This window comes from Nomascus leucogenys, chromosome 3, assembly GCF_006542625.1.
Source record: "Nomascus leucogenys isolate Asia chromosome 3, Asia_NLE_v1, whole genome shotgun sequence".
Taxonomy (NCBI): Eukaryota; Metazoa; Chordata; class Mammalia; order Primates; family Hylobatidae; genus Nomascus; species Nomascus leucogenys.
Window position 1 is genome coordinate 29,540,634 of NC_044383.1, and position 1,153,433 is coordinate 30,694,066.

General features: G+C 45.9%; 16 protein-coding genes, 4 long non-coding RNA genes, 1 other non-coding gene and 2 pseudogenes across 56 annotated transcripts in view; 12 read left to right on the forward strand and 11 right to left on the reverse strand.

Moving 5' to 3' along the window:
* Positions 1–2,028: 2,028 nt before the first annotated feature.
* COL17A1 (collagen type XVII alpha 1 chain) lies at positions 2,029–57,379 on the forward strand. The gene is made up of 56 exons (XM_003255434.3): positions 2,029–2,182; positions 7,387–7,449; positions 9,446–9,490; positions 10,495–10,599; positions 11,593–11,721; positions 13,797–13,844; positions 14,783–14,818; positions 15,951–15,998; positions 17,470–17,613; positions 24,061–24,219; positions 24,839–24,910; positions 26,321–26,392; positions 27,176–27,244; positions 28,363–28,524; positions 28,919–28,999; positions 30,435–30,479; positions 31,448–31,645; positions 32,621–32,842; positions 33,231–33,260; positions 33,627–33,653; positions 34,516–34,542; positions 34,652–34,714; positions 35,496–35,600; positions 36,409–36,471; positions 37,111–37,146; positions 37,727–37,780; positions 37,972–38,007; positions 38,502–38,537; positions 39,156–39,218; positions 40,514–40,549; positions 40,807–40,878; positions 41,848–41,874; positions 42,820–42,855; positions 44,752–44,787; positions 45,031–45,111; positions 46,157–46,192; positions 47,073–47,126; positions 47,266–47,307; positions 47,492–47,545; positions 48,180–48,239; positions 48,590–48,616; positions 48,930–48,962; positions 49,051–49,125; positions 49,449–49,499; positions 50,043–50,165; positions 50,757–50,894; positions 51,417–51,485; positions 51,897–52,037; positions 53,110–53,199; positions 53,300–53,410; positions 53,905–54,051; positions 54,340–54,729; positions 55,298–55,435; positions 55,705–55,767; positions 55,917–55,997; positions 56,381–57,379. Exons 2-56 carry the CDS (start codon positions 7,398–7,400, stop codon positions 56,434–56,436), a joined length of 4,494 nt encoding a protein of 1,497 aa, XP_003255482.2. The 5' UTR covers positions 2,029–2,182; positions 7,387–7,397; the 3' UTR covers positions 56,437–57,379.
* A 5,175-nt stretch (positions 57,380–62,554) lies between these two features.
* On the reverse strand, positions 62,555–127,881 carry SLK (STE20 like kinase). 2 transcript variants are annotated; one of them, XM_012505754.2, is made up of 19 exons: positions 127,132–127,881; positions 98,396–98,560; positions 96,583–96,631; positions 96,095–96,244; positions 90,227–90,299; positions 89,886–90,080; positions 88,946–89,027; positions 87,327–87,455; positions 85,365–86,723; positions 83,195–83,325; positions 82,851–82,974; positions 80,572–80,751; positions 78,035–78,127; positions 70,635–70,764; positions 70,019–70,143; positions 69,002–69,190; positions 68,324–68,449; positions 67,201–67,314; positions 62,555–63,238 (listed from the first exon to the last, which is right to left on the reverse strand). In XM_012505754.2, the coding sequence occupies exons 1-19, from the start codon at positions 127,279–127,281 to the stop codon at positions 63,092–63,094; spliced, it is 3,711 nt and encodes a 1,236-aa protein (XP_012361208.2). In that variant the 5' UTR covers positions 127,282–127,881; the 3' UTR covers positions 62,555–63,091. The 2 variants fall into 2 exon arrangements, with proteins under 2 accessions (XP_012361208.2, XP_030663269.1); XM_030807409.1 differs by lacking the exon at positions 78,035–78,127.
* Positions 127,882–128,018: 137 nt separating this feature from the next.
* LOC115832314 lies at positions 128,019–136,852 on the forward strand. The gene is made up of 3 exons (XR_004027722.1): positions 128,019–128,301; positions 135,203–135,280; positions 136,791–136,852. It is a non-coding gene; the product is annotated as an uncharacterized LOC115832314 (long non-coding RNA).
* A 40,050-nt stretch (positions 136,853–176,902) lies between these two features.
* On the forward strand, positions 176,903–244,660 carry STN1 (STN1 subunit of CST complex). 4 transcript variants are annotated; one of them, XR_004028772.1, is made up of 13 exons: positions 176,903–177,090; positions 177,534–177,728; positions 184,870–184,965; positions 190,211–190,276; positions 195,142–195,303; positions 196,361–196,484; positions 197,651–197,822; positions 203,127–203,249; positions 206,228–206,300; positions 212,777–212,973; positions 239,770–239,828; positions 241,082–241,235; positions 244,121–244,660. XR_004028772.1 is itself a non-coding variant. In XM_030807419.1 (11 exons), the coding sequence occupies exons 2-10, from the start codon at positions 177,596–177,598 to the stop codon at positions 212,932–212,934; spliced, it is 1,107 nt and encodes a 368-aa protein (XP_030663279.1). In that variant the 5' UTR covers positions 176,903–177,090; positions 177,534–177,595; the 3' UTR covers positions 212,935–212,973; positions 224,778–225,371. The 4 variants fall into 4 exon arrangements, 3 of the variants coding, with proteins under 3 accessions (XP_030663279.1, XP_030663282.1, XP_012361075.1); XM_030807419.1 differs by lacking the exons at positions 239,770–239,828; positions 241,082–241,235; positions 244,121–244,660 and adding an exon at positions 224,778–225,371; XM_030807422.1 differs by lacking the exons at positions 239,770–239,828; positions 241,082–241,235; positions 244,121–244,660 and adding an exon at positions 216,687–218,273.
* Positions 244,661–245,770: 1,110 nt separating this feature from the next.
* On the forward strand, positions 245,771–503,007 carry SH3PXD2A (SH3 and PX domains 2A). 5 transcript variants are annotated; one of them, XM_030807429.1, is made up of 15 exons: positions 245,771–246,264; positions 300,165–300,245; positions 333,845–333,920; positions 365,094–365,170; positions 376,501–376,592; positions 406,484–406,512; positions 430,957–431,001; positions 438,173–438,304; positions 472,128–472,241; positions 476,764–476,847; positions 482,016–482,133; positions 486,088–486,425; positions 487,650–487,699; positions 491,154–491,273; positions 493,286–503,002. In XM_030807429.1, the coding sequence occupies exons 1-15, from the start codon at positions 246,193–246,195 to the stop codon at positions 495,257–495,259; spliced, it is 3,402 nt and encodes a 1,133-aa protein (XP_030663289.1). In that variant the 5' UTR covers positions 245,771–246,192; the 3' UTR covers positions 495,260–503,002. The 5 variants fall into 5 exon arrangements, with proteins under 5 accessions (XP_030663289.1, XP_030663295.1, XP_030663293.1 ...); XM_030807435.1 differs by lacking the exon at positions 476,764–476,847 and having other exon boundaries at positions 493,286–503,007; XM_030807433.1 differs by lacking the exon at positions 430,957–431,001.
* On the reverse strand, positions 345,581–354,124 carry LOC105739525. Its single transcript, XR_001115458.2, has 3 exons — positions 353,814–354,124; positions 350,996–351,134; positions 345,581–347,126 (listed from the first exon to the last, which is right to left on the reverse strand). It is a non-coding gene; the product is annotated as an uncharacterized LOC105739525 (long non-coding RNA).
* Positions 444,678–453,619, reverse strand: LOC115833331. Its single transcript, XR_004028780.1, has 3 exons — positions 449,536–453,619; positions 448,302–448,407; positions 444,678–447,930 (listed from the first exon to the last, which is right to left on the reverse strand). It is a non-coding gene; the product is annotated as an uncharacterized LOC115833331 (long non-coding RNA).
* Positions 503,008–504,485: 1,478 nt separating the features above from the next.
* On the reverse strand, positions 504,486–601,245 carry NEURL1 (neuralized E3 ubiquitin protein ligase 1). 2 transcript variants are annotated; one of them, XM_003255427.3, is made up of 6 exons: positions 600,476–601,245; positions 525,699–525,940; positions 524,990–525,311; positions 511,804–512,493; positions 507,353–507,499; positions 504,486–506,880 (listed from the first exon to the last, which is right to left on the reverse strand). In XM_003255427.3, the coding sequence occupies exons 1-6, from the start codon at positions 600,558–600,560 to the stop codon at positions 506,642–506,644; spliced, it is 1,725 nt and encodes a 574-aa protein (XP_003255475.1). In that variant the 5' UTR covers positions 600,561–601,245; the 3' UTR covers positions 504,486–506,641. The 2 variants fall into 2 exon arrangements, with proteins under 2 accessions (XP_003255475.1, XP_030663318.1); XM_030807458.1 differs by lacking the exon at positions 600,476–601,245 and adding an exon at positions 541,446–541,693.
* LOC105739526 lies at positions 577,706–615,348 on the forward strand. The gene is made up of 4 exons (XR_001115460.2): positions 577,706–577,762; positions 579,907–579,972; positions 600,212–600,386; positions 614,841–615,348. It is a non-coding gene; the product is annotated as an uncharacterized LOC105739526 (long non-coding RNA).
* Positions 615,349–615,927: 579 nt separating this feature from the next.
* CALHM3 (calcium homeostasis modulator 3) lies at positions 615,928–622,337 on the forward strand. The gene is made up of 3 exons (XM_030802354.1): positions 615,928–616,416; positions 618,625–618,880; positions 621,455–622,337. Exons 1-3 carry the CDS (start codon positions 616,130–616,132, stop codon positions 621,944–621,946), a joined length of 1,035 nt encoding a protein of 344 aa, XP_030658214.1. The 5' UTR covers positions 615,928–616,129; the 3' UTR covers positions 621,947–622,337.
* Positions 622,338–636,691: 14,354 nt separating this feature from the next.
* On the forward strand, positions 636,692–642,215 carry CALHM1 (calcium homeostasis modulator 1). Its single transcript, XM_003255426.2, has 2 exons — positions 636,692–637,386; positions 639,840–642,215. Exons 1-2 carry the CDS (start codon positions 636,835–636,837, stop codon positions 640,323–640,325), a joined length of 1,038 nt encoding a protein of 345 aa, XP_003255474.1. The 5' UTR covers positions 636,692–636,834; the 3' UTR covers positions 640,326–642,215.
* Positions 642,216–643,189: 974 nt separating this feature from the next.
* On the forward strand, positions 643,190–648,941 carry CALHM2 (calcium homeostasis modulator family member 2). 4 transcript variants are annotated; one of them, XM_030807482.1, is made up of 4 exons: positions 643,389–643,493; positions 644,581–644,699; positions 645,651–646,363; positions 648,160–648,941. In XM_030807482.1, exons 3-4 carry the CDS (start codon positions 645,809–645,811, stop codon positions 648,574–648,576), a joined length of 972 nt encoding a protein of 323 aa, XP_030663342.1. In that variant the 5' UTR covers positions 643,389–643,493; positions 644,581–644,699; positions 645,651–645,808; the 3' UTR covers positions 648,577–648,941. The 4 variants fall into 4 exon arrangements, with proteins under 4 accessions (XP_030663344.1, XP_030663342.1, XP_012361256.1 ...); XM_030807484.1 differs by lacking the exon at positions 644,581–644,699 and having other exon boundaries at positions 643,190–643,493; XM_012505802.2 differs by lacking the exon at positions 643,389–643,493 and having other exon boundaries at positions 644,472–644,699.
* Positions 648,942–649,433: 492 nt separating this feature from the next.
* Positions 649,434–701,278, reverse strand: PDCD11 (programmed cell death 11). The gene is given in 37 exon segments (XM_030807475.1): positions 649,434–650,358; positions 651,079–651,244; positions 651,697–651,850; positions 652,434–652,516; positions 652,519–652,601; positions 653,297–653,544; positions 653,782–653,931; positions 654,905–655,021; positions 655,171–655,462; positions 655,885–656,007; positions 656,945–657,067; positions 657,681–657,737; positions 661,404–661,581; positions 662,010–662,112; positions 662,323–662,412; positions 664,118–664,223; positions 668,918–668,980; positions 671,003–671,544; positions 672,880–672,995; positions 673,401–673,550; positions 674,630–674,849; positions 676,483–676,653; positions 677,554–677,748; positions 678,256–678,396; positions 679,457–679,708; positions 681,055–681,201; positions 681,876–681,936; positions 682,116–682,240; positions 682,884–683,090; positions 686,381–686,488; positions 689,391–689,572; positions 690,073–690,196; positions 692,733–692,894; positions 694,636–694,803; positions 697,410–697,541; positions 699,400–699,512; positions 701,191–701,278. Coding segments are annotated over 36 exon segments (5,613 nt in total). The 5' UTR covers positions 699,502–699,512; positions 701,191–701,278; the 3' UTR covers positions 649,434–650,186.
* A 118-nt stretch (positions 701,279–701,396) lies between these two features.
* On the forward strand, positions 701,397–708,904 carry ATP5MD (ATP synthase membrane subunit DAPIT). The gene is made up of 4 exons (XM_003255423.4): positions 701,397–701,512; positions 705,455–705,550; positions 705,638–705,730; positions 708,788–708,904. The coding sequence occupies exons 2-3, from the start codon at positions 705,464–705,466 to the stop codon at positions 705,725–705,727; spliced, it is 177 nt and encodes a 58-aa protein (XP_003255471.1). The 5' UTR covers positions 701,397–701,512; positions 705,455–705,463; the 3' UTR covers positions 705,728–705,730; positions 708,788–708,904.
* TAF5 (TATA-box binding protein associated factor 5) lies at positions 708,894–729,469 on the reverse strand. Its single transcript, XM_003255421.3, has 11 exons — positions 728,880–729,469; positions 723,863–724,100; positions 718,879–719,194; positions 717,660–717,823; positions 717,414–717,549; positions 715,596–715,716; positions 714,091–714,220; positions 711,966–712,130; positions 710,604–710,781; positions 710,254–710,431; positions 708,894–709,945 (listed from the first exon to the last, which is right to left on the reverse strand). The coding sequence occupies exons 1-11, from the start codon at positions 729,436–729,438 to the stop codon at positions 709,728–709,730; spliced, it is 2,403 nt and encodes an 800-aa protein (XP_003255469.1). The 5' UTR covers positions 729,439–729,469; the 3' UTR covers positions 708,894–709,727.
* Positions 729,470–746,628: 17,159 nt separating this feature from the next.
* Positions 746,629–790,983, forward strand: PCGF6 (polycomb group ring finger 6). Of its 2 annotated transcripts, none has more exons than XM_030807495.1 (10): positions 746,629–747,071; positions 748,945–749,044; positions 749,134–749,230; positions 750,500–750,555; positions 750,653–750,712; positions 752,800–752,908; positions 763,880–763,907; positions 771,277–771,375; positions 779,474–779,560; positions 789,816–790,983. In XM_030807495.1, exons 1-10 carry the CDS (start codon positions 746,712–746,714, stop codon positions 789,870–789,872), a joined length of 1,053 nt encoding a protein of 350 aa, XP_030663355.1. In that variant the 5' UTR covers positions 746,629–746,711; the 3' UTR covers positions 789,873–790,983. The 2 variants fall into 2 exon arrangements, with proteins under 2 accessions (XP_030663355.1, XP_030663358.1); XM_030807498.1 differs by having other exon boundaries at positions 789,864–790,983.
* Positions 781,185–781,317, forward strand: LOC115834569. The gene has a single exon (XR_004029509.1). It is a non-coding gene; the product is annotated as a U11 spliceosomal RNA (small nuclear RNA).
* Positions 790,984–805,881: 14,898 nt separating the features above from the next.
* INA (internexin neuronal intermediate filament protein alpha) lies at positions 805,882–819,414 on the reverse strand. Its single transcript, XM_003255420.3, has 3 exons — positions 818,227–819,414; positions 809,415–809,539; positions 805,882–807,873 (listed from the first exon to the last, which is right to left on the reverse strand). Exons 1-3 carry the CDS (start codon positions 819,289–819,291, stop codon positions 807,564–807,566), a joined length of 1,500 nt encoding a protein of 499 aa, XP_003255468.1. The 5' UTR covers positions 819,292–819,414; the 3' UTR covers positions 805,882–807,563.
* A 30,825-nt stretch (positions 819,415–850,239) lies between these two features.
* Positions 850,240–852,063, reverse strand: RPEL1 (ribulose-5-phosphate-3-epimerase like 1). The gene has a single exon (XM_003255419.3). The coding sequence runs from the start codon at positions 851,954–851,956 to the stop codon at positions 851,270–851,272; it is 687 nt and encodes a 228-aa protein (XP_003255467.2). The 5' UTR covers positions 851,957–852,063; the 3' UTR covers positions 850,240–851,269.
* A 27,213-nt stretch (positions 852,064–879,276) lies between these two features.
* LOC100600314 lies at positions 879,277–898,939 on the reverse strand (annotated as a pseudogene).
* A 3,473-nt stretch (positions 898,940–902,412) lies between these two features.
* NT5C2 (5'-nucleotidase, cytosolic II) lies at positions 902,413–1,003,070 on the forward strand. Of its 19 annotated transcripts, XM_030807610.1 has the most exons (22): positions 902,418–902,483; positions 912,884–912,981; positions 919,279–919,398; positions 956,953–957,026; positions 979,382–979,442; positions 984,457–984,574; positions 985,367–985,462; positions 985,783–985,806; positions 989,815–989,906; positions 990,039–990,096; positions 990,177–990,389; positions 991,122–991,215; positions 992,146–992,199; positions 993,714–993,797; positions 995,077–995,118; positions 996,611–996,718; positions 997,005–997,071; positions 997,737–997,907; positions 999,438–999,489; positions 1,000,086–1,000,146; positions 1,000,293–1,000,469; positions 1,001,175–1,003,070. In XM_030807610.1, the coding sequence occupies exons 12-22, from the start codon at positions 991,156–991,158 to the stop codon at positions 1,001,409–1,001,411; spliced, it is 1,113 nt and encodes a 370-aa protein (XP_030663470.1). In that variant the 5' UTR covers positions 902,418–902,483; positions 912,884–912,981; positions 919,279–919,398; positions 956,953–957,026; positions 979,382–979,442; positions 984,457–984,574; positions 985,367–985,462; positions 985,783–985,806; positions 989,815–989,906; positions 990,039–990,096; positions 990,177–990,389; positions 991,122–991,155; the 3' UTR covers positions 1,001,412–1,003,070. The 19 variants fall into 19 exon arrangements, with proteins under 19 accessions (XP_030663459.1, XP_030663487.1, XP_030663390.1 ...); XM_030807599.1 differs by lacking the exon at positions 912,884–912,981 and having other exon boundaries at positions 902,413–902,483; positions 990,198–990,389; XM_030807627.1 differs by lacking the exons at positions 912,884–912,981; positions 990,177–990,389 and adding an exon at positions 993,000–993,040 and having other exon boundaries at positions 902,413–902,483.
* On the reverse strand, positions 917,637–918,795 carry LOC105739519 (annotated as a pseudogene).
* Positions 1,003,071–1,012,414: 9,344 nt separating the features above from the next.
* CNNM2 (cyclin and CBS domain divalent metal cation transport mediator 2) overlaps positions 1,012,415–1,153,433 on the reverse strand; it is a 168,861-nt gene continuing 27,842 nt past the window's right edge. Inside the window, exons 2-9 of one of the 5 annotated variants that reach the window (XM_030807512.1) lie at positions 1,040,750–1,040,893; positions 1,036,132–1,036,269; positions 1,033,636–1,033,805; positions 1,024,506–1,024,679; positions 1,021,855–1,021,948; positions 1,018,750–1,018,815; positions 1,014,732–1,014,916; positions 1,012,415–1,014,032 (exon numbers count right to left, since the gene is read on the reverse strand). In XM_030807512.1, coding sequence (XP_030663372.1) covers positions 1,013,823–1,014,032; positions 1,014,732–1,014,916; positions 1,018,750–1,018,815; positions 1,021,855–1,021,948; positions 1,024,506–1,024,679; positions 1,033,636–1,033,805; positions 1,036,132–1,036,269; positions 1,040,750–1,040,893 — 1,181 coding nt within the window. In that variant the 3' untranslated portion in view covers positions 1,012,415–1,013,822. Of the gene's footprint in view, positions 1,014,033–1,014,731; positions 1,014,917–1,018,749; positions 1,018,816–1,021,854; positions 1,021,949–1,024,505; positions 1,024,680–1,033,635; positions 1,033,806–1,036,131; positions 1,036,270–1,040,749; positions 1,040,894–1,063,348; positions 1,063,444–1,153,433 lie in introns of those variants that run through there. The other 4 variants (XM_030807515.1, XM_003255415.3, XM_012505726.2 and 1 more) reach the window with 4 other exon arrangements.

Below are 1,153,433 nucleotides of genomic sequence, written 5' to 3' on the forward strand. Positions count from 1 at the left end.
ATTGTACACAACTGTTATAGGCTGAATTGTGTCTTTCCAAAATTCATATGTGAAGCCCTAACCACTAGTATCTCAGTGAATTTATTTGAAGATAGGGTCTTTAAAAAAGTAGTCAAATTTAAGTAAAAAAGGAGCCCATTGGGGTGTTCTCTAATTCAATCTGACTGTGTCTTTATAAGAAGAGGAGATTAGGATACACAGAGAGAGACACCAGGGATGTGCATGCACAGAGAAAGGCCATGTGAGGACACTGCAAGAAGGCGGCCATCTGCAAGCCAAGGAGAGGGGGTCTCAGGAGAAATCAAACCTCCTGACACATTGATCTTGAACTTCTGGCCCACAGAACTGTGAAAAAATAAATTTGTGTTGTTTAAGCCACCCGGTCCGTGGCATTTTGTTATGGGAACTCTCACCAACTAATACATTATGTAAGGCCTATCTTCCTCCATTAGACTGTGAACTCCATAAGCAGAGGGAATATGTCCATATTTCACCACCAAACTCTTAGCACATAGTTTAATGTCTGGCTCCAAGCAGGAGCCAATATATTTTCGTATAATTCTTGAATTCATGAATAAAGGAATAAATGATGCAGGCGCAGGTCTATTTTATGCTGAAAGCTCTGTGTGTTCTGGGGTCTTCGATGTTCTTCTCCTATGAGACTGATGGAAGACATGTTGAGTATTTATTTGGGGAAGGCAAGAACATCCTAGAAAGCAAGTGTCAAATTCTGCATAATTGAAAGGGTTCTGAAATGCACGACTCCAGTGTGGAATATGGGCAGCTTAGGAGCAAGAGCCCCACAGGTGTTGTCGTGGTCTGCTACCCTTCCACGGGATGCAGTGCCCACAATAGCAAGGTGCAGTCGCATGTCGGTGCTCTGCTGTAGGGGCCCCACGGCTCCCCTCCAGTATCTTAGGATAATGCCTCAGAACTGGGAATCCCAGTGTGATGCTGGGTCCCAGGAATGTGCTATGGCCTCAAAGGACTGCCTGAGTGAGTTCCAGGTTCAGACTTCCCATTTTACCAACACCAAGGGCCTCAAGCTAGTCTTTGGGCCCCCTGGAAAGCCAGATGCTATCCAGGTATTCATAAGAATTATCCTGATTGATGCAAGTTGACCCTCTAGGGAAATCTAAAGGGCCTCAGGATGTACTTGGAGTTGCAGGACATCTGGGAGCCCACACATGTCTTTAGGTGTATGGAGACTATGTGGTCACCTGATTTGAAGGACAAGAAGGTCCTTATCCCTCCCCAACAGCACCTCTCTCCATTATTAGGTGGCTGAGTGCCTAAAATCCATCACTAACATGTCACTCTTTCAGGTCAGTATCACTACATCTGGTTGCCTCTTTTGTAAAATGAACCCCTACCCCACCAATTGCCCAGTACGTTCAGTCATTAGCATATTATGAATTAGTTCACCACCTATTTTCTCCAGATGGGCTTCACCTGGCTTGAGTCACAAGAGGGGAAAGAGGACAAAGACTTCTATAGGGAAAACAGGACAAAGGACACAGGACACAGGAACAGAGGACAAAGACATCTATAGCGGAAACAGATCTTGAATATAAATCCTGCCAACTTCAGTTTCTCTAGGGCTCAGGCACTATGACCACAGGCCATCCACGTGCCTAGACCGTGCCCATCCATGTGCCCAACCACGTGCCTAGACTCATGAATCATGCAGTGGGATTCCAGTACCCATGGCACTGAGGAAGGGTACTGCCACAAAGTTGTGGCAGTGCTCCAGCTGTAGAAGGTAGGCAATAAAAAAGCGTTTCCTTTATGCTGGTCCTTTGTTTCCTTTTCCCCATAGGCCTGTAAATAGTTAATCTACCTAAGCTGGAAGGAGAAGCTTTCTGCCTCCAGTAAAGTTTGATTCCTGGAGGCAGATTTTTTTTTTAAATCCAGCAAGTGTCAGATAATTGGAAGGGTGGAGTAACGCTGTAAACCATGACACACCTTTGTCAGGACTTGTTTGGAAGCAAAGAGTTGAAAGAAACAAGGTGGAGAGAAAGAGAAGTGAACATTTTTGAAAGATCACTCAGCTTTAACACACCTTGGCTGGGTCTGGATAAAAAAAAAGTGAGCACTGCAAATTTCTAGAAAACATCAGGGGAAGAAGAGAGAGGGAGATTTATTCAAAGTTGTGTCGAATTCCTTCAAAACCTCAAACCAGGTAAGTAAACAGAACGACTGACCTTTCTCCTTTTCTCTGAGACTTTGATTTAAGGTTTGCCATTTAGAAATTAAATGTTTATTGGAGAAAAGAAGATGAAGTTCTGTAGTTTCTAGCATTCTGGTTAAGGTGATTAATTGGTTATAAAAGATGACTTTGGTGTATGCATTCTGCTTAGGGTAGGTCTTTCAAAGGAAATAAGTGGGGAAAAGGAGAAGGCTGGTTAAAATATACCTGGCTTTAGAGGCAAGATCTTTCTGTATTGTTTTCAGCATTGTAAAATGACTTGTGTTGTTTTATTTGGAATATGATACAGGCTTATAATTCCTTCTCTCCCAATCGCAGTTTCCTCTCTCGCTATCTTGCTCTCCTCTTCCCTCTGTCTCTCTCTCTCCACTGGATGAAGAGAACAACTCAGAGGTGAAGTTAAAGTATAGGTAAGGGGGCCTTCTAGAAACAGCCCCTGTGCTGACTGGGCCTCTCTGACTAAGCCATACGTGGTAAACATTGCGTTTACCATGCTGTAAAATTACCTTCAAGCTAAAGAAAAGTATGATCTTTGAAATGATCTAATTAATTCAGGAATTTTCGAGGATCAAACTTAGAGGAAGAAAAGAAAGGAAGAAAATTGTTTCCCATATATACACTCTTACGAGTCAACTTGGGTTTCCCCCTGCCAAAAAAACTCACTTTGAGATGAGAATTACCAGTTTAGATACCTAAGTGGATGACGTTAACTGGTAACTGACAAATTATCACTTTACTTTTTTAAGTGGAGGCAAAACCTCTGGCACATTCCTTCTTTTGAGAAGTAGTTAATCAGTAGTCTAATAGTGGACTTGTAAAACGTAGCAAGATTTTTAAAAGGTATTTATTTGAAAAGCAGAATAGTTTCTTCTTACCTCCATATGTTCTCTCTTAGAGCTAAGGCACAGATCTGTCAGAACTAACCTAAGACAGATGTCTATTCCCACACAGACTCACTCCAGAGAATCAGAGGTGTCCTGCTTTACTCTTAGGCCCTGCAAAACACCCGCATGAGTCTGATCAGAGTTTACACAGGAACAATTAAAGTGAACAGCTCTGCTTCAAGCTTGCATAGAAACTTACCAGCCTGGGTAACATGGCAAAACCCTGACTCTACAAAAAATACAAAATTAGCCAAGCATAGTGGTACACACTCGTAGTCCCAGCTACCCAGGAGGCTGAGGCGGGAGGATCACCTAAGCCCAAGAGGTTGAGGCTGCAGTGAGCTGTGATGGCACCACTACACTCCAGCCTGGGCAACAGAGCCAGATTCTGTCTTAAAAAAGAATAGGAACTTTGGGGAGGCCAAGGTGGGTGGATCACCTGAGGTCAGGAGTTCGAGACCAGCCTGGCCAACATGGTGAAACCCCATCTCTACTAAAAATACAAAAATTAGCTTGGTATGGCGGTGCATGCCTGTAACCCCAGCTACTTGTGAGGCTGAGGCAGGAGAATTGCTTGAACCCAGGAGGCGGAGGTTGCAGTGGGCCAAGCTTGCGCCACTGCACTCCCGCCTGGGCGACAGAGAAAGACTCCGTCTCAAAAAAAAAAAAAAAAAAAAAGGAAAAAAGCTCCTTAGATTGGTGAAACTGACCAGATCTAAGAACTAACCACCTTCTCAGATTATGAAAAACAAAAAGAAGTCTGTGTTTACATTGTTTGTTTCATTTGCCATTATTAATAGTGGCAGGACACAACTATAAACAAACCAGCATAATCACAAAGCTGGTGCCCTATTCCACCTGCCCCCAGTCATGAGAATCCAGGATGCCAAATGCAACAAGCGGCAAACCCATCTCTGGGGTGTTATAGAGACAAAGCCTCCAAGATAGTCAACTCCAGGGCATTGGCTTTCCTGGCATCACACTGCTGGGCCCTTCTGTGTTATCAGGTCAATAGCCGGTGGACAGTTTTCTAATACTTTGGCAATTTTGTTGCTGGTTTGTTTTAAAATTTAAAGTGTATAGAGATTGCAGTAATAGAAGCTATAAAAATACTTGCAATTCATTAGCAGAGCATAGGAACATTTGTTCCTAAAACAAAAAATAGAGAGAAAAATACTTAGCTTCTTCATTCTCTTTGTTGTATCAAGAACAAAGTGTTTCATGTGTCATTAGAATAAGATAATGTGATGGTTTAAACCCAAATGTGATGGTAAACAGTTAACGTGATGGTTCACTGTCACTAACGGTGGTTTGTCCTTGTGTGTGTGTGTATGTTAGCATCGTCTGAATAGTTTTAGGTAGATGTGACATCATTTAAATAAAGGGGAAAGGAAAAAACTCATAAAAGTAGAAAAATGATTTAAAATTGTGTCTTCTTGCCTAGAAAAGTGACATGGGATCATTTTTACACCTTCACAAAAACATTAGCTATAAAATAACCACAAAGCAACCCTTTAGAACTATGGATGGAAATTAGTATAATTTTGGAATTGAGAGCTTGAATGATCTGCTCATCCTTAGTTCTAGTGAAGTGGCCCAAATATCTGAGAAGTTAAAAATTATGTTATTTGACAGTGCTTCCATTAAGTAGGACTTTTGGAAGATGAACACATTGGTGAATCCTGCTAGGATAGGCAGGCTCAGGCACATACCTGGGCAGGAAACGTTCCTTTTCCTAATGTTACTCTTTTAAAAACTATCAGCACTTAAAATGTGTAAAAAAGAAGTCCTGGGAATATACTGTAGGTCCTATCGGAAGATCCTAGTCCAGGCTTGTGCCCCACGCCATCATTCTCCATTTAATATAACTCACTTATAGAAAGTTTCCTCTTATATTTGGTTTAAAGGAATCAGTCTCCCAACACCTACCTGACACCTCAGATTGGCTGTGGGACACACAGACATTGGGGTGGCTTCATATTGAGAGAGAGGCATCTACCTGTACCTGCCTAGAGCAGGTTATATCCACAAAGTACCTTCCAATGAGGAGCTCCCAGGCCCTGAAGGAGGGCATCTGATTTCTAAGTAGATCATCACTTCGTGCCCTCTGGAAGTTGGGGAACCCTTAGCTTTTTGCTGCAGAAATCAAGGCTTTGTCATTGGGATTCAGGGAAAAGATGGAGGGCCTAGAAATGCCTGCTATGTTTTGGATAAAGAAAGAATAAGCAAAACTTTCCAGGTTTGCTGCCTGGAGACTGTACTCCTAGCAAACAAAGTCATGATCCATCTGCCTAAATGGCTGCAAGTGGAACTCATCCTGCCAATCCCAAATGTATAGCTGTCAGCAGCAACTTTCACTGAAAGATCAAAATAAGCAATAACTTGTAGGAGGTAAAAGTTTCCATGGATTGTTATAAACAGTTCATTTCAGGATAATATTTCATATCAGTTCAGGTACCATCCTAGAAAGCTAGTCACCTCCCCACTGACTGCCAGGTGCATTTAAAGGTTTAATCTCCCCAAATGCCTCCTGATCCACAGCTTATTATCTATGTTTTTAAAAGAAAGTCAGAGAAGGGTTTCAGAGGTATCAAATTAATGCTTAAACAAAGGATTGCAAAGAAGGTGTCCAGTTGCACGTAGGTTTGCATGACATAAGTCATATAGGTTATAGCTGGAATGCAGACAGGTTCACTGGTCAGGTTTATCCTTGTAATGAGGCTAGACTGCTTTGTTAAACTGTGTATGGAGCCCCTCCTCTGGGCTCCAGGAAACATACCTATAAAGACATTCTGTGGCTTCTCAGATCCAGCTAGGATTTTTTCCATGATGCCTCATTCCTTGCCTCGAGCTGTGTTTGAGAAACACCAGTGAGCAAGAAGTTGGCACATTTACCAGGGCCTGAAGCTAAGTGTACAAATCTTGGTTATTCCACAAGATCGTTGTGGTCTCATTTGCTCTTGGTTTTCATCAGGGAAGTCACCCAGAGCCACAGTATGACTTTCATGGTCCCTAGACACTTTTGCCTTTGTAGGCCCCTTCCTCCATCAAAAAACTTTTTAAAATTCTATTTTACAACTGCATTGGTATAAAGAAGGACATAATCCATATTAGATTCTGATCATTTTTCCTTCTGATGTTAAAAGTAAACATTTTGTGAGCCCCAAAATGTGCTGTGGGCCTAGGCACTGTGCCCACTTTGCCTACTGGGTAAGCCGAACCTGAAGGCACTAGGCAGAGACTGGAAGGAGAGCTCTTCAAGCAAGGGGCACCTGGCAGAAGCAGTGTGCCTCAGCATTCTAGAACCCAGTTCCAGCTACAATGAAAAAATAAATTAGGAGGAAGAGAAAGTTAGAGGAAGGGAGAGAACCACAGGGCAACTCAGATTTCAGGTCCTTTCAGAACCTGGGGCCAGGCAGCACAGCAAGAAGAGAAAAGCCCAGTTGGGATGGGACACTTGCTGTGCATTCCTGTGTGTTTAAGACTTGAGCCTTCATCCCCACCACCCTTTGGCAACAGCCCTGCCTCATACCATCCATGCTGAGGGACAGAGTGGACAAGATTGCACTGGTTTTCTTTTTCAGAAGCAGAGTAAGAATGAAGGGAGAATATAAAAAAATACAAATATGTATTTTCCTACATGCTTCTGTAGATTTTACAGGCTTTGTTCAACTGTTTTTCATACTTGTGTCTGCAGATAAGCATGTGAGAGCCGATCATAGTGAATGTTTCATACTTTGAGAAGAGTAAAGTTCCATACAAGTACGACAAATTTAATTATTTTTATCCTGATTTAAATCCATCAAGTGCCATTCTTACCTCCAGACTCTTAAATAATGAAGGGTGAATGTCTCATATGCATAGAGTTCCATACAGAACATTGAACATTATGGGAGACATTAAAATGAATTAGTTGATAGCACTAAGTGCCTTACAGATCCCCTTCAGCTATTTATTACCATGGAAAAGAATGGAGGTTTCATAGTCAAAGGTCAGGACACCTAATCTGCTATGTAAGCCTCTTGATGCTCAGCAGGGGGCAGGCTGATCAACTAGACACTGAAAAACAAGATCCCAGCACAAAGAAATAGAATCCAAAGTGGAACAACTAAATTAATCTCTATTATACCTGTTACAAGAAATGGGAATGACCCATAAAAAATATTCACATGAAAGAATTATGCTTTAAATTCTTGAAATCATGTTTTTGGTTATCAGCTTCAACAGCGGGGACCTATAATTACTAAAAACAATGATAAGTGTGACTATCATGGTTTCTGATTTTTCCTGCAGGTGGCTATGGTATGGATGTAACCAAGAAAAACAAACGAGATGGTACTGAAGTCACTGAAAGAAGTAAGAGCATCAGAATTTTTTATGTGTTTTATTATAAAAGTAATAAAAATTTGGAAACAGAATAAGTAATTCATTAATAATTCTACCACAACCACTGTATCATGTTTAAATGTGTTCCTAAATGGATTTAATCCTTCTCATAAGACAGCTGTTGTTGATTTTTATGTCAAAAGATGTCCTGCTTTTTCTTGAATGATGAAGGTTGTCATTTCCATGTATAGTTTTTATAACCCTCATTTTTAATGATGGGATAGCATTCTGCTAAATGAATTCACCATAATTTATTTTATCATTTCCAAGTTTAGGGGTACAGGACAACAGAAACCTAAACGAATAACATCCTAGTTATTGTATCATAGTTGACCTCTACACTGAAAATTGAAAACAAATAAATTTATTTTGTGGAACTGCCCAAATAATAAATTCAGAGACATTTAAACTCTCCTCCTACCAACTCTAAGTCAGGAAACTCTTTCACTTATTCTGTGACTTTCATATATCTCCAATAAAAAAAAAAATTCTGGCTCCATAGACTTGAAACTTTTAGTTAGGAAATAATTCGTTTTTATGTGTCAAAGAATCCCAAAGGTCTATACAATGAGAGGCTTAGTGAAAACTGAAGGACCATTATTCAAATCAAGCTGCCACTGTCCTTTTTTTTGAGACGGAGTCTTGCTCTGTTGCCCAGGCTGGAGTGCAGTGGCATAATCTTGGCTCACTGCAACCTCCACCTCCCGGGTTCAAGCCATTCTCCTGCCTCAGCCTCCCGAGCAGCTGGGATTACAGGTGCCCACCACCACACTCAGCTAATTTTTTGTGTTTTTAGTAGAGATGGGGTTTCACTATGTTGGCCAGGCTGGTCTCAAACTCCTGACCTCGTAATCTGCCTGCCTCGGCCTCCCAAAGTTTTGGGATTACAGGCATGAGCCACTGCACCCGGCCAACATTTCCTTTTATGCATTAAGTACTGTTTCTGGCATGTCCATAACTGCATCTTCTTGCTAGAAAAACCAAACTAATTAGCAAAATGCAGTATGAAGAAGGACAGTGTGAATGAGAGTCGTGTGGGATGGAGCAGGTGTCAGCGGCACAGCTGAAAGTAGCACAAAATGATCCTGGACCATCATCCTTACTGTTTTCTCCTTTCACCACCTTCCCCACATGTATGTGCCCATGCATGCCACACACACACACACATACACACATACACACATGCATGCATGCATACAAGCACGCTGGAAACCTGCTTTTAAAGAACAAAAACCCCAGAGAGGTAGGGGCTTCTGTATACCCACCAGAGACGGAGGCAGTGGTGAGGGCCACAGTCAGAGCGTGAGTGATGGATTCACCATCTCTCAGACCTACAGGAACTAAATTTCAGAGGCCAAGGGACTGGTTCTTCAAGTCTGTCTGTGATGTGCCTGGATCACTGATTTTGCCAAACCCCAAATGTGACTTAACCAGGAGCACCCTTCCTTCCCACAACTCCCTACATTCAGGGGTTGCCCTGAAGACATTAGAACGAAACATAATGTTCTTGAACACCTCCAAATTCTTGAAGAAGTACACAGTGAAGTCAGCCAGGGTGTTGGTCTCAGCTGGACTGAGAGACCATAGGGAAGGAGAAATGCAGAGAAACAGAGTGACTTGAGACAAGAGGGCCTGGTCCTCCTTCAACCTCACACCAGGGCTGGACTGGATCTAATTGTCCAAGGAGAGATATCAACACCAAAACAACTCATGTTTCAAACCAGTGGGTAACTTCTTTTGGCTCCAAAGAGATATAAACTTCTTTTCCAAGCATATTAAACCCATTGTTGTTGCTCATATCTTTTTGCGCAGTGGGTCAGATCACACACCTTAAAGCACAAGGATAGAAAAATCAATGTCGAACCTAATTTAATATGCTTAGCCTGTGACAGAGCTTAGACCTTGCCAAGATGCTGAGGTGTCAGTGCATTACATGAGAACTCATCTTTTCTTTGTCTTTTTCTAGTTGTCACTGAAACAGTAACCACAAGACTTACATCCTTACCACCAAGTAAGTAGCTACCTCAATAGCTTTCTTTTCAGTAGGTCACATTTGAAGGGCCCCACACCTGTAACCTTTTCCATGGGAGCTCCAAAATTTTTGAAATCTTTTTTGACAGCTTTATTGACATTAATTTCTATACAACAAAACTCACCAGTTTGAAGTGTATAATTCAGTGATTGCTAGTATATTTACCAAGTTATGCAGCCATGGTTACAGTCCAATTTTAGAAGATATCCATGGCTCTGCAAAAAGAAGTGACCATTAGCAGAAGTGACCATTCCTCATTCTCCCTCCTCTCTCCTCAGCCCCTGGAAACCACAAATCTACTGTCTCTGTAGATTTGCCTATTCCAGATGCTAAAATATTGGATACCTGATCTAACCTGAGCAGGGACTGGGGGCTACCAGTCAAGCTTCTTGTTGAGGCTTCTTTTTTTTCCAGGAGCTCCTATCACTCCTGTAATATTGATCTGAGCCCAAAAGCTACCTCCTGCCCCCGCCTCCAGGGAGCCTAGTTCCCTGGGGATGGGGAGAGCCCACCCACCAGCAGGTGAAGTCGGAGCAGTGATGGGCTGCCAGGTGGAACACCAACAACACAGAGCTGCCACACGCCCCTCCAGCACTTCTAGTGGCTGCCATGTCTGGGCACTGACCAGGCACTCAGAAAAAGCAAGCCCAACCAGGTCCTGGACTCAAGGAGCTTTCATCGCTCAGCCTTTTCTAATATTTAAAATTTCCTAATACGCAACTTGCTATATTCCACCCAGGAGACTTTTCTTTTAAATCAGGTGGAATACTCATTCTAGATATTTGGATAAAACAAAACAAAACAAAAAAACAACAACGAAACTGGAGCATGGCAGCTTGCATCTTATAATGTAGGTGGGAAAGGGATCCCAAACTAAGAAGGTCCTGGTGAAAAACCAGGGAAGGCTTCCACAGGGTGGGAGACCAGGGGATCCTCTGGCCTGACTCCACCCTGAAATTATCACCTGCTTTTGTTCCTGGCAGAAGGTGGGACCAGCAATGGCTATGCTAAAACAGGCTCTCTTGGTGGAGGGAGCCGGCTGGAGAAACAAAGCCTGATTCATGGCAGCAGCGGCTACATAAACTCAAGTGAGTGCCCACTGGTGCAAGGGGTCAGAGAAGAATGGTTGACAGAGAGACATCAAGAAAGTCCTACACAGGACATAGGGCAGACACGATTTTGAATCAGTGCACAAGAGGGACAATCACAATCACCTGTCATCCATTCCAAATGCCCCCAAGAGTTATCTAAATAACACACAGCCACTGGGCAGCAGGGTTGGAGACCGGGAGTGCAAATTATAAATCATCAGCATTTGAAGCCTACTTAAAATCAGATCCATTTTCATTAAGTCCACAATATAAATAACTATCATTAATTAAGAAGATTTCATGGGTAGGTAGCTATTGCCTCACGAAATCACTCTCTTTAAGCCATCTCTTTAGAGAACAATGAGCACGCCTGAGGGTTTACAATTTGAATTAACAACAACAAAAGAAACTTAACGATTGGGTTACTGTGCTAAGGGAAGCTGGTGACATGTGATCCCATGCTGTGCAAGATTCCACTGGGCAAGCATCCAACACAGGCCCATTGTTCCCAGTGAAGCACTCTTTCAAACTAAAACAAAACAAAGCAACCAAGGCAAAACAAAAACAAAAACAAGAAGCACCCAGATAGCTCCTGAAGCCATTTAAAATACTTGGAAGTAAAACTAAAAAGGAAGCCCCAAGACATTAGAACAGCCAGGTTGACCAAAAGAAACACCTGTCCTTACCTGTTGAGGCACACTTCCACGCTGGATTATATTCTAGTCCATCCAAGCAGTGTCTACAAGAAAAATCATGCCAAATCCTTTCCATTTCCATGCATGGTAACTACGCACAGGAAGGACGTTCCCGGGCAATAATTCCACCTTTCCATTTCTGAACAGCTGGGGGAATGCTGAGGTGGCCCCTTTCAGCTGTGCCCTCCCGAAGACCCTCCCTGAGTGTACTTGGTTAATATAGCTGGGTCACAGTAGCCATTTGGTTCACCTCTCTGCTGAAGCACTGAGAACTTATGCTTTTCCCCTCTTGCAGCTGGAAGCACACGAGGCCATGCCTCCACCTCTAGTTACAGGAGGGCTCACTCACCTGCCTCCACTCTGCCCAACTCCCCAGGCTCAACCTTTGAAAGGAAAACTCACGTTACCCACCACGCCTATGAAGGTATCAGTCTCACTAACCATACAAGAGAACCATTCTCTTCCCCAAGCAACTTCACTCATTCTTTGAAGATTTACATCCTGGCCACCTGTGTCTGCCCCTCACCTTTCTCCCCACTCCTCCTTCATTTCTTTTATGGACTCGCGTTACTTGAAGACTTCATTCATTCATTCACTACCTCATTTATTCATTCATTGACCCATTTAGTATTATTATATTATACCAACTAGTATTTTATCCAGTACCTGCTATGCATTTAACACTGTGTAGAATGCCTTGACGAATGCTTAAATGAATCGGACATGGATCTTGTCTTCAGGGCCTATGGTCTAATAGACAAGTTAAGATGACAGATAAAATACAATTGTGTAAAGTAGATGGAGATTATCATTTTAAGCTGAGGAAATCAGGGAAAATTCTATGGAGGAGGTGACATCTGAGCGGGGTCCTTATGATGAGTAAGAGTTTGATACCCAAAGATGGAGAGATGGGGCTGTCCAAGCTGTGGGAGCAGCAGCATAAGCAAAGACAGCCAGGAGAGCCCGGGGCTTAAGTCGGAAATTCAGCGGTACTTATATGCAAAAGGTTTGAGGGACTCAGATTCAGTGCTAGGATAAGATGTTTAGACTTTATTCCATATGCAATGGGAAGCCACAGAGAGTTTTTAGCAAAACAATCATATTTGAGGTCCAGGACTGGAACTCTGGAAGCCATGTGTTGGAAAAATTGGTGAGAAAGAGACTAAACACAGTGACAAGTTAAAAAGAAATCCTCAGTCATCCAGAGAAGGGACATTTTGGCTGGGACCAGGTTGGTAATGATGGAGGTCAGGAGCTAGAGGTGAAAGGTATCACTGAGGTGGAATTGACAGGTTTGGCAATTGATTAAATGTAAGGAGAAGGCTTCACACACAGGTTGGGTTCTTGGTGGTGCCAACAACTGAAACAGGGAACTAGATGGATGACTCCACTTGATGAATCCAGCTAATTCATCCTGAAGTACAGCCACTTGCCCAGCTCTCTGGCGAAGGTAGCAAGCAGGCAGTGGGTGATGCAGGATTTGAATTCAGGGAAGAAGTCAGGGCCCAGATACCCAGGTGGAAGCCATTCGCAAAGAGGTGTTAGAGGAAGTCAGGAGACTAAAGGAGTTTGCCAAGAAAGAGAGTATAAAAGTTGAAGGAAGCAAAGAAAGATAAAGTGGAGGGAATAAGGAGAAAGAAGAGCCAGAGAACAGAGAGAGGATGAAGAGTCTTTTAGGGACATAGGGAGACCAGGAACATGCAGCAATGCTGAGATCAACACAAGAGAGTGCTCAGGGTCAAGAAAGAGTGGTAGAAGAAGACACCTGAGTTCCATTACTAAGGTTCCTGGAGTTCCTAGTGATCTGCAGGAGCAGTTTTACGTGGGAAACTGACCAGCCAGGTGGCCAAGGACTTTAACAGTGAGAAGAGATGGGTGCTGTTGTTGGAGAAGCAGGAGTAAGGCCCAGACACTCTAGTGAATGATTACAGCGGGCTGGCATCCCATGCACACAGCAGACTTCCTCCTGCCGCTGCAGGACAAGAGCTGCCGGGCCGTTGGGAAGCCCCAAATCCAGGTGAGGTGGATTGCATCATCACAGTGCTTTCTGAGGTCGGGCCTGACCAGGGGTTTGTACCTTCATTTTAACTGGGTCCACGTTTGGGACAAGCCTCACAAGGTCAGAGAGGTTCCAAGTTCTGAGGGCAGGTTACTTGATCAGGGCAGGTCACTTGCTCTAGGACAGACACAGGGCAAGCTGGTGGAGGACATGAACAAAAAAGGAAGAACCCAAAACCTCCTGCTCTCCTTGGTTCATCCCTGCCTCATCTAAGTAAGTCCTTGACCAGAGCAAAGTGCTGTGACCAGGGCCATGATGGGTCGTGTTTTACATCACGAGCCTGGCTCCTTTGACATGCATGCTGAAGAGCATACCTCATTCCCCCCTGAAACACTGAGGGCTGTGGAGGTCCAGAAAGAAGTAACAGGCACTACCTCCCCTTTTGGAAGCTTTATGGGCCTAAGAGGCCATTTGTTCTAAGTGTTTCATCCCCTCTCCAGGGAGCTCCAGTGGCAACTCTTCTCCGGAATACCCTCGGAAGGAATTTGGTATGTCCTCTCTTTATTTTCTAAAGAAATGGTCAAACGAGGCACTAGGAAAATCCCCGGGGGAGATGAAGTGGTGGGAGTAGGGGACCTCATGAGTTAAATGGATTCTTCTAAAGGAGTTTGACCCCTGCTGACCTATTTTTCCCTTGCTCTTTATCCTGAAGCATATTAAGGGGACTATCAGCCACATTAACTTGCTGTCATAAGCCTTTGCTCGTGGCACTATAGAAATGGTAAGCTATACATAAGGCTCAGGCTTGGATGGATAAGCCCCTAAGGCCAAGCAATAATTGTAGGGATTCTTCTTTCCATGAGATGCACAGAGGCCTCCCAACGAGGCAGAGCAGTGAGTAGAACACAAAAATGCCAGGCATCCCGGCACCTCCACTATTGTTTGCTTTCAAGGGAACTGTGTGTGCTTCATGAACCCCCAGGCTGTGTCTTCACTTGGCCTTAAGTTTTTGTTCCATGTTGTTGTAATCTCACTGTGCATATGAACTGATGCCAGGATCATCGATTATACAGTGATTATAATTTTCTGTATTTGCTTACAGTGGGGAAACCATGGCAGTCTTGAATAAAAAATCAAAGGGAAGACTTGGGAGCTTTTTGATACATTTGATCAGTATAGTCAGCCAGTCCAAATGGATCATGCTCCCCAACAGATTACCTTAGCTAACTTAACATTCAAAATGTTAGCTAACTTAACATTCATTTAGCTAATTTAGCATCATAAATGTACTAGGGTATTGCAAAACATTCTCTGCTGTTGCTAAGTGATCATCATTTATTAAGCAACTGCTATACAGAAAAGCCCCTATCTGGATTTAGACACACTATGAAAGTAACCCCTCCCCAAATATATCTGCCTCCATGTCAAAAGTATTTAGCATGCCACCTCTTATATATGCCTCAAATTGCATTTCTTTGTTTCTCAGCATCTTCTTCAACCAGAGGACGGAGTCAAACACGAGGTGAGTGCTGTCACTGGGTTCAGTCCAATTCATTCAACAAGTATTTTCTGAGCAGCTAATGTGTGTCCAGCCTTGAGCCAGGGAGTGTAAGGGGTACAGAAGAATAAATAAGGCATGCTTTCTACTTTCAAGGAGCTTAGAATATCCTGGGAATCTTCCACCGGCTCTATCGGGAGAGGAAGGGTAGCTTTTGACAGTAATCTAACAAGCACATAGAGGCAGGAAGCAAAACACATGATAACAATGTGGGGCATCATTTGTCTTGCTGTGGATCATCTGAAGATACCACACCTGCTTTCACTTCTGGTCTCCTGGCTGACTTTAACAAGATATGATCTAATTGCCTTTACACATCAAAAGATGAGCAAAATCTCCCCAACATTTTTTTCAAAATTCATCCAGGAGATAAACAGCTCCATGACAGTTTTGTAATCTAGTCATCTAGACAATGATATAGGAGAGAAATGTGGTCCTGGGAGAAGCAGCTCTTGCTAAGCTTTGGGCAGGATGGGGGGCAGCACGTTAGGGCTGAGCTGAAGGCAGAATTCTTCACAATGACCCACCTAGACTTCCTATGGGCCTTATTATCATCAATAACTTGGAAGTTAGCAGTACGCCAACCGCCAACCACCCACAACTTTAGGCTGATAGTTGAAAGATGCCAATTATCCACCTGAAGCTAACTAATAATGTTAACTACCAGCTTCCTGCCCCTCCCATCTCTGAAGAGGCCAAAATGGCAAGTAAACACTCTGGCTTTTAGAATCTTTTGCCAATGCCTGAGACCATAGAGGCAGGAGAGAACCTTGGTTCTGGCAGCCATGAGGTGGATGATGGGGAAAGGGTTGACCATTGCTGATTGTACTGGAACCTCCTTGCTCAGCCTGGAATTTTATTAGAACATATCCAGCTGCCTGGGAGGTGTGCAGTTGGCAGGATGGGGAATTGCTGAAGGTAGGGAGGTCTCCCTTTTTTAAGCAGCATTCTTCTTGGGCACACCTAGATTTCCTGTTTCCAGAACTCAGAAATGTCAGAGCAGCCTAAAGGGTCATCTGCTGCTAGGAGTTCAGTGTCAGGGATTGTGATCTAAGCTCCTTCATTCACACGCTTCTCTATCTCTTCCCTTGTACAGAGAGCGAAATTCGAGTTCGACTGCAGAGTGCATCCCCATCCACCCGATGTAAGTGGTCATGATCTTGCTGAAAAGAAAGGGTCCAGAAATCCAGGGCTAGTGCTGTGTGTGTGTATGTGTGTGTGCATGCATGTGTGTGTGTGTGTGTGTGTGCATGCATGTGTGTATGGGCATGCATGCAATCATAAAACATCTTTAAGGGCCTTCTGTGAATTGGACCCTGGGCTAGGTGGCTGGGGTTAAGCTGCTGAGTAAACCGTGGTTCCTGCTGTGTAGTAGTTCATAGACTAATAGGGAGACAGTAAGTCAACCAACCATCACAACTCAGTGTGGTGAGGGAACAGGGAGGAGCAGCTCCACAGCAGCCCATGGAGATCAGGCCAGAGAAGCCTTCCCCAGGTAGGTGTTACCTGAAAGGAAACTGAAGAGTGGATCAGTTTGGCTCAAAGGGATGAGCCTGCATGAGACATCGAAGGAACAGTTCAAAGCAAGGACATAATGGGATAGTTTAAGATTAGAGAAGGGTTAGTAGTAGAGTGTAAGAATTTGAACTTTATTTCAAATGTCAGAGACCCCCCAGTCTCTGTTGATGGAATATGTTAGATACCTGTTGTTCTTGCTAGAGGTATTTGACAACGTTTTGAAATGAGCTCAACTTTAGGACAGCAGTCATGTTCAAGGAGTAGGAGAAGAAAGACCAGGGTCAGTGGCTCAGGACAGAGATGGGTGCTTGTCCAGAGAACTCAGTACCTAGGGTTGTGGAATCTGACTCCAGGCCTGACACCTTCTCACCTGAGTCCTTCCAGGCTTAGGGGTGGTGAGGCGAATGGGGTTGGGGCTGAGAGTTCCTTCAGCATACAGTGTCTGCAAACCTGTGTCTCCTCTCATGCACTCCCCATGCATCCCCTCATGCACTCCCCATGCACGGTGCCTCCCACCTCTCCTGCTTCCCTGCTTCCTGTGTGGGAGGCACCGGGAGCTTGCTCCACTTTTCACCTTGCTACAAATTAAATCAGCCAGACAGACTTGAAATTAAATCACATGTGAACACAGCATAATGTTTAGGAGTTATGGCCCACAAATTCCTTTTGACAGCCCCAGGCATACAAGGTCAAAGACCCAACATCAGATGCATCCTGCGCAGGGGATAAGACTGCTGTTGAATCATCTGTTTCAAGGGACCTGGTTCTCTAACTGCCTGATCCTAGATGATAGTGTCTTCCAGCCACAGAATCATTCCTGTGATGTTTGATGAGGTCTAATTAGGAAATATCTCCCAAGCACCTTGACCTCCTTGTGAGATGCAGAAGATTTATGAGGCTAATATGACAAAGTACCAAGTTGATAAGTGCTATTCATTAGCAAAATGTGAATATTATAAAGCCGAGAAAAAGTCCCAATGTGTGAGACAGATGCCATTCTCCCTAGTAGTCAGAATGCCACAAATGTTCCCCCAGTTGCACAGGGACTCAGGAAAGAACCCTGGACTTAACAGAAACATCTGTGGATTCTTTTACAGGGACAGAATTGGATGATGTTAAGCGTTTGCTCAAGGGGAGTCGATCGGCAAGTGTGAGCCCCACCCGGAATTCCTCCAACACACTCCCCATCCCCAAGAAAGGCACTGTGGAGACCAAAATTGTGACAGCGAGCTCCCAGTCAGGTAAGTCTGACAGCCCAGGCTGCTGAGGAGTGTTAGAAACAAACTTAGCCATCCAAACCCAAAGAATGGACTCAGAGACTCAGAGAACAATGAACGTGAGACTTGAAATTGGGGCCCACCAAACCTCATTCCAGCTAGCACAGGGCTTTCCCCAATAGCAACCTGTTTTAGGGCACAGATATTTGTTTGCTTGTGACAGCTGCCTTTGGTTTCCTAAGTTCCCATAATGTAAGACATGGCAGGCACTGAATTTTATGGTTTAGGGTGTAGAGGTTTTAGTTATGTTGATTATTAGATAGATTAGATATTCCCTACTTTCCACCCCTAATACTGGGCCCTATCCAATACTCAGGTCTTCTTTTACCCCTTGTGTTAGGATTAATCCTAAACATATCCACTCCTAGTGAAGGAGTTTGCTTATAGTTCTCTTCTAGGTTTTCCTTAGAGTTAGCGTTAAGTGTTCCTTGGGTGATTTATACACTTCCCATTTGCCCTTTTCCCTTCCTTCTGGGGTTTCTTTTACCAGTCTCTTGAATGTAATGAGTTCACCCTCGTTTAGCTGTTCGTGCTGACATTTCAGTGGTTAGGACCACTTGATAGGGACCTTCCCAGCTTGGGTGGGGCTTATCTTCTTTTTAAGTCTTAATTAGCACCGAGGTGCCAGGCTGGAAGTGGTGAACTGTGAACTCAAGAGGTGGGGTTTGAGTTCGAAGTCCCTTTAACCCAAAGGATGACAGGGTGGAGGATATGGCCAGTATATGATTTCTTAAAAATTGGTTTTCAGTTTCCATAGTAGGAAGATCAGTAGTCCTATCTCAATATGGGAGTCCATATAATAAATTGTAAGGGGACAGTCCCAAGTCTTTGCTTGGGGCTGTTCTAATCCTAAGGAGTGCTATTGGGAGATACTCGAGGCATTTTAGTTGTAAAGATTAGTTTAGTAATATGCTTTTTGAGAGTTTGATTTATTCTTTCTACTTTTCCAGAGGAAGGGGGATGCCAAGGGGTGTGGTAATCCTATTTAATGTGTAAACTTTCCATAATTCCCCTTAGCACCCTTGAGGTAAAGTGGTTCCCATTGTCTGAATTAATACTTTTTACCAAGACAAATCTAGGTATAATTTGTTTTAAGATTATTTTTACCACATTCCCGGTGGTGGCAGTTGGGAGGGGGAATTCCTCCACCTAGACGGAGAGGTGGTTTACCATTTCCAGCAGATACTTTAGTCTCCCTGTTTTGGGCATTTCTGTAAAATCTACTTGAATGCTTTGAAATGGCCTTAACCCAGGAGGTCTTCCTCCGGTAGTCTGTTTTCTAACTACTTTTTTGTTTATTCTCTGGCAGGTTACACAACACCCACACACTTGTTTAGCAAGGGTATAAATCCCTATACACCCATGATTTTTTAGTATTGCATCACACATGGCCTGGGGACCCCAGTGACTTCCTTTATGCAGTGTGGACATCAGTTTTCTCATTATGGGTTTGCTTATCATTTTTCTACCATCAGGGAGCACCCACCTCCCATCCTCAGTTTGAGTGGCCCCTATCTTGCCCAGCTCTTCCTCTTCCTCTTTAGAAAATTTGGGTTTTAATATCACCTTAGGGATATTTGGGATTAGGCTAAACAATCTAACTTCTTCCTCCAGGGAAGCTTGCTTAGCAGCTTTATCTGCAAGCCTGTTCCCCACAGCTTCTATAGTGTTTCCTATGGCTATCTCTGCTGGAAGCAAGAGGCTTTTTATTTTTATTTTTATTTTTATTTTTTGAGAGGGAGTTTCACTCTTGTTGCCCAGGGCGGAGTGCAATGGCGCGATCTCGGCTCACCACAACCTCTGCCTCCTGGGCTCAAGTGATTCTTCTGTCTCAGCTTCCCGAGTAGCTGGGATTACAGGCCTGCACCACCCCACCCAGCCAATTTTGTATTTTTAGTAGAGACGGGGTTTCTCCATGTTGGTCAGGCTGGTCTCGAACTCCCGACCTCAGGTGATCCGCCCACCTCAGCCTCCCAAAGTGCTGGGATCACAGGCGTGAGCCACTGCGCCCGGCGCAAGAGGCTTTTTAAAACTTGTTTGATCAGTTCCCTATATACGAATTCTTTCCCCCTGCTATTTATTAGGCCCCACTCTATCCAGATCTTTTTAAAGGTGTGTACTATTCCATAGGCATATTTGGAATTAGTATATACGGTGCCTTTTTGGCCTTCTAGAAGCTTTAGGGCCTGGTTAAGAGCATGTAATTTACAGGTTTGGGCTGACCAATTATTGGGTAATCTACCTTTTTCACATAAGGATTATTTGTTTCCATTAACAACAGCATAGCCATTGTGTTTTTTACCATTTATTACTTGGGATGACCCATTTACAGTCTCATCCTATCATGTAATGGGGTGGTTTAACTTTAGTTTGATATTAAAGTCTGGTTTAACTTTCGTTTGACATTCTATGATATCCAAACAGTTATGATTTGACACCTCTTTATTCTCCTCTCCTTTTCATAAGAAGCTGGCTGGATTCAAGCAAATACATATTGTCAAGACTAAATTATCTTTTTCTAATAATATGGCTTCATATTTTAAAATTTGGGAATTAGTTTACCATCTCCCAACTCTTGGATTTAATATATTCCTGACCTGATATGGAGTGCTCACTACCAGGGCCCTGCCAAAGATCAACTTCCGACTCCCCTCCACCAGCAGGGCCATGGCAGCCACTGCCGGCCTGCACCTTTGTCTCCCCATCTCTCGTCTTCCATGGCCTCTCTCTCTTTCTCTGTCTCTCTCTCTTCCTCTTGTACTCTTTTTTCCTTTTACACTATCTCCCTCCCCGGTTTCACCTTGTGTGTTTTTGATCTGTGTCTTTTCCAGTCTCTTTCTCACTTCTTTTCTTTTTTTTTTTTTTTATCTCTCTGTCTCTGTCATCCCTGTTTCCTCTTTCCCTCACACTCAGTTTCTTCCTCTTGCTCTGGGCGCCAGTGCACTCGCCATGTCAACAGCTTACTTACATTAGCTCTCTCACACTGTCTACCTTTATCTCGGCTGTTTGCTTGGGGTCTGCGGCTCCTGCCGCCCCCACACCTGCAGCTGCACAGCCGGCTCCCCCTTGCCTTCAGGGTCAGCAGCTTAACTCTTTCTCTCTCTGGGCACCAGCATGAGCCGTGCCGTGGCTCCCCTCTGTCTGTCTGCAAGATGGACAGCTTTGGCTTTCTCTCTTTCTCTTTTTCCAATTTCGTTTCTTACTTTTTACAAAAACCTTCTAATTCCTTAATTGGCTTTTTATTCTATCCATCAATTTTTTTGCAACTTCTTAGTAATATCAGGCCAGCTTTTAGTCATAAAATTAACCTTTAAAAGGCCCTGCCCTACTAGGTCCTCTGGATCTAATCCTGATTTTTTTTTTTTTATTTGATCCCTGAGCCTCTGCAGAAATGCAGAGGGAGTCTCCTCTTTTACTTGTTGAAGCTCGAATGCTTTTGAGACATTCTGTGTCCTTGAAGTGGACTCTTTAATCCCTTTAATTATTCATTCCCTTAGGTCCTACATTTGGGCCCGATCTTTGGGGTTATTGTTATTCCATCTGGGATTTGCATTTAGGAATTTCTGCTCAGCTGGTGGGACTCCTTGCCTGAGAGGATGCTGTCTCTCCCAAACGGTCATGGCTGCCCTTTTAATTATTCCCCTCTCCTTCCCAATAAACAGAATAGTCATGATTGACATCATCTTAGCCCAAGTACAAAAACTGGGTCCTAAAAATTGATCTAGCTGCTTTGCTAAACCGAGGAGATTTTCCAAGAGCGGTCTTATTTCCTATTTAAAATTCCTAACCTTAGTACTTATTAGAGGCACACTTACATGTCCAACTTCTCCCTGTCCCATAGGGACTTCTCTAAGAGGGTACATATTAGACATCTGCTGTTTAGAAGGAATAGGGAAATTCTCAATGTCCTTCTTACATTGTTCTAATCCTTTCCTCAAGTTTGGATAAGGATTTACGGGAACATTGGATTTAGCTTCTTTTTTTTTTTGAGACGGAGTCTCGCTGTCGCCCAGGCTGGAGTGCAATGTCGCGATCTCGGCTCACTGCAGGCTCCGCCCCCCGGGGTTCACGACATTCTCCTGCCTCAGCCTCCCGAGTAGCTGGGACTACAGGCGCTCGCCACCTCGCCCGGCTAATTTTTTGTATTTTTAGTAGAGACGGGGTTTCACTGTGTTAGCCAGGATGGTCTTGATCTCCTGACCTCGTGATCCGCCCGCCTCGGCCTCCCAAAGTGCTGGGATTACAGGCGTGAGCCACCGCGCCTGGCCAGGTTTAGCTTCTTTATGATCCCCAGATTACTCTTCCTCCAGCCTTACTGTTACCCCCTGATCTCCCTGTCTTCTACTTTGTGAGATATAAAGTGGAGGCAAGCATGTTATGGGATCCCAGAGCTTTTTATTGGGCGAAGGCTTTTTACTATGCTCTTTTTTTTCCTCTTGAAGGGGGAGTATGAGGGTTAATTCACTAATTTAACAAAGAGCATAACCCATCTCCTCTTGTGAGGATGGGGTTTTATTATTCACATAGAGAATTAAAGCTTGGCACACCCAATCCTCATCTGAGCCAAACTTAGGCCAAAAGACTGAAGGCTGACAAATGGGCTCTTTGGCCCAGATAAAACAGTAATACTTTATCATTTTTTGCTTTTCCTTGTCCATGGTTCGAAGGTTAGCCCTTAAGAACCTGAGGCATTTTCCCTAATGGACTATTTGGGAGAATGTTAGAGGGTGTCTTTTTAGTTCCCTCTTTTGTTGGGCAGGGGCTTTAGGTGTTTGTTTAGGGTTGTCTTGCTGCATTTTGTTGCAGCCCACAATGCATTGCAATCCTAGTTAGCTTAGGGGCTCTTCAAGTATTTGACTTATGACCTAAGTAGCTGGGCAAGCTGATAAGAACAGACAAAACGAGCTATTTTGCAGTCTAGTAAACTTTTACCTTAAACTAAACTTCTTTGGTCTGAGTGAGGGAAACTAAGTGCAGGGCACTGGTGGGGAAGGGGAGACCAATAAGCAGGCATTAGCTATCCAAGCAGGGGCCTAGCATATCCTGTTTCTTCTGTAGTTTGCTGACCTAAACCGATTTAAGGTACTTTGTCTTGGAAATGGACCACTGTATACATTATTTCCTTCAGGAGGGAAGGCAACAAGGTGGCAGATCTATCCTGGCCTGGGGATTCAACCACGCCTTGGCAGGCCTTTCAGGCTTTGCCAGAGACCTTGAAAAGCACTGAGCATCTGCTCTTCAAGCAGTGAAAAATGTGGGCTGTACCTATCCTACCCCTGGCTGGTCACCCATTCCATATGCATGGCCCAGCCCTAAATCCTAGAGATTCTCTCCCAGGACAGTATGTTGGCCAGATCCCCCAAATGAAGAATATTGGGGAAATTTGTAGACTTTTCATGTATTAATTCAGTGACTATTTGTTAAATGTCTCCTCTATGCCAAGCACCAGGCATTGAGGAAAAGCAATGGACGAGAGAGACACAGTCACTGCCCTTGTGGACAGTGGGTCTCTGGAGGAAGTCAGAAAACCAACATGTCCCAGTCAAGTAGGATGAGCATTGTTCAGCAGTTCCGTATTACATGTCCTCCAAGTGCAAGGTAGGTTCTGTGGAAGGCCGAAATATAAATTAGCAGAGCCGTGGAGGAAGGTGAGGGAAAAAGCCAGATCTACTATGATAGGAAACTTCCCTCCCATTCACTACTGGAGAAAAGCCTAGAGATTGTGATCTTTCTTGTTTTTCACCCTAAAACCAAAACATCAGGGCACTTTCTGACCTGCATGGCTGGCTCCCTCTCATAGACAAATAAGCAGAACTGGCCCCAAATATGAAGAAGCAGGAAAATCCCCTCTTGGGGGCACAGTGTCTGGCTGGTACATAGGAATGTTTAAGGAGGGTGGAACCAGAGAAGGCTGCCATGCATGCAGTGTGGCCCCAGACCAAGGGCTCCCCTGCCCAGGCATGCACCCTGCAATGACCATGGTGCCTGGAATTCTACTGAAAGAGGTTCGTTTTCGGGTCTCATTTGTTGCTCCTGAAAGAACTCTTCCCTCAGTGTCTTTGAAGATGGAGGAGTCGGCAACAGGTGGAGAGGAATGCCATTGGTGGGACAGCCCACCAGGAGATGGGGAGCCAGATTTAGAAGGAGAAATGGGTGGACCCCAAGGCAAAATTTGGCTACCTCAAATTTTACCAGGAGCCAGCAAAAATTTCTAATCCAAGAGATAATGATTTCACCAGCTCTGAGATTTCAGATGGAAACTACCTTAGGTTCCTGGACTGAGAAATTTCCTGAAATGTGGGGCTTTCAATGCCCAAACCAGGAAGTCACAGCAAAATGAAGTGACTAGATTCCCCAGCAGGGAGTGTTGACTTGTCTCTCACTGGGGTGTGTACATGTGTCTGTTTCCAGTGTCAGGCACCTATGATGCAACTATCCTGGATGCCAACATTCCCTCCCATGTGTGGTCCTCCACCCTGCCCGCGGGGTCTTCCATGGGGACCTATCACAACAACATGACAACCCAGAGCTCATCCCTCCTCAACACCAATGCCTACTCTGCGGGATCAGGTACCTGGCGGGCAGCCCACACCCTCTCTCACCCCTGAACTCAGCTTGCCTCTATCCTGGAGCTGGATGACCCTCAGAATGTTTGCCACCCTCAGGGCCTCCTGGAGAGGCTTTCTGTGGCCAAACATCCCAGCAGATTCCCCCTGGAATTTCAGTTCAATTCAATCTAGAAGGTATTTCTTCTGGTTCGTCCCCTTTAGACTATATAGCACAGTGTATCAGGAAAACCAGAAAGGGCACTGAAAGTGGATGTAGGAGATCTAGTTTCATTTCATATGAATTGACGGTGGGGCCTTGAATAAGTCATTTGACTTCTCTGAGCTTCAGGGACCATCTCTGTAAAGTGGGGTCACTCACAAGAGAGCCTTTGGCTGGACCTACTGTCCACTCCAGGTCTGACAGACCTGAGATCACCTGTTGGCTGTGACCCAAGGTGCAGTGCAGGCTAGTGTTTCATTCTCTGCTGTAAGGCAAGAGCCTGTTTTTCCTAGAAACAAAAATTTACCAAAATATAAAAACCCAATTCTGGCATTTCTTCTGGTGCTTCTGTGGTATCCGAATCTCTATCCCTGGCTGGGCCAGATGTCCCTCTCACCAGCCTTCCTCCTTGCCCCTGCAGTCTTCGGAGTTCCAAATAACATGGCATCCTGCTCACCCACTTTGCACCCTGGACTCAGCACATCCTCCTCAGGTCAGTGTGAAAAGATGACTTTTCCAGGCTATTTGCATAGAAGTGTTAGGATGCTTCACCCAAGAGCGTGAAGGACTTTATTCCATGCATACTGCAGCCCGGAAGCAGAGGCACAGGGTTGCACAGAGCCTGCCCTCAACCACAGGGAGAACTCAGACCCCAAGGGAAAAGTCTCAGGCGAGGGGACGTGAGCCCACATTGATGTGCGTATTCTAAGGTGGTGCCTTTATTTTCTGGAAGAGTTGGAGGATTGGAAATGAAGGGTCTAACGGAATCATAGTGTAGGACATTTTCAGGGTAAAGGCATTGTTAATTTAGAAGGATTTTATTTCAGATCTTTTAAAGAAAAATAGAATTCGTTGAGTAACTATTTTCAGATCTTTCTATAAATATAACACATAGTTTGTTGGAATAACTGCATTGGGGTAAATAATGTTACTGCTTAGCTTCCAATGCAAACATACAACAATTTTAAAGAAATATTTATTTGCTATGTTTCCACATACATGTTAATAGCCTATATGTAAATATTACCAGCCTACATCTTTTCTTTTGAAAGGAGTCTGCCTTCTCCCTGTGATAACGTGACTAATAAATATAATGATGTGGGCCTTGTTTATTTACTTCACTGATATAGAGGCAAGTACAAGTTTTGCATTCAGATTTTCAGCACCTTCCTCCGGTTGACTAGAGGCCCACCAAATCCAGAAGACATTGGCTACATGTTTTATTTCTTCTGCCTTTGCTATTTTGCTTTGCAAAGTCCTGATAAAAACCAGGTCCCAAGGGAAGGTGGGCTGATATCAGATCCTTGATACTGTGCCCCAAATAACAAAGCTGCTGGCTAGGAGGAATAAGCTTCTGCACATGGTTGAAAACAAACAAACAAGCAATCAAATAAACAAGGAGGCTTCGAAATCATAGTGGAGGTGGGGGAGTTTTATGTGTTTGTGTCAGGAGAAGGAAGGGCTAACGGGAATACTAGGAGTTTGCCAAGTTAGTGCCTCTCAGCACCCTAGGTGTCTGTGTCCATATCCTAAGCTTACAGTTCCCACACTGTGCACCAAGGCACCCCAGGGTGTCACAGGAAACAGGGAACCCCTACGATATTTTTAAATTTTGAGAGATCTGTCAGCAACATCTGTCAGACCCTTTGCAAGCTACTTCTTTTAACTTGGATGGACCTAACTACATGGTAAGTAGAACTGTTAGTAATTTTTGGCCTGGGGTAGGTAGGTGGGGGTATTAACAAATTTACTACGTTACAAAGAGTGTGGAAACCGAGGAAGTTTGGGAATCTGCCGGCAAAAGCATTGATCATGAAAGTGGTTTGGGACTCTGGGGGCCATCCTAAGCCAGGGGGCATCCCCTGTGCTCCCTGTACTCACCTGACCTCGGTTGCTTTCACAGTATTTGGCATGCAGAACAATCTGGCCCCCAGCTCGACTACCCTGTCCCATGGCACCACCACTACTTCCACAGGTCAGTAGGCTAGGGTTGGAGCTTAGGCGCTGGGAAGTGACACCTCTTTGCAGCTACAACTCACTGAATTAGGAGACCCAAAATGTCCCTGAAAATCAGTCGACCTTTCCCACCAAAGACACAACACTCAGGATATCAATCTTGATCATTAACTGGCTCAGACATGAGTCAAGCACACAGGGAAGGCTGTCCTGTCAACAGCATCACCTTGTAAGGCATCACTTGTATGTTCCTGTGTCTCTCACAGCCAAACTGGTTAGGTTGGTGGTCTCGCCAGCTCACTGCTATCCTTGACAGCCCACTGTCACTGCAAATCAATCATCTGGTTGATTTTATGGTGCACCCCCTACAGGTTGCCACCGCTGTGCAAACCTAGGGGTGGCTGGGGACATGAAACCTAGGTCAGCCTTTGCCTCCAACTTGTCTGCTACTTAATTGGAGGAGAAAGTCTAACACACGTGAGACAATGAGAGGCTCTATAAGACAGTGGGAATAAGTGATAGGCTGTGCAGAGCAGGTGTTAAGGGCTGTAGGAGTTAGGAGAGAAGGAGATGCATGAGGGTCTAGGAGGACTTCCTGGAAGTAGCTAGAAGGATGAGGAGGATTATACCTAAGAACGTTCCATCTAAACCCTCATTACTGTCCCCATGGCTGGAGAGAGTTGATTCATCATCTGCTTCTCACTGGAGAGGGTCGGGGGTACCTCTCTGCCAGGGCTGACCAGGCTTCTCCTGAGTCACCTGGAACCACCGTCCCATGCTGACCCAGCTTCCTTTCTTGCAGCATATGGGGTGAAGAAAAACATGCCCCAGAGCCCTGCGACTGTGAACACTGGTGTTTCCACCTCTGCCGGTGAGTGCTGCTCCCAGCTGCCAGGGGTCAGGCTGGTGCACAGGCAGGATTACTCTGCAGTAATCCTGCCTGTGTATCCTTCCAATACACATGGTAGACTGGAAGAGGAAATAGGACCCATGAGTGGTCTTAGGTCTGCAAATGCAACTTGCCCCAAAGGCCTCTTGGATGTTTCCATGAGTGAATAAAGGTGAACATTCCCATGAATGTTCCTATCAGAAGGGGGCAGGAAGCTCCACCCTCCATACCTGCCTAGGGCCAGGCACTTGCACATTAGGCCCTTTACTGGAAGCCTTTGGCCTTCACCTGTTACATGCAGCTCATGGAGCCCTCAGAAACTGCTGGCACCCTCCCTACTTTCTACAGAATCTATATCAACTTCGTCCACATATTTCAACATCATACAGTGAGCTATTTCCTCCATGTTCTAATCCTAGTGTGTTGTCTTCCATTCAACAATTCATTTATTGGAAAGCCTTTACTGAGTACCTTCTTTGTGTCAGATGGACAGTGTTCTAAGTGCTGACAGTACAGCAGTGAACACGACAGGATAGATTCCTGCCTTCACTAAGCTGATGTCAGTGGTGGAGGCAGACGACAAACACACAAAGTATGCAAGATAATTACAGAAAAGGATACAGATTATAAGGACAGCAATAAGTAATGTGGTAGAGACGGTAGTGTGTGTATGAGGGTGAAGTGCTTTAGATGGGGTAGTCAGCTAAAGCCTCCCTAAGAAGGCAGCTCTTAAGACCTGGAGGATAAAAATGAACCCAGGTTAGTTAAGGAAGGACTTGCCTGACTGCGGGACTTTTACCCATTCAATAAAGATCCTATAATTTCCAGGAGGGGAGGCAGCCCCCATAAACCAGCCATCCAGAGCTTCTGACATTGACCCAAACTCTCGGTGGCCAGGCCCAGCCAGGCATAGAGGGTGTCCTTGGTCCCCAAGATGCTTCATAGTAACACTGTCAGCAAGAACAGGAGACTCTCACACACACCTGCTAATTTACCTCCCCTCCCCCTTCTCTTTCTTCTCCTTCCTCTTCTTGTCTTTTCTCCCCTCTCCCTTCTCCTAGCACATGTCCTTCCTTCTTACCCATTTTCTTCCTCCCCAGCCTGCACCACAAGTGCGCAGAGTGATGACCTTTTGCACAAGGACTGCAAGTTCCTGATCCTAGAGAAAGACAACACACCTGCCAAAAAGGAGATGGAGCTGCTGATCATGACCAAGGACAGCGGGAAGGTCTTTACGGCCTCCCCCGCCAGCATCGCTGCAAGTGCGTCAGATCCCGTGTGGCTTGGGTTTCAGAAGAAAGGCAAATAGTGTAGAAGACCAAATGTCTTAGCAAGGTGGTTTGGGACCCTATGAGTCATGAAACCACAGCCATCCCATTCTAATGAAAAGCACCTGTCTGAATAGTATGTTCCAGGGTCTGCCTTGAATGCAGATGAGCTGAGAAAATTCAGGCAAAGGGCTCTCAGAGATGCATTTGGGTGACAGCAAGTCTAACCGCAAACACAGATTGGGGAGATGAACCCCAGGAAAGAGGGGCTCTTCTTACCAGTCTAACCTAGACCTTCCCAAGCAGGGTAGTGGGCAAGGGTGGGGGGAACATAGGGCAGAGTTGAGAGGTTGAGAATATGCCAGGTTATAATGGGTTCTGTGCATAGCTTCTTTTTCAGAAGACACCCTAAAAAAAGAAAAGCAAGCTGCCTACAATGCTGACTCAGGCCTAAAAGCCGAAGCTAATGGTAAGAACAAATATGATTGTTGTCCACCTTGACTTCAGCCAGGCCACATTTCATTTCATTGTCTTCGGAGACCTTGCTACTCAAAGTGTGGTCCACGGGCCAGCAGCATCGGCCACACCTGCGAGTGTGTTAGAAAAGCAGGGTCCCAGCCCTAGCTCAGATCTACTGAGTCAGAAGCTGCGTTTCAACAAGCTTCCCAGGTGATTCGCATGTGCATTATTGAAGCAAAAGCCTGCCTCTGCCATGTCTACGATGGCGTTTGTTTTCTCATCTTACTTGTTCTCCATAATCTTCAGAACTAATAGAAAAATGCTTTGCAAAGCACTTGTTAGCTTTATTTTTTTTCTTCCCAAATATCTGCGTTCTTTGTCCCATAACCACGTTTCTTCACAATGCCCTATAGGACTCTCTCCAAATCACTGACTTCAGGGAGGTCAGTAAAGGAAGGAAAATGTTTAATCACAGAACATTTTTAAATAAATGCCAATCAAATCAGTTACCACTTTAACAAGGTGAGAGATTGGAACCTGACTGTAAGTTTTTAAAGTTAGCATTTCCTGACATTTTAGGGGTAGGTCTAGGGCTGTGGAGTCAAAAGATCCTTTTCAGAATCTGATGAAAGGTATGAACAAATTGCCCAGTAAATTCTACACATGCCCACAAACACTCAACTTTCTTTTTGTTTTTGAGACGAGTCTCGCTCTTTTGCCCAGGCTGGAGTGCAATGGCATGGTCTCAGCTCACTGCAACTTCTGCCTCCCAGGGTTCAAACGATTCTCCTGCCTCAGCCTCCCAAGTAGCTGGGACTACAGGCATGGGCCACCATACCCAGCTAATTTTTTTGTATTTTTAGTAGAGATGGGGTTTCACTATGTTGGCCAGGCTGGTCTGAACTCCTGACCTCGTGATCTGCCTGCCTCGGCCTCCCAAAGTCCTGGGATTACAGGCGTGAACCACCGCGCCCGGCCTAAACACACACTCCACTTTCAAATAGCATCACGGACTCAGGAACAATCCTCCTCCAAGCTCATCCTTCTCATTCCCAATACCTTCCACCCCAGGTCAGGAACTTGTGTTCAGAGTCCCTTAACCAAGAAATCAGAGTCATTTCTCACAGCCACACTTACTGTTTGAATGCAAGCGGCACCCGTAACTTGGTGTTCCAAAAATGTTTTGAGGTGTAAAGGTTTAAGGTCATAAGAGAATTAAAACATAGTGCTTTCTTCCACCATTAATTGTTTGCCAAGCCATGTCTTCATGGATGTAATTATCACAATTATCAGATTAGTGAGGACTGAGCTGCTGGATGTTCCTGCACGTCGTTGAAAGCAAGTTTATTAAGAAAGTAAAGGAATAAAAAAATGGCTCCTCCATAGGCAGAGCAGCTAGCTCCTCCAGTTTAAAAGCTCAGGTCAACCTGTGTTTGTCCTTTCAGGAGACCTGACGACTGTGTCCACAAAGGGCAAGACCACCACTGCAGGTGGGTGAGAACCGCGAACCCTGTAGTGACAGGATCCAGTGGGGCTGCTTATGGCTAATGGACCAGATGACGGTCCCTTGCCTGGAAGCAGTGCACAGAAGCCACCAGACTCTAAAGAGTTTCCCTAAAGGCTCAGAGGGGAGCAGGGTGGGGGTCAGGGGAGTGGCAGGCTGTGGGTCAGAGGTGGCTGCAGAAGAAGTTTAGCTCAGGGGATGAAGCTAACAGGCCCCCCGACCCCAGCTGCCCCTAATTAACACTTGTTAATTAGGTTGTCTCCTAACACAACAAGGTGACTGTGTCTTCACACAGCAGCTCAAGAAGAGACTAAGCCATGCACACCTCCAGCCCCTTAGCCTTTCCTCATTTCCTTCCACCGCCTTGTGATAGAAGCAGGTCAAGTCTTACCACCCCATTTTAGGAAACTAAAAACACTTTTCATTACAAAGAACATTGTTTTAATTCACTAGGCACCCCTGAAGAGCCGAGTATAATTCTAGGTGCTGTGAGGATTAAAGAAAGCACTGTGTGAACTGAGGCATGGAGATGGGAATGCTTTCGGTTTGGGCCCAGTCAGATGCAGATCAATGCTATATTCAAAATAAAGATGTTTAAGCCTCGTGCTGTGCTGCTAACTCCTCTACTATTTTACATGCCTTGTCCCATTTCATTCAACAACCTTCCCAGGAAGTAGGCAATCTTTTAACCCCATGTTATAAAAACGGAAACAAAGGTGAAGTGACCTTCTCAGGGTCACACAGCTGGAGCCAGGATTGCCAGACTTCTGGTCAGCACCAGCCAGGCCCTGTGCTCAGTCCAGGAGCCAGCCCTGTCCCACGTGGAGCAGCACGGGAACTTGAAAGCCCCCAATCACAGTCACTCAGGCCAGAAAGTCACCAAAAGTCAGAGAATCTGGAGGGAAAAGGCAGGAGCCGCCTGCATTTGCTTCATTTTCCCTGTCTCTTTCACAGATATCCACAGTTACGGCAGCGGTGGTGGTGGTGGCAGTGGAGGAGGTGGCGGTGTTGGTGGCGCTGGCGGCGGCCCTTGGGGAGCAGCGCCAGCCTGGTGCCCCTGCGGCTCCTGCTGCAGCTGGTGGAAGTGGCTGCTGGGCCTGCTGCTCACCTGGCTGCTACTTCTGGGGCTGCTTTTCGGCCTCATTGCTCTGGGTATGTGGCAAAGGCAGCAGGGCAGCCTGTGTGGTAGGAGGAAGGCTGGCCCCACTGCCTGTCAGAAGGGCAGAAATCTGTGAGTGGGCCCACGTGTTAGGGGGCGAGGGGACCGGAATGCATTGGTGCAGACCCTTGTTACCGCAGATGAGGAAACTGAGGCCCCAGGAGGTACCTGGCCAAGGACATGCTGCCACTTAGTGGAGCTGAATTTGGATGCAGCACCTGATGCCGAGCCCCACCCTTGCTGCACTGTAGCAGCACTCTAAGCACCTGGCTGCCCTTAGTAACAAGGTCAAGACTTCCTTAGCCTTTTTGACTTTTGCTGTTTCCAAGCAGCCATATCTATTTCTTTTCTTTTTTTTCTTTTTCTTTCTTTCTTTTTTTTTTTTTTTTTGAGACGGAGTCTCGCTGTGTTGCCCAGGCTGGAGTGCAGTGGTGCAGTCTCAGCTCACTGCAACCTCCGCCTCCTGAGTTCAAGCGATTCTCCTGCCTCAGCCTCCTGAGTACCTGGGACTACAGGAGCATGTCACCATGCCTGGCTAATTTTTTGTATTTTTAGTAGAGATGGGGTTTCACCGTGTTAGCCAGGATGGTCTCGATTTCCTGACCTCGTGATCTGTCCCCCTTGGCCTCCCAAAGTGCTGGGATTACAGGTGTGAGCCACTGCGCCCGGCCAGCCATATCTATTTCTATCAGCTCTCACACCACCTCACAGGGAGGGTGAGGACAAGCTTTGTCACCCAGCTCAGATGAGAAGACTGACTCCCAGGCCAGGTTTCTTTAAGGCTCTGCTGTGATGCTGAGCAGGTAATGCTGCTGGTGGCCACGGCAGATTATCTCTGCATGAGTATTCCAGCATGAAGAAGCCACCACAGGCCCCAGTCCCTTGTGTCAGGCTCCCCATGAGGAGCGAGTGTATGGAAGGCAAAGGACCGGGCCCTCAGTGACACAGTGTGTGTCTGTTTGTTGCAGCGGAGGAGGTGAGGAAGCTGAAGGCTCGTGTGGATGAGCTGGAGAGGATCAGGAGGAGCATGCTGCCCTATGGGGACAGCATGGATAGAATCCAAAAGGACCGCCTCCAGGGCATGCCACCTGTGGCGGGAGCAGACCTGGACAAAACTGGGCTGCACAGCGACAGCCAGGAGGAGCTATGGATGTTCGTGAGGAAGAAGCTAATGATGGAACAGGAAAATGGTGAGAGCATCGCCAGGCACAGGGCCAGCTCCCCTGAGTCCCTTTCTTCTTTGCATCTATGTGGTACTGTGTGCGTGTGCTGTGGGCACCATCATCCAGCCCACTCTCAGCCTCTCTCCTCCTCTGATCCTCTCAATAACCCTGAGAGGTAGGTGGGACCAAGACTGTGGTCCCACTTTACTCCTGGGAAAACTGAGTTCTGGCAAGAAGTATTGCCCAAGATCACTGGACTAGTCAAATTTAGAATCTGATCTCTAGGCTTTGCCTCAGTTTCTTCTTCCCATACCATGATCCCCTTATTGTGTTTGTGTGTATGTGTGTGTGTGGGGGGGGGGGGCGGGGGGGACAGGAGATATGAAGCTGACTCAGGGTTTGCTTTTTCTTGCAGGAAATCTCCGAGGAAGCCCTGGCCCTAAAGGTATTGCCATGGATTGAATCTTGTCTCTGATTCATTTCCTGCAGTTGGAAGCGAGTTTTCTGGGTGGATTAGAAAACTTTTTCTTTGTTCTAAATGGAAGGATGAAGAGCTGAATGATCTTGTGGTACCTGTTGGGAGGGTTGAGATTTGGTTTTAGAGTCAGAATATCTTAGATAAGGCAGCATCTAAGAGAAGCCCAGCAATGAGCCCAAATGACATAGACTCTGGGACTGGGAAGGACTCGCCGCATGTCGCCTCACCTTGAAATACGGGTTACGTCTTGTCAAATGGTTTTAAAATACAAGGCAGAGTATGGCCTTTGGGTTCTTGCCCCATCTCACCGTTTTCATATCTTTCTGGTTTCAGGTGACATGGGAAGTCCAGGCCCTAAAGGTAATTATAACATGGGCATTTTTACCTTAAAATGTTAGCGAGTGTTAATTGTTTCAAACAATCAGCAAGTGTCAGAAAACCCACCTTGCACTCCAAGAAGTAATTTGACAACAGATGGGACAGGTGTGTGAGGAGGAGAGGTTTCCAATCCCAGGGACCTTTGGCTGGACACAGAGCAGTTCTCCTTGGTCCAGCTGACCGGGGTTGGTGAGCTTCCACGTGCACAGGAATCTCCAAAAGAGTTTGGGCCGCATTTCCTGAGCCTCTGACTCAGGGGGTACGGATGTGGGCAGGAGTCTTTATCTTAGTCATCCTCAGTGATTCTGCAGCCAGAAGAATACTGAGCACCATGTTCAAGATGACAGGATCCCACCTCTCTCCAGCTCCCCCCTCACTTCCTAGGCAACCCCAGGGCAGGAAGTCAGCTCCTCCACTTTGGGGCCCTCGAGTCTCTTCTTTCCCTTCAGATCCTTGCCACCCACACCCTCGCATATACCTGGGTCATTGTCCCAGCCCTCCTTCCCCAAGGCTCCAGCCTGCACACCCCTCCTGACCGTGTTAGGGGTGGGGACTGATACTGCCAGAGTACCTGAACCTGCAGCTGTCAGATAAAATACAGGACTCCCAGTTAACTGCAGATAAACGACAAATAATTTTTCACTATAACTTGTCGCAAATATTTCACGGGACATACTTATAACTAAAACTATGTGTTGTTTATCTGCAATTCAAATGTAACTGGACATGTGCATTTTTATTTGCTAAGTTTGGCAACCCTGCCCGAATCCCACTAGTGACTTCTTTGGGGAATTGGGCACAGTCCTCTGGCTGACCACTCTCTCTTTTGCCTTCGTTCCTGCAGGAGATCGAGGGTTCCCTGGGACTCCAGGTATGTACTCTCTGATGACCTCCAGGCCTGCTGGTGTTGCAGCTGCTCAATCCTAGCTGATGGCTCCTGGGAGGAAAACAGGGGCTGAGATATCCTTGTGTGTCCACAGGTATCCCTGGGCCCTTGGGCCACCCAGGTCCAGAAGGACCGAAGGGTCAAAAAGGCAGCATGGGTAAGAAACACGTTTTTCTTTATTTATTTATTCCTCATTCTTTCATTCATTTAATAAACATTCATTAAGTGCCTGCTGTATGTGAGGCCTTGTTTTAGGCTCTGGAGAGACATCAGTGAACCAAACAGAGAAACCCTGCTGTTGTGGAGCTGAGATTTGGGTTGGGGAGAAAGACAGTAACTGTGAGAAATAGTGAAGTGTATAGCAGGTTACAGGTGATGCATGACATGGGAAAGAAGAGCCTGGAGGGATTTTGGGAATGAGAGCTGGGGAGAGTAATTTTACACAGGGAAGCCAGGGAAGGCCTCCCTGAGAGGCCGCCATCTGAGCAAAGATTTGAAGGGCAAGAAGGAGCCAAGCAGGAGAGATCTAAGGAAAACATTCCAGGCAGAGGGAGCAGCCAAGGCCAAGGCCCAGGCCCCAGGGCAATTTTTAAGGAGCATCAGGGAGGAGAAGACCTCTGAGCTGGAAAGTCCAAAGGGATGGCCCGAGAGGAGGCAGGCTGTGTGGGGCCTCAGAGGCCAGTGTAAGGACTTCGGCTTTGACTCTGGGTGAGTTGAGGAGCCATGTGCAGGTTTCGGGCAGAGGTAGAACCTGATCTACTCAACATTTTCAAAGGGTCACTCTGGCTTCCAGGTTGAGCCAAGGCTATGGGGTCCAGGAGAGAAGCAGGGAGGCCAGGGAAGGGCTCCAGGCAAGCGTCTTCCGTGAGAGGCTGCCTGTAGAGCCCTTAGCTGGGGCACGGGATCCTAACTTGGAGGCTGGCCATCCCTATCTTTAGGAGATCCTGGCATGGAAGGCCCCATGGGCCAGAGAGGGCGAGAAGGCCCCATGGGACCTCGTGGTGAGCCAGGGCCTCCTGGATCTGGAGAGAAAGGGGAAAGAGGTAAGAGGAAATTCCTTCACTGGCAGAGTTAGCTATGCCTGTGCTTCCTTCTCTCTGTCAACACCTGTCCCTCCTTCACTCTGTCTCTCTCTCTCCTTCCTTCCTTCATTTACTGAGCGCCCACCCTGAGTCAGGGTCTGTGCTAGGCCCTGCAGAGACGCTGGGCATAGGCTGGGCTGCAGGGCCAGGCCTAGGGCTGAGAACCCATCTGACATCCCTGGAATCCACGGGGAAAGTGGTCACAGGAGCAGTGGCCTTCCCGGAGTTGGGTGGTAAGGAGAGTGAGGAGTCAGGCCGAGGTGGGGCTCAGGGGGCAGGGCAGGGCAGAGTCCATTGTAAGGTGGAGTGGGACACAGACCTTTGAGCCTTTCCTGGCTGGAAGGAGGCCAAGAGGGAGGTGGGGAAGGCCCCAGACGTAGGTTCAGTGCTGGAGAGGCTGGGGAAGGTATTGCAATTCCATCCTTAACTATGAGACTGCTTTTGTCAGGGGAAACTAAGACAGATACCAGAAACGCTAACAGACTGTGAGCAGGAAGCTTTATTTTCAGTTTTACTTTCTCTTTAAAATATTGCTCAACCAGACAATAAAATTTATTGAGTGCCTACTAGGTGCCAAACTCCATAGACTATAAAGTCTCTGGGGGTAGAAACTAAAGGAGTTTTGCTGATAAGTGGCCTCACTGGGGCACCAAATGGATCCAAGACCACTAGCAGGGTGGGAAGCATCCCCTCCAAATGACAGTGCCAGGATAGGGGGCAGCCACACTGGGGCCTCTCCCAAAGTGCTCATCCCTCCATTTCTCCTCAGGGGCTGCTGGTGAACCAGGTCCTCATGGCCCACCTGGTGTCCCAGGTTCTGTGGGTCCCAAAGGTAAGTCCAGTGTGCAGGAAGGAATCAAAGTTTTCCAGAGGAGAAGCCACATTCAGGATAGATTATAGAGAAGAGGCCCTGGGACCCCAGACAGCCCTAACCCCCTGCCCCAGGCCTGTGCAGGGGTGGTGGGTGGGTCCAAAGAGCATCCCCCAGAAAAGCAGTCCCTGGCGAGTCAAGACTAGGGCTGTAAGTTTAGCCCCATAATGGGCTTGGGGCCATGTTTCCATCTCTCTTCAATGGCCCCGCTATGTGATCCCTAAGTGGGTGGATGGATCATTCAGGAAATCAGAAGTTAGACCATTTCCTTGACTGACTGCGGCCGAGATGCACACACCAAAAGTAACATGCCTAGGCAACCCAGGGAGAATGGGTCCCTTCTCAAAACCCAAATGTTCTACTGCCCCAGCCCAAATGTTCTACTCTGACCAGGAAAGAGCAAAGGGTAGTTTGATCCCACCCAGCTGCAGCCCGCTCCCTAAGGAGGACGTGCACTGGAGTCACTTCTGGCCTGCAATACACTCACACAGCCCTCACCTGGAAGACAGCGTCCCCAACCCCCACCTGCCCTGCACCGGGGCCAGATGTCCCCACCTGTACCTACTCCTCTGCTGATTGCTGTCTCATCCTCCTTCTCAGGTTCTAGTGGCTCTGCTGGCCCACAGGGCCCTCCAGGTCAGTGTGCTGCTTCTTGTAAACAGGTTCTGTTTCTGGGGCAAAGGTGGCAATGTTAAAAGGAAAACCAAATATTTTTAAAGCCAAAGAAGCAATTACAAAGAAAGCCTCCTAGAGATATAGAATTCAAGTCTGCATGTGTGTCCCCTGTGGCAGAGGTTGGGCTCCCTCATGTGTCCTGTCCATATCCCTTCTGACCTGGCTTAAGGCTTGAGACCCTCCAGCAGCTTCAGCAATGGAAGTCCCCATCCTGCCTCCATCTGAGCAAGCATCTGCTTCTATCTTGTCCCCTATGGCCACAGAGCTTGTCCTGCTGTCTTGAGAATCTTGAGCTGTGGCCAGTGTCTCTGCCAAGGCTCTACAATATGTTCTAATGCCTGTTCATCAGCAGGGGCAAGGAACCTAGACCAAAATGACTTAAAAAGGACTTGGGAAGGAGTCCATGGAAAGCATCCTTTGACTTTTACTATAGGGTGTGTGCATATGTGTGCCTGTAATGTGTGCATGTGTGTGCATACATGTCTCATCATTCCAAAGCTGGGGATACTCATCTGTGTGCATGGTTTCTTCTGCTGGGCAGGTCCTGTAGGTCTCCAAGGGCTCCGAGGTGAAGTGGGACTTCCTGGTGTCAAAGGTAAGCTGGAGGGAGGCCTGGGGGGACAGTGAGGGTCTGATGGACACAACCCACAGCCTATGCAGGCTGACAAGTGCAAGAGGGGAAGGAGAAGTCAGGATTGGGGGAGCCTGTCTTCAGAGACAGACATTGCCCTTTCCTGGTTGTCCCCTGTAGGGCATTTTACACCAAGGTGTCCATTTCCTTTTTAGGTGACAAAGGACCGATGGGACCACCAGGACCCAAAGGTATGCCACTCACTGCTGCTTGGTCACTACCAGGGCCTGCCTCACTCCTGGGAGCCCAGATGGGACCCTCACTGCAGGGTCTGAAGGTGCACAGGACCTGGACCAAGATCTCATTCTAATCCAACCTCTCAGATAGGGAAACTGAGGCACAAAGAAGGGAAACAAAGCACTAACGTCACATTGAATTCTGGGGTGGTGAGTGGTTCTCAGGGTGGTGAAGACACAGCATTCCAAGGCATCTGACCTCTTGTGTCCATGGCACCAATTTGTGCAATAGCAGGGGCTAGGGGGTCAGTTTGTAGCGGGGGAACTGACTGCCAAAGATCAGATGTGCTCCTTTGGCTGCATTAATGCTGTGTCCTCACCAACATCTGCTGACAGGAGTTCACAGATACAGTGGGAACTATCCTGCAGCCAGGGACCCTGTTACTGGGTGAGAGTGTTTTCCCTGCTCACAACTGCAGCTTTTTCTGCCTCCCCCTTGTTTGTTTTAGGTGACCAGGGTGAGAAAGGACCTCGAGGCCTCACAGGTCAGTCTGTCATGGGAATCTACTTTAATCTATCCATGACTTTTGTAAATCAATCAGTTACTAGGTTGGAAAAAATCCAGAAGTAAGAGACAGAATCTGTTTAAAACCCTTCAGGGAACTTGTGATCTAGAAAAAACACAAGACGAGAAAATAAAGCCTGGAGTGGAGGATAAGGAGGTATCCAGATGTATAGTCCAAACAGTAAATGTTTGGAGCAAAAAAGAAAGTGTAGGGTTGTCTCTGATTCTTTTGGGGAATACATTTGAGAAAATTAAGCTCTTCCCGAAGCAGCAGAAAGTTTGCACCACTGGTATCCTCTCAACAACTGACCTCCTGCCAACTGGCATGATTATAAAGGAAATTGATAGTAATAAAGCTGTGACTCAAGGGGTGGTTTTCAGTTTTCAAGGAAATAAGACTCATGCACATGCCCATGGTTCTGATTAGGTGTGGTTTCTAGGTGAGCCCATGCCACTGCCCAGGGGAGCCAAGTGGCCCTGACCTTGGAATCAAAGCAGAAGCTGCTTCCTTGACCTCTTGGAGGAGGGAGCAGACTACCATTGTTGAAGCATACACAGCTTGCAAGTGTCCAACCAGCTAGTTCTTTGTCCTTTGCAGGCGAGCCTGGCATGAGAGGTTTGCCTGGTGCTGTTGGTGAGCCCGGGGCTAAAGGAGCAATGGGTAAGTGTTCCAAAGGAATGGATTCAGTGAGTTCCCCATTTGAGGGGTCACCATGACCCTGGAGAGATCCGTCTTCTAGAGCTGCCTCTCCTGCTCTCTAATCTGCCCACCCCTGGTAGAGTCTCCCTTGATCAGTCATTTTTGTGTCTGGGCATCCTTTCTGGGGATCAGAGAGCTGCAGGTACCTCTGTGGGTTTCTTTCCACTTTGGGAGAGGCCTTGCAGGGCATGGTTCATTCACCTAAGAGCTGCCCATGAGCTCTCCACTCCCCTGGGGAAGACAGTGTTGAAGTCCTTAGGAACCTCAAGTGTTCCAGGAATCCCAGGGCTAGTCTCATGGCCAAATCCAGGTTTTTACCCTTTTGTTCACCTGAGGTGCCTGTCAGCCTGGCTGCAGAAACTGACCAAGAATCTCAGAGGTAGCCGGGTGCAGTGATTCACGCTTGTAATCCCAGGGACTCAGGATGATCGTTTGAACTCAGGAGTTGGAGGCTGCAGTGAGCTATGATTACACCACTGCACTACAGTCTGGGTGACAGAGCAAGAATCCATCTCTCAAAAAAAAAAAAAAAAAAAAAGCCCATGTTGAGGATCAAACCCAAGAAGGGTTTAAGCCTTACCTGTGGAGATGCAGCATCTGCACTCTCATTCGTTTCCCCAGCTGTGAGTGCTGACACTGTGCCAGGCAAGTGAGATGCTTTACCTCCTTCAAGGGGAGATAAGATTTGCATGAGGTGACAAATGTCATGCAAGGTACAGAGTGCTGTGAGGATACAGTCAAAGGGGAGATTTCTTCCAATAGGAAGGATGGAGGAGGGGGCATTTCAAGTGGTCCCAAAAAGTTAGAAAGATTTTAATCACGACCAGTTTGGAAAATTCCATGCAGGGATGACGGCATAAGCGGGGAAAGACAAAGAAATGGGAAAGAGCAAGATATGGTCCCAGAAGGCCACCGTTTTGGAGAGAGGTTACAATAATGCCTAGAGCAGAGGAGACAAGAACATGGAGGACCTTGACTTCTAGGCCCTCAAGTAAATGCGACAAGCATCGAGGCTCTTGAGATGCAATGGGAAGGCATTGAACAATTCTCAACAGGAAAAGAGACAATTGCTGGTTTAGGAGAAGGGGCAGTGGGAGTACCGTATCCAGACAGTGTGACAGACAGGGCTGTCCCATGGCTGATGGCTGCGTGGGCTCCTGGGAGACAATGTGCTTCAAGGCCACTGGGACAGTAGAGGGAGGAATCGCAGAAATCACTCCAGGAGCAACTGAGAGACCTTGCTTCTACTTTACCAGGTCCTGCTGGCCCAGACGGACACCAAGGCCCAAGAGGTTTGTCACTGATCTACTGCCCCCAGCCTCACTCCCATCACAGCCCATGTTCCAGCATGCAGCCCTCAGTCCCCTTAACCATAGTGCAGAGGAGCGTACGGCATGTGGAAGTGTGCAGTGTCCAGTTCTGTTCCCCTTCTCCTTTCCACCTGCCAGCAAGTCAATTAGGAAAACCCTCAGAAACTATCAGCTCAGATGTGATGACCAGTTTAGCTTTCCTAAATGTAAACACTTCCACGTTGGCCATTCTCTTCTAGGTGAACAAGGTCTTACAGGGATGCCTGGAATCCGTGGCCCACCAGGACCTTCTGGAGACCCAGGAAAGCCAGGTAACAGAGCAGGAAGAGGGAGCCATGGCCCTGCTTAGTGTGTGTGTGCTTTATGTGTGCAGATGTAGGCATGTGTGTGTGTGTGCATGTGCAGGCGTGTAGGTTGGGGAAGGGGTTTATATGTGCATGGTTGTGTGTGTGTGCATGCAGGTGTGCACAAATGCACCCATGTGTGCCTTATCCCGTTTTCCTCCAGCAGCTCAGCAGGGAACTGCCATAGTGTTGGGTTGTTTTGTGTGCAGTGGCTGTAGGCCCTGGCACCTCTGGGTAACTAAGTCTGGCAATTCAGAAGAGTGGGATTAACAGCTGAATACAAGGATTTCTAGAAAGGGGCAAGGACACTCTTAAAACTGCAGACTTGAAGGTCACCTCACTATCTTGCTCCTCTGAGCCCTTCCCCTCTTGTCCTCCTCTCCTGGGACTGTACTGGGCCCTCACCAACACCCACCAGGCCGAGGAGGAAGCCATTGTTACAGTCTCCACCCAGAGCAAAGAGCAAACTTCTCAGGGCTGCAGGAAGAACAAATGAAAACCAGCCAAGAAAGCTGTGTAGTTAAGGCGGGTGGGCATTCATTGGGGGCCTCTGAGAGTAGGGGCCTCCTCAGCCTCCTTTGGCGGGTGCCCAGACAGGAGCCATAGAGGGGGAACCTGGGGCAGCATTGGGATCCGTGAGTGTTGAGCATTCTGGGTTTGTGGCTCTCCTCAGATTCCAAAAGGGTCTGTGAACCCAAATAGGCTCAGCATCATTGCCTGAGAAAGTGGTGGGTCGCTTCACTGCAAAGCCCACAGAACTGCTCTCCATCCAGAGCTGAGAGGTCCATGGATGCTGGCTGCCCCGGCATGAGACGTGTCCTTCTGTACCCACTGACCCCTCCACCACAATGTCTACCGGTTTCTGCAGGTGTGGGTGTGGCTACCAGGGATGGCCTCAACCCTTCAACTGTTCCCTCTTGTGCTGATTTTCTGTAGGTCTCACAGGACCCCAGGGACCTCAGGGTGAGTCGCTGGATCACTCCCACCTGCTGTTTCCCACCTCCTCCTGGGGTAACTGCTTGGGCCAGGGCTTTTCCTGCAGTCACCAGAGTTTCCTCTCCTCTGCCAACTCCCTGGCACACACTCCCTTTCACTATGAGTCTTGAGAAGCACCTTAGGAAGGAAAAATAGGCACAGAACAATCTAGAATACCATTCTAGTAGAAATGAGATTAGATTGTGTGCCAATTCTGTCTGCCTGTGCCCTGTTCCCCTCGGGTGCAGGAATCTGAGAGGAACCCCAAGCCCATGGCAGAGCTCCTGCTAGCCAGGAGAGCTGTTAGTCCAGCGGCCCAAGTTCCCCCACTGGCAGGGCAGGGCGTGGGCACTCACCCTTGTTCAGGAAAGCCCAGTTTCTCTGGGACAGCCTCAGTGTTAAAGCCTGTCCTGTAGTTGGACCATTGTGCCCCCATATCACTACACTCATCCCCTAATTTCCTGAAAGAAATTAGGCAAAGATTGAAAATGAAATCAGGCAGCAGCCACCCAGCAGTTGAATGCATAGGGACATGCTTCCGATGCTCTCACAGAGGAGTTCGGTAGTTAAAGGCAAGAGGGTGATGCTGCATTGGACACAGGAAGTCCAGCCCCTCCCCTGCAGGGGAGAGGGGAGACAGGCTGCTCTGCAGGTGGCTCATAACCCCATGGGATGGAACTTTCCAAAGCTGAGCCCATGGGCCTCTGCCTGCTCCAAGCCAAGCTGTTGCCCCATTTCCTGAAGAGGGACAAGGGCCCAGAGCAAGAGGCTCCCCAGGGTTGTCTAGACTAAGGCAGAAGGCAAAGCTGGTGCGTCCCAGGGTTTTAATCAGCAGTGTGGCTGTGCTGAGTGACAGAGCACTAGTTACTACCTGAGGGCGTCTGCAATTGCTGGGCCTTCATCATCCTGACTTACTTGTTCTAATCACATCAGGACTTCCCGGTACCCCTGGCCGACCAGGAATAAAAGGTAAGTGAATTTCCAAATGAGATTTCTTTCTTTTCACTGGCCATTTTTGTGGAAGGAAGGGATGGACAGGAGGAGGCCTTTCTCTGGCCAGAGCCTGGATCAACAGTGGCATCTAGTGGTTCCAGCAGAGGGCTATGAGGCTGGGAGCCCAGGGATTTGTGAACCAAGCCGAGTCCTCAAGCCCCACCTCTCCCCAAACACCTCCCGACCCCACAAACCTGAACCTTGCTTTCATAGTTGGATGTCTCCAGGCCATTGTTGCAGGAGGTTCTAGAAGGGCACTGCCCTCCCCAAAGCCTTTCCGTGCCCTGTTTTGCCTCTAAATGCCCCCATTAGTGCTTCATCCCCCTGGTATGTAGGCTTGGTCCCCTCCTAACAAGTCTGTTCCCCTGAGGCAGGAGCTAACTTTGCCCTTATCATTCATATCAGCCTTGGTGTGAATGGCTACATCAGACCCTTCCTGAGAGGAGGCTTTAGTACAGGCAGAGAGGAGTGTTAAGATGCTACTGAGAGGGCAAGTCGTGTGCTCAGAGGGGAGCTCATCCTCAGGGGTCTGACTGGGGCAATGTGGTGACGCCCATGCACACAGTTACCCTCTTGTCCAGTTCTGCCTATCAGACCTCAACCCCAAGCAAGTTCAGGGACCCACAGTGCTCAGGGATGGTCTTTCTCCTTCTGTTCCTTTGACCCCAACACGCTCCTGAACTTTGACATTCTATGGAGCTGTGCTCTGTCATGAGCAGTCACTGTCACTCTTGGTGGGACCCTAAAATAACCACTTTCCAGAAATCATTTCCAGTGACTGATTGGGCCAACGAGTTCTTTAGGGCTAACTAAATGTAATTCCAAAATAATGATAACTGAGTTTATAGGTCCCAGGCAGACCACACTAGGTCCGTGGATCTGTTCACAAATGCATGGTACCTTTTGTAAGAGTCTCATAGGTTTTGGAATTCCCAAGAATAACAGAAACCCTCCTTTTTTGAGGGCCCGTGACTTCCTGTCCAAGGGGGAGTTCAGACCCTGCCTGGACAACATGCACAAGAGGGGCCATTTTACCTAACGTTGGATTGCATCCCAACAAAACAAACTGAAGTGCTTCTCCTGTCTTGTTCATGAGCCCTGGCTGAAGGATGGTGAGCAGAGACCATCCCTCTGCCTTCCTTTAGGGAGAGAGCAATAGTCTCCTTTCATTGTATGAATGACTGAATTGCTCACAGAACTTGAGAAATGAAAAAAGGGGCCCCTAAAGAATGGTTTCCCCAAGTGAGTCTGTGGATCGTCAGTTCTCAGCACTGCATCCAGTTGATACGTTTGGGAATGTCCTCTTCTCAAAAGTCCTCCACGGCACACTTGTATTTTCAATGGTCTGAGACACAAAGCAGAAAAGAGATCCTGTTAACTTTTATATAACTCAGGCCTTCTCAGACTTACCCACTGCAGAGCCCCCCTTTAATCCTGCACAGCCCCTACAACTGTCCCGCAGAGCACTCTGGGAATCCCGCTCTACCTGGAGGGCTCATCGCTCTGTCCTTTGACCTTTGAGTAATTTTCCCACCTAAGGCGATTCCCAGGTAGAGGTGGTGGAATGTGGGAGCGTGAACGACTCTCCAGCCAGCCTCATTCTGAGCTCGCTGAAAGGCAAGCTTTCCACATCCTCAAGTGAAGCCACTTCTCTGAATGAAGATGGATGCTCTGGCCTCCAGGGGCTCTGGCTGAAAGATTGGGGCTTAATGCATCCTGCTTGCCTTCCTTCAGTTCATTAAAATGCCTTTAGCCTGATGGTGAGAGGCCCAGAAGTGGGTCCCAAATGCAATCAGGAGCCTTGAAAATGGCTTATTGAGCCACTAATTGATCCTCAGAACAACCACTCTCAGCCTTTTCCTCTCTTCCTAGGTGAACCAGGAGCTCCAGGCAAGATCGTGACTTCAGGTAGGCAGGTCCTAGAGGGACCCTCCTTTCTGTGTCTTTCTTATGCTGGGCACCTACCTTGGCTCTGCAGTGTTCTGGGCAGGATGTGGCAGGGAGCTTTTTGGATCAGTAGTGGGGGAGGAGGAAAATTTGGCAGTGATGAGAGGAAGAAATGCCAGGCTGCCCACCACAGCCTGGCTCGGGTCCCAGCGCCTCTGAGTGAGAAGAGTAGGGCTCAGTGTTCCATGTGCCTTCTGTTTCCAGAGGGGTCGTCGATGCTCACTGTCCCAGGCCCCCCAGGACCTCCTGGAGCCATGGGACCCCCAGGACCTCCAGGTGCCCCAGGTCAGTCTGTTTTCTTGCTTTGCCCCAAATCAGCAGTAGGTCTTGGTGGTAGTGACTCTAGCCATATTTGTTCAGATCCCGAAACCCAGGGCAGGAACTGAACCTGGTAAAGAGAATAAGGAGTCTGGCCTGAGAAAAGCAAACTCCTGCATTCTCAGACAATGAGGTAGATCAGTTATCCTACTTCACAGCATAGGAGGTGAATGTGCTCTCAGCATTTACCGAAGGGGAAGCTGAGGCCTGGAGCAGGTAAATGACTTGCCCAAGGTCCCATGGCCAATAAGCAGCAGGACAAAGGATTTGGCCCAGATCAGTCTACCTCCAGAGCCTGTGGCCAGTCAGAAGACTCAGTCCTTGAGCCCTTTGTTTCCTCCTGGAAAACAATTTGATATTCTGCATCCAGGACAACAAAAATGCTAGGTATCTATTTGAAGAAAATATCTCCACATGGGATGGTGACAAAAATATGAAAACTTCCGAACAAAGTTGTTAGGAGATAAAACGTTTATTGAAAGAGCAGGACACTCAATAATGCCTGCTCTGTGGTTTCAACTGTATTAATACAAGATGCAAAAAAGAAAAAATGCTGGAAGAAAATAAAATGCCCACAAATTGAAGAGTTATGGACAATTTGTTTCCTACCTTTTCAAAGTGCCTGTTATTTTGTTATATGTATTTTTAATTATTTTAAATTTTTATGTACAAATGAAGTACACAACTTATCACAACCAAGGCCAGAATGTACCATCCTTCCCTCCTGACAAGCTCCAGTGAGAAGGAGTACATAGAGGCATACAGAAGTCCCTAACCATTACAGGACAGCAGCAGAGGGGGCAGTCCCGCCTGCCCCGGGGTCCCGGTACCTGTCAGAGATGTTCTCATGCAACTGGACCGCAGGGCTGGTCTCGAATTGCTTATTGCTCTCAAATAAGCAAGGTGGCCTCTTTGGGTCTCTGTTCCATGCCTTGGGAGGAATTATGCCTTTAGTTCTTCCTATGACCCTACACGCATGATTTAGCCTTTTCTTCCTCAACCCCGTTTCCAGGCCCTGCCGGCCCGGCTGGTCTCCCAGGACAGCAAGGTATGTCACACCCTGCAAGAACGCAAGGTGATGGGCCCAGTCGGGAGGACTTTCCTCTCTGGGTGGACGCGGGCCCCTCTGTTCTAGATGACGTGAAAGGTGTGTTTTGGAAAAGGAGGAGAGGGCCAGGGCTCTTCACTGGGGTCTTGCAAGGTGATTCCCTGGAGCTTGGAGCAGCTGTCAGAGAAGTTCTGGGATTACAAGAAGACCAGGGGCAGACTTGGCCTTGAAGATGAGTATCTGGCAGGAGTGCACCGCTGACCCAGAGAGCAATGACAAGTGTCTGTGGGTTCTTGGCTGCAGGCCCAGGCTGAGAGGACTGACTCCCGGGTCCTTTAAGGAGCCCAGGTGGAGACTGCTGGGCCTCCCACCTGGATATCTGGAGTGCAGAGCAGCAAAGGCTTCAGCCCACCCGGTCCAGCGCTCACTCTGAGCTATCACTGTGTTAGGAGCTTGGTCTTCGTTGTTTCTCAGTCTTCTCAGCACCCCTGTGATGTAGGTCTTTTTGACCTTGGTTTACAGAGGAGGAAACTCTGGCTGAAAGAGGTTGAGAACTTGCCCAAAGTCACCAGCCAGACATGTGGGAGCAGGGGTTTGAACTCAGACTTTCAGACACCAAAATCCAATGTATCCCCGTCATTCCACATGCTCTTATCAACTGTCAGGGAGCTTGACTATGGTCCTGCCCTGCCTCTGAATGAGGGGGCACCCTTGGCAGATGAGGTGCTGCAGGCTCCTGTGCCGTGACACAGGGCCTGGTGTCTGGGGTGTGAGGGTAGCCTGGGGTGCCTGGGACTGCAGATCCAGTGAGAGGTGAGAAGTGTGGCAGAGAGCAGCCTCGTGACAGCTTTTGCTCATTTCTGTTTTCTTCTCTCTATAGAGGTTCTTAATTTACAAGGTCCCCCAGGCCCACCCGGCCCACGCGGGCCACCAGGTGAGTATCTTGGGGACCTTTAGAAGGTGGGTAGTTTGGGAGACAGGAGATTCAAGGCACTTAGTGAGGAAGCCAAGATCCTCGGGGTGGCCTCAGCTCCCTGAGCTCAGCATGGCCTCTTCTTTGCTCTCTTCTGCAGGGCCTTCCATTCCAGGCCCACCAGGACCCCGAGGCCCACCAGGTGAGAGCTGAGCTTACCATTGGGAGGTGGGAAGGGGAGGTGAGAGGTGGGTAACAATGGGACCCTGAGCCCGGGGCCCTCTGGGCTGGCTTATAGGAAAGAGCTTCCCTGCCGCCGCCTCCTGAGCAGAGGGTTCCTGGCTCCCCTCTTGGCACTAATAAGTCTTGGGGGTTCTCTTTCCTAGGGGAGGGTTTGCCAGGCCCACCAGGCCCACCAGGATCGTTCCCGCCCAACTCAGGTAATGTCAGGGAGTCAAGTCGCACCTGTTCTCCACCTCAGCCCTTGTCCTGCCACGAATTGTGGCCATAGCCTTGTGGTCACAACCTACTCACCAGGCTTCCTGCTCCTGACTTCCATGGGGATGTGTTTATATAATTTTCCTGCTTGCTGCACATGGAGGGAATAACCATGTCAACCCAACCACCCTGGTAGTCTGGCCTGAGGGAGGGAGCCAGCTCTGCCCTTGGGGAGCTTCTGGCCTAACCGAGGAGACCTGGTTCCTATCCTTGGGGAGCCCAGATCTGATAAAGTAGGCAGGATACATGCACATGAAGTAAGTGCTGATAGTGCAACATAGAAACTTATGGAAATAACTTCAAAGCAAACATTAGGCCAGAACCTGTTCCTAGTGGAAAATCCATCCACCCATCCATTTATCCATCCATCTTCCCATCCACCTACCCATCCATCCATCCATCCATCCATCCACCCACCCACCCACCCATTCATCCACCCACCCATTCATCCATCCATCCACCCATCCATCCATCTGACAAGTATTGATTGAGCATCTATGTTGTCAGGTGCTTTGCTAAGTGCTGCTTCCTCACAAATATCAGTGTCCATACTCAAACTATTTCTTTCCTCTGCAGAAGCCTTCCTCTCTGGCCCCCCAGGCCCACCTGGCCCCCCAGGTCCCAAGGGAGACCAAGGTGAGAACAGTGTATCAGGGAACCCAGAAGCCAGTATGTGTCCTCTGTTTACCTGCTGGTTGCCAGGAGGGTTTGGATGAAGCTGAATGAGCTGGGGCATTTTTGCGTCCTTCTGCCTTATCCCATTAGGAGCTCAGCAGCCTGGAGCGAAGGTAGGGGGGAGGCACAATAGTCAGAAACTCTACAAAGGATAGCCACCCAACATTGGCCTAGTGAGAGGAGAGGCACAAGGAACCCCAAGTTCTATATCCGCTCTAGCATTGGAGCCCCTATCCCCTCCTCCATGGGCGCATTGAAACCACAACACCTGGTTGGTACCTGTCTCATAGCTCTCTGCCTTTTTCCCTCAGGTCCCCCAGGCCCCAGAGGACACCAAGGTACAGTAGAGCTGGCATCAAACAAAACCTGGGGTAGAGGTGGGGGTGGCAAAAGCTCACCTCCCAAGAGCTTTGAGCTTGATAGAAAGGCACTTGGTGCAAATAAGCAAGAGTAGAGCAGCGTGTCTCTAGGAATGGTTGGGTGTGTGCGTGGGTGTAGTGCAAGTGTGCGTGCGTGTGTGTGTGGCATCTCTAGGTACTGCCCAAAGGGCAACGCAGCCCCAGCAATCATGGATCTAACCCCCAGCTCTACGGGGCTGTTAGTGGGTAAGAAAAGTGAGACTGACTGTCCCTCTCTTGGTGTGTTCCTCAGGCGAGCAAGGCCTTCCAGGTTTCTCAACCTCAGGTAAGGGCTGAGCCCCGCCCCATTCTGGCTCTGGCCAGAGCCTCTCCAAACCCTGGCTGACTGCACTGTGTGTGTTGTTGGCTTCCAGGGTCCAGTTCTTTCGGACTCAACCTTCAGGGACCACCAGGCCCACCTGGCCCCCAGGGACCCAAAGGTGACAAAGGTCAGTGAGGGAGCAGCAAGAAGGTGGTGAGGAGTAGGGGTGAGCCTGGTACCCAGAGCCCAGAGCCTGAAGAGATGGCAGCAAGTACTTATCAGTGTAAAGTCTTGGGAGAGAGAAGAGGCTGGAGGAAGGAAAGGCCAGAGGGAGGAAGGGACAAGGACATGGAGATACAGCCTCTGTACAAGGGAGCTGTGGTATTATTACAAAAATGAGGCCAAGAGACATGGGACGATTGTTGAGACACACACTAGTAAGTGTGGTTTGGCTTAACCAAGGAAGGCTTCCTGGAGGAGGTGAGCCAAACTTCTCATTTTGGATTCCAGGTGATCCAGGTGTTCCAGGGGCTCTTGGCATTCCTAGCGGTCCTTCTGAAGGTAAGAACTGAAAGTGACCAAAGTTCCTCTCCGCTTCTTCTGGTGAAGGCTGATCATTCCAATGAGGATGTTGCTCTATTCGTCCATTCATTTCTCCATGATTCCTTGTTGATTGGCTGTCTTCTCCATGTGCTAGGACCTATGAGCTGCCTTTAAGGAGGTTACGAGTTATTGGGTTGAGGGGGAGGACCCAGGCACATATAATGATACCTAACAATGCAGACACCGCATGATGGAGAACAGACAGACCCAGGGGTGCTGGGGAGTTGAGAGAAGGGGGATGCGATGTTGGGGGTCCTTCAGCAGGTTGCAGAAGGAAAGGGCGGTTTGGCCTGGGGCAGTTTCCTAGCTCTGTGACACTTTCAGACAGCGGCTGCTACAGGCTGTCCTTTCTTCTCTTCTCGGGGACCCTTCTCCTTGCCACTATCCTATTTCTCCCCCTGAGATGACCCTCCCTCCTAAGACCATGGAAGCTATTCCTGGGCCCGTTTGTCTGACCCTAGGGTGGAGAAACCGACACAGGACACTTTCTCTTTGCTGCAGGGGGATCATCAAGTACTATGTACGTGTCAGGCCCACCAGGGCCCCCTGGGCCCCCTGGGCCTCCGGGCTCTATCAGCAGCTCTGGCCAGGAGATTCAGCAGTACATCTCTGAGTACATGCAGAGTGAGTAGCCGGCCGCCGCAAGCCGTGGGGACAAGAATGTGGAGATACAGTCTCTTTGCAAGGGAGCTGTGGTACATCACAGAAATGAGGCTAAGAGACATGGGACGATGTAGGGCAGTGGGATTGTGTGTGTGTGTGTGTGTGGTGTGTGTGTGTGTGTGTGTGTGTGTCCAGGCCCAGGTCTTCCCCCTGCAGAGCCAGGCCTACAGGCCTGTGAGCTCCCCAACACCAGCCTTCTCATAGCTGCCCCCGACACAACCTCACCTCGCCCACACACCCTGGGGAGGAGGCTGGCGCACATGCTTTCACACCACACCTTGCATGTGCTCATTTGTCAAATGGGTGGCTGGCTGGAGTCTTGCTGGTCCACAGCCCTCATGGGCCACTTGACCCAGCTCAGGCCTCTGCCTCAGTTTCTCCATCTGTAGTTAGGGGAAGGACAGTGAGGGGAAGTCTAGGCTCCCTCCTGGCCCAGCCTTGGGCCCATGTGTGGGGCGGGGCAGGCATGTTATCATGTGCTTCGGGTCACCTCCATGGGGAGAACATGTCCTCTTGGGACAGGCTTGACTTGCTTTGTTCCTTGGTCGGCAGGTGACAGTATTAGATCTTACCTATCCGGAGTTCAGGGTCCCCCAGGCCCACCTGGTCCCCCAGGACCTGTCACCACCATCACAGGCGAGGCTTTCGACTACTCAGAGCTGGCAAGCCACGTTGTGAGCTACTTACGGAGTAAGCCCTTCCCCACGCCCTGCACCTGGCACCTTCCTCCTGTGGGTCTACTTTTGCTCCCAGAGCCTCATCTCCTCATTTGCTGTTTGCTTTGCCCTTCTCTGGAATATGAGTTTTAATTCTGAGTTCATCATAATCGGGCCACTGGGATACAGTGTCAACAAGGGTCTGTCCAGATTCAGGGCGGCCACAAGGGAGAGACACTGAGTGAGACTTCCTGCAATCGACTAATGTGTTCCTAATTATAGGTTCTTCCCACCTGTGCATGAAGGTTGGCAGCATCTGGCAGGCATTAGGCTAAAGCATGTTCTTGAAAGTAAACTTCCTTTCTTACAAAAAAAAAAAAAATCCCGACAACAGTAATTGACTTTGTTATGCTTTCAAAATAGCCTCATAATACTCCATTCATCCATTTCCCCCAAAGACAAACAGCTCAGTGACCGGGCCTTTCAGATTCTGGAATAATGAGGGTGTTGCTTCAGTACCTGCTAAGCAGGTAACCTGAGGTTTTCTTCCCGACAGCTTCGGGGTACGGCGTCAGCTTGTTCTCGTCCTCCATCTCTTCTGAAGACATCCTGGCTGTGCTGCAGCGTGAGTCACCTGTGGGGGGATCGCGGGTGGGACTATCTTTGCTTTTTCCTGGCCTCACTCGTCAGGCAAACCTTGTCCTCGTCTGAGCCTTAGAAGGGCTGCAAGAGGGAGGCAGAGTCCTTCGGACAAAGAGCCACTTATTGCTCTGATCTGCTTGCTGAGTCAGCAAACCGGCTGGAAAGGGGGCAGGAAATGTCCTCCCAAGCCCCAATGCCAGGCAAACTGGCAGGTGTCCCTTCAGGAACCTGGCAGCTTGCTGGTGTCCCCCCTGAACACTGTGGGCCTGCGGACCCAGAACTCACAAATGTCGCGCAGGAGCCAGCTTGTGCAGGGAGCCCAGGCTGCAGCTGGACCACGTCTGGGACCCCCATGGCCTGGGTGGGTCCTGCTACTGCATCCTCTCCTCTCCAGGGGATGACGTGCGTCAGTACCTACGTCAGTACCTGAAGGGCCCTCGGGGTCCGCCAGGGCCACCAGGAGCCAGTGGAGATGGGTCCCTCCTGTCTTTGGACTATGCAGAGCTGAGTAGTCGCATTCTCAGCTACATGTCAAGTAAGTGTCTGCAGGAGGGGTGGTTGGGAAGGGCCTGGGATGACTGGGATGAGGACTCGCAGCATAAACTTCCCTGTGATTGCGCCACTGACCCCCACCTATCAGATTGCACCAACCCCAGCAATGAGCAGTGCTCAGAGCCGTTCAAACCTGTGAGCCTGGAGGAGGTCAAGAAGCATGGCAAGAAAAGCCAAAATGGGGATCTCAGGCACTGTCTCGTGTGCAGTCTACAAACAACTCTCTCTCTCACACACACACACACTCACTCCCATACACACACACTCACACACACACACTCCCATACACACACACTCCCACTCTCACACACACACTCCCATACACACACACACTCCCACTCTCACACACACACTCCCATATACACACACACACACTCTCCCATACTCACACCACACACACATACACACACTCACTCCCATACACACACATACACACTCCCATACACACACACACTCCCACACACACACTCCCATACTCACACCACACACACATACACACTCCCATACACACACACTCCCATACACACTCCCATACACACACTCCCATACACACACACTCCCATACACACATACACACTCCCATCTCACACACACACTCCCATGCACACTCCCATACACACTCCCACACACTCCCATACACACTCCCGTACTCAACACTCCCATACCCTCCCATACACACTCTCATATGCACACACTCCCATACACACACTCATACACACATTCCCATACACACGCTCCCATACACACACACTCCCGTACTCATGCACACTCCCATACACTCCCATACACACACACTCCCATACACACACACTCATACACACACACACACACACACACACACACACACACACACAGAATGAAGTACAGAGGCACCTGGACCTGCTTCTCCGGCCGCGTAGGCCCCTCCGCTCCTCCTCTCTGCCTCTCTTCCTGCCACCGTCTCTTCTCTTTCTTGGACCCCACTTCTGTCCAAACCTCTTCTGTGTCCGACCTCCTGTCTGACAGGTGTTTCCATCTGCCTCCCCCTGCCTGATCTGAATCCGTCACATCCCTAGGTTCTGGGATCAGCATTGGGCTTCCTGGTCCCCCGGGGCCCCCTGGCTTGCCAGGAACCTCCTATGAGGAGCTCCTCTCCTTGCTGCGAGGTAAGGCCCAGCAGGGAACATCTGTCCAAGTGGTTGGGGAGGAAGCAGAGTCCCTTGGCCCAGGCCAGGACTGACTCCGTGCCCTCCCTTTGTGTCTCAGGGTCTGAATTCAGAGGCATCGTTGGACCCCCAGGTCCCCCGGGTCCACCAGGGATCCCAGGCAATGTGTGGTCCAGCATCAGCGTGGAGGACCTCTCGTCTTACTTACATAGTAGGGCACTGTGGAGTGGGATGGGGAGGGCAGGGGATGCAGCTGGGCCTTGGGGGCTCCCATGGGCTTTAGCAAGGGCAGTCCAAGTGCTCCTGGAGCCTGTACAGGGCTGGGTGCAGGGCCCTGGAGAGCGCCACATGTGCTGGCAACGGGCCTTCAGCCGTGGCAGGGACGGAGATGGGGAGCGATGGCTTTCCCAGGTGCAGCCCAGTGTGTGATTAGGGCCGACCTGGGGCTCCACCTCTCAGTGACTGGAGGGCTGAGTTGAATGAGGCTCAGAATTGGGAGTGGGAGAGCCTGACGGGAACAGCCATTCCTGGATGATGTCAGGAAACAGCAGGCTCTGGCCTCCTGCTTTTCTCTCCTCCCATCAGCTGGGAGGCCCAGCCTCATCCCCTCCTTTCAGGTGGGACCCACAGCGCCCCGAGCACAGGCTGGGAATTCAGCTAACTCCGCAGCCTACCCCGACCTTTCTTTCTCTTCCTTGTGCCCAGCTGCCGGCTTGTCATCCATCCCAGGCCCTCCAGGACCTCCTGGTCCTCCAGGGCCTCGAGGACCCCCGGGCGTCTCAGGAGCCCTGGCAACCTATGCAGCTGAAAACAGCGACAGCTTCCGGAGCGAGTTGATCAGCTACCTCACAAGTAGGTGCCCCGACGGTGATGCCCCACCAGGCACCCCACAGGCCTTGCTTTTCCCTGTAAGTGGGGCAGGGAGGCACTTAAAGGGACAGGAAGGCCACACACGAGAGCCACTGGTGGGGTAAGCCCGGTTTCCTTCCACACCAAAATTCTCCCACTCGGGTACAAGAATCCTGAAGTTCACTTCTGGTTTCTCAGGGGCATTGACACCCTGGGAGAGACTCCCTAACTCCCAAGTCTTTCTCTCCACCGAGATCTGAGCTCCCACTCATGCAGCTTCTCACCCTGCAGGTCCTGATGTGCGCAGCTTCATTGTTGGCCCCCCAGGCCCTCCTGGGCCGCAGGGACCCCCTGGGGACAGCCGCCTCCTGTCCACGGATGCCTCCCACAGTCGGGGTAGCAGCTCCTCCTCACACAGCTCATCCGTCAGGCGGGGCAGCTCCTACAGCTCTTCCATGAGCACAGGAGGAGGTGGTGCAGGCTCCCTGGGGGCAGGTGGTGCCTTTGGTGCAGCTGCAGGAGACGGGGGCCCCTATGGCACTGACATCAGCCCAGGCGGAGGCTATGGGGCAGCAGCAGAAGGCGGCATGTATGGTGGCAACGGCGGTCTATTCAGGGCTGACTTTGCTGGAGGTCTGGATTACAACGAGCTGGCTGTGAGGGTGTCAGAGAGCATGCAGCGTAAGTGGGGACATTTAGGCCTTGGTGCTGGGGGGAAGGAGTGTGGGAGCATCTCCAGACTGGCTTTCTTGTTTGTGGAACCCCAGGCTGTGAAGACAGAATCAGACAGGCAGGGGCTGGAGGGGACAGGCAGCCCCAGCCTAGCTCTCAGCCCACTCAGCTCAAGGAGCCCCAGCCCTGGGACCTGAGCTGTGGGGAACAGAGCACGCTGGGGGCTTTGTACTTTGCTTTCCCAACACCTAACTCGTTCTGGGTCCCAGATGAGTCATATGACCATGCTGGTTTTTCTGCTGGGGCCAAGAGAAAGATGTTGGCTAAGAGTCCTTTCCCTGTGCAGCTTAACAGCACAGTTACGCAGTCAACAAGCTTTTGATGCCGGCCCGCAGCAGGAAGAGACCCGTGCCAGTCACACAGTGGAATACAAAGGAAGTTGGAGGGCTTCACCCTTGCTGCGGCTTGATCTAGTTCAACTGCTTTGGGAGTTTGACACTTGGAGGGCACTGTGCTCCTGCTGAAGAGGGTACTGGGCGATCCCTGCTTCCTGTGCCCAAGCTCTGGTGTTTTACAGGTCAGGGCCTACTGCAAGGGATGGCCTACACTGTCCAGGGCCCACCAGGCCGGCCTGGGCCGCAGGGGCCACCCGGCATCAGCAAGGTCTTCTCTGCCTACAGCAACGTGACTGCAGACCTCATGGACTTCTTCCGAAGTAAGGGCATCCAACTGCTTTCCCAGCACCTGCTTCACTGCATAGGTTCCCACGAGTCTGCTCCAGAGACACCAGTCTCATGAGAAACCTCCAGTTATTAACATTTGAGATGCTCAAAATTAGACAACTTCTATAAATTCTGAACTTTGTTTCCTCTTACATGTCCAAACTCCATCACTATCTCTCTGTGTTACTCTGCACAAATGACTTGATGTCTCAAGCTTCCAGGTGATCAAGACTCTAAGGCCAGTGTTTCCTTGCTTTTGCAGCTTATGGAGCCATTCAAGGACCCCCTGGGCAAAAAGGAGAGATGGGCACTCCAGGACCCAAAGGTAAGTGGTGGCAGAGTCAGTCCCTGGATCCTGTGTTAACACCCACCTCGTACTGAAAAGCAGCTCCTGTGCTGGTGCCACACCGGCTATCTGTGCCCTCAGTCCCCAGACTCATGTATTACTTAGTTATGTCCCATTTATCCTTCCAGGTGACAGGGGCCCTGCTGGGCCACCAGGTCATCCTGGGCCACCTGGCCCTCGAGGGCACAAGGGGGAAAAAGGAGACAAAGGTAAGTGTTGACTGCTCCATGTTTTGCATGTTCTGGAGAGCTGCAAGGCTGACACTCAGTAGAGAAGCAGGTGATTTGTTCCAGAGCAAGCCTGAGAAATTCAGGCAAATGCCAATTACTCCAGGCAGACACTGCCAAAAGCAGAATTTGCATAACAATCCCATTCACAGTGAGGAAGAAAAGGAGAGTGTCAAAGCAGGGAGGAAAAGGAGAACCAACCTGGTGTTGAAATGGGGCAAACAAGTTAAATAAATGTAGTCTTACAAAAGATTTCACCTTTGAAGCCATCTTTGCAGTAGTCACGGTTGCCATAATTGCCCAAGCCAAGATCCCCACAGGCCACAAGACATGTTTTAACTTCCTACTGATCTTCTAACTTTCAGGTGACCAAGGCTATGCTGGGCGGAGAAGGAGAAGAAGTATTGCTGTCAAGCCATAAGCTAGCCATGGCAGGACAGCTCCTGGACCAGGTCTCATAATGCATGTGGCACTTAGGTCCAAGCTCTCCAGAGGGTGAATGCTGGAGTCTGTCAATGTCCTACTGAGACAGCATAGCCAACCTAGCTAGCAACATTTGTTTTAGTCTGAACAACACATACTTATAGAATTCAGTCAAAGATACACAATCTGAAACAGCTTCATGGGGTGGACTCTAAGAGTAGTTGCAATGTTTTAGAATGAGACTTACTTCTCTGCTATCTAGATCTGAACTCCTTGGCTTCTTTACTTAGTTCAAGCCCCAGCCTAGGAAAGCCAGTTACATAAAAGTTGGCTCTGAAGTCTTAGAGCTTTGCCTAAATATGAGCCCAGAAAAGGGAGGATGGGGGTGGGGTGCCTTCCTGGAGGTGACACTTGATGGGGGTGTGTTCTGGTTACTGCTCTAAGGCTGTGCCATCAGCTCCTTCCTCCCCTGTTCATTCTGCATTCTCTAGTCAGTTGGCTAAGAAGTGACTCTTGCAACTAAAAAAATTAAGAAATTCACTTCCCCTCCAGGAGGTGATAGGGTTTCTAATGGTTATATGTATATCACATTCCCATTTGCTTAGAAAGTCTGATTGCAGCTATGATTGTCCACAGGCCCATGCTAGAGTTCATGGATATGTTATACTGAACCAGGCCAGAGCAAACAGAAAAAGAAGGGTGAAGGGCAGTGGACAAGGAAGGAATAAAGGGAGAAGGGGGAAAACAGAAAACCTGATGCTGGGGACACAGCATCAGCTCAAGACGTCACCCTCCATTCTGCACTCAGAAAATGGCACTTGGGGGACTGGGCGCAGTTGGTCTTTAACCACTTTTCAATGTCTAAAAACATCTGTTTGTGGTGTATAAGATGAAACATCATTTCAATTGTAAAATTTCCCATTAAAGTTTTTTTTTCTTTTTTAATATCATGTTTAATGTGATTCATCTGACCAAAGAAAGATTAAAAAATAGTCTGGGTTAACTGGGTCTGACTCTAACACTGTTTATTACAAACACAAGAAAACAAAAGTGGTTGTATTTTGGGGCACAGCTTCTGGTATTTCATTCAATCCCTGAGGTCTTTAAAGGCAAATCTTTAGATACCTGCAACTAGGAACTCAATCTGGGGATTTTACAAAGCATATGAAAGTTTTCCCTAAGCACAAGTTATTTGAAATAAACATGCAACAAATGAGCAAGAAAATTCCTTGCAATTAGGTAGTGCTTTATCCTGGGGCAATGGAATTATGATTGTAGGGCAAGTAATATGTGGAATATAGAAACTTCTATTAAAGAAAAATGTACAAATCTCAAATGCCCCAAAGAAATGCACAGTAAAATCAGACACTCCAATTCAGAAGAGACTATACTTAGCCACTGTGAATTTGTTACAAGTTGTGACTCTCAAACTGCTGGATAATTAAAAATGGGATTAAATTACATCTACTTCTACACCACTACTCTTCTAAAAAGACTATTTATTTTCCATAAGGTCTCTGCTGAGTATCTCATATTATCCCAGAAAACACACTCCACTTGTTTCCTCTATATCAAACAACCACTAACGGCAACAACCAGTCAAGCACTACAAACTCTACGTGGTCTTTTAGCCTCTTTTATTATATCCTGATAATTGCCTGCTATGAATTAACGAGAATTTTTTTTAAATGAGGCTGGGCGCGGTGGCTCATGCCTGTAATCCCAGAATTTCGGGAGGCCAAGGTGGGCAGATTGCTTAAGCCCAGGAGTTCGAGACCAGCCTGAGCAACATGGCAAAACCCCATCTCTACTAAAAATACAAAAAAACTAGCCGACATGGTTGGCGAGCACCTGTGATCCCAGCTACTTGGGAGGCTGAGGCTGAAGAATCACTTGAACCCAGGAGGTGAAGGTTGCAGTGAGCCGAGAATGCACCACTGCCCTCCAGCCGGCGAGACTCCATCTCAAATAATAAAATAAAACAAAAATAAAATAAAAATTAGTTCGTACAGCCTCCAGATTTCAAACAACTTGAGTTTTACTGTCTAATGAAAACTATTGTGTATAATAAAGGAATTGTGCCTTTTAAATAATTTTTTTCAAAAGAATTCATTAGTTTTACCCAAAGGCTGAATTTTTTACTTTTTAATTGTAGCTTTTACACTTATTAAAAGTAACTTCCAAAAAAAGGGGGGAAAAGATGTTTTGACCCTTTTAAAAAAAGTAGCTTTAGGGGTTCAAGTATTATATCCCCTTTAATAGTGATCCTTATCTTGATTAATCAAGACATAGGAGTTTTTCCCTTGTTACTAGATTTACCTAAGATACCCAAAGTCTCATCGAGTTTTATGCTCAAGTAAAATAGGGTACACGTCCAAACTTACTACCTTCTCTGGACAAAACTCAGAAAGAGGATGGGCAGATATGAGGTTATGTCCTCAGCTGGATGGCAATGGATGTGAGCCTCTTTTGTTTCATTTTTTTTTTTTTAAGTCAAGAATGAGCTCAATAGTGCACAACGCTCCCAGATTAGAAAATGACGCTCCATGCCTCCCTCCAGCTGGACACGTGCCGGTGATGCTGCCTAGCATCTACTGAATCTTGCATGAACATTATCAATGACGAAGGGACTATTTTTGCAGAAGTGAGGTCATATGATTTGTGAAAGGCTTGGTGAGAAAAATCATCCATCCCAAGGGGGAAAGAAATTAAAAACATACACATATACACATAGGGTGATAGAAATATTTTAAGCACCTCCCAAAGGAGGGGTGTGCATGCTGAAAGACAACCCCCAGCAAGTTACCACTAAAAACTACATTTGAGTGTGTGTGTGTGTTTGCGTGTGTGCTGTGGACTACAGACAGCTAGGAATACTAACTCTGGAAGGGTCAGAAGACCTGGGGGGACTGAAAGTTTTACAATGTAACTAGGACCAACAACTGCAAAGTGTTCTCAGGCAGGACACTCCAGTTTCAAAGATTCTCAATAAAAGACTGCTTCCCAAAATTGATTAAGAAATAACTTTATTTTTCATGTGTCAATCCCATGATTGAAAAGACATGTTGCTCCCAAGTAGATAAGAGGCATAATCTGAAACAAAATTCTTTCTGAAAATTTAGCTTATCAACTCATTACACTGCAAACCAGAGAAGGAGCACAAAAAGCTGCAGCCCACATTGAAACCTGGCAAACACTCTCCGCCAAAATTAGTAGCAGGAATGTTAAAGCTTTATCAAAAACATGTCAGCAACGGAATAGCAACAATACAGCCATTAACTGTTGTGCCTTCAACTTAAGAAAAGCATTTAAAGCATCACCCCATTTCTTATAAAAATCATTTCTCAGAAAAGAATTGTTAATCAAAAGACTATTAGAACTGGAACTCTCTTCTTTCACTTCAGTTCTAGATTTTCTTTAATCAACAATATCTCTAGTTAATACTTGGACAGAATTTGGCTTCTCAGAAGCGTCTTTGTCATTTAAGCAGTGTGGAATGGGAAAAAGTGTGTAGTTACAAGGAAACTAGAAGAGTACAAAAAAATAGTCACTTCTGAAACTCACTGATGCTCAAGAAATCAGAGACCCTTCATTAAGGTGGGTCTCATATGCCTGAGAGCTTTGTGCTTGAGGAAGTATGACTTAGAGGTAGCTCTGGTTCTGGTAATTTATATTTAATTATAATTTGCTGTATCCTGTCACAAGAGAGTTCTAATATTTTCAGCAAAGTAAAAGCATTCAACATTTTTTCCTTACCACCCTATAGCTTCCCCATAGAAAAAGATAAGAAAAAGCTTAATGTGACTCCACATAGAAGAGCAGCTAATTCAGCAATTCACACTGTATGGTTGTTAACAGGACTAGGAAAGGCAGCCTGGTGCCCCAAGCTGTAGGAGCTGGATCTGCAGAAGTATGCAGGTCTGCTGTGTTCACAGCACTCAGGGAAAGAGGGGAGGAGGTGGCTGATGACAGTGCACATTCGGAGAAGTTTTTATGTGTTTCATGGCATATTCTGCCATAGCAACAGAACAACCAAATCAGGAGTAGATTTGACTGTACTCTTCGATTTCAAAGAAGTCTGCGCCCCTTGCCCACTCGCCACCTACACTTCATGCAGGAAAGATAGATCACTATCATCTATTTGAATACAGGGCCTCAGAAGAGGTGGGCTGGTATGGGTACAAATAGCATATTTTATAACAAAACACTTTTTGAAAAGATTTATATAACTTTAAGTATTAAAATGAATGCTTTACCTCTACATACGTATCACTGTACAGTCTTGCACCCACACGATTATGGTCATATTTGAAAGCGAACTCAAGCACAAACACTGAATCCAAAAGGCAGTTTTAAGGGAGATCCAACCTTACCCACAGCGTCAGCCATTCCACTCTGAGCCTCTCTCCTTGAGTCAATACTCTGAATGTCAAGTTGAAAGGAACAGAAAGAATCAAATATTCAGACCAAATTAATCAGGCACCACACACTGTTTAGCACACAGGGTATCAATTAAATGATACTAGGAAAAAAAAATGTCTACTGCCTGAGGTATTCATTTTTTAAAAGTCAATAAACTGAAAATTTCAAAGGAGAAAGTGGTATGAAAACGTTCCTTCCCAATCCCTCTTCAAATAAATCATTAAATACACTGGGCAACATTATACTGTCATTTTTATCATAACAATATAAACAATTTTTATCATCCTGAATATTACTTTATAAAGATATATATTTTAAAAGGCTTTCAAAACATTTTTCAACCCAGCATTTGAGAATAAAGCATTAAGAGTTTTGTATACAGTAACACATTCATGTGATAAGTGTATGAATTTACAACTATACATAATATGTATATATATGTATATATATTTATATAAAAAACAAACTTGGCCAGAAGTTAAGGCTACCTACAAAGTTGTCCAAGTAAATTATGCTTGTCAAAACAATTATAAAATTAAAATCACACATGCATTTTTAAATCATCTAAATCACTGACAAACAAGGTTCAGCATCCAAAGTTTTCAAATTAACTGCAAGAAAGTGCTACAGACATTTACATTTTCTAAATATGAATCAGTGTTCCCACAAAGTTACACTTAAATTTTTCACCAGCCTCAAAAGTAATATAACTGAAAACAAACTTTCACAATTTGGTACCTAGCACTCTTAAGAGAGAATAGGTTGAAAATGGCAGGCAGCAAGCATCATTCACAAATGTGCTGTCTCACACAGCAAAGTACAGTTTATAATACTGTCTGACCTGACACGTGGTTGAAATTCTAAGCCTCATAAGGGACTAGGAGTGAACATTTCATTAATAATTACACACATCAGCAACCACATAATAAAGGCTTCAGGCTTTTCCCACTCAAATCAAAGTGAATGATTTAAACATGGAACAAAATAAAACCAAGACATAAGTAGCCTCATTTCAAAATAAGGAAAAGTAATTTCTGACATGTGCCTAAATATTTAATTTAAACTTTTAAAAAAGTATTCTGAACAAATGCCTCTTTTAAGATTAATTTCCGAAGATATATTTATAAATATAACTCACAGCCTGCAGGCCTCTGACAGAGTTTTAAACAGAATTAGCTAAGATGGAGAGAAATCATTTAACCAGCTCAGGTATTATTTTAGAAAATAAACACAGATAGCTAAACCTACATTGCTTAAATTTCATGAGTTTTATACTTCCAATTTGCAATCTAAAAGCTACCTCTTTTTTTCATCTTTCCAAACTTTGTACATGTATTTTAGGATGAAAATTTCTATCAAATGGTAAGAGAAGCAAAAATTCCAAAACAACCATGTTTAATTCTAAGGATGTTTTTGTCCCTGTTGATCAAAAAGAAAATCCTACTTACGACTTGACTGAAATTTAGTGTTTTAGGCACTATCTTAAGAAAATTAGCACCCTCAATTATTAGCTCATGCCTAAAGAGGTAATTTGTTTTGACGAATCACTGAAATAATTTTTCTTTTTTAAAAGAGGTTGAGGCTGAGGCCGGAGAATGGCGTGAACCCGGGTGGCAGAGCTTGCAGTGAGCCAAGATAGCGCCACTGCAGTCCGGCCTGGGCGAAAGAGTGAGACTCCGTCTCAAAAAAAAAAAAAAAAGAGGTTGTTCCTATTTAAAGAAAAAAATATATTCATTTACTGAGTCAATAGCATATTTGAGCAAATCATAGCTTTTTTATGAGAGCTGATCCACCAAAAGAAAATAATCCCAACTCTCTACAGCAGAGCTTCAACTACAGAATTTAGGCATCATTGAGAAGTTACGTCAGGTAAGAAGAATTTATTAATACTTAGTGATGTAACAGTTTTTCTTAAATAACTTTAAACATTATTTCTCCAACAGTTTTCAGGTAGCAGTGTCTATAAGAACATAATTTTTAAGATGCATATACACAGTCACCTTAGTCACCAAGATGCTACTTTGCCAACACGGCCTAGCATCTGTCTTAGTTCGTTTTCCCTTCATCTTTGCTTAAAAACAAAACAAAACAAAACAAAAACAAAAAAAGAAAACACCTAGAAGGTGAGGCAGGTGATTGTCTTCGTGAGCTATCTGACAGACTGTGGCAGAAGATGAGAACAGAATGACATACTGAAAGAGCCAAACCCACGCACAGAATGCTTCCCAGTGTTATGATCCGGTGGAATGCAAGCTGGGAATAGGATAAAATTTGGAAATCCGGCTCTGTGTTGATGGGTTAAGGCATTCAGACTCCCCAGTCATTTTAAAGAATACTTCCTGTTCCTGTAGTTTCCTGGCAAACTCTTCTTCCAGTGTCTTAAAAAGAAAGGGAAAAAGAAATTGTTGTGTGCTGGTATTATATATAGAATTTATGCTGACAGCCAAGATAAAACTACTTGTCCAAAACACTTTCTTTGTATATAATCCTCAAGAAGACACGCCTGCTCAATTTTTTAAGATCATAAGCTTTGCACAGCCCTATGTGCAAGTCCAGCTCAGCCACATACGTGGACAATTTGGGTCCATTACTTACCTTCCCTATATTAGAGAACCATTTAATTCCTCAATTCCTCTGCTGTAAAAATAGGGATAATTTGCTATGTGAAGTCTAAATGTGATAATGATGTACTCACACATACTATGCACCCCTAATATATGGTACCTATTATTAACTATTATCTGTTTCTCCCACATGGCACTTACCCCTGCCTACTTGTTATTTTAGTTACGATGTGCCTGTCTTTTCTTTCACACTAGACTATAATATAAACTGTTTAAAAGTACAACCTAAACCAGAATCATTTTTACCCCCATAATACAGAGCAAAAATAAGTGCTTGAGAAATGTAAGAGGCACCGTTGTGATGTGAATGTCTGTGCCCCCCAAATCCATATAAAACCTAATTCCTAATGTGCGGGTACTATGCATAGAAGGTGGGACCTCTGAGAAGGGATGAGATCATGAGCTGGAGCCCTCCAAATGGGATGAATGCCTTCATGAGGGGCTAAAGAGAGTTGTTATTCCGCCATGTGAGGACACAGTGAGAAGTCGGCAGTCTGTAACCCAAATGAGGACCCTCACCAAAGCGTGACCGTGTTGGCACCCTGGTCTCAGACTCCCCAGCCTCCAGTTTATGGCATCTTGTTACAGGTATCAATGACTTTGTGGAGAAGTGATTCAGGGATAAGTGGTACTGTAGAGGTACAAAGCATAGGAAAAGAAGGAAGGATATAGGAGGGGTTCTCAAAAGAGGTGAAACATGAGCTTAGTGCTGAAGGAAAGATAAGAATTTGATAGGCAGTATGGGGAAGGCATGCCAGAAACAGAGCCGAAACACAGCACAAAGGCAGGAAGCTGAGGAGCTGGTATGAGGAGTGGCCACTATACCCAAGGCTGGAACATGAACTAGGAACAAAGTGGCTAGTGGGAGAGGAAGCTAGAAAGGGTGACTGTGACTCAGGTGTGGCACTATGAAGGCTTCGCAGTCAAACTGAGGCATTAATTTACATTTTACTCTGATGGAACTGAAGATTTCTCAACATCACTATGACAGTGTCAAGAGATGTTCTTGAGGATAAATCCTCCAGTGATGGCAGGCGAGTGGGAAGAAAGGAAATGGAACTAGAAACTAGAAGGCCCATTAGGACATTCCTGAACAATTTAAACAAGCACCAGGTTAGCAGTGAGAAAGAAAGGAGACACGTTATGAAAAAGAGTCCAAATTAATTGGCATCTGATTGAATGTAGGGTGTGACAGAAATGAAAAATAATTCTGGTTTCTAGCGTAGATGTCAGTTAAGAGAACAGGAATGCAGAAAAGAACATCTGATGGTGAGTGGGCTGCAGTGAGCGGGGAAAGGTGAGATGGAGATGAAGGAACATCTGGTGGTGAGTGGGCTGCAGTGAGTGGGGAAAGGTGAGATGGAGATAAAGGAACATCTGGCAGTGAGTGGGCTGCAGTGAGTGGGGAAAGGTGAGATGGAGATGAAGGAACATCTGGCGGTGAGTGGGCTGCAGTGAGTGGGGAAAGGTGAGATGGAGATGAAGGAAAAGGATGCTGAGTTTGGTTTTCTCTCTAATGAGTTTATACTCTTTAGTCAGCACTGAACAGGTATGTAGTCATCTGTACAATGTGCCAGGAACTGTTCTAGAAACTGGGTACATATCAATAAATGAAGCGATCATGGCACGCTTTTAAGGAGTTTATATTCTCACTCACCAGAAGCTACAATAAACAAATGTGTCTGGTGGAGATGAATTGTTACAAAGAAAAACAAAGAAAGGAGAGCAGATACAGAACGTTTGGGGTTCAGTATAGGTGCTACTGAGATACAGTGACCAAAAAAAGGAACCACAAGGCCTAGGTGAAATGAGGAGGAGCAGAACACTCAGATGGAAAATGGGCACTTAGTGCTCAAACTGATAATAAAAACAAGAAACAATAATAGCAATAGCAACCATTCACTGAACCATTACTATAGCTCAGGTACTAGATAACTGCTATATAAACAACACCAAATAGATAGGTAGTATCACTCTCATTTTACAAATTAGGAAAACTAGGCCTAGAAATGGTAAGTGAGAAAATTAATCAGTAAGTGTCAGTACTGAGATCTGAACCCACATCTGTATGACTTTACAATTCGTGCTCTATACAATCGCTACCATTTAAGTTTTGGAGTTGTCTATATGCAACAGTTGAAGCCATCACTAGCGATAAAATCATCAAGGTAAAGACTGTTCTTTACTAAAGGGGCAAAACTGAGAAATGCCTACATTTCAGGAGACAAAAGGGGATAAAGAACACAGAGAATGAGCAGGGCTGTGTCACAAAAGCCAGGTGAGAGGAGAATTTTAAGAAACAAGACTTTTAAGGAGAACAGTTAGATAAGGCCATAGGATTTGTTTATTAGCAACTCACTTGTGACCACTGTCAACAAGTTCAACTAGGGTGTTTGAAGCAGATGCTAGGCTGCAAGTAGGTAAAGGAGATTTTTCACCATTTACAATTCTGTACCTTTTGAATTCTATACTACGTGAATACATTACCTATTCAAAAAATTTAACAATAAATAAAATTTAAATTAAAAAACCACATTATGGGCCGGGCATGGTGGCTCACGCCTGTAATCCCAGCACTTCGAGAGGCCCAAGCAGGTGAATCACCTAAGGTTAGGAGTTCGAGACCAGCCTGACCAACATGGCGAAGCCCCATCTCTACTGAAAATACAAAAATTAGCCAGGTGTGGTGGCGGATGCCTGTAATCCCAGCTACCTGGGGGACTGAGACAGAGGAATTGCTTGAACCCAGGAGGCGGAGGTTGCAGTGAGCCGAGATCACGCCACTGCACTCCAGCCTGGGAGACAGAGTGAGACTCCATCTAAACAAACAAACAAAAAGCCACACTATGAACTCACTTAGTCATTTCACTTCCTTTGGCACATAGCTAAATATATATTTCCTTGATTGACTGATTGGATGGATGGAAGAAAGGAATGGTAGAAATGTATAGTAGGCAGGAAGCCCCCGCAAAACAAAGGTTTAAGTTTGAGTAGCCAAGGGTCAGAGGTCATATAGTGATAGCAAAAACTCTAGGTGAGATGGTTAGCCAGTAAGACCAGGTGAATAGGGTGTCAAGTACAAACAAGGGAAAGGGGTGAGACAGGGAAGACACCATCCCTATTTTACCAGATTTCAAGTTTATATAGAATACCAGGGCCTTTTAATATGGCTCCAGTTGAGCTGTTCAGACTCAGCTGTCATCGCTTCCTTCCTTCCTTTTCTTCCTCCCTAGTGACTATACACTGGCACACACCCCCTCTTATACTCCAATGTCAGAGAACGATCTACAATTCTCTGTACACTTCCTTTTCACTCATTCTCTTCTCTCTACTCAGATCATCCCATTCCACTCCAATCAGCCCATCCGCTTAGCAAGTTCTTACTCATCTTTCAAGACTCACTTGGCTTGCAAGGCATCTCCTCTTGAAGACCTTCCCTGACTTACCCAGGCAGATTAAAGCTCTCCTCCTCCTCTGCTTACAAAATCTGTTCCTTTCTCTTGTATCCTGTACTCACCTCCTTCAGAGCAATGACCCTACCAATTCATAACTGCTTGTCACTAGATTCCACACCTTCTGGGGACAGAAATTTTGTCTTTTCATCTCTATGTTTCCTGCCCCTGACACTGTACCTGACACACAGTAGGTAAAGAGCCAATAGCTGGGTAGACGGACAAGTATACACATATCATTTTAATTAAAGCTTTTAAAATTACCTTTTTCCTAGGTCTCAATTTCTCTCTCCACTCCTTTAATTCTTGGCTATGTTCCTCATCTAACTCCTTCAGTTTCTGAGTCTCATGCTCAACCAACAAGTGGCATTTTTCATTCTGAAAATAAAGTTGGGATTTAAAAAAATTTCAGATCAACTAAGCAATTTTTCACAAATACAATTATCTTCCATAATAATAAATTACTCATCAAATATCATGCCATTACTGAGATTCAAGTTTTCCTCTATAAAAACCAAGGGCCATGAATTAGGAAATGAATCATAGCTTCATTTTTACAAGTTTAGAAGCTAGAACTATTACATACAATATAAAAAGAACTTAAAAAGAACTAGCTTGAGCTTTTGTTTTTCCTTTCTAAGAAGATTTGCTCATAAAACTGACACTTCAGAAGGCAGCTTGCATACATTTTACCTGTGAGTACAGAATGTAGGATCTGGTACTAAAGGGTTGGCCTAATAGATCTATTCCTGTAATAGATCTATTGGCCCATTAGGCCAATCTATTAGGATCTGTTCTACTATAGTAAATTAAGCAAATATATAAATACCCACATTTATACACTACTCTGAAATCTTAAACATTTTAGATGGGCTGTACACTCTATGTAAGGTCCTAAATCAGCCCTCTCTCAAGTAACCTTTAAATTTCTTAGGAGAAAAATTCCCATGTATTTAACTTATCACTTATTTCAAAAACCTAGAAGAAAATAAACTATTTCCCTCTAAATGGAAAAGAAATGTTAAATTTAGAATCTGACAAAAAAATTCAGAATATGACAACAAAACTGTCTACATCATTTTGAAACTCTCCACATCTTCTTGCAAAATATACTAAAAACCATACTCAATACCGCTTTTGAAAGACTCAATTTCGTAGGTTACAATTTAGCTTCATGTTTACATTAATCATGGTTATATATAATCTACACAAGTGCCTTTGATACTAAACTGATCTTCATTTGGATCTGTACAAAAAACAGAACCTCTCAAACCCAGCATGTTCGTAAGTATGATGCAGTTGACTTTGGCTAGCTAGTGTTCTCTCAAAAGCAGCCACTTGTGCTGCCGCATCCTATGGGCTTTGCTGTCAGGCTTCCGTATCTGACCTGCAGCTGATGCAGTTCGCGGACATTGGCTTCACACTGCAACTGAAGATCCCGCATTTGATTCTCATGTTTCTGATGCTGAGCCATTCTCTCATTTTTCTGCCTCTTTTCTTCTTGTGCAGCAAACTATAAATAAGAAAAAAAGATAAATTATAGTTCAGAAGCATGTGATTTCTATATATTCTGAAGATATAAAGGAATTTAACAAAACAAGGCACAATATACTGAAGCTACAAGTAATAATATGCTGAGACTCAAACCTGGAGTCCACATCACAGCTTCAGGGGGAGCAGGAACTTCTGATTAAAACCTTGATCCTCCTATCTGCTTAGTGATCTGAGTTAATTTGTGTGTGTGACCGTGACTACAGAAGTATCACAGTGAGGCCATATATCTTGACTTGAAAAGTTGTCCAAGTCATCTCATTCCCAGGGCTGGTCTTAGGACCAGTCTAGCTCAGGAGCTGGTATGGGGTATAGGAGGAAGGGCTTTACTCTCTGTGGGGAAGACTAATTGGTATATGCCATATATCTATAGCCCCAGCCCACAGAGTTAAAGTGAACATCAACAAGCCTAAGGTGGCTCTAACTGTTTAGAAAGAAAGGAATTTTGTAGAACTTCTAATGGTCATTCAAAACTTTAAAACCTAAAAGAGGAGAGACTAATTTGCATATTTACCTGTTTAATTTTATCACGGTCCTGATCTGGTGTGGCTGTTGAGTTAATTCTCAGACTTTTCTTAAACATAGCCATTCGAGTCTTGGCTACGCTGCGCTGAATCTTGGGCAGTCTTGCCCTTTCTTGAGTCTGTCTGTTTTTCAATTCCTCAATAAGTCTTTGATTGTAACGCTGCATTTGCTCTGTTTCCTATGAAAGTTTTAAATAGAATCCAGTGACACAGAAACAATAGTCAGTACCCACATGCATATTCAAATATGCCATTTTGTTGTTGTTGTTTCCTATAATTACCCTCTCCCTTGTTGCAGTGACCAGCAAAATACTAGGCACAAAATAACTCGTAAGAAGTTAGGCTAGGTCTGGTGGCTGACACTTGTAATCCCAGCACTTTGGGAGGCTGACACAGGAGGATCACTTGAGCCTAGGAGTTTGAGACCAGCCTGTGAAACATAGTGAGACCCTGTCTCCACACACAAAATTTTTTTTTTTTAATTAGCAGGGTGTGGTGGTACATGAATATACTTGGCAGGCTGAGGTAGGAGGATCCCTTGAACCCAGGAGTTCGAGGTTAAGTGAGCTATGATTGAGTGCCACTGCACTCCAGCCCAGGTGACAGAGCAAGACTCTGTCTCAAAAGAATAAAAAGAAAAGAAAGTTATTAGTGATGAGAGTTTTATATTGCAACTCTTTTAATAAGTACAAGGAGTCCATACTTTAAGATACTTGAACCACAAATAGAGCCAAAATAGCTACCTTTGACAGTCAAGATGAAGATTACAAGGTGTAAAACGTCTTTAAGCATTGTAATTAGTTACTTTCCTCATAATTTGTAGAAAAGAAGTTTGCAATCATGATCAAAATACAATTAATTACTCCAAACTTCATCCAAGAAATTGTAGGATAAAAGACAGAAAGGAAATCTAAAATTGATTATCTAAGAAACTTAAGTTTCAAAACTAAATAGCTTTGCAAACTTTAAAACGAACAAAAAAATGAAAAAATTTTCCTTTCATTAACCTTCTCGTGGCGCTTAAGTAGCTGATGTCTTTGCATGAAATACTGATCTTTAAGCTGCTGTTTGAGCAGCTGGTGTTTTTCTTGTAAGTGTCGTTCTTCGAGCTCCCAAATTGCAGCTTCTCGAGCTAGAAGACAGCAGTTTTCAAAATGTCACTTTGCTCTTTTTTTACTAATGTACTTTGCTCTTCATTTTAATATTTACATAGAAGTATTCTAAATACACTAACTTGCACACACATATTGACATTCTGAGCTGTAAGTGCAATTGTAACCAATGTAAGGCAATATCTATTACCTCTTTCCAGTCTGTTCTAATGTCGTATAAACAGAGAATGTCCTACCCCGAACACCAAAATCCTATTTAATCTTAATATGAAAGAAAAAAAAAAATCTAAGCTAATTTGTTAGGGAAGATAAGTACTTTAAATTCCATTCTAACACACGACCATTAGGTATACTAACAACTATAAGGCATAATGAGTATACAAAATTATTCAGATATATTTCCAGCATCATCAGGGCAAGAAGAAATTTTAAGGGTTATATGTTTACGTTCACTTCTACTGTCATAAGGAATTCTACATTTTGCAGTATTTCTTAATTTTAAAAAAATTACCTCTCATGAGCTGTTGCTTGTTATTCAGGCACTCTCTCTCAATATTAGCTAACTCTGCCTTCTGCTGCTGGATGATCTTTTTCAGAGAGCCATCTAATTCTTGCTGTTGTTTCTGAACAAACTCTTGCTCCTATTAAAAACAGTTAATTGTCAGTTAATAAGTATCTAATGAACTAAACATCCATTTATCTATATGGCTGTATATATTAGTGGTTAACAAGATTTCCAAACCAAGTTTGCAAAGTTAGCTGGATTTTAAAATCACCAAAATTATATAGTACAAATGTATTTAGTCACCCAATTCAGTCTAAGAAAAAAGCATTAGAATACATAATATTCTAAACTCACTAAGAAGGATACATACAGAATAAACATATAGCCCAGTCATAATTAAAGTGCCCTATTACACTAGCATCTTTGAGAGAACAGTAAATTTGCAGCTTCTAAAACTGATTACTCATTCCACTATGGTGTGACTAAAACAAGGATAAATAAGAAATGCCCTTTAAGTGTCAGGTGTGGTGGCTCATGCCTGTAATCCCAGCACTCTGGAAGGCCAACACGGGTGGTTCTCTTGAGGTCAGGAGTTCGAGACCAGCCTGGCCAACATGGTGAAACCCCATCTCTATTAAATATACAACAATTAGCCAAGTGTGGTAGCGGGTGCCTGTAATCCCAGCTACTAGGGAGGCTGAGGCAGGAGAATTGCTTGAATCTAGAGGGTGGAGGTGGCAGTGAGCTGAGATCATGCCACGGCATTGCAACCTGGGTGACAGAGTGAGACTCGATCTCAAAAAAAAAAAAAAAAAAAAAAAAAAAAGAAAGGCCCTCTAGGAAGAAAGGCAATTAAGAGCTAACAGGTAAAACAGATACCAGAATTTGGGGAACTAAAGAGGAAGAATTTTAGGAGATAAATTTTAGGAAGAAATACCATGGCTACCTCAAAAGAAGAAGATAGTTTCTGTATCTACAGCATGTGCCTAAAAAGAACAATAGTAGAGAAATTAATGAGAAGTCATGCATTGCTAGAGAAATGCAAACTGGGGATAGGAAAGTGAGTTACATACTATAAATCTATCAAGAAAATTTGTATAATCACAGAATTCTATAAACATGTTTGGGATTCACTAATTCATTCAACAAATATTTATTGAGTACATACTCTCTACCCGAATGCCAAATTTCTGCTTTAGAAAAACACCCTTCAATTATCGTGCAAAAAAAGGAAATATTAAAGTGACTTATGGTCTTTCTGCTAGAATCATACATTTACAGAAGAAAAGGAGTAACATCCAAATTGAAGAAATGTAAATTTGGATCTGTCCATCCCTCTCTTGGCAGTTACAGCAGGTGGTGATTGGCTCAAGGACTATTCAATCAATTTTTGTGTGGATTCAGAATTTGGAATTGAAGCAGAATTTCACTTGTAATCCCCCCTCTTGCACGTCCTCGAGAAGATCAAAACCCAAGATGCATTTTGGAACTATTCTTGAGGCCTTAGAGTCTGACAAGGTCTGGATCACTGCCAGGCAGCTCCTCAAATGCACAGAAAGTCTCACTCCACTCCCCAGGATGGTTGCCTTGCTACCATCCTGAATCTCTGGAGGTGACAAAGTTCATGTCAGAGAGTGAACTAGTTTGGTGTTGTAAATGCTGCTGTTTCATCTGCATCATCATTTGCATTTTAGCATAAATACATATATAGTATTTCGAATGCCTCTATAAAATGCAATTACCAACTTGGCTATAGTCACCTGTAAAACTTTATCATTAAGGCAATTATCATTGAAGAAATTTTCAATGAATATTTAAATTCAACTATCTAGAATAAGGGCTTCTGAGTTTTATTTAAAGAGATGCAAAATCTCCAAGCCTATCTTTTAAGTAGTTATAACAAAGTTGTTCAAGCTTTTCTTTTTCCTACTATTTGTAACAAAATTAAACTGTTTCTGTAATTTCAATTGTAAAATTTCTTTTTCTTTTTTTTTTTTTTTGAAACGAAGTCTTGCTCTGTCGCCCAGGCTGGAATGCAGTGGCGTGGTCTCGGCTCACTGCAAGCTCTGCCTCCCGGGTTCATGCCATTCTCCTGCCTCAGCCTCCTGAGTAGCCGGGACTACAGGCGCCCACCACCACGCCCGGCTAATTTTTTGTATTTTTTAGTAGAAACAGGGTTTCACCGTGCTAGCCAGGATGGTCTTGATCTCCTGACCTTGTGATCCACCCACCTCGGCCTCCCAAAGTGTTGGGCATTACAGGCGTGAGCCACCGCGCCTGGCCTCAATTGTAAAATTTCTATATACAAACTTGTTCAATAAACAACGTAACCTGCAAAAATATCAAAGAGTTTTCTTTTGTTCAACATTTTTATCATTGGTTTGCATACAGGATTAAAAAAAAAATCTGTGTAGACAGAAACAGTGAGTCTAAATTAACTAGCATAAATATAAATCTTACATTTAGGCACAAAAAAATCAAACACAAAAGTAAAGGATGGGGTGAATAAATACTTATGGGAAAATAAAAAAGGTAAATATAAGCCAGCACTAAAACAGTAAATGTAATTTCTCATCTATGCAATTTTTGTTCATATTACTGTATTTACGTCTAAATTAAACATGGTAAGAGTTCAATTCAAAGAAAACCTCTATTAAGCACTTAGTAAATGGTGGGCACTATACTACTTAGAAGGTTACTAAAATTAATAAAAGAGAGTTCTGCCTTGAAGGAGCTTCTACTCAATTGGTCCCAAGTATCAACAGTCTTGGTCTCAGTCCACATAAAGAGTAGTGGGTCCCTTCCCTTAGTATCACATTTTTAAAAGTTCAAAAGTAAACCAGAGAAAACTCAAAGCTGGGAATAAAGGATTCAGAAACCACGCTTCACAATGACTGCCTGAAAGAACTAGAGAAGTGTTCCTTAAAGCAGCTAACTCATAAAGGGTAAAGAAGAGCTATGACTGTTTATATACTGAAGCAGGCAGAACTAGCACTGTGTGGCTCCAGAAGTAAGACAGGGATCAACAGGTAAAAGTGAAGATAGGCAGAATAAGTCCAATGTATACAAGTCCTAACAATTAGAGTGAGCAAAGAACCCAGCTGCCTTACAGAGCTATAGACTTGAAAAATTAAAGCAGAATCTGGATGACTATGTAGTCAGACAGTGTATAAAGGATTTTTTATATTAAAGCTAAAAATTATCTGAAAAGGTCCCTTACACACTAATCAATATATTACCTCAAAACAAACAAAATGTTAATGTTATTACACATTCACTAAATTCCCTAACTTCAAAAGCCAAATACAGTAACATTCACAATGGAATTTATAATTAGAAATTACTTTCAGGTACGAAAAGAGCACTCACATTTCAAAAAGATTACACAAACACACCTTAAAAAAAAAAACAGATGAACTTAATCACTTGGATTAACAAATAAAAGACAACAACAAAAGAACCCAAACTATTAAGGCCAAAAATCATTTTTTAAAGTAAACACACAAATTGTAAAATGAGTGCCCTTTAAAAGTACAAGTTTAAATTCGGATAAACAGTTTTATCATATTAATCAGATAACTATAAACATTAAAAATACAACTTTGGGGTCTAGAAAACTGTAAGAAGGGGTTATGACATATTGGGCTATTTGTATAGAATTTGATCATTTTAAATGAAAAGAAAGGCTAAAAATGGTAATGATCAGAAAAGTGATCGTAATTCATAATTTCTCCCTCTCCTTTTAAAAATCAATGTTTTACTTACTCTCTTAGAAAACTGTAAAAAGTCAAACAGCTGCCAATAATAAAAAACAAGTCTAATTTCAGGAGAGGAAAAAGGAGGGGTTGAAATCAAGCTGTATTCTATCTGCTCCTGTTGTATATATCAAACTTCACAAACAAAAATTACAGTGTTAAATGAGCTAGTTATTTCCCTACAGAAACTGCAAGAAAGAATACAGCTTGGAATTTCCGACTTAACTTAAAACTACAATAAGGAGAATAGCAACTCACTATTCATTATTGACTACTTGAATAAATGGAAAATAGAGCTAAATGGAATGAAAATCACTACTTTTAACATGGCTTTTCTGACCATATCCATAAGTAAAACATCTACATAAACATATATGCAATCAAAATGTCACTTCACACGAAAATAAAAATCTAATCACAGCATTCAATTTCTCACATGTGCAAAGCTTATACTATTCAGAGGATATTTTATTTTCTTGAAAAATATGAAAATCCCAAATTAGAATTTGTGGCGGGGTAGACAGAACACTGTGTTAAAAGTGCTCTAGTTCCAGCTCTACCGTTAATCTCTTATGTGACTTGAGGCAGATCACAGTCTTCTGTGCCTCAATTTCTTCATCTGTAAAATGGTTATATGACTCCATCCCTGTATTAGGGTGGTGGCAATGAGAATCAAATGTGAAAACTCTGAAGAATACTGTACTCTAAAGTCAGGTTATTACTATTATTGTCATTACAAACATTATCATGTATCAATCATCTAGATTTTGGCAAATGAAGCCAACAATGAAAAGGCACATGTGAAAAGGCAGGTAAAACAGGAGAAGCCATCCTCCCACAGGCACGTGGGACTTACGTCCTGCATTTGGGCGTTGAAGACTGCACAAGATGACAACTGAAAAGACTGAATCATGATCTGAGCAACACCCTGTGGATCAGAATAGAATGCACCTCCCAGGTGAGAATATATCTGAATGACTTTTTGTAAATGAAAAGAATAATTATACAAATGTTGAGTTTCTTGAGGCCTGGAACAAGTTACTTAACAGAGGGACCTCTTTCTCATCTGTAAAATGAAGGATTTGAACTAGATCAGTGGTTTCCAAACTCCAGTGTGTTGCTGTTGTTTTTTAAGCTAGTAGAACCCCCTTTTTTAAAACTCACCCCCAAAAATCCCAGTTTACAAAACACAGCAAAAGTGGTGCTGCTTGAGTTGAAGCAGAAGCAGGGGCTCACAGCCCAGAGTCCTTGCCTTCTTAGGGACTCCCAGAGTTGCTTCTTCCAAAGTCAAAAGTTCCTGTTGTATAGTTTGAAAACCACTGGACTTAAATGATCAAATATGTTCTAGCTCCATGACTGTATGACCATTACTTATCAATTCTCAAAAAAAGTTTGAAACAGACTGTAAAGTTATAAAGCTTTTGTACCTTCGCTTAAAGCAGTAGATAGAAATACTTTTAATATTTGTTAGATTACTAAATTCCTCATTAGATTTACTGAAGGAATTTATGATTACTTTCAGCTCTACTCTCAAAATACTGGCCTGTTCCCAAAATTATATGAAAAATCACCAAGAAAGTCTTATTAAAACATAGTATTATCTAATTCATTCAACATTAATTCTCAGTTTTGACTTTAGAATTTGATACATGGCCTTTTTGGAATTAATAAAAGCCTATATTCCTTTATAAGGCAAAAACCATATTATTCTAATCTGGTTTGAAATCCAAATTATCCAAAAGTACATGTGTGGCCAGCAAGGACTTCCTCTTCACTTGGTAACAAGACATGGCCAAGAACCAGAGTCAAGCTGACTAGAGTTTAAGTTGCAGCACGAGTAGGTAGCTTAAATATGAGAGGCAGCATGGTGCAGCGAATCAGTGTGTGAAACATGTACCCAAACTTATCTGGGTGAGAATCCTGGCTCTACCACTACCCAGGTGTGTGATCTTGGGAGGGTCACTCAGCCTTCCTGTGCTTGAGTTCCCTCAACTGTAAACTGGGGGTAATAAGACTACCTCAAGGATAATTAACTCAGATTAAATAAGTTCATACACATAAAGCATTTAGAACAATGCCTGACATATAGTAAATGCTGCGTTTGCTATTAACCACCTTAAACTAAGAATACCCACACCAGGCCGAGACAAAATGTTTCAATGGCTCATGGCAAGAAAAAAACAAAAGCAAACAAAATTTATTCAGACAAGTTAGTTTTATTTAATTTTTAAATTCTAAGATTCTATTTTCCTTATTTTTCATGGTGTTAAAAATATTCTCTCCTTTGAAATTGGTGACAAGTAAATGGCAGTTTTAAAATATCTTTACTTAGCAAAATTAAAAAAAAATTTTTTTTAATGGTAGCCCATGTCATGGTCCCCAGTGGTTTTTATTGTTTCTATGTTTCTTTTTATAGGTCTATAAAATCCACAAGTCTGGGAACCACTTGTTAAATCACATAAAACGACATTAAAAAGAAAATTCAAAGGAACAATTAATACACGATACACATCTCTTCTTTTCACTGACTTATGTAATGGGAAAATTGAGCTTATTTATCCTTGCCTCCAGGCTTAGTATAAATTTAATCAGAAGATTCATCTTCCTTCATATGAAAGACTTTGTCATGTGAGATAATTCTAGAAAATTCTGTTAAAAATACTAATTTATCTCATTTTGAAAAGAATTCACCAAGCCAGTGGTGGTGGCTCACGCCTGTAATCCCAGCACTTTGGGAGGCTGAGGCGGGCAGATCACGAGGTCAAGAGATCAAGACCATCCTGACCAACTGGTGAAACCCCGTCTCTACTAAAAATACAAAATATTAGCTTGGCGTGGTGGCGCATGCCTGTAGTCCCAGCTACTCAGGAGGCTGAGGCAGGAGAATTGCTTGAACCCGGGAGGCGGAGGTTGCAGTGAGCCGAGATCACACCACTGCACTCCAGCCTGGAGACAGAGCAAGACTCCGATTCACAAAAAAAAAAAAAAAAAAAAAAAAAAAGAATTCACCCATCTTATGACAAGGCTTAACTTTATCATAACCTGGATCGGGTTGCTTTAAACTCTATATAGGTAAAAATAGTCTGTTTAACTGCTGGATTGTGAACCAAAAAGAAAAACAAGGTACTTAATGTTTAAAATCCAGTCTTAAAGTTGCTTATGTTGTCAAGCTTAAAAGTAATACATGTTTGAACTACCATTTAAAGTTACCATTTGCTATATTTCTTCTAACTGAACTTTATAGAAATAATAGCGTTTTAATGGGCATACTCTTTGTAAGCACAAAGCTTATATACCATCCTCTATTTTTATGTCCTAAAAGTTTTCTATCGAACATTGGCATTACTACTTAAAACTATAAGCTCCCATCAAGATTAAAATCAGGTAACAGTGGATTATACATTCATATACTTGTTTATTTCATCTGGAGTCAACTTTCCAAACATTCCACTTAATTTCATATTAGCAACTTAAATGTCACCATTAGTATGAATTTAGTATTAAATAAAGAAGATTCCAGGAGTTTTTGAATGGGGAGAAGTCAACATCACATAATAATAACACTTAAAATTTACCCTTTCAACCATGGTTTATCAAGCTGTGAGAAAATGGTGCTTTCTGGTTTTAGTAGCATTAAGCTGCTGCTGTTACCTGAGCATGCTGGCTTTGTGCAAGCTCCTCTTTCCTGCGTTTCATGAGCTCTTTTCTCAGCTCTTTGGGTGCTTTCTCCACTTCATTTATAACCTACAGTGTATAAGCATGCAGGAGGTGGGGAAATAATACTTTCTCCACAGCAAGCATTTATGAGAGCAGGTAAGCCACAAATCAAATATTAAAGTTGTTAAAAAGTTCCTTTCAACATGCATTAGCATAGGTGTTAGTCTGGTGAAAAAGAATGAAAGAATAGAACATGCATAATCTCAGTGCAGAAAGGGACATTATACCACACAAAGGTTAATTAGTTGCTAAATAACCCTATGTATCCTTCTCTTTCTTAAAGGTCCAAAGACAACCAGCGAAGAATTACTTGCAGCACTGATGCTGAACTAAAGGTGATAAACTCAACTGACCTTGTTGAAAGATCATAAAATTATAAATGTATCTGTTGACATAGTTGGAAATATTGAACATAAGGAAAGCTAACGCCATTTATAAAAGTGCAAAATTTCATAATTGGCTTGATCATACTAAAGAAATAATGCTAAATAAAACCTACTTAATGAGGCCAAAAACAAAAAAGGAAAGCAAGTCTTAGAATACACAAAGGAGAAATACATGGATACTAAGTTTTTTCATAAATAACACCATTTTATACATGGTGTGGTAAAAATGAATGTATCTGATGATCTTGAATAGGATTAGAATAATATTCCCCTTTGCTGACAAGTTAAGCCAAGCCTGTCAACTTAAAAATTGGTAATATAAGCACTCTTAAAAATAAGTTTAGTAAGCTATGATTTATTATAGCAGATAAAATATAGAATGCAGTACATTTTAGAGCTCCTTCTTTTAATCATTTCAAAATACTAGAAGTATATTCAATCTAACAATAGATCTGTAATCCAACTATGAAAAACAATCATGTGTTTACAAGTAGAAGCACCAAAAGAAACCAGATTCCAAATCACCACATGCTATTGATGGTCCGTGAAAGAGACTGATTTTGATTTAACATCGTGTATTTAAAATTTCCCATCAGTAATCCCTCATGAAACCAAATCACCATTAAAAGGAAGAGACTCCCCAAATGCAAGAAATTTAGCAATAAGGAAAAAAAAAATGTAATTATTTAAAATATGCGTATCATATCTCAAACATGTTCAGTGGCTGAAACTCTCCTACCTCCAAACAACAACAACAACTGAGACTTTTATATTTAGGATTAAACCACGTATTTATCTGTACAATTTTTAAAATTTAACTGATATAAAGAATATCTCAAAAACTACTTGTGAGAAACTTAACATGTAGCCCCAGTAATGTCATACCTCACAGTATATACAGCAATTCTACATAAAACATAAGAAACAGTAATAAAATAGTGATTTTTAGAAATGGAAGCCACATCAAATAAAATTACATACCATTTCATTCATCTTTATCTAAAGAAATCATAAAATCACTGTATTTATTAATGTTTGACTCTATCCTTTTTAAAGCAAATCCTTAAGATTCAGCAATATGACATTCAATTTTCTTCTCAATTTAAAAGTTAAGGTCAATGAATCTGGGTATTTGAGATGTGTAACAAAAGTGAAAATGCATTTATTAGTTTGGCTGAGGTTTCTGTTTGTTCCAACCCTAATAAAATTGATCATAATCATTGTCTCTGGTGTCTTTTATATCATGAAAAGGCAAATCGTCTTCCTATACTGAAAATGTTAATAAATTATCTCTGAAAATTACCTAGATGTAAAGCTCTTTTAGTTTTAATTTGAGACAAAAAAAGATGCTAATATAATATGTAAATCTTCCTTCTGAAGCAATGACAAGCTTTTATACTGCAAACAGATTCTATAACAATATGAAACAGTTTCAGGAAACAATGAAAAAACTCATTCTAATCAAATGACTTTACAGATATGTTCCACTTCTAGTTCTTCAAAGTACCTCACAATTTGATGAGTTATAGATAGCATGTCAAATTTCAGGTTATTCAGCTTTTGTTTGGCACAATATCCATGAAAGGCAATAAAGCTAATCAACAAACAAAATCGTTAAAAGTGTGAATTAAAGATGACAAATAACTTATAAATAATAAAATGAATCACTGCTGCCCCTGGCAAACACAACATAGTAAGTTTTCTAAAAAATACTTTTATATAAGGACTTAAATGTGTTGCATTAAGGACAATGGTAGACCGGAAGATGGATTAAACTCAATTTGAAGACTTGATTCAAGGTTTAGCTGGATATTTAGGGGTAGTCTGTGAACAGGTCATTAAAACCTCTCTTGAGGTGAACTTAAACAGGTCACTAAAACCTCTCTTACTCCAGTTTTCTTGGCAGTAAAATGGGAATAATGATTGGCCTTATTACAACTCTATATGACTGTTGAGAAGACCGAATGAAAGAATGAATGAGTGCTATTTAACTCTCAAGTATTATTAGTATTCCTAATTCCTTAGATAGTCTTAAAACAATTAAAAAAAAAACTTTAGTAATTAAAAACAGTAGTTTACACTTACCTCCTTCTTTCGGTTCTTCAGCATATTCTGAAATTTGGACAACTCTTTCTCTTGTTCTCCTTTAATGCGTTTGGCTTCATCTCGCAAGCGATTTGTGTGCTCTTGTTCCAGGCGTTCGATAGTCTGTTTCTGCTGTTTTTCTAGATTCTCAATTTCCTGGTCATACTGTCGCTTTTTACTCTGTAAAACAATATAGCTCAAGATGATAATGTTTCCATCACCCATATTAACGCCTTATAGTAAAGATGTTTCCTAAGAGTACATAACCAGTATTTAAATTTAGTAATGTGCTATAACCTTCACAACACTGAAAAAGTCAAATGCACTAAAAATATGTCACGAAAATTCTCAAAAAAATGAGTTCATTTTTTCCTAACATGGAAATTTTTTTTCTATTTTATTTATTTATTAGAGATAGGGTCTCACTCTGTCACCCAGGCTGGAGTGCAGTGGCGCAATCTCTGCTCACTACAACCTCCGCCTCCCAGATTCAAATGAATTCTCATGCCTCAGCCTCCTAAGTAGCTGGAATTACAGGCCTGTGACATCCTGCCTAGCTAATCGTTCTGTATTTTTAGTAGAGACGGGGTTTTACCATGCTTGCCAGGCTGGTCTTGAACTCCTGGCCTCAAGTGATCTGCCCACCTCGGCCTCCCAAAGTGCTGGGATTACAGGCATAAGGCACTGTGCCCGACCCAAAATTTGTTTTCTATTATACTGGTAGAATGTTCAAAGTTTTTAGATTAGCCAGAAGAATAGCTAATTGTTGTGAAGTAGTAAGGCAAATTAGAAAAATTTCAATATTTATCCAATAAAATTTTTGATAAATCAAAGAGCTTATTTGAAGTCTACTTTAATAAAATATTAATAGCACCATTATTTAATAATAAGATTGTCATTTTCAGATTTACTCTTCCACATTAAGATTCTTTTTTTTTTTTTTTTGAGACGGAGTCTCACTCTGTCACCCAGGCTGGAGTGCAGTGGCGCAATCTTGGCTCACTGCAAGCTCCGCCTCCCAGGTTCACGCCATTCTCCTGCCTCAGCCTCTCTGAGTAGCTGGGACTACAGGTGCCCGCCACCACGCCCAGCTAATTTTTTGTATTTTTAGTAGAGACGGGGTTTCACTGTGGTCTCGATCTCCTGACCTCGTGATCCGCCTGCCTCGGCCTCCGAAAGTGCTGGGATTACAAGCGTGAGATACCACGCCCAGCCAAGATTCTTAAAATAAACATCTTATTCTATTGGAACAGATCTTTTGGAATTATAAATCTACTCTTGCAACAAGACTCCTGTTTATATAACACACAGTAACACTGTTTATGAATACAGGTATAGTTACTTATTTGTAATGGATGTTTTCTTTTTAAAAAAATTGAAAAGTAAAACCTTTTAGAAAGTGTGGGGGAGAGAAATACAGATTTTATAAGGTTTTGGAAAACAGTATAAGTACTATAAAAATACTCAATGAGAACAAAAGTTCACTATTTTCTTACGAAATCTCAGTTATGATCCAACTCATGTAATCAACAATCCACAGTTCACACAAAACAATCTTTATCAATTAAAATTACAAGTCAACACAAGGACTATATTCAAAACATGAGTACTATAACATTTCAAATGATACTTTTTTTAACCTACATTAAGGCAGATAGTCAACATAAATTACAAAAATTTTATATTACATTACTAATTCCTTTTCCAACTTTGGACACAAGGCAAAAACAGAAGGACTCAGTGACAGCTACCCAGGACTAGTCAGCACTATTTCCTCTAGCAGCAGGAAATAGAGATGTGGAGTCTTAACTGTAGAAGCCAGAGAATAAAGCACATTTTTTAAAAGCCCCTGAGGAGTCCTACTGCTCGGCTAGGTTTGAAGGCAGTTGCTCTAAACTGGCTTAAAATCTTGGATTCCAAATCTGAAAGATGGAATTAGAGCACTGAAAAATTATCCAGCAATAGGCAAATCTAGGAACTTTACTGGCTTCATGATTTTAAGTTTTCATGAGAGAAAAATAAAACAACCCATCACACCATAAACTGGGATAGAAACACAGACTGGGATAGAAAATCCTTTCAAGAAAAAAGAATAAATCAATAAAAGGCATCCAGCACCAAAAGGATAAAAATGCCAGAAATAAATCCCAAAGCTAGAGAAATCTGGCAATCAGAGAACAAGTTCTATAACCTGGTTTTTTTTGTCTGTTTGTTTTTAATGCACTAAATGTCATTATTAACACAAAATGATATAAAATGGTGTAACAATCAGACTTTACCATCATTTCCTGCTCAAAGCGCCGGAAAATTTGTTCTCGTTGTTGCTGTAGTTTGCTATTGAGCTGTTGTTGGGCTCTTTGCTCTTCTTTCTGAAGAAATCTTAATTCCCGAAGTTCCTGACGTCTGATAAAAGTTAATGGTAATGACAGAGAAAACAGCAAAAATTACACTTCTGAAATACGTTTTTTTTTTAAGTTTTAAAAATTTTCTTTCAAGTGGAACGGTAGTAAAAGAATAAAAAAAAATTAGCCAATAATTTACCCTTGTTTCTCTATTCTTCTGACTTTTCAGAGACTGAAAAGAAGTCACAAACCAGTTTTAATTACGTTGTTTCTCTACTCACCTAAGAAACCTCAATTCTTCAGTTTTGGAATCACTATCTGTAACTATCTTTGATGTTGTTACACTCACTTCTACACCATCAACAATAAATTTGCGTGTTTTCTTCAATGTTTTCTTTTGTCTTCTTGTTTCCTGAGTGAGATTTTATTTTAGTTAGACTTTGTACAGGGAATACTGGAGGTAGAAAACATTTTCTCCTTCTTTTAAAATTTCTTACTTTTTTAAAACAAAACAACTGAACAGGCATGCAGACTACACATAGAAAGTATTAATAAAGCAATAGACTCATTTGTGGAACCAGTTATAACACCTTAAACGTCATCTGACTTACACGTCTTTACAGATGAAATCAAATTTTTTCAAAGTATGCATTTTGATCATGTTCATGTATAGCTTTTATGACACATTATAATTAGGCATAAGTGATAAGAGCTAATCAGTAGAACTTCTACATGTTATCCTTTTTTTTCATCTTTTCACTTTGTAGTTTCTCAGATACCTCTGCTGAGAGGTATCTGACAGGTATCTGTCCTTTCACTGACAAAACAATTAAAAATGAATTTGTGGGGCCCATCTCTTAAAAAAATCTAAATTGACAGGTCTAAGGGTAGCTGGAAATCGATTTTTTTTGAAAAAGCTCTCAAGGAATTTTTAAACGCTGCCAGCACTGGGAATCAAAATCTAGTTATCAGTAACAATAATATCAACAGCCCCTCCTCCTTCCATCTCAGGGCCAAAGATATACGTATGATTTTAGGGTTACTAGAAAGACAGTGCCTCTACTGCATCCCAAAAGTACCAGATTTGGCTGCTAGCTATGGCCTAAAATTCTTTATCAAGACTAAACTCTTCATTCCTCAACTGGTATCCAAAAACATTTAAATGCAAACAGAAATAACAGATGTATAAGACTCCTACAAATACATTTTGGTAAACAAATTAAGTGTTCAGGGCAGATACTTACTGGGTGTTGATATAGAAGAAAGGGTTAGAAGGCAGAGGGAGCAAAAATGGAATGTGAAAATGCTAAATTCAAAATGCATCCGAATTTTAAATAGTTTCTCTTTGGCACCTTCCAATCACCTTTCTGCATCCTCTCCTCTTACTGTTCTCTTCTCCAAGGTTCCAGGATCCTCATGCTCTTCTTCCAGAGTCCAGGACTACGGTACCCTACCCAGCATTCCTCTAAAATCTAAAGTTGGCACACTCCAAAAAATACACCTATCTACACCTTAACCTCCAAACTTCACATTTCTTTAGCTGCTACTAAAAGTTCAGTAATTAATATCTCCTTCATTCTTATACAAGTTATTTGCATTTTTAAAAGAGGCTATTAAGTCAGTGAATGAATTTCAGAGTGGTAGTTATTTTAGTCAGTGAAAGAAAGTAAACTGAAAAAAGAAGAAAATCCTAGGAATACATGTTAACAATTTGGGGCAGATAGGCAGACTAATCACTCATGCCCTAGAGATCCATCTACGTCAGTTTTCCTAGGTTGTTCCTGTTTTTCTGTCTTCTCTCCTGCTACTATCAACCCAGAGGGTCTAGGAAGTGTTTTCCAAGGGGCAGCCCATGGATCACCTGCATCAGAACTCTGTGGGCTCTTTTTTTACAAATACTGATTCTTGGGACCCACTCCAGACTTCCACATAGCCGCTAGTAACTCCTAAGCACACTAAAATTTGAGAATTACACTCAAAGCTCCAAGTGTTCTGGGCTTTAGTGTTTGTTCTGTTTTCCCCACAGTGGTTCTCATGGCAGTAGCAATGTCTGTGACTGTATGGGACAATGTTAAATCAAGGATTGTTTACACCCTAAATGTGCTTAAAAGAGATCATTCTTTCAGGTTCTAATTCTCTTATATATTGTTGATTCTTGCTAATGTTGCATCTAGATATGTCCAATAAAGGAACCTAATCACACCAAGCAACCATATTACACTGTTTATCTGCATCAGGTCTGCAAAAATAGGTAGATCCTACCACAAAATTTAAAGATTACATCCACAATCTCCTTAGTTCTTTTTAATTGCTTTCATAGGCTGTAAGAATTTATGTGGTTAATACTACATTGATTTAATGCTGTTTTATCTTCAAGACATCAATTTCACATAAACTCTGAAATGAGAAAATGACAAAGGAAATCCCAAACAATGACTCATGTACACTTACTTGTAAAGATATCGATCCACTGTCTTTAGTTTTACTTAGAAAGCTAGAGATGGATAAATTCAAGTCAATACTGCTAGTATCAGCAGTGGAACCAGTGCCTGAATCATTATCATTTTCCTTTGGATTCTCAGATTCTGGTGGCAGAATAGTTTCAGTTTTTGATAAAGAACCTATTTCTTCTTTATTTTCTCCACTGTCAGAGTTGATATTAATACTGGGTATTAGAACAGGCTGAGGTTCAGTGGGCTGTGAAACTGCATTAACTTGAGGCTCTTTTTTAATCGACACCGGAATTTCTTTTTTCTCTTTATCTGTCTGAGCAGTGACTTTAGAAGCATCCTGAACTTCACTTCCTAAAGCCTTTTGGTCAGTATCAGCCACCACACTTCTGACCTCCATTTCTTCAGTGCTACTTGACTCAGTGATTTCTTCAACTTCAGTTGTTCCTGGTTCCTCATTGATATCCATTATGTTCTCTGAACTGTTTATTACTTGTTCCTTATTTTTACCTTCTTCTATTTCACTCATTTCAACTATTTCTTTAATAGGAACTTCCTTAGTACCACCAGCCTCAGGACCCACCATGGGCTTATTAATTAATTTCTGGCCTACTTCAACCACTTCTTTCCCATCATTACTCTGCGTATCCTCAGCACTGTCTTCATCCGCTTTCTGAGCCACATCTGCTGCCTTGTATGTTCCTATCACATCACTTGTATTGCTGATCGCATCTTTTTGAGTTTTGTCGTCTTCCCCCAATTTCTCTTGGGTGTCTTCCTTTCTAAGCCCAACTTCATTATCAACTGCCTGAATATTTGCCTCTTTTTCTCCAGTCTCTTGAGAAACTAAATCTACTGTTTGCAAAATAGTATCTTTAATTTCTTCAGATTTTATAAGCTTATTTTCAAACATCTGTTGCTTTTCCTGATCCTTTTCTTCCTCAGATTTTAGATTATGTTCAATATTTGTTTCTAAGGTTATCATTATATTATTCTCTTTTCCTTCACTGACTGAATTAATGTCCACAGTTTCTTGGTCTTCTGTGTCAGGCAGATTTTCAAGCTTGGGCCTCTTCTCCTCTCTCTCATTCTCCTTGATTACTGCTGTTCTGTCATGGAGTTCAGTCACTGCTTCTAACTGAGCATCGGTAATATGTTCATTAATATCCTCCACAGCCTTTTCAGGTTCATCAGTGGTGGGCTTTTCATTAAGAATTTTGCTGTTGAGTTTATCTTCAGAGTTACTACGTTCTGTTTTTTCTGAGACAGATTCCAAAATACAAGCATTTTGTGAAAGTTTATCTTCTTCAGAGCTGGCGATACTAAGGTCAGAAGATGCACGCTTACTTGCAGGTATTGGCTAAAAAAGATTTAATATATTTTTAGTGTTAAAACATGACCTTAAGAGTAACCAAAACAATGTTTACAGACATACAGTGATTTCAGATCTTTATTCAGTAAATGTTGCTGAATTTAAAGAATTAACAATTCTTCTCATAAGAAATATAACAAAAATGGGCCGGGTGCAGTGGCGCACACCTGTAATCCCAGCACCTTGGGAGACTGAGGAGGGCAGATCACTTGAGGTCAGGAGTTCGAGACTAGCCTGGCCAACATGATGAAACCCCATCTCTACTAAAAATATAAAAATTAGTTGGGCGTGGTGGTGCACACCTGTAGTCCCAGCTACTCGGGAGGCTGAGGCACAAGAATCACTTGAAACTGGGAGGAGGTTGCAGTGACCACTGCACTCCAACCTGGGCAACAGAGTGAGACTCCATCTCAAAAAAAAAAAGGAAATGCAACAAAAATGTGCAGCAAGGAGCAATCTTGCCACTAATCTTCAGGTCTAAATTTAAAGGTTTTGCATTGCCACCCATCAATCCTTAGATATAGGTACAACTACACCTCAAAACCCACCTCAAAAAATTCACTAAATGAAATTTCTTTCCTAAATACTGACCAGAGAATTTTCTGTTTCCTCCTCTTCATCTTCCTCTTTGCCATCTTCAACTTCTTCTGTTACTTCAGCCTTTGCCTCTGCAATCAATTCTCGGATGGGTTTGTTGGAATCAATAGTAACAAAGGGATGCTGTTGATCATTAAAAAGAACATACTCAACAACTGGAATACTACTAAACTAAGTTTCAAACACACACAACACACATTCTTATGTGGTAAAAATATGAACATGTGGGCAGGAAAATGACAGACAACTTCAGATAATGCTACATCTGAGAAAGAAAGAGGGGAGGGGGCTTGAGCAAAAGCAGGGACTGCCACAACTGGATCTGTACATTTTTAAGAATCTGAAGCAAATTTGTCAAAAATGCAAATTTGTCAAAAATCTGGGTAGTAGGTACATGTACTTTCTGTATGTTTGAAAATTTTGTAATAAAAAATTTTAATTGAAATTTAAAGCAAGCGTCAGGTCACTACATTATTACTTTTTTTTTTTTTTTGAGATGGAATCTCACTCTATCACTCAGGCTAGAGTGCAGTGGCACGATTTCGGCTCACTGCAATCTCCATCTCCCAGGTTCAAGTGATTCTCCTGCCTCAGCCTCCCAAGTAGCTAAGATTACAGGCATGTGCCACCATGCCCGGCTGATTTTTTGTATTTTTAGTAGAGACAGGGTTTCACTATATTGGCCAGGCTCGTCTGGAACTCCTGACCTCAGATGATCCACCCGCCTCAGCCTCCCAAAGTGCTGGGATTACAGGCATGAGCCACTACACCTGGCCTCATTATTACTTCTTAAAAAGTAACCATCTCTATAAACCCTATCAAAGCCTCAAAATTATAAAAAGCTTTAGAATTCTGTTAGAAGTATCTACAAACACCTGTATTTTTGACATGGTTCTAAAATTCTTGAGAATAAGAAGCCATTTTATTCATCTTTGTATACTCAACATTTAACACTGTCTGTCACAGACTAAGGGCTTCAAGTGTGGGGGTAACAAAATAATAATGGAAAGTGTGTTCCAGGGCTATACTTGCTGCACACAACAAAGCAATTTTTTCCTGCTTTATTCCCCCAGATAAATAGGTCAACCTAAAACACTATGATGGAGTTACATAATAACTCAACCTAACAGTAATTGCCTCAAGATTTGTCATTTTATTTGCCCACCTATAAAATTGACGATTTTTTATTTAATATATTACAAGTAGTCCTTCTATAAAGCAAAATTAAATTTACCCGATCACTGACAACATTTTTTTTTAAGTCAACAATATTTACTATTTACCCTCACTGTAAGACATTTTTTAATTAATTAGTTCACGGCCCCTGTCCCCAAGGAGCTTGCTTTCTAGTAATTGGAGAGACATAATGGAAATAACTACCAAAATGAAAAGAACATAATTAAAATGAATCAAAAAAGCACAGGAGGAATAACGTTTAAGCTAAATGCCTGATGGTAACAGCAACATTTATTTTGTAAAGCAAATGTTAACTACTGCCATTTTGACTCTCCACAAGAAAACTTAAGTGGAAAGAAAGCACACTGAATATGAAATTATATTCTTAGAGAGATGTTAAAGTAATTATATTATTTGCTGTTGTCATACTCTCTTACCTGCAGTAGCTGAGATGTAGTCCACCTGGCATCCACATTCTTTTCTAAGCATTTCTTTAGAAAGTCCTTAAAATTTGAAGACCTTTAAAATAAATTTTAACAATAACATTCTATTTTACTTTCTTGTTAATCAAATCAAACAAAACTCTTTGATAAGTTATGCTTAAGTTTCATTATGTATGTAATCGTATTAACTCAACACTTAAAAAACTAGTTAATGAGACTATTAAGATTTTATAAAACTTATTCATCTATAAATACATGTTAGACATATATGTAAGTAGGTACATAATCACTGAGACACAGCCATATACTCACAAGTATGCCAAAAAGCACAAAATTTCTTTTTTTTTTTTTTTTTTTTTTTTGAGACGGAGTCTCGCTCTGTCGCCCAGGCTGGAGTGCAGTGGCGCAATCTCGGCTCACTGCAAGCTCTGCCTCCCGGGTTCACGCCATTCTCCTGCTTCAGCCTCTCTGAGTAGCTGGGACTACAGGCGCCTGCCACCACGCCCGGCTAATTTTTTGTATTTTTAGTAGAGACGAGGTTTCACCGTGGTCTCGATCTCCTGACCTCGTGATCCGCCCGCCTCAGCCTCCCAAAGTGCTGGGATTACAAGCATGAGCCACCGCACCCGGCCAAAATTTCTAATAAATTTCACAAATATAGATCAATCTATATGCCTCACTTCCTCATAGTACAGAAAATACCTTTCTCATGCAAAACTCAAATCATTCATATTTTCGGATATACGGGAAAAGTGAGCTCAAAGAGTTTTAATGGTCCTTAAGAGAAATATACTAAAAATCACTTTTCTAATTCATATAGTCTTCGAACCACGTACCCAATTTTAAATACTCTTGGAAAACTGAGAATATAACATCAAGTTTTGCTTCCTAATATCATTTGTTTCTTATTAAGCTTTTTTAAGAATATTTTTACCATCTTGATGGCTGTGCTAATGTAGGTGGCTCAGATTTTGCTATTTTTAGCAGCACTCGCATTGGATTTAATTCATGATGAGGTGGTTCTATCTCAGCCATTTCTATTAAAGTGATACCCAGGGACCAAACATCAGCTTTGTAGTCATAAGGTCTGTCCTTAGATGTTTCACACATGACTACTTCAGGAGCCATCCTATGAAGACAGATAATTAAAAGTTAACATATTTAAGAACAGTGATTGCAAACCACATGGTATAATCAATTATGTGGACAAAATTCGTGAGTAATTATAACTGCTGACATGACTAATACTATAAATTCATAAAACTGAATACATACCAATATGGTGTACCAATAAAGGAATCTCTTCTTTGAATTGTCCTCGTATTTTTAGCTGATACTCCAAAATCCGCTTGAAATAATCACACAAAAGCATTAATGAGAACTTTTAAGCATTGTTCATTGTATTCAATGGGGAGAAAAAGCATTTTAAGTCTTTAATAAGGCTAATCTTATTATAAAAAGTAAGTTGAACAGAAAGAAAAAGATGTCTCTCCCATCTTAATCTTGACCATCTCTTTCTACCATCTCCCAAAAAAACCTGCTAAAGATTCCATTATCAATACGTTTAATACCATCATATCTTCAGATGACAAATCCTTCAAAATTGAAAATAAAAAATGGTAACTCTAAAAGCAGACCAGTCTATCCACTTCAAAACAAATGCCAACTAGTGCTATGTGGCACATTTAAATTAAGAGTCATTAACATTTTTTCTATAGTGTGAAAAACAGAAATTATACTAAAGCAACCTTTATGACAGTGTATGTCTTGCTAAATTCCTCATAAAATTATATTGCCAAGAAAAAATTGGGAACCTTATGTTTTCTGATTTAAATTATACAGAACAGTAACATTATAGCTTTTTCAGTTGTTAATCCCACCTTTTCAGCTTGGAGTTCAGACAACATTAATAGCAACATAAAATTGCTATTGCTGCATAATTTACCTCATGCTATAAATGCACAAATTTTTAAGTTTCACATTTGACGCGACAATTCTCAAAGTTGAATAAGTACCAAAAATTCAGTATTTGATGCGCATGCCTAGCACAAGAGTATACACTCAGTAAATGGCAGCTACTATTAGCCATATTCACAATTCTAACCTTTGTTGTTTTTGTTGTAGAACTCTTAAAGGTCATGCAATTCTGCCTGAATTACTTTTATCTATTATATAGTTCTTGGGGATAAGATTATTCTATATATCTGTGTTGCAGAAATGGAAGGTTCTCTGGAAGTATTTGTAAATTAATAAAACAGAAATTACAAATATTTTAATTGTCAACTAACTAAATATTATTTTAGAATTCCTAAACCTTCAGTATATTTATTTTTAAGGTACACATTATTTTACACAAGTATGTCCCTATATTCAAATAAAATTTCAATATATTTACAAAAGAATATGCCCCCAAAATTGATCAAAACTATAACATCCTATTTCAAAATAAGCTAGGACACTTAAAAATGATGAAAAACATAAAAGAGCCATGTAAGTCAGAATTAGAAAAATTCTGAAAGGCGACAGAACTCCAGAAAAAATTTAAAATAAAAAAAATCACTTTAGAAACAAAGGCTAAACTAGGGAAAGCAAGAGCAAATAATACAACAAATTCATACCCATTACCACTTCACACCCAGTAGGATGGGTGTAGCATAGAAAAAAAAAGTGTTGACAAGCATGTGGAGAAACTGGAAGCCTTGTGCATTTCCGTTAGAAATGTAAAATGGTGCAGCTGCTATGGAGAACAGCATGGTGGTCCCTCAGAAAAATTAAACATAGAATTACCATATGATTCAGCAATTCCACTTCTGGGTGCATACTCAAAAGAATTAAAAGCAGGGAGTAGGACAGACATATGTACACCAACATTCATAGCAGTATTATTCACAATAGCCAAAAAGTGAAAGCAACCCAAGTGCCCACTGATGGATGAATGGATAAACAAAATGTGTTATATACATACAATGGCATATTATTCAATCTTAAAAGGGGAAGACATTGTGAAATATGCTACAACATGGATGAACCTTGAGAACGTTATGGTAAGTAAAATACGCCAGTCACAAAAGGACAAATGTTGTATGACTCCACATACATACATACCTAGAGTGGTCAAAATCATAGAAACTGAAAGCAGAATGGTGGTTGCCAGAAGCTGGGAGGAGTGGAAAATGGGGACTAAGTGTTTAATGGGTATGGACTTTAACTGCTGCAAGATGAAAAGAGATACGTATGGAGACAAGTGATGGTAATGGTTGTATAATGGGAATGTACTTAATACCACAGAAATGTATACTTAAAAATGATCAAAAAGGTAAATTTCATGTTGTATATATTTTCCTACAAAAAAAAAGAAAGAAAGCTAAAAAAGGACTGGAGAAAAAGTTACAAACATGGACAACAGGCAAAGACCCAACAAATACTAAAAGTCTCTAAAGAAGCAAGTCAATGCAAGGGAACGAACAAATGCTGAGATCTATAACTCCAGAAAACTTCCCTGTCGGGGGCGGGGAAGAAGGCACTTGAATATTGTAAGAGCATAATATTTATTAGAAGGCCGGGCACGGTGGCTCACGCCTGTAATCCCAGCACTTTGGGAGGCCGAGGCAGGTGGATCACGAGGTCAGGAGATCAAGACCATCTTGGCTAACATGGTGAAGCCCTGTCTCTACTAAAAATACAAAAAATTAGCCGGGTGTGGTGGCGGGTGCCTGTAGTCCCAGCTACTCAGGAGGCTGAGGCAGGAGAATGGTGTGAACCTGGGAGGCGGAGCTTGCAGTGAGCCGAGATAGCGCCACTGCAGTCCGGCCTGGGCGAAAGAGCAAGACTCCCCGTCTCAAAAAAAAAAAAAAAAAAGAAAGAAAAAAATATTTATTAGAAAAGACTGGTCAAACTACTGGTCTTAAAAAAAAAAAAAAACTTTCAGCATCTAAGCAAAAAGAGCACATGACTTACAATGGAGAAGAAATTCAGATTATCAGACTTTTCAACAGCAACACTTCATGACTGAAGAAAACAGAGTAACATATTTCAGATGCTGAAGGAAAGAAATGTGTGCCAAGGATTTGTTATCCAGCAAAACTAACCTTCAAGTATAAGGGTACAACTGTTATCACTATGTAAGAATTCAGAGAGCCCTTTCAGAGGAATCTACCAAAAGCTGAGCTTCAGATAACCAACATGACCAAAGACACATCAACATAAGGAGTGGTGGGGAGCATTAAATATAGAAATGAGGGTTAAAATGAATTACGAGGTATCCTAAACCTATCAATGTCCTTGAGAACCAGAACTCTCCATATAGAAGAAAGGAGATGCACATGTATTACAGAGGTTAGATTTTAAAAACCTTTATTCTGAATTTGAATAGGAAATACATATGATCTCATGAGGGGTCTAGCTCTGTCCTTTGAAAAGTCCTAGAACAATGGCCAATATAGAAAACTGTAAGCATCTCTTACACCAGATTGTGGTCTTGAAATACTATATCCTACTAAAAGAAACCAGGGCAAAAAAAAAAAAAAAAAAAAAAAAAAGAAACCAGGGCTTCTTGAAGAAACGGCTAATTACACTGGGTGCAGTGGCTCACACCTGTAATTCCAGCACTTTGGGAGGCTGAGGTGGGTAGATCACTTCAGGCCAGGAGCTCCAGACCAGCCTGGTCAACATGGTGAAATCCCATCTCTACTAAAAAACAAAAATTAGCTGGGCACGGTGGTACATGCCTGTAATCCTAGCTACTCAGAAGGCTGAGGCACGAGAATCCCTTGAACTCAGGAGGTGGGGGTTGCAGTGAGCTGAGATCAGCCACTGCACTCCAACCTGGGCAACAGAGGAAGACTTTGTCTCAAAAAAAAAAAAAAAAAAAAAGAAAGAAAAAAAAGAAATGGTTAATTACAGGTCTGACACAGGAAATACACAGATGAGCCTGAAACATCTCAGAACTGTCAAGTAAGCTATCAAAAATTACTAGTCCTGTCAAGAAGACTAACAAGCGGATACGAAGACCCCATCGACTAAAGATGGAACAACATGAGCTTCAATAAGAATAAAAACTGCAACGGATTTGTAACCAACCAAATAAAATTAAATGCATGAACTAACAATATTTTTTAAAACACTGGTCATCAATTGAGGATAAGAGACAGCCAAGTCATTATCTTCATTACTAATTTTATAATGAATGAAAATAATGAAATAATTGGTGTTTATATCAAAATCATTATCAAAAATAATGAAAACAAAATAATGGAATCCGTTTTGCAACCCCAAAAGACAGATGTGTAGGCATTAAGCCTCAATAGCTGCAACATCAAAAAAGGGCACAAAGCAGACACGGTGTGCCTCCCAATGAAAGAATGCAAAACCACCTGTCAGTCTTGCCAAAGGATCAGGCTGGAGACTGATCAAGCCTTTGGATTCATCTGCCAAACTGAAGGAAATACAAAGAGGAACTTCAATCATCAGGAGTATGCAACAGCAAAATGCAGTTTGAGGGAAACACAACAGGCCAAACAGCCTAGGTTCCATGGATCAGTGTTTCATTACTAGCCCCTCTAAGGAGTCATTTTAAACATTTTTTTCACGTCATCCCTCCTCCCATAAAATTTTAATGCCACAGGTAAAGTGTTATATCTCTTCATGTACTGGGGCCTTTGGAAGGTCACAAACCATTGTAATGCATAAGGTTTTTTTGGCTCTAAAGAACTAATTTTTGCCCCATGTGTACGATACTGCCCTCATCCCCCCATTATACATGCCATAATATAAAGAAAAGAAAGGAATGGGGGAAGGCCTATAAGTTAAGAGACTTTAAAAACCCAAGTTTTATATGGGCAAGTTTAAACCCTAACATCTAGAGATGAATATTGGGTGACTAAGCCATAAAGAAACACAAGGAAGGAAATAGTATAAAAGTCAGGACAAAATGTGGAGAAGGGCAGTGGCTGAGATGGGCATATGGAAGAGCTTCTGGGGTGCCTGCCAAAGTTCTACTTTTTGATCTAGGTAGTGATTACAAAGCTATGTCTACAAAGTACTAAAGTTAAGCTACACAATTTCTGGTGTGGTTTTCTATATCTCTATTTATTTCACAATCAAAAGGTTAAAGTTCACTTTGGGAGGCCCAAGGCAGGAGAATCACTTGCACCCAGGAATTCAAGACCAGTCTGGTCAACAGAGCAAGACCTAATCTCTACAAAAAATTTTTAAAAATTAGGCAGGCGTGGTGGTGCATGCCTGCACTTCCAGCTACTAGGGAGGATAAGGTGGAAGGATCCCTGGAACCCAGGGGTTCAAGGCTGCAGTAAACTATGATCACATCACTGAACTCCAGCCTAAGCAACAGGGCAAGACTCCATTAAAAAAAAAAATTAAAAAGAATAAAATTTAGTACACCATCTGTTTAAATGTCTTGACAAAGTAAAGTGAAATGACTATAGTCACTGGTATCAACTTGACTTCTGAATATATTTTGTCCTTTGAATAGCCTTCCAAAATATACAAATTTGGACTTCATCTCTAGACTTTTTAAATAATTCCTATCTTGGGTAAAGAGCGCTATAACTTCCATAAAACCTACATCTAATTCTTATGAAGGTAACATTTCTTCCCTCAGTATAAAGAGTAAAATGAAAAATTCTAGTCCTTATGTTTAGGTATTCTCTTCAGAACTAAGATTACTTTGTTAGTTTAGTCAATGTACCACATCAATAAAATAGAAAATAAAACTAAACATAGGGGAAAAACTCACTAGACATGAGCTTTGGAAATAAAGAAAAAACTGAGTTAGCAGTTTTACATACTACATTAAATTCTAAACATAAAACATTTACAAGTATTAAGTCTACATACAAAAATTTAAGGGTACAAACTTGAAACTGGTCTTAAAAAGCTTGCCTTTTTGGAAATAAAAATTCATTCTTTCTTATCTTCTTTTTAAAGCATTTAATTAGGTGCTGACATTTAGGAATTATAGAAAAATGAGTATTTATCCAAAAAACTGTTTTTTAAAAACTAGCATGGAGTTAGTTCTCCATGTTTCACATATTTAAGTAGTAATAAAACCAAATTAAGTCACATACATAAAGATGGAAATTTTAGAGTAAAAATTCTAATGTTTTATTTAAGTGAATAACTTACCCAATTTGATATCTCCATCTAAGGTAAAGAGAATGTTGCCAGCCTTTAGATCTCTGTGGATGATCTTATTATCATGTAAGTAGTTCAATGCATCTAAAGTCTGCTTGCAAACTACTTGTATTTGGGACTCAGTTAATGGTCTCTCAAGTTCTACAAGGAGAAAGTAAAAAAAAAAATCTGCTTTTTATACAGTGAAAACATATTAGCAGGCTATATACCTTTCTGTATATATCATCACTGTCAAAGATCATATGCAGTGAATTTATTTTAAAAGAACTGTATCTACAAAGATCACTTTCTTGACATACTCAACATTTCATTTTAGAATTTTACTGTAATTATCCAAGAATATAAAAACATAATTGAGTTGATTTAACTTATTGAACTTCACTCAATACTTATATATTTGAATATATTTATATATGTTTGAAATTCTTTCATCTTATCAAGTATAATTTAAGATATGAACATAAAGAAAAGGTATTTACCAAGCATCACAGCATCTACTGCTCCACCTGCACAAAATTCAATGAGGATCTGCATGCAAAAAAAAAAACAAAAGCGTGTGTCTAAAACTACACTGAGTTTTTTTGAGTTTCAGTATTTTTTCTTCAGCTTAGCAAAAAAGATAAAGAAATAGCTATCAAATAATCTGGTTATGGAAACAATATACTAAATGAAGATTTTGTCAAAAGAGTTACAAATCTCAAACAATACACATTTGATAAAGCCCACTGTGAAAGCATGGGCATTTTTGTTAATTGCCATGTTTAGTGTCCCTGCTTCTCTAAAACTACCAGGTACAGAACTTTTTCATTCGGTATTGTACTGCACAGCTATTTGGTCACCAGTGAAAGATTTTATTACTTATATTTTTAAGGCAACTTGTGCTTTAAGTGAACAAGTATACATTTGTTTTTTTAAACTGTATTAAATAGGAATAAATCCTGAAAATATTTATACAGAGACTTCTTTTAGAAAAAGAAAGAAAAAAAAAACAGAAGAAATACACACAAAAGCTACAGATCCTAGCTCAATTATTACCTGCTGATAGGTGCTTATCTTGACTTCCCTGGTAAGACATAACACCATATACCTTTCCTTCTTAACCCTTACCACAGTTGTAATTTTATATTTATTGTGATTATTTGATTAACTAACATTTATGTCTCCCACTAAACTTCCCCTCACAGTTATCTAAATTTTAATTGTGCAATAGTCCCAAGTAAAGGTCTTATCTGTTTATTAACTAGTCCAGGGGTTCATTTGCATTATAATCTTTGGAAACATTCTGCCACAGCCCTGAACAATAATTTCAGAAAACACCACATTAATAATAACTATAATTTTAAAAAATAACATATTTTTAACTAATTAGGTAGCTTCCTGCCTTTTTTCCCTCAGCATAATGCTTTATTTTTTTTTTACAGGTGCTTGCCAATTAGAAATTGTTTTCAAATTCATTACATTATTCAGAAAATAATTTGGGAGGTAGATCATTACTCATCCTGCAGATGAGTAAACAGACTCGTAAAAGTTAACTGACTTATCCAAGTTCCGTAAGTGGCAGCACTAGGATAAAAAAATATAGACCTTTAGGCATCCAGTCAGGTATTCCTTATACTACTTACTCTTCTCTCTCGTAAAACTTTGCTTCTTCCTTCAGGAAGAAAGACTGAAGCTGCATTTTAAAAAGTCCTCTTGATTAAACTAATGTTGGTACAGAACAAGTGATTGACAGATTATTATAATGAATATGAAAGTTTTATTTCTATATCTACTTGTACCTTAATATTTTCTGAAAATGAATAAAATTTATACATACAGCTTTAGCCATCACATCATGCACTAAAGTTGAACCTGATAATATGATAAATATTTAACATTTCTAGTATTTTCCAGTTTATTACAAGATGTACAAAAAGTTTAGGATAAAAAATTATAAACAATTTCTAAGAGAAACTTTAAAAATTTTTAAATGATTAAATTTAAATTATAAACAAGGACATCTAATTTCATACTTTAGGAAATTTATTATTCTTAACCAAATTTTTCCACCTGGATCCAATGTCAAACAATCATGATGAAACTGTACAATCTGAAACATAAATCTGAACATCTGTTGAAGCTGAGAATAACTTTGTTATTACTCTCTTAATAGCAGATCAACTCTCATTCAAGTGACACAAGTAACTAAATAGAAGAGGTAAGACATAAAATAGGTTTTAACAATTCATAAACATCTCTTTAGGGCAATTAACTCATTTTGGCTACTCCTTTAGATCAACAGAAAATACTTACCCAAAGATTGTTCTCATAATAGAAGGCATCTAGAAGCTTGACTATATTTGGGTGATCACAAGATGCTAATATATCAATCTCTACCATGTAATCTTCAAGTTCTTCTTCAGATTTAGTGTCAATCACTTTTGCAGCAGCTAAAACACTGGTCTCTTTATTCTGGGCCTGAAAATGAAAGTATCAGAAGTGTCACATTTCAAATGTACCATTTTCTAATTTTTTATTATTTTAATAGATTTTAAGTTTTAATTCATATTTAATTCATATTTATGTTTAGGCTGTCTTTTAAAAATAGTGTGTCAAGAGAATGAGAAGACAAGTCACAGACTGAGAAAATATATGCAAGACACATATTTGATAAAGGGAAGTTTTAGGTTCGCAGCAAAATTGCATGGAAAGTACAGAAAGTTCCCTCGTGCTCCATGCATAACCACCCCTCCCATCAACACTGCACACCAGAGTGATACATCTGTTACTATGATGAACCTACATTAACACATCATTATCATCCCAAGTCCAAAGTTCACATTAGTTTGCTCTTGCATCTATGGGTTTCAACAAATGTATAATGACATGTAGCCATCGTTATAATATCACACTGCCCTAAAAATCCTCCGTGCTCTGCCTCCTCATCCCCTCCTTCCTCCAACCCCTGATCTTCTTACTGCATCCATAGTTTTGCTTTTGCTTTTCTGGAATGTCATATACTTGGAATCAGAGTGTGTATAGACCTTTCTGATCAGCTTCTTTCACTTAGTAATATGTATTTACAGTTCCTTAATGTTTTCATGGCTTAATAACTCATTTCTTTTTAGGACTGAATAATATTCTATTGTCTGAATATACCAGTTTATCCATTTACTTACTTAAGGACATGTTGGTTGTTTCCAAGTTTTGGCAATTATGAATAAAGTTTCTATAAACATGTATGTGCAGGTTTCTGTGTAGACATGTTTTTCAACTCATTTGGGTAATAAACAAGGAGTACAACTGCTGGATCATATGGTAAGAGTATGTTTAGTTTTTTAAGAAACTGCCAAACTGTTGGCCAGGTGCGGTGGCTCACGCCTGTAATCCCAGCACTTTGGGAGGCTGAGGCGGGCGGATCATGAGGTCAGGAGATCGAGACCATCCTGACTAACATGGTGAAACCCTGTCTCTACTAAAAATACAAAAAATCAGCCAGGCGTGGTGGCAGGCACCTGTAGTCCCAGCTACTCAGGAGGCTGAGGCAGGAGAATGGCGTGAACCCGGGAGGCGGAGCTTGCAGTGAGCCGAGACTGCGCCACTGCACTCCAGTCTGGGCGACAGAGCGAGACTCCATCTCAAAAAAAAAAGAAACTGCCAAATTGTCTTCCAAAATGGCTGAAAGAGTCTGCATACTCACCAGCAATGAATGAGTTCCTGTTGCTCCACATCCTCACCAGCATTTGGGGTTGCCAGCAAGCATGGGTTTCACCAGTCTAACAGCTACATAGTAGTACTCGTATCTTTTCAATTTACAATTCCCTGATGACATATGATGTTAAGCATCTTTTCATATACTTATTTGTCAAATCTTTGGTGAGATGTCTGTTCAAATCTTTTGCCCATTTTTTAACTAGGCTGTTCATTTTCTAATTGTTAAGTTTTAAGAGTTCTTTGCATATTCTGGATAACTTTCCTTTATCAAGTATGTGTCTTGCAAATATTTTCTCAGTCTGTGGCTTGTCTTCTCATTCTCTTGACACACTATTTTTAAAAGACAGCCTAAACATAAATATGAATTAATACATGCTATGGCTATGCACAGGGGACAGCATTTCAAATCACAGCCTCTGGTGGGTCAGACTGCTAGGATTAAAATTCTGGTTTTGCCACTTATTAGCTGTGTTGCTTGGGGCAATTTACAAAATCTCTCTTTTAGTTTCCTCATCAGTAAAAATTACCTACACCTCACAAGTTCGTGAGAAGATAACATATATCTGCCAAGGAAAAAAAAAGCACATATAAACATTTAATATACTATCTGGCATATATAGAAGTATTCAAAAATATTAGCTGTAATTACTATTACTACTTAATCTTCACAACAGCCCCATGATATATTATTATCTCTACTTTAAAGGTGATATAAATGAGCTTTGAGGGGTTAAAAGGCTTCCCCAGGTCATATAGCTAGTAAGAAGCAGAAACAGAATTTAAATCCAGGTCTGTTTCCAAAGCCCTTTCTGCTGGAGGTTGAAACCCATTTATGCTGGAGGTTGCAAATTTTTTTGTGTGAAATTAACCCATTTATGCTAGAGGTTGCAAATTTTTTTGTGAAAAATCAGACCTTGGCAATTACCTTGGGCAGTAGGATATAAATAACTCCCACAAGCTCAGCGTTCCAATAATGGAACACTAGGCATAATCATTACCCATGAAGGGTGGCAGAATACACCACTTCAAACATGCTACTCTGACATAAGGATCACTTTGAGTGAAAGGCACTTGAAAAATAGCAGATGCAAGAAGGGCATTCTAATTTTCCATCTTTTCTTCCTGAAACTAGGAGATAAAATGTTCCTGTAACAGACGTCTTCTCTATCCCAGGAGAAAAGAAACATTCTTTGATAGGGAGTCATAGTCAAGAGAACTGTGTACAAACAGACCTTGTTAAATTAAACATCTTCCTTTAGCCTCCCCATATAACATCTACTTTTCCACAATCGCCTCTCTTCTTTCAACCTAACACAAAAGCATGTAGGTTTTGCCATTTCTCTATGACTTCATTTTCTTTTGAGGGCTCCCATGTCACATAAAACTTATATTAAATGTCTATGCTTTTCTCCTCTACTCTATCTTGTGTCAATTTAATTCTCGGGCCCAGCAGGGGCGCTAAGAGGGTGGAGGCAAAGTTTTGCCTCCTCTATACCCTTTCCAGTCTCCCCATATTTCTATCATTTGGTCATTTTTCCTTGTTCTTAGTACTTTAACTTTCTCGTTTTCTTTCTTTGGTTAACTTCTCACCATCACTTATTATAAATAAAAGGTTTCCAAATATGTAGTAGATACTAGGATCAGTTTTTAACGTTAGGAATCAGATCTTAAAATGCTAACTAGGGGGGGGTGGAGCCAAGATGGCCGAATAGGAACAGCTCCGGTCTCCAGCTCCCAGCCCCAGCGACACAGAAGACGGGTGATTTCTGCATTTCTGCTTGAGGTACTGGTTTCATCTCACTAGGGAGTGCCTAACAGTGGGTGCAGGACAGTCGGTGAAGCGCACTGTGCGCGAGCCGAAGCAGGGCGAGGCATTGACTCACTCGGGAAGCGCAAGGGGTCAGGGAGTTCCCCTTCCTAGTCAAAGAAAGGGGAAGCAGACGGCACCTGGAATATCGGGTCAGTCCCACCCTAACTGCGCTTTTCCAACGGGCCTGGAAAACGGCACACTAGGAGATTGTGTCCCGCACCTGGCTCGGAGGGTCCTATGCCCACGGAGTCTCGCTAATTGCTAGCACAGCAGTCTGAGATCAAGCTGCGAGGCGGCAGCGAGGCTGGGGGAGGGGCGCCCGCCATTGCCCAGGCTTGCTTAGGTAAACAAAGCAGCCAGGAAGCTCGAACTGGGTGGAGCCCACCACAGCTCAAGGAGGCCTGCCTGCCTCTGTAGGCTCCACCTCTGGGGGCAGGGCACAGACAAACAAAAACTCTGCAAGAACTTCCACAGACTTAAATGTCCCTGTCTGACTGACAGCTTTGAAGAGAGTAGTGGTTCTCCCAGCACGCAGCTGGAGATCTGAGAACGGTCAGACTGCCTCCTAAAGTGGGTCCCTCACCCCTGAGCAGCCTAACTGGGAGGCACCCCCCCAGTAGGGACAGACTGACACCTCATTCAACCTGGTACTTCTCTGAGACAAAACTTTCAGAGGAACTATCAGACAGCTGAATTTGTGGTCTCACGAAAATCCGCTGTTCTGCAGCCACCGCTGCTGACACCCAGCCAAACAGGGTCTGGAGTGCACCTCTAGTAAACTCCAACAGACCTGCAGCTGAGGGTCCTGTCTGGTAGAAGGAAAACTAACAAACAGAAAGGACATCCACACCAAAAACCCATCTGTACATCACCATCATCAAAGACAAAAAGTAGATAAAACCACAAAGATGGGGAAAAAACAGACCAAAAAAACTGGAAACTCTAAAAAACAGAGCACCTCTCCTCCTCCAAAGGAACGCAGTTCCTCACCAGCAACGGAACAAAGCTGGATGGAGGATGACTTTGATGAGTTGAGAGAAGAAGGCTTCAGACGATCAAACTACTCTGAGCTACGAGAGGAAATTCAAACAACAGCAAAGAAGTTAAAAACTTTGAAAAAAAATTAGAAGAATGGATAACTAGAATAACCAATGGAGAGAAGGGCTTCAAGGAGCCGATGGAGCTGAAAGCCAAGTTTCGAAACTACGCGAAGATTGCAGAAGCCTCAGTAGCAGATGTGATCAACTGGAAGAAAGGGTATCGCTGATGGAAGATGAAATGAATGAAATGAAGAGAGAAGGGAAGTTTAGAGAAAAAAGGATAAAAAGAAATGAACAAAGCCTCCAAGAAATTTGGGACTATGTGAAAAGACCAAACCTACGTCTGATTGGTGTACCTGAAAATGATGGGGAGAATGGAACCAAGTTGGAAAACACTCTGCAAGATATTATCCAGGAGAACTTCCCCAATCTAGCAAGGCAGGCCGGCATTCAGATTCAGGAAATACAGAGAACACCACAAAGATACTCCTCGAGAAGGGCAACTCCAAGACACATTATTGTCAGATTCACCAAAGTTGAAATGAAAGAAAAAATGTTAAGGGCAGCCAGAGAGAAAGGTCGGGTTACCCACAAAGGGAAGCCCATCAGACTAACAGCTGATCTCTCAGCAGAAACTCTACAAGCCAGAAGAGAGTGGGGGCCGATATTCAACATTCTTAAAGAAAAGAATTTTCAACCCAGAATCTCCTATCCCGCCAAACTAAGCTTCATAAGTGAAGGAGAAATAAAACACTTTACAGACAAGCAAACGCTGAGTGATTTTGTCACCACCAGGCCTGCCCTAAAAGAGCTCCTGAAGGAAGCACTAAACATGGAAAGGAACAACCGGTACCAGCCACTGCAAAAACATGCCAAATTGTAAAGACCATCGAGACTAGGAAGAAACTATAGCAACTAACGAGCAAAATAACCAACTAACATCATAATGACAGGATCAGATTCACACATAACAATATTAACGTTAAATGTAAATGGGCTAAATGCTCCAATCAAAAGACACAGACTGGCAAACTGGATAAGGAGTCAGGACCCATCAGTGTGCTGTATTCAGGAAACCCATCTCACATGCAGAGACACACATAGACTCAAAATAAAGGGATGGAGGAAGATCTATCAAGCAACTGGAAAACAAAAAAAGGCAGGGGTTGCAATCCTAGTCTCTGATAAAATAGACTTTAAACCAACAAAGATCAAAAGAGACAAAGAAGGCCATTACATAATGGTAAAGGGATCAATTCATCAAGAAGAGCTAACTATCCTAAATATATATGCACCCAACACAGGAGCACCCAGATTCATAAAGCAAGTCCTGAGTGACCTACTAAGGGACTTAAACTCCCACACAATAATAATGGGAGATTTTAACACCCCACTGTCAGCATTAGACAGATCAACGAGACAGAAAGTTAACAAGGATATCCAGGAATTGAACTCAGCTCTACATAAAGTGGACCTAATAGACATCTACAGAACTCTCCACCCCAAGTCAACAGAATATACATTTTTTTCAGCACCACACCACACCTATTCCAAAATTGACCACATAGTTGGAAGTAAAGCTCTCCTCAGCAAATGTAAAAGAACAGAAATTATAACAAACTGTCTCTCAGACCACAGTGCAATCAAACTAGAACTCAGGATTAAGAAACTCACTCAAAACCGCTCTACTACATGGAAACTGAACAACCTGCTCCTGAATGACTATTGGGTACATAATGAAATGAAGGCAGAAATAAAGATGTTCTTTGAAACCAACGAGAACAAAGACACAACATACCAGAATCTCTGGGACACATTCAAAGCAGTGTGTAGAGGGAAATTTATAGCACTAAATGCCCACAAGAGAAAGCAGGAAAGATCCAAAATTGACTCCCTAACATCACAATTAAAAGAACTAGAAAAGCAAGAGCAAACACATTCAAAAGCTAGCAGAAGGCTAGAAATAACTAAAATCAGAGCAGAACTGAAGGAAATAGAGACACAAAAAACCCTTCAAAAAATTAATGAATCCAGGAGCTGGTTTTTTGAAAAGATCAACAAAATTGATGGACCGCTAGCAAGACTAATAAAGAAGAAAAGAGAGAAGAATCAAATAGATGCAATAAAAAACGAAAAAGGGGATATCACCACCGATCCCACAGAAATACAATCTACCATCAGAGAATACTACAAACAACTCTATGCAAATAAACTAGAAAATCTAGAAGAAATGGATAAATTCCTCGACAAATACACCCTCCCAAGACTAAACCAGGAAGAAGTTGAATCTCTGAATAGACCAATAACAGGTTCTGAAATTGTGGCAATAATCAATAGCTTACCAACCAAAAAGAGTCCAGGACCTGATGGATTCACAGCCGAATTCTACCAGAGGTACAAGGAGGAACTGGTACCATTCCTTCTGAAACTATTCCAATCGATAGAAAAAGAGGGAATCCTCCCTAACACATTTTATGAAGCCAGCATCATCCTGATACCAAAACCTGGCAGAGACATAACCAAAAAAGAGAATTTCAGACATTGATGCAAAAATCCTCAATAAAATACTGGCAAACCGAATCCAGCAGCACATCAAAAAGCTTATCCACCATGATCAAGTGGGCTTCATCCCTGGGATGCAAGGCTGGTTCAACATACGCAAATCAATAAATGTAATCCAACATATAAACAGAACCAAAGACAAAAACCACATGATTATCTCAATAGATGCAGAAAAGGCCTTTGACAAAATTCAACAACCCTTCATGCTAAAAACTCTCAATAAATTAGGTATTGATGGGACGTATCTCAAAATAATAAGAGCTATCTACGACAAACCCACAGCCAATATCATACTGAATGGGCAAAAACTGGAAGCATTCCCTCTGAAAACTGGCACAAGACAGGGATGCCCTCTCTCACCGCTCCTGTTCAACATAGTGCTGGAAGTTCTGGCCAGAGCAATCAGGCAGGAGAAGGAAATAAAAGGTATTCAATTAGGAAAAGAGGAAGTCAAATTGTCCCTGTTTGCAGATGACATGATTGTATATCTAGAAAACCCCATTGTCTCAGCCCAAAATCTCCTTAAGCTGATTAGCAACTTCAGCGAAGTCTCAGGATACAAAATTAATGTACAAAAATCACAAGCATTCTTGTACACCAATAACAGACAAACAGAGAGCCAAATCATGAGTGAACTCCCATTCACAATTGCTTCAAAGAGAATAAAATACCTAGGAATCCAACTTACAAGGGATGTGAAGGACCTCTTCAAGGAGAACTACAAACCACTGCTCAATGAAATAAAAGAGGATACAAACAAATGGAAGAACATTCCATGCTCATGGGTTGGAAGAATCAATATCGTGAAAATGGCCATACTGCCCAAAGTAATTTATAGATTCAATGCCATCCCCATCAAGCTACCAATGACTTTCTTCACAGAATTGGAAAAAACTACTTTAAAGTTCATATGGAACCAAAAAAGAGCCCGCATCGCCAAGTCAATCCTAAGCCAAAAGAAAAAGCTGGAGGCATCACGCTACCTGACTTTAAACTATACTACAAGGCTACAGTAACCAAAACAGCATGGTACTGGTACCACAACAGAGACATAGATCAATGGAACAGAACAGAGCCCTCAGAAATGATGCCGCATAGCTACAACTATCTGATCTTTGACAAACCTGACAAAAACAAGAAATGGGGAAAGGATTCCCTATTTAATAAATGGTGCTGGGAAAACTGGCTAGCCATATGTAGAAAGCTGCAACTGGATCCCTTCCTTACACCTTATACAAAAATTAATTCAAGATGGATTAAAGACTTATATGTTAGACCTAAAACCATTAAAATCCTACAAGAAAACCTAGGCAATACCATTCAGGACATAGGCGTGGGCAAGGACTTCATGTCTAAAACACCAAAAGCAATGGCAACAAAAGCCAAAATCGACAAATGGGATCTCATTAAACTAAAGAGCTTCTGCACAGCAAAAGAAACTATCATCAGAATGAACAGGCAACCTACAGAATGGGAGAAAATTTTTGCAACCTACTCATCTGACAAAGGGCTAATATCCAGAATCTATAATGAACTCAAACAAATTTACAAGAAAAAAACAAACAACCCCATCAAAAAGTGGGCAGAGGACATGAACAGACACTTCTCAAAAGAAGACATTTATGCAGCCAGAAAACACATGAAGAAATGCTCATCATCACTGGCCATCAGAGAAATGCAAATCAAAACCACAGTGAGATACCATCTCACACCAGTTAGAATGGCCATCATTAAAAAATCAGGAAACAACAGGTGCTGGAGAGGATGTGGAGAAATAGGAACACTTTTACACTGTTGGTGGGACTGTAAACTAGTTCAACCATTGTGGAAGTCAGTGTGGCGATTCCTCAGGGATCTCGAACTAGAAATACCATTTGACCCAGCCATCCCATTACTGGGTATATACCCAAAGGACTATAAATCATGCTGCTATAAAGACACATGCACACGTATGTTTATTGCGGCACTATTCACAATAGCAAAGAGTTGGAACCAACCCAAATGTCCAACAACGATAGACTGGATTAAGAAAATGTGGCACATATACACCATGGAATACTATGCAGCCATAAAAAATGATGAGTTCGTGTCCTTTGTAGGGACATGGATGAAACTGGAAAACATCATTCTCAGTAAACTATCGCAAGGACAAAAAACCAAACACCGCATGTTCTCACTCATAGGAGGGAATTGAACAATGAGAACTCATGGACACAGGAAGGGGAACATCACACTCCGGGGACTGTTGTGGGGTGGGGGGAGGGGGGAGGGACAGCATTAGGAGATACACCTAATGCTAAATGACGAGTTAATGGGTGCAGGAAATCAACATGGCACATGGATACATATGTAACAAACCTGCACATTGTGCACATGTACCCTAAAACCCTAAAGTATAATAAAAAAAAAAAAAAAAAGAAAAAAAAAATGCTAACTAGGTTGTTTTTATAAGACATTTCAATATGATATATGTTAACATCACTTCAGCAAAACTGCACTTATTACATTAAAAACAGATACTAAATTTTTTAAAGTTAATAAATGTTTCAATAAATAAATGTCTAAATCTCACTTTTAAGAATTTATCAGAAGGAGATAATTTCATAAAATAAAACTCATACATATACAAAAATACTCATCAAAGCACCATTTGCAATAGCGAAAAAGTCAATCAGCCTAAATGTCCATTAACAGGAACCTGGTTAAATCATGCAGTACAGTTCTACAATGAAAAATTACGCAGCCACTAAAATTAATTGACTGATGTCCTGGAGATTTTAAAGATGTATCTTTTATACTTGTGAATGGGCTGGCATGAAGGAAGAAAAATAACTCACACTAGATAACCTCTAAAATTCCTCACGGTAACAAATTCTATCATATATTGATTATACCAACAATGACATCATTTGGTTTAATATAAATAATAAAAGTTACATTAAAAGAATAGTGCCTCAAATTATTGCTTGAAAATAACATGATTACTCATCAGGATCTAGTTCTAAAAAACTCTAAAAAAACAAAACTGAAATAAATATTTACAAGTGTGTGACACTATTCTCTACACTAATATAACTGGGACATAAAGTATTTTAAAAAAGAGCTTATCTACCTAATATCTAAAGGCATAAAAACTCTTCACATATGCCAGGCGTGGTGGCTCATGCCTGTAATCCCAGCACTTTGGGAGGCCAAGGCGGGCGGATCACAAGGTCAGGAGTTCAAGACCAGCCTGGCCAACATGGTGAAACCCCGTTCCTACTAAAAATACAAAATTAACCAGCCATGGTGGTGGATGCCTGTAATCCCAACTACTCAGGAGGCTGAGGCAGGAGAATTGTTTGAACCCGGGGACAGAGGCTGCAGTGAGCCAAGATCGTGTCATTGCACTCCAGCCTGGGCAACAGACCAAGACTCTGTCTCAGGGGGAAAAAAAAAAAACTCTTCACATAAAGCCTTAATGAAATAACTAAACTCGGGGTCCCCAACCCCGGGGCCACAAACCAGTACCAGTCCATGGCCTGTTAGGAACCAGGCCGCATAGCAGGAGATGAGCAGCAGGCAAGTAAGCAAAGCTTCATCTGTATTCACAGCCACTCCCCATTGCTCACAATACCACCTGAGCTGTCTCCTGTCAGATTAGCAGCAGCAACAGCTTCTCAGAGGAGCATGAACTCTTATTGTGAACTGTGAACCCTATTGTGAACTGCGTATGCGAGGGATCTAGGTTGTGCGCTCCTTATGAGAATCTAACGCCTGATGATCTGTCACTGTCTCCCATCACCCCAAGATGGGAACATTTAGTTGCAGCAAAACAAGCTCAGAGCTCCCACTAATTCTATATTATGGTGAGTTGTATAATTATTTCATTATATATTACAATGTAATAATAATAGAAACAAAGTGTACAATAAACGTAACACACTTGAATCATCCCCAAAACATCCCCGCATCCGGTCTGTGGAAAAGTTGTCTTCCATGAAACCAGTCCCTGGTGCCAAAGAGGATGGGCATCACTGAACTAAACAAATGTTAAAAACAAGAATGGAATAACAAATCCCAATCTTAATTTAAAAATATAACTTCCGTTGATAAAAAGATTTCAAATATCAGTCATGATCACCTAAAATCACTGTTTTTATCGTCATGAATCATCAATAGAGCTTGGCCACATTACATAAACAAATGAGGGATACTGGGAAACATAAGTTGTCTGAATGTTCCATACTGGTTTCATATTCTAAAAAAATTACACCCTCATATTACTTTTGTTTGAACAGAAGGTATTCCCTGGGTGGTGAGTACAGGAATAATTTTTAAATCTTCATTTATTTTCTTTCTATATTTTTACATTTTCTAACATTATATAGTATTTCATAGTGAAGAATATATTTTAATACAATTTTTAGCTGAAAACTGAAAGACCAGCACAGAAAACAGAGATGATTTCAGTCCCACAGAGGTGTTAGTCAATCAAAGGCAAAAAAACAGACAAACAAAAAATACATAAGATAAATACGAAAGGAATCTAAAAAAAAAAAAGGAATAAAAAGAAAAAATAATCACTGGGATTGATTCAATCTGGATGATTTCATCCCAAGGCTGAGGTATTCTTCCCCCACCAAAAGAAGAAGAGCCTAATTGTCCAGTGTGTAAGAACATTTAACCATAAAATGTAAAAACTAAACAACTCAACTTGTTCATGAACAACTCAAAATGTTCATGAACATCCACTACAAGGCACTGGTCCAAGCTGAGGAAAACACAAAGACAAACAACACCCCAGTGAAATGTGCTCTAGAAAAGAAACGCAATACAGCCATCCCCTCTATCCCCAGGAATACATCCCAAGACCCCCACTGGATGTCAGGAACCTTGGATAGTACTAAACCCTATGTATACTATGTTTTTTCCTTGCATACATACCTATGACAAAGTTTAATTTATAAATTAGGCACAGTAAGAGATTAACAATAACTAATAATAAAATAGAACAACTGTAACAATATACTATCATAAAAATTATGTGAATGTGGTCTCTCAATACATCTTACTGTACTGTACTCACCTATTTTCAGACTGCAGGTAAATAAAACCGTGGAAAGTGAAACCTTGGATAAGGGGAAACTACTGCATAAAAATCTATTAAAAATCTTGGTCAAATCTTGACCAAAAGAGTTGATCTGCTGAAATCCATTCATTCTTCCAACAAATACTTACTGAGTGCCTTCTATATGTTAGGTTACTGTTCTAGATGCTGACAATGTACAAATATTCAAAATCTCTCTGTGCTGGGGTACTTACAATTTTGGGGAGTGGACAGCCAACAAATAAATCAGTATATTAGCAATTAGTACTGTGGGAAAAAGTAAACTAATATGAAAGATGAGGAGGCTGGGCGGGGTGGCTCATGCCTGGAATCCCAGCACTTTGGAAGGATGAGGTGGGCAGATCACTTGGGCGCAAGAGTTTGAGACCAGCATGGACAAATGGCAAAATAATGTCTCTACCAAAAAATACAAAAATTAGCAGGGTGTGGTGGTGCACGCCTGTAATCCCAGCTACTCAGGAGGCTCAGGCACAAGAATCACTTGAACCCAGGAGGGAGAGGTTGCAGTGAGCCAAGATTGCACCATTGCGCTCCAGCATGGTTGACAGACTGAGACTCCGTCTCAAAAAAAATAAAATAAAATAAGATGAGGAAATGGGGTATGGGGGCACACAGGCCAGAGTTTACAACTTAAATATGGTAGTTAAGTTAGGTCTAACTGAGGTGGTATTTGAGCATATTAATATCAATAAAATTCAATGATTATTTTAATGTTTTTACCTACATAAATTGGAAATATTAGTATTTTGCAAAGAAATCAGTAAGAAAAATCTCAAATTATTTCAAGTATGTTATTCCATATAGTAATATCCATTGTGCTATTAGAAGAGGCACTGTTCTCTGCACTTTCCATTTAGTAACTTATTTAATCCTTGTATCAGTTGGGGTCCAGATAGGAGGAAAATCACATTGATTATTTTAACAGAGAAAATTTAATAAAAGCAATGACTAACTCTGTTGCTAACTGAAAAAATAATACAAAGGATCAGGGAGGTAACAACTACAGGCAAAAGCTACCACCCCTAGGACTATGGGAACAAAGGGAAAAGACTGGAATTATTAAAATTCAGAAGCTTGGAGGAAGGGTTCCACAGAGCTGAAACTCAGACGGACCTCTGAGGAGACAGTGCTGCTCAGCTGGTGCTGTTGTCTCTGAAGAGGGGTCCTGTGAGACTGGGACCCGAACTTTTGAGGAACAGGGTAGCAGCCAATTGGTGCTGGTGTTATGAAGGGTTATGATGAGGTTAGTTCTGCGAGTGTTGGAAAAACGACAAACTGTATTGAACAGCTGCTACAGAAAGAAACTGCTGATGCTGGAGCAAAAAAAAAACTTCTGCAAGGGTGATGGTCAAAGTAACAAGAAAGCAGACAGGAAGTTCACAGGAAACAAGACAAAGGTATAAGTCATTTCTTCCTCCTTCTCCTTGCAGCCTCCCTCTAATGCCCTATACTTTTGAAACACAAATGAGCTGCTAGCAAGGCAGAAATGTGATCTGCAGTCTTTGAACCAGCATCACAAAGCAAAGTATAGAAGGGCGTATTTGGAACTGAGATTAAGAACTGGCATAATCCTTCAAAACCTATGAGCAACACAGATGGGAGAGCTAAGGTACAGAGTAGAGTAAACGTTTGGGTAATAAATATCCAAAGTTCCAAAAAGCTATTAAGTGAAGAGAGGGGAAACCGCACTGAAGGAAGCATATACTTTTAGACTGTTGATACTGTTATCTGTTTTAAATTACATACAAATTATGGTGATCTTTTCAGTCCTACTAAGATTTTGGTAGGAACAAGTATCAACATTAAAAAAGAATAAAATTACTCATCATCATTTAGCAAACACACAGTTAATTCTCATTATTTGTGGTAGTTATGTTTTATAAAATTGCTGCAAGCACTGAATTAGTGACTACTGAAACATTGTTCATAGGGAAAACCATGCACATACACACCCCCCCTCACACAGATTATTATATTCTTAAATCCTGAAAACAATTCATCCAGGGAGATTCTCCTTTCTTTATTTTACAAAAGAGAAATGAGGTGTATAAGTGTTAAGTGACTTGCGGAAGGCCATCCCAAAAACAGATGTCAGACTTGGGATTCAAGCCCTGTCCAACTGGCCCCACAGCCAGACCTTCTTGCGCTTCACTACACCGCCCTCTGCTGTCTCCGTCCTCTGGTCATCTCTTCATGAGAGCTGAAATCAAGGCAGTGTCACCTTGTTCAAGTTCAGCTGGGAATGTGCTTGTCAGAGGAGTCAAATTTTTTTGCAGCTTTGAGCATACACGCAAATAACCAAGTAAGTGCAGCAAGTATAGATTTTAGGACTACAAGTAAACTTTAACAAGTAGGCAAATTCACAAACACAAAATCTGCAAATAATGAGGATCAACTGTACATACTCTTTCCGTAATTTCTGTAAAATATTACAGAAATTCAAAGGATTATGTCATTTCCTGAATTCTGCAAAAGAGAAAGAAATATACTTTATATTCTCCTTATATTTTCTTCACATTCCCAAACTCTATTTTATTTATATTGTTCTGGTTATGTATTCAAAATTTAGTCACTGGTCAGTCAAAATGTATCAACAAAATGGTGTCAGTAATAAGTTAAATTTGGCTAAGTGTGCAGTTTCCAAAATGTTTTACCAATTCTCCGATCACACAGTTTTCCTGCTTATTTCAAGGACTTACTGACTCTGAGCAGCATGAATATGCAGAAACAAACACAACTGTGTAATAAAAAAGCTGAGGAAATGTGCATAGATTGCATAGTTGGGAAAGATGAAAAACAGAATACAAAAAGACAATTTCAAAAATATATTTTAAAATAAGACAAAAAATGTACCATGTCTGGAAATTAATTCAAGAAAAATAAAGACTTAAATAGTAAGGAAAACAATCCCATTTACAATAGCATCAAAGAGAATAAAACACTTGGGAATTAACTTAACCAAGGAGGTGAAAGACTTGTACAATGAAAACTAAAAAATCAATGCTGAAAGAAATTAAAGACATAAATAAAAACACATCCCATGTTCATATATTGGAGGCTTAATATTATTAAAATGTCAGTACTACCCAAAGCAATCTACAGATTCAGTGCAATCCCTATCAAAATCTCAATGACATTTTTTGCAGTAACAGAAAACCCTATCCTAAAATTCACATGGAATCTCAATGGACCCTGAATAGCCAAAATAATCTTGAAAAAGAACAAAGCTTGAAGACTCACACTTCCTGATTTCAAACTTGCTACGAAGCTACAGTAAACAAAACAGTGCAGTCCTGAAATACAAACCAATGGAATAGAGACCAGAAAAAAAAAACTGGCATATATATGGTCTAATGATTTTTGGCAAGGGTTCCAAGACCAGTCAATGAGAAAAGGGCAGTCTTTTCAAAAAAATGGTACTGGGAAATCTGAATATCCACATGTGAAACAGTGAACTTGGACCCTTACCTAACACCATAAACAAAAATTAACTCAAAATGGACCAACGAAAAACCTAAATGTAAGACCTAAAACTATAAAACTCTCAGAAGACAGCATGAGGCAAAAGCTTTATGATACTGGATTTGACAATGAATTCTGAGATATGACACCAAAGCACAGGCAACAAAAGAAAACATAGAACTGGACTTGATGAAAATTGTAAAATGTTATACATTTTAAAAGACAATATTAGAGTAAAATGGCAACCTATAGAGTGACAGAAAATATTTACAAATCATGTATCTGGTGAGGATTAATATCTAGAATATACAGAGAACTCCTAAAACTCAACAACAACAACAACAACAACAACAACAACAAAAAACCACAACTAGCCCAATTCAAAAATGGGCAAAGGAGCTGAACAGGTATTTCTCCAAGGAAGATATACAAATGGCCAATAAGCACATGAAAAGATGCTCAACGTCACTAATATTAGAGAAATGTAAGTCAAAACTATAGAAAGTACCACTTTACACCCACTAGGATGACTATTATTTTAAAAAAGAATGAAAAGAACAAGTATAGGCAAAGATGTGGAGAAATCAGAACTCTTGTTTTGTGCACAAATCGATGGAAATGTAAAATTGGTACAGCTACAGAAAACAATATGGCAGTTCCCCCCAAAAAATTAAAAATAGATTCCTACAAGATCCAGGAATTCCACTCCTGGGTATATACCCTAAAAAACTGAAAGCAGGGTCTCAAAGAGATACTTGTACACCCATGTTCATAGCTAAATACACAACAGCTAAAACATGGAAGCAATCCAAGTGACATCAATAGAGTGGATAAGCAAAATGTGTATATACATACCATAAATATTATTCAGCCTTAAAAAGGAAGGAAATTTTAACATATGCTGTGACATGGATGAACCTTAAGGTTCATTATGCTAAATGAACTAAGTCATAAAATGGTAAATACTGTATGATTCCATTTAATGAGGTACTTAGAGTAGTCAAAATCATAGTATCAAAAAGTAGAACAGTTGCCTAGGGCTGGAGGAAGGAAGAAATAAGAAGCTAGTGTTTAACAGGGTAGAGTTTCATTTTAAAAGATGGTAAGAGGCATGAGAATGGACAGTGGTGATGGTTGCACATTACGAATGCATTTAATACCACTGAACTAGACATTTAAAAATCATGAAGATGGTGAATCTTCATAGGATATAAAAAATAGTCAAGACAGTAAATTTTATGTGTATTTTACAATTAAAAAATTGAAAAATAAATGTGCACAAATTTTGTAATTTCAAAATAGCATTAATAAATAATCATTTGTTTTGCTCTAACAATTCTCCTAAAAATTTAACCTAAAAGAATGTCATGGAAATATACTATGTGCATATAGACATCCATTATATGATGGAAGCATTGCAAAGCAGTAAGAAAATGACAGTCTTTAAAGTACATGGTGCTGGGACAACTGGGTATCTACAAAGAAAAAATAAAATTCAGCCCTTACCTCACTCTGTAAGCAAAAATCAACACCAGTTTAATTACAGACCTAATGTAGAAGGCAATACCATAAAACTTTACAAAGATAACACAGCGGGATATCTTCACCATCTTGGGTAGGGAAGAATTTCTTAAGACAAAAACATTAGCCATGTAGGGAAAAGTTAATAAATTGGACTATATTAAAACTTAAAATGTCTACGCAAAAAAGAAAATCCTAAAGAGAGTGAAAAGATAAACCACAAAGCAGAAGAAAATATGTACATTATATATAACTGACAAAGGATAAGTATCCAAAATATATAATGACCCCCATAAATCATTAAGAAAAAGAAAGAGAGCCCAAAAGACTAACAATCACTTTAGAGAACAAGAAATCCAAATGGCCAATAAACATATGAAAACGAGCTCAACGTCATTAGTAATCAGGGACGATATTACTTCACATTCATCAGGGCACAGACAAAAAAATGGGGGCCAGAAGAAAGATTCTATCAAGGTTAATTTAAAGATCCAAAATCAGATATGGTATGCTAGTTTCTTGGCCATTCTTTATAAAACTTTGGCAGGATACTCTGAAATAAATTATATAATATTACTTTATCTTTAAATGTTAATAAGCCATAACACAGACCTTTAAAATTTTAAAGAGACTTTATAAAGCTCATGCCATACAACATACCAACTGGAAATAAAACATGCTTTACAAGCAAAAATAAAATATCTTGGCTGGATACAGTGGCTCACGCCTATAATCCCAGCACTTTGGGAGGCCAAGGTGGGTGGATAGCTTAAGCCCAGGAGTTGGGGACCAGCCTGGCCAACAAGGCGAAACCCCATCTCTACTAAAAAATACAAAAATTAGCCGGGTGTGGTGGCAGGCGCCTGTAATCCCAGCTACTCCAGAGGCTGAGGCATGAGAATCACTTGAACCTGGGAAGCAGAGGTTGCAGTGAGCCAAGATCGCGGCACTGCATTCCTGCCTGGGCAACAGAGTGAGACCCTGTCTCCAAAAAAATTAAAATTAAAATTAAAAAATAAAGTATCTTGACTTCCAGTACATTTCTTCAAAACTGAGATGCTAAAATGACAACATACAAAGAGAAATGAAATTTATTAACGTTGCTCACACCTTCCAAGAAAAGAGGAAGGGATGGAAGGAGGGATGATTCAAATACCTTCCCTTTCTAAAGAAAGCACTCAAATTAACTAATATTTCAGCATTAATTTATAGGAAGAAGTGTGAGCTGATAAGCTGGTAAACTAGAAAAGTTGATCATCTTATAAATTAAAAGAACAATAAAATATTGTTTTTATACTCCATATGTACATTCAGTAGTTATATCCTTACAGATAAAAAACAGGTTAGTAAGAAACACAGGGATATAAAATAAATGCCCTGGTCTTGACATTTTTCTTCCCATTATCTTGAGATGAGATTATCACTTAAAAACTACTTCTGAAAATGATTCCTCTTTAAGAAAAAAATATATATATTCACTGAATCGATTAGTTCTTTTCGTTAAAATTTTTTCTGAAATTTCAAAACCATCTCAGTTCTCATTTTGGTACATAAAAGTGACAGATTTTTATAATAAAAAGGCAACATTTCATACAGTAACAGCAATAGCATCTTATATTCAAGCAGAAGTATACCTTGACATAGAGACACTACTGTGGCAAAATAAGAATTAACTGCTTCTGTTACAGAGTTGTGTTAAAGATCTGTGTGAATTTAAATACAGATTTACAAATAAGAAACATGGGAATAAAGTAATATGCCACTTTATCTAGAAGTCTATGTCAGCACATAAACAATAACTTTCTGGTTGAAAACAGAAAACTAAGAAGGAAAGTTTAAAACTTTAAAATTGTGCCAGAAAATATACTATAAAATAATTCACTAAATTACTAACATTTCCAATGTCAAGTTATTTAAAATTGTTCAGGAAGGATTAATCAACATAATTAGACAAGTGAAAAAAACAAAGGTACAAGTAAGAGAAAATCCTTAAGAAAAGAAAATGAAAAAGAGAAACAGATAATGAATGGATAAATGGATGAATGGATGGATAGACGTGTGTAATAAAGTCAGCATAGCAAAATATGAACAGCTGTAGAATCTAGGTAGTTGATACGTGTATGTTCTCTATACAACTTTTTTTACATATCAACATTTTTATAGGATTGAAAAACTTCAATGTTGAGGGGAAAATAATAAGAGCACTCAATAAGGTTAAGATATTATAGAATAGTAATTAATAGCTTTCTTATATCCAAACAATAATTGCAAAACATAATGGAAGAACTATCCCATTCAAAATAGTAGCTGAAAAGATAAAATATCAAGGCAAAAATTTAACAACGAAATGCAGAACTTATATGAAAAAATATTAAAATTTTAAGAGATAATAGTTGTTTGCTGTTTTTGTTTGAGACGAGGTCTTGCTCTGTCACCAAGGCTGGAGTGCAGTGGCACAATCACAGCTCACTGCAGCCTCCACCAAGTTCAAGGGATCCTCCCACTTCAGCCTCCCCAGCAGCTGTGACCACAGGCGAGTGCCATCATGCCCAGCTAACCTTTTTTACTACTTTCCATAGACATGGGGTCTCGCTATGTTGCCCAGGCTGTTCTTGAATTCCTGGGCTCAAGCAATCCTCCTGCCTCAAACTGGGATTATAGGCATGAGTCACTGCACCTGGCCAGATAACAGTTTTTACTGAGGTCTTGGGGCAAGCAAAATAGAGTTTGTTCATTCTGTTTATTTTCAACCTTTGTTTTCTAATAAATTTATTTTCTAATTTTAAAATACCTCCATGGATCAGGAAAAAGAATTAAATAAATGAAAAGCAATCTACATTGTGGAAAAAGGACCTCATATCCTACAAATCATTAAGGAAAAAATAAATAACCAAAAATTTTAATAGACAAATGAATAACACAGATGAATCCTGAAAAATTACACTCAACCAGTGGTGCTGATTTTGCCATCCAGGAGACATTTGGCAATGTCTGGAAGTATTTTAGGTTGTCACAAAGGGGTAGGGTCAGGGATGCATCCTACAGTGCATAGGACAGCCCTCCACAAAAAAGAATTATCCTGTCCAAAACGGCTGTAGTGCCAACACTGAGAAACCCTGTGCTAAGTGCAAAAAGCCATACATATTAAGAATACATATTGTATGTTTCCATTTACTAAAAAATTCTAGAAAAGGCAAAATTACAGAGCCATTCCGAAAGCAAGTGAGGGCTATCTTGAGCTTGGTGTGGGAATAGAGACTGACTGCAAAATAGGCACATGAGAACTTTCTGGGGGTGACAGAAAGGTTCCAAAGCTGGATTGTAGTAATGGTTGCAAAACTATACAGATTTACTAAAACTCACAAAATTATATGGGTGAATTTTGTGGTATATAAATTATACCTCAAAATAGAGCTTTTTTTTTTTATTTGGGCAAATAACCAGGAATTCCACCAAAAAAAGATACCCAAATATTGAATAAGCACATAAAAAGGCAATCAACTTCATTAGTCATCAGGAAAATGTAAATAAAACCACTTACACTCAACAGAATGGCTAACAAAAAACATTAAAGATAGTATTAATAACAATACCAAGTGTAAGTGAAGACACAGAGCAACTGGGAAAACTCCCATACCCTACTAATGGGAGTGTAAATTGGTACAGCCGTTTTGGAAGATATGTATAACCTATGACCTAGAAAATTCCTTCCCAGTATATATCCAACAGAAATAATGGCACATGTGCACCAAAATGCACAAGAATATTCATGAATCGTACTTTTTGTTTAATTAAAAAAATTTAAGGCTGGACATGGTGGCTCACACCTGTAATCTTAGCAGTTTGGGAGGCCGAGGTGGGCAGATCACTTGAGCCTAAGAATTTGAGACCAGCCTGGGCAACATGGCAAAATCCCGTCTCTACAAAAAGTACAAAAATTAGCTGGGCATGGTAGCGGGTGCCTACAGTCCCAGCTACTTGGGAGGCTGGGGTGGGAAGATCACCTGAGCCGGGGGAGTTGATCACGCCACTGCACTCCAGCCTGGATGACAGAGGTGAGACTCTGTCTCAAGAAAAAATAATAACAATAAAACAAATAAAGATGGGTCTCCCTATGTTGCCCAGGCTGGTCTTGAACTCCTGGGCTCAACTGACCCTCCCACCTTGGCATTCCAAAGTGCTGGGATTACAGGCGTGAGCCCCTGCACTGGGCCATGAATCATATTTTTAATATACAAAAAGTGAAAACAATCCAAATACTACAGAATGGATAAACTATAATATTTCATAAAATACCATAAAGCAAAGAAAAAGATCAAATTACTACTACATGCAACGACATGGATGAAACTCACTCATATGTTTGGCAAAAGAAGCCCAACACAAAGGAATATATTAAATGATTACAGGATTAAAAGAATCAGGTAAATGATTATATTTATATGAAGCCCAAAAACATACCAATAAGATTGCAGTAGTCTGAGTAAGAGATGACAGCAGCTTTGACTAGTGAAATGACAGTGAAGAAAGAAAGAAGTATTTTTGAGAAATATTTAGTAGGTAGAATTAACAGGCCTTGGTGTTTAATTAGGTTTGGTGGGGAAGGCAGCAACAGGTGTTAAAAATGACCTCTAGGTCTCTGGCCTATGCAACTGGTAGACGGAAGCGGTAATTACTAAGTGGGAATACAGAAGGAGCAAATTTGTGGCTGATATCATGAGCTGAATTAGTTCATGTTTTGGACTTGCAGTTTAAGGTATCTGTGAGACATCCAAGCAGAAATCTCTAATAGACGGTTGGATGTGTGGATCTGGAGTTCAAAAGGGAGGTCTTAGGGTAGAGATAGAAATTGCATTTAGATGGTAATTGAAGCCATGGGAGAAGACTGGTTCTCTTAAGAAAAGGAGAAGACGGCCTATATCCAAGCCCTGTGGAATTCCTACACCTTAAAGTCAGAAAGAGGAACAGCCAGCAAAGGAGTGTGATGAATAGACACAGAGGTGGAAGGAAAATCAAGAGTCTGGTGACTTAAAAGCCAAAAGATGGGCCGGGCGCAGTGGCTCACGCCTGTAATCCCGGCACTTTGGGAGGCCGAGGCGGGTGGATCACGAGGTCAAGATATCAAGACCACCCTGGCCAACATGGTGAAACCCAGTCTCTACTAAAAAGAAAAAAAAAAATACAAAAAATTAGCCAGGCGTGGTAGCGGGCACCTGTAGTCTCATCTACTCGGGAGGCTGAAGCAGGAGAATGGCGTGAACCTGGGAGGCAGAGCTTACAGTGAGCCGAGATTGCGCCACTCTACTCCAGCCTGGGCGACAGAGCAAGACTCCATCTCAAAAAAAAAAAAAAAAAAAAAAAAAAAAAGCCAAAAGATGAACTTTTTAAAGGAAAGAATGGCCAAGTATCTCAAATGGTAATGATAGGTCAAGTAAGATGGTAAGTGTCCCCTGAACTTAGGGACATGAAGAATCTTAAGACCATGACAAGAGTCATTATTGGGGGAAGTGGTGGGTGGAGGCTGTCAAATAAATAATATAAGAAAATGTCACAGAACTGAAGGACATGAGCCTTTGGATTGAAAGGACTAACCAAGAGCCCAGCAAAACCAAAGAAGAAGAAAAGACCTATATCAAAGTACATCACCACGAACAGAGGATAAAAGAAAAATCCTAAAGGCTATTAAGAGAAAAAGATGGAAAAGGATCCAGGAAGCCAAATGGCATCAGACACTCAACAGCAACTCTTGAAGCCAAAAGATAATGAATGGAAGAAAGTCTTCAAAACTAACAAATTCTAAATCTTAAAAATTCTTTAAAAACTTACTTTTGAACTAGAATTATATATATTAAGTTGTGACCTTATAATAAAGACATATTTAGACAGGCAAGTTATTAAAAAATATGTTTTCCATGGATCCTCTCAGAAGGCCACTAAAGGTTGTACACAACAAAAACAAGGAGGAAATTCTAACAGGAAAAACAAAGTATTTAAAACATCCTCGAAGTAGTTTGTGTTCCCAAGACTTCTAGGGAAAAAAACTGTAACTCATTATCAAGATAGTAAAAAAGACCTAAACAGAGATAAAACATGCACAGGTGGGAAAACTCAATATCAAAGAGAGGTTAATTTTTCCAAAACTGATTTATAAATTCAACGAAATCTCTCCAAAAAAACACAGATTTTTTGTGGCACTCAACCAGGCTAACTCGAAAATGTACATAGAAGCCCTAAGGGCCAAGAATACTACTAAACTATGTTGAAGAAGCAGTGGAAATTTATTTTAATGCTTTCCTAATTAAGACAGTGGGATACTGGTATAGGAACAAATAGATCAATGAAGAGAACAGAGAATGCAGAAACAGACACATGCTACGTAACAGGGCACTGCAGAGCAGTGGGGAAATATTTTTCTTCCCAGCAAATAGTTCTGAGACAATTGTGTATCCATATGGGGAAAAAAATGAAACTGGACCCCTACCTCATACCGTTTACAAAAATCTATTCTAGGTAGATTGTAGATCTAATTGTTGAAGAAAAGCAAAATCATAAAGCTTTTAGAAGATAATATAGAAGATTATCTTCATGATCACGTTAGGAAAAAATGTCTTAAACATAACACAAAAAGCATCAACTGTAAAGGAAAAAACTGACAAATTGGACCATGTTAAAGAATTCATAAAAAGACACTACAGTGAGAATGAAAAGATAGGTCTCAGAATGAGAATATATTTGCAATAACTATCACCAGCAAATGGTTAAAATTCAGAACACATATATTGTACACACACACACACACAATCAACATATAAACAAAAACACTTCAATAGAAAAATGAATAAGAGACCTGAACACAAAAGAAGAAATTCAAATTACCAAAAACATATTAAAAGAATTACATTTAGTAATCTGTGAAAGGTGAATTAAATGCACAATGAGAAATGTAACACATTATCAGGCTGTGAAAACTTTAAAATTCTGACAATACTAAATGTTAGCAAAGATGCAGGGCAAGGAAATTATTATTATTATTTTTATTTTTATTTTATTTTATGTTTTTTTTTGAGACGGAGTCTTGCTCTTTTGCCCAGGCTGGAGTGCAGTGATGTTATCTCGGCTCACTGCAAGCTCCTCCTCCCGGGTTCACACCATTCTCCTGCCTCAGCCTCCCGAGTAGCTGGGACTACAGGCGCCCGCCACCACGCCCGGCTAATTTTTTGTATTTTTAGTAGAGACGGGGTTTCACCGTGTTAGCCAGGATGGTCTCGATCTCCTGATCTTGTGATCCGCCCGCCTCGGCCTCTCAAAGTGCTGGGAATACAGGCATGAGCCACCGCGCCTGGCAGGGCAAGGAAATTCTTAAACTGCTGGTGGGAATGTAAACTCGTATAATTAGTTTGGCATCATCTGGTAAAATTAAAGATACACTACCCTATAACCTAGCAATTCCATTCCTGGATTAACTCTTAGTGAAACTCATGCATATGTGCAACTACCATTTTGTGTAAGAGCCAAAAACTGGAAGCAACCAATATATCCATTAACAGTACAATAGTAAATAACTGGTGATATCATCATATAATAGAATACAATGCTACAACGAAAAAGAACTACAGCTCCATGTGATAAAGATGAACCTCACAAACATAATACTGACTTTGAAAGAGGCAAGACACAAAAGAATATGCTCAATATGACTCCATTCATATAAAGTTCAAGTGCATACAAAACTAAATTTATAACATTTACGGATATAATCCTAGATAGTAAATGATTAAGAAAAGCAAATAAATGAATAACTTAAAGATAGGATAGTGGTTTCCTTTAGGGAGAGAGAAGGTACTAGATACAGAAAGGAGGCAAGAGGGATTCTCGGATGTTGGCAGAATTCCTTGACACTGACGGTTGTTAATAATAATTCACTTTATTATCTGCTAAATGTATACATTTCCGTACTTTTTAATACAAAGATTATATATTTTACTATTTTTTAAAAGGCACACAGCCATCAGTTGTCATATAAAAATTACTTTCATCCAGCACACAGCCAAGAGTTTAGTTTCAACTGGTTTAATAGATAAAATAGCTTTCTAGAAATGCAATCCCATTCATAATCTTATGTCATTCTTTTTTTCTGTTAAAAACAAGAGAAATCCAGCCGGCGGAGGGGAGAGGGGCAGTGGCTCACGCCTGTAATCCCAACACTTTGGGAGGCCAAGGCAGGTGGATCACCTGAGGTCAGGAAAGACCACCCTGGCAAGCATGGTGAAACCCCATCTCTACTAAAAATACAAAAAATTAGCCGGGCACGGTGGTGCGCGCCTGTAGTCCCAACTACTCCGGAGGCTGAGGCAGGAGAATTGCTTGAATCTGGGAGGCAGAGGTTGCAGCGAGCCGAGATTGCGACACGGCACTGCAGCCTGGGCGACAGAGAGGGACTCCATCTCAAAAACAAAAACAAAAACAAAACAACAACAACAAAAAAAGAGAAATCCAAAGATAAAATATTGTGAAGGATATTACATATCTTCATTTATATATCAAATAATACTATTTTTAAAAGAGAAAATAAATTTAAAGTAGTGAAGCTTTTTCAAGCAAGGAAGTAACTGTTAAATGTGTACAGTGCTGGACTGAGTGGAAGGAATACAACAAGTATACGATGGAAGAATGAAACTAAATACACAACATGATTACCTATAGGTTACACATCCCAAATCTGAAAATCTAATCTGAAATGCTCCAAAATCTGAAACTTTCTGAGTGCTAACATGACATGATGTTCAAAGGAAATGCTCACTAGAGCACTTTCAATTTCGGCTGTTCAATAACTAAGTATAATGCAAATATTCCAAAATCCAAAAAATTCCAAAATCCGAAACACTTCTGGTCCCAAGCATTTGGGAAATGGGATACTCAACCTCATCTGTATTTACAATATAATCTTTGTAACAGTTACTAATTTCTGTAAGCAAATGATAGTTAGAATCAAGTTTATAAACAGTTTTCTACTACATACTACTATGTACAATGTTAAGGTTCCATAGCTTTTTCCCCCAAATATAAGGAAGTTTATAAATCCTCAATTTCTACGGAATCTTGAAAAACAAAAACTTTTAGAAAAAAGAGGCCATAAGAAGTCAGATAAGTTTTAATTTCAAATTTTTTTAAAAAAACCCATACCCTATTCCTTAGAAGCAGAGAGTAGTGAAATGAAAAAAGAAAAAATAGTGCCAGCCCATGCTCTTCAAATATCATACTAAAATACAGTCATCAAGATCACAGAAATTCTCGACACAATTTTATAGTGCTCAAATAACTACATGAAATAAGATTCCTGTTTTTCAGAAATTTTTCAATTAATGTCTCAGTATAGGAAGATTGATCACATTTTGCAGAAAGTGTCATGAAAGAATAACACAGGGCTTTAGTATCTCCACACAGTCTGCCCATGCCATCAGAAACCAACAAAATGGTTTATTATCTTCTTGGCTCCTTTTCCTATCTCATCCCATATTTTCCATCTATGAGTTCTAAATGTATTAACGGTAATTTCTACCATTTACTGAGCTCTTTCCATGTGCCTTATATTTATTATCTTCTTCAATCCTCACACTGAGGATGTCTTATGGATGAGCAAAGTTAGGCATAGGACAAATAAGAAACTTGCTCAAGGTCATATGCTGCTATTGAGTGAGAGAGCTAAGTTATATTCCAACTCCAGAGCCAGTGCTCTTACTACTAAGCTGTTTATATTCGATAAAACATATTTACACCATGAAAACTGCCCATAATCACCTACCACCTTCTAACTACAAGATTCTAGGTGCCTTGAGGATTTATTTTTGCCTTTCCAGGCTAATTACATACTCACAAAACTTTAATGGGTGAAAGAATCTAAACTCCTAAGAAAGTTAATATTATGGCTAAGAAAACGGAGGTCCAGAGAAGTTAAGTGTTTTGTCCAGGATTACAACGCTGGTTTGTGACAGCGTTGTCACAAACACAACTCTTGATTCCCAGGAGTGATCTTCCCACTACACTGAAGCCTTGCATCTTATGTAGCTCTTGCTGAAGCCCATACTCTACCCTCCACACAAATAACAAAGCTTATTTTGCCAACTTCCACAGCATATGATAGCTTCCACGACAGCATTCATATGTAGGTAAAACACATTCTTTCATTTCAACAAATAAACAGACACATCACTGTATGCTAAGGCAGTGAATGAACCCAAATATGTATCATAATTTTGGCCCTTAATTTTATTATAGAAACATAAACATATTAACTGTAATAAGTGACAAGTGCTATAAAAGCCATGTGAACAACGTGTTCTGAAAGCACACAGAGAGGAGTAGATATTTTAGCCTGGATAAAGAATGAGGACTGGGGTTTTGACAAGATGCATTTGAGGCAGGGCAAAGGCAGAAGTGTAATGGTACTTAGAAAGTAGTACGCAGCCGGGGACGGTGGCTCACGCCTGTAATCCTAGCACTTTGGGAGGCCGAGGCGGGAGGATGACCTGAGGTCGGGAGTTCAAGACCAGCCTGACCAACATGGAGAAACCCTGTCTCTACTAAAAATACAAAATTAGCCGGGCATGGTGGCGTATGTCTGTAAACCCAGCTACTCGGGAGGCTGAGGCAGGAGAATCGCTTGAACCCGGGACGGGGAGACTGCAGTGAGCCGAGATCGCGCTATTGCACTCCAGCCTGGGCAAAAAGGGCAAAACTCCGTCTCAAAAAAAAAAAAAGTAGTAGGCAAAATGCTCTCATTTCTACCAGTGACTGTTAAAATAAAAAACAATACTAAATATGGACTCAGAAGACCTGAGTTCAAGTCTAGGCTGAGACTCACGTGACTGTGAACAATTTCAATATCTTTATCTGTGAAATGTGGACACTAATACTGACCTGCCTACCTCACAAGATTTTTGTGGGGTCCAAACTATTTGAAAGTACTTAAAAACTTCAAAGTCCTGTATAAACGTAAGTTATTTTCTTACGTTTTCTAAGCAACCCTGTGGGTCCTTCCCCTAAACGCTGTCTCATAAAAAATTCGCCCTACAGGATGAAAATACTCCAATGACATCATTCATATGCTCCTTAGGAGATAGTAAATAGTTAACATTAATGCCTTCAGGTTGAAACGCCAAGCCTCTTTCTATTGAAATAAATACATGCGTGTGTGTTTTTAATTTCTTAAGCGCTGATACTTGTAGTCAATGCTTACCATAAATATATTTAAAACTAGTACCACATGAAGGTCTTCTTTTGGAAATTTTGTCAGAAATTCCATTCCATTTTATAGTATGCTGTCAAGCAACCAACTCAAGAAGAGACTGCAAGTAGCAATCACTTTGATCCCAACTAGTTCTGTATTAGCTGTAGATACAACCAAATATATACCCTGGACCCTAAAAAGGGAACTGTTGGAGTACAAGCATGCATGCGAATGCAGTCAGTAGACAAATCCACTGCAAAGTGCAATGAGTTTCTCATTCTAAAATACTTGAAGGGCACAACCAGACCCCTCCTATAAATTAAAGAACACTCTCATTTCCTTTGAAGTTTGAAAGAGTAGACTTTATAACCCTGTCTCCCTTTCCAATCGCTCTTTAAACTCCATCCAGGCCCCATTTTGTTCCACTGTAAACCCGACTTCTTAGCTACTCCTTGGACGATCAGCCAAGTTGCATCGAACCGTAACAGTCAAAAGAAGGAGCAAGAGACAGGAAAGGGACGAGGGGAGCAGAAGTCCTCCCGCCACTCCAGGCCAGTGGCTGTTTCATCTTCGCAGTACAACTTCCCGTTTTCCCCCTCTTACCTTGTACACTTTCCCAAAGGCTCCGTCGCCCAGTTCTCCTATAATCTCCCAAAAGTCTTCGGGGTTCAGGTCCCTCTTCACGTGTTCGTACTGCTTCTTCTTCTTCTCGCTCCCCAACTTGAAGATCTTACGGAAATTGAAGAAGGACATTTTTCCTCCCAACACAGAGTTCCTTGCACTTAAGGACTAAAAACAATAAAAGGCAAAGTTTCTCTTCCCTGCTCTCCCGCGCGAGCCCGGCTGGCGGCGGCGGGCGCGGCGTCCCTCGGCCCCCGCAGCTCCGGCCCGGCGGTCCCGGGAGAAGGCGGGGCGGCGACCCGGGCTCCGGCCCGCGGTGGGGGTGCTGCGCGAGCGGCCCCTTTGCCAAGCCCGGCCCGCGAGCCGCGCGGTGGGCGCCTCGCCTCCGGCCCACCCTCCGGGAGCGGCACCTGCCCGCAAGCTCGCTCCCACCCGGCCTGGTCCGACAGGTCCGAGCGGTCAGGACGCCCGCGGCGGCGGCTTAGGCCCGTGTCACGGCGAGTCTCCAGGGGCGGCGGCCACTCCGGGAGAGAGAAGCGGCCGGCGGCCTCGGAGGCGGGCAGTCGAGAAGCCGAGCCCTCCCGCCTCAGGCCGCGAGCTTAGGGTCTCCTCCGCCGCCGTCCGCTCCCGCGGCGCAAGGCCCGCGCGTCCCCTCGGGTCTGGGGCGCCGCCGCCGCCTCCGCCGCCTGGCTCCCTCCCCAGCCCACACACCCTCGGCCTGGAGCGCGCGCCGACGCCGACTCCGTAGCGCGCCCGCGCGCTTTCCCGGCTGCGCGCCCGCCCGGTCACGCGCCCTGCTCACCGCGCGCTCGCGTGGGGGCGTCCCCTCTGGCCCCGCGCACGCGCGCTGCGTCCCGCAGACTGGCTGCCCCCGAGGGTTCGCGTGAGCGGAGCACGGGGCTCGGGGTGCGGGGGGCTGGTGTAATGGACGCATTTGTTCTTTGGTCCCTGACGATTGTTTCTCATTTGCCCTCCAAGCCCCAAATCCTGTCAGTCCACGGCCTTGGTGGAGCGGCCCCGTGGGACGACCCTGTTGATTGTGCTAGCGGATGTTGCCTCCATTCTGGATCTGGGAAAAACTGTGGAGTGAAAGCCGGACCTGTTAGGGTTGGGACCTGAAAGCGGACTTTTTCGCTCTCAGACGGGCGCCAGGTACAATGAGAGGGGAGTTTGTGTGGTGGTTGTGAGCTTGAACTTTGGAGAGAGAGATCTGTGACCTTGGGCAGGTAACCTCTCCGAGCCTCAGTTTCCTCGCTATAAAATGAAGATCCTAATAGTCCCTACCAGAAGGTTGTGAATGAGGCAATAGATGGAAGCCCTTTGCCCGGCCCCTGCACCCGCAAACGCTCAATCTTAGTTCTTACTCTTGTGTTTTAAGTGTGCAGGCAAGATAGACATAGATACATAAAAATTGTTTAAGACCACTTCTCTTTTTTTTCTTTCTTTTTTTTTTTTTTTTTTTTCTGAGACGGAGTCTCGATCTGTCGCCCAGGCTGGAGTGCAGTGGCGCGAACTCGGCTCACTGCAAGCTGCGCCTTCCGGCTTCACTCCATTCTCCTGCCTCAGCCTCCCGAGTAGCTGGGACCACAGGCGCCCGTCACCACGCCCCGCTAATTTTTTTGTATTTTTAGTAGAGACGGGGTTTCACCGTGTTAGCCAGGATGGTCTCGATCTCCTGACCTCGTGATCCGCCCGCCTCGGCCTCCCAAAGTACTGGGATTTCAGGCGTGAGCCACCGCGCCGGGCCCCCACTTCTCAACTGATGACTGCGACACTCCCTTGAGGGTAAAACTAACTTTTGGCCACCTCCACAACTGTAAACCTGGTGTCACTCTTGGTGACTCCACTTCAACTAAGGTCCCCACTTCCTGATCTGCCTCCAGCCCCCTTGGGCAGCACTCCCTGGTGGGGCGGTGTGGGCGTTGGCTGGAATCCGTCAGGTGGTGACCTACCTTCCCCTCCTCCACCAGACGGGAGCTCTTTCAGGCCAGTGGTTTGTTGTTCATCATGATATCCAAGTACCCGGCAACATTCCTGGCATATAATATGAAGGCAGATCTGGTGAATGAATGAATGAATGGCGGTATCTGGAGCAGAGACAATGTATATATATATATATATAGCTATTTATATAATATCCACCCCCCCAGTCATTTTGCCCTCCAGCCCCAAAATGGCATAGCAAACCCCCTCTTCCAGTAAGACGCTTAAGATGATTCAATTCCTTGAGATCCTCCTATTTTTTAAAGTGTTATTGCAATATATTGATATACAATAAACTGTACATATTTAAAGTGTGCATTTGGTTTTTTTGCTAGTACTTGTTTGCTTTTTATTTTTTAATTATACTTTAAGTTCTGGGATACACGTGCAGAATGTGCAGGTTTGTTACATAGGTATACACGCACCATGGTGGTTTGCTGCAAGTGTGCACTTTTATATGTTTTGACAAATGTATAGACCTGTGAAAACGATACTATAATTATTTTTAATTATTATCATTTATGGAGAAAATGAAGTGCTTAAAAAATAAAATTAAAAGTACTATAATTCTGCTATCCAGACACAAACATTGATAAGAACTTATATTTCAAAACAGGATTTTTTTGGCTGTGCATTAACTTTTTTCAACATGGTTGAGTTTGTACTACATAAAAAGGTTTGCATCCTGCACTTCGCATATTTGAATACAATTAATAATTGTTCTCTTCCATTATGAGATATTTAGATTATAATTTCTCTGTTTTTAATAAAATATGGATAAATATCTTTGTACACAAATCTTTTTCCACATATTTGATTATTTCCTTAGGATAAATTGCCAGAAGTAGATTTTGGTCAATGGGTATATGTCTGTTTCCTTATTTTGTTCTTTTCAAAATAGAAAAGACTTTACTATTTTGTCAATTAAAAGATAGTATATTCTTGGCTGGGTGGGGTCGCTAACACCTATAATCCCAGGCTGAGGTGGGAGGATTGCTTGAGCCCAGGAGTTAGAGACCAGACTGGGCAACATGGTGAGATCACATCTCTACCAAAAATTAAAAACAGAATAATTAGCTGGGCATGGTGGCACTTACCTGTGGTCTCAGCTACTGGGGAGGCTGAGGCAGGAGGATCACTTGGGCCCAAGAGGATGAGGCTGCAGTGAGCCATGTTTGTGCCACTGCACCCCAGCCTGGGCAACAGAGCGAGAACTTGTCTCAAAGAAAAAATAAAAATAAAAGATAGTATATTTTTGTTGTAAATAATTCAAATAATACAGAAATTATAAACTAGGAAGCTGTTTATAATTCTGTCCTCCTTCCTTCCCCCCGCTCATAGTTACCCTCGACCTAACCACTGTTAAAAGTTAAGCCTGTGATGATGGATATGTTTATGTAATAGACAATGGTGATATACAGTTATCACCCAACTCATCTAGTTATATACATTAAGTATGAACAGCTTATTGTATGTCAATCATAATTCAATAATTGGTTTTTAAAAAGTCACTAGCAAAGCAAGGATAAAGTTCTGGCACCATTAAGAAATAGAAATAGGCTGGGCACGGGGCTCACACCTGTAATCCCAGCAATTTGAGAGGCTGAGGTGAGTGGATCACCTGAGGTCAGGAGTTTGAGATGAGCATGGCCAACATGGCAAAACCCCGCCTCTAACAAAAATACAAAAATTAGCCAGATGTGGTGTCATGCGTCTGTAATCCCAGCTACTCGGGAGGCTGAGGCAGAAGAATCGCTTGAACCTGGGAGGCAGAGGTTGCAGTGACCTGAGATCGTGCCACTGCACTTCACCTGGGCGACAGAGCTAGACCCTGTCTCAAAAAAAAAAAAAAAAAAGAAAAATAGAAATATTATCATAAATTTTTTCATATATTATGAAAAAAAGAAATGGAAATGAGCCTCTTGTAAAAGCTTTTCCTTTTAATAACATAATACACATGGCCAAATAAAAAAAGTTAAGCCTATGAGCATGAGAGAATTTTGGGGGGCAATAAAAAAGGATTTTATAAGTAGATTATGGTGATGATTGTACACTTAGAATGGGTGAATTATATGCTTTGTAGATTATACCTCAATAAAGCTACTTTGAAAAAGTTAGGCATATATATTTTTCTGTGTGTGTGTATGTGTATGTGTGTGTATATATATATGTATATATGTATATATATACATATATATATATATATTTTGAGATGAAGTTTCCGTCTGTCGCCCAGGCTGGAGTGCAGTGGTGCGATCTCGGCTCACTGCAACTTCCACCACCTGGGTTCAAGCAATTCTCCTGCCTCAGCCTCTTCAGTAGCTGGGATCACAGGCGCACACCACCAAGCCCGGCTAATTTTTTGTATTTTTAGTAGAGACAGGGTTTTGCCATGTTGGCCAGACTGGTCCTAAACTCCTGACCTCAAGTATTCTGCCCGCCTCGGCCTCCCAAAGTGCTGGGATTACAGGTGTTAGCCACCGCACCTGGCCGCACATATATTTTTTAAAATATAAAACCGGCATCATCCAATACAGATCGTTGACGTCTTTCCAAGCCACCCCAAATAGATCTGTCTAATCCTTTTTTAATAGCTGCACAGAGTTCTAGTGTCTAACTATACCATAATTTATTTAAGCATTTCTGTATTGACAGGCATGACAGGCATCTAGGTAGTTTCCAATTTTTTTGTCATCGTAAACAATTCCACAGTGAGAGTGCATATACAAGCATCTTTGTGTATTTGTCTGATTATATTCCCTTAAGACACAATTCAAGAAGTGGAATTGATGAGTCAGAGACCATATTAAATATTTTTTTGCTCTGTATTGTCTAACTGGCCTCTAAAAAGATTGGTGGCCAAACATGGTGGTTCATGTCTCTAATCTCAGCACTTTCGGAGACTGAGCCAACGGGTTTGCTTGAGCCCAGGAGTTCCAGACCAGCCTGGGCAATATAGTGAGACCCTCATTTCTACAAAAAATAAAAAAAGTAGCCAAGCATGGTGGCGCATACCTGTAGTCCCAGCTACATGAGAGACTGAGACAGGAGGGAGGATCACTTGAGCCCAGGAGGTCAAGGCTGCAGTGAGACACGATCGTGCCACTGCACACGAGCCTGGGTGACAGAACAAGGCCCTGTCTCAAAAAGAAAAAAAGAAAAAGAAAAAGGTTGACATATGAGAGTGTCAAATTTCACCACACCCTCAATAGCAACAAGGTATTATCCATCTTTTTTTTTTTTTTTTTTTTTTGAGGCAGAGTCTCGCTCTGTCACCCAGGCTGGAGTGCAGTGGCTTGATCTCGGCTCACTGCAACCTCCACCTCCTGGATTCAAGCGATTCTCCTGCCTCAGCCTCCCAAGCAGCTGGGATTACAGGCGCCTGCCACCACACCTGGCTAATTTTTTGTATTTTCAGTAGAGACAGGGTTTCAGTATGTTGGCAAGGCTGGTCTCAAACTCCTGACCTCAAGTGATCTGCCCACCTCGGCCTCCCAAAGAGCTGGGATTATAGGCGTAAGCCACTGCACCTGGCCTACTCATTCTTTACCAAGCTAATAGCCCCAACATAACTTATCTTAATTTAGAATTATCTGATTATTAATGATGTAATACTTTTCCATTTGTATATTGGCCACTTTTATTTCTTATTTTATGAATTGCCTCATCATATCAACGAATAATATCAAATAATGTTTGTCAGTATTCTATAAATGACATGAGCAAGTCTAACATACTTTGATGAAATGATCACAGAGTTAATAATAGCTTATATATTTTCACCATGAAGTTACAGCCACAGAAATTACTTAGTAACACTGGGTGTGATGTCATTTAGTCAGATCAGATTTTCCCAGTGAAGGCCATGACATGTAGATGTTTGTGTTATTTATAAATGATAATTTGGCTTTCCTGAATTTTTAGAACTTTAAAAGTAAAGATGAAACAGTGATCATGTATTCATTTAAAAAAAAATTTGGATTATACTTTGGTATGCAAATAAATTCATTTAATACATAATTTTTGGCTCTACTCACCTTAAAAATAGTTTAATACGTTCTCACTAAGCAGCTTGGTGAGAGGAATACTATCTTCACAATTTACCTGGTAAATAATCTTCTCTGGTAATAATAAGGATATCATTACAAACTGGAAATTTAGGCTGGGCATGGTGGCTCATACCTGTAATCCCAGCACTTTGGGTGGCCTAGACAGGAGGATCGTTTGAGGCCAGGAGTTTAAGACCAGCCTGGGCAATATGGCAAGACTTCGTCTCTACAAAAATAAAATTAGCTGGGTGTGATGTTATGCACCAGCTACTCGGGAGCCTGAGGCCAGAAGTTTGAGGCTGCAGCGGGCTATGATAGCACCACTGCACTCCAGCTTGGACAACACAGAGACCCTATCTCTAAATAAATAAATAAATAAATAAATAAATGGAAATTTAGTACATTGTGCTTAGTGGTTTACATGCATCATCTCATTTAAACCTCATGGCAACCCTATGAAGTAGGTACTATGATAATCCCTATGTAAAAGAGAAGAAACTGAGGCAGTGAGTTATGTAACTTGGTTACGGCCTCACGGATAGTAATGGCAGATTTGCACTTGAATCCAGATCTCAGAAAACCTAACTCTCCAGTATTTGACAACTACACTAAGACGATCTCCTTAGCCTCCTTGAGCTTTTGCCATAGTCGTCTCACAGGATCGTTGCCACTGCTATGTCTTTCTCCCTCCTCTAAATTGAAAACATTCTACTCACTGTCTCCACTTTGTCAGCTCAGCTCCCAAGTATGTATGCATGCATGTGAGTGTGTACATGTGGATATATATGTATATATGTGTTCATATGTTATACATATGTGTGTACATGTGTGAGTGTATAGTACTGAGGGTGTATGCATGTGTGAGCATGCATGTACATATTGTGTATACGTGTATATGTGTATGAATATATGTGTGTATGGGTATGTGTGAATGTGTTTGTATGTGAGCGTGTATATATCTGCATATGTATGGGAGGCTGTGTATGTTTCTTCTTCTAGACGGAAAGCATTTTGAGGGCAGGGACTGCCATGCTCAACCTTGTACCTCCTACATTTAGCCCAGTGTCTTCCTATTCCATACATTGTTGTTGAATGAATAAATGAAAATGATAAAACTTTACACCTAGTGAAAGAAATTACATGTCAATTCCTTTCCCCTTCAGACAATAAATTTACTAGTTATTTCTTTAAATGCTATTGTGTAGATTAGATGGAAGTAGCAAATTCCTTTGATGTACAAGTATTCTGTGACATAAATACAGTTTTCTATCCTTGTGGAGTTATATTTTTAGAAAGGAATTTTTTAGATATTTTAAGAAGGTAACTAACCTGTGATTATGACAATTATTCTCCTGAAATAGAATTGTGTGTCATTCAGAAAATTCCAAATCAGGTTTTGGATCTCTCTTTTTCCTATTTTGAAAACAAGAAAAAGTAAACAAGTTACCTGATTTAAGCTTTTTTTTATTTCATAAAAGGAATCTAAAAATATCCTCCCTTCTAATTCGTTTCTCTTTCTGCGTCATACAGAACTGTTACACACACACACTCCCACCTTCTCCTCATCCCTAGTAACTTCTGCTAAAATGAATCATAAGCATTCGGCAGTGCGATGAGAAGGCTTAATGCATCCAAATCTTGGGAAATTAGAAAATAAAAACTAGATAGACATCCTTCTTTTACAAGTGGTACTCCAATTCCAGTTTAAAAATCTAGACTCCATAACATCTTTTGAACTTTAAGTATTTGAATGGTCAATATTAAATATGTTTCATTCAGACACTGACTAAATGGGAGTAACCCAACCACAGCATCATCTGGCAACCAACACTTTGGGCTTGATAAAAGCCTCTGTGCTACTCCATTGCCCCCTACGTTTATGTATTACATTTGTTCTTTGTTTCATGAGACGTATTTTGGATATGATCATTTTGATCATTAGCTCCAAATTATTTGTCCTCTTGTTAACCCTGTGACATTGGGCAAGTCACTAACTTCTCTGCACTGTGTGTCTTACACAGGAATTTCATGTTTAACAGATGTGTCTTCAAGGAGATGAAACAATTCAGAATGGCCCAGACAACGGGGTAATTCCTAAGGTAAGTTTCTATAAATGTGTAGTAGTTTGCTTCATCAAAATGACCATGTGATCTCTAAGAACCTTTGCAGTTGTAAAATTCGATTTTTATTGTGCCCCTAATTTTAGTGGCATTATATGGTGATTGTGTTCATTTTTCTGACATAATGGTGACTGAAGAGTAAATAAGTGCAGTTAGGAATTTCAAAAAGAAAGACATACAGTATCCATCAAAATTCATGGAGAACACTATTTCCACTGAACACTGTTCTTGGGGTAAGCCTTAAGAAATTTACCTGGTGAGATAGGAAATGCCTGCCACAGGCAGTGGGGGAGAGAGTGGAGATTTTTTTCACAGTAATATCAGAGGCTATTTTGCAAAAGAAATTTTCAGTTTCCCCTGTAAAGAAATAACTACTCAAGTCCCTACTACTGTCTTATACATTTCCTCCTTTCCCCGTCTAATCTTTCAGGACCTAGTACCTCTCCCAGGTTTTTAATGAAAACTTTTGGTTACTATGCATTCCTTTTTCACAAAGCTGTCATGACCATTACAAACCACAATTTGAGGCTTATTACATTATTAACACTGTCATGAGACACTGTCTATTTGTCTGGTAAATCCTAATCTTTTCTATTTCCATGACTCATATTTCATGTTGCTACAGGAGGAAATTAACCAATATACATTCCTGTTAGAGGCAAATATATTCTTGTATTTTATATCAATGTTGTCATAAAATGATAATTTCTAACAAAAATGAACTAAATGATTTGCGATTGAGGGTTTGGTAGAATAAAAAAAGTATATATTTTAGAGTTGACTATTTAAATAACTATTTAGAATTGGTATCTTTCATTCTTTCATTTGTTCAACAGATAGTCGTCAGTTTTCTCCTATGTGTCAGGCAGTATTCTAGGGACTGAGGAATCAGTCAAAATCAAAACAAACAAAAAAATCTCTTGGAACTTATATCTAAATGACTAAGTGGGATTTAGACAAATAGATATTATTTTCTAATCCAGTGATATTTGGCAATTTCTGGAAACATTTTTGTTTGTCACAACTAGGGGAGGGGATGCTGCTGGTATCTGGTGGGTAGAGATGAGGGATGCTGCTTAACATTCTGCAATGTGCAAGACAGCACAAAGAATTATCCAACTGAGGTTGTGCTAATCTTTAGTATTAGAGGTCAAGATATTCGTTACCTAGGAGGGGGTGGTGCCTGGAGGAAGACATAGGGGGAGGTCTTCTGGATACTGAGTGCATGGGTGAGTTTATTATGTCAAAAGCTTCTGCACTTGTGTTCTGTGCATTTTCCTGTGCGTATGATTTTAACATACAACCCCTACATTCTGTGAAACTCCTCCCACTAAGAGTTAGGGATCAATGTCCCTTCCTCTTGCATCTTGGATCTGTGGCTGCTTAACCAATATAATACAACAGAAGTAAAATTGTGCCAGTTTCCAGACCCAGGCGTTAAAACATTGGCTGTTTCAACTTTCCCATCACTTGCGACACTAACTCTTAGAACCCACCACCGTGCCCTGAGGAAGCCCAAACAACCCATGGAGACATCCGCATGGAGAGACCTGTGCCCTCTGTCCTGGCTGAACTCCCAGCTGACAGTCAATGTCAACTTGCCAGCCATATGAGTGAACCATACTGAAGTTCATCACGCATCCCTGAGTAAAGCTACTTGAGCTGACACCATGTGGAGAAGAAACAAGCATTCCTACTGAGCCCTGCCCAAATTGCCGATTCATGAACTAAAAAAAAAGTCTGCTGTTCATTTAAGCCACTAAATTTTAGGAATGTTTAGTAAGCAGCAATCTATAACTAGAACAATGCTCAATAAATGAAAATTTTACTTTAAGAAGGCGTACTATAGCCACATAACTTTGGGAAACTCTCTTGGTTAAAGTTTTAAAAGTTTCCCTTACTGCAGAGCTTTTAATGGGCTAATGCGTTTCATGTTCCCGCACAAGAGTATCCAGTGTTTCTCAAACATTTTTAACCACAGAATCTGTATTGTAAAGTGCCATCTTGGGAGATTTGGGTTCAACGGCCGGACTTTAAGAAAACCAAATGAACTTTTCAGTAATTCAATAATTGAAATTCTAATTCTTAAAATTGCAAAGAGTTTACATTAGGAGTTTTAATTTGAAAAGTCATATGTTATACAGTTAATTCTGGTAATAAAGTAAAATACCCTAAATTTGCCTCAAGATTTTTTTAAACTATTTGCAAACCTTTGATGACAATTAAAAAACTTAGATGACCCTTCTGTATTTATTCCAAAGTCCCTGAGGTCATAATCAATGGTTACATAAGTTTTTTAAAAAAACCTAAATTCTGTTTTTCCTTGGAAAGTAATAGTAGCAATGTATATGCTGATTTAGACGTTGAATGCTTTCCACATTTCCTTAAATTATTTCTTGATCTTACACAACATACTTCTAATATACCGATACAAAGTTGTGTGTTTATTTGTCCAGACCTTAAAAACAATATTGGACTTAAGTGAATAAATTAAGAAGATATATCCTGTTTCATGTCTGGTGGAAGCCAAGTTTATTCCTTTTTGCTATCATTCAAAATCAAAATCAAATGGAGGTTTTTTCTTTTTTTCTCTTTTTTTTATTTATTTTTTATTTTTTTGAGATGGAGTCTTGCTCTGTCGCCCAGGCTGTAGTGCAGTGGCGTGATCTTGGCTCACTGCAACCTCCACCCACTGGGTTGAAGCAATTCCAAATGGAGGTTTTTCTTTAGTTTTCCTACCAAAGGCCAATTCTCAGTCTCTGCAACACACATTCATCTCCACCATATCTCAGCTCAAACCTATCCTTTCAGCAGGAGGGAACTTTGGAATAGAAATACAGAGACAAAGCATAGCTTCATGAGGGCTAAGATGCTGACGGTTTCCCAGCTGCCTCTTGTCATTGTTCTTTAGTCTTTCAGTTACTCCAACAAAATGTGACCCCTGGAGATAGAGTTCTCCATTTCATCTTCTGTATTCCACTCTTATCTTGCATCAACAGTGCCTTGATTTCTATCCTGTGATGCCACCACCAAGTCTTATCCACTCTGATCTCTACCTGATTGCTGGAAAAGTTATTTTCTGTTGAAACCTCTGGGTTTAAACTGTGCTGACTCTCATCACCTCACTCTCAAATCAACTGAGTTAGGAATTCTGGTTTCTAGATTTCTCTTTGGCTTATGGAAAGACCACTTGTTTGGCTTTTGTGCAACCACATAAACACACATAGCCAAGGGGATAAGGGAAGACCGAAATCTAGCCCGCACTTCATTAACCAGGGTGAGTGCCGGTGAATCTGTGTTGGCCCACAGGAACACTATTTTCTAGTTTTACAAAGGTGACTTATAAAGTAGTCTAGTCCTGGCCTGTGACATAGACCTCAGCATAGCCATTTGAACATCCAAGATCGGCCAGGCACAGTGGCTCATACCTGTAATCCCAGCACTTTGGGAGGCTGAGGCGGGCAGATCCCCTGAAGTCAGGAGTTTGAGACCGGTCTGGCCAACATGGTGAAACCCCATCTCTACTAAAAATACAAAAATTAGCCAGGTGTGGTGGTGGGTGCCTGTAATCCCAGCTGCTTGGGAGGCTGAGGCAGGAGAATCTCTTGAACCTGGGAAGCGGAGCTTGCAGTGAGCCGAGATCGCTCCACTGCACTCCAGCCTGGGAGACAGAGCAAGACTTCATCTCAAAAAAAAAAAAATCCAAGATCTTATCTGTTGCCTTAGGCTCTTCTCTGTCCTGTTCCATGGTATTTCAGATGTTCCCTTTAAATATGAGTAGTTTGACTGAGTGATCTTTTTTTTTTAAGATGGAGTTTTGCTTTTTTTTTTTTTTTGAGCCAGAGTCTCGCTCTGTCTCCCAGGCTGGAGTGCAGTGGAGCAATCTCAGCTCACTGCAAGCTCCGCCTCCCAGGTTCACCCCATTCTCTGCCTCAGCCTCCCGAGTAGCTGGGATTACAGGTATGCGTAACCACGCCCGGCTAATTTTGTATTTTTAGTAGAGACGAGGTTTCTCCATGTTGGTCAGGCTGGTCTTGAACTCCCGATCTCAGGTGATCTGCCCGCCTTGGCATCCCAAAGTGCTGGGATTACAGGTGTGAGCCACTGTACCTGGTCGATTGAGTGACTTTTAAAGATCCCTCTCTACCCTCAAGTTCCGTGATTTTATATGCCGTTCTTCTTATCCCCCCTCTTCTTATAGATGTGGTGCCCTATCCCTCCACTTGAGAGGATGTCATCCACCCACCTGCTGCATCAGAAGTTTCCATTCTTCCTCACCCATCTGAACATTATCACCTTTTACAACAGCCTCAGTCAGAGATGCCCAAACATCAAATTAAATTTTAAAGGTAAACCTTATCGACATAGGTTATAACTTTTAAAATAGTGGAAGTCTGTGATCACTTTTAAATGAAGTTTTTTCTAAAGAAAGCCTAAAATAATACTAACATGCTATATGTATATCTCACTCATATATAATCTTTTCATTGAATTTTTAATGAAAACAAAGTCGGTGAATGACAGTCATTGTTGAACATATCTGTAATCTCTTGTTAAGATGATATAAAATGATATTATGAGTTTGAGGGAGGAGGATACCATTTATTGTAAGAATGAATAACACAAAAGGCACAAACTATAAAAGAAAGAAATTAATGAATTGGAATTAATCAAAATTAAAAACTTTTCCTCTTTAAAAGTTCTATGAGCAAAGGTACAACTTTATGCAGCCCCCACATATTTTGGCCTCCCTCCATTCTGAGACAGTTCTAGTCTATTGCTTCTTAAGAGGAAATACAGACCTTGATTTCAAAAATACATTTTAATAATAGTTTATAATCAACTAATTTTTGTAACCAATTATTGTAACCAGATATTTTACTGGGAGAAATAAAAGGAGATCCAAATAAACGGAAAGGTATACCATCTTCATGGATTAGAAGACTTAATATTGTTAAGATGTTCATTCTCCCCTAACTGATGTCTAAATTCAATGCATTCACAATCAAAATCCCTTCAGGGTTTTGTCTGAAAATGACAAGCTAATGCTAAATATGAAAAGCAAACAATCTACCATATAACAAAAGAGAGAAAAAGAGAACAAAGATACAGGATTTACACTACAATGTTTCAAGAGTTATCATAAGCTATAGTAATCAGGAGAGGTTCTGGTCTAAAGATGGGCAAAAATGAAAGATAATAGAGAACCCAGCATTAGACGTACATACATATATATACACACATACATGTATATGTATACATACACATCTGTATATGTACACACGCACACATATAGTCAATTGATTCTTGGCAAAGGTGCCAAGACAATTCAATGAGGAAAGGATAATATCTTCAACAAATAATGCTGAAACAATCAGCCACATGAAAAAATAAAAAGTAACCTCAACCCCCACATTGTACCATATACCACAAGTAACTCTAAATGGAATATAGAGCTAAATGTAAGAGCTACAATTAAAAATTATAAAATTATAAAACATCTTTTAAAAATCTTAGTGATCTTGGCTTTGGAAAAGATTTCTTAAATATGACACAAGAAGCATAAACTATAAGAGAAAGAAATTAATGAATTGGATTTAATCAAAATTTAAAACTTTTTCTCTTTAAAAAATGCTACTAAGAAAGGCAAGCCACAAACTCAGGGAAAATATTTCCAAAACATATACCCAACAAATAACTTGACTCTTAACTCAAAGAAGACTTATAGAGCAGTGGGCTTAACCTCATTTGCAAAGGGTCGAGAGAGGCAAGAAATCTGTGGTCAAATAGTATGGCAACACTGGGACCAGATCTAGAAATAGAACTCAGGTGTCCTAACTGCCTGGGGTGTTTTTTCCAAGACAACTAACCCAATTTAAAAATTGTCAAGATATTTAAACACACATTTCAACAACAAAAAAGATATACGGAGGGCATACAAGCATATGAAAATATGTTCAACATCATTAATCATAAGGGAAATGTAAATTAAAACCACGATGAGATACCAGTCCCCATCCACCAGAATGGCCAAAATTAAAAAGCCTCTCCCCATCAGGTGTTGGCAAGGATGCTGAGCAACTGGAAAAACTCATATATTGCTGGTGGGAATGTAAAATGTGCAACTAATTTGAAAATCATTTTGATGGTTTCTCAAACTGTCAAACATATATTTACCATATGATCCAGCCATTTCACTCCTAAGTATTTACAGAAAAGAAGGTATATGTCCAAATACTTGCCCATGCATGTTTATAGCAGCTTTGTGTATAATAGCCCAAGTTGGAAACAACTCAAATATCTATCAACAGGTGTATAGATAAACAAATTGCAGCATATCCATACAAGGGTATACTACTTAGCAATAAGAAGGAATGAGCCATAGATATACCGAACAATGTGGATGAATCTCAAAATAATCATGCTGAGTTAAAGAAGTCAGGCCCCCCCCAAAAAAGAGTACATTCCATTTATATTGTAAACGGAAACAAATGAAAACAAAACTACAGTGACAGAAAGCAGATCAATAGTTGCCCATAGACAGAGGAGGGAGGAGAGATTACAAGTGAATATATATGTCAAAACTTTATTATAAAGCTGAATTATAACTTTATAATTGTGAATTATAAATTTGTATGTTCCTGTATAATCTCTCCCTCCTCTCTCCTCCATCTTTAGGCAACTATTGATCTGCCTTCTGTCACTATAGTTTTGTTTGACTATAATCAATTTTGTGACCTTATATCTTATTCAAAGGCAAATTCATAGGTTTACCTTAATGATATTAATAAACCCAAATTTACGTTACTGTTCTGCAGTTAACATAGCTTTACACTCAAAGACCCCAAGCAAAATGTTAAGAAATCACCTTTCATTGGTCACATTGTTGATTACAATTTCATTTTCACAGGAAAGAAAAATGGTAGCATGTAGGGATGATGTGAATGGACTTTGGCACCCCCATCATTACCATTGACAAAGACCTCTTTCATTCTTTGACATGGACAAGTATTAATATTATAGACGTAGTTTTTCTCAACGTTATGTAAAGTGATATGTAAACACAGCTTAGAGGTAAGCCTGCCAGTTCCGAACGATTAGTTTAGACCCCCCTAAGCCTCTTCCATGTACGATTTTGAGCAAGCACTAGGGGAGGCCTTTCCCTTTCTGTGATTCTTTCCATAATAGGGAGCCACTGCGGTAGTTTTTATACCTGATCAGCACCGATAATCATACTGAGATTTGTAGAGCATCTTGCTTATAATTGATATTTACTAACTTTCACAAAATGTAGGCTTCTGTTGGAACCCTGAAAGTCCTTTCCTCTCACTGAATCTTTCTGCCTCACTCAGGAGACCATCCTAATTCTATTCTACAGCTTTGCCTTTCAAATGTTTGCTGGTTCACATAACAGCAAGGATTAGGGAATTATTAAGGGATAAAGACTGCTTTGAAGCCAAATATTACTGCCATCCCACACCAGAACCAATCCTGCTAAACCAACAAACTCAGAAGCACTTGTTCCCTTCCGGAGAGCTTTCCTTTGTCCTCCCCTCAAACCATATGATTTAGTTTCCCAAGGGATCTTATGTTCCATTATGGTTTGATAGTATCCAGATTCTCCAGATAAGCTTATTTACAATGTGTTATACGCCTATAAACCAGGCCAACTGAGTTGTTTTCAAATTATTCACTCCTTCTTAGAGCGGGCAAAACAGACTAGTTCAAGTATTTGATATAAAAGCATTGTAAGGTGATGTGCTTCTTCAGCTTCAATAAAACATCATTTTATTAAGGAACAAGGGTTTCTGTGTAGTCAAAGTGTTACTTATTCATGGGCTACACAGAAGGAAAAATTCAGTATCCCCTTAATTCCCAAGACCATGTAGCAAATTAACCAGCAGATTTAAACCCCCTTTATTAGAGTTTTCAATAATGAGTGGAGGCACCATCTTAAAAAAGAAAAAGAACAATGATGTTTCTGATATGGAAGACGTTTCATCTTTTTACAGTTTGCTGAGCATTGGGGGTAGGAATTCAAAGAGACCAGCAATCAAATGATATGTCAATATTTTATTATGGGAAGCCAGAGCCAAGGAGAAAGGGCCAAAATCCAGTGCCGTTCTCAGCTGCAGCAGCTGCCTTGGAAAGGTCTAAGTGGAGTTTTGACAAATTTAAATTGTCATTGGACCTGTGGAAAACAATTTTGCTACAGAAGTGGTGCTACAGTGTGCCCCCTTCAGGACTCTTCAGAACTGTCCCAACTGAGGCCCTCCTCTCCCTAGGCCACATCCTTTTCCTGAGATAGCCCTCGTCCACTGACAGCTTGATGGCAGGGTCTGTCAAGGTCTAGCCCCCCTGTCTCAACTCAGGACGACCCTGAAGGGCTGTTCCAGTTTCAGATATCTCAGTGGGGTTAACTGAGGCCTTCACTGAGACTGTTTCATAATCCAACTTCTTCCTGCCCAATCCTGCTTCCTTCCCCTCCCTTCCCCTCCATAGGTATTAAATCCACGGGTATTTGCATTTCAGCACACTCTTGTCTCACACCTGTTTTCCCCCAAAACCAATTAATTTGTTCTCATCTTATTCTTAAAAAATAGTTGAACAAATAAGATATAAAGTTAAAGATTAGGATCCCAAGGCTGGCCATGGTGGCTCACACCCTTAATCCCAGCACTTTGGGAGGCCAAGGTGGGCAGATCACCTGAGGTCAGGAGTTTGAGACCAGCCTGGCTAGTATGGCAAAACCCTGTCTATACTAAAAATACAAAAATTAGCCAGGCATGGTGGTGCACACCTGTAGTTCCAGCTACTTGGGAGGCTGAGGCAGGAGAATCGCTTGAACCCAGGAGGTGGAGGTTTCGGTGAGCCAAGATTACACCACTGCATTCCAGCCTGGGTGACAAGAGTGAGACTCTATCTCAAAAAAAAAAAAAAAAAAAGTTTAAGATCCTCTACCTCTATTCCCTAGTACCATGTCCTGGAAGGAATCACTGTTAACTATTGTTTGTATATCCTTCCAGAAAATAAATCTACAACCATATACACACATTTATGTCACTTTTCTGCAGAAGTAAGAGTATCACATGTAAACTGCTCTACAACTTGATTGATTTCATTTAACATATTCTGTATGTCTTTTCATACCAGTGCATACACATACTTTCATAGTAGTTTCATATTATTCCACTACATAGATGTACCATAAAATTTGTAACCAGACTTTCCTACACGAATATGTGCGTAGTGTTTGGTTTTTCACTTTTACAAATAAGATTACAAGGAACGTCCTCAAATATCCTCTTTGCCCTTTTGTATAGTATATCTATAGGATAAATTCATAGACGTAGAATTCCTGATCAAATGTTGTGAGAACTTAAACTCTTTTTTAATTGTCAAATTGCTTTCCAAAAAAGCAGCACCAATTTAAATTCCAAAAATTTCCATAGTCAATGCAAGAGAATGCCCCCTTCCTTGCACCCTCACTAGATGTGGACATAACAAAAATTTTAAACCTTTGTCCATAATAAGAGGTGAAAATATTATATATGGGGTGCTCATACAGTTTGGATATTTGTCCCTCCAAATTGCGTGTGAAATCTGATCACCAATGTTGGAGTTGTTCGGGTCATGCGGGTGGATCCTCATGATTGGCCTCATGGTAATGAGTGAGTTCCCATTCTTAGCTCCCAAAAGAACTGCTTGTTGAGATGAGCCTGGCACCTCCTCCTCTCTCTCTTGCTTCTGCTCTCTTGCAATGTGACCCCTGCACACACCAGCTCCCTTTCCCCTGCCCCTTCCACTATGAGTGGAAGAAGCCTGAGGTACTCATTAGAAGCAGATGCTGGCACCGTGTTTCTTGTACAGCCTGCAGAACCATAAGCCAAATAAATCTCTTTTCTTTTTAAATTACCCAGCTTCAGGTATTCTTTTATAGCAACATAACCTGACTAAGACACGTGCCTTTGCGTTAATATTTTTCAAATCCCCTTTGGGCAAACAAATTTAAAAATCTCCCTCCTCTCTTTGCTCCCTATAACCTCCTAGGCAGACTGAGACCATGACAGAACATGGAGTCTGCCATTCAGAACTCCATTTCCAGTCCACTTGCCCTTTGGCCAGCCACCTTACACAGTGCTCAGACTGAACAACTACACATGACGGCACTGGAGCTTCACTGTTTTGAATGATATGTCTTTAATTACGGGTAAGTCCGAACATCCTTTAGTATTTTTTATTGGCCATTTGTGTTTTGTTTTGTTTTTTCTTTATGGAGAGCTATTCTGAGTAGCTCAAAATCCATATTTTCATGACCTGTACACTATCCCAATAGAATGAGTGAATGGTAAATGAAAATATTTCGTACTTTATTTACTATGTTGAAACAAGTTAAATTTAGTGATTTTAGGCCACTAGTTCATCAGCCTCAACTAAAATTGCATATCCAAATGTATAACGTAATTCCTATAGAGCTGTCCTCTTTTGATGGTAATAAAGATAATGGTAATGATAATAGATACCATTAATCAAGCATCTAATATATGGTAAGCAGATTAGGAGGCAGGAGAGCTTAGAAGCCTCATATCCTCACCAGCTGTGCCTAACATACAGCACAGGCTCTGCAGTCTGATCAATTCTATTCTGATCCTTGCTCTACAAACCGTGTAGCTTGGAGAATTTACTTAGCCTCTCTGAAACTTAGCTTCTTCATCTCTAAAGTGGGAATGTTATTATCATCATTATTTTTATTATTATTAATACATTCCTAATGGGGTTATGGTAAAAATTAAATAGTATGTCACTTAACATGGTACCTGCTACCTAGTAAGTGCTCAACAATTGTGAGTTATGTTGACAGGGCATCTTATGTACATTATGGAACTCTCCTGATTTAAACAAACTTCAGCAATTCTCTGTTGCCAGCACAATACGATTATGCTTGACACTGTGTTCCTTTGAACTATAGGGATACCTTAGGGATTGCCGCAGGGAAAAGCACTGAGAGAGAGGTAAGGCCAGTAAGCCTTCCAGGCCCCTCCTCTTCAATCCGAACAGATCCGCTTGTCTCTGTCTTTTATGCTGCAGTTCCAAATAACAATATTATTTGCCATTTAAAAAGTTTCCACTTTTTTTTTTTTAAGTAGAAGTTTCTCTGAACTGCAGGAGAGAAATCCTGGTTTTCAAAGCCTTCCACAATTTGGCCTTAACCTACTTTTCCAGGCCTGTCTTCCTTGGTATTCAACCGTGAACTTACCATCCCATTCTCTGCAATGGCTTATTTGCTGCCTGCACAATAGATTACTTATTCCTTAAAGGTGGGCGCTGGGTCATTTATATTTCAGCATTTTCAGAGACTAGCAGAGTTTCTGACACCTACTAGGCATTCAGTAAATATTTGCTGAAGCAATAAATGAGTCAGTAAATGAACCCTCCAGTTAAATTTGTCTCCTAGATACCTCTTTCAAATGTGTCTTGTGTCTTTTTCCTGCCCTTTGCTCATGAAGATTCCCTTGTCTGCATGGCCTCTCCCCATCTCACCTCCACCAAATTCTTAATTCAGTCTATAAGACTAAAATCAAATTGTGTAGTTGCTATAACATCAACTCTGGTCATCTTGGTTGGAAGGCTTCTCTTCCTCCCCGAAACTCATATGGTTTATGAGTTGCCTGTACATTCACCTAGTGCTTTAGCATGGATTACTTTCTATTGACATTATATGCATGTCGTATCTTCCTGTTGTAGAAAGCAGTGACCATGTCTTAAAGTCTTTTTATGCTTCATTGCTTAGCCTAGTCTCATACATAATATGTGCTCAATATACATCTGAAAAATGGATCAACAAATAAATGAATGTTTGGTTCCTTGATATCCCAGCCAGGGTAGCCCCAGAAAATGAAGGTTATACAATAGGAAAGTGAGAGTGAGACATTGTTTCTCAAAAATTTTAAACACTGGACTCCTTTTTGTTTGTTTGTTTTTTCCTTTTAAACAGAGTCTTGCTCTGTCGCTGTTGCCCAGGCTGGAGTGCAGTGGAGCGATCTCGGCTCACTGCAACCTCCGCCTCCCGGGTTCAAGTGATTCTCCTGCCTCAGCCTCCCAAGTAGCTGAGATTACAGATGTCCACCACCATGCTCAGCTAATGGGCTCCTTGATATGAGGACACTTGCCCCTGGAGTAGTTGGTTAGAGGACCCTCAATTCCATACTTACCAGCCATGTAGATTTACAATAGTGCACATTTAAGTTCAGGTCACAAAGGAAAAGTAAAAGGAAGCATTTTTTTACTCTCTACAAATTGCACAATAAATTAATGTCTTTGGAGAGAAATCCCTTCTTTCTTCAGCCCCTTTGAAGTAGACACTGTTTGGGTAGCACGGACATCTATGAAGAGCAGTGTTTTAGATATCTGCTGTTGCATAACAAGCCACCCCAAAACGTGGTCATTTAAAATATCAATGTTATATTGTGTCTCACACTCCTGGGCTCCTCTTTTTCAGTCTCACCTGGGGTCACTTACACAGCTCTGGTCATCAACCTCCTGCCTAGAGCTGGAGGGTCCAAAATGGTCTCAGTTACAGGTCTGGCTGTTGATGCTTGCTGTTTGTTGCGGCCCATCAGCAATCCTTCCTATAAACTAAACAAGGCTTCTCACAGCAGAGAAAGTCTCAGGATTTCAAGATGGTGAAGGTGGAAACTGCCAGACCTCTTAAAAACCAGGTTCTGGAATTCACACAGCATCATTTTTGTCAGACATTTCTTCATTAGACAAAGCAAGTCACAAAGCAAGCCCAGATTCAAAGGTGGAAAATTAGACTCCATTTATTGATGGGAAGAGCAGCAAAGCCACATAGCAAAAGGATATGAACTAGAAAAGTGGGATTCACCGGGGGCCTTTCTAATGATCTGTCACAGGAAACTCTACAGATGTCATTAACACTGCTCATCCCATTTCTACCCCTCATCATTCAGCGAGTGAGAACCACCTGAGTACTTTTGGTCAAAGGAGGCTAACTTCTGAATTTTCTTATTAAAAAAAAGTAATATTGACTCATGAGAGAAATTTTAGAAATACTGTCAAAGCAAAGGAAAGAAAATAGCACCCACCTGCAATTCCACAACCCCAAAATAACCATTTTTAGGATTTAGGTATATATCCATCTAGCCTTTGTTCTAAAATATTGGTAATAAAATATAGACTATATATTATTATATACCTTCCAGGCACTATACTGTGTACTTCGCATGGATTATCTCATTTAATATCGTGACTCTATGAGATAGATATGATTACCTTCTTTACGGGAGAGGAAATTGAGGCTTAGAGACCTCAGCTAACTTAATATTTTATATATAATGCCATATAAGTTATGCATATATCTTATACATCTATCTTATATATCTCATACTGTTTTGTAAACTCCATTTTTCTTATAGCATTATATCATGTACATTTCATTACTTAATAGCTTTTGAACAGGCTGAATCAAAATTGAAAAGCAACAATGACTTCGCAGTATTTGGATTTCTGGTTCCTGGCCATGTTTGCTTCTTGAGCCTGTCAGGTGTTTGCAGATTAGAACAAAATCATGATGTGTGCCCTTCACTGAAAAGTACTAGCTTTGAAATTTTAATCTTTTATAAGAGTCTCAAGGCTTGATCTTGGCAAAGTTGGTTGTTGGAGAATATAGCATCTGAGTTGTTTTAAAATTAAGACACATTTCCTAAAAGCCCAGCAATGCGGGTGCCGCGCTGGAGCTCATCCACCTCCCAGGAGCCGGAGGGGGCAATGACAGTATCAAGAGCCACAGGGACACCCATAATCTTTTCAGACATTAGATATTTGTGTTTTTATATGAGATATTACTTACTGAAACAATCAGCCAGCTCTCAATAAATGAACAAGTCCTTCCAGTGACATGGGCCTTGCATTTATATCTTTTTTTTTTTTTTTTGAGACGGAGTCTCGCTCTGTCACCCAGGCTGGAGTGCAGTGGCGCGATCTCGGCTCACTGCAAGCTCCGCCTCCCGGGTTCACGCCATTCTCCTGCCTCAGCCTCTCCGAGTAGCTGGGACTACAGGCGCCCGCCACCACGCCCGGCTAATTTTTTGTATTTTTAGTAGAGACGGGGTTTCACTGTGGTCTCGATCTCCTGACCTCGTGATCCGCCCGCCTCAGCCTCCCAAAGTGCTGGGATTACAAGCGTGAGCCACCGCGCCCGGCCGCATTTATATCTTTAATCTCTAAATTTTGTATATTCTAGGGCAAAAATTGACAGGGGTTTTTGGTATGTGGGAAAGAAGGTAGAAATGCTTGGGAAGACAAATTCAGTTATGTCCCTTTTTTACAGGAAATCATAAATTAATAACCTGAAAAGATGTGAAAATAGCAAATAGGCTGTGAGAAGCAACATAAATTTACAACATAAAATGCCGTGCTTTACAATTACTCTGTAAATTTAGTGCCTGTTTGTTCTTGTTTATAAGGGGATGACATGATTCACCTCTACTTCTAGCTGTCAGAAATAGAAGACTCAGCAAGGTTTGTGGAAAAATTTTTAGAAATAAAGACCTTTAATCCACTTATTAAAATGATGCTCACAGTTCTCATTTCCAGCCTGCAATATAATAACAAAGATAAACATAGGAACAAAGCACTTTACTAATAAGGAGGGAATATTTTCATAGGCCTGATGTTGCCTTTTTACTTAACAGATATCATTGTGTTTTCAATTTATGGAGAAATACACAAGAAGAATAACCCAATTAAACAGACTGAGCTTTCCTAAATGCTGGTGATTATGTAGCCCTCCTGTGGATGTTTACTTTTGGGAATGAGAAACCCTTGATTCCTAAATTTCTCTTTCATAACAGTACCATATGCCCAATTGAGTAGAGATTAAATGTTACTGGCTTGGTACCAAACCAGTAGTAAACTGGCAAATAAGTAAATAAGTTTCTTTTCATATTCCAATTATAATAGATTGGAAATAGCTGCCTAGAACACTAAGTTGAAATGGATTCTGAGGTTGACAGTCCGAGCTCAGAAGAAGAGTTCTGAGATAATTCAGTGATTTTTTACCACTAGCAGGCAATGCAGGGAATACCAGCATGAATATCTCAGTGTTGCCATCCCTGTTAAGATGTAAGGAAATAATACTTTGCATGAAACATCTGTTTAATATTAATACTGCTTTCCACAATTATCCAACACATATTTATTGAGCACCAATTAGGTTCCAGAAAATGTTTTAGGTACCGGGACACAAAAGTGAACAAACAATATAGACACACTAACTGACATTTGAATATAGTACTTCACTATTTCCAGTGATCTTTCCTGTATGATACCTTATTTAATTCTCACAATAGACTGGAAAAATAAATAAAATAGGTAGCGATATCTACATATTACAGGTAAAGAGACTGAGGCATAAAAAATTTGAATGTATTTCCTTAGCTTAAGTATACCCATAGAGCAAACAAAATACCTAATGGTGAAACTGTAAGAACATTTTTATTAAAATAAGAATAAGATTCAATAAGATTCACCACTTTTATTCAATACTGTATAAGAGGAACATAAGAACTGAAAATGTATTACCTAATTTACTCTTATTAAAAAATATACATTGTGGACAAATTCCAAGGACTCTATTTACAGAATTAATATGAGGGCACAAGATTTCTGGATACAAAATCAGTGTATGAGAATCAACAGCATTTCTATGCATCATTAGTATTAACTAAAAAATGTAATAGTAAAAAAAAAAATTATTCTCAACCACAGTAACAACAGGATGCAAATACAATTTCAACCAAAATCCCAACTTAGTTATTTGTAGAATTTGACAAGCTCATCCTAAAGTTCATATTGAAATACTTAGGGTCAACAAAAGATAAGACAATAATGAAGATCAAAATGGAGGGATACTTACACTCCACATATCAAAACTTATTATAAAATTATAGCAATTAAGACAACATGGCCTTGGCCCAGGGAGAGATGAATAAACCAGTCAAACAGGTTAAAGAGACTATAAACAGACCTGTGCATCAATGGAAACTTGATATATGGCAAAGTTGTATTGTCATCAATGGAAATGATGAACTAGTCAATAAATGGCCTTGAGAAATTGGCTATTTTATGGAAAAAAATATGTTCGTACATTACACCACACACACATACACACACACACACACACACAAACTATTACTGTACAGGTAGATTAAAGACTTACAAATGAAAATCAAGTCTTTAAAACTTTCAAATTCACATCACTGTAGAAGGAAAAAATTTTTTCAAACGGGAGTACAGAAAAATATATTTACAACTTTGGGATAGGAAAAAATTCTGACACAAAGCATAAGAAGACTGGTAAATTTAAATTTCTATACAACAAAGATACTTTAAACAAAGTAAAAAGATAAGCTGCACACTTGGAGAAAGTATTTGCAATGAATGCAACTGATACGAGATTGGTTTCCAAAATATATAAAATCATCCCACAGAACACTAGAATAATGAACTCCTCCATCCACCATGGGCAAAGGATACAAACAGGCACTCACAGAAAAACCCAAATGACAAGCATTTGGAAAGGTGTTCAGCATCATTCAGGATCAGCAAAACACAAATTAAAACAATGATTTCACATCATCAAACCGTCAGAAAAGTTTTTAAAGCTGGGAAAACTCAGCATTGATAAAGACGTAGCGCAAAGGCGATTCTCATACACTGATCCATACGGATATTCAGGGGTATAGACTGATGGAGGCTCCAGGGTCTTCTGATAACACTATTTTCAAACGTGGTTTCCAGGATCACTGCAGCAGGGAAAGAGAACAGAGAACTCAGTCATTCTTCTATGCTTACCCCGGAAGTAACACATAGCACATCTGCTTACAGTCCATTGGCAGAACTAGTCTCATGATACCCATCTGGCTGCAGAGGAGGATGAGAAATGCAATCTTTTTGTGTGCCCGGAAAGAGAAAAATGAAACAAGATTTGATGAACACATGGCATTCTCTCAGCCATATTTGACAAAATAATATAAAGCTAGGTAGCAGATAAATGTTAATTTTACCGTTCTTTATATTTGTGTATATATTTAAATACTTCATAATTTTTCAAAAAGGGGGAAAATAAAGAGAGATTAAATTATCTGTTCTGGTTTACAGATCTAATAAGTGGTGGATTGAATATAACTGTCTCTATATAAACTCTCTTCCTTCAAAAGTCAAATCCACATACCGTATTCAGATTGTTCATTCAAGAAATATTTATTGACTGGGCACGGTGGCTCATGCCTGTAGTGCTAGTACTTTGGGAGACTGAGGCGGGCAGATCACCTGAGGTCAGGAGTTTCAGACTAGCCTGGCCAACATGGTGAAATCCCGTCTCTACTAAAAACACAAAAATTAGCTGGGCATGATGGCAGGTGCCTGTAATCCCAGCTACTTGGGAGGCTGAGGCAGGAGAGTCGCTTGAACCTAGGAGGCAGAAGTTCCGGTGAGCCGAGATTGCGCCACTGCACTCTAGCCTGGGCAACAAGAGCAAAATTCCGTCTCAAAACAACAAAAAAGATTTGGGGAGAGCGATGGAGGAGTTTACATGGCAATGCAAATGACTTCAAATGCATAGGCCTGCTGGCTACAAGGCCGCAAGTGACGGGGCTGCTCTCACTACATCCTGGACCGGCTTCAAAGCCTGGATCAATGCTGGACATCTTCCCAGTTACCGGCAAAAGGCTGAAGCAGTATTTCTGAGTGTGGAAGATGCTGCCTCCAAAATCAGGAAGCAAAGGTTGAAGTGAGCCAAGATCACACCACTGCACTCCAGCCTGGGCTACAGAGTGAGACTCCCTCTCACGAAACCCCAAAAAAACCAGAAATATTTATTGAGCTCCTATTATATTCCTGCCCTTGAGCCTTAAGGAGTGTACAGTGCAATGGTCAAAGAGAGACACATAAATTATTACAATACAATGGGACATGAAGCAAATTATATACAAAGTGCTCCTGACCATTATAACCTGGTAACACAGTCACTGGAGACTTACTCATGATGGTCCTGACTCCCTGAGAGTTTTAAAATGTACATTAGCAATGCATGAGATCAATGTCATCTTCAATTATGAGAGCTGAACTTTTGTGGAGTGATTTTAGAAAATGCCTGAAACAAAACCTTGTCATAAACTCCGCCTGATTCATACTCAGCCTGTACAGACTTGCTCGGGAGATGCTGCCAGAACAATACAGTCTTCTTAGACTTCATGTCTTCAGATAAGAAGTTCTTTGCTCATCTACCCCAAAGCAGAATTGAGAGAACCAAGTTCCCAAGGGAAAGGAGATTTGCTCAGCTTGCTAGTACTAAAGTCTTGTGCCACACTGGTGAAATGCCTAAGCTGACAGTTCTCAATGTGTGACAAATCTGTGGAGGTCAGAGATGAAAAGACTTAGCATATTTTCTAGGCTCTTCTATGACCACAATTTGCCTCTGATAGTTTATCTCCTGATAGTCTCCTCAATGTGATTTTTAAAAATTTCCATTACACATACAGCTCTGTTTCTCCAGGGAGTTCCATAGTCTAGTTTATTCATTCATTCAACACAAATGTTTGAGTTGGAAATATAGTAACTAGCAAAACAGACACAGTCTCTGACCTCATGGAGTTTATATTCTAGCTGAGGAATAGACATTAATTAAATAGGTATGACATTAAACTTCTTGTATGTGGATAAGAGTTACGAAGAAAAATAAAATAAAAGATGTTGTGAAAGAGAATAAAGGCTACTAGGAATTCTAATTTAGAATGGAAGGGTTAGGGAATGCAAAGCTAGGCTGGTGGTGGCTTGGCCTAGGGAACTGGTAGAGGAAAGTCTAGATCTTTGTGATATTTTTTGGTGGCTACATAGATAGGATTTGATGGTTCATACATAGGTAGATGGAAGGAGACAGACTACCTGGGGTGACTCCTAGGCCTGAATCCATAATATAAATATTTCCCTTACCTTGTTAGAATTTTTTCTCTTATCTGTTTAAAAAAACATATCGGCCAGGGACAGTAGCTCATGCCTGTAATCCCAGCACTTTGGGAGCCCGAGGCGGGCAGATCACCTGAGGTCGGGAGTTCAAGACCAGCCTGACCTGACCAACATAGAGAAACCCAGTCTCTACTAAAAATACAAAATTAGCCTGGTGTGGGGTTGTGCAACTGTAATCCCAGCTACTCGGGAGGCTGAGGCAGGAGAATCACTTGAACCCAGGAGGCAGAGGTTGCGGTGAGCCAAGATCGTGCCATTGCACTCCAGCCTGGGCAACAAGCAAAACTTCGTCTCAAAAAAAAAAAAAAACCATATTTATCTGTATGTTGCATTCCTTGCACACATGTTTGATCCTTGAGCATAGATATTTCCGTACCTGACCAAAGGATCATTGGGATATTGACCACCTTTCACCTTGCTGTATTCAATGCTTAGTCCTTTTGTCCTGTAGGCAGGATGTTGCTAAATCCAGATATATGGGGCTCTCATCCCTCTCCTACTCTCTGCAGTTAGTCTATACTCTCAAAGAGTAATTTAAAATTTAAATTTCATTTATTTACATTGCAGTCACATGTACATTAACATGGTGCACACAAGGATGTATACACAAAAGGGTATACAATGAAAAGTAGACCTCCTTCAACCCCAGGTTGTCTACCTGCTCTGGCAAAGTCAAGCACCATTATACATTTCTTAACTGTTCCCCAAAAGATCATTTTTGCATATGCAAATGAATATTTTGTAAACAAATGGAAGTATACTATACACACGTTCAACACCTTGAAATCTTCACTTAATGTGTCTGGAAGATCTTTTCATGTCATCTTTTTATGATGGTATACAATTTAATTAATTAATTATTTTTATTTTTATTTTTGAAATGGAGTCTCTTGTTGCCCAGGCTGGAGTGCAATGTCACGATCTTGGCTCACTGCAACCTCCACCTCCTGGGTTCAAGCGATTCTCCCACCTCAGCCCCCGAGTAGCTGGGATTACAGGTGCCCACCACCACGCCTGGCTAATTTTTGTATTTTTTTAGTAGAAATGGGGTTTCACCATGTTTGCCAGGCTGGCCTTGAACTCCTGACCTCAGGTGATCTGCCTGCCTCGGCCTCCCAAAGTGCTGAGATTACAGGCGTGAGCCACTGTGCCTGGCCACAATTTAATTTAACTAATTTTATTTGTTTATTCTGCCCTTTATTAATGAACATTTTCATTGTTTCTAACCATAGGCCCTTACAAACAATGCTGCAGTAAATAATCTTTTACATACCTCATTTCACAAATATGAAAACACCTCTATAGAAAAAATTCCTATATACAGAATGTGGAAGCTAAGGGATGTGCATTTGTAATTTTGATAGCTATTGCCATAATTTTAAAGTATATTCCAATTTACACTTCCACTTGCAAATGTGTTAGAGTTCCAGCTTTCCCACCTCCTCACTCACACATTATGTCTTCAAACTCTTTGATCTTTGCCAATCTGAGAAGTGCAAATATTATTGCACAATTCTGATCTGCATTTATCTCACAGTGAGATTGAACATCTTTTCCTTTGTAGCAGCACTAAGATTATACCTCTTCTGGAAACTTTGCACATCTGCTATCTTATGTGAAAGAAGCTTTTCAAAGTGAAAATTAATAAAAAAGTGTTCTTGATCAACTATGAGTAAATACAGATTATCAAATCTGGTTGATAATGTACTGTCTTTTGAATATGAAGAAACAAAGATCAATTTTGATGAAGTCATTACCTAATTTGCAAAAGTTAAGTCATAAAACATTACTATTTATCACTGAGATAGAACTAACATTGGCATATTTTCCCTTTTTCAAAAGGAACAAGCTATTCATTCATACAGCATGGACAAATATTAAATGCATGTTGCTGAGTGAAAGAAGCCAGAATGATAAGGCTACATCCTGGAAAAATTTATATGCCGGAAAAGGCAAAACTTATAGAGACAGAAACAAATCAGCCAATCATTGCTAAGGTTTGGGAGAGAAGAATGTTGACTATGTGAAGAACAAGGGATCTTGGGGGGCATCTATTCCATATGCTACTGTAGGGGTGGATGCATGATACTATCATTTGTGGAAAACCATTGAACTTTACAAAACTAACAGTGAATCTTAATGTCTGCAAAATTTTACAAAATCAACCAGGAGGTTGGGGGATCCCAGGATGAAATACAGGCAATGACAAAAGAGCCTAACTATATTGCACATTTATAACATAACCGCACTGAAGAGGACTGTTATTCTATAACTGTGGAAATAATGGAAACTGGAAAACTGAAGACAAAAGGAACTGTACTTAGCACTATACTCTAGTGGGTAAAGGCGTTTCTCAAGGGGTACCAGTTAACAATTCTGAGACTGCTGTACACGTATTCAGGGACTGAACAAATAAGTAAATGGCTGGTACATGCTCACTGTCAGGGAGGTAGGCTGCAGATAAACAAGAGGAAGAGGCTCTAATGTCATGTGTGGTTGTGGATTAGAACCAGAAACATAAATATGAACTCATGTTTAGATTAATATAGATATTAATGGATAGATATAGAAATAATGATGAATATGGGTATATATACAGGTTAGTATACAGTCATATATTTCTTATCCCTATCCACTGAGATGGCCTAGAAACAGCAATACTCCTGTAGCAACACACACATCTTGTGCCCATATCTTGATTTCTTTTGCCATTTCCTAACAAAAGGAGCCAGGACTTCTTGGAGAAATGGCTGGTTCTAAGACTGGGTCAGAGGGTATACCAGATGACGCTGGCACATCTTCTACTGCTAGAAAGTAAGGAAATGCTCAAAAAATAAAACCATGGAGATATTTCAAAGGAACACAGAAGCCAAGTGGAACAGCTTCCAGTGGCCAAAGCTAGAAAAATTGGGGCAAAAAAAAAAAAATATTAGGTTATAATCCAAAATATAAAATAAATAATCACCAGCCCATACTAATATGCATAAATTATTGAATAAATAAGTAAATGGGTGAAAAGAGACAACTCTCTCCCATACAAAAGAAACCCAAATAATTTATGTAGATGATCGCCCTGCAATGAGGCAGAGGGTAACTCCCTACCCCGTGTTAAGTGTGGACGGCACTTAGTGACTTGTTTCTGAACAGCGCAATAAAGAAAGGAGGGGAGAAGCAACTTGGCAATGAAGAAACCTGACAAACACCATCTTCTCCAGGCAGCCAAGGTTAACACCATCAGTGATAAGTTACGTTGATAGCCTGTATTTTTGATATGATGTGTTGAGAATGTACTTAGTTTCTATGGTCTTCTTCCCAAACACCTAACACCAGGCTCACCAGGAGAAAATGAATCCAAATTAAGGGACATTCTACAAAATACCTGACCAACACTCCCTCCTAAAAACTGTCAAGGTCATCAAGGAAAGTCTAGGAAGAAGGAAAGTCTGAGAAGTTGTCTCAGACCAGAGGAGCCTTAAGAAGCCATGACAGGTCGGGTGCAGTGGCTCACGCCTGTAATCCCAGCACTTTGGGAGGTCGAGGTGGGCAGATCATGAGGTCAGGAGATTGAGACCATCCTGGCTAACATGGTTAAACCCCATCTCTACTAAAAATACAAAAAAAATTAGCCACACGTGGTGGCGGGCACCTATAATCCCACCTACTCAGGAGGCTGAGGCAGGAGAATCGCTTGAACCTGGGAGGCGGAGGCTGCAGCGAGCCAAGATCGCACCACTGCACTCCAGCCTGGGCAGCAGAGCTAGACTCCATCTTAAAAAAAAAAAGAAGCCATGACAACTAAATGGACTGTGATATTCTGAACGGGATACTGGAACAGAAAAAGGATATTAATAAATCTGATCAAAGCAGAGAGCTCAATTAATAAAAATGTGTCGCTATTGTTTCCTCATTTGTTGTTAACAAATGGTGCCATACTAATGTAAGATGTTACTAATAGGGGAAACTGGATGCAGGATGTGTGGCAACTCTGTACTATCTTTGCAACTTTTCTGTAAAGCCAACACTATTTTTATTTATTTATTTTTGAGACAGGGTCTCCATCTGCCTCCCAGGCTGGAGTACAGTGGTGCCATCACAGCTCACTGCATCCACGACCTGCTGGGCTCAATAGATCTTCCAGCCTCAGCCTACTGAGTAGCTGGGACTACAGAAGTGCATCACCATGCCCAGCTAATTTTTGTATTTTTGGTAGAGATGGAGTTTCGCCATGTTGCCCAGGCTGGTCTCGAACTCCTGGGCTCAAACAATGTACCCACCTCGGCCTCCCAAAGTGCTAGAATTACTAAGACTATTGTAAAGTAAAAAGTTTAAAACTTAAAAAATAAGACTGGTAGATGGATAGAGGGATGGATAGATAGCTGCATGATAAAGCTGTGTGATAAAATATAAGAAAATATTATTGATAAGATCTAGGTGCTGGGCATACAAGTGTTTGCTGTAAAATTTCTCTGACTTTACTGTATGTTTGAAAATATGCACAATAAAATGTTGGCAAAAAGAATATTAATATAATTCAGAGTTATTAATGTTGCTCATGTTTTTCCTTTTGCACTGTCATCTTTCTTTTTTCCTTATTTATTTATGGGCATGATTATATATACAAAGCTTAAAAAAAAAATTTCCTGTTGCATTTCATTTCTGACCATTACTACCATTCATTTTTTCATGATTATTACTGAAAATTATTTTGTCATGTGAAAGATTGTTTTAAAATTATACCCTCTGGGTATCAAATCATTAGATATGCCACTGCCAAGTATAACCGAGTGTGTACTACCAAGGGGATCCCCCAGCCAGCTCCTGTCCTGGGGAGAGGCTGTGTAGGCAGCATTCACTGGGCTGTCTGTAGGGTGCTGAGAGCCCAAAGGGCAGCAGCTGCAGTGGCGGCGTGAGGGCTGGCAGCCTCAACAGTGGCCCCACTGCCCTTGTGGTGGTGAGGAGCATGCTGTCAGCTTTAGCCCAGACATCTGCAGGAGACACTGGGCACTTTTGGCCCAGCCATTGGCAGCCTCAACAGCAGACAGATTCCCAGGGAGCTGGAGCAGAGCAGGAGGAGGACCAGGGTGATGCCACCTGGTATCTGGGGAAAAAGCCAAACAAACAGGATTGTACGTATGTATGATGTATGTATGTATATATGTATGTATGTATGTATGTATTTTAGAGCCAGGGTCTCACTCTGTTGCCCAGGCTGGAGTGCAGTGATGTGATCATAGCTCCCTGTAACCTCAAACTCCTGGGCTCAAGGGATCCACTCACCTTGGCCTCCTGAAGCGCTGGGATTAGAGGCGTGAGCCACTGCACCTGGCCTTGTTGCCTTTTATAACTCATTTTTCTCATTGTGGATTTGACTTGTATTTCTCTAATGATCAGTAATGTTGAGCTTTTTTTCATATGCTTGTTGGCTGCATGTATATCTTCTTTTAAAAAGTGTCTGTTCATGTACCTGCCCACTCTTTAATGGGGTTCTTTGTTTTACTCTTATGAATTTGTTTAAGTTTATAGATGCTGGATATTGACTTTTGTCAGATGTGTAGTTTGCAAAAATTTTCTTCCATTCTGTAGGTTATCTGTTTACTCTGACGATTGTTTCTTTTGCTGTACAGAAGCTCTTTAGTTTAATTAGATCCCACTTGTCGATTTTTGCTTTTGTTGTCATTGCTTTTGGCACCTTCATCATAAAACCCTTGCCCGTTCCTATGTCCAAAATGGTTTTGCCTGGGTTGTTTTCCAGGGCTTTTATACCTTTGGGTTTCACAGTTAAGTCTTTAATCCATCTTGATTTAATTCACACCAGTCAGAATGGGTACTGTTAAAAAGTCAAAAAATAACAGATGCTGGTGAGGTTGCGAGGAAAAAGAAACGCTTATACATTGTTGGTGGAGGTGTAAATTATTAGGCAAAAACCACAATTACTTTTTGCACCAACCTAATAGTTCAACATTGTGCAAAGCGATTTCTCAGAGACCTAAAAACGAAACTACTCTTCAATTCAGCAATCCCATTACTGGGTATATCCCCAAAAGAATATAAATCATTCTCTCATAAAGACACATGCATGCATATGTTTGTTGCAGCACTATTCACAATAGCAAAGACATGGAATCAACCTAAATGCCCATTAATGATAGACTGGATAAAGAAAATGTGGTACCTATACACCATGGAATATTATGCAGCTATAAAAAAGAACGAGATCGTGTCCTTTGCAGGAACATGCATGGAGCTGGAGGCCATTATCCTTAGCAAAATAATGCAGGAACAGAAAACCAAATACCACATATGCTGATTTATAAGTGGGAGCTAAATTATGAGAACACACGGACACAAAGAGGGGAACAACACACACTGGGGTCTACCGAAGGGTGGAGGGTGGGAAGAGGGAGAGGATCAGGAAAAATAACTAATGGGTACTAAGCTTAATACCCGGCTAATGAAATTATCTGTACAACAAACCCCCATGACACAAGTTTACCTGTATATCAAACCTGCACATGTACCCCTGAACTTAAAATCGAAGTCTAAAAAAAAAATAAAATAAAATTTTAAGCGATTCAAAAATCTGTAGAAAAAAACTCATTTTTCTCAATTTTTAACAACTCCTCCCCACCTTCTTAATCTGTATGGTGATGACTTAGATGCGTAACCCAGTTTTCAGCTGGAGCCTCCCTGCACATTCCATCCTTGCTTGAGTTTCTCTGGTTTTCTGAAAATTTCCAGAGGTACTTAAGTTATCCATGGTCTTGGAGTTTACACGTCCATATTAGTCTCTGTTTTACAGCACATGAATCTGGATGCGAAACTCCACTGCCTCTCACACCCACCCTTGATGGGAGGTACCTCTTCACTAAAGATTTTGGGAGTGGGAGGCCGAGGCGGGAGGATGGCCTGAGATCTGGAGTTCAGGACCAGCCTGAGTAGAGAAACCCTTGTCTCTACTAAAAATACAAAATCAGCCGGGCGTGGTGGCGCATGCCTATAATCCCAGCTACTCGAGAGGCTGAGGCAGGAGAATCGCTTGAACCTAGGAGGCAGAGGTTCCGGTGAGCCGAGATTGCGCCACTGCACTCTAGCCTGGGCAACAAGAGCAAAATTCCATCTCAAAACAACAATGAAAAAGATTTGGGGAGAGCGATGGAGGAGTTTACATGGCAATGCAAATGACTTCAAATGCATAGGCCTGCTGGCTACAAGGCTGCAAGTGACAGGGCTGCTCTCACTACATCCTGGACCGGCTTCAAAGCCTGGATCAATGCTGGACGTCTTCCCAGTTACCAGCAAAAGGGCTGAAGCAGTATTTCTGAGTGTGGAAGATGCTGCCTCCAGAACCCTACCAGGCATTGCGCTTCCTTTTCAGTAGTGGAGGCAAGAAATGCAGACATTTGTCCTTTACTTTGAAGGGGATATCCCAGCGTAACCCAGGCTCTGTACTGATGTGGCACTGTGTGGCCTAAACATTTCACTGACGCGGCAGAGCCCCAGCCTCTGAAGCACAACTGTCTTATCAAGGCCTCCAATGTACTTGCCCTTCTTGCTCACCCAGTATGATTAACATGGTATCATCGATATAGTAGATCAATTTGATGTGATGTTCTCTCTAACTTCCAAGAGGTATTCTAGCAGTGCAACAGCTAGTGTTTCCTGGGTCCTTGCTGAGGTGAACTCCTACATCATGGGAAAGTGCTCTCTTATCAATGAATTCTTCTTTATCCAACTGTATGCTCTACCTCACTCGATTATGCATACTCGGGATTGTTAAAAGAAAAACTTTAGACAAATTAAATTTAACAGAGTTTAATTGAGCAAAGAATGATTTGCAAATCAGACAGCCACTTCTCCCCAACCCCGTCTCCCTCCCCTCCCAACCAGAGAGGATTTATGGACAGAAAAAGGAAAGTGATGTTCAGAAAATGGAAATGAGGTACAGAAACAGATGGATTGGTTACAGCTCAGTGTTTGCCTTATTTGAATACTGTTCGAACAGTTGGCTGCCTGTGAGTGGTGGAAGTGTGGTTTCTGTGATTGGCTGGGACTCGGCTACTTGTTACAAGAGTAGGTTGCAGTCTGTTTACACATCCAGTTAGGTTACAGTTAATTCACTATGTACAGAAAAACCTTTAGGCTGAACTTAAAATATGAGAAGAGGCAGCTTTAGGCTAAACTGAATTTAACAGGATCCCTATGTACTCTTCCAGCTTCTGACAACGTGTTGTCCAGGTCCTGCAGCTCCTTTGAGGAATGGTCTCTTTTCTCCCTGAGCAGGCTCCTCAATTATGTTGTAACCTCACCCTCATTACTGGTTTGGTGGCAGGATGAAGGGAGACGTTGAGATTCTGTGGGGAAAGAAGCTGTTTTCTTGCAAGGCAAAAATCTCTGTATTGACTTCAAAAGTAGGGAGTGTTAACCTTTAACCAACCAGGAGAATGGGCCCCTTCTGCAGGCGCAGAGAATTCAGAGGAAATCTGGGAAGTCAAAATTTACAAGGACACTTGCCCATATGTCCTCACCCCAAATCTCAGGATCTCACTCCCTCCCAACTAGGATTGTGACTTTGACATAGACAGCTCACTAACATTGAGAATTCTGCCTTCACTGGAGCTCTGCGACTTTTGTTTTGTTGGTTGGTTGGTTTTGTTTTTGAGACAGGGTCTCACTCTGTCACCCAGGCTGGAGTGAAGTGGCACGATCACGGATCATTGCAGCCTCAGCCTCCTGAGGCCCAAGCAATCCTCCCACCCCACCCTTCCAAGCAGCTGGGACTACAGTCACGCACAATCATGCCCAGCTAATTTTTGTGTTTTTTATAGAGAGAGGGTTTTGCCACGTTGCCCAGGCTGTTCTGGAATTCCTGAGCTCAAGCAATACTCCCTCCTCCGTCTCCCAAAGTGCTAGGATTACAGGCATAAGCCCCAGCGCCCAGCTGTGGCTTTCTAATTTAAGTTCTGGGTCTCATCTTCAGGAGGTCCAAACTCTGACTGCAGGAGATGAGAGTCTCTTGTGCTGTCAAGAGATCTTCTGGTTTTTACATTCAGCCTGAAATTGGTGGTTAATCACCCGCAACCTTTCATCGTCTCTCTCCAATGCATTGAGAGTGGCCAGTAACAACCATGCCATTTTATTGTCCTTTAATTACTACTTTCCCCAAACCTCTGGATGGGCCTACAACCCATTCCAGTTTACCACTGGTGAAAGTTTTGCCCCACCAGGAACTCCATCTACCACTAGGGAAGGGTTCTCATCACCAGCCAGTCAGCAGCGACCCAGCTTCAAAATCCTACATTAGGCACTGCTTCCTAGGACCACTTTACCCTTGTGCCTGCTGTTGTAGGTCAGGTTCCTCTGGACTGTCAGACTCTGAGATTTGCCTGATAGGGAATATTAGAAAATGCTTTCAGGAGCTGAGCCCTGAGGGCATGAGGAAAGCAGGATTGCACAGAAGGACAAGTTGAATTGAAGGGCAGTTACAATAGAGGCCTCAGCTGATCCCACAGAAAGTTCTAGAGCTGGGATAGTTAATCAGAAATGTCATGCACTAAGGTCTGGGGATGTGTCAACTGGTTACTGTCCCTGAGGGCAGGGCATAATTTTGGATGAGTTCACCCTATCTTGAAAGCAGCTAGTAAAAGCCCCTTTTCCCTCTACTCAATCCTGCTTCTTTCACCCAGTCAGGGCTCAGCTCCTGAAAGCGTTCGCTAGTATTCCCCTATAGGGGATCCTCAGAGTCTGAGAGTGGGGAACCTGACCTACAGGTAGGATGACCAGGAGCAACCAGGACTGAGGAACAGCCTAGGGCATGAGAACATCAGCGCTAAAACTGAACAGTCCCAAGCACCCAAGAATGTTTGGTCACTCTATAGCATCTGTCCATAAGCCCTGGCCTTAAAATACACTACAGGGAGCTGTGATTCTGTCAATTATAATTTATCAATAACAATGAATATATGTGGCTGGGTATGATGGCTCATGACTGTAATCGTAACACTTTGGGAGGCCAAGGCGGGAGGATCACTTGAGGCCAGGACTTAAAGACAAGCCTGAGCAACATAGTGAGACTTCATCCCTAAAAAAAATTGAAAAATTAGCTGGGCATAGTGGCACACACCTGTACTCCCATCTGCTGGGCAGACTGAGGTGGGAGGATCTCTTGAGCCTAGCCAGTCAGGGGTATAGTGAGCTATGATCGCACCACTGCACTCCAGCCTGGGTGATAGAGTAAGACCCTGTCTCTTAAAAAACAAAACAACAACAACAAAATGAATATATATGAATAGAATATACATCAGTAGTTAAGATGCTGGGCCACTGGATGCATTCTAAGGAGTAGCTCAACTAAAAAATGCTGCTAGAAGATTTGTGACTATGTGACTATATTTGATTTGTAATATTTAGCTAGTCATTGAGTAGGAATATTAACATCTCTTAGGTCCCGTCCCTGACATAAAAATGGAGTAGAAGTTGCTGAAACAAGGCCAAGGAAACAAGTTGCAAGGAAATAAAAGATCACATCAGAAAAACTAGAAACATCAAAAGCATCAGGTTGGCTAGCAACAGCATCAGAACCACCTGGGGCTTTTACTGCAAATGCAGAGTCTCACCAGCAGAAATAACCCAATTTGGTGGCTCCAGAATCAGGACAGGAGGCCACTGGAGGCTTCCTTTTTAACAGGTTCCATAGAAGATACTAATGCAAGTGACACCAGATCTCACTCTAAGAGGCACTGCAGTGTTTCTACCATCTACTTTCTTTTAGCCCATTGATTAATCACCAATTATGTTCTTAAGTTTTAGCAAGTTAGGTTGCCAGATAAAATACAGAACACCTAGTTAAATTCGCATTTCAGATGAACAACAAATAGCTTTTTAGTATGTCTCATGGAACCATAAAATATTAATAATATAAAAACATACTATAATAGTAATGTAATGTTAGATATGAATAATACTGTTATAAATTAAATGATAACATCAAATAGACATAAATAAGTAATTATAATAAAATATAATAGAAGTGTTTAGTAAGAAGAAACTATTCATTGTTTACCTGAAATTCAAATGCAGCTGAACATCCTGCATTTTGATTGGCTAAATCTGCCAGCCCTGCTATCAAGGGAATTTTCAAACACACACAAAAGTAGAAAGAAAGTAGAATAGACCCACGTGTAACCATCTCTCTGCTTGAATAATTATCAAAATTTTACTCCAGTTTTTTTTTTAATTGAACTTTTATGCTTATCCCCCATGCTGTGGAGAACATAGAAAAAAGTGATGTTCTTAAGTAGCTTATCCTTAAGTTGGAGAACATGGTACACATTCCTGAAATAACTGTTGAAGAAATAGGTGCTAAAGTGTGTAATGCTCCCTTCCACAGTAGTTTGGGGAAGGGAGCATCAGCCAGTGTTGCCTGGGGCGGTCTTGGCTGAGGGGAGGTGGGAGTGGAGATTATGTTAGGCCTGATAAAGTCTGTGTAGATAAAGAGATGATTAAACAGGCTTTCCAGGTGGTAGGTGAGGTAACCAGCATAACCAGGCTGTATTCACTCTGGCTCTATAAAAAAATCTCTCTCTCCATTTGAAAGCACTCACCACACCCTGACGACCCTCCACCCCACCCTCGTGCTTCACACTTTAATCATCTGGGCCCAGAGCAGCTGTCACCCATCAGGCTAATATACATCAAGCACTACTGCAAATTACATCATCAGAACCGATTAGCCCTTGGACATGTCAGCATAATAGCCCTTCGATCTCCGGGTGACTCGTTAATTAATCTCTGGAATATGCTGTCTTTGACATCATTGGGGAGTTAAATTTTTCCTAGATTGAAAGTAGCCCTGGGGAAAATTATAAATTGATAAGAGAAACAAAATTCTATTCAGTCGCCCAGCTTTATGCTAATGCTCATGAAACGTCATGGCTACTTGAACCTATAGGCATGTGAAAGGAAAATAAATCTCAGGACCCCCAAATCACTAAACCAAAGGGAAAAGTCAAGCTGGGAACTGCATAGGGCAAACCTGCCTCCCATTCTACTCCTCAATAAGATAGCTACAAAGATAAAAAAGCTATATACCTCCCTTACAATTTGCCCACAAGAAAATTCCCTGTGGACAAAGGACAGACAGAACTCAAAGTCATTCCTCTGTTCACATAAGACAAATGCATATCTGATTGCTGCCTTCGGCCTATTGTTTCACTAAGCCAGACTAAGGCCTAAGTGACTATTCCTGTAAATTGCTGTATTCAATGAAGGCTCATCAGAAACTCAAAAGAATGCAACCATTTGTCCTTTATCTACCTGTGACCTGGAAGCCCCCACCACACTTCAAGTTGTCTTGCCTTTCTGGACCAAACCAATGTACGTCTTATGTATATTGATTGTGTCTTCCTAAAATGTAAAATACCAAGCTGTGCCCCAATCACCCTGGGCACATGTCTTCAGGACTCCTGGGGCCATGTCACGAGTGCATCCTTAACCTTGGCAGAATAAACTTCCTAAATTGATGGAGTCTTGTCTCAGATACTCTTTGGTTTACAGGCACATGTTGAAAAATAAAGCAAAGTACAAAATAATGCTCTGTGTCTTCTCTGGAATCACATTAACATTTAAAATGATCAGTTTTGTTTGTTTTTTTTTTTGAGACGGAGTCTCACTATGTTGCCATGCTGGAGTGCAGTGGTGCGATCTCGGCTCACTGCAACCTCAGCCTCCTGGGTTCAAGGGATTCTCCTGCCTCAGCCTCCCAAGTAGCTGGGATTACAGGCACGCACCACCACTCCCAGCTAATTTTTGTACTTCTAGTAGAGACGGGGTTTCACCACGTTGGCCAGGATGGTCTCAATCTCCTGACCTCGTGAAAAATGATCAGTTTTTCTATACAAGTGACGAAGGCAAAATGTGGGGTCTTACACATTCACACACTCACTTTTTAATTCCTCTCAACTTTAAATGTAACTGTAAATATTAAGAAGAATGCAAACTTGAAAAAAATACTTTATTGAAATATAGCTACAGATCAAGAAACACAAAATAACCAGTAGCCCCACAAGCCCTGTTCATGCTCCTTTGAAGTCAACACCTTTCATCAAAGGGTAATTGATTTCTTTACCTCTAATAACATAGAACAGCTTTGACTGGTTTTGTACTTTATATAAATAGAATCATATGATATGTACTGTCTTCTGTGTTTGCCTTCTTTCATTCCACATCATATTTGAGAGATTCAAGAGAAATAGCTTTTGTAATTAATATATACTCAACATTTTAAAAATTGGAGGTGGGTATGGTGTTTCAGGCCTGTAATCCCAACATTTGGAGAGGCCGAGATGGGAGGATCACTTGCACCTAGGAGTTCAAGACCAGCCAGAGCAATATAGTGAGATCCCTATCTCTACCAAAAAAAAAAAAAAATTGGAAAACATCACTTCAAATTACTTTTAAAATTGTATGTATGGGCTAGGCGTGGTGGCTCACACCTGTAATCCCAACACTTTGGGAGGCAGAAGTGGGCAGATCGTGAAGTCAAGAGATCAAGACCATCCTGGCCAACACAGTGAAACCCCGTCTCTACTAAAAATACAAAAATTAGCTGGGCATGGTGGCGGGTGCCTGTAATCCCAGCTACTCGGGAGGCTGAGGCAGGAGAATCGCTTGAACCCAGGAGGCAGAGGTTGCAGTGAGTCGAGATCGTGCCACTGCACTCCAGCCTGGCGACAGAGCAAGACTCCATCTCAAAAAAAAAAAAATTGTATGTATGTCTGTACACAATTTATTTGACCAAGACTATAAACTTTTATATGTCCTGCCTAAAAAGAAAAGTTATTTTTTCTTTTTGACATGATTATTAATTCTTTTATCCTGGCCTATTATAATGAATATTAATCCAATTTCACCAAAACTTAATCCTTACCCAGTTCCAAATGCCTTACAATCTTTGTAGCATTTTTATGAGAAGAGAAATATAAGAATAACACAAATGTGTTTTCCAGCTGGTGGATTCACTAGCAGCTGGTGGCCACTAGGGAGGTCGATGTGTTGCCAGCTCTGTCCCTGTAAGGACATCTGTCATCTGTCACAGCAATACTCTGGGACTTTCTCAGAAGAGTGCATGTGCATCAAGACTTGGTTGATTGTTTCCATTCACTTAATTATGAGCCTGAGTCCAGTTAAAAAAAAAAAAAGAAGGGAGTTCACCCATCACATAAACTAAAAATCAAAGAATTTTTTAGAAATTTTTAGAAATTTTTTAGAAAGCCTATATCACAGGGCAACAAACTCTTTGATTTTCTTTATGACAGTTGCCTGTGTTCTACATTTTGCCTGGTCATTTAAGTCATAAATCCACAATGTCTTGCCAACTTTGGAAGTTCCCATGGTTACTGGTAGTTTATGTGACTTTATTAAAGCCATTCTCTGCTCTCCAGAATGAACCCTAGCCCATTACCTCCTGCCCTCTTCATCTTTGCAAGGGTCATGATCCTTTGGTCAAGTTCCTGCCATTTGGACAGGAAGGAGGAGCTATTTGACTTACCTGTAAGGACCCAAGTAGCCCTCTTGGTTCAGTAGGCAGCACTGTCAGTCTCATAAGTGTAAGGACCTAGAGGGTATTTCACCCTCAGCGATCTCTCCCTTTCATGTCTGCTTCTGCTCATTCCAAGAATGAGAAGAAGCAGAAACGCGAATTGCACCCTGGTTCACCTGGGGCCTTCTGCTGACACAGGAATCTCCTTCAAAGTCCATGAGGCGGGATGGGCTGTGAGTAACTGTTATCTACAACTAGGCAATTTCTGACTTTGTTCTACAATTCAGTCCTTCACTCCTTAAATTCTTGAGCCACCTTATTCCCCCTGACCAAATGGACTTGCTGTTAACTAAAAGCTATATCATTAATAACTTCTGGTTATGGGTGATTGACAAGATCAGCAAATCATCTTGCCAAAATGCAAACATAAAACTGGACAAAACTGACCAAAACAACAATTTCAGCACTCTGAGATCAAAGACACACAACAGTCTGAAAGCAGTTATGCTTGAAAATGACTGAACTCCAGGTAAGAACAGTGAGCATCTAATGCATTTGGCCTGGGGCCTCTCTCATTCCCCTTGCTGACCCCAGCTTGGTTAATGTAGATGTTCTGTTTGGGAAGGGCAAGCTGTCAGCGCAAGCAGCACCTCTACCACAGTCAAAGCGGCTCATTCAATTTGGAGTACCCATTCCTAAAGGGAAAAATGAAGAGCACAGAAGTAATAGTTAATACAGGTTATTACAAAATCATCTATAGTAATTTTTCTTCTCATTTCTTTTTTTTTTTTTTTTTTTTTTTGAGACGGAGTTTCACTCTTGTTGCCCAGGCTGGAGTGCAATGGCATGATCTCGGCTCACCGCAACCTCTACCTCCCAGGTTCAAGCGATTCTCCTGCCTCAGGCTCCCTAGTAGCTGAGATTACAGGCATGTGCCACCATGCCCGGCTAATTTTGTATTTTTAGTAAAGGCGGGGTTTCTCCATGTTGGTCAGGCTGGTCTCGAATTCCTGACCTCAGGTGATCTGCCCGCCTCAGCCTCCCAAAGTGCTGGGATTACAGGCATGAGCCACCACACCTGGCCTCTCATTTCTTATCTAACTTTTTTCAAAGTCATGAGATTGTATAAAGCAATAATTACAACATTGTATTGCTGTGTTTATAACATATAGATGTAATATATATGAAAATAATAGCACAAAGAAGGTGGGAGGGATAGAAGAATACTGAAGCAAAATTTTTATGTTTTTCAGGAATTTAGTATTAATCTGAAGTACATTATGATAAATGAAGATAGATATTGTAATTCTTAGACTACAATCTCTGAGAAATAGCTAAAACTTTTTTCAAAATGCGGAGTAATTCAGACGTTACCCTAAAAATATTTAACACAAAAAGAAAAAAGGAAAGCAATCAAGGATTAACCGATTAATAAAAAAGAAAGTTGACATATAGAAAACAAACAGAAAAATAGCAAATATAAATCTAACCATATCAACAATTACATTAAATGTGAATGGTCTACATACCCCAATCAAAATGCAGAGATTATTAGACCGAATAAAAAGACAAGAGCCAACTATATGATATCTATAAGAGGCTTAGATTCCAAGACACAAATAGACTGAAAGTAAGAGGACGGAAAAAGATATACCATTCAAAGAGTAACTATTAGAGGACTGAAATGGTTATATTAATAACAGACAAAACAGACTTTAAAACTAGAAATATTACTAGAGACAAAGAGGAACATTTCGTAACAATAAGAGTCAATACATCAGAAAGACATAACAATTAGAAATATATGTGCCTTTAACAACTAAGCTCAAAATACATAAAGCAAACCTGACACCTTTCTCAGAGATAATTCACATGAAGGAGAGGGAAAAGTTACTGTCCTCTGATTACTCCAACTCAGGGCCCCCACTTTATGCTGCTAAGTTATACAGCATTTATCATGACATATTGTAATTGTCTGTTTACTTGTTTGGCTCAACTGGAGCCTTTTTTCCTTTCGTATGCCCAGGATACAGCACTTTTTTCAGTCTGCTCAGCAGATATAGAACAGTTGACTTTTGTAATTAATTAATTAATTAATTAATAAGTGAATGGTATCCTAGGCAGAGGGGGAGAAGCAAAAAAGCGTGGCATATTGTAGGAACTGTAAGTTGCTCCAAATAGCTTCAGTTGTGTATTCCAATGTGAACTACTGTATTTAAACTATTCATTGGATTTAAGTCCAAACTTATTTGGCCAAACTTTCTTCAATATTTTGAGGATGTATTCTTCAGGACAGCATTGGAGAGATGATGGCCTGAAGTGTAGGATGGCTATGAGGGGCTGATGGGAGATGAGCCTGGAGAGGCCAGGCCGGGAGGAACTTGGTAGGAAACGCTAAGAGATTTGAACTTTATTCTGCAAATCACATAAAGCCACTGAAATATTTAGGACAAGGGAGTAACATAGTTTAATTTGCATTTTACAAGGCTCACCTTGGCAGTAGCAAAGATGATGAATTGGAAGAAAGCCAGGCTAAAGGCAAAGAAACTAGTTGGAAGGTAGTGTCAGTAACCCAGGCAATAAATGATAAAAGCCTGGGCTCAGGGTATGGCAATGGGAACAGGGAAGAGAGGCTAAGTTAAGAAAACACATTTAGAAAACAGAACTGACAGGTCTTCATGACTAATTACATTGCAGGGCGAAAGAGAGGGAGGTGTCCTTGAAACATTCCAGGTTTCTGACTTAGACAATCGGCAGGTGGTGGTGACATTCATCCTGACTTAGAAGGGAGAAATGGGGAAGAGGTTTACTTTGAGGTACCCAGGAGAGTCTGGTTGGAAATTCACATGGCAGATTCAGGAGAGTGTTCTGGGCTAGATGTGAAGAGTTGAGAGTCACTAGAAGATTGTTTCCACTGAAGTCATAGATTTGGATAAGGCCACTCAGAGAAAGAACATAGGGTAAGAAGAGAAATAACCAGGAGCTTGAACCTTGGGGAACATCAACATGTGAAAGAGATAACAGGAGAGGACACTGAGAAGGAAGAAACAGAGGTAGCAGGAGGAAAACCTAAAAGGTGAGAAAACCCATCAGGAAGCCAAGGTGGGACAGAGAGAAAATATGATCAAATCAACATCAAATACTAGTACATCAGGAAAAAAAAGATGCAGAATGATAAGGAAAGAAAAGTATTCATTGAATTTGAATCTGCTAAGGTTATTGTGAATCTTAGGAGAGCAATGTCAGTCGAGTGGTGGGCTGTGGTGGGATGGGTTGAAGACCAAGACAAGCCAAATGATGGTGGGTTGAATTAGAGACCTACCACAGAGGAGTATGGATAGGAAGCATTTAGGACTCTTCCAAGGAGCTTTGCTTTGAAAGGAGATGAGAGTGAGCTGGAGGGCAGTAGTTAAAGTGGAGAAGGGGGTCTTCAGAGATGCTGTTTTTGGAAAGTTTGGATGATGTTAAAGACAGCAGGAGAGTGTGCTTATGGGCCAAGGGGAAGCCAGAGAGAGAGGGAGGATGACATCATAGGGGATTGAGCAAGGTTGCTAAGGAGGCAGGAGGACAAGTGATACAGATGAGGCCCACTGCATTAGGCCCAGAAATGTTTTCTTATTCTAGTTTCTTCACCATCAATTGATGAATATCCGTAAGACACAATTTTTAGGATAGATTTAGTAAATTGGATTGAGAACACTTCTTATACCCCCCACCGTAGTATGTTAGATGTGGCAGATATACGACAATTCTTTTTTTTTTTTTTTTTTTTGAGAGAGAGTCTTGCTCTGTTGTCCAGGCTAGGGTGCAGTGGCATAACTACAGCTCACTGCAAGTTCGGATTCCTGGGCTCAAGCGACCCTCCCACCTCAGCCTCCTGAGTAGCTGGTACTACAGGTGTACACCACCATGCCCTGCTGATGCTTTTCTTTTTTGTGGAGATGGGGTTTCACTATGCTGCCCAGGCTGGTCTTGAACTCTTGGGCTCAAGCAATCCTCCCTCCTTGGCCTCTCAAAATATTGAGGTTATAGGGGTAAGCCACCGCACCCAGCCTGACTACAATTTTTAAATTCATTAAATCATTCCTCTGATGAATAATTAACAACTCCCGTTGTTTACAGGAATGAAGGTAGAAGCTAGCTCAAGTCCTTCAGAATCTAACTAAAATCTTGGTCTCCAGCTGGCTTCCACTGCAGCCTCCCTCTCCAGCCAGGCTGCTGTGTTGGCTTACCCAGGAACATGACTCGCCCATCCTGCTGCCTATGCCTTGCTCCCACTCCATTACAGCATCACAGTACCCTTTTCACATAGAGTGAGATTAAGACTAAAATCCAAACCAACCATGGCCTACAAGGTCCCTCGGATCTGCCTCCTGCCTATCTCTCCATTGCTCTCCCCACTCTCTCTTCTGTTCCTTGAACAGGGAAGTATTTTGCTGCCTCCACACAGTGGCCCTTGCTTTGACTGCTGCCTGAAATGCTCTTTGCTTAGCTCTGTGTGGCTGGCTTTTTTACCCTTCAGGTCTCAACTTGACATCACTTCATCTAAGCACTGAGAACAATTTGTTTATTGTCCCTCCACTTTCCCCCTACAGAATGGAAGCTCCATAAGGGCTGGAACCCCACTATCTTGTCTCTTTCTTACCCTCAATGTCTATTACAGTGCTTGACAAATGCCTTTAAAATATGCTTCATGAATGAAGCATGAATGAATGAACAGCTCCTCCATAATCTCAACACCCAGCTTAAATCCCACCTCCAAAGTAAATATGAATAATAGCTGACATTTATTTAGTGCTTACCTTGTTCCAGTGGTTACATACATTATCTCACTTAATAAGGTCCCTCCATTTACCTCCTGTAACTCATACAGTAATTATCCATGCTACTCCTTTCATCACAATTTAGCCTCTTACTTTGTTATTTAATATATTACATGCATCACCCTTTTTGCTCCAGTGGCATAATTACTGCTCCTCCACAGCCCAGTGCCAAAGCACACAGAGAAAGCTCAAGGTACGCTGAATGACTGAAGATGTCCCCGCCCCCCACCTGCCATCCCTGGGGTTATAACAGTAGCATAAGAAAAATGTTGAGAGGTTGTCTTTATTATGTCAAAGATAAGCACAGTCAGACTTTAGTTAAAGCAGTGAAAACACTTTACTGAATAACTATTGACAGTAGGGGAAAGAGCTGAGTTCCCTTCAGATGCATAGAGAGGTCACCGGGCTTTTTAAAGAGAAAATGAATTGGGGGGCAGTGGGGCAGGGAAGAATTGCAGGTGCTTGAGAATAGTCTGCGAAGTGAAAAAATTACAAAAAATGAGAAGGGAGGGGACCAGTCCATGTGAGACCCATCTAGGCTTGCTAACTGATGCTTATTGGAGTTAGGCTCCTACCCTCCAACAAAGGCTAGGAGACAAGGCCTTGCCTTCAGGTATTGGCTGGAACAAACAGTAAATTCTTCTTTTTTTTTTTTTAATTATACTTTAAGTTCTAGGGTGCATGTGCACAACGTGCAGGTTTGTTACTTTTGGCAGCCTTGAGTTTTCTCAGACAGGCACTTTAAAGGGATCTAGGGTCATTCTAGGAATGTAGCCTTGAGCTGTTTGAAACTATGTAGCGTTTGTTCATGTCTTTATAGGCCAAGGTTGAGGACAAATTGGGAAGAGGACTCAAGGAGCCCGATTAGAGTTTGGTCAAAGACAGAATCTTCTGTCAATTGTAAACTTCAAACAGAAAATCTAACCCACTTTGCAAGTGGACAAAAAATTCCACCTGTAAAGATGTAAAACATGTTTAAAACATGATAGTTTGAGCTCTGAGTTATGAGATATCCAGTTCAATCCCCTCATTTTCCAGAAGAACTTGTTGAAACCTTAACTTTCTAGAAAGAATTGTCTATTCTGTCACAAATGCTTCAAAACCAAGTTCACAAGTTTCACATTGAGAAGCTATAAGAATGGGTTCCTAGCATTACGTCTTAACTGCTGGGTTTTGAAATATCTGCTTTGCAGTGTTGCAGAATTCCAATCGGAGAAGCCCTGCAGTGTTGAGGATTTTAGGGGTCCCTTCATACACGTCCTGGCGGTGGCTTGGGGAACCTGAAATCTGTGTTGATGGAGACTAAAGGGAAGAGGATCCTCCCAAATTCCTCTAAATGCTTCTGCAGTCTGGAAATTCTTTTCTACATTTCACCTTAGGTTTCAGTTACAACCTACTCCTTCAGGTTTGGGGCTCAGATCAAAAGGAACACCCTCAAACTCCAAGGAGTCCTCCCTTCATTGTAAAAGATGACGTTGGGACATTCTGCTCTGCTTATACCACCTGGGTGTGGTCCTTCCCAAGGCTGGCAGTAAGCGTGGAGTCCGGAAGGGCTCTTACGTCCAACACTCTACCCTTGAGAGCCATGAGCATTATTCCTGAAACCATCTCAGGCTCTGACACCTAGTAGTGATTTCCTCCTTTGGGTTTCACCCTGGAGCAGATGTGTACAGTCAGGAAAATGTCACCCAACCTGTCTCTCCCCATCTGACAGGTCAGGAGGAAGTACCTGTCCTACTGGGTATGTTTTCTTTGCAAGGGCCTTCCTCCTATAAGAGAAGGTATCTTCTCTCTCTCTCTTTTTTTTTTTTTGAGATGGAGTCTCACACTGTCGTCCAGGCTGGAGTGCAATGGCCTGATCTCGGCTCACTGCAACCGCTGTCTCCCAGGTTCATGCGATTCTCCTGCCTCAGCCTCCCGAGTAGCTGGGATTACAGGCGCATGCCACCACATTCGGCTAATTTTTGTTATTTTTAGTAGAGACGGGGTTGGTTTCCGTATATTGGCCTGCCTGGTCTTGAACTCCTGACCTCGTGATCTGCCCGCCTTGGCCTCACAAAGTGTTGGGATTACAGGTGTGAGCCTCCGTGCCCAGCCGGTGTCTTCTCTTAATTAAATCTTAAACTCTACGTTTCCTAGTGTTCGTTGCAGTAGAATCTGGGCAATGTATTTTACCAAGGACTCTTGTTTTTGAGCTTCTTAAATGGCCGGGGAGGTAATTAAATGCCATGGGTCTAATGACACACACATTTTCCATTCCAGCGGCTCCAAGTTCCTTCTCTGATAAATAGTTTAGCAATTATCTCTTTGGCCACCACCTGCCTCCCCCGGGAATGGTCTGCCAGGGTGATCTGTACTCCCCTGCCATTTTCCAGAGTCTCTGTAAATTAGGAAGAATTCCTGACGTCTCGGGTAACTTAGCTCTTTATGTGAGTGGAATGTGGCTATCTTTCCTCACTTTAAAATAGAAATTCTGGAGACTAAGCACCATCAAGGTGGCCATGATTTACCAAAATGCCAGCTTTTCAAAGTTCTTAAGTGCACAACCTTCCAGACTGTAGACGGAACAAGGGTAAAGGAGACAAAATGTATTGTCATGATTTTGCACGGCTAGTCTCTGGCAGAGTCAAGACCTCACATTCACTCGAGGGCTCAAATTTAGATATTGACATCTCCAAGTGAAACTAGAGTCCTAAGTGTGTGTGTCAGGTCACTTACCAAATGTAAATGAACATTTAAAATATACCACAATGCACTCGTGGCACTGCTTACTTTTTGTCTGTTTTACATATCAGGAATCAAAAAGAAAAATAGTCTGATCCTAACCCAACCTCTAGGAGGCCCAGGTTCAGGGTCCCGCCACCAGCAGGAGGAGGGGTGAAAGGTGACTAGAAGAGCGGCGTTAGACCTGCAGGAATTTCAAGGTCGGCTCCTAGGCCTCAGCGGTGGAGGCTAGCACGAAGGCGGGGCTGCAGCGCTGCCTGAACCAAAAGTACGCTGCGCTGCGGCGGGTCAAGGAACGGGCGGGGCTTCGGCTGGATGGGGCCGAGCGGAGGGTTTGGCCGCGGCGGGATGGGGCGTGGCTTCTGATGGGATGGGGCGTGGCCGCGGCGGGATGGGTGGGGCCTGGGTGGGATGAGGCGGGACTTCGGAAGAGATGGGGCGGAGCGGTGGCGAGGCGCCGCAGCAGAAAGGAAATACGCTGGCGTGGAGACCGGGGTTGGTCCCCGGCGGGGCAGGGGGCGGGCTCAGGCCGGAACTCCAGAGGCGACCTCAGCCAACTGCTCCTGCGCCGGGCGGGGCGGTCGCCGCCAGCGGCTCAGAGCGCCGGAAGGGCCGGGTCTCAGGACTCCTGGAGCTGCAGGCGGCGGGAGGGGCTACAAGTGGGTCCGTTTCTTGGTATCGTTTTTCCTCTTTTTCTTGGCTCATCCCCAAAAGCGGAAAGTTTAGGGCAGAGCGACAGTCAGACCCATCCACTATGCCCCAACACGTGCAGGGCTGCGAGGGCGCCCGTTCCTCCAGGGACCCCAAGCGGTTTCTGGTACTCCTGTATGGACGTATCTTCCCAGAGTGAAAGTTGATGTTTAGCCGTTCCGAAGTTGGTGCTTTGTGGGAAGGAGAACAGCGGGAGAGCCGTAAGGAACGCAGGCGTCCTGACGTGAGGAACGCCTCTTAACACGCCCCGTGGCATGGAGTTTGACAGGGCCCTGGATCCCTGCATTCACCCCTCCTGGAGTCCCGGACGCCCACCTGGGAGCAGCGTCAGGGCCGTGCCACTTTGACCTACGTTAAACGCATTGCATCCTCATTTCTGTGTCCCATCTAGATACTTGACTCAGTGATGCAGAACCTTTCAGAGTTAGCTGGAAGCCACAGCCCTGCCTCTTGATGCAGCCTGGATCCAGCCGGTGTGAAGAGGAGACCCCTTCCCTCTTGTGGGGTTTGGATCCTGTGTTTCTAGCCTTTGCAAAACTCTACATCAGGGATATCCTGGACATGAAGGAGTCCCGCCAGGTGCCAGGTATGTGGCTAGCCACCCTGGGATGCCCTGGGCTGCATCTGCCACCCTTTGCCAAAGTCTCAGAAAGCTGGGATTAGAGGCTTTTAGGAGAGCCTTCCCTGCTGCAGGCTTTGAAAGGGACCTAGCCTGGACCTTCGCATGAGTTCATTTATCTGCAAGGTAAAAAAACAGTCTAAATCTTTTTTTTTTTTTTTTTTAGTAGGTGTTTGGAGGAGTATCCTTTATAGTGAGGTTTTTACCTCCATTCAGAGTCTTTCATACTTGAAAATGCTCATTTGTTTTTCTTTGGCCCTGATTCTGTTGGAGAGATCGCTGGGCCAGGTATTCCTAGGCCTGGCTCCTTTCCTAAATGTGCCACTTACCTGGTCTGGGCATGTGACTCACCTTCTGCAAAGTTTGGGTTTCTTTGTAAACATGGAGCTTAACCCTGTGTAGTGGAATCTTTTGATTCCTGATATGTAATGGGGGTTTGTTTTCTTTTGAATTAAGCAGAATCAAAATATTATAAACTCCCTGAGAGGAAGGACATCATCTGTCTTGTTCACCTGTGTAATCCCAGGGCTTAGAACAGTGCCTGGCATATAGTGGGCCCTCAAATAGAAACAGCAGTTGAAGCAACAAGGCATTATACATGTAAAGTTTAAATTTTCTTTTTTTTTTTTTTTGTATTAGAATAGTGGCTACTAGAGATAGGCTTATCTTACCTAAAAATATAACAAGTATAGTTTGGGGTGGATTTAAATAATTCACGTAGCTGTGTAATAATTCACAAATAGCCACGTGTTTACTGTGCTATTTGAGAAGTTTGGTTAAACTTCCTTTGCTATTTTGAGTGAAGCTTTCCAGTCAAGGTCCTTCTGAATAACAAACTATGAGTTAGAAGTAGTCAAGAATCTTAAGCATCCACAGTTTTAATGAGATAAGGTTTTGTTTGTTTCCAGTTAAATGTACAAATATATTTGGATGACCTTATGCTAATGCCTTTTGTACAGATTTTTCGCCACACCTTTATTTCCTAATTATTGTTGGAAATGGTCTGTTTTTTCCCTTGGGAGCCAGCCAACCTCCTCCACAGTTTTCCATTTTCCAGTCTGGTTTTCTTCATAGCTCATCTCTTCAGGAAGAAATTAATTCACACCAAATTCTAGCCTTGCTTAATGATCTTCTGCAGGTGAGAAAACAGGTACCAAGGACATGACAGGGGCTTAACTCTACCTGTAGGCAAAAGACTTTATGATGTATTAAAAACAAACCAACAGGCCGGGCGCGGTGGCTCACGCCTGTAATCCCAGCACTTTGGGAGGCCGAGGCGGGTAGATCACGAGGTCAGGAAATCGAGACCACGGTGAAACCCCGTCTCTACTAAAAATACAAAAAAAAAATTAGCCGGGCGCGGTGGCGGGCGCCTGTAGTCCCAGCTACTCAGAGAGGCTGAGGCAGGAGAATGGCGTGAACCTGGGAGGCAGAGCTTGCAGTGAGCCGAGATCGCGCCACTGCATTCCAGCCTGGGAGACAGAGCGAGACTCCGTCTCAAAAAAATAAATGAAAAAATAAATAAATAAATAAATAAATAAATAAATAATAAAAACAAACCAACAAAAACAGGATCAGTGATCTTTGATTTATCACTGGTGAGAATGTTTCCAAGGTGTTTTAAAAATGATACCTTATGGTTAAAGCAGACATCAGCTGACAGATTGGATACATTTAGACCTGGGGCCCCCAACCCCTGGGACCACAGACCACTACTGGTACATGGCCAGTTAGGAACTGGGCCACACAGCAGGAAGTGAGTGGTTGGCCAGTGAGCATTACTGCCTGAGCCCCACATCCTGTCACATCATCAGCAGCATTACATTCCTTTTAGGAGCGCAAACTGCACGTGTGAGGGATATAGTTGCACGCTCCTTAGGATAATCTAATGCCTCATGATCTGAGATGGAACAGTTTCATCCCCAAACTACTGCCCCAACCCCCATCCCCAGAAAAATTGTCTTCTACAAAACCGGTGTCAAAAAGGTTGGGGACCACTGCTTTAGACTATACCGTAGTGTTCTGAGGGGTGGGGAATTCCACTCCTAGGTTTTTGTTTTGTTGTTGTGTTTTGTTTCATTTACTATAAAGACAAAACTTTTGACTACGTAAAATTTAGGATTGTTTAAACAGCAAAGAATATCTTAAACAAAATAACAAAGACAAACCCCAAAAATGATAAAATATGGAATGTGTTGTGTGATAAAGAATTTCGCTGATCTTTGCCCTTGGTTCCTGCAGGGTAACATCTAAAGTATTATAGTTTCCTGAGTGATAGGAGCATCATCATTATTCATGGTGCCCTCTGGAACCACACTTGAATTTATGTGAATCAGGTGGTTCATGCTGGATCCCTAGATAGTTTGGAGTGGGGCTGTCTATGCCTAAAAGACCAACTGATTAGAGAGTTGGGGGTTTTGAGCCAGATCATATCAGTCTGACCCTTTGGGAAGGGAGTGGGACTAGAAATTGAGTTCAGTTATGTGGCCAATAATTCAGTTAATTGTGCCTACCTTATGAGACCTCAGTAAAAACTGTGGACACTGAGGGTCAGATGAGCTTCCCTAGTTGATAATCTTGTGTTGGTGTGTCAGGGGGCGATGTGTCAAGGACACAGAAGCTTTGTGTTTGTGCCCTCCCAGACCCTGCCCTAGCATCTCTTCATTTGGCTGGACCTGATTTGGATCCTTCATGGATAAAACTATAATCATAAGTATAACACCTTCTTGAGTCCTGTGAGTCATTCTAGCAAATTATCAAACCTGAGGGAGTGTTGGGGACCCCCAAATTTATAACCAGTTGGTCAGAAGTGCAGATGGCGTGAGGACTGTCGCAAAACTTGGGACTCATGACCTAAATGAGGGCAGTATTGTGGGGGACTGTGCCCTTCACCTGTGAAATTTAACCTAATTGAGTAGTTAGCATCAGAATTGCATTGCAAAATGATTGCAAAATGTCAGCTCCTCAAAATTTGAATTTAGAGTTGAACTAAGAAAAATACTGTGAAATTTGATTGTGGTGGTATTTAGATTTGTGTGGGTTCTTTTTGTTTTGTTTTTGTTTTTGTTTTTTTGCATTAAAAAAAAAGTATCCCAGGTACAGTGGCTCATGCCTGTAATCCCAGTACTTTGGGAGGCCAAGGCGGGAGGATCACTTGAGCCCGAAGTTCAAGACCAGCCTAGGCAACAAAGTGAGACCCCGTGTCTGAGTTTTAAAAAGCAGTACCTATGGTCCCAGTTAGTCAGGAGGCTGAGGTGGGAGAATCACTTTAGCCTGTAAGGTCAAGGCTGCAGTAAGCTGTGATTGTACCACTGCCTTCCAGTCTGGGCAATAGAGCAAGACCCTGCCTCAAAAAAAAAAAAAAAATATATATATATATATGTGTATTTTTAATAATAGCGCATAACATACAGAAGTCGTATTTATTGTTTTAAATATCTCTATCCATGTCAAACTTTAATGATGGGTTAAATAATAGTGACTCTTTTATTTAAATCAGCATATAATACTTATCCTATTATTCTAGTGGGTACAATGAAGTGGAAATAATATATTCATAAGAATTATATTAAATCTGGTTGAAAAAGATTATCTTAGGTGTTTTAATGCTGTCAAACGTAAATAACATAGCATCGATTAAATAACAGCAGTTAAACTAAAAAGAGAGCAATCAAAAGTACTTTTAAAAAGAGAAAACAGTCAAATGTCTTGCTGTGGTTGTGGATGTTCAGGGTCGGCTGCTTGAAATCCAAGTCAACCTGCCTGTGACCCTAGATCCCTGAACCCTTATAGCTTGACTGTCCTCCTTCTTGGGGGCCTGATGATCCAGGGGGTCCTCTGATGCTTTTAGGCCTCTGTGGGCTACATGTGGAACAGCAGGAACACAAGGGCCTTGGGAAAGGCTGGAACATGAGCTCTGTTATCTAGTATTTGTTACCATTTTCTTTTCTTAGTTCATTAAGCTTTCTCTCAGTTGACAGAGCAGCCATCCAACTTTCTTGAGCTCTCTTCTTATAGAAGATCGCTTTGATAGAAGAAAATGGCTCTCTAATTCTTTTTTCCATGTCTTCAGCCATCTTCTTGTAGATGCTGTGCATCTGATACGTGTAGTTCACGTTTCTATATACTTGGAGATGTTTCTTCTTTCTAAGCAGTGTATTTCCTCCTCAGTTGCTTTTCTCTGAGTTTTAAAATTCAAACTATCTGTTATATTCTTCTGATCTCTTTCTCCATTGTTCTGTGATGCTTTTAAGATTTTTTTTTTTCATCAGCCACTTGGAACTGGAAGGATTTTGTTGCATCTTCATCTTGAGTGACCATGTCTGTCCTTAAAGGCAAGTCATTGTTGTCAATCCGTGAGATGAAAATTCACAGGGCTCACTTTTCTGTCCTTTTTCAAGAAAGTCTACTGTGTCCACAAGTGAAGACCTGTTCAGATTTTTATTAAGTGTTGCCACATACAAAGTTGGTACCATTGGATGACTGGCCTCCATCACAGGTGACTTGAGGACTTCATTGGCTTGTGCCATTAGCCCGGTCTTCTCAATGCCTTTCCCCCAGACTTCAACCCAGGAAGAATACCTTTTGTTCCACTCTTTTCCCCATCTGAAAGTGTTTTTGCTCTTTATTAAAACCATGACAGTGGTATATGCTAGGATCTCCCTGGAGACCCAAAGAATCCTGGGACGTTCAGACATCACCAGCAGAGCATCCTGCTGCTTCTCAACAGCTAGAAAGACATTTCAGTGGCGGACAGCCGGCCCTCTGTGGGTCCAAACAGCTCTGCTTTCTGCCTCTGATTGCCTATGTGCTGTGGGCCACAACAGACCCTGTGGAGTGTCTGTCTCTAATACAAACAAGTACCTGGCAGCCAGGATAGACCATCACGTAGGCTGGGGGAGGGGGAGGCCAGCCCTGTTCTATAAAACAGTTCTCTCTAACTTTATTCTGCTCAGTGTACAAATAGTGATATAGAGCATTTGGGGAGGCAGAAAGAGCTGAGTGCAGCCAGAGATCAGCCTGGAGCTCAGGCCACCTGGCCCTGCAGCAAACCTAGACCACCAAAGCAGCACCATGCCTCAGCCTTGCTCTGCACACAGGCACTCGAAGGCTGAGTGGTGGGGTGTACGGCAGTAGAGGGCATCCCTGGGTGAGGCTCATTTTCCTGGTTTAAAGTTTGCTTCTGCCGTAAGGAAGCCTGCCCTTGACTACACAGGACACAGGGATCTCCCTTCTCTGCAGGCTCCCTGTCCTTTTGCATTTGGTCAGTGCAGGCAGGCAGGGGCAGGGGACTGAAGATCTCATCAATGGTCTTATGGAAAAGACTAGGTTTCAATTGTGAGAACTTGGGAGAAGCCAGTTGGAACTGGCTACATCTTAAAATTTTATGGCCTGGGTGCAGTGGCTCACACCTATAATTCTAGTGCTTTGGGAGGCCGAGAGTTTGAGGCCAGCATGGGCGACAGAGAGAGACCCCATCTCTATAAAAAATTTTAAAAATTAGTTGGGCTCCTGCTTGAGACCAGGAGTTGAGACTGGAAACACTTTGTCCCATTCAATCCAAGTTTTCCTGGATGGAGGTGACTCTTTCGGGGGTGACACAGTGACCCAGGCTCCTTCCCTCCTTGTTCCTGCCATCTTCAGCTCATGCCTGCAAGGTTGTCCTGAGGACAGTCTCCAACCACCAGGTTATCTTTAGAAGCGTACCTCTGTGGAGGGAGAGGGTCTTGCTTTTGGCTAAATTTGCCACCTCTTATTTCTTAAAACCACATCTCACTCCCCTGGTGTCTCTCTGTAACTGAGGCTTAGAAGCTCCTTGTTCATTCTTTGGACTCTTCCTCAGTCCCTTTGTCTACAAGGGAAACAGAACCATCAGCAGAGGCCAGTCTGGGGGTTCTATGGGGCATTGGGATTCAGGCCACAGGTCCCCCCATGAATGGAGAGAATAGAGGCTGTGACTACGCTTGATGTGAGGGGAAGAATGGCCAAATGCCTGAGGTGATCATTGTTTCTTAATTTAGAATTCGTGTATTTATTTTAAAAAGGACTTGACTGGGTGTGGTGGCTCCCAGCACTTTGAGACACCAAGGCGGGAGGATCGCTGGAGGCCGGGAGTTCAAGACCAGCCTGGGCAACAAAGTGAGATGCCCATGTCTAATTTAAAAAAAAAAGAAAAAGGAAATCACCATATAAAAGTTTATAACCTGTTTCTGAAAGTAAAGAATTTAGCCATCATGGGGGCGGGGGGAAGAGGCTGGAAAAGAGATTGGACAGAACTCTTAAGTTGCAGATGACAGGAACACAGTGCGTGTAGCTTAAGGTGAAGTGGGGAGCTCGGGTTAGGTTATTGGGGGACAGGCAGAAGGGAAGCCTTGCAGGAGCCAGGACAGCCCTGGGACCATCAGGGACTCCCTGCTCTGAGCAGTCCCTCTGTGTCCTGGCCCCAAGTCAGAAAAAAGCCTCTGGGTATCAGTAGTTAGGTTCCCCCTCTCAGCTTTCTCCTCTGGCAGGAAGTTGCCTGCCTCCATCTGTAGCCTAGGTTTTGAAAACAGAGTTTTAAAAAGAGAAGTTTTGGGGTTGTAACCTGGCCCCAAAGGGCAACGTTTTGTAACCTACTTACTGTCTTTTTTAAAAAAATACTATTGCCAGTTCAAAGAAATCATGACTGGTTTCTCAGAAAAGCACTTGTTTGAAAAAAAAAAAAAAAAAAGCCAAAGAAGACTTTCTCATGGTTTCCTCTCTCTTTCCTTCTACTTGCTTCAAATATAGTCCTGTGTTTGGTCCCCCAGTATAATAACTGTTTTCAGGCCCCTTGTGAGCATTCTGCACGGAGTTGCATTAACCAAATCTAGTTGGACAGCGTTGGTTTTCTCCCGTCTGCACTAGCACAAGCTTTAATGCCAAGCTTTCTACTTAGGACCTGTGAGGAAAAGACATTGGAATTTCTTGGGGCATTGTCATTTGTCAAGGACTGATTCTTAAGTCTAGAATTTCAGCAAACAGCATGGCATTGATTTTTTTACACTCCCTTCCCCCCTACAAGTTAACATTTAATGAAGCAGAAAATGTAATCATACATTATGTCAACTTTGCTTTTTTTAAATTTTAGGTGTATTTTTGTACAATGGACATCCAATAAAACAGGTAGATGTCTTGGGAACTGTCATTGGAGTGAGAGAAAGAGATGCTTTCTACAGTTATGGAGGTAAGAACAATTGTGTCTGAAATGAAGTTGATGTAGAAGGCTGACGCTTCTGGGCTGAAAGTTGGATTTCAGCAGCCCCAGCCGTTTAGAGTAGCTGGGGACCCTCACTAAGGGCATGTACTTTCTCTATGGGGTGCCCCTTATAGCCCCAGACACAGGCTAAGAATAAAATGAGGCAATGGGTAGGAATGATACTGATGAATTCAGTGAAGTGACAGCTGCTGAGGTGCTAAGAAGTGGAAGAATTAAAATACAGCCCCCTAAGAGCATTGATGGACAGGGCAGGAGGGCACCTGATGCCAAAGGGTATATCTGTAAATAGCAAAGGATAACATATGGTTATGTGGATGACTTTAAAAAGCAAAGACCAGATTAATGTTAAAATAGATTCTTTAACAACACAGGAAGGTGTGAAAAATAATTTTAAAATCTCTATGTCTAGAACAGTTAACAAAAAGCCTTTTGGTACTCAAAGGGGTAAATACCCATTATCAGAAAGTTTATTTTCCCTCATGTTGGAAGCTTAATAAAGGGTTTCTATATTTTGGACACCAGAGAATTGCTCGAATGTTATTTTAGTGTAATAGGTCTTTCTTTTTTCATTGGGTTGATTTTTAAGCGTTTAATACATTGCCTTGTACAACTCCAAGCTTCTCTATAGTCAAGAGCCCAAGCTAGATATTTTGTGGGAAACTTAACTTTAAATTCCAAACCTTTGCTGAAATTGACATTGTCACTTTTTGTGCTATGCCTTGGATTTGTATTCTTACTCTTCTTGAGGAAAAATAGAAGGCAATTGAACTTTGTGACCAAGAGCATTTCATTGGCAGTCCCTGCATGATTGATAATTTGTAGATACAATATTATTGCATTTCTTTACATGTATTCATTTTCCTGAAGAGTATTATCTTGTACTTTTAATAAAATAACATGTGAAAAATAAAAACTCTTATTTTTTCTGCTTTTTCTCAGCATATATATATACATATATATATATATATATTTTTTTTTTTTTTAAATTCTGAAAAGGATCATCCTGTCAGACATTCCCATACTGAATCTCTTCTCTGCTTTATTTTACCAAAGATATTGGTCCTGTTTTTCTCCAGACAACTCAACAAATATTTACTAAGTTCCTACAGTGTATCCAGCTATGGGCAGTACACTGTGGTATAGTAGAGTGCTTCCTCTCCAAGTGCCAACAACGAATAATAGCGTCTTTCAGTTTACAAAGCACTTTTATATGCATAATTTCACATTATTCTCCCCCTAGTCTTTTGAAATAGAAAGTACAGGTACTATTTCCATTTTGTAGATGAGAAAACTGAGGCTTAGTAACTTGCTCAAGATTCCACTGATGGAGATTTGTGGGTCCATTCTGTTTACTGACTCCAGTGTGTTCTGTGGTCTCCATATAACTCAGTTTGATTTTTCTCTCCTCCTCCTTTCTTCCATCCCCTACCCACCAAAAAAAAAAAAAAAAAAAAAATTAACTGCATTTGATTTTTAGTTTTCTGTTTTTTAGATCAAATAAATGAGGCTGTTTGAGGACTTTAAAATCCTGGCCCTAGAACCAGGCTAGGTATTAAGCCTGTGTGTAAAGGAGCTTCACTTAACCTCTTTTCCCATTATAAAAAGATTAAGGCACTATGATTGCCTCTTCTCCAGTAAGCATTTCCCTCTGAGTGAGTGTCTGAGGAGCATGACACATCTGTGGGCTTTGGGAAAATAAAAAGCATCTGACTGCTGAAATTATTGAGAGTAGAGAGGCTTTTGCAACTTTAATTCTTGTGGAGAGCTGCCCCTCTCCTGGCTGTCCTCAGGCACAACATGGCTTTTGGGCCACCTGCCAGGTGGCCGCTCCCTGCTCTTCTGGGTTCTGCTTCCCCTGACTCACCGCAGGCCTGTGCTGGGGGTGCTTCCTGCTCACACTGACTCATCCCGCAGCTGAAACAAAAGGCCAGCGGCCCAGGCGGTGCTGCGTAGCTGTGGAGGACATTGTGCAGCACTGCAAGGGTGCCTCCATTCAGGGGCATTCCAGCAGCCAGACCTCTGGGCACCAAGGCACAGGGTCTGCTGGGAGAGGTCACAAACCTGGGAAGTCCGGGGGTTGGTTATAGTGCCCAGAGTGCACAGAACACTTGGTAGCAACTCGAGCTTAGAGCTAGAATATTGGAAGGCTACAGTCAAGACCAGAATGACCTTGCATTCTCTAGGACAAATGTTCATGTGCTAATTTTTTTTTTTTTTTTTTTTTTTTTTTTTTTTTTTTTGAGATGGAGTCTCGCTCTGTGGCCCACACTGGAGTGCAGTGGTGTGATCTTGGCTCACTGCAACCCCCGCCTCCCGGGTTCAACTGATCCTCCTGCCTCAGCCTTCCGAGTAGCTGGGACTACAGGTGCTTACCACCACACCCAGCTAATTTTTGTGTTTTTAGTAGAGACGTGGTTTCACCATGTTGGCCAGGCTGGTCTCGAACTCCTGGCCTCAAGTGATCTGCCCACCTCGGCCTCCCAAAGTGCTGGGATTACAGGCATGAGCCACTGCTCCTGGCCTGCTAATTTTTTTTTTAACTTTCTATTATACTATAAATCAAGCTTTTCAACTGCAGAGAAGTGGTGTGCCTGGAAGTGTCATGCATTTTTTTTAACGCAAAATGTCCTTATTCATTTTTTGGATTCTTAAAATGGTACTTACTCATTAGAAAATAAAATTTCAAACTAGAGATAATTGTAATGAAGTATATAAAAATCATATGAAACACTATAAATTAGGCAAAACAATGTCAGTGTTTGGGTGAACATCCTTCCTCATTCTAAACATGTTCCCAGTATCAAAGAAATATAGAAATGCCTATTTCCTTAGTACTATTATGCATATTTCTTTCTCAGTGTTTCTGAAATTAGGCTTACAGTCAACGTATACATTGAATGTGGGGTTCCTTCCCCACACTCCAAGAGAAACTACTGTTAGTATTTAATGTCTTAAAATCATTTCTGTCAAAATACAGTTTAATGTTGCACATAAATTGGATTATATATTTCTGTTTTACAATGAGCCATGTATATCTTTTTATTCCCATATACTACGTCATTGTAATTTTTTTAACCAATTCCCTATTTATAAACATTTAGGTATTCCCAAGTGTCAGTATTACAAAGAATACTACAGTGAACAGCCTTACATAAGATGTATATATCTGTGTACTTGTTTTTGTTTTATCTGGAAGTAATTGTTAAGTCAAAGGGTATATACATTTAAAAACAACTTTTTTTAAGAGGCAGGGTCTCATTGTGTGGCCCAGGCTGGAGTGCAGTGGCTATCACAGGCACAATCATAGCACACTGTAGCCCCAAACTCTTGGACTCAAGCAATCCTGCCTCAGCCCCCCAAGTAGCAGGCATGTGCCACCACACCTGGCTTACATTTCACAATCCGATGCATGCTTCTGAACTTGCTCATTAAGATTTAAATTTTATAAATGTGTTACTAATTTATACTCCCACTATCAACATATGAGGGTATCAGTATTTTTAATATTTGTCAGTTTCATTGTTGATAAATTATGTATACTTGCTTTTCTTAATGGTAACTAGTGAACTTAGCATACTGATGTATTTTTATTGGCCATTTTTAGATCTTCCATGAATCACATATTCTTTTCTTTGCCACTTTTTCTCTTGTGATGTTGATCTTTTTCTTATTAATTTATATGAGCTCTTTATTTATTTTTTATTTTTTGAAACAGGATTTCATTCTGTTGCCCAGGCTGGAGTGCAGTGGCATGATCATGGCTCACTGCAGCCTTGAACTCCTGGGCTCAATCAATTCTCCCACCTCAGCCTCCCAAGTAGCTGGGACTACAGGCACATATCACCAAGCCTGGCTAATTTAAAATTTTTTTTTTGGTAGAGACGGGGTCTCCCTGTGTTCCCCAGGCTGGTCTCAAACTCCTAGGCTCAAGTGATCCTCCTGCCTTGGCTTCCCAAAGTGCTGGGATTATAGGCATGAGCCACCATGTCCAGCCTATGAGCTCTTTATATATTAAATCATTAACCCTATCATTTGGAATATTGCTATCCAGTATTAGTTTTTAGGTGGTTAGACTTATCAGACTTTCTTTAATGAGTTCTGATTTTAAGATTCTGCTTAAAGAAGTCTCACCCCACCCACTATAAGCCCAGGGTTAAAGGTATTCACCCATATCTTCTTCTCATCTTAAGTTTACCTCTTTTATATTTAATAAAATGAAACCCATCTAGGATTTATTTTAGTATAGGAAGTACTCTTTTTGGCTTTTTCTTCAGCATAGATTTAGGCCAGCAGTAAAAAATTTTGCCTTAGATTTCTTCAGGATTGTGTGTGCTTTTACAACAGTCTAGTTGATGATTTTTTTTTTAATTATGAGACCCACTGACCCCATGCTTGGCAACCTCTGTTCTGAGTTTGTCAGAAATTAGGCAAAGAGAAAATGCCTGTTATTCCCTAGCAAACATCTCCAAATTCCTCTATAGTTGTAAATATAACTGCAATGGGAATTGTTTGATTTTTTGCAAAAATGAGATAAGCCAGGAATAACATAAGCCAGACTAGTACTGTTTTTGTGGCCAGGATATAATTATTTTCTATAATGAAAATAAAACGGTGCCCTTCTGTGATGTGCTTGGCTTTTCTTGTAGCCCCTGCAGTGGTGAGGACTGGGCAAAAGATCTTTCACAAAGAGAAACCCAGGCCAAATGACTTGGAACGCTTTGTCTTGGGAAGTCAGCACGCTAGCAAAGAGACTGTGACAGAAGGCTGCGCCCTAAGTGCCTGTGCCTCTAACCACAGACCACACGATGCTCTCTTGTTTCAGGGTGGGAGAGAAAGGCTGATTTTGTATGTGAGCAGTCATTCAGTTTTTGCACTTAACTTCCCAAGGCCACCATTTTTAGTAGAGAGGTGTAGACAAGCATCATGAGGGTACCCTTGAGGGTACTAATCATTAGTACCTTGAAGCAGGATAAGTGAAATGCTGACCATATCCCATTGGGCTTGTGTATTACATTGACCTGTGCAGACAAGCAGTTTATACTCGTATACAGTGAGAGGTTGTTTCAAAGGTGGAAGGAGAGTTTGATAAGGGATTTGCTTCTCCAGGCTATTGAAAGAGGTCATCTTTCAGTATGGCTGAATGCAATGACAGCGTGCTAATTCACCAGCCTTGCCCAAATCTCTCTTCTACCCTTTTACTTTTCTCTTGCAGTGGATGACAGCACTGGAGTTATAAACTGCATCTGCTGGAAAAAGTTGAACACTGAGTCTGTATCAGGTAATTTTATTTGCCATATTCCTGTACTTTTCACCTAACTAATGGATTTTACTCAATGAAGTTCATCAAAACAGCTACAGGGCTAAATTTTCACATTTATCTGCTGGTGAGTTACATTGATCTACCTGAAGCACTATACCCAGAGCTTTTGTTGCTCTGAAAACTGATGCCATAGGAGAGCCAGTTGCTTTTCTTTCTCCCATCTCTTTGGTGCTCACTGCTTCCTAAGCCTACAGGAATGTGAATAGGTTACAGGGAGTTTCAGCAGTTCATTTTTACCATGCCCATTATTACACAAGTCAAGGTGTCTTAGCCTAATTGCTAGTCAGGTCTGAATCCCCTCGTCCCAGCCATATCACTTGACCAAAGAACATTTTGAAGACTGTTTCTCTCACATGGTTGCCACTAACTTCTGTGCTGCCATGGTCCAGATTTTCTAAAGTCTCTGTGTTCAAACAAATAATACCAGGAATTCTAAGATTGAGAAGGTAAGATAGGATTCCTTTGGAAATTATCCATTAAGTAATATAAATTAAAAGAACTTTAAAATTGTATAGTGAACACATTGACTGTAACTGAAACAACATTTGGAGTTGCTTGAATATATTTTAATAACTTTTAGATACTTTTTTTTTTTTTTAAGACAGGTTCTCACTGTGTTTCCAGGGCTGGTCTCAAACTCCTGGACACAAGTGATCCTCCTGCCTCAGCCTCCCAAAGTGTTAGGATTACAGGCTTAAGCCACCACACCCGGCCCAATTTTTAGATACTTTTTAAAGTTAAGTTCATAATATGAAAGAATATCTTGCAATATTGGTGATGGTTTTTGGTTCTAGAGAAGCTATGAAAACTGGAACCTTGTTTTTCCTGTGTTTTACAACATATACAGTATAGTGCCATACACAGTGGGGTTATTCAGTAAATACTGCCTGCTCTAATATCTAACATCTAGTATCTACCTACTTACATTATGTATGGTAAGAATATCTAATGCTTAGTCATTTCTTCTTTTTTGCCATTACATGTCAGAATCTCAACTTTGTGCTTCGACTATACCGATCAATGGAATGCTCATTTGCTTAATTTTCTGATGTATTTACATTTAGAATTTGGCCATCAGTTTCATGTAACTTTGGAATTCTAATTCCTAATTTGGGAACATCTAAATAAATGGCATTGCTTTGGTGAGGAAGGTTTGTAGATAGATTTAAGGGAGACAACATGTTTTTAGGCAGATACCTCATAGGCAAGAAATAAACCTATGAGACAATCAGGTATCTGGATTTTTATGTATGTCTGAGGTGTTTTTCTTAATCTGTTTTGTGCTGCTGTTACAGAATACCTGAGACTGGGTAATTTTATAAAGAAAGAAATTTATTTCTCATAGTTCTGGAGGCCAGAAATTCCAAGATCAAAGTTTTGGTGTCTGGTAAGGTCCAGGTCCCCCCTCCAAGATGGCACCTTGAATGCTTCATCCTCCAGAGGGGAGGAGAACTGTCCCTCACATGGCAGAAGAGCGCGAGAATGAGAACCACTTCTGCAAACCCATTTTGTAGTGGCCTTCATTCATTCATGCGAGTGGAGCTCTCATAACCTAAACACCTCCCATTAGACCCCATCTTCCAACACTGTTGCATTGGGGGTTACATTTCTAACACATGAGATTTTGAGGGGACAAAAACATTCAAACTTATTTTTATCAAACTGTAGCAGTATTAAAATCATTTGCAGATTTTTGGTTGTTGTCACAATCTTCAGTCAGAAGGTGTAGTTTGAATATGCGTACTTGTTCTAGATGGAGAGTCAGCAAAGTTTTTCTGTAAAGGGCCATATTTTCTGCTTTGTGCACCCTATGGTCTGTGTGTCTCAACTATTTGATGCTGCCATTATAACAGAAAGTAACCATAGCTAGTACATAAGCAAATGGGCATGGCTGTGTTCCATTAAAACTTTATTTTAAAAAACAAGCTATGGATGGATTTGGTCCATGGGCTATGGTTTGCAGACCCCTGTTTTAGTCATTGTTTCGGTTTTCAAAATTAACTCTTTTTAAAGAAATAGCATCATCAGGAATATATAATTCTTATACTTTGTAATTTTTTAGATCAACAAAATGGCTATTAATACTGAGAGGCAGATTTTTAAAATATCAATAAGTAGATAAATGAACAATCACAGTAGGTAGCCTTAAGATTGCTTTGCAAATATAATGAGAAGGTAAGAGTAGAAGGAGAAAACCTAAAAATCATTCTCATCGTCTTTAAATTGTTCCCAACTAGCCCATTCTCTCCTTTTAATTTAATTGCCCTTAGTTTAAAAGCTTTCCATTGGAAGTTGGCCAGCAAAGACTAATTTTTTAAACAAAATTTAGTCTGAGTCAAAATCATGTTCCAGTCAGTTCAAGTAGAAGAATATAATATTAGCTCCCATAAATGTCACATTGAATGTACCATTTGGACTTAGCTTATGAACAAAATTAAGATTTCCTGGCCCTGAGTATTAGAATGTTAAAGGGGATTTATCTTTCATGATGGAATAGACACTGAAAGTGAAGTTCTGTCAGGCTCCAGTCTTCTCATTATATTCATTTAATTACACAGCTTGAGCCTCCTTTCGGCAGTTTGGCTCACCCTGTAAGTGAAAGGTGGGCCTCTTTTTCTCAGACCAACCATCAGTCTGATCATTTCAGTGGTGCTATGTGAAGCATTTATTATGACCCTATAATGTCTGCATAATGACAATGAGATTTATAAATACCTTTAAAATTCAGCTTAAGTAGAAGAGGACCTGGGGATAGGAACGCAGATGGGACAGCCTTTTGAAAAAGTAGCAGTTGGGGATTTTTTGAAGAAACCCAGTAAGCTCTGAGCAGCGGTAATGCTGATTGCGTCCAGGTTCCTACCTGGACTCACTGAATGCACAGAGTTCTCTGTGCTCCCTACATTGCTGTTTCCCTGGGTATAGTAGGTGTGTTCAAGGAAAATTAACGCCTCTGTACATTACAGAGCCACAGTTGTCAAAATTGTATTAGGTTGATTTTGATGAAGGGCTTCTCTATAAAGAAATACAGAGAGTAGATCATCTTGTGTAAAAACACAGCCTCTCCTGCAATTTAAAAGCAAAATAAGATGTACGGAATAATTATGTGTTTGTTAAGGTATTAAAAATCCAAATGACTGAAGCTGGTGTAGGAGTTGTGAGCCTTCATGCATTGCTGACAACGTTGTCTAAAAACAGAGAGGTTTGATCATTTTTTTATGGCAAGCATTCTGACAATATGTAATGAACTGTAAACCAGTTTGTAATTTTTTATCCAGTAATAATCTCCAAAGAAAGACCCCCAAAAAACAAGATACTTTTTCTAGAAAGTTTAATTATTCATTATCACAAATAGCTTACATGTATTAAGTATTTCCTATAAATATGGAATTGTGCTAAGTGCAGAATGTAAGTGTTCAATTAGATCATGCACAACAACTGTATGTATGAGGTAGATGCTACTGTTATCTCCATTTCATAATTGAGGAAACTGAAGTGTAAGAATAGAAAGGAAACAGGCACAGTGAGGTTAAGCAGGTTAAGCAGCCTGCCCAAGGTTACACAGCTAGTAGGAGGTAAACTGAGATTCACGTCAGGTCTTTCTGATTCCAGCAGCCAAAATGCCGATGGCTAAGCTGTACTGCCCCCATACACTGCTGGTGAAAAAAACTAAAGTAAAAAATTATAAAACTGTACCTATAATCCCAGCTACTCAAGAGACTGAGGTGGGAGGATTGCTTGAGGCCAGGAGTTCAATTCCAGCCTGGGCAACATAGCGAGACCCTGTCTCTAATAAATATAAAATGCTTGGCTGTGTAGCTTCTTTGGATACATATGTGTATTTGAAATTATGCTAGACAGGAAAACAGAACACACAGTCTTTTACACCCACCAGCCATAACTGGGAAATGTGAGTATATTCCTGGGGCAGGCAGCAGAGAGTAAAGGATAAGTGGGATGGCTCTGGAGCTAGAGACTGCCTGGGTTCAAACTCCAGCCTTGTCTCTAACTAGCTGTTTTACTTTGGGCAAGTTGCTTGACCTCTCTGTGACTCAGTTTCCTCTCTAAAATGGGGCCAATAATGAGTAGGAGGGGTTGTGAGGACTAAATGTGCTAATACATTGTAAACTCCTTAGATAGCATCTATAGTACCCAGACATTCGTGATGATTCTTCTTACTTAACTAATACAATTTGGAAGTAAAATAGTGATAGAAGTTATTTAGAATTGAGTGTACATTGGGTTTTTTTCATCATGAAGTTGCTCGAGTTTATAGTTTTAAGTGGTATGAGAGAGAGAAAGTGGAGAAAGTGTGAGAGGGTGTGTGTGTGTGTGTGTGTGTTTGAGAGAGAGACAGAGAGATTAGCCTAGTTTCCCAATAGAGATGAGAGGTGAGAAATTGGGATGTTGAGCACTCAGGTGGGACAAGTCTCCTCGCAAGGACATTTGAAAGGTTGTTTAAAGCTATTGCTACCACGCCCAGCTGAACTCATTGTACAGAATTTGTCTCAAGGCCATGCAGAGCCCTTTGACTGCACTGGCGATGCAGGGCAGGAAAGAAGTCCCTGGAGCCTGTCGGAACTTGCCCGCTGGACCTCAGTCTAGACTTTGTTCCCTTCACCCCGCTCTTGAATAATTACAGTTTATACCTTGTTCTCAGTGGAGGACTCCAAAAGGTTATGTGGATTTCCAACAGTAGAACAATTACTCAGAAGTAGAATGAATAAGCATATTGTGTTGGTCTTACCCTAAAACTGTCTCACAGATGTGGTAGAGTGATTGTGTTACAACTTTTTCTTTTTCCCTCTGGCTCTAAACAACTACAGCTGCTCCAAGTGCAGCAAGAGAGCTCAGCTTAACCTCACAACTTAAGAAGCTGCAAGAGACCATTGAGCAGAGAACAAAGATAGAGATTGGGGACACGATCCGAGTCAGAGGCAGTATCCGCACATACAGAGAAGAGCGAGAGATTCATGCCACCGCTTACTGTAAGCACAAGATATTTCTACCAAATTGGTGGTTTTTCTGGATGTGCGTCCAGTAAACCTCTTGTTAAGCTGGAAGTCAAACTTTCAAAAAGTTCAGTTAAGATATAACTCTATTTAATGAGTGAATTACATTGTTTAACATGCTTTCTTTAGAAAATCAGCATTTCTTAATTTTATTTTGAAGAGAGCTAATTATAAGTTGGGAGAGAAAATGAATTATTTATATATGGTTGGCAAGTTTATTTGGATGACATAGTAGAGTTTCCAAAGCACTTTCAAGTTCAGAGTGTCAATCCATTAGGGCAAAATATGAATATTCTTCAAAATAATGGAAATTTCTTTATTTTTTCTTTATTTTTTTTCTTGTTTTGAGACAGGGTCTCACACTGTTGCCCAGGCTGGAATGCAGTGGCACAGTCACAGCTCACTGCAGCCTCAAATTCCTGGGCTCAGGAGATTCTCCCACCTCAGCCTTCTGAGTAGCTGGAACTACAGGCACGCGCCACCACACCCAGCTAATTTTTTGTAGAGATGGGGTTTCGCCATGTTGTCCAGGCTGGTCTCAAATTTCTGAGCTCAAGAGATCCGCCCACCTCAGCCTCCCAGAGTGCTGGGATTACAGCCGTGCGCCACTGTGCCTGGCCAGAAATTTCTTGAACACCATTAAGTCCATTAACTTTAAATGAAAACAGCTAATCAGAAATATGACAGTTCCCCATCATCTTCCCTTTGCACTGTGCTGGCTGGTTTTCAGTTGGAAATCTCAAGGACAGCCCCTGCTGTCCACCAGAGGAGCAGACGAATCAATACATTGATGTGCTTTCCTGGTTCCTTGGCCCTGGCCAAGCCCATGACACTTAGGACATCTCATTCCCTCATGCAGGATGACTGGGAGCCATTTAGTGCATCTAGACTGTGATCCCTGGGCACTCACAAGGAAGGAGGCCCACCCAGCACCTCATTTACTGTTGTCCTAGCAGCAGTTTGGGCCTGGGAAAGAACTGATCTCAATGTAATTTGCAATTTCTGTGGCATCTTTTTTCCGGTCACTTGTTAGATAAAGTGGACGACCCAGTGTGGAACATTCAAATTGCAAGGATGCTTGAGCTGCCCACTATCTACAGGAAAGTTTATGACCAGCCTTTTCGCAGCTCAGCCCTAGAGAAAGAAGAGGCACTAAGGTAAGTGGTGCCTTATCACTGCTGAGCAGTGCCGTGACCACGGCAGAAAAGCGAAGCAGCTGAGCCCAGATGCTGGGGTCCAGCCTAGGTTCAAATCCCGAATCATCCACCTATGCACTGTGGGGCTCTGGGCAAGCCCTCTAACCCTCTCTATGCTTCAATTTCCTCAACTGTAACGTGAAGAGAATAATAGCACAGATGTCCTAGGGTTGTCATGAGGAAATTATGTGTGTCATTGGAGTCACTGAAGGAGGAGCAGAGGCAGGAGCAGAGAAAAACACTTTGAAAAAATAATAATGCCTGACATTTTTCCAAGTTTGATAAAAACTTTAAACTCACAGATCCAGGAAGCTCAATGAACCCCAAGGCAAGAAACCTGAAGAAAAATGTACCAAGTCACCTCATAATCAAAATACGATACCATAGCACATCATAATCAAAAACCTGTTTTAAAAAAACCTACACCGGTCATTCTCAACCAGGGATGATTTTACTTTTTTATAGGGGAGAAAAACAACCCAGGAGGAATGAGAATGTGTGCATATTTGCTAATATATGCATAAAAGAACTCTGAGAGGAGACACAGAGAACCAGTAACAGCAGCTCCCTGGGGGGTGGGGACCAGAGGATAGGACAGGAAGGGGATAGAAAGGAGACTTCACTGCGTATCCTTTAATGTTTTTTAACATGAATATATTATATATTCAAAAAAGTATATTAAAAGCACAGCTATAGACTCATATAAAAAGTGAAAATTCTCCATTTTCCTGTCTCCTGCTTCAGCACCATTCCCCAGAGATTACCAATGTTCATAAGCCAATGTGTGTCTTTTTAAATTAGTTTCTTCTGTGCTTACACAAGCATGAATATTCACCCATAGATTTTGTGGGGTTTCCTTTTTTTTTATATAAAAATAGGACCATACCTTACATGCTGTTCTGCAGTTTGACTTTTTTCTCCTAATCTGTTATGAATATCTTAGTTCCTGTAGTTCTGCCTCATCATTTTAAACAACCACATGATGTTCACTGTATGAATTACTCTTTATATGAAAAACAAACCCCAATATAGTGTTGCATTTTCTAGCTAATTTCTGGTTTTTAGGCACCAAAAAGGAACAAAGGTGATGGTTTTCTGCAGAGCTCTTTAAAACTTTCCCTCCGCAGCAATCCAGGCGCCCTGGATCTCCCCACTCTCACGAGTTTGCTGAGTGAAAAAGCCAAAGAATTCCTCATGGAAAACAGAGTGCAGAGCTTTTACCAGCAGGAGCTGGAAATGGTGGAGTCTTTGCTGTCCCTTGCCAATCAGCCTGTGATTCACAGTGCCTGCTCCGACCAAGTGAGTGCAGCATGCCCATGTGAAAATTCTGGTTCCCTGCCCCAGATCTGCAACTGCAAGTGTGGGTGAAAGTGACTGTGGCATGAAGATTCACAGAGTTGACCCAGGGAACAGAGGGAATGGTTCTGTCACACATTATTTCTATTTTGGAAAGGTCATTGACCACTAAGAACTTGAAATGAGGCATAAGGCTGGGCCTGCCCCTTCCCCCTCCTTATTTTATTTTATTTTTTTTTTTGGAGACAGAGTCTCGCTCTGTCGCCCAGGCTGGTAATTCTCCTGCCTTGGCCTCGCGAGTAGCTGGGACCACAGGCATGTGCTATCATGCCTGGCTAACCAAGATAACTTTCTAAGAGGAATAAAAAATTAAAGAATAAAAAATTACTTAAGTGTTCCTTGAAATTTTACTTACAAACAAGACTGAATACAACTCGGTCTTTATTTAAACTCCTAAAACACAATGGGTTAATCTTATTCTGAAAAAGACAGAGCAAGTCATTAAAAACCATGGTTCAAGTTCACAAATCATTTTGCTGATGAATAAATCATCTTGGATGGATAATTACCTCCTCTCATCTACTTCCCTGTCACTTGGCTTCTGCTGAGATTAAACATCCATCTCAATGAATAACAACCTACTACTATGGACCTTAGACTATTATTATCTTTTTCTACTCAAATATTAAGCATAATAAGATTAAGTAAGGAGGGGCCAGGCGCAATGGCTCATGCCTGTAATCCCAGCATTTTGGGAGGTCAAGGTGGGCAGATCACTTGAGGCCAGGAGTTCAAGACCAGCCTAGCCAAAATGGCAAAATCTTGTCTCTACTAAAAATACAAAAATTAGACAGGGTCTCACTCTGGGTGACCCTGACCCCTGACTCTCACCCAGAGTGAGACCTTGTCCCAACAACAAAAAAAGAAAAAGTTATCTCCATGTTTTTACCCCTAGTGTTACTTGGGTAACTTGTTTTGTTGCTTGGTGTTGACGTGTTGCTTGCAATTAAGAATTATTTGAGACATCGGTTTTAGGCTTTCCCTTTCATTACAGTTCTTAGGTTTGTTGTTGTTGTAACGTGGCTCATTTATTTATTTTCTTTATCCCACCGGGGAATGATCTCAGCTTAAATGTCCCTCCTTGCCCTCCCTGGCCGTCTAGGTGCTCTGATTGCCACGTGGCCCCTCACCCTTACACCCTGTTTTTGTATCTGACTTCACTGGTCTTTATTTGTTTGCCTGCCTGTTCCTCCATCAGAATTTAAGTTCTGTGAGAGCAGAGGCCTTGTCTGTCTTATTCTTTGCTCTCTACCCAGGGCCTAGAACAGGGCTGGCATAAAGCAGCTTCTCACTAATTATTTGCTGATTGAAGGAATGAATGATTTTTAAAAATTCAAATTGTCCCACAAAGTGTAAAGGTAAAGGTCAGTTTCTTTCCCATCCTCCCTCTCACTCCCTTTGCCCTGAGACAAGCACCAGTACTAGTCTCTGGAATATCCTTCTGGAGATAGTCTGTGCTTATGTGTACTCTAAGTCACTGTAGCCCCTTCTGTTTTACACAGATGGTAGCATGGCGTAGTATACTATGAGAGACCACACTTTTCATTGATGTATGTCTTACAGATTCTTTCCTAGCCATACATATAGGTTGGCCCCTACAGTCTTTTGTCACATGTACCATCATGTATGTGACCAGTCTCTCCGTTCCTGGACTGTTTAGATGTTTTCTGATCTCTTGCCATTACCAACAAGGCTGCTGTGAACACCCTTGCTAGGTAACATAAGTTGTTCTTGATTTTGGTGGAATAGATACTGAGTCACATCCTGAACTCCTGGGCATAACTACTGCTTCTCAGTTTTGTTTATGCTCCTAATTATCTCTTCTGGGCAACAGCCTGATGTGCCTAGTGACCCATGGTTTCATACGAGGAGATGAGGGATATCGTTTCAGAAAACACCAAGGTGGAAAGGGTCATGACTGGCTGCTTTGTTCTTTACCAAGGTTGCTTCTAAACAGTTGCGGCGCTCCAGCTGTCGGCTGACAGCAAGATTGACCTTCTTCCCACTTAATCATTTAGAGGCGGCTCCAAGCCAAATTGACCTCCTAGGACTTCTGATGATTCTATCAGCATGTTTGGAAAGAAACTTTAAAGCTTAGCGAAGACCATATTTTTCACATGAAGCCAGCTCTTCTGTGATAGCTATAATTAAGTAAAGAGAGAGACTTAAGGACTCTTTGAGGACTAAAAGACTCCTCCATTCAAAATGATCTGTGGGGAACCTTTGGCATATCTTTTTGAAAATGCTTACAGCAGAAACTTGTGTCTGCCTAGTGCTATATGTTTAAAAAGAATCGAATATGGCACTATATTTGTTTTGTCTTTGGAAACTCTTTTTTCTATCAATTATGAATTAGTCCCTCACATTGCTCTGGTTGGGGAGGTCAGTGTGATTAAATTGAGTTCTGTTTAATAGATTCCTGGGAGACTAAAGGTGCTTTACAATGAGACTGAAACCCTAGATCCTTTGGCACTTTCTGTTGTCATGCAGATGAAAGCTTAACAGAAAAAAATCATTGTGATGGTGTTATAGTTTAGAGGCAGAGAGAGAGCAGGCTTGAATGTTTCCTCCTTTTTTTCATAGTAGTCCTTCTTAGCAAATCCAGAAACATGATAAGCAAGGCCTGTAAAACCATTGTTTCTTTGACAGCTGGATGAATGTTGAGTTTGTTTGGGAATGAAGACTATATATATTTCAGGGATCCACCCAGTTCCTGACCTGAGATGAGGCGAGGCTTGGTAAGGCTCAGCACGTTTAGCTAGTCACTGTTTTTTTTTTGTTTGTTTGGTTTTTTTTTTTTGTCTGTGAGCAATTTCGGTTTCCTAAATCTGATGAGTCTGTCATTGCTCTTGAAAAAGACAAGACACAGATCCCAGTCCAGGAAAAGCTGCTGGCTGGAAGAGGCGATTAGTGGCTTTACCCTTGAGACTATGGCCTTTATAACTAGGCCAGGGAAATACGTCCCAGGGTCAGCTGAGGCAAATGTTTTTGGAAAGGAAGCTTCAAGTATTGTTTAAATTTACAGAGAGCCGTTTCTGGTGAGTCCTTGCTCACAGCTGAAACTGTGTTTTTAATCTCCCAGGCCTAGCATTGTCTCTTCCTGCTGCTTGATCTGACTGAAATCTGGGAGGGGGAACTAGGCTTTTTATATGGTTTGGGGATAACCAAGAGTCATTTTCAAAGACAGGAATAATCATGTAACAATTATCTCTAGTTAGTTTCCAATTTATTTCTATCTTGCTAAGAGATGGTAATAAACCTAACCTCTAGGATCCTTATGTTAAATTGACTAAAGAAGATAGATCTCCTTAGAATTATAAAGATTAAGTAGTTATGAAGGTTTGCAAAGGAGTCTATATTGCGCTGATGGTGCATCCCCTAAGAGCACTCGTGTATGAAATTAAAAACAGTTTTGCCCTAACCTCGTGAATAAAAAGATGTGTGGCTGAGGATTGCTAGGTGTGGTGTTTATTCTAAACACACCCAGAGAGCTTTTCTGCCTGTGGGAGTTGTCAAATATTTCTCAGCCTTATTCTCTCTTCCGAATGGAAGCTGTCATAACCTGGAATGTTTGTCAGTTTTGGGGACCTAATGACGAGGTTCTCCAGCTTGTTCTTTTAAGGAAAAACTTAGACTGTTAATTCAATTAGAGTGTTAGGCTGTTATCGTTAGCCCAGGAGAACACATTTGTGAAACACCACCAGGATCTATTAGAGTAACAAAAAGCCTGTTTGGGAGGCCTCTTCTAGAAAGAGAAGGTTACCTTGGGATGGACTTGTGAACACTTGAGACCCTGTGGAGGCTCTTTCCCCTCCCCTTGAGGAAATGTCATTAGCAAATCTCAGCCACTCTTTTTCCGCACCTCTGGGTGCTGCCCCACATAGCCTTTGTAAGTACCTTTCAATAGAGGTAGGATTTGGCCTTCAAATGCTTTTCTGGAAGCTTTGCCACATTGTTTGGAACTCTGATCTTTTCAATATCTTGACAAATTTCTGTCACATTGAAAATGGATCTGTAGGCCAGGCGCGGTGGCTCACACCTGTAATCCCAGCACTTTGGGAGGCCGAGGCGGGTGGATCACGAGGTCAGGAGATCGAGACCATCCTGGCTAACATGGTGAAACCCTGTCTCTACTAAAAATACAAAAAATTAGCTGGGCATGGTGGCGGGCGCCTGTAGTCCCAGCTGCTCGGGAGGCTAAGGCAGGAGAATGGCGTGAATCCAGGAGGCGGAGCTTGCAGTGAGCTGAGATCACGCCACTGCACTCCAGCCTGGGCGACAGAGTGAGACTCTGTCTCAAAAAAAAAAAAAAAAAGGATGTGTACTTTGAAGAGCAATTGTTGTTCGCCATTTTCTTTGTTTTAGGAAGGAATGGAAAATCCCCAATGGAATAAGAAGAAGAATACACACTCTCTAATGTGTATTTGTTTCCATTCGTCTCACAGATACTTTATCAGTCACCTAACATGTGCTAGGGAGGAGGTGGCCAAGATGAAACAAAGTCCCTAACTCAAGAAGCATCCCATCTGGTCAGGCATGGGGGGACATAGCTGATAGCCTAGCTTCCTCGGGGATAAGAAGCGGGATGACCTGGATGACCCTCCCCAGGCAAACCTGTCTCCAGAGAAGGGAAGAAACACTGAAAGTGAGGGGGAGAGCTGACAGCAGCAGAGGTCCCTTCTAGGTGGGAACTGTGCTTCACCAGGACTGCTGTCTACCTTCAGCCTTGTGGACTCCCCTTGGTGGATCTCTGCACAGCCTCTGTTGTCCTCCATTTAAAATAATGAGGCTATTTAATACTTCATGCTGGAATCTCCAAATTATTCCAACATACATAAAATTCTTTGAAGTCCCTAGGAAGAGGTTGTATACAGCCTCAATTTTAATGTAAAAGGGGGCTAATATATATATACAGTGTTTTGGTTTTGTATAAAAAATAAGTCAGAGATTGTCCAACAGTGAGGGTAGCTTTTTTTATTCTGCACTATAGAGTGTTGAGTTCATTAAAAAAAAAAAAAAAATCACAACTAAGGTATGGAACAGTTATGAAAGGTGACCTGCCAGGGCACACTTCTCAGTCCTCCTTAAATACCATCCTGCTGGGCCAGTACATACCAGGATCTTTTTGACTCAGCAGTTAAAAGGCCTGTTGGACAAATTCATGAACCAGTTGGTCTAGGAGTTGTTCTCAGGTGCCATAAGGTGAGACTTATTTCTTTTCTTTTTTTCTTTTTCCTCTCTACACAGGTGAATTTTAAGAAGGACACCACTTCCAAGGCAATTCATAGTATATTTAAGAATGCTATACAACTGCTGCAGGAAAAAGGACTTGTTTTCCAGAAAGATGATGGTTTCGATAACCTATACTATGTAAGACACTTGCAACTTAACTTTTTTCCTTCGTAGCTTCAATTACAAATGTATTTATTACTTACGAATAACCACTTGATTATTCTTAAAAATCATTAAGGAGGTACATAAAATCAGAAGTGAAAGTTGGCCCTTATCCTTCCCCAAGGTATCTCTTTTAATAATACAGTTGACCCATGAACCACACAAGTTTGAACTGCCTGGGTCTACTTATATGCAGACTTTTTCAACCAAACGCAGTTGGAAAGTACAGTATTTGCAGATGTGAAACCCACGTATAAGGAGGGCTAACTTTTTGTACATAAAGGTTTCACAGAGCCAACTTCAGGACTTGAGTGTGTGTGGATTTTGGTATACCTGAGGGTCCTGGAACTGATCCACTGAGTATACCGAGAGACAACTGTGTATCCTTCTAGACATTTATCTGTACATTTACAAATGCATACATATACAAATGTGCTCCTATGGCTTTTTAATTGTTTCAAATCCCTGACTTATGCAAGAGCCTTTTTGCTTTATGAAAAATGTGATCATCTTCTAAATCAACATTTCTCAATCTGAACACTATTTGGGCTAGGTGATTGATTGTCATGGGAGCTATCCTGTGCTTTGCAGGATATTTAGCAGCATCCCTGACCTTCACCTACTAGAGACCAGGAGCAACACCCCAATTGTGACAACCAAAAATGTCCCTGGACATTGCCAGATGTCTCCTGGGACCACTGAGACTTGCTACTCTAAATAATGCTCTGTACCTTTTTTGGTACCAAGATAACACATCACAGGCACCTTTCCACATTAGTAGTTATAAATCTACCTCGTTCTTTTTAACATCCTCAGGGTATTCCATACTATGGGTACCTGTCGTGTATTTTTTAGCCATTCCTTTTTGATGGATACTTAGGGTATTTCTAACCTTTGCTGTCACAAATAGTGTTGCTGTGGCTATTTTTGCACAGCTATGTTTGTGAACTCATGTCAGTATTTCTGTAAGATTGACTCTTAAAAGAAGAGCTGCTGGAGCAGAGTGCATAGCCATTTAAGCTTTTGGCTGACACAGTGTGATGGGCCTGCCTGAAGGCTGTACCAGTTGACTGCCAGCAGAAGTATGGGTGCTTGTCTGCCTCACTCTTTCAAGTTAAAAGTTCACCTTTTGCTGCATACCTTTAATATTGGAGGAGCTAAGCTGGAAATGGGCCTTCTCAGGACCACTGACATCAGTGGGTGTGGACTCCGTTATGTGCAGCTCTCCCAGAGACTGATCAAATTCTGTGGTATTCCAGAAGTCTCACTATTTACAGGCAAGATTCCTGATGGGGAGCTTTTCTTAATATGACATTTTCTGATATTGATTTACCCTAGTGACTCCCCACTTTAGAGAGATTTTAGAAATTACAATACCATTTAAATAACTTTTGAAACAGGTATCCCGGTCTACATAAGGGCGAGTGCCTCCCACACCATCCCAGGTTGGGAGTCCTGGCATGGGAAGGCTGGGTGGGAGTTGGTTGCTTCCTGGAAGTTGGAGATGCTCATGGGGGCAGCTCACCTTGAGCCCCGCTCTGGGACACACATTTCCTCCCAGGCCTTTAGAGAGCAGCCCTTCCTGAGGAGCAACAGTCCAGGGCAAGGCGTGGTGGGGCTGGGCACTTCCTCCTGTGAATCATTGTGATCAAGCACAAATAGATCTCTTGTCGCCATCTCTGACTTCACCCCTCCACTGCTTTGTAGTCACCTTTCTCCTGAAGCCCTACCTCAGGGAAATGGTTAAAATAAGTCAACACTTCTGTTTGCCTAGTGCTTTCCTAGGTTCAGCAGCTCTCACACATGACCTTGTTTAATCTTTGTCATAACCTTATAAGCTGAGAGAAGGCAGGTGTTCTCAGGATGCCCCCTCCAGTGAGGCAGGTCAGACAGGCATTCTTGGGCTATCTTTAAGGAAGAAGCTTACAGCTATTTGTTTGCATGCCTATTTTCTTTCTTCCTTTCTTCCTCTCTCTTTTTCTCTTTCTTTTTTTTTCTTTCTCTCTTTTTTTGTTAGTAGATTCACTGTGGAACATGAAGGTGAAACCGGTTGTGTGCTGCTTCCCTCTTATCTGAGCTGGTTGAAAAATACTAAGTTGGCCAGGCGCGGTGGCTCACGCCTGTAATCCCAGCACTTTGGGAGGCCGAGTCGGGTGGATCACTTGAGGTCAGGCATTCGAGACCAGCCTGGTCAACATGGTGAAACCCTCATCTCTACTAAAAATACAAAAATTAGCTGGACGTGGTGGTACACGCTTGTAATCCCAGCTACTTGGGAGGCTGAGGCAGGAGAATAACTTGAACCTGGGAGGCGGAGGTTGCAGTGAGCTAAGATCGTGCCACTGCACTCCAGCCTGGGCGATAAGAGTGCTATTCCATCTCAAAAAAAAAAAAAAAAAAATGGAAAAAGAAAAAGACTAAGTTATGTCTGCCTTTGAGAGCAGAATGTGTTTCAGTGGGTAGGCTAGCTTTACTCTCATGCTAGCCTGTCCTTGCAGGGTTGTTTTTTTTTTCTCCTTTTATTTTTCCTTGTGGTTGGGAGAAGCAAGAAAACTGATGCAACACAAGACAGGTGTCAGGGCCCAGAAGGAGTCATGGGGTGGAGATCAGAGGCCTTGATCACTGGGCCTTGCTCAAAACTATAATAACAAATAAGAGAAATGTACTATGAGTGTTGAAGAAGAAAGTTAGTTGCTCCTTAAAAGTATGCAATTCCAGCTTTTTTTTTTTTGTTTTAACCTCATTGCCCCAGTGAACCAACTCCCAAGGACGTGTCCTCTGGGCAGAACTGGTTTGACACTAGGCCAAGTATCAAACATCACATTAATGGTGTAGGGAAGATGATTATTATGTAATCTTTAGAAACTATCCTGAATACTAATTTGGAAGTCTGGATGACACAACTGCTGTGTTACCTAAGAACACTCTCTCTCTCAACTATTTTTCCTATTTAGGTAACCAGAGAAGACAAAGACCTGCACAGAAAGATCCACCGGATCATTCAGCAGGACTGCCAGAAACCAAATCGTAAGTGGTATAATGTACAAGTGACTCCCTGGTGCCCTGGAAGGGGATACTGTCTCCTGGGGAGCACTGGATGGAGAATCAGGAGACCCGGGACTTTTCCCAGTAGTGACTTGGAAAGGTGATAGTCAAAGTACCTGCCCTCCCTGAGCCTCCATCTCCTCTCTAAAGGAGTGTTAGGCTAGCACAGTTATTGTGACCTTGGCTGTACATAAGATTCAACCTTGGAGCTCTCTAAACATTCAGAGCCCAGATTCTACCCTGGGGATTTTGTTTCCGTAGAGGATGAGGTGGGGGCTAGACAGGGAATTCTGATACAGTGAGGTCACCACACTAGGACGTTTTGATGTCATTCTGCTTCTCATGTTCTGATTTGCATTATTTCCTATTTCATGCTTGCCCCTTTCCTTTGAACACAAACCTGACATTTCCCTCTATTCTAACATCACAGCCTTTCAGTGTTGGAAGGGATGGTTCTAGACATGACAGTTTATGAACGGTGTAATTTGGTCATCTTGGAAACTGTTAATTTGCAAAAGACATGGTTTAGAAAATAGTTCTGGTAGAGTTAGTTCAGCCCCTAGTGGTTAGACACTGAAACTGTAGCTACTCTGACAAGGAACAATACTATTTCCACACTAGTTAGAAAGAGAAGGAAGCATTAGTCTATCTTTAAATCCTATGTAAACTGACCGGTTTTAAAGGTGACTTTTCAAAGTCTAGCTTTTGCAAACACATTCTATAATAAGAAGTGTCGGAAAGGTTTGTTAATGACCCCAGGTCCCTGATCTGCCAGTGAACTCCACCTCCAGTCCTTCGGCCCATACATCCCTGGGGCCTGGACCTGCGCCAGGTTGAGTCAGTGGGTGAAGCTGGGCCAGGTTTCCAGCGCCGGTGTTTATGGTGGTAGATAGCCCTAGTTAGCCTTTAAGAAACCATGAGGTCGGATCCCAGAGTGGTGTGACAGCAGCTCTTAAAATAAACTCAAAGCAATATATTATTTCAGTGCAAGTGAATGGACTTCGTTCACTTCATTCAGAACAATAAAAGCAAATATCCTTTAGTTGAGGGAAAAGCCCATCTGTCCACAATTGAAGGAACTTTTGAGAGCAGTGCAATGTGGGATTCCTCAGCCAAGAAGGGATGAGAAGATGCTCCCAAGATAACATCGCTGCAGTCACCATATTCTCAGGCCTCCTGGCCAGGTTCTTATTTTCATCTGCATTAGGAATAGAATGGATTGAACCCTAGGGCTAGTAAAGCACGTGAAAAGAATTCACATTTCATTTGGACTTGGCTCTCTGAAGTGTCCTGAAAGTGGCAGGTTTAACATCTACATCTACCCACAGCTCATCAAATGGACAGGCCCTGCCACTCAGTCTGTGAATGGGAGCCTCTAAAAGCCACTAGCCAATCACCTGGCACTACTACACTCCCAGGAGCTGAATTCTGAAGCCTGAGTTACTGAGAATGCTGATAAAAGATGTTATAAGGACTGTTTTGGAACCTGCTGTGACCACCCCGCTTCATAATGTCATAACATAGCAATTCAGAATAGTAGTGTACGCCCCTCATGAAAAGCCAAGCAGTGCAAAAATCCAGACCAAAAAGCCAGACTCCCTCCCAGCACTGAGCCCCAGCTTCTGTGTTCCCCTCTCCAAAGGCAGTGGTTGTTATTAGTTACTTGCATATCCTGTTGGATATGTGTTTTCTATCAAGGATAAACTATACAGATATGCACTTACAAACATGTTGTATTATTTATCCTTGATAGAAAACACAAGTGAAGTTTAGCCGACGATATACATTGTTCTACACCTTGTATTTTAGATCTAACATTGCCTTCTAGAGGTCAACAGTACACGTGAAAGTGCCTACGTCTTTTCATTAGCTGGACAGCATGCTGTTATATGTATAGGTAAATATCCGACTCTCAATCTAACCATTCCTACTGGGCCTTTAGTTCCTTTCTAGCCTTTCATACAGAATATAGCCTGGAGTTTTTCCTTGTCAGGATGATTGGTAGAAGGACTTGAAGTCATTTCTGAGTGTCTCACAAAGGCTAACACTTCAATAATGAAAGGACTGTGAACATCAAGCCTGTCTTAGCTCCCTGAAGTATTGATTTGTTTTCTGAAGACGGGCAATGTGGTGGCATTGTGAGGAGCTGTGCTCTGGAGCCACCTTGCCTAGGTTTGAATCCTGGCTCTGCCACTTGCTAGCTGTGTAACGTTGGGCAAGTGCCTTGGGTTCTTTAAATGCAAAGTGGGGATAATAATAGTACCTACACGATGGGTTTTTATAAGAAGTAAATGAATTGGCATTTAGAAAGTTAGAAGAGTACTCAGTGCTTAATTATGATCTGAAAAGTGTTAAATAAAAATGAAGTTCTCTCTCCTAATGGCACAAGTGGTAGCCCCTAATTCTGTAGCCTGGAGGCCTGAAGGCTCACCCTCTACTTGGTTTAATATTGATCTGGAAGGAAGCAGTTTCAGATAGAATCTGTATGTGGATTATTGCTGTATTATTGTTGGAATAAAGTTGACAAAATCTGGATTTTGGCTTTCAGTATGGGTACAACAATGGCAAATTATCCAAAAGAGCTCTATGTTGAACACGTGTTTTTATCTCTTTTTATTCTGAAAATATTCCAATTTATCAAAAAAAAATTAAAAGACTGGTACAATAAACACCGATATACCCTTCACCTAGACTGACTAAAAACGTCAGTTTGTATTTGCTAAGCATGGGGACATTCTCCTATTTTCTCACCAAATCATTTTGCACCTAAGAAAATTAACATTTGATGAGTTCCAAAATGGCAGCCTTTCACTAAATGTTACTTTATACCGTTAGCTTTTCAAAAATCTCCCATGTATTTAGCTCAGGTTCATTTTTTACTATCCCAGAGCTGGAGAGAACTGCTGCTTTTGGTGGAAACTGAGTACCATATAACACTACTCATACTGGAGGATTTTTTTTAACTTACGACAAACTTTTTAAAAAGACTTCAAGAAGTTTAACTTTTTGTAGTTATAGTAGTAGGTTATATCTGAAATGTATCTTTATGTCATTTGGGTCTCTAGAACATCAGCCTTTGTGGTTTCTGGTAGAGGTATGATGGGGTATAGTATGAATCAGGCTACATGTGAAAGTTCTTGGGAAAATATAAGGCACGGTTATCACCACTCATAGCGATCCGTCATAAGATAACTATGTCTGCCAGGCAAACACATTTCAGAAAAGTCTGCTTCGGCTTGTGGGTTTGTTCCAGAAGAGTCGAATTATGTAATTGTACTAACCACTGGGGAGCTCCTTGCTGGCCTTTCCTACTTTTACTGTTTTCTAATAATTTCTCACTTAGAGAAGAATCTAAGGCCAGGCACAGTGGCTCACTGCCATAATCCCAATGCTTGGGAGGACTGCTTAGCCCAGGAGTTCGAGACCAGCCTAGGCAACATAGCAAGACCCTGTCTCTACAAAAAATAAAAATTAAAAATAGAGAGGAGTCTAAGTTCACGTTACCCATGTGACTGGAGATCACTTTTGAACAGCCTCACCAGATAACCCTCAGCAGAACAGCCTTTCTGACTAAATAGTTGAAGGCCTCTGAGACAGTCAGCATCACTGCTTCGGGCCCCACGGATGCCTGTAAGTCATCTTGAGCCCTGGGTCCAAGCATCCAGGCCTTGCAGAAACTAAAAGCTGAGCAGCACTAAATTCCTTGTGCTCCTCCCTACCGTGTGCAGGTCTGTGTGGTTGGAGCCCCTCACCCTCCATCATCAAACCTATCCTCGCTTGCTGGTCAGCTCTTCCTCCTTGAGAGGCTTTTCTTCTTGGGAAGGGATGAAGCTTCTATAGAGCAGGAACTAGGTTACATTCATCTTCTTGGATTATGGATATGATGGACCAAATCATAGTAGTTCCCCCCGGTCTCTCATCCACACAGCCACCCTGAGAAGGAGGTGGTTTTGTTCCCCGGAGTGACTTTGTCCCAGTTGTAGAGCCAGGGCTTGAATTCTGGTGTGGTGGACTCCAGTGGCAGCTCTCAGTCTTCCAAACTCTACTTGCTCCTCCTTGCTCAGCACTGCACACATAGTAGGTGTTAAAGAAGTCTGTGGAGTGAATGTTGAAGAAACAGCCTGGAAGTATAGACGCCAGCAATCCCAGTCGGGAGGAGTAATGAGTGGACACAGCCACTAGAGGTCAGAATTTAGCAAATCTTTCTTAGCCCCAGGCGCAGTCTCTGAGCCTTAGGGTTGGAAAGGGCCTTGGAAGTGGTTTTTACCACAGCTGAGAGCACTCAGGCCTAGGGATGACTTGTCCAAAGCTACAGAAGTGCACCAAACCTTGAACCATGCTTTGCCTTACACCGCAATACCTCTTCGAGCACCTTCCTGAAGCCTAAAGCATTTTTCATCTGAAAACAACTTTCAGTAACTGTGTGGAGCACCTTTTGTGTGCCAGATACTGGGTATACGGCAGAGAGAGACCATGCCTGGCCCTGCCATGGAGTTTTAAACTGTGACAACTGGAGAGGGTTTGCTTTTGGTAAAGAAGTTTGACTTTGACTCAAAGTTAGAAATACATTTTACATCATGAACCAATAAATTATATAATTCTAATGCATAAGATATATATGAAATAAAGTTTCATGAATTAATATGTATCCAAATTACAATGCAAGATATTCTGTAATGTTCTATTTCTGCTCTCTTTTAGTTTGGTAAGAAAAAGAATGCTGGCCGGGCGCGGTGGCTCACGCTTGTAATCCCAGCACTTTGGGAGGCCGAGGCGGGCGGATCACGAGGTCAGGAGATCGAGACCATGGTGAAACCCCGTCTCTACTAAAAATACAAAAAAAAAATTAGCCGGGCGTGGTGGTGGGCGCCTGTAGTCCCAGCTACTCGGAGAGGCTGAGGCAGGAGAATGGCGTGAACCCGGGAGGCGGAGCTTGCAGTGAGCCGAGATTGCGCCACTGCACTCCAGCCTGGGCGACAGAGCGAGACTCCGTCTCGGAAAAAAAGAAAAAGAATGCTGATCGCAACCTATAAAAATTGGTTTCATGATCCCCTAATAGGCACAACCCCCAGTTTGACTACTGCCAACCTAAAAGGAAGGAGCTGAGGCAAAATTAATACAAGTAGAGAGTTGATTTTGGCCAAGTTTCAGGATTGCAGCTGGGGAGCATAGATTCAGGTTTCACTGAATATACACTCTGATTAGCAGCAGTGACAGGTGGATTTTTTTTTTTTTTTTTTTTTTGAGATGGAGTCTCACTCTGTCACCCAGGTTGGAGTACAATCTCGGCTCACTGCAACCTCTGCTTCCTGGGTTCAAGTGATTCTCCTGCCTCAGCTTCCCGAGTAGCTAGGATTACAGGTGCATGCCACCACACCTGGCTAATTTTTGTATTTTTAGTAGTGACGAGGTTTCACCATGTTGGCCAGGCTGGTCTCGAACTCCCAACCTCAGGTGATCCGCCCACCTCGGCCTCCCAAAGTTCTGGGATTATAGGCGTGAGCCACTGCGCCTGGCCCATAAGTGGATTTTTAAAAGCCAAAAAGGAGGACAGGGAGTGGGCTGATACAAAGTTGTTTGTCAGGAATTCTCATTGGTTTATAGATAACATTGATTGGTGACTGGCTATACATTGTTAAGCCATAGGGTGTGGATTATAGTGTTCAATCTGGCATTATTAGGCTAATTTATAACTACTTGTGCCAATAGCAAGCAGTTTCTGAGGTGAATATGTAGGAGTAGGGCGTGATTGCCGTTTCATCGTCGTGTCTCTCTGGGCCTGATAATTAAAAGGACTTGCATTCTTCAGATAAAAGTTATTTTATTTTCTCATTACCAATGTTTAAGTCATTGATTTCAACTAGGAAAGAGGTTACTAACTCTGAATTTGTATTGTTGTCTACTAGATGGTCTTAGTTTGGGGCAGAGTGTAAGAGGTTACTAGGAATACAGCCATCACAGATAAGACTTTTGGAAGCCAGGAAGAGAGGAATGAGAGCAGGCCGAAGGTAGGAATCCCTTCTCACCAGGCAGCCGCATCAAATTAGGACTTAGGGGGAAGCACACGGTGGCTGCAGCAAACCAGCTCTGCCGTGAGTCTCTCTCGAGAGGGCTCCCCTCTGAGAAGCTAGAGGTTTGGCACTGAATAGGTTACACTTATACATGTAATTACCCCAGAGAAAAAAGTTTATCAAGCACTAAAAATCCAGTAGGTTATGGATAAAAAAATCTTTGATTGGGAATCCTTGAAGGTTGAAGTTCAGAGTCCCTGAGCAGTGGCTCCATGTCACCGTGGTGACATCAGGGGCCTGAGAACAGGTGTTTCTGTTTTGTTTTTGTGATCATGTGGATCATGCATTTCTGACTTTAATGTGCATAAAGATCATCTGGGGATCTGGTCAGAATGCAGGTGGCCCGACAGTTGTGTCCACACTCAGCCACCTGCCTTTTTCCTGCAGACATGGAGAAGGGCTGTCACTTCCTGCACATCTTGGCCTGCGCTCGCCTGAGCATCCGCCCGGGCCTGAGTGAGGCTGTGCTGCAGCAAGTTCTGGAGCTCCTGGAGGACCAGAGTGACATTGTCAGCACAATGGAGCACTACTACACAGCGTTCTGAGCAGAGACACGCAGACCAGCTGAGGAGGACAAAGATAAGGTGGCGTTCACCCCCAGGCTCTGACTTTCAGCATCATGCAGGGGCTTATCTGTCTGGAGGCAGTTACCTCATAATAAACTATAAAATATGGTCATCTTGGGAATGGGATTTGGCATAAATGTTGTTGGCTCCCTTCTGTCCACTGTGTCCTTGGAGTACAATGATTTTGATCTCAGCCATGACACAACAAGAAAACCCTCCCTGTTGACCTCCTGGCTGGACTGCGCATTGTTCGCAGAGCAGAATGGGGAGGAAACAGTGTTGGCAGCTTAACTGGCGTTTGTGGTTGGAGTCTCTACCATGGCAAAGGGACACCATAGGGTAGTGAACGTTCAGGAACTGAGGAGCATATGGCCTGATCACACAGTTCTAAGCTTTTCAAAACTTCAGGTTATCAGAGACCTTCCTGTGGGCCTCCCTTGCTGGCTAAGAACTGGTTTAGGGGAGTAGTTCTCCCTGGATGAGTGTCACTTGCTTACAGTTTCTGTGGCTCAGTTACCAGCAGTGGGGTTGAGACCTGGGTCGATGCTCTTTACAGGCCTGCCCGGAGATAGGAATAAACAGGGATCCACAGCATGACTATGTGTTTGTCATTTTCCTTTTATTTCCTTGGGAATCAAAAGATGTCCCAGTACATTTCCCTGCACTTACAGAGGTGCATGACTAAATACATTGTCCCTCGATGCCCCTGAAGATCACGGAGGCAGTCAGCCAATTGCCTGGCAGGCGATAGATGTTATTTTCAGGGTTGCCGCTGAGTGTGCAGGATGTGCTGACACCATCCAGACAAAGTCTCAGTATGTGCCCAGACAGGTGATGGAGTCATGCTTTTGCTCAGAATGACAAGGTAAAGGAAAAACATCTGAGCTATGTTGTAGGCCTGTTCTGACAGCAAAATGACAAATCTAGCCAGCAAAAATAAAGTGTGGAGAAAGATTTGGAGTTAATTACAGTCATTTCACAGAAGGCACTGTCTTCGTCTGCCGCATTTGCTCTTGATGTAATAAGCTCTTCGTGGCTCAGCCGGAGATCCTTTAGGCCTGGAGAGTTGCTCCTCTCTCCGCGGAAACAGGACAGTCTTTATATGCAGGAGTCTACTGCAGCTTGATACGTCAGGCTGAGAGCTAGGACCAGTAGATGGCCTCCTGTCATAGACTTGTGTGATGATGCAAACCTTTGCTGATTTCTAACAGTGATTATGTAGCGGCTGCCCTGCGTCTTCTCTGTGTACAGAAGGGTCCCTAGAATAGAGTCTGCCTGGAATGATGTCCTGGGCAGTTCTTCCTTGAGGTCAGCAGCTGTTCCACGTTGAATGTGTCTGATTAGTGGGGCTGCCCAGGAAGGAGTCCAGAATCAGAAGGTAAAAGGGGCATACCCTTGCCTGTAGCAACTCTGCTCTTAGGGGTTTATCTCAAGGAGATGGCCACACAAGTGTGAAAGGATGATTGCACAAGGTGTTCATTGCTGTATAATCTAGAATTCTATATTGGGGAAAATTTCTATAGGGAAAAAGTTAATTACGGTTCCTGGGCACAATGAAATACTATGCAGCCACGAAAAAAAATGATGAAAGCAGACAGACAGTGTTGCCATGGCACACTGTCCCCAGTAGATTTAGTGGGAAGTAGATAAGAGTTATAGATCTGTTTCTGTAGTATAACACCATTATCTACAGCTCCCTGTGTGTATGTATATATCTGTAGAGAGAGTGTATATTTCTACATGGAGGTCTTTATAAATGTAGCACGTGTGTGTGTGTATATATATATATATATATATATATATATATATATACACAGTCGACCACTGCCTTCTCCTGGAAGTACTTTCACATTTGGCTTTCAGGACACCGAGCTCTCTGGTTGCTCCTTCTCAGGTTCCTTTGTTCAGTGCTCTGCCTCCCTGAGAGCTCAGTCCCAGACCTCTTTTCTATCTGGCTTGCTCCCTGGTGTGTCTCCAGCAGCCACATGGATTATACCATCTATATGCTGTCTAACTCCTCAATTTAAACCCAGAATGGGCCTCTTCCCTGAACTGCAGACCCCTATATTCAGTTTGCTACTGACATCTCCACTTAGGTCTCTAATGGACATCTCAAACTTCTTAGGCCCAAAGCCAGCCTCCCAGTTACTCCTGACCCCAGGCTTGCTCCTGATAGTGACATGAGGCAGCCAAATGCCTAGGCAGAGAGGGGTGGGTCCCAAATGACACCCCACATTCATGCGAAGAACAGCCTGAAGGCTAAAAGACCAGACTACTGGTCCTGGATGAAACCCACCACCCAGAGTGGGAACTTCTGTTCCTGTTTGCCCACCCTTTCCCAATTGATTCTTTCTGAATAACGCCTTAACCAATCGAATGTTGCCTTTTCCAATAATACCTACAGCCTGCCCTTCCCCCATTCTGAGCCCATAAAAAGACCCGGACTCAGCCATATTAGGGGGACTTTCCCGCCTTTGGGTGGTGGGACCACCCCCACGTCCCCTCTCTGTTGAAAACTGTTTCATCACTCAATAAACTCCCAGCTTTGCTCACTCTTCCACTGTCAGCACATTCTCATTCTTCTTGGTTGCTGGGCAAGAACTCAACCAGTGTAGAAGCCATACTTGGCCCAGGCGGGTGAAGTGGGCGGGCCGTCTCTCGCAGCAGGTAGCATGGTCAAGCGAGGCCCAGGCGGGGCGTCACCAGCCAGAGGTCCCTGGCTTGCAAAGTGACCGAGAAAAAAATCCTGTGCCACTCCATTGGAAAAATGTCCCTGAATCAGGAAGAGGCAGCTCCATCCAGTTGCTCAAACCAAATCCATTGGCTTCTTTCTTTCTATCATACCTCACATCCAATCTGTCTGCAAGTCTTTTGGCTCTATCTTCAAAATATCTCCAGAATCCAACTGCTTCACCCTCCTTCCCGGCCTCCTCAGTCCTCCTTGCTTCCGCCCTGGCCCCTCTTGGACTGTTCACAGCACAGCAGCTGTTGCCACCCTGTTAACACTCCCACTCTCCTACAGCCTTTGGTCTTGCCCCAGGTAGGAGCCTGAGGCTGCACAGAGGTCAGCACGGCCCGGCTTGCCCTGCCCTCCCAGCCCAGCCGCATGGGCCTTGCTGCACACATGCCTCGGCATATTCCTGCCTTAGGGCCGGTGCTCCTGCTATTTCCTCTTCCCAGGTAACCATGTGAAGTGCCTCCCTCTGCCCTCTTTCCAGCCTTTACTTGAGTGTCACCTTCTCAGCGAGGCCTGCCCTCATTCGTCTTTCACTGTTTGTAACCCACCTCCCGTCCCTCTTCCCAGAACTCCCTTTCCTACTTCATTTTTCTTCACAGTACTTGATACTGCCTAACACACTCCATGGTTTCTTACTTGCCCTGTTTATTATTTTTCCCCAATAGACAGAATGTTCCATGATGGCAGAATTCTCTGTTTTTCTTTCCTTCCATGTCCCCAGCACCTAGAACAGTGCCTGACACATCTCCTAAGCAATATGACCAATAAGTATGTGTCTGGCTGCCTTCCGGCTGCCAGTGTCTGCCTCTTTCCTAGGGGGAGTGGTTGCGGGGGTGCTTTCTCACATGTCTTAGTAGGCTGTGCAGGCTGGAAGTGCTCAGAAGTCACACCCCCAGGGAGCAGCCTCAGCCAACAGCACCTTGGGTATAAATGCCCCAGCTCCCTCGCCCTCAGGTAAGCATTGCTGAGGCACACGTTCCATACTCTTTTCCAGAGTTCCTCCATGGGACTGAGCACCATCCATCCACCCACAGGAGCAGCTAACCTGATAACCACCAGCCTCACCCTCCCTGCCTTACTTCCCTGCTCCCCTTTACCACATGCTGACCTCCCAAATGCATTTCTTGCTTTCCAGTCTCTGTCTCAGGATTGGCTCCTGGATGAACACAAACTAACACTATGTTCACAAATATATTTGGGAAATGCTGGATGAATAATTATACACATCAGACAGATTACTAGAAATGCTCACCAAAGGGATGCACATGTTACCTCTGCATGGTGAGATCTCAGGTACTTTTTACCCAACATGGCTATCCTTTGGCATTTTTATAATTAGCAAGTGCTCACTCTTCCACTGTCAGTACATTCTCATTCTTCTTGGGCGCTGGACAAGAATTCAACCGGTGTGTTGGTGGTTTGAGGCCGGCCTGGGTGGTCTCAAACTCCTGACTCCTTATATAATTTCTACAAAAATTATAAAGCTGTTTCCCACTCCCTACCCCACACTCATGTAACCTGAAGCATGAGTAAACCAAGAATGAGGTAGGCCTCTGTCTTCTACAGCAACATCAGAACTCTAAGAACATGAGGGACTCTTAGAAAACTCTCTGGAGCTAACCACAGTTGGGTCACTGCTCATGTACTGAAGACCAGCCAGAGGGTTCCCCTGAAAAGGAGGGAAACTGAGCAAACATTCTCCAGTTCTCTTAGTGTGCACGTGTTTCAGGAGGTGTGAACCCCACATGTAGCTTGTGTAGGCAAGAAGACAAATAGTGCTACTGTCTGGTCAAGGATTTGTTTGAAGAGCCATGATTATGCCCATATGGTAAGCTACCAGTGCTCCCCATCCCTGTAAGACACTTCTTTCTCATTATTTCCTCCTCTGATGGTGTGCCAGGATGCTGGCCGAGAGAAGCCAAGTGGAAAGAAGGCTGTTCAGTGACAAGGAACCTAAGACTTAGTGCCAAGGACTGAAACCAAGTAAACTTGTAATTTTCCGTGATGGAAACATCTACACTTTCTCATTAGTGGCTTCTACAGCAGTTGCCCCAAAGAAGCGTCTCATTGTTTTCTTACTACATTTATGTGAAGCATACAGGCAAACTCAGAAAGACTGTGATAAGGCTCGCCAGAGATGCTGCACAGGTGCTGGGGGAAAAGCAGGACCATCCTGAAGGGAGATGGTGTCTGTGGACAAAGAACTCTGCAGTGGTTCTTATTTGCATGATTTCTGCTGGTGTAAATGTGAGCTCAAGCTCCCACATAAGTGAGTTTTCATTGTAATCCAGAATTTTTTTAAATCACCCCACTTCTATTGAACTTGCACTATCGTCTGTTCACCTCTACTGTATTTATTAAATAAATCTAAATAGGTAAATCACAGTACAGCAAAAGGTTCTGTGTTCCCCAGAATTCTAATCAAACTCCAAATTCCTGAAAAGGCTCTAGTCCTTTTCTGTATGTCAAATTTAAATGATAAGTTTTCATTTTGTAACATAAAGAGGGATTTTGAAGACCACAGCACAGCCCTGGGGTTTTTGCATAGAGATAATAAACAGATGATCAGTTTTCAGACTGATTTGAGAAAATGTCAGTGTGAATTGGTGAAAAATCTGGGTTGGAAATAGTGCTGTTTTATTACTTCAGGTCTACCCAGTGGTCTTCATTAAACCTGAAATACCACGAAGGAACAGGTTTCTGCTCTTAGGAAATTTGCTTTAATAAGAATTAATTGTGTATCAGTTATTAGTATCATTTGATTATTATGTATTTATCATTTAATATTTAGGTGATGTAAAAGTACTTCAACGCAAGAGAATTGAAAACATGGCCACACAAACGCTTGTAAGCAAATGTTCACAGCAGCATTATTCCTAACAACCAAAAAGTAGAAACAACCCAAATGTCCATCAGCCAATGAATGGATAAACAAAAGGTGGGCTATCCATACAATGCAGTATTACTCAATGAAGTACTGATATATGCTAAAGCATGGTGAACCTTGAAGAAATTAAGTGCAAGAAGCTAGACACAAAAGGCCACATATTGTATGATTCCATTTAAATGAAATGTCCAGAAAATAGGCACATACACAGAGAAGAAATAGATGAGGCTGGGTGCAGTGGCTCACACCTGTAATCCCACCACTTTCAGAGGCCGAGGTGGGCAGATCACCTGAAGTCAGGAGTTCAAGACCAACCTGGCCATGGCTAAACCCTGTATCAACTAAAAAGTACCAAAGTTAGCCAGGCGTGCTGGTGGGCACCTGTAATTCCAGCTACTCGGGAGGCTGAGGCAGGGAGAATTGCTTGAACCCAGGAGGCAGAGGTTGCAGTGAGCCAAGATCATGCCACTGCACTCCAGCCTGGGTGACAAAGCGAGACTCTGTCTGTAAAAAAAAAAAAAAAAAAGTAGATGGTGTGGCCAGGCATGGGAAGGGTGGGGATTGGGTGGTACAGGGCTCCTTTTGGGGTTAATGGACATGTTCTGGAATTAGATAGTGGTGATGTGTGCACAACGCTGTGAACAGACTCAGAACTATGGGCTAGGTTGGGATTCCTCACATCATGGTGTCTGGGTTTCCAGGGTAGGCATTCCAAGAGATAGCAAGAGCCACATGGAAGCCACATGGCCCTTTTTCTGTGGCCCCAGAAGCCACAGCCTCACTTCCATGGCCTTCTAATTGTTGAGGCTATCACAGTCCCATGCAGATTCGAGAGGAGAGGAATAAACTCCACCTCTTGATGGGGAGTAACGAGGTTCTAGAAGGGCACATAGGTCCGGGAATATTACCCTGGTCATGTTGGAAAATACAGTCTCTCACAGATATCTTTCAGCTTTTATATAAATACAGCATCATTCTTTAAAGAGCTAGGCTTAAAAATACCAAAAAAATACAAAGAAGGGGAAAGAATGGTCTACCACTTCCCAAATACTGTGTGTATGTATGTGTGTATATATATATATGTATATACATATATATCTCTATATATATGTGTGTATATATATATGTGTGTGTGTGTGTGTGGGTGTGTATATATATATTTAGGTGATGTATGTATACATACATATATATATATATAGAGAGAGAGAGAGAGACGGAGTTTTACTCTTGTTGCCCAGGCTGGAGTACAGTGGTGTGATCTTGCCTCACCGCAACCTCCACCTCCCAGCTTCAAGCAATTCTCCTGCCTCAGCCTCCCGAGTAGCTGGGATTTCAGGCATGTGCCACCATGCCTGGCTAACTTTGTATTTTCAGTAGAGATGGGGTTTCTCTATGTTGGTCAGGCTGGTCTCGAACTCGCGACTTCAGGTGATGGGCCCGCCTCAGCCTCCCAAAGTGCTGGGATTACAGGTGTGAGCCACTGCACCCGGCTTACTGTGTATATTTTTAAGATTGTATGTATATTGTTAGGAAAATAACCATGTTAACAATATTTTTGTGTATCCTTCCAAAAAAAAGGTCAGCATTTTATATGCACTTCACATTTTTATTAATACTATATTTTGGAAGTCTTTTTTTCTTTTTCACTTTAGCATGCAAAATCAGCATCTTTTAAAATGGTGACATAATTCCATCGTATTGCTGTTCCATAATGCACTTAGCCAAGGCCCTATGGAAAAACATTTAATTGGTTTCCGATTTGTTGCTATTGCAACCAATTCTGCAGGAAACATTTTTCTTTTCTTGGTATGTGTTTAAAGTATGTTTGTATGGTAAATTTCTAGCAATAGAACTGCCAGGAAAAGGGGCATGGGCATTTTAAAATTTGCATAGGCACTAACAAATTACCCAGTAAAAAGACTGATCCATCGTACACTCCTATCAATGATTTATGCGTCTACTGTTTGCCCATGAGCTCACCCACACTTTGTATTATCAGTATTTTTAGTCCATGTCCATCTGATAGGTGAAAATGATTTCTGGTTTCTGTTTGCATTTATGTTTTTTTAGTATGAGTAGTATTGAGCATCTGTTCATCATGGGAGCCTTTAGATAAAGTTTTACCCTGGACAGTAGCCATTGCTTCCAGCAAGGGCTACAGACGGCCAGGCACGTGTTCTAGCAGTGGTATCTACTGCGGAACCAGCCCAGAGCGCAGCTGCCAAGGTGCCAGTTAATACACAGCTGGAATAAACATCCGGAAGAACTCAAAATTCAAAATTCCAAACCTGCCACTCCAAGTGCTTGGTCACATGCCCACCCAAATATTAAAAATAATAATGTATTACAACACCGATGGTTTTATTTATTTTTCTTTTTTCTATATCACAAGTCATCAAGCAAAGAAAGGACAGCAATCTTTTTAAAACCAGCCGCCATACTATTGACTCAGACCTCTCATAGACTAGATGCCATTTAGCTCTGGTTCAGTGACACTGTCCCCAGTCAGATTAATGTGAAAAACTAAGGATGTTTTTAAGGAAGTGCTAATTAAGTGGAGAAGGTAGTTTTAGTAATAGAAGTGGTCTTAACAGCAGCTGCCATTGACTCAACATAGCTTAATTATCATCATAAGCTGAGGCTTCACTTCCATCATTTACTGGGTTTGGTACAGTTAATTGGGGCATTGGGCAACACCATTTTTGATCATCTTCTTGGCTAGAAATTGCTCCCTCGGGGAGGAGGGCATTGATTTTTTATTCTGAGGACAATCTGTGATTGGAGGAAATAAAGCAGGGTGAGGACAGAATATCCTTCAGTTCTTCAGCTCTGCTTTAGAGCAAAGCAGCAGCGGGGTGCCTGAGCTCTGATATGGGGCACAGGCATTTGTGACAAGGGCTGAATGTTACACTGTACTGAAATTGTGAATGATTATTCTAATATAAGTTAGGTGGCGGGATAATATATTGAGCTATTGGTGTGGGTTTTGTTTTTCCTGTATCTTATTTCTTCTTTCCAAGCTGGAAGCTAGCCTTGCCTCAGGGAGGTTTGGCTTGGGGGCTGAATTCAGAAGTTGTTTGCACAGACTCTCTGTTTGTTTTTTTTTTTTTTTTGAGACAAGAGTCTCGCTCTGTCACCCAGGCTGAAGTGCAATGGCGCAATCTCGGCTCAGTGCAACCCCCTCCTCCTGGGTTAAAGCGATTTTCCTGCCTCAGCCTCTGAAGCAGCTGGGATTACAGGCGTGTGCCACCACGCTCGGCTAATTTTTGTATTTTTAGTAGAGATGGGGTTTCGCCATGTTGGCCAGGCTGGTCTTGAACTCCTGACCTCAGGTGATCCGCCCACCTCAGCCTCCCAAAGTGCTGGGATTATAGGCCTGAGCCACTGCGCCTGGCCTGACAATCTGTTTTATGTTTTCTGGAAGCCTGAAGCCTGGGGAAGGATTGATTGGTGGCCCCCAGGCATCGCGGATGGGAATGTGCTCCCTGTGACAGTCCCGTGGCAGTTGCCAGTGTGGCAGGACTTCTGTGGAGCGGTTTTGTGGTGTCTCTCAGAAGGTCAGAGCCTTGGCCTAGGCTTCTCAGCTTCAGCAAGATTCCTGTGTGTCAGCTTGGAAAGGAAGCGGCCACAAGCCCTTCCCTGGAGGTGCATGCAGGCTGGAGCCCCGGGGATTTCCACAGCGGTCTTGGTCTCAGGAGAAGAGTGGGCCTGTCCCTGTTTTCCAGGTACCCTGTAACCTCCTGGATTTTCACATATTTCCAGGGAAGGGGAGCCTGCTCCATCCTGTTACTACAAATCTAATTTTCATGCCAGGCTCGAGGGTGAGGGCATCAAGGCTGAGGTAACTTGAAATAAAGAAAAAAAGGGGCCAGGCGTGGTGGCTCATGCCTGTAATCCCAGCACTTTGGAAGGCCAAGGTGGGCGGATCATGAGGTCAAGAGATCAAGTCCATCCTGGCCAACGTGGTGAAACACCATCTCTACTAAAAACACAAAAATTAGCTGGGCGTGGTGGCACCCGCCTGTAGTCCCAGCTACTCGGGAGGCTGAGGCAGGAGAATCGCTTGAACCCAAGGAGGCAGAGGTTGCAGTGAGCCGCGATTGCGCTGCTGCACTCCAGCCTGGTGACAGAGCAATACTCTGTCTCAAAAAAATAAAAAAAGAAAAAGAAAAAAAGGACTATGACAAGTCTCGCCCACCTGCGTTTCGGTAGTAAGATTCATACTGCACCACAATTAGAATAACATTCAAGGTGAACCTTAAGGTCGTGCTCCCCGTGGCCTTCCCTGCCAGAATGCTCTCGAGTGAGAGAGAAGGGGAGGATGTCACCGTACAGTTCCAGGGACATTGCCTATGGCGTTCCCTCGGGAGTGTGCTGCGACAGGAACCACCTGTCCTGAATCACTGCTGACACAGGATTGGACATCGCTGCCTCGAAGGATGGGGGAGAGATATGTAAGATCTTGCTGCGATTCCTCAGTGGGGTCCACCTCATCATGAATGACAATGCCACCTTGTCCCACAACCATGACACCTGTTGCCAGAGGGGAAGAGCGACCTGTGAACACAGGCCCTGTTCCTGCCAGGCTGTGTGGGAGCAAGCAGGGGACTCAGGAGAGTGAGCAAACAGAATCTATTCTAGGAGATTCCAAAACCACCTGAGCAATGAGTCTTCTCCCAACATGAAGAAGCTTGAACGCCTTACTCATCACAGCAGCTGGCCCAGCCCTGCCCTGCCCTGCCCAGCCCAGTGCCTCGGGAAGAATCAGCAAGCTCTGCCTGCGCCTGTGGTTTTGGTCCTGTCCCGCCTTGACTTGTCCTGGTGGAGGGCGAGACCTAGAAGCTCCACTCCTGGGAATGACAGCTGGCGTGGAGGTACTAGTTTCAGCACTCTGCCATGGCTTAGGCCGTCAGCACGAGCAGATGCCCCATTAGGGTGGGCCTGAGAACTGAGAACGGGGACTGTAATCTGCTATTTCTGTCCATTTGTTGTTGACCCAGGTAACCAGGAAATATGGGAAGCAGGCAGATTCTGGTTGTTTCCACAGGACTTGAGACTTAACCAGACAACTAACTCTCCTGAGTGTTCCCTCTTGGGTGGCCACGCCACAGTTCACCCCGTAGTCTGTGGTAGACTCAGCATTAGACACAGTGCTGGTGCTTAAGAAAAGTTTCCATGGACAGGCAGTGTGCTTACTGAGTGCCAACTGTGTGCAAGGCATCATCCCAGGTACTGAAGAGGATACCAGGACAAAGTGTCCTGTCTTCAGGGAGCTGTCAGTCAAGTGGATCAAAAGACACATGCCTCTGTGATCTATAACCCAGTGGATCATAAGGCACATGCCTGTGTTTTGTTTGACCCTCAGGGGAACAAAAGTGTTTTTTGTTTGACCCTCAGGGTTTTGAAGCTTTATTCCAACATTTAAAAATTGGCTACCATCTATATGGAAAAAAAGGCAGTGTGTGCTTGTTTATGTGTATGTTTGTAGGGTGTGTGTGTGTGTAAGGCAGCGCTGCAGAAGAACCCGGCCACAGTGATGGCCTCTTCAAATAGGGAATCGGGGAGCAGGAATGGGTGAGAGACTTGTTGCAATGTTTTATAATTTTTTTAAATGTAAAATGTAATAACTTTACAAATAAAAAAGGATTGGGGAATTCACATAAAAATCCAGGTATTTGGCTATTCTTGACAATGCAGAAGCTCTAGCAGGACTGGGAACATTTCGTCTGGAAATGGGTTGGGGGAGGTCAGCATTAAAGGATTTTCAGCTGAGAGGGGGCATCAGGTTTGTATTTTAGAAAGTATTTTAGCAGCAGAGTGGAGGAGCACTGCTTGAGGGCGAAGTCAGGGGCGGGTAGACCAGAGAGACGCATCTGCTGCTGTCATCCAGGGAGGGGTGGGGAGGGCCTGAACCGGACAGTGGCAGGGGACATTAGTGTAAGAGAACCAACAGGTAGGTAACCAATTTGGGGGAGAGTGGAAAAGGTCAAGTGAACTGCCAGGTTCTGCAAGGCAGACCACAGTAAGGGCTACAGGATTTTTAAATTAATGGGAGGGGAAAAGGGGGCTCAGGAGATTTCTGGGGGTCTGAACCGGTGACAGCAGAAATGCTAAAGGAATACATCTCCTGAAATGTAAGGGAAAACCCACAGAGAAAATGGGCTTTCATGAGTAATTGGCTCCTCTACCCCTTTCCAGGCTCCGAGAGTGTTTCACCCGTTTACCAGAGAAAATGGCCTCCGGAGACTGCAACGTGAGAGAACTGGAATTTCAGACAGACATTGAATGCATGTGGCTTAAAAGACAAAGAAGCACCAAGTGAAAAGTAGTCGAAATCATATTCCTTCAGGGAATGAATTTTCTTGGATCTGTGTTCATCCTTTATGGCTTTATTAGTCATTGCAAAAGCCCTTTTGGGGTTGCAAAGCTGCCAGCAGGGTGCTGTTCCTGGAGGATTACCTTGAGCAACAAGCCCCCAAAAGCAGCCCAGGTGAGCATGTCAGCAGGGAGGCTGTCCTGGCAACACTGCTGTCCAAGGGGAGAGGCCAACGCCCTACCCCTGAGGTTTGAGGCCAGAGGAAAAGAACCAACCTGGAGATTCTGCAATTCTATTTTCTCTTAAGGTTGCTTTGGCTGTTTAGGGTTTTTCATGAAGGACAGAAACAGGTCCATTCATTGAAGGCAGAAAGAAGTTTTTACTGCCCCTGCACTTGACAATATTTAATTACATTTGCCACTTGAATCAGAGTTGAAAATATCTTCCTTTTTTTCTGTTTGAGAGTCTTGCTGTGCATCCCCCAGGCTGGCTGGAGTGCAGTGGCATGATCTCGGCTCACTGCAACCTCCGCCTCCTGGCTCCTGGGTTCAAGCTATTCTCCTGCCTCACCCTCCTGAGTAGCTAGGACTACAGGAGCACACCACCATGTCCAGCTAGTTTTTGTAGAAATGGGGTTTCATCATGTTGGCCAGGCTGGTCTCAAACTACTGACCTCAAGTGATCTGCCCACCTCAGCCTCCCAAAGTGCTGGGATTATAGGCATGAGCCACCACACCCAGCTGAAAATATCTTCCCTTTGAGACTTGGTGGCCAGCTGTTGATTTCATACTGGCGTGGCCTCAGACAATCTATGATGTAAGAAAGATAGTTAAAGTAAAATCAACCCAGTATTAATTACTTAATAATAACTAATGAACAGTTATGCACCAATAACTCAGCAAATTTAAATCTACACATAAGCCAAACTGAGTAGATACTATCGTCATTCCCAATTTACAGGTGAAGAAATAGAAGCTGAGAAACTAACTTTCCCAGGGGCATATATTTAGTAAACTGGAAAACCCAGGCTTCTACCCGGTGAGTTCAACCACTAGGCTTTAATTGCATTCAGGATCAGAGAAGTCTGTTCTCTGGTAGCTTTAAACTATGAACCCAATACAAAGTGTCTTCAAATTGGGTTGATATATAAATGTTATTTTTGCCACAGTTGAGGCTGCACCGAGGACACACTTCTGGTGATGAATGGCATATGAGGGCGCTGGGCTGAGTGGGTGGGGTGACATCACATCACACCCATGACAAAGAGGGAGCAGGTATTTACTGAAGATGCGGGAGCCCTGGGTCAGGGCAGTAAGCATTCCCACATAAACAACTGTGCAGTCCCACAGGGAGACCAAGAGAATGATGCAGTAGCCTCTGAGGAGTTTTATTTGGTTCATACAGTGTGGGTCTTCCCAGGCTTTATTTTTTTAATATTAAAAAATAGTTGATTTTAATTAAGAAATATTTCAAATACACAGAAAATAATAAAGCAGATACCTAGTATCACTGAGATGAAACAGCTGTTAGTATTTTCCCCTGGCTGGGCGAGGTGGCTCACACCTGTAATCCCAGCGCTTTGGGAGGCCAAAGCAGGAGGATTGCTGGAGCCCAGGAGTTCGAGACCAGCATGGGCAACATAGTGATAACTCATCTTTACTAAAAATTTAAAAAAATAGCCAGGCGTGGTGGCATGGTCCTGTAGTCCCAGCTACTTGGGAGGCTGAGGTGGGAGGATCACTTGAGCCTGGGAGGTCAAGGCTGTAGTGAGCTATAACTGTGCCACTGCACTCCAGCCTGTGCAACAGAGCAAGACCCTGTCTCAAAAAAAAGAAAGAAAGAAAGAAAGAAAGAAAGAAAGAAAGAAATCCCCCTATATGCTTCAGCCCTCTATCTCTTTGAAGAAACATGTTAGAAATACACATAAGGCCAACCCTGTTCCTTACCTGTCTCTGCCCCCAGAGGTAATAACTATCATGTATATCATTCCCATGCAGTTTTTTTTCTTTTTTATTGTGGCATAACTTACCAGTGGTAAGTTGTACAAATTTTAATGATACAGTTTGATGAATTTTTGCTTATGCTATACCTGGATGACGAATTTTTATATGTGTATACACCTAAAACAAAGTAGAGGTCAAGATATTGAACATATCCAGCACCACCTCAGAGAGCTCCTTTGCTTCACATTATTTCAAAAATAAGCAGATGGAGGTGCCAACATTTGAAAGTTTTAAAATCTAGAGATTTAGTGTAAAAATTCAAATTTCTGGCTTCAAGTGAAGTTTTGGAAAATATGACCACATTAAGCTCACATTCTAGCACGGGGACAGAGTGGCAACTGCCCACTGTAGACACAGCATGAGTGCCCCAATTTGCCTATTATGCTGGCCACACCCTGTGGGTATATCCAGCCCGTTGCATTCACTTACAGAACCTGAAAGGTGCCACTCTATTTGTAAAATTTCAAAAGTGCCACAAATAGAAATGTAGAGAACAATTACCTTAGCTATCTTTAGGAAGGCAGAGTTTGAGAAAAAGTGTCCTCCTCCCCACCTGCTAATGACTTAGGAAGCTGCTGACAATGTCATAAAATAAAAAGGAATCAGATTCTCTAGGTCCATGCTACTCAAAGTGTGGTCCTCGAATCAGCAGCATCAGCAGCATCCAGGAGCTTGTTAGAAATGCAGAAAGCTCAGTGCCTTCCCACACACATGTATGAGTTTGCTAGGGCTGCCGTAACTAAGTATCACACACTGGGTGGCTTACACAACAGAAAGGTATTTTCTCACAGTTCTGGAGGCCAGAAGTCCAAGATCAAGGTGTCAGCAGGGTTTGTTTCTTCTGAGGCCTCTCTCCTGGGCTTGTAGATGGCTACCTTCTCCCTATGTCTTCACATGGTCTTCCCTCTGTATCTGTCCTCATCTCCTCTTTTTTTGTTTTTTGAGATGGAGTCTCGCTGTTGTCACTCAGGCTGAAGTGCAGTGGCGTGATCTCAGCTCACTGCAACCTCTGCCTCCCGGGTTCAAACGATTCTCCTGCCTCAGCCTCCTGAGTAGCTGGGATTACAGGCGCCCGCCACCACACCCGGCTAATTTTTGTACTTTTAGTAGAGATGGGGTTTCGTCATGTTGGCCAGGCTGGTCTTGAACTCCTGACCTCAGGTGATCCACCCACCTCGGCCTCCCAAAGTGCTGGGATTACAGCCGTGAGCCACCACGCCCAGCCTCATCTCCTATTCTTATAAGCACACCAGTCCTATTGGATTAGGACCCACTCTTATGACCTCATTTAACCTTAATTACCTCTTTAAGGATCCTGTCTCCAAATACAGTCACATTATGAGGTGGGGGATTATGATTTCAACATATGAATTTTGAGGGGTATGACCAGGCACGGTGGCTCATGTCTGAAATCCCAGCACTTTGGGAGGCCAAGGCGGGCAGATCGCTTGAGCTCAGGAGGTCAAGACCAGCCTGGGCAACATGGCAAAACCCCATCTTTACAAAAATACAAAAAATTAACTGGGCATGGTGGCGTGCATCTATGGTCCCAGCTACTCAGGAGGCTGAGGTGGCAGAATTGCTTGAGCCCAGGAGGTGGAGGTTGCAGTGAGCCGAGATCCTGCCACTGCACTCCAGCCTGGGTAACAGAGCCAGATCCTGTCTCAAAAAGAAAAAAAAAAGAAAGAAAAATGAGGGGTAAACACAGTTTGGCCCATGACACCTACTAAATCAGGATTTATATTTTAACAAGACCCCCAAGGGACTTGTGTGCACATTAAAGTTGGAGAAGGGCCAGGCACTGTGCCTTATGCCTGGAATCTCAGTACTTTGGGAGGCCAAGACAGAAGGATCGCTTGATCCCAGAAGTTCAAGACCAGCCTGGGCAACATAGTGAGACCCCATTTCTGAAAGAAAAAATAAAATTAGCTATGTGTAGTCGTGCATGCCTGTGGTCCCAGCTACTCAGGAGACTGAGGCAGGATAATCACTTGAGCCCAGGAAGCCGAGGCTACAGCGCATCGAGATCGTACCACGGCACTCCAGCCTAGGTGAAAGAGGAAGACCCTGTCTCAAAAAACAAACAAAAAGTTGGAGAAGCTTGGTCCAGGTCTGCTTCCTGGTGACTAAAACACTAGTGGGTCCGACTAGGAATGGGGAGGAGAGAAAGGAGAGGCTGCAATGATTTATTTAGATGAAGTTTCTCTCCAATCCATAGGTCTGAGAGGGTGGAAATACTGGGAAACTTGAGGCCAATTTCCTCCTGAGTGGGAGTCCCTGCTTCTCGTTGCGGAGCAGGGACCCTCTGCACTTTGGGGCATGTGAGCAGGTTAACAGGTACAGATTGATGAACCAAGTGGATATGAATCAGCCCATAGGAGCTAAGAGGAGCCTCCTTCTGAAAATAGGTTGGAATGCTGGAAATGTGGCAGCTTTTAGCAAAAAGCTCATTTTTACCTAATCACCATCTGTAGATTTCCTCTTTTAAGGTGCAAAGCAAGTCTCTTGGATTTCCTGGAATGGGGATCAGGAAGATACTACCCTGCATTCCTCTTCACTCTTCACAAGCCCATTTTCCACCTCTGTCATAGGCCTGATGCTATGGCAACAGTTGCCATAGAGATACTCCTATGCCTGGTTGATGCTAATCCATACCCATAATGGTCAATCATATGGTTTAAACTAGAGATTTTCAAGCCGTGTCTCATAAAACTGTAAGGTGCTTCCAGGGTTTCACAAACATTTTATTCAAATAGCAATTAAATATATGTGTCTTGATGTGTTGCCCAGGCTGGAATGCAGTGGCTATTCACAAGCACTAACATAGCACACTATAGCCTTGTACTCTGGGGCTCAAGCAATCCTCCTACCCCAACCTCCCAAGTAGCCAGGGACTACAGGTGTGTGCCACCATGCCCAGTACAACTAAAAACATTTTAAATTTATTTTTAAATGACAAAGAATGTAAACAACATCAAACCATATTTAATATAGTATTTGAACTAAAATGTGAATACCCAAATTTTGGTCTAACAGGGTAGAGTGATTTGTAGAAGGCTAACCCCTCCTACAGATCATAATTACAAACTCTGGACAAGGTGAAAATAAAAACCTGTTTGATGCCACTGGACAACGACCAGACTAAAGGAAGGGGACTTGTTCCTTGAAAGAAGGAAGACACTCTGGGTGAGATCTACACTTGTATGACTTTCCCCTAAGGGCAGCCATTCTTGAACTTTAGTGTTTATTAGAATCCAAGAGGAAGATAACAGAATCCTGTCTCTACAACATATCGTTTACAATGTTCACTATATAAAAATTATTAGATAGGTGAAGAAAGAAATGTGACCCATAATCAAGAGACATACTAGTCAATAGAAGCAGACTCACAGACAACTCAGATGTCAGAACTGGCAGAGAAGGGCTTTAAAATACCTTTGATAAATGTGTTAAAGAGTCTTTGGAAAAGATACATATACTGGGTAAAGAGATGGGAAATTTAGAAGAGATCAGGAAACTGTAAAAAAGAACTATATGGAAATCCTAGAACTGAAAAACATACTATCTGAAAAGTGAATCTCCTGCTTCACATCCTCACTGCCATTCCAACCTTCTGCCCTGGAGTTAAACATCTATAGTAGTCTTTGGTTATAAATGATAAAGATCTTACTCTAGCTTATGCCAAGGTGGTAAGGTATAGGAGAGAATACCTAATGAAACCGTGGGGAGGGACAGAGTGGCACTGGTTTAGGGTCAGTTGGCCCTAGGAATCCAAATGCTGGGAAGATGCTCTTGTTTCTCTCTTCCTGCCTCTGAGATTTGGCTGTATCCTCTCTCACTGTGAACATTATCCTCTGTGTGGTCAGAGAGATGGCTGGGGTCACCTCTGGGCTCATAGCTTCACAGCTCTGAGAGTAAAGAGGTTCTCTTCCCACAGCACCAGTTAGAAAAGTCCCAAGGAGGGTGTCTGTTATATTCTCTCTATGGACCAATCACAATTGCCAGGGGTGGGAGTATTATTACTATTATTATTGTTATTTGAGGCAGGGTCTCACTCTGTCACCCAGGCTGGAGTGCGGTGGCATGATCTTGGCTCACAGCAATGTCCACCTCCTGGGCTCAAGTGATCCTCCCACCTCAGTCTCCCGAGTAGCTGGGACCACAGGCGCACACCACTGTGCCTGGATAATTTTTGTATTTTGTGTGTGTGTGTGTGGAGACAGGGTTTCAACGTGTTGCCCAGGCTGGTCTGGAACTCTTGGGCTCAAGCAATTCACCTGCCTCGGCCTCCCAAAATGAGCCACTGTGTCTGGACTGAAGTGGGGGTATTATTAATGGCTTGGATCAAATGCCCAACCCCAACCAATCACTATGGTCAGGGAGACAGTTCCTATTTGGTAGGGGGACAATTCTTCAAAAGGAGAGAGTAGCCTATACGTGGTAAATGGGAGAACTACAGCCAAACGTGTGCCTGCTGCTCCATTAGCAGTAAGTGGGAATCCTTCCACGTTATTTGTGTATGTATTAAATAGTGTCTACCTGTGGGGTCCCATCAAAGCAATCCCATGTCAATGATTTGGTTGCAAGTAATTTTGTGGGGCCATGATGTAAAGAAGCATGGTGAGGGATAGAGAAGTGAGACAGGAAAGGGGAGATCCAGTGAAGGTTAGCACTTTAGGCAACCGGGGCTCAATCCCATGGTGACCCTTTGAGAGATGGTAGAGAAGAAACCTCAGAATTGTCCTGCCAAAGGACAAAGAAGTTGGGAAATGTATGCACCAACTCATCCCTCACGGTTGTGGGTTGCTCCTGAGACACAGCTTCCTGAACATACTTCTACAGCCAGAGAAAACCATGACGGGGACACAGGTTCCTGAGGGCAGAGCCCCCACTGGGTAAGGAAACTCTTCTGAAGCCACAGTTCTCTGGGATGGGCTGAGGGGGGATGGGCAGGACACCGCCTAATACATGTCCATAAATCTCTTTACACAAACGGGATTGTGTTACATATTATTAGGTAAAAATCAGTTTTTCAAAACTAAACATGCTTGTTTAAACATGCTATGTGTAAAACTCAAACAAGGCCAGGCATGATGGCTCACGCCTGTAATCCCAGCACTTTGGGAGGCCAAGGTGGGTAGATCACTTGAACCCAAGGGTTCTAGACTAGTCTGAGCAACATGGCGAGACTCCGTTCCTACAAAAAATTTAAAAATTAGCCAGGCATTGTGGCACAAGCCTGTGGTCCCAGCTACTTGGGAGGCTGAGGCGGGAGGATGACCTGAGCTCAAGGAGGTCAACGCTGCAGTGAGGTGTGATTGTACCACTGCACTCCAGCCTGGATTGCAGAGCAAAGCCCTGTCTCAGAAACAAACAAACAAACAAGCAAACACCCTCAAACAACATTACCCACATCCAAAAGTGTTTTAATGCCAGATGGGAACACATGGGTGACAGTAGGACTAATGCACTCATCACAGTTCAACAGTCCTGCAAGAACTAGTCTGCTTGTTACACTTCTCACTGGGGCACTATCTTACTACAGTAATTCCTCACTTAACATCATCAACAGATTCTTAGAAACTGCTACTTCAAGCAGAAGAACAAATAACAAAACCAATTTAACCATAAGCTAATTGATACAAACAGGAGTTAAGTTCCTATGGCAGAGGCCAGGTGCAGTGGCTCATGCCTGTAATCCCAGCATTTTGAGAGGCCGAGGTGGGCGGATTACATGAGGCCAGGAGTTCGAGACCAGCCTGGCCAACATGGTGAAACCACATTTCCACCAAAAAATACAAAAATTAGCCAGGCATGGTGGTGCACACCTGTAATCCCAGCTACTTGAGAGGCTGAGGAACGAGAATCACTTGAACCCAGGAGGCAGAAGTTGCAGTGAGCCGAGATTGTGCCACTGCACTCCAGCCTGGGTGACAGAGTGAGAACCTGTCTCAAAACAAAAAAAAAAAAAAAGAAAAAGAAAAGAAAAGAAAGTTCCTATGGCATATTTCAGATCACAAAAATATCAGCAAGCTTCCAAATGAAGACCAAAACACTTCTAATATTAAACATTGAAATAAATGTGAGCTTTATTTTAAGAAAGATTCATAAAAACAAGTAAGATCATTATTTACTCGAGTTTTCCAGTTCAGGGTCAAGGGTGGCCGGAGCCTGTCTGGGCAGCTCAAGGCACCAAACAAGAATCAGCCCTGGACAGGATGCCATCTCACAGCAGGGCGTACTCTCATACCTACACTCACTCAGACCGCGGCCATGACACACCAAGTCACCTCGCAGGCACATCTGTAAGATGTGAGAGGAAACGGGAGGACCTGGAGAAAACCACACAGATACGGGGAAAGATGCACACTCCACGGACAGTGGCCCTGGCCTGGAATTGATTCATTTCTTCATCAACGTTGTAACCAAATGACATTGAACGAAATGATGTTTTTTAAGGTCCTGCTGTATAGCCATTAGATATGAGTGTCTGAGTAGTTAATGTATATTAATGTAATATTGTCTTCAAGTGGCCTTAAACAATTACCCTGAAAACTAAAGATGGCTTTCTCTGGGTGAGAAATTGGACATTTAAGAAGAAAATGTAATGATGGGTATGATGAGTTTGATCAAGAACAAAATAGCAAATATCTCTACCTCGGGCCAGCTCTTCAAAATATCAGTCTCAGTGACAATAGCTTATGAAGCAATGTTCCAGAAATGCTCGTGCAAAGCCACTCAAAGAGAAGAGAATGATGATATTGAATTGTTCCACCTTTTTTTTTCTTATTGCCTGGCCTCTGTGAACCTCTGTGTAAGTCACTTTTCATGGCAATAAAAATTACTCAAGTCCTCAATGTTTTGTGTAGTAAAATATGCAAATTAGTTTTATACACGCTGCCAAGTTGCAGTGCCATTTTAGACTAAACACAATGGAGCATCGAAACAAGGCTTTCTGTTTCTATCCATGGAAAATGAACAGCTTAATATTTTTAAAAATATATATGTAAAGAAGCCTGGGATGAAAATGCACTTAGAGTGCTGTGCAAAAATAACACATTGCACATGAAGGAGAAGAAAATACTACTAAGAAAAACCTTAGGAAACCTCAAACTATTATTGTTATTATTATATATATAATTTTTTTTATAGACAGGGTCTTGCTGTGTCACCCAGCCTGGAGTACATGGCACAATCATAGCTCACTGCAGCCTGGAACTCCTGGGCTCAAGTGATCCTCCTGCTTCAGCCTCCCGAGCAGCTAGGACCACAGGTGTGCACCACCATGCCCAGCCAATTTTTCTATTTTTTGTAGCGGTGAGGTCTCTCTGTGTTCCATAGGCTTGAAGCTATTATTAAGAGGACTCAATAGTCTCAGGGCAATAAGAACATTGAATGAGCATGCTGTTGTGAAAGAGCAACAAGAACCACTGCCTGATCATTCAGCCCAGAGAAGAATACGCAAATGCACAAATCTCACTGGAAATGCAAGCTCCCCGAGAGTGGGGTTCTGGTCTACCATATTCACAGACTAGGCATTTAATAGTTGTTGAGTGAATGAACGATTCCAACTTGATGATTGAAGATTCATGTTCAATCTTTACAATTCAGAAAAAGCAGAGAACAACTAGTACTTATTTTCGTAAAGAATAATAATAATAATGGCTAACATCTACTGAGGATTCCTCATGTGCCTACACTGTGTTGACCATTTGGCATGATTACCTCATGTTCACCTGGCAGTCAGCCCATAAGGGAAGTTTTATTATCTTCATTTTATAGACAAGAGACTGAAGTTTAGAAAGTTTAAACAACTTGCCAAGATAGCAGGAATTCAAACCCAGACAGTCTGAAGCCAGAGCCCACACGTTTCCCCACTCTACTCTCCTGCCACTATGCATTCACAAAAGCTATTAAGAAGAAGATGTTTTTTACCACACCCTGAAATGTTGGCAAAAATGTAGTGGTGATGTTCAAATGGTGAGAAAAGAAGGAGGGAAGAAAGTAAGGGAGTAGTGACTTCTCTTTAGTTGTGCCTGTGCCAAGCAGGGTTAAAGCACATTGTATAATACACACATTAAGCATTAGCCATTGTGAAAGAAGATTACATTTTAAAATGCATTGGATATGGCATTTCAATGATGCTGAGGTGCAGTCTTCACACTGCAGACCCTTCAGGTGTTTTAGGGTTATTGTAATATTAATAATATGGGCAGCGAGATCCACAATTAACTTTACTTTTCAGGCCAAACCAACATGCTGGTATGGCCATTTCAAATGAGGAAAGAAATTACTATAAGAAATTATTCACTATCTGGTTTAAAAAATACCCTTTTATTAGCTAAGTTTTTCTACTATTTAAATGAGTTAAATTTAAATTGAATGCTTCAGCTGATAGTTTTACAAACCGAAGCCAGCCAAAGTTGCAGTATTGAAATTTTATTGTATTAACAACTTAAGTTAAAATGTTGGTGACAAAATCAAAGCTAAGTCTGGACTCCGTATTATTTTTATTTTCTTTTTAATTTTCTTCTGCAGATGTTGACTTCTTTTTTTTGGAGACAGGGTCTTGCTGCGTCACCCAGGCTCGATTGCAGTGGGACCATCACGACTCACTGCACCCCCACCTCCCGGACTCAAGGGATCCTCCCAGCTCAGCCTCCCTAGTAGCTGGGACTACAGGCATGCACCACCACGCCTGGCTAATTTTTGTATTTTTTGTAAAGACGGGACTTCACCATGTTGCCTAGGGTGGTCTTGAACTCCTGGACTCAAGCAATCCACCCACCTTGGCCTCCCAAAGTGCTGAGGTTACAGGCGTGAGCCACTGCGACCGACTGGATTCCATATTAAAAAGTAATAATTCTGATTTGAAATTTTGCAAGCTATCTGACACATTATAACTCTAAGATACCCAATTTTTAAAATGGCATAATTGGATGTCTCATAAGGCAACAAAGTATATCTGAAAGGTATTTTTTCCCTAAACAATGAAGGTAAAAACTAGCAGAGGGAATCCTTCATTGACTCCCTTGAAATGGAATCAATGTGAGAATGTGAGCAGTTGTTAGACATTATTACTAATAAAACTCTGAAAGAGAAAATTTTTATTACTATTTTTTCAAGCTTCTGTATAAGTTCAATGTCGAGTGTCAGAAGACTGCAAAGCAAGTTGCTTAAAGATTCTTGCTATTTGCAAGGACTTTTGTGGGAGTCCACTTCCTTGATGCTGTGAACCTAAAATAGAATATGGAAATTAACTGCTGACACTAACATAAAACTGACATCCATAACCACCCACTTCGGATTTCTACACTTACAAAATTGTTCCCACCAATTGATTTTATATTTTTATTAATAATAAATTATTTTAAAATTATGAATATTTCAAACACTTCGTAGTACAGATAGCAATACAAAAAATAAGTTCTCACCACCCAGTTTTAACAATTTTAAATAATGCTAATATTTAACAGTAAATATTAACGTTTTACCAAATTCAATTCCTTTTTTAAAAGGACATATAATACTATAATTACAGAATTCTCCGGTTGTCCCCTCTGACCAGGGGAAAGCACTACCTTAAAGTTGGTGTTTGTCCTTCATGTCCATTTTATTTTATTTATTTCTTTTTTGGAGACGGAGTCTCACTCTGTAGCCACGGTGGAGGGCAGTGTCGTGATCTCAGCTCACTGCAACCTCCGCCTCCCAGGTTCAAGCAATTCTCCTGCCTCAGACTCCCAAGTAGCTGGGATTACAGGCACACACCACCACGCCCAGCTAATTTTTGTATTTTTAGTAGAGACGGAGTTTCACCATGTTGGCCAGGATGGTCTCGAACTCCTGACCTCATGATCCACCTGCCTCGGCCTCCCAAAGTGCTAGGATTACAGGCATGAGCCACCGTGCCTGGCCAATTTTATTTCATTTTTTGAAACAGGATCTCACTATATTGGCCAGGCTGGTCTCGAATTCCAGAACTCAAGCAATCCTGAGTAGCTGGAATTACAGGTGCTCACTGCCATGCCAGCTTTTCCTGTTCATCTTAATACTTTTACCACAGATGTATGTATCTCTAAAATATTTATATTATGTATAGTATTGTTCTTTATGTTTAACATTTACATAAACGGTATACTGTCCATATCTTTCTGCAGCTTGCATTGTTTTTACTCACCAGAATCTAAGAGGTTTATCCTTGCTGATTTGTTTAGTTTTACTTCATTCATTCTTTTCTTTTTTATTGAGGTATCACATCCATACATTGAATACACAACTCCAGTGCCCAGCTCAAAACCTCCACCCAGATCAAGGTGGAGACCGTTTCCAGCACCGTAGTCTCTGTGCCCCTCCTAGCTCATACCTCTCAGAGGCAACCACTGTCCTGACCTCTAGCACCATCAATTAATTTTGTCTGTCTTGAACTTTATATAGGTGGAATCACATAGTACGTACCCTTTGAGTGTGTCTTTTATTTTTGGTACAATATTGTGTCTGTGAGCTTCATCCAGTGTGTTGCATGAAGCAGTAGTTTTGTCTTTGTCATGGGTATATAGTGTTCTGTTGTGTGAATATAACATTTGTGATATTGTGAAGTATATTTGGCCTTAGTCCTCTGTTCTTGACATAAAACTCCTAAAATATTTGGTATCTTCAAAGTGATGTGTCCTTTTGTAGGCAAATGAGTTGACTGGTGGCCAGTAACTCTGGGTAGCTTCAGGATAGGGGCTGGTCACTGGCAAGACCAAGGCAGGATTAGAGGGTTGGGACTTTCAGCCCACCCTTAACATCCAACAAGAGGAGAGGGGCAGCATGCTCATCCTCCATGCTGCTGGTCAGTGTCTACTGGGAGTCTTTCCTGCCCTCGGCCTAGGATGGGGCCTCTGCTCTGTGTTCCTGAGGCTCCCTGTATTTCTTCTGGAGCACTACTCATCAGAACTGGACAAAGCTAGGTCAGTTCCCTGCGGTATCAATCCACAAGGCCTGCAAAAACACCACTGTGTTAAATAAACTGGAAGTATGATAGCAGGTGGCTTGAGTTCCACACATGTACCTCTGTCTCTGTAATTGGTGAAATAATACATTGGTGCTGCAGAAATTTGAGAGGAGATCAGGAGACACTCTCTTCTCCTTACAGAATCTAGAAGTAATTAATTGGCACATTTTTTTCTTTTTCTTTTCTTTTTTTTTTTTTTGAGATGGAGTTTCTCTCTGTCACCCACACTAGAGTGAAGTGGTACGATCTTGGCTCACTGCAACCTCCGCCTCCCGGGTTCAAGCAATTCTCCTTCCACAGCCTCCCAGGTGGCTGGGATTACAGGCACCCACCACCATGCCCAGCTAGTTTTTGTATTTTTAGTAGAGACGGGGTTTCACCATGTTGGCCAGGCTAGTCTCGAACTCGTGAGCTCAAGTGATCTGCCCGACTCAGCCTCCTAAAGGGCTGGGATTACAGACATGAGCCACCGCAGCCGGCTTATTGGTGCTTTTTATACAGCAATGAGCAAAAGATTCAGAACTCTAAGAGTCAGATTTCATTTGAAAGGTTTTTCAATAATTATCTTTATGTCCTATTTCAGTCATTCATTCATTTAACAAACATTGAGTGAAAACTGGCTATGTGTCCGACATTGTTCTCAGCACTTGGGGGTGTGCCAGATGAGCAAACCAGGCCAACATCTCTGTACTTACAGAGTTTGCATTCTTAAGTTTTAGTAAAATCATTAATTAATAATCAGACATTGTCTACATGGTTTCTTGGCTCTCCATCGACAAGATTTTTCTATTTCGATTCTAAACTTCTGAGCAGTGGCCACCCCTCATGAGTTACGCAAGATAGACAAATGGCCAAGAGTCTTGGCCCAAAAGACAGGGATTTTTCCAAGGGTCTCCTGGCACAAAACAGTAAACAACACTCTTAAGTGGAAATATAAAATCTTTCCTCACAAACACCTCTCATCTCCAGGGAGTTTCCTTTTTTAAATTTATTTTAATTTTGAGAGATGAGATCTCTCTGTGTTGCCCAGGCTAGAGTGCAGTGGCTATTCACAGGCGCGATGATAGCACACTACAGCTTCAACCTCTTGGGCTCAAGCAATCCTCGTGCCTCAGCCTTTGGAGTGGCTGGGAGTCCAAGTGTGTGTGACTATGCCCTGCTCCAGGGAGTATTCTTGGAGTGTGCATGTGCAGGATGCTTTGTACTTGTAGACTGACCTGGACCATCAGCTCTGACCCCTGCCCCAAATAGCCCTTTAAATCAGCAGCAATCACCTCAGCTGCAAGGCCAATGTGCAAAAATGCATGGGCTAGTGCTGCTTACTTGGAAGGAATGATTCATTTTAAGTAAGTTCAAACCTGTTAATATGCCTCCCAAGAAGTTAACTGTTCAGAAAACTGATTCCTCTCCCCTGCAAAAAATACAAATAAAAAATAAAAAGCAATAACTCCAAAAATGCAGGAAACATCTCACCTCCATGAAAGTAAAAACAAACAAACAAAAACCCTTAAGATATCTTTTAAAAGACTTTGAAGCTGTATTCATGTAAGTTGCATCTATCTATGGTAAGCAAGTGAGTAACATTATCCAGGTGTGAAAAACCATGAAGTAAAAAACGATTCAGAAAACATTGTTTTCAGTCCGTGTAATAAATGCCTTATTTTACATTGAAATTTAAGGAGAAACTCATTCTTAGATGCTAACCACACCCACCCACCCCATCCTAAGTCTTTGCATCCCCCAAAACTATAGCTCCTCCAGATAATCTCTCCTCCATGATTCCAACTCTCCTTGGACTGGTCAGCCTGGGGGATGGTAATGACTCACCAATACTGCTAATGTTTGCGTCATTGTCCCTTATTTATTCCCTTCCAGGCTCATCACTCTTGTCTTTGATATAGGAACCCTGTCTGATGAAGCATCATTTCAGAATTGTAAGTCAACTTACAAGTGTGCTATTATTCACATCTGAGCACAAATTTAGGACTACTATTATTTCTTGAGTACACAGGTATTTACAAAGATCACTATTGTATAAGAACTGGTCTTGACATGAATTGGTAGCAATACATAATCCACTTTAGACTATCCAATAAAACTGTTTTAGCTTTCAAAAACAAATAAATAAATGTCTTACTTTAAGTGTACAGGAAGAGGCACACACTTAATAGAACACTTATTTCTCCCAGGCTTCATTAAATTAATGCTGAATAAATATTTAAAGAATAGTAACTTGAAGGGGCCCCAATGTGGCCCTCATTCTTAGAATTGATTCCCTAAACAAATATGTTGCTTTATGATCAAATTCACAGAACTCCAGCCCATGGTAATTGACTGGACAGGGTGGATGCATGACCCAAGCTGGGCCAATCAGATTCTTTTTCCCCAGCAAACTGGGGGAACTGGACTCCAGAGGCAGCCAGTGAGTCTTTAGGCGTGTCTGGAATTGAGAGACTTGCAGACACTTATGTGTTGTGGGGGGCTCCTGCTACATGAGTGAAGAAACGGGGAAAAGTCTGCAGTCAAACAAGTAAATCAGGCACACAGTGCTAAGCAGAGATAAGAGATGAAGAAAATTATTATTGCTCATGTTCTTGAAGATTTGATACTTCCTGGTTCTACTACTTCAAGAAGCCAGGATGTGTGTGGATTCCATGAGACACTACTATATATTGGAAATAAGCCCCCTCCCCCTTTCCAAGCTAACTTAGCTCAATTTTTAGTATTTGTAAACCAACAAGTCTTAACTAAGACATACACTGTTCATATGTTAGGAGGTAACATCATAGCAATCTGCCTAGGGCAATACCTTGTTGATGACCATCCAAATCCCAGCCAGATTCACCCATGTAGGCAAAACCCAGCCTGCTAAGGCTTTCTGTCTCTCACCCATTGGGTAAGAAAAGAACCAACTAGGGGGCTATCTTCTGCTTTAGATAGGGCAGGGCTTGAGCTGAAGCTGGACTTGAGAGTCTTGAATCTTTCACCTGAAAGACACGTGTGGATTCAAACAGGACAAAGAACAGTAATTTCTATGCCATTTCTGAATAGAGAACTGAAAAAAAAAAGAGGATAAAACCAAAACCAGACTCATATTTTTGGTTATTTGTGGCTTCAGGCTATTTTTAAAGAAACTGCCTTTGAATTCCCCATGGTATTTTTCTTTTCTGTTCTTTTTGTCTTCCAGAGGCCAACTCAGGTTTTGCTGGATTCTGGAAAATCCAGGGGATTTTGAAAAAGAAAATCTGTGGTGGTTTGTCACTAAAACAGAACTATAAAGGCTGATCTTTTATACCCAGATGATGCTGGCAACCCCCTCCCAGCCAGGAATACACGTCAAGGTATGTTCAATTGTTGAGATAGACTGTATGAAACCATCCACACTCATTCCTGAAGGTCTTAAAACACAATGCACTAGTTTGGGGGCCAGATGTCTGGTCAGGGTTAGGGATGCAGCCTGGAGTTATGGAATAATACTGTTTTCCTCTGTGAATCTAATTATGTCCTTGGCCTCTTTGGCTGTGCAAGTTCCCAGATTTCCCTCTGGTATTCCAGGGGCATGGCCACTTGCTAAGGCTGGAATTTCAAGTGGTTCTATCAAAACCTTCTGCTGCACACGGACCCTCACCAGAATCCAGGCTAAGACAGGAGAGTGAGACTCTCAAGGGACCATGTAAAGAAGCATGTTGAGATTTCGCTGATGAACTTACCGTGCCGGGTGTCAGACAGAGGCGGCTTCCACCATCTGGTGGTTTGGCAACAGGAGGGGCCTGTTAGTATGGCTAAAATTTGTGAACAGTGGGGCTGGGTGGTGGGGCAGTTCTGGGGCCACATCCTGGTCCTGTTCCCCAGCAAGGAGAGGAGAAGCCTGACAAGCAATTTACTTCGCTGCGCAGTTGGCCTTGCTGTCTGCTCCACATTCAGGCGGGACCATCCTCAAGACACTCCCCAAACATAAGTCAATAAATATATCAGGGCTGATTTGAGAGAGAAAGGGAGTGAGGGAGAAGAAAAAGGAGGAGGAGGATGAGAAGAAGCAGAGAGAGAAGCATGAGTGCTGGACTGCTTACAGTCTGTAGAATGGCAGGTTATTCGTCCCAGGCCCTCCTGCCTGTCCCTGTGGCAGGAGGTAAAAGTGCTAAAACCACTTTGGCCAGAAGAGGGCCCCAAATTTCACTCAATTTTACACAACTCTGGGGGAGACTCTGGCTAGACCTCAGTTTATTATCCACCATTGTACAGCATGGAAAGGGCCAGAAAGAGCACCAGAGACCCAGACGTGGGAAAGAACTTCAGAGTCACAGGCTGGTTTGTGGTTAAGCCAGGACCAGAACCCAGGTTGGATAATTCCTGCTCTGAGACTCTATCCTCCAATTCTTTTTAGGCATCACTTAGCCCCAGCAGTATCTACAAATATTTGCTGAGATCCCAGTAATTTAAAAAGACAACCATTTACTGAGGGCCTGGCATGTATAAAGCTCTGCACTGGGTGGACAGGTGTGGGTGGCAGGTGGCAGGTGGCAGAGGTGCTGGATGATGGGGGTGGGGAGGGAAAGGGTAGTGTCCAAGTCTAAGTGCATGGTCCTCAAGGCCTTCAAAGGCTTCTTACTGGTTTAGAAGGCACAACCTAAAGCATAGGAAAGTTAAATAACAATAGAAGATATAAATAAGGTTCAATATAGTGAGGGCTGAGCTGTCGTAGGGTGATGTATGACTAGTAAACAAATGTATGATTAGCGATTGTCATTCAATTTCTGAAGAGGAAGAGAAGGTTCTCCTGTGCTTTCATATAGCATGCTGTGGTTTCCAGTACTTTCCTGCATGTTGTCTTCTTTGGGGTGGTCACAAAGACCCTACACGGGAGAGGAGGTAGGGCGGGTTCTGCTTTAGGGGAGCTGATGGAATTCGCACGCACACAGAGGATCATGGAGACACACACGGCCTCTATCTAGAGGAGTGTACAGTCCTCTTTATTGAGAAGTCCAGGCATCACGAGTTCGTATGCTTGTGTGAATGGAGAACTGGAACCAGGGACTCCAGGGTTTGAGTGAATGCAACATTCTAGACCTGCAGGTGTGCTAAGTGTGCTCTTTAAACAAGCTCTTCTTGCCCTAGTATAGGCACATAAACGTGGAGGGGAAAGACAGCTGTTTTGGGACTAACTGGCTATGTGGCATCAAGCAACTTGCTTAGTTTTTCTTGGCCTTGGTTTGCTCCTCTGTAAAATAAGAGAAATAAATAACCTCTCTTGTCCCGTCTAGCTGGAAAGTTCTTTGATTCTAAGCATTCTACAATTACCTGTTTTGGAAAATCAGATTTTCAGGTATCAGTTTGCATCTTTATGTTGGCTTCTCTTTCCCTTACTTATCCTAAACTTAAAAAAAAAATTTTGCAATTATATTTTTCCATTTTTAACTCACACAATGTCCTTGGGTTGGAGTCATCTCCAGTTCATGGGTGGAGGTGGCAAAATTGGGGTTTCTCTAATCCTTTCTAGCACTAGCTCTTTGAGTGGATGTTTTCAACACAGGCCATCCTATATACCTACTGTGTGCCACGCATAGTTGGGGTATTTAATGAATGATCTGCACAGTCCCTGTTTCCAAGGAAACTTCCCCCAGTCTCTGTCATTTTTGGGGGATTGCCAGGCACATGTGAGGCATTCAATAAATGTGTATTGAACAGAAAGGAATTCCCAAGGAACTGTGGGAAATAAATCTGCATGAGGTTGAAATGTATCCAGAGAAGAGATAGCCTGCACCATTTCATACTTAAATCCCCTTGGACATACGGCCCCAGTACAGAAAAGACATTTTTCTCCCACAGGTAGAAATAACTTCTGCCCAGATCTTGGCACCATGGGGTTGAGTGGGGAGCACTCAGTTGCTCCCTCCAATAAAGATAATTATGGAGCAAAGGGGGAAGTTGGGAGTATGCTCAAGTCAGGCTTAAAGGCCTGAATTTATAAAATGTTAAGTTTCAGGGAGTTTCTTAGGCAGGAGAAAGGCTACCACCTTATAGGCCACTAGGAAGTGGGGAAGAAGTGGGGAAGAACTGGGCCCTCTCGCCTACAAATTTATTGTGCTTGGTGTGTTCATTGTGGATCTGGGTCCGAAAGAAGGGTAATAAGGAAACCACTAGTGCTGTTTTAGGTGAGCTGACTGCTTTGATTCACAAGGGGACCCAAGTCAAACTAAACCCCTTCCTCTTCTTCCCCCCACGACAGCTAAACACCAGCTCCCCTCACTGGTGGCTTCTCAGGCTTTATTAGCCCTTCAAGAAGACTTTGCCATCCACAGAAGATGAGTTATCCGAGAGCCATGATGAATCTCTTCCTCACAAACTCACAGGCTGTCTTGATCCATCATCAGAGAGGACCTGGAGCTGGCCAGCACCCTCCCACGTTCGGGAGCTCAATGTGGAGGGCCCGTTCCAGGTCTACCTCTCATCCTTTCAGGGAATAATCCTTGCTCATGGAGGTAGTGCCCTGTCCTCCCATTTTCCCATAAACTGAGCAACATTACCAGGTGCATCTTCCCCCAGGACTCCTGCTCCAACATTCACAAAGGTTTTCTGTCATCTTCTCTGACCAAGAAGCTCTGGCCTGGTGCCAAGAGCTCTCACAGTCTGAGCCCCCTAGGCCCATCAATCTTTTTTTCTTTGCCCTGTGCCATCGTTTGGTATCCTGGTGCCCTTCCCCAGGAAGGTTGGAGGAAGAGTGGGTTACTCTGTACGGAGCAAATATGTGAATAAATAAAGCCTTAGATCTGTGCCTGGGTTCTGACAGTCTACAGAACGCACAGAAGAAAGTATTAATGCAATTAGGTCATAAAATTATTTGTCCTCATTTCAGATGTTTCACATTGGTCCACAGTCACAAAGCTTGATTGTGATTGTGAAACAACTGGAGTAGTTGTGAAAACACTACCCTTTAAATGTTTGAAAGCAGAATGGGAAAAAAATGTTGAACTAGAAGTGGGGAAGCTACAATGAATTAAGTAGTAACTGTGCTCCAAGTCCAGGGACCATGGACAAGTGGCTTGGAAAGTGGGTTTTCCAGACTAGAGGGAGGGGTGAGAATACCAGAGCCTGGGGCTCATGGTGAGCTGGCCTCCAACCGGGTGGGTTTTCCCACCATTGTATGCTCCTTTCCCTGTCGCCAGCCTGGGGAGGGTGCCCAGGGGAGCCCTGGGCTTAAGGCAGTGATGTTATGCAGAGTCTGTAACTTTGTCATTGGTAAATGATGGCACAGGGTAGTTACACAAGCCCAGATCGATGGACGACTCAGGCAACGAATCGATCACATTTCCGGGGAGAATTCACCCTTTATGACCTGCAGAGGGTCAGGTGGTTCGTCCAAAGAGGCTCTAGCTTGAAGGATTTAAAGCTGGCTTTTCCCCCATTCCCATCTCCTCCTCGGGGGCCTGGGCAGTAACAGCCGGGTAATAAACTACTTCTCATTAAGGAGATCTGGGGGTGGAAGTGGTAGGGGGACATAAAAGTGGGGACAAAAAGGCACAAATCCGCTCCGAGGTGGAAAGCCAGGATGGGGTCGCGCTGGGCTCGCTTTCCCCGCTCCCTCTCCCCCCGAAGCCACCCTGAGTTTTTGTGCCCGGCGAACCAGCCCGGTGCCGCGCCAGGCCGCTGGCTGCGCGCTGGGCTCGGGTGGGGGCTCGTCGGCCCGCCCCTGCCACTGGGGCCGGGCTGCAGCCCCCTCCCCGTCGCCCCGAGCCCCTCCCCCGGCCCGGAGCCCCTCCCCGCGCGCTTCCCCTCGCTCCCCTCCCTCCCTTCCCTTCCCTGCCTGCCAGGCCCTGCCTCCGCCTCCTGCGCCCACAGCCTCCGCCAGCGCCGATCCCCCTGGAGCCCAAGCCGGAGAGCGGCGAAAGGGAGCCGCCGGCCCCTCCCCAGGACGCTGACAGCAGGCTCCGGGGCCCCCGCCCCGTCCCCTCGCCGGCGGGACACACCCCCGCCCCTCCTCTGCTCCGCCAGTTCCCGCCGGACCCACCGGGCGGCTGAGAGAACGAGCGGGCGAGCGCAGCGCGGCGGCCGCGCGGGAGTGAAGGGGCGCGCGGCAGGCCGGCGGGGAGCCCCCCGGGGCGCACGGACCCCGCGCTCCCTCCAGGACCCTCCCCCGTCCCTGGGCCCGGACCTGTGGGCGCCGGGAGTCCGGGCAGCGTTCGGCGCGCCGGGCCGGGGTGGCGGGCGGCCCCGGGACCCGGGCAGCTGGAGAAGGAGCCGGAGCCCGGCCGGGATGAGAAGGTGACGCCGCAGGGGGCGCCACTCGCTTTGTGGGGGAAGATGCTCGCCTACTGCGTGCAGGATGCCACCGTGGTGGACGTGGAGAAGCGGAGGAACCCCTCCAAGCACTACGTGAGTACAGCCCCCGCCGACCCTGCGGGGTTGGCCCGAGGTCCCAGGAGGGCCCCGGATGGCCCCTCGCCCCTCCCAGCTGTGAGGTCCCGAAGCTAAGCGCTCACTGGGCAGCCAGCAGCGGTGGAGTTTCTTCGCAGGGCTGTGATCTCCAGGGAAGCCTCTTCTGTCCCTCCTTCCCCCTCCCCAGTTTCTTTTTTTGGCATTGGAATTGGCAAGTGGCTGCCCTTGTCTGTTACAACGGTGAAGTCATCTGTCCGCCTTTGATGGATGGCGGGGGGAGCTTTCGTCAACCCCTAGCAGAGCAGCCCCGTCGGGAAAGCGCATCTCGTCGGCCCTCCCCAGGGGCCCTGGGCGCTCACGCTCACACAGCCCGAGATGCTTTCAGAGCTCGCCCTGGGGAGGGAAGCCTCGCGCCCTGCCTCCCACGCCAGCTCTGTCTCTGCCTTCCTAGGCCTGGGGCTGGGGGCAGAAGGAAGCCGCCGCCCCCTTGCCCAACCTCCACCCTCCGCGCTGAGCTTTGATTTCCCTCTTAAAGCCATTGTGTCCGTCGGTGTGAGGAGAATTGTGGCTTTTCCTTTTATCCCTCCTCTGGACGTGACCCTTAACCGGGTTCATTTCCTCTTAAGTGATGCTCCATCTCCAGACACGAGGAGGCGAATGTTTGCTGCGGTCTCCGAGGAACCGCCCCTCCCCCTTCCTCCCCCAAACTTTAATGAGACGGGGTTAAGGTTGACTGCGCCAGCTCCGGAGCCTATGTGACAGTTCCCCTTTCATCTCAGCCGGTCCTGTCTTCCCATCCCTCATACCTTAGGAAGTAAACACGGTGTCCTTGACCCCTCTGAGCGTCTGTGCTCCTGTACTTGAGATAGAAGAGACCCAAGCACAGAGGACTGCATGTTATTTGCAAATTGTGTATTTAGAGGAGCAGTTCCAGCGCTCAAAGCATTAATCTTAACAGTTAAAACAGACGCTGGTTGCTGCCCTGGATTGCACATTGATCTCTGAAGTGCCTTTTCTTCCACTGTTGCAAAGGGACTGGGGTTTGTGGCAATGTCAGCCTCGGGCTACTCTTTTTGCCTTTGTCACCAGTGTAGCTCTGAGCTTTGAGTTTCTTTACAGCTGAGCAAATGCGGCTGGGCTCATATGGGGAGGAGGTAAATGTGGAGGCAGGTTCCTGACTAGGCAGGGAGGTGGGTGCCTGTCGGGTCCAGTCCCCGACACCCTTAGAGAGTTGTTTTGTGTCATCTGGTCCAGCAAGCATCTTCTAATGCTGTTACAAGAAAGCTCTTTTTGGAGGGCTTGGGTCACCAAGTGGTCAACCTGCTCTGCTGTGGACAGATGTCCCTTTGTATATCCCAGGGTTTATTTTTCTCAAATGTTGCAGGCTAAGTTTTAAGTGTTCTCATTTGTAGTCCTCGGTTGAGCTTGGCACTGCATTCAACAGATGGCACTCTCTGCTCTGAGACCCTTTCCAACTCTGGATTTTAAATGAAACATCACATTTCAGCTCCCACCGATGGTGCCCAAGTTTGCAGATGCAGGACACACTGGTAACAAACTAGAACCGGGGCCCACTGCAGACAGGATTGAAAGGCAAGATTGTGTGCTGGGGCTCTGAAGTTAAACGGTCTTGCTCAAAGCCTGGCACGCAGCCACTAACTAGCTGTGCCACCTTGGCAAGTTATTTAAACCTCCCCCAGCCTCAGTTTACTCAATTTCAAGTAAGGATAATAATAGTATGTACTTGTCGGGAGAATTAAATGAGATCATCTATGTAAAGCACTTAGCCCAGTTCCTGGCACGCAGTAAGCTCTTATTAAATGGTAGCTTATTATTGGTGAGATTCTGACTAAGAAAGTATTTTTGAAAAGCAGCTATTAATGGTCTGGCAAAAAGGAAGAAAGATTTTGGGTTTTAAGATTGATAATAACTTGTTCTATGTGGAAAACACAAAAGAAGTCCTGTCCAGTTCCCTTGAAATGATCATTTCCTTCCTTTTTACAGGCAAAGTGTTTCCCGGGACATCTCCGCTTCCCGAGTAAGAATCGATGACATTATATTTGGGGCAGGGAGTGATGTCTCTGAACAGATGGGGCCATACAGAGTTCTGAACTAGGGTTCTGGAAAACACTGAGAGGAGAAAGTGTTATATGGTGTGGAATTGTGGAACAGGCAGAGACCCGAAGACTCATCTGGCTCAACTCCTTCATTTTACAGATGAGGAAATGGAGAGCCAGATTGGGTAAAGTAACTTGCAAAACAGCTACTCACAGCACCTCGGTCTAACTGGCCTTTTGCCCGCCATGTGGGTTTTTTTCATTGCATGTACCCTAAGTCTGGTTGGGTTTGGCTAAGAGGACAAATGACTGGTGGTCAAAAAGTTTCTACCCATTTGGGGCATTGTATATATATTAATACGTAACATAAGCATATCCAATAATAGAAAGGGGGAAATAAAGTAATAGAAAGGGCCTGGTGGCACAGACAGGGGCAGGAGGAGTGGGTTGGGGGAGGCTGCAGCCTCTTCCTCTCCTGGCCCTTGCACGGTGGATACCTCACACCAGAAGCTCAAGTGTTGTGGGTAAGGCCCTCTGGTGTGGTCAGCTGGCAGGACATGCTGCACCCATCGCCTATGTTCTGGAAACCCTCTACGCTGGAGGAGCAAGCCTCCTTCCAGCCTCTCCTCTGCTGTTGGTGAATTCCGAGTCTGTGGTTTGGTAAATTGCAGAGCAGAGAGGTTTTACGGGATGTGCGTGTTAGCCAGAGCTAGCCGATGAGAGGCCTGGGGCCCACGCAGGAGGAGCTCTGCTGGCTCCAGAGTGCTGGGAACACACTGCAAAGGTTCTCTCAGGACATTCTGCAAAGAGTTTGCTCATCCACATGGGGAGGGGGAGCTGCCTGAACACGAAGGGTCCTGTGCTTTCGGTCCATTCATGAAGGCACGCAAGTAGCTTCCATCATGTGGATGGCACTCAGCCCTGGCTTCCTTCCTCTCTGCCAGGCCCCTGCTTGGGGTGGGGTTGAGAAGGGCAGGCAGCTGCTACTAAGGTCAGGCTCCCTGGCATGAAGCTAGGCTCCTTTCCTGGCTTTCTGAGCTGTGCCTGGGGAGACCCTAGGTAAACTGGCTTTGGCATCTGACTGCTTGTCTTGAAAATGGTCCTGATGATGCTGGATGCAGAATGCAGATTCCTTCATTTGAAAGTTTTTCAGTAAAGATTTGAATTCAGGTCCACCAGATTCTTTGTGCTCACAGGCAGGTATAGGTATATATCAATTCATATGGTGGTGGAGAAAAGCTCGTTTATCTAAAACAAAGAAGAAATTATATCTATTTGGATTTGGGAGGTATTGTACTTTTACAGTTGTTTTATTTCCTGATTGTTTATTTCAGGCAAATACCAATCATGAATGTCCTGATCCTCTGCAGGACTCTTTAGGGAATGCAAATAATAGCCAGTTTAGCAGTTACCATCGATGGTGAAACATACTTAACACTCGTGTTTTCGTGTGATTCCTGCAGGTCATTGAATGTACCCTAATGTGGGGTAGGTTTTTGGATTCTGTTTTACAGATGAATTAACTGCAACTTGGAGCAATTCACCAACTTGCTTAGGGTCTCGCAGCTAGCACAGGGCAGATCTGGGGCAATGCAGGTCAGGTTAGCCCCAAAGGAGGATGTGGATATAAGGTGAGGCCCTTCTCTTCAATTAGAATCCGGGCAGGAACGCCAGGCTCAGCCCTGTTCCATGGTGACAGAGCAGTGCAGGGTTGTCTTTAGGACTGCCTCACTGTGGAGACATCTAACATGTGCCCTGCAGGTGAGTTCGTGGTGGGCAACGCAGGTGGGTCACTGTGAGGCAGAAGGAGTAGAGCAACTTCAGGCTGGTATCTGGTCCCCAGTAATGCTTAGGGTAATAAATTGAGGGGTGACCCTGTGGAAATAATACATTCTTCCTCTGTTTAGATCATCCCAGATTTTATTCTTAGTCCTGGGAGCTACATGCTTAGGAATTGGCCCCAAACGCATTCATTTCTCTGCCCTTCTTCTTCTTCTTCTTTTTTTTTTTTCTCAGCCCTTAGATTGTGACTCCAGCCCCACAGGAATGAGAATGTGCAGCCACAGCCTGCAAGGGTCTTTTTCAGGGCCAGTTCCATTATGGAATGAGTATGGTGTTGGGCAGATCAGGCTTGAATCCTACCTGTGGCACTTCCTAGCTGCGCAACCTTGGGCTGTGACTCCGAGCCTCAGTTTCCTCACCTATAACTTCACAGGGCTTTTGGGAAGTTGGCCTGAGATAATTTGGGGTAAAGTGTCTACCCAGTGCCTGACCCCACCATGGGCATGCACTATATACTAGTTGCCATCTGCTGTTCCTGATCACCAAGGCACTGCAGGTGATTTAGGACCCAATCGGTGAATCTGAGAGAAAAGGAAAGACTGAGGCAAGAAGGATGGCCCAGCTTTTCACAGCCTGATGGGGAAGTGGGTTACACGCCCCATGGGAAGCACCCAGCCTCCAAGAGGAACAGATAAACACAGAGCAGCTGTTCAGACCTGGAGGGGTTCCTGGAGCTGAGCCTTGGGATCTGGTGGTGGCTTTCTGGTAAGCTGGGAAGAAACAGAGGTTAGGAGAGAAGGAAAGAGGTTGCTCTGGGTAAGGGCAAGGTCAAATAGGATCCTAGCCCCAAGGTCAGCACCACACATGGGTTAGCACTCTTGCCTGCTCTCTCTGTCCCTCTGTCTCTCTTACACATGCACAAACATGGGAACGGTTTCTTCTCTAGGGAGGGAAGTGATCGAGGGGTGATTCACGGGTCTGACAAGGCTCCCTGCTCATGGAACAACCAACCACATCCTTCAAGGCCGTTGGAACAGGGAGCACAGCCAGCCATTTATCACAACCCTGTGTCGAGCTGAGTGAGGGCTTTTTGGGGGCAAACCAGGGTAGAAATTACCATGTGTGGTGGCAGGCAGAGGGGAAGGGAAGAGAAGGGAAAAATAAACCTATTTGATGTCAGAGGAGACCGATTCCAGCCCAGAAATACAAGCCCCAGCTGCTGCATTTTCCAAAGAGATATTCCGGGGCCAGCATGAGTTAACTGACCGTGGAGGCTATGAATTAGGGAAGTGTCGTTAGGACTTCTGACTTTGGGTTTGCACAGCAGTTCCCTGTAAATTGCCTTCTAATTGCCTTAGCCTGAGTCACTGACCAGACTATTTCTTGGCCAGAAAAAGTCTAACGGGCAACTGTGTTCTCTTTTACCTCTTAATTAAACAAAATGAAACAAATAATAGAGTTATACACATGGTAGTCCCACTTACTCCTCTCGAGTTCTGAGAATCCAGGAAAGGGATAGTGGATTAGGATAGGGACCCAGGGGACAGGAAGGACAAGGGGTGTGTGTGGGAAATGAGGTGGAGATTCTGGCTTTGGAAATAGGTTCTGAGTGAGGGCCAGAGGTGTTCTCTGCCATGACAATTGCCAAAAATAATGGAAGCGCCCAATAGAGTGATCAGCGCTTCCAGAGGCGGATTCCCAGAGCAGTGTGCTACTTCCTGCCTGGCCTGGGCTTCTGCTGCCTGTAGTGCAGCCAGTCACAGACAGGCAGGTGAATGGAAGGTCAGGAGCCTAGCTGTGAAGGGGATGGGGGTCACAGGAGGATCCCTCTTGTGCCTCTGGGTAACCCCCAGGCAAGTCACCACATCAGCCACAGAGACTGAGCCCTTGCTGTGTGCATGGTGCTGGTCAGAGTCCAGCAAGGCTGTCAAGACCCCGTAAGAAGAGGGAGAACTAACATACAAGTACCTACTATGTGCCAGGCAATGCAGAAGATGCCTTTAGAGGTGATTTTACTTGAACCTCATAACAACCCCATGTGGTTAGGTAGGTGTTTTTATCCCCATTTTATAGATGGGGAAATTGAAGCTTGGAGGGTTCGTGTCATTCTACTCAGAGTAATTCTGTGGCAGGGCTGGGATTCTCACCCTGGTCTCTGACACCCACATCTATGAGCGCCACTTCTTTCCCATCAGAGCTGGCTTGGTGAGAGAGAAAATAACCAGCGAGTCCAGGCAGCACTACCTGGGGATAAGGGGTGCACGTGGCTGAGCACTGGGATATCCTGGCCCCACCACTCACTGCCGTGGGATACAGTGCAAGTTACTTATGTCTCTGAGCCTCAGTTTCCTCATCAGTAAAAAAAAAAAAGAATATATGGGGAAAGTTGGACCTAGCTTTTAGGGTTATGATGACGATGAAATGAGTTTGTAATTGTAAAGAGCTTAGACCAGTACCTGGCGCCTTATGGAGCTCAGCATAAGTATTTGCTATCACAGTCACTAAGTCCTGAAGCTGTTCAGAGGAGGGAGAGCAATCTGTGAACTGGAGTTTCCAGGGAAGACCGACTGGAGAAGGCAGCTTCATGATGGACCTTGAGGTGTAATTAGGATTTGGCTGGGAAAGAGTAGGATTTAGATAGGAAAACTGGGGAAGGACCTTCCAAGAAAGGGAAAAGCAAAGGTGCTGGAGGTGGAACGTGCAAGGAAAAGCTGGGCAAAGCCAAGGGTGGATGAGGGAGAGAAGGATGACAGGAAAGCTCAGGGCCAGCTCTGAGAGCCTCCGATGGCTGCAGAGGGAATTCAGTTTATTTTGTAGACGCCTTGGAACCTTCCTTTTCTCCCAAGGGCGTGGCAGGGAGAGGGAGCTAAATAGTCACTTTGAGGTCCTCCTGGTGGGCTCCAGGGCTGTTTTTGCAACGGTGCCTGGAACAGAGCTAGGTAAGGACTGGAACCTTTTTCTAGCTCTACCTGGGGGACTCTTTAGTTGGCCAGCTGGGTCCCACCCCTCCTGTTTACAGCTCTCACTCCTAGGGGTCTGGCTTCCCCATAAAAAGTTGACTGCACCTGGGCTCTTGGAGAGGAAGGGTTGAGGAGGAGGAGGAGGAGAAGAGGGAGCAGCAGGAAGTGAGGTGTCAGCTGCTTTGGGTCTTAACTAGCATAGGGCCCTGTATGGGAGGGCCTGATGCAGCAGTGTTTCAGGTGGAGTAATTTCCATCCATACTCCCCCAGTGGCAAGAGCGAGAATGCGCCTATCCTCATAGGGTCTGGGGGCCAATACCTCACAGTCTGAGGGGAGCCCAGCATGTCTGTGTCTTCTGAACCATCCACACTAATGTTGCCTTCTACTTCAGGATCTCTCTGAACTTGTTTTATTTTTATTTTATTTTATTTTATTGTTTTATTTTTTTGAGACAGGGTCTCGCTCTGTCACCCAGGCTGGAGTGCAGTGGTGCGAACTTGGTTCACTGCAACCTCCGCCTCCCAGGTTCAAGCGATTCTCGTGCCTCAGCCTCCCAAGTAGCTGGGATTACAGACATGCACCACCACTCCCAGCTAATTTTTGTATTCTTAGTAGAGATGGGGTTTTGCCATGTTGGCCAGGCTGGTCTCGAACTCCTGACCTCAGGTGATCCACCCGCCTCAGCCTCCCAAAGTGCTGGGATTACAGGTGTGAGCCACTGCGCCTGGCCTGAACTTGTTTTAGTTTTAAATGCAGTGCTTCAGCTGGGCATGGTGGCTCATGCCTGTAATCCCAGTGCTTCAAAAGGCCAAAGCAGGGAGGATCACTTGAGGCCAGGGGCTCAGACCAGCCTGGACAATGTAGCAAGACCCCATCTCTACAAAAAAAATTTAAAATAAGGCAAAATAATCCAGGTGTGGAGGCACGTGCCTGTAGTTCCAGTTACTCAGCAGGCTGAGATGGGAGGATGGCTGGAGCCCAGGAGGTTGAGTCTGCAGTGAACTGTGATCACACCGCTGCACTCCAGCCTGGGTGACAGAGTGAGACCCTGTCTCAAAAAAAAAAAAATTCTAAAAAGCTAGGCATGGTGATGAACACCTGTAGTCCTAGCTACCTGGGAGGCTGAAGTGGGAAGATCACTTGAGCCCAGGTGTTGGAGGCTGCAGTGAGCTATGATTATGCCACTGCATTCCAACCTCGGTGACAGCAAGACCCTGTCTCTAAAAACAAATAAATAAATGCAATGCTTCAAACTACTTCTTCATTTATTTGACCTCTGCTACACTCCCAGATAGTCTCGTAAACCTTATTCTTAGGGAAAATTTAATAATAAAAATAACAGCTGACCTTTCTAAATGTTTTCTATGCGCTAAGCGTTTCATATGGATGTTCTCAGAACAGCCCCACGCAGCATGTAGCTGCCGCCAGCATCCATACCATACAGGTGAGAGCACAAAGTCTTGGAGAGCTCAAATGAATTGCCAGATGCCACGCAGGATGAGCTGCATGTGGAGAGGCCTGCGCTGACCCAGGTCTGCTGGCTCCAAAGCCTGCCCTGTCCCCACAGAGACTGCTTAATGACACATTGCACACCCAGGATGCCTGGCCTCCACGGTTCCACCTTAGGCCTAGTTGGTTGGCTCCTCAAGCCGTGAGATCTTCCACATGTCACCTCCCCCTTCTAGAACTACATTCGCCCATCTAGAAAATGGGGCAACTGCTTCTTTTCAGGCTTGCCTTGCAGAGGGGAGGGCGGGTATAAAAGCTGCTTTGGAAAGCACTGAACCCAGAGATGACAGCTGTGTGAGGGGGTCCCTTGATCCCCCAGTCTGGGTTCTTAATTATCTAGGGCAGGGATGCTATACAAAACGAGTTGTTCCTGACCCCAGGGAATTTTTAAACAAGGTTCACCTGCCCAGCCACCTCTCCTGCGAAGCCTCATAGACAGAGTTGACTCAGGAGTACTTAGGCTCTTAGTGAAGATCTCTTCTAGAAAACGGCCTCTGGTTTTCCTTCTTTCCAAACCAATCTTTTTTTGTGAACAGGAAAAGACGGAGTTATTCCCAGTCCCATCTCTCCCTGCTGTTACCTGAGCGGAGGAAGTGATATGTAAGTGGCTGAGTTAGCAAAGGGGAAACAGCTGTGGTTTCTGCCCCTCCACTGGGCTGCTTTCTCTGTCCCTGTGCTGTCATTTCCCTTTGGCTGGCGAGGAAACCACCCTCCTCAAGCCTGGGCGGAGGCCCATGGCTGGGTCGGGGTAGACTCTGTGTGTGTGTGTCAATGCAGCATAAATTGTGCAGTGGGATGTGTGGGACCATTTAGCCTGTTTCTGGGATCCCTGGAGCATGAACTTCCTGTCGGAAACTGATTACTCTTATCAGATCTGACCACAACTTCAGGGAGTCAGGAGCGGAAGTAATGCCCCATGTTGAGAATGAACTTGCAGGGCGTACCAGGGGGGGTAGGGATTGATGGAGTGTGGGCTGGTTTGCACTTTTGCCCATCACTGTGTGGTCCCTGATGGAGAACCCACGTTGTTTTCCTTTTTTGAGGAGTACTCTCACTAAAGGAGACCTTGGCCCGTATTGTATCACCATCATCATAGAGCTGTTACAGGAAAGGGGTCCCAATCCAGACCCCCAGAGAGGGTTCTTGGATCTCCAGCAAGAAAGAATTCAGGGCGAGTCCATAGAGTAAAGTGAAGGCAAGTTTATTAAGAAAGTAAAGGAATAAAAGAATGGCTGCTCCATAGACAGAGCTGCCCCGAGGGCCACTGGTTGCCCATTTTTATGGTTATTTCCTGATGATATGCTAAACCAGGGGTGGATTATTCATGCTTCCCCTTGTGAGACCATATAGGGTAACTTCCTGACATTGCCATGGCATTTGTAAACTGTCATGGTGCTGGTGGGAGTATAGTAGTCAGGATGACCAGAGGTCACTCTCATTGCCATCTTGGTTTTGGTGGGTTTTAGCCATCTTCTTTACTGCATGCTGTTTTCCCTTTTTTTCTTTTCTTTTTTTTTGAGATGAAGTCTCGCTCTGTCGTCCAGGCTGGAGTGCAGTGGCGCAGTCTTGGCCCACTGCAACGGTCCACCTCCTGGGTTCAAGTGATTCTCGTGCCTCAGCTTCCCGAGTAGCTGGTATTACAGGTGCACACCGCCATGCCCAGCTAACTTTTTGTATTTTGATTTGGTGGAGACGGGGTTTCACCATGTTGGCCAGGCTGATCTCGAACTCCTGACCTCAGGTGATCTGCCCGGCTCAGCCTCCCAAAGTTCTGCAATTACAGGTGTGAGCCACCGCACCCAGCCTACTGCATACTATTTTATCAGCAAGGTCTTTAGGACCTGTATCTTCTGCTGACATCCTATCTCATTCTGTGACTTAGAATGGCTAAACATCTGGGAATGCAGCCCAGTAGGTTTCAGCCTTGTTTTACCCAGCTCCTATTCAAGATGGAGTTGCTCTGATTCACATGTCTCTGACACAGCTACCACATCTTGAATTCCCATTTTGTGCCAGGCATTGCCTGGCCTTTGATTTATAACCTCTGGCCCCAGTGTGGCCATGAAGGTATGCATTTTTAACCCCATTTGACTCATATGGAACCTGAGGTTTGGAGAGTGCAGTTAGCAGTGTTAAGAAAGCACAAACCAAGGCAGATGTGACCTCCCTCCCCTTCCCCAGCCTGCACCTGGTTTTACACCGTCACTGTGTCTTACACACTTGGTCCCTTTTCAGGGCATCCAGGGCTACAGGGGCTTCTGTGAGAAGGTGCCCCTCGTGGGGAACTTGCCCTGGTTGCTTTTGCCCATCTAAGTGTTCAGAGCGTATAGGGATTGTCCCTGTCCTTTGAAGTGGCTGCTTTGTAAACTCTTTCATAGTAGGCCCAATTCTGACCCAGCGTTATCCCGTTTCCTGATGGCCCAGACCCAAAAGGCTATTTTAAGGGACTTGCCTGTGTGGGAGAATTTCTCTGTGTAACAACAGAGGAGGAGGCCTGGCCGGCCTGGCATGGGGCTGGCAGTGGAGCTCCGAGAGGGTGAAACTCTGTCCTGAATTCTGCCTCCTGGGCTGGAACAGATTAGTTGAGCCCTCAGCACAGTGCCTGGCACCCAGAAGGGATAGAATCACTTCTTGATGAGTGTGAGATTCCCAGAGGTGGCAGTCCAGGGATTTCTGCTGGTCACAGCCCCAGTGGGCTGGCAAACTGATGCTTCTCTTGCAGAGTTAAGGTCTGTAATAGAACAATGTCTGCACTTTGGTCTCAAGCTGGGATTAATTACTGACTTTAGTCATCACTCATTGGCAACTTGAAGCAAGCAGCCTCATGTTTTTTGTTATTTCTGAACGTGGCAGCTCCTAGGCAGGGGAAGTGGGGATGTCAGGTTAGAGAATGTATGGGTGGAGTCCATTTTAGATGCAGGCACTTGTCTCATTTAATCCCCACAGCAAACCCTGGTCATCATCTGTGTTTTATAGGGGAGGAAACTGAGGCTCAGGGAGGTGCAGCGTCTTGCCCCATCACTGGCAGCAATGGAGGGAGCCAGGGTTGCATCCCAGATCTCTTCAGGAACAGAGACTGTAGCTACAGACGGCTTTGCCCAACAGCTTCCCTAGGGGATGGGGAGTTAGGGAGCTCGTCAGATAGGTCCTGGATAAAACTCCAAGGGGCTGAATTAAACCCCAGGTCACCTGCCCATGTGACCCTCCCTCTAAGCCCCTCCCTGAAAACATGATGTGTTTGGAGCGGACGTTAGGATATGATAACAAGCTCGCTATAGGAACAGATCTGTGCCAAGGTCTGGCCTCTATTTGCAGGTTCCAATTTGTATTCCCCTTGAACTCTTGCCCAGGGCCACTTTTGAAGGCCTGGCCCTTCAGAGGTTTCAGCTGCCAGAGTCTCCACGTCCTCCTCTTGGGGATGGTGGATAGCATGGCATTGTGGTAGCGAGCATGGAGGAGTTTAAGTTCCTGGTATTTTCAGCCCCATGCTTGCTTAGGCAAAACCAGGCTCCGGAAACCAGAGTAAGCACTAAGAGAGGGACTTGGGTGCCAGCAGTTGGAAGTTGAGGGCAAGAGGATAGGGGCAGAGCATTGGCAGCTGCTGTCATGGGCTCTGGCTCTGAAGCTGGCTATGAATCACAGCCCTGCCACTCATTAGCTTGTTTCACTTGGCCAAGTTTCTTCACCTCCGTGGGCCTCAGTTTCCTAAGTAAAATGGGTATAATAATACTACTACCTAGCCCATATGGTTGTTACTCATATGATAACTGTTCCATAAACGGCACTATTGCTATCAGCAGCATTCTCATCCTTCTTGATTTTGCTCAGTTTCTGCCATCTCCTGGAAGCTTCCCTGACCTCTCATCTTAAAATGACATTTCCAGTCTATGAATTTTTATAATGTTAACTGTTTTACCTCTCATTTAACACTTACCAAGAATGACCTTGGATTGTTCAGCCTTTGGCAAGCTGATACTTACTCATATTCATTCATTCATTGTTTCATTCAGTCAATATTTGAATGTTTACTATGTGTCAAGCACTGGGAACACAGCAGGGCAGATAAAAATCCCTGCCCATTTAGAGCTTACATTCTGGTGTGGGAAAGGAAACAATAAACAAACAAACGACACCCTGTCATTTGCAGCAACATGGATGGAACTGGAGGTCATTATGTTAAGTGAAATAAGCCAGGTACAGAAAGACGAATATTGCTGTCCTCACCCATAGGTGAGAGCTAAAAAGAGTAGATCTCACAGAGGCAGTGAAGAGTAGAATGGCAGCTACCAGAGGCCAGGTGGGAGGGATAAAGAGAGATTGATTCATGAATACAAAAATACAGTTGGGTAGAAATAATACATTTTAGTATTTCATAGTACAGTAAGGAAACTGTAGTTAACAATAATTTATTGCATATTTCACAATAACTAGAAGAATTGGAATGTTCCCAGTACAAATAAAAGATAAGTATTTGAGGTGGTGGATATCCCCATGACCCTGATTTGATTATTACACATTGTATATAGGTATAAATTATCACACGTACCCCCAAAATATGTATAACTATTACATATCATTTAAAAATAAGAATACAATAAAATAAACAAAATAGGTCAAATACATAGTGTGTGAGATGGGGGATGAATGGCATAGGGAAAACTAAAGCCAGGTGAGGGAGACAGGCATGTTGGTGATGGTGGGAGTTGCTGTGCTATTTTTTTTTTTTTTTTTTTTGAGACGGAGTCTCGCTCTGTCACCCAGGCTGGAGTGCAGTGGTGCGATCTTGGCTCACTGCAAGCTCTGCCTCCCAGGTTCACGCCATTCTCCTGCCTCAGCCTCCCGAGTAGCTGGGACTACAGGCGCCTGCCACCACGCCCAGCTAATTTTTTTGTATTTTTAGTAGAGACGGGATTTCACCATGTTGGCCAGGATGGTCTCGAACTCCTGACCTTGTGATACACCCGCCTCAGCCTCCCAAAGTGCTGGGATTACAGGCGTGAGCCACCGCACCCGGCCTTGCTGTGCTATTTTATAGAGGGTGGCCAAGGACAGCCCCACTGTAGAGGTGGCTTTTGAGTAAGACTTGAGGGAGGTGAGGAAGTGAGCCCTGTGGCTATCTGGGGGAAAGTGGTTGAGGGAGAGGGAACAACATGTGCCAAGGCCCCGAGGTGGCTGGTATGGCCTGAGTGGAGTGAGAGAGGGGAGAACAGCAGGTCATGGGGTCAGATAGGGAAAAGGGTCACGTGGAGCCTTGTATCCCTCCCCACCCCGCACAGCATGCTCTGCTCAGCAGTGAGGCCTCATGATGACCTACTGGAGGCTGAAACTGGCCAAAACACTGCCAGAGAGGTGGCTTCAAGGACTGCTTGGGGTTTGACCCTGACCCCCTAAAAGACACCTCCTGGGGAAACACAGTCTCCATCAGCAGTGTCATGGGTAGGAACTCCAGGGCCCCAAAGGCAGGGTACACACCAGGAAGCTTCACTGGTTGAACGTTAGTTTTGTGCCTACTGTGTGCAAGGTGCTGTGTTGAAAGCAGTGCTCCAGCTGGGAGCCAGGAGGCGGGTAGGGGGGTGAATTCCTGCAAAAGCAGCGACCACCACATCCTTTCATCTTTAATGCCCCCTCCTCATGCTAGCAGAGGGTCTGGATCATGGTGTGTCCTGGATCAGTGTGATAAATCCCTGGATAAAGGCTTCATTCTACTAAATAAAGCCCCTTCCCCCCCGACCTCACACTCCTATTTTTACCGAAGCTTCTAACTTACAGTTGCTGAAGTTGGTTGTTAGAAACTGGAAACACACGTTTCTATCAGTATTATATCGGAAATGGTGTTAAGATTCTCAAGTCAGCCCACCGCAACTTTTCTCATCCTCAGAGTAGAGTTGTATTCCTGACAACCAGGTATCTCTAGTTCACCTGCAGCATAGGCTAACCTGGGAGCCTAAACGCTGTGTGTAACATCCAGGGAAACTGTCTTCCATTGTTCACAGTGAGAAGGAAACCCTAAGGCTACATAACAATAACAACCATAACAACAGCAGCATGAATGAAGTGCCCGCCACTAAGCATATCACTCATTTAATCCTTGCAACAGACTATGAGAAAAGCACTATTACAGTCCTGCCTTTACTCGGAGAGAACAGAGGCAGAGAGAGATGCATGAGATGCATTTACCAATGGTCACAAGCTAGGAAGGGGCAGAGAGGGGTTCAGAGCCAGGCAGTGGGACTCCAGAGTCTTTCGCGAAACGAAACCTCTTGCTTCCTGGCCTTCCGGGAATCCCACCAGCCAGCCTTGCTGCAGCCCAGGGTGGCTGTCTGTAGACCTTACGTTCAGGACACTTGTCATTAGGTGTTAACAAGTGTCAGGGTGAGGGAACAAAAGCCACGGGTGGCCCGTATGAGCAGTTTCTCTTTCTTCTCCCAGACAGGAAAAGCCATTTGTTTCTGGAAGCTGACACTGCAGGGGGTGGGCTTGGTGTATGTGGCCGCCCTCCTGGGCCATTTACAAGTGCAGCACATGGGGCTGGGGAGGGGCTGGGCGGGGGTGGTGATGTGTTTATTGGTGGAAGCTAGATTAGGGTGTCTGGCAAGATGTTTTTGACACCTAGACCATTCCACTCAGTGAAACCCAACAGGTGGCCAGGCTGTTGCTTTAGCTGGAAGCGGGGCAACCTCCCCACCCTGCCCTGTTCAGTTTATTGTTGGAATGAGATGGGTCCTAACCAGTCCTTCCTCTCTTCCTTGGCCCCAAAATAAACAGCAGCTGTTGTTGGCGCCATCATTTCTGCCTCTGCCAGTCTGTCAGCAGCGCCGGGCTCTTGCCTGGCCTTGCCCTTTTTGATTTGATGGCACTGGGCATTGGGAGCCCGTTAGCTTTGCCCTACGGAGCCTGCCCTGCTGACCAGCTGGTGTGCCCTAACATGCCCTCTCCCAGGCCTGGTGGCTGCCCACTGGCACTGTCCCCTCCGGCCCTGTAGTGAGGCATGTGTGCATGGCGGTTGCAAACCGGACTCCAGAATCTGACATCCATTTGCCCCCTGGTTCTGCTGCTTAGTTGGTGACTTTGGGGAGGTTGTTTAATGCTGAGCCTCAATTTCCTTCTCTGTCAGGGCAGCTATTAGTATCTGTATCACAGGATGTTGTGAAGATTATGTCGAGGCAGCCAGTGGGAGGCCAACTGCCTGATGGTAATCCCAGCCTTGCCACTCGGGGGCTGTGGGGCCTTGGGGGTGGGGCTGTGTGGCTTTGGGGGAGGGGCTATGTGGCCTTGGGGGAGGGGCTGCAGCTCTTTGCACCTCGGTTTTCTCATCTGTAAAACGTTGATAATAAAAACATCTCTCAGGCTGGTGATGAGGATGGCATGGGTTAATTAACGTAAAACAGAAAACACTCAAAACACTGCCAGGCACAGAGCAAGAGCTCAGTGACTGGAATAGCATATGCTCTCCGTCAGAGAAGGCGGAGCATCCCCCGAAAGAATCCTTCGCATGTGCATGTCCAGAGCTGACACAATTGCTGTTCTCCTGACCTGACTTTTGGATCTTGTACTACTGAGCTAATTTGCTTGGCCTCGTGTCGAACCTGTGATTAGAACTTCCACTTCAGGGTGTAGGGGTGGTGGTGGAGCTGGTGATGAAGGAGGCTGGAGGCATGAAAAAAGAGAGTTGGGATTTCTATTCTACTTGCTAGTGGTTCTGCTGATGTAATGTAAGAAATGGAAAGAAGATTATGTCCACAGCCAAGGGCCGCCTTCAGAGCTGCTGAGCAGATCCCACACGGGGCTGACCATTTATCTGTGCTGATGTGCATGCCCCAAGACATTCTTCTAGATCTGTATGTATGTTGATGTTCTGGACACCCTCCCTGTGGGCTGGCAGCTGGGGCCAGCTCATTTTGGCCTCTCCCTGGCTCTGTAATCTGGGAAACTCTTGCTGTCTTTGGCTTTTCCTTGCTTTTTCTCTCCATTTTGGAAAGATAATACTGGGAACCCCCATTATAACATCCAAATGGAAAAATCTTTATTCTCAAAAAGAAAAAAAAGTCATTGGCCCTGACTGTGTTGGGCCACAGTGCCAGGTGCCGCCGTGGGCACACCGATGCCTGGTAAAGATCCCCCACTTAGGACTGAGCTGTTACATGGTCTCCCCAGGAGCCTGGTCCTGTAGGAGAGGTGGCCACCTGTGCTGTTTTGCCTCCCTGGCCTTTGTCAGTCCTTGTCCAAGGAGAGAGGGCAATGGTAGCTCCATTCCCAACATTTGGGGTGCTGCCTTCTGACACATAAGTGAAGAGAATGGTCTGAACCTTAGAGAGGAAAGCAGCAAAGTAGTTCAGAGTGGGGGTTCTGAAACCAGACTGCCTGAGTTCAAATTTCAGCTATGCCATTTATTGCTGTGTGGCCTTGGGCGAGTCACTTACCCCCTCAGTGCTTGGATTTCCTCTTCCATTAATATGAGGATAATAGTACCTTCCCCATAGGGTCATTAGGAGGATTAAATGCCGATGATGGCAAAAGCCCTGCTAAGGTGCCTGGTGCAGAGTTAGTGCTCCATGTTCCTGCCGTGATTTGCACCCACACCGCAGGTGAGTCTGCTTCCTATCAGCCCAGAGCCCCTGGGGCCTGACAGGTATATATTTAGAGCCCTTGAGAGGGCCACATGGTGTTTGTGACAGAGGTGTCTTGGATGGAGCCTGTGGCATGTTCTAGAGGGAGGGCGAGTATAAAGATTCAGGCCAGCAGGGGATTTCCTAGCTGAGTGTCTGTGAGGAGTCCTTCACCCTGGGGGCTCAGTTTCCGCAGCTAACCATGCCCATGCCTCCCTTGTTGGTTGCCTGTGGAATCAGAGACACCATGAAGCATCCGGTAGTCACTCTGCTTCACGGTGGCCGTTCAAACAGTTGTGAGGCTTGGCGAGGGCCTCGAGAGGCGGCTCAGTGGGCTCTGGCCTTTCCCACTCTTTCCTGCACTCTCCTCTTGAGAGCAGCCCCGAGTTGTGCAGGGCTGTGGGTGCGGCGGGTGACGGTGTCTTCTGCAGGTACTGTCTGTGTCCTAGTTTGCAGAGCTCCTCACATCCACACCTTCTCTGAGGGGTGCTGCTGGGAAGTGCTACAGTTCTCCTGCCTATTTCACAGACAAGGAAAAGCTCAGAGAGGGTCCATGACTCCTGGAAGTATGGTGGGCACTGTTGATGCCTGCCCCATGTCCCCTGGGCTCACCTGAGTTCACCTGCAGTGCCCCAGCTGTGGCATCTAGCACACTGACAGCTCCCCACCTCACCTGTCTGTGTGAGCGCTCCCTCCTGGGCCATGGCCCCAGGGAAGCTTGCTCTGCCCAAGTGGGTGCACCTGAGAAAGACTGGGGGAAGGTAGGGGGCCAATTGTCATCCCTGGAACCCACCCTCAAGTGGTGGGGAATAGGAGTTATCAGCCTGGATCCAAGGCCTTGTCTTAGGGTCGGCTTCAGGAAGAACCCAACTAGGATAGCAAACTTCTCCTGCTAGCAAGTGGTGGAGCTAGGACTGAAAACCTCTGTCTGGGACTCCCAGGTCCCCACACCATGCTGCCTGTCTGGAGGTTTATGGGTTTCTCGTTATAGAGGAGTCAGACAAGAAACTTGTTTGATGAGGCCTTCTTGCTAATAAGAGGGCAATTTCCTGAGTAGGTAAAAGAATAGAGGGCTGAAGAATACTTGATAAGTACAACAGCTTCTAGGGGCCCACCAGGGAGGGGCTCAGTCAGTGCAAACATGATGGGCGGGCCTTGGAAACAAGGGAACCCGGCCTTATGTAGACTTGGCTCAGGAAACAAACGAGAGACTTAGGGATAATAGAAATCTAATATCTTCATCCATCACTCGTCAGGCTGGGAGAAGCAGCATCAGTAAGTGTCTAAGGAAACCAAGAGGGGCTGCCGGCTCCTGTGCCCAGGTGCAAGGTGACATATATGAGCAAGACACTCTGCTTGTTTGTAGTAAAATTCCCTCTGTAAAATCGGGCTAGTTGCCAGAGCATTGGACATTATGAACATGAAAGCTTCTTGTGACGGTGTTTCAAATTGTGGAGACACTAGTGTGTTTTTAGATATGGTGAGAATATCTTTAAGAAAACAAAGGGAGAGAAGAAGGGGTGTGTGTGTGTGTGTGTGTGTACATGTCTGTGAGTGCAGAGTGTGTGTGCACTCGTGTGTTGGGGAATGTTGCATGTGTATGGACATGTCTGTGTGGGGGTTTGAGTGTGGACTGTGTGTATTGGGGGATGTGTTATGTGTGTATGGATGTGTCTGTGAGTTTGAAGGTGGACTGTGTGTATTGGGGGATGTGTTATGTGTGTATGGATGTGTCTGTGTGTGAGTTTGAGTGTGGAATGTGTGTTGGGGATGTACTGTGTGTGTATGGACATGTCTGTGTGTAGCTGTGAGTGCAGTGTGTGTGTGCATGTGTGTGCTGCAGGATGTGTGTGTGTGTAATAAAAGCTGTTGGCATATTCCTGGGGCAATCTTTTATCCTTGAGAGCTCCCTATGATCAGGCTAGGGGGTCCAAGAATACTTAGATTTTAGTATAAAAGGGTCTCATAGATCTTTGCATATACTTACAATAACCACCTTTGATCTTTTCCTCCAGTGCCTCTTTGGTGCCAGGCAGGTGCCCATAGACCTCATTTCATGCTCTCAAAAGAGACTGTATTTCTCCCCTTTATAGATAAGGGGCCTGAGAATCAGAAAGGCTGAGTCACTCACTCAAGGTAACACAAATAGGAAGACGCGGTACTGGGATTTGACCAACCTTTAGTCCATCTTTTACTGGTTCCTCGTCCAGTGAAGGGGAAGCTTGGTGAGATTTGGCCAAGCCTTTGCCCATGCTGAAAGGGGCCTCCCTCTCCACTTGGGGCACTTGCTCTAGAAATGTGATTTCTGGCTTCAGTGAAGGCCAAGGAGGAAGCGTAGGGAGCAGAAGGCTCTGAGGCCCGGCTGCATGGACTATAGAGTGGTGCAGGTGTGCTGTGAGGACCTGCTTCAGGGAAAAGTTGTTGTGACCCAGAGGAGGGTAGAGCTGCAAGGGAGACTGTGGAAAATCAGGGAAGACTTGGTGAGGGGTGTGGGGGGCGGCCAAAAGACCAGGATGTCCTTGAGTTCACCCCACTGGGCCTCCAGGAGAAGAGACTGTAGAAAATTCTAGCTGGGTAAAAAACTTTATGTCTAGTTTTCATACCCTGTGAGCATCCTGTCAACCTTTTGTTGCGTGGTCTGATTTCTCCACTGTGCGGAGGTTCCATATCCAGGTGTGTGAGGATAGGGCAATGCAGATCCATCAGTTGTCTGCTAAGCGATTTCACTTCGAATAAGGGAATGGCAGAGAAACAGACCTTCCCAGTCTGGATTCCTGGAAGAGATTGCGGGTGGACATTTCGTCATTGTGAGTTCTTGGCAGACAGAGGCAATGGGGCCACCCGAGTTGCCTGGCCGCTCCCACCCCTGCGAGCTCACGTCAGAGCAGTGGGAAATCCCACGGAAGCTGCAATCCCAGATGCAACTCTGCATGGGGCATTTGGGATTTACTCCCAGCCTGGGCCTTTCATACCCTTTGGTTTCCAGAGCTGCTGGGAGAGGGCTTCCTGGTACCTAGCCAGCTTGTGACTCCAAACAACTGCTTGAAAGCAGACAGCTTCTGCCAGTGTCCCCAAGAACCTTAAAGGGCCACCTCTGCCCCACCTGTGTGCTCCAACATCAGCCAAGGTGAACTCTGGGAGGCAGGCGGACTCACTCAAGGCAGCCTGAGCAGCACAAATGTTGAAAAATTATCCTGCAATAAATTCCGAGGCCCACAACTATTAAGATAAGTGTTAACCTAATACAGCATTAACTTGCATGTTGGTTCAGCTGTCTACTGACTTAGATTAGGATGTAGCGGCCCACATAGTGGTTACAGGCCGCAGGGCTGCTGGAGAGAGTTGGAGTTCTCCACCGACCATGTGACTTTGGGCAAATTACTTAATCTGCCTGGGCCTCAGTTTCTTCATCTTTAAAATGAGGATGATAAAGTAGCACCAACTCCTAGAGTTGGTGGCTGGCATAAAAGCAATGTTAATGGTAAAAATACCAGAGACAGCAGGTGCTTGGCATCCCCACTGTGCTCCCTGAGTGGTGGCCCATGCCGAAGCAGTTGGCTCCCTCCCTTTTTGGAACAGCTTTATTGAGATATAATTCCCATACCATAGGACCAATTCACTTAAAGAGTACGATTCCAGAGTTCTTAGTATATTCAGAGTTGCACAGCCACCACAGTCAATTTCAGAACATTTTCATGTCCCCCAAAGAAACCCTGTACCCTTTAGCCATCACCTGTGACCACCACCCTAGGCAGCTATGAACCTGCTTTCTGTCTCTGTGGACTGGCCTGTTCTGGACATTTCATATAATGGAGTCATACACTACCTGGTCTCCTGTGACTGGCTTCTTTCACGAGCATAACGTTTTCATCTACCATCAGCCCCTTCATTGGCTTGTAGGGTGAGCTGGATTCCTTCCATGTGGTGGTCGAGGGGTCCTGGACACAGCCACTCCCCCTGACCCTTGCAGGGCTGGCCTCTGCTCCTGAGTTCAGGTTCCATGAAAGCATTTCCTCTTGCCACCTTGCAGAGTGTGTGGATTTTCTCCCCTGCCCCAGCACCTTAAAGCTGGCCAGAGCTGGGTCTTTCAGGAAGTGTTGAACTCTCCTGCAGTTTATTCCCATTGCTTCCTCCGGCCTGGTTAGAGACTTGGGGGAGGGGTGGAAACTGGGCAGAGCCTTTACTGATCCGTCCCCCAGGGACTCTCTTTCCGGGAGGGGGAGGGGAGAGAGAGACAAAAAAGCATCTTTATTTGTTTTTAATGTTGACTAACTCCCCAGCCCCCTTACCAAGTTCTGGTGAAAGTTGCTGGGTTCCTGGTCACACTGTCTTCCCTCAAAACACAGGGTCATAGGACTTCTCTCTTGGGGGCAGCTAATAGGGAAGTGGCCAAGTGTTCCACACACAAGAGTCAGGCTGCATTCGCTTTTCCTCTAGCAAAGCAGATCCAGTGCAAAACCAGTGAATCGTTAGGAGGCGTTCAGTTGCAAGTAACAAAATCCCAGCTGAAACAATCGCAAGCCATGTGGAAATTTATCATCTCACTTGCAAGGCAGATCAGGTAGATAGTAAGGAATTATAATTTTTTTAAAAAGATTCCTCTATTAATGAACATTTAGACTGTCTCTAACTTTTTTCGCCACTTCAAACAATGCTGCTCTGAGCATCCATATATAAATATAAATATATAGATATAAATATATATATGTCTTTGGGAATTTGAGCTACTATTTTTGTAGGATAAATTATTGAAGTGACATTAATAAATACGACAGGTTAGGATTTATGTCAGATAGGTCAGTTCACATTTAATCCATTGTCCTATACCACCTGTATCTAAATCCACCAAATGAGAAGTGATGTTTCCAGTGAAGACCATTGTGGACCCCTCAGACCTATGGAATCACTTCATGGACGTTGTATTATTTTGCATTTTTTCCCATTTATGGCCGGGCAGCAGGCTAAAATAATGCTTAGATGGAAAAGATGTAACATAAAGGGCTTCCTGGTTAACCACCAGATATTTAGAATATTCTATACCCTTGAGTGCCATAGTTAACAATTTTATTCAAGAGACTTTGTGATTCTGTGTTAGAAAGTACAGGATGAAAAGCCTAATGATGCTAAGTGTTGGTGAGAATATGGGGAAGTAGGAACACTTATGTACTGCTGGTAGAAGTTTAAGTGGTTTAACCACTTTGGAAAACAATGTGGCAATATCTAGTAATTTGAAGGTGTGTTTATCATGTGACCTGGTGGTTCTACTTCTATTTTTTTCTTTTTATTATACTTTAAGTTCTAGGGTACATGTGCACAACGTGCAGGTTTGTTACATATGTATACATGTGCCATGTTGGTGTGCTGCACCCATTAACTCGTCATTTACATTAGGTATATCTACTAATGCTATCCCTTCCCCACCCCCCGCCCCAGTGTGTGTATGATGTTCCCCTTCCTGTGTCCAAGTGTTCTCATTGTTCAGTTCCCACCTATGAGTGAGAAGATGCGGTGTTTGGTTTTTTGTTCTTGCGATAGTTTGCTGAGAATGATGGTTTCCAGCTTCATCTATGTCCCTACAAAGGACATGAACTCATCCTTTTTTATGGCTGCATAGTATCCCATGGTGTATATGTGCCACATTTTCTTAATCCAGTCTATCATTAATGGACATTTGGGTTGGTTCCAAGTCTTTGCTATTGTGAATAGTGTGTAGTATTTTAGATATTATTTAGAGAGTAGATAGAAATTTATTATTTCCTCCAGATCAGCTGGTTGAACCTTGTTTTCTTTTCTTTTTTGTTTTTTCTTTTTAGGTTCTACTTCTAAGTGTATACCTTAGATTCTAGGGTATAGAGAATATCTCCCAAGTGCACATGAGAAGTCATGTGCAATGATTTTTATTGCTATGTATTTGTAAGACAGACAAATTGGTTTATCAGTCAGAATGAGATAGGTTATGTTACAGGAACAAACAGCCCCCAAATTCTATTTCTTGCTCTTACTCCCTGTCCATTGGAATCATTAGGGGCTGCTGCTCATTGTAGGCACTTGGAGACTGAGACTTGCAAAGGCCTAGAGTGCTTCCATGGTCCCTGGGGCATGGGGAGAGAGTGTAGCAGTGTCTGGCAGTGGCAATTAAATGCTTCTGTCCATGAAATACAATTCTGCCATAAAAATGGAATGAAGTGCTGATTCATCCTGCAACCTGGATGAACTTTGAAAACATTATGCTAAGTGAAAGAAGTCAGACACAAAAAGCCATGGGTTGTATGATTATATTCATATGAAATGCCCAGAACAGGTAAATTCATGGAAACAGAAAGTTGGTTAGTTGCTTCCGGGAGCTGGAAGTATTGAGGAATGGAGAATAACTACTAACTGCCATGAGATTTCTTTTTGGGGTGTTGAAAATGTTCTGGAATTAGATAGTGGTGATGTATTAGTTGCATAATTCTGTGAATATACTAGAAAACACTGAATTGCACACTTTAATTAGTTAATTAATTAAATTTATTTTTGTAGAGACTGAGTCTCATGATGTTGCCCAGGCTGGTCTTGAATTCCTGGGCTCAAGCAATCCTCCCACACTGGCCTTCCAAAATGCTGGGATTATTGAGCCACCCTGCCCAGCCAAATTGTACACTTTAAAATGGTGACCTTAATAGTATATGAGTTATGCCTCAATTTTTAAAAAATGCTTCTGTCCAAAAGTAACACATTCCATTGGCCAAAGAGGTCACCTGGCCACGCATACCTTCAGGTAGTTGAGGAAGCACAATTCTACCATGTGCCTGGGAAGGAAAAGAATTGGCATATTCGGTGAACAGCCCTAATGGCTACCACTTGGAACAGTACAAATGCCAATGGATGGATAAATAAGGTATGGGATATTCACTGATGGAATTCTGTACAGTTAATGTGAATAAGATCTATAAGTGTCAACATGAAAAGATCTCCAAAACAATATTGAATGAAAAGCAAGAAGTAGAATATTATCTCTGATACCATTTATGTAAATATTATTTATGGAAATATCGATCAATTTATGTAAATTAAAAGTTATTCGCAAAACAATAGTGTGTAATATATGGTTACATATGTTTGTAGTAAAAGCATGCAAACACAGATTGGAAGGATGCTTCGCACCTGTCTTGTATTATGTCTGTTCCCACCTAAAAATGTAGATCATGTGTTGGTTCTTCTGACCAACTGGTGAAATTCATCCTATTTTTCAATTTATTGCATATTTTCACCATTGCAAACCCTCATCCTGACTTATTTTTATTTTTTCTTTTAGCCCTAATCCTCACTCCTATCTTTTTCCTCTTAGCCATCCTCTCTAGTTTGTTTAACCGAAGCCTGTGTGTCCTCAGAAAATAGGTTGTGTGCTGTTGGTGTGTGTGGTTGGTAATCTATATACATGGTGTTATGCTATTGGTTTTGTTTGGTAATCTCCCTTTTTACTCAATACTATATTTATAAGATCCATTTAAGTGGTTATATGCCTCTACTTTATTGCTTCTGACTGCTGCATGGTATTCCATACTCATGTCCACCACATTTACTCATTCTCCCTCTTGATGGACGCTAAGTTGCCTCCAACACCCTCTACTGCAAACATTGCAGCAGCAGACATCCTGATATATTGCAGCCCTTAAAACCTCCACAAAGGTTTCTCCAGGAGTGGGATTGCTACTGAAAAGCAGTATGACAGTATTTACTGAAATGCAGTCTGTGTGCATGAGGGTTCCCAGCTCTCCTACATCCTCATCAACACTTGGTAATACCCGGAAGAACTTCCAGGCTGTTGGCACTTCTCCCTAAGGACCGATTCAGCCTACATTGGAAGACATAGTGAATTTTAATCTCTTCCTATCATTTCTTCCTGGCCTGTCTCCCTTGTCTGGAATGAAAGTTCTTTTTATAATTTCCTACCCAGTTCTCACTGATAGGACCAGAAACCCGAAACCTTCCTCCATTATCTTAAGAACTCAGCCAGCTTTTCAAAACTAAGCCTCCTTTGTTTTTTGACTTAATCCGAAATAAACCTCTCATATCTTGTTTCCCCCTCTTTGCTCAGGGCCTGGAAGCCTCACTGGCCATTCTTGTGGATTGCTCCAGGAATGACCCCTGAGAGGTATTGCTTCACCTGAGTCTACCTGGGGTGGGGACGGAGCTGCAGACCTTCCCTGGATGTCACCCAATCACAGAAGCCAGTTTTGGGATTTAGCTCTGTTTAAATTGGGACCTGTAGCTTTGCTTGCAAATGGAAGTAATTGGTCTTATTTGCTGGGGATAATTATAGGAAAAAGAATCCTACCTAATGCGACCGACTTTTGGCCCGAGCCATTCAATGGATAATTAATCCTAACTGCTGTATGATGTCGTGTATTGCTGGAGTGGACCATTACTGAAGTCTTACCTTTTTTGTCCTTGCTTTTACCTTGCCTTGTTCCAGCAAGGCTTAAGCATAGCTTTAGGTCCTGTGTTATGCGCATGTTTTGTGATTGTCTGATTTCTTTGATTACATCATAAACTCTGTACAGGCGGCATCACGGTCTTTCTGCTCTTTCTCCCGGGGCCTGTCTCCCTCTGTCCTTCCATTGCCTTGCTTCACGGAGCTTTGCACTTAGCAGGTGCTCAGTAAATACTTGCTGGGTGGTTGACACAGGATTACATGTTAATCCATCATCTTCAAAGGCTAGAACCAGACCTATTTAAAAAAACAAACAAAATCCTTCCTTTTAAAAGTGGCATTACCTTCCTACCCTCACAAATGTTCATTTTAGTCTCCTTTATTGCTTTCTGGGGTAGGGGGTCTTAAGGGAGTAACTCAGAGAGCCTCTTTAACTTAAAAGAGGCATAATAAATTACAGTCTTTAAGAGAAGATCGGATGCCTGCATGCCTCCCAGAAGTGGGTTAGGAGCACAGAATTCTAGATGGCTCCTTTGTTTGCACCCCACCCTGTCTGCAGGGCTGGCCTCCCACAGCAGTGTGTGGTATCCTACAGATCACTATTAAATAAACAGTCCCTTGAAATCACAACATTAAAAAGTGCTGTCTATGTATTGTACCAGGAGAGCCAAATATTATGGAAAAGGCCAAATATTTCCACTGTGTTAAGAAAATAAGAACCCAGCAGCATGGAACTTCCCACTCAGTAGGCAAAAGATGTGGTGGAGACTTCAAAAGGGTGGAAGAACCATCAAGACAGCTTGAGCTGCAACGGGTGACTGCCCCATTAAAAAAAGCAAGTGTGTGTGTATTCCAGATGCAGCTGCAGAAATCGCAACACCACCTTTCAACTGGGAAATAAATGAATGCACCAATGTATGTATCATGGCTCACCCCAGCAATCATCCAACTGTGACTTGGGCTGGGGGTGAGGTTAGGAGGAGAGAGGACGAAGTACAGAACACAAACATTCTTTGTTCTCCAAAGACCCAAAAGGCAGATTCACAGGAAGAGATTCCTCATCCTGGTCTGAAATGAAGATAGACACTTGGCCATAGGGCTGATGGCTCTAGCAGAGGCCCTGCCCTTGGGGTCTAGGCAGCATCTCAGCCAGGAGGGCTCTCTGACTCTGGAAGTGGAATATCAAGTGATAAGAAGTTTGGCTTCTTCCACCCTCTTTCCACCACCAGGTAGAGCTTGTGGAGCCTGAAAAGTCTATAGGGCCAGGCAGCCTGACTCTCATGGAAAGAGACCCAGGAGTCAACTTGTTTTAATTAAAAAGTTAGGTTGGGTTATCTCAGGGCCACCCCCAGGGAGGGTGATGCTTCCAAGCTGACCAAATTCTGAGCTGCTGAGCTGCCCACTTTAATGAGCTTGGGGAAGCTCATTTGAGGAGTGGTGGTAAAATCGCTCACTGGACTTGCAACATGAGAATGTTGTTCATGAATCATCAGGAAGAACTCCCAGGTGTGGAGAATGGACTCTTGTTCCTTCAGCTGATTTGGGACCTGGCACTCATACTCACTTACTAGCTTTCTCTCCCTAGCATAAGCATTCGCTTCCTGCCTAGAGTCTGGCTACCTACCCATCATCTCCATTACCCAAAATGCAACAACAGAGAACTGTAGCATCTTATTACATAGACTTTTCTCTCTCCCAAAAGATGTGCCGGTTCCCCTGCCTGCCATGCCAGGCCCTGCAGGGATGATGATCATGGTCTCCAGCATTTACTGAGCTGTAATTCTGCACAGGGAACCAGGCCAGGCTCTGTGCACCTTCCTAGAACCTCACAGTGGTCCTCTGAGGGGCACAACTGTTCTCATCCACTCTTGTCATCCCCGTTTTACAGCTGAGGAACCAGTGGCTGTGGCAGGTGTTGGGACGTCTGCCCATGGTCATGTAGACTGTGTGGCAGAGCTGGAATTCAAATCTAGGCCCCGTGACTTCAGTACTGTTCTATCTGAGGACTGTGCAGAGATGGCATAGCCCCACCTTCAAAAGCTCATAGTCTAGTTGTAGAGAGCAGAGCTCCTTGCATGGACAAATAATCCACCAGGCCCAGCAGAACTGGGTACCACAAACCGCATGGGATGTCTAGGAAGGGGCTGGAAGGAACTCATGGTGCACTGAGCATGTGGTGTGCCAGGCGGTGTGCTATGTACCTATGCGTAAGTGACCTCTTTAATTCTCAAAGCACTCCTGTGAGGTTCACTTTACAAATACAGGACCGAGGCTCAGAGAGTCATGTAGCTTGCCCAACACCACACAGCTCATAGGTGGTAGAGCTGGGCCTGAACCCACATGTCTTTCTAACTCCAAACCACATTCTCTTTGCCTGATACCATGATAGACACTCCACTTCAGTAGCGTTACCAGGGAGTGAAGGCCTTGAAGGAAGGGTGAGAGATGAGAAGGGAAAAAGGAGGGAGTGGGCATTCCAGGCTGAGGGAAAGGAAGAGGAGCGGGCCTGAGGAGCAGCAGGAATTCCATCAGCCCCACCCACAAGTGGCCCAGTTTTATCACCATCCCAAATACATCGCCTTGGTGTACATGAACTTGCTGAGGGCCTAGTTTCCATGGCTCCGAAGAGGTGACATCTCCCTCCCACTCCTCATCCACCCTGAGCTCCCTGGCTAATTTATTCAGTGTGGTCGTCTGCAAATGGATGTGGACCTGTCAGGATGACAGATTCGCCTCGGGACATCCTCCTGTGGAAGGAACTGGGTTCATCCCTTGATCACTTCCATGCCCTGTGCGTCTCCCTACCTCTTGCTCATTCTACAAATTACCCCTCCATTAGCCCCGAAGCCCTCTCCAGGCAGGGGTTCCTAATCCTAATGGTGACCATGCTACCCCTTGCCAACCTTATGAAAAGCACGGCCATGTCCGTTATCTCATCTGATCTTTTGCTCTTCCAATCAGCACTTATTAAGTGCCTACTGTGTGCCACACACCATATCAGGTGCTGAAGATTCATGGGTGAACCAAAACAATTTCATGACTGGAGAGGAGGGAGGTTACAAAGTAGCTGGGACGACTGATATTAACCAGAGTTACGAAGTGCCCGGCTCTAAAGTGTGCTCCGGGACCTGAAAGGAATTACACTCACTAGGGGGAAAATTCTAGCATTGAGAGCCAGTTCCATCAGAATCCTAGGATCCTCTGTCTCCTAGGGTCTGCATGTTTCCCAGTAAATCTTAAGCTGTTTGATCACCTGCAGGAGCTGGGGAGTCTGCTGGAGGCCTGGGATGGTGTTCTGGGCTCAGTCTGGAGAGAATATGTAAACAGGTGCAGCCTCCTTAAGGAAACCTGAGAGGCAGCACCACATAGTGGAAAGAACAGTTTTGGAGTCCAACAGACCTGGACATGCATCTGGGTTTATATCTGTGTGACCTTAGGCAAGTCACCGAACCTCTCTGAGCCCAAGTATACTCACTTGGAGAATAGGGATGATGACAGCATGGATGTGCCTGAAATGCCCAGGCAGGAGCCCAGCACATGGTGACCTGAGCAAACATGGGCATCTTTATTAGCTAGAGGTCATGAAACTCTGGATATGCAAAGCAGGCCAATTTGCGATTTGTTTAATTTACACGATTTCTCATTTTATGAAAAACCTTGCTGACAATACTTTCATATTGGGAGCTCCTCTTATGGTTTGAAAAATAAAATAATTGGCCAGGCACGGTGGCTCACGCCTGTAATCCCAGCACTTTGGGAGGCCGAGGTGGGCTGATCACGAGGTCGGGAGATCGAGACCATCCTGGCTAACATGGCGAAACCCCGTCTCTACTAAAAATACAAAAAATTAGCCGGGCGTGGTGGTGGGAGCCTGTAGTCCCAGCTACTCAGGAGGCTGAGGCAGGAGAATGGCGAGAACCCGGGAGGTGGAGCTTGCAGTGAGCCGAGATCGCGCCACTGCACCCCAGCCTGGGCGACAGAGCGAGACTCCGTCTCAAAAAAAAAAAATTTGTTATGGATGCTGTGTTTTACCCAGGAGCACCCTGTTCTTAGCTTCATACAGAACTAAGCCAAGTGTGTCAGTGCTGTCCGGAAGGAGAGTCTCTAGGGGCGTGCCACAGGACTCTATCCTCTGTCTCTGACCTGGAATGTTGGTCAGTGACTTGGATGATATTTTGATGGCATCCTGTTCACATTTACAGGTGACCAGGGAGGAAGGAAAGAGAGTGCTTAGAACTGAACAGGTGTAAATGTAATGAGTTTTGAATGAACAATTAAAAGAGGAAATTAAGAAAACAATTCCATTTTTATTAGCATCAAAAAGAATAAAACACCCACCTCTTGCAAAATTGAAACTCTGTATCAATTAAATAATAACTCCCGTTTCCCTCCTCCCTGCAACGCCTATTAACAGCCATTATACCTTGAGTAAATTCTCAACAAATGATACTGTCCTAGAAAAAAAAAATGTAATGGGCCCTGATGAAATCAGCAGCCCAAGTGCAGGCAGCAGGAGGTTTGGTTTTCATGGAAGCAGGTGTGTGAGGTGTCAGGGCTGGGGTTGTTTGGGAGCCAGCAGAAGCCAGCAGTATAAATGCCTCTCCAAATCCTGGGGATGCATTCACAGAATTCACATTTCTTGGAATGCATTTGCAGAAGTTTAGCATTTAGAAAGTTTAGAGAGAGGCTGGGCACAATGGCTCAGCACTTTGGGAGGCCTAAGCCGGTGGATTACTTGAGCCCAGGAGTTCAAGACCAGCCAGGATAACTTGGCGAAACCCTATCTCTACAAAAATACAAAAATTAGCCAAGCTTGGTGGTGCACTTCTGTAACTCCAGCTACTCAGGGGGCTGAGGCACGAGAATTGCTTGAATCCGGGAGATGGAGGTTGCAGTGAGCAGAAATCGTGCCACTGCACTCCAGCCAGGGTGATGGAGTGAGACTGTATCTCAAAAAATAGAGAGACGGCATGGCAAGATTTGCTTCCATTCTGCCCTCTCTGCCTGTCTACACCTGGTCTACACAAGTGAAGGTTGGATTCAGCTCCTGGTGTACATTTTATGAGAGCAGGGTAGGAGGGCAGCCTGGATGGTGGAGACACAGGACTGGTCACCAGAAGTCACAGGCAGTAGGGCCGGTTATCCTCAAGCCGAGGAGATGCCGGGAGAGGGGCTATGTGAAATGTCCTCTTTCAGGAGAGGATTTTGATACGTTCTCTGTGGCCCCAGAGGCAGAACTAGTTGGTATGGGCGGGCATTAGCAAGAAGTAGATTCAGATCAGGATAAGGAAAATGTTCTCAGAGGCTCGGTGGACGCTGCGTGGCTTCCGCTCCGGGTTGACCCGGCCTCTGTGCTGGAAGCTGGACTTGCTTGGGCAAGGGCTGAGTTCGGGACTGCTTCAGCATTCCTCCAAATAAACCTCCCCTGGCCACAGAAAAGCCCAGAGAACAGAGAATATTAGAAGCTAAGGGAGAGCCTGCAGTCATTTCCCAACTCTGCCCTTCCTCCTGCCTTCCCATTTTAAAGACAAGGAAATCAAAGCTCCAAGCCACGGAAAGAACCAAACTCCTTGCCTGCCCACTCTCCCCTTGGGGCAGCCTGAAGGTTTCTGTAGAGGGAGGGTGCTCAGTCTGAGCCAGTCAGTGGATGAGGGGTTTCCCAGGGGAGTGCCAGGTCAGGCACATTCCTCAGAGCTTCAAAATAGCCCCACAAGCCAATACACTTCCTCCCAGGGGTCGGGGAGTGGCCGTCAGCTGGCAAGGGACAACATGAGGGACACATCCCAGGGGACACTCTCGAGTGGGGCATTAGGGTGTGGGTGCTGACATGTCTCTTTTCATTGCTCTGCAGGAGTGAGTGCGACCTTGACACGCTGACTGGCCTGGCATGGCTGTCCCAGCTGAAGCCTGTCCCCTGCCTGCTGCCCTTCTTTCCCTCATCTCAGCCATGTCTGCAGGCACCTCCCTGCCTCCCACTCCCCAGGCTCACCAAGCTCCCTCAGCTTTCCAAAGTCTGTGAGTTGTAGTGTGAGGCCATGCCATGAGGCAGGGACAAAACACAGGGTTTGGAATCAGTCCCACTGGGATTGGAATCCAAGCTCTACTGTTAATACATCCCAGCTGTGTGACCTTGGGCAAGTCACTGATCCTTTCGGACCCTCAGCATCTTCTTCTGTTAGATGGGCTTGTACCCATCCCGAGGATTTGTATATGGGTTACATGGGCTTAATGATGTATGGCTGCCTCCAGTGCAGAGCCTAGCACATGGAACTTGCTAGGGTGGCCTCCCTCTGTGCCTTGGTTGCCATGAAATGGTGGCGCCCTGTGATGAGCCAGCCAGAATGATGCTCCCAACCCTGTAAGGGCAGTGGTTAAAGCCAGTCTCAATCAAGGTGGGGGTTAAGGGTCGACTCTGGCCTGAATCAGGAATGCCACCTTCTTACACAAAGCCAGCATTGCCTTCAAGATGGCTTATGCAAAAGAGATGGATTTTTCTGCACACTGCACACTGCTTTTCTCATGGCATCCCTGTCAGCAAACCTAGGCTACCTAGATTTTGAGATAGTTGCAAAGTATTTATTCTGAGGATTCCCAGGACAACTTGATGGATCCTGCCAAAAACATCTTTGAACATATGACTTGACACACTTTTGTGAATTTATTCCCCAAGGTAAATTCCTAGCATGGGAATTGGTGGGTCAAACAGTTTGCATTTTCATTTTGATATATGTTGGCAAATGGCCCTCCTGAAAGAATTCAGCTCCCTCCCACGAAGTCTGAGACTTATCTATTTCCTCATAACTTCAGCACTGATCTGACCAAACCTGATTGTTTCTGCCAGCCAGATAGAAAAGAAATAACATCTTGTCGTTCTGATTTGGCTTTTTTCAGTTACACATGAGATGATGGAGTGTCTTTGCATGTATGGGTTAGCCATGTGTATTTCTTCTTTGGTAAATGCTTATTTATATTCTTGGTCTATTTAAAATTTTTCTTTTGGGTGGTTCAGCTCATTACTTTGGGTTTAGAGGATTGTTCCCTGGAGAGAGGGGATATTCTGTAAGGAGGCTTGGTGGTGGTATTCAGATCAGTTTCCTTTGAGGCTGTGAGTTAGTTAGAAGTAAGCTTCTTCACCCTCCCTGGGAAGAGGCTGCCCTGAGCTTGCTCCAGGCTTCCTGGGGTCCTCGTTAACAGGCATGAAAGTGCTGCTCCCCCCGACCACGCCCTCATGGCTGAGCAGTGCATCAGGGCAGAGCTTGTGTGAGGCTGAACAAGGAGTTTGGTGTTAGATTTAGGGAATGGGGGGCCATGGCAGGATGCCAAGGAAAAACCTGTGTATGTGTGCAGCTGTGTGAGAGCTCCAGAATTTCTGCGGGCGACTTGGACGGCTAGGGGTTACATCTGCATAGGAAGCACCCTGTCTTTGCTTAGAGTGTGTATTCCAAATAACAAAAAATAGCAAGTTTAATAAAGTTGCTTTTGTGCACAGTATGTATAACATCCAGAAAAAGTCAGTGGCCTATTACTCAAGAGAAATAATTACACAAATAAGTCAAATGAGAAGGATGAAATAAGGCCAGGCGCAGTGGCTCATGCCTGTAATCTCGGCACTTTGGGAGGCCGAGGCAGGCAGATCACCTAAGATCAGGAGTTTGAGACCTGATGAAACCCTGTCTTTACCAAAAATACAAAAATTAGCTGGGGATGGTGGTGCATGCCTGTAATCCCAGCTACTCGGGAGGCTGAGGCTGGAGAATCACTTGAACTCAGGAGGCAAAGGTTGCAGTGAGCCGAGATTGTGCCACTGCACTCCAGCCTGGGTGACAGAGCAAGACTTTGTCTCAAAAAAAAAAAAAAAAAGAAGGATGAAATAAAGAATAAAATATAACAACAGGGCTAGGTGAAGTGGCTTATGCCTGTAGTCCTAGCTCTTTGGGAGGCCGAGGCAGGAGGATCACTTGACTCCAGGAATTTGAGACCAGCCTGGGCAACATGACGAAACCCCATCTCTACAAAAAATACAAAAAATTAACCAGCATGGTGATGCGCCCCTGTAGTCCCAGCTACTGGTGGTGGGGGGCAAGGGAGCTGAGGCAGGAGGATGGCTTGAGCCCGGGAGGTCGAGACTGCAGTGAGTGGAGATCATGCCATTGCACTCCAGCCTAGGTGACAGAGCAAGACCCTGTCTCAAATAATAATAATAAGAACAACAGATCTCCCACTTGTGTATGGAGCTGGCTGATGGAGATTGCAAAGGTGGGGATTAAGCCTCCCTTGGCACTGCCACTGGTGTTAGAATTCCCAGGAAATCTAGGAAATAAAAAGAATGAATGCCAGGTGTGGTGGCTCACGCCTGTAATCCATGCACTTTGGAAGGCTGAGGCAGTCGGATCACTTGAGGTCTGGAGTTCGAGACCAGCCTGGCCAACATGGTGAAACCCTGTCTCTACTAAAAATACGAAAATTAGCTGGGTGTGTAAAATTAGCTACTCGGGAGGCTGAGGCAGGAGAATCGCTTGAACCCAGGAGGTGGAGGTTGCAGTAAGCCGAGACCACCTGCACTCCAGCCTGGGTGACAGAGCAGAGCAAGACTGTCTCAAAAAAAAAAAAAAAAAAAAGAATGAACTACCATACATTAAGTGTTTTCTGTGGGCCAGGCACGTGCTAACTGCTTTGGATGCATTATCCCATTTAATCCTCACTCAAACCATCAGAGGCATACCCTCTTATTACCCTCATTGTCTAGGCGAGGAAATGCAGGGTCAGAGAAATTAGCTGATTTGTCCAAGATCTTATACCAGTTAAGAGGCAAAGCTAGGATTTAATCCCTGAATTAGTTTAGGTTGTACACATTGGGCTTTCCTGTGTTTCTCCCCGTCCCTGACCCCTTGGTTAAAGCTGGGGGAGATGCCACTTAGAGGGTAGAAGACAAGGGAAGTTCTGGCCATGTGCCCCAGCCACCAGCCACCCTCTGGAGCCCAGCTGGCATCTCAGAAGACGTGGCTGGGAGGGGCGCCCAACCCCCCGCCGCCCCTTATCTGGGGGCTTTGGTGTGCAGCCTGGGAGGGCTGGAATCTGTAGCTCACGCCTTTCCCTGCATGGGCCTGGTTGTGAGCAAGGGTGTGGGGAGGGGACAGGCTCACTGGGGGTGGGATCTGGCCAAGCGAAACAGGCTGAGGTCAGAGGGAGGGGGCCGCCCTCCCCAGGGAATGCTTGGATGACGTGACTTTGAGGGGGCACTGGGGGAGGAGGGCTGGCTGTGTATTTCTCCTCTCACCTCAACCTCAGCCTGATGAGGAACCGGGGAATTGGGGCGGGAAGCCCGACCAGATGCAGCCCCTGGCAGGCTGCCCTGGCCGCTGTGCAGGACTCTTCTCCAGCCAGCTTGGCAGGTCCCTTCTTCCCCTCCCGAGGGAACCTGGGAGCAGATGATGTCCTGGAGTTGGCTGTGGCAGAGAGGAGGGTCCCCTCTGGCCACACGGAAGGAAGGGGCAGGGAGAAGCAGGTTGGGGGCTCAAAAGAATCCCCTTCCCTCATTCCAGTTGCTCCACATTTTGAGCCAAGTTTGGGAGCAGGAGGGGAGATTTAAAAAGTTTGCTCTCAGATCCGGTGCCTGGGAGCGAATTGAGCGTAAAACAAAGTCATTGACTTCTGCCACTTAGTTTCTCTCATTTTTCAAGTCGCTAACGCTCCCTGCATTGAAGGCCTCAGGGTCTTAGTCACTCTGAAGTGTCCAAAAGTGAGCAGGTGGAGCACCTTGTGCCCCTCCAGGAACTAGGGTCTCCCTGGGGAGCCCACTCCCAGTCTATTCCAGTCACTCCATTGCATCCTGACTGTAGACCATCTGGGGGCCAAGAGCCTTTGGGGTGGGATTGCTTAATCTCCAAACAGCCCCTCCTGGGCTCCCATCTCCCCCTCCTCCTCTAGGGACCCCAAGCATTTCACTGCCCACACTCTCTCTCATTGCCAAGCCTGCTTCATCGTCCTGCCTGCCCCCTGCTCTGGGGCCCTTTGGCTCCTTCTGGGCTCCCTCATCCTCATCTATTCCTCCTTCAGCCCTTAGTTCTCCCCGACGCCTGTTCTCGCCTCTCTCTCCAATCCCAAACTATGCCAAGTTTTCCACCGGAGAAACACTTTAGCTGGCTTTGACCTTGTGCTTCTTCGCCCCCTTGCCCTCCTCCCTCCTCTGCCCCCATCATTCCCTCAAGCCTCAGAGCTGGGACTCAGTTTACCTCCTGCCTCTCACTGCCTTGGGCTCCAGGCTCCGGCCCCCCCCAGCTGGCCCTGGCTCTCCCAGCGAACTCAGGCTGTGTCCTGCCCCTTCCCCTAGCCCTCAGCCTTTGCCTATGCTGCTTCTTTTGCTTGGGTACCCTTCCACCACCACAACCCTCACCTCTTCACCCAGCCTGCCTTCCTTATCTGTCACTCTGGCATCACCTCTGCTGGGAAGCCTTCCAGCGTGGTGCCTCTCCTGGGGTTCCCTGGGAACATGCACAGCTCTTGACCTAGCCTTACAGCACATTGTCCCTTAGTACTGCTCTTTCTCACCACACCAGAGCTCCCCGGGCCTGGAGCTGTATTTTATTTGACTTTGTGTGGCCAGCGTCTAGCACACAGCCCAGCACAGAGTAAGCGCCCAGTCCTTCTTGACTGGACTGGACTGAATTTTATCAGACAAGTAACATGGCTTTACTGAGGATCTACCAAGTCATTAGACATTGTAGAGAAAACAAAGGAAGCCCGGATCAAATATTTGCTTTCAAGGACTTTGTAATCCAGTTGAGAATGATTCTGAGAATGGTCCCGGTCAGGCATGAAATTGGCCATCTGAGTCTCCAGTACTGCAGTGGGCACTATGGTTTCAGGTGCCTTGTAAAGGTTTCAGAGAAGGGGAGAACTGTGGGTAGAGGGGGACCCGGTGAGGTCTGGAGAAGGGGTGGAGGGTGGGTGAGATCACATGGAAGAAGGCTGGGCCAAACCCACAGTCAGGACTGGGAACTGGGGGAGAAATGTTTCCAGAGAAGGTGAGCTGATTTCACCTAGTCGTAGGATCTTCTAGTGTCAGAACAGGGTTAGTGGATTTTAAGTGCAGTTTCTCTATCCTGGAGGCCAAACAGGAGCTGATGGCGTTCCCAGTTTTGCCGCATGATTGGGAAATTTTTACTGCACGTCAGGGTCTACCGGGGCCAGTGATCTCTCCAGGCAAAGAGAGCAGGATATTTTAGGAATCAGTTCTTTCCAATTCTCATTGTTAGAGAGCCAGTTTCTTTCTTGCTGAGCCTGGGGAACCAGGTGTGTTCTCTTAAAGTCAGGCTTTCTCCTTAACCAGCCAGGCACAGCTGCTGCTGTGTGCCAGAGTTGGTGATGGACAATGTGATCTCTGCAGAGATGACTGCAGAGGTCCAGCATGCATTTCCCCAAGATTAATGGACATAGCATGATGTCTACCCACACAAGCATGCTGTGCACCAGAGGAGGGGGCAGAGGGAGCACCAGGGCTGAGGCAGCCCAGGGAGGTTTCTAGGAGGTGGTGGGTCGTGACTGGCTCTTGCAGGAATTAGACAGGCTGAGAAGATGGATAAATAGAGTTCTTTCTGACAAGAACCCCTTAATCAAGAGGTACATTTTCTCCCTTCTAATTTTTTAAACAATAGCTTTGATGAAATAGAATTCATATCATACAATGCAACCATTTGAAGTGTACAATTAAATGGTTTTTAGTTCATTCGCAGATAGTGCAACTCTCAACCACTGTCATTTTTGAACATCTTCATCATCCCAGAAAAAGGCCCCATTAGCAGTCTCCTTATCCCTGACAGCCACCCACCCATCCCCCAGCTCTCAGCAACCACAAATCTACTTTCTCCCTATATATGTTTGCCTTTGCTGGACATTTCATATAAATGGAATCATATAATGTGTGGTTGCTTGTGTCTGGCTTCTTTCACTCAGCATAATGTTTTCAAGATTCATCCATATTGTAGCATGTATCAGAACTTCATTCTTTTTTATAACTGAATAATATTCCATAACACAGGAACAGAAAACCAAATACCACGTGTTCTCACTTGTAAGTGGAAGCTAAATGATAACAACTTATGAACACAGGTAGGGTATGGTGGCTCACGCCTGTAATCCCAGCACTTTGGGAGGCCAAAGCAGGCAGATTACATGAGGCCAGGAGTTCAAGACCAGCCTGGCTAACATGGCAAAACCATGTCTCTACTAAAAATACAAAAATTAGCCGGGTGTGGTGGTGCACATCTGTTATCCCAGCTACTTGGGAGGCTGAGGCAGGAGAATTGCTTGAACCTGGGAGGCAGAGGTTGCAGTGAGCCAAGATGGTGCCACTGCACTCCAGCCTGGGTGACAGAGCACAAGAACTTCTGAACACAAAGATGGAAACAACAGACACTGGGGCCTACTTGAGGGTGGAGGGTGGAGGAAGGAGAGGAGCAGAAAAGACAACTATCGGGTACTGGGCTTTATACCTGGGTGATGAAATAATCTGTACGACAAACCCCCACGACATAAGTTTACCTGTATAACAAACCTTCACATGTACCCCTGAACCTAAAATAAAAGTTAAAAAAAAAGAAGAATAGGCCGGGCATGGTGGCTCACGCCTGTAATCCCAACACTTTGGGAGGTGGTCAGATTGCCTGAGGTCAAGAGTTCAAGATCAGTCTGGCCAACAAGGTGAAACCCCGTCTCTACTAAAAATCCAAAAAAAAAAAAAAAAAAAAATTAGCCGGGTATGTTGGCGCACACCTGTAATCGCAGCTAGTCAGGAGGCTGAGGCAGAGGAATTGCTTGAACCAGGTGGAGGTTGCAGTGATGGCGCCACTGTACTCCAGCCTGGGCGACAGAGCAAGACTCTATCTCAAAAAAAAGAATAATATTCTATTGTATAGATAAGTCACATTTTATTTGTCCATTCCTCATGTAGTGGACAGTTGGGTTATTTTCATGTTTCATGTTAGTTATTACATAACATTACATAATGTATATGATATTTTATAATATAATGCTACTATGAACGTTTGCATACAAGTTTTTATGTGGATGTAAGTTTTCATTTCTCTTGGGTAGATGCCTCAGAATAGAATTGCTGAGTCATCCGGTGACGCTATGTTTAACCATCTGAGGAGCTGATAGACTGTTTTCCAAGGTGGCTGCACTATTGTACATTCCTACCCTCGGTGTACGCAGGTGTGAATTTCTCTACATCCTCACCATCACTTATTATCTGCGAGTTTGATTGTAGCCATCCTAGTGCATGTGAAATGATATTTCACTGTGGTTTGGTTTACATTTCCCTAATTGCTAATGACTTTGAGCATCTTTTCATGTGCTTATTGGCCATTTGTACCTCCTCTTTGGAGAAAAATCTATTCAGATCCTTTGCCCATTTTAAAATTGGATTACATATTTTTATTATTGAGTTGTAAGAGTTCTTTTTTAATTAAAGTTGCATGTATTTCAAGTCTACGACATGATGTTTTAATATACAATACATAATGAAATGATGACTACAGTCAAGCAAATGACCACATCCATCACCTTACATAGTTCTTTATTTTGTGTGTGTGTTGTGAGAGCACTAAAATCTACTCTCTTGGCATACCTTTTGTATGCAATACGGTATTAATGATGGTAGTCCTCAGGCTGTACCTTAGATGTCCAGACATATTCACTCCACATACCGCAAATTTGTATCCTTTGAGCAACATCTGCTATTTTCCCTGCCTCCTCACCCCTGTCACCACCCTTCTCTTCTCTGCTTCTATATATTTGGCTCTAGAACCCATATATGAGAGCATACAGTATTTTTCTTTTTCTTTTTCTTTTTTTTTTTGAGATGGAGTCTTGCTCTGTTGCCCAGGCTGGAGTGCAGTGGCACAATATCAGCTCACTGCAACCTCCTTCTCCCGGGTTCAAGCAATTCTCCTGCCTCAGCCTCCTGAGTAGCTGGGATTACAGGCGTGTGCCACCACAGCCAGCTACTTTTTGTATTTTTAATAGAGACGGGGTTTCACCGTGTTGGTCAGGCTGGTCTCGAACTCCTGACTCCATGATCCGCCCGCCTCGGCCTCCCCAAGTGCTGGGATTAGAGGCATGAGCCACCGCAGTATTTTTCTTTCTGTATCTGGCTTAGTTCACTTAGCATAATGTCCTCCAGGTTCATTCATGTTCTCAAACGGCAGGATATCTTTTGTTAAGGTTGAATAATATTCCACTGTGTGTGTTTGTGTGTGTGTGTGTGTGTGTGTATGTATAATGTATACACTATATATGTATAATATATACACTATATATTATATATAGTGTATACACTATATATTATACGTATATATATACTATATATGTATAATATACACACTATATATATTATACCTATAATATACACTGTATATTATACACACGTAAAATATACACTGTATATTATACACACGTATAATATACACACTATGTATATTATACGTAAAATATACACACTATATATATTATATGTATTATATATACACTATATATAATACGTATAATATATACACTATATATATTATGCACATATATATACCACAATTTCTAAGAGTTCTTTGTATATTCCAGATATAAGTTCTTTGTCTAGAATATTTGCAAATGACTTGAAAATATTTTCCCCCATTCTGGGGATTGTCCTTTTACTTTCTTGCTGATGTCTTTTGAAACACAAAAGTTTTTTATTTTGATGAAGTCCAGTTTGTTTATTTGTCTTTGAGCTGTGGTTTTGGTGTCATGTCTTAGAAACCCTTGACTAATTCAAGGTCATGAAGATTTCTGCTATGTTTTCTTCTAAGACTTTAATAGTTTTATCTCTCACATTTAGGTTTCTCATCTATTTCGAGTTAATTTTTGTGTATGATCTGAAGTCCTTCTCATTTTGTACTGAGTCAAACTGAAGAGCCCCCCCACCTCCCCAGCTGGCCCGCCGCACTTTGCCTTCTGCATTTGGGTCTCAGCTTAAACATCCTCACTCCAGGGAGGCCTCCCCTGACCATCAGTCTAAAGCAGCTGCCTCCCTGCAGTTTCGGTCACTGCACCCCATTTTATTGGGGCCATCAGAAATGATCTTACGTGTTGTCTGTTGCCTCCTGTATAAGCTCCATGCCAACAGACCCCGTCTAGCTCACTGCCTTCATTTCTAGCACCTAGCGCAGTGCCTGACACTTAGCCAGTGCTCAGACTATTATTTGTTGAGAGCAGAAAGCTTCTTTTGGTTAAACGAGCTGTATTCCCAGCAGGTTTTGCTTAAGACTTTGTAAGTGTCTCTGGCCTCATGGAGTTGGAGGGCTGAGTGGGAGGGGATCTACCAGCATCACAGTCACAGGTGGTCACTCGTCCCTTGCCCCAGCCATCCCATTACTTCACAAGACAGCCCCTTCCATCCCTGGACAACTCTGATGATTAGAAAATTCTTCCTGATGTTGGGCAGAGACCTGCTTCTCCATCACTGGCACTCGTTATTCACTGCCTTCCTTTAGGGACAACTGGAGTTGAACTTCACATTTTGATAGTCCTTTAAATATTTGAAACCAGCTATCGTATGTCTCTTAAATACCTCCTCTGGACTGAGTGCCTCTAGTTCTCTCAGCTGTTCCTTCTGGAGCCAAGAAGGGCTGGACTCTGACCCCTTAGTCGCTGATGAAGGCCCCCAGACATGGGGTGGGCACAGGCTGCCAAAGAAAGCCCCAGCACAGCCACAGCTCAGAACGAAGGAACCCGAGTCTCCTTGTTTGCTTTCCCCACTTTGAGCTGATGAATTCCAAAACTGGAAGCAGAACTTTGAGAAAAAGCACCCAGTACAAACTCCCTAACTAGATATCTTAAAGGCAGAGCTGACTTTTAGTAGTACAAATTACTCTGTAATATTGCTTTCTATTAAAAGGGTGTTTTTTGTTGTTGTTGTTGTTGTTGTTTTTTTTTTTTTTAGCTAGTCCAGTGGTCTTTTTGATGTTGGTTCAGGTTGCTGGAACAACCTGTGGACCCACCTGGGGAGCTCTTAAAACTATCGGTGCCTACCCCACCTTCCAAGATTCTGATTTAAATCCTGTAGTGTTTTTAAAGCACCCCAGGTGATTGTAATGTAGAGCCAGGGTTGTAGACCTTGGCTTCAAGAGCTCAGCATTGAACCTGAAATTCCCTACAGCCCCCCAAGAATGAGCAAATGCTGGACGTCAGCACAACATCCAGGAGCTGGCATGAGCCAGAGGACTGGCTAAGAGAACTCAGTTATTTTCTAAGATGGAAATTATGAAAGCTATAGGTGTTCAAAAGAAATGAAATAATATAGAAACTTTGGCCAGGCATGGTGGCCCACACCTGTAATCCCAGTACTTTGGGAGGCTGAGGCAGGAGGATTGCTTGAGGCCCAGAGTTTGAGACCAGCCTGGGCAACATAGCAAGACCCCATCTCTACAAAAGAATTAAAAAATTATCCAAGCATGGTGGCACATGCCGCTAGTCCCAGCTACTGGGGAGGCTGAGGCAGGAGGACTTCTTGAGCCCAGGAGGTCAGGGCTGGCATTGAGCTATGATTGTGCCACTGCACTCCAGCCTGGGCAACAGAGCGAGACCCTGTCTCTAAAAAGAAAAAGAAAAAGAAAAAAAGAAATCTATAAAGTAGAAAGCAAAACTGTTCCCATTTCTCCTCTCTCTCATTCCGTGCAAATAACCATGATTATCAGTTTGTTGTATTTTTTTCTTTTTAATGTGCATAGACACACACATATACAAACTTCCCCCCATACAATCCATCCCCCAGATAGATTTAATCATATGGTATACATAGCATTGTAATCTTTTTTTTCTTTTCTCAATGTATGATAAACCTTTTCCCATAATGATATAGAAAAGTCCACCTTATCTTTAGTAGGTATATGAACCATAATTTATTTGACCTTTTTTATCGATAGACATTCAATATTCCTTATCTTTATATACATACACACACACATATATACACACACATACATGCATACACACAATTGTGTGGATAAATTCTTAGCGGTCAAATTGCTGAGTCAAAGGGAATGCAAGTTTGGCGACAGAAATTGCCAAAACGTTTTCCAAAGAGATTGTTCTCGTCTCTCTCAAGCAATGAAATTTCTAATGACAGCTGTTTGCCTTGCGTCAAAAGTTGAGCTTTGCTGAGCACAGCAGAGAGGAAGGTGTGAGTGTGTCAGATGGTGGAGAGGAAGCCCAGGGGTCATTTCCCCTGCAGGCTGTGTGTGGAGGCGGCTGCTGGCCTCTGACTGCTGTGTTTCCCAGGAAAAGGAAACCAAGCTGTGTGTGTTAACCTTTGCCATTCTCTCCAGGGTGTGACGATGGAGTGGGGCACATTTTCAGGATGTGTGGGTCGGGGTCAGTAGGCCTGGGTCAGTCATTGATTTGGGAGTGTGTGGAATGAGAATCCCCTTTTCTGACCCTTTCCTAGACCCACTGGGTTGTTTCCAAGCCCCTTGGAAGCCCAGGAGTGTAATTTTTTTGATGGCTCAGGAGAGGACATATTTGTTTAATTTCTAGGACTCTGGCTCCTGAATGTCCGGGAGCATTGAGCTTTTCCCCCTGATTTCTGTTGCAAGGTGAGCCTTATCACCTCAGCCTGGGCACACCGTCGCCCTCTCTGGGCTCCTGGGCGTTACCCAAGATGTCCATTGCCCACTGCTGGGCCTCTCCATTGGAGTGCCTGCTGGCTCGAGGTGATCAGACTTGTTTGCTCTGCCAAGCTGGCTTGGGACCAGAGGGTGGTTGCAGGATTGGAAGGAGGAAGGTACAAAGGTCCAAGCGCATGCTCTCAAGTACTCTGGAGAACGTCCCAGTGGGGACATGTCCAGAACTCTGTGATTGCAAAGTGGGCTCCTTTCCAGGCCCAGCACTTATGGGTGCCCCAGAATCTTCTAGGGGAAGACACTAAAATTCATCGAGTGCAAAAGACTGTGCTAGGCACTTTGCAGGGGAAGGGAAGTCACATTTATTGAGCACCTACAGTGTCCAAGGCACTGTGGTTGTTCTTGTGTTCTCATTAATCTTCACTGTGAGGCAGGTATTCTTAACACTATTTTATGTGTTTATTTTATGGGGTATGGAGGCTCAGAGAGAATCATAACTTTTCATGAAATTGATCTAATTGATTTTCAACTATGCAAAATAGAGTGCTGGTCCCCGCAAGGATCCCTAGCCACCTGCCTCATGGGCGGCCTCAGTATTGACAGATAGATCATTGTCTCTGTCACCAATTGACAGAGCTAATTGAGCCACCAAGGCAAATCTTGTGGCAGGGACTCTGTCTTGCTCCAGGCAGTCTGCTGTCGTTATTAAAGAGGACAAAGAGTTGAGGATATAGAGTGAATGGCTGCATTTGAATCTGAGCTTCATTACTTGCTACAAATATGATGAGTTGGGGTAGACCAGTTACCTCTCTGGGCCTTAGTCTCTTCACTTACGAACTGGAGACGATAACAACATTTTTCTCATAGGACTATTGTAAAGAGTAAGTGAGATAATTCGAACAAAGTGCTTAGCAATGCCTGGAACATCGTCAGTACTCAATACATTGGCATGGCCATTAGTGTTTCTGTTACTCTTGATCGATCAATCCCATTGTGCGTGTAAGAAGGTTTGGCAGAGCTGACTCTTTGGGCTGTTTTTCTTCTCGTTCTGGGGGCTGTAAAGACAGAGCTGTGACTGCCTAACTTTTGAAAGGTCCGTGTAGGATTGTGAATCCTGGGAGTTCCTAGTTTATACACTCATTTCCCCTCCAGGAAACATGAAGAAAAGAAAAAGCGTCCAGCCCCAGAGGGGCCAGCCACAGCACGTTCATCCTTTCAGCGGACGCTCCTGGGGACCGTCATTGTTTTCCCAGCCCTGGGCAGCAGAGCTATTTTTTACTCCTCTGCTCTCCCAGGCTGGCCTTGGTATTAGTAGTGGTTCCACCACTGCCGTGTTTGTGTGTGTGCCTGTGTCCGTGTGTGTGTCTCCCTGTGTGTGTCTGTGTCCCTGTGTGTGTGTCTGTGTGTGTGTGTTGTGTGTGTTGTGTGTATGTCCGTGTCCCTGTGCCCTACTCTCTGCTCCCCTCCTATTTCTAGTCACAGCGTCATGATCCAAGCCTCACAGCAAATGGGAAGAAATCAGTTCACTTCCTGAGTGTCTAAATAGTCCACGTTCATTGGGCCACTTTGCACATTGCCAGGCCCTGTGCTGAGTGCCCCATGTGTATCACCACATTTAACGGGACGCTCCTATCAGAAATCACACTTCACAGCAAAGGAAACCCTCACTCAGAGGGTCTAAGACACTTGCCTAAGCCCACAGAGCAGGGACATGTATGGATTGAAATTCAAATCCATCAAGTGGATAGATTTGAATTTCAAGTCATCTTCCTCCTGTGTGAAGCCAAGACAGCCTCTGGTCCCTTCTGAGGCTCACTTCTTGGCACGCCATTACCCATCTTGCACTGTCCCTCCATGATTTGTCAGTGTGAGTCCCGCTGCCCCTGCTGGGGCGTAAGGGCCTGGAGGTTGGATGCTTTGCCTCATCTTCTCTTTAGCTTGTCTCTAAACCAGGCGCGAGGTCAGCACTCACTGGGTATTTGTTGGTTGCTTTGTTCTTTCACTGATGAAGGGAACAGTAAGTGAGCATCTCTTAGGTGTCAAGTGTGGTGCTGGGCACTAGCATGACATGATCCACCTTCAGGAGGCTTCCATTCTAACAAGGAGACACAGGGTCAGCTCCCTGAATCCTCACAAGAGCCTCCAAAAGGTAACTACTGTGATCTTCATTCTGCAGGGTAATAAACAGAGGCTCCAGCAGCAGGGAGGCTTCCTCCAGACCCTCTCACCTACTCATTACCCTCCCATTTAAATAAATAGTGGGGCCGGATGGGGTGGCTCATGCCTGTAATCCCAGCACTTTGGGAGGCTGAGGCGGGTGGATCACCTGAGATCAGGAGTTCCAGACCAGCCCGGCCAACATGGTAAAATCCGTCTCTACTAAAATACTAAAAAAAAAAAAAAAAAAAGCCTGATGTGGTGACACACGCCTGTAATCCCAGCTACTCGGGAGGCTGAGGCTGGAGAATCACTTGAACCTGGGAGGTGGAGGTTGCAGTGAGCTGAGATGGCGCCACTGCACTCCAGCCTGGATGACACAGCAAGACTCTCTCTCAAATGAAGGAAGGAAGGAAGGGAGGGGAGGGGAGGGAGGGAGGGAGGGAGGGAGGGAGGGAGAGAGGGAGGGAGGAAAGGAGACCCATGATTCCTGCAAACAAAGGCAGGCACTGGGTGTGATGGGTACCTGCTGCACACTCTCGAAGGATGCTCCCTACTGCAGAGGTATTTGCCATTGTCCCCTCCTCTGAGTCTCTTTTAAAAACCCTTTTCCCCAGAGAAGGTCCGTCTGGCCCAGGTCTGCAGTGGAAGCATCTGTGTTTTGGAGGCGACTGGTGGATGTGTGGTTCTGGGAGGAACCTTCTCCTAGCACATTATACCCCCTCCAACTCCCAGAGCCCTTCTGGGGTTCACTTCTGCTGCATTTACTATGACTGCTTCTGAATACAAAGTCCTGTTGTCAGATGGTCTCAGGACTAGAAAAGTCCTGCTGCCTGGTCATTAGCCCTATAGTCAACCTGTGAGTACATATTACCATGGAGGTCACCCTCCACCACATCCAGGCTTCTAAGTGGTGGTTGTTCCCCAAATCTGCAGCATCACCTCTCTCCCCACCCTGAGAATGAACACCCACTCTAGAGGAGGGGTTGGAATTTTAATAGGGCCCTACCCTGAGGGTCCTCATCATTCTCAGGCTGAGCTCAGAAACCTTAGCCAAGTGGCCACAGGCTGTTGAACTTGATTTTGCTGGCAGGGTTTTGGGTTGGCAAAGATGTGTTTGTATTCTGCTCCTAGGCCACCAGAGATTTGCTTCTGGGAATGGGGACAGTCTCCAAGTGTTGCTACTAGCCACCTCTTTGGCATTTCAGAGCCAGTGAATTCGATTGGCATTAAATCAGCCAGTCATTATCTCAGTGTGTCCAGCAGACTGGCAGAGCCTCGGGGGAGAAGAGGAAGATAGTTTGTGCGGATAGGGAGACTTGGGAGGAAGATAGACTCACCCATGTTAAATAGAGACCAACACAGCCTGTGTCAAGCTGGGTGTTCTGAGCCAACAATTAGCAAATCAAGGCAGATATAATAATTGACTAATCGTGGAAAGCATATTATGAGCGCCACAAGGGATGGTCACAGACTCGCTAGGCTAGTGGGGACCCAGATCAGATGTCGGAACTCTGGGGAGATTTTTATCTGGGTGCAGCCATGTCAAGAGGGGTCTTTAGGCTGGGCACGGTGGCTCACACCTGTAATGCCAGCACTTTGGGAGGCTGAGGTGGGTGGATCACTTGAGGCCAGGAGTTACAAACCAGCCTGCCAACATGGTGAAACCCTGTCTCTAGTAAAAATACAAAAATTAGCCAGGTGTGATGGCGGGCACCTGCAATCCCAGCTACTTGGGAGGCTGAAGCAGGAGAATCGCTTGAACCCAGGAGGCGGAGGTTGCAGTGAGCTGAGATCACGCCGTTGCACTCCACCCTGGGTAACAGAGCCAGACCCTGTCTCAAAAAAAAAAAGAAATAAAAAGAGGGATCTTTAACACCAGGGCCTTTACTGCTTCCCGGTGGTATGCAGTGGGCCACAGCAGGTAGGAGATGGGGCACTGGGCTGGCGTTTGGTGTAGGCACTCTCATGGGGAGCCGCAGCCCTGGAGTCCTCTGCTCTGCTGGGCGGTCTGCATCTAGGGGACCAGCCTGGACTAATTTGGAGTATATGTGCCTTCTTCTTACCAACCCCCCTTGATAGAACCTTGTACATGGGGCACTTTGAACAGAAGGTTAGAGCCTATTAGTACCTTAGACGGGCTGGCAGCATCTTCCTGGGTAAGAGCCTGACAATGATGAACTCCACTAGGAAGCCAGAGCAGTGATCGTGTCCCCACACGTGAACTCCCTCTTTCTGGCTGCTTGATCGTGTTCATTTTGATTTCTGGGACCATATGCTTTAGCAGTCAGTCCCAAATGTTAGCTATCCCTGCATCCCCAGACTCTGAATATTTGGGTAAGTTAAAGAGCTAGGGCTCCTGAAGAGATCGGATGACCTCAAGGACCCTAGAGAGCGTTGACAGCCCACCCAGGGGAACAAGGCGCTTGTACATTAGAATAAGGCACGCTTTTCTCGGCGTGGCTGCAGTCCTGAGCCAGGGTGCACAGTTTGGGGTGTGAAGTATAGGTTAGATTTCACACCTACTTGTCCACTTGACCAGGCAACCACTGGGTGGTGAACAACTTGCCCAACCATATACAATGGCCCTAGTGCAGCCAGCTGATCCCAGCCCCATGGTCATGTGAGCAGGTAAAGGAAGATTGCCTTTGAGTTTCTGTTTGGCCTGGGGCCTGGGGCCTGGGGCCAGGGGCAGCTGGTAGGAGTCCAGGGAAAGTAAGGCCTTCCTCAGTAAATGGGACCACAGTACCATGGAGATATGCAATTTCCTCCATAGCTCCTAACTCCTTGCCTCTCATTGTACATTTTGTAGCCAAGGGGGCAACAGGTACCTACCAGCACTTTCTAATTAAACACAAGGCGGGTCCTAGGCCTTCTAGGAATGGTTGGGCTGTACATTTGCAGTTGCTAATTGGTCCCAGACCAGATCAAATCATGGACATCCCTCCACAGAAACGGGCTAGGCTTCATTCTCAGTGCTCTGGAGCTGGGCTGTAAGTCTGGTTTGCATCAAGGCCATTTTCTTGTTGAAAGGAGCAAGGCTAATAGAGGACAGAAGCACCCACTGGGAAGGCGATTTTGGAAGCCTCAGACATTGGTGGGCCTTGTGAGCTGAGCAGACAGAAGGCAGCCCAAGATGACCTCCGGATGGGTGGGACTGGTTGGGCCAGAGCATTGCGCTGGGTGTGTAGCGAGAGTTCCCACGCGGTGTCTGTGGTGATGATTCCACTCCTCCATCAAGGGTGAGCATGGTGGGAGGGCCTGAGCCCCTGGGTCCCCTCAGTCTGGGCTGACCCAGGGGAAGCTGGAAGCAGTTGCTAGCCTCTAGCGAGCCTTCATAGACGCCTACCATCTGCCTGAAATGTCTGGAGACAGGGGAAATAGAATCCATGGGTTTTTAAAATCCAGAAGGAAGAGAAACTCCACCCGTGAAACATAACCCCAAGTAAAGCGTTTGGAAGCGGGATGTTTAATTGCCAAACTTTTCTTGAGACCCAGCTGCCGGGTAATGTTATCTTGACTGCTCCTGAGGCCAGAGGAGAGTCTATCTGGGCCCCCAATGCAGGCTTGTAAACAGAGTTGGCTTTCTTGGATGACCTCTGCCCTGTCCCCCTTCCCTGTCACCTGTTCTTTCTCTGCGGTTTCTCTCTGAAGTTTCTGAAGTTTCCAGTGCTGGCAAGGCCAGCTCAGGGAGACTTAAGAAGCTCTGGTGTTGAGGTAGGGAGCTAGGCATGGGCTGGGGTGGAATTTTGTGTGTCCATAACCTGTCTGGAGTGATAATCTAGAATGTCCAAGGTTTGGAAGAAAGCAGACGAGAGAGAGGGGTCTGGAGATTGTCCTCGTATCTCTGGGCTTATCTCCAGGGAGGTCTCTTGCTATTTCCTCAACCCAAGATTTAGACTCTGTCCAGGGCGGTAGGCTGAGGGGCCTCTGGCAAATCCCCGAAGTTTGGGAGAACCTGCGAATGGGGCTCGCTTCCCCATCCCTCACACTGAGACACATTCATGGCTGCTCAGGGCATAGAAAGTGGGGTGCAAGATGTTAACAGGAACAATCCTTTGCCAAACAAGGAAAGAACTGCTTTTTGGGGGGAAGCGTGGCTGTATCCTAGCCAGGTGGCTGTGGCCGACAAGGGCCACAAAGACAGCTCTCTGTCAGCTCTTCCCTCCGGCTGGCTCTCCAGCGGGGTGTTTCTTTAGTATGGTTTTAGGCCAAGGGTTGAACAGAGATGACTTCGTGTGAATTTTCAACTTTTATTTTTAAAATAGAGACAGAGCCTCACTATGTTGTCCAGGCCAGTCTCAAATTCCTGGGCTCCAGCGATCCTCCTGCCTTGGCTTCCCAAAGTGCTGGGATTACAGGCATGAGCCACTGCGCCCTGCCCTTTTATTTTTAAAATAGAGACAGAGCCTCACTATGTTGTGCAGACCAGTCTCAAACTCCCAGGCTCAAGTGGTCCTCCTGCCTTGGCCTCCCAAAGTGCTGGGATTACAGGCATGAGCCACCATGCCCTGCCAGTTTTCAACATTTCTGAAGAGTAGAGGGCAAAGAACTTTTCCGAGGGGGGATGCTCTGGTCACGTGCAGAGTAGTGCTAGGCTAGGCTGGGAAGTGGGACATCTGGGTTCCTGTCCCAGCTATGCCACCAATGGATGTGAGCACACTCCGGTGATAACCATGTTTGCATCAGTACTGGCAGCCCTGACGGTGTGTCCTTTGTATAGAGAAGGAGTCTGAAGGCCTGAGCGGCTGGGCTGGGGTCTTGCAGCCAATAAGGAGGGTGCTGCACCCACATGTGGCTGACTCCAGAGTCTGCTGCTTCCTACCTGGCCATGCCCCTTCCTTGGCAAATCACCACCCTGGCCCCTGGGTTTCTCCTCTGCTAAAGGAGAGGCCTCCCTGGATCCTCCCAGCTGCCAGGGGCTGTGAGCCTGTGATTGATTCTCTCTGGGAGGTGAAGGGAAGCCTAATTGCTAGTGGGATGGAGGATGTGTGTTAAGCCTCAGTTAAGCCCTTCCCCTGGGCTCCGCTTGGTTGGTTCTGGAGAAAGGCCGATGTCTAATGTCCTGCAGGCGAGTGCAGCCGTCTCTCCAGGGGCGGATTGGCCACTTGGGCCTCCTCACATTTAGCTCCTGGGGTGGAGGTCAGAGAGACAGCACCTGGTGCGGGCTCAGCCTCTGCTCCTGCCCCAGGACCTGTGGGAAGCAGAGATGCAGGTGGGAGGGGAGATGGAGCTAGGAGTCAGCAGGGGGACCCAGGTAGGTTATAACCCCCAGGAAAATCCCACAGCATTGAGTTTGAGGGGGTCCTCAGCGTCAGTCAGTTTTGTAGCATTCCTAACTATTTGCTTCTGTCTGGGCCCCCAGTTCTGTGTCTTCTTGGTCTCGGGCTCTCGGAGTCGCCTTTGTTCCTGGATATTCCTCTAGGTGCACTCCCTCAGCAAGCACACCGCAGGCTTCTCAGACCACCCACACCTTTATTTAAAAAGATGGTGTCAACCGGCCACATGCGGTGGCTCATGCCTATAATCCCAGCACTTTGGGAGGCCGAGGCAGGCAGATCACGAGGTCAGAAGATCGAGACCATCCTGGCTAACACGGTGAAACCCTGTCCCTACTAAAAAATACAAAAAATTAGCCAGGCGTGGTGGCGGGCACCTGTAGTCCCAGCTGCTTGGGAGGCTGAGGCAGGACAATGGCGTGAACCCGGGAGGCAGAGGTCGCAATGAGCCGAGATCACGCCACTGCACTCCAGCCTGGTCGACAGAGACGGACTCCGTCTCAAAAAAAAAAAAAAAAAAAGATGATGTCAACCAAAAATAAAATTTGAAGGCCCCCAGCAACCATCTGAATACACTCCCTCCTCAGCCCGGGCACCCTAATATTGAACCTGAAAGACTGGTTCAGGCCATGACAGGAAGTGGGGATCAGCCATGATTCATTATACTCCCGCAGCATCAATATCAGTGCAGACCTAAGATCTGATAAGAAACATTTACAATCTGTTCTCTCTGAAGCCTGATGCCTGGAGGCTTCATTTGCATGATAAAACCTTGATCTCCACAAACCCTTACTTAATCCAGACACTCCTTTCCAATGGTAGGAACTCTTTCAACCAATTGCCAATCAGAGTGTGTTTAAATCCACCTATGACCTGGAAGCCCCTCGTCCCCTGCTTAGAGTTGTCTCACCATTCCAGATGGAACCAATGTAAATCTTATGTGTATTGATTGATGTATTTCCCTAAAATGTATAACACAAGCTGTACCCCATCCACCTTGGGCACATGTCATCAGGACCTCCTGAAGCTGTATCGCAGGTGTGTCCTTTACCTTGGCAAAACACACTTTCTGAACTGATTGAGACTTGTTTCAGATACTTTTTGGTTGACAGTGTCATTCAGTCCTGATCAAAGTAGTTCAATTTAGATAAATTTACACACAGGGAGATAGTCCAGTTCAGTTAAGAGCATAGGTATTAGAACTCAGCTAGACCTGGGTTCAAATCTTTTGCTCTGTAATTTATTAGCTGTATAACTTCAGGTAAGTTACTTAGCTTCCCTGAGCCTCACCTTCTTCTTGTACAATATGGGAATAACAGTGGTAGCTACCTCATTGGGCTGAAGACTAAATGAGCTAATGCATGCATATACATGCTTTATGCTATACTGGTAACTAGTTACGTTTAGTTGCTTAAACATTAGGTAACATTAAGTTATCAAAATGGTTTTACAATGTATCATGTGATACCTATTTACATATGATGTAAAGCAAAGCATACCCCCATTTATTATAATAATAGCCAATAGTCTATTTTGAGCTGATGAAGATAGGGGTGGCCTTTTACCTTATGTTCTGTATCAGGGTCACATGTCATAAATGCCCCATCTCTGGGTGGCAGCACTCAGGCCTGTTTGCTTTGGCTTTATGGCCCTCTCCTTGGTCGCGTTTCAGAAAAAACTCGCCACGGCATGAGGCTGCCTCTGTGTCATAGAGATAGGAAGGGAGAAGAGACTGGATTCAGCTCATTTTCTTGTGTATTACCTGAGCAGCCAAGCACAAAGCCTCACCACGCCTGCGGCAAACCCTGTTCCAGGCACCTGGGAGGTGGGCCAGTCTGATGGCAAAGTGTCTAAATGCCACTTCTCTTTGCTAACGTTCCTCCTTCTCATCATGGCCCAGGTGCCTGACCTCACTGGCTATTTTGTTCTTACTGGTAGAATCCCCCCAGCCCCAACCCCACAGACCTACAGGACACAGTGACTGTAGGTCAGAGACCCCAGAATCTGAATTTTTATGAAGCCCTCCCCTGGCCCCAGGTGATCCTAAAGGGCGCCCTGGCCTGGGAACCACCACTGAGGACCTACAGCCATTGCCTCTCTCCTGAGGAAGGAAGGGAGGCAGAGGTCTCACCTGTGTCTTGTCAGTGTCCTCCCTTAACTGTCCTTCTGGAGACACCCCTGCAGGTGTCCCTCCCAGGGAGAAGTTCAACAGAATAGCCCTGAGGCTGTGGGAGGGCACCCATTCCTCTAACTCAGGCCTCTCCCAGGAGAGACAGAAATAGTGGGAAGAGCAGGCCAGATTGTGTGTACCGGGGGCTTTCTCTCCTTCTCCAAGGATTCCTAAGTCAGTTCAGCCTTCCAGAGTGGCATGAGCTCTTGCAGAGCCTGATGGAGACTTGGGAACCGGGGTGACAGCCTGGCCCTGAGATGCCTTCATTGTGAGGCTCCCAAAGAGAAAAGTTTTCCAGTCTCCCATGTGCTAACGCCTCTTCTTCAAATCCGTTTCTCATCCAGAAGACCAGTGTGTTTGTTCAACATAGCAAAGTGTTTTCTGAGCACCTGCTCTGTGCCAGGCACTGAGCAAAGACAGGGATGCTGAGATGAATCACACATCTCTGAGCACTTCTGGTCCCCTGAAAGGCATTTCAGAGTGAGTTCTAAGGATCCACTGTAGCAAAATAAGCTGGGGTTTGTTAAAAGTGTAAACATCCGAGCCCTCAAAACCCAGGTCTGCAGAATTTCAGAGAGCGGGGTCCACCTGCAATTTTGGAAGGCCTCTTGTAGAGTCTCATTCACTCTAAAGTTTGTGAACCAGTGGAAATTAGCTATCTAAAAAGGCCAGGCATGGTGGCTCATGCCTGTAATCCCAGCACTTTGGAAGGCCAAGGCAGGTAGATCATCTGAGGTCAGGAGTTCGAGACCAGTCTGGCCAACATGGCAAAACCCCGTCTCTACTAAAAATACAAAAATTAGCCAGGCATGGTGGCAGGCGCCTGTAATCCCAGCTACTCGGGAGGCTGAGTCAGGAGAATTGCTTGAACCAGGGAGGTGGAGGTTGCGGTGAACCGAGATCACGCCACTACACTCTAGCCTGGGCGACAGAATGAGACTCTGTCTCAAAAACAAACAAACAAAAATGTAATAACCTCAATTTTATGTTTATTGTATGAAATATATACAAATAAAAGGAAGGAAATTAAAACCACTCATTCCGATCCTACTTTCCTAAGATAATCATTGTTGGCATTTGATGAAATATCCCTCTAGGGGTGTGTGTGTGTGTGTGTGTGTGTGTGTGCATTTAGACATATATTGTAGCATCTATATGGTAACTGATACTGTGCTAGCCCCTAGGGACAGATGAGATAAGAAAAAGAGTGGTCCTGCCATATGGAACACCTGCAGTCATGTTACATGATGCCTGGCACAGACAGCTTGAAATCCAGCCTTGCTCACCTGCTCTTACCTTTTTCCCACAGGTATACATAATCAATGTGACCTGGTCTGACTCCACCTCCCAGACCATCTACCGGAGGTACAGCAAGTTCTTTGACCTGCAGGTGAGTTGGTCAGAGCTCGGACAGTGGCCCGAGTTTCTCTGGTGGGCTGGCCTCTCTCATACCCTCGCTTATCCAGGGAGCCCCCAACAGAGCTGTCAGGGTCAGAGTCCAGGTGGGAGCAGAGGGACAGAGGAGGGAAGCTCGAAGGTGGAGCTGGGCTCATCTCAATCTTGCATACTGCAGGCAGACACTCGGGGCTTTGTTGGCCTTCTCCGATGGTCTTAACAGTCATGCTCTGTCACCCTCCCTTGCCTGCAGGGTAGGAAACTGTGGTGGAGAGGTGGGAGGATGGCGGGAGGTGCTGTGTGCCTGAACAGACGTGTGTCTATAAACATCCAGGGTGAGACAGAAGCCACCACATCATTGCAGGCAAAGAAAGCAAACACACAGGGAAGACTGAAACAGAAAATAAGCAATTTTTTCAACTACAGGCACAAACTAGGCATACATACCACAGTGTCTGTCTAACCGAATGAGGCACTTGCCACCCAGTTTGTACGTGTACGTGGTAGGTGTGTGTCTCTAAGACACAAAGGCATGTTCACAAGGGAATGGTAGTATGGGTCCCACAGCTACCCCTGCAGACACCCCCTTGGTGCCAGCTAAGTTAGGCCTCTTTGGGTTGCAAGTGATTGTTTTACACTTGCACTGGCTTAGACACAAAGGAGACGTGATTGGAACGAGGGACCAGGGAAGCCTGTGCAACCGACCACATGGTGAGAAGGGCAGTGAGGCAGAGGCTTCAGGAATGCCTGAAACCAGTATCTGCTCTCCCTCTGTCTTGTCTCTGCTTCCCTCTGGCACTGCCCTCAGCCTCTGTTACCTCACACCCTGAGGAATATGGCTGTCAGCAGCTCTAGAATTTTATATCTTTTGGCTCCCAACAGAGGGGAGATTGACTGTTTCCCAGTTCCAAGTTGAAAAATCCCAGGGACGATTTTGACTGGTCTGGCTTGGGTCAGGTGCCCTCTCTGGACCAATCAGTATGACTGGGAGTTGAGGGTCTTTTAGCACGGACATGGCCACTAGGGAGCCCACCTCTGTGGATCACAGGCAAGTACTGGAGAAGGGAGAATCAGTGTGAGTTGAGCAGCAGCCCTTTCAGGTAGAGCCAAGATGTTCTAGATTCCTCTCGGGGCTGTGAGCCTGGTTTAGGCCAATAAGAATGCAAAGAGACACCCACTTCTACCCTCACAGCCAGGGTCCACTCCTTTCTTGGCAGGCCTTTGGTTGTCAGTCATCTTGGAGAGGTCATCTTGGGTGCCATGTGCTTGCCCCCAATACCTGATTCTATCTCATTGTCCTCATTGCCCTACCTATGAGACAAGCCAAGGGTGAGCTAGCTTCCTGTATTACAAATCCTCTCTTAATCCAACAATGTGGGATTGAATATCCCATTGAATATGGGATTGAAAGCCACTCCTTACTCTCCAGCCTTCTTCCTCTTCCCTCCTCTATTCATGTCCAGTCTCCTTAATTCCGGTGTAATCTGGTGGGGTTTGCTGATACCCCATCAATGGGTGCAGTGTGCTGGACAGGAAGTGATAACTCAGCTGGGGAGAGGGAACCCTGAAAGGACTCATTGATGAGCTGGAGGGGCCTGAAAGCCAGTGGAAACTTCCAAATCAGACTTTTCTTCCCCCTCTTCCCTTATGGTCCCCCACCCCCCCTGCATTGCAGAATCTCAGGAGAAAGGAATGCTGCTCCCCCCCCACCACCTCCCTTGCCTGGAGGGCTCATTCCCTGTGTGTGGAAAGGGGACACGCAAGCAGGGAGCAGCTAGTGCAGTGTGCTGGCCCTAGCTTGGCAATGGCCATGAGCTTGGCCAGGCTTGGCCATGTGGGTCATTGCTGACCTGTAGACGCAGTTTGGGAAGGGGTTGGAATTGTTCTTTGGAAATTAACTTATGAGCCAAGCATAGCATCTTTACGAACCCATTTTACCTGCCATGGTGAGTTTTAGCGGCGTTCATTTTGAAAAGCAACTCCGGACAGGCTTCTTCACTTCTCTAGGCTTGCTTTCCTCATCTGTAGTGTGAAGGTTCGAATTGCCTGCCCGGTAGGGTTGTTAGGAGGAACGAATGAGTGAATCCACGTTTCTCCCAACACTTAGTTCCCTAGTGAGTTGCCTGGTGTTGCCAGGTTGCAGGGATGTTGGGCTGCATGGCTGGGGGGCATCTAGTGGCTGGAGACCCACTCACTGATGTTGCTCTGTGGCTTCCCTCACTTGGCATCACTCTGTGGTGAGCTCCCTGTGCCCAGTCCCTGCCGGCATATTCAGAGCCAGGTAGGCCTCAGGCTCCTCTCTGAAGCTGTCCTGGGGGGCAGGGTGGGAGCCCGTTGGGAGCTGGGGTGTGGCCCAGGGGCAGCTCTCGGAAATGTTTTGCTCTTTTCCTTTTTGGCTGACCCTGAGAATCCCAGGCTCACCAGGCCCGCCTCCAGGGAGCTGCTCCCGGGGTTTCACCAACTCATGGTTCTAAGCCTCCTGGGGGCCATAGACCCCTCTGTGAATCTGATGGAAGCCCTCTCCCCAGGAAAAGAGTGGATACATACAATTTTACTTACAGTGGCAAGTGTTCACAGACCCCCTGTGGACCCCCAGTGAAGAACTAGCCAGGTGTGATGGTGTGCCTGTAGTTCCAGCTATTCAGGAAGCTGACGTGGGATGATCACTTGAGCCTGGCAGGTCGTGGCTGCAGTGAGCTATGATTGCACCACTGCACTCCAGCCTGGGTGACAGAGTGAGACCCTGTCTCAAAAAAAAAAAGGAACTGCTGAGCTAAACCAGTTTAGGTCATGAATCATACATTCACACCCGATACTACTTGGGCAGCATTTGGGGGTCTATTCGGATAACAACAGGAGGCCTGGACACCCCTTTGATAGACTCCTGGTTCCCCCCTGTACAAGTTGGTTCCCTGCACCCCGGTGTGGGTCTCCCCATACGTCCCCTCCCTTATGTCTCCCTCTTCAGATGTTTTCCTTTGTTCCCGAAGGCCAGGCACCCACGAGGCGGCCTTAGGTTCCCACCTCTGTCGCACAGCCCGGGAACCACGTGCAAAGCGATCCCAAGTGGTCCCTGACCCTCTCTGATCGTGAGTTGAGGGCCGTGGGGTATGTGCAGATCCAGTTTCATTCGAAACAGCACATGGACCCTCTGTTTCTCCCTCTGAGGGCACACAGAGAGATGGACACTTGCACCCTGCCCTTCACACTCTGCAGCCATGAGGCCAGGAAGCACTTGAAGGGTGCTCTGTCATCTGAACAGAAACCCCACACTCTTCGGTTTTTCCATTTCTCTCCACAGCAGCTTCCACGTCAGCACAGCCCTTCCCCACCCCCTCACCCCCACACTCCCCAACTTCTCCCAAATTCTAAGATCTGAAGCAGAGCGTTTGTCTGGTTATTATCTTCAAAACTCCTGCCTGGACCTAACTGCCCTGCATGTGAAGCTCTCAGTAGATCCTTGGAAATGAACAGTCTCAGGCACACACCAGCCCTGAGAACAGCAAGCGGGAGGAAGCCAAGAGCCTGAGGCTTGTCCTTGGAGAAGGTTCATTGTCCCTTTGGGGTGACTCATGGCATTAAGGACAGGGTACTTAGAATTCTGGTGGTGCATTGAGGAGCTGTTCACAGGGAATGGGGAAAGTCAGAGGGTTGGGAGAGACGGCGAGAACCCCCGCCCCGATCACCTAGTAACTGCTCATTCCACGCTTTTTGAAGCCTTAGGACTGTGCAGAGCAGAGCCATTTATCTCAGCGTCCCCTTCCCATCCCACCACCCACCTTCTTCACTCACAGCTTACCTGCTACCTGTGAGGCCCTGGATTAGGGTTGCCAGATAAATATGAGATGCCAGATTAAATTTACATTTCAGATAAACAGCAAATGGTTTTTTAAGAATAAGTGTGGGCACTGGGTGTGGTGGCTCATGCCTATAATCCCAGCACTTTGAGAGGCCAAGGTGGGAGAATTGCTTGAGTTCAGTAGTTCAAGACCAGCCTGGGCAATGTGGCAAGATCCCGTCTCTACAAAAAATAAAAAAAATTAGCCGAGTGTGGTGGCATGCGCCTGTAGTTCCAGCTACTCAGGAGGCTGAGCTGGGATAATTGCTTGAGGCCAGGGAGATCCAGGCTTCAGTGAGCTGTGATTGCCTCACTGCACTGCAGCCCGGGCAACCAGAGTAAGACCCTACCTCGAAAAAAAAAAAGATGTTCCAAACATTGCATGGCATATACTTACACTAAAAAAAGTTATTTGTTGTTTATCTGAAATTCAAATTTAATTGTGCATCCTGTATTTTCACTTGTTAAATCTGGGAGCCCCAGCCTGGCTGAGTGTGAGAGGAAAGGGTGGAAGTAGAAAGATGGTAGTCCAGGCTGGCTCCAGGTAAGAGTGGATGGGCCTGTGCTAAGGCCCCCCAGGCAGCAGCTTTTGTACAGAGCAGAAGTGGCGCAGGCTGAGGAACACACTTTTGAGAAGGACAAGGTCTCTTCCTGCCAGGAATCTACATCTCGTGGGGAAGGCAAACTTGGAAACAGTTAAGTCCACTGTAGATGAAATAAATACTAGATTGAGGTACAAGCAACATGCTATGAGATGAAGAGGAAGGAAGCAGCATTCTTGGGAGAGGGAACAAAGAAGATATCCATATGGTCTCTCTCTCTCTTTTTTTTTTTTTACATTTATTTATTTAGTTTTTAGAGACAGGGTCTCGCTGTGTCACCCAGGCTGGAGTGCAGTGATGTGATCATGGCTCACTGAAGCCTCGACCTCCCAGGTTCAAGAGATTTTCCAGCCTGACCCTTCCAAGTAGCTGGGATCACAGATGCATGCCACCATGACTAGCTAATTTTTTTTTTATTTTTTGTAGAGACAGGGTCCCACTATGTTGCTCAGGCTGGTCTCAAACTCCTGGGCTCAAGTGATCCTCCCGCCTCAGTCTTCCAAAGTATTGGGATTACAGGCATGAGCCACCACACCCAGCCCCCATATGGTCTTAATTAGTGACAGCGGCCTAGGGTGACATAGCCAAACACCTACACTCTAGTTTGGGGGTATTTGGTTGTTTTTTGAGAATCCTTATCAGGATAAAGTATGTCTCTAATTTCCTTCTTTCCTTCCTTCCTTCCTTCCTTCCTTCCTTCCTCCCTCCCTCCCTCCCTCCCTCCCTTCCTTCCTTCCTTCCTTCCTTCTATCCTCCCTCTCTCCCTTTATCCCTCCCTTCCTTCTTTCCTTCCTCCCATCCTTCCAATATTAAGTGTCTGCCTTGTACATCCAGGCGGTATGCCAGCTCTGGGACACATTGATGATCCAAAGCAGATCTGGTTTCTGCCTTTATGGGTCTCACAGCTTAGTGAGGGAAGACAGATTTTAGTTAAAAAACAAAAACAAACAATATTGTTTTACACCATTCCAGATGTAACAAAGGAAGGTGCCATAGACATCTTATAGGGAAACCTTATACTCTGGGATCAGGGCAGGCTTCCTGAAGAAGTAAGTTTTATCTGACACATCAGTGAGTTATTTTATCTTATTTTACTTTTGAGATGAGAGACTCTTTTGTGTTTCTAATGAAAGCCAAAGACTCTCTCCCCAGACAAGTGCATGAATGTGCATCTATAATTCTAATAACCTTTTTGGTTATTCATACCCCACCTGAAATCCATCCATGAGCATCAGGATAATGCCCTCTGCTCTTCCCCAGACCTTCTTCTCTCCCCATATCTCCTGCCATGAGCCTTCAGACCCAGGCTCACACACAGGGGCTGCCCACTCAGAACTCCCAGGTACGGAGGCTTTAAAGCTGTACTGTCCAATGCGGTGGCCACTAGCCACCTGTGGCTATTTAAAGTTAATTAAAAATTTTTGAAATTAAATTTTAAAAATTAAACAAAATAAAAGTAAATGTTTAGTTCCTTGGTTGCACTTGCTAGATCACAAGTACTCAGTGGCGGCCGTGGCTAGTGGTTGTGTATTGGGCAGATATAGAACATTTCTATTATCACAGAAAATTCTATTAGACTGGTAGTTTAGACAACTTTGAACACACAACAGACTTGAGCTGGCTTTCTGGCCACCCTACAGTGATCTGTCACCTCCCAGCCCCTTCCCGGGTTGCCCCCTGAAGTCTTCTAGGGCCCTGGCAAGAAGAGGGAGATTATTCTCCTGCATAGTTTGCCCATCCTTAGAGCATTTCAGCTCAGCAGCTATTCCAAACAGTTCTTCTGGAAACCAGGTCAGTTTCCCAAGAGGGCTTCTAAGAGCCTTTCAGATGTCAAATTAAGAACAGGGAAGAGGTGAAGCTCTTAGCCTCCAAGTGGAAATTGGTTTCTTCTAAAAATAACTCACCACTCAGCCCTATCTGACCAGGAAAAGGACCTGTCCCAGGGGAAGCTGACCAGGACAGGGCCTAATGTCGAGGCCCATTTGGTGATTAAGGGCCTGGGTTGCTTGGAGGTGCAGTTGAGGTGGGAGGAGGGGTGGCAGATGCCCTTTTCAGTTGCTTTCTCACCGGTGGCTGGACCACGTTTCCAGCCTTTGTCTGTTTCCTTGCACAGCTCCTTCCTGGTCCCACTGAGGAGGGGCCGGAAGGCTCTCTGAAGCCCTGGCTCCATGGACGACTGTTTCACAACCTGACCTACAAGGCACTGGGCTACAGTAATTGCTCTGCAAACACCGACTCCACTGTGCTGCTGGTGCTTTAGTCTGAACTCTGGCCAGCGAGTGCACAGGGTCAATATTTGATCAGAGCTGGGAGAGGCCCTTTATTTTCCCCCGCACCACTTGGAAGATAGAGTTAAGAGGGTTGTTCAGGTTTGCTCATTGGCACTGAAGGACTTAACCTATTTTGACAAGCTTTTCTCTCTCTTCCTTATTCATCTCTCCAGACTCTCCACCCATGCACCCCACCCCAGGGTCACATTCACTTTCCAGATCTCCAACAGCCCACCTCATGATGGGTGAAAAAATTATAATTCCTGAATCACTCATAACCAGCCTTGGAATGAATGTGTATGTGCGTGTGGATGTGTACTGATGTCACTTATGGAGCTTTATGGGATTATTGCATTTTCAGAGTTAGAGGAGTTCTTATTCCGAGTGCCTCACTTTGCAGGTAACAAACTGTGTTAATTTTTCTATTCATTAAATTTATATAAGCTTTCATTTGGTTTAATATCCAGAGCAGGCCTCAGCTGAGATCAACCTGGGGTGATCCCAGTGTGTGCCAAGAACCAACCTGAAAGCAGAAAAGAGGAGGAAATGTCTCTTCCGCAGGCACTCTGCCTTTTAATCATTGAGGGAATTTGTTTGAGATCACTGACCCTAGACTACAGCGTTGGGGCCACAGCCTGGGGAGGTAACCTGCTAAGTTCTAAGAATGATCTTGTACCAAGGATTGCAGAGAGCTCCAGCACATCTGGTGTGGCAGTGCCAGCTTCAGAATGTGCTGAGCATGGGTCATTGTGAATCCTCACATGCCCTAGACAGAGGAGAACATCAGCCTTGACTGAGGTCATTCACTGGTCCCAGGCAGGCACAGACAGCCTCATGTTGTTTGCAATGGCAAAAATGGGAAACAGCCTAAAAGACCATCCATACAGAGTCGCTAAGTCAACTGTGGTATTCTCACAGCACTTAGTACAACAGTCAAAGCAAATGAGACTGATCCATGGGTGGATCTCCAAGAAACATTCTGAACAAGCAATGCAAGTTTCAAAACAGTATTTATAGTATGATAATAATTATATTAAAAAAACTCCAACAACAAGGTATATATTTTGCAGGCACACATCCAGCATATGAATGTAAATGTTTTTTAATCTAGAAGGCTGTACTCCAGATTGGTATCCGAGTCATCTCTAGATGGGGGTTAGGGATATCAGTGGGAGGAAGGACTTGATAAAGTGGGAACCTTATCTTAATGTTTTACGCTTTTAGAAAAGGAGAATGCATTCATATATTATTTGCAACATTAATATTGAATAGTTAAAAGAGACACCTATGGGGGGAGCTAGGGTTGGTGGGAAGTCAAAAATAAAATATGTCTTTCCTGATCATTATGGTATAATGGGACAGAAAGCACAGGTGAAAAAAGTAAACATAAGAACATGTCTAACAAGGAAAACATGAAACTCATTATAAAAATCACATTACCTCATATTTCCTGGACCATCATTCTAGATCATTCCTGTGGAATGTAAACTGGTTAGATCCCATTACCACCAACCCCAGGGACCTGTCCAAATTATCTTGTCCAACTGGAATCTTGTATTCAGATATTACTCAAAATCTGCGAACTACATATTGAGGCAGGAAGCACTTGGGCGGGGGTTCTTGTGTCATGACGAAACTGTACTCAGAGTTGTGTGTTGCTGGGGCACAGTGGCTAAGGGCATGCACTCCGGGGCCAGGGCGCTTGGGTTTCAAGAGCAGCCCCAGCACTTACTGTCTAAGCTTTGATGAGTGATTTAACCTCTCTGTGCTTGATTTCTCATCTGTATAATGGGTGTATAGTAATAACTGCCTCACTGGGTAACAGGAAAAATGAAATGAAACCGTTCATATAAAGAAAGCCCTTAATATAGGCCTGGCACAGAGACTCTAGACAGGGAAGCTGAAATGTCACCAATTAGGCCCTCAGAAGCTTAAAACTCCAAAAAGCCAGAGAGCCCCACTCCATCTAGAGACAGAAGTTTCTTCCTGCGCCCCGTTAATATAGGCATCACTTTCACCAAATAGCTCGGTCTGCCTCCAGGGGAGAGAGGCAGAAGGCAGTGTTAAAGGTTTTCTAGATAAATGCTTTTCACCTCCAAAGTTTAACTACAAACCTATTTCCCTTCCAACAATGCTGTTAGGAAAACATTGTTTTTTAAAAAGTAATTATTAGTTGACAGCTTTTCCTTGCTCCTGGAAAGAGGCATCTTTGATTCCTGAAGGAACACAGAAGGGTTCCAGGGGAGCCTTGTGGGGCTTCCATCGGCTCTTGGGGATTCCCTGGCTGGCTGCGCTCCACCTGGGAGCTGGCTGGGCTCCAGCGCCCCTTTCAACTTGTGCCTGTGGCCTGAGTATGAACTCCAGCTTCCTCCTGCCTCTCCTGAGTTCCCCTTTGGCAGATCCTGTTGGCAGGTGAGGGGGTTGTGGAATATTGGGAGAGGAAGACCAGGGTGAACTGGCACCTCTGGGCAGGCTCAGGATGGGAAAGCCAGTTACCACTGAGTTTGAATCCTGGGGTTACCTGCGGTCTGGCTGGAGGGTGTTGGGAAAAGTTTTGGTTGATCTTTTTTCCCCTTTAAGCAGATGGAGTTTGCAACTTCTCGTGCAGTTTCCCAACCTTGTGGGTTTAGGAAGACCCTTGTGCTTGTGGGGGCCTCTCAGGTCCAGAGCAACTCCGGACCTGGTTCCAAACAGATGGAGAGAGGTACGGAAGGAAGGTGGTGGCAGCGGGGATACAGCATCTGGGAGAGGTCTCTGCATATCTGTGCATAAAGGGAGATAAGACCCAGAGAGCTGAGCTCAGGCCCTGAGAACCACCGCCTCGGGGCCTGCCCTCAGGAGAACTTTCCACCCAGCCAGAGCCTGTGGACATCAAGAGAGCTGGGGAACTTGTGTGACACTGAAGCTGCTGGGAGTTGTCAGATATGCACCGTGCTGTAGGTGTGCGTGGGAAATCACACCTTTCCTATACAGATGAGGACTCGCTCTGTGAGCCTCATTTTGGATGGTTGTGTGCATTTGATCCAGGCCCAGGGTATTCACAGTGTTCACAGGGTGTTCGGCCAAATCCTGTTCCTAATGGACTCAAGGCCCTGTCAGATCAGACCCTCATTTGTGCAGTGGAAAATCAAAAGCCATCTCTGCCCTTTGCTGCACCCCCAGCCTCTCCATGGGGTCAATGTGGGATTTTCATACAGTGGGGGAAGCTCTTTTGTAAACTGGGGAAAATTGTAAGAAGCTGGAATGTCCTCTGGGTGTCAATCCTTGGCACTGTTCATTGGCTCTAAACTTCTGGGTGACGTCTTGTGAGTGTGAGTGCTAGGAGCCTTGGGGGCATCACTGCTCCCCCAATGACTGTCCAGCAGGGCTGAGAATGTCCCTTTCAGGGAGAGAAATCAGCTGTGTGCAAATAGCACAATATGGGAAGTACATGTTTGTCAACTGATGTTAACTATGTCCGCTGGGAAATCAGCGGTGGAATTATAAGTTTTCCAACCAGGAAGCCCTTAGAGATATCTAGCAGGATGACAAGTATCTGGCACTTATGTTGCCATCTCCCACTCATGCCTACAGCAGACATCACTAATTGATCATGGCATTCTCCTGTCCTGTACCCATGGCAGACATTGTTAATTGATTACGAGCCCAGACATGGTCTCAGAGTCTTTCTAAAAAACAAAACCAAGTATCTTTAGGAAGTCACTACCTATCAGTTGGCAATGGCACCTTGAGATGAAACTAAATGGTTGCCCTCTGATCTTGCCCATTTCCCTTATTTGACAGACAAGGAAATGAGGTCCCAAGCAGGGAGTGATTTGTCCAAGATCACAGCAAGTGACAGTAGGACTAGAACTCCAGTACTCTCGCTTCTAGCTCACTCCAGTCTGGGTTCTTAGCCTTCCGCTCAGAAGTCCTCTTTCTGGCCCGTAATCCCAGCACTTTGGGAGGCCGAGGCGGGCGGATCACGAGGTCGGGAGATTGAGCCCATCCTGGCTAACACATGAAACCCCGTCTCTACTAAAAATACAAAAAAAATTAGCCAGGGGTTATGGCGGGCGCCTGTAGTCCCAGCTACTCGGGAGGCTGAGGCAGGAGAATGGCGTGAACCCAGGAGGCGGAGGTTGCAGTGAGCTGAGATCGCGCCACTGCACTCCAGCCTGGGCGACAGAGCGAGACTCCATCTCTAAAAAAAAAAAAAAAAAAAGTCCTCTTTCTGTTTTTGGCTGATGAGGGCAGGAAGCTTCTGTTGCCTCACTGAGAGTGCCTGGAGGGAGTGGTGGGGAACCATTCACTCTAGAGAGAAGCTGCCTTTGCAGAGAGCTGAAGACTTCTCTCTAGATCCCAGAAAGGTCGCTGGTGGCTCCCTCCCAGGCTCAGCTGCTTCCTGGAGCTCAGCCCACATCTCCTGCCCACCGTCACCTGCCTCTCTCATTGTTGAATAATAAACCCCAGCTTTGCCGGGGCAGTGTCAGAGTCGGCTCACACCACCTGCATGACTGCTCAGAGCTGCACGCTTTGTTTTCCTGGTGTACAGTGTCATGTCAGGGTGTGTTTGGGTGTCACATCAGGGAGGCGTTGGAATGCAGTTGCTGCCTCTGCCACCTCCTTCCTCCTCTGCTCCTAGGCCCAAAGGTCCAACTTAGAAAATTCAGCTCTGCCCCTACTGGGCCCTCATCTTACCCCTCTTTGGATAACCAACAGGAAAGTTGTCTGGAAAGTGTGTTGGGTGACAGTGCCCCCCCCCCCCCGCAAACTGGAGAATAAAGGGAAGGAGGATCTTTGGTGGTGGCCAGGTGAGTGTTGTGTGTGCGTGTGCGTGTACGTATACACACCCTGTGAAGCTTCAGGTGTGACCAGGTCACTCTCTTCCTGCTGGAGGGAATTTCAAGTGCCTCCTGACACCTCTAGAGGAGCACTAGCTACGTGCCTGACTCCACGCATGGTGCTGGGGACCCTAAGGGGAAAATCCAGAGTCATCCTGGGTGAAAGAGCCCTCAGCTGGCAGAGCATGAGGGTAGAATGCACAGAACGGGTGTTGCCACGCTAAGTGGGCAGCCCGGGATGTAGACTTAGACTACCTGCATCTTGCCTGCATGCTGTGGGCATTCCCTTCAGCTTGTGGGGGCAGCTTCGATCTGGGGCCTGAAGGTCTTGACATCCTGGTCCTCCCACCCCCCCATCCTCCCCCACTGACGATGGCAGCAGCTGGTTTTGTTTTTGACTCTTTTGGAATGAGGCATGTGGGGAGTCTGGTAAGCTATGGGAGCCTGAGTTGTGGGCTTTTCTGAGGGAAGATATTTGTCCCTCTGGGAGGCAATCTGCCACCAGCGTGATGACCGGGAGATGTGAGCTGCATTGATTCCCTCATCGGCAGCCCCCGCCCCAGGCTGGACCTCAGCTTCCTGATGATTTTAGGGGCTGCCATCTCTGTGTCTCAGGGACACTAGTTTATTTTATTTTATTTTTTGAGACAGAGTCTTGCGCTGACACCCAGGCTGGAGTGCAGTGGTATGATCTCAGCTCACTGCAAGCTCCGCCTCCCGGGTTCAAGCGATTCTCCTGCCTCAGCCTCCCGAGTAGCTGGGGTTACAGGCACCTGCCACTATGCCCAGCTAATTTTTGTATTTTTAGTAGAGACGGGGTTTCTCCATGTTGGCCAGGCTGTTCTCGAGCTCCTGACCTCAGGTGATCTGCCTGCCTCAGCCTCCCAAAGTGCTGGGATTACAGGCGTGAGCCACCACACCCGGCCTCAGGGACACTAGTTTAGATTGGAACATTGTGGGAGTAGTTGGGATATTGGAGCTTTTTCCTTTATACCCTCAATTTAGCTGAAGCCAAGGAAAAAGATTTTAGATCTCCCAGAGACCTCCACAGATGGATGACATCAGGCTCTCCAAAGGACTTGTGGGAGTCCTGGTGCCAAATTCCCAACTTTCCAAGTAGGGCAGCATCCCCCAGAGATGGAAGGTTCAGGCTGTGTTATCAGCCAGACTTATTTGGGTTTTCACCTTGGCCTGCCCCTTTACCAGCTGTGTGAACCTGAGTTATCCTCCAGGAGTCCCCACCTTCCCATCTGCAAAATGGCTGTACTCGCAGAGCCTGTCCCATAGAGCTGTTGTGGGATGTGAAGATGAGCCTCAGGAAAGCCTTGCCATCATGCCTGGAGCAGCTATGAAGCATTATTATTATGAGATTGTTGGGGCTGCCTCTGGCACCCCTGGAGAGGGGAAGGGGTTCCGATCCTCCCTGTGAACACAATGCAGGCCCAGCCTGGATTAGGGGAACATTTTTCCTAGCCACAGAAGGGTCTTGGGTACCTCCAAGCGGCAGTAAATCAATGCTTTGGGGCTGGCGAGGAGACAGACCCCAAAGCCACCAGGGTTTGTCTCTATCTGCTAATTATGGAGCCTTGATCTGGTGCTCCGTAAACGAAGTGGCCAGTTCATCCATCCTGGCAGTCTTGTGCTCAGTGCTGGCTGGGGGGCTCTGGAAGAGCCCAGGAATGTGGTCCATTTAGATATACCTTGTTCAAAAAGCTTTCTTTGTTTGTTTTTTGCCAAACAGGAAGCATGAGGCTGGTGTTTGGGCTGGAGCTGAGATGCTGGCAGAGGGTCTTTGGGTGGGTGACAAGCTGGCCATTCTTCCTGCTGAGACAGTCCCGGCTGCACTTCCCGAGGGCAGCCCTGGTGGAGGCCAGCCTGCCTTGCTCCCTAGGGAGACAGGCTCGGGTTTTTTTTCTGGGTTTCCCAGGGCTTCACTGCTCATCTTGGAACCTTTGAGGAGGAATCCCCAGTGGGAGGAGGGTGGAGGGAAACCCCTCTGTGTGTGCCTGCCCCCACTCTATCCAGCAGTGCAACAGGGTGGGGACCAAGACAGAAGAGACTGGGCCAGGCAGTCTGGCAAAGTGCCAATGTTTTAAGAAAATTGTGTAGGAGGACTCCAAAGTGGGAGATTCTATCCATTGCTTTATATATATATTTGGTGCATATTGAGAAAAGTCTGCTGCTGCCTGAGTCTGGCAGTTGGGACAGTTTGGAATACCTGGGTTTCTTGGCTGTGTAGTCAAGAACCAGGGTGCGGGCTGGAGCCATGGGCCTGTGCCCTGGATGGGTGACAGAATCACCTGTGATCTGGGTTCACCTGCGAGCCAGGTTAAAAATGTATCCAGATTCCTGTTCCCCAGCAGCATCCTGAATCTGACTGTCTAGGGCTGGGTCCCTGTGTCTGGAGTTCAGACAGGCTTGATAAGTGAATCGGATGCAAAGCGGGACAGAACTGTGGAGTGTTGGGATAAGGAGACCCTAGGGCCAGAGGAGCTTCCTGTCACAGCTGCTGGTGATGCATGCAGGTGACCTCAGTCCCAGCGGCCAAGGGCTTCTCTCACCTCTGCACTTTCTCCTCAGCTCAGGAAGGGCAAGAAGGAAGGAAAGAACCTAGGAACAAACTTGACTTGCTCCTCTTGAGGCAGGGGAGGTTGGAGAGCAGTGGTGGCCCCTCAGGCTGGGGGGACTCTCTGTAGGAACCAGTGCTTTGTGTCAGGCCCTGTCCCACGTCCTTTCTATGATCACCCCTGAACTACTTACAGCCCACCCTGGGATGTAGGCACCACCACTCTCCCCCACTTTTAAAAATTTATTTTTATTTTCTATTTATTTTTTTAAGAGGTCTCACTCTATCACAAGGCTGGAGTGCAGTGGTACAATCATAGCTCATTGCAGCCTCACTCCTGAGTAGCTGGGAGTACAAGTGTGCACCACCATGCTGGACTAATTTTTTAATTTTTTGTAGAGATGGGGTGTCTCGCTATGTTGCCTGGACAGGTCTCAAACTCTTGGCCTTAAGTGATCTTCCTCCATTAGCCTCCTTAGTAGCTGGGATTAAAGGTGCAAGCCACCACCCCCCAACATTCCCCCTTTTTTTAAAAAAAGAGATGAGGGTACCCAGGTCACATAGGATGTCAAGGTCTCACCACAGGTAGGTGGAGGAGCCAGGATTCAGACTGGGCAGTCTGGTGCTGGAATCCATGCGCTAAGCTGTTCCTCTCTGCTGCCACTTTGATGTGCTGCAGAGCCAGCCTGGGAGGCCCTACACCTCGAGGAGGAGAGGAGTCCTTTCCCTTCCTTGCCAAGAAGGCTTCAGCTGTAGAGCAGAAGGGGCAGATGGGGGCTGGGCATAGAGAGAAATGGTCAGTTTCTGTATGTTCATTTCCTTTCTCTGCTCAGGAGTCTTGGATTCTCCCTGTGGTGTTCTCTCTCTGTCTCTCTTTCCTCATTTTCTCTATTTCTCTCTCTGTGTCTGTCTGAGGTCTCTGAGCCCATCTCTGGCTGTGGCTCTGTTTGTTCCTGTGACCTTTCCCTGAGCCTCCGTCTACGGTCTTATGTCAGCCTCCCCGGAGGCTTTTTCTCTCGCCCTGATTCTGTCTTTGCCAGTCTCGTCTGCATGTCTCATCCCAGGATGCGGCCGCATCCCAGGCAGGAGTCTGGGAGAAGGACAGGTGGAAGCCTGCTCTGGTCTGCATGGGAGTCTCCAGCTGGGACTAGTGAAGGCAGAAGCCCTTGCAGGGGAGGAAAGCTGCTTCCCCTCCTCAGGAGACTGTGGGGAAGTGGAGGCAGCTTTCCCGAGAGTGGCTCACGTATATGCACGCCTTTTGGAATCAGGTGGCAGTCTTGGCACCTGATGGGGAGGCTGTCCTGCCTCCTGTGGGCAGCTGTGATGGCCAGCCAATGCTCTGTCCTCCTCCAAGAAGAGCGGTGACTGCCTCCTCCCTTCCCTGGGCCATGCTGTGCCAGGGGGCCCTATGAGTACAAGGGGCTGGCAGTGGCCTCAGCCCTCACTCAGGCTACCCCCGGAGAGTGGGGTTCAGAGTCCCTGTGGGTGGGGTTAGGGGCACGGAGGGCAGGAGTCTTGGGCCAGCTCTTCCCCTTATCTGACTGGACGGAGGGTCCCCTGGGTCTCATCCGTCTGTTCCATTGCCTAATCCCTGCCCACCCCCGTGCTAGCTCTTCCTCTAAGGCCACACCTGTCCCATTGCTGTTCCTGCTAGAAATAGCTGAGCAGTGGGCAGGTGCCCAGGAAAGGGAGTGGCTCTTGTAGGGACAGGCTGGCCCCCAAGCTGTCAGCGATCCAGGTCAGGTAGGTGTCAGGAACAGGCTTGGGGCAGGGCTTTGCTCGCCCTTGAATATCTTCTATCAGTGAACAGCCGTTTTCTCTGGTCCAAGCCTTTGCCGTCAACTGGAAGGAAGGGTTGGGGGTGAGCACCTGATCACATTTGTTGAGCACCTGCTAAGGGCAAGTGTTGGTGTTCAGAGTGGGGCTGAGGGGCTGGAGACAGATGCAACCCGAGTTGACCTGCAGACTGGTTACCCATCTAAACAGACACGCCTAGTAGGCTGCCGCTCCCAGGTGTCTCTGTGTGTAAGCCACACGTGTGCCTCCACCTCAGTGTGTTCCAAACCCAGCTGCCATCTGGACCCCTCCCCACATCTTCCCCACTCCCTTCTTCTCCTTTTCCCCCTTCTCCCCTTCCTTCCTCATTCTTACTTCTCCTCCTCCTCCCCCACCTCCTCCCCTTTCTTTTCTTCTTCTTCCTCCTCCACCCCAGCAGACCCATCCTCCTACCTCCTCACTGCACCCCCTGAGTTTTTACTGGGACTGCCCTGCCCTCCAGCCAGCTGCTGCCAGTGCTTCTCTGTGCTGCAGCTTCTCTTCAGTGTTTATTTGTAATTATGAATGTTTTCAATCCTATAGAAAATAATATCACAGGCATGAGAGGACCTACTGCCCAGATTTAACACCTGTGAATATTTTGCCACATTTGTTTCAGATATGTCTTTTTTAAATAAATAAAATGGTGCAGATAGAAGAGGTGTCTCGTCAATGCTACATTCCCTTCCTCCTGCCTTGGGTCTGCGTGTAGGAGTGGAACTGGAGGTGGAGAAGGGCTGGGGTTCAGGTAGGCTGGGAAGGCGCTCCAGGCATGGGCATCCACGTGGGCAACGTGTGGGACAGGACCGCCTTGGGCATGCACAGAGGCTAGGGCAACCCCTGCTTCTGTGACCTCTTGGGGTCTGGAGTCCAGGAAGGGCGGGACCTGGAAAAGGGCAGGCCTGCACACAGGTGTCCCAGCAACCCCTGAGCAGCCAGCACCTTCTGTCCCTGCACTTCCTCCTCCTCCTGCACCTCATTCCAGGTGGGCAGCTCCCCCTGTTTGGAAGGAGCCCATCACCTGGGTCAGCAGCTGGGCTGCCACCTGGAGAAGTAGCCTGCAGCTGGGCACCAGGGTGGGCTTGGAAGACAGCAAGCTTTGCGGGGGTACTTTTCCTGTTGCATTTCCCAGGTCCCTGGCAGGAGGCAGTTTTTCCCCCAAGGAGAGCCTCATTAGAAGGGCTGGCAGCAGAGCCTGGGAAGCACAGGCTGCCCCAGGCGGCTCGCCTCACTGCGGGGGCTGCTTTACAAGGCTTCCCTGGCAACACTGCCCGAGGTTTATTTTTAGCTCTAGGGATTCCTCTCTTTTTCCATCTGGGCTCCACCTTGTTCTCCCCTTTTCCCACTGTGAAGGAACAATGGAAAGTCCTTGGCTTAAGGAGATTCCCAAAAGAAGTTACAGGAGACGTCTATGGGCAAAATAAATGCCTGACCTCAGTGACCAGGGAGGAAGCCATCCAAGCAGCAGATGCCAGCTTTGACACCTTCAGACCTGTACGGGGCACACCTGTGCCTGGGTCAGCTGCTATGTGCATCTAAGATGCCAAAAGGGATTCGAACCCAGTCGGGACCACCCCATACCTGGCCAGTCATGTCCCATATCCAGCCCAACAGCAAGTCAGCTCGTCCTCAGCTCATCTTCTCAGACTTCCCTCCAGAGACAGCCTGGATCTGCCCTCTCCCTCTGCATCGACTCTGCCCCCACCCTGGTCCAGCCCCGCACCGACCTGTCACCTGGGCAACTGAGACAGCCTCCTCAGGGGTCTCCACATTCTCACTGTCACCTCCTCTATAATCTAGTCTTCCCATGAATCAGAGCCCTCCTAAAACATAAACCCTATCCTAGCAGACCATGGCCTTGAACCTTTCTGAAGACTCCCTTTCTTTTTGGAATGAACTCCAAACTCCTGCCTGCCCCCAGGCCCTGGGTGATGGCCCTGCCTGCCCTTCCAGACCTGCCTCTGTCACCTTCCTGTCGCTTATTCTCAGCACCCCACCTCGCTCGCTTCACCTGCTTCTTGGGCACCAAGCGCAGTGATGCCAACAGGCCTTTGTCCTTGCTGTTCCCTCTGTGTGCAGTCCTTTCCCTCAGGTCCCCAAGGAGCTGACTTCTGGGCACTCAGCCTCAGCCCACATGGCACCTCTCACAGAATCAGAGAGCCCCCCCAGCCATGCATTCATGTACTCTTGGTCACTTTGTCACATTCTACTGTCTTCAAAACACTTATTGCAACCTATTATTATCCTTTTTTTTTTTTTGGAGAGATGGAGTCTCCCGGTGTTGCCCAGGTGTTGCCCAGGCTGAACTCCTGGGCTCAGGCCATCCTTCCACCTCAGCCTCCTAAAAGCTGGGATTACAGGGATGAGCCACCACGCCCAGCCCATTGTCTTCTTAACTATTGTTTACTATGTCATTCCTCACCTCCCTCCCCTTCTCCCCAGAATGTGAGCTTTCAGAGAGCAGGATCTTTCCTGCTCCACAGCTTCTGTTTTCCCAATGCCTAGAACAGTACCTGCCATATAGTGTGTGCTTGGGAAATCACTGTTGAATGAATAAATGAATGCATAGTGAGCTGCCGCTGGGTATGAAGGAATGGGAGAGAGAGGCCTGCTGTCCTCCTCCTCCGCTTTAAAGGCAAGTTTTATTTAGCTCCCATTCCTCCTCTTGTGTGCCCATCTTTGCCTATGGGCTAGATTTACTATTGGGATCCACTTGTTAAGGATTAGATGAAATCTTTATGGCAGAGAACAATGAGGGCTTCTCAAATTTTCATGTGCACATGAACTACTTAGCAATCTCGCTAAGAGATTCCGATTCAGCAGGTCCACCTGGGGTTTGAGACTTCGCTTTTCCATCAAGCTCTGAGATGATGTCAGTGCCACAGTCTGCCTTGAGTAGCACCGGCGTGGAACATTCGGAGGGTATGTTTGAAGTCCCTCTTCTCCATTCCTCTCTTCTTCCTCTTTCAGTCCCAGCGGGATCTTTCCCTTGTTAGGTCATAGCCCTTCGTGACCAGGTGGGGATCTGATCTGGTGAACTTGGGCTTTGTGAGGAGTCCTATTGCAGCCCTTCCCAGAGGCTGCCCAGGAATGGCGTGGGCTGCCTCGGAGAGGCAGTGGGTTCCCCTCATTGGTTCCTCTGAGCTTGAGGGTCATGTGTCGGGCGTGCTGATGCCCCTGTGGCAAGGAGGAGGCCCCTCCCTGCAATTCAGCTTTGTGTCTCTGTGTGCTTTCTACAAGCTTTGAAACCAGGATCTTGAGGTGTGGCTCATTCACCTAGAGTGACTTTCAGAGGCCATCTGGCAAGTCCTCCACCCTTCTCAGTCCTTCCGGGGGAAAGCATGGCATTCTAACCACTGTGCATGTGGGTTTGATAGGTAGGGCTGTGGGAAAGGAGTGATGGTTTAGCTCCAGCAATAGTTGAGTCATGTAGGGAATGTAATGCCTGACTTGATTGATCTAAGGATAGAACTGCAAGAGGAATCTACATTTTCTATTGCCTTCCCTCTTTTAGTTTGTTTCAATAGACCTTGATTGAGCTCCTCTGTATGAGTCAGGGCAGGCTAACTGCTGTATAACAAACTCAGTGGCTCAACATAATAAAGATTTATTTTCTGCACAGGTCCCAGACCAAAACAAGTCACTAGAGGGCTCCGCTCCAGGCAGTCATCAGGAACTCAGTCTCCCCCAGCTGGTGACCCCATCCTGCATGGAGTTTTACATCTAGCCAGCAGGCAAAGGAAGACAGAATATGAAGGATTGCAGGGAGATTCTGTGGGTTATGCCAAAGGGAGGGGTACATAACCCTGCTCAGGTGCCACTGGTCAGGATTTAGTTCCATGATTGTACCTCCCAGCAAGGGAGGCTGGGAAATGTATTCTAGTCATAGGTCCAGGTATGTGTTGGATACCATGATGGACAGTGAGAATATCAAGGCACAGACATGACTTTCAAGAAGCTCACAGGCATTTGGAAGGGAACAGTTTCATAAGCAAATCATTAAATCCAGTATGGTAAGCATAGTTCTAGAAGTGTGACCGATCTGCAGGAGTGATGGGGAGGAGGGAGCTGTGGAACAGCAGGTTACACCTGCGGAGACCTCAGGCAGGCCAGGCAGTGTGCCGGGATGGACAAGCAAGGGTGGCAGGGTGTGTGACTAGAGAGGTCAGTTGAGCAGAGGTCATGAATAGGCTCGTGTCCCACAGGCAGCAGAGAGCCAACAAAGGGTGTGAAGCCGGAGATGAAATCTGCAGATTGGGGAGCAAGTTGCAGCAATGTTAGAGACTGGTTCAAACTTAGCACTCTCCTTGCCTGGACCTTCAAAGAGGTTTCACATGTATCTCGGTCTCTCGTGCCAGGAAGTTTCTAACAGAGGAGGAAGGGGTGGCAGTGGGGAGGTGACTCTCCAAGTCACCTGGTGCAGGCAGTGCTTCTGGCCGGAGTTTGTTGGGCCTGCCTGACCATTGAGGGTTCCACTCAGGAGCACAGGGCCTGGATGGTGGCTTCCAGTGTCTTCAAGGATGCTTTCATTGCCCTCTCCTGAGTTCTAGGATGGCCCAGCCACTGTTACTTCCTGGGAAGGCCAAAGAGGCTGGTGCTGGTTCACAGCCCCAGGGCTCCATATTAACCAGGCAAGGCTGCAGGGAGGAGCTGAATTCTGCCCGCTTGACCCCAGCCTTCTGCAGTAGCCTACTCTTTTGCTTTTCCTTTTGACAAACTTTGGAGGAAGAAGGTTCTGAGACCTATGGGCACCTTGACCCATTTAGAATAGAGAAAAAAATGGGGAATGGAGATGCTTGGGGAAGGGAAGGAGGAAGGCAAGGATGTTAGACTGTCATTTAGAAGTGTTCCACTTGGCTTCCCTTTCCAGGAAGCCCATCAGGGTTGCACACTGGGGGCCCGCTGGAATCTCCTTGCCTTAAGCAGCAGCCTGGGCCCAGGCCCGCTGAGGGTCTGTTTTGGCTTCGTCTTTGCCAAAAAGTGCTCTCTTTGTCCCAGACTTCAGTCTGAATTTGCTCCCGTAGTGGCCAGGGCACTTGGGGTACCACAGTTCTAGGCCATTTGGAGGATGAGAATAATCAAGAACAACTGGGGCTAGGGGTGTGGTTCAGCCGGGAAAAGGTTAAAGCCGGTTGCCTTCCTTCCCCTTCCCCCTTCTTCAGGGCCTCCTCCTATTTTGGATAGTCCTTGGAGTTTGTGTGAGAGAGAAAAGTGTCAGGCAGCTTTGGGGAGAATTTCAAAAACCTGTGAGTGGTCTCTGGCAAGGCTAGGGGATGGCTAGAGACCCCCAGGAGGAAACAGAGTGACCACAGCCAGGAATCTGCCAGAAAACACCTCAAATCTGGGCAGACTTCCTTCTCTGCGGAGTGTCACCACCGGCGCCCTGGGCTGGTGCCAGGATTCCTCTGGCTGGCTGTCCCACACACAGATGTTTCTTTCACCACTCTCCATCCTCTGTACTGGCCAGATGTGTCTTCCTAGAATTCCACTTTCACAGTGCTCCTCCTCTGCTCAGCAGCCTCAGGGGCTCCCTATTGCCTGGAGGAGGAAGTCGGAATTCTTCCCCTATTTCAGATGACCCCTGCAGCCCTGCCCCTCACACTGCCCCATGTATACCCTCCCTGCTCCAGCACCGGGCTCCCCCAGCCCCCACACTTCCTAGGGACGAAAGGGAGGGAAGTTCACAAGCAGCCGGGGCTGGCACACTGGGGTATCAGGAGGATGCTAGGGTGTAGCTCCCATCCATAGTAAGAAGCCAGCCCCGCACGGTGCCTCATGCCAGGCGGGTGGATCGCTTGAGGTCAGGATTTCGAGACCAGCCTGGCCAACATGACAAAACCCCATCTCTACTAAAATACCAAAATTAGCTGGGTGTGGTGGCAGGTGCCTGTAATCCCAGCTACTCGGGAGGCTGAGGCAGGAGAATCGCTTGAACCCAGGAGGCGGAGATTGCAGTGAGCCGGGATCGTGTCACTACACTCCAGCCTGGGCGACAGAGCAAGACTCCATCTCAAAAACAAAAACATAAACATAGTAAGAAGCCATGCCTCAGGTTCTGTGACTCCTGGGGAGACTCTATTCCTTCTGCCAGGAGCCAGGCTCAGAGCTGGCCACATGCAGAATCTCTGATCTGACTCCTTTTGTCACTAGCTCCCCAGGTGCTCTGCTGCCCTGGCCTCATGCTCTTCCCTCTTGGCCAAGGGAAGCCGAAGTCACCTGAGCGATCTGTGTTGGGACAAAGCTCAACAGCCTTAGGATGAGAAAAGGTGTGAAATTATAGGTGAAAAACCCAAAAGGCCTTACAGCTGTTGGCAGTTAGGGTTAGATGGGCTTGGCAGACAGCCTTGAGCAGCTCCCTGAAAGCAGAAAGGGCTGGAGGAGGGCATCAGAGATCAGGAAAACACCACTGGAGTCTCTTTACCTTAAAACTGGTGACCCCATTCATCTAGCACTCACGGTAAGGCAAGCACACCTGCTCACCTGTATTCTCATTTCATCCGCACAGTGCCATGGGGTGCTGTTTCTACACCCACTTTACAGATGAGAAAATGGGGTCACAAAGAGATTAAGTGACTTGGCCAAGGTCATGTAGCTAGGAAAGAATAAGCTGGAGTTCTGACTTCAGCCCTCAAGCACTCCACGACTGACTAGAACACTAATAATGGTAAAACAATGCCAAGAGAGGTGCCTCCTTCTGGGGTTTCCTCTGTGCCTGACCTGTGTTAAAGCGCTCTACCTATTCATTTCCCACCCCCCGCCTTTTTGGTTTTTTTGGAGACAGAGTCTCACTCTATCGCCCAGGCTGGAGTGCAGCGGCACGATCTCGGCTCACTGCAAACTCCGCCTCCCGGGTTTATGCCATTCTCCTGCCTCAGCCTCCCGAGTAGCTGGGACTACAGGCATCCGCCACCACGCCCAGCTAATTTTTTATTTTTTATTTTTAGTAGAGATGGTGTTTCACCGTGCTGGCCAGGATGGTCTCTATCTCCTGACCTCGTGATCCTCCCACCACGGCTTCCCAAAGTGCTGGGATTACAGGCGTGAGCCACTGTGCCCGGCCCATTTTCCCTTTTTAACCTCAGCCACCATGGAGGGGAAAAACAGGCATGGCCCCATTTTACAGATGAGTAGACTGAGGCTCAGAGAAGTTAAGTGGGAATAGTGACTCCTGGCATTTGGCAGCACTTGCTTGCATCTTCTCCTTGGATCCTCACAACACGTGTGGAGACAGGCAGGTCCAGCATTTCACAGATGAGGCTGTGGTTACCCGGAGAGGCCAAGCCATTTGCCCCGGTTGCCCAGCAACTTCTTGCAGGCTAGAACTGGAATCTTCCTCTGTTGACTCCAACCTAGTACTCTTTCTCTCCTGCACAAAGGCCATGGGTCAGCAGGTGGGGGTCTGTGGAATGAGCCCACTGGGGTAGGTTTGGGGACGGGCATCGGTACTTGGGCACCTTTTGGGCATCAGAGAGAGGCTTTCTGTGGCTTGAGGATTTCCCCTGGGATTGCATCCTCCAGCACATCTTTGCTTAATTCACCCTGTGTACATCTCACTGCAGGTGTCAGGCTATCCGCCCAGGCCCAGCATGTTAAATGTCACGTCCTGGCCAGCCCCCACACACGGAATGAGCTGCTGCGAAAGCCAGAGGCCTCCTCCCCAACCCTGGCCCACGCACGCCAGCTGGGCAGCTCCCCTGGGGCCTCTAGATGCCCAGAGCCAAGCTGGCCCAGGCCGACACCTCCCAGACCCATCCACCCCTCTCAGTCTCCCCGCCGCCTCCCTGACCTCAGGGTTGTAGTTTCCTAAGCACTTTCCCTGGCATGAGGGACGCCGCCTGGCGTCATAACAACAGTAATGGTGACAGGGGTGATGAGAATAGCTGGTGTGTATGGAGCACCTACTCAGTGCCATGCTCCGTGCCAAGCACTTTACCTACATTATCTCATTTAATCCTCTCACCCACCCGACCAGTCAGGTTCTGTCCCTGTTCCCATTTCACAGATGAGGAAACTGATTTGAATGCAGAGCTGCCTAGCTATGCATGATTTATTTTTCTTCACATTTTCTAAAATGTTGTGCAAGCACCACTGTGATTTAGGAAGAGACTCTTCATAGTATATGGACAGATATTTATCTTTCAGTGGTTATGTTTTGTTTTAACGTGTTAATGACATGGGTTGAAGTTTTTATGTGTTCCTCCCAAAATTCATATATTGAAGTCCTAGCCTCTGGTACCTCAGAATGTGACCTTATTTGGGGACAGGGTCATCAAGATGTAATTAGTTGAGATCATCTGGGAGTAGGGTGGCTCCTAATCTAACATGACTGGTGTCCCTGTTAAAGGGGGAAATTTAGACACACACACACACAGGGAGACATCATGTGGAGATGAAGGCAGAGATCAAGGTGCTCCTTTTTGCAAACCAAGGAAGACCATAGATGACTTACATCCCTGAAGCTAAGGGACAGGCATGGGACAGACCCTCTCTCACAGCCCTGAGAGGGAACCAACCTGCCCATACCTTGATATTGGACTTCTAGCCTCCAGGACTGTGAGACAATCAAACTCTGTTAAGACACCTAGTTTGTGGTACTTTGTTACAGTGGCCCTAGCAAACTAAATACAGTTAGAATACACACACACACACACACACAGACACACACACATGCATGCACACAATACACTTTTTTTTTTTTTGAGACAGTGTCTAGCTCTGTCACCCAGGCTGGAGTGCAGTGGCATGATCATGGCTCACTGCAGCGTCAACCTCCTGGGCTCAATTAATCCTCCGTCCCCAGTGTCCCAAGTAGCTGAGACCACAGGTGCACACCACCACACCCAGCTAATTTTTAAATCTATATATTTTGTAGAGGTGGAGTCTCACCATGTTGCCCAGGCTGGTCTAAAACTCCTGGGCTTAAGCAATCCTCCTGCCTTGGCCTCCCAGAGTGCTGGAATTACAGGCATGAGCCACGGTGTCCGGCTATACACTTATGATTTGAAGACAGAGAAAGGGGCCATGAGCCAGATAATATAGGCGGCCTCTTGAAGCTAAAAAAGGCAAGGAAACAGATGCTCCCCTAGAGCCCAGGGATGGAAATGGCTCTGCTTTCCCCAACCCAGATGCTGTAGACAGCAGCTTAGTGAGTGTGTGTTATTATCGAGCGGGCATCTGAGACCTCCCACCTGCCAGTCCCCATCCCAGAGACTCCAGCCACATACAGTGCCGTCCTTGAGCCGGGTTCTGAAAATGACTTCTCCATCTCGTCACACTGCTGGTGATGCTTTAGGGCACCCTAATTCCCCCTGAGAGTGGCACATCAGGCATCTGCCCTCATCCAGCCCTGGTGCCAGCTGTGTGGTCATCCTCAAGTCGCTGGAATAAATGATCAGGGGCCTCCACCCCAGATCCCAGCACTTTCTCTGACACACGGCAGCATTTCATGGAATCCATGAGCAAGGCAAATCACTCCCATCCCACTGCTTCCTGTAGCAATCCTGACAGGCCCACTGCCGACCCTAAGTCCCTGCCATTCCTCCCCCTGGAAGGCCTTCCTCCCATTTCCCAGCTCTCTATTCAAGGCCTGGCTCTGATGTCTCTTCTGAGACATCCTTTTGCTCACTCCAGCCACACTGATCTTGTCCTTTCCTAAACTCCCATCGCCTGGCTTTTCCTACCACTCAGCAGGTTGACACCCACTTAATGCTGCTAGGTAAGTCCCTTATACCCATGTGGGTGTCCTAGCTCCCACTCAGATCACAGACCATGACTGGCGCTCCTGAAACCTGCTGATATGGTAAAGGCCTGGTTGGGAAGGGACTTGAAGTAGTGAAGGCTTGCCTGTTTTCCAGAAAATGGTCAAAGAAGACTTCTTTGACTTGTTAAGGAACTTTAGAACCTGGAGTGGGCTCCCTGTCAAAGTTGGGGTGTGTTCTGGCACTGTGCTTCCTCAGCGTGGCATGAGCCATGTCTCAGCTAAAAGCATCCCAACTCTTTGCCAGGGTGGACAGGTCCTCTCTGCCTCCTCTCTCTCTCTTCCTGGCTGTTCCTTCAGGCCTATCTGGGGGGCCACTAGTATGGAAATGGCAGAAGAGTCACTTGAATATAGATCATTAGAAATTATCCAATCTGCATAACACTCCAGGCGTCCAGCTGGGACACCGGAAGGGCTGCACTTTAGCAGCAAGGACCTAAGTAAGACCCTAAAGTAAGGCCTACTGTAAACTCACCCTAATGATACCCAAGAATAAGTCCTAACAGTATCCACAGAGGAGACAGAATTTGAAGGTTGAGTCACATCAAGTTAGAGGTACCTGGAAAATACCTAGGACTTTCCATAGATCCCCCTAAGAAAGCATAAAACTCTGCCTACATAAGTTTAAGGTGATTAACCATTACTTGAATTGGTTACTAGAACAAAAATCAACACTTTTCAGAGAAAAATAACAGAATCCAGAGTCTCTACAGCATATTAGCCACAATGGCAAGTATAAAATGAGACATTACTAAGCGGTCAAAGAAATAAGAAAATATGACCCATAGGTGTAAAAAAGTACTAGAAACTAACACAGAGATGGCCCAGATGTTGAAAGACTTCCAAACAGTTAACTAAAGGAAAATATGGATTTAATGAGTAAGCAGATAGTAGAGAAATGGAAACTATAAAAAATAGAGTCAAATAGAAATTTTGAAACTTAAAAGGGCCATAATTGAAATGAAAATTTCACTGGATGAGCTTACCAGTAGTATGGAAATGGCAGAAGGATCACTTAACTTGAATATAGATAATTAGAAATGATCCAATCCGCATAACAGAGAAAAAAGAATGAAGAAACACACGCAGAGTCCCAGAAACATGTAGTATAATATGCAGTCTTCAGACTTACATGTAACAATAGTCCTAGAAACAGAAGAAAATTATAATGGAGTAGAAACAAAACTTTTTTTTAAATGGCCACAAATTTTCTAAATATTGTGAAAATTATCAACTTACAGATTCAAGAAGCCCTGTGAACTCCCAAAGAGAATAAATATAAAGAAAATGGCTAGGCATGATGGTTCATGCCTGTAATCCCAGCACTTTGAGAGGCCAGGACAGGAGGACCACTTGAGGCCAGGAGTTCAAGATCAGCCAGGGCAACATAGTGACACTCTGTCTCTGCAAGAAAAAAAGACAGTTAGCTGGGTGGTGCACACCTGTAATCCCAGCTACTCGGGAGGCTGAAGTGAGAGGATCACTTGAGCCCAGAAAGTCAAGGCTGCAGTGAGCTGGGATTGTGCCACTGCACTTCAGCCTAGGAAACAAAAGCTTGACTCTGTCTCAAAGAAAGAAAAGAAGGCTGGGCACAGTAGCTCACACCTGTAATCTGAGGCAGGCAGATCACTTGAGCTCAGGAATTCGAGACCAGCCTCACCAACATGGTGAAACCCCGTTTCTACTAAAAATACAAAATATTAGCCGGGCATGGTGGCACAAGCCTGTAATCCCAGCTACTCAAGAGGCTGAGGCAGGAGAATCTCTTGAACCCGGGAGGAGGGGGTTGCAGTGAGCCGAGATTGCAGCACTGCACTGCAGCGTGGGCAACAGAGCGAGACTCTGTCTCAAAAAAAAAAATAAATAAAAGAAAGAAAAGAGAAGAAAAACCACTTAGCGTTATTGTCCCTCTCTTTTTCTGTGATGCTCCCTGATGTGTCCCCTGCATGTAACACAGTGACTGGTTAGTCCTCAGCTAAGTAGAATGAACAAATGAATTCTGAGGTTTCCCGCAATCTTGCATAGTCCCCACAGAGACTTGGTGGCCTTGTCTCTTTTTTTCTCTTTTTTTTTTTTGAGACAGAGTTTCACTCTTGTTGCACAGACTGGAGTGCAATGGTGAGATCTCAGCACACTGCAACCTCCGCCTGCCGGTTGCAAGCGATTCTCCTGCCTCAGCCTCCCGAGTAGCTGGGATTATAGGCACCCGCCACCACGCCCAGCTAATTTTTGTATTTTCAGTAGAGATAGGGTTTCACCATGTGGTCAGGCTGGTCTCGAACCCCTGATCTCAGGTGATTCGCCCGCCTCGGCCTTCCAAAGTGCCGGGATTACAGGCCTGAGCCACCGCACCTGGCCGTCCTTGTCTCTTTTTAAGGGGAATTTCTGGGTCAGGAAAGCCAACAGCTTTTTGTAGTAATGCACCCTTTTTTCTTGAGCTAGATAGAAAGGGCACAAGGATGAAGGTTTGAGGATTGGGGCCCGAAAGTTTGAGTCGCTGTGAGCTCCACCCTCTGGGAGGGGCGAGGAGCCGGCCTCTTTGGTTACAGACGTGCCCCAGGTGGGCTCGCCCGTCCTCCCCTCTCCCCTGCGTGGATTGCTGCGGAGCCCTGCTCTGGGAGAGCCGCCGAATCAGCTTTCTCTGGCTGGAGCCAGCGCGTGGAGCCCAGCTGTCCCCTATCTCTCACACGATCCACCCTTTAGATAAACAGCCTGGCCTCCTCCACACACTGCGAGGTTCTGATGTGGTTGCGAGGGGCTCCATTAGCCAAATGCCTCTCACTCCAGCCAGGACCCTGGCGATGGGCCCTGCTTTTCCTCCAGCCAGGACCCTGGCGATGGGCCCTGCTTTTCCTCTAGCCTGAGTCAGGCCCGTGCTGGAGTGACAGGAGAATCCACTTCCTGCCTGCAAAGGTGGCCCCGCAGAACTCTCTGCTGGGCGGGGCCTTCCTGCTTCACCGCCCCCGCGCCCAGGCTTCTTCCTCCCAGAGGGCGGGGCAGCAGGTTCAGGAGACAGTCCCGCTCAGCCCCGATTGCTTTATCCATGGAAACTAGCCCTGCAAATTGGGTACTGACCAGGTTACAGAGCCCGCTTTGCAGCCTGCCTGGCCCTCTAGGAGGGGTGACATTTGAACTGTCTCTCACCGCCCGCCGCTCTGACTTATTGAGGGCCAAGATGCTGAACTGTGCAGCTTTGCCAGCTACAAGCGCCACACAGAATGAACTCTTACTTGGTTTGCTCTGGAGTCTGAGCTCAGAGATTTGCTTTCGTTGCAAGTTGACCTGTGGGCAGAAAAGGTGTCCCTGGCAGTGGTTAGCTGTGCTTCCGTTTTCCGTGGCCAGTGGTCCATGGGGGTGGGGGATGACTGACGGGGAGAGCAGCTCCGGGGCTCTGCTGGCTTATCCTGGTGGTGGGATTAGGTGACAGGTGTGGTTGGGCTCAGCACCTGAGGTCCTGCCCAGACCTGCTGAATCAGAACTTCCCAAGAGCTGCAGAAACATGTTGAAGGTTGTGAAGCCTGGCTCCTTGATGTGAAGGTTGCAGGGTGTGTGTGTGTGTGTGTGTGTGTGTGTGTGTGTGTGTGTGTGTGTGTGTGTGTTTTGATGGAGTCTCGCTCTGTCGCCCAGGCTGGAGTGCAGTTGGCACGATCTTGGCTCACAGCAGCCTCTGCCTCCCAGGTTCAAGCGATTCTTCTGCCTCAGCTGGGACTACAGATGTACACCACCATGCCCACCTAATTTTTGTACTTTTTTTAAGTAGAGATGGGATTTCGCAGGCTGGTCTGTGAACTCCTAGCCTCAAGCAATCTTCCTGCCTTGTCCTCCCAAAGTGCTGGGATTACAGGCGTGAGCTACTGCGCCTGGCCATAAGGCTACAGTTTAACTTATTTCTAGCACCTAAGGCAGAGCCTGACATGGAGAAGGCATACAGTAACTGTTCTTGGGGGAAAGGAATGAATGCATGAGTCCTGCCTGCCCCTGCCCGCTACCCACAGCACCACATTCCCTCTGCACTGTGAGAATCTCAGACTCTTAGGTCTGAAAGAGATGGAGGCGTCGGAGAACATATGCATGTCAGAGCTGGGGAAAAAATGTCAAGTTTTTGTAGCCTAACTCCCTCAAGCCCCAGAGAGACATAGCACCTTGCGTGAGGTCCCACCACTTGTGGTGGAACAGCGGGTCACCTTGTTTCGGGAGACAGATGGTTGAGATAAGGACAAAGCGTTCCATACCTGGGCACATGTTGCCGAGCCCACCTCTCTCCTCAGACATCTCTGTACCTCTTCATCAGAAACCTATGGAGTCATTTCTCAGAGGCCCCAATGACATGTTAGTTATCCATTTATGAATTCTCATTCTTCTTATGGAAAAGATTTAAGGTACTTATAAATATGCATAGAATACAACAAGATAAAAAGTAAAAAGAAATACATTGTTATTAAGGAAGTGTGCATAGATGTGTGAACAAGGGTATTCACTATAGTGCTATATATAGTAGAGAAAAGTCAGAAACAACCTAAATATCCAACAGTAGGAGAGTGGGTAAATACACTATGGCTCATCCAGACATTGAAATTCTGTGTCCCGATTGAGAATGCTGACATGTCCCGGGCGCAGTGGCTCACGCCTATAATGTCAGTGCTTTGGGAGGCCAAGGTAGGAGGATCGCTTGAAGCCAGGATCTTGAGACTAGCCTCACAGTGAGATCCCATCTCTAAAAAAAAGTTTTTAAACTAGCTGGGCATTGTGGCACACAGCTTGTCCTAATTACACCAGAGGCTGAAGTGGGAGGATCACTTGAGCCCAGGAGTTTGAGGCTGATGCAAGCTATGATTGCACACTGTACTCCAGCCTGGGCAACAGAGTGAGACCTGGTCTCTTAAGAAAAAAGAACATTGATATGAAAGTATTCATTGACATGGAAAAATGTTCATTATATAGTGTAAAAGTATTGATGGGTTCATTTTATTTACATGGATGGAAGAATGCCTAGCAAAGATAGATATCCCAAAATATTAATATCAGGGAGAGAGATTATGAGTGATTCTTAGTTTCTTTTTGACCACCCACTGCTACAACTTCTAGTTTTTTCCCTTAGCAAACATGAATTACCTATGTAATACTGTAATATAGAAATGAAATCTACAAAAACAGAATATGGGTGAGGAAAATGGGAAAAGGAGAAAATAGGAGTCCTAATCTGTATAGAATTTATTTGAAAATGTATTAATTTTTAAAATCCTTTGCTGAGCATTAAGGTGTAAGAAAGAAAAAAAAATTCTGTTTATTATGTTATGGCCCAGTTGCTGTTTTTACACATAGCAGGCAATTATTAAATGTTTGAGAGTTTGACTTAAAACATTGAGAACTCATGTGGCCAGACGCCGTGGCTCACACTGGTAATCCCAGCACTTTGGGAGCCTGAGGCAGGTGGATCACTTGAGGCCAGGAGTTCGAGACCAGCCTGGCCAACATGGTGAAACCCCATCTCTACTAAAAATACAAATGTTAGCCAGGCGTGGTGGCACACACCTGTAATCTCAGCTATGAGAATCGCTTGATCCTGGGAGGCGGAGGTTGCAGTGAGCTGAGATCATGCCACTGCACTCCAGCCTAGGTGACAGAGCAAGACTCTGTCTCAAAAAAAAAAAAAAGAAGAAAGAGAAAGAAAAATTCATGAGTCAGCTTTTGTTAAATATCCATCTGTATTCAGGGAAGTGAAAGTTAATCATGCTGCAGTCTTTGTCTTGTTTTGAATGTAATCACCAGTGACCTGCCCTTCATTATGTGGGATCTGAATAACCTGGGTATATTGGGTAATGATTATGCAAGAGACAATCCTAAAATTGTGTGTTAGAGCTGGTTGGGTAGACAAACGGATGGATGGATGGAAATAAATGCGCGCGCGTGTGCATGTGCACACACACACACACACATACACACATACACACGCACACACACAGTCTAGCCTAGAACCATGCTATAGCTTGGATATTTGTTCTCCCCAAGTCTCATGTTGAAATCTGATACCTGGTGTTGGAGGTGGGCCTAATGGGAGGTGTTTGGGTCACGGGGGGCTAATCCCTCATGAATAGTTGGTCCTGTTCTCATGGTAATGAGTGAGAGCCAGTTGTTAAAAAGAGCCTGGCGCCTCCCCCTTGCCCTCTGCTTCCTGTCTCGCCCTGTGATCTCTGCACATGCCCGCTCCCCTTCCATGCCAGGAGTGGAAGCAGCCTGAGGCTTCACCACATGCCTAGCAGATTGTGAGCCAAGCTAAATAAGATTCTTTTCTTGATAAATTACCCAGCCTTGGGTCTTCCTTTACAGCAACACAAAACAGACTAAGACAAACCGCTTTTTACCACCTCCAGTGCTAACACCTTGGTCCAAGTCGCCTTCCGTAGGATCGTAACTGGTCTCCCTGCTTCCACCCTGTTGTCCATTCCCTATGCCGTAGCTAGAGCCGTCTTTTCTAAGTGTGAAGCAGATCATCTGTCTCTGCACAGAACCCTCCAGGACTTCCCCTTCCATCACAATAAGCCCTGAGTCTTCACCAGAGCCTCACCAGGCCCTCTGTGCTCTGGCCCATCCTGCCTCTCAGATCTCATTGCCTGTCCCTCTCATCCTGGCTCACTCCACTCTGGCCACATTGGCCTTGCCAGGTTCTTTTTGCACGTCCTGTTTCCCTGCCTGAAACATTCTCCCTCTCCAGTGTAGCTTGCTTCCTCGCCCCCTGCAGGTCTCTGTCGAATTGCTAGCTCGGGGTCAGGCCTTCCTTGCCACCCTATATAAAATGACAACTCCTGTTCTGTTCCAGTACCATATCCTACCTGATTTTCCTCCGCAGCACTGATCTGATCTTCCCTGGCACATGACATACTTATTTGTTTGCTGTTTGTCTCCCTCCACTAGAGTGTAAACTCCCTGAGCACAGGAACTTTGTCTATTTTCTTTACTGCCCTTTCCTTAGTGCCCAGTGCTGTAAAGTGGATGCTCAATATATATTTGAAGGACTGATTGGACTTCAAAGATCGTGTGACTGATCCTTCTCATTCTACCAAGGAGGGGCCTGAGGCCCAACCTTGAGAGGCTCCATTCCTTGCCTGAGGTCACACAGCTGGGGCAGCAGGACTAGATCATGACTCCCCTCCTGCCTATGCCTCAGAAAGGAAATCAGCCACACACAAAGGGGCCCTGGCCTCATCTATCCTGTCTCCTGTGTGTTTTTCCAGTTCACATAGAATTTCAGCCCAGAATAGCAAAAAAAAAAAAAAAAAAAAAAAAAACAGTTGTTCCTCCAGAACCCTGGAAACTCTTCCAGTGGGTCCGTCCTTGGAAAAACAGCAGCGATCTCAGGGTGGGAAGGTAGGAAGCAGAGGCATGGTCTTCCGGCAGTGGGGGCAATGGGATGGATTTGGTTTTGCAATTAAAATAACAGCTGGGTCTGTTTCCACAGCACGGTTTTGGAAGGTGGGTGGTCTGTCTAAAGTATTAGGTGGGGCCTTCCCCCATCCTGGCCCAGGAGGGTTTGGGATGGCCAGTGGCTGAAGGATTCACCCCACAGACAAAGTAGGAAAGAAACTAGGCCCAAAGGAGCCTCTGGAAACCCTACAGGCAGCCTGGCCTGAAAGCCTCTGGTCCCTACCCCGGCCTTGCTCAGGGCCATCTCCTGACACCTTCCCCTGCACTCCTACCGGCTCACTGAGATTGATCAGATGCCCTCTTTGATGCAGAGAGAGCTTTGGCCTCCTCACTCTCATGCCCCATGTGGTTTGTTAATCATCTGTGAAATGAGGGATCTCAGGCGTCACTCATCCGTGTGAGGACACTGGGGCCCTGGATCAGTGGAGTGGAGTAGGGAAGGGATGATGAGGAATGTTCTGGTCTTCTGAATCCTGTCCCTCTGTCTGTCTGGCTTCTCAGATGCAGCTTTTGGATAAGTTTCCCATTGAAGGTGGCCAGAAGGACCCCAAGCAAAGGATCATCCCCTTCCTCCCAGGTAAGCATTGGGTGGCTCCACCCAGGGATGGGGCATATCCGGGAAGGACCAGCAAATTCTGGGCGGGGCATGCCCGGGAATCTGCATATGAACAGTTCCCCCAGGGGATTTGGAAGCTCCAGACTGTGAAGGCCACTGGCCTCCAAGTGGCTTCTCTCACCATTGCGAGACTGTCTCTGCTGGCTCCTGGCCTGCAGCTTCTGAGGAGTTTCTCAGGCTTCTGGACTTTGGTTTCCTTTTCACAAAAAGCACAGAGAGACCAAGTTCTGTGAATGGATGAAGAGCTGCAGGCTGAGCTGTTTGTACTGACTCCCATTCTAATCACGGATAACCTTAAATTGAGCACACTCCCTGATCTGATCTCCTCCAGTCCTCATGTCACCTTATATGGAAGAGGAGGCTTACACCATTTTGGAGTGTGTTTAAGGCAATCAATTACATTATGGAATTTAGAGGAAAACTTCTCAGGTATATTATAACCTGTTATTTTGATGATGTCTTAAGTGTGTATAGAGATTTATAGCCATGGAGTGCTTTTTTATTTGTTATCATATGCACATCTCTATACTGAGGTGTGTACTATAATCTCCCCCAATGGGTGAAGAAATTGGGGTTCAGATAGGTTAAAGAACTGCCCGTAAAAGTGGCGGAGCTGAGGCATAAACTTGGGCCTCCTGGTCCATGTCTGGCTCTGCCCTGCGCCAGGTAAACGACGCTATCTCTTGGCTCTTCAGAACCCCTACCGTTCCTCAGAAGAGCTCCCTTCACAGTGGGATTCCCCCCAGGCTCAGGCTGTCCCTGGACCTGCACAGGTCAGGACCACAGTGATCAGTCAGACTTTGGCAAGAAGCAGGGCCTGCACCTTGCTAACCCCTGGCACACTGCCAGCCCACAGCCAGTGCCTACTTGCTGACTTGAAAACAAATGTAGGGGCACCTCCCTCAGAGAGTGGCTCCTCTCTGAAAGGCGTTTCTCCTGCATTCCTCCATCCTCAAAAGCAGTGAAAGATGTGAGTCCCTATGACCGCCTGTCCTCAGAGTCCTATGCTATAGCTAGAGATAATTAGTTTAGCTACAAGGAAGAACTTCTAAATCCCACAGTTTGGGCAAGACTGGAACTAGTCAGTGAGGGTGTAGGGACTCTCAGCCCCTGGCCTCCCTCCACAGAGGCATAGGATTGCTTCTTCATTCCTGGCCTAGGAGTTCATATGGGGTGACTTGCATGCCTTGCTTGGCTTTGCACTGGGTCTTGAATGGAATGTCCAGCATCCAGGTTGGTGACAACCTTAGATGGTGCTCCAGTACAGTCTGGAAGCTCAGTGCCAGGGTTTGGTAGCCCAGCTGGGATGCTGTGGGCACAAGCGTCCTAGAGGCAACCTGAGGCCACAGCGTGGTAGCCTGGCCTTGGGGCATGAACGTCACCTGTTTGCTCCAGAAGAATGGGCTTCTCCCACTTCTTCCTCAGCTAGCACTCCAGAGAAAGAGCGCCCCATTACCATTGCATCAGCGGCTGTTTACTGGGGCTCAGCCTGTCAGAGCTGATTGGCCTGGGTGGCCTGGTGAATTAAAGAGAGATCTGAATTTGTTTTCCTCATCTACGGAACGCTCAGGCTAGTGGAGAGAAGACCTGCTCCGTCATCCCAGGACCATTTAAGGCAGGATGTGACTGTACCACTATGCAATTTGAGGGTGACTGGAGAGGGAGCTCAGAGAACACTGACCTCATTGAGAGCTGAGGAAGTCAGCAGAGACCTCCTGAACGAGGGGGGCCTGGAGCTGGCCCCCACAGGATGGATAGGCTTGGAGGGTGGAACGCAGGGCAAAGGCTTGTGTACTGCGGCTACCTCAGCCCCTTGTCTCAGGAGTCAAACTGCCCGGGTTCACCCTGGAAACCCTGGCTCTGCTGATTACTGGTTGCGTTAACTTCTCTGTGCTTCAGTTTCCTCATCTGGAAAATGGGGATGATGATAGAATGTACTTCGTGGGGCTGTTTCAAGAATAAAATAAATGAGTGTATCTCAGGTGCTTAGAACTATGGCAGCTCCTAGTAGGGGCCAAATAAATGTTAGTCCTTATTATTACTAATGTTCCATACATGCCTAGCATTTTACACCACACATTTGCATATATAATCTGATTTGATCCTCCCAACAAGGTGATCATCCCCATTTTACTGACCAGGAAGCTGAGGCCAAGGGAGGCTAATAGACTTGCACAAGGCTACACAGCCAGGAAGTACAGCCCACACCAGAGCTGTCATTCCTGACTCCTGGGCCAGGGTTCCCTTTCACATCAGCTGCCCAGGAGCCGAGAATACAATAGCTGCCACAGGACTGAGGACCTCTCTGAACTTCAGTTTCCACTTACAGGATTGCAGTGAGGATTAAAAGAATTTATGCAAAACACTTTGCACAAAGTCTGTCTTACAGGAAATAATAAATGGCACCTGTTAATCAAGAAAGTCACCTGCCCCCACACCACCATCACCTACTGGGAAAAGTCAAGCATGGGGACACCTTCCAGCTCCCGTGCAAATGTGACCTGTGCATAGTGGGTGATGTTATCAGGAGGAGTGCGGTTGACTTGCCCCCTCCCTGTGCCCTTATTTTTCCTGGTTTGGCTTCTTTTCTTGCCTTGCTCCAGCAGGGTTCCCTCTTAGACTCCTCTTCAGCTCACTCACTCTCCAGGACTTCAAAACACACATTGCTGGCCATTTGGAATCCTACCCCGGGGTTCCCAAGCCCTGTCCCTGGCCTTCCTCCTGCTCACTAGAAACCACCTTAACCCTGTTATGCTCTGCTCACTCCTTAGCTCAGACATGAAGGAAAAAGATGGAGGAAAAATAAGCCAACACAATCAGAACCTGGCCAGGGCAAGTTGAGTGGGTGTGAGGATTCCCCATCCACCCCCACCGCCTTGATGCACAGGGCTTCCAGGAGGAGAGGGTGTCAGAGAAGGGCAGTGATGAACATTGCCTGTCTTAGGTCAAGTTCCTTAAATGCAGAGCCTGAGAGGAGGATTCGCCTGCATGTGGCTTTTGAGGGTATGATCTCACGTGAACTTTCTGTGGCGGGGAAGGAAACAGGATGGGGCAGAAGAGGAAGTGAGGCAGAGATGTGTGTTCAGCTAAGTCTAGCCTCCGCCTGATCCCACGGGGAGCTCTGGAGGGTGAATGGCACCACAGAACTGTTCCATCTTAGGGGACAGCTTTTATAGCCCCCCCCACATCAGTCATCCATTGTCTATGGGCTGCCTCTTCTTCCAAAGGGTGTGGAGCATGAGCATGATGGCTCTGAAGGCCGGGGGCATGCATCTGAAGAAGGGGCAGCTGGACGCCCCTAGCAGCAGCCCACACTCACAGCACTGAGGAGAGGAGCCGCAGCTGGTACAGGGGCTCGGGACAGCATCTGCTATACACACTAACACCAGCTCAAGGCTCTGCTTCTGCTTCCCTGCCTCTAGGGAGGGTGTTTGAAGGGACCCTGCTGATTCCCCCAGGCTCACCCCCAGGAGCAGTGACTCAGCAGAACCCCCGAGAACTTAACAGTCTTTCAACCCCAGGGAGGGTTAGCAGCCAGCCTTGGGAATAGCCTTGCCAGCCCTTTGCCTCACCTGAAATTTCAGAGCAAGGAAATCCCAAGGGGTGGAAGCAGAGAGCACCCATTATTTCCAGAAGGGTCTCAATTTTAGCTCCAAAGATGCTGGGATGTGCTGAGCATTTCTGCTGCCCAAGTGTGGAGTCTGGGGGATATGCTTGGAGTGTTAGGCCAGCTGATTTGCTTTGGCCCATGTGGCTGCAGGCTGATGGCTGAGGGCTCATAGAAATTTGACTGGCTCGTGGAGCTGACAGAGAAATTAGAGAAGAAAGGAACCCATGGCTTGGTTACATGCTTGCCTATCTGCCAGTCAAATCCTGGCAGAAAATCTCACACATGGGCCATAAGTCTTGGGACCTAGGACACAGGCTTGTGATATGTCTGGGTGGTGTAATGGTCAGAGTTCAGGGTCAGCCTGTAGATTTGAAAAGTGGTGAGTGCCTGGGGCTCCTGTGGTCAAAGGCAGAAGCTCCATCCCTGGAGAAGCTGACTCAGACAGGGCCCACTGGCTCTTGGGGGACAGATGGAGTGTTGTGCAGTGGTGCTGTGGTTGGGGGTAAGGATTGGGGGTCTGTGAGTAGCGCCAACAAGGTGGTAGAGTGGGGAGCCAGTACACTGCTGACCCAGGGGGCTGACATTGGCATATCCATCAAATCCTATAGAAAATTTTTTAGGGGAACTGCCCGTAAGGGAGCCCCCGAATTGTTTTCACCAGGGCTAGAACATGCTTTCTGGACCCTGGAAGTGAAAATCCACTGTGTCTGGGACCACCAGCCTTTATGAAGTCTGCAGAGCCTTGGAAGGGCAATGAGAAGCTATGGACCCATGTGGGACAGGCAGTTCTCCAGCAAGGCCTCCTGGGAAAGAAAACCCAGACGTTTCATGGGCAGGAAGGGGTGGAGAGTTACTCCAGAGCCCAGACACCCTGAAGAGTGGTGGTGGGGGCAAGGGGTAGAGGGAAGGAAAGGGAGCCCCTCCAGGCCTATGCCTCCAAACCCTGTATTATGTGAGACTGAGGGAGACACACCCGTCTCTTTTGCTAGCCTTGGCAGCCTTCCTTTGAGACAAGGCCCTTATCTGCCTCTGTCATGTTTCTATCATGAGGCTGGATCGGGGGTGCTTTGTTAAGACATGTTGGGCGCAGTGGATCACACCTGCAATCCCAGCACTTTGGGAGGCTGAGATGGGTGGATCACTTGAGGCCAGCAGTTCCAGACCAGCCCAGACAATATGGTGAAACCCCCATCTCTACTAAAAATACAACCAAAAAGTTAGCCAGGCATAGTGGCACATGCCTGTAGTCCCAGCTACTTGGGAGACTGAGGTGGGAGAATCGCTTGAACCTGGGAGGCAGAGGTCACAGTGAGTAAGATTGTGCCACTGCACTCCAGCCTGGGTGACAGAATGAGACTCTGTATCAAAAAAAAAAAAAAAAAAAAGACGTGTTGAGTGCTCCTAGTGTGTGCCTAGCCTGATCCTAGCCACTCTGGGTACCTTCCCTCCAGTCTCACTGCAGGTGGCTTTATCCCCATTTTAGAGAGAACTCAAATCACTCTCCACCATCACTTAGCCATACAGTGTCAGAGCCGCAATTCTTCCTATGGGGCCGTATATGTCTTTCCCTGGGCAAGAAGGAATTGCCACAACAGCCTCAGCTAGACTCTGTCTTTGTCCCTCGCTTCTTGCCTGCACACCTCCCAGGTTAGGGATCTGAGAAGTTCTGCCTGAGACGGAGCACCGGGCAGTCCAGTCCCTCCCTCGGACTGTCATTGCTATCTCATGTTTCAGGAGTGCCCTGTATGGGCGGCAGGCGGCTGGAACCTCATGGGGACTCAGGTGACCTATAAGGGCTCTCTCATTCCATTGAGTGGCCGAGGTAATTACAAACCAGCACAGAGTAATTGATATTTTTCTTGCAATTAAACCACTTAACTTATTATTATTTTAATGATTACAAATAAGATAGTCCCAAGGCTTTCAGAGTGCTATCTTCCTTTAATTATGGTCTAACAAGTTTGGCTATTTGGTTCCCTAACACAGCATTTTTTTAAACTTTTTATTTTGAAATAATTAGAGACTCACAAGAGGTTGCAAAAATACTAGGCACTCTTCATTTCCCCCCCGCCCCAATTCCACCACTGTACTGCAGGGTAGCTGGCATTATTCCCATTTTAAGGAGAGGTCAAATCACTTTCCACCATCACATCACTTCCCCGCAATGGTAACATCTTATGTAACCGCAGTATGTTATCAAAACCAGGAAATTAATATTGGCACAACTCAACTAACTAGACCACAGGCCTGAGTAATTGATTTTTATTTTATGGAGGTGGAGAGTGCTGTTAAACAAACATGTCAGCTGGTATTTAGGAAGGAGGCAGTGGTTTGATAATAGTCCCTGAGAAACTCCACTCCCAGGCCCGACCTCTCAGCATTCCCATCCTCAACAAAAAGGCATATTCCAGAAACCTGTGCAAATTCAGCTCTTTGGAACAAATCACATGATCTTTTAGGTGTCCAAAGTGTTATTCTATTCAAAAGAGGCATATAATAAATCCTGTTGCAAAGCAAGGAACTTTTTAAAAAAATATTCTTTTAAGTATTCTTGGCTGGGCACAGTGGCTTATGCCTGTATTCCCAGCAACTCAGTAGGCTGAAATGGGAGGATCACTTGAGGATAAGAGTTCGAGACCAGCCTGGGCAACATAGCAAGACCCTGTCTCTAAAACAAACAAACAAAAAACGTATTTTTACTCCAGCTCTCTTTTGATTTAAAAAAAAGTATTCATCTTTCCCTCGTTACATATATATATTTATTTTATATACATATATTGTATTGTATATTTTATATTTTATATACATGTATATTTTTAAAATACATATATATATATATATTTTTTTTGAGACAGGGTCTCACTCTGTTGCCCAGGCTGGAGTACAGTAGTACAGTCACAGCTCACTGCAGCCTCCACCTTGGAGGCTCAATCTGTCCTCCTGCCTCAGCCTCCAAAGTAGCTGAGACTACAGTTCCATGCCACCATGCCTGGCTAATTTTTGTATTTTTTTGTAGAGATGGGGTTTTATCGTGTTGCTTAGGCTGGTCTAGAACTCCTGGACTCAAGTGATCCACCTGCCTTGGCTTCCCAAAATGTTGGGATTACAGGTGTGAGCCACTGCACCTGGCCTGGTTTACCCATATTTTTATACTTTGGGACTTCTCCTGTTCCTCCAAGTTCCGTAGGCTCAGAAGAATGCCTGCATATGCAGTGAGTTACTTTATAAAAGGGGAGCCTGCATCTTTTTATAATGGACGGTAAGCAAACTGCCCTTTTGCTCTGAAGATAGACACTATCCTTAGTCCAAGACTATATGCAAACCTGCCGTATGCCCCAGAGAAAGGCACTACCTCTGTCTTCTAAGGCTGTTTGCTGTGCAAGCACCTTTGAAAAGATGATCCAAAACAAAAAGCAGTTAGTGTCTTGTTTACAAGACATGTACAACAGCAGGAGGCCCATGGAGAATTGGCTCAGAAATGTGCCTTAGCTCTTTCTAAGGTCTCTTGCTTTTTGGAGGGGTGGGCAGAAATCAAGTTCCTTAGGACATTGGGCCAAGCATGGCGGGGTCACCAGCCTCTCAGGGCAGACTACTGTTTACTTGGAATTTTCTGCCTTCTTTTAGAAGATGATTGTGGAAAATCCATCTCCTGTTGCCCATCCTGGGATTGGAGTAGATTTCCTGTGCATCCCGAGTTTGCTGGCCCGAGGAGACTCCCTGAGAGGAAATGCTCATTACAACATGAAGTAGAGTGTGTAGCTGCTGATGTAAAAAGCAAACAACTGCGGCCGGGGACTGAGGGACTTCAGAAGCCAGGCAGTGGAGCAAAAAGAGCTGCACTCCCTCTGCAAAGGCTGTGCAAAGTCCCCTCCCACTAGCAAGCCATCTGTGTCTCTGTGCTGGCTGGCACTGGGCCTCTGGGCTTCCAGAAAGCCCTTCATCCTAATAGCTGAGTTAGTCCCATGCATCGCTATCCATATCCCCAGGTTGATGAGTCATGGAGAAGTGAGATTGCTTAGGGAGAAAAGTGAATCTATAACCATAATCAAGGTAGGCGTTGCCAGCCTGCAGACAGCCTTGTGACCTTACGAGCTGAGAGGTATATTTTTAGTCAGCAGGCATGCTTGCTTCTTTTGTACTGACTCGCCAGTTTATGTAACGGCCCCGTAATGAAGAGGCAGTTAGTTTGGAGCCACAGTGCAGAGGGTGCTGGGTGAATTGCAAGCATGTTCTCCGGGGCCTTCCTCTCTCAGCCCCCAGAGCCCTGTGCAGCAGATCCGGTATTTGTTCCAGCATAGAAGGAAGCAGGGGGAAGGGATGTCTTTAGCTAGAGCTGGTCTGTGGCCCCCTCCCTGGGCTGTAGGTGTCTGTGTGTGTCTCCACCAGGCGCCAGCTGAGAAAGCCCTTCCTGGAGGGCCCTGGATGCTATGAGGGAGGACGTGGCTCAGAGATTTCACCAGACTGCAACCCCCAAGGGAGAGAGGTTGAGAAGTTCTGGGCCCCACAGGTGACCTGGGATGTCAGGAAAAGCCAAACTATGTGATGGAGAAGGAAAAATAGGGCCTGTTGGTAATTCTGGGGTTTAAAAAGGTCAACAAGATTATAGGCCTGAGAGGCACCACGTGCCATCTTAAACGCAGCTTTCCTCCAACCTCCACTGGAGGTATTTTGTCTTCTCTTGCTGTAATTACTGTTTCCCATCCCCAAAAATCAGTCTCCCACTCTGTAATCTGGACGGGGAGTTCTCAGGGCCTGCTGTCAGCAGCTGACTCTGAACACAGCGTGGAATAGCTACATTCATTCCTTTCTATCACAGATATTTACTGAACACATACTGTGTGCCAGCTGTGGTCACTGGTGATATGACTGAGAACAAAGTAGGCCTGGTTGTGGTTCTCAGGAAGTTTACCTTCCAGTGTGGGAGTCAGAAAGAAGACAAATAGATGAGCAATTTCCAAGAGTGATAAGTGCTAGAAGGAAAAATAACCAGGTCATGTGGCAGGTGCTACAGCTCAAGACATCTGAGATTAGATGGTCACGAAGGGCTTCTTTGCAGAGGTAGCATCTCCACTGAGTAGGTTGGGATCATCAGGGCCCAGGGGTGCCAGGCTTGGGGGGACAGCAAGAGCAGTAACCTTAGTGGGACCACCGGTATATGTTTGAAGAACAGTAAGAAGCGTGTGGAATAGTGAGGAGTGCTGAGTCACGCAGAGACAGCTGGGCAGACAGGACTTGTGGAGCCAAGACACTCCAGAGTGGCTCCACCTGTGTGTTTGTGAGCTGTGCCATCTGGCCCAGTCACACAGACTCCAGGCTCTGTTGCATCATCTGTCAAATGGGTTGATCACGGTTTGGTGACATCGCAAGCAGTTAATGCACGGAAAGCGCTGTGTGGCGTGCAACGGGAGAGGACTGGTGCCGCAAGCCTGTCTGTGCTCGTGATGGCTTTGCGGAGAACACAGATGTGGGATTTCCTTTGCCCTTCCCACTCTGTGCTGAGTCAGCTCTTCCCACTATGGCCCAGGCCGCAGCCCAGGCACAGCCTCACTTCCTGCAGTTCTTTCCTGGCCTGTGGTAACTTGCGAGGCATCAAGGAGCTTGTTTCTAAAGAGCAGATGACCCAGATACCTGATCTGGGATGAAAGGTGGGGACCCGGCCTCTGATCACATGGCAGTAGTGTTACTGTCACTGCCTTCCAGACTCTGAGCTGCAGACCCTCCGGGTCTTGCAGGGAGTAACAAGCTTTGCAGGTGTCAGCCACACAAGGGCCTTTTTTACTTTTGAAATGTAGATCAGTCTCCCAAGCCCTTCCCCCATGACATCCCCACATTCCAAGACCAGGAAAAGAGCCAGGCCACCTTGTTACAACTTGCTGTGTGCCTTCCCAATCATTCTAGAAGGGAATCAGCTCCTGAACACCTACCCCAAACCCTCCGTCCTAGATGGATTGTATCCTAGGTATCTTCCCCAGGAACTTTCTGATCTGGGCAGAAAAGCCTGTCTCTTTTCATGGTCTCAGTCAGTCTGTGTCATCTAAGGTGCAGAAAATGCACCCGGGCCTGGGTCTCCAGAGTCCTGGATTCTAGTGCACCCCATGCTAATCACCATGGCACAAAATTGAAGAAGTTAAATTTGAGCAATCAGGGATCACCTTGCTTGTTGGCAAAGTCACCAGAAAGTGACAGGCATGATTTCAGGGCTCGGTGACACTCCTGTCCTTTACCCTCCAATCCCTCCTCCTGGAAAGACATCCTTTCCTTACCTGATGCCTAAATGTCCTTTTACAAGGTTGGATCCTTTCCCTCCATGCTGAGAGAGCACAGTTTTACCCTGGTGTCCCCAGGGTTGGTGCTTCCAGCCAACTCATACTCCAGCGTAGATGGCTGACTGGATGGTTACTGAGACCAGGGTTGATAGAGGTGAGAGGGCAAGTGGGCAGCTGAGGCTAGAGACAGAAGAAGGTGCGAGTCCTCGAAGGCTTGTGTGGAGTCTGGAGAAGGGGCTGATGGGAGCTTGTGTGCAGCAGAGGAGACCAGCTGGGGTCCTGGAGAGGCAGGTGAGAGGGCAAAGGTTACTTGGCCTAGGCTGGGCCCTGGGTGGAGGGAAGTAGACTGAGGTCTGTCTTAGAAGAACAGCCAAGAGGCCATGCTGATGGATTGAAGGTGGTGGGGTGGGGTTGAGGATGACTGCCCACAGCTCTGCCTGGGCAGCCCTGGCCAAGATGGCAGAAGGAGCTTTTCACCGCACCACCACTCCCCACTCCTGCCTGTGGGCTGCATCCGTGGGGGTGAAGGGAAAGGACTTCCTCCCTCCTTCCTGAGGTGGCCGAAGCCTTTGGAGCATATGAAAGGTGCTTTGTGGTGGGCAGCCTCCCTCCCCAGGAGCCTCTGGGCACTGGGCACTCTGGTTTCCGGGTCCAGGTTTCACTCGGGGGTCGGGAGGTGCAGCAGGGGCTGGTGGTGGTGGTGGAGGGAAACACTGAGGTGCATTGAGAGGGATCTCCGGACCCCAACAACTTCTTAGGAGGTGAGGGGCACTGGAGGAGATAAATCCCCACAGTGTCCCTGGCCTAATCCCCCACACTGCCCTCCTGGGTCACTCCAACTGGACCAGGCCCAAGGACAAAGCCCCAAGCCAGAGCTCTTCTCTGGCAGGGACTGCGCTGGCTCTAGGCATCGCCTGTGTGAACTGAACTGATGTATCATTCATCCAGGGCTGCTTGGCACCCAGCAGTCCCATCGTTCTGGGCGCTGAAAATACCTCCTCCCCCTTCACCTCCACAGTTCCCAGGACTGATGTCCACTGAGGAGGCCCCAGGATGCCAGGCTGCCCAGCCTCCAGACCACAGTTGGCCCCAGGGGACTGGCATGGCCTGAAGATGGAGCCTGTTCGTCTGAATGTACCTTCAGAAGGGAAGGGAGGAGGCAAATATGGAGGGTGGGGGTTGGCTGGCAGCCTCGCCTTTCTCTACTTGTCAGGGACAGGGTGGCCTGGCGACACCCCTACAGGCTTCAACTGTCAAGATCGAAGCTCATGTGAAGGAAAGGGGCTAGGTTTCTGTTTCTCCCCAGGCCCAAACAGGAGAAGCCAGATTTCGCCTTAGTGAGGACACATTTGGGTGGATCTCAGAGAGAACTTCCAGGGATAGGAAGAACTTCTCAGGGGGTAGGGGGTGGGTTCTGAGCACTGGCTTTGGGCTCCTGCAGATCTGGGTTCATACCTGGGCTTTCTACTTGGTGCTGCTTGCCTGAACCAAAACTCTGCTGTTTTCTGTGGCTGAGATGAGTAGCTATTATACTTCCACACTGGAGGACTTACAGCCAGACAAACCTGGGGTTCAAATCCCAACTCAGCAGGCTCAGCATGCTGTCTCACATCTGTAGTCCCAGCTACTCAGGGGGCAGAGGCAGGAGGATTGCTCGAGCTCAAGAGTTCAAGACCAGTCTGGGCAACATAGTGAGACCCTGTTGCAAAAAATAAAAGTTAAAATAAATCCCAACTCAGCCTCTTCATAGTTGTGTGACTCTGGGCCAGTTTTAATCAGTTTAATTCTGAACCTCCATCATAATCCCCATCTCTGAAATCCCTCCCAGGGTTATTGAGAGCATCAAATGAAATGTCATCTGAAAAGCACAAAGTAAGCCCTCAGCACATGATTGTGATTTGGTGATTTTTAGTATCAGGTCCCCAACAAAATTGTGAGCTGTCTCTGGGATGGTTTGAATGCAGCCTCCTAGAATCCCTTCCAAGAGTGAGGTCTCTTCTCAGGAGTGTCGTCCCACAGCCTTGTGTGTTTTAAGGATTGCTGTTCAAAATGTGGTCCTCAGATCAGCAGCGTGGCCATCATCTGGGAGCTTGTTGGAAATGCAGACACTTGGCCTCCCCCAAGACCTGTAAGTCACCGTCTGCATTTTAACATGCACAGGTGATTTGTATGCACCGTAAAGTTGGAGAAGCAATGTTTTAAGGTCCATCAGAGCCCTTCTACAGGAGGTCTACTGTGTCTTTAGGGCTCTCTTGGTGCTTGGTTACGTTCAGTTCATTCATGTAATACAAACAACTGAGCCTGCAATGAATCCATTTCTGACTCAAAGTAGAGGTGCATGGGGAGACAAAGATTTACAGAGGTAACTTGGTGAGGACTGGTTTCTTGGCCTCACATCCTTACATACACCTGAGCTGCCCGCCTGTTTCTGGTATTCTGTGGGAAGGAGTCATGAGTAACAGCCCAACCAGGAGGATGCTCAGGTCCCAACCACACGCCCTCATCAGATATAGATCAGAACATTCTTTCTCCCCTCCCTTCCAAGATGGGGTGAAGTTTTGGGCCAAGGAGATTGCTAAGGTTTTTATTTTAGAATTTCCCTGATTGGAGATGGGCAAGACTGGCTTATGAACTCTCTGTGGTTTTGAAGATAGGGTGGCATGAGAACGTCTAAAGCCTATGTCTGGAGTTATGTCGTACTATTAGGATGGAAAACAGGCTCTTGTAAGATGTCTCTGGAAAAAGTTAAGTCAACAAAATAAAGTGAAGCCAAGCATGGTGGCACACTCCTGTGCCAGCTACTCGGGAGGCTGAGGTGGGAGGATCACTTGATCCCAGGAGTTTGAGGTTACAGCGAGCTATGATCATGCCACTGCACTCTATCCTGGGTGACAGAGTGCAACCCTGTCTCTAAACAAAATTGGTTTTAATTTCAAAAAAGAAAAAAAAGTGAAATTTGAAAGGAGCATATTTTGCTCTTCTATATAAAATAACCATTGCAGACCTAAGCTTCAAAGTAAAGGAGCCAGTGAGGAGAGTTGAGATGAGTGAGTGACTGGTAATTTGTTGGCCAGGTAATTCTTCTCTGATTGGCACATTTTTTACTCCTGGCCTCTTGTTTCTGACCTGAAAGACGAATTAACCAGTTTAATAGTTGGTAGTTGGTGAAGATGGCTTAAGTAAGCCCTTTGTGGTCTTGGTTACCAGAAAAACTTGTTGGTGAAAGAGAGGGTGGAGCAGCTGTTCACGATGTGAGCCCAGTGGTCCAGAGATAACAATTCGTTGCATTGGCTGTAGGGAAAAAGTTGCAAACAGCTTTCTAAGGAACTTCGTATGAGGCCTGGAACTTTAACAAATTAAACTATCATAAATGAGAGAGAATGTCTGCTTAAAGATTATAGCTACTACTTATTAAGCATATACTTCTGCCAGATACTGTGCAAAGGATTCATGTGCTTATGTTATCTCATTTAATGACAAGTCTACTTGACACATGAAGACTCACAGGCTAGAAGGGGTGCATGACTTACCCAAGGCCACTCAACTAGTAAGAGGCAGAGCTGGGATTCAAACCCAGTTCCCTCCACTTCCAAGCCCAAGCTCTTGATAACTATTCTTTTTTTGTTTGTTTGTTTGTTTGTTTGAGATGGGGTCTTGCTCTGTCGCCCAGGCTGGAGTGCAGTGGGACAATCTCGGCTCACTGCAACCTCTGCCTCCTGGGTTCAAGCAATTCTCCTGCCTCAGCCTCCCAAGTAGCTAGGATTACAGGCGCCCACCTCTACGCCTGGCTAATTTTTTTTTTTTTTTTTTGGTAGAGACAGGGTTTCACCATGTCGGCCAGGCTGATCTCAAACTCTTGACCTGAAGTGATCTGCCCACCTTGGCCTCCCAGAGTGCTGGGATTACAGGCGTGAGTCACTGCACCCAGCCTTTGACCACTATTCTTTATGTCCTTGCCACAGAGTGGGATTGACCAAAGATGTACTGTCTGGGGATTAACAGTTAAGATTTGGTATAAAATGGTGGGTATGTTGCCTGCATCAGGGTGTTTGCATATCTTTAAACCTTGTTTCAAGTATTATCTCATTTAAATATATATCTATACATATTAGAGGTTGATCAATGTTGTCCTATTATTTAATAAAGTATTACATTATTATGGTAAAAGTTTTAGCTAGGTTACATTATTTTCTCAGTCACCTTTCACTTAATCTATCAACTGCTACCAGCCACCTAGTGGCAGATGCTGGAATTGCAGGCATAGTGTCCAGAAGGAAATAATTGAATTCTGGAAAGCTGGCTTTGGAAACCCAAACGTATGAAGTAACTATGTAATGATAATCTTCACAGATATTATTTCCTAAACCACGATTCAACAGAGTACTGAAAACAAGGAAGAAAGATGTCCCACTTTACTGTTATGTTTCTATGTGACACTAAAACTGGGAAGTTTTCCTTTGAGGCACCAAATAGAACCTTAGGAAAAGGAACTCTGGGCCTGGGGTCTGCTTTGCTGTCCCATTTCTTTTGCTTTGCATGACAGCAGTTTCTCCAACATTAGGGTGTTCTTCTGTGCATTGTAATAGATTTGTATTTATTAGTTCAGAATCCCCCATAAGGATAAGTCACAGCCCTTCTCTGAGCCTGAGTTCCTTCATCTGTGAAATACAAGGATTGGACTTGATGCTGTCTAGGTTTTCTCACAGTCCCAACATTTAGTGATCTAATAGCTATTAAGACCAAAGGAATAAATGCCTAATAATGGAATATCATGCAAAGGGGAAAACATTTTAGGAGAACAGGAGTCCTCTAGGCCTGCCTCAAATCCCACTGTACTAGCAGAACGTGGCTGCCTCTGTATAAGGCCAGCCTTGTGCCCTTCCCTCTCCCCTGTTCCACTCCTCCATTTCCTTTGGAAGGCAGAGAAAGCCCCCTTGTCCTGAATGTTTCCCTGCAAAGGGCTCCTGCTGAAAGACTGCATACACAGCCAAGACTTTGACCTTCACCTTTGCCCCTCACTGACTTGGTGAAAAAGAGTTCTTATCCTCCCCTCTCTAGTTTTGGCAGGCGGGGAATCAGCTAGGGTTAGTAGGAATTCAATGAAAATATAAATAGAAACGTGGTCTATAAATAACAGTGCCCCAAAATATCAGGAGGCATGAATACCGGCTGGGCAGCAGACAGTCACAGATCACGAGGGCCTGACAGGGAGTGCGGGTTATTCGGTTGCTTTGGTGTCTCTTGGGATGCTTCCACCTTGCCAGTGGGCTTGGAGAAACCCTCTCTCTTTCTGGACTCTAGAAACGCCCTCTTTGTTGCCTCTCTTGCACCCATCTCTAGCTAAACCTTCCCTAACACTGCCTGGAATTAGATCTGGTGTTTAATCCCAGCAGTATGTGACTTGGGGAAATTCAGAAGATACTTCTGAGCTTTAGTTTTTTCATCTGTGCCCATGAGGATTTTTAAAGCTGGAGATTTTGAAGAGCAAGAACTGTTTCTCATTTTATCTTGGTTAACAGGGTGGAACCTAAGGCCAGATTGCCTGGATTCAGATCCCCATAGTGCTCCTTAGTAGTTGTTTGGCCTTGGAAAAGTTACTTAACCTCTCTGTGCTTCAATTTCCTTGTTAAATGGGAAGAATAATGGTATCTATATTGTTGGGCTGCTGTGAAGAATAAGTTAGTTAATATTTGTAAAGTGCTTAAAATAGTGTCTGGCACATAGTAGACATATATAAATATTTATTAAGCAAGGAAACAAATCTATATATCCCCTGTGCCTACAGCGTTACCTGGTATGTAGTAGCTGCTCAATACATGTGTAGCATGAATGGCTGAATGACCTATCTATCTTGCAGTCTACAAAAGTCATTCAATAAGATCATGCATGAATTCTTTCTAAGCCACAAAGTTCTATACAAATGAAAGTGGGAATATTATTCTTACCTAATAGGGTGACAGTTTGACAAGGGTTAAAGGCACACTCCCTTATTACCCTCATTCATCTTCTCTGCCTTGCATACTCTGCATTCTGTTGGTCTGGGGAAAATGCCTGTTGCTGAGACAGCTCAGTGGTAGAAAAAGTCCGTTTCCCGCTGCGGTGTTCTGCGGCAGTGCCAGCCTCTCTGCGTGGCCTAGCAGTGCCCTACCCTTCTTAGCATTAGGCCCTCGTTGTCGGTAGTGCTGACAAAATTGTTCACAGGCAAAGCAAAGCAAGCTCTTAAGCAGACAAACAATTGGCTGTGTCGCATTTTGCTATATACAGATTTTAAATATAAATAAAAGAAACAAAAAAAAGCCCGTGCCCCTCAACAAAGCAACCTGAATGGACAAGGCAGAAAGAGCATTGACCCAGGAGTCAGGTGCTGGGTTCTAGGCTCAGGCCTGCCTCAGCTTGTGTGTAGGATGGGGACCATCCCATCAGCTCTCTGAGCCTCCCCAGGTCTGGAAGGTATTAGATTCTCTCAGTAATTCTCAGCCTCAGAGGTACATGAGAATCGCTCAGGGGGCTCATGAAAAAGGCAGACTCTCGCCCTGTCCATCCCGTTCCACTTCAATTCAGGGTGTCTGGGCAAATTTTAAGAACTTCATTCATTACCAATGTTCCAAATGTCTCTGATTCAGGTAACACAGGGACCCTGTCCTCCCAAGAGGAGTGCTAGGCCTTGTAGTAGTTAACTGGGTAACAAATCATCCCCCAAAATCAGCAGCTTAAAACGACAATAAAAGGCCAGGCACGGTGGCTCATGCCTATAATGCCAGCACATTTGTAGGCCAGGGTGGGAGGATCACTTGAGCCTGGGAGTTCGAGACCAGCCTGGGCAACATAGAGACCCTCATCTCTACAAGAAATTTTTAAAAATTAGCCGGGCATGGCGTCATGCACCTATGGTCCCAGCTACTTGGGAGGCTGAGGTGGGAGGATCACTTAAGCTCAGAGGTCGAGGCTACAGTGAGCCAAAATTGCGCTACTGCACTCCAGCCTGGGCGACATAGCGAGACTCTGTCTCCAAACAACAACAATAAAAATTTATTATCTCAGCATAGTCTATATGGGCCAGGAATTCAGGAACTGCTTAACTGGATGGTTCTGAGTCGGAATCTCTCAAGAGGTTGTAGTCGAGATTCAGCTGAAGGCTTGACTGCAGTTAGAGGACCCACTTGCAAGATGGCTTGCTCGTCTCGCTGGCAGACTGGCGCTGGCTGCTGGCAGAGGCCTCAGCTCCTTGCCACATGGATCTCCACAGTGCTGCTTCAGCATCCTTACGACATGGAAGCTGGCTTCCCTCAGCATACGTATCTGAGAAAGAGATGAGGAAGGCAGTTACAACGTTTTTATAATCTAGCCTTGTAAGTCATATGATTATTCCCACAATATCCAATTGCTTCCACAGGTCAGCCCTGGTTAGTATGGGAGGGGACCACGAGGCAAGAGTCACTGGGGCCATCTTGGAGGCTGACTTCCACAGGCTCCTTTGAGTCCTCAGTTCTATGAAACACTGTTAGTGGATGGTGGCTCTTGTTATTGGGTTAGGATGTGTAGAAATTGGAGGCAGGAAAGACAGCCGAGTTGGAGACCCTAGCAGATGTAGCCTGGAAGCACAGAAGCTTACAGGCTGTTTGCCAGGCTGTCTTTAAGCCAGAACCACGCTGCCAGGTCGGGTGCCCTTTGAGTTCAACCTGGTCACTGAGTTGCTAACAGAAGGTGGGCAAAGCGTGACCCTCTCAGAGCTTAGCTTTGACTTCAGAAGGTGAGGAGGCTGGACAAGATGGCCTCTGGGGTCACCTGGTCTTCACCCCTGTGTTCCACGTGGTCTGTGGTGTGAGTTTACGTTGTATGTGCCCAGCCAGGGACCAGGCCCAGGCTGCTCCCCGAGCTCCTGAGATGTGAGGAAGGCTGGGTGCAGTGGCTCACACCTGTAATCCCAGCACTTTGGGAGGCCAAGGCCGGTGGATCACCTGAGGTCAGGAGTTCGAAACCAGCCAGGCCAACATAGTGAAACCCCATCTCTACTAAGAATACAAAAATTAGCCAGGTGTGGTGGCATGCGCCTGTTGTACCAGCTACTTGGGAGGCAACAAGAGCTAGACTCCGTCTCAAAAAAAAAAAAAAAAAAGAAAGAAAGACTTCAGCAAGAAGGGCTTCGGGCAGGGTCTGAAGGTTCTGGTGTCCTCTCAGCATGAACATTATGGTCCTCTGCCTTGGAGGTCCAGGAACTCAGGCATTTCTGCATATGCAACTGTAGTGGCTTCAGTGTGCTCTGTGTGGCCATTCAGTCTCTTTGGCACCTTTCATAACCCCACCCCAGGGACCTCCCAGCATGCGTCCTAATGCACGTACCCACTGGACTCCCTTCAGCTTCTCAGATGTGCCTGTCTCTTCAGTCTCTGGGCCTCTGCTCAGACTCTCCCTCTACCTGGAACACTTCCCGCTCCCCTTTGCCTGTCTCACTCTCACCACTTCCTCAGACCTGTCTCCCTCCTGCGTGTGCCTATGACAGCCGACACATCACAGCGCAGTGCCCACACACAGTATCCTTTGTGAGGGCAGGGACCGTCACCATCACACCCCAGCCCCCAGCACAGTACCAGCATTTGGGAGGGAGTGAATGGGTGTTGCGTGTTGGCCCTTCTTTCGGGGATGGGGTAGGGTTGAGATGTACCCTGTCAGGAAAGCTGGCCACAGGTTGCACAGCCCGGGGCTCGGGGAAAGGAAGGAAGATAGCAGAATCCTTAGGAGCCTAGGCACGTTCAGTCTGCCCAAAGAAAGAGACTGTGACACACCCAATCCCAGCTCCACCACTTCCTCAATTTGCAGCCTTGGGCGGGGCACTCAACTTTTCTTACCTTCAGTTTACTCATCTGTAAAGTGAGAATAACAACAGCACCCAGTACGTAGCTCAGAGGTTGTTATGAGGACCAACTGTCATAATAAATATAAAGTACATGGCACAGGGCTTAGCACATACCAAGTGCTCAATGAATGTTACGTCCTCTTAATATTACTATCACCATCCTTGCAGGAGAGGTGTGGAACCACAGAAAATGCTGGTGGGAGGTTGATGAAGAGAGTTGACTGTCTGGGCTCAGTTTTGCCAACAGAACCAAAGCTCAAGAAAAGCAGGCTTCGGGACAGGCGCAGAGCTCAAAACCTGTAATCTCAGCACTTTGGGAGGCTGAAGTGGGTAGATTGCTTGAGCCCAGAAGTTCAAGACCAACCTAGGCAACATAGTGAGACCTCATCTCTACAAAAATAATAAATAAATAAGTAAAATGAAAGCAGGCTTTGGTGGACAGTGTCCATCCCAAGAGAGCCAAGAAAACTCCCCTGTGGCTGGCCTGGCCAGGCCCGTGGTTTTGGGCCCTTTACCGACAGGCCTCTGCTTCCTGTGGCTTTTCCTCAGTCTCAGAGCCTCAGAAGTGAGTGGGCGTCTTTCAGCATCATCACTGCGACCCAGGACTTCCATCCGCCTGCCCCACAGCCTCCTCATCTGGCTGGGCCATTCTGCAGTGTCTCTCTGAGCCCCAGAGGCCTTGTGCCCCTCGCCCAGCCCCCCACACTATGGACCATGCCACAGGGAGAGGCTGCCGGGAAGCTCTGCCCAGCGTCCCACCGTCTTTCCTGAGGGCAGCCTCCCCTGGAGGGAGGAGCCGAGGCTGCACAGGCTGAATGGGGCCCTTTATTCCCGGCTCCCCCAGGGAGGGTGCAGAGCCACTGCCCACCACGCCCACCACACCCACGCCCACATGGAGGGGGTGCAGTTTGGCCCTGATGCCGGCCTCTGAGCTCACCACACTCTGGCCGCACTCTGTCTGGATCCTAGAGGGCGAATCCACCCCTCTCCCCAGCCCTGGCTGAAGCTGCCGTCCCTAATGTGTGAGGTGAGCTGTATTTGCTAGTCCACCAGGGGTCTGGGGGTGTGTAAATGAGAGACAGCCTAGAGCAAGCCAGTGTGAACACACACTCACACTCACTCACCGTTCAGCAAGTCGTGGTCGGGGTCCCTGTGTGCCAGTCCTTGTGCTGGGCCCTGAGGATACGTTCGTGAGCTTCACTGGCCACAGGAAGCTTGCATTCTGTCCTGAGGGAATGCTGTAAAGAGGCAAGTTCAGAAGATCATTATCAATGGTGGCAGATTCTGGGAGGGAACAACGGAGGCAGGGGAGAGAGGGCATATGGCCACCAAAGGCCTCCCAATAGGGGTGCAAAGCAATGGCTGGGCAAAGGACAGCAGGAACAGTGCTCCAGGAACAGGGACAGCGAGCACGCAGGCCCTGAGGTGGGGAAGAGCAGGATGTGTCTGTGGCGTGGGCGGAGTGACAGGAGATGGGCAGGTGGAGAGAGAGGCAGGAGCCGAATCCTGCCCGGCTGCAGAAGGGAGTTTGGATTTTATCCTCAGTGCCCTGGGCAGTCACTGAAAGGCTTAAGCAAGGGTTATGGTTTGAGAATATTATTTTGAGGCCAGGCGCAGTGGCTGACATCTGTAATCCTAGTACTCTAGGAGGATCGCTTGAGCCCAGGAGTTCAAAACCAGCCTGGGCTACATGGTGAAACCCAGTTTCTACAAAAAAATACAAAAAATTAGCCTGGTGTGGCGGCACACGCCTGTAATCCCAGCTACTCCGGTGGCTGAAGTGGGAAAATCACTTGAACCCAGGAGGCGGAGATTGCAGTGAGCCGAGATCACTCCCCTGCACTCCAGCCTGGGCAACAGAGCAAGACCCTGTCTCAATAAATAAATAAATAAAAATAAAAAAGAAAGAAATGGTTCTGGTCCCACTGCTCTAGAATGCTGCTCAAAAAGACTTCCATTCCATTTGGTTCAGCAAAGATGTATTAGTCCCTCCATGGGCCCGGGACTAGGTGCTTTATCATTAGCAGACACCCATAAAATCCCAGGTGACCCACCTGGGGTGAGGGAGAGAAAGATACTGTTCCCTTCAGCCTGGCTCTGCTTGCTGGGTATGGGAACCTCTGAACCAGAATTTGGGAGATCGTTCTTCCCTCCAAGGTGCACTGATGCTTTCTGCAAGCAAGCCGTGGCTGCAGGAGGGTGAAGGCTTCACTCTGTCATGAACCTCAGTGGGCTTTTGCAAGTGTGTTTCCCTGGGCGTGTGGGAGAGGGAGTGGGGAGTGCTGGAGCGGGGAGACACACCTGTGTGAGTTACCCTAGAATGGCCCTAGGGGGTGGGTGGAATGAACAATTGGCCTCCTCGTCATTGTGTCACGTCCTCTGCCCTCTGAGTTGGGCCTCCGAGAAACGGAAGCTGTGTGGGAGACACAGATGTGTTTATGGGATGGGTGAATCAGGAAGGGCAGCCACAGGCTGAGGGGAGCTCATGTTTGGCCTTGGTGGGAAGCCAGGTGGATGGACTGGGTGCCTGGGAAATGCTTCTGGTACTTGGATTCCACGTGGCCAGCAAGGAGACAGGCAGGGCCCATCCCACCCCATCCCATCTCCTTGACCTGGAAGTGTCAACTCATAAGAGATCCCATTTGTTCACCATTTGCCATGGGCTGGGCTCCATGCTAAATGCTTTTACAGACTCATTCACTGGCTTCTTGCAATAGTCCTTTGTGTTAGACATTACTGCCCCCCATTTTGTAGTCTGAGGAAACTGGGATTCGAATAGGTTATGACTCATCCCCTGTCACATAACAGTAACTGGCAGAGCCGGATGTACCAGTCAGGACTCTCTTGATGACAAGAAATAGACCCATCTCAATCTGGCTTAAGAAAAAAGGGGAAACTTATTGGTTCACATAACTGAAAACCAGGAGTAATGGTTTCAGTTATAGCTGGATCTAGGGGACCAAATCTGTGTCTCTTAAGCCCTCAGCTTTGCTCTCGTTTCTGTTGACTTAATTCTCTGATAGGCTTCCCCCAGGTGGTAACAGAGATCCATAAAGATGCTTCCTAGCAGCTTGGGGCTTGGCATTTATGAGTTAGCAGCTGTAGTGAGAGAACACGTCTCTTCCTGGTAGTTCCAGCAATAGTCCCAGGCTGATTCCCACTGGACCAACGTGGGTTGCATGCCCATGGCTGGACTGTACTGACTGATCAGCCCCAGAGTTTGGGATGGGATCAGCCCCACTGAAATCCCATGGACTGAGAATGAAGGAGGGATTGTTTCCCAAAAGAAAATCAGGGCACTGTAATAATTAAAAGCTGGCAGGCAAAACCTACCAAATGCCTCCCATGCTAGACTTCAAGCCAGAGGCAGCGTCTTGGCTCTAAAGAGAGATTCATGGGAGCCAGAACTCAGGGCATGGCATCAGTATGCCTCGGGCTACTGACCTTCGCCACGGGGATTGTGTCTTTCTGGAACCTGCATGTGCCCACTGCTTCCAGCCTCAGCATCTAGGCCTCACTCCTGCCTTCCCCCAGCCCAAGTAAATGGCAACAAAGCCAGATGTTGCAAGTGAAGAAGGAAGGATTGGGTGTCAGGGTGTGATCTGAGCCAGTGGCAAGGCTGTAGACTCTGGGGATGTCATCTCAGCTGCACCAGAAGCTGGAGGCAGCCCAGCAGGGGAGCAGGTGACCTGCAGTCCCCAGGCTGCAGAGGGTCAGAGGTGACATGTGAGTTTCAGGGGCAGCACTTAAAAAGACAAGCAGGGGCTGGGCGCGGTAGCTCATGCCTGTAATCCCAGCACTTTGGGAGGCTGAGGCGGGCGGATCACCTGAGGTCGGGAGTTCAAGACCAGCCTGACCAACATGGAGAAACCCCGTCTCTACTAAAAATACAAAATTAGCCAAGTGTGGTGGTACATGCCTGTAATCCCAGCTACTAGGGAGGCTGAGGCAGGAGAATCGCTTGAACCCGGGAGGCGGAGGTTGCGGTGAGCAGAGATCGTGCCATTGCACTCCAGCCTGGGCAACAAGAGCGAAACTCCATCTCAAAAAAAAAGACAAGCAGGGGCCTGCCCATCAGCCGCTCCCACCCTAGCCTAGGCAGGGCTAACCCAGGTGAAAGCTGGGTGGCCCCATGGTCAGGAAACAGCTGAACATCAAGAGCAGGGCCAGCCTTCAGGAAGATAGGGGAGCCAGTAGAGGCTATTCCGCCGTTCTTCTCCCCTGCCCATTACGTCCTCTTCCATCAAGGCCTCTCTGCTCTGTGCTCTCTTCCCTAGCGAGACCCTGTTATTGAGTGAGAAGCTGGTGCCTGCTCATACTTAGGGGTGAATGGTTAATAAGGCTCACTATACCATTCTCCAGGGAGAAGTTTATATATCTTGACCAAAATCTTAAAGAAACTAAATTCTGATTCTGCAATCTCAGGCATCAAAGAAGTAGATTGTGAGTTTGTTTGTTTGTTTTTAGAGTTGGCTATTCTTAGGGCCCAGGGCATACCCTCTTGGTGTCTGCTTGCTTTAAACCATCAAAAGTCCCAGCCTGGGCCGGCTGCAGTGGCTCAGGCCTATAATCCCAGCCCTTTGGGAGGCTGAGGCAAGAAGATCACTTAAGACCAGGAGTTCGGGACCAGCCTGGGCAACATAACAAGACCCCATCGCTATAAAAATGTAGCCAGGTATTGTATGCACCTGTTACTTGGGAGGCTGAGGTGGGAGGATCGCTTAAGCCCAGGAGTTCAAGGCTGCAGTGAGCCATGATAGAGCCACTGCACTCCAGCCTGGGTGGCAGATGGGATCCTCTCTCAAAAACAAACAAAAAAAGAGTCCCAGTCTGCTTCTTCTTGGACCAGCTTGGATCACCGAGCCTCAGTGACTCGGTGAGTTGGGGGTTGGTAACAGCCTCTCTGAAATCAAACAGATTTGGAATGAAAGAGGGGTCGTTTGTGTTTTGTTTTTCATGGTGAAGAAAGCCCCATTAGTGGAATCATGGTTATATTCTCTCTGCTCTCCCCTGCCCTTCATTTAAGAGCTTCTGTCTTCATCAATCTGTCAGCAAACAGCACGGATGGAGGCGCCTGGTGAGGGCAGCTGGACATGGGGTCCTTGGCTGGTCCAGCCCACTTTGCACAGGGACCTGGTCAGGTCTCAGGACCACAGAGAGCTGTGGGAGTAGGAAACTTAACCTCTCCCTCTTCCTCCCACATGCATTGCCTGTGTCTTATCACCCCACGAGCATGCATGTCATCCTTGTAGGGGGAGGGAGGTTCCCTCTAGGAATCCTCACATCTTCTTTCCTCCAGTTCATCTGGGAAATCTGTTCGTCTCTTCTCTCCTAGGTGTCACATCAGCCCTCAGAGCCAGGGAAGGACCCGCCCCCCCGCCCCCCCCATTCCCTTGGCTTCATGTCCCCACAGCTTACCTCTCTCCTCTCAGGCTCAGAGACTCCGGAGCTGCTCTGTCCAGACACTCCCCTGTCCCCCACAAGGGCTTCAGGCTGCACTCACATCCATTTCACCCAGCGCCATGCCAGACATTTCCGGGGATTCAGGGAGTATAGAAACCACCCCTGTCGTCAGGGCCACTGAAATCCACTTAGGGATATAGGGCCCTGTCAGGTGACTGGTATGCCCTGTGACTCTCCCATAACCACCCTGTGGTAGGTTGAGTAACGGCTCCCAAAAAGGTATATCCAAGTCCTAACCCTTAAAACCCGTGAATCTGGCCTTATTTGGAGAAAGGGTCTTTGCAGATGTAATCAAAGATCTTGAAATTAGATCATCCTGGATATAGGGTGGGCACTAAACTCAGCGACAGGTGTTCTTATAAGAGAAAGGCAGAAGGAGATGTGAGACAAGGCATGGGGTGGAAAGGCCATGTAAAAACCGAGACAGAGATCAGAGTGATGCTGCCAGGAGCCAAGAGATGCCTGAGCCCTCAGAAGCTAGAAGAGGTGCAGAAGAACTCTCCCTGATGCCTCCAGAGGGAGCGTGACCCTGCCGGCACCTTGATTTCAGACTTCTGACCTCCAGAACTGGCAAAGAATACATTCCTGGATTGTTGTTTGTTTTGAGACAGTCTCACTGTGTCACCCAGGCTGGAGTACAGTGGCATGATCACGACTCAGTGCGGCCTCAACCCCCCAGACTCAAGCAATCCCCCCACCTCAGCCTCCTGAGTAGCTGGATCACAGGCGTGCTCCACCACGCCCGGCTGATTTTTTTTTAGCATTTTGTAGAGACAAGGTATCACTATGTTGCCTAGTCTGGTCTGGAACTCCTGAGCTCAAGCGATCCTCCAGCCTCGGCCTCCCAAACAGCCGGGATTACAGGCATGAGCCTCCATGGTCTGCCAAATTCCTGTTATTTTAAGCCATTGGGTTTGTGGTAATTTGTGCCAGCAGCCTTAGGTGACAACTGCCTCCCACCTTCCTTTCTGTTCTCAGACCCATTTAGAAGGGCAGGAGGGCTGTCCTTGGAGCACAAGGCCTCTGCACCGTGCGGTCTGTGGGCTCCAGGCCCGCCTGTGCTCTCCCCTGTTTCTTAGGCAAGTCTCCCTCAACAGCCTGGGCTCTCTGGGCTGCATCGAGGGGAGGAGGTTGTGAGCATCTGTATCCTTGGAGGCCAGAGTGGCTGGGAGGAGCTGGCCCTCCCTGAGCCCAAGGGGCTGCTGACCCTGTTGCTATAAATCAGGGGACCCCTTGAGAAGATGAGAGGGGGTCCTGAGGAGGGTGGCTTCCTGACGAATTCTCTAGGACAGCAGGGGAGAGAGGGCCAGAGTGGGGTGACTGCCAGAGGGCCCTAGAGGTTGGTAAGGAAGGGCGAGACAAGCATTCAAGGAAGGCTTCATGGGGGAGGCAGCATGGAACTGTGCCTTAAGGACAGAATGAGTGTTAAGTAGGCAGGCCCAAGGGCACTTAGAATAAAACCAAACTCTTTTCTGTGGCTGCAGGCTCCTCTCTTTTCTGTCTTCCATCATGTCCAGTTCATTCTGCCCCAGGGCCTTGGCTGTTATAGTTCCCTCTGGCCAAGCCCACTTATTCCAGAGCTTTGCACAGCTGCTCTTTCTCCTCCTTGAAGGCTCCACTGAAGCCCAGAGAAGCTTCCTTGACCATTCTCTGAATTCTCCTTCCTTCCAGGCACCCCTCTTCACATTACCGTGTGTTATTATCTTTGTAGAGGTGGGGGAAGACCTGGAAGTGTAACCAATTACTCACTAGGTATGAAAATGTGTACTGCTTTCTTCTCGTGCCCACTCCCTTCCCAACTGGAAGGTAAACTCCTGAGAGCAAGGCCCTCATCTGTCTGGTTCACTGCAATGCTCCCAGCACCTGGAACAGAGCCCAGCACAGCAGGCCTCCATCAAGACAGTGCTGGGTGGATCAAGGGAAGGAAGGAAGGATGGAAGGAAGGAAAGAAGGAAAGGCAGGGGGAATTCTTCCAAGAATGAATGGCATTCCAGGTGGCAGAAAGACAGGGAAGAAGGAGTTGTACATGCATGCATAGACACTGTGAGTGTGAAGAGGAGAGGCTGCCAGGAATACATCAGTCTGCTCAGACCAGAAGGGGTCCCGAGGCCAGCCCTCTCTTACAGCTCCTATAATCAGTGCCCTCTTATTACCTCTACAAATGGGTCCTAGTTCATGGAGGTAGCTACCAAACTCTTCATGGCTGGTGTGGGGATCCTGGCCAGTGGTACTGTGTCTGGTGATTCTACTTGTCAGGGCCCTAGGCCCTGGCTCTCATGGGAGTCCATCCCATAGGTACCACTTTCCCAAGAAAAGCCCTGGAGGCTGTGGTTGGTTTGGGGGTTTAACTGTTCTCATCTCCCTTCACGTGCAGAATAAAATCCAAAGTCCTCACGGTGGCTCTCAAGGCTTGACATGATCCAAGTGTAAAGATCATGGCTCCCCTCCACTCTCTAAGCTTTAAAACCCCAGGTTGAAATCCCAGCTCAGCCACTAGATAGCTGTGTGACTTTGGACAGGTCCTTCAACCTTTCTGAGCTGCCATCTCCTCTAGGACAAAATGGGCCTGGTTAAAGTACTTGCTTCAAGGCTGTTGCGAGGATGAAGGGAGGGAATTCAGTGAAAAGCTCTTAGTGTGCACCAGGTGTGTGCTGAGCACTTAGCTACCATTAACCCTTTCCTTCCTCCTCTGCCCACTAACGTCCCCACTGTAAATCAATCTTAGGGCTTCCAGAGGGAGCAGCCATAGAGCCCAGGCCTCCGATGAGCACACAGCAGTCCCAGTGGAGAAGGGACCTGTTTCAGGGTCACACAGCCAGCCTGTGGCCCGGGTAGGACTTGAACTCAGGACTCCTACTGGAGGTCCCCACTCCTTCGCTGGTCTCACCCCAGCCCAGCCCGGAATGGCAGGAAGAAGGACCTCCAGTTACTGCTTAGACGTCGCAGCTGCACAGCCTCTTCTCCGCTTTCAGGACTGAGTTAATCCTGATGAGTTAGGTCTGTTTCATGCCCCGCGCAATCTTCCTTGCGATGCTCATCAGATTCCTAGGGCGGCATCTGGATGGCTTCGAAGACTCTGGCAGAAGCTGAGCCCCGCCGTCAACGGGCTGCACTACGTTTACAAGAGGCCTTTAATGCCCTGTGGTCCCGGCTTCCTTAATGGGGATTTTCCTCCCCCTCCTTTTTCTCTCCCCCTTTTTATATGGTCACCGGTTTGGCTTTCAGAGTGTGGTTTGGATTCCTAACAGAGAAGTCAAGACCGGAGAATCCCTTCCAGGCCCTCCCTCTCTCTCTCCCTCCCTCTCTCCCCCACTGGCCAATTGTGCCAAAGCCCTGGGAAAAGAAAACGTTGCTCCTGTCAGGATTTCAGCGGGAAAGAGGGAAGCCCCGTTGCGCTTCCAAAAACTCAGCTGGGAATTGGCTTGTGCAGAAATTCTCCTCTGACCTTGCAAGTGAGCAGCAGATCCAGGAGCCTGGTGGGGAGGACTGGGCAGCCCCAGGCACAGTGGCCTGGTGGCCTCACTCAGAGTACAGGCTGGAGGGCAGGGCGGGGTCCTGTGCTTGGGGCCAGCATGGGGAGGAGTCAGGAGCACCCTCTCACCTACCTCCCCACCCCAACCTATCCCTCCCTTCTCTGGATCTCCTACACCTGTGGAGGCCTCAGTGCTCCTTAACTAGTTTTTAAAATGAGTTCTTCCCAGCACTTTGGGAGGCCAAGGCGGGCGGATCATCTGAGGTCAGGAGTTCGTGACCAGCCTGACCAACATGGAGAAACCCCATCTCTACTAAAAATACAAAATCAGCCGGGCGTGGTGGCGCATGCCTGTAAGCCCAGCTACTCGGGAGGCTGAAGTAGGACAATTGCTTGAACCCGGGAGGCAGAGGTTGCAGTGAGCCGAGATCATGCCATTGCACTCCAGCCTGGACAACAAAAGCGAAACTCTGTCTCAAAAAAAAAAAAAGAGTTCTGTCTGCAACTAGGACAGGAATGATCTAAGCCTCAGCCAGAGCTTTGGCTAACCTTGAGATTGGGGGCTGGGAGAGGGACCACATTTATCTTCCCATCTCCCTGCTTTCTTTTTTGTCCCCCAACAGGATGAGAAAGGGCGGGAGTGCATTTTTGGAGGCTGAGGCCCTGCTCCATGCAGGTTTGTGGGCCCTCCCCCACCCTCCTGTGGTCCCCCTGGGTTTCCTCTGTATCTCAGACGGTCCTTCAGGGTCCTGCTCATACGGCTGGACTGCTGGTGTCACTGGGTCTGGGCATCCCTCAGCTTCTGACAAACAACTGCCTTCATTAAAAAGGCCCAGGATTCCAGCCCCAGGACCACCCATTTTCTTGGCAGTCCTGAGCTCAGGTCTCCTCATGTTTTTATTTTTACACAGCCTCCCCCGGCCTCACACATGTAGCCTGTGGCATGCGAGCAATCAAGCGACAGGCAACCAAAAAAGGGTAGGAGGCAAAGAGGCAAGGAATACCGAATCTGTGACATCTTCCCCCAAGGAACAGCGGCGTCGCCAGTGTCTGGATAAATCACGTTTTATCTCCTTTTGAGAGGAATGCAGGGCAGAGCGGCTTCATCTTGGTGATGTCGTCTGTCTGCACAGCGTTGTCCATCTGACAGGGAGATGGCCCGGCTCTCTGGCTTCAGAGAAAAGATGACGAAGGAGAGCTTGAGCAAGAGTCCAGGAGAGGAACAAGAATGACCCAGCAAGCACTTACTGAGCATCTGCTAAATGCAAAGCCTAGTGCTCCATGGAGTGTGGGGGCAGACAGGAGGGGTGAGCTACAGAGCCATCATGGAGAGATGAGAGATATCCATGGGAAGCAGGTCACATGCAATAGGATGCGGTCACACGTTCCACTGTCTGACTTCAGCAGGGCTGGCGACCAATGCTTGTGGTGACAGGGAAGTCAGGGGTGGCTGCAGCTGTGGTTTTCATGGCCCCTGGGTCCCCTGTCTGTTCACTTCTGCCTACCAAAGGCTGCTCACCGGAGCCACTGGGGCCCTCTACCTCAGGGCTTTGTCTAGCCATGGGCACATACTCAGCCAGACGTGCTGGAGTTAATGCCTGCGGAGGCAGCCCTCGGTGACAAACAGGGAGTTGGTGGGTAGATCCCCAGCCTCCACATGTCAGGTACATTCTCTGCCATCTCCTGGAGCCCCCCAGCAGAATTGAGCTCTAGTTGCCCACCATGACTAACTGGCCTGATAACACTTCCTTCCCCTCCCTGCCCTTACTGTCCCACTCTCCTAATGATATTTCCTGGGATCGCCTCCAAAACAAGTCAAATCCCTGTTTCTGGGGCTGCGTCTGGGGGAATAATCTAAATCAAGGCGATCGCTTCTCTGAGTACTTCACTCGGACCAGAAGCAGCTGGTGTGGATTCATGTGCAGTCTACATGTCTGCTCACATGCAATGGAAATGATCTAAATTGGGTCTCCTTTAATTCAAGTTATGGAAAACCATCTTCAACTCATTTAAATGAAAAAGAAAATGGTATTGCTTTATGTAACTGAAAAGTACCAGGTGGACCCTGGTTTAGAAACAGCTACCGACATCCAGCTGCTGAAATGATGTCAAAGAGTTCTGTCTCTCCCTCTCTCTACTTGGCTTTCCAATCACTCAAGAAGCTTTTACCAAGCACCTGTCTTGTGCCAGCCACTCTTCCTTTCTCTCATTCCATTTGCTTCTCAGGCCACTAGAGGTGCCAGGCTTTCATCCTGCCAGCTTAGCAACTGTGGGAAAAAGCAGTCTCAGGGCTGACTCTCATTGGCCCGGATTGGGTCCCTCCCCATCGCTGAGCCAATCACTGTGACTCTGGCTGACTAGGCTGCATCCTGTGGCTACCTTTGTTGCTAAGGGGTGTGGCTAGACTTACTGACACCACAAGGACTGGGAGTGGAAGATGCCTTCTCCAGAGGGAAATTAGGTAGACTGAGGCAACAGATGCCCGTTACAGCTACAGGTGAGCTCTTCATCATGTGCCAAGCTCATGGGCCCCGAAATGAGTCACAAGTGCTATAACTCACAGCAGAATGTGGCAGGTAGCCTAGGAATGGACAGCGAGTTGTGGATGTTCTGGAAAGAGGGACATTACTCCCAGCTCAGCCAATCAAGGAAGGCCTTCTGAAAAGGGGGCTTTGGCCCTAGACATTGACAGCCACCTAGCACAGAAGTCAGTTGTGTAAGACCTTGAACGTCAAGGCAAGGAGTTCAGATTCTAAATTTCTCGGACTAAAAAGGACTTATGTATTGATGCATTCATTATGATTGAATGTGGCCAGCTTGGGAGAGCCAGCTGGGAAGGTCTGAGGGGCTGGCATTTCCTGTAAGCCTTGCCCATACCTGTAGAGGGGTGTCCCAGCCCAGCTGGCAGCAGCCCATATGGCTGGAGGCTGTATGTGCAGCGAGGCCAGGGAAGAGTCAGGCTGGGACAGCCATGCTTCCCTTGGTATTGCCTTGTGCCCGCCCTGGAAGGAGCCACCCACCTAAACTAAGAATAGGAATTCCTGCCCAGCTGGCAGGAACGAATGCCGATTTCTCAAGGAGGGATGGGCCTGAAAACAAAGCGTAGCATGTGGGCTGGGCTCCACTTTGTGTTGATTTGCAAGGTCACTTGAGAGCCGCACCCACTCCGGGCATTCATTGATCCTGCCATTAGATCCAGGCGAGGTGGCCTGGCCAAGTCGCTCATTGAATCCCAAGATGGCAGCCTCCAGGGTTCCTCAACCACCAGAGAGGTCCTGGGCTCTCAGCCTAGGGTGCCTCCTGCCCTCCAGGAAAGGTGACTGTTTCTCTCTTGTTTCCTTGACCGTGGACAGGGGTGGTGGCAGGTAGTGCTGGACTAAGATGCTGAGAAGCCAAGGGAGAGGGGAATGAGAAGGTCTCTGTGGCAGTTTTAGCCAGAATCCCCCACTCATGAGCATCTCTCTTCCAGGCAAGATCCTCTTCCGCAGAAGCCACATCCGGGATGTAGCTGTGAAGAGACTGAAGCCTATTGATGAATACTGCCGGGTGAGAGTGTGTCTGGGGCTGGGGGAGGGGCTCGGGGAGGGCCTCAGGGAGGGGAGGGGCCCATTTGCCTGAGTGTCCATCTGTGAAGAAAGGTTGCTGTACAGAACCATCCTGAGGCCTGGTGTTTCCTGGCCAGAGGGGTGGGTATGGGATCACCCCGTAGCTGGGCCACCCTCTGGGACCCAAGGACCTCGGGTTCACAGCTAAGCTTCTGTGCCTGTCAGGATATAGCCATGTTTACAAAACACTGTTTTAAGTCACTTCCTCTGGGATGTGAACTGAGCTCGGGAGCTAAGTCAAAGAGCCTCCTTCTGAAGGGCTGCTTGCTTCTCTATGTGAGATTTTGCTGGACATAGAAGAACTATTTCTTTGAACTCCTGTTGGGATGTTGTTGGGATCAGTTCAATAGCATCAGCATTTGTTTATTCACCTAAATCTGGGTAACTACAAATGTTCATATACACATCTTTACAGATGCAGGTGTTCACACAAACACACACGCACATGCACATTAACACAGCCAGTGCCAAAGAGCAGGCAGGAGAAGGACAGCAGTGTCATGAGCCAGAGCCCACCTGTCTGTCTTTGATTAGAGCCCAGCGCTCCTGCAGAGAGCATAAGTGGCTACCAGGGGATGAGCGGCCCTCAGTTTCCTCGGCACATGGCCTCTGGAGGACCAGACTTCCCAGGTTGGAAGCCCTGACTAATTTCATGAACTTGGGCAAGTTACTGAACTTCCCTGAGCCTCTATTTCCACATCCGTCCAATGGGGAGGAGAACACACAGGGTGCCTCCACACGGTGGTCATGAGGATGGAATGAGCTAGCACATTGTAAGGCAACAGCACAGCGTCTGGCTCAGAGGAAGCATTCAGCAGATGCTTTTGTTATTATTTTTACAAAGGGCAAACAATTTGTATTAAATAAACAAGCAAATGAAAAAACTTTGTTTTTTTTTTAATTTTATTTATTTATTTTGATGAGACAAAGTCTTGCTCTGTGGCCCAGACTGGAGTGCAGTGGCACCATCTCGGCTCACTGTAACCTCCACCTCCTGAGTTCAAGCAATTCTCGTGCCTCAGCCTGCCGAGTAACTGGGATTATAGGAGCGTGCCACCATGCCTGGCTAATTTTTGTGTTTTTAGTAGAGATGTGTTTTTGCCATGTTGGCCAGGCTGGTCTCAAACTCCTGGCCTCAAATGATCTGCCTGCCTTGGCCTCCCAAAGTGCTGGGATTACAGGCGTGAGCCACTGTACCCAGCCATGTTTTTAACATGTTTTTGAGACAGGGTCTCGTTCTGTTGCCCAGGCTGGTGAAAAGGCTTTATTAAAAGCAAATAAAAAGTTAAAAAGCAAATAAAAAATAAAAACAAGCAAATAAAGCAAACACAAAATAATTTAATGTTTCTACTGGGCACCACTGGCTTTAATAGAGCTAGAATTTCGTAGTTAAATGAAACCCACTGTGGTTCCTGACTCAGAAATCTTGAGAAGATGTGGTACAATGTGTTATAATGTGGCAAATGAGGTATAAAATTTCACAAGTGCTGGTATTAGAGTATCAGAAGGAGAAGAGCTGGAGTTGAATCCCGGTGCCCACTTACTAGCTACGTGACCTTGGGCAAGCTGCTTTGCCTCTTTGAGCCCTAGTTTCCTCATCTGTAAAATGAATATAAAAACACTATCTCACATGGGAGCTGAGTAGGGAGAATGTATATCACAGTGTCCTCATACAGAGCTGTTGCTGGAGGAGCACTTGAGGCCAGGAGTTCGAGACCAGCCTGGGCAACATAACGAGACCTCATCTCTCCAAAAAAAAGTTTAAAATTAGCCAGGCGTGGTAGCACACACCTGTAGTTGAGGTGAGAGGACTGATTGAGTCAGGAGGTCAAGGCTACAGTGAGCTATGATCACGCCACAGCACTCTAGCCTGGGTAACAGGGAACGATCCTGTCCCTAAAAAAATAAAATAAAATAAATAAATAAAAAATGTTTAAGAACCAACTTGCTAAATTTATTAACTGGCATTCCCAAGCCTATAGGAAGAAAAGACAATGTAGTCTTCATTAAACTGAAGTTTGAATTTCGTGACTGTGAACATTATACTTGGGTCACATGTTCTGCCTTATTTTAAAAGGATGCCCCAGTGCTGGATTCCCTTAAGCTAGTAACTTCTCTTCTTCAGACCAATATTCATTTTTCTCTTTAATGGGCATTCACTGTTTCTGGTTAAATTGATGGCTGTAGCCTGAGCTTTTATTTCTCTTTTTTCGTTTCTCAAGAAGTTAAATAAATGGGCAAAGCTAATGCAGGAGGGGGCATAGGGCGGGAGTAAGGCTTTTCCAGCTGGGATTTATAGCTCAGATTAGCCAGCCCAAGGCATCTGCAGTTGGGCTCCGTGGAAATGCTGTCTGCTGGGTCATCCGGAGGAGGAAGTGATAGCATCTTATCTCCTAGGATCAGGCTTTGAACAGGACTCCTGATTCAGAGGGGCTCTGGAGCTCCAGTGTGCCACAGGTAGCAGGGGGAGCCATGGAAGTGGGGTCTGCAAGAGGAGGGGCCTCCTAACCTGATTAGCACAGATGGAAACTGCCCAGAGCCAGACAAGGAATGGGGCCATGGGCCCACCAAGCAGACAGCCATCTATCTCACAGGCGGTGATTTACTCTGAGAATGGCGGGGGTGGGGCAGTACAGAGTGACCTTTAATTCTGCTGAACTAAGAAGCTGGGATCTGTGGTCCGATTGTCTGAGAAACCCACTGACCTTGAAATGGTCTTTAGGGACAAGTCCACGGCCACTGCCACCTAGCTTTGCATTTCACAGCTTGCCTCCAGACAGACCACTCAGTATCACCGCCGACGCCAGCCAGCACAGTGCCGTGTGCAGTCCGCTCCACGGCCAGCCCTTCCCCTGTCTCTATCTGCCCTTGTCTACATACTGCCTAGAGCCTCTGGAGTCTCTACTTACAGTGCCCTGCATAGCCCACCTGCTTGGCTGGTCATCTTCCTTGGACCTGCTAGACAATGTGGGCTCAGAGTCTGGGGTTTGATGGGAATTTAGATTCACCCAAAATTGCGCAGCTGTCTCTGCACACCCGAGCAGCCGGCTCCCTGCAAGGACTCAGACGTGGAAAGTCTGACCATGCGGTGGACCTCCCCAGACTTCGGGCTCCCTGCCCTTGCTGGCCAGCCAGTCCCACCACCTAATGGCGGTTTCACAGCCCAATCTCATTGTTAATTTTTAACATATAAGCAGCAGATTGGATGGGAATCACGGAAAATTTACCATATGCCGACTGATCGTTTTATGTGGCACTTGAGGGTCAGGTGTCTATGAAGAGGGGTTCCAAAGGCATTTCTTTAACTTCATAAATTAATTTAAAGGGCAACATGGTAATGCAGTTAATATTTAATGGTCTGGGACCTCAACAAGATGAAGACTTTCATCAGACTAACAAGAGTAAGCTATACCATAGAGGCTTGGACTCACAATTTTTTAAGTGACTCTATTTACCCCGTTCCTGGGGGTGAAATACATGTTTGCAGTGTTTGTCCAGGGGATAAAATAAATGTTCTAGGGAGGGGTTAAGAGAGGAGTGTGAGAGAGTGTTGGAGAATGATCAACTCACCCTTTGACATGTTAATGACATTTATACAAGTCTCCACTTCCTGGTTGGTACGACTAGAATTTTTTTGCTGCCCAAATAGCTGAGCTTGTTTCTATTATTCGTCTATTTATGACACATTTGATTGCAGGGATCAATGGCTTTCTTTGTAGGAGGGAGGAGGGATTGGGTGCGGTCAGACTTAGGGGCAGGAAGTCTGAGCCCAACAAGAGGTCAGCGCTGAAGGGTAAGGATCCCCTGACCCTCCCCTCTGCACCTCCCAGACTCATTCATTTTTATTCCCACTTCCCAGACTTGAAAACTGAGGCTATTGCATGGCAGTGGTTCCTAGTCCCAGGTATTCTCCCTTCCACTGTGGGATTTTCCACCACAGCCAATCATTGGCTCTCGCCTTGGGGAGAGTAACGTTGTTCTTGTGGTCCTTGTTCTAAAAGCAGACCTGGCCCAGGAGAGGCCTTGCCAATTGGGAGTCTTAGGCAGAGGCCAAGGCTGATCCGTTCATGAGGGGCCTCCTGAGTGGCCTGGTTCTCTGGGGGAACCCAGATAGTAGAATCTCACCATCTCCCTGACAGACCCAGGAGAAGGAGTTTCTAGGTTGAGATAAAGCAGATCATGTCCCTTTTCTCCTTAAAGACTTTCAGAGGGCTGGGCACAGTGGCTCATGTCTGTAATCCCAGCACTTTGGGAGGCCAAGCTGGGCATATTGCTTGAGCCCAGGGGTTCAAGACCACCCTGGGCAACATGGTGAAACCCCATCTCTACAAAAAATACAAAAAGTAGCCGGGCGTAGTAGTGCACGCCTGTAGTCCCAGCTATTGGTGAGGCTGAGGTGGGAGGGTCACTTGAGCCTGGGAGGCAGAGAGGCTGCAGTGAGCCATGATTGCACCACTGCACTCCAGCCTGGGCAACACAGTGAGACCCTGTTTCAAAAAAAAAAAAAAAAAAAAACGGGACTCCTTCAGAGGAGTCCCGCTGCCCCGGAGAACAGCTGAGTACCTCAGCCGGGCCCTCTGTGGGCTGGTTCCAAGTGCTGCTGGGGCCTCAGCTCCTACCTCTCTCTTCCAATATCCTGCAGTCTAGTCCAGCAGACACAAGGCCATCGCCAGCTAGCCAGGCCTCTGCCCCTGAGTCTGTGCTGGTCCCCTGTCTGGATGCACATTCAGTTTCCTCAGTGGGCCCTTCCATAAGCCTCATGACTCCCCAGGAAAAGCTGATCACTCCTGCCATTCTGCCCCCAGAGGACTGCGCCCGCCCCCAGAGGACTGCGCCCACCCCCACTCTGCGCATTTCTCCTCTGCAGGAGGGTAACTTCTGTGTGTCTGTCTTCTCCCAGATTATGAGCTCCTTGAGGGCCACATTTGTCATCTCTGTGTCTTCACTAATAAATAGGAAGCCCAGCCCTAAGGGGGTGTCCAGCCAATGCCTGATGACAAGATGGAAAGATCACAAGTAGACAAAACTTCCTCAGAGAGTGACATATCCCCCAGGCCCTGATGTACTAAGATCCCTTGTGAAATGGCTTAAACTGCTACCAAGAACTAGACACCATTTACATTTCAAGGGGAGTCGCTGCTCAGATCCTTCAAAAAGAAAACCCATGTGCTTTGAATACTCTGGTTTCAGAAGTTCGGTGAGACCCCAGCTTTCCAGATGGTGACCTAGGAAGAACAGTCCGGGCAGGTTAGAGGCAGCCCCAGAGGTGGGGCTGGAAGGACACAGGTGAGAGGCCAGAGGAGCAGGATGCCAGCCCCCTTGTGCCACACCTCCAACTCCGCCCAGAGCGGCCGGGCTTTTACCCATAAGATTTCCAGGGATTAGAAACTGATGCTTTAAAAAAATTAAAAAAAAAAAAAAAAAAAATCAGTGTGCAGGAAGGAGAAAAAAAAAAAAAAAAACAACGAGAAAAGAAACTGATGCTGCTGAAAAGAGAGAAGCAATTGATCCTGTGTAAACAGTGGGCACCCGTAGTGTTTTGCCAAATGCAGAGCTTTGCTCTTTGTCCTGACGCAGGCATTACCCAGAGTGGTGGGCTCTGTGGAGGATGACCGTTTTAAGGCAGAGGGCCTGAGCACAGTCTGCCGGGGCCCCCTCCTGTGCCACTTGCATGTGCAAAGACCAGACTTGTGCCCACCGTATCTGAGTGGAGGTCTCAGAGACACACAATGCAGCCACCCTCTCCCTTGTTTACACCTGCACCATTGGCCATGATGACACTCGGTTCTAAGTGGTGGCTCATGTCATGGCCCCCAGAAAATGGTCTTGAGGGGCAGGAGCTGGAGACTGCAGGACAGTTTAGGACTGGAAATGGGGAAACTGGCAGGGCTAGCTGATGGCAAAACCTGAATGGCTCTTCAGCACCTCATTACCAGTCCCCCCTGACCCAGGTACCCACTACCCCAGCCACTTCCTGCGTGCCATTTCTGCAGATCTGCTCTCAGCCAGCTCACTGACCCCTGGTTTACAGAATGGCAGGGTTGGAGGGGGACTGAGGCCAGCTCAGCTGACATTCTCCAGGGACCTGCATAGTTCCAGCAGCTCCTCAGGGCAATGCTTCCTGCCACTTGCCCCAGAACCTGAGGGCTAGAAAGTCATGCTCATTTCAGCCCTTCTCCAACCTGAGGCCTTCAGAACCCTCTGAGCTCACCTGAGCTCTATTAAAAAGTCTCAATCAGATTGATTGATAGATCAGACAAATGAATTCACTGGTGATGGTGCTGTTTAGTTAGAGCTGTTAACAGTTACAGCTGGAAGAAACTTCAAAATGTCTCGAACCTGGATTTGCCTCAGCTGTGTTCCACAGGGTGTCACTAGGAATTGTTTGGAAAATCAGCACCACAGTCAAATACCTGTGGGTAAAGCTAGAGGCAGGAGGGAGTGGATCAGGGCACAGGCTCTGGACTCAACCTGATTCAAAATTTTTCTACTTACGGCTGGATGCCGTGGCTCGTGCCTGTAATCCCAGCACTTTGGGAGGCCGAGGCAGGTGGACCACTCTAGGTCAGGAGTTCAAGACCAGCCTGGCCAACTTGGTGAAACCCCATCTCTACTAAAAATACAAAAAATTAGCCTGGCCTGGTGGCACATGCCTGTAAATCCCACCTACTCGGGAGGCTGAGACAGGAGAATCGCTTGAATCCGGGAGGCGGAGGTTGCAGTGAGCTGAGATCATGCCATTGTACTCTAGCCTGGGTGACAGAGTGAGACTTGGTCTCAAAAAAAAAAAAAAAAAAAAAAAAAGCTTTGCTACCTACTAGCTGTGAGGCCTCAGGGAATTATGTAACCTCTCCGTGCTTTAGTTTCTTCTTCTGTAAAACTGAAATCATAGTCATACTGTCCTCTTAGAGTTGATGTGCTGATTAAATGACACAGTCCCACAGGATGTTGTTAGTAGTAGTAAATGCTGGCTTGTACAAAGCTCTACAGGTTTCTTTCCTGCAGGACTTCTCAGAGGCTTTGTGATGGTAACAAACATGGTGATCCCCAAGGCCAAGATAGGGGGACCCTCAAGGCAGATTTCACATGTGCTCACAGAGCTCATTTCACCTCATCAGGGAGTTCTTCTGTGAGACATACTTCGGGATTCCATTTTATCTTGGAAGAAATGACAACCAGAGAGGTGAAGTGAGTTGCCTAAGGTCACACAGCAAGTATATAACTGCAGAACTGGAACTAGAATTGACTCCTGTCTCCCATTCCGGTGCTCTTTCGAGTGTGCATCACTGCTTTCTCCTAAAGAATGACAATGGCAGCAATGACACTAATGTTATCACGGCTCACATTTACTGAGTGTACTCTTCACCAGCTACTGTGCTAGGCTTCTCGTGTTCATCTCACTTAACTTCCTAACAGCTAGGTAGGTGCCATGTCGCATCCCAGAGCTCAGAGAGGGCAGGTAATGCATCCAGCCCCACAGAGCCCATAAATGGCAGAGCCAGGACCCAAAGCCACATCTGCCTGCAGTCCTGAGGTCCTGAGGCTCTGAAGCCCTGACTTTACCACCACATGGCATACATCATGAATGTCTCATGGCAGAATTTTAGACCTAAGCTGGGGTTGCTAACCCTGATATGCCCATTATCTGGCCCCCTACCCTGCTCTTCTCAGAACGGCTGGGCTTGGGGGTGCCCTGGCCCTGGCCATCATCACCAGCCCAGGCTGCGGGGACTCACTGCTCAGCACCACCCTCTCCTGCCAAATGATTTTGGCCAGAGCTGAGCTTTGGCAGCAGCTCTGATGGAAGCTGCTCTGGGCTGAGAGCCTCTTGTCAGCCTGAAATCAGGACGAGCCCTCCACGCGGCTCCCCTCAGGGCTCCCTGTTAAATAAAGATGCCACGGTTATTCCACCAAAAGGCCTCTTTGTCTGAGGCCCTCGTGGCCCACGCGTCCCCTGCCTCCGGAATGTGGGTCTCTGTCGGCATGAAGAGCCCCTCTGTTCCCTGCCAGGGCTGGGTGAGCCATGGCTGGCCAGGGTCTGCGCTTAGGGTGAGTGGCAGCACACTGAGCTGGGAGGGCACCAGCGCTGTGGGCCACTGAAACCCGCCCTCTCCTGCCCTGCGTCCCTCCCTCTCCCTTTCAGGGTGGTCACCCGGCAATGACTGCACAGATCCGGGATCCCTGGTAATGGTTTCCTCCTGCCTTCTGCCCATCCCAACCCCACTGGCGCTCCCTCCTGGGGCCCCCTGTCCTCCCTGACTTTCTCTCCCTCCCTCTTACTCCCTGTCTGTCTCTCTTTCCTCAGTTTTTCATTTCCTTTTCCTTCTACCCTTCCCGAGGAGAACACAGCATAGACAGTGTGCGTTAAATGAGAACTTGAACACTGGAGGCATGCTCCACCCATCTGACCTTCACAGCTTGGGGCTGGATTCTGCCCCTTTCCTCACTTATTGCTTCACCCCCAGCAGCCTCAGTGTCCCCATCGTACGTGGAGGCAACGATGTCTACCTCCAGGACAAAATGGGGTGACATATCATTAGATTTGCTCTCTCTCATCCCTGTAAAACCAGGTACAGCCCCATATGCAGCACACACTGCAAAGCCCTCACTGTTTGGTGGATGATTGGAGGATTCAAGGGGCCAAGGGCAGGGCCTGACACATAGCTGCTCATTTAATATAAATTTTCCTTTTCTGTTTCTTGCCTGTTGATGGAGATGTGTTATGTTAGAGACCCTTGGAGAGCCATGATCCCTGAAAGGAATGACTGGGAGTTACATCATGCTCTCTTATCTGCCATGGTCTGCTCTTATCTCATCTTGCCTGGGTGTGGGTTTGGCATCAAGAAGGGCCCATCTCGATAGGATGCCTGGTGCTAGATGGCACACCTGAATTGTTATCTAACCAGCTCAGAGAATAACTAAACCATCACTTTCCTCTTACTCAATATTATAATTCTATAGATGCAACCTAAGATTATATGTGGGTTTTTTGCCCCACCATCATGTCCCATAGCTACTGGATATTGGGCTTATAGACATGGAAACCTTCACTACCTTATCCATTTTTCATTCATTCATTTCTTTAAACAAATATTAATCAAGTGCCTGCCCTGTCAGGTACTCTACTAAGATCTGGGGACACAGAAATCAACCAAACAGACTAAAATCCCTGCCTGCATGGAACTTACCTTCCAGTGAGTCTTTCCCACCCTCCATGGGTGCCTGTGGGCAGGCCACGTGTCTCCCTGCACCTCCGTCACCTCACCTGTAGTATGGGGATGGGAATTGTGCCCTCATGAGGACCCTCATGAGGATTTCCTGGAACGACACTCACAGACTCACTGTACTTGGCCCAGGAGCCAGTGGATCCAGGCCTTGCATCTGAAGCTGGTCGTGGTGCGTGAGGTTTCAGGAGGCAGGGGCATGGGACAGGGTCCTGTCTTATAGACCAGGTCTCATCAGGAGTTTCTCACAAGCCCTGTGTTTGTTACCTCCTCCAGTCCTGGGTTTTCCTTGCTTCTCCTGGCTCTAGCCCTCGGCTCCCTGTCCCCGTCCCTCAGCCCTGCTTTGGTAGTGTTCTCTCCTGTCTGTTTGGACCAGGGGATCCTTCCTTGCCCCAGCATTTCTCCCCATACTAAATTGAGGGGCCCAGAAAGCGGGGCTGCACCTGGCCTCACCCTACACCCCCAACCCCTCCGTGTTGGACTGGGCCAGGTCAGGGTCCCGCGTGCTGGTGTGCAGCGTGAACTCTGACTACCTTCTTTTTATTTTATTTTGTTTTGTTTTATTTATTTATTTATTTATTTATTTATTTATTTATTTATTTATTTTGAGACAGAGTCTTGCTCTGTCCCCCAGGCTGGGGTGCAATGGCACGATCTCGGCTCACTGCAGCCTCTGCCTCCTGGGTTCAAGCGATTCTCCTGCCTCAGCCTCCCGAGTAGCTGGCATTACAGGCGCCCTCCACCACACCCAGCTAATTTTTGTATTTTTAGTAGAGACGGGGTATCTCCATGTTGGCCAGGCTGGTCTCCAACTCCTGACCTCAAGTGATCTGCCCACCTTGGCCTCCCAAAGTGCTGGGATTACTGGCATGCCTGGCCTAACTCTGACTACCTCCTGACCTAGTGCCTCACTTTCCAGCCGCAGACTCTCCCTGTGCCTGGATGACAAGCTCACAGCTGGCCCACACACTTGCCATGACTACTGTTTCCCATAGAACGCCCACTCCTCCTCTCTGCTTGTCCAAACCCTGCAAACTCTACAAGCCATGCCCCTGCCCACTGTTCTAAGAAACCTTTCCACACCCTGCAGTTTACATTGTTTCTCCAGGCATCCTCAGCTTGGCCTAAAACCAGGCCCTGCTAGTCATGCCCCTGCCTACCTCCTATGGCCCCTCTCCCTTTCTCTGGGCCCTCAGGCCACACTGGCCTTCATTCATCTCCTGGACCAACATGCTTGATCGCTCTACCTCCACCTTGACCAGTTAATTCCTACCCATCCTTCAGAACTTAGCTTTAAAGAGTCCTTCCTGAAACACTGGCTCCCCATCTTCCACATCTTCTTGGGTTCTATCAAACTCCATCATAGCGCTCTGTTGTCCTTGGCAGCAATTATCAACTTGTCATGAAATAATTAATTTTGTAGTCAGTGTTTAGGGAGTGTGAATGCCTGGTGCAGCTGGAGCGTGGCTAGTGGGAGACAAGGCTGGGAGGACGTGACCTTGGACTGTTGGGTTAGGGATCTTGGACTTATTCTGTGTGCAGAAGGAAATTCCCTCAGGGTTCCTGCAGAATGATTAGCTCCTAAGGACCTTAAGACCCAGGGTTCCAGGGTTCAGTGGTCTTTTTTTTTTTTTAAGTCGGTTGTTAAGTTGGTTGACTGGCTGGTTGGATGGTTGGTTAGTTGACTGGATGGTTGATGGGTAGGTTGATTGGATAACTGGTTAGGGTTTTTTTGGTTGCTGTCTTGTTGGTTTGTTGATTAATTGGCTGGTTGGTTAGTTGGTCAGTTAGTTGGCTGGCTAGTTAGTTGAGAGAAATGGATAGAAAGAGGGAGGGAAGGAAGGAAGGTTGGTTGTTTGATTCATTATTTGATTGGTTGATTTGTTGATTAGTTTTCTGGGTGGACAGCTGGGTGGCTGGTTGACCATGTCTTCCATGGCTCAGTTCTTGAGCCTCTCTGTCGCTGTTGGTGCAAGGTGACACTCTCTTGCTTCTCCTGTTCCCAAGTTCATCACACCTAATGCCCTTTCTTCCTGTCCTTCCACAGGCACTTGTCCGGCTGCCCCCCCACATCTCACAGTGTGATGAAGTCTTCCGGTTCTTTGAGGCTCGACCTGAGGATGTCAACCCTCCAAAAGAGTAAGTAATAGCTCAGGCCTCTCCTGTGTGCTGGGGAGGCATGGGCTAAAGCAGTGGCCAGCCCGGGGAGGCTGAGGCTGTGGGAACACAAGCAGAAGGAGAGCTAGCCGGGCTAAAGAACAGTGGTCCAAAGGAATGGGGGACATTATTCCCCAGGTTCCTAGTGCCAGAGCCACTCTTCATTTTCCTTTAACCCAGGGCTGCAAGCGAGAGTGTCTCTGCATTTGTGGAGCAGATTTTCCTACAAACTCTTTCTGGCTCACAGGGTTGTTACAAGGAGTAGATGAGATAACAGAAAATATAATGGTCATGTCATTGAGACCACTCAGGGCTAGCACAGTCCTTGCTCTTCGCAGTTATGGCTACAGAGGTCCCAGCGTGCACTGCCCAGGCTGAAAACTCACCTGCCAAATAACAGCAGTCCTGGGCTGCTACAACAGATTTTATAATCATCATAAAAAATCATAATGAATTTACCCAGTGTCTTTTATGTATGGCATTTTATGATAGGCATTACCATATTCAATAGTCCCATTTACAGAGGAGGAAACCATGGCTCAGTGACGTCAGGTGCTTTTCCCCCAAAGTCATGCAGATGGTTTGATAGGAGACAGGCCAAAACCTGAACCTAAGTGTGTGGTTCCTAGTGGCCCAGTGTTGGCTAATGTTTCCATGTTTGGAGAGAAACAGGGAACCATGTAGGTCTTTTTTCTCTCTGAAATTGGGATGCTGTGGGCTGGTGGTCAAGATGGCCCACTCAGCCATGCTGGTTTCCCACACACAGGACCTGACTCCATCCAGATGGCCATGCTCTCTTGCTCAGAGCGTTCTGCTCACCTGCAGTCCTCAGCATAGGTTCTCATTGGAGAGAAAAATCCAGTTCCCACCCAGGAGCTGGTGGGCAGAAGGCAGGGAGGGGTGTTGGGGAAGAGAGAGGGTTGGGGAGAGGACTGAAGGGGATGCTGATGAGTCACCTCACTCCATAGCTATCCCCTGGAAGCTTAAAGTACTGGATGGGTGACAGAGAGGCAGATGGTGCCTACTACAGAGGGAGAGGAGAGAGTAGGACACAGGAACTCTCTGGGCCAGGCGGGGAGAGGCAGGGGGAAACTGGTGATGGGGAGGAGAAAGCCTGAAGATGAGGGTGAGCATTGCATGGCTCTGGAGGTGACATTCACACTGCACTTTCTGTGAATGTGCCCATGAGGTTGTAGAATATGTGGCCTGCACACCCATACATGGCAGTCCTGCCTAAAGGGACCCTTCTCTCTTCACGCATGCTAAAAGACTAATAGCCTGAAATGGCCTTGGCATTTTGAGGGAGGAAAAAGCAGCTCCGAGGCCCACCTGGCCTAGCAAAGGCCATCTTCATTGATGGCTGCCTCAGGCAAGAAACAAGCACTGTGAACCATCAGGAGCTGATCAGTAGCTTGGTTCACAGTGTGAAGCCGTGGAAAGCCACAGCATATAGGATGCAAGGTCTTGAGTTCACATCCCAGTTCTGCTGCTACTAGCTGTGTAATGTCCAGGCAGATCCCTTGTAACTTCCCCAAGCCTTCCTGTGGTCCCTAGTGGCTCAGTGCTGGCCGAAGTTTCTACATTTAGAGAGAAACAGGGATGAATCTTAAATTCAGCTGATTGAAAAAACAAAAAAAAAAAAGCTAGGCATAGTGGCTCACACCTGTAATCCCAGCACTTTGAGAGGCCAAGGCAGGTGGATCGTTGAGCCCAAGAGTTCAAGACCAGTCCTGGCAACACAGCGAGACCTTGTCTCTACAAAAAATAAAAATTTAAAATTTAAAATTTCAGAAGAAAGAATAGCGAGAAATAGGGAACCATCTGTAAAAAGGGAATAGTGATTAAGCCCTGTTTTTGCTACCTCCAGGGGTTATCCATGAAACTCAGAAGATGAGAGGTAGGAGAGGTTTGCACCAGGGCTTGTATATTCTTTTTTTTTTGAGACAAGAATCTCACTCTGTCACCCAGGCTGGAGTGCAGTGGAGCGATCTCGGTTCACTGCAACTTTTGCCTCCCAGGTTCAAGCAATTCCCTTACCGCAGCCTCCCTAGTAGCTGGGATTACAGGCACATGCCACCACACCTGGGTAATTTTTGTATTTTTAGTAGAGATGGGGTTTCACCATGTTGGCGAGGTTGGTCTCGAACTCCTGAGTTCAAGTGATCCACCCGCCTCAGCCTCCTAAAGTGCTGGGATTATAGGTATAAGCAACCGCACCCGGCCAGGGCTTGTGTATTCTTATCCCCGCATTACAGATTAGAAAACAGGAGCTCACAGCTAGAGCGGGAATTTGAACCCAGAACTTCCAGGTTGCAAGCAGAAACCCACACTTGTCTGTTTCTCCCGCCTGCTTCACTGGTTTGGGGACTGTGGTCCTGAAGCTCCTCAGTGTCTCCTTTCTGTCCCTGCCTCTCTGAGCTCCTGCCTTTTCCTTCTTCATCCTTGCCTTGCCTCAGGGCAAGGGAAGGCCCTGAGCCTGGCAGCAGTATCCCTGGGTCCTCACCTGACCCTGCCCGTGCCCAGCTGTGATGTTCTCTCCAAGCCTCTCATTTTCTGTCCTTGCATGGGGAGAGAGGAGATGCTCCTCCCTAGGTGAGTGGCTGTTGGGATTCCCTGTGATCGTGTGCCCCACCGCGGGGGAAAAGGATCAGGATCATTGATGGTGGAGGCAGCAGGTGTATCGCCACAAAAGCAGCTGACCCCGCCTGTAATCCATGCCTCCTAACCTGCTCTTTGCCAGTCAGCTGAATCCATCGGCCTCACTTCATTCATGGCATTAAGTTAGCCTTTTGCCCACCTCTAGGAGGCCCTTGAGGAACAGTGGAAACCAGGCTCAGCGAGACACTTGGCTGTTGGGGAGGCAGCAGGCCATGGCTTTGTGGGGCCAGGCTCTGGGGCCAGGCCCTGCCACTTAATGTCTCTGCATTTCTGTTTCCCTAAAATGAGATAATGCAGAACTCACGAGCTGGTCAAGAGGGTTTACTTAAATAACCCGGCCGGGTGCTACTGGTGCACAGGAAGTGCTCCATACCTGTGTTCGTGGAAGGCTGGGGAACAGAATGGAACGTGTGCATGCTCCACCCCTGCCTGACTTTTGCAGGGAGGGCCTGTGAAGCATTTGGCCGCTCCATCACCAGGCCAGCAGGGGTTATCTGCCTCTTTCTTGAGGTGGTATTGGCCACATGGGCCAGTTCACCACTGGTCTGGCAAGTTATGGGACTGGGAACATGAATGCCTCCAGCCCCAAGACAGGTCTGAGGCTCAGAAGGTGAGCTCAGCTGTGGCCAGGCAGTTCTGAGGGGCTTCCCCTCCCCTGGCCCGGCCCTGTCTCTGCTCTGCCTCCAAGACCCACCAAGAGAGACCTGTGTTCCCCTGCAGAGTGTGCCTGCCACAAAAGAGCCAGACCTTGTCCGTGACCCTCGGCTGACAGGCTGCCGATGTGTCAACCTAGTGCCTGTACCTCCTCCCACTCCAGCTGCTTGGACCTTTCCAGGCCACTGTGTGCCTCCCTTCCCTCCAGCCTAGAACATAAACACAGGATCGAGTAACAGCATATTTTGACTCTGGGGCGACTGTGGAGTGGCTTATCAAATTATCAAAGCCTGTGGATTTAATTGGAATTTTGTAGATAACCCCTGGCTTCTTTCAAGTGTGCTGCTGCAGGGTCCATTGAGAATTCATGGGGGCTGGGGTGGGGTACCGTCTTCCCTTTCCATCTTCCAGAGAAGACAAGGTCTGTCACAGCCCAGACTCGGCGGGGGAGGTGGGCAGCAGGCCCAAGTGCCTCGGCTTTGATCCCAGGCCACTCGCTGGCTTCTGCAGGCGGAGAGCCAGGCCCATCTCCGGTTGGCTAGCAGTTGCTCTTCCAGACCACTGGCCCTGCACAGAAAGGATATTCTTCATGGACACTTTTGATGAGCCTGGCACTGAACAGCCATGGTGGTTTTGCCTCCTCACGCGGCACCCCCCAGAAGGTTAATGGGATTTGTGCCCTTATGAAAGAGGCTCCAGCAAGGCCCTTGCCCCTTCCATCATGTGAGGACACAGTATTTGCCCCTTCTGCCATGGGAGGACACAGCTAGAGTGTGCCATCTGTGGGGAATCAGCCTTCACCAGACACCAAATCTGCTGACGCCTTGATCTTGGACTTCCCAGCCTCCAGAACTGTGAGCAATAAATTTCTGTTGTTAATGAATTACCTAGTGTGGCCGGGCGCTGTGGCTTACGCCTGTAATCCCAGCACTTTGGGAGGCCAAGGCAGGCGGATCACCTGAGGTCAGGACTTTGAGATCAGCCTGGCCAACATGGCAAAACCCCATTTCTGCTAAAAATACAAAAATCAGCCAGGCATGGTGGCACATGCCTGTAATCCCAGCTACTCAGGAGGCTAAGACAGGAGGATCGCTTGAACCCAGGAGGCAGAGGTTGCAATGAGCCAAGATCGCGCCACTGCACTCCAGCTGGGTGACAGAGCAAGACTCCATCTCAAAAAAAAAAAAAAAAAAAAAAAAAAAAAGAAAGAAAAAGAAAAGAAAAGAAAAGAAAAAGAAATTACCTAGTGTAAGGTACTTTGTTAGTGTAAGGTACTTTGTTAGTGTAAGGTGCTTTGTTATAACAGCCTGAACAGACTAAGACACTTGCTCTGTTTATTGTTGGCCCCTCCCACTAGAACACAGGCTCTAGGAGAGTACGAACTTGTCTTTGTTCTGTTCACAGCTGTATCCCCAGCACCCAGAACAGTGCCTGTCCCAGAACAGGGTCTCAGAGGGTCTCTGTTGGATGAATGATTGTTGTCATTCAGTCCTCACTATGGTCTTACATGGTAAGTACGACTGTGACATGATTTTACCAAGGAGCTGAAGGCTCAGGGACATGAAGCAGCTCACCTAAAGTCACCCAACTGGCAGGTGCAGGGCCAAGATCCAAGCCAGGCAGGCTGGCCCCAGACATACGGTTCTAACCGCAGCCCTGACCCAACCTATCACTCAGCTCACACCCACTACGCCTTCCCAACCTCCTCAGCAGCACCCGCTCCCCACCTCCACCCCAGCCAGAGTAGGTGGGTACCGGCCTCAGCCCCTTTGATGTTTTCCTTTGAGGATGGTGTGTGTCTTAGTCTGTTCAGGCTGCTGGAACAGAATACCATAGCCTGGGTGGCTTATTAACAACAGAAATAAATTTCTCACAGTTCTTATGAAAGACGCTGGGAAGTCCTAAACCAAGGCACCGGCAGATTCAGTATCTGGTGAGGGCCTTCTTCCTGGTTCATAGTCATCTTTACCCTGGTGGACAGGGAAACAAGCTCTCTGGGTTCTCTTTTATAAGGCACTGATCTCATTCATGAGGCTAATGACCATGGCCTAATCAGCTCCTACTATATCACCTTGGGCGTTAGGATTTAACATATGAATTTAGGTGGGACACAAACATTTGGTCTCTAGCAGTGTGTTCTTGGAAAGCCAGCAATTGAATAGGGGTGTGTGTGTGTGTGTGTGTGTGTGTGTGTGTGTGTGTGTGTGTCCTGACTGGGGGGAGGGAGGGGAGCAGAAAGGGAAAGGAAGAGTGTTTGCCTTATTGTATTGGTCACCTCCTCTGTAGTCTACATAATGCTTATTTAAATATTCATTTAAATATTAGGCTGCCCACGAAGGTGATGTTATTATCCCCATGTAGCAGATGGGGAAGCAAAGTTGCTAACAGTTACCTGGCTTCCCCAGGCCATGCAGCCAAGTGGGGAGGCAGGCCTTGGAGCCTGGGTGCAGTTCTGTTAGGCCCCTCCAGTTCCCCCAGCCCCCAGCCCTTTGTCCTGCAGTCATGAGGGGTCAATGGGCAGGGGTGGGCAAGAGAAGCTTGGTGTAGTTTCTTGGTCTCTCCTGTGTGAATTTCTGGGGAGCCATGTGACAGCTTGGGATGAGGAGACCCTTGGTCATCAAATCCTGAAGAAGGCAGATAAAGATATGCCCTTGGCCCCATGCAGTGGCTTATGCCTGTAATCCCAGCACTTTGGGAGGTCAAGGCGGGAGGATTGCTTGAGCCCAGGAGTTTGAGACCAGCCTGAGCAACATAGTGAGACCCCCATCTCTACAAAAAAGAGAAAAAAGAAAAAAAATGAGCCAGACATGGTGGCATATGCCTGTGGTCCCCGCTACTCAGGAGGCTGAAGCAGGAGGATTACTTAAGTCCAGAGTTTGAAGTTACAGTGAACTATGATTGCGCCACTACACTCCAGCCTGGGCAACAGGGTCAGACCCTGTATCTTAAAAAAAAAAAAAAGACACATGGAAGCCACACCAAGAGACACCCTCTGTAGCAGCTGAGATGACCCCACTGTGAGCATGACCTGCCTCCTGGCATAGTGTCCTGAGGCCACTTTACTGACTCAGCTCCCCCTTGCTTTGCTCTGCCTGATCTCCTGAGAATCCCTTGCTTCCACAGGCAAGGCCCCTCACCCCCAGATGCAGTCCTCCCATATGGTGTCAACAAGGGCAAACAGGAGCTAAAGGCAGGCCCAAACTGGCCTGGCAGGACTCACCACGTGGTCAACTGCATGACCCAGAAATGCCTCTTTGTGTTCCATTTTAAATTCTCATCCAATGGAAATAAGGAATCTAAAAGTCTTTAAAACGAACACTAGGAACTCTGTCTGCAGATTCCCAGGAGGATGCAGTTCTGGTGGGAGAAAGATCTGGCCGGAGGGCCCCAGGATCCACCCTTGCATCTCTGCAGCCTCCTGGCCCAGTGGCCATGCCCTCATTCTTTTCTTAGCTTGTCGCCAGCCTCCATGCCCTGCCCCATGGTTCCCTCCACCAGGAGCACCCTCCCCTCCTCCCCACTCGCTCTGGAACTGCATCCTACTCTGTCTCCAGACTCAGCTTGAGCCCCTCCTCCAGAAAGCCCTCCCTAAAGCTGGCAACCTGGCAGCCTTGGGATCTGCTTCTGAATCTCTCCCCACCAAGGAACCCATATCTCTGGACCCCCAGGACCTGGCACCTAATGAGTGTTGGGTGATTGCCCAACTGTGCCAAAATAAAGCCGGGCCATTTAATAGAGTTATACATTGAACTGCCCACCTCCGGAGCAGAGCCGGGAGGATACTCAACCTCTCCGGAGTCAGAAGGCCAGGGGTCAGAGACCAGCTCTGCCACTTGCCTCAGGCAAGTTGCAAGGCCCTTGTGTGCCTCAGTTTCCTTTATCTGTAGAGTGGGAATCGTTGCTGCCTCCAAAGGCAGTTGTGAGGATGATGCTTTAGCACACATAAAGCGCCAAACAAACCTGGCACAGTGTCAGCACTGCCAAGGCCTGTGTTTGCTGTCCCCATCACGATGGCCCCGGGTGGGAGGGCACGGCAGCAGCAGGCCCCACATCACCTCCCCCCACATACACACACACGTTCTCCACTTCTGGAGATGCAAGGCTGCCTTTGCAGCCTCAGGGCTGAGGTTGCAGCCTCCTTGACCACTGCTGGTGGTCCAAGCCTGTGGGCAGGGTGGGCACACATGCCTTTGGTGAACCCATATCACAGAGGGGAAAACTGAGGCCAGGGCTGAGCTGATCTGCCCCACTCTTGTCATTCACTTAGTATTCTTCTTCTCGGGCCTCCTACCAGCCCACTGGCCTGGGTACACACAGTGGGCCCACACAGTGGGTAGACGGTCACCTCCCACTTCCTGCTCTCAGCCTGGGCTTGTCCCTTTGGCTTGTTTCTTCCTGCTGAAGCCAGCCAGGATCCTGGTTAAATTCTTGACATTGCATGGGAGGAGCAGAGAGCCCTGCTAAACTGGTTTCTGTTCTTCAGCCCAGGGCCACAGAGCCACCCTCTGTTGTACAGTAGAACAATGCCCCAATGTTCCGAGGGACCTGGGGTGAGAGGCGGATGGACTGGGGCCAGGCCAGAACCATCCCTGTCTCAGCCTGCCCATCAGGGGCCCCCAACACTCCCCATGGGGCAGAGTCCACCCCCAGTGTCCCTGCCTCCTGCAGGGAACCCCAGGGCAGGCCAAAGGGGAGGCCATCCTGCGGGAGGCCTGCCCCAGCCAGAGCACAGGTTTGGGAACTGGGCCGGGCTGGTTAAGGTGGCGCAGGGGCTGGCTTAGGACACTGAGGGAGGCTGCCAGGGAAGGAGGGCCAGGGCAGAGGCAGATGCTGCTTGGGGCCTGGGGTGGGAGGAGGTCAGACTCAAGAAAACACACTCTTCTGCATGGCTTTGTCACCCTCCCCTCCCATTTATATTTTGGGGATGGTTGTTTCATCTTGGACTGCATGGTAAAATTGTGGGGGGTCCAGTGAGAGGGACAGAAGTTGTTGCTGCCATTCGCCTGGGAGAAGCAGAGCCCAGGAGGACAGACGGACTCTGCCAGCCCTGCCTCGGGGTTCCAGTAGGAAGACGAGGGACAAGGTGGCGTGTGTGGCAGTGCAGCCAGAATAGCACTGAGAATGTGGGGCGTCTCCTCCAGGAGCCCCACATCCCCAATCCCAGTCGAATGCCAGGTCTGGCCTGTTCGGGAGGGCAGGGCGACTGCTCGGCTTATGTCTGGCTGCCAGCCTCTTGAGTTAGAGGCCAGGCTTCCCTGCTCACCAGCGGCATTGCTGTGGGTTGACTGCATGGCCTTCCATTCTCTGTAAGTCACACGGAGTCACTGCTCCGGCACTGGGGAGAATGAATTGGGATGATGTGTGTGGATCACAAACTGGGCACTGAGTCATACACCCTCCTACTCCCTTCCTTTTCCTAGGAGGCAAATGGAAGGTTGTGGACAGAGCACTGGAGCCTCTCCACAGCAGCCTTCCTTCACTCTGCAGGTAGTTATTGAGTGCCAGCTCAATAACTGGGATGGCGTAGGCTAATCACCTCAAGGGTCAAAGCTGAAATTGTGAATTGAGTTAAATTAACTGCAGCGGCAACTGTGGGAACACCCAGCTCTGCTTGTGAGGCTTGAATGGCTCACTTCTCCTCTTCCAATCTGTTTCCCCATCTGTGCAAGGCCCCCGTGGTACACGTGGCAAAATGGTTGTGAGGTTCAAGGGAGCAAACGCATAGAAAATGCCCCTAGTGTACTTAACCCATCACGAAAGCTCAGGAAATGGGATTTTCTGTTTTTCTTCCCTTTCCTCCATCAGCCCAGGCCTGGGTACAGAGCAGCCACCCTGAAAAGGCTGGGGGAATGGAATTGGGTTGGCTGAGCTGAAGGTGAGAGCTGGGAGAAGAGCATCTCACTGTGTCCCTCTCCACTCTGGGAGTCCTGGCCAGGGCTGGTGCTGTCTGTGGAGTGAGGCTGCCCCCACCACCCCGCAAGCTGTTGGAAACTCCAGGGCATCCCATATCCCTGTCTTTCCTGGAGGATTTGGATAGAAAGCCCACCCACACATGCCTGGCTGCGTTCTGGTCAGACACCCATCATCAAGATGGCTCTGTGTGCTCTGTAAAGCCCAGCCACCACCCATCTGGCCAGGGACATGGGCCACACTGTCCTTGCAGCCCCCTGACACTGGCTGCTGCACAAATAGCCTCTTTATGTTGATGGGCAGGAGGGCCGGCTGGACCTTGGAGCTGTGGGAGGCTGAGGGAGGGAACAGAACGTTAGATAAATAAACCCTGTCCATCCCCTGCCATGCCCCCTTCAACCTGGGTGGGCAGGTGGCAAGAAAGTGCCCACAGGAAGCTGTGTCCAACCCACTTGAAAGGGGCATTGGCCGTGGGGAACAAGGACTTCTGCAGGCTCGGCTGTCATGCTGGGTCGGCGAGCTGGAGGGAAGCAGATTCAAACACCCCCAGTCCAGCCCAGCTCATAGAGCACACGCCTGGGAGGCCCATGTCCAGGGAGAGAAGATGACTCTGTCTTCAGGCCTGGCACAGGATTTTCTGCAGGGTGGGGAGGAAGGTGGCAGGGAAGGGTATCCTGGTGCAGGAATGTGTGGGGGTAGACTGGGTCCCCCATTAATTTCTTGGGCTTGTGCATTCTATGTCCTCTGAAACCTCAAGACCCCCACGTGCCCACTCTCTTACCCCCAAGGAAGGCCTACAGAGCCCTTTGGAGCCGCTGGTGGAAGGGGTAAGCCCTGGAAGAGCGCCGAGGCCTGCTTTGCTATTGTGTTGTGTTCAAGGTGGGTCTTGGTTCCCCAGTGGTTATCACTACCCTCCATGTTCCTAGTCCCTGGGTAGTTACCCCTCCATGGGGAGTTTAAGGCAGAACTGAACCTAGAACCTGGGTCTTCGGCCACTGAGACCAGCCTTCCTCTGTTGCATTCTCGTGGGAGGCGTGTGTTCATGCAAGCGTTTCTAGATCATCTCAATGGCTGGGCGCGGTGGCTCACACCTGTAATCCCAGCACTTTGGGAGGCCGAGGCAGGCAAATCAAAAGGTCAGGAGTTCGAGATCAGCCTGGCCAACATGGTGAAACCCTGTCTCTACTAAAAATACAAAAAAGTACCCGGGCATAGTGGTGTGCGCCTGTAATCCCAGCTACTCGGGAGGCTGTGGCAGGAGAACTGCTTGAACCCGGGAGACAGAGATTGCAGTGAGCTGAGATCACATTACTGCACTCCAGCCTGGGCCACAGAGCAAGACTCCCTCAAAAAAAAAAATATAGATAGATAGATAGATAGATAGATAGATAGATAGATAGATAGATAGATAGATCATCTCGATGTGAGGCCTGGGACTTCAGGAGTAGCTCAGTCCCCACTCTCGGGGCCCTGGTGGTCTAAGGGGGAGGATAGCATGGCATGGGCCTGGCTTGCTTCCATAGGAGGCAGCAGACCATTATAGGCTCTGGCAAACCCTTGCTCCTCCCCAACCTGCCGTGTGGCCTGGGAATTATTTAAACTCCCAAAACCTCAATGTCCTTGCCTATAAAACAGGGCTTATAAGAGCTGCTGATAATAGGGAAGGCAGAAAAAGAACAACTGATTGTAATAGGTGCAAGGCCTTGCGCAGCAACAAACCAGCCTGCTCAGGTGGTCAGGAAGGCCTCCCTGAGGAGGTGGCATTCAGGCTGAGACTAAAGCAAGAGCTCACTACTCAAGGAGAGTGGCAGAGAAGGGCATCCAGGCCAGAGGGAGTCCCTGAGATTGTGTTTTAAGGATTGAAAGAAATTTCATCTTCCGTTGGGAGTAAGCAATTTTTGGCTAGGGCTAGGCCAAGAAGAGATAGGCCTGCGGCAGTCATTAATAATTGCTACACTTCAGCATCAGGTAAATGGGCAGAACCTAGGGGTCTCTGGGCTATCTCCTGGCTCTGACATTCTGAGGTCCTAGCAGAACCAGTTGGCTATTGCAGTGGTCCAAGCATGCAACAGTCAGGATCTAGAGAGGGGCTGGATGGCTGTAGGAATGGGAGATATTCATAGACATAGTCCGAGATGAAAGGGACAAGCATCCAGAGACCTTGTGACTCCTTCCCCTTCACAGGCTCTGTAAGTTGGATCTCAATTGAGGGTGATTGGAGTTTGGGCACGTCTGTAACTTTGGGTCACTTTGAAGCCCTCAGTTCATGAGATACATGTGTATCTGGCTCCACCCCATGGCCACATCGGATACTACCGCTCCCAGCATCTGGCTGATGCTGTACTAAAGCCGTGCCGGACCCTTGAGCATGGTTTATCTTGTTTGAGCATCCGTACAATCCTGGGAGGCCCATGCTCCTACTGGTTGACTTACCTCTCAGCTAGGAAGTGTCAGAGGCTGAACTCATGCCCTTGCCCTTCAGCTCCAAGTCCACACCCCACACGGGGGTGAGCTGAGGATGAAGTGAGAAGCACCTGAGCCTTGGCTGGGGCAACTAGCTCCAAATTTCAGGATGGGACCCTTCATTGGACAGAAGGGCAGAATAACTGCATCAGGACGCCATGGTTGCCATGGTCACCACGGGGGCTGAAGGTAGAGTTGAGGGCATGTGCCACATTTGGGATCTTTTAAGGGGAACCCAGGTTTCCTGCCGGGCCACATCCCTGAAAGGTACAAGGTTTGCTGAGACTGCCAAGTCTGTTCCAGGCCCCCCAGGGCAGCCTCTTGAGACCCTTCCCCCAGCCTCAGGAGCTCCAAGGAGGGGCTTCCTGTCCCAGGAGGGTTCAGGCCTCTGAGGAGGGGTGCTGCCTGACTGGTACAGGCTTCTCTGATGGAACAGACACAGGGAAGCTGGTTCTAGAAGAACTCAGAAAACCAGGCTTCCCGCTCCCAAACCACAGACTGAGCCCTCAGCCCCCCACACCCTCTCTCATGAATGGCCCATTTGGCATGTGGGGAGTCATGAGTCCAGAGGGCACACAGATGGCTATGTGCAAAACCCCACCCAGGACACACGGCCCGGAGCCTGGCTCAGTGGTCAGAGCCAGAGCTTCCCCCAGACAGCTTTACCGAGGTATAATTTACATGCTATAATATGTACTTGTTTTAAGTATACAATTAATTCATTGATTACTAATACTTTTACAGTGTGCAACCATCACCACAATCCAATTTTAGAACAGTTCCATCTCCCTTAAAAGATCCCAGAGGGAGGTTTTGGGGTTATTTTCTTTCCTTTTTTTTTTTTTAATTTTGAGACAGGGTTTCTCTCCATTGCCCAGGCTGGAGGCTAGTGGCACAGTCGCGGCTCACTGCAGCCTTGACGTCCCAGGCCACCTCAGCCCCCAAGTAGCTGGGACTGCAGGCACACACCACCATGGCAGGATAATTTTTTTATTTTTATTTTTTGTAGAGATGGGGTCTGGCTCTGTTGCCCCTGCTAGTCGCAAATTCTTGGCTTCAAGCGATCCTCCCGCCTCGGCTTCCCAACGTGCCAGGATTAGAGGTGTGAGCCACCATGCCCGGCCACCAGAGGGCCATTTTATATCCTTTCCAAACTCCAGGTTTTGGAGACCTGTTGGTATCCCTTCCCTCTGCTCCTGTGTGAGAGGAGGGCATGCCTGTTCCCAGGGACTGAGTCTCTGCCCCACTTGCTGCTGCTGTGATTTCTGGGCCCTCTGGTAGTTCCAGCTGCTGCGCTGCCCTTGCATAGATTGTTCAGTAGCCCGGGGACGAGGCCCGTCGGGCCCTCCTGGTGCAGCTCTGAGGTGGACTAACCACTGAGTTGGTGCCCAGGGTGAAGGAGGAGGGTGTTCATCTCAGTGGGCACGTTCCCTGCCTATTGATTCCAGTGGTCCAGCTGGGTGTTCATGTTGAACTTCTCCCAAACCCCAGGTAATTAGGTGCCCCAGGCTGGAGTGCAGTGGCATGATCTCAGCTCAGCCTCCGCCTCCCGGGTTCAAGTGACTCTCCTGCCTCAGCCTCCCAAGTAGCTGGGATTACAGGTGTCCACCCCCACCCCCGTATTTTTAGTAAAGACAAGGTTTTGCCATGTTGGCCACACTGGTCTCGAACTGCTGACCTCAGGTGATCCACCCACCTTGGCTTCCCAAAGTGCTGGGATTATAGGCATGAGCCACCTCGCCTGGCCAGCCTACATGTTTTAATTCTCTAATTTTTGCATCCATCCTATGAAGTGGGAATAGTTATTTCCCCCTAGTTTGCAGATTAAGCCACTGAAGCATAGAGAGGTCATGTGACTTGCAACGCCAATAACTGGCAAATATGGGCTAGAACCTCTTATCTATCCTACCCCTCAATGAAGCTTGGCAAGGGCTTAGCATGCTGCCCAGCACGCAGTCTTAATGAATGGTACCAGTTGTTACTATTGTTGTTGCCGAAGGGGCTGTGCCAGAGGCTGGCTCGTTATCACCCACAAAACACGACTCATCTTGCAGCTACGTGGGTTTGCAGTTTCTGGAGTCATCGGAGCAGCCTCTCCTTCCATCCTTGCTGTGTCCCAGTGAGAGGCAAGGTGGGAGGGTTTGCCCCTAGTCCCAGCCTTTGGTGCTCAGTTCCCCAGACATCATCCAGCCCAGCCTTTGCAGGTTGTGCAGTCCAGAGAAGGGAAATGGTTGCCTGAGGTCAGAGAAACTGGATTAGCACCAGGTTTTTTGGCTCCAAGTCCAGTGCTCTTTCTGGCTCTCAGAACTTTCCCAGCCTATTTCAAGAGCAACCCCAGGCTTGGAGCATCCCTGGTGCGGTGCGTGGGAGGGTGCCTGGAGGCCTGAGTTGAGCCCTTGAGAAGATTCCAGTAGGAGCCTGGCTGATGGACAGGGAGAAGAGACTGGCTCCTCTGAATGGCTCAGAGGCAGGAGCTTGGCTGTGGCCAGGTCTGATTTAATTTGGCAGAGGCAGGCTGCAGATCAGACCAGGCTGTGCCTGCAAGCCAGGGAATTGAAGGTTAATTGCCGGGGGCACCTCTTCCTGGCCCCCACCCCAAGCAGGAGAGGGCACCCATGAGCCTGTCACCTGGTCTGAGACCCCTGGAGAACTGCAGTGCTGCCTCAGGAGCCAGTGGATGGGGGACATGCATTATCCCCATGCTGGCCTCCTCATGTGCTGGGCACTGTGCTAGGTCCTGGCAGCCACGAGGATCTTAATAGGCACAAGCAGGGGACACTTTGTGCTTCCCAAGACAGGAAATAATGCAAGGAAATTCAGGCATCTTGGTTTGGAATTTCCCAGAAGCAGATCTGAGGCTGAGGATTGCGGCTTAAGCAGTTTGGAGGTGACACTAGAAGGCATCAGTAAGGTGACACAGGGCAGGGAAGACAAGGCTGCCGAGCGCGGTGTCAACGAGGTTCATCTCGCAGAGACTGGCACCTGGCTGCAGGCCGTTCCCTGGGGGCAGGTGTGTTGGGGCATTCATGCACCCCTTTCCCCTCCCTCCAGGCCATCCCCATACATAGCCGGAGGGAGCTTTCCAAAAAGCCTGTGTTTCCTACTGTGCTTAGGGTGACTGCCTGGGGTTTCCTGGTGCCCTTCTCCTGGGGAGGTCTGGGCTCCAACGTGTCACTGAGGGAGCCACTGGTCGGTGCTGCAGGAACCAGAGGAAAAAGCCTGGCAGCCGCAGGGAAGGTCAGGAAATCCCTACCACCCCCCACCCCAGCTTGGGGGCCCAAGCTGAGGCCCTTTGTCACTAGCTGAGTTTCTGTAACAAGAGTGTGGAGACAGGACTGTGATTCACTCAAGGCCTGAGGTCGGCGCCGGCAAAGGTTATCAGGAAGGCCTGCGTGGACAAGGCCAGGCTCATGTGTCCCTCGTCCCAGAAGAGCCAGATCAGGGTACCAGAGACAGTCATTGAGCTTGAGGAGGCCAGGCAGGTCCCACGCAGGTGCTCAAGCCAGGAGCGCAGGAGGACACTGGAAAGGGAGAGAGACTGTGGGGGCTGTGGGTGTGCAGGGAAGGCTGCCGGGGAGCTGGGCCTCCAAGTGGACTTGGGTGCTGAGGGAGAGTTTGGAGGCAAAAGGAGAGGGAGAGAGCCTGGTCCAGGGTGACCTTGAGTGCAGGCTTGGAGATTTCCCAGCAGAGGAGGGCAGGAGGGTAGGAAGGTAGAGAGAGACACACACAAAAGCTCATGATGGTTAGGAGTCAGCTGGCACTGGAGTCAAATCCCAGCTCTGCCACTGGGCTAGTGACTTAACTGACAATGCCTCAGCTTCCTCTTCTGGGACATGGGAGTAATGATAGCATCTTCTTCTTGGTGGGTGGCTACGAGGATTAACTGAAATAATGTACATGAAGTACAGTGAGCAGCTGGGCCAGGTGGTTCACACCTGTAATTCCAGCACTTTGGGAGGCTGAGGCAGGAGAATTGCTTGAGGCCAGGAGTTCAAGGTGAGCCTAGGGAACATAGCAAGACCCTGTCTCTAAAAAAATGTTTTTTAATTTAAAAAAAATTGAAATATAGCCTGGTGCAGTGGCTCACGCCTGTAATCCCAGCACCTTGGGAGGCTGAGGCAGGCGGATCACGAGGTCAGGAGTTCGAGACCAGCCTGCCCAACACAGTGAAACCCCTGTCTCTACTAAAAATACAAAAATTAGCTGGGCGTGGTTGGCGGGCGTCTGTAATCCCAGCTACTCTGAGGCTGAGGCAGGAGAATCACTTGAACCTGGAGGCGGAGGTTGCAATGAACCAAGATCGCACCTCTGCACTCCAGCCTGGGAAACAGTACTAGACTCCATCTCAAAAAAAAAAAAAAAAAATTGAAATATACAGTGCCATGGCTAGCACATAGTAAGCACCCAGGGAGTATCACTTCCTAAGTATGAGACTCTGTTCTCAGACTTTAGCCCTGTCGGGGAGCGGGGTGAAGGAGGCCATAGACACTGTAGTCCAACTGCTGGAGGAGAGAAACACACGTGAGGCGATAGTGCAGGACATTAGCAAGAGCATGCGGGCTCCACTGTGATGCTGGGGTGGTTTCCATGACAACCCAAGGTGATGTCACAGAGGATGGAGTACAGGAGGCCGCAGGCTGCTGCCAAGTCCGTCCTCATAAATAGGCAGGAAATGTACCATCTGCACTTGCTGACCCATCTATGACAATCAGGGATGACCTCCTGGAGGAAGTGGCACTTCCACTGAGCTCTGCTCAGGGGGAAAGGAGGGGACAGCAGAGATGCAGGGTCTGCCTATCCTGCCAGGCAGGGATTGAGGTGGAGGATGCTCAGGATGGTGTTAGCAGCATCTGACCAGCCTCTTGAGACCGTCCGGCAGCCCTGATCTTGGTTACTGGTTGTCAGGGAATTCGTGCATTTATTCAGGAAACATGATTATAACCAGCCCTGTGCTGGGCCTGGCGAGACACACACAGTTTCTGCTCTCAGGGAGCCTCTGGTTGAGGGGAAGAAATAGACACCAAACAAGGCAATGACAAAAATATAAAGGGAATGGTGGGGGCCACACAGGAAAATAACCAAGTGCTGTGCTAGAACAAGGTTCGGGGGGGGGTGCCAGAAAGTGCATTAGGCTGGGAGCTGGGGCCCAGGACAGCACTGGTCCGGCATCACTGCCCCCAGAACTTAAAAACCCTCTGCTGAGAGGAGGCTGTAAAACCAGCCCTGGTGAAGCCAGGCCATCCTCAGGCTGCAGTCCAGCCACTGGCCCACTGAGCAGCCACACCAGCGGCAGAACCACCAGGAGGCAGCCCAGGAAGCTTGACAGCTGCAGGCGCTCTAGAGGGGATGCTCCATCACCATCGGAAACCACAGTGCATCTCTTGAGCATGTGGTCATGGATGCTGTGACACTGTGACCCACTGTGCGGGTCACCAGCCAGGTTTCTTCCTGTCGGACATTCTCATGCCAGCCCTGAAGTTGTGACCTCCCTAAGGAAGAGTCTAGAACTCAGTGGTGTCATTTGGATATTTCTTTTTTTTTTTTCTTTTTTTTTGAGACAGAGTCTTGCTCTGTCACCCAGGCTGGAATGCAGTGGCACGATCTTGGCTCACGGCAACCTCCACCTCCCAGGTTCAAGCGATTCTCCTGCCTCAGCCTCCTGAGTAGCTGGGATTACAGGTGCACACCACCACACCCAGCTAATTTTCGTATTTTTAGTAGACAGGGTTTCACCATGTTGGCCAGGCTGATCGTTTGGGTATTTCTGACCCTGAGTCTTTGCCTTCGTTTTACCTTTCTCTTCACCACCTACTCTTCATTTAGCTTTTCTGTCTGGATTTTATGTGTCCTTCTTAGCCACAAGGTGGTAAATGAACAGTGTGGTGGTTAGGATTTGAGCACTAGACTGAGCCAGGTTGGCCTCCAATCCCATCTCTGTCCCTCACAAGCTGTGTTACTTTGGGCAAGTCACATGCTCTCTCTGATCCTCCATTTCTCATCTGTAAAATGGGGATAGTAAGGGACTCTGCCACACAGGCATGTAGTGAGGATAAAATGAGCTGATGCGTGTCAAGGGTTTAGTTTGGCACCTGGCATAATGTGAATGCTTGACAAATGTAGTGCTCTTGTCAATAATAGTATTAACAATAATAATAGCAGCACTACCACTCCCACCTTTGGGAAAGAAGAGCTCACTCAGGGTGGGGAGAGCTGCTCACTGGTGACGCCCACCAAGGCCTGGCCCACGCCCGCCCTTCCCTCTCCCTGTTTGCCACCATACTTTGGGGTCCATGGGCATAAGCCTGCTCTGGGACCTCGGGGGGCTTCACCTTGGTATAGAAGCTCAGGAAAGTTTGCTTGGTGGAGGATGGAGGTGGCGGCCCAGGGCTGGCCTGCTGGGACATGTAATGGGCAGGCTGGTGAGTAGGCAGGGCCCTCACTGTAGTTACAGCTGAGCTGGCCCAGGAGTGTTTGGGGTTGACAGGAAGGCAGCTGGAGGAGGCTGGGGGCATGGAGGTATTACCTAGGTATTACCTAGGGTTCCTGGATGGCCCCCCTGCTGCAAGCAGGACACAGGCCTGTCCTGTGAGCCTGGAGCTGGAGGCCTCTTTGCAGAAGCCCAATCAGGAAACTAAGACACAGAGAGGGCTGCCACCACCCAGGTCATGCTGCCTGCTCAGACAGCCAGGCCTGGAACCCGTGTCTCGGGCCTCACAGGCTGGGCTGGGCCCGGTTTGGCATCTTACAGGACTCCTCCCTAGACCCTGTCCTTTACATGTATGCTCTGGCAGACCCTGGGGAAGCCCCCAGGCCACCCTGCACGCAGGCTAGCCCAGGAGCCACCCATCCCTGGGCACACAGGCCCTTGGCCAGGAGCCCCTTTGTCCTGCGTTTTGAGTGCCTGCTGTGAGGAGCATGGCAGCCACTGCCCTCTGTGGAACAGGCTCATTAAGTCAGCCTCTTGGATCCAGGCTTGGTTGTCACTCCTGTCGCCTCTGGGGAGACCCATCAGCCTGGCAGCAGCAAGGGATTCTGGGGGAATGTGAAAGTGATAACAGTCATTCAGATGGGCCTGGAAGTCCCCAGCTCTGCCACCCCCAGTGCTGCCTGCCACCAGCCACCAGGGTGGTCTCAGCAAAGTGGCTTTACCCTGCAGAGCTTGGGTTTCTTCATCTCTGTAACAGACACCCCAAGCCTTGGCCCCACCCATTGAGGCCAGCCAGGCCCGAGTCCCTGCTTCTTCCCACGCTGCTCCTCCTCCAGCGGCCACCGCCCCCACCTTCCTGGCTCCTTCTCTCAGTGCCCTCCTTTGGCCAAGCCCATTCTGTCCCAGGTGGTTCTGTCATTTCCCCTGCAAGTCACAGCTCTTCCAGAGTCCCTCCCTCTCCCCTCTCGAGGGTGAACCAGCGCTGGCGGCAGGGCCCTGTGACTGGCAGGTGGAGCTGGAGCAGGTGGAGGATCTGTGCATGTGCTCCCTGTTACTGAGGGGACTTTATCTGTATTAACTTGTTTATCCCCCAGCAATCCAATTAGGTGGATCCTTTCAGTCTCTGCACTTTATAAATGAAGACAGAGACCCTAAATAATCTGTCTGGCAGAGCTGGGATTTGAACCTAGGCAGCTACACACACACACACACACACACACACACACACACACACACGCACGCATGCACCATGGGAGCCAAGCAAACCTTCTGGCCATACCATGTCAGAGTCTGGACTGTACTGTCCAATAAAGTAGCCAGTAGCCACGGTGGCTCTTTAAATCTAAGTCTTAATTAAACAAAATGAAAAATTCAGTGTTTGGGTCATACTGGCCACAATTCAGTGTTTGAGTGCTCAGCGCCACTGTGGCCAGTGGTACCATACTGGACAGGACACATAGAGACTATTTCCATTACCCTGGAGAATTCTACTGGATAGCTCCTTTGAGGGCATCACTGTTGGGGACAGAATTGGAACATTCAGTGCCACTGGGGGGTCAAAATCAGAGTGGGCTTTCTGGAGGAGGTGCCCCCTCCTTATGCTTTGAAAGTTGTGGAACACTAGACAGGGCAGGAGGGGGCCTGTGGTGGTCGCAGCACAGACAACCGAGTCTGCAGCCTTGCCTCCCATTGCAAGCTGTGTGACACCAGGCAAGTGACTTAAGCTGACTGAGGTGCGTCTGTAAAATGGGGCTAACGCAGCTGCCTCTGTTGGGCTGGGCACATCTGGGTGCTTGGTGCTTGTGGGTTTGTCACATGGTGTCCAGGAAAGTCTGGGAGGTTCCGGTTCCTTCACTGTAAGAGGTGATCACCCGGGCCTCCCAGGGCCATACAGGTGGGCTAGGTGTGTGGGAGGAGTGTGGGGCCCTCCGAGTCCTCTTTCCCACAGAGGCCAAGGCAGAAACAAGCACAGCCTGGCCTTGGGTGGGCTCCTTGGCCTCCATGGGAAATAGGGAGCTCCTTGACCCAAGCTCCCAGTCTTAGGTCGAAACTAGGCCAGGGCTGGGGAGTGAGGGGCTGTCAGCCAAGGATCGACCCAAGAGGTCGGTGCTCTGCAGTGGGGCCCTGGTATCTGCCCGTATGTCTCACACACACACACACACAAACGCGCGCGTGTGTGCGACACAGAGACAAGGCACACGTCTGCAGATGGGGCCGGTGTAGCTTGAGGGGCAAAGCAGTTCTCTGGCTCCCCTGAAACAAGTCCTCACCCCACTGCCTGAACAGGGAAAACCAGAAGGAATTAGAAATGTGATCCTCAGGCACAGAACTGGTGCCACTGCCTTCAGGGAAAATCTCTCTTTAGGAATACTGCCGCAGGGTTGTTCTCAGCAACTTCCTTCTAAAATCTGAGCCACCTCCTTTGGGGCTCAGTCCAGCCCCAGCTGCCTGTCCTGCTCCCCCAAGACATACAGCCTTCTTGCCCTCCACACCCAGCATGCACACACACACCACACACACACACAGGCTTACATCTGTTCCTGCCCCTGCACCGTTGCTCACACCATCCCTTCCACCCCAAATCTCCTTCCTGCTTCTGCTCTTTTTAAATAGTCTTCATCTTTCTAGGGCTAGCTCTAGTGCCCTGTCTTCCACATAGCCCTCCCTGACCACCCCAGACCACTCTGATCTCCCTGTCCTGGAAATTTCTATACAATGTTTCCTTTGATCAAGCTTTGGGGCACCTGATCACAAGGGAACTTGTATGTTGTCTTTTCGTGGGTGTTTGCCATCTCTTTCCAGCTAGATGGACAAAAAAATAAAAAAGAGGGCAGGACAGTATGTCTTCTGCCACTCTCTTACTTCATACACAAGACTGGGTCTACAACAGCCCTTCAGTCAAGATGTGGATGGATGGTGGATGAATGATGGATGGATGGATGGATGGTGGATGGATGGTGAATGGATGATGGGTGGATGGTAGATGAATGATGGATGGATGATGGATGAATGGTGGATGGATGATGGATGGATGGATGGATGGATGGATGATGGCAGATGGATAGATGGATGGATGGATGGATGGATGGTGGATGGATGATGGATGGATGGTAGATAGGTGATGGATGGCTGGATGATGGATGGATGGTGGTTGGATGATGGATGGCTGGATGATAGATGGATGGATGGTGGATGGATGATAGATGGCTGGATGGTGGATGGATGATAGATGGCTGGATGGTGGATGGATGGATGGATGATAGATGGATAGACGGTAAATGGATGGTGGATGGATAGATGGTAGATGGATGATGGACGGATGGATGGCTGGATGAATGATGGATGGATGGATGGATGGATGGAGGATGGATGATGGATGGCTGGATGATAGACGGATGGTGGGTGGATGATGGATGGATGGTGGATGGATGGATGATAGATGGATAGATGGTAAATGGATGATGGATGGATGGATGGTGGATGGATGGATGGATGAATGGATGAATGGATGGATGATGGGTGGATAGTGGATGGATGGATGATGGATGGTTGGACGGATGATGGATGGATGGATGGATGATGGATGGATGATGGATGGATGGCTGGATGGTAGACGGATAGATGGTAAATGGATGATGGATGGATGGATGATGGATGAATGGATGGATGATGGATGGATGGCTGGATGGTAGATGGATAGATGGTAAATGGATGATGGATGGATGGATGGATGGATGGATGGATGGATGGATGGATGGATAGTGGATGGATGATGGATGGATGATGGATGGCTGGATGGTGGATGGATAGATGGATAGATGGTAAATGGATGATGGATGGATGGATGGATGGATGTTGGATGGATGGATGATGGATGGACTTGGAGAGAGGCAGGGAAGGTCTTTAAATATCGGATATCCTCCTTGACCTTCTCCTCAGGGACTTCATTGTTGAACCCCATCACCCCATTTTGTCACTCCCCCTCCCATGCTTCCCTAGGTCTGGCAGGTAGCCCCTGGAAGTCCAGGGAACCCCCATAGCCAAGAGCAGTCTAGCATGTACACAAGGAGCAGGATCTCAGGTGGCCTGAGGAGGAGCTCCCCGCACTCCATGGCAGTGGGCTGAACTGGCAATCCCCTGCTCCATTTCGCCCTCTAGGACATCAGCTGTGTGTTTCTGCCATCCTCCCCACTTCCCCTAACCCTGCCTCCTCCCACTCCCATGGACTGCTCCTCAGTGTCACCATCTAGGTGGGACTCCTTGGAATGCACATGATGGGAACCCAGGCCTGTCTGTCGTCATGGTCCTGCGTCAGTGCCCTGAGTGACAGAGCCAGGGTCTCACACAGGCCATACTGAGAAGGTGGGCAGTCAGCACCTCCTGTATTCTGGCCACCATCCACACTCCTAGTCTAGCCCCCTGTGAACCCAGGCTGTTGGGCTACAGGTCCTTTCCATGGGCCAGATGCCATTTAAGAGGTTTGCACATTATCCCATGTAATCCCCATGACAGCTCTGTAAGATAGCAACTATTTTAACCCCCTTTTACAACCGAAGGTACAGAGAGGTGAAGTCACTTGTTTATATCACAAAGCACTAGGTGGCTGAACCAGGGTTCTAACCCACCCGCTCTTTTAACTCCCTGCTCTGAGGGCTGGACATGGTAAAGCTTGTCCTTTGGCTGAAGACACACTTAGGGCCTTTGCCCAGAATAGGGGAACAAGTCAGAGGAGACAGACAGACAGTGCTTTGTTCTTTTGCTGTGGACAGGGCAGCAGCAGAGACCCTCTCGGATGTTCAGGAGACAAGCAAAATGCCTGGGGGATTCTGGGGTCTATGATGGCCATAGCATCTGGCCTCTCTGGGACCCAGCCTGGGGAGCCCCAAGACCCCTTCTCTCTGCAGGAATTCAGCTTTTTCACCCAGGGCAGGAATTCCGGCCCCTCTGGACAAGCCACATGGTCACAATGGGGTCCTTTCTCAGAACCCTGGAAAACACAGGCCCTGCGGAGAAAGGACGGATTCTTGTTAAACACAAGGGCCCTCAGTGCCACGATTTAGATCAGGGAGCAAATGGGGCAGAGAATGGCCTGCAGGCCCCTCTGTCTGTCTTGCCTGGAGGTTGCTGCCTCTGGAGACCATTCCGTGCAAAGGCTCTCAAAAGCCAGAACAAAAACCCAGCTAGGGGCTAAGGGGTGGGAAAAAAAAAACCCCAACTCTCCAGACCGCAGTGACCCAAAGCCCTTCGCTCAGACCTTCCTCACTTGGTTTCTGGAAGAACATGCTCCATGGTGGTTTCACAGATAATTCGAATTCTCACAGTAGCCCTGTGAGGACACTCAGAGTAGCCTCCCGTTAGGACTGGGGAATCTGAGGGCTCCTGCCATAGTAGGAAATTTCACACTGCAACTCGATAGACAGACATCTGATGCAGGTGCCACAAAACAGCCTTGCCAGGGGTGACTCGCTGATCATTTCTAGTCTGTTCTTTTTAAAATGCTCACTGGGACCACTAAATTGATTCCGGAACTCACTAATGGGTCACTGCCTGTCATTTGAGAAGCACTAGTTTGAAGTGGCTTGTCCAGGGTCACCAGCCCCTGAGGGGGCAGAGCTGGGTCCAGAACCCAAGTCTGTGGACATCCAGCACTGGACTTTGACAGCCCCTCTCCTGCCCCCAATCCCCAGCTGTCAACCTCTCCTCTTAACAAAAATTTTCCTCCAGCCAGGATCTAACCAAATCACTCCCCAATTCTGCAAACTTACAGATTTCACAGCCAGACATCAAAGCCCTGCCCAGCCTGGCCTTTCCTGCCCTGTCTACCCACTACCCCCACTGCCTAGTCCGCAACTGGTTGGAGCTGCTTGTTCCTGCTTGTAGAGCTTTCCCCCTCCATCCCTCTATGGATCCAAACCCCCTTGTCCTTTAAGGCCTCCTCCTCCAGGAAGCTACCTGGGATGTTCTGTAGCCCCCAGGACCTCTCTTTTCTCTGCACTGAGTGTAACCCCTCCTGTAATCCTCAGTGTGGATTGTCTGAGAATGTTGGCTTTCTCGTTGGACTTATGTCACATATATCTCTTCTGCCTGCCTGCACAGGCCTTAATGAGATTGCCTACAGCGAGAGCTTAAAAAGTGCTTTTAGGTTGATAACAGCAGTCAAAATCATTATGTACCTCAAGGGCTCCATGTCACTCCCCTGGCCAAGGTTGCATCTTCTCCAGCCCTCGTATTCTAGATAGTGCCCATGTCCCCAGTGACTGCTGGGCTCTGAAGGTCACCCCCAAATTAGCTGTCTGGCAGCCCAGCCGGCCTCTTGAGCAGTTCCCAGTGGCTGCAGGCCCTGCAGACAGGCATCCTGGGCCCAGCAGCCAATGTCGGCCGGCAGACAGAAGGGTGAGAACACCAGGCTGGAAGTCTGTGTGTGTGTCCTTCTCTGCCAAGGCACTTGCCAATGGGAGGGAGAGTGGTGAGGGGTGTGGTGGGCAGTGGAGGGTATGATCCTGCAGCATTCAGCAGAACTCCACCTGGCAGGTACTCAGCACCCCTCCACACAGCCGGCCCAGCTAGGCCCAGCTCCCTTTCCTCTCTCTCCCATGCCTCAGTGGCTCTTCCTGGCTTCCCCTCTCACTCTGGGAACCCTGAACGGCAGGATGGCAATCTCCATTCCCCAGCGAGGGCCTGCTGTCCGCCGCTGGTGTGACCTCTCCTTGTGGCCCAATCCTTAGTGGACCTCAGCGTGGCCCCTTGGGAGCATTGTGGCTCAGGACTGTCCATTTAGCTTCAGGAGCCTGGGCCAGCCACTGAAGCCTCAGAACTCAATCTCCTCATCCATGAAATGAGTGAGCACCTGCTCTGCCTACTTCAGAACACCAAAGAATAAATCCTGGGAGTTTTCAAGGGGAAGGCAGAGTGTGGGGAACCATGTGTCAAAACAGGGGGACAACACATGTGAATTGTTCAGTGCCTTTCCTGCCCCCACCAGCCTCTTCCTGTGCAGTCTCCAACACCAGCCACTTCACTAGAGTATCCAGGGAGGGAGCACAGCGTGTCTGGCCAAGATAAAGTGAAAGGAAAAAAGAAAAACCCTTTAGGGTCTGCGTTAGCATGAAAATGCAAGCCCTTTACATCTCTTGGTTTGGGGGCTCTGAGAGTTGGCCATTCCTTGAGAGGTTAAATGTGTCCTAATAGATGGGTCCAGAGGTGTGTGTCCATTCCTGTGGGTCGGGGATGAACAGACTTCCTGGTGTTCAGTGCTAGACAGAGACCAGTGGTTGTTCTGGCATTTGTGAAAGCCCAAAACTCTGAAAATGGGGCTGGAATCACCCCTGCCTGGCACTGTCTGCCAGCATCGTGGTGAGGTCCTTAAGGAGAAGCTCCTTTTGTTTCAGGGGGCTCTGTAGGACCCAGGTTTAAACAGGCCTTTGCCACCTGTGTAGCAACTGAGGTGGGGTCAGATGGGCCCAGGTGTGAAAGAATAATGACAAAGACAATTTATAGCAGTTTCTGTGCTGGCCACTGTGCGAAGCCGTTTCTACATACTGTACAGTGCATCTTCCCCAGACTCTGAGGGTTTGGTGCTATTATTGTCCTCGTTCTACAGATAGAGAAGTAGAGGCTCAAGAGGCCAAGAAAGTAGATCAAGGGCACTCCCCTGCCCCCGCAGCAAGCAGCAGGGATTTGAACTGGAGGCCTCTGTCTCCAGAACCTGCCTCATCCAGACACAGATTGCATCATCTTACAGGGAGGGGCCAAGAAATGAACCGTATCACCTGGGGATGGGGCGGGGTGGGAGTGGAGGCCCCAGGAGTCCTTGTGTAGATGGGGAGGGATGGAGTGCTGGGTGGAGGAACTCCATCCCTCTTTCCCAGCCAGGCCAGACCTATGGACCACAGGAGATCAACCATCCCAGTTTGTCCAGTTTGAGCCCTGAAAGTCCCATGTCCCTGTTTTCCTGGGACTGTGGGTCACTGCACCTGTGGTCTGAGTCACCCCTGGACCAGCTGCAGAGAATGAATGGCTGAGTGGTCTGATGGGCGCTGTTTCAGGACACAGCTTGGGAGGCCTTTTCAATTACATTAGCCTCTGGCAACGCTAGAGGGAGATGCTAGCCCCGCCCTTCCTCCCCTCCCCTTCTTCCTGTGGCTCCCTGGCCGATAGTGATTCAGCAGCAAGTCGGAAGCAGGCTAGACTGTGACCTACCAGGAGTGGAGTCACTGGCAGGGTGGGGGCTGTCAGCACCAGCTCAGGGCAAGACTTGGAGCAAGGAGGGAGTGTGGATTGGAGAAGGGGACTGATGGGAAGGGGAGGGGTTCTTGAGTTGTTAGGGAACTGAGCCCCAGCAGAGGGCCCTGCTGTCCTGCCAGACTGGGACTGGTTGTAGGGCAGTGGGAGGTGGTCATGGCGTGGAGGGGGATCCCTGCCTTTGCCTCTTGCCCTCGTATGTGAGGGATGGGAGAGTCCCAGCCACTGGATACCTAAACTGCTTATCACCCTATTTAGCAGCTAAAAATATGAAATGGCTTTGCTAAAGGATGCCCAACCGGAAACTTCCAGAAGGTTTCCTATTAGGGCAGTGCCTGCTCGGGCAGGAGGCCAGACACCCTGAAGGATTCAGGATTCCTCTTCGTTCCCACCATTCAGTCACAGCCTGGCGACCCCCACTGCCAGGACCTCAGCCTCCACCCCATTAACCCCGTGTGCTGATCAGGCCCTCTGGGCTCTGCCTTCTCCTCCTGCACCCACTACTCCAGGAAGGGGTGGTGACTGGGCATTTGTCTTGAGCCTCAGAGCAAGGCCTGGGTTTTCTGGTCCCCATTCCTGGCCTCACCCACTCACTATGGCCTTGAGGAAGTTGTCTGGCTTCTCTAAGCTTTGGTCTTCTCACCTGCAAGAGGAGAGCCCACACCCGCTGCAGGGAGGGACCCAGAAGTCCTCGGTGGGGAGGACCCTGAACTCTGGCTGAAGGACAGGCAGGCCAAGAGATATTTTCTGGAGGCTCCTTCGGCACTACAGGCACATTGTTCTTACTGAGCATAAATGTTTCTTAGGGGTGGCTGGAGGCCTGATGGAGATTATGCAACACCGGAGCAGCCTCAGAATCCCCAGGGGAGTTTGTTGGCTTGCAGACCACGCAGTAGGTTGGGGTGGGGCCCTGCATCTGAATTTTAACCACTTTCTAGGTGATTCCATTGAATGGCAGGCTGAGAATCACCAACCAGGTCCTGGCACAAAGGAGGCCCTCAAAGCGTGTGATTCTTGTTTCTTTCCCACTCTTTTTTTTTTGTTTTTCTTTTTTTGAGACAGAGTCTCACTTGTCACTCAGGCTGGAGTGCAGTGGCGCCACCACAGCCCACTGCAGCCTTGACCTCCTGGGCTTCAAGCAATCCTCCCACCTCAGCCTCCCTTGTGGCTGGGAGTACAAGTGCTTGCTACCATGCCTAGCTAATTTATTTTTGGTAGAGATAGGGGGTCTCACTGTCTTGCCTAGGCTGATCTCAAACTCCCTGTCTCATGGGAACAGCCTGGGTAGCCTGAACCTGCTCAGAGCTGGAGAAGGTAGCCATCCCTGTGAGGCAGCCACCCCTGCCTGGGCTACTGGCAGCCAGGGGGATGGTCAGTGGGCCATCAGTCCTGGGCTTCTCCTGCCAGGACCAGCAAGAAAATTGTGGGACAGCAGAGGGCAGCTCCTCAGTGCCCTCACTCCCTGCCCTTCCCCAGTAGCCCTCAGTGAAAAGGCCTGAAAAGCTAATGTCCTCCTTGGGAGTGGAAAGTCTTTTGGGCAGGACACAGCTACCATCTAATACTCTCCTCCTCCTCTCTGGAATTCTCTGCACAGTTGAGCTTTTTAGGGGCAGAGCTAGGACTCAGTCTCTGCCCAGTCTCCCTTCTGCGAGGGGAGCAAGAATGCCTTTGTTAAGGCCTTCCCTGGACTGACTGGTGGGAGCTAGGGGAGGGGGCAAATGGAAGCTCTCCCACCTTTCTGTAGTTCCTTTCCAAGGCAACAGTTTCCCAGATTCTCCTCCACGCCATCCACGCTGCAGTTTTTATTCCTTCCAGTGGGCTTATAAACCACAGCCCTTCCCCAGATTGGGCAACCTTGGGCAATGGCTGAGCCTCTGTTTCCTAATGTATAAAATGGATTAGGATGATAGGACCTTCCTCTTAGTGTGGATGAGAGGATTGAAGGAGACATGGAATACCAAGGGGGTTCTCAAACAAGATGGGGAAGGAAGGGGAGAGAGTCAGAAATGCAGATTCCTGGACCTTGCCCCCAGCATTCTGATTAAGTGGGTTCTAAGTTTTGGGAAAGGTCGATGCCTAGGAGAGGGGGAGCTCCGCACTCCTGGCTGTGCAGGCAAATCACCTTGGAGATTAATAAACACTCTGATGTTGGAGGGCACCCCTAGACCTCCTGGATCGGAATCTTGGGGAGCCTCCCTGGGGATGACTCTGCTCCTTTCCCTGGGAGCCTGCTGCCTCTTCCTCCAAGAGAACCCCCTTCTACCACATCCCCCCAACCCCCCCACCCCCGCCTTTCCAGTGGCAGAGTAGCGGGCTAGTTTGCTTCGACCAAAGATGGGCAGCAACTGGCATTTTCTTTGGCCCCTGGGGAAAATGGAAGGCATTTCCTTCGGACTCCGGAGAGAGCCCCAGCCAGCCCCTCCGCTGTTCCCTGAGCACTGAACGGAACTTTCAGCCTTTAGGGGCATGTGAGGCTCAGGTTAAGGGAGCCAGCTCACCTTTCCCAGTCCCCTGAGGATTGGTGAATGGAGGGGGGTGGGAGGAGTGGGGAGATAAGGAAGGCAGGAGCAAGGACAGGATTTGGGAAATCTGCGAATCTTTGAGTCTGGACTCTTTGCTGGAGGGCAGGGCAGGTAAACGGAGGCTGGGAGGGTTCAGTGCCTAAGGTCACAGCAGTTACTTTCTCTGACAGCGTTTGAACCCACTTCCTCAGAAGTGGGCTTCCTCAGAAGCTCAACTTCCGTTCCTACCGTTCCTGGCCTCCCAGTTAACCTTGCAGTATCCTCTGTCCCCCCACTGCCCCCTCCTCATCCTGACTCCCCAGCTGTAGCCTTTGAGAAGGCCCTTATCCATGGCCTCTGCCATTCTCGGGGCATGCAGTGAGAGGAAGCAGCCACAGTGGCCCCCAGCGTGTCTCGGGTCTAGGACGGGCAGACTCTAATCAAAGGGTCACACAAATCTGTGATTACCTGGCGGGTGGTGTTGAGGAAGACACGTTGAGGAGGTGACATTTCAGTAGTGACTTACGGGCTGAGTGAGCTGGGTTCAGCTCCCAATTCTTTGCATCGCTAGGGCAAGCCGTGCAAAGAATTGGGCGGTGAACCGCTCCGGTGGCGGGGAGAGCGGGCTCCCAGCGCAGGGTAGGGCCCGGGTTCCGGCGAGCGCCATCCCGGAGCCTCAGTTTCCCAGTTTGGGAAGTGAGGAGAACCTGCCTCGCCCTCCCCCGCCAAGGCTTAGGGAAGGTGAGCCCCCGTTAGCGGGGCGGGCTGGGGCGGGGCGGGGCGGGGCGGGGCGGGCGAATCGCGCCCGGGGGCCGGGCTGGCAGGGGGCCCGCGGGCGAGCGGGCGGGCGCGGCGCGCAGTGCGTGCGACTGCGGAGCGCGCGGCTAGCCGGCCGTGGGCATCACATGAGCAGCAGCACCGGGGACCGACCGCAGCCAGCCCGAGGGCGCCCCTGCAGCTGCAGCCCCGCGCTCGCGCCCGGCCCTAACCATGTCTATCTGTTGTTGCTTCTTTTTCAGGGACTATGGCAGTTCCAAGAGGAAATCAGGTAAGGGAGCCTCCGGGCGTTTTCCCTTCAGCCTTCCTTCCCTCTTCGTGCACGCGCCCCTCCGATCCTGCAGAGGACTTCTTGGGGGCGGGGAGGGGGGGTTGTCCTTGCACGCCAGCCCACGGGTCCTGCCGGGCCAGGGGTACTCGCTTCACTTGCCCCTTCTCAGTCCATGGCCCCTGAGACCTTTGGTCCTAGAACCCTCGTTCGCCTCCCACCGACTCGCTTGGGCTCCCGCTACCTCGCTGTCCCCAGTGGGAGTGGGGGTGGGTGCATGGGGAGTGCGTGGGTGGCTCGTGAAGGGGCTAAGCCCCCGCACCGTGGGCAGCCGGGTCCTTCACCCCCGGGCTGCGGCGGCCACTGCTGGGCAGTGCTAAGACTTCTCCGGTTCCTCTCGCGGTGCGGCGGTGATGGAAGGGGTTAATAGAGACACGGGGCTTTCCTGCGAGAAGGTGAAATTGAGATCCGGGACTGAAAAGGGGTCGTCCTTGAGTGACTTGAGTTTTTAGCGCCTGCACCACGGACCTTCCTCCCTCCCCCAACTCTGAGCGTGTCCTTGCTGCGGAGGTGGGGGCTCTCTGCGTTTTGGCAGCTGAGACGCACTTGGGAGGGGGCTGACCCGACCCTCCCAACCCCCTCCCCGCCCCCCGCATTGGCCTGACAGGTGCCAGGGCCCGCCCAGAGTTTGGAAGGGGGTGGAGGCGAGGAGAGAGGCGGGCCAGCCCTCGGAGCTGTGGGCTGAGGGTAGAGCAGGATTCTCTGTGGAAGGGGGAGGCTGGGCTCCCCAAATGGCAAACGTCTGGATGTGGGCGGGCTGTAATTAACTGGGGGAGAGTGGTCCCTAGGAGTTAGGGCCGTGTGCGTGCTGAAGTGGGGGCGGGGACAGACTGCTGCAGCGATCCGTGCTGACACGTGGATTGGCCATATTGACAGGGTGGCTGTACCTGGACAGTCATCCCGGGGTCTGGCCCTTGGGGATGTAGGAGGTAACACGTGGCTCCTGTGAATGGCTCCTGTGCCCAAGTGCCTTGGCCTGTGGATAGGTTGAGGGGAGTGCCCCTGTGTGGTGGATGGATGTAGAGTGGGGTAGATGTAGTTGTATGATATGTATGTTTCTGTGTGTACAAGTGCTTGCTCACGTGCCTGTTGGGACAGGGAAAGTTGTGTCCTGGTTTATGTGTTGGGGGCGTGTGTGGCTGTGGGGTTCTGTGCACATGTGTGAGTCATGATAGTTGTGTGCCGTGAGGGTATGTTTACTTGTTTGGGTGCACAGGCTGGGGGTGTGTGTGTGTGGTTGAGATATATCTGGTTATGGGTTGGAGTTTGTGCTCGTTTGTATTTGTGTACCAGTTTGGGACGTGTCCAGCTGTGGGATGAGGTGTGTGTGCATTTGCCTATCACCTGGGTCTGGGGTGTCTCAGGCAGGCACGCCCACCGGTGCAGAAGGCCCTTTCCTCCAGTGAACTGCGGGGTGAGCCTGGGGAAGAGCATTCCTCCACTGTCGCTCCAAGCAGGCCTCAGGTGGGAGAATGGAAGGCGGGGCAAAATGGGGGTTGTGTTCTCTCACCGCCCCCACAGGAAGCTTGCCCTGGGCCTCAGAGGTATAGTGTCCTGGTTGAACCTGGGCTCAAATTCTGGCTCTGCGTGACCTTAGGCAAGTTTCATAACTTCTCTGTGCCTCAATTTCCTCATTTTCTTTAAAACAAACATGCTAATGTTATCTGCCTCACACATAGAGGATTAAGTATGTTAATGTGGAATAGTCCTGGCACCGAATAACTACTATACAAGTATCAGTTCTCAGCAGCAGCAGCACTTTCTGAAGGCCTGGGACCTAGGCCTGCCTCCATGGCCACTTTTCTCCCTATGTGACCTTGGGCAAATTCCTTCTCTACACTGGGCCTCAGTTTCCCCCTATAAAGGCAGGAGCTGGAACAAATAACCTCTCAGGTCCCCCACCACAATCCCTGAGGCTCAGCTTCTGTGCTGCTTCCTAAGCAATGCAGGGCCACACCCAGGCTGCCTCCCCCAGGGAAAGCCAACCCCCAGTTTCTCTGCCTTCCACTCTCAGGCCAGGAAAAGGATGGATGGAGAAATTTAATTTACATTGGTGTGCTTATGATAATGGCCACTTAGTGTCATGGTTGAAAATGCCAACTCTGAAGCCAGACCGGAGGAGTTGAGAGTCTGCCTTCTCTCCTCTGTGACCTTGGGTAGATTTCTTAGCCTCTCTGTGCCCATTAACTCTTCTGTACACCACTTTGTGATGGTTTATTATGTGTCAACTTGGCTGGGCCACAGTGCCCAGATATTTGGTCAAGCATTATTCTAGATGTCTCCGCAAAGGTGTTTTCTAGGGGAGATTCATATTTAAATAAATCAGTGGATTTTGAGTAAAGCAGATTACTCTCCATAATGCAGGCTAGCCTCATCCAATTGGTTGAAGGCCTCTTAATAGAACAAAGACTGACACACACACACCCGCCCTCAGCAAGGAGGAGTTCTGCCAGCAGCCGCCTTTGGACTCAGCTGCAGCTCTTCCCTTAGTCTCGCCTGCCGGCCTCCCCCATCACATTTTGGACTCTCAAACCTCCACAATCACATAAGCCAGTTCCTAAAATAAATCTCCCTCTGTCTTCAAGCTCTCTATGCACCTCCCGTTGGTTCTGTTTCTCTGGAGAACACTGACTAATACACACCTCATATGGTTATAACGAAGATTAGATAAACTAATATACGTAAGCACGCTTAGAACACTGCCTGCCACCTAGAAAGCTCCCCTGGAAGTGCTAGATGCTGTTATTGAATGAGCATCTACTATGTGCTAGGACATTTTTCACGTCTCCTCATTTGCTGATCAGAGCCACAGTACATGATGGGTGGTGGGATTCCCATTTTGCAAATGAGAAGCTGAGGCTCCGATGGGGTGACTGCCCACACACAGTCCTTGGCAAACTGAGGATTGGAGTCCATGTTTAGGGCTGTGTTCTGCTCTATAATGAACCTCACAAAGCTTCCCAGGGTCACTCCAGCCAGGGACATTTGCGCAGAGGAAATGGATGCCATTCTGGGGTTCACTGTAGATCTCTTACTGAGCATAGAGCTTAGACTTGAGGCAAGGCTTAGGGATGGTGGAGTCAACAGAAGAAGAAAGTTCTCAGGAACTTTCTGGAGGAAGCAAGGCTGGTGACCTTGAAAACTGAAGGACAGTTTGGCCTCAAATTTATCTGCATCTTTCTTCCCTCCATTGAACCTGCTCCTTCCAGCATCTTCCCCATCTCAGGAACTAGTACCATCCACCCCATTGCTCAAGCCCAACATCTAGAAGTCACTCATTTTTTGTTTTTTGTTTTTTTGAGACAGATTCTCCTGTGTTGCCCAGGCTGGAGTGCAGTGGCATGACCTTAGCTCACTGCAACCTCTGCCTCCTGGGTTCAAGTGGTTCTCTTGCCTCAGCCTGCTGAGTAGCTGGGATTACGGGCGCCCGCCACCACACCTAGCTAATTTTTGCAGTTTTAGTAGAGGCAAGGTTTCACCATGTTGGCCAGGCTGGTCTCGAACTCCTGACCTCAAGTGATCCACCCATCTCAGCCTCCCAAAGTGCTGGGATGACAGGCGTGAGCTACCGTGCCTGGCCGAGAAGTCGTCCTTGCCTCTTCCCTTTCTTTTACCTGCCAACTCGAGCTGCAGAACCACCTGTCTCCCCACCTCCACCATCACATGTGTTAGAAGCCCCCTTCATCTCTCCAGGAAGACCCCACCTTCCTACCTGGTCTCACTGCTTCTCTATTAGACCTCTACCTGACGTTCTCCACACCACAGCTAGAGTGAGCTCTTAAAAAATATTGATCATCTGGGTGCAGTGGCTCACCCCTGTAATCCTAACACTTTGGGAGGCCAAGACAAGAAGATCACTTGAGCCTAGGAGTTCGAGACCAGCCTGGGCAACAAAGCAAGATCCTCTCTCTACCAAAAAAATAAAAACAATAAATTAGCCGGATGTAGTGGTGCACGCCTGTAGTCCCAGCTACTCAAGTGGCTGAGGTGGGAGGATCACTTGAACCCAGAAGTTAGAGGTTGCAGTGAGGCATAATTGTGCCACTGCACTACAGCCTGGGCAACAGAGAGAGACCCTATCTCTAAATAAATAAATAGGAAGGAAGGAGGGAGGGAGGGAAGAAGGGAAAGGAAGGAAGGAAGGAAGGAAGGAAGGAAGGAAGGAAGGAAGGAAAGAAGAAAGAAAGAAAGAAAGAAAGAAAGAAAGAAAGAAAGAAAGAAAGAAAGAAAGAAAGAAAAGAAAAGAAAGGAAAGAAAGAAAGAAAGAAAATAACATACTTTCCTGCTTAAATTCCCCCAGGGACTCCATCCCACCCAGAACTAATTCCCTACCCTGGCTCACAGAGCTTGTGTGACTTGGCCCCTGGCTGCCTTCCTGACCTGGGCTTTACCCCTCTCGTCCCCACCCATCACACTCTGCTCAGCCACACCAGTCACCTTCTGCTCCTTAAATGCATCAAACACATTCTTCTACGTGGCCTTTGTACTTGCTCTTCCCTCTTGCCTGTAATGTTCTTCCCTGATCTTTCACATGGCTGGCTCCTTAAGATTTCTGCTTAAAACTGTCACCTTCTCAGCGAAGCTGCCTGATCCTGCACTGTCCAGCCTCCCCCACAGATTACTCCTCTTCTTCCCTCCTCATCACTTCCCACACTCTAGTGATCCTGTGTGTTTGCTTGCTTCTTCTCTGTCTCCCACCACCTCGAGAGCAAAGACCTTGGCTGCAGGGCTTGCACCAGCACCAGGATCCACTGGTACTTTTTGAATGGGTGGGTGGATGGAAGAAAGCATGCATGAATGAGTGAAACTTGTGCAGGGTCAGGAAAGAAAGGTCATTGTGGCTTCAAATTGGGGATCATTGCTTGGAAAGAGGAGACATTTTTCTGGTTTGGGAGCAGAGAGCGGGAGGCTTTGGTAATCCAGAGAGAGCACATGCACAAAGGTAGAGGGACAGGACTAAGTGTGGCTTGTTTGGAGACTGACCTAACTGAGCATCAACTATGCCAAGCACTGTGCAAGGTGTTCAGGCTATAGGAACATGCCTTTCTACCCTAGAGAAGTTTGCAGTCTGCTATGGGTGATGAGCTATATAGGAGAATGTACTGGTAGATGGAGGGAAGTGAGGGAGCAACATGGTTACCTGAGGAAAAGCAGTCCAGGCCAAGGGCACAGCAAGTGCAAAGGCCCTGGGGTGACGGCATGTGCTGGCTCCTCGTGACGCAGTAGGGAGGCCTGTGGCTGGGATGAAGAATAGTGGTGGGTAAAGTGGAAGGAGGTGAGAGCAGAGATGTAGCTGGCAGTGGGGAGGGAGTAGGGTGAAGCAGCACCACGTAGGGCCTTGCAGGACATTCTAAGAATTTTGACTTTCATCGAGTGAGATGAAGATTCACTGAAGGGTTCTAAGTAGAGGCAGGGACATGATCTGGCTTCAATCATAGAATGACGGGGATTGACTAGGCAGGATGGGTTATGATGTGCAAGGTTGCGGGGGCAGCTAGCCAGGTGAGATAGGATGGGAGCTCTGGCAGCAGTGGAGGGGGCAAGGCACTGAGGGTGTTGGACAGACTCCGATGATTGGATGTGGGCCTCGAGGGAGAGTTTGTGTGGGAGCTGGGAAGCACCTGCATCAGGTTGCCTGGGGTCCCACTCTTAGGCCGACAACTTGCCAGTCACGTGACCTTGGGCAAATCCCTTCGCCTCTGAGAACAGGTTATCTCACCTGTTCTGTGGTATCAGCCAGGGTTCAACTAAAGGAACAGAACAAGTGGGAGGTATATATTAAGCGATGTAGTGTAAGGAACTAGCTTACACAATTGTGGAGGCTGGCTAGGTAAGTCTGAAATCCTATAGCAGGCCATGAAAGGGGGCAGGCTGGACCCCCAGGCCCAGGCTGGAGCTGCTGTCCACAGACGAAATGTCTTCAGGGAAACCTCCACTCTGATGAAGGCCTTTCAGCTATTGACTCAGGCCCACCCAGGGTGTTTTAGATAATTTCCCTTACTTAAAGTCATCCGGTCATGGTCTTTAATAACTATAAAAATACATTCCCGACCAGGCACAGTGGCTCATGCCTGTGATCCCAGCACTTTGGGAGGCCTAGGCGGGTGGATCACCTGAGGTCAGGAGTTTGAGACCAACCTGGCCAACATGGCGAAACCCCGTCCCTACTAAAAATACAAAAAATTAGCTGGGCGTGGTGGCAGGTGCCTGTAATCCCAGCTACTGGGGAGGCTGAGGCAGGGAGAATCTTGAACCCAGGAGGCGGAGGTTACAGTGAGCTGAGATCACACCATTGCACTCCAGCCTGGGCAACAGAGCGAGGCTCCGTCTCAAAAAATAAAAATAAACCATTCCCCAGCAACACCTAAATTAATGTGTGATTGCATAACTGGGGACAGTAGCCTAGCCAGGTTGATGCGTACCACCTGACCATCATACCTGTCAAATGGGGTTGTTACTAGTAGCAGCGACCTGGCCTGACCCAAAATGCACAGGGTTCAAGGAGGTGATGCCCTTCGAGGGGTTTTGTGCTGTGCGTGGCAGTAGGAAGGGCCTGTTGTTGTTAGCTGTGGTTGCTTCCCCAAGGTGGGCACTGCTCCAGGAGCCCCAGCGGGGCTGGAGCAGACTCCCCAGAGCAAGGGGTTTTCTTGAGACCTGCAAAGATCTCATGCCTCTCACCCAGTTCTCTAAAAAGCTGCTTTTCGCCACGGCGCCTAGCTGGGAAGTTCTGAGGTGTGCCACTAGGGGGCACAGGTGGCCACGGAGCCTCGGGATTGTCAGGGCCCTGGGGCTGTGGTCAGGAGAGCCTGATGGTTCATCCAACCCAGGAGTCCTGTGGAAGCTCCAGCTCGTTTACATGCAGATGAGGTTGCTCAAGAGTGTTGTTGCAAGCTTGTTCTCTTAGGCAAGTGTTGATGTTCCTCATGAAATCCTGTTTACTTTATTCTTCTCCTCAGAAAAGTAGTGAGCTCAGCCCCACCTCTATCTCAGTGATCATAAAACTGTATTATTGGCTGAGTTCATGAGATCAGCATTAATGTAGTTTCACTGCAGAGAAGCAATGTTGCTTGGGGTTAAGAGTTTAGATTTTGCAACAGGCAGACAGGGTTTGAACCCCAGCTCTGCCATTTGTTATTGCCGTTTTAATCATTGATAGATTAAGAAAGAAGGGGAGAAGGTGGTCTTTGCGTTGAGACATTTATTTCCATTCTGTGAGTCCCAGGAGGAGACGACAGGGCGTAGATCAGCCATTGCTGAGTATTCCGTTGAGTTAAAAACGCGGACTCTGGAGCCAGAAGGCCTAGTTTCATGTCCCGGCTCTGCCAGCTGTGTGATCTTGGCAAGTCTTTCTCTGTGCCTCATTTCTTCACCTGTAAAATGGGGATAATCAGGTTTTTTTCATTGGGTTGAGGATTGAATGAAAATTCCTGAAGTGATAACTCCAGCCCCATGCCTGGCCCAGAGGAAGCACTAAGGGTGAAGCAGCTTTTACTAAGAAGAGGAGGCAGCACCGGAGGGGTTCATCTCAAGCAGGAGAGCGCTGGTTTCGGCTTTTGCCCTTTCTCAGGAGTGACTCCTCAATCAGACAGGGGGAAGGTGGGGCGTGCACTATCTCATCATTGCCAGGAGCCTCCCTGCAGCAACCTGGGTAGGTGGTCTTGTCCTGTTTTATAGACCAGGAAAGGGAAGTTAAGGAACTTGCCCCAGGTCAGCCAGACACAGGATTCTCTTTTTTTTTTTTTTTTTTTTTTTTTTGAGACAGAGTTTCGCTCTTTGCCCGGGCTGTAGTGCAGTGGCACAATCTCGACTCACCTCCTGGGTTCAAGTGATTCTCCTGCCTCAGCCTCCTGAGTAGATGGAATTATAGGCATCTGCCACCATGCCCAGCTAATTTTTTGTATTTTTAGTAGAGATGGATTTCACCATGTTGGCCAGGCTGGTCTCGAACTCCTGACCCCAGGTGATCCACCCACCTTGGCCTCCCCAAAGTGCTGGGATTACAGGCGTGAACCACCATGACCGGCCTTTTTTTTTTTTTTTTTTTTTGAGCAGGGCACCAGGCTCTATCGTTCAGACTGGAGTGTGGTGGCACAACCACAGCTCACTGCAGACTTGACCTCCTGGCTTCAAGCAATTCTCTCACCTCAGCCTTCTGAATAGTTGGGACTACAGACATGCACCACCACGTCCAGTTAATTTTTGTATTTTTTGTAGAGACAGGGTCTCGCTATGTTGCCCAGGGTGGTCTTGAACTCCTGGGATCAAGTGATTCTCCTGCCTCGGCCTCCCAAAGTGCTGGGATTACAGGTGTGAACCACAGCACACAGCCTAATTTTCCTTTTTATGAGTTTTGTTTTTATTTATTTATTTTAGTTTGGTTTTTAATAAAGTGAATTTGCTTAGAGCAAGACTCGCCCATAAGTTCTGGCCACTATTAAGGGTTAGTCTATGGCCAGGTGTGGTGGCTCGCGCCTGTAATCCCAGCACTTTGGAAGGCCGAGGCGGTCGGATCACCTGAGGTCAGGAGTTCAAGACCAACATGGTGAAACCTTGTCTCTACTAAAAACATAAAAAATTAGCCGGATGTGGTGGCACGCACCTGTAATCCCAGCTACTCGGGAGGCTGAGGCAGGAGAATCGCTTGAACCCAGGAGGCTGAGGTTGCAGTGAGCCAAGATGGTGCCACTGCACTCCAGCCTGGGTGACAGAGCGAGATTCCATCTCAAAAAAAAAAGGGTTAGTCTACCTGAAAAATTTCCTCTATTCTCCTCCTTTTATAGAGGAAGTTTTTAAGAGAGGGATGGCCACTTGCCCAGGGTATGGGGTGGGCAGAACCTGGTCTTATGCTGGTCAGCACTCCCACCAAGCCCTGGAACCAGGTGGAGGTGTGAGGAGGGTTGTCCTGAAGCAGAGGAAGCCGGTGTGTGAGGTCTCTGGTACCTCCCTTCCCCTCAAGGTAAATACCTCAGCAGGGCACTGGCAGAGCTGGGCTCTCTGGCCCTCTCTGGGCCTGCCCTGCCCAACCAGCAGCAGAGGGAAACGGAGGGAGACGAGGCAGTGGCAGCAGGCCTCCTCCCTCCAGAGCGCAGGCTTTGTGAGGCTTTCACTTCTCTTAATAGTTTGTTGGCTCCTGGCCCCACGGAGTGCACAGCTCAACGGAGAAGGTGGGACCTTTTCAGGGATTCATTAATACTAGGCAGGATGGCCTGGGATCTGCAAGGTGGAAGGAGGGGCGGCTGGCCATTGTGGGAGAGGCTAGAGATGGCCCCGAAGGACAGAGGAGATTGTGATGGGCTGAAGGGTGTGGGTAGGGCACCCCGCAGGAGGGACATCCAGGCATGAGTAAGGATGTGGAGCTGGAATGAGTTTTTGCTTTTTTGTTGTTGTTGTGGGTTTTTCTGGTGTTAATTTTTAACATGGGGTCTTACTCAGTGGCCCAGGCTGGAGTGCAATGGTGCGATCAGGGCTCACTGCGGCCTTAAATTCCTGGGCTCAAGCGATCTTCCCACCTCATCCTCCCAAGTAGGTGGAACCACTGGTGTGCCACCATGCCCGACTTATTTATTTATGTAAGAGACAGAGTCTTGCTCTGTCACCCAGGCTAGAGTGCAGTAGCACAATCTTGATTTACTGCAACCTCCGCTTCTCAGTTCTCATGCCTCAACCTCCCAAGTAGCTAGGACTACAGGTGCCCGCCACCATGCCTGGCTAATTTTTTTGTATTTTAGTAGAGATGGGGTTTCTCCGTGTTGCCCAGGGTGGTCTTGAACTCTTGAGCTCAGGCAATCCACCCGCCTCCGCCTCCCAGAATGCTAGGATTACGGGTATGAGCCACCATTTCTAGCCTTTATTTTTTATTACTGATTTGTTTATTTATTTGGTAGAAACAGGGTCTCGCTTTGTTGCCCAGGCTGGTGTCGAATTCCAGGCCTCAAGTGATCCTCCTGCCTCAGCCTCCTGAAGTGTTGGGATTACAGACATGAGCCACCACACCTGGCCTGGCATGAGCTTGAAAAGTCTGAGGGAAGGAGAGGTGCCCATCATCCCGGCAGGAGCGAGGGTAGGGCAGGAGATGAGTCTGGAAAGGAAGTCATGGAGAGTGTATCATAAGCAAGACCTTTTAAAGCAATTTCTGAGGTTTTCTTGTCCTCCTGAGCTACCCATCCTCAGTGAGAAAGTCCCAGGCTACTTAGAGAACATGGCCAAGATCTTCCTGCCACCCTCCAACGGCCCATTTCAAAAGTGAGCATGTCTTTTGAAGGCGTCGGCTTCTGGCACATCTTACCCAGGCTCGTGGTTTGTTTTGTTTTGTTTTGAGACGGAGTCTCGCTCGCCCAGGCTGGAGTGCAATGGCGTGATCTCGGCTCATGGCAACATCTGCCTCCCAGGTTCAAGCAATTGTCCTGCCTCAGCCTCCTGAATAGCTGGGATTACAGATGCATGCCACCACGCCTGGCTAATTTTTTGTATTTTTAGTAGAGATGGGGTTTCACCATTTTGGCCAAGCTGATCTCGAACTCCTGACCTTGTGATCCACCCTCTTCGGCCTCTCAAAGTGCTGCAATTACTGGCATGAGCCACCGCAGCCAGCCTCTGGGCTGGTGTTTTTAAATAGTTTTTATTTTCACGGCTCTGGGTCCCCAGCCTGATTTTACCCTTGGAGTTCAAAGCCATCTAATTGGAAATGAAAGGAGCCTGATTGATTTGGCAACTCTGCGGCCAGCCCACGTGGCGGTGATGCGATGGAGAAAGTGAGTGCTGCTCACGTGTGTGTCTGCACCACGCTCTCTGGCCCGAGGTGGCTGAGCCCCACTGCCCAGTTGGCCTGGACACACAGAGCGAGGCAGCGGGGCGGGGGGGGGGGGGGGGGTTGGGCGGGGGGGCGGGCAGGGGCGCGGCGAGCGCTCCCCGGATCCTGGAATCCCCAGAAGGAGGCAGCTAGTTGGAAGCCTCAATTCCCTCAGCCCTGCTTGCACAGCTGCCTCTGCCCCCTCACTCCTATCACCCAGTTTCTCCTGCTAGGAAAATAGGAAGTTGGTCCAAAAGGGAACTGCACGGGCAAAGGTGAACTGCAGAATCTTGAGACTGCTCATTGAAATACAGATTCCCAGGGCCTGCCCAGACCTACTGAATCAGCGTGTCTGGAGTGACGCCCAGGTATCTGCATTTTTTCATTTTCTTAAGAGACCGGGTTTCACCATATTGCCTAGGCTGGTCTCGAACTCCCAAGCTCCTCAAGCAGTCCACCCACCTTGGCCTCCCAAAGTGCTGGATTATAGATATGAGCCACCGCATCTGGCAGATCTGCATTGTGTGTGTGTGTGTGTGTGTGTGTGTGTGTGTGTGTGTGTGTGTAATGGAGTCTCACTCTGTCACCCAGGCCGGAGTGCGGTAGTGCTATCTTGGCTCACTGCAACCTCTGCCTCTTGGGTTCAAGTGATTCTCCCACCTCAGCCTCCTGAGTAGCTGGGACTACAGGCGCCCTCCACAACACCTGGCTAATTTTTGTCTTTTTTAGTAGAGACAGGGTTACACCATGTTGGCCAGGCAGATCCTCCTGCCTTGGCCTCCCAGAGTGCTGGGATTATAGGCGTGAGCCACTGCATCCAGCCAATCTGCATTTTTGACAGGCTTCCCAGGGCTTCTGAAATCAAGCCAGGGTTGCATCTTGGATGGGTCATCCATACGGGTTGATGGCTGTGTTCAGGGTAGACAGGCAGCAAAATGGCAGAGGGATTGGCATCCCCAAGATGAATGGTGCCTGGATGATGCCTGGATGGCTCCTTGAAGAACATTCAGTTGTCTCCTGAGATGGGAGGGTGGGCTACCAGGGCAGGAATGGAGGACAGGACTCCAAGTCTCTTACCCCTGAAACACAGCCCAGCATTTGGAGCCTTGGAGAATGGCTATCTGAGGGGCCTACCCAGCCCTGACCTGATGAGAGACACCATCTGCCTTTCATTTCCAGAAGGTTTTGTTCCTGGGGGAGGAAATACCCAAATTGTGGTCCAGCAAAGAAATGTTTCCCACCGTGGCCCACGGCCAGAAAGTCACTGGTTCCTCACTTCAGCATTTGGTTTATAGACACGTGACAGAAGAGGCAACCTTTCCAGTGATGACGAAGCCCGCGGAAAAACAAAGACGTGGGGGAAATGTGCATTACTTATTGTTTTAGCACCTTTTTCTAATCTAAAGTTACTTTGTTTAAAAACAGAAAAGTGGTGTGTGTAACTTAGTCGGCACGTGGCATTTTTAGAATTGGTCTGTTTCGAAATGTGAAAAAAAAAAAAAATATTTTTTTCCTGAGTTTCCGTAAAACTTAGAAGTTTACAGGAAAAACATGTTTTTCCCTGACTCTCTTCTTTCTGCTTTGCCCCTGGATTTCATCATTGCCATGTGTGGCTCAAGAAGCCGGCTCGAAAATGTATCTTGTTATTATTAGAATAAAGTCTTGCACCAAGACAACTGGGTCATGTCAGAAAGTCCCTTTGCTTCCTTGTGCTCAGAAAAAGAGTTTGCTGGGTGTGATGGCTCACGCCTGTAATCCCAGCACTTTGGGAAGCTGAGGTGGGAGGATCACTTGAGCCCAGGAGCTTGAGACCAGCCTGGGCAACGTAGTGAGACCCCTTCTCTACAAAAATAAAAAAAAAAATTAGTCCAGTGTGGTGGCACACACCTGTGGTTTCAGCTACTCGGGAGGCCGAAGCAGAAGGATTGTTGAGCCCAGGAGGTTAAAGCTGCAGTGAGCAGTGATCGCACCACTGCACTCCAGCCTGGGCAATAGAGCAAGACCCCGTCTCAAAACATAAAAAAAGAAGGCAGGCCAGGTGTGGTGGCTTACGTAATCCCAGCACTTTGGGAGGCCGAGGTAGGCGGATTACTTGAGGTCAGGAGTTTGAGACCACCCTGGCCAACATTGTGAAACCCCATCTCTACAAAAATACAAAATTAGCTGGGTGTCGTGGTGGGTGCCTGTAATCCCAGTTACTCAGGAGGCTGAGGCAGGGGAATCACTTGAACCGGGGAGTCGGAGGTTGTAGTGAGCAGAGATGGCACCATTGCACTTCAGCCTGGGCGACAGAGCGAGACTCTGTCAAAATAAATAAATAAATAAATAAAATAAAAGAGAAGGCAGAGCTGGCCATCTCTTCACCATCCTCCCCTCCCTCACTGCTTCTGGATCCCTGTGACTGAGGGTGTCCTCAGCTCAGCCCTGGAGCACCTTAGACTCTTTGAGTGTTGGAAGAGGATCAGGTCTGGGTGCATAACTTCCCACCTGGAGGGTCAGATCCTTGCTATGCTAAGCAGTGATGACAGGCTGGTGATAACAGACCAAACTAAGACTGTCTTTGTATGTTGGCAGTGGCCCCCCCAGGGGAACCTTGCAAATATGCAGATTTTAACATCTCTCATTTCAGATCTGTCAGGGTGGGACAAGTTCTTCTGGCCTGTGAGCGCCTGCCATACACAGTCCTGGAGCCTGCTGGCTCTGAGTTGCTCATTTGCATTTGGCCACAGGGTTCTGGTCAGGGGAACTCTCCTCTCCCCCACCCTTCCTCCATGACTTGGCTCGCTCCTTCTGCTCCAAGCCCATGGCTCAGTGGACACTAGGCAGCTCTCTCCTGGGGCGCAGGGAGGGTACCCTTGAAGGCTAGTGGATAGGAAGCAAGTTTCTGAATGGACACTGGTACTAGGCCTTCCTTCTGGGATGAGGTGGCTCCCGTCAGACCTAAAGCTGGCTTTTCTGGCTCTGGCTGTGCCTGCCTTCTAGGTTTGTCTACTGCACATCTGACAGGTCTTGTGATGGAACCTCAGTGATACCAAGATGGAGACAATGAGGTCCTTGTCCTTAGAGGACTCCTGGCCAGATGGGGGAGGTGGGCAAGGAAACAGCAGTTTTCAAACAGTGTCACAAGTGCTGCACGGGGCTGGGGCCACGCTATGTATGGGTCTCTGAGCAAGGCACACAGACCTGCCGTGGCTGCTGAGCCTAATTTACTGAGCTTTCTAAATGGGTCAGCTGGGTGAAGAGGACAGTACCTGTGCAGAGGACATCTGCTCAGTGGTAGCAGCCACTGTCTCCATGTGCCACGTCTTCCATGTGGGGCATCTCTTCATAGCCTGGAGCACCTACTGTGTGATTCTGTTTCAGAGGAGCTATTGCAGATTGCTACTTGTTCAATAAAACTATTGAAGTTTAAAAAGTTCTAATTAATATGTGTTGGCCCAGGAGCCACCTCCCACCTTCTCCTTATTGTTAGGAAGAGCCCAGCAGTTTCCTGGGAGACAAAGGAGAGCATGAATCTTGATTCCTTGTGATTCCAGGATCACTGTCCTGCAGCCAGGTTCCTGACACTAGGAGATGCACATGAAATATCCTCCATCAGGGAAGGAATCTCCCTCCAGTGAGAAATCCCGAGAGGCTGATGATTGACCGAGATTGACAGGACAGAGAAAGAGCAGCCCTTTCACATCCCAGGTCAAGACCAGCGAGGCCCAGAGAAGTGTCCCAACCTTCCCACGCTGGGACAGGCAGCCAGGGCCAGGGCTGAGCACTGAGCACCAGGCCTTCCTGGCTTCTCCCCTCTCTGGAAGCTTAGCATTAGACAGAGCCACCGAGCTGTGGTGCTGAAGGGTTAACTCAGGGCTCCCCAGAGAGCCGCACACTCCCGACCCTCTCGTCTTCCAGGCCCTCTCAGCTGCGGCCTTCTGGGCATAGCTGGGTCACGTGAGAGCCAGATGTGGGGATTTCCCAAGCAGTGGTGTGTGCGTGCGCACTGCGTGCATGCGCAGCTCTGTTTACGTGGCATCTCAGCGCTCAGGGGATTGGTCTGGACCCATGCAGAGCAGGGGAGGGATGGGGTAAGGAAAGGCTCAGGGGCTCCCAGCAAACACCATGGGAGGCTGCACCAAGCCCTGCTCCCCCCAGACATTACACATGAACGGGTTGTTCCTGCTCGGGCTCCTGTTTCCTGTAGCATCCATCCTGCCAGAGACTATACTGGTTAGGGATAATTTTCCTAAAATTCTCTTTGAAGAGCATTAAAGCAGATTCTGGGAGCCAACAGCCCTTCAGGGTGTTCTGCAGGCTTGGAGGCCTGTACAGGAGCCACTGTGCCCGGCACAAGCCAGGCCTGTATGCCTGTATGTGGTTCCGGAGGACAAGCCTGGACTAGAGAGGGCAGAGCCGTGGGCACCAAGAGGGTCCTGGGGCAGTGGGGTAGCTGGGCCTCAGTTTTCCATGAACCCTTGGGCTTGAGAGCAGTGAGTATTCATCTTTCCATCAGCCACTGAGGGTTAATTGGGCACCTCCTGCATTCAAGGTGTTGTGGGGTGCTGACAGGGTTAAGGCCTTGAAGGAACTAACGGTCTAATTGAAGAGACTCATAACGAATCTTTATTAAGCACCTACTATGTGCTATGCGCTTGCTAGGACTACAGCCCTAACCGGCCATTTGGAGCCAGTGGGAACAGTCAGTGAACAAAGATCCTGCCCAGGGCATGATGAGGGAGACAGCAAACCTTGAAAAGTGGGTGTCCTCACCCTCAGTCCAGGAATGAATTCTCCTCCTACCCCTGACCCCCCATCCCCACCCCTGTCTTGCACCAGTGGATGGCAGCATCCAGCCAGATGTCCCTGAGGCTCCGTGAGCCCTACCCCAAAGATGGGTCCAGTTATACCTTCAAGGCCTCAGGACTCAGCCCTGCTATCTCCTCCCTCAGACCTTCCGGGACCCAGCCTGTCTCCCCAAACCTACATGACTCCTGAAGCAGACAGGAACGCTGGGGAGGGTGTCTGTGGTTGTGTGTCTGATGCTTTGAGACAGAGGGTGGAGAGTCAGATGGTCTCAACCAGGGGCCGTTGATGCTCCCGAAATAGTTGGCAGTTGATTCATTGATAATCCGATAGCAAGAGTCCAGTCTGGAGAGAAGGAGACATTCCACATTTTGTTGTCCGGGGAGGGGAATGTCTGTCCTGAGTCCATTGCTATTGACTCCATCACTCACTCGCGGCTCTCAGGGAGACTGAGCCAGGGAGGAGGCGGATTGCAAGACTGGGGGCTGGAGACCAGCGGCTGCTGACTTCATCCCACTGCCGGCCTCTCTGCTGCTCCTTCTCTGTGTGAACGCAAATACTGGCTTTGGCTCGGGCTTCTGGGAGAGCTGGTGGGTGGGGGAATTGGAGGGAGGATCTCCCAGTAAGTGGGGGAGGACCACCAAGGCAGGCCACCCCAGGGAGGGAGGTGGCTGGGATCCTGGAACTCAGAACAAACTTGAGTTTGTCTCTTCTCTGCACACAAATGCCCTGGGGTGGGGAGGTGAGAACCTGAGAACTGAGGGGGAGGCCGTAACCCAAGGGGCTGCCACAGGTTGGGCAGCAGCTGCTGGGAGCAGAGAGGCTCTGAACCTGCCAGCCTCCCTGGCCAGCACCCCTCTGTCCACCCACGGCACCTCTCACTAACCCAGCACCTGTCTTTAACCAGGAAGCTTCAGGTCTTCTCAGCAGGGTGGAGGGAGGTGACAGAACTACCTGCTACACCGTGCCAGGGCAGCCCCCTCTAGGCAGCCGCAGTGCTACTAGGGCATCCTTGGCTTCTCCATCCACACCCGCTTAGGCTGGGCTGACCCTTCTGGCCCCAGGCCTGGCCTAGGCAGGCACCCTTGGACTTAGTCCCTAAGGGGCTGTGGAGGGTTTCCAGGCCCAGCCCCCACTGCACCCCATCCCACCCCATCCCACCCCATCCCCCGCCTGAGCAGGGAAACTGCTCCTTGACTGCATAACCCAGGGCCAGAGGGTCAATAGTGCATTCCTACCCTGGGTTGGGCTGCCCCCACACGTGTTCTGGATTCCGGGGAATGAGGCAAGTCCTTTCTTGCTGCATTTACAAAAAGCAGCAGAAATAAAGCAAGCCTTGGCCAGTGGCCAGGGAGGATCAGAAAATGACATCCCCCATGAGGACCCTTTGTTCCCAATTCCTGGCCAGCCTGCCTGGGCTTAAGTCTAATGCCATCACTTCTTGCTGTAGGGCCTTGGGAAAGAACCTTAACTTTTCTTTTCTTGTTTTTTCCTCCCGGAGACGAAGTTTCGCTCTTGTTGCCCAGGCTGGAGTATAATGGTGCGATCTCGGCTCACTGCAACCTCCGCCTCCTGGGTTCAAGCGATTCTGCCTCAGCCTCCCAGGTAGCTGAGATTACAGGCATGCACCACTACGCCTGGCTAATTTTATATTTAGTAGAGATGGGGTTTCAACATGTTGGACAGGCTGGTCTCGAACTCCTGACCTCAGATGATCCACCCACCTCAGCCTCCCAAAGTGCTGAGATTACAGGCGTGAGCCACCGCACAAGGCCAGAGCCTTAACTTTTCTGAGCCTCACTTTCCTCATCTGTAAATTACATTTACATTTAATCATCTTGTTGTGAAGATTAAACAAGAAAATGCTCATAAATGTTTAGCACAGCACCTAGCATGAATGTTAAGTAAGTGGAAACTGGTATAATTATTCTAGCTCCAGCCCTACTGCTTATTTGCTGTGTGATCTTAGGCAATTCTCTTCTCCTCTCTGGTTCTGAGTCCCTAAATAGTCCTTCCAGCCTGTAGGATACCACCAAGAAGCCAAAGATGTAGCAGAGAGAGGGGACCTGGAGACAAACAATGGCCTGGCTTTCCATTTGGGATTTGCTTTCTGTCTTTAAGAAGATATCCATCAGAAATTCAGCTCTACTAGATTTCTTCCTGAGTACTTCTGTTTATTTAGCTCAGTGGCCCCAAACCCTCAGGCCTTGGGCATAGCTAGCTACATAATTTGCAGGATCCACTGCAGAATGAAAACGAAGACTCCTTCATTCATAAATTATTGACGAAACCCCTGACAGAAGAGCATTAAATCAGCTGCAGGGACCCTTCTAAACCTGGGACCCTAGGCCACTGCCCAGATCACACCTCCATGAAGCCAGCTCTGCCTTGGAGGCTCTGAGTGTAGGAGCAGGCCTGGGGTCCGAGCTGCTGCAATAACAGCATTCACCCCTCGCCCTCCAGTGCAAGGGCACTCTTTTTTCATGCCATGGGTATCTCTGACCAGCTGGCTGCTGCTTACCCTGGAACAAGCTTTTGTAGAGTTGCCCATGTCAGAAGCAGCTCACACACTAAACAACTGCCCCCTAGACCAGACTTCCACCCAGGTATGCTTGGACTGGAAGTCATACTTGAACTATTTGTTTCCTGTCATCTTAATTGGTGTTTGTTTTTGTTTTTTTGTTTTATTTTGTTTTGTTTGTTTGTTTGTTTTTAAGAGACAGAGCCTTGCTCCGTTGTCCAGGCTGGAGTGCAGTGGCATGATCTCAGCTCACTGCAACCTCCACTTCACGGGTTCAAGCAATTTTCCTGCCTCAGCCTCCTGAGTAGCTGGGATTACAGGCACACACTACCACGCCTGGCTAATTTTTGTATTTTTAGTAGAGACGGGGTTTCACCATGTTGGCCAGGCTGGTCTCAAACTCCTGACCTCCTGATCCGCCTGCCTTAGCCTCCCGAAGTACTAGGATTACAGGCGTGAGCCACTGCGCCCAACCTGGTGCCATGTTTTTTAAGACTTTTTAAGAATTACGAATTGGCCATCTGTGTTTTTCCCAGATGACATTCACATGGCTTTCACTGTTGCGCCTCAGTTTCTGCTGCTCTGAGCATGACAACCTGTTTCAGGTCCTCTAAAGTGAGTATCACATAGGCCAAACTACTTCTTTGTAAAGGACTGATAACCCTGTTGGGCTGTCGTAAAGATTTGAGTTGCTGTGTGCCTATACAGTAGTGCCTATCACAAGGAAGTGCCCTGTTCATGGCAACAATGACAATTACTGTTACTAGTGAATAATAGGACTAGCATCTCCTAGGCCCGAATTATTTGATGGCCTGAAAGTGGTGGCCAAATTTCTTGGTGTCCTAACCAGAAAGGAAAAGAAACATGGAGTCTGCAGGAAACCTAAGAAATCTAGCCCTGTACAAAGTTTAGTTGTATGGGAGAGGAAAGGCTAAACTGCAGCAGTTATTTAGAAACCAGTTCAAAACTGCAGTGAGGTAAGAACAGTATTCCCAAAGAGAGACAGGGCTTGAGTGCTCCAGTGTGTAGAGATACTGAAGGATGGAAGGGCATGGAGAAGACAGGGAGGTGTTCATTCCATCGGGCCCCCAGCCTGTTACCCCTCCCCTCCCCAGAGCCCAGGGCGGGGATGTGGAAAGAAACTGACAAGGCTGGTGACCCTGCCCTGGTCCCCTGAGCCTGTGGTTCTCTTTCATTCTCCATGGAGTTTGCGCTGTTGGCCGTACTCATTCCGGTCTCTCCCACCTGGGCTCATGGCCCACTCTGGATTTATTAGTTTGGATAGATGGAACTTGCTTTACACCAGGGAAGCATTCCTGGAAACATGGTTTCAGACTAGATTTGGATAAATTCAACCCAATTCTCACTGCTCTGGAGTTACTCAAGGTTAAAAGAAGCCTTACTACGAATCTATAAGGGCCCTTTTTAAAATTATTTTATACTTACTTATTTATTTTGAGACAGGGTCTCACTCTGTTGCCCAGGCTGGATTGCAGTGGCGTGATCATGCCTCACTGCAGCCTCGACCTCCCTGGGCTCAGCAATCCTCCCACTTTAGCCTCCAGAGTAGCTGGGACCACAGGTAGGCACCACCACGCCTGGCTAGATTTTTATTTTTTGTAGAGATGGGGTCTCACTATGTTGCCCAGGCTGGTCTCCAACTCCTGGGCTCAAGCAGTCCTCCCACAGTGGTCTCCCAAAGTGCTGGGATTACAGACGCGAGCCACCATGCCCAGCTTTTATTATTATTATTTTTAAGACCAGTCGAGTGCAGTAGTGAGACAGGGAGAAAGAGTGGGAGAAGAAGTTTGACGTGTAACTCACTGGGAACAGTTGAGATACTCACCATCTTCGGAGCAGCCAAGGGCCCTCTCCTAACCTAGGCCTATCCAGTTGTTCCTATGACGTCCTTGGATGTATGTGTGCTGTGTGGGGTGGGTTGTCCTTAAAGTTAGGGGCACCTGCAGTGTTGTTCTTTGGTTTCTCAGCATCACCTGGGCCTGTCAAGAATCAGGTTCAGCATCTAAGTGCCTTTGGGTCCCTGTATTTGGCTGGAATCTGAAGGCCGCTGGTTTTCTTCTGGCCTGGCTTCTTGCTGGTATTGCGAGCAATGCCAGGAGGGACAGCCATGGCAGGGACATGAGCACTGTGGGCTGTGTGAGGGAGGGACATGGCATGCCTGCCATTTCCCAGGAACCTACTGCTTTTGCGTTCAAGTTTGTCCCTACCACTTACTCCTCTTTGTGTCCAGAGGCCTAATTCCCAGCCCTCCAAAACCTTTCCCAGGCATGAGGCCATTTCAGTCTTAGCCCTGCAAAGAAGGCAGGGTAGGTGTTTTTCCCCCATTTACAAAAGAAGGAACAGACGTTTGGAGATTTGCTAACTATCCCAGAGTCAGCGAGCTAAGTGGCAAAGCCAGCACAAGAACCAAGGTTGCTTTTATTCTTGCTCCAGATCTCTGCCCTCTGTGCCTCCTGAATCATCTGCTATTTTGGACTTCGGTTGCCTCAATTGAGCCTGCATTCAAGTGGTTTTCCTAGGAAGGACAGTCCGTTTCTCTGGAAAAATTCATTTCTGCTGTGGTCCCCTTGCGTTATGGAGACTAACAGTTTTCTGTTGGGAAGGTCTAGAACGTCAGACAACTGCCTCAGGCAGGACATCAGACAGGAGCAATAGGCCCAAATGCTCAACTGTACAGACGTGAGCACTGAGGCCCCGAGTATTTATTTATTTATTTAGACAGAGTCTCGCTCTGTTGCCCAGGCTGGAGTGCAGTGGCACCATCTAGGTTCACTGCACCTTCTGCCTCCCGGGTTAAAGCGATTCTCATGCCTCAGCCTTCCGAGTAGCTGGGATTACAGGTGCTCACCACCATGCCCAGCTAATTTTTGTATTTTCAGTAGAGACGGAGTTTCGCCATGTTGGCCAGGCTGGTCTCGAACTCCTAACCTCCAGTGATCCACCCACCTCGGCCTCCAAAGTGCTGGGATTACAGGGTGAGCCACTGCCCAGCCGAAGCCCAGAGTCTTTAAGCCACTTGCCCAAGGCCACACAGTGTATTCTCAGCAAGAGCCAGGGTGCAGGTTTCCAGTCTGATGCCCTTCACTTTCTAGCAGGCTGGTGACCCTGCTCTGTAGGGCCCTTGGTTCTGGGTCACCAGAGGAGAGGCGCAGAGACAGGGAGAAGGCAGGAAGCAGTTGGTTCGTGTCAGTCACAGCTGCTCACTTGGCTGTGCCGCCCCCACCACACACACTGCTCCTTCACCCCTGTCCCTCTGTCTCTCCAACTCCCTGTCTTCCTAGCCCTTAGCCAACAGCCTTGTCTGCCTCCTGGCCAGAGGGCCAGGGTTTGTGAGCCAGGGGCTCTCCTCTGTTCATTGTAATGAGGGAGAAGGGGTCCTTTCCACCCCTCGAGAACTTGCTAGGGTGGGCTAGAGAGAAGGGGGAGGGACTTTGAGTGGGAGCAGCAGAACTGGATTAATTCTGCAGGTCAAGGGACTGGGAAATAAATCATGTTTTAGAGAGAGGTTTCTTTAGAGAGAGGTTTATTTTTAAAAAGACAGGCTTACTTCTGGTCTGCTTCCCATTTTCCTTTACAGAGAGATATGGGAAGGCCTGCTTATGGGGACTGAAGGGGACAGGCATGAGCTCCGGTTGTCTGCTCACAGGCCATGTGCGGCCTCCTTTGTGGTTTTATAAATAAAGTTTTATTGGAACACAGCCCACTCATTCTTTTATGTATTGCCTGTGGCTGCTTTTGTACTATAAGAATAGAGTTGAGTAGTCTCAACAGAGGCCATCTGGCCCCCAAAGCCTACAGTGTTTATTCTCTGGCCCTTTGCAAGCACCTGTCCAGCAAAGCAGGTCTTCTTGGGTTCTCCAGGCCCAGGCAAAACAGCTTTCCTTGGCTCACTGAAAGAGGTTAGTGCTTCTCAGGTCTCCTTATGAAGAACCCAAAAAGAACCCAAAGTAGACAAAGTGGTCAAGCAAACTGAAGTGGAGAGTGGCATGCAGAGAGGGCCAGATGGGGCTGGGATGGGCCTGGTGCTAGGCCTGCTCAGGGGCATTTCAGGGCCTTGCAGCAGGCAGCCCACTTGGCCACATCTCTGGGATGCGGCAGCAGGGAGTTGAAACTTTAGCAAGATGTGGGCACCAGGCAGCAACACCCACATTCTGAACCCAGACCTCCTTGGCCATACCAGCTTAAATCCTTGTGGAGGCCCTTGATGTGTCTACCTCGTCTCAGCCCTACCAGGGCTTGAAAGCTGGGCCAGCATTGCTCCTGCTCCCCAAGGAGGCTGCTGACTGCTGAACCTGGGGAGGGGCTGTAACCTCAGATTTTGCCCTGTTTGTCTCTGGGTGAGGTCCCCTGGAGTCCCTCTACCTTCCATTCCAGATAACCCGGTGTCCGAGAGTGACTGTGGGGCAGTATCTGATTGAACCCAGGGAGGCAGGCTTCTGCTAACCACGCTCACGGGAGTTACTGCCAGTGGCGGCTAACCATTATCAAGCACTGACTATGTAGTAGGCACTGCACTGGGCACTGTTACATATTATCTAACTTAATTCTCACAGCAACCCAGAAGGTAAGTATATCACGTCATCCAGATTTTTACAAGTTCAGGAACAGGCTCAGAGAGGGTAAGTCACTTCTTCAAAGGAGCAGAGCCTAGATTTGAACCCAGGTAGTCAGATCCTAAAGGCCTTGCTAGACCGCTCCACCAAAGCCCACTCTGCTAATTTACAATCAGAACTGGAAGGGGGCCAGGCTTTCTGGTTCTACACTGGGAGCCAACCTGCAATTGGAAGGCGGCTTGCTGAGTGAGGGAAAGAGTAGGTGCTTTAAATAGAGAGCAGCATCAAGCTCTGATGAGCTGAGGTGTGTGTCCCTGCAAGAGGTGGACATTGCTGTACTAGCTGTGTGACCTTGGGCAAGTTACTTAACCTCTCTGGTTCAGCTTCTTCATCTGCAAAATGGAAGGGATAATAGTACTTATCGTTGTAGGTTTGCTGGGAAAAATACGAGTTACTATATGCAAAGTGCTCAACAGAATGCTTGGCAAAGGGGAAATGCTGTATAAGTGTTTGCTGCTGTTTATCAGTGCTCTCTGAATGGGTCAGGCTGCTCTCCTGGCAAGCGCCTGGCGGGCAGTGTGAGGGTTTGTCTCTCAGACCTGCAATTCAGCGTTGCCTTTTAATTGTCCCCACTGCAGCCAGTGCTCTGCTCCTTTGGAGGTGATGAGCAGCCCAGCAGAGAAAGCAGCAGCCTGGGGATGCCACCAGACCTGGTTCCATGTCTGAGAGTCCTCCCCGGTAAAATGGGGCTAAATATGCCTACCCACTTGATGGGGTTGCCATGGGGACTAAATGAGTCACTGTAGTTCGACTGCGTCAATGCTCTTGACATGGTGGCCCTCTTCTATTCTAGAAATGCGCAAACCATTGATTAGACCAAGAGCTTTCTGCCTCATTCAGATGTTAATGGTATCACATCTCAATCATAAGTTCTTTATGCTGCTTTGATTTTGCTCCTTCCTCTTGGCAGGAGGACAACTCTAAATCCCATTTCACAGGTGAGGAAACTGAGGCCCAGATTGGACACCACTGTCTGAGCCTGGAGTAGAGCCCTCATCTCTTCTGGTCACTCAAGGTCCCTGTCCTTCTGCATTGGGGTTGGGGAGCGAGACTCCCTAAAACGATGCTCCCTCTGCTCTGCTGGGGCCGATCTGTCTTCCTCAGTGCGGAGATGGGGAGCTGCAGTAAGGGCTGGATGACACATCAGGGTCTAGTGGGTGTGGTGCCCCCAGGACTAGAGATGGGTCCTGGGTGCTCCAACCCTGACATTTGAGGTTCTGGGTCCAGGCCACTGAGCCCGCTGGCCTTTGAGGATCCTTGCAACCATCAGGCCCCGTGGGACCCAGCCACCCACCACATGGCCAGAAAGGAAGGGTCAGGCTGCCTCGTACAGGGCTGTGATAACCACGGGCCCCGTTCCAGGGAGGATTGTGTGGGATTCTCTGTGCTCCAAAGGAGTCCTGCGTTTCGGCGGACACCTCATTATCCCTGTCCCAGCCGGCTGTGTCCCAGTGCCTCTGTAATCACAGAGGCCCACGCCCAGCAGCCAGCCCAGGGCCAGGAAATCACTCTCCTCCCTCCTCCCTCCTCCGCCTTCCGCCCGCGGCCGGCCGAGCGCGGCGCCTGCAGCCACTCGCTGTGGACCTCCTGCCTGCCTAACCGTTCTCTCTCTGGTTCTCCTCTCCTGCTGCCGCTTGCTCTCGGGGACTCGGAAGTGTGGCTGTCCAGCTGGGCTGAGTCGCCCAAGAAGGACGTGACAGGTACTGCCCAGCGTGCGTGCATGCGTGTGAGCATGTGTGTTCCAGGCCCGTGTGCGCGGGAGCCGGTGCCTGCAGGCCCTGCGCATGCTTCCCTGTGATGTGCAGCAGCTGTTTGCCAGCATGGCAGGGGGTCTGCCACTTGCTGTGCCCTCTGCCTCCCCAGTCAGATCTGAACACGGGGCCCTTTGCTGAGTGATGACCACGTAGCTCAGCGTGTAAGCACGTGTGCTCTGGACCCAGGGTGTGTGGGTTTGAATTCCAGCTCTGCTACGTCCTGGCCGTGCTGCCTTGGGTGGGGTGTGTAACCTCTCTAAGGGGAAGCCATCCCACCTTACGGGGAGCCTGGCACACACAAAGTGCTCAGGCAGTGGTGGGGCTTTCGCCATCTTCAGCCTTATCTCAACTGGCCGTCTCAGTGAGAGAGCCCAACCAAAGATTGTTCATCTCACTTTAGGCAGGTAAACTGAGGCAGAGAGCAGAGGGCCCTGACACCCAAGCCTCATTTCCAGTGATCTCACTGGGGAGCTGGAGATTTGGGGCAGGGGGTGGGGCAGTTCTGTGACTGTGACTGAGGGTGGGTCACAGCCCCCATGCCCAGCAATCCAGAGCTTGGCCTGCCTGGCTGAGATGGCCCTCAGGGACTAGGGCCTTAGCCTTTGTCTGGGAGGAGCTGGGCAGGGGTCAGGGACTTGCCTTCAGCCTTTGGTCTTATGGGACCATGGCAGAGAATCCCGGACGGAAGGGTTCTGAGCTCCTGGATGGAGATGGTCGGAGGAGGGATGGAATTTCCAGAAAGGTCTTCTATGGGGCCCCTTCATTTTTGGGACTGTTACACACCCTGACCCTCCAGCCCCAAACCTGAGAGCAGAGGTTCAGGCTGGGGGAATAGGGGACAAAGCAGAAGGGTGGGAGCTGAGTGGGGTGGTGGGGCTGGGCCAGCCCCAGCGTTTAGAGCCCAAAGCCCAGCCCCTCCTGCTGCAGCTGTGCGTGGGGAATGGGAGGTAAACGTGTTGGGAGGAGTCCAGAGGAGAAGAGAAGGCAGTGGGTCGGAGGGCGTTGCAATCTCCTTCTGGAGTTTCCTGTGACGAGGGCCTGGGCCTGAGTTAATCACTGGGCTCCTGTCCCTTTTTCCCCTCTCCACACGCCAGTGAGCCAGAGCCCACTTGGCCCACAGCAATACATTTTATTCACCAAACGTATAGCGGAGGGGCCAGCAGTCCCAGTCCAGCCTGGGAGGAACCAGTTATAAGGGGCTAGAGGGATTTTTGTAGGATGCCCAGGGTTGGGGAGTTGTGGGGAGCCTGGGATGGAGGCCAGCACAGGGCCTTCCTAGCTCTGTGACCCTGGGGAGGACACTTAACCGCGTCTCAAGATGATCCCAGCTGTTTGGAGTGAGAGGCCCAAGGGAGGCAGTGGGGCTCGGGGAAAACCCAGCCAGACTGCGAGTCCAGGGCCAGAGTCTCTCCGGGCCTTGTTTCTCCATCTGGAGTGTTGGAGGGTTCTTTGAGATATGAGACAGGAAACTGAGAGGTAAGGGCTGATGTTGGAGATCCTTATAGATCAGGAGCCTCAGGTTGCTTAGCCTGGCATCCCTCCAGAGTAGGCCCAGGGGGCTCTGAGCTGCCTCTCAATCCAGCTGGCAAGTACCCGTTACCTGCTGAAGGTAGGGTCTGGGAGGGGCATGTTGCAGGGACACAGCCCCAGGCCTCCCTTCCCCACCCTTCTCCTGGCACCTGCAGCCCTGGCACCGAGCTGCCTGCTGGTGAGCCCACGAAGGAACCAACACCTTTGCTGCTCCCCAGATCTCCCATTCCCTCCATTTGCTTTAAAATGACCATCTATGGTTTCCATAGGACTTGAAGCCCTGTCACTTCTTCCATGCTAGAACAATTCCCATGAGGTAGGAACTGCTATTGTTCCTGTTTCCAGAGGACGCTAAAGCTCAAGAGAGGTTACATGTCCTCCCCAGGATCTCAGAGCTAGTAAGGGCAAAGCAGGACTGGACCTCAGACCTTTGGATTCTAATTGTAAGCATTTCCATCATGAATTTCAGGTAATTACTATGTCCCATGTCATGTCCTGTGGCACCAGTCCCGGGGTGTTGAGAGACTCTTGTCCAAAGCACATGCTTTGGTTGGGGAGCAATGCCCAACATAAAGTCCAGGAGGGAACAGAAGAGAGGGAACAAGAGTGATCAGGAGCCTCCTGGAGGACAGAGATGCTTGGGGAGAATTGGGAAACTGGGATTGGTAGAGAGAAGGGAAAGCATTCCAGCAGGGGGCAGCAGCTAGAGCACAGACTTGGAAAGTAAGAAGCTGTATGGAGCAGTGGTGTTGGGTGTTGGCGCCTAGTGGGTGCTCGATACATGTGTTGAATCATGAATGATGTATGGAATGGTGGTGTGGGGAATGGGTATCAAGGAACTTGGGGAGCTCAGATTGGCAAGAAAGACTGGGCTTGAATTTGTCCTTTATAGGCAAGAGGGAGCCATGGAAGGTGTTGGAGCATGGGACTGACTTGGCAAAAGCCCAGTTGAGAAGTTTAAGTTGGCAGCCAGGGTTCCATCCAGGTGGTAGTTGAAGGAATGCAGATGTGAGACAAGGGTGGGGCAGGAGTCCAGGGGACCCCTGGGACCCCAGCAGGTCAGCCAGGGGCTCTGTAATAAAGCACAAGGGTCCATCCCTGGATGAGACTCATGCAAAGGCCCCTTCCAACCCAGGAGAGGCTCTGCTGTCTAGAAGAGGTACATCCCTTCTCCATGCTCCTGCCAAGCACTCCTCATCTAAAGACACCAGGCGCCCTCCACTGCCCCCTCCCCACTCAGACAGACTCCTCCAGCCCCTAGTTCTGCAGGCCTTGGCTGGGAGGGGATCCAGAGTGGCCTCTGTGGGATGACATCACCGCCCACTGCCTGCTTGGCCTGCAAGTGGTTTCTCATCTGGATACCTGCTCGAAGCTCCCGCCCGCCCAGCTGCCCTGGCCAGGGAACACCCTAAGAGGCAGCTGCCAGAGGGAAGAGCTGGGAGCCTGCCTGTGCAAGGGGAGGGAAGGGCAGCCAGAAGGACAGAGTGTCCGTGTGTCCATCCCACAGCCTTTGGAGCAGCTCCTGAGAGGGGCCATAGCCTGTCTGTGCTTTCCAATGCCTAGAGAATGTTTCCTTAACTTTTCTACCTGTGTCCCAGAGTCAGCCTTCAGGAAGGTCAGGCCAATTTTCCAGGAAGGTGGTGGGGGGAAGGGGTGTGGGGGTGTGGATTTAACTCCGCTTTGAAACCCTGCCTCAGATTTTCTTGGCTTGGATTAAAACAAGCTGATGTCTGTCCACTCCCCAGCACCTCCTGCTCGTCCTCTAAGCATCTTCTGGCCACAAAGCTGGGGCTCCTTGCTCCTCCTTACCTCAGTTTCCCCATCTCCCCTTTCTCCCTTCGAGTTTGGCTCATTTTCCCATATTCCCATTTCAGAGTCAAGGTATTCATATTGACACCACAAACCAGTGAGTCCCTCTGTTCATCTTTCTGCCAGTTCACGCATTTCACTGGTTCATTCCACACTTATTGAGTGCCTGCCACCTAACAGGCACTGTGGTCTGGTCAGTAGAGGTGGCAAGAGTCAACTAGAAACCCATACTCTAGGCCAAGCATGGTGGCTCAGGCCTGTAATCCCAGCACTTTGGGAGGCCGAGGCGGGCAGATCACTTAAGGTCAGGAGTTCAAGACCAGCCTAGCCAATATGGTGAAACTCCATCTCTACTAAAAATACAAAAAAAAAATTTAGCCAGGTACGGTGGTGGGCACCTGTAATCCCAGCTACTCGGGAGGCTGAGGCTGGAGAATTGCTTGAACCTGGGGGGCAGAGGTTGCAGTGAGCCGAGATTGCGCCACTGCACTCCAACCTGGGCGACAGAGCAAGACTCCGTCTCAAAAAAAAGAAAAAAAAAGAGAGAAAGAAACCCATACTCTAGTCTTTATTAAGCAGCAGCTGTGTCCCAGGTATCTGGGATGTAATGGGCCCTTCCCTAGGGATCAGGTGCCGGTGGCCCATTGTAGGCCACATATAGTGCGGAAGATCATAGGCAGTGGTGTCAGGTGGACTTGGGTTCAATCCCAGCTGTGTGACCTTAGGGAATTCACTTACCCTCATGAGGCTTTCTTTGCCCATGCGTAAAACGGGGCCATCACAGGACCTACTGCACAGGGTTGCTCTGAGGATTGGACGAGGCAGCTCAATGCTGTTGGATGCCTCCAAGTCAGCACTGATGAAGGCTTGCTGTCACTATTGCTATGATCTGGCCATACTCAGGCCTTGCGGGCTCTCTAACCTGCCACAGAACTCTCTGTTCTTCTGTTTGTTGCTGGAGCCTTTCTTTCCCACTCTTCTCATCCAGTGTCCCCACATTGGGAAAGGAGGCCCCGTTTCTCGTAGGGCAGGGATGGCCCTTTTTGTGCCGGGTGCACTTAAGAAGTGCTGTTGGCCACAGAGGCTCCAGGCATGGAACAGGCACTGCCGTCCCCCTAGGGGCACAGTGGGAGGTAGTCCGTCAGCGTAGCACCCGGTGCTGCCTCTGCCCAGTTGGCAGGGGCAGGCACAGAAGCTGGCACGCCTAAGTACAGAGGCGGGGCAGGCCCTGCTGCCCGGCTGTTGGTTGCATTTCTGCCTGAAATATAATCCCGGCTTTAGCAGGGCTGCTCAGGACTGTGCACGTGCGAATGTATGTGGCACACTCAGCTGTGCAGGGCCCCTTCTGCTTCTCCAAAGGGCTGAGATGGGCCCGCAGGGCCCACACCTCATGGGAGAAAACTGCCGGGGGCAGTGGGTTTCTTTCCCTGGAAGGAAGCCTCCCCTTGGGATTTCCTAGAGTTCTGTGGCCATTGCCGTCTGCCCTAGGTTGGAGGGAGCCTCCCCCACAGAAGGACCCAAAGATCTAAGTAATGTTTCTTGCGCTTGGGTGCACACAAGCACCACAGGGACACAGAGGAGATGTCCAAAAACTACTCATGCCTGAGTCCCAGACCAAAGAAACCTGTCTCTCTGGAGCCCAGCATCAGTACTTTTAAAAAGCTCCCTGGGTGATTCTGTGCTACCAAGTTGAGGATTACTGTGCTAGAAGAACCAGAATGATGGAAACAAATCAGAGGCAGTTATTCTGCAATGGAAAGACAGACAGGCTTGGGCCTGAATGCATGTGATGCTCTTCATAGCAGCTGTGGGAGCTAGAGTCGTCTCTTGCCTGCTCTAGAGGGTCCTCTGTTTAGTCTTTTGTGAAATGGGAAGATAAGGGGGATGTTGTGGGCATGAAATGGGGCAGTTAATGTGCCTGGCACATCACATTTGCCAAGTCAAACTCAGGCGTGTGGGGAATGTGGCTATAGGCTGAGGCACCAAGGGGGCTGTGTGGTACTTGGAGACCCTCAGCAATTTTTGTAGCCAGGCTAGTGACATGAAGCCCCCTAGCCTTCAAGGAGATTGGCAGACATATAGTTTATGCCAGTCGCAGTGGCCTATGCCTATAATCCCAGCACTTTGAGAGGCCAAGGCAGGAGGATCACTTAAGCCCAGGAGTTCAAGACCAGCCTGGGCAACAAAGTGAGACCTCAGCTCTACAAAAAATAAAAAAAATTAGCCGGGTATGGTGGTGTGTGCCTTTGGTCCCAGCTACATGGGAGGCTGAGGTGGGAGGATTGCTTGAATCCAGGAGGTCAAGGCTGCAGTGAGCCATGATTGCACCACTGCACTCCAGCCTGAGCAACAAAGAGAGACCCTGTCTCACCAAAAAAAAAAAAAAAAAAAAGTGTACTAGGAATTCCCTTTGGGCTGGGGGTGGTCTGAGAAGGCTTCCTGTAGGAGGTGACTAGTCCATCTCTGGCTAGTGGATCCTTTTCACTCCTAGCTAAAAGCACATCGTATTTTAAGTGTCTTATCCCCACCCCACCCCCACCCCCAATAATGGTGATGGGAAGAGTTGAAGCGCAGAGGTTTAAGCAGCATCCAGTGCCACACAGCTAGGAAGCTAAGAGGGCACCCAGCCTGTCTGCCTTCCTGCCTGGTGCCTGCTTAGCAAATGTTGTGCTCGTCCAGTGGCTGAGGAGGACAGAGAAGCTGCTTGCTCCTGGGAGTCCGCCTGCCCTCCCTCTGCTGCACCCAGCTTTTGACCCCTCAAGCCCCTCAAACTGCCGGGCCTGACCACAAGCCCCGGCACTGAAAGGCAGAGAGAAACTGAGTCAGTCTCTGCAGCCAGAGGGCCCTCTGTGGAAGCAGGGCTGGGGGCAGGCCTGAGGCTGGTCCGACTGCACCCGGCATGGGCTCGGTGGCAGCGCCTGGGTGAGCCCGAGGGGCAGGAAGGGAGCGAACTTGAGGAAAAGTTGGCGGGGGGCGGGCTGGGCTGGCCAGCCGCTGGCGCGGGGACTTTCTTCTTGGGTTTCAAGTAAACAGTCTGGGCCTCCTCCCCCTCCCCTGCCTCCACCCCCGGCTCCTCATTCGACGGGTCTCATGTGTTTCTATTTAAGGGTTGCGAGTAAACCCCAGTGATTGGCGGCCTCAAACCCTCTTGACTCCTCGCCTGGGCCTGGGCCGTGGAGAAGCTCTCTCCCGCTCTCTCCTCTCCCTCTCCCGCCCGAGGGAGCAGGGCTGCCTTTTCTCTCGGGTTTGCAGGGGTTGGGGGCAGAGGCTGGAGCCTCCTGCTTGCCTTTCCTTTGCCTCTGGCCTCAGCCCTCATGGGCCGCCCACCCGCTGGCTCGCCGCCCTCCCCGATGCCCCTGCCGGCCCGAGAGGGAGGCTGGAGAGACCCCGTCGGCCCCAGGCCTTCCCGCAGGCTCCCTCATGCCGGGCTGTGACTAACTCATCGCAGCACAGGGCTTCTTCCTGAGCTTCCTTGGCCTCCGCCTCCGCCTCCGCCTCCGCTCTGCCTCTCTCATTCCTCCTCCTCCTGCCCGTCCCCTCCCCGGCCCCCTGGCTCCCCATGTCCCCTGGACCCCGCCGTGCAGCGGGCCGGTGTGGGGCCTTGCTATATGGCCTGTCCTTGGCGCCCTGTGAGCTGCGAGCCCCGGCTGCGGGCTGCCCCTGGGAGCGGCGCTGGCGACAGAGCAGCCAACCCCGAGGAGGCCGATGGACAGGGGGCGCCCCGGCCGCGGGGCCATGGCTGGCCGCTGGCTCACCGCGTGCTTTCTGCCCTCGCCAGGTGCCGACGCCACCGCCGAGCCCATGATCCTGGAACAGTACGTGGTGGTGTCCAACTATAAGAAGCAGGAGAACTCGGAGCTGAGCCTCCAGGCCGGGGAGGTGGTGGATGTCATCGAGAAGAACGAGAGCGGTGAGTGCCCTGGCCAATGGCCGTCCACTGGGGTTCCGGTCTGGCCCCCGGGCCGAGCTGGTTTTTGTTCCTCCCTCCTCCCCCACCGCTGCAGCTATACGTTATTTCCATCTGGCAGAGAGAGGGCCGAGGCGGCTGAAGTTTCCCCCTGTTGGTTTGGGCTGCAGGCCAGCAGTTTGCCTGGTGGTGGAAGAATGTCTCCCTTGCTCAGGGTAATTAACCAGCCTGTGTTAATGCACGTTCAGGCACAGCGCAGGAATAAACTGCCAGCCCTGCTGGGGTCCCCGTGCCCTGGGAGGCCCGTGGGGCAGGGTGCTCTCAGCTCAGGGATGCCCAACAACAGCCACGTTCTGAGCCAGGGTCCAGGCAGGGGCAGGACAGCCCAGCCAGCTGGTGGGGAAGGCAGGCCCTGCTGTCGCCGTGGGGTCCAGGGTCCCCAGGTCCCTGGCGAGTTATTTGTGGAAGGGCCAGGCCTGTGGGCGTTGGTTGGGGTCTGTTTGGGGAGCTGACTGCCCCCTGCCGAGCCGGAGGTCCCAGCACCTGGAAAGCAAGCGCAGTGAGGAGGATGCAGCCAGGCCTGGGCCAGGCAAGGTCCCGCACTGACAGGGGCCATGCTGACAGCTGCCCCGGGCAGCTGGTTCTTAGAGTGCCACGGAGGGGGCAAAGGTACCCTGGTGTCCCTGGCAGCAGGAGTCATGGCAGGTGAAGAGAGGAGAGCCCAAGCCTGTCAGTCCAGGCCTATTTGGCCCCCAACAGGGCCAGGGCTGGGACTCCAGCCCAGGACATCCATCAGCCCACAGCCTCCCAGGGCTTGCATGGGTTTCTGGGGTGTTTTGTTTCAGTTTCGGTTTGCTGCAGGGAAGGCCCCTGTGCTCAGAGCCTCTCTGAATGGTGTTTGGTGGATACTTCCAGAGGGGAGGAGCCTGTTCTCCTCTCCTAGTCCCACTCTGTGCCTTGCCAGTGTTTTAAACCCGGAAAGGAAAGGCAAAGCATAGGACGGCAGTGCCTGCTCCATAGAGACAGGAACCAAGACACAGGGAGGTTTCAGGGAAGCGAGTCTCCTGAGATCCAAAGCAGAACCCTGTGCCTCCTGGTGGCCACAAGCTGTGGAGATGCTGAAGAAATCCCAGTGGGCCCCCTGGGGGAGGTGGGTGCAGGCTCCTGCCGCTGGTGGCTCCATAGAACAGGGCTGTGATGTGCGTATAGGGCCTGACTTGTGGCCCTCCTGCTGTGAGGTCTTTGAAGTGCTTGCTCCCCTCTCAGGTCAGGCTGTGTCTGCCCTTGTGCCTGGAGTCATCACCAAGGTGGTCAGCAGCAACAGTCCTCCCTGGCAGAGCCATGTCCCTGCTGTGAGGCCTCAACCCTTCGTCCCAGGTGCCCACACTGGGCTCCTCCCTGGGCAGCTTTGCCCTCAGCCTTTGTCATGCTCATGGCGCCACCTCCCTGCCCCCAAAGGAAGCTAGCAATGTCATGGGGATCTGGCTCTGGAAACCCCCAGCACCTGAAGACCCAAAGCAATGGATCTCTAATGGTGACATGGGAGACCTCAGGCGAGGGAGATGTTTGTTGTAGAGCTTGCATCAGGAAAGGTGGTTGGTTCTTCTCAGAACTTCTGGCTAGGGAAGTTCTGAGAGAACCAATGGTTCTCCCACCATGCCTGCCTGTCACACCATAGCTGTTTAACCCTTGAGCAGCAGGAGGTAGTGAGCCCCCATGTCTTTGGGGGCCGCCAGCCACTGGCCAGGATGTCTGAAGATGAGAGCACGCAAGAGGAAGTCATCCTGCTGGAAGACTCCAGGATTCCCAGGGCATGTGTGCCCTCTCCCCTCCTATCCCATCTACAGGACCCTGGGACACTGGAGTCCTAGGATTGGGGGAAGGAGTCTTGACAAATGGGGAGACGCCTGCTCTCCTGAGGAGCTGCTGATGGCTGTTAGAGGTGGCCCAGGCACCCCAGCTCCCCACGGCCACCCGTGGCCAGAGCAGGCCAGTCTGGCACACAGACCGTGTGAGGGAGCTGCTGTTCTTAGAAGCTGCATTCTACCTGCCACTGTCTGCTGGGGGGCTTCACGTCCCTTAACTTCTCTGGGCCTCAGTTATTCCTTCCATAAAATGGAGGTGACCTTGTGGCTGGTTGGAAGCAGGGGCTGGAGCAAATGACCTCCCTGAGCTCTCTCTCAGGTCTGAACTCCAAGGCTGAAAATCTCTCTCACGTCTGAACTCCAAGGCTGGGAAACTTGGTGGGACCCTAGATGTCGGATAGAAAGAGCTTCCCTGAACATGGCTTTTCTACTTCTGGGAGTTTCGTATCTTTACCGTTGGTGGAGAGAGCTGCTCAGCTGCAGATGTTTGCGCAGGACCTGGAGTGCTGTGCCTACCTATTCAAATCTGTCTGTTGCTACCTACCAGGAGGCCTGGAGTATACATCCAGCCTAACCAGAGAAATGAAGTGGGTGGAGGGGAGAAAGGAAGAGGACCAAGCTGCAGATCTCTGGGAGGGTCGTTTCCCAGTTCAGGCAAGCAGGAGGCCTGACGGTGTGGGAGAGGAGGTGTCTTGTGCATCCTGAAGGAGTGGTGAGTGAGGCTTTTGAACTCAGGAACAAAGATCCAATTGTGAAGCCTTTGACCTTGGGACATAGTGGGTGTGTTGAGGCATTTCCATTTGCATTGTTGGGCAATGGCCCCAGCCAGCACCATCCCCACCTCCCTGGGCCTTGCCTTGCCCACAGGGTGCCAGGACTCTGCCTGTGTCCCCTCTCACTTGGCTGGGAGTGCCTCAAGTAGAGTGTCCACAAGGGGACCCAGCCATATCTGGCTCTGCCTGCTCATCAGAGCCCCTCAGTGCTCCCATTGATCTAAAGCCCCTCAGTGCATGGAAGGTGATTCTGAGTCAGTAAACACCAGGTGGCAGGCCACATGCTTCACACACATCATTCTATTGGGATGTCATAGAATAACACCATGCAGTAGAAGGCAGTTTAACCAATTTGTGGCTGAAGTAATAGGCTAAGAGGCTAAGTAATTGCCTTAGAGTCCAAGAGCTAAGATCTCTCCCCTCAACAGAGGCCATGCAGGGAGGCTGAGAATGGGCCCAACCCAGGTGGGAAGGGTAGAAGTCCAAGTTGGTGATGCTGTAGGTGGAGGCGAGATGCAGGCTGGGTGAGATGGCTGCAGAGCTCCCTGGAACATCTGTGGGGAAGGTTGTCTCTCCATCCCTCCTTCCAGCTAGTGGGAATTCATGTTGTTCATTGATCCATTGAACTTAGGGACAGGAAACAGCTGAGAGGGTCTGAGGAAGGTGATGTGTACCTAGGACTGAGGACAAACCTGTTCCAGAGAACAGGAGTCAAAGAAACCCAAAGTGAGACTTGAGTAGCTTTAAGGAAAGCATTTGTGACCAACCAGTGGGCCTAGGGCCAGACCAGAAAAGGACTCTTTTTCTCCATTGATCAACAGGGGCACATAGAGCAGGAAGATTCATAGCTTTGGTAGCTTTGCCACCCAGCAAGCCATACCAGGGCATGCAGCTGCCATTGTTAGTTTGTCTTTGGAAACCCCTCTACCCTTGACATAAGCAAAAGTGCGTAAGACGCCTCCTGTTTAGGACATTCATTTGCCTCAAATACTGCATTGGCTTCCCTCTCCAGCAGGCATAATTTCTGGCAGCGTAGTGACATCAGGGTCCTGGTCACTCTGATTTGTGTGTTGAGCAAAGCTGCATCCAACTTCCTAGGACTGTTTCCTTCTTAGGACTGCAGGCCAAGAGAAGAAGTGAGGAGATGAGTCAACAAAATTTTTCCTGCCTCACCTTTCTTCTCTGAGTCTTTGCTTACTTCCTGGCACCGGGCATGATACATTGGGAGTTCTTATACTTCCATGGAAGCAAGAAATTTTGAGCTCCTGATCCATCATTTTTTTTAGAAGTGAGAAAACCAAACCTTGGGAAGAATTTGAGAATTTTTACTCCCCTCTAGGGTCAGTGCTTTAGTCCCAGTTGAGTTGTGAGCGGAGGACAGAAATTCACTCAGACTTTCTCAAGAGATTGTTGAAGCAATAAGGGAAAATGTCACCAAACCCAGGGGTGAGAAGTAAATCAGCCTTAGGGGGCTGGGACTGGGAACCAAAAGTCAGCACGAGCCAAAGCAGCTTCTCTGTCTCTCTTACTTACCATGTGGATTTTTTTTTTTTTTTTTTTTTGAGATGGAGTTTCACTCTTGTCACCCAGGCTGGAGTGCAGTGGCATGATCTTGGCTCACTGCAACCTCCACCTCCTGGGTCAAGCGATTCTCCTGCCCTAGCCTCCCAAGTGATTGGGATTACAGGCACCCGCTACCATGGCTGACTAATTTTTGTATTTTTAGTAGAGACAGGGTTTTACTATGTTGGCCAGGCTGGTCTCAAACTCCTGACCTCAGGTGATCCACCCGCCTCGGCCTCCCAAAGCGCTGGGATCACAGGCGTGAGCCACCGCACCCAGCTACCATGCAGATTTAAAGCACAGCTATGCTCTTCTAACTGTAGACCAGCCTGCCTTCTCCTCTCATCTGACCATGACAGCAGCTTGTTTGAGTGGCGTTGGTTTCTCAGGACCAGACTTGCATGACTTTTCAGTTGAGATCTCTCCCAACTGAGTTTGACCTCTGGTTCTCTGAGTTCAGAATTCAAAGTTTGAATCTGATTGTTTCCTCGCCAGCAATGGATTGGCAAACGTTAGATCAGGTGTCCAGCCCTGGTCCAATAAGCTGTGTCCCGGAGAACCATCACAGAGTATAAACATGGTTACCTAACCAGCCTCTTCAGCAGAGGCTGTTGGTGGGCAGGTTTTAAAGAAAAGTTACCCAAAAACATGGTGGCTGCAGCCATGTTACTTGTTCAGTACCTGTGCATGTCGTGGAGAGGGTGAAGAATCCAGAATTCCAGTACGGGGTTTAAGATCTAAGTCTATACTGTGTGATATAAGTAGAAATCAATTTGTTTTCTGATGGTTAAGAGGGGGTAGTGATACATACCACATGGGCTTTCTGTAAGGATGAAGTATACTGTATGTAGGAGTGGTTCATTTATTCACTCATTTATTTCACCGTTCTTGAATACTTGAATACTTTGTGCTAATTGTGTATACATCCATGAGGTTCCTGCCTTTATGGAGCTTAGAGTCTAATTGATGTGCTCATTCTGGTAGACTGTATTGTGAGCCTGGGATAGCCTTATAGACTTTGCTTGATTTTTTTTTTTTTTGAGACAGGGTCTTGCTCTGTCACCCAGGCTGGAGTGCAGTAGTGCAATCTCAGCTCACTGCAACCTCTGCCTCCCAGGATTAAGTGATTCTCCTGCGTCAGCCTCCCGAGTAACTGGGATTACAGGCATGCACCACCATGCCTGCCTGATCTTTGTGTTTTCAGTAGAGATGGGGTTTTACCGAGTTGGTCAAGCTGGTCTTGAACTCCTGGCCTCAAATGATCCACCTGCCTCGGCCTCCCAAAGTGCTGGGATTACAGGTGTGAGCCATCGTGCCCAGCCTGCATTGTCTTAAATGGATTTTGTGTGTATATTCTACATCTTGCTTAGATTCTGTGCTTACTATGTAACCACTTGATTACTATTATAATCCAGACTTCCACATTCGTCTGCTCCTGGAAAAGAAGTGTCCCAACAAAGATAGGCTAGGCTGTTTCTAGAAGGGCAGGTTTATTGTAGTCTGCATTGCGGATAACTGAACTAACATGCTTATTTCTACAACAGTCTTTTAAGAGTTTGGCTCCAGTGAACCAGTCTCCATTTAGATGTGGTGCCACAGAGGTGGTGCCTGGCCCCACGAGGTCCTGTCCCAGCCATCAGAAAGCCTTGTGCACTGACAGCTCTTCTCTTCGGAGTGCAGCCTGTGTGTGTGTTCTTGCTATATCACGCTAACCAGCAGAGTCCCTTTTGGCCCAAGACGATCTCCAGTGTGCCGCTGTTACCCACTTCACAGAGCTAGCTTGAGGGGAAAGAGCCTGGGAGCATAAAGCCAGGAGCAGAGGCAGACATGCTAGCCCAGTCTTGGGCCCTTCCGCTCAGCTTTATTCACTCCAGGATCAAGATTATGTTGAGAAGGAGATTGCAGGATAGCCTAGCAGTTAGGAACATGGGCTTCGTGTTAGAGAAGGCTGCTTTTCATCTTGATTTGGTTACTTCCTGTGGTGATCCTGGGGAAGTTTCTTGGGTCCTCTCAGCATCAGTTTCCTTGCCTGTAAAATGGGGATAATTGTACCCACCACTATAGGGTTGGTATATGCTAATTCAAAAGGAATTCAGGGCCAGGAATGGTGGCTCATGCCTATAATCCCAAAACTTTGGGAAGTTGAGGTGGGAGGGTAACTTGAGGCCAGGAGTTCAAGCCCAGCCCGGGCAACATAGTGAGGCCCTGTCTCTACAAATAATAATAATAATAATAAAGACAAAAGAAATTTAGTGCTTCATGCAGGGCCTGACACACAGTGGGTGCTCAATAAGTGACAGCCACTAGAAAGACCACTGATTGGGGCGGCTCTGCCACAGATCGACCCTGGGACCTGCAGGGGGCCAGTTTCTCTCTTGTGGCCTCAATTTCCCCATCTAGTCATAGAATTGACTTGGTGGTATCTGAGGACTGTCAGTCCTGAGGGTCTGTGAGGTGGCTATAGCGGCAGGGGGCTTTACTGTCAGGCAGTGAGGCCAAGACAACCCATTCTGTGGCCAGACTCACTCCCCTGGAGTCCTTGCTTGGGCAGCTATCCTTGTCCCAGCCTAATCAACAGAGTCCAGCAGGAAGAAGCATTGGCGACAGAAGTCAGGGTCCCACTGGTGGCCTCATGGGATTGGGGGCTTTCATGACAACCCCACGCTGATGGTCCCTCAGTAGCCCTGTTGCATGGTACAGAGCTGAAGTGTCAGGGGTGAAGACAAGCATAGTTGAGAAGGCTTCCTGGAGGCATTGAGCAGGGCTGGGAGAATGAAGGGATTACACAGGCAGAGCAAGGAGTACGGGGCGTGGTGGGGCTGCGACTGCAAAGCAGCCATGCATCTAGGTGCCCCAAGCAGAAGAAAAGTGGGAGCTGGGCAGGAGGAGGTGGGAGGGTAGGGCCTCGGGAAGCTGGTGAGCAGGAGAGCTCCCTGAGAAGGGTGAGCCTTGAGGCAAGCCCTCCGGGCTGCGTGGGGAGGAGGGTGGCAGGCACAGGTGTGGCAGGCGCTGGGCGGCTCTGCAAATAGTGCTTTCCTCCAGCTGGATCCGCAGTGCCTATTGTCAGGGAGGCATCCAAGGGCTTGTCAACGCCAAGTGCTGCCAGCCACCTGTGTGGAGCCAGCTGCCAGGCAGGCAGGTGGGGCAGTGAGCATGGGGGTGCTCCCTCCACCACGCTGTCACCCTGCCCAGGTTGGACAGGCCTAGTGTCCAGTTGCTGTGGCCTGACTCTGTGGACCTACTGGCTCTGTGGACCTCTCGTGTCCCAAACTCCTCCAAGGCCATTTTCCTTGAGTAGTTATTTCTCAGCAAAATATATGGGTCAGTGGTGGCCTCGGTGTGGCATGCAGCCCTGGAAATCCCACAGAAGTGCCAGAGTGACAACCACTGCTCACCCCAGTTGTAGCCTCAGGGCAATACCTGGCCGCCTTCCCTTTGGAGGACAAACAGGTTTCTACTGACTGAGCCCATGAGCATCTCCAAAATGTTATTTTTCCAAGTTTGAACACCAAGGGGCCTGTGAAGCCAGTCTTCCGATGGCTGGTCGGTCGGTCATCAGTAAATCTGTATGAGCTGACTAAGTGTCAGGCTGGGATCCAGAAGTGACAGAGGCCAACAAAGCCCTCATGGGGCTCCAATATTGCAGAGAGACATGTAACAAGTAAACCAAGGAAGTAATTCTAGGTGTTGACAAGTACAAGTCAGGAAACAAGCAGGCGCTGTGGAGAGGTCAGCAGCAGGGAGGGGGCAGGGGTGTGGTCAGGAAAGACACCATTGAGGTGTTGTTAAAGCTGGGGACAGGTGGGCCTTGGTGAATGCAGGGAACAGCAGAAGGCCCACTGGTTCTGGGAGGGCAGGAGTGAGCAAGGGCAGAGACGGGTGCCGGGCCAAGGAGTATTATTCTAGGTACAGCTGTCACTGCATGCCTACTCGGAGCCCCGCAGCGGAGCTGCCAGAGGTGACTTGCCTCCTCTGACTCAGGTGTACCTTTGCACAGGTGCCCTGTGAGTGGGCAGCCCTGGAGATCCTCTGCCTGCCGCCAACACACAGACACTGCCTTTGTCCCCAGTAGAAATGACAGGTCTCTCACCCCCCTCCCCGGCTGAAGTACAGGGAAAAGATCACCCCACACATTTTCTCCACTGTTACATAACAGATTTCAGCGAAGTGTAAAGCAAACACTTTCTGGGGAGTATAATTTTTCAGGACCTCGGGGAATTTGGGTTGGGAAATTGCCCCTTCCTCATTCTCTCCCCAGCTTATCCTGTGGCTGTGTGATATTACACCCTTCAGCAGTTGGGTTTTCTGTAATTGTTCCGGTGGGAGTGGGGGACGGCCGCCCTCGTCCCTCTCAGCATCTTTTCAGATTCCATAACCTCATCCTCTGGGTTTCCAGTGCTGACCTAGAATCCTGGCCTCATTGTGGGGGTGTAGCTGTGGTGACCCAGTTCACCCAGATGGCCTGCAAAGTCGCTCAGCAGGGCTTCCCATCCTGGGAGCTGAGCTGTGGAATCCCAGGGGACGGATGGAAGCTTCTGGCTCATAGAATCCCCGAGTTCATTTCCCTCTGAAATATGCCGTGCATGATTATCATTGGTTTTGTTTCATCCAACTGTCTCAGCCCCAGCTCCACACTCCCCTTCTTAGCTGGGCATCTCTCAGGCTCCGGCTAAAGTTCGTTTGCCTCCCCTGAGTTTTTATTGGATCGGATTGTGGGGAAGTGGCCCAGGAGCACCATGGGAAATGAGCAAAGGCCAAACTCAGAGTAAGTCTGCCAAGGACTGTCCGTAAAGCAAGTGAACTGTGGGTGGATTTTGAGACTGGTGTGCGATAGCAGATCCCTCTCTCCCCTCTTGACGGGGCCCATTGGCAGTGCCACAGGTTGCCCTGGGATCCCCATGTCCTGGAAAGCTCTAAGGACAGTGGCCAGAAGCCTGCATGTTCTGTTCTTCCACACTCCTGCCAGGAGGGTTATTGGGGAGGTCAAGGCCACCTGGAGGGATGCCTGCTCGTGCTAGCTAAGAGGGGGGGATTTTGGACTTTTTTAAAGGTGATCTCTTTCTGAATCACAGTATTTTATGTTTTACAAGATATAAAACCATGCAGTCTATAAAACATCTTGGCAAGAGGCAGGATGGATGTTGGCATTCTGTCTTTCCAAGGAGGAAGTTGAAGCCTAGAGAGGTGAAGTGACTTGCCCCAAGGTTGCATAGCTGGGAGGTGGGGTATGAGCTTCAGTCACTGCCATTTGACCAGGGTTTGGAGATCTGGATGTTTGCATTGTAGATTTCACTTCTTTGCAAAGCCAAACTCCAGAGTGCTTCACCACGTGAGTTCCCTGGCCACAGAGAGCAGGAAAGCAGTGGTCAGTCGTGCTAAAGCCCCACTGGGGCAGGAGAAAGGCCACGGGCAGCAGGTCAGAGGGAATCTGAAAGGGAAGAGAAGCATGTTGACTCTTTTCCCACAAGAGAGTTGCATGAGCGTTCCCACCTTTGGCTCACCAGGTCCTTGGGGAGGGGCTGGTCTGCGTGGGTAGGTCAGTCTGCTTACCTGGTGGGCAGCACCAAGGGTGTGAGGGCGGTGGCCTACAGTGCCTTCTTCTTTCCACTATGCAGACCCATCCTGGCCACTCCCCCAAACACACACCCCCTAAGGAAGACCTGCCACCTGCCACCCTCTCTCCTTCCGCACCCCTACCCCGGCATTCATCACATCTCAGCCCTCAGTGAAATCCTACATGCAGGGGCTGCTTCCATAGGATGTGGTTTGCTCATTCAGTCAACAAACATGAGCACCTACTGTGTGCCCTGTGGCATGCCCAGCACTGGGGTGCACGTGGACAAGAGGCAGCTGTCCCTGTCTTCCCATTGCTGAAGGTGACAGCATCCTAGGGTTGTCTCTTTACCTGCAAGGTAAAAAGACCAGATGTAGTGAGTCAGTCATTTTCACTCTGCACCTACAGTGTGCAAGGCAGAAAACAAGGTGTGGCTGAGGACTGGAGATAGGACTCAGAAGGATGGCACAATCTGCTCTGGGCTCTGAGCTTTCATGAATACTGTCAAGTTTGCTCAGAGATGGGGACAGGGCCTGGATTGGGTGGGTGGGGGAAGACTTCTGGAGAAGGTAGGCCTTGAACAAGGGGCAGGCCCCAGGTGGCTGGCAAAGCTGAAGGAGGAAGGTGCTCCAAGCAGAGCGAACCTGAATGATGCATGTGGAGGTGTGGAGGGTGAAGTGGACAGGTGTGATCCGGCCACAGTGCCTGGGGGCTGCCTGAGAGAAGCTGGAGGAACTGGTCAAGGGCTTTGAAGGGCCTTAAATATAGACAAAGAGAGCTTTTGCTCTGTTCTTCCCCACTGCGCTGAGGAGCTGAGGGAGAGTGGAGGCCTGGAAAAGTGAAGCCACGGGCCCAGCATCATAGTGAGTTTGAGGCAGGGCTGTGGCACATCTGTGGGCTGCTGGTGCAGTGGTGGCTGTCTCTGAGGTCCCAGGAGGACTGGGGAGTGATGTGGCAGGTGCCAGGTGAGGGGAGGAGAGGGAGCAGGGCTCTCCAGCTGCTGCCGCTGCTGAGCTACTGCTCACCTGGCCTGGGCCCTTCCGCCTGTTACTAGGGCTAGAGCCTGGAGCCAGGCAAAGGCACCTCCCCACCCCTGTGCATTTAAAGAGCCTTGTTTTTCTAACTCCCCTCTCCTCTCCCCGCAAGATCAGCTTCACATGCCCCAACTGGAGAATGCAGACTCCCCCATCTAGCAAGGCTTCTGGGGGCCAGCGTCAGGCTGGGAAGGAGGCATGGTGCGCTCCAGGGAAGGTGGGGCTGCCCTACAGCTGGCTGTGAGTCCCCCCTCAGGTCCAGAGGCTCTGCCTCCTCAGCCCCTTGTGTTCCTCCCTTCCCCCAGGAAGGGGGTGAGGTCGCTGTTGAGGTTGGCCAGGCATCCAGCTCTGGTGTTTCTGGACATGATGTCTTTCTCTTTTGTTTTCTGTACTTTTAAGCGGCATTCTCACAGGCCCCAGCCTTCTCTCTGCTCAGCGTGCTCACCATCTTTTGATTACAGCAGGATCTTGAGCTGCTGCATCAGGGGTAGCATGCAGGTTGGCAAGGATACAGGGCTTGGGGTCTTGCGCCTGAGACCACAAGCCAGCACGTGAAGCACTGGCTGCTTGAGTCTCCCATGCCTGGTTTGGCCAAATGACCTTTCTGTGCACTGGTGGGGCTTTCTGCCAGTTCTAGACACTCACTTCTTGCTGGAGGCATTGGGTCAAGGAATAGCCACTTGGCATGGTGCTCAGAGTGTCATGTTAATGGGCAGAGCAGTGGCATGCCATCGTGGGAGGAAGGCCAGGCTTTGCATAAGAGGAGCTTGGTCAACCCAGACTCTAAGCTCAGCTACCAAACAACCAAGTGACCTCAGGCAAGCCACTTCACCTCTCTGAGCACCAGCTTTGCTCATCCACAGCATGGAGGGGTGATTAGGAGTGGAGACAGTGGCCATGGTTGCTTTCCAGATACCAAGCTACCCCATTCCCCTGACCATTGTGCTGTTACCAAGCTGGGCAAGAAGCCCACTTTATCTCTGTAGTTCTGGAGCTCCTAAGATTCCCTCTTACCCCTAGGGACCTGAAAACAGGCCAGTTTCAGCTCAGAGGGAGCAGGCGAGGGGAATTTGACCATGTTGGCAAGCCTTCAGCCAGCTCTCCCCCGCAGCCAAATGGGTCACTGGCTACAAACGTCCTTGGGTTTGTAATGATGATCACAGGGATTGTGGACTCCTGAACACCTTTGGAATGGGCTTTGTGCAGCCAAATGCATCACAGATGAAATTTCTGGAACAGCTGAGAAATAGTCTTGAGCTTCCCTGAGCCACTTCTGTACTATGGCAGCAAAAGGGTGTGCATATGCATGTGAGGGGGCATGTGCGTTTTCTCCCCTGACAAAAGGGTGGGAGGTGGGGCAGAAGCAAAAGATGATCTGATTTTGTAATTTGCAATAGCCAGTAGGCCAGCTGATGCTTCTCGTGGTTTTTAGGATAGTGCCGGGAACAGAAAGAATATGATGAATGTCATGGAATTTCATGATAGGAGTTTGGGGTGGCTTCCCCTCCTTTTTAAAATAATGTTTTGAAGAGTTGCCCTGGAGAACTGCTGAAAGCAGAGAGGCTGATGGACGTTCTTGGTTATGTCAGATGAGGACAAGATTATCCAAGTGAGCGAGGGTATCTCTCCCTGTCGGCTGGGCTGCGGGGTTCCAGGGCTGCCCTGCCAGAAAGCAAGCAAAGGGCCCGTAATCACAAACAGGCTGGATCAGTTACAACCAGAAGTATTACTTTAGACTCTTGGCTTTGATGGGGAAGAATGCAGTTTTCCTTGGCCCCCTCCCCCGTCCTTCTCAAGTTAAACAAGATCCATGAAAGCAATAGCTCTGGCGCTTAAAGAGAGGCTTGGTGCAGGGATCTCAAAAGCCAAACATTGGAGGGCTCCCCTGACCCCCACTGGTATCGGGGTAGGGATTTGCCTGACCCTTTTACTGCCCCATTTCTCCTTGTGTGCACTGGGGAATCCTGTTTTCCCAGACTCTTTCTTGTCTACCTGGGCCCTTCTCATCGCCTCACCTGTGTCGTGCCCACCAGCCCGTGTCCTGGCATTCTCTGAGTGCTTGCCACACATCTTTCCTGCGTGGATATGTGGGTGGGAAGGAAGTCGGGCGGGGATAGCAAGGAAGTGGCTCAGCACATTGGAGCAGACCTTAACCAGCTCCTGAAGATAACAGAATAGGAGATTCTCATCCCTCCGGGCTCCAACCCACCCCAGGGGACCCTGTTCTCCTCCCCTCCCCCTGCCTTAACCAGTGCCTCCTGGGCAGGCATCTGATTGACTCCTTCATGCTTGGGCATGAACAACGCTGCTCTGGAGCACTGGCATTATGCAGGGTGTGCTTTCCCCAGCATTGATAACTGGAGCAGAACCAGGGGTGGCTTGAACCTCATTGCCCACAGGGTGGGATTTTAATGGGCTGCTCCTTGTAGGAGAGAGAGGATAGTTACTTAAGCACCTGGGCTTTGCATAAGGAGAATGAGCATCCAGGTCCTGTCTCGCTGGTTCCCTTAGGAGTATTTAACCCTATTCTTCTGTTTCCAAGCACCATGTGCAAGCACCAAGTGAGGCTCCATGTCCCAGGCCTGACTGCACAACCAGACACAAACTTGCCTCCTTGGATTTAAAGGGCCTCTACATTCAGTGGAGCTAGAGCATCTTGTTGGTGCTCATGTGCCAGGTGAGAGGAGCATTTGGACCTCAGGGGCCTGACCTGCCCTCCACACCCTGCTCTCTCCACCCCCAAGAGGTCATCCTACCACCTCAAGGCCCTTGAAGGAGAAAATCCATTCTAGAAGTGGTTCCAGGGTAAGGGGCTGGGTGGAATCATAGCCAGGTTGGGCAGGAACTCTGACCCAGAGACAGAACAGTGAGATTTGAGGGACGGAGACATCCAAATCCAATCTAAGGGCCATGCCAGAGCTGGGGAGCTGGAGCTGATGCCATGATATTGCAATATTGCCCGCTTCCTGGGGAGCGAAGCTGTGGCTCCTCATGGCTGACAGCTGGGACTCAGCAGAGGTATCCTGGCCTGCCACAGCCAGGGTATATTTAAAGGGGCAAAATAATCCCCTACCTCCATCCCCCACCCCTGACTCCTATTATCTGACTCCATCTAGACCTCCCCATAGAGGCCTCCCTCCAAGGGCCCCCCCAGAGGTGGTTGGAGGACCCCATGGAGGCTGGGAGATGGCGGTGTGGCAGGCAGGCCAGGTCAGTGACTTCCCCCAGCTTTCTACCCATCTCTCTACCCTCAGGTACTGGGATCTTCCTGTTAAATGGTGGTAGGCTATTGATCAAAGGCTGGGCCTTATTCAGAGTGGAGAAAACCAGAACCCAGCAGCCAAGCAAGTGTATAGTCAGGAGCTAGAGATCAGACATTTGTTCATTCAATTCACTCATTCCCCAGCCTTTATCTCCTGCTGTGTGCCAGGCACTGATGCACAGAGGTGAACGGGAAAGACTTGACCTCCATTTTTATGGAGCAGACAGTCTACAGGGGACACAGACAGTTGCCGGTTCTGACCCAGCTGAGGGGACTGTGGTTGCTGGTTGGTTGTGGGACAAGGTGGTTGGCTCTCTGCAGGACCCTCCTCTGTCAGTGCTGGGGGTGGGAGGCACCAGAGATTGACAGGTCAGTGTGGGAAGAGCTGTATCACTCACTGGTACTCATGGGTGTCAGTCACCACTGTTTGACCAGTCACTGTAACTGTGGCGAGTCTCTGGAATGAGAAACCTGGTCTGGGCCAGTCTTGGGGGGTATCTGGACTAGGGGAGTATCTGGTTTGAGTGTGGCCTTTTCTCCTTGGATTGGGGTGGGATCTGTACTAGACCAATTCTTGGGAACCAGGAAGACAAGATGGTTCCCAGAGACAAAAGAGACAGGAAGGGAATGGGGCAGGAAGCCGCTCAGTGAGAAAACCTAATCCTAGGTCACCACAAACCTAGCTGAGGCCCCAGGATGGTTATCCCAGGACAAGGGGATTTAGGGCTCAAGTTAGACCCATTTACTGCTTTCTGGAGACTTAATATCAGAAACTGATGAAACTGATGAGAAAGACAAGAAAGAGATTATTAAAGCACCTCCTATATGTCAGGCAGGGAACGAAACACCTTTTTTCTTATAATTATCACCACTGCCCTGTAAAGTATGGGCATCGTGATGCCTATTTTACAGTTAAGATAGCCAAGGGCCAGATGGTTCAGGTCATCCACAGTTCTCCCCTGTACACTCTGCTGCCTCTTGGTGAATCCACTGGAGGCTTGTGCCATGGTTGGGGAGCTATTTTTGGTATACCTCTCTCCCCACTGTCCTCTGGGAGTTGGGGCGAACAGGTCTCTGGGGCTGCCCATTCCAGTGCCCCTAGTTGCACCCAGGAGGACTTTGTTTGTGGTCCCTGGATGAGAGGCAGTGCCACCAAGATTCTCAGTAGAGGCCTGCAAACAACCTGTGGGGCTGCCTTGAATGGGCTTGGGAGATGCTGCTAGTGGCACCCCCTGCATTCCTCCAGGAATGTGGGCCTGCTCCTGGTGATTAGCCTATGGGGCCTCCCTGAGCTTTGATCTTCCATTCCTGTAAGGGGAGAGGCCCAGATGGAAATGGCTGGGTCAGGTATCCAAGCAGACTACATGAGCTGTCAGGAATGGAAGTATTAGCTCACTGGATGATCCTGGGCAAATTGTGCAACAAGCAACAAAAACCTCTGTGCCTTGGGTCCTTGAAGACAGATCCTCCTGGGTAAGCTAGAGATGCTTGCTGTGGGTCAAAGTCATTTCCCCAAATTGGGGAACTGGAAGAAGGAACATTGCCCAGAGGCTGAGTCACCGCACAGGATTCTAGCAGAGCAGAAGTTGCGGGGGCCGGCAGGAAGACAGCTGGAGAGAAGATGCCCAGTGCTGATCCCGCATTGACCCCAGGAGCTGGGCTTCAGAGAGTCTGAGCTTGACAGGGTGCCAAGATGAGCAAGACTCGGCCTATGTCCTCAGAGAGCTCTTGGTCTAGCTGGGAGACTGGCCAACCCAAACCTAAGGTCAAGGTGATGGGGGAGCTGTGAGTTAGGAGAGCAGAACGCTGGCTGGCAGGGGAGTCGGGAACATCACAAAGTTGGTGGCTTCAAAGGATGGGGCCTGGGTAGAGCAATGAAGACATCAACACATTTGGGGGCTTCTGAACCCTGCTGCATGTGCATTCAAAAAGCAAGACGGGGTACTTCCCCCAGGCCCCAAGAAAGGCTTCAAATCCTACTCTGCCACTGAATAGCTACTCTGTGGCCAGCATGTGGCCATTCTGCTCCTCAGTTTCCATATCTGTAACATGAGGATAATATTGGAAACCCATGTGGCTATTGGGAAAGGCCAACTGTGAAAGAAAATTGTTAGGTGGCATATTCACCCTCCTTTCCTTTTCTCTGATGGACAGGGATGGGCTACCATCCAGTTTAAGCAGTAAGTTCTACTAGGGGATAGTTAGGAGTCCATCAGGTTTCTGAAATTGCTTGGAATAGTAACCACTCTGCCCCCACGAGCCTATAGCCTGGAGACTTTTTTTTTTTTTTTTGAGACTTGGTCTCACTCTGTCACCTAGGCTAGAGTGCAGTGGCACGATCACGGCTCATTGCAGCTATGACCTCCTGGACTCAAGTGATCCTCCCACCTCAGCCCCCGAGTAGCTGGGACTACAGGTGCGTACCACTATGCCTAGCTAAATTTTTTAAAATACATTTTTAGTAGAGACAAGGTTTCACCATGTTTTCCAGGCTGGTCTTGAACACCTGGACTCAAACGATCCGTCCACCTCGGCCTCCCAAAGTGCTGGGATTACAAGTGTGAGCCACTGCACCTGGCCTATCCTTTTCTTTTCTTTTCTTTTTTTTTTTTTTTTTTTTGAGACGGAGTCTCACTCTGTCGCCCAGGCTGGAGTGCAGTGGCGCAATCTCGGCTCACTGCAAGCTCTGCCTCCCGGGTTCACGCCATTCTCCTGCCTCAGCCTCTCTGAGTAGCTGGGACTACAGGCGCCCACCACCACGCACGGCTAATTTTTTGTATTTTTAGTAGAGATGGGGTTTCACCATGGTCTCGATCTCTTGACCTCGTGATCCGCCCGCCTCGGCCTCCCAAAGTGCTGGGATTACAAGCGTGAGCCACCGTGCCCGGCCTGGCCTCTCCTTTTTCAAAGCATTTTTCTCATCTGTTATCTCAGAGTAACTCTCTAGGGGTAAGTAGGGCAGGTGGCTTTGTTTCCATTTTTCAGAGGAAACAGTCGAGACCTCAGAGCTTGCTTGTGGCCAGGCTTGGATTTGAACCAAGGGTCTGCAGCTTCTTTTTTTTTTTTTTTTTTTTTTTTTTTTTTTTTTTTTTTGAGACAGAGCCTTGCTCTATCGCCCAGGCTGGAGTGCAGTGGCACAATCTCAGCCCACTGCAAGCTCCACATCCGTGGTTCACGCCATTCTCTTACCTCAGCCTCCCCAGTAGCTGGGACTACAGGTGCGGGCCACCAGGCCCAGCTAATTTTTTTTTTATATTTTTTAGTGGAGATGGGGTTTCACCGTGTTAGCCAGGATGGTCTCGATCTCCTGACCTCGTGATCCACCCACCTCAGCCTCCCAAAGTGCTTGGATTACAGGCATGAGCCACCGCGCCTGGCCTGGTCTGCAGATTCTTTACCCAAGGCTTCACCTGAAGATCAGTGGTTCCCAGAGAGTGGGTCGTGCAAACATGTGCTGGGCGGACACAGCATTGAGTGGCATTGAATCTCGTCACGAGAAGGTTCTTTCCTTTCAGTTCTCTTTCACTCCACATTGGGTCAAGGGGAAAATCTCCATTTGGGGCTCCTGTGCTGTTAACATCTGTCAAACGCTGGCTGATGTCATTTGTTTGTTTGACCAAGAGCAAATCTGACCCAGGCTTAGAATCTTGCTAGAACTTGCCTTGATCTCTTGTTGAACTTCATGGCATTGTTTCATTGTATGTGTTTTTCCAGAATCTCCTGTCTATACCTAGGAATGCTGGTTTTCCATCCATTGTAGCATAGGAAAATGTCTTTTTGAAATACATGTTTAAGTTTTAAAAAATAAAGTCAACTTAAATAAACACACTAAGATGACATTAGTGTAGGTGTTACTCAAGTTCATTGGTTCACCTGGCCAGAGGGCTTGGGGAATGCAGAGTTAAAGGACCCCAAGTGGGACTCTGTCTCTTGGGCACCTAGGGTGCCCTCTGCCTCTTGTCTCCTAGGGTGACACCAGTGGCTCCCAAATTCCAACTGGGCAAGGGGCCTGGAAAAGCATCGGCATTCGTGGTGGCTGCTCCCCACACCAAGTAGAAGAATCCATGTTGTCAGAGCTGCTAACGTCAGGCGGTACTGGATTTTTGCAAGCCCTCTATTTAAAATTCCCCAGAAATTAAATAAGGAGGCTTTGGAGGGAGGAATGCCCTAGACAAATTGTGGAGTGGGTTTGTTTTGTTTATGGAGATGGTCTTTAAAGTCTAAATTGTCCCTGTTTTATTTTTGCCCAATTGAAGAGGGGCTGAACTCAGCTGGGAGAGAGGGGATGGTTGTCAGCCTACAGCTTTTAGTTGAAACCAAGTCCATTCTGGGGCCAAGAAGCTTCCATTTTTAGCAAAGAGAGAAAGGGAAAAAATATACAAACTCATACATGTACACATCTTAGGCACTGGAGTAAGCTAGTTAAATGGATAAGAATAACCTTTATATTTCAAGTGACCACAGCTCTCTTCTCCAGGCTGCAAATAGATCGATTAAGCACCAGGCACATTGCTGGGCACTTTGCATTCTTTTCTTTTCTTTTTCTCACCACAACACTGGTAGTAAATACATGCTGTTTCATATTCCCATCTCACCAATGAGAACTTAAGCCTCATTCTTCAGCCTCTTCCTTCAGCCAGTCTGAAGGACCAGGCACCACACTAATCTGGTGTTGGCTTCCTAAAGCTGTAGTCCACCCAACACCATGATACAGGGGAGGATCTTAGGTGGCAGAGAGGCAATATCAATCCTTCTGCATCACACAGTGGGAAAAGTTTGTCTCATTGCAATTCTCTTCCAAGGCTTCTGGCTTATCTCAGTTTGATGTTTGATGATCTTTAACCCCTGTCTAGTAAATCTCTGTAGCAAAGAAGGAGTGGGCCACAGACTCAGCCTCTTCATTTGTGGCACGGTTCAAATGTACCACATAGCTTTGTTTTCATCGTGTGTGCTTTTCTGATTGGAGCCAGTGGTCCTCGCTGTTTATTCATGGTGGCGATCTGAAGTTTCCTTAGCAAATTTCTTTCTTAAAGTTAAAAAAAAAAAAAAAAAGGCAAATTGCTTTAAATATACAGTCCATTTCCAGACTTATGATGGTGTGACTTACAATTTTTCAGCTTTATGATGGGTCAGTTGGGATATTTTGGGATATTTTCAACTTAACGATGGCTTTATCGGAACGTAACCCGATTGTAAGTCAAGGCACATCTGTATATGTTAGATGAACCACAGTATATGTAATTCAAGGATATAGCAAAGGTTGTGTGTGGTGTGGAAATACCTGAGGTTTGAGGAAAGCTGATTCAAAGTCACTCTTGCCTGGCAAAGCCGTTGGGTGCGATCTCGTGCCAGAACGCTCTTTCAGCCTGAATGTCCCTGCCTCGCCCTACCCTGTGGGCTTAGAGGAGAGGCAACTTGGAGGCAAGCCTGAAAACCACCTCTCCATGAGGAGTGGGAAAAGCCACACCCTTGACTCTTCCAAGACTCAGGGCTTGGTAGACACCAGTGGAGTAGAGGAGAAGCAGATGAGGAACTGGGTTTCTTGGCTCATCTGTCAGATGGGAATTTAGGGCATAATAGAGCAGGCATTTGGAGCACTAATAGAGCAGGCATTGCTGGTTTCCTTCTGCAAGGCAATGAACAGCTGAGCTGGAGTGGTTTAACACTGAATGAATGCTGTACTGGGTATCAGACCTGAGTGCCAATCCTGGCACCTCCCCTTCTTAGCCACACACTCCTTGGGTAAGTCCCCCATTCTGAGTTTCCTAAGGCAGCCTAAGATTTCACAGACCTGGGGACAGACTTCTGCCCCAAGACATACCGAACACGCAGTCCTCAGAACTCCTTTCTCATCCTCACTGCCAGGAGGCGGACCTGCACAACTCAGGCTGCCTGGACCCTCCCAGCTTGCACCTAAGATTTTGGCGTCATGGTTGTTAATATTGATATTGCCCTTCCATTTGCTCCAAAAAGTTTGAACAGTAAATTTTAAGATCCTCATACTAAGCCATGTCCTTTTGTCTCTCCATTTAAGACTTTGCATCTTGTCAGATTTGAGCTGTCATTACCATCTGTTCAGACCTCTTTTTTGGCTCCTAATCCTGGCACAGCTTTTGCTAAATGAGATCGTGCTGCCAGTACTGTGTCTCTGTCCTCATCCTGGGTTGATTAAAACATCCAACAGGACAGGTTCCCATTGGAGCCACTCCGTCCTGTTGGGTTTTGCCAGCCCTCGAGCTGTGGATCTGTCAGTGCCGCCCTGTAGCTCCCAGGGCCCTGGGGGATCATGAGAGACACAAGGGCCTGGAGGTCTCAGCTGTGACACATCCCAGGCCCACCAGTCCAGTAGCTCACTCACTGCCAGGCCCCCTTTCTTCCTGTTGCACCCTTCTGACAGACACTGCCTGGGCGAGTGTGCAGAGCCCCTTCCCCAGGCTCTCCCAGCATTCCTCAGGGAGTCCATGTTTTACTTAACCATGACCAGCAATGAGGCTGCCCTTCTCCACTCTGGAATTCACCGCCTTCTTCTTTAAAAGCTGGGACCATTGCCCATTTTGTGTCCTTGGGTGTTGCTCCCATCTCCATGTCTCCCACGATTGCTGATGATGACTGGAGGGCTCTTTGTCAAATGCTCTTGGGACCTTTCTGCGCGGCCAGCTGGTGAGAGTGCATCGAGGCAGCCTGTCCATGCTGTCCCTACCTCTGCCTGGGGTCCACTTACCCTCCAGGGGTCCGTGTGCCAGGCTGAGACCCTTACTTCTGAGAGCAAACGCTGAGCTGCAGACAGGAGCCCAGGAGACCCCTCCTCCCTGTGCCACACCCTCCTCAGGAAAGAGACTTAGCTCTTTCTTTTTTAAAAAAATTTTTTTAGATGGAGTCACGCTCTGTCACCCAGGCTACAATGCAGTGGTGCGATCTTGGCTCACTGCAACCTCCGCCTCCTAGGTACAAGTGATTCTCCTGCTTCAGCCTCCCAAGTGGCTGGGATTACAGGCATGTGCCACTACACCTGGCTAATTTTTGTATTTTTGGTACAAACGGGGTTTCGCCATGTTGGCCAGACTGGTCTCGAACTCCTGACCTCAGGTGATCCACCCGCCTCAGCCTCCCAAAGTGCTGGGATTACAGGGGTGAGCCACTGTGCCTGGCCAACTTAGCCATTTCTTACTCTTTCTCTTGCTGGAACAGCAGGGAAAACACTCTTTTTGTTCCCCTGAGCACATCCTCAGGGCTCCATCTCTGAGAATGTAAGTGTCCTGATTGGATTCTTAGCAGGCCACCCCTTCCCGCCCCACTCTGCTTCCCTGACTGCCACTCTTCCATCATCTTCCATCGTCTTGCCCTTGACAGCAGGTCTCTCTCACCATCCACATCATTTACAATTGTGACATTAGAGTTTACCTTCTTGCATCTTCCATCTTCCTGAGCGCCTCATGTTTAGGAATCTGGGCGCAGGCTCACACCTCTGTGCTCTGCTTAATAATGGGACTGAGAGAGGGCACCAGCTTGAAGTGACTGCCTCATTTTCTTTTTTTTCTTTTTTTCTTTTTCTTTTGTTTTTTAAGATGGAGTCTCGCTCTGTCGCCAGGCTGGAGTGCAGTGGCAGGATCTTGGCTCACTGCAACCTCCGCTTCCCGGGTTCAAGCGATTCTCCTGCCTCGGCCTCCCGAGTAGCTGGGACTATAGGCACACACCACCATGCCCAGCTAACTTTTGTATTTTTAGTAGAGACAGGGTTTCACCATGTTGGCCAGGATGGTCTTGATCTCTTGACCTCGTGATCCACCTGCCTTGGCCTCCCAAAGTGCCAGGATTACAGGCATGAGCCACCACACCCAGCCATGTATGCCTCATTTTCATCTGGAATAATCCCCTATGAAGCCCTTAGAGTGAGCCCATGCAGCCTGTCACTCTGAGGTTCAATTCAAGTCTCTTCTTCTCTAAGAATTCTTCCCTGCCTAGTCAGTCTCATCTCTGGATATCTCTGGTTCCTTGGCAAGCAAGCATTGTATCACCCACCGCCATGTCCGCTGCACGGGGCTGTCCAGGTCACCCTGCCGCACCCAGCACAAGCAGTCTCGTGCCGAGTCCCCCTGTGAGCAGCCCCCCTTCTCATCCTTCCACTGCTCTGCAGCTCCTGGAGAGGCCTCATGCCATCTTGTAATCTCCACCTCAACCTGTCTCCGACCCCCACCCATGCCAGGCACAGAATCAGACCCACACGTTTTCAATAGAGACCCTCTGAGGTCAAGGGTAAATGACAGTGACACCACGAGGGTCTGTCTCTCTCCCTGAGACTCCAGACACCTAAGACCTACCTGCTTCCCTGGCCATCCCCGGCCCCAGTCACCCAGGAGCATTGAGGTCTTGGTTTCTTCTTTAGAATTCCACTTCATGTCAGCGCTTTGCGACTTGTGCTCGTCTGAAGGCACTATTCTGATTCCAGTGAGGCACTGTTCTGAAGGCTTTTCAAGGATTAGCTCCTCTAATCCTCATAACAACCCTGAGATGTGGGTACTTTGGGTCGGTTTTGCAGATGAGAAAATTGAGGCAATTGCCCAAATTCATGCAGCTGGCAAGTAGCAGAGCTGGGCCTCAATCCCAGGCAGCCTGGCTCTGGAGCGCTCGCTGGAAACCATTCTCCGCTACCTGTCATTTAACCATGTGTCCCTCTCTGCCTGTGATGCTTGTTAGTCAGGCCTCCTTCTGGGTGCCTCACCCATGACCTTGGTCTGCTCAGACCCACCAGAACCCTGTGGGCTTGGCGGGGACCCAGCCTAGCACTGGCTTCTGGGCCTGTTTGGTGAGGTGGGCAGGCTGGAGTCGAGTGGGGAGGTGGCAGCAGCCCAGGCTGTCTTGACACGGACTCCACGGAGCCTTCCAAATGGTGACGTAGCAGCCTGTGCTAATGATCTTGGAATCCAGGGCCTCAGGCGCCCAGGGGAGGTTCTGGGTCCCTGGTGGCCTCAGAGCCCATCTAGGGAGGGAAGGTCCTGGGCAATGGAGCAGGGTGGGCACCAGGTAGGACCCACTGAGTGGCTCATGAAGGCAGGGGCTGCGTGGGTGCACACAGGAGGGACTGGGGGAGTTTCTCGCTTGCTCCTGTTTGCTTTGGACCGTGGAGGCGCGTGTCTTGGCAAGAGCTGCAGTGACAGGGCTTTCTGACCAGGGGAGGCCTGGCCGAGGGTGGGCGGCCTTTTGCTGGTCTTAAAGGCACAGCACCCACAGACAGCCTGCATTTCCAGCTTATCTGGTCCCACAAAGGCAGAAGTCTTAGATCTGCCTGGAGGTCATGGGAAAGGGGTCAGGCTGGGTCTAGGACAGAAGCACTCCCTTGGGCCCAGCCTTATGCTGGGTGTGGTATGCGTAGGTGGGCAGCACTTGTGCCATGTGCCTGAGGATGCCCTCAGCCCCTTCTTCCTCTCAGTGTCTCCCCACCCTCTGCCGTTTGGTGCTTGCAAATACCCAATTCCCTTCTCCAAACCTGCACCAAGCAAAGACTTGGAATGCCTAGGAAGATCACCCTTCCGAAGGGTCAAGGTCTGAGCTCAGGTTTAAATCATGAATAGAGGTGCTCTGGGAAGCAGGTCAGGGTGCCGGCTGAGGGTTCTGGAAGTGGGCTGCTGTTGTTCACCCACCCCGAGCCTGTATGAGGAGGAGTTTGAGGCAGGGCCTGTCTTCCTCTTTTCCTAGCTCCACCATGCACCCCTTCCCCACCTGGATAACAAAACCTGGCCTGGGCATGGAATGAGTACAGCCCACATTCTGAGCTCTGAATTACCTGGTGTTAAGCCAGATGTGAAGGACCAAGAGTAACTCACGGGAAAGGAAAACATGAAGCCTGGAAGTCATCTAAAGCCTCCTGGGTTTTTCCAAACTCCAAGCTCTGAGTCTCATCCTGCCTTGAAATCCTCTGGGTTTGTGCCCAGAGCCTGAAGCCCAGCCTTCCCCAGCAGGCCTCAGGGCCAGGGCACAGGCGGCAACTGAACCCCGTGTGTGCCATGCCTGGGTGATGGGGGAGGAGAGCATGAGTCCCAGATGGGTGTTGTTCACGGCAGTGTCCTCGTGCCTGGAACAGGACCTGGCCCACACCAGGTGCTCGGGAAATACTCGCTGGTGAAAATCTCTGGGTATTGCATACACCATATGTTCCTGATGCCACTGGGCATCCCCAGGTACTTAATATTACTCTGGTGTGCCAGTGAGGCTCAGAGAGGGCCAGCGACCTACCCCAGGTCACGCCAACAGTGAGTAGTAAAGCTAGGATCCTAACCGAGGTCTGCCTAGGAAGAAGGGATTAAGAAGCATCCTTGGGTGCAATCCTGGGCTGAACAGGGCTGGGAGGGTTGGGAGTCAGTGGGGGGAGGATGAGAGGATTTCAGAGGGAGAGGAAGGAGTGGGGGTCTCCCCTCCCCCCCACCAGCTGTTTTGTCCTAGGCCGAGCTGTGACCTCAGAGGACTTTATTAACATCCTAATTGTGTGCAGCTGGCCTCACTCTGGCCCTAATGAGCTCGTTATTCTCCCTCCTTAAGGAGGCCATTGTGGCCTAGTCACCCTGGGGATAGCAGTGGCCTGGGAGTGCCCGTCACTTCCTGCCGCCCTCAGCCAGGCTTCCCCATTCCTGGAGAGGCTAAGGCCCTGGTCCCTCTCCTGGCCTCTCGCTCTGTCTGGCTCACTCTTTCATTTCCCTCCGTCTCTCTGTGTGTATCAATCTGTGCCTCAGTTTCCATCTCTACTCTTTTTTTTTTTTTTTCTTAAGATGGACTCTCGCTCTGTCTCCCAGGCTGGAGTGCAGTGGCGCGATCTCGACTCACTGCAAGCTCCGCCTCTCAGGTTCACGCCATTCTCCTGCCTCAGCCTCCCGAGTAGCTGGGACTACAGGCACCCGCCACCACGCCCGGCTAATTTTTTTGTATTTTTAGTAGAGACGGGGTTTCACTGTGTTAGCCAGGATGGTCTCGATCTCCTGACCTCGTGATCGGCGTGCCTCGGCCTCCCAAAGTGCTGGGATTACAGGCCTGAGCCACCGTGCCCAGCTTCATCTCTACTCTTTCCCTCCCTCCCCTGGTGTCAGCATCAGTCAATTTGAGAGAGATTTGAAATTGGCCAAACAGGTGGACTCTGCTGGGCCAGTTCACTGAAGATGCTTAGCCTGGATAGAGGGAGGACCTGGTGCTTGGGCCCCAGCTTCTCCCTCCCAGGGCTGGGACATCCTCCCTTCCCTGCCCTGAGCTGGAAGTGCTGGCCAGAACCCCCCATGTTGCTGTCTCCTCTCCTCAGCCCCTGGGTCATTGCAAAGTGGGTTGTTACTTGAGGCCCACAGAGCAGGGCTGGCGGCAAATGCCAGGCTACATGTTCGTTCTTTCTGGGCCTCTGTCACCTAGAAAGGGCTGGGCCCTGGCCTTCTGGCACTGCAGAGACATGGCCCGATGGGAGGAGAGGCCAGGGTGAGGCAGCTTTGGGGTATTGTCCAGTTTGGGATTCTCCTAAACAACTTCTCCGGTCTAGGGGTTTAGCCCTGAAAGCCAGGGCTAGAGACTCCAGAATAACGGTTTCTGCCACACACATGTGTACCTGGGGTCCTCTCTCAGGGTTCCTCTAAAACAGGCTGCAGTTTCCCATTCAAGGAAATGAGCATGGTAGCCCCTCCCCTGGCCCCTGTCTGGGAGGGGTCATCTCAGCATAAAGGCACTCCAGGCGAGAAGACCTGCCTAAGCAAGGCCCTGGCAGGCATCAAACGACCTGGAGGGCATCAGAGGGCCTGGCTGCCAGGCTGGGCTGGAGGGTGTACTAAGGGGGCTCCCAGCCAGCCCAGGCCCCTTGGGAGGGTCCCCACTATCTCTTGCCGCCACCAAGCTCCCTGCCCCACCTCCCAAAAGATCCTGTTTCCTTTGTACCTGGAAACCAGGGTTGACTTCTCAGGGAAGAAGCCAGGTGTGGCAGCCAGCCAGAGAACAGCTGCCCCCAAACCTGGGCATAGATAGGGCCACTTTCTCAGTCCACTTCCTTCCATCCTTCTGAAACCCCTGAAGATAGCCCTAAAACCCCAGCTTAGAGCAGATGCATGGGCACACACCTACACACAAGTCAGTTTCCCGAGATGAGCGAGTGCATCCTGATACCCTCAGGCTGTCCTCTGCTTGTGCACAGCACAGATACCACCTGGCCACCCATGGGTGCTGACCCTCTAGTGATTAACGACCACCGCCGTGTGGATAATAGCTCAACCTAAGCTACCTCCCTGCAGTATCTCCTTTATTCCCCTCAACAACCTCAGGAAATATGCTCCATTCATTCCTGTCATTACAAAGAGGGTGACCGAGACTCAGAAAGGTTTAGTAACTTTCCTCAGCTCACACAGCTAGGAAGCAGCAAGCCAGGACCTGACTTTGAGTCTTTCTGACTGAATAGCCCTAATTACCTCTGTTCCCAGAGGACCCTCAACTGTACACATTGACAGCCAGGTACATGCAGGCTGGCATCTCTCCTCGTGGTGTGCACATACAAGACACCTGCTCAGAGATGTGTCCACTCTCAAGTATCTGTGTAAAGTACCAATATTCAGGGGCATACATTCTCAAGGAGTCACCTTACCCTCATGCATGCAGCAGACCTGTACCTTATCCACTGACGGTGGCTAAGAACCTGGGTTCTGCAGGTGGACTCCCTGGTTGTGAAGCCTAGAGTCCTCATCTGTCAATATGTGTGATACACACATGTGCAGACAGGGCCTTGGTGCTATGTGCATATCATGTCCAAGCACACAGGGCCTTTCTCCTTGGCTCCAAAGGCCTCCCAATCCCAATATCTAGGTCTCTTCTCCACTGGAGGCATCCTTTCCTCTTCATTCTTGGGAAGCTTTCCATGTAAGTCCTGCTCCTTTCCTTCCGCAGGAGCCAGGGATCCGGGATGGAGGATGGGTCTGCACTCATAGGCAGCTGGAAGCTCCCAGAGGTGGAGCAGGCCTGGCCCCCACTCCTACCTCTGCCACACAGGCCTCAGCACACAAGGAGAGCTGGGCAAAAAGTTGCTGTGGAGCTGAATGTATGGCAGAGGGCCCGCTGGGCAGGGCAGCATGACAGTCTGCATCTCAGACTGTGTGGGTGGCCCAGGGATGTGCCCAGGGTTGTCTCTGAGTTCTTCCCATCTCAACATCTCTGCTGCACCAGAAGCTTCTACGGTGGCTGGACTACATTAACTGCTGACCAGGAGCTCCTCACCCTAAGATATTTAATAGCAACTTAGGATCCTATTAGAATCCTGTTCTCCCACTGTGCGGTCAAGACTTGGAGCTGAGTCTTTTTTTTTTTTTTTTTTTTTTTGAGACAGAATCTTGCTCCATCATCTAGGCTAGAGTGCCATGGCATGATCTTGGCTCACTGCAATCTCCACCTCCCGGGTTCAAGCGATTCTCATGCCTCAGCCTCCCAAGTAGCTGGGATTACAGGCATCTGCCACCACACCTGGCTAATTTTTTTGTATTTTTAGTAGAGACACGGTTTTACCATGTTGGCCAGGCTGGTCTTGAGCTCCTGACCTCAAGTGATCTGCCTGCCTCGGCCTTCCAAAGTGCTACAGGGATTACAGGTGTGAGCCACCACGCCCAGCGTTTTTTTGTTTATGTTTTTGTTTTTGTTTTTCAGACAGTCTCACTCTGTCACCTAGGCTGGAGTGCAATGGCATGATCTTGGCTCACTGCAATCTCCGGCTCCCAGGCTGAAATGATTCTTGTGCCTCAGCCTCCCCAGTAGCTGGGATTACAGGCATGGGCCACTACACCTGGCTAATTTTTGTATTTTTAGTAGAGACAGGGTTTCACTATGTTGGCCAGGCTGGTCTCAAATTCCTGGCCTCAAGCGATCCGTCTGCCTGGGTCTCCCAAAGTGCTGGGATTACAGGCTTGAGCCACTGCACCCAGCTGGGGCTGAGACTTTTATCTTCACCAGCCTGGGCTTGCCATGCCAGCTCCAGCATGCGCAGAGTGGGACTGTGTGGCTTCAGGTCTCAGGTCCTTCCTGTGTCAGGCTCTGTTTTTTTTTTTTGAGACGGAGTCTCGCTCTGTCACCAGGCTGCAGCGCAGTGGCGTGATCTCAGCTCACTGCAACCTCTACCTCCCGGGTTCAAGCGACTCTCCTGCCTCAGCCTCTCGAGTTACTGGGACTACAGGCGCACACCACCATGCCCAGCTAATTTTTGTATTTTTAGTAGAGATGGGGTTTCACCATGTTGGCCAGGCTGGTCTCGATATCTTGACCTTGTGATCTGCCCACCTTGGCCTCCCAAAGTGTTGGGATTACAGGTGTGAGCCACCGCGCCTGGCCCAGGCTCTGTTGATGATAGGGCAGATGACAGCTGCAGAGAAGAGCCTGCCACCAACTTGGCTATGGGCACTCCACTGAGCAAAGATAGGCTCAAATACCACCTAGGTGGGCACAGGTTAACATGAGCAGAGGCGCCCACCCTGACTCTATGCAGACCTCCAGGAACCCTGGCGTGAGTCACACTGTTGGGCCTCTTGGAAAGACTCCCTACGCTGACCCCACCCATGGCTGCTGACAGGCCTCTGCCAGGTGCCAGCAGCTCAGACGTCAATTGTGGCAACCAGGGCTCCTGACCAAAGTCACTGGTGCACCACTGAGAAGCAAGCAAAACCTGAACCCCTGGATGTGGCCCAGCTCCCCAGAAGGGCTCAGGCATCAGCTAGTGAGCCCCATGGGGCTTCCAGGCTCCCCTCCAATGCATGCGGAGGCACCGTTTTCTTTCCCACAAGATCTGAGAGTGCAGTGGTGGAGAGGAGTGTGCTGGGGGAGGTGTGGACAAGGGTATGTGGTTGGTTTTTTTTTTAGGTGGGGTCTCGCTCTGTCACCTAGGCTGGAGTGCAGTGGTATGATCACGGCTCACTGCAGCCTCAACCTCCCGTGCCCAAGCCATCCTCTCACTTCAGGCTCATAAGTAGCAGGGACAACAGACACATACCACCACCTAGGGTGGTTAGCGCGGGAAGTGTCAGGATGAGACATGGGAACCAGAACCGTGCACTATCAACATTTTTTTTTTAAGAGATGGGATCTCGCTATGCTGCCCAGGCTGGTCTGGAACTCCTGGGCTCAAGCAGTCCTCCCACCTTGGCCTCCCAAAGTGCTGGGATCACAGGCATGAGCTACCCCCACCTGACCACTACTGACATTAGAACCTGCACCTGCAAAGGCATGTGAGAGCCTCAGCTTTCAAGAGCCTCCTGTAAGTGACTCCAAGTTGGGAATTGTGGTGACAGCTCTTTGGGATTCTTGGGGGTTACATCCTAGTGAGCAGAAATTTGGGGAGTGACCACATGCCCAGAATGGCTTGGTGGGCTCTGTCCTTCCCTCCTGAGGTCTGTGGCAGCAGGTGCCTGGTTGACTTTTGTTCCTCAGATTTGGCTCGCGATGGGGGACCTTCAATCATGATGCTTAGTGATTGTTAGGGGTGGCTCAGCGAGGACTGTCTCTGTTCAAATGATTGAAACCCAGCTCCAGATACAGTAGTCCCCCCAACCATCTGCAGTTTTGCTTTCTATGGTTTCAGCTACCTGAGGTTAACCATGGTCCGAAAATATTACAGTATTTTGAGAGAGAAAAACCACATTCACATAACTTTTATTACAGCATATTGTTATAATTGTTCTATTTTATTAATTATTGTTAATCTCCTGTGCCTAACTTGTAAATTTCTATTTATTGTTAAATTTATAAATTATTTATTTATTTAGAGGCAGCCTTGCCCTGTCACTGAGGCTCCAGTGCAGCCTTAAGCTCCTGGGCTCGAGCGATCCTCCCACCTCAGCCTCCCAAGTAGGTAGGACTACAGGTGTGTGCCACTACACCCAGCTAATTTTAAAAATTTTGGTAGAGATAGGGTCTCACTTTGTTGCCTAGGCTGGTCTTGAACTCCTGGCCTTAAATTTTTAAGTTAAACTTCTTCATAGGCATGTATGTATAGGAAAAAAATGTAGTATATATAAGGGCTTGGTACTATCTGCAGTTTCAGGCATCCACTGGGGGTCTCAGAATGTATCCCATGTGGATAAGGGGGATTACTGTAAGGTAAACGGTGCAGGAAGTTTGTTAACTCATTGTAGCTAGGAAGTCTAATGGGATGGCTTAGCTTTAGCACATCTGGAACCAGGAGCCCAAATGATGGAAATCAGGACTGAATCACTTTCCATCTCTTTTTTATCTTTTTCCTTTTTTTTTTTTTTTTTTAAGAGAAGGGAGTGGGGGTCTTGCTATGTTGTCCAGGCTGAACTGGCCTCAAGTGACCCACCTTAGCCTCCCAAGCAGCTGACATTACAGGCACAAGCCAGTGCTTCTGGCTCTCTATCTCTTGACTCTGCTGCTGCTTTATTGACTTAATTCTCAGGTCTTCTCACCCCATATGCCCCTTGCAATTCCTGAGTTTTGTGGGACTCAAGTTTTAGATCATCAAAGCACGCATGTTTGCTCCTAAAAAAGCCCCTGAGCGGCTTTGCTTGGAACCATCAACAGTGTTCAGAGAGATGACAGACTAATCAAGAGATGAGTGGCCAGATGTGCCCATGTCTATGGTAAAGGAGGCAGGGTCACATGACATGCAGTCCTGCTCTGTGACCAATAGCCAGCGTCTGTGGGAGAACAGCTGGGACTGGTGCTTCCTGGCAGAGGCTGCTGGGGTTCTTGAGAGTACTCCCCCAGAGGCTCAAGAAGGGGGAAAAACATCCCAGGCAGAGCCCCTTGCAAAGTCCATGCCCTCTGGCTGCTTTGGGGCCTCCATCAGCCACAGCTTCTGAGCAACCAAACCATTGTGGCCTGGGCATCAGGGAGGATGGTGGTGCTTCTCCCGGCAGCCCTTTCAGTGCCCCATGCTGGGTTCAGAATGTGCAAGTGGCTGTGGGCAAGACGACGGTGACCCCCAGCCACCTTCAGGCAAAAGGCAGGGAAATTGACATGCAAGCCTCTGTAATATTTTCCCAACCTGAATCGGGCAGAGGGAACGAAGGCAGGTATCCACTCCAGGCCCAGGGCAATGAGGCAGCTGAAATGCTCCCTGCATCCATTGCTGCTCCTCCCCTCCTCTCCCCAGGTGGACCGGCCTAGGCCCTTTGCCTCTGCTGGATGTCTCTGTAAAGGGACAGCTTGTTGGGAAAGCTTGCTGGGCATTCTCATGGAGACAGAGCCCTCGGACTCCTTGACTAGCTAGTGAAGGTTGGGCTTTTCCTTGGTCCAGGGAAGTAGACAGTGAAACCCCTTCCACCATGTCAACGAATGGGTCCTACTGGCTTTCCTCCCAATAGCCGAATGTGGAAGGAATGGCGCCTCTTGTTTATCCAAATGTCAGAACAGCCAAGGTGCAAGTAGAGGTCAGGTAGGGGCTCCCTAGGTGCCAAAGTCCACCTCCTCCAGCCTGACCTTGGCCCCAGTGTGGGCATCCATTGCCCGCTGTAGCTAGCTTTCAAGGGTACTGCATGCCCCAAGCATGGTCTGGACCCTTCCTGAGTTCCCATAATTACAAGCCACCTGGAAGCAGTCTCATCACCCAGAAGTTGAGTGAGTACAGATGTCTGGTGCTCTAATAACCACCTCCAGCCCCACAGGCCAGGGAAATGATGATAAATTTTAGTGGTGTGTCCAGAAGTCTCTGACCTGCCAGTGGCTGCTGCCCTGTCCCCAACCAGTGGGTTCCAGCACCTGCCTGTCAGCACGAGCTGCTCAGTGACTTCAGCTGTTCGCTCGTAAGAGGTACCTACCTTTTTCTGTGATCCAGAGAACTATCCAGCCTGCCGACGATGCCCGCCTGCCCTCTTCCAGCCTCAGACCAATGTCCCCAGTGCAGGAGGTCTCAGGGGTAGAGAGTTTACCTGAGAATTGGTGTGGGCTTCTCACCCTGGAGATTGCCTGCCTATCCTGGTCCCACACAGGCAGCAGAGTGTAGGGGTTAGAGGCCAGCCTGCTTAGGCTCCAGTCAAGGCTCAGCAGCCCCTCAGTGCCACAGTGTCTCATTCACCGATGTACATGTTTATGAAATAAACGTGGCAGTAAGTGGCCCGGGCATGGACAGTCTGAGAAGCGGGCAATCTGGGAGACACAGGGTTTGGAGCAAAAGCAGGAGGTAGAGGAATTGGACCAGTGGCATTGTTTCACCTGCAGTGGGGGCATATCCCCATTTCTTCCTGACTCTGATGGCTTGTGACTCACTGGCCCAGGCTGCCTTTTCTCAGGTGTGTATGGGTTGTGTCATAAGAGAAGGTTGTGGTCTCCAGGGTTGGCAGAGCCTAGGGGAGGGAGATGGGCACAGGGAGCAAGAGGGCCTGACCGGGGGTTCTCCAGAAGTGATCCTGTTACCTCTCGTCTCTCATCCCAGGCAGAGAGGGACAGAGTCTGTGGGCTGTCCAGGCAGCCCGCAGGGCCCTGAATCATGGTGCTTGAGCCAGTAGCTCAGAGGTAACCCCTTTCCAGATAGGAGGACACTGAGACCGTAAAAGGGCAGTGACCCAACTGAGGCCCCTAAGCCACATAGGCCTGTACCTCAAGAGTCCAGACTCCTGGTCCAGGGCATTTCATGGGCTTTGCAGAGCTGCAAGCAGAGGGTTGTGGAACTCCCCAGAAAGGGTAGGAGACAGAGGGCATTCAGGACTAGACTGCTGGCTGTTTGCAAGCCCAGACCTGTCATATGGGGCGGTGGGGACCTAGTTGAAGACCTAGGAGATGAGCTGGGGTTCTAAGTCCTTGAGGTCTTCCCACGACTGTGCAGTGGTACCTGGCAGTTTTTCCCCCCTCTCCATTGTTTTCACAGCAGCCATCACGGAGCCTTCTCCACCTCCCAGTGCTGAGCCCACCTGGGGGTACCTGAGAGCCTCCTCCCACCAACATGCCTTCTAGATCCTTGGGCGGCCACTTGCTGCAGTGGATGGTGACAGGGCCTCAAGCACTGCCCAGGGAGAAGCCTTGAGTTCTCCAGACAGCAAATGGAGAACTGGGCTGTGAGCAGAAAAGAGAATCAGTACCTAATTACTTTTGGGGGCAAAGAAGTATCAGGGAAGAAGGGATGAGGAGGAAGACAGGACCATGTGAAGAGGACCTTCTCGGAAGGGACCAAAGGCAGTTAGTGGAGTCCCAAGGCCCAGGTGCTCAGAGGACTTTGTATGAATGAACAAATAAGATGAATGAGGCTTTGTCACTTGGCCAAGACCATCAAGCATCATGTGAGGATGCAGTGCCCACTTAGTGCGACTGAAACGTGAACACACTAAAAGGGCAGCTGTGAGTAGCACCAATGCGAAGGTACCACTGATCCGTGATGGGGAAAAGGCAACCGTTGACTGTTAGAGACTGTCTGTGAGGCACTTAGTTTGAAAGCTGAGAAGGCAGCCAAGCTCCAGGCAAACCAGTCATCCTAATGGGTTTGAAAGACCACAAATGGTCTCTCTGTATGCCCGGAGCTCCCTTGGCCTTTCCTGCAAGATGAATTTTCACACACTGGACATATCACTGTGTCTATTTCATTTTCCATCAGACATTTGTTAGTGTGGCTCACAGTTTATTGGTCCCACTTCTCAGGGAGTGTGCTGGTCGTTTCTGCCTTAGAACAGACGCAGGCTCCTCAAGGCTGGAGCTGGGCCAGGCATTTGCTGGGTACCCAGGCCGTCTGGCTCCGTGCTCTTGCTTCTTGTGCCTCTCCTTCCCTCCTCCTCCTGGTCCCCGAGCCGCCCCTGCCACCCTGCAGTCTCTCACAGTCCTGTTCTCTCTTGTCCTCCCTGCAGGCTGGTGGTTCGTGAGCACTTCTGAGGAGCAGGGCTGGGTCCCTGCCACCTACCTGGAGGCCCAGAATGGTACTCGGGATGACTCCGACATCAACACCTCCAAGACTGGAGAAGGTGAGGGCTTGCAGGTCCAAGGGGCAGGGAGCAACGCGGCCTGTGGAGGCAGCTCTCTCACTCTTCCCCTAGAACCAACAGAACCCCTAAAGTGAGCTGAGCCATATCCTAGCCTCCTCCCTTGGGATCCCATCTCAGTAAGGCTGGCCCAAAAGCTCACCTCCCACCCCAGTCCAACCCCTGCTGCTCTGTCTCAGGGGCTCAGGAACTAAGGGATGGCTCAGACCCCTACACAGTCAGCCTCTCTGATTAGCTTTGGCTTCATGAGGTTTGTTTTCCCACCCACCCCCCTTTTTCTTATTTTTTTTATTTTTATATTTTTTTCTAGAGACAGGCTTTCACCACGTTGGCCAGGCTGGTCTCAAACTCCTGGGCTCAAGCGGTCCACATGCCTCGGCCTCCCAAAGTGCTGGAATTACAGGTGTGGGCCACTGCACCCAGCCCTTCCTTTTTTTTTTTTTTTCTTTTTTTCTTTTTTAATTCCAAACACTTAAAAACTACTCCGTGAGGTTTTTCAGGGTCTTTCTCCTTGCATTTCAAAGAGCCTGCCCCTGCCCTCTAAGCCAGCACTGGCCTGGGCCTATCTGTGGCTTCTGTACTCCCTAGAGCAGGCTGCCTGAGCCCAGTCCATTTGCGCCACCCCCAGTTCCTGGCTGCCTGCTCCTAATGGCTTCCAAGCCTCCCATGGCCTGGCTGCGGGAATTCTTTCCCTAATGGTTAGTGGGGATGGTCCAGATGGATGTGTCTGAAAGCCAGAGGGATCGAGGCCACCACCCGGCGCTCGGGCCACCTCCAGGCCTGCTTTCTGCTGCCAGGCCAAAGTAAGCAGCCGCCAAGTGCCAGCTCCTTATTCATCCTTCCCCTAAATGTCGGTTATTCGGCAGGCGGTTGGGGCCTCACCCTTCCTCCTACGTTGAGGCTTTATTTCAGCCCCTTGACCAGAGCCTCGGCCCCTGCCATGTGCTTCCACTGTGACAGGTTTCCAGGGATGAGGCCCTGTTGGGAAGGGCCCGCATGTTCAGGCTGGGCTGCTCCCTGAGCCCTGGGGCCAAGCCTGCACCTGTCTCCCCTCTGGTTCCATTGCACCTCTGCAGCAGGGGAGGCTTGGCCCCTGAGCTAGGTCTGGTCTCATATGCCTGCAGTCCCCAGCCTCACCTCCTACTTAGTTCCACATTCTTTTTGTTGCTGTTGTTGAGGCAGAGTCTTGCTCTGTCTCCTAGGCTGAAGTACAGTGGCACAATGTCAGCTCACTGCAACCTCTGCCACCCGGGCTCAAGCAATTCTCACGTCTCAGCCTCCCGAGTAGCTGGGATTACAGGCACCTACCACCACGCCTGGCTAATTTTTGTTTTTAGTAGAGACAGGGTCTCGCCATGTTGGTCGGGCTGGTCTTGAACTCCTGGCCCCAAGCAATCCGCCCACCTCAGCCTCCCAAAGTGCTGGGATTACAGGCATGAGCCACAGTGCCCAGCCCCTAGTTCCACATTCTACAGGGCATGCCAGGGCCTCTCAAAAACAGCAGGAGCTCACAAAGTACCAGATGCTAGACCAGGTCCTGAAATGCCCTTGCCCCTACCCTGGGAGGACCCTGTGGCTATGACCATCCCCATCCTTCCAGCTGTGGGAACTGAGGCTTCAAGATGTTTATCAGGTTTGGACCCTAGCCCACCTCCTTTGTCCCGTTGTCCTCACTGCTGTGCCACACACACTCTCTGTGAAGCATTTTGCTTGTAAGCAGTACAGGCAGCTCTAGGGCAATGCGTGTATAAATCAGAGCCCCAGTTGAAAAGGCTACACCAGGAAGGTCAGAGCGGAGCTTTTGGGTTGATTATGGAGGACCTAGGCACTGAGTGGGGAGAAGGCCAGGGCAGGAAAGTGCCCGAGAGGCGTGGAGCACAGATGCCAGCCTGGTTGGAACAGAAGGCAGGTGCTTTGCGTGCAGAACAAGTAGTAGTGGGTCGTGCAGGATTTTTATCTCGATGGAGGAAGAATCAGGCAGCCAGTGCAGGTTCTGCGTTCAGAGGCGGGGTGTGTGTGTGTGTGTGTGTGCGCGTGCACGTGCGTGCCCAGGGTGATTCTAAAATAGGTTCCTCTGCATGCCTCTGACAGGGCCTGTGTGCCAATACTCCTGGCAACTTCTGGATAGCTATGGATTCCACCGTCACATCTTGGGCATTTCCCACCCAGATCTACAGAAGGGCTCAGGGATGGGTCCCCTGGGCCTAAGGCCCCAGCTGCTGTGGTGTGTCCACTAGTCTCTCTGCACCTGCAGCCACTTGGCCAAGAGATTGGCCGACCCTAGTTCCCTCTCCAGCCATCTCTACCCCAGCACTATGGCCATCCCATTACAGGTGCCCTGAGCCCTGTAGACAGAAATTGGAAGCCTGCATCCTATCAGAGCTTTCCTAATAGCTCATGCTTCATTACTTTGGGAAGAAAAGATGATTGGCTGTTCTGGTATGTCCTTATCATGAGACACTCTGGTGTATGTTCATGCTGCTCTTGAACCCAGGTGTGCTGTGGGAGTTCAGTATGGTAGTAAGGGTGGGAGATGAGACTTTCTTGCCCACTGACAGAGGTGCGGGTCCAAGCCTGACATTCGCAGGGTGCTTCAGTGAACCAGGAGAGGTGTGTTACCTCTGTCAAGCCCTCGGGTTCGTTTGTGATACAGCCAAGACCAGAACCCAAGTCTCTGCCTTTGCTCCTGTGTCCCACATCTACCAGTATGGACCTGCTTCCTCCAGAGTGGGCGCATATTGGGACATGCGGAACAGACCACGGTCTTCTGTGCTGCTGTACCAAGCGCGTGTACCCCGCTAGTGAGCAGATCCCCCAGCACCCAGACCCTGTCCCCTCCCCACATCCCCTTCTTCCCAGGGCTTGGCAGCCCAGGGGTCAGCAGAGTTAGGGGAAGAGCAATAGCTCAGGGTGTAGAGTGTGTGCTAAGAGTCTGGGCTTTGGAGCCAAACTGCCTGGATTCACATGCTGCCTGACACAGAGTGTTCCTTAAAGCCCTGTGCCTCTGTCTCCCCATTTGTAAGATGCCAACCACATAGGGCTTTTGCGAGGCCCAAGTGAGATGATCCTTGTACATGGTTTAAACTGGGCCTGGCACACAGAGTAAATGCTGATATCAACACCTTACTGTGAAAGCTGCCTCTGGTCTCGCCATGAGCTGAACCCCTTCGTCTCTGCAGAGAAGCCCTACACACCTCCCCCACCTCTCCCCACCCCACCAGGAGGCCTTGCACAGGACCTGATTCATGTTTCCCACAGCCCTTTCAGCCCCTTGTCTAGGCTCATGCCAGGGCAGATGGTGTCACTCTAAGACAGATGAGGAAAGAGAGGCTTAGAGAGGGATGGCCGGCCTCCTAGAGTGACACAGGTTGCTGGCAGCGGGGCCTGGACTGGAGTCCACACCTCCTACCCTTTTGTCCAGCCCTCCTCCTTATAAGAGGCAGATCAGACAGGTCCCTCTCCTTCCAGGAAAGCAAATGCTTTCCCAGGGCCTCAGTGGTCTGGGACAGTTTTATTTTCACTCTAGCCACTGGCCCCCCTCCCACCCCCAGACCCAGGCAGCCTGGCATCTTTCTGTGGTGCCAGGAAATGAGGCCAGCTGGCACCCTGGAGCCTTGGTCCAGTATCTATTCCATCTGGGAGTCTCACAGGAAGACAGAGGCATCCGGAGCTGGGGTCTGAGCAGAGGGTGCAGGGGGCTCAGAGCCGAGCAGCAGCCACCAGAGGAACAGTGCAGGATGCTGCTCAGGACACGGGGTCAGGAGCAGTGAGAAGCTGGGGAGGGGGGCCCCTGTCATCAGATGTTCTGATGGGTGGCCTGAGAGAAGGAGCAGAGCCAGGGCCTCTGGCACCCACCCTTGTGTCATTCCATTCAGCAGGTGCTTCCTGGGACCCAGCTGTGTGCCCGGCCCTGTGCTAGGCCCTGGGAATGCAGAGACACAGGGCAAAGTTCCCAGAATGGCGAGAGCTCTCAGCCCCGCAAGGAAGGGATCAAAGTCTCTCTTGGGCACACTGATTCTTCCAAGCGTGGTGCCTGTCCAAGGTAGCACGTTCACAATCAGTACTCAGTGAGCGAGTGGACATAAGCTCAGATGTTGCAGGACCCCACACCCTCCTGGGAATCAGCACCGCCCAGCAGTGAGGGACACTGATCTCACCATCCCTGGAGCTGTAGCTGAGGGGCTGCCTTGCACTGGGCTGGAGCTAGGGACCCTCTTTTCTCTAAGGTGCTGGGATTCTAAAGGCTTTAGCCCACTCCTAGGCTCAGGGGCACACGTTGTGGAGTTTGGTTGAATTTTTCCCTGTGTGCCGACCATGACCTGTCATATCTGCCCCATCCAACAGGGGCGTGCCCTTTGGTTCAGTCCGTGTGATGGTGACCTGGAAGTGTGGGCCTCCCCTCCCTGTGCCCCTTCCTCCCACCCCCCATCCCATCTCATCCTCATCTCCATTCTCTCCGCCGGTTGCTGTTGGCCGCATGCTCCATCGCCATCTCCCACACCAGTGTCCAAGAGACGCAAGGCCCATCTGCGGCGCCTGGATCGCCGGTGGACCCTGGGCGGGATGGTCAACAGGCAGCACAGCCGAGGTGACTGCGGGAGCTGGCTTCTCCTCCCTCGCAGCGACCGCCTGTCTCTCGCTAACACTGCTCTTTCTTTCTGGGCTCTGCTCTCTGCCCTGTGGCCTCCTCGTTCACCCAGATTCATGGGCCAGGCTTTTTTCTCACCTACTGCAGCTGGTGTGGGGTGGGCCTGCTTGGGAATTGGGGTGGCACTGGGGGTGGCTCTGGCTTTGTCAACATCCTGGGTATGAGGGTCATGGAACACAGTTGTGGGTTCCCTGAAAAAGTACAGGGACTTGAGGAGGGGGACAAGGGGGTCTCAGGTCTTTAAGAAAGGCCACGTTGGCCCTGGAAGCTGCAGATTAAAGGAGCTAAGCGTGTCTAGCCCTCTGCTCGGGCCATCCCACTCCCCCATCCTTCATGGCCCCTGTCCTCTGAGAAAAGGCTCCCTCGGCCAAAGTTGTTCTATCAGTTTCTTGGGAACAAAGCAGAAAGAAGGACTGGCTCACATTCATGCTCCTCCTGCCAGTTCCACGGAAACTAGAAAGGGAGCAAAGCCAGACCCAGCCTGGCACCAGGGTGCAGCCCAACAGGCTCTGCTGAGGGTCAGGTCCAGCCAGGAGCAGTAACTGCTGGGGCTTCAGGAGGGGCCTGATCCAGGGGAGTCCAGGGAGCCCCCCCAGGCCTGGCACATGGGCTGATCAGATGTTTGTGGGTTTAGAGCTTTCTCGCCCAGGATCTTTCTAGCATCCAGGAACTTGGGAGGTAAGGGAGTGGAACAAAGCCCCAGGACTGGGCTGCTGAACAAACCCCTAAACATCTGCAGACCCCCTGGGCCAGGGCTTGGCCAGCCCCGCATGGAGCAGGGTGTGTGTGCTTCTCACAGTGACAGCACAGAGAGGGGTGTATCATAAATACTGGCCTTTCTGGAAGCGGGGACACCCAGTACCCCCCACCCTCACAGCTTGGTTCTAAATGACCGTAAGAGCATGTTTTGGTGTCTGCCCCAGGCCCAAAGCAGCAGGAAGCCTGGACACAGGTGGCTACAGCCTATGGCTGGCTCAGCGTCAGGCACAGAGCACTGGCCATGAGGAGTCCAGCTTGTCCTGAGGGCAGGGCCTGGGCTGGACCCGGTGGGCTGACACAGGGCTGGGGGCCAAGTTGTAGGAATAGCAAGAACAGGCCAGACATAGAGCAATGGCCACCCTAAAGCTGGGACGCAGCTCAAGCATAGGTGGCAAAGGAGAGTGGGACGTAGGTCTGGAAATGCGCGGCAGGGATGAAGGTTTGGCTCCAAACACCCTTGCACCCTGAGCCCCAAACACGACCATCTCCACAACCCCACAGACACGCGCAGCCCTCATGACCACAGATATGACTGTGTGCCCTGTCATATCCAGCCTCCCCGACACCCACATATCCACAGTCCCAGGCACACAGCCACTCACAATACACATACACAATTCCAGTTATGCAGCCACGCATACACTGTGCCATGTGTCTTCTGTTTATACCATCACAAATGCATCATACACAGTCACAAAATCATCACACACACACATATACGCACCATACACACATACGCCACCCGTCCCTCCGCAGCAACACTCACAAGGGCACAATACAGCTTCATACACACAACGCCTTGCACCACATATATGCCAGTCACAGACATAGAGTGATATGTGGAGACACAAATATGCAATGAAATGCCTAATTCTTGGTCACCCATACCTAAGCAAATATAAGCCCCCAGCTCTTGCTCTCTCTCTTAAATAAGAGACCTAAACAACATAATTTCCCAGCCTCAGCCTGATGGGCTAAGTTAAACCAGACAGCCAAGAAAAACTTGCAGAGAGTTGGCTTGGAGACGCTTGCTGCAAATAGCAGAGCTGGTGGGGGAGGCAGGCTGCAGGTTGTGGAGGAGCTAGACAAGAGAAAAGCGGAGCTTCCCCACGGCCTCTGCTCCCCGTTCCCTCAGCCAGCCAGGCCCTTGGAACCAAAAGGCCTCTCTCAGTGGGGTTGGGTAAGTCGTGGGGGCAGGAAGGGAGTGGGGAGACTGCTGACAGAGGGGAAAGTGTTGGGGAAAAGGAGGCTTCTGTGGTTTGGAAACTACAGGGCATCCAGCCCCTGCCTCCAAAACCAAAGCAGGCCTGTCCCCCTCACCCACCCGGCTGACCGCCTGGCCAGCCCTCCCCAGGGCAGGCTGCCACTGTCTCCTGGTGGCGTGGTCAGTGCTCACAGCCCCAGTGCTTCCCAGAAGCCCTGAGGATCCCACTGGAGCTCACAGCCTCCCTTCCCGCAACCCCATTTCCGACGGGACAGCTCTTCCCAAGACCCTGACCACCCTGAATCACGCAGCTGCCCGCTGAGGCCATGTCCGTCTGTCTGGGCCTTCTCTTGTCTGGCGCCCCCAGATGGGGTTTGTGGCCCAAGCAAGTCTCTCTTCCCTGGGACACCTGTGAGTTGGAAGGCCTGAGACCCACAAGGCCTGTGTCCACATGGAAAGTCCATGCCTCTGCCATCTGAGCCAACTGGGTGGAAACCCAGGAGCTGGGAAGACCTGGTCTGCCTGCCTAGCCCTGCCAGGGAAGAGGGCTCTGGGTTCCCATCCCTGCAACCTGTGCAGTGACCGGGGCAGGACAAGCCTCCCATCCAGGAGCTCTCACCAGCAGCACGTGAACTCCTGGACATCTGTGGCTGCTGCAGCCCCAGGGCCCCTAAGAACCTTTTGCAGGAGCAGCTCAACTTTACCAGCCAGAACTGATAACCCTGGTTCTGCTCCCACCCCCAAGAGGTCAGGAGAAAGCCTGAGCGTACATGGCCCACAGGATTCTGTCTTCCACGCACCCCGGGAGGCTGTGAAGGCTGGGGCTGTGCCCTAGTCACCCAGGAGGCTGAGCCCACATGATGGTCTAGACCTTGTTCTCTGCCATGAAGCAGGGCAGGGCTCCTCTGATCTTCCCACGAGAAGGGCTGTCATTTTTCCCTGCAAATGCAACCTTGCCTAGGAAAACCTTAATGATGGCTTCCTGCTCGAACCACAGACTTTTAAAAATAGCCCAGCTGAACAAAGGCAAAATGTGGAGCCCAGGCCTCGCCTCATCCTAACCTCAGAATCCTGGATTCCCGGAGCCTGGCACTGCCCCTCTGGCCGCCGCTGGGCCGGGATTTGCCATGCCTTACTGGAAAATGGAGCAGAACCAGAAGCAGGCAGGAGAGCGGAGAGAGTTGGACTGTGGAGCCCTGAACTTCTCAAAGGGCCGAGTCAGAATCTGGCTGGGCAGGGTTCTCAGGCCGCCTTGGCAGCAGTCCGAAGCATGGCTGGGTTGGAATCTGAAAGCCTCCAGGAGTAAGGCCCTCCCTGAGTCGATGCTAACCAAGTTCTGCAGCAGAGAAGGGCGTGCTGAAAAATCCTGCAGGCTCCCATGGGTCATCAACCTCCTCCTGCTTTTGGGCAGCCGTTTGAATTTGGCTAGTGGCCCATCAGTTCTGTCCTCACAGCCTGGCAGGGCAGCCACAACCACCCGCAAAGGGAGCTGCTATCTTGGCTCAGCACAGGGCTGCAGACAGGGCCCTGATAATCCAGGGGAGAGTGGACAGATGGCCCTCCCACAGCTGGGGGTTGGGGTGGCAGCTGCCTCCCACCCCCATGGCCACCAGTCTTAGGCAGGCTGCCCATCAGCGTCCAGCCAAGGAGCCCAGGGGGTGGCTGTCACAGCTGGGAGCCAGGAGGGGTGGGTGTCCCAGAGACCAGAGGCCAGCAGTCTGCTCCAGCATCCTGCTGTTTTGAGCGCACAGCGCTTCCCATCAGTACCCTTGCTCAGCCTTGCCTGGTCGTGATGCAGTCAACAGTCTCTCGCTGTCTGCCAGGCACTGTCTCAGCCCCTGGGGAGCACCCACGCCAGAGAGGACAACATTGGCTCGGGGTGACCCTTTGGAAGGGCATGGCCAGATTGCTACTTCCTCCTCCTGTCTCAGCTCCTGTTCCCCCAGAGGGTGAGGTGGGGAGTGTTCCACCCTGAGCAGTCCTCTATGGAGTGTCTCAGCCAGGAGGCAGGGACTCTTTAGCCAGCCAGCTAGGAGCAGAGCCACGGAGTACTCAGCTCTGGGGTCTACCTATCAGGGGCTTCCTGGGACAGGGAGAGCTGAACCCCAGCAGGCATGGAAGAAACACCTTCCTGGAAGCCTGATCAAGGACCCAAGCGGGAGGCACCTAGGCCTCCTGCCAGGAGAGAGGCTGACAGAAACCAGGGGAGGCACTGTGGTGCCCCACTCTCCCCACACCTGCCCTCCCAAGCCTTCCTGAGAGTCTACAAGGCACTTCTTTCCCAGCACCTTGGGAAGACCTTGGGCAAGACCCTGAAGTGACATCCTTGAAAATAGAGCAGGCTGCCCTCCAGAGGGGTTGGGCCTTGGCTGCGTGGTTGGCACGGCATGTTCTCCTGCAGAAGCCGCTTGGGCGAACTGGCCCAATAAGGGCCCCAGGGTGCTGCCTGATTGTGCTGTGCTTGGTGTTTCCAAGCTCATTTGGCCATCGAACCCTTGTCTTAACACATATAACCACTCCCATCAGACCTAGGTTCCATAGACTCCTCTTGGGAGATTACATGACCAGGTGTCAATGGATGAACTGGGTGCTCAGGGAAGGCTTCACCAAGGAGGTGTCCCTAGAACCTCTGAAGGTCAGACAGAGGAAGGATGCAAGAGGCTGAGCTGGGGGCAGGGAGATGAGAGTTCATCTGGGACACAGATGGAAACGGCACATTTCAAGGAGAGGCGGTATGCCATGGGGCCTCAAGGCATGCAAGGACACCTCATGGGGGGCCGGCTTCTCCTAATCCTGCCCTCGGCCCAGCAAGCTTCTGAGCCCTGTGGACTCCAAGGTCCCAGCAGCCTGGCTGCCATTATCAGGCTGGGAGGGCCGACTCCCCGCTCCCAGGGCCTTGCCTGACAACCTGGGTCCTGGCTGGCTTTGGCACACACTGGGAGCAGCAGTGACCCCTGCTCCCATGGTCTCCCTGCTGCCACCTCTCGGGTCTGGTCCTTCCCTCCCCTGGAGAAGCCAGAGCTGACCCAGTGCACCTTCTTGGCAAGCAGCTGAGCAAAAGCCAGGTTAGGGCAGGAGGAGGGGACAGGAAGCAGGACCTGCACCCTGACCTCAAATAATCTTGCTTTCTTGCTCCCACCCCCAGAGGAGAAGTATGTCACCGTGCAGCCTTACACCAGCCAAAGCAAGGACGAGATTGGCTTTGAGAAGGGCGTCACAGTGGAGGTGATCCGGAAGAATCTGGAAGGCTGGTGGTATATCAGGTAGGGAACCCTTACATGTATGAACGAGATGCCTCTCGCCCACCTGGGCCCCGGGCAGAGTGCAAAGTGGCCGTGGCCACCTGACGGCAGGTAGATACTGACAGCTTTGTGCCCACGGCACAGGGCTGGGCTGCTGCACCTCTGCACAGCTGAATAGCTCAACCAGAGAGTGCTCATCTTGCAAATTTTCTCCTGGGACGTGTAAAGCAGAGCTTGAGCCACAGCCAGCGGGGCACAGAGGCCCCGGCTCAGCTTGCAGGCTGTGGTGCAATCCCTTCCCACGTATCTGCCAAGAGAGTTCAGCACATCTGAATTTGGTTTTGTGTGTCCGGCCTTGGCTGCTTGGTCTGCTCCGCAGCTAGCGCTGCCTGGAGCACTGGCGTCCGCAGGCCTTGCTGAGGTCCCAGCAGGCAACCTCTGCTGCCCAGGCTCAGTACTCAGGGAGGTGGGCTGGGGGCGGGGGCAGGCGCAGATGCAGGCCTCTTGCAGCCGCATCCCTGGTGGATGGAGACTGGCTGTCCAATCTGCAGGGCTGGCTGCAAGGGCTGGAGCAGAAGTCAGGCCTCGGCTCAGGCCATTGGAGGCTTCTTCCTTCTCTTGCCGCCCCCTCTCCCAGGCCTAATCACAGTTCCCAGCCTAGAATCCTATTGAATGGTGTGGGTAGGGAAGTGGGGTCTTTCCTGACCTTCTGGAAGCAAACAATCCCGTGGGTTTCACTCACCATTACCTGGCCAAGACCTACCCTTCCAGGACCCCTGCTCTCAAGAAATGCTCCAGGAGACTTGATCTCAGTAAGTGCTTTTGGTGCCCTTGAAACTGGCTCACCTGTGATGACTTTGCCCACCTTCTCTCTTCTCTGCCAGTTACCCAGCTGACAGGGATAGTCCTATATCCTTGGGCTCTGGGGACCCCAGACCCACTGTGGGCAGGACATGCATTCTAGGTGGTCTCCCACAGAGAGGACAGGATTGTGCAGTGGCACCAATGTGCCCCAGGCGATGTGAGTACTCATGGGACAGTTGCTCAGAACATGGTACAACATGATGGCATTAAAGGCTAGTCCATGCTGAGGTCACTGGCCATATGGAGATTGCACCTTAGTCTGACCTGATGGAACATGGCTCCATGACATGCACTGCAGCCCCCGCCCCACCCCGGAGCCCTGGTACATATCAGTCAGGAGAGCTGAGATGTCCCTTTCTGTCCCTTTGGGCGGGATGGGACTGTGCATCTGGATGTGTGTTGTCCAAAGCCACTGCCCCTAGACTTTTATGTTCTCTGAGCAATGGAAACTAGAGCCAACCCAATAATCCACCAGCCATGAGTTGGACATGGGAAAGCCAGGAAACATTCTGGCAGGCTGATGGCCTAGCTCACTTGCCTGGAGCTTATCTACAAGGCTGCTTTATTATTATTTTTTAGTTTTCTAAAATGACCAACAAAGTCACTCTGAGCTGCTTCTAGTCCGCTCCTGTCCCCATGGCCTAGTCTTACAGCCAGCAGGAGCTTGGACTGAGAAAACCCAGCTGAAAAGATTCCACCTTAAAAAGGCTGCCAGACAGCCCCTTAAATATGCCATTTCCCAACATTCCAGGCTCTACGTTGATCCTCATTTCCTGTTTTTCTTCTCCTCCCCCAACCCCTGCACACACACACACACACACACACACACACAGACACAACCTCGCACTCTCTCCATCGCGCCCTTTCCAGCTTGCTTCCCGCTGGAGTCATTTCATTCTCCAGAGCTGGAAAGCAGATGAGAGCGGAGCTGGACCCAGACACACACAAGCACTCCTGATTCCCTTGCATTTCTCCTCCTGGAATCTAATTTTACCCATGTAGCGCTGAAGGAACACAAATAGGAGCACTCGGGGCCCTAAGCAGGCCTGACCGTCACCTCCATGAGCCCCCTCTCCCCATAGCTCTACAGTGTCCCTGTAGAAAAACCGTCAATGAGGGCCAGTGGGCTCATCTTTGTCTTTTCTCTGAGATGCAAGAGCACCAGGCTCTGGGCCAGATGCTGCTAAGCGCTCACTGTGTGACCCCCTTGCTTTTCTGAGCCGTAGTTGTTGGCTCACATAAGATTAGGTATTTTTACTCGTTGCTCCCATCCACCCTTAAAATTCTGTGCTTCTGTTTGCACCCATTGCATCAGGGAGCCAAGACAGGCCCCTGACTCCTACCTACATGTTAACTCACCTCTGCCTCCCAATCCCTGGGGAGGTGAGCTTGGCTCAGCCTGCCTGCACGTTTTTGTGACATGAACGTAAGAATCCACCTCCTACCTGAGCTTTCTTGCAAAGCTCAGACATGTTGATAAGAACTTCAGCTTTCATATTCCTTTTCTCCCACCTAATGAGTGCCCAAGAACAAGGTCAGATCAGGAAGACAGGGGGTGTGTTCAGACATCTGGTGTGGAGGAGCCATTCCAAAGAGCCATATGTGTCCCAGGGAGCAGATGGGGACATTGCAACCCAGACTTGGGGGCACTGGCCAGCGACTACTGGACCAGGAAGTGAAGTCCCCATGGGTTTGGGTGAAAACTCAACACCACGAGGAAAAAAGGAAAAGCTTGTTTTCAGAAGTCATCGAATCACCAGAAATTAAGTCAGCCCTATCATTTGCCTTTTGCCTTTGTTTATGAGCTTTTGGTTTTGTTTCCTTTTGTTTTGTTTTTGTTTTGCTTTGGTTTTAGTTTTATCTAGTCATGTGCTTTTGTCTTTTCACTTATGGTTTCTGCTTTTGGAGCCCCACTTAGATTTTCTCAACCCCCAACATTATGTCAATCTTCTATTTTTTAATTCTGCTATATGGTATAAAGCCAGTGTCTGTCTTACTTGTTTTTCCTAACTGGGTCATCAGTTTTCCCCAAATCACTTATTACATTTTTGGAGACAGGGTCTGTCTCCCAGAGTGGAGTGCAGTGGCATGATCATAGCTCACTGTAGCTTCAAACTCCTGGGCTCAAGCAATCCTCCCACCTTAGCCTCCCAAGTACCTGGGACTACAGGTATGCGCCATCACACCCAGCTAATTTAAAAAAAAAAATTTTTTTTTGGTAGACATGAGATCTTGCTATGCAGCCCAGCCTGGCCTTAAACGATCCTTCTGCCTCAGCTTCCCAAAGTGCTGTAATGACAGGTGTGAGCCACCTCGCCCAGCCCCAAATCACTTATTGAATAATGCATCTTTGTTCCACTACAGTAAATTTAGCCTGGTTTGTGAACTTGGTCTGTGACAGTCTATAGAGGATCCACCTACTCTCCCCGCAGTGGCACCACAGCTCTCCCATTCAGTCATCTGGCATGGAGGAGCCATTCCAACTAAGATGTTGGAGACATCTTAGTTGATCTCAACGTGTCTGTCCTTCTGGGTACATTTTTAGCAGCAACTCTACCCCTGCATCTTGCAAAAGAGACACAAACTGAGCTCCAGGGAAGGGACTTGTGCAAGGTACCACAGACTAGAACTCAGACTGCCTGACTCTCACCTTCTGGAGTCAATTCCCTCTCTAATAATACCTCCCCTCCCTACAGGCCATTTACCTCTACATACCACATCCACGCCTTCTCATTTCTTATCTCTCTAATTATCCTCAACTGACTCGGAAGTAGCAGGCCATTATGAAGTCCTCCTTTGGGCAATCCAAAAGTTGATAAATCTGATCCCAAGCTCCCATGTTTGCCTGACTTTGCAGAGCATGAGAGCCCACCCCAAGAGGGATCAGGCAAAGAAAAAGGAACATGGAGAGGGGGCAGTGGGAATTGGTGTTCTGGGTGTCTCTTCCACCTACCATCGGTGCCATTTCTCTTCAGAGTAGTGGGATTGCCAAGCCTTGCAGAACATGGTAGGGAAGGCACCACTGGGCAAGGCCAGATGGATCCTAGGGCCTGGGAGTGGGGTGTGAGGTCAGAGTGCTCTAACGATAGCACATCCCGCTCCTCCCCACAGATACCTGGGCAAAGAGGGCTGGGCGCCAGCATCCTACCTGAAGAAGGCCAAGGATGACCTGCCAACCCGGAAGAAGAACCTGGCCGGCCCAGTGGAGATCATCGGGAACATCATGGAGATCAGCAACCTGCTGAACAAGAAGGCATCTGGGGACAAGGAAACTCCACCAGCCGAAGGCGAGGGCCACGAGGCCCCAATTGCCAAGAAGGAGATCAGCCTGCCCATCCTCTGCAATGCCTCCAATGGCAGCGCCGTGGGCGTTCCTGACAGGACTGTCTCCAGGCTGGCCCAGGGCTCTCCAGCTGTGGCCAGGATTGCCCCTCAGCGGGCCCAGATCAGTAAGAGCCTCGCTGACCTCTAGGTCCTTACTGCAAAGCTCCTTAGAGAATGGGCATGGGTGCCATGAAAGCCAGGGGGGTGCACAGGACCCTCATGGCGTTTTCCTCCTGGGCTACAGACTGGCCTTTGACCCTCACTCTGTCAACTTGTGTCATGCTCATCACAGGAGTGGAGAAGGCAGAGGAGTTTGATGACTCAACTGCTCCCAGCTGCTCCACGGAAGCTAAATCACATGAGGATGTGGGTGGTAGCGTTCCCTCCTTCTCTAGTGGAGAGCCAGCAATGGTCACTCTACAGATACACGCGTTCCAAGAGCAAGAAATATTTTCTTTTCCTTATGGTAAAGGCTTTATAAATCAAGATAGATGATGTATAGCTGACTTTTTTAAAAAATCAAAAAAACACATTTCCCTGGACTGTTGAATGTGGGTGCTATATGCAGGGCTGCCCTGTGGAGTGACAGTCTGTAGAGAAACGTCTTTCTGGGCCTTAGCAGCTCCTTCCCTATGACTTTCCACTGGTTACTGGAAACCTAAGAGACTTGGGAGCTAAGGTTTTACCACTGTACACAGGCAGTTTCAACAGTGCGTTCTTCGAGAATCACCTTCATTTCTCAGGAGACTCCGGGCAGTCTGGCACCCTCCATCTCTGGCCCAATGATGCCTTTTGTTGAGGCTTAAAACTTCTGTGTTATAGGAGACTAGCTTTTGTTTGTGTCCAGCCATTCTTAAAATCTGGAGGAAACCTGTTTCTTTAGTTTAGCTCCACTGGGTTAAGTTAGCTCTTGTGCCTGAAATCTTTTAGCGAACCAGCTGGGAAATAGTTATTGGGCCCCTCCTCTTGCCTGGCATTATGCTAGCTTCTATGGATTTAATAGTAAGCAAAAAATAGACATGGTCTCTGCTCCTAACTTTGAAAATCTGATAAATCTATACACCCGTTACCCTGAAAAATGCCCACATAGCTGCACATTTTGAAAAGCGCACATAATTTTAGAGGGTTTGTAGATCCCTTGGAAGCACAGCCAAGGTAAAGGTCTACAGTTCCCCTTGAAAAAACCAACCACAGTGGCCACAGTGACTTAGAGTGTCAAGTCCTTCATAAAGGCTGAGCAAAAGCATGAACTTGAAGGATCAGGAGTTAGTTTCACCTAGGGAAGGCAGGTATGGGCACTGTTGCCCATTGTCTGACTAGGATTTCTGAAGCCGTGTCTCTTCCTCTAGGCTCCCCGAACCTACGGACAAGACCTCCACCACGCAGAGAATCCAGCCTGGTATGTGTACTGAATTTATTCTCCCCTTTCCTTCCTTTTCTGTGGATGCACTATAGCCACCCAATCAATTGGCTATCTTGCGGCAGAGCCTCTTGATCCAGGGCTTTTCCGGAGCCCTGCTGGGGCTTCTAGTTTTGTGGGGCGAGGGGCAGGGAGGGAAGTCTACAGATCCCAGCCTTCCTGGGGGCCTGGCTGGACAGTTTATAATCGGAAACACACTGCACTCCAAAGCTAAATAAATCCATCCCAGCCACTGCATTGGCAGACATAAACATTTAGACTGCCGGGCAAAAGTGTCCAGCCAGGGCATTGCCAGGGACTGGAAATGGGGCTGCTGTCCATGCTAGCCTGGAAGCCTTTCAGCTTTCCCTGGTCAAGAATGCCCAGTGGAGGTGGTGGATGGCAGAGTCTGGGAGGGCAGAGGGCAGATCAGTGAACATCTTCCAGGGAGAAGTGTGAGTTGCAAGCACTGGCTCATGCCCCAGCTTCAAGAGGTTAACACTGCCAGGGTCCCTGGCTCATGTGGGTGGGGTTTCCTGGTGTCCAGACCCTCGGGCAGGTAGATACACATCAGGGGCCAGGGCTTGGGGTGCCTGCGATGCTGGTGGCAGGCTGACAGCCCTGGAACAAAGAACTGTTAGTAGACGCAGTGGGATGTAGTGGAAAGAGTGGGTCTTCAAGTGCCAGGCATGGATTCGGATTCCACTTCTGACACTTAGAGGTGGAGAGACTGTAGGTAAGCCAGTTGCCCTCTACAAGCTTCAGTGCCCTTATCTGTCAGACGGGACAGTACTAGCCATCTCTTAGGGCTGTTGTAAGGATGAAATGAAATGATGTATGTGGGGGGCTGGCAAACGGGTTTCCATCTCCTGTGTCAGCTCTTGCCTGCTTGGTAGTACTACCTGGTGCACTGGGTTAAGGAGGATTCTGAAGTCACATCTGGGCTTACCAACAAGAGTTACTGTGGTCAGTGACATCAGCCCTGGCTAGGGGAGATGGCACCAGTCTATGGAAGAGTAGGCCCTCCATAAAAATATGGTTTTTAAAGATTTCATCCCTGGAGATGAGACCTTCCTTGCCTTGGCCATGGACCCCAGTGGAGTTTCTCTTTTTCCTCCTGAGTTTTACACACCCAAACACTGAATTCTCCCTCTCAACCATCTCTCCTAGCCACGGCTAATTATTTTCAGGCAGACTTGATTTTGGCAAGAATAGGGTAATTCCTTCCACACTTACCAAATGCGGGGATTGCTGAGGCAGGGCTGCTGTTTCCAGTTAGGCCCAGCTGCATCCCACCTGGCCAGAGATGTGGCCTGGGCTGAGCCTGGGCTGTGTCTGCTCACATGCACGGCTGCACAGCCAGGCCCTGGGGCCAGGAAAGGTGGCAGATTCTCAATCAATCCCTCAAAACCAGCTTCCTGCCACCCCTCACTCACTCTGCCCCAGCTCAGTTTCAACTGGTGGGGTTAGGACATGCAGAGCCTTGAAGGATGAGGAAGGCTGAGAAGAAGAGAAGTTCAGAAGGAGTGCTGAGCTCCGGCTTCTATTTATTGAGCTCTCCCTATGGCCCTCGCTGGGCCCAAAGTGATGTATGTTATCTCAGGGATCCTCTTCAGGATGCTGATATTAGTTCCATTTTACAGATGAGAGAACTGAAGTTCAGAGAGGTCAAGGGCTTTGCCCAGGGCCACACAGCTGGTAAATTGCTTTGATTGGAGTCTAGCCCCAAGGTTGAGGTCTTTCCAGGTCTTCCTGCTACACCAAGCTTCTTCCCGTCTCCTAGTCCCTCCCACCTTTTTTCCCAATTGCTTTATTTGAACCCCTTTGCATGAGGGAGGACATAAATAGCGGGGTACAAAGTCCATTTTAGCTGAGTAGAGACAAGACCATTGAAGCAAAAATGTGCAATCCACGAGGGCAGGGGGTTGTCCGTTCGGTTTCCTAGTGGGCGCTCCGTGCCTTAGACCAGTGTCTGGCACCCAGTAGACACACAACAAACAGTTGTTCAATGAATGGGTGAGGCTCACAAACCATGGGCCAAAGCCAGCTTCCAAATGTCCTTGATTGTCATGCTTAGATGCTTCTGTGCCAGTGTCTGAAAAGCATTGAGGATCTCCAATGAGTTCTACCCTGCCCACAGAATATTGCAAGTTTATTTAGTGCTTGCCTGCCTATCTGGCCTTGTCATGATGACCAGCCAAAAACTTTGCTCACTCAACCGCACTGCCTTCTTACACACCCACCCCAGACTAGAGACCACTGTGCTACATTGCCTTGCCTGTGCTGTCAGAAGTCTCACCTGCAGCCCTTACCCCTAGACTCCAGGACAGTGGCTTTCCTTCCTCTCCCACAGGGCAGTGTGCAAGGGCTTTGTTAGAATGATTTCTCTGCTTTTTCTTTCTTTCTTTTTTTTTTCTTTCCAGAGACAGAGTCTTACTCTGTCACTCAGGCTGGAGTGCAGTGGTCTGTTCATAGCTCACTGCAGCCTCGAACTCCTGGGCTCACGCTATTTCCCTGCCTCAGCCTCCCAAGTAGCTGGGACCACAAGTGCATAACACCATGTCCACCTAATTTTTGTGTGTGTGGTAGAAATGGGGTCTCACTATTTGCCCAGGCTGATCTCAAACTCCTGGCCTCAAGCAGTCTTCCCACCTGGGCTTCCCAAAGCACTACGATTACAGGAGATTTCTCTGCTTTTTAATTTTCATTTTGAGATTCAGCTATTGAGGCATCTGAAAACTTGACCTCCAGAGATGTAAGATTAGAAATTACTGTATTAATAATGAGCATTTTGTGCTGGGCACAGTGGCTTATGCCTGTAATCCCAGCAGTTTGGGAGGCTGAGGCAGGAGGATTGCTTGAGGCCAGGAGTTTGAGACCAGGCAAAACCCTGTCTCTAGTTTTTCTCTCTCTCTCTCTTTTTTTTTTTTTTTTTTAAGCAAATTATTCCAGATTCTGAGAGAGCCCATCTCTACCAAAAAAAAAAAAAAAAAATTAACCAGGTGTGGTGGTGTGTGCCTGTAGTCCCAGCTACTGGGGAGGCTGAGCCAGCTACTGGGGAGGATCACTTGAGCCCAGGAGATGGAGGCTGCAGTGAGCTCTGATTACTCCACTGCACTCTAGCCTGGGTCCCAAAGCAAGACCCTATGTCAGAGTAATGATGATGATAATAATGATGATGATGATGATGATAGTAATAGTAATGTGAACATTTTGATAGCTCAGACAAGTCTTCCGTGAATCCTGAGTATTATTAGAAAGCCTCATCAGAGCAGTCCCCTGGCAATATATACCCTGAGACTCCCATGATAGATACGTACTCAGGCCAGCTGCTGTCCAGCTGGTGTAAACGGCCATCCGCACCCCCCTGGGGACTGAGTGGGGAACCAACCCTTGGCCAAGTTACTCTTCTGATTTAGGTGGGTTTTGCCCACTGTGTGTTCCTTAACCTTAGGGGTTCCAACTGCCAAAGCCACCAGAGCCTCCTTCTGTTGAGGTGGAGTACTACACCATTGCCGAATTCCAGTCGTGCATTTCCGATGGCATCAGCTTTCGGGGTGGACAGAAGGCAGAGGTAAGCCTCGGGCCATGAGGCCGAGGGTTTTAACTCATCATGGTGGAAGACCTACTGCATTTCCCATTTTAGGCCTTGATACTAAGATTCCTGAGGGGCGGGCGGGCAGGCAGGAAAGGTACAGAAACGAGCCCCACAAAGATGAGCATCTGCCTGGCGCTGGCCAGTGCCACGGTCTAGACTAGATCCCAGCTCTCACACTCCACCCTGAGCTCACAAAGCTTGTCTCACAACATTTCCCAGAGCATGTGCAGGAGCTTGTGACGGGGGGGCCTTGAAACAAAGGGCTTCTGTGGTCAAATGAGCTTGCAGGACAGTAGATTAAACAAAATCCAACCCATTTGTTGTTTTAATTGCAGGGCTTCCCAGAGCCTAGGATACAAGGATGTCACTGGCAGTGTCACCTACAAGGGATCTAGAATAGGCAGCATTGCCCAACCCCACAAGCTTCCTCTCCCAGGAACATCTCAGGGCCAGGATCCTGCAGAACCCACATCAGGAAGTGTTGTTAGGAGGATGTGGACCAGGCAGGTAGACTGAGATACTGGGGACTTGGGCTCTGGCCAAGTCCACACCACATGACCCCTGGCCTTTGATGCAGTCACTTCTCCCACCCGCCAACCCCAACTTTAAGCATTTCTCTCTGCAAAACGGGATGATAGATCCTGGGATGCCCCTCCACCCGCCAAGCATGACTTCCAGCATTCATGCCGCTCTATTTTGTGGCTGGGGCTGAGCATGGTATTCCTGGCAGCAGAGAAGAGCTGTAACTCAGTCAATTCTCTGAGTGTCTTTGTGTAGTAATTGAGTTAACTCCATCTAATACAAGTGAACCTGTCAGACTCATTGGGCAGTCTCTGCCTCTAAAGCGGTGACATTCCCAATGTGAATGTTTTAAATCACATGCCTGGAACTTGGAACTAAATTTCCAAGAAAAATCATTCTCTCTGTGCTGAGGTTTCCAGGAGAGTCTGTAAAGAGCATAATGTGGCAGAACTGTCAGGCTCAGGAGCCATCTGTGCTTGAACTGTAGGTACAGGGCTGGGGCAGGGTGAAGGACAGAATGTAGAACCCAAAGAAGGAGAAAATCTTTCTCTTCTGGTGGGGGATGCAGAGGACTGGTCTCTTCTTGCCTTTGCATTCTTCACCTTTCCCTCCCTCCTTGGCCCTCTTCCCATAGTGCCAGTGTTTTCACACTACCCCTTCCCCACCCCAGGACCTTTTCCTCCAGGAGTGTCCCACAATCCCCAATTATCTGCCCTTTATGTTCCCCAGTCCAAATGGACCCCAGCACAACCAGCAGCCACACTTTTGGCCATTGGTTGATCTCCAAAAGTTAAGGAAGAAGCTCCTTAAACCAGTTTATACTAACATGGAAATGACTGAAAGCCCCCTGCCCTTCCTACAGGAAACCATTCAACCCAAAGAAATCTCTTCAGCTAGCGGGATTTCAGTGGGATTCCAGTAAAATGGCCACAGTGGGTGGACCCTGGGGAGAGGCTCTGCAGAGAGGCTCTGGCCTCGGGCCTGTACCTCCCAGGTCACTTCATCTGTATCTTCCCATTCTCTTCTGATCCTACAGACCCTTTCAAGGACCTCAAAGGGAGGACCTAGCAACATCGAGGGTATGAGGAGGGAAGGGGCAGCAGAAGGGCAGTGTTTTCTTCATATGTGTCCTTAGTCTACTGGCAGGATTGTAGGGACTAGGAACAGTGCAGTTTAGGGGGAGGCAGAGTGGGCCAGCTCAGCTGGCTGTTAGCACAGACGTGGAGGACCAGGGAGGGAACTTGGCAAGTGGGAACCCGCCAACCATGAGATGATAGAGACCTAGGTTTGAATTCTGGTGCATTATTTACTATGTTGGGTCTTGGGCCACTTACTCAGTGGCTCGGTTTATTATCTGTAAAATGGAGATAATTTATCCCAGAGCCAAAGTATGATACTCCTACCTTGGGATGTCATAGGGTTCCAGATCCTCCCAACTCACTGGCTTGTCTGCACTCGTCCCCCAGGTCATTGATAAGAACTCAGGTGGCTGGTGGTACGTGCAGATCGGTGAGAAGGAGGGCTGGGCCCCCGCATCATACATCGATAAGCGCAAGAAGCCCAACCTGAGCCGCCGCACAAGCACGCTGACCCGGCCCAAGGTGCCCCCGCCAGCACCCCCCAGCAAGCCCAAGGAGGCCGAGGAGGGCCCTACGGGGGCTAGTGAGAGCCAGGACTCCCCGCGGAAGCTCAAGTACGAGGAGCCTGAGTATGACATTCCTGCATTCAGCTTTGACTCAGAGCCTGAGCTGAGCGAGGAGCCTGTGGAGGACAGAGCCTCAGGGGAGAGGCGGCCTGCCCAGCCCCACCGGCCCTCGCCTGCATCTTCTCTGCAGCGGGCCCGCTTCAAGGTGGGTGAGTCTTCAGAGGATGTGGCCCTAGAAGAGGAGACCATCTATGAGAATGAGGGCTTCCGGCCATATGCAGAGGACACCCTGTCAGCCAGAGGCTCCTCCGGGGACAGCGACTCCCCAGGCAGCTCCTCGCTGTCCCTGGCCAGGAAAAACTCCCCCAAATCAGGCTCCCCCAAGTCATCATCACTCCTAAAGCTCAAAGCAGAGAAGAATGCCCAGGCAGAACTGGGGAAGAACCACTCCTCAGCCTCCTTTTCCTCATCTATCACCATCAACACCACTTGCTGCTCCTCCTCTTCCTCCTCCTCCTCTTCCTTGTCCAAAACCAGTGGTGACCTGAAGCCCCGCTCTGCTTCGGACGCAGGCATCCGCGGCACTCCCAAGGTCAGGGCAAAGAAGGATGCTGATGCGAACACTGGGCTGACCTCCTGTGCCCGAGCCAAGCCATCGGTCCGGCCCAAGCCATTCCTGAACCGAGCAGAGTCACAGAGCCAAGAGAAGATGGACATCAGCACTTTACGGCGCCAGCTGAGACCCACGGGCCAGCTCCGTGGAGGGCTCAAGGGCTCCAAGAGTGAGGATTTGGAGCTGCCCCCGCAGACGGCCTCCGAGGCTCCCAGTGAGGGGTCTAGGAGAGGCTCGTCCGACCTCATCACCCTCCCAGCCGCCACTCCCCCGTGTCCCACCAAGAAGGAATGGGAAGGGCCAGCCACCTCGTACATGACATGCAGTGCCTACCAGAAGGTCCAGGACTCAGAGATCAGCTTCCCTGCGGGCGTGGAGGTGCAGGTGCTGGAGAAGCAGGAGAGCGGGTGGTGGTATGTGAGGTTTGGGGAGCTAGAGGGCTGGGCCCCTTCCCACTATTTGGTGCTGGATGAGAATGAGCAACCTGACCCCTCTGGCAAAGAGCTGGACACAGTGCCCGCCAAGGGCAGGCAGAACGAAGGCAAGTCAGACAGCCTGGAGAAGATCGAGAGGCGCGTCCAAGCACTGAACACCGTCAACCAGAGCAAGAAGGCCACACCCCCCATCCCCTCCAAACCTCCCGGGGGCTTCAGCAAGACCTCAGGCACTCCAGCAGTGAAGATGAGGAACGGAGTGCGGCAGGTGGCGGTCAGGCCCCAGTCGGTGTTTGTGTCCCCGCCACCCAAGGACAACAACCTGTCCTGCGCCCTGCGGAGGAATGAGTCACTCACGGCCACTGATGGCCTTCGAGGTGTCCGACGGAACTCCTCCTTTAGCGCTGCTCGCTCTGCTGCCGCCGAGGCCAAGGGCCGCCTGGCCGAACGGGCCGCCAGCCAGGGTTCAGACTCACCCCTGCTGCCCGCCCAGCGCAACGGCATCCCTGTGTCACCCGTGCGCCCCAAGCCCATTGAGAAGTCTCAGTTCATCCACAATAACCTCAAAGACGTGTACGTCTCTATCGCGGACTACGAGGGGGATGAGGAGACAGCAGGCTTCCAGGAGGGGGTGTCCATGGAGGTTCTGGAGAGGAACCCTAATGGCTGGTGGTACTGCCAGATCCTGGATGGTGTGAAGCCCTTCAAAGGCTGGGTGCCTTCCAACTACCTTGAGAAAAAGAACTAGCAGAGGGCCTGGGCTCTTCCAGCCTCAGTGTGCCTCTCTGGCCGCCCACTGGATGAGCGGTGAGACGAACAAAAGGGAAAGGAAAAAACGGGAGGGGTGGGGGGTGGACAACATTCAACACTGCAGAATGGATGACCTCAAAGATGCCCCCTCTCCAAGCCATCCCACAGCTGGAAGGTAGGGGATGGGGGTGCCCACACTTAGTAAGGAAGGGAATGGACCAGGGAGTCCCAGGCCTGGGACCCAGGGCCAAGAAAGCTGAGATCCCCTGTGCACCGTAGGGACTTCACCAATGGATTACATGCCATCTGGGACAGGCCATGTGGGAGACCCCAGTTGTGCCTTTGCTGCAGATCTGGAAAAGACATGGTCATGGGGGCCTCCAGTGTCCTGCCCCTGCTTGGCCCGGTTTTGATTGCTGGCATCTTGCCACCCCAGGTAGCCCTGGTATTGTCCTAAGCTGTATTTGTGAATTGTGCTGGTTTCCTGGGCATTGCCACTGCGTACCACAGGTGGGTACATTAGAAGCCACCACTGGCTTTGGGGCTTAGGGGTGTCTTCTGAGCTCAAGCCTGCTTCTGGGCCAGGCCATTGTCACTGTTGAAGAAAAAGCAGTTCCCAGGTGCCAGCAAGGACCATCTTTCATAACTGTCACTGTCTTGGCCTTGAGAAGAGAGCCTGCTCTCCGCGGGGCACCCCATGGAGGACACAGTACCAGAGTTTACAAAGAGGGTGGGTGAAGCCACCGGTCTCTTCCTAATCTGCACAGACTATTTTGGGTATTTCCGGGTAGGCAGTTCCTTTGCATGTTTCGGGAGAGGTTCGTAGATTTGGGGCTTATATGTCAGGCCTTTGGTTTGCGTCTTATTTTAGGGGTTGTTTGGGGGCCTGGGTGGTTGGCCTCACATGGGAAGGGGATGGGTAGTGGATGGGTTTCTGTTGTATCTTGTGGGCGGGTGATTTTGCTTTTGTTTTTGTTTCACATTCTTCCCCCTCCACAAGCCAAAGTCGTTTCATTTGGTTTCCACTGTGTGGACTGTGCTGGAGCTTGGCGCCTGCCAGAAAAATTTGGGGCTAGGCAAGCCCCAGGTTGCAGACATGGTGAAGCAGAGAAACTGTTCTTCTGGTTCCTGCACAACCTCAGAGGGGCAAAAACCCTCCCCAGGGAAGGAGGAGGGTGTTCAGGAGCCAGACTTTTGGAGAGAAGGCAGCTCCCAGCCTGCTGGGTGACCGCCATTCTGCGTGTGTTCCCCAGCTGGGCAGGGCTGGAAGCCTTACGTATGAAGCGTGGAGAAGCAGCCATTGTCCCCACTATGGGCAGAGGGGGGACCTGGCTGGCCCCTTAGGTCAGACTGGAGCCAACACCACCAGCCGCCCCCTCTGGCCTGCTGGCAATGCCACAGGTGCCCCAGAAGATGGAGGATCCCTGTGCCAGGAGCCAACCTGGTCTTCCCGAGGGGCAGTGCCCCAGTGAAGACAGAAGCGAGAGAATAAAGTTCCCTGTAGGTCCTCTGTCACCTTTGGGTTGTGTTTTTCAATTGTTGACATTTCAAAGGGGACCCTCCAGAAGCCCAGCCGGCTTCCCCCAAGGACTCCCCCTTCGCTGGGAGTGGATTTCCACACGTGCCTTTGATTTCGGACAGATCGGGCCTCACAGCCACCGATTCAGCTGCCAGGGTCCCTGGACTGGGGGTTGGTGTTTTCTATAGAGGAGGAAAGGCCCTCCCTCACCCTGCTCCCCACCCAGGCAGGGCAGCATGGGACCCAGTGTCTCAGTGCCTTCAAAACCCACCCCTACCCCTATCCTACCACACCCCATCCCAGAGGCCTTGCCTGGGCAACCCTAAGCCCCTATCCCTCACCATACACTGATGCCTGGCAGCTAGAGCAAATGGCTTGTGTTCTTTGTCGAAGGCCTGGTGAGATTGTTTTGTTTCCTTTTGTTTTGTGAGTTTGTTTAAAATTGAAATTAGTTATTTTCTTCTGCTGGACAGTATTAAATAGAGCAGGATGTTGAGTTAATCTGCTAGATTGCAGTACTAATGGTAGTGGTTTAGTGTCTTCATATTAATATTATTTGTACTTATTTGAACAATAATGATAAAGAAGTGGTTCATTATTTTTTAATTAATGCACTTTAAATAAGGTAGAATGGAAAAAACCCAGAGAGCAAAGTGCATTACTTAAAGATGCAGTATATACTTTTCTCATTTTTAAACAGCACATATTTATTAAGAGAAAAAAAGTAATTTATGACTATTTAAAATAAAATTTAAAAGTAGAGTGACTGTCAGGTAAAGAACCTTCAATGTAGCTATCTTCCAGGGGGAGGGCCCTGCAGCCTCGCTCCTCAGATGTCTGCACTGAGCCAGTTCAGTCACTAGTGCGCCAGCCAGGCCAGGAGGGAGTGCAGAGCATGTCTGCCAAGCACAGAGCATCTCAGTTGGACTGGACCACAGTGCTCCCCAGAGCCTGCCTTTCCTGCCCTTCCCCACCACCTGCACTGCCCCCCACATTCTCCCAGGCCCCCCAAGGACCCCCTCTCCTTGATCCCCAGTGCTGTAAGTGATAGAGTCATTAAAAGGCAGGACTGAAAGAGACCTCAGAGGTCTCTATCCCATCCCTTCCTGTTACTGTGGCCCAAGGACAGGAAACAACTTTTCCAAAATCCCACAGCTAGTTAATGGCAGATCTCCCCACTACATTAATCCCGTGCTCCTCCTCACCGCCATTATAGTTTATTGTGTGGTCATGTTTACATTGTGACATCCAGCCCCAAGGATGGCTGGGAGTTTGCTCAGGCATCCAGGAAAAATGGGGAATGCTGCCATCTGGTGACGGCATGTAGATTTGGGCAGTGAACAGGGATTGCCATGCCCCAGTCTTCACACCTCGCCCCCTCACCCCCTAACTCACAGCACAAACCCTGCAAACCCAAAGAGAATATTAATACTTGAAGCAAGAAGGGTGCATGCCAGTCCTTCTCCGGCATGGCCAGGGGGTACCAGGCCTTGTGTGCCTGGACTCCTAGCCCTAGCCAGGGCGAGAGGGCCTTTCCCTTGAGCTACTGAGCTGCTTTGTGATGCTGAAGGATACTGCCGGCAGCAGGCAGAGGAGGGAGGGGGCCTAGGGCTCTGACCCATCTGGAGGAAAACCAGATCGGACTAAAAAAGGAAAAAGAAAAAATCTCCGCAGTGTCCAAACCTAGTTTCCCATGAGTTGCGATTGAAAATGTGAAATGACACTGTATTGCTGTATACTGCAACTTTAACCATAATGAGCCCTTCTGAGGTCATTATTGAGGTTCATATAATGCCCGAAGATTCAGCATTTGGTGCTTTGTTTTCCTTTCCGTTTCAAGACCTTTTTCTTATTTCAAGGGGAAAAAATGTCATCTCCCCCGACCTCATCCCTGGCTGTGTTGCCCCTCTCCTCCTCGCTATTCTCACCAGGCCATGGGACTTTGGGGGCAGCGAGAGAGAGCTGGAAAGGGGCAACCCTGAGCAACAGGTGTGCCCCATGCCCTGTGGGTTTCCCCTGTGTCCAGTGACTGTAGACGGGCTATCTTGCCAGGCCTCAGCCCCGTCTACCCCAAGCCTGGCCCCAAAGGTTTCTCTTTCTTCCTCCTTGATTTTCCATCTTGACGAAGGCATTATATAGAATCATTTTAATCACTTTCAGATGTTAGAGCAGCATATTTTACAGGCATTTATATCCATTGCTTTCCTCAGCAAGGCATGTTACTACTTTTATCATCTAAGGAAAAAAGACAAGGGAATTTCAGTCAGGCATTATTTTCCTATTACTAGTGTTTGCAGAATAGGTATAGGACTATTTAAGTTTAGACCTTGGTTTGGTAGTTGTTGTTTTTAATAAGGGGAAAAAGATAAAATAACCCCTATTTTTCCTGTGATTGTATTTAACTAATATATTATTTCTTTAAGGTTACTCACTTCCCCTACCCCTCCAAATACCTTGCATTCTCAATCAAAAATGGAAACAATCTGAGAGACAGGAAAAGTGCAATATTACCAAGATGGATGCCAGGGCTCGTTGGGGACAATGGAGGGAATACCAGTGGCGCTCAGAGAGCAAGAGGCAGGGAGCGGGGTGCTGAAGGAATCCTAGCTGTGGAACAGGTGGGTGGGTTGGTGGAGTTTGATCTTGTAGCGTTCTCCTCTCCCCCCCTCCTTGGGAAGACGATAGGGGCCCCTGCCAGATCCACCCAGAAGAAAGGGATTCAGGCATGGGGCCCTTGACCTCTGGGCCCCAGTCCCTGGAGCAGAGGCAGGCCCTCGGGAGCTGTTCCTTGTTTTGATTTCTGTTGTGGTGCAGCCAGCTGCTCAGCGAGACCTGGCCTAAAAATGACTCCCAGCAGCCCTCTCTCACCCCAGTGTCCTGATGTTTGGGCTATGATCCTTCTGATGTATGTTTGAATCTTTCTAAAACTGGGTGCCTTCAGTTCAGTTTCTAGGCAGGAAGCCTAGAAGTCACCAGATCTTTTTGGGGGATGTAAGAACCTTGAGCCACGCACACCCTGGTGAGACACCAATTCCCACAAGCCTGCAGCAGGGCCTGGGGCTGAGCCTGGGCTGCCCATTCGTCTCAGCGACTTCAGCCTGAGGAGTGAGCCCTGCCTGGGCTCCACACCCAGACAGTCCGTACAAATTCTGCTCCGGGAAGAGTCGGGGGTCTATTCAAGTTTCTCTGCAGACAGAACTTCCCACAACAGGTACCAATCTGGCCTCCTTCCTCAGCACTGGTAGAGAAAGCAACAGAATGGGAAGTTTCCTCTGGGTTCGAGCCTCAGCACTCTGCCCCTCAAGGTGACAGGGACGTCCCTGTGGCTTGTTCCCTCCACCACCAGTACTGTATGCTTGCTGCTCCAACCCCCTATTTGGCGAATTTCTGCACAGACACAGATCTCTGTGCCCAGAATGGGACTGTGCCCTGTGCGGGTCTCTCCCTTGGTGTATATCCATCTACATATTCAGTCTTTGAGAATCTCAATGCAGAGCTCTCTGGGAAGAGAACTGTCCACATTGCTAAATAATTAAGATTCCCTCACTTTTTTGAGGGCCATGTGTTGAGAATGTGTGCGTGTGTGTGTGTGTGTGCGTGCGTGTCTGTGTATGCAAGTGTTGGTAACTTCCCACTTGAACTAAATAACATGGGGTTAGAGAAAAAAAAAAAAATACCAGGCAAGCTGTCTCCATTGAACAAGTCCTTGGCAATGGGCAGGTCCCAAGGGACTCACAGCTTCTGGCAACAAGTGTGTGTGTCATTCACACACGTCATTCTGGCTGGAGAGTGCAATGTGTCTTTTTTTTTTCTTTTTGTAATTATTTTATTAAGTATTTAGTTGGAAATTTCACACTGGCATTAACAGGTCTAGCATAAGCGGCCTAGGCAGTCATCCCAGGCTCCAAAATGAAGATGTGCAAAAGAGATGCCACTGGGTGTAGAAACACTGAGTTGGTCCAGTGAGGTCACCCCCTGCAGATGTGTCATCGAGCAGGCTGACTCCCACCCCTCAGCCATGCCATGGGTATGAGAAGCCCCGTATAATAAAAGCTGCCAGCCTTTTCGTCCTTGTTTCAGAGGGCGGGTCAGGTGGTTGGGGTGAGAACTTGCTCACGGTGCACCCAACAAGACCTGCAGGTGCATATAAGTTTAGTCCCAACTGCAGGGCCAGACCGAACACTTCCTGGGAAGTGTGTGGAGGGCTCTGCTAGACCTTCCTGAGTTTCTGGCTAAATCATCAGCCCTGTTTGGTGCAGTCTCATGTCTCTGTGGTTCCCAAGCTGCATGATCAGAGCCAGTAAGAAGACAGGATCAGTGACCCACAGCTTTGGGGAAAAACAGCCCCACTGTTAACTTCCCTCCTGCAAACCTGGGTCCCCAGGCCATAAGGTGGGCACACTGGTGCTTACAGACTGGGTGGAGGGCCCTACCTTCCAAGGCCTTGATCCCAGCCTGACTATAAGGTTGGGATTAGCATGCAATCCCCCTTCCCCAATCCTGTCTTTTTAAAATCTCAAGTTTGCACTTAACCTTGACAATCAGCACTCTCTCCTCTCCAGTCCTAGAACTCAGTGGCCTTAGAGAATGGGGTCCCCTGCACTGAAGGTCCCTGCCTTGCTCCCAGTTCCATCCTGGCCAATAGGCTGAGCCTCAAGAGGTGAAAGAGAAAAAGGGAGGGAGGGAGGAAGAATTATTTAGAACAAAAGGATGGCTCGAGCACGTTAGAGGCAAGTGAGAGGCACGTTGGTGAGAAGAGCATGTGCATGTTTGGGGTAGCTGGGGCCTACTGTCCCTTCATTAGGGAAGGAGGTTTCCAGAAGAGGATGTCTTCTAGAAAGAAAAATTGTGTGAAGGCTGAAAAGGGGTTTGGAGTTTTGTCTTTGTTGATTAGAAAGAAGGAAGAAGTCAGCTCTGAATGTTTCAGGAAGAAGACAGCAGGTAGAAAGGGAATTTAGTGATTTAACACCCAAGGGTCCAGCCAGAGCAGGTTGGAAAATCCTCCGAATTTGGCCACAGAAGCTGGCTAGGAAAAAACTGCCACTCATTGGGCCACACGCTGGGTCCCCATCGGTTCTCAATGAATGGTCATTGATTTACTTAGCAGAGAGGAGAAGTCACCAGCCACAAACCAATTTTTGAGCTTGCAGGCCCTGATCCCAGAATATATGCATCCAGCTCCCAGGTTCTCAGCTGGTTTTGCCCACTTCCCTTTGACTGTCCAATCCAAAGCTAGTCTCTCAAGTTGTATGGCTCAAAGATCAGTGACCACAATGGGTCATACAGTAGGGACCCACCTCCACAAATTAGAACCAGGGTTCAGACCCCATTGGGCACATCTGGGAGGAAGGCAACCTCCTTTGTCGTCCTGTTGGTACCAGTCATTCTCAAGTATCTCTGACACCTGTGGTGGTTCAGTTTGCTGAGCCTGCCACCTGGTATGAATTAGACTGGGTGTGATGAACATTCATCCATGGATATACCCTGCCATTTTGCAGTGCCTTATAACCAAGGCACACTCCCCATAAGAGTTTACTGCAGAGAAAGAACAGCAAAACAGCCACCCTCCTTGAATTTACAACTCATTATCTGCAACAGGTTTTCTTTAAATCCAAGACACAGGATGGGAAATGGGTTTCCCGGCCAGGTACTCAGAGGTCTGCAGGAAGTGACTCCCGGGCAAGGCAGACTTCGGTAATCCCTGAAGCGTGAGCATGTGGACTGCATGGCTGGGTGGGGACTGGTGGATGTCTCTGGAGCTCCAGAACCTTGAAGAATTCCTCATGGAATTCCCCTCCCAGCTCTTAGTGGGCTCTGTGGGGTCAGGAGGAGCCTTTCCTCCAGGTTTTCCTTCTTTCCTCCTCAGCAGAGAAACTGGAGAAAGGACATTAAATTCAGTGCAGTCAATTTGAGTGCTGAAATATTTCCAGAATCAATGGTGGTGCTAAACTATCTCCATGTTTCTAACATTTTTAATAGTGGAGTTGGTTTGTTTTTAATCTCAACACAAAAATGCAGTACCCTTGGGGAAGGGACGAGCCCCTTGGCCTGCCACTTTCCAGGTGTCCTTTATCACTTTGACGGGACTCTTTGGTCTGCAGAAAATGCTCTGTCTTGGCATGCTTCTAGACTGTAAGATTTGGGTTTTGTTTTGTATTTTGTTTATGTTTACATGCATCTTATATTTCCCTGAAAACTAAATAAAGTTTTGGGCCTTTTTAACCGAACAGAATCACCTCTTAATTCTCCGTCACCAAAAAAACCCATCCAGCTGAATAGCAAATGTCCCATTATCCCAAATTGCAAGGTCGACTTCAGGATCCCCGGGCCCTCTGAAAGAAAGGACACTGGAGGGTGGGGGCAGGTAGGTAAGCTCTCGCTTTTTTTTTTTTTTTTAACAGGGTCTCACCCTGTCACCCAGGCTGGAGTGCAGTAGCATGATCATAGGTCACTGCAACCTCGACCTCCCGGACTCAAGCGATCCTCCCACCTCAGCCTTCTGAGTAGTTGGGACTACAGGCGCACCACCATGCCCAGATGATTTTTCTATTATTTGTAGAGACAGGTTCTTGCTATGTTGCCAAGGCTGGTCTCAAGTTCCTGGGCTCAAGCAATCCTCCTGCCTCAGCCTCCCAAAGTGCTGGGATTACAGACATGAGCCAGCTCTCACTCTTGGTGAGAACCGTGGTCCAGCTCCTCCAGCCTCTTCCCCACTTTTGGGAGGCTTTCTGGGCAGTGGCCAAGGCTTTGAAAGATGCAGATCTTGGGGCCAAGGACCCACATCCAGCAGGCCTAGCTGGCTCCTTAGCATGGCCCCCTAACCCTCTCCTGCTTTTGCTGGACCCCAGTAAGCAGGACCAGGTAGCCCTGATGCAAGGAACAGGCCATGGCTGTGCAAGGCCATGCAGAGGCTGGGTAGCCTGAGCATCCTCCCGGGAATAAGGTGGGCAGGCAGGTATCCCACGTGCCTCTGAGGCCTGGTGCTGGCAAACGAGCTCAATTCCAACACTGTGCCTAGACCTTGGGGCCAGTCTGGCTGCCTCCTCCCCACCACCCCTCTCCCCTCAGCCTTCCCCACCACTCAGAACACTTCCCTAAAGGACTCTATCCAGAGGCCTCCCTTTTCTCCTCAGTGGCACCACCCATTTGGTATAGGCCTCTGCACCCACCAGTGGGAACACAGCTGAGCTCCCTCCAGATGTGGGGGTCTGAGCCTTGGGAGAGGGGTGGAAGCCTTGTTCCTGGGGAGCTCAGAGCACAGCCCGATGACCTGAGTCGACCACTTGTCATCCTCCCATTAGCCCCTAGGTAGCACTGCGCACCCCCCACCCACCCCCCCAACCCCCGCCCACAAGCGGCAGATTTGAGCCCTGCTCAGCCTTAAGGAGAAGCCCCATCCCACCGCACCTTCCCCACCACACCCTGCTCCTCACAGATGCAGCGGCCTCTCCCAATTTGCAAGGCCCACCTGGCATTCTAGCCCCAAGTCACGCTCCAGCCCCCGACTCCAGGGAGTCTTCCCTGATTGCCCCAGTCCACCTTGAAGCTTCAGAGGCCTGCAATTACCCCTCAGGGAAGGGCCACACCTCCTGATGACTTCCCTAGTATCCAGGACACCAGCCCTCCACACCCCAGCCTGCCCCTACATGTGCACGCACACGCTGGCCCTCCTTCCCCAGTGCTCTGCGTACAGCACCGCCCTCAGGCTGGTACGAAATCACCTTTATTCACAATCACAGCAACCCGAGTGCACAAGGGAAGCAGCAGCCACCCCTGCACTGACAGAGGTAATGAGATGATGGCTTCCTCTCCCCAACCCTCAGCCTCTGGGCTGGGGGGCCCGCTAGTCAGCCCCTGCTCCCTCCCACAGAAGGGGTCTCCCAGGGTCAGTGACTGGGTAGTGGAGACCCACAGTGGGACAGTGACTTCCCCACACGCCCACTGCAAGGCCAGCACAAAGACCCAGCCTGAGGTCCTGGCAGACCACCCCATGGCAGCCCTCACGGAAGAACTCCCGAGAGTCACACAGAAAGCCTGCCCCTCCTCCCCAACCATTTTACAGAAGTGGAAGCTGGGCTCCAGAGGGCTACGACTCGGCCAGGGCCACACAGCTGGTCAGTGGCCAGGACTAAAACCCATGCCCTGCCTGCTACACAGAGGAGCAGTCTCTGATGGATGCAAAAACAAAAACAAAAACAAAAACAAAAAGCCATCTGAGGGGGCAGAGGGCTGGGAGGCTGGGAGAGCCCAGGCCAGGGCAGGCAGGGCTGAGAGGACCAACCTCAGCAGGTGGGGCGCTCCCTCCCCAGAACTTAGAATGAGAACCTGGAGGTGTGAGAGGCAGCCCCTGCCTCCTCATCTTCCCTACAAACAGGCTCCCTGCCCCGCCATCACAAGGTCTCCCTGTCCTGTTCCTGGCCCACACTAGGAACACTGGCCCTCCTGGAAGTTTGACGTCCTTATGGAGGGGGGACCTCCTGGGTCACCTGATGTACCTAAGCCAACCATGATAACCCAGCTCTGGCCCAGGAGGAAGGGTGCTCTATGGCTCTGGGTGACCACCAGCCCCAGGGCACTAAGGAGGCTTGGTTTGCCTCTCTGTAAAATGGACACTGTTTGCCAAAAGGTCCAATTTGGCCCCTCCTTATGGAGTTCCAATTCATGATTGGCAGAGCTGGGTATAAGCTTTGTGGCTGGAGTCAGGGGAAGATACTGCGTTATGACTGCCTCAGCCGCATCCTTTCCCAGGTACCCCAAACACAAAGGCAGCATTTCTAGGGGCCCAGAGGCCTACAAACAAACAAACAAAAACCCAAAACCACAAACCAAATAAATAAATTAATTAAACTGAGGGAAAAGGCTGGTCTTGGCCCAGGGAACCCACACCTCCCCATCCAGGGCCCTGGCCCATTCCGGGTGTGCCACAGGCTCTATCAGCCTAGGCCCTGGACAGCACAAGATGTGGGGAAAAGGTCAGAAAAGGTAGCTGCAAACCTGTTCTTAGGGACCCTGGCAGAAGACCAACCCTTTTCCCCAGCCCATACCAAAGAGCTACCCCTAGGCAATGGCATCCAGCGAGATGATTGGGGGAGGAAGGCTACAGCCAGGGGACAGGGTCCTCCCCTTCTCAGCCAGGGGCCCAGTACCTGGAGCCCTCTGCAGCCTGTCCATGTGCCTATCAGGTGGTGGGAGAGAGACATGGCATGAGGCTGCAGCCTGCCCAGGACGGGAGGCACCCACCAGCCTCTCACCCCCAGCTGCCATGCCCAGTGGGCAGGGAACGAGGAAAGAGAAGGTAGGCATAGGTCAGAGAGGGAGACAGCAGCTCAGGAGCGGCCTGCCCAGGGCGGTTGTTGAGCAGGCTGTACACTGCTCAAGGGCAGTTGGCTGAGGAGGTAAATGAGCCTAAAATCCAGTCCACACTGCACTAGCCAGGCCACATGCCCTGGCTCAGGGCTGCAGCTGCCCAGAGGAAGGTACATGTTTTCTAATTCTCACAAAGGTGCCACATGGACTACAGACACCTCCTAGAAACCTGCCTCAGATGGGGAAAGATTAGGGCAGGCTGAGATCCCAATTTAGCCCTCAGCATGCAGAGCAGAGCTGGGTGCAGAGACGGGAGAGACAGGGAGAGTGCGGCCTCCTCTCCTCCCCTCCCTCTGCCCAGCGATTTGCCTCTGCCCCCTCCCTGCCTGATACTCCCCTCTCCCCAAACCTTCAAGGGCCTCAGTTTCCCATGTTTAATGGAGGAAGAAAAGTTTCCAAAATGAGGAAGAGAAGGGGCCCCACTGGCTTGTTCCTCAGCTGGGGCTGGGCTGAAGCCCGAGGAGATGGGTGTGTGGGATGGGCCACCGCAACGGGCTAGGAGCTGCGGTAGGTCTTGATGATGTCCTTGATGGGGCGGCGGCAGATGGGGCAGCAGGCGTGCAGAGCCTTCTTGAGGCGCAGGCCACAGGCATAGCAGAGGCACATGTGGCCACATGTGTAGATGACCGTGTCCACCGCGTGTTCATAGCAAATGGTGCACTCATCGCTCCACTGGCCCAGACCTGGGGTCACTGGCGACTCGGGCAGGCTCACTGGCGAGTTGGGGGCTGTCCCTGAGGACAAGGGGGCACCAGTCAGGAGGAGACATGGCCCAACCCGGCACTGGATTCATGGGAAGAGAGCTCCCCGGCCTCTTGTGTCCCCCTCCATTTATCAGGATCTGCCTGTTCACCCTGACAACCCAACTTCCAGAGCACAAGGGAAGAGGCTGAGCTCTGAGCAGCCCCACTTCTGACCCACTCCAACCCCAGATGAGGGGACAGAGTGGCTAGGAGGCAGTGAGAGAAAAGAAGGCAAGATGGAGGAAGGAAAGGGTCCAGAATCTTTTAAGGTAGGCCCCTCCTGAGCTACCCTTTGGCACTGCCCAGCTAGGGGACAGGAGGGGATGACCCTAGAAATCACCCCCCAACAAGGGTTCACTGAGCCCAGCTCCAGCTCCTCTCCACTCCCAGCCCGGACACAAAGGCTGCATCCTTGCCGCAGTCCCACATGGTCACCAAGGAACAGAGGAGCCAGCCTACTTACCGCCAGCAGAGCTACCCAGAGGGCCAGAGCTGCACGTGCTGAGCAAGGGGTCAGAGAGGCGGCTGCCCAGGGCACTGGGCGAGGTTGGCGTGGAGGCAGGGGAGCAGGGGAGTGATGGGATACCCCGCTCAGCCAGGATGGTGGAGCCTGTGAAAGGGGAGGGAGGGAAGGACACGCTAGCTGCCTGCCCAGGCCAAACTGGAGAAAGCTCTGTCCCTCACAGTGGGTTCCCAGGCCTGACCACACAGCCCAGCCACAGGGCCGAGAGCGGGATTTTGCAGGCTGGTGCGGGGATCATTTGATATTACCACCGTGGAGTATATCTAATCAGCTAAAGACTTTGACCCCAGTCAGCACCCAGCCTGGCCTCTGTTCTCACCTATGAACTGGAGGGCCATATCCTGCTTGCTTCTTGTTAAAACAGCAGCTCCAAACTAGGCCCCTGCCTGGCACCTACCTCCGCCCCTCCCCATGTATGCTTTCTGCAAAGCTTCCTGGGCTGGAGCATGTATGTTACCATCTCCTCTGCCCCGCAACCTCACCCTCCTGTTAGGAGCCCTGAGTTCTTCACCACTGTCCCAGATATCACCCACCTTTTCTGCATGGCACCTCTGCAATGCCTTCACCTTTTCCCACCTTGTTCTGATCATAGATTCTCTCCTCCCCTCCTTCCATCACTCACTTCCTTTTTTTTTTTTTTTTCAGACGGAGTCTCGCCGTCGCCAGGCTGAAGTGCAGTGGCATGACCTCGGCTCACTACAATCTCCGCCTCCCAGGTTCAAGGGATTCTCCTGCCTCGGCCTCCTGAGTAGTTGGGATCACAGGCACATGCCACCACACCCAGCTAATTTTTTTGTATTTTTAATAGAGACGGGGTTTCACCATGTTGGCCAAGATGGTCTCAATCTCCTCACCTCGTGATCTGCCAGCCTCGGCTCCCAAAGTGCTGGGATTGCTGGGGTAAGCCACCGCGCCCGGCCTTCCTCTCCTTTTTAACAATCCTCGCCTCCCTCTTTCCCTCCTTCCTTCTCTCCTGCCTTCAACAAATCCTTACTGAGGACCTACCAGGCACCAGGCCCCGTGCAGACAGAAAGCTAGAGATAGCCCCTGACTTCAAAGAGCTGGCTGTCCAGGGAGCCTCTGGGGGCTGTCCTCAAACTCCTTCCTCTGGGCCGCCCTGACTACCCCCAGACCACATTACTCCCGCAAGTACACACACACATGCACTACAGACATACAACTACACAACCACAAAGGCTGGGGTAATATTTGTTCTGTGCCCAGGACTCCAGTTTTGTTTCTCCAGTAAAACCATGAGCTTTTTTTTTTTTTTTTTTTTTTTTTTGAGACAGAGTCTTGCTCTGTCACCCAGGCTGGAGTGCAGTGGCGTGATCTCAGCTCACTGCAAGCTCCACCTCCCGGGTTCACACCATTCTCCTACCTCAGCCTCCTGAGTAGCTGGGACTACAGGCGCCCGCCACCAGGCCCAGCTAATTTTTTTTGTATTTTTAGTAGAGACAGGGCTTCACCGTGTTAGCCACGGTGGTCTCAATCTCCTGACCTCGTGATCCACCCGCCTCAGCCTCCCAAAGTGCTGAGATTACAGGTGTGAGCCACCGCGCCCAGCCCATGAGCTTTCTTAGAACAGGAAATCTTATTCACCTGTGACTCTCCTACAAATCCTAACATAATGCCCTGCACACACCTAAGTGCCCAATGAGCTCTTTTTTATCTGTAGTTATTAATTCTAATTCATTTAGTGGTGTTATTATTTCTAAGAATATTCAATAGATGCCCACAGGGTTTCTCTTACTGTGTTAATATTTTTCCAAGTTAATTATCATCTCCTTCTTTCAGGAATTCACAACTCCTATTTACTTTTCTTGACTTGTTGCATTGGCCAGCATTTCCAGAACAACGTCTGTAAGCCATCTCTATTATATTCCTGACTTTCATGAGAATATTTCTAATGTTTCACCAGTAAGTATGGAACTGGCTGTATGTTTTGTGATACACATGAGTGAAGGAAATAACCTTCTATTCTTAGTATAGTTAGGCTAGCCACAAAGCCAAGCATTCCTCTATAAGGTTAATAATGACCCTTCATAGATTGCCACTGGTTAGTTATTCTTTTGAAGTCAGTCAGGATCTTCAAACACCAATTTGCTGGTTGAGATGCCCAGTTTTCCAAACAGATCAGGAGCACTTTGTTGAATATATATTGAATTCTGGGTGGTTCTTCTTCAACACCCACCTTGGCCTATCTCCCTCCTGAGAGAGAGAAATCTGGATTTTTTTTAAGCCTCCCCTTTGCTCCAGTCTAGTAAACCTCTTTGGGCAACAGAAGCCTTACTGGAAAGCTGCTTAGCTATTATTAGATGGTGCTGAGGGAAGAAAGTACCTTACTCTTATGTAATTTCCTTGCCCTGAGGAGTAGTATATCCTGGTCAGTGAAATCAGCTTGACTATTTTTTATTTTTTATTTTTTTGCATCCCAGCCTAATTTCTTTTTATTCCATCTTGAATTCTCACCCAAGCCTGATTCATCTGCCTGCTTGCTTGCTTTCTCTCTTTCTCTTTCTTTCTCTCTCTCTCTTTCTTTTCTTGAGACAGAATCTCACTGTTGCCCAAGCTGGAATGCAGTGGCACTATCTCAGCTCACTGCAGCCTCCGCCTCCCAGGTTCAAGCGATTCTCTGCCTCAGCCTCCCAAGTAGCTGGGCTTACAGGCGTGCACCACCACACCCAGCTAATTTTTTTTGTATTTTAGTAGAAATGGGGATTTGCCACATTGGCCAGGCTGGTCTTGAACTGCTGGCCTCAAGCGATCCATCTGCCTCGACCTCTCAAATTGCTGGGATTACAGATGTGAGCCACCGCACCCAGGCTTTTCATTTCCTTTTTATTTATGTTTCACTCCATCTTCATTTGGTCTCTTTCCAGAGTTGGAAGTCCCCAGTGTTTTTTATATGATTTCGCATGCTCTCACAAGCCAACAGCATTACATATATTAACATATGTGTATTCAGTTACTCACATGTGCCTATACACAGTATGCCAATCTCATACAGTAACTACCTCATGCTCACTCATCTACACACATTATCTTATCTATCAAGCCTCCTGGGCTGAGGTCTAGGCTAGGGGCTGTGAGGCCCAGGGGTCTCCAAACTTGGGTAAGCATACTTATTAAAGAAAAACAATTCAGATGTCCAGAACCTGTCCAAGGTCTACAGAATTAAAATCTCTGGAGGTGGGGTCCAAGAATCTGCACTTTAATAGGTCCTCCAGGTAAGTCTAATGAAACCAGCTCAGTCTCACAGAGCTGGTTCAAAGACCAGCACTTGGAAAGCATGAATACCTGCTCACTCTGGGGTACAAAGGTACCAGGAGACACTTTGTGAAAAGATTTCCGGTCAAATTAGTATGGAAAAACTGTACACCAAAACCACCATCACCGTCTCCTTAATCAAACTGCATATTAAAGGCTCTGAGAAGTCTTCCAATAAAGAGTCTTCCTCCCTTCTTTTCTTAACTCAATGCACATCCCCCAGGCCTTTCAAACTCTGTGCCCCCCCACAAAAGGCAGGCCCAGAACTCTGCAGCCCCACTTCCCCCAAGGCTGCCTGCTCAGGGATTCCCCAGAGTCCCCGAACCAGACACCACCCTGCACCACCTGACTACTGACATTCCAACCTCTTTTTCTCATCTGGACTCACAAACTTCCTTAAAGGTGAGGACCTTTATTGCCATTTTGGAGAAACGGTAACCGAGACTCAAAAAGTTAACTGCTGGCGGAAACCTTTTTTCCTTTTTGTTTTTTTTGTTTGTTTGTTGGGTTTTTGAGACGGAGTCTCGCTATGTCACCCAGGCTGCAGTGCAGTGGCACGATCTCGGCTCACTGCAAGCTCCGCCTCCTGGGCTCACGCCATTCTCCTGCCTCAGCCTCCCGAGTAGCTGGGACTACAGGCGCCCGCCACCATGCCCAGCTAATTTTTTGTATTTTTAGTAGAGATGGGGTTTCACCGTGTTAGCCAGGATGGTCTCGATCTCCTGACCTCATGATTCGCCCGCCTCGGCCTCCCAAAATGCTGGGATTACAGGCGTGAGCCACCGCACCGGGCCTTTTCCTCTCATTTTTGAGTGGTCACTGGGTTGTGTGCTTCTGGACTGTTTATGTATCTGTGAGACTATGGGTTGATCAGATTCTGGGCATCAAACTCAATAATCCGCGCTTTCCCTCGCCTCACCCCCCCAGGTGAGTCTCCCAGGTGACATATAAGGGCTACTGACAAGATGACCGAGTCCCGCCCAGAACTCACCTTAGGTGTCTATGATTCCTTAGCAACACCACTGGAGCCTGGAGGAAGGGGAGCTCGCCCTTTGTCTCCGACCCGGATCGTCCCCGCCTCCAGGAAAGGCACACGCCCAGGCGCAGTTGCGGGCACTCACCGAGGATGCGGATCTGCGTGATGGTCCCGTGCAGGCCGAAGAGCATCCAGAGCGGCTGCGAGGCGTCCACGCACAGCTGCATGCCGGCGGCCGCGCCATTGTGGCTGAGGTGCAGCTCGCCGTCGGCGTTGACCACCAGGCCCAGGATGTCGCCGCTGTGCAGGGGCCCGGGCACGCGGCACACGGCCCAGAATTCCTTGCGGTCCACCAGGGCCTCAGGGCTGAAGGGCAGGTCGGCCGGCCGCAGTGTGCCTGGGTCGCACGTGGTGACGCCGAACGACAGCGCGCCGGGCCGCGCTCCACCCGAGCGCGTGACCTTGACGAAGATGGTCTCGGCCACGCGCACGGGCCGGCTGGTGAAGACGAGCGCGCGCTCGTCGCGCCCGTGCTCCACGCGCGCCACCGTCTGCTCGTCGAGGATGCGGACGTGCGCGCCGGCGCGCAGGGCGTGGAAACGCAGGTCGCCGTCGAGCTGCGCCGGCAGCGCGCGGCTGTGCTGCGAGTTGAGTGAGTTCTGCGGGATGGGGCAGCCGGCGGCCGGCGCGGCCTCGTCGCCGTCCGCGCCCGGCACGTTGAGGTCGCATAGGCTCACGGAGAGGCGCGCGTCGTCCGCCTCGCGCCGCAGCGACGGCCGCCGCAGAGCGGTGAAGGAGCGCGGACGCAGACAGTCTGGGAGCACCAGCTCGCTATCTGCGCGGGAGACACGGGGGCGGTGTCACGCAGGGCTGCCGGGAGGCGGCCCCGACGCGCCCCGCTGCCCCGTCCCTACGCGCGCACCGTTACAATCCTGGATGGCTAATGGCGCACACGATGCTTGTGACATAAATTAGCCAGCACAGTCAAGAAATGGCTCTTGCAGGACATCTGTTTAAACAGAGGAATAGGTGGGGTGAAGCACCGAAACTTAAACCATGTGGATGCTTCCAAATGCTCACAGGTGCTTGCTATATGTGTATGTGTACTTCCTCATTTTCTACAGTAAACGTGTATTCCTTATAATTTAAAATTTTCAAAAATTTAACTCCTGGGCTCCTTCCGTCTTATCCCTAGCACCTAGAACAGCGCCGAGCATTCTGTTGACAAACAGTAACCGTCTGTCCAGTGCACTGATGAAGGCCTAACATCCTGGAAAGCCAGGGAGCAACCACCCCCCAGCAAACACACACAGACACCCTCTTTGCTACATTGTCTCATCTAACCTTAACAATCACCTTTTGAGGCTACCATTGCCATGTCAGGACACAGGCTGAGAGAAGTAGATCTATCCAAGATACCCTTTTGAAAGTGGCTTAACAGGGAATCAAACTCATCGTTCTTTTTTAAATCATATAAGTTATACAAAATATAAAACGGTATTTTGTAGAAAATTCAGTTCAGCAAAAAGAAAAAATAATCGCCTGTAAGCCCCCCACCCAGAGAAAAGCATTTTTAATATTTGGATGTATGATCTTTCAGCCTTTTTAAAGGCTGTATTTTGGGGGGGGGGGGGTTTGTTTGGCTTTTTTTTTTTTTTTTTTTTTTTGAGACAGGATCTTGCTCTCTGGCCCAGGCTGGAGTGCAGTGGAGATAACTCAGCTTACAGCAACCTCCACCTCCCAGGCTCAAGCCATCCTCACCTCAGCCTCCCAAGTAGCTGGGATGCACCACCGCGCCCAGCTTATTTTTGTATTTTTGGGGTAGAGACGGGATTTCGCCATGTTGCCCGGCTGGTCTCCAACTCCTAGACTCAAGCGATCCTCCTGCCTCAGTCTCCCGAAGTGCTATGATTAGAAGTGTGAGTCACCACACCCAGCTGGTTACTTTTTTTAGTGCAAAAATTGTGTCATGCTATATAAACATCACTTGTTTTTTACCTTTTATATGTACTACATCACTTTGAAAATGTGATGACATTGACCCATTTCCCCAGAAAAATGAACATTCTCACTAAATTCTGTAGATAATTTCTCAGCATTCATGAACTACATGAAGCCATTCATGGGCAAGGACTCCAGGCTAAGAACGTGAAATTTTCAAAAATTTAACTCCTGGGCTCCTTCCGTCTTATCCCCAGCACCTGAACACCTCTCCATGCCAATAACTGTTTCCAACACCATATTCCTCTAATGGCTGTGTTATGTTCTGCTTTATGGAGTCCTATAACTTTCAATAAAAGTGATCACCATGTTCCATGAATTACCCCTGCAATTCATCCTTACAGCAGCCCGTGGAAGTGTTCCCGTTTTACAGATAAAGCTCAGCGGCATTATGACAGCCGCCATGTGGCAGATCCAGGATTGAAAAAAAGGTCTGTCCAACTCCCAATGCCGAATTCTTCACTTCCAGACTCTCCTTGTTTATTGAAGCCTTTCTGCGTGAGTCAATCTCTCCAAATTTGCCTGGTGCCACTGTAAGCCGCACCATGGACCGATCCCTTCCTTCGGGCCTTCTCTCTGAACCTCTCCAAGGGAGAATCTGTGCTGTCTCTTCAGGAACTGGGTTAAGGATGGCTGGGGTTCTCAGGTATGACAGCAAATCTTGGGGGATTGGTCTGGTAGGGACAGCAGAGGCCAAAATTCAGCTCCAACTGAATGTAGACATGGTCACTAAACCTCCCTCTTTTCTTTCACCCTTTCCCTGCCCCTTCCAGGAGCTGTGTTGTCTGGCCCCCAGAAAACTCTGGGTGTGGGCCCTTCCCCCCAAGCCTCCTGAAGCTCTGGAGAAGGCTCCTGGGGCCTGGCTGATTGGGGTTTCCTGGAATCGTGTTGGTGAGGAGGAGGGAGCCAGCCGGAAAATGTGATTATTCCAGGGAATTGACTCTGTGACAGTGATGGTGCATAGAGGCTGGGGGAGCTGCGGAGAGGCAGAGGCAGAGGCCAGGAGGGCCTGTGCAGGGAGGAGGTGGGAGAGACAAATGGTGCAGAGCTGGGGAAAGCCAGTGGGCTGACCTGGACCCTGGGGAACAGTCCCTGCTCCCTCACCCCTCCGGGATTCCAGGCACTGGCCCTTGGGAACTGCAGAGGGTGGGAGACAGAGAGGGGAAGGGGCAGTAACAGCAGGGAGAAAAGGAATCAGGTCGCTCAGAGATGTCCAGCCAGAGCCTCCAGGAACACAGCTGTCACAGGGCCCACACCACCCCCCTCAGGACAATCAGTCCAGAGCTCCTGGGGCTGGGCAGACCCTCAGAACAGATGCAAGCTATCCTGGTCTCTCTGCCCCTTCAGGAGTCCCCTTCTACTTAAACATGCACACTACCAGTTGCTCACTAACTTCCAGGCAACCTGTTCCATTGTGGAGTTAATCTGTCTTTAAAGAGTATTTCCTTCTTTTAAACCAAAATCTACCTCCCTGTATTTAACCCACTGCCTCCTGAGCTGCCTATCAGCCCAATACTGAAGACAATTCTCAGGGAATACTCAGACTCCCCACACACCTTCCCATCTCTTAGATAATGAACAGAACCAGACTCAGTACTCTAGATGTGCACCAACCAGCTCAAGGCACAGTGTGGCCATCACCTCCCTTGGTATATATGCTATACTTCTAATAATGCAACCTAAAAGTACATTAGGTTTTTTTCAGTAACCAACATTCATATACTAGTAGGCAGGACAGGAGCACAGTTAAGTGCAATGAATTTGAAGTCATCAGTCTAGGTTCAAATCCTGGCTCTGCCATTTCCTGTATGACAAGGCTATATGACTGGACAAATAGCTGAACTTCTTGGGGCCTCTTCAGCAGTGAAATCAGCATCTACTGATTTACATAAGCAACCTTCCTCCCAGCCTCAAATTGCTCACCTAGAGAATAGGGGTAATAATACCTGCCCTGAGTTGTTGTTGGAAAGATCAGAGGTAAAGTGGGACCACCCCCGGCACCCAGAAGCTACCCGATAACTTCAGATATTAGTATTTGCTTGGCTTGAGCACAGTCTCAACTAAAAGTCAGGTACACCTGTCTTCAGACCATGGGCTTTTTGAACCTTAATGCAGGAGTTCACATCAGTCACGATGGGTACCCAGGAAATATTCATGGAATGAAATCACCAAAGACCAAGAAGCAGCAGCTAAAATGTAGAGGTGAGAGGATAAAGAAGAAAGGAAGGAGAAACAGTGGAGGATGTACAAAGAGAAGGGGGTAGGAGGAGGATCCCTTTAGCCTTGCTTGAAATCTTGCTAGAGTTGGGAGGGGAGGGACAAAAGCTGCTGGGAAACAGCTAAAAACGGAACGAATCCCTAGGGCCAGTGCCCAGCCCAAGTCTGTCTTCTCTCCCTCTCCACCCCTCAGGGTCAGGAGCAGCTGCAGGCAGCCAGCAGCTCCAAAATAACCATCCCATCAGTGAGCCCAGCTTTGTCGAGGCCCTGAAATAGATGAAACTCGAGACGCAGGAGCTGGTTAGAACACCCTCCGCAGAAGGTACGGCAAAGGTCACTGTTGAGTGAGCCGATACCAAGTTAGAGGTCAGGGCAGTGTTTGGGGCCCCAAGCCACGGGAGAACACCATGGGACCAACCTCGGCCCAAGACTGCACCACTTGATGGGTAAGGCTTAGAAAAACCAGATGGGCAACCTGTCACCCCAAGCAGTGGGGTGGCCCCACATTCGGAAGCAACAAGTTACATAATCAGTGCCGGGACATGTGCCCACCTGCTTTGGAGATGTTTATGATGGGAACAGAGATGGCACAAGGCCACGAGGAGAAGCCACTAAGCTGACTCCCCATGCGTGTCCCATCATTCAGGAAAGAACCTGTCGGTCTTCAGCTCTTGCCTGTTCTGGTGCCCGGCAGTGGCTCTACCGACACCCTGGGCCAGAGCAGAAATAAGCAGGCCCTGCCAGGGCAGGGAGGTCCCAGCCATGTGTTTCCTCTCCTCTAGGTGGTGCTGGGGGCCCTACTCACTGACCTACTGTGTGCCCAGCCCTGGGCAGGGAGTCTGGGAGAGGGAGGAGCCAGGAACTGGGCCCTGGGAGCAAAGAGTCAGTGGAAGGGGCAAGGGTTAAAGGCAGGACATGGTTTTTTTTATTATTATTATTTTTTAATACAGGGTCTTGCTCTGTTCCCCAGGCTGGAGTGCAGTGGCACGATCTAGGCTCACTGCAACCTCTGCCTCCCAGGTTCAAGAGATTCCTGTGCCTCAGCCTCCCAAGTAGCTGGGACTACAGGTGCCCACCACCACGCCTGGCTAATTTTTGTATTTTTTGTAGAGACAGGGTTTCACTAGGTTTCCCAGGCTGGTTTCGAACTCCTCAGCTGAAGTGATCTGCTGGCCTCAGCCTCCCAAAGTGCTGAGATTACAGGCGTGAGCCACCATGCCCGCCCCGAAGTCACGAAAATACTTGAATACAATTTAGTTACCAGAGTCTTAGCATCTAGGATTAGACAGGACCTTAGAGGAACTAAGGTACTAGGAAATCCATTTATCCCTGCCAATCTCTCGGCTAGAGGCTAGAATGGCCCTAGCGTCAGGAAGTTTACCATCTCCCAAGGCTACCTTTCCCGCCCCCCCCTTGGAATAACTATGACTTAGAAAAACTCTCCTGGTAGGAATCCATATGTGTCCCAAATACCCTCCTTGGGACTCCCTCTGAGTCTTCTCTCCTTTACAATAAATATCCCCTTTAGGATCAAGATCCCCAACTAAGGCTGAAGTCCCCTTCCTATTTCAGAGTGGGCTAGGGAAGGTATTCTGGAAGACACAGGAGTTGACCTGAGCTGAAGCACAGGAGGGTTTGGGTTGACAGGTGAGAAAACTGTTAGCAAACACCTGGTGACGAGCAGGAGTGGGAGGGGGAGGAGACAGACTGAGGAGGGCCCCAGGGCCAGCTGTTGCCCAGAAAGCCACCCGGCCCTGCCACATGCTGCCAGCAGTGCAGGGTAACCAAGGCAGGACCTGGGCGTGGGGGACCTCAGGGCAGGCCGGGGCCTCCTTTGAGGCAGAGCTTGCCATCAGCCTGAGAGTCCCATTTGTTGACGTTCTCACATCCGGAGCACTGGCTAATCTGTAATCACGGGTCAGCCTGCAGCCGCCTGGCTTGCTAGCAGGTATCTGCTGGCCCGTTTGGGAGGCACTGCCAGCCCTTTACTGTCTCCACAAACATCCTCCTGCTGGTCCGCATCTGGCACGGGGCATGGGAGGGAGCCGGGAAGGGCGGATGCCTGGCTTGGACAGGCAAGGGGGTTCTCCACCCCTCCCAGCACCCACCTCCACCCTCTCCCTTTAAACCCAACCATGGGAAATTTAGGAGAAACAAACATGCTTTCTGGGGCTCACAGAGGGAAGGGCAGAACATCCTAGAATCACTCACAGTCACAGACTTTAAGATTCAGAGAATCTTCAAGCCACGGGATCTCATCGATTTATAGAATCATCTGGTCTAGTGGGTCTCAAACTTTTTTAAAAAGCAGTGGAATCCTTTTGTCCAACAGAACCCAAAGTTCTGGCTGAAGTCTAGGAGGTGGACACAGCACCTGTCCCCTCACCCTCTCTCTGGCCTTCTCTGCAGCCTCCAAGACACCTCTGTGGAACCCCAGTGTTCCGAGGAACCCAGCTGCAGAAGCATAGATCTTGTTCCAAGGAGCAATTTCGATTGCATGGTTTTCCTTTCAGCCCGATACAGAGACCTGGGTTCAAGGCTCCCTCTTCTAGTTGAAGAGCTGGTTTGAGGCGTTGGCTTTTTTGGCGGGGGAGGGCAGTGTTTTTAAATTAGGTATTCCTTTTTAACCTAAAGACAAAAGCCCTTCTCATTTGTGTAAATGCCTTTCCACATCTGTAAGGTAAGTGGGGTGTGTATAATTATGCCCAAATAATAGATGAGGAGGCTGAAGCACAGAGAAGCTGAGAACTGCCCAGAGCTAGTGAGTGGCCAAGTCAAGCCTTGATTCTGTCGGTCTCCTGCATCTTAAATGAAGGCATTGTCCCCAATACTGCAAGGCCCCAGCTCCTCCCTCCATGTACACCCCACCCTGAGCCCCACCACTCTTTCCAAGGCCTCCAGTACAATCTCTTGGGCCCAAGAGATGCTAGGGGCAAACATGAGATTGCCTTTTTTTAAGTTAAAAACAGTCCAATACTGGTGATTACATGTGGTTCAACTTTATATATATTCATTGTGGTAGAAAACTAGAGTGCACAGGAACAACTGAACCAGACAAAGCCCTCGGGAGCCTCCAGGGAACTATAAGGCAGGCAGACCCACCTTCGCCACTGAATCTGGCATCCTGGGCACCACACTGCCCCTCTTCCTTGTACCAGCACTGCTGGGACCCTGGTGGCCTATCTGTGCCCAACATGTGCGGCTGATCCTTGATGCCTTGAGCTCTCATAAGCTCGACTCTGGAAGGCACAGGAGGGCCACTGTCCCCACTCTTGTCGGATATCCAGACCTAATAGGGAGATCAGATGGACTCACATCTAGAGAAGCTGGAAGGTAATGTAGCCCAAGCTCCAGGGTTCAAATCCCAGCTCCACCAACTGCCAGCTGTGTGACCTTGGGCAGGTTATCAGACCTCTCTCAGCCTCTGTTCCTTATCTGCAAAATGGGCACAATAATACCTTCCTTTATATACAAAGAGGATATATGCTGGATCTTTAAAGAGCAGGACAATACATGACTCAAAGCTGCTTATACCACTTAGGTCTCCAAGTGCTTCCGATGGTCAGGAGGAGGAAGGGTCATTTTGAATGAGGGAGGTCTGGGAAAGCTTCCTAATGGAGGGGAGGGTTTGGTGTGGGGCACTGATATAGCTGGCAGAATTTGGGGTAAGCAGAAAGGAAGCGCCAGAAGAGCCTCTGAAGCAGAAGGAAAAGCAAGATTTTTTCTTAAAAAGAAATGAAAATCATCAAAGAGGAAGAAATCATGATCGGTAGCCTCAGCTGTTTCCCCAGCCCAAGAGCTGGCTCAGGCTCCTTAAACTAATATTTGCCTCTTGGCCCCTGGCAGCCACAGCTGAGGGTAAATATTGGTTTAGCCTGGGAAGCAGAAGGCCCAGATGGCAGTGTGGTCCTCAGCTGGGGATCACTCATGCTCAGCGCCTCCAAGCTGAGGCACACCCTGTTTAGGGGACCTGACCCAGGCCCCTATCTCTAGGGGGCCTGAAGAACCCACCCAGCAGCACGTGACCCTTGGAAGCCCACCCTGAGAGTCTCCATACAGGTGTCTCCTCAGTAGGCAGGCGTGGGTCTTTTACCAAGACCTGGGAACCTGTGCATGGCAAGGGATGGAATAGAATGCATAAGCCCTCGGGAGACCGCACCTCACCCCCTCCTAGAACCCTCCCGGACCCAGCCCCACCACTTATATGTGTTGATAGTCTCCTCCCTCTGACCTTACTCCCAGATCAGCCTGAGAGATCTGGGTTCCAGGCCTGGCCTGGCTGATGAGCAGCTGGGAGAGTTTGGGCAGGCCCCTCCCCATCTCTGGGTCTCGTACTCCTCCACTGTCAATCAGCCAGTCCCTCTTACTGAACAACTTGACAGTACAAAAGCTGCTGGAAGCTTTCAGCTCTCATGGCTCTCTCCCCTGTGATGCAAACACGTACCCACACCTGTGCACACCCCTCACCTCCACAAGTCACCCACTACCTTTCCACCTCATTCCTTCCCCTCCTGGATCTGCTCCCCTACTGACCACCAATTCCCCACCTCTGCGCCTGTGGACAACCCTCCGTCTGACCTAAATTGTTCCTCAACCAATCCATTCTTTTCACCTCACTTAGTTCCTGACTTAAAACTTGTCTCCTACAGGAAGTCCTCCTGGATTGCTCTCCAGCTGCACTCCCCTCCCACACATACACACAGTTTTACTCTTCAGGTCACATTTGATTGCAGAATTGAACTTGGACCACCTTGCATCAGTTATATGATGTGTCCCCCAGGGAAAACATTATTCCAGGAGAGGGGCTGGGTTTTCGATTCTTCTGTCTCCCACCTGCCCCCGCTTAGTCCTAGGCAGTGGTAGGCACCGAGGGATGCTCTGGAGCGCCCTGTAAGTGGGCTCTTGGCCCACCAGCCTCCTGCTGGGACTCACAACTGCTCTTCCTGAATTGACATTTCTAAGAGGAGCAAGGAGACCTTGAGACACTGGGATAGGAGCTTCTTTTTCCATGTATTAATCACCCCATAAAACCTGTGTTTATTTAGTTGCTGGCGGGTCCTTCTCCCTGGAGGAAGGAAGCTGTTATTCTTGACGATACCAGCCTGGGCGTGGGCCAGGGCGCCCCAAAGAAAGAGGTGATCTGCGGAACTCCAGCATAACAGGGAGGAGGGCCTGCTGGGGCTGTGGCGTGAGCACCATAACAGGGAGGAGGGCCTGCTGGGGCCATGGCATGGGCACCATTGTGGGCTTGGATTCTGGCCAGGGCCGGGAGGACCATCCACTGGGGAGAGACACCAGCCCCTGCCTCCACTCTGTCCGGGGGCACAACCCATCCACCCATGGCCTGACCTGCTTACCTACTATGTGCCAGCTACCCTGGGAAGCCTCTGGTCTAAGGAACAAACACAGAGCAGGTAAGGTTGGGAGGGCTTTGACCACAGGCTTCAGACAAAGGGGACAGGGGCAGGCCTGGCAGAAAATCCCTGAAGATCAGACATTGGTTTGGGGGACAATCACCCCAGGAAAGACTGGCCCAGCCTCAGAGCCACCAAGATGGACAGCAACTTTCTTCAGAGGAGGGACAGCAGCGGGGAGAAGGACACCAAGACCAGGGAAAGCAAGAAGGGTGAGAGGATCTAGGTCGAGGGAGAGAGAAAAGCCCAGAAAGATACAGGTGCAGTAAAGGGGCAGGTGAGGGAGAGAGGGAGGGGCGGAAAGTGGGGCGGAGAGGAAAGAGGAGGCAGGGAAGGAAGCTGATCCTGAGGCTACCTGGGGTAGAGGAGAGTATCTCAGAGGACAGGCACTGAACGAAGGTGGAGAGATCACACCCACCTCAGGAGATCTCTGGATGAATCTCTGTGTCTCCCTCTCTCTCTTTACCAAAAAAAAAAAAAAAAAAAAAAAAATTCAGGAAGAATAAAATGAAGGGATATCTTAATCTGCCAATTGAATTTAGGGGCCATAATCAGTGTTTGAAAATACCCAGGGATGATGGTGATTTATGGCTGGGACGGAATCCGCTGGGGCCTTAGCCTTATCGGGTGTGCAGAGAGGAGCCTGTCGGGAACTCCAAATGCAACTGAAAACACTGCGTGCAAACCCATTTATAGACACGGGGGGATGGGGCTGGACCAGGTCAGGCCACCTGGGCTCTGGCCCAGGATGGGCCCTTCAGATTATTCTCCAAGCCCTCCTCAGCCCTGAGTGTGGGAAGCCCATCTGGCATGTTCCACTTCATTCCCATGTGCCAGGACCCTCCTGGAACTTGCAGGCCCAGCCCAAGTCTTCTCTTCCAAGAAGCCCTCTTGGCCTCCATCCTCCCCCACTGACCTCGGCCTCCTCTGACTTCCTGCCTCCTTTTATGTTTAAACCAGCTGGAGGGTAATGGGAAAGGTGTTGCTTTTGGCATCAGAACACCCAGTTCAAGTCCCGGCTCTGCCACATCCCTACATGGGCAAGCCAGGCTTTGCGTGGGCCTCAGTTATCTCCCTGCCAAATGGGGATAAAACACTCCCTGTGGGGCCTGCTTCAGAGGGGTTAAATGAGATAACTGGATAGAAACCATCTCGGCAGATGGAAGGCATCCCATGACCACAGCGGTTAGTGATTTACTGGCTTCTCTTGGGTTGTGCCCTGAGCGCTTGCATTGTCTGGAGTGTTTGCTTCATCTTCCTAACTTCCTAGTGAGCCTGGGTTATCTGTGGGCAGGACTGGGTGGCCCTTAGCCCCCACCCACCTGCCGTTTTCTTCATCTAACAAGGCATCTGCCCTCCCATTCGTCCCCCCGCCCCCCACTACTCTCCCCTACCTACCCTGAAAATATTCCTCCACGTTCTCTGCAGGTCAGGCAGAAGCCTCCACCCTGGAAAGCTGCCTGACTGAGACGTGGATTCTTCCCCATCTTGCAGGGAAGTGGACATATGGACGGACCAAGGCTCTGCCGATGCTCAGTACTGAGAGAAGCACCAGCACCACTTGGTGGCACACAAAGATGGAGAGGAGAATTCCGCCCAGGAAGGCTTCAGGGAGGAGGGGGCTTTGGGGCTGGCCTTGAAGCCAGAGTGGAGACTGTGAGGAAGGGCACTTTTTGCTTAGGGAAAAGCAAGAATGTTGCCCCATTGCCTTCACCTGCGCACCCATCAACAAGACTGTGGCTTTCTCAGGGGCAGAGACTTTGTCTTCCACCATGTGGCTGAGCCCTGGGCTAAGTCAAAGCCTTCACAACAATTATACAGGTGGGAAGCCTGAGGCTCAGGCAGAAGTGGTCAGGTTAGAGCTCAAACTCAAGCGCCGGGACTCCAATGCCTTGAAGTGTGGGGCCCTGTGGATACCCGAGCAGCACCAAGGCATTCACTTGAGCCCTGAGTGAAGAAATGTCCTCCCCAGAACGGGTGGGGATGAATGACAGCCACTGATCCCCTACTGTGCATCAGCTGCTCCTCAAAGAACCCCGAGAAAGCATTTAGCCCCACGTTACAGATGAAGAAACTGAGGCCCCATACCTAGTACAGCATGAGGCCAGGGTCTCTGTAGCTCAGGGGCATGAACGCTGCCCTTTCTGCCCCTGGCTGCAGGCACACCCCTTTCACAGAGAAAATGCAAAGCACCTGGGCTCCCTTCTTCAGTTGCTGAGACCCAGAACTGCCCGGTTCCAGGCTCTTAACATGTCATTGTGAATGCAGAAACACTTTCCTTGAGGTGAAAAACAGAAAGTTCCCAAACTACTAGCTAATAAAAAAAGCTCCCTGATGTTTGGAACTCAACAAACAGGCTTCTGACTCATTTCTTTGTTTTTACTATCACTGACTTTTTGCTCAAATAAAGGTGTTGTGGAAAGAAGAGCTTCACTGTTTCTAGGCTCTGAAGTCAGAAAGGAAAAAAAGAAGGTTTTCAACTGCCTTCGTGGCCTCTTTCTCTGCAGGGAGAGGCAGGTAGAGATGGGAGACGAAGGAAAAAGTGTTGCTTAAGCATATACTTGGTACCCGAGACTGTGCTGGGCACTTTACTCACAGCCTCCTTGATGGAACTTCATCTTCCCACCAACCCATTTCACAGCTGAGGAAGCTGAGGCTTGCACAGCCTCTGCCTGGAGACAAAGCCAGTTTGCCGATGGCCTGATTTATACCCAGAGTCTATGTGTGCACACGTGCACTTGAGTGCCTGTGCACAAGGAGAGCCAGGTGGGAAGGATCCTGGGCTGGGAGTCAGGTGACCTGAGTTCTAGTCCTACCTTAACCACCAACTTACTATGTGACCCTAGGAAGTCAGAGATTCTCCTGTCCTCTTCCGGTCCCGGTACTTGTGCCATTGCAGGAAAGCCTGGCCCCTGAGCATGTCAGGCTGCTTCCCGAGGCTCCTCCTCCTTGCTCTCTCACTCTCCTGAAAGAGCCTAACTTAGGCTGGGGGCCAGGGAGCAGCCAAGAGTCTTAGCTCCCCCAGTGCCTTCTGCCCCTGGATCCTACCCTTTTATCCAACATCCCTGCAAAAGGCACTAGGGTGGGCTTGGAACCCTGTCTCCTGGAAGGCTGCAGAGCCCAGGGGCTGACAGCTGGCTTTAGAGCTGGAGACTCAGGGCTGGCTCTACCCTTCAAGGGCCATGGCTCCTGGGACCATGATGCAACCTCCCTGGACTTGAGTTTCTGCCCAATAAAGGGGTCTCCCTCCCAGGGTTGCTATGAGAATAGGCAAGAATCAAGTACCTTGCACATAGTAAGTGTTCTATGAACTGTGGTTGTGATGATTAATTTAATTACTTCCGGGGCTGGTGGTCTTTGAGGTCGCCATTTATGATTGTGAAGGTTGCAATCATAAATTGTGAAGGTTGATTATGATTGTGAAGGTTGCAATCATTTATGATTGTGAAGGTTGCCCAAGGCACCACCTGAGAGGCTGCAGAGGGCAGAAATCACACCCAGGTTCCATGCAAAGCCACGGGCCTGGAGGAAAGGAGCTCTCTGCAGTTCACGCCAAGGTTCCCAGGGCTGCCCCTGTTCCCCTTGGCACCAGTCAGAGAGGGGTCCCTACGCCTGATGGGATTGAACAGTGCCTGGCTGTAGTGCCCAGAGGCTGAGGGGTGTCCCCTGCACCAAGGGGCCGGAGGGGCAGGCACTCACCAAGCAGCTGGACGCCCCGCGTGAGGCCGTAGACGTCCACCAGGGCCCAGAGCGGGTCGGCCGTGCGGACCCCGCTGAAGAACAGCATAACAGCCGAGTCGTTGATGCGGTGGAAGACACGGCCCTTCTTGTCCACCCAGAATGCGATGATGTTGCCCTCATTGGCAAACTCCTCAGGCAGCGCCTTGGCCCAGAAGCCACTCTGGGACACCAGGTCGGGGCAGGCGTACTTGGGCAGCGAGTCAGGGTGGATGCGGGACGGGTCCTTGCTGGTGAAGCCCAGCCGCAGGGCCCCGCTCCAGCAGCACTGCTTCTTGGTGATCTGGGTGGCAGGGGGTGGCCTCAGCCCACCCTCTCCCACTTGGTCAATCAGACCAAGGGCAGCCTCCCTGGGGTGGACTCCCTGGAGCATCCCACAGCAGCCTGCCCACGATTCCAGCACAGTTCCCTCCCAGGAGCCCTCCCTGCTGGGAAGACAGCAAGGGGTTCCCACAGCCACCGCCCTCCCGGTTCCTTCCTTGTCACACAGGGAGGTTGAGAAAGGCATAAGGAAGAGGGAAGAGGGTCACCAGAGAGGAAAGGCAGGGGCAGGGCGTGGTGCTGGGGGTGGCAGCAGGCAGTGGCTGAGGGGCAGAGTCCAGAGGCCCAGGGGATGCCATGAGGGGAGCAGGAAGCAGGAGGCGGGGGCGGGGGCAGGGGGCAGGCCCACCTTCAGCCTGACTTGCTCGTAGATGAGGACCGGGCGGTTGCTGAAGGTGATGGCGTTGCAGAAGCTGGCCTGCCTCTTGACAGCCTTGTGGCTGAGGTCCATGAGGATCTGGGAGCCCTTGGTGTGCGGGTGGAAGAGCAGCGGTGTGGCTGGGAGCCCCCCGCTGGGCAGCACCGCCGGGCAGTGCTTCTGCTTGTGGTGGCATCGGTGAGAAGTGACGGGGAAGGGGCCCCCGATAGAGTCTGCAAAGGAACAGGCCACGGTGTCAGAGAACTTGGCGGGTCCAAGAGCCAGCCCAGAGTCCCCTTGGGAAGGGCAGAGGCTGGGCATGACCAGAAGTCACCCGGAGCCCAGTTCTTCCACCACTGCCACCACCCCTTTCCACCATCCTTCTGCCACCATCTCTCACCATCTCCCACTCCACCATCTGCCACCATGCTCTACTGGTTCACTATCCACCATTTCTCCCCTCGGCCTTCCCCATCACCTCCCACCCCTACCCTCTCCCACCTCCTCTCTCCACTAGTATTTACCACTCTCTGCCTTTCACCACCTACCATGGTAGCACATCGCCTTTACTACCGCCCTCTACCACCACTCACTGGCACTCCACCATCCTTGGTTTATTTATTTTATTCAATAAATATTTATGACATATCTGCTGAATACCAAGCTCTGTCCTGAGCACTAGAGACACAGACATGAAACATACATGGATCCTGTCCTCGGGGCTGTCACTAACTGGCTCTGTGACCTTGGGGAAGACAACACTTCCCTCTCTGGCACAATGGGCAGCCTCTACTCTGTGGCTCCAAGACAAGTCTCAGCAGCACAGGCAGCATTAATTAATACACAGCCTCAGGGGCTGGGGATTCTGGTGGGGCCCCCAAGATCCATGCCCAAGTAGAGCCCGCCCGTCCTGTCATCGTGGGGAAAGAGAACCGTGAAGAATGGAGGAGAAGTGGGTGGAGCCGTAGAAAGCCACAAAACGTGACAGAGGCCTTCTGGGATGTTTCAAATTTTGGTTCTCCAAGGCAGGAATTTAATGATGCAAAGAGCTCGGCATTGGGCCTGCCTCCCCAGACCCTTTCACTCCCTAGAGGAGGAGGAGCGGCTTCCAGGAAGGAGATGGAAGACAGGGAGAAAACGGAGAGGGAGAGGCCCAGCCCTCTGTGTTGGCTTTGGTCTGCATCCCTCTGTACCACTTTCCATCTCTGATCCCCGCTTCTCCGGAGGCCCCAGACAGCAGTCTCCGAAGCCCCAGGCCAGCCAGACACCCTGTGCATGAGCCCCCGGGCCTCTCTAGAGCAGCTTCCTGCCTGCCAGGCTCACTAGGAGGGGGTGGCACGAGGAGGAGTTCACCTTGTCCTCACCAAGGAGACAAGACGGGAACGGCCAGACAGCACAAGAGCTTTGGAAGTGGTCAGGCTATGAGGGCTGGAAATGCTCAGAAGAGACCCAGACAGCCGGAAAGGCTGCCTGGAAGAAGCTGAATGGCCTCTGGATAGTGCAGAGCAGGGGAGGACATTTCAGGGAAGGGGACAGTTGGGGCAAAGGGCAGAGAGTGGCACTGGCTACAGGTGCCCTGCCTGGAAAAGATGCCCACTGGGCTCAGGCCAGCCTCAGACACAGCTTGACTCTTGGTTTCATAAAATATTTGCTGGTGAAAGGCAACATCACACACACATTGTTGAGGTTCACATCCAGAGGTAGAAATGGAAGCATAAGAGAAAAATCACCCCTGCTGTGTGGGTGGCTAACATACCATGGTGCATCTACACAATGGAATACTACTTGGCAGTAAAGCACAATGAACTACCGATATGAATAACAACATAGGTGAATTTCAAAATAACGATATGAGTGAAATTAGCCTGTTAAAAACAAAGCAATACACAATTCATGGAGCAACTGCAGGGCTTCCATTCCCTTCAAAACCCTCCCTCTCCTTCCATTTTTTATCAAATTCTAGAAAGTACAAATGAAGCTGTAGTGATCAAAAACAGATAAGTGGCCCGGGCACCACGGCTCACGCCTGCAATCTCAGCACTTTGGGAGGCTGAAGCGGATTACCTGAGGTCAGGAGTTCGAGACCAGCCTGGGCAATATGGTGAAACCCCATCTCTACTAAAAATACAAAAATTAGCCAGACGGGGTGGCAGGCACCTGTAGTCCCAGCTACTTGGGAGGCTGAGGCAGGAGAATCACTTGAACCCAGAAGGTGGAGATTGCAGTGAGCCGAGATCGTTCCACTGCATTCCAGGCTGGGCGACAGAGCAAGACTACGTCTCAAAATAAAAACAAAAACAAAAAACAAAACAAAACAAAAAAACAAAAACAGATAAGTGGATGCCTGCATGGTGGGGGCAGAGAGGCAGGATTACCAAGGAGCACAAGGCGACATTTGGCAGTGTGGCTGTGTTCCTTATCTTTTTTTTTTAATGGGTGGTTTTCAGTGGTCTGTGTGTTCCTTATCTTGATGTGGTAATGATTTCATAGGGGTACACTATGTCAAAACTCATCAAATTGGACACTTTAAACATGTGCAGTTTAGTGTATGTCAATTACACCTCCACGAAGCCGTTTTTAAAACCCTGCTGAGCCCAGCTGCTGATGACAGCCTTTCCTTTGGGGTTCCCTCTCCCCAGCCTCCACTCAGAATCCATGGAGCAACTGCAGGGCCGCCAATCCCTTCAGAATGCTTCCTCTTCTTCCCACCCATCCTACTTGAGGTCCTGGGGCCCTGGGTAAAGGCACAGAAAACACTGACTCTGGGCAAATATAGTGGAGACAAAGGGGCCAGAGACCCAGCTCCTGGAAGGACATTCCCCAAGGCCTCCCTTCCAGAGAGGACCCCTGCTAATCCCAGTGTTGGGTAGGGGGTTGAGGGTGGGGCTGGGGCAGCACAGGCCCAGCACCCTTGCTGGCAGCACAACAGACGGAGGAGGTGGGGCCAGGAGGACTCTGGTCCAGGGGCACCATGTGCACCCAGGCATGTGGGCTCCAAAAGACACACTCATGGGCACACGCGTACACCTGTGAGCATGAGAAAGTAACCCCAACCCTAGGCCATTCGTCCTCTCCCGTATCCCTGAGACCAGGAACCACACACTTACACGTGTACTGTGACACACACACATAGTCATGTACACATGGATGTGAAAAACAATACATACAAAACACATGCCTATCACACATGGGTCATATGCATCAAATAATAGTGGCAGTCATTTGCCAAGCTCTGAACTAGTTTTACATACACTTACTGGTTTCACTCTTACGGCAAACTTATTATCAACCAATTTACAGGTGACAAATATGTGCCTCAGGGAGATTAAGTGGCTTGCCCAGGGTCACAGAACCAGTAAGAAAGGGACCTAGGAGCCACACCGAGCAATCTGACTACAAGGCCTTTGTTATTGGCCATTAAGCATTAAGAGGCCTCACACCTCTAATCCCAGCACTTTGGGAGGCCAAGGCAGGAGGATCACTTGAGACCTAGGAGTTGGAGACCGGCTTGGGCAACAAAAGCAAGACCTCATCTCTACAAAAAATTTAAAAATTAGCTGAATGTGGTGGTGCATGCCTGTACTGAGTCCCAGTAGTCCCAGCTACTCAGGAGGCTGAGGCAGGAGGATCCTTGAGCCCAGGGGCTGAAGGCTGCAGTGAGTCATGATCATGCCACTTCATTCCAACCTGGGTGAAAGTGAGACTTTGTCTCAAAAAAATTAAAAGGCATTCATAGCCAAGAATTCATGGATTTGGTGTGCTGGATAAATTTTTTAAATGAAAATTAAAAAATACTCATAACCTATAAACTATGAAAAAAAAAAGGTTCCTTCAGGCTGGGTGCAGTGGCTCACACCTTTAATCTCAGCACTTTGGGAGGCTGAGGGAGGCGGATCACTTGAGGTCAGGAGTTCGAGACCAGCCTGGCCAACACGGTGAAACCCCGCCTCTCCTAAAAACACAAAAATTACACGGGCAGGGTGGCACATACCTGTAATCCCAGCCACTTGAGAGGCTGAGGCACAAGAATTGCTTAAACCCAGGAGGCGGAGGGTTGCAGTGAGCAGAGACAGCACCACGGCACTCCAGCCTGGTCAACAGAGCAAGACTCTGTCTCAAACAAAAAAAAAAGAAAGAAAAGAAACAAAGTTTCCTTCATATACCACCCAAAACCATCTCATGTAGCACACAGGGCAATACATGGCATTCTATTATGTTGTCTCTATGATACATGTATGTATACGTATGCCGCCAAAACACAGAAATGTAAACCATGTCCTCAGCCCTCCTACATTCCTGTTGGGACACGACACAACCTGGAAAGCCAATGTTGAGAATGGTTTGGCAGTTTCTCATGAAGTGAAAAACGCCTAACATATGTCCCAGCACTCACTCTTCCAGGTATTTCTCCACAAGAAATGAAAACATGTCCACACAATGACCTGCACACAAATGTACAGCAGCTTTATTCATAATAACCCTGAACTAGAAACAACTCAAACATCCTTCAGCTGGTGAGCAGTTAAAAATGTGGCAGCTCCATGCAATCACTACTCTGCAATAAAAAGGAACATAACCACTGATATACACCAAAAAAATGGCTCTCAAAAGTATGCTACATGAAAGAAGCCAGATGCAAAGGGCTGTATGCTGTACGATTCCATCCGCATGATATTTTGGAAAAGGCAAAACTAGAGAGAGACAGAGATCAGTAGGTATCAGAGAAGGAGAGCAGGGGAGAGATTTGACTACAAAGAGGCAGGAAGGAAGTTTCTACGGCGATAGAAATGTTCCATATCTTAGCCTGGACAACACCGTGAGACCCCATCTCATTGTACAAATAAAAATAAAAAATTAGCCAGGCATGGTGTCTCACACCTGTAATCCCAGCTACTTGGGAGGCTGAAGCACGAGGATGGCTTGAGCCCAGGAATTTGAGATTGCAGCGAGCTATGATAGCACCACTGCACTTCAGCCTGGCTGACAGAGCATGATTCTGTCTCTAAAAAAAAAGAAAAGAAAGAAATCATGTTCCATATCTTGAGATTGGGGTAGTGGTTACACAACTTGTACATTGTCAAAACTCACAAAACTATACACTTGAAAAGGACGAGTTTTACTATATACATATTATACTTCAATTTAAAAGCTACAACTGGCTGGGTGCGGTGGCTCAGGTCTGTAATCCCAGCACTTTGGGAGGCCAAGGCAGGCTGATCACATGAGCCCAGGAGTTCGAGACCAGCCTTGGCAACATGGCAAAACCCCTTCTCTACAAAAACACTACAAAACTTAGCCAGACATGGTGGTGTACACCTGCAGTCCCAGCTGCTCAGGTGGCTAAGGCGAGAGGATCACTTGAGCCTGGAAAGTTGCAGTGAGCTGTGATAGCACCATTGCACTCTATCCTGGGTAATAGAGCAAGACCCTGTCTCAAACAAAAAATTAAATTTAAAAGTAAAATCTATAATACAACTAACAAGTCACATCTTCATTCACATGGAGAGAAGAGAGGCTGCACTTTCTCACCACGGCACCCCCATCAGCTCACCCTGGGCAGTGCCTAGGATGTGGCCATCTACCAGAAGACCCCCAATGCTTGGTTGGGCCTGTCACCCTAACCCTTAAGTTCCTTCCACAGCCGTGAAACAGAACAGGGGTTCCCTGCCCCAGGTATGGAGAGAGAGCACTTGGTAGCTGCAAAGCCCCACCCACTGACTACCGTGCCTGTCTTCTGCCAACGGTGTGGGCAGGCCGTTGGGGCAGCCATGGAGGCCAGGCCCGGCCCAGCCTGAGCAGCTGTGCTCAGCCCCTTCTCTCTGTACTCAGCTCGCTGTGTGATCATCGCCCACCGAGCCACCTCTGGGGAGACCACTTGAAAACCCTCTCTGGTGTGCTGGGCATCTCCTGCCATGGACTGTGGGCTCCTGTCGCATGGCAGGCCCCAGCTGCACTCCTGACCTGCCCCTCCCTGTTCCTGGCTCCAGGAGAGCCCCTGAGCACCCCTCACCCCATCTACAAATTCTGCCTCAGGAATAAGCACCCCTGGGTTCTGTCCTCTCTTGTCCACCCTGCGGCTACAGCCCTAACTCAGGCCTTGCCACTCTTCTAAACCAGGGCTGGGGCCGCGATGCGCTATGCCCAGCACTCCTCTGGGGGCGCTGTTCTTATGGACTATGAGTGTCCAATGTGCAGCCTTCATCAGGGTGACCCCCCTCCTCCCCCACTGCGGCATCCCTGCTCCTGCTACTCCCTCCTCTATCCCGGCTGGCATTAAAATCTTGGGGGCAGGGAGTGGGGTGGTGAGCAGAAAGCAAAATGAGAATGAACTTTGGACATAGCTCTGATGCCAAGGGTCCAGAGGGGGCAGCTGGAGGTGGGGCTTCCTCCCTACACTATCCAACAGGGTCCCTCCCAGCACTGGGACTATGACCCTTTAAGGTCCCTATTCTACGAATGAAGGAGTTGGATTCAGAATGGTTAAGCAACTCACTTGTGGACACACAGCAGTTATGTGGCAGAACTGGGACTTGAACCCTGGTCTTCCAAGGCCACGTCTGGAGTCCTTTACCCTACTCAGCCTCTGGTACTAGTGCTCCTTTTCCCCACGAGTCCAAGACGGCAGGCACTTCGGGGAAGGCTGTGTGCAGGAGGGGCTGGGCAGCCCGGGCTAGGGAAGCAGCTGCAGAAAGGGCCTCAAAATGGGGGGGCATGTGGGCTGCACAACTGCTCCACCAGGGGCACACACAACTGGATGGAGCCCCAGTTGTGCCACCTGGCTCTCAGCAGAGCTCCCAGGGAGGGCCCTCAAGTGACAGGTTTACAGGCTTCTTGGGAGTCCCAGTGGGGGCACCCTCCTCAGGCGAGGCTGCTGCTGACACGGTAGAAACTCCCCCGACAGCCCCATTCCTCCTGGGCATTTATGAGCTGACAGACACAAGCCTGGCCAGCTCTCTGGGTGACCCTCCGCTGGCGGATCACATTCCTGCCTCTCAGCGGGGTCCCAGGGCAGACGCCTGGACACGCATAGCCTCCAGAGTAACCTCCCCATGGCCCCCACCAAGCTCTGCCCCAGAACCACTGGCAGAGCCCCAGATGACCTAGGCTGGGGCTCAGCTGGGCTGCCAAGGAGAGATGGGGGGAGCTCACCACCCCAGCCAAGAGCAGAGGCACTGATACTGATGACAGTGCCCAGCCTCTCATGGCTTCAAGGGCAGTATCTTGATTTATGCCCCCAACGCCACTCTGGCACAGATCCTCTGAAGTTAGGTTTACACATTGAGTGAGGAGCCTAGATCTGAACCCAGGGCTGGCTGCCTCCAAACCTAGCAGCTCTGTCACTAACTGTAAGACTTTGGGAACCTCACTTTCCTCATCTGTAAAATGGGGTCATGGCAGGCTTTCATGGGATTCTTGTGAGGATAAAATAGATGGTGTATGTAAAACTCAGTAAGTAGTTGCTATTATTATTATTATTACTATTTATATCATTCTGCTTTCCTATCCCCACACCTTTGCTCAAGCCATTCCCTCTGCCTCACCTGCGCCTCTCCAAACCCCACCCATCTTTCAAGGCCCAGCTGAAGCCCACTGCATCCAAGATCATCTTGTTCTGAACCTGTGGTCCTGAATACCAGTGCTGGCATCATCATCTTCATCCAAGAGACAGTCTCGTCTCACTTTCTGGGCGGTGGGGTGAGACACAGAGAATGAGCATTGGAGGCAAGAGGCCCTGGGTTCAAACCCTGACCAGGCCACAGACTTGCTGTGTGACTTTGGACAAGTTGCTTCACCTCTCTGAACCTTGATTTATTTCTCTGTAAAATGAAGCTCATCATAGCTGCCCTGCCCACCTCTCTAGGCTGTAGTGAGGCCCTGGTAAGTTTATAGATGTGAAAGAATTTTGCAAACTTTAACAAATGATCTCAACATAAGGTCTTTTTTAAAAATATAAAAGCAAACATAACTACTGCAGGAAATGATCAGCTCATTTCAGTCCAGGGGGAGACCAGGAACTTCAGTCTTATTTTACCCCAAACGTCCTAATCTCAGATTGCCAGGGTGGTCCTGATATGGACTCGCTTATCTCCATTAACTGAACAGGGCTCCCTCTGGGGGAAAGGATTTAGGAGAATGGTTGGAAAGCTGGGGATGCCTGACTCCTGGTGGGAGAAGGACAGGTGGGGATGGAACTTGGGGGACAGAGATGATTGTAAAACTGGGCAGAATTAAACTTCTTTGGGTTCCCTAAAGGGGCCTCCACCTCCCACACCTGTCTCTGATTTCCAGGCTTGGCCCAGGCCCATTTCTGTGCTGGGAACCTTTCCTTCCTCCTTCCCACCTATATATCTGCCTTTCTCATGCATCCTTTGGACGTAGATTTTTCCCAGAAGTCTCTCTGACCCCCCGACTAGGTTAGGGGCCTTACTATGGACCTTTGAGGACCCCATAAGCCCCCTAACAGAGGATCCATCACCAAGCAGCCTTTCCCAAACCTCGTTCTTACACAAGATTAAGCCCAGATACCCCGAGGCACTTGTATGCAATGCATTGACTTGTCTCTTCCGCATCCAGAATGGTTTTGGTTCTATGCCATCCTCAGGAGAGTTGGGAAGTCACTCCCATCAGCTTCTGTGTTCTGCAGAGTAGCACTGCACTGGGAAAGGCTGCAAGGTTATTTGTGCCTGTCTTTCCCCCTGATGGACTGTGAGCCTCCCTAGTGCAGAGACCACTTTCTTTTTTGTTTGTTTGTTTGTTTTGAGATGGAGTCTGGCTCGGTCACCCAGGGTGGAGCGTCATGGCATGATCTTGGCTCACTGCAACCTCAGCCTCCCAGGTTCAAGTGATTCTCCTGCCTCAGCCTCCTGAGTAGCTGGGATTACAGGCGCAAGCCACCACGCCTGGCTAATTTTTGTATTTTTAGTAGACGGGTTTTACTATGTTGGTCAGGCTGGTCTCGAACTCCTGACCTCACGATCTGCCCGCCTAGGCCTCCCAAAATGCTGGGATTACAGGCGTAAGCCATGGTGCCCAGCACCATTGTCTTTTTTACTACTGTATCCCTATAGCCTAGTTCACAGCACATAGCAGGTCCTCAATAAAAGTTGCTGAATGAATTGCTAGTGTTTGATTCTTCTATCTACTGATGAATTGGCAAGAGTTCAGGCAGCACCCACTTTGTGCCTTGCCCTTTCTGGTGTCCAGGAGAAATTAGAAAAAGAAAGGAATAAAGGGAGCAGCTCCCTTCCCTGCCTAGCATGCCTGACTACAGCCCTGCCTGCTCAAGAACCTTCAATAGCGCCTCACTTGCCAGCAGTAGAAAAGAAGCAGATAAGGAAGACCATGAGGGTTGATTCTTTCTTGTGTATCAAATGCTGCAGCATTTGCCCTTCACACACAACCTGATCACACCCTCCAATCCCTGCAAGGCAGGTGTCTATGGGAACAGCCTCTAAAATGGCCCCAACAATCCCTTCATCCACCCGTTGGCATTCAGGCCCTTGTGTGACTCCTTCCCCTTAAGCGTGGGTTGGGCCTAACAGGTAGCTTCAAATGAATAGAATATAGAGGAAGTGGCTGGTGCAGTGGCTCATGCCTGTAATCCCAGCACTTTGGGAGGCCAAGGTGGGCGGATCACCTGAGGTCAGGAGATCTAGACCAGCCTGGCCAACATGGTAAAACCCCGTCTCTACTAAAAATACAAAAAAATTAGCCAGGTATGGTGGCGGGCACCTGTAATCCCAGGTACTTGGGAGGCTGAGGCAGGAGAATTGCTTGAATCCAGGAGGTGAAGGTTGCAGTGAGCTGAGATCACACCACTGCACTCTAGCCTGGGTGAGAAGAGTGAGACTCCGTCTCAAAGAAAAAAAAAAAAGAATACAGAGGAAGTAATGGAATGTCACACCCAAGACTGGGTTATAAAAAGACTGTGGCTCCCATCTTGGTTACTGTCTTGCCTCTCCTGAATTGCTCCCTCGGGGGGAAGCCAGCCGCCACGGTGTGGGGCTGCACCATGGAGAAGCCCGTGTGGCAAGGGACCAAGGACTGCCCATAGCCACGTGAGTAAGCTTGGCAAGCCTTCCGATGCAGCCACAGCCAACAATGTGACTGCAACCTCATGACAGACATGAAGCCGGAGGCACCTAGCTAAGCAGCGCAGAGATTCCTGAGCCACAGAAACTGGGAGATCATTAAATTTTTGTTGTTTTAAGCTGCTAAGTTTTGGAATAATTTGTTAAGCAGCAATAGATGACTAAAACACTATCAATAGTCCCATTTCACAGATAAGGAAACAGAGGCTCTGAGAGGTAATAACTTGCCCAAGGTCACATAGCTGGTAAGTGGTGGAGCTGGGCTCTGAACTCAGATCTGTTGCACTGGTGCAGAGGTTCCTCCTTGGGCCCCAGCTAGCTGACTAGCATGCTCAGTCCCCTCTCTCCTCCTAAGTCAGTTTCTCCATGAACACCGCAGCCCCTGTGCATGCCCAGGGTGGGGGCCATGTTAGCACCCTAGCACCTCCCACAGGGTGCCTGGTGTGCGAACAGCAGGTCCTGCTGCTCTCTGGAAGATGAATGAACTCATCATGACAGGGTGGGTGAAAGAAAGTGGCAGGGAATGGGCAAGGCTGGCACCTTCATAGCCAAGTTAATCCCCAACTGAGCCTCCTGCTCTCACTCACTCTGCAACATCCCCATCCTGACATTTCTAGCAGCCAGAGGTGTATACAGCTGTGCCTCCCAATTCCTCACCGCTCTGGGAGAAGGACCAGTCCTCCTCCTCTCCCTCTTGGGTCTCACCTCAAGATTCCAGGAGGGGACTCCAAGTGTTAATTCTTCAGGGCTCAGCTCCCAATTCCTGCCCCTGTCCTTCCAGCATCTCCCCAAAGCCCCCCAGGCCAGGCCTGGAGAATGAGGGGAAGTGCAGACCAGTAACATCAGCACCCCTAGCTCCCCATATCAAATCCACAGTCATGCATGTGTATATGCGTGCACATACACAGATGGCATGTGTGCCTCATGGCAGACACAAGCAATGTTGTGCAGGCCCAGCAGGGCTGGAGGACACAGAGGCAGCAGGTGAGTATGTGTGTGTGCATGCATGTATGTGTATGTGTGCGTGTGTGTGTGTTTATGTGTGCACTTGTGGGTGTATGTGTGTGTGTATGTGTGCATGAATGTGTGCATGCATTGTGTATATGTGTGCATGTGCATGTGTATATATGTGCGTGCATGTATGTGTATGTGTGTGTGCATCTGTGTATATGTGTACACATGTGTGTGCATGTGTGTAATGTGTGCGTGCACGTGCGTTGTGTGTGTGCATGCACGTGTGTATGTGTGTGCATATGTGTGTGCATGTGTGTACATGTGCATGTGTGTGTGTACGCGCACATATGTGTGTGCATGCACTGGCAAGCACACACAGGCCTAGAGGAGCCTCCACAAAAACCTTCTGTGGAGTGCTATGTACCAGGTATACTGCCCTTAGCATCCACTGGCTCACTTAATCCTTCCTACAACTCTACAAGGTAAAACTTAACCTTCCCAATTTACAGAAGTGGACGCTGAGATGCAGACAGATGAAGGGACTGACCCAAAGTCACACAGCCAGCAAGAGCAGAAGAGGATTCAAACTCTCCCCAAGAACACCTGCTCCGCTTTCCCTTCCTCTCCAAATACTGCCTGGCCTCACTGCCCAGCCCTGGCCTCACCTCCCTGATGGCTCCCCCACCCACCCCTCAGGCCACCTTCAGCTCCAACTGCCCTGCTGTCCAGCAGGCAAGGGCCTCTGTCCACCCTACACTCTTCCCCGCTACCCACTGACCCAGCATCTGCTGGGAGCCACTGCATGCCAGGTGCCAGGCTGAGGTAAGGGAATGCAGAGCTAGAGTGACCCGATGCCCACCTTCCTGGAGCCCACAGGCACGAGCGGGGTGTGGGGATGTGCACCTTCAAGCTCCAGAGCTCCCCTTGGTCTAAGCCCCCAGAGCTGCTGCCGGGAGATAGGCGGCTCCCTCTGCTAATCTTGGGTCTCAAAAGGCCACTGGATGCCTTCTCCGCTGCTGCCTGCTTGAGGATTAAGGAACCCAAGAACTGTAAGTGGGGGACCGGCTGCAGAAGGAACAAGGCCTGGCTTCCTCGCTGAGGCGCCAGCTGTATGGCCTCGGTTAGCCATTTCCCTTTCCTGGCCACAGCATCTCCCTCTGTGACAGGAGGGGGTGGGAGCCAATGTCTCGGGTCCCTGTATGCCAGCATCCTCTGACACTCAGGCTTGTTAAATCCAGAGACTAACCTGAGGGTGACATGTATGTCTGGGTGCATGTGCGTGTGTCACCCACACATCAGCCGTCAGCAAGGGGTCCATTCCTTGCCCTGAGGGAGCATTGAAGGGCGGTGAAAGAGGAAGGGGGGAGAAAGGAAGAAGAGAGGACGGCAGAGGCGAGAGGAGGGGGGCCTCCCAGTGTCACTGCTGCCTCCCTCTTCGCACTACCCTTCCCATCCCTGTCAGCCTGCCCTCAAGACCAGGAGCAGCTCTGGAAACCTGCCGGATGGAAGAGATCAGGCATGTAACCGCTAAAACCATTTTCCAAATGAGAATTCATTTCCCCATGGGTCTCCTGCCAGGCTGGTCCCAGAGGAGCCCGACTCCTCACCACCAGCCCCACTACACACACACACACACACACACAGGCATGGCACAGGCACAGAGTAACACAGATGTGGCTGGCCCCCGCATGGAAACACAGGCACAGCAACACACAGTCGCTTCAATCCACATTTAGAGACACATCACACAGGTACACAGAGATCTAAAACACAGATACACATCTGTTGACATCAGAAGCTCAGAGAGCCAAAACACATCCACAAACAAAACACACAATTAGATAACCCCCGACACACATACAGAGTCCTAGGTCCTCCTGTCACCCTTCCCTCACCCACTTTAACGCAGCAATCCAAAATGTTTGGCCTGAAACAAGCCGAAAGTCCAAGGCCCTAAAGAAAATACAATCAGCCAAGCGCGGTGCCTCACACCTGTAATCCCAGCACTTTGGGAGGCCGAGGCGGGTGGATCACGAGGTCAGGAGTTCAAGACCAGCCTGACCAACATGGTGAAACCCTTTCTCTACTAAAAATACAAAAAATTAGCCGGGCATGGTGGTGGGTGCCTGTAATCCCAGCTACTCAGGAGGCTGAGGCAGAGAATTGCTTGAACTCAGGAGGCGGAGTTTGCAGTGAGCTGAGATCGTGCCACTGCACACCAATCTGGGTGACAGAGCAAGACTACATTTCAAAAAAAAAAAAGAAAGAAAAGAAAAGAAAATACAATCAAGGACCATTTCAATGTGTCTTCAGGAGCCCAGCTACAGGCTACAGCACCTCTAGGAAGGAGCAAACCCCTGCATCTCCCACTGGCCCCAGCTCATTTCCCAGAAGAAGGTGAAACCAGAGCCTCTGGGGCAGCCAGGGCGTGTGTACAGATGTGGGCACATATGGGTGTGGACGCATGAGGACGCATATGCAAGGGTTCTGATGGGGGTGGAGGTTGGCTGTGTGGGCACAGCCAAACACTCCCTCTCCAGACCTTCAAACTCCTGTCCCCTCTGCTTGTGCAATGGCCAAGGCCAGGGCCAGCTTAAGGGAGGCCCCGCCTGGGAGGGCGGTCCTGGCAAAAGGGTGGAGGCCAAGGCAGATGGGGCATTTGATGAGCACTCACTGATGGCCACGTAGCCTGGATGCCCAATTCCTAGAGTTCTCAGAGTACCGCAAGTGATCCTCCTGCCCCCAGGGAAATGGGACAAATGAGAGGGAGGGAATATGACCCTGGGCCCAGGATGCCTTTCCAAGCCCTCTTGATTTTCCCCATGTTGAGTTCTCTGCTCACATGATTCATGTAATCCTCACAATAATCTCGTTTTCTTTTTTTCTTGAGACGAGGTCTCGCTATGTTATCCAGGCTGGTCTCGAACTCCTGGGCTCAAGCAATCCTCCCACCTCAGCCTCCAAAGTGTCTGGGATTGCAGGCGTGAACCATCAGGCATGGCCTGCACAGCAATCTTAGAAGGAGGATGCTATTACTAGCCTCATTGACAGGTGAGAAAACTGAGGCTCGGGAAGACATTTGCCTTCCTTACAAAACACATCTACCCACTCCCAGAGCATGAGCTAAGGTGGTCTCACCCTCTAGGGAGCCTGTGCTCCAGGCAGCTGGAGGACAGTGTACTATGTCCTGAGCCTGCTCTGAGAGCCTCTCTGTCCTTCCCAGACCACAGGCTTGCCCAAGTCTGACTCCAGTGGAAAATGCCAGTCGGCTCCAGACCCTCTGCCAACAGGCCCCGCTGGGGCCAGCAAGCCCAGAGAAGAGCCCCCACCCCACAGATGGGCAAGGCCAGGCTCAGGTCAGCCCAATCCAACTCTCCGGCCAAGGCCCAGGCCACTGGCAGTGCCCCTGGCCTGGCTCCGGATTATGTGTCTTCCAGGGCCTTCCATCTGTCACTTAGCCCTCCATACCCAGGACAGAATTCATTTCCTTTTAAGAGAGCCAATGATCTGCTTTTCCTACATCTTTCCCTGTCTTTTTTCTTTTTTAATTAGAAATTACTCTCCCAAAGTCCAGAGCCTGGAAGGGAGAAGCCACCTGGTCACCAGTTCCGGCTGCAGCTGCCCACGCGCTCCTGCCACCACCCTCCTTCCTTCCTGAGCCTCTCCCAGGCTCCTCAGTGCCCACTGGACTCGGCAGATGGACACTGTCCCACCTCCTAATACCCCGTCCAAGCAGGGAGCAGGGTACATAGGGGAGTGCGTCAGGGACTCCCCAAGGTCAGCCTATTCTGTTCTGGCCGGTTTGTAAAGGAACCCCAGTTCCCAGGGCCCAGGGAAGACACACAAGTCCCTAGGTAGGCTTCTCCTCTCCGGGTCTGCTGCCACATTGGCCATGGCGCTCCAAGACCACAGTACTAGAGCTAGGGGAACAAGAGGACAGGGGTTGGAGCAAGCAGGAGCTCTGTAAATGGGGAGCCAACCAGTGGCCCCTCTCTCTTTCACCCCTCCAGCTCCAGGCTGTGGGTCTGTCTGACCGTGGACGTGACCTGCAGGGCTCAGAAGTTCTCTGGCCTCCCCCACAGAGCACACACTTGGAAAAGCGAGGTCAGGCACTGTGGGGTGCTGTCACTTGCACACCCGTGTGCTTAGGCACAAGCCGGCACAGGTGCACACCCACGGGCACAGACACACATGCACACTCAGCACACATGTGGGTGCCCACATGTCTTTGAGGGGCTCCAGCATAGAACACAGCACCACCTCCAAGGCCCACATTCCAGAGCTGACAAGCAGGTCCCCTCAGCTGTCTAACTAACTGTGGCTGCCTCTGTCCCGGGAGAGGTGGGTAGGGACACCCAGGACCTCGCATCCCACCTGGGGACTAGTCAGCACCTTGGTAAGAGGACATGGAGGTAAGAGGACAAGGAGACTTTGTGGGGAGCCTCAGCTGCCTGACCTCCCACCATCAGTGGGAGGGCGCCACTGTCAGGGAAGGCACCCCTCTTCCTGCTCTACCCAGCTCCCTTGCTGCCCCCACCCCAGTGCCCACCACCAAAAGGTGCCCCTCACACAGCCCCAGACCCCTCCATGGAGTGAGAAGTAGCGGCATGACCAAGCCCTCAGCCCCAGCGCCCCTCCGCCCGGCGTCTCCAGGCTGGGATGGGCGGGCCCGCAGGCATCCGCGGGGCCTTACCGTGGAGAGTGCTCCGGGTGATCTGTCCCCCCATCTCCGGCGGCGGGCAGTGCTGCCACCTCTGCTGGGCCGGCCGGTTGGTCACCGAGTCGCCCCGGCCGGCTGCTCCCCTCCTCCTCCCCCGTCTCCTCCCCCGCGGGCGGAGACCGGCATGGCAGGGCCGAGGCCCCTCCCGCGCCCCCACGCGCCCCCACGCGCCCCCTCCCGCACACGCGCACGCCGCCCGCCCGCGGCCAGCCGGCCACACGCGCACGCAGCACGCACACCCCTCCGGCCGCCGCCTCCCCGCTCCCACCCACTCCAGTCTCCCCACCTCCCGCGCTGGTACAGCCGATGGGATCTGTCATGTTTATTTACATAAGGAGGAGGAGACTGGAGGCTTCCTGAAATAGCAGCGAGCTCCAGAAAGCGAGCAGAGGCGCGCACACGCACACACATCCCCATCACACACAGCCCCATCTCAGGGACGTAGTGACACACACAGCCCTCCCTGAACGCCCAGGCCGACAGCCATTCATTCACTAGCCTCATGCACCTACTACATGCAGAGGTCCTGCTAGGTGAGACGGGACCCCCTGGGAAGCAAAACAGACATTGTCCCTGCCTTCAAGAGGTTCACAGTCAAGCTGATGGAGCTGTTAACCAAGTGCTAACACGGTTTCTGTCTTCTTCCAGGCTCTGTTCCAAGGGCTTTGCAAGTATTAACTCCTTTGGTCCTCACAGGCTGAATGATGAGGTCAGTATTACAGTCATTATCAACAGATACCATCTCTAAGATGATGATGATGGTCTTACAGATGAGAAAACTGAGACAAAGAGAGGCTGCTCACCTCAAAGGTGGCAAGGCTGGAATGCAAACCCAGGCAGTGCAGTACCAGAATCCAGGCTTTTCCCCCCACACCAACCTGTCCCTTTAACCATGCACATACACGTACACACACACCACACACCCCAACACAGACCTGCACTATTCTTCTGCATCATGTCACACAGATGTGCATATACATGGGCTCATAAGCACTTGGGAGCATTCACCACTGAGCGCACTCAGCCATCTACTGACCACCAGACATGTACTCACATGGTTACATACACACCTCTGAATGTCCACAGTCAACATATGCCTGCTTCCACAGACTCACAAAGTTTCTAGAGAAATCTTAAGGTGGACACTGGCACCCCACACTCAGGGAAGAGGGAAAGGTGGGAAAAGAGGGGGAAGAGGGAGGCTGGGATGGCAGGCCCCTCCAGCCCTGGGCAGGCATACCGGGAGCCCAGATCATCATCAAGAGAGCAGCTGCCATGATATGAGCATGCACTGTGCACCAGGAACTGTGTGGGTGGCAGCGGCTATGATGATATCTGTTTTACAGAGAAGAAAGTGGAGGTTCTGAGACGCTAAGGAGCTTGCCTGAGGTTACCCAGCAGGTCACAGGCAGGACCAGGACTCAGGCCATGTCTGAGGGACAATGTCACCATCCAACACAAGCTCAGGGGCCTCTACCAGGAGAACAGGACAGCACCCTCCTCCCTGGCCCTGGCCCGGACCCCAGCCCCTGTCCTCAAGGTCTGGGATCTTGGACCCCAGGGAAAGGGCTGGGTGGGAAGAGAAAGCCAGTGGGCAGGTGGGAGGACAGAGGGGTAGGGGCTGAGCAAGGGGCCATGGGAAAGGTGGAGGCTGCCCCACAGCAGATGGAACTCAGAGGCCTGGGCCCTGTAAGGGACTGGACGGGGTCCTGAGCCCACAGCTCAAGACCCTGCTGCTCCCACTTCTGAGTGGGTCTGGGGAAGTGGTTAGGAGAATAAGGAGGGACATTCAGGCCTGACCTACAGTCATTAGCAGAGGGCTGGGCAGGATCTGGGGGAGAGCAAGCCCAGTCGGCCGATGCTCCCCTGAGCCAGAGGCATGCCCACGACTTCCGGGAGAAGCCACGACACCCGAGTCCACACAAGGCAGCCCATTTTCCACAGGCACATACCGGCTCGTGGCTGTGCAGAGTCACACGTACACACTTCCTGGCACACGTACCCAGTTCCCATGGGGGTGGGAAGCTAAGTCAGTCTGACAAGGAGAAAGTAAGCCAAACTCCTTTTGTCGGATAATGATCATAATAACAGCAAACACGAGGCCTTACGGCGTGCTCCACACTGCCCTGAGCGTGTGACGCATTTAACTTGCTCAATCCTCACGACAACCCTAAGAGATCAGTGTATGTGTATGCCCATTTTACAGATGAGGAAATTGAGGCCAAAAGAAGATGCTTTGGAGGCTGTTCCTGTAGCAGCAGAGTCATCCTCCACACCCTGCCTGCCTTTTAATACACCCGGCTGGCCCCTCGCCCACCAACCCCTCGCACATGCCCAGCCTGGCCTTCCTATGGCCTCACACCCAGACATCAGCCTCCCTCTCACCTTGGTTCCTGCCTTCTCCTCACTTGGAATGCCCCCTTCCCATCACCCAGCACTGGGAACACTTCTTCTGGGAAGCCTCCCCAGGGCCCTAGGTAAGAGTAAGTCCCTGTTCTTGGCACTTATATTTCCTCTGAGCTCCTGAGCTGGGCATCTCCTAACCCTTACCTTACTCCGTCCTATACAGAGAGAGCCATGGCCTGGCTGGGGCCCTATCTGCTTGCCCCAGCTTCTCCTGGGTGCATCTCAACCATTTAATTCAACTCTACCCACATGTATTGATCCCCTACTATGTGTCAGACACTAAGGATGCAAGGGTGGTCCTCAGTGGCAGGTCCTGGCTCTCGTAGACTTCCAGTCCAGAGGGAAACAGACATTTATAAGTAGCCTCACTAAGGAGCACATCATCACAACCTGAGAAAAAGGGTCTGAAAGAAAAGAGCAAGGTTCTAGGAGGCTCAGGACAGGCTTTCCTGAAAAGCAACAGTGAAGGCAAGATCTGAAGGCTAATGGCTGTGGAGGTGGTTTAGGGGAGAGAGTGAGTACAACATAGGCAAAGGCCCTGTGGCTGGAGGGAGCTGGTGTGTTCCAGAAACAAGGTTGGTATGGAGCAGGGTGAGCAGGAGGAGCCTCAGGAAATGCTCCATTGCCGAGCCAGGATGGGTCAGGGATACACCAGGAGGGTCTTGAGGAGCAGGGTGAAGACTCTGGCCTTCTTCCTGAGAGCAATAGGGAAGTCCTGCAGCACAGAGGCAACAGACCAGACCCACATTTCAGAAAGTCACTGTCCCATGTGGTTGTGAAGGATGAGGGAGGAGACAGGAGGCTCAAGGGGAGGGGCCAGCAGCAACATCCCGCATCCCGCACCCCACAGGGTGAGCTTTGCCTGACTTAGCCTCACTCCCCTCAGGCTTCACATCACTCCTGCCCCTGCCCGGAGCAGGCACTCAGAAAACATCTCACAAACAGACCTGAAATCATGTAATTTTCAGACACAGTACTGTGGGAAAGCAGCCAAGTGGTAAGCAAGCAGGGATGGGGGCAGGTTTGGAGCTCCACAAGCTGGGAGTCCCTCAGATGAGCAGCAGCCCCCACTCTGGCCACTTGAGTGAAACAGAACAGAGAACTGGGAGGTGGCCCGAGTGGCCCCCAGGCCTTCGACACTGCAGTCTAAAGGGGTTTTCCCACAGAAGTATGAGCCTGTTTCCCACAATCACTTCCCCAAATAGGATGTGGCAATCAATGTCCTGTGTCTGAGGCTTCCCTCTCCTGTCACTTCCTCAGGCAGTGTCCAGGACCTCTAGAGAGAGAGGCAGCCCCGGGATATGGCAAAAGAGCTGCACCCCTTCTCTGTTTTATTCACTGGGGCATCTCATAAAATTTCATTTGGGGCCGGGCGCAGTGGCTCAACGCCTGTAATCCCAGCACTTTGGGAGGCTGAGACGGGTGGATCACTTGAGGTCAGGAGTTCAAGACCAGCCTTGCCAACATGGTGAAACCCCATCTCTACCAAAAATATAAAAAATTAGCCGAGCATGGTGGCACATGCCTGTAATCCCATCTACTGGGGAGGCTGAGGCAGGAGAATCGTTTGAACCCGGGAGGTGGAGGTTGCAGTGAGCCAAGATTGTGCCACTGCACTCCAGCCTGGGCCACAGAGTGAGACTCTATCTCAAAAAAAAAAAAAAAAAAATTCATTTGGCCAAAGGATTCTGTTACTAAAAGGGTGAGAAAATCACTAACATACATCATTCATTCACTTACTCATTCATCAACCATTCACTGAGTACCCACCTATGCACCAACTGGTGAGCAGGACCCAACTCCCGCCCTGCAGAAGCCAGGGGTGTAAAACGGGCATGGATGGAGAAACAGGCAGTTCCAGATCCCAGCAGGAGCCAGGCTGGGATTGAGGAATGAGGTTCTTTCAGCTCTGGCTAAATGATCTGTGTTCCATTCTGTAGCCGCACTTTGGAAAGGATGTGAAAGGGGAATGGAGAGGCTATAAGCAAATATATAGCAGAAGCTACAAATGCTACCATTTATTGATCGCTTACTGTGTGCCAGGCACTGTGCTAAGTATCTTATGTATCAGCCAATCCCAAAACTTCCCTTCTGGAGTTATAATCATCCCCATTTTCAGGCTATAAAACTGAGCCATAGAGAGGTTATTCTGAAGGCAAGACAAACGAGGCTTCAAACCCAGACCTGCCTGTCATCAAAACTCATGCTCCATCCAGGAAAGGGCAAAGGGCAGGGGGCCCTCTTGCTTAGAGGAGAGAAGACAAGGAGACAATGGACCGTCTCCTTAAGGAAGCAGAAGGGTTCTGTACGGCAGCAGAGCCTAGACGTTTTCCAGTGGACAGAAGATGACATTCCAGGGATGAAGCCTAAATGCAGGCAGAGGACAGGCATTAAGGCTGGACTTGTCATCCGCTAACAGGTGACCCAGACAGACACTGGAGATGTCATCCTGGAAATTGTGAAGAACACAGACCCACATATGACCTGGGTGGGGACTTAATACCTCAAAGTGTGCAGGCAGGAAGCAGGGCTGGCTGTGCCCCTGGAGGCCTGGTCTGACAGAATCCCCAGCTGCATCTGTCCTCTCATGCCATCTAGGGAACCTTAGGCCCCTTGGCTTTCTGAACCCATTCAGCTCCCAAGGCCCTCCCCACCACTATAGCTGTCCCTCCTTTCCCTGCCATCTCCTGTTCCCTGACCCCTTTCAGACAGCTCCTCTTCCCTTGGGTGTCATCTTGGTTTCCATGATGGTCTACCCAGCTCAAGGCTTTCCTCACCAAGTCCTCTCTCATCCAGGTTCCCCAAGGCCTAGCACCTCATTCCCAGCTAAACCTGCCCTCTCAGAATTCAAAGTCTAAGGCAGAGCCAGCAACTCCAGAATAAAACATGGAACAAATTCACTGGGGAATAGAAACCATCAGAGTCACAGTCACCAAGCTCTCTAAGGGGGAAGAGCCTCCAGAGAGCACTGGGGCCAGCCCCTACCTTCAAGCAGGCAAAGAAGTTCTGGGCCCACTTTACAGGTGTAGCAAAGAAGGCCCAATAAATGATAGAGACTTTGCCAAGGCCACACAGGGGATGGAAGGCAAGGAGGACTGGGACCCAGGAGTAATGTCTTCTGCTGCTATACCTAACATGACATACAAATCTGGGCATCAGGAGGCATAGAAGACAACACTGGACAAGGGAGGGGGTAACTTCTTTTTATGAAGTAGGGGGAAGTGACTAGGGTCTGGGGAGGCCAGGAAGAGGAGGTGACCGTGCTGTGGAGGAGCTGGGAGGCAGCCCCTTGCTGCTATAGTGTTACCTTCATCAAGAACAAGGGATAATTTGATTGAGCTGATGAGCTGCCTCATCAGTATTTGAGGCTTATGGCCATCCTGCCAGGGCCCCATCCTCTCTACCCATTAGGCTGGGCCTGGCACCAGAGAATAGAAAGCAGGGAACCCCAGCTGAAAGCTTCCTCCTATGCCCAGAGCCAGGACAAGAGTGGAGGCTGCTGCCTCGAGTCTGGAAGAGTGAGAGATGAGGAGGGAGAGGAGAGCAAAAGTACCCAGAGACGGAGAGTGCAAGCCATGTGCTGCAGAGAAACTGGAGCCAGGGAGCCCAGAGGGCGTCCTCGGGGGCTGGGACAGGTGCCCCAGCCGTGACAGCTGCCAGCCGCCCAGGAGGATGGGAACACAACAGGTGCAGAGGCGGGGTGGAGACTGAAAGGGAATCTGAGCAAACAGAACCTGGATGGAGTTGAGGTCCCTCCCTGCCAAGGCCCACTGCCAAGCAGCCCTTTCTCGGCCTCTCCAAGACACAAACACACCTGCTCGTGCTCCCCAGTTCCAGGCCTCAGGGCCAGCATGGCCAGCCTAGACTGGACAGAAGGGCCACCATGCATGCCAGGCAGAAAGGATGGAACAAGGAAGAAACCAGGTTTCTATTCCCAGGACAGAGTGTGCCAGACAAAGCCCACACCCACTGAGTCCCTAGCTGGAGGCAAACATTTGCCTATGATAAGATCTGTGTCACAGGTCAGGAAGGGTGGATGGATGTGCCCACCCCACCCACGTGGAGAGTGGGAGCTCTGGTCTTCAGGTTGGACAGGCAAGCTACTGAGCTTCTCTGAGCCTCTACCATCTCTTCTCCATGGTGGAGATCACATGGCCCAGAAACTTGTGAGAACTGAATAACATAACACCTGTGAGGGCCACTGCCTGGCTCCATCCATAACAGCAACGCTTGAGAGTCAGACAACTCGGGAATCCACGTAGAACTGGAAGGACTAAAGTCTCTGTCCCAGCCTTGGAGAAGAGTGACTTGGGATGCAGGATATGCGTACAGCACTAAGAATACAGCCAGGCGCGGTGGCTCGTACCTGTAATCCCAGCACTTTGGGAGGCCGAGGCGGGCAGATCAGCTGAGGTCAGGAGTTTGAGACCATCCTGGCCAACATGGTGAAACCCTGTCTCTACTAAAAATACAAAAATTAGCCAGGCGTGGTGGCACACCCCTGTAATCCCAGCTGCTCGGGAGGCCGAGGCAGGAGAATCAATTGAACCCGGGAGGTGGAGGTTGCAGTGAGTCGAGATTATGCCACTGCGCTCCAGCCTGGGTGACAAGAATGAAAACTCTACCTCAAAAAAAAAAAAAAAAAAAAATACATGTTACCCCAAGGCGGAGAAATAGAAGACCTGCTTTAATAAGAAACATTTACTCAGTACCCGCTTACTCTGCACCAGGCACGTTCTAAGCTTTGCATGTATGATTGCATGCGTGCCTCACATGCAAATGCCATTTCAGAGCACTGGGTAGCAGTCAGTTCTTCTAAGGAAGTAGATTAAACAGTCCCTTGTCACCTGGTTAGTGCTGTGCTTTTGTTCAGGAATAGAATGAATTTTAAACTGGAAGCTAGCCCTTGTCCCAGCAATCACAAGTGATAAATTAGCAGGGTCTGAATGCATAAGATTTGCTCCCTATACCAGAACCTGGATGGGGAGGGTGAGGAAGGGCAGGCGATGAGACTTTATGGGGAGAGGAGACACAGAGAAATAAGGAGACCCAGGGTGACGCAGGAGACAGGACGAGCGCGGGATATGCTGGAACAAGACATGGGCCTCGTCCATCCGAGATGCGGAAACACACTCTGCTGATCCCTGCTGGGCCTGCCTGGATTATGAGAAAAGCTGGCAGCTGATAACGGGAGGTTAAATCCCTCCTCCACAGGCAGAGATCCTCCTCAATCCATCCCTCCCTTCACCTCCACCCCACGCACACACTCACACTCACATACACACCTTCAGCACCCCCCACGGCTCAGCCTATGCTCCTGGTGCCCACTCCTTCTTGTGTCAGGCCTCCAGCTAGCTGAAACCACCCCAAAGCTGGGAGGCCCCCCTCCTTCCTCTGGGGATTCTGCTTCCTCTGGCTCTTGCCTGCTTCCTGCCTTTCCCAGGTCCAGCTTACAGAGGGATGGCCAAGCCCAGGACCAGCTGACTTGGCCTCCACTTCTGCTCCCATGCCCTGGCCCTGCCCCTGCCTGCTGCCTCCTGGGGCCTCTCACTCCAACCTTTGGGCTCAGATACTGGGTGGGTGTCAGTAGCTACAATAAAGTGACAGTACAGGACCCCACAGGGGCTCAGGCCCTTGGCTGGGGTACTCCCAGTATGGCCACTGGCAGCTGGATCCCAGTGCTGTGACACAGCAAATACTACTCAGTGCCACCAGTGTTGTCTACACTAGGGGCTTCACAGCACAGGTGGCGGTTAAGAGTAGGCTCCAGAGTCAGACTTCCTGGGTTCAAACCTTGGTTCTAACATCTACTAAGTGTCCATTTCCTCTTCTGAAAAATTGGGTTGATAGTAATAGTGCCTAGCTCCTAGGGCTACTGGGGAGATGAAATGAGCTCATGCATGTCGTGTGCTCAGAACAGTGTGGGGTGCATGGGAAGCACTAGTATGTACTATAGATGAGCTACTCCTGACCTCTATACAAAGGCCCTGACCTTACCCTTCCTTACAGATGATGAAACCAGGACACAGAGGTGGGGAATGGCAGAGTCAGGATTTGATCTCAAGTCACTCTGCCCAGAGCTGTTCTATCCGGGGGCTTCTTCCCCTCAAAGCTCTTTAGCCACAAAAGGCCTAGTGGCCTGGTCTCCCCCCACCTCTGACCTGGCTCCCCTGAAGGGCCTTTAGCCCATCAGTAGGGGGTCCTGGCACCTCTTCCTCTGAAAAAAACTAGGCAGGAACTTGACAAATAAGTACCCAAATCAATTCAGAAAATTACATCTGCTGCCAGCATCTTGAAACATCTGCTCTGGGCCCCCAGAAGGGAAGAAACTTAGCACCCTAGATGGGAACATTGAGGCTTGGGGACACTGAATACTTTGCCCAGGTCACACAGCTAATGCTCAGCTAAGCTGAGATTTAGAAACACACCTACTGGACATCAGAGCCCAACACCTGCCCCTCTGCCACGTGGCCTCTCAGAATGACCCAGCTCTTAAAAGCTATGAAACAATGTCACCAATGTCTTACTGGATCTGCAAAAGTACCCTATCAGGTACCACAAGACAGATGCTCATCCCTTTGTACAGAAAGAGAAAAACAGAGGCTCAAGGAGGTGGAAATTAATTGTTAAATCCAAAAAGTGCCAGAGCTGGGCCAGAACCCAGATTTCAGACTCAAAGAGTGCAGGCCCCAAGGCTTTGTCTGCTGCAGAGTGCTGCCCCTGAGAACAGCCACCTTCGGTTAAATAAACACAGCATCAGTCAGAGGGACCCAGGGCCACTGCACCCACAAATGTAAAATTTGAGTTGGGCACAGTGGCAAACGTCTGTCATCCCAGAGCTTTGGGAGGCCAAGGCAGGAGGATCACTTGAGCCCAGGAGTTTGAGGTTACAGTGAGCTATGATTACACTCCTGCACCTGGCCTAGCTGACAGAGTGAAACCTTGTCTCTTAAAAAAAAAAAAAAAAAAGTGAAATTTGATCCCAATGTGGACTGCCATGGACTTTGGCTGTAGTGTGCCCACAGTCACCATCCTACTTTGCCAGAGTCCCCGTCATGCATCCAGGCACCCACCCGCAGGCCTTGCCCCAGCCAGGCTCTGGGCCACTCCCACATTAGGGGTCAGAGCTTCAGCACCACATATGTCTCCAAAAAAGAAAATGGGGATTGAGGCGGGGGGTGCCAGCTCTCACAGGTCCCAAGGCATAAACCTGAAAATGCTCCAGAAAGAAAAATGGGGTGGCAGGTCCCTTGCAGGAGCAGAGGGCTTGGCTTGGCTCAAAAAACAGGAACTTCTGTTCTCATACAGCAAAGGTGAGAGATGACTTGAGTCCAGCCACTGCACTATGCCAGCTCTGTGCCTACCACTATGGGCCATGACCTAGAGCCCAGAGGACACCGGCCATGCCAGCTGCTGGGCCACAGGCAAGATCCCCAGGCACAGAGGTACCTGTGAGTAATGGGGTCCATGCAGTGCCTCTCAGGAAAGGCCAGTGGCTTTCATCCCCACTGAGTCCAGGAAGGAACTCTGTCCCCTGCTACCACACCTCCAGTCCTAGCCCTAGACTGAGTCCCTGACCCCAACCCCAGACAACCTCACATCTCATAGCCCCGCAAACAGGGGCTTTTAGTCCCTAAAGACCTGGGGGCCGTGGGCATGTGGCTGGCTCAGGGCTGCTGCCCCACCCTCCTGAGCCAGAGTTCAGGTGTGGCCACCAAAGGGGGCTGTCAGGACTGTGGTATTCCTGCACAAAGGACAGCCCAAGGAGGGGAGCCACCACAGGGTGACTGCAATGACAGAAACCCACCACTCTAGCTCCTAGCTGTTCCCTGCAGCTGCCCCATCTCGCAATTTGCACATTCATCCGTGGCTCATGGCTGCCGCCTTCCTTTTTTCCCTCTCCAGTGACTTCTCTCAGGCTCCTGTCCCCCGACACCTCCCTCTTTGGGATTACTTCCTTCAGAGACCCCAGGACTGTGCAGGGTCAACATTGAGAAAGCAAAGCCTTCCCTGGAAGTCAGAACTCCTGACTTCCAGGCAGGCTCTGAGGCTCTGGAATTTAGGGAGGGCAGCCCCTTTTAATGTCTCCGTGGCTTCTCCCTCCTGGTAGTGGTGGTGGCAGTCAGGGCTCCAGAAGGTGGGCAGCAAATGCAGCTCCTGGGTTGGGCTCCACCAGCAGGCAAATAGGGGCAGGAGCTCTCTTCCCTGGGAGCCCCTCCCCTCTCTAAAACAAATGCTGCACCCCTCACAACCTCAACCCTGCTTAGCCAAGCCCACTTCCCTCTGGGGAGGAGAGCTCTTTGTTCTCAGGGCAAGTGAAGGGGGTGGGCTACATTAGACTTTGTTTGGGGGTCCATTTTTACTAACCATGACACCGCCTGCCATAATTCACTGTGTGACCTTGGGCAAGTCAGTCCCCTCTCGGGACAGTTTTCACATCTTTAAAATAGAGGCATTGGACTGGTTCACTTTACGTCTGAACCAGGAGTTCCCTGAATCAGGAATGTGGGATGGGGATCATTTGGGGGGAGGCAATCAAGAATTTCTAAACTGTCTGAAGAAGCAGCTCCTTCTCCCATTCCCCCTTCCACCAGGGTTTGGTGGGAAACCCAGGATGGGCCAGTGGCACATTCTTCACTGGAAGTGACTGCTTCTCAGTCCTCCTCCTGGCCCCACCCAACATGGGCACCCCCAAGGTTCCGGGGCCCAGTTTATCCCTTGAGTTATGTTATCCAGGCTGGAAATCGGTGTCAGCCCAGATTCCCCATCCAAGAGGTCACTGTGTCCTCCTCAAATCCATCCCCTCCTTCCCTCCCCTGGCTCTGCCCACAGTTCAGGCCCCCAGCATCATCCTGCTCTGGACAATCATTCCAGCCTCCGTCCCCCTCTGCAGGGCTGCCAGGCGGGCCTCTCTGCCCGACTCAGCCCTCTAGCTCCTGTGGCTCCCAAGCACCTCAGGATAAACGCGACCCCCACTTTGGAGATTATTCAAGGTCCTCTGTGAACTGACCCCAGCCCATGTGTCTGGTCTCACCTTCCATGACCCCCCCACCCCACCCCATGTACCTATGCTCCATGCACACGAGCCAGTTGTGTTCTAGAACATGGCACATCACTTGTCTGTTGCTCTTTGAACACTGTCCCTCTCCTTGGAGTGCCCCTCCCTGGCACTGGTCCCACAAACACTCCCACCTCACCTTCAGCCCCCAGCTCAGAAGAGCCTTTCCTCTGAGATCATCCCAATGCCCCAGGAAGGAATAGACCGGACCTTCCCTCTCCAAGGCTGTCCAGCCAGTCCTCTGTGCAGCCCCAGCCCTGCAGCCATGGCAGGAGGCCCTTCCCATACTGGGAGCACCCTGAAGGTAGAAAGGTATCTTGTTATCTCTAGATCCTTAGCATCTGACAAGGTGGTCACTCCGTAATGCTCAAAGTAGATTTCATGAAGAAAGGAAGAGGAGGAGGAGGGAGGGAAGATGAAAGCCTGGAGCCGATGGTGCGGGCTCTTTACTCTTCCCCCTTCTGCTCCTCTCCAGTGCCCCAGGTCCCTGTGGACCCAGTGAGACCTAAAGGTGACAGATTGCCTGGCCGTGACCTCGCAGCACCAGTGGGGGCCCTCCTTGTTCCTGCAGTACTATTGGCTGCACTAGCCTGTGCTCACTCAAGCAGAAAGAGCCAAGAAGCCATGCAGCCAGGTGTGTCCTGGAACATGGGGGAGCCAGAGTGCAGAGCCTTATCTGACCATCTTCCCTGGAGGCAGCAGAAGAGCATCTGCCTGCCCCCAGCCACCCCACTGCAGGACTACAGGGAGGAGGGGCGGAAAACCTTGTGCCTGGCTCCCTCCCAGCTTCTCCCGGATTAAAGCGGCAGGGGACAGAGCGCCTCCAGCTCATTTGCATAAACCATTTATAGCAGCGCCTTCAAACCCACGCCTTCCAAGAAGAAAAAAGCCCACTGCAATAGCCTGTGGCTTCCCAGTCTGTCGTTTTCCCTTCTCTTTCGTTTTTTGTTTTAATGACAGGAAGCCGTGCTCAAGAGAAATCTCTGCCCTGGCTGTTCTTGGCAGCAGAGGGAGCTGTGCTTTCCCTCCAAATTGAATGAGAATGATAAGCAGCCAGCCCCCGGGTGTCAGTGACTTACAGTTTGCAAAGCCTATGAGCACTCACGAACTGTTTCAGTCTTCCCAGGAAGCACAGGAGGTAACTATGGCCAGACCCCACTTTACAGATGAGAAAACCAAAGCTGAAAGAGGATAAGTAACTTGTCTAAGCCACAGAAACTAGTAAGTGACTGTAATGGACATGGTGGCTGATGCCCAACATCTACACCACCCCAAGACAACAGCAGTTCTCAGCCCTGGTTGCACATCAGCATCATCTAGGAGGTAATAAAATTACTGGTAGAGCCAAGTGTGGTGGCTCACGCCTGTAATCCTAGCACTTTGGGAGGCTGAGGCAGGAGGATTACTAGAGCCCAGGAGTTTGAGACCAGCCTGGGCAACATAGCAAGACCCTGTCCCTACAAAAAATAAAAATAAAAATTAGCTGGGCATGGTGGTGTGTGTCTGTAGTCCCAGTTACTTGGAAGGCTGAGATGAGAGGGTCACTTTAGCTCAGGAGGTCAAAGCTGAAGTGAGCAGAGATCACGCCACTGTACTCCAGCCTGGGCAAGAGAGAGACCCTGTCTCAAAAAAACCAAAAACAAAAACAATTACTGATGCCCAGTATCCACGCTAGACCAATTCATAGAGAAATCTGAAGTGTGGGGCCCAGCTCCCCAAGCAATTCTCACATGCAGCCAGGGTGCCATACCCTGGCAATAAGCCAATCACAATGGTTTCGTTCCCCTTCCCAGTGACATGGTCAAGAATGGCCAGGTGACCCACTTCTGGCCAAGGAGGCATAGATTTCCCAGCAGTGGGAAATGTGCTGGGACCCCTCTGAGAAAGGGATCCTTGCCCCACAGAACATAGGGGTCGTTCTCCTTTCTCCAGATATCACTGTGTCCAGATGCAATTCCTGGGACCACTGTGGCCATGTCACTACTGGTCTAGAAGGAAGCCAACCCAAGGATGGCAGAGTAGAGAGATGGGAAGTACCTCATCCTAGAGCCTTGACTCAGCCAACCCTGAAAGCCACTCACCTTTGGACATCCTGTTTTCTGCATAGTACACCTCCTTACTGCTTAAGTCAGTGCGGGCCAGTATTTGTTATTTGCAACAGATAGGCCTGAGACAACAGCAGTCACCTTCCCATGTCCCTCACCCTAGTCATCCCCATGTCATCTAGGAAAATGGGCCTCTGGATCTTCCACTGCAGGGTGCACGCTTGACTGACAGCCCCAGCTGTGGAGCTCTGAAGTCCATCCCCATGTTTGCTCCAAGGCAATGCTTCCCACAGCTCACCCCATCTAGTGATGCATGTGGCAGGGATATTAAGGCAGGGCCATTCCTGGGAGATGTGGGGCTCCACTGGCCAGGGACTGTGGCTCTGGCTGGAGGATACTCCAAGGTCTTGCAGAACTTTTCGTAGAATTGCACTATAGTCTGATATGCTCCCACCAAACTTCCTTCCTTTCTTACCCCTCTCCTTCACTCAGGGTCCCACTTGCACTGAGGTCTGATGGCTCCCCCAGACTCCCCCAGCTTCCTCCTTATTTTTCTTCACACAGGCATTTCCCCTGATTATGTATGTACGTAGGCATGTACGTATGTATGTTTAATCCTCTCTTGATGTCTACTTAACCCATGACCTGCCTAACACAAGACCTGCATCACCTCATGCCTGGACTACTACTACCCACTTGTGTGTCCCTTCCACCCCATCCCTAATCCTTCCTACACAAACCATGCTACTCCCCAACTCAAGACCCTCCAACAGTTTCTTATTTCTTATACTATCGAGTTCAATTACTTCGGCCTTTCTTTATAAGCAGTACTGACCCTGACCTGCCCTACCAGGCAACTCTGGCAGAAGACTGAAATCCATCCCTGTTGTTTCGCTTACATGCCTAGTGGGCATCCACATGTGGTAGCAATCCTGGCCATTGGCAGCACAGAAATGACTGATGTGGCCCATAACCAATGAATACTGAAGCTGTCATAAGTTTGAGTACCAATTCCACCCCTTTCCACAGATGTTCCTCAATGACAAAGGCTCCCTTGATCTCCCCTCCCTTAGCCCCAATAGAATATTTAATTTAAAAAAATACATTTTATACACAAATCACCCTCCATCAATAAGAAGAGAATCCTCTAAAGATGGTTATGATAAGGAAAATGATTCTTATTCATAATGATAATGACGTTAAGCACAAGATGATAAAGTTGAAGATGGTGATTGTATTGGAGAAAAAAGCAGTGATAAAAATAAGTTTGAAGGCTTGGCGTGGTGGTTCACGCCTGTAATCCCAGCACTTTGGGAGGCCGAGGCGGGCAGATCACTTGAGGACAGGAGTTCGAGAGCAGCCTGGCCGACATGGTGAAACCCTGTCTGTACTAAAAATACAAAAATTAGCCAGGTGTGGTGGCACATGGCTGTAGTCCTAGCTGCTCAGGAGGCTGAGGCAGGAGAATCGCTTGAACCCGGGAGGTAGAGGTTGCAGTGAGCTTAGATCAGCCACTGCGCTCCAGCCTGGGCGAAAGAGCAAGACTCCATCTCAAAAAATAAAAAATAAAAAAGTCTGAAAATAAAAGAAAATTTTAAAAGCATGTAAAGCAGAAAAGCAGGGGTTAAAATTTTCTCACATTATGATCTCAATGATATAAGCATATATGCAGTACAGCTGACTTCCTCCTGATGCACTGCTATGTTAACCAGCTGTGTCTGTTAGGAATTGCATTTGGTTGCTAGTAATAAAAAACAGAAATAACATAGCTTTTAAAATATATTAAGGGTTTTCTTTAACATAGGAAGTCTGCAGGTACACAGACATAGCTAATGTGGCAGCTCTGTAATTATCAGGGACCTGGGCTTCTTTCATCTTTCTACCCCGTCTTCCACGTAACACTGCAAGGTTGCTTCATAGTCTGAAATAGAAGCTGAAGCTCCAGCCAGCTTGCCCACATTCCAGGCAAGAAACAGAAAGAACACAGAAAACCAAAACCAAAGGACATATATTAGCTACCTGCCCCTCTTTAAAGGAGCCTTATTCAAAGTCCACCCAACAATTCTAATTTGCATCTCATTGACCAGAATGTAGTCACATGCCTACACCAAGCTGGACAAGAAGCTGAAATGTGTGGTCTTTTCATTGGACATATTGCCCTCTCAAGTTAAAAACAGGGTCCTCAGCCATACGATGAGTTCCATTTCCTCTGGAGAACATTCTGATCGATGCCCTTAGTACATGGAAACTTCAAAGCTGGGGGTGTCTTCCCTGGTGTCCCCACACACCCCTTTGCTCCCTCCAGCTGAACTGCCACCCATAATGAGAAGCTGTGTTGTCCCTCAACTTGACGACAGGTTGGTATGCCAGAAAACTATGTGATTTATTTAAATAGGACATAAAAAGTATCAAAAGTCTCTTTTAAGAGAATGAAAAGATTAGCCACAGACAGGGAGAAATTCATTACAAAGCACATATCTAATAGAGAATCCAGAATACATAAACAACTCTTAAAACTCAAAAATAAGAAAATGACCTAATGAAAATTAATGGGCATAAATTTAAACAGACACTTCACCAAAGTAAATATATAACTGGCAAATAAGCAGATGAAAAAATGCTCATTGGCTGGGTCCAGTGGCTCATGCCTTAATCCTAGCAATCTGGGAGGCCCAAGGTGAGAGGATTGCTTGAACCCAGGAGTTCAAGACCAGCCTGGGCAACATCACAAAACCCTGTCTCTACAAAAAGCTCAAAAATCAGCCGAGTATGGTGGTGTATGCCTGTAGTCCCAGCTTCTCAGGAGGCTGAGGTGGGAGAATTGCTTGAGCCTGGGAGGTCGAGGCTACAGTGAGCCATGATTGTACCACTGCACTCCAGCCTGGGTAACAATGAAAGATCCTGTCTGAAAAAACAAAAAACAAAAAACGGGTGCGGTGGCTCACACCTGTAATCCCAGCACTTCGGGAGGCCAAAGCAGGTGGATCACCTGAGGTCTGGAGTTCAAGACCAGCCTGACCAATATGGTGAAACCCCACCTCTACTAAAATTACAAAAATTAGTGGGGCAAGGTGGCATGCCCCTGTAGTCCCAGCTACTCAGGAGGCTGAGGCAGGAGAATTGCTTGAACCTGGGAGGCAGAGGTTGCAGTGAGCCGAGATCATGCCACTGCACTCCAGCCTGGGCATCAGAGCAAGACACCATCTCAAAAAAAAAAGAAAGAAAGAAAGAAAAGAAACAAAAAAGAAAAAATGCTCATCAATGGGTAGCAGGTGGTTGGAAAAAAAAAGTTTGGTTTGTTTTGAGACGGAGTCTCACTCTGTCTTTCAGGCTGGAGTGCAGTGGCACTATCTCTACTCACTGCAACCTCTGCCTCCCGGGCTCAAGTGATTCTTCTGCCTCAGCCTCCCGAGTAGCTAGGATTACAGGCATGTGCCACTATGCCTGGCTAGTTTTTGTGTTTTTAGTAGAAATGGGGTTTCACCATGCTGTCCAGGCTGGTCTTGAACTCCTGACCTCAGGTGATCTGCCCGCCTTGGCCTCCCAAAGTGCTGGAACTACAGGCGTGAGCCACCGTGCTCGGCCTAATCCAGGGTAAATTTGTGCCTAAATTAAGCCAGGCACGGTGGCTCACGCCTATAGTCCCAACTACTCGGGAGGCTGAGGCACGACAATCACTTGAACCCAGGAGGTGGAGGTTGCAGTGAGCTGAGATCGCGCCACTGCACTCCAGCCTAGGTGACAAAGCAAGACTCTGTCTCAAATAAATAAATAAATAAATAAATAAATGGATTATTGGTATACACCATAGCATGCATGAATCTCAAACTCATTAGGCTGAGTGAAAGAAGCTAGAGAAAAAAAGAGACCATACTGTATCATTCCCATTATATAGAACTCTAAAAACTGTAAACTAATCTACAGTGACAGAAAGCAGCTGGCGGTTACTTGATTATGGCAGAGGCGGCGGGGGTGCAGCAGGGAGGAGTAGGAGAGGGGATTATTTAAGGCACAAGGGAACTTGTGAGGGTGACAGAAATGTCCACTAAGTTCATGGCGCTGATGATTTCACAGGTATATGCAGATGTCAAAACACATCAACTGTGCATTTTAAATATGTGCAGTATATTTTTGTCAGTTATACTTTAATAAAGCTGTATTTTAAAACCTATTAAATATAAGCGTAAGCCAGCCACAGTGGCTCACGCCTGTAATCCCAGCACTTTGGGAGGCCGAGGTCAGCAGATCGCTTGAACTCAGCAGTTCAGGACCACTCTGGGCAACATGGTGAAATCCTATCTCTATAAAAAATACAAAAATGAGCCGGGCATGGTGGTGTGCACCTGTGGTCCCAGCTACTCCAGAGGCCGAGGTAGGAAGATCACCTGAGCCCGGGAGGTTGCAGTGAGCCATGATCACACCACTGCACTCCAGCCTGGGTGACACAGTGAGACCCTGTCTCAAAAAATATATATAAGAGTGTGAGAGGAGGGAGTAGGGGAAAAAAAGTGTTACTTCTATAAAAACTAAGATGAATCAGTTCCTCAAAAAATTAAAAATAGAATTGCCATATGATCCAGCAATTCCACTCTGGGTGCATACCCAAAAGAATGGAAAGCAGGGACTTGGACTTGAACAGAATTCATAAACCCATGTTCATAGCAGCATTATTCACAATAACCAAAACATGGAAGGAACCCAAGTGTTCATTGACTGATGAATGGATAAACAAAATGTGGCACATACATACAATGGAATATCATTCAACCTTAGAAAGGAAAGAAATTCTAATATATGCTAAAACAAGGATGAATTTTGAGGACATTATGCTAAGTGAAATAAGCAAGTCACAAAAAAACCAAATACTGTATGATTCCACTTATCTGAGATACCTAGAGTACTCAAATTCACAGAGACAGAAAGTAGAATGGTGCTTGCCTGGGGTTGGGGGCACTGGGAAATGGGAAGCTAGTGTTTAATGGGTACAGGGTTCCAGTTTGGGAAAATGAACAAAGTTCTGGAGATGGATGTTACAAAATAACACATGTACTTAATACCACTGAACTGTACACTTAGTAAGATGGTTAAATTAAATGTTTAAATTTTATGTTATGTGTATTTTACCACAATTTTTTTTTTTTTTTTTGAGACAGAGTCTCGCTCTGTTGCCCAGGCTGGAGTGCAGTGGTGCGATCTCGGTTCACTGCAATCTCCGCCTCCCGGGTTCACACCATTCTCCTGCCTCAGCCTCCCAAGTAGCTGGGACTACAGGCGCCCACCACCACACCCGGCTAGTTTTTTGTATTTTTAGTAGAGACAGGGTTTCACCGTGTTAGCCAGGATAGTCTCGATCTCTTGACCTTGTGATCCGCCTGCCTCGGCCTTCCAAAGTGCTAGGATTACAGGCGTGAGCCACCGTGCCTGGCCTACCACAATTTTTTTTTAAGTACAGAAACAAAAACTAAGTTGAAAGCTTTGGAAAGATGCCCTAAAGGATTGTCCATTAAAAATGCTATCACACTCCGGAGGAGAACAAGACTGGAACCCTCTAGCGCTCCTCCCCATCACAAAGATAGCCAAAACAATGAATAAACAATGATACAGGTAGACACATAGATAGATAGATAGATAGATAGATAGATAGATAGATAGATAGATGATAGATAGATAGATAGATAGATAGGTAGAGAGAGAGAGAGAGACATGCAGTTTCGCTCTTGTCACCCAGGCTGGAGTGCAATGGCACAACCTCGGCTCACTGCAACCTCTGCCTCCTGGGTTCAAGAGATTCTCCTGCCTCAGCCTCCCAAGTAGCTGGAACTACAGGTGCCCACCCCCATGCCCAGCTAATTTTTGTATTTTTAGTAGGGAAAGGGTTTCACCATGTTGGCCAGGCTGGTCTCAAACTCCTTACCTCAGGTGATCCACCCGCCTCAGCCTCCCAAAGTGCTGGGATTAAAGCCCTGAGCCACAGCGCCCAGTCAACATTGTTATTTTAACAAAAATAACTGAGGGAGAGTGCCAGAGTTCATCAGATGGGTGACAGAAACTTGAGATGGCTACACAGAGAACAGAAGAAAATGCTGGGACTCTATCACTCCATCCCCCCACCAGGATCAGCTGGAAACCAGGAGGTAAGCAAGAGGGTGCCAGCAACCCCCATCAACACCTTGGCCACCTACAGACCTCACCACTGGAGTCCCCTGTAATTCTCACAGGCACCAAGCTCAGCTGAGGAAGCTGCCTGGAGTCCACACAGCAGTGCTCCTCCAAAGAAGAAGCCAATGCTGTGCCATGCCCCCTGTGCCCACATGGCTACTCTGCTATGCCATCTTGGAATTGGAACAACAGCTGGAGCACGTCTTGCTGCCGGGGTGAGTCGCCATGGGTCCCCTTCATCCCTGAAGCTAAGCCACCCTGCACCCCAGCCCAGTGGCCCAACATCCCCAAGCCAAGCTGCCAGCAGCTGTTACACCCTTCCCTGCAGGGCCCAGCAGAGGTAGAGCCACTCCGTCTACCCCTCCTTCTGCCCCCTTGGGCCAGAGCCTAACTGATTTCCTAGGTACCCTGCCTCCTAAACACGGTACCTTGGCTGCTCAGGACAGTCACATCTCTCTGGTGCCTAAGTTGAAGGAGTGCCTTACATCCCAGAAAACAGTACCTTGGCTACCTGGAGCAGTCACTCACCCCAGTGCCTAAGCTAAAGTGGTGCTCTGCATCTCAGGGAAATAGTTCCTGGGCTGCCCAGGACAGTCATGTCCCCTATCACCCCCAAGCATGAACTGAAGCAGCACACCAGCCCCCAGGGAATCAGTGCCCTGGCCAAGCTGAGCAACTGTGCATCCCAGAACTGAGCTGACCTAGTACCCCATGTCCCAGGGAAATAGAGCTGTGGCTGAACTGAGACATCCTGCCCTACAGGCCAAACAACCCTAGTACTCTGTTGCCCCAGAGCTGGGCTAGCCCTCTAGAGGCTGAGCCGCTGACATACCCCTCTCCCTGGAGAGTAAAGTCATCACTGTGCTGTTCCTTGCCCCCTCAGTGCCCAAACAACAGCTGTGCCCCACCTTTCTGGGATACTTGCTGCCGCTGCACCTGGCATCACACAGTCAGGAATATTGCCAAGCCCCACTATCCCTTGTTCTAGAGTCACACTACACAATGCCTCATCCCCTGGGATCTGAGTTGCTGCTGAACCCTATTGGCTCAAGTTCCTGAATTGCAGCCATGCCTTGTTTCCCAGGCCCAAATCTTTAGAGCACTTCTTCCCAGGAGTCAGGCCAGTACTGTGCCCTGTCCCTCCCAGCAGTAGAATCACAGGTACAACCCAGCCTATGGGTCTGAGCTGATAGGGGGTGCTTCAGAGTCACAGATGCTGGCTCTGTGGGCAACATATATCCAACCCTGCCACTGACAGCAATATTGCACCCCATGACCCAGGTGGCCTAATAGGCTTGCAAGACCCTCAGCCTAGGACCCCAGCCCCACAGCCACTCTAAGCACCTGCACCTGGAACTCAGGGCTGCTGCAGCTGCTTGTAGGCCATGTCAGACTTGATACCAAGAGAGATCCCCTTGGCTAAGTCTTCCCGTTGTGAGTTAAATGAGAATAGGAGGACTTCAAGAGCCCTCAACACTGAGGACATTAACAACCTATGATGCCAGTGTACAAACATCTACAGCCTAGGCCACGGGGGTGCTCACAGTTATTGCTGATATCCAGTGCAGCTGAAGAAGCTGCCTAAAGACCATATCATTGCACCTATCCAGAAACAGAGTCATCACACTCTTTCCAACTGGCACACTCCAACCCAACTGCAGATGAAAACCTTTCTCTACAAAAGCCATTCTACAAAGTTTGGAAGAGGTGATTGATCCACTAGATGTACAGACATCAATGTGAGGATGTGGGGACACAAGAAACTCAAAAGTCAAGAAAATATGACACCACCAAAAGAACATAATAACTCACTAATAAGAGACCCAAATGGGAAGGAAATTCACAAATTTCAAGAAAAGGAATTCAAAAAGAGATCTTAAGGAAATCAACAAGATACAGAAAAAAAAATACAGATAGACAATCTGATAAAAATCAGGAAAACAATTCACAATGTGAAAGAGAAATTCAACAAAGAGATAGCAATAATTTTAAAAGAAACAAACAGAAGTCCTGCAGCCGAAAAGTTCAATGAATGAAATAAAAAATGCAGTAGAGAGCTTCAACAGCACTTCATCAAGCAGAAGAAAGATTCTCTGAACTTTAAAGGTAGGTCATTTGAGCCAGGCACGGTGGTTCACGCCTGTAATCCCAGCACTTTGGGAGGCCGAGGCGGGCGGATCACCAGAGGTCAGAAGTTCAAGACCAGCCTGACCAACATGGAGAAATCCCATCTCTACTAAAAATACAAAATTAGGCTGGGCACGGTGGCTCAAGCCTGTAATCCCAGCACTTTGGGAGGCCGAGGCGGGCGGATCACAAGGTCAGGAGATCGAGACCATCGTGGCTGACACGGTGAAACTCCATCTCTACTAAAAATACAAAAAATTAGAAGGCGTGATGGCAGGCGCCTGTAGTCCCAGCTACTCGGGAGGCTGAGGCACGAGAATGGCGTGAACCCAGGAGGCGGAGCTTGCAGTGAGCCGAGATAGCGCCACTGCACTCCAGCCTGGGCGATAGAGTGAGACTCCGTCTCAAAAAAAAAAAACAAAATTAGTAGGTCATCGTGGCTCATGCCTGTAATCCAGCTACTCAGGAGGCTGAGGCAGGAGAATCACTTGAACCTGGGAAGTGGAGGTTGCAGTGAGTTGAGATCACGCCATTCCACTCCAGCCTGGGCAACAAAAGTGAAACTCCATCTCAAAAAAAAAAAGAAAAGAAAAAAGAAAGGTCATTTGAAATTACCCAGTCAGAGAAAAAAAGAAATAAGAACAAAAAAGTCAAGAAAAATTACAAGACTTATGAGACATTATTAAGCAATCAAATATTTGTATTACAGTAGTTTTAAAAGGAGAAGAGAAGGGCCAGGCACAGTGGCTCAAGCTTGTAATCCCAGCACTTTGGGAGGCCGAGGCGGGTGGATCATGAGGTCAGGAGATTGAGACCATCCTGGCTAACACGGTGAAACCCCGTCTCTACCAAAAATACAAAAAAATTAGCCGGGCATGGTGGTGGGCGTCTGTAGTCCCAGCTACTCGGGAGGCTGAGGCACAAGAATGGCGTGAACCCGGGAGGCGCAGCTTGCAGTGAGCCAAGATCGCGCCACTGCACTCCAGCCTAGGTGACAGAGCAAGACGCCATCTCAAAAAAAAAAAAAAAAAAAAAGAGAGAAGAGAAGGAAAAAGGTGTAGAAAACCTATTTAATGAAATAATAGCTGAAAACTTCTGAAGTCTGGGGAAAGATGTGGACATCCAGATCAAGGAAGTTCAAAGATTCCCAAATAGATTTAACCCAAAAAGGCCCTCCCTGAAGCCATTATAGTCAAATTGTAAAAAGTGAAAGATAAAGAAAGTTCACAGACAAAGCCTCCAAAAAAAGACAGAGAATTCTAAAAACAGCAAGAGAAAAGCATTGAGTCACATATAAAGGAGTATCTATTAGACTAAGAGCAGATTTCTCCACAGAAACCTTACAGGCCAGTAGAGAATGGGATGATATCGGCCGGGTGCGGTGGCTCACGCCTGTAATCCCAGCACTTTGGGAGGCCGAGGCAGGTGGATCACAAGGTCAGGAATTCAAGACCAGCCTGGCCGAGATGGTGAAACCCTGTCTCTACTAAAAATACAAAAAAATTAGCTGGGCGTGGTGGCAGGTGCCTGTAATCCCAGCTACTCGGAGGCTGAGGCAGAGAATTGCTTGAACCCAGGAGGCGGATGTTGCAGTGAGCTGAGATCATGCCACTGCACTCCAGCTGGGACACAGAGCAAGACTCCGTCTCTGACAAGCCATTAGCTAGACTAACCAAGAAAAAAAGATAAAAGACCCAAATACATAAAATCAGAAATCAAAACAGAGACATTACAACTGATACCACAGAGGCTGCTCTGCCTGTGGAGTAGCCATTCTTTTATTTCTTTACTTCTCTAATAAACTTGCTTTCACTTTACTCTGTGGACTCGCCCCAAATTTTTTCTTGCATAAGATCCAAGAACCCTCTCTTGGGGTCTGAATTGTGACCGCTTTCCAGTAACATCTTCCATGGTGAATCACAAAGGGATGATACTGAAGAGACCCCTGACCCAAAGAAAATAGATTGCAGTATCAATTGGCCAACTTTGGAGTCAAGAAAACTTTTCAATTATTTACAGCTTTTAGCAATTGAGTAAAGAATCCTCCTGTAAGCAAAACTTGGAGAATATTTCTTTCTCTCTATTTGATTTCTCCAGAATTTGGAAACTATTTGTGAGTATTCTTAACTTATGGCAATATAGTTATTTACATAAGTGCAAAAAGCAACTGTTTTCTTTTTTAACAGAACACAATTGGAGACTGGTTCTTTTACCAAGGCTTTGACTGGAATGGCATTCTCTCAGATATAAACAGATTCCTTTAAGGAATAAAAGCCCCTTGGGAAAACTGGCCTCATATCTTGTCTACACAGTCCCTGTACAGGGTTCCTCACCTGTGGTAAGTATAGAATGTCATTTTCTGGCAGGCTAGGAGCCCCAGGTTATCTTGGGATCTCAAGAGGAGAGAAATTTACCCAGCTCATACAGGTATTTGCAGTCACAAACCCATGGCTCGGCTCAAGGCTTTAAAAAGTCTAATCCATGATTCCTTATGGAACAAAGATCCATCAAAGGCAATTTTAAAAGGTGCCTATATGGCAAATAATTATTCTCGCTGCACTTCTACAAATAATCAAGACAATTATAATAAGACAAAAGCTTATTTTGCAAACGAAACCATGATTTGGCTTTAATGAAAATGAAGACTGGAGAGAGAAAATTTGTGTTTCAAAAACTATGGTATACCTGTTATTAAATTCTAGTCTTGTTGGTTGTTTTTTAGTTTTTTTCTGCAATTTAGATTGCTCCCTGCTTATTTCTGTGAATCAGTTAGTGATTTCTGGCTGCTGCTCAGAAGAAACAAGAGAAATAGGTAATATAAAAATCTGGATCAGTCTTCTAATTCTGGGCATATACTGGAATTGGATAGCAACCCCAAATCAGCTTGGTTCCAACACTTGCCCAGTTCCCCTCATTTAGTTTAGTTGGAATGCTTTTACTTATATTGATTTACTGTTGTGAAACATATTGCTGTTGTACTCATTGTGCAGGAATGCAGGATAAGCTTACTCAACAATTTCTTAAATTGAACACTTATTCATCTTCTTGATATCACCTTTTGTCAGAAGTCAGAGTTATGAATGACCCTCACCATACCAACATTTTCTTTTTTTTTTTTTTTTTTTTTGAGATGGAGTCACGCTCTATTGCCCAGGCTGGAGTGCAGTGGCACCACCTCAGCTCACTGCAACCTCCACCTCCCGGGTTCAAGCGATTCTTCTGTCTCAGCCTCCTAAATAGCTGGGACTATAGGCACACACCACCAGGCCTAGCTAATTTTTGTATTTTTTTTCTTTCTGTTCTTTTGAGACAGAGTTTCACTCTGTTGCCCAGGCTGGAGTGCAATGGTGCGATCTTAGCTCACTACAACATCCACCTACTGGGTTCAAGTGATTCTCCTGCCTCAGCCTTTGAGCAGCTGGGATTACAGGCACCTGCCACCACACCCAGCTAATTTTTGTATTTTTAGTAGAGATGGGGTTTCACCAGGTTGGCCAGGCTGGTCTCAAACTCCTGACCTCAGGTGATCCACCCACCTCAGCCTCCCAAAGTACTGGGATTACAGGCATGAGCCACCATGCCTGGCCTAATTTTTGTATTTTTACTAGAGACAGGGTTTCACCATGTTGGCCAGGCTGGTCTCGAACTCCTGACCTGAGATGATTGGTCCACCTCGGCCTCCCAAAGTGCTGGGATTACAGGCGTGAGCCATTGTGCCCGGCCTTTATACCAACGTTTTCTGACTGAGCTCCTCTCTACTCTAAATACAAGAGACCCTAATAGATAGAAATATCATCACCCCTATTCAGGCAGCAGAAATTAGAGAAGATAGATATTCATCCCTCTACAAACCACAGGATTAAGGGTCCCCTTGTAAAATGGAGGGAGAAATATGTCAGAGGTGTTCAAACCAGAGCCACTCCATCTTCAACAGGGCCTGGGTAAAATGAGACTGAGACATGCTGAGCTGCATTCCCAGGAGGTTAGGCATTCTTAGTCACAGGATGAGATAGGGAATCACAAGATACAAGTCACAAAGACCCTGCTGATAAAACGAGATACAATAGGCCAGGTGCAGTGACTCATGCCTATAATCCCAGCACTTTGGGAGGCCAAGGTTGGCAGATCACCTGAGGTCAGGAGTTCAAGACCAGCCTGGCCAAAATGGTGAAACCCCATCTCTGCTAAAAATATAAAAATTAGCCTAGCATGGTTGTGCATGCCTGTAATCCCAGCTACTTAGAAGGCTGAAGCAGGAGAACTGCTTGAACCTGGGAGGTAGAGGTTGCTGTGAGCCAATATTGTGTCACTGCACTCCAGCCTGGGCAACAGAGTGAGACTCCGTCTCAAAAAGAAAAAAAAAAAAAAGTGCAATAAAAAAATCCAGCCAGCCAAAACCTACCAAAACCAAGATAGCAATGAAAGTGCCAATAGCATGCTAAAAAGACACTCTCGCCAGTGCCATAACAGTTTACAAATGCCACAGCAACATCCCTAAGTTACCCTATATGGTCTAAAGGGAGGAGGAACTCTCAGTTCCAGGACTTGTCTGCCCCTTTCCTGGAAAACTCGAATAATCTACCCCTGATTTAGCATATGATAAGAAATAACCATAAAAATAGCCAAACAGGAGCCCTCAGGGCTGCTCTGTCTATGCAGTAGCCATTCTTTTGTTTCTTTACTTCTCTAATAAACTTGCTTTTACTTAAAAAAAAAAAAAGATGATACCACAGAAATACAAAGGATCATTAGAGACTATTACAAACAACTATACACAAACAAATTAGAAAGCCTAGTGGCTATAACCTGGCATTCATATGCAGAAAAATAAAAGAAAACCAGCCAGCGTGGTGGCTCACGCCTGTAATCCCAGCACTCTGGGAGGCCAAGGCGGGTGGATCATGATGTCAGGAGTTCCAGACCAGCCTGACCAACATGGTGAAACCCCATCTCTACTAAAAATACAAAAATTACCCTGGCGTGGTAGTGCGCCTGTAATCCCAGCTCCTTGGGAGGCTGAGGCAGGAGAATCGCTTGAAACCAGGAGGCAGAGGTTGCAGTGAGCTGAGATCGTGCCACTGCACTCCAGCCTGAGTGACAGAGTGAGACTTTGTCTCAAAAAAAAAAAAAAAGAAAAGAAAAGAAAACCTAGCAGAAATTGAGAAATTCCTGGACACATGAAATCTACCCAGATTGAACCAAGAAGAAATAGAAAACCAGAACAGACCAATTCCAAGTAACAAGATTGAATCTATAATAAGTCTTCCATCAAAGAAAAGCACAGGACCTCATGGCCTCGCTGCTGAATTCTACCAAACATCTGAAGAAAAACTAATGTCAATTATTCTCAAACTCTTCCAGAAAATTAAGGGGGAAAGAATTCTTCCAAACTTATTCAGTGAGGCCAGCATTACCCTATACCAAAACCAAACAAGTACACAACAAAAAAAAGAAACTACAGGCCAATATCTCTGGTAAATATAGATGCAAAAAATCCTCAACAAAATACTGGTCAACCAAATTTAGCAGCACATCAAAAAGATGATTCACCATGATCAAGTGGAATTTATCTCAGGGATACAACATACACAAATCAATAAACACAATATATCACATCAATAGAATGAAGGACAAAAACCCTATGCTCCTCAGTAGATGCACAAAAAGTACTTGATGAAATTCAACATCCCTTCATGATAAAAACTCTCAACAAGTTAGGTATAGAAGGAATATATCTCAACACAATAAAGGCCACATAGCACAAAATCATAGCCAACATCATACTAAAAGGGGATAAGTTGAAAGCTTTTTCTCCAAGATCCAAAACAAGACAAGAAAGCCCACTATTACCACTTTTATTCACCACAGTAGTGGAAGTACTAGCCAGAGCAATTAAGGAAGAGAAAAAAATAAAGAGCTTCCATATTAAACAATAGGAAGTCAGATTGTCCCTATTTGCATATAAACTGTCATATATAGAAAAACAAAAGACTCGCTGGCACAATGGCTCACACCTGTAATCCCAGCACTTTGGGAGGAGGAGGCGGGTGGATCACTTGAGGTCAAGAGTTCGAGACCAGCCTGGCCAACATGGTTAAACTCCATATCTACTAAAAATACAAAAAGTAGCCCAGCATTATAGTGGATGCCTGTAATCCCAGCTACTTGGGTTGCTGAGGCAAGAGAATGGCTTGAACCCAGGTGGAGGAGGTTGTAGTGGGCCGAGGTGATGCCACTGCACTCCAGCCTGGGCAACAGAGTGAAAGTCTATCTCAAAAAAAAAAAAAAAGAAAGAAAGAAAGAAAAAAAAAAAACTCCACCAAAAAAACTCTAAGAACTAATAAACGAATTCAGTAAAATTTCAGAATACAAAATCAACATACAAAAATCAGTAGCATTTCTATACACCAACAACAAACTAGTGGAAAAAGAAACGAATAAAGTAATCCCATTTACAATAACTACAAAAAAAATCTAGGAGTAAATTCAACCAAGGAAGTGAAAGATCTCTACAATAAGAACTGTTAAACACTGATGAAAAAAATTGAAGAGGACATAAAAAAACTGAAAGACATCCATGTTTATGGATTAAAAGAAGTAATATTGTGAACATGACCATACCACCCAAAGCAATCTACAGATTCAATGCAACTCATATCAAAATACCAAAGACATTCTTCACAGAAATAGAAAAAACAATCCTAAAAATTGTATGGACCCCATCCCCCATATAGCCAAAGCAATCCTGAGCAAAAAGGACAAAGCTAGACATATCACACTACCAGACCTCAAAATATATTAAAAAGACCAAAACAGCATGGCACTGGCATAAAAACAGACAAACAGACCAATGGAACAGAATAGGAAATCCAGAAATAAACCCATGTATTTATAGCAAAACTGATTTTCAATAAAGGTGACAAGAACATTCATTGGGAATGGAACAGTCTTTTCAATAAATGGTGCTAGGAAAACTGGATATCCACATGCAGAAAAATGAAACTAGAGCCGTACCTCTCACCATATATAAAAATCAAATTAAAATTGGTTTAAAAGACTTAAATGTAAGACCCAAAACCATAAAACTACTAGAAGAAAACATAGAAGAAATGCTTCAGGACATTGGTCTGGGAAAGATTTTATAAAGAAAACCTCAAAGCACAGGCAACAAAAGCAAAAGTAGACAAATGAAATTATATCAAACTAAAATGTCTCTGCATGGCAAAGGAAACAATCAACAGAATGAAGAGATCACCTGCAGAATGGGAGAAAATATTTGCAAACTATTCATCTGACAAGGGGTTAATATCCAGAATATACAAGGGACTCAAACAACTCAACAGCAAAAAACAAACAAAAATCCTCCAATTAAAAAATGGGCAAATGAGCTGAATAGATATCTCTCAAAAGAAGGCAGACAAAAAACCAACAAGTATATATTTTTAAATGTTCAACATCACTAATCATCAGGGATATGCAAATCAAAATGATAATGAAATATCATTGCACCCAAGTTATAGTGGCCAATATCAAAAAAACAAAAAACAACAAATGCTGGCAAGGAGGCAGAGAAAGGGGAACTCTTTCTGCAGGCGGGAATGTAAATTAGTACAGCCATTATGGAAAACAGTATTGAGGTTCCTCAGAAAAACTAAAAACAGAACTACCATATGACCCAGCAATCCTTCTACTAGGTATACATCCAAAGGAAAGGAAATCACTATGTCAAAGAGCTGCACACCCATGTTTACTGCAGAACTCTTCATAATAGCCAAGGTATGAAATCAACCTAAGTGTCGATCAACAAGTAAATGGATAAAGACAATGTGGTATATATACACAATGGAATACTATTTAGCCATTTAAAAAATGAAATTCTGTCATTCATGGCAATATGAATGAGCTCGGAGGACATTACGTTATTGAAATAAGCCAGGTACAGAAAGATAAATACCAAATGTTCACATTCATATGTGGAAGTGAAAAAACGTTGTTCTCATAGAGGTAGAGAACAGAATAGTAACCAGAGGCAGGGAAAAGGAAGGGGGAGAGGGATAACCAAAGGTTGGTTAACAGATTCAGAAGCACAGCTAGATAGGAGGGATAAGTGCTAGTGTTCTATAGCACTATAGGGTGACTACAACTAACAACAATTTATTGTACTTTTTTTTTCTTTTTCTTTTCTTTTTTTTTGAGACAAGGTCTTGTTATGTCACCCAGGCTGGAGTGCAGTGGTGCCATCGTCTCTCACTGCAGCCTTAAACTCTTGGACTCAAGTGATCCTTCCACCTTGGCCTCCAGAGTAGCTGGGACTACAGGCATGTGCCAACATGCCTGGCAATGGTCTCAACTATGTTGCCCATGCTGGTCTCAAACCCCTAGCCTCAAGCAATCCTCCTGCCTCAGCTTCCCAAAGTGTTGGGATTACAAGCTTGAGCCACCAAGCCTGGCTCTGTATATTTTCAAATAGCTAGGAGAGTGGATTTGAATGTTGCCAGCACAAAGAAATGATAAATGTTTGAGTTGATACACATATTAATTACCGATTTGATTATAACACATTGAATATATATATCAAAATATCACTGTACCCCATAAAATGTACAATTATTATGTGACAATTAAAAATAATAAAGGCCAAAAAATACTGTCAAATTATATACAGGCAAGACAACTGTAAAAAACTCAGTAAAAAAAACTAGAAAGATTTTGACCCTAAATAATTCAAAAGCATCTTTAGGCTCCTGTTGCACTTCAAAGCAGCCAACACTGACTACTGGAGAGGGTGCCTTAGCAGGGTTCCTACAAGAGGTACTCAGGGAATTCCAACCAGCAGATCACGGCTCTACATCAAGACACCAACTAGTAAATGCAAATTCGTGTGTTTTGGTGAAAATATTTATGTATGTATTATTTTATACTACTATTCCCTACATTGATGTTTTACCGAACAAACCAATAAGGTTTCATTCTGATTGCATGAGACAAAGAGGACTTCTTGTTTTTTTGTTTTTTTTTTTGAAATGGAGTTTCGCTCTTGTTGCCCAGGTTGGAGTGCAATGGCGCAATCTTGGCTCACCACAACCTCCGCCTCCCGGGTTCAAGCGATCCTCCTAAGTAGCTGGGATCACAGGCATGTGCCACCACACCCGGCTAATTTTTTTTTTTTTTTTGTATTATTAGTAGAGATGGGGTTTCTCCATGTTGGTCAGGCTGGTCTCGAACTCCCAACCTCAGGTGACCCGCTCACCTCAGCTTCCCAAGGTTCTGGGATTATAGGCGTGAGCCACCGTCCCTGGCAAGAGGACTTTTAAGAACATAAAAATGAAGACCCAGAAAAAAAAACACACCAAAATGCTGACTGTCAGGCCTCGAGCCCAAGCCAAGCCATCATATCCCCTGTGACCTGCACGTAAACATCCAGATGGCCTGAAGCAAGTGAAGAATCACAAAAGAAGTCAAAATGGTCAGTTCCTGCCTTAACTGATGACATGCCACCATTGTGATTTGTTCCTGCCCCACCTTAACTGAGTGATTAACCTTGTGAAATTCCTTCTCCTGGCTCAGAAGCTCCCCCACTGAGCACCTTGTGACCCCTGCCCCTGCCCACAAGAGAAAAACCCCCTTTGACTAATTTTCCACCACCCACCCAAATCCTATAAAACGACCCCACCCCTATCTCTCTTCACTGACTCTCTTTTCAGACTCAACCCACCTGCACCCAGGTGAAATAAACAGCCTTGTTGCTCACACAAAGCCTGTTTGGTGGTCTCTTCACACGGACACGCGTGACATTTGGTGCCAAAACCCGGGCAGCTAGCATTCCAATTTCTGTCCCTTACGGCCAGTTTTTCTCCTTCTCATCGATCACTCCCACCTACTCTCCCACTGAAACTTCCACCTATCAATATCTTCCCACACAAGGCAAATGGTTCTTGGACCAGGGAAAATATCTCCTTCCAGCCTCATGGGCCCATTCTATTCTATCGTCATTTCATAACCTCTTCCAGGTAGGTTACAAGCCGCTAGCCCGCCTCTTAGAACCTCTCATTTCCTTTCCATCCTGGAAATCTGTCCTTAAGGAAATCACTTCTCAGTGTTCCATCTGCTGTTCTACTACTCCTCAGGGATTGTTCAGGCCCCCTCCCTTCCCTACACATCAAGCTCAGGGATTTGCCCCCGCCCAGGACTGGTAAATTGACTTTACTCACATGCCTCGAGTCAGGAAACTAAAATATCTTGTCGCTGGCGGTGCTCAGCTTGTAATCCAGCACTTGGGGGCGAGGGGGTGGATCACGGGTCAGGAGATGAGACCGGTGAACCCGTTCTACTAAAAATACAAAAAAAAAAATTAGCGGCGTGGTGCGGGCTGTAGTCCAGCTATCGGAGAGGCTGAGGCAGGAGAATGGCGTGAACCAGGGGGAGTGCAGTGAGCCGAGATTGCCACTGCACTCCAGCCTGGCGACAGAGCAAGACTCTGTCTCAAAAAAAAAAAAAAAAAAAAAAAAAAAAAAAAAAAAAAAAAAAAATATCTTGTCTAGTAATACTTCACTGGATAGGTAGAGGCCTTTCTCACCGGGTCTAAGAAGGCCACCACGGTCATTTCTTCCCTTCTGTCAGACATAATTCCTCAGTTTGGCCTTCCCACCTCTATACAGTCCAATAACAGACTGGCCCTTTATTAGTCAAATCACCCAAGCAGTTTCTCGGGCTTTGGGTATTCAGTAGAACCTTCATACACCTTTCTGTCCTCAATCTTTAGGAAAGGTAGAACGGACTAATGGTCTTTTAAAAACACACCTCACCAAGCTCAGCCTCCAACTTAAAAAGGAGGACTCTGTCAAGGATAGAGGCCAAAAACTCACCAACCAAGCAAGTAATTACACTGAACCCCTTGGGCACTCTCTAATTAGATGTCCTGGGTCCTCCCAATTCTTAGTCCTTTAATACCTGTTTTTTTCCTTCTCTTATTCGGACCTTGTGTCTTCCATTTAGTTTCTCAATTCATCCAAAACCGTATCCAGGCCATCACCAATCATTCTATACGACAAATGCTCCTTCTAACAACCCCACAATATCACCCCTTACCACAGAATCTTCCTTCAGCTTAATCTCTCCCATTCTAGGTTCCCACGCTGCCCCTAATCCCGCTCGAAGCAGCCCTGAGAAACATTGCCCAGTATCTCTCCATACCACACCCCCAAAAAATTTTTCCTGCCCCAACACTTCAACACTATTTTATGTTATTTTTCTTATTAATATAAGAAGACAGGAATGTCAGGTCTCTGAGCTCAAGCCAAGCCATCATATCCCCTGTGACCTGCACGTAAACATCCAGATGGCCTGAAGCAAGTGAAGAATCACAAAAGAAGTCAAAATGGTCAGTTCCTGCCTTAACTGATGACATACCACCATTGTGATTTGTTCCTGCCCTACCTTAAGTGAGTGATTAACCTTGTGAAATTCTTTCTCCTGGCTCAGAAGCTCCCCCACTGAGCACTTTGTGACCCTCGCCCCTGCCTGCAAGAGAAAAACCCCCCTTGACTGTAATTTTCCACCACCCTCCCAAATCCTATAAAACGGCCCCACCTGTATCTCCCTTCGCTGACTCTTTTCAGACTCAGTCCACCTGCACCTAGGTGAAATAAACAGCCTTGTTGCTCACACAAAGCCTGTTTGGTGGTCTCTTCACACGGATGCGCGTGACACTGACATTAATCATTTATAAGTGAGTTATTATTTTTTCCTTCATATGTTCTTGGATTTTCCTAAAAGTATATGTTACCTTTATAAAAATTTAAGCAATAAACTGTTTTTAAAGCAACTATCTGGGCCAGGAGCAGTGGCTCACACCTGTTATCCCAGCACTTTGGGAGGCTGAAGCAGGAGGATCGCTTGAGGCCAGGAGTGTGAGACCAGCCTGGGCAACATAGTAAGACCCATCTCTACAAAAAATTTAAAAATTAGCCAGAGTATGCTGGTGCATGCCTGTAGTCTCAGCTACTCAGGAAGCTAAAGTGGGAGAATTGCTTGAGCCCCGGGGGGTCAAGCTACAGTAAACCATTATCACGCCACTGTACTCCTTTGTTGCCTAGGCAAAAAAGCAAGACCCTGTCTCAGAAAAAAAACAACAACAACAACAAAAAACTATTGCTGGTGATGGTAGTAGAGTTTAAAATGGTGACAAAAGTGATGACGATGGTGTAATGTGATGTCCAGGACAGGTGGCCCAAAACAACAGGCTCAAGAGAGATTTGGCATTTTCTGGATAAGCCCTTAAGGGGTTCCTTAATCTCTATGGAGGGAACCAGACCCGACCAGCCCTCAGATGCATAAGATGTGGAGCCCAGGCACTGACTCCCAGGGACTTGCGCCAAGGCAGGTGAGCCCAGGACTCCACTATGGTTATATTACACACTTCTGGATACCTAGCCCTGCCTGGGCACTGAGGGGAAGAATATGAGAAGGAAACAAAATTTAACCTTTTCTAGACATAGGCACAACCACTGGCAATCATGTATCAATTATCTCATTTATTCCTTGATACAACTGGTCAAAGCAGCAAGTCCACTCTGCTGACCATACTCTCTTTTGGGAGGGGACAGGGCTATAAAAGTTCATTTTTTAAAAAAGTGTTTTTTAATTTCTTTCTTTTTTTTGAGACAGAGTCTTGCTCTGTTGCCCAGGCTGGAGTGCGGTGGCACCATCTCAGCTCACTGCAACCTCCACCTTCCAGGTTCAAGCAATTCTCCTGCCTTAGCCTCCCAAGTAGCTGGGATTACAGGCACCTGCCACCATGCCCAGCTAACTTTTTTGTATTTTTAGTAGAGACAGGGTTTCACCATGTTGGCCAGGCTAATTTTGAACTTCTAACCTCAAGCAATCCACCCGCCTCGGCCTCCTAAAGTGCTGGGATTATAGGCATGAGACACCACGCCTGTAAAAGTTTAAACTGTAAAAGCAATATGTGCTTATTGTTAAAAATAAATAAATATAACAGTACTGATTTGTGTGGAGTAAAAGCATCCCATTCCCCAACACTACTCAACCCCAGCCAATTCTCCAGAGGTAGCCCCTGGTAACAGTTGGGTGGGTATCCACTCAGCCTTGGTCTGTGTGTGTACAAACAAACAAAGTAAATATGGCTGAGTGATAACTAGATGCACAGGTAGATATCAAGGTATGGAACCACAGAATAGAGTTGTTCCCCAAGATACTTGCACTGCTCACTCCCTCACCTCCTGCAAATGCCATCAGGTCTTCTCTGGCCAACCTATTCAAAGTGCTGTTCCCCAGACCCCCCAACTCATAATCCCTGTATCTGCCTCACTCATGGTTTCTTTCTCTCCAGGGCATTTTTCATCATCTGACATCCATATATCATGTTTTTGGGTTTTAAAAATCTGTCTCTCTTCGTAAGAATGTAATTCCATGAGACAGAGGACTTGTTCCCTGCTGTATCCTAGTACTTAGAACAGTGCCTGGCACACAGTAGGCATTGACTAAATACTGGTTGAAAGAAAGGAATGAAAGAAAAGAGGGAGAGAGAGGGAGGGAAGGGAAGGGAGAGGAAGGGGGGGAAGGAAAAATGTAGCACTCTAAATGCAAACAGGCCCATACTATACATAGTACACAATTTGCTCTTTTCTCTTCATAATATAGTAGACATTTTTTTAAAAATCATGGTACCTCATTAATGTGAAAAGCTGCAAGGTATTCCTGTGAATAGATGTCATCATTTACTTAACCCACTGCTTCCTTCCTGAAACTCTGTGTGGGCAGTAAGTGGAGAAAGGGGCAAAATAAGGTACTCCCAGTCCATGGCTCTTGGCAATAAGCTTTCCCAAATTTCAGTCTAGGAAATTAACTGTTAATGGATCAGGGCATGCAAAGTTATCCTCAAGAGACATAAAGGAGACCTGGCTGGAGGTGAAGAAAAGATGTGTTCATTGGATGCCAAAGATCGGTGAAAAGGGGATGTCACTGAGGCACACCACGGTGAGGCCCATGGGAGCAGAGCCAGGGAGATGGCGGCCTGCCAGGCCCAAGTGTTGGGTCCTCCTGGCAGGCATTTCCCTGTTGGTGAAGTGGCCTGGGCAAGGCTCATAGCCCATGGGCCTTGAACTCCCAGACTGTGTCAGCACTCAAAGAGCTGCTGTAGGGGAGAAGGTGCCAGGAAGTCCATCTGACAGAAAATTTCTCTTTGGGAAACAGTACATTGACTTCTGATTTGATTCATGAACCTTTGTGGACTTGATTACAGAGAGCCAGGGGCTTCCAGTCCTATCAACTCAGAGGAGACACAGAGGAGATGAAATTTGGGGCCAGCTCAGGCGAAGGCCAGATGTGGGCAGGAGAGGACTCACTAAGGAAACCAGCCCCTCAGGCTGACCTGCCTAGCTCCTAGCTCGCAGAGCCATTGTGTTGAGTAAATGAGGTCAGAGCTGTGGGTCTTGGGGCTCAGGGCCTGGTACACAGTAGGAGGTCATTAAACAGTAGGTATTTCTTGTTTATTATTAGAAGTTTGAGGAAGGTGAGTAATGGCATAGGGCAGGTCACACAATGGTGACTCACGCCTGTAATCCCAACACTTTGGGAGGCCAAGGCAGGAGGATCGCTTGAGCCCAGGAGTTCAAGACCAGCCTCGGCTATATAGTGAGACCTCATCTCTACAAAAAGTTTAAAAATTAACTGAGCATGGTGGCACATGCTGGCAGTCTCAGCTACTCAGGAGGCTGAGATGGGAGGATCCCTTGAGCCCAGGAGGTGGAGGCTGCAGTGAGACGAGATCATGCCACTGTACTCCAGCCTGGGTGACAGATTTGGACCCTGTCTCAAAAAAGACAAAAGAAAAGGGAGGGAAGGAGGGAGGGAGGGAGGGAGGAAGGATGGAGGGAAGGAAAGAAGGAAGGAAGGAAGGAAGGAAGGAAGGAAGGAAGGAAGGAAGGAAGGAAGGAGGCAGGCAGGCAGGCAGGCAGGCAGGCAGGCAGTGAGACGAGATCACACCACTGTATTCCAGCCTGGGTGACAGAGTAGGACCCTGTCTCAAAAAAGAAAAAAGAAAAGGGAGGGAGGGAGGGAGAGAGGGAGGGAGGAAAAGGAAAGGAAATAAATCAGGAAGTGTAAGTCCTCCAGGTTTTTCTTTCTTCCAAAGAAGGAAGGAAGGGAGGGAGGGAGGGAGGGAGGAAGGAAGAAAGGAGAAAGGAGAAAGGACAGGAAATAAATCAAGAAGTGTAAGTCCTCCAGGTTTTTCTTTCTTCCAGAATTGTATTGGTTATTCCAGATCCCCTGAGGATGAATCTACATTTTTCCAAGCTCTCCAGGCAATTCGTAGGCCCTTAGAGAACCACTGCACTATGCCATATCACACCTCTAAACTCTGCTCCCTTGGCCTCTCTGGCCCTCTGACCTTTCCTGATTCTCCTTGTACCTCTCCCACACCTTCTTCATGGTTTCATTCTGTCCACCCTGTGATATTTCAACCACTGTCACGGTTTAAGTGACACCCACTGCTGACAACTCATTGTAGCCCTGATCTCTCTTCTGAGATTCAAGCTCACATGGAATTGCCAACCCAGCGTCTCCCCCAGGATATCTCAGGGCTCTTCTGACACACCCTGGCCAAAACTCAACCTATCATCTTTCCCTCCAACCCCCGCTTTCTGCTTGGGGTCCTGATGGGTTCACCATCCTCCCAGTCACCTGAAAACCTGGCACCAGGAATAATCTTGGATTATTCCCTCACCCTCACCAACTGCATCATTCAATTATCAGTGCTGCCAAACACAACTTTTTCTTTTTCTTTTTTTTTTTTGAGATTGGGTGTCACTCTATCACCCAGGCTGGAGTGCAGTGGCGCAATCTCAGCTCACTGCAACCTTCGCCTCCCAGGCTCAAACGATCCTCCCACCTCAGTCTCCCAAGTAGCTGGGACTACAGGCACCCACCACCACACCCAGCTAATTTTTTATATTTTTGTAGAAATTGTGTTTTGCAATGTTGCTCAGGCTGGTCTCAAACTCCTGGACTCAAGTGATCCACCTGCCTTGGCCTCCCAAAGTGCTGGGATTACAGGCATGAGCCACCACACTTGGCCGAAGCACACCTCTTAAATATGTTTCAAACGTGTTCCTTCCTCTCTTGGACCACATCTGTAGTTCAGGCTTCAGCATCCCTCCCCTAGACAACTTCACTTCCTTCATAAGTGGTCCCCCAACTTGTCCCTCTTAAGTCCATCCTCCACAGGGTAACCAGCGCGATCTTTCCAAAAAGCAAATCTAAAACTTTCAATAGCTCCCACTGCCCAAGGACACCTGTGGTCTCTCTGGACACTAGTTCATTCGTCATCTGCTTTCATTTTCATGGCTGAACTAAATGTTTCACTAGGTGGTGATTTGTTCTTGGCAACAAGATGATCTTTTGTAAATGAGTGTCTCACTGACCTTGCAGAAGTGAAAGTTTACTATACCTTTATAAACAGCCTTGGCTAATGTACTAGCAGGACTGCTAAAAGAGCAGTGACTGGAATTTTCATAGTAAACAATGCAGCATCTCCTGCCCTAATTTCCCCAGCACCAGGGGCCTTCTAGTTAGAATTCCCCAGGCCCACACTTTCTAACATCTCTCTTTCCTTTTCCAGTCCCACACTGGTCAGTTACAGCCTCCTACGTCCCAGCTGTGTGTTTCCTGTGAAAAGAATACATGAGTAAATGAGAAGTTATTTTAAAGGATGTGAAGTGGGGAACTTCCTCTGGAAAGAATATCTAAACACACACTTGATGTTTCTCTTTTTTTTTTTGAGACAGAGTCTTGCTCTGTCGCCCAGGCTGGAGTGCCGTGGCACGATCTTGGCTCACTGCAACCTCCGCCTCCCAGGCTCAAGCGATTCTCCTGCCTCAGCCTCCCAAATAGCTGGGATTACAGGTGCCCATCACCACACCCGGCTAATTTTTGTATTTTTAGTACAGACAGAGTTTCACCATGTTGGCCAGACCAGTCTCGAACTCCTGACCTCAGGTGATCCACCTGCCTCGGCCTCCCAAAGTACTGGGATTACAGCTGTGAGCCACCTGCCCAGCCTGATGTTTCTTGAGTAGACTGAGACAGAGCTAAGGCCACAGGGTGGTGAGGTGGATGGGGAGAGGGGGCTGTCCAGAGAGAGCCCCAAGGCTGGCCTGACGCACCTAGAGTTGAGCACACCCCTTTCGGTGGCCCTGGGCATGCATGCTTCCTGCCCCACTCACTACCCTATGTATGGGGCCCTTAGGGTCCCTGGGTTTTGAAGTAGCTGCCCCAAATTAATAGCCCAGTTAATAAATGTCAGAGTCAAGGTTTGAACCCAAGATCTGCCTGTCAAGTTCACTCCCTTGCCACAGTGCCAGGGGCGACTCCCTCTGTTCCCCACCAGCCCTGCCCTCTCTGCGGGGCTGGGGGTCTAAGCAGGAGGACTTCCCCAGACAAACTTTTGGGTCTGAGGGGCCAGACCCTGCAGACTCAGGAGTCTAGAGTGAAGAGAAGCCCAGGGGCAGATGGCCCAGGCTGGGGCAGGAGGGGTCAGAGAGCAGAGGCCTCAAGGAGAGTCCACACTCCACTTGACAATGAACAGGAGCCTGGGCACAGAGAGGGATAGTAACCAGCCTGGGGACACAGTCCATGGCAGGTAAGAAACATTCCCTTTGGAAGGCCGAGGTGGGCAGATCACATGGTCAAGAGATCGAGACCATCCTGACCAACATGGTGAAACCCCATCTCTACTAAAAATACAAAAAAAAATTAGCTGGGCTTGGTGGCGCATGCTGTAGGCCCAGCTACTTGGGAGGCTGAGGTGGGAGAATCGCTTGAACCCCAGGAGGCGGAGGTTGCAGTGAGCCAAGATCGTGCCACTGCACTCTAGCCCGGCAACAGAGCAAGACTCTGTCTCAAAAAAAAGAAAAAGAAACACTCCCCAACTCAGTTCATCCAGGAGACCTCCTGGGAGAGGTGCAAAAAGAAAAAGAAAAAGAAAAAAGACTGAGCCTCCGGGACAGATGGGGGAAACCAAGGCTAAAGTGACACTGACAACAGCGGGGTCAGGGCCAGACCCAGCTCTCCCAGTCTCTTGGACACCTCTCCCTCTCCTCTCACCTCCCCTTCCTCCTCTCCCACAGCCCTCCCCTGGCCTCACTGCCCCAGGCCTCACACTAGGCTGCCCCAGAGGCCTTGGGGGATTCCCAAGCTGCAGACCACTCCAGCCAGATTCATCAGCACCCCTGTCCTCCCACCCCCCACCCTCACCAGCTCCTAGGCCAGAGGCACGCTGGCCCCACAGTATAGAGGTCTGAGAACCAGAGGACCAGGGGCCCTGGGTTCTAGACCTCCACCTGCCTCAACTTGCCCTGTAAATCTGGGTAGGTCCCTGCTCCTCTGTGAGCCTCAGTTTCTCCTCTGTGAACTGACAGAGTTGGACATGACCCCAGACACTCTCCATTCCAGAGGCACTAGGCGTGGCTCGCGGCTGTCCGCAGTCTGTGAACCTGGCAGGGGCTGAGGTATCCCAGGGCTAGCCTCTGTGGCACAGGCACCTTAGTGAGCCTTGGAGAGGCCACTCAGGCCACACCCTGGGGCAGGGCCCAGTGGGGCCTCCTCAAAGCCCCCAGTGCCTCCCAGTGAAAAACAATGAATTTCATTCCAAATAAGGGAACTACAACAAAGTTCCCTGCCACGGCCCAGTTCCGGCTGGTTTATGTTAGCTGGACAAGACTAAACAGACCTTCACATTCCCAGTAGTAAGCACTGAAAATGAAAACGTGCCTGCTTGTCTCTGGAGCACTGGGGCAAGGGAGAGGCCGGTGCTCCCCTGAGGCCTCCCAAGAGGCTCAGCAGACCTGGGGGCTGCTAGGGAGGGCTGCTGGGGAGTGAGCAAGACTTCAGCAGGCAGCAAAGCGGGATGGGCACTGGGTGATGGTGGCCACGGTGGCCTGGGGAGGTGTCAGTGGAGAGGGGCAGCGGGTCCTTTATGTCATAGAGGTGGGAATGTGACAGGGAACCAGAAATGAGAAGGTAGAGGGAGAGAGAAAGACAGAGACAGACAGAGACGCGGGGAAGGAGTGAGGCAGCCAGAGACGAGAAGACCCTAGGGGCCCCCACCACCTGCCTTGACTGGGAGGCCAGGAGGGAGGGAAGAGGGGAGAGAAGGGACCCAGCTACTTCCTGGACAACACACCACCTTGTTCCCAGTCCCCCTCCTGCCTCCCTCAGTGTGGACACAACTAGCTTAAGATAAGAATTTAATTATTTACAAAACAGACACCTGAAGCCCTCCCCTTTCCCACACAAGCCTCCCTCCACACATACCTGCCCTCGAGCCCAGCCCAACCCTGCGGGCACTGGGGAAACTGCCAAGCAGCACAGCTCCCATCCTTTTTATGTTTGTTTGGCAGAGACAGGGTTTCTCCATGTCACCCAGGCTGGTCTTGAACTCCTGGGCTCAAGCAATCCACCCACTTCAGCCTTCCAAAGTGCTGGGATTCCAAGCATAAGCCATCTCGCCCAGCCAGTTCCCATCTTAGAAATGACCAAACTAACACTCGGAGGGACAAGGAAGTGCCCTGCCCAAGGTCACCCATCTGTGGCTGGCAGAGCCAGGACCAATGGTTCCCACAGCTTTTGAGTCCTGTGAGTTGGCTGCACAGCCTCAGGCCACACTGTCACTGGTCAGCCTTGCCTCATGGCTACACACAAGTGGCTCCATCTCCTCCATCAGCTCCTTGCCCACTCCCAAGAGAAAGCCCCTCTCTGTCCATCCAAACTTCTCCACCATTCTTCAAAACAAACCCCTTCTCCTGGAAGTTCTCCCTGATTCCATTCAGCCTAACTGACCACTCTCTCCTCTGACCTCTGACTTCCCTCTGCCCGAGTGATCAGCAGCACAAGTTCTATGAGGGCAGAACCATGTCTGTCTCCAGAGCCTGGCACAAGGCCTGACACTTAAAGAGCACCCAAAGAACATCTGTGCCATCAATGAATGAATGAATGAATGAATGAAGCAATGGTTCCAATCTTGCTCTTGTCTGGGCCCCAGAGCCTGGTATTCAGAAAATGTCATTTCAACAGAGAACTAACTGGATGTGGCTGCGGCAGCCCTGAAGAGCCCATAGAAGAAAAGTTTGAATTCCCCAGAATCAGCCCATTCTTGCATTAATTTCAAAACATAGTTGAGTGACTACTGTGTGTGCCAGGCACTGGTGGTGGTGATACGGCAGTAAGCAAGAGAGACAGTAAAAAATACAGACAAGCAAACAGGCCTGGCAGCTAGTGTGATCAGTGCAAGGATGGTGAAGCCCAGGGCAGCCAGAGAGGGACAGCAGAAGCCATCTAACCCACCCGGTGGTCAGGGAAAGCTTCCTAGAGTAGGCGAAGCTAAGCCAAGACCTGAAGGATGAGCCCAGCGATGGCAACCATAGCTAATATTTATTATGCTTTTATTACTAGTCAAGCATTACCTCAAATAAGGAATTAGGACATGGAGAAGTTAAGCTCTGAGGCCCAGGGAGCCAAGACAAAGTCCAATTCCAGAGTCTATGCCTTGGCTACAGTGCATTCTATCCTGCCTACCTTTCCTCTTCCCTCCTTGCACCCCAGGTCCCCTCAGATGCTGCTGGAGAATTCCAGAGGCCTGCTGGGCTGCACCAGCGTCAGCATGTGGGTTGGGTTTCCATAGCCCAGTGGGACCCCCAGGCCTCTCAGCCTCTCAGGTTCCATGGCCAGGCCAAGAGAGGGGGTCTGGGGGTCCCTGCAGACCCAGAGCTCCCCCTGTGTCCCTGGGACAGACTGGCTGGTGCAGAAAGTTCCCCCTCTTCTCAAGTGCCTGAGTTTCCTGAGCTGTAGGGAAAGGACTCTATCCCAAAGATGTCATTTCAGAGGACAGAAGAGATTGCCCTAGACCTGGAAAGCATGTCCCCCACTCACTCCTGTCCTGTCGCCTGTTTTGGTAAAACAAAGAGGGCCTCTGAGATGGTGAAGTCCACCTGCAGCAGGGTGGATGGGGGCTAAGAGGCCAAGTCAGGAGCCCCCCCATTCAAGGCCCACTGGCAACAGTGTGACCTGGGCAGTGGGAATGGGAAACAGCGGCGGGGGTGGCCTGGAAACATCCAGGAAACAAGGCCAAGACCACCTGCCTCAGAAACTTCTAGGGGAGTCTTGAGCAACACCCGGGAAGGAAGAGGGCTTCCCAGAGCTCAAAGCCCAGGACAAATGGAATGGAACTTTTTCTTCCCAGCAACTTTAGCTCTCCAAGACAAGGATCCACATTGGAGGTAGCGAGAGAGAAACAGAGGAGGGGTGTGGGTGGCAGTCCTATATAAACACAGATGTTTCTCAGGCAGGGGTCAGCCCAACCAGGGGTGAAGGACAGCCCCTCTGGGTCCCAGCCCCTTAGCACAGCACAAGGGAGACAGCTGGGCCCCTTCAGAACCCGGCTTGCCACATGTCTCTGCCCACTGCCTGGCCTAGGTAAGAGCTGGCCTACAAGGAGGGGAGCTGTTGGCCCAACCTGGCCCATCTCCCGCTCCACAGAGCCACACGCCAAGCCCCAGGGACCCAGATTTAATGTGTCCCACTCGATGTGTGCTCACTCTCCCCAGGGGCCGCTCAGCACATGTTAAGATCCAATTGGCACTAATTGTACCAAGCTGGCAGTGCCCAGGGCAGCCTGAGTCCTGTCACCATGGATTTGACTCACCAAGCAAAGCAGTGGCCGTGGGTGTCTATGGAGCCCACCATTAGTGTCATTTTGGGAAGCTCAAGTGAACATGGATGGTGCTTTGTGAGTCAACATCACTGTCCGGCCAAAGCTTGCAGCCAGAGACCTAGAGCTTATAAGTGACTTACCCACAAACGGTCTTACACCCAGGCCAGGGCTGGAGCCTGGGCCTCCCAGGTGTCAGCTCAAAGGTTGCTCTACCGGCCCCTTCATCTGCTGATGGCCCCAGGAAGTCTCCTCTAGAAGAGGAAGGAGGTTCTAGCTCTTCCCTTCCTCCCAGGGTACAAGACCTCCACCCTGATCATCAAACCCCACCCAAGGAGAGAACCTCAACCCAATTCTTGAATACTGAGCTCCAAAATGGACTCTTGACCACAAGACTCAAACACAGTCACAAATCCTGGACCCTGAAATGGAAACCTGCCCTCCAGGAATGGAACCCTCATCCTCAACCTGGAACCCATACTCCCAAATGGGAGCCTCAAGATCAGCCCAGAATCTTGCCTGCAGAAATAGCACCTTCACCCCAAAATACCACCTCATGCCTCAGGAACTGAGAACCTTAGCACCAGACAGAAAACCTCCACTTTCAGAACAAGTCCTGAATCTTGGGGAGGGAGCTCTCTCTTCAAAAGCCGATCCAGCCTCTTCTTATACAGAAATGAGCCGCACAATGACATTTCGTTCAATGACAGATCACATATAAGACAGTGATCCCATAAGATTATGACGGAGCTGAAAAATTTCTATCACCCACTGATGTTGTAGCCATGATAACATCATCGTGGCCGGGCTGGTCTCGAACTCCTGACCTCAGGTGATCCACCCACCTCGGCCTCGTGCTAAGGAGGTGAAGCTGAGCCAAAGCCACCCAAAGTGCTGGGATTACAGACATGAGCCACCGCACCCGACCCTGTATTTGATTTCTTTAACACAACCTCAACTTGGGGGATCAGATGAGGAAACCCAAGATCCCTAAAACAGCTTCTTTCACATTTTGCCGTGAAGGAGGCAGGACTCCCTCATGCATGCAGAGCCCTAGTTTCCCGGCGGGCTGCCCTCTGAGGCCAAAACTTTCATGTGAGTGGCATTCTGCTCCCTCATGACCTATCCCAACTGCTTCCTCCAACCCCTGGGCCCACATCAGGGTCTGCATGTCTGGCTGGTCTCCTCAGTCCCACAGATCTGCAAACGCCAGCCTCAGAAAGGGAGAACCCCTCCTGCCCCTCTCAGGCCCTGGCTAAGCCCTCTCAGCCCTCCAAAGAGGGGGTTTCCTGCATGGGACTTGCGGAGGGGTGGGTGAGAAAGTCTGTCCACCCAGACAGGGCTGGCACTCCATTGAGTCCAAGATCTGCCTTTGTCCCTCGGGGCTGGAAGAGAAGTCAGGGCGCTCAGAGACAGAAAGAGGTCCTGGCTGTATCCTGAGGATGAGAGTTAAGAATGGATGTCACCCTAATGCTGATTTAAAGAGGCCCCATGAAGAGACCCAGGAAGAATCTGAGCAAGATTTGGAAGATCAGACTTTCACAGTCCTGTGGCAATTTGGAGCCAGTGTCTCCTCTGTAAAGTGTGCTGTGAATTCTGTCATGGGAGAGGAGGGGGGTTGGTTACATGCTTTTCAAATTCGAGGGACCTGACCCTGTAAGAAGTCCCCAAGCCCAGGGGCAGAGACAAACAGGCATTTCCTCCTCTCCCCACTTTCCCAGCTGTTGCCTGGTTCTCAGCCACTCTTCCGCATTCTGTTTTACTACAGGGCCATCCATCCAGTCCCTCTTGCTTGTCCATCCCTTGACAGTTTTATAATTTAATAAGTGCTGAGCCCCAGGGTGGGGGTCTGGGGCTTTGATCTCCACTCTGGGAAAGCCAGAGCAACCTTGGCCTGTCCCAGCTGATTTATGGCCACCTTTCAGGGGCATGCGTGTGTGTGGCTGGGAACTGGCACCCACGGGGAGGGGAGCCACCTGAGAAAGCCTGGCTAGGGCAGAGCTGCAGGTCCCTGGCAGAGAAGAAGCCAGGTGCACATCACACCGCAGGTGCTGCCTCTGCCCTCCTGGGAGCCACCTGTGACAGGCAGAGGGGACATTAATAATTGATGGTGTCCCAAGGGGTAGGGATGGAACCACAGCTCAGAGCCTGCCCAGCCTGCTCACCTGTCTCTCTTCCTGGCTGTAAAACCTCACACCCATGGCAGGAACACAGGTCCCAAGTGTGCACACCCTGACCTTCCACAGAGCCCCCAGGTGCACGTCGACCACTGCCGCAGACGTCAGGATTCAGAGATGGCACAAGCAGCTCCCCAACAGCTCCCTCTCCTGGACCCACCTCCAGAGCTTCAAGCTGACCTTCTAAAGTATCTCCCGAGTCAATCTGCTTGCCTGCCCAACTCTGACAGAAGCCACACCTCTCTCCTTGCATAGAGGACTGCAGTGGACTCCTGCCTGGCCCCTCTCCACCCCTCCCCATCTCTTGCCCCAAGAGCCTACTAGCACATCTAAGTGATCCTGTCACTCTTCTGTTTAAGGCTCTTCAATGGTTCCCCTCAGGCGTCACTCTCCAAGCAGACGAGCATCTGCATCACATTTGGGGCCAGCACTTGTCCCCCCTCAGGTGTTCCTCTGGAGTCAGCTTCCAGCAGCTCCTAAGAGCATCATCCTGCAAGGCTGGAGCCTGGGGATCTTGTTACTGCTTGGTCCAATCCGGCTGTATGACCTTGGGCAGGTCACTTTCCCATTCTGGGGCCAAGGGGACCTGAGATGAGAAAGCAGGTAGGGCAAAACAATCTCCATGATACATTTGGGTTCTGATGTTTGAATCAGTGGCCACTGGCCCTTCCACCAGGCACCAAGCACAGGCCTGACTTCGTGCCTGTGTTTGGTACCTGCCAGACCTTCTCCCCTCGGGAAGAATGTGTTTAAAGGAACATTAGCTGGAAAGAGCAGGGCAAGAAAAGGAAAAGAAAGCAGAAGTGGGCCAGGCACAGTGGCGCACACCTGTATTCCCCAGTACTTTGGGAGGCCGAGGCAGGCGGATCACTTGAGGTCAGGAGTTCAAGACCAGCCTGGCCAACATGGTGAAACCCTGTCTCTACTAAAAATACAAAAATTAGCTGGGCGTGGTGGTGCACACCTGTAGTCCCAGCTACTTGGGAGGCTGAGGCATGAGAATCGCTTGAACCCAGGAAGTGGAGGCTGCAGTGAGCCAAGACTGCACCACTATACTCCAGCCTGGGTGACAGAGTGAGACTCCGTCTCAAAAAAAAAAAAAAAAAAAAAAGCAGACAGCAGACGTGAAGGAGGAGGAGGAGGAGGAAGAAGGGAGGACCCTCCTGCCAATAAGGACCGACTGAACTGGACAAGGCAGGGCCGTGAGTATATCAGAGTAGAGACCATGCCCAGTACTCACCTCTCAATTCTCCATACCCAGCACCATGCCTAGCTCAGAGCAGGCATCAATACATGAAATGAATCAGCTGGAATATCCTTACAGCCTCATTCTACCCCGATCGGGCCAGAGTGCCTCCTCCTCTCCCTCTCAGGGGCACCTGGACACCCATACTTGGACACACATACTCTGGACTGCCCCATGTCCTGGAGAACAACAGCCTCTCAGCAGACACCAGGCAGGGGCTGGGGCAAGCCAAGTGGGAAGGATGAAGGTGAAAGCCAAGAGCATGTGGACCTGCCATCATCTTAATCCTAGCAACCTCACCTGTCAACATTCTCCCTTTTCCGTCCTCATCCCAACCGCTGGAGCAGCCAGGATGGCATTCTAGGGCAACAAGGCTAAAGAAGGCCATCCGGGTAAGCCAGCAGACATACTTCCCTCTTCTAACCCCCCATCCCAAGAAGGGTCCTCTCTCCTCCTCCTCCTCCCCTGTCCCCACACAGTCTGTGACCAGCAATGTACTTCCACGGACAGAATGAGTGAGAAGGGGGTGGGACACCTCTGAGAGGCAAGGAAGCAGCTACTTAATGATTTTCTGCTGAAAGTTCCTTGGCCAGGAGGGCTGGGGCGACTCTGGCCAGGGCTCAGCCCTGCTGTACCCAGCAGCAGCTCTGAGCCAGTCCTGGGCTCCTTCTCCTAAGAACACCCTTCATGTGGCCTCCATACCCAGCTCAACTGGGGTAGTACTGCCCCCTCTAGGGTGCTTTTTAAGATACAGAAGAGCTGGCTGGCTGGACATGGTGGCTCATGCCTGTAAACCCAACACCTTAGGAGGCTAAGGTGGGGGGATCACTTGAGGCCAGGAGTTTGAGACTAGCCTGGGCAACATAGTGAGATCCTGTCTCTACAAAAATCAAAAAATTAGCCGGGGCTGAGAGCAATGGCTCAAGCCTGTAATCCCAACATTTTGGGAGGCCAAGGTGGACAGATCACCTGAGGTCAGGAGTTCAAGACCAGCCTGGCCAACATGGCAAAACCTCGTTTCTACTAAAAAATACAAAAATTAGCCAGGCGTAGTGGTAGGTGCCTGTAATCCCAGCTATTCGGGAGGCTGAGGCAGAGAGAATTGCTTGAACCCAGACATGGAGGTTGCAGTGAGCTAAGATCGCACTCCAACCTGGGCAGCAGAGCAAGACTCCGTCTACCAAAAAAAAAATTAGCTGGGCTTGGTATTGTGTGCCTGTAGACCAAGCTACTCAGGAGGCTGAGGTGGGAGGTTCGCTTGAGCCCAGAAGGTTGAGGCTGCAGCAAGCCAAGGTCATGGCCACCACACTCCAGAGCCTGGTCAACAAGGCAAGACTCTGTTTCTTTAAAAAAAAAAAAAAAAAAAAAAAAAAAAAAACAAGAAAAAAAAAGATACAGGAGTATAGGAGAGCTATTATTTTTTTAATGGCACATCGGCATTTGGAGCGGCCAGTGGCATTTAATCGGCAGGGGCCAAGGATGAGAAATGAACAGTTGACGCCTAACATGCTAGTAGCTTCCCATCTAGGAACTGAGGCCAACCCCTACTCATTTTCAGGTCACTTCCTAGAGAAACCTTCCCTGATCCCCAAGACCAAGTCAAGGTCCCCCCTTATAGCTCCCTAGTTTCTCCTTCAAAGCCTTTACCCAGAGATAATTGTTTGGGTAAGAAATTAAAGAAATAGTGGAGCCGAACTGTTAAAGATAGCGGGGCCTCTGGCCTCCAGGAGGTGGAACGTAAACACCCCACCCCTGTGAAGCGTAACCCCCCCACCCCCTAAATGTGGGCTGCACACAGTGACTTCCTTCCAAAGAATGCAATGGAAAGGGAGGACAGTGTAACTTTAACTGCACAATGGAGAGACCTGACAAGCACTCCCTCAGCCAGGCGCTCAAGGTCAACATCAACAGCAATGAGTCATGTTGACAGCATGCGCCGTTGATATGATGGGAAATGGCACTTTACCTCTGTGGTCTTTCGCTCCAAAACCTAAAACCGCAATCTAATCATGAGAAGAACACCACAAAATTCCCAATAGAGGAACAGTCTACAAATACGTAACCAGTAATCCTCAAAACTGTCAAGGTCATCAAAAGCAAGGAAAGTGTGAGAAATTGTCACAACCAAGAGGAGGGAGCCTAAGAAAACACGACAACAGGCCAGGCGCAGTGGCTCCCACCTGTAATCCCAGCACTCTGGGAGGCCGAGGAGAGCAGATCACAAGGTCAGGGGTTCAAGACCAGCCTGACCAACATGGTGAAACCCCAGCTCTCTAAAAATACAAAAATTAGCCAGGCATGGTGGTGTGTGCCTGTAATCCCAGCTACTCAGGAGACTGAAGCAGAAGAATACCTTGAACCTGGAAGGCAGATGTTGCAGTGAGCTGAGATGGCGTCACTGCACTCCAGCCTGGGCGACAGAGTGAAACTCTGTCTCCAAAAAGATAAATAAAATAAAAATAAAAATAAAAAACAAAATACTAGCCAGGCATGATGGTGCACACCTGTAGTCTCAGCTACTCAGGAGGCTGAGGAGGGAGGATCCATTGAGCCCGGGGGGTGAGGCTGCAGTGAGCTGTGATCACGCCACTGCACTCCAGCCTGGCCAACAGAACAAGACCCTGTCTCAAAAAAAAAAACAGCGGGGGTGAGAACAGCATGAGCTCTAGCACGTATATGTTAGCAATTGTGATCTCCAGATTCTTTTTATGCATTTGTCATTTTTGTTCCCATCTGCCTTCCCACTAAAGGGTAAGCTGGAAGTGGTGAGCGCTCACCTATTGCATTTCTCACCGTATCCACGTGCCCAGGAAGGTGTCTAGCCCACGGCTGATGGCCCTCAGCTGATGCTGAGTTTGTTAAACAATGAAATGAGCTCTCCCACCCACCTCTTACCCTCCCTATCAGTGCATCCCACAAACCCCAACTCTCATCCTCAGAGAACTTCAGTTCCCAAGCCCAGTGCCGGAGCCCCACCTCCCCTTGGAACTGTCACTAGAGCAGAGAAAAAGCCAAGGCCTCCCACCTGCCTCCCAGTGACTCCTGCTTATTCCCTCCTCCTCTTCTCTTAGCCCTTCTTTTTCTCTAAGTTCTGCCCTCTTACCCCCTACAAGTGTCAACACCTGCTCATTTCCCAAAGCCATCCAGGGAATGACTCCTGATAAGCATCTTTTAATAAACTCTGGAGCTGGATCTGTCATCCAGAAGCTATATTCTCCCTCTCCCCTGCCCCCCTACCACCTCCCACTTCCTGGGCTGGCCCATTAGCGCCTCTGGTCTGGCCAGGCAGGACCCACAGGGCCTTTGGACTCTGATTTGCTGGAAATGGCCAAAAGGCAGCCCAGGCTATTTGGGAAGCTGGCCCTCCTATCGGCCAGCTTGTCTCAGCAGCCGGGGCCAGTTCTGCCTGTGCCACTGAGCCTGATGCTGGCCAGTTCACTTCCCTCCATCCCTGAGGCAGGTTTCCCAGGCGTTACCAAGGAGACCACTTGCATCCTGCCCAGGGTTGCCAAAGCAACCGGCTCAGCTTGAAGCAGCCCCTCAGCTCTGGCCCCTGGGTGTGCAGGTCCAGGAATGAGACAGGCACAAACTAACAGGGAACAGGCGGCCCTGGCACACCCTGGGCAGTGCCCAGCTCCCACCCTCCTTTCTATCCTCACTCTTCCTCCTTTTCTTACCGCTTTTGCTCATCCTGCCTCCATCTTGGGCTCTGTGATTTAGAACCAATGCCTGTGCCTCACTGTGCACACCTTGGAAGTGAGCAAATGCCATCTGCTATGGACTGAATTCTACCCGCCCCCTCAATATTCATATATTGAAACCCTAATGCCCAATATGACTATATTTGGAGATAGGGCCTTTAGGAGGTAATTAAGTTAAATGAGGAGGTCAGAGGGGTGAGGTCCTGATCTGATAGGATTAGTGGCTTTATAATAAGAGGAGGAGAGAAAGATCGTTCTCACTCCATATGCACACACCAAGGACAGGCCATGTGAGGTCACAGCAAGAAGGAGCCACCTGAAAGCCAGGAAGAGGGCCCTCAATGGAACCTGACCGTGCTGGCACCTCGATCTCAGACTTCCAACCTCCAGGACTCTGCATCTGAGAAAATGCATTTCCATTGTTTAAGCTGTCCAGTCTGTAGTATTTTGTTATGGCAGAACAAGCCGACTAAGACACCATCCCAGAGGGCCCAGGAAAAGAGTCCTAATATGGAGAAATTCTCCCCCAAGATCAGTTTCCTCGCTGATCAGCTTTGGTGTCCTGGGTAGAAATCCCAGCCCTGCTCTTTCCTAGCTCAGTGTTTCTGGGCAGCACTCTTCACATCCATTAGTCTCAGCTGTCTCATGTATAAAATGGGAATAACAAGAGCCTGGCACAGTGGTGTGCGCCTGCAGTCCCAGTTACTCAAGAGGCTGAAGCAGGAGGATGGCTTGAGCCCGGGAGTTCGAATCTAGCCTGGGTAACATAGAGAGACTCTGTCTCTACAATAAATAAATAATGGCCGGGCGTGGTGGCTCACGCCTGTAATCCCAGCACTGTGGGAGGCCGAGATGGGCAGATCTCCTGAGGTCAGGAGTTCGAGACCAGCCTGGCCAACATGGTGAAACCCTGTCTCTACTAACAATACAAAAATTAGCTGGACTTTGGTGGCAGGCGCCTGTAGTCCCAGCTACTCAGGAGGCTGGGGCAGGAGAATCACTTGAACCTGGGAGGCAGAGGTTGCAGTGAGCTGAGATCGTGCCATTGCACTCCAGCCTGGGTAACGAGCGAAACTCCATCTCAAAATAATAATAATAATAATAATAATAATAATAATAATAAAGTGGGAATAATACCTACCTCTCCTTTATGGGGAGATTAAATGAATTTATTTACATGAATACACCTAGCATCAGAACTTGGGCTTCTTAAAAATCCTTTCATTGCTGGTTTCTTTTTTTGTTGTTTTTTTTTCCCTGCCTATGAGCAATGGTCCTGCTGCCCATAGCTGTGGGTTGGAAGTGCTTCCAGACTTGCCCATGGGAACTCCAGATGAGCAGGTCAGCTTGGCTGTCACGCCCAGCCCTTTCAGCGTGGCCTAGGACAGAAGGCTGACAGCCTCTGTGAACCTCTCAGCAGCTCAAGATGCCTCATCTCCTCCTCTCCCCAGCCTGCCTTCCACTGCCGTTGGTGCTGTTGAAATAAAATCACCACATGCATCCTGCTTAAAAGCTGTCCATGGCTCCCAATGCCTACAGGATAAAATCTATCCTCCTCGTCCTAGTATCATAGGCCCTCCAAGATATGACCCCAGCCTACCTTCAAAGATTGACCTGTTAACCTTCCCACTGGGGACCCCACATCCAGGCAAGAGGACTGCTCACCGTCCCTGAACCCACCCTGTGTTTCTCTGCCTCTGTGCCTTTGCTGCCAGCCCACTCACCAAGACACCTTTCTAGCTCCCCTCCAAATCTCCCCCATCCAACTCCAGGCTCTCCTCCTCTGAGAAGCCTCGTCCCATCTCCTCCAAGCATGCAAGAGTAGGACTGTTCTGAGTCCCCAGAGTCACAACAGTTCTCAGATCTTGAGGACCTTGTTAAACGTGCATGTTTGAGGGCCCCATCCCCAATATATTCTGAGTCAGCGGGTCTGAGCTGGGGGCTGGGAACCTGCATGGTAGACATGCTTCCAGCTAATGCTGATGCAGGCAGTAGAAAAACCTCACCCTGAGAAACACCGGCCCCAAAGAACCGCAAGTTTCCTCCAAAGTGTCTAAAACCCTGAAGAAAGTGTAAGGGGGAGGAGGCTGGGAATTCCAGACTAGCATAGACCTCCTGATCCTCTGGTTAGCCAAGGGAGAAAGCATCAAGAACCCCATTGTGTGCCCTTTCCCAGCCCTGGGGCTCTGTCCAGAGACTCAAAAATTACTCCCCCCATATCTCTCCCACAATGAAAGACAGAGCCCACCCAAGGCTAAATGCTACAGGGGCAGGATAATACAGCGATCACAATAATTAAAGTCTGAGAGCCCTGGCTTTGAATCCCAGTCCCAACAGTTTCTAACTGTTGGGACTGGGATAAGTTACTTAACCTCTCTTAGCCTCTTTTCCCCCATCTGTAAAACAGTGACAATGCTACCTCCTTCTGTAGGTTGTTGGGAGGGTATTAATGGAAATAATCCACATATAAGAACCTGGTACATAGTAACCACCCAGTGCATGGTAGCTATTGTAAATATTATTATGATAATTAACATAACAGGGTTCAAAGGTAAAACTGAACTGAAAACCAACAGGGCATGCAGGATGGGTGCTCTGGGTTCAACACGGGGCTGACGCAGTCAGTCACTCTGAGGAGGCCACCAGGCACCCCCCAGATCCGTCTGCTGCATTCCCGGGGGCAGAGAGCTGGATGAGCTCACCTAATCTGCAAGCGTCATGACAACCAAGGAAGGAGCCCAGACAAGAGCTGAGGGAAGATATGTGGGTTGACCAAAGAATGGAGACCTTGAATATCCCATTATGGTGACTGAAGGGGGGAAGGGTATGATGAAGATAATACTTTGGGAGGATCACTCCGGCAGCATCGAAGGAGGGACCAGAGGCAGAGAAGCCAATTAGGATGGCAGCTGTGGCAATATCTGGGATGAGGACTCAGACAGGGGAAGTAGCAGCGAGAATGTGAATGCAGAAAAATGGCTAGGGGCTGAGCACAGTGGCCCCAGCACTTTGGGAGGCCAAGGCAGGAGGTCTGCTTGAGCCCAGGAGTTCCAGACCATCCTGGGCAACATGGCAAGATGCCATCTCTTAAAAAACACCTATAAAAATAAGCCAGGAGTGGTGGCGTGTGCCTGTGGTCCCAGCTACTTGGGAGGCTGAGGCAGGAGGATCACTTGAGCCCAGGAGGTTGAGGCTTCAATGAGCCAAGATCCACCACTGCACTCCAGCTGAAAGAAAAGAAAAGAAGGAAAGGAAAGGAAAGGAGGAAGGGAAGGAGGAAGGGAGGGAAGGAGGGAAGGAAGGAAGGAAGGAAGGAAGGAAGGAAGGAAGGAAGGAAGGAAGGAAGGAAGGAAAAAGAGAAGGAAGGAAGGAAGGAAAAAGAGAAGGAAGGAAGGAAGGAAAAAGAGAAGGAAGGAAGGAAGGAAAAAGAGAAGGAAGGAAGGGAGGGAGGGAGGGAGGGAAAGAAAAATAGCTAAGACCTTGTCCAAGGATGAGCCTTCCCCTGCCCCTGCTCTCATCCGCAGAGAGTAGTGAGGAAATTCAGGGTCTACAGACACTCTGGCCCACCACAAGAATCAAGACCCTTAGTCAACCTTTGCAGCTCCTCCTTCAGGCCCCCAGCAGCCTCAGCCATCATAGAAAAGAGACTGAAAACAACAGGTGTCTCGCTGGCGTCACACCCAGCCAGAGCTGGAGGGGGACCACCTTCCTACAGCTGTCACAACCAGTGACTTTGTGAAGTATCCAATTCAAGAAGCACCACCTTTTGAAAGATGGGAGGTGTACCCTTAGGTGTATACCCAGAAGAACCCAAAACAGGTGTTCAAACAAAAACTTAGACACAGATGTTCATAGCAGCATTATTCATGAAAACCAACAGGTAGAAACATCCTAAAGTCCACCAGCTGATGAATGGATAAGTGAAATGTGGCATATTCTTACAATAGAGTATTATTCAACCACAAAAGGAAAAAAGGTGCACGCTACAACATGGATGAAATTTGAAAAGATTATGCTAAGTAAAAGAAGCTTGACACAAAAGGACAAATATTGTATCCTTCCATGTATATGAAATGCCTGGAATAGGCGAGTCCATAGAGACAAAGAGTAGATTCATGGTTGCCAGGGATTCAGGGGAGAGGGTAACAGGAGTGACTGCTTAATGGACATGGCGTTTCCTTTTGGGATGATAAAAATATTCTGGAATTAGGTAGAGGCGGTGGTTGTACAATATTGTAAATGTACTAAATGCCACTGAATTATATATTTTAAAATGGTAAATTTCGGGTTATGTAAATTTTACAATTAAAAAAATGGGCCTAGTGCAGTGGCTCACGCCTGTAATCCTAGCACTTTGGGAGGCCAAGGCGGGCAGATCACAAAGTCAGGAGATCGAGACCATCCTGGCTAACACGGTGAAACCCCGTCTCTACTAAAAATACAAAAAATTAGCCAGGTGTGGTGGCGGGCGCCTATAGTCCCAGCTACTCGGGAGGCTGAGGCAAGAGAATGCCGTGAACCTGGGAGGCGGAGCTTGCAGTGAGCCGAGATGGCGCCACTGCACTCCAGCCTGGGCAACAGAGCGAGACTCCATCTCAAAAAAAAAAAAAAAAAAAAAAAAGGAGGTAGCCCATCCAGTCAGGCACTCAGAAAGACCTGGGCAAGGAGGAAAATCTTTATTCTTCGTATTTTTCTCCACAAGGCATGAACCTCCTGTGCACCCTACCCCAGTCACTCTGTGCCCCTCACTGAAAATATATACTAATTTCCATATACATATACTTTCTATTTCATGTAATATATAGATATACACTCAAGCCCCTCCAAGCCTTTACTGTCTGTGGCTTTCTCCCTTCTTCCACACCCTAGGACTGTGCTGCATCCCTTGCTGTCTATCCAGTTCCTGCAGTTCCCTCCATGTCCAGCTCAGATCCTCCCCTGATACCCCTTCTCTGACCTCTGCCCACACATCTGGGTTTCGACAGTACAACCAAGCAAACACTTGATTCCATTCACTCCCTCATCCATGCCTTTTGAGTAGACCTCCAGCCTGGGAAAGCCCAGGGGTGTCTTATCTCCGAGCTGGGCACATGGGAGCTCCTCGGGCAGTGCCTGTTGATTCTAAGCCCAGAGCTACACTATGGACCTCTCCCCTGAACACTCCTAGACCAATGCTGTTCAGAACCCAGTGGGAATCACCAGCAGCAGAGTGGGGTCAGTGTGTTCCCAGGAAGAAGACCAAAGTCTACCACCCGAGAGGCGATGGTGGGGTCCATGTCCCATGTCATGTCAGCCTGACAGCCAGACCAATCTTAGCACTCCCAGGATCCCTATTATACCAGGTCCCTTCCAGTTGTTTTAATTAAAATGGTGAGGAATCAAGAGATTGCAATTATGTAGGGAGAGAAAAAAATCAAGACAGTCACTCCACCCCTACTCCCAGCAAATTTCTGGATGAGCACTGACAAGAATTAGAGATAAATTCAGGCTGAGTACAGACGCCATCCCAGCAGAACTCTGGGTAGGCAGTTAGCATCACAGCTTATCAGGTCAACACCAACTCAATTAGAATGGACGTCTGGCTGACCACTGATTTATCAGAGAAGGCTCGTAAGTCAATGCTGATACATTTAGAAGGGAATTGGGAATAAACACTAAACAATTACAGAATAAAGGTGATGGCTCTATTAGGGTAGAAAGATAGGAAGAAGTCCCTAGAAGTCAAGCTGAGAAGGAGGATCAGTGGACCTTGGGTGAAGGACAGAGCCAACAACTGGTGGCCCTCATGGGTACCCTCTGTCCTTCATTTCAGGCTTAGTAGGAGCAGGATCAAAATGGCCATGGTCACCTACAGTGGTGTGTGGATGGGGCCCCCACTCCTGCCTTCTGCCAAAGACCCTAGCCACAGAGACCTCAGATCCCCACAATTCCAAATTTTAGATTAAAAAATGCAATTAGTTGGGAGCTCTCTGGGTTTCCATAGAGTCAAGGATGGAGCAAGGCCTTCTCAGGAAGATAGTCTGTGAATATTAAGGGCCAAGTCAACCCGCTGGCCCCCAGCTAACCCCTGCCCCCTGAAGGACAGGGCCAAGTTTTGCCACTTTAATTTGGGCAAATAATTATTCTTTTCCCTCATTATTCTCACTTGCAGAGAAGGTTGAGCTGAACGATATTCATAGGTTCATTAGGAATCTGTTTCCAATGCTCAGAAACAGTCTTCATACTTGCTAACACTGATAGCTTATTTCTGATTACAAAAGCAATACTTTCTTATCATAGAAATTTTAGAAAAGAGCAAAATATAAAAAAGAAAAATGCAATCCAATATGATCCCATACCCAGAGGAAATAATTGCTAACCTTTTGGAAACTTTACAGGCATTTTTGCTTGTTTTGTTTTTGTTGGAGTTTTTTGCATTCATACCACTTTTTAAACAAAATTGGGATCATACAGTCTTCACAACTTTGTATTCTGTCATTATACTGTGAGCATTTTCCACAGTCATCAAATATTCTTCACAAATATAATTGTAATCACTGCATAGTACTCTACCAAGAATATATACCATGATTACTGAGCATTTAGGTTATCCACCTAGTATAAATAACACTGCCATGAACATTCTAGCCTAGTGCCATAAGTATATATTCCTGCATCTCCACTTCCTTAGGATCAATTCCTCAAGGTGGAATTACAAGGTCAACAAATTGATTTTTTTTTTTTTTTAGCGAGACAGAGTCTCGCGCAGTCGCTCAGGCTGGAGTGCAGTGGCACGATCTCAGAGCACTGCAACTTCCATCTGCCAGAGTCAAGGGATTCTCTTGCCTATCTGCCTCCCAAGTAGCTGGGATCATAGGCACGCACCACTGTGCCCGGCTAATTTTTGTATTTTTAGTAGAGACGGGGTTTCGCCATGTTGGCCAGGCTGGTCTGGAACTCCTGACCTCAAGTGATCCACCTGCCTCGGTCTCCCAAAGTGCTGGGATTATAGGCGTGAGCCACCGCACCCGGCCAACAAATTGATATTTTTAAAGTATCTTGACACGTATTGCCATATTAATTTCCAGAAAAAACACAACAAATCCATTGATTTTCCTGAGCCAACTGAGAGCTGAAGTTCTGAAAGAGCTGGAGTATTAGAATGCAGGACAGTCGTCCCGTCTCTCCTCCTCTTCCCTGGTCTTAAAAGTTAACTGCTCAGCAAAAGAAGGGACAGAATTCCAAGTCAAAAGATAGGGGTCTACAGCCTAGCTCCTAGCGCCAAGGTCTGGCTGGCTTTGGGAACCTGAAGCAAGCCTTGGTTCTCCTCATATGTAAAATGGGTATAGTGTGATTAGCTCTGCTCTGCTGACGACCCCAAGCAGTGTCCATGCTCACTGAAAATGTGTTTGAGAAAGTTCGATGCCTTGTGTTAAAGGGCACTATTGTTATCCTTCTCATAACCTGAGGGGCTTAGGAAGTGGGGTATTCTTTGTGAAAGCCCCCTTTCTGGCTTTTAGCCATCATGCCCAGGACAAGTGCCACTGGTTCTGAGGTGACAGAAAAGCACCTTCCGGAAGGAATTTAGTAGGGTCTGAGGGCCCGGGAGGACCCAGCAGTGTCTTCCAAAGGTCAGAGACAGCACTGGAAGCTCCAAGACAGGAATGGCAGGCTCCGAACCGGGAGACTGGGCCTAGGGCCACCCTGAGGGTGCTGAGTGGATCTGGGGAAGTGGAGAGCAAAGACATTCCTGGTAAATGTCCCTCTGTTTCAAGGCTCCCAGACCCTCTTTTCTAGGGCTCTGACTGGATATCTGGTCTTTTGGGAAAACCAGAAATCAAACTAATTCAATGGATACTAAAACCCAACGGCTGCAAAGGACCCCAGGAACCAGCAGCTCTGACCCTTTCTTCCAGGCTGCTGTAATCCTGTCCTGAATTTTTAAAACCCTCCCATTGGAAATGCAACTAGTGCTCCCAGCCTGGTCTCTCCAGCCCTAGGGCTGATGGAAAGGAGACCCACCGCGAAGTGCCTCCCTGGAGACGGACGACCCAAGCTTCCCTCCTCACTCCCCACTCCCCTATCGACCTGGCAAACATCCTTTCCCACCTCTTCAGGCTCGCCTAACACCATGGCCTGAGGGGACTCCAGTGACGTTCCCAATGCCAGCAGACAGAACTGCGCAGACCCCGCGGGACGCCATCCTCCATCACCATCATCGCCGGCTGCCCTCCACCCCCAGCCCACTCCACGGCCAGAGGTGCATCTCCGGCCTCCAGACACGCACAACAGGTGGCGTCTGCCCGCCCTCCCCAACCACACCTCCCTGGCCCTCCACCTGCGCCCCCAGTCCTCCAGCAGCGCCCGGCCGGGGAGCCTACCTTTGAGGTTCTGGGGGTGGCCCCGCGGCGCGCGGCTCGGGTTTCCTCGGGGCAGCGAGGGGATACTGGAGAAGTTGTTACCCATGGCATCCGGCCCCAGGGGGTTCGGCGCTCGCGGGTGGGGGCGAGGCCGGGCAGGAGCTGAGGTGCGGTGTGCGAGTGTGCGCGCGCGGGTGCGCGCCGCCGGGGGAGGGCCCTGCTGGGGCTGCGGCCGGGGGCGGGCGGGCCGCTCCTCTGCTTCCTTTCTCTGGACTTCGCGGTCCTTGGCGGGTTCCACCCGCCACGGGTGTCCTGGCGCGAGCGGGGCTACCTGCCTCCCATGCCCCGTGGCGGGAGCGGGGGCCACAAGCAGGGCCCTGGGCCGGGGCCGGGGACGCCCGGGGCTCCCCGCTTGCTCCCCGGGACGCTCGGGTTCCGGCTGGGGGTGGGCGGCGCGGCGGCTCCGGCGCGCTCCCCCGGGGCCATAGAGTCAGGGTCCCTGGCGTGGGCGTTCCGCGGCTCCGAGGCAGGCTCGGTCACCGCCCCGCGGGGACGGCCGCGGCGGCGATGTGCGTGGCTCCCTCCTGCCCGCGGGTCTGCATGGAGCGGGGCTCGGCGGAGCGCGGGGCGTGCTGGGCGCTCCGACGCGGCTGGTGTCCCCCGACCGCCGCGGTCCCGCCAGCGCCGGGTCCCTCCTGCGACCGCCGCCTCCGCCCCCCGCCCCCCGCCCCGGCAGTCGCCAGGATTCCCTCGCTCCGGTTGTTATGGTGACAGCTGCGCCGGTGAATGAGCGTCTTAGTGACACGCGCGCGCCCGCTAGGCCAGATGTGGCCCCGGGGCGCGCCGCGTTCCCGTAGCCGCAAGCTCTTGGCGGCGCGGGTCGGGGTAAGACATCAGGCGAGTATGGTGGCCCCTGGGGCTGGCCTTATTCCCAGCACGGAACCATGGAACTTGCACTTGAAAACAAGGGGAGCAGGGCCGCGAGAACGCCGAGCTCCCCGGATGCGGGGGCGGGCGAAGCCAGCACTAATGTTCGGTTTCCCTAGCTCCAGGTACCGTGCCTGGCGCAGAGTGGAGAGCCCAGGGAAACATGTAAATAAGCGAGCGGATGCTTGGATAAAGTAATTGAGATTAGGATCCGGGCACTTGACCCTCCGTTCTCAGCCAGGGTAGGGGCTCTAGGGCAAGGGTTCAGAGCAGCAACTCCGGGCAGTCTCACTGATGCACAGATGCCACTGAGGGCCTTTGAATGCCCGCGGACCAGACTCACAAGCCTGGAGCTCTGGCCAAACTGAGGGAACAGATCTCCAGGACAGATCTTCAGAAGACCACCAGCTCTGAACTGAGTGGTTCTGTTAGCTGTAGCAAGGTGGGGGAGAGGAGCCTCTGCAGCCTATGGCAGTCAAAGAAGGCTTCCTGGAGGAAGGGGGTTTCAGCAAGTGCCCTGCTCATGTGGCTAGTGCCTTCCTGTAGCTCAACACTGCACCAAGAAGCCTGCAGGAAGTGAAACGGAAGTCATTCTTCTCCTTCCTGGACCTGGGGCATCTCTCCTCGTCTATCGGGGATGGAAGATGTTCCAAGGTTCCCCCCAGGGAATCAGACTTCCTGCTCCTCTAAGTCATCTCTAGCTTCCTGCTCTGGCTTCAGCCACTCTGATCCAGAGTCCAGTGAAGACATGGGTGGGCAGGGGGACATCTCATGTATCCTTTTCTATAATAGAAGGTTCTTCCCCCAAGTCTCCATTTGGCAGCTCCTCATTATCTAGGCACAATTCGTGTCCTGACATTCCCTGACTGTCCCAACTAAAGGACCCCCTCCACTCTCAGTCACTTTCCACAATATTCCATTTTATTTTCATCATAGCTTTTATATGGAATTTGTTTACAAGTAGCCTTTCCTCGTTTATCTTCTGCCTCCCTGCTAGAACATAAGCTCTGTGAGGGGAGAGCACAGGTCAGTCATGTTCACCAAGGTGTCCTTACCCACTGGGGGAATGCCTGGCACGTGACAGATTCTCAGAAAATAATTGTGGAATGCATGCTTCCCACTGTGGGCCAGGAGGCTCCACTGAGATCCTTGGGAGCAGAGCCTCCTGAACCACCCTTTATTTTCCTCTCCTGCTGTCCTCTTTCCATCCCCATTCCAGGCATTATACCCTTAAATGTCTGGGACTCCAGGCAAGCTAGAAATATCTGTGACAGCCGCTGTCTCTCTGGAATCTGGAGGGAAAGACAGCCCCGACCCCGGCCTCCAGCCTCCCGGATGCCCAGGATCACGTGTGCAGGCAGCTGCAGATGGCCACAGCAGGTCAGGGATGGCTGTCTTATTTATGGGCAGTATCTTCCCAAGGCTCACTCCCAGCTAATGACTCATGCATCAGAAATCCACAGGCTCTTAATGGCAGCACACTCACACATGTGCTAACACACCGCTACACTATCTCACACACTCACACTTATACAAGCACGCACACTTATATTCCCCCTGAAATCTGCCAGAATGAAGTCACTGTGAGTGGCCACTAGAATCAGGCCTTTCACAAGTTAGAATACAAGGACTCTGCATAATTGAGACTCATTCTGCTGGAGTGTGTTTGAAGTACAAGGGCCTAGCTAGGATTTACAGACGGTGGCTCCAGGGAAGCCTGGTGTGGGCAGGGGAATGGGGGAGGGGATGAGGCCCCAAAGGTAGAGCACAGCAGAGATGTCTCGAACTCCTGACCTCAGGTGATCCACCTGCCTCGGACTCCCAAAGTACTGGGATTACGAGCATGAGCCACCGCGCCTGACAAAAGGATGTCACAGGCCCCACATGGCCTAGACCTGGGGCTATGGGCAAAGCAGGGGAGAGAGGAAGAAGTCAAAGGGAAGGAGGGAAGTGAGGGCCAGAGGTGGACGCTCACCTGAGTCCAGAGGCAGCCCAGGTTCTGCAGCTCAGGGCAGCGTGATCCCAGGGAGTCCCAAAGGAAAGTGAGAGGCGTCAGGGACAAAGGCAGGGAACTGAGGGTTGAGGAGCTGATGGGAGTATCAACAGGGCTGGGATAGGATGAGGTAGCCAAGGCATCCCTGGCGCAAAATTGAAGAAGGCGCCAACTCTCAAGGTCATGCAGATACCAACCTTGCACTTGGGCGAGCCTGGGAATGAGGTCCTCTTATATTTCACACCCTAGGCCCCTCTCTACCTTCACCCTAGTACTTCAGGGAGCTCTGTACTGGAAGAGGGGACACCACTGTTAGAGTCAACTAGGTCTCTGGCCAGGAAGGGACCTAGAAGAGGTTGGTGTGGCTGCATAGGACTCAGAGAAGTTGAGCGTGGCCCTTCTGAGGAGTCCTGTGCCCCAGCAACTCTTCCCTGGCAGGGACTTAGGGTAGACCCAGCTCAGAGGGTCAAAGAAGGCCAGCAGTCTCCTTACCCCCAGACCTTGGGCAGAACTCAGAGGCCTTCCTGCCATCCTTCCCCAAGGCAGCTGGTGGGGATGGGGTACCTGGGTGGTGGCTCTGATCCAGAGGACCCTTCCGAGACCCATCCTGGAAGGGAAGAGGAAGAAGGAAACTGCCAGGGAGACTGGGGCTGATGAAGTCACTGTTTTGATGGCTTCAGGGGAAGCTATTAATACCCACAAGGTGATGCTCTAGCACCAGTCACTGTGGCAACACCCACACACCCAGCAATGCGGATTCTGCGGGCAGTGACTGAGAGGGGTGGGTGTCAGTGCACATGTGTGCACTTTCGCGAACACCTGTGTCCTTGTATGTGCATGCATAGGTGTTGTGAGTGCACACACAGGCAAGCATGAGAGGGAGGCCCCGGGCAGGGACCTGGGGAAGCTTCCTTTAACAGCAGCTCCACTCCCACCTTCCCTTCCTTCCCTGCTGCTCTCTTCTTGCTGATTTCTCTCTCTTTTTTTTTTTTTTTTTTTTTTATACAGAGTCTTGCCCAGTGGGAGTGCAGTGGCACGATCTCAGCTCACTGCAATCTTGCAACCTCCACCTTCCAGGTTCAAGCAATTCTCCAACATCAGCTTCCCGAGTAGCTGGGACTACAGGCACACACCACCATGTCCAGCTAATTTTTTTTTCTTTTTTTTCTTTTTTTTTTTTTTCTTTTTGAGACGGACTCTCGCTTTGTCACCCAGGCTGGAGTGCAGTGGCGCAATCTCAGCTCACTGCAAGCTCCTCCCCCTGGGTTCACGCCATTCTCCTGCCTCAGCCTCCTGAGTAGCTGGGAATACAGGTGCCTGCCACTATGCCTGGCTAATTTTTTGCGTATTTACTAGAGACAGGGTTTCACCGTGTTAGCCAGGATGGTCTCGATCTCCTTACCTCGTGATCCACCCGCCTCGGCCTCCCAAAGTGCTGGGATTACAGGCGTGAGCCACCGTGCCCGGCCAATTTATGTATTTTTAATTGAGATGGGGTGTCACCATGTTGGCCAGGCTGGTCCCTAACTCCTGACCTCAAGTGATCCACCTGCCTCAGCCTCCCAAAGCGCTGGGATTACAGGAGTGAGCAACCACACCTGGCCCTTGCTGGTTTCTTTCACTCTCTACCCCCTTCCCACACCCTCTCGTCTTTCCCCCTGCCCTTCCTTCTCTGCTTCTTCCCACCCTGGTCACTTTCTCTCCTTGCAGCCTCTGTTCTTCCCACCCTGGCTGTCCGCTCCTGCCTGGTTCGCCTCTCTCTACCTCCCTTCCTCTTTCTCTCTCTCCGTAGCTTCCAGATCCATTCAAGTCTTGAAGAGTTACTGTGTTGATAAAATAATAGCATATTTGACTGAGAGTCTACTCCCTTCCCTGAGCCTCTGGATGCTGAGTTCAGAACCAACCAGAGGGATGACCTTTCCTCAGGCAGACAAAAGTGGGGTGCCTCTAGGCTAAGCTGGACTCCCCTGAATTGAGACCACCCTAGTCAATGGCATGACATCTCCCTCCATGCAGAGAAACTAACCTTAAAGTGGGAAACAGTCACAACTATCCCTGGCTACGACAAGTAGCACCCTCCCATTCCCCAAGTCCCAGCCCATTGTTTCGTTTTGTTTGGGTTTTGTTTATTTGTTTGTTTGTTTGAGACAGAGTCTAACTCTATCACCCAGGCTGGAGTGCAGTGGCATGATCTCAGCTCACTGCAACCTCCCCTCCTGGGTTCAAGCAATTCTCCTGCCTCAGCCTCCTGAGTAGCTGGGATTACAGGTGTGTGCCATCACGGTCAGCTAATTTTTTGTATTTTTAGAAGAGACAGGATTTTGCCATGTTGGCCAGGCTGGTCTTGAACTCCTGACCTCAATTGATCTGCCTGCCTCAGCCTCCCAAAGTGCTGGGATTATAGGCGTGAGCCACTGCACTCCGCCTGGTTTTGGTATTTAGAGCTGAGGGTCTCACTCTGTCACCCAGACTGGAATGCAGTGGCGTGATCATAGCTCACTGCAACCTCGACCTCCTGGGCTCAAACGATGCTCCCACCTCAATCTCTTGAGTAGCTGGGACTACAGGCACGAGCCACCACGCCAGACTAATTTTTTATTTATTTATGTTTTGTAAGAGATTGAGATCTCAGTTTGTTGCTCAGGCTGGTCTTGAACTCCTGGCTTCAGGTCCCGACTAGGCCATCCAAAGCGCCGGGATTACTGGCATGTGCCACCATGTCCACACAGCCACCAGCCCATAGTTAATCAGGCTATCAGAAAAGCTGTGGGGGGAGAGGGTGGTGTCCTGTCTGAACTTCAGGGGGTGGCTGGACAAGTTGGAAGGCAGATCTCTGAGTGCATGTGCCTGATACTTAGTGCATACTCAATAACTAGTTATTAAATAAATGAATGAAGAAAGAAATGGATGGATTAACCTGTCGGGCCCTCCCTCTGAAGGATGGAAGTCTGTGCTGCCCATTTTAGCACGGAATGGGCCCTATGCCATCTTATTCCCAGGTATTTTTGGGATTCAGCTTCACTCATTGCCCAGTGACCATTTATTGAGCACTACCTGTATCCCTGGCACTGATGAGGTGCAGCTTCGTTGCTAGCACTGTGGGGCAGCCTGTCCTTTGCTTTTTGTGCACCCCAGTCCCAGTTCCCCACCTCCCAGGCCCAGGTTCAGAGCTGAACATACAGCAGGTCTGACCACATAGCTGGGCTGGGCAGGTCGCTCTGAGCTCCAAACCTTTTTGATCATGCACCCCTAGCAGTAATAAATTTTTAAAGTGTGTACACCAATATATGTATATTTCTTTATTTATAATTTCTATATATGCACTACTGTATTCACATTGTGTATATTATGAAACATTGACTAAATAGACTAATGATATTGAAAAAGGGATCATCTTGCCCTCCTCCTGGGGTGTGCACACACTCTAGACTAATAATTCTCACACTTAAACATGCATCAGAATCATCTATGAGGCCTTGGAGAGAGGGGGAGAAAGTTACTAAAAGGCAGACTCCCAGACCTCACCCCGAGAGACTTAGATTGAACAGAGTCTGATACAGGTCATTTATTGATTACACATTTGGAAACTGCTCCACATGGTCACATGTTCTAGTTGTGAAGATGGTGTTTAAAGAAGGCCTACAGGCTTTCTCGGGGGAAAGCTGGACACCCCATGGGGACCAGGCCAGCTGGCCCAATGCTGGCCGCCACACAAGCAGGGCTAACTTATTGGAAGAGGTGACTGTGCAGGGAGGTAGCAGGGATGAATCCCAGCCCCTTCCTGTGCCCCACAGACAAACTTGCCCTCTGGGAGGTGGCCCCGGAATCCAGGATCAATTGTGAGGTCTTCATAGACCCCCAAACTCTTATTTTGGAGCCCAACCCTGTCAGGCCAAATGTACTGAAATATACCACATTCCACATTAAACATAATTTTCTTGCAGTAAACATTTTGAAAGGATTTTTACAAATTCGGCTTTTGGAATCACTGGATGACAAGGGACTCACTGAATTTACAACTGGTTTTATTTCTAAGCAATCATGCGTGTGCTGGATGTCTTGCCAAGTGAGAAAAAAACTATGTTTGTCTTCAAATATAATGAAATGTTTATGAGTACTACATTTAGCAATTAATGACATTGATGCAACAAAGGCATTTAAGTGAACATTTATTAATTTTGGTTTGAAGTTTTCCTTTCATAACTTGAGGACAGTAATGCTTTTTTCTGGTCTCAAGCAGATGCTTTAAAAGTTCATAGGCTTAAGTACCCATAGCACCCATGGAAAAAATCCAGACCTGAGGCCAAGCACTCCTAAGACTGTATCTGAAAGGACAGAAGGAGGTTCGTCCACGAAGCAGAAAGGAAAATGCCCAATGCTGGCCGGGCACAGTGACTCACACCTGTAATTCCAGCACTTTGGGAGGCCAAGGTGGGCGGATCACCTGAGGTCAGGAGTTTGAGACCAAGCCTGGCCAATATGGCAAAACCCCATCTCTACTAAAAAGATGAAAAATTAGCCAGGTGTGGTGGCTCATGCCTGTAGTCCCAGCTACTTGGGAGGCTGAGGCAAGAGAATCACTTGAACCCCGGAGGTGGAGGTTGCAGTGAGCTGAGACCCCACCACTGCACTCCAGACTGGGCAACACAGCAAGACTCTATCTCAAAAAAAAAGGGAAAAAAAAGAAAATGCCCAATGTCGGAAAGAGGACAGTGTGTCTCCATCTGAGAAACTTGTGTACTGACTTCAAAGTCCAGCATCAGTTGATCTATCCCAGGGCCACTTGCTCAGATAATTGTGACAGGTGACATTTCTGAAGCACTTACTCATATGTCCCAGGCCTTGGTCTAAGCACTTCAGATGCATTAGTTCATTTAAGTCTGGAAACAACCCTGTGAGATAGGCACTATTTTTGTTCTTGTTATTATTACTATTATTATTCCTATTTTACAAATAAAAATCCCGAGGCTTGGGGAGGCTAAGTCACTTGCCTAGGAGCTGATGGGGGAGGCATGGAGGCACAGCCCTAGGACAGCCTGAGTCCTGATTCCCATGATACTGTGCCTGCACCAGGGTGGAAGTCCTTCGTGTCCCCAGCCTGAGGGAGGCACCTGTGGCAAAGGAGGCCTCCTCACTGAGCTCCTGAACCAGCCGCCTCCTGCTTGAGGACACCTAAGATGCCTGGTGGCTTCAGCTCAGCTTTCTGGAAGTTAGCCAGGGATCACACAGCTACTGATGAACACAAAACAGAGTAAAAAAACAACAAAATCAAAGAAAGATGCTCGAAATGGCTGCAGTACCCCCAGCATCCTCTTTTCTCTCACAGATGTTTTAAGTGGCCTTTACTTGGCAGAGTGGCCCTTCCAAGAATGTTACAAAGACCAGAGAATCATAAAGGAAAAGTATGATAAATATGACCACATAAAAATGTAACACTCCTTCATGGCCAAAGTTGAAAGACAAATAGGAGTCAGGAGGCATCTCTCCAAGAAGCCAGCAGCCTTAAATCACACCAAATGCCTTTAGCGTGAGGCCCAGGACAGGGAGCAGACTTTTCTCCAATTGCTGCTGGCAGTGTGACATCTCCCTTTCATGCACCCTTCCCCAGAGCAGTCCCAGAGGCACACCCAAGGGCAGCTCTCTTCCCAGGGACGATAGCTGGTGGAAGGTTTTCTCTCAGCCAAAAGAGCAGACCTGCTGTGTGTCCTGCCTCTTCCTTCCTCTCACCCCAGTTCCTCCCTCCAGCCACCACTAGGTGACACCACAACTCCATTGGAATCCCCTTTGTCTCTGACAAACGTTTTTGGGGAGCCCTCAAGCCATTCAAAACACCGTAAAAATGTTTACCAGAGCCAGGCACGGTGGCTCACACCTGTAATCCCAGCACTTTGGGAGGCCGAGGCTGGTGGATCACCTGAGGTTGGGAGTTCGAGACCAGCCTGACCAACATGGAGAAACCCCATCTCTACTAAAAACACAAAATTAGTGGGGCATGGTGGCGCATGCCACCGAGTAGCTGGGTGGTGCATCCCAGCTACTCAGGAGGCTGAAGCAAGAGAATCGCTTGAACCCAGGAGGTGGAGGTTGCAGTGAGCCGAGATTGCGCCATTGCACTCCAGCCTGGGCAACAAGAGTGAAACTCCATCTAAAAAAAAAAAAAAGTTTATGAGGCCAGGTGTGGTGGCTCATGCCTGTAATCTCAGAACTTTGGGAGGCTGAGGTGGGTGGATCTCTAGAGCCCAGGAGTTCAAGACCAGCCTGGGCAACATAGTGAGAACTCATTTTTACCAAAGAAACAAAAATTAGCCAGGCGTGGTGGTGTGCACCTGTAGACCCAGATACTCAGGAGGCTGGGGTGGGAGGATCACCTGAGCCTGGGGAGGTTGAGACTGCAACGAGCAGTGATCACACCACTGCACTCCAGCCTAGGCAAGTGAGACCCTGTCTCAAAACAAAGATAAATAAATGAATAAATGTTTACAGATTGCTCTTTTCCTCTTTCAAAATGAAAAGAGTTTTGCTGGGAAAACATATACCCTTATAGTTTCCATTGGCCACTTCATGGTAAAGAAAATATATCGTTGAGGAAACTGGCCCCCTCTTCAATCACTGAGATGTTCCCCTCTGAGTATGTGCCCCTCACTGGGGCCACTTTTCACCTTTCATCCTGAGATGGGGTCTCTGGCAGCAGAGGAGCTCTCCCTGTCATGGTGACCGTAGGACAGAAGGCCAAAGCTCCCTGCAGAGACTCTCTCCCAGGACTGAGGTCGAGGCTCCCCAAACTTCAGCTGAGTCACAGTCCTCCGGAGCGCCCCTACTCACACCGGGATGCCCCCTCTGGCTGTGTCCAGTTACCCAGTATGGGCATCTGCGTGAGCCCAGCCCCTGGCACTCTGCAGATGCCTAGGGAACATCTGTCACTACATGGCCAGAGCTTGAGGGTGTGTAGTCAACAACAGAGGTTCTTCCTAGCCTGGCCCTCTGTGCACCTGATCACCCCCAGAGCTGAAACTCTATCCAGGTGCCCTCTTCCCCCAAAGCAGCCTGCCTGTCTTTGCCCCCAGGTCTCTGCATTTGGCCCAACATGTAGTGTCACATGCTATGGTTGCAGGATCTCCTAGCCAGAACACCAGCCCCGCTCTTCAGGGTCTGGAAATGTCATTTCCATTTGGGCAGAAAATCTACCTTTATAGTTTCTTAGTCATGTAAGAGAGGGAAGAGAAAATAATATTCTAAAATTCAGGCTTATTTATCTCTTCTTAGAAATACAGGAGTTAAAAATGTATTATGGTAGGGCACCATGGCTCACGCCTGCAATTCCAAAACTTTGGGAGGCCGAGGAAGGAGGATCACTTGAACCCAGGAGGCTGAGGCTACAGTGAGCCATGATCGTGCCACTGCCTCCAGCCTGGGCAACAGAGTGAGACCCTGTCTCAAAAAGAAAAAATAAAAGCAGTATTATCAACCAGGGAAACAGTTCCATGTTCTGTTCCTCAGTCAGAAACAATGTTAAGATTTAAACCTGATTATTTTGTTTTATGTCAATAATAATACTTTAATCTTATTATTATTATTATTATTTGAGATGGAGTCTCTCTCTGTTGCACCCAGGCTGGAGTGCACTGGCGTGATCTCGGCTCACTGCAAGCTCCGCCTCCCGGGTTCACGTCATTCTCCTGCCTCAGCCTCCCGGGTAGCTGGGACTACAGGCGCCTGCCACCATGCCCAGCTAATTTTTTGTATTTTTTAGTAGAGACGGGGTTTCACCATGTTAGCCAGGATGGTCTCGATCTCCTGACCTCGTGATCCACCTGCCTTGGCCTCCCAAAGTGCTGGGATTACAGGCGTGAGCCACCACGCCCTGCCAATTTTTTTGTATTTTTAGTAGAGACAGGGTTTCACCATGTTGGCTAGGCTGGTCTCGAACTCCCGATCTCAGGTGATCCGCCCGCCTTGGCCTCCCAAAATGCTGGGATTACAGGCATAAGCCACCACACCTGGCCTGCTTCATTCTTTTAATGGCTGCATGGATCCCATTTTATGGCTGTGTCATATTTTATTTAAACAGTCCCCTGTTGATGAAATTTAGATTGCTTCCAGTTTGATTGTCATTAAAAGAGCTATAATGAACATTCTTGTTTGTTTATCATGGCTCCTTCTGCAAAGCTACCCATGGGATGAATACAGACTTTGTAATTACTAAGTCAAAGGGCATGTGTATTTAAATTTTTGCTTTAAATGTATTGCCAAACTGTTCCACGAAAAACCTACCCATTTGTACTCCAACCATAGATGTATGAAAGTAGCTATTTCCTTAAGCCTCATCAACACTGGGAAGTATCAATCTTTCAGTTGCTAACAATTTGGCAATTTTTAAAGGCAACTGGTGGTTTCATTTCTTATTTAATTACGAATGAGGATTAGAATTTTTTCAGGATGTTTGGTCGCTTTTCTCTCTCTCTCTCTTTTTTTTTTTTTTTTTTGCAAATAACCTGTTCAAATCCTTTACCTATTTTTCTATAGGATTGTTCATCTTTTGTATTGATTTATATGAGCCTTCTGCAAATTAAGAAAAAGAAGCCTTTGTGTGGCAAATACCCTTCTTTCAGTTTGTTATTTTTATTTTGTTTATTGGTATGTTTGCCCATAGAAGCGTCTAATTTTTATGACTCTTTCTTGTCCATCTTCTCCTCTACAGCTACTAAATTCTGGGGTCTGTTCACAAAGGCCTTCCTTAGCCTCTGATTATGAATAAATTCACGTATGTTTTCCTGTAGAATTTTTATGATTTTAATTTTTATGTTGAATCTTTGAACCATGTGAAAATTATTTTGGTATGAAGCATGAAGTAGAGATTGCTCCCGAATGGGTAGCCAGTTGTTCCAGTGCCATCTGTTAGATGGCCCCATTTCATTTCCAGCCTCTCTCCGCCCTTAAGGCTACGCGGCTCTGTGGAGTCACCAGAGTGGGGCCCACAGAAGTGCCACGTTGCTTTCCCCAGGTCTGCCAGGACCCCTTAAAGGCCTGTGTCCTCAGGGAAGCAGAGAATCAGGCCACCGAGAGACAGAAAGGGCACCACACTCTGTAATAGACACAGAACAATAGTATCCCAGTCCTGAGAAGTGGGACACATGTTCAATGCCTTCCCTGTGAAGGAAAAAGAAGAGAAAGAACCTTCAGGGGAGGGCATACTCACCATATACAAAGTAGGAAGACGGCTACACCCGTATTTATGAAAACACACATGCGTACACACACCAAATATGTACACATGCACTACACACATACACATACATTTGTACGCACATGCATGCACAGGTACATAGACACATCTCTCACACATCACATACAACGAGTTTCTCCAGTAGGGGGCATCTAGTCCTAAACAGCCCTCTCAATAACAGGAACTCCAGGAATGGTGAAGCCAGTGTTTCTCAAATAATATCCAGACTCCTTTGCAAAGATCAAAAAAAATCTGGAAGACCCCCAAGAATATATCTGCAAGACTCCAATTTGAAAATAAAACAAAATAACATGAACAAAGTACCAAAGATTTATTCTATAAAGATCTTCCAACTGCAAATTAACACAGATTTGCAACTGGTTTATTTTTTTAAAAAAAAGATTAAATCATTATTAAAAAAATGTAATTTTTTTTTTTTAGTCTCTCTTTGTCGCCCAGGCTGGAGAGCAGTGGCATGATCTGGGCTCACTGTAGCCTCCGCCTCCTGGGTTCAAGCAATTCTCATGCCTCAGCCTCAAGAGAGGCAATTCTCAAGCCTCAGCCTCCCAAGTAGCTGGGATTACAGGCATGAACCACAATGCCCAACTAATTTTTTTGTATTTTTAGTAGAGATGGGGTTTTGCCATGTTGGCCAGGCTGGTCTCAAACTCCTGAGCTCAGGCAATCTGCCTGCCTCGGCCTCCCAAAGTGCTGGGATTACAGGCGTGAGCCACCACCCCCGGCCAGATCTGCAATTTAATATCTTTCCATATGTGTGAGTAAAAGAAGCCTTTCTCCATTTATTGCTCCCTCTAGTTCTCCCTCTACTAGTTCAGCAGGGCCAGGCTCCAGGCAATAAAATGGGATTCTCCTTTTTGCCTTTTCCTTTTATCTTTTTATGTTTTTCCAATTAAAATGTTTTATGATTTTTACTGGAAATAGTTAAAAATCATTATTATGATTATAATAATGATTTATTATGTATACTATTATAAAAGTAGACAATTCAGAAAATAGAGATTTTTTTTAAAATGTAAGCCATCCCCTCTCTTTGACAGATAATATCCCTTTTGTGGTGGGCTTCTTTCTGGCCTGTTTCTTTGCTGAAGTATTTCCTGTAAATACCCGGCAAGGGTCAGCCCCGCTGCAGTCACTCAGCACCTGTTGCCCTGCAGGGCTCCAGGGACCCAGGCTGACCTGGTAGCTCTGTCTTACCTCTCAGAGGCTGGAGCTGTGAAAACGTTGGCCCGGAGTCTTTGAGCCAGTTTTCTTCAAAGTGTCCTTCCAGAAGCATTGTCTATTGTTTTCTGAACTCTCAAGGTTAGAATGGCTGGGGACCCTTAGGACACTCTATCCCTCTCTGAGACTAGAATGGGATTGAGGGGTGCTCACGACCCTCCCAGCCCAGTTCCCTCCCTGCCTGCTCCGCACCAGCCCTGCTGATTCAGGGTCACGAAGTCTGGCCTTGGGCCAGGACAGTCCCCTTTTCTGATCAGCAGCCCAGTGGGTGACTAAGGCTGAAAGGCACAGATGGAGGATCCCAGCTTCCTCCCTGGCTCTGTCCCCGCCAGGGTATGTGACCTCCAACAGCCCCTCTGGGACTGTACCCACCTGAAGATGTGATGGTGATTGTCCTCCTGGCTTGAAGGGTTTCTCACCCCTGCCCCGCCCTCTCCTCCAATCAGAGTCAGACTCACAGGGCCGCTGGTGGCTCTCCCCGTCTTCTCTAGTGCCTCATTTCCCTCACACAGGGAAATCTGTCTCATAGGACCCAGAGTAACATACAAATATGGAAAATAAAAATACTAAGTGGCCGGGCTCAGTGACTCACGCCTGTAATCCCAGCACTTTAGAAGGCCAAGGCGGCCGAATCACCTGAGGTCAGGAGTTCGAGACCAGCCTGACCAACATGGCGAAACCCATCTCTACTAAAAATACAAAAATTAGCTGGGCGTGGTGGTGGCTGCCTGTAATCCCAGCTACTTGGAAGCTGAGGGAGGAGAATCACTTGAACCCGGGAGGCAGAGGCTGCAGTGAACCAAGATCGTGCCACTGCACTTCAGCCTGGGTGACAGAACAAGACTCTATCTCAGAATAATAATAATAATAAGTAAGACCCAGGTTTCTGTCTGTCTTCATCAGAAGTACAGACCACACAGATGGTCACGAAATTTGCAAGACTTATTTGGGATGATCTGACTTAAAATATGGGCTAAGTGACCTTTACAAAATTCATTTTGCAGGTTTCAGGGGTCCCTCAAACATCTGGGCTGTCATCCTTCAGAAAGGCTGGAACTGAGACACAAGGAGAGACCTAGTGACGTCGGAGAGTTAGGAGAAGAAGCAGTGATTTCAAATGCATGCCCCTCACACGAAAGAAGGGCGGGGGGGAAAGCCATGCAAGTGTGTGCGTGGCACTTGAGCAGCCTCTCCCATGGGCACCCAGTGGTTAATGCACAATGGTTAGCACGTCTCCCAGGGAGGCCATCCCCTTCCGCTACCCCTTTCATGGCAAATGCTGAAACATGGTTGAAGACCCCTCTCAAGGGTCTTCTCTTCCAGGAAGCCTTCAGTCGGAATAGGTGCCCCTTCTGGCTCCTCCTAGCCTGAAAGCCAACATGAAATCTCCCTGGGCTGAGCTGAGTCATCATATTTCGTTGTTGTTGTTGCTGTTGTTTTACTACGCCTCTGAGACAAGTTCAAAGTCATGCTTTTGATCAAGACCAGAAAATATACTTTAGCTCCCTCAGCATCTTTGCCTCACCACACCCAGAATTTTTTTTTTTTTTTTTTTTTTTTTTTTTTTTTGAGATGGAGTTTCACTCTTGTTGCCCAGGCTGGAGTGCAATGGCATGATCTCGGCTCACCGCAACCTCCGCCTCCCAGGTTCAAGCAATTCTCCTGCCTCAGCCTCCCTAGTAGTTGGGATTATAGGCATGTGCCACCACGCCCAGCTAATTTTTGTATTTTTAGTAGAGACGGTGTTTCTCCATGTTGGTCAGGCTGGTCTCGAACTCCCGACCTCAAGTGATCCGCCCGCCTCAGCCTCCCAAAGTGCTGGGATTACAGGTGTGAGCCACTGCACCCGGCCCACACCCAGAATTTGCCTGTCCCCCGAAGGAAGCTCCAACAGCTGTCAAGCCTGAGCATCCAGACCCTAAAGCAAAGAGAAATGGGCTGGGAGGAATGGAGTGACAGGGCGGGGCCCATTTGCCTAGAGGTGCTTTGGGCTGCCTGGTCACAGAGGGTGACTCATTCCCCCAGAGAGGAGGGGAGTGGCACCAAGGGACCATTGGGCTGGGCAGGGGAGCCTTTGTGGAGAGAGCCTGTCCCTGCCTTAAGTGCCTGCTGGACCCTGGGAGCCTGGGCTGGGGCCTGCGCACTCCTTCCTCCTTGGCCCCTCAGGCCCTTGGAAGCAGAGAGAGAACCTCTTGCAGATCCCAGGCTCATCCCCGGTGCAGCAGACACCAAGAAGGTGGCCAGAGCCTCACTGAGTCCACCCGACGGCTGCCCACCCACCCAGGCAGGAGCCATGGATAAATTCCGCTTGCTCTTCCAGCACTTCCAGTCAAGCTCGGAGTCGGTGATGAATGGCATCTGCCTGCTGCTGGCTGCGGTCACCGTCAAGCTGTACTCCTCCTTTGACTTCAACTGTCCCTGCCTGGCGCGCTACAATGTGCTCTACGGCCTGGGCCTGCTGCTCACGCCCCCGCTCGCCCTGTTTCTCTGTGGCCTCCTCGCCAACCGGCAGTCTGTGGTGATGGTGGAGGAGTGGCGCCGGCCCGCAGGACACCGGAGGAAGGACCCAGGCATCATCAGGTGCGGTCCCACACCACTCAGTGACCCATGGGCTTTGCCAGGGGCTCCCCAACCACCCCGCAGGCACTGCCAAGTGCACCCCCAAACCCCAACCATCCTCATTATCAGGGGATTCTCCACCCACCCTACAGGTACTGCCAGGTGCACCCTCTCCTTTCCCCAACTAGGAACTGTCGGCTCACAGAGAGCCACTTGCCAGTTTCCACTCTGGAAACATATTTCTGTTCCTATCATTTGTCACCTTTCCATGGCCAGTGCTGTAAACATAGGAATGACACAGGATTCCCAATTACCCAGGCCACTCTAGGGGCTGCGGGAAAACTTCCTCTTTGCCCTCTGAAGTTCTGCTGAACATCAACTGACAAAAGGCAGATTAATAAGAGAAAAGGCATACAAATTTATTTGATTACCATTTTGTGTGCCACAGAAGCCTTCAGAATAAAGACCTAAAGATACAGGGGAAATGGTTCATTTTTAAGCTTAGGTTCAACAAGGTCTGGATAGCCACACAGAAATAGAATTGGATAAAAAAAGGGATGAACTAATATTATAGACGGAGTGGGGAAACTCAGCAAGGCCATCTAGGTTCTTCTTGGCCTCTCTATACAGCGTTCCTTTCTCCCAGACACGGGGCAGGACCCTCTCTAGAAGGGAGTCTTATGACCTACAATGAAACTAGGTAGGTCAGATCATTTCTTTACGGCCAGTTTTTAGACAGAAAGGTGGGGGGAAGTTAGAGTCATATTTTTAGGTTTTATGGTGGCAGCTTTGGAGAAAAGGGGTTCTGGTTTCTATGACCCACCTTGGGGAAGATGGATTCTAGTTTCTATGGCTAGCCTTGGGGGAGCATAAGGAGCCAGAGATTGGGTGGGGGGGCCAGGCACGGTGGCTCACGCCTATAATCCCAGCACTTTGGGAGGTCGAGGCGAGTGGATCACCTGAGGTCAGGAGTTTGAGACCAGTCTGGCCAACATGGCAAAACCCCATCTCTACTAAAAAATACAAAAAATTAGCTGGGCATGGTGGTGAGCACCTGTGGTCCCAGCTATTCAGGAGGCTGAGGAAGGAGAATCACTTGAACCTGGGAGGCGAGGTTGCAGCGAGCCGAGATCGTGCCACTGCACTCCAGCCTGTGCGACAGAGCAAGACTCTCAAAAAAGACAAAAAAAGAAAAAAACAAAAGAAAATGCTAAAGCCACCACTGCCTAGAACATATTTACAGCTCACACTGGGTAGGCCACGCACGCACACGACTGGCACACACCATTAGATGTTTTGTGTACAATCCAATTCAGAAACAACATCTGCATCCGGTGCACCCGCAGCCTCTGTTCCATGTTCTCAGGGATCACATCTCCCTGCAATTCAGCTGTGCAGGGTGGGTCACAGGCACTGGGTGTGCCCTTGGCCTTTTCCTCTGGGGTCCAGTGGGCACAGCTCCACTGGGCTCCTGTCCTGTGGCCAACACCCAATTGAGGTCACTACAGGCAGGGGCAGAGTTGATCTGGAAAGGCGCCTGAGGCCGGTCAGAGGGTGGACTTCTGGGATGCCTTGTGGGTAGGGGTGTTAGAGGTGCTGATTTTGGAGGGTTACTGGGCAAGGCTGTCTTAGCTTAGGCTCTCCTCCAAAAGCAGGCTCTAGAAAGAATGTGATAATAAGTGGGCAACTGGGGCTTAATCCTTCAGGGGACCCCCTAAGGGCATGCATAGAACACAGCTCAGAATTGTCCCACTGAGGATTTAAGAAGCTGGGATATTTATCCACAAGGCCCCATCCCTCTGGGGTTGAAGGTTGATTTGGGGGTTAACTTTTCAGTGCTTCCAGCCTACCCCTCTCTGGAGCAAAACATCCTCCAAAGCCCCAGGGGCAGAACAATGCAGGTGCTTGAGGTAGGAGGCCCTCAGGCCCTCCAAGTGAATAGAACCAGTCACTGCAGCCACAGATGCCTCTGGCATGGGCAGGGCACCAGCAGTGCCTGCTGCAAGGCCTAGGGCAAGAGGAATACCAACTCCTCAGTGCTCCAGTCCTGGGGATCCCAGGGGCCCCAGCCCTCCTTCCTCCCTGCCTCTGTCGCTGAGACCTCTACACTGGGAGCTGCAGTCTGATGTAACCCAGCCTGGGACTTCCCAGCAGTCCATCCTTACATCTCCCCTGCTGCAGCTGACTTCCAGCTGCCCCCTGTGACCCCCCTCCTTCCTCTGCTCCCAGGTACATGTGCTCCTCTGTGCTGCAGAGGGCGCTGGCCGCCCCCCTGGTCTGGATCCTGCTGGCCCTCCTTGACGGGAAGTGCTTCGTGTGTGCCTTCAGCAGCTCTGTGGACCCTGAGAAATTTCTGGACTTTGCCAACATGACCCCCAGCCAGGTACAGCTCTTCCTGGCCAAGGTTCCCTGCAAGGAGGATGAGCTGGTCAGGGATAGCCCTGCTCGGAAGGCAGTGTCTCGCTACCTGCGGTGCCTGTCACAGGTAACTGGGGTGATCCTCCCCCGGCTCTTGCACCCTCACCAGTCCCCCGCACTGGTTCTGGAGTGGGGTGGGGGGGTGGTGAGGCGGGACAGATGATGGGCTCAGCCCATTCCCAGGAGGCAGGGAAGTGCTGGAGACCACTGCTCTGCCTTGCTCGCGCCCACTGCGCACCTTCTTCCCACCCATGAGAAATCATACTGATTTCCACTTATTGGGCATTTATGTGCCAGGCACTGCAATGAGCATTTTATATGCATTATTTCATTTACTCTGTGGAACAACCATTATCATCCCATTCTCCAGGTGAGGAAGCAGGCTCTGAGAGTTTAGTTCATAAGGCCAAAGTCACACAGCTTATAAGAGGCAGAGCGGGGATCGGAAGGAGTGTCATTATTCCTCTTCACCACCTTCCAACAATGTAGGCTCTCTCCAGATGCTGATCTTCCCAAAAGGCACCCACTCTATTATCCTGGGGGACAAACCCCAGCTCTACCCCCAGCCTAGACTCCAGATTCCACCACCACTGCTCCTAGAGCCCCAGCACTGAGTTGTGTCCACCAAAAAGTATTTATGTGAACCCAGTACACACGGAGCACCACTAGGGTTATAGATAATACACAGCCCCTGCCCCTTGGGGAGTCTGACAGGCTCATGGGCTGGCCAATGGTGCGGTGGAGGGAGGACCCGGGTGCAGGATGCACTTGATTCTGGCTCAGACTGTGACCTTGGCCATGGGACTACTCCTCTGGACCTCAGTTTATCACGCAAAATACAGGGGAGCTTGATCTCCTCCATCTTGATGGTCCTTGTAAGCTTCAACACTCTAGGCTTTCCCTAGTTCGGTGGAAAGAGCATGGAATTTGCAGTGAGACTGGGGTTTGAACCCTGACTAAGCTGTAAATTATCAGTCATGTAAAGTTTAGCAAGTTGTTTGGTTTTCTGCTCTCGTGTATAAAATACTCACCTTAAATTTGGTGATGTGGGGGGAGTCCTGTGAGATGCCAAATGAGAGAGATTTATAAATCGTGGAAATCACTTCTGTAAATGATAAGGATTCAAATATGTCCCTGTGATTTAGAGACGTGACTTCCCTGCTCCGGGTCCACATAATTGCATCAGGTCTCAAGCTGGGCCTTAAAGAGACTATGGCTTTGGAAGGTAGAGAGGAGAGAGAGGAGTCTGCCAGGTGTGGGCCCCAGCTTTAGAGAACTACTTCAGTTTGTCCTCATTCCTGGCTGGGAACACTGTCCCTGTTCATATTGTGTGTCACTGTCATCCAGCCTTCAGTCTTGGCCCTCAAAGTCAGGTTGGGTGTCCCTCCTCTGGACTCCCTCTCTATGACAAGTACCCAGTCATCGCCTATTTAATCACCTATTTCCTCCACTAAGGTATGAGCTCTGTGAGAGCAACGACTGAGCCCCTAGTTCTTAGCACAGTGCCTCCCACAAAATATAGCATAGTGGATGCCTAGATGGGAAAATAGACAGATAAGCACACACAAGGATGACAAAGGACTGGATAAAAAGATGAGGGGGGCTGGGCGTGGTGGCTCACACCTGTAATCCCAGCACTTTGGGAGACCGAGGCGGGTGGATCACATGAGGTCAGGAGTTTGAGACCAGCCTGGTCAACATGGTGAAACCTCGTCTCTACTAAAAATACAAAAATTTGTTGGGCATGGTGGTGCACGTCTGTAATCCCAGCTACTGGGGAGGCTGAGGCAGGAGAATGGCTTGAACCCAGGAGGCGGAGGTTCCAGTGAGCTGAATCACACCATTGTGCTCCAGCCAGGGCAACAGAGCAAGACTCCATCTCAAAAAATAAAAATAAATAAATAAAAAGATGAGAGGATGGATGATGGATGGTTGGATGGGGGGGTGGATGAGTACCTAGATCGAGGGAAGGAAGGAGGAGCATATGAGAGCATGAATGAATGGGAGAAGAGATGGATGGATGATGGACAGATGGAAGGATAGGAGCTTGACTGGATGGGAAGATGACGGATTTACAGTAAGACAAAAGGATGGACGATTGGATAGGTGGAGAGATGGTTGAATGGGTGGATGGATGCAAGGATGAGAGAATGAATGGAAGGGAGGATAGATGAATGGATGAAGGATGGTTGGCAGGACGGATTACTGAATAGGAAAGTGGATAGATTTGAGGAAGGATGGATGGGAAATGTAAAATGAGGGACTTTGGAATACCTTTGCCACACTATACAGGACAATTCCTCAAGTAGCAGATGCTCTAAGAGTTAATTCAATTTACAAGGACACAGGGATACAAAAGAGGACATGTAATCTGATGATCACACGATTTTGTGTTCATTCTTCTCAATTTATTTTATTTGGTCCCATTTCATTCAATACTCTGATTAATGAATTATGATGTTTGGAGTGGTATACTGCAGTTAAATTCTCTAAGGAGTATTTGAATCCATTGGAAAATGAAGAATATTATTATGTAGACATGATCAAATTAAATGTGCTACATTCATATACATATTCATAAATACATATGCATAGGATTAAGCCCCACTCACAACTAACCTCGGGCCTCCTTACTTTGCAGGCCATCGGCTGGAGCGTCACCCTGCTGCTGATCATCGCGGCCTTCCTGGCCCGCTGCCTGAGGCCATGCTTCGACCAGACAGTCTTCCTGCAGCGCAGATACTGGAGCAACTACGTGGACCTGGAGCAGAAGCTCTTCGACGAGACCTGCTGTGAGCATGCGCGGGACTTCGCGCACCGCTGCGTGCTGCACTTCTTCGCCAGCATGCAGAGTGAGCTGCAGGCGCGGGGGCTGCGCCGGGACAATGCAGGCGGGAGCCTCGAGCCCCCTGCAGTGCCTGAGCCCCCAGAAGACCTGGACAGTGGAAGTAGGAAGGCCCACCTGCGCGCAATCTCCAGCCAGGAGCAGGTGGACCGCCTCCTAAGTACCTGGTACTCCAGCAAGCCGCCACTGGACCTCGCTGCATCCCCCGGGCTCTGCGGGGGTGGCCTTAGCCACCGCGCCCCTACCTTGGCACTGGGCACGAGGCTGTCCCAACACACCGACGTGTAGAGTCCTGGCCAGGCTTGAAGTGGCAGTGTTCACAGGTGAAATGCCGTGCTGACAAAGGTCTGGAGTCTTTCCAGGCCGTGGGGACCCCAGGCAGCACCCTAACTCTTGTTAGCCTCCTTTTTAAAGTAGCCCAATCTCTGCCTAGTTTCTGGGTGTGGCCTCCAGTGTGCTTCACAAACTTTAATGTGGACTCGGTTCACCGAAGGCCTTGTTAAATACAGGTTCAGACGGTGTAGCCAGGACCGAGTCTGAGATTCTGCATTTTAAACAAGCTCCTGGAGGCTGATGTGCTTTCGGTCAGTGAACCAAACTTTGAGTAGCAAGAATCTAAATAAATCTGCCATGGGTTCTGGGTTCCAGATGTCAATTCTAAATAACAATAATGACCTTAGTCTGCTGCCTCGATAATTTCAATTGTGTAATTGTCTTTTTTTTTTTTAATTTGAGACGAAGTTTTGCTCTGTCGCCCAGGCTGGAGTGCAATGGTGTGATCTCGGCTCACTGCAACCTCTGCTTCCTCGGTTCAAGCGATTCTCCTGCCTCAGTCTCCCGAGTAGCTGAGACTACAGGCATGCGCACCCGGCTAATTTTTGTATTTTTAGTAGAGACAGGGTTTCACCATGTTGGTCAGGCTGGTCTCGAACTCCTGACCTCAGGTGATCCTGAGGTTGACCCTCAGGTTGACCCACCTCGGCCTCCCAAAGTGCTGGGATATACAGGCGTGAGCCACCATGCCCGGGCTTGTGTCTTTAATTCTCTGCGGTTTCTAGCAGCTTATACCAAGGTTCTCATAGCAAGTTCTAGCAAGCTCTGCTAGTTGAGTTCCTCTTGAAACCACTAGTTAGTGCCTCTTGCTGGCTATTACAGATGACTACTTTTATATTTTCCTGTTGAGGGGATATTTCTGTGTTTGAATGTCAAGGGGCTGACTCTCCCAGCTGCTACCTTCCCAGGCCCCACCAATTCTGGCCAACCAAAGCCGAGCAGCCCTGCCTGGGTCCTCCTCCTTCAAGATGCAGTTCCTCTCAGCCTTCCACTCTCTTGCAGCGGGGGCAGGCCACTCCTCCCTCACCTTCCAAGCACCACGTGCCCCACCGCTAGCCTGAGCCCTGGGCTCAGCAAGGTCCCTTCCTAAGATGACCCCCTCCCCTAGACATTCCCAGGGGTATCTACTGCTGCCCTTAGCAAGAGGTTGGCACCCTGGTGAGGATTTCCTCAGAGCAAAGTAGGAGTGTGGGGTCTAGCTCAGGGACAAAAACCCCTGACATGCCGGTGTTCGTTCTGCTGGAAAAACTGCCACTCCAGGCCAGGTGCAGTGGCTCACGCCTGTAATCCTACACTTTGGGAGGCCGAGGCGGGTAGATCACCTGAGGTCAGGAGTTTGAGATCAGCCTGGCCAACATGGTGAAACCCCGTCTCTACTGAAAATATAAAAATTAGCCGGGCGTGGTGGTGGGCACCTGTAATCCCAGCTACTCAGGAGGCTGAAGCAGGAGAATAGATTGAACCCGGGAGGCAGAGGTTGCACTGAGCTGAGATCGCGCCACTGCACTCCAGCCTGGGCAACAAGGGCGAAACTCTGTGTCAAAAAACAAAAAAACAAAACTGCCACTCCATCTCTGGCAGCCCGAACAGGAAGGGTTTGGGGAAGATTTAGCCTTTGCTCTCCTCTGAGCCTCTGCCCCTCCTTGATGACTCATCCAGCCCCCACTCCCTACCCCCACCCCCAGACACCCTGCGGTCGCCTCCATCAGCACAGATGGTGGCCACAGGAAGCAGACCCGGGTTCACCCCATGCTTTTCTACTTCCTCAGCACCCCAGGAAGTACAGGGGCCCCTGGATGCCCCCCACCCTGGAGCCTGCCCCCTTCATCAGACAACTTTTGTGCTCCTGGGCTCTTGACAAGAGACCTTGTGAGACCAGAAAATCCCTGCAGCTCAGCCTCCCCCCACCTACTGGCTGTGGTCAGGCCATGCAAATGTCTGAAATAGCGCTGGGTTGGGACCTGGTTTAGGCAAAGCTTTAGCAGTGATAGGGTAGGGAGGAAGGAGGGGGACCTTGGCGGTGGCCCAGTCTGCATGAGTGAGGTCCCAGCCTGGGGAAAGGAGGCTCAGGGAGGCTGCTTTGGGCTCCAGGGAAGCAGCATCTGGAGTAAAAGTCACCAACAGCAATCGATACGCTTACCTTCCTATACTGAGCACTTATAGAGCACCTACTGCATAGAAAGCACTGTGCCAGGGAATAGGGAAGAGAGAATACACCGATGACCTGCCCCTGCCCTCAAGGAGCTGTGCTTCCTTGTGCTGAGGAAGTAGAAAAGCATGGGGAGGACCCGGGTATGCTGTCTGTGGCCAACATCTGTGCTGATGGAGGCCATAGCAGGACGTCTGCAGGGTAGGGATGGGGGAGAGAGGGAGTCATCAGCAAGGGACAGAGGCCTAGAGGAGAACAAAGTCTACATCTTGGCGCTTTATTAGGGGGACAGAGGTGGGTACAGAAATTATGAGAATCCAAAGCATAAGATGTAAGTGATCTAATAAAGGCAAACCAGGTGCCACGGGGAGTTAGCAGGGAGAAGGAGGCTGTCAGTGGGGCGGGGGCTGAGGGGTGAGGGAAGGCTTCATGATGAAGGTGCCATTTGAATGAGTCTTAAGGATGGGAAGGATTTGGACATGTGGAAAGAAAGATGGAGGGAGGGTGCAGGGCATCTCAAGGGAAGAAATAAGAACAAAGGCATAGGCTGGGCACAGTGGCTCACGCCTGTAATCCCAGCACTTTGTGAGGCTAAGGCGGGCGGATCACGAGGTCAAGAGATCAAGACCATCCTGGCCAACATGGTGAAACCCCGTCTCTACTAAAAATACAAAGCTTAGCTGGGCGTGGTGGAGCATGTCTGTAATCCCAGCTACTTGGGAGGCTGAGGCAGGAGAATCGCTTGAACCCAGAAGGTGGAGGTTGCAGTGAGCCGAGATCACGCCACTGCAACAGCCTGGTGACAGAGCAAGACTCCGTCTCAAAAAAAAAAAAAAGGAACAAAGGCATAAAGTTGGGCAAGGGGCAGAGCATGTTCTATTTATTTATTCAGCAGATACTCACTGAATGCCTAGAGTGGCCAGAGAGCAAGACAGACAGTCCCGTCTTAATGGAGCTTTGAGTCTGGAAGTGGAGACAGAGATATAACAAGTGAACAAAGAGCCAAGTGGAGAAGCATGCAGCCAGCCTGGCAAAAGCAAAAGACCTTGGCCAGAGGGCCCAGGAGTCCCATCAAGCCACGTTCCCTGAGCTCGGTACCTGGGAATACATTCTCTTGATCCTCTGTCCTTGACAGCCTTCAAATGTATCTTTCATCCTCTTCTGTCCCCAGTGTGGTTTCAAACCCCTGACCGTGTCCTGTATGTGGACCTTCTTTGGGAGACACAGTGGCAAGCCAGACAAGGCAGGAATGTACTGGAAGCATGGGCATTGGCTGTTCCAGTCCCCACCCTCATGCTGCCTGGGCAGCTGCAGTCCCCATCTCAGCTAGGATTGCAAGAGGAGGGGAAGATGGCAGGAGACTTGATTTAGCTCAGGACTTTGACTTTATCCTGCTGGCAATTGGGAATGAGAGACAAGTGCTTGGTGGCAAGGTCAGGAAGAGTGATGATATTTGGGGTTCACCCGTGTGGAGAGGATGCTGAAGCTGCAGAAATGGATAGGGCCATCGAGAAGAGGGGCTTGTGTGAGATGAGGAAGGACTAAGGCTTTTAACGTTTTGGAATAGGAAGAGGAGGCAACAAGGGAGAGAAAGGGTTAATCACAGAGGCAGAGTCCAGAGGCAGGCCAGGGAGGAGAGAATTCCTAGACAGGGGAAGGAGGACCAACAAACCTAGTGGAGCTTCTGAGCAACCGATCAGGGGGAGGACAGAGGGAAAGTCACCGGTTATTGCCAACTTCCCAGGGGAGGGGACTGCTCACCCAGGGAGGTAGTCCTGGCCAAGCAGACGGGTAGGTTTCTATACGATTCATATAAATTCCTGGGCACCTGCCCCAATTTGTGACGATGACACAAGAGAGACCTTCATCATCCCCATATGGGGAAGGGCACTGGGACCCAAAGACTACAATGGGAGCAGAGAAATCGTGTCCACACTAACATACTCCCATTTCCAAGGCTCTCATTGAAAATGAGAGTCCGGCCAGGCACAGTGACTCATGCCTGTAATCCCAGTATGTTGGGAGGCCAAGGCAGGCAGATCACTGGAGCCCAGAGTTCAAGACCAACCTGGGCAAGATGGCAAAACCCCATCTCTAAAAAAAAAGAAGATGGCTGGATGCGGTGGCTCATGCCTATAATCCCAGCACTTTGGGAGGCTGAGGCGGGTGGATCACCTGAGTTCAGGTGATCGGGACCAGCCTGGCCAACATATAGTAAAACGCTGTCTCTACTAAAAATACAAAATTAGCCAGGCATGGTGGCGCACACCTGTAATCCCAGCTACTTGGGAGGCTGACGCAGGAGAATTGCTTAAACCCAGGAGGCAGAGGTTGCAGTGAGCCAAGATTGCACCATTGCACTACAGCCTGGGCAACAAAAGCAAAACTCTGTCTCAAAAAAACAAAAATAAAAAAGAAGAAGAAAATGAGGGAGTTCTCTGTTTGGGGCTCAGCTCTGCCCAGCCCTTCGCAGCCACATGAGATGACTTCTCCCTGCCTATGCTGACTGGTTCTGATGGAGGAGGCTGAGGCATGTGGGATGGGGAGAGGTCCCTGAGGGTCTAGAGGAGGCCAGTGGGAGGTGATCTGGTGGCAGCTGCCACGGCAGTGAGCTTTGTACAGGCATTTCTCCCCCAACTCATCTCACAGAGCTGTGCCGTCTCAGAAGTGTACTGTCTTATCTCTTCTCACAGAAGTGTACAGGTGAGTGCTGTCTCCCTTTTGTGTCTGAATTCTTGCCTCCCTACAAATTTATCTTGGTCCAAGATTCACTTCTTTTCTTCATTCACTTGTTCATGTATTCCTTCATTCACACTTATTAACTGAGCATCTTTTATGTACTAGGCACACTGTGCTAAGCATCGGGCATATGGTAGTGAATAAAACAGATGAGGACTTTTAGCCTTTATGGTACAGTGGGAGCCCCTAGATATTAAATAACCCACCCACCTCAAAAAGTAATTACGATTGTATTCAGTGCTGGAAGGGGAAGTACATCCAGGGGGCTCTGAAAGCCTGTATCCTGCAGGACTGGTCTCAGCAGAAGGTTCAGGAAGGCCTCTCTAAAGAAGGAACTGTAGGGGAGGGAAAACTTTGCCTTCACCCAATGAAAATTCACTGAAAATCACTGACAAAAAGCAGATCAACAGGAGAAAAGCATACATATTAATCTGATGCCAGAGTTTTTAGGATGAAGACCCAAAGACACAGAGGAAATGGTCCATTTTTATGCTTAGGTTCAACAGAGTATGGAAACAACAACGCAGAAATACGACTGGACAAAAAAGATCTGAGCTGATGTTACAGACTTGGGGGGAAAGCTCAGTAAGGCTTCCGTTTAGGCTCTCCCGGGCCTCTCTGGGCAGCACTTCTTTCTCCCATGGGACAGGGGGAAGGGGATCTTGTGACCTGCAATCTCACAAGGCAGGTCAAATCATTTCTTTATGGCCAGTTTTCACACAGAAACGTTGGGGGTGGGGATTAGAGTAATTTTTCTTTTTTTTTTCTTGAGACAGAGTCTCTCTGTCACTCAGGCTGTACCGCAGTGGTGAGATCTCAGCTCACTGCAACCTCCGCCTCCCAGGTTCAAGTGATTCTCCTGCCTCAGCCTCTTGAGTAGCTGGGATTACAGATGCCTGCCACCACGCCTGGCTAATTTTTGTATTTTTTAGTAGAGACGGGGTTTCACCATGTTGGCCAGGCTGGTCTTGAACTCCTGACCTCAGGTGATCCACCCACCTCGGCCTCCCAAAGTGCTGGGATTACAGGCGTGAACCACTACCTGCTGGGGCTAGAGTAATATTTTTAGGTTGTATGGTTTTAAGGCTGGCTTCTGGGAGAAAGGGGTTCTGGTTTCTATGACCCACCCTGGGGAAGAGGGAGTCTAGTTTCTATGGCTAACCTTGGAGGAAAATGAGGGGCCAGAGACAGGGGCACAGGTGAGGGTCAGAAAGAGTCCTTTGCTTCTGAGACCTTCATTTCAGGGTATTGTTTCTCTGAGCCCCAACACAATCATTACACTGAGACCTTAAGGATTCACAGGAATTTCTCTGCTGAGAATAGGGGAAGAAGTATTGCCGGAATGTGCAGAACCTGTGCAAAGGCCTGAGATGAGAAGGGGCTTGTCCTGTTTGAGAAACTGAAAGCAAACTGGTCAGCTGGGGAGGAGGCATCAGGAGGAGAATTACCCTGGTACCAGCTCTCACATGGTCATACAGGCCCTGTTAAGGATTTTGGACTTAAACTGTTGGAGGGAATTAAGTAGTAATTTAGTCAGATGTTCACTTTTAAAAGATTCCCCTGGCCACAGCCTGGGAGTGTCTTGATAGGGGCCCATGTGAATTGTAGAAGGCAGGCAAGAACTGATGGGGCTTGGATTAGGGAGAAGATGGAGAAAAATGATAGATTAGAGGTATTTCAGAGTTAGAATGGACTCTGGGTGTCTTGCTTAAAATCTCACACATAAACATTGTATTAGGCTAGGCTAGGCTGGGAATGTAAAATAAAATACACTAGGCTGGGTGTGGTGGCTCATGCCTGTAATCCCAGCACTTTGGGAGGCTGAGGCAGGCGGGTCACCTGAGGTCATGAGTTTGCGACCAGCCTGGGCAACATGGTGAAACCCCGTCTCTACTAAAAATATAAAAATCAGCTGGGGGTGGTGGTACACGCCTATAGTCCCAGCTACCCGGGTGGCTAAGGCAGGAGAATCGCTTGAACCTGGGGGGTGGAGGTTGCGGTGAGCTGTGATCGTGCCACTGCATTCCAGACTGGGCAAGAGAGCGAAACTCCATCCCAAAAATAAATAAATAAATAAATAATAAAATACAGTAAAAATAAAAGTGTCAGTAGCTTAACACAATAAAGATGTATTTCTCACTCAAGCAAAACCTGATGTAGTTAAACAGGGAAGGGAGGTTGAAGAAGGGGGATCTGCCCCACACAGTCGCTTGGGGACCCAGCTGACACCGCCATCTTGTGATGCCACCATCAAGACACATGACATGGCTGGGTACAGTGGCTCACGCCTATAACCCCAGCACTTTGGGGGGCCGAGGCAAGGGAGGATCCATCGAGGCCAGGAGTTGAGACCAGCCTGGGCAACATAGCAAGACTCTATCTCTACAAAAATTACAAAAAAAAAAAAAAAAACCCTAGCTGGGCGTGGTGGTGCACACCTGTAGTCCTAGCTACTTTGGAGGTTGAGACTTAATGATCTTTTGAGTCCAGGAGTTCAAGGTTACAGTGAGCTATGATTGTGCCACTGCACTCCAGTCTGGGAGACGGAGCAAGAACCTGTCTCTAAATAAACAAATAAAAATTTAAAAGACCCACAGTATTTCCCAGAAGCAGGTCCTGAGAAAAGGAAATGAGTGCACATAGCTTATAAGGAAGTTGCTTCCAGGGAACCCTGCAAGGAACAGAAGTGATACTGGAGAGGGAAGAAAGCCAACCAAGGGTAGAGCCGCCAGCCAGTTACCACCGTGGGCAACCAGAGCATGATCCCACTGGGCAGATCGAGGAGAGCACAACACGAGTAACCGCTCCCCAGGAATGAGTAGGTGGCATGTCTCCACCAATCTCTGGCTGTCACTGGCTAGGGCACTAGCTGGGCACCTCCAGGTTTCCTTGGGCCAAATGTAAACCCAGTGCCAGAAAAAAAAAAAGCCCTCAGGCAGACAGTCTGGGCTGTTTTTAGTGAGCAGCCTTTAGAAGATAGTGGTGAAAGGCTGGGTGTGATGGCTCAAGCCTCTAATTCCAGCACTTTGGGAGGCCAAGGTGGGCAGATCCCTTGAGGTCAAGAGTTCGAGACCAACCTGGCCCACATGGTGAAACACCATCTCTACTAAAAATACAAAAATTAGCCAGGCATGGTGGCAGCCACCTGTTGTCCCAGATACTTGAAAGGCTGAGACAAGAGAATCACTTGAACCCAGGAAGCTGAGGTTGCAGTGAGCTGAGATCACACCACTGCACTCCAGCCTTAGCAACAGAGTGAGACTCCATATCAAAAAAAAAAAAAGAAAGAAGATAGTGGTGAGGGCTGAGGGGAGTGGGCAGGGCACAGAGGTGTCTGTTACATCTGGCGTCCAGGGCCACCCTCAGGGAAGAATGGGAAGATGGTAAAGGATGAGGGTAGATTCTGCACCAGAACTCAACTCAGGCACAAGGCCCCAGCCTCCCTGGCACAGAGGCTGAGAATTATAAGGGAACACGTGAATGACTTGGTGAGTGCTACCATTTTGCCACAGCGTACACCCCCATAGGGTTTGGCTGATGAAGGAGAACGTAGCATTTTATCTTTCTTTTTTTTTTTTTTTGAGACGGAGTCTCGCTCTGTTGCCCAGGCTGGAGTGCAGTGGCACAATCTCGGCTCACTACACACTCCGCCTCCCGGGTTCACGCCATTCTCCCGCCTCAGCCTCCCGAGTAGCTGGGACTACAGGCGCCCGCCACTGTGCCCAGCTAATTTTTTTGTATTTTTAGTAAAGACGGGGTTTCACCATGGTCTCGATCTCCTGACCTCGTGATCCGCCTGCCTCGGCCTCCCAAAGTGCTAGGATTATAGGCGTGAGCCACCGCGCCCGGCCAGCATTTTATCTTTCTTAGGTAGAGACTTCATACCTCTGATAAGCCAGCCTACCAGCACCTGAGATGCCTTGGCAGCCACATTTGCTGTTGGCTCCTGCCTCCTCCACTGCCCCAATCTCTGGATGCACCCCACAATCACACTCTCCTAAGCAAATTGGGCATTTTCCTAAAAGTACGGCACCCGCTGTCCCCAGGAGCCTCCTTTGCATGCTGCTTTTCATGACACCCCTAACTCCTCCAAACTAGAGGGCACTCACCAGCTGCGCCCTCTGGGTGCCTGGACAACAGCCCCCCAAGGCCAGGAAGCAGGAGGCGAGTGTACATCCCACAGTGGTGACCATGGCTGAGTTTGCCACCATGCTCCAAAATGTGTGTGACATCCTGCTTTTTATTTATTTAGTCGTGACCTGGGAGTTATAGGGAAGAGATGGAGAAGGCACTAAGCACTGATAAATGCACCACCGAAGACCTCTACTGAAGTTAAACAGAACCATGGGCCCCCAGGAGTCCACCGCCTAATGTCCAGAACCTGTGAATATGTTACCTTCCATGGCAAAAGGGGCTTTGCAGATGTGATTAAATTATGGATTTTGAGATGAGGAAATGATCCTGGATTAGCCAGGTGGGTCCTGCATGTCCTTATAAGAGAGAGGTAGGGCCCGGCACGGTAGCTCACGCCTGTAATCCTAGCCCTTTGGGAGGCTGAGTGGGGAGGATCACCTGAGGTCAGGGGTTCGAGACCAGCCTGGCCAACATGGTGAAACCCCGTCTCTACTAAAAATACAAAAATTAGCCAGGTGTGGTGATGCATGCCTGTAGTCCCGGCTCCTCGTGAGGCTGAGGCAGGAGAATCACCTGAACCCAGGAGTCGGAGGTTGCAGTGAGCTGAGATCGCACCACTGCACTCCAGCCTAGGTGACAGAGTGACTCCGTCTCAAAAAAAAAAAAAAAAAAGAGAGAGAGAGGTAGGAGGAGGGTGAGAGTCAGAGAAGGAGCTGTGATGAGGGAAGCAGAGGTTGGAGGAATGCGATGTCACAAGCCAGGGAATGTGAGTGTCCTCTACACAGTAGAGAATACGAGGAAATGGATTCTCTTCTAGAGGTTCCAGAAGGAACAGCCTGCCAGCCACTTGATGTTAGCCAGCCAAGATCCATTATAGGCTCCTGACCTCAGAACTACAAGAAAAAAAATTCACGTTGTTTTAAGCCACTGTATTTGTGGACATTTGTAACAGCAGTAATAGAAAACTAATACAGATTTTGAAAATGCACTACTGAAGCTCAGGTGCGGAGATGATCACTATTATTATTACAGTGTTGTAAAGATGGTTCACGACCACTCCTTGTGTGCCTGGCGCACTGCGAAACTCTTGACCTGCACAGCTGATTGAATCCTCACAACCACCTGGGAGGCAGGCGCTATCATTCTCTCCATTTCACCGATGAGAACGCTGCAGCGCCCAGAGGTTAGATGACTTGCCCAAGGTCCCTGGCTAGTGTGTGGCCGGGCTGAGACTCGAACCCAGATCACCGGTTGGGTTGCTCTTAGCTCTGTGACATGGCTTTTTTTTTTTTTTTTTTTTTTTGAGAGGGAGTCTCGCTCTGTCGCCCAGGCTGGAGTGCAGTGGCGTGATCTCGGCTCACTGCAACCTCCACTTCCTGGGTTCAAGTGATTCTCCTGCCTCAGCCTCCAGAGTAGCTGGAATTACAGGTACACACCACCACGCCTGGCTAATTTTTTTTTTTTTTTTTTTTTGTATTTTTAGTAGAGACGGGGCTTCATGATGTTGGTCAGGCTGGTCTTGAACTCCTGACCTCAAATGATCTGCCCGTTTCAGCCTCCCAAAGTGCTGGGATTACAGGTGTGAGCCACCGCACCCGGCCAGCTTCTTGCTAAGAGAAAAACTTGACCATTGAGTGGAAGAAACAAGGAGCGAGCAGGTGGGGCCTGGATGTGGCTTTGGATGGGCAGTGAGGCACGACCGTGTTCTAGGAGAGCAGCAGCATGAGGGAAGGGTGGTGCCCGGGAGCCCAGGGGTGTCCCTGTGTCCAACAGCTTGGGCCACAGTAACAAAACATACCACAGACAATAAACATTTATTTCTCACAGTTCAGGAGGCTGGAAGTCTGAGATGAGTGTACCTGAGGCTGGGTTCTGTCTTCTCACCGTATCCTTGCGGAGTGGAGGCCCAGGGTCCAGGGTCCCTTCTATAAGGGCACCTATCCCGTTCACGAGGGCTCCACCCTCATGGCCTAATCACCTCCCACAGGAGGTGTATCCATGATGGTGTAGATATACAACATTGGGCCACAGGGAGGGAACTAGGAGACATCCATAGGATGCCTAGTGAAAAAAACAAAAAGATTACTATTTCTTTATCTTATATAATTATGATAGGAAAAAATGAAATATAAAGTATTAGGAAAGATTTGTGTAAAACATCCAAATAAAACCTCCTAAACTTCTCAAAATGAGAAATGAGCTTGCTTTTGTGAGCACTTTTTAGTATCAGGTGTTTTTTTTGCATGAAATGACCACAGGCAATTCCTATTCGAGGCTCTTTATTTTATTTGTTTATTATTTATTTATTTATTTATTTATATTTCTGAGACAGAGTCTTGCTCTGTCACCCAGGCTGGAGTGTAGTGGCATGATCTTGGCTCACTGCAACCTCCGTCTCCTGGGTTCAAGCGATTCTCCTGCCTCAGCCTGCCAAGTAGCTGGGATTACAGGTGCCCGCCACCACACCCAGCTAATTTTTGTATTTTTAGTACAGATGGGGTTTCACCATGTTGGCCAGGCTGATCTCGAACTCCTGACCTCAGGTGATCCTCCCGCCTCGGCCTCCCAAAGTGTTGGGATTACAGGTGTGAGCCACTGCACCCAGTCATTTTTGTATTTTTAGTAGAGATGGGGTTTCACCATGTTGGCCAGGCTGGTCTGGAACTCCTGAGCTCAAGTGATCCTCCCATCTCAGTGTCCCAATGTGCCAGGATTTCAGGCATGAGCCACCACTCCCAGCTCATCAGGTCTTTTTTTTTTTTTTTTTTTTTTTTTTTAATATAGGAGTCTCACTCTGTCACCTAGGCTGGAGTGCAATGGTGCGATCTCGGCTCACTGCAACCTCTGTCTCCTGGATTCAAGCGATTCTCCTGCCTCAGACTCCCGAGTAGCTAGGACTACAAGCGTGCGCTACCATGCCTGGCTAAGTTTTTGTATTTTTAGTAGAGACAGGGTTTCACCGTGTTAGCCAGGATGGTCTTGATCTCCTGACCTTGTTCTCTGCCCACCTCGGCCTCCCAAAGTGCTGGGATTATGGGTGTGAGCCACCACACCCACCCTCATGAAGGCTCTTTAATGATGATTTCTTCAAATGTTGGATAAACACCACCCACAAAAAAACTTACCCCAAGTAGTTGATAATTTTTTTTGAGACCAGGAAAAAATACAAAAATTAGCCGGGCATGGTGATGCACACCTATAGTCCCAGCTTCTCAGGAGCCTGAAGTGGGAGGATGGCTTGAGTCTGGGAGGTAGAGGTTATAGTGAGCTGAGATCATGCCACTGCACAGCAGGTTGGGTGACAGAGTGAGACCTTGTCTCAAAAAAAAGAATTAACCCTCACTCTTCACTCTCAATGACAACTGTAACACATTTTTTTTTTTTCGGGCATAGAGACTGGGTCTCTCTATGTCGCCCAGGCTGGTCTTAAACTCCTGGGCTCAAGCAATCCTCCCTCCTTGGCCTCCCAAAGTGGTGTTGGGATTACAGCCGTGAGCCACACTGCCCACCTGCAACCAAAATTCTTATGATAATGAGAATGATTGATTGAGAATCTAATCAAACTGTCTTATATTGAGTATTTTATTATTATTATTATTATTATTATTATTATTATTATTATTATTATTTAGAGACAGGATCTTGCTCTGTCATCCAGACTGGAATGCAGTGTTGTGATCATGGCTCACCATAGCCTCAAACTCCTGGGTTCAATCGATCCTCCCACCTTGGCCTCCCAAAAGTGCTGGGATTACAGGTGTGAGCCACTGTGCCCAGCCTCAAGTATTTTAAAATAACACTGCACTTAGAATTTGCAGAATGTGTACATGTGGTTAGAGCAGGCCGTATGGGCACTACTAGAAAGGCACGTTATCTACAAACAGGGAGCTATGTGCAATATACAAGACAGAATTCCAGGTGGCCCCCTGAAACCACCCCTCCTGGTTTCCTAGACCACCCCAAGCCCACCCCAGCTCTGGCATCAGCTCACACCTGCTGTTGGCCATGCACGCAAACACTGCAGGAGACGAGCAGGGTAGGTCGCCTCCATCACTGGACCTCCCTCATCCGGCCATCCACCTATGGTGTTCCCTGGGGAGCCTCTGCAAGGGTCTTCCAGAGGCTACCAGCCTGGGGGCTCCAATTGCCCGAAGCCCAGCCTGACAGCGAGGGGAGCAACATCCTTCCCCACTGTATCCTACTGGTGACACTCCAGCATCTCCACCCAGACCAGCAGAACAGGAGCCTGATTCGCCCAGAAGAGAAAGGCCAAAAAACATTTCCTGACCCCTCCTCCACCCCCCACTCCCACCCCCAAGAGAGGGCTAGCCTGGGTTCCAGTCCCACTCCTCCACCTACAAACTGGGTAACTCTCAGCTGATAACCTCTCCAAGCCTCAGTCCCCATCTCTGTAAAATGGGGATGGTAGTACCTGTTCCACAGGATTGTACGAAGGTTACACAGGCAATGCATGTAAGTGCCTGCCATAGGGCTCCACCCAGGGCAAGCCTGGGTCAATGCTGGTTCTGGACAGTGATACAGAGACCCTCAGACACAAAGACCACTAACGTGGTCACACACACACACAGATACACAGATGCAGAGGCCCAAAGGCACAGTGAGCTCACATGTGGGCACACATGGGGAGGCACAGATCTGTGGGCCCCATGGAGATGTCCTGGCCAGGCTCTGTCTCAGCCCCAGACCCCACCCCTTTCCCCAGACAGGAGCCCCCCAGCTGGAGCTGGACCTGACCTGCCCTTGGGAAGTCAGGGAGAGCCCTGGGCGTCAGAGCGAGCATGCTCAGCTCCTCCTCTTTGATGTGTCTGTGGAGGGGGGCTGGCCAGGTTTCTGCAGGCACTCTGGAGGCCCAAACTCCAGGCATGAAACCCCATCACCCCACCCATTTAATTTTTTCACCCCCTTGCTGTCAGCGTGTAGACCCTTTTATTTTTTGATTGGGGAAGTAGAGGTCGGAGGTGGAGCCAGGAAAGGGTTTACCATCCACAGCCCACAAACACACAGGCACACCCACAGAGACACAGGCAGGCTGACACAAGGACCCCTGCAGCACACTCACAGGCCACAGCCCCTGCCCAGGCAACTCGTCAAATTCAAGTCCTCTGCCAGCAAATCCAGGATGTTTCATTCTACGCCATGTCCACATTAGCACCATCCCCCCCACCACCACTGCCATCCCCTCTGTGGCCAGTATCCCCATGACCACCAGCAGCACCCTCACTGCAGCCACCACCACCGCAGCACCACACTGTCGTCAGGGAACTGATGGAGGAGCCCTCTGGGATTCTGATACAGCATGGAGGAGACCCCCAGTGGGAAGGCCAGAAGGAGGGCGATGAGCTTCCTAGGAGCCCAGAAGACAAGGTCCAGGAGCTCAGGCCCCTGCAGCAGCCCTGGACTCTCCAAACTCCAGCCCTGCTGGAGACAGTGTCTTCCCAGCCTGTGTCTGAGCCTTCTCTCCCTCCTCTCCCTGCCTGCCTCCCACACCCACAGAAAGCTGGTCTCTAGCAGGTGCTAGCGCCAGAGGTGGAGGCGGCTGCAGAGACAGAGAAGCCCAGGAGGGAGGGGCACAGCCCTGGCTGGACCCACAGGATTGGTCAATCTGCACCCTCTCAGCCAGCACCTGACTGAAGATTCCTCAAAGCGACAGTGACCTCAGCCTCTGCTCTGAGCTCTGCTGGTCCCAGCCAGGAGAGCCCGAGTCATGAGGTGGTCACCCAGTGGGCAGGGTGGGCAGCAGGGGCCCTCTTGGAGGCAGCAGTGAGTTGGGAAGAGGAGGCCAGGCCCCGCAGGGGGCACGATGGACAAGTTCCGGATGATCTTCCAGTTCCTGCAGTCCAACCAGGAGTCCTTCATGAACGGCATCTGTGGCATCATGGCCCTGGCCAGTGCCCAGATGTACTCGGCCTTCGACTTCAACTGCCCCTGCCTGCCGGGCTACAATGCGGCCTACAGTGCAGGCATCCTGCTGGCGCCACCCCTGGTGCTCTTCCTGCTTGGCCTGGTCATGAACAACAACGTGTCCATGCTGGCCGAAGAGTGGAAGCGGCCGCCGGGCCACCGGGCCAAGGACCCCGCTGTGTTACGCTACATGTTCTGCTCCATGGCCCAGCGCGCCCTCATCGCGCCCGTCGTCTGGGTGGCCGTCACACTACTCGATGGCAAATGCTTCCTCTGTGCCTTCTGTACTGCTGTGCCCGTGACCACACTGGGCAACGGCAGCCTGGCACCCAGCCTACCTGCCCCTGAGCTCGCCCGCCTGCTGGCCCGGGTGCCCTGCCCTGAGATCTATGATGGCGACTGGCTGCTGGCCCGAGAGGTGGCCGTGCGCTACCTCCGCTGCATCTCCCAGGTGAGGCGGCCGCATGGCCTCACGCTGGGTCTCCCTGGCAGATCAAGGTCCCTCTGGGAGGGCCCTATCCCCCTACCTCTCAAAATGGGGCCTCTGCTCAGGTGGAGCTCCGAGGTGTTGGGGGGCATCTTCCCAACTGAGGCTGAAGGCAGAGCCACGCGTCTGCCCTCAGCCCAGGGCCATCCGGAGAACGTGCGTTGGCTCCCTCTGTCCAGAGGCTTCTGGTGAGTGGGCCTGACCCCTGTCCTGAGGTCCCCAGAGTGGACCTGCATCCCCATCCTGATCTCTGAGCTTGGAAGCTGGAGGAATTTGCATGCTTTCCCTCTTCCGGGCCCCGGCAGTGGTGAGGCCAGTGGGTGGCTAGGCTATTTGGGTACATTTCCCTGGCAAATGCCCCCATCTCGTGCTTCCCTGCTGGGGAGTGGGGGCTGAGGACCAGGGTGTCCTGGAAGGGGGTGCATGGGTGAGAGAGAGGCCCTGTTGGGATGTGATGGAAAGGCAGTTTGGAGAGACCACTGACGGGTCAGCCAGAGTGAGGGTCCTCCCCAGCCCTACTCCCACATCCTCTGCCCCTCCATGCTTACCCATCCAAGCCTCTCAGGCCTTCTCCAACCCAGTCAGTGCCATGTGGGGAGGACCACCCAGGCAGCCTGCCCTCACAGCTGGCAGACCAGGTGCTGTCAGGGCAAGGGGCTGGGGCCAGCCTGCCCTGCAAGGGCTGGAGAAGCGTGCACGCTCTGCCCTGGCAAGTCCAGACACCCCTGGCTTCCCACCCTAGCAGGGGCCTCTCTCCTGGGAGGCCTCTATCACCACCCAGATGGCCCTGGTGAATGTCACACTCTGAGCATCCCAACTGAACTCTACTTCCCTCTCCTCCCTAACCTGTGCCTCCTCTCCTGTGGGCACTCATCCCATCGTCCCCGGCCTCAGAGCCTTGGCAGCTGTCATTCCACCTGACCTTTAAGCCACCACATCATAAGCTGAGTGGGCCCCAGAGGCCACAGGCTGCCTGGCCTATACACGTTTCATTTGGCCTTCAGAGACTGAATTCTAGATTCAACTTTAGAATTTGTTGGCATCTTCTAAAAACCAGAATGGGCCGGGTACGATGTGGCTCATGTCTGTAATCCTAGCACTTTGGGAGGCCAAGGCAAGAAGATTGCTAGAGCCCAGGAGTTCAAGATCAGCCTGGGGAATATAGTGAGACCCTGTCTCAAAAGAAAAGAAAAGAAAAGAAAAAAATTAGCCAGGCTTGGTGGCACACGCCTATAGTCTTAGCTACTCAGGAAGCTGAAGTGGGAGGATTGCTTGAGCCTGGGAGGTCAAGGCTGCAGTGAACTGTAATTGTGCCACTGCACTCCGGCCTGGGTAACACAGTAAGACCTGTCTCAAAACAAAAAAGTAAATAAAATTAAAATAAAAATCAGAATTTTTCACATAAAAATCAGATTTCCAAGTTGGAAATCCAGAAGATCCAGCCCCACCGGGCCCGCATGTACTCCTAGAACAGCCTGGGGCGCCCCCAGCCTGTGCACATGCTCAGTGTCTCCCCACCCTGTGTGCTCTGTCACGACCTGCCTGGCCCCATGATAGGCACCTGGGCTTGCCCTCAGCCCCAGTCCTGATCTGCCCAAATGCTTCTCTGTGCGGCTGGGGCATAACCCTGAAGCATGGGCCAGGGGAGCATCCTGCCCCGTGCCCTGCAGTGAGCTGACAGAGCAGAGCTGGAACCAAGCGCAGGGTGCTCTTCAGCGCAGAGTTTGAGTTCTTGCCTGATTCGCCTCCATGACCCCTGAAGGCCCAGCTCAGAACCGACACAGAGGAGGTGCTCACTTGGCACTGGTGACGATACCAGGAGCCAAAGGAGAGGTTCAGGACTCAGAGGAAAATGGGCCACTATGGCCTGGGGAGATCAAGGAAGGCTTCCTGAAAGAAGAGGCACAGTAAGTAAGTGAGGGCCTATTGGCACAACAGTAATGGTTAATAGTCACTGAGCACTGGGTACCAGGCACTGCACTACGCTTATCACATTCAGTCCTCACAACAACACTCTGAGATAGGTGCTACCACCAGCTGCTTTATAGGTGTGGAAACTGAGGCACGGAGCAGTTGAGTGCTTTGCTCCTAGTCAACTAGTAAGTAGTGGAGACAGCATTCAAACCCAAGCAGCCTAACTCCAGGGTCTGCCCACTTAACTCCTGGGCCATGGGTGCCCCACCAGCATGGTGGGTGCTTTACCCACGTGATCTTCTTTCCATGAGGTGCACCTATCTCCATTATTTCAATTTCTATGCCCATTTTACAGATGAGGAAACGGAGGCCAAGAGGCAAGCTCACTTGCCCAATTTGTGCTCTTTGCGCTAGAGGCACCGGCATAGAGAGTGCTTTGGGAGTCTGAACAGGCTCAGAGGCCCAAGGACAGTGCCCCGTGACTCTCTCTCGTCTCCCCACAGGCGTTGGGCTGGTCCTTCGTGCTGCTGACCACACTGCTGGCATTCGTGGTGCGCTCTGTGCGGCCCTGCTTCACGCAGGCCGCCTTCCTCAAGAGCAAGTACTGGTCCCACTATATCGACATCGAGCGCAAGCTCTTCGACGAGACGTGCACAGAGCACGCCAAGGCCTTTGCCAAGGTCTGCATCCAGCAGTTCTTCGAGGCCATGAACCATGACCTGGAGCTGGGTCACACCCATGGGACACTGGCCACGGCCCCTGCTTCCGCAGCTGCCCCCACGACCCCCGATGGTGCAGAGGAGGAAAGGGAGAAGCTGCGTGGCATCACGGATCAAGGCACCATGAACAAGCTGCTCACGAGCTGGCACAAATGCAAACCGCCTCTGCGGCTGGGCCAGGAGGAGCCACCGCTGATGGGCAATGGCTGGGCTGGGGGCAGGCCCCGGCCTCCGCGTAAGGAGGTGGCCACTTACTTCAGCAAAGTGTGAGGCGTGGCCAGCTGAAGAGGCAGGAACGGGGATCTGAGCCCACAGCCCCTCCAACTCCCAAACCAGGTGGAACAAGGAAGGGTTTCAGTGCTGGGCAGTACTCCTCTAGGCAGATCCACACTCCCTAGCACTCGCCTGCCCATTGGAGGCAGGAAATTTGGAGCTGGAAGGGGATCTGATGCCTTCAGGTGTGACACTGCCCTGGATGGCCCTAGGGCAGTGGGCCCATGAGCAGTATTAGTCTAAAGGGGTCGGAACTGTCATGGCAGGTACAGGGACTGATGGCTCCCCTCTGCCAGCCCTTCCCAGGCTGATGTGAATTCACCATCTTCTCCCAGGTTCAACAGACATCCCTGCCCCAGGGTCCATTCTCATCTGTGACTTTTCAGTACCTCTCTTCCTTTATGCTCAGGGCTCAGGGAGTGGGAATCATCCAGGTGTCTCATGAAGTGGGAGCCCTCTGATTTGGGCAAGCGTGTCCTAGGTGAGACTGGGTGGGCTGGGGCAGGTCCATAAGGACATGACACGCAGCCTACCTGGTGTGACACACCTGGGGTGACAGGCGATGAGACAAGATGTCAGAAGCTAGGTTCACATGGAAGAGGCCAGAGTGTGTGGTCACCATGGGGGTCACGTGACAATTGTCCAGGTGGACTGCGTGTTTATTTGGCACCAACCAAGCACAAAAGTCCTCCTGTAGAGGGGTCTTTGAAAACCACCTTAATACCCCCCTCACATCCAGGTCTCAGGGGGAAATCAGACCATCCCCAAGGCTTGAGAAGTTAGACACAGAAGCTGAAGTCTCTCCATTTTTCTCAAAGACCCCACCTCTTGGGGATGGAGTTCTAAGAGGCTAAGAGGAGCTCCGAGGCTCTAGCCCAGGTGGGATGAGGGTGGAAGACAGCAGCGTAAAGGGAAAGCAGCTCAGATTCCACAGTGAGACAGAACTGGGTCAAATGGTGTCTCTACCACTCACAAACCCTGTCCCTGGACCAGCTGCATCACTGCCTGTGCCTTTGTTTCTTCATCTATACAATGAGGATGAGGCACCCCCTGCCCGCCATCATGGGGTTGCTCTGTGTAAACGCACATGGCACATGGTAGGCACCCAGCACAGAGTGGCTAATGTATTTGTTGATTTCTGAACCTAAGGACTTCCTTCCTCCTCCCCTGGGCAGGGATGAGACAGCAACACAAACACTCGAGCTTCCATCTTGTTGAGGAGGAAACAGAGGTACAGATAGGTTTCTCAGCACCGCCCTCAGCTCTGAGACGTAAGTCCCAAGAATCTAAGAATTCATTTTGATCTTGGCATGATTCCATCCTTTTTTATCCATCCTTCTCTCTATTCCCACTTCTGGGGTCCAGTTTCCCTCCTCTTAATTATTTGGGAGGAGTTGCTCATATCTTTGTGGGCCAAGGTGGGCTGGGAGGGCTTTTCCAGGAGGTAGGAGTTGGTATGGGCTCTGAAGCTGGGGAGGATTAGAATGAGCAAAAAATAAGGTGTATGTTGGTGGGCAGCGGTGCTTCCAGTGGGAAGAGAAGGCCCGGAGGTATCAGGAGGTACAAATGTGAAGGAGAGCAAAGCTTTGGGTCAGGCACACCTGAGTTCAAATACCAGCACTGCAGGACTTGTGGCAAGTCACCCAGCCACTCTAAGCCTCAGTGTGTCTGTCTATAAAGTGGATATTAGAAGACCTGCTTGGCCAGGCACAGTGGCTCATGCCTGTAATCCCAGCACTTGGGAGGCCAAGGAGGAAGGATCGCTTGAGCCTGGGAGTTGGAGACCAGCCTGGGCAACATAGCAAGACTCTGTCTCTATAAAGTAATAATAATAATAATAATAAGAAGAAGAAGAAGAAGAAGAAGAAGAAAAAGATTTATAATTTTTTTAAATGAAAAAATTATTTTTTAAAAAAGACCTGATTTTCAGGATTGTGGTGAGGATAGAGGAAGATAACTTTTAGGGAAGGATCTGGGACTGTGTTTAGCACATGCTGGGATCTGAAACAAACAAATAAACAAACAAGCAAACCTTGGTACCTTTTCTTTCCTTCCTACATATGGTCAAGCCCAGCTTAGGGAGGCCAGCGGGTCACTCGGCAGCTCCACCATGGCGGAACCATGAGCACTGCAGAGCTGACAGGTGTCATGGGTCCTCTCCCTCCACCAGCACTACAGAGCTGACAGATGTCGGGGGTCCTCTCCCTCCATGCTAAGGGTCATCTAGCCTGTCCGTAGACTCTCCTCTGCAGCATTCCTGACCCGTGACGTTTCAGCCTGCATCTTGACCACTTTTAGATACAGGCTGGGCAGCTCTGATTATTACACAGGGCTTCCTTCAGAAACCTGCCTCCTTGTAACTTTAACCCACCAGTTGGAGCTCTGCCTGCAGGCCCCCGAGAATGCCTAGGCTCCTGAATTCAATCCTCAGCCCTCCAGGGATCCGAAGCAGGTCCCAGGGAGTTAGCTGACTATGGGTCAAAGAGCCAGCATTGGGGATGGTTTGTCCAGTCAATGGACAACTCTGAGGGAGAAGGACCAGAAGAGGGTGGGTCCCTGGCCCTGAGCATCCTGCAGGGCTCAGCGCGGGTCTGACGACACCCTCCCCTGACCCTCGCGGGGTCTCCTTCGGTAGCTTCTGCCCAGCGGGGGTCAAGTACGTGGGGTGCTCTTGAAACTGTCATGGGGGGCAGGTCTAGGTCAGATCTCCCCAATGCCTCCACACCCCCACGTGGCCCTCCCGACTGGTCCCATTGGTGTGGAGCACGGCCGGGGCCCGGTCGGGGCCGAGGGCGGAGGGCCAGCACGGCCCAGTGACGGTGAGCAGCGGGTCGGTGGGACGCGCAGCAGCTGCAGAACAGGCACCTCAACTTCCTCTCGGCTCCTCTCCTCTCGCGCCGCCCTCGGGGCCCGCCCTCCTCTGCCTGGTGGCGCCGGGAGGCTGTTTTTCCACTCACTGGCGCGCAGACTCCATCCCACTGTTTTCTTCTCTCTTTTCTGGAGTTAGATTAGTCTGAAGCCGCCACCAGCCCCAGGCTCCCGTGCAGAAGAAAAGCGGGAGGGAACGGCTGAGGTTGCCGCTGCCCTGCACCGCCCTCCTGGAGGCCACTTGGAGAGTCCTGCCCCGAGGAGGCCATGGCCACAAGTGCCCACAGCTGGCCCCAGGTAAGGAAGGCGCCCTCCCTGGGGTGTGCCAGGTGTCAGCGGAGCATGGTGGGGCCGGTCCCACGCTGCCCAGAGGGAGAGAGGCCCCTAGCTGAGGTTCCCTCCACCCGGTTGAGCAGGGAGCAGTCCTGCCCCTCCCCGAGCCGCCGGTCTCCTGTCGTCATTGATGTTGGAGGAGGTCCCACGGGGGGTCTGGATGTGACCCATCCTTGGCCTGGGGGCAGTGGTCTCAGAAGATGGCCTGGCTCATCCTCTGCTCACCACCCACCCTGTGCAGGTATCTTGTACCCCACTTCGAGCCAGTTTATGAACCCAGGGCCTCCACAGGGAGCTAATTAGGAGCCTAGAAGCCAAGAAGGGAAAAGGATGGGGCAGAGGGGGCCGACTTTAACCCATTCATCCCCAGCAGTGATGCAAACTGCCTTTCCCAGGAAGTTAGGGTGGAAGCTCCAGGCTGTGAAGTGGGAGAAGAATCAGCCTCCGACTCCTCCTCCTCCCCTCCTCCTCCTCCCCCTTCTCCTCCTCCTCCCCCTCCTCCTCCCCCTCCTCCTCCTCCCCCTCCTCCTCCTCCCCCCTCCTCCTCCCCCTCCTCCTCCTCCTCTTCCTTGCCCTCCTCCTCCTCTTCCTCTTCCTCCTCCTCCTCCTCTTCCTCCTGGTCCTCCTCCTCCAGCTTCTCCTTTTCTTGGAGTCCACATGGCCACATGGCTCTGCCTGAGCCCATCTGGCAGCCTTCCTTGGCAGGGACGGAAGGGGTGATCTAGAAGGGGTGATCCCTCCATGAAGCATGGAAGGAAACAGGGCCAGGTCCCTCTGTGTCTGGCGCTCACCCCATCCCTCCACTCCCTGGCTTCCTCTGGCCTGGGGACTTTTGTTTTTCACCCTCCAGATGGGGAGGACATGGGGCCACACCCTGGCCTGTCTCTCAGGCTTGTGTGGGTGGAGGCTGGGAAGGGAGTTGGGCTAAACTTCGCTGTTGCCCGAGGCCATGGCCACTTCCCGGCAGGTTGCCAGTGTCGCTGCAGCCCAGACCAAGGCAGAATAATCTCCGGATGAGCTGGTGGCACCTCTGAGCCTTTGCTCTCACCAGGGCTTCCTGTTGCTGGCAGGCGGGGTGGAGCGGGGCTGCCGGGAGGCTGCTGGATAGGAGGGGGGTCACGGCTGCGGAAGAGGAGGTTCTTCGGGACACTCGTGGATGGACACGGCAAGGTCAGTAGGAGACAGAAAAAAAGAGGGTTCACTTAGTGCAGAATCACCCTTGTCCACTTCCCAAGTCTCCTTAGGTTGTGGTTAGAGGTCCTGCTGTGGCACCTCTGTATTTCTTTGGCCTCAGCAAGGCACTTGATCCTCTTCAGGTCTCAGTTCCCTGATCTTTGCAGGCAGGAGAATCGTCGCCACCCCAAAGACAAGACAGGGTGAGAGAGATGGAGAGTTTCACACAGAGCACAATCAGGCATCTTTTATTCTTTTCTTTCCCTCCAACATCCCTAGGAAAGAGCAAGGGTCAGGATGATTTATCCTCTTTTCACTGATGAGGAAACTGAGGCCCAGAGAACAGTCATGAAGTGTGATCAGACCCTGAGGTCTCCAAAAAGATAAGGTCCTTGCGAACTCCAGGGATTCTGGCGTCTTGCTGTGCCCACCCCAGCCCACACGGCAGGATCCTGTCCAAGTCCCTTATCCACCCGGACACTCACTCTAGCTTTTACATCCTCAAGGCTGAGGCCCTAAGGACACGCCCTGGATCCAGGGAGTCCTTGGCCCCTCTGCTAATGTGCACCACCTGGACTCCCAGAGGGAAAGCTGGTCAGTGCCCCACATGCACTAGCACCATGGGCCACCCCCAAGCCCTACCCCAGGAGAAGCTCGTGGTGGCAAAAAGAACCTAAGCATTTGAGGCAGGTCACCCAAGCTTGAATCCCACTCGTCCTCAGGAAGCCTTCACTTTCCCTGGTGCACGGCGGGCACACAGCTCGACGTGGGACTGTGAGGATGGGAAATGAGGGGTGCCATGCGCCCTGGAGGAACTCAGTGAACAGTGATAACTGTCACTTCCCTGGGGCCCTGCAGTCCTTCCTTTCTCCCCAGCCTGTCCACACTAGCATCTTCCTCAACTCCTGGTTTTCAGAGGGAAACACTTATCGGTCATCTGCTCCACAGGAAACACCAGGCCAACCACAGCTGGGGATAAAATAGCACAACCACACCCTGCCATCCAGCGCCTCCCAGCCTGTGCCCCTTCCTAGTACCACCAGCAACCATCAATCCCGTCTCCTCCTACCTCCTCTCCTGCAATCCACCCTGCCACAACTGTCGCCATGGCAGCCCTGATCGCAGAGAACTTCCGCTTCCTGTCACTCTTCTTCAAGAGCAAGGATGTGATGATTTTCAACGGCCTGGTGGCACTGGGCACGGTGGGCAGCCAGGAGCTGTTCTCTGTGGTGGCCTTTCACTGCCCCTGCTCACCGGCCCGGAACTACCTCTACGGGCTGGCGGCCATCGGCGTGCCCGCCCTGGTGCTCTTCATCATTGGCATCATCCTCAACAACCACACCTGGAACCTCGTGGCCGAGTGCCAGCACCGGAGGACCAAGAACTGCTCCGCCGCCCCCACCTTCCTCCTTCTAAGCTCCATCCTGGGCCGTGCGGCTGTGGCCCCTGTCACCTGGTCTGTCATCTCCCTGCTGCGTGGCGAGGCTTATGTCTGTGCTCTCAGTGAGTTCGTAGACCCTTCCTCACTCACGGCCAGGGAAGAGCACTTCCCATCAGCCCACGCCACCGAAATCCTGGCCAGGTTTCCCTGCAACGAGAACCCTGACAACCTGTCAGACTTCCGGGAGGAGGTCAGCCGCAGGCTCAGGTATGAGTCCCAGGTAAGGAGCTGTGCAAAGGGAAGCTCCTCTTCCCTAGTGGTGGCTGGTGGCAGGTCCGGGGATGGCCTAGTGCTAAAACTGGGGTTGGTCCTCAGGGGCTGAGGTCTGTGGGAAAGCACTAGCGTTAGGTATCAGGGCTGGTTAACTGGTGCATGGTGGGGCAAGGGCCAATTCCAGACACAAACAAGATAGAGTTTTATCAACTTTTTTTTTTTTTACTGTAAATCTCACTTGTATATGACCAAATTAGTTTTAAACATTAAAGGAACATTCTTCTGGCTCAGTCTGGGCAATTCCAATCACAGATAAGCCCCTTACCCCAGCCAGATTGAGCATGGGCCCTTGACAGTGGAGTGTGGCTGGCTCTGGGGATGAACACATTCCTATCCCAGGAAGGGCCCAGCCAAGCACTGAGTCAGCCTCAAGTGTTGCTGACCTAAGGGGAGTCCCTTGGGTCAGGATGGAGTGTTGAGTCTGGAAGATGCAGTTGGCGTCCTGAGCCTTAGCTGGGCTCTGAAGGGAGAGGAGGTTGGTCAAGGGACAGAGGGCAAGGGAAGAGAACTGGGAAGTAGCAGAAAATCTCAGCTGCAAGTGTTAACTTAGAGAAGCAGCGGGTGAGGGAGAGATAGGAAGGAGAACAGGTTTTCTTTTCTTTTTTCTTTTTTTTTTGAGATGGAGTCTCACTCTTGTTGCCAGGCTGGAGTGCAGTGGCACGATCTTGGCTCACCGCAACCTCCGCCTCCTGGGTTCAAGCAATTCTCCTGCCTCAGCCTCCCAAGTAGCTGGGATTACAGGCACGCAGCCACCACACCCAGCTAATTTTTGTATTTTTAGTAGAGATGGGGTTTCGCCATGTTGGCCTGGCTGGTCTCAAACTCCTGACCTCAAGGGAGCACAGGTTTTCTAAAAGGTTTCTTCTCTGGGTAAATAAGAAATGTAAACAGAGGCTGGGCGCAGTGGCTCACACCTGTAATCTCAGCACTTTGGGAGGCCAAGGTGGGTGGATCACTGGAGGTCAGGAGTTGGAGACCAGCCTGGCCAATATGGTGAAACCCTTTCTCTACTAAAAATACAAAAATTAGCCAGGCGTGGTGGCGGGCACCTGTAATCTCAGCTACTTGGGAGGCTGAGGCAGAATTGCTTGAACCCGGAAGATGGAGGTTGCAGTGAGCCAAGATCACGCCACTGTACTCCAGCCTGGGCAACAGAGCAAGACTCCATCTCAAAAAGAAAAAAAAAAAAAAAGAAAAAGAAACGTAAATAGAGAAAAGGCTGGAGACAGCACCAGAGCTGGAAGATGGTAGACAAAGAAATACTTATTTGATGCTGATCAAATGCCCTCAGATCTCTGTACAGGAGCAAGTGGTGAAACAAGGATGACCTTGCCTGTCCTTACCCTCCAAGCATTTCAGACAAGCACGTGTATCCTCCAAACAAGGCAGATGGTGATAAGAGGAACCAGGCCATGGGAGATTTAGGGAAGGCACAAGTGCTCCCAGAAGGGCCTTTGAAGGCTTCCCAGAGGTGGCATCTGAGCTGAGCCTGGCAGGTTGAGCTGGGTTTTGATGGCCTGAGATGATGGCAGGGGAAAGAGGTGCTCTTAAGGTTGCAGGGGTGGCAGCAAAAAACACAGGCAAGTAGAGTGTGAGTTAAAGGGGGTAAGGAAGCGATGGAATCACAGCCACAAGGGCCTGCTTCTCTTACACAAGTGGAACTTGCTCCTTTTCCATTCGCTCCGGGGGGTAGGGCTCAGGCAGTTCCTCGCCCCTCCTGAACTGTGCCCATTCTCTGGCCAGCTCTTTGGGTGGCTGCTCATCGGCGTGGTGGCCATCCTGGTGTTCCTGACCAAGTGCCTCAAGCATTACTGCTCGCCACTCAGCTACCGCCAGGAGGCCTACTGGGCGCAGTACCGTGCCAATGAGGACCAGCTGTTCCAGCGCACGGCCGAGGTGCACTCTCGGGTGCTCGCTGCCAACAATGTGCGCCGCTTCTTTGGCTTTGTGGCGCTCAACAAGGATGATGAGGAACTGGTTGCTAACTTCCCAGTGGAAGGCACGCAGCCACGGCCACAGTGGAATGCCATCACCGGTGTCTACTTGTACCGTGAGAATCAGGGCCTCCCACTCTACAGCCGCCTACACAAGTGGGCCCAGGGTCTGGCAGGCAACGGTGCAGCCCCTGACAACGTGGAGATGGCCCTGCTCGCCTCCTAAGGAGCTGCTTCCCATGCTCTTTGTAAATGGCACTACTTGGTCCCAAACTGAACCCCACTGCTTGCTCACATCCATATCAGAAGAGGATTTTTTAAAAACTGCATCTTCTTGGCCAGGGGAAAGGAGCACAAGGCAATCTGGGGTGTGGAGAGACCCAGTAGACAATGGAAGCCCCAGCCAGCAGGACCAGGTGACAGTGAAGCTCACCAGTGGGCTCCTTTATGGTACTCTATGCAGTTAACATGTGTCTAGCTGCATAGGGACACCCAGCGCAGCAGTGCACCACTGGGAAGCGGCCTCCAGGGCAGCCTCTGGCCTTATTTTATATATTTAAATTTTTGATAAAGTTTTTCTTACTAGAAGGACTAGCCTGGTGTCGGCGTGATTGAATGGGCATGCCACAGCAGGCTGGTGGTCATACGGCCAGGCCCAAATCCTATGCCCTGTGTTAGGGAAGGGGACAGGACTAAAATGGCCCACAGGGGTGGCAGGGAGGGTACACGGAGTGCCAGGGGTTCAACACAGGGGAAGGCTCTGGGGCTGATGATCTCTTTGCAGTTGGGTTCTATTATCTGATTTGGTGTGGGGAACAGATGAAGCCGGGCCTTTCTCAGAAGGCAACAGTCTGAAATTTCACGAGTCACAAGATTCTGTGCTCAGTGGGCAGGCCAGAACTAGCTCTTGTAACCTAGTGCTCACGTCCAAGAAGCAGGCCAGCCCCAGCTTCTCCTTCCTCCCATCCCTGCCCGCCACCCGCCCCACCTCTAGAACCTTTGGATGCTCTCCCTTGGCCCTGTCCGGCTTCCTGGCATACGACTCAGTCATTTCCCATGGAAAAGCTCTCAGGACACTTAAAGCTCTGCCAGAGAAAACTTTTAATTCCCTCATGACCAAGCCAAAAAAGAACTGGCTTCAACAACTAGCTGGGTCTGTGCTGGCCTCCAAGACCTTGAATAGCCCAGATATGGAGAGGTTAGGTAATGTGGCCATAGTGGGCGTGGGATGAGACATCATCAGTTCACGCCAACACCCGTGGCTTTCCTCAGCAGCCCAGGTTTCTCCATTTTCCCCTCTGGGCTCTGAATTTGTCCTCCTATCCCAGATTCATAGCCTCCCCTAAAGGCCAGAAGGTACCAGTGAGGCTGAGGCTGAAGGAACGCCCAGAGACTCCAAGATCAGAGGGGAGGGCCCACTCCCTGGAGCCTACTGACCCCTCCGGCTGGACTGACAGCCTGCCAGGGACAAAGCAGGACCCTGACCACAAGACCCTCAGGAGTAGCCCCTACACTCTTGCTCCCCAGGGAACTCCCCTGGAAGAGGGACCCTCAGCATTTCTGGGAGTCCAGGGGCCTGCTGCCCACAAGCCCCAAGTAGCCTCAGATAAGGAAAAAGATAACAAGTTGGTACTGAAAATAAAGCAAGCGAAGAGGAATTTAAAAAATCTCAAATTCCTTTTCATCCTGACAGGATTCCCCCATTCTCTATTTAAATGCAGAAAAAGCAGCATTTAAATAGAGTCCTGAGGTTAACAGTTTTCCAAGTGCCCAGGGCACTCGAGGTGGGGCCGGGCTGGCCCATTGTTAACAGTGTCCCACAGAGCCAGCCTGCCACTAGTCCTCTAGCACTGAGCTCTTGGCCTCCACATACTCCAGGGCCTTGGCCTTGACTGCCTGCACATCCTTCTCAGTGCCATGCTGCTTCTCGTAGTCCAGGTAGCGCTTGAAGAAGAACTTCATTCTCTTGGGGGCCAAGCTCAGATGAATGACCCGCTCAAAGATGTCCCTGTTGAGGAAAAGCAGAGTGGCGCTTGCCTCTCAGTCCCAGGCCACATGCTTCCTGCCTAGCACTCACCTTCTTGCTCTCAGCCCTGGAACCAGGACCCTCTCCCATCCAGGACTCCCACTTCTACCATTATCTTTATTAATCCATGACGAACTCACATGATGCCCTGGGGAGAGGCACTACCACCCTCATCTTCCAGATGAGCAGATGGACACCCAGAGATGGTAAGGGACTTCCCTGTCTAAAGCCACACAGTGATCAGGACAAAGCTACTGGGATGGGGGACACAACAGTGAGAAACACACATACTGAGCTTTTCTATGAGAAAAGCTCAGCTCACTGAAGGGCTTGGGTGAAGCACCTGTTCTTTTTGGACCTCAGTCTACTCATCTCTAAACCCTCCCTGTCTTGTGGAGATGCTGGGGTCAAAAGCAAGAGAATGCCTGTGAAAGTGGTCTACAATGAGAGTCAGGGACAGTGTTAATTATGAGAGAAACTCGAGTCTCTTGATGAGGCTACCTCCTTTCAGACACAGACCAGATGCTGGCCTTTGAGGCAGAAAGAGAAGTTGAAGAAGTGAATGTCACTGGGCCTGGGGCATCACCTCAAGCTGGTTTTCTAGATCAAGTAAGAGGACTGGGATGCTGAAAGCTGCTGTGGGACCAGTGCTTACCACACCCTGCCCTGAGGAACTCGGCCTTGGCCAGCTGCCCCACTCACCGGACGTCCTTCTGGCTGCCGTGCTTGATGGTCATGTCGATATAGACCGACCAGACATCTGTGCGCTTTGGGTAGGTGCTCAGCGTGTTCTCAAAAATGGCTTTGGCCCGCTCTGCGTCCCCCAGCTGAAACTCAAGCTGGGCAAACTTGGCAATGACATCCACATCTGCAGGGAGAGGACGGCTCAGAGACCCAACAAGCAGACAGCCCCCTCACCACAACACAGTGTTCCGCAGGGTCGGCGTGCGCCTGACTCCCTGCTCTTGGGTCCCAAGACCCAGGTTGTGACAAGAGGGACAAAGACCCAAAAGGAAGGTAGGGTGGGTTTGGGGCCAAATACACAAATGGGCACTGCAGACACACCACTCTTTGGGCACACAAGAGGTGGGGGATCCCAGGGGCAACAGAACTAGTGCTAACTGCGTTTTGCTCCTCCATCTTTTGGAGCCTGGCATTTGAAATGTAACATGCACTGTTATGCTCAGGGGCACAGAATCGACAGGCAGCGAGAGGAAAGCCCTCACAAGGCTCTCCTGACTTCGAAGAAGCAATGCTGGCCATTCCCTACTCCCCATTCTGGAGTGCTCATGGGCTCAGGAGCTGGGAATGAGCACTCACGCTCCTTGCTAGGCAAGCACTCCAGGGCTCGCTGCAGCACGCGGTGACTGGCCCCAGCCTGGCTCCTCCGCAGAAGGAAGGCGCCGTATTTGATCCACACAGCTTTCTCCTGCCGGAAACGCTTCAGCATCCGGTTGTAGAGTTCACCAGCTTCCTGTGGGAAAAGACAAGGCGCGCTGAGGAGAGTGTGATACTACAGAGGGCACAAGACAGACAAGCAGCAACACTCACAAGAAGCTAGACTTGGGCTCCCAGACGCCAAATCACTCTCAGGGCCTAATGCTAGAGACCTGAGAGGAGTGGGAGGGAGGCTCACAGAAGGGCACAGTGGACAGGCACAATACGATGGAGGGGATTCCTGCTGATCTGCACCCACAGGAGGGCAGTCCTGGCCTAGGAGAACATGAGAATGACAAGGGGGAGTAGGAGAGCCGCCAGAGCGGATACTGGGCTGGGACATCCCCTTCTGTCTGTGATGCCCTGCCAGCAGCCCAAGGCAGACACACCAGTGGTCCACTGCCCCTTCACTTCCAAAGCCACTCCTTCCCTCACCTTGACCCCATAGGCCTGAAGAAGAGGTGAGGGAAATGACTTCTCTTACTTGGAATCTGGGGAAGTTGGGGCCCCGATGTTGGGTGGCAAGCTCACAGCAGGACTGGACCCAGAACCCCAGGGGCTCTTCCCTGAGACTGTGGCCCTGGGACTCCCAGGAGTTTGTCTGTGGCCCAACCTCCTACCTGGAATTTCTCTGACTTGGTGTAGATGTCAGCCAGGTGCAGAAAGACTTTGAGAGGCTCATTGTACTGCACGGCTCGCTCAAGACCTTGGTCAGGGACTCCTGAGAGCCGTACATGTTCTCCAGGTTCAGCAGAGCCACCCACACATTCAGCTTCTCCTGCTCCTCTCTGGAGGGAGAGCAGTCAGCACATGAGCTCCACATGAGACCAGTGAGCCTCCCGCCCCATCCAGACAGACTCAGGAACCATCTCCCCCTCCCAGGCTCTATCTGTGTCCTCAGATCCCACCCCAAATGCAGACCCTAAGAGACTGTGTCCCCACAGCCCCCACAGCATTAAGAACCCCTGCCCCAACCCCAATGGCTGGGTCTGAGGCTCTCCTGGATTCTGCCTCCATTCCTAGAAAGGATGCCCACCAGATCCCAAACGGGCCTGAGGTTTGGGCTGGACGCAGAGTCCTGGGTCTGATTCTCTCTTCAAGCTAAGAGGATGAAGCAAAGGACTGCCTTCCCTCTTCATTAGGCCTCAAAAACTCCCTCTCTGTTTGGAAAACCACCACAGGGATTTCGCTCAGGTATGTAGTGAGTTCTTTTCTTACTCAAACTGGTTCCCTCGTATAAGTGTACAGACTCTTGTGAAGGTTACCCTTAGCAGTTTCAGGGAAGAGGACTATAAAATATAAATGAGTAGATCTATTTCACAGATGGCCACACCTATGGCAGAAAGCCTGGGGACCCATGGGCCCCTGGTGGCAGCCACCCAAAATGCTGCCGGCCTGCCTAGGAGGAGCTACCCCACAGGTTGAGAAACCTCCCAGCCCAGAACATGCGGAGACACAGTGCTCCCTGGGGCAAAGCTGAGACCTGAAGGAGATGGTCTTAAGGGCCCTCTCAGCCACGGCACGGGCCTTCTCGATCTCCGTGGCCTGCAGGTGGAAAGCCATGTACTGCAGCCACAGAATGGAGCTGTTGGGGGAACTCAGCACCAGTCGGTCAAAATCATCCGCGGACTCTGGCTGCCGCCCAGGATCCATCAGCGCCTCCTCAATGCGGGACAGTTCCTTCTCTGCCTTCTGCTTCTCCAATTCCCTTTCTTTCTTGCTTTTCTTTTTCTGCTATGGAAGGCAGAAACACAGTGAGTCATCTGCTCCTTACGGCCTAGGGGAGGTCTGTGGTGGAAGCCACGAGTTGGCTGGGCAGCCCAGGGCTCTATATATACACCCTGGCCTGGGACTGGCCGCTGCCCCCTCCCCCACTCACCCAGGAAGACACCCAGTCTAGGAACAGAGCACAAGAGACTGACACCAAGGGGTCCCTGCAAAAAGGACATGCCCTGCAAAATACAGCACCGTGGCTTGGTGTGGCTTCTCATCCTCCTCGCTGTCTGAGCTCTCTGCTAGAGGTGGCAAGGCCGGGGTCAGAGAGTCTAGTCGCGCATTCCAAGCGAAGCCTGAAGATAGCTGTAGCCGGGGCACTTCTGCTGGCTTGGTTTGCTTCTCCTGGAGGAACACAGAGGTGCTAAAGAAAGCACCTGGCTCAGGCTGCTCCCTGTTCCCCCGCCCCAGCCCACCTGGGGGAGCATGGACTCCTACCAAGCCCAGAGACCCCTCCTCTCCTCTCCTCCTACGCCATGCCAGGCCCCAGCCCACTGGGGAAACTTTATAGCAGTGACATAAAAGTTTTCTTTGTAAATACATTTATTTAGGTAACAAAATTTTCACATACACACATGCATATGCATACCAGTATATAAAATAACCATAGAGGCCAGGCGTGGTGGCTCACGCCTGTAACCCCAACACTTTAAGAAGCTGAGGCAGGCCAATCATTTGAAGTCAGGAGTTTGAGACCAGCCCGGCCAACATGGCGAAACTCCCTCTCTACTAAAAATACAAAAATTAGCCAGGCATGGTGGTGCATACTTGCAGTCTCAGCTACTCGGGAGGCTGAGTCATAAGAATTGCTTGAACCCGGGAGGCAGAGGTTGCAGTGAACCAAGATCATGCCACTGCACTCCAGCCTGGGTGACAGAGCGAGACTCTGTCTCAAAATAATAAAAATAAAAATAACAGTAGAGCTGGGACAGAGATATGACAATAATTCTGAGGGTGGCAGGGAGGAACTGCCCAGACGGGTATAAGCCATCCCATACCCAGTCCTCTCAGCCCAGGTATTACTATTCTCATCTTTTGGAGGATGCAGGCTCAGAACGGCTCAGCCTCCTCTTTATCTGCCCAGCCTCCTAATTTAATTCAGTTCCACCCAATAAATATTCCTTAGAATTTATTTTATGTAGCCTGCTCTGGGTAAAAAGGGTCCCTTGTCCTCAAGAAGCTGATGGTCAATGGAGGCAACTGACAGCCCCTGCTTTCGTATTTTACAAGAAATGAAGTAAAAGAGGATGAGGCAGAGGATGGCCCAGCTCTTCCCTCGCCTGGAGCAGCCTTCCCCTCCCCGCGACATCACCCTCACCTTGGGCAGCACATTCGTCTCTTCTGCCTCCTCTTTTCCCTCCCGATAGTACACGTCCACAAGGCTGTCGTCCTCCTCTGATAAGCCGGCTTTCTTTGGCTTCTTGCTCACTCTTTCCTGAGAGGCCAGGTGGGAGAATGCCTAGGAGCATCCTCCTGCAGCCCCAGGCGACACCTTCCCTCGGCCCCACCAGGCGCCCTGTCCCCACGCCCTCGCGGCTGTCCCTCCAGGAGGATAGGCAGCCGCAGCCCTCCGTGGGACCTCACCTGCTCACTCCCAGACTCCCGGCGCTCCCGCCTGCCCCGCTTCTGCACCTGTGGCTTCTGGGGCTGTTGCTTCTCCTTGCTGGGCAGCTCCACCTCCTCCTGCCCCTTCTGGTTCTTCTTCTCGTTCCTTTTCTGATTTTTCTTTTCCCCTTTTTGGTCTCTCTCCTCAGCCTCTGTTTTCCTCTCCTCTTGCTTTGGAAGTGGCCCTTCCAGGGAAGCAGAAAGCACGTCCGGCTTCCCAGTGTCTCCGGGGAGGAAAGACAGCTCTACCAGGTTCTTCTGGTGGTTAAGGCTATGACAGAGCAAGACAAGGGGAGATGAAGACATCATAAAAAGCAGAGAGCACCGCAGGCAGCCCAGGCCTTCTTCCTCCTGATCAGCCCACGATTCTGGGCCCTGCCCCATCTGCCTTGGGAATCCACTCAATATTCTCAAGAATGATTTGCACAATTTTTCATGCTTAGTAGAAAAATACAGTGGGTAGATGTGGTGCCCCCTCCACCATCCCCAACAACAGGGGCTATGCAGAGATGAGTTACCACCTGTTTTCACAGGGACTGGGGGAGAAGGTTCCAAACAAAGGCCTTTTATTCATCTGAACACCACTACGCAAGCCATTGGGTTTACAGTTCACCCTGAAATCTCCTCCCAGTGCTCCTGGAGAAAGGGGTTTGATTCACATTACAGAGAGAGAGAGAACGGGAAGGCACCTACCGTAGGACCCTGGCTGTGAGCAGCTTCCCTTCGGGGAGGTGTTTGTTATAAAGGGCTTTCTTGGACGGGCTGTGCTGGGAGACATTGGAGTACCGAGCCAAACCCACAACGGAGGGGCCAAGGCTGAAAGGAGAGAGGCAAGAGTCCTGTGGTCACAAATGCAACAACAGAATTCCAACCAGGCCTTGGGACTTCACTGTCACAGGGACTCAAGTTGTGACGAGGATTTGTGACGGACATAAGTTCCTGGCATTCAGCAGGATGAAGTGGGCTTTGTAAACTTGAAATCATCATCAAGCATAATGAAGATATGGTTGAGGGTATTTTTTACTCCACATCATGGCATCGCAATATATAAATCACAAACCGCTAGGCGAAAGTGCAGAAACAGCATGGCAGGGAAGGCTGCAGTATCAGGTGCTTGTGAACATGAGGTGATTTCACAGAACGAACACTTACAAATCATGATCAAACACTAAAACAGAATGTCCACATTTATGTATTTTTTAATTTAAATTTAATTTTTTTAGACACAGGGTATCACTGCCTCCCAGGCTGGAGGGCAGTGGCACAATCATAGCTTACTGTAACCTTGAACTTCTGGGCTCAAGCAATCCTCCTGCCTCAGCCTTCCAAGTAGCTGGGACTACAGGCTCATGCTACCATACCTGGTTAATTTTTAATTTTTTTTTTTGGAGACATGGGGGTGTTGCTTTGTTGCCCAGGCTGGTCTTGAACTCCTGGCCTTCAAAGCAATTCTCTCATCTCGGCCTCTCAAAGCGCTAGGATTCCAGGCGTGAGCCACCATGCCCAGCCCCAGATTTATTTAGAACAGAAATTAGAAATGCCATATTCTTTGTCCAAAACACCAAATAACTAATAACTCAACACTTGTTTTAAAAGTATTAGAAAACTTGGAATTTTAAAAACGAGTGGGGACTCATAAACTCTCCTCCCTTCATATTCCCATCAAAGAAGTTGACCAAGGAACACAGCGGACCCCAGAGCAACAGGCTCAAGGAAGGCACTTGGGTCCGGGTGCAGAGCCCCACTCACTCACCGAAAGAACACACCATGTGGCTGGATGGACCCTACGTAGCCCCTCAGAAGCTGCCCTTCCTTAATGTCCTGGATGGAGTTAATCTCTGGATCTTCTACTTTGCTTTTCGTCTCCGGGTTTGTTCTAAAGGAATAAAAGGCTTACATGCACACCTTTAACCTCCACTGTCCATGCCACCCCCAATACACCTGCAACCATCATACTTAGTAAATAAGAATATGACTCTGGACCTGTCAGCAGGATATAACCTTTAGAGCCCAACTCTACTCTCTCCTAACATCTTGCCAGGCCAGAAGCAGGTGCCTGAGGCCCAGCTATGTAGAAATGGGGAGAGGCGGACCAAGCCAGAGAGGTCAAACCTAAAGCCTTGGTCTCATTAACACTGATGTCTAACCATTGAGCAAGCTGACCTCAAGCCAACTCCACACATGGCACGCTCACCCCTACAATGGAACCCTGGAGGCTAAAGCATCTCCCCTCACCAGGACTACCATCTGCAACTTTGGACACCCATATCTGGATATCTGACCCTTTCCCTGGAAAACAGGAGCCTGAGCAGACAGGATTCTTGCAGCAATCTGAACAGCCTCAGCTTTTCTGGGTAAAAGAGGTTCAGCATAAAAAGTGATGAGCAGAGAAGGTGGGAAGCCCAAAATTCTGTGTCAGATACACGTAGCCTCCCCTCGATCCTGAGTGGGTCTTCCTCCTTTCTTGTTCCAACAACACAGAAACCCACCTGGATGATCGCAGCGACAAAGTCAATACGTTGTCTGCAGTGGACAGGATGTAACACCTGAATGAAGGCAAAAGAGAAGGAAACGCTCAATTTTCAGCATCTGTGAACAGCAAAGGGTCTCAGCTTCCTCTCCTCCAGGCTGACCAATAGGCATGAGTGAGGAGACAGGAGACTCTGAGTCATGTTTCTTCATTCTGTTGAAAACCTGCTGAGGGACTCTGGAAAAGTCATGTCACCTCTGTGGGCTTCAGTTTACTAGTCTATTAAATAGAAATAACACTACTGGGCCGGGCGCGGTGGCTCACGCCTGTAATCCCAGCACTTTGGGAGACTGAGGTGGGCGGACCACGAGGTCAGGAAATTGAGACCATCCTGGCTAACACGGTGAAACCCCATCTCTACTAAAAATACAAAAAAAATAGCCGGGCATGGTGGCGGGCACCTGTAGTCCCAGCTACTTGGGAGGCTGAGGCAGGAGAATGGCGTGAACCCAGGAGGTGGAGGTTGCAGTGAGCTGAGATCACGCCACTGCACTCCAGCCTGGGTGACAGAGCAAGACTCCATTTCAAAAAAAAAAAAACAAAGAAAGAAAAAAGAAATAACACTACCTACTCTTCTTACCTAACAAGAGTGTTGGGGCCAGGTATAGTGGCTCACATCTGTAATCTCAACACTTTGGGAGGCCAAGGCAGGAGAACTGCTTGAAGCCAGGAGCTCTGCTTGAAGCCAGGAGCTCAAGACCAGTCTGGGTAGCAACGCGAGACCCTATCTCTACAAAAAAATTTTTTTAAAAAGCCAGGTGTGGTGGCACACACCTGTAGTCCAAGCTACTTGGGAGGCTGAGGACAGAGGATTGTTTGAGCCCAAGAATTTGAGGTTGCAGTGAGCTGCGATCACACCACTGCCCTCTAGCCTGGGCAACTAAGTAAGACCCTGAGAAAGAAAGAAAGGGGAGGGAGGGAGGGAAGAAGAAAAGAAAGTCTCACAGAGGCATACGGTATGTCCTTAAAAGAAGAACCAGCTCTGTGTTAGATCCTGAGAACGTTTGATCTCAGCAGAGAGACACGCTAACCCCAGGAGATCATGCCCAAGGGATCAGTTAGGTACTACCGCAGACACACAAGAGCAGTTCGGAGGAGGCGGGTCAGCACTTCCAGGAGGACGGCAGGGTTGCATCTCTAAACATTTCATCTAAAATGGCAGTTAGTAGTCCAAAACCATAATATGCAGAATCTTACAGGTAGAAAGGATCTCAGCAAAAATCCAGTCCAAAATTTTCCCACGACAGATGTCTGCCTTTGATAACGTGGCATCACAGCTGTCAGAGCTGGACAGAACCTGAAGGAACCGTCTACCTTTAGGCAAGTAATTTATCGTAGGTTTGGCCACAATAAAACACATTTAAAACCACAACCTCATTATCTAAGCCTCAAGAGAAACCAGAGATGATCCTGGTTGTCTCTAGGACTCATTCTTTGTCTTCTCCCAGGCCCTGGGCATGTTTGTGCCATGCAGTGGTTGAGTGGTTGAGAATTTAGGCAGGTAGGTGCTGGTGGCTGGGACAGCTGAGACAGGAGAGGGCAGTTACTATTTTCTAGTCTCTGCCTCCAAGGGCATCTACTCTACTGTCAGCTGACTACTGGATGCAGCTGAAATCTGTCTCCTCAAGTTTAGTTTATTCAGCCTATTAAAACAGTCTTAAAACTCAAATTGGCTGGGTGCGGGAGCTCACTTTGAGAGGCCAAGGCAGGTGGATCACTTGAGCCCAGGAGCTTGAGACCAGCCTGGCCAACATGGTGAAACCCTGTCTCTAGTAAAAACAGAAAAATTAACCAGGCATGGTGACACAACGCCTGTAATCCCAGGTACTTGGATGGCTGAGGCATGATAATCGCTTGAACCCAGGAGGCAGAGGTTGCAGTGAGCCAAGATTGTGCCACTGCACTCCAGCCTGGGCAACAGAGCAAGACTCTGTCTCAAAAAAAAAAAAAAAAAAAAAAAAAAACAAAAAAAAAAAAAAAAAAAAAAAAAGTAAAGAAAAAAACAAGACACCAATTTTTGCTGAACCAATGGCTAAGATACAAATTTAAAATACCCAGTGCCAATAGTGGTGTGAGAAATGGACAGTCATATTTACTGTTAATGGGGACATAAATTAGCACAGTCATTTTGGAGGGTATGTAATCCATCAATTTCACTTCTAGGAATTTATTTACCAAACATACCTGCATTAGTATCCAAATATATGCAAAAGGGCCAAGCACCGTGGCTCACGCCTGTAATCCCACCACTTTGGGAGGCCGGGGTGGGCAGATCACCTGAGGTCAGGAGTTCGAGACCAACCTGACTGACATGGCGAAACCTAATCCCTACCAAAAGTACAAAAATTAGCCAGGCGTCGTGGCGCACACCTATAATTCTAGCTACTCGGGAGGCTGAGGCAGGAGAATTGCTTGAACTTGGGAGAAGGAGACTGCTGTGAGCTGAGATCGTGCCACTGCACTCCAGCCTGTGCACTGCACTCCAGCCAGACTCTGCCTCAGTTAAAAAAAGGCTGTGTCTCGCGCCACTGCATTCCAGACTCTGTCTCACGCCACTGCACTCCAGCGAGACTGTCTCAATTAAAAAAAAAAAAACCCAAATATATGTACAAAGATACTTCAATATTATTGTCTATCAAAAAAAAAGTACTGTCTATCAACAGAGAATTGGTTACATAAATTTCAATTTAAAAAAACCCAGAATACGGCCAGGCGCGGTGGCTCACGCTTGTAATCCCAGCACTTTGGGAGGCCGAGGGGGGCGGATCACGAGGTCAGGAGATCGAGACCACAGTGAAACCCCGTCTCTACTAAAAATACAAAAAAATTAGCCGGGCGTGGTGGCGGGCGCCTGTAGTCCCAGCTACTCGGAGAGGCTGAGGCAGGAGAATGGCGTGAACCCAGGAGGCGGAGCTTGCAGTAAGCCGAGATTGCGCCACTGCACTCCAGCCTGGGCGACAGAGCGAGACTCCGTCTCAAAAAAAAAAAAAAAAAAAAAAACCCAGAATACTAAACAAACGTTTTAAAATAAGGTAAAAGAGGCCAGGCTTGGTGACCCACGCCTGTAATCCCAGCACTTTGGGAGGCCGAGGCGGGCGGATCACGTGGTCAGGAGATCGAGACCATCCTGGCTAACACGGTGAAATCCCGTCTCTACTAAAAATACAAGAAATTAGCAGGGCATGGTGGCGGGTGCCTATAGTCCCAGCTACTCGGGAGGCTGAGGCAGGAGAATGGCTTGAACCCGGGAGGCAGAGCTTGCAATGAGCCGAGATCACGCCACTCCTCTCCAGCCTGGGTGACAGAGTGAGACTCCGTCTCAAAAAATAAATAAATAAATAAATAAATAAAATAAGGTAAAAGGACAAAATAGATTTTCATATATTAGCATGGAAAAGGAAAAAAATCCATGAGAAACTGCTATGAGAAAAAAACAGTGTATCAAATGATATTCTATTATTTATATAAAGAAAAACTATATATATGCATTAATGTCTAGAAAGACAGACGTCAAAGTACATAATGGCAAAAAGTGGTAGAGAAACAGAGGGGTTACAGAAATTTTCATTTTCTATTTCATATACCTGTTTTTTTCTGCTAAAAAGTCATGTATTACTACAACTTTTTTTTTAAATACACCAATTCCACAGACAGGTGAAAAGAGGAAGAACACTTCGCTTACCTGACAACCTTCTGGGGGACGAAGTCTTCCAGGGGCGTCTCAGAGTAGGAGTCACTCATGTGAAATATACTGGCTGTTCCTATCTTCCCAAAGGGGAAGGAGACGGTCAGCCCCTCATTGGGAGTCACCTTCACCACTCGGCCCATGGCCACTTCCCCTTCCTCAAGCTTATGAGGACCTGGTGGAAGAATCAACCTGATTCAGGGAAGAGGAAATGAGCTAAGGGAGGAGCGGGAATGCCAGCCACACACAGGCTGGGGAAGGTAGAGACTGCCCAGACTTGGGGTATCCGGGCTGAGTGATCCAGAACCATCTAGACTGAGATCACCCTGCCACGTAGCCAAGAACCCCAGGGCCAAGTGGTGGATAACTCTTTCCCAGGGACTCGAGAAAAACACCTGTGTAAGTAAAGGTAACTCAGAGAGTGGCAGAATAACTGGGCCAGAGCAAAGCCCAAGAGAAAAACTGTTCCAAGAAGGTCCCACACCAGGCTTTCTGAGGATTCCAATACTGAAGGGGTCCTCCAACTTGAGCAATAGCTGAAAATCCATGCCACCCCTTCCCGCCACTTCCCTTCCCCGACCAGGCACTGTTTCATTCCCACACCTATGAGGGACAGACATAAGAAGGCCTTGGAGGAATCTGGGCCAACAACGGTGGCCCTCAGGGCCTGGCCAACCCGGAACTTCTTATCTGGATGCTTCAGAACCTGGAAGGATAAGAAAACTCCTGTGATGCTTGAAGAAAGGCTGTCATTTATCCAAAACCATAGCATTTAAGTCTCCAAAGCAAGTATCTCCCAAACCAACCCTTAAATAAATAACAAGGTTCCTCAAATCCACTGTAAACCCACACACCAGACACTGAGCCAAGCTTAGGGAGCTTGGGTCCCCTCTCCAGAGATCTCAAGCACACTGACCTTGAAGCTCAGAGAAGTGAGCAATAAGGGAATTCTCCCCCGGATGTCTGGGGCAATCTCCACCTCAAGCCATTTCTTCACCACATTGTACTGAGGGAAGAAAAGGAACCAGAGTAGGGCAAATACAAATACAAGGTTTCCCGCCATTAAAACTTTCCTAAAACCACCAGGTGGAAAGGGCCCCAGTACACTTTTCCAAGAGACAGGAATCCACCCCTCCATCCCACTGCCCTTGCCCAACCTCCGCTTCTCACCAGCTTCCCTCAGACTCCAGCTCAGAGCCTTTACCAGCCTAGCAGAATGTGCATCTTTCCCAGGGTCTCAGCTGACCAGGAGGCAAAAGAGACTCCAGAGATGTCCTCAAACTGGAGAACCAATCCCACAGACCTCTGTAGCCTCCTCCAAGCTCAGCTGTGCCCAGCGATTGTTAACCATCTCCAGAGGCCAATTTTTAATTTCTAAACCAATTTGGATTTGGATCCTTCACTGTTTATGCAGTGTCTTGCCCTAAATACGCACTCCAATTTTCTCTTTTTTTTGAGACAGAGTCTCGCTCTGTCTCCTAGGCCGGAGTGTGTGGCGGCAATCTCGGCTCACTGCAATCTCCACCTTCCAGGTTCCAGTGATTCTCCTGCCTCAGCCTCCGGGGTAGCTGAGATTACAGGCGCATGCCCCAGATCCGGCTAATTTTTTGTATTTTTAGTAGAGATGGGGTTTCACCATGTTGGCCAGGCTGGTCTCGAACTCCTGACCTGCAGGGATCCGCCCACCTCGGCCTCCCAAAGTGCTGGGATTACAGGTGTGAACTACCAAGCCTGGCCATAAATACGTACTCCAATTTTCAAGTCAACTTAGCAAATCATTTATCAAGCAGCTACTATGCACATGGCATCATAATGATAAATAAAAGCCAGGGCCTGCCTTCAAGGAGATTACAGCCTACAAGCAGCAAGTCAAATCAGTGTGCAAATAACTACAACAGCAAGCAACATGTAGGAAGTACAACATGCTATAGGAACTAGTAACGAGGGAAGGTTATCTGTGCCGAACCTTGATGGGCAGTAGGCAACTGGAATAGAAGGTACTCCAGATGTAGAAACCAGCACGAATAAAGACAGGAAGGGAAAAAGACAGAGAAGCTTTTCAGAATGACTGCCACACAAGGTGCACGGAAGGGCAGATTATGAAGAGCCTTATCTGCCACGCTAAGGCATCTGGGGCGTATGAATGTCTATAGACAACAGGTAACTGAAGGGATCAAGCATCAGTGATGATCATGCTCAAAGATACTCATCGAAGAGGAATCTGGCAACAATGGAGAGGTGTTATTCTTCAAGGTCAAACCCAATCCAGCCGCCTCTCCTATATGTTTCAACCAGTACAGGCTGCTTTCTTTCCTTTTTGAACTCCTGTTCCAGTTGGGGTTGGAACACATAATCTGGCACCCAATTTCATGTGTTTTACAGTGCACCTGAACTTCATGAAAAGCATGAATCTAAAATCCAAATTATATACATTTATATTCTAAATCTTGCCCTATATTTTACCTTTCATTTCTACAATTAACCTATCAACACTGAATTATGAGCTGCTTGCTAATTGTGTGTAAGCCATATTTTAGCTCCCTCATTAGACCAGAAGTTCTCTAGTGGCAGAGGCCATGTACTATCTCCCACAAACCCAGCATGGTAGCACAGACTCAAATGCCTTTCTCTGCTAATGGCTTTTCTCTCCAATGTCACCTTTTTTCTGAAAGAAGAATGACATCTCATTGCTGAGTGGCAAAACTACTTACCTTCTTTAAGAAGCAAGTAACAGTCTGGCCGGCCTGATACTGTTTAATCTTCTCCACGGGGCTAACAGAGTGAGTGTTAAGAGCAGTGTGGCCATCCTCCAGCTCACTGTTTGCAGAAAGGAAATGTAAACAGTAAACCCACCTCTGGATAAGACTTCGAGTTTGAAACCATCTCTCCCAAGTGGCCACGGATTGACTGTACGGGACTCCCCTACTCATACCCACCCTCCAAGGCCTTGTTTCTCTCCTCAAAGGGGAATGTCCACAATACTGGCCCGAGGCTAATCTTTTCCATTTCATTCATCTACTTATGGACAAGCTACTTTTAAAGCAGGTAGCCCACATTAGCCTTTATAAACTCAGGAAACAAAATTGTTTTACTTCTTTCATAATACTTTGGCTGTTGCTTTAGTTTGCAAAACTGCATTCAAAAATTCTCTCTCACTGAATTTGACAACTGTGTGAGTTCAGCAGGGGAGATATTAAGCCCATTTTATGCTATTGAACCAGGAGTTAAAGTCGGGGCTTCTGACTCAAACTCCAGGGCGCTCTGCCCTATGCTACCCTTCCATTAGCATTTTCTTGATTTTTTTTTTTAATAAAATGAGCATTCATTTATTCAAGTAATTTTTTTTTTCTTTTTTTTTGAGATAGAGTCTTGCTTTGTCACCCAGGCTGGAGTGCAGTGGCACAATCTTGGGTCACTGCAACTTCCACCCCCCAGGTTCAAGTGATTCTCATGTCTCAGCCTCCCAAGTAACTGAGATTACAGGCACCCGCCACCACACCCAGATAATTTCTTTGTATTTTTAGTAGAGACAAGGTTTCACCATGTTGGCCAGGCTGGTCTCGAACTCCTGACCTCAAGTGATCCACTGGCCTTGGCCTCCCAAAGTGCAGACTATGGATGTCGGCCATGGCATTCAGCCTTTGATTTTCTTTTTTCTTCTCAGAAAAGCCACAAAGGGATGTAGCCTGAAAGTTATCAGTCCACAATCACCTCAAAGGAATCACAGAACTGCCACCCCTACTTACCAATCCAAATAATTTCTAAGCCCAAATGAACTAAACTGGTACAAGTAATGTTAGTAAATTTGTAAAATACAATAGCAAGTGCTCCCAAATGTAGAAAATGGGAACTTTCCTATCTAGTAAAGTAAGAATTGCCCCAGCACTTTGGGAGGCCAAGGCGGGTGGATTACCTAAGGTCAGGAGTTTGAGAACAGGCTGGCCAACATGATTAAACCCCGTCTCTACTAAAAATACAAAAAAATTAGCTGGGTGTGGTGGTGGGCGCCTGTAATCCCAGCTACTCGGGAGGCTGAGGCAGGAGAACCACTTGAACCCAGGAGGTAGAGATTGCAGTCAGCTGAGATTGTGCCATTGCACTCTAGCCTGGGCAATAAGAGCAAAACTCCATCTCAAAAAAAAAAAAAAAAGGAGAGAAAGGACTTGAATAGACATTTCTCCAAAGAAGATATACCAGTGGCCAACAAGCAAATGAAAAGATGCTCAACATCACCAATTATCACAAAAAGCAAATTAAAGGGACAATGAGATATCACCTTACACCCGTTAGGATGGCCACTATTAAAAAAACAAAAAAACAAAACAGAAAATAACGAGTGTTGGCAAGGATGTAGAGAAACAGAAACCTTTGTGCACAGTTGATGAGAATGTAAAATGGTACAGCAATTATGGAAAAATATTAAAAACAATTACCATACAATCCAATGATCCCACTTATAGGTATATACTCAAAAGAACTGAAATCAGGATCACAAAGAGGTATTTGCACACTCATGTTCAATGCAGCACTATTCACAATAGCCAAGTGGCACAAGCAACCTAAATGTCCGTTGACCAATGAGTGGATAAACAAAATGTGGCATATACCTACAATGCAATATTATTCAGCCTTGAAAAGACTGGATATGCCAGACACAGTGGCTCACGCCTGTAATCTCAGCACTTTGGGAGGCCAAGGCAGGCAGATTGCCTGAGCTCAGAAGTTTGAGACCAGCCTGGGCAATAAGGCAAAACCCAGTCTTTACAAAAAAAAAAATACAAAAATTAGCTAGGCATGTTGGTGCATGCCTGTAGCCCTAGCTACTCAGGGGGCTGAGGGAGGGGGATCACTTGACCCAGAAGGTCAAGGCTGTAGTCAGCCATGATCACGCCACTGCACTCCAGCTGGGTGACAGAGCAAGATCCTGTCTCTAAAAAAAGAAAAAAAGAAAAGACAGGACATTCTGACACATGCTGCAAAATGGATAAACCTTGAAGACATTACACTAAGTGAAATAAGCCCATCACAAAAGGACGCATACTGTATGTGTTCCATTTATATGAGTGAGGTACCTAGAATAGTCAAATTCACTGAGATGGAAGGGGAAATGGTGGTTGCCAGGGGCGGAAGAGAGGGAGAAGCAGAGTTGCTGTTCAATAGGTATAGTTTCAGTCACGCAAGACGATTTGCTGTACAACATGCATTTAGTTAACAATGCATGTTGTTTCAGGTAATGTATACCTGAAAATTGTTGAGGGTAAATGTATGTGTTATAGTAATTTAAAAAATTACTATAATTTTTTTAAATGAGAGATGAGGACAGATACATATAAAAGGAAGACCATGTGAAGACATGGGGAGAAGATGGCCATCTGTAAGCCAGGGAGAGAGGCCTTAGAAGAAACAAAACCTGTCAACACCTTGATCTCAGACTTCTAGCCTCCAAAATTGTGAGAAAAGAAATTTCTGTTATTTAAACCAAACCAAACCAAACCCACCATATATGCGGATATGCATTATCCTTTGTTCTTTTCCCGAAGTGATTTGAAACTTCCTCTCCAAAAAGAGCAACCCCCCAAAAAAGAAGGGTTGTCAGTACTGAATGGGGACCTATGAGAAAACTCACTGGCTAACAGGAATGCCAGAGACACCTTTTAAGACTCCTGAATGGCCTTTCCTCTTTCCTCTCAGCCCTCCAGAGGAGTAACCAGGTAAGATGAAGCTTAACCTTGAGTGCCCCTCAACACCTCTGAACTCAGCTCTAGGACAGACAGCATTCTCTTTGTGAACGAGATCCCCATATGAAATGAGGAATAAAAATACAGCTACAATTCCTCTGTTAAGTCAAAACTGTCAGTTAAATGTTTTTCATCCTGACTTCAAAATATTTATTTTAAAACATAAGCATGAGAAATATCACTGTTTCTCAAGAGCCTTGAGATTAAAACAAGTCACAGTACAACAAAGGTGCATGGAGGAAGTGGAAGATGTCTGGCCATCTGTCTGGGAGTGTGTCTGGCCATCTGTCTATCTGTTATTATAACTCTACATCTCCCACCTCCTTAACAAATCCACTCACTTCCTGATGTGGCCCACTCTGCTACAGCCAAGTACCCCACTCCGGCTCATACCATAGTCTTCCAACACCAGCAGTGTTAATGAGGGGTTCCTCAGTACTCCTAGAATCAAAAACCATTTAGGATCTCAGTGTTCCCACAGAGTTCACTGACTCATCCCCCGTGTATCTGTTAAATTAAGATATCTACCCTTAGTTTGAATAAACTACTTAACTTCAACCCTAATTAAGGGTTTAATTAAAACAAGACATCACATGTCAGAGGTGAAGATACTGCAGGCTGAAACCATTAATATGAAGAGGTTTCTTCATTTTTCCAACAAAGACTGGAGGGTAAACACAATCAAAATCTACAAAACTAAGAAACCACAGAGTTAACAAATAGGAATGTAATTCATCCCCCAAATCTTATTATTCTGAAACTTCAGTTAAGGGCTTACTTTGAAGCTCCAGAAGTGTTATTAGCATCTGAAACTCAATGTGCCAGGAATATTTCCTTTGTGTTTTTTTTTTTTTCATTTTGAGATGGCTTTCGCTCTTGTTGCCCAGGCTGAAGCACAATGTCGAGATTTTGACTCACTCCAACCTCCGTCTCCCAAATTCAAGCGATTCTCCTGCCTCAGCCTTCCAAGTAGCTGGGATTACAGGCGCCCGCCACCACACCCGGCTAATTTTGTATTTTTAGTAAAGACGGGGTTTCACCATGTTGGTCAGGCTAGTCTGGAACTCCTGACCTCAAGTGATTCACCTGCCTCAGCCTCCAAAAGTGCTGGGATTATAGGCGTGAGCCACTGTGCCCAGCTCTGGAAGTTACTTCGGAGACCATTCTGTAAATCTCTAGGTGCATTAAGATTTACAACCTGGATGGATCCCAGGACTGAGCCACAGAGCCTTTCTTAATTGAGGTCATACGCATCTAGCTTCATTCACTAAGAGTCTATCAATCTGAGAGGCTGGGTTCTTTTAGAGAACTCCTCGTTCTCCTCCCCACAGAGGATCTCATGGAACACTCTTCTCTTCAGAATCTACCCCAGCATGACCTGAAATTCCAGCTCAGCCTCCAGCCCACCACGCAGTCGTCCAGGTTGAAATAACAAGTATCCTTGGATACATGTTGCTTATTTAGGGAATTACTGAGTTATAGAAAATTGGGTTGAGAGCAAAAATGTTTCTTTTTGTGACATGCTGACAAACAGAACTGAAACCAGGCTTTAAATTGATACTTAAAACCTGTACACAGCTTTTGCATTAATTTTCATATGATCCCTCTAGCCCTAGGAGAACCAAATATCCCCACTACAGAAACAAGAAAACTTGGACAGAGAAAGGCAAAAATAAATCCTAACACTGGTAAAATCAAGATTTGAACTCGAGATTCCTAATTCCAAAGCCCAGTGCTCCTTCGATAAGACAGTGCTGCTAATGTCCCCCTCACCTTGGCCGAACACTCAGCTCCGGGATGGTTCGAACAAATCTGGGGTGACTTATTGGGAGATACCTGGAGAAACAAATAAGCTGAATCATTTCTCTTCATCTCTATAACACAGTAATCTGTAGGTCAGGATTTCTCCCTACTCTCCACCAAACCAAGCTCACAAAAGCACCCTGTTCCACTGTCACACCACTACTGAAGGCAGATGTGTCAGGCTGAAGGTTTCCATTCCCAACCTTTGCAGTTAATAGTAAGGAGCAGGCTCATCTAATTTTTTTTTTTTTTTTTTTTTCTGGGACAAGGTCTCACTCTGTCACCCAAGCTGGAATGCAGTGGCGCAATCATGGCTCACTGTAGCCTCAATCTCCTGGGCTCAAGCAATCCTCCCAGCTCAGCCTGCCAAGTACACCTGGGACTACAGGTGTATGCCACCATGCCCAGCTAATTTTTATTTTTATTTTTAGTAGAGATGGGGTCTTACCATGTTGCCCAGGCAGATCTTGAACTCCTGGGCTCAAGTTTTCCACCTCCCTCATCCTCCCAAAGTGCTGGGATTACAGGGTTCAGCCACTACGCCCAGCCTCAGCTGATTTTTTTTTTTTTTTTTTTTTTTGAAATGGAGTCTCACTCTCTTGCCCAGGCTGGAGTGCAAAGGCACGATCTCAGCTCACTGCAACCTCTGCCTCCTGAGTTCAAGTGATTCTCTTGCCTCAGCCTCCCGAGTAGCTGGGACTACAGGCACTGTGCCCGGCTAATTTTTGTTTTTTCTGTAGACGGGGTTTCACCATGTTGGCCAGGCTGGTCTTGAACTCCTGACCTCAGGTGATCCACCCGCCTCAGCCTCCCAAAGTGCTGAAATTACAGGAGTGAGCCACCGTGCCTGGCCTGATCTTTTAGGATTGTCATATCAGATCCTGAAAACAATTTTCCTTACAGTCTATATACTCCAATTCTTTTGTTCTAAAAATAAGGAAACTGAGGTCTTTATTTAGAGGATAAATGACTTACGGAAGACCCCACAGTTAGCTACTGAAATTAATATGCAAATTATTGGCCAGACTTTGAATTCTTTTTTTGCTGTTCTTGTTATAGCAAGAATTTCTGCTACACTAACATATGGCACTAGCTTTAAAGTAAATGAGGATAATTAAAGTGGGCGGTGGAGAATGGATTATGACAAATGCAGACGTATACGGCGCAGTAACTGAGGTATACAGCACAGTAACTGAGGCAGGCAACCCACTAGGCAAAGAACAGACTACACACTCTCTCTTTCAGTCTTCATCATGGCCCCACAAGGTAGTCGCTACCATGACTCTCACGTTACAAATTAAGAAAATAAAATTTGGAGTTAAGTAGCTACTGCCACATGATTACAGTTAATCTAGAATTCAAACCCAGGTCTGACTCCAAACCCATGTTCTTAACAACCACACCATATATTCCATCTTTTTAAAAAGAATCATGCACTGTAATCCCAGCACTTTGGGAGGTGGAGGTGGGCAAATCACAAGGTCAAGAGATCGAGACCATCCTGGCCAACAAGGTGAAACCCCGTCTCTACTAAAAATACAAAAAAAATTGGCAGGGCATGGTGGCAGGCACCTGTAATCCCAGCTATTCGGGAGGCTGAGGCAGGAGAATCGCTTGAACCTGGGAGTGTTGGAGGTCGCAGTGAGCCAAGATCGCCACTGTACTCCAGTCTGGCCACAGAACGAGACCCTGTCTCAAAAAAAAAAAGAAAAAAAAAAAAAACACAAAAAGTTAGCTGGGCGTGGTGGCAGGTGCCTGTAGTCCCAGCTACTTGGGAAGCTGAGGCAGGCGAATGGTGTGAACCCGGGAGGCGGAGCTTGCAGTGAGGCGAGATCACACCACTGCCCTTCAGCCTGGGCAACAGAGCGAGACTCCATCTCAAAAAAAAAAAGAAAAAAAAAGAATCATGCAAAATAATTCTTTGGTGAATGCCTTCTGTTAACTAAAAGAGAATCTGACTTACATGCAACTTTCTGGAGCCCACCTACTTTCCCAGTCCTCCCACAACAACAACAATCTCCCTCGAAGCCAGCCCACCCCCCAGAGCCTCCATACTTGAATGTCTTCATGTCTCGCCCACCAATCACTCGGGCAGTGACCGTCTTCCCAACCTTCAGCTTGGTAGTAGGAGAGGTGCCCTCTGGAACATCATCTAGAATGTGGGAGGCATGGATACAGCCAATGATGCCATCTTCCAGAGTCACAACCACATGGGTGGGCTTAATGGACTTGACAGTCCCTGTGACCATGTCCCCGATGGAGAGGGTGTGCTTCTTTATCGTCCCTACAGTCAGAGATGGATCCACTTCTTCATCCTCATCAACTGTCTCAGAGTCCTTCCGGGTCGGCCTCATGGTCCTCTTGGCAGCCGGCCCCTCCACAGCCAAAAGAAGGCCAGTCACTCCTGGTTCTGTGGTCTTGAGGGTTAGGGAGACACCCTGTCCCACCTGCAATTTCTCTGAGTCAAAGCGGAAGGTGTCGTTGAGGTGAGAGGACAGGGAGAAAGCTGCCAGGTGGCCAGTCTCTACCAAGGAGGCAATGGCAAAGGACTTCTCCAAGTGCTGCACAATCGCCTGGTGTTCGCTGCCTTTCCTCAGCTAGAAGAGAGAAAAGCCACCATCCCTGCTTTCCTTACACAGCATGGTCACTCACTCATGGCCCCACTAGGCAGGGTGTGGCTGAGGAAACCCTCTGGGGTCCCAAGGCTAGGGAACCCAAGGCTGGTCTGAGCTGGAACAGACTAGCCTTCACTTCCTGGACCTAGCTTTCCTCTCCTGTACACTAAACTCATGGGGCTGCCTCTGAATTACCTTGGCTTGGTTTTTGTTTTGCTTTGAATTTAAATTGCAAGACCCTATCCTAGATCTAGTAAATCTGAATTTTACAAGTTATTGAGGTAATTCTGATGTACAGCCTTGCAACCTCTAACAGCTCTCTCAGCTTAGAGACACTGTGGTTCCTGACTCTGTCCTGCAGCTCCCCCACCCCCAATTTAATCACTCTTCCACCCAAGCAATGAATAGAGTCATTACTGAGAGCTTATTGTGTGTAAGGCACCTAGCCTCTCTTTCCTCAAAATCCAAATTGTGTTCATGCTCTTGTATGCCCAAGCTTCCCTTAGGTGATAAAATAGTACAGGGTCCTGCTAGAAAACTGAATGAGAAGTTAGTATTGCTTTCCATTCTCTCTCTGTCTGTCCTAAACTCTTAACATTGTAAGCAACTAGAAATTAAGGATTATATCTATACTGCACCATACTCTATGCAACTAGGTGCCTAATAAGTGCTTTAGACAATAACCAAATATATTCATCACCCAGAGAAAAATAATAATTTTTCCCTCAAACCCATTCTTATGTCACACAAAAGTGTCCAGAAGACAAGGCAGGCGAGGGTGTGGATGCACAGCCTGGAGGTCTGAACTGCCCACAGACATGCTGTTTGGCTCATGGGATGTTTTTAAAAAAAAAAAAGTTTCCAACATTTTCAGCTCTTATTTCAAATAAAAATCCAAATTCTGCCTTCTCTTAAAAATCAAAGATTTAGCAGCAGTAGCCCCAGATTCCCATCCGGCAACAATTGGGCGGGACTGAACAGTCTCGGCCCCACGCGGGCTGGGCATGCACTCTCCAGCTCGTCAGAGTCCCAGGCCAGCCACTCCCTACCCACATAGCCAGCTCCACTCCTGCACACTATTTATCTGTCTGGCCCTAAAGACATGGGAGTGCCCATGAAACTTATCACCGGAACCAGAACAGAAGTCAGCACTATGAACCACACCAGGACAAGAGGTCTAAACTGGGGGTGTCCTGGATCCCTCCACACAGAGGGCTACCCTTGCTACAGGAATCTGAGTTGGAATCCCTGAACTGGAGTGGGGTTGAAGGGTGCATCATGTGAAACCATGGAAATGGAAGTCAGGAGCAAGCTTACCTTTTTAGCTTTTCTATTCACCAAGTCCTGGTGAAGGGAAACGTGCACTTCCAACTTCAAAAGATCAACATTTAAGATTACAACCTTCTTTTTCTGCCCAGATTCCACCTCCTGCCCTGCAGTGCAGAACCACAGTGTGATTATCCTTCTGGAACAGGGTGAAGGGAGAGCAGCACCTCTCACATGTAGTTGCTACCCCTTAGATCCAAAAAAGCAAAGAGGACACATGTCCTGGGTCCATACGGGTCATAATTACGGAAATCAAAGGTCTATCTCCCATAGTTCAAGTTCAGGTAGGCCTTAATTTATGTAACCTAATATATAAAAATCTAGATTTACCCAATTGTAACAATTAAAGGATTCATACCTAAGCCTTTGCATTCACACAAGATAGGCATGCCAAAAATCTCTACCGAATCAACTCATGTACCCTAAGTATTTAGAAATTCTATATCCAGGAGAGGGAGCAATGGGCAAAGGGTCCTCCCACCAACCACAATGGGTAAGACAGAAGCACTCACCTGCGCGATGGTATCTGCTGGCTCTCAGGACCAGGTCAGGCACTGGACCCCCACTGAATACCACAGAGCCATCTTCCAACACCTCCTGCACCACTAGGTCAAGGAACATTCCTGGGGTCATCTCAGCCAGTGTCTGGATCAACACAGAGTCTGCCAGAGACCCAAGGGAAACACGGATTAGTACCATGAAACAACGCTCTCACTGTTCTTTTCCTCTGGCAGTGTGCTATCACAACGGAGGACAGTGGAGCACTGGAACCACTGACAAGGTAAAATCACTTTCTGCAAAAATGTTCAGTATCCATGAAAACTCTTGTCACAAGCAGACAGACCTAAGCCCCTTGCTAATAATCCTACCTGACCATAATTCATGGGAGTAGCCAACAAATACCAGGAAGACAGGCTTTCCTTTGGTTTCTGAATTTTCACTGTCCCCTCTCAAGCCTCCTGCTATGAAATTCCGTTAAAGTTACAACAACCCCACACAATGGTTCAAAGTCTAAGAGGGTCAGAATAATAACCCCTCACAAAGCCTGGCAGGTCCCAGTTCCATTTCATCTGCTGAACAAAGGAATGAAAGGTGAAAAGGCAAGTGAATTCACAACAAATGCAAATATAAAGCCACAGAACTAAGGGAAATTTTGACTCTGGACTGGCAGTGGGGAGAAGGGGACATCTAGGATGCTCGCAATGACCTTTATCTTAAAGGGGTGTAATATAAACATTTATTGAGCTGCACACATAACTGTGCACTTTGGCCGGACGCAGTGGCTCACACCTGTAATCCCAGCACTTTGGGAGGCCAGGGCGGATGGATCACTTGATGTCAGCAGTTCGAGACCAGCCAGGCCAACATGGTGAAACCCTGCCTTCTCTAAAAATACAAAAATTAGCCAGGCATGGTGGCAGATGCCTGTAATCCCAGCTACTCCAGAGGCTGAGGAAGGAGAATCGCTTGAACCTGGGAGGTGGAAGTTGCAGTGAGCCAAGATCGCGCCACCGCACTCCAGCCTGGGTGACAGAGTGCGACTCAGTCTCAATAATAAATAATAATATTAATAATAAAATTGTGCACTTTATGCAGGTCATACTTCCATTAAAAAAAAAAGTTAACCAAATTTTTTTTTTCTTATGTTCTGGGAAGCCCAACAACTCACCTAACAACAGGTGTAATTTACAACACATACTCCCACCCCTGGCCCGCCTCCCCTGCCCCACAGGTGCCCCACCTCGGTTGCTCATGAGGCTGCGCACGCCCTGCAGCTCCTCCAGGCACTGACTCAGGAGGAGGAGGCTGGTGGTGGCCAAGTCCCCCAGACCGCAGTCCGACAGCCTCAGTGAAAGCAGCATCCGCTGCTTCTCCTCATCCACATTGGTCACCTTTGCCGCTACTGTCTGGCCCTCAACAAAGTGGTCACTTGTGGAGGTCACAAATTTGTCACTCATGATCTGAAGAGAAGAACAGGCAGCAGATGAGAAGAGGAAAGGTCTTCATTAAGACAACCCACTTGATGTCCCTGGAAAGGGGTATGTGAGTGGGGGGAAATGGGGCCCAGGAAGCTCCCCCAAGCCCTCTCTGAACACAGCTCCACTCCCTTTCCATAAAAACAGAGCCTCCGGATTGGCAGGGAGTGGTGGCTCACGCCTGTAATCCCAGCGCTTTGGGAGGCCGAGGCGGGCGGATCATGAGGTCAGGAGTTCCAGACCAGCCTGACCAACATGGTGAAACCCTGACTCTACTAAAAATACAAAAATTAGCCAGGAGTGGTGGCATGCACCTGCAATTCCAGCTACTCGGAAGGCTGGGGCAGAAGAATCACTTGAATCTGGGAGGCAGAGGTTGCAGTGAGCCAAGACTGCACCACTGTACTCCAGCCTGGGCGACAGAGTGAGACTCCATCTCAAAAAAAAAAACAAAAACAAACAAAAAAAAACAGAGCCTCCAGGAGAGGGCACCCAGTCAAGAAGGCACATTCACAGCAAGCCAGGCAGACACCAGGGCTGTCCTCACCCCTAACAACCCACGGGAACCCTCTGCCCCTCACTGGGCTTGTTTCTGGGGCTCTCCCCTCTGCTCCCATTTTTAAAATGTTTCTGGCAGGGGATGCAAATGAGATTTTCCCAGGCAAAACACCAGGGAGACAGGCCTACAGAGGGGAAGAAATACTGATGAATGATCTGCAGCAGCAATCAGCTGCACGCCATTTGCTCGGCTGTCTTCATTGACTTTGGTGAGTCCCATCCCCCCTCTAGGCCTCAGCTGACATGCCAGGCACACCAGGAGGCTCTGCTAGGGGACTGCTGGGATTGTTCCCATCTGAAAGTGCAGGACTCAATGACATGGGGATGGGGTGGGGGGGGTAATAATTTCAAGGACATTCTGGTCCCTTAACACCTTAAAAACCTCAGAAGTCTGCAAAACCTGTACTCAGTAGCTCAGGATGATCAATTTCCCTGTCTAAATGTGCTGAGAGCATAAAAACAAGTGCAGTCATCTTCACACTGGAGACCAAGGCCTTCAATGTGTAGTGTGGAGTGGGAAAGGTGTCCCTTCCTCCAGATGGTCACACAGCTGGGCAAGAGGAACATGGGCCAAAAGCTCAGCTGCACTCACCCCTCCCAGGTGCCTTTATGTCACACACACCTTAAGAGGTACCCGTGAAAATCTTTCAAAAGAGTAAAGTATCCTTGGCCGGGTGCGGTGGCTCACACCTGTAATCACAGCACTTTGGGAGGCTGAGGCAGGTGGATCACTTAAGGTCAGGAGTTCAAGACCAGCCTGGCCAACATGGTAAAACTCTGTCTCTACTATCCAAAAAAAAAAAAAAAAAAGCCGGGCATGCTGGTGGGCACCTGTAATCCCAGCTACTTGGAAGGCAGAAGCAGGAAAATCGCTTGAACCCAGGAGGCGGAGGTTACAGTGAGCAGAGATCACACCACTGCAATCCAGCCTGGGCGACAGAATGAGACTGTCTCAAAAAAATAAATAAATAAATAAAGTATCCTACTCCTCCCCACCCGCCCTCAGGTTCTGTGACCTTGTATCTCTCCTCAAAGCCCTTGTACATGGAGTAGAACTTACAGCTTTTGGGGCCAGTCCGCTAAGACCTGAGGGGAACTGGATGAACACGCCATAGTCCTTGATGCTCTTCACAAAACCAATGAGCAGCATTCCAGGATGGATTTCTGAGAAGTTCTTGGGATCCTGGCCACCTTCTACTGTGGAGACCAAGGCTGGCTTCCTGCAAAGAAGCTAGTGGTACTTCATCAAGGAATGTTCCAGAAAGGGCAGATGAAATGTCCATCTCTCCCATCTCCTTTCTCCACAGAGAAAGACAGAACTGCAGGCTGATCTCTGCTCCTACAGCGATTCTCTAAGTGTGCAGACCAGCAGCATCAACATCGCCTGAAACTTAGGAGAAATGCAAGTTCTCAAGCACCACCTAGATCTACTGAATTAGAAACTTTGGTGTGGCCCAGCCATCTGCATGGCCCAACTGCACACTACAGCTGAGAATCACGGTTTTATTCCATTCCCGATTCACTAATCTGCAGATTACTAGAGGAGACCAAAAAGGGATGGCTCATCCCCCTGGTCTGGCAGCTGGATCAGCCATCACACAATCCTCCACTACTCCCTCTTCACACTGATGAACTTATTTTCCCTCCTCTGCCCATTTTTACTCCAAGGAGAATGAACTTTACATTCTGTGAGAAGCTCCTTCAAAGCACCCATGCAAAGACCAAAGGGAATATTCCTGAGCCTATAGCCCCAGGAGAGAAGGCATAGGGGGAAAAAAAAGAGGAAAGGGGGACAGAAGCCACCTTATTAATTGTTCTAACCCAAGGGGCAAGCACTGAAAGCCCCAAGAAAACTAGATGTGCTCCCGAGCACCCCACTGGGCCTCCTTCTCCAGCCCCCGAGAGTCCTCCTCTCTGCAACCTTTCAGGCTACTCCGCCCTGACCACTGGCATCTGCTAGCAGCACTTACTCAGGCCTGCTCTTACTTTCCATAGCACAGGCTTCGTCACTGGTTTGGTTTTGTGGAGGTATTTCTGAGGTCAAATAGCTGTCTAATTTCCCCAGAATTTCCCATCCGAGCACCCATGGCCCCCGACCTTCCTCTGCTCCACAGATACCAGTCAAGGATACAATATGCCCCTCGCTCTGGCTCAGACACAGGACTCTGTGAAGGATGTCACCTGCCTGGAGCCAATGATGTAACAATGGGCCGTTGGCAACGTGGTCCGACAGATGAGACGTGGGGAGGAAAGCACGGATGCTGTGAGGCAGGACAGCCACCTCCAGCCCATCTTTGGTCTTCTCTAAAACCTTCACATCTACCAACTACCCAGGGAAGAGAAAGACAAAAACAGCACTTGTCATGAACAGAGAACAACCTGGTCTGGATCAGGCAGGGCTTGGAGGCATCAAACTCCGGCACCAAGGATCTCTAAGAGGCAGCTTTCTTCCAAACCCCACCCACCACCCCAACCACCCAGCATGCATGCACATGCACATGCACCAGGACTCATGTGTGGACCCATCGCACTCCTCTCTCAAGTCCCTCCATGGAGCCCCAGGAAAGCCAGAACTGCAGGCTGGCCCTAGGGACCCGAGAGGAAAGAGGTCAGAAACCCATTGCTGAAAAGCTTCACTGTAACAGGACTTTCATGGACAGCTTCCATTTGTTCTGACACACAGGAAGGAATGCGTGTGAACCCCTCTAGCCCCAAAATCTTATCTAGCTACCTCTATCTTTCCGCTTCATGGGTTCCAATACGCCACGGGTTAGTGGTGCCCTGCTCTCTGCCACTGTAACATAAAATAGCTTGTCCAGAGAAGTCCACGTACCTGCCCAATGTTAATGGCTTTTCCTTTCTTCTGACTGTGTCCTGCAGGCTCTTTCTTTGGCTCTGGATCACTCGACAGCTTGAAGGATAAGAGCATCCTCTCTTTGGATGGCTCACAGTTCAACACGGCAACCTTCACCACCTGGCAAGAAACCACACAGGCTTGGCCAACTCCTCCCAGCAAGCCTTGCAGGCCCTGCAGCGTGCCCTCCACTACTGCTGCAGAGGCGTTGAGAGATCTACCGAGCCTTTGGATCAGATCAGGAGGCAGTGAAAAGAAGAAATACACTGAGAGCTACACAATCCCCCAGGGTAGCCTTTGGGATAAAGGGAAGACATAAGTAACTTTTTTTGTACAATCCAAGTCTTAAAAATTATTTTTCTCTTTGAGGTGATGGAGATGCTAATTACCCTGGTTTGATCATTACACATTGTAAGCATGTACTGAAATATCACATGGTGGCCAGGCTTAGTGGCTCAGGCCTGTAATTCCAGCACTTTCAAAGGCCAAGGCGGGCTGATCACTTGAAGCCAGGAGTTCGAGACCAGCCTGGCCAACATGGTGAAATCCGATCTCTACTAAAAATACAAAAATTAGCCAGGCATGCCGGCACATGCCTGTAGTCCCAGCTACTTGGGAGGCTGAAGCACGAGAATCACTTGAGCCTGGGAGGTGGAGGTTGCAGTGAGCTGAGATCACGCCATTGCACTCCAGCCTGGGTGACAGAGGGAAACTCTGTCTCAAAAAAAAAAAAAAAAAAAAAGAAAGAAAAGAAAAAAGAAATATCACATTGTACCCCATAAATATGTACAATTATTATCTATCTGTTTAAAGTCATTTAAAGGAATAAAAAAGTGTTTTTCCTAGTGATAACAAGACTCACTAGTTTTACAGCACTGCCCCCATGTGGTGACAGTGACCTCAAAACAATTTCTGATATGAGAGGCACAGGTTTATTACAGGTAAAGACTGACCTCTTCCATGTGTGCCTGAGATCCATCAGCTTGCCAGCTTCTGTTGAACCCCGCCAGGCTTTCTCTCTGTTCTGTTCCCCATCTCCTCCATTTAGCCGGCTCACACCCACTGCCCCATGTGCTCTCTTCCTCAGCCTCTTAAAGGCAGCCCCACTACTTACCATCCTTCATATTTGTGTTTATGGGGTCACCAAGGGTAAAGGGGACCTGTCTAGGGGAAGGGTTACCTGGCCAGTGTAAAAAACTCTCTCCGGGTCAGGGATATACTCGGTACTGAGCTCATGCTTGGGCACCAGTCCCTGCACATTGTTGTAGAACTTAACAATGCAGCCATAGTCCTTGACCCTGATTATGAAGCCATGTGTCTGCAGACCAGGCTTGGCATCGGCATAGCAGGTAATGACAGGTAGTTTGGACTCAATCAGGGTTTTTTTCAGGGTCATCATCAGCTTCTTGGCTTCAGGGTCACAAAGCAAAACCTAGGGGAGGAACACAGGCTGTCATCAAGTTATCTGTTATCATGAGAGCCACTGAGCTGGTCTCTGCAACCTCTTAAACCCAAAAGCCACGGGGCCATTCCCCAAGAACCTGCTATAGCTTTTCCTCTAATCATCTCAGTGGCAGATTCTTCCTGCCTCCTGCTGTATGACAATCTGGAGCATACAAATCACTATTTCAAATGTAATTCCTCCCATAAATTGCCGCAAACTACCCTCTCCTGACCATGAAGCAACATTAATTATCTTACAGCACCTCTATGGAATCTTGATTACACTAACTTCTACACCATCTTGGCTCCTTCCTAGTGGGCTTTGCATCTAGTCTAACAGAACCAATGATGAACCAATTTACCACCTTAGTACTGCTGTTTATTAGCTATGAAATAAGATGGAGATGCAACTGTCTTTCACCCCCTCAGAAGGTCACCTCCTTAAAGACAGAAAAACTATTTTTAACCCTTGATCCCACTACTGTAAAATTTTGCACCAATGGGCAATCATTACCTCTGCTGAATCAATAATGATGAGATAAAATGAATACAGGAAAATGTAACATGCTGAGTGCCTGCCCGTGGAGCACTCTTGTGTGCATCATCATGTTGAATCTTCACAACCCTATGAAGCTTTCCTTGGGATTCGAGCCTTTGTCATAAATCACCCATGTTTTGGCAGCTTTGCCAGGGCTATTTCTGTGCCTGGAACACACCCTTTGCTCTCCCCAACCTTCCAAATCCTACCTATCCTTTTTAGTTCAAGTTCCACCTCTGCCAGAAATCTAGAAAACATTATTGTCATACAGAGCTGAATTTGAAAACTGGTTCTGCCATGTATTAGCTGTGTGACTCTGGGCAAGACAGTTGGCTTTCCTAAGCTTTAATTTCCCCACCCACAAAATGAAGCTAATAGTACTTAATTGTTTGGGTTGTTTCAAGGATTAAATGAAATAATGCCTGTCACAAGCCTAGCATAGAAACTGGCACAGAATACCTGTTAGTGGCAGTCGCTATTGATAACGTCAACAATTCTGGCTGCTCCAGCCCACCCTCACCTCCCCTTTCTCAGGTGTGACTACAGCACACAACCTGCACCAAGCCACATGGCAAAAGATCACAGGCTGGCTTGCTCTCTCTTCACGTATGAATATTTTGACTCCCAATTATACTACACAAAACGGGGACTTACTTTTCTCTTCCCAATGCCAGGTACAGCACAAGACACACTACAGACATTACACACTCACTTTGTGGAAAAAGGCAGAAACTTCAGTTGAGAACTGCTCTCTTCCCACCTAGCCAAAACCCCAAGAGACCCTTCAGGAGGCTCACCCGGCACTTGACCTCATCCCCGATGTGGTACTTCTTCTCCGGATTCTTCATCAGGATGTCAGCCAGGTGCATGGGAGGTACCAGGCCCCTCATCTGCTCGCCCACCTTCACCAGCATCCCATATGACTTTATGGTTAGCACTGTGCCCTAGAGAATCCAAAGATAAGCTGCCGCAATGTCTCAAGAATGGCCTTTCCCCCACCTCTTACAACAAGGCATGTCACACCTCCCCTTCACAACCACCTTCCTGGGCTAACTGTGCCTGCTATTCCAGATGGCACATGGGTGAAGCACACACCCCACACTGAGCTGGATTATTCTGTCGGCTTTATTTATGGGAGCCTTCACATCTTTCTGTGTGAGCATGTGCTTTCTGTGTGCCTTAAAATACATTCCCCAAAGGAAGGGACTATGTCAAGGTCTCCTAAGGAATAAACTCTACATACAAAGGGGGCTGCTCGATTAGAGCCAAATGGTTGGAGAGGACAGGTATCTGGAACTGGCTTCTCACTAATATCCCAGGTAGATCAATGATCACAGGACTAACTTTTGATCTGGTCTACTAACCACCATCAAATCCCAAATCTCAGGATTTATGATCTACTGCCTTTGTGTAGCTGGGTGGTGCTAGTAAGATCTTACCTTGCAATTAATTATGAGTTACCCAAAGAAAGAGAAAGAAATTCTAGTCAACAGGCAGAGGCAAGGAACATGACATTCAATGTGTTAACATGAGGACTAACAGGCTGACAGTCACCTGTGTGTGAACTAAACAACGCCTGATGGTGAGGGACTACCTAATTATATGCTTGAGGTCTTACCTTTACCACTGCCCCAGGCTGGATGTCATGATATCTAAGGTACTGAGCTTCAATAATAGACCTAGGACAAGGAGAAAACACAGAATTAAATAAACTAGGGCAGAGGTTGCCTAAAATTCAGGGCTACCACAGTCATGCTGGCAAGAAAGAAAACCCTCCCCAAGCACAGCCAGGAGAAATGGAATATGAACATGTACAGGTGCACATCTCTACACCCCTACCTGTTAATGACAGACTTACGTTCGTAGAGAGAGCAAGGCCAGTTCATCCATTTGGCTGTAGTCAATAATTCTACACTTGTGAGTGTTCCCTGGCTTGAAGGCCTCAGGATTGAAGACGTTCTTAGAATCAGAGAGATGGCTGAGCTGCAAAGTACCAAGTGATTGAGGACAAGCCAGGGACAACAGGTCTGAGCCAATGAGACCTTACAGCCCATAGAGAGGACTCAACACTTATCATGTACCATAAAAACAGTACTTTGATTGCCTGGTTAAGTAATTCTTTACACTAAAAAACTGCTCTTTATCATCACAGAATTTCAGTAAGGTCAGGGAAAGTCCAGAACATAGGTCAGTCAACTGTGCCTAGTGCCTGTTTTTGTAAATAGAAGTTGTACTGGAATACAGCCATCCATTCATTTACGTACTGTCTATGGCTGCTTTCATGCCATAACAGTAGCGTTGAACAATTAGGACAGAGACCACAGGAACCACAGCCTAAAGTATTTATGACCCAGCCCTTTAAGAAAAACTCTGCTGGGCCCTGGTCTGGATCCTAACTCATCCTTATACTTAACCATTAACCAAGTATCAGATATGGCAAGCTGGTTCTAAGGCATCCTAATACAGTCAATAGACATTGTTCTAATCACTATGAACAGGAATTAGAACTGCAATATCCAAAAATTTTAAACTAGCATCAAGGGATGAAAGAAGCAGAAATGGCCCCCTGTGCTCCAAAAGTCCTTCCAGTGATAAGATCCCTGACCAAACAAAGAGGCCTCCTTACCCGGGCATAGGCCAGAACCCCATCCTTCAGCCTAAATGTGGCCCCAGCCTTTTTGAAAAAACCCTGGACAGGAACATCATCCAGCACTGCTCCAAAGTTCTGGCAAGAGAGTCGGGTGAGTGGGCGTCCAGGTTGTAGGAAGATGGGGCGCAGGCTCAGGCGCACAACTCTGGTTCGAGGATGGATGCAGAGGATGCAGGCCCTCACCTAGACAAAAGGAAGGACAGGGTGAGCACGAGGAGGCACACAGGAGCACCCTAGAGCAGACCTTCCAGGCATCAAGCCTCTCCACATGCTAACCAGGTATGTGAGTACTCACATCCTTAGTATGTAAGTACTCAAACTGGCTTCCATACTCAAGCAGCATGCAGAAAAGTCAAAATGTCCCATAGGGACTATGTATGACTAAATCAAAGCTTACTCAAGCCAGGTATGGGTGGCTCACACTGGTAATCCCAGCACTTTGGGACACCAAGGCAGGTGGATCACTTGAGCTCAGGAGTTAGAGACCAGTCTGAGCACATAGTGAAACCCTGTCTCAACAAAAATACAAAAATAGGCTGGGGATGATGGCTCATGCCTGTAATCCCAGCACTTTGGGAGTCTGAGGTGGGCAGATCACTTGAGATCAGGAGTCTGAGACAGCCCAGCCAACATGGCTAAATCTCATCTCTAGTTTAAAAAAAAAAAAGTTAGGGTGGAAGCGGTGGCTGATGCCTGTAATCCCAGCTCTTTGGGAGGCCGAGGCAGGCAGCAGGCAGATCACGAGGTCAGGAGATCAAGGCCACCCTGGCTAACACAGTGAAACCCCGTCTCTACTAAAAATACAAAAAATTAGCTGAGTGTGGTGGCACACACCTGTAATCCCAGCTACTCAGGAGGCTGAAGCAGGAGAATCGCTTGAATCCAGGAGGCGGAGACTGCAGTGAGCCGAGATCACGCCACTGCACTCCAGCCTGGGCGACAGAGCAAGACTCCGTTTCAAAAAAAAATTAGCCGGGCATGGTGGTACGTACCTGTAATTCCAGCTACTCAGGAGGCTGAGGCACAAGAATCACTTAAAATGGGGAGGCAGAGGTTGCAGTGAGCCAACACTGTGCCACTGCACTCCAGCCTGGGTGACAAAGTAAGACTCAGTCTCAAAAAAAAAAAAAAAAAAAAAAAAAGTTAGCCAAGCATGGTGGCGTGCACCACTTTGGGAGGCTGAGGCAGGAGAATCACCTGAGTGAGCCCAGGAGGTCAAGACTGCAGTGAGTGATGATCGTGCCACTGCACTCCAGTCTGGGTGACAGAGTGAGATCCTGTCTCAAAAAATAATAATAAAATAGATAAATAAAAATTAGCCAGAAAGTTTACTCAAGGCCAGAAAACTATATACCAGATGTCCCCTCAACACCAAGGAGCTGATGTATCTGTAATACAACAGAAACCATGTACTGGTGTCACTACACCCAAGGCCCCTCTGAAACTAACAGAAAAAGCCTGATCTCATCACAACATTAAAAGATGTAAACTCCACACACAAATGGTTATAGGGTGAAAAAAATTACTAAAAAGAGGTTTAGGAAAATATTAACAGTATTATCACAAGGTAGTAGAAAATCCTAGTTTCACTTAAAAAAAAAAAAAATTCTCAGCTAGTGGTAGTGGCTGAAGCCTATAATCCCAGCACTTCAGGAGGCCTAGGCAGGAGGATCATTTGAGCCTAGGTGTTTAAGACCAGCCTGAGCAACACAGCGAGACCCCATCTCTACAAAACATAGCAAAAATGAGCTGGGCGTGGTGGCATGCATCCGCAGTTCCAGCTACTCAGGAGGCTGAGGTGGGAGGATTGCCTGAACCCAGGAGGTTGAGGTTGCAATTAACCGTGATTGTGCCATTGTACTCCACTCTGGGCAATAGTGTGTGACCTTGTCTCAAAAAATAAATAAATAAATAAATTATCTATAGCACACATTACTATTTAAAAAAAGAAATCATTTCAGAATTCTAAAAAATTCTGAATAACATATATTAAGATTTTCTTCCCAAATATCCATGTTCATTGTAGGAAATTTGAATATTTAAATACGAGCAGAGCCAGGGTTGTGGCTCATACCTGTAATCCCAGCACTTTGGGAGGCCAAGGTGGGGGGACTCCTTGAGCCCCGGAGTGCAAAACCAGTCTGGGCAACATGGCGAGACCTCGCCTGTAAAATTTTTTTTTTTTTTTTTTAAAGACAGAGTCTCACTCTGTCGCTCAGGCTGGAGTGCAGTGGCACAATCTCGGCTCACTGCAACCTCTGCCTCCTGGGTTCAAGCGATTCTCCTGCCTCAGTCTCCCGAGTAGCTGGGACTACAGGCACGCACCACCAGGTCTGGCTAATTTTTTTTATTTTTATTTTTAGTAGAGATGGGGTTTCACCATGCTGGCCAGGTTTGTTTTGAACTCCTGACCTTGTGATCCTCCCGCCTCGGCCTACCAAAGTGCTGGGATTACAGGCGTGAGCCACTACACCTGGCCTAAAAAAATTTTTTTTTAATTAGCCAGGCATCGTGGCATGCATCTGTGGTCCCAGCTACTCTGAGGACTAAGGTGGGAGGATCAATTGAGTCCAGGACATTGAAGCTGCAGTAAGCCGTGTTTGCGCCACTGCACTCCAGCCTGGGTGACAGAGTAACACCCTGTCTTAAAAAAAAAAGAAAAAAGAAAAGAAAAGAAAAGAACAGAAAAATCACCCAGAATTCATCACTATTAACACCTGATTGCATAATATTCCAGTATTTTAACCAGAGGTACTTTTTAAAATTTTTTTCAAAATTGGATCTATACTACTCATACAACTTTTAAAATCACCTTTTGCTGTTTAAACATATCTTATTCTCCTATGTTAAATATTCTTCTAAACTAGTTTAAATTATAAAAACAAAAAAACTAATACTACCAAAGGAAAACAAAATCAAACTATATGGAAGACTATGAAGTAAAAACTAAAAGTTGCCTTCTTCTCCACCTGCTCCTTCTCTAATTTCAGTTCAGCCACTGAGAGTTTCTTACTTTACTTCCTTAACACTTTTTTTTTTTTTTTTGAGATGGAGTCTCGCTCTGTTGCCTAGGCTGGAGTGCAGTGGCACAATCTCAGCTCACTGCAACCTCAGCCTCCCGGGTTCAAGTGATTCTCCTGCCTCACCTTCCTGAGTAGCTGGGACTACAGGCAAGTGCCACCACGTCTGGCTAATTTTTGTATTTTTAGTAGAGACGGGGTTTCACCATGTTGGCCAGGCTGGGCTTGAACTCCTGACCTTAAGTGATCCGTCCACCTTGCCTCCTAAAGTGTTGGGATTCCAAGCGTAAGCCACCGCGCCTGGCCTCCATAACACTTTTCATTATTCCTCTCATCTCCTCTCTGCATACCTGTATGCATGCAGTCCTAGGACCTCCCTGTAGCTACCTGTGATACTGGACAGCAAATGGACCACAATTGGAATCAAGAAAATATAGGCTCAACATTTCTTACTGCCTGATTTGAGAAATAGGTTCCAGCTTTCTTGGGATCCAGGTGCATAAAGTCAACCACGCCTGTGAAGAATGTGAGGAAGTTTAGCGTAAGGCCAAATGGAGTCACCTAGAAATAAACAGAACAAGTTATAAAAAGAAGTTATTTGAAAGAACCAGGAATGTGAAACACTGCTCACAGTAAACACTCAATGCCATATTATCCCTAACTGTGTATCTCTCCTCTCCCAGCTAACTCTTATCAATCTTTTCTTCCTATAAAAATAACTGGCAGAACAATTCCTGCACTGGCTGTTTCCTTCCTTAGTAGGCTCACCTCCCTTCCAGCTAAGAGAGGACATCAGTCCTCCCACTCTCTGGGAGTCCTCCATGGGATGGAAGGAGCTTTGTACATGTATCCTTGGGGAACTGCCAGCCTGACAACTGGAATGGATTGTTACTAACTTAGATATTTGCCCAGTATAGGAAGGTAAAACTCAAATGCTTGCAAAAGGGAGATACTGACCATAAGCAAGCCAAGTCACCCTTATAGAGTCACCAAAAAGTGAAAAGTGACAATCTCCTCAAAAGATAGTGGTGAAGGAGATGAATGAAATCAGAGAACTAAGTCCTCTCTCTTACCTCCCCGGAAAATACGAAACCTATTATCTGGGAAAACTTTTACCAGAATCAAAAAACAGGAAAAGTGCAAATTCTGAAAAAGTCAATTAAATTCTAAATATCATGTAAATATTCTCATGTCAATTAAATTCTAAATATCATGTAAATATCCAGCCCCTTTCTCATACTCATTCTCGGGCAGCCAGGCTTAGACCCTCGTGGGCGGAGACTGCCAAATCCTTTCTAGAGAAATCTAACATGCCAGAGAAGACCTATAACAATCACATTAGGAGGCTGCCCAAATTAAATCAGCTAGTCCTGTTCCTGACAGGAAAGTTAAACAGTCAACAAGAAGGCAGGCACAGTGGCTCATGCCTATAATCCTAGCACTCTGGGAGGCTGAGGCAGGTGGACCAGCTGAGCTCAGGAGTTTGAGACCAGCCTGGCCAACACAGTGAAACCCTGTCTCTACAAAAATACAAAAATTAGCCAGGTGTGGTGGTGGGTGCCTGTAGTCCCAGCTACTCGGGAGGCTAACGCAGGAGAATCACTTGAACCTGGATGGCGGAGGTTGCAATGAGCCGAGATCATGCCACTGCACTCCAGCCTGGGTGACAGAGCAAGACTCTGTCTCAAAAATAAATAAATAAATAATTATAAAAATTATAAAAATTAAAAAAACAGTCAACAATCCCACACAGGCACATAGACTTGCTCACAGTTTTTTAGTACCTCACTCATAATATGGCAATCTAAACAAAAACTTCCTAGAGAATTGGAAGTTAAAGTTGAAAGGCTCTCCCAGGATGATTCTGGATAATGTGCCACAGTAAAACGAGGGAGTAAACCCAAAAAGAAGAATACATGGGACCAAAGAAGGCTCCAATACAGACAGAGGAGACAGCAAAAGGGAAGTCCTAGGATACCGGCTATGCAGGAGCCCTACAGAGCAACTAGTCCATCCTAGAGCATGAGGACATTAAAAAGGGTTCTAGGTGGGAGGAAAAAGAAACTTGTAGTTTACTTAAAGGGTTTGAAAGCATGCAGAATTGTAGTGAGTGGAAAATAAGTTGAAGGTATAGGCAAAAATACTGATAGGAAGAGAATTTCACAAATGACAAAAACAAAGCTGACTGCTTTCCAAGGGAAAAAAAGCTGTTCAAGGTCATAGTAGGCCAGGTGTGGCGGCTCACACTTGTAATCACAGCATTTTGGGAGGCCCAGGCAGGCAGATCACTTAAGGTCAGGAGTTTGACACAAGCCTGGCCAACATGGTGAAACCCTGTCTCTACTAAAAATACAAAAACCAGCTGGGTGTGGTGGTGCATGCCTGTAGTCCCAGCTACTTGGGAGGTTGAGGCAGTGGGATCACTTGAATCTGGGAGGCAGAGGTTGTAGTGATTCCAGATCGTGCCACTGCATGCCAGCCTGGGCAACAGGGCGAGCCTCCATCTCAAATAAAAAAAAGAAAGTCATGCTAGTATGCTGGGCAAGGTCACTCATGCCTGTAATCCCAGCACGTTGGGGCGCCAGGGTGGGAGGATCACTGGAGCTCAGGAGTTCAACACCAGCCTGGGCAACATAGTAAGACTTCATCTCTATAAAATATATATATACATATTTTTGTTTGTTTGTTTGAGACGAAGTCTCGCACAGTCACCCAGGCTGGAGTGCAGTGGCACAATCTCGGCTCACTGCAAGCTCCACCTCCTGGGTTCACGCCATTCTCCTGCTCAGCCTCCCGAGTAGCTGGGACTACAGGCACCTACCACCACGCCCAGCTAATTTTTTGTATTTTTAGAGAGACGGGGTTTCACCGTGTTAGCCAAGATGGTCTTGATCTACTGACCTCGTGATCAGCCCGCCTCAGCCTCCAAAGTGCTGGGAAAATATATATATTTTTTTAATTAAAAAAAGAGAGACCAAAATCCTTTCTACCTTGATAAAAAGTTAAAACTCAATGCCCTAAGATTGAAAAATCAAGAGATACCAGCAGAAGCTTATTACTCAAAAATATGCAGAGAAATTTCAAAAGATAAGCTAAAAGAGTTAAAGATGGAGGTTATGACGGATAAGTTCTTCATTATAAACCTTTTAATTCCATTTGACCTTTTAGATCAGCACTGTCCAACAGAAATACAATGCCAGTCACACATGTAATTTTAAGTTTTCTAGCAGTCACATTTTAGAAACTACAAAGAAACAAAAGACTTTTTAGTATAGTTTTTTAACCTAATATATCCAAAATATTATCATTTCAACAAGTGACACTGGCCACATGTGAAGTGCTCAACGGGCATAAGTGACTAGTGACCACCCTTATCAAATAGTATTTTTAGACTTTATGCATTTAGTATTTTGAAAAGAATTATTTTTATTTTAAAAAGCAGTAGTAGCAATGAACAGCTTACCTTCTGTACCTGAGCTTTGACCACCAGTCCTGGTAGCAAGTTATTAAGGTTCCAGCTCTGCTCTTCAGTAGCAATGGCAGTAGAAACCTCTGAGTGACCAGTAGACAGACTAACAACTCCTCCGTTGCCTTTCACCTTTTCAACGATGCAGTTCAGGTACTGACCCACCTTTAGTTTAGCACCTGTAAGCCCAGACCCAGACCCCAAAAGGAAAAATGTCTCTATGAGAAGGACTTTTAACGCGGGCCCAAGTAATACTTGAAAAGACCCATGGCCTACCTGCCCAGTTAGCATCAATTACTCCCCACATTCCCAATCTCTAAGGGGCCAACTACAAGAAGGAAACAAAGTTATCCTAATTGATCTGGAATTCAATTACCACACAAAAATACACAAGCCAGGAGACTGCTGGTTCAGAAGCCATGGGGGCCCAAATTGCAGTGGAATCTTCCAGGTTAGAAAAACTGACACTGTTCCATCAGATCTTAGTGAGACCCTGCCACTCGCTGGCCCTTCATACATCTTTCCTTTCCTATTAACTAGGATTAAGTGCTGGTTTTACCAAAGCCACAGCACCTTCAGGGTCACCATTCTGTCATGTTTCTCATCAAAATGGCACTTAAATATAATCCCCACATGTACCACCTCACCACCATGTACTGGCCCCTTTTCTTGCCCTCACCTTTGTTCTTCTGTCTGATGTACTCCTGGGCTTTCAGCAGTGGCAGAAAAGCTCTGGTCCCATCAACACCAATGTCCACTAGGTAGCCATGGTCTTCCAGGCTGGATACGGTACCTGTAAGTAGCTGGGGAAGAGAAAGTAGTCCCAACAGTTCCAATTCAAAGGTAATGGGACACACACAAAACATCCAAACTTGAATGTTCCTGCCACTAAGCTCACACTCTGCCACTATCCCACCCCCACATTAAACTTTAAGCCACAATCCCACTAGACGGCAGACATCAAATTCAATACTTCCAAGCTTGAAGGAGCTGAGGGTTGCCAGGCAATGAGGAATGTTTAACACAGCTGAATGATGGAACGATATAGAAGAGCCTCTTGCCTCGAGTGGTTTCAAAAGATAGCAGACTTTCGGCCGGGCACGGTGGCTCACGCCTGTAATCCCAGCATTTTGGAAGGCCGAGGCAGGCAGATCACTTAAGGTCAGGAGTTTGAGACCAGCCTGGCCAACATGGTGAAATCCCGTCTCTATTAAAAATACAAAAATTAGCCAGGCATGGCACCTGTAATCCCTGCCTCAGGAGGTTGAGGCAGAAGAATTGCTTAAACTCAGGAGGCAGAGGTTGCAGTGAGAAGAGATCATGCCACTGCACTCCAGCCTGGGCAACAGAGTAAGACTGTCTTTAAAAAAAAAAGATAGCAGATTTTTACATTATGCAAACAGAAATGAACTGCTAGACCCTGCAAGGGCACTCCCAGAGCCAGGACTACGGACAGAATCCAGTACTACCCTTCTAACTGTCATAGTATGTCTTTTCTGAGCACCTCCAAGACATTAAAAAAATACTGCTAGCAGGGCGTGGTGGTTCATGCCTGTAATCCCAGCACTTTGGGAGGCCGAGACAGGTGGATCACCTGAGGTCAGGAGTTCGAAACCAGTCTGGACAACATGGTGAAACCCCGTCTCTCCTAAAAATAAAAAAATTAGCCCGGCATGGTGGTATGCACCTGTAATCCCAGCTACTGGAGAGGCTGAGGCAGAAGAACTGCTTGAACCCGGGAGTGGAGGTTGCAGTGAGCCAGGATCACTGCACTCCAGCCTGGGCAACAAAGCAAGACTCCATCTCAAAAACAAAAATACTGCCAATCTCCTTCATGTTACATGGGAAGCAGTGTGGCTCTGAAACTTACTAGCTATCTGGTCTTTGGTAAGTCACTTAAACCTTTCTGAGTCCATTTTTTCAAATGTATAAGGAATAATATCAATCTGCCTCACAGGGTTGCTGTGAGAATTTCATCAAAGTGCCCCAAACGTCACCTGTCATATAGTAGGCTCTTGACATTTTTCAATTTCCTGCAATTTAACTTACTTTTATTCCTTTTTTTTTTTTTTTTTTTTTGAGATGGAGTCTCGCTCTGTTACCCAGGCTAGAGTGCAATGGCACGATCTGCAACCTCCGCCTCCTGGGTTCAAGTGATTCTCCTGCCTCAACCTCCTGAGTAGCTGGGATTACAGGCGCCCGCCACAATGCCCAGCTAATTTTTATATTTCTAGTAGAGACAGGGTTTCACCATGTTGGTCAGGCTGGTGTCAAACTCCTGACCTTGTGATCCGCCTGCCTTGGCCTCCCAAAGTGCTGGGATTACAGGCGTGAGCCACCACACCCGGCCGCTTTTTATTCCCTTTTTATCCAACTAAATCCTACCAAACTTTCTAGGCCTTTCCTAAATCCTACTGCTTCTAACCAACATTGCAAAGATCATATTGATCTCCATCCTCTTAATTACAAGAGCACTTATATTATCTATATGAGTGTAAATTTACTCTTTTGTACCTACTAGACTTGCAGGCTCTGAGCCGGGACTAACATCTCCTGAATCTCCACAGGACTGAACACAAAGTAGTGAGATATCCAATACAGCTGATAGACTAACTTAGCTGACTACCCCGTCACCTGCTTTCAGAGAGCAGCTTTCAAGCATTCTACACAAATGCCAGAAGCCTTTGTAAAAGACCGAATCTGTGAGGAAATTTCAGTAAGTAAAGCACTATGAGGAACTCCTTCTCACCATCACCAAGTCTCCTGCTAAGGCTTCCCGGAGGCATTTTTCTTTGCCACCAGTGAAATTTGGACTTGCTTAGCAGGGCACGGTGGCTCACGCCTGTAATTCCAGCACTTTGGGAGGCCAAGGCAGGCAGATCACCTGACGTCGGGAGTTCGAGACCAGCCTGACCAACATGGAGAAACCCAGTCTCTACTAAAAATATAAAATTACCTGGGCTTGATGATGCATGCCTGTAACCCCAGCTACTCAGGAGACTGAGGCAGGAGAATTGCTTGAACCCAGGAGGTGGAGGCTGTGCTGAGCCGAGATCACACCATTGCTCTCTAGCCTGGGCAACAACAGCAAAACTCTGACTCAAAAAAAAAAAGAAATTTGGACTTGCTTTCTCTTTTCTCTTCTCCAATGTAATGATTAGGTTCAAGTCTTCAATGTCCATTAAGTACCCAAAGAACCCAAGAAACCTTCCTTCTAGAAAAAGAACCACTCCTATGTGTAACAGTTGAGCTGAAAGTAAAAGGTTGCCTAGACCACACTCCCTCGGAGGCAGGGAGAAGGCACATTGCCACTCTTCCTCCCCGACCCTAGATACCTACCATGCCAGGCTTCAGGGCCTCAGCACTCAGCACTCTGTTGACATTTTTGGGGTTCAGAGACAGCTTGACACTCTTCTTGCCCCTGTCTGTGATGCCCAGACTGCTCACCACACATCTTACCAGCATTCCAGGTGAGAAAAGTTCAGGCAAGTGAAGTAGGTCCTGCATAACACAAATGAGAAAGACCTGATACACACCCTTCTCCTGAACCAAAAATCCATTACCCAGCTTTGGCTCAGTGACTTCTCATCCTCAGACCCCAAAGAACCCAAAAGGTGAGTGAGGAATAACCCCCCATCCACAAAGGAAGTTGGGTCTGTGGCCTAGCCAGTCTTGAATTTCAGCATAAGGCCTTCAAATATTTCCACATAACTGGCATGTAAAATGACTTGTCAAAAGAGTTGTCTACACTTTCTGCCTCTACTTCATCTCTTACTCACTCTTCGGCTCACTGCAATCTGCTTTCCACCCCTCTCACTCCACCACTTTATCTCCCCACAGAATCACCAATGAGTTCCATATTGTTAAATCCAGTGGTCAGTTTTGCAGTCTCTTACATGACCATTAAAAAGCACTTGAGGGTTGGGTGTCGTGGCTCATGCCTGTAATCCCAGCACTTTGGGAAGCTGAGGCAGGCAGATCACCTGAGGTCAGGAGTTTGAGACCAGCCTGGCCAACATGGTAAAACCCTGTCTCTACTAAAAATACAAAAATTAGCTGGGTGTGGTGACATTTGCCTGTAATCCCAGCTACTCAGGAGGCTGAGCCAGGAGAATTGCTTGAACCTGGGAGCTGGAGGTTGCAGTGAGCTGAGATCATGCCACTGCACTCCAGCCTGGGCGAAAGAATGAGACTCCATCTCAAAAACAAACAAACAAACAAAAAACAAAACAAAAAAATCATAGGTCAGGCATGATGGCTCACACCTATAATCCCAACACTCTGGGAGGCTGAGGCAGGTGGATCATCTGAGGTCAGGAGACGAGCCTGGCCAACATGGTGAAACCCTGTCTCTACTGAAAATATAAAAATTAGCTGGGTGTGGTGGCGGGCACCTATAATCCCAGCTACTGGGGAGGCTGAGGCAGGAGAATCGCTTGAACCCAGGAGACGGAGGTTTCAGTGAGCTGAGATCATGCCACTGTACTCCAACCTGGGCAACAGAGTGAGACTCTGTCTCAAAAACTGAAAAATCATGATCATCTCTCCCAATCCAGGTCCCCTTCAGGGTTTCCTATCTCAGGATGTCATGACCAAGCATCAACTCATGCACAACAGAAACCCAGAACTCAGCCCTGACACCTCTATCTGCCCCACCACCCATATTGAATTTATCACCAAGCAATGACTTTGCCTCCTCAGTCCTCAGGAAATCCTGAACCCAGGTCACCATCAATCTCAGGACGTGAACCACTACAAGAGCCTCCTAACTTGTCTCTAAGCAACTTCTCATGCCTCTTCAATCTACATGCTATGCTGTTCCCCAGTGAGAACATTTCAAGGACTTCCCATTGATTCTAGAATTTAAAAACAATTCTTAAAATGGTCTACAAGGCTGCATATGCCCTGGCCCCCATTCAGGCTCTCCTGCCCATCTCACATCACACTCTCTCTTGCTCTCCTTACCTAGCCATACTAGCCTTCTCTCTGTTATATATCACATTGCTTCTGCCTGAACGCCTTTCCTTCTTTATCTAGGGAACCCTAATTCTTTAGATCTCAGCTTAAGCATCCCTTCCCCAACAAAGTTTTCCAGGCTCCCAGACTTAGTCAAAAATTCCTTTATGATAAACTCTCATGGGACCTTGCACCTTCCCTTCTTAGCACCTGGCAAAGTTGTAATTTTACATCTATTTGTGTTCCACTTATTTTCAATAACAGGCTTCATTCGGATTTCCCTTACCTTCAGAGGTTGTTCTTGTGTCACCTGCTCGTTCAGCTTTTTGGTATAGGCATCACAGATTTCAGTGACTTGCACAAACCCCTTGAGGCCATTGGGGAGACTAATCACCAGTTCCAGTTCATTCACCTCTTTCACGCAACCCAAAATCCGCATTCCCTCACACAGGGACTAGAAGAGAAAAAGTGAAATGTGTACGATAAGGACAGGAACAACAATAGGGAAGGTTGGAAGGTCTGGCTTCTAGTCTCAATTTAAAAGCTATAAGGCCGAGCACAGTGGCTTACGCCTATAATTCCAATACTTTGGGTGGCCAAGGCAGGAGGACTGCCTGAGCTCAGGAGTTCGAGACCAGCCTGGGCAACATAGTTTCTACAAAAAAAAAGATTAGCCAGGCATAGTGGTACACGCCTGTAGTCGCAGGTACTCTGAGGTGAGTGGATCGCTTGAGCTAGGAGGTTGAGTCTGCAGTGAGCCGTGATCACACTGCTGTACTCCAGCCGTGGCAACAAAGTGACACCCTATCTCAAAAAATAAAGATAAAAAATAGGCCGGGTACAGTGGCTCACGCCTGTAATCCCAGCACTTTGGGAGGCCAAGGCGGGTGGATCACCTGAGGTCAGGAGCTCGAGAGCAGCCTGGCCAACATGGCAAAACCCCGTCTCTACTAAAAATACAAAAATTAGCCGGGCATGGTAGCAGGTGCCTGTAATTCCAGCTACTCGGGAGGCTGAGGCAAGAGAATCACTTGAACCTGGGAGGTGGAGGTTGCAATGAACTGAGATCATGCCACTGCACTCCAGCCTGTGCAACAAGAGTGAAACTCTGTCTCGAAAATAAAAAAACAAAAATAAAAAAAAAATAAAAACCTACAGGAATTTTATAAATGAAAAGAAATACACATGTGTACATATCAGTGAACTTCTCAAATATCTGACCGAGCACTGTAAAAGGTCTAGATTATACAACAGTGTTAACAGCACTGGGATACTGGAGGACACCTTTGCCTTTTACATTATTCTGAGCAACCCAAACTCAAATGCCTGGCAGACAACACAATGAAGGAAGCCAGCTAGAGGAGACAATGGCAGTCTGGAGTGACCATGCCAGGTCTAAAGGGCACAACCACTACTCAGCTCCTTGTCATTACAAACATGAGGGAATACGGGCCTTGTGCTGTCAGTACTTTCAAATTTTTACAAGAAGCCAGAAATCACATTTTCATGTAAAAACAATTTTTAGTTTTCGGCCAGGTGCCGCGGCTCACGCCTGTAATCCCAGAATCCCAGCACTTTGGGAGGCGGAGGTGGGCGGATTACGAGGTCAGGAGATTGAGACCATCCTGGCTAACATGGTGAAGCCCCATCTCTACCAAAAATACAAAAACTCAGCCAGGCGTGGTGGCGGGCACCTGTAGTCCCAGCTACTCGGGAGGCTGAGGCAGGAGAATGACGAGAACCCGGGAAGCGGAGCTTGCAGTAAGCAGAGCAGAGATGGCGCCACTGCACTCCAGCCTGGGCGATTGTGCGAGACTCTGTCTCAAAAAAAAAAAAAAAATTTTAGTTTTCTAATGTTGGCACCAAGTCTAACAATTTTTTTTATCATATAGAACAAAATATTGACTTTGAATCTAGCCAAATCTGAATGTTCCCCTTCAAAGTTATTTAACTTTTCTTTTTTTTACAACTAACATATATTGGTGTTATCATCTAAAAATGTAAGGAAGTCTGGCTGCGGTGGCTCACGCCTGTAATTCCAGCACTTTGGGAGGCCGAGGCGGGCAGATCACGAGGTCAGGAGTTCCAGACCAGCCTGATCAACATGGTGAAACCCGTCTCTATTAAAAATACAAAAATTAGCCAGGCGTGGTGGAACACCTATAATCCCAGCTACTCAGGAGGCTGAGGCAGGAGAATCACTTGAACCCAGGAGGCAGAGGTTGCAGTGAGCTGAGATCACACCACTGCACTCCAGCCTGGGCAACAGAGTGAGATTCCGTCTCAAAATAAATAAATAAATAAATAAATAAAATAAAATAATTTAAAAATTAAAAAATAAAAAATAAAAATGTAAGGAACACAGTCAGACCACTTCAATTCTTGGAAATGGGTTTCACATCTATGAAATGAATGGGTAAGATTAGAATGACCGCTAAAGCTACTGTCCGTTCTAACCTCTGAATATATCAGAACTCAAGTCCTGTGAGGACACAAACAAGCCCGCGGCAGCTTTAAAGGAAAAAAAGGGGGCAGGCACGGTGGGTAGCTCACATCTATAATCCCAACACTTTGGGAGGCTGAGGCAGGAAGATTGCTTGAGCACAGGAGTTCGAGACCAACCTGGGCAAAAGAGCAAGATCCAAGCCCTACAAAAGATTTAAATATTAGCTGGGCATGGTGACACACACCTTTAGTAGTCCCAGTTGCTCAGGAGAAGCTGAGGCAGGAAGATTGCTTGAGCCCAGGAGTTCAAGGCTAAAGTGAGCTATGATCATGCCACTGCATTCCAGCCCAAGCAACAGAGTCAGGCCTGTCTCTGGAAAATAATAAATAAATACAAAGAAAAAAAAAGATTCCTGGCATCGGTTAGCAACAGAAGGAAATCATCCTCACTCCTTAGCATATATTGCAAGAATCTCTATACACACACGCATGAAATATAATATATTCAGGGGAAAATGGAATTAAGGGAAAAAAGAAGGAAAGAAGAAAGAAAGAACACACACAAACTTAAGCAACCAAGGTCAATTGTTTAAATGAAAACCAACTTTAACAAACCTCAACACTAAGGATTTCAAACTTCTCTCTTGCGGACTTGATGCTTTCTCTCTTTTCGATTTTCAACTTTTTTGTTTTTGCTGGCCCCTTCTGGCTCTTTTTTCTTTTGGTGGATCCCTCTTCAGTAGAAATCTAGAAGCAGGTAGGGGGAACCCACAAAGACTTAAAAGAATAAGAAGCAATCTGACTTTTCCCTTCTATTTCAGGTCATCACTCACCTTGCTTTGTTACTCCTTCACCCTACCCCATCCCACTCCCAATTGTTCCTTTAATTCTTGCTTAAAAAAAAGGGGTGGGGGGGCCGCCAATGCTCCCTCTGCCCAAGGTCTGAGAAGACTCCTTCATGTTCCCAAAGTCTCTTCTCTCTTGCGCTCTTCCTCTTGACTGGGATGAACACTGGGGTTCCCCAGTTTGAGAAGCAATGTAGAATAGTGCATGAAAATGGACACCGGAGTTACACAGACCCAAGTTAAATTTTCATCTTTTCCACCATAACAAGCTATGTGGTTTCAGCTAAATTATATAAAGTCTAGGCACAGTGGCTCATGCCTGTAATCCCAGCAGTTTGGGAGGCCAAGGCGGGCAGATCACTTGAGATTAGGAGTTCAAGACCAGCCTGGCCAACAGGCTGTATTTTTTTTCCACTAAAAATACAAAAAAATTTAGCCAAGCATGGCAGCACACACCTATAGTCCCAGGTACTTGGTAGGCTGATACAGGAGAATCGCTTGAACCAGGAAGTGGAGGTTGCAGTGAGCTGAGATCACAACACCACACTCCAGCCTGGGCGACAGAACAAGACACTGTTCCTCATCATGGAATTGCAATCACTGCTTCATAGTACAGTTGAAAAGATTACGTAATATAGACCTAAAGCCACACACTCAAATGTTAGTTCCCTTTCCCCAAGCATTTGGAGCACAGCCTAGTCTAGGTGAAACTGTGAAGTCTAATGCAAATTCTGACCATTACATACGGCAAGGAATCCCTGTAAAAATGCAATGATCAGTCAGGCACAGTGGAACATGCCTGTTGTTCCAGCTACTCAGCAGGCTAAGGAGGGAGGATCGACTGAGCCCAGGAGTTTAAGTCCAGCCTGGGTAACAGAGTGAAACATCATCTATCCCCATCTCTTGAAAAAACAACAAAAACATCAGCTGGGTGCAGTGGCTCACACCTGTCATCCCAGCACTTTGGGAAGTCAAGTGGGCAGATCATCTGAGGTCAGGAGTCTCAGACCAGCCTGGCCAACATGGTGAAACCCCATCTCTAACAAAAATACAAAAATTAGTCAGGTATGGTAGCAGGCACCTGTAATCCCAGCTACCCATGTCACTGCACTTCAGCATGGGCAACAGAGTAAGACTCCGTCTCAAAAAAAAAAAAAAAAAAAAAAAAAAAAAAAAAAAACTGCTTCCTCTCCATCCTTAATCAACATGGCACATGGCAAAGAGTGTCTAAGAACAAGGAACAGCACTTTATTTATTTTGTTTGTGTGTTTTTTGAGACAGAGTCTCACTCTGTTGCCCAGGCAGGAGAGCAGTGGCACAATATTGGGTCACTGCAACCTCCGCCTTCTTGGTTCAAGCAATTCTCATGCCTCAGCCTCCCAAGTAGCTAGGACTACAGGTGTACCACCATGTCCAGCTAGTTTTGGTATTAGTATAGACGGGGTTTCACCATGTTGGCCAGGCTGGTCTTGAATTCCTAGCCTCAAGTGATCCGCCTGCCTCGGCTTTCCAAACTGCTGGGATTACAGGCATAAGCCACTATGCCCAGCTAACAACAATACTTTAATACTAAATGCCAAGCTTCAAAAGATCCAGCCTTGTGGTGGTATGGCCTCTCTAAATGAGTTAAATTTATAGAAGTAGACTTCAACGCAAAAAAAAATCTGGAAAAATAACACATTCTCAAATAAGGCCCATTCTTCACAAGACACTAGAGTAAAAGTTTCCAGTGAGTGTCACCAAACAAACATACTACTTACATCAAATAAGTTGTCTTGTTCAACTGACTGCTGGAAAGCTTTCTCTGGTTTGTGGATCTTTCTTGTACCTCCTCGGGGGAAGCTTTCTTCCAGGTTTGCCATGTTTGGATCTCCTAAAAACAATGCAAAGGATAATGGTGACATGTTGCCTTGGTAGCAGATTTCAGAAAGATGTGATCAACGGGCAAGAGACAGAACGTTCCAGCAATATGCTAGACAACATTCAGGACTACAACATAGGTGGTTTAGATGTCAGGCCTGGAATAATCCATACTTCATCTTTCCAAAGGTCTCTGCTTCAAAATCACAAGTCCACCCATCTTCTTCCAGAAAAAGAAGTTATAGATTCAATGTAGTAAATACTCACTAAGCAGCTACAGTTAAGTCAGAGATACACTGTAGCTCTATAGATGCATATATAATCATCTGCCTTCAAAGAATATGCACACTTTCTGGAAGATAAACAATTATGCAAGTAACTTAAAAAGCAAATCAGATTATAAATGATCACAAAGATGTAGGAAGGGATAGGGCAATGTAGGAAGGGATAAGCAAAGGAGGCAAGCTTCATAAAGAAGATCTTTTTTAGCTGAAGGGTAAAAGATGAACAGAAGCTTGACAGGTAGAAAGGGAATGTGAGAAAAGACATGGATGGGAAAAGCCTATTATTTCAATAAACACCAGCAATTTGCCTATCAAACAACTGCTCAAAGGCTTGCTGTTGTCTCTGAAGTATTCAACTAGACCACTGGGAGATTAAAGGATAAAAATTGAAGTTAAATTTTAAAGGAGGCCGGGCACCATGGCTCATACCTGTAATGCCAGCACTTCGGGAGCCCAAGGCGGGCGGATCATCTGAGGTCAGGAGTTCGAGACCAGCATAGTCAACATGGCGAAACCCTGTCTCTACCAAAAATGCAAAAATTAGCTGGGCATGGTGGCATGCGCCTAGTCCCAGCTACTCGGGAGGCTGAAGCAGGAGAATTGCTTGAGGCCGGGAGGCGGAGGTTGCAGTGAGCTGAGATCATGCCACTGCACTCCAACCTGGGGGACAAAGTGAGACTCTGTCTCAAAAAAGTAAAGGAGAAGTTGGGCTTTTTTGTGCAAGACCTTGAATTAGATATTGGTAGTTTGCTTTGGCAAGTCAGAGACTTAAGCAGGGAAAGCGAGAGAACAGTAAGCAAGAAAAATATACTGCAGGCTATAGATTGGACATGAAGAGAGACAGTACTGAAGGCAAGTAAATTCGGTAGAAGGATTCAAATGCACTGTTTCCTGTTATCTCAGTGACAGAAAAAAAAAAAAAAAAAGGATTTAAATGTAGTACAGCAGAGAAACCATGAGAACCAGAACTGGGTATAAGTGAAAACAGAAGACAGGAGAAGTTAGTTCTGACAGACACTTGGCAATAAGACTCCAGAAGGGCTTTAGACTAGAGAAGTGATGACAGGGTGGGGCCAAGGATATGGAATCAGGGATGGGTATATGATTCAAAGAAACAGGAAAGTTCGGGGGGTCTAGTTTGCTGATAATTTCACCCTTAATTTCCTTTCAAACAAGGGGAAACTGAGGCTCCGAAAAGTAAGGCGATCCAGGGGCACAGAAGATACTTAGGCTACTTTCCGAACACAAAGCCTGGGGTTACAGGGGCTGCTAGAAGAGAGCCGGCTTCGAAGCGGGGCTAAGGTGGCCGAACCACACTCATCTAGCGTGTGCCTGGCAGGGAACCAGGCCTGGGACAGACCTGACAGCCATGAGGTTTCCTCCTTTTTCGCTTCTGCCTTTACTCACCAGCGCCGCCGCGTCAGCACCCAGGTTCCACTGAGCTCGCGCCGCTGTACTCACACACGCGGAGACCAGGATACCCACAGTCCAGTGCAATTCTTCCGGAAGTGTAGGCGGGCTCAACACCCTACTTCCGTTGCTGTGTTGCGGAGGTGACCTAGAGACAGGAATCGGAAGGGCGGGACTTGGAGCCATAGCCAATCGTCGCATTAGGCCGAATCGCGGGGGCCGGCTAAACGCGTGCGGGGGAGGTAGTTTTTTCCGGCCGAGCAGAGAGGTGGTTACGTTTGTTGAAGGACACCAGCTGCGGAATTTGCGGCTTTGGCAGGTGGGTGAAGAGGGGAGGCCGGGCTTGGACCTCGCGCCTGCACGTTGCGGGACCGCCCGCCGTTTCTGGCCGAGGAACAACTCGAGGTCTTAGCTTTGGAAGAGAGAAACGGTGGGGCATGGGAAAGGAGCTAGAAAAAACGAGGGGCGCAAGGGGGCGGCCAGCGGGTGAGAAGCCTCGAGGTGAGGCGGATAGGTGCGTCGAAGGGCTCCCACAGTTTCCGAAGACCCTTAGATTGCATTCGCCGGTGGAGAAAAATGAGGCCCTCCGCGAAGCGTCCCCCGAGGTCACCCAGTGACGTAATATTGGACGAGGACTAGGGCTTTTGATCCCCATCACCGGCCGAATTAACCTCTTTTCTTCTGTATGTCCATAGCTGTTTGTTCCCACCGAGCTGTGCTTAGGAAGCTGGCCAGCCGGGTCTCCTTTAGGTGCACTGCAGCCTTTTTCAAAGCGAGTGAATGTGGCCCGGCCCCTACAGTTCGCCAGGCCCGCTGTAAAAGGATTAGATTTCAGTCTGTAGACGATCAGCGGGAAGGCCTTTCCTAGGAGGTAGCCAGAACAGAGAGCCGTAAACTCCTTGAGTGCAAGAGGGTGCTTCTGTTACCTGAGTGGTTCTCACTCATCTTTGCCTTCCTTACCTCGTGATCTCACCATTACAGGTAGGTGTTAAGTTAGAAAGGAAAATAGCAATATCGAGGAACAGAGAAAGTAACAAGAGCTACTGGTCACTTTGGACCTTTAATAAAGTGACCATCTCACAGGTGGAGAGAGGCACGGAAGGATTAGTTACATTTAAGAGCAGTTAGTGGCCGGGCGCGGTGGCTCACGCCTGTAATCCCAGCACTTTGGGAGGCCGAGGCGGGTAGATCACCTGAGGTCTAGAGTTCGAGACCAGCCTGAGTAATATGGCGAAACCCCGTCCCTACCAACAATACAAAAATTAGCCGGGCGTGGTGGCACTCGCCTGTAGTTCCAGCTACTCGGGAGGCTGAGGCAGGAGAATCGCTTGACCCCGGGAAGCGGAGTTTGCAGTGAGCCGAGATTGCGCCACTGCACTCCAGCCTGGACGACAGAGCGAGACCTTGTCTCAAGAAGGGCAGTTAGCAGCTTAATTAAAACATACCACCATTTAACAACATTAAATCACAACTAGGAGTCTTACAAAGGGCACTGTAAGCACAAGGGTTCCTTTATCTTTGCCCTAAAGTAACCTGCAGCGTGCTGAAGAGTGCAGAACCAAATTTTTCGACCTTACTCCATTATCTCACCAGCAACAATCCCGTTCCCCATTTGGCCCTCCATTTGAGCCTCTCAAGAGTCCTCCTCTTTTAAGACCCAGACTAACTTGATTGATTTCAGTTCTTGAACCATGCACTTCCCTGCAGTCAGAATTAGTCTTCTGTGGGATATCACAAAACATCAGCCTTCCTCCCATATTGTGTGTAAATTAAAGGGAAATTTAAAGCGCAGTAGTATTGTTGGGCATATCCTCCTAAAAAGTTTAGTTAGATGTAATGTAGTGGAGGAGGTTTTCAGTTAATGGTCAAAGTTAATCCCTTATTTTCCGTAGCGTTTCTCCTAAAAACCTACTTCACATCCTAAGAAGTGAATCCAAAAATGTATCATGAAATGAATGGAGCGGGAGAGTGGCGGGGGTGGGGACGGGGCGGGGGGGGAGTATGTCTTTAGTAAGTTTAGTAAGGTGGAACAGTTGATAGCTACATTATAAAGTTGCTTTTATCGCTTCTGTTGGCTAAGATCAAGTGTATAAAGTTACTTTTAATGGAGATTTTCCTACTTGGGCTAGACTGGCCAAGGTCTCTGAAGAGGCCTCAGGAAGTTTGGATTTCCTTCATTGCTCCAAGAACCTTGAAACTTGAAAATTAAGGTCATTTTTCTCAAATTTTCACTGCCAATTCTTTACATAAGAATGCCTCTGAAAGCCTTTGAATGGGGGAGTTCCAGTTTCCATAGCAATGACTCCCTGACAGATATCTCCCTCTTCTATTTCATCAAGACCCAGCTGATTCACTGTCACTGCCTACCAATCTCGACCGGACCTCGACCGGCTCGTCTGTGTTGCCAATCGACTCGGCGTGGCGTCGGTCGTGGTAGATAGGCGGTCATGCATACGAATTTTCAGCTCTTGTTCTGGTGACCTTTTGAATATGTCTTGTCTATAAAAGAAATTCATGCCTTTGTAAAATACACAGGGACTATAGATTAAGCCGCCGTTGCTATATATTCTTCCAGAGTTTTTTCTAATACACTTACTATTTTTCTATTTCATTTGCTGCAGTATTTTTCAAACTTTAGCATGCTTTAGAATTATCCAGAAGCCTTATTAAAAGATTCCTGGACCCAGAGTTTCTGATTCAATAGGTAGGGCCTAAGAATTTGCACTAACAAGTTTCCAGTGATGCTGGTGCTGCTGGTCTAGGGACAAGACTCAGAGAACCATTGACGTGCTTTATAAAATCCAGAAATAAGATTTTTTCTTACAAAATTTAACGTTACTTGGGACATCTTCCCATGTCAGTACACAAAGATCTGTGCAAATTGTGTGTCGTTTAATGGAAACCATCATTTTTTAATCAGTCTTCTATAGATGGACTTTTAAGATTTTCATAAACAGTATTTCATTGACCATCTTTGAACCACACAATGTGTTTCCACTTTGTAATATTTCAATAAGGGTAAATTCCTGGAGAAAAAAACCAGCTAGATGAAAGGGTATACTCATTTTATAATTCGATAGATACTGCCAAATTGCACTTTCTGAAGGTTGTAACACTTTATTTTTTATTTTTTTTTTGAGACGGCATCTGGCTCTATCACCCAGGCTGGAGTGCAGTGGCGCGATTTAGGCTCACTGCAAGCTCCGCCTCCCGGGTTCATGCCATTCTCCTGCCTCAGCCTCCCGAGTAGCTGGGACTACAGGCGCCCACCACCATGCCCGGCTAATTTTTTGTATTTTTAGTAGAGATGGGGTTTCACCGTGTTAGCCAGGATGGTCTCAATCTCCTGACCTCGTATCCACCCACCTTGGCCTCCCAAAGTGCTGGGATTACAGGCGTGAGCCACCGTGCCAGGCTGTTTTTACCAGTTTATACTCCAAGCAACAGAGAGAGAATTCTTGTTTTCTCACATACTTAATACTACTAATTACCATAATTTTATTTTTGCTTGTTTGATGATTAAATATTGATCTGATTTTACATTTCTTTGACTAATAGGTTGGTTATTCTTTTATGTTTTGTCTTTTTGTTTTTGGCTTTTTTTCTTATATTTTCCCTTCCCTGAGATGACTTAAATATTTCCCAATGTTTTCTTCCAGGACTTTTTGGTTTCACTATTTACATTTAAATCTTTTATCTATTTTGGTGGTGGTGCAAGGATTCCAGCTTCCTTACTACCACCAGTAGCTATTATTAACTCCATTTAGTAAATTATCCCTTCTCCCTTCTCCCATGGAGGTCCTAAATTACTTATAACAAGAAAAATTGTAAAAGTAGGGATTGTAATTGAGCTGTTCAGTTGATGGTCACCCGTTGAGAATGTTTGAAAAATACCAGCTCCAATTTTCGAGTAGCCTCAAAATGGATTAATTCAATGGACCATGGTGTGATGGAGCCAGGAATGAAAATATTAAGCTGTATTGGGTCAGAGAATGAACTTAGCAGGGGCTATTGTGTGATTTGATGTATTCTGAGGTGTTCATGAAATAGCAATCAAGGTAAAATCCTACTTCCAAAAGTTTTTCTTACCAGGAAGGCTTTTTCCACCATCTTTGCTACTGCTGTGTTGGGTGAGATATAGATAAAAATTTACAGTATTTATATGCAGTGACCTCGAGTTTTTAGACTAAAACAAGACGAAATTTATTTACTTTTAAATTACATCCAAACCAATTTATTGTTGCTTTCTTTCTTTTAAAAGATTGAAATCATGGCAGGTCCAGAAAATGATGCGCAATACCAGTTCACTGGTATTAAAAAATATTTCAACTCTTATACTCTCACAGGTAGAATGAACGTAAGTATTGATAACTTTAAGCAGTTATATTTTTAAATAATATAGATGAAACAAGAAGTCTTGTTTACTTTTTTCTTTCTTTCTCAGTGTGTACTGGCCACATATGGAAGCATTGCTTTGATTGTCTTATATTTCAAGTTAAGGTCCAAAAAAACTCCAGCTGTGAAAGCAACATAAATGGTAAGTTGACATTTAAACCTTTATAACTTAGCCATTTTGATGTTAGGATTTTTCCCTAACATTTACTATAAAAATAAACCACTGTCATTTTGCAAAATTTATAGCATACAAGAAAAAAAATAGAGGCCTAGTATAGTGGCTCATACCTGTAATCCCAGCACTTTGGCAGGCCAAGGCAGGCAGATGACTTGAGCCCAGGAGTTCAAGACCAGCCTGGGCAACATGATGAAACCCCATCTCTACCAAAAAACAAAAATTAGCCAGGGTGGGAGAACTGCTTAAGTCCAGGAGGCAAAGGTTGCAGTGAGCCGAGATCATGCCACTGCATTCCAGCTTGGGCGAAAGAGCAAAACCCTGTCTCAAAAAAAAGAAAAAGAGGCTGGGTGCAGAGGCTTGTGCCTGTAATCCCAGCATAATGGGAGGCCGAGGCGGGCGGATCACCTGAGGTCAGGAGTTTGAAACCAGCCTGGCCAACATGGTGAAACCCCACCTCTACTAAAAATAAAAAAATTAGCCGGGTGTGGTGGCAGGCGCCTATAATCCCAGCTACTCGGGAGACTGAGGCAGGAGAATAGCTTGAGGCCAAGAGGCAGAAGTTGCAGTGAACTGAGATCACACCATTGCACTCCAGCCTGGGGGACAAGAGCGAGACTTCGTCTCAAAAAAAAAAAAAAAAAAAAGAGAAAAATATTGCCCATGTCCCAAGACCCTAACAATTTTTGTTGCATGTATTTTGTTTGGTTTCCAGTGACTATGATCATGTCTGTAATTTCGTCTTATACCAAATACATCTTCAATTTGAATGCATGTCTGTTTATAAATATATGAACTATTTCAGAGAGGAACTCTTGGCTTCCATTAGAATTAGTAATACTACAATGAATGCTTTTGAGCATGAAGCCTTGTCTGTATCTAGGATTGTAGTCTTAGGCAAAAGTGCTTTCCCAATTATGGGGTACCCAGCTTTGTAAATGGGTGTTTCTTTTGCCCAGCCAATGTGAAAGGTAAGTTTCTGGTTTTTGCTAATTTGATGAGTAAAGAAAATTGTGTCTCTTGCTTTTTGAAGGACATGTTTTTCTGTGTGTTTACTATTTGCATTTTTCTTGAAAATACAATTCATCCTATACATGTTTTTATTTATCAGTTGGGTGACTTGGAATCTCTTTATCTAATCATTAACCAACCTTTTATATCAGTTGCAAATACTTCTTTTTCTAGTTTCCAATTTTTATGTAATTCTATCTTTTCCTTAAATCCCCATAGGTTTTATTTTCTTCTTCTAATCCTCCAACCCCCATTTGCCCATCCTTTAAATGAGTAAATATCTGTTGTGTTGGCAATGGGTGATATGTGGAAAGCCCAAATGCCAGATCTTCATCTGCTGTAGCTCTCATTCACAGATTTTTTTTTTTTTTTTTTTTTTTTTGAGATGGAGTTTCACTCTTGTTGCCCAGGCTGAAGTGCAATGGCATGATCTTGGCTCACTGCAACCTCTGCCTCCCGGTTCAAACGATTCTCCTGCCTCAGGCTCCCAAGTAGCTGGGATTATAGACGCACACCACCACGCATGGCTAATTTTTTGTATTTTTAGTAGAGACGGGGTTTCATCATGTTGGTCAGGCTGGTCTCAAACTCCTGACCTCAGGTGATATGCCCGCCTTGGCTTCCCAAAGTGTTGGGATTACAGGCGTGAGCCACCATGCCCAGCCCGGATATTTTTCTTTTTGAGACTCTAGCTCTTGCCCAGGCTGGAGTGAAGTGGCGCGATCTCGGATCACTGCAACCTCTGCTTCCCAGGCTCAAGTGACCCTCCCACCTCAGCCTCCTGAGTAGCTGGGATTTCAGGTGCATGCCACCACACCCAGCTAATTTTTGTATTTTCTTTTGGTAGACAGGGTTTTGTGATGTTGCCCAGGCTGCTGTCAAACTCCTGGGCTCAAGTGATCCACCTGCCTCAGTCTCCCAAAGTGCTGGGATTACAGGCATGAGCCACTGTGCCTGGCCTCTTCTATGCTTAAGAGCTTTTCCAATCTCAAAACAGTTGACCTTAGGGACTGCATATCCCAGAATGCAGTGATCACTGGCTTATTCCTGACAAACAGGTAGTATTTTGCCCAATTTTTTATATTAATTACCTCCTAACTTCAGGAGGGTGGTAGTATCCCCATTACAAAAATGGAGAGGCCAGGCGCAGTGGCTCACACCTGTAATCCCAGCACTTTGGGAGGCTGAGGCAGGTGGACCACCTGAGATCAGGAGTTCGAGACCAGCCTGGCCAACATGGTGAAACCCCATCTCTACTAAAAATATAAAAATTAGCCAGGCGTGGTGGCAGGCACCTGTAATCCCGGCTACTCAAGAGGCTGAGGCAGGAGAATCACTTGAACCTGGGAGGCAGAGGTTGCAGTGAGCCAAGATTGTGCTGCTACACTCCATCCTGGGGGATAGAGCGAGACTGTGTCTCCAAACAACCAAAAAAAAAAAAAGATGTTACTTTATATGCTAGACTTTTCCAATAGTATACCTTTAGGATCATACTAAATTGTTGGTAGCTTATTTGTTAAAGGTGGAATGTTAGGTTAAAATGTATTAATCTGAGGCCAGGCACAGTGGCTTACCCCTGTAAGCCCAGCACTTTGGGAGGCTGAGGTCGGTGGATCACTTGAGGTCAGCAGTTTGAGACCAGCCTGACCAACATGGTGAAACCCTGTCTCTACTAAAAAATACAAAATTAGCCGGGCGTGGTGGCACATGCCTGTAATCCCAGCTACTTGGGAGGCTGAGGCAGGAGAATCACTTGAACCCGGGAGGCAGAGGTTGCAGTGAGCCGAGATCACGCCATTGCACTCCAGCCTGGGCAACAAGAGCGAACTCTGTCTCAAAAAAAAAAAAAAAGTATTAATCTGAGATACACTTTAATTTTTTTGGTGTTACGTCTTTGACAGTCTAATACGCATTCAGTTTCAGTGGGTTCGTGTTATCTTAGTAATTCTTGAATGTCTTAAAAGTAAAGCTGACCACATTTGTATCTAAACTGTTTGTTTGCTTTGTTTATAGGATTTTAAACTGTCTACAGTTCTTAACCTCATCTGTTAAGTTCCCATGCCTGGAGAAGCTAATGCCAACTCAACATGTGATAATTCAATTTGTACAATAAATTATGAACCTGGAAAAGCTGGTTGTCTTTATTTACAAGATATCAAAAATATAAAAACTGTACAAAATGCAACAAAGGCAAAAACTGGCAGTGACTTGGTCTAAATCTTTTAGTTTCCCAAAGCAAGGCTCAGTACTAGAGGTAAGCAACTGAAATGTCTGTCTGACTTCAAGTGTACTAGGTTGTATGTAGCTGTTTTAGCTGAAGTAGAACATGGAAGCTAAATTTCTTCACCTGGTTTATCGAGTGTTTGGGTGCACTCAAAACTCAACAGGTATATAAATTCAGATGTCAGTGGGTGGCTGTACTTCATCTAGATCTAAGAAAGGAACCCTACCTAGTTACATACATTCCACTAATCATGGGCCAAGAAAAAAAAAGTTAGTGGATCATTTAACATAGTTTTTGAGTGCCATACAGTAACTGTTTTTACAGCAGAAACATACATGCTCATAGAATTCTTCAGCTAAAATTCAAGATGATAGTATATTTCTGAGTTTGAATCTTGAAGCAGGATGAATTATTGAAATCAACTTTTTTTCTAAACGTAATAAATTAAAATAGCATTTGAACAGAAAATGCATAGTTTCCACACAATCCAAAGCACCATAAATGTCCCCTCCATGATCATAATACCTCTTATTCAACTAACGGAAATTAGTCAAATGTGGTTGCTATAGAAACGTGGAACTGTCCTGTTCACATTTTCCAAGCAGCATACTTCCAGATCCATATAGACAAAAACATTCTTTGTAGCTTAAATATTAATCACTGAGGTATTTGCTTTTAGTCTCCCTTTTTAAAAACAGTAGCTTCCAAAAGGTCTTTAATACCGATGGTTTATTGTGGACTATAAGCTCCTGCAGCTAGAACCAGGTTTCTTCGAGTAAAATGAAGGTGTACAACTGGTGTTGATTTGGTCATATACGTTCCCAACAATAACTCCTGTGAATTCTCAGGTAAATTTATATGCCCAGTGGCTGTAGTAAAGTCATCGGTCTCTAAATCTTCAAAGGCTTTGATAGCATCCCATAATCGAACTGTATTATCCATTGAACCTAAGGGGAAGTCAAAGGAAACCATTAGTTGCATCCATCATATTTACATTGGGACATTTTGTCCAGTATACTTTATGTATTTACTGTACATTTTGGGTGAAAAATCTAAACTTGACCAACAACTCTATTCCTTTCTAAGGAGCATTTCAAGCGGTACTTTAACCTGAGAAGTGACTGATGTAGGGTGACACTCTGGAATCAGAGCTAAAGGGAAGCAAAACCTAAAACATAAGGACTTAGTTTTGCAATCGTCAACACTGTTTCCTCTTAACATAGCATTTACCATAAAGCCATTAATAGTCATTTACCTGATGCCAAAATTTCACCATCTCTACTAAACCTAAGTGAACAGACTGTATCAGTGTGGCCTTTTAATTCTCCAACCATCAAACCATGTCCAATATCCCAAAGAAGCACTCTGCCATCTGTTGCTCCTGTAGCCAGGAATCTCCCATTGGGAGAAAATGTCAAGGAATGAATTGGTCCCTAGAAAAGAAGTTCATAGAAAGGATCAAAGTAAAGTATGTCTAGGAAAATAAGACAAAATTTTAAAGTTTTGTAGTAATGGTATCTTTAAAATTTATGTGTCACTTGTTTAAAAAAATATTTTTATCTTGAAAGCAACCTTGGATGCTGGAATAGTAAGAATGTAAAATACCTTGTGTCCAGTGAAGATCCTTACACAGTTACCATTCAGGACGTCCCAGAGCCGCACAGTTCTGTCTGCAGAGCCCGTAGCAACATAATTAGAATTTGGATGGAATCTGGTACAATTCACATCAGCAAGATGGCCGGCAAATATTCTTAAAGGCTGATAGTGGTCTGTAGCCCAGAGCCTTTTATAAAGTTATTGAAAGCAAAAGATGACAATTAGTAGATAACTGTGAAATGCCAAAAATCTATACAAAATAAATACAGAAACATCCATATGAAAAGTTAGTTCCGAGTGGGCCCCCCACTTACTAGTTAACTGAGGGGAAGAAGAATGAGACTCACAGTTCTGAGAGTTCATCTGGTACAATTTTTTTTTCTTAAGCTGAGGTCTTGGCTGGGCATGGTGGCTCATGCTTGTAATCCTAGCACTTTGGGAGGCCAAGGCAGGTGGATCACAAGGTCAGGAGTTCGAGACTAGCCTGACCAACATGGTGAAACCCCGTCTTTACTAAAAATACAAAAAATTAGCTGGGCGTGGTGGCGCACGCCTGTAATCCCAGCTACTCAGGAGGCTGAGGCAGGAGAACTGCTTGAACCCAGGAGGTAGAGGTTGCAGTGAGCCAAGATGGCGACACTGCACTCCAGCCTGGGCAACCGGGCAAGACTCTATCAAAAAAAAAAAAAAAAAAAAAGCTGAGGTCTTTGAGGTCTTCCTCTGTTGCCCAAGCTGGATTCAAACTCTGGGTTCCAGCAATCCACCCACCTAAGCCTCCCCAGTAGCTGGGACTATAGGCATGTACCACTGTAGCCAGCCAAAACTTAAGTTCTAGAACTCCAATTCTCTGTATATTATTCTTCCTCCCCTATTCCTAGTCTAAACCACAGAAAAGTATTTTCCCCTAGTTCTGGCCACCAAATAGTTGTTTTGAGACAGTCTCACTCTGCCATCCAGGCTGGAATGCAGTGGTGCAATCTCAGCCCACTGCAACCTCTGCCTCCTGGGTTCAAGCAATTCCGCCTCAGCCTCCTGAGTAGCTGGGACTACAGGCATGTGCCACCGCACCTGACTAATTTTTGTACTTTTTTTTTTCTTCAGTAGAGACGAGGTTTCGTCGTGTTGGCCAGGCTGGTCTGGAACTTCTGGCCTCAAGTTATCTGCCCTCCTCGGCCTCCCAAAGTGCTGGGATTACAGGCGTGAGCCACTGCACCCGGCCCCAATTTCAAATAAGTTATAAATGCAAAAGCTTCTCAGAAAGTTGATCCTCAATAATGGAAGTGTAAATGAATTTGGCTGGCTGTGTAATTCCCAACAAGAAACCATTCTGTTCATTGAATAGACCCAGTCATAAGATCACAGTGTTCTTACCGAGCTACTCGGTCATGGCCCCCTGACACAAAATAATATCCATATGGAGAAAATTGTGTGTCCCACACTGGATAGTTGTGTCCTTTATATCCCACCAAACAAGTAAATGTTTGAAGGCTCCACAATCTAACAGTTCCGTCCTCTGAAGAGGAAAGCAGATAGTTCCTGAGAGAAGAGAAGGTGATATATTTGACTCCCAGAGTAACCTTTGGTCAGCTGCCCAGTTTTATATATATTTGAATACATTAAATATTTTATATACATTTGAATATTTTATATACATTTGAATATATTAAATATAGCTAACATGCTACATATATCTCACTTTTAATTCATACACGCAATTCACAGTAGATATCAATTCAAAGAACTAACCAAACTAATGTTAACCCTGACACTCTACATATACCAAGCACCTACTGAATGAGGTAATATGATACAAAAACTTAGGGAAAATCACAGTTCTTTACAAGAAAAAAAATACCAGGGGTAATTAACCAAGTATAGTCAAATAAGGTCAATTGAGAAAGTTTAAGAAATGTGATATGTCACTTAAAACTCAACAATTTTTGACCCTAAAATAAAGATGCTATTTTCCTATGCTGTGTAAGCTATGTTAAGAATTAAAAAGGAAATGTCGTTTGAAGAAAAAAAAACACTACAGACAATGCTAATAATTATCTACCTTTTTCAAGGATAAACACAAAAGACTGATAGAAGGTATTACAATTTTCACTGAAATCAGACGTTTCCCTCAAGTAAAAATGTATCATCTGGCAAAACCTTATCAAACAACAAAAAACCTAATTCTCAAAGTTTCATAATGAGGAAACCTTGATGGATGGAAAGCTATTATCTTTTTTTCTTTTCTTCTTTTTTTGATAAGGAGTTTTGCTCTTATCACCCAGGCTGGAGTGCAGTGGTGCAATCTTGGCTCATTGCAACCTCTGCCTCCCAGGTTCAAGTGACCTTCCTGCCTCGGCCTCCCAAGTAGCTAGGATTACAGGTGGGCGCCACCACACCCTGCTAATTTTTGTACTTTTAGTGGAGACGGGATTTCCCATGTTGGCCAGGCTGGTCTCAAACTCCTGATCTCAGGTGATGCGCCTGTCTTGGACTCCCGAAGTGCTGGGATGACAGGCGTGAGCCACCGTGTCCGGCCTGAAAACTATTATCTATCCAAGTAATATACTGACAGTATTATGAATACAAAACACCCTCCCCCCATTTTTACAGTGTTAGAGATCATGAAAAATAGGCAAATACTTATACACATAGGATGACATTGTAATCATACACCTAAAGGGAAGCAAAACCAATTTCGAATTTCCTTTTTCATTTACTCTTAGTACTTTTGATTACAGAAAGATAAATCCTCAATTACTAGCTAATATGCCATTAATGTCAGGAATTTGTCTTAAATTTGATGAAGCAGCCAGAAGACACAATGCAGGGACCCAATGAAGCAATTCAACCCCTAATGGAGTTCTATAAAACTAAAGCTTTGGTTGGTTATTTACCATTGGGTAACAAATAAAAATAATTAAAAAAAAAAAAGAAAATACTATAGCTAATTTTTAAAACCAGTAAGCCCTGAAACTGTGCATTTTGATTCTATAAATTTGAGTATACAGGCCGGGCGCAGTGGCTCACGCCTGTAATCCTAGCACTTTGGGAGGCTGAGGTGGGCAGATCACCTGAGGTTGAGAGTTCAAGACCAGCCTGACCAACATGGAGAAACCCCATCTCTAATAAAAAAATAAAATTAGCCAGGTGTGGTGGCGCATGCCTGTAATCCCAGCTACTCAGGAGGCTGAGCCAGGAGAATCTCTTGAACCCAGGAGGAGGAGGTTGCCGTGAGCTGAGCACTCCAACCTGGGCAACAAGAGCGAAACTCTGTCTCAAAAAAAAAAAGTGAGTATACATTAAATTGCTACCGTATACAAACACCAGGATTCAAAGATGAATTAGCAAATGGCAAGATTCTAAAAGATAATGAACGTCAGACAACCATGAGATTTTTATCATAATTTTCCCAGCATTTGCATAATGTTTCCAGTAGTTAACTTTTATAATAATTTCAATATAACATAGCAGTATTTGATTTTTACTGTTTGTATTTTACCTATCTGGACTGAAGCTGGCTCCATAGACAGGCCCACTGTGACCATACAAAATCTTCAACTCACTTGCTGTTTTCTCATCCATGATTCTTTCTAAGACATCATCTGATTCTTTGTCTATGAGACTAAGATCTAAAATGGTCCAGAAATATTGACGTTTTAAAAGTACATTCATCAAAACTTTTAAAGTAATCATATCACAGTTCAGGAGAGGAATTAACATTTGAAAATTTCCTCCTATATACAAATCACACTGTGCTAATCCCTCTCAATTAGGCAGTATCACCTCAGCATGTAAGAGAAGAAACTGACGTTCAGAACAGATAATTTGCTAGAGTGCACACAGCTACTCAGTGTGGGAACCAGGACTGAAACTCAGTTTTGCCCACTATGCCACAGTGTTTCACAAAAATGAAAACTATGGGCCAGGCATGGTGGCTCACACCTGTAGTCTCAGAACTTTGGGAGGCCGAGGCGGGCAGATTGCTTGAGCCCAGGAGTTCGAGACCAGCCTGGACAACATGGAGAAACCCTGTCTCTACAAAAAATAAAAAATTAGCCAGTGTGGTTGCACACACCTGTAGTCCCAGCTACTCAGGAGGCTAAAGTGGGAGGATCACTTCAGCCCAGGGACTGGAGGCTGCAGTGAGCCGTGATCACACCACTGCATTCTAGCCTGGGCAACAGAGTGAGACCCTATCTAAAAAAAATTTAAAAATTAAAATTAAAAAAAAAAAACCTATGGAAATATTAAAATAATTTAAAATATATTGTTTTATTTAAATAATATAGTTAGTAAAAAACTTTATTTCAGGACGGGTGTGGAGGCAGGAAAATCGCTTGAACCCGGGAGGCAGAGGTTGCAGTGAGCCACCTATAATTCCAGCACTTTGGGAGGCCAGACAGGCGGATCACCTGAGGTCAGGAGTTCGAGACCAGCCTGGCCAACATGGTGAAATCCTATCTCTACTAAAAATACAAAAATTACCTGGGCATGGTGGTGGGCACCTGTAATCCCAGCTACTGGGTAGCTGGGGAGGCTGAGGCAGGAAAATCCCTTGAACCTGGGAGGTAGAGGCTGTAGTGAGCCGAGACTGCGCCACTGCACTCTAGCCTGGGTGACAGGGCGAGACTCTGTCTCAAAAAAAAAACAAAAAAAACTTTCAAATAAAATCCTGACCTTATTTGTTCTTTTTTAGCCATTTGTATGGCTAAAACAGGAAGTACCATCCCTTATTTAAAGGTTTTTTGAGATTTACAAGCAATCATAAAATGTTAGATTTTTAACTTTAAGTTTTTTAGCCTAATACTCACTCATTCTACAGATGAGAAAACTGAGGCCTAAAGAAATTAAACCAGTCTAGCACCCCAGTCACTCCAAAGCTTTTTTCACTGTTGGGAATGTTAGAATCTTGAGTTAAAGTAAAATCAAGTGAATTTCTGTAAAGAACACAATCTTCGTATAGACTAATGGCAAGTTCACATTCCAAAAGGTCATCTCAGTTACCTGATGCTTGTTTGACACTACGAAGCTTTTTGGGTGTTACAGACCACACTCTGACAGTTGAATCTGCAAAACCTCCAGCAATCAGACTAGAATCATCAGTGACATCCACTGCAGTAAGACCCTGCCAATAAAAGGGTTAGACTAAACAACACTATTTTAGGGTATTTAGAGTTAGGAAGCAAATGTTAATCATTTTCACACTATACTAAATATATCCTCAACCCTCTATTTTAAGGAATACATAAAGACTTTTAAAATTCTTGATTTAAAATATTGGCCACGCCTGTAATCCCAACAATTTGGGATGTTGAGGCAGGTGGATCACCTGAGGTTAGGAGCTCGAGACCAGCCTGGCCAACATGGTGAAACCCCATCTCTACTAAAAATACCAAAATTAGCCGAACAGGGTGGTGGGCACCTGTAATCCCATCTACTTGTGAGGCTGACGCAAGAGAATCACTTGAACCCAGGAGGCAGAGGTTGCAGTGAGCTGAAATCGTACCACTGCACTCCAGCCTGGGCGACAGAGTGAGACTCCATCTCAAAAAAAATAAATAAATAAAATAAAATATAAAATATTAAGTTTGGCCAGGTGCGGTGCCTCATGCCTGTAATCACAGCACTTTAGGAGGCTGAGGCGGGTAGATTGCCTGAGCTCAGGAATTCAAGGCCAGCCTGGCCAACCTGGTGAAATCCTGTCTCTACTGAAAAAACAAAAATTAGCTGGGCGTGGTGGCTCATGCCTGTAATCCCAGCTCCTCAGGAGGCTGAGACAAGAGAATCACTTGAACTGGGAGGCGGAGGTTGCAGTGAGCCGAGATCGCACCACCGCACTCCAGCCTGGGTGTCAGAGCGAGACTCCATCTCAAAAAAATAACATTAAATTAAAATAGTAAAATAAAATAAAGTTTATATGGCTGGGCACGGTGGCTCATGCCTGTAATCCTAGCACTTTCGGAGGCCAAGGCGGCCAGATCACTTGAGGTCAGGAGTTCAAGACCAGCCTGGGCAACATGGCAAAATCCTGTCGTACTAAAAATACAAAAATTAGCTGGGCATGGTGGCTGGTGCCTGTAATCCCAGCTATTCAGGAGGCTGAGGCTGAGGCACAAGAATCGTTTGAACCCGGGAGGCAGAAGTTGCAGTGAGCCAAGATCTCACCTCTGCACTCCACCCTAGGTGATAGCACAAGACTCTGTCTCAAAAAAAAAAAAAAAAATTGATAAGTAAGTTTACATAAGTACTTAAACCAAGTTCAACAGAGATGAACCACAATTTGCTCCTCCTCAAAGGCTAGCAGAATTCTGATCAGTGAAACAAATGCCATTAAACATTGCCTTCTATCTATTCTGTGCAGTATCCAATTCTCTTTTCCTGAATGCTGTCTTTAAATTGTATTAAGAGTTTAAGGGTGCGGTGGCTCATGCCTGTAATCCCAGCACTTTGGGAGGCCGAGGCAGGCGGATCACAAGGTCAGGAGATCAAGACCATCCTGGCTAACACGGTGAAACCCTGTCTCTACTAAAAAATACAAAAAATTAGCTGGGAGTGGCAGCGTGCGCCTGTAGTCCCAGCTGCTGGGGAGGCTGAGGCAGAAGAATGGCGTGAACCTGGGAGGTGGAGCTTGCAGTGAGCCGAGATCACACCACCCCACTCCAGCCTGGGTGACAGGGCGAGACTCTGTCTCAAAAAAAAAAAAAAAAGAGTTTAAATAATGAACGAAACTCCATTTTAGCTAAGACATTTGTTTCTCTCTTAATGTTAAATCATCATTCTACATGACTCCCCAGGCAGAAATCACCCAATTTTTTTACCAACCTGGTAAGCATTAAGAAATGTATAGAAACAAATGGAGGGTAAGCAGTCTGGCCCAAGGCGTACTCGTTTGGTGGTTTCTTTCATATTCATTATCTTATCCAATTTATCTGAATCTTTCAACTCAGGAAGAGGGATTCTGTGAAAGAAAGAGAGTCAAAATTACCTTTTGACTATTAACAAACTTGAACTCTCTATAACATATTGTCTCATACCTCCACATACAAGTTCCTGAAGTTTTTTCCTCACCTATTCTGAGGTGGAGCATTGGGATCTTGTTTTTTGCTTTTGGATCCAATACTATCTTTTTTAGGCTTCTTCTTTTTAGGTTTTCCTTCTTCATTTTCTCCCTCTTCATCCTCATCATCCAAAGGTACCTCAATTTCTGGTTCTTTTAATAAACCAAAAAATACCTACAAGTCAAAAGAGCCAACATTTTTTAAATTATTTATTCATTAATACACCCAGTTTACATCTTGATAGGATAAATCACAATTACAAAATAGTAATTTACACTCTGAAGCAGGGTTCTGTACTTGTCTACCCAATAGCCATTCTCCCCTTTTTCCTTACTAACAGAACCCTCATTTTATTGGAGTAGCAATGTGCTCAGTTAAATCATTTCTGTTCCCAGGCTCCCTTTCAGCTAGGAATGTCCATATAAGTATATTGGGTACGGTTGTATCAAAAAAAAAATTGTTTTCCTGATTAAAAAGGGAAAGCTTCAGCAGAGATATGCCTTTTGTCCTCCCCCTTCTTCCTTCTTGGAACGGAGCTGCAATGCTGAAACTGCAACAGCCATTTGTGAGCACAAAGAAGAAAGCCACATTCTAAAGATGGTGGACCAGAAACCAGAAGGAGCCAGGGACCTTGATGGCATTGTGGAGCCTTCATGCCAGCCCTGGAAGGCCTTCCTCTGAAATTCATTTTATGGGAGAAAAATTATTTGTTTCAGCCACTGCATTCAGGGTTCTATAAAATGCAACCATACCCAAATTGTCACATATAAACATCACCCTTAGAACACAAAATTTTATATACAGTATAAAATTGTTTCCAAGCGGCCAGGCGCAGTAGCTCACGCCCATTATCCCAGAACTTTGGGAGGTGGAGGCGGGTGGATCATCTGAGGCCAGGAGTTCAAGACCAGCCTGGCCAACACGGTGAAACCCCGTCTCTACTAAAGTAAATACAAAAATTAGCCGGGTGTGGTGGCGTGTGCCTCTAATCCCAGCTACTTGGGAAGCTAAGGAAGGAGAATCACTTGAACCTGGGAGGTGGAGGTTGCAGTGAACTGAGATCACGCCACTACACTCCAGCCTGGGTGACAAGAGCAAAACTCCGTCTCAAAACAAACAAAAAAAATTGTTCCCAAGCTAGCTATAAGAAAAATGTGTAACTTATGTAGATGGAAATGCTACAATTTTTCATAATCTGCATTATAGAGTTCTTAGGTTCATTCCCATACCTTTGATTTGTTTGCCTCTCGTTTAGCCTCTCCTGCCAAACTTCCCACCATCGCATCTATCTGTTGCTTACTACGCGGCATCCCATCAAAGATGTCAATGTAGAGGTGCTCCTGAACTATGTTCCATATCTGATTGTTCTGTTTCTCCTGAAGATGCCTCTTCAAGAGTTGGTACGAGTCACGGGAAATACGCAGAACAAATTTACTTGTTCGAAAATCCAACATGGTCTCATTCCCTTTCATGTGTTCCTTTTTGGTAAGACTAGATAATACTCGTAGGTCATCCTGGTAATAACATTCCTGATCTCCATGGAACCTGTTTCAGTGATTTTAAAAAGTCATTTTTCAATGTAATCATTAAGGGATCTGCCTTTCCCCCATATACTTATAAACCATCCCAGAATATTTTCAATATAGTAGTCTAAATAATCCTGAACTAAGCTGTAGGATAAGAAGTAACTCATTTCAAAATGACCATAATTCAGTTTCTGAATTTATTCTAAAAATGAACAAATGTAATTCTCTAATGAAATGTATCACAAACATTTTAAGAAAAGAACTTAAATATCCTAAGTGAAAAATAATATACCCACCATTGGTAGACAGTTTCTTTAGAATGGAGACATTTAAAAGAAACTGGTAGACATTTGAAAATATAAGAACCCTTGCTTTACTAAATGTTATGGTTTCTCAAAACCCACTTTTAAAACTTCTATTATGAAAATTTCAAAGGTATACAAAAGAGTATAATGAACTCAATGTACACATTACTCAGCATCTCAACATACATAACATTCTCATAAAACCCATCATTTTTAATGATTTCCTATATTCATTGGAAACATGTACCAGACATTTTTAAAATATCAATACTTTAATATGATCACTAAACAACAAAGTGGAAGTACTCATTGTTGATACCAAACAATGAGTACTTCCACTTACTCACTATTACCAAAGACAATAAAATAAAGCCTTTAGCCTTGATAACAACTAGTAAATTTAAATGTACTTTTGTTTTTACAGCTCTTAATTTTCCTAAGGAAGTAAAATTAAAGACAATATATTTGGCATTCACTAAAAAGAGCAATCAATGCAAGAACATTTTTAAAACAACGACTAAACATATTAGGGCTCCGGCTCTGATAAACACATAGCCAACAGATTTCTAAACTGTTAACTATGTTACCCCATTACAACTCATCAATATATGATCTAAGATTTGAATAAAATTAGAAATCTCAGCTCTTATGTCAGTAACTGCCCATTATCCTCCTGTAGTGATGGGGTCCTGGCAAGGGGTGAGACTGTCCATAATGGGAAGACAGAGAATCCCCTATGATATTCCAGCTTCCTATGTGGGGAGAGAGCTACACCATGAGACTGGAAGAGCAAAAAGGTTTTTCCTTCTCTTTTAGAGACAAGTTCTTGCTCTGAAGCCCAAGCTGGAGTGCAGTGGTTCAATGCAGCCTCAAACTCCTGGGCTCAGGGATTCCTCCTGCCTCAGTATCCCGAGTAGCTAGGACTGCTGTGCCACCATACTCGGCTAATTTTTGTTTACGCGATCTCAGCTCACTGCAACCTCCACCTCCAGGGCTCAAGCAATTCTCATGCTTCAGCCTCCTGAGCAGCTGGGACTACAGGCGCGCGCCACTACGGCCGGCTAATCTTTTGTATTTGAGTAGAGATGGGGTTTCACCATGTTGGCCAGGATGGTCTCAAACTCCTGAGCTCAGGCAATCTGCTCGCCTTGGCTTCCCAAAGTGTGGGATTACAGGCATGAGCCACTGTGCCTGGCTCAATTTTTGTTTACTTTTTGTAGAAGCAGGATCTCGCTCTTTTGCCCAGGCTATGTTTTTGTTTTTTTAAGTGACAGCGTCTATGTTGCCAAGGATGGAGTGTTTAGATGACAGTACTTTAAAGAGAAATTAGCTTCTAGAGTAGAAGTTCTGTCATCAGCCTTTCTTATTTTTTTTTTTTCAAAAGCACTTGGCTACAGAACATTTTGCTTTATATACTTCCTATTAGGCATCCTAGTATAATGAATTTACTATAATGGCATAGAAGCCAGGGGTGCTAAGTTCTACTGTTCCTCTATTACTATTACCTTGTGTTAAATGATAAATCTTGACTTCAGGCTCTATTGCTTGTATTAAACATTTCTCATTCAGGCCAGGCCCGGTGGCTCACACCTGTAATCCCAGCACTTTGGAAGGCCAAGGTGGGCAGATTACCTGAGGTCCAGAGTTCAAGACCAGCCTGACCAACATGAAGAAACCCCGTCTCTACTAAAAATACAAAATTAGCCAGGCATGGTGATGCATGCCTGTAATCCCAGCTACTTGGGAGGCTGAGGCAGGAGAATGGCTTGAACCTGGGAGGCGGAGGTTGCGGTGAGCCAAGATGGCGCCATTGCATGCCAGCCTGGGCGACAAGAGCAAAACTCCATCTCAAAAAAAAAAAAAAAAGAAAAGAAAAAAAAAGAAAAATTATTATTCACACTGCTAAGCACGCCTCCTTTTTTTTTTTTTTTTTTGAGATGGACTTTCGCTCATTGCCAAGGCTGGAGTTTATAATGGCGCAATCTCAGCTCACTGCAACCTCCGCCTCCCGGGTTCAAGTGATTCTCCTGCCTCGGCCTCCCAAGCAGCTGGGATTACAAGTGTCCGCCACCACGCCTGGCTAATTTTTGTATTTTTAGTAGAGACACGGTTTTGTTATGTTGGCCAGGCTGGTCTCGAACCCCTGACCTCAGGTGATCTGCCCACCTCAGCCTCCCAAAGTGCTGGGATTACAGGCATGAGCCACTACACCCAGCCTGCCTCCTTCTTAAATACTCCTTTCCCTTGGCTTCTATAACTCAACTCTCCCCTGGTTTTCTTCCTGTATATCTCTTCTACTTGGCCACTAAATTTGGAGCTCCTTGGGCCTAGCCCACTGACTGACTTATTTCATACTCTCCCCTAGTCAACCTCATCCATATCCATCAATATTGCACACAACTCCAATTAATAGTTATAGTCCCTACCTCTCTTCTGAGCTCTCATATCATCTACCTATCAACTTGACACTTCTTAAATGAGTCAAAGGCATATTCAAATCAGAACTCAAAATTATTCCAAGGCCTGACAAATCAAGTCCTCTTCTAGGGTTTTCTGTATCAGGAATTGGCTCCCCTATCCAGCTGGAGAGGCCAGAAAACTGGAGATTTCAATGATATCTCCATCTCCCTCACCTCCCTAGCCAATCTATCAAGTGTCTCATGACTCTGTCTACTTCTCTTCACCTCCACCACAACGTAGTCCAGTGTTTCTCAACAAGGGTGCTACTAGCATTTTGGGCAGGGTAATTCTTTGTAAAATGGGACTACCTAGGTGCACATATTAGAACATTTAGTATTCCTGCTTTTCCGCCAAGTCATTATGACAACCAAAAATGCCTCCACACATTTTCTCTTTTTTTTTTTTTTTTTTTTTGAGACAGGGTCTCACTCTTGTCATCTAGGCCGCAATCTCAGCTCATTGCAACCTCCATCTCCCAGGTTCAAGCGATTCTCCAGCCTCAGCCTCCCAAATAGCTGGGATTACAGGAGTGAGCTACCACACCTGGCTAATTTTTGCATTTTTTTGAAGAGACTGAGTCTCACCAGGCTGGTCTCAAACTCCTGAGGCCAAAGTGATCCACCCGCCTCAGCCTCCCAAAGTGCTGGGATTAAAGGCGTGAGCCGCAGCGCCGGGCCACCTCTACACATTTTCAAATGGTCTAGTGGAAGGAGCAATTCCACCCCCAGTTGAGAACCACTGCAATAACTTCCAAAACTTGTCCCTATAGTCATTCTATCCCCCATTTGTTTTCCCCACTGCATATAGGTCCTTTCAAAGTATATATCTAATAATGACATGGTCCTTTAATGACTCTGTAGCAGAAATGACTCTGTAGCAAAAAGGCTTCACTCTCCCCAAATACCCATTTTTCCTGTCTTCCTCCATAAAAGAAAACCTGAATATCAGCTGGGCACACAGACACTTAGGTAAAGACCACATTTCTTATTTCCCTTGTAGCTAGGTGTGGCCACTGACTGTTAAGATATAAAAGGAAGAAGTGTGTGCAGTTTCCGTGTGCCCTACCCGCTGAATGGCACACTGATGTGACTGCTTAGAGCAGGAAAACCATCTTATGCCACAAGATGGAAATTGCATGAAAAGCATGGGAGAGCAACAAGACCGAGGGAGCTTGGAGCCCTGGTAATGAAGAACCCACCACACCAATCCCGAATGTCCCAGCTTTATGAGAAAAATAAATAAACTTTTATTGTATTTAAACCTCTGTTGTTTGGGTTCTCAGTTATTCTTATTCTAATCTAATCCTAACACTGCTCCCTAGTTTTCTTAAGATAAAGGCAAAAATAAACTTTTATTTATGCCATTGTTGATGAGTTTTCAGTGACTCTCAACGAAATCTAATCCTACCCAACACAACTCCCTACTGCTCTTAGGATAAACAAAGACCCTCAACATGGCCCAAAAACCTGCCTATTCTTTTTTTAAATGCCTTCACTTTAACAATAGAACCTGCCTACTGTTCCAGTCCCTAACCAATTCCCAGCTTCATGGTATACCACACCCCCATCCCATTCTCTGCTCCAGCTACCCTGGCCATCTTTCAGCCTCTGTACCTACCAGGATCCTTCCCACCAGAGAGCTTTTACACATGCTTTTCCCTCTTCTCTTTGTCTGGTTAACTCCTACCTAATCTTCAGATCTCAGATCTCACTTCAAGTATCATTTCCTCTGGAAGCCTTCTCTGACTTCTCTAACTAGATTAAACCCCACATTTTAAGTTCTCATAGCCTCAGGTACCTCTCCTTCACAACATACTTTTTAAGTTGCAGTCTTACATTTTAGTGGTTACAGATGTGAACATATATGCACGCACACACACACTACATATGTGTGTATATATATATATGTTAAAATTTACATACTTCTCAAAGAATGACTTTGCTTCATTCTCATGTTGATTGTAGACTAGCTCCAAGTACATGTGCACAAACAGAGGATAAAAGAGTTGGGATAATTCTGCCCGATGGCAGTCCAGGGAACATTCAATGAAGTGTTTCAGTCCACTATAGTATTCTTCATACATTGTGGGATCTCCTTGTTGGTTGTAGGCCGACAACACGGCACTGACATCTGGCTGGTCTTCCACAGCAACACTTCCAACTATTTAAAAAACAAAAAACTTTTAAGAAAATGACCTATTATGACCATGTGACTACAGCTGTATTGTTAAGGCCCAGAGGTGAGTTGTTTCTCAGATTGTTGTCTCTTTTCTTCCCACTGTCTCTTCCTCAACACAGTCACATAATCTTTTTTTTTTTTTTTGAGAGGGAGTCTCAACTCTGTCGCCAGGCTGGAGTGCAGTGGGGAGATCTCAGCTCACTGCAACCTCCGCCTCGCAGGCGAGTCTCTTGCCTCAGCCTCCCAAGTAGCTGGGACTACAAGCGTGCGCCACCATGCCCAGCTAATTTTCGTATTTTCAGTAGAGACAGGATTTCAACATGTTGACCAGGATGGTCTCAATCTCTTGACCTTGTGATCCTCCCGCCTCAGCCTCCCAAAGTGTTGGAATTACAGGCATGAGGCACTGCACCTGGCCCACATAGTCTTTTTTTTTTTCTTTTTCTTTTGAGATGGAGTTTCACTCTTGTCGCCTAGGCTGTAGTGCAATGGCACAATCTCGGCTCACTGCAACCTCCCCATCTCGGGTTCAAGCAGTTCTCCTGCCTCAGCCTCCTGAGTAGCTGGGATTACAGGCATGCACCACTATGCCCAGCTAATTTTTGTATTTTTAGTAGAGACGGGGTTTCACTATGTTGGCCAGGCTAGTCTCAAACTCCTGACCACAGGTGATCCACCTGCCTCCCAAAGTGCTGGGATTACAAGTATGAGCCGCTGGGTGCAGTGGCTCATACTTATAATCCCAGCACTTTGGGAGGCCGAGACAGGTGGATCACGAGGTCAGGAGATTGAGGCCATCCTGGCTAACACGGTGAAACCCCGTCTCTACTAAAAACACAAAAAATTAGCCAGGTGTGGTAGTGGGCGCCTGTAGTCCCAGCTACTCGGGAGGCTGAGGCAGGAGAATGGCATGAACCCAGGAGGCGGAGGATGCAGTGAGCCGAGATCGCGCCACTGCACTCCAGCCTGGGCGACAGAGCGAGACTCCCTCTCAAAAAAAAAAGTACGAGCCACCGCGCCCAGCCATAATCTTTTAATGGAATTTTTTTCACTTGTTTCAGTCACCCAAACCGAAACCTGTCAGCATATCTATATCTTAAGATAACAATAACAGGCCAACACGGTGGCTCACACCTGTAATCCCAGCACTTTGGGAGGCTGAGGCGGGCAGATCACAAGGTCAGAAGTTCGAGACCACCCTGGCCAACATGGTGAAACCCCGTCTCTACTAAAAATACAAAAATTAGCTGGGTGTGATGGCACGTGCCTGTAATCCCAGCTACTTGGGAGGCTAAGGCACAAGAATCACTTGAACCCAGGAGACAGAGGTTGCAGTGAGCCAAGATCGCACCACTGCACTCCAGCCTGGTGACACAGCAAGACTCCGTCTCAAAAAAATAAAATAAAAAAAAAACAAGAAGAGTCAGTATTTCTCCTGAAACTACCTTAGGTTAAAGACAAATTGTATAAAAGATGATATGTGCAATTCAAACAACTACATTAACTTTCTCTCAATGCTCTGTGAAATGGCACCCACCACAACCAAGCCATGCACTGCAGTAACATTCCCAGCTCTCTGTGCCACCCAAGCACTGTGTAACATTCTTGTAACATATCCTATCCTGTGTTCCCTTCACATTATATACATCTCTTACCCCTTATAAAATATAAGCACTTAAGGGTGGGAAGGACCATGCCTTATTTATATCTTCAAAAGATACTTATATGCTTAAGCCAATTTCCATAACCACCATTTCAAAACAGAAAACGTAAATATTTATTTGTAATACAGCACCACCTAACAATACCTCTGTCAATTAAATCGGAATTTGGTTGCTGGAAATTTTTGTAAGTTGCCATTATAGTACACTTTGCTCTTTACTGCACAAATGTGGTAATTTCTTTGGTTACTCTGATGGCCTCTTTTACTCCTTACTGATTTCTTAATTATGATCTATAATTAGGTCAAGTTTCTGAAGAGATCTGAGATTACAGCAAAATAACCAACAATATAATTCATCTTATAGTTCATTCACAAAATTCAACATTCAAGAAAGATTCCTCGTTTTTTTTTTTTGTAAAGACGGAGTTTTGCTCTGTCGCCCATGCCGGAGTGCAATGGCTTGATCTCAGCTCACTGCAACTTCTGCCTCCTGGGTTAAAGTGGTTCACCTGCCTCAGCCTCCTGAGTAGCTGGGACAACAGGCACATGCCACCACGCCCAGCTAATTTTTTTGTATTTTTAGTAGAGATGGGGTTTCACCATGTTGGCCAAGCTAGTCTTGATCTCCTGACCTCAAGTGATCCACCCGCCTCGGCCTCCCAAAGTGCTGGGACTACAGGCGTGAGCCACTGCGCCCGGCCTTCAATCACATCTGCACACATTTCTATTTATGGATTACAATGAGGTATGAATACAATGCTATGTATGAATACTTCACTTCTTGCAATGCTGCAAAAATTAGGCCTCATACAGACTAATTTGGCTAAAAGCTCTGCATTGGGTAATTCAATAAACATTTGTTGTTAGCTCAGGATCACCTTTGAGACCTTATATTGTATATGAGTTTTACTGCATGGATTTGTGACAACAGTTGCTGGGAGAAAGGAGGGGCTCAGGTTTCAGGGACATACACAGAGGCATAAACTTACCCATACCAAACATTTTACATATATATAAGTGCCTCAAGTGGCCGGGCACGGTAGCTCACGCCTGTAATCCCAGCACTTTGGAAGGCCAAGGCGGGTAGATCACGAGGTCAGGAGATCAAGACCATCCTGGCTAACATGGTGAAACCCCGTCTCTAATAAAAATACAAAAAAAAATTAGCCAGGCGTGGTGGCACACGCCTGTGCTCCCAGCTACTCAGGAGGCTGAGGTAGGAGAATCACTTGAACCTGGGAGGCGGATGTTGCAGTGAGCCAAGATCACACCACTGCACTCCAGCCTGGACGACAGAGTGAGACTCCATCAAAAAAAAAAAAAAAAAAAAAAAGCCTCATAACCACTCATTTAATAGAGAGAGAAAATTCAACATGAGAATGACTTGCCTCCTGACAATATTAATGTAAAAAAAAATTTTTTTTTTTTGAGACAGAGTCTCGTTCTATCACCCATGTTGGAGGGCAGTGGCGCAATCTTGGCTCACTGCAACCTCGGCCTCCTGGGCTCAAGTGATTCTCCTGCCTCAGCCCCCCAAGTAGCTGGGATTACAGGCATGCACCACCATGCCTGGCTAATTTTTGTATTTTTGGTAGAAAGGGGGTTTCGCCATGTTGGCCAGGCTGGTCTCAAACTCCTGACCTCAGGTGATCCACCCACTTCAGCCTCCCAAAGTGCTGAGATTACAGGCATGAGCCACCACGCCCGGCCAATATGAAGGTAAAACAAATTAAAAAGTAAAAAAATAATGACAATCAGCATCACACAAGTAAATGCAGCAAAGACAAAAAGGTCTGTCCAATGCCCATGCCTAAACACAGGGCTCTCAAGCTGCCATATGTCAATACTCCTTTATCCAAAAGTGAAGATTCCCAGATTCCACCTCTAGAGGACCTGATTCACTAAGTCTGAAGTGATGCCCAGGAACCTGCATCCTCCAAAGACTTAACACTGGTGGTACTCAGCCCGTATATATTTTTAAAATTTCAGCCGGGTGCGGTGGCTCATGCCTGTAATCCCAGCACTTTGGGACGCCGCGGTGGGTGGATCACGAGGTCAGGAATTCAAGACCAGCCTGACCAATATGGCGAAACCCCGTCTCTACTAAAAATATTTTTTTAAAAATTAGCCGGCCGTGGTGGAGCGTGCCAGTAGTCCCAGCTACTCGGGAGGCTGAGGCAGGAGAATCGCTTAAATCCGGGAGGCAGAGGTTGCAGTGAGCCAAGATCACGCCACTGTACTCCAGCCTGGGCGACAGCAAGACTCCGTCTCAAAAAAAAAAAAAAAAAAAAATTTCAACTGTTAGCTGCGATTCAGGGGGTACATGATGTGCAGGATTGTTACAAGGGTATATTGTATGGCGGCCGGGCGCGGTGGCTCACGCCCGTAATCCCAGCACTTTGGGAGGCCGAGGCGGGTGGATCATCTGAGGTCAGGATTTCGAGACCAGCCTGACCAACATGGTGAAAGCCCGCCTCTACTAAAAATACAAAAATTAGCCGGCCGTGGTAGTAGGAGACTGTAGTCCCACCTACTCGGGAGGCTGAGGCAGGAGAATCGCTTGAAACCGGGAGGCGGAGGTTGCAGTGAGCCGAGGTCGCACCACTGCACTCCAGCCTGGGCAACAGAGCAAGGCTCCGTCTCAAAAAAAAAAAAAAAATCTATAAAGTATTTACTAACACATCTTTTAAGATGAACTAAAGAAATAAAGAGAAAATAAAGTACTTATAGTACTTAAAGTACGCTAGTACGAAACTGTACAAGCACTGTTAGTGTCTGTCATGCGAACCTGCCCAAGGCTCAAAAGCCCAAATGAGAGGAAAGGGACCAAAAGCGTGAAGGTCCCCGCCTCTCCGCGCTCACCTTCCCCATACATCCCTCTGCTCAACAGCTCTCCTCAGCCTCTCGCTAGAACTGACAGCTCGGAAGGGGGTTTGACTGCGCAGCCGGCGCACTAGAGAAAGGGGCGGGCATGTGGCCCTAGAGGCGGGCCCAAGAAATTCAAAACAAGCCCGCAGAGGTGCAGGCCTGCCAGCCCCTGCCTTACCGGCTTGCTCCCCTTCGCGGCGGCCGTGCCTCCCCGGGACACCACGGCTCACCTTTACCCGGAGCCGCAGGACCTGAGGCTGAACCTGACACGACCGTGGCCCCCGAAGCGCCAGTGCCCGGAGGGTCGGGGGCCGCAGGGCCAGGGGCCGAGGCGGTCACCCGGCTGAGAAGCGCGCTGGCCACCTCAGCGCCGGCGCTGTCCACCTCTCCCGGGGCTCCGGAGCCCGCCACTGCCTCCTCCAGCAGCCGGGCCTCACGGCGCAGCGCCTCTTCGGCCTCGCGGAGGTTGCTCTGCCGTAGGAACTGTAGCACGGCCAGTAGAGTCTGTCGGTCGTGCGGAGCGCTGGCGTCCGGAGCAGCTGCAGGCACCGCGGCCGCCCCCGCCGGGGCAGCGGCGGAGACAGCCACCGTGGGCTTGGGGGTCCCGCCATCCCCGCCAGTGGACGACGACGCCGCAACGTTCCCGCCGCCGCCGTTGGGGCCGTTGTTGGTAGTGCCGCCGCTACCCTCGCCTGCGCCGTCCCCCGCCTGCGGAGGTAGCAGCGTTGGCGGTCCCTCAGGCTCTAGCTTGACCGCCACCTCCGTCTGCTCCTCCGCCAGCGCCGCCATCTTGCGGCTGAGCCACCTCGCGCCGTCAAGCGTGATTGCATTTTCGCCACATGGAGGGCGGGGAGGAGCATTTCACGACAAATCTAGCAGGCCATTTACGGCAGTAGGAGGAGCGAAAAGGAAGGAGAAACGGAATAGGAAAGAGAGCAACTTTCAAAAACGAGCGAAAGAGAGGCGGGAAGTGGGCATTGGTGACCACCTATTTACATTTGCCTGATAATAATTGCCATTTATTGCAGGCCAGCTATATTTAGGCATTATGATAGATGTTTTACATTATGTGATCTCTTTCAATTCAATAATCTTTTTCTTTTTTTTTTTTTTGAGACGGAGTTTCGCTCTTGCCGCCCAGGCTGTTGAAGCGATTCTCCTGCCTCAGCCTCCCCAGTAGCTAGGATTACAGGCATGAGCCACCACGCCCTGCTACAATTAAATAATCTTATGAGGTATTATCCCCACCCCACAGATGGCTCAGTTGAAACCAAGAGAGGTTAAATAACTTATCAGAGGCAAGAAGAAAGTCCAAATGTCAACATTCGAATCCACGTATTTAACTCAAAAACATACCATTTGCCAGAGGGAGGCTTCCGAGATACTGGTAATGTTTTACATTTTGACCTGAATAGTGCTTACTTTTTTTTTTTTGCAATTTTTACTTTTGTAAAAGTTAATCGAGCTGCATGCTTAATGAACTTTACACCATATACGTTACATTACATTACATTAATTACATTACATTTATTTATTTATTTATTTATTTATTTATTTATTTATCTTTTGAGACGGAGTCTCGCTGTCGCCCAGGCTAGAGTGCAGTGGCCCGATCTCAGCTCACTGCAACCTCCGCCTCCCGGGTTCAAGCGATTCTCCTGCCTCAGCCTCCTGAGTAGCTGGGATTACAGGCATGTGCCACCACACCCGGCTAATTTTTGTATTTTCAGTAGAGACGGGGTTTCGCCATGTTGGCCAGGCTGGTCTCAAACTCCTGACCTCAGGTGATCCACCGGCCTCGGCCTCCCAAAGTGTTGGGATTACAGGAGTGAGCCACCGCGCATGGCCCATATACATTACATTTCAATAAAAAGTTTTTAACGCCAGACACGGTGGCTCACGCCTGTAACCCCAGCACTTTGAGAGGCCGAGGTGGGCGGATCACGAGATCAGGAATTAGAGACCAGCCTGACCAACATGGCGAAACCCCGCCTCTACTGAAAATACAAAAAATTAGCTGGGCATGGTGGTGCGCCCCTATAATCCCAGCTACTCGTGAGGCTGAGACAGAAGAATCACTTGAACCCGCGAGGTGGAGGTTGCAGTGAGCCGAGATCCCGCCACTGCACTCCAGCCTGCGCGGCAGAACGAGACTCCATCTCAAAAAAAAAAAGTTTTTAAATACCAGAATTTTGTGGTTGTGAAATATGTACGTTATGTATTCATGCTATTATCCATTATTACAAATAAACCATTTTAATTGTATATTTGAAAATCATGGCCAGACACAGTGGCACATACCTGTAGTCCCAGCACTTTGGGAGGCCGAGGCAGGTGGATCACCCGAGGTCAGGAGTTCAAGACCAGCCTAGCTAACATGATGAAATGCCATCTCTACTAAAAATATAAAAATTTAGCCAGGTATGGTGGCGGGCACCTGTGATCCCAGCTACTTGGGAGGCTGAAACAGAGGAATCAGCTGAACCCAGGAGGCGAAGGTTGCAGTGAGCCGAGATCGCACCATTGCACTTCAGCCTGGGCAACAAGAACAAAACTCCGTCTCAGGAAAAAAAAAAAAAAAAATCATATATGCCATTTTGCAATGTGCTTCATAGGTTATAAAACTCTCCTGCATATTTTATCTCATTGGAACCTTGTAACTCTGTGGAATAGGTACAGATGAGAAAAGTGAGCCTGAGACATTGGGAAAATCTAGCACAGCCGTTCAAGTTATTGGTTTTGAGATCTCTTACCAGCGTCCTTTGACCCTGCTTACTTTTAAAAAATATTTCATTTTATTTATTAGAGATCTGAAGCCTTACTATATTGCCTAGGCTGGCCTTGAACTCCTGGGCTCAAGCAGTCTCCCACCTCAGCCTCCCAAGTAGCTGAGACTACAGGCACAGACCACCTGGCTTGACCTTGCTTACTGGCTGAATAACCTGGAGCAAGTTACTTAATTTACTATGCCCCAGTTGCCTAATTTTTTTTTTTTTTTTGAAATGGAGTTTCACTCTTGTTGCCCTGGCTAGAGTGCAATGGCGCAATCTTAGCTCACTGCAACCTCCACCTCTTAGGTTTAAGCAATTCTCCTGCCTCAGCCTCGCGAGTAGCTGGGATTACAGGCATGTGCCACATCAGGCCCAGCTAATTTTGTATTTTTAGTAGAGACAGGGTTTCTCCATGTTGGTCAGGCTGGTCTCGAACTCCCGACCTCAGGTGATCCACCTGCCTCGGCCTCCCACAGTGCTGGGATTACAGGTGTGAGCCACCACGCCCGGCCCCAGATGCCCAATTTCTAACAAAAAAATAATAGTACATACGTCATAGTGTTTTGAGAACTAAATGAGATAATGCATATGCAATACCTAGTACGTAATAAATAGCCATTGGTTATTTCTACTTCACTTTAAAAGGTGTTCTGTAAATGTTGGATTAAGAAAGTGCAAGCATAATGTTCAAAAGTGATCTCAAGACTGAAATGCAAAGCTAATCTAGGGATAGAGGTGGCAGCTCATTCCTGTAATCCCAGCACCTTAGGAGCTGAGATGAAGGTTGCAGTGAGCCGAGATTGTGCCACTGCGCTCCAGCCTGGGCCACAGAGCAAGACTCCAGCTCAAAAAAATAAAAAATAAATAAATAAAATAAAATACTGAGTTTGACCCATTAAATTGATCTTAATTGAATTAATTTTTTTTCAATCTCAGCTCACTGCAAATTCCACCTCCTGGGTTCAAGTGATTCTCTTTTTTTTTTTTTTTTTTTTTTTTTTTTTTTTGAGACAGAATCTTGCTTTTGCCCAGGCTGGAGTGCAGTGGCGTGATCTCCGCTCACTGCAAGCTCCGCCTCCCGGGCTCACGCCATTCTCCTGCCTCAGCCTCCTGTGTAGCTGGGACTACAGGCGCCCGCCACCACGCCTGGCTAATTTTTTTTGTATTTTTAGTAGAGACAGGGTTTCACTGTGTTAGCCAGGATGGTCTCAATCTCCTGACCTTGTAATCCTCCCACCTCGGCCTCCCAAAGTGCTGGGATTACAGGCGTGAGCCACCGCGCCCAGCCGGGTTCAAGTGATTGTCATGCCTTAGCCTCCCGAGTAGCTGGGATTAAAGGTGTGCACTACCATGCCCAACTAATTTTTATATTTTTGGTAGAGATGGGGTTTTGCCATGTTGGCCAGGCTGGTCTCAACCTCCTGACCTTAAGTGATCTTCCTGCCTCAGCCTCCCAAACTGCTGGGATTACAGGAATGAGCCACCGCACCTGGCCAACCCTGTGTTTAAAAAATAATAATAGTAATAATTCTATAACCCCTCACACTTTCTTTCTTTTTTTTTTTTTTTTTTTTTTTTTTTTGAGGCGGAGTCTTGCTCTGTCACCCAGGCTGGAGTGCAGTGGTACAATCTCGGCTCACTGCAACCTCCGCCTCCCAGGTTCAAGCAATTCTCCTGCCTCAGCTTCCCAAGTAGCTGGGACTACAGTCGTGCACCACTATGCCTAGCTAATGTTTGTATTTTTAGTAGAGACGGGGTTTCACCATGCTAGCCAGGCTGGTTTCAGACTCGTGACCTTGTGATCCACCCGCCTCGGCCTTCAAAAGTGCTGGGATTACAGATGTGAGCCACTGCGCCCGGCATAACCCCTCACACTTTCACATACTAGTTTTAGCATCCATTGCTGATTTTTTTCTGTGTCAGTTATTAATACCATGGTTACCAATTGGTGATTTTCTAATTTCATCATTTCTCCTACACTTATTAGTTGGTTTTCTAATGGAAGGAAGAAATTTTCCATCTCTTGGCTGGGCACAGTGGCTCACGCCTATAATCCCTGTACTTTGGGAGGCTGAGGCCGGGGTGGGGGTCACTTGATGTCAGGAGTTTGAGAACAGCCTGGCTAACATGGTGAAACCCCATCGCTACTAAAAAAAAAAAAAAGAAAAAAAAGAAAAAAAAGCCTGGCATAGTGGCTCACGCCAGTAATCCCAGCTACTTGGGAGGCTGAGAGGAGAATCATTTGAACCCAAGAGGTGAGGTTGCAGTGAGCCGCCATCATGCCACTGTACTCCAGCCTGGGTGACAGAGGAGACTCCGTTTCAAAAAAAAAAATTTTTTTTTCTGTCTCCCTATTTATTTATTCATGCAGTTACTATCATCATTTTTATTTTGATATTGTTTGTCACAAATTTGATCATTAGGATCTCCTTCAAACTGGCTCCTGTATTTCTTTGACATGGCCACATAATTGTTTGAGCACTTCCTTCTTAATTTCTGGCACAATGAGACATTCTACACTCCCTTTATATTGTCCCAGGCTAGAGTATAGTGGCACGTTCATGGCTCACTGCAGCCTCGACCTCCCTGGGCTCAGGTGATCCTCCCACTTCAGCCTCCCAAGTAGCTGAGACCACAGGCATGTGCCACCATGCCTGGCTAACTTTTGTGTTTTTTGTAGAGACGGGGTTTTGACACGTTGCCCAGGCTGGTCTCAATCTCCTGGGGCTCAAGTGATCCACCTACCTCAGCCTCCCAAAGTGCTGGGAATACAGGCATGAGCCACCGTGCCTGGCCAGTTCCTTTTATTGGTATTAGAAACCAAGACCAGAGTGTGAGGTATGTAATTGCTTCTAGGCCCTCTCAGCAGATAGTGCTGAGAAATGTACATACATCTACATGTACACATATCTATCTATATCCATTTATCTTTATCCTTAAGTTCACCTTAAATGTCTCCAATTCTAATCTAGTAAAGCAGAATTTATTCTATCCATTCCCTTTTCTGTATTTTTAACACCCTTTTCCAATAGCGAGAATTCTGTCATTGTTCACAACGTATTTACTTACTTGCTCAATCCTAGGATATACAGTAAGTGGCTTCAGAATTGCTAACCTATGTCTCTTTTAAAAAAGAAGTGTACTAATTAGATTCAATAATTTTTAGAATGCTGGCAGTTCTAGCTTTGCACAATAGTCTGGGGCAATAAAAAATAAGTTTGCTGGCCGAGTGCAGTGGCTCACGCCTGTAATCCCAGCACTTTAGGAAGCTGAGGCAGGCGGATCACCTGAGTACAGGAATTCGAGACCAGCTGGCTAACATGGTGAAAACCCATCTCCACTAAAAATACAAAAATTAGCCAGGCATGGTGGCGGGCACCTGTAATCCCAGCTACTTGGGAAACTGAGGCAAGAGAATCACTTGAACCTGGGAGGCAGAGGCTGCAGTGAGACAAGATCGCTCCACTGCACTCCAGCCTGGGTGACAGAGCAAGACTCCATCTCAAAAAAAAAAGTTTGCAAGTGGAAACCATGCAAAGTGATATTAATAATCAATGTTAATGTTAACGTTGCTCTGTGACCTTCAAAAAATGTGAAAATATTCAACAGTCTCTTACTTTTGGTTGTAAATGTATAGAAAAATGAAAAACAGGCCAGGCGTGGTGGCTCATGCCTGTAATCCCAGCACTTTGAGAGGCAGAGGTGGGCGGATCAGGAGGTCAGGAGATCAAGACCATCCCGGACAACATGGTGAAACCCTGTCTCTACTAAAATACAAAAAATTAGCTGAGCATGGTGGCGTGCACCTGTAGTTCCAGCTACTGCGGAGGCTGAGGCAGGGGAATTGCTTGAACCCAGGAAGTGGAGGTTACAGTGAGCTGAGATCGCGCCACTGCCCTCTAGTCTGATGACAGGGCAAGACTCCGTCTCAAAAAAAACAAAAATGAAAAACATAGTAAAACTATAATTTATTTGGTACACTGTAATTTAAAATATTAGAAACATTGAGTATTGGCTGGGTGCTGTGGCTCACGCCTGTAATCCCAGCACTTTGGGAGGCCGAGGCGGGTGGATCACGAGGTCAGGAGTTCAAGACCAGCCTGGCCAAGATGGTAAAACCCTGTCTCTACTAAAAATACAAAAGTAGCCGGGCGCGGTGGCAGGCGCCTGTAATCCCAGCTACTTGGGAGGCTGAGGCAGGAGAATCGGTTGAACCTGGGCGGCAGAGGTTGCAGTGAGGCAATATTGCACCACTGCACCCCAGCCTGGGTGATAGAGTGAGACTCTGTCTCAAAAAAGAAAAAAAAAAAAATTGAGGATTAAAGTGCTTCATTTCTTTGTTAAAAACTCATCAAGAATAATAGGAGTCCAAAAGGCTTATTGGAAAAAAAACCTCATTACAAATAGTTTGAATAGTGCTTGCCTTCTTCTCTTATAATTTACAGTATAGTGATAGCGTGTTTTTCGTTCCTTAGCAAATTGTTTTACTCCTTTCTAAGTTTGCGTTTTTGTTCTTTTGTGCTTTCAATGTTGTGAAATGTCTCTGAGAGCTCCTATTTAATGCAAAGGTTTTTTTGCTGGCAACACTTCCTCTGGGATATCTTCATCCTTTTAATAACAAATTTCATCATTTATGTCAATAAATTTGCCATTTATGGGTGATTGAAATTTGACTTCCAAGACTTTTCCTTTCGTTACTACACTTTCATGTTTGTTCATTCTTCTGATTATTTATTTATTTGTTTGTTTGTTTTGAGACAGGGTCTCACTCTGTTGTCCGGGCTTGAGTGCAATGGTGTGATTGTGTCTCACTACAGGCTCGACCTCCTAGGCTCAAGGGATCCTCCTACCTCAGCCTCCCAAGTAGCTGGGACTACAGGCTCAAGCCACCACACCTGGCTAATTTTTGTATTTTTTATAGAGACAGGGTTTCACTATGTTGCCCAGGCTGGTCTCGAACTCCTGGGCTCAAATGATCCACCCGCCTGCCTCAGCCTCCCACGGTGCTGGGATTACAGGCATGAGCCATTGTGCCAGCCTGATTATCCATTTTTATAAAATGTTATGTGAGTCACTGGCAGACAAGGAAACAAGACAACTACAACTGAATGAGGTAAGTACAATGACCAATCACCAGCTGACTTTGAAAGAAATGAGATGCCCGGTGCAGTGGCTCATGCCTGTAATCGCAGCACTTTGGGAGGCCGAGGCGCAGGGATCACCTGAGGTCAGCAGTTCAAGACCAGCATGACCAACATGGAGAAACCCCATCTCTACTGAAAATACAAAATTAGCCGGGCGTGGTGGCACATGCCTGTAATCCCAGCTACTCAGGAGGCTGAGGCAAGAGAATTGCTTGAACCCGGGAGGCGCAGGTTATGGTGAGCTGAGATCGTGCCATTGCACTCCAGCCTAGACAACAAGAGCAAAACTCCATCTCAAAAAAAAAAAAAAAAAGAAAGAAAGAAAGAAAAGAAAGAACTGAGATGATGGTTACCGATCACCAGGTGTCTCTTGTTTACTTAGAGATTTGTGGACTGAAGAGCTAGTAGCAAAGTTTATGCAATTACAGTTAATATACTATGGTAACTACCTTTGAACCATGTTATTGTTGGATTGATGTTATTTAATTAAACTGTGGTAATTGAAATTCATGCATGTCGGAACTGAACAAAGCAAGAACCTTCCGTATTTTTTGTGTTTAGCCTGTGGATATATAGTCCAAATCCTATGCTGAAAAGTAATTTGGGTTAGTTCTTCCCCACCCCATCCTTCACAGTGGTTATCTTAATCATTTGAAACATGGTTTGATTAATTTATTTCTCTTTGTATTCAATTTTTTTTTGAGACGGAGTCTCACTGTCGCCCAGGCTGGAGAGTGCAGTGGCGTGATCTCGGCTCACTGCAGGCTCCGCCCCCTGGGGGGTTCACGCCATTCTCCTGCCTCAGCCTCCGGAGTAGCTGGGACTACAGGTGCCCGCCACCTCACCCAGCTCATTTTTTGTATTTTTAGTAGAGACTGGGTTTCACTGTGTTAGCCAGGATGGTCTTGATCTCCCGACCTCGTGATCCACCCGCCTCAGCCTCCCAAAGTGCTGGGATTACAGACGTGAGCCACCGCGCCCGGCTGTATTCAATTTTAGGTTTCACATCTTTTTTTTAAATGTAAAATTCAGAACTATGCAAAAAAGTATATTCAGGAAAGTGTCATATCCATTCCTTCTATCCTTTGTTCCACCCCATTCTAACCACACGTTTTTATCCTTTCTGTTTCTTTTTCAAATGTGCAGATAAAGTACAGTATATTTTCTTCTTTCTCTTTCTTTCTTTTCTTTTTATTTATTTATTTTTTTTGTGACAGAGTCTCACCTCTGTCGCCCAGGCTGGAGTGCAATGGCATTATCTTGGCTCACTGCAACCTCGGCCTCCCGGGTTCATGCAATTGTCCTGCCTCAGCCTCCTGAGTAACTGGGATTACAGGTGCCCACCACCACGTCCGGCTAATTTTTGCATTTTTAGTAGAGAGAGGGTTTCACCATGTTGGCCAGGCTGGTCTCGAATTCCTGGCCTCAAATGATCCACCCGCCTTGGCCTCCCAAAGTGCTGGGATTACAGGCATGAGCCACCACTCCTGGCCTCTCTCTCTCTTTTTTTTTTTTTTTTTTTTTTTTTTTTGAGACAGAGTTTCACTCTTATTGCCCAGGCTGGAGTGCAATGGCATGATCTCAGCTCACCACAACCTCCGCCTCCCAGGTTCAAGCAATGCTCCCACCTCAGCCTCCCAAGTAGCTGAGATTACAGGCACACACCACCACGCCCGGCTAATTTTTGTATTTTTAGTAGAGATGGGGTTTCACCATGTTGGTCAGGCTGGTCTCGAACTCCTGACCTCGTGATCCGCCCACCTCGGCCTCCCAAAGTGCTGGGATTACAGGCATGAGCCACCATGCCCGGCCGGCCTCTGTTTCTTAAACAAAAGGTGGCAAACTATAGATCCTCTTTTTTTTTTTTTTTTTTTTTTTTTCTGAGATGGAGTCTCGCTCTCACTCTGTCGCCCAGGCTGGAGTGCAATGGCGTGATCTCAGCTCACTGCAACCTCCATCTCCCGGCTCCAAGCAATTCTTCTGCCTCAGCCTCCTGAGTAGCTGGGATTACAGGCACGCACCACCACACCCAGCTAATTTTTGTATTTTTAGTAGAGACAGGGTTTCATCATATTGGTCAGGCTGGTCTCAAACTCCCGACCTCATGATTCACCCGCCTCGGCCTCCCAAAGTGCTCGGATTACAGGCGTGAGCCACTGTGCCTGACAGATCCTCTTTTTTAAGTTGCTCTTTTTCACTTAACAATGTATCCTGGAAATTGGCCAGGGGAGGTGGCTCACGCCTGTAATCCCAGCACTTTGGGAGGCTGAGGCGGGTGTATCACCTGAGGTCAGGAGTTCGAGACCAGCCTGACCAACATGGTGAAACCCTGTCTTTATTAAATACAAAAAACTAGCTGGGTGTGGTGACACGTGCCTGTAATCCCAGCTACTTGGGAGGCTGAGGCAGGAGAATTGCTTGAACCCAAGGAGACAGAGGTTGCAGTGAGCTGAGATTATGCCGTTCCACTCCAGACTGGGCAACAGGAGCGAAACTCCGTCTCAAAAAAAAAAAAAAAAAAAAAATGTATCCTGGAAATCGTAACTGTCTTTAGAGAAATTCCTCATTCTTTTCTTTTTTTAGCATTGCACAGTACTCTATCTTGTGGATGTTCAATTGTTTATTCAACTACTCTTCTATGTATGGCCATTTAGTTTCTAGAATTGTGTAATTACCAACAGTGCTGCATTAAATAACCTTTTGTGTATGTATTTTTATATTGTTAGATTGTATCTTCAGAATAAATTCCCAGAAGAGTGATCACTAGGTGAAAAGATAAGTGGACATTTTGTTTTCCCAGGTGTTGCAGAATTCCCCTCCGTAAAGTTTGTATCAATTTGCAATCTTGTCAGCAATGTGTGAGAGTGACTATTTCCTCACAGCCTCATCAGCAGAGTGAATTGTTACTTCCTAAATTTTTGCCATTCTGATAGGTGAGAAATGGTATCTCAGTATGGTTTATTATTGTCATTATCATCATTTAATTTACATGTAATAAAGTTGAACTTTTTTGATGTACTTTTATGAGTTTTAATACATCTTATAGATTTTTATTTTATTTTTGAGACGGGGCCTGGCTCTGTCACCTAGGCTGGGGTGCAGTGGCACAATTATGGCTCACTGCAGACTCCACCTCGTGGGCTTAAGCAAACCTCCCACCTCAGCCTACCCTCCCATTATCCCTCCCCCAGTAGTTGAGTCTACAGGCGAGTGCTACCACGCCCAGTTAATCTTTTATTTTTTGTATTCTTTTTAGAGACAGGGTTTTGCCATGTTACCCAGCCTGGTCTTGAATTCCAGAGCCCAAGTGAGCCACCCACCTCAGCCTAACAAAGTTATTTATTTATTTTAGAGACAGACTCTAACTCTGTTGCCCAGTCTAGAGTGCAGTGGCAGGATCTTGGCTTACTGCAGCCCCAACCTCTCTAGCTCAAGCAGTCCTCCCACCTCAGCCTCCCAAGTAGCTGGGACTACAGGTGCAGGCCATAACACCTGGCTAATTTTTATATTTTTTATACAGATGTGGTTTTACCATGTTGTCCAAGCTGGGGCTTTGTCTTTGTAGTGTTTTCCTGGCTATTGTTGCATATTTTTTTTCTATCACATATCATAGATGTACTGAAGTTTAAAATCAACATGCCTGTTTCCATGAAAAAGCTTGTATCTATTTGGCATTTTTTCTTTTCTTTTCTTTCTTTTTTTTTTTTTTTTTGAGATGGAATCTTGCTCTGTTGCCCAGGCTTGAGTGCAGTGGCATGATCTCGGCTTACCGCAACCTCCACCTCCCAGGTTCAAGCAGTTCTCCTGCCTCAGCCTCCCAAGTAGCTGGGGCTACAGGCGCATGCCATCATGCTCAGCTAATTTTTTGTATTTTAGTAGAGACAGGGTTTCACCGAGTTGCCCAGGCTGGTCTCGAACTCCTGAGCTCAGGCAATCCGCCTGCCTTGGCCAACCAAAGTGCTAGGATTACAGGTGTGAGGACCACACCCAGCTATTTGGCTTTATTTCTTTTGATAATTTTCATTTATTTTCCAATTTTTAAACGTGTGTGTGTGTGTGTGTGTGTGTGTGTGTGTGTGTGTGTGTGATCATGGTTTCTCTCTGTCACCCAGGCTGGAGTGCTGGAGTGCTAGGTGCAGTGATGCAGTCATAGCTCATTGCAGCCTGGAACACCTGGGCTTAAGCAATCCTACTGCCTCAGCCTCCTGAGTCACTGGGATCACAGGTGTGAGACATCACGCCTGTCAAAAGTTGTACATATTTTTAAGTTTCTTGTTATATGTTAACTAATTTCTTTCTTTTCATTTTTATTTTTAATTTTTTTTGAGACAGGATCTCACTCTGTTGCCCAGGCTGGAGTACAGTGGTGTGATCACGGTTCACTGCAGCCTTGATCTCCTGGGCTCAGTGATCCTCCCACCTCAGCCTCCCAGGTAACTGGGACTACATGCATGTGCCACTACTGTGGGCAATTTTAAATTTTTTTTATTTTTATGGAGACAAGATCTCACTATGTTGCCAGGGTAGTCTGGAACTCCTGGGCTCAAGCAATCCTCCTGCCTTGGCCTTTCAAAGTTCTGGGATTACAGGCATGAACCAACACACCAGCCTAATTGCTTCCTTTAAGGTTGTACAGATTATACTGTCAACGGCAATAAAAAAAGGCCTATTTTCACTAAAATAATAACTTGCCAATTTCAACATGTGGCCAAAATACAAATGTTTCTACTTTGTGACCCACCAATTCCACTGCTAGAAGTATGGAAGTAATTATCAGGTATGCGCTGGCTTTCACAGGGTTGTCCTCTGAAGAATATGGTGGTGTGATACCAGGTATTTTAGAAAGCGTGTGTTCAAGTCCATGAACAGGGATTATGGGAAAGGACTTCAATATTTTATTTTATGTACTTTCTTGTGTTGTTTTAATTTTTTGTTGTTGTTGTTCTGATGGAGTTTCTCTCTTGTTGCCCAGGCTGGAATGCAATGGCACGATCTCAGCTCACTGCAACCTCTGCCTCCCGGGTTCAAGCGATTCCCGTGCCTTGGCCTCCTGAGTAGCTGGGATTACAGGCATGCGCCACCATGCCTGGCTAATTTTTTGTATTTTTAGTAGAGACAGTGTTTCACCACGTTGGCCAGTCTGGTCCTAAACTCTTGACCTAAGGTGATCCACCTGCCTCAGCCACCCAAAGTGTTAGGATTACAGGCGTGAGCCACTGCGCCCAGCCTTAATTCTTTATCCTATGTATTACTTTGTATTGTGGTACAATATATCTAAAACATAGAATTTACCACTTTAGCTATATTTAATGTACAGTTCAGTGTCATTAAGTACATTCACATTGTTGCACAGCCATCACCACCCTCCATCTCCAGATCCTTTTCATCTTCCCAAACTGAAACTCCAAACCCGTACAACAGAAACTCCATTCCTCCTCTGCCCAGCTCCTGGTAACCAGGATTTTACTTTCTGTTTCTATGACCTTAACCACCCTAGCTATCACATGTAGGTGGAATTATATAGTATTTGTCTGTTTTTCTTTTTTTTGAGGTGGAGTCTCACTCTGTTGCCCAGGCTAAAGTGTAGTGGTGCGATCTTGGGTGGGATTACAGGCTCATGCCAACATGCCTGGCTAATTTATATATATATATATAATTATTTTATTTTATTTTATTTTGAGATGGAGTTTCACTCTTGTTGCCCAGGCTGGAGTACAATGGCGCGATCTCGGCTCACTGCTACCTCCTTCTCCCGAGTTCAAGCGATTCTCCTATCTCAGCCTCCCAAGTAGCTGGGATTAGAGGCGTGTACCACCATGCCTGGCTAATTTTGTATTTTTAGTAGAGACGGTTTCATCATATTGGTCAGACTGGTCTCGAACTCCTGACCTCAGGTGATCCGCCCGCCTTGGCCTCCCAAAGTGCTGGGATTACAGGCGTAAGCCATCTCCTCCAGCCTATTTTTTATATTTTTGCTAGAGACAGGATTTCACCATGTTGGCCAGGCTGGTCTCAAACTCCTGACCTCAAGTGATCCACCTGCCTCTACTTCCCAAAGTACTAGGATTACAGACGTGAGCAGCCTCCTTGTGGTTTTGATTTGCATTTCTTTAATGATTAGTGATATTTAGCAGTTTTTCATATGCTGATTGGCCATTGCTGCTGCTTTTTTTTTTTTTTTTTTTTTTTTTGAGACAGCGTCTTGCTCTGTCACCCAGGCTGGAGGGCAGTGGCATGATCTTGGCTTACTGCAAACTCTGCCTCCCAGGTTCAAGTGATTCTCCTGTCTCAGCTTACTGAGTAGCTGGGACTACAAGCGCATGCCACCATGCCTGGCTAATTTTTGTGTTTTTAGTAGAGACAGGGTTTCACCATGTTGGCCAGGCTGGTCTCAAACTCCTGGCCTCAAGTGATCTGCCAGCCCACCTCAGCCTCCCAAAGTGCTGGGATTATAGACGTGAGCCACTGTGCCTGGCCCATTGCTTCAATTTTTTTTTTTTTTTTTTTTTTTTGAGACAGCGTCTTGCTCTGTCACCCAGGCTGGAGTGCAGTGGCGCGATTTCGGCTCACTGCAAGCTCCGCCTCCCAGGTTCATGCCATTCTCCTGCCTCAGCCTCCCAAGTAGCTGGGACTGCAGGTGCCCGCCACCACGCCCGGCTAATTTTTGTATTTTTAGTAGAGACGGGGTTTCACTGTGTTAGCCAGGATGGTCTCGATCTCCTGACCTCGTGATCCGCCCGCCTCGGCCTCCCAAAGTGCTGGGATTACAGGTGTGAGCCACCGTGCCCAGCAATTGCTTCATTTTTTATGGAATAATAAAATGTGGCTCAATAATATTCCACTGAGTGGATCAATGACATTTTATTTACCCATTATCAGTTGATGGATATTGGAGTTTATTCTAATTATTTGTTACTATGAATAATGTTGGTATGAGCATTCATGTAAGAATAGTTCTTGTGTGAACATATGTTTTAATTTTTCTTTATATACTGAGGAGTGGAATTGCTGGCTCACATGGTAACTTTATGTTCAACCTTTTGAAAACTGCCAGAATGTTTCTCAAAGTTGCTGTACCATTTGACATTCTCACCAGCTATGTGTGAGGGTTCCCATTTCTCTACATCCTCCACAAAACTTTTTATTATCTGTTTATTATTATAGCCATCCTAATGGGTGAAATAGGCCGGGCACAGTGGCTCACACCTGTAATCCCTCCACTTTGGGAGATAGAGGCAGATGGATCACTTGAGGTCAGGAGCTCGAGACCAGCTTGACCAACATGGCAAAACCACATCTCTACAAAAAATAGCTGGGTGTGGTGGCATACTTCTGTAGTCCTAGCTACTGAGAGGCCAAGTCACGAGAATTGCTTGAAGCCAGGAGGCAGTGGTGGCAGTGAGACAAGATCATGCCACTGCACTCCGGCCTGGGCAACAGAGCAAGGCTCTGTCTCAAAAAAAAAAAAAAAAACCACCTAATAGGGTAAACTAGCATTTATTGTAATTTTGATTTGCATTTCCCTGAAGACTTATGATGTTGACCATCTTTTTATATGCTTATTGATATAGTCTCTTTGGAAAAATGTTTATTCAGATTCTTTGTCCATTTCGAAATTGGATCTCATGTTTTGTTTTTGTTTTTGAGATGAGCTGTCACTGTGTTGCCCAGGCTGTTCTTGAACTTCTGACTATGTGGAATTACTGTAGAGCTCCACCAACATCCACTTGAGGCACTCTTTTTCAATACTATAGTCGTTTTTATTTCCAACCCTCTGGAATCTACACCTCCTCCATGTTTTAGGAGACATTTTCTTCCATCCCTTCCTTCTTGGGTCTTGCAGACTTCAGTATCTCAAGCTTGACCAGACGTTGGGACTGGAGAAGGAGAGGTGGGGTCTGGTCCAGAAGCAATGGGAATACTTAACTTGGTTCACTGTTCCCCAAGGAAACACCATGACTTGATTTCCTCATCAATTCCCTAGACAACACGTTCAGCATTTTCTTTTTTTTGTTGTTGTTAGACCGGGTCTTGCTCTGGCGCCCAGGCTGGCAATGAGCCACCACCCCGGCACACATTCAGCTATTTTAGCTATTTTATTTTATTTTGTTTTAATTTTTTGAGATGGAGTCTCACTCTGTTGCCCAGGCTGGAGTGCAGTGGTGCAATCTAGGCTCACTGCAACCTTCGCCTCTCGGGTTCAAGTGATTCTCCTGCCTCAGCCTCCTGAGTAGCTGGGATTACAAGTGTGCACCACCACGCCCGGCTAATTTTCATATTTTTAGTAGAGATGGAGTTTCACCATGTTGGTCAGGCTGGTCTCAAACTCCTGACCTCGTTATCCGCCCGACTCACCCTCCCAAAGTATTGGGATTACAGGCGTGAGCCACCTCGTCTGGCCATATTTTTAAAATTTATTTGTTTTTTTGAGATGGAGTCTCGCTCTTGTTGCCCAGGCTGGAGGGCAGTGGTGCGATCTCGGCTCACCGCAACCTCCACCTCCTGTGTTCAAGTGATTCTCCTGCCTCAGCCTCCCGAGTAGCTGGGATTACAGGCATGCGCCACCATGCCCGGCTAATTTTGTATTTTTAGTAGAGATGGGGTTTCTCTATGTTGGTCAGGCTGGTCTCTAACTCCCGACCTCAGGTAATCCGCTTGCCTCGGCCTCCCAAAGTGCTGGGATTACAGGCGGGAGCCACTGTGCCTGGTCACATTCAGCTCTTAAATGTGACTTTGCCAGGCATTATTTGATTAGGAGCATTTGACTTCCCGAATCTGGCTTGCAGGCATCGTGACATTAGCTGGCATTATCTTAGCAAGGATAATGGTTTTTTGTTTTTTGTTTTTTTGTTTTTTTGTTTTGTTGTTTTGTTTTGTTTGAGATGGAGTCTCACTCTGTAGCCCAGGCTGGAGTGCAATGGAGTGATCTCGGCTCACTGCAACCTCCGCCTCCCGGGCTCAAGTGATTCTTCTGCCTTAGCCTCCTAAGTAGGTGGGATTACAGGCACACGCCACCGTGCCCAGCTAATTTTTGTATTTTTAGTAGAGACGGGGTTTCACCATGTTGGCCACGCTGGTCTTGAACTCCTGACCTCATGATCCGCCCGCCTTGGCCTCCCAAAGTGCTGGGATTACAGGCGTGAGCCACCGCGCCCGGACTAGCAAGGATAATGTTAAGCCAGCTCCAAACCTCTCTTAATAAAATTGGGCAATGGGGGGGGTGTACCTTGGTGGGTCTGAGTTTCTGCTACAATAGGCCCTCAATAAATGTTTGTTGGGCCTGGCGCCCTGGCTCAGGCCTGTAACCCCAAAACTTTGGGAGGCTGAGGCTGGTGGATCACTTGAGATCAGAAGTTTGAGACTAGCCTGGTCAACATGGTGAAACTCTGTCTCTACTAAAAATACAAAAGTTAGCTGAGCGTGGTGGCAGGCGCCAGTAGTCCCAGCTGCTTGGGAGCCTGAGGCAGGAGAATCGCTTGGACCCGGGAGGCGGAGGTTGCAGTGAGCGCCACTGCACTCCTGCCTGAGCGACAAGAGCGAAACCACGTCTCAAAAAAAAAAAAAAGTTTTCTGAATTCAATATAATGGGCTTTATGGGATGGGGTGACATGGATGATCTTTGAGTAGTGATTAGATTTTCATTTTGTATCAATACGCTATATAATTCCTTAAAATAAATAAACGTACATACTTCAGAACAGGAACTTCATACTTCCTAAGGGAAATAATCTTGGATGGAGGTGATTTGCCACAGAAGAAATGCATAATTGGTACTCAAGTGGAAATAATTATTATTTGTAATGCAACGTCACATGCTACCTAGTTCAGTGCTCTGTGAATTAGGTGATGCAAACAGAATATTGTTGCTTGGAACAGTAGCAATTTTGTTGTTTTTAAAAGGCGGCGAAGAGAGCGTCCCCTTCCAAGGGGAAAATTTGGTGAGATTCCTTTAAAGTGCGGCCCGCGCGCCCCGCAGCCTGCCCGGGAGCTGCGGGGTTTGCGCCCGGCGGAGGTGAGGGCCGCTAAACCACATTTCCCGGCGGGCCCGTCAGGCTGCCGCGCCTGCGCAGTGGTGGCGTCCGAGGCCGGCTGAACTCCCGCTCTCTCCCGCCGCTTTGCCTCGCCTCGCCTGGTGTCTCTCCCGACCATGGAGGGGGTCGCGGTGGTGACGGCGGGCAGCGTAGGCGCTGCCAAAGCCGAGGGAGCTGCAGCCTTGCCGCCTCCGCCTCCTGTGTCCCCGCCCGCCCTCACCCCCGCACCCGCAGCGGATGAGGAGGGACCTGCGCCTCTGTCTGAGACTGGGGCTCCCGGCTGCTCCGGCTCCCGGCCCCCTGAGCTGGAGCCGGAGCGCAGCTTGGGCCGCTTCAGAGGCCGCTTCGAGGACGAGGACGAGGAGTTGGAAGAAGAAGAGGAGCTGGAGGAGGAAGAAGAGGAGGAGGAGGAGGACATGAGTCACTTCTCGTTGAGGCTGGACGGAGGCCGGCAGGACTCGGAGGACGAGGAGGAGGTATTTAGAGCCCCCGCGCGACCCCGCTGGGCCCAAGCGTGTCAGGGATGTAGCTGGCCCTCGTCGGCCGGGCGCGGGCCGGATCCTAGTGCGCCGCCGCCGCGCGGAGCACTGGAGCCGACCTCCCCCGACCTCTGCCCCGGTTGTCTAGGCATGTGGCGCCGACAGGCCTCCGGCCCGGCCCGGGTCTTTACCCGCTTATTTTGTGAAGTTCCTGCAGGTCACTTAGGCTCTGCGAGTCCGACTCATTCGTCTGTTAATAATTATAATTATTTTAAGACAGGGTCGCCCAGGCTGGAGTGCAGTGGCGCGACCATGGCTTACTGCAGCCTCCAACTCCTGGTCTCAGGCGATCCTCCCGCCTCAGCCTCCGGAGTAGCTGGGACTACAGGCACGCGCCACCACGCCGGGCTAATTAAACATTTTTTTTTTTTTTTTTTTTTTGTAGCGAGGAGGGCTCCCTATGTTCCCAGGCTGTTCTCGAACTCCTGGGTTCAAGCGATTCTCCCTCTCTGGCCTTGCAAAGGATTGCAGGCGTGAGCCACGTAGCCTGTCCTGTATAATTATTGAAGCTACTGCTTACTAGGCAGTAAAGATCCTTTTTTCGTTTTGTTTTGTTTTGTTTTTGAGACGGAGTCTTGCTCTGTCGCCCAGGCTGGAGTGCAGTGGCGCGATCTCAGCTCACTGCAACCTCCGCCTCCCAGGTTCAAGCGATTCTCCTGGCGGAGCTTGCAGTGAACCGAGATCGCGCCACTGCACTCCAGCCTGGGGGACAGAGAAAGACTCCGTCTCAAAAAACAAACAAACAAACAAACAAAAAACAAAAAACGATTCTCCTGCCTCAGCCTTTCGAGTAGCTGGGACTAATCCTCCTGGATTAAAGCGATTCTCCTGTCTCAGCCTCTCGAGTAGCTGGGACTACAAGGCGCCCGCCACCACGCCTGGCTAATTTTTTGTATTTTTAGTAGAGACGGGGTTTCATCGTGTTAGCCAGGATGATCTCGATCTCCTCACCTCGTGATCCGCCCTCCTCGGCCTCCCAAAGTGCTGGGATTACTGGCGTGAGCCACCGCGCCGGCGTAAAGATCCTTTTGAAACGATAATTTGGCCGGGCGCGGTGTGGCTCACGCCTATAATCCCAGCACTTTGGAAGGCCGAGGCAGGCAGAACACGAGGTCAGGAGTACAGCCTGACCAAAGCGGTGAAACCCCGTCTCTACTAAAAATACAAACAGTAGCCGGGCGTGGTGTCACGCGCCTGTAATCCCAGCTACTCAGGAGGCTGAGGTAGGAGAATCACTTGAATCTGGGAGGCGGAGGTTGCAGTGAGCCGAGATCCTGCCGCTGCCCTCCAGCCTGGGCCACAGAGCCAGACTCCCTCTCAAAAAAAAGAAAGAAAGAAACAATAATTTATATTGTGTTGTTATTGTAACTTTCAGCAGTATTTTAATGGGTTGGAGGTATATGTTTCCATGTTGCAATGACATTTTGAAATTATGATTTAAGGTTTTGAAGAAGGTGGACTGAGCGCGGTGGCTCACGCTTGTAATCCTAGCACTTTGGGAGGCTTTAGCGGGTGGATCACCTGAGGTCAGGAGTTCGAGACCAGCCTGGCCAACATGGTGAAACCCCATCTCTACTAAAAATACAAAAATTAGCCAGGTGTGGTTGTGTGCGCCTGTAATCCCAGCTACTCGGGAGGCTGAGACAGGAGAATCGCTTTAATCCAGGAGGCGGAGGTTGCAGTGTGCGGAAATCACATCACTGCACTCAGCTTGGGCTACAGAGTGAGACTCTGTCTCAAAAAAAAAAAAAAAAAAGAATTTGAAAAAGGCAAGGACTTGTATTTTAAAACTGTTTCCATTTGTTTGCAGCGCCTAATTAATCTCTCTGAGCTGACCCCATACATCTTGTGTTCCATTTGCAAAGGTTACTTAATAGATGCAACTACCATCACAGAATGTCTTCATACCTGTAAGCATACCGGTCACATTTCTGAATAATTTTTCAGTTTTTGAAATGTCTTGAAAGCATCCTGACTTCAACATTTTCTTTTTCAACAGTTTGTAAAAGCTGCATCGTAAGACATTTTTACTACAGCAACAGATGTCCAAAATGCAATATAGTGGTACATCAGACACAACCTCTTTATAACATAAGGTAAGAATAATATATAATTTACAGTTGTATTTTAAATACACTTTTTCTGAAAGCTTGAAGTTATATAGTTGGAATAAATTCTTGACCTCTCAGGATGGGCTCAGCGGCTAATGCTATAATCCCAGCACTTTAGGAGGCCGAGGTGAGTGGATCACTTGAGGTCAGGAGTTCAAGACCAACCTGGCCAACATGGTGAAACCTCATCTCCACTATTAGCCAGGAGTGGCGGCACATGCCTGTAATCCCAGCTACTTGGGAGGTTGAGGCAGGAGAATCGCTTGAACCTGGGAGGCAGAGGTTGCAGGAGCCAAGATCGTGCCACTGTACTCCAGCCTGGGCGACAGAGTGATGAGAATGTCTCAAAAAAAAAAAAAAACAAAAAACTCTTGACCTCTTTCAAAATTAAAAGGGAACTACATATTCTTTTAAGAAATATGTATAGAGCACTTACTATATGTACTAGGCACTGTAATATCTGCTGAGGACTTAAAAGAGGCACAGGCCTCTTTCCTGAGAATTTTAATCTCATCACTCACTCAAGTTAATGAGACTAGTTTAGGCTTTTCATTTCCAGTATATAGGTATTCCAAATTCTGGTTTTTTAGAAGTAATATCTGAAACAACTGGCCTCTTTAGTAAAGCCCATTTGTCATTAGCTCATGGTGGCTTATTAGTCAAATTTCCAGTTCATACTCAGTTTCTTAAGAGAGGAAAAATACTAACAGTAGATTACTGTTATTTATTCAACAAATACTGTTGATTTTTACTACCTCCACACAGGAGTGCTTTGCAGATGATAGACAGAAGTTCAAAATACAGTCTGCCCTCAACTCGTATTCTTATGAAGGGAATAAAATCAAATTAACCAGGCGTGGTGTCACGCGCCTTTAGTCCCAGCTATTCAGGAGGCTGAGGTGGGAAAAATCCACCTAAGCCTAGAAAGTAGAGGCTGCAGTGAGCCATGATTGAGCCACTGCACTCCAGCCTGGGTGACAAAAGTGAGACCTTGTCACACACTCACAAAAAAAACAACGCACATGAAACAGTTTAGTGACCCATTCAAGAATCTGTGAATACTTAATGATTACATATATTTACTTAAGGTTTTCTTGAGTGAGTTATATTTTAGGAACTCTAAATGCTACTTGAAAGTAACTCACCTCTCAGAAAGAAGATATCCACTCTCAAGAGAAAACACAATTAACTCACTCTGTACCAAAATGCATTTTTCTGAATTCTGAGGTCTTCTCCATCCTTTCCTTTTATTAGGTTGGACCGACAGTTACAAGACATAGTGTACAAATTAGTGATCAATCTAGAGGAAAGTAAGTTTCTTTTATTACATGGTTGTGAATCCCAGAATCTCTGACTCTACTAGTTACATTTTAAGTGTAATTTAGTCTGTGTTTTATCATTTTTTAGGAGAAAAAAAGCAAATGCATGATTTCTATAAAGAAAGAGGTCTAGAAGTACCTAAACCTGGTAAGTTTGGGTGTATACCATAATGTACTTACAGATTAAAGAATACTAACAATAAAATATATGCCCTTTGAAGTTCCTTTTGGGGGTAGCTTATTATGTGATCAGAGAGATTTTGAAGGTAATGCTGTGTGTAATCCAATTTATTTATAAAAATTAGAGATTGCAGATTGTGGAGCTAGATTCTCTGAGTTTGTTCCTAGCCCTGCCACTTTATGAGGTGTATAACTTAAGCCAAGCCAGTTACATACGTAAATGTCTTGTTTTCTCATCTACAAAATAATGATAATCATACCACTTCATTTAAAAAAATATAGAAAAATATAAGCACTTAAAACAGTGCCTGGCACACAGTAACTGTTCAAACGTTAGTTTTTATGATGATGTAATGTCATGGAATGGACGTGAAATAGATTTGGATTTAAATCCTGGTTCTTTTTGAGACGGAGTTTTGCTCTTGTTGCCAGGCTGGAGTGCAATGCCGTGATCTCAGCTCACTGCAATCTCCACCTTCTGGGTTCAAGCAATTCTCCTGCCTCAGCCTCCCAGGTAGCTGAGATTACAGGCATGTGCCACCACACCTGGCTAATTTTGTATTTTTATTTATTTATTATGATTATTTTTTGAGATGTCACCAGGCTGGAGTGCAGTGATATGATCTTGGCTCACTGCAACCTCTGCCTTCTGGGCTCAAGCGATTCTCCTGCCTCAGCCTCCCAAGTAGTTGGGGCTACAGGCGCCCGCCACTATGGCTAGCTAATTTCTGTATTTTTAGTAGAGACGGGGTTTCACCATGTTGGCCAGGATGGTCTCAATCTCTTGACCTCGTGATCTGCCCTCCTCGGCCTCCCAAAGTGCTGGGATTACAGGCTTGAGCCACCGTGCCTGGCCAATTTTGTATTTTTAATAGAGACGGGGTTTCTCCATCTTTGTCAGGCTGGTCTTGAACTCCTGACCTCAGGTGATCTGCCCACGTTGGCCTCCCAAAGTGCTAGGGTTACAGGTGTGAGCCACCGTGCCTGGCTTTTTTTTTTTTTTTTTTTTTAAATGAGATGGACTCTCACTCTGTCGCACAGGCTGGAGTGCAGTGGCATGATCTTGGCTCACTGCAACCTCTGCCTCCAGGTTCAAGCAATTCTCCTGCCTTGGCCTCCCGAGGAGCTAGGATTACAGGCATGTGCCACCACACCCGGCTAATTTTTTTTGTATTTTTAGTAGAGATGGGGTTTCACCATGTTGGCCAGGCTGGTCCCGAACTCCTGACCTCAAGTGATCCACCCACCTCGGCCTCCCAAAGTGCTGGGATTACTGACATGAGCCACCTTGCTTGGCCTAAATCCTGGTTCTTTGATTTAGCTGGGTGACTTTACACAAATTGCTTACTCTCTCTAAGCCTCAGGTTTTTTTTTTTTTGAGACAGAGTTTCGCTCTTGTCGCCTAGGCTGGAGTGCAGTGGCATGATCTCGGTTCATTGCAACCTCCGTCTTCCAGTCTCAAGCGATCCTCCTGTCTCAGCCTCCCAAATAGCTGGGATTACCGGCACACACCACCATGCCTGGCTAATTTTTGTATTTTTAGTAGGGACAGGGTTTCACGATGTTGGCCAGGCTGGTCTCGAACTCCTGACCTTAGGTGATTCACCCACCTTGGCCTCCCAAAGGGTTGAGATTACAGGCATTAGCCATGGCGACTGGCGGTCTCAATTTCTTTATTAGTTAAGAGAAAAAAAAAGTAGCACTGGTACTTTAGTAAGGACGAATGAGATGATGCATGTGAAGTGCTAAGTACGAGCCCTAGCACATAGTAGTGCTTATGCAGGGTTGTCTACACATGTTGCTGTTCTAATGAGCTCTCTTTGCGGCCCTAATAAGCCAGCCACATGTCTGCCTTCCATTGTGGAGTGGTCCCCAGGCTTGCCTCTCCTTTCACTGGCTTTGACAGATTAGCTGATGTCATTAAAGACAGGGAGATTGAGTGGTTTATGATCTTTTAAATACTCAACAAAGTTATAATACTTGTGTATTTTTCCAAATATCTCAATTTATGACATTTTTATTCTTAATTAACATTTTTGTTTGACTATTAAATAGCTGTTCCACAGCCAGTCCCTTCAAGCAAAGGAAGATCTAAAAAAGTCCTAGAATCTGTGTTTCGTATTCCACCTGAACTTGATATGTCTTTATTACTGGAATTCATTGGGTGAGTATCCTAAAAATTTACCTTTTAACTTAAAATAAAGAATGTTAAAAGTCCTAATAGGAAATCATTCTGAACTCAGGTAAAATCAAGTTTTCTGACATCCCCTTTGAAAATTATGAAATAATTGAATATTAGAAATAATTAGAAAAAGGTATAAAGGGCCGGTTGCAGTGGCTCACGCCTGTAATCCCAACACTTTGGGAGGCTGAGGCGAGTGGATCACCTGAGGTCAGAAGTTCGAGACCAACCTGGCCAACATGGCGAAACCCCGTCTCTACTAAAAATACAAAAAAAAAAATTAGCTGGGCGTGGTGGCGGGCGCCTGTAATCCCAGCTACTCGGGAGGCTGAGGCAGGAGAATCACTTGAAACCGGGCAGTGGAGGTTGAAGTGAACTGAGGTCGTGCCACTGCACTCCAGTCTGGGTGACAGAGTGAGGCTCTGTCTCAAAAAAAAAAAAAAAAAAAAGTGTTTGTCATTCCCATGCCTTTTTTTTATATAGTTGCCACGTGTATATCTATTCCTAAGCAATATGTAGCATTGTTTTTGCCAAACTTGAAATGGTATACTTTTCACTCAGTATTGTGTGATTCATCCCTGTTGAAATATATAGCTCTAGTTCATTCATTTTCACCATTATCTGGCATTCCATTAAAATGAATATATTGTTTCTTGTCTTTTCCTGTTCTGTTGAATATTTAGGTTTGTTTCCAGGTTTGTTGGTTTATTTACTTGTTGCTATTTTAAACAATGTTGCTGTAAACAAATTCATATGTATCTCCTGTGTATATGTGAGATAGATAGTTCTCCAAGAGTGTAGATTTACTGAGTCTTAGGGTATGTTCCTCTTCAACTTTACCTGATTTTGCCAAATTAGTTAGATACCTTTCTTTTTTTTTTTTTTTTTTTTGAGACAGAGTTTTACTCTGTCGCCCAGGGTGGAGTGCAGTGGTGCAATCTCAGCTTATTGCAACTGCTGCCTCCCAGGTTCAAGGGATTCCCCTGCCTCAGCCTCCCGAGTAGCTGAGACTGCAGGCACATGCCACCATGCCTGGCTAATTTTTGTAGTTTTAGTAGAAACAGGGTTTTGCCATGTTGGCCAAGCTGGTCTCCTGACCTCAGGTGATCCACCCACCTCAGCCTCCCAAAGTGCTGGGATTACAGACGTGAGCCACTATGCCCGGCTAGATACTTATAAATTACTTCTTTCATACACTGTAGCATATGGTGTACTCCATTTTAGTGCAGCAATGTTAAACAGACTGTCATGGTCCCAGAGTTGGCATGTATCAAACTGTAGTTTTCAAACGCTTAACTGGCTGGCCCAGTAAACTAAAATGCCTTTCTTGGAAAAAATCTAGATTTCTCATGTTGTGTCACTGACGACTATTTTTCTTCTCAGTCATCTCTTTATAGCTCTAGGCTACTTGTATCATTTATTATCTAGCGTGTGCTTTGTTGTATTTATCTCCTTGTATATTCACTTCGTGCTCTCAACTGTTATTAAGAACCCCTAAGGCCGGGCATGGTGGCTCACGCCTGTAATCCCAGCACTTTGGCAGGCCGAGGTGGGCGGATCATGAGGTCAGGAGATCGAGACTATCCTGGCTAACACTGTGAAACCCCGTCTTTACTAAAAATACAAAAAATTAGCCGGTCGTGATGGCGGGAGCCTGTAGTCCCAGCTACTCAGGAGGCTGAGCAGGAGAATGGTGTGAACCCAGGAGGCAGAGCTTGCAGTGAGCCAAGATGGCGCCACTGCACTCCAGCCTGGGCGACAGAGCCAGACTCCGTCTCAAAAAAAAAAAAAAAAAAAGAACCCCTACCCCTAAAAGGCAAGCAAGAGACATTTCTTATGTTCCCAAGAAGCCCATAGTAGTGGTTGATGATAATGACATAAAGATCCCTTTGGAAAAATTAGAAGAAATCATGTAATTCCAAATTTTAATCCAGCAATTTCTATTATTAAAGAGTGTTGCAATTTATATCTCTATAAGGGAGTAGGTTAAATAATGGTATACCCATACATGAGTATGCGCTAATATAATAATGTGTGTGACGATGTGGAATAATCTCCAAGATGTATTAAGTGGGAAAAGCAAGGTGCAGAAAGGCAAGCACATGTACCATGTGCTCACTTAAGTTTTTTAAAAAGAGGATGGTGGAAAATACGCACGTACACGTATACTTTTTATGTGCACAGACCATTCCTGAAAGGCCATATAAGAACATCTTGGCCGGGCATGGTGGCTCACGCCTGTAATCCCAGCACTTTGGGAGGCTGAGGCGGGCAGATTACCCGAGGTCAGGAGTTCAAGATCACCCTGACCAACATGATGAAACCCTGTCTCTACTAAAAATATAAAAATGAGCCAGGTGTTGTGGCCGGTGCCTGTAGTCCCAGCTACTCGGGAGGCTGAGGCGGGAGAATCACTTGAACCTGGGAGGTGGAGGTTGCAGTAACCCAAGATCATGCTGTTGCACTCCAGCCTGGGCAATGAGAGTGAAACTCTGTCTGGAAAAAAAAAAAAAAAGTCCGGGTGCAGTGGCTCACTCTTAATCCCAGCACTTGAGGAGGCCGAGGTGGGCGGATCACTTGAGATTAGGAGTTTGAGACCAGCCTGGCCAACATGGTGAAACACTGTCTCTACCAAAAGTATAAAAAATTAGCCAGGTGTGGTGGCACACGCCTGTGATTCCAGCTACTTGGGAGGCTGAGGCAGGAATCGCTTGAATTGGGAGGTGGAGATTGCAGTGAGCTGAGATTGTGCCACTGCACTCCAGCCTGGGTGACAGAGAAAGACTGCTGGGAAAAAAAAAAAAAAAAAGAACATATTAATGGCAGTGCCCCTAGGAAGTGGCAGTGGAGTCTATTGAGTCTAGGATGGGAAAAAGTCTTACTTGCCATTGTGTTTGAATTTTTACACATGTGACAATGTGACTTTTGTTTTGTTTTCATACTAATCAAAAGAAGGCTGGAGTAATATCTTTTAATGACTAGCTAATTAAAATTTGAAAATTAAAAAGAGTTGGCCGGGCCCAGTGGCTCTCACCTGTAATCCCAGCACTCTGGGAGGCTGCGGTGGGCAGATTACTTGACATCAAGAGTTCGAGACCAGCCTGGTCAACATGGTGAAACTCGTCTTTACTAAAAATACAAAAAAAAAAAAAAAAAAAAAAAGCTGGATGTGGTGGCTTGCACCTGTAATCCCAGCTATTCAGGAGGCTGAGGGAGGAGAATCACTTGAACCCGAGAGGCGGAGGTTGCAGTGAGCCGAGATCACGCCACTGTACTCCAGCCTGGGCAACAAGGGCCAAACTCTGTCTCGAAAAAAACAAAAACAAACAAAAAATACAAAAATTAGCCAGGCATGGTGGTGTGTGCCTTTAGTCCCAGCTACTTGGGAGGCCAAGGCAGAAGAATCACTTGAACCCGGGAGGCGGAGATTGTGGTGAGCCGAGATAGTGCCATTGCACTCCAGCCTGGGTGACAGGAGTGAAACTCCGTCTCAAAAAAAAAAAAAAATTAAATTAAAAGGAATTTTTTTTTTTTTTTTTTTTTTTTTTTGAGATGGAGTTTCACTCTTGTCGCCCATGCTGGAGTGCAATAGCGCAATCTCGGCTCACCGCAACCTCCAACTCCCGGGTTCAAGCGATTCTCCTGCCTCGGCCTCCCGAATAGCTGGGGTTACAGGTGCCAGCCACCATGCCCGGCTAATCTTCTATTTTTAGTAGAGACAGGGTTTCGCCATGTCAGTGAGGCTGGTCTCGATCTCTCGACCTCAGGTGATCCGCCCACCTTGGCCTCCCAAAGTGCTAGGATTACGGGCATGAGCCACCGTGCCCGACTTAAGGAATCATATTTTTAAAAAATTATTTTAAGAGTCAGGCATGGTGGCTCATGCCCGTAATCCTAGCACTTTGGGAAGCAGAGGGTGGAGGACCGCTTGAGTCCAGGAGCTGGACACCAGCCTGGGCAACATGGTAAAACCCTGTCTCTATAAAAAAATACAAAAAGAAAATTAACTGGCCATGGTGGCATGCACTTGTAGTCCCATCTACTAGGGAGGCTGATGGGGGAGGATCGACTGAGCCCGGGAGTTTGAGGCTGCAATGAGCCTTGATTGCACCACTGCACTCCAGCCTGGGTGACAGAGCAAGACCCTGTCTCAAAAAAAAAAAATTATTTTGGGGAAATGTAACACTTTCCACTAATCACAGCAGGAACCTGGATCCACTTTTTATACCTTTTTTGAAAAGTCAGATATTGTAATACAACGATGGTAAACATGTGATGGGTGTGCCACCATTTCTTCTTTCTTTACTTGTAGTAGAAATCAATAATTAATCATAGCAGGTTTTCCTGAGTGAGACTTGACCACAATGCTCAAGGCAGTCATTACCATTACTAAAGTTGTTGCATTATTAACGCATTCCCTGCTGTAGAGGAAAAAGCCCTACCTTGGAATAGGAGATTTGGATTTAAGTTGTAGCTCTGCTGTTTTCTAGCTTTGTAACCTTGAATAAATTGCTTTTGTTTATTCATAAGGTATGTATATTTTATATATATATATATATATTTTTTGTTTGTTTGTTTTTTTTTTTGTTTGTTTTTCCCCTAGACAGAGTCTTGCTTTGTCACCTAGGCTGGAATGCAGCGGCACAATCTCGGCTCACTGCAGCCTCTGCCTCCTGGGTTCAAGCAGTTTTCCTACCTCAACCTCCCAAGTAGCCGGGATTACAGGCGCATACCACCATGCCTGATTTTTTTTTTTTTTTTGTATTTTTATTAGAGGCGGGGTTTTACCCTGTTAAGCAGGCTGGTCTCGAACTCTTGACCTCATGATCCGCCTGCCTAAGCCTCCCAAAGTGCTCGGATTACAGGCATGAGCCACTGCACCCGGCCTCATAAGATATATTTATACGTGTGTGTGTATGTGTGAGTATGTATGTGTGTATATATATGTACATATATATATACGTATATATATGTACATATATATACGTATATATATGTACATATATATACGTATATATATATGTACATATATATATGTATATATATGGGTTTTTTTTGTTTTTTTTGGTTTTTTTTGAGACAGAATTTCGCTTTTGTTGCCCAGGCTGGAGGGCAGTGGCGCGATCTTGGCTCACTGCAACCTCAGTCTTCCTGTTTCAATCTATTCTGCCACCTCAGCCTCCGGAGTAGGTGGGATTACAGGTGCCCTCCTCCACGCCCAGCTAATTTTTGTATTGTTAGTAGAGATGGAATTTCACCAGGTTGGCCAGGCTGGTCTCGAACTCCTGACCTCGTGATCCGCCTGCCTCGGCCTCCCAAAGTGCTGGGATTACAGGCGTGAGCCACTGCACCCGGCCTCATAAGGTATATATTAAGGTCCTGCTGTGTAAATAAAAATTGAACCTTAGAAATTGTTGATTATGATGGGTATTCAGTGTACCTCATAAGATAGTCCTTTATCTGTTTTTTCTTCCTTGAGACGGGGTCTTGCTCTGCTGCCCAGGCTGGACTGCAGTGGCGCGATCTCGGGTTACTGCAGCCTCTGCCTCCTAGACTCAAGCAATCCTCTTGCCTCAGCCTCCTGAGCAGCTGGGACTATAGGCACACACCATCATGCCCAGCTAATTTTTTACCATGTTGCCCAAGCTGGTCTTGAGCTCCTGGCTCAGCAGTCTACCCCCTTGGCCTCCCAAATTGATGGGATTACAGGCGTGAGCCACTGCACCTCACCCTTTTTATTACATAGAAAAGCATTTATGTTACCACAAAAGTTAGGCTATTGGGGGTAACCCCTGTTTTCATGGCAGGACAAGGGGAGTTTTAGTCTGATGGAAGCACAAGGGCAAATTTGGTTCAGTGCTTGACTCTATTTGACTTGGAGGAGGAAAAACACTGAGGTGGGTTCAGCCTCTTCACTAATTTCTCTGTTACTGGAATATGGAATTAGATTTCTCTCCTAAATTGGGTATGCATTTTTTTTTTTTTTTTTTTTTTGAGACAGAGTTTCACTCTTCTTGCCCAGGCTGGAGTGTAATGGTACGATCTCGGCTCACTGCAACCTCTGCCTCTAGGGTTCAAGCGATTCTCCTGCCTTAGCCTCCCCAGTAGCTGGGATTACAGGTGCGTGCCACCATGCCCGGTTAAGTTTTTATATTTTTAGTAGAGATGGGGTTTCATCATGTTGGCCAGGCTGGTCTTGAACTCCTGACCTCAGGTGATTCACCCACCTTGGCCTCCCAAAGTATTGGGATTACAGGCGTGAGCCACTGCGCGCAACAGGGTATGCGTGTTTTATGGTCTTTTTTTTTTTTTTTTTTTTTTTTTGAGATGGAGTCTCGCTCTGTTGCCCAGGCTGGAGTGCAGTGGCGCGATCTCGGCTCACTGCAAGCTCCGCCTCCCGGGTTCATGCCATTCTCCTGCCTCAGCGTCCCTAGTAGCTGGGACTACAGGCGCCTGCCACCACGCCCGGCTAATTTTTTTTTATTTTTAGTAGAGACAGGGTTTCACCATGTTAGCCAGGATGGTCTCGATCTCCTGACCTCATGATCTCCCTGCCTTGGCCTCCTAAAGTGCTGGGATTACAGGCGTGAGCCATTGCACCTGACCGATTTTTTTGTTTGTTTGTTTGTTTTTGTTTTGTTTTGTTTGAGACAGGGTTTTGCTCTTGTTGTCAAGGCTGGAGTGCAGTGGCATGATCTTGACTCACTGCAACCTCTGCCTCCTGAGTTCAAGCAATTCTCCTGCCTCAGCCTCCCGGGTAACTGGGATTACAGGCATGCACCACCACGCTCAACTAATTTTGTATTTTTAGTAGAGACGGGGTTTCTCCTTGTTGGTCAGGCTGGTCTCAAACTCCTGACCTCAGGTTATCCACCCACCTCAACCTCCCAAAGTGCTGGGATTACAGGCGTGAGCCACCATGCCTGGCTTTATGATCTTAATATAGACTCTTATCCTTTTTGTTCTATAGTTTCTTTTTTTTTTTTTTTTTTTTGAGATGGAGTCTCGCCGTGTCGTCTTGCTGTGTTGCCCAGGCTGGAGTGCAGTGGCGCAATCTTGGCTCACTGCAAGCTCCGCCTCCCAGGTTCACGCCATTCTCCTGCCTCAGCCTCCCGAGTAGCTGAGACTACAGGCGCCCACCACCACACCCGGCTAATTTTTTGTATTTTTAGTAGAGACGGGGTTTCACCATGTTAGCCAGGATGGTCTCGATCTCCTGACCTCGTGATCCGCCCGCCTCGGCCTCCCAAAGTGCTGGGATAACAGGCATGAGCCACCGCGCCCAGCCTTGTTCTATAGTTTCTATGTGTAAAATAGATTATAAATAGAAATAACCCAAGACAGACAGTATGGTATGTTGAAAGAGTATAGGTTTTGAAGACTAACTCAGAGTAGGTAACCCTTGGGATGTAACTTCTCTGAACTGATAATCAGTTTTTGTATTTCTAAACTGGAGGTTACAATAGCAACTCAAAGGACTGTTGTAAGAATCAGCATATGATATTCTTAAGTCTGAATTATTATCAATATGAGTATTGAAATAGTGCAGGGTCGTTCAAAAATAAAGGTTAAAGTGGTCCATGGTGCTATAGTACATACACCTGCATACCAAACAAAATGGAATCTTACGAGATGTGTGATACAGCAAATATTTAATGCCATTTTAAGCTCAGTGGTGTTTAGTAAACCCTAGAGTATCCCACTCTATGCTGCCTTAGTCCAACAAGAGTATTGTGTTCAGCTCTGGGTACCATATTTTAAGAGAGATGTTGGTAAACAGGTATAACCAGAATGGTAAAAGTTTGAAAATATGTCATATGTGGTAGCGGAAGGAACAAAAATATTTCGTTTGGAAGTAAAGCAATGGTAAGTCCCTCAAATTAGTTTAAAATCTTTAAAGGGTTACCAAATAAAAGAAAAATTGGTCTGATTCACAATACCAGAAGACAAAACTATGACTTCTAGGTATATGTTACAGGGTGAAGTGTGTTTGATTAAGTGGAAGCAAGTAATTTTTTTTTGCTTTTTTGAGATGGAGTCTGGCTCTATCACCCAGGCTGGAGTGCAGTGGCACAACCTCGGCTCACTGCAAGCTCCGCCTCCCAGGTTCAAGTGATTCTCCTGCCTCAGCCTCTCGAGTAGCTAGGATTACAGGCATGTGCCAACACGCCTGGCTAATTTTTGTATTTTTAGTGGAAACAGAGGTTTACCATGTTGGCCAGGCAGGTCTCAAACTCCTGACCTCAAGTGATCCACCTACCTCGGCCTCCCAGAGTGCTGAAATTACAGGCATGACACACCGCACCTGGCCGCAAGCAAGCAATTTCTAACAAAGTCACCCACAAATGAAATTGCTGACTTGTCAGTTAAGCTGTCTTTAGATATTCAGGCAGAAGCCGATGCCCATGTACCAGATATTCTACAGAGATAATTCTTATAATGAATGGGATGTTTTATTTTATAACTCTAAGATAATATGATAATTTAACATTCTACTTATGTGTATATTTTATATTTATATGTACATTTACGGATTTACAGTTTACATTTATATATTGATATAATTTCATATAAAATAATATATCATTTATAGGTTTATTTATAATATATAAAATATATTTCTGTATCTCTATTACTTTTTTCTTTTTATTTATTTATTTATTTTTTATTTTTATTTTTTTTTTTTTTTGAGACGGAGTCTGGCTCTGTTGCCCAGGCTGGAGTGCCCAGGTTGACTCCCTGCAACCTTCACCTCCTGATTTCAAGCGATTCTCCTGCCTCAGCCTCCTCAGTAGCTGGGACTACAGGTGCACACCACCACGCCTGGCTAATTTGTTGCCCAGGCTGGTCTGGAACTCCTGAGCTTAGGCAATCCACCCGTCTTGGCCTCCCAAAGTGCTAGGATTACAGGCGTGAGCCACCGCGCCTGGCCTCTTTTTCTTTATTTTTTTGAGATGGAGTCTCGCACTGTCACCAGGCTGGAGTACAGTGACACGATCTCGGCTCACTGCATCCTCCGCCTCCTGGGTTCAAGCAGTTCTCCTGCCTCAGCCTCCCAAGTAGCTGGGATTACAGGCATGCGCCACCACGCCCAGCTAATTTTTTGTATTTTTAGTAGAGATGGGGTTTCATTATGTTGGCCAGGCTGGTCTTTGAATCCTGACCTCATTATCTGCCCACCTTGGCCTCCCAAAGTGCTGGGATTACAGGCATCAGCCACCACGCCCACCCTATTTTTTTCTTATAAAGAGTACTTTGCCAGGCATGGTGGCTCACGCCTGTAATCCTAGCATTTTGGGAGGCCAAGGTGGGCAGATCACGAGGTCAAGAGATTGAGGCCATCCTGAACAACATCCTGTCTATACTAAAAATACAAAAATTAGCCAGGTGTGGTGGTAGTCCCAGCTACTCGGGAGGCTGAGGCAAGAGAATCGCTTGAACCCGGGAGGCAGAGGTTGCAGCGAGCTGAGATCACGCCACTGCACTCCTGCCTGGGTGACAGTGAGACTCCGTCTCAAAAAAAAAAAAAAAAATGAGTGTTTTGGAGTCTGGGTGTGGTGGCTCACACCTGTAATTCCAGCACTTGGGGAGGCTAAGGCAGGAGGATGGCTTGAGGCCAGGAGTTTGAGACCAGCCTGGCCAACATAGTGAGACCCTATCTCTTAAATTTTTTTTTTTTTTTTTTTTTTTTTTTATTAGCCATGCATGGTGGCACATATCTGTACTCCCAGCTGCTCAGGTAGGCTAAGGCAAGAAGTTCACTTAAGTCCAGAAGGTTGAAGCTGCAGTGAGCCACTACACTCCTGCCTGGGTGATAGAGCAAGACCCTATCTCTTCAAGAAAAAAATGAAAGAAAAAAAAGAATAGAGATGATGCAATTGTGAACTTGTCTAATCTTCACAACATAAGGAAGAAAGGACATTGGCTTTGATGTTAGGCACACCTGAGTGTGAATTTCCGTTTTATTACCTACCATATCTGTGTGACCCAAAGCAAGTTATGACCTCTGTGAGCTTAATTTTTTTTCATCTGTAGAAAGGGGTACTAATACCTCATTTGCGGGGCTATTGTGAGGACTAAATGAAAAACATGCATATGCATATGAATACCTAATTCAATGCCTGGCACATAGTACTTTCTCAACAAAAAGTTGGATCCCCTTGTCTTCCCTCATGGCTTAAAAGTAATTGATTTAACCAAGAAATCTGTAGGCTTCTAGGTGAAAAGGAAACTGAGTAAAACTATGTCCAGGTAATTATTCTGCGAGACAAGCAATAGGAAGCGTAGCAGCCTTCTTGTAAGAAATTTTATATTGTAAATGTTACTATAGAGAGAAAAATCACAGTAATTATGATTAAAAGAAAAACATGAAATTAGACTTTAAGCTGTAAAATGTTAGGATGCTAAATATGGGGTGAGGGGGAATCTAATATTTAAGAATGTACTTTTTCCTGGAGATCTATTGTACATCATGATGACTACAGTTAATAATGTATTATATACTTGAAAATTGCTAAGAGTAGATCCTAAATGTTGTCACTACAGTAAAATAAGTATGTGAGCTGATAGATATGTTGATTTGCTTGATTTTATTAGTTTACAGTATATATGTATCTTAAAACCTATAGATATACACAATTTTAATTTGTCTATTATCCCCTAATAAAGCTGGAAGAAATAAGTAAATTCTCATATTTTCCATCAAAAAAATATACTTTTAACTTCTAAAATTAAGTATAGAAAGTAGTGTAAAATACTGGATAAAACTGCCTTTACCTTAACCACTAGGTGGCAGAAATGACAATTACATTTGTTTATTTCATAAAACTTCAGGTGACTGTGTTCTAGAATTACAATGAATTGATGTTTCTCAAATATTTATATATGTTGTTTTATGATTAAACATATAGCTTAAAGTATTAAATATTGATTAATTTTGCTCTCATTTTTCAGTGCTAATGAAGGCACGGGACATTTTAAGGTATTTTACTTTTTTTTTTCATTCATTTCACAAGAGGACTCTGTAGCACACAAATTCGAGTCAGATTAGCAACCAAATGGAGATTGTATAAATAAGTTATTTAAATATGAAGTACATTTAATAATATTTTTATAGATGTATGAATAAAAGTTATTAAGTAGGGATTGGTTCATTCAGAACAGTAGTCTAAGGAAAATTAAGTGAATACTTTTTAAAACTAAAACCAAATGCTATGTTAATTTGGTGATAAAAAATGTCTCAAAGCATTTTTTGCGTAGTTGACATTTAGAGTTAAATATGAGCTTAAAATTTTATTTGCATGTAACATTTTTTGCTCAAGTTATTTTGCCCTACTTGTTACTTCAATTATTCACTGAAGTTTTAGAGGTAAGAATGAACTCCTTTGTAACATATTTAAGTTCAGAGTTGATTTAAAGATTCCAAAATCACAGGTACCATTGTATACAGTGTTACTACTATAATGTGAGTCATCAGGAAAAGGTAATTTTTTCAAAAGGGGTAAATCAGACCTTATAGTTACTTGGGAGGTAAATATACAAGGAATAGGTGACTTTGATCTGTTTAGATTTTCAGTGACTTTGTCAAGAGTCTGTACTGAAAGTTAGGTGAATTATACCTAGTTGGATATACTGTACTGTTTTATGAACACACTAGCTCAGAGACATGAATTAAAGCATAGGAAGAGATAGGTAATTCTCTGGATGAAGCATATTATACATGTGTCTCAGAGATTGATGTGATAGAGGGAATGCAGTTTTAAGTCCTCACGATTTTTTTTTTTTTTTTTTTTTTTTTTTTTTGAGACGGAGTCTCGCTCTGTCGCCCAGGCTGGAGTGCAGTGGCGCAATCTTGGCTCCCTGCAACTTCCGCCGTCTGGGTTCAAGCGATTCTTGAACCCAGCCTCAGCCTCCCGAGTAGCTGGGATTACAGGCATGCACCACCACGCCCGGCTAATTTTGCATTTTTAGTAGAGAGGGTGTTTCACCATGTTAGCCAGGCTATTCTCAAACTCCTGACCTCTGGTGACCCACCCACCTGGGCCTCCCAAAGTGCTGGGATTACAGGTGTGAGCCACTGTGCCCGACCATAAATCCCCATGATTTTTGATAGCGTTGAACCTCTTATAAGTTGTAAAACATCAAACCACTCGTGTTCAGCTTTAAGAAATTCTCATAGCCATGTAGTGGGTGGGATAGTGGCAGATACATTTTTGTATGGTTTAAGCACAGGGATATATGCTACCAGTGTTCCCTGAAGATGTCTGTCTAATAACCTGCAGTAGTCAGTCCAACAGAGTTTTAAAACCTCACGAAGAAAGAATTAGAGAATGAATTGAAATATTAGGCCAGGTTCGTTGGCTCACATCTGTAATCCCAGTACTTTGGGAGGCCAATGTAGGTGGATTGGTTGGAGCCAGGAGTTCAAGACCAATCTGGGCAACATAGGAATACCCTGTCTCTATCAAAAATAAAAATGTTAGCTCTGCGTGGTGGCATGGGCCTGTAGTTCCAGCTACTCAGGAAGCTAAGGTGGCAAGATCACGTGAGCCTAGGAGATTGAGGCTGCAGTGAGCTGTGATTGCATCACTATACTGTAGCCTAGATGACAGAGTAAGACTCTGTCTTAAAAACAGAAAAGATAATGTATTAGTCTACTGCTTCCTCAAAAACACATGTGCAACCCAGAATATATAGTTGTGGTTCTTACACGTGAGAAAACATGATAGCAATATCACCTTGAAGTGTTCTTGCCAAAACATATAGGAAAGGGATTATGCTTCTAGATTTAATTACTAATTTACAAGAAATACAGGGGACAAACAGATGTATTAGGCCGGGTGCGGTGGCTCACACCTGTAATCCCCGCACTTTGGGAGGCCGAGGTGGGCAGATTATGAGGTCAGGAGATCGAGACCATCCTGGCTAACAGTGAAACCCCGTCTCTACTAAAAATCCAAAAAAAATTAGCCAGGCGTGGTGGCAGGTGCCTGTAGTCCCAGCTACTCTGGAGGCTGAGGCAGGAGAATAACATGAACCTGGGAGGTGGAGCTTGCAGTGAGCCAAGATCTCACCACTGCACTCCAGCCTGGGCGACACAGCAAGACTCCGTCTCAAAAAAAAAAAGAGAGAGATGTATTAAATGACACTGTAGGAACGTAATAAGCCAGATCAAGATAGTGGAAAACTGCTTAGCAACCAATTCTGTTTCTTCAGCAAATAAACTAAAAAGGAAAGAGATGAAGAATAAACCTACAGATGAAACCTATTGATAAAAGTAACTTAAGGGACATATAAATTAATTACATTGTATGCACATTATTTGGATTTGATTTGAAAAATATACATATTTTTAATAATAACCCCAAATTGGGCTGGGGACATTGGGTCATGCCTGTAATCCTAGCACGCTGGGAGCCCAAGGCAGGTGGATCTCCTGAGTTCAGGAGTTCGAGACTAGCCTGGCCAACATGCCAAAACCCTATCTCTATTAAAAATACAAAAATTAGCCAGGCATGGTGGTGGGCACCTATAATCCCAGCTACTTGGGAGGCTGAGGCAAGAGAATCACTTGAACCCGGAGGGCGGAGAATTCGGCGAAGTGAGCTGAGATTGTGCCACTTCACTCCAGCTTAGGCAAAAGAGTGGACCTCTGTCTCAAAAAACATAATAACCCCAAATTGGAAACAATGTATATAACCTATTAGCTGATGAATGGATAAACAAAATGTATCTTCATATAATAGAGTATTATTTGACAGTAAAAAGGAATGAAGTACTGATACATGGTCTGACATGGGTAAACATTGAAAACATGATACTGATACATGGTCTGACATGGGTAAACATTGAAAACATGATGCTAAGGAAAAGAAGCCAGTCACAAAAGGCCATCCATATATTATATGATTTCATTTATCTGAAATGTGCAGAACAAGAAAATCCACAAGAGCAGAAAGCAGATTTGTGGTTGGCAGAGGCTTAGGGAAGAGGCTGAATGGGGAGTGACTACCAAGAGGTACAGGTTTCTTTTTTTCTTTTTGGGGATGGAGTCTCACTCTGTCACCCAGGCTGGAGTGCAGTGGCACAATCTCGGCTCACTGCAACCTCTGCCTCCCGGGGTCAAGCAATTCTCCTGCCTCAGCCTCCCAAGTAGCTGGTATTACAGGCGCACCCCACCACGCCCAGCTAATTTTTTGTATTTTTAGTAGAAACAGAGTTTCACCATGTTAGCCAGGCTGGTCTTGAACTCCTGACCTCAGGTGATCCACCTGCCTTGGCCTCCCAAAGTGCTGGGATTACAGGCGTGAGCCACCTTGCCCAGCCAGGCTTTTTTTTAGGGTAATGAAAATATTCTGAAATTACATAGCAGTGATGGTTGCAAAACTTTGTAGATATACTAAAATCCATTTAATTGTACACTTTTAAAGAGTGAATTTAATAGTATGTGAATTACATCTCAATAAAGCTGTTGATTTTTTTTTTAATACCTAAGCCAAGATTCAATAGAAACTTTGAATAGAAACATTGTTTGTAATTTGCTTGGTGTAAACATTTTGGGGATATAAAAATGTATCTGGTTGAAACAATATATGCTTGGCTAGGCGCGGTAGCTGACGCCTGTAATCCCAGCACTCTAGGAGACCACGACGGAAGGATCACTTGAAGTTAGGAGTTGAGACCAGCCTGGGCAACATGGGGAAACCTTGTCTCCACTGAAAATACAAAAATTAGCCCAGTATGGTGATGCATGCCTGTAATTCCAGGTACTCAGGAGGGCTGTGGCAGGAGAATTGCTTGAACCCAGGAGGCAGAGGCTGCAGTGAGCCAAGATTGCGCCACTGCACTCCAGCCTGGGCTAGAGCAAGACTTCATCTCAAAAAAAAAAAAACAAAAAACAGGCCGGGCACGGTAGCTCACACCTGTAATCTCAGCACTTTGGGAGGCTGAGGCAGGCGGATCACGAGTCAGGAGATCGAGACCGTCCTGGCTAACACGGTGAAACCCCGTCTCTACTAAAAATACAAAAAATTAGCCGGGCATGGTGGCAGACGCCTGTAGTCCCAGCTACTCGGGAGGCTGAGGCAGGAGAATGGCGTGAACTCAGGAGGCAGAGTTTGCAGTGAGCCGAGTTCGTGCCACTCCACTCCAGCCCAGGTGACAGAGCGAGACTCTCTCAAAAACAAACAAACAACAAAAAAACTGGCCGGGCACGGTGGCTCACGCCTATAATCCCAGCACTTTGGGAGGCCGAGGTGGGCGGATCACCTGAGGTCAGGAGTTTGAAACCAGCCTGGCCAACATGGTGAAACCCTGTCTCTACTAAAAATACAGAAATTAGTGTGGTAGCTCATGCCTGTAATCCCAGCTACTTGGGAGGCTGAGGCAGGAGAATCGCTTGAACCCAGGAGGTAGAGGTAGCAGTGAGCCAAGACCACGCCATTCCACTCCAGCCTGGGCAACGAGCGAAACTCCATCTGAAAAACATATATATGTATATGCTTATGTTAGAATTTTTGTTTGAGCCCCTTACTGGTTATATTTTTTTCATGAAATCTTTTAGTTTTCTCTTTAGTAATGACAGCCCTATAGAACAATAAAATCATTTTCTACTAAGTTTAAGAAATTGGGGCCGGGTGCAGTGGCTCACGCCTGTAATCCCAGCACTTTGGGAGGCCAAGGTGGGTGGATCACCTGAGGTCAGGAGTTCGAGACCAGCCTGATCAGTATGATGAAACCCCGTCTCTACTAAAAATACAAAATTAGCCAGACGTTGGTGGCGGGTACCTGTAGTCCAGCTACTTGGGAGGTTGAGATAGGAGAATCACTTGAACCCAAGAGGCAGAGGTTGCAGTGAGCCGAGATTGCGCCACTGCACTCCAGCCTGGGTGGCAGAGCGAGACTCCATCTCAAAAGTTAAAATCCGCCGGGTGCAGTGGCTCACACCTGTAATCCCAGCACTTTGGGAGGCCGAGGCTGGTGGATCACGAGGTCAGGAGATCGAGACCATCCTGGCTAACACAGTGAAACCTCGTCTCTACTAAAAATACAAAAATTAGCGTGGTGGCACATGCCTGTATTCCCAGCTACTTGGGAGGCTGAGGCAAGAGAATCTCTTGAATCCGGAAGGCAGAGGTTGCAGTGAGCCACGATCGCTCCACTGCACTCCAGCCTGGGCGACAGAGCAAGACTCCATCTCAAAAACAAAAAACAAACAAAAAAAGTTAAAATCCTTTACATAAAGAGGAAAATGATGCAAATAATCTTAGAGACAAATGGCTCACAACACTAACAACTCTTCAGTGCTTACTATGTGACAGGTATTTTTATTAGTTATTTACATACATTAACTTATTTTCATGATAATTGTATGAAGCAGGTGCTATTTTTATCTGTTTTCCAAATAGAGACACAGACAAGTTCAGGAACTTGCCCAAAGACTCACTGTTAGAAAATGGCAGAACCAGGGTTTGAGCCCAGGTAGTCTGTCTGGAGTGCCTACACTCAACACCTATTCTATATGCTGTACTGTGGTAATAACGGGCAGACCATTTATCAGTTGCTCAAGTATAACAAGCAAGCCCAAGACACCTAGAAAAATAAAATACCTATCTAATATAGAGTCTATGAGTTTTAGTTGGGAAAGTTCTTAAGAACAAACTACTGTACAGATAGGAAAGCTGAGTGCTGTAAGATGGAACAAATGTGTGCCTCGGTTCCATAGGTAGCCATTCTAGGCTCCCAGTCTGTAAGTCCTAAAAAAACACTTTGTGCTTTTCCTGTAAGGGACTGTTTAGTTCTGATTACTTCAGCTTTTCATTTGCGTGAGGTCGTAGCATCGTTAGTTGTCTCAGAGAGATGGGAGCTGGGTAAGCATTAGTTTTTACTTTCAAACTCTGTCATCTACTTATCACCTCCTACGCCTCAACCTGTTGGGTCCCACATTCCAGCCACATGTGTCTAGATAGTGATCTTTTTATTTTTCACTTAAAAAAGAAATCCCTGGCCAGGCGCAGTGGCTCATACCTGTAATCCCAGCACTTTGGGAGGCTGAGGCGGGTGGATCACGAGGTCAGGAGATTGAGACCATGCTGGCTAACAGTGAAACCCCGTCTCTACTGAAAAAAAAAAAAAAAAAAAAAATTAGCTGGGCGTAGTGGTGCACGCCTGTAGTCCCAGCTACTTGGGAGACTGAGGCAGGAGAATGGCGTGAACCCGGGAGGCGGAGCTTGCAGTGAGCTGAGATTGCACCATTGCACTCCAGCCTGGGTGACAGAGTGAGACTCCGTCTCAAAAAAGAAAAAGAAAAAAAAATCTCTTTATTATGAAAATTTTTAAACTTATACAAAAGTAGGCAGAATAGTATAATGAACTCCCATGTACACACCACTCCAATAATTATAAATTCATGTTAAGTGTCCTTTTATGGCAACATAACAATGATACTACAGTTTTTTAAATTAATGATAATCCCTTGATCAGATATTCATGTACTATTTAAATTTCCTAGATTGTCCCCTGAAAATTGTTGATAGCTTTTCAGTCAGGGTTCACTAAGGTCCATACATTGTAATTGGTTAATGTATTTGTCATTTACACCCCTTAATGTTTTTTAGTCTCGCCATTCCTCTTCCATCTTGTTTTTTCTTCCTTGCAGTTTTTTGGGTTTTTTGTCTGTTTGTTTGTTTTTTTAGACGGAGTTTTGCTCTTGTTGCCCAGACTGCAGTACAATGGCACGATCCTGGCTCTCCGCAACCTCTGCCTCCCGGGTTCAAGCGATTCTCCTGCCTCAGCCTCCTGAGTAGCTGGGATTATAGGCATGCACCACCATGCCCAGCTAATTTGTATTTTTAGTAGAGATGGGGTTTCTCCATGTTGGTCAGGCTGGTCTCGAACTCCTGACCTCAAACGATCTGCCTGCCTCTGCCTCCCAAAGTGCTGGGATTGCAGGTGTGAGCCATCATGGGCGGCCTCACAGTTGTTTTAGACATTTGGTATTGGGTGTTTTCTCTGTGTCTTTAAAGTGTAAGTTCAGTACTTGAAATGAATGAATAAATTTTACTCTGAGTTTTGTTTTTTCAATGAAACATAAAATAAACCAGCAAGCCTATTTAGAAAAATTTTTGACATACTTTTCAGAAAGGGAAAGCTAAGCAGAATTTCCATTTTTCTTCTCTGATACGTGTATTAACTTGTTTCATAGTAAGTTTTTTCAAGAGTCTATTGAATCATCTTTGCTATAAAACTTTCTTTAATGTTTACACATTACATATATATACACATACCTCATGCATGTACAGATGTACAGGTATATTTAACCTAAAAATAGTTTTATCTGTCTATTTTTGTAGCCATTGGAAAAGAAGTTTGTTCGAGTTTCAGGAGAAGCAACTATTGGACATGTAGAAAAATTCCTCAGAAGAAAAATGGGTCTTGATCCAGCTTGTCAGGTACAGTACATATATGTAAAAGAATAGGTAAAGTTATGAGCTTACCTTTAGCACACTGAAGAAAGAACTCTGTAGGATTTCATGCAATTATTTCTGTTTTATGATGTTGTAGACATTTTTTTTTTTTTTTTTTTTTTGAGACAGAGTCTCGCTCTGTCGCCCAGGCTGGAGTGCAGTGGCACAATCTCAGCTCACTGCAAGCTCTGCCTGCCAGGTTCATGCCATGCGCCTGCCACTGCACCCGGCTAATTTTTTTTTTTGTATTTTTAGTAGAGACGGGGTTTCACCGTGGTCTCGATCTCCTGACCTCGTGATCCTCCCGCCTCAGCCCCCCAAAGTGCTGGGATTACAGGTGTGAGCCACCGTGCCCAGACATTGTTAATGCTAATTTAATATTGATACATAGTGATTCACACCTCCAGCTTTAATCACATTTGATTACTTTCCATTTCTTTTTTTTTTCCTTTTTTGAGACAGGGTCTGTTTCTGTTGCCCAGGCTGAAGTACATTGACACGATCATGGCTCACTACAACGTTGAAATTTTCCTGGGCTTGGGTGGTCCTCCCTCCTGTCTCAGCCTCCCGAGTAGTTAGGACTAGAGGCACATGCCACCATGCCCAGCTAATTTTTTTTAAGAGATGCGGTCTTGCTATGTTGTCTAGGCTGGTCTCAAACTCCTGGCCTCAAGTAATCCTCTTGCCTCAGCTTCCCAAAGCACTAGATTATAGGAGTTAGCCACCGTGCGAGGCTAGTATCCATTTCCTACTGCCACCGATGGCAATCTATTAGTGTTAGAGAAAAGCTGAAGATAGGAGAAATATTAAAGAGGCCTCAGTTCCAGCTCTTTCCAGTTTGGTAGTAGAGAAAAATATTGCTTATCATCCACTTTTCTGTATAGGATATCCTTGCATTTATTAGTTGTTCAAGTATAACAAGCAAGCTCAGCCGGGCACAGTGGCTTACACCTGTAATCCCAGCACTTTGGGAGGCTGAGGTGGGTGGATCACGAGGTCAGGAGTTCCAGCCTGACCAACATGGTGAAACCCTATCTCTACTAAAAAATACAAAAATTAGCCGGACCTGTTGGCATGCACCTGTAATCCCAGCTACTCAGGAGGCTGAGGCAGGAGAATTGCTTGAACCTGGCAGGCAGAGGTTGCAGTGAGCTGAGATTGCGCTACTGCACTCCAGCCTGGACGACAGAGCGAGACTCTGTCTCAAAACAAAACAAAACAAAAAAAACAAGCAAAGCTCAGGACACCTAGAGAAGTGAAATATATTTATCTAATAGGGACCCTATTAATTAGTTTTTTTTTTTTTTTTGAGACTGAGTCCCACTCTGTCGCCCAGGCTGGAGTGTAGTGGCGTGATCTCGGCTCACTGCAACCTCTGCCCCCCGGGTTCAAGCGATTCTCCTGCCTCAGCCTTCCTGAGTAGTGAGTAGCTGGGATTACAGGCAGGTGCCACCATGCCTGGCTAATTTTGTATTTTTAGTAGAGATGGGGTTTCTCCATGTTGGTCTGGCTGGTCTCGAACTCCTGACCTCAGGTGATCCGCCTACTTCGGCCTCCCAATGTGCTGGGATTACAGGTGTGAGCCACCATGCCCAGCTGACCCTATTAGTTTTTTTTTATGGATTAAAAGAGATCTCCTGTTCTAGCTATGTAATATTTTCTTTTCTTTTCTTTTTTTTTTTTTTTTTTTTTTTTTGAGGCAGAGTCTCACGCCGTTGCCCAGGCTGGAGTGCAGTGGGGCAGTCCCAGCTCACTGCAACCTCCGCCTCCTGGGTTCAAGTGATTCTCCTGCCTCACTTTCCTGAGTAGCTGGGATTACAGGCCCGTGCCACCACACCTGGCTAATTTTTGTATTTTTAGTAGAGACGGGGTTTCACCATGTTGTTGTTCAGGCTAGTCTCCATCTCCTGACCTCATGATCTGCCCGCCTTGGCCTCCCAAAGTGCTGGGATTACAGGCGTGAGCCACCACGCCCGGCCATAATATTTTCTTGTTGTTGCATGATGGAAACCTCAAACTTCATGTATCATTGAACATAAAAGTAAAATATACTCATAGTTCTAGTTATGTGGTCCAGTTAGTAAAAATGAACATTTATATAGCTTTGCTTTTTCATTAGTCAAATTTAAAAAGCATTTTTGTTATTCTCCATCATGTGTAAAGTTTTATAGAATAATTTTTATCTGAAATACTGTGTATTGTGGCTGGGCACAGTGACTCACCTATATAATCCCAGTACTTTGGGAGGCCAAGGCAGGTGGATCATTTGAGGTCAGGAGTTTGAGACCAGCCTGGCCAACATGGTGAAACCCTGTCTCTACTAAAAAATGAAAAATAGCTTGGCATGGTGGCACACTCCTGTAATCCCAGCTACTCAGGAGGCCGAGGCTGGAGAATTGCATGAACCTGGGAGACAGAGGTTGCAGTCAGCCTAGATCATGCCGTTGCACTCCAGCCTGGGTGACAGAGTGATAACCTGTCTCAAAAAAATAGTAAAATAAAATAAAATAATAAAATACTGTATTGTTAGTTAAATTAATAGATATGTTAAAACAGTGACTGGCCATGTGCAGTGGCTCATGCCTGTAATCCCAGCACTTTGGGAGGTCGGGGCAGGTGGATCACCTGAGGTCAGAAGTTCAAGACCAGCCTGGCCAACGTGGCGAAACCCCGTCTCTACCAAAAATTAGCCAGGTATGGTGGCACACACCTGTGGTCCCAGCTACTCAGGAGGCTGAGACAAGAGAATCTCTTTTACCTGGGAGGTGGAGGTCGCAGTGAGTCAAGATCATGCCACTGCACTCCAACCTGGGCGACAAGAGGAGACTCTATATCAAAAAAAAAAAAAAAAAAAAGAAAAGGGGCCGGACACGGTGGCTCACGCCTGTAATCCCAACACTTTGGGAGGCCAAGGCAGGTGGATCACCTGATGTCAGGAGTTCAAGACCAGTCTGACCAACATGGTAAATCTCATCTCTAGTAAAAATATAAAATTAGCCGGGTGTGATGGCGCATGCTTGTAATCCCAGCTACTTGAGAGGCTGAGGCAGGAGAATCGCTTGAACCTGGGAGGCGGAGGTTGTGGTGAGCCGAGATGGCACCACTGCACTCCAGCCTGGGCAACAACAGCGAAACTCCAACTCAAAAAAAAAAGGGACTGAAAGTTTGCTAGTGTTTTTAGTACCAATATTTTCTGGTAGTAAATATATACTAAATCCAATGAAATGACTTCTCTAACTGAGCTTGACATATCCTGGTTATATCTCATGGCAGCTGAAAACTAGAAATGACTTATTTTTACCTTGTAGCCACAGCACACTTCAGGTTATTCTTAGGTTTTCGTTAGAGACAAAGCTGGTTAGTGACTCCTGGATTAAGAATTATGAGTGATCCCATAACAGCCTATTATTTCTAAAAGCAGAAGTCAGAAGACTTGCCCTTATTATAGAATAAGAAGTGATACCCAGGAGGACCCTCTCTAGAATATAGATTATTCTATGGCTATTTATGTGTCTGTGTGTGTGTGTGTATGTTTTGTGGGTTTTTTTTGTTTTTTTTTTTTTTTTGGTGGCAAGGATAACATACTGTGTTGCCCAGGCTGGACTTTTTTTGTGTGTGTGATACAGAGTCTTGCTCTGTCACCCGTGCTGGAGTGCAGTGGCACAGTCTTGACTCACTGAGGTCTCTACCTCCTGGGTTCCAGCAATTCTCCTGCCTCAGCCTCCCAGGTAGTTGGGATTAGAGGTGCACACCACCATGCCTGGCTAAATTGTTTGTATTTTTTAGTAGAGATGGGGTTTCATCATTTTGCCCAGGCTGGTCTCAAACTCCTGGCCTCAAGTGATCCTCCTGCCTCAGCCTCCAAAAGTACTGGGATTACAGGCATGAGCCACTGTGTCCAGCCTGTTTTTTTAATTGACAGAAACAAAATATTTTGGGTTGGGCGTGGTGGCTTGCGCCTGTAATCCCAGCACTTTGGGAGGCCAAAGTGGGTGGATAGCTTGATCCCAGGAGTTCGAGACCAGCCTGGGCAACATAGCGAAACCCCAGCTCTACAAAAAATACCAAAATTAGCCGGGTGTGGTGGCATACACCTGTAATCCTAGTAGTCTTAGCTCCTAGGGAGTCTGGGTTGGGAGGATCATTTGAGCCTGGGAGATCGAGGCTACAGTGATCCATGATTGTGCCACTGCACTGAGCCTGAGCGACAGCAATACACTGTCTCAAAAAAAAAAAAAAATAAGTGAAGTGAAGGCCAGGCAAGGTGGCTCACCCTGTAATCCCAGCACTTTCAGAGGCCAAGGTGGGTGGATCACCTGAGGTCAGGAGTTCAAGACTAGCCTGGCCAACATGGTGAAATCCTGTCCCTAGTAAAAATACAAACATTAGCCGGGCGTGGTGGCGCATGCCTATAGTCCCAGCTACTTGGGAGGCTGAGGTGGGAGGATCCCTTGAACCCAGGAAGCAGAGGTTGCAGTGCGCTGAGACCACACCACTGCACTCCAGCCTGGGTGACAGAGTGAGACTCTGACTCAAAAAAAAAAAAAAGAAATGAAATAAAGAAATAATATCTATTTATTGTATACAACATGATGTTCTGAAATATGTATACATTGTGGGATGGCAAAATTGAGCTAATTAACATACCATTACCTCACATTTTTTGTGGTGAAAACACTTGAAATTTCTATTGAGCAGTTACAATATATTATTATTATTATTATTATTATTATTATTGTTTGTTTGTTTGTTTTTGAGACGGAGTCTCTGTCACCCAGGCTGGAGTGCAGTGGCGCGATCTGGGCTCACTGCAAGCTCTGCCTCCTGGGTTCATGCCATTCTCATGCCTCAGCCTCCTGAGTAGCTGGGACTACAGGCACCCACCACCATGCCTGGCTAATTTTTTGTATTTTTAGTGGAGACAGGGTTTCACCGTTTAGCCAGGATGGTCTCCATCTCCTGACCTTGTGATCCGCCCGCCTTGGCCTCCCAAAGTACTGGGATTATAGGCGTGAGCCACCGCACCCAGCCTACAATATATTATTAAGTATAGTCACCATCTTGTACAGTATATTTCTTGTAAGTTGATTTTGTTACCTAAAAATGTGGGTTTCTTTTTTGCTTACATCATAGAATTTAAGGCTTTTAGCATTTTGAAATAAAATTATATAAAGGCTCATACCTGTAATCCCAGCTACTCTGGAGCCTGAAGTAGGAGGATCACCTAAGGTTAGGAGTTTGAGACCAGGCTGGCCAACATGGGGAAATCCCATCTCTACTAAAAATACAAAAATTAGCTGAGTGTGGTGGCGCGCCCTTGTAATCCCAGCTACTCGGGAGGCTGAGGCACGAGAATTACTTCAACCTGAGAGGCAGGAATTACAGTGTGCTGAGATTGTGCCACTGCACTCCAAGCCTGGGCGACAGAGTGAGACTCTTGTCTAAAAAAAAAAAAAAAAAATTAATAAAACGATGGTACCAAATTCTTTAATTTTTTATGGATCTAAGTTCTGTGTGCAAGATCTCGTATCATTACTTTCAAGTCATTTTGGAAACACCACTCTAAAAACAGGTGACAGGCTAGATTTGGCCCTTGAGTATGCCAACCCGGGTTCTATCTCATAATTCTATATAATCTCAGATTAGTAACAACTTTTGCATTTTAGACTTATTAGCTTTTAAATTGACAGAGTGGTATTTGCAAAATGAATTGAAAGCACAGCCACACCGTGGCTGCTTTTGTGCTATAACAGCTGAATTGAAGAGATATAACAGAGATGCTATGGCCCACAAAGCCTAAAGCATTTATTATTTGGCCCTTTGCAGAAACGGTTTGCCGACCCCTAGGATGGCATTTAGGCTTTGGAGAAAGTTAGATCTTGGACAGACCTGGGTTTATATCTGGACTTTGCTATTTACTAGCTTTGTGACCTCAGGAAAGTTTAATGTCTTCACTTCTTAGTTTCTCTATCTGTAAAATCGGAATTGTAGTTACCTAGTTCATAGGAATATGAGGATTAGATAACACATATCAAATACATATGTAACTTATTGTACATAGTGGCTGCTCATTTAAATGCAGCTGCTATTACTGTTGTTTTTAGAGTTTAACATGTTGACAGTGTATAGAATTTATTGGAGTAAACAGTATTTGAAGATAAGAAGTCTGGCTAGGAGATGGTTTTAGTGGTTTAAGCCTACAGGCAGTAGTTGAAAGATATGATATGAATTCAAGAGATAGGAAGAAAGAAGCAATAGGACTTTGTAATTGATTGCATGTAAGAAGAAAGGAAAAGGAGAAAGAGGAAGCAGAGGTGACATTCTGGTATGGAAGACAAGGAGAAATTTCATACCATAATCTAAATAGTAATGTTAGGAGATGGAGCCAGTTAAGTGAGATATATATATCTCTCACTAATATATATATATATATGCTGTTGAGGATCTAACCCCATTTTAAGGTAATAGGAAGGGAGTAGTACTCAGTGAAAGATTAAAGATTTGCATTTCTATCTTAGCAAGTAAGTATAGTAGAGTCTTAGTAAAATGTATATATACAACAATATTCTCTCTAGAGAATTCTATATAAAAGTCAATATATTGGCCAGAGCACACTGGCTCACACCTGTGTTTTGGGAGGCCAAGGCGGGAGGATCACTTAAGACTAGGAGTTTGAGACCAGCCTGGGCAATATACCGAGACTCTGTCTCTACAAAAATTGAAAAAAGAAAACCACACAATTGGCTGGGCACGGTGGCTCACACCTGTAATCCCAGCACTTTGGGAGGCCGAGGCGGGCGGATCATGAGGTCAGGAGATCTAGACCATCCTGGCTAACACACTGAAACTCTGTCTCTACTAAAAATACAAAAAATTAGCCGGGCATGGTGGCAGGTGCCTGTAGTTCCAGCTACTCAGGAGGCTGAGGCAGGGGAATGGCGTGAACCCAGGAGGCGAAGCTTGCAGTGAGCCGAGATTGTGCCACTGCACTCCAGCCTGGGCGACAGAGCGAGACTCCATCTCAAAAACAAAAAACAAAAAAACACACAATTTGCCAGATGTGGTGGTGCACACCTCTAGTCCCAGCTACTTGGGTTGCTAAGGTGGGAGGATTGCCTCAGCCTAGGAGTTTGAGGCTGCAATGAGCTATGACTGGGCCACTGCACTCCAGCCTGAGTGACAGAGTGACACCCTATCTGGGGGAAAAAAAAAAAAAAGATATATCTTGGAGCTTTGCAGTTACCAAAGGGCTGAAAAGACCTTGTTGAAATTGTTCCGTCTACAAAACAGTTTCCTTAGTGTGAACTTTAAGTCAGTGTTGTACTATGATTTATATGGCATTGTTGGAAAATGAGATATTCCTCATAAGAGAATTTTTTCAAGTAATGGATGATTGCCTTTTTAAGCATTAATACCTTTTAATGATTTTTTTTTTTTTTTTTTTTTTTTTTAAGACAGAGTCTTCTCGCTCTGTGGCCCAGGCTGGAATGCAATGGCGTGATCTCGGCTCATTGCAACCTCCACCTCCTGGGGTCAAGTGATTCTCCTGCCTCAGCCTCCTAAGTAGCTGGGATTACAGGCACCATGATTACCACCATGCCTGGTTAATTTTTGCATTTTTAGTAGAGACAGGGTTTCACCATGTTGGCCAGGCTGGTCTGGAACTCCTGACCTCAGGTGATCTGCCCGCCTCTGCCTCCCAAAGTGCTGGGATTACAGGCGTGAGCCACTGCACCCGGCCTTAATGATTTTTATCGCAGATATTTAAAAAGATATACTTTCCTCTGCTACCTGATGTTGAATACATCTAACATGACTTAATTTCTTTGAGATTCAGGGAGATCATTTTGAATATCAATTATACTGTGCTGTTGTCCTGCTGTATCCTCTAATGCTCTTCCCATGTTACCTTATTTACTTTTGTAAAAAGTTTCTAAAACTCTCTTATCAAGAGTGTTTAATCAGTCTAAAATAAAATTACAAAATCTAGTTTGGAAACAATTTATGTTGATTTTTTTTCCTCATTTCTTCAGATGGTATTTTGAAGCAAGAAATCAATCAAATACACTCTTCATGTCCATAGGTAGATATCATCTGTGGTGATCACCTGTTGGAGCAGTATCAAACTCTAAGGGAAATCCGACGTGCAATAGGTGATGCAGCAATGCAGGTAGGTTCTAGACATACCCATGTCTAACAGATAAGTTACTTAGTGAAAGAACAAAGTTCCATGTTATCAGTAAGTTTCCATAAATAATTCTACAATACTCTTAAAATTACCTACACTATAAATAATAATTATATTTAACATTTATCAAATTCTTGCTGTGTGTCAGGTAGTGTTCTACGTAATTTATGTAGATTAGCTTATTTATTCTTCATAATTATTCTAAGAAAGCAGGCAGTTTTTTATTTCCCATTTTAAAGATAAAGGAAACTGAGATACAGTAAGGACATATAACTTCCTACAGTCACTGGGTGAGACAGGGCTCAGACTCTAGGCAGTTTGATTCTAAAAGCCTTGTTTTTTTCCCCCTGTCCAGTGCTATAATACAATTTTGAAGGCTTCTAGGCCAATACATCCAGAAGGACATTTCAAGAAAAACTTGCAAGTACTTATCAGGCTTTAGAGCCAAGTTTGTCCAATCCGTGGCCCTCAGGCCACATGTGGCCCAGGATAGCCGCGAATGGGGCCCAACACAAATTCATAAACTTTCTTAAAACATGATGAGATTTTTTTTTTCTATCAGCTACTGTTCGTACTGGTATATTGTATTTTTATTTATTCGTTTTTTTGAGACAAGGTCTTGATCTGTTGCCCAGGCTGGAGTGCAATGGCACTATCTCAGCTCACTGTAGCCTCTGCCTCCCAGGTTCAAGCAGTTCTCCTGCCTCAGCCTCCCTATTAGCTGGGATTATAGGCATGCGCCACCACACCTGGCTGATTTTTGTATTTTTAGTTGAAACGGGATTTTACCATGTTAGCCAGACTTGTCTCAAACTCCTGACCTCAAGTGATCCGCCCACCTTGGCCTCCCGAAGGGCTGGGATTACAGGGGTGAGCCACTCCGCCCAGCCTGTGTTAGCATATTTTATGTTGGCCAAAGACAATTCTTCCAATGTGGCCCAGGGAAGCCAAAAGACTGGACACCCCTGCTTTAGAGATTCGCATAGCTTTTCTTGTTCAGTAGGTAAGAACTCAAGGTTACTATTTTGATGTTTTAATTAACCTATAATGTGAGTGGGAATATAATGTGAAGTCTCCTAGTCAAAATAATAAAAACCAAGAGAGGATCTACAAGTTTAATGAAGAGAAAATAGGACCACATATTCTAATGTATTTCTGAACCTATAGTGGAAAATTGTTTTTGTTTTTTTTTGTTTGTTTGTTTGTTTGTTTTGAGACAGAGTTTCACTCTTGTCACCCAGCCTGGAGTGCAATGGTGTGATCTTGGCTCACTGCAACCCCTGCCTCCCGGATTCAAACAATTCTCCTGCCTTAGCCTCCTGAGTAGCTGGGTTTACAGGCATGTGCCACCACGCCCAACTAATTTTGTGTTTTTAGTAGAGACGGGGTTTCTCTGTGTTGGTCAGGCTGGTCTCGAACTCCCGACCTCAGGTGATCCACCTGCCTTGGCCTCCCAAAGTGCTGGGATTACAGGTGTGAGCCACCGCACCTGGCTGTGAAAATTGTTTTAAGAGCTATATGACTCTGAGAAGCTTATGAAGTACTAATGAAGATTCGATGGACTCTCAAACAAATTTTTGTTTGCTAGAAATATAATTCTTGGGAAAAAAAGGGCTTCTGCTGTGAGTGGCACACATAGGGCATCGTTTGCTCTTGGCGCCAGAATCAGCATCAAGAGATTTCAGAAGCATAGTTTTTTGGTACTTGGATAGCTGGTGATCATTGGTCCTGGAGCCCTTACTTGTTGTGTAAATTAGTTGTGACTTTTTTTTTTTTTTGAGACAGAGTCTTGCTCTGTCAACAGGCTGGAGTGCAGTGGTGTGATCTCAGCTCACTACAACCTCTGCCTCCCGGGTTCAAGGGATTCTCTTGCCTCAGCCTCCCGGGTAGCTGGGACTATAGGCACCCGCCACCACGCTTGGCTAATTTTTTGTATTTTTAATAGAGATGGGGTTTCACCGTGTTAGCCAGGATGGTCTTGATCTCCTGACCTCCTGATCCGCCCGCGTCAGCCTCCCAAAGTGCTGGGATTACAGGTGTGAGTCACCGTGCCCAACCGTGACTTTTTTTTTTTTTTTTTGGAGACAGAGTCTTGCTCTGTCACCAGTCTGGAGTGCAGTGGCGTGATCTCGGCTCACTGCACCTCCTCCTCCTGGGGTCAAGTGATTCTAGTACCTCAGCCTCCCAAGTAGCTGGGACTATAGGTGTCCCACCACACCAGCTAATTTTTGTATTTTTAATACAGATGAGGTTTCACCATGTTAGCGAGGCTAATCTCAAACTCCTGGCCTCAAGTGATCTGCCCACCTCAACCTCCCAAGGTGCTGGGATTACAGGCATGAGCCACCACACCTGGCTGACAGTCATGGCCTGTTGGGTAAATCCAGGTTTCTGCTCCCTCTTAGGGCTGTGTGTTGTGATGCACTGTTTCTAGGTTATGTGACTGGTTTGTTGTATTAAATGTTATGGGTGATTATAACACAAGGACAAACATTTTGTCTATCTAAGTATAGAAAACATATGGTAAATATCTCTATTATAAAGACAAGAAATGCGGCTAGGTGCGGTGGTGGCTCATGCCTGTAATCCCAGCACTTTGGGAGGCGGGGTGGGAGAATCACTTCAAGCCTGGGAGGTCGCAGCTGCAGTGACCCATGAGTGGCTCTGTACTCCAGCCTGGGCAATGGAGCAGGACCATGTCTCAAAAAAAAAAAAAAAGAGGCTGGGCACAGTGGCTCACACCTGTAATCCTAGCACTTTGGGAGGCAGAGGCGGGCAGATCATTTGAGGTCAGGAGTTCGAGACCAGCCTGGCCAACATCCTGAAACCCCATCTCTAATAAAAATACAAAAATTAGCTGGGCGTGGTGGCAGGTGCCTGTAATCCCAGCTACTCAAGAGGCTGAGGCAGGAGAATCGCTTGAACCCGGGAGGCAGAGTTTGCAGTGAGCCAAGATCGCACTACTGCACTCCAGCCTGGACGGCAGAGCAAGACTCCATTTCAAAAAGAAAAGAAAAGTAATTCTTGGCCAGGCATAGTGGCTTGCTCCTATAATCCCAACACTTTGTGGGGCCGAGATGGGAGGATCATTTGACCCCAGGAGTTCCAAGACTCGCCTGGGCAATATAGCGAGTCCCGTCTTTACAAAGATAGAAAAATTAGCAGACATGGTTGTGCACACCTGTGGTCCCAGTTACCTGGGAGGCTGAGGCAGGAGGATTGTTTGAGTCCAACAGTTCAAAACCAGCTTAGACAACGTGATGAAACCCCATCTCTACAAAATACAAAAATTAACCAGGTGTGGTGGCACATGCCTATAGTCCCAACTACTTAGAAGGCTGAGGGGGGAGAAGATTGATTGACCCAAGAGGTTGAGGTTGCAGTGATCCATGATCACACCACTGCACTCCAGCCTGGGCGACAGAGTAAGACCCTTTTTCAAAAAAAGAGAAAGAAAAGAAATATAATTCTTTTTTTTTTTTTTGGTATAATTGCCTGTGTTCATTTGTCTCAGTGGAACAACTGCTCAAAAGAAGATGTGAATATTATAAGAATTACTTTTTTTTTCTTGTCCTCACAATCTGTTCCCAAGAATTATTTTCTTAATGCAAATTATACAATTCCTTGGAAGAAGCAGAAAATATACACACATGCATAGTTATATGTGCATAATGTACATATGATATATTTTAATTGACATATAATGAAATGCATGAGTTTCAATAAATACCTGTCTGTTTAACTCAAACCCCTCCTTCACATACAGAACTTTTCTGTCACCCCCAGAGAGTTCTCTCATGCTCCTTCCCAGTTAATTCTTCTCCCTAGCACTAAGGCAACCATTGTTCTGATTTTGTCACTAGAGATTAGTTTTTTCTTTTCTTTCTTTTTTTTTTTTTTTAAGACAAGGTCAGGCCAGGTTTGGTGGCTCACGCCTGTAATCCCAGCACTTTGGGAGGCCAAGGTCGGGGGATCACCTGAGGTCAGGAGTTCAAGACCAGCCTGGCTAACATGGTGAAACCCCATCTCTACTAAAAATACAAAAAATTAGCCGGGCATGGTGGTGGGCGCCTGTAATCCCAGCTACTCGGGAGGCTGAGGCAGGGAATTGCTTGAACCTGGGAGGCAGAGGTTTCAATGAGCTGAAATCACACCATTGCACTCCAGCCTAGGCAACAACAGCAAAACTCTGTCTCAAAAAAAAAAAAAAAAAAAGACAAGGTCTCACTCTGTTGCCCAGCCTGGAATGCATGGAATGCAGTGGCACAATCATGGCTTAGTGTAGCCTCAACCTAGGGGGCTCAATTGATCTCTTCCCACCTCAGCCTCCCAAGTAGCTGGGACAACAGACGTTACAGACGTGCACCACCACATCTGGCTATGTTATAAATTTTTTGTAGAGACGGGGTTTTGTCATGTTGCCCAGGCTGGTTTTGAACTCCTGAGATCAAGCAATCAGCCATCTCAGCCTCCCAAAGTGCTGGGATTATAGCATATGTGAGCCACCATGCCTGAACTCTGTTTTTTAAAATAACAGTTTTGTTAAGATGTAATTCACATACTGTATTAGTCCATTCTCACATTGTTATAAAGAAATACCTGAGACTGGGTGATTTATAAATAAGACAGGTTTAATTGTCTCACAGTTCTGCAGGCTGTCTAGGAATCATAGCAGCTTAGCTTCCAATCATGGCTGAAGGCAAAAACATGATAGGAACCAGGAACAAGAGCGAGAATAAGGAGGGAAGTGCTACACACTTTTAAACAACCATATAACACGAGACCTTATTCACTTTTGTGAGGACAGTACCAGGGGGAAATTGTGCTAAACCATTCATGAGAAATCCAACCCTGTGATCCAATCACCTCCCACCAGGCCCCACCTCCAACATTGGGGATTACAATTCAACATGAGATTTGGTGGGGACACAGATCCAAACTGTATCATTCCACCCAAATCATGCCCCGCCCCCACCAAATCTCATGTCCTCACATTTCAAAAGACAATCATGATTTCCCAATAGTCCCCCAAAATCTTAACACATTTTCAGCATTAACTCAAAATTCCAAAGTCTCATCTGAGACAAGGCTAGTCCCTTCTGCCTATGAGCCTGTCAAATCAAAAACAAGTTAGTTACTTCCAAAATACAATGGGGGTATAAACATTGGGCGAATAACTCTCATTCCAAAAGGGAGAAATTGGCCAAAAGAATGAGGCTATATGCCCCCATGTAAGTCTGAAACACAGAACAGCAGCCATTAATTTTTTTATTTTTATTTATTTTTTTTTTTTGAGATGGAGTCTTTCTCTCTGTCACTCAGGTTGGAGTGCAGTAGCGTGATAGGCTCACTGCAACCTCTGCCTCCCGGGCTCAAGTGATTCTCCCACCTCAGCCTCCCAGCTTGCTGGGACTAAAGGTGCACACCACCAAACCTGGCTAATTTTTGTATTTTTTTGTAGAGATGGGGTTTTACCATGTTGCCCAGGCTGGTCTCAAACTCCTGAGCTCAGGCAATCTGTCTGCCTCAGCTTTCCAAAGTGCTGGGATTACAGGCGTGATCCACCATGCCTGGCCCTCATTAAATCTTAAAGCTCAAAATTAGCCAGGCATGGTGGTGCACTACTGTAATCCCAGCTATTTGGGAGGCTGAGATAGGAGAATTGCTTGAACCCGGGAGGCAGAGGTTGCAGTGAGCAGAGATCACACCACTGCACTCCAGCCTGGGCAACAGCAAGACTCTGTCTCAGAAAAAAAAAAAGCTCTAAAATCTCCTTTGTCTCCCTGCCCTACATCCATGGTACACTGGTGCAAGGGTGGGTTCCCAAGGCCTTGAGCAGCTCCACCTCTGTGACTTTGCAGGGTTTGGCCCCCATGGCTTCTCCCACGAGCTGGTGTTGAGTGCCTATGGCATTTTCAAACACAGAGTGCAAGCTGTCAGTGGATCTACCATTCTGGGATCTAGAGGACAGTGGCCCTCTTCTCACAGCACCACTGGGCAGTTCCCCAGTGGAGACCCTATGTGGGGGCTCCAACCCCACGTTTCCCTTCCACACTGCCCTAGCAGAGGTTCTCTGAGGGCTTTGCCACTGCAGCAGGCTTCTGCCTAGACATCCAGGCCAGTCTTGAACTCCTGACCTCAAGTGATCTGCTTGCCTCAGCCTCCCAAACTGCTGGGATTCCAGGCGTGAGCCAGCATGCTCGGCCAAAAAGAACATTTTTAATTAATTTTATTTTTAAAAATTCAATAAAGATTTCCACAATAAACCACAGTCATTAAGTCTGCAAATATATGTGCAGTTATGTGTCACTTAACAATAGGGATATGTTCTGAGAAATGCATTGTTAGGCAATTTAATGATTGTGCAAACATCATAAAATGTACTCAGGTTAGGCATGGTGTCTCACACCTGTAATCCCAGTATTCTGGGAGGCTGAGGCGGGCGGGAGGGTCACTTGAGCCCAGGAGTTTGAGACCAGCCTGGGCAACATGCTGAAACCCTGTCTCTACAAAAAATACAAAAACTGGCAGGGCATGGTGGCATGCACCTGTAGTCCCAGCTACTTGGGAGGCTAAGGTGGGAAGATGACTTAAGCCTGGGAGTTCAGGGCTGTGGTGAGCTCTGATCATTCATGCCAGCCTGCGCGACAGAGCAAGACCCTGTCTCAAAATAATAAATGAATGAATAAATGAATGAAATAAACAATCTTTCTTTCTTTTTTTTGAGACAGAGTCTTGCTGTGTGGTCTTGCTGTGTTGCCCAAGTTGGAGTGCAGTGGCAGGAACATGGCTCACTGTAGCCTCAACCTCCTGGGCTCAAGCAATCCTCCTGCCTCAGCCTCCCGTGTAGCTGGTTACCAGAGGTGTGCCACTGGCTAATTTTTTTATTTTTTGTAGAAATGGGGGTCTCACTTTGTTGACCAGGCTGGTCTTGAACTCCTGAGCTCAAGTGATACTCCAGCCTCAGCCTCCCAAAGTGCTGGGATTACAGGCATGAGCCATGAGCCACCACACCTGGCCTTGAGTTTAATTTTTTTTTCTTTTTTCTTTTTTTTTTTTTTTTGAAACAGGGTCTGGCTCTGTCACCCAGGCTGGAGTGCAGTGGAATGATCTTGGCTCACTGCAACCTCTGCCTCCCAGGCTCAAGTGATCCTCCCACCTCAGCCTCTTGAGTAGCTGGAAATAATAGACATGTGCCACCACACCTAGCTAATTTTTGTATTTTTTGTAGAGACAGGGTCTCACTATGTTGCCCAGTGTGGTCTTGAACTCTTGGGCTCAGGTGATCCACCTGCCTTGGCCTCTCAAAGTGCTAGGATTTTAGGCATGAGCTCCTGCACCTGGCCTTGAGTTTAAATTTCTTTAGATAGACATCTGCTCTCTCTGGTTTACCACTGGTCTTTAACATTCCTTATTGACTTCACATACCTAACTTATGTATTCATTTATGTTACTGGCCTGGCCCTTGTGGGCACTTGAATTTGTGAACCTTTTTCTAGAACTCTGGTGAGTTTTTACTGTAATTGCCAGGAACACAAACCAGATTGCAGTGAGTTGAGAAGTGAGGAAGTGGAGCCATGGAAAAGCTTAGCAAAGAAGCAAAAGAGATTAATAGCCAGAGTAGCACTGGAAATACAGGATATATGAGCTGCAACCCCTTCTCTGTGTTGCTCAGTTCAGGTCTGTGGCACGTTTCCCAATGACCTTTCCTTTTAGCTAGTTATCCAGTCTGCAGGAAATTAGAAATAGTCCCTTAAAAACGTGGATTGCGGCCAGGCGTTGTGGCTCACGCCTGTAATTCCAGCACTTTGGGAGGCCAAGGCGGGCGGATCACCTGAGGTCGCGAGTTCGAGACCAGCCTGACAAACATGGAGAAACCCCATCTCTACTCAAAATACAAAAATTAGCGGGGGGTGTTGACACCTGCCTGTAATCCCACCCAGCTACTCAGGAGGCTGAGGCAGGATAATCACTTGAACCCAGGTGGCGGAGATTGCAGTGAGCCAAGATCGCACCATTGCACTCCAACCTGGGCGAGAGAGCGAAACTCCGTCTCAAAAAAAAAAAAGTGGATTGCTTGCTGGATGCAGCCTTGGTGAGAGCCAAAGAATTAAGACCTGGTATCAAGAAAGGAGATAGAACCCCACAAAAAGTAAATGAAAAGACTTGGACACATAGCATCTGGAATCATATAGTATGGGGGTTAAGTTGCCCAACTGCCCCGAGGGCATTCTTTACTCTTTTAAAAAATTCTTTTTCCTTTTTTTTTTTTTTTAAAAAATTATATAATTTTTTTTATAAAAGAAGAGGGGAGTTTCACTGTGTTGCCCAGGCTGGTCTCAAACTCCCGGTCTCAAGTGATCCGCCCACCTCGGACTCTCAAAGTGTTGGGATTACAGGCATGAGCCACTGCATCCAGCTGAGGGCATTCTTTAAGGAAGAAGTAAAACATATATATTTTAGGCTTTCATTAAATGAGTAAGTGTTTCAAAGCTTTAGCAATTATAGTGGTGAGCTGCATTTATGTGGAAATGAACAGATCTGTGATGCGTTGTAGTAGTTGAGTCTTTTTTAGGAGAATCTAATGCTTAAGTAATCTATTAAGAAGTCTAGGGCCAGGCGCAGCGGGTCACACCTGTAATCCCAGCACTTTGGAAGGCTGAGGTGGGCAGATTACCTGAGGTCAGGAGTTCGAGACCAGCCTGGCCAACATGGTGAAACCCTGTCTCTACTAAAATTACAAAAATTAGCCAGGCGTGATGGCGGGCCCCTGTCGTCCCAGCTGGTCAAGAGGCTGAGGCAGAATTGCTTGAACCTGGGAGGCGGAGGTTGCAGTGAGCCAAGATTGCGCCATTGCACTCCAGCCTGGTGACAGAGCCAGACTCTGTGTCAAAAAAAAAAAAAAAGTCTGGGCTGGATGCATGCCTCACACCTGTAATCCCACACTTTGGGAAGCCAAGATGGGGGGATTGCTTGATGCTCAAGAGTTTGAGACCAGCCTGGGTGACATAGCAAGACCTCGTTTATACTGGGAAAAAAAATTTTTTTTTAAGTAGCCAGGCATGGTGGCACATGCGTGTGGTCCCAGCTAGTTGCAAAGCTGAGGTTCGAGGATCACTTGAGCCTGGGAGATTGAGGCTGCAGTGAGCTATTATCGCGCCACTGCACTCCAGTTTGTGTTTATGGCTACGTGATAGTTTCAGAATTGGCTCCTGAGAGTCATTAAAAAGACACATTGACAGGCTGGTCTAGATGGCTCATGCTTGTAATCCCAGCACTTTGGGAGTCTGAGACAGGCAGATTGTTTGAGCCCAGCCTATGCAATATGGTGAAACTCTGTCTCCTACAAAAAATATAAAAATGAGCCTGGTGGTGGTGTGTGTCTATTGTCCCAGCTATTCATGAGGCTGAGGTGGGAGGATTGCTTGAGCCCAGGTGGTCAAGGCTGCAGTGAGTCCAGATTTGGCCATTGAACTCCAGCCTGAGCAACACAGCAAGACCCTGTCTTCAAAAAAAAAAAAAAGTGGGCTAGGTGTCGGGCCGGGTGTTCTGGCTCACGCCTGTAATCCCAGCACTTTGGGAGGCTGAGGCAGGAGGATCATCTGAGATTAGGAGTTCGAGACCAGCCTGGCCAACATGGCGAAACCCTGTCTCTACTAAAAATACAAAAATTAGCCGGGCCTGGTGGCACGCGCCTGTAATTGCAGCTACTTGGTAGGCTGAGGCAGGAGAATTGCTTGAACCTGGGAGGCATAGGTTGCAGTGAGCGGAGATCGCACCACTGCACTCCAGCCTGGGCAACAGAGCAAGATTCCGACTCGAAAAATAAATAAATAAATAAATATATACATACATACATACATACATACATACATATAATACATACATACAAAAATCAGCTGGGCATGATGGCGGGTGCCTGTAATCCCAGCTACTCGGGAGGCTGAGGCAGGAGAATTGCTTGAATATGGGAGGCAGAGGTTGCAGTGAGCCAAGATTGTACCACTGCACTCCATCCAGCCTGGGCAACAGAGTGAGACTCTGTCTCAGAAAAAAAGCACATTCACAAGGAGTGTTTGGTGAATAAGAAACTATATGGTCCACTTATTTTCTTTAAATTAAAGAATTTCACCTTAGTGTTAGATTATAAAAAAAAAAAATAAGCCAGCTTTGACTTGATCATTTGCATTACTGGTTTGAAAGAACTGCAAAATGTCTTTTTTTCTCCCCTTTTGAGGATGGTCTGCTTGTCCTTCATTATGGTCTTGTGGTTTCTCCTCTGAAGATAACTTGAAGATTCTAGGCACATTATGAGGAGGGAAACAAGGGAGGCTTCTGCAGGACTGCATCTCACCAAAGATTTCCATGAAATGTAATTGCTACCACTTTGCTATTGAAAACATAACTTACCTATTTTTAGCACCAAGAATTATAGCGTTTATAAGTACAACTTGGAACAATGGAATGCATCTGTTACTAGAGACTGTATATAATAAGCAGCCAAAGCTCAGGGGAAATTTTTCAAAAATTGAATTTTAAAATTTCTTATGATTTTAAATACCTTGACATTGATTTTGCTTCCCATTCTTTGAAGTAATTGGTTAGTTTTCTTTGTTCAGCCATTTCAAGTTGGTGGTTGGGATATCTGCTCTCTGGGATGGCATCAGTTGGGCAGTCATCTTTTTGGAAGAGAAGTGTGCTTTTGAATGGAAGATTCAAAGCAGTCTTTGTTAAACTGCAGGGTATACTCTCAAAGACCAAAACTATTGGCCACTTTTGTATGTTGCCAGCATATTTTGAACTTGTATCTTTTTTTATACTAGCAACACTACAAAGGAGAAGCTACTCATTTCAAAATGGATGAATTGTTATTATGTGTGAAAAGACTCTGAGTTTATGGTCTGTGCTATAAACTTTCAGTGTAATAAGACTTCTTCAATACATCTTCCAATAAGGGGTGCTCCTTTGTGACAGTATTTTTATTTCTGACATTCATTGTATTTGGGTACATAGTGTGGTTGTTTATACCTTGCAATAGTATTGCTTCTGAAAGTAATAAAAATTTTAGGAGAATTTGAGAAGTTTACAGAATTACTTATTCATTGTTTTCTTAGTAAGTCAGTTTAATGTTTATTTTTCTCATTATTTCATCACTGGAATAAAGAATAAGGGAGTTTGAGCTCACCTCCATGCAAAGACTTCAGTTTTAAAACATTATTTTGCCTAAAATTAGCATTGTGATGCTTTCTAAAAGAAATATTTTATAAACCCTGTTTCACAGCAGAATTTCTGAATCTGTTTAGAGACCACTACAAAATTGGACAAAGATTGGCAATTCTTTGTAAAGAATTTGTGAATTGTGTATAAATTTATTCTAACATTTAATAAAAATGTATTTTAACCTATTTGGAAATGTTAGTGTTTACTGTGGGTTTTTGAAAAATAACCAGGCCAGGGCCAGGTGCAGTGGCTCACGCCTGTAATCCCAGCACTTTGGAAGACCAAGGCAGGTGAATCACCTCAGGTCAGAAGTTCGAGACCAGCCCGGCCAATATGGTTAAGCCCTGTCTCTACTAAAAATATAAAAATTAGCTGGGCATGGTGGCAGGTACCTGTAATCCCAGCTACTCAGAAGGCTGAGGAAGGAGAATTGCTTGAATCTGGGAGGCAGTGAGCCGAGATTGCACCATTGCACTCCAGCCTGGGAGACAGAGTGAGACTCCATCTCAAAAAAAAAAAAAAAAAAAGGCCAGGCGCGGTGGCTCACGCCTGTAATCCCAGCACTTTGGGAGGCCGAGACGGGCAGATCACGAGGTGAGGAGATCGAGACCATCTTGGCTAACACGGTGAAACCCCACTTCTACTAAAAATACAAAAAATTAGCCAGGCGTGTTGGCGGGCACCTGTAGTCCCAGCCACTCGGGAGGCTGAGGCAGGAGAATGGCGTGAACCCAGGAGGCGGAGCTTGCAGTGAGTTGAGATCGCGCCACTGCACTCCAACCTGGGGGACACAGCGAGACTCCGTCTCAAAAAACAAAAAAAAAAACCAGGTGAGGCACTGTGGCTCATGCCTGTAATCCCAGCACTTTGGGAGGCCAGACGGGCAGATCATTTGAGGTCAGGAGTTCGAAACCAGCCTGGCCAACATCTCTACTAAAAATACAAAAATTAGCTGGGCATGGTGGTGTGTGCCTGTATTCCCAGCTGCTTGGGAGGCTGAGGCAGGAGAATCACTTGAGCCCAGGAGATGGAGGTTGCAGTGAGCTGAGATTGTGCCACTGCTCTCCAGCCTGGGTGACAGAGTGAGTGAGACTCCATCTCAAAAAAAAAATAAAAAATAAGCCAGGCGTGGTGGCTCGTGCCTGTAATCCCAGCACTTTGGGAGGCCAAGGTGGGCAGATCACTTGAGCTCAGGAATTCGAGACCAGCCTAGGCAACATAGCAAGATCCCATCTCTACAAAAAAAAAAAAATTACCTGGGCATGGTGGTGAATGGCTGTAGTCCCAACTACTCAGGAGGATCAATAGGCTGGGTGGTCAAGGCTACAGTGAGCTATGATCCTGCCGCTGCACTCCAGCCTAGGCGACAGAGCAAGACACTGTCTCAAAAAAAGCCTGATCTTTAGTAGCTACTTAGAATGTGCCACTTGTAACAAGTGAGTTGACCGAGAGTTGAAGAGATGTTAATGTTTAAAGATTATTGTCTTTAGAACCCAGATTTGGTTGTTTTCAACATTACAGATTTTTTTTTTTTTTTTTGAGACAGAGTCTTAAGGCTGTCACCCAGGCTGGAGTGCAGTGGCGTGATCTCACCCCACTGCTACTTCTGCCTCCCAAATTCAAGCGATTCTTGTGCCTCAGCCTCCCGAGTAGCTGGGATTACAGGCCTGTGCCACCGCACACGGCTAATTTTTTTTTTTTTTTTTTTTTTGAGACAGAGTCTCACTCTGTTGCCCAGGCTGGAGTGCAGTGGTACGATCTCGGCTCACTGCAACCTCCACCTCACAGGTTTAAGCGATTCTCCTGCCTCAGCCTCCTGAAAAGCTGGGATTACAGGCCACCTGCCACCATGCCCAGCTAATTTTTGTATTTTTAGTAGAGATGGGGTTTCACCATGTTGGTCAGGCTGGTCTCGAACTCCTGACCTCATGGACCTCGTGATCCACCCACCTCAGCCTCCCAAAGTGCGAGGATTACAGGCCATCCGCCACCATGCCCTGCTAATTTTTGTATTTTTTAGTAGAGACAGGTTTTGCCATGTTGGCCAGGCTGGTCTCAAACTCCTGGCCTCAAGTGATCTGCCCACCTTGGCCTCCCAAAGTGCTGGGATTACAGGTGTGAGCCAATGTGCCCGGCCACATTACAAATTTTACCATTTCAGGGAAGAGATTATCCCCACAGAGACTCAACTGTAGACTTGGGGTAAGCATTCACTTTCCCCCTATTTTCCTCAATAACCATCCCATTCATTACTGTAACATGGCAAAATACTTATCTCCTTAAAAGTAGAATATCAAATGTAATTATTTGATAAACACTTCTGTAATGAGGAAGTTAAGAGTGTCACTTGTTAGACATGTGGACAAGAAGATTCAAAGAGGAGTGATCTATCTTCAAGGAACTCACAGCCTATGGGTTACAACACCTCTAAGAATCTAATAAAAAGCAGTTATTGGTAAGTACTGTGGGTAAAAAAATTCTATCTTTTCTTTCTTTTTTTTTTTTTTTAAAACAGTCTTGCTCTGTCACCAGGCTGGAGTGCATTGGCAAGATATCGGCTCACTGCAACCTCTACCTCGTGGGTTCAAGTGATTCTCCTGCCCCAGCCTCCTGAGTACCTGGGACTACAGGCATGCGCCACCACACCTAGCTAATTTTTGTATTTTTAGTAGAGACGGGGTTTCACCTTGTTGTTACTGGCCCCCCCCTTTTTTTGTGTGTGAGATGGAGTCTCACTGTCGTCCAGGTTGGAGTGCAGTGGCGCAATCTCGGCTCACTGCAACCTCCGCCTCCCGGGTTCAAGTGATTCTCCTGCCTCAGCCTCCTGAGTAGCTGGGATTACAGGCATGCACTACCATGCCCAGCTAATTTTTGTATTTTTATTAGAGACGGGATTTCACCATGTTGGCCAGGCTGATCTCAAACTCCTGACCTCAAGTGATCCGACCACCTCAGCCTCCCAAAAGTACTGGGATTACAAGCGTGAGCCACCACTCCCAGCCTACCTTTTCTTTGTTCCACCTTCCTAGACTTGACCTCCAAGAATTGCAGAGAACTAAGTAGATACCTGGTTAGATCTACTTGGCCTATAAATTAAGTAACTAAGAATGCCAACTGATTGCTGTACAAATCTGTAGCTACTCCCAAAACCAATGTGTTCATTGGCTACATTAACAGAAATACAATTTCACATCAAGGGAATTTAAAGGTTTTTTTGTTGTTGTTTTTGAGACAGAGTCTTGCTCTGTCGCCCATGCTGGAGTGCTGTGGTGCGATCTTGGCTCACTACAACCTCCACCTCCCAGATTCAACCGATTCTCCTGCATCAGCAGGAGTTTAAGACCAGCCTGGCCGACATGGTGAATCTCCATCTCTATTAAAAAATTCAAAAACTTAAATGAGGGAAAAAGCACAAGCGAAAATTAGCCATATGCTGGGCATCATGGCTCACACCTGTGATTCCAGCACTTCGGGAGGCAAATGTGGGAGGATCGCCTGAGCCCAGGAGTTTGAGACCAGCCTGGGCAACATGGTGAAACCCCGACTCTACAAAAAATACAAAAATTAGCCAGGTATGGTGGGGTGAGCCTGTAGTCCCAGCTACTCAAGAGGCTGAGGTGGGACTATCACTTGAGCCCAGGAGGCGGAGGTTGCAGTCAGCTGAGATTGCATCACTGCACATATCCCGGGTTACAGAGGCAGATCCTGTCTCAAAAAAAAAAAAAAAAAAAGTTAAAAATTAGCTAGTTGTGCCAGGCACGGTGGCTCACGCCTGTAATCCCAGCACTTTGGGAGGCCAACGTGGGTGGATCACGAGGTCAGGAGATGGAGACCATCCTGGCTAACACGGTGAAACCCTATCTCTACTAAAAATACAAAAAATTAGCCGGGCGTAGTGGGGGGCGCCTATAGTCCCAGCTACTCAGGAGGCTGAGGCAGAAGAATGGTGTGAACCAGGGAGGTGGAGCTTGCAGTGAGCAGAGATCACGCCACTGCACTCCAGCCTGGGCAACAGAGCGAGACTCCGTTTCAAAAAAAAAAAAAAAAAAAATTAGCTAGTCATGGTTGTGTGCTCCTCTGATCCCAGCTACTTGGGAGGCTGAAGCAAGGAGATTGCTTGAGCCCAGGAGGTCAAGGCTGCAATGAGCTACAATCATGCCACTGCACTGCACACTCCAGCCTGGGTGACAAAGTGAGACTCTGTCTCTTTAAAAAAAAAAAAAAAAATGCCCAGTCTTTTTTTTTTTTAATTTTATTATTATTATGCTTTAAGTTTTAGGGTACATGTGCACAATGTGCAGGTTTGTTACATATGTATACATGTGCCATGTTGGTGTGCTGCACCCATTAACTCATCATTTAGCATTAGGTATATCTCCTAATGCTCTCCCTCCCCCTTCCCCCCACCCCACAACAGTCCCCGGTGTGTGATGTTCCCCTTCCTGTGTCCATGTGTTCTCATTGTTCAATTCCCACCTATGAGTGAGAACATGTGGTGTTTGGTTTTTTGTCCTTGTGATAGTTTGCTGAGAATGATGGTTTCCAGTTTCATCCATGTCCCTACAAACGACATGAACTCATCATTTTTTATGGCTGCATAGTATTCCATGGTATATATGTGCCACATTTTCTTTCTTTTTTTTTTTTTTTTTTTTTTGAGACGGAGTCTTGCTCTGTCACCCAGGCTGGAGTGCAGTGGCGCAATCTCGGCTCACTGCAAGCTCCGCCTTCCGGGTTCACGCCATTCTCCTGCCTCAGCCTCTCCGAGTAGCTGGGACTACAGGCACCCGCCACCACGCCTGGCTAATTTTTTTGTATTTTTAGTAGAGACGGGGTTTCACCGTGGTCTCGATCTCCTGACCTCGTGATCCGCCTGCCTCGGCCTCCCAAAGTGCTGGGATTACAAGCGTGAGCCACCGCGCCCGGCCTATGTGCCACATTTTCTTAATCCAGTCTATCGTTGTTGGACATTTGGGTTGGTTCCAAGTCTTTGCTATTGTGAATAGTGCCGCAAAAAACATATGTGTGCATGTGTCTTTATAGCAGCATGATTTATAATCCTTTGGGTATGTACCCAGTAATGGGATGGCTGGGTCAAATGGTATTTCTAGTTGTAGATCCCTGAGGAATCGCCACACTGACTTCCACAATGGTTGAACTAGTTTACAGTCCCACCAACAGTGTAAAAGTCCTATTTCTCCACATCCTCTCCAGCACCTGTTTTTTCCTGTCTTTTTAATGATCGCCATTCTAACTGGTGTGAGATGGTATCTCATTGTGGTTTTGATTTGCAAAAAAATGCCTAGTCTGTTGTTGTTGTTGTTGTTGGTCTCTAACTCATGACCCTCATGATCCGCCTGCCTCGGCCTCCCAAAGTGCTGAGATTACAGGCATGAGCCACTGCACCCAGCCTTTTTTTTTTTTTTTTTTTTTTTTTTTTTTTGAGATAAGGTCTCCCTCTGTTTCCTAGGCTAGAGTGCCGTGGCATGATCTCAGCTCACTGCAGGATCCGTCTTCCCACCTCAAGAAATCCTCCCACCTCAGCCTCCTGAGTAACTGGGACTACAGGTGTATGCCACCATGCCTGGCTAATTTTTGTATTTTTAGTGGAGGTGGGGTTTCTGTCCACCTCAGCCTCCCAAAGTGCTGGGGTTACAGTCATGAGCCACCATGTCAGGCTCAAATGCCCAGTCTTGATTCACTCTGATTCCCCCACTTACCTGTTCTCACTTTATCTCTGCTGAAGGAGCACAAGGCCCAGATACATGTTTTAGTCTTATTGTCACCACCAGCAGCATGCATTTAGTTTAGCTGAGATGAAGGGTTTTTATTTTATTAATTTTTTTTTTTTTTACACAGAGTCTCACTCTGTCTCCCAAGCTGGAGTGCATGGGCTCGATCTCAGCTCACTGCAACCTCTGCCTCCTGGGTTGAAGTGATTCTCCTGCCTCAGCCTCCTAAAGTGCTGAGATTACAGGCATAAGCCACTGCGCCTGGTTGAAAGTTTTTTCAAAAGGAGTTTTTACTAGGAACAGAAACAGAAACAAAACTAGATACCCAAATCTGCACAAAAGTTTACAATAGAGCATATGAAGTACAGATTCTAGAGCCTAACTTCAATGGCTAAAGAAAGATTTGTTTGATTGGGACAATTTGCAGGTCCTTTTGTTTTTGCCTAATCCCTATCTAAGGTAATATTAAGCAAAGATGCCCTGAGAAATAGTTCATGGTAGTTTTATTTATTTATTTATTTGTTTTTTATTTTTATTTTTATTTTTTGAGACAGAGTCTCATTCTGTCACCCAGGCTAAAGTGCAGTGGCACAATCTCAGCTGGCTGTAGCCTCTGCCTCCCGGGTTCAAGCAATTCTCCTGCCTCAGCCTCCCTAGTAGCTGGGACTATAGGTGCTCACCACCACACCGGGCTAATTTTTGTATTCTTAGTAGAAACAGGGTTTCACTATGTTGGCCAGGCTGCTCTGAAACTCATGACCTCAGGTGATCTGCCCTCCTTGGCCTCCCAAAATGCTGGGATTACAGGCATGAGCCACTGTGCCTGGCCATTCATGGTAGTTTTACTTTGGCAGAATGAGTGCTTAGCAGTTTTCTCGTTCCTCCTTTAATGCCATCCCGTTTTCTCTGTAATATAGATCTCAGCCATTTCCGCTGACCTTGGGTGTCACTCTCCTTCCTCTGCACTGCCTTTCTCTCCTGCTTGAGTCAGATGCATTCTTACCTAGTTTCCAACAGTTCTTCCTTTGGACTCCAAGCTAATACTGACCTGGACATACTCTTTCCTCTCTCCTACAGAGACTTGGTTTAGGATTCCTGAAAGTAACACCTTTGACCCATGTATTTGTCCAATTCAGCTTGTCCAAAGTGTTTACCCTATTATCCACTCTTAGATAAGTGTTCTTATAATTTCACCAGGGGATATTTACTCATCAGATGTATATGTAACTCACTGTTAAAATTTTTATTCTGTTTTTCTTTTCTTTAAAACTCTCAGCTGGGTGCAGTGGCTCATGCCTGTAATCCCAGCACTTTGGGTGGCTGAGGTGGGCAGATCACAAGGTCAGGAGTTTGAGACCAGCCTGGCCAATATGACAAAACCTCATCTCTAATAAAAATACAAAAGTTAGCCGGGCATGGTGGCGTGTGCCTGTATCCCAGCTACTTAGGAGGCTGAGGCAGGAGAATTGCTTGAACCCGGGAGGCGGAGGTTTCAGTGAGCTGAGATTGCACCACTGCACTCCAGCCTGGGTGATAGAGTGAGACTCTGTCTCAAAAAAAAAACCTCTAATGATTGCAACCACTATGCTGTATTTTGTTATCCTGGAAACCTCTGATAATAGAGAAGATTCAAGCACATGCTGATTCTGAATGTTCATCTTTGTTTTCTTTACTAGACCATGTCTTAAGAGGAAGTCCTCATTTTTTATCCTTTTTCATTATGTTGTTGTGTATATGAGTTTGATTATTGGCTTCTCTTCAAAACTGGACTAGTGAAATCTAAATTTTATTACCTGTAGAGATTAATAGTCCTCTCACAAATGAAATGACATATGGATCTCCCCAAAGCCTGCCAAGTAGTTACTTACACAGAATGGGTATTATGGCTTGATCGATACTGCATTTTGATTTGGTGCTGATGGTGTCTGTGGTTTTACAGGGCTTCTTATTATGACACCATTTTCATTGAAATGAGAAACAATTTTTTTCTTCTAAGGTTTCTCAGGAAACATTTTCCCTGAGAGAAAAGCTAGTTGAATAATATTTTAAATTGGAAGATGAAGACCAAGGCTGCCAGGAACATTTTTTTTCCCCAAATAGAAATAAAGGCAGGGAGCTGGGCATGGTTCTTTGTGCCTGTAATCCCAGCTACTCGGGAGGATCACTTGACCCCAGGAGTTCAAGACTGCAGTGAGCTATAATTACAACACTGCACTCCAGCCTGGGCAGCAGAATGAGACCCTCTCTCTTAAAAAATAAATAAATAAAATAATATCAAATAAAATAAGACATAAAGGCAGTATTGCATAGTCGTTAAGGACATAAATCATGGAGCCAGACTACAGAGCTTAAAATCCCTGCTTTAGGCCAGGTGTGGTGGCTCACGCCTGTAATCCCAGCACTTTGGGAGGCCAAAGCAGGCAGATCACCTGAGGTCAGGAGTTTGAGACCAGCCTGACCAACATAGCGAAACCCCATCTCTACTAAAAATATAAAAATTAGCCGGGCATGGTGGCAAGCACCTGTAGTCTCAGCTACTTGGGAGGCTGAAGCAGGAGAATAGCTTGAACCCAGGAAGCAGAGGTTGCGGTGAGCCATGATCGTGCCACTGCACTCCAGTCTGACTCTGTCTCAAAAAAAACAAAAAACAAACAAAAACAAAAAAACAAACAACAAAAACAAAAAAACATAAAATCCCAGCTTTGCTGCTTGCAAACTCTGTGATCTTGGACATATTATTTAACTTTTGTAAACTTTAGTTTTCCTTCTCTGTAAAAGGGAACAATGGTACCTAACTCAAGGGGTTGTCATGAGAATCAAGTGAATATATAAAGCACTGGGAACAGTACCTGGCACAATCTGTTATCAAGTTCAAATATGGTCCTTACATAGTCACTTCTCAGATTACTTTGCTGAGTTAGTTCCTTTCTGATGAATAAGAGGGTCCATTAATATTACAAGATTGCTGTTGAGCCATCTATTTTTTCCTTTCTTCTTTCTTACATATTTATCACCTTACCTGCTTCTATCAATAACCAGGAAAAGGATGGGGATACAGCTTGGCGATTAACATCTCAGGAGCAGAAGTTGGACCTGCATTCTGCCTTCACCCTAATTCCAATCTTAGCTCTTCTGCTTCTGCTTTATGACTAGATTATTCCATGGACAGACAGTTTCAGCTATCAGAAAGTTCCTGTTGTTGAGCTAAAGTCTTAGTTTAAGATAAAGTATTGTTTAGCCCTAAAGAATATCAGGAATTTTAAATGTCGTGTATGAATTCTTATCCCAGGAAACCATGGAAGATTGAAATTACACCTCTCACTTATTCATACATGTAGCATAGCAAATGAACCTGTGAGTTAAATTTGTTTTAATAAGCACTTCTAAGAAAATATGCTATTTTTGCCGTGTGCAATAATCAGCAATTGACTAAAAGCTGCCACTCATTAATATTCCAAAACTCTAGTCCTTATACAAATGATCTTGGTTACACTCTACTGAGCATTCTATAACCCTTAGGAGTGTGTGATAGAACTAGAATGAAATGTCTCAGACTCAGAACAGAGACCATTTGCCTCATTATGGGAGATAATAGCCATGTGGTGATCCACAGTGATTAATCAATGAGGAAGCAAGCCTAGAGACCCCTCTAACATCAGTCTTCAGCTTTCTTTGTAGCTTGAGCTTCCTCTGTTTTGTTTCATTCAGAATCCCTGAGACACTGCAAAAAAATAAGTCCTGAAATATCTGCAGTGTGACTCACTCCATTTTATCATAATTCTGCTGTGTGTATGTGTGTGTGTGTGTGTGTGTGTGTGTGTGTGTGTGTTAAAGGGAATGTAAAAAGGGGTTTATAAATCTTAGCTGGTCTCTGCCGCCAGCTAGTAAACCTGTGAAATATCAGCATAAAACATGGGGGAAATCAAACCATCTTATGGGAGATCAATAAAGAAGGAGAGAAGCCCTTTGATCTATGTAGAAATCACTCTCTTCGTCCTTTAAGAGTATGCAGCAGGGCATGGTAATGTAATAAAAACAGTCCTTTATTTGGCTAGATTCAGGAGCACCCCCCCTTTTTTTTTTTTTTTTTTTTTGAGACAGAGTCTCGCTCTGTCGCCCAGGCTGGAGTGCAGTGGCGCAATCTCGGCTCACTGCAAGCTCCGCCTCCCGGGTTCACGCCATTCTCCTGCTTCAGCCTCTCTGAGTAGCTGGGACTACAGGCGCCCGCCACCACGCCCAGCTAATTTTTTTGTATTTTTAGTAGAGACGGGGTTTCACCATGGTCTCGATCTCCTGACTTTGTGATCCGCCCGCCTCGGCCTCCCAAAGTGCTGGGATTACAAGCGTGAGCCACCGCGCCCGGCCAGGAGCACCCACCCTTTTGAAAATGGCACGTGAGATATTTGAAAATCGCAAAATGCATGATGACTTCAATGTAATCCGTACCTTAAGCTTGAAAATGTTGCAAAGCCAGTATTGTGTGTTCTATAAAGAAAAATAAAATGTCACATGAGTTCTGCTTTAAACGCCCATGAAGCCCACTCTCTGTTATTTCCATTTTAAATTACTGTGCTAATTTTCAGGTACAGGCCGGGTGTGGTGGCTCACACCTGTAATCCCAGCATTTTGGGAGGCCAAGCCAGGCGGATCACTTGAGACCAGGAGTTTGAGATCAGCGTGGCCAACATGGCAAAACCTCGTCTTTACTAAAAATACAAAAATTAGCTGGGTGTGGTGGCACATACTTGTAATCCCAGATGCTCAGGAGGCTGAGGCATGAGAATCACTTCAAACCAAGAGGCAGAGGTTGCAGTGAGCCAAGATCATGCCATTGCACACTAGCCTGGGCAACAGAGCAAGACTCTGTCTCAACAACAACAACAACAACAAAAACAAACACAAAAACACACACCAAAAAATCTTTCAGGTACATAAACTTATTTTGTTGTAAGAAAAATAAAAGTATTCTTTTTTTTTTTTTTTTGAGATGGAGTCTCCCTCTGTTGCCCAGGCTGGAGTGCAGTGGCTCTATTTCTGCTCACTACAAGCTCCGCCTCCTGGGTTCATGCCATTCTCCTGCCTCAGCCTCCCGAGTAGCTGGGACTACAGGCGCCTGCTACCACACCCGGCTTATTTTTTGTATTTTTAGTAGAGATGGGTTTTCACCGTGTTAGACAGGATGGTCTCGACCTCCTCACCTTGTGATCCGCCTGCCTCGGACACCCAAAGTGCTGGGATTACAGGCGTAAGCCACCGCGCCCGGCCAAAAAAATAAAAGTATTCCTACAATTTAGGTGTTTTTCAGGAACTTAGAGACATCTGATGATATAATAATAAAAATAATATTAGTTGAAATTTAGTGATGGTACTTATAAGTAAGCAACATTTCCAGCTCTCTCTCTCTCTCTCTGTGTGTGTGTGTGTGTGCGTGTGTGTGTGTGTGTGTGTGTGTTTAAACCCATTTACATCCAGAGAGATTTCTGGCTTTTTCTTTGGGCTCATTTTGAAATCAATACGCTTTTTTTTATTTTTTATTTTTTGAGATGGAGTTTTGCTCTTGTTACCCAGGCTGGAGTGCAATGGCACGATCTTGGCTCACTGCAACTTCCGCCTTCTGGGTTCAAGTGATTCTCCTGCCTCAGCCTCCCAAGTAGGTGGGATTACAGGTGCCCGCCACCATGCCTGGCTAATATTTTTATATTTTTAGTAGAGATGGGGTTTCACCATGTTGGCCAGGCTGATCTTGAACTCCTGACCTCAGGTGATCCACCCACTTTGGCCTCCAAAAGCGCTGGGATTACAGGCATGAGCCACCACGCCTGGCCGAAATCAATACTCTTATTAGATCTGGTTTATGTTTTCCTAATGGGATTCCTTCTAACTGGGATTGACCCACGGTGGCTATACACAGTGGTCTCAGCTGGAGCGGAAAGTGTATGAGACATTCATGATTATATTTTTCTGGTAGTTCCACAAATTTTCCTACCAGTGGGTTTGTTTTTTGTTTTGTTTTGTTTTTTTGAGATGGAGTCTTGCTCTGTCACCAGGCTGGAGTGCAGTGGCCCGATCTTGGCTCACTGCAACCTCCGCCTCCTGGGTTCAAGCGATTCTCCTGTCTCAGCCTCCCAAGTAGCTGTGACTGAAGGTGTGTGCCACCACACCCAGCTAATTTTTGTATTTTTAGTAGAGACAGGGTTTCACCATGTTGGCCAGGATGGTCTCTATCTCGACCTCATGATCTGCCTACCTCGGCCTCCCAAAGTGCTGGGATTACAGGCGTGAGCCACCATGACCAGCCAAATTTCCTACCAGCAGGTTTTTAAAATTGAGGTGAAATTTATATAACATAAAGTCAATCATTTTAAAGTGAATGATTCAGTGGCACTTAGTACATTCACAATGTTGTGCCGCCACCACCTCTATCTAGTTCCAAAACATCTTCATCACACCAAAATAAAATCCCACATCCAGTGAATAGTCATGCCCCATTGCCCCCTCTCTCCAGCCCTGGCAACTTTTTTTTTTTTTTTTTGAGACTGTGTTTTGCTCTAGTTGCCCAGGCTAGACTGCAACAGCACCATCTCAGCTCACTGCAACCTCCGCCTCCCAGGTTCAAGTGATTTTCCCACCTCAGCCTCTTGAGTAGCTGGGATTACAGCCGCCTGCCACCACACCTGGCTAATTTTGTATCTTTAGTAGAGATGGGGTTCCACCATGTTGGCCAGGCTGCTCTTGAACTCCTGACCTCAGGTGATCCACCCGCTTCAGCATCCCAAAATTCTCGGATTACAGGCATGAGCCACTGCACCCAGCCAAGCCTTGGCAACTTTCCGTCTGCTTTTTGTTGCAGATTTGTATTTTGTTTTTTGTTTTTTGAGACATGGTCTCACTCTGTCACCCAGGCTGGAGTGCAGTGGCACCGTCATGGCTCACTGCAGCCTCGACCTCCTGGGCTCAAGCAATCCTCCCACCTCAGCCTCCCAAGTAGCTGGAACTACAGGTGTGCACCACCACGCCCAGGTAATTCTTGTATTTTTTGTAGAGATAGGGTTTTGCCATGTTGCCCAGGCTGGTCTTGAACTCCTGGAGTCACGTGGTTTACCCGCCTCAGACTCCCAAAGTGCTGGGATTACAGGTGTGAGCCACCACACTTGGCCCCATTTGATTTTTAAATTTTTTTTTTTTTTTTTTTTTTTGAGACAGAGTTTCGCTCTTTCGCCCAGGCTGGAGTGAAGTGGTGCGATCTCAGCTCACTGGAAGCTCCACACCCTGGGTTCAAGCAATTCTCCTCTCTCAGCCTCCCGAGTAGCTGGGATTACAGGTGCATGCCACCACATCTGGCTAGTTTTTGTATTTTTAGTAGAGATGGAGTTTCACCATGTTGGCCAGGCTGGCCCTGAACTCTTGACCTCAGGTGATCCACCTGCCTCGGCCTCCCAAAGTGCCAGGATTACAGGTGTGAACCACTGCGTCCGGCCTTAAATACATTTTAAAAGCTATTTCATGTTTGTCCTTAGAGCCATTAATGGTGGCACTGGTCCTCTGTTTGAGTTCACAAGTAAGTTCTAGAAGTTTATCCCCACAATTATTTGTGACTTACATTAACTCTGGAGCTAAACTTTGGGCTGCAGCTTCCAGACAGTGGTTCAGATTTTGCCTCGATAGCCAAGGCAGTGGAATGAATTCTAAGTGTCCTGGATTGACCACTTCTTGTAGAATTGTCCTTTCTGTAATATGCCCTCATTTCCTGGCCCCTTGATGGGAAGCTACAGAATTCCTTTGCTAAATTATAAGAAAGCCCACCCTACCTCCCTTTTTTTTTTTTTTTTTTTTAATAGAAAACGAGTACCGAAGTCCATGTAATTTTTGGCAGAAGCAGAGGTGATTTGTGGTTGGCTGGGCCCAAAGTCCAGTTTTGAGATACCACCACCTCCTGGCAATGCAGGAAGGCAGTGGCTGAGGAAGTCTTCAAGTGCAGCAGTTTGCCTGGAGGATTTGGTGTTGCAGAAGGTTTCTGGGACAGAGAAACCTTAAGTAAAACATGGTGAGAAAGAGGTGGAACAAGATAAAAAGAAGGATTTCTACTCCCTTCAGCAAGGGGATTTATGTAGAAAGGAAACATAAGGGCCAGGTGTGATGGCTCCCACCTGTAATCCCAGTACTTTAGGAGGCCGAGGCAGGTGGATCATTTGAGGTCAGGAGTTCGCGACCAGCCTGGCCAACATGATGAAACCCTGTCTCCACTGAAAATACAAAAATTAGCTGGGTGTGGTGGCACACACCTGTAGTCCCAGCTAACGGGAGGCTGAGGAAGGAGAATCGCTTGAACCCAGGAGGTGGAGGTTGCAGTGAGCCGAAATCACGCCACTGCACTCCAGCCTGAACAGTGCAAGACTCCATCTCATAAAAAAAAAAAAAAAAAAATAGGGAAGAAAAGCAAGCATTGTAGAGTCAGACAGAAGACAAGGGTCCAAAGCTCAGCTCTACCACTTCCTATGTGATATCAGACCAGAGTCTTAACCTTATTATTCTGAGGTTCTACTTCTTCATTTGTAAAATGGACATACAAATACTATACCTAACGAGTGGTTGTGAGGTTTATATAATTCTATGTTTACTACCTCATATAGCGTCTGACCCATAGTAAATAGGTACTGAATAAAGTTTAGCTATTATTAATAAGTCTCAGGATGCAAGGGATATAATTGTCTAATGAATCTGAAAGTCATATGGGATATCATTAGCACATGCTGCAGGAAGGCTTTCCCCTCATCTCTTGGATTCATTTTGTCTTGTTTACGTAATAGTTGATGTCACTTGCTTTCCTTCCCTTGACCTCTCTGCTTTGATTCTGAACATTTTCCATGTTATCTATTATTATGAATTAATCATTTTTCAACTCTGTAAGTTACTCTTTTTTTTGAGATAGGGTCTCACTCTGTCGCCCAGGCTGGAGTGCAGTGGCGTGATCTCAACTCACTGAAGCGTGCACCTCCCGGGCTGAAGTGATCCTCCCACCTCAGCTCCCCGGTAGCTGGGACTACAGGAGCCACCACAGTTGGCTAATTTTTATATTTTTTTGAGAGATGAGATCTCCCTATGTTGCCCAGGCTGATCTCGAACTCCTGGGCTCAGGCCATCTGCCCCCGCCCCCGTCCACTTGGCCTCCCAAAGTGTTGGGATTCCAGGCATGAGCCACCACGCTTGGCCAATATCTTTCTTCTATAAATAAGTTCATGACAATTAAGGTGGCTCACTAAAAAGAGAAGATACAAATCAGTTAGAACCAGACTGACTCAGAACCCAAACAGTGTTTCTCTCAGTGAAAGGGCAGGAACCACAGAACACAAATTATGTTGGTGGGATTTGTGTGACTTTTAATTTCTTATGTTACTAATGTCTTATAGTAAGTGAGAGGAGTAAAGACAGGGATGGGGTAAAGGTAAGGAAGAAGAGAAAAGTATTTTTCAAGTTCCTTGAACTATTGAAGCATGTGCTAGGATAAGAAAGTTCAGTAAAAGCATCATGTCCTTATCACCAGAGCTCTTAAAGGAGACATGGAACAGAGATGGGGCAACTCTTCAGCTCTGGCAGAAGTGACTGCTGGACAGAGAACAAATCCTGCATCAGCCTTGGCACACATGAAAGATTGGGCAATGCAGATGCTACACAGCTGGGCAGATGAAGAGCTGACTGTCCAGAATCTACTTCTAGCAAGCGAGTAGGCGCATGCACACCCCTTCTCTGGTCTGAGTGTCTCTTCCTCTCCGGCAGGACCCCACCAACTGTGCAGCCATGGGGTAAGTGTTGGGGAAGTCTTTTAGAAAAGAGAAAGATTTCTTTCTTATATATACGCTGGTAGTGTTGATTGACCACAAGTGGTTTTACTTTGGGGCGGTAGCATTGTGTTCTGGTGACAAAATATCCTACACTTAGCACTTGTAAAAGGCATAGGAGAATGAAAGCAAGGCCTCTTTAGGACCTAGACTAGTGGGAAGGGGAATACGTGGATTCTAAGGGTAAGGGGATGAAAAAGCTAATTCTATATCACCACAAATGAACTGACATGTAAATGACACTTGGCTTTTTCCACTCATAGAAACACTCACTTCTTCTAGCTTATACTACTAAATCTAAGGTCAGCTTCATCACAGTTTGGGGTATTTACTGTGCTTCTAAAGTAAAGGTGAAAAGCTACATCCTTAATAGTTTTTTCTCCTAATTAAATAGATTTGTGTAAGCTGAAAGCCTAAAGTCTAGGGATTCTTTTCATTATTTTATATGTTGGGGGAAACCCTTAAAATTCATCACTGCCATTTTTTTAACTTACAGAATTGAAAGAATATGAAATGGGTAGGGATAAGTAATTACACGAATCATAGACATGGTCAACATGCATCTAATTTTACCCACTGAGCAGAGAGCGAATGGGGGTAAGTTCTTTTGAGAAGAACCAAAATGTGTTTAAAAGGGAAGAATACTACACTAGACTATTTTTTTCCTACATGGAAGAAAAGGATATATGGAATTGAGGGAGGTGAAAAGTGTCCATTAAACACCTATTATTAGTGAAATAATTCTATCAGAGTGGAATTGGGTATGGACCATTAGTTTATCTCTGGCAGTGATCTTATATTTTAGGTATCTAGAGTAAGATTATTTAGCTGGGTAATGGCTGGGTAGTGTGAATAGTTTTAATTTCAGTTCACAGCAAATGACGATGATCACAGATTTAGCACCTTAGTTTGTACTTCCTCTGCACCTGAATCATCAATCACTGTGAAGCGTGAGCTGAAGGTCAGAAAGCTGTATTCTTAGATAACTCATCTGTGATTGCTCCAGGACTGCAGTTTACTTCAATCTAAGGGGTGGTTTTCTTATTAGAGAATGTAAGTATTCAATACTAAATATGAGACTGAAGCCTTGAAGACATTTTATAGTGGTGGCAGGTGTTATGGTTCAGGAATAGGCTGTTTAACAAGTCAAATGCATATCATTCCCTCTTAAGCATTAACTTTTTTGAAGCAATGGAATTATATTTTTTGGCTTGAAATGGTGGTTTCTTCTATATTTGATTTCTCGGTTTTCTTAGTAGATATTACTGTCTCCTCTAATATTTCTTCAAAACTTTCCCCTATCTGGGAGGTTTTCTTAGAGGCTACCTTAGATGCCTCCTCCTCCTCCTCCTCTTTCTTAAGTGATAGCCCAGTGGATGAGACTTTGGAGGTTGTAGAACTGAGGATTCTAGGTGGGAGCAGATAACTTGGATTGGGAAGTGGATTCAGCCCCGAAATGCTTAACCCACTGGTGCTAAAACGTGTCTCCTCGCCTTCCAGCAGTTTCCTGTAAATTCAACAGAGAAAAACTCTTAGGAAGTCGGTAACTTTTTCCCCCCAGAACTCAACCCTCCAGTCCTGATTCATTTGAGAGAGATTCCAAAGGACTCTGGAGTTTCTTCATGAGATTGAAACCAATAAATATTTAATTTCAAAGCTCAAAGGGTTGGACCACGTGCATACGCATGCACACACACATACCCCTTCAGCACCAGCTATGTTTAAAGCATTGTCGGCCGGGCACGGTGGCTCACGCCTGTAATCCCGGCACTTTGGGAGGCCGAGGCGGGCAGATCACAAGGTCAGGAGATCAAGACCATCCTGGCTAACATGGTGAAACCCCGCCTCTACTAAAAAACACAAAACAAAATTAGCCGGGCATGGTGGCAGGCGCCTGTAGTCCCAGCTACTCAGGAGGCTGAGGCGGGAGAATGGCGTGAACCTGGGAGGCGGAGGTCGCAGTGAGCCGAGATCATGCCACTGCACTCCAGCACTCCAGCCTGGGCGACAGAGCAAGACTCTGTCTCAAAAAAAACAAAAAACAAAAAACAAAAAACAAAAACAAAAACAAAAGCATTGTCAAAGGAAAATCTATCCTGTTCACAAATATATTCCAGGAGGAAAACCTACAACTCCACTTGGCCACATCACACCCATTTTTGGCAATTAGCAACAAAGCCCTAGGGAGAAGTAATTTTTCTAATTAACACCTTAGCTGCAATAGGGATAAGGAGGTGAGATGTCCACAAAGGTGGTAGAAACTGCCTTATTCAACCTGGATTTGAGATTTGTACTTTTTCAGTGTATACAGGTACAAAGGGAATAGAACCAGCAATAGCAAAAACCAGTGAATGACACTATTTCAGATAACAGATTTTTATCAATGTGACCAAAACAGTCCTATAAAAGAGTGGCCCCAAACCATGTTTCTCATAACTCTTAATAGTTTTTAATCGTCCTTTTTTTTTTTTTTTTGAGACAGAGTCTCACTGTCTCCCAGGCTGGAGTGCAGTGGCATGATCGCAGCTCACTGCAACCTCCGCCTCCCAGGTTCAAGCAATTCTCTTGCCTCAGCCTCCAGAGTAGCTGGGACTACAGTTGTGTGCCACCACGCCTGGCCAATTTTTGTATTTTTAGTAGAGATGGGGTTTCACCATGTTGCCCAGGCTGGTCTTGAACTCCTGATCTCAAGTGATCCACCCACCTCGGCCTCCCAAAGTGCTGGGATTATAGGAGTGAGCTACTGCACCTGGCCCCAAACCCTATTTTTAAAGTTACGAGTCTCATGGGTTTTTATTTTAACCTCTGTGTACTCACATTATCCCCTTAAATCCTTTCAGAGGTACACAGAATACTCTGGGACTAGTAAGATGGAGCTGGATTCTATCTAAGTAGAGCGACAGAGCGGTCAGCTCACCTGAAAGGGGCCAGTGATGCCCTTCTTCCCTCCCTCACCAGTCAGAAGCCAGAGAGACTAGACCCACTTATTTGGGCAGCATTGCCCCTAGGTGACTGGATTTACTTGGGTAAGCAGGCCCTTTGCAGTACCTGTAAGCTGCTATCTCAATGTCAAGAGCCATTTTGACATTGAGCAAGTCCTGGTATTCCCGAAGGTGGCGTGCCATCTCACTCTTGGTGTTCCTCAGATCATTCTCCAGCTGCCCAATGCTATCCTGAAAAGTAACATATCCAAAATAGTTAGGCCAAACCAGTTGAAATTCCTCAAGATTTCCAGAAGGCAAGGATTCCCAACCCTGACTACACGTTAAAATCACCTAATGAACTTATAACTTGCTTATATCCAGGCCTGTCCCTGAGCCCAGATCCAGATTCACTGGTTCTGGGGTGGGGTCCCAGCATTTGCATTTTTTTCCATAAAGGTCCCCAGAGATTTGGACTTATGGTGAGGACTGGGAACTTTTACCCAGAGGGCAAGTGAACACCTGCCCTTTTCAGGATAGCCACATGGCATAGAGTTCTCAACTGAACATGGAGATGATTTTTTTTTTTTTACACTTACCACCCCTCCCTTGCTTGTTGTGTTGCTGCTAAATAACTCTGTTGTAGCATGTGCTTTCCAAAACCCAAAGCCTCAGGTTAGCAGCTTAGATTCAGAAAATTCCGACTGTGGAAAGCACAGAGAGCTTTCCAGCAAGACCTCTCTGCCTCCATTCATTTTGATGATTTCCTAGAAGCCTGCTAATCAGTCACTTTACTGACAGCATTTTACATTATAGGTAAGGAGAAAGCAGAAATACTCCACGGAATTTTTAAAAAACCAAGGCATGGAAGAGAAATCACTTTATATTTATATATTTATAGTCCTTGAGCAGCCAGAAGGAATTTTTTTTTTTTTTTTTTTGAGACAAGGTCTTGCTCTGTTGCCTAGGCTGGAGTACAGTAGTGTGATCACAGCTCACTGCAGCCTCAAAATTCCTGGGCTCAAGTGCTCTTCCGGTCTCAGCCTCCCAAGCAGTTGGGACTAACAGGTGTACACTACCATGCCTGGCTAATTAAAAAAAATTTTGTTTTGTAGAGATGAGGTCTCATTATGTTGTCCAGGCTGGTCTCGAACTCCTGGCCTCAAGAGACACTCCTGCCTTTACCTCCTAAAGTGCTTAGATTACATGTAGGAGCCACCATGCCCAGCCTGGTCTTTTCTTTTACTCCTTAACTATACCAAGTTCATTGCTGTCCCAGGCCCTTTAGGCTTGTTATTTCCTCTATCTAAAATGCCGGTCTTTACATGGCTGACTCCTTGTCATAGAAGATTCAGTTCACCCAGGCACGGTGGCTCACACCTGTAATCCTAGCACTTTGGGAGGCTGAGGCAGGCGGATCACCTGAGATCAGGAGTTCAAAACCAGCCTGGCTAACATGGCAAAACCCTGTCTCTACTAAAAATACAAAAATTAGCTGGGCACAGTGGCAGGCACCTGTAATCCCAGCTACTTGAGAGGCTGAGGCAGAAGAATCGCTTGAACCCAGGAGGGGGAGGTTGCAGTGAGACGAGATCGTGCCACCGCATTCCAGCTTGGGCAACAAGAGCGAAACTCCGTTTCCAAAAAAAAAAAAAAGATTCAGTTCAAATGTCCTCTCCTGCCAGGCATGATGGCTCATGCCTGTAATCCCAGCACTTTGGGAGGCTGAGGTGGGAGGATCACCTGGAGTCGGGAGTTTGAGACCAGCTAGACCAACATGGAGAAACCCCGTCTCTACTAAAAATACAAAAATTAGCTGTGTGCAGTGGCAAGCGCCTGTAATCCCAGCTACTTGGGAGGCTGAGGCAGGAGAATCACTTGAATCCGGGAGGCAGAGGTTGCAGTGAGCTGAGATTGCACCACCGCACTCCAGTTTGGGCAACAAGAACGAAACTCCGTCTCAAAAAAAAAAAAAAAAAAAAAAAAAGATTCAGTTCAAATGTCCTCTCCTGCCAGGCACGATGGCTCATACCTGTAATCCCAGCACTTTGGGAGGCTGAGGCGGGAGGATCACCTTGGGTTGGGAGTTTGAGACCAGCCAGACCAACATGGAGAAACCCCGTCTCTACTAAAAATACAAAAATTAGCCAGGCGTGGTGGTGCATGCCTATAATCTCAGCTACTAGGGAGGCTGAGGCAGAATTGTTTGAATCTGGGAGGCGGAGGTTGCAGTGAGCCGAGATCGTGCCATTGCACTCCAGCCTGGGCAACAAGAATGAAACTCCATCTCAAAAAATAAAATAAAATAAAGTATAAAATAAAATAAAATAAAATAAAGTCCTCTCCTCAGACAGGTCTTCATTTGCATCCAATTTAAGTATCCACCCTCAACCAACCCAGCACTTTATTTTACCTTAAGCCAGAGCAGCTGCTGGCCCAGGCAAGAACCTTGAGCAAATTAGAAAAAGATACACCCAATGGGAGAACAAATTAGAAAAAAAGCACTCAATTGAATGCAGCCACCCTGCTCTCAGCTGTTACCATTATATGAAATTATCTTCTTTTTTTTTTTTCCCCGAGATGGAGTCTTGCTCTGTTACCCAGGCTGGAGTACAGTGGTGCAATCTCAGCTCACTGCAACCTCCACCTCCTGGGTTCAAGCAATTCTCCTGCCTCAGCCTCCTGAGTAGCTCGGATTACAGGTGCGCACCAACACGCCTGGATATTTTTAGTAGAGACGGGGTTTCACCATGTTGGCCAGGCTGGTCTTGAACTCCTAACCTTGTGATCCGCCCGCCTCAGCCTCCCAAAGTGCTGGGATTACAGGCGTGAGCCACGGTGTCTGGCCCCGGCAATTTATTAGTTTATACTAGTTTATTTTCTGTTGCTTTCCTCTATAACAGAGTTTTACAACTTTGGCAATGTTGATGTTTTGGGCTGGCTAATTATTTGTTATTGTGAAATGCAGGATATTTAGCAGCATCCCTGGCTAGATGCCAGAAGCACATACTTCCCTCTCCCAGTTGTGAGAACAAGAAAATGTCTCTAGGGCATCCCAGCACGTTGGGTAGCTGAGGCAGGCGAATCACTTGAGGCTGAGCTGGGAGAATTGCTTGAGCCCGGTAGGTGGAGGTTGCAGTGAGCTATGATGGCGCCACTGTGCTCCAGCCTGGGCGACAGAGCAAGACCCTGTCTTAAAAAAAAAAAAAAAAAAAAGACACAATGATTGGGGGTTATTTTTAAGAAACAGTGATGCAGGGCCTGGTGCGGTGGCTCATGCCTGTAATCCCAGCACTTTGGGAGGCTGAGGCGGGCGGATCACCTGAGGTCAGGGGTTCAGGTCAATCAAGAGATTGAGACTATGCCGGCCAACATGGTGAAACTATGGTCTCTACTAAAAATACAAAAATTAGCTGGGCGTGGTGGCATGTGCCTGTAATCCCAGCTACTCTGGAGGCTGAGGTAGGAGAATCACTTGAACCTGGGAGGTGGAGGTTGCAGTGAGCTGAGATCGTGCCATTGCACTCCAGCCTGGGCGACAAGAGCAAAACTCCATCTCAAAAAACAAAACAAAACAAAACAAACAGTGATGCAGATAAACATATCAGAAACCTCAAGAAAGTAAGTGTTGACAGGCCCTTGAAACTCCCCTTGTGTGAGAATGATAAAGCAATGGTGAAAGGTAGGGCTGAGACATCAGGGGATGCAAACTTCCAAATCAAGAGAATTTGCAGAATTAAAATTCATACCACCTACCTGTTCTATAAATATTGACAGGAATACTGCAAAGAAGAGTCTCAATTGACTGATGGATACAGAACAAGGAATGACAGTCAGTAGGAAAAATATGTATTATACTGGACCGTGATGCATATATTTCAAAGTGTGTTAAGAGATCATGAGGCCTTAAAGAGATTTTTACCAAGAAATTTTACCTGATAGTTCCTATTTGAGGTTATAATCAATTCTGCTACTGACATATTAGGGACAAGAGAATCAATATTACTGTGGTAAGAGGGAAAAGAGTCTAGGGTGAGGGAAAAAGGGGAAAGAAGAAAATATGATTATGCAAAGGAGGAGGAGGAATGCTATATGAAGATAAGAGGAGGATTTCATCAGGAACTTGGGTTGCAGTTTTTGCTCTGCCACTAACATCCATTGGACCTCAGCCAGTTTTCTACATTTTAGTTCCTTCCAATCTTCTACTTCTGCATACGGAAAGTTAGAATGTTTATTCTTTTTCTAAGGTGTTCTGAGATCCTCAAATTAGGATTTCAATTTAATATATCTCACATATACATTAATACATGATGAGTCCATTATCTGTTAAATTAGTAGGCATTAGAACAGCACAGCACACAGGAAGAACTCAATAAATGTTAGTGATTTTTATTCTTGATATTATCATACCAGGTGGCCCTCTATCCTTTTGATGACATAGACAAATTAATCACAAGCCCTCACTATTACCAACCCCTTAGATAACTAAGAAAAGTAATGTATAACAACACTTTAATATTGGATAGTTGGAGGCATATACCTTAAAGCACCAGATTTTTTTAAATAACAATTTCGAATAAAAAGCCTTTCTAAAGTGGCTTATACCACTCACAATCAGGACACTAAACATAATGCCACCTTCCACAGCAATTAAGGGTCATGATAATCAATTTTAAAAATAATTCGGTGACATCTTTTAGGTCATCCGAGGTATATCATCAAGCTGTTTAATTCTACCCTAAATAACCCCAAAGTGCCGTGTTTGAATTAGTGTTGATGCTCATTGATTTTCTTTGTTCTGAAAGATGAACGGATCTGCTGCTACTCATTCTTAACAATGCCTGACTCCAGTGGTCCCCATTCTCCATCTTGCTGCAGTCTTGAAACCAAATAAAAAAGCATTTTGAAATCGTGTTAAGAATGAATAGGCTGGGGGCAGTAGACGTGCCAAGTTCCTAATGTGTGGCTTAGAGATAGATGATATTTCTCATCAGCAGGTTAATTAGGTCCTTGCTCAAAACATTATTTTTGTTTCACAGCTGTGTTTTCTGAATAAGAGGTGGTTGGGGAGCTCAGTTCTAGACAGATGAGATTTCCTTGAACTTCTATGTTGCAAATTTCATATATCGATTTTACAGATCATTGTAGAGAAAAGCACAACTTTGCTCCTTTCAGAAGGAAGTGTGCTGTGTTCTGACCATTGATTGCTCTTCAATGTCTGGTCTCTTTGTTTGCGCTCTCCTCCCTACATCAAGGCTGTGTCTTGCATTGCCCTTCAGAAGCCCTGCCAAAGATGGCCTCCAATTCGAGATCTGAGCAGAGCGCTGCAGTCTGTCCCCTCCCCCAACCACGCAGCTGCTGCCGGCTTAGCCTGAAGGAACGGGACGGCGGCACGCCCAGCTCCAGCTGAGGTCTCTCCTGGAGGAGCTAAGACAAACGCTGAGCATCGTCTTAGCTCGTCTGAGCATCGCAGCCCGTGGCTGGAAGGATCCCGGGTGGAGTAAGAGAAATGACTGGCCACACTAACATCTGCAGTGGTGAAGAATGACAGAGCTTGGATTTCAGCACGTTTCGGGGGCCCTGGGTCAGGGAGGCTGTAGTGAGTGCCCCACAGTCTGATTGAAAGAGGCTATTTAGAATTACTGCTCTGCATAATCAACTTGAGTGCGGACGGAGGATTTTTGTGGTTCACCATGCATGCTTTATTCTCACTCCTACCTTTCCTTTGTCCCCATCTTTTTCTTTCCTCCACCACACTCGAAAATCCTGCATTATACGTATCTGCGTAAACTACTTTACCAGAAGAAGTGGTTTAGATCAGTGTACTCCAAAGTCAGTCTGAGGACCAACAGGATGCAGCACTTTTATTGAAAAATGCATATTCCTGGGCCCTACCTGTGAACTGCTGAATCCATATCTTTGGGAGTGGGCCTGATAATTTTTTTAAGCCCCCAAGTGACCTTGGAGTGTCACTGGGTTTAGGATCCACTAGTTTAAATTTTTTTCTATATAGATACTCTCATGGTAGCCCAGGTGACAGTAATACAGTAAGATAGGGAGAGGCAAACAAAACAAAATGAAACAAAAACCAGGTGGAAGAGCTTAAAAAAGATCAAGTGTAGCTAATTTTAGAAATGGATCTATCAAGCTATGGATTTATATGCAGCTACTGTCACCTCCAATCTCCAAGGGGCCAGCCCCTTCCTGCTATTTAATTAGGCTGTACTCCAATCTCATAATGGAGAGAAAAGAGAAGACTTGGCTTGTCTCCCTGGAGAGCATTAACCTGCGATGCAAGGTCTTTCAAGGAAAGCTTCAACTTTCCAAGACTGACCACAGTAGAGGTCTGAGACCCTGAGTACCCTCCAAGAATGTCTTTGGACATCTTTAACAGAACTGGGACTCTAATGGTGTCGAAGTGGCTATGTAGGCACCAGCATTGCCCTATGTCAGAAATGGAAACCCCATCAGCTTTCTATGCAGAGGGCAGTTGCATTTGGCTTTTGAAGACAATAGCCTTAGCTCTTCCTAATCTCTTCTCTTGCCTGATTCAGACTCTCTCATACACTATTGTGTACTTACTGTGTCACCTTGAATCATTTTTTACCCTTTCAAAAGTGTAAGAAGCTTTCTCTCCTTAAATAGGCTATCAGCTCTCTGGGGCAGAGAAGATGTGACTTTAATGGGGCCTTCCTGTGTTTCATAGAGGGTGCCAAGTTTGAAAAGAAAAATGGCCCTACCACTAAGAAGGAGAACAGCCTCCCATTACTGCAGTGAAAGGTGGGGATGAGATGAGAGGGTAAGAAAACAATGGCTAAATCTCACTGTAGAAAGGGAGGCTTTTCACCTTGGTCAACACTGCCAAGATTGTTAGAACAGTCAGAGACACCCTTGTGGCATCAGGCTGTTAGGATCTGCAGTAAGACTTGAGCTCCACCTTAGCCTTAGTTCCCAAGGAGTAGGGAACCAGCTCTCTGTTGTCTGACCTCCTCTTCCACTCCCATCAGCAGGTCCTCTGTGGCTCTAAAGGCTCAAGCTGATGGGGGCAGCACCGCAGAGCTGCAGATGCTGCAGTTTCTCTATTGTTTTTTGTTTGTTTCCTGTAGATCATGTCTGGATGACCCTACCATTGTCTAATGATGAAAGCCTTTTACAGCAAACAAGCCAGGCAAAACTGTCACTACCTCTTAGAATGTATGGGCTATAACAAGCAAACAGAGAACATGGAAAAGCCCCATTCAGCTGGCAGCTCTGAGTAAGTTATCCTTTTTTTGTAGAAATACTGGGCTAGCCCTCCAGAAGACCACCTAGCTTGTACTTGGAGGTTTCTAGAAGAAAAAAATGAAGTCTCAATTAGCCAAATGCGATTAATTCAGGCCATCCAGGGGTTAGGGTACATAATGAAAAGTTCAAGTTATGGATTTTGAGGCAGAAATGGAAGTACTTATTTGAATGATAATGCAATACCAAACTAACCTACACAGTCCAAGCAGGCTTTTTTCCTTTATCAAAGGAAGTTATTGTAACAAACAGCAAATACCTGCACATCAATAAGAATTCTTTAGCTTCTGATTAAAATGTTACTTTTGAGATTTCATTCCTTTCTTGGTTCTATTTTACCGATGTTCCAAGCCCTATTAATCTCACCAAATGTAAACTTTAATCCTAGCTAGAATTATTGCAAGTTTCTGAATTATTGTCATTCTATTCAAAGGAGCTTTTATTGTACCTTGAAACCTAACCACACTATTTCAATTCTTTTCTACACCTTCCATTTACCCTGTCTCCTGCCTCTGTGCCCTTTGCGGTCATAATCCCAGAATTTCTTATATAGTAAAACTGAAGACGCAGTGGCCTTTGTTGGGAAGAAATAGCCAATCAATACCATCACAGGAGCTTAGAGGACAGAGAAAGATGGAAAAAATACATACACTAGAACAAAGAAAAACCATCTCTGTGACTTATCACATGCACTTACGATGAAAAAAATATTAACAAAACAGGAATTTTCAAGTGAGACCTCACAGCTGCTGAGCAAATTGTTTTTTGTTTAGTGCTAAGCCATCCATGAAAGCCAAAACTGATGTTATCTATGAGGTGACCTTTGATTGCAGGTAGCCAAGACTGATGTGTTGGTGTTGTAGGAAAAAAAAAATCAAAGCAGTTAATTGCCTAGAGATTCATAACTGGGACACGAGACAGGAGAGACATCATTTCTGAGATGGGAAGAACTGGAGATCAGCACCGTGGACAGCGCCCCGACCTTTCTCGTTTTGCCAACCGGCGAACGCTTTCTTTAGGAGGAAATGTTAGCTGGTGGACAAGGGAATCGTGCGTGTGTGTGTTGGGGGAGGAGGGTAGAGCAGGGTAGTTACTACTAGCTCAAGCATCGCTCAGCTTGTTGGCTCCCAATCTCTACTTTTTGGAGCGCGAAAGTCAAGAAAATGGGATAGGACTCTTCCCAGTTCAGGATCGCATTCTTCCTTCAGCCCTGAAGCAGACCATACTCCATAAATATCTTCTAGGGCGCACAGAAAGCCTTTCAAAGTCAACCAAACAAGCCAGATAGCCGAGACAGCACCGCCCACGTAACCTGCCCCGTTGGGCTCAGTCCTACTTTGGGTGGGGCACTGTTCTCCGGGTCGCCGGTGTGTGTAGGCCCGCTTGCTGACAGACAGGCAGAGTTAGGTTTTCGAACCTCAAAGAAATTTAAGGGCTTCTTTGTTTGAAGGGCTGGGGCAGGGACATAAATGAAGGGCGTTCCCTAAAATTAACATTAAAGACTCCAGGGCTTTTTGTTAACCAGAGCCTCCAGCCGGGGCTCTTCTATCCTCTCTTTTGCCCTCCCCTTAAGTCCTGGGGCCCAGTTTTACCAGAGGAAGCGGGTACGAGCGGAAGAGGGCAGGGCACCCCTCCCCACGCCCAGCCCCGGCCCTTACCTGGTAGCCAGCTACCTCGGCACTGTGCCGCTCCTCCAGCTCCAGGATCTGCCTCTCCAAGGACTCGTTGGCTCCGCGAAGGCCCTCGATCTCGATGGTGCGCGCCTGCAGCTGGCGCCGGTACTCGTGGATCTCCTCGCGGCTGGCCCGGATGGCCTCGGTGCTGCGCGCCGCCTGCTCGTTCAGGTTGGCAAACTTGGACTTGTACCATTCTTCCGCGGACTGCAGGTTCTTAGCGGCCAGGGACTCATACTGGGCGCGGATCTCCCTCAGAGCCGAGGTCAGGTCTGGTTTAGCCACAGCCACGTCCACCTCGGCCGCGGCCTGTGACGACGCCTGCAGCGTGGCCAGCAGCTCGGCTACCTCCTCGTCGTGCACCTGGCGTACGAAGGCCAGCTCGTCCAGCAGCGACTCCACCTTCTTCTCCAGGTCCAGGCGGGCCAGCGTGGCGCCGTCCACGTCGCGCTGCTGCGCCTTCAGGGCGCGCTCGGCGCCTTCGCGTCCGCGGCTCTCCTCCTCGCAGCGCGCCCGCAGCCGCTGCACCTCCTCGGCCAGCCCGTCGCGCTCCAGCAGGGCCTGCGAGCGAGCCGAGCTGGCCTCCTCCAGCTGCGCGCGCAGGTCGCGCAGCTCGCGCTGAAAAAGCTCGCCGACGCGCGACGGCTCGGCGTGGCGCTGTCGCAGCGCGGCCAGCTCGGCCTCCAACGCGCGGTTCTGCGTCTCCAGCTGATGCACCTTCTCGATGAACACGGCAAAGCGGTCGTTGAGGCCCTGCAGCTGCTCCTTCTCGTTGGTGCGGATGATCTTGTACTCGTTGGTGCGCGCCGCCGCCTGGCTCAGGTCCAGCCCGTCGGACGCCGGCGGCCGGCGATAGGCCAGGCCGAGGCCGAGCGACGAGGCCGAGGAGCAGGCGGCCGAGGAGGCCACATTGCTGCGGGACAGCGACTGCGAGCGGAAGCCGCCCGCGCCGCCGGCCCCGGAGAGGCGGGCGGACAGGCGAGAGCCATCCCCGAACACCTTGCGGTAGGAGGAGGAGGAGCACAGGTAGTGCTCCGGGCCGAAGCTCATGGTGCCGGGATCCGGGCCGGACGTGCGGCTTCGGCGGGAGCTACAGAAGAAAGGAGAGGTGCGGCAGGCAGGGCGCGGCGGGGCGGTGCGCCAGGCTTTTAAGGCGCCGGGGCTGGGGCGGCGCGTTGGGGGCGGAGCTCCTGCTCCGAGTCTGGCCCGGAGAGGGAAGGGGGGCATCCAGGAGCGGGGGCGGGGAGGCGCAGTGACTACGGCAGCTGCGCGCGCGACGACCTGGGGCGCGGGGACAGGGCCATCTGCATCGGAGTCGCCCCTTTCCGCAGCGCCTCTCCCCAAGAATCGACTGCTTCGGAAGTGACTCGAGCGGAGGGGTGCCTAAACGACTGAGGTTTCCCATCTGGAAACCACACAGCTCTGTCGCATCCCTTGACCCTATCCCCTCTTTCTTCTTTAACCCACTGGGAGGTTAGGGGTTTCTGGGAGGTGTCCCCTACACCCACCCTCATCCTGAGGTGAGGCTAACAGAAAGCCTTCCCGAGGGCGAGGCCGTGTTTTTCTAGTTACAGTGAGGACCCGCAGGCGAGGCCTTGTCCCCTTCCTCAGGGTCCCCAAGGAGAAAGGTGGGAGATGCTACGTCAGAGAGCATCTCTCCAGCTGCCCCTCTGCAGCTCCTAGGGAGGCTCCGGGCGGAAAGATGTTCGGAAAGTGCCTCTCCCAGAAGAGACGGGAGATCGGTAAAGAAAGTGACCCCGAGCTGCGGAGAGTGGGGAGAAGCGGCGGTACAGAGGGGAAAAGAGGCCAGACTTGGGGGAGCAGGAGGCGCTGGGAATTGCTGGGGCTCATCAATAGGGCACTAAAGCATGGCACAGGCCAGGACCACAAGCTGCTGGAAAGGGGGCTGCAGACTTTTGTCTTTAGAGCGTTATATTTTAAAATATCTCGAAAGGAGCATTTTTAAACCAGGAGGCCACATTGCTGCCTCAATGTGGATTGGATTTCTGGCTTTTTGTGATTGTGCCTCAATCACAAATTGGATTTCTGGCTTCTTCTGAAAATGGGAAGAGCTGGGATGCCCACAGTGGCAGAGGTGAGTTGCCCTTGCCATTTGTATAAGAAGTGTGCTCTTCTGTTCACTACAGTCCCTGCCATTCTCCGCTGAATTACGCCCCCCTTCTTAATTCATTTACTTTACCTCTCTGACCCTGTGGGCATTTGAGATTTCAGTCTGTGTAAATCCAGCAGGGCAGGTCCTCAACTGGCTTCAGAGAGCCACTCCCTGTGCAGATCTCTTTTTGGAGAAAAGAGATCCCTGCAAAAAGATTAAACTCCAGGAGTGGGGGAGAGTGCTGGTGACTGAGCCGGCCTCTTCTGCCACATGGTAGGGTTGGTGGGGCAGGGGATGAGAATCAAAGAATGGAATCTGAAAAGATGAAGGCTGGGAGGGATCAGTGTGGAGTCTGTAATATGTACCCACTTTCAAGCTTCTAATATCATTCAGGATGTGGATATGGCTTTGGAGAGGGAGTAGGAAGACCTTTTTAGTTATATCCCAGAATTCCAGACTGAGGGCCTTTTATTGATATTGGAATCTTCAAGGACGTAGTTCTAGGATAAGTTTTACTTCATGGGTAAAAGGGAATATGCTTGGGACAGGCCACCAAAGGAAGGGTGAAAAGGGATCTTATGGGACTTTGGAGCATATCTCTTGGCTTTGTGCTTGACGTCATGGAAGATGGTCAGGCCCTGCCACAGCCTGCCCCTCTGGTTCCTCATCACAGACCAAAGCCTTGAGTTGGAGGGACTCAATTCTGAGGTCTTTGGGCTCAGAAAGACCTGGTAAGGTGAACAATAAAAGATTGCTAACACTGCTGAATAATGATTGTCTGCCAGTACTTGTGCTGGCACTTTTGCGTAGGTTTACCTCCTCTGAACCATGCTTCAAGGTGGCCCTCACCTCCATCTTATAGATAAGGCACTGAGGTACGGGTGCAGCACAAGATCACCAGCAAGCAAAGACAAGCATACATTCTCTCTTCACTACATAATTCTGCTTAGTGCAGTGAGACTCTTTTTTTTTTTTCCCGAGATGGAGTTGGCCGGGCGCAGTGGCTCACGCCTGTAATCCCAGCACTTTGGGAGGCCGAGATGGGCGGATCATTTGAGGTCAGGAGTTCGAGACCAGCCTGACCAACATGTGAAACCCTGTCTCTATTAAAAATATAAAAATGAGCCGGGCATGGTAGCATGGGCCTGTAATCCCAGCTCCTCAGGAGGCTGAGGCAGGAGAATTGCTTGAACCCGGGAGGTGGAGGTTTTAGTGAGCCGAAATCATGCAACTGCACTCCAGCCTGGGTGACAGAGCGAAACTCCATCAAAAAAAAAAAAAAAAAAAAAAAAAAGACAGAGAGTCGGAGTTGCGCTCTTGTTGCCCAGGCTGGAGGTGATCTTGGCTTACCACAGGTGAGCGGGTAGGTGTCTGCCACAATACCTGGCTATTTTTTGTAATTTTTTTTTTTTTTGAGATGGAGTCTCTCTGTGTCGCCCAAGCTGGAATGCAGTGACACAATCTCCGCTCACTGCGACCTCCGCCTCCTGGGTTCAAGCAGTTCTCTGCCTCAGGCTCCTGAGTAGCTGGGATTACAGGTGCCCACCACCACACCTGGCTAATTTTTGTATTTTTAGTAGAGATGGGGTTTCACCATGTTGGCCAGGCTGGTCTTGAACTCCTGACCTCGTGATCCACCCGCTTTGGCCTCCTGAAGTGCTGGGATTACAGGCATGAGCCACCACGCCTGGCCAATTTTTTGTATTTTTACTAGAGACAGGGTTTCATCATGTTTTCCAGGCTGGTCTCGAACTCGACCTCAGGTGATCCACCTGCCTCGGCCTCCCAAAGTGCAGGGATTACAGACGTCAGCCACTGCGCCCAGCCTGCAGTGAGACTCTTGAAGTCTCGTTAATTTCCATGCAGTACCGCTGGCTGCCGTGGCTCCCGCCTGTAATCTCAGCACTTTGGGAGGCCGAGGTGAGTGGATCACCTGAGGTCAGGAGTTCGAGACCAGCCTGACCAACATGGAGAAACCTGTCTCCAATAAAAATACAAAATTAGCTGAGGGTGGTGGCGCATGCCTGTAATCCCAGCTACTCTGGAGGCTGAGGCAGAAGAATCACTTGAATCCGGGAGGCAGAGGTTGTGGTGAGCTGAGATCACACCATTGCACTCCAGCCTGGGCAACAAGGGTGAAACTGTCTCAAAATATATATATATATATTTCCGTGCAGCCAGAATAGGACTAAGTGGGCTTTGGAAGAGTTTTGGCCGATAACAAATCAGCATGGTGGTTTGTAATTGAAAGAACATTGGACTCAGAGTCAGCGGCACTGGGTTTGAATTGTGGTTTCTGCCACTTACTAAGCGTGTGGGGATAACAACACCTACCTCCCAAGAGTCATGAAAGCTTGAGCTGATGCATGTGAAGGTGCTTTGTAAGCTGTAGGTATAGTTATGGTCATCGTCATCCTCTTTCAAATGAAAGGAACGGTTTCACATCCATCAGCAACAGGATCTGAGTTGGGTTTAGGGAGGGGATTGCAGGAAATAGTCCATCACATCCTTGCACAGGTCTCCAGGCTACTGCTACTGAAAGTCAGCAAAATGTTCTGGTTGGAGTTCCACTTTCTTTCCCTTCCCATCCTCCAGTGGAATCAGTACCCCAAAGGCAAAACACACATAGAACAGAAGAAAGTGAGGCAAAAGGCCTAAATATTCCAGCAGAGTGACAGTTGCCCTGGCAAAGCTGCATTTTGCATTTTCTCAACAGCTTATCTGAGATTCCAAACTGGTATTCCCCTGTGGGACTTATGCCTCCTCTTTCTTGGCATCCCACCCCACAGGCCCAGATGTTTGGCTTTAATAATTTTAGCACAAAGCTATCCTGCGAAGGAGTGATCTTGGCTGAGCCTCAATCCATAACTCCTTCCAGCTGGCCAGGCCTCCTGAGGGAGTTCCCTGTGTGTGCCAGGGCTGTGTCTTCATCTTCCTCTAATGGCACACTCAGACACCACAGACACGTTGTCAGTCATCCCCAGTTCTCCCTAAGGCCACATTGTCCAGTCTTTCTGTGGCATTTGGCAGTGCTGACCACTCTCCTTGGTTTTAATGACTCAGTTCTTAGCCTTCTGCTCTTCCTTTGTAAACTCTTTTTTTAGGCCAGGCACCGTGACTCATGCCTGTAATCCCAGCACTTTGGGAGGCTGAGGTGGGAGGAGCACTTGAGCCCAGGAGTTTGAGACTAGCCTGGGCAACATGGCAAAACCCCATCTCTACCAAAAATTCAAAAATTAGCTGAGTGTGGTGGTACCTGCCTGTGGTCCCAGCTTCTCAGGAGGCTGAGGCAGGAGAATCGCTTGAGCGCGGGAGGCAGAGGTTGCAGTGAGCCGAGATCGCACCATTGCACTCCAGCCTGGGCAATAAGAGCGAAACTCTGTCTCAAAATAATAATAATAATAATAATAATAAACACTCTTTTTACGATATTAGATCTCCCAGAAGCAGGGAGGCTTATAAAGTTTTCTCCCTGAGAGATCTAGTTTTGCATCTAGCCAGGTGACCTCAAACATGTTACTATTTGCTGAGCCATAATTTCTTGAAATTGTCTGTGAAATTTCAATAAAACAATCCACCCGAGTGCTCTGCAAACCTGGCTGATCATTAGAATTACCTGAGAACTTAAATTCAGATTCCCGGGCTTTACCCACAACCCACTTAATCTAAGGGATTGAGATCCCTAGACCTGTCTCTCATGAAATGACTGTGCAGTTTAAATGAGATTATGTATACAAAGCAGGCGTCACAATGCCTGCTGTGTGCATGTTCAGTAAATGGTAGCTGTTAGAAGTATCAACTTCTTTAATTAATTCATTCACCAAATAGTTACTCAATGTTTATGTCCAAGGCCCTGGAGTAGGTGCCTTCTCCATAGGAATAAGGCAGATGTGGGCTCTGCCTCCATGGGAGTGGCATTCTAGTAGGAGAGACAGAGATTAAGCAGCTAATTACACCATTAATTGTTATTTACACTTGTGACAAGTGCTCTGAAGGGAAGAACAAGTTGCTGTGGGGCACACAACTAAGGCCCTGACCTATGCCAATGAGTCCCAAACCCCTATTTCCAATTTCCACCTCCAAACTCACAGATCTAACTACCTGTTGGATATCTCCTCATGAATGCCTGCTGGTCTTCAAATACCATAGATCTAAAAGTGAACTTATTATCTCCCTCTTCTCCTCCCCTCTCCCCTTGCGTCTTGATCTTCACCTTGTCCCACTCCTGTTCCTCTGCTTACACAGTTCCTTCTTCCTGGAATTTCACCCCCAGCCCTACTTCAACTGTTGAGATCCTTAAGGCTCAAATGCCGCCCCTCCTTGAAGCCTTCCTTGGTATCTCCAGTGGAAGGTGATCCATCCTTCCCTTGAACTCTCCTCCTCCTACACATAGCCTTTGCAGCACTCACGTGGCTCATAATGAACACAGTCTTCTACTGTAATTATTTGTATGCTTGTCTGAATTGAAATGGGAGCTGTGTGCAGTAGTGCACACCTATAGGCCCAGCTACTTGGGAGGCTGAGGCAGGAGGATCTCTTGAGCCCAGAAGTTCGAGGCTGTAGTGTTCTATGATTGCACCTGTGAATAACCACTGTGCTCCAGCCTGGGCAACATAGTGGGACTCCATTTCTAAATATTAAAATAAATAAATAGATGAATAGAACTGGTAACTCCTTGAGCACAACTCATCTTCTACATCTATATATATATCTCAGCACCTAACACAGTATTAAACACATGTGAGGTGAAAAAAGGGGTTGAAAATGCTTTCTCATACAACCACTTGGGAAAAGTCTTTGGCATGACACCAAGAGTGAGATTCATAAAAGAAAAAAAAAATACTTTTAACTTCATCAAAATTAAAATCTTTTGCTCTGTAAAAGATCCTGTTAAGAAGATGAAGGCAGTCAGGCACCGTGGCTCACGCCTGTAATCCCAGCGCTTTGGGAGGCCGAGGCAGGCAGATCACGAGGTCAGGATATCTAGACCATCCTGTCTAACAGGGTGAAACTCCGTCTGTACTAAAAATACAAAAATTAGCCAGACATGGTGGTGGGCGCCTGTAGTCCCAGCTACTCGGGAGGCTGAGGCAGGAGAATGGCATGAACCCAGGAGGCAGAGCTTGCAGTGAGCCAAGATCGTGCCACCGCACTCCAGCCTGGGCAACAGAGCGAGACTGCGTCTCAAAAAAAAAAAGGAGATGAAGGCTGGGCATGGTGGCTCAGCACTTTGGGAGGCCAAGGCTGGCAGATCACGAGGTCAGAAGTTGGAGACCAGCCTAGCCATCTCTACTAAAAAATTAGCTGAGCGTGGTGGCGCACGCCTGTAGTCCCAGCTATTAGGGAGGCTGAGGCAGGAGAATTGCTTGAACCCGGCAGGCAGAGGTTGCAGTGAGCCGAGATTGTGCCATTGCTCCAGCCTGGGCAACAGGAGACAGAGTGAGACTCTGTCTCAAAAAAAAAAAAAAAAAAAAAAAGAAGATGAAAAAACAAGCCAAAAATATTTACAAATTACAACAAATGTATCCAGAATATGTATCCAGAATTTGTAAAGAACTTTCTAAACATAACAGAAAGGAAATGAACATTCCAATTAGCAAATGGGCAAATGACTTGAATAGGCATTTTACCAAAAGGAATATACATGGCAAATAAGTACATAAAAATATGTTCAACATACCTAGCCATCAGGAAATCATATTCAAAGCACAATTATGTGACACTACGTACCTACTAGAGTGGCTTAAACACAAAATACTGACAATACTAAGTACTTACAAGGATGCAGAACAGCTGGATCTCTAATTTATTCCTGCCACAAAAGCTGGTGGGGATGTAAAATGGTACACATACTCTGGAAAAACACTTTAGTAGTTTCTAATAAAGTTAATATACATTTGGCCGGGCACAGTGGCTCAAGCCATTACTGTAATCTTAGCACTTTGGGAGGCCAAGGTGGGCAGATTACCTGAGCTCACGAATTCAAGTCCAGCCTGGGCAACATGGTGAGACTCCATCTCTCCTAAAAATACAAAAATTTAGCCGATCATGGTGGTGTGTGCCTGTAATCCCAGCTACTTGGGAGGCTGAGGTGGGAGAATCACATGAACCTAGGAGGCAGAGGTTGCAGTGAGCTGGGATTGCACCACTGTATTCGAGCCTGGGCAACAGACCGAGACTCTGCCTCCAAAATAAATAAATTAATGAATTAATTTAATTAAATAAATTAATATATATTTACCATGTGACTCAGCAATTTCACTCCTGAGTATTTCACCTAGAAAAAGGAAAACCTATGTTCATACAAAAATGAGTACACGAATGTTCATAGCAGCTTTCTATATGATGTACTAAAACAGGAGACAACCCACATGTCTTTCAGCAGGTGAATGGATAAACAAACCAAGATACATTCATACAATGGAATACTGTTCACCATTAGAAAGAATGAACTATTGACACATGAAACAACTTGGGTGAATTATAAGGGCATTTTACTGAGTAAAAGCTAATCTCAAAATGTTACATATTACACGATTCCATTTATAAAACATTCTTGAAGCGAAGAAATTATAGTGATGGGGAAAAGATCAATGGTTGACAGCAATTAAGGTTGTAGGGTTGTGGGAGGATGTGACTATAAAGGGGCTAACAGAAGGGAATTTTTGTGGTAATGGAACATTTCTGCTACTCAAATCTATACACATGATAAAAATTCAGAGGGTGGGAGAGAGAAGAGAGAAACCTAATGAAATCCAAATAAGGGCTTTAGTGAATTAAGGTGTTGTATCAATGTCATTTTCTTGGTTTTGATAATGTACTATAGTTATATAAGATGGTATTATGGGGGGGGCTGGGTAAATGGCACATGAGAACTTTCTGTACTATTTTTGCAATTTTTTTGTGTCTTAAACTATTTCAAAGTAAGACATATATAAAAATAGGCAAATGTTCTTAGGAGATACATACTGAAGTTTTAGGGTTGCAGTATCATAATTTATGTAACTTACTCTTAGACGGTTTGGCAAAAATGCTGTCCACACATACCACACACACAAATGCACACAGAAGGGGGAGGTAAAACAAATGTGTCAAAAAGTTGACCATTGGTGAATTTAGGTGAAAAATGTACAGTTGTTTATTTTATTAGCCTTGCAACTTCTCTAGGTTTAAAATTTTCAAATTAAAAAGTCAGGAAAAACAATATTTTTTTGAGACAGAGTCTTGTTCTGTTGCCCAGGCTGGAGTGCAGTGGCATGATCTCAGCTCACTGCAGCCTCTGCCTCCTAAATTCAAGCATTTCTCCTGCCTCAGCCTCACAAGAGTAGCTGGGTGTACAGGTGTGTACCACCAAGCCAAGCTAATTTTTCTTTTGTATTTTTCTCTTTTTGAGATGGAGTTTTGCCCTTGTTGCCCAGGCTGGAGTGCAATGGTATGATTTCGGCTCACTGTAACCTCTGCCTCCCAGGTTCAAGCGATTCTCCTGCCTCAGCCTCCCAAGTAGCTGGGATTATAGGTGCCCACTACCATGCCCAGCTAATTTTTGTAGTTTTAGTAGAGGTGGGGTTTTGCCATGTTGGCCAGGCTGGTCTTGAACTCCTGAGCCTCCTAAAGTGCTGGGATTACAGGCATGAGCCACCGCTCCCGGTCTTTTTTGGTATTTTAGTAGAGACAGGGTTTCACCAGGTTGGCGAGGCTGATCTCGAACTCCTGACCTCAGGTGATCCACCTGCTTCGGCCTCCCAAAGTGCTGGGATTACAGGCATGAGCCACTGCGCCCAGCCAAGAAGTTAGGAAAATTGATTAATAGATACATAGATGAGAGAGAGAGAGAGAGAGAGAGAGAGAGAAGGAAAGTATCACTCAAATCTGGGCTTGAACCAGTGACCTTCAGTCTAACACTCTTTTAACTTGGGCTAATTGTAAAGACCTCTCCCGCTTCCTTCTTGCCCACCAGTAGGAAAATCCTGCTTGTTTTGAAGTAACAGAAAAAGGTCAGAATTTACACTATGTTGGGAGTATTTTAAGTGCTACTCTGAGTCCTTGGTATTGCCATAGTCATCTCACACACATTTACTGAACCCTGGCTATATGCCAGCTGCTGGGATCCTAGAGATGAATATAGCTAGAAGTGACAAATGGTGTCACTTCTCTCAGATTAATTTAATTTTTAAAAATATGGAATTATATGTAGTATGTAATGTGCTGCAACTTTCTTTTTTCACTTCATAAGTCATATACATTTTTCCACATTAGTTATATACATCTATTTACTTCTTTTTACAGTTCAGTATAGCATTTACTTGTAAGGATGTGCCATAATATTCATTTTTCTCTAATAAAAACACCACTCTGATTTTTTTTCTTTGTCCTATGATTACCACAAGTGCATATGAGATTTTTACAAAAAGAAAGAAAAAAAATAAGCTAGACATAGTGGCTTATGCCTGTAATCCCAACACCTTGGGAGGCCGAGGTGGGTGGATTGCTTTGAGCTCAGGAGTTTGAGACCAGCATGGGCAACATGGCGAAATCCCATCTCTACAAAAAAATATTAATACAAAAATTAGCCGAGCGTGATGGCGTGTGCCTGTAGTCCCAGCTACTCAGGAGGCTGAGGCTGGAGAATTGCTTGAGCCCAGGAAGCAGAGGTTGCAGCGAACCGAGATTGCACCACTGCACTCCAGCCTGGGCAGCAGAGACTCTGTCTGAGAAAAAGAAAAAAGAAAAAAAAAAGAAAATAAAATAAAGAAAATAAAAAATAAAAGAGAAAAGAAAAGAAAAATACATTGCCTGAGTGAAATCCAGCCTTCATGTCTACTTTGCCATAATCACACACACACACCTGCTGTGTGTCCAGCTGCATGCTTGATACTTTTTATGTCTGTATGGTAAAAGACATGAGACATAGTCACACTCCCAAAAAATTACAATCAATTGAAGAAGTTTGACTAACTTGAGATTTTAACTTAAGGACCAGGCAGTATGCACTTGATTACAGACCATACATTCTAAGCACTCAGAGGGAAACCTACCCTTTTTTTGTCTGATTTCAGACTATTTTTTCAGCTAGATTTCTTTAGCCTCTATGAAAAGATATTGCATGAGCATATCATTAAGGAAGATGGGGGAGAATCATGCCCCAAACTTTCTAGAAGAAAGGGGAATGTTTTTAACAAAGAAACATGAAAGAACATGACATCAAGCTAAATCATACTCCTGTTTGTCCTTCATTTATAAAACTTCAATTGTTTCTATGTACATAGAAGATAAAAACAAACAATAGGCTGGGCGCGGTGGCTCATGCCTGTAATCCCAGCACTTTGGGAGGCCAAGGCGGGTGGATCACCAGGTCAAGACATCGAGACCATCCTGGCCAGCATGGTGAAACCTGGTCTCTACTAAAAATACAAAAATTAACTGGGCATGGTGGTGCATGCCTGTAGTCCCAGCTACTCGGGAGGCTGAGGCAGGAGAATCCCTTGAACCTGGGAGGCAGAGGTTGCGGTGAGCCAAGATCACACCACTGCACTCCAGCCTGGCGACAGAACGAGACTCCATCTCAAAAAAAGAAAAAAAAAAGTACTTTGGGTTGATCAGTTGATAGTAACAGTTCATCCTATGTGGTTGTAGTTGTGCTCACAAAATTGTGTTTGCACAGTTTTGCATTGCATTGTTTGATGTGCAGCGTTTGTTTTTCTTCCATATTTTTGCTTAAGGAATTTGGGGTTTCTATGTTTTGGCTTTAGCAGTGTCTCAGTGCTTAAGCCTATTTCTGTGTTCTCTTTCTCTCTCTATTTTTCTTTCTCCCTCTCTTTCTTTCCCCTTCCCAGAATGTTCTCTTTATTCACTTACTTCTAAGTCTGAGGCTAGGCTGAACCAGAGTTTCCAGAACCCCAGGATTAGGAGAAACAGGGACTTGCCTGTTCAGTTACACTTCAAGACCATGGACAGCTCCCCAGCCGTCCTGGTGTCGGTGCCTGCTTTATAGACTTCACCAAATGTGAGAATGGAAACGAATCTAAGAAACTATTTGGCCTACCACCTCCAACCTTTTGCTGTTTCCCAGAGAAAGGATCGTAGTCGGCAAATAGTCCAAGATTATTAACTGCCTGGCTGGGGGGAGATACAAAGGACCTGGAAGGCGCCTTCACCCAGCATTTCCTGCACTCAAATCTGCTAATGCTTGGAAAAATCCTTCAGTTCAACTCAGCAGACTTGTGTGGACCAAGCCTTTCCCTCCCTGGAGAGAGAAGGCCTAAATACAGATACTGTCTTGGAAGAGGAACAAAGGAACTCTAGTTTAATAAGAAAATTATCCCTCCTAAAGGCTGTTCTCCATGGGAAATAGGGGAAGAGACAGCCCAGAGTATTGGGGGCCGAAAGGGCTGGAGAGGGAGTGGCGAAATGGAATGGAACAGGGGCATTCAGGGACTTCTGGGGACTCTGAAGTCAGTCTTGGTGAGCTCCACACAGTTCACGCCAGTGTGCCCTGAGCACACAGTCAAAGATATGCCTCACACTTTCCCAAAATGAGAATACAGACGTCTCCCACTGTCTCCTCTTCCAAACTAGACTAATTTTTTTTCTTTTCTTTCTTTTTTTTTTTTTTTTTTTTTTCCTGAGACAGGGTCTCGCTCTGTCAACCAGGCCGGAGTGCAGTGGTGCAAACATGGCTCACTGCAGCCTCAACCCCCTGGGCTCAAGCGATCCTTCTGCCTCAGCCTCTCAAGGCAGCCTGAGACTATAGGCACATGCCACCATGACCAGCTAATTTTTTTTTTTTTTTTGTAGAGACATGGTTTCATCGTGTCGCCCAGGCTGGTCTCAAACTCCTGAGCTCAAGCCATCCACCCACTTTGGCATCCCAAAATGCTGGGATTACATGTGTGAGCCACCATGCCCAGCCAACTAGTTTCCAAAAGATAATTTATGCAATGATTTGATGTATTTTGTCTTCTTTTGTTCTTCATGACAAACTTAAGGTTCTATTATTCCCATTTTCCAAATGAATAAACTGAGACTCAGATTAGGGAACATGTCCAAAGTGACACATCTAGAAATTGGCAGAGCTGGGTCTTGAACCAAGTCCCTCTGACTCCAAGCTGGTGTTCCTTTCATCACACTTTATCCCTAATTGGGTCTTTTTATGTGTGGTAAAATGCATATAACAGGAAGTTTACTATTTTAATCATTTTAAGTGTATAGTTCAGTGGCGTTACATTGACAATGTTGTACAGCCATCTCTATTAGTTCTAAAACCTTTTCACCATCCCAAAAGAAACTCTGTACTCATTAAGCAATAACTCCACATTTCCCCCATCCCCGTCTTTGGCAATCCCTGTTTTATTTTCTGTCTCTATGAATTTGACCATTCTATGTACCTCACAGGAAAGGAATCATACAATATTTGTCCTTTTGTGCCTGGCTTATTTCACTTAATATAACTTCATGGTTTATCTATGTTGTATCATGTGTTAAAACTTCATCTCTTTTTCTTTTTTTCTTTTCTTTTTTTGTTTTTTTTTTGAGATAGGGTCTTGCTCTGTTGCCCAGGCAGGAGTGCAGTGGCACAATCTTGGCTCACTGCAACCTCTGCCTCCCAGGTTCAAGTGATTCTTATGCCTCAGCCTCCCAAGTAGCTGGGATTACAGGTGTGCACCACCATGCCCGGCTAATTTTTATATTTTTAGTAGAGATGGAGTTTCGCCGTGTTGGCCAGGATGGTCTTGAACTCCTGACTTCAGGTGATCCACCCACCTCGGCCTCCCAACGTGCTGGGATTACAGGTGTGAGCTACCATGCCTGGCCAGAACTTCATCTCTTTTTATGACCTGATACAATCTTGTGGTTGCAGAGGACAGAGATTCACTCAGGCCACCAGAAGGAATGAAGGGTTATTGTAAGCAGCCTTAACAGAATTCAGGAAGACAGAAATCTCAGCCACATGCTGAAGTTTAGGAATAGCCATGTGGCTGGGTTTATTAGGACTTAAATATAGTTTGGAATCTGATCAGCACAGCTCTGGGGACCAAGATATCTCATTGATTTCTTACTGGCAGGAAGTTGTCGTTTTCTGATACTTAGCCATTATGTCAACATAGTGAGGCTCTACTTAGCGATATTCTGCTTGTGGTCTGGCACCACCAATGAACTACTTCATATCCTGTGAAAAGCAACCCTCAGGCTTTTGCTAACCCCACATTTCTACCATTTTAATGATATGCTATATTTTTTCCCTTTGTGGCTTTCATCTCCTGCTCCCACTGCCAGTTGACAAACTTTCCAAAAATCTCTGGCTCTAAGCCACTTGCCTACCTAGAAATTATCTGCTCTTGAGATGAGCATCTTCCCCTGCTCTGATCTGTTGTACTGAGGGTGACAAGTCACATGCTATTGAACATGACTCCTAATAGTAAAGACCTGCCTCTCTCAGGAGGAAGTTGGGCGCATGGCAGGTGGATGCACAGAGAGGCATTGCCTTCATCCCTCTGCATGAGCTCTCTGGTGCCCTCCCATCAGGCTGTTTATTGTACTTTAACCCTATGGATTTACTTCTGTGACTTTACAAATTTCAGAGCAGAGATTTGTAAAGAGGTATATTTGGCTGGGTTGATGTGTACTATGCAGGTATTTTTGCTCATATTTTTAGATTATACAAATCATTGCTATATGGTGATATGGAGTTTGGAATTGCTTGAAATATGCTTAGCTTATGTCAAGGTGCCTACTTGTGGTTTCTGAATGGGGCTCTTTTCCTTTCTTTTCTTTTCTTTTTTTTCTTTTTTCTTTTTCTTTTTTTTTTTTTTTTTTTGAGACGGAGTCTTACTCTGTCACCCAGGCTGGAGTGCATGATCTTGGTTCACTGCAACCTCTGCCTCCCCGGTTCAAGTGATTTTCCTGCCTAACTCAGCCTCCCAAGTAGCTGAGATTACAGGCACATGCCACCACTCCTGGCTAATTTTTGTATTTTTGATAGAGATGGGGTTTCACCATGTTGGCCAGGCTGGTCTCGAATTCCTGACCTCAGGTGATTCACCCACCTCAGCCTCCCAAAGTGCTGAGATTATAGGCATGATCCACCGTGCCCAGCCAGTGAATGGGGTTGTTTCTTTAACACTGAAAATTTGTTTTCGGTTCCCATGCTAAGTCTGCACTAAGGAAGATCTTCAGAACACAGGGCACACCAAGGTGCTAGCAAATCCATGAGGTGGATCCCACCTTCCAATAAGCAGTGGGTAAAAGGACTGGACTGTGGGAATCAGACCATTCCTAGTTCCGTGACTGTGACAAAGAATGTGGTGCTCATCACACATCACACAAACATCTCATGTCCTTTGCCTCCACTACATTTCCCAGCTTCCCTTGTAGTTAGGTTGGAGCATGTGACTAATTTTGGCCAACAGGCTGTGAGAGGAGGTGATACATGTTCTCCACACTTTCTCTTCTTGGAAGGCATGAGTTTAGTTGACAGAACCCTCAAGGTAGAAGCAGACTGGATCCCTGAGTCATCGTCTGAAACAGTGCTGCCCTGGGGAGCCTCCTGATCTTTTGTGAGTAGGAAATAAACCTCTGTAGGTTAGGCCCTGGACACCTTGTTGTTTGACTGTTACTGCAGTATAGCCTGGGTCACCCCTGATTAGTACAGTCACTAACCAGCAGTGTGACCTTGGGTAAGTAACAGTGTCTTCAGTCCTCATCTTCCTCTTCTGAAACATAAGAGAATTGCCCTAAATAATCTCAAAGGTTACCTTCATGATTCCTAATTTACCATGTCCTGTTGACTTTTCCTAGGTGGAGTTTCCATTTACTTCTTTCCATTCTTCACTGCCACTGAGGTACATACTTTCTCACTTGAGCCTCCTGATTGGCCTCATGCATCTGTCTTTCCACTTCCTTATATAGATCATGTTCCCTTGTTACTCAACAGGCTTCACTTGCTACTCACTGCCTGCTGAAAAAAGCCCATGTGGGCTGGGCATGGTGGCTTACACCTGTAATCCCAGCACTTAAGGAGGCTGAGGTGGGTGGATTGCTTGAGCCTAGGAGTGCGAGACCAGTATGGGCAATATGGCAGAACCCTGTCTCTACAAAAAAAAGAAAAGAAAAATTAGCCAGGCATGGTGGCACACACCTGTAGTCCCAGCTACTTGGGAGGCTGAGGCAGGAAGATTGCTTAAGCTCAGGAGGCTAAGGCTGCAGTGAGCCATGATCATGCCACTGTACTATAGCCTGGGTGACAGAGCAAGACTCTGTCTCAAAAATAAATAAATAAATAAATAAATAAATAAATAAATAAAAACTGTGTGATTATCAGGCCTTTGAGGTCCTTGATAATCTGTGTTTGGTTATTTGTGCAGAATTCTCTCTCATCTACTGTACTGTAGGCTTCTTGAGGCCCAGTATCACATTTGATTCAGTTAATAGCCTCCCACACAGTTACTGCCTATTGAAGTGAAAAGTCAAATATCTCCAAACTAGGAATGAAGCCCTAGTAGGAAGACAGAAACTACTAAATGAATTGCAGTGATGAAGTTTGCTAGTAGAACACTGCGTTGGTCCATTTTCACACTGCAGATAAAGACATACCTGAGATTGGGCAATTTACAAAAGAAAGAAGTTTATTAGGCTTACAGTGCCACATGGCTGAGGAGGCCTCACAGTCATGGTGGAAGGTGAAAGGCATGTCTCACATGACAGCAAATAAGAGAAGAGAGCTTGTGCAGGGAAATTCCCATTTTTAAAACCATCAGCTCTCGTGAGACTTACTCACTATCATAAGAACAGCATGGGAGGCCGGGCGTGGTGGCTCACGCCTGTAATCCCAGCACTTTGGGAGGCCAAGGCAGGTGGATCATGAGATCAGGAGATCGAGACCATCCTGGCTAACATGGTGACACCCCATTTCTACTAAAAATACAAAAACAAAATTAGCCGGGCGTGGTGGTGGGCACCTGTAGTCTCAGCTACTCGGGAGGCTGAGGCAGGAGAATGGCGTGAACCCAGGAGGCGGAGCTTGCAGTGAGCCAAGATCACGCCACTGCACTCCAGCCTGGGTGACAGAGCGAGACTCTGTCTCCAGAAAAAAAAAAGAACAGCATGGGAAAGACCTACCCCCATGATTCAATCACCTCACACCAGGTTCCTCCCATAACACGTGGGAATTCAAGATGAGATTTGGGTGAGGACACAGCCAAACCATATCATTCCACCCTGGCCCCTCCCAAATCTCATGTGCTCACATTTCAAAACCAATCATGCCTTCCCAACAGTCCCCCAAAGTCTTAACTCATTTCAGCATTTACTCCAAAGTCCATAGTCCAAAGTCTTATCTGAGACGAGGCAAGTCCCGTCTGCCTATGAACCTGTAAAATAAAAAACAAGTTAGTTACTTCCTACATACAATGGGGGTACAGGCATTGGGTAAATACAGTTGTTCCAAATTGGAGAAATTGGCCAGAACAAAGGGGCTACAGGCCCCAGGCAAGTTTGAAATCCAGTGGGGCAGTCATATCTTTTTTTTGTTTTGTTTTGTTTTTGAGATGGAGTCTTGCTCTGTGGCCCAGGCTGGAGTGCAGTGGCATGATCTCGGCTCACTACAAGCTCTGCCTCCTGGGTTCACACTATTCTCCTGCCTCAGCCTCCAGAGTATCTGGGACTACAGGCACCTGCCACCACGCCTGGCTAATTTTTTGTATTTTTAGTAGAGACGGGGTTCCACTGTGTTAGCCAGGGTGGTCTTGATCTCCTGACCTCGTGATCCACCCACCTCGGCCTCCCAAAGTGCTGGGATTACAGGTGTGAGCCACCACTCCTGGCCCCCAGTCATATCTTAAAGCTCCAAAATGATCTCCTTTGACTCCATGACTCACTTCCAGGACACACTGATGTGAGAGGTAGGCTCCCACAGCTTTGGGCAGCTCTGCCTCTGTGGCTTTGCAGGGTATATCCCCCCTCCTAGCTGCTTTCACAGGCTGATGTTGAATGTCCGATTTTTCTAGGTGCAAAGTGCAAGCTGTTGGTGGATCTATTCTGGGGTCTGGAGGATGGTGGCCCTCTTCTCACAGCTCCACTAGGTGGTGCTCCAGTAGGGACTCTATGTGGGGGCTTGGAACCCACATTTCCCTTCTGCACTGCCCTAGAAGAGGTTCTCCATGAGGGCCCCGCCCCTGCACCAAACTTCTGCCTGGGCATTCAGACATTTCCATACATATTCTGAAATCTAGGCGGAGGTTCCCAAACCTCAATTCTTGACTTCTGTTCACCTGCACGCTCAACACCACATAGAAGCTGCCAGGGCCTGGGGCTTTCACCCTCTAAAGCAACAACCTGAGCTGTACCTTGGCCCCTTTTAGTTACAGCTGCAGCAGCTGGGTTGCAGGGCACAAAGTCCCTAGACTGCACACAGCAGAGGGACCCTGGGCCCAGCCCACTAAACCATTTTTTTCTCCTAAACCTCCAGGCCTGCGATTGGGGGGTGGGGGGGTCTGTTGTGAGGACCTCTGACCTGCCCTGGAGACATTTTTCTCACTGTCAGAGATTAATATTAGGCTCCTTATTACTTATGCAAATTTCTGCAGCTGGCTTGAATTGCTCCTCAGAAAATGGGTTTTTCTTCTTTATTGCTTGTCAGATTGCAAATTTTGCAAACTTTTATGCTCTGTTTCCCTTTTAAAACTGAATGCTTTTAACAACACCCAAGTCATCTCTTGAATGCTTTGCTGCTTAGAAATTTCTTCTGCCAGAAACCCTAAATCATCTTTCTCAAGTTCAAAGTTCCACAAATCTCCAGGGCAGGGGCAAAATGCCACCAGTCTCTTTGCTAAAACATAACAAGAGTGACCTTTGCTCTAGTTCCCAATAACTTCCTCATCTCCATCTGAGACCATCTCAGCCTGGATTTCATTGTCCATATCATTATCAGCATTTTGGTCAAAGCCATTCAACAAGTCTCTAGGGAGTTCCAAACTTTCCCAAATTTTCCTGTCTTCTTCTGAGCCCTCCAAATTGTTCCAACCTCCGCCTGTTACCCAGTTCCAAAGTTGCTTCCACATTTTCGGGTATCTTTTCAGCAGCACCGCACTCTCGGTACCAATTTACTGTATTAGTCCATTTTCACACTGCTGATAAAGACATACCCAAGACTGGCCAATTTACAAAAGAAAGAGGTTTATTGGACTTACAGTTTCACATGTCTGGGGAGGCCTCACAATCATGGCAGAAGGTGAAAGGCATGTCTCACATGGCAGCAGACAAGAGTGGAGAGCTTGTGCAGGGAAACTCCCATTTTTTGAAACCATCAGATCTTGTGAGACTTACTCATTATCATGAGAACAGCACAAGAAAGACCCACCCCCATGATTCAATCACCCCCCACCAGGTTCCTCCCATAACACGTGGAATTCAAGATGAGATTCGGGTGGGGACAGAGCCAGGCCATATCAAATATCTACTGGCAACATGTAGAATGTGTATCAAAATGCAGAATATGGGCCAGGCACGGTGGCTCATGCCTGTAATCCCAGCACTTTGGGAGGCCAAGACAGGCAGATCACCTGAGGTTGGGAGTTTGAGACCAGCCTGGACAACATGGTGAAACCCTGTCTCTACTAAAAAAAAATACAAAATTAGCCAGGCGTGGTGGCACATGCCTGTAATCCCAGCTACTTGGGAGGCTGAGGCAGGAGAATCACTTGAACCCAGGAGGTGGAGGTTGCAGTGAGCCAAGATCACACCATTGCACTCCAGCCTGGGTAACAAGAGCAAAACTCCATCTCAAAAAAAAAAAAAATTGCAGAATATGTGTGTGTTAAAATCTGCATCCAAGGCTGACTTCTAAAGCCTATTTGGAAAGCCTTGTGCAGTAAGGGAGGGGAGGGGGTTACAAAGATGTAATATGTAAAGCACAGCCTCTGCCCTTCATTGGGTGGTGGGAGGAAATGTGTGCAAGAAGCAGTCTGCTTAGAACAGCGAGGGAATCCTTAATGTGGCTTTCTGGGGACAACAGAAAAAGGAATTTGGCTATGTGGGCTGGTCCTGGTGCAACCCTTCTTTATAATAAGTGTTATGACTTAGAACCCACTGGCTTCACCTGTAGTGCTATAGGGGGTCCCTGGTGGGCCCAAAACACAAACAGAGGAGGAAAATGGTAGGACCAGAAAAAAAGAAGGAAAGTGGGAAGGAAAGAAAGTGAAGAAGAAAGTGAGAGTAAAGGATGTGCATTACCAAAGAATCTAGCATTTACATCCTACTTCCTAATACAAACAACATTTTCACAAGAATCCTGTGAGGTGACCATTGATATTTTTATTCTGTGGATAAAAGTAAAAAAGGGAGAGAGGTCAAGGGACTTACCCAAGGTCATAAATTTAGGTTTCTAACTCAAGACCTTGTACTGTGTTCTCCATTGCACCAGTTGTCTCTCCACCAGGAGAAAGTGCCTCAACTCCTGAACTATGGGTTTCTTTTTCCAGTTTATAAGGCTATTTAAAATCTTCTTTAAAGCTATATGCCAGGCACGGTGGCTCACTCCTGTAAACCCAGCACTTTGGGAGGCCGAAGCCAGAGGATCACCTGAGGTCAGGAGTTTGAGACCAAACTGGCCAATATGGTGAAACCCTGTCTCTACTAAAAATACAAAAATTAGCCAGGTGTGATGGTGGCCGCCTGTAATCCCAGCTACTCAGGAGGCTGAGGCAGAATTGCTTGAACCTGGGAGGCGGAGGTTGCAGTGAGCTGAGATGGTGTCACTGCACTCCAGCCTGGGTGACAGTGAGAATCTATCCTTAAAAAAAAAAAAAATTAGCTGGGCATTGTGGCAGACACCTGTAATCCCAGTTACTCAGGAGGCTGAGGCAGGAGAATCGCTTCAGCCCAGGAAGTGGAGGCTGAGGTGAGCAGAGGTCATGCCACTGCACTCTAGCCTGGGTGACAGAGTGAGACTTTGTCTCCAAAAAAAAAAAAAAAAAAAAAAAGAAATGAAGGAAACAGAAAATTACCATTAGAACAGCACCACAGTAATAATTGCTGCAGATAAAGTCCACTGATGAAGCTAATATTAGTGGGCAAAACTCTAAGGAGAACCAGGATATTTACATAGCATCTAAGTATAAACCTGCAAATATGCATTAATTATCTTGTTTTTAACATATGTCCCCAAATGCTTTGATACCCCTCCCTCCACAATGGAAAGCTTAATTTTCCTTCCCTTAAGTGTGGGCTGATTTAGTGGTGTACTTCTAACAAATCATGCAGGGGCCAGCATAGACCCAAATAGGAAATATATTAGGCTGTTTAAGCCATATGGTCTCTTTTGCAACAACTCACCGCTACTGATGTAGCATGAAAGCAGCCATAAAAAATATGTGAATGAATGAGTGTGGCTGTATGCCAATAAAACTTTATTTATAAAAACAGGCAATGGGCTGGATTTGGGCCTCCAACCATGGTTTGCTGACCTCTAGAATAGCATGTGAAAAAGAAAAAATAGTAACTTTGCAGTGGAGAAACTTTGCAGACACTACCTTAACTGAGTGATCAAAGTTAACATTACCAGTAATAGGGAATACTGAAGTGTTATCAGTGAAAAATGGCAGAGTAAGGAAATCCAAAAGTTTATCCCTCCATAAATGCAACCAAAAGGTTGGTTAAAACTGTTAGAATTGGCCGGGCATGGTGGCTCTCACCTGTAATCCCAGCACTTTGGGAGGCCGAGGCGGGCTGATCACAAGGTCAAGAGATCGAGACCATCCTGGCCAACATGGTGAAACCCTGTCTCCACTAAAAATACAAAAATTAGCCATGCATGGTGGCACACGCCTCTAGTCCCAGCTGCTCAGGAGACTGAGGCAGGAGAATCGCTTGAACCCGAGAGGCAGAGGTTGCAGTGAGCCGAGATCGTGCCACTGCACTCCAGCCTGGCGACAGAGTGAGACTCCATCTAAAAAAACAAACAAACAAAAAACAAAAAAACTGTTAGAATCAACTTTTCAGAACTCTCAACACTAACCAAAAGTCCTGCAGCAGCCAGTGGAATGTTTTCATAAAAAAAACAGCTGATTCTTAGTAAGAATAGCAAGCTTTGTAGTGTTTTAACTTACCCTGGTCCCATCCCCAGGTTAGCAGTGAATTTGGAGAAAATAGCTACAGTCCCAGTATAGGTACCAGTACTAGAGGGAAGAGAATGGACCTAATTCGCAAAGAATTGTTTTTGTTTTGTTTTGACCTGTATGGTGGCTCCCTGGAGGACTTTCTCAAGGGCTTTCCTTTATCTTGTCTAACTTGGAACTCTCTAGTGGTGAGTGTGGCTACCCAAGGAGCATTTGTTGAAGATATTTACAGGCAAATGTTTTGGTTATTGCTGCCTGGGGCATTGGATAACAGTTGGGGCAAACAATAGATTAATACAAAGCTTGGGAGAGAAGACTGAAGAACGAGATGCTTTGGAGAAGAAGGACTTTGAAAAACTGACATATCCCTGGGAAACCAGAAAGCCACTTGCATGCCAAGACCTATGCACATGTTCAGGAAAGATATGGGAATGCCCTAAGTGTTCTGGCTGATCTTCAGGCTCTTCACAAGCATGAAGCAAAGGCTAAGGCAAAGAGCTAGATTCCATCTAAAAAAAAAGAAAAAAAAAAGGTAAGAGCAATCAAATAGAAATCCTCGATTTGAAAAGTACAATAACTGAAATGAAAAATTCACCAGAAGAGTTCAGCAGCAGATTTGAGCAGACAGAAGAAAATATCAATGAATTTAAAAATAAATCAATTGAGATTATCAAGTCTGAGGAACAGAAAAATAAAAGAATGAAGATATGTGAAGAGAGCCTAAGAGAACTTCTGGAGTTCCAGAAGGAGAGGAGAGGAAAAGAAAGAGCAGAAAGAATATTTAAAGAAATAATGGCTGAAAACTTGAAAACTTTCTAAATTTAATTTAAAACATTGATCTATACATCTGGAAACTCAATAAAATCCAAGTAAAATAAATTCAAAGAGATTCACACCAAGACACATTGTAGTCAAATTGTTATAAGCCAAAGGTGGGAGAGCGAATCTTGAAAACAGTAAGACAGTGGTGACTCATCACAAGCTGGGTGTGGTATGCATGCCTGTAGTCCCAGCTACTCAGAAGGCTGAGGTGGGAGGATAGTTTGGGCCCAAGAGTTCGAGTTTAGCTTGGGTAATATAGTGAGACCCCATCTCAAATTTAAAAAAAGAAAGAGGCTGGACATAGTGGCCTGTAATCCCAGCAGCAGTTTGGGAGACTGAGGCAAGAGGATCACCTGAGGGGCCAGGAGGTCAAGATCAGCATGAGATACATAGTGAGATCCTGTCTCTCCAAATAAAAAAAAAAAAGCCAGACTCAGTGGCATGTGCCTGTAGTCCTAGCTACTTGGGAGGCTGAGGCAGAAGAATTGATTGAGCCCAGGAGCTTGAGGCTGCAGCGAGGCGTGATCATGCCACTGCACTGAAGCCTGGGTAGCAGAGTGGGACCTTGCTTCTTTAAAAAAAAAAAAAGTAGGCTGGGCATGGTGATTCATGCCTGTAATTCCAGCACTTTGGGAGGCTGAGGCAGGTAGATTGCTTGAGACCAGGAGTTCAAGACCAGCCCAGGAGTTCAAGACCAATTCAAGACATGGTGAGACCCTGTCTCTACCAAAAATACAAAAATTAGCTGGGCATGGTGGTGCATGTCTGTATTCCCAGCTACCCGAGAGGCTGAGGTGGGAGGATTGATTGAGCCTGAGAGGCCAGGCTATAGTGAGCCATGATCACTGCACTCCAGCCTGGGTGACAGAGTGAGACCCTGTCTCACAAAAAAGAAAGAAAGAGAAAGAGAGAAAGAGAAGAAAGAGAAAGGAAGGAAGGAAGGAAAGAAAGAAGAAAGAAAAAGGAAGGAAGGAAGAAAAGAAAAGAAAAAAGAGGGAAGGAGGGAGGAAGGACTCATCGTGTACAATGGATGCTCAGTAAGATTAACATCCGATTTCTCATCAGAAACCATAAAGGCCAAAAGGCAGTAGGATGACATAAATTAAGAGTGCTGAAAGAAAAAAACACCCCCTGTCACCCCAGAATTCTCTATCTAACGAAACTGTTCTTCAAAAATGAAGGAGGGAAAGAAGAAATTAAAACATTCTAAGATAAAGACTGGAAGATTTCATCACTAGTAAACCTGACCTATAAGAAATCCTAGGCCAGGCACGGTGGCTCACCCCTGTAATCCCAGCACTTTGGGAGGCCGATGCAAGTGGATCACCTGAGGTCAGGAATTTGAGATCACCCTGGCCAACATGGTGAAACCTCGTCTCTACTAAAAATAAAAAAAACTTAATTGGGCGTAGTGGCACGCACCTGTAATCCCAGCTACTCGGGAGACTGAGGCATGAGAATTGCTTGAACCTAGGAGGCAGAGGTTATAGTGAGCCGAGATTGTGCCATTGCACTCCAGCTGGTCAACAGAGCAAGACTCCGTCTCAAAAAAACCAAAAAACAAAAAAAGGAAATCCTAGAGGAGGTCTTTCAGACTGAAATGACAGTAGACAGTAATTTGAATCTACACGAAGAAATAAAATAAACCATTAAAGGTAACTCCATAGGTAAATATAAAAGGTAGCATAAATGTATTCTTGTTTAATTTTGTTTAATTTTTTCCTATCCTATTTAAAAGATAAGTACATAATGCAGTAATGATAAACCTGCATTGACAATGCACACAATGTATTAAGATGTATTTTGTGTGACAATAATAGCACAAAGAAGGGGAGAGGGAACCAAAGCTATATAGGAGCACATTTTTTGTGTAATAATGAAATTAAGTTGGCATTTATCTAAACTAAGTTGTTATTAAATAAGATGTTAATTGTAATTCCCAGGACAATGACTAAGAAATTAACTCAAAATATAGTAAAAAGGCTGGGCACGGTGGCTCATGCCTATAATCCCAGCACTTCGGGAGGGCAGGGTGGGCAGATCACTTGAGGTCAGGAGTTCAAGACCAGCTTGGCCAACATGGAGAAACCCCATCTTTACCAAAAATATAAAAATTAGCTGGACGTCTTGGTGCATGCCTGTAGTCCCAGCTACTTGGGAGGCTGGGGCAGGAGAATTGCTTGAACCCAGGAGCAGAGATTGCAGTGAGCTGAGATTGTGCCACTATACTCCAGCCTGGGTGACAGAACAAGAATCTGTCTCAAAAAAAAAAAAAAAAATTAGTATTCTTCCCAATATGCATAACTTCAATTTAATCATGAGAAAATGTCAGACAAACTCAAATTGAAAACTATCCAACAAAATACTTAACCAATACTCTTTTTTTTTTCTTTTTTCTGAGATGGAGTTTCTCTCTTGTTGCCCAGGCTGGAGTCCAGAGGCATGATCTCAGCTCACTGCAACCTCCACCTCCCAGATTCAAGCCATTCTCCTGCCTCAGCCTCCTGAGTAGCTGGGATTACAGGTGCCCACCACCATGCCTGGCTAATTTTTGTATTTTTAGTAGAGATGGGGTTTCACCATGTTGGCCAGGCTGGTCTTGAACTCCTGACCTCAGGTGATTCGCCCACCTCTGCCTCCCAAAGTGTTGGGATTACAGGCGTAAGCCACTGCGCCTGGCCAACTTAACCAATACTCTATTTATTTATTTATTTATTTATTTATTTATTTATTTATTTGAGACGGAGTCTCGCTCTGTCCCCCAGGCTGGAGTGCAGTGGCGCAATTCGGCTCACTGCAAGCTCCACCTCCCGGGTTCACGCCATTCTCCTGCCTCAGCCTCTCCGAGTAGCTGGGACTACAGGCACCCGCCACCACGCCTGGCTAATTTTTTGTATTTTTAGTACAGACGGGGTTTCACCGTCATCTCGATCTCCTGACCTTGTGATCCGCCTGCCTCGGCCTCCCAAAGTGCTGGGATTACAAACGTGAGCCACCGCGCCCGGCCAACCAATACTCTTAAAAAATAAATAAATAAATAAAAAATTTTAAAAATCAGGCAACGGGCTGGGTGACGTGGCTCACACCTGTAATCCCAGCACTTTGGGAGGCCAAGTCGGGCAGATCACCTGAGGCCAAGAGTTTGATACCAGCCTGGCCAACATGGTGAAACCCCATCTCTACTAAAAATACAAAAATTAGGTGGGCACCTGTAATCCCAGCCATTCGGGAGGCTGAGACAGGAGAATTGCTTAAACCTGGGAGGTGAAGGTTGAAGTGAGCCAAGATCGCACCATTGCACTCCAGCCTGGATGACAACAGCGAGATTCTGACTCAAAAAAAGGAAAAAAAAAATTCGGGCAACCAGATTTTAATTTTTTATTTATTAAAAAAATTTTTTTTAATTTTTAACTTTTTTTCTTTTGAGACAGTGTCTCACTCTGTTACCCAGGCTGGAGTGCAGTGGCACGATCTCGGCTCACTGCAACCTCTGCCTCCCAGGTTCAAGTGATTCTCGTGCCTCAGCCTCCCTAGTAGCTGGGACTACAAGCACATGTCACCACGCTCAGCTAATTTTTGTATTTTTAGTAGAGACAGGGTTTCATCATGTTGGCCAGACTGGTCTTGAACTCCTGGCTTCAAGTGATCCACCCACCTCGGCCTCCCAAAGTAGTGGGATTACAGGCATGAGCCATTGCTCCTGGCCTGATTTTTTAAACTTTTATTTAAGTTCAGGGGTACAAGTGCAGATTTGTTATACAGGTAAACTTGTGTCATGGGGTTTGTGTACAGATTATTTCATCACCCAAGTATTAAGCCTAGTACCTATTAGTTGTTTTTCCTGATCCTCTCCCTCCTCCCACCCTCCACCCTCTGAAAGGCCCCCATGTGTGCTCTTCCCCTTTCCCCTCTATGTGTCCATGTGTTCTCATCATTTAGCTCCCACCAATACCTTGAAAAGTATCAAGATCATGAAAGACAAAGAAAGACCCAGAGACTGTCATAGACAGAAGGAGACTAAATACAATGTGGTATCCTGGGTTGAATCCTGGAACAGAAAAAGGACATTAATGGAAACACTAGTGAAATCTGAATGCAGCCTGTAGTTTAGTTAATAGTATTGTACTAATGTTAACTACATAGTTGATAAGTGTATTTTAACATTAGGGGAGGGAACAGGTACTATCTTGTCAACTCTTCTGTAAATCTAAAATTATTCGAAAATAAATTGTTGTAGAGCTGGGCGCGGTGGCTCATGCCTGTAATCCCAGCACTTTGGGAGGCCGAGGGCTGGGGGGATCAGGAGGTCAGGAGTTCGAGACCAGCCTGAGCAACATGGTGAAACCCGGTCTCTACTAAAAATACAAAAATTAGCTGGGCATGATGGCAGGTGACTGTAATCCCAGCTACTCAGGAGGCTGAGGCAGGAGAATCACTTGAACCCAGGAGGCAGAGGTTGCAGTGAGCAGATTGCACCATTGCACTTCAGCCTGGGGGACAGAGCGAGACTCTGTCTCAAAAAAAAAAAAAGAAAAGAAAAAGAAAATAAATAGTTGTAGAAAAAACCTATAAATTGAAAACTGTAAAATTTCTCTGAAAGGAATTAAAGTCCAGGCACAGTGGCTCACGCCTGTAATCCCAACATATTGGGAGGCCAAGGTGGGCAGATCACTTGAGCCCAGGAGTTCAAGACCAGCCTGGGCAACACAGTAAGACCTTGTTCCTACAGAAAATTAGCCAGGTTTGATGGCACATGCCTGTAGTCCTAGCTACTTGGGAGGCTAAAGTGGGACGATCACTTTAGCCCAAGAGTTTGAGGCTGCAGTGAGCTGTGATTGTGCCATTGCACTCCAGTATGGGTGACAGAGTGTGGAGTGCAATGGCACAATCACAGCTCATTGCAAACACAAAACAAACCAACCTGAAAGCCAAGATTAAATGTCTCAGGGGCCTGATTGGGTGGATCTTTAAAGGTATCTGTCACTTCTATAAGTGGAGGCAAGACCACTTGCCACAGATTTTGTGTCCAGTGTTAAGACACCTGAGTCCCTGCCATCCATCCTTAGTTATATCAGTAGAAGGCAAGGAGGTACCCACTGCTATAGGGCAGATTATGAAATGGAATACTTTTTGCAGCCTGATGATGGTAAATAAAAGGGCAAGGGGTAAGGAAATTTGGGCAAAATAAAAGCCATGGCGTCTCCTGTGGAGATGAAGATTGAGACTATATCACTTCGCTTTTGAGAGTTCCTACTCTTAGAACTTATCAGATGGATTGAGATGGTGTTGAATAAGATTCACTGGCAGGAAAGTGGGCTAAGAGAATCCACTGGGAAGAGTTAGCCCTGGTGACATGTGTGAGCACGCAGTGGTTGTGGTGGGGGTAGAGGTGAAGGTGGTGATGGCGGTGGAGGTGGTGGTGGTGATGGTGGAAGAGATAGAAGTGGTGAATGGCGGTAGAGGTGGTGGTGATGGTGGTGGAGTTGGTGGTGGAGGTGGTGCTGGTGGTGATGGTGGAAAAGGTGGAAGTGGTGAATGGCGGTAGAGGTGGTGGTGATGGTGGTGGAGGTGGTGCTGGTGGTGATGGTGGAAAAGGTGGAAGTGGTGAATGGCGGTAGAGGTGGTGGTGATGGTGGTGGAGTTGGTGGTGGAGGTGGTGATGGTGGTGATGGTGGAAGAGGTGGAAGTGGTGAATGGCGGTAGAGGTGGTGGTGATGGTGGTGGTGGTGGTCGTGGTGGAAGAGGTTGAGGTGGTGAATGGCAGTGGAGGTGGTGATGGTGGTGGAGGTGGTGATGGTGGTGGAGGTGGTGATGGTGGTGGTAGTGGAGTGGCAGGGAGTTCTGGCAGAACATATGCTGAGGCTGGAAACGCTCTGACCCAGTCATTGCCACCTAACCCCAGGAAAAATGGCCAAGCATGTGAGGGTGACCTTAGGAGCCTAGCGTAGAACATCACAGGCATCCAGAGCAGCAGGGTCCCTGCAGCAGGGGAAGGGGCGTGTCGGGCTGTGCAGACAGGGTTTTCATCAGCCACACATGTGGCAGTGACGGCAGCAGCAGTTCCCCCAAACAGATTCTCTGATGAGTGGAAATTTGTCTTCAGTTCTCTGTCCTTGAAGCACTTGGAAACAAAGCTGGCCCCTTTGGATGGAGTAAACACCAGGGATGCTGGACAGCTCAAGAGGAGGAGAAGGGATATTGGACTTTCTGCTAACCTGGCACATGGGTGGTCAAGGTGGTTTTGTTTTGAAAAGTAGAAGGGCCGTGTGTGGTGGTGCATGCCGTAGTCTCAGCTACTTGGGAAGCTGAGGTGAGAGGATCACTTGAGCACAGGAAGTCAAGGCTTCAGTGAGCTGTGATCATGCCTCTTCCCTCCAGCCTGGGTGACAGAGCGAGATCCCATCTCAAAAAAGAGAAAGAGAGAGAGAGAAAAGAAAAGAACAATGGAAGAGATGTGACCTGATTTGTGCCCCAGGGTTGGTGATGCAGGTTGTTTCAGGTCACGCTGTTTCCATGAATTAAAGACTGAGCTTCTGAGAAGTCACTGCATCCTATGTTCTGTCATGATTTCTTTTGCTGTTTTGTTTTTGTTTTTGTTTAGATCAGAACCAGCGTGGAGGAAAACAGGAATCCTAACGTGAATAGAAGGGGCCTGATCCTTCAGAGAGCACCAGCTCTGTAACCAGCCCCCCACACGCCCCCACTGCCATGTATGCTAGTTTTCTGTTGAACAGCACCATGCCCCCTTCCCACCCACTGTGGATACAAGATTTTCTTATCACTTGATTCAATTTGCTTCCTACCCTTTCTTTCCTCATTACTTCTCAGAGCCCAGAAGTGGACTCACAAATGCTCAATGTTCTGTAATGAATGTTTAGTAATCCATAGTTTCTATTACTCAAATAAATTTATTTTTAGCCTGGGCAACATGGCGAAACCCCATCTCTACAAAATAAAACAAATACAAAAATTACCTGGACATGGTGGCGTGCACCTTAGTCCCAGCTACTTTGGAGGCTGAGGTGGGAGAATCACTTGAGCCCGGGAGGTAGAGGCTATAGTGAGCTGTGATTGTGCCACTGCACTCCAGCCTGGGCAACAGAGTGAGACCCTGTCTCCAAAAATAAATTTGTTTTTAAGAAATTAATTAGAATGGCTTATTCCTGCTCTAAAAGATTGTGATTAATGACTTGGTGCTTTTAAAGCGTTTCCTGGACATGCAGGCAGTGTCAGGGCCTAATTCAAAGGCTTTTCTTTCCTTATTTCTTCAGTAAGAACAATGCCCTCCCCCCACCCCAACCCATGCCAAATGGGTTCAAAATGTTGGGAGATTATAGCTACCCCTTCAGAGATTCACTCAGAATTAGAGCTCTTGTTATAATTAAAGAACTAAGTCTAAGTTTTCATTCAGCCTTGTCAAAAGAACAAAGGTAAATTTTTTTCTCCCAGTTGTTTTGCTATAATTTTCTATTCTTTTTAAATAAATTTTAACTTTGATTTTATTATTTTTCATGTTATTATACAGTCTTAAAGTATTAAAAATATCATTCATAATTTTCACTTTTAACAGCTGCATTATATTCCATCAAGTTGGCATAATTTAGTCATTCTTCAATAGCTAGACATTTAGGGGTTTTCCCCCCTAATTTTTATCATTGTAAAAAACATTGCAGTGGGCCAGGTGCGGTGGCTCACGCCTGTAATCCTAGCACTTTGGGAGGCCAAGGTGGGTAGATTATTTGAGGCCAGGAGTTCGAGACCAGCCTGGCCAATATGGTGAAACCCCAACTCTATTAAAATTAGTGGCGGGTGACTGTAGTCCCAGCTACTTGGGAGGCTGAGGCAGGAGAATCGCTTGAATTTGGGAGGCGGGGTTGCAGTGAGCCAAGATTGTGCCACTGCACTCCCGCCTGGGTGACAGAGCGATGGGAGGGGGAGGGGAGTAACACCAGTTGAATACTTACTCTATGCCAGGAACCATGCCAGGGGCATTTACAGAATTAATCCCATTAAAACCTCATAACAACCCAGAGATTATTATACATATTTAACACAAATGGAATCTAAGGCTTCAACATTCAACAGGCCAAGTAACTGCTCAAAGTTCTAAAAACAAATGGAGCTGGGTTTTAATACAGGTCAGTCTTACATTAGAGCTCATGCCTACTCAACATATCATTCCTTTTTTTGTTTGTTTTTGTTTATTTTTTGAGACAAAGTCTCACTCTGTCACCCAGGCTGGAGTGCAGTGGTGTGGTCTCAGCTCACTGCAGCCTCGACCTCCCAGACTCAAGTGATCTCCCACCTCAGCCTCCCAAGTAGCTGGGACCACAGGCACATGCTACCACATCTGGGAAATTTTTGTATTTTTTGTAGAGACGGGGTTTTACATTGTTGCCCAGGCTGGATCATTCTTTCTTAAAACCATGTTCAGAATCAAGTTGAGTAGCCTCCTGTAGAACTATCTGGCATGGGGTAATGGGAGAATGGCAAATACCAGGCTTGTACATCACCATTCCTCACTCATGGCAGCCACAACTAATCAAACCTGGCACTTTACCCTCGTAATTCAATAATTAAGAATTCAAAACCTAGGAATTCTTTCTCAATTCACTGTTTCAGGCAGGTGCTACCAATGGATAGGAGTTGGCATGGGAGATGTAATCAGGCACGTGGGTTCAAACCTATACTGCACACTTACTAGCTATATGACCTTGAGCAGGTCTTGCAACCTTTCTGAGGCTCAGTTTTTGTCAACTGTAAATTAAGATAATATCTCATTTGCAGTAGAATTGCCTTAGAATTATCCTGAGGATTTGTTGACAACATATATGTAGAAGTACCCAGCGCTGTACCTGGAAGAGACCAGGCCATGAAAAGTGTATAGCCTTTGAGGAGCCTGTCAATCCCTTCAGCTCGTGCTCTGGAAACTGTAGGGAACACTTTTTTTTTTTTAATGGGAACAAAAATATCTGCTTTATTATTACCACTTACTTATAGAGGTGATTTACAGATTTAATGAGAATATATCAAAGTACTTTATAACTCACAAAAATATAAACTTATATAATGCTATCTACTTTGTATTGAGCATATTCTAAATTCTAGGACTAGTACTACAAACCTTACATATATAGTGTTACCTCTTAATTCTCAACACAACCCCACAGTTGTTATAATTACATTTAATGTATAAATGACTTCAGAGAAACACAAAAAAGATTGGGTGATTTGTTAAAGGTCCAGCTAGAAAGGGGCAGTCAGAATTCAACCCAATATTACTTCCAAACAGAGGTTTTACTTTTTCCTTTCTACTCAGAGCTAACACAACAGCATTATTTAAGGTTCTTTAGAATAGTGGGGAGGAATCACTGAATAACCTGCTTTGACAAAACACCTAGTAAAATCTATGCTTGTATTTTAGAACCCCTGGGTTTCACACATTGTTTTTATAGTTTTTACACATCAAGTGTAAGGTGAAAAGTGATAGATTTTAAGAACTAAGAATATGGTATGCCATCATCCCACCCAAACTTATAAACAAATCACAAATAACATGAAATAGAAAAAAACCATAAAGACTTCCTTTGCTTTTGGAAAACAGCTGAGAAACAACAAAATTCTTTTCAGAAGTACAGACAAAATTTGTTTTTGTAGTGTAGCTAATATGCCCTCCTTAGGCATTAAGACACTTTTCTGTTTGTAACCTTAATGCAACCGTATTTTTACTCTTTATAAAAATCAAGTCTCTCAATAAAAACAGTATCTTACTCACTAGTCATTAAATTGCATCACTAAAAATGTAGTTATACATACCAATTTCTGGCCTCTTAGAATATTCTGCACAATCAGTTTTAATCACTGGAATGAATAACTGCTCAAAAAAGCAGTACAGCTTCAATTGCATTATGATTTGGTAGTCAATATTCCTGTTTTCCAGTAAAAGGGAGATTTCATGAACAGAAACACTGGGCTCCTTATGGTTTCATCGATCAAGAGAACATTTCTGAGCAGCTTCTGAGCAAACATTTCTTAATAGGTTGATCACAGATCTGGGGTCTTCACTCCTCATAATAGCACTGCCAGACACAATCATGTTGACTCCTGCCTCTGCACACTTATGGACAGTGTCAGGACCTACTCCACCATCGACCTCTATATCCAAAGATGGGAACTGGGTCCTCAACCAGTGAACCTTTCCCATCATATCTTCCATGAATTTCTGCCTTCCAAACCCCGGTTCCACTGTCATAACCAAGGCCATATCTATTTGATTAGCCCATGGTGCCAAATACTCAACTGAGGTTCCTGGTTTGATGGCAAGGCCAACCTTCATCCCATTCTCCCAAATGTCTTTAATCAAAGTCCCTGGGTTCTCAGTAGCCTCGAGATGAAAGGTGTACTGATTGGCTCCTGCTATAACCATTGGCTTTACCCACTGTTCTGGCTTGGACACCATCATGTGCATGTCAAAGAAAGGGTCCTGGCCTAGCTGCTTTCGAAGGCTTTCTACCACAGGGTGACCAAAGGTGATGTTGGGATCAAAATGCCCGTCCATTACATCCAGGTGCAGATAATCGGCCCCAGAGTCTAGCATCTGGAGGTACTCGGCCCCTAAATTGGCCAGGTCGCTGTTGAGGATGGATGGGCCAATCTTGCAGCCCGACACCATACCGCTGGCTCCCAAGAGCAAGTTACCCCACGAGTCCCTGGCAAGACTAGAGCCCCCCTTTTTTTTTTTTTTTTTAACCAGGAAATTCTATCAAAGAACCACAGTCTGGCCAGGCATGGTGGCTCATGCCTATAATCCTAGCACTTCCGGAAACCAGTGCGGGAGGATCACTTTAGCCCAGGTGTTTGAGACCAGCCTGGGCAACATAGTAGGACCCCATCTTTACAAAGTAAAAAATTTGCCTGAGTGATGGCACATGCCTGTGGTCCTAGGTACTCGGGAGGCTGAGGCAGGAGAATTGCTTGAGCCGGGAAGGCTGAGACTTCAGTGAGCCGTGATTGCGCCACTGCACTCCAGCCTGGGCGACAGAGTGAGGACCTGTCTCAAACAAGAGACAGAAAACAAACAAAAAAGAAACCCCGAAACATAGTTTGGAGAGAACTATACAATAGCAGTCAAGTACAGGCTGTGAATTCTGTAGGTTTAAAAAAATGGTGAGGGATGGCCAGGTGTGGTGGCTCACGCCTATAATCCCAGCACTTTAAAGGCAGGTGGATCAGCTGAGGTCAGGAGTTCGAGATCAGCCTGGCCAACATGGTGAAACCTTGTCTCTACTAAGAATACAAAAATTAGCTGGGCATGGTGGCACGTGCCTGTAACCTTTGCTACTCGGGAGGGTGAGACAAGAGAATCGCTTGAAGCCAGGAGGTGGAGGCTGCAGTGAGCAGAGATAATGCCATTGCACTCCAGCCTGGGTGACAGAGCAAGACTCCGTCTCAAACAAACAAACAAACAAAAATGGTGTGGGATACCCTGGGAGGCGTGGTTCAGGGATCCATTCTGGAAGAGACCCAAGAGAGGGTCTGAAGATTTAGGGTTTGGAGGAGGCACCAGTTGGAAGGTGGAACAGCATGAGCAAAAGCGGTAAGAGAAAGTTGAGAGCACAGAGAGGAGACTGACTCTTCCATCGTCAAGGGTCTGGCCTGGGGAGTGTCTTCTGCGGGGAAGGAAAAGTACCCTCCCCGGCCGGGTACTTTGGGTTTTCCTCGCGTTCTCGGCCAGCTCCTGATCTTACCCAACCAACCCCAGGAGCACCCGAAGCAGCAAAGACTCTGCACATTTCATGACTACCACCAGGAGGCAGTATGGCCCAACAACTTGGAGTATCAGGATTCATTCAGTTCCTAGTTTGTTCCAAGAGCCGATTCTAGGAGCATGAAAGTGTCCACCAATCTAATATTTGTGGAGCACTTTGCATGGAGTTTTCAAAGTACTTTAACCCCAGTGATCTGATCTAATACTAACTACAACCCTGTGTGGTCTCTATGTGTTGGTATCATCTACCTGGAGGAAACGATGTTGAGGATTTAAGTGAATTATTCAAGTTCATTTAGACTGTGCAGGAATCTGAATTTGAACCAAGGGCCATAATCTCCACCTCGTGCCCTCTACTACAACTTACTGCCTTTTGTTAAGGAGACAGGAGCATACAAATATTTAGCATAATAATAAAAGCTTATATTAATAACTATTAAGAACCAATGGCAGTTTCAGTTTGATAAGATGAAAAAGTTCTGGAGATGGATGGTGGTGATGGTTGCACAACAATATAAATACATTTAATACCGCTGAATTGTATACTTAAAAGTGGTTAAAATGATTTGAGAGAAGTCTCGCTCTTGTCCCCCAGGTTTGAGTGCAATGGCTTTATCTCGGCTCACTGCAACCTCTGCCTCCCAGGTTCAAACGATTCTCCTGCCTCTGCCTCCCAAGTAGCTGGGATTAAGGCACCTGCCACCATGCCTGGCTAAGTTTTGTATTTTTTAGTAGAGACGGGGTTTCACCATGTTGGCCAGGCTGGTCTCGAACTTCTGAGCTCAGATGATCCACCCGCCTTGGCCTCCCAAAGTGCTGGGATTACAGGTGTGAGTCACTGCGCCTGGTCGGCAATTTGTTTTTTTTAGGCAGGGTCTCACTCTGTCCCCCAGGCTGGAGTGCAGTGGTGGAATCTTGGCTTACTGCAGCCTCAACATCCTGGGCTCAAGCGATCCTCCCACCTCAGCCCCGCAAAGTAGCTGGGATCACAGGTGCATGCCACCACACCCAGCTATTTTTCTGGAGAGATGGGATTTTGCCATGTTGCCCAGGCTGGTCTCAAACTCCTGAGCTCAAGCAATCCGCCTGCCTTAGCTTCCCAAAGTGCTGGGATTACAGGCATGAGCCACTGCACCCAGCCTAAGATGGCAAAGTTTCTTTCTTTTTTTTTGATGCAGAGTTTCGCTCTTGTAGCCCAGGCTGGAGTGCAATGACAAGATCTCGGCTCACTGCAACCTCTACCTCCTGGGTTCAAGCGATTCTCCTGCCTCATCCTCCTGAGTAGCTTGGATTACAGGCATGCGCCACCACACCTGGCTAATTTTGTATTTTTAGTAGAGATGGGATTTCTCCATGTTGGTCAGGCTGGTCTCGAACTCCCAACCACAAGTGATCCGCCCGTCTCAACTTCCCAAAGTGCTGGGATTACAGGCGTGAGCCACCGTGCCTGGCAAGATGGCAAATTTTATGTTATGTATATGTTAACACAGTTTAAAAAATGACAACTACATAAATGGTTAACTATATAGCATTTATTAATAACAATAGCGACTTATATATCAGTAGCTGCCTTTAAAAGCACTTATGAACTTATTATTTCTTTAATTCTCACAATCATCAATTGAAGTAGGCACCATTATTATTCTCATTCAATAAATAATTTCAGGCCAGGCTTGGTAGCTCATACCTGTAATCCTAGCACTTAGGGAGGCGGAGGCGGGTGGATCACGAGGTCAGGAGTTCAAGACCAGCCTGGCCATATAGTGAAACCCCATCTCTACTAAAAATACAAAAATTAGCTGGGTGTGGTGGCGTGTGCCTGTAGTCCCAGCTGCTTGGGAGGCTGAGGCAGGAGAATCACTTGAACCCGGGAGGTGGAGGTTGCAGTGAGCTGAGATTGTGCCACTGCACTCTACCCTGGGTGACAGAGCAAGACTCTATCTCAAAATAAATAAATAAAAATAATTTCATCACTGGGTCTGTCTTTACTCCCCTCCCTCTCCTCAGGCCCCACCCCAACCCCCTTCCCCAGCAACCCTGGTATAGGCTGTGATCTGCACTTCACTGGTCCTTGGTTAACCAGTGTCGTAAGTGTGATAGAATGGAAAGACCATGGGCTTTGGAGTTTACTGACCTGGAGCTGATAGAGTCTCAGCTGTTTTACTGGCTGAATGTTCTTGGGCAAGTTACTTAATCTCTCTGAGCCTCAATTTTTTCATTTATGAAATAATAATAGTATTTACTTCATTGAGTTGTTGTGATGAGCAAATAAGGTAATGTATAAATGTGAAATGCTTAACAGTGCCTGACACATAGAATGGACTAAAAAATGTTGGCTGTTATTATTTGCTGCTAGTAGGATGCTCAGACAACAATAAATAAATAGGCCAGGAGCAGAGGCTCATGCCTGTAATCTCATGCCTGTAATTCCAGCACTTTGGGAGGCCAAGGCAGGCAGATCACCTGAGGTCAGGAGTTTGAGACCAGCCTGACCAACATGGTGAAACCCCGTCTCTACTAAAAATACAAAAATTAGCCAGGCACAGTGGCAGGCACCTGTAATCCCAGCTACTTGGGAGGCTGAAGCAGGAGAATCGCTTGAACCTGGGAGGCAGAGGTTGCAGTGAGCTGAGATTGCACCACTGCACTCCAACCTGGGTGACAGAGTGAGACTTGTCTCAAAAAACAAAAAAAAAAATTGAAAAGAAAACAATAAATAAATAGATGGGTATGTCCCAAGGGGATCTGAAATACCTCCTGGCCCTCGTGAGGGTGGGGATGTTGGAGGAAAGCAGCACCCAGCAGAGAATGTTTAGCCCCAATCAGCTGAGCTCATGGAATGATAGGATGAGGTGAGGTTCTTGGAGTCCAACTTCATTATCTTACAGAGGAGGAAATCGAAACCCAACAAAGAGTCACCCCTTTGTGCCAGTCAACTGGGAAATTACCCTGAGAAACAGTCTGGTATGATGAGAGCCCCTCCCTGGAAGTCAGGCCCAGGCAGTCATGTGAGTTCTCCTTAGCCAGCTCTAGGGCCCCTCCCAGAAAAACAGCAGGTTACCACCAAGTCCTCTCCAGCCTCAGGGCTGTTCTGAGAGGTGCTCACCTCTGTCCTTTTTCTGCAGGATCAGCCAAGAGGATCATGAAACCAGGAGATCAGCAGTTTATTGTAGCTTATAGGGCAGGGGGTACAGGGAGAGAAGGAAAGGGAGGGGCCCTGGGCACACTGCCACAGCCGTACCTTTGGTTAATATTTATTCTTTCTTCTTCCTTGGCCCGGAAGCCAAGGGAAAGTCAGTAACAGCTTGTAAAACAGGATCCCAGAGACCTGAGAAGCTGGTTCCTGTGAAAGATGACTCAGCACAGGCCTTTAGAATGCCAGGCAGTGTCCCCTGCCTGGATGCTGCACAGCCCCACGAGCACCGTGTGGGCCCCTTTGGCTGTTACAAAGTCCAGGCTATTTGCCCAGCGGGGTGCTTGTCCCCTAGGAGCTGGGGCATGTCCTGCAGCCCCCAGCTCATGAGTGGGTATTAGCATCAGGGTCCTTGCTGTGGTTTGATCTCTGAATCCTTTCCCTTACAGAGACCCTTCATGCCTTGCCTACATACGGTGACCCTCTTTTTCTCCAGGCCGTCATTGATACTGCCTCTAGACTGGGCTTTCCAGTGCATTTCATCAGGGCGTTCCCAAAGGATGCCTCACTGCCTATAAACTCAGCTCCCATTTCCTTAGCACAATGTGGTCCTGACCAAAATTTCTGCTTCAGGCCGGGCGCAGTGGCTCACGCCTGTAATCCCAGCACTTTGGGAGACCAAGGAGGGTGGATCACCTGAGGCCAGGAGTTTGAGACCAGCCTGGCCAACATGGTGAAACCCCATCTCTACTAAAAATACAAAAATTAGCCAGGCGTGGTGGTGCATGCCTGTAGTCCCAAATACCTGGGAGGCTGAGGCAGGAGAATCGCTGGAACCCGGGAGGTGGAGGTTGCAGTGAGCTGAGATTATGCTACTGCACTCTAGCCTGGTCGACAGAGCAAGACTCTGTCTCAAAAATAAGAAATAAAAATAAAAAAAATTTTCTGCTTCATCCCAATCCCCTCTCCTTCCTCCTGCCATGCGCCCTGTACTCTAGCCCAGGGTTTCTCAGTGTAGTCTGTGGACCATCTTCTTCAGAATCATTCAGGACATGATTCCTGGGCATGGGACCTACTAAATGGAAAATGCAAATTCCTGCGCTCCAGAACTACTGAGCCAGCTGTTGCTGGTACCTTGGAACCTGCATTTTAATAATACTGGGGCTGATTTTTGTGTAGAACACAGTTTAAGAACTACTGCTCTGCCAAACCAGATTGTTGAGTTTCCTGACTGTATCTGGGTAGTCACACCTTTCTCACTTCCTGCATTTTGCAGCCTGGTGCACTCTGCTTCTCCTTTAAGCTTCATCTCACACATCAGCTCTTCTGTGCTGCTTTCCCCGAATCCAGGTTCCTTTCTCTGTGTCCACATGATCCATTGCACTTTCTACCCACCTCTGCTATAGTATCTTCTTATTGCATCAGAGCTAATTATTGGCTCCTTCACTTGTTTGTGAACTCCCTAAGGACCATGGATGTTTCATTTGAATCCCCAGAGCCTAGCAAAATACCTGGCAGAGAGAGGAGGGCATTTAATGCATGTTGCTGAATGAATGAATGAATGAAGAATGAATGGAGACCAGGTCATAGTCTAAATCAGAGAAGTAGATTAAGGCTGGGCATGGTGGCTCACGCCTGTAATCCCAGCACTTTGGGAGACTAAGGCGGGAGAATGGTTTGAGCCTAGGAGTTTGAGACCAACCTGGGCAACATAGTGAGACCTCGTCACTACAGAAAATAAAAAAAGGCCCAGCACGGTGGCTCACACCTGTAATCCCAGCACTTTGGGAGGCTGAGGTGGTCGGATCAAGAGGTTAAGAGATCAAGACCATCCTGGCCAACATGGTGAAATCCCATCTCCACTAAAAATACAAAAATTAGCTGGGCATGGCGGGGCGTGCCTGTAATTCTAGCTACTCAGGAGGCTGAGGCAGGAGAATCGCTTGAACCCAGGTGGTAGAGGTTGCAGTAAGCCGGGATTGCGCCACTGCACTCCAGCCTGGCGACAGAACGAGACTTTGTCCCAAAAAAAAATAAATTAGATGGGCATGGTGGCACCTGCCTGTAGTCCCAGCTACTCAGGAGGCTAAGGTGGGAGGATTGCTGGAACCCAGGAAGTCAAGGTTTCAGTGAGCTGTGATTATGCCACTGCACTCCACCCTGGGCAACAGAGCAAGACCTGTCTCAACAACAACAACAACAACAAAAAAAAAAAACAGAAAGGAAAAGTAGATTAAACCCATTATGTAGTGGACAGAGCCACATTTATCAGGCAGACTCCTGCTTCACAGTTTCAGTCTAACTTGTTCTAAATGTTTGATCTTTTCTTGAGGAAGCTATGGGTTTACCTTGTGGCAAAGGTAGTTAGTTAGGTAAGTTATGAGTTAGGACTAAGAAATATTTTTTAAAATCCTAACGTGTTTGTGTGGGAGGCCAAGAAACAGCTTTCTCTTGATCTGTCTCTGAGGATAGATCCTACCAGAGTTTTTCTCCACCCTAGACCTATTCCCGAGGATTATCCATTTCAGAATTCTTGACCTTCTAACTCTAGTGACGTAACTGCCTCAGTCAGGCACGCCCTGGACCTTGTCATGATTGTCCAGCTCAGAAATGCCAACAAACTGGTCTCTGGCCGGAACTTCCTTGCCATCGGTTTACTCCCTTCCCCTACTCCCAGCTCCCTGTATCTCTTTCCCAAACCCCAGCCCATGAGTGCCTCCTTTCTTCATTCTTGTCCACAGGGAGGTGCTCCTCTTGCTGTCTGAGGCCAGTCCCTCAGTGGGTGCTGGATTCCATCCTTCCCAATCCCACGGCGCTCGGCTCCATCAGCAGCAGCACACTTCCCTCCGTCCTCACTCTCTCCTTTCTGGCTTTTCCTTCCATATGTAAACAGTCAAGCTTCTCTCACCTCAGAAAGGTACCTCTCTCCAGCTATAAGCCAGTCTTGCAAGTTCACTTCACAGCAGAGCTTATCAAAAGAGCAGGCCCTGTTTGCTACCCACTCACCCTTAACTCCATTTCTGGCCCCGCCTCTCAAGTTGTTCTTCCCAAGGCCACAGCAACCTCCTAATTGCACAATCTAGCAAGTAGTTTTTTGTCTGTTTCTTTGTTTGTTTGTTTTTGAGACGGAGTTTCGCTCTTGTTGCCCAGGCTGGAGTGCAATGGCACGATCTCAGTTCACTGCCGCCTCAGCCTCCAGGGTTCAAGCAATTCTCCTGCCTAAGCCTCTCAAGTAGCTGGGACTACAGGCACCCGCCACTGTGCCCAGATAATTTTTTGTATATTTTTTAGTAGAGACAGGGTTTCACCATGTTGGCCAGGCTGGTCTTGAACTTCTAGCCTCAGGTGATCCGCCTGCCTGGGCCTCCCAAAGTGCTGGGATTACAGGCGTGAGCCACCACACCCGGCTGCAAGTAGTTATCAATTGCTATTTTGCTTGCACTTTGTGTGGCATTTGAGACTATGAACTACTCCTTTCTTCTGGAATCTCAGTTGTTCTTTTGTTCTTCCTTCGTGTGCAAAGCACTGTCTTTGTTCCTTTTTTTTTTTTTTTTTTTTGAGACGGAGTCTCACTCTGTCACCCAGGCTGGAATGTAGTGGTGCAATCTTAGCTCATAGCAACTTCTGCCTCCCAGGTTCAAATGATTCTCATGCTTCAGCCTCCCGAGTAACTGGGACTACAGGTGCCCACCACCAATCCTGGCTACTTTTTGTATTTTTAGTAGAGACGGGGTTTCGCCATGTTGGCCAGGCTGGTCTCGAACTCCTGACCTTAGGTGATCTGTCTGCCTTGGCCTCTCAAGGTGTTGGGGTTACAGGCGTAAAAGAAAGACTGCACCCAGCCTTTTTTTTTTTTTTTTTTTTTTCAGGCAGGGCCTGGCCGCGCCTGGTGACTCACACCTGTAATCCCAGCACTTTGGGAGGCCGAGGTGGGCAGACCACGAGGTCAAGAGATCGAGACTATCCTGGCTAACACAGTGAAACCCCATCTCTACTAAAAATACAAAAAATTAGCCAGGCATGGTGGTGGGCACCTGTAGTCCCAGCTACTCGGGAGGCTGAAGCAGGAGAATGGTGTGAACCCGGGAAGTGGAGCTTGCAATGAGCTGAGATTGCACCACTGCACTCCAGCCTGGGCGACAGAGCGATACTCCATCTCAAAAAAAAAAAAAAAAGGAAACAGGGCCTGATTCTGTCATCTAGGCTGGAGTGCAGTGGTGTGATCTTAGCTCACTGTAGCCTTGAACTCCTGAGCTTAAGCAATCCTTCCACTTGAGCCTCCTGAGTAGCTGAAACTACAGACATGCGCCACCATGCCTGGCTAATTAAAAAAAAAAAAAAGATTCTTTGGTGGAGACGGGGTTTTGTTATATTGCCCAGGCTAATCTTGAACTCCTGGCCTCAAGTGATCCTCCCGACTCACCCTCCCAAAGCTCTGGAACTGCAAGCATGAGCCATCGTGCCTGACCCATTTACTACCTTCTTGTGGGGTTCTCTTCCTATTCCCAAATGTCAGCAGTCCATACTTTTCCTTGTTTAGTTCTTTTATCGTCTTTTATTTGCTTTTTCTGCTATAGCTTGTAGAATCTAATGCTTACCACTTACTGTGGAAGACATCTAACATCTGTGAATCTTAATAAAATGGGGATTGTCATGAAAAATACAATTTATGCACATAAAGGGCCCAGCAAAGCCTCTGGCATAAAGTAGAGGCTCACTAAATGGCAGTAATTTGTATTATTATCATTAATAATAAAATAATGTCTCAATCTCCAGCCTATAGGTTTATATCTTTATTATTATTTTAAACACTTTTTATTATGGTGAATTTTGAACAGAATTGCATCATGAATTTCCATGTACTTATGACTCAGCCCCAATAACCATCAACCCATAACCAATCCTGCCCCATTCACCCCATCCTCTATAAAAAGGTACAAACTTAAAAAAAAAAAAACCCACAATACTATTATTATACTTTAAAAATCCAATCATTTGGCCGGGTGCGGTGGCTCACACCTGTAATCCCAGCACTTTGGGAGGCCGAGGCGGGCAGATCACAAGGTCAGGAGATCGAGACCAGCCTGGCTAACACAATGAAACCCCGTCTCTACTAAAAAAATACAAAAAAAATTAGCCGGGCGTGGTGGCGGGCGCCTGTAGTCCCAGCTACTCAGGAGGCTGAGGCAGGAGAATGGCGTGAACCCGGGAGGCAGAGCTTGCAGTAGGCCGAGATAGTGCCACTGCACTGCAGCCTGGGCGCGTCTCAAACAAACAAACAAACAAACATCCAATCATTTGCAATCCAGGTGGTATATCTGATTCCTTTGAGATATTGCCACCCGGATGTTTCCCAGGCACTTCAAACTCAACATGTCCAAAGCTGAACTCATCACCTTCTCAGAATTCTGTTCTTCCCTGTTCCCTTGTGGTCCCTGTCTTGGTGATGGACACCCCTGTTGCCCAGTCCCTCAAGTCAGAACCTTGGGAGTAGCCCTTGGCTCCTTGTTCTTCTTCACACTGCATCCAGCCAGTCCCTTGAAAAACTCTAGTATCTCTTTCCTGCAGCTCTCCTGCCAGTGTCTAATAGGACAGGCCCTTGTCAGGTCTCTGCCTCTGGGCATTAGCTCTCTAACTGGTGTGTCTCTATTGAGTCTTTTACTCCTCTAAATCTATTAACACTCTTGCCTCTTGCCAATTATTTTTCTCCAAGGATTTTTTTTTTTTCGCTTTTTTGTAGAGATGGGGTCTTGCTATGTTGCCCAGGCTGGTCTCTAATTCCTGGACTCAAGTGATCCTCCCACCTCGGCCTCTCAAAGTGTTGGGATTACAGGTGTGAGCCACCATGCCCAGCTGACCATTATTTTTATTGCAGTAAAATAGACATAACAAAATTTACCATTTAATCATTTTAAAGTGTACAGTTCAGTTCACATTGTTGTGTAACCATTATTACCATCTATCTACAGATCCTTTTTTTTTTTTTTTTTTGAGATGGAGTCTCGCTCTGTCGCCCAGGCTGGAGTGCAGTGGCATGATCTCGGCTCACTACAAGCTCCACCTCCCAGGTTCACGCCATTCTCCTGCCTCAGCCTCCCAAGTAGCTGGGACAACAGGTGCCCGCCACCACGCCCGGCTAATTTTTTGTATTTTTAGTAGAGATGGGGTTTCACCGTGTTAGCCAGGATGGTCTCAATTTCCTGACCTCATGATCTGCCCGCCTCGGCCTCCCAAAGTGCTGGGATTACAGGCGTGAGCCACCGCGCCTGGCCTCTACAGATCCCTTTCATCTTCACAAACTGAAGCTCTATCAGAGCTTCAGAAAGTCTCTATTCCTCCTTCCCCAGCCCCTGGCAACTGCTGTCATCTACTTTCTTTTTGTTGTTGTTTGTTTTTGAGATAGAGTTTCGTTCTTCTTGCCCAGGCTGGAGTGCAGTGGTGCAGTCTTGGCTCACTGCAATCTCTGCCTCCCGGGTTCAAACAATTCTCCTGTCTCAGTTTCCCAAGTAGCTGGCATTACAGGAACCCACCACCACTCCCAGATAGTTTTTTTGTATTTTTAGTAGAGATGGGGTTTCACCATGTTGGCCAGGATACTCTCAAATTCCTGACCTTAGGTGATCTGCCTGCCTCAGCCTCCCAAATTGCTGGGATTACAGGTGTGAGCAACTGCACCCAGCTCCATCATCTGCTTTCTATCTCCATACATTTGACTGCTCTAGGTACCTCATGTAAGCAGAGCTATACAGGATGCAACCTTTTGTGACTGGGTTATTTCACTTAGCATAATGTCTTCAAGGTTTAGAATATCCTTCCTTTTTAAGGCTGAATAATCCAGCGGTTTGGGTGTGTGTGTGTATATGTCAAATTTTGTTTATCCATTCATCTGCTGATGGGCACTTGAGTTGCTTCTACCTTTTGGCTATCATGAATAATGCTGTTAGGAACATAAGTACACAGTGTCTCTTCAAGACCCTGCTTTCTTTGTCTTTTTTATTTTTGTTTTTCGTCTTTTGTTTTTTTTTTTTGAGACAGAGTCTTGCTCTGTTGCCCAGGCTGGAGTTCAGTGGTGCAATCTTGGCTCACCGCAACCTCCACCTCATGGGTTCAAGTGATGCTCCTGCCTCAGCCTCTCAAGTAGCTGGGACTACGGCATGCACCACCACAGCTGGCTAATTTTTTTTTTTTTTTTTTTTTTGTATTTTTAGTAGAGACAGGATTTCACCATGTTGGTCAGGCTGGTCTCGAACTCCTGATCTCAGATGATCCACCCGCCTCAGCCTCCCAAAGTGTTGGAATTACAGGCGTGAGCCACCATGCCAGGCCAAGACCCTGCTTTCTTTTGGGGATGTGTCCAGAAGTGGAATTGCTGGATCATATGGGAATTTTATTTTTAATTTTTTGAGGAGCCACCATACACAGTGGTTTGTACCACTTTATATTCCCACCAGCACTACGCAGGGATCCAGTTTCTCTACATCCTTACCAACACTTGTTTTCTGTTTTTTTATTGTTGTTTGTTTGTCTTTAAAATAGCCATCATACTGCGTGTGAGGCAACACTGTATCTTGTGGTTTTCATTTGCATTTCCCTAATGATTACTGATGTTGAATATCTTTTCACGTGCTTATTGGACATTTGTATATCTTATTTGGAGAAATGTCTAATTTAAGGACTTTGGCAATTTTTTTTTTTTTTTTTTTTTGAGATGGAGTCTTGCTCTGTCACCCAGACTGGAGTGCAGTGGTGCGATAGCTCACTGCAACCTCTGCCTCCCATGTTCAAGTGATTCTGCTGCCTCAGCTTCCTAAGTAGCTGGGACTACAGGCACGTGCCACCATGCCTGTCTAATTTTTGTATTTTAGTAGAGATGGGTTTTCGCCCTGTTGGCCAGGCTGGTCTAGAACTCCTGAGCTCAGGTGATTCACCTGCCCCAGCCTCCCAAAGGGCTGGGATTATAGGTGTGAGCCACCGCACCTGGCCGACATTGCCCATTTTTTAACTGGGCTGTTCGTTTTTTGTTGTTTTTTTTTTTTTATAGGGGTCCTCTATGTATTCTGGATATTAGCCCTTATCAGATATATGATTTGCAAATATTTTCTCCCATTATGTGAGTTGCCCTTTTATTCTGTTGATAGTATACTTTGATATCCAAAAGTCCTTACGTTTTTATATAGCCTAATTTGCCTGTTTTTTTCTGTTGTTACCTATGTTTTTCGTGTCATATCCTCCAGTAATCAATCTTTCTTTTTATTTTATTTTATTTTTTTTTAGACAGGGTCTCACTCTGTTGCCCAGGCTGGAGTGCAGTGGCACGATCATGGCTCACTGCAGCTCCACCTCCCCAGGCTCAGGTGAGCCTCCCGCCTCAGCCTCCCTAGTAGCTAGGACTACAGCGGCATGCCACAACACCCAGCTAATTTTTGTACTTTCTGTAGAGATGGGATTTCATCATGTTGCCCCTTTTTTTTGAACTCCCAAACTCAAGCGATCTGCCTGTCTCAACCTCCCAAAGTGCTGGGCACAAAAGGCATGAGTCACCATGCCCAACCTCCAATAATCTTTTAAATACACACTTGTATATAGTTGATCCTTTCACTGTCCTCTTTGTAATCCTGGAATGCTTCTTTCTTTTAAACTTCTTAACCTGAATGACCTGGTCTGCATACTTCCTCAGTCTCATCTCTCACTAACAAGGTAATCCCTTGTCATTCTGAATTTCCTGCACAGCTGCAAGCATTCACCTTGCTCTCCAAAGTCACCTTTCCACTTGCTAGTCCCACTTCCTCCCTACCTTGCTTTTCACTAAACTAAGTTCCACTCATCCTTTAAAGCTTCCTTCAAGTACTTCCTCCTCTGGGAGGCTTCCTTGGCTGTTCCACAAGTTAAGTGCCTTCCTTGGTAACCTTTAATTTAATTTAATTTAATTTATTTATTTTTGTGATGGAGTCTCGCTCTGTCGCCCAGGCTAGAGTGCAGTGGCGCAATCTCAGCTCACTGCAACCTCTGCCTCCCAGGTTCAAGCAATTCTCTGCCTCAGCCTCCTGAGTAGCTGGGATTACAGCTACCCGCCAGCATGCCTGGCTAATTTTTGTATTTTTAGTAGAGATGGGGTTTCACCATCTTGGCCAGGCTGGTCTTGAACTCCTGACTTCGTGATTCACCTGCCTTAGCCTCCCAAAGTGTTGGGTTTACGCCCAGCTAACCTTTAATTTTATGGTAACCCTTATCAGATTGTGTTTTAATTGTTGGCTTACCGGCTTCCTGTCCCTCCCACTAGACTCTACATTCCTTAAGGGCAGGGTTCCTGTTCCTATCTTGTCATCTGCATGCTGCTCAAACCATGATTGAACAGTTTAACTCGATCTCTGCCACTATTTAGTTGCTTTGACATTCAGCAAACTAGTCAAACTCTCTGGGCTTCAGTTTTCTCATAGGATCATTGTGAAAATTAATTAAGATTGTGTTTGTAAAGTGCTTAGTGCTTACTCTGGATCAGAGTAAAATGCCCAACGGAAATTAGCCATTGCTCCCATCAGCTTGTTGAATTGAGATCTCAAACTCTTATCAGCTGTATGACTTTAGACAAAAATCTTAAGTTCCTAAGGCCTGTTTTTCCCTTTCCCTGAATCACCTAGAGTCGTGGTTCCCAAAGTAGGCTACACTTTGTAATCACCTGGAGAGCTTTAAAAATGCTAATATTGGCCAGATGCGGTGGCTCACACCTGTAATCCCAGCACTTTGGGAGGCTGAGGCAGGCGGATCACGAGGTCAAGAGATCAAGGCCATCCTGGTCAACATGATGAAACCCCCGTCTCTACTAAAAATACAAAAATTAGCTGGGTGTGGTGGCTCATGCCTGTAATCCCAGCACTTTGGGAGGCCGAGGTGGGTGGATCACAAAGTCAGGAGTTTGAGACCAGCCTGACCATCTTCTATGAAAACTACAAAAAAATTATCCGAGTGTGGTGGTAGGCGCCTGTAGTCCCAGCTACTTGGGAGGCTGAGGCAGGAGAATTGCTTGAACCTGGAGGCGGAGGTTGCAGTGAGCCAAAATCGTGCCTCTGTACTCCAGCACCCCCCCAACAAAAAAAAAAGCTAATATCTGCGTCCCTCTGCTAAAAATTCTGACTTAATTGGTGTGAGGTACAACCTGGGCATGGGCATTTTGCAGAGCCTCCCCTGGTGATTCTAATGTTCAGCCAGAATTGAGAAACACCAATCTAAAGTTTCTTTCTAATCTAACACACTAGAAAGTTGAACTGCAGAATTCCCTGGACGCAGGGGAATGGAATGTCTCCGGGCATTCTTCTGCTATCACCCTTTGTTAGTTTAACAGGAAGTATTATCGAACAAGCTCACTAAGCTGGAATTCCAAGAGTATTTGTGGATTCCTGAGTGTTTAAATTTAGCAGCTCACATCATCCAGGAGAAACCTGGGGACCAGTGCTCTGAGAAAGAGAAAACAATGGTTCCTCCCTACTCTACAGCTCTAACCCAAGGCCTGGGAGTCTAGATACCCTGGAGTTCTGTATACCCTGGAGTTCTGTATTATGGCTAAAGGAAAGGGAGGAGGAAAGGGTCCTTGGTACTTGGTATGATCCTTTTTTTGTTTCCCCAAGAGACAGAGTCCTGCTTTGTCGCCCAGGCTGGAATACAGTGGTGCAATCATAGCTCGCTGAAACCTTGAACTCCTCCTTCAGCCTCCTGAGCAGCTAGACCCACATGTACATGCTACCATGCCTGGCTAATCTTTTTTCTTTTTTTAATGTTTGTACCAATGGGGGTCTCACTATGTTGCCCAGGCTAGTTGGAAATCCTGGCCTCAAGTGATCCTCCCACCTTGGCCTCCCAAAGTGCTGGGATTACAGGCGTGAGCCATTGTGCCTGGCCTCTTGCTATAATCGTAGTGGGGGCACCTAGGGCCCTGACTAGAACAGGGTAGGGGCTGAGAGTTACAAATATTCATTCCCTTATCACTGTACTGTGCTTTAAAACCACATTCACAGCCATTACTTGAGTCTCCGCATAATCTTGAGAAATGCAGAGTAGATATTACTGCCTCTACTTTGTGGATAAGCAAACCAAGTCTGAATGGTTAAGGGCCTTGCCAAAAGTCACAGTGTGTTAACACGAAGGGTCAGCATAGAGTCCCTATATCCTGACTCTCTGTTGCGGGCAGAAAAACTCTTCACACCCGGGTAGCTCAGAGTCCTTCTTGGCTTCTTGGACTTGGAGCCAAGGTTCTAAGTGGTCCCATTAAATGCTACAGGGAACGACTAAAATACCTCTTCCTGGCTGGGCGCAGTGGCTCATGCCTGTAATCTCAGCACTTCCGGAGGCCAAGGCGGGCAGATCATGAGGTCAGGAACTATGTGAAACCCTGTCTCTACTAAAAATACAAAAAAAAAAAAAAAATTAGCTGGGCATGGTGGTGGGCGCCTGTAGTCCCAGCTACTCGGGAGGCTGAGGCACGAGAATGGCGGGAACCCGGGAGGCGGAGCTTGCAGTGAGCCAAGATTGCGCCACTGCACTCCAGCCTGGGTGACAGAGTGAGACTCCGTCTCATAAATAAATAAATAAATAAATAAATAAATAAATAAATACCTCTTCCTGATTCCCTATGGTCAGCCACCTCTGAGCACAGTTGCACTCTCTGGGATCATTAGCAAAACCCTCACTTTTGCAAAGTGTGATGCTCAGACCCCTTTGAGGCTTGGTCATTCAGGGAGGCATTTAGTTATAATGCCCAGTGTGTCCAGGAATACTCAGAATGGCCCAGTAGTGTTGGCCAAATGCTGAGTCACAGATAGGGGTTGGCCCTTGGCTACTGGCTCAAGATGAAATAGAAAAAAAAAAATCTGGAAATTATTTTTTACTAGGCTAAATGTGATCAAACTTCTATCTTATTCTGAGATTATGTTCTTTCTACTTTTTTGGTGTTAAAATTACCTTTTGGATGGGCACGGTGGCTCACTCCTGTAATCCCAGCACTTTGGGAGGCTGAGGTGGGTGGATCACCTGAGGTCAGGAGTTCAAGACCAGCCTGGCCAACATGGCGAAACCCCGTCTCTACTAAAAATACAAAAATTACCTGGGCATGGTGGCAGGCGCCTATAATCCCAGCTACTTAGGAGGCTGAAGCAGGAGAATCGCTTGAACCCAGGAGACGGAGGTTGCAGTGAGCTGAGATGGTGCCACTGCACTCCAGCCTGGGCAACAGAGCTAGACTCCGTCTCAAAAAACAAACAAAGAAAAAAATTACCTTTCATGAATTAGTGCTGACAGTAGATGGCAGTTTATTTTGAAGTGCTGAATAGCAGAGTTAACAGATGGCCATCCTATGTAAATCCTCAAAATTGCTTTTGAAATGTTACTGATCCAAAGAATCCCGATTCTGCTAATCAACTCCCTATTTTGGGGGACCAGGAGTAAGGCCCTATGACTCCAGGATCTTCAGGGTTGTGGGAGGCCTCACCTTGAGAGCAGCGATAGAATATTCAACACTAAAAGACTCAAAATGACCAGAGTTGGGCCTTGCCACTCATAAGTTCATGTAGAAAGAAACGAGCCATTGTCACATTGGGGTGTGTGTGTGTGTGTGTGTGTGTGTGTTTGAGACGGAGTTTTGCTCTTGTTGCCCAGGCTGGAGTGCAGTGGCATGATCTCAGCTCACTGCAACCTCTGCTTCCTAGGTTCAAGTGATTCTCCTGCCTCAGCCTCCTAAGTGGCTGGGATTATAGGTGCACGCCACCACGCCTAGCTAATTTTTTGTATTTTTAGTAGAGACAGGGTTTCATCATGTTGGCCAGGCTGGTCTCGAACTCCTGACCCCAGGTGATCCACATGCCTCAGCCTCCCAAAGTGCAGGGATTACAGGCGTGAGCCACCATGCCCGGCCTTTTTGTGTTGTTGTTTTGAGATGGAGTCCCACTCTGTCACCTAGGCTGGAGTGGAGTGGCCCAATCTCAGCTCACTGCAGCCTCTTGCCTCTTGGGTTCGATTCTCCTGCCTCAGCCCCCCAAATAGCTGGGATTACACGCATCTGCCACCACACCTGGCTAATTTTTGTATTTTTAGTAGAGGCGAGGTTTCACCATGTTGGCCAGGCAAGTCTCAAAGCTCTGACCTCAAGTGATCCGCCCTCCTTGGCCTGCGAAAGGGCTGGGATTACGTGTGTGAGCCACCGTGCCCAGACACATTGGTTTTATTTAACAAACATTGTTATCTTCACTTCCATTTTAAAGATGAGGAAACTAAGACATGGGGGTGTTAAGAAACTTGCCCAAGGCCACAGCTAGTTAGCAGCAGAGCCAAGAGTCGAAGCCAGGGAGTTTGGCTGTGGAATCCATGCTCTTAATCCCTTCACTACACTGCCTGGTTAGAAGCAATTTAAGACTTTTGTGGCATGTAATGGTCTATTTTCAGCCTGTGATTCCATAGACGGCAAGTGCCTGTGGACTAAGCCGCCTGATCTGTGTTGAGCTACTGTCAGTGATCACTTTTTGAGCCCCCTCCACACCACCACTTGGAAAATCAGAACAGGTGGACAGCCCTTTGACAGTCTGGAAAGACATCAGCAGCAAAAGCAATGAACTTTGGGTAAGGTTAGCAAGCCCTTGTAGCTTGGAACCTGAGAGGTCCTTTAGAGCCTAGGCTGGTAGCTTTCAAAAACAGTTTTAAAAGCAACCAAACCCTTTGTTCCAATATAGACCTATTTTCAGCTAATAGTATACATAGAAAATAGGTAAGATATGTAACATGTATGTATATGTAGATATATACATACACATACATCCTTAGGTAGAACCCCTTCATAAAACAGATTAAAGTGGAGGTGTTGTGTGGAAGGAGAACTACGGATCCAGTTGGCCTTGTTCTCATCCCTCATGTAACATTGAGCCACTATCTGGGACCCTAGAGCTTTGAGGAATAGTTTGAAGACCATTGCTCCAGACCAGCTTTTCCTAGGGAAGATATTAGTCTCATAGGATGTGTTATAGAAAAAAACAATTTCATGTTCAAATGCATCTGGGAAACCCTGGATGTGCTAACTTTGTTTTGAGGTTTGCAATTATAGGTATACCTCAGAGATATTGTGGATTCCATTCCAGACAATCATAATAAAGCAATAAAGTGAGTCACATGATTTTTGTTTCTCGGTCCATATAAAAGCTATGCTATTGTAGTCTATTAAGTATGCAATAGTTTAATTGTATTATAGCATTATGTCTTTTAAAACTATACCTCAATTTAAAAATACTTTGTTGCTAAATAGTGCTAACAATCATCTGAGCCTTTAATCTTTTTGCTGTTGGAGGGTCTTGCTCCATGTTGATGGCTGCTGACTTATCAGACCAGTGGTTTCGCTCTTGTTGCCCAGGCTGGAGTGCAATGGCTCGATCTCGGCTCACTGCAACCTCTGCCTCCCGGGTTCAAGCAATTTTCCTGCCTCAGCCTCATGAGTAGCTGGGATTACAGGCACCCACCACTACATCCGGCTAATTTTTGTATATTTAGTAGAGACAGGGTTTCACCATGTTGACCAGGCTGGTCTTGAACTTCTGACCTCAGGTTATCCACCTGCCTTGGCCTCCCAAAGTGCTGGATTACAGGCGTGAGTCACCGCACCCGGCCCAAGCTTCTTTCAAAATTGGAGTCAATCCTCTCAAACCCTACTGCTTTACCAACTAAGTTTATGTAATAAACTTTTTTTTTTGAGATGGAGTCTCACTCTGTCACCCAGACTGGAGTGCCATGGCACGATCTTGGCTCACTGTAACCTCTGCATCCCGAGTTCAAGCAATTTTCCTGCCTCAGCCTCCCGAGTAGCTGGGATTATAGGTATGTGCCACCACGCCAGCTAAATTTTGTATTTTTAGTAGAGACAGGGTTTCACCATGTTGGCCAGGCTGGTCTCGAACTCCTGACCTCAAGTGATCTGCCTGCCTCGGCCCCACAAAGTGCTGGGATTACAGGCACGAGCCAAAGCCACCGTGCCCAGCATAATAAACTTTTTAATGTAATATTCTCTTTTTTTTGAGACAAAGTCCCACTCTGTCACCTAGGTTGGAGTGCAGTGGCGCCATCTCGGCTCACTGCAAGTTCTGCCTTCTGGGCTCAAGTGATCCTCCCACTTCAGCCTCCTGAGTAGCTTGGATGACAGGCATGCACCACCACACCTGGCTAATTTTGATATATTTTGTGGAGATGGAGTTTTGCCATGTTGCCTAGGCTAGTCTCGAACTCCTGGGCTCAAGCAATTTGCCTGCCTCAGCCTCCCAAAGTGCTGGGATTACAGGTGTAAGCCACCACGACTCGGCTAGTTTATGTAATATTCTAAATGCTTTCTTAACATTTCCACAACGTTCACAGCATGTTCACCAGGAATAGAGTCCATCTCAAGTAATCAATCACTTTCTTTGCTTGTCCATATGAAGCAACTCCTCATCTATTCAAGTTTTATTATGAGATTACAGCAATTCAGTCACATCTGAATCGCTCCACTTCTAATTCTAGTTCTGTTTCTATTTCCTCACGTCTGCAGTAACTTCCTTCACTAAACTCTTGAATCCCTCAAAGTCATCCTTGAGGGTTGGGATCAACTTCTTCCCAGCTTCTGTTAATGTTGATAGTTTGACCTCCTCCCATGGAGAATGAATATTCTTTTTTTTTTTTTTTTAAGACAGCATCTTGTTCTGTCACCCAGGCTGGAGTGTAGTGGTGTGATCTTGGCTCCCTGCAACCTCTGTCTCTGCCTTCTGGGCTGAAGCAATTCTCTTACTTCAGCTTCCTGAGCAGCTGAGACTACTGGCATGTGCCACCACACCCAGCTAATTTTTGTATTTTTTGTAGAGACAGGGATTCCCTGTGTTGCCCAGGTTGGTCTTGAACTCCTGGGCTCAAGTGATCTGCCTGCCTTGGCCTTCCAAAGTGCTGGGCATACAGGAATGATATGGTTTGGATCTGTGTCCCTGCCCAAATGTCATGTTGAATGGTAGTCCCCAATATGGGAGGGGGGAACTGATGGGAAATAATTGGGCCACGGGGTCAGTCAGATTTCCCCTTTGGTGGTATGCTCATGATAGAGTTCTCACGAGATCTGTTTTTTTTTTAAAGTATGTACCACGGCTGGGTGCGGTGGCTCACGCCTGTAATCCCGGCACTTTGGGAGGCCGAGGCGGGCAGATCACGAGGTCAGGAGATCGAGACCATCCTGGCTAACATGGTGAAACCCCGTCTCCACTAAAAATACAAAAAAATTAGCTGGGTGTGGTGGCGGGCACCTGTGGTCCCAGCTACTCGGGAGGCTGAGGCAGGAGAATGGTGTGAAGCCAGGAAGTGGAGCTTGCTGTGAGCCAAGATCACGCCTCTGCGCTCCAGCCTGGGCGACAGAGCAAGACTCCGTCTCAAAACAAAACAACAACAAAAGAATGTGTGTACCACTTCCGGCTGGGCGCGGTGGCTCATGCCTGTAATCCCAGCACTTTGGGAGGCCAAGGCAGGTGGATCATGAGGTCAGGAGCTCAAGACCAGCCTGGCCAAGATGGTGAAACACCATCTCTACTAAAAATACAAAAATTAGCCAGGTGTGGTGACAGGCGCCTGTAATCCCAGCTACTTGGGAGGGTGAGGCAGGAGAATCGCTTGAACCCAGGCAGCAGAAGTTGCAGTGAGCTGAGATCGCGCCATCGCACTCCAGCTTGGGCGACAAGGTGAGACTCCATCTCAAAAAAGAAAAAAAATTTGTGTACCACTTCCCCTGATCTCTTCCTCTTGCTCCAGCCATGTAAGACATGCTTGCTTCCCTTTTGCCTTCCACCATGATTTAAAGTTTCCTGAGGCCTCCCAGAAGGCTTCATGCTTCCTGTACAGGCTGCAGAACCATGAGCCAATTAAACTTCTTTTCTTTATAAATTACCCAATCTCATGTATTTCTTTATAGCATGGTGAGAACAGACTAATACAGAAAATTGGTACTGGGAGTGTGGCATTGCTATAAAGATACCCGAAAATGTGGGAGCGGCTTGAGAACTGGATAAGGGGCAGAAGTTGGAACAGCCTGGAAGGCTCAGAAGACAGGAAGATGAGAAAAAAGTTGGAACTTCCTAGAAACTGGTTAAATGGTTGTTACGAAATTGCTGATAGTGAGCTGGACAATGAAGTCCAGGCTAAGGAGGTCTCAGATGGAAATAAGGAACTTATTGGAAACTGGAGCAAAGGTTACTTTTGTTATGTGTTAGCAAAGAGGTTGCAGGCATTGTGCCCCTGTCCTAGGGGTCTGTGGAACTTTGAACTTGAGAGTGATGATTTAGGGTATGTGGTGGGGAAATTTCTCAGCAGCAAAGCATTCAAGAAGTTGCCTGGCTGCTTCTCACTACCTATGTTCATATGCATGAGCAAAGAAATGACATAAAACTGGAACTTGTATTTAAAAGGGAAGCAGAATGTAAAAGTTTGGAAAATTTGCAGCCAGGCCCACGTAGAAAAGAAAAAACATGCCTGTCGTCCAAGCTATTCAGGAGGCTGAAGTGGGAGGATCGCTTGAGCCCAGAAGGCAGACCTTGCAGTGAGCTGAGATGGCCCCACTGCACTCCAACCTAGGTGACAGAGTGGGACTTTGTCTCAAAATTCAAGCTCGCTACACAAATTTGCTTAAGTGAAGAGGAACCAAATGCTGATAGCCAAGACAATGGGAAAAAGGCCTCAAAGGCATTTCAGAAACCTTTGTGGCAGCCCCTCTCATCACAGGCCTTGGGGCCTAGGAGGGAAGAATGGCTCTGTGGGCCAGGCCCAGGGCCTTGTCACCCTGTACAGCCTCAGGACACTGTTCCCTGCATCCTAGCCACTCCAGCTCCAGCTGTGGCTAAAAGGGCACCAGATACAGCTCCAGCCAGTGCTCCAGAGGGTGCAAGCCATAAGCCTTGGCAGCTTCCATGTAATGCTAAGCCTGCTGGTGCACAGAGTACAAGAGTTGAGGTTTGGGAGCCTCTGCCTAGATTTCAGATGATTTGTGGAAAAGCCTTGATGTCCAGGCAGAAGCCTGCTGTAGAGGCAGAGCCTTGTGGAGAACCTCTACTAGGGCAATGGAGCCCCTACACAGAATCCCTATTGGGCACTGCTTAATGGAGCTGTGAGAAGAGGACCACCATCCTGGCAGACCCCAGAATGGTAGATCCACTGGCAGCTTGCACCTTGCACATAGAAGAGCTGTAGGCACTCAATTCCAGCCTGTGAAAGCCACCATGGGGGCTGTACCCTGGAAAGCCTCGGGTGGAGTTGTCCAAGGCCTTGGGAGCCCACCCATAGCACCAGTGTGCACTAGATGTGAGACATGGGGTCAAAGGAAATTATTTTGGAGCTTTAAGATTCAGCTGGGCATGGTGGCTCGTGCCTGTAATCCCAGCACTTTGGGAGGCCAAGGTGGGCGGATCATGAGGTCAGGAGTTCGAGACCAGCCTGGCCAATATGGTGAATACAAAAATATTCTACTAAAAATACAAAAATTAGCCAGGTGCTTGCTAGTAGTGGCACTTGCCTGTAGTCCCAGCTACTTGGGAGGCTGAGACAGAAGAATGGCTTGAATCCCGGAGGCAGAGGTTGCAGTGAGCTGAGATTGTGCCACTGCACTCCATGCACTCCAGCCTGGGTGACAGAGCAAGACTCTATCTCAAAAAAAAAAAAAAAAAAAAAAAAAAAGATTTAGTGACTGCCCTACTGGGTTTCAATTGCATGGGGACTGTAGCCTCTTTCTTTCGGCCCATTTCTCCCTTTTGGAATGGGAATATTTACCCAATGCCTGTACCCTCATTGTATCTTGGGAGTAACTAACCTGTTTTTTATTTTATAGGCTCACAGGCAGAAGGGACTTGCCTTGTCTCAGATGAGATTTGGGACTGTGGACTTTTGAGTTAATCCTGGAATGACTTAAGACTTTGGGGGCTTATTGAGAATGCATGATTGTATTTTGAAATGTGAGGACATGAGATTTGGATGGGGCCAGGGGCAGAATGATACGGTTTGGATCTGTGTCCCCACCCAAATCTCATGTCAAATTATAATCTGCAGTGCTGGAGGTAGGGCTTGGTGGGAGGTGATTGGATTAGGGGAGTGGATTTTCCCCTTTGGTGCTGTTCTCATGAGACCTGGTTGTTTAAAAGTGTGTAGCTGTATTAGTCCTCTCTCACATTGCTATAAAGAACTATCTGAGACTAGGTAATTTCTGAAGAAAAGAGGTTTAATTGACTCACAGTTCTGCAGGCTGTACAGGAAGCATGGCTGAAGAGGCCTTAGGAAACTTACAGTCATGGCAGAAGGTGAAGGGGAAGCAGGCACATCTTCACATGGTAGAGCAGGAGAGAGAAAGTGAAGGGGAAAGTGCTACACACTTTCAAAAAACCAGATCTCATGAAAACTATCATGAAAACAGCAAGGGGGATGTCTTCCCCCATGATCCAAGTAGCTAGGATTACAGGCATGTGCCACCATGCCTGGTTAATTATTATTATTATTTTTTTGAGGTGGAGTTTCGCTCTTGTTGCCCAGCCTGGAGTGTGATAGCTCAGTCTCAGCTCACTGCAACCTCTGTCTTCTGGGTTCAAATGATTCTCCTGCCTCAGCCTCCCGAATAGCTGGGATTACAGGCACCCAGCACCAAATCTGGCTAATTTTTTTTTTTTTTTTGAGACGGAGTCTTGCTCTGTCGCCAGGCTGGAGTGCAGTGGCGTGATCTCGGCTCACTGTAACCTCTGCCTCCTGGGTTCAAGCGATTCTCCTGCTTCAGCCTCCCAAGTAGCTGGGATTACAAGTGTGCACCACCACACCCAGCTAATTTTTGTATTTTTAGTAGAGACTGGGTTTCACCATGTTGGCCAGGATGGTCTCGATCTCCTGACATCATGATCCCCCCGCCTTGGCCTCCCAGAGTGCTGGGATTACAGGCATGAGCCACCACGCCTGGTCCGTCTAGCTAATTTTTTGTATTTTTAGTAGAGATGGAGTTTCACCATATTGGCCAGGCTGGTCTTGAACTCCTGACCTCAGGTGATCCACCCACCTCGGCTTCCCAAAGTGCTGGGATTACAGGCATGAGCCACCATGCCAGGCCATAGTTTTTTAAAAAATGAATGAATTATATTATATTCATACAATGGAATACTACAGAGCAATGAAAATATACGATTGTTACGTTTCTTACAAATATATTGTTAAGTGAAAGAAGCCAGACAGAACCTGGGAGGCCGAGGTTACAGTGAGCTGAGATTGTGCCATTGCACTCCAGCCTGTGCAACAAGAACAGAACTCCTTAAAAAAAAAAAAAAAAAAGAAAGAAAGAAGCCAGACAAAGGCATGCATACTCTATGAGCCTATTTATATAAAATTCAAAAACAGGCAAAAAACCCACATCTTTGGAACTGGAAATCAGACTGGTGATTATTCATTACTAGTCTGAATGATTAGTAATAGGAGATGAAGCATTTTCTGGGAAGGGTCATGTGGTGAGTTTTGAAGCTTCTGATTGTATTTTATTTTGTTTTGTTTATTTATTTTTCGAGACAGGGTCTTGCTTTGTAATCCAGACTGGAGAACAGTGGCCAAATATTGGCTCACTGCAGCCTTGACCTCCCAGGCTCAAGCCAATCCTCCCACCTGAGCCTCCAGAGCAGCTGGGACTACAGGCATGAGGCACCATAACTGGCTGTTACTTCTGTCCCCCTAAAATGTGCAAACCAAAAATAAAATTCTAAGCTCCCCAGCCAACTGAATGGATCCCTCCTCCTGACCAAGGGGATTCTAAAGTAGACCTAAAAAGCTAGTTCAGGCCATGATGTGAAGTGGTGGTTTGGACATGCCTCATTATACTCTTCCCTTTGGAATTCAGGCACAACCGACCAGCATTAACATTAAAACAGAGATCTTGAGTGACAAAACAGACTCTGTAGCACTAAGATATCAAATTCTAATCTGACTCTAGTATAGCATCACATGATAGATAGCAGTCACTGAAAGAAATTATTTTACCCAAAACCATGTTTCTTTGACATATTTTGAAATGGCCCTGCAAAGTTGTCTCTTTTGGGGGAAAATATATACATTCTGTAGAGAATCCCTTTCCCTTTCCAGGTCTTTTTCTGATCCAGGAGGGATTAAGAGTCTGGTACTTTTTTGGGTTGGATAAGAGACATTTACCTTCTAGTCTCTCTGATACCTGCTACCTGGAGGCTTCATCTACATAATAAGAACCTTGGTTTCCACAACCCCTTATTTTAACCCGGACACTCCTTTCTATTGATTCTGGGCTTTTAAATAATAACTTAATTCTTTCAACTAATTACTAGTCAGAAAATCTTTTGAATCTACCTATGACCTGGAACCCCCCACCCCTGCCTCACTTTGAATTGTCCTGCCTTATTGGACCAAACCAATGTATATCTTTTTTTACCCCCATGTGGAAATAATATGAAACATTTATTAGATATACTGGACAAAAACAGAACTAAGTACTCCAACTCTACTGCAGCATTACCAAAAAGCTCATCCCTTCACCACGTGTAAGATTTAAGGGCAACCTGCCCAAGGATACATGTTATATAAAACATAGCAAGATTGCTGCTGCCCTGCCAAGTACTTCCAGTCCCTACCTAGGTCCTACTGAAATACTGGTGGTCCCAATTAGCTTTTTTTTTTTTTCAGACGAAGTCTTGCTCTGTTGCCCAGGCTGGAGTGCAGTGGTGCGATCTCGGCTCACTGCAAGCTCTGCCTCCCAGGTTCACGCCATTCTTCTGCCTCAGCCTCCCGAGTAGCTGGGTCTACAGGCGCCCGCCATTATGCCAGGCTAATTTTTTTGTATTTTTAGTAGAGATGGGGTTTCACCATGTTAGCCAGGATGGTCTCGATCTCCTGACCTCATGATCCACCTGCCTCAGCCTCCCAAAGTGCTGGGATTACAGGTGTGAGCCACCACACCCAGCCCCAATTAGTTTTATTGAAATAAATCTTTTTTTGTTTTTTGAGACAGAGTCTCGCTCTGTCGCCCAGGCTGGAGTGCAGTGGCATGATCTTGGCTCACTGCAAGCTCTGCCTCCCAGGTTCACGCCATACTCCTGCCTCAGCCTCCCGAGTAGCTGGGGCCACAGGTGCCTGCCACCACGCCCGCCTAATTTTTTATATTTTTAGTAGAGACGGGGTTTCACCATGTTAGCCAGGATGATCTCGATCCTCCTGACCTTGTGATCCACCCACCTTGGCCTCCCAAAGTGCTGGAATTACAGGCATGAGCCACCACACCTGGCCTGAAATAAATCTTTAAAGAAAAAGATAAAGCATTTAAAAAGACAAGTCAGGCCGGGCACGGTGGCTCACGCTTGTAATCCTAGCACTTTGGGAGGCCGAGGCGGGTGGATCACGAGGTCAGGAGATCGAGACCATGGTGAAACCCCGTCTCTACTAAAAATACAAAAAAAATTAGCCGGGCGTGGTGGCGGGTGCCTGTAGTCCCAGCTACTTGGAGAGGCTGAGGCAGGCGAATGGCGTGAACCCGGGAGGCGGAGCTTGCAGTGAGCCCAGATTGCGCCACTACACTCCAGCCTGGGCGACAGAGCGAGACTCCGTCTCAAAAAAAAAAAGACAAGTCAAAATACTTCAGGAACCACGTATCCAACACAAACTTTTTCCTCAAATGAGTTGTGTTTGCCTCACAGTAATAAACTTTTATTTCACTCAAATTATAGCAATAATCTTCCATACGTAAGTATCTTCCCTGCCCAATAATTCAAAGGAAAAAAAATCCAAAATGATTAGTAAAGAAAATTGTAAGAATTAACAGACCCTTTAAATTCGTTTTAAATATTTCTGAGGTTTAAAAAGTGTTTAAAATTTGCCCTAGCAGGAAAACATTATCTGAATGAATACCCTAATGCCAAACCACTGTAAAATGCTTCAGCTACATTTGGGGGAGAGGGGTAGGGATTATCTTCAAAGCACCCCAGCTCTCTTGATGAGAAGGTCAGAGGTACACTGGTTTGTATCATTGCAACATCCGTAAGGTGATGTAGGTTGCTTTTCCTTCAGAAAGGGCTTTATCAGAAAGGCATTAAGCTTGACCTCCAAATTTGACTGACAATTTACTGGTAAGATTCATAACCTTTGGGTTGCTCTGGTATTTTGACATATTTGCTGGGTTCTGAGCCACATCCTGGAAGGCCACCATAACTCCTGGAAACTGCATGACTGCAAGAACCTCTGGATCACTAAGAATTTCATTGAATCCAGGCATTCTGGCCATTCCAGGCATGCCCCCTCCCATCCCAGCCATTCCTCTGGGAAAATTACCAGGCATTTCCCCAGGAAGGTCACCTGGAAAAGAGCCATACTGAGCTCCTGACTGTCATCTGGCTTCTTCCACCCTCTGGGCTCTCTCATGCTCTTCTCGAGCCTTCTTAACTCTTTATATTCTTTCTTTGATCACTTGCTCTTCATGTTTTCGCTCATACTTTCTCTGATGTTCTGCAATTTTCTGTGCCCTAGGTCGAACTTCTTTCAGCATCTTCATCATGATCCAATTTACAGGCAAGGGCAAGATCATGGGCTGCTTCTTCCTAGTGGCCTAGAAGTCTGTGTGCTTTCCTTCATCACTTGTAAGGCTGAGCTGAATCAGGATTTATTTCAATGGCTCTGTCACAGTCTCGGATGGCAGCATTTGGCTTCTGTAATTTGATGAAGACACTGGCCCTCTTGGCATACAAAATAGCCAAGTGAGGATTCAGCTTGATGGCATCTGTGAATAAATCAGTGGATTTCCGCAGTTCACCATCATTTAGGGCTTCAATAGCAGCCACTTTCTTATCATTTGCCTGATCCATCATCACCTCTGTTATCCCATTTCTTGAGGGGCATCGGTGTCTGTTTCAATCACACCTTAATTACCAATTTCTAGCTCACTTTCCTTACTTGATGTTTCGTCTGCCTTTAAGTCTTCCTCTACCTTCTTACTATCAAGTTTTTCTTCTTTGGTATTTTCTTCTGATTTAGCTTTCTAGTAGTAGGTGGTACTTTACCCCTGTGCTTTCCACCCACTCCCTCAGGAAGCTCATTTCCTCGGTGTGCAGAACGCTCAGATCCTTCTTACAAATTTTCACAAAGGCCTGAAACTCGTTCACTTTGCAGGGTCCATGGTCAGGAGGCGGTGCGCGAAGCTGAGGGGCTGCAGCCCAGTTCCAGGCCCAGATGCTGGCTTGGTGTGACCACGCAGAAGGGCCAAACCAATGTATATCTAAATGTACTGACTGATGTCTACCTGTAACTTCTGATCCCCTAAAATAAATAAAATCAAGCTGCAACCCAACCACCTAGGGCACATGTTCGCAGGACCTCCTGAGGCTGTGTCACGGGTCATGGTCCTCACATTTGGCTCAGAATAAATCTCTTCAAATATTTTACGGAGTTTAGTTTTTTTGTTTTGTTTTGTTTTTCCTTTGAGACAGAGTCTCGCTCTGTCAGCCAGGCTGAAGTGCAATGGCACTCTCGAGTAGCTGGGATTACAGGTGTGTACCACCATGCCCAGCTAATTTTTATATTTTTAGTAGAGACAGGGTTTCACCATATTGGCCAGGATGGTCTTGAACTCCTGACTTCATGTGATCCACCCACCTCAGCCTCCGAAAGTGCTGGGATTACAGGCATGCGCCACCAGGCCTGGCCTGAATTTGGCTTTTTTCACCAACAATATTATTCTTCATTTTAAGAAAAAGAGAAAATGGCGACATTGAAGAACCCAAAAACAGTACGTGAATTTGGCTTATCAAAATACAATTTTTTTTTTTTTTAATCCTGCAGGTTTCTTCAACCAGGTTATATGGTTCAAAGGCAAGTCTCCTGGAAAACTAATAGAATGAAACAGAGGGCTTTTTCTGGACCATCACTAAAGAAAGGATAGTATGGCTGGGTGCGATGGCTCACGCCTGTAATCCCAGCACTTTGGGAGGCCAAGGTGGGCGGATCACAAGGTCAGGAGATCAAGACCATCCTGGCTAACACGGTGAAACCCCGTCTCTACTAAAAATACAAAAAAAAAAAAAAAAAAAAAAAAAGCCGGGCATGGTGGCTGGCGCCTGTAGTCCCAGCTGCTCGGGAGGCTGAGGCAGGAGAATGGCATGAACCTGGGAGGCGGAGCTTGCAGTGAGCTGAGATTGTGCCACTGCACTCTAGCCTGGGCGACAGAGCAAGACTTTACCTCAAAAAAAAAAAAAAAAAAAAAAAGAAAGGGTAGTATGACACTGAACAGGGAGGCCTACATTTGTTTGACTCTCTAGTCTGTATCTCTTTCTACCCCTTTGTCCTAATCCTCTGTGTATTAGTTTCCTACTGCTGCTGTAACAAATTATCATAGACTTAGTGGCTTAAAATAACACAAACTTACTATCTTACAGTTCTGGAAGTCAGAAGTCTGAAGTGGGCTTCAATGAGCTGAAATCAGGGTGTCAGTAGGGCTGCATGCCTTCTGGAGGCTCTGGGGAGCAATCAGTTTTCTTGTGTCTTCCAGGCTCTAGAGGCCTCCTGCATTCCTTGGTTTGCAGTCTTCTCTCATCTTCCTAGCTTGCAGCGGCAGGTCAGATCTTTCTCACCTGCATCATTTGGACCCTGACTCTCTCTTTTCCACTTTCCCAATTTAGGATCCTTGGATCCACCTGGAAAATGCAGGGTCTTCTTCCTATTTAATATCATCTAGTTAGCATAGTTAACTTCATCTGCAAACTTAACTCTCTTTTGCCACTTAATTGTAACATAATCACAGGTTCTGGGGATTAGGCCATTATTCTGCTTACCATGCTGCTAAGGTTAGATGCAGATCCCAGTACTTTACCCATCCTTTTTCTTATAAGCATGGATGGCTAGTATCTGACCAAAGAATTAGTTGAAATGAACTCTTTTGTGTTTGGTGAAAGTAAAAGTTATAAACTCAACTACTTGCCACTCAAATGAAAGAAGATTTATTTATGCTGAACCCAAGATGACTCTTGTTACAACAGGAGTGCTCTAGGTATCAGGTAAGGGAGGACCTTAGTATCACACACTTCCGTGTGAAGAGAACACCAAACAGGCTTTGTGTGAGCAATAAAGCTGTTTATTTCACCTAGGTGCATGTGGGCTGAGTCCGAAAAAGGAGTCAGCAAGGAAGATAGGGGTGGGGCCGTTTTATAGGGTTTGGGTGGGTAGTAGAAAATTACAGTCAAAGGGGGTTTTTCTCTTGTGGGCTGGGGCGGGGGTCACAAAGTGCTCGGAGCTTCTGAGCCAGGAGAAGGAATTTCACAAGGTTAATTGCTCAGTTAAGGTGGGGCGGGAACAAACCACAATGGTGGAATGTCATCAGTTAAGGCAGGAACTGGCCATTTTCACTTCTTTTGTGATTCTTCACTTGCTTCAGGCCATCTGGATGTATATGTGCTAGGTCACAGGGGATATGATGGCTTAGCTTGGGCTCAGAGGCCTGACATTCCTGTTTTCTTATATTAATAAGATAAATACCATAAAATAATGTTGAAGTGTTGGGGCAGAGAAAATTTTTGGGGGGTGGTATGGAGAGATAATTGGTGATGTTTCTCAGGGCTGCTTCGAGCGTGATTGGGGTGGTGTGGGAACCTAGAGTGGGAGAGATTAAGCTGAAGGAAGATTCTGTGGTAAGGGGTGCTATTGTGGGGTTGTTAGAATGAGCATTTGTCATATAGAATGATTGGTGATGGCCTGGATACAGTTTTGGATGAATTGAGAAACTAAATGGAAGACACAAGGTCTGAATAAGAGAAGGAGAAAAACAGGTATTAAAGGACTAAGAATTGGGAGAACCCAGGACATCCAATTAGAGAGTGCCCAAGGGAGTTCAGCATAATTACTTGCTTGGTTGGTGAGTTTTTGGGCTCTATGCTTGAGATTTTTTAAGTTGTCATACACCAGGATAGATTGATTTAGGTAAAAACAACACTCTGCATTTAAAAATATAGAGTCCCATTTTTTTAGCAGTGAGTAAGTCGAGGCCTCGGCGATTTCAGAGGAAAGAGAAATGCAAAGCCAGCAATTGTTAAAGAAGGATTAGAAATGGCTAGGAGAGAGTGGAGTGAGATTGATAGTGTGGTGGAGATAGCTAGGGAGAGGTAGAGGGTGGCGTAAGAACAGGAACGAGAAAAAGAGTGAGTATAAAAGTAAAGAAAAGGACTTCATCAGGGTGGAAGTATCAGAGTGTGCCCTGTCAGCAAAGATCACCCATCCACTCCAAGAGTGGCAGGCTGGGGATAGTATCAGGAGATATCCACTACGATGGTTTGGAGGAAAAGTGTAAACCGGCAGTATAAACAAGGGCAGGGCATTTACAAGTAGTTGAGAATGGTGAATAGGAGTATGACTAGACAGAAGATAGTAAGGATGACAAGTTTTTGGGGAGCAGTCCAAGTAGTGGGGGTGACTGTGTAAAGCCCTGTTATAAAGAGTATGGTAAGGAAGACGAGACCTAATAAAAACGAAAGGATATGTTAGCCTTATAAGGGTTACTATTATCCTTTAGGAATGCAGGTGAGTTTAAGGGAAGCAGGAGACAGTACATGCAACTCCCAGGAGGAAGAGGAGAAATCAGGCTGGCTGTCTGACAGACACAGCTTTATTCTGGAACGGTGAACCCAATGGGGAGGGTCCTGCAGGTGGACGGCAGTTGGGGTACAATAGATGACTAAGTAGGGTCCGGTCCATCAAGGTTGTAGAGTTTGAGGGGTCAGATTCTTAACAAGAACTGATCGTCCAGCTAGGGTGTCTTCATATGGCTGGGAATCTGGAGTAGGCAAGAGAAGATTAACAGCCTGGCAAATTTCCTGTCTAGCCTGCTGGAGGACTGGAAGATAAACACCTAGAGGGCTGGTGTCTGGAATGAGACTGGGGCCTAATAAAAAGGAGCATCCATACAGAAGCTCAAATGGGCTATACTCTGTAGCATCCTGAGGACAGGCCCGAATTCTGAGAAGGGCAAGTGGTAAAAGTACTGTTCAGTCCTTTTTTTTTTTTTTTTTTGAGGTGGAGTCTCGCTCTGTCTCCCAGGCTGGAGTGCAATGGTGCAATCTCAGCTCACTGCAAGCTCCACCTCCCAGGTTCCTGCCATTCTCCTGCCTCAGCCTCCCAAGTAGCTGGAACTACAGGGGCCTGCCACCGTGCCTGGCTAATTTTTTTTGTATTTTTTAGTAGAGACGGGGTTTCACCATGTTGGCCAGGATGGTATCGATCTCCTGACCTCGTGATCCGCCCACCTCAGCCTCCCAAAGTGCTGGGATTAAAGTGCTGGGAGCCACCGCGCCCGGCCTCAGTTGGAGGCTGAGCTTGGTGAGGTGTGTCTTTAAAAGACCATTAGTTTTTTCTACCTTTCCTGAGGATTGAGGGCGATAAGGAACATGAAGTTTCCATTGAATGCCCAGGGCCTGGGAGACTGCCTGAGTGACTTGACTAATAAAGGCTGGTCCGTTATCAGACTGTATAGAGGTGGGAAGGCCAAATTGAGGAATTATGTCTGATAGAAGGGAAGAAATGACCGCAGTGGCCTTCTCAGACCCTGTGGGAAAGTCCTCTACCCATCCAGTACAAGTGCCTACCCAGACCAAGAGGTATTTTAGTTTCCTGACTCGAGGCATGTGAATAAAGTCAATTTGCCAGTCCTGGGCGGGGGCAAAGCCCGAGCTTGATGTGTAGGGAAGGGAGGGGGCCTGAACAATCCCTGAGGAGTAGTAGAACAGCAGATGGAACACTGAGAAGTGATTTCCTTATGGATAGATTTCCATGATGGAAAGGAAATGAGAGGTTCTAAGAGACAGGCTAGCAGCTTGTAACCTACATGGAAGAGGTTATGAAATGATGACAGATTAGAATGGGCCTATGAGGCTGGAAGGAGATATTTTCCTTGGTCCAAGAACCATTTGCCTTGTGTGGGAAGAGATTGATAGGTGGAAGTTTCAGTGGGAGAGTAGGTGGGAGTGATCGATGAGAAGGAGAAAAACTGGCTGTGAGGGACAGAAGTTGGAACGCTAGCTGCTTTTCTGGCTACCTTATCAGCATGAGCATTGCCCTGAGTGATGGGATCTGATGCCTTTTGATGGCCCTTGCAGTGAATGACTCCAGCTTCCTTTGGAAGTAAAGTGGCCTTGAGAAGAGTTTTTATTAAAGAGGCATTAATGATGGAGGACCCTTGCCTAGTGAGGAAACCTCTTTCTGCCCATATGACAGCATGGTGGTGCAGGATATGGAAGGCATATTTAGAGTCAGTATAAATGTTGACGCATAGTCCCTTTGCAAGAGTGAGGGCTCGAGTTAAGGCAATGAGTTCGACTTGCTGAGAGGTAGTGGAGTGGGGCAGAGTGGTAGCCTCAAGGATAGCTGTGGAAGATACTACAGCATAGCCTGCCTTTGCTGGTGAGTGGCGATTAGGCCTGGTGGAACTGCCATCAATAAACCAAGTGTGATCAGGGTGAGGAACAGGAAAGAAGGAAATATGGGGAAATCAAGTGAACGTCAAGTGGATCACAGAGATACAGTCATGGGGGTCAGATGTGGTATCCAGAATAATGTGGGAGGCCGGATTGAAGTCCAGGCCAGTAACAACAAAGAGTGAGTAACAACAAAGAGTGAGTATAGCTGAAGGAACTGGGGAGCATAAAGTATATGCGTCAGGTTTGAGGAAAACAATAGATTTTGGAAGTTATGAAAACTGTAGAGAGTGAGTTGAGCATAGTTTGTGATTTTGAGGGCCTCTAAAAGTATTAATGCAGCAGCAGCTGCCACACGCAGATATGAGGGCTAGGCTAAAACAGTAAGGTTAAGTTGTTTGGACAAAAAGGCTAAGGGTGCAGTCCCTGCTCTTGTGTAAGAATTCTGACCGCACAGCCCTGTACTTTGGCTGTGTGTAATGAAAAGGGTTTGGATGAGTTAGGGAGAGCTAGTGTGGGAGCAGTTTTTAGGGCTCTTTTTTAAGGAATGGAAAGGGGAGTGGGGAAAGGATTTAGGATTTATGGGGTCAGCTAGGTTTCCTTTTATGAGTTTATATAATGGTTTAGTCAGGATGGTAAAACTAGGTATCCAAAGGCAGAAGTACCTAACCATGCCTAGGAAGGAAAGTTGTTGTTTTGTAGAAGGGGTTGGGGTTTTGGAGACAAGCCGGACATGATCAGCAGGGAGAGCACATGTGTTTTTATGAAGAATTATGCCGAGATAGGTAATGGATGAGGAAGAAATTTGGGCTTTGGAGGGGGATACATAATATCCTTTTGAGAATAGATGTTGGAGGAGCAGGAGGGTATCCTGTTGGGAAGATTTGTAGGAGGGGCTATAAAGTAGAAAGTTGTCAAAATATTTAATAAGGTGAGAAACAGATGGATGGAAAGAAAGTAAATCATGAGAAAGGACTTTATTGAAGTAATGGAGGCTGTCCGTGAAGCCTTGCAACAGTACAGCCCAGGTAAGTTGCTGAGACTGATGGGTGTCAGGGTCAGTCTAAGTGAAAGCGAAGAGAGGCTGGGATGAAGGGTGCACAGAAATAGTAAAGAAAACATGTTTGAGATGCAGAACAGAATAATGGGTTGTGGAGGGGTTGTAGAGGGAGGTATTGAGGATAAGATAGTGTATGGGTTTGGCACCATGGGGTGGATAGGCAAAACAATTTGGTTGATAAGGTGCAGATCCTGAAGTAACTTGTAAGACTTGCCTGGTTTTTGGACAGGTAAAATGTGGGAATTGTAAGGAGAGTTTATAGGTTTTAGAAGCCCATGCTGTAGCAGGCGAGTGATAACAGGCTTCAATCCCCTTAAAGCCTGTTGTGGGATGGGATACTGGCGTTCAGAGGGGTAAGGGTGATTAGATTTTAGTGGGATAGTAATGGGCATGTGATCGCTTGCCACGGAGGGGGTAGAGGTGTCCCATACTTGTGGGTTAAGGTAGGGGGATACGAGAGGAAGACATGAAGGAAGCTTTGGGTTGGGAAGAAGGGTGGCAATGAGATTTGGCTGTAGTCCAGGAAGAGTCAGGGAAGCAGATAATTTGGTTAAAATGTCTTGGCCTAATAAGGGAACTGGGGCCAGGTGCGGTCGCTCACACCTGTAATCCCAGCACTTTGGGAGGCCGAGGTGGGCAAATCATGAGGTCAGGAGATCAAGACCATCCTCGCTAACACGGTGAAACCCCGTCTCTACTAAAAATACAAAAAAAAAATTAGCCAGGCGTGGTGGTGGGCGCCTGTAGTCCCAGCTACTCGGGAGGTTGAGGCAGGAGAATGGCGTGAACTCAGGAGGCGGAGCTTGCAGTGAGCGGAGATCGCGCCACTGCACTCCAGCCTGGGCGACAGAGCAAGACTCCATCTCAAAAAATAAAAAATAAAAAAAAAGGGAACTGGGCAGGTGGGGATAACTAAAAAAGAGTGCATAAAATAATGTTGTCCAAGTTGGCACCAGAGTGGGGGAGTTTTAAGGGGTTTTGAAGCTTGGCCGTCAATATGCAAAACAGTTATGGGGGCAAGGGAAACAGGCCCTTGAAAAGAAGATAATGTGGAGTGGGTAGCCTCTGTGTTGATTAAACAGGGGATGGACTTACCCTCCACTGTGAGAGTTACCCAAAGCTCGTCATCCATGATGGTCCAGGGGGCTTCCAAGGTGTTCAGGCAGCGTCAGTCTTCAGCTGCCAAGCCAAGCAGATCTGGGAAGCAGTCAGTCAGAGAGCCTTGGGCCAGAGCTTTAGTGGCTCTAGGAGTGGCTGCCGGGTGAGCTGGGAAGTCTGATTTCCAGTGGGTCCCTGCACAGATGGGACACGGCTTGGGAGGAATCCCGGGCTGCAGGCATTCCTTGGCCCAGTGGCCAGATTTCTGGCATTTGAAGCAAGAGCCTGGTGGAGGAGGTCCTGTAGGAATGCTTGACTGCTGTGGCTTAGGCAGTTTGAAGTTCTTGTGTGCTGGAGGTGTGGCTGGGTTTTGTCTCACAGCACAGGCAAGTAATTGTAACTCAGAAATTCATTCCTCTCTGGCTGCCTCCTCTCTATTATTGTACACCTTGAAGGTGAGGTTGATTAATTCCTGTTGTGGGGTTTGAGGGCTGGATTCTAATTTTTGAAGCTTTTTTCTAATATCAGGAGCTGACTGGGTGATAAAATGCCTATTTAGAATAAGACGGCCTTCTGACCCTTCAGGGTCTAGGGCTGTAAAGCATCTCAGGGTTGCTGCCAAACGAGCCATGAACTGGGCTGGGTTTTCATCTTTACCTTGGGTAGTTTCTTTAAGCTTGTCATAATTAACAGCTTTGTAAGCTGCCTTTTTACGCCCATCAACTAGGCAGGAAATCATGTAATCTCGCCTAACTATACCTGGGAAATCTGCCTGATAGTTCCATTGGGGATCCTCTTGGGGAACTGCTCTAATGCCTTCTTGGAGGTCTGGCTTGTGAAGCTGGTGGTTATCGGTGTGAGATTGGGCTAGAGAAAAAACTCTTTCCTGTTCATCTGGGGAGAGGGTAGATGTTAGGATGACATTTAAATCAGTCCAGGTTAAATTGTAGGACAGAGTTAGATATTGGAATTCCTATATATAATTAGTGGGGTCTGATGAGAAAGAGCCTAAACACTGACTGATCTGAGAGAGGTCTGATAGAGAAAAAGGCACAAGTACCCTGACTATGCCTTCAGCTCCAGCCACCTCTCTAAGAGGAAATTGTTGAACACATGGGGGAGAGCTAGTCACGGAACAAAACTATAAGCTGGACTGGGTGTGAGGAGGGGAGGTGATAGAAGGATTATAGGGTGGAGAAGCAGAGGCTGAGGAAGAATTAGAGCCTGATTCAGCCTGGTGGAAAGCAACCTAAGGAGCAGTCTGGGGAGGAGGGGAGAGGTCAGATGGCTTGGTAGAAAAGGAAGATTGGAAAGACTCAGCGATGCTTGGGGTTGGGACTGAGGGGACAGGTGGTAGGGAAAGAAGGAGGATTTGGGATGAATTGCACTGGGAACAGAGACTAGGAAGGGAACGAAGTGTGAAAAATGCTTGGATGTAAGGCATCTCAGGCCATTTGCCCAATTTTCGACAAAAATTATCTAGGTCTTGTAGGATGGAGAAATTGAAAGTGCTGTTTTCTGGCCATTTAGAGCGTTTATCAAGTTTGTATTGGGGCCAAGCGGTGTTGCAGAAGAAAATAAGGCGTTTAGGTTTTAGGTCAGGTGTGAGTTGAAGAGGTTTTAAGTTCTTGAGAACACAGGCTAAGGGAGAAGAGGGAGGAATGGAGGGTGAAAGGTTGCCCATAGTGAGGGAGGCAAGCCCAGGGAAAAGAGAGAGTAGATACATGGAGAGAAGGGGTGGGGGGGTACTTGCTCCCAGGGGAGGTGGTGCTTGCCACTCAGGGAAAGTGGTACTGGCCACCAAGGTGAAGGATCAAGGCCAGGCATCCCCGTGGTGATCAGACACCTCTGAAACGTGGGTAAGCATCCCCGCAGTGATTAAACACCAAGGCAAGACTGTCTTCCCGAGTCCATGACCGGAGCCGGAGTTTTGGGTTCACAGATAAAACGCATCTCCTCTGTCCCTACCACAAAAGGAAAGGAACTGAAATTAAGAGAAGGGAGAGATTGAAGGGTGGTGCCAAAATTGAAAGGAGAAAGAGGTTGAAGGATAGTGAGAGAGGTTGGAGAAGAGAGTAAAAAGAGGCCACTTACCTGATTTAAAATTGGTGAGATGTTCCTTGGGCTGGTTGGTCCGAGGACCCGAGGTCATAGGTGGATCTTTCTCATGGAGCAAAGAGCAGGACAGGGGATTGATCGCCCAAGGGAGTTCCCCCAATCTGAGTCACGGCACCAAATGTCACGCGTGTCCATGTGAAGAGACCACCAAACAGGCTTTGTGTGAGCAACAAGGCTGTTTATTTCACCTGGGTGAGGTGGGCTGAGTCCGAAAAAGGAGTCAGCAAGGAAGATAGGGGTGGAACAGTTTTATAGGATTTGGGTGGGTAGTGGAAAATTACAGTCAAAGGGGATTTTTCTCTTGTGGGCAGGGGCGGGGGTCACAAAGTGCTTGGTGGGGGAGCTTCTGAGACAGGAGAAGGAATTTCACAAGGTTAATTGCTCAGTTAAGGTGGGGCAGGAACAAAACACAATGGTGGAATGTTATCAGTTAAGGTAGGAACCAGCCATTTTCACTTCTTTTTTGATTCTTCACTTGCTTCAGACCATCTGGATGTAGATGTGCAAGTCACAGGGGATATGATGGCTTAGCTTGGGCTCAGAGGAATGACACCTAGATATGATGGGCTTGGAAAACTGTCTGAGTTTCAGGGACTGCACCCTATTTATGCCAATGAAATACCGACATTGATGCCTAGCATCTGACATCTGAATTGGAGCCACAAAAGGTGCTGAAGAGACTAATACTCTGAAGGTGAGGTGACATAGGGATTTATAATCCCTGATCCTGCAACAGTGAGTTTCTTTGGGTCAATTGTACAGTTTTTGTAGTACTCAGAAGATTATTTTTCAAGATGGCCCTTTGGGCTAGCAAACAAGAAAGAGACACATGAAGTCAATGTTGCCTGGGCAGCAGGCAGCAGGGGGTGGCTCAGATTGGCTATTACCATGGCAACATTGATTGCTGTCACAAGCAGGGGTGACGCAGATAGTTAACATTTTCAGAGAACACAGGGACTACTTGCATCAGAATTACTTAGGAATTTGTTTAAATTTCAAATTCCTAGGACCCAAGGCCAGAGATTCACGATTGGTAAGATTGAGATACAGTATGGAATCTGCCTTTTAGAAAACTCCCCAGGCAACCATGCCCGATGAAATTTGAGAACCACTGATTAAAAAAATACAGTGCATCCCTGTTACAAATCCCTATATAAACCCATCTCACCAGAGCCATTTTCTTGCTTACAAAGGCCTTATAATCTTTAAAAGATGCAGTGAATGTGCTGATCTAGGAATTTATACTGATAAATGCCCAAGTTTTTTGAGTGCTAAATGTTTAAGTAGGTCTTTCAAGATTTCAGCAAGCATGGAACTTTTTTCTTTCTTTCTTTTTTTCTTTTCTTTCTTTTTTTTTTTTAATTGAGACAGGTCTCACTCTGTCACCCAGACTGGAGTGCAGTGGCTTAATCATGGCTCACTGCAGCCTTGACCTCCTGGGCTCAAGCGATCCTCCCACTTTAGCCTCCTGAGTAGCTGGGACTACAGCTACAAGCCATCACAGCCAGCTAACTGTTTTTTTGTTTTTGTTTTTGTTTTTGTTTTGAGATGGAGTCTCACTCTGTCACCAGGCTGGAGTGCAGTGGTGCGATCTCAGCTCACTGCAACCTCCACCTCCCGGGTTCAAGTGATTCTCTTGCTTCAGCCTCCCGAGTAGCTGGGACTACAGGTGTGTGCCACCATACCCAGCTAGTTTTTGTGTTTTTAGTAGAGATGGGGTTTCACAATGTTGCCCAAGGTGGTCTTGATCTATTGACCTTGTGATCGGCCCGCCTCAGCCTCCCAAAGTTCTGGGATTACAGGCATGAGCCACCATGCCCGGCTGCCAGCTAACTTTTTAAAAATTTTTTTTGTGGATATGTGGTCTACCTATGTTGCCCAGGCTGGTCTTGAACTTCTGGGCTCAAGCAATACTCCTGCCTCAGCCTTCCAAACGGCTGGGTTTACAGGTGTGAGCCACAGTGCCTGGCCTAGAACTTTTTTTCTAAGTAACATCTATTAATATCTCATAGAGCTGTCATACCAAAATGTGCTCTGAGACTCCCAAGGTAAATTTCCCAAATTGGGAAATTCAGCTCAAGATCACTGTGAAGGACTAGGGTGGGATCCAAGAAGGGGACGGCATGAACCAGTATGGCTAAGGTGCAGGACTAAGTTCTTTATATCACTGAGACATACCATTCTCTCTCTTGCAAGGACAGACTCAGGACATGAAGAACACCACCAAGAATATAGGCTTCCTGATGTTTCTGAGAATCACTGCTGTCATGAGCCAGTCTCTAATTGTGAATTAACCCTCATGGGGGTTAAGAACCAGTTGAGCAGGCCTAGCACGGTAGCTCACACCTGTAATCCCAGCACTTTGGGAGACAAAGGCAGGCAGATCACTTGAGCTCAGGAGTTAGAGACCATACTGGCCAACATAGCAAAACCCCGTCTCTACAAAAAATACTGAAATTAGCCGGGTGTGGTGGTGTGTGCCTGTAGTTCCAGTTACTTGGGAGGCTGAGGTGGGAGGAAGGTTTGAGCCCAGGAGGCGGAAGTTGCAGTGAGCCGAGATTGTGCCACTGCACTCCAGCCTGGGCAACAGAGCCAGACCTTGTCTCAAAAAAAAAAAAAAAATTTAAGAACCAGAAGATTAGTGGATGTGTGACATCCAATGTGTTGTTTTTCTATTTCTCTAGTACTACTCTTAACCCAAGGCTTGGGCATATTCAGTTTTGCTAGTTGTAGTGGATACTCTTGGCTGCCTATTTAGCATCCACTCTCCACCCCTTCTGCCCATGAAAAATTCCAGTTTTGCTCAGGTATCCTCTCCATCCCCAGCCCCAGGGACAATATCTAATTTGTCAGTGTATGATCCTTCCTTGGCAATGACTTTTAGTCTGAGGGGTCTGCATGTTTCCTAATTCATTCCAGTTAGGTTGAAAGGAAGGACTGTTGTGGAGGAGAGGTGTCTGTGCTTTGTTGACATGAGGGAGGAAACTTGAAGCCATTCTACACATGTTCTCACTCATAGGTGGGAATTGAACAATGAGAACTCATAGACACAGGAAGGGGAACATCACACTCCGGGGACTGTTGTGGGGTGGGGGGAGGGGGGAGGGACAGCATTAGGAGATATACCTAATACTAAATGACAAGTTAATGGGTACAGGAAATCAACATGGCACATGGATACATATGTAACAAATCTGCACATTGTGCACATGTACCCTAAAACCTAAATTATAATTAAAAAAAAAAAAGAAAAAATAAAACTATTTTTATTGACAGAAAAAATAAATAAATAAATAAAAGAACCCACAGATGCTGAAGAAGGTAAGAAATCTAGGGTCCCATTATTTGAAATGAGGTGATCCCATATGTCTCTAAACTAAAAGTCAGTAAACTACCACAGGTGGTCCAAGTCTGTCTTAACATTTTGTAAATAAAGCTTTATTGGAACAACAACAACAAAAAAGATGAAGCAAACTTTCAGGACTACAGGGCAGAGAGACAAAACTTGGTCCTTTTTTTTTTTTTCTTTTTTGAGATAAGGGTGTCATTCTGCCACCCCAGGCTGTAGTGTGGTGGGCATATTCTCCTCTCACTGCAGCCTCTACCTCCCAGGCTCAAGTGATCCTTCCATTTTAGCCTCCTCAGTAGCTGGGACTACAGGTACACATGACTATGCCTACCTAATTTTAAACATTTTTTGTAGAGACAGAGTTTTGCCATGTTGCCCAGGCTGGTCTCGAACTCCTGAGTTCAAGCCATCTGCCCACCATGGCCTCTCAAAGTGTTTGGATTACAGGCATGAGCCTGGTCCTTAATGGCAATATTGATTACTGAATATTTACCCCAGAGTGTACCATACCTCTGAACTTCCTTATTATTTAAGCCATTTTAACTGGGTTTCTTGTTACTTGTGATCAAAAGTTTCCTAATGTCTGTGGTCACTGGTTTGCCTTGCACTCTCTGGTTCATGCAATTTTTTTTTTTTTTTTCTAGACAGTTTCGTTTCGCTCTTGTTGCCCAGGCTGGAGTGCAATAGCACAATCTTGGCTCACTGCAACCTCCACCTCCCAGGTTCAAGCGATTCTCCTGTCTCAGCCTCCTGAGTAGCTGAACTTACAGGCACCCACCACCAAGCCCAGCTAATTTTTGTATTTTTAGTAGAGACGGGGTTTCGCCATGTTGGCCAGGCTAGTCTCGAACTCCTGACCTCAGGTGATCTGCCCACCTCGGCCTCCCAAAGTGCTGGGATTACAGGCTTGAGCCACCGTGCCCAGCAGTTCATGCAATTTATATGTAAAATGTAAAAAAATAAAAGCAGAGAGAAGACAATGGCTTGTGGGCTGAGAGAATCAGTGGTATGTGGGCTAAAATGTGTTTAGGTAAAAGCTGTTGTGAGTGAACTGTGTCTTCTTTCTGAGTCGTCACGTTTTTCAGTTTCCACAAGTGTCCACATCCAGAAAACAAATTCATTAAATCAGCTTTTATTTGCATTTCTTATCTCAGAAATAATTATATGTTTGTTTAACTTCTTGTTAGCATAGAAAATTGTTTACTGAGGTAGATATGGAATGCCAAGATGAGAAAATTAAATCAATTAGGAAATGCTCTCACTGACAAATAGTAGAAACTTATCTGTACATACCAGAAGAATTGGCTTTTCAAATAGACAAGTAAATGCACTCCTGACCTTAAGTGATCCACCCACCTTGGCCTCCCAAAGTGCTGGGATTACAGGTGTGAGCCACCACGCCCAGCCTGAGGCTTTAGTTCTAATATAAGCGCTGCTAAACCCAAATATGTGAAATGCTCAGGTGGGCTAAACTGCTCTGGTGGAGGGATATGGGTTCTGGTTGCACAGGGAAGAGGTGTTTCTTTTTTTTTTTTTTTTTTGTTTTGAGACGGAGTCTTCATTTTAAGTGCAGCAACTTATCACTTATTTAGATGGATATTTAGAGGCTAAGGTTGCAATGGTTGGTGATATTTTAGATCTACCTGGAAACAAACTGTACTATTGATTTGCTCAGGTTCCTTCTATAAGAGAGGGCTGCAGCTTCACAGGGTAGAGGCAGGAATGTAAGAATGAGAGCTGGCTGGGCCTGGTGGCTCATGCCTATAATCCCAGCACTTTGGGAGGCCGAGGTGGGCGGATCACTTGAGGTTAGGAGTTCAAGACCAGCCTGGCCAACACAGTGAAACCCTGTCTCTACTAAAAATACAAAAATTAGCCAAGCGTGGTAGTACGTACCTGTAGTCCCAGCTACTTAGGAGGCTGAGGCAGGAGAATTGCTTGAACCCAGGAAGTGGAGGTTGCAGTGAGCCGAGATTGGGCCACTGTACTCCAGCCTGGGCGACAGAGCCAGACTGCATCTCAACAACAACAACAACAAAAATGAGAGCCCTGGTTTGCTTCCTTTTTTTTTTTTGAGATGGGGTCTCGCGCTGTTGCCCGGGCTGGAGTGCAATGTGGCCATCTCAGCTCACTGCAACCTCTGCCTCCCAGGTTCAAGCAATTCTCCTGCCTCAGGCTCCCGAGTGGCTGGGATTACAGGGGCCTGCCACCACACCTTGCTAATTTTTTGTATTTTTAGTAGAGACGGAGTTTCACTATGTTGGCCAGGCTGGTCTTGAACTCCTAACCTCGTGATTCGCCCAATTTGGCCTCCCAAAGTGCTGCGATTACAGGTGTAAGCCACTGCGCCCAGCTTCTTCTTTTGTTTAAATAATTTAATCCAATTTACAGCACCGTAAAAGGCATTAAAATAAATTCTACTCACAATCCCATCACACGGCCATTTAGTTACTAATTAATTTATTAAAAAATATATAGGGAATCCCTCAGTGTGTCAGACCCTGGGCTAAGTGCTGTCTCCCTCTCGGTGAACAAGACAGACTGTCCCTGCCCTCTTGCAGCTTACAGGCGATATTGCGAAGGCAGATATTAAAAACATATCACACAAATATATCTTTCATTGCAACTGTGGTAAGTTAGAGAAGGGAACGGAAGGTATAGGGCAGCATGAAAGAAAATAACAGGAGGCGATTTCAGGTAGATTGAGTTGGGGATTAGGGAATGCCTCTGAGAAACATTTGAGTTACGGCCTTCAAGATGAATATGAGTTAGAAGGGTGAAAAGAGGCTTTCAGGTAGAGAAACAGTTTAACGTAGGGACAAAGAGATCTGGGGTGTTCTAAGAACTGGAAAATGGAAGTTTGGAAGAAGTCAGGTGAACATGGAGTAAACTGCTATTTATGTATTTGATTCCTTTTTTGGAAAGTTAATTTTTTTTTTTTTTTTACTGTGGTAAGATATATATAACATAAAATAGGCTGTTTTAACCATTTTTAAGAGTACTATTCAGTGGCGTTAATTATATTCACAATGTGGTGCAACCCTCACCACTGTCTATGTCCAAAATGTTTTCATCACTCCAAACAGAAACTCTGTCACCATTAAGCAATAATTCTCCATTCCTTTCTTCCCCCAATCCCTGGTGACTGCTAATCTGCTTTCCGTCTGTATGAATTTGTCTATTCTAGCTATTTCATATAAGTAGACTCATATAGTATTTGTCCTTTTGTGTCTGGCTTATTTCTCTTAGGATTTTTTTGTCTTTTTCTTTTTTGAGACAGAGTCTGTCTCTGTCCCCCAGGCTGGAGTGCAGTGGCACAATCTTGGCTCACTGCAACCTCTGCCTCCCGGGTTCAAGTGGTCATCCCGCCTCAGCCTCCCAAAGTGCTGGGATTATAGGTGTGAGCCACCACACCTGGTTGCATAATGTTTTCAAGGTTCATCCAAGTTGTAGCACATATCAAAACTTTATTTATTTATTTATTTCTGAGACAAAGTCTTGCTCTGTCACCCAGGCAGGAGTGATTGGCATGATCTCAGCTCACTGCCACCTCCACCTCCCAGATTTAAGCCATTCTTGTACCTCAGCCTCCCTAGTAGCTAGGATTACTGCGTGCACCCAGCTAATTTTTGTATTTTTAGTAGAGATACGGTTTTGCCATATTGGCCAGGCTTGTCTCAAACTCCTGGCCTCAAGTGATCTGCCTGCCTCAGCCTCCCAAAGTGCTGCGATTACAGGCGTGAGCCACAGTGCCTGGCCAAAACTTCATTCCTTTTTATGGCTGAATAATATTCCATTGTATGTATATACCATGTCTTGTTTATCCATTTGTGTGTTGATGGACACTTAGGTTGTTTCCATCTTTTGGGCATTGTGAAAATGGTGATACGAATATTTGTGTACAAGTATCTGTTTGAGTCCCTATTTTTAATTATTTTGGGTATCTACCTAGCAGCAGAATTGCTGAGTCATTTGTTTAATTTTTTCGAGGAATGACAACAATGCACGAGGGTTCAAATTTCTCCATATCCTTGCCAACACGTTATTTTCCATGAAAAAAATTATATCCCTGGGTATGAAGTTTATGTATTTGATTCTAACTCTCTTATAACCTCGAGAATCCATCTGTCCTGAAACTCTGAGATCTTTGGGGTCACTAATCTGGCATGAGGCTTACGATGACCTGCCTTCATTTTTTACCCAAGTGTCTGATTTCCTTAATAGATGTTCAGCAACTTTGGAACAAGGTGTGGGTGGGGGATCAATTTGAATCTCCAGTGTCTACCATCTGGTAGATGTTCAATAAATAAAATAATTGTGATAAAGGTCGCAGATCTTGTCTCTCTCACATTGTAAACACCCAGTGGAAGTTTCCAACAGGCACCTGAGAGATTTTTGCTTGATTCAAATGAATTAATTTTCATGACTATGTGAGGCAGTTGTTGGTTACATTTAAACTGCGAATCTGATCTCTGCCACTCTGCTTGATGCCCTTCAGTTACTCTCCATTGCACTTAAGGTTGGGGCCCCTGTTCATTAACATGGTCTGCAGTGCCCTGCCAGGTCTGACCTTGCCTCCCTCCAGGGCTTTCTCCCTTTCTCTTTAGGCTTGGGTTATTCCTCAGACACACAAGACTTATCTCTAGCACCGGCTGTTTTCTCTTTCACTCTTGCAAACAAGTTCCCCCTCATTTTTGCCTCCCTCCCTCCCTCCCTTCCTTCCTTCCTCTCTCTCTCTTTATCCCTCTGTTTCTCTCTGTCTTTCTTTTTTTGAAACAGGGTGTTGTTCTGTCACTCAGGCAGGAATGCAGTGGTCCAATCATAGCTCACTGAAACCTCAAACTCCTGGGCTAAAGTGATCCTTCTGCTTCAGCCTCCCAAGTAGCTAGGACTATAGGTGTGTACCACCATGCCAGGCTAATTAAAAAAAATTTTTTTTTTTAGAGATGGGGTCTTGCTATGTTGTCCAGGCTGGTCTTAAACTCCTGGGCTCAAGCGATCCTCCTGTCTCAAACTCCGAAAGTGCTGGGATTACAGGTATGAGCCACTGCACCCGGCCCTCTCACTTTTTCACCTGAATCCTACTCATCCTTCAGATCTCAGCTGAGATGTCATTTCCTCAGGAAACTGTTTCCTGACCCTCACCCGATCCTAACTCTAGACTCCATTTTGTTCTCCCTCATAGCATCTTTTACTTTTCCTGCATAGCACTTATCAAAATTGTAGCAAAGCAACTTTTTGTTTATTTAGCGTTCATCTTCCAAGTAGTCAGCAGTCTCCATGAGGGCAGAAACTCATGTCTGTATCCATCAGTGTTAGGCACATAGTAGGCCCTCAATGCATAGTTTTGAGGACAGCTTCTACCAAGAAGCAGAAAAACTGATGAGTGGCTTGTGAATGCTGCTCATATTCTGGGTGACTCAGAGTTTCTGGGTATTCTGGGGAAAACAGCTTAGATCAGATTGGATAGGACAGTCACATGAGTGCCTGGCAGGAAGTTGATGAGAGGCCATCCAAGGCCACAGTGAGGTGGCCTCTTTTGCCAAGCAGTGCCCAGGCTCTTCAGCTAATGTCAGGTTAGAAACCTCAAGCAAGCTCTTTATGGTTCCTCAGCCTCCCAGCCCTTTGTTAGAAGGTTGTTTCATGAGTTGGCATGGCTTGTCTTACCCTTGAAAGTCATGAGGCCAAATTGTTCTATCCTTTTGCATTTAAAGGAATTAATTTTTTGTTACAAAAGCAATACATGATTACACTTATCTTCCAAAACATTAAAACGAAAGCTAATACTCCCTTTGAACATACTCTCAATAAAATAATGGTCCTTTATCCCTAGCTTAGAGAGAACTTCTGATAAATTTTGGGCATGCAGCTTTACAGACCTGTTTTAAAAATCTGTCATAAACCTAATGTATGATAATAGGGAATAATGGTATTATTTATGTGTGTTCTGTTTTAGCTTTTTATTTTGAAATAATTTTAGATTTACAGAGGAGTTGCAGAGCTAGTATAGAAAGTTTCAACATACCCTTCACCCAGCTTCTCTTAATGTTAACAATTTATGTAACCCTGGTTCAAAACTAAGAAATTAACACTGGCACAATACTAATAACAGAACTACAGACCTTATTCCAGTTTCACCAGTTTTTTCACTAATGTTCTTTTTGTGTTCCAGGATACCACATTGCGTTTAGTTATCAGATCTCTTTAGTCTCCTATCTGTGAATAGGACAATCTGTGACAGTTTCTCAGTCTTTCCTTGGCTTTCATGACCTTGACACTTTTGAAGATTACACGTCAAGTATTTTGTAGAATATTCCCTCAGTTTGGGTTTATTTGATGTTTTTTCATGATTAACTGAAGTTTTGCATTGGGGGAATAATTTTTTAAATATTGACACTATCCATCTATCTATATATAATAGATATAGATATATAATTCTGCAACTTTGTATTTTCATTCAAAAATATGACTGAGATATATCCATGTTGATACATGCAGATCAAAGTCACTTCTTTGATTTTTTATTATTTTTGGAGAGAGGGTCTTTCTCTGTCACCCAGGCTTGAGTGCAGTGGCACGATCACAGCTTACTGCAGCCTTGACCTCCCGGGCTCAAGTGATCCTCCCACCTCAGCCTCCTGGGTAGCAGTTGCAACTACATGCTGGAGCCACCACGCCCGGCTGTTTTTTAAAAACTTTTTGTAGAAATGAGGTTTCACTATGTTGCCTATGCTTCATTTAAATTCTCTATAGAATTTTATTATATAAATATTCTACATTTTAGTTAGCCATTCCCCCATTGGTGGGCATTTAGCTGATTCTAAATTTTCTTTCTTTCTTTTCTTTTTTTTTTTTTTTGAGACAAAGTTTCACTCTGTCACCCAGGCTGGAATGCAATGGTGCAATCTCAGCTCACTGCAACCTCTGCCTCCTGGGTTCAGGCGATTCTCCTGCCTCAGCCTCCTGAGTAGCTGAGATTACAGGTGTGCACCACCACACCTGGCTAATTTTTATATTTTTAGTAGAGACGAGGTTTCACCATGTTGGTGAGAGTGGTCTTGAACTCCTGACCTCATGATGTGCCAGCGTTGGCCTCCCAAAGTGCCGAGATTACATATTCATTCTTTTTGTTATTGATTTGTTAAGAGTCCTTTATAGCCAAATCCTTTGTCTTTTGTATGTTGCAAATAGTTTTCCCCTTATTCTGTTATCTTTTAACTTCGTTTTCAGTTTTTTTCAAGTTATTCCCTCTCTCTGATTTTTTAAATTCTTTTTTCTGATTTATTTTTTAAAACAAAGTTCTTGATTATAAAAGTAATACAAACACCGTAAGAAATTAATACAAAAGTACAAAGAAGAAACCACCCCATCTTATCACTGAGAGAAAACAACATAATCAATTACATATTTCCCTGTAGTCTTTCGTGTGTGCAGTTTTTTTTTCACAGTTGTGATCACATTCATTTGTGTGTGTCTGTATATTTGTTTTTCTCTCAGTACCATAGTCTTTAGACACAAACCCTGGCCTTTTTTCATTTCTTCTTTTTTTTTTTTTGGAGATGGAGTGTCCCTCTGTAGCCCAGGCTGGAGTTCAGTGGCGTGATCTTGGCTCACTGCAACCTCCGCCTCCCGGGTTCAAGCGATTCTCCTGCCTCAGCCTCCTGAGTAGCTGAGACTACAGATGCGTGTCACCATGCCCAGCTAATTTTTGTATTTTTAGTAGAGATGGGGTTTCGCCATGTTGGTCAGGCTGGTCTTGAACTCCTGACCTCAAATGATCCACCTGCCTTGGCTTCCTGAAGTGATGGGATTACAGGTGTGAGCCACCACACCCTGCCATCCTGGCCTTTTTTCAAATGCACTTGGTTTAAAGATTGTGTTACGCCAGCTTCCAACCCCTATTCCTCTTTTCCATATATCCTGAGAAATTTAGAAGGTGAGGGGCCCAAGGTCTAGCCTCAGCTGACCTGAAGCGAAGTTGGCTGAGAAGCACAAGAAGGGGTAGAAGTGCTCTGGTGGAGCACTTATTAAAAAGACCCGGAGGTTTTGGTTGACTGCAAGCCCAATATGAGTCAACAGTATGGGTGCCAAGAACTTTATCGCAGGAGTGCAAAGTGATAGGGCCCAAAAGGAGGAAGCTATAGTCCTGCTTTGCTCTGATGATACCACAGACATTTGGTTCAGTCTTGGGTGACGTATTCTAAAGAAATCACAGTCAAATCTACCATTTGCATGACAGGGATAAAGACCCTCAAAACCAGGGCAGAGGAGGAACAATGGAAGGAACGGGAGACACTGATGTGGAATGAGAAGACCTTGGGCAGAGGTGATAGAAGCAAAGTATCTGAAAAGTCAAAGGTCCAAGAGAGATTAGACGTTTGTTCTCTGTGGCTCCAAGGCATCGAATTTGGGCTCTGAAAGTAGAAGTTTAGACACATTTTCTCACTGGTGAGAGCTGCCGGGACCAAGGAATTCAGTCCTCTGGAAATAGCTGGCTGCTTTTGCGGAGTCTTCCTGCTGAGTTGCTGGTGGTGGGAACATTTATTGAGTGCTTACTGTGTGCCAGGACCCTGCTGAGGGCCTCATCTATATTGTGTGATTTCATCCCGTCAACACCCTTTGAAGTGGGGACTGTTGTTCCCTATCCTGGTGTTACAAATGTGGGCACCGGGTATAGGAGGTCAGGTCCCTCGCCCGAGGTTACAGTTTGTAAGTGGTGGTACTGGGACTGGAACTCGTTCTGACAAACTTCAAAGCCGGTGTTTTTAGCCATCAAGGGGATTCGAGGGTGCCATGCGGGTGTGGACTCATGAGGGGCCTTGAGGTCCATTAGACCAAAACATTCTGTGACTGGGAAAAAGGATGCCCTCTCCTCCCAAGGAAAAGCTTCTTCTGAATGATACACAGTGGAGAGGTTAGCCCGGGTCCCGGCTGAGGGTCGCAGGCAGAATGTCAAGGGATGGAAACCCTCAGAAGGGCAAAGCTGGTGTTCCGTCGTTTGAAGATCTCCAGACCCGCGGGACAGACAGACGCAGCGCGGTCAGGGAGCGTCGGCTTCGCCGAGCTCTGCGGCGGAGCTGGGGGACGGAACAGCGCGCTGGTCCCTGGCTGGGCGTGAGCAGGGGGGCGGCGCGGGGCGGTGCCGGGCGGCGGGGGCGGGGAGGGCGCGCGCCGAGGCGGCTGCGGCAGTTGCGCGCTGGGATTGTTGCGGTGCGCTGGAGCCGGTGAGTGCGGCGGCAGCCGTGGGCGGGCGGGGAAGGAGCGGGCGAGCGGGGAGGTAGGTGGGGAGGTGCGCGGCCGAGCACGCGACCCCAGGGTAGCGGCCTCCGCCTGCCCCCGCCCCCGGCCCCCAGGGACCATGGCCCCCAGGCCCCTCTCCTCAGGCCGAGTCCCCGCCAGCGCGCTCGCGGACGCTGCACGCCTCCCAACTCCCTCGGTGCGGCCCCCGCCCCACGGCAGCCCCTTCCTCCGCGCCGCCGTGACGCCTCCGGCCCACGTCACGCTCGCGCCATTGTTTCCCTGCCGCCGGCTCGCCGGGACCCCACCTCAGCCTCCGAGCGCGGCCGTTCGCCGCGTTCCGCCCTCTCCCCCCTTTCCTAACGCTGGTGGTAGCCCTTTCCTCAGTTCTGCTGACGTCCTCCAGCTGATTCCAGGGTGTTCCCGGCCACTCCTGAGGCCGTCCTTTCGCTTCTTGTAAAAGCCTCCCCGCCCCCTGAGCTCCCTCGGTCGCCTCCCGAGAAGCCAACGGGCCTCTGGTGGAGGGCCAGGTTGACAGCGTTTTAGCAGGACCGCGAGAAACGGCCAGCTCGTTTGCCACACGCCCGTGTGCAACACTTCCTGGAAAGGTCACAGCGAATTGCAAGCCGCCACAAAAAACATCCGGACGGCCTCTGGTCAGGGGGCTGAGCCGTTCAGTGGCGGCCTATTCCTCTCCTTTTTTCGGGGCTCCTGAAACCGGAGAGGGCGAGATGCCGACCTGAGGCCTGAACCCTTAGTTGTAAGAAGAACGTTTTGGGGGTTTGACTCCGGCAGGCCACAGTTTCTAAAAGCAGCAGGTAGAGGCTGCTGTCCGAATCGACGTTTTCCTGGGCTTTCACCTTTAGGGCCTTGATGTTTGAGGGGGGTCGTACTCTGAAGTACAGCGCCCTGAAATGACTAGTCACCATTACAGGGGGGTGTGTGCGCGCCCGTCCAGGGGCCTATGAGTTCTTAAGGATTGAGCTGTACTTGGTTCCCAGTGTCTGTAGACTATGCATTTCGCCTCTTAAAGCAACGAATGCAAACTGCTGACCGTAATGTGAAAGGCAGAATATTGAAACTGTGTCATTTACCATAAAAACTTAGTGTTACTGCGTAGAGAAGGCTTTAGGTTTCAAAAATATTTACCACGTGGCTTTTCAACAACGGTTAGAATTTATCCAGATGAAGACATCCAGGCCTGAAAGGGTTAAGTTCGAAAAGAGAAAAAAATAGGTGTGAGCTGAGAGTGGAAAAAAAAAAGATAAAAAAGGGTTAAGTTCAAGAAAACATAGCTGGTTAGTAATTAAAATAAAAACTCCACATGCAGGGTTGATACTAGCATACACAGACTTTATTTCTGAAGTGCATTTCCATTGCAGTGGAAATCACTACATTTCAACAGTATAGGTAGCTGCATTACTCTCATTGACCCAGAATTAAGGTTTTAGGATTTAGTAACCAACAAATCTGTAAAATAAGGTGGTGGGGCGCGGGGCGGGGTGGGGGGCGGTGCTGAAGGAGATGTTATGCAAGATTCCTTTCAGTTCAAAGGTATGATGCCATTGTATGAAAATTTACAATCAGCTACAAGTTTCCAGAAGTTTGTAATTGTAAGAAGATTTATATAGATAGTATTCCCTTATAGTACCTGCCACCCTTAACCAGAAGACATCACGTCTTTGTAAAGAAAGCCAGATTACAGTAGAATGTTAGGCAGAGAGGTGCTCATTAATCTTTCTTTAGGCTATTTCTGCTGTTTTATGGGGAAAGAGGAATACATAAAACACAAGTTTTTTTTTTTTTTTAAAGTATTTCTATTGCTTAATTTTCTCTCTCTTTTTTTTTTTTTTTTGAGACGGAGCTTTGCTCTTGTTGGCCAGGCTGGAGTGCAATGGCACGATCTTGGCTCATCCTAACCTCCGCCTCCCGGGTTCAAGCAATTCTCCTGCCTCAGCCTCCCAAGTAGCTGAGATTACAGGCATGCGCCACCACGCCTGGCTAATTTTGTATTTTTAGTAGAGACGGGGGGGTTTCTCCAAGTTGATCAGGCTGGTCTCGAACTCCTGACCTCAGGTGATCCGCCCACCTCGGCCTCCCAAATACTAGGATTACAGGCGTGAGCCACTGCGTCCGGCCCTGTTGCTTAATTCTCTTAACATAAGCTTAATTCAGTGAAATAGTAAATAACAACAACCCACAACTTTGTCATGTTATGGCTGTGCTCTTTTAAAGTACTTACATAGACATGGTTTTTATCTAGTACAGTTGCTGTGTACATATTATTTGGGATTTTGCTCTTACCAATATTTCTGGGCTGTCCATGTATTTAGAGAATTCATCTAATCTTCATATGTGGATGCTCTCTAATGTGCTCCAGTAGTCAACAATGTCTGGTACACAGGCTCTTAGTAAATTTTTGTTGAATAAATGTTGTAATATTTTGAGGTTTTTAGACATTTAACACAAAATGCTAACTATCACAAGGCATATGTTGAGTGACATGTGAGTAGTAAAGGCAGTCATACTTTCAGCCAGGAAACATTGCATTTATTTAAGGGCCTGGATTTTGTAGTCTGGCTTGCTACTTAGCATCATGCAACCTCGGGGAACTCAGTTAACCTTAGACAAGCTCACTCAGTTTCTCTCTCCTTGAGAAGGGAAAAATAGAACAAATTTTACAGGGTTATATGGATTAAATAGAATAATTCAATTGAAGTGATACTGGCACACATTAAGTTCTCTATAAATGTTAGTTTTTTTTGCTCAGAGTGAAGGAATATTAATGTAGCTTGATGGGATCAGGAAAAACAGTAACACTTTATGGAGAAGATGCTGAAGTGGATGTATTGAGGGTATGATTAATAGATTGCTCTCACTAAAAGGGTTTGGTAGAGCACTAGTCTGAGATAAAGCTGGAAAGAGAAATTTTGGTAAGTAGTTTACAAGTATGCTACATGGATTCTTTGCAATTAGAGCGGAGTGAATGACCACCTGAGGTCAGGAGTTTGAGACCAGCCTGGCCAACATGGTGAAACCCCATCTCTACTAAAAATATAAAAAATTAGCTGGGCGTGGTGGCACGTGCCTGTAGTCCCAGCGACTCAGGAGGCTGAGACATGAGAATCACTTGAACCTGGGAGGCAGAGGTTGCAGTGAGCCTATATCATGCCACTGCACTCCAGCCTGGGTGACAGAGCGTCTCAAAAAAAAAAAAAAATTCAGTAAACAGTACAAGAAAAAAGTTAAAAAAATTACGACAGTCTTAATCTTTTTGTTTGTTTGTTTGTTTTTTTTTTTGAGATGGAGTCTCACTCTGTCACCAGGCTGTAATGCAGTGGCACGATCTCGGCTCACTGCAACCTCCGCCTCCTGGGTTCAAGCGATTCTCCTGCCTCAGCCTCCCAAGTAGCTGGGACTACAGGCATGTGCCACCACGCCCAGCTAATTTTTGTATTTTTAGTAGAAATGGGGTTTCACCATGCTGGCCAGGATGATCTCAATCTCTTTGCCTCATGATCTGCCCGCCTTGGCCTCCCAAAGTGTTGGGATTACAGGCGTGAGCTACCACGCCTGGCCCTTAATTTTAATTGTTAAAATTTGATAAAGAAGGTGGGTAGTAGACATATCAAATGATCATTATATTATTTTCTGTATGTTTGAAATATTTCACAGTATTTTAAGATGAACCTAAAATAAAACATTAAAGAAACTCCATTAAACCAAGGAGCCTATAAAAATATATATCCCACTGGGCATCTGTAATGAAAACATGCTAATACTCAGCAAGCTTACTGATTTTTTTTTTAAGCCGTTAAATTTCAGGCATCAGATTTCAGTCTTCTCTTTCCAAGCAGATAGTACAAGCAGGCTCTTTCATCCTACACTCTTTTCTTTCCGAGACGGAGTCTCACTTTGTCACCCAGGCTGGCTCTATCTCAGCTCACTGCAACCTCTGCCTCCTGGGTTCAAGCAGTTCTCCTGCCTCTGCCTCCTGAGTACTGCAGGCATGCTGAGAAAGAATACAGGCATGCACCACTATGCCCGGCTAATTTTTGTGTTTTCAGTAGAGATGGGGTTTCACCATGTTGGCCAGGCTAGTTTCGAACTCCTGACCTCAGGTGACCTGCCCACCTCGGCCTCCCAAAGTGCTGGGATTATAGGCATAAGCCACTGCACCCAGCCCAAATTCGTATGTTACACAGAATTTTCTGATTTATAAATGTGGGCAACTGATTGTAAAAAATTGTGAAGAACACTGTGACCTCTACAGAATCTGGACCCATAAATCTGTTTCTACATCTGGAAGGGAACTTGAGAGTCTTCCACGTTCAGTGCCTTCATTTGACAGATGGGGAAAGTGAATCCCAAAATGGTTTGCATTTTTTGTCTTTTATGCAAGAAAGTCTTCCCTACCTTTGATCCGTAAGGCTGTTCATCTCTATATTCTTCTGTAAATTGCATGATTTTGCTTTTTCACATTTAGGTTTATTGACAGTGCTTATTTTTTTCTGCTTAGTTTATCTTTATTTTTTATTTATTTATTTATGTATTTTTGATTTTTGCACTGTTGCCCGGGCTGGAGTGCAATGGCGCGGTCTCTGCTTACTGCAACCTCCACCTCCTGGGTTCAAGCGATTCTCCTGGCTCAGCCTCCCGAGTAGCTGGGACTACAGGCGCCCACCACTACATCTGGCTAATTTTTTTTTTAATTTTTATTTTTAGTAGAGATGGAGTTTCATTATCTTGGCCAGGCTGGTCTTGAACTCCTGCCCTTGTGATCCACCTGCCTCAGCCCCCAAAGTGCTGGGATTACAGATGTGAGCCACTGCACCTGGCCTTTTTTATTTTTTTAAGATGGAGTCTCTCTGTCTTGCCCAAGCTAGAGTGCAGAGATGCGATCTCAGCGCACTACAACTTCCGCCTGCTGGGTTCAAGCGATTCTCCTGCCTCAGCCTCCCTAGTAGCTGGGATTACAGGTATGCGCCACCATGCCCAGCTAATTTTTCTATTTTTAGTAGAGACGGGTTTCGTCCTGTTGGCCAGGCTGGTCTTGAACTCCTGACCTCAGGTGATCCGCCCACCTCAACCTCCCAAAGTGCTGGGATTATAGGCATGAACCAGCGCGCCTGGCCTAACATTAGAATCTTTCACAAATCTGAAGTCAGTAAATGCCATTTTTTTTTTTTTTTTTTTTTTTTTGAGACGGAGTCTTGCTCTGTCACCCAGGCTGGAGTGCAGTGGCGCCATGTCAGCTCACTGCAACCTCCATCTCCCGGGTTCAAGCTGTTCCTCTGCCTCAGCCTCCCTAGTGCTGGGATGTGCCACCACGCCTGGCTATTTTTTTTGTATTTTTAGTAGAGACGGGGTTTCACTGTGTTAGCCAGGATGGTCTCGATCTCCTGACCTTGTGATCCGCCCGCCTCAGCCTCCCAAAGTGCTGGGATTACAGGCATGAGCCACCGCACCTGGCCAGTAAATGCCATTTTTTTAAGCCTTGAATTACTCGTTTACTTTTGAAGTAGGTTTGGTGAAACAAATCTTGAAATAATTCTCTCTAGGTCTGAGAGCTTCCAGGAAGAAAGGAAACAAACCTATAGCTATAGTTGTCCTTATATTCAGGATACTTTAATTGACGTGATAAATGTGTGAAATTGCTACAGCCTCTGATACGTAATGGATGCTATGAGGTTTTGACTCCAAAAGTAGAAGCCTATTACTCATTCCTTCAAACATTAAGTACATTGTTGTGCTAAGGCTTCAAGTATTCAAACATCTTGCACTCAAGCATTATAAACAGTTTATTGACCAATTTCCATGTCTCAGCCACTGTTCTTAGCACCTTACATTTTTGTTCCAACTCTACCTGTTTTGCAGTGGAAGAAACTGTAGTGCTTATAATTTGCTTAGTGGTAGAGCTAGTTGGTGTTAGAGCCAGGTTTTGAACCCAGGCAGTGTGGCTCCAGAAACTGTACTCTTAACCACAGTATAATTCTGTGACTTCAAATTATCTAACTTTTCTTTCCTGTTTACTTCGTAAAATGAGGATAATAGTAGCTAACATATAGAGTTGTTCTGAAAAGTCAGTGAGTTAAAATATGTACTATACTGCTTAGAATCATACATGAAAAATAGTAAGTACTCAATAAATGTCAGCTGTTGTTATGTTAGCATTATTAAGGCATCGAACTCATGCATATCTCTGAATTTTAACCAAATAGGTGGACTAAACCTTAAGTATGAATTTATATATTAAAAGGTAGAAATACTGTGGTCTGTGGTTATTTATGCCTTTCCGATTTTATCTTTTTAAATTATTTTATAAGAGGAAAAATAAGAACTAAACCAAAGTTGAATGGTGAGCAGGAGTTCATTGGTGAGAGAATGAGTTCTTTTTTGAAATAAAGCAGTTTTTTACCTGCTTTTTTTTTCTTTTTTTTTTTTGGAGACAGGGTCTTTGTTTTCCAGGCTGGAGTGTGCAGTGTTGCGATCTTGGCTCACACAACCTCTGCCTTCCTGGCTTAAGTGATCTTCCTACCTCAGCCTCCCGAGTAGCTGGGTCTACAGGCACCCGTCACCATGCCTGTCTCATTTTTGCATGTTTTTATAGAGATAGGGGTTTTGCCATGTTGCCTAGGCTGGTCTGGAACTCCTAAGCTCAAGGGATCCACCTGGCTTGGCCTCCCAGAGTGGTGGGATTATAGGTGTGAGCCACTGCACCTTGCCCTATTTTTTTTTTTTTAAAGGAGTATTCAGGAATCATTACTAAAGGTGCAAAGTATTATATATCGTCTGAATGTAAAAATTGTGCAGCTTGTTTATACCTTTATGTTTTTGAAGACCTCAGTTAATTATGACAACATTTTGAAGAAATAGCTCAATCTTTTAAAATGTTTTCCTTACATGCTCTCTTGTTCCTTTGTGTCAATAACCATGTTGTTGTTGAAGGTCTGGTATTATTCAAAACATTCAGTTAGAAGCAGCCTTAATGTGTTGATGTGGAAGAAATATATAGCATTCTACGTAATATGGCAGGATAGTAGCAATAGAATGTTGATGAGAACATAGCAAAATTCCAGTCTTTTTTGTATATTTTCAAAACTTTAGGAAAAGATGAAATTTGTAGTTTCTAGTTACAATTTCAGACTACAGATAGGAGCATGTAGCTGCTTGAAGAAGAAAAACAAGTCGTCAAGGCAACAGGTACTGCATTTCTCACTCGACAAGATCTCTCTTCTCAACTTTGTTATTTTTCCTTCGGAGAACAAGGAAACTTTTGTTCCAAGGCCTGATGTTGAAATGTTAGCAAAATATTACGTTAATCAAGCCAAGAATCTTACGTATTTGTGAACCAAGAGTAAGATTTCCAAAGATTCATTTAGAGTATTAAAAGGGACTTCTGCAGTTATTCTTGCATTTTCAGGCTTACACAAAAATAGGCTTCTGAAAAGCAAAGGGCTCCATGTATAGAGGTTTAATGGTTCATTTATTTCTGTCTGTTAAGTCTACTGTGCGAGATACTGGGGATAGAGCAGCAAATAAAACACTCCTCTCCCTTATGGAGCTTATATTTTGGAGAGATTGACAGAATGCAAACTGTCAAATGTAAGTGTTATGTGCAAAAAACGTGAGAGGACAGTGAGTGATGTGTGTGGGTAAGTGTGATGTTATTAGTTGGAGTTTGTTAACTGTTGGCATCACTTTGGTGTGTGAACTATTGAGTGTTGGCCTTTGACAGGAATGTATAGTGCAGTTTGGGACAAATGACATAAAGAACTCTGAAAATAATGAAATGAAAAATAAACAAAAAAACTTGTTTATAGGCTGGGCACGGTGGCTCATGCCTGTAATTCCAGCACTTTGGGAGGCAGGTGGATCACTTGAGGTCAGGAGTTCAAGACCAGCCTAACCAACACAGTGAAACCCCATCTGTACTAAAAATACAAAATTAGCTGGGCGTGGTGGTGCTTGCCTGTAATCCTAGCTACTTGGGAGGCTGATGCAGGAGAATCGCTTGAATCTGGGAGGCGGAGGTTGCATTGAGCCGAGATCACGTCATTGCACTCCAGCCTGGGCAACAAGAGTGAAACTCTGTCTCAAAAAAACAAAACAAAACAAAAAGCAAAAACTTATCATGAACTATTTAAAAGATGATGAGAGGTAATGACACATTTAAGATAATTTAAATGCAACAGTTTTAAGGAGTCTTCTGGAAAAATAGGCATTTCTTCATCTTAAACTATTTTATTTTTTAATTTTTATAGATTTAGGGGGTACAGTTTTGGATATATAGCATAGCGGTGGTCTGGCTTTTTAGTGTAACCATCACCTGAATAGTGTACATTGTACTCATTGGGTAATTTCTCATCCCTCACCCTCCTCCCACCCCCACTTAAAGTATATTATATATGTGTATAAAGTATATATGTGTGTGTATATATATATATATACACACACGTATGTATATCTTTTTTCATGTGTTTTGTGATGATGACGAGTAAAGGTTACAAAATACTTAAAAAAGCTATAGCTTATTTCACAGTGCTGTTCTTTGAGTTATAGGTAACACTGTTAACTACAAATATGAGGATTTAGTTTTTCAGCAGTACTGGTAGATGAATTAAAAGTAAACTTGCATCTGACTTTCCATGTTTTTGAGGGGATGTATTTGTAAGTAAGTTGGTTTGTGGCTATGTTACAGAGAGGACCCTTAACCACAATATAATGATAAAACCAAATGTCTAACTACTATAGTTTATTGATTTTACTTGCTTATCGGCCAAGGACTAGGGTTATCAAAGACTGAATAAAATGTGGCTATTTAGTACTTTATGAGGCATACAAATGGAGGATATAGCTTTAACTTTTCTTTTTTCCATAAACTAGTTTAACATAAGTAATATACAATGAAAGTTGTTGTATTTAGAGACCAAAATAAGTTTCAGGCTGATGAGAAAATTTGAAGAAATTATTCGAAATTATCCTTTCCATTTAAGTTTTAGGGCAGTATTCTTGGAATGAGAATGAATGGTTGATTATAAAACTTACAAATGCCAAGTTTTGTATTTTTTTTTTTTTTTTTTTTGAGATGGAGTCTAGATGTCACCCAGGCTAGAGTACAGTGGCGCAATCTGGGCTCACTGCAAGCTCCGCCCCCTGGGTTCAAGTGATTCTCCTGCCTCAGCCTCCCAAGTTGCTGAGATTATGGGCGCCTGCCACCACGCCTGGCTAATTTTTGTGTTTTTAGTAGAGATAGGGTTTCACCATGTTGGCCAGGCTGGTCTTGAACTCCTGACCTCAGGTGATCCACCCGCCTCGGCCTCCCAAAGTGCTGGGATTACAGGTGTGAGCCACCCAAGTTTTGTATTTTAAATACAAAATTAAAATTTGAGTGAAGTAGAAACTACTGATTATTCATACTGCTATTATTACCCTATTATCCATGTTGACATATTCTATTGAAAAATGAATATTTGATTCAAATTGCCATGTGTTAAACACTTCGACTGATAGACCTGCTCTACATATTATTAAAGTGCTCCTCGCTTTATTCCAAATGAATTACTGATCTAACTTGAAACAGACATGTAAAATGACTTTTTAAAGAGCGTTTGCCAACGTATAACTCTAGCAGTGTGGCATTTTGTCTTAATGCAGAATTGTCATGAAAAGAAGTGCTGACTGCTATTTTTTTTTTTTTTTTTTGAGATGGAGTCTTGCTCTGTTGCCCAGGCTGGAGTGCAGTGGCGCAATCTCAGCTCACTGCAACCTCTGCCTTCCGGGTTCAAGTAATTCTCCTGCCTCAGCTTCTCGAGTAGCTGGGACTACAGGGATATGCCATTACGCCTGGCTGATTTTTTTCCATTTTTAGTAGAGACAGGGTTTCATCATGTTGGCCAGGCTGATCTCGAACTCCTGACCTCAAATGATCCACCCACCTTGGCCTCCCAAAGTGCTAGGATTACAGGCGTGAGCCACCATGCCAGGCCTTTACTGCTATTTTTATACTTTTATCAATTTGGGCATGAAGAATATTACTGTACTACATCATAATTCTTGAACTTTTCTTAACATTATGTTAAGTAATGAGAGGGTAATTATGGGAGGGACAAAATTTCCTTTCATTGTAGTTTAAAGATAGTGGTCTTACTGCATGTGGCTGTCAGCATTTTATTGGCACACCATTTTGAGGGAAAGAATATTCAGTGCACATTGCTAACCAGGCTTACCCTACAGTTTCAGTTGCTCTTTTCTTCCTGTTTTCAGCAGTTGCCTAGAGCTGTTGGAGCAGCTGTTTTCCTTTCTTTGGGGGAGGGTGATGGTAGTGGTGAAGGGGACTGTGCATGTTTTGCCTGTGAAATATTTTTTTTTTTTTTTTTTGAGACAGAGTCTCGCTCTGCTGCCCAGGCTGGAGTACAGTCATGTGATCTCCTGACGTCAAGTGATCCACTCGCCTCGGCCTCCCAAAGTTCTGGGATTACAAGTGTGAGCCACTGCCACTGGCTGAAAAACAGTCTTATTGTGGCATAATTGGTATACAATAAGTTGCACAGAGTATATAATAAATTTTAACATATATATGTACCCATGAAACCATCATCATAATGAAGCTATTGAACGTATCACCCCTTCTCCCCAAAAGTTTTCCTGGGCTCCTTTGTAATACCTCCTCCTCTCCCTACTTGACCTCCCTACCCCAGGGAAGCACTTGTCTGTGTTCTGTCAGATTAGTGTGCATTTTCTAGGATTTTATATATACAGAATCATACACTATGTACTCTTTTTGTCTTCTTTCACTCAGTGTAATTATTATGAAGTTTTTAATGTTTTGCATATAAATACTTTATTCCTTTGTATTACGTAGTAGTATTACATTGTACAGATGTACCATAATTTTTTTTTATCCATTCACTTGTTGATAACATTTGAGTCGTTTGTAGTTTCTCGCCATTACAAAGCTGCTAAGAACATTTGTGTGTAAGTTTTTTTTTTTTTTTTTGAGACAGGATCTCTGTCGCCCAGGCTGCAGTGCAATGGCATTAGATGATCTTGGCTCACTGTATGTAGCCTCAACCTCTTGGGCTCATGTGATCCTCCCAAGTAGCTGGGACTACAGGCATGTGCCACCATGCCCAACTAATTTTTCAATTTTCAAAAAGACTGCATTTTGCCATGTTGCCCAGGCTGCTCTTGAACTCCTGGGTTCAAGCAATCCCCCATCTTGGCCTCCCAAAGTGTTGGGATTACAGGTGTGAGCCACTGTGCCCAAGCCTGTGTTGAAGTCTTTATATGGATATATGCCTTAATTTCTCTTGGACAATTACTTACAATTAGAAAGTCTGGGACATATGATAGATATATGTTTAAGTTTTAAAGAAATGGCAAACTTTTCCAGAGTGCTTGTGCCTTTTTTATTTTCTTTCTGGCAGTGTAGTAGAATTCAGGTTGCTCTATGTTCTCAACAATATTTGATGTTGTCTGTCTTTTTAATTTTAAATATTCAAATAGGCATATTTTCGTATCTTATTGTGTTTTTAATTTGTATTTCCTTAGTGACAAATGATGTTAAACATCACTTCATATGCTTATTTGCCATTTGTATATATTCTTTGATGAAATGTCTATGCATATCTTTTGTCTGTATTTTAATTGGATTATTTATCTTATTATTGCATTTTGAGAGCTCTTCCTATATTCTGGATACAAGTCCTTTTGTCAGATGTGTGTTTGCAAATATTTTGTCCCAAACCATAGCTTGTCTTTTTCCTCCCAATATGCTAATGGAAGGATAATATATAAATGCAATTTTGTTTTAGTTTTTTAAGTCCTCTGTTAGTCATGAAGAGGGACTTAGAACAAATTAAGTATACAAACAAGGTTGCAGAGATAATATTTTAACCTCCTAAGAGAATAAAATATTCTAAACCTTTTGCATATGCATATAAGCCATAATATGCAAAACAGATTAATATGATGTGTATATGCCAACCCTGTAGTAGGTTGATTTATTGTTTTATTTTTTTGTTTGGAGATTGGGTCTCACTCTGTCACCCAGGCTGAAGTGCAGTGGTGTGATTATAGCTCGCTGTAGCCTCAAACTCCTGGGCTCAAAGTGACCCTCCTGCCTCAGCCTCCCAAGTAGCTGGGAGTATAGTTGCAAACTACTGTGTTACTAAATAGAAAAAATTAGCCAGGCATGGTGGTGTACACCTGTAATCCCAGCTACTTGGGTGCAGTTGTTGTTTGTGTATGTGCAGTTGCTGTTTGTTTTATTTTGTATATCACTCCCTTACTTTACTCAGGTCTCTGAACAAATACTACCTCCTCATAGAGGCCTTCCATGGTTTTCCTGCCTACAGTATTGTTACTGGAAAGGGGTCCTGATCCACACCCCAAGAGAGGGTTCCTGGATCTGATGTAATAAAGAATTTAGGGCGAGTCCATAGAGTAAAGTGAAAGCAAGTTTATTACGGAAGTAGAGGAGGCTGGGCACAGTGGCTCACACCTGTAATCCCAGCACTTTGGGAGGCCAAGGTGGGCAGATCATGAGGTCAGGAGTTTGGCACCAGCCTGACCAACGTGGTGAAACCCTGTCTGTACTAAAAATACAAAAATTAGCCAGGCAAGGTGGCGTGTGCCTGTAATCCCAGTTACTCAGGAGGCTGAGGCAGGAGAATCGCTTGAACCCGGGAGGTGGAGGTTGCAGTGAGCCAAGATCACGTCACTGCACTCCAGCCTGGGCGACACAGCGAGACTCCATCTCAAAAAAAAAAAAAAAAGAGAGAAAAAAAAAAAGAAAACATAAGAGGAATGAAAGAATGACCACTCTGTTTACAGAGCAACCCCAAGGGCTGCTGCTTGTCCTTTTTTTTTTTTTGAGACAGTCTTGATCTTGTTGCCCAGGTTGGAGTGTAGTGGTGTGATCTCGGCTCAGCTCATTGCAACCTCCACCTCCCAGGTTAAAGCGATTCTCCTGCCTCAGCCACCTGAGTAGCTGGGATTACAGATGCGTGCCACCACGCCCAGCTAATTTTTTGTATTTAGTAGAGACGGGATTTCACCATGATGGCCAAGATGGTCTTGATCTCTTGACCATGTGATCTACTCTCCTTGGCCTCCCAAAGTGCTGGGATTACAGGCATGAGCCACTGTGCCTGGCTTTTTTTTTTTTTTTTTTTTTTTTTTTGAGACAGGTCTTCCTCTGTCACTGAGGCTGGAGCGCAGTGGCATAATCGGCTCATTGCAAGCAACCTCCGCCTCACTGCAACCTCTGCTGGGCTCAAGCAATACTCCTGCCTCAGCCTCCCAAGTAGCTGGGACTACAGGTATGGACCACCATGCCCAAGTAATTTTTGTGTTTTTTGTAGAGATGGGTTTTCGCCATGTTGCCCAGGCTTCAAACTCTTGAGCTCAAGTGATCTGCCCACTTTGGCTTCCCAAAGTGATGGGATTATAGGCATGAGCCACTGCACCTGGTCTGTGTACAGGTTTTATAGTTTTAGATTTTACATTTAGGTCTATGATCCATCTTAAATTTTGTGTATGATGAGAGGTGTGGATTAAGTTCATTTTTCCACAAAAGGAGAGCCAGTTGTTCCTGCACAGTGGATTATTATTCAGTCATGAGAAGGAATGAAATGTGATATGTGATACTACATGGATGAGCTTTGAAAATACTATGCCAGCTGAAAGAAGGCAGACGCAAAAGGTCACATTTTGTATGATTCCATTTTATGAAATATCCAGGATAGTTAAATCCAGAGACAGATTCCAGATTGGTTGTTGCCAGGGGCTGGGTAGAGTGCACAGTGGGAAGAAACTGCTTAATGGATAAGGGGTTTTACTTTAGAGTCATGGAAGTATTTTGACACTAGAAGGAGTTGGTGGTTGCACTAAATGCCACCAACTTGTTCGCTTTAAAGTGGTCAATTTTGTGCGAATTTCCCCTGAATAAATTATTTTTTTAAAAGCCACAGAGGTGATTTATATAAAAAAGACTTAGCCTGGACAATATAATGAGACCCTGTCTGTACACAAATTAAAAAAAAATAATAATTAGCTGGGTTTTGTGGTGAGTTCCTGTATTTCTAGCTGTTCTGGAGTCTGAGGTGGAAGGATCACTTGAGTCCAGGAGTTCAGGGTTACAGTGAGCTATGATCATGTCATTGCACTCCAGCCTGGGCAACAGTGAGACCCTGTCTCAGAGGAAGGGAGAGAGGAAGGGAGGTATATATTGACTTCATGTCATAAACGATATTAGCATTTTCAAGATGGGAAACAGGCTACAGATGTTTTCACAAATAATGCTATTTTTATAAAATATTAATCTACTTCTTAACTCTAAGAGGATATTTTTCATCCTTATTTGAAACTACTTACTGATGAAAACTTCAAAAACAGAAGTGAAACCTAAGAATAGCCTAATGTAAAAGTAGTTAAAGACACTTAAGCTGCCCACCTCATTTTAGATGTTTATCCTAATTAGATGAAATATTTTAGTTTATTCCTTCTTTTTGTTCATAGTCTTTATTGCCAGCTGAAACTAAGTTATTACAGAAAAATGTAAAAGCATTAAATAAATAGAAATCAAATATTTGCTTATATTTGTGCCACCATTGACTGAGCTTAGTATGTTATCAAAATGTATTTATTTATCTTTTAAAGGGATGACATTTTTTCCTTTTCAAATGTTACAGTAAAACCAGGTGGAAGAGAATAGTTTTAGCAGCTTAAAAAAAAAAAGTACAAATCTGAGGTTTGGCCATTAAAAGTTTTGTAACAATGGGAGAAGAAAAGACAAGTTGTTTCACATTACAGACCTACCCCCAACCCCAAAGCCAAATACTTTCTTACCAAGTCAAAAAAAGAGACACATTTGATGTACAAGCTGGAGGTTTCCACATGAGTAAGATATTTATGAAAACCTAGATGGAGGCTGGGTGGCTCACACCTGTAATCCCAGGACTTTGGGAGGTTGAGGTGAGCAGATTCTTGAACCCAGGAGTTCGAGACCAGCCTAGGCAACATTTTTTTGTAGAGACCCCCTCGCCCCCATCTCTGCCTGTGGTCCCAGCTACTAGGGAAGCTGAGGTGGGAAGATGGCTTGAGCCTGGGATGCAGTGAGCAGAGATCACGCCACTGCGACCCTGTTTCAAAAACAAACCAAAAACCTAGAAGAAGCAGTGTCCTTTTCAGCCCAAGTGCCACCAGACACAGCACAAGAGACTAAAACTCAATGGCGGGAGGCTGGGTATGCAATGTTTGGGAGTATAAGCACCACACTTCTGGCTCAGGGATTTGGGGAGTAGTTTTGTTTTCCAAACAAAACCTACTTGGAAAAGAATCGAGGAAGAAAACCAACAATTGCCTTCTGCAGGGGTGGGGACAGGGAAGGAGGTAGGGCCAAGGCCAGGAGCATTTTACATCACTGACCTAACTTGGGGAGCTATCAGGGCCTGTCTTCAGCTGGCCTTAAGAGGAAAACCAGATGGCTGATGGGAGAATCCACAGGAGGGAGACGGGAAAAGGGAATGTGGCTGGCAGGAGGCAATAGCCCCTTCCTTTCTGGGCACAGGAAGGCAGTCAGGGCACCAGGTCCAGGCAATGACCTCACAAGGACAGCACAGTTTTTGCAGCTTAAAGATCACCCACCTGCCCCCACCTAGCTCCTCATTCTGCTCAGCACTACCTGGTATAGGGCCACTCTCTGCCCCAAGGGAGTGGATGGCTCTGTAGCCTGGGGCTTCTTCTGAGGCAGCATTACCCTCTGCCCCCTTGGCTTGGGGCTCCTGGCTCTCAGGGGTAGCAGCAGCCTTCCTTTCCTGGGCAGTGCCCTTGTTGCTACAGGCACCTTGCTCCTGCATTTCCTCTGGCTGAGAGGCAGAAGAACTGCCCCCGTCCTCCTTCCAATTTTTGTGGAAGAGCAGGCTGCTGAATTTGAAAGACTTCTTGAGAGAACTTGTTAGGGGAGATGGCCCCCTTGACCTCAGCACCCTGGATAGAGGATGCTGGCTCAATGGCATCGCCAGTGGCCCCGGCTGCCTCATGTGTTCTGTTCACGGAGGCAACACTTCTTCACCCTTGGGAGATAAGTCTTCATTGCTTTTCATGTGGCCATTGTCTTGTCCGTTGGCCTTTGCAGGGGAAGCGCCTGCCGCAACCCTGGTGGTCACGTCTTCCGAGGAGCCTTGGAGCTCTGCCTGCCCATGATGGGGGTCTGCTGGGGGGTAGCCAGTATCCAACCCAGGCTCACACCTTGGGGTAGTACAGCAGGGTTGGCTGGGCAGGCAGAGGGGTGGGGCTGGCATCTTATGGGGATGGGGAAATGAGCTGTACCCCTACTCCAACCTGCTAGCTATGCCTGCTACTGTTCTGCTCCACACCAGAATCTGTTGATTAGAATTTAAAATTTGCCTACTACACACGTTTTAAAAACATACATCAACTTAAAATTATATATCTTCACAAACTGCTGTGCTGTGGTTTTAGTGCCTTTTCTAGAATCTAGGATTAGAGTTAGTAATTACTGGCAGCCATGCTTAATGATTTGGAAGTATATGTTATCTTTCTGGATTGAAATTACCATATGAAATTATTTTTCTAACTTTAGATTGTTGAGAAGTGTCAGTATAATTTTCAGCATATTTACTGTATTCAGTGTGTTTTAATAGGTAATTATATTAGACAGTTTGCAAGCTGGAGTTTTTCTCATTTTTAAAAAAATCAGATGTCAGTATACAGATGCCAATATTAAGTTACTAAATTAATGATTTTCTTTTCTAGAATACAAAATACAGTTAAAATGTCAACCTCCTGGAGTGATCGGTTACAGAATGCAGCAGATATGCCTGCTAACATGGATAAGCATGCCCTGAAAAAGTATCGTCGAGAAGCCTATCATCGGTAAGTATTTTGTCTATTTAATCCTCAAAACCCCTCTATGAAGTGGGCACTTCATTTTACAGATGATGAAATTAATGTACAGAGAGGTTAAGTAACCCAGATCATATGTCTAGTTCGTGGTACAAATCTAGTTCTAAGTCGAGACTTTTAACTACTAGTACACCATACTGTGTATCTACTAGTAAAAGTCTTTAAGAGAAAAATCTCTTTGGTTGCTAGAAAATTGCACCTAAGCTAATAAGAATTTTTTTTTCTTTCTTTTTTTGAGGGGGTGCTGGGTGGACAGAGTCTTGCTCTGTTGCCCAGGCTGGAGTACAATGGCGCAATCTTGGCTAACTGTAACCTTCGCCTCCCAGGCTCAAGCAATTCTCTTGCCTCAGCCTCCTAAGTAGCTGAGATTACAGGTGTGGGCCACTGCACCCAGCTAATTTTTGTATTTTTTTGTTTTCTTTTTTGAGACAGAGTCTCACTCTTTTGCCTAGGCTGGAGTGCAGTGGTGCAGTTCAGCTCACTGCAACCTCTGTGTCCTGGCTTCAAGCAATTCTCATGCCTCAAGTTCCCCAATAGCTGGGGTTACAGGCATGGCCACCATGCCAGACTAATTTTTGTAGTTTTGATAGAGACGGGGTTTTGCCATGTTGGCCAGGGTGATCTCGAACTCCTGGCCTCAAGTGATCTCCCCACCTTAGCCTCCCAAAGTGCTGCGATTATAGGCTTGAGCCACCACACCCCGCCAAGAATGAATTTTTTTTTTTTTTTGAGACAGAGTCTGGCTCTGTCGCCTAGGCTGGAATGCAGTGGCACAATCTCAGCTCACTGCAACCTCCACCTCCTGGGTTCAAGCGGTTCTCCTGCCTCAGCCTCCCAAGTAGCTGGGATTACAGGCATGTGTCACCATGGCTGGCTAATTTTTGTATTTTTAGTAGAGACAGGGTTTCACCATGTTAGCCAGGCTGGTCTTGAACTCCTGACCTCAGGTGATCCACCTGTCTCGGCATCCTAGAGTGCTAGGATTATAGGCGTGAGCCACCGCACCCAGCCCAGGAATGAAATTCTTGTATTTTTTATTTATTTACTTATTTATATTTTTAGTAGAGACATGGTTTCACCATCTTGGCCAGGCTGGTTTTGAACTCCAGACCTCGTGATCCACCTGCCTCGGCCTCCCAAAGTGCTGAGATTACAGGTGTGAACCACTGTGCCCGGCCAAGAATGAAATTCTTTTTTTTTTTTTTTGAGACGGAGTCTCGCTCCCTCGCCCAGGCTGGAGTGCAATAGCGCGATCTCACTGCAGGCTCCGTCTCCTGGGTTCACACCGTTCTCCTGCCTCAGCCTCCCAAGTAGCTGGGACTACAGGCACCCGCCACCACACCCAGTTAATTTTTTGTATTTTTAGTAGAGATGGGGTTTCACTGTGTTAGCCAGGATGGTCTTGATCTCCTCTTCTTGCGATCCGCCTACCTTGGCCTCCCAAAGTGCTGGGATTACAGGCATGAGCCACCGCGCCTGGCCAAGAATGAAATTATTAATTGATATTTACCACAAACTGACTATAATTTTTAAACAATTTAAAAATTGTGTCTGCTGGCTACTGTGTGTTAGATTGAATGTGGGTAACTCTGGGTATTAGCAAAGTTTCCTTGTTTTGATTTTAGACTGTAATATTTTCTCTAAATCACTTTTTCTTTAAAAGTGTAGGCCAGGCATGGTGGCTTGCATCTGTAATCCCAGCACTTTGGGAGACCAAAGCAGGAGGATTGCTTGAACCCAGGAGTTTGAGAACAGCCTGGGCAATATGATGAGACCCCAACTCTACAGATTTTTTTTTTTTTGAGACAGCGTCTCATTCCATTGCCAAGGCTGCAGTCCAGTGGCTTGATCTCGGCCCACTGTAATCTCCACCTCCTGGGTTCAAGCAATTCTCCTGCCTCAGCTGTCTGAGTAGCTGGGACTACAGGCATGGGCCACTGCACCCGACTAATTTTTGTATTTTTTTGTTTTTGTTTTTGAGACAGAGTTCATTCTGTCGCCCAGGCTGGAATGCAGTGATGCAATCTCAGCTCACTGCAACCTCTGCCTCCTGGGTTCAAGCAATTCTCATGCCTCAGCCTCCCTGGTAGCTGGGATTACAGGCGTGGCCACCATGCCCAGCTAATTTTTGTAATTTTAGTAGAGATGGAGTTTCGCCATGTTGGCCAGGCTGGTCTTGAACTCCTGGCCTCAAGTGATCCACCCGCCTCAGCCTCCCAAACTGCTGGGATTGCAGGCATGAACTACTGTGAGTGGTCCCCAGATATTTTTAAATATATTTTTTTTAAAGTTAAAATTGTATTTAAATTTTTGTTTTTTCTTTTTTGAGACAGAGTCTTTGCTCTTGTCGCTCAGTACAGTGGCGCGAGCTCAGCTCACTGCAACCTCTGCCTCCCAGGTTCAAGTGATTCTTCTGAAGCCTCATCCTCCCGAGTAGCTGGGATTACAGGCACACACCACCACACCCGGCTAATTTTTTAATTTTTAGTAGAGATAGGGTTTCACCATGTTTGCCAGGCTGGTCGCAAACTCCTGATATCAGGTGATCTACTCACCTTGGCCTCCCAAAGTGCTGGGATTACAGACGTGAGTCACTGCTCCCGGCCTTAACCTGTATTTTTTTAAAATTTATTTTATTAGAGATGGGGTCTTGCTGTGTTGCTCAGGTTGGTCTCAAATGCCTGGGCTCAAGCATTCCTCCAGCCTTGGTCTCCCAAAGTGCTGGGATTACATACAGGCATGAGCCACTGAGCCCAGCCTAAATTGTATTTTCTTTTTATTTACCTCTTTTTATAGATTCAATTAAATGTTTGCTTCTACCTAAATCTTAAGTAGTTAAGGTCCTTGGGAGTAGATAATGTATTTAGTAATTATTTATTTTTAAGAAGAAATTAGAAATTTACACCTAAAGTGAATTTCTGGGGTAGAAAGATCTGGGCCCTACTAGAACCATTTTTGCCTCCCACACCAGGAAAGCCAGGAGTAAGTACAGGTGCTGGTATATTGGCAGGGCTAAAAAGTTGCATGGGGACTACAGGAAGTCTAAAATGACTCTTAATCACTTAGCTGTTTCTGGGCTACAGGAAAAAGGAAATGAATATTACTTTGAAATCTTACTGGAAAAATGGCTAAACTGGTTTATATAGGTAAGTTTTTGTAAGCAGACAAAAAAATTTCTAAGTGCAGTCTTCTCTGTATAGGAAAGCTAAGTCAGAATTAGGTAACATTTTGTTGTTTGAATAAATACTAATATTTTGAAAAACATAGTTACTTGTTATTGAGTATATCAGAAGTTAATTATATCAATAGTTGGTTTTTTAAGTAGGCTGGTGATATTTGCCTCATGGTAGGTCGCTGTGGCATTTCTAGGTGTTAGGATGCTGTTACTCCTTAAACCCTGAAAAAGTGAAAACATTAAAGATTCCTGTTAAATGGGTACTAATGATTCTCTTCTGTGTGTGAGATATGTTGCTAGATATGGCATGTTAAAGTATAAAACAACATTTATGTGTGTCTATGTAATAAAACATAACATACATTTGGAAAAGATTATGTTATATGGAGTTCTATACTTTTTTTCAATTATTTGCTTGGTCTTTACACTGTAAAGTATTAATTAACGTTAGATTAGGATGTAACATTTTTAGCAGTGGAAATGAGGACTAGTAAACATCATTTAATAAACATCCTAATTGTATTTAATATATATCATAGACTGGGCATGGTGGTTCACGCCTGTAATCCACACACTTTGGGAGGCTGAGCCACGTGGAGTCCTTGAGCTCAGGAGACCAGCCTGGGCAAAATGGCAAAACCCTGTCTCTACAAAAAAAACATAAAAATTAGCCAGGTGTGGTGGCTTACACCTGTGGACTCAGCTACCTGGGAGGCTGAGGTGGGAGGATCGCCTGAGCCTGAGAGGTGGACGCTCTAGTGAGCTGAGATCATGCCACCAGCCTGGGTGACAGAACAAGAGCATGTTTCAAAAAAAAAAAAAAAATGTGTGCATGTGTGTGCTCGTGTGTGTGTATCATAGCCTGAATGAGTATACTCCTAACTCATTTGGAATGGTATTTCCTGGAATATTTTAGATGGATTCTGTACCCTATATTCTTTCATATAGTAAGGTGTATGTACTGGAAACAATAGAAAAAACATTTTCAAAGGCTTGATGTTTTAGATCATTGAAAAATAATTTTTATCTATGTTACTTAAAGAGGCAGGGTCTCATTCTGTTGCCTAGGCTGCAGTGCAGTAGTGTGATCATAGTTCATGGTAACCTCAAACTCCTGTGCTTAAGCAATCCACCTGCCACAGCCTCCTCAGTAGCTAGGACTACAGGTGTGTACCACAGTGCTCAGTAATTTTTATTTTTTTAATTAATTTTTTTTGAGACAGAGTCTCATTCCGTAGCCCAGGCTGGGGTGCAGTGGTGTGATCTTGGCTCACTGCAACCTCTGCCTCCTGGGTCTGGTTCAAGCAACTTTCCTGCTTCAGCCTCTGGAGCAGCTGTGATTACAGGCATGCGCCACCATGCCCAAGTAATTTTTGTATTTTTAGTAGAGACTGGGTTTCACCATGTTGGCTAGGCTGGTCTTGAACTCCTGACCTTGTGATCCACCTGCCTCGGCCTCCCAAAGTGCTGGGATTACAGGCGTGAGCCACCATTCCTGGCCATGCTTGGTAATTTAAAAAAATTTTTTCTAGAGATGTGGTCTCACTGTGTTGCCCAAGCTGGTTTTGAACTCCTGGCTGCAAGCAGTCCTCCTGCCTCGGCCTCCAAAAGTGCTGGAATGACAGATGTGAGCCATCACTCCTAGCCTGAAAAAAAATTTAAATGTAGAAAATTTGGGTTCTTGGTTCTTGCAAGAATTTGCTTTAAAATTATTACTATTATTTTTGAGACAGGGTCTTGCTCTGTCACCCAGGCTGGAGTGCAGTGGCTTGATCATGGCTCACTATAGCCTTAACCTCCTGGGGTCAAGTGATTCTCCTGTCTCAGCCTCCTGAATAGCTGGGACTACAGGCGTGTACCACCACACCTGGCTAATCTTTGTATTTTTTTTGTAGAGACAAAGTCTTGGTATGTTGCCCAGGTTGATCTCGAACTCTTGTTATCAAGTGATCCTCCTGCCTTGTCCTTCCAAAGTGCTGGGATTACAAGTGTGAGCCACCATGCCCAGTGTTTAAAATAAAGTGTGTGTGTGCTTTTAGAACAATAAAAACATTATGTGTGTGTATATGTATATGTCTTTTTAAACATTGACAAAAATTGTATGTATTTATGGTGTACAATTTGATATGGAATGGCTAAATCAAGCCAATTAACATGCATAACCTCTTACATTTATCATTTTTTTTGTGATGAGAACATTTAAAATCTAATCCCTTTTCAATTTTGAGGTATACAGTAGATTATTATCTGTATTCATCATGATGTAGTCATCAGACTTGTGTCTCCTAACAGTATTTGCTTTTGTTAATTAAAAATTTTAAATAGAAACCATTTAGAAGAAATTTATTTTAGTTTTCTAGTTAAGTAAATTAATAGAATATTCTGTTTCCAGGTCTTTTCATTAAAGACATTTATTTGGATTGGTAATTTATCATTGGTTAAGTTAGGCTATGCTGATCATTATCACAAAGTATACGTTGTATGTGATGCTTTACAATTTCCCTTTAGAAGAAGCTAAATATTCTTAGTTAAGTAAATAAGTATCTAACTTCCAGCTTTTTTCTTACTTAATATCAGTTTTCTGAATTTCAATATAGAGATGCCAGTCATATGTCATTATTAAGAAACTGGCCTTCAAAATGTATGACTGTTGCTCCTCCTTCATTTCCTTATGGTTGTTTAGTTTTCTGGGCTGAGGATAGTCATCAGGCCAAACCTTTCAGTGGAATGTGTTTTGCTGTATGGTTAGAAGACAAGCTGAGCTGCTCAGATGTCAGTGACCTGAAAGAGGCAGCTTCGAAAATTACCTCTTAAATAGTTTTTGTTTAATACTAGAATCTTTTAGTGATCACTATAGATCAGAATTTGTATTTACCAATCCAAGAATGGAACAATTAGGTTTTTCATCTGCTCTCTACATTGACTGTGCCCAGGATACCGAAGTCAGGTATTTAGTTTTACGTTTGTAAAGTTCTGATGATTCCAATACAACAGAATTTCTGTAGGACAATGAATTGGCGTTTTTCTTTATGAACACGGCTTATTAATTTAGCAGTGGTTTTATCATACTGAACTGAAATTTGGCAAGTTATTAGGCTTGTGAATTTTTTGTTAACCAGTCTTTTGCCTTATTTTAGAAGATACTGCAATGATTTTCTCTTTAAAATTCTTTAAAGACTTTTGTATATTTATCTTAAATTATATATCTGAATTTTTTTTTTTTTTAGTTGCAGTTTAGGCTTCTAGAGCCATATCAGTCTTTATATAAATCTGTTGAATAATAGTTTCTTCTAAAATCAAAGTAAATTTCTTATACGTGTTTAAGGAGTGAAAAGGAATTTGTGTATATGTAATTTTGTAGTACTTATGGCTTTGATCTAGAAATGTTTATGATGGACCAGGCACGGTGGCTTATGCCTGTGATCCTAGCACTTTGGGAGACCCAGGCGGGCGGATCGCTCATTGAGCACAGGAGTTCAAGACCAGCCTGGGCAACATGGCAAACCCCGTCTCTACCAAAAATACAAAAATTAGCTGGGCATGGTGGTGTGCACCTGTAGTCCTGGTTACTCGGGAGTCTAAGGCGGGAGGATTGCTTGTGCCTGGGAGGTCAAAGCTGCAGTGAGCAATAATTGCGCCACTGCACTTCAGCCTAGGCGACAGTGAGACTGTGTCTCAAAAACAAAAACAAAAAAGGGAAATCTTTATGATTTTTTTTTTTTTAAACCTCATACTAAAAGCAGTTATCAGGTTGTACGTAGATAGAGACTGCCAGGTTGATCAATTTTAATTTCTTTCTCTTTTAATCACTTATGGATATCATATGAATGTCATTCAGCTTTTTAATTTTGTCATTAAGCCGAGTAGTAAACTGTCATTTTAGTATTGGTTCAGATATTCAGTGGATAATTGTTAAAATTTCAGTAGCCACTTTGTAAATTGAAAATCATGTAGAAAATATAGGTCCTCTGGAATGCTGAAGAGCCATGTTTCTTAAATAATATGCGTATGGGGCTGGGCATGGTGGCTCATGTCTGTAATCCCAGCAATTTGGGAGGCCGAGGTGAGCGGCTTGCCTGAGGTCAGGAGTTTGAGACTAGCCTGGCCAACATGGTGAAACCTCATCTCTACTTAAAGAATACAAAAATTAGCCAGGCGTGGTGGCGGGTGCCTGTAATCCTAGCTACTCGGGAGGCTGAGGCAGGAGAATCGCTTGAATCCAGGAGGCAGAGGATGCAGTGAGCTGAGATTGCACCACTGCACTCCAGCCTGGGTGACAGAGGGAGACTCTGTCTCAAAAAAAAAAAAAAAAAAAGAAAAGAAAAATAATATATATATGGGATATATCTTGTCGGAATAAGAAGAGTAAGGCAGAACATCAAAACTGTGGCTGGGTGTGGTAGCTTATACCTATAATACTAGCACTTTGAGAGACCGAGATGGGAAGATGGCTTGAGGCCAGGAATTTGAGACCAGCCTGGGGAACATAATGAGACCCTGTCTCTACAAAAAGTAAAAAGATTAGTTGAGTATGGTGCTGTGCACTGGTCATCCTAGCTACTTGGGAGGCTGGGGCAGGAAGATCACTTGAGCTCAGGAGTTTGAGGTTGCAGTGTGTTTTGATTGCGCCACTGCAGTCCAGCCTGGTGACACAGGAAAATCCCCTGTCTCTAGAAAAAAAAAAAAAAAAAAAAAAAAACAAAACTCTGGGGTTTTTTTTGTTGTTATTTTTTTTTATTATTCTAATGCTTTTATTCATGTTTCATGTTCCTAAGGAATGACAGGTAAGAATTTAGGGACTGGTAAGAATTTTTTCAGCTTATTATTTTCCTCCCAAAATTCTGTATATGGAATTCTATTCAGCAGTAAAAAGTGAACTGTTGATACATGCAACAGCTTTGATATATCTCAAGAGAATTATGCTGAGTTAGTAAAGCCAATCTGAAAAGGTTACACTCTGTATGGTTCCATTTCTGTAACATTCTTGAAATTACAAAATTATTGAGATTGATAAATTAATGGTTGCTAGGGGTAGAGACTGGGGTGGGTGGAGGGAGAAGGTGGGTGCTGTAAAAGGGTAGCACAAGGAATACCTTATGAGGAAACTCTTGTGTCTCAACTCTAGTGGTAAATATATTAATCTACACATACACAGAGTGCATGTAAAACTGATGAAGTCTGAATAAAGTTGTGAATTGTGTCAATGTCAATTTCTTTGTTGTAATATTTTTCTATATGGCACAAGATTTCCCTATTGGGGGACACTGGGTGAAGGGTTCATGAAATCTCTGTATCATTTCTTACTCAACTGCACGTGAATCTACAATTACTCCAAATTAAAAAGTTTAACTTAAAAAATTCTCTTGGGTAGGCCAGGCACGGTGGCTCACGCCTGTAATCCCAGCACTTTGGGAGGCCAAGCCAGGCGGATCACCTGAGGTTGGTAGTTCGAGACCAGCCTGACTAACATGGAGAAACCCTGTTTCTGCTAAAGATACAAATTAGCCAGGCATGGTGGTGCATGCCTGTAATCCCAGCTACTCGGGAGGCTGAGGCAGAAGAATCGCTTGAACCTGGGAGGCGGAGGTTGCGGTGAGCCGAGATTGTGCCATTGCACTATAGCCTGGGCAGTAAGAGTGAAACTCCGTCTCAAAAAAAAAAAAAAAAATTCTCTTGGGAGGCTGAGGTGGGGAGATCACTTGAGGCCAAGAGTTTGAGATTCTGGCAACAGAGTAAGACCCTGTTTCTAGGAAAAAAAAAAAAAAAAAAAAAGCCACAGGTGGTAGTGCATGCCTACAATCCCAGACACTAGGGAGGCTGAGGCAGGAGGATTTCTGTTTTCCTTTTTTTTCTGAGATGGAGTTTTGCTCTTGTTGCCCCAGCTGGAGTGCAATGGCGCGATGTTGGCTCACTGCAACTTCTGCCTCCTGGGTTCAAGCGATTCTCCTGCCTCAGCTTCCCGAGTAGCTGGGATTACAGGGATGCGCCAGCATGCCAGGCTAATTTTGTATTTTTAGTAGAAATGGGGTTTCACCATGTTGGTCAGGCTGGCCTTGAACTCCTGACCTCAGGTGATCCACCCGCCTTGGCCTCCCAAAATGCTGGGATTACAGGCGTGAGCCATTGCACCTGGCTGAGGCAGGTGGATTTCTGGAGCCCAGGAGTTTGAGGTTACAGTGAGCTGTGATCATGCTGTCACACTCTAGCTTGGGAAACAGAGCGAGACCCTGTCTCTTAAGAAACAAAAACAAAATAAAAATTCTCACAGTGACACCTTTTCTTCCGTCACATGAATTCCTTATCTGTTCTAGATACAAGATGCTCTTTAAAATGTGCAGTGATACCACTATGGAGTACAGATTCTCTAAATGTTACTGTTCAAAAGAATGTATTGAATCCTAAAGCACTCTCCCTTTACTACCATTCCCTCTATACTTCTTCCAAAAACAACATATCTAACAGTAAAATTAAGAAGAAAAGTGGTGGTATTGGTGGCATGGAAGAGAAAGAATAAAAGCAGATCTGAGATTTATTGAAATAGTATAAGAAGAAACTTATGTTGAGGAAGTATTATTTATATTTACATTTAGATGGTGTATTTCACCTTAAAGGGTATGGCTTCTGTATTAATTGTAATGTCTGAGAGAGAGATTATTCATGTTTTTGTATCAGTAATTTGTTCTTTTTAATTACCGTGTCATTCTATTGTATCAATATACCACAATTTATTTCATCATTTATTTTCTGTTCGTGGACATTTAGGTTTTTTTTAATACTAAAAACATTGTTTTTGGCTGGGCACGGTGGTGCACGCCTGTAATCCCAGTCCTTTGGGAGGCCGAAGCAGGTGGATCACAAGGTCAGGAGATTGAGACCATCCTGGCCAACATGGTGAAACCCCGTCTCTACTAAATATACGAAAATTAGCTGGGCATGGTGGCACATGCCTGTAATCCCAGCTACTCAGGAGGCTGAGGCAGGAGAATCACTTGAACCCAGGAGGCGGAAGTTGCAGTGATCCTAGATTGAGCCACTGCACTCCAGCCTGGCGACAGAACGAGACTCCGTCTCAAAATTAAAAAAAAAAAAAAAAGCATTGTTTTTCAGAGACACGATTTCACTCTGTTGCCCAGGATGGAGTGCAGTGGCACAATTATAGCTTACTACAGCCTTGACCTCCTCCTGGGCTCTAGTGATCCTCCCAACTCAGCCTTCCAAGCAGCTAGAACTACAGGAGCACACCACCACACCTAGCTATTTTTTTATTTTTTATTTTTCGTAGAGATAGGGTCTCACTTTGATGCCCAGGCTGGTCTCAAACCCCGGGCTTCAAACAGTTCTCCTGCCTTGGACTCCCAAAATGCTGGAATTTTAGGCGTGAGTCACCATGCCTCGCTGCCTCCCAGGTTCAAGCGATTCTTGTGCCTCAGGCTTCTGAGTAGCTGGGATTACAGGTGTGTGCCACCAGTTGTTTTTTTTTTTTTTTTTTTTTTTGTATTTTTAGTAGAGACAGGGTTTTGCTATGTTGGCCAGGCTGGTCTTGAACTCCTGACCTCACGTGATCCACCCGCCTCAGCCTCCCAAAGTGCTGGGATTACAGGCGTGAGCCACCATGCCTAGCCCACATTTGAGTTTTTTTTTTTTTTTTTTTTAAGTTTTTAGTTATTGGGTATAAAGCTGTTATAGACTGAAAAAAATTTGATAAAGGACTTATTCTGGAGTATACAAAGAACTTTTAAAATTTAACAATATGAAAATAACCAAATTATGAAATGGTTAAAAGACTGAACATCACTACAGAAGGTACATACAGATGACATCACATATTTAACTTCTTTAGCCATTAGGAAGATAAAAATTAAAGCAAGTGTATATATGCCTGTTACAATAGCTAAAATAAAAAATATTGACAATATCAAGTGTTGCCAAGGATGTGGAGCCACTGGAACTTCTCATACATTATTTGTGAACAGGGAGGATGCAGCTCCTCTGGAAAAACAGTTTGGCAGTTTCTTATCCAGTTAGAGACCTTATCATTAATGACCCAGAAATCCCACTCCTAGATATTTATCCTAGAGAAATGAAAACTTAGGTTCACACAATGGATAATGTTTATAGTATCTCTGCTTATAATTGCTCAAAACTGAAGGCAGCCCAAATGTTCTTCAGCAGGTACATACATAAACAGTATGAGATATATTTATAGAATAGATTATAACTCAGGTAAAATAATGAACTAGTGATACATAGAGCAACTTGGATCACTCTCAAAGGCATAATGCTGAGTCAAATAAGCCAGTCTTAAATGACATCTGGCATGATTTTATTTATATGATAGTCTCAAAAAGACAAAACTGTAGTGATGGAGAACACATTAGTGGGTTCTAAGAGTTATTAGAGAAGGAAAATGTGACTACAGAAGGATAGTAGGGGAGAGTTTTTTGGGGTGATGGAACTTTTAAATTTCAGACTGTGGTAACTATTATGTGAGTTAGGATTCACAGAAATGTATACATGAACAGTGTATTTTAAATAAAAAACGTATTGTATTTTAGTAATAATAAAATAATAGTAATTTTTAGTTGAAAAAGTAAGAATAATGCTGTTACAAACGTTCTTGAACAAATCTTTTTGTGGATATATACATTCAATTCTCTTGGTTTCTACCCAGGAATGGAATTGCTGGGCCATAGGTTAAGCATACATTTAGTTTTCGTAGATACCGCAAAATAGTTTTCTCTAGCAGTTTATAGTTCCACTTACAATGTATGAGAGCAGTATCACCAACACTTTAATATTAATCTTTTGAATTGTACGTTTAATGTAAAAGTTATTCTAGTGTATACATAGTGGCATCTCCTTTTGGTTTTAAGTCGTATTTTTCTGATGAATAAATAGGTTGAACACCTTCATATTGTAAGTAGCCGTTTGCAGAAGATCCTCTTCTGTGACTTGCCTTTTCAAGTTGTTTGCCAATTGTGTTGTCTTTTTTTTCCATGTTGATTTGTGGAAGGTGTGTGTGTGTATTCTCTTAAAAACTAACAGCTTCAGTGGGGCGCAGTGGTGGCTCATGCCTATAATCCCAGGACTTTGGGAGGCCGAGGTGGGTGGATCATGAGGTCAAGAGATCGAGACCATCCTGGCCAACATGGTGAAACCCCGTCTCTACTAAAAATACAAAAATTTGATGGGTGTGGTGGCACACGCCTGTAGTCCCAGCTACGTGGGAGGCTGAGGCAGGAGAGTCACTTGAACCCATGAGGTGGAGGTTGCAGTGAGCCAAGATTGCACCACTGCACTCCAGCCTGGCAACAGAGCGAGACTCTGTCTCAGAAAACAAACAACTTAATTGAATTATAATTTACATAATATAAAATAGAAGTGTATTATTCAGTGGCTTTTAGTATATTGACAAAGTGATACAACCATTTTTCATTATCCCAAAAGAAACCTCATACTCATTAGTAGTACACTCCACATTTCCTTCTCTCTCCAGCCCGTGTCAGCCACTAATTTACTTTCTGTCTCTATGGAATTGCCTATTCTGGATATTTCATATAAATGAAATCATACAGTTAATTTACTTTCTGTCTCTATGGAATTGCCTATTCTGGATATTTCATATAAATGAAATCATACAGTTAATTTACTTTCTGTCTCTATGGAATTGCCTATTCTGGATATTTCATATAAATGAAATCATACAGTTGATGGCCTTCTGTGTCTGACTTCTTTCACTTAGCATAGTATTTTCTTTTTTTATTATTTTTTTTAAGAGTTGGAGTCTTACTCTGTCATCCAGGCTGGAATACAGTGGCACAATCATAGCCCACAGAAGCCTCACACTCCTGGGCTCAAATGATACTCCTGCCTCAGTTTCCTGAGTAGCTGGGACTGTAGCACTACAGGCACAAGCCACTGTGCCCTGCATCACTTAGCACAGTGTTTTCAAGGTTCATCTGTATTGTAGCCTATCTCAGTACTTCATTATTTTTTATTGCCAAATAATATTCTATTGGTCAGGCACAGTGGCTGATGCCTGTAATCCCAGCACTTCCTGGTAGGTGAGGTGGGCAAATTGCATCATAATACCAGGAGTTTGAGACTAGCCTGGGCAACATAGCAAAACCCCATCTCTACAAAAAATACATAAATTAGCCAGGCATGGTGGTGCATGCCTGTAGTCCCAGCTATTCAAGAGGCTGAGGTGGGAGGATCACTTGAGCCTGGGAAGTCAAAGTGTCAGTGAGCTTTGATTGTGCCAGTGCACTCCAGCCTGGATGACAAAGTGAGAACTTGTCTAAAGAAAAAAAAAAATATTGTATGGATATACCATATTTTGTTTTTCCATTCATCTGTTGCTTAACATTTGGGTTGCTTCCACTTTGCCAAACCATTTTCCAGTGCAGATGCATCATTTTACATTCCCTCTAGAAGTGTATGAATGTTCCAGTTTCTCCAAATCCTCGTCACACTTACTGCTTTTTTTTTTTGAGACGGAGTCTTGCTGTCACCAGGCTGGAGTGCAGTGGCACGATCTCAGGTCACTGCAACCTCCGCCTCCCGGGTTCAAGTGATTCTCCTGCCTCAGCCTTCCGAGTAGCTGGGACTACAGGCATGCACCACGCACAGCTAATTTTTGTATTTTTGGTAGAGATGGGGTTTCACCATGTTGGTCAGGATGGTCTCGATCTCTTGACCTCGTGATCTGCCCGCCTCGGCCTCCCAAAATGCTGGGATTACAGGTGTAAGCCACCGTGCCTGGCCCTGCCTTTTTAATTATAGCTATGTGAGTGTGTGTGAAATAGTATCTCATTGTGGTCTTTACTTGCCCTTATGACCAATAATGGTAAGCGTGTTTTCATGTTCTTACTGGCCATTTGTGTATCTTTTGTGAAGTGTCTGTTTAGGTGTTTTGCCTACTATTATTAAATGAGTTGTTTATATTGTGGAGTTGTAAAAGTTCTTTATATATTCTGGATTCTAGGCCTTTATCAGATACATGATTTTCCAATATTGTCTCCCGTTCTGTGGGCTGACTTTCATTAATAACTTTTTTGGTAGTGTCCTTTAAAACCTGTTGTTTTAATACCGGTGAAGTCCAATTTATGTATGTTTTCTTTTTTTGAGTGTTCTATTCATGACATGTTTAAGAAACCATTGCTTATTCCAAAGTCACAGTGATTTACTCCTGTGTTCTCTTCTGATTTATAGCTTTTGGTCTTACATTTAGGTTTTTGATCCATTTTAATTTACTTTTTGTGTTATTGTACAAGATAGGGGTCCAGATTCATTTTTTTGCATGTGACTATCCAGTTGTCCTAGCACCATTTTTTGAAAAGACTATTCTTTTCACATCGAATGGTCTTGGCACCCATGTCAAGTATCATTTGAATGTAGATGTATGAATTTATTTTTGGACTCTGAATTATATTTGTTTGATCTATTTGTCCTTATGCCAGTAGCACACAGTCTTGATTACTGCAGCTTTGTAGTAAGTTTTGAAAAACAGCAACCTACTCTTCTTTTTCAAGATTGTTTTGGCTATTCTGATGCCCTTCTATATCCATATGAATCTTAGGATCAGCTTGTCAATTTATATAAAAAAGCCAGCTGGGATTTTGTTATGGATTACATTGACTCTCTCTCTATATAACTTTGAGAAGTATTGCTGTCCTAATAGTATTAAGTCTTTTGATCCATGAGTATGGGATGTCTTTCCATTTATTTAGATTTTCTTTAATTCTTTCAATAGTATTTTGTAGTCTTCATTGTACAGGTCTTGCATTTCTGTTGTTAAATTTATTCCTAAGTATTTTCTTGTCTTTCCTTCCTTCCTTCCTTCCTGCCTTTCTTTCTCTCTTTCTTTTAAAGAGACAGGGTCTTGCTCTGTCACCGAAGGTGTAGTACAGTGACATGATCATAGCTCACTGTAACCCTGAACTCCTGGCTTCACGTGATTCTCTCACCTCAGCTTCTCAGGTAGCTAGGACTATAGATGTACCACCATGCTTAGCTAATTAAATTTTTTTTTTTTGATGGAGAAGGGAGTCTTGCTATGTTGTCCAAGCTGTTGTCTTTCATTATTTCTGATGCTATAGTAAATAGAATTGTTTTCTTAATTTTGTTTCTGGATTGTTCATTGCTAGTTTATGGAAACGCAACTGGTTTTTTGTATATTAATTTTGTATCCTGCCACTTTGCTGAACTTGTTTGTTAGCTCTAATAGTGTGTGTGTGTGTGTGTGTGTGTGTGTGTGTGTGTGTGCGCGCGCGCGTGCATGTTTTGGAGATGAGGTCTCACTCTGTTACCTAGGCTGGATGCAGTGGCTATTCACGGGCCTGATCCTAGTGCACTGTAGCCTCTAACTCCTGGCCTCAAGTGATCCCCCTGCCTCAGCCTCCTGAATAGCTGGAACTACAAGCATCTGCTACTGCACCTGGCAGTGTTGGAAGTTTTTTGATTACTGACTTAATCTCCTTACTACTTATAGATCTCTTTAGATTTTCTATTTCTTTTTGAGTCAATGTTGGTAATTGTGTGTTTCCAGGTATTGTAGTCTTTAGTGTACAAGTCTTGTACTACTTTTGTCTGTTTTATCTTGGTTACCTAATATGTTGGCATATAGTTATTTATAGTATTATATCTGTTTTTATTTCTGTGAGGTCAGTAGTAATGTCTCTGCTTTTATTCTTTATTTTATTTTATTTTTTTTTTGAGATAAGAGTCTTGCTCTGTCACCCAGGCTAGAGCGCAGTGGCGCAATCTCGGCTCACTGCAACCTCCGCCTCCTGGGTTAAAGCTATTTTCCTGCCTCTGCTTCCCAAAGTAGCTGGGATGACAAGTGCCCGCCACCATGCTTGGCTAATTTTTGTATTTTTAGTAGAGACAGGGTTTCACCATGTTGGCCAGGCTGGTCTCGAACTCCTGACCTCAAGTGATCGCCTGCCTTGGCCTTCCAAAGGGCTGGGATTGTAAGTGTGAGCCACCGTGCCTGGCCTCTGCTTTTATTCTTGATTTTAGTAATTTGAGTCTTCTTTCTTTGGGTCGGTCTAGCTAAATGTCAATTTTGTTGATGTTTTTAAAGAACCAACTTTTGGTTTCATTGATTTTTCTCTAGTGCTTTAGATTTTGTATATATATATTTAAATCTCTGCTCTAATCTGTAATATATTATTTCCATCCTTCTGTTTGATTTGGGTTGAATTCATTTTTATTTTTCTGTAATTTCTTAATGTGGAAGGCTAGGCTATTAATTGAGATGTTTCTTCTTTTTAAATATGTGCATTTACAGCTGTAAATTTTCTTCTGAGCACTGCTTTTGCTGTATCCCAATGGTTTTGTTATGTCCTTTTTTTCATTAAATTGTGTTTTCTAGCTTTCTTTGTGATTTCTGTTATTTAGGAGTGTGTTGTTTAATTTCTACATATTTGTGAATGTCCCAAGTTTTCTTTTTTTTTTTTTTTTTTGAGATGGAGTCTCACTCTGTTGTCATGCTGGAGTGCAGTGGCACGATCTTGGCTCACTGCATCCTCCACCTCCTGGGTTCAGGTTCAAGCGATTCTCCTGCCTCAGCCTCCTGAGTAGCTGGGACTACAGGTGCGTGCCACCACGCCCAGCGAATTATTGTATTTTTAGTAGAGACGGGGTTTCCCAATGTTGGCCAGGATGGTCTCAATTTCTTGACCTCGTAATCTGCCTGCCTTGGCCTCCCAGAGTGCTGGGATTACAGGTGTGAGCCACCGCACCTGGCCCCAAATTTTCTTTTGTCATTGACTTGTACTGTCATTCCATTGTGGTTGTAGAACATATTTTACATGATTTTAGTCCTTTTAAATTTACTGTGTCTTGGTTTATGGGCTACTCTGTGGTCTATCTTGAATAATCTATATGCTTTTGACAAGAATGTGTATTCTGCTGATGTTGAGTGGCATGTTCTAAAGATGTCTTTACCTTAATTTGTGTAGCATTTTTCACTGGGTATGCATTTTTATATGTATTGTAGAAATCATGAGTTCACACCATTACATCTAATTCTAGTCCATCCTAGGAAAGTTCCTTCTTGTTCACTCCCATTCCATGTTTGTATATCTCTTGTTCCACAGTGAAAGCCCTGGCTCCTGACATCATCAACATATTTAGTTTGCTTAATCTAAAATTGCTTCAGTTCATTAACTCATACCATAACAAACAAACCTAAAAAGAGTTCAGGATTTGTTTGCCATTCTTCCACTTTCTTACCTTACCCTGCCAAAGTCTAAAGGCTTAGACTGTGTGTTTTTTAGTTCCTTGGGTTAGTTCGTCCCTGCTTTTTTTCTCTACAGCGTGATTAGGGTATTTGTATACAGTATAATTAGGTTCATTTGTTTGCTTTCAGTTAAGTGTTTTTTTCTTTTTCATTCTATTTAATTTTTAAATAATTTAACATAATATAACATTTCATAATACATCCTATATTACAGCATTATTATATATAATATATATGAGTAATATACATTTAAAAGTCAAAATTATGCAAAAGGCATATCAGAAATGTTACTCCCACCCATATGTCTCCCAAAGTTGGTAGGTAATAAACTTTGGATTTCTTTATTTTTCCTGCTTGGGATTCATTGGACCTCTTGATTTTGTGCTTGTATTTAATCAGTTCTGTAAAATTTTCAGTGGTTGTATTTTCATATATTGTTCCTGCCCTATTTCTCCTTTCCTTCTGAACCCTAATAAGCATATGGTAGATTGGGACGGTGTCCTTTCTTCTCTTATCCTTTTGTATTTTCCATCCTTTTTTTTGTCTCTGTGTCACATTCTGGAAAGTTTTTCCTGACCTATCTTCCAGTTCACTAATTCTCTTTTCAGTTGGGTCTGATCTGTTGTGAAATCTATGAATCACATTTAAAAATTTTGATTTACATAATTTTTTTTTGTTTCAGCATTTCATTTTGGAATATTTTTTCAAATCTGCTATGTCACTTTTTGCAGTTTCTAGTTATATATTAAACATTTAAATCTTAGTGAACTTTGTTCTAAGAGTTGTTAAGACCTGACTTATATTCCTGGCTCTATTTCCAGCCACCTCCGTTTGAAAGCTTTTTTTTTGAGATGGAGTCTCACCCTGTTGCCCAGGCTGGAGTGCAGTGGCGTGATCTTGGCTCACTGCAACCTCTGCCTCCTGGGTTCAAGCAATTCTCCTGCCTCAGCCTCCTGAGTAGCTGGGATTACAGGCACGTGCCACCACGTCTGGTTAAGTTTTTGTATTGTTAGTAGAGATGGGATTTCACTGTGCTAACCAGGATGGTCTCCATCTCCTGACCTCGTGATCTGCCTGCCTTGGTCTCCCAAAGTGCTGGGATTACAGGCGTGAGCCACTGTGCCTGGCCCTTGAAAGCTTTTTTTTTTTTTTTTTTGAGATGGAGTTTCGCTCTTGTTGCTCAGGCTGGAGTGCAATGGCACGATCTCAGCTCACTGCAACCTCCACCTCCTGGGTTCAAGTGATTCTCGAGCCTCAGCCTCCCAAGTAGCTGGGATTACAGGCATGCGCCACCACACCCGGCTAATTTCGTATTTTTAGTAGAGATGGGGTTTCGCCATGTTGGCTGGGCTGGTCTTAAAACTCCTGACCTCAGGTGATCTGCCCGCCTCGGCCTCCCAAAATGCTGGGATTACAGGCATGAGCCACCGCACGTGGCCCCTTGAAGGCTTTTTGAAAGAGGACTTTAACTGTTACTACATCCATTAGGAAGCATTTCTAAATATTACCACCATAGATCCAAGAAGTGAGGAATAATATAGTCACCATACTCAAATTTTAGTGTCTTATTTAAGCACACATGCATACTTTAAAATGAATCTAATTATTTCTAGTCTCTGGCCTTTTCATTCCTGATAGTATTGCCATAGTCCAGGCCCTTGTTATCACTGTCCTAGATTACAGCAGTATCCCCCTGTAGGTCTCCCCACCTTCAGCCTTGTCCTCCTCAAAAAAAATTTTTTTTCAAGAGATGGAGTCTCACTCTGTTGCTCAGGCTGGAGTGTAATGGCATGATCATAACTCACTGCAGTCACCTTGACCTCAAGTAATGCTCACACCTCAGCCTCCCAAGTACCTGGGACTACAGGTGCATGCCACCATACCTGGCTAATTTTTAAATTTTTTTTTGTAGAGACAGGATCTTGTATGTTGCCCATGCTGGTCTAAAACTCTTGGCCTCAAGCAGTCCTCCCAGTTCAGCTTCCTGAGTCGCTGGGATTACAGGTGTGAGCCATGGCACCTGGCCAAATTCATTTTTTAAATAATGTTATAATCCTGCTTAGATCCTTTAGTGGTATCACATCGAGCATGCAACAGGATAAATTTTAACCCCATTAAGACTCTCTTAAGACTGATCTTTTTCTGCCCACTTTTGTGTTGAGCAGTTCTCTTCCTCAGATTCTGTGTTCTGTCAACTCAACTGTATCTAGCTTTGCTTTTTCTCTGAGACTGGGTCTCGCTCTGTCACCTAGGCTGGAGTGCAGTGGTGTGATCATGGCTCACTGCAGCCTTGACCTCCCGGGCTCATAGCTTTGTTTTTATTCACACATCATGATGTTTATGTCATTTTGCTTTTTGTTCATGGTTACCCTTCTGTTGGAGACCTCTTCTTTTCCTCTTAGCCTGCTGCTAATACTTTTAGCGTGATGATTAAGAGCTTGGGCCTAGGGTTGGCATTTTGGATTGTTCCATTTCTTTAGAATCACAGCATTTAACTTTTGTAAAATTTAATTTTGTCATCTTTTAAACTGGAATAACTTTACCTCATAGAGTTATTGCAAAGATTAGATGAGGTAATAAATAAAGAGCTTAGCACAGTGTCAGTTTAAAAAAAACAGTATCTCATCCTATCTTTCGATAAGACTCAGCCAGGAGGATCTATAGGTCCCTCTCTGTTGTGCGTATCTGTAATACTACTATTAACACACTACTTCATATCTGCTTTTGAATGGACCTTCTCACTAGCTTCTTAAAATCAAGGACTGCCAAGTTTATCTTTGTATTACTGATATCTAGCACACAGACATTCAGTAAATGTTTGTTTAATGTATGCATGGAGTTTGAAAGAGCCAATCATCTTTAGACAATGCCTTCCTTACCTTTTGCACAGGAAGCTCCTGTAAGTGTGTACCCTCAGTTCAAGTGAGAATTTTTGTTTTCCTTTCTCTTTGCCAATAGCAAAGTCTTAAAATAGTAATTACATTTATTTCCACTGCACTGAGCTGTGATACCACAAGCTGAAAATCTAGGGAATCCATGGGAAGTTGGCACCCTTAAGGATTAGATCATTTTTCCATATTCAATTTGTATTCTTGTAGTTATGGAATTTGCTTTGAGGATAGTCAATGGAAATCCTTCATATTTGTGTAAAACTTGAGATTTAGATTTTTTAAAAAAGTGTTTCCCAAGAGATATATTAATGAGGCAATGCCTGATAATCCAGTTGCTTTTCCTCTTCCCCTACCCTCAGTAATAGTTCTTGGAGTGCTTACATATGACAGACAACATCCCTACCAGATGTTATCTTCCCTTTTATAGATTAAAACGCTCAGGCTTAGGTTAAGTAACTTATTCAAAGTTCCAAAGCCAGAATGTGGAGGAGCTGGAATTTAAGCCTTAGTTCTTCTAGTGCCCATTCTCTTTCCATTACACCATACTGCTTTTCTAAATAAACTGAAAATAATTTTCTTTTGTTTTTTCTTTTTTATTTTTTCTAACTTAAAGTCTTTTATCCCTAAATTTTATTTTGAATTTATAGTATTTAGTAGTGCTTTTAATTACTTAGTAACTATTTAAACATTTTAATAACAAAAAGAAACCTTTATGATAAGATACTTAGATAATATTTAAAGGGATAAAGCTTTTAAAAATTTTAAGCCTTAATTCAAGTAGTAGTTCTTTAAGGTATATGTATTTTATTTTTAATTTGAATCACCACGAGGAGGATTTATTTGCCATCTCAACGTTCTTAGACTTTAGCAGACTTAACTTATTTCTTCCCCTGTTGCATAATCCCTATGCATTATATTGGTCAGGAGGCAGGAACGTTACAGATTTTTTTTTTCAAAGCTCAATTTGCTCTGACATTTGGAATTAACCTTTAGAATGTTCTGGATTTATCCCCCATATGCCAAAGATCTGTAAATATCTTTTCACATGAGCTGAAATTTTCAGGCGATTAAGTGAAATATTTGTGAACGCAGATGTTTTGTTTAAAAGCAGTTAATGAAATCAGAAAAAAAATACCTCACTGTTGAAATACTTTAGGTTCCTCCTGTAATATGATCGGCACATACTTCCTTCTCTTGTAATTCACATTGTTCATTTTCTGAGGGAGGAAATAACTAACTAATAATTAAAACATAAAATTATTTATCCTGTGTTTTTTGCTCCCAGAGTAAACTAAAAATGATTTTGACCGACCAGGGCTGCTTGATTCTGTGAAACTCACATTGTTTGCGTACTGTTGGAGGGCCTCATTAGGGGGTAAATTTGCTTTTTCTGTGTTTGCCAGTAACGATTCCTGTCTCTTACGGGAACTTGCCATTTGGATTGTCTCCTTCTTTAACTGGCCAGCCTTAAACAGTTCAGGCCATTAGTTATTTTTCCTAGTCTTGAAATTTTTTGAAAAATTATTCTTAAGTTTTCAAGTATTTAAAGCTGAGGATATTGGTCACTGAGATATTGCCTAGTTAGGGTTCGGCATTGTGCCCAAATTTGTTGGGCCTCTCAGGGCCTGAGTTCTCTGTGCTTTAACAAATGAGCTACAGTTCTCAAGAGATCAGTGAAGCTTGTTTGTTGATCCTGTATTCTCATCCAGAGGAAGTAGATCTTTGAGAATGTCTAAGGAAGGGTAAGTGATTTTATTATTCTTTCTCTTTCATTTTTCTCAGTGAAGAGGTATGACTGCGTGAATTAAAAGATTAATAAGCAGTGCTACCAGTCCGAGAGTGGAGGTGGAGGCAGAGATTGAAAGAAATTCAGCCCAAATCTTAGTGTTTCATGTGTAATCTACTGTGAAGTTGCTATTGTTGTTTTGAAAGATAGCATTGAGTAAGGGCAATCTTAATAGGAATTTTGTAAGATATAAGTACTTTGATTACTCTGTGGTAAATTCATTTTGTTTTTCTGCAGAATGTATTAAGATTGGAAGCAAACGGTGGTTTACCGAAGAATTGAGGGAAGCTTAAAAATTCAATGGCGTTTTAAAATAAGTTGTACCTTTAGAAAATGGTGTGATTTTGTTTCTGGGGTGATTTTGTTTCTGGGGTGCGTAGCCTGTGATTTTGTTTCTGGGGTGCGTAGGCAAGAAATAATTTAGAGTAGAATTCCCTATTCTAATTTGCTTTGCAATATAAGATAGTTCTGTGTTTTTTTTTATTATTTTCTCTTATGCTTCAGAGTCTGAATTATTACTGATTCTCTTTTTGTGACCACTATAATAAGTGATAAGTTAATAACTGCATACTGTTGGTTATTTCATTTCTAGCCTTCAGGCATAACTAGACCTGGTTAATTTTAGAGAGATGTTTCTTTTAATAAAATAGGACATAAGTCTCTCAAAAAAATTCTTTAAAAATACAGTAAAAGTTTAGTTTTTATTTTTCTGGAATCTATTAATTATCTTTCTAGTAATTTTGTTCTGTAAGAAAATTTGAAGTGGTTCCAGAGCCTCACATTTACAACTTATTTTAATCTAATCATGTATTGATTATGAACAAAATAAAATTGGCCCACTTTACTGCTATTTTTAAACTTCATTATTGAATAACAAGAACAACCAGGGGTATAAGTAATTCTATATTATTTTTAGACCTTTTATGACATCACTAGAAATTTGAGGTTTCTTTTAAATGTGAAAATTACGAAAGGACTGCCGTTTTAGATTGGTATATTTTCTTAAAGGACTGCCTTTTTAGGTTGGTATATTTTCTTTCCTTCTACCACTGGCTATAGATAGGTAGTTGTTAAACCATTTTTATGATAAGGACTATCACAGGTGCTAGTATGTTTGTCAATCTTGTACACAAGGTTGTTTATAAAGCTATTATAGTTTGTAGATTTAAGATGAATTGTATTTCTAGATGCAGTTAAAGTTCTTGGAAGTAGTTAGTACTAATTTTTACCCTATGGTAAAGTATATGTTAGACTTGGTTAGTTAGAGAAAGTTGGAGGGACCTATATTACCCCTCTAGGACACTGTAAGGGCAGATTTTTTTTTAGGTTTATCTCTAGGAGCCTCTGGGGCAATGCCTGTACTGTCCGAATGGATAACAAGTGCATTTGAAGTACGTGGAATATATGAATCAATTAAGTTTTATTCTCTATGCTATCTTTAGAAATAAATGGATACATTTTGTGCTTGGGGATGAAAAAATTCTTACATTCACCGTTTTCATAAGTGCGATACTGACATTTAGTACCGTGTTATCATTTGATAGGTATGAAATATTTCCCTAATAGTAATAGGAAAAGATTGTTAATAGAGTTAAATCACCCAAAATTATACTTGAGCTTTATGTAAACCTATGGTAATTAAGACAGTGTGATATTAGTATTAAGATAGGCATATAGATTATGGAACCAAATGGGGAGTTCATAGACCCACACATATATAATCAATTGATTTTCAGCAATGAAGTTAAGCTAATTCAATGGCGAGAGGCTAGTGGTTTTTTTTTGTTTTGTTTTGTTTTTGTTTTTAAGAACAAGTTTCACTCTTGTTGCCCAGGCTGGAGTGCAGTGGCGTAATCTTGGCTCACTGCAACCTCCACCTCCCAGGTTCAAGCAATTCTCCTGCCTTAGCCTTCCTTAGTAGCTGGAATTACAGGCATGCACCACCATGCCCGGCTAATTTTGTATTTTTAGTAGAGACAGGATTTCTCCATGTTGGTCAGGCTGGTCTTGAACTCCCGACCTCAGATGATTCACCCACCTTGGCCTCCCAAAGTGCTGGGGATTACAGGCGTGAGCCACCACGCCTGGCCAGGAGAGGCTGGTGTTTTTAACAAATGTACTGGAACAACTGAATATTCATATAGGGAAAAAAAAATGAACTTTGACCCTTGATCTTTACCTCAAACCATACATTAAAATAACAGAAAATGGATCATAGACCTGAATATAATCTTTGTGACCCCGAATGAGGTACAGATTTCTTAGGTAAACTGAATAAAAATTGTTAGACAAAATTGATAATTTGGGCTTCATCAAAATTTAAAAAATCAAATTTCTGTTTCTTGAAAGACATCATTAAGAATATTTAAAGGCAAGCTGCAGACTGGGAGAAAATATTCTGAATATGTTTATATCTGATAAAAGACTTGGATCCAAAATATATGAAGAACTCTTGTAATTCAATAATAAGACAACCCAGTTTAAAAACGGGCAAAATATTTGAATTGATGCTTCATAAAATTGGATTTGAAAAGATGTTATTGGTCATTAGGGAAATACAGATTAAGACTATAGTGAGACACCACTGCACACGCACTAAAATGGCTACAATTAAAAACACTGACAGTGTGGAGCAATGGTAACTCTCATGCATTGCTGATAAGAGTGCAAAAGAGAAAAGAGTTTTGGCAATGTCTTTTTAAGTTAAACATATGCTTAACACATGACCTAGTAATTCCACTTTTAGATATTTACCCAAGAGATGAAAAGATGCCCACATAAATTTGTATGACTGTTTGTAGCAGCATTATTTATAATGGTCGAAAGCTGGAAACAAACCCAAGTGTCCATTAACTGAATGGATAAACAAATTGTGGTATATCCATACAATGAATTACTCAGGAATAAAAGAACTAATCATATATGCAGCAACATGGATGAATCTCAGAAGTATTGCTAAGCAAGCCAGACACATGACAAAATAATACTTGATTCCATTTATATGAAAACTACAGTGACAGAAAGTACTAGTGGTAGCTCAGGGCCAAGGGCTGGGGAGGGTATTGCAAAAGAACATGAAGGAATTTTTTGGATTGAAGAAAATATTCTATATCTTGATTGTAGTAGTTGTTGCATGAGTGTATACCGTTATCAGACTCACCAAAATTTTCATTTAAGGTGGGTGAGTGTTATTTTAAGTAAATGATACCTTGGTAAAGTTGGTGGAGAAATGAGACTTGAGAAACTCCTCATCCTGCTGATTTAAAATTTTGTAAAGTGGTTGTTGATTATTCATATTCAAAAGGATATCTTTGGGAAAATATGATTGGTCCTAGGATGTGTAATGCAGGGAAAAATATACTGTCTTTGCAGTGTCATGATTGAATTAGCCCTCTGGAGTTGTTAAAGTGCTTTTTTTTTTTTTTTTTTTTTAAATTACTAGAGTTGCTGTCATTTAGGTAAAAGGCCAAAATGAATTTTATCATTTATTTTTATTTTAAATTCTGAGTTTTGACCTTTCTTCCAATATAGGCACATGGACTTAGCTAACATGGATAACCATATTTTCTTTCTCTGATTTCTATCTCACATTTTGCTATGTTTTATGAATGATCCTCTATACACTGGTCTTTCAAAAATTGTAGAGAAAAAGTGAAAAACAATTTAGAGGAAAATAGGAAAAAAGAGATTGGAAAAACCTATGCTTAATTAGACTGAGGTTTTAGAATAGTAAATATATTCTTAGAAGTACTGGTATTGTCCTGGTTTCTCCCGTAACTTGTGTATTTTTCTGATTTGGTAGTCAGCCCTCTCTTATATTTCCTACCATCCTGCTCCCATTATCACAATTTCTTCATTTGAGAATGAAGGTGAAGGGAATTTTAATGTCTTTTCCGTAAATATTTTTGATGAATCTCCTTAAAGTATGCTTTAAAATCTTTGGTGGAAAGAGAGTCTACATTATCATCAGTACTCCTATTATTTTATAGTTTTTAAGATAGACCTTCTTTTACATTTAAACATCCCAGAAACTGGGCTATATCTGGCAATATACCACCTAGAATTCAAGTTGAGTTCTTCCAGAGAGGATTTGCTTTCGCTTCTTTCAGTCACCTGGGGAAAATATCAACCATCCTGGTAGTAAATTCAGAGCACAACCTACAAGACTGACTTGTTCAAATTCTCAGGGAGAGATTTCCCCCCTCCCTGGACCCAGTACAAAATGGGAAATAGATGTACAGTCAAGGCTGAGATGTACAGATTTCTTTGTGGGCCCTTCTGTGTTGTAGATATATTTCTCCCTTTTCCTCATATTATGAGTATATCCCTTTTGATATCCTAACTCTTTGCGGAATCTCCTAGGCTGTGACTTGGCATTTTCCCCCTTTTCTTACTAGTATATAATATAGGTACATTTTATAATTGGTGGCATTTTAAATCTTAATCATCTTAAATTTTGTTCTATGTATGTCTCCATACTGACTTTTCTCTGGAGCTTTTAAATATTGAGTATATGAGTGAGTAAAATGAGTGTTATAATTTCATGTTTTATTTTATAAGTGATAACACATTTGTTCAGATTTTTAGTGTGTGTGCTGCTGAAGTGAGCATTGTTCAGATTTTTAATGCACAGGCGGCTGTTCTCTCTTTTTTTTTTTTTGAGACGGAGTCTCGCTCTGTTGCCCAGGCTGGAGTGCAGTGGCACGATCTTGGCTTACTGCAAGCTCTGCCTCCTGGGTTCACCCCATTCTCCTGCCTCAGCCTCCCGAGTAGCTGGGACTACGGGCACCTGCCACCACACCCGGCTAATTTTTTGTATTTTTAGTAGAGATGGGGTTTCACCATGTTAGCCAGGATGGTCTCGATCTCCTGACCTCGTGATTCACCTGCCTCGGCCTCCCAGAGTGCTGGGATTACAGGCGTGAGCCACTGCACCCAGCCACTGCTGTTCTCTTGACACAATCTGATAAACAAAATGTATCCCTCTTGATGTTCCTCAGAGAAAATGTTAAAACAAATTAGTAAGAAGTTATTGGTTAGAATTTATGAAAGCAAAACTAATGCTACTAGATGTCTGTTGCTTTTAGAATCTAACCCAAAATTTCTTGTTGTGTCTGTATGTCCATGGTATTTGAGCTTTGAATTTTTAAGAATCCATTTCATAAAGTTCTTACCTATAATATTTTTTATGTCATTAAGCATACTTTTTACGAAGGATGGAGACGTAATGGCAGACTGAAGTCTTCCTATTACTTTTTTTTAATAACAGCTTTATTGAGATACAATTCACATATCATTCAATTCACCCTTTTAAAGCATACAATTCGATGATTTTAGTGTATTCACAGAGTTGTGCAACCAATACCGCTATCTAATTTTAGAACATTTCATTACCCCCACAAGAAACCCTGTACCCATTAGCAGAAACTCCCTGTTCCCTCCTCCCCACAGCCTCTGGCAATGACAAACCCCTATTAAGTTTCTAGTGTAAGCTTAATTTTTAGTTCAGTTAAATATTGTGTCTGCTATTACAAGGCGCTATGTTAGGTGTTGGGAAGATTATAAATCCTGGTCTCAAAGTTTATAATCCAATAAAGAATAAGAGAACTACCATATTTTATGTCTATGACAACATAAGTGTCAAAATAGGGAATTTTGAATGTTTAAACCTCTCATTTGGGTCACAACTTTATAGAATTTTAGTTGCTGATGCAGTTTCTTTCATTAAGTAGAAAAGTAATGAGACCCAGAGACATTACTGTCACATAGTTCTGTGGCACAACCAGAATATTGATAGTTCCTTGACAAAATCACTTGAGATGCAGGGTCTTGATAATTGGAGATACCTGAGGTGGCCCTTTTAGGGAAAAGAATATAAAGAAAGCCTTAGGGTGTATTTAGGAAATAGCAAGTAGCTCACTTTGATTACTACAGCCAAAGGTGCATGATGTGGCACAATGTAAGATCAAACTGTTTTGACAAAATGGTGAAAGTTTTTGAACTTGAAGATCCAATAATTTGCAATTTATTAATTGGGTAGGTAGTGAGCGATGACTACATGTTCTTAAGAGAGTGATATGATTGGATCAGGGCTTTAGTACAGTGCTTCTCAAACTATCTGTGAGGGAGGACCAGTTTATAAACAACTTTTTTCCAATCTGTTTCAAATGGACACGTTTATAAAATAAAAATGAATTTCAAGAAAAATGAAGACACAAAATGTAAGCCTACCTTTTTTATTACTATATTCAACAAACAAAATTTCTCTGTCAAATTACTATAAAAATTTCTAAATACTTAAAATTTCTGTATGTGTCATGTCATGGGTTAGCAACAAATGTTCATAATCCAGCACTGGCCTGTGGACCATGCTTTGAGTAGCACTACTTCAAAGCAATTAATTTGGCATTAGTGCGAGGGCAGAGCAATTGGGAGATGATTGCTGGACTAATGAGGACCTGGACATGTTGTTAGCACTGTGAATTGAATGGAAGATTGGATTCCAGAGACGTTTGTTAATTTAAATGAAGGCACATTAGATGATTGGATGTGGATTTGAAGAAGAGGAAAGAATCAAAAGATAGTAACTAGATTTTAAGCTTGAGTGGGAAAATGGGAGTGCCCATAGCAGAAATAGGAACTAGTTTGGAGATTGGGTTTTCAACAAAAAATCCACATTATAGCATTTTCTATTGAGTAAAAATATGCATATATACAGACACATACTTTTTAGTTCATAATTTCAATTTGCCCTCTCAAGAAGCACTTGTAACTTTTTCTTTTCTTGATTGTAGCAAATTTTCAATGTATAATTATGCAAGCCCATAAGGAAAACAGATGCCCAAGAAGATTTTATACTTGAATCCCTAGTCTTATTTGTTGTTTCACTAACTGTCATTGGGCACTTGGCCAGGAAATTGTGACTCCTAGGCAAGGGGAGGAGTTACAGATAAAGTTCACCATTGCCAAAGAAATTCTATTCCAAATGGATTTGTGTGGAGCAACAGTGATATCCAATGACAAGTTAAATTAGACACAGAGGTGTTTTCTCCAGCACCGTCTCGGAAGATACATGCTTTTGAGGGGCCTGATTCAGGCTAAACTTCTTGAAGTCAAGTCACAAAAAATCTATACTAGGGACCTTACGAAGAATTTTGTTATGTGATTTCAAGAACTAGTTGACTCAGATAGTTTTACACTTTTCAAAACGGCAACCAGTGACAGATGAGGTAATACTGCTTTGAATTACGAGTTAAATCTCAAAGCCATTAAGATTGCTATTTACAAAATTTCAAATTTAATAAATTGCATGTTCATGTTACTTAAGTGTGAGAATATTCTTATTTCTAAAGCACATTATAAATGGCTCTATTTCTTATGGTTAATATTTATATTTACTTGGATAGAGTTTATTCAAGTTTAATGTCTTAACTGCTGTGGGATATGATAATAAAAGCTGTTACATTTGTCTTTATATTGAAGTCTGTGCTTGGTTTTCTAGTGTTCCTGTCACCTAGAGATTGTTTTTCATGTTAATGCTCAAATCTGCAACTTACAAAAGACTTAGTATGTTGGAATTGCTGGTTAATTGTGCTTTAAGATTGGATGCTTAGTTTAGTCATGCTTTCTAGGGCGGCAAGTTTGTGCTTTTTTAAAAACAAGCTTCGGGAAGTTAATTTCTCAGATATGTTCAAGCTCTTGAACACAGGGGTGGAGTATGTTCCACTCGTTAATAATTTAGAAATGTGACACAGTAAACTGGCATTGGCAAAGGTACAGTCAAGGCCCGGAGACCAATAGAAATTTTTGGATTCCTCAAGCAGATAAATCTTTTTGTTTTGAAATGTATGATGGTGCAGTGGGCCAGCCTTGTAATTGATATAGTACCTTTTAGTTGATATAGTACCTTTTAGTTGATATAGTACCTAACACTTTGTTTTGCTATAACCTCAGTGAAGAGTAGTCATTAGTTTGAGACTAAGAGATTAGTTTCTCTTGAAGACTGTATCCTGGAGACATGGTATTTCATGCTTTAAGGCTGCCTCTGTGCTGAAGTCAGTGCATACTTTAAGCATTTGGTTGTTTATTATCTTTGTAAACTGTGGAATATATAGCCAAATAACTATATTTGGCTTATTGCAGTTCTCTATAATACAGCTGTTCTATTTTGCCATTATAGCTTTGTTTATGCACTTCAGCTATTCATACAACAAATTAGATTTAATTCCACATTGCCCCTCCCCTCATGTTTTGTAGCCTAGATTGGGGAAAGAAAAGGAAAGATGAGAATATATGTGAGGCTTTTCATTTTTATAAACATCATAATAGAAATGAATTGGGGGGAGACAGGAGTGATTGTTTCTAAGTTCAGGAATTGCTTTTGTGGTTAGAGCACTTATTTTGAATGAAAATGGAAAGATAAAGGATATTTGGTAGAACTTCCTAGGAAAACATCTTATTTTCTAATTTTAGACTCTTATAAAGTCTGTCCTAGCTCTTTCTGCTCCCTAAAGAACAGCTTCTATGACATATGTCACAAAATGGTATCTGCTTTGTAGTAGACAGTGAATGTGTTGATTAGTTAATGTGACTAGGTTAAAGAGATGAGAAGTGTAATTTGATGGATACGTAGCAATGATTATTCTGGCAAAACCAGATTTTCATGTTCCTGAAATATGTTATTCCTAGAGTTTACATAGATAATAAAGGTACATTATAATCTTTGAATCCTTAAAAATATGCATATATGATTTGATATATTTTCATGAGAGTACAAGCTTAATCTCTTTTCTAACAAAGAAAGAAGCTGGTACTTGGCTGAGACTGTTGACAGTTTCTTGTCTTAAGCACTGATTGACATTAGCAGCAAAATCTCTTTTTTCCTGTAATGTTAGCTGTGCTTGAAGCCAGCTAGCATCTTTCTTCTATGAGAGTAAAAGCTGTTTCTTTAATTATGTGGTTCCACATACTTCTCTCCTGGATTGTATCACAAGGGAAAAAATCATCCCCAATCCATTCCTGCTTGTATTCCCATAGAATATTTTAGGCATGTCAGCTGTTAGGGCTTGATCAAGGATTTGATCCAGTTGGCTCTCTAGCCTGAATTAAGAATCTGTTTGAAAAGCCTTCAGTAGTTACATTTAGTTTCTAGAGCTACAACCATTATTTTGTCTTTTATCCCTGTTGTACTTTCAAAAGGATTTATGTAACTGGGAAAATATAATAAAGTGGATGCTTTTATCAGTAATAGCAGGGTGATATTTGATGAAATATTAGAAGGTGATATGTTTGGGGGCTGGAGGTTGGAGGGTGTTTTTTGTTTCTTTGTTTGAGACAGGGTGTTGCTCTGTTGCCCAAGCTAGAGTGCAGTGGCATGATCTCAGTTCACTGCAGCCTTGACCTCCTGGGCTCAAGTGATCTTCCTGCCTCAGCCTCTTGAGTAGCTGAGACTATAGGCATGTGCCACTATGCCTGGCTAATTTTTTATTTTTTTTTTGAGATAGGGTCTCACCATATTGCCCAGGCTGGTCTCAGACTCTTGGGCTCAAGCAGTCCTCTCACCTTGGCCTCCCAAAGTGCTGGGATTATAGGTGTGAGGCACCACTGCTGGTCTCAAACTCCTTTTTTAAAAAGTCTCCAAGGCCATCTCTACAAAAAAAAAGAAAAGAAAAATAGCCGGACATGGTGGTGTGTACCTGTGGTCCCAGCTACTTGGGAGGCTAAGGCTGAGGTAGGAGGATAACATGAGCCTGGGAGGTTGAGGCTGAGGTAGGAGGATAACATGAGCCTGGGAGGCTGAAGCTGAGGTAGGAGGATAACATGAGCCTGGGAGGCTGAGGTAGGAGGATAACATGAGCCTGGGAGGCTGAGGTAGGAGGATAACATGAGCCTGGGAGCTGAGGCTGAGGTAGGAGGATAACATGAGCCTGGGAGGCTGAGGTAGGAGGATAACATGAGCCTGGGAGCTGAGGCTGAGGTAGGAGGATAACATGAGCCTGGGAGGCTGAGGTAGGAGGATAACATGAGCCTGGGAGGCTGAGGTAGGAGGATAACATGAGGCTGGGAGGCTGAGGTAGGAGGATAACATGAGGCTGGGAGGCTGAGGTAGGAGGATAACATGAGCCTGGGAGGCTGAGGTAGGAGGATAACATGAGCTGGGAGCTGAGGCTGAGGTAGGAGGATAACATGAGGCTGGGAGGCTGAGGTAGGAGGATAACATGAGCTGGGAGGCTGAGGTAGGAGGATAACATGAGGCTGGGAGGCTGAGGTAGGAGGATAACATGAGCCTGGGAGGCTGAGGTAGGAGGATAACATGAGCCTGGGAGGCTGAGGTAGGAGGATAACATGAGCCTGGGAGCTGGGCTGAGGTAGGAGGATAACATGAGCCTGGGAGGCTGAGGTAGGAGGATAACATGAGCCTGGGAGGCTGAGGTAGGAGGATAACATGAGCCTGGGAGGCTGAGGTAGGAGGATAACATGAGCTGGGAGGCTGAGGTAGGAGGATAACATGAGCCTGGGAGGCTGAGGCTGAGTAGAGGATAACATGAGCCTGGGAGCTGGGCTGAGGTAGGAGGATAACATGAGCCTGGGAGAGTTGAGGCTGAGGTAGGAGGATAACATGAGCCTGGGAGGCTGAGGCTGAGGTAGGAGGATAACATGAGCCTGGGAGGCTGAGGTAGGAGGATAACATGAGCCTGGGAGATTGAGGCTGAGGTAGGAGGATAACATGAGCCTGGGAGGCTGAGGCTGAGGTAGGAGGATAACATGAGGCTGGGAGGCTGAGGTAGGAGGATAACATGAGCCTGGGAGGCTGAGGTAGGAGGATAACATGAGCCTGGGAGGCTGAGGTAGGAGGAAACATGAGCCTGGGAGGCTGGGGCTGAGGTAGGAGGAAAACATGAGCCTGGGAGGCTGGGGCTGAGGTAGGAGGAAAACATGAGCCTAGGAGGCTGAGGCTGAGTTAGGAGGATAACATGAGCCTGGGAGATTGAGGCTGAGGTAGGAGGATAACATGAGCCTGGGAGGCTGAGGCTGAGGTAGGAGGATAACATGAGCCTGTGAGGTTGAGGCTGCAGTGAGCCATTATCACACCATTGTACTCCAGCCTGGGCAACAGAGTAAGACTTTGTCTTGAAAATAAATAAGAAACATATATAAATATATAAATTAGGCATTTTTAAATGGTGAGGTAAATATCAATAGAAGATCTGATATTTTCTTTCTGTCTCCCAGTGGAGGCTTTTTGCATCCCTTGATGCAGTTACTCTTCTTTGGACACCATTGACCTAGATCACTGATGGGGGAGCCCAGCCCAGGCTTTTTTATTTTTATTTTTTTATTATTATTTTTTATTTATTTTTTATTTTTATTTATTTATTTTTTTTGAGAAGGAGTCTCGCTCTTTCACCCAGGCTGGAGTGCAGTGGCGTGATCTCGGCTCACTGCAGGCTCCGTCCCCCGGGGTTCACGCCATTCTCCTGCCTCAGCCTCCCGCGTAGCTGGGACTACAGGCGCCCGCCACCTCGCCCGGCTAATTTTTTTGTATTTTTTAGTAGAGACGGGGTTTCACCGTGTTAGCCAGGATGGTCTCGATCTCCTGACCTCGTGATCCGCCCCCCTCGGCCTCCCAAAGTGCTGGGATTACAGGCGAGAGCCACCGTGCCCGGCCGCTTTTTTATTTTTAACAAGTTACTTCAGGTGATTGTGATTTTGATGTACACTGCAGTTTTGAGATCCACTGATCTATATCATTCTAATTTCTTACAGTTACTTATGAAATGAAGGCAAAGAAAAGATTTGGTAATAAGAGGAGAAGCCATGCAGTTTTAACTTTGGCTACCAAGCTGAGGATCAAGTGGAAAGGATAACCTTATTTTCTTTCTTTTCCCTTTCCTCTTTTCTTTTCTTTTCTTTTTTTTTTTTTTTTTTTGACAGAGTCTTGCTTTGTAGCCCAGGCTGGAGTGCAGTGGTGTGATCTCGGCTCATGGCAACCTCCGCCTCCCGGGTCCAGGCTCAAGCAATTCTCCTACCTCAGCCTCCTGAGTAGCTGGGATTACAGGAACACGCCACCATGCTCAGCTAATTTTTGTATTTTTAGTAGAGACAGAGTTTCACCATGTTGGCCAGGCTGGTCTTGAACTCCTGACCTCGTGATACACCTGCCTCAGCCCCCCAAAGTGTTGGAATTACAGGTGTGAGCCACCGCGCCTGGCCCTTCCTTTCTTTTCTTCTTTCTTTTTTTTCTTTTTGAGACAGGGTCTCACTCTGTCACCCATGCTGGAGTGCAGTGGTACAATCTTGGCTCATTGCAACTTCTGCCTCTCAGGCTCAGGAGATCCCACTTCAGCCTCCTGAGTAACTGGGACTACAGGCATGTGCCACTACACCCAGCTTTTTTTTGTATTTTTTGTGGAGACGGGGTTTTGCCATGTTGCCTAGGCTGGTCTCGAACTCCTGTGCTCAGGCAATCTGCCTGCCTTGTAAAGTACTGGGATTACAGGCGTGAGCCACTACACCTGGCCTTTATTTTTAAAGATGATTAAAACTTACCCTGAAAGACCATCATGCTGATCATCTACCATACTATTATATGTTCAGTTTTTCCTATGTCTTCATAGTGATCTTTCTGATTATTTCGTTCCCTTAAACTCTGATATTTTGGTCTTAAATGCGGGATAAAGTCCAAATTCCCTAATGTGGCTTACAAAATCTTCATGATTTTGACCGCTACTAACCTTTCATAGCTTTTATTGCTCCTTCCCCCATCCTTGCCCCCTGGAAAACCTCTTTCTGTGAAAACAAACAGAAGCGAAACCAAAGAAAGCTTCTCATCTCTAGCCACAATAAATGCTTTGTAGTTTACTGTAAACCTTTTCTTTGCTTGGCTATTTTGCCTGCATTGCCTTTCTTGCATTTTCCTAATGGAAAACTACTGATTGATTAAGATTCAGTTCAAACATTTCTTCCTGACCTCTCTAAACAACTGGTACTCTCTTCTCCATGTTATTTTATAGTACTTACTGAATTGCTGCAATTATTTAAAAGTCTCCTTCCTAGTAGGCTGAGTTCCTCAAGGATAAAGAGAGTAAATTACAATATAAGTTTCATGAGGGCTGGTACAGTCTTTTGTTCAATCACAGTATCTGGGTATGATAGTAGCTATTTATTTAATTAATCTGTATATCTTCAGTGGGCTTTAAATGACTTGTTTATTAAATGAATTATAAATTAATAAGTGAATGAGTTATAAATCCCAAAAGTAATCTTATTTTATGGGGTCAGACTTTGGAAAGGAGAGCCTCTTCCCTGAAATCTTGAATACATGGCATTTTTAATGCCAGGACACAATACACAAATCTGTATATTTTTGTATAATATCTGATTTCATTTACTGTATATTTTTCCACTTTTAATTTATTTGTTATGTTTTTTGGGAACAGGGTCTCACTCTCCTGCCCAGGCTGGAGTGCAGTGGTGTGATCTTGTCTCACTACAGCCTTGATCTCGTAGACTCAAGCAATCTTCCTACCTCAGCCTCCCAAGTAGCTGGAGCCACAGGTGCACACCACCATCCCCAGCTGATTTTTGTATTTTTTGTAGAGTTGGGTTCTCATCATGTTACCTAGGCTGGTCTGGAACTCTTGAGCTAAAGCCATCTGCCTGCCTTGGCCTCTCAAAATGCTGGGATTACAGGTGTGAGCCACTGCTCCCAACCTTGAATAATTTTTATTATGGATTTTAATATTGGTATTTAAATGAGAAGATCTAAAAGAAAACAAAGGAAAAGCTTCTTGACATTGGTCTTGGCAGTGATTTTTTTGGATAGGACACCAAAAGCACAGGCAGCAAAAGCAAAAACAAGTGGGACTACCTCAAACTAAAAAGTTTCTGCACAGCAAAGGAGAAACAACAAAATAAAAAGGCAGCCTATGGATTGGGAGAAACTGTTTGCGAACCATATATTTGATAAGGGATTAATATCTAAAATATATGAGGACCTCAAACAATAGTGAAAAAAGAAATAACCCAAAAATGGGCAAAGGACCTGCATAGACATTTCTCCAAAGCAGACATGCAAATGGCTAACAGGTATTTGAAAAGGTGCTTAACATCATTAATCATCAGGGGAAGTGCAAATCAAAACCACGATGAGATATCATCTCATACCTATTAGAATGCCTTTTATCAAAAAGATAAGAAATAATTGTTGGCAAGGATGCATGAAAAGGGAACACTTGTACACTGTTGGTGGCAGTGTAAATTGATGCAGCCACCGTGGAAAATGCTGTAGAGCTTCCTAAAGAAATTGAAAATACAGCTGCCATATGACCCAGAAGTTCTAGCTATATGCCCAAAGGAAGTAAAATCACCACTTTGTGAAGATATCTGCACTCCCATGTTCATTGCAACATTATTTAGAATAGCCAGGAGATGGAAAAAAAAAACACAAAATATCTGTTGATGGGCTGAATGAATGGATAAAGAAATTGTGGTATATATACACACAATGGAATATTCAGCCTTAAAAAAGGAGATTCTGCCTTTTGCAACACCATAGATGAACCTAGAAGACATTATGCTAAGTGAAATAAGCCAGACACATCAAAGAATACTGCATGATTTCACATGTGGAATCTAAAAAACAAAAAAGAAAACCATAGAAACAAAGAGCAAAACAGTGATTGGAGGTCAGGCGCGGTGGATCATGCCTGTAATCCCAGGACTTTGAGAGGCCGAGGTGGGAGGATTGCTTGAGCCCAGGAGTTCAAGACGAGACAGAGCAACATAGGTGAGCCTGTCTCTACAAAAAATAAAAAATTATCCGGGCTTAGTGACATGTGCCTGTAGTCCTGCTACTCGGGAGGCTGAGGTAAGGAGGATCTCCTGAGCCTAGGAGGCTGAGGCTTCAGTGAGTCATGATTGCACCACTGCACTCCAGCCTCGGTAACAGAGTGACTCTGCCTCAAAAAACAAAAACAAAAGTGTTGGGGAAGGATGGAAAGATGTAGATCAAAGGGTACAAAGTTGCAGTTATGTTGGATGAATAAGTCTAAGAGATCTAATGTACGGCATGAGGGCTATATTTAATAATATTGTATTATGTACTGTTAATTTGCCAAGACAATAGATTTTAAGTACTTGTACTACAAAAAAAAAAAAAGAAGAAAGAAAACAAGGTAACTATATGGGATAATGGGTATGTTAATTTGTTTGACTGTATTAATCATTTCACTGTGTATATGTTTATCAAGACAAGTATATCAAACAGCATGTCATGGTATACATCTTAATATATAATTTTAAAAGTTTAAAAAATCGCTTGGAAAAATAAATGAGAAAACCTAGAAAAATAGCCAAATAACTTTATTAAACTTGAGAATTTATTTTCCAGTGTTGAGATATTATTTTTTATTATTTTCTATAGGGTGTTTGTGAACCGAAGTTTAGCGATGGAAAAGATAAAGTGTTTTGGTTTTGATATGGATTATACCCTTGCTGGTGAGTAGCAATTTCTGATTGCTTAAGAACTGCTGCTTTGGGTATAACACAGTGGGTTCACAGTAGGCAACTCAATTGACATTTGCTGACTTAATCATGTATTTGGCTGCCAGAAGCTTTTATTATCAGGTTGCTTCCAGTAAGATTTGTGAATATTGAAATTATCAGATATCCTTGAGATTTGGCTCATGAGTTTGTACACATAGATAGAAAAAGTACTAAATTTTACTATTTTAGAGACCCTGGTAAGAAATAATATGGTAAAATCATACATTGATACATATATTTGGGCATTTTTGACTTTTAGCCATTCTTTAGGTATGAGATTTTGTATCTCTTACTCTGCCACAGATAAACTTGTATCAGTTAAAAATTTTAATTTTTTTTTTTTTTTTGAGATGGAGTTTCGCTCTTGTCCTCCAGGCTGGAGTGCAATGGCGCGATCTTGGCTCACTGCAACTTCCACCTCCTGGGTTCAAGCGATTCTCCTGCCTCAGCTTCCCAAGTAGCTGGGATTACAGGCATGCGCCACCATACCAGGCTAATTTTTGTATTTTTAGTAGAGATGGGGTTTCACCATGTTGGCCAGGCTGATCTCGAACTCCTGACCTCAGATGATCTCCCCACTTGGCCTTCCAAAGTGCTGGGATTACAGGCGTGAGCCACTGCACCCAGACAATGTGTTATTCTTAACACAGATGGGAAATGTATTCATTTTCCATTGAAATGATTGCACACATAGTATGGATAAGGCTTTTTAAAAACTAGAGCTGCAGCCACAAAAAAGAATGAGTTTGTGTCCTTTGCAGGGACATGGATGAAGCTGGAAGCCATCATTCTCAGCAGACTAACACAGGAACCAAAAACCAAACACTGCATGTTCTCACTCATAAGTGGGAGTTGAACATTGAGAACACATGAACACAGGGAGGGGAACATCACACACTGAGGCTTGTTGGGGGGTGGGAGGCAAAGGGAGGGAGAGCATTAGGACAAATACCTAATGCATGCAGGGCTTAAAACCTAGATGACGGGTTTATAGGTGCAGCAAACCACCATGGTACATGTATACCTATGTAACCTGCACATTCTGCATATGTATCCCAGAACTTAACAAAAAACAAACAAACCCCAAAAAACTCAGAGATGTACTAGGGTTGCTTTTCTGTACCTAGGGTATATGCAGGAATTTAGCCAGTCTTCCCAATGGTCAGCTGCAATTAGATGGAGGATGGGCAAGAAGTCATTGAAACTCCATGACAAATATGGAAAAGATGAACTTTTTTAACTTGTAGAACCCTTAGTCTGTGTAGATGTTTTCATCAGCATGTTTTGTCCTTATGAGGTGGGGCATTGGGTACCATCTCATGGTCTCCTATTTGTGTAAACTTTGTGTTTAAGTTTCCATATCCTTTTTTATTAAATAAATTATGTAGCTTCTGAAACCAACTAACCAACCAACCAAACAAAAAACTAGAGCCATTAGCTTTATTCATTATCCTGTAGCCTTTAAACACCAGCACTGTGCTGTTTTTCCCTTCCTTCTCTAAGATATATTTGAAAGAGTCAGTGTACTAATCAATAGTTATAACATCTTTCCAGAATTTAGTAAAATATTTTCAATCTCATGAAAATGCATTTAATTTAAGAAGTAGTGGGGATGAGGGATCAAGTTGAGCATATGTGCTTGCATGTGTATGTGAAACTGTGACACACAGAATCTTTCAGAAATTGTCTCTTAAAAAATTTTGTCTTTACACAAAAACCTTAAAATGTATAAAGACACTTCTCAGGAACTATTAATATAACAGTATTAATTTGTCCTTCTCAAATTAGACAAATCGCAGTTTGATGTTCAATTTAGGCTACAAATGTAAATGAATAATACATGTTCAAAAATGAAATTATGGGAGTACTTGCTACATACATACGGCCATGATTTTTTTACCAGACAAGTAATACATTAAAAATATACACAGTTCCTGATTTGAATTTTTCTCTTCCCTCCATACTCTTTGTCATTTATTTGTTTTTCTATTGCCTTAAGCTTATTTTTGCAGCATTTAATGTTTTTCTGATTGGTCACAGACACTTTTAGGAGCACTTGTCAGAAAGCAGGGGAAAGCAGTATACTTTCCCAATGTAGATCTTGCTATTCAAATGGGAAGAAAATCCTATAGTCTCTTCTTTCAAGAATTCTAGCTCTCTAGGGAAAGGAATGGTAAGTTAATTTGGCAGCTGAAAGAGATTATCTGAAACAGAAATAGAAGTTAATGGTGTCAAAAAGTGACAAACATTTTTCCGTTGGTTATTAAGACAATCTCATTACATTGAAATAGTTCAATTTAGTAAGTATTTATTGAGAATCTGTAATATGCCTGGCACATTTTGTTACTGAAAACTGAGATGATTATATATTCCCACAGAATAATGAAAAAATAAACTATCTAGTATATTGAAAAGGTCACTTAATCGGACTGGCGCGGTGGCTCATGCCTGTAATCCCAGCACTTTGGGAGACTGAGGCGGGTGGATTACTTGACAGGAGTTCGAGACCAGCCTGCCCAGCATGGTGAAACCCTATCTCTACCAAAAAATACAAAAATTAGCTGGGTGTGGTGGTACGTGCCTATAGTCTCAGCTGGTCAGGAGGCTGAGGTGGGAGAATTGCTTGAACTGGGGAGGCAGAGGTTGCAGTGAGCTGAGATGGTGCCACTGCACTCCAGCCTGGGCAACAGAGTGAGACCGTGTCTCAAAAAAAAAAAAAAAAAAAATTAACTGAATCTGTCTTTAAACTTTAATGCACCTTACGATTTCTTCTTTTTGTTTTTTTTGTTTTTTGCAATGCCACTTCATATTTTAATGCTTTCTCCTAGTCTGCACACAAACATACTTTGTGTATATTTAACACTAAGTGGTAACATTTATTAAGTACTTATTATATGCCAGGACCTGTTCCAAGTGCTTTACGTAGATTATCTCATTTAACACATGGATTCTGTCATTCACATCTGTTATTTAATATTTACAGAAACCCTGTGAAGCAGTTACTACTATCATCTCCATTTTACATATGACTCTGAGACATTAAGCACTTTGTCCAAGGACATTTAGTTATGATGTACCTGAACCAAGATTCAAACCTAAGCATGCATGTATGTATAGGCATATAATGTTAAAATGATCATTTTGGATAATGACAGTTTATTGAGATTTTCATATAAATAGAAACATATGGTGCATTAGTCTGTTTTCCCACTGCTGATAGACATACCTGAGATTGGGCAATTTACAAAAGAAAGAGGTTGTTTTTTTTTTTTTGTGAGATAGAGTCTCGCCCTGTCTCCCAGGCTGGAGTGCATTGGTGCAGTCCCGGCTCACTGCAACCTCCGCCTCCTGGGTTCAAGCGATTCTCCTGCCTCAGCCTCCTGAGTAGCTGGGATTACAGGTGCCTGCCACTATGCCTGGCTAATTTTTGTATTTTTAGTAGAGACGGGGGCGGGGGGTGGTGGGGGTTTCATTATGTTGGCCAGGCTGATCTCGAACTCCTGACCTCAGGTGATCCACCTGCCTTGGCCTCCCAAAGTGCTGGGATTACAAGCGTGAGCCTCCAAGCCCGACCAGAAAGAGGTTTAATGGACTTATAGTTCCACCTGGCTGGGGAAGCCCCACCATCATGGCAGAAGGTGAAAGGCATGTCTCACATGGCAGCAGACAGGAGAAGAGAGATTGTGCAGGGAAATTCCCCTTTTTAAAACCATCAGATCTCATGAGACTTATTCACTATCACAGGAACAGCAAGGGAAAGGCCTACTCCCATGATTCAGTTACCTCCCACTAGGTCCCTCCCACACCATGTGGGAATTGAACATGAGATTTGGGTGGGGACACAGCCAAACCATATCATTCTGCCCCTGGCCCTTCTAAATCTCTTGTCTTCACATTTCAAAACCAGTCATGCCTTCCCAACAGTCCCCCAAAGTCTTAACTCATTTTAGCATTAACTGAAAAGTTCATAGTCCAATATCTCATCTGAAACAAGGCAAGTCCCTTCTGCCTATGAACCTATAAAATCAAAAGCAATTTAGTTACTTCCTATATACAATGGGGATACAGGCATTGAGTAAATACAGCCATTTCAAATGGGAGAAATTGGCCAAAACAAAGGGGCTACAGGCCCCATGCAAGTTTGAAATCCAGTGGGGCAGTCAAATCTTAAAGCTCCAAAATGATATATTTTGACCCCGTGTCTCACATCCATGTCTCGCTGATGCAAGAGGTGGATTCCCATGGTTTTGGGCAGCTCCACTTCTGTGGCTTTGCGGGGTACAGCTTCCCTCCCAGCTGCTTTCACGGGCTGGTGTTGGGTGTCTGTGGCTTTTCCAGGTGCACAGTGCAAGCTGTCAGTGGATCTATTATTCTGGGGTCTGGAGGACGGTGATCCTCTTCTCACAGCTCCACTAGGCAGTGCCCTAGTCGGGACTCTGTGTGGGGGCTCTGACCCCACATTTCTCTTCTGCACTGCCCTAGCAGAGGTTTTCCTTGAGAGCCCCATCCTGGCAGCAAACTTCTGCCTGGATATCCAGGCATTTCCGTACATCCTCTGAAATATAGGTGGAGGTTCCTAAACCCCAACTTTTGACTTCTATGCACTTGCAGGCTCAATACCACATGGAAGGTGCCAAGGCTTGAGGCTTGCACCCTCCGAAGCCACGGCCCGAGCTCTACATTGGCCCCTTTCAGCCATGGCAAGAGTGGCTGGGACTCAGGGCACCAAGTCACTAGGCTGCACACAGCATGGGGAGTCTGGGCCTGGTCCATGAAACCACTTTTTCCTCTGAGGCCTCCTGGCCTATGATGGAAGGGGCTACCATGAAGACTTCTGACATGCCCTGGAGACATTTTCCCCATTGTCTCGGTGATTAACATTAGACTCTTTGTTTTTTATTTTTATTTTTTATTTTTATTTATTTATTTTTTTGAGACAGAGTCTTGCTCTGTCGCCCAGGCTGGAGTGCAGTGGCGCGATCTCGGCTCACTGCAAGCTCCGCCTCCCGGGTTCACGCCATTCTCCTGCCTCAGCCTCTCCGAGTAGCTGGGACTACAGGCGCCCGCCACCACGCCCGGCTAATTTTTTGTATTTTTAGTAGAGACGGGGTTTCACCATGGTCTCGATCTCCTGACCTCGTGATCCGCCCGCCTCAGCCTCCCAAAGTGCTGGGATTACAAGCGTGAGCCACCGCGCCCAGCACATTAGACTCTTTGTTACTTATGCAAATTTCTGTACAGGGCTTGAATTTCTTCTCAGAAATGAGTTTTCTTTTCTATTGCATTGTGAGGCTGCAAATTTTCGGAACTTTTATGCTCTGCTTCCCTTATAAAACTGAATGACTTTAACAGCACCCAAGTCACCTCTTGAATGCTTTGCTGCTTAGAAATTTCTTCCATCAGATACCCTAAATCATCTCTCTCTTTGTAGAACCCTAAATCAAAGTTCCACAAATCTCTAGGGCAGGGGCAAAATGCCACCAGTCTCTTTGCTAAAATGTATAAAGAATCACCTTTGCTCCAGCTCCCAACAAGTTCCTCATTTCCATCTGAGACCACCTCAGCCTGGAATTTGTTGCCCATGTCACTATCAACATTTTTGTCAAAGCCATTCAACAAGTCTCTAGGAAGTTCTAAACTTTCCCACATTTTTCTATCTTCTTCTGAGCCCTCCAAACTGTTCTAACATTTGTCTGTTACCCAGTTCCAAAGTTGCTTCCACATTTTTGGATATCTTTTCAGCAATGCTCCACTCTACTGGTACCAATTTACTGTATTAGTTTGTTTTCATGATGCTAATAAAGACATACCTGAGACTGGGCAGTTTACAAAAGAAAGAGGTTTAGGCCAGGTGTGGTGGCTCACACCTGTAATCCCAGCACTCTGAGAGGCTGAAGTGGGTGGATCACCTGAGGTCAGGATTTCGAGACCTGCCTGGCCAACATGGTGAAACCCTGTCTCTATTAAAAATACAAAATTAGCTGGGTGCGGTGGTGCGTGCCTGTAATCCCAGCTACTTGGGAGGCAGGAGAATCACTTGAACCTGGGAGGTGGAGGTTGCAGTGAGCTGACATCATGCCATTGCACTCTGGCCTGGGCAAAAAGAGCAAAACTCCATTTCAAAAAAAAGAAGTTTAATGGACTTAACAGTTCCACGTGGCTGGAGTGGCCCCACAACCATGGTGGAAGGTGAATGGCGAAAGGCATGTCTCATATGGCAGCAGACAAAAGAAGAGAGCTTGTGCAGGGAAATTCCCCTTTTTAAAACCATCAGCTCTTGTGAGAGTTATTCACTATCACAAGAACAGCAGAGGAAAGACACACCCCTGTGATTCAATTACTTCCCACTGGGTCCCTCCCATAACACGTGGAAATTCAAGATGACATTTGGGCAGGGACATAACCAGGGCATATCATATAGTATGTACTCCTTTTTGTCTGCCTTATTTTGCTCAGCATGTTTTCATGATTCATTCGCATTGTTGTGTCTACCACTAAGTAGTTCATTCTTTTTTTAACTCTTGACATAATTTTTTTTTTTATTTTAAAATTACGTTAGACTGCGGCCAGGCACGGTGGCTCACGCCTATAATCCCAGCACTTTGGGAGGCCGAGGCAGGCAGATCACAAGGTCAGGAGATCGAGACCATCCTGGCTAACACAGTGAAACCCCATCTTTACTAAAAAAATACAAAAAATTAGCCAGGCATGGTGGCAGGCGCCTGTACCGAGTCCCAGCTACTCAGGAGGCTGAGGCAGGAGAATGGCATGAACCTGGGATGCAGAGCTTACAGTGAGCTGAGGTCGTGCCACTGCACTCCAGCTTGGGTGACAGAGTGAGACTCCGTCTCAAAAAAAAAAAAAAAAAAAAAATTAGACCTACAGAAGAGCTACAAAAATAAATTTAGAGAGTTCTCCTTTCCTCTCTCCTATGGTAACATCTTGCTTGACCATAGTACAATTATAAAAACTGAGAAATTAACACTAGTACAGTATTATTAGTTGAACTACAGACTTTGTTTTTTTTATCAGTTTTTCCACTAATGTCATCTTTTTATTCTAGGATCCAGTCCCGAATCGCATATCGCATTTAGTTGTCTTATCTTGTTAGTCTCTTCTAATCTGTCATTGTCCCTAAGTCTTCTCTTTCATTGCTTTGACACTTTTTTGGTTTTTTTTTTTGAGATGAAGTTTTGCTCTTGTTGCCCAGGCTGGAGTGCAATAGCGCAGTCTTGGCTCACTGCAACCTCTGGAGGCCTCCCAGGTTCAAGCAATTCTCCTGCCTCGGCCTCCCAAGTAGCTGGGGTTACAGGCATGTATCACCACACCCAGCTAATTTCTTGTATTTAGTAAAGATAGGGTTTCACCATGTTGGTCAGGCTGGTCTCGAACTCCTGACTTCAGATGATCCACCCGCTTCAGCCTCCCAAAGTGCTGGGATTACAGGCGTGAGCCATCATACCCGGCCAACACTTTTTTAAAAAATAATTTTTTTTCTCTCTTTTGAGACAGTATCTCACTCTGTTGCCCAGGCTGGAGTGCAGTGGTGCAGTCATGGTTCACTGCAGCCTTAACCTCCCAGGCTTAGGTGATCCTCCCATTTCAGCCTCCCAAGTAGCTGGAGATACAGGTACAAGCCACCATGCCCAGATAACTTTATTGTTTAGTAGTGACAGGGTTTCACCATGTCACTCAGACTGGTCTGGAACTTCTGGGCTCAAGCGATCCACCTGCCTTGGCCTCCCAAAGTGCTGAGACTACAGGTGTGAGCCACTCCACCTGGCCTTGCTTTGAGACTTTTAAAGAGTACTGGCTAGGTATTTTGTAGAATGTTCCACAATGTGGGTTTGTCTGCTTTGTGGTTCATAGAAAGCACCTTCTAGCTGTGTCCTTACATGGTAGAAGTAGTAAGGGGTCTCTCTTAGGCTTCTTTTATAAGGGCACTAATCCCATTCACAAGTGCTCCGCCTTTATAAAAGAGGGCACCAATCACTTCCCAGAAGTCTCACTTCCTGACACCATCACATTGATGATTAGATTTCAGCATATGAACTTTAAAGGACACAAATATTGAGACCATAGAATGAACTATAAAACTATCTGTCTAGCATAATCTATGAATTGGCTATTCTGGCAAACAGTATTTTGAGTGATATATAATTACCTTACAGCATAGATAGATTACTAGTTTTCAGAGTTAGAATGTAGTGAAATTCTTAGAATACAGTGATCCTAGGATTGGTGCTTCTGAAGTGTCTGCATAGGACATCACATGTCAGACATAACATCTCAAAGTCATGTTTTGGAATGGTGTGTTCATTGAGAGGTGGTTATTGGCTCATGATCCTTATCACACTGTAAATTTGCCTAAATTTATTCTGAGGAAACAGCTACATAGGGTTTCCTCAAAGTTCTTTTTTCTTGTTTTCAAATGTGGGAAATACATATGACTTCTTTTTGGAGAGGATGGGGGTTGGGATTTAATCTTGGCAAATTGAGATATTTTCATAAGGAAACTGTTTTTGGTCTTCCTGAAGATGGCCACAGAAGACCTTTGAGGAGAGGGATTTTATTTTGATTTTTCAGCTTTCTAATGGTTCCTATTAATAGATAAGAAAATTTACTTTGAATAATGATGTTTTGAGAATCCTGTTTTTTATGTTAAATGCTGGAGTTGATAGAATTAGTGGTAAATAATTATTTAAAACTTTGATGTCACTAATGAATGAGGAAAAGGGTAACAAGCAAAAATATATATGTGGACTGTAGGAATGTTAAGCTGAGTATATAATAATTCTAAACTTGTAAACTTGTAATTTTTCAAAAGTTAACGATATAGACTTTGCTAAAGGTGTTACTGGGGGCTATGGGAGAGTTGGTTGTTGGGAGTTTGTTGAGAGTAGTTTGTTAAAAGAGAAATTGATGGCCTTTCTTGTATTAAAATGTTTCTTATTTTGCTTACAGTTTGGTAATCATTTGGTAATCATTTATTTCCCCAATGAAGTGTGTCACATAGTGTTCAGTAACATAATCCATTCTGATGGGAGCTTCATTATCTTCATCTCATCTAAATGCCAGCCTAATACCACAAATATTTTTCAAAGATTCCTTTATCACCAGTTATCCCCATAATTGAAGCCAGCTGTGTATTGGTTTATTTGCAAGATTTCTATGTAAGACTAACATTTGTATATAGAACAGAAACAAAATATGCAAAAATCTTGTTTATTGACAAAAGTAATTTTGCCTGGTTGTCTTGAACCTAAATCAGTATTAATCCTGAATCTACTACCCATAGAATGCCAGTATTTGTATTTAGCTCCTTATGTCTGTATTATTATAGATTAGCACTTTATTTCTCTAATGAGATTATGTACATTAATTACGCTTTAACTACAGTTGACCCTTGAATAATACAGCAGTTAAAGGCACTGACTCCCATGCAATTGAAAACCCTTAACTCTCCCCACCAGCCGAGGCAGGTGGATTGCTTGAAGCCAGGAGTTTGAGACCAGCCTGGGGAACCTAATGAGACCCTAGTTTGTCTAGCGAGTACAGATGAGTTTATATATGAAAGTCATGTTTAGAATCTAGATAGTACTGAACCATATGTATTAGCTTTACCACTGGCCAAGAGTGGACTATGATTTTTGGTTGTTTGTTTTTTAGTTTTTTAGACAGAGTCTCGCTCTGTCGCCCAGGCTGCAGTGCAGTGGCATGATCTCGGCTCACTGCAACCTCCGCCTTCCAGGTTCAAGCGATTCTTCTGCCTCAGCCTCCTGAGTAGCTGAGACTACAGGCATGCACCACCACGCCCTGTCTCTACAAAAACTTCTCAGAAATTAGCCAGACATGATGGTATGTGTAGTTCCAGCTACTCGGAAGACTGAGGTGGGAGGATCACTTGAGCCCAGGAGTTTGAGGTTTCAGTGAGCTGTGGTCATGCCACTACACTCCCTCCTGGGTGATACATCAAGACCTTGTCTCCAAAAAAATAAAAATAAAAAATCTGCATATAAGTGGACCCGCGCAGTTCAAACCCGCATTATTCAAGACAGCTGTAGTTTGTCTAGCGAGTACAGATGAGTTTATATATGAAAGTCATGTTTAGAATCTAGATAGTACTGAACCATATGTATTAGCTTTACCACTGGCCAAGAGTGGACTATGATTTTTGGTTGTTTGTTTTTTAGTTTTTTAGACAGAGTCTCGCTCTGTCGCCCAGGCTGCAGTGCAGTGGCATGATCTCGGCTCACTGCAACCTCCGCCTTCCAGGTTCAAGCGATTCTTCTGCCTCAGCCTCCTGAGTAGCTGAGACTACAGGCATGCACCACCACGCCCTGTTAATTTTTGTATTTTTTGTAGAGATAGGGTTTCACCATATTGACCAGGCTGGTCTCGAACTCCTGACCTTGTGATCTGCCCACCTTGGCCTCCCAAAGTGCTGGGATTACAGACGTGAGCCACTGCATCTGGCCAACTATGTTTTATATAAAGAGTACCTGCCAAGCCTATTTACAATTCCTGTTTCACCCCAGATTACTTTAGCGGCATTCTTTGCACATATGTATCAGGATTTGGCCCTTTGCATTTTGACTTCCTCTACAGATATGTGTTTTTCTTTTCCCTTTTTTCGAGGCCTCTTTCTCCCTTAATTAGACCTGTCGGACGCTCTAGTTTCCTGTTTTATTAAGTTGCCCTCGTATATACTTTCTATACCCCAGATTTTTCATTTGTGGTCCTTATCTGAGCACACAGTCTTTTTAGCCTTTTTATGGTTAAGTGACCCACACAGATGAGTCAGGACAAAACAAGCTTAAAAAGATCTTGAAAGCCAATCTAAGATTAGGTCTTTGGACTTGGGAGAGAGCAAGAAAGTTGTTTTTAATCAAACTATGCCCTCTCCACAAAATGAAGGGACTGATCTATACTATTTCTGAATTTTCTTTGGTTTTATTTGCATAGACAACTGCTAACAGTGTTATATTGCTGAATTTGTTGTTACCAACAGCGGACAATAGAGTGAAAATAGAAAACAGAATTGGTATTTTTCAGGCTGTTCAGTGCTGCTTTTTTTTCAAATGGCAAATAGGCATAAACAGACTAGGATTTCCATTAGTATTGTTACTTAGTTTTATAATATTAAATCCAGAAATCTAGTTCTGAGGCTTCAAATGAGAAATTCTTTTCCGAGTAAATGAGTGACATAAAGTCCTTAACATTACCTCCTTATGGTTACAGATCAGCATCTGACAGACTGCTAATCTGCAAAATGTGGTTTCTTCAAGAAGGAAAATGCTAGCCAGCAGCTGTTAAGTGAGAGTAATCTGAGTGTAAGAAGTGATTTTTTTTTTCTTTCTGTCATCTTTCCATGCTGCCACAATGGTGCACATGAACGACTTGGCTGATGCCCTCAAGAGCATCAAAATGTCGAAAAGAGAGGCAAACGCCAGGTTCTTAGTAGGCTGTGCTCCAAAGTCATTGTCTTTTTTTTTTTTTTTTTAACTGTGACGATGAAGCATGGTTACATTGGCAAATTTGAAATCATTGATGATCACAGAGCTGGGAAAATTGTTGTGAACCTCACAGGCAGGCTAAACAGGTGTGGAGGGATGAGCCCCAGATTTGATGTGCAACTCAAAGATCTAGAAAAATGGTAGAATAATCTGCTTCCATCCCGGCAGTTTGCTTTCATTGTATTAATGATCTCAGCTGACATCATAGACCATGAAGAAGCAAGACGAAAACGCACAGGAGGGAAAATCCTAGGATTCCTTTTCTAGATATTTACAAATAAAATGCCTCATGGAAAACAATAAGTTATTGTTTTAAAAACGGGAGAATAATCCTTTTTCTGTTAAATTATATTAAATATATTAATTATGTTAAATATAATTACATTAAATTTAATTATTATTAAATTATATATTATATATTAAATATAAGTCCCATACATTCCAACTTTAGACCTAGTCTTATTTTTATCCTTACTCTAGAGTTTATGTGGTTGGAGGAAAAAAACCTCATGGTGTGGTAGACCTGGGTTGGATCCCAGCTCTGCCTTGTACTAGCTCTTGACCACCAGCATTGTTACTTAACTTATGTCTCAGTTTCTTCATTTAATTTTTTAAAAGGTTGAGGGGGGGCGGTGTGGTAGGGATAAACTTTTGATGTAAGGTTTAATTGCAATAGTGTACATAAAATGACTAGTGCAGGACTAGTGCACTCTTTGTCTGACTGGTGATACCAAGGTATTAATATACTGAAACTTGAGCTGAAAGGGAAAAAAAATCTGAGGAATAAGGAGAAAAATACCAATATTGACCTTATTTACACTTCTATATATTATGGAAAAACCTGGCATGCTTGGTAGATGGCAGTGGAATGTTCAGTGCTCTTTTCTGTGCGTTTAAGTATTGCAAATGATCATGAACTTAATAGAAAGTTAAAGCTCTTTTTTGAGCAGCTGAATGACAGGGTATTTTGGCAACAGCATGTTTCCATGAGCATGTTTACCAGTGTGCTGAAGGAAATAGATTTTGGACACAGGTCCTTCTTTAAATTAAAAAAATAAAATTTCTTTATGACAGAGGCGTCATTATGCTTCTAATAGGTGCAAGGAGAGTTACTTGCCTTTTTGAAACAATAAGAAAGGTAGAAAGAAATAGTTAATGTTTGCAGTTGCACGAAAGACTAAACGTGGTAAATTTCATGAAGTTAACATAAAAATTATACATGTAGAATTATTAAATTTCCAGAAGTTTTAACCCCTAGAGCAACATACTGGTAGAAAGTGGGGGGATGAGTTGTTAATATTTATTTAAGCCCTTCACAAATATAGAGTGACTCTTGGTTTAGGATTATGAGACTATAGTATTTCTAACTTGGCTCATTTGGGAAATCATAATGACTTTTTTTTTTTCCTCCCAATTATGAAGGCTTGAGTTTCTTGGCTCTCTTGTGAATCTTGTGCTTGGAAATCCGGAAGGAGGTACATTCCAGTTTTTTTCCAGCTCCAGCACTTTAGATTCTGAGCCGTTTCAGTAAATCCAGCGATAAGCTCCTTATTTCTGTTATTTCAGAATCAGTGGATACCATGGCTAGTGTCCACTCCTTCGCATTTCTCTGAGAAATTTTCAGGAAGATAAGAATGAACATTTATTAAACATGTACTAGAAAATGTACTTTATGTACAATGTACCTTTTAATCCTCACCACAGCCTGCCGAGGTAGGGATTACTAGCAACATTGTACAAAAATAAGGCCAGGCATGATTGCTCACAGGGGTAATCCCAGTGCTTTGGGAGGCTATGAGCCCTTGAGCCCAGGAGTTCGAGATCCATCTGTGCAACATAGTGAGACCTCATCTCTACAAAAAATAAAGATTAGCCGGGTGTGGTACAGCAAACCACCATAGCACATGTTTACCTGTGTAACAAACCTGTACATCCTGCACGTGTACCCTGGAACTTAGGGGAAAAAAAAAAAAAAAAGATTAGCAGTGTGTGGTAGTGCATGCCTGTAGTCCCAGCTACTTGGGAAGCAGAGGGAGGAGGATGGTGTTAGCCAAGGAGTTTGAGGTTTTGGTGAGTTGTGATTGCGCCTCTACCCTGGGCTATAGAGCGAGACCCTGTCTCAAACAAAAGTCAAAAAATAAAAAAGGCTACTAAGTCAACAGATAAAATGACTTATATGTAGTGTAGGGGAAAGAAATATCTTTCCTTCCCATCTTAGGTTCCTGGCTGCGGCCCCTATAAGAAAAGACAGATTAGTGAGAGAAAAGCATAGAGATTTATTTAATGTAAGTTTTATGGGACACAGGAGCCTTCATAAGGAAATGAAGACCTGGAGAAATGAGTAAACCTGTGTATTTTCTGTGACAGGATTGATAAAGAAGTGGATAGTTGTAGAGAAGTATGGTTGGACAAAAGGGGGTATGATCTAATGGTGATAAACTGGGAGGAACTTAGTAAGCTGTGTTCATTCAGATTCTTTGCTGCGTCCCTGGGTCTTCAGAGGTAAGGATGTTCCTTTCCTCCTGGTATAAGGAGGACACCTCTCAAATGAGAGTAGTATGACCTGCTTTAGGGGAAGGTGAGAAAAATTCTTCCTAGATTTTATGACTTCCTTCAGGGAAGAAGTGGGGAGGTGAGAGTGACCTTCCTGCTTCTGCTGTTTTCTCAAATGCCAAGGTACCACATTTTGGGTTCAGATGTCCTAAATCCTGTCAATAACTAGCAACTGATTTGTTAAAACTCATAGCTGGAATTTAAACTCAGGTCAGTTTCCATTTCTCATGTTGCTCCCAGCTTTCAGAACAGAAATTATCCAGTAACTCTAGATGAGATATCAGTAAGAGACAAAAACCCATAAACAAAAAAGATCATCCTTAATTTTTTCCCCCCAAATGAAAACCCTGCCTGGGGCAAAACTGCATCTTTCTTTTGCAGTTGAATTGTAATCTTCATCTTTAGAATACAGATAGAAACTATGTTAAAACACAGTTTTTCTTTTGCTTAATTTTTAGAAATAATCTTAAAGCTTCATTAACCTCAGGATTACTATATAAGTACTGTATTAGAAATGTTGTTAGAATTATTATTGAGACAGAGTCTTGCCCTGTCACCTAGGCGGGAGTGCAATGGGGTGATCTCGACTCATTACAACCCCCTCCTCCTGGATTCAAGCGATTCTGGCGCCTCAGTCTCCCAAGTAGCTGGGATTATGGGCGTCCGCCACCACGCCCGGCTAATTTTTGTATTTTTAGTAGAGATGGGGTTGGCCAGGCTGGTCTTGAACTACTGACCTCAGGTGATCTGCCCTCCCTCAGCCTCTCAAAGTGCTGGGATTACAGGCTTGAGCCATCCTGCCCGGCTGAGAATTCTAAAATTAAATAGTGCATTTTTTTCTCAATTAAAAAATCTTAGGGGGATTGGAAATATATTTTAGGTCCCTGTCTTTTGAATTTTTCTGCCATATCAGAAAATTTTGAATATTTCTAGGCCATATCATTAGCCTCTGGGGAGTTATCCCAAACCTAAGCACTTGGCATTAACAAACCTAAAGTGTGGGAGAGGTGATGAATAAAGCTGTTAAGAGTACCAGGGAAGAAATTAAGAGAAACTAGCTCATGGTGTCAGTAAATCAGAGCATTATCTTGCTACTAGCAGAGGCATCTCAGGACCTTTGATCCCTGTCCTCTCAAACGTAGTAGATGCACTCTGATCTTGTTTTATTGTTATTGGAATGGACTCAACTCACTTGACATTTAAATGAACATTTTTTGGATGGTGTGTTTACTTGGACTAGAGTCCAGGGCACTCATCATGTTTCTGTCAGCAATTGTATATCCTCACCAAACTTACTGGCATTGGAGGTGCTTAAATGAGTGAGAAAAACTATTTAAAGTAAGAAATATTATGCAGTATTGGTGTATTGTCACCACAGACATCTCAAGTCCAGCATTAAAAAAATTTATGGTAAAATATATAGAATATAAAATTACCATTTTAAACCACTTTCAAGTATACAATTCAGTGGCATTAAGCACATTCACAAAGTTGCACAATGCTCACCACTATCCATTTCCAGAACTTTTTCATCATCCCAAACAGAAACTCCATACCCATTAAGCAATAACTCCCCATTCCCTCCACCCCTCAGTCGCTAGTAACCTCTAATCTATTTTCTGTCTCTATGAATTTGTCTGTTATAGATATTTCATAAAAGTGAAATTATACAATACTTGTTTTGTGTCTGGCTTATTTCTTTTAGCATAATATTTTTTAAATTTGTCCATGTTATAGCATATATTACTTTTTGAGACTGAATAATATTCTATTGTAGGTATATACCACATTTTGTTTATCTGTTCATCTGTTGATGGACACTGGGATTGTCTCCACCTTTTGGCTATTATGAATAGGCTGCTGTGAACCTTGGTATTTAAGCATCTGTTTGAGTTCCTGCTTCCTGCTTTCAATTTTTGGGTATATACCCAGGAATGGAATTGCTGGATCATAATGTAAATCTATGTTTAGCTTTTTAAAGAACTGCCAAACTATTTTCCACAGTGGCTGTAACATCTTACATCCCCATCAGCAATACGTGAATGAGAGTTCCAGGTTCTTCACATCTTGGCAATACTTATTTTCAGGTTTTTTGTTGTTGTTTGATAATACTCATCCTACTGGGTGTGAAGTTACAGTATCTTATTATGGTTTTGATTTAATGTTTCTCTAATGGCTGGTGATATTAAGCATCATTTCATGTGTTTAGTCCTTTATATAACTTCTTTGGAGAAATGTCAGTTTTTTAAAATTAGGTTTTTAAAATAACTGTGGAGTTACATATTCTGTGTATTAATCTTTATATATTCTGGATATTAATCCCTCATCAGATACATGATTTGCAAACATTGTCTCTCATTCTGTGGGTTTTCTTTTCCCTCTCTTGATCATGCCTTTTGAGGCACAAAAGTTTTTAATTTTGAAGTCCAGTTTATCTGTTTTTTTCTTTTGTTGCCAGTGCTTTTGCTGTCATAGCTGTGAAATCATTCCCAAATCCAATATAAGGAAGATTTTCTGCCATGTTTTCTTCTAAGAGTTTTATAGTTTTAACTCCTACATTTAGGTCTTTGATCCATTTTGAGTTTTCTTTTCTTTTCTTTTCTTTTCTTTTCTTTTCTTTTCTTTTCTTTTTTTTGAGACAGGGTCTCACACTGTCATCCAGGCTGGAGTGCAGTGGTGTGATCTCAGCTCACTGCAACCTCCGCCTCCCAGGCTCAAGTGATTCTCCCATTTCAGCCTCCCAAGTAGCTGGGACTATAGGCTCGTGCCATCATGCCTGGCTAATTTTTTTTTTATTTTTTGTAGAAATGGGGTTTCACCATGTTGCCCAGGCTTATTTTGGAGCAAATCCATTGATCGTTAGGTAAAAATACTCATCATTTGTAGTTTGTTTCTTTAACTGAACTAAGCTTTATTTAAACTAAGCTACTTTGGTGTCGTCCCTTATTTAAAAATTTTTCTCAGTGGTTACACTGTTTTATTTTCTTTGGCCCAATATATTACCTATCTCTTGCTCTGATTTTCTAAGAATATTAATACCTGATGATAATACCAGTACTATCTTACCAAAAAAACAATGCTGTTGGTAGAACAGGTTTTCTCATTAAGACTATAATATTGACAACATAGTATAGTTAAAATATTCCTGAGCTGGGCATCGTGTTTCATGACTGTAATTGCAGTGCTTTGGGAGGCCAAGGCGAGAGGATCACTTAAGGCCAGGAGTTCTAGACCAGCCTGGGCAATATGGTGAGACCCCATCTTAAAAAAAAAAAAAAAAATTAGCCAGGTGTGGTGGTGGATGTTGGTAAGCCCCAGCTACTGGGGCGGCTGACTGAGGAGGAGGATTGCTTGAGCCCCGTAGTTTGAGGATACAGTAAGCTATGATCATGCTGGGGTATTCCAGCCAGGATGGCAGAGCAAAAAAAAAAAAAAGAAAAAAGAAAAAAGAAAAGAAAAAAAAAAGAAAAGAAAAAAATCTGAAGCAGCCCTTAATTTGGAAGCCTCCTCTAACTAATTGCTGATAAAAGACTTCGAGTATTGCATGGACCTCTAAGTGGGGAGGAAATTTAAGCAGTAATTAAAGGAACAACTCAACTAGTTAATAAAATAATTCTGTATGTGTGATACATAATACTTGTGTACACTTCTGCTATTTAAAATATTTTGTTAAAGAACAATTTTAAAACTTTCTGATTTGATAAAATTTATTAAGTTGGGTGAGAATAAGTTAGGGAAGATGGATGAAACAAAAATCCAAAATAGCAAAAGTTGTTAAAGCTGTATGATGTGTTTAAAGCAGCTCATTACATATTTCCTCTACTTTTGTGTGTACGAGTAAAAATATCCTTAATAATATTAAATTTAAAAAGCATGTGGCAGAAACTAAAAAAATACCAATAAAGTGGTTTTTTAAAAAAGGCATTTAAATGTTAAGGTCCTTTAGTCTTTTCATTTCCATTTGAGATATTGTAGTCCTTGTTATTTTAGCTGCTATTACTTATTTTTCTTAAACTTCAGAATTTCTTACACTACCTTCCTCAGGAAATAAAGTACTATGTCTACAGTCAGGCAGTGCTTTTGAGGTGGTCCCTCCATGTTAGGAAATAATTTAAAAGAAATAATACTTCAGTGCATTATCTTACTTGTAGATGAAAGGCCTTTGTATTTGTTGAGATAAACACCCTCAATACCATTATTTTTAGACATGTATTACATATGAAATATATGGCATATTTTAGGTGTATATTATATTACTTTTCAGACAACTTTTTAATATATGAGTCTATACTTAGTTTCCAGGCTTTTATTCCCTTTATGTCAAGTCTGTATCCCAGTTAAAGTTTTCAGTAATATTAAATTAATCTTTCTGAATTGCAATAATACTTGGTTTGTTTCTAGATTAGGAAATTTAAAAGATTGCTTAATAAAACCCATTTCATCTCCATTACATGGTAAGTGATAGAATCAATTACTAGTGTTTATGATCTTTACTTTTTATTGCCAATTATAAAAGCATTCAAATGTAGGCCAGATTTTTTGTGTGAATAAATGTCATGTAATAATATTAGTGGCATCAGTGAAGTTATTAAGATGTATTTTTCGCTTCCAGCATCCAGGCTATTTTCTTTTTTTTTTTTTCTGGAGACGGAGTCTTGCTGTGTCACCCAGGCTGGAGTGCATTGGCACAATCTCCACTCACTGCAACCTCCGCCTCCCGGGTTCAAGCAATTCTCCTGCCTCAGCCTCCTGAGTAGCTGGGACTACAGATGCACACTGCCATGCCCGGCTAATTTTTTTGTATTTTAGTAGAGACGGGGTTTCACTGTGTTGCCCAGGCTGGTCTTGAACTCCTGAGCTCAGGTAGTCCACCTGCCTCGGCCTCCCAAAGTGCTGGGGTTATAGGCGTGAGCCACCGCGCCCGGCCAAAGGCTATTTTCAACATGACTAAACTTGTTTTCAACATACTTCTAACATAATAGCTACCTTTGATTCATTATCTCCTTTCTGCTTACACATTCTCTGGATGTTTGTTTTATCATGCAGATAATGGCCAATGAGGAAAGGACAAATGATAATGGAATTAAGTTGTGTAGCAAAGATTTAGGTTAAACCTTATGAATAAGACACTAATACTGTAGTTGGTTACCTAAGCAGATCATGAGGATGTTGTGATTCTGTCACTGGGAACATTTGTTCTGTTTTGATAATCTAGTGAAGAAATCAGATTCAGACGATTATAGGGGTCCACATCAAGTGACCACATAGAGGTTCTTTTATTTTCTGTTTTTAGTCCACTTCCTCAGTTTTTTCCTTGGGATGAATAGACTGACAATATTACCCAGAATACTTTATGTTATTAAAGAATGAATTTATTTCCATCTAGATTTCCAATTCATTAAGTACCTAAATTCTATTTATTTCCTTAAGACTCTTTGAAGAAGATAGTCAAACATTTCAATTAAATGGGATAGATAATGTATGTGGAAGTATATGACCTAAAGTATAGGCTAGAGGTGCACACTGTTGGCCCATGGACCCAACTTAGACCACAGACCATAGTTTGGCTGGAAGAGTTTTCGTTTGTTTAATTGGGTCAGTATTTTTATTTTTATTATTTATTTATTTTTGAGACAGAGTCTCGCTCTGTCACCCAGGTTGGAGTGCAGTGGCGTGATCTCAGCTCACTGCAACCTCCGCCTCCTTGGTACCAGTGATTCAGGCACGTGCCACCACGACAGGTGTGCGCCACCACACTCGGCTAATTTCTTTTGTTGTATTTTTTAGTAGAGACACGGTTTTACCATATTGGCCAGGCTGGTCTCAAACTCCTTACCTCGTGATCCACCCACCTTGGCCTCCCAAAGTGCTGGGATTACAGGCGTGAGCCACCATGCCAGCCTAATTGGGTCAGTATTATACAGTTGAGAGATTACAGGTAAAAGTCTAGGTTGGCTGTTATCACTCAATTGGGAACATTTGGCTCCCATTCCCTCAGGGAAGTCAGCTACATTTGAGTAGCCACTTCCTCCTCTAGACAAGATGTGCACTGTCGTGTATCCCACTTCACACATTAATTCACTTGCCTAGTCTTGACATAGATGTTTGTAATGTATTAGTTGAATCTGAATTTCAGAGAGTTGTCAGGTAAACTTTATAGTACCTTGAGAAATTGGTTATAAAAATGAGTTATCTGTATAAGCCTGAATAAATCATACATAAATCATGCATAGGTTTTAAGAAGACTTCTTGGGCTGGATTGATTGGTCCTCTTTTTGTCCCTCTATACTTTCTTAGTCATTTGATTAGTCTTATTGATCTCCTAAAACTTATTATAAATATCTAAATGTATAGCCCCTCTAATATGCCATGAGCTATGAGCTCCTTCAAGGCCCAGGATCATACATTATTTTGTTTCTTGTTCTCAGCTTCTAGTACCTGGTACACTGTAGGTATCCAAATGTTTGCTAAATTCTTCTAACTTTAGTACAGGCATTTGAGTGCTGTGATCCGTTTTTATTTTTGAAAACAAAAACAAAAACAAAAAAACTAGCTATTTCTGTTTTTGTATTACAAGCAGCTCCTTTGGTTGAAGATGGTTTTTAAAAGTTATCTCAGTAATTTTCAATTTTTCTGTCTTAAATTGAAAACAGTACTGAAAATACAAGATATTTGTAGTATTCAGATTCTCAGATGGAATATTTTTGAAGTAGGTATTTTTTTCATTTTATTTAAAAATATTCTAATATTCTTAGTATTTTTTAAACAAATAACTCTTAATTACCATTTAACTTTGCATTTGCTTGCAATAAACTGAAATTGGCAGTCACTCAAACTCCACTTACTTATTTACACATCTAGTCATTTGGGAATGTGTTTTACTTTGTATTACTAAAAGTATTGCTATGATATCTAGCTGTTTTAAGTAAATTAAAATTGAAGCCATTTTAGGAAATTTGCTTTGAAAATTTAGAAAGATATGAAAATATCTTTTTTAGGTCATTTGTGATCTCTTAGGTTAGAGATAGGATTTTTGCCTGTGTCTATTTAATGTGTTAGGATTTTCATATAGTTTTGGAAAATGGAAAAAAGTCCTTGGGCATTTGTTTATATGATAATTGGAAAGATCTCACTTAAAATTTTCTCAGAGAAAAATGTGCGTTATCACCTTTTCTAGTTAGAGGCCTAGAGAACCAACATCATGTAGCCTGCAACTAAATAGATGAGCATGCTGATGTTGATCATAAGTATAACATAAAAGCAAATGACTATTCTTGGGTGGTTGGGTTGCATTTTTGGTTTTCATTGTGACTGTTAGTAGTGTTGTAATGCTTTTAGGACTTTTAGACATTGCATCTGGTCATTTCTGCTCTTCGGTTGAGTACCCCAAAAATCCAAGAATTGGAGGAGCCCAGTGACATGTTTTCAAAAACCTAAATGTCTCTAGGGAAAATGACTCCCTATAAAGTTAAACATAATGCATATCTTTAAAGTGTCAGTATATTTAATGGATTATGTATCTTCAACTCAGTTATTTTACTAGACTAGGTAGTTTCTTTTAACTTTATAGAGTATATATTGGCTTACTAAGGGCAGATTTCCACTGACAATCAAAATGTAAAAATTTCCTTCCATTCCAAATTTAGATAATCTGGTTAGATTTGTAGCAGTGTGCAGTTGATTCTAGTCATCTTGATAATGATGACTAGAATCTTGATAATGACTAACCTAGTAGTCAGGTATAGGTAGACTCAGCTAAAATGGGTACTTGGAAGCAAGATGAGGCCTCTGTGGTTTGTTTTTGTATCCTTTATTCAGTCTGTTTCACTACCCGTAGTTTAATTTTAAACACCATTTGCCAGCTGCATTCAGTTTCTATCGTGTTAGCCTGAAATGTGCTAGAGAAAATAAACTAAGACCAATAGACTTATTTTTCTGTTTGTCTTTCGACTTAACATTTTAGGATCAGACTTGGCTTGTATTCCAGACTCAGGGTGCCAGAAAAGTAAATAATGCACAATAATACTTAGGCTTATCTTCAATACCCTTGTTTTGTTATGGCCAATTAGGCTAATTTTAGTGATGGTCAGAGGCTTCTAAATTGGAGGGCAGTAGTAACTCCTGTAAATACCAATTTCCAAATGGTATCTCTCTGTTCCAGCCCATCACAACAGTTTTAAAACCAGCTTTTGTTTTTGTTTTTGTTTTGTTTTGTTGCTTTGTTTTGTTTTTTAACAGGAGAGCCAGTGTAACTCCTTCAAGACTGGAGTGACACACACTGCATCTGCATCTGCCTCATGTGAGTTCTCATTTTGGCAGCAGCACTCTGCTAGGCTGGAACCTCTGTAGAGGTTTGCCCTTTATTTTTCTAAATCTATAAATTACTACATAGTGTGTCTTGGTGGCAATGGTTAAAAGTGCATGAGAATTCCAAACTTCCTGCAGAAAGTTTTCTGCTCATTCCAAAGGGACTTTGTCCTTTAATATATATTATATCTTGTATAAACAGCATCTACTCAAAACAGAGCCCACAACTTTCATCCTGAAAACATAGTTATTTTTTGAAGAACTGTTTTTTCCTTGCAGATTATGGAGTAAAGAATATCTTTAAATGCTTTCAGTAACTTCAACTTTCAAAGTGTTGGTTGTTTTCTTTATAGTCTAATTATGTAACCTGAGAACACTGTGTGCTGTCCTGGTGGCTGAAGCAGTCCTCCTTTTGGGACTCTAGCCCTTAAAATAGCTTCTTCCTTTGTCTTCCGATATTGAGTAACTAGGGGTAGGCCAGAGTACCTTCTGAGAGAAGAAATAAGCAGATATTGTGTGAAGTTATGTTTACTCTGAAGCTATTGCCTGGGTTTTGGAACCACAGAAAGTCAATTATGAGAGTTGAGCTTGAAGCTGTGCATCATTTACTTGTCACAGTTGTGGGAGAGAAATTGAAATTAGAGCCTTTGCAGCTGTGGAGAGGCATAAAGCTCTAAGTCTGAGGAGATATATGTGGTTTCCCATAAATATCTGAGGCCGGCTTTGTAGGGCCTGGTTGATTAAAAAAGGAATTTTATTTTTTATATTTTATTTTTATTTTTATTTTTAAAGGAATGGCGGTACTTAGCTTCAGGAATTTTTGCCACCAGGTCACAATAAATATGTTTATCACTGAGGGACACTTAGAATAAAACATCTAAATTCATGCTCTGTGCAGCTGCAATTCTGCTTCTCCAACCTTGGTTGTACTATATAGCAGATAATTTAATGACCAGGGAGTTTGTGTTGCTGAAATGACTCTGGGAAGCTTATGAGAAAATGTCAATAGCTTGTAGGTCTTACTGATTAATATAGAGCTTGATGAAATAGTGTTGTCAGGGTAGAACTTGGACTCTTTTTACTAAATCCATTCCCACTGTGAGTAGAGCAGTTTATTTTGGACTAGTTGAAAAAAATTGGAGGGAGAAGTGTTATGTTTCAACATCCAAGCTTAAGTTTTGATGGCTTATGTAATCTAGAAATTCACTTTTTGCAGGGGTAGTATATATACCCTATTACAAAGAGCTTTTGTTTGTTTGTTTTTTGAGATGAAGTCTTGCTCTGTCGCCCAGACTGGAGTGCTGTGGCGCAATCTTGGATCACTGCAACCTCCGCCTCCTGGGTTCAAGCGTTTCTCCTGCCTCAGCCTCCTAAGTAGCTGGGACTGCAGGTGCGAGCCACCACGCCCAGCTAATTTTTGTGTTTTTAGTAGAGACGGGGTTTCACCATATTGGCCAGGGTGGTCTCAAACTCCTGACCTCAAGCGATCCACCCGCCCCAGCCTCCCAAAGTGCTGGGATTACAGGTGTGAGTTACCACTCCTGGCCTTACAAAGAGCTTTTGGAGACTCAAAGAGACCTAAATTTTGGCTTCAGCTGATGTTTGTACTTGCTATATAACTTCACGTCAGCAAATGGGGAAGATACATCATATTTTAGGAAGTGCTCTGAGCTCATTGAGAAAAAGGAAATTTAAAGTGTTTCCATAGGTGGAATTTCTAGAAAGTCACTTCGGTTGAACACTTGGGAAATTCTGCCCTGCCAATACATATAATGTGGCAAGTATAGTGTTTTTATTTTCTGCTATTCTAGGATTTGTACTGTCAAAATGGGGATTTGAGACTTTTTCTCCCCTGTATTGTTTTTCACTGAAAATTATGAATACATTAATTTGAGCTTCAAATCCAAATTGTCTCATAGACATAGGTTTTACTCACTAGTTACTCCATTGCTGTATAGTTACCTGATTCTCTAGCTGGAGAAATTGCTGATTTAGGGGTGAGTGTGGGTGGGAGTAATTAAGGTTTGTTTTTTGTCTCCCACTCTTAAGGCATATCCAGCAAATTGTCCTTCTGAAAAAATTAACAATTGAAAACATTTTATATGGACCAAATCCTATAAGAATAATTGTCAGTAGATTACCCAAATTACTTAGCTATACTGGAATTTTATTTCATTAAATAGTGTTTGAAATAAATCAGGCCTTGGTTAGGATTGGGAAATAATTTTTGTTTTATGGAGATTGTACTAAAATGAGATTTACTTGCAAATGGGGTAGGAGCATGGGGCATTGAGGAGGGTAAGGTGAGAGTGGTTATACTTATAACTCAAATTTACAACAGTAGGTGCCATGCCTTATGGTTTTATGATAACACCAGCTCTTACTCTGTTAGTGTATATAGCACTTTATTTTTTTAACCACAGTGTACATCATATAGATTTAGGAATTCCACACTTCAGTCTTCAACAAGTTTTTTTTTAGGGGGATGGGAGAGGATGGGGCAGGATTTAAGGGGAAGAAGGTAATATAGCCAGTTTTGCAAATGTTAGCCATGGCTGGGCGTGGTGGCTCAGCCTGTAATAGCAGCACTTTGGGAGCCCGAGGCAGGCGGATCACTTGAGGTCAGGAGTTCGAGACCAGCCTGGCCAACGTGGTGAAACTCCCGTCTCAACTAAAAATACCAGGTGTGGTGGCGGGCACCTGTAATCACAGCTACTTGGGATGCTGAGTCATGAGAATCGCTTGAATCTGGGAGGCAGAGGTTGCAGTGAGCCAAGATCACGGCCACTGCACTCCAGCCTGGGCAATGGAGCGAGACTCTGACTCAGGAAAAAAAAAAAGAAGAAAAAGAAAAAAAAAGTTAGCCAGGGTTAGCATTGGCATTAAATTATTATTACCCTTGTGACAACAAAAGAAATAAAGATGGTTTTTTTTCTTTTGGCATTGTTCTGATGAGACTCAAAAGACCTTAAAAATTTTAGGCTTCTGGTTTTAAAATCTGACAAATATTTATTAAAGGATTTTGAAAGCCTAGCTTGCTTTTTAAAAACTTCAGTTTAATTTTAAAAATAGATATACATTAATATAAGTTTTAAAGATACAGGAGGTACATGACAGTCTCCTTCCCTGTCTCTTAAAAGCCACTGAGTTCCTTTCCTAGGAGGCAACTAGTATTACTGTTGTATATTTCCAGAAATATTCTAAAGGATTGTTTTTGGGAAGGGAAAGTTGAATCACACTCATTAAAGTATTAGCACCAACTTGGATAGGTAGACTAATTGCAATGAAAAATCAGTTTGCGCCATAAGCTAAAGATGTTAATAGTAGATGGAAGAACTATAATAATAATAGTTGCATTATTATGAGATTACAAGAATAGGATGGATATTTTTGCCTCATTTGGCATTTAGCAAGCTAGCAGGTCTTTTTAGTTGTTATTTTTAATATGGCTTACTCACTCCTGGAGACTGATGGAAAGATGCTTACCTAAATATTTCATTTGGAAGAAACCTATTTAAAGGAGCAACATTTTCTTTTTTTCTTTTCTTTTTTTTTCTTTTTGAGACAGAGTCTCACTTTGTCGCCAAGGCTGGAGTGTAGTGGCACGGTCTCGGCTCACTGCAGCCTCCACCTCCTGGGTTCAAGCGATTCTCCTGCCTCACCCTCCCGAGTAGCTGGGATTACAGGTGCCCGCCACCATGCCCAGCTAATTTTTGTGTTCTTAGTAGAGACAGGGTTTCACTGTGTTGGCCAGGCTGGTCTGGAACTCCTGACGTCAACTGATCCGCCCGCCTTGGGCTCCCAAAGTGCTGGGATTACAGGCGTGAGCCACCACACCTGGCTGCAACATTTTCTTTATGTTTGAATTTCAGTAGTAACTCTAAAAAGTTTTTTCATTATGGAAAATTTCAGACTTATACAATAGTAGAGAGAACCCCTCATTGCCTGAAATCCCTGTTATTTGACCTGTAACAAACTCAGTGCTCCTTTGGCAGATAAGGAGAGATTTAGTTTTATATACACACTTGCATTTTTTTTTTTTTTGAGACAAAGTCTCACTCTGTCACCCAGGCTGGAGTGCAGTGGCATGATCTCAGTTCACTGCAACCTCCACCTCTCAGGTTCAAGAGATTCTCCCACCTCAGCCTCCTAGCTGTGACAACAGGCATGCACCACCACACCCGGCTAATTTTTTGTGTTTTTAATAGAGACGGGGTGTCACCATGTTGGTCAGGCTGGTCTCGAACTCTTCACCTCAAGTGATCTGCCCGCCTTGGCTTCTCAAAGTGCTGGAACTACAGGCATGAGCCACCACGCCTGACCAATTCTTCAATATCTAACTCCAGTTCATATTTAGATTTCCCTAATTGTCACAAACATGTCTTTTTGTGGTTGGTTTACAATAATAACTTGCAAAATACAATTTTGATGGCATACATTGTTAGAGCTGATGAGAAAACAATTAATCTAACAAGTGGAACAAATATGTTGATTGGAGAAGGCATATAAAGCAACTACCCAAGCCAAACAGGAATTCCAAAAATAAATTATTTTAAAAGTTCATTTTGAAGGATTTCTGCAACAATTATGCACAACACCAAAGCCTTCAACATGCATAGACCTCCCTTACCTAGTTTTCTGTGTACTTTTATTCTCATGATTAATATCACAGCTATGCATATTCATTTTTTTAAACTGTGGGAATGAAAGAATAAAGGAAAAAAAAGTTTGGAATAGGTTTCCTGAGAAGAAGGAACTATACTGAATAATTTGATAATTCAGCTTGTTGCTGTGCTCCTGCTATATAATATGACCTATTTCCACAGACTAACATTTGAGTTCTCTAATTACTTGGGGCAGTACAGAACATGGAGTTTGAGGGGGAAGAAGAAAAATGGCAGAATTAGGAGGGTGGAAGAACTGGGAAAAAGCAAAATTATTCATTTGCATTCTGTTTTAATTGGCTGTTCTTTCTGCTAACTAATGAAAACCTCCTCTTTGTGCAGTGTACAAGTCCCCAGAGTATGAGTCCCTTGGTTTTGAGCTTACTGTGGAGAGATTAGTTTCTATTGGCTATCCCCAGGAGTTGCTCAGCTTTGCTTATGATTCTACATTCCCTACCAGGTAATTTTTAAAGATATCTTTGGATTAAGACTAGATTAAGACTACTTTCCTTATCCCTCAAATTAGACATTCCAAATTTATCCTTAACAAAAAAACCTCCCAAAACATTGAATAATTCTTTGTTGTTTTCTTGGTTGGTTGATGTTGATTCTAAAATTACCATGAACTTTTCATATACACCATATCTTGGTGTTCCTGAATTAAGCTCAGTTTATTGCAACTGAGGAAGACCCACTTACAGGTAAAAAAGGAGATTACTAAAACTGACGGGCAGTAATCACAGGTGGTGCTATTTGGGGCTGTTGGCAAATAGGTATGTGTTTCTCTAATACACTTAACATGATAGAAGCTTGGCAGTTTCCATTTCTGGATTTGATAGGGACTATTTAAGATTAAGAAAATGATGTTTATTTGAGATGCTATCATATATATCCCACATACAGCATCTAATGGAGAAAAATATAAGCCTTCTCAGTTGTCCAAGAAAAAAAGACTATGTTTTAGAATGGTACCAGCTGTGTAGTAAGAGGAATGTTTTTTATACCTTGTTTGATTAAGCACTTATTCCTTACAGAAAACAATTATGATTATCTGTCTGGACAGAGTCAATATTTTTTAGTTGCTTTAGAATTAGTTTTTAAGATTTTACTCACTTTAGCTATATTAGGAAATACTTTGAGTTGGTACAAAGCTTGAATTAGATGAGGTTGGTTCATGATGATTAAATACTACTACATAAAATTATTGCCTATATTACTTTGCATTATCAATAATGTCTTCATTTTCACATAGGGGACTTGTCTTTGACACACTATATGGAAATCTTTTGAAAGTCGATGCCTATGGAAACCTCTTGGTCTGTGCACATGGATTTAACTTTATAAGGGGGTGAGTACAGAGAACCTTTAGCCTCTTTCTAATGTTAAAGTCAAACAATGTGAAGATGACATCATCTCTCCAGATGTAATGTATTTCCCTATTACTTTTCATCATTAAAGAGCAAATTCCCTTACATAAGGTTAGTTAACATTTGTTAGGCAGTTGGAACCCAAACTGATATATAGTTAGCAATTACATTTTGTTTAAATTAAGTGCCTTCCAATTATACAGCATACAACAAAACTAATCTTGAAACTTGCCCAGAAGAACTTTAGTAGTTTTGACTTATTTGAAATTCTAAGATTTTTATTTTCTTCTTTCTAATACAGTTCTCAGGTAGCTGTTCAGAAGAGGTATGTATATAAAAATGCTTTGAAAAATTTTAAACTGTAGCAATTTAAATGATTAAGAGATTTTTAATAGCCAATACGTTTTTTAGATTCTAATGAATCTAAATTTTGAATCCTGGCATTTGATTGTGTCATTAAAAAAAATTTAAACATAAGGTTAAAGTGAATATGTGCTGATAATATTTAAAACAAGGATAAGCTTTATTTTCAAAATAAAAATATTTCCACTATTGTCACTAATTTGAACTTTTTACCCTAGTAAACAGCAGATGAAATTTAATATCTATTTTTTTGTGAAATGTCCCAATATTTTCAAATCATAATGCCACAATTTGACAACTTCTGTAGCTATAGCTTTACAGTTATACATTTTCTCTACTGTTATGCTACCTTATTTACTATTGACATTGTATTAAGGTCAGAACAACAGCTTGTAAAACCAGAATAGGATGTGTGTCAGTCTCTTATGTAAACTTTTCCATTTACTATTCATTCTTGATGGCAGAATAGCAAAAACACCAGGCTACATTGAAATGTTTAAAAAGACAATGTCTTTTTTTGTGGTAAGAGGCACAAACCAACTGTAATTGTGCCAGAGCTTCCTTTAGATTTGAGGTCACAGGATGCCCCTTAGAATTGAAGCATCTAAGACTCTTTAGTTGGCATTACTGACATTACACAGGCTCAGAGATTTCCATGTATACATGAGAATGATGTGAAGTAAACACCCATCTTGACACATCTGAGCAAGCCAGTGATTACATCCACATTTCCTTCACTGTTTCTTTCATGAGGGGGTTTGTTCAGGATCCATGAAAATATCAGGAAAGAGGATTTGGAATATGAAGTAATTACAGGTTGTACTAGTAACTTAAGCTGTTTTATACACAGATATTGTCATCATAACTCAGAATCTCAGTGAAGATGAACCAGGGTTCTATTATGTCTAAAAAGGAATTTTTGTATTATAAGGGAGGGGTAGGCAGAGAAGAAAAGAGAAGCAGTTGGATAAGTTAGTATTACGATCAAATTTCCAACTCAAGATCCACAGACTTCCTCTCTTCCCCTAAATAAGCCAATAAAGTTTTCACATAGCTCCTTTGCTAATGCATTTAATAGTGTTTCAAAAATAAGTCATTTATGAGTAAATGCAGAATCATTCAAATAGCACTTAACACTGTGCAGTCTTTAGAGTTAAACAGAAAAGCTGGCCAGGCACAGTGGCTTAAGCCTATAATGTCAGCACTTTGGGAGGACAAGGCAAGAAGACTTCTTGAGCCTAGGGGTTCGAGACCAGCCTGGACAATAAAGTGAAACCCTATCTCTACAAATATCAAAAATTAGCTGGGCATGGTGGTGTATGCCTTTGGTCCCAGCTATATGGGAGACTGAGGCAGGAGGATTGCTTGAGCCCAGGAGGTTGAGGCTGCAGTGAGCTGTGTTGGTGCCACTGTAGTCTAGCCTGTGTAACAGAGCAAGACCCTATCTCAAAAAAATAAAAATAAATTAATAAAATTAAAATTCCCATGAAAAGAAGAGACTGAAGATAGAAGGTTTAGAAAGAAAGAGTTATCGAAGCTATTACAGTGGTAGACAAGGCTGGAAAAGAAGGACTCCATCAGGCTTTGCTAATGAGTTAGGACCTTATTTTTTGATAAATCTTTATTCTGTGGGTCACAGAAAGTTAGTAGTAATCTAACTGTTTTCTTCCCATTTCAAGTGTAGCATTTCTTCTTTTATGATACATTACTTCCCCCAAATTGATTTTTATTTTAAATATATACTAGTGTGATTTGACACTGAAGTTTACAATGTAATTGCTAACTACATTTATAAATCAATTTGGGTTCTAACTGCCTAATAAATAACTGTTAACCATCTTTATGTAATTTTTCTTTAATGATGGAGGGAATAGGGAAGTATATTGTATCTAAGGAGACAGTGTCAGTTTATTAAACCTAACTGAAGAAAGTATATTTTTACTGTTACCTTCCACCTTACTTTTATTAAAGAAAATCTTGGAAAGCTAGCAGATGAGATACTCTACAAAATTATTCATTATTGGGAACTCTTATCTCAGAAGAGTGACTTAAGACAGGGAGCTAATGTGATTTTTATATGTCTAACTAGAGTTTATGCCATTTGTAGTTAACAAACCCAGGCAGGAATTAATCCAGGTCACTCAGTGTGAGCTTTAAATTTGATTTCCTTTATTTAGATTGTTAATCTCCATGTATTCACTGTCAGAACTGTGCATTTTTATATTTTAGTATTTTTCCCTTTGAGTTTCTCTGAAATGTTTTCTTCTAGAAGTGTTTCTGCATCCTTAACAAATTCTGCTTCACTGGCTTTTTTCTTTTAAACCTTGAATTTTCTTCATGGTTCTGTTCTCTCTCTTCTCTTCCTTCCCTGCACACTAAGTGGTTTCTTCTCCTCTAATACTTTTCATGATTCCATCTAGTATCTGTATGTAGATGATCTCAGTTATCTCTCAAGGCTGAATCTCTTTTAAGTTCTTGACCTTTGTTTCTAATTGCCTAATAAAAATCTGTTTACTTCAAACTTAGTATCACCAAAATAGAACTACTCTCACATTGCTTCTTATCCAGTTTTCATATTTCTGTTCATCGTACCAACCACCTCTCAGAGAGAGACACCTTAGCATGGACATCATCATCTTTGACTCTTAATGTTCCCCCAGCCAAATCTGCTCAGTCTGCTGGGTCTTATTTTACCTTGGTAATCTGTCTTGAATATATGAGTGAGCTGAGATCATGACACTGCACTCCAGCCTGGCCGACAGAGTGAGACTGTCTCCAAAAAAAGAAAAAGAAAAAGAAAATTCTGAGAGTCAACTGGGTGATTCTGGGTTACACAGCTGATCTCTCTACACTCTTTCACATGTCTGTGGTTAGCTGATGGGTGAACTGGCATCTGATCTAGAATGGCCTCGTGCACATGTCTGGCATTCGCAGGCTGTTGGCCCAGTGCTTCATTTCTACATGTAGCCTTCTATCCTCCAGCAGACTATCTCACTCTCATGCACATAGTAGTCCATGGTTCCAAGTGCTGCAAGAGATTAAGCCTCAATACACACACGTTTTTCTAGGTCTCTGCTTGGATCCCATTTGCTGCTATACAAGCCTATATTCAAGGATAGAGAAATAGACTGAGTTCTAATGGGAGGAGCCACAAAATTGCATCACAAAGAGACAGGAAGAATTTGTAGCCATTGTTGGAGTGCATCACATTGTCTTTCCCCAGTTTATCCTGAAACAGCCACTAATTTAATTTTGTTTTACAACTCAGCCCCAATGGGATTATCCCTCTGCTTTAAAACTGTCAGTACTACCCTCTTGCCCCTAAATGGTGTAGGAACAGTAGCTTAATCTGCCTCAACCCATCTTTCTAGCTTAATTTTTCTCTGCTCCCCTTTCTCTACCCAAATTGGACTAGTTTCACAACTGGTCCACCTAGCCTTTAAGGCCCAGCTCGTATACCAGCACGTGCATGAATCCTTCCTAGATTTTCCTCTCCTTAGTCCTCACATTTGCTTCTCTCTACCTCTTAAGTTGAAATGGTGTTCCCTTCTTTGGTTTTCTCATAAATTTTTGCACCTCTCTTGTAGTAGTTGTGATTTTTTACCTTATATGTGTATGTGACCCACCTCGCCCACCACACTGACAACTCTTTTAAGAGCTGGAACCTAAGCTGGACATCACACCTGTAATCCCAGCTACTTGGGAGGCTGAGGTGGGAAGATTGAGCAATCTTCAGGAGTTTGAGTCCAGCCTGGACTTAGCAAGACTCTGTCTTAAAAAAAATTAAAATTAAAAAAATAAAGAGCTGGAACCTGAACTCGTTCATCTTCATAGCTACCCATGCGTAATATTCGGAATCCTGTCTTGCACATAGCCATCAAAATATTTGAGTTAATTTTTGAATAATGCTATTTCTCAATTATTATAATGTTATTTTAAAAATCAGTTAATTTTTAAATTTTTCTTTCAGACCAGAAACTAGAGAACAGTATCCAAATAAATTTATCCAGCGAGATGATACTGAAAGATTTTACATTCTGAACACACTATTCAACCTACCAGGTAGATTCATTCTATGCTTATTTATACTGATGCTTTCCCTTCTGTGACCATTAGTCTGTATTCAAGGGAGGTAATGAAATAAGTTTGAATTATTTCATTATAGCTTATGAATATCTGTTCTTCGTTTTTCAGAGACCTACCTGTTGGCCTGCCTAGTAGATTTTTTTACTAATTGTCCCAGATATACCAGGTATGTATATACTATAATTATTTTTTTCCAATTGATTTTTTAAATTAATGCACAGGGTTTTAGAGAACTGGCCATTGTAGGTCTTTTCTGCTTTTCTAAAGTGAATTTAGTGCTAGTGAGAGATGCCACATTGCCAACCTGAGAGATGGGACAGCACCAGCAGCTCCATGCAGGCTCTCACCTCCCACACGGCCCCTCTCCTTGCCAGTGTGCTGCAGCCACCACTTCTGATTGGCTTCTCCTGGGAATGAAGACGGCCAGCAGAGGTGCTAATTGTGACAACTGAGTGGGAGGTTTGTGTGATGATTATCTGTCCAAGCAGAATTACACTAAAACCCCCCAACTCATTTCACAGCAGCTACCCAGGAGCCATTCAGGGATGGTAATTTAATTTCATTACCAGGCCCGGCAAGATTTGATTAAGGAATAAATACTGTGTATCTTACCAGAAGTAAAATTTTGCATAAGTCTTAAAACAAGTTATCCTCTCCCTTTAGGGAGAATTATATAGCCAATACTGAAAGTTTAGCCATATATATACCAGAGTTGGCTAACTTCATATCCTCTTTGGGCTTTGTCCACTTGAAGACACTAAATTTGGTGGAAAGCTGAGTCACTGAGCTAAATAAAAAAATGGACAGTACCTTTGTACTTAGGGACAGTGTCAGGAAAGTCAGGGTGGAAAGAACCTAAATGACCAATTTTAAGTTTTAAATGTTTCTTCAACCTGTTTCTAAAAAGTGATAAATAAAAAACCTGACATTTTTGGAACTTTGGCCTTTTAGCTTCCATTCAATATATTCTTCTATCACTTTGTATTTGTTCACAATTATTGTATTCCATTGAACACTGTAGCCATTTCTGGTGGTCAAAGTGGACTTTCATTAGGGAGTAATTATTTTCCTCATTAGCCACAGCCTTTACCCATGTGATATGGAACCTTTGGGTCCCCTGGGAAATTTTTGATATATATTTTATTTACCCTGTTTTGGATCCCCTGTCATGTTATTTTTATCTTTCTGTAGTTGTGAAACAGGATTTAAAGATGGGGACCTCTTCATGTCCTACCGGAGTATGTTCCAGGATGTAAGAGATGCTGTTGACTGGGTTCATTACAAGGTACCTAGAAGCTGTTTCTTCACCTGCTCGCTTTCTGGCATGTGTTTTATGGCCTGGCATTAACTTTCCAAATGGAGCAGAATATTTCTTTTTTTTAGAAAAGAAGAAACAGATTTGCCCCCTAGTGATAGCTCTCTAGAATACATTTGTTCTTGTCTTTGGTCTCGGAGGTAATGTTGATCTTTCCTCAGTGATGGTGTTTGGCTTCTGGATTTTATTTTAGTTTGCATTTCTCAAACTTAGAGGTTTTAGTGTATTACATTATACTTAACATATCCTTTGTGGATGACAGTGGTCCATTTTTTTTGTCCAGATACCTCCCACCCGACTAATAACATTAATATTAAATTTACATTTATTATAAACTATTGAATAAAATATGAAATGCCTTTTAATTTCAAACTTAAAATAGAAGCTTTTATATTTTGAAGACAAATTTTAGAGGCAGGGTTGCAGCAAATCATACCTGCTACTTTTTTCTGGCCTTCTCTAGTTTGTCCACTTTTCCATTTTGGTAAATCCTTAAGAAATGCATTTGGGGCTGGGCATGATGGCTCATGCCTGTAATCCCAGCACTTTGTGATGCCAAGGCAGGTGGATTGCTTGAGCTCAGGAGTTCAAGACTAGCCTGGGCAACATGACAAAACCCTGTCTGTACAAAAAATACAGAAAATTAGCCAGGCATGTTGGTGTGGACCTGTGGTCCTAGCTACTTGGGAGGCTGAAGTGGGAGGATCGCCTGAGCCTGGGGAGGTCGAGGCAGCGGTGAGCCGAGATTGTACCACTGCACTCCAGCATGGGCAACAGGGTGACCTTGTCTCAAAAAAAGAAAGGATTTGGGTTGATTAGTAAACACCATTTTTCTTATAAACTACATGTTAAAAACTGATTTTGTTCTTTTCTTAATTCCTTTTTTTTTTCTTCCTCCAGGGCTCCCTTAAGGAAAAGACAGTTGAAAATCTTGAGAAGTATGTAGTCAAAGATGTAAGTAATATAGGGGAAAATAGATCTGCATAATAGCTCATTTTACCTATTAGGGAAATTAATAACAAGCTGATTTATAAAGAAATGGACAAAGGAAGAGATTTCTTTGTCTTGGCATAGTATGTGCCGGGTATAATCACCAAGAATATTCAGCTAGAGCATAGGTCTTAGTAGAGTTTTTCCTGTTTCTTGATAGGCAAGAAGACTCAGTATTTCATTTGTTCACTTAGCTTCAATTATAATAGCAGTTAGAGGTTTACTGTATGCACATCACCATGCTAAGTGATTACATGCATTATGCCATTTAATTTTCTGTATGACCTTGAGTTAGGTATTATTGTTGCCTCTGTTTTATAGATAAAAAACCTGAGAAATAGAGGGATTAAATAACTTGCCAAAGGTCACACAGTTAGTAAGTAGTAAAGCTAAGTCACACCCAAATCATAACTACTGCACTAGATCATCTCAAAAATGTGCATATATGTTACTGTTACTTAAAATGCCTTTAACCTGTCAACAGAGAGTAATGAGGAAAGCTTTGAAGTACCTTAAAAGGCATTAGTGGCAAACCTGGTAAAATTTTTTTAAAAATCTGCGGTTAATAGTATTGTACCAATGTTAATTTCATACTTTTGATAATTATACTGTGGTTATATAAGATGTTAATATTAAGGGAAACTGGAGAAAGAATATATGGGAACTCTATTTTCACAGCTTTTCTATAAGTCTAGAACTGTTTTAGAATAAAAATTAAACACACATAGTGCCCCAAGATGACATACTTCTTTCTTTTCCTACAGAGTAAAAGTAGCAGAATACAGTATTTTCTCAAAGTACTGTGGTAAAGATTTCTTGTTTTCAGTTTTTGTGCTTCCTATTTTCACCCACCTCCCTTATTTCAAGAAAGAACACTGAATGGGGAGGGTCCGGGAGAATTTGAGTGAAGGAATCTATTTGCTATGCGAGAAGGAAAAGATATTTTTCTTTCCAGGCACGTGAGGGGTTAGAAATTCCTCATTTAATCACACGTGGGTGTGGGTATTTCTAGGTAGCATCTGCACATGTCATTTCATTCTGTAAGGTGTTTTATAAAACCATAGTGTACACACTGAAAGCCATATCTAATAATCTCTATGTAGAGCATGTTTAAATCAGCTTCTGCTGACCTCTAACACACCTCACATACTTCAGGAAATCTCAAGGTAGTTTAAACTCTTCCCTGAGGCAGACATTATGAGGAAGGTAGAGATATGTTGTTAACAGCCATATAACCCCTATAAATATGTGCATAATTTTACATGTGAATCTATTACATACACTGTGTATACTACATATGTTAATACTTTATTCATTTATAGTGATAATGTGGGCTTTTAAGTGCAAAATTCCGAAATCAGCTAACCCTTAAAAGGTTCCCCCATTCCTGTTGTGGACAGAAATCCAGTATATGACAACTCCAAAGTGTAAAGATAAAAATGTTTTCGTGTTTCACTCATTATCCAATTACATTTCAGGGAAAACTGCCTTTGCTTCTGAGCCGGATGAAGGAAGTAGGGAAAGTATTTCTTGCTACCAACAGTGACTATAAATATACAGATGTAAGTGCTTAATGTTTATATTTATTTATGCAGTGGAATTATTTTGGCCTAAAGAACTGTGAAGACAATGAGGAGGACAGAAGTTTATTGAGTGAAAATAGCTTCTTGCCTTCTCATTTGCAAAGAGTAAAAAGGTAAAAATATACAGGATGACAGTGGTTCTCAAACTTTTCTAGAAATTTATTTTAACCATTTTCACTGATTATAATTGGCTACTTGAAAATTTTAATCTCGGGGTTATCTAAAACATTTGTAAAGATTAAAATGGCTTTTGTGTCTCTTTGGAGCATCATTTCTATAAACTTGAGCAGTCACACCCCTTATTGATGTGTATATATGACTTCCCTGCTGTTGGAAGACCTGCAGCAATAGATACTGCACAGATGTTTTGGCTCTTAGCCATCAAAATTTACATGTTTTTTTTTTTTTGAGACAGAGTCTCACTGTCACCCAGGCTGGGGTGCAGTGGTGCGATCTTGGCTCACTGCAACCTCTGCCGCCTGGGTTCAAGCAATTCTCCTGCCTCAGCCTCCCAAGTAGCTGGGATTACAGGCACCTGCCACTGCGCCTGGCTAATTTTTTTGTATTTTTAGTAGAGACGAGGTTTTAACATCTTGGACAGGCTGGTCTTGAACTCCTGACCTCGTGATCCACCCACCTCAGCCTCCCAAAGTGCTAGGATTACAGGCGTGAGTCACTGTGCCCAGCCCAAAATTTACTACCTCTTAAAAACAGTTTTTTCCCATGATTAAAGCATGTGGAAAAACTGATCTAACTCGTTAACTTCATCTTACTTTTGCTGAGACACAAGTTTATAGTACTAGCAAGAAGTTCCACTTCCCCCAATTTGCTGTACATGTAAACTTGATTTAGACACCTGGTGATTTGTAGTAAACAGTCTTACATAAACCGTTGGTTTGACTTAGTTGATCTAGGGATGGTAGTAGTGAAGCCAAGGTGATAGGTTATTTCTGTGTTGTTAGTTTTCTCTATACCCCTACCTCATATGCTGCTTACCTCCAAATGTGTGTTCAAAAACATCTTCCAGAGGAAGTATGTATCCTCCCTGAGAATGTCAAAAGCCTTTTTTTCTTTTTGGTATATGGTAAAGCATTAATTTCTGGCTTCCACTGCCATGATTTCATAAAATTTAGAGGAAACAAGAATGTGGTGAGTCCTATGTTGAAAAAGACATGTTTTGTGAAAAGCTTGTAATTTCTTTAGGTTATATGCCTTTTGCAAAAGTAGTATATGGACCTTATGTTAAATTTTTTTCCAGAAAATTATGACTTACCTGTTTGACTTCCCACATGGCCCCAAGGTACTGTATGTGACTCAATAGACCATTGCTTTAATAACAATGAATGCATTTAATCATTCTGGAATATTAAGGGGGAAAGAATTGGTCAGAACCCACCCAGAAAAGTCCTACTTTTCAAGCCTATTGTCTAATCTTCATTAACATTAGAAGTAATCCAGGAGCTAGTAGAATTTAAAATCAAATTGCTAATTTAGAGTCCGCAACTTGAATACTTAGTAGACAGAAATAAAAGGGATATTCATGTGATATTTAGTAGGATGGGATCAGAATAATTTTATGCCCAAGAAGTTCTATGCAAAATTAAGTTTGTGTGGCAATGAAAGGAATTTTCAGGTTGTGGAAGATATTTGATTAACAGAAACAGAAAATGTATGTATATTTTAGACAACTTCTAGATTTTGTATTAGTTGTTGCTAAGTTTTTGCCAAGAGAGCACTCAACCTTGATATTTAGCAGAGAAGTCTTCATTTCTGCAGTGCGGCTGCACTTAGGTTTAAGGAATACTCCTTGCAACTTAGTCACATACTTACAGAATTTTAGTCCTAGACTTTAGTGAATAAACGTCAGTAAATCCCTGTTTTGAGAACACCTGAAATCACACTGTGCAGTGCCCTTCAGGTTGGTCTTAAAAGGTTAATGCCAGGGTTCCATTTCAGGATAGTCATGATTTTAATGGGCATAACTCATTATTAGTATTGTGATTAGCTTACACTATGAACCAAAAGCCAGTGTGTACCTAGAGCCATCATTCTGAGAATGTAACCAGTAAAATTTCCTAATAGTTCCATGTTAGTTTGTATACTTTAGCTCTGATGCTGATCTGCCTCTCTCTCAGTCTGTCCCTTGGGTATTGATTTGCATCTCTCCCTAGCTCTTTTGAGCTCCTTTTAGCAAATTTCAGGTGAGCACACTTTCATATATTAAAGTGCAGTAAAATAAGTTATTGTAATTTAGTAGTAGATGAAATGATTTAATGTATAGAATATGTTATTACAGTTATTATTTATACCTTGTCTGCTTCCCAAAGGATATGGCTTATAATACATAGACACAATACTTTATTTTTTGAGATGGAGTCTTCCTCTGTTGCCAGGCTGGAGTGCAGTGGTACGATCTCGGCTCACTGCAACCTCCCCGTCCTGGGTTCAAGCGATTCTTGAGCCTCAGTCTCCCAAGTAGCTGGGACTACAGGCGCCTGCCACCGCGCCCGGCTAATTTTTGTAGTTTTAGTAGAGACAGGTTTTCACCATGTTGGCCAGGATGGTCTTGATCTCCGGACCTTGTGATCCGCCCGCCTCGGCCTCCCAAAGTGCTGGGATTACAGGTGTGAGCCACTGCGCCTGGCTGACACAATACCTTTTTAAAAAATAAAATAGTGGGATCTTCTGGCTATACTTAGTATTTTTATATTCCTTGCATCTGAGTGAGATTAAATAGTAATGCCTTAAGGTAAGGAGGGATGTTTCAACTTTTGCTGTTTCTCCTTCACCAGCCTGGGAGCTCCCATCGACCATGGCAGTCCTACTTTGACCTGATCTTGGTGGATGCACGGAAACCACTCTTCTTTGGAGAAGGCACAGTACTGCGTCAGGTGGATACTGTAAGTCATGAGAATGATCTGTCTGCTAGCATGCTGTCCGTAATGTTTCTCCTTTCCCCACTCTTACTCTACGTAAGGAAACAGGAATTTTTTTTTTAATTAGCCGTATCTCTCTTTTGAAGTTAAGAGTTTTGGTCTTAACTGAAGCAGTCAAACAAACCCCACTAATTGGAAAGAGTAAGTGCCATTCATTTGGCTGTCTGGCCAAGTAGCACTGGTGGTGGGGGGTGAGGGGAGGATTGTGATAGGATGATAAAGTATTACAAAATCCATATTCTTCACACAGAAAACTGGCAAGCTGAAAATTGGTACCTACACAGGGCCCCTACAGCATGGTATCGTCTACTCAGGAGGTAAGTCACAGACTTCCCTTTATTTAACATCTTTGCTCAGACCTCACTGTGAAAGCTTTGGTAATCTCTCAGCAAAGTACCACATGTACTTTTTAGTAGTCTAAGATGTCATCTACTGAAGGTAAATAGTTTAGTCACCTCTTAATGCAATAGGAGTCTGGGTTTGAGCAGTTGTTAGTATATCCTAATGAATCTGATTTTCACTAAAATGATCAGTTTTCTTTTTTTTAAATCCTATTGGAGGCTTTTTCTTAGTGCTTCGAACCACTTGGGGGTACTTCTCAATATGTTCTCAAGGGTTTCTCAAGGAGTTCCGTGGGTATAGGTACATAGTATGTTGGAGTTAGAAACAGTTGAATAAAGCCAGCTTAATGGCAGATTTGTGATGAAATTGGCAGTGGCTCTTTTGAAGGTTATTTTCACTAAGCTGAGGATGTAGTTTTGTTGCTCTTGGATTTGGTGATCAAGAGCTCTGGTCAGCACAGTGGAGCTGAAGGCCTTGTCTTAGAAGGCAGTAAAAAGAGAATGGTGAGTCTTTGTCTTTTTTTCCTAGTCTGTTCCTCATATAAGAATAAAATGAATCATAGTATTTAACGGTTAAATACTATTGGAATGCTGATTTTAATATAGGGACAGTTTTCTCATTGTTCACTCTGTTGTTTCAGGTTCTTCTGATACGATCTGTGACCTGTTGGGAGCCAAGGGAAAAGACATTTTGTATATTGGAGATCACATTTTTGGGGACATTTTAAAATCAAAGAAACGGCAAGGGTGGCGAACTTTTTTGGTGATTCCTGAACTTGCACAGGAGCTGCATGTCTGGACCGACAAGAGTTGTAAGCCATTCATAAATCTTTGATGTAATTTATATCTAAATGACCAGCTTTGAATCAGTCGTCTTTGATAAACCATTACTTTGTATTCAGGAAGTCAGAGGTGGTCAAAAGGTAGGCCTTGATATTTGGATACTTCCTTCCCATAGAATATTCAGATATTTCACAGAACTCCAGAATTGGAATAAATATGAGAGGTTATCTTGTTTAACCTCCTTGAATCTCTTCGAGGTTAAGTTTAGAATGTTGGTGTCTTGAGTTGTGTTACAGTAACACTAAGTTGTGAACTGGAGCTCAACTTTTCCTCTGTGGTCCTGTATTTTCCCAACCATGCCTAGCAGTCCCAGTCTCTCTGCTAACAGCCCATATCTGTGATTCTGGGGCAGTGATGGCTCTGAATGTTAATCACCTCTGGTATTTTTTATTTACTCTTCTGAGATCTAGAGAATGAGGCCATACTGTATTCTTGAACTAAGCTACACTGTGTATATGCAGTATACACACTGTGCTGAACTGAGTTACGGATATAGTTCTGTAAAAGTGTTTGATACACAAGTTCTCCAGCCAGCCTTGATCCGCATTACCTGCAGTGTGGTGAAGGTGACTCCGGAAACTCAGCCTGCCTGGGGTAGGAGTCCTGGCTCCATAACTTGAAATCTGCATGCCGTTAGGCAAGTTAATGAGATACCCTGTGCCTTAGTTTCCTCAAATGTAAAAATGGGGATAATACCTACCTCCTAAAGCTGATGAAAAACGGAGGTAATATGTGTATAAAGATAGACAGACATGACAGCCTTTCTCAACCAAGGCTCCTTATCCGAAACACAGAAAATTACTACTATTATTTTACCTTTCCAACGGAGCTGAATACAGAAGATTATCTGAGTAACACTTTTCTCAGTTCTCCTAAAGATGGTAGATAGAAGAAAATGTGTTATATACAGTAGATGAAGGAGGGCTTGTCTTGAGGAACCCAGGTTGACAAAGGCTGCAACAAACTGGCAGCATGCTGTAGATGCTGGCTGTTACTGTTACTATTGTCTGTACTATCAGTGGTGGCTAGCCTTTCATTCACATTTTCAACTTTCTACCTGTGAAGTTTTAGAAATCTAGTTGATTTGGCCCTGGACCTGTGACTCAGGACAAGTCACCTAATTCTCAATCTTTCATCTGAAAATGGGACTGTTAACATTTGCTTAGCTGACTGCACCTGAGACAGCATGTAAATTCTGGTACTTTACAAGCTCAGAATGAGCATGCAGCTGATAGGGAAAGTTGTCATCATGGTGTTTAGGCAGGAGGAAAGGCAGTTAAAGAGAAGGTGATGGTGTTCATCTGTTGTCAGACTCCAAGCGGGTATCAATGAGTTACCCTGAAGAGGGAAAGAGGAGGTAACTGTATACTCACCTATAGCATGTTAGTCCCAGGTTATACTTTTCAGTCACATCTGCAACCTTTTAGTTTTAGCAGCAGTTAAGAACTGGGTGCTTATTTATTTAAAATATCTTCCTTTTCCTTCCAAACCTTAACTAGCACTTTTCGAAGAACTTCAGAGCTTGGATATTTTCTTGGCTGAACTCTACAAGTAAGTTTTCTAAAAATTTCTTTCCTAAAAACTTCTTCAGGAATCACTTAGGTATAAGAAATGTTCTTTCCAGGCAGGTAATCCCAGCTATTTGGGAGGCTGAGGCAGGAGAATTGCTTGAACCAGGGAGGTGGAGGTTGCAGTGAGCTGAGATTGCACCATTGCACTCCCGCCTGGGTGACAAGACTGAAACTCCGTTTCAAAAAAAAAATTCTTTCCAGGCCAGGCACAGTGGCTCATGCCTGTAATCCCAACACTTTGGGAGGCCAAGGCAGGCAGCCTTGTAATCCCAGCACAAGGGAGGCCAGAATTTTGAGACCAGCCTGGCCAACATGGCGAAACCCCATCTCTACCAGAAATACAAAAATTAGCTGAGTGTGGTGGCACATGCCTGTAATCCCAGCTAATTAGGGTGGCTGAGGCAGGAGAATCGCTTGAAGCTGGGAGGCAGAGGTTGCAGTGAGCCGAGATCACACCCCTGCACTCCAGCCTGAGTGACAGTGAGACTGTCTTAAAAAAAAAAAAAAAAAAAAAAAAACCGAAAAAAAAAAAAGCTCTTCGCAGAGATTTTCACCGAGTTTTTCTTTTATCTTTAGGCACCTGGACAGCAGTAGCAATGAGCGTCCAGACATTAGTTCCATCCAGAGACGTATTAAGGTATCCAAATGGGATTTGGGAGAAAACTTGGGAAATAAGTTTAAATGATTTTTTCACATTTCTGATTTTTATAGAGACTGCATTCAACTACTGCTCAATAAATATTTGTTGAATGAGCCAAGAATCAATCTTGTTCTTTGTTTTAGAAAGTAACTCATGACATGGACATGTGCTATGGGATGATGGGAAGCCTGTTTCGCAGTGGCTCCCGGCAGACCCTTTTTGCCAGTCAAGTGATGCGTTATGCTGACCTCTATGCAGCATCTTTCATCAACCTGCTGTATTACCCATTCAGCTACCTCTTCAGGGCTGCCCATGTCTTGGTGAGTTAAAGCTATAATGGACAGCCAAGATGTACTCTAAGCCCAGGGTCAGCAACCAGCTTTGTGAGATGGCACAGGAGATAGTTTGAACATTTCTTTCTGATGTACAGAGCCCAGGGGCAGGTTATATGGTTGCATACGAAGGAGTCTTTGAGAAAGTAGAACCAATATTGGAAGTTACAGAGTATAACTTTACTCTCTGAAGTCTACTCTATTAAAAACTGTATGTGGGCCAGGCATGGCGGCTCATGCCTGTAACCCCAGAACTTTGGAGGCTGAGGTGGGAGGATTGATTGAGCCCAGGAAGTCGAGGCTGCAGTGGGCTGTGATTGCTCCACTGTACTCCAGCGTGGGTGACAGTGAGAGACCCTGTCTCAAGAAAAAGAAAATGTGGTTTTTACATTCCTATATTCTGATCTGTTTCAGGACTATTTTGTTTTTGCTGTAAAATAGGAAATAAACTCCCCTCTCCATCTTTTCCAATTTCCGGCTGCAGTAGACAATATGGGCACCATTTTGAGGTGCAGGGAGAGAGGAAGACAGGCAACTATAAGTAGTTCTATGAAGATAAGTCTACATTGACTTGTCCTGTGGTCCGTTATAGATGTAACTGCATGGCCACCTAACAGAGGAGAGGGGTTAGGATTTGGGAAGTAGCTACTTTGCTCTGCCTGCTTTCTGAGCCTCTAGGTTTTTTCTGTCTAGATGCCTCATGAATCAACGGTGGAGCACACACACGTAGATATCAATGAGATGGAGTCTCCTCTTGCCACCCGGAACCGCACATCAGTGGATTTCAAAGACACTGACTACAAGCGGCACCAGCTGACACGGTCCATTAGTGAGATTAAACCTCCCAACCTCTTCCCACTGGCGCCCCAGGAAATTACACACTGCCATGATGAAGATGATGATGAGGAGGAGGAGGAGGAGGAGGAATAAGGAGGAAAAGCAAAACCCCAAGCACCCATTAAACAAGTCCTGGCAGGACTCACAGGAACAAATGATGTCCCTGTTAGGGTTCTACTGGGGGGAGGGAGGGGGCTCCATGAAAGGTATGTCTGAAAAGTTTCTGAAGATTTTATTATCATAGATACTTTTTTGGTCTTGTGTATCTGTACTCTTTGCAGATGGTCCAAAATTGTAATGGAGTCTATTAGAAGAAAATAAGGGTAAAATCAGGCTGAACTGCATGTATATGGCTCCATTGTGGCTTGTGACACTTTTTTAAAATCATCCATATGTCAGTGTATCTGGATACACGAGGAAAAGGCAAGAGTCTCAAGAGCGGAACAAAGAGTGGGAAGAGGTGATCTGTAATGTTACAAATTGTGCTATTACTCCAAGATCCAACTTTTCCAGTGCATTACATGGTATTGTATATCAGTGGAGAAATGTATTATTTCCATGATCAAATGTAGTCTCTGTTAAGGTCAAGTTTCCTTTTATAAGCCTTTAAGTCATCCTCAGTGACTCTGGCAAGGCTGCTTCTCTATCACTGGCTTTGCACAGAAGTATTCTCTACTTGCTTTAGGGCAGGATTCTATTTTGAGGGAAAAGACAGTATCCTTATTACCTTCTGTTTAATAGCACAAATGCTTATTATTTGTTTGTTATCCAAAAACAACCTTTTTCTTATCTGTGATAAGTCTATAGAAAGAATTTAGCTGCAAGTGGACAAAGGAACAAGCCCCCAGAAAAGAAAGGGAAGGACTTCCTTTTTATACTACAGAACATTCGTTAGTGTGGGCTATATAGCTGTGGCTCATGCTACCCAATTCCAGATTTCTTTATCCTCTAGAGTTGATTGCTGTATATTAAAGTTGAACATCAGAGGACGGGAAGAGGGCTCTGTAAGCCAGAACCTTACTAAAGTAGAGGGCACAATCAGTGTGAATAAATTCACTTCAGAATCACAAGTCAAGGCCGGGCACGGTGGCTCACGCCTATAATCCCAGCACTTTGGGAGGCCGAGACAGGCGGATCACCTGAGGTCGGGAGTTCGAGACCAGCCTGACCAACATGGAGAAACCCCATCTCTACTAAAAATACAAAATTAGCTGGGCGTGGTGGCGCATGCCTGTAATCCTAGCTACTCAGGAGGCTGAGGCCAGAGAATCACTTGAACCCAGGAGACGGAGGTTGCAATGAGCCAAGATTGTGCCATTGCACTCCAGCCTGGGCAACAAGAGCGAAACTCCATCTCAAAAAAATAAAATAAATAAAAATCCCAATCCCAAGTCGAAATCACTACTTGTTTTAAACAAGAATGAATCATTACTGTGTATGTTAGGGTATTAAAACTGTTTCACCAGTACAGTGAAAGTTGTTTCAACATCTTAAACAAACAGTGGTTATAGACTCTTACTTTAACCATCGTATATTTTCTTCCATTCTTGTCATTGGTAAATAGGGGAGGGTAGATTAGCTGCTCCAGAATTCAATAAAGTGTAATATTTCTAACGGTGACTTTGACCTATTCTGTAGCACAACAATAGCTATTGGTCTTCAAGTGGGTTTAGATTTGGTGACATCAGTTTGATATTCTCTTCTCTTAAAGGAAATAAATACTCAAGAACTGATATGTTCTAACATGATTATGTTCATGGTGTTACATAGGCCTCAGTTTTTTCACAGAAATATTTTTGGAACAGGACTGTAAAATGAGGCTTTTAAAAAAATCATTTTATAAGCAGAGAACACAGCCTGATAACTTACTTAGTCAAGGATGTACTGTCTCACTACTTTGGAAGAAACATGCATTCTAAATGGTATATATTGGGAATATATGCCCCTTTAAAAGAAGAATCAGGTCAGAAATGCAATAACAATTAGACTGTTGCCCATGTTAGGAGAATGTGTGGTCATCCTACTTACTAATTACTCTCAAGATGGAGATGTTGCCCAGTTTAACATAGTCTTAAGTTTTCTTAAACCCAAATAATTTATGAGTAGCTGCTTACATCTACAGAGCTACCTTATTATAGTAGTACATTTACATATTGTCCCTTTTAGAGTAAGGAACACATGATTGCTTTGCTTTAATTTACCACTTTTTGTATTGCATCCATGTAAGAGTGTCTTACTAGCCAGATGATTCCATGGCAAATGATTCTCTGGGTCCAAAGATCGGAAAGTGAAAAGCACACAGCTGGAATAAGCAAGAACTCCACTGCTAGTCACAGCTCTCCATAGGACCACCAAAACGTATTAAAGAGCTCTAGGATTCCATAAGACCCAGAGCAAAATGGTGCTTCTCTGTATATTATTCTTAAGAGTGTGCTGGGAAGTCAATGGTCCATGGGTAGGCAGGGCAGCTGTAACTGGGCTTTTTTTTTTAAACATAAGTTTCTCTCTGTTGCCAGTAGTTACGGAAGCTGAACTTAAAAGGTATACTTTTTTCCTTTAAAAAAAAAAAAAATCCTGCGGAGTTTTACACCATGAGAAGACCATTCTGCCATCTCTTTTCACAATTTTTTTTCCCAGGCATTTTGAAAACACTATTTACAGGCATTGTAGAACACCAGGCAACCCCTTCTTGGGTGCCAGACTGAACTCCCAGCCTTACAGCATGTACTGACAGGGCCCCTAGCCTCCCCAGCAGTTGGTCAGTGGTACAGCAGACTCAGGCCCTGCTGGGTTTCCTTGGGGAGAGGAATTGCCCAGTACATTCATTTATCTCTGCAAAGACAGTCAGTGAAAACTCTGATGGTGTACTTCAGAAAAGTTGGTCACAGCCAAGAAAGTTTCGTGTTCTATTTAGACCTAAGATTTTTCTCTTGCCATAAGCATACCTCTGCTGAGACCTAAAATAATAAGCCAAACCCTTCAAGCTACCCTAAGATACTTTTAGAAGTGGTTTTTAATAGAACTACAAATCCTTAAGTCACGTTAGCATTGTTAAGAAACCACTTTAAAAAGCCACATGCAGTTGCATGTCAGATTTAAAAGTATTTTGTCCATGTTTAGGTATTTCTAAATCAGATGTATTTATTTAAGAAATACTTTGTCAACAACTTTAAAGCCCAGCAATTTTTCCAAGGCTGCCTGGTCATTTTAAAATAAATACTCTGCTTATTCACCACGAATAGCCTGAGACAAACAACTGCATATTTAAGTCTGTATTAGGGTAGGAACCTTATCCACATTCCATGTTATGGAAACTATTTAATCTGTCTTTGATGGTGGGAAAAATGGTAACTATGATCTAGCTATTGCCATACAGTTAACGCTCCAATTCCTCATTGGACTTAATAGTTTAGGGCTCAAATACTTATGTTTCTCATGATGATCTTTAGTGGTGATCAGGGAATCCAGCTTTTCTTAAAAGTTTTTCCTCAAATAGAACAATTTCAAATGATACACAACTTTTGGGAGGCCCTGAGAATGAAATCTCTACCATGGAGCTACCAGAGCAACCCTGAAGATAGAAGAAAAACATGCACTACTGCTAAGGAGCAGGGATGACCACAGGCACAGGCAGCCAGAAAGCAGAAACAGGTGACTTCCAGAAACCCACGCCGCCCCGTCACGCACCTCCCACAACAGGAACGCAGCACGTCACACAGTTCTCACACTGCTAGGTATCTAGAAACAGCAGAAAGCAAGTCCTTTAAACAGGCAGCATATTCATTTATAGAATGAGTAAAAAGCTTTTCTATTCTTTAACCTGGATTTCTCAACCATTTTTCCCTGTCCTCAGACATAATGTCTTCATCCCAAGGCCACAACAGTCTGATTCGTTCCAACAAAGATACGTGATCTCAAAATATATACCCAAGTTTCTCTGTAGAGCTTTAACACAAAGTACTCCCCACTGAACACAAACATTTCATCTCAAACTTGCTGACTCTGTTTAAGGATGAGGCATCTATGTTTTCCAATTTAAATTTAAGACACAATGATGAGTTTTCAATCTTGTCCCTTTGTTTCTTCACACAAAATAACTAGGTACAAATGTGTCCCCAGATGTTCTGGTCTCCCATGGAGCTCTTCCCAAAGCCATGTCTGGCGAGGGGAGTAGAGAAGGCCTGAGATAAACCTTCCCACACAAACTGGAGCCCAAGCAGCTGAACACACATTTTTCCCATGAAAGGCAGTAATAGTCCTTCCACGTCTCACAAGTTCTTGAGATACTTGGAAAGATTTGCCAAGCAAACCTTCCCCATACTGAAAAATGTTTATTCAGTGTCCAGTCTTTGAGTGTTCTCACCAGAGGTATCTTTAACTTGAGTGTGTGGGTATTTTGAAACAAGTAACTTTTTGGACCCACTGACCTCAAGTCAGTGACTTAGTAGAATTGCAGTAGGAAAACTGGCCCAATCTAAAATTTCCTGTCATGTGCTGGCCTCCTGTTTGAACACTGCACAGTCACTCATACCTTCACAGGAAAAGCACTTCAGAAGTTGGGCAACTAATTCTCCCTTAGAAACATGCATCCTCAGTCCTCAGTCATCCACTAGGGGAGATGGCATGCCAGCAAAAGTCAGAGAAAAGGGCCCTAGAACCATCCCTTTGTCCTGGGACTGCTTGAAAATAAGAGCACAGATATGAGGCCCTTGGAGGGAAAATGACAAAACCACCATACAAAGAAAGCAAACGAGTTTATTATCCATCTAATAGAATTCAACTTCTTGGCTTTAATAAAGAATCATCTCTTTATTACCTTCAAAAAATATAAGTTTCCAGAAATCAACTCTAAGCTATAAAAAGGTCAGTTTTTAACCACTTTCTCTACAAGACCCTCTGATCAATATTTGTTTCCTCCAGAAGTGCCGAGTTGAAAAATGGCTCTAGGGAGCACAATTTTTGTGAAATAGAAACCCTGGGGTGCATCACGATAAAGCTTAGAAATGAGCGGATGTGTGCACACTCCAAGGATGCAGGGGGGAATTTTAGGCAAATCTCATCTTGACAGCAGGAAAAATTGCCTCCATTTTCCTTAGAGCATTTCCTGATTTGAGCTAAGGGCTCATCTAGACCAAGTGAGTAAAACAGGAAAAACAAACCAAGGCAGGAGGCTGGGAGTGAATGTGCTACCGTGATTTCTTTCCCTAGCTCTGCTGCCACTTTCTGCCCTGCTTCTAAGGAAAGCAAGCAGGGTCTGAAGACAGCATTTCACTGGGCTAAAGATACACCTCATTCTACTTTCAGGTAGTTGGGTGATGGCGGGGGAGATGGGAGTGGTAGTTAAGTCAGGCAGCGTCTGAAAGCCAATTCTGTCAGCAGTTCTTCCCTGAAATGTCTCCATCCACAGAACAAGTGTAAGTAAGACTGCAAATGCCACGGTTAAATAAATTCAGTGGGGACTATAAATGGACCAGTCAAGAGGCTAAATTTTCAGAGCACGATCCTCTTTGGAATGTAAAATAGAGACTAAAAGTGGAGAGAAAAGGGATTCCAAAAAGATGTGGTTTAGGAATGGATTACAAAGGGTCCCTGAAGCTCCACCGTAAGTTCTTCAGGGACTGGTCTCATGTGAGTGACGAGGTAAGAAGGAACAGAAGACAAAGTAGTGATGGAAAAGAACGTGTATCATACACACCGATTACTGGGGAATGTAGGATGTCCACTGAATCCTGAAGACCCACCTGCACACGCCTCGCCACACTCAGGCAGGATGTCTTCCACTTGAAAGTGAGTATCCATGCCTGCTCTGACCTTCCTCCCAGGCTTAGCATAGCAGAGGAGGACCTATAAAGCCATCCTTGTCTTCAAGAGCCAATTGAGAGGCCTGAATGAGGCCTTTGGTCTTACCTAGGAAACGTCGGCTTGGCCCAGCTGCACTGTGTGTTATTAGTGACTGAGCAGCCAATGTCTGGGGCAATTTGACTGGATACTCCGAATGTTCTTATGTAGAGAGTAACTGATGGAGGACAGATTATAATCCTTGCAAAGGAGGACACCTTCCCCCTAGGATTGGCTGTACCAGGCTGTGACTTGGAGGCACAGAACTAGTACCCACTTCTCTTAAGACTTTACACTGTCCAAAGAAGATGCTCTTCTATGTTGTCATGCTGAGATCCAGTCCCAGGTTTCCCACCAGCAAAGCCAGGCAAGTGGGCAGGGCAGTTGGTTCAGCCAAGCTGAATACAATGGCATGGTTGGTGTTGCATAGATGAAAGGGAAGAGGGAACACACATCTGCTAGCAGGGTGAACAGAACATCATTTATCTAAATAGAATAGAAATAAACACCTTGTAAAACAATCACAAAATTTACAAATAAATTGGTACAAAATAAATACGAGACTGTACATCTACAACATCATTTGAATTATAAAATGCATTCATTATGACAATCAGCTCATTAATCCTATACATGTCATTTGTGCTTATTTAGGTTTATGTACACAGCTCTGAATACTGTGTTCAGAAAACTTCACTGCTCAAATGCATGACCTGTACACTATGATACAGTGAATCAAGGCTGAGGAGGATGAAAGTCAGACACAAAGCAGGGTCTTACTTGAGGGCCAAGGCAATGTTGGCACTGGGCCTCAAAACCAAGAAAAGGCATATTAAGAGCCCAGATGGGCAGGCAGCTTCCATTATCCAGAAAGATGGATTATGCAATCTAAGTAGAAGAAACCATTATCATTGTGGGGCCAGGCAAGTGACCTGCCTTGGGAGGAAGGAGGCCGTGGACTCAGAGCTGTACTGTACCCTACATAGGGGAAGAGAGCCTGTCACCAAGAAACTACCTCGGAAATACTTCATGGAGGTACTTGAGAGGCCCTGCCCACAAGGTAGGAGACCTGCTTCCATCCTCACCCAAAACACTGGTCATAAGGAATACAGGTGGGCCCAACTAAAGGGGCTGAGGATGCTAGGGCCAACATAAAAGCAGCAACCTGTTTATAAAAAACAACACTACACTCTCACCCGCCTTAAAGGACAGCAGAACCCTAGGATCCATGGATGAGGAAGCTTCAAGACAGATCTTGTCCTAGTCATAGATGAAGTACTAACAGGCATATGTACATAATAAATAATATAAAATAAAGCATACACATTTGTGGGTTTAAAGGACTCAAGAAAAAATTGATAACTTCACCTTCACAGTAGACTTCAGACTTGGGGAATAATGATCAGAAGCAAGGCTGGGGCTCTCTGGGGAATGAGAATCCTAAGACCTCATTCTTCCTAACTTTGCTCTGCTCTAGAAGTCTGAGTCTCCAACAAAAAGGGCAGGCACCCAAGCCCCACCAGGCCCATTGGATAGTTCTCTTCAGGGTGAATCTGCAGCGGAATCTGGCCCCCAAAGAACTGCATCCTAAAAGTGAATCCATGTGGCTCAGATGCCAGAAGGCATCCTTCCAAGCGAGGCAAGACAATGCTTCCATTCTTCTCATTTGTTCACGGTCCCAATGGGCATTAAAACCTGAAAAGCTTGTGTACTGAAGTCTTTCTTACAGTATGTGTTGGATCTGTGTACATATAAACCTTGGCTTACAAACACCTAGAACTTTACTCTCTTGCAGCTAGAACCTTTTTTTCCATGCTGCTTGAAGTTCAACCTGGTATTTCCCATCAAAAGATATTTAAAACAATTCTAGTAGAGATGATGTCAGTAGCTCTAGCATACAGAGAGAACACGCTTACTTGAGCTGAGCCAACCACAGTGGTCTGAGAAGCAAAGAAGGTCCCCAGCCTAGGATGGTGGGAGGAAAGCTGCTCCCTACTCTATGCAGTTGCTGTGAACTGCCATCTCTTCTTCGCATCCATAGGGTTGACCAGGGACTCTAGAATATGAATCTCTAGATAGGAAAGAAGGTAGCAAAGGGGAAACGGGCAAGTAAACCGTGATTGCAGACAGAAAGCTTGCAAGTGCTAGAGGAGGAAGGCCTGCTTGTCTCACAGCCTTGCTGAGTAACAGCAGCAAGCTATTGGTGCACCACTCACCCCTCAAACGGAGGCAAATGAACCTCAACTTAGAAGTCTCTGAACGTCTCTCTCCTATTAACCAACTTGAACACCTAAGAAATAGGAAAAGAGAAAGATTTGCAAATGACCCTGAGGTATAAAAATCCACTGAGAAGTTGCTCATTGATAAATTACATCAGAAAAATTTCTGAATCCCCAGATCACTTTCCTATTCAAACCCCTATATCCCTACTAAATTCTGGGTTAACCTACAACTCACCCAGATACTCTTGATGGACAGAAGCACCACTAGCCTAGAGCCCAGAATGGAACTACATGGCCCAGGACAAGAGCCAGTTTCCTCAGTAAGGAAGTAAGCAATGGCACCTCAGAGGCCTTCTGGACCCTAACCTGCCAGCTCAATCTTGTATTTCTCCTCAACCCTTTGCAAAGAAAAGCCCGTATCTGGGCTCAAAAGCAGAGGGGAGTTTTTCCCATGCTACTAGGGAGCTTGGGTCATGCTACGTAGTGTGCAAAGCCAGCCCTCCCTGGCCTGCTCTTGCTTGGAGCCCCAGAAAACAAGGTGAACACCTTCCTGTGCCAGCCCAGGTGAGTCATCTGCCTAGGATCACCCCTGGGGAACAACAGGGGCAACTCTGGTTGCCCAGGAGACCTCACCTTCCTGGGCCTAGGCAAGGCAAGGATGGCTACAGATCCCCGGCTGGCCTTCAGATGACAGAGGTGGTTGTGTGTTTTTACTAGGCAGGACACAGACTTGATCAGCCAGGGCCTATACAGGTCTGCTCCTCAACCAAAAGAGAGAATTTGAGGGCAGAAGTTCATGGTACCTGCTTAGCTCAAATTCCTATTGCTCCATTTCCTAGGGAAAATGTATTTCTATTTGTATCTACCATTATTTTCCTAGGCTTGGAAAAGCTGGTCCTTTAGTGTACAGTGCTGACGACAGCACAAGTAAATATACTCACAGTTACTGTTCCATATTAGTGTGAAGCTCTGCATTCAACATTTGCACTGTTCCTTGAAGTCACATTAGAAGATAGTAAGATGCCCCACTCCCTCCCACTTGGGGATGCCAACTGCTTCAACATGGCATTGAACTCCCTGCAGGGAGTGAGGTGAGGAGGGAGGAAAGAACAGAGTTCAATGTACCCTTTCAAGTTCAAATTATGTAAGAATCAAGATTTTAGTTGATTAGCACCCCGATATCTGTGTGAGTCTTAAGATTTTGTTTTCCTAAGAGTTTAAATGTATGATTTTGAATTTGCCTGATGCATATGGGACAAGCAGTGAAGGGAAGGAACCTCCAAAACAGCAGGAGAAAAGCCCTCCTCATTCACAGAGAAGGCAGAGTGTCCCAGGACTATCTGGATGCTAGGGATTTAGTTTCAGAGGAACCGTGGGGCACCAGTGGCTGCTCAGGAGCAGGTGAGGCTCTGTCCCACCCAGAGAGGCCCCATAAAGGAGGGTGAGGCCTACCATCAGTATCCAGACCTCAGGGGTCTGCATCTGGTCCACTCGACCCACTCCCTTCCACACTTGAAAAGGTCACAGCCATGGGAGGACAGTCCAGCGGAGGTGCCAAAGAGCAGCCACATCAAGACTGCAGCTATTCCACAGTCTTTCTCTGCCGGACCCCACTGGCTTTGTAGAGATGAATGGCAGAGGCCTTCCAAGCCAAAGTCATTCTCCTGCTGCCCCAAAGAAGCAACAGTGCAGTGTTTCTCCTCCATCTGAGAGGTTGGTTTCCCGAGGGAAAATGGGGCCTGGAAAAGGAATCTGGTCGCTCAGACATGAGTGTTGTTTGAAGGGTCCTAAGCTCTCCCCAAAGGAGATGTTAGCCTTCATTCCTTCAGGGACCTGACAGGAATTATTTTAGATTCCTTAATGTTATAAAATAGTGTGACTAATAGAAGGTAAAGAATAACAGAAAATGAATACGAACTTGGCGGCTAACATTTCATCCTTTGGGAGCCCCACTGATGCCACTCCTGCCGAGCTCTTTTATAAGAGAATAATTTGGAAGAAGCCATCACACCGAGCAGGTAAGACAGTATTGAGAAGTCTGCTTCTCCCTGAAGTCAGAGGCAGCAGCTGGCATCCCCTCTCCTCTCCCCAGACTCAGTTCTTTAGGATTTATAAAGGAACAGCAGAGCTCTGAAAAGGGCACCAACACACTAGCTCTGATTCCAGACGCTCTCCCGGTAGCAAGGCATCCCTGAGAGACCGTGTGTGGAGAAGCAGACGTGAGCCCGGATAGGCTGACAGGGCAGAGCTCCTGAGGCCAGAGAAGCTGGGCTAGGCAGGCCTGGCTCCCCACAGCTCCGGGAAGGCCAGCACTGCGCAGACCCGAAGAGGGGGATAGACGCCCTCCCCCAGCATAGGCTACGCTTTGCTTTGTTGCAGGGACCCCTCATCTTTATACACTCATCACACTGGTGTTGTGCTCAGTGAGAGGCATCTTAAGAAACTGACTTTTATATCTAGATGGCTCTGTTTAAAAAAAAAAGGATGCTTAGAGTGGAGTCCCCTCTAAGGTCAAGCTACACGGTGGGGCTTCATCCCACGGGGGCAGGTTGCGTGCCAGTAGCAGGCCACTCAGCACCCTCGGGGGGTCCCCATGACCCTCTACACCAAGTGAGATCAGTACTTCCCCCCGCTAAGGGACATGGTACCTTCTGAGGAAGACACTCCAGGACTGGCATCCCAGAGGAAATACTGAGCCGGGCATGCACAACACCCGAAGCACCAAACTGCCCACCAGGCAGCCAGCCCGGCCCGCTGCTGTCTGCTCCTCAGCCACGCTCCCTGCCCCGCACACAGCCCGGCCGTGGCTGAACAGACTTCCTACCTGGAGTAGGGAGAAGAAAACTGCCGCTTAGCCAAGGCCTCCCTTTGCGCAGGGAGCCTAAACAGAAAACGCTCTCCTTTTCCTAGTGATGGATGCGGCGGGCACTGATAATCTCATGTGTACACTGGTCAGTAGGATTTCATTTCAGTGTATGAATAGTGCCAACAACCTGCACATATCCCTCGGGCTAACAAAACACAGATAAGCTATAGTTAAGAATTCAGTCACTCAAATACCTCCTGACATAATTTCACTACATGATGAATTTGGTATTAAAATAAGACAGAGACACACATAAAATGGCCACAACACACATTTGGTTTCTGAATCCCTGTTTGGGGCCAAACTGACCCTGGCTGTACAGGCAGCCTCTCTGGCATGGGCCGCATCTGAGGCAGGAGGCACAGAGGCCCTCAGGCAGGGGACACAGCCACTGCCGGGCCCCATGGGCCCAGGGACAGGGGAGGAGGGACAGTTGGCTCCCTGGCAGGAGGAGCAGGGGCTGGCAATCCCCAAAGTTCCCTCCTTTAAAAACATGGGTCTAGAAATGCCTTCTTGGCACACAGTACAGAGTGCAGCTAGAAGGTTCGACTCCTTTTCTGTTAACGTATGTTCTAGTGGGAAGGGGAGGAGCTTGCACTCCACATTACGTGTTTACTGAAAAAGCCCTGTGGAAGATTTCCATTTGGCATCTGTGTAGCAGCATCTTGGGTTAACGAGCAAGGACCCAGGGAGGTGGGCGATGACACTCTGTGAGCTTGGGTGCTGGGTCGGGGAGGAGGGCTGGCTGGGAGACCCCAGGCTGGAATGACAGGATGAAGTCAACTTGCCTCTTGCCAATGATAAACCATGGGTTTTAAATTCATTAACATTCATTTTGGTGATAAAAATTCCTTAGGGTGGGAGCAAAATCACATTCCCAAGCAAATGTTAAATCTTCCTGAGGGAAAGGGGTACAGTTAAACATTAAATTCTCAAAATACCACTGAGCTCAGAGAGGTGATTGCAGGTTCCTCTGAGGCAGGCTACACCCCACAGTGATGACAGACTTGGCAGGTTCTGCAGTAACACGGTCTTCTTCATTCAGCCAGTGAGTTCGACGGTGATGCCCACTGGGGCACAGAGGAAGGGTGCCCCTCCCTGGGAGGGCCAAGGAAGGCTACTGGAGGGGCAAGTCCAGCCTATTAGGGTCACATCATGGGATTGCAGCAGAGTTCAGATAGAACAACTTAAAACTCTGCAGAAGACACTTTAAAAACATGATCTCTTGAAAAAATAAATCGCAACAATTTTCAACTTCATGCAAATCGAGGGCAGAGGAGCGTGAATAATGATAAAAGGGAGAGCTGAAAAAATAAACATGATTCTATTTGGGCGGAATCCATTCATCTCCACAATCTTGAACGCCATGCCCCGGCTGCCAACTTCACGTCTCTCGTTTCCATTAATCCCCTCACCGTCCTCCTCCGCGGCTGCTGGGAAGGGCACAAGGTCTTTGGTCTCAGGATGTTGCAGGGTGCAGCATGGCGGACAAGCTCACACCAGTGAAGTCATGGGCAGACAGGGCTGGGCCCTCGGGACTGGGTGGGTGCGGGCCTGGGCGGGTGCAGCCAGTGCGGCCTAGATGGCGCCTTCGTTGTGCAGGCTGTGGTTGGCCTTACTGTGCGTCACACAGTTCTGTTCGTTGAGCAGGTTGGCTGTCTCGTCTGGCAACCCGTCATGCAGCTCCGTAAGAGTCAATTCAATTTTAGTGTTTTCACTGTCTGATGACTGGGGGGTTTTGTCCATCCGGGATGCCATCAAGGCATTTTGGTATTGCTGTCTTGAGATCTGGGGCCAGAAGATGGCACAGAAAACAAACCAAGATAATGCTTATTTTTAGGTTCTCTTATCTCCACACGTTCAATCCCGAGAGGCCCACAGCAGCCTCTCTAGGAGAAAATCACACTTGAGCGAGTGAGCCACTTTGTAAAGTTCAAGTTGACTTTGGTGAACAAGTCAGTTCTTACTGACGTAACCCACTTCCAAATATTGTCTCAAAATTTTAGGGACTAGAAAATAGAGACTGGTTTCCCTCAGCTAAAGCTGGCTTGTTCTCCAAAAGTCATCTTTATTTCAGACCAAGATGAGTACTCTGACTGCCCGGCAGAAGATAGAGGTGGAGCCTTCCCCGCAACCCTCCAAGTCTCCTGACCTCAGCCTTCCCAGGGCCAGGCAGGGAGCCACGTACCCAGGAGCTCTCTGAAAAGGGGCTACTCTTTTTTCCAGGATCTCTGGCTCCCATTCCCTGAAAGAGCCACATTTGATTTGGCAGCTCACTGGATAGAACCAAGAAGATTAATGTTTTTCTCAACCTGAGGCTTGGGCACAACAGACGAAGACAGGGTGTGTAGTTGAGAATGGAAGGCAGGGCACCCACAAAGTGACAAAGGGAAAGCTCCAAGGAGGGCAAGGAGCAAAACAGACAATTTGCCAGGGAAGTTGACACCTAACTGCCAGGTCCAGCCATGCTGCACTCACGTCTCTCACCTTAACAAACTGCAGATCCGAAAGGGCTCGCACCGAGTAATCGGGGATGTAGACTTGGAGGAGTGAAGAATTGAGCTGGTTATTGCTGCTCCCCAGTGTTGGTGTGACGGCGTCAATCCGGTCACTCCGACTGAGAGAGTCTGAGTGATTCAAGCCACATGGGCGAGGAGGGGACTTATTTTCACCTGGAAAAGGAGGGAAAAATCCAACCGTTTAAGTGAAGTAGATACAGCCAATAAAACCAGCTCTTTATTTTCCAAAATAAAAAATACTAAATGCCACACAAGCCCAGCCAACTGCTTCCAGATGTCTCGGCTGCACAGTACGCCAGAGTCTCCTACATATGGCAGACTCGCGGGCTTCCCTGTACCGGCAGGATATGTCCATCTCAGCTGCTTGGCCCTGTGTATGTGACAGACACAATCCTCCCAAGTCTCTAACAGCAAAAACCCTGCACTGTGTGCCTTTGTGAGGAACATTCCCGGTGTGCTGTGAGATGCTCAGGTGAGGTTGGGCCAAGGCCCAACATGCAGAAGCTGCTTGATATCAAATGTAGGCTACGAAGAGGACAGCACTTCATTATTTTGCCAGAAGTAAAAACAAGGGACTCTTGAGAATATTAATAAATCAGTATGTATTATAAAGGGATCAAAATACTCGTCTGCTCATACCATACCCTCTAGCTGAACCTATTATCTTCGTCTTTGACCCCAGTAAAATCCCCCACCAGGTAGCCTGAGGATGTCTCCGGAATTCAAGAACGCTAGAAGACACCAAACCCCTAACAAGCTTGAGTAAGTTATCTTGGGTGCTAGAGAGTCTTCAGTGAGGTTTTGTAGCATCCTTCCCTTAAAACAAAGTGGAAGGAGCGCCAGTGTGGGTCGTGTTGCTCTTAAAGGGAAGTTCACTGTGGCTTCTAATGGAAACGTCATTAAAAAAATGCCCCCTCACCAAGGCTTCTTTCACTTTTTGCTTTTCTAACCAACTACTGCAGATAGGAACTGTGTGCCCACCCTGGCCAGGTCTTGAATTGCATCGTATCACAGGATTGGAGGGGACAAATTCTCCCATCTGACACTTGGCTCCTCTTTGCAATGTTGTCCCTGACAGCTGCCCTCAGAGGAGCTGGCCCTTGGCTGCACCTGCCCTTCAGCTATCGGGAAAGTTTGTCATCACGCCCATCAAAATGTGCCTCCCTAACTTCAGATGACAGGCCTCACTTCCTCTGTGTGGAGCTTTAGTACCTTTTCTTCCTCTGCTATTCAAAATAGCCCTTAGATAGGTGAAGACAGCGATGGTCTCAAGTCTCTTCTCTAGGATAAATCCTGCAGCTGTTCATCTCACCCCAACACCGTCTTAAAACAGGACACTCAGAACAAAACATAAGTACTCCAAGAATCTCCACTGTTGAGTTCACTTTCTCCTAATGTTTTTTTCTTTTTGAGACAGGGTCTTGCTTTGTCACCCAGGCTGGAATGCAGCAGTGTGATCTTGGTTCACTGTAGCCTCAACCTCCTGGGCTCAGGGGATCCTCCTACCTCAGCCTCCTAAGTAGCTGGGACTATAGGCGTGTGCCACCATGTCCGGCTAATTTTTGTATTTTTGGTATAGATGGGGTTTTGCCATGTTCCCCAGCCTGGTCTTGAACTCCTGAGCTCAAGTGATCTGGTCGCCTCAGCCTCCCAAAGTGCTGGGATTACAGGCGTGAGCCACCGCGCCCGGCCACTTTCTCCTAAAATTTTTGTATCTTAACTGTCCCTCCAATTGTCAAGTCATGAATTAATTTTCCATTGTTAGACAAATTAAATTCAGAGTGGCAGTTCCCCTTGTTTCCACTTCTATGAGAACAAGGCAAATTAACAATTTATCAGACTTTTATATTTAGCAGAATGGATCTTTGAATAGGTGACCCAATTTTGCTAAGTTTCAGATTCTTTATCTGTAAAACGTGGATGATGGTACCTGGTACCCTTTTGTTTTGTTTTGTTTTGTTTTGAGACAGTCTCCCTCTCGTCACCCAGGCTGGAGTGCAGTGCTGCGATCTTGGCTGACTGCAACCTCCGCCTCCCAGGTTCAAGCAATTCTCTTGCCTCAGCCTCCTGAGTAGCTGGGATTACAGGCATGCACCACCAAGCCCAGCTAATTTTTGTATTTTTAGTAGAGACGGGGTTTTACTGTGTTGACCAAGCTGGTCTTGAACTCCTGACCTCAGGTGATCCACCCGCCTCGGCCTCCCAAAGTGCTGGGATTACAGGCGTGAGTGCTGCACCCAGCCCTGGTACCCATCTTATAAGGTCTGACAAGGATTAAAAATAAGATCATGTACAAAGTGCTTATCTGACAACAGTAGGTACCCCATAAGTGAGCCCAGTTGGCATTTTCTATTCTTTCTTGTCAGCTTCCTCCCAGACCTTGCCACCATGCGCCCACCCCATGACCAAGGTTTTGCACATGCAGTGACTTCACCCAGGGTGACAGATTAGTCCATTTTTGAAATGAGATCCTGCTGTATCCCTGCGCTTTGGCCACCAATCTCATCACCATTTCTACAGATACCTTTGAAACAGTGTTTGTGTGTTAACATTTGAAGGCTATAAAAACAAAACATTTCAAGGTACTTTGCTGGTCTGAGGCCTCCTGCATTACTTCTGAGTCTCCTGTTTTCTCCTGAGGAGGATTTTAGGGCGATTTCTCTGATCTTCCAAAGCATCTAGACTCAGTCTGCTTCCTCTCGCCCCACTGCCCTCTGTTTGTGTGAGTGGACCCTCTCCTCTGCCAAGAGCCTGATGCCTGGCCCCATGGCCACCCTCTGGAGGAGCAGGCCCTGCCTTCCATGTCCCTTTCAACAGCTCGACAGGCGCCAGTGCCAGCAGGGGCGCTGCAACCCTGAGCTTCAGCCCACTGCTCAGAGCCTCAAATGCCATCTTACTTAAAATATTAATAATAATAAAGGTCCACATTCTTCATATGAAGCCCTTGGGGGCCAGAGAGATGTTTGAATTCTGGAAGGTGATACAGTCCGTACACCCGTTACATATACCACCAGCAATTCTGGGGCGGCCCTAGTCTGCAAACATTAACTTTTGGTGAGACGGACGAGGATTCACATTAAGTAGAGCGAAAACCGTAGTGGCTGACCCCCAGTTCAGGGCAGGTTTTGTGGCCAAATTTATGTTCCAAAGTTTTATGATAGTAATTATGGAAAAAACTCCGAAGACAAATATAGGAAAATTGTGTTACCAACTAGGAAATCCCAGCAATTTTAATTAAAGACAGATTAAGCCTTTTCCCTTTTTAATGGCTGGACGTATTAGTTAGGACTGGCCACCCTCTCCTGCAGGGCAGTCGGCAGCAGCGGGATAGGAATGTGCTGGGTGTTCACTCCAAAACAAAGTCAGGTGGTGGGGAGAAGCGGGGCCGCCTGCCCGGTGGTGGGGAGAAGTAGGGCCGCCTGCCTGGCGGACAGCAGAGGTGCTCGTGCTCCACTCACACAGATATGGGAAGAACCCAGGATACAGGAATGTCATGCGCCTGTGTGGACGGGGTATTTTTCTTGCTTACCAAGAAGAGTTCACAGCTCTCAGGTCTTTGGCAAATGTGCTCTATAAAAGCGGCCTCAGGGTTTGAGGCCCTCAGGGCCTCTGCAAACTCCACACACCATAACTTGCTGAGGTCAGAATAAGAACCAAGAACAGTCCCCTACTGCTGACCTGAAAATTCAAAGTCAGCCGCGCGGGCAGGGAGCGCTAACAATCCACGCCAGAGCCGCCCTCCCTTTCCACGCTTCATGGCTACTCCTGTGCATGGTGACTTTGCGGTGTTCCGGACTCTCCACCTGCTGTGGCTTATGCTTTCCTGGAGAGCTCGCTATAAAGTTATGGAACCTTAGAGCTTTAGCGCTCCAAGGAACACTGAAAATAGCCTGTCCAGGTAAAGGGAGCAGACCCAGCCAGCCAGGCATGATGGGGGACAAAGAAGGCAATCGGGAGAATTACGGAAAGGAAGCATGCAGAATTACCTGGAGAACCTGCTGCTAACAACTCTGTTCTGCTGACAACAAAGGTACGAGACAGGGACAAAGGAACTGAAAAATGGAGAAAAACAGGGTGAGATCGCATCAAAAGGCAAGAAAAGAGATCTCTGTAATCAGGGGACAGGAGGGGATACTTTTCTACCAATACAATATGAGCATTCAGTTGCGGAAATGCAAGTCGGTATGGTATTATAGAAACAAAACAACACACACTGCTTTCCAGGAAGAGGAATACAGGGAGGCCAAGATCAGGAGAAATCCTACCCACGAGTTTGTTACTAACCAAGAAATCTCTTAAGCCACTAATAACCAATTGGGGTTGATAGCTCGAAACGTGCAACTCTTAAGGGCTTAAATCACAAGTAGCTGTGCAAAAAGGGAGCTCGATTAGTCAACTGCCCTAAGAGCCTGACCCAAACCGCTGGTGCCTGCACCCCAATACTCACTCACTGCACAGCCTACAGCTCCCCATCTGTGCAACTTTAGCTTATTTTAATTTTGACCTGAAGCTTTGAATTGTTAGGAATGCTTTCAAATCTCAACATAGAGGAAAGTAAGTAAAGAACGCATACACAGAGTTCCTGGGAATGCAGACCAGAGTCATCCTCATCACCGCTTACTCACTGCCCCATCAGATTGAAAAGTCTCAGAACATGAAATGTTGAGCAGGAATCACACCTCTGGGGCAGGTAGGTCTTAAGAACTGATTATCGTCGGTTTTCCCCAGACAGCGAACATCAATAAACAGAAACTTTACCTTACGATATCTGTACTGTGCCTCTCAATGAATATACAAAATCCCAAATCTTAGTTGTAAAGTTAAGTAAAATACTAGGCTTTGGAACAGATAAGATGCCATTAATGAAATTCCCCCCACTTTTTTGAGACGGATTCTCGCTCTGTCACCTGGGCTGGAGTATAGTGGCGTGCTCTGAGCTCACTGCAACCTCCACCTCCTGGGTTCAAGCGATTCTCCTGCCTCAGCCTCCCAAGTAGCTAGGACTACAGGCATGTGGCCACCATGCCTGCCTAATTTTTGTATTTTTAGTAGAGATGGGGTTTCACCATGTTGGCCAGGCTGGTCTTGAACTCCTGACCTCAAGTGATTTCCCCTTCCTTTTTAGCAGTTCCAGACTCAGAGGACTGCTCACCACATCCTCTTCTAAATGAGACTTGTCCTTCCATTACAGTTCAATAGGAACTGGGCTGGTATTTATGTTTCAGGAACCAGTAATTGGTAGAAATGTACAACCCACTCCTAGTTTCTTTTCAAAGCCATCTTATAAATCTGGTTCTGCTCACTTGGGGCTAATCTGAGGTCAGCTGCCAAAACTCAGTCAGGCACCTTTCTACTATACCCACATTTCCCCTCATGCTTTCAAGGGGACGAAGCACTTGTGTGAGGATCACTGCATCCTAGTCTTCTAATAATCACATGAGCTGGTATCATTATATCCTCTTAACAAGGAGGAGACCAAGGGCCTTGTTCAACACCACACGACCTGCCTGTGATGGAACTGAAGCTATAACCCAGGTCTTCTCAAGCCTAGGTAAGAGCTACCCTGTCTCTCTCACTAAGCAGTGAAAACGAAGGTCACCTTCAAGTTTACAACAGAAACCTACTCATTAAGTAGGGTCAGACAGGCCCATGTTCACAATGGGTGTTGGGTGTTGGTCAGCAGTTGACAGTGGGGACACCGTGCCCCCAGGACTCAAACACCTGCACGAGGATAGTGAGAAGGGGCATTTGGGACAGAGGAAGTTTAGAAATACGACAGAATTCTTGAAGTCTCAGTGACTTTCTAACTGAAACATCTTTGGGTTCCTCGGACTACTGGGTGGAGCAGTCGATGAAGACCAATGTCACAGAAACAGTCTTGTCTGGAGGTATCTCCTCCCCTTTGAAGCCTGGCTTTCAGGAATTCTTTTAAAATGAGTTATTTTTAGGTTTAAGGTTTGTAAATGAAGTTTCCTAAAACCGCACATCATTTGGTGTTTTTGCCACAAGGTGGCACCCCAGCACCTCTGTCGACCTGCCCGACCTGTTCGGGCTGCGTAAGGTATTAATAGCAAGCGTGTGCGCTCTGCCAAGAAGCAGCGCCATCCCCAGAGGCCAGCAAGCCACCAGGTATCTATCTGTGTTCATGTCTGAGAGCACATCCGGCTGGCTGGCATCTTGGAATCTTGTGCTCAGAGAACTGTCAATCCCCCATGGCCACCCACCCTTAACTGGCTGACTCACCTGGCCAGCTCTCCAGATAAGAGCCGGCCACAGGCAGTCAGAATACAGCAACAACCTCATTCGTCCTCAGAAACATGCAAATTAAGACCTCCCAAACTGCTAACATTTAACAGACTCAACAATACCAAGGGCTGGATGCAGAGCGACCGGAATTCACACAGCACAGGTTGGGAGTAAGCAGGTACATCAGAGCTGAATCCAGAGGCACACCCTCTGACCCCCAGTGTCAGTCCCAGGTGCACAGCCAGCAGAAATGGACACACACGTTCACCCAAAGACATGTATAAGAATGTTCAAAGCCACATATTCACAGTAGCCCCAGACAGGACTACCCCAATGTCTATCAGCAATGAAAGGACACGTGCACTGCTGTGTATTCACACAGTGGCATACTAGACATGGCAAGAGGAAATAGAGTGTGATCACACACAGCAACAGAGGTGACGTGACAAGCACGACACAGAGAAATGAGCTAGCCTCTGTGTAACACACACAGTGTCTCCATTTATGCCAAGTTCAAAAGCAGGCAAAATTAGGCTAACTGAGAAGTCAAGACAGCAGTTACTCTGGGGGAACAGTGACTAAAAGGGAGTATGATGGGAGTTCTGTAGGGCTGGTAACGCCCTGTCTCTTGGTCTGGGTGCCGCTTTACACGTGTTCAGTTTGTGAGAATTCATGGAGGTGTATACTTAGGATTTGTGCAGATTTTCTGCATATATGATATACTTCAAAAAAAAGTTCAAAAAGGAAATGAATGGGGTCAGCTGGCAGATAGGGAGGGATGAAAGGAGAGGGGCCTTACTTCCTAACACATGGTCCTGCCCTATGCAGCTGGGAACCAAACATACCTGGAGAGGCTGTCAGGGCCATCACGCCATAGTATGAGAAGGCACTCGCTTCAAACTTCATACCTTCTTTCCCAGCTTCGACTTCCACTTTCCCCTGTGGAGAGAAAAGGCAGATATTTTCAGTCCAGTTGCAAAAGCCTACTGGCACACTCTGTACAATATTTGGTCCTTCCTTAGCTAATTTCCTTTCCCAACACTATCGAGGGAGCAAAGCTTCAGCTCATCTTTCCCACTGAGAGGAGGGGGCTCATTCGCTTTAAATATGAAAACTGGATTTGGCTGATTATGCAGAGGTGACAGTGTAAATGTGATATTTATTTTTAAAATAATTCTTATATTAAAAACTTAAAATAATTCTTATATTAAAAACTTAAAATACAATTTTCTTTGTAGAGATAGATCTCGCTACGTTACCTAGGCTGGTTTTTAACTCTTGAGCTCAAATAATCCTGTCTCACTGTCTTGGCCTCCCAAAGTGCTCCCAAAGGGATTACAGGCGTGAACCACTGTGCCTGGCCTGTGATGTTTACTTTCTGTGAGTCCACTTAGTATCTTCCCAATATTTGTAGTTCTTGGATTCTTCAGGAGGCCTCCAGCAATGGAAAGATGGTGCTCTTGCTCCATCAGTGGGACCAGCACCAAGATGACGCTGGGCGATGGCTGACTAGGCTGTCCGAGGAGCCAGGGCCAGGGCTGAATCAGGGTCAAGGGCCAACATGGTTTGTGGCCATGGAGCAGAGAGGAATAACCTGGGTAGAACCCACTCTGTCTCACGAGCATGGTGTCCTGACCACTGAGCAGACCCCTCGCAGGCTGGTAACTTGCTGTCTACACTCCTGGAGGCACTTAAGTTCCATGGGATTTTTCTCCCGTCTTGGAAAGGCACTTTGAAGAAAGTCTCCTTCCATTAAAACAAAGTTCTTCTCTCCTCCCCCTAAGATCTTCCCTTTTCTTCACTTTCACTAACTTGTCGACAACTTCTTCTTTACCTTGATGAGTTCTTTTGGGACAGAGTGTCTTATTCATCCCTGGAACCCTAGGGTCCACTATAATCCCTGCATGGTAGGTGCTCATTGTGTTTTCTGGGCTACTGAAACGCTCTAAGTCAGTTTCACTTCTAGATTCTCAGGCCAAGGGTCAGAAATGCTCTTGTTCCCATTGCTACAACTGTGTGAGGCATTCTTTACAATGGGTGAAAATTAAGATGCCATGTATTGAAAAGGAATTGTGCTAACACATCAGTATTTTATGAATTCATTTAATGTGCACAACTTGATGCAGCAGACAAATCATTCCCCTCCTACAAATCAGGGGAGGGGGGATCAGCAAGATTTAGTAAAGAACAAGCTCTTCATCAGGATGCTAGGAGGCTGGGAGCAGTGGCTCGTACCTGTAACCTCAGCACTTTGGGAGACCAAGGCAGGCAAATTGCTTGAGCCCAGGAGTTCAAGATCAGCCTGGGCAACACAGCAAGACCCCACCTCTACAAAAATTAGCCAGGCATGGTGGCGTGCACCTGTAGTCTCAGTTACTTGGGAGGATTACTTGAACCTGTGAGGCAGTGAGCTGTGGTTGCGCCACTGCACTCCAGCCCGGGCCACAGAATGAGACCCTGTCTCAAAGAAAAAAAAAAAAAGATGCTATGCCACCTGATGCAAACTATTATTTTATATTAAGTTTCCAATTACAAAAGCTCTTTCTTGGGCCATTTCTTCAGAACTACTGCCTCTCAGGTTTTCCTGCTCAACAGAAATGACGGATCACCACTCCCTAGCCAATTATCTTGCCATATAAACTTACAACTCCACCCATGATATAAAATCCACCTGCAAATGGGCAGGTGCTGCAAACCCTCCCCACACAGGCAGGGCCCTAGAGATGACACTGTGGAGTCAGAGATAACAGCCGTCATCCCCCACGGGGCTGACCATGCAGCAGGGACAGACGAACACATGAGAAGCAATGGTCCACATGGCATACAAGAGCTCAGCATGAGGAAAAAGACATTGGGAACAGAAACTCCCAGAAAAATCTTACTTCTTGTTCTTATATAAAGACAAATTGCATACAGGAAGGAAAAGCTGCGGATGACCAAGAGAAGGAGACAGCATGAGGGAGGCCCAGGGTGGCAGCAGCGGCCAGCCAGGCTCTGGGTTTGCAGGGAGGAGGGCAGTTCTGGAAGGCAGCTGGGTGAGCAGATCCCCAGGCGATTGGCTGGCGGGGTTGGGTCCTGGGTGGAGGAACAGAGTCTGCTTCCGCGAGGGTGGCAGCCACATGCCTGGCGAGGGAGTGCGGTAGAGAAGCTACTGATAAGGGACCAGCATGATTCGAAGAAGCCATCAGGGAGACAGGAGTATAGGAACCAGAGGCCCATTGGGAGGAGCTGAGGAACAGGGACACCACGAGTGGGAGAAAGAAGGTCTGGAGAGAGGTCAGGGCTGGAGACAGGGACATGAGACAGGAAAAGGACCGAAGCGCGGCCTGTGACTGAGAGCAGGAGGGAAAACTGAAACTAACAGGACCATGGCAGAGCCTGACAAGGGAGGGCCAGACAGCGGCACCACAGCAGAAGAGCAGGGGACAGGAGCATTCCAGGGGCAAGGACGGTCAGGGCCTCAAGGTGCTCAAGGCCGCCGGGAGCAATCACTGACCACAGGCCGCTGGGGGCTGCAGGAGGCTTTCCTACCCCACAGAGGAATCAGTGGGAGGACGGTGGCCCTGGCAGGAGAGGGACAGGCAGCAGGACTTCCCCATCTGTGGGGCCACAGGAAGGCTGTTGAAAATTCAGGACTCTGGGTGCTGGGGAAGTCCCTGAAGTAGGGTCCCTTCAAAGAGGAGGGGAGGAACAAGGTTCAGAGATAGGAACAAGGTTCGGAGATAGCAACAAACACAGGAGTGGCTGCGGTACATGTCTCCCCAATTCCGTGTCCATCTCTTCCTGAACTGACACTTATGTGCTGGCTGCAAATGTCTGCTTTGTAGTTTGTAACCTCAAGAGTGGCTGCGTGACCAGCTCTGAGCCTGACCCTCCATGCAGGAAATCAGGAGGAAGGGTCAAAATGCAGTGGAGCCTCATGGTGACTTCCGTTCCTGGGGGTCTCCAGTTATCTGGAGCGTTTGTTGTACAAGTTACAGGGCCTTTTGTGTTGTGTCCCTGCAGAGAGATGCCAGGTCACTATTCTTTGGAGATAAAACTTGTCAGGACTAGTAGGGCAGGCACTACCAAAACAAGACTGTAAAACAGAAAACCGTGCGTCTTTTTTTCTGTTTAATCCATAGGTTCACACCATCTGTCTCTTGGAAGTGTGTGGTGGTTCCACTCTGAGGCATGAAGCTCTGCCTTGCACACTCAAAGCAGAAATTCCCAAATTACCGACTCTGGCTCCGGCCCTCAGCCGTTTTCATTTAACAATATAGGTGAATCTGGGTATCGGGATTTTATTTAAAAAGCTTTCCAGGTGATTCTAGCAAGCCACAAACTTTGGGAATCATTCCTTTAAGGCTCTGTCTGTGAACAATGGCCCCAGCCCTGGAAACTGTGTGCCCTGACCTCTCAAGGGACTCCCTCAAAGGCAGTGTAGCTGAGTCAGCTGATTAAGCAAGGGCAGCTGCAAGATCAAAACTCCAGACCACTGCCATTCCAGCTGATGCTTCTTCTGTCCTTCCAGACAGGATCCCAAGCAGGGGAGGATCTGCCATCTTCCCTCTGGACTCCATCTAGTCGAGATCCAATGCTGTGGGGTGGATATGCTAGCTCAGTGATTCCTAGACATTTCCATCCTAATGGCCAGTAAGATGCAACTCTACAGAGACAGATACAGGGAAAGATATGGGGTTGCCAAATTTTTTTCATAAAGATGGTTTTAAAATTTATTTTTTTCAGACAGGGTCTTAACTCTGTCACCCAGGCTGGAGTGCAGTGGTGCAATCATGGCTAACTGCACCTGCGGTGAGAATCCTGCAGCCTTGAACTCCCGAGTTCAAGCAACGCCTGTAACTCAGCCTCCAGAGCAGCTGGCACTACAGGCGTGCACCACCATGCCCGCTAATTTTTCTATTTTTTCATAGAGACGGGATCTCACTATGTTTCCCAGGCTGGTCTTGAACTCCTGGCTGATCCTCCCTCCTCAGTCTCCCAAAGTGTTGGGATTACAGGCATGAGCCACCGTGCCTGGGCAAAATAAAGGTATTTATTTTAAAAAACACAACTATTGCCAGGCACAGTGGCTCACACCTGTAATCCCAGTTACTGGGGAGGCTGAGGCAGGAGGATTGCTTGAGGTCAGGAGCTCAAGACCAGCCTGGGCGAAATAGTGAGGCACTGTCTCAAAAAAAAAAAAAAAAAAAAAAACCCAGCTGTCTACTGTTAACCATCATTTCATAAAAGACCAGACATTTAACCCCTCAAATTTAGAAAATATATCATTTCAGAGTAATAGGTCTTCAAACTGAATATACATAGCTTTATGAAAAGCTCATCGCAACTGTATTTTTCTCATTCTGCCTCAAACTGGCAAAAACTTTGTTAAAATATCTCAGCACTTAGCAAGAGTTATCACATTAGAGTAATTTTACTTCATATAAAATTACAATAGATTAAAGGGTATCTGCAGTTCTTTCAGTTCTATAATAGCATTCTATGACTCTACAATTCCAAGAGTTTTCAAACCTGCCCACCCCACTACATCCCTCTCTATAGGATTTAAGCTTTTCTGGCAGACAAGTTTTAAAAACATCCAGTAAACATATCTTATTCATTTGCGTGTTAGTAGTTCCAAAAAACATTCATTTTCAAATAACCTACCAGTATACAAATTAGGGCCCAGGAGGAGATGGCTTACCTGGCTCAAAATTAATTAGGTGTCTTTTCAGATAACAACTTTTTCCATATAAGGAAGCTACATATTGATTTTACTTTTGAAACATCTGTAAGTTTACTCTAGTCGAACATATCGCCAAAAAAACCAGGACAGGACATGACGAATTCCAAGAATTCCCAGAGGGAAGTAGGGCTTCATGCTTATAAACTGACGAACTTGGAAGAAGGCCTCACTGGACCAGCAAAGTTGGCTTCCTGAATAAAGCATCTCTCACAGCATCCTGCCCTTCTTTGGACAAAGGTATCAGATAACCTCTTCTCAAAGTTTCTAAGTGTCCACAACCTACTCGACAGCCCGTGCCATGCCTGGCTTCAAAGTGGAATCCTAAGCTTCCCTAGCCAGCGTGGGCACAACCACACTGGTGCAAACAGTGCCAACCCGGGATCAGTCCATGCGGCTCCCAGGTGGGACTTCCCCATGCGCCACATGCTGAGCAGCCACCAGGTCTCCCGCTCACCATCTTGTTTTTTAAATCGCCATCACAAAGTATTCAGGGGGGCCTGACTCCTGAAAGGAGGTGGTGAGATGCCAGGGGCACAAAGACTGGGTTGTATTAACCAAGAGAGGAGTAGCAGCACCCAAAGATGCCCACTCAAAGCCTGGGGAGACCTGGTGCCCCGACACTCTCTAGCAATGCTTTCAATCTGGAGTCTGCGATGGAATGGCCAGACTCAGCAAGTTTGCTAAATTTACTTTTCTAAATATTGATGGTCAAAATTAACTTAGACACATTTTGGACCATCTGACTGACCATTTTCCAATCAAGTGCTACCACCAGATGTCAGTGCCAGCACCCGCCTTGGCCACTCTGGTGCCACGTGGTATTACTTGGAGCATCACAGCTAAGCCTTGCTACTGTCAACTGGGAGCTTGCTGGTAACGCAGCATCTCAGACTCCACCCCAGACCTACTGAAGCATTCATTTCATACTGAAGGATCTGCATTTCAACAAGACCCACAGGTGAATCCTCTGCACATTAAATTGTGAGAAGCACTGAGCTAATGAGTAGGGAACAGAGTGGGATTTAACAGGGAAGTAATTGTCACACCCAGTGGAGGCCAAATAATAGCAGGACACACTGTAGAAATATTCAAAGTAGCTCAAATTTGGCAAAGGGCTGGAGGGTGCGGTCATCTTGGACACACAAAGGCCCAGGTGTGCTGAATGCAAGGGAGCTCGCACAGCAGCAGCCCTCCACAGCCCTGGGACGGGGCCCTTCCGGGTCAGCCAAATATCATCTACACATTGAGAATTTATTTGATAGTTTGTTTTGGTTTATAGTTATATATAAGAGTTCTAAGCAAAGGGATCTCATACCTAGTCAATTTTATACTGACATACATTTAAGTAGTATAATTTTAAAAGTTTCAATGCTGGGTGTCCAAGTAAAATGGGTGTGTTATCTGTGCTTGACTCAAGATTAAGGATCCATTACTGCACTAGGGTACACAGATCGTCCAACTTAAAAACCCATGAGGAGGTTGCTATTAAAAGCTTAAATTCTCCTTCCAATATCAGGTGAAGGGTGAAGGCATACTAAGTATTGTCAAGGGCTGTATAAATTCTAAGATGCCACCTGCCATCTCCACAAGACGACGACCCCCATTTATAGGGAAAAATCCCTTTTGAATCCATGTCAGATGCTCTAAGAAAGAATGTGGATGGGCCAGGCACATGCTTTCCACTTCTTCCATTACCACATAATGATCCCTCATATTATCATCTCACTTTGATTAGCTAGACGTGAACTGTTTCTACTATTTTATAGTTAATAGATTTGCTATAAATATATTTGCATAGATAGCTTTGTAAAACAATGATTTAGATGGGAGGCTGCCAGTTTAGGATATGATTTATTGTATTTTTTTGTCCACCATTCAGTTAAAAATTTGAAGGGATGGTGCATCTGTTTCCTAAAATCAGTAATAGATGCTTAACTTTGTCAACCGTCTGACATCTACTGATATAAATATCTTCTTTTTTACTACTTTCCCAATTAATGTGACATATTTTGGTTTTGTTGTTCTTAAACTAGAACTGCATTCCTAAAATAAACCCAGTTCAGTCACAGCCACAAGTCAGTAACCCTGGGTGTGTGTTGCTATCTGCTACCATTTTATTTAGAAATTCTACATCAATGTTGACAAGTGAGATTGGCCTATATTATCAGATTTTAGGATTAAGCCCACATTAGCCTTAAAGAATGCAATTGACTATCATCCCATCTCTTGTTCTATAATATAGAAATTGTGAGTTTTTTGAAGACTGACTTTTTTCTAGCAAATCCTTTTATTCTAGCTGCTTTTATGGGGGAAGAGAGAACTTTTTTTTCCTTTTATCACATCAATTATGCCAACAGAACACTGACTTTGTTCATATTTTCAAAGAGCCAAATCTTGATTGTATTTGTGAGTTATAAGGCATTTTCAATTTTAAATTATTATTATATATATATTTTTTGAGACAGTCTCGCTCTGTTGCCCAGGCTGGAGCACAGTGGTGCAATCTCAGCTCACCGCAACCTCCGCCTTCTGGGTTCAAGCGATTCTCAGGCCTCAGCTTCCTGAGTAGCCGGGACCACAGGCACACGCCAACACGTCCAGCTAATTTTTGCATTTTTAGTAGAGACAAGGTTTCACCATGTTGGCCAGGCTGGTCTCGAACTCCTGACTTCAAGTGATCCGCCTGCCTCAGCCTCCCAAAGTGCTGGGATTACAGGTGCAAGCCACCACGCCCGGCCAGTTTATATAACAATCTTTATTAATTTGTTCTTTTTTAGTTTGCTGCTTTGCTCTTTTTCCACATAATTATAGTTCTCTATTTTCTTTTTAAGTATGTAAGAAATAAGATTTCTTAAAACTGACAGACCGCCTCTATGGTATTTACATTATTTAATAATAGACTTTTATGGTAATACTATATACATTTTATTACATTCTATATGTTTTCTCTAACTCATTGCTATTTAGGACTTTTATTTTGCCATTAGCTCTATTTTTAAATTAAATAGTACATGCACATGGTGAGAAATTTAAACTATACAAGGAAGAAGTCAGTCTTCTTTCCGCCCTGTTTCCAGCCTTTCAAGTTGCCTCCTTAGAGAGACTCACTGTTACCAGTTTCTTGGGTAACCTTCTGAAGATATTTCATGTAGATTTGCATGTTTCTTTTACAAAAACGAGAGTACGTTATACACTATGTTCTGTGTCTTGAATATAAACCTGCATAAGAGAATTTATCACAATTTTAACATGACTTAGTATTTTTTAATATATAGCCTTTTCTTTTTTTAAATTTATCTTATTTTGTTTGGAGATGGGGGTCTCACCCTGTCCCTCAGGCTGGAGTGCAGTGGCACGATCTCAGCTCACTGCAATCTCTGCCTCCCAGGCTCAAGCGATTCTCCCACCTCAGCCTCCGGAGTAGCTGCCACCACTCCTAGCTAATGTTTGTATTTTTTTTTAAAGACAGGGTTTCACCACGTTGCCCAGGCTGGTCTTGAAATCCTGGACTCAAGTGATCTGCCCGCCTCAACCTCCCAAAGTTCTGGGATTACAGGCGTGAGCCACCATGCCCAGCACTTTTATGTATTTTTTATTTTGAATTTTATTTCATTATGATCGATTCAGGTAGTTTTACGAAATTTCTATCTTTTTGTATTTACTAGCATGTACACTGTAACATGATAAATGATCAATTTTTATGAGTCACATAGCTTTTTTATTGAGACATTCTCACTCTGTTGCCCAGGCTGGAGTACAGTGGCACCATCACAGCTCACTGCAGCCTTGAACACCTGGGCTTAAGCAGTCCTGCCTCAGCCTCCTGAGCAGCTGGGACTGTAGGCACAGGTCACCAAGCCCGGCTAATTTTTAAAAAATTTTTTGTAGAAAAGGGGATCTTGCTCTGCAGCCCAGGCTGATAAACTTCTGGCCTCAAACGATCCTCAAACGATCCTCCTATCTTGACCTCCCAAAGTGCTGGGATTACAGGCATGAGCTACCACACCCAGCCCACATAAGCACTTTTGAAAGTGTATTTCTCTTGATTATGTTTAATTTCCTTCAAATCTGTTAATTCTATTTTACAAGGTATTCAGTTTAGAACTATGACTTTTTTTTAGTATGCCTGATCTTCTATGATGGTGGAAAAACACTTCCACCAAAATCATGTTCCTATTTCTTACATAAGTATTTTGTTATTTAAAGCATGTAGAGCCAATAAAGTTTTTTCCATGATTTACTGTGCTTTTAACTGTCTTTATTGCTTCTGAAATGCATTTTGGTGTAAAGATCTACTTTTACAGATAAAACTTGAAGTTTTGGCTTTTTTATGCATATGTAGTGGGAGGTATGTATGTGGTAACTTACAAAATACTCTTGTTTACTTGGGTCATTTTCCTTGAATAATTTGGAATTTATCTTATCTAGGGCTTAAACTAAAAAATGATGTGTTTCTATTTACAATTACATTCCTATCAATTACTTAAAGGGTTTTTTCCTGCAGGGAGAGCATCTCACTGGCACTAAGGCCAGGAAGGGAAGGCAGATATTATTGCTTCTTTCTTATTTAGTGCTCTTGAAATGCAGCGGAGGCCAGATGCAGTGGCTAATGCTTGTAATCCCAGTGCTTTGGGAGGCTAAGGCAGGTGGATCACTTGAGGTCAGGAGTTCGAGACCAGCCTGACCAACAAGGTGAAACCCCATCTTGACTAAAAATACAAAAATTAGCCGGGTGTGGTGGAGCACGCCTGTAGTCCCAACTACTCGGGAGCCTGAGGCAGGAGAATTGCTTAAATTTGGGAAGCAGAGGTTGCGGTGAGCCAAGATCACACCACTGCACTCTAGCCTGGGTGACACAGCGAGATTCCCTCTCAAAACGAACAAACAAAAAACAAAACAAAAAAAACAAACTCCACAGTGGAACATGCTCCCTAAAGTGGCATGAACTTCCAACGCTGGCTTAGTGACATATTAGGTAGAATATGCTTTGTAATGATGGCAGCTATGCCAGATTGACTGAGGCTGTGAGGGTGTTTCATTTTGCTCTTCTCTTCGTACCTTAGGTAATTGGCTGTCTGCAAGATCATGATTTTTCACCAAACATCTCCATAAGTCCTGTTCATCAAACATACACACTACTTGTAAAACCCCCATGGCATCATCAGCCTAACAGTTCAAAAAACTTGTCACTTTTATGTAAGTATTTAACACAAATTGGTATACAAATACAGGTAAATATACATAAATGTCTTATCAAAAATATCTTAAAAGATTTACTTGTAAATGGACAGAGATTATGAAGTCCCTTTTCCATAAGATTTTTAGATCCATGGCTTTCTTATATAACAATAAAGCATTACGGAATCACAACTTCATAAACACTAACTATACAAAAGTAGACAACTGAAAATCACAGTTTCTAATATTAACACTGAAATTCACAATGTCAATATTCCAATTCCTCCTGTGACAGTCTTCGATGTATCCGGAGTTTCTCCAGGCTTAAGGAATATTCACATCTCACTCTTATGAGAAACATGAATGTTTTATTCCCTCACTGCAGTAAATAAACTAAATTCCCAACAGTGCACTCAGAGTTTCAAGCTTATATTATCTCCAAAGAGGAAAAAAAACAATTGAGGAAAACTAAATTTAGAAGATGAATCAGGGTACTAAATTAGTAAACTTGCCAACAGAAGTTTCTAAGAAGGACTGTAAGAAAGTGACATGTAATCAGTTTTTTCCTACTCCTCAGCATTTTCCTACTCCTCACTCCTGCTTCCAAACACCACAATGCTGCCCAAACATGGGGTCACACATGAACACAACACTTTCCCGAGCTTGAATTTGCACATTTGATCACATTAGCATTTTATCGACTAATATCCACCTTGGCCTCCATGCCAAGGATAGAGCTCTATTAAGTGAAACTATGATAAAACAAGGCCTCCTGTCAACCCAAGCACCAAAGCCACTCAAAGGAAGTTCAAAATGAATTGACCTTCCCACCTCATCTACTGAATTATGTTACAGTGAGAAGGAATTAGCTACCCTGCTGTAAGAGGCTGTAATTATCCTATCAGTTCCTCTATAAAACAGTTTGGTTGGTAACCAGGAATAAAAACAACAACAAATGGATTATTTTGATGGTGTTAATGGAAGAGATGCTAAGATATCTCTAAGAAGCTGTATAAACTTAAGTCCTAACGAAGGATGGAAAAAAGGATGGAAAAAGGACCAATAACCCATGACACTTAAATTTCAAACACCCACTGAGATTCGGACACGTACTGGTAAACTCTCCCACACTCTTCAAAAAATACTAACAATTGAATTCACCATTTTCATCTGACTCAGTAATCACTAAGTGCATCCCCCCCCAATTTTTTTTTTTTTTTGAGACAGGGTTTTGCTGTCATCCAGGCTGGAGCGCAGTGGTGCAAACATGGCAACCTCCTGGGCTCAAGCAATCCCTGCCCCGCCCCCTGTCTTAGCCTCCCAAGTAGCTGGGACCACAGGTGCATGCCACCACATCCAGCTCATTTTTAAATTTTTTGTAGAGATGGAGGTCTCGCCATGTTGCCCAGGCTGGTCTTGAACTTCTGGCCTCAAGCAATCCTCCCACCTTGGCCTCTCAAAGTAGAGGAATTACAGGTATGTGCCACTGCACCCAGCCTACTAAGTATCTTTTAGTATTGAAAATTAAAGTAACTATTGGCATTGCTTTATATTAGAATTACTTTACAGATATGAAAACAGGAAGATAAAATTCTCCCATGTCTAAGGCTACCCCCTACAGAAAGGGTTCAGTATGTACACGGTGACACCCATTCACTTACACCAAACTGAAAGACGGATACTCAGTGAGAGCAAACCACTATTGAATAATTCTTCTGACCTGCAGAATGAGAACGAAGTAGTCTACTGGCTTGTTGCGCTGGTAGAGGTAGTATTCGGGGGCTTTCTTGTTCTTCTCATCATACTTCAGTTCCTGGATGACATTGGGGTGCTTTAGCAGCCTTAGAAGGATCTTCTCTGACATCTGGGATGGGCTAAATGCTTCTACTTCTATAGATATAAACACAACTTGATATTACATTTCAAACGGAGAGAGAAAAATTATACTATTAATAGTAATTGAGGTGTTTAGATAAGAATACTTGGAGTCAAAGTGATAGCATTTGAATGGACGAGGCTTCCGTTTGGTGATCCACTGGGGACAGATTACCTGGGAGAAATTAGAAAGTGCTGAATTCTCACATTTGTTCCTTTTACTTCTTTCCTTTTCAACCCATCATTGACTTCAGTCCTCATAAAAGTACACTAATTTGACTGACAGAAACGAAAATCAACCGCAAGCGGGCTCCTTGAGTGCGCGGGATGCCCCTCAACAAGCCATAACAGTCTGACTGTCGACCAACAGCCAAAGGAAGAAGCCAAGGTCAGGAGCATCGGGTGCGGTTAGTGCCAGCGCACACACACAGGTGCCCCACATCTCCCTCTCCCACTCAACTACCCCAAGGAATGTGGGGAACAAAGAGGGTTGAGACTGGAAATAAGAGCAGGGCATGTGCACACATCAACATGCTAATTTAAAAAAAAAAAGTAATGTTCAAAAGTATTCACAAAGACAGCAATTTTATTTTAAATAACAAAAACAAAAATTACTGACTGAAGGGTGCTATCCTACAACTGGACTCTATGATATCTCAGAAGCAGAGTAGGAGATTTAGTTTTAGTTTTCTTTTAACTTTTTTTTTTTTTTTTTTTTTGAGAAGGAGTCTCACTCTGTCACCCAGGCTGGAGTGCAGTGACGCAATCTCGGCTCACCGCAACCGCCACCTCCCGGGTTCAAGTGATTCTTCTGCCTCAGCCTCCCAAGTAACTGGGACTACAGGCACCCACCACCATGCCTGGCTAATTTTTGTATTTTTAGTGGAGATAAGAGTTTCATCATGTTGGCCAGACTGGTCTCAAGCAATCAGCCTGCCTTGGCCTCCCCAAGAGCTGAGATTACAGGCAATGAGCCACCATGCCCGGCCTAGATGTTTAGTTTTAATTTGTGGTTCTTAAATGATGAGGAACAATATTATCAAAATTAGAAAAAGAATAATAAGTGAAAGACATTGTCTGTTCTTTTATTTTCTAATTATGTATTTATGAAAGCTGTAAGTTCTGTATTAACTTGACTTTTTTGTAATAAGATAGTAATTACAGGAATTTTAGAAAATACAGAAAAAGAAAGAAGAAAGTAAAAATTATCTATAAGCCAACCACTCAGATTACCATTCTGAGCAATCGAGTGAGCATTTCTTTCCAGTGCCATGCCCAGGCATGTGTGCTCGTGTATACATGTGTGTACACACAAAAACACAACCCTAATCTTAATGTACACATAGCTTTAGATTCTGTTTCTCCCCACTTTGTATTAAGTTATAAATATTTTCTGATGTGATAAATATAATATTGTGAGCATTTCCATGTGTCTGAGAACACGACCTTAAAGAGTTAAACAGCATTCCATCACGTGGTTGCGGCTAGCCTTCTTTTAAACATGGTTTAAGTTTACTGCATGCAGATGAAAGGCACTGGCTGCCTATCAGGGACACCGATGTCTTCTAAAGCCACTGGATGCTTTAGACTTTCTCACACTTCCCCTGGCCACCAGAGCTCAACCCTGCAGAGCATCTGGGGATGGGAGAAGGGTTGGTCAGTATCTTAAGTCCATTCAACCTTGACCTCTCTGGAGCAGTCAGTGCCGGCTGGGTTGGTGGTTTAAACAACATGAACACTTGCCTCCGGAAATGGACTCGAGTTAATCTGATCTGAGGAGGCCATCAAGAAATCCATATCAAAGTTCTTAGAATTTGATTTCATTAAACTCAGATAAAGATTTAATTGTGAAAACCTAGTTTTCTTTGCAAATCACAGCCCCTGTGTTACCACTGATGTCCAACTGTGCTTCCAGGACAAGCTGAAGAGAGATTGGACTCAATTGTCCATCAAACAAGCTGGTGCCAGGCTGGCACCATCAGCCTGCGCCGCCAGCTGGCTCTCCCACGGACCTAGCTGGAAGGAGATGGCCTGGCCTACTGTACACATGCAGTGTGGCACTAACATTCATCCTTACCTTTCAGACCAATTTTAAGTTACTGGTCCACCCCTGGTAAATGTCTCAGAGGGTTCATGCCGACACTGAACATAGGAGAGGAGAGAATTTAAAAAGAAAAAAACAAAACAAAACAAAAAAACAAAAAAAAAAACAAAACACAAAAGTGGCATTACTTATCACCCCATTTCCCAGTGTCCACCCCCAGCCCACCCCAGTCAGTGGTGGGTGAGAAACACGCTCCAGGGTTGGTAGAGATCTCGAACTGTGATAAGCTGCACTTGCCTGTTGCTAGGAAACGGTGCATGGCCAGGAGGAGCTGTGGTGATATTTTAACCTTCATCTCGCTGTCTGTCTGCTTAAAGGCAGAAAAATCTTGCTTTCGCTCCCGGTGAGCCACTTTCTTTTTCGTTCTGTTGTCAGCTAAGGGAGGAATGAAAAGAGAGAAAAAAAGAAAAAAGAAATGCATCCCATGAGATGAGGGCTCTTTTTGAATGAAAAAGACAAAATATATTGGAAGGGCTGGACTGTATTTCCAGATGCAGGTGCTCTATGCACAGATGCCACAGGGAAAGAGGGAGGGAGAGCCAGATCCTCATCAAATCAGCACGGCGGCCTGGGCACCAAGCAGTCCACAGCGAGTGACCAGTCAGACTGATTAGTGAATGTACTTCAGGAAGGTCTGTAGGGGGCCCTTGTGAGCACAACATCAGGCAAATGCTGACAGAGCCTCTCACAGGACCCACAGAAGCACACAGCAACAGGGCGCGCAGCCTGGAGTGCACAGTCCACTGCTGCTCAATGTCACCATCCTCCAGCAAAGGACCACTACTGTGTACACACAAGGGAGGAGTGTTCCTGCCTGTAAGAGGCCCCTTGCCTCTGCTGAAAGACAACACACAAACAAAACCCCCTTAAGAAACAAACAAGAATGCTTTCGCAGAGCAGTGTTTTAATAATATGTTTGCTTCACTGCTACTCCAGACCATAAGATCCTCAAGGTCAAGCAGATACGAATGGGATCTGGACAGAGGTCTGCGAACTTCCTCTGAAAAGGGCCAGAGAGTTAGTATTTTAGGCTCTGTGGGTCTACATAGTCTCCACACTGCTGTTTAGAAAAATGAAGGAGCATGGCTGTTTTCCAATCAAACTTTCTTTATGAACACTGCAATTTGAATTGCATATAATTTTTGCATGTCACAAAGTAATTGTTCTTCTTTTGGTTTCTTTTCTTTTCTTGAGACAGGCTCTTGCTCTATTGCCCAGGCTGGAGTGCAGCAGCACAATCGCAGCTCTCTGCAGCCTCAACTCCAAGGCTCAAGTGATCCTCTCACCTCTGCCTCCCAAGTAGCTGGGACTGCAGGTGTGAGCCACCAGGCCTAGCTAATTTAAAAGTTTTTTTTGCAGAGACAGAGTCTCACTATGTTACCCAGGCTGGTATTGAACTCCTGGGCTCAAGCAATCCTCCTGCCTCAGCCTCCCAAACCAAAGTGCTGGGATTACAGACATGAGCCACCATGCTTAGCCATCTTGCAACAATTTTAAGATGTGAAAAGACACTCTTAGCTTGCAGGTCACCAGAAGCAGAGTGCAGGCACTCATGGGCTTTGGTTTGCCAGCTCCTGACCTGGAAGGTACCTCCTGCAAAACCATCTTTCAAGTATTTTTCTGGACAAAGTAATGATTAAGAAAAAATGAGCTTAAAGACAAGATCCCAATCGCTTGCTCCTTCCCAAGAACTGAGTCACTGCATTATTGTCTCTTGCATAAAGCAAAACAGATTGATTACTAGGCTTTTCCTGAGAAGGCGACTGCAACTCTCAATTCTTTTGAGAACCAGACAGTAGAAATCAATACAGAATTTAAAAATAATTTTCTAAAGGCAACAGCTGTCACTCCCAATCTCTATCCAGATCAAGAATATACCTGAAATTGGCCAGGCACGGTGACTCATGCCTATAATCCCAGCACTTTGGAAGGCCAAGGCAGGTGGATCACTTGAGGTCAGGAGTTCGAGACCAGCCTGACCAACATGGTGAAACCTTGTCTCTACTAAAAATACAAAAATTAGCCAGGTGTGATGGTGGGTGCCCTGTAATCCCAGCTACTCGGGAGGCTGAGGCAGGAGACTCACTTGAACCTGGGAGACGGAGGTTGCAGTGAGGTGAGATCATGCCACTGTACTTCAGCCTGGGCAATAGAGCAAGATTTAGTCTTAAAACAAAAACAAACAAAAAAAAACCTGAAACCACAAGTCCAGCATCTTCAGCCAGTAACATTAGGCAACACTTCTGTATGAGATCAGTCCAATCAAGGCTTAAGAGAAGTTAAACTAACATTTATATAAAACTGAAGTGCAAACATAGCATCTCCTAAACGGTAAATCGCCTTCCTAATGGTAAGTACTATCCCTGGGGAAACAGAAATACAGAGACACACTCGGTTTTTTGTTTTTTGTTTGTTTGTTTGTTTTGAGACGGATTCTCGCTCTGTCACCAGGCTGGAGTGCAGTGGCACCATCTCTGCTCACTGCAACCTCTGCCTCCCGGGTTCAAGTGATTCTCCTGCCTCAGCCTCCTGAGCAGCTGGGACTACAGGCGCACGCCACCACGCCCAGCTGATTTTTGTATTTTTTTTTTTTTAGTAGAGATAGGGTTTCACCATGTTGACCAGGATGGTCTCCATCTCTTGACCTCGTGATCTGCCTGCCTCGCCCTCCCAAAGTGCTGGGATTACAGGCATGAGCCACCACGCCCGGCCACACTTGGTTTTTAAACAGTCATTTGTGAGAAAGGATGAAAAGAATGTAAACATACAAATAATATTCTCTGAGACCTCTGACGACCCTCCAAGTGAGGAAAGGATAAAACAGATGTGGGAAAGGGTGTTTTTTAAGAATGCTATTCAGATGTGAGGATAAAACAGGATACCTTTTCAGAAAACAGTCATTAGTTAAGTATAAAATTTTTTCTTTTGTGGGTACAGGGAAGACTTTCTCAGTTTTATTTATTTATTTTGAGAGAGTCTCACTCTGTTGCCCAGGCTGGAGTGCAGTTGTGTAATCTTGGCTCACTGCAACCTCCACCTCCTGGGTTCAAGCGATTCTCCTGCCTCAGCTTCCTGAGTAGCTGGGATCACAGGTGCGTGCCACCATGCCCAGCTAATTTTTGTATTTTTGTAGAGATGGTGTTTCGCCATGTTGTTCAGGCTGGTCTCTAACTCCCGAACTCAAGTGATCCACCCGCCTCGGCCTCCCAAAGTGCTGGGATTACAGCGGTGAGCCACCATGCCCAGTGACTTTCTCAATTATTATCATCATATTTTGGAGAGAGAGACTTGCTCTGTCACCAGGCTGGAGTGCAGTGACGCAATCTCAGCTCACTGCAACCTCCGCCTCCCGGGTTCAAGTGACTCTCCTGCCTCAGCCTCCCAAGTAGCTGGGACTACAGGCATGTGCCACCACGCCCAGCTAATTTTTGTATTTTTAGTAGAGACAGGGTTTCACCATGTTGGCCAGGATGGTTTTGATCTCTTGACTTTGTAATCTGCCCACCTCGGCCTCCCAACCTTTCTCAATTTTAAAATGTGGGATGTTTCCTTCTAGCAGGACTGAATAAAAAGCACCCTGCTTTGAGCAAAGCAGACTTTATCCTGAATGACCAGCTTGTTGGGAAGCTCAGACAGTCCATTTCCCCTCCGCCAAGCCATGCTTTAAAACCAGGCAGCATACACAGAGCCCAGATGCTCTTTCTCTATCCCACCCCTGGGACCCTCAAACATCTCAGGTCTGGGCCATCTCTGGCTTTATGGAACCCTTGAGCATCGCTAAGGGTGCGGCCAAAGAAGATTTAAGTTCCACAGTCCAGCAATCACGTTTTACACTTTAATGAGACAGGACTCAGTTCAACACTCAGTTCAGGATCAAGTCTACACCTGGGCAAATAAGGTATCCATACTTACCTCACCCTGCCCTGATCCAAGCCACTCCCCACTTTCACCTTCCCCAAAAGAGAAAGCAGAGAAGCAGAGAACAGGAAAAACACATTCTTACTGTGTATCCTGCCCTATCCTGCTTCCCACACCCCCGACCCGCTGCCCCAGCAAGCTACACTTGCAAATCTCACCTCCACCCCTGACCCAAGGGTTCTGGAACAAGAAAGTATAAACAGTTGTCATCTATCAGTTTAACAAATCCCATTCACTTTTTTTTTTTTTTTTTTTAGACGGACTCTCACTCTGTTAACCAGGCTGGAGTACAGTGGCACAATCTTGGCTCACTGCAACCTCTGTCTCCTGGGTTCAAGCGATTCTCCTGCCTTAGCCTCCAGAGTAGCTGGACTTACAGGCATGCACCACTACCACTACGCCCAGCTAATTTTGTATCTTTAGTAAAGACAAGGTTTCACCATGTCAGCCAGGCTGGTCTCAAACTCCTGACCTCAAGTGATTTGCCTGCCTCGGCCTCCTAAAGTGCTGGGATTACACATGTGAGCCACCGCGCCCGGCCTCCCATTCACTTTAGAGAGTACTTGAGTTATGAAAAGTACAAACAGAAGTTTATCTGAAAACAATATACCTAGTTGTATAAAATGAAATTTTAGTAGAGATTTTTTTACATATGTAAAATAAAATTTAAAACCAACAGTAGTTTTCTGTTTAGGGCAAGTAATGCCCTCATCAGTGGTTAGAAGCAGCTGGCTGTTCAGAACGCTGTTGCTTGACATTACAGGGTCTGCTCCTTCTGATAAAGGGACTGGAATATACCGACAGGTCGTGCATGGCCTACACACATCATGTGTCATTATAAACAGAGGCAGCAACTGGAGAAACATCAGAAGACTCACAAACAGCACAACAAAAAAAGCAAAGATTTCGGGAAATACACTCAGACAATGCTACTTACTGTATAAATCTGTTTCATCTAGAATCTCAGATTTGATGATTTCTTCAATCACATCTTCTAAGGTGACAATTCCCAGAACTTCATAAAACGGATCCCCTTCTCCCTCATTGTTTACCCGCTGCACGATAGCCAGGTGAGATTTACCTTTAGAGAAAAGAAAAAGTTTAGGAAGTGACTTTCTGAATTTCCTGAATGACATGTTATATGTGATATGGTAAAAAACACCAGCAAACAGATGCCGAATTATCAAAATCTCTGTTTTAGCATTTTAAAATGGTACTGAGACATCACAAACAAATGGAAGAACTTCATGAGCCATTAAAAGGCAGAAAGTTATGCCAGAAGAGCGTCACCCTCCACATACATTGCACTGCACCATTTTTCTCCGCTTCCTAATGGTAATGTCTCTTGGTGCATAACCTTTCAGCAACTGCCACCTAAAGAGAGTGGTTCTCAAAGTGTGGTCCATGGTGCCTTAGGGATTCCCAAGACCCTTATAGGAGGTCCATGAGGCCCAACTATTTTCATAAGAATACTAAGATGCTATTGGCTGTTTTCACTGTGTTGAAATTTGAACTGATGGTGAAAAGGCACCTTAGCACAGATGAACGTAGTGGGAGCAAGCTGCACTTAGTGATCACTGTTCTGTGTCACAACACACATGCAGTAAAGGGAAGGAAGTAGCTTCTCTTAAGAATGTACTTGGGCTGGGAGTGATGGCTCACTCCTGTAATCCAAGAGCTCTGGGAGGCCCAGGCGGGAAGACTGCTTGAGCCCAGGGGTTCACGATCAGCCTAGGCAACACAGTGAGATCCTGTCTCTACAAAAAAAAAAAAAAACAGAAAAAGTAGCTGGACATGTAGGCCTATAGTCCCAGCTTCCTGGGAGGCTGAGGTGGGAGGATCCAGGAGTTTGAGGCTGCAGTGAGCTATGATCGAGCCACTGCACTCCAGCCTAGGCGACAGAGTAAGACACTGTCTTAAAAAAAAAAAGTCCTTGCTGAAGCAGTTAACATTAATTTCATTAAATCCTGACCCGAGTACTTGTCTTTTGGTAATCTGTATGACAACATGGGAATTGCCATAAAACACTTCTGTTGAATTCTGAAGTATGGCAGCTGTCCTGAGGAAAGACTCTTGTGATTGACTTGCAAGTTGGACTGGCCACTTTCATTGTTGAATGTTTTTACTTCAAAGACGACTACTAGACAAACTATGGTTATATAGACTTGGGTATTTGTCAGGCATTTTTCAAAAATGAACCTGTCGCATCAAGGAAAACAATAGGCAGTGCGAATGGCCAATGATAAAATTGGAGCTTTCAACAGAAAGTTAAAATTTCAGCTGGGCACAGTGGCTCACGCCTGTAATCCCAGCGTTTTGGGAGGCTGAGGCGGGTGGATCACCTGAGGTCAGGACTTTGAGACCAGCCTGGCCAACATGGCAAAACCCCATCTCTACTAAAAACACAAAAATTAGCTGGATGTGGTGGTGTGTGTCTGTGATTCCAGCTACTCAGGAGGCTGAGGTGGGAGAATCAGTTGAATCTGGGAGGCGGAAGTTGCAGTGAGCCGAGATTGTGCCACTGCACTCCAGGCCTGGGCAACAGAGTGAGACTCCTACTCAAAAAAAAAGAAAAAATGCTGAGTGCAGTGGCTCACATTTGTAATCCCAGCCCTTTGGGAGGCGGATCACTTGAAGTCAGGAGTTCAAGACCAACCTGGCCAACACAGTGAAACCCTGTCTCTACTAAAAATACAAAATAAATTAGCCAGGTGTGGTGGCACACGCCTGTAATCCCAGCTACTCAGGAGGCTGAGGCAGGAGAATGGCTTGAACCCAGAAGGTAGAGGTTGCAGTGAGCCACGATCGTGCCATTACACTCCAGCCTGGGCAACAAGTGAGACTCTGTCTCAAAAAAAAAAAAAAAAAAAAAAAAAAAAAAAGAAAATTAAAATTTTGGGAGACTTGTAGCTACGAGCATAATAGCTTCTCAACAATTAAAGACTTTTCTGATGAGATTCCTGGTGATATTAACAAATGATTGTTAAAAATATTGAATATTGCAATCTGTCAACATTTTGAAGATCTGTATAACTCAGTGAACCAATATTTTCCAAGTGACTATGGCAATGTTACAAAATCATGCAAGAGTACACAATCCATTTGTTGTATAAGACAGAACAATGGATTTTTAAAAATTCTTACTTTGGAATAATTTTAGATTTACAGAAAAGTTGCAAAGAGTACAGAGAGTTCCTATAAACCCTTCACCCGGTTTCCCCCATTGTTAACATTTTACACTACCATGATGTATTTGTCAAAACTAAGAAATTGACATTGGTACATTACTATTAAGTAAACTCCAGACTTTACTTGGATTTCGCTGATTATTTCTATAACATCCTCTTTGTTTTGTTGCCTGGTTCAGGGCACTACACCACATTTAGTTGTCATGTCTCTTTAGTCTCCTCTGGTCTGTGATGGTTTTTCGGTCTTTGCTTTTTATGACATTGACAATATTGAAGGGTACTGGTCAGGCCTCCTGCAGAATGTCCCCCGATTTGAGCTTGTCTGATGTTTCACCCATGAGTATTCTGGGTTATAGGTTTTCTAGTTACATCACATCAGTGGTTATATGACATCACTGCTGACATTCACCTTTTTCATCACTTGGTTAAGGCTGTGTTTCCCAGGTTTCTCCATTAGAAAGTTACCCATTTTTCCCTTTCCTTAATTCTATTATTTGAAAACAAGTCACTAAGTCTAGCCCACCCATACAAGGGTGGGAGTTAAGCTCTACTTCCTGGAATATGGGAGTATCTACATATATTATTTGGAAGGGGGAGTATCTGCATATATTATTCAGTATTCTTCTGTAAAGATTTCGGACCAAACAAAGTTAATATAAGAGTCCAAAGGTCTACTGGTATGGTTTCAGATTCTACATTGCAACTAACCTTTAAGAAATTACTATGTATGGAGTTTTGACATAATATCAAAGGAGAATACCCATCACTGTCCAAAAAAGCTGATATTCCTCCCTTTTCCAAATACATACCTGTGTGAGGCCAGATTCTCCTGACATAGTTCAACTAACACAGTATACTGCACAGACTGAATGCACAAGACTGAACCCAGCTGCCTTCCCTTTAGCTTGATTAGACATGCAAAAAGTAAAACAATGGCACTCTTCTACCATTTGTTTTAGAAAATATTTTTATTAATAACACTATATTAGCATGCAATGGATTACTGTCCTTTAAATCAACCAATGTTTTGAAGGTCTCTGTTTTAATTCAAATACAGTAAATATCAAAAGATAGAACCCACATAAATAAAAGGATCCTCAATCACTTTTAAGAGTTTCAAGGGGTCCTGAGACCAAAAAAAGTTTAACCCATTTATGTCACAGGTTGCAAAGTTTTTGTGAAAAATCAGACCTTGGTGATGACCTTAAGCAGTAGAATATAAATAACTCCCACAAGCTTAGCGTTCCAATAATGGAACACTAGGCATAAATAGGTTAAAGACTGCTGCTTTTGGGGATGGATTGCTTGAGACCAGGATGGCAAGGGAAGAACATGAGTCGAACAGTTCTGGATGTGAACTCCAGCAGGCCACTCATTAGCCATTACTAGCAGAAGACCATGAGCAAACATAACTTTTCTGAGCTTCAGTCTCCTTATCTTTAAAGCCAGCCTCATAATTGCTACTGCAATAGGGTTGTTGTGAAGATCAGAGATAATGCTGGTACCCAGCAAAGACACTGCCTGGAATCGGCTGGGTGATCACTAAGTGGTAATGCTCGTTATTTTATTAATGTTTTTCCTAAATTCTAAGGCACCATCAACTTATTACCAGTTTAGAGGGAAAAAACCCCACTATATTATTAAATGTACACAGTGATTAGAAGATGCACCTCAGGCAAGGCACAATGGCTCACGCCTGTAATCCCAGCATTTTGGGAGGCCAAGGCAGGAGGATCGCTTGAGGCCAGGAGTTTGGGACCAGCCTGGGCAACATAGTAAGAACTCATCTCTATAAAAAAAAGTAAAAAAGATGCATTTCAATCTCAAAGACCTTTTAAAATAGTAATAGCATCTCTCAAACAACAATATTGGTTTTCCCAATCCAAAGCATGTGAAGTATCTAAAACATATCCATAAATGAAGCCAAAGTAGGCATTATCCGGAAACTCCACAATCAGCTAATTTTTGTATAATTTTTGTTTAATGACAGTGTTTTCTTGGTGGTGGTGGGGGGGGACGGACAGGGTGCAAGAGCTTTAAATAAAGTTTAGTTAACACTTTAAGTTGGGTAAGTTCACCCAGATACAACCAGCCACATTAAAAATATTCTAAGGGCTGCATCTGATCAAGTTCCCAGCACTTACACAGACACTGGCTCTGGTCCTGCGGATCTGTTGGCCCTTTCTTAACTTGGCAGTCTAAGTCAGCTTCTGCTCTGCCTCAGACCCCCTTCTAGGCAGCCATGTCTACAAGCCTAGAAGTTTAGATTGTTAGACAATTAGGCGTCCTACAGTTTTCATCCCTAGCATGCTCACACTCAAAGAATGAAAATATTTTGAGCAGAGGAGACGAGGAGGGAAACTTATCAGCAATGGATATAAACACTGCATCAGGTCAAGTCAATTCTCATCTCATCCACTTGGTCCGGTACGTTTTTCACATCTGCTTTCCCAAGGACCCAACATAAGCAGTTAAAAATTCTTGGTGACTGCTGTCTGTCGAAAGTTAAATTCTTTTGCTATTCCCAGCTTGTGATCATTTAAAAGGAATTTTCCAAAGCAAGGTCTAATATTAGACTCAAAATGAAGTTTCCATTCCACTGAGGCGCTATTCTTACCAAAGTAACTACCGTATAATCAGATTGTCTTGGAGCAACTCGTTTAAATGCAGATGGACATACTTGAAATACCAGCTCAATAGCACCGACAGATTTGGCTGGAAAGGGCCTTACTCTAGGAGAAATTATTTCTGTGAATTAGGCTTCTTAGACTGAAAATTAAGTTTTCCTTCAAGTTCACTTGTTTCAAGGCTAAAACTTCTGCATCTGTCCCAGGGCCACATTCTTTTAACTTTTGAATTCCTGGTGAAAAGTCCTGTTTTCTGAAACTTCTTCCCTGTGCACAGTACAAAGGAAAAACAATGACACCTCTCTCCTTCACTCAGGCTTTTGGAGAACAGTGACTCCATACACCTTCTCACTTAACCATTCACTGCAGGGACTTTAGTCCTTGTCAAGGGATCAATCAAAAGGAAAATGTAAACAACTTTTTTTCTGTTTTTTGAGACAGGGTCTCACTCCCTGGCTGGAGTGCAGTGGCATGATCGTAGCTCACTGCAGCCTTGAACTCCTGGGCTCAAGTGATCCTCCCACCTCAGTCTCCTGAGTAGCTAGGACTATAGGTGTGCACCACCATGCCCAACTAATTTTTAAATTTTTTGTTGAGACAGGGTCTCGCTATATTGCTCAGGCTGGTCTGGAACTCCTGGCCTCAAGTGATCCACATGGGCCTCCCAAATAAACAACTTTTCAATACATAAATTTTCAAAACCGAGCTCAAATAGGACCTTTCTTAACCTGAGCATTGGAAAAATTAAGTCAGGACTGAAAGCAGAAAAGCGACTCTGGGAAAACGAATAGAAGAATAAACCCAAAACTTAAAAAGACGATAAACTGATGGATTCTTTACTTCCAACGAGAAGAATGAAAATATAGCAGTCGGCAAAATATTTAATCACAGATATTAAACACTAAAACTTTTAAATATGCATAGACTAAATAAACTTTATAAACTGCATATAGATCAAATAAAGCATAAATTGTTGTCACGATCAGGGCTTGCGAGAGGGCCCTTTCTTGCGAGCTGTAAGAGATCTTGCTGTACACCAGGCAGTTTGAGCTGTTCTGGTATTTAAATACCTAGCCCTTGTCCTCCTTTTCTGGTCCTAAGGGAATCTAAACAGGCCTGTTTTCAGAGTACAGGGCTTTACAAATACATCTCTCCTCAAATTCAGAATCCTAAGCAAGCTATTATGAACAGCCTAGATTGCCCATCTTTCTATAACCACTAGTGCTCAGGGCAGGGCAGTAGCACAGCTGAAATTACAAAAACCATGTCTGCACTGGGAGATGGACTAAGCAACTAAAATAATCTATACAAGGTAGAATTGGGATCAAATTTCTACCTCTGCCTGCTTCCACTGCTCCACAAATTAAAGTTCATTATTTGCATATTCTCTCTGAATTGGTAAACCAGCCCAGAATGGTAGTGGATTACCACATTTGCATCTTTTAACCACCTTATCACACTTCTAGGCTCAAATTTTAAATGACAGATACCATTTGTATTTTGATGGTAATAACTTTTTATTATGATTAAGCCAACAAGGACATCTGTAATGGCCAGACGAAAATATGGACTTGTTTGCTATCAGACAATGTTGATGTCAATGAAGTGAAATGGGACTAGGCAGACATTAAGGAAGAAAGTCGATGTAATGGATGTAGCGGAAGGGAATTAAGAACAACATGATATAGCTGGGCTAATAAAAAGTGACACAGAGTAGTCGAGAAGACCCAATAATGCAAGCACAAGGCAAACTGAGCCTGTGGGGTCCTAAAATGCCACTCAAACAGCAGGAAGAAAACAGAGACCCCGTCATGAGAAACTCAAGCCAAACATCTTACATTCGCCATGACATCTGCGTTGCACAACTCCAGGGGGCACCGTTAGCACGGAATGCAATGCTTCATGTTTCCCTGAAGTTGTGAGATGCTGCGGCCTCCTTACTAACCAAGGAGACAGCAAATGAAGCATCTGATATGCTTTTGTTTTTAAATTTCTGATCTACTAACATAAAATTATAATAATTCAATAAATAGGAATCAATAAAATTCCAAAGAGGGAGTTCTATAGAACTAGTGATAAAAGAAGCAAAAGCTCTCCAAGTCTAAATTTAGGTCCCATGTCACTAACAAAAAATGACATGATCTTTTAATGGCTATACTTAAGATCTCCAGAGGAAGCCAATTTGCATATTGGCAGTCAAGGAAGTCAATACACTTTAAATATAATTACAATTGGATTTAGTCAGATTTACAAGTGAACAAACTGATCGAGTGAGAGAACGTATATGAACATAATATATAAGCCATAAAATCCAGGCTATGAATGAACTATGAACAATGAACTATAGTCGCACAAATTCCTTTGTTCCATAAGTATCTGCTGACTGCCTACTATGTGCCAGGCCCATACCACAAGGACCAAAATACAAGCGCTGGCTCTCAAGAGGCATTCGAGCAGGGGAGACAGACACTAGGGAAGCAGACTCTGGGAAAACTAATAGAAGAATAAACCTTGAAGTGAAAAGGCATGTCGGGTCATGTTCTAGTGCTGTGGAGAACACAACAGTAGGGGTGGGATGACATTTAACACAGGATGGCCAGGGAAAGGCCCGGCAGCAGGTGGGAGGAGAATAGCCCTGGGAAAGGGCTGAGGTGGGGAAACCCAATCGAGAAGTTACCAGTAAGCCAAGCCAGGGAGGATGGTGGCTTGGGCCCAGGAGCAATGGTGCAGGTGATGAGAAGTACCTGCATTCTGGATAGACAGTGTTTTAGAAAGAGCCAGCAGGATTTGCTGATAGACTGGATAGGGGGTGGAGGAGAATGAGAGAGTCAGGCTGACTTGCTTTTTGGCCTGAGCAATGAGAGGAACAGAGCTGCCGCTCCCAGTGGAGGACAGTGCATGGCATCAGTCTAGTAAGGCAGAAGTCAGCTCAGTTTTGGACAAGTTTGACATCCTAGTGGAAATGTCAGATGCATGAGTCCAGAATTCAAGAGAGAAAGACACACATGTAAGCTACAGATAAAAACTGAGCAAGTACAGATGGTAGCAGAGCCAGAAACCCACTGAGATCACCTAGGCCGTGGATGGTGAAAAGAGCCAGCGCTAAGCGTGGGGGTGCCCAAGTTTCCTGGGTCAGGAGGCTGAGATAGAACCAAAGAGAGACTTGAGAAAGAGTGACCAGCAGCAAGGGGAGGGGAGAATAAAGGCAATGGGTGTTTTGGAAGCCACATTAAAAAACAAAAAATAAAAACTGTCCCAAAGAGCAGACAGCAGTCAAAAGTATCAAATGCAGCCGAAAGGTCATGAAAGGTGATTTTGGCGACAGAAGATGCTGGAGATAAAGACTGTGGTGGAGGAAGGGCCTGAGGGCCACAGTGTAAGTGACATGCTGAAGACCCTAGAGTCTGGCCAGTGTGCTTTCCCCTCGAGCCCTTTCTGCTTCTAACAGGGAGGCCCGAACTGGCCTGCTTCTGCCAAGTAGCCTTGACCATAGAGAAAAGACCTGTCATTAGGACAGTTTGGCTGTTCTCTTCAAAATAACACCTCCCTTTTTGAGTCCCTAGATCTGAACATGACACCATTAGATTTCCAATCACCCAGGCTTTAAAACCCTGAAATCTTTGTCTTTTCTCTTTTTCTTCTTTTTCAGTGAAGAATGAATGAATGAATAGGTACACACACACAGCTGCGTAAGTTTCACAGCTCAGTGAAACCTAACATTTGTGTATACCTGGAAAACTACCACCGGGAAGAGCTGGTGGGAGTCAGGGTGTTGACAACAGCTACAGGGGTGGGTGAGGCAGAAGATGGGGCTGGAGACAGGAGCGGGGAATAGGTAATGCGGTGATAAGAGGAGGGGCTAAGTAGGTTCAGCAGACTTCAGGTTCCAAGGGGAACACCCTCCATGTGGCCCCTTCGGTAGGGCTCCCTTTCCTGCCCCTTCCCTTTGTTGACAGCAGGTCCCTTAAGGATAGACAGATCACACGCTGGTCCAGCAACAGGGCATGTCATGATAACTGGGGGGCAGCACAACTTCAGAATAAGAGAAGCAATTCTCCTCCCGTATTTAGCTATATCTGGAATCTTAGTTCAGGTCTGGATCTTGTATTTTACAAGAGGCAAACTGAGGGGAAATGCTGTACGACATACAAACTATGTCACAGGAGGAACATTACATAAGTCAGAGACGTTTAGATGGAAGAGACATCTGGACAGGGATGAGGTTGACAGCAGCCTTCAAATATGTGAAATCAGTCAGCTCCATGCCTCCTCACCCCACAGCTTGTTATCTGCACACCTGTAGCTCTGTGCTACAACATGGTCTCCCTGATTAGGCCATCAGCTCCAGATCAACTCAGGATCCACCTTTGTGTCAGCCCCTGCCAAGTCTAGCCAATGGCCAACATTCCTGTTTCTTCTCTACTCCTCCATTCACAAAGGAAGACTTACTCACTATAACATAACCACAGCATTCCATCACGCACGCACAGTGCTCACTTCCCACCAGCTACTGAATTAAGGAGAAAATGTTCCTAGGGCAGGGCTCAAAGGCATCACCACGCTGCAACCTCCACTCTCCCCTTCTTAATCTTCGTCCGCCCAGACTTGACTTTTCACAGTCAGGTCCTCCATGGCTCTACTTGCCCCTTCCTCTGCTTGAGCCCTTTTAATCCTTTTTTTTTTTACCTTGCTCTTAATTCCATGCATAATATCACCCATACCAGGAAGCCTGTTCTATTCCCAAAGGTAGAAATTATCTTTTATATTTTTGAGCTCCTATAATGTCATCTGAATTCCTCTTAAGGCATCTGTCTTTTTTGGTTTTTGAGATGGAGTCTCACTCTGTTAAGCAGGCTGAAGTGCGGTGGTGCAATCTCGGCTCATTACAACCTCTACCTCCCAGGTTCAAGTGATTCTCCTGCCTCAGCCTCCCAAGTAGCTGAGATTACAGGTGTGCACCACCACGCCTGGCTAATTTTTGTATTTTTAGTAGAGACAGGGTTTCACCATGTTGGCTAGGCTGGTCTTGAACTCCCGACCTCAGGTGATCCACCCTTCTTGGCCTCCCAGAGGTGCTAGGATTACAGGCATGAGCCACTGCCATCTGGCCACATCTCTTTCTTATACTAAGTTTGTGATCTTTTCCCTGCTAGACTGGAAGCTCCTTGTTTCTCATCTTTCTCCCAGAACACCTAGCTTGATGCCACCCTCTACAAAGAGCATTTAGGACGGGGTCAGCCCTCATAGAGCCCCAGCCCCTCACTCACTGCCCTAACACACACAACCCACTGGGGCTGCCCTGCCACAGCCACACCGTACCCAGGCTAAGGGAGTGCCTGGGACTCTATACCCACATTACTCTTAATAGTATTTTAGATAGGTCCTTTCCCTATCCATTTCCCTCTCAATTCAACACCCGCAAAACCCAAAGAAAAATAAACCCTGAATTACAAGCCACATAACACACACTCAGATTTTTGTAATGAATACATGGATGAATGCTGATATGTGCCTTGCAAGTCTTCTGACCACTGTGGCGATCAACCTAGTATTAGAGGCCAGGCGCAATGGGTCACACCTGAAATCCCAGCACTTTGGGAGGCCGAGGCGGGCAGATCACCTCAGGTCAGGAGTTCGAGACCAACTTGGCCAACAGGGCGAAACCCCGTCTCTACTAAAAATACAAAAATTAGCTGGGCGTGGTGGTGCACTCCTGTAGTCCCAGCTACTCGGGAGGCTGAGGCAGGACTGAACCTGGGAGGTGGAGGCTGCAATGAGCTGAGATCACGCCATGCATTCCAGCCTGGCTGACAGAGTGAGACTCCATCTCAAAAAAAAAAGCAAAAAAAATTTAGTATTAGAACACGAGCTATAATCAAACCTGCTTAAGGAGAAGCAATACAATTTCATTTAGGAAACTATCACCTAGCTATTTCTGTACTGTTGAAAGCTAAAATAAAAATAAAAACAAACTGTGTGTATCTTTTTTTTAAGTACTTATTTTACCTTACCATCCCCACCAGAGCTAAGTGCATTTTTTCCAATTGAATTTTCCCACCATAAAATACACCAGAAAAATGTGACACAGATCTTAAAATAGTCCTATATAAACAATACATGAGTGTATATATAGAAGCATTTGCTGTATATAGAAGCCACTGGTTTTAAATGATAACTGTTGCTATTCTGGGAGACAAAAGCCCCCTTTTACTACTTCCAAAAATTCCAAAGTCTGACCCATAAGTGGCCGGCCCAGACCTCCCTAGCAGGACAGTTCCTTCAGTCCAGCCATGAACATCCTCACTTCTGGTTAGGCCTGAACTAATGCGTCTGCCAGTGAGGCTGACTGGTGGAATATGGAATCATGGTTTCTTTAAAAAAAATCTAACATTTTTTGGTGAGGGTAGAGGTTTATTTGATACAGGGCCCTCTCCTGGACAGGACCCTGAATTTATCTATTAGTGTAAATGACAGTATTGCTGCTGCTCTTTGGCCACTTGAACAACTCTGACAGTAGGGAGGTAGCACTCACTGAGGTGGTCAACCTCTAAAAGACTTTGTTTAAAACCAGGAGAAGCAAAGTAGACAAGTCCTCTCCATTAGTGGCTAAACAGTCTTGGCACAGTGCATGCAGCAGCCAGGAGTGTTATTTTAAAATTGACTGGTTGAATTTCACTTCTCTGTAAAAATCTCCATGCAGCAAGACCAGAAATATTATACATTGAGAAAAACTAATCCAGGTGGTTCCCAGATTTTACAGTTTTATCAATGGAGATTTGGGAAAGGTATGGTTACCCTCAAGGACATCAACATTTACATGTTAGGAAAGTTTCTGAAATACACAAGACTGTACGCTAGGCACGGTGACTCAACGCCTGTAATCCCTGCACTTTGGGAGGCTAAGGTGGGCAAATGGCTTGAGGTCAGGAGTTCGAGACCAGGCTGGCTAACATGGTGAAACCCCGCCTCTACTAAAAAATACAAAAATTAGCTGGGTATAGTGGTACACGCCTGTAATCCCAGCTACTCGGGAGGATGAGGCAGGAGAATCGCTTGAACCCAAGAGGTGGAGGTTGCAGTGAGCCAAGATTGCACCACTGCACTCCAGCCTGGGTGACAAAACTAAGATCTGTTTAAAAAAAAAAAAAAAAAAAAAAAACTGTAGATACCTGCCTGACACACTATAGGCATGCAGATATTTACTGAATGAGTGAATCCACAAATCACATTTAAACCTTTTGAACATATTTTCAATGTATACAACTTTCTGAGCTAAAAGATATTTTATATTTGTCCTAAAACTACCTTCTCCACATTTTTAGAGGTTTCCTTTGTACTTTATGTTTATGTCTGGCATTATTTTTTGAGGCTATGCTATCTATCTTCTCTAAGTCATCATTACAGAGAGAAGACTCCATCTTCTTATACTATACCCAATATTTCATTTAATAATTTGACCCTGATTTTTACAAAACCTTTTTATATTCAACACTATACTTAACTGTCACCATCAATTTTCCCATCGTATGCTTTATTCCACTCAAATACATATTGAGTAGCCAGACATGGTGGTCGTGGTGGTGTGCCTCCATAGTCCCAGCTACTTGGGAAGCTGAGGCTAGAAGATTACTTGAGCCCATAAGTGAGTCTGGCCTGGGTAACACAGTGAGGCCCCCCTCTCTATGAAAATGTATTACATATAAAAATAAAATATATATACTTATTATATAATACTATATAATATATACAATTCCCAGCACAGGGCTAAATATATATAGATGTCTACTTCTTTAATATGATTAAAAAGATCAATTAGGAAATGATTGTTCATATTATTTGAAAAATCCTTTGCTGTTACAAAATGGAACATTTTAATTTTGAAACAATTATATATTCACATGCAATTGTAAGAAACAACAGAAAGATCCTGTGGATTTTGCCCAAGATCTCATGTACTTTTATCCAGTTTCCCCCAATGGTAACATCTTGCAAAACTACAGCACAGAGTCACAACCAGGATATGAGCACTGACAGAGCCACAGTATAGGACACTTCTACCACCACAATGACCTTCCTATTTCCCTTTTATAGCCATACCCACAAACTAATCATTTTAATACTTTCCTTGGTAAAATAAGACCTTAGTTTTCTATTGACAGTGGCCCTTATGCTTTAGTGTTTAAGTTTAAACAAATATTTAAAAAGCTCACTAAATGGTTATCAACAGAAAAACATTTTTCAGTCAACAAAAAATTGTTTTACATGCAACGTTTGAAAACCCAAGAGTGAGGTACAATCCTGACAAAGATTAGCCAACCATGCTTCCCTGGGTGAGGTACACAGCAGGTAGTTATATAATTAAGAGAGAAACGGTCTTTGGAGAGTGTAGCAGAGACCCCAGCCTCAATTTGATAAAAGTCTGCAGAGGCACATCTGTGGCAGGATGATTTTCCAGGCAGCTCCTCTTTGGCTTCTCCCAAAGTGTTTATGAATTTAACAGTCCCTGGTAATTCAATTAAATACTAATCTAGGTGCTGTTGTGAAGGGATTTTGCAGATGCAAATGAAGTCCCATTAGGGACTTCATGGGTTGACTTTAAGGGAGATCACTCTTGGTAGACCTGACTTAATCAGTTGGAAGGCCTTAAAAGCAGGGCCTTAAGACTTTCTGAAGGAGAGAAGAAATTCCTCCCATAGAAAACAACTTCAGACTGTGCCTGTGGGATTCCAGCCTGCTTGTGATCTTCTCTTCCTAATGACCTGTCCTATCAATTTGGGCTTTCTTAAACAACCTCCACAATACATAAGCTAGATTCTTATAATAAATCCCTTGATGAAAGAGTGTGTGTGTGTATGTGTGTGTGTATGTGTGTGTGTGTGTGTGTGTGTGTGTGTGTGAGAGAGATCTTCTCTTCCTAATGACCTGTCCTATCAATTTGGGCTTTCTTAAACAACCTCCACAATACATAAGCTAGATTCTTATAATAAATCCCTTGATGAAAGAGTGTGTGTGTGTGTGTGTGTGTGTGTGTGTGTGTGTGTGTATCCTATTGGTTTTGTTTCTCTGGTTGGATCCTGGCTGATAGACTCAGGATCCACACCACAAAGGGATTAATAGAAAGCAGAAAGCAGAAGGAAAACTAGGATTAAACTAAGTTCTCATTTCCCAAAGCCAAGACAACAAACGACTGATGTGTACAGGAAGACAAACTAATGTGTGTGCGCTATGCCAGATAATCCCATCCATGAACTTCCTGGTGACAACAGCAGACATAGAAAGTAAAGTAACCCTCTGAAACAAAAACACTTAAACTGTTTAAAAGACAAGAAGCCAAGTCATTTACTTCTATCCATCCAAGAGGATGGTACTATCAAAGACAGCCCTCCAGCCCTCTCCCCTAAGTTAGGATTCCAGGCAATAAACAAACAATAGATGGTCTCACATTCCCACCACCACCCACTCCTTTTCTCTTTCGCTTGTTCTTCAGTCTTGCTGCCAGATACTTTAGCCAGAAACCCAAAGTGAGGCAATTAATAGAAAATTCCAGTCATTATGTGACTTACTTAATGGCCCATCCAAATGACTTGTGAGAAAATCTCATGAACCAACAGAATAGAGACTGAAGAGTTTTTTCCATTATTTCTCTCTCTCAGAGTATTTAAAGATTCGGATTTTCCCATCTTTTGGGGAAATATTTTCTTATAAATAGTGAGGCATGCTGGGCATCTCCACTTCATCTTTTTTGGTGGTCTGTAACACTCACTGTACACTCATTGGAATGTTTTCCTAGTAAGTGATGGGCAATGGAAAACATGGCTAAGACAAAAGATGGCTTTCAGGCTGAGATGATGGGAACCTTCTCATGTTCCCCAAGAGACAGGTAGTTCTTCTATAGAACTAAGGGGTTTATTTTAGAACCAATGAGACTATTTCTGTCTTTCCTTTAGGCCTGCAGCGTTTATAAGAATGATAAATGAGGACTGACTAGACTACTTAGTAGTCCGTTTAGTAGTAGTCCAATATATCCAATAATAGTAGGAGTTATTCTTTATTTTTCGAGACACAGTCCCACTGTGTTGCCCAGACTGGTCTCGAATTCCTGGACTCAAGTGATCCTTCCACCTCAGCCTCCCAAAGTGCTGGGATTATAGACATGAGCCACCATGCCCAGCCAATAGTAGGAGATTTTTTAAAAGAGATCTATACTTCTGCTGCTAAGCCCAAATGTTAGGGCTTTGGTTTTATGATTTACTCTTCTGTTCCATTATTAGGTTTTAGTTTTTAGACCAATAATTATTTAGAAACTTTGTTTTATAGTCCAAACTTATTGATTTCAACTAAACTAATTTCTTGGCTGATTTCTACAACACAAGTAGACAAGATCAGTAATTATACAAAAGTCATACATAAAAATGTGGTCCTGTTGTCACAGTCACTGAACAAAAATTACCTAAGCCCAGACAATGTGCTAAATAACACTGCAGATCAAACCACACCATACATTTGCTGCAGTCACAGGCGTTTTAAGGAGAGGAATGAGGTCGGTTTTTAAACCTGCTTGAAGGGGAAAGTAATGTTTTTTTGTTTTTTGTTTTTTTTTTTTTAAAAAAAAAGACAGACCTTAACCCCTTTTCTCACTCAAGTCTCCTCTTTTTAGGAAGTCCTTCCTGATGACCTCAATTTGGAATGAGGTAGAATTGCTATTATATATTATTATACAGTTAATAGTAAACATATATTACATAGTTAATAATTATGTGATATAAGGGAAAAGAGCTATCAAAATTATCCCCCCCTCAAAAAAATCTCTGGATATTAGAAGGAAAATTAATCATCTAGATAAATTCTTATCCAATGTATTAGTTATCTCCTGTAAATTTTGTGCATATGATAAACTTCAAAAAAAACAAAAGGGTGAAAATATTTCAAGGTCTTCCTCATTGTCCTAAAATCCTAGCATTTTACTTTTGCTTCCTGTCCCCAGAAACTTCAAGCACTTCATCTTCATTATAGAGGAGAAAAAAGATGCAAACAACTTTAAAACCCAGTGTTCTCTATTATAGATTCCTTCATAATTCCTACTCACCATTCCCATGATCTACTTTCCCCCAATAGCTCTTAAAAATGTGTAGAAGGGCTGGGCGCGGTGGCTCACGCCTGTAATCCCAGCACTTTGGGAGGCCGAGGCAGGTGGATCACAAGGTCAGGAGTTCGAGACCAGCCTGGCCAACATGGTGAAACCCCCATTTCTACCAACCAAAAACAGGATTCTAGGGTAGAATTTGTGTTTATGGCTTTCCTTACTCATCCCTCCTTTAATTTGTAGAGACGGATGTATTTCAAGAGAGGAAATTTTTTGCAACGTTTTCACAATTGTTTGTACATGTTTTTTCTTCACCAGAAGCTTTTTAAAAAAACTTTAGATTGGCCATGCACGGTGGCTCACGCCTATTTGTAATCCCAGCACTTTGGGAGGCCAAGGCGGGCAGATCAGGAGGTCTGGAGATCGAGACTGTCCTGGATAACACAGTGAAACCCCGTCTCTACTAAAAATACAAAAAATTAGGCAGGCGTGGTGGTAGGTGCCTGTAGTCCCAGCTACTCGGGAGGCTGAGGCAGGAGAATTGCTTGAACCTGAGAGGCGGAGGTTGCAGTGAACTGAGATCATGCCATTGTACTCTAGCCTGGGTGACAGAGCAAGACTCTATCTCAAAAAAATAAAAATAAAAATAAAATAAATTTTAAAAATGTATAGAAGACAAAAATCAGTTTTTCTATTTTTCTTTTTTTTTTTTGGACAGGGTCTTACTCTGTCACTCAGGCTAGAGTGCAGTGGCACAATCATGGCTCACTACAACCTCCACCTCCCGGGTTCATGTGATTCTCCTGCCTCAGCCTCACAAGTAGCTGGGATTACAGGCATGTGTAGCCACATCTGGCTAATTTTTGTATCTTTTGTAGTGATGGGGTTTCACCATGTTGCCCAGGCTGGTCTCAAACTCTGGAGCTCAAGCAATCCATCCACCTCAGCCTCCCAAAATGTTGGGATTACAGATGTAAGCCACCACACTCAGCTAAGTTTTTATATTTCTATAAGAAAAAAGTCACCACCGGCCGGGCGCAGTGGCTCAAGCTTGTAATCCCAGCACTTTGGGAGGCCGAGGCAGGCAGATCACGAGGTCACGAGATCGAGACCACGGTGAAACCTCATCTCTACTAAAAATACAAAAAATTAGCCGGGCGTGGTGGCGGGCGCCTGTAGTCCCAGCTACTTGGAGAGGCTGAGGCAGGAGAATGGCATGAACCTGGGAGGCGGAGCTTGCAGTGAGCAGAGATTGCGCCACTGCACTCCAGCCTGGGCGACAGAGCAAGACTCCATCTCAAAAAAAAAAAAAAAAAAAGAAAAAAGTCACCACCTAAACATCCACGATAAAGCCCCATTAAGTAAATTCTACAATATCCACACTAGAATGCTATGTAGCTAGCGTGGATATAGTAGGATTCTATCAGCAATAGAATTCTATGCAGCTATTTAAAAAAAAAAAAAAAAAGTTAGAGCTGCATCAATTGTTACGAAAAGCTACTCTAAAAAGCCCTGTAGAATATTATAGTATGTTCCCATTTGTATTCATTGTAATTAATTGCATTAATCATAACTATATATAGAAAACTCTAGAAACCAATGTTAACAGTGGCATTCTGGATGAAATTTGTAGTACTGTTACAAATTTGCATTCTACAGGGTAATTCTTTTTTTCTTTTTGAGACGGAGTCTTGCTGTGTCCCCCAGGTTGGAGTGCAGTGGGGTGATCTCGGCTCACTGCAACCCCCATCTCCCAGGTTCAAGCGATTCTCCTGCCTCAGCCTCCTGGGTAGCTGGAATTACAGATGTGCACCATCGCACCCGGCTACTTTTTGTCTTTTTTAGTAGAGATGGGGTTTCACCATGTTGGCCAGGCTGGTCTTGAACTCCTGACCTCAGGTGATCCACCCTCCTCGGCCTCCCAAAGTGCTGGGATTACAAGCATGAGTCACCGTACCCGGCCCCTAATGTATATATTTCTAACAAGAGAAAATGTGTATTTCAACCAGGGATCAAGGAGAATAGGGTCCTCTGTCAGTGTTGGACACCTCTAAAGAGCCACTTCCAACCCTCTAGGCCCCAATGCTCACTCCCTCTACTGCCGCAGTGACTAGTTCACGCAGGCTTGCAGTGGCTTCACGCTTGTGCATCAGTGCAAGTAGACACTGCCTCATTGCTAATGCTCAATATTTCATTTCCTGCGTTAGGATTTCTCTTGAAACTTATTCTGCAGTTATGCATATGCAAACAAGAGGGAGAAATCAATGGGATAAATCCCCTCACTCCCCCATTTTGTACTTAAGCAGACAGTTCTGAGAGCATTCCATTCCATAGGTTCCTAAAAAGGTTCTAGTGGGATTGAACACCTGCTGCCTAGGCACTATCAGATCCTTAAATTTTCTTTCCCTCCTTCTCATTTCACTTTCCTTGTCTTGAACTCCTGCTTCCTGGGACTGCACTCCATATAAACTTCCCTGCATGCAAATCTTTCTACCAGGCTGATGTTCAGGCTAAGACATCAGGTGAGTGGAAAGTTTTTCCACCAGCCACTTTTTGGTTTCACACATTTCATGCTCTTCTACTTGCAGATTCCAGTGCCAGATGTGTTAGAACACACTCCTATCTCAATACAATGCTGGTCTTGTACCTTTGAGTGACATCCACATTGTTGAATATCATTTGTGCAGTGAGATGGCCACCAATAACTATACATCAAAGTGAATGCAACCACAGAGATATATCCTAGTAAACTCAAATGAAGTATACTCCCAAAGTATATCCACAGCTTAACTTTCCCACAGCTGAATCCCAAAAATGCTTGGGACCACTCCAACATTGCCACACACAAGAGTAAGAGAGGGTAACTCAATGTGGAAAGAGTAATTTTGGCCCACTATAAACTTTCCGATTTTTCAAAATTTACAAACACACATAAACATGTAAAACTTGCTAGGGGTCTTCCCAGGGCCTTGGAAGCAGCCCATACATCTGAGCACTTAAGCTTTAGCTTCATTAGCTTTGTGGTAATATGCTTTTCATGATGCACTAATTGAGTAACTACAACAAAAGGAGCATAAAGCACAGACTGAAAACCCTAAAATCTACATACTCCACCATCCCAGTCTCATCTAAACCTCAGATACAAAAATATTCCATCTGTCCATCTGGTCCTCCTCCTCCTCTTGTCCAATAAGCATCTTAAGTTCAACAGGTCCAAAACTAAACCTATCATCTTCTTCACAAAACCTGTTTCCCTGCTTCTAATCCTCGTACTAATGTCATCTGTAAAGGTCAAATGTGAAACTGTGAAAGTCAACTTAGATGCCTCTTTTCCCTCTAGTTTCACCCGGCTATGACATATTGGTACCTAACATTGTGTTAGGTTCTAAATTTAAGACTGCCTCCTAAATATCGACTTCCCCCCCTGCTGAGAGGGAGCCTCACTCTGTTGCCCAGGCTGGAGTGCAGTGGCATGATCTCAGCTCACTGCAGCCTCCGCCTCCCAGGCTCAAGCAATTCTCCCATCTCACAAGTGGCTGGGACTACAGGCCTGCCACCACACCTGGCTAATTTTTGTATTTTTAGTACAGACGGGGTTTCATCGTGTCAGCCAGGCTGGTCTTGAACTCCTGACCTCAAGTGATCCACCTGCCTCGGCCTCCCAAAGTGCTGAAATTATAAGCGTGAGCCACCATGTCCAGCCAATATTGATTATTTCATAGTCTCCATCCCTATCACCAGTTCACCTAAATTCCAAGTCCTCATTACTTCTAATGTACCTAACTTTAATGTAATCTCCTCAAGGCCACCTCACTGATGCCATAGTAATCTTATTAAAGACCAAATCTGAACATGTTACTCCTCTGCTTAAAATTCTTCCAAAACTTCCCACTGCGTTTAAGAACATTTAAGTTCTTTGGGATGGCCTTCAAAGCCCTTCATGATGGGATCCTTCTCTAGCCACATCTCCCATAGTTTTGCTCATTCCATGCCAGAGCATACATTTTCCAATTCCCCAAAATAGATATGCTATTTCACTTTTCTCTTTGCCATAGGCACTGGCCTCCCCTTGGCTCCTTTACTCTTATTCTCCCTCAAATATTCAAGTATCATCTCATCTTGGAAGTCTTCCTAACCTCACCTAGACCAGCTGGGTTTGGTGCCTGTCACTGTTCCCATAAAGCCTTCATTGGCTCCATTAGGGCACTTATTACCCTGTATTAATAACTATCTCACTCTCCTCTGAGATTTTTTTTGTTTTGTTTTTTTGAGATGGAGTCTTGCTCTGTCTCCCAGGCTAGAGTGCAGTGGCGTGATCCTGGCTCACTGCAACCTCCACCTCCCAGGTTCAAGGGATTCTCCCGCCTCAGTCTCCCTAGTAGCTGGGGCTACAGGCACGTGCTGCCACGCCTGGCTAATTTTTTTTTTGTATTTTTAGTAGAGACGGGGTTTCATCGTGTTAGCCAGGCTGGTCTCGATCTTCTGACCTCGTGATCCACCCGCCTCAGCCTCCCGAAGTGCTAGGATTACAGGCGTGAGCCACTGTGCCCAGCTCCTCTGAATTTTTAGTCCTTTGTGAGACTATTGAAGGGAAGGGTTCTCTTTCACATCTAAAGCCTCAGAAACTAGCACAGTGCCTGGTAGATAATATATTTATTTATTTATTTTGAGATGGAGTTTTGCTCTGTCACCCAGGCTGGAGTGCAGTAGCACCATCTCAGCTCACTGCAACCTCTGCCACCTGGGTTCAAGCAAGTCTCCTCAGCCTCCCGAGTAGCTGGGATTACAGGTGCTGGCCATCACGCCCGGCTTTTTTTTTTTTAAGTAGAGATGGGGTTTCGCCATGTTGGTCAAGCTGGTCTTGAACTCCTAACCTCAGGTGATCCACCCACCTCGGCCTCCTAAAGTACTGGGATTACAGGTGTGAGTCACCACACCTGGCCAATACTTTTAATAAAGCTTAACTAAATAGCTCAAATTAATTTTAAGAAAATAGGAGTGGGGGCCGGGCATGGTGGCTCACACCTGTAATCCTAGCACTTTGGGAGGCCGAGGCGGGTGGATCACTTGAGGCCAGGAGTTCAAAACCAGCCTGGCCAACATGGTGAAATGTCTTTACTAAAAATACTAAAGTTAGCTGGGCATGGTGGCAAATGCCTATAATGCCAGCTACTTGGGAGACTGAGACACGACAATCGATTGAACCTGGGGTGCGGAGGTTGCAGTGAGCCGATATCACATCACTGTACTCCAGCCTGAGTGACAGAGCGAGACTGTCTCAAAAAAAAAAAAAAAAAAAGAAGAAGAAAATGAGAGGGATGAAGATTATGGCAGAAATGGTATTATCTCTGCAAGATCTTGTCATAAGAGGAGATTGTCTTTTTTTTCCTGGGACACAATGCAGTAAACAAGGCCAATCAGTGACTGCCAGTTGATTATAATTTTAGCAACCATTTCCCAGAGGAATGACCAACTGTTGTTACCTAATCTAAGGCCTTGTACATAAAAGACACTCATTTCCTATTTAATTGTACTGATTTTATTATTTTAACTCTTACTGGCACCAAATTCTAGAAAGGTTACAATAGAGTTTGTCCTCAGACGAAGCCCACTTGAAAAACAAGTAGAAATCAAACCCTGTGCTCCTTCCTGTTGTGCTTGAGAATGTCTTCAAGAATTTTCATTATCTTCTTATAAACACAAAACATGAATTCAGCCTGAAAACCGAGACTCTGATATTCAAATACAATGAGTTGTCAAGTAAAAAAAGGTAAGGGTTTACTGAATGACTAGATGAATAAATGAGTGAATGAATGGCCAAAAGAACTCAACATTCATTTGCTTCCGTAAAGAACCTTAGAAACAGACCGTCCTTTTGAGGGACCTGCTCCTTGGTAAAAATGACAAACTGTCTTAAGCTTTCTGTGAGTACACACTACAAATGCCTTATGGAACATCACTTCAGTTCCTGATACAATGTTCAGCAGATCTAGGCTGCTCTCGGTCACTGACCCCTCATCAAAAAAGGCACAGATTTTAAGAGCTCAAATATGTGACAGGACCCTAGGCATACTATCAGTGATTAAGAACTTAAACTCTAAAATTAGACAAGTATGGGTGTAGATGCTTTGACTCAGTTACATACTACCTGTGTGACTGAGAGCAAGTCATTTACCTTCTCATGGCCTCCCACTTTGACCATCTGTAAATGGAGATATATCCTATGTTTACTATAAAAATTGAAAAATCGAATGAAAAAACAATTTAAATAGTGTCTGGCACATAGTAAGTGCTCAATAAGTGATAATGATTATATTACTGATGAACTTTCTCATGGGTTAGGAAGCTAGAAATCATCTCAAATGTACATGCATAATACCTTTTAATATCCACAGAAACAGGATCTTGGGATTATTGGAATTATACAGCTATAAGTAGCTTCTTTCAAAATACAGATTGTAGGCTTCTATCAAAGACCATCATTTGTATCACCCGAGCATTCAATCCTATGTAGGCTTATTTTGCTTTAAAGTTCAATATAGCAACTCTACAAATTGTTTGCTCTGTTTCTCAAGACCAAAATTTTGCAGCTGGGTGCATCAAATGGGTTATGGAGATTGTCCTCCCTCCCCTCTCACCTCTAGAAGTAGTTGCTCCCGCTTACTGGATGAGGCAGTGGGGAGGGCGGCCCATGAAGGAAGCTTGTACAGCCACTGCCTTTGTCATATTTCCTCTGTGAAGAAACAGAAGACTTCAGTTCCTGGGATTGGTTAAGCTCTAGAATAGAGAACTAAGGAACTACTTTGTATTTTCCTAAGAATCTCATCTCTCTTTGTGCAGAGCGCCATTGCAGCCAAACTGTTACACATTCTTTCTGCAACTTTGTCAGGAAACTGGAATGATAATAAACACAGGTAGCTTGTAATACACAATAAATTGAAGGAAGTTGGCACAGAGCAGAGAAAGACTCAAAGACTGAGGGAATGAGAAGGGGAAAAGCCAATGAAAGAATAAATTATGTGCAATGGCCATACCAAACTTGACATTTTTAAAGGTATTGCAAATATTTCTATGTTTATGATTAGAGTTCATATGAGGTCAATATGGCCAGTCATGAATTCATTCAACAAGTATTTTTCCTGAGCACTCACTATATGCTAAGCACTGTACCATGCACCAGCGATTAAACTCAAACACATACAAGACTGATTTCCTTACTGTCAAGGAACTGGAAGTTGACCAAGGAAGACAGGCAAGGAAAATTACAACATGGTAGACTCTTCTCTTAACTGACCTCCATGTAACAATGTGCTAATGAACACACTCCATTCTCCCTGTAAAACACACTGACTGAGGCCCACAGCACACTGAATGCTTTTATCTAAAAGACTGCTATCTAGTACTCTGCATTCTAAATTCCCCTAGATTAAGTAGAATTTTTACTAAGAATTGGTTATTTCTGTTTCCAAACCTTTTCTTTTTTTCTTTTTCTTTTTTTTTTGGAGACAAGGTCTCACTCTGTCCCTAAGGCTAGAGTGCAGTGGCACTATCACGGCTCACTGCAACCTCGACCTCCCGGGCTCCAGCAATTCTCTCACCTCAGCCTCTTGAGTAGCTGAGACTACAGGTGTGTGCAACCATGCCCAGTTAAATTTTTGTATTTTTTGTAGAGACACAGTTCTGCCATGTTGCCCAGGCTGGTCTCAAACTCCTGAGCTCAAGTGATCCACCCGCCTTGGCCTCCCAAAGTGCTGGGATTACAGGCATGAGCCACCACTCCCAGACTCCAAAAATATTTATGACATTTGTACTTGATGCTGCAATTATGTAATTTAAGTATTATAAAAACTTAATAGAAAAGTTGTTTCTACAGATACTGTCTCAGTCCATTTTGTGCTACTACATCGCAATACCCAAGACTGGTTAATTTATGAAGAACAGATTTCTTACAGTTTGGAGGCTGGGAAGTGCAAGATTGAGGGGCCCACATCTGGCAAGGGCCTTCATGCTGTGTTATCCCATGGCAGAAGGGCAAGAGAGCAAGAGGGGACTGAACTTGCTTCTATAACAAGCCCATTCTCACAATAACTAACCTAACTCCATAATGACACCAATCCATTCATGAGGAACCTGATGACCCAATCACCTCTTATTAGACCCCCATATCTCCCAGTGTTTGCATTGGAGATTAAGTTTCGCCACATGAACTTTGTGAGACACATTCAACCCACAGCAAACATTATGATGAATCCTTCAGAAAGAATCAGTAAAAGCAGGTTGTTAAACAAAAAAATCCCTGCTATTGAATTAGGAGGGGGTAAGAGAAAACAAATCTGCACTTGTATTGCTTTGAAAATGCTTTGCATTGCTTGTTCCACTTGAAATGAAAACTCAGATTTAGAAAAGATTTGGATAACTTAGAGAAGATATATTACGGATGTGATTCATGCACAATTGTATGAACACCAATCAGTAAGCCCAACTCAAAGAAAATGCCTGGGTCCTACTTCAGAAGAATGGCAACATCATCTTCCAATGCTTGTTGAAATGTATTGATTCAGGCAAAGAACATTAACAGATGCTAAAACTATTAGGGGGAGAGGTTGATGGTGAAAATAATATTTGTGTGGTGCCAAAGTGTCACTCCACATATCATTGCTAATCCCAAAGAAGAAAGCTTATCTCTAGAACGGAGCCAACTTGGCTGGGCATGGTGGCTCACGCCTGTAATCCCAGCACTTTGGGAGGCCGAGGTGGGTGGATCACAAGGTCAGGAGATCAAGACCATCCTGGCCAACACGGTGAAACCCCATCTCTACTAAAATACAAAAATTAGCCGGGTGTGGTAGCACATGCCTGTAATCCCAGCTACTTGGGAGGCTGAGGCAGGAGAAGCGCTTGAACCAGGGAGTTGGAGGTTGCAGTGAGCGGAGATCACGCCACTGCACTCCAGCCTGGGCAACAGGGCAAGACTCTGTCTCAAAATAAAAATAAAAATAAATAAATAAATAAAATAGAACAGAGCCAACTACAGTCACCACCTTAATCAAGTGATCAAATTTAAAATCATTAATCGTGGATAACCAGACCATATGTATCACCTAAAGTATTGCACACCAAAATATATTTCATCCTTTATAAAATATTATTGATGAAGGTGTTTAATCTAGTCGGGAATTTGGATCTAGCTTCCAGTGTACAGGAAATACATGGGATAGAGAAATGAGTTAAATGATACAATGACAAAACAATCACACAAGCCCCAAATGTAGGGCACTCTACAAAACAACTAGCTTGGTTTCTTTAAAAAGCCAATATCGGCCGGGCGCAGTGGCTCACGCCTGTAATCCCAGCAATTTGGGAGGCTGAAGCAGGTCGATCACGAGGTCAGGAGATCAAGACCATCCTAACTAACACGGTGAAACCCCATCTCTACTAAAAATACAAAAAACTAGCCAAGCATGGTGGCACACACCTGTAGTCCCAGCTACTCGGGAGGCTGTGGCAGGAGAATCGCTTGAACCTGGGAGGCGGAGATTGCAGTGAGCCGAGATCACGCCACTGCATTCCAGCCTGGGCAACAGAGCGAGACTCCAACTCAAAAAAAAATAAAAATAAAAATAAAAATCAATTTTGTTTGGTATTATCACAGTACTGTATTTGGTTCATCACAAAATGACTTCATTGCTTAGACGTATGAGGCATGAAATGATATGTCTTGAATCTGTTTTGAAATATTTTTGCAAAGAAAAAAGATAAACGAAACCAATATAACAAAGCCATGATATTTATTGAATTGGTAATGGGTATATTGTGGTTTATTGTCTATTTTCTCTACTTTTATATATACTTTAAACTTATTAAAAAGTCAATATCATGAAAAAATACTCAATGTCATGAAAAAATGAGAGGAATTATTCTAGCTTTAACAAGACCAAAAAAAAGCATAATATCACAATGCAATGCAAAAATCTTGATTGCATCGAAAACCAACTATAAATGACATTTGTGGGACAATTGGGAAAATGTGAATATGGAGAGAGTAGTCAATGATTTTAGGGTACCCTAATTTTCTTAAGAGTGATGATGGAATTAGGATTATGTGGGAGAAGTATGCAAAAACAGTTCAGGATAAAGTATGATATCTGTAACTTTCTTTGAAATGGTTCAAAAAAATTAAGAATTATCACATCTAAAAGATATATGTATATTCATTATACTAGTCTCAATTTTTACATTTTTGCACATTTTTATAATCAAAACTTGTTTGTCAAATGATTGCAAATTTATTTTATTTCAAAATAATATTTAGGGTATATATAATTTTTAATGATTCCATCCTTTTGCTGACTTTGTTGTTTAATGGAAATCACATGGTCTGGATGTGTGTCCCCTCCAAATCTCTTGTTGAAATGTGATCCCCAATGTTGGAGATGGGGCCTAGTGAGAGATACTGGATGATGGGGGTGGATTCCTCATGAATGGCTTAGTGCTATTCAGTTGGTGTTGGGTGAGTTTTTTTGGGGGGATAGGGTGGGGAGAACAGAGTTTCACTCTTGTCACCCAGGCTGGAGTGCAGTGGCATGATCTCGGCTCACTAAAATCTCCGCCTCCCAGGTTCAAGCAATTCTCCTGCCTCAGCCTCCTGAGTAGCTGGGATTACAGGTACTCACCACCATGCCACACTCTCTATTTTTAGTAGAGATGGGGTTTCACCATTTTGGTTAGGCTGGTCTTGAACTCCTGACCTCAGGTGATCCACCTGCCATCAGCCACCCAAAGTGTTGGGATTATAGGTGTGAGCCACTGTGCCAGGCCCAGTGTTGGGCGAGTTCTTGCTCAGTTCACCCAAGATCTGATCATTTAAAAGAGTCTGGGACCTTGGCTGGGCATGGTAGCTCATGCCTGTAATCCCAGCACTCTGGGAGGCTAAGGCAGGTGAATTGCTTGAGTCCAGGAGTTCAAGACCAGCTTGGGCAACATGGCGAAGCCTCCTCTCTACTAAAAAATATAAAAAATTAGCTGAGTGTGGTGGTGTGCACCTGTAATCCCAGCTACTCGAGAGGCTGAGGTAGGAGAAACACCTGAGCCTGGAAGGTCAAGGCTGCAGTGAACTGAAATCATGCCACTGCACTCCAGCCTGGGCAACCACAATAAAACCCTGTCTCAAAAAAAAAAAAAAAAAAAAATAGAGTCTGGACCTCCTCCTTCTTTCTCTTGCTCTCTCTCTTGCCATTGTGATACGTCTGCTCCCCCTTTGCCTTTCGCCATGATCGTAAACTTCCTGAGACCCTCACCAGGAGCAGACGCCAGCGTCATGCTTCCTGTACAGCCTGCAGAACTGTATGCCAAAATAAACCTTTTTTCTTTATAAATTACCCAGTCTCAGATATTCCTTTACAGCAATGTAAATGGACTAATACATGAACCAACTAAGGGTAAGACAGGAGAGGACCCAGAAGGTGGTGTGATGATAAATGTTTAACAGCCAGCTCTCTGGAAAAAGTTGATTTGTAGCATTTGGCAATTTCCATGGTGTAAGTATTCCTACCATGGCTGATCCCAAGTTATTAACACAGTGTCACTAAACAGAGTTGGAAAGAGATAAGCACAATCTGTTTCTTAAGCCGGTATAGGATCCAGTTCTAACATCACTGGATCCAGACCACAGCAGGGGGACACCTTGTCCATAAGGTCACCAGCTGACAATAGAGGATGAAGAAGAAAGAGTTTAAACACAGGAAAAAAAGTATGATAGGATCTTCCTCAAAGAGCTGCTTTGAAGATTAAATAAATTACATATAAAATACTCAGCACAATGCTTGGCACATGAAATAATGATCAACTTACTAAGAACCTTCTATTACTATCATTTCCTAACCTGATCCAAAATCTAGAAGGTCATCTCAACAACTACAAACCCTAAGAAAAAGTTCCAAATCAGCATGCCCAGCTGACGTGGTAGAAGCTACAGTTTCACAGGTCTGTTTATATAAGAAGTCAGAATTGTGGCTGCTTCAGTCCCATGATGAAATTCATATGACGCTTTCACTCACTCAGAATGCCACGTCTCACTTAAACACATTCCTCAAAGATGAACAGAACTCTCCCTCTGACCTTAAAGAATTCTAATTTGGCCTTCAAAACCTTCTTTACCAGGAATTGATCTAACCATAGGCAACTATCTTTGGCTGAGATTACTACATATACATATATACTCATACATACATGGCAGAAGTAATTCTTATCTAAAGGAAGCAGTATTTTCTCAAAAATTTGCTAGAAAATATTTTGTTCAATGACTCCTGTTTTGAAACCATAGGGTTGTATTCTTCAGGGGGAAAGAGTCCACAGAAAAAGGAGAACACCGACAATGTTATCCTTTAATCCGGATGATTAACAATGAAGTCCAACTCTTGGCAGGACTCTGTGTTTCCTACAGCAGGAGTCAAGGGAAGCAGCAGAAGTCAAGAGGGAACTATGGGAGCAAGACTATCACCCTACAGGTCTCATTCATTGTCAAAATCGAGTGGAAGCACCAGAACTCGTGTTTCGGGCAAGACCACTCCTCCCCCTGCCCCTCAATACTTACAGCCTCTCCATTATTGTCTGTCTTAGCACCATCAGGACTAATTTCATCGACTCACCACAAGAAGCCGGGGACTCCAAGGCCATCCCTTCTTTTTCAGCAGCCTTGGTGGTCTCCTCACACACACACATTCCACGGGACTCTGCTGAAGACTCAGGAATGCGCCACAGTTCTCTGGGAGGTGTGCAGTGCATTCTTCCAAGGTTCTGGGAATTCTACTCTCTTTGGTCTCCTTACATTCTCCACTCTGTCTCCTTTGTCAGGGAGGCTGTGGGGCTCCATTTAGCCTGTCCCTCCTTGCCCTGTGATCTCCAGTTGGTCAGCTGGGACAATCACAGGGCTCACTTTTCTCCCAAGCACTGCCTTCTCTCCTGCCTTGCCTGTTGTCTAGTGTCTAAAAACCACTGTTTCAGGATATTCTGCATAGTTTCCTTGTTAAGGAAAGGGCATAAAATCTGGGCCCTGTTACTCCACCATAGGGAGAAGCAAAGGTCTCTCTTCTCATATTTTATATTTTCAATCTTAACTTAGTCACTCTCTTCTATGATGACTCCATTGACCTTGTAATTCACAATTACTACAACCTATCCATTATCTCACTTCCAAACATACCCTCTCCAGCCACTACCTATATCTTTACAGATCCCTCCTGTTAGTACCCAATTCCAACAAGCCTTTGCCTGGTTTTCAATCCACTGTTCCTACACCCTCATGCCCTTCACCCCTTCCCAATCTAGCTTTCATTCATTCTACGTCAATAATTCTAATCAGACCCTCAACTCCCTTTCCCCTCTCACCTCATCTTATTTGCTTGGCCACACAACCTGGCTTAAATCCAACTCACTACCTAAGAAATAGTATGAATTTTATACTTTTGTTTATTATTTTACATCCCACTAGAAAGAAAGTTCTACTAGGGCAGGGATGCTCATCTGTTATTGTTTATTGTTGTATTGTTTATTATTGTATTCCCAAAGCTTAAAACAGTTATCAACCCATGGAAAATACTGATTAAATATTTGTTGAATGGATTAATTAATATAACCCAATGCTCAAAACAAGAATTCAAAAGTGCTCATGCCTGTAATCCCAGCACTTTGGGAGGCTGAGGCAGGCGGATCACCTGAGGTCAGGAGTTTGAGACTAGCCTGGCCAACATGGTGAAACCCCATCTCTACAAAAAATACAAAAATTAGCTGGGTGTGGTGGTGGGTGTCTATAATCCCAGCTACTCGGGAGACTGAGGCAGGAGAATCGCTTGAACCCAGGAGGCGGAGGTTGCAGTGAGCTGAGATCGCACCATTGCATTTCTAGTCTGGGTGACAGAGCAAGCCTCTGTCTCAGAAAAAAAAAAGAGCAAAAATTGCAAGATTGAAAACCTGAAATAAAATGGCTAAAAAAGTCAAAATATAGAAATCTTTTATAGTTGCTATGAACGAGTTGAACTCACTGACATATTAATAACTTAAAAAAAAAAAAACACGAGTAACACATGTTCGTTGTAGAGAATCCATGGGGGAGTAACTTGGAAAACAATTAGAACCTAATGGAAAAATTGAAAATCATTCATAATACCTTTCAGACATTTTTTTCCAAAGTGTGTGTGTCTTACATATTTTTTTTTTCACAAAAATTACCTCTTTCACTTAAGTCTTGAAAGTCTTTTCATATCAAAATAGAACCTTATTATGATTTTTAGTGGCTCAATAGTTCAATTTATGCATATCTAACAATTATAGCTATAGAACAGTGTATTTAATTCCTCTGTGTTAGATATTTCCACTGTTTCCAATGATTCACTCTATCATATGTTTAATATTTGCTCCTGGTAAAACTATTCCTTCCCTTAACTACCACCTCCACAGGATTTAGAGGAGGCCACAGAGTGCTACATGGTGAGATGCCTCCATCATCACAGGCTTTCCTCTCCCAGATAATCTGCATTAGCACATCCAAAGGCTGAAATACCTCCCATCTTTAAAAATGAAAAACTTCTCCATGTCCCTATCTGGTTCCTGCTATCGCTCTACTTTACTTCTCTTTACAGCAAAAGCCTTAGGAGAGCTGTCTCTATTCACTGTTCCCACTTGCTCAACTTTCATTTCTCTTCCACATGCTCCAAATTAGTCTTGTCCAATAGAACCCCTCTTGTGATCTCCATGACCTTTCATTTTGCTAAATACAATGATTCTTAGCCCTCATCTCGTTCAGTATTTCATTACTTTTTTTTTTTTTTTTTTTTTGAGACAGGGTCTCACTATGTAGCCCAGGCTGCAGTGCAGTGGTGCTATCATGGCTTACTGCAGTCTCAACCTCCCTGGCTCAGGTGATCCTCCCACCTCAGCCTCCTGAGTAGCTGGGACTACAGGTGTATGTCACCACACCTGAGTAAGTTTTTGTATTTTTAGTAGGGATGGGATCTTGCTGTGCTGCCCAGGCTGGTCTCTAACTCCTAGGCTCAAGTGATTTGCCTGCCTCAGCCTCCCAAAGTGCTGGGATTACAGGCGTGAGCCACTGCACCCGGCCGTAAATATCCTTTTAAGAAAGGAGTAAACAGGCCAGGCACAGCACCTCACACCTGTAATCCCAGCACTTTGGGAGGCTGAGGTGGTAGATCACAAGGGTCAGGAGATCGAGACCATCCTGGCCAACATGGTGAAACCCCATCTCTACTAAAAATACAAAAATTAGCTGGGCGTGGTGGCTCATGCCTGTAATCCCAGCTACTCGGGGGGCTGAGGGAGGAGAATCACTTGAACCAGGGAGTTGCAGGTTGCAGTGACTGCGAGAGGGAGACTCCATCTCAAAAAACAAAAACAAAAACAAAAAAAAAAAAAAAAAAAAGGGAAAGACGAGTATATTTACTTTGCTTCCACCATATTTTCCTGGTTCTCCTTAGTGGAGATTCCACCTCAATCCTGTGTTAGTTCCTCATTCCTGACCTCTAAAAATCAGAGCACTCTTGAACCTCCACTTTTGGATCCCTTTTCTTCTGTCTACACTTCTTCATTTGAGTAATGATCTCATTTTGTCTCCAAATTTTCATTATCTATCTGCTGGTGATCTTTTATGTTTCCCTCCAGATCATTCCTCTGAATTCTGGATTTATACATCCGATTGCCTACTTAGTATCTCCACTGGCTGTCTACCAAGCATATCACACTCTCTTTCTCTAAATCTGTTCCTCCTTTAAGGAGGGGAAGGATGCATTAACGTCTATCCAGTTGTTCAAGCCAAAAACCTAGGCCTCATCCTTACCTCTTCCCTTTTTCTATCCAGAATCTGATTTTTTCTCACCACTCCCATATCTCTACCGTCTTGGTCCAAGTCACTATTCTTTCTCCCCTGAATTACAACAGCTTACTGATCTCTTTGTCTCATCCTTGCTCTCCACAGTAAGTCCTTTGCAGAATAGCCAAAGTAATCTTTTCTAAAGGGTAAGATTCTGTCACTCCCCTGCTCAAAACTCTCCCAAATCTCCCCACTAGAACGGCGCCTGAGGATCTTTATGGTGCCACAGCCCACCGATTTTGGCCTGGCGGCTTGCCTTTTTTTTTTTTTTTTTTTTTTTTTTTTTGAGACAGATTCTTGCTCTGTCCCCCAGGCTGGAGAGCAATGGTGCTAACTTGGTTCACTGCAACCTCCGCCTCCCAGGCTCAAGTGATTTTCCTGCCTCAGCCTCCCTAGTAGCTGGGATTACAGGCACCCACTACCATGCCCAGCTAATCTGTATGTTTAGTACAGACAGGGTTTCACCACATTGGCCAGGTTGGTCTTGAATTCCTGACCTCAGGTCATCACCTGCCTCAGCCTCCCAAAGTGCTGGGATTACAGGTGTGAGCCACTGTGCCCAGCCTAGCTTGCCTTTCTCTAGGCACTTCTTGCTGTTTATCAAACACAGTCCTATCCAAGAAGAGTCTTTGCTCTTCCCGTCCCCACTTCTGGACAGCTCTTCCCCACATGTTCACACTCATTATCCCCCACTTCAGGTCTCTGCTCAAATGTCACCTCCTCACAAGGCCTTTGCTGACCACCATCTAAAACAGTTCCCCTGCCCAGTCGCTACGCCCTTTCTCTGCCATACATACCAACTGTCAGCATCTGATGTTTTGGTTCATATTTATTTGCTTAGTCTGCTCCCCACTTAGATACTGAATCCACAAAGGCAGGGAGATGACCTGATTCACTGCTGTCTCCTCCATGCCTAGAACGCTGTCTGCCACATAGTAGGCACCTAATGACATCCTCCATCATACGTCTTCATGCATTCGTCTACTAGCTGTTAATAATCCATCTTTTGCCACTCCTCCAGAAGTTATCAGACCAGAATATTAAAACATGAAGTTATTACAAAAGATTTCAGACATGACAAACAGTGTAAAACAAACATCCATGTTCTTACCACCAAGCTTAAGGAATAAAACCTTTCCAAGTATTGTTGGGCCTCACAAATACCCACCCCACTGAGGGAACTTAACACCAGGCTTGAAGAGAACCTGAAAGAGAAAAGTGTTTGATTCACCCTTTTTTAACCTGCTTAAAAAAAAAAAAAAAAAGGAAACAAAACTATATGACAAAGTACCCCCCCCCACACACACACAAAAAAGCCCTGTGTTGCAGTGAGACTGGGGCTTTTGGATGGAGAAAACAAAAGGAAGAAACAAACAAGGCAGGAAGTAGCAGGGGCAGGCAGAGCGTCTGAGGAGTAACACCCAGGCAAGGAGGCTACGGGCAAGAGTGAGGCAATGTGAAGAACTGGCCTCTATTCGCCGTCTTCCCTATTGAATGCTTGAACTATAGAAGGATCATCAAGTAGGCAGCGAATGATTACAAACGAAGCCTGGCTGCAAGACCAGGATCGAATTGGTTAATACACATCCAGTTACATCATAGAAAGTTTAGACGACACTGTAATTTAATCACACCGCTTGGCATGGCAGCATATATCAAAACTGGCAAATAAGTATTGCAAATGACACAGGAAACAAGCTTGTGGCTCGAAAATAAGCGGGGGATAGATGTAAGGCTTGTCTGCTCCCCACTTAGATACTGAATCCACGAAGGCAGGGACATGACCTGATTCACTGCCGTCTCCTCTGTGCCTAGAACGCTGTCTGCCACATAGTAGGACTTAAATAAGTCCTTTAAAAATCTTTTCAATATTTTGAATATTGAAATATTGAAAAGATTTTTAAAGGATTAAAATTACACTGGAAACACCATGACCCATTAAAAAGAGATCTTTTAGAACTTTGTCACTAGAGAACTGTATCAGTAATCCAACGGAAAAATTTGATATGCAATGAAATCACTAATGTATCTAACAGTATCTAACACTATTCTACCATGAAAGCAACTGGCTCCATGGAGAAGAGTTGATTCTAGTCTTGGGGGAAGTGGGGGGGTTGGGGGTGCGGGAATCTAGATGGGGCTAGATCTTGTTTCTGTCACAAAGTCTACAAAGGAGCCAGTTTAAACGCTCAAATGGCAATCTGACAATTCAGTTAAGATTCATCAGTCTTAATGGTACTTAAAAGGGGAGAAATCTTAAAAGCTGTAAGGGAGCAAGTAGAGATTAAAATCCAGCCAGGCCTGGGGTGAGCTGAACTTTGAGCTTTTGTAATTCATCTACCTAGAAGGGCACCTTTCTGAGTTTTTTTTTTTTTTTTTTGAGATGGAGTCTCGCTCTCTTGCCCAGGTTGGAGTGCAGTGGCATGATCTCAGCTCACTGGAACTTCTACCTCCCAGGTTCAAGCGATTCTCCTGCTTCAGCCTCCCAGGGAGCTGGGATTACAGACATGCAGCACTACACCTGGCTAATCTTTGTATTTTTAGTAGAGATGGGGTTTCACCACATTCGCCAGGCTGGTCTCGAACTCCCGATATCAAGCGATTCACCCTCCTTGGCCTTCTAAAGTGCTGTGATTACAGGCATGAGCCAAAGCACCTGGCCGGGCACCTTTCCGTTAATTCACACAAAGGTACTATTTGTGCTAGAGATGGTCCTCGGTATGGAATTATGACATACAGGAGTTTCCAATAATTTGTAAAAAGTGTTATAAATCAATCAACCCAAATTACTACATGAGTATTTATTAGACACAGTTCTATCAGTGCGAATCAGTCAGTAAAGACACAGTTTGGGTAGGGTCTGCAGAATTCCATCCCCTCTAGAGCAGGTAAGAGATTGTGGTCAAAAATTGGGTAAGCACAAGAGGTACAGGCTTGGACAATCCCATCACTATGAAAGAGCTTAGCCCAATAAACAAGCCTCAAAGTTATTGACCCAGTCTTAAATCCCCACCCCCAAAACTGTATAGCAGGTTTGCAATGGTAATTTTGTCCACCTTGGTTGGGTAAATTTGTAACCCCTGAACGAATAAATGGTAGCGATATATTTGTATAAGTTGTATTTAAGCAAGTGTAATCATCATTTTTGTAACCATTACACTCATGAGTATATGTTCTGGTTTTTCAAATGTTTAAAATTCTTAAGAGACTATTTTACTTATTAAAGTTATATAGTTGAATTATTGGAAGAAGTTTGAAGTGCCTGGGGATATCAGATATATTAAATTTGTAAGCACGTTTTGAAATGTTTAAGGAATTCTAGTCAAGTTTATAATTTTTTTTTTTTTTTTTTAAAGAGACAGGGTAGTGCTCTGCCACCCAAGCTGGAGTGCAGTGGCACAATCATACATAACAGCAGCCCTGAACTGCTGGGTTCAAGTGATCCTCCCACCTCAGCCTCCCGAAGCTCTAGCATTATAGGCATGAGCCACTGTACCCAGCCTGTAAATGGTATTTAATACAGGAATTTCATCTGTCAAATGTAAAAGCACTTGAGCATCAGTCAAAAAACAAGCAAATAGGCATTTTTAATATTAACACTCAACTAAATTTTTCAGTGGATTTTTAAGTGTATTTAAGATTTAAAGAAAAGTGGGCTTTTAAAAATCATAATTTTAATAAGCTAAGCTCTGACCAAAGCATAAATAACTCCGGAACTGTCTGGCATAGCAGAATCGAGAGCTTTGCTCCAAATTCTCACCCACTTGACCTTAGGCAAGTTACTCGAATTTTTGTGCCTCAGGGTCTCCATTTGTAAAATGAAATAATACTATTAATACCTACATCAAGACCCCTGTGAGGATTGAGTTAATATATACAAAGCACCAAGAACTGTTATTGAGTAAATTGCAGGTGCTTCATCAATGTTAGCTAGATTATCACCATCATTAGTATCACTGTTATCACCTGCCAAGGCTATGCATCCTTTGAGGGCAAGGACAATGTCTTGTCTTTATATGCCTAACATTTAGCATGCTGCCTGGTACCCAATAGGCATGCAATTAATACTGCCTGAATTTAACTGAAAAGTCTAAAATTCTAGCTATCAGGGTGTGACTTTCAAGCTGTAATGCATAAAGAGAACCAACATGATAAATGGCAGGGGCAAAGATAAACAGGCCAATAAAAACAAGATTTTATACAGTCAGAAAATACTGTTTCTTATAATTTGGAGTGGTTCTTACTTACTCTAGGAGTTTCTCAGGTCCTAATTGTCTTAAGGGAATTTCTATTGGGATTAGATGATGATAGCTCATCTAAATCTTGACCCTAGATCTAGAATTACACAGATTTAATACAGAATTTGAGATGTCCCTCCAATAAATTTAATCTAACACAGTTTAGAATTAAACTTTTTCCAGTCACCCAAACTTGCTTCTGAACTAAAGTACAATACAATCTTAACTCATTCAATATAGGCACCCTTTTTATTTTCCATTGCTTTTGCAATTTTCCAGCAGTTTACTCTCATTTGAGTTCATTACCAGTACTCCAGATGGAAACTTTCCCCAATAGGTTGTTCCATTCACAGCCATTTAGAAAGCACTGTTTGCGTCACCGTTTTCGGCTTGGATAAAGGGAGCTGTTACTTCAAACCCCAATTCTTCTTGGTGTCCTGCAGTCAGTCACACCTGAGTGCACCCAGCACTCAGCCTGCCTTCCACTAACGGCCTTTTAAAGCAAAATGCTTTAACCCACCAGGTAGCAGATTTCCCTTCCTTCCAGTGCACAGTAAGTCCATGCAGGCTATAATTCCTTCAACAGACATCAAATGATTGCAGTAACAGTAAAAATAACTCACAATTATTGAGGGTGCTCTGCATGCCAATGTGTTTGTATATCTTAATTATTCTAAGAACTCGTGAAGAGACTATTTATCCCATTTTATAAATCACAAAACAGACTTAAAAAGGAACTAACATTCCCTGGGTTTTTATCCTTCCTTTGAAGGTGTCTGGATTTGACAAAAACAGTTTCCTTTTATAGAATAGGGCCCTATGAATTATTATCCTCATTTTATAAATATTAAATATCAAAGATTATACAGCTAAGAGGCACACAGAACCAGAATTCAAGTCTGTCTTATTCCAAGATCCACACTGTAGCTTATTTTGCTATGTTACCTATTCAATTTTATGAAGGTCTTTTGCAGCACACTCTTCTACTCTCAGCTAAGGAATGAAAAAACTGCCAAAAAAGGCTTTCTTATTTCATATTGTACTTCTATGTTTGAAGCAAGATAGGAAAAGGAAAGAAAAGGAAGGAAAGGCTATGGTAAACTTTCTCTCCAAAGATTTGATAGCACTGGAGAATGTTCAGTATCTTTGGATCTGACAGGGTCCAAGAAAGGGTTCAGTACTTAACCATATTTCACTGTAACTCTAGCCAGTGTGGTATAGACTGTTGTTGTAGAGAAGAGTTTATCCACCAAACTATACACTGAAAATGAAAACTCATTTGTCAAGGATTAGATCACTCATATAGGCAATAAGAATTTGTCTTAAAAAAAAAAAGTATTGCTCTGTTTGCCAGGCTGGAGTGCAGTGGTGCAATCTTGGCTCACTGCAACCTCCACCTCCCAGGTTCAAGCAATTCTCCTGCCTTAGCCTCCCAAGTAGCTGGGATTACAGGCACCCACCACCACACCTGGCTAATTTTTTTGTATTTTTAGTAGAGTCAGGATTTCACCATGTAGGCCAGGCTGGTCTTGAACTCCTGACCTCAAGTGATCCACCTGCCTCGGTCTCCCAAAGTGCTGGGATTACAGGTGTGAGCCACCATGCCCAGCCTGGCAATAAGAAATTCTTAAACATTATCAATGATACCTAGGAAATTACATAAAATCTATCCTACATTGGTGGTGGGGGTGTTAACTGATATAATTTCATTGGAGGGCAATTTGGCCAAATCTACAAAAACTGCAAATGCAGGTATCCCTTGATTCAGCAATTCTACTTCTAGGAATTTATCCTACAGGGAAACTTACACAAGCATAAAATGATGTGTAAACAATGAAATTCTTTGTTGTACTGTTAATATCCTGTATTTCTGGAAGGATATACAAGTATAACAATGGCTGCCTCTGAAGAGAGAGTGCTGACCTGATAGCAAGGGGAAGAATTTTCACTATGTACTTTTCTGTGCTTTAAAAATTGTATACATTAGGCTGGGCGTGGTGGCTCACACCTATAATCTCAGCACTTTGGGAGGCTGAGGTGGGCGGATCACGAGGTCAGGAGTTCAAGATCAGCTTGGCCAACATGGTGAAACCCCGTCTCTACTAAAAATACAAAAATTAGCTGGGCATGGTGGCGCGTGCTTGTAGTCCCAGCTACTTGGGAGGTTGAGGCAGAAGAATCGCTTGAACAAACCTGGGAGTGGGAGGTTGCAGTGAGCCAAGATCACGCCACTGCACTGCAGCCTAGGCAACAAGAGTGAAACTCCATCTTACAAAAAAAAAAAATTACATATACATACATACACACATACACACACACACACAGTGCAAGTATTACTTATGCAAAAGAAAACTAAATAACAGTTACCAGTTGCTTTTTGCATTTTCTTTTCTCACTTATCTCTACCTGACAATCATAATTCCTAAGCTTTTCATTTAATTCTTGAAGCATTTTTTATAATATACTGTTTCTTAGATAGCTTATTTTGCTTTGCCAATGGCCATGGAATGCTTTTATTTTTTGAGATGGAGTCTTGCTCTGTCACCCAGGCTGGAGTGCAGTGGCACAATCTCAGCTTACTGCAACCTCCGCCTCCTGGGTTCAAATGATTCTCCTGCCTCAGCCTCCTGAGTAGCTGGGATTACAGGCGCGCACCACCACGCCTGGCTAATTTTTGTATTTTTAGTAGAGACAGGGTTTCACCATGTTGGTCAAGCTGGTCTCAAACTCCTGACCTCATGATCCGCCTGCCTCGGCCTCCCAAAGTGTTGAGATTACAGGCATGAGCCACTGTGCCCGGCCGGAATGCTTTTATTAAGCAAAGAAGTAACTCACTGACGCACACCTTTCCTCAGTATGTGCAGATATTTACATCTTCCACATGCTAAGCATTGTGGTGGATGTTTGAAATAAAAAGATATATAGTCGGCAGGGCATGGTGGCTCACGCTTGTAATCCCAGCACTTTGGGAGGCCGAGGCGGGCGGATCACGAGGTCAGCAGATCGAGACCATGGTGAAACCCCGTCTCTACTAAAAATACAAAAAAATTAGCCGGGCGTGGTGGCAGGCGCCTGTAGTCCCAGCTACTCGGAGAGGCTGAGGCAGGAGAATGGCGTGAACCCGGGAGGCGGAGCTTGCAGTGAGCCGAGATTGCGCCACTGCACTCCAGCCTGGGCGACAGAGCAAGACTCCGTCTCAAAAAAAAAAAAAAAAAAAAAAAAAAAGATATATAGTCCCTGCTTAAAGTTATGTCACAATTACTACTTTTTTCAAAATGAAATTTTTTCCCTCTGATTATGAGAAAGTAATACAGGGTCATTGCTCTGAAAAAACGAAAGAGTAATATACAACATAAGAATATAAAAATCATGGCCAGACGTGGTAGCTTACACCTGTAATCCCACCACTCTGGAAGGCCGGGGGGACAGGGGTGGGGGGGGTGGGTGGATCACCTGTGGTCAGGACTTCAAGACCAGACCAGGCTGGCCAACATGGTGAAACCCTGTCTCTACTAAAAACACAAAAATTAGCCAGGCATGGTTGTGGGCGCCTATAATCCCAGCTACTCCAGACGCTGAGGCAGGAGAATCGCTTGAACCCAGGAGGCAAAGGTTACAGTGAGCCAATATCACACCACTGCACTCCAGCCTGGGCGAAAGAGGGAGACTGTCTCAAAAAAGAAAATAAAAATAATGTTAAATCCCACTACCCTTTAACATTTCAGTGTTTATCTGTCCAAAATTTTTCATTTCATCTCTTTTTAGAAACAAAAATGAGGCCAGGTACAGTGGCTCATGCCTATAATCTCAGCACTTTAAGAGGCCAAGGCAGGTGGATTGCTTGAGCCCATGAGTTCAAGACCAGCCTGGGCAACACGGTGAAACCCCGTCTCTACAAAAAATTAGCCAGGCATGGTGGCACATGCCTGTAGTCCCAGCTATCTGGGAGGCTGACGTGGGAGGATCACCTGACCCCAGGAGGTCAAGGCTATAGTGTGCCATGATTGCACCACTGCACCCGGTCTGGGCAACAGAGTGAAACCCTGTCTCCGAGGGAAAAGAAAAAAAAAAAAAAAAGATGGTCATATTATATATACTATTTTGCAATGTACATTTTCCTCTTGTATATGAACATGTTTCTATATTACGTTATTGAAATGTTTTAAATTGTTCTAAATCAAATATGTATATATAATTAAACATCCCCCAACTTGTTCCAACTTCTTTTAGCAGTCTTTTGTAATTATTTCCATCTCTCTAAATGTTTCTATCATTATTTGACATGATATTTTAATAAAATAATCTGTATTAGTGAAGTTTAATAAGTTCTTAGCAATTTTTGTCTCTACTAATTGTGGAAAAAAAAGTCTTAAATTTCCTCCATTTGCATGTGACAGCCACAAATCCAGTCTGATGCAGGTGTGCTGTACTAATATAAATACCTTAAGAGGAACAGCAATAAACAAGGTAATCTTCCAAACAGTCAACAGCTCTTGACTACTACTTTTTCTGGATATATCTCATTTAGACACTGTCTATGGACTTCAACTCACTACAGATCATTTTCAATATCTCGCACATCTGGTTCTCCATTCTCCCAATATGGGTTTTTTTTTTTTTTTTTTTTTTTTTTTTTGGAGACTCAGGCTAGAATGCAGTGGTGTGATCATGGCTCACTGCAGCTTCCCACCTCCTCGGCTCAAGCGATCCTCCTGCCTCAGCCTTCCAAGGAGCTGAGACTATAGGAACACACCATCATGCTCAGCTAATTTTTTAAAATGTTGTAGACAAGTGTCTCACTGTGTTGCCCAGGCTGGTCTCAAATTCCCAGGCTCAAGCGATATTCCCACCTTGGCTTCCCAAAGTGCTGTGATTAAAGGCGTGAGCCATCATACCCGGCCTAAAATCTAGTTATTGAGCAAAATTTTTCTGGTTCAATCTCAATTTTTTAGTTAACTCAAATGTCATAAACCAACAAGAAATTTGTCTTACAGAGAATAATTTGTATAAGTTAGTTGTGTTTTTTGTTTTTTTGAGACAGAGTTTCAATCTTGTTGCCCAGGCTGGAATGCAATGGTGTGATCTTGGCCCAGCACAACCTCTGCCTCCTGGTTCAAGTTATTCTCCTGCCTCAGCCTCTCAAGTAGCTGGGATAACAGGCATGTGCCACCACACCTGGCTACTTTCATATTTTTAGTAGAGACAGGGTTTCTCCATGTTGGTCAGGCTGGTCTCAAACTCCTGACCTCAGGTGATCTGCCTGCCTCAGCCTCCCAAAGTGCTGGGATTACAGGTGTGGGCCACCATGTCTGGCCATTAGCTGTATTTTTAAGAACTCTCAAAGTGTCCCACAGTTAAGTACATCAGGTTGTCTAAACTGACAGGCATTTAGCTCATATTATAAACTATACTACAATTATAAATGGGAACTCGAAAAATCCTGTTTTACAAATGCTTGGGAATATGCATTTCAGAGTCCATATTTGTAGAAGTACAGTATGAGCATTTGGTTTATTTTCTTCTTTTTTTTTGAGACAGGGTCTCGCTCTGACACCCAGGCTGGAGTGCAGTGGCTTGATCTCGGCTCACAGCAGCCTCCACCTCCCCAGTTCAAGTGATTCTCCTGCTTCAGTCTCCCTAGTAGCTAGGATTACAGGCGTGTGCCACCATGCCTGGCTAATTTTTGTATTTTTGGTAGAGACAGGGTTTTGCCATGTTGGCCAGGATGGTCTCAAATTCCTGACCTCAAGTGATCCGCCCACCTTGGCCTCCCAAAGTGCTGGGATTAAAAGTGTGAGGCACCACCCTAGCCAAAAGTTAAACATTTGAAACTCATTTAATTTCTGATGGAGTATTTCTAATCCAAAGCTAGTCTATACACAGTGGTGACAGCAAGGGTGGCTTCTCGAGTATACAACACATGCCATCACACAAGCCCCACGTTTGGAAGGGCCTGCACTTGGTATAAAGCTCTGCCGCTGTTTTGAAATTTTTTTTTTTTTTTTTTTTTTTTTTTTGAGACGGAGTTTCACTCTTGTTGCCCAGGCTGGAGTGCAATGGCATGATCTCGGCTCACCGCAACCTCCACCTCCTAGGTTCAAGCAATTCTCCTGCCTCAGCCTCCCTAGTAGCTGGGATTATAGGCATGTGCCACCACGCCTGGTTAATTTTGTATTTTTAGTAGAGACAGTGTTTCTCCATGTTGGTCAGGCTGGTCTCGAACTCCCGACCTCAGGTGATCCGCCTGCCTTGGCCTCCCAAAGTGCTGGGATTACAGGCGTGAGCCACCGTGCCCGGCCTGAAATTCTTAATTTTTGAGGAAAGTATTTCACATTTTCATCTTGCCCTGGGTCTTACAAATTACACAGTTGATCCTGAGAGACAGTGAGGTACAGCCCTCTGCCCAACAATTTGAAGCTAAGATAAATAAAGGTTTCTCTCTAGAATCAAACATAGAAACTGGATAAAAAAAAAAATCCTCCAGCAATCTAACACAAGAAATCGTAAATATGTGACTGAAGAAATTCAGAACACAAGCTCTACTCAGTGGGATTTAGGAACAATTTCAGAGACATAGAGCAAAAATGTGATTATTTTAGTGAAGAGAAATTGTTGTGGGAAGTCAGGGACCCCGAACAGAGGGACCGGCTGGAGCTGCGGCAGAGGAACATAAATTGTGAAGATTTCATTTTAATACGGACATATATCAGTTCCCCAAATTAACACTTTTATAATTTCTTACGCCTGTCTTACTTTAATCTCTTAATCCTGTTATCTTCATAAACTGAGGATGTACATCACCTCAGGACCACTGTGATAATTGTATCTAACTGTACAAACTGATTGTAAAACGTGAGTTTGAACAATATGAAATCAGTGCACCTTGAAAAAGAACAGAATAACAGCGATTTTCAGGGAACAAGGGAAGATAACCATAAGGTCTGACTGCCTGCGGGGTCAGGCAGAATAGAGCCATATTTTTCTTCTTGCAGAGAGCCTATAAACGGACGTGCAAGTAGGGAAGATATCGCTGAATTCTTTTCCTAGGAAGGAGTATTAATAATTAAGACCCTGGGAAAGGAATGCATTCCTGGGGGGAGGTCTACAAATGGCCGCTCTGGGAGTGTCTGTCTTATGTGGTTGAGATAAGGACTGACACACACCCTGGTCTCCTGCAGTACCCTCAGGCTTATTAGGGTGGGGAAGAAACCCCACCCTGGCAAATCTGAGGTCAGACCAGTTCTCTGCTCTCCGAACCCTGTTTTCTGTTAAGATGTTTATCAAGACAATACGTGAACCACTGAACATAGACCCTTATCAGGAGTTTGATTTTGCCCTGGTCCTGTTTCCTCAAAAGCATATGATCTTTGTTCTCCTTTTTGCCCTTTGAAGCATGTGATCTTTGTGACCTACTCCCTGTTCGTACACGCCCTCCTCTTTTGAAGTCCTTAATAAAAGCCTGCTGGTTTTGCAGCTCAGGTGGGCATCATGGTCCTACCGACATGTGATGTCACCCCCAGAGGCCCAGCTGTAAAATTCCTCTATTTATACTCTATTTCTCAGATTGGCCGACACTTAGGGAAAATAGAAAGAACCTACATTGAAATACTAGGAGCGGGTTCCCCTGACAGAAATTTATTGGGTTATAGAACTTAAGGCCTCAAAAATTAAAATCATATAAATGGGCCAGGGGTGGAGGCACACACCTGTAATACCAGTGCTTCAGCAGCTAAGGCAGAAGGATCGCTTGAGGCCAGGAATTTCAGACCAGCCTGGGCAACACAGCAAGACCCCATCACTATAAATAAATAAATAAATAAATAAATAAATAAATAAATAAAATTATCTGAGTATGATGGTGCACACCTGTAGTCCCAGCTACTCAGGAGGCTGTGGTGGGAGGACCGCTTGAGCTAGAGGGGTCAAGGCTGTGGTAAGCTGAGATCACACCATTGCACTCCAGCCTGGGTGACACAGTGAGACCCTCAGTAAAAGAAGAACCAACATTTGACAAAATTCAGTATCTGGCCATGATTTTAAAACCAAAAAACCAAAAACATCTTTTAGCAAATTTAGGAATATAAGGCCTTTTTCAATCTGATGAAGGGGAGCTATACAAAATCTAAAGCAGGCCAGGAGTGGTGGCTCACATCTGTAATCCCAGCACTTTGAGAGGTCGAGGTGGGTCGATCACTTGAGGTCAGGATTCTAGACCAGCCTGGCCAACATGGTGAAACCCAGTCTCTACCAATAATACGAAAATTAGCTGGGCATGGCAGCAGGTGCTTATAATCCTAGCTACTTGGGAGGCTGAAGCAGGAGAACTGCTTGAACCCCCGAGGCAGAGGTTGCAGTGAGCCAAGATTCAGACACTGCGCTCCAGCCTGGATGACAAAGCCAGACTCCATCTCAAAAAAAAAAAAAGAAAAAATAAAATAAATCTAAAGCAAACATCATACTTAATGGTGAAATACTGAAAGCTTTCCCCCTGCAATGGGAAATAAGACAAGGATATCACTATCACTCCTATTCAACTGCAGGTCCCAAACAGTACATTCCAGAAAGAGAAAGAAATAACCTCGGAAAGGAAATATATTAAACTGTCATGATTTGCATATGACACGATTACATTCATAAAGAAAATCCAAGAGAATCTATATATAACCATGAGCTTGAGCCCAGGGGTTTGAGACCAGCCTGGGCAACATGGTGAAACCCTGTCTCTACAAAACATACAAAAATTAGCTGGGCATGGTGGTACGTGCCTGTGGTCCCAGCTACTTGGGAGGCTGAGGCAAGAGGACTGTTTGAGACTAAGAGATCAAGGCTGTGGTGAGCTATGTGCCACTGCACTCCAGCCTGGGTGAACAAATGAGACCCTGTCTCAAAAAAATAAAGTAATATATACAATGAAAAATGGTAAGTGAATTTACCAATATTGTTCAATTAAAGGTTAACATACAAAAATCAATTTTTTTTTTTTTTTTTTTTTTTTTTTTTTTTTTTGAGAGACGGAGTTTCGCTCTTGTTGCCCAGGCTGGAGTGCAGTGGCGCGATCTCAGCTCACTGCAATCTCTGCCTCCCAGGTTGAAGCAATTCTCCTGCCTCAGCCTCCTATGTAGCTGTGATTACAGGTGTGTGCCACCATGCTCAGCTAATTTTTGTATTTTTAGCAGACACGGGGTTTCACCATGTTGGCCCGGCTGGTCTTGTACTCCTGACCTCAGGTGATCCACCCGCCTCGGCCTCCCAAAGTGCTGGGATTACAGGTGTGAGACACTGCACCTGGCCAACTGTATTTCTATATACCAGCAGCCAACAATTATTAAATAGAAATTTTAGAATGAAATCATTGACAATAGTATCAACAAATCAAATACTTAAGAATGAACTAGCAAAATAAAATCTCTATACAGAAAACTAGAAGTATTACTGAAAGAAATTAGGCCAGACACAGTGGCTCATGTCTGTAATCCTATCACTTTGGGAGCCGAGGTGGGTGGATCACTTGAGATCATGAGTTTGAGACCAGCCTGGCCAACAGGACAAAACCCCGTCTCTACTAAAAATACAAAAAAATTAGCTGGGTGTGGTGGCGCATGCCTATAATCCCAGCTACTCAGGAGGCTGAGGAAGGAGAATCACTTGAACCTGGAGGGGGGAAGAAAAAAGAAATTAAAGACCATTCAATAATGGAGGGCTATATGCCATGTTCAGGAATTTGGATGTTGAAACACTAGTTCTCAAGTTGATCTACAGATTCAATACAATCCAAATCAAAAATCCAGCAGGTTGTATGTGGAAACTGATACCAATTATAAAATTTATGTGAAAACACAAAGGTCTAAGAAAAGCCAAGACGATCTAGAAGAAGATATATAAAAGTTTGAGAGAAACAGACTCACACACACCTAAACAAAGGAATCTCATGCACTGCTGCTGGAGACGTAAACTGAGACAGTAACTTTGGAAAACCGTTTGGCATTCTTTACTAAAACCGAACACAAGCATATCCTATGGCCTTGCTATACTCAAAGTGTGGTCCACAGCCAGGCCAACTGGCTCCTGACAAATGCAGACTCTCAGGCTCTACCCTGGAACTACTGAAGCAGAATCTACCTTTTAACAAGATTCCCGGGAAACTGATGTGCACAGTACAGTTTGAGAAGCACTGCCCTATGATCCAGCAATTCCACTTCCTGGCACACATTTATCAGAAATGCACACATATGTCCACCAAAAGACATGTTCGAGAATATCCACAGCAACACTATTCATAATAGCTAAAAACAAGAAAACTACCCAAATGCTCAAAAATAGAAAGAATAAAGTGTGGTATAATCATGCACTGGGCCAAGCATGGTGGCTCACGCCTGTAATCCAGCACTTAGGGAGGTTGAGGCAGGCAGATCACCTGAGGTCGGGAGTTCGAGACCAGCCTGGCCAACATGGTGAAACCCCATCACTACTAAAAATACAAAAAAATTAGCCAGGCTTGGTGGCAGGTGCCTGTAATTCTAGCTACTTGGGAGGCTGAGGCAGGAGAATCGCTTGAACCCGGGGTGGGGGTGGGGGCAGGGGTTGCAGTGAGCTGAGATTGCGCCACTGCACTCCAGCCTGGAAACAAAGCAAGACTCTGTCTCAAAAAAAAAAAAAAAATCATGCAATGGAGTACTACTCAGCAATGAGAATGCAGTCTACAATACAACTCACAAATAATGCTGTGTAAAAGAAATCATATCAAAAGAATACACCTTGTATGTTTTCATTTATATAAAGTATAAAAACTGGAAAAACTGATGTTAATGTCAGGACAGTGGTTACCCTGGGGGATACAGTAACTAAGAGAGAATAGTGCCTTTTTTTTTTTTGGAAAGTTTTTTTATTTTATTTTTTAAATTTTATTATTATTATACTTTGTTTTAGGGTACATGTGCACAATGTGCAGGTTTATTACATATGTATACATGTGCCATGTTGGTGTGCTGCACCCATTAACTCGTCATTTAGCATTAGGTATATCTCCTAATGCTATCCCTCCCCCCCCCCCAACCCCACAACAGTCCCCGGAGTGTGATGTTCCCCTTCCTGTGTCCATGTGTTCTCATTGTTCAATTCCCACCTATGAGTGAGAACATGCGGTGTTTGGTTTTTTGTCCTTGCGATAGTTTGCTGAGAATGATGGTTTCCAGTTTCACCCATGTCCCTACAAAGGACATGAACTCATCATTTTTTATGGCTGCATAGTATTCCATGGTGTATATGTGCCACATTTTCTTAATCCTGTCTATTGTTGTTGGACATTTAGGTTGGTTCCAAGTCTTTGCTATTGTTAATAGTGCCGCTATAAACATACGTGTGCATGTGTCTTTATAGCAGCATGATTTATAATCCTTTGGGTATATACCCAGTAATGGGATGGCTAGGTCAAATGGTATTTCTAGTTCTAGATCCCTGAGGAATCACCACACTGACTTCCACAATGGTTGAACTAGTTTACAGTCCCACCAACAGTGTAAAAGTGTTCCTATTTCTCCACATCCTCTCCAGCACCTGTTGTTTCCTGACTTTTTAATGATGGCCATTCTAACTGGTGTGAGATGGTATCTCACTGTGGTTTTGATTTGCATTTCTCTGATGGCCAGTGATGATGAGCATTTTTTCATGTGTTTTTTTGGCTGCATAGATGTCTTCTTTTGAGAAGTGTCTGTTCATATCCTTTGCCCACTTTTTGATGCGGTTTTTTTCTCGTAAATTTGTTGGAGTTCATGGTAGACTCTGGACATTAGCCCTTTGTCAGATGAGTAGGTTGCAAAAATTTTCTCCCATTCTGTAGGTTGCCTGTTCACTCTGATGGTAGTTTCTTTTGCTGTGCAGAAGCTCTTTAGTTTAATTAGATCCCATTTGTCAATGATGGCTTTTGTTGCCATTGCTTTTGGTGTTTTAGACATGAAGTCCTTGCCCATGCCTATGTCCTGAATGGTATTGCCTAGGTTTTCTTCTAGGGTTTTTATGGTTTTAGGTCTAACATTTAAGTCTTTAATCCATCTTGAATTAATTTTTGTATAAGGTGTAAGGAAGGGATCCAGTTTCAGCTTTCTATATATAGCTAGCCAGTTTTCCCAGCACCATTTATTAAATAGGGAATCCTTTCCCCATTTCTTGTTTTTGTCAGGTTTATCAAAGATCAGATAGTTGTAGATATGCAGCATTATTTCTGAGGGCTCTGTTCTGTTCCATTGGTCTGTATCTCTGTTTTGGTACCAGTACCATGCTGTTTTGGTTACTGTAGCCTTGTAGTATAGTTGGAAGTCAGGTAGCGTGATGCCTCCAGCTTTGTTCTTTTGGCTTAGGATTGACTTGGCGATGTGGGCTCTTTTTTGGTTCCATATGAACTTTAAAGTAGTTTTTTCCAATTCTGTGAAGAAAGTCATTGGTAGCTTGATGGGGATGGCATTGAATCTATAAATTACCTTGGGCAGTATGGCCATTTTCACGATATTAATTCTTCCTACCCATGAGCATGGAATGTTCTTCCATTTGTTTGTATCCTCTTTTATTTTATTGAGCAGTGGTTTGTAGTTCTCCTTGAAGAGGTCCTTTACATCCCTTTAAATTGGATTCCTAGGTATTTTATTCTCTTTGAAGCAATTGTGAATGGGAATTCACTCATGATTTGGCTGTTTGTCTGTTATTGGTGTATAAGAATGCTTGTGATTTTTTGTACATTGATTTTGTATCCTGAGACTTTGCTGAAGTGGCTTATCAGCTTGAGGAGATTTTGGGCTGAGACAATGGGGTTTTCTAGATACACAATCATGTCATCTGCAAACAGGGACAATTTGACTTCCTCTTTTCCTAATTGAATATCCTTTATTTCTTTCTCCTGACTGATTGCCCTGGCCAGAACTTCCAACACTATGTTGAATAGGAGTGGTGAGAGAGGGCATCCCTGTCTTGTGCCCATTTTCAAAGGGAATGCTTCCAGTTTTTGCCCATTCAGAATGATATTGGCTGTGGGTTTGTCATAGATAGCTCTTATTATTTTGAGATACGTCCCATCAATACCTAATTTATTCAGAGTTTTTAGCATGAAGGTTGTTGAATTTTGTCAAAGGCCTTTTCTGCATCTATTGAGATAATCATGTGGTTTTTGTCTTTGGTTCTGTTTATATGCTGGATTACATTTATTGATTTGCATATGTTGAACCAGCCTTGCATCCCAGGGATGAAGCCCACTTGATCATGGTGGATAAGCTTTTTGATGTGCTGCTGGATTCGTTTTTTTTTTTTTTTTTTTTTTTTTTAAAAGATAGAGTCTCACTCTGGTGCCCAGGTGGGAGTGCAGTGATGCAATCTTGGCTCAATGCAACCACAACATCCTGGGTTTAAGTGATTTCTGGCTAATTTTTGTATTTTTAGTAGAGACAGGGTTTCACCATGTTAGCCAGGCTGGTCTCAAACTTCTGACCTCAAGTTATCTGCTTGGCTCAGCCTCCCAAAGTGCTAGGATTACAAGCATGAGCCACCATACCCGGTTTATTTCATGACATGCATAATTTTACATAGATGGGAAAACACATCAAGCTATATACTAGTAACTTTTTGCGTACTTTTCTGTATACACGTTATAATTTAAAAGTTCACTTAAAAAAGTACTAGAAGGAGGGCTGGGTGTGGTGGCTTATGCCTGTAATCCCAGGACTTTGGGAGGCTGAGGCAGGCGGATTACCTGAGGTCAGGAGTTGGCGACCAGTTTGGCCAACATGGTGAAACCCTGTCTCTACTAAAACCACAAAAATTATCCAGGTGTGGTGGCTCGTGCCTGTAATCCCAGCTACTCAGGAGGCTGAGGCCATGAGAATTGCTTGGACCCAGGAGGCAGAGGTTGCAGTGAGCTGAGACCATGCCACTGCACTCCAGCCTGGGCAACAGAGCGAGACTCCTATTAAAAAAAAAAAAAAAAGATTCATACATGTTATAGCATGTATGCATACTTCATTCCTTTTTATGGGTGAATAATAGTCCATAGCATGGATACACCACATTTATTTACCCATTTACCAAATGATGAACATTTGGGTTGTTTCCATTTTTCAAGTATTATAAATAATGCCGCTATGAACAACTGCGTACAAGTTTTTATGTGAATATATGTTTTTCTTTCTCTTGAGCATATACCTAGTAGTAGAATTGCAGGGTCATATGGTAAATCTATGTTTAGCATTTGGAGTAACTGCCAAACTATTTCAGAGCAGTTAGACCATTCCACATTACCTCCACCAATGTATAAGGATTCCAATTGGCCAGGCATGGTGCCTCGCGCCTGTAATCCCTGCACTTTGGGAGGCTGAGGCAAGTGGATCACCTGAGGTTGGGAGTTCGAGACCAGCCTGACCAACACAGAGAAACCCCCTCTCTACTAAAAATACAAAATTAGCCAGGTGTGGTGGCGCATGCCTGTAATCCCAGCTATTCCGGAGACTGAGGCAGGAGAATCACTTGAACCTGGGAGGTGGAGGCTGCAGTGAGCCAAGATCATGTCATTGCACTCCAGCCTGGGCAACAAGAGCGAAACTGTCTCAAAAAAAAAGAAAAAAAAAAGATTCCAGTCTTGCCAGCCACATCCTCGCCAGCCCAGGCTTGTTATCTTTTTCTATTATAGCCATCCTAGTGAGTATAAAGTGGTATCTTGTAGTTTTGATTTGTATCTCCCATCTTTTCATGTGCTTATTGCTCATTTGTACATCCTTGTTGGAGAAATGTCTATTAAGATCCTTTGCCCATTTTTAAATTGGATTGTCTTTTTACTATTAAGTTGTATACAGAATAAAGAACTCTTACAGTCCCTTATCAGATATAATTTGCAAAAATATTCTCAAATTCTGTGGGTTCTTTTCACTTCCTTGATGGTACCCTTTAGGAGCAGAAATTTTTAACTGTAATGTCCAATTCAATTTTTTTCTGTGGTTGCTTTTGCTTTTGGTGTCATATCAAAGGAAGCTTTACCTAATCCAAAGTCATGAAGGTTTATTCCTGTTTTCTTCTAGGTGTTTTATAGTTTTATTTATTTATTTATTTTGGAGACAGTCTCGCTCTGATCACCCAGGCTGGGGCGCAGTGGCATGACCTCGGCTCACTGCAACCTCTGCCTCCCGATTCAAGTGATTCTCCCGTGTCTCAGCCTCCCAAGTAGCTGGTATTACAGGCGTGCACATGGCTATTTTTGTATTTTTAGTATACAGGGGGTTTCACCATTTTGGCTAGACTGGTCCTGACCTCAAATGATCCACCCACCTCAGCCTCCCAAAGTGCTGGGATTACAGGTATGAGCCAGCGCGCCTGGCCTGTTTTATAGTTTTAGTTCATACATTTAGGTCTTTGATATATTTTTAGTTCATTTTTGTGTAGGACATAAGGAAGGGGTCTACTTCCATTCTTTTGCATGTAGATATCCAATTGTCTCAGCACACTGTTTTGTTGAAAAGACTATGAGAATGAACAGTCTACAAATAGATTAGCTCTTTTCTTTCCTCCATTGACTTGTCTGGCATCCTTCTGGGGGCTGGGATGGGGCAGACATCAATTGACCATAAACATTAGGGTTTATTTCTATTCCATTGATCTATGCTTATTCAATTCTATTCCATTGATCTATGCTTATCCTTTGGCCACTAATACAGAGTCTTCATTACTGTACCTGTGTAGTAAGATTTTTTCCTCAATTTTTTGTATTGCAGTAAAACATACGTAAGATTTACCATTTTAACCTTTTAACTGTACAGTTCAGTGGCACTGAGTACATTCATATTGTACAACCATCACCAACACCCATCTCCACACCTCTTTTAATCCTGCAAAACTAAAATGCATTCAACAATTTCCCATATTCCCCTCTCCACAGCCCCTGACAACTACCCTAAATACTTTCTATCTGTATAATTTTGACTAATTTAAGTTCTTCATATAAGTAGAATCATATAGTAATTGTCTTTCTGTGACTGGCTTATTTCACTTAGTATACTATCTTCAAGGTCCATCCATGTTGTAGCATATGTCAGAATTTCTTCCTTCCTAAGACAGAATATACTCCATTGTTAGTAAATACCACATTTTGCTTATTCATTCATCCACTGATGGACAGTTGGTTGGCTTCCATGTTTTAGCTACTGTGAATAATGCTACTATAAACATGGCGTACAGGCCAGGCACAGTGGCTCACGCCTGCAATCCCAGCACTCTGGGAAGCCAAGGAGGGCAGATCACTTGAGGTCAGGAGCTCAAGACCAGCCTGGCCAACACGGCGAAACCCCATCTCTACTAAAATACAAAAATTAGCTGGGCATGGTAGTGCATGCCTGTAATCCCAGCACTTTGGGAGGCCGAGTCAGTGGATCATTTGAGGTCAGGAGTTTGAGAACGGCCTGGCCAATATGGTGAAACCCTTACTCTACTAAAAATGAGCCAGGCGTGGTGGCACACACCTGTAATCCCAGCTACTTGGGAGGGAAAGGCACAAGAATTGCTTGAACCCAGGAGGCAGAGGCTGTAGTGAGCCGAGATTGCGCCACTGCACTCCATCCTGAGTGACATGGTGAGATCCTGTCTCAAAAAATAAAAATAAAAAAAACCACACACACAAAAAAACAAAGGGGTATACAAATATCTCTTCAAGACACTGCTCTATTTTTGACATATACTCAGAATTGGAATTGCTGGATCATACGGTAATTCTATTTTTAACTTTTTGAGGAGACGCCACACAGCTTTCTACAGCAGCTATTCCATTTTTTTATTTATTTTTGAGGCGGAGTTTCGCTCTTGTCGCCCACGCTGGAGGGCAACGGCATGATATCGGCTCACTGCAACTTCCACTCCCCAGGTTCAAGCGAGCTCCTGCCTCAGCCTCCCAAGTAGCTGGTATTATAGGTGCCTGCCACCACGCCCAGCTAATTTTTGTATTTTTAGTAGAGATGGAGTTTCACAATGTTGACCAGGCTGGTCTGGAACTCCTGACCTCAGGTGATCCATCCGCCTCGACCTCTCAAAGTGCTGGGATTGCAGGCATGAGCCACCATGCCCAGCTATTCCATTTTAAAGTACCACTAACACTGCACAAGGGTTCCAATTTCCCCACATCTTTGCCAACACTTCTTATGTTCTGTTTTTTTGACAGTAGTCATCAGAATGGGTCTGAGGTAACATCTTATGAAAGTTTTAATTTGCATTTTCCTAGTGATTAGTGATGAGAATCTTTGCATGTGCTTATTGGCCAACAGTAAATTTTGAAAGTTTTTTCAAGACTGTTTTTAGCTATTCTGTGTCCCTTGCATTTCCACATGAATTTTGGGATCAATATGCCAACTTCTGGGGCGGGGTTGCGGGGGGAAAGGCAGCCTGGATTTTGATAAGGATTGTATTAAATACGTAGATCTGATAAGTATTGCCATTTTAAAAATAGTCCTCTAATTCATGAATCCATGAGTCCACAAACACAGCTTTCCATTTGAGTCTTTAATTCCTTTTAATGTTTTAGTTTGTAGAACACAAGTTTTGAAATTTTTAATTAAATTATTCCTAAGTATTTTATTGTAAATAAAACTGTTTTCTTAATTTCATTGTCAGATCCAAATGTATAGAAATATAAGCAATTTTTGGCCGGGTGCAGTGGCTCATGCCTGTAATCCCAGCACTTTGGGAGGCTGAGGCAGGCAGATCACAAGGTCAGGAGATCGAGACCATCCTGGCTAACCTGGTGAAACCCCGACTCTACTAAAAATACAAAAAAAAAAAAAAAGAATTAGCCAGGCATGGTGACGGGCACCTGTAGTCCCAGCTACTCAGGAGGCTGAGGCGGGAGAATGGTGTGAACCCAGGAGGCGGGGCTTGCAGTGAGCCAAGATGGCGCCACTACACTCCAGCCCGGGCGACAGAGCAAGACTCCATCTCAAAAAAAAAAAAAAAAAAAAAAAAAAAAAAAAAAGAAATATAAGCAATTTTTTTTGCCTGTAATCCCAGCTACTCGGGAGGCTGAGGCACAAGAATCACTTGAACCCAGGAAGCAGAGGCTGTAGTGAGCCCGGGCAACAGAATGAGACCCTGTCTCAAAAAACAAACAAAAAGAAATAAGTGATTTTTTAATATTGCTCTTGTACCCTGCAACCCTGCTGAACTCATTTATTAATTCTAATAGGTTTTTTGGTTTGTCTTTTAGTAGAGACAGGGTTTCACCATGTTGGCCAGGGTGGTCTCAAACTCCTAGTCTCAAGCAATCCAACTGGCTTTGCCTCCCAAAGAGCTGGGATTACAGGCGTGAGCCACCGTGCCGGCCTAAATCTAATACTTCTGTAGTCGATTCCTCAGCATTTTCTATATAGAAGATCGTGTCATCTGTGAATAAAATTTTATGTCTGCCTTTCCAGTCTTGGTGTTTACCTTATCCCTTCGAAGGGCTATATGTTATTCGTTCATTATAATCACATTGATAATTTTAAAGACCTTGCCCAGAGACAAGCCTGTGTTTTTCTAGTTCCTTAGATTTGTTTACTTTAAGTTTGCATATATACATGAAGGATCTGTAACAAAATAGTCAGAAAATAATACAATCTAGAATACATTTGAGCTGCATTTGACAGTTAAAGAATGGAAAGTACTTATCTTTAACAGTATTGAATAGCCTGTCAATTATGCATATTGATGTGCTTAGCCAGGCCATTCTAATTTCCTTTGTCACCTACTAAATAAAGCCCAGAGGGGCTTCCCTGCTCTAGATACAGGTAAAACTGCTCTGCAAATACAAGTATGCATTCGCTGAACACCCACGCCATTGCCTGAAGTCATTATTTGCATTATGAGTAAGAAAAACACAAGTGTGGCTTCAGTCTAAGGGACTAATCCTGCTTTTACAAGCCAGAAAATAAATGCCCACTAATGTGGCATCAGAAGAGAGTTTATTAACTCTAACTTAATCAGAGCCATCAAGAAACAGAAGAGAAAAAAAAACACACTTGAACACTGACATAAAGCCATAAATATGTTGTGTATCCAGTTCAGTGCAGGTCATGTTAAACATGACTTTTTATTCTCAAGGTGTTTTTTCTAAACCATGAAGTAATATCACTATATTCTTTTACTCTTGCAATGTTTTGAGTTGCTACAGATTATGATACAAAGCCATTTGTAAAACGGGAGGAAATGAGCTATAAAATCATATTAGGAATCTAATGGGGCTGCAAACAAAATTAAAATGTATCTTTCTTGCTTAATATTGTAGCTTTATCTCGTACATTGATTTTTGTTCTTAATTGAAGGACAGCTTCATATAGGACCTTATAAGGGTAACTTTATATTATTTGGGTCTTTTTCTTAACTGCTTTTTATATAAATTAATACTTTATAAATATTTTACAAATATTTTACAAACTTAAATATAGTTGGTCTACAGCATGTGACTTCTACATTTTAGACAAATGCTACATAAATATTAAAACCAAGAATCTAGACCTCACATCTGTTTTCCCATTATATTTATTCTTCAGAATTTGAAGCAAACTTTTATACATATTCAATATCCAGAAAGAGAAAACAGAAAACAGGAGAAAACTATCAAAATAACATTTGGAAAGAACATGCATCTTCAAACTAAAATGGCCTACCAATGGCCCAAACAGCAAGTTGTAAAAGACCTATTTCAAGATATGTCATTCCAATCTTTCAAAATAATAAGATTCTGAAAAGCTTCCAGAGAAATCAGTCACCTGCAGTGGAGCAAGAATTAGGATAAAACTGGCCTCCTCATTATTAAGACTGGATGCTCGCAGACAATGAAGCAATCCATAAGAATTCTTGGAAAATTCTCTTCAATCTAGAATTCCATTCTCATCCCAACTCTTATCAAATGTAGAGCTAAATAAAAGGACTCAGAAAGTGTCCTTTCTCCTCATCCTTCTTTAGGACAGTCCTTACTGACATGTTTCATCAAAATCTGGGATTATGTCTAGAAAGGAGAGGATATGGGATCCAGGAAATAATCTAGGAAAGCAGTAATGGGAAGTCACAGGATGTCAACTATGAAAAGGTCTAGAGAGCAGTCAGTCCAATTTGGAGCAACAGTGAGCTCTAGGAGGAGGTTGGAGGTGGGAGGGAAGAGAATGAATTATATAATGGAGAGTTTGAAAATAATTGAGGACATAACAAAGGCAAATATCTCGTGGAAGAAAGGCCATGAGAAAAGTAAATGCTGTACAAGGAAAGAAAGGTATATTATTAGGATATGAAGTGAACAATTTTTATGTAATTATGATAATGTAAATAAATTAACTTTTAGATTCAACCTATTCACAAATCAGAGTTTTTTGTTTTGTTTTTGAATCAGGGTCTTGCTCTATTTCCCAGGCTGGAATACAGCAGGGCAATCACAGCTTACTGAGCTTCAACCTCCCACCTTGGCCTCCTGAGTACTAGGACTACAGGCACACGCCACCATGCCCAACTGATTTTTAAATTATTTGTAGAGATAAGGTCTCCCTATGTTGCCTAGGCTGGTCTTGAACTCCTGGCCTTAAGCAATCTTAGGAGGAAGAGGAGGAAGAGGAAGAGGAGGAAGAGGAGAGGAGGAGGAGGAGGAGGAGGAAGAGGAGGAGGAGGAAGAGGAGGAGGAGGAAGAGGAGGAGAGGAAGAGGAGGAGAGGAGGAGAGGAAGAGGAAGAGGAGGAGAGGAAGAGGAGGAGAGGAAGAGGAGGAGAGGAAGAGGAGGAGAGGAAGAGGAGGAGAGGAAGAGGAGGAAGAGGAAGAGGAGGAGAGGAAGAGGAGGAGAGGAAGAGGAGGAGGAAGAGGAAGAGGAGGAAGAGGAAGAGGAGGAAGAGGAAGAGGAGGAAGAGGAAGAGGAAGAGGAGGAAGAGGAAGAGGAGGAAGAGGAAGAGGAGGAAGAGGAAGAGGAGGAAGAGGAAGAGGAAGAGGAGGAAGAGGAAGAGGAGAGAGGAAGAGGAAGAGGAGGAAGAGGAAGAGGAGGAAGAGGAGGAGGAAGAGGAAGAGGAAGAGGAGGAAGAGGAAGAGGAAGAGGAGGAAGAGGAAGAGGAGGAAGAGGAAGAGGAGGAAGAGGAAGAGGAAGAGGAGAAGAGGAAGAAGAGGAAGAGGAGGAAGAGGAGAAGAGGAAGAAGAGGAGAAGAGGAAGAGGAGGAAGAGGAAGAGGAGGAAGAGGAAGGGAGGAAGAGGAAGGGGAGGAAGAGGAAGGGGAGGAAGAGGAAGGGGAGGAAGAGGAAGGGGAGGAAGAGGAAGGGGAGGAAGAGGAAGGGGAGGAAGAGGAAGGGGAGGAAGAGGAAGGGGAGGGAAGAGGAAGGGGAGGAAGAGGAAGGGGAGGGCGACGAGGGGGCGGGGGAGGGCGACGAGGGGGGCGGGGAGGGCGACGAGGGGGCGGGGGAGGGCGACGAGGGGGGCGGGGGAGGGCGACGAGGGGGGCGGGGGAGGGCGACGAGGGGGGCGGGGGAGGGCGACGAGGGGGGCGGGGGAGGGCGACGAGGGGGGCGGGGGAGGGCGACGAGGGGGCGGGGGAGGGCGACGAGGGGGCGGGGAGGGCGACGAGGGGGGCGGGGGAGGGCGACGAGGGGGCGGGGGAGGGCGACGAGGGGCGGGGGAGGGCGACGAGGGGGCGGGGAGGGCGACGAGGGGGCGGGGGAGGGCGACGAGGGGGCGGGGGAGGGCGACGAGGGGGCGGGGGAGGGCGACGAGGGGGGGGGAGGGCGACGAGGGGGCGGGGAACAAAGAGGAAGAAAACCCCAGGAGCCAGAAAAGCAGAGAGAACTAAAAACCAGATGCATGTGAGCTGTCCCTTTCCTGAGCTGGGATGGCAAAATAGAGATCCACACCCATAATATAGGGGATAGGGTTTTAAAAACCAACATGAAGAAGAAAGGAACATTTGGTAGATTGGCATTGAATATTCTCCTTTCTTTGTATGTCATCTGCTCTGTACCATGAAGGCTCAAGAGCCTCTTCCAGCTAGGGCTCCTGATGTAATTAGGTTCCACCAATCATATGCACTAACATGGATTTGGAAAGAGAAACTGAAGACCTAGTTCTGCTACTTTGCAAACAGGCATAGGCCAAGGCATTTGATTGTTCTGCAGCATCATTAGTTGAGTGTACAGTGTCTAGTAACTAGTGTCATGGGTATCAGAGGCAGGGCATGGGTATTTACTGTGGATCAAAAGCAGATGAGCATGATTCTGGAGCCGACAACTTTAGTGGAGGCTTCCTGATCATTGTGGTTTCCTAACCATGGCAGTGGTCATGTGGTTCTGGGTTGGTTTTTAAAACCCCAACTGGCAGCTATTTTGTTGGCCAGTTTTGTGTGTGGCTTTGAGAATTGTTCTAAACACAAAACCCTTCTAGATGTAAGTTCCTCAAGGAAAGTGAGCTTTGTTTGTTTTGTTCACTAATGTGTTCCCCAAGAACCCAAAAATAGTACTAAACGTATGGTAGATGCTCAATAAATATCTGATTGAATGAACAAACTTGAAATCTATTTCTTCAGCCCTTCCAGCAATTTTGTTGGTGTTTAATGCTTTATGGTAAACCTCTCCTGCTTAAGCTAACTACAATAAATTATATGTCTGCAACTTCACAACTCATATCAAGTAAGGAGTAGGAGTTAAGATTTTGAGCAGGGTGTGGTGGCTCACGCCTGTAATCTCAGCACTTTGGGAGCCCGAGGCGGGTGGATCACTTGAGGTCAGGGGTTCGAGACCAGCCTGGCCAACATGGTGAAGCCCCATCTCTACTAAAAACACAAAAATTAGCTGGGCGTGGTGGCACGTGCCTGTAATCCCAGCTACTCCGGAGGCTGAGGCAGGAAAATCACTTGAACCCGGGAGGCAGAGGTTGCAGTGAACCAAGATCATGCCACTGTACTCCAGCCTGGGTGACACAGTAAGACTCTGTCACACACACACACACACACACACACACACACACAGACTCCAGCCTGGGTGACAGAGTAAGACTCTGTCACACACACACACACACACACACACACACACACACACACACACACACACAGAAAAAAGATTTTGACATGAAGCCAGAACCTCCAAAGGGATGCCCCTTTAGGAAAAGAGCAGACCACAAAGAATCTGCCCACCAAGCCAGGTGAGCTGCTAAGGACACTTACCTGCCTCTGCTGAGGCTCTGGGAAGGAAGGAAAGAGAAGTATACCCCGAAAATTTTTAATGACAGACCTACACTTTATGTAAGTTTGAAGCTTAAATTTTTACTACCTTGGTCGTCCTGAAACCTTTAAGTCAAGAAATTAACAACAAAGAATACATCCTCAACCAAAGCCATACAGGATTTCATAGATAAAAAGCTTTTCTTGGGAGAGAAAAACAACAAAAAACCTACTCACAAGCCACAATCACAAACAATAGGAGGAAACAATCCACTATAAGCAAAAGGCAACAGACAAAACAAAAAAAAATTCCAAAATTATCAGATAATAGAATTCTCTTTGGAAAAAGTTATACAGAAGTTGCTGCAATCCAAAACTTTTGACCAATTAAAGGGTGAAATCAGATAAGTTAGCCCCTGCTAGTGTACAACTAGGGAAAACTTACCTTTCTAAGTCACAAAAGTCTTAATCTTCTTCCCACAAAAATTCAGCTTCAGTAAGTCTAACAGCAATCCTAAGGAAGTTAGGGAACATGTCCAGCCAAACTAGATCAATAATCCACTCTGACCATGGGAAATATTTAAGACCTCATACTTAAAGCAAACCTTGTATCACATAAGTTTCTCAATGCACATAAGTAAACAAAGATGGTAAATCCAAATGCTATGGTAGGCTCAAAGGAGACCATGCATCATCTAGTCATTCAATTAACATGTACTGAGTATCAAGTTCTATAAGCCAGTTACAAAAACAAGTAAGACAAGGACCAAGAACCTGCTATCTAGTGAGAAAATACAGATATGTATGACATATTCTTGGTTGAAAAGACCTTTTTTGGAAAAAGTGATCATGCTAGGTAGACGATAAACTGACCTACACATTAGTGAGGTAGGAATCTACTGTTTACCACTGTCAAAAATCCCTCCTAGATCACAGATATCCTAGTGAGGCTGCAATTATGACCTTCATTTTCTAGGTGAGGAAATTGAAGTTTAAGCAGATTAACTTGATTTGCCCAACAAAGATCCCCGGCTGGAAAATCAGAGTGCTGAGGTTCAAACACAGGGCTGACTCCAAAGCCCTTGCTGTGAACTACTGTGGTACTGAGGCAGGCTTGAGAATCAGCAATAGGCATGGAATCACATTCCCATTCACAAGTAGGTAGACTGCACAAAGGTCAACCTCCCAGTCTCCCAGTCCCCCTTTACACACACTCCATTCTCACTTACTCGCAAACCAAATAGAAAGGAACTGGAGGCCGGGCATGGTGGCTCACATCTGTAATCTCAGCACTTTGGGAGGCCGAGGTGGGAGGATCACTTCGAGGTCAGGAGTTCGAGACCAGCCTGGCCAACATGATGAAACCCCGTCTCTACTAAAAATACAAAAATTAGCAGGGCATGGTGGCCGGATGCCTGTAAATCCCAGCTGCTAGGCAAACTGAGGCAGGAGAATCGCTTGAACCCAGGAGGCGGAGGTTGCAGTGAGCCAAGATCACACCACTATACTCCAGCCTGGGCAACAGAGCAAACTGCATCTCAAAAAAAAAAAAAAAAAAAAAAAAAAAAGGAACTTGGAGCTTGCTCCCAGTAAAAGGCTGCCCCCACTACAATGTGGGTACCTGGGCAAAGTCTTCGGCAAATATGTTTACTCTGGAAGCAAGTAGAAGAATGTCAAAGTATGTGATTCGTGCACTCAGAAAGCTTAGTCTAAGTTTATACTCAAAAGATTATTTGCTCAAATTGTCCACAAATACGTAGTTTGCTCAGGGACTGTAATACATCAGCATGTACATATCAATTTGTATGTATAGTACATACAAGTCATGTAAATGCAAATGTATATGGAGAAAAGCTATAAAAATTGCTCTAAAAAATTTAACGTAATAGTTCATACAGTTGAGCTAAATTTACCTTTACCCTATCTATGGAGAAAAAAATTAAAATGTTTACTAAATAAGAATATAACCAAGACTAAGTGTTACTGGTTGAACTATTAAGAACTCTTTCAAAGTAGCCTCAAGCACTTAGAAGTATCTATTTACATGCAAAACCAAGGCTCAGGTAATTGCAAATTCCTTAAGGACCAATACTAGGTAATATATTGTGGTTCTAGTCTTTAATGTATGAGTACAAATGATAATATAACATTCCTTGAAAAATGCTCTGTATTTAAGATCTTATGCTAGTTCAGAGTGGCCTTCCCTCTACTCCTTCAGATACTCCAAAGTAGTATAGCTTTACTTCAGATGATGGAATTTAAGAAATAAAAGAATCAAAATTCTGAGAGTTAAGCAAGCCAAATATGAAAAAGCAGGAGAGCAGTGTAATGGAGGAAAGCAGATGGAACAGTTCAAATCCTAAGATCAGATACTGTAATCTTAAAATGGGGCAAGGAAGTAATCCAAAAGAAATATTACTAAAAATAAATATGCATTTTAATCAGTGTCTTATTTTCTTCCATTAATTATTTCCATCCCTTTTGAAGTTGGAAGGATTTTATGAAGAGAACCAAGTAAGAGAAGGGGCACACCGTTTCAAAATTTAAAATTTCCGGCCTGGTGCGGCGGCTCACGTCTGTAATCTCAGCACTTTGGGAGGCCGAGGCAGGCAGATCACTTGAGGTCAGGAGTTCAAGACCAGTCCGGCCAACATGGTGAAACCTCGTCTCTACTAAAAATATAAAATATTAGCCTGGCATGGTGGCACACACCTGTAATCCCAGCTACTCGGGAGGCTGAGGCAGAAGAATTGCTTGAACCTGGGAAGCAGAGGTTGCAGTGTGCCGAGATCACACCACCACACTCTAGCCTGGGCAACAGAGCAAGAATGTCTCAAAATAAAATAAAATTTCCTACAGCCACAATGGAAAATATAAGAATTGGGTCTCGTTTGTACAGAGAGATAATTATTCCTACTCTCCAATTACAATGAAAGTTCTCCCTGTAGGCTGAGGAACAGGGTAAAAGAAATCGGAAGGTAAATTTACACAAAGATCTTTAAAGTTCCACACCGTCAACCATTCAAGGCACTGTACATTAAGGAACGGACAGATATACTCTTCTCTCACACCTCAAAGAAAATGCAGGAATGGATAGAAAGAATATCAAAATTGCATTAAAGATCGCTTCACTCTGTTACAAAACAAGTATGGGTGGTCAGTGATGAGTGTTCTGGTTAGGAATGAGGCTCATTCTATGCCCACCCCTTTCACTTTTACTTCCAAGAACTTTGTACACATGAAGACTTACAGCCATTGCTAGAGCTTAAAGTTATAATTCTCCTACTTAATGCCTATTGGGAACTACACCAATAGAAACTGTTTCTATTATTTTTCTGATTCTATTCATCTATACCGCTTACTAAAGCCATCTTGCTCTTCAGTTTTCTTAAACTGGCCAGTTTAACCTTAGCCATTCCACACTTTTATTCCCACACAAAATCCCTACAATTGCTTATCCAGCTTCTGTTGCATCCCCATCCCTAGTAACATAATTCTATACATCTGGGGGCACACAAGTAGCCAGTGTGTCCTGTCTACTTGAAAGTTTAAGACCGGGCACAGTGGCTTAAACCGGGCACGGTGGCTCACACCTGTAATCCCAGCACTTTGGGAAGCCGAGGCAGGCGGATCACCTGAGGTCAGGAGTTCGAGATCAGCCTGGCCAACAAAATGAAACCCCATCTCTACTAAAAAAAAAAAAAAAAAAAAAAAAAATTAGCCAGGTGTGGTGGCACATACTTATAATCCCAGCTAATGAAACCCCATCACTACTAAAAAAAAAAAAAAAAAAGAATTAGCCAGGTGTGGTGGCACATACGTATAATCCCAGCTACTTGGCTACTTGGGAGGCTGAGGTATGAGAATCGCTTGAACCCGGGAGGCAGAGGTTGCAGTGAGATGAGATTGCACCACTGCACTGCAGCCTGGGTGACAGAGCTAGACTCCGTCTCAAAAAAAAAAAAAGGTTGATGGATATGAAAAGAGGCTGTTATAATTATTATACCTTTTGTACAATCACTAATCATATTTAAAGAACTAGAAGCCCTATAGTTAAACAAAGGAGTATAGGCATTAAGAAACTCCAAATTGTATTTTATTTTGAGATGGGAGTCTCACTCTGTTGCCCAGGCTGGAGTGCAGTGGTGCCATCTCAGCTCACTGCAACTTCTGTCTCCCGGGACGGGAGACAATTCTCCTGCCTCAGCCTCCCAAGTAGCTGGGACCACAGGGATGCGCCACCATGCCTGGCTAATTTTTGTATTTTTAGTAAAGAACGGGTTTCGCCATGTTGGCCAGGCTGGTCTCGAACTCTTGACCTGAGGTGATCCACCCGCCTCAGCCTCCCGAAGTGCTGGGATTACAGGCATGAGTCACCATGCCCATCTCCAAACTATCTTTAAATGTACCATTTTTTTAAAAAAAAACTCACTTTAAGAACACATAAAGCAAATATTTTCTCTTCCCTAAAATACAAGGAAAGCCTAAATAAAAACTTTATTTGTTGAAGTAACCTCCAAAAAAGGAAGAATGAAAAAAAATAAAATAAAATAAAGATGACCCCAGCTAAGTCTTTAGACAGAATTTACTCACTGAACAATGAGTAATTTAACCTTGACTAGTGAAGTCTCAAAAATGTTGTCCAATTCTTGGGGAACTGTTCAGATGGCTGAAAAGATAATGAAAGTTTCCCCTGCTCATCCTGACATTTTGCCAGGGTTTTTGCCAACAGTAGTTTGCTTATCTAAATAGACATACGTTACTCAGTGAAGGTGAACTGTTGAGCTGTTCCTGTTTGCATAGAACTAAATATTTGGAATTGTAATCGGATCTGTCTGGTGTTTAAGAAAACCACAAGAGCAACAACAAAAAAAGTTCAAACCATACAAGCCTGTATAGTTAGACAACCACGGTTACTACTGAGCACTTCTTATTCTAAATCCTATACTCAAGGCCTCTAATCTGCTTAAGTTTTCAGAAGTCAAAATCATTCCCTTTGAAAGGGCTCATTCACAGGTGACTTCTAGAGCAACTGAGGGGAAAGTTAGTCGGTCACCTAAGTCATTAAGCCTCACTTCCGTGGAGAACAAACTTATTGATCAAAGCACCATAATGGCTTTGATGCTGGACTCAAGAATCTTCTCTAATTGTGGATGAAGTGGCTGCTTTTCTCAATGCTATTTTTAGGTATAATTAAGTGCCCAAAAGGTAGGAGGTGGGCAGAATTTTACCAAGGAAGATAATTTTAACCCATCATTTGGTAAAAAGTTAGCAAATGATGAGCTGAGTTCCCTGGATGCTCTAGGGAGGCTGCAGAACTAGACATTCACTCAAATTGTATGCCAAAGTATGTGTGCGTATGCATACTTCTGGGGAAAAGGTCTATACTTTGTATAAGATTCTTAAAATGACACGTCAAAACTTTGAGAATCCCAGACCTATAGAATTTCTTTGTGGTCAAACGAAAGCACTTTTGTAGTATCTGTGCCACTTTCATTTGCACCTGTGAGCATTCACAGGTTTCAGTCTAAAATGTATTAACACCCCTGAGTACCATAAGGGTCTTGAGACCCTATATTTGTCCCACGCCTTTTCAATATTTCTTATTATTTTTTTGAAACAGTCTCACTCTGTTGCCCAGGCTGGAATGCACTGGGTACAATCCCGGCTCACTGCAACCTCCGCCTCCCAGGTTCAAGTGATTCTCCTGCCTCAGCCTCCCGAGTAGCTGGGATTACAGGTGCCCACCATCATGCCCGGCTAAGTTTTTTTGTTTTTTTAATAGAGATGAGGTTTCACCAGGTTACCTAGGCTGGTCTCAAACTCCTGACCTCAGGTGATCCACCTGCCTCGGCCTCCCAAAGTGCTGGGATTACAGGCATGAGCCACCATGCCCGGCTCTTTTCAATATTTCTAAATCAATTAAGTAGCGTGGTGCATACAGCTGGTTAACAGGTCTCCAGAATTATCTGCTGCCACAGTTCAGGTCTTTACATTGAGGCCTCAGAGAGAAGACAGTGGACTCTGACCTTTGGCTCTGGTCTCATTCTCTTTGGAACCTTAATTTCCAAAGGAAAATAGTGATAATTCCTGTCCCACATTTCACACAACTGTTGGGGGTGACAATCTTGAACCAAAGAAGATGTAGGTGTTTTATTTTTGTTAGAGCAGAGGTTGCAAACCATTTTTGACTATGTATTCTATGAAAATGTTGAGTACACCTCCCTAACTTATATTTACTTATAAATTATATATATTACAAAATATATACATCATGAAATCCATATAAAAATAAGCTTGGCCGGGCGCAGTGGCTCAAGCCTGTAATCCCAGCACTTTGGGAGGCTGAGGTGGGCGGACCACGAGGTCAGGAGTTTGAGACCATCCTTGCCAACATGGTGAAACCCCGTCTCTACTAAAAATACAAAAAAATTAGCCGGGCATGGTGGCGGGCGCCTGTAGTCCCAGCCACTCAGAAGGCTGAGGCAGGAGAATGGCGTGAACCCAGGAGGCGGAGCTTGCAGTGAGCCGAGATCACGCCACTGCACTCCAGTCTGGGGGACAGAGCAAGACTCCATCTCAAAAAAAAAAAAAAAAAAAGCTTAATCTATATGCATATTCAGTCATATATATATATATGTGTGTGTGTGTGTAAGTCCTACTGCATGCAATTTACCTTGAGGACTACCGCTTTAGAATATATCATTTTCTTTGTGGTTCTCTAATTTCTTCTTCTTCCTTCAAACTCTCCACCCTCAGCCTTTGTACCCTAAACCCTCTGGTTTTCTTCCTCTGAACATTCTCCTTCAGCAGTTTACTTCTTGCTTCCATCTTTTAAATCTGAGCTTTCATATTAAGTTTTCTGCTCTTCTGGGGACATCCTCCCTTGGCAATGTTGTCTTATTAACCATCAGCAGAAATCTGTGCTTGTTCCTTCTGTGTTCATCTCCAACTACTGAAATTTATACTTGAATCAAAATATCTCACTATTAGCAAATCACCTAGCCCACCCTACCCATACGTCAACACTTACACAAAATCCCTATTATTGCTTATCCAGCTTCTGCTGAATCACCACCTCTAGCAATATAATTCTACAATCTGGAGGATAAAAATTTTTGTGTTTTTTTTTTTGTTTTGTTTTTTTTTTTTTTTTAGACTAAGTCTTGCACTGTCACCCCGGCTGGAGTGCAGTGGCGCAATCTCGGCTCACTGCATGCTCCACCTCCCAGGTTCACGCCATTCTCCTGCCTCAGCCTCCCAAGTAGCTGGGACTACAGGTACCTGCCACCACGCCCGGCTGACTTTTTTTTTTGTTTTTTTTGTTTTTTTTTTTTAAGTAGAGACATGGTTTCACCATGTTAGCCAGGATAGTCTCGATCTCTTGACCTCGTGATCTGCCCACCTCGGCCTCCCAAAGTGCTGGTATTACAGGCGTGAGCCACCGCGCCCAGCCACAGGACGTTTTCAAATGGCTCTACTTTTTGGAAATTCTACTTTTATTAAGCTGAAACTGACTTTCCTATAACTTCCACACTGATTCCAGTTTGGCTTCTGAGGCTTTACAAATGGTCCATCACCACCCATACTCAGGAGAATCACTTGAACCCGGGAGGCAGAGGTTGCAGTGAGCCGAGATCACACCACTGCACTCCAGCCTGGGTGACAGAGTGAGATCGTCTCAAAAAAATAAGATAGAAGTAAGGACAAGATCACACAATTGTATTTCAGTTATAATCTAGGCTTAGATTGTCAAACATCTAGTTGTAGAGCGAGCACTACCCTAAGCCTTTTACACACTCAAGTCTAAATCACATGCATTATCTTTGTAATCTTAAAATTTAGTCGCATGATGACTTTTTCTAAGTAAAACAGGGCAAGTGAACATCGGAGCTAGTCCATGCCCTATAAACCAAAACAGGTACTGAACATGACAGGTACATCAGGGCAGGCACAGACATGGTCTGGAGGTAAGGTGCAATCACTTTGGCACCAACCTAACAGGTGAACAGATAACACCAGATATTTAAAAAACTTGTGGGTCTCCAAGCTGATGGATAATACTTCAAAGTCTGAACATGCCAACCATTTAGGAGACATCACTCCTCAGTTGGCAGGGCCCATTCACTCTGTTTAGAAGGCTCCCCTCTCCCAATCCTTTTACTAGTCCCTTGAACAGCTGTCATTAACTGATTACACTGTTGCTAAAAGACAGCTATTCTATCAATCTGAGCTGGTCATGTAAACAAAACAAATATTCTGCTGTAGAATAAGGCATAAAGTGCTTATCTAGCCCCTAGGAACTTCCCGGGTAACTCAAGTAGTCTGGCCACGCAGTTCGGAGAGTTGATGGCTAGAAAGAACATGACTAAGAGTAGCCAGTAGGATGTCAAGGAAGAACCTGAAGGAGAACATAAGTGAGACAGGGTCTGCTGGTTAGTTTAGAGCCATTCCCTTGGAAGAAAGGGACCATAAACACTTCCTGTATCTAGCTTTGATGAGGAGGAGCTTGGTATGTAAAGAAGCTTTCAGAGTTCTCAATGATGTTGACACAGATATTCTCTCAGCCCCTTTGCCGGACTCACAGCAGAATTTAAAAATTTTTAAATTCTTTTTAAAGAATTTTGGCTATATCAGACAAAATAGGAATACACAGAGGACTGCTAATTACATGAAACAAGAGGGTGAGAAGGGGAAGAATGTTTCAGATGGAAAGGATCCGCTATTCAAATTGTTTCAGAAAAAAAAGATAAAACAATCTGCAGCGATTTAGAATTCTCAAGGTCTGCCAGGGTTTCCTACACAAAGCAGGAATTTTGCCCAACTGCTGCAGAAAGTTTAAAAAAAAAAAAAAAAGACTTTCCCTTTGTTATTTCCTTTTCATGTTAGAAAATATTAGCAAAATTCATCGCTTCTCGGCCTTTTGGCTAAGATCAAGTGTAGAAAATATTAGCAAAATTCAGTCTTTTTCTGTCCTTAACAAACTGACATTCAAAATAAGAGTAAAGCCCAGGCACAGTGGTCAAGCCTATAATCCCAGAACTTTGGGAGGCTGAGGTGGGTGGATCATTTGAGGTCAGGAGTTAGAGACCTGCCTAGCCAACATGGTGAAACACCACCTCTACTAAAAATACAAAAATTAGCCAGGCATACTGACAGGCGCCTGTAGTCCCAGCTACTCGGAAGAATCACTTGAACCCGGGAAGCAGAGGTTGCAGTGAGCCGAGATTACACCACTGCACTCCAGCCTGGGTGACAGAGTGAGAACGTCCCAAAAAAATAAGATAGAAGTAAGGACAAGATCACACAATTATATTTCAGTTATAATCTAGGCTTAGATTGTCAAATATCTAGTTGTAGAGTGAGCACTACCCTAAGCCTTTTACACATATTCCTTTAAAATTACTAATAACATCAAAAAATTTTCCTGCAAGAATCTTATACACATGAAGACCTGGAGCCATCACTTGAAAATTAAAATTCCCCTACTTAATGGCTACTGGGACTAAAAAATTATTTCTATGATTATTTCTCTCATTCTGTTAATATATAACACTTCCTAAAGCCATCTTACTCCAGCTTTAATTGGCCAATTTAACCTTGGCTATTCTACATGTCAACACCCACATAAAAACCCTATAATTGTTTATCCAGCTTCTGCTGAATCCTCCTCCTTAGTAAAATAATTCCACACATCCATCAGGGGACAATACAGAACATTCCCAAATAGCTTTATTTATTGTTTTGGGTTATCACAGAAGTTTTTAACCTCTCTGGGCTTCAGTCTTTATTCACATAATCTTCATCCATAACTACATGTATTCATTTATTAACTCTTTCAAAAAATATTTACTGAGTAACTACTGCCAACCAACAGTAGGCTCATAAAATTTACAATCTGGCCAGGCGTGGTGGCTCACACCTGTAATCCCAGCACTTTGGGAGGCCAAGGCGGGTGGATCACCTGAGGTCAGGAGTTCGAGACCAGCCTGATCAAACCCCGCCCCCGTCTCTACTAAAAATACAAGAATTAGCCAGGTGTGGTGGTGGGCACCTTTAATCCCAGCTACTCAGGAGGCTGAGGCAGGAGGATTGCTCAAACCTGGGAGGTGGAGGTTGCAGTAAGCCAAGATCCCACCACTGTATTCCAGCCTGGGCAACAGAGCAAGACTCCGTCAAAAAAAAAAAAAAAAAAAAAAAAAAAATTTACAATTTAAGTGCTATGTAAAATGAAACGAACTAGGCCAGGTGGCTCATGCCTGTGATCTCAGCACTTTGGGAAGACAAGGAAGGAGGAGCACTTGAGCCCAAGAGTTCAAGACCAGCCTGGGCAACATAGAAAGACCCCGTCTCTACACAGAAATTTAAAAAATTTGCCGAGCATCGTGGTGTGCACCTATGATCCCAGCTACTTGGGAGGCTGAGGTGAGAGGATCACTTGAGCCTGGGAGGTCAAGGCTGCAGTAATTTTTGTAATTTTAGTAGAGACAGGGTTTCACCATGTTGTCCAGGATGATCTCAATCTCCTGACCTTGTGATCCACCCAAGTCGGCCTCCCAAAATGCTGGGATTACAGGTGTGAGCCACCACGCCCGGCCTAAAAAATGTATATATGTAAATATATATATATAATATATATAAAACATATAAATATTTTAAAGACAGCTAGGCTAATTTGATATTTTCCATTTAAGACCTAAAATTCTATAGTTATATAATATATAGCATATATTTTACTCCTTATCAAAAAAGCAAAACACAAAAAAACTTGTCATTAATAAGAAATATAATATTTAGATCACACCTGAGCAAGGTCTTTTTTCAATCCTGGGAGGAAATTTCTAGTTCTATCACAATTTCCTGTTCTAACAATTAAAATCAATATCGAAGTTGAATGAACAATAGGCCACAAAATATGGGTCTCCTTTCAAATTATGAACAGGCTGGAATTATTAAGTAGAACTAAACACCATGGAGTGGATGAAGTAAACTCATGTTTAAGGAATAGTTTCTAATATTCAGTTCTGTTCACTTGTCAGCTTTCTGTAACTTAGTTTAATTAATGTTAATTTTCCATACATTCCAAGATTTAGACTGTAATACAAGTTTATTGAATGCAGCACCAATCACACAACTGTACTGCAACTCCATCACTGATTAGTTTAAAAATGTATTCCCCAACCACTCCTCTGAAATAACAATGGGTATCGTCATCCAATTCAGAACAACATTCACATAAACAAGTAGGAACAGTCTTGTTTCCAGTTGCTTACAAGTTCCAGAGTTGAATTAATACACTCATGAAAACAATTACTTATATCGGAAAGCCCTAAAGCCACAAAGAACTAACTACCCATCAAAGCTTTACAGTCTTGATTACACAGGGGAATGCAGCTAGGCCAAGCAAATAGCTGAGAGCTGGGCCAGCTTCTCTCTCCTGCAAATTAGTAATGGTCTATGTTTTTCCTCTTCTCTGCCAAATCCTTGAAGAAGGAACACACTTCACATACAAAAAAAGCCAATAAAAAGAACCCTAAAAATACTTTCTATTCCTGAGATCTAATCATTTCCTTCATTTATGTGACAAATATTTATTATGTACTCACTACTGCAAGCCCCAGGCTAACCCTATGCTGGACTGGGTTGCTGTCTTCAGCAGAGCTTAAGGTCTAGAGGGACAGACCAATATGAATCAAATAATATAGCCAGTGTGATAATTATGAAATAACAATAACCAAGTGCTAATAGTGAGATTTAAAGGAGAATCTTACCTAATATAAAAAGGCAAAGAACACCTCCCTGAGAAAGTGACATCTAAACAGTCATCTGAAGGATACTAAATATCTTAAATTTTTTCTCTGCACATTTGCATGGATAATTTTTCTGGTCACCAAATGACTATAGTTCCAAAATGGGATATTTCTGAATATGTAGTAGATATACTTCAAAGGTAAGAAAAGCACTTATGCATTCCATTTGCCCTCCACTGTTACCATGAGAAAAGCACACCTTGGCTAGACCACTGGTCCTCCAAGAAAGACGAAACGAATGAAGAGGCAGTCACCCTAGTCATTCCAACCAAGGCCATCCTAGATCAGCCAATAGCTGGCCAACCCTCAAGATCAGCAGAGCCTCCCAGCCAACTATCCTAGACATACTGGCCAATAAACACTTACTATTACGTGCAACTGAGGTCTCTCAGTGATCTGAGATACAGTATTATGGCAATAGATAACTGATACACAAGATCAAAAAAAAAATTTACCATCCCTGGCCAGGTGTGGTGGTGTATGCCTATAATCCCAGCACTTTGTGAGGCCAAGGCAGGCAAATCGCTTGAGTTCAGGAGTTCAAAACCAGCCTGGGCAACATGGTGAACCTTGACTTTAAAAAAAAAAAAAAATACAAAAGTTAGCCGGGTGTGGTGGCATGCACCTGTTGGTCCCAGCTACTTGGGAGGCTAAGGTGGGAGGATCACTTTTCTCTAGGAACTACTGGAGGATATGTTCTCCCAAGATAAGTGAGTAAACCAACAAAGATCCTGATGTGGGGATCCAGAGGTAAAAAATTTAATACAGGAAAAAAGATGAATTATTTGTTTTGGGGGTTTGAGACTGGTCTCACTCTGTCACCCAAGCTGGAGTACACTGGCATGATCACAGCTCACTGCAGCCTCAACCTCCCAGACTCAAGTGATCCTCCCATCTCAGCCTCTCAAGTAGCTGGGACCACAGGCACGTGCCATCACATCTGGCTAATTTTTAAATTTTTTTTGTAGAGATAGGGTTATGCCATGTTGCCCAGGCTGGTCTGAAGTCCTGGACTCAAGCAATCCACCTGTTTCAGCCTCCCAAAGTGCTGGGATTACAGGTGTGAGCCACCACACCTGGTGATGAAGGGAATTCTTAATTTGTGAAGGTAAGATTCAGGGCAACAGCAGTACAGAGCCAGCACAGGTTGGCAGTTCTAGGAGATGTGCTTCCGAAACAAGCTAAAGAACTGATGCATAACCTGATGTATTTACTTTAGAATTCCGGCAAAGTGTATGTGGATAAGCTGGTGATGTGAAGAAAAGTAAGCAAAGAAAAAAAATTTATGAAGAATTCCAGGGAAGAAAAAAAAAGCATGTGATCGCAATATGTTGCTTGTATCATATGAACAATCTTTACATAATCATAATAATGTAAACGCTGAACACATTGGTTTAAGATGAAAAGTTAGGGATCATTTCCCTAAGGAAGTGACATCTAAAGCACATCTTAAATTTGATAATTATAACAATAGGATAGGGGAAGAAAAGTATGGATGTGTGGTGTGGGGAGAGGGGAAATACAGAAAAGCAAAGTCCTTATCTTTCAGCCTAAGAGCCAACAAAGAAGATCTAAAACTGGGTTGGGCATGGCAGCTCACACCTATAATCCCAGCACTCTGGAGCCCAAGGCGGGCAGATCACTTGAGCCCAGGAGTTCGAGACCAGCTTAGGTAACATGGCGAGACCCTGTCTCTACAAAAGATACAAAAATTAGCCAGGTGTAGTGGTATGCACCTGTAGTCCAGCTACTCAGGAGGCTAAGGTGGGAGGATCACCTAAGCCAGGAAGTTGAGGCTGCAGTGAGCTATGAAAAAAAAAAAAAAAAACCCACTAAAACTGAAATAAAATAGTAATTTAACTAAAAGTTTAGAAATATCAAGTTTAATGGTATAAGAAAGAGATGAGGCCGGACACAGTGGCTCACACCTGTAATCCCAGTACTCTGGGAGGCTGAGGTGGGCAGATCGCCTGAGGTCAGGAGTTCTGAGACCAGCCTGGCCAACATGGTGAAACCCTTGTCTCTACTAAAAAATACAAAACTTAGCTGGGCTTGGTGGCACGTGCCTGTAATCCCAGCTACTCAGGAGGCTGAGGCAGGAGAATGGCTTGAACCTGGGAGGCAGAGATTGCAGTAAGCCGAGATCACCCTGCTGCACTCCAGGCTGAGTGACCCAGCAAGACTATGTCTCAAAAATAAAAAGAAAAGAAAGAGATGGAAGAGAAGAAAGTAGTTAACTTTGGAGAGTAGGAATTAGAATGAGATAAGGAGTTGCTATTTTAAGCCCTGTATCTTTTTCAGCTATGTTTTAATAAAAATAAAATTAAGTAATTTTTATCAATTTTTAACCTCATTTGTCTTATTCTCCCCAAATTTCTATTTTCATCCATTATGTCTATTACAACTATTTGTTTTATGTATTCATTTACTCATTCAACTATTTATTGGGCAACTATTAATGTCTACTGTTCTAGATGATAATGGATACAACAACTAACAAAAAAACAAAGTCCCTGGTGGGTGGCAGGGAGACAAATGTTACACATATTAAACATAGACATGCTCAGTAGTAAGTAGTAAGAGGAAAAATAATGCAAAATAAAGGGTCAGAGATGAAAAGAATAGGCTATTTTACATATGTTAGTGACCTGTGGGCAGACATCTGAATTTAAGCAGGCAATGTAGCTAGGTGGTATAACAAATGAGGTAGTGGGGGCAGCTAGCACAAAGGCCTGAACATGCTTAGCATGTTCAAAGAGAAGTAGGAAGACAAGTGATATGCCACTGTAAGAATTTCAGCTATTATTGAGTGAGTTGATAAAGCTTTCAAACAACGAGTAACAGGACTTAACAAATATTTTAAAAGATCACTTGCTGGGGTACAACCACTTTGGAAAATTATTTGGTAATACAAAGCCCGAACCCACACATACCTCATGAACCAGGTATATACCCTACTCCTAGGTATATACCCAACATAAATACATACATATATTTGCCAAAAGACTCGTACCAGAATGTCCAAGCCGCATGATTCAAAATAGCCTAAAGCCGGGAACTATCTGAATGCCCATCAGCAGAATGGAAGAATGGATAAATAAATCATGGTATATTAACACAATGTGATAGCACACAGCAATGAGAAGAAACCATTTACAATTTCATGAAACATCATGGATGATTCATACACACATAAGGCTGCATAAAAGAAGCCAGACTCAAAACAGTACATATTGTACAATTCCACTTATTATAGATAAAGTACAAAAATGACAAAACTGACCTATGTTCTACAAGTCAAGGTGGTGATTACCCTTGGGACAGGGACTGGAAGGCAGCATGAGTTGCTGGTCACATTCCGTTTCTTGCTCTGGGCGCTGGTCACATACAGGTATGACCAGTTTGCGAAAATTCACTGCAAACTCATAAGGTGCATTTTTGTGTGTGCTTATAAACATCAGTAAAGTTTTTTTTTTGAAAGATCACTGACTGCTGTGTGTAAAATAATTATAAGGAGGCAAAGATAAAACAACAAGGAGACCAACAAGGAGGCTAATGGTACAGCCATAATATGCTATAAAATGACAGGGGCTTGGGTGGTAGAGGTAGAGATGGTATGGAGTGGCCACATTCTGGAAATATTCTGAAGCTAGAGTCTGTAAGATTTCCTAACAGATTACACCTAAGGTTAAGAGAATCGAAGTCATAAAAGATAACATTCAGATTTTACCCTGACAACTGGAAAGACAGGACTGCCATTAATTAAAATAAGGATGATGGCAGCAAGTATAGATTTGCAGAGGGTCGGGAGAAGAGGAAAAAAAAAATCGAGTCCAGTTTTGAACATCTTATGTTTGAGATGGCTCTAAGTGGAGCTTAAAAAAAAAAAAAAAAAAACTCCAGGCATGGTGGCTCACGTCCGTCATCCCAGCACTTTGGGAGGCTGAGGCGGGTGGATCATGAGGTCAGGAGTTTGAGACCAGCCTGGCCAACATGGTGAAACCCTGTCTCTACTAAAAATACAAAAAATTAGCCAGGCGTGGTGGTGCGTGCCTGTAATCCCAGCTACTTGGGAAGCTGAGGCAAGAGAATCACTTGAACCCAGGAGGTGGAGGTTGCGGTGAGCAGAGATCGCACCATTGCACTCCAGCCTGGGCAACAGGGCAAGACTGTCTCGACGACGACGATGACGACGACGACAACGACGACAACATCAACAACAACATAGGTCCCAGGAGGAACTCACAACAACAACAACAACAACAAAATAGGTCCCAGGAGGAACTCAAAGACCAAGGAACAGTCTGGAGATTCTGTCTAACAGCATCATTCATCATTCCTCTTGTTCACCTACTTTCCTCACTTCCTCTTTAAAAGAAAAAAAAAAAGTAGACAGAGTCTCTCGCTCTTGGCTCACTGCAACCTCCGCCTCCAGAGTTCAAGTGATTCTCCTGCCTCAGTCTCCCCAGTAGCTGGGACTACAGGTTTGTCCCACCACACTCGGCTAATTTTTGCATTTTTAGTAGAGACAGGATTTCATTATGTTGGCCAGGCTGGTCTTGAACTCCTGACCTCAGGTGATCCACCCACGTTGGCCTCCCAAAGTGCTGGGATTATAGGCGTGGGCCACTGCGCCCAGCCAATAAACACAATTTTTAAAAATTTTTTCACAAGGAAACTCAAGGATCCTTAGAGTATGTCCTCAAATCATAAGGGAACTACAATTTGAGAAACAAACTATTCCCATTTGAAATACAGGTTGAGTATCCCAAATCCAAAATCTGAAATACTCCAAAATCCAAAACTTTTTGAGCACCAACATGATGCTCAAAAGAAATGTTCATTGGAGCATTCCAGATTTTGGATTTTTGGATTTCAGATGCTCAGCCAGTAAACATAATGCAAATATACCAAAACCTTTAAAAAAAAGTCCAAAATGCTTGTTCCCAAACATACATACAAGGAATATGCAACCTGTACAAACATCCATGAGAGTAAATAATAAGAGCTTGTCACAATTTGGCCATCAGATGCTTTCCACTCTGCAGTCAGATGGGAACAGCTCTTTAGGCCAATCAGTTTTACAGATGTTAATGTCTTTTTTAAAACCCTTTTTATTATGGGAAGAATAATACAGTGAACCTCCCTGTGCCCAATACCCAACTTGACCAATTATCAGCACATAAAGGTAAACTGTTAATAGTCAAGCTGCATGATGTTAACAGCAACATCTCAGAAGTGCCAGAACAAGGAAGTAGCATAAATGAAAGAAAGGTAAAGGGGTTCCTATTTATTGATTCAACAAACATTTATTAAACTCTTAACGTACATCCAACCCTGAGAGTCCAAACGTGGTCCTTGTCTTCCTGAAGCTTAGAGGGTTTGAAAACAACCAATGAGAAAGCAGGGGAACAGGGTAGGCACACTGGCTCACGCCTGTAATCCCAGCACTTTGGGAGGCCAAGGTGGGCGGATCACTTGAGGTCAGGAGTTCAAGACCAGCCTGGTCAATGTGGTAAAACCCTGTCTCTACTAAAAATACAAAAAAAAAAATTAGCTGGGTGTGGTGGCGCACACCTGTAATTCCAGCTACTCATGAGGGTGAGGCAAGGGAACTGCCTGAACCCAGGAGGCGGAGGTTGCAGTAAGCTGCAATCTAAGCTGCAATCACACCCCTGCACTCCAGCCTGGGTGACAGAGCAAGATTCCATCTAAAAAAAAAAAAAAAAAAAAAGAGGCAAGCAGTAGAACTGACACTGTAACAGACATAATGTTACACAGTACCAAGGTGGGCACCTAACCCAGCCTTGAGGGTTCAGAGAACCCTGAAACAAAGGATAATTTAGAATCTGCCTAGGGCTTCAATTCTGTACTACTCTACTAAATTCTTCTTTCATTAATCATAAAATGTTATTCACTTTGCTTTCTCTTCTAAATTCCGCTCTCCCTCCAAAGATTTTGTAAATTTGACAGAAAATTAGCACAAGCATGCATGTTTTAGTGTATTTTAGGCTCACATTGCTTTCAGATCTTCTCAGCTTCTAAGCCCCTCAGCTGCTCAATGACTTTATACACACCAATATTATTTTCATTAATCACTCTCTTCCAAGTATCTCTTTCAAACCATCAAGGTTTCTCAATTGAAAGAACCCAGTGAGGTTCTTTTAAGACAAGGAAGTAGAATTTCACTTAAGACTGAAAGCAAGCCGTAGTGCCACTGATTCTCTTCTCCCCTATGGTGAAAACATATTTCAAACTGCTGACTTCGTTGTAATTATGATCCTCAAAGCTGTGGCCAAATTCCAGAGGGGCCAATTATAATACACCTAAGTTTTCTCATAGTTTTAATTGGATATGCTTCTGTTACTCCATAACTACTGCCAAGCATATATTACAAGGTCATTTACCAAAGAATTTTACAATTGGAAGGAGGCCTTAGAGATCAATCACTTAGTGCTGTGGTTTGCAGACTATGTTCCAGAGGAGTGCTTCACAGGTCCTGCCAACATAGACACAAGTTTTGACATACTTGGGAATTTGTTAATTCGGGCTTATGAAGACCTTGGCATAAAGTTCCTCCTGCCCTTTCAGTGTACATATATTTGCAGGTTCTTACCACTCTGTCACTGATGAGAAAAGGCTGTTTAACTCTGTGGAGGTTTTTTTTTTTTTTTTTTCCTAATTCCATCCCACAGAGTCCACTCAGGTAAACTTGCTAGAGCAACTTCACCATCCAGTTCATTGTCACCACTCTGCTCAATTCAATGCTAAGGCTGAAGTACATCTGCTGGCTAAGTGATTACTGTCGGTTGCAAAATAATAAATTTGATAACATGTTACGTCACAATCGTATGAGTGCCAATTTAAATTTTGAGTGTTTCTTGCCTTTTCCATTTATAATGAAGAAAAGTGAACACTTGTTAGTGATTCAACATTTTTATATCCTCTAAAACACAGCTGCCAAATGATTGTTCAACCTCCTAGCAACAGGAAGTTTACCATCTTCTACTCCATCATTAAACAGCTCTCACTACAAATTAGTCTTTAAATTGAGCCATGTCTTTCTATCTGTGGCTTCCATCCACTGGCCTTAGTTCTATTCCCTAGAAACACAAGGTACAAATCCTCTTCCTTTACATATCCTGATGGGGCATGGGAAGCCCACAGTTAGCCAAGTTCTCATGTCTCCAAAGCAAATCTTTCTTCAATTGTTCTTCTGTATGTGGCTTCTAATTTCAAAATGTGTGCCCCAGAATTGATCGAAACTTGATAGTTGTGTCCACCCCAGTACAGAATAAAATAGGATTCATGGGCGTGCTGGCTCATACCTATAATCCCAGCACTTTGGGAGGCCAAGGTGGGAGGACTGCTTAAGCCCAGGAGTTCAAGACCAGCCTGGGCAAGATGGTGAGACCCTGCCTGTATGAAAAAAATTTTAAAAGTTAGCCAGGCACAGTAGCGTGTGCCCATAGTCCCAGCTACTGGCAGGGCTGAAGTGAGCTGTGATCGTACCACTGCACTCCAGCCTGGGCTACAGGGCAAGACCCTGTCTCAAAAAAAAAAAATAAATAGGATTATCATCTCCCTCAATTCTAGATATTCTTTTTTTCTTTCAGTAATGCATCTGAGATTTTATTTTTATTGTTGCCACATCTCACTAAGGATTCACGTTTGGCCCTCCGCAGATGTCCTTAAGTGCTACTCCTAAGCCACAAACCCCTCGACATCATCCTGTGCTTATTTATGCAACTAGCTTTATGGTCAAAATAGGATCTACATTCGTCCAGTCAAACTTCATCTTATAACCAGTCCATCATCTTAGTTTGACAAAAATATGACTGAGTTCAAATCTGGACATGTACATGCCCCATCTTAGATCTGTTGTGTTTTTTGTGCTTTTCCCTCTCTTATGTTTAGGGTAAAAGACTGATCAGGTGATCTACCTGTGGGGCCACACATACTACACCCCACACATCCCCTCCCACACCTCCATCTCAAGTGAAAAAGAGTATTTCAAATACAAAGCCAAAGTCACAATCAAAAATAGGAAAAGGAGAGGAAACTGTATTACCTAGTTCCCAAGGACTTCAATGCCTTTCTTAAAACCCCAGAGTTCCAAAAAAACTTCTCTGTTCTTTGTCAATAGTTATCTTTCACCCCTGTTATATCAGCAGCAATTGCATGGAGATGGATAAATGACAGAAGCTGAGCAGAAAGGATAGGTGGGTTTCAAACAGCCAGAGGTCTGGGGAGAGGGTAGGGAGCGATCCCACGTAAGGATTCAATAAGTAAATACAAGATGATGTTGTTTAAAAAAAAGGGGGGGACTATATGAAAAGATGCTGTTTGCTTATCAATGCAAAATTGGAGTATGTGAAGAATAAAAAGGTTGAAGAGGTAAATATTTCATTCAAAGGGTCTAAAATGAAATGTTAAAATGTTTGAACTTTCTGTTACAGTTGTTTGTTATTAAAAGTTACTGCATAAGGCCAGGCACAGTGGCTCATGCCTATAATCCCAGTACTCTGGGAAGCCAAGGTGGGTGGATCTCTTGAGCCTAGGAGTTCAAGACCAGCCTGGGGGCACAACATAGTAAGACCTTGTCTCTGCCAAAACACATACACACACACACACACACACACACACACACACACACACACACACACACACACATTAGCTGAGTGTGGTGGCATATGCCTGTAGTAGTTCCAGCTACTCTGGAGGCTGAGAAGTAGGAGATCACTTCAGCCTGGGAGGCCGAGGCTCCAATGAGCCATAATTGCACCACTGCATTCCAGTCTGGGCAACACAGCGAGACCCTAGCTCAAAAAAAAAAAAAAAAAAAAGTTATTGCATACAGCAGTGATTTAATCAGAATCATGGTCTGGGAAGATTAATCCGGCAGCAGTATATAAAACTTAATTAGAAGGAAAGAAACACTAGAGGAGAAGAGACCACTCAGGAACATGAAGGCCAGTATGGAAAAAAAAAACTGTACTAATGTACTTTAGATACAAAAATGAAAGATAAAAAATTATCCAACTTCTCCAAGTTGACTAAGATGAGCCATTACTTCATATACTACAAAATTTAAAATGCTGCCAAATAAACCATGTCATGCTGTCATCCCAGTTTCATGGATGTTAAAATGTGGGGGGAAAAAGTGCATCTTTCAACCAATGAAATATAGCCAATAGCTCGTGGTTTGACACAATTGTCAAGATAAAGAAACTTGATTGTACAGTTACAATGCACAGCAAAGGGTACAATGTACAGCAGTTTCTCTCCTTACCAGTTGCATGAATTCTCTCCACACTAATTCCAAGTGTGTCACAGGAACTCAATGAACATAAGTAAAAGGAACCAAGCAACACCACCCCCTTCACACTCTCAAAGAAAAAAAAATCACAACTCAACTGGAAAGAGGCAATGGAATCTGTTTTACATACTGTGATTTTTAAACTAGGGTTTCACATCAGAAATCAGGGAGCTTTTTTTTATTTTGAGACAGTCTCGCTCTGTCTCCCAGGCTGGAGTGCAGAGGCGTGATCTCAGCTCACTGCAAGCTCCGCCACCCGGGTTCACGCCTTCTCCTGCCTCAGCCTCCCGAGTAGCTGGGACTACAGGCACCCGCCACCACGCCCGTCTAATTTTTTTGTATTTTTAGTAGAGACAGGTTTCACCATGTTAGCCAGGATGGTCTCGATCTCCTAACCTCGTGATCTGCCTGCCTCGGCCTCCCAAAGTGCTGAGATTACAGGTATGAGCCACCATGCCTGGCCAGGAAGCTTCTTCCTCTCTCCAAAACAAAACAAACCAAACTCCACATATTTGACCCCACATTTTATCTACGAAGAAAGAATATCTTAGTTGGAAATCATAGCATATATGTTGAAAAAAATTCCCCTAAATTATTCTGATGCAGTCATGATTAGCAATCACTGAATTAAGATAGTTACACTTAGAATATTAAAACATGGAAACACATTGCAAGCATACCTCCAAATCCAAGAGCTATAAATGTTTGACAGATCTGACAACATACAAAACTAAGACTTCTGTAAGGAAAAACACCACCATAAATAAGAAATTATCAATTGTGAGAAATATTTGCAAATTAAGAGTTAGGGTTTATAATATATAAAGATCTCCAACCAATTAAAAGACACAAACAACCCAAAGAAAAATAAGCAATAGATAATTCATAGAAGTACAAGTGGCTAACATAAGGAAAATGTTCAGTCTCACTGAAAAAGTGCAAGTTATGACAATGAGCTATTTTTCACTTACCAAAGAGGCCAAAAAACCAAAAATATGTTAAAGATGAATATAACCAGTGTTAGTAAGCCCAGCTGACACACATAGACATTACTTATATAAGCAAAAACCTTAAACTTCGTCAACAGTTAAGTAGATTATGGTAGAGTCATACAAAAAAAGGCCATGCAGCTGCTAAAATGAAGACGGCAAATCTACAGGTATGCACAGCCACAATACCCTGGGCCAAGTTCTGAAAAACCTTCATTTTAAAACAAAATGTACACTGTAGTTCATTTCTGAAAAAAAACAGCCACAAAACCCAACTGGCTATGTTTATATCTGCACAGAAAAAGGTATAAAAGGAAACAAATTCCTAATAATGGCGACAAGTAAGAGTAGAATGAGGGGGTGGGTGATGCAGAGATTAACTCTTACTTTCTATACCTCTGTATTATCTTAAATTTTATAATGGGCACTTAAGAAAACCAATAAACAAAATTATCTATGTTACACAGCATCACTTTCCAAACACAAATAGTTAACATGATACCTTCATCTACAAAAGCACCATTCTTTCCCCTTTGTTTACTGGGTGACTTTCTTAAAAGGTCCCAGAGACTTTTTTTTTAAAGAGACAAGGTCTCTAAGTCACCACAGTGTTTGCAGAAAAAAAAAAAAGGATGGGGTCTCACTCTGTCACCCAGGCTGGATTGTGTAAATGGCACAATCATAGCTCACTGAAGCCTTGAAATGCTGGGCTCAAGGGATCCTCCCACCTCAGCCTACTGAGTAACCAAGACTAGAGGCAAGTGCCACCAGGTCCAGCTAATTTTTAGATTTTTTTTTTTTTTTTTTTTTTTTTTTGTAGAGACAGGGTCTCACCATCTTGTCCAGGCTGGTCTCAAACTCCTGGGCTCAAATGATTATCCTACCTCGGCCTCCCAAAGTGTTGGGATTATAGGCATGAGCCACCACACCAAGCCCCAGAGACTAACTTTAACTAGAGTCGCCAAGCCAGGAAAGAACACATTACAAAACTGGAATCTTTCGATAAGTCTCTTCCCTTCCAGGGTGACACTCGACAAATGAATTCAGGTTTCTCAGTAACAACGAACTGGAGAACCAACACAAGAACTGAACCAATGCCTGAAGAGGGAGGGTGAACTGGCCCAGGTAGGAAACGGAGCAGGTCAAAATTCCCATGCTGATCAGTACTGGTACTGTGCCTGCGAACAGCCACTCTACTTCAGCCTGGGCAACATTGAGAGACCCTATCTCTAAAAAAGTAACTGAACCAAAAAAAAGCACATGTCAATAGCAAATTTTTCTGAGAATAGGCAACATCTGGAATGGGTGAGTGCCAGGGTGGGCAAACTTTCTGTAAAGGGCCAGGTAGTAAATATTTTAGGCTATGCAGGCTATACAGTCTCTACTGAAACTACTCTACTCTTGCCCTTATAGCACAAAAGCAGACACAGGTAACACATAAATGAATAGGCATGGCTGTATTCCAATCAAAATTTATGACACTGAAATTTGAATTTCATGTAATTTTCACATATCACAATTATTTTCAAGACAGCATTTCATTCTGTTGCCCAGACTGGAATGCAGTGGCACAATCATGGCTACTGCAGCCTCAAACTCCTGGGCTCAAGCAATCCTCCCACCTCAACCTCCCAAGTAGCTGGGACCATAAGTATACACCACCACACCTGGCTAAAATAGTATTCTTTTACTTTTGACCATTTAAAAATAAAATTCTTTACTCCTGGGGCATACAAAAGCAGGTAGCAGGCCACAGGCAGTTTGCATCAGAGGATAATTTTACAAATCTCAAAAAGAGTAAAAATAAGTAAGCAAAGAGTCTCTGATAAAATAATGTCTGGATTCTTCACATACAAAAATTCTTTCAAGAGCTTTAGAAAAAAATACAGTTGTGAGGCCAGGCACGGTGGCTCACACCTGTAATCCCAGCACTTAGGCCAAGGTGGATGGATCATCTGAGGTCAGGAGTTTGAGACCAGCCTGACCAACATGGAGAAGCCCTGTCTCCACTAAAAGTACAAAATTAGCCAGGCATGGTGGTGCATGCCTGTAATCCCAGCTACTCGGGAGGCTGAGGCAGGAGAATCACTTGAACCTGGAGGCAGAGGTTGCGGTGAGCTGAGATCTGAGATCGCAACATTGCACTCCAGCCTGGGCAACAAAGAGCAAAACTCCGTCTCAAAAAAAACAAAACAAACAAAAAGCAAACAAACAAAACAGTGAACCACAACACCAATTGTCGGTATTATAGAGGAGTGTTTTCTGAAATAGCCGAGATAATTTACAATATTAAAAGATTGCCAGTCATTGGAGAAATACAAAGCAAAACTACAATTAAGATAGCACTACTGGCTGGGAGTGGTGGCTCACGCCTGTAATCCCAGCACTTTGGGAGGCCGAGGCGGGCAGATCACGAGGTCAGGAGTTCGAGACCAGCCTGGCCAACATGGCGAAACCCCCATCTCTACTAAAAATACAAAAATTAGCTAGGTGTGGTGGCAGGCACCTGTAATCCCAGCCACTCGGGAGGCTGAGGCAGGAGAATCGTTTGAACCCCGGAGGCGAAGGTTTCAGTAAGCCAACCTGGGCAACAGGACGAGACTCCGTCTCAAAAAAAAGCACTACTGGGCACAGTGCAGTGGCTCATGCCTGTAGTCCCAGCATTTTGGGAGGCCGAGGTGGGCATATCACTTGAGCCCAGGAGTTCAAAACCAGCCTGGCCAACATGGTAAAACGCTGTCTCTACAAAAAATACAAAAAATTAGCCAGGCATGGTAGTGAACGCCTGTAATCCCAGCTACTCGGAAAGTTTAAGTGAGAGTCCAGGAGGCGGAGACTGCAGTAAGCTGAGATCATTCCACTGCATTCCAGCCTGGGTGACAGAGTGAGACCCTGTCTCCAAAAAAAAAAAAAAAAAAAAAAAAAAGACAGCACTGGCTGGGCACAAGTGACTCATGCCTGTAATCTCAGCACTTTGGGAAGCCAAGGCAAGAAGATTGCTTGAGCCTAGGAGTTTGAGACCAGCCTAGGCAACATAGTCAGATGCTGTCTCTACAAAAAAATTAGTCTGGCATGGTGGCATGCACCTGTATGTAGTCCCAGCTACTCAGTGCAATGAGGCGGAAGGATCACTTGAGCCACAGAGGTCAAGGTTGCAATGAGCTATAATCACACCACTGACCAGCCTCAGCAACAGAGTAAGACCCTGTCTCAAAGAAAAAAAAAAAAAAAGCACTACACTCCCACTAGCATGGTTATAACTCACATGCCAAGTGTTGACAAAGATGTGGAAAATGGCCAGGTGGGGTGGCTCACATCTGTAATCCCAGCACTTTGGGAGGCCAAGGCGGTCAGATCACAAGGTTAGGAGTTCGAGACAAGCCTGGCCAATATGGTGAAACCCTGTTTCTACTAAAAATACAAAAATTAGCCGGGCTTGGTGGTGGGCACCTGTAGTCCCAGCTACTTGGGAGGCTGAGGCAGGAGAATTGCTTGAACCCAGGAGGCAGAGGTTACAGTCAGCCGAGACTGCGCCATTGCACTCCAGCCTGGGTGACAGAGCCAGACTCTATCTCAAACAAAAACAAAAACAAAAACAAAACAAAACGACAACAACAACAAAAAAAGATGTGGAAAAAACAAAACCCTCAGACATCGCTGGTTGTAAAATGGTACATACAGCCACGTTGGAGAACCATTTGGCAGCTTCTTAAAAAGTAAAATATATGTATTCTTACTATATGACCCAGAAACTTCACTCTTAAGTAGCTCCACAAGAGAAATGAAAACATGTCCACACAAAGACTTCATGCAAGTGCCCACAGGGAATTATTATCATTATTATTATTTTGAGACAGAGTCTCACTGTGTCGCCCAGGCTGGAGCGCAGTGACGCGATCTCAGTTCATTGCCACCTCTGCCTCCCAGGTTCAAGCGATTCTCCTGCCTCAGTCTCCCAAGTAGCTGGGATTACAGGCACTTGCCACCATGCCCAGCTAATTTTGTATTTTTAGTAGAGATGGGGTTTCACCATGTTGGCCAGGCTGGTCAGTAACTCCTGACCTCAGGTGATCCGCCCGCCTCGGCCTCCCAAAGTGCTGGGATTACAGGCATGAGCTCCCGCGCCCAGCTTGGAGCATTATTAATAACAGCCTAAACCTGGACGCAATACAAATACCCATCAACTAGCAAATGGGTAACAGAATGTGGTATATCCATGCAATCAAATACAATTATCAGTATAAAGGAACAAACAACTTATACATGCTACAACATGGCTGAGCCTCAAAAACATTTTGCTAAGTGAAAGTAGCCAAACAAAAAAGACTACCTATGATTCCATTTATAGGAAATTTCTAGAAAAGTCAAATCTCTAGAGACAGAAAGCAGAACAGTGTTTGCTAGAGGCTGGAGACGAAAGCAGGGATTGACCCAGAAGAAAGGAAACTTCCAGGGACAAAGCAGTGTTCTAAAACTGGATTGAGGTGGCAATTCCCAACTCTATAAATTTACTTTTACAAATCACTGGATTGTATGCTTACATGGGTGGGTTTTATGGTATGTAAATTATACCTCAATAAAACCGGTTTAGGAGGAGGAAGGAAGCCAGGCACAATGGCTCCACCTATAATCCCAGCTACTCAGGAGGCTGAGGTGGGAGGACTGTTTGTGGCCAGGAGTTCAAGACCATCCTGGGCAACACAGCAAGACCTCCATCTCTAAAAGAATTTTTTAAAAAAAACTTAGCCAAGTATGTTGGCATGCACCTGTAATCCCAGATACCGGGGAGGCTGACATGGGAGGATCCTCTGAGCCCAGAAATTCAAGGCTGAAGTGAGCTGGATCACACCAGACCCCAAGTAGCACCACGGACCTACCAGATCGCTCATAGCTCTGCATTCTTCCAGGCACTTCCATGATTCTGTGCCTTAATTAAGTACCTCCTCCTAGAAACTTCTTAATCTACCTCCTGCCCCACTTCTCATCCCACCTCACTCCCAAGGAGATTGCATATTTTCAATCTTCCCTCCGCTTTGCACTCAGCACATGTATCTTCGTCTCCTTTATTCCCACCTAATTCCACGACAAATTCCTTGAGGAAAGGACCATGTTATTAATCTATTTTATATTACATCCTACATATAGCAGGCACTAAATAAATATTTGTAATACTGAGCTACAAAATCTACAGGGAATAGGCACCATCTAAACAAGATCCTTTTAGGTTGAGATGGAGTCCCCGCTCTGTCGCCCAGGCTGGAGTGCAATGGCGCGATCTCGACTCACTGCAGCCTCCGCCTCCCAGGTTCAAGCAATTCTCCTGCCTAAGCCTCCTGAGTAGCTGGGATTACAGGTGCCCGCCACCAAGCCCGGCTAAGTTTTGTATATTTAGTAGAGATGGGGTTTCGCCATGTTGGCCAGGCTGGCCTCAAACTCCTGACCTCAGGTGATCCGCCCACCTCAGCCTCCCAAAGTGCTGGGATTACAGGCATGAGCCACACGCCAGGCCAACAAGATTCTTTTTTACATTAGCATGAACAGTGGCAAAAATCTAAACTTCTAAAATTCATACTAACCCACCTTCCACTCCTCCTCCATCCATCAAACCATTATCTAAACCCCTTCCAATTTCAGAAAACAGTTCTAGTTTATTCCAGTTTATTTATTCCACATTCTTCCAGTTTAATCATACAAGTACAGAAATCACTTTCAATGCTAAGCACAAGCAAATTTGACAACTGAATATAAAATCTGCAAGTGGAAAAGACAGTGGAACTTAACCAGACACAAGGAAATATGGCTCCTTATACTTCAACTAAAGCCAAATTTCAACCAGCATAAGATTCCAAGAGAAAGAAAGGCTTTCTGGTAAAAATCTTGGTTAAGATGAAGACTCAGCTGTGACAAAGACCCTTTTTTTTCCCCTGAAGAACTGTTTAGTCCTGACCATTTTTACCTGAAACAGAAAACACAGAGACCTTGAAGCTTAAAAAAGTCTAGCAAGTCTACAACTTCGAGTAGTTGGCATTTAGCTTGTGCTACTTCTTAAATAAGTGACTTAGGAAAATTATCTGCTCTTATTTTCAGAGATGGTAGGACAAAGCAGTTTATTTTTAAAATCACAATTTGCGTCAGATGGAATTTAACCCTCCTACAAATGATTTACAGAGATGGAGTAGACAAAGGCCAAACACTGATAAGGATAAAGACGCTGACTCGAGACTTTAGAAAAACAAGCATGAAAACAGTAAAGCAGACACTACAGGGAATTAAAAGCCATCTACTGGCAATCTTCAGTGAAGAAATCACTGAGATTTTAGTGAGTTCAATTTTGAGTAAAACAGCAAGTATTAACTATTGAGATAGTCTGAGCTGATTACTCCCCTGGAAGGAGTGCACAACGACAGCCGGGGAAAAACTGATTTCCTACTTCTTGTCTTTGACTCAGACTTTCAAATAATACCCCGTCTATATCAAACAGCTTTGATTTTAGGAAATATAAGCCAGCCCAATTTAAGAGGTTCGCCTTCAAGAGGAAAAAGAAAGAATACTGAGATCATTTTAAACTGTTCATTGTTAACTGCTGATCCTTCAAACAAGTCAAGACAGAGCAGAGAAGAAGCATTATTTATAGAGAGCTGTGTGTCAGGTGCTATCATATATGTCTTGGTCAGTTTGTGCTGCTATAGCAGAATACCACAGAATGGGTAATTTGTAAAGAAGAGAAATTTATCTCTCACAGTTCTGGAGGCTGGAAAGTCTAAGATCAAGGCGCGGGCAGGCTGTCTGGTGAGGGGCATGGTCTCTGCCTCCAAGATGGCGCCTTGCATCCTCTGGAGGGGAGGAACGCTGTGTCTTCACACGGCAGAAGGCAGAGGAGTAGGAGGGCCAAGTGCTGAGTGAAGCCTCTTTTATGAGGGCTTCAATCACTTTCATGAGGGAGAAGCCCTCATGGCCTTAACTCCCTCTTAAAGGCAGTCCCCCTCGCTTAACACTATCACGTTAGCCATTAAGTTTCAACATGTTAATTTTGGAGGGGATCCACTCAAGTCATAGCAACATACGGTATTTCATTTAATCCTAACAAGAATCCTAGGAGGTGTTTTAAAGATGAGAAGACCGAGGAATAGAAAGACAAAGTAAAACTTACCAAGGCCCAAAGCTACCAAGTAGCGGAGCCCAAGTTTGTGTTTTCCCTGCTGTATCACAGCACCGCCTAGGCTGAGCAGGTGGTCCAGGTAACTAGCTCTGCCAACTGATTAAATACAGGACACCTGGCACCAAGAAGAGGCTCCCAATTTGCCCATTAAGAATATCTAGCCAGGTGCAATGGCTCATGCGTGTGATCCCAGCTCTTTGGAAGGCCGAAGCGGGTGAATCACTTAAGGTCAGGAGTTTAAGATCAGCCTGGCCAACATAGTGAAACCCTGTCTCCACTAAAAATACAAAAATTAGCTAGACATGGTGGCACACACCTGTAGTCCCAGCTATTCGGGAGCCTGAGACAGGAGAATCACTTGAACCTGGGAGGTGGAGGCTGCAGTGAGCCGAGATGGTGCCACCGCACTCCAGCCTGGGTGACCCAGCAAGACTCCATCTCAAAGAAAAAAAAAAATAATATCTAACTTTATGTTATGCATAAAATTATATTTCATTAAAGTTGGTAGACTGCAGACTGAGTGTAGACTTAATATTTGTAGACTATTTTTTGAAAACCATTAAGGCACTCTGAAGTCCATTACTTGCCTAAAGGATTGATATACAAACATTTGCCTCTTAATTTCTCATAAAGTAAAATAAAGCGTGAAAGCAAGGGACCATTTGTTTCTCTTTTTTTCAGTCCATCAGAACAATGCACATCTGTTTAATTTCCAAAAGAAAACTCAGAAAACACGATTCCTTAATGAGAAATAACTGCTCCTCTGAATTTCCACATACATTGTGCCTGTCCCTTTGGGCACTTATCACCTCAAGTTTGTATTTAAAACCATTTCTGTGCATGCTTTATCTTCTCTACCAGACTTTATGCAACTTCAATATTTCCCACAGCATCTAGCAGAGCAGATGCTGAATACACAATTAAATGAAGAAAATTATTTTCCTTTTACCCTCACTTCTGCCATATAGATGCTCAGAATCAATGTGTTTAATAAAAAAAAAAAAAAGAAAAACGTTTTACAATAATAATGAGATTCTCCGGGAACAATCAGCCTTGAATCAAAGTTGATTTCTGTCATCAGGTTCTAATTAAGAACAGCAGATAAAGCAGAGGGAGAACAGCTTTAATCTTCATGCTAAGTTGATACTACTGTGGTGAAAACACAGAAAAATTGTTTGGACAAGCCAACTGAACAAACATGATATTGGGTGTCTGGAGGAAAGTCATTCTTAAAGAGTCTTCTTTCCACTAGATGGCTATCTGAACTTTCACTGAGAGAGTCAGTCAAAGGGCAAGGCATCACTTAATGTGACTGTGCGTTCCAGCTAGGCCAAGGAAAGGGGGTGGTGGTGAAGGGGAAGAAGTCAAGGACAGGAAAGTTTGTCTTTTTTCCATTTTTAAAAGGTTTCTCTTTTTGGAACTACTTACTTAGTCTTCTTCCCATTTTACTTACTCATATCACTTATTAAGTACTGCAGAAGTGTTTTCCTAGAATTGATGAAATTGTGCCAAAGTTCTCATCAAAGAAGTTTAGAGTTCGCTTAAACTGATTGGCCATATGATTTCAGATGCAAACTCTCAGGACTTAATTTTGCCCATCTAAATGTGAAAAGGTACCTACATAAAATGTGTCATTTTAAAAAATGAATGGCTCCTAGTAATAGTTTTTCCATTAAGTACAATATGTTGCGATCCATACAATAAAACTGCAGCCATTTGAAGTGAATTACTATAGCCATTTGTTTAAAATCATTATTTTACACTAGTGTTTATTCACTTCTTTCTGATTACAGGATAAATGCTCACGGAAGAAGTTTTGGAAAAATCTGAAAGCACATTTTGTTTCTCCTTAGTCTTTTAAAAATTATTCTATGCAAAGATACTGATGGTAAAATAGGTATACTACTATACATACACACACACACACACACACACACACACACATGCACACAGTATATCATATTGTGAGAATTCTCCCAAGTTGTTAATTATGCTTTGAAAGCATTATTTAATAGCTATGTAATATTTCATTATTTGGATATGTTGAAATTGACAACTATTCTCCTTTTGTTGAACATTTGAATTGTTTCTGCTATTTTTCTAGTATGAATAATACTTTGACAAATGTCTCTGTGTCTGAGTTAGACCATGCCCTCAGGAAAGATGACTACTAGAAGTATAATCACAAGAATCCCAAACGAAAGCATTTACCAGAAAGAGTGTGTCAATTCCCACTCACAGTGATAGCACCCATCTCCTCATATCCAGGTCAATGCTGAATGTTTCTTTAATCATTTTTTTTAATTTATTTTACGTTTCCAGGATATATGTGCAGATGTGCAGGTTTGTTACACAGGTAAACTTGTGCCATGGTGGTTTGCTGCACAAATCAACCCATCACCTTAGATATTAAGCCCTGCATGCATTAGCTATGTATCCTGATGCTCTCCCTATCCCCCCGGGACAGGCCCCAGTGTGTGTTGTTCCCCACCCTGTGTCCATGTGTCCTCATTTCAACACTGAATTTTACCATTAAAATTTTTTTTTTCTAATTAGTTACACAAAAGCTGGTATCTTGCTGTTTTAATTTGCACTTCTCTTATTACCAAGGTAGAATTTTTCTTCATTTAAAAAAAATGTAAGTGCCTTATTTCAAGTCATAAGTTTGTTTTTTATGAGTATCGTTAGACAACCTTTCTTTTTTTTTTTTAATATTTAATTTAATGTTTTTAGAGATGGGGACTATCGCTCTGTTGCCCAGGCTGGTCTCAAACTTCTGGGCTCATGTGATCCTCCTGCCTCAGCCTCTCAAACCGCTGGGATTACAGGTGTGAGCCACCGCACCCACCCTCCTTTTTAAAAACTTTGTAAAATTTTCAGCTGGTTCTAAGTGACCTTATCCTACACCATGACAAAATCCATTTGGCTATTCTCAGATTAACTACTGCGAAGAAAGAGTAATATTTTCAAAACAAGAGTTTCATATAATTTAACCTAATTTTGAAATTTTATAATTAAAATGCTAAGCTAGTCATACTATATTAAATCTAGTATCCAAAAACAATGTAAAATTCCCCATTTTACAGGAAAAGCATTTCATTAATTTCTTCCTTTGTAAAAATGTAAATATTTCTATAAGACATGTGCTTCAAGTGAATTACTAGAGAAATAGCCTCAGCATTGCCAAAAATAGAGTAAATTTTTGAGCATAAGTAAATCCTCTTTTTTTTTTTTTTTGAGAGAGAGTCTCGCTGTCGCCCAGGCTGAAGTGCAGTGGCGCGATCTCGGCTCACTGCAAGCTCCACCTCCCGGGCTCACGCCTCAGCCTCCCGAGTAGCTGGGACTACAGGCGCTCGCCACCTCGCCTGGCTAATTTTTTGTATTTTTAGTAGAGACAGGGTTTCACTGTGTTAGCCAGGATGGTCTCGATCTCCTGACTTTGCGATCCGCCCACCTTGGCCTCCCAAAGTGCTGGGATTACAGGCGTGAGCCACCGCACCCGGCGTAAATCCTCTTTCTTTTCATATTCTCAGCTTCATCTCATAAATGAGAGCTATCTCTTGGCTCATGATGAAGGCTTAAGTATCAGTTAAGACAGCAGAATCAAATTACTCAACGATACATTACCAGAGCATGGTGTTATCTGGTTTAGGTTACATTATTTGATGGAGAACGACAATGGAGAGGTAAGATCCATCTGATGGGATGTTTCTGTGCAGCCTTATTTAAAATTCTGTTGAACCAGGCATGGTGGCTCACACCTGTAATCCCAGAACTTTGGGAGGCCGAGGCAGCTGGATCACTTGAGGTCAGGAGTTCAAGACCAGCCTGGCCAACATGGTGAAACCCCGTATCTACCAAAGATACAAAAATTAGCTAGGCGTGGTGTAATCCCAGCTACTCGGGAGGCTGAGGCAAGAGAAACCAGAGGTTGGAGTGAGCCAAGATCTCACCACTGCACTCCAGCCTGGGCAACAAGACCGAAACTCCGTCTCAAAAAAAAAAAAAAAAAAAAGAGAGAGAATCACTTGAACTCGGGAGGCAGAGGTTGTAGTGAGCCAAGATCATGCCACTGCACTCCATCTGGCTGACGGAGCAGGACTCCACCTCAAAAAAAAAAAAAAAAAAAGCCAGGTGTGGTGGCACATGCCTACAGTCTCAGCTACTCAGGAGGCTGAGGCTGGAGGATAGCTTGAGCCTGGGAGGTCAAGGTCACAGTGAGCCATGATCACACGCCACTGCACTCCAGCATAGGCAACGAAGTGAGGTCTTGTCTCAAAAAACAAAGTAAAATAATAAAATTCTGCTGAATTTAAGACATAACAAAAATTACAACCCGGTGCAATCTCAATTATGTTAAAAATAAATTTTAAAAAGATAAATAAATATGCACTGGAGGAAAAAAGATATGTCAAAATGTCAACAGTAGTTTTATCTCTTTGTGGTGAAAACAGATGAAGAAAAACAGATGGTATTACTTTTAATAGTTAAAAATTTGTTATTTTATTGTAATAACATTAATGTCATGACAACAAAAGATTTCACAATACTGTCCTTTCAAGCACCTTTCAGTCATGATCTGCACAGTAGGTACCAGTGCACAACAGTATGTACATTAGAACTGAAAAAGTGGTAATGAAATTCTCAGTATTCAAAGCATCCACCAAGTTTTAAATAAAGTGCAAATAGAAAATCAGTGTTTTTCAAAAACTACTTTTCCTGGGCACGTAGCATGCGTCAGGCACTGTGCTGAGCTCTTCACATGGATTATTTCATTTAGCCCTTTCATGACCCTAGGAGAGATTATTACTATTCTCGTTTTATTTATTTATTTATTATTTTTTTGAGACACAGTCTTGCTCTGTCGCCCAGGTTGGAGTGGGGTGGTGCGATCTCGGCTCACTGCAAGCTCCACCTCCCAGGTTCACACCATTCTCCTGCCTCAGCCTCCTGAGTAGCTGGGACTACAGGTGCCCGCCACCACACCCGGCTAATTTTTTGTATTTTTAGTAGAGACGGGGTTTCACCATGTTAGCCAGGATGGTTTCGATCTCCTGACCTCGTAATCCGCCCACCTCGGCCTCCCAAAGTGCTGGGATTACAGGTGTGAGCCACCACACTCAGCCACTATTCTCGTTTTAAAGATGAGGAAGCTGGCCAGTGGCAGTGGCTCATGCCTGTAATCCTAGCACACTGGGAAGCCACTGCAGGAGGATTCCTTGAGCCCAGAAGTTCAAGGCTGCAGTCAGCCATGTTCACATCACTGCACCCCAGCCTGGGTGACAGAGCAAGACCCTGTCTCTAAAGCAAACAAACAAACAAACAAAAAGATGAGGAAGCTGAGGCTAACAGATAAGCTAAAGTAACTTTCCCGGTGTTATGCAGCTATTAAGCAAAGGAGCCAGAATTCAAAGCCAGATGTCTGATATCAAGGCTCACACTTTTTTTTTTTTTTTTTGTGAGACGGAGTCTCGCTCTGTCGCCCAGGCTGGAGTGCAGTGGCGCGATCTCAGCTCACTGCAAGCTCCGCCTCCCAGGTTCACGCCATTCTCCTGCCTCAGCCTCTCCGAGTAGCTGGGACTAAGGCTCACACTTTTACTGAGAATGGGACATTTGCATTGTCTTCAATAACAACCAGACTGAGAGTGTTAACTACAGCAAATATTCCAGATATAGACCAGATACAGACTGCAGCTTCCTGGGTTACAAGCACAACACCATTTACTCTTCTACAAAAAGCTTGAGAATCCCTCCTGAATAGAAGTATTCGGTTCACTTTTCATGTGTAGTTATACGGGTAAATGTGGCATATAATAAAATGAGCCGGGCACAGTGGCTGAGGCCTGTAATCAGCACTTTGGGAGGCTAAGGCGGGTGATCGCTTGAGCCCAGGAGTTCGAGACCAGCCTAGGCAACATGGTAAAACCTCATCTCTACAAAAAATACAAAAATTAGCCAGGTGTGGTGGTCCCAGCTAGTCGTAAGGCTGAGGCAGAAGGACCACTTGAGCCCAGGAGGTTGAGGCTGCAGTGAGCCATGACTGTGCCACTTAACTCCAGCCTGGGTGACACAGCAAGACCTTGTCTCAAAAAATAAGAATAATAAATAAAATAAAACGATCTCACTTGAAACTGCCAAAACCTGGATAACTATCCTGCCTCACAATCTGAAAGCACCCACTAACTTCTGGCCATCATCTAAAAGAGGGTTTTTTAAAGCATCAAACTGAAATAGCTATCACAAACCAAAGCACAAAGTCCTAGCTGATTAAAAACAAATACAAGGCCAGGCACAGTGGCTCACACCTATAATCCCAGCACTTTGGGAGGCCAAGGCATGTGGATCACCTGAGATCAGGAGTTTGAGATCAGCCTGGCAATATAGTGAAACCCTGTCTCTATTAAAAATACAAAAATTAGCTGGGCGTGGTGGCACACACCTGTAATCCCAGCTACTCGGGAGGCTGAGGCAGGAGAATCGCCTGAACCTGGGAGGCGGAGGTTGCAGTGAGCCAAGATCACGCCACTGCACTCCAGCCTGGGTGACAGATGAGACTCCATCTCAAAAAAAAAAAAAAAAAACGAATACAAGTTGCTTGAATTCAGAACAAGTCAATTCAGACTCAACAGTTTATACTGGAAAAGAGGATGGTTTTAAAAGATGAAGACATACCAAAAACCATCCAACTTCAAATCATATTCACTTGACTTCATTTGCTTTCTGCACAATATTGCTTTTTGAAACTAAGGGTAGAGAGGAATCCCAAATTATTCAACACAGTTAGGAAAAAACAGGCCGGGCGCAGTGGCTCAGGCCAGTCACGGTGGCTCACACCTGTAATCCCAGCACTTTGGGAGGCCAAGGCGGGCAGATCACCTGAGGTCGGGAGTTCGAGATCAGCCTGACCAACATGGAGAAACCCCGTCTCTACTAAAAATACAAAATTAGCCGGGTGTGGTGGCACATGCCTGTAATCCCAGCTACTCAGGATGCTGAGGCAGGAAAATCGCTTGAACCCAGGAGGCAGAGGTTGCAGTGAGCCGAGATCATGCCACTGCACTCCAGCCTGGGTGATGAGAGCGAAACTCCATCTCAAAAAAAAAAAAGAAAAAAGAAAATGTAGAGCTTCTGAAATATCCCACAACTCAGCACTTCCAACTCTCCTACAGCAACTGCCCTTTAGTACTATATTCTATATTGTGATCCTTTTAGGGATTTATTCCAGAGAAGCAAACAAGTAATGCCCAGGTAAGTGGTCTACCAGCCTAACATAGCTCAAAATGGCAGATTAATTACTAGATGGCGTTAAACTGCATCAAGAAATCAGTCAATGTCTTAAAAAGATGGTTTTCTCCTATTAGGGCTTAATTCCAAGGACAAAAGTCAGGACCTTGGACATGGAAGGAATCCTGACATGAAGGCTATGAAAGGTGCTGTCTTTGGTGAAAAGCCAGACAACTATAAAAACAATTGTTTGATTTCCTAACATTAAAAACAGTGACTTAGCTTAATAGATTCTTGATAAATGTTAATGAAAATATAATTACTTAGTGCATAGAGTTCAAATCACTTATCCTAGCACTCAAAAACGTTCCCTTCTAAACCAATTTACGTTTCCAGCCCCATCTCCCATTGTTATCTCATCTTCACCTTTGCTTTCCCATCCCTCAAGGAGAAATGGCCTCTCCTAGTCCTATCTCCACCAGCTGAAATCTTACCATATTTTTTTATTTATTATTATTATTTTTGAGACGGAGCTTCGCTCTGTCGCCCAGGCTGGAGTGCAGTGGCGCAATCTCAGCTCACTGCAACCTCTGCCTCCCAGGTACAAGCGATTCTCCTACCTCAGCCTCCCGAGTAGCTGGGATTACAGGCACCTGCCACCATGCCTGGCTAATTTTTTTGGTATTTTTAGTAGAGACGGGGTTTCACCATGTTGGCCAGGCTGGTTTCGAACTCCTGACCTCAAGTGATCCACCTGCCTTGGCCTCCCAAAGTGCTGGGATTACAGGCATGAGCCACCGTGCCCGGCCAATCTTACAATCTTTTTTTAAAAATTATTATTATTATTATACTTTAAGTTCTAGGGTACATGTGCACAACGTGCAGGTTTGTTACATAGGTATACATGTGCCATGTTGGGTTTGCTACACCCATTAACTCGTCGTTTACATTAGGTATTTCTCCTAATGCTATCCCTCCCCCTGCCCCCCACCACACAACAGGCCCCGGTGTGTGTTGTTCCCCGCCCTGTGTCCAAGTGTTCTCATTGTTCAGTTTCCACCTATGAGTGAGAACATGCAGTGTTTGGTTTTCTGTCCTTGTGATAGTTTGCTCAGAATGATGGTTTCCAGCTTCATCCATGTCCCCGCAAAGGACATGAACTCATCCTTTTTCATGGCTGCATAGTATTCAATGGTGTACATGTGCCACATTTTCTTTATCCGGTCTATCATTGATGAACATTTGGGTTGGTTCCAAGTCTTTGCTATTGTGAATAGTGTCACAATAAACATACGTGTGCATGTGTCTTTATAGTAATATGATTTATATCCTTTGGGTATATATCCAGTAATGGGATTTCTGGGTCAAATGGTATTTCTAGTTCTAGATCCTTGAGGAATCACCACACTGTCTTCCACAATAGTTGAACTAGTTTACACTCCCACCAACAGTGTAAAAGCATTCATATTTCTCCAAATCCTCTCCAGCATCTATTGTTTCCTGACTTTTTTTTTTTTTTTTTTGAGATGGAGTCTTGCTCTTGTTGCCCAGGCTGGAGTGCAGTGGCGCAATCTTGGCTCACCACAACCTCCACCTCCTGGGTTCAAGCGATTCTCCTGCCTCAGCCTCCAAGCAGCTGGGACTACAGGCACGCACCACCACACCTGGCTATTTTTTTTTTTTTTTTTTTTGATACAGAGTCTAGCTCGCTCGCCCAGGCTGGAGTGCAGTGGCACGATCTCGGCTCACTGCAGGCTCCACCTCCCGGGTTCACGCCATTCTCCTGCCTCAGCCTCCTGAGCAGCTGGGACTACAGGCGCCCTCCACCACGCCCGGCTAATTTTTTTGTATTTTTAGTAGACAGAGTTCCACCGTGTTAGCCAGGATGGTCTTGATCTCCTGACCTGGTGATCCACCCATCTCGGCCTCCCAAAGTGCTGGGATTACAGGCGTGAGCCACCACGCCTGGCCTAATTTTTTAATTTTTAATAGAGATGGGGTTTCACCATGTTGGTCAGGCTGGCCTTGAACTCCTGACCTCGTGATCCACCTGCCTCGGCCTCCCAAAGTGCTGGGATTACAGGCGTGAGCCACCGCTCCCGGCCTGTTTCCTGACTTTCTAATGATCGCCATTCTAACTAGTATGAGATGGTATCTCATTGTGGTTTTGATTTGCATTTCTCTGATGACCAGTGATGATGAGCATTTTTTCATGTGTCTGTTGGCTGCATAAATGTCTTCTTTTGAGAAGTGTCTGTTCATATCCTTTGCCCACTTTTTGATGGGGTTGTTTGTTTTTTTCTTGTAAATTTGTTTAAGTTCTTTGTAGATTCTGGATATTAGCCCTTTGTCAGATGGGTAGATTGCAAAAATTTTCTCCCATTCTGTAGGTTGCCTGTTCACTCTGATGGAAGTTTCTTTTGCTGTGTAGAAGCTCTTTAATTAGATTCCATTTGTCTATTTTGGCTTTTGTTGCCATTGCTTTTGATGTTTTAGTCATGAAGTCCTTGCCCATGCCTATGTCCTGAATGGTACTGCCTAGGTTTTCCTCTAGGGTTTTTATGGTTTTAGGTCTAACATTTAAGTCTTTAATCCATCTTGAATTAGTTTTTGTATAAGGTGTAAGGGATCCAGTTTCAGATTTCTACATATGGCTAGCCAGTTTTCCCAGCACCATTTATTAAATAGGGAATCCTTTCCCCATTTCTTGTTTTTGTCAGGTTTGTCAAAGATCAGATGGTTGTAGATGTGTGGTGTTATTTCTGAGGCTTCTGTTCTGTTCCATGGTCTATATCTCTGTTTTGGCACCAGTACCACGCTGTTTTGGTTACTGTAGCCTTGCAGCATAGTTTGAAGTCAGGTAGTGTGATGCCTCCAGTTTTGTTCTTTTTGCTTAGGACTGTCTTGGCAATGCGGGCTCTTTTTTGGTTCCATATGAACTTTAAAGTAGTTTTTTCAATTCTGTGAAGAAAGTTATTGGTAGCTTGATGGGGATGGCATTGAATCTATAAATTACCTTGGGCAGTATGGCCATTTTCACAATACTGATTCTTCCTATCCATGAGCATGGAATGTTCTTCTATTTGTTTGTGTCCTCTTTTATTTCACTAAGCAGTGGTTTGTAGTTTTCCTTGAAGACATCCCAATCTTACCACCTTTTAAGGTCCTTCTCAAAAGCTGAAGTCCCCTTGAAGTCCCCACCTCCACCCAGCAAGTGGTTCTTAACAATGTCCTTTTATCTATCCAGAAGAACCAGCTTATCCAAAAATTATTGGCAATGTCTTTCTCCCTGAAAATTCCTGGATTGTAAATTCCTGGACCTGGACTGCATTGCTGTAAATTCCTGGATCACACAGGGGGCCAAGATGTCATCATCTTTGCATTGTCCACAAATGCCTAGCAGCATTGTGCACTGCACACAGTGGCTCAACAAATGCTTCTGAAGAGATGTCATAGGAAACATGAAAGGTGAAACTGTATCAGGTCCCTCATCATCTTACATTTATTAATTGAATTATGCCTTTAAAAATTTTATTAAATATGACTATTGAAAAATGCAGGCCAGGCACAGTGTCTCATGCCTGTATTCCCAGCACTTTGGGAGACCAAAGTGGGAGAATCACTTGAGTCCAGAAGTTCAAGACAGCCCAAGCCACACAGTGAGACCCCAGAAATACAAAGAATTAGCCAGGCATGGTGCTGTGTGCCTGTGGTCCCAGCTACTCAGGAAGCTGAGGCGGGAGGATTGCTTGAGCCCAGGAGGTCGAGGCTAAAGTGAGCTATAATCACACCACTGCACTCCAGCCTCCTGATGACAGAGGGAAACCCTGTCTCAAAAAAAAAAAAAAAAAAAAAAAAAAAAAAAAGAGAAGAAAAATACAATGTTTTTTGTTTTTTGTTTTTTGAGACGGAGTCTCGCTCTGTCGCCCAGGCTGGAGTGCAGTGGCGCAATCTCGGCTCACTGCAAGCTCCGCCTCCCAGGTTCACGCCATTCTCCTGCCTCAGACTCTCTGAGTAGCTGGGACTACAGGCGCCTGCCACCACGCCCGGCTAATTTTTTTTTGTATTTTTTAGTAGAGACAGGGTTTCACCGTGGTCTCGATCTCCTGACCTCGTGATCCGCCCGCCTCGGCCTCCCAAAGTGCTGGGATTACAAGCGTGAGCCACCTGAGCCACCGCACCCGGCCGAAAAATACAATGTTACATACAAAATAGCACAGTGGTTTGGTGTCTGAGCAGTCTGGGGTTCAATTCTTACTCTGCCACTTACTCACAAAGTAAACTTGAGCAAGTGATTTCGCCTTTCTGAGCTTTGGTTTCCTGACTTATAAATTGGAACTAATAATTTACTCATTGGGCTTCACTAGGCTGTTGTTAGGTAAAATTAAATAGCACAGTACCTGGCATATAGTCAATAATACATAGAGCTACAATTAGGCCAGGCACAGTGGCTCATGCCTGTAATCCCAGCATTTTGGGAGGTCGAGACAGGTGGATTGCCTGAGCTTAGGAGTTAGAGACCAGCCTAGCCAGCATGACAAAACCCAGTCTCTACCAAAAATACAAACAATTAGCCAGACATGGTGGCACGTGCCTGTGGTCGCAGCTACTCAGCAGGCTGAGGTTGGAGGATCGCTTGAGCCCGGGAGGTGGACACTGTAGTGAGCTGAGATCAAGCCAGTGCACTCCAGCCTGGATGACAGAATGAGATCTCATCTTTAAAAATAAATAAATAGGCCGGACACAGTGACTCATGCCTGTAATCCTAGCACTTTGGGAGGCCAAGGCAGGTAGATCATGTTGAGGTCTTCAGGAGTTCAAAACCAGCCTAGCCTACATGGTGAAACCGTGTCTCTACTAAAAATACAACAAAATCAGCCAGGTGTAGTGGCAGGCACCTGTAATCCCAGATACTCAGGAGGCTGAGGCAGGAGAACTGCTTGAACCCAGGAGGCAGAGGTTGCAGCCAGCTGAGGTCGCACCACTGCACTCCAGCCTGGGTGACAGAGTGAGACTCCATCTCAATAAATAAATAAATGAAGCTACAATTATTATCACCTGAAAACTCTTCCATTGTGCTAAATTATAAGTTTTAAGTAACAATCTAAATAAAAACTGAAACCAGAATTTTTTATTTTTTAAAATTTTATTTCCTGTAATTCTTCACTGAAAAATCTCAAGTCATGTCCATAAAGTTTCATAATATAACAGGTGCAATACTGACATTTTAAAGCTTAGTAAAACTGGCTTAAGAGAATGGTTAAGTAGTTCAACAAATGCCAAATTATATTTTCTCCTTTACACTCATCAGTAGGAAATAATTCCAAGTTTCCCTGTAATAAATATACCAACTGACTTCACAATGACATCACCAACATACAGAGTTCTTACCAACTTTATTAGCACACCCTATATGTTTCCAGCCCAGAACCATCAAGGACTTCTATTCAAATACTGAAGCAGAAGTACTTTTTAGTCACAGTTGCATTGATATATTTAAGAGACCTATATAACACATCCTATAGCGCTTCTACCAGACGGGGTGGAATACTAGGTTGCCCCCAACACTCGAGTTCCTCAGGAAAACAAGCTCCAATGTTCCCCAGTGCCCCAACTAATGAATTTAAACAGACTTATGTGAAAGGGTATTCATTTAACTTTTTTTTTTTTTTTTTTGGTAGAGACAGGGTCTCCCTATGTCATCATTTAACTTTTGTTTGTTTGCTTGTTTGTTTGTTTTTTTGAGACAGAGTCTCACTCTGTCACCCAGGCTGGAGTGCAGTGGTGCAATCTCGGCTCACTGCAAGCTCCGCCTCCCAGGTTCATGCCATTCTCCTGGCTCAGCCTCCCGAGTAGCTGGGACTACAGGCGCCCGCCACCAGGCCCGGCCAATTTTTCGTATTTTTAGTAGAGACAGGGTTTCACCGTGTTAACCAGCATTGTCTCAATCTCCTGACCTCATGATCTGCCAGTCTCAGCCTCCTAAAGTGCTGGGATTACAGGCGTGAGCCACCGCACCCAGCCCCCATCATTTAACATTTTTTAAAGATTATTAAAATCAGTTTCTGGCCAGCGTGGTGGCTCACACCTATAATCCCAGCCCTTTGGGAGGCCAAGGCAGGAGGACTGTTTGAGCCCAGGAGTTCATGACAAGCCTGGACATTACAGCAAAGACTCTGACTCTCCCCAAAAATTTAAAAAATTGGCCGGGCATGGTGGCTCACGCCTGTAATCCCAGAACTTTAGGAGGCCGAGGCGAGTGGATCACCTGAGGTCGGGAGCTCGAGACCAGCCTGACCAACATGGAGAAACCCTGTCTCTACTAAAAATACAAAATTAGCCGACTGTGGTGGCGCATGCCTGTAATCCCAGCTCCTTGGGAGGCTAAGGCAGGAGAATAGCTTGAACCTAGGAGGCGGAGGTTGCAGTGAGCCGAGATTGTGCCACTGTACTCCAGCCTGGGCAACAAGAGCAAAATTCCTGTCTCAAAAAAAAAAAAAAAAATTAGCCAGACATGGTGGCACACACCTGTAGTGCCAGCTACTCAAGAGCCTGAGGTGGGAGGACTGCTTGAGCCCAGAAGGTCAATATTGCGGTGAGCTAGGATCAGACCACTGCACCCCAGCCTGGGCAACAAAGTGAGACCTTGTCTGTAAAAAAAAAAAAAAAAAAAAAAAAAAAGTTTCTAAAATTTTTAGACAACCATAAAACACACAGCAAAATAAAGGTAGATTCAGTTTGGCAAGTTATCCTTAAAAGCATGCAAGCGTGCTCAAAGCCCACAGAATGACTCAGGCTTAAAAGAAATACTTTCAGCCAGGCATGGTGGCTCATCCCCATAATCCCAGCACTTCGGGAGGACAAAGCAGGCAGATCACTTGAGATCAAGAATTCGAAACCAGCCTGGCCAACATGGTGAAACCCTGTCTCTACTAAAAATACAAAAATTATCAGGGCATGGTGCCACACGCTTGTAATCCTAGATACTCAGGAGGCTGAGGCAGGGGGATCACTTGAACACAGGAGGTGGAGGTTGCAGTAAGCCAAGATTGTGCCACCACACTCTAGCCTGGGTGACAGAGTGAGACTCTGTCTCAAAAAAAACCCAGCCTGGCCAATATAGTGAAACTCTGTCTCTACTAAAAAATACAAAAATTAGCCAGGTGTGGTGGCGGGCACCTGTAGTCCCAGCTACTTGGGAGGCTGAGGCAGGAGAATCGCTTGAATCCAGGAGGCGGAGGTTGCAGTGAGCTGAGATCGCACCACTGCACTCAAGCCTGGGTGACAGAGTGAGACTCCACCTTAAAAAAAAAAAAAAAGAAAGAAAGAAAGAATTCCAATTGCCCCCAGGAGGAACCAATATTACAGAAAGGGAAAAATATATATATGACTACACCTCACTTAAAGATAGAGATATGTCCTAATGTAGCTTCTGTAAAACAAATCTGCTGATAAGTGACTTTTATCTTGGAATTCTTGCTTTATTATAAAGCATCTCCTTAAAATTAAAACTACAGCGAGTTTTCCCAAATTATTTTCTGTTTCTTTTTTTTGAGACAGGATCTCACGTTGTCCAGGCTGGAGTGTACTGATTTAATCACAGCTCTATACAACCTTGAATTCCTGGGCTTAAGCGATCCTCCAGCCTCAGTCTCATGAGTAGCTGGCAGTGCAGGTGCGCACCACCACAGCCGGCTAATTTTTCTAAAGATGGGGTCTCAGCTTTATTGTCCAGGCTGGTCTAGAACTCTTGACTCCAAGCAATCCTCCCGCCTCAAGCCTCTCAAAGTGCTAAGATTATAGATGTGAGCCACCTCACCCAGGCCTAAATCACCTTCAAAGAAAAATAATAACTGACAAAATATTAATATACTACATAACTGCATATTAAAAAATACATGCACAGTTGAAAAATATGGTAAGACTCTGTTTCTCATATTATTTCCACAAGTGAATTAATGTTTAAGGCAATTTTGCTAAATTCCTTATCAGCCTGAAACTTTAACCTTCATAACCTACAAACATTTCATTTTTACCTTAGAAGTTATTTTTCCTCCATCAAATTAATCAACTGAGTATTTTCTAGACATTTTTGCCTGACAACACCTATGCTCTTGTTCAGGAAATATTACCACATAATGATTAATACCAATATCTGCCTGTGACTAACTGTCGGCCCAAAGTCCTTTCTCTGGGTGCCCACAGCATCCTGCATGTATCTCCACGACAGGAGCTGTCACACTGGAATCATATATTTGAATATTTTCTCCCCTATTAGATAGTAAGCTCTATAGTGGTCGTGCTTTAGTCATCTTTTATAACTAATAGAGTGCTAGGAACATATCATGGACTCAATAAACCAATATTATCAAGCAGATTGGTAAACTGTGACTTTACTGATAAGCTTATTCACAATTGAATAGTTAGGATGGAGTGTGTCTCCTCATCAGAAGGTAGTAGTGATTTGTTATTATTATTATTATTATCATTATTATTATTATTTGAGATGGAGTTTCACTCTTGTTGCCCAGGCTGGAGTACAGTGGTGCAATCTCGGCTCACTGCAACCTCCGCCTTCCAGATTCAAGCGATTCTCCTGCCTCAGCTTCCCGAGCAGCTGGGATTACAGGCACGCGCCACCACGCGCATATTTTTAGTATTTTTTCAGTAGAGATGGGGTTTCTCCATATTGGCCAGGCTGGTCTCGAACTTCTGACCTCAAGTGATCGCCTGTCTTGGCTTCCCAAAGTGCTAGGATTACAGGCATGAGCCACTGTGCCCCGCCACTAGATACCATTTAAATCACTACTACCGCCAGGTGTGGTGGCTCATGCCTGTAATCCCAGCACTTTGGGAGGCTGAGGCGGGCGGATTACCCGAGGTTGGGAGTTTAAGATCAGCCTGACCAACATGGAGAAACCCCGTCTCTACTAAAAATACAAAATTAGCCAGGCGTGGTGGCATGTGCCTATAATCCCAGCTCCTCAGGAGGCTGAGGCAGGAGAATTGCTTGAATCCAGGAGGCGGAGGTTGCGGTGAGCCGAGATCGCACCACTGCACTCCAGCCTCGGCAACATAGCAAGACTCCATCTCAAATAAATAAATAAACAGTATCTAGTGAACCTGACAAAGCAATGCTCATTGTCAGATATGAGTCCATTGCCTAAATTTAGCTTTAATGCACAAGAGCTGGACACTGTAGTTGGTGCTGTGTCAGTCAGAGAATACCTAAGTTCTCCAAACTGAAGGTTCTCTCCTAAAAAGGCAGAGCGCCATAAAAGAGAGCAGTGTATGTGAGGTCAGACAGCTTCCAGTGCCAGGTCTACTTCTGCTTACTAACTGCATGATCTTCGACTTTTCGGGCCCCAGTTATGAAGATAATATCTGTATTTTGCCTCTCTCTCTCTCTCTCAGTATCATTGAAAGGGGGGTTGGTAAAGCCTTGTCCTTTTTGGCATCTTCAAATCAATCACCCTCTCCCCATCCCAACCACCCAGCTGTCATCATTTCTTACCAGACTTCTGCAAAGGCCTCCAAATGCCAGTCTCTGTCTCTCCACATCTTTTCTCTCTCCTCATCAAAAGATTTTCCACACAGAAGACCTTTTGAAAATGCAACTCTAATAATGTCATGCTCATGTACCCCCAATACTTCAAGGACATATTGTTGCTCTTAGAAGAAATCCTGGAACCCTTAGTGTGGCCTGCAAGGTCTGCCTGCTGGAGTCCCTGCTTGCTTCTGCTGACTTCGCCAATCGCATTTTATACCACCCAACCTACCCCTTAACACGCACACACACAGATTATTTGTGTTCCAGCCACACTAATCATCTTTCAGCTCCTTGAGTGTACAATGTTACCTCCCACCCTATCGTGTCTCCCTGCAATAGTCTCTTTTCCACACTCAAATTCCCCCTAGTTGACGCCTACTTATCTGTCTGATCTCAAGTCACCCAAAAGCTACTTTCTTCCCTCCCGTCCCACCTGCCAATATTCTCAGGGCACTAAGTACTTTTCCCCCACAGCATATGCAGATGAGTTTATTTGTGTGATGATTTGCTTCATGTATATCTCCCCCACCAAACTGTCAGCACCAGGAGGACAATAACAAGCTTGTTCACCAAAAGACATACAATGTATGTTTCAAGAAAGAAGTGATCTTTTGAAACCTGATAATAGAAAATTACAAGATGAATGTTTTTACCTGTGTGAGGTTTTTGTTTGTGTTTGTTTGTTTTTTGAGACGGAGTCTCTCTCTGTCGCCCAGGCTGGAGTGCAGTGGCGCAATCTCGGCTCACTGCAAGCTCCGCCTCCCGGGTTCACGCCATTCTCCTGCCCCAGCCTCCTGAGTAGCTGGGACTACAGGTGCCCGCCACCATGCCCGGCTAATTTTTTTTTTGTATTTTTAGTAGAGATGGGGTTTCACCGTGTTAGCCAGGATGGTCTCGATCTCCTGACCTCGTGATTTGCCCGCCTTGGCCTCCCAAAGTGCTAGGATTACAGGCATGAGCCACCGCGCCTGGCCTGTTTGTTTGTTTATGAGACAGAGTCTCACTCTGTCAACCAGGCTGGATGGAGTGCAGTGGCGCAAACTCAGCTCACTGCAACCTCCATCTCCCAGACTCAAGTGATTCTCCTACCTCAGCCTCCCAAGTAGCTGGGATTACAGGCGTGCACCACTACGCCCAGCTAATTTTTGTATTTTTAGTAGAGACAGGGTTTCACCATTGGCCAGGCTAATCTCAAACTCCTGACCTCACGTGATCTGCCTGCCTTGGCCTCCCAAAGTGTTGGAATTACAGGCGTGAGCCACTGTGCCCAGCAGTCAGTGGCTTTTTCTTCACTTTATAAGTATTTCCAAATATTTTTAAAATTGTAGCCAATATATAAAATCATCACAATGAAAAACACTAGAAGACGCATACATTTTTCTAAAACAGAAACAAAGGCATTTCAAATTAGAACCTTCTGCCTGCCTGAACTTATTCACAGCTTTAGAATAGTGTGAAACATGACTATTAAATATAAAACTGAACCCTTTATAGGGTTATTTTAAAACCCAGGGGACTATAAAAGGATTATAGTACCTATGAAGCAGTAAGAAAATGATTAAAATGTATGCCAGGGAAGGGATTACAAAACATATGACTGGAGAATTTATGGCAGTGGGGTTAGTAACTATAAACTAGTTCAGAGTAAGTTAGTATTTATGAGAAAAAAAATCAGTTCTTCAATGGTTCACACGTCCTATCTCATCAACATTTACTCTGAGTAAAAGGTTCTGGCATTTGGTGAAGAGCTACTCAGATACATGCAGAATTGTATTTGAAGGGGAAAAAATGGATACTAACATATTAAGTATGGCATGTGTTTTGTTCTTTCGCAGATCACAATATTGTTTTTTCCAATTTGGTACCTCATATTAACATGTTGTAGAGTTTTTCCTTATTTAAAAAGTAAATATCTGGAAAATAAGTACCACGACAAAGTCTCCAATCCTTTCTCAACGGTGCTTCAAGTTCTAACCTGGTTGCAAATCAAAATAGTGAAGTAACTCTTTCAGGCTACAGAAAACACTAAAAGTGCAGAACAGAAGCAGTAATGCCTCATGGGTGTTCAATTATTAATGTACTTCCCCTGAAGCTTACCCTGTTTAACCTAGGAGTGAAGCATTTGGGCTCAAAGGAGTTGCACAAGCAGGGAAGAATGGATCTTTAAGAAAACAATACTTTGATTCGAACAACAGCTACCACAAGTGCTTTAAAAAAGTCCTCCATGATAGAAATTACCCCCGTGAGAGACTTTTCTGTCAATATACAAGTTCAGTTAGTATCACTAATTGCTTTTAGGTATCCCTAAAAGCAAAATGGAAAAGACTCCGGACAACAATCAATATATCACAAGAATAATCAACATGTACATTAAACGTAGGGCAAAGAATCCTAAGAGCCAGTCAAATCAACTGCTCACAATTCTCCCAAACATAACCTTTCTGCCTCTGTGCCTTTCCCAGTATTGGTCCCTGCAACTAAAATGTTCTGACCCTCCCCCAGCCTCTGGCCTCCTTTGAGACTGCCCTAAGAACACCTACATCTTCCCATTGCTAAAGCACTTTGTAACATTCCCTGCAGCACCAATGAACTCATTCTGTCTTTTTATAACTACAGCCAGGACTTTCCCCCAGTGTTCCTCAAGGACTTGCTCAACACGTAAAATGGCTTTGCATTTTCCACACTGCATTGCACATTATAGATCAAATATTTATGGAAGCTGTCAAAACTGGAGAGACGTGGAGGTCTGAGTCTCAACCCTGCCTTTATGGTAAAGCAATCAATGACCACAGAGATGAAGTGGCTTTACAGGTAAAGCAAATATCGACTGAGCACCTCCAAGTGGCAGGCCCAAGGCAAACTAAACAAAATTCCTGACCTCAAGGAGCTCACCATCCTGTGAGAAGAAATTGTAAACAACAATTACCCAAAGGGAAGAAAAGAAAAAATAAACATGGATACATAGAGTCTTACAATAACACAGAAGAGGGCACCTAACATAGCCTGCAGGTAGGTAAAGGCCTCCTCTGAGCAACTAGCTAAGCTCATGTAATGCTTAGGAGAAAACAACAAGGGATGGGAGAATGGAACAAGCCAAAGGGGAGCACAGAAGCAGACAGAGAGGAGAGAGCCTGGAGCTCTGCTTCAGTGTGGCTGGACGGTAAAGGACATTGTGGGGTGCAGGGGGATGGAGTGGGGGGAGCAGGAGAGGAGGTTGATCTGTCTCTTTTGAATAAATAAAGGAATGTACGCAAAAGAAAACATAATATATGCTTTCTTTCTACGTGCAAAAATGTTATACTCTATTTGAGATTATACTGTATTTGTTTTGTCTTATTGGTTAGGGGTCACTAAGAGGCAGCTGGAAACAGCACTAGATAAGAATCAGGAAACCCAGGTTCTAGTCCTAAAACAGTTGTTACCAACTACACAGTCGCTCTTGGGCAAAACACTAAACACTCCTCTGGAAAATAAGGTGCTTTGAACTACATTCACTTCTTCCCCTTCTTATTTAAATGCCTATTTTGATGCTTGAATGGGAAAAGAAACAGGTTACCATAGACAAGGATAGACAAAGAAGGCTTTGCAGAGTCACACTTTTTAAATGGAGGAGTGAGATGCCAAAACCCTTGGGTGAGTTTGTGGGGGATACAGGATATGTACACAATCTAGAAATATCACCTCATAGATTACTTGTTAATTATTAAGGGAAGAAGGTACTTTACTATGTGGTATTCTTGCCAAAAAAAAAACAAGAAACAAAACAAAACCATATTTAACCCTGCTTCTAATTATGAGAAAATAAGATAAATCCAGATTGCAGAACATTCTACAACTAGCCTGGACTCCAAAAATGTCAATGTCATGAAAGAAAAAAAGGCAAAGGAACTATTCTGGATAAAAGGACATCAGAGACACGCCAAGTGAATGAATGGGGACTGAATATTAGATAATATGTTTGTATTGACATTAAATTTCGTGAGTGTGATCATGGTACTGTGCTTATTTGGGAGAACATACTTATACTTAAGAGATACATGCTGAAGTGTTTAGGAGTGAAGTATCATGATGTCTGCAACCTACTTTCAAATGACCAATGGTCCAGGAAGAAAAGATGTACACACACACACACACACATATACACACACACATGAAAAGATACAAATATGGCAAAATATTAACAACTGGTGAATGTAGATGAAGGGTATAAGGGAATTCATTGTACCAATTAAACTTTTCTGTGCTGGAATTATTTTCAAAATAAAAAATTGCAGGGGAGTAGGATGAATGAGAATTAGATAAGCAGAGAAAAGCCAGGGAATTTTCCAGACAGGTAGTATAAGAGTTACGAAAGTAGGCCAGGCAGGGTGGCTCACGCCTGTAATCCCAGCACTTTGGGAGGCCAAGGCAGGCGATCACCTGAGGTCAGGAGTTCGAGGCCAGCCTGGCCAATATGGTGAAACCCTGTCTTTACTAAAAATACAAAAACTAGCCGGGCGTGGTGGTGGATGCCTGTAATCCCAGCTACTCGGGGGGCTGAGACAGGAGAACTGCTTGAACCCAGGAGGCGGAGACTGCAGTGAGCCGAGATCGCACCACTGCATTCCAGCCTGGGCAACAGAGCAAGACTCCATTTCAAAAAAAAAAAAAAAAAAAAGAGTTATGAAAGTAGCAACTTAAAGATTAAAGAGAATTAAGAAATGTGAGGTTTTAATTGTAGGTCAATTTTCTGCTAATCTTACATATATGTATACTTACGGATCCCTTAGGTATAAGGGGTATAGAAGTTCAGAGGTCAGCAGAGATTTCAAGAAAAAAATGGAATTGTAACTAGGTATTAAAGGCTAAGTAGAGTTTTAGACGAGCAAAACTAAGTACTCTTTAGGATGAGAACATGAGCAGAGGTGTGTTAACTACAGACAGTGTGTACAGACATAAACACATATATATACAACACACAGACATACAGACATACATATGAATATACATATATTATACACATATATGACATGCAGTTATGAGATTAGCCATTTTAGACAGAAAATAAAAACAAGGGCTAGAGCCAGAGTATGAAGAGCTCTACAAACTCTGGAAGGCTCTGGATTCTATACAGTAGTAGTTGGTAATGAGTAGTCTTGACTTTTTTTGTGTGTTTTTCTCCTAAATAATAAAAGTAATGCCTGCTCAATTTAGAAAGTACAGAAGAAAATTAGATGCATATAGATATCACCTCATTTTTATTAACATTTCAGTGTATCTCCTACCAGTTTTGTATGTAATTTTTTTTGTTTTTTTTTTTTGTTTTAGAGATGGGGTTTTGCTATGTTGCCCAGGCTGGAGTGCAGTGGCTATTCACAGGTGAGATCATAATGTACTACACAGCCTTGAACTCCTGGGCTTAAGCCATCTTCCCGCCTCAGCCTCCCAGGGAGCTGGGACTACAGGTGAATGCCACCATGCCCAGCGATGCAGCTTTCTTTTTTTGTTTTTGGTGTTTTTGTTTTGTTTTGTTTTTTTGAGACGGAGTCTTGCTTTGTCACCCAGGCTGAAGTGCAGTGGCACGATCTCAGCTCACTGCAACCTCCACCTCCCGGGTTCAAGCAATTCTCCTGCCTCAGCCTCCCAAGTAGCTGGGATTACAGGAGTGTGCCACCACGCCCGGCTACTTTTTGTATTTTTAGTAGAGATGGGGTTTCACTACGTTGGCCAGGCTGGTCTTGAACTCCTGACCTCAGGTGATCCACTCCCATCAGCTTCCCAAAGTGCTGGGATCACAGGCGTGAACCACCGCACCTGGCCTGCAATGCAGTTTTTAAAACACAGTTGAGACCATGTTGCTCTTTTCACTTAAAATAATAATCTCTCCCATGTTATTAAAAACTTTATAAATGTGGCCAGGTGCGGTGGCTCACGCCTGTAATCCCAGCACTTTGGGAGGCCTAGGCGGGTGGATCACAAGGTCAGAAGATCGAGACCATCCTGGCTAACACGGTAAAACCTTGTGTCCTACTAAAAATACAAAAAAATAGCCGGCTTGGTGGTGGGTGCCTGTAGTCCCAGCTACTCGGGAGGCTGAGGAAGCAGAATGGCGTGAACCCAGGAAGTGGAGGTTGCAGTGAGCCGAGACTGCGCCACTGCACTCCAGCCTGGGTGACAGAGCAAGACTCTGTCTCAAAAAAAAAAAACTTTATTAATGTAACTCTACTGGCAACATCATATGTATATACCTAGACTTGCTGAACTATTCTTCAATGCTGGACTTTTAGACTGTTATAATGTTTTGCTATTTTTAGAAACTATTTAGTTTCTCAAAAAATTAAGAATAGAATTACTATATGACCTAGCAATTCCGCTTCCGGGTATATATCCAAAAGAACTCAAAGCAGGGACTCCAACAGATGTTTCCACACCCGTGTTCATAGCAGCATTATTCACAACAGCCAAAAGGCAACTCAAATGTCCATCAACAGATGAATGGATAAACAAAATGTGGCACATATACACAATGGAACATAATTCAGCCTTAAAAAAGAAGGAATTTCTGACACATGCTACAACATGGATGAACCTTGAGAACATTACATAAAGTAAAATAAGTCAGTCACAAAAAGATAAATACCATATAATTCCATTTATATGAGGTACCTGGAGAAGTCACAATCATAGAGACAGAAAGCAGAACATTGGTTGCCACGGACTGGGAATTGGGGAATGGGAAGTTTTGTTTAATGGGTATAGAGTTTCAGTTTTGCAAGATGAAAAGCGTTCTGGAATGGTGGCACACCATGTGAATGTACTTAATACTACTGAACCGTACACTTGAGATGGTTAAAATGGTAATTTTTATGTTATATTTTACAAAAATGTTTAAAAATAAATAAAAATTTAAATGAGCACCTCTGTGTTTTAAGTTTTACGTGTATTTCTGATTAGTTCCTAAGATCACATTCTGGAAGTGGAGCTACTAGGTGAAAGGATATACAAAAAGTATCGGGTTCTTAAATATACAGCCAAATGGCTTCCTAGGAAGATTATACAAATTAACACTACCATCAGTAGCATAAAAGAGTACTAGTATCACAACACATTCTCAACAATATTCAGTTCAATCATTCAACAATATCTATTAAGCACCTGTGTGCCAGGCCCTGCTGTGGGCCCTGGGAACGCAGCAGTGAGCAAGACAGACAAGTCCCTGCCCTCATGGAGCTTATGTTCTAGTAGGAGAGACAGGTGAAAAAAAAAGAAAAAAGATGAATAAGATATAGCACAGTAGAGGGCTAAGGAGAAAAAGTTGCAGGAGAGGGGCTGGAATCGTAAGACTGCCATGGAGAGCCTGGCTGCAGCGGGGATATCTGAGTAAAGATCTGAAGGAAGGAGGGAGCAAGCTG

Coding starts and splice junctions, on each gene's coding strand:
- SLK (XM_012505754.2), bottom strand. CDS start 127,281: ATGTCCTTCTTCAATTTCCGTAAGATCTTCAAGTTGGGGAGCGAGAAG. Junction 83,326..85,364: donor GTGGATCGATATCTTTACAA/GTAAGTGTACAT, acceptor AATCTCACTCAG/GAAACAAGAAGACAAAAGAA. Junction 68,450..69,001: donor ACCGTGATAAAATTAAACAG/GTAAATATGCAA, acceptor TCTTATTTATAG/TTTGCTGCACAAGAAGAAAA.
- NT5C2 (XM_030807530.1), top strand. CDS start 919,298: ATGTCAACCTCCTGGAGTGATCGGTTACAGAATGCAGCAGATATGCCT. Junction 985,807..989,814: donor CAGGTAGCTGTTCAGAAGAG/GTATGTATATAA, acceptor TTTTTCTTTCAG/ACCAGAAACTAGAGAACAGT. Junction 1,000,147..1,000,292: donor CCATCCAGAGACGTATTAAG/GTATCCAAATGG, acceptor TCTTTGTTTTAG/AAAGTAACTCATGACATGGA.
- TAF5 (XM_003255421.3), bottom strand. CDS start 729,438: ATGGCGGCGCTGGCGGAGGAGCAGACGGAGGTGGCGGTCAAGCTAGAG. Junction 710,432..710,603: donor GGATCTTCACTGGACACAAG/GTATTTTACATT, acceptor CTTCTTTTCTAG/GGACCAATTCATTCCTTGAC. Junction 709,946..710,253: donor TGGTGAAATTTTGGCATCAG/GTAAATGACTAT, acceptor ACTTCCCCTTAG/GTTCAATGGATAATACAGTT.
- RPEL1 (XM_003255419.3), bottom strand. CDS start 851,956: ATGGTGTCGGGCTGCAAGATTGGCCCATCCATCCTCAACAGCGACCTG.
- CALHM1 (XM_003255426.2), top strand. CDS start 636,835: ATGGACAAGTTCCGGATGATCTTCCAGTTCCTGCAGTCCAACCAGGAG. Junction 637,387..639,839: donor ACCTCCGCTGCATCTCCCAG/GTGAGGCGGCCG, acceptor GTCTCCCCACAG/GCGTTGGGCTGGTCCTTCGT.
- ATP5MD (XM_003255423.4), top strand. CDS start 705,464: ATGGCAGGTCCAGAAAATGATGCGCAATACCAGTTCACTGGTATTAAA. Junction 705,551..705,637: donor CTCTCACAGGTAGAATGAAC/GTAAGTATTGAT, acceptor TTTCTTTCTCAG/TGTGTACTGGCCACATATGG.
- INA (XM_003255420.3), bottom strand. CDS start 819,291: ATGAGCTTCGGCCCGGAGCACTACCTGTGCTCCTCCTCCTCCTACCGC. Junction 809,540..818,226: donor CCGAGGTAGCTGGCTACCAG/GTAAGGGCCGGG, acceptor GTTACTTTTCAG/GATAGCATTGGGCAGCTGGA. Junction 807,874..809,414: donor ATTGAGATAGCAGCTTACAG/GTACTGCAAAGG, acceptor TTGAATTTACAG/GAAACTGCTGGAAGGCGAGG.
- PCGF6 (XM_030807495.1), top strand. CDS start 746,712: ATGGAGGGGGTCGCGGTGGTGACGGCGGGCAGCGTAGGCGCTGCCAAA. Junction 749,045..749,133: donor CACAGAATGTCTTCATACCT/GTAAGCATACCG, acceptor CTTTTTCAACAG/TTTGTAAAAGCTGCATCGTA. Junction 763,908..771,276: donor AAGGCACGGGACATTTTAAG/GTATTTTACTTT, acceptor CTATTTTTGTAG/CCATTGGAAAAGAAGTTTGT.
- CALHM3 (XM_030802354.1), top strand. CDS start 616,130: ATGGATAAATTCCGCTTGCTCTTCCAGCACTTCCAGTCAAGCTCGGAG. Junction 616,417..618,624: donor AAGGACCCAGGCATCATCAG/GTGCGGTCCCAC, acceptor CTCTGCTCCCAG/GTACATGTGCTCCTCTGTGC. Junction 618,881..621,454: donor ACCTGCGGTGCCTGTCACAG/GTAACTGGGGTG, acceptor CTTACTTTGCAG/GCCATCGGCTGGAGCGTCAC.
- NEURL1 (XM_003255427.3), bottom strand. CDS start 600,560: ATGGGTAACAACTTCTCCAGTATCCCCTCGCTGCCCCGAGGAAACCCG. Junction 525,941..600,475: donor CCACCCCCAGAACCTCAAAG/GTAGGCTCCCCG, acceptor GTTCCTTTGCAG/ACTCTATCGGGGGCCCCTTC. Junction 506,881..507,352: donor TCTGGGTAGCTCTGCTGGCG/GTAAGTAGGCTG, acceptor CCTTGTCCTCAG/GGACAGCCCCCAACTCGCCA.
- COL17A1 (XM_003255434.3), top strand. CDS start 7,398: ATGGATGTAACCAAGAAAAACAAACGAGATGGTACTGAAGTCACTGAA. Junction 48,617..48,929: donor AGGCCCCAGAGGACACCAAG/GTACAGTAGAGC, acceptor TGTGTTCCTCAG/GCGAGCAAGGCCTTCCAGGT. Junction 54,052..54,339: donor GTTGATCAGCTACCTCACAA/GTAGGTGCCCCG, acceptor CTCACCCTGCAG/GTCCTGATGTGCGCAGCTTC.
- STN1 (XM_030807419.1), top strand. CDS start 177,596: ATGCAGCCTGGATCCAGCCGGTGTGAAGAGGAGACCCCTTCCCTCTTG. Junction 197,823..203,126: donor ACAGTGCCTGCTCCGACCAA/GTGAGTGCAGCA, acceptor CTCTCTACACAG/GTGAATTTTAAGAAGGACAC. Junction 203,250..206,227: donor GTTTCGATAACCTATACTAT/GTAAGACACTTG, acceptor TTTCCTATTTAG/GTAACCAGAGAAGACAAAGA.
- SH3PXD2A (XM_030807429.1), top strand. CDS start 246,193: ATGCTCGCCTACTGCGTGCAGGATGCCACCGTGGTGGACGTGGAGAAG. Junction 431,002..438,172: donor GCCCAAGAAGGACGTGACAG/GTACTGCCCAGC, acceptor TGCCCTCGCCAG/GTGCCGACGCCACCGCCGAG. Junction 482,134..486,087: donor GAAGGCTGGTGGTATATCAG/GTAGGGAACCCT, acceptor TCCTCCCCACAG/ATACCTGGGCAAAGAGGGCT.
- CALHM2 (XM_030807484.1), top strand. CDS start 645,809: ATGGCAGCCCTGATCGCAGAGAACTTCCGCTTCCTGTCACTCTTCTTC. Junction 646,364..648,159: donor GGCTCAGGTATGAGTCCCAG/GTAAGGAGCTGT, acceptor TTCTCTGGCCAG/CTCTTTGGGTGGCTGCTCAT.